This window comes from Carettochelys insculpta, chromosome 18, assembly GCF_033958435.1.
Source record: "Carettochelys insculpta isolate YL-2023 chromosome 18, ASM3395843v1, whole genome shotgun sequence".
NCBI classification, from domain to species: domain Eukaryota; kingdom Metazoa; phylum Chordata; order Testudines; family Carettochelyidae; genus Carettochelys; species Carettochelys insculpta.
The window spans coordinates 20,279,116-21,407,863 of record NC_134154.1 but is presented as its reverse complement, the minus strand read 5'-3'; the positions used below and the strand labels follow the sequence as shown (position 1 = coordinate 21,407,863).

The window sequence follows — 1,128,748 nt, the reverse complement described above, 5'->3', positions numbered from 1 at the left end:
CCCTGTGCATAGCTGTGAGCGAAAATTGTCATATGTGGTGGTGTCTTCACTTACGATGATGGCTGTCATTCAGGGTCCCTTTTTTCATTCTAAGGAGACGTATAATGAGGTGAGGCTGGGAACAGGAAAAGTAGAACAGGTGGGTCAGAATCGGGATGGGAGGCTGTACAGAATACAAAGCACTTGGCCACCCTGAGTTTATTAAAGAACCGAGATCTGTACCTGCTGTATCCACTGCTCATCATTGGTCCTGAAGAGATCACTTTCTACAGGCTGAGAGTTTTCCTGAGGCTTTCAATGGGCTTTGGCTCAAATTCCTAATGAAATTACAGTGCTGTTCAATAATGGGGGATTTTGTAAAAAAAAAAAAAAAAAACAGAACACCTGCAAGAAAATGTTGCCCCATGGAAAATCGAAAAGCTTTGCTATAAGGTACGCCTGTCATTGGTCCAGTCACATTTCATACCACAAGGTGTTGGAAGCAGAGGGGAAAGAGGTGTCACACAACACACATGCAGCGTACTACAAACTTTAAGGCTGGATTGGAACTGATTGTGCACCTAATGATGGCCCAAATGGTGTGGAGTTGCAGTGACCTTACTGAAAGGGGCTGGAGCACAAGACCTATGAGGATAGGCTGAGGGATTTGGGCTTGTTTAGTTTACAGAAGAGAAAACTAGGGTGATTTAATAGCAGCCTTCATCTTCCAGAAGGGGAGCTCTAAAGAGGAGGGTGAGAAACTGTTCTCAGTGCTGTCATATGGCAGAACAAGGAGCAATGGTCTGAAGTTAAAGAGGGAGAGGAGTAGGTTGTATATTAGGAAAAACTACTTCACCAGGAGGGTAGTGAAGCACTGGAATGCGTTGCCTAGAGAGATGGTGGATTCCCCATCCCTAGAGGTTTTTAAGTCCTGGCTTGACAAGGTCCTGGGTGGGATGACTTAGTGGGGGTCAATCCTGCTTGAAACGGGCTGAACTAGGTCACCTCCTGAGGTCCCTTCCAGCCCAATGACTCTATGAAATAAAGAAGGTTGGTGTAACAGCATATTGACTAAGAAGTTCTTTGGTACATTTGGTATGAATCAGAGGGAAAGAAACCTTCACTATGGTTGGTGATTTACAAGGTTTTCAGGAGAAATACTTAACAAGAAACCAGAATGACCATCCACTAGCGTGGACAATAAAGCGGGGATGACTGGCTCTAAGAAGTGGCCAGCTGCGTGCATTTGATCAGCCTCAGACTGCATCCTATTGCACACGGAGAAGTCCCAGGCGGCAGATTAGCATGGCCTAATCAATAGGTGTGACTGAAACCGGAATAATAAATCAAACTGAAAAGTAGAACCGATTCTGTCATGACGAGAGTTACTGAAGATTCTCCCAATGCAAGGAGTCAGGGACAGGTTGGAAGGATTAATGAGGCACTGGATATTTTTGAATTCCTTACCAAGGCCAGAGTGAAGAAACGCTGCTGAATCAGCTTTGCCTCCTTAGGCAACTTCTGTGCATGCTGTTAAGATGCCAAGGTTCTTTAATGTGCTTAAAATCCCCCCAATATTGCCCAAAAAGCTGCCTAAACTAACACACAGCAACTGCCTGGATGTTACAGGTTATTTCCCACTGCGGAAAGTTCACCTGCGCTGAGCATCTGTTAACACTAGTCATGCCAAGACAAATTGCCTAGCACATCCATATGACTGCTAGTCTGTTTAGTAATTGCACTCTGTGAAGTGTGTTGATTGAGCTTTTCACTAGGTACACACGGTAATATTCAGGCCTCCAAAAATCACAATTGCACCTGCAGGTACCCTGCTGGTACAGGTTGAACCTGTCCGACCCGCAAAGCTCTTGTCCAGCAAATTCTATAATTGGGCATGATTTTAGTTCGCTGGGCAACCGCTTATCATGGGTGTGGCCAAGTTTCCCGTAGTCCCCTACAGGTTGTTCAGAGCCAGCAGTCCTGGCTCTCAGTATTCTGTGCTGTTGTTTAGCTCTATTTTATCCTTACATGTCTTCTGGGGTTGCTTCTACACATGCCACCTCCACTCAGAGGTGCCATGATAATGAGGCAATTTGAAGCAGGCTAATGAGGTGATAATGTGTATATTCAGCACCTTATTAGCGTACCAGCAGCTGCACAAATTTCAAAGGCAAACTTTGAATTGCAGAATCACAGTGCAGATGGGGGCAGCTTCAAAATAAGCACCCGCTATAATATTCCCTTACTCTCACAGAACTAGATCAGAGAAAGGGAATGTCGAAGTTGGGTGCCTATTTTGAAGCTGCCCCCATCACCACTGTTAATCTGCAATTCGAAGTCTGCACTTCGAAATTTGCACAGCCACCATCATGCTAATTAGGTGGTGGACATACACATTAGCGCTTCATAAGGTTGCTTTGAATTGCCTCATTCCTATGCCATCTCCAATGGGAGGTGGCACGTACGGAAGCAGCCTAAGAGCCCAACAAGCAGTGGAAGTGTTGGTAATGTGCTAGAAAATATTGACCTCCCGTCGGCAGGCAAATTCGTCCGACGCCGGTCAGGTCCTGAGGGCACCGGGCAAAAGAGGTTCGACCTGTATAACCTTCAGAGCCATCTCCAAGCTCAAGCGAAAGCAGACGGATCTGTGTGGCACAATCTGATGGGGCCAGCTGATGTAAATCAGTGTAGCTTCACTAACTTCAATGGAGCTGCGTGGATTTACCCCAGCTGAGGAGCTAGCCCCTGACACATAGCACCTGTCAACTGAGAGCTTCACCAAAGTGCACCATCTGTGCAAAGGAGAAGCTTATTCTCCCAGATCTAAGGCGCTCCACAGGAGCTGTGTATGCAGAACTAAGGAAGCACTGGGGATCACAACAGATGCTGTGGATCCCTCCGTCCTCCTCTCCCTTGTAGGGTGCATGGGAGGAGGGTGGAAATTAGCCTGGTGAAGTATCCAAGTATCTGCTCCATGGCCTGGGGGAGAAATCCTCTTCCAGGACCCCTGCAGGCTTATAGGTCTCCCCCTAGCTCTCAGCCAGTATCTTTGGGCCCACTGTGGGCTTAGGATTTGAGGTATAGACAGCTGTGTTGGATTCTGAATCTGGTCTCAGCCAAGTTCCTAGCCCTGTCTCTCATCCCTGGCATCAGGGGTCTTCACTCCTTCTCACACATGGGCAAAACCAAGCTCAGCTGCATTCCTTCAGCCCATGTGTTCTCTGTAAGCTGAGCACTTGGGCGGCCACCGAGGAGAGATTCAGGTGCTGCCCAGCTGATAAGCAGAGTGCCCACTGCCACCTACATTGGGCAGCGTGCGTTTCTATTGGCAGTTCACATCAGCATATGCCTTGGTGCACATAACAATATTCATTCCACCCACTCATGAATAAAATTAGAGGGATACTGCTCATGTAGCATCTTAAAGAAACACTATTTTGTAGCCAATATCACGGTACATTTAAATTTCACTAATGGGTCTCTAAAGTTAATTAACACAATTAATCATCATGCCTGTTGATTATTTAGTAATGCCTCCTGCAACGCCCCTAGTTGGCCTGCAAATGATCACATTGGCTGTTGCTTTGCTTCTGTTGTGGAAGCGTCTGAGATGGGCTTTCTTTGCTGCTGAAAAAGCAGGAATGGGCTGAGTGAACCTCCTTGGCTTCCTGGTTTGGAAATCCAATAACTGCCCACCTGCATAATCCCAAAACACACACCTGCTCTTGGCAGCAGCAGGCATCAATGGAGGAAAATTGCTCCACTTGGGTTGAAATTATCCTAAACTGGATTTCAGTGTTGAAAATGAGTTGTCAGCAAAAGAAGACTCAGCAGCGAAAGGAAGAGAGGCTGATTATGATGCAAATTAACAAATAACTCTCATTCTTGATAGCTTGTTCTGGACAAATTTGTACTGATTTTTCTGCATTTATTTGTGGTCAACAAAGGGAAAATGTCATACAGTGGCATTGCTTCTTGATTATGCTGGTGTTGGAGGGGAGTAATCTGCCAGCTAACAGAGTTATGCACAATACGCCTCACTGTCTGCCAAGGCGCAGCCTGCTCATGCTTGTTCCCAGTGAATGCCCCACCTGGTTGATGGTGCAGATCCTGCACTGGATGGCAGCCACCTGTGAATACCACTGGAGGTGTCTTTCTGAGCTAAGTTCTGTCACTTTACGCTATTCTGCTGGCTCAGAGCAGACAGAAGGCTGGTTTAGCTGACTACCAGGGAATTTCCAATGTACACAATTTAGGGCTGCTGGAACAGTCTCGCGCAGAAGGGTGTAGGCAACACTATAGTCTGGCTGTAGGACAGCCCTTTGCTGAAGTTGGCAGCTGGTATAATTTAGAGCAGCCAATGTTCCCTATGAGCTGAGTGTTGGAGTGCCCCTTCCCCCCTGCAAGAGAGATGCTGGTGCCAAACAGCTGATTAGCAGAGTGCCCACAGCCGTCCATAGTGGGCAATATGTGTTTCTATTGGTGGTGCACATCCACACATGCCTTGGTGCACATACCAAAATTTATTCTGCACATGAATGGAAACATTTAGAGGGACCACTGGTTGCCGCCGCTTGCAATAAGTTGCAAACAGCTGCCAGTTTAAAATTGGAGCCTGCAGCTTATGCAGCAGCTGCTTGTGACTAAGAAATCAGGATGGAGGTGTGCATGCCTTGCAAAGAAGGCCAACATTTTGCAACACACTATTCTAAACGTCTCTGTTTGGAGCGAAACAGATCAGAAAAGAGAAGGTTTTTTATTTTTTTCCCCCCAGAGCTTCACGTTTCATGTACCCTGCTTGAGTGGGCAGCTGGATAAGAAATCTCTGTGCAGCAGTCGGCCATTATCAAACATTTACTAACTTGTTTGTTTCTTGTTTTGCATTAATTTCGTCCCCCTCCCGCCCACCTGGTGAATATTTTTATGAGCTGCCAGTTAGCATCCTGCAGCTACTGACTACTAGGAGTGTGAGAAGCCCACAGAACCACTGGCACAAACTCATGCCATTTGGTAACCTCCCATAGCTGTAAGTGTCTGGTGATGAGCAGGGCAAATTGGACTCTCTTCTCCAGACACTGGAGCAGGGGTGGGCAATAATTTTTGAAAGGGGGCAGCCACGCCAAGATTTTGGAAAATGGTCGAGAGCTGCACTTTTGCGTGATATCAATGGAGGAGATGCTGGGTCTGGGCTGGAGGTTGGGGGCAGACAGCAGCGTGGATTAAGGGGTTGGGGGATGGGGGTTTGGGAGAAGGAGGTGGGTGTGACCTGGGGGCAGGGAGCTGGAGTGCAGCGGGGGCAGGTGCAGGGGTTTGGACTGTGACCTAGGGTAGGACTCTGGTGTGCAGAGAGGGTGCAGGGGTCTGGGTTGTGACCTGGGGCAGGGAACTGGAGTGCACAGGCCGGGAGGGGATTTATGCAGGAAGCGGTGGCAGAGAAGTAGGATTTTGTTGTGAACAAGACACGAGAAGTCGTTCTCCCGCTCTGCTCTGCGCTGGTTAGGCCTCAGCTGGAGTATTGTGTCCAGTTCTGGGCACTGCAGTTCAGGAAGGATGTGGAGAAATTGGAGAGGGTCCAGAGGAGAGCAACGAGAATGATCAAAGGTCCAGAGAACATGACCTATGAAGAAAGGCTGAGAGAACTGGGCTCGTTTAGTTTGGAAAAGAGAAGATTGAGGAGGGACATGACAGCAGTTTTCAGGTATTTAAAAGGGTGTCATAAGGCAGAGGGAGGGAACTTGCTCTTCCTTGCCTCTGAGGATAGAACAAGAGGCAGTGGACTTAAATTGCAGCAGGGGAGGTTCAGGTTGGACATTAGGAAAAAGTTCCTAACCGTCAGGGTGATCAAACACTGGAACGAATTGCCCAGGGAGGTGGTAGACGCTCCATCACTGGAGCTATTTAAGAAGAGGTTAGATAGGTGGCTTTCAGGGATGGTCTAGAAAGTGTTTGGTCCTGCCATGAGGGTAGGGGGCTGGACTTGATGGCCTCTCAAGGTGCCTTCCAGTCCTACTCTTCTGTGATTCTATGTGGAGTATGGGTGCAGTAGTGGGTGCGGGGGGGGGAATAGCGGCTTGGGGGATGGAGTGGCTGAGGTGCCAGAGGCAGGCTTGGGCCAGGAAACTTACCTAGGTGGTTCCCAGCCAGCTGCCCTGCAGGACCCTGAGGCAGGGGTTCTGTCTGCCACAGCCCCAGAAGTGCAAGACTGCCGTGGGCTCTATGCGAGTCTCTGGAGGTGGGGGTGGGCTTTGCGCACTGCCCCTGCCCCCCAGCAAAATCTCTCCGCTCCTACTGACCAGAAACCAGCCAGTGGGAGCTGAGTGAGTTTGCAAGGGTGCGGGAGCAGCACATGAACCCTCTCCATCCTCCTGGCGTCCAGAGCAGGGAGCTACATGGAGCAGGAAGAGGCTTAAAGCAGCAGCTGGCTGCGCTGTGCCTGAGAGAGACTCCAGAGGAAAGGGGATCAAAGATTTCTGCTCAACCGTGGTTTCCCGAACTGGGGGTGTGTGAAGAAATTCCAGTGGGGGCATGAGGCAACCAGCCTCCCGCCGTCATTTCCCCCACTTCAAGAAAGAGCCGGACCTTGCTTCTGGCTCTCAGCCCCTGCTGTTTCACTTAGGTGAGCTGGTGCAGCCACTGTAAAAAGCAGGCAGCCAGCAAAGGCCCACATGGAGCTAGCTGCCTCCTGCAAATGTGAATGAGTGTGGGTTGCGGGGGGGGGAGGATGATGGGGTTAGATGAGGGGCTGGCAGTGCCTGGCTTTGGGGGGGGGGGGCTCACAGGCAGCTGGGGTGGCTGGCCCACAGTGAAAAAGAGGTGGGGGGACATGAGGGTTTCTCAAAAATCAAAAGCGGGGCATGATGCTGGAACGTTTGGGAACCACTGCTATAAACTAAAATGGGAGGGTAGGGAGAGCTGCTCCCTTCTTTCTGTGTACATGAGGGGCATATAGCTCCCTTGTTTGTGCTCTCTGCTGAGATAGCCAGAGTAACATCCCGGAGTGCACCCACCGCAACTGGTAAAGCCTGCAGCTCTAGCATAGCCTGAGCAGCCTGTTGTTCAGTCTTTGCTCTCCTTTGCTCCAGGCTAGGACATCTCCAGCCTCTCCTGGCGTGCAAGCACTGACTGAAAGCTGTACCAGCTCCCCCATCTTCAGAACACTTGCTGGTACTGCAGCTCGGATGCTTCAGCTAATTGACAAAACATCGGGATTTCTGGGGGAACCTTCCACAGCAGAGACCCCAGAGAGCAGAACTAGACCTGGCTCGCTGGTGCTGCTAGTTTCATACTACAGGTACATTGGCTTTATCTACTCAGTATTAAAAAATACCCCTCCCTTTTCTAAAGTGCCCTTCTCCTGCTAACACTGCCAAAGCATCGATCAACTTTGGGGGCAGAGTGTGATTGTTGGACGGTGGGAAAGGGGCACAAGGAGAGTTGCTCCTGAGACCCCCTTCAAGGATCACAGACAATCGTGGCATGATCCCACCCTAAGCCCCTTGGCACTTCCCCATACATACCTGAATACTAGGTACACATCCTCACCCCCCCGCCGCCGTGTAGTGGGCATGCAGCTCCCTCAAAACCCAGCCCCTGGGTGTAAATTCTTACTCCTGCAGAAAGTGCCGCAGGATTGTTAACGACATTCAACAGTAACCAGCCAAGGCCCCCAGTAGGAGTATAGTAGAGTAAAGTGTTGGGTAGAAGCTTTACCAAGAGGTGCAGTGAACATCAAACATGGCTTCCCCGGCTAAGCTTTGGCAAGTCATTGAACCAAAAGCCTCCCTTAATTCTGGGTGCCTCCATACTTGGGTTTCCCCTCAACACACCTTGAGGCCAAAACTCAGAGGCACTCAGCACCAGTAGCTCCAGTGGTGTCAGGCTGAATTGTGGGCATGCAGCCCCTTAGAGAGTCAGGCTCCATGTGCACCAAGTTTAGCAACCCAAAAATTTAGACATCCGAAAGCGAGCAAACACTTGGAAATATTGATTCTGCATATCTCATTTTCCCCCTCCATAATGGTGAGCAGGGTTTTCACCATATGGCCCCAGTCCAAGTCAACAGACATGCCTCTGTATTAGGCCTGCAGACTGCTTCTCCACCTCCTCACCTGTAGCCACTGACCCCAGGGTGAAGCTGGTGTGTGAGCTGTTACCAGAATTCTGTGCTCACTCACACGTCATATCCTTGTCCTGCCCCCGGGAGCAAGCGTGAATAAAGACAGGTGGCACAAGACACTGAAGGCCCTAAAGACTTGTGGAAGTCATTGGCAAAATATTCCCTGGTTTCAGTGAGAAAGAGGCTGAGCTGACGAGGATAAGGGACGAAAGAATAAAGTGATGGCAGTATCACAGGTAGTATCAGAAATATCCCTCTGGAAACGTGTTAGCGCAGAAACTGCAGCCTATTGTGCTGCCCGATAGCGGTTCACTGTTTGCTTCTGCCTCCACCGTGTGTCAGCCTGTTCACCTCTGTTGTGTCTTGTCTTACCGTGATCTTTGACCCGCTGGAGTTGTCTCCTTGTTCTGCTTGTACAGCAGCCAGCATCATGGGATTCTGGGCGATGGCTGAGGTTCCATGTGCTGTAGTAATACAACTAATACAGAATGGGCTTATAACATGAATTCTATTCTAGGGCAACCAACCAGCAGCTCAGTGGCACTTTAAAGTCTAACTATATTCTTTGAGCCTAAGCGGTCGTGGTCCGGAACTGACTGTCAAATTCCAGCCCATGAAAGCTGATGCCCAAATGAATTGGTTAAACCGCCCCGGTACTCCTAGGGAAAGTGGTGCACCTAGATGGTCATGTGAGTAAGGCCTGTTGCTTCAGTGCCATTTAGCATTACAGCCATCAGAGCCAAATTAGGCAGGGATGTTTCTGGGGGTTTTGTGAGACTGTGGATTTTTAAAAAGCATGAGCAGAGGTCCCCAACCAATGAAATACTGTTGACAATACAGAACCTCTTTGGCAAAGCGGGGTGTTCTTTTCACACACACACACACACACACACACACACACACACCCTTTTTTGAGAGAGAGCTGCCATTTATTTACCAGTTCTCCATCCATCCAGGGTCCTTGCACCAACCCCACCACTGTACTTAAAGCTTTGTGAAAGTGAATTAAAAAAAGCATGCTATTCCCCATTCTGTGGGGAGTCTTACAAAAATTAGTCTGTTTTAAAACATTTGTCACACTTCACCCAGGTGTCATGGAACAGAGGGGTTAGCTGTCACTCAACTGATTAGGTTAATCAGCAGTAGCTGGGGTTCTTCCGTTGCTTATAAAACTGTGAGGATCTAGCACCAACTTTAATTCTGGCATGCCTCATACTCACTCCTCAGCCAAACCTTAGTCCCCTTTTCTCTCTGGCTGAGAGGGACCAAGTTTCCATTCTGTTTCTCCCTCCACCATTCTGAGATGGAAGGGAACCCTCTCCTGCAGCTAGGCCTCTGACTGCGGCTCCTTCTCCGCCGCCTCTTGTCTCCACTGGATCCAGTTGCTTTGTGGTATATCAGGTATATTCAGGCACCTCGAGTTTCACAAAAAACCAAAAATCAAGCCAGTCTTGTTTCAAGTCAAGGTCAAAACAAGCCAATCTCTAAAAGAATCCAACATTCGATGACTGGGGCTACACTGTAGCCCTAACTCACAATAACTTATGCAATTTACACTGTGCAAATTGCACAAGTTATTTTGCGTTACCTTATTTTGAATTTGGTGCAGTCCAAACAGCACCGAAATTCAAAATAAGGGGCTATTTCAAGGTTTCCATAACCCTCTCATGACAAGGGGTAGCAGAAAAGGAATAATGCACTTGCAATAGCGTTGTTTAGCTCTGGATTTGCTATTTTGGAATACATTTGTATCCCGAATTAGGAACAATAATGTACCTCTAGCTGATGTGACTAGAGTCCCCTAGTGTGCAGGCTAGGAGTCCGGTGGGCCTGCTGTGCACCCCTGCTGGCCCACCTTACCCCTGCTTGCTGGGAACCTAGCCAAACAGGAAAAAAAGATCCAACAGTCTACAATAAGCAACGTGCCAATTAATTTTTAAACAAGCCAAAGTTCCGTGGCTCTTAAACAGTCTTTGGTACATTTTTTCATTGGCTTTTGCAGGTTCATCAAACCTGAAAGGCTCTCCAGAGAGTGTCGGATTGGCACAAAGTTCTGAGGAACACTGGCTGGGAGCCAACAGAACTGCACTTGGTTTCCTGTCAGCTCCTTAACAGCCCACCTGCCAGAGTGCCTCAGAGCCACAGGCCCAGGGCTTCAGGCTCCCGCCGTTCCAGCCCACCTGTCTGCAGAATGAGCTGGGGAGCCAGTCCCCTTTTGTGGCAAATTCTGCATATTCACAGTCTGAGCCACGTCGAAATGACACCACATTTCAAAATATCAAAAGCCGTCACGAGTCTTACTTGCCTTTCTCCACACACAGCTGCTACCTGTGACATCCCAGCATGTCTCTGTGGCCCACAAAGTCTAGTCGTCTTGCCCAGCAGCATTCTGGGGCCTCCACATAACAAGCTTGTATTATGCAGGTTTTAATCTTCCTCTGCAGTGTTCAGTAGCACAGGTCGGTTGCTGGATTGTATCACCCAATGGCAATACGACACACCCTTTGACCTCACAAAGACATGCCCCTGACCCTACCCAGTAACCCATAAATGATTACCTCTGTGAGTCAGAGCCTCATGTATGACATGAATGATTTGACTAATTTCACAGGGTGAGTGGAATCTGCTCCTGACAAACGCATTGATCTCATAGCGGTACTTGTTTCACAGTTCGAAGGAGGCAATTACTCATAGTTGCACAAATGGCCCAGAGCTGAGATTAGGGCTGTGATGTATGTCCCATAACAGATGCACAGTTTCATATGCAATCCTCGTTGCTCATCCCTCTCCACCATCCTGATAACGGTGAGTTGAGAACAGGACTGTAGGGCTGGGAACTTGGTTGCCAACGTACCAGAGGAAGCCAGTCACTAACACTGTGTGTGCAACACTTCTATGTCTTTGTAGTGAGAGGCCTGTCTTGAGGGAAGTTTCATGGACCCTTTCCTGTGACAGTAAGCCATGGGATAGAGCTGCCACCACCAGTGGTCCATATAAGCTGAGTGCTTGGATGGCCAACCCAGAAGAGATTCAGGTGCCACCCAGCTGATTAGCAGAGCACCAGAGTGGGCAGCCTGTGTTTCTCTTGGTGGTGCACATTCACACATGCCTTGGTGCACATAACAAAATTTATTCCACCTGTGGATGGAAAACATTAGAGGGAACCATGGCCACCACTCCCATGATGAACTTTGGTCATGAAATACTGTGTCCCATCTGCTGCTCTTTCCTCATTCATTTTCATGCTGTTTGTTTGGCAGATTTTTTTTAAACATGTGCTGCAGATTTAGCTTGCGGGCAGTGCCCCAGTGAGGATCTTCACAGACCAAGTTGTCACTTAAGCCTAGAACAATGGGCAATGGAAGGGCAGACTACCCAAACTGCTTAGTCCATGTGCCTTCAACCTGTTCTGCTAGGATTCTCCCAACTAGGTGTGAGAGAGCAGCTCAGCCTTGCTAGTGCAACAAAGAGTACCAAGCCTCATGCAAACCAGTGGGAACTGGAGTGAGACCAGGATGCTCATTTCACACTGGCTACCAAAAAGGCATGAGAAACCAAATGTATTTGGTTCCTAGTGAGTGACAGTGTTAGCCTCTGATGGGAGCAGGGCAGGTGACAGACATTGCCCTGGGCAGCATGGGGTGAGGGGGTCTTAACTCCAGGCCTCAGAAAGGGCAGGGCCGCTGAAGGAAGGGGACAGACTAGGGCAGCCAGCCTTCAGCACTGCCTGAACCATGCCAAGTATTCTCTGGCAGGGATTTAAAGGGCCCAGATCTCCAGTCACTGCTGCTGCTGCTGTGGTAACAGTGGTGGTTTTAAATCTCTGGACCCTAGAGCCATTCGCCCTTTGCCTCTCCATCAGGGTGCTGGATGGCTGTTGGGGGGGCCTATCAACTCACAAACTGCAGTGGTGAGAAGGGCCACAAGATTGGACCAGCTCCTTGATTCCATATGAAAACCTCTCCCCTGCGTGGCCCTTAGTCATCCAAGCCCTCCACATAGCTTCACTGGCATGGCTCAGGTGACAAAGGATAGTGGGTCAAGCTCACAGAATTGTTAAGGTTGTGCACAGTCATTTAGAAACCTGGGCATTGAGTGGAGCTCCTTCCATTTTCCACATGCATCTGTCTGGGGAACATATGTAAAGGTCAAGCTTGTATAGATTAGTAACACTTGCTGATATCATTTGATTATTATCACTTATATTTCAGTAGCTGCCAGAGAATCCTTCCCTCCTGCCCCAGCTGAAATTGTACAGGGGTGACCAAACCACTGCTGAAGCTTTTACACTTCAAATTTACAAGAGAACCTACATCAAAATGTGAAGAAATGGGTGAGTGATTTTCCCAAGGAATAGAATCCAGGTCTCATGGGTCCCAACCTATTGGCTTCACCATAAGGTATTCTAGATAATATCTTCTTTACCTTGATGTATTCTGCAGGTGGAGCTCTACTCTTTGTTTTGGATTAGGGGACCTAAACCAGTAACATGGTTCATAAAGTATCAGAGAGGTAGCCGTGTTAGTCTGTATCTTTGAGAACAACAAGAAGTCCACAGGACTTCTTATGGTTCATAAAATAACTTCAAATGTGTCTTAAACAGAAATAAATGGCTTGTCATTTACTCTATAATAATGTCCATGAATTATCATTGGAGTAATATGCAATCATGAGTGAGCACTAAGGTTTGTGATGTCAGCACATTGTTAATAAGTATAACGTTTCCCTTTAAGTTTCTCCAAGAGCTTTGTGCTAAGTCACGTCCATGAGAGCATGGCCCTTGTAGAACAGATGTCCATGGATCCCCCCATAGCCCTTCGCAGACCTGGTGAGAGGAGGAAAGTTCTTGTACATAGAGGTGGGGTGGGAGGGGAGTTTCCACTGCATCCGCATTTGTTTTGCCTGTTCTGTGGCTCAACAAAGGGCTTCGTGCCACTCGACTGATGTCCCAAGCATTGAATTATGTAATGAATGGTATTTAGGAGCAGCAGTATTTAGTAGGACAGCCACGTGAAGAAGAATTAAATAAGCAAGTGTTTGAAGGCCTGGGAACTTTAAGGATCACGCTGCAGTTTAGTCGCTCTTGATGCAGGAGTCAAGTTGTCAATCTAGGGAGACGTCCCCCTCCCGATGCCTATGAAACTGTGTTAATCACAAGTGGATCGCTGGATAAGGCTGGTGCAAGCTCAGTTCTAAGAAGGTCTGTGACTTCACTGGCTAGCCATCTCCCAGCAGAACCCAAGGATTTAATTAGACACAATTTAATTAGTTTGGGTCCACACAGAATTGGTTATCTGCTGGAATTAGAAAATGTCTAAATCTCCCTTGGATATTGGTGGCCTGGTGATAAAAATGCCTTTTGAATCCTTTCAGAAAGCCGCTCGTTAATCCAGAACAGCAAGTAAGTGTTATCAGGCCTGCATCTCCCACGGGGATCAGCAGGAAAGGGGCAAAAGCCCAGGATTAACTTGCCACGCATACCAGGAATACTGCTGAGTTTTAGGAAGGAGCGTGCTCCTTCAATCTGAAAACTCAGAGCAAGAATCTGGTCTGACTTCCAGTGGCCCAAACCTGAGGGATGCTAAACACACAATGAGGGGTGAGTGCTCGCAGCAGCTCAATACAGCACTTCACAAGAGACAGGGCCTGTATAGGGGAGAAGAGAAAAAAACTAGCAGAATGCTCCATATTGTCTCCTTGCTTCCCTGTGCTCCCCTGTCTGTAGCCATCTGTTGGACCCTGCATATGCTTTACTTGTAAGCCCTGTGCGGTTGGGACTCTTTCCTGGGATGTTGGTACAGTGGGTCCCTGATGCAGATCAGAACCTTTGGGCACATCCTCAATGACAGAGTTTTTTGGAGGAGCAGGTGTTTTAAGTCTTGTTTTTGTCATACTGTCAATGTAATTCTGTTGTCTTTGGGATTACAGAGCTGCTATTAGTAGTAAAACTGGAAATGTCAGCCAAAATCTTGTGTTTCGCTCACCTCAATAATCTATTATCTCCCCTAGTCCACAAGTCCAGTTAGATTCCATTAGGAAAAAGTATTTCATTAGGGCTGTGTCTACACTTGCATTCTTCTTTCAAAATAGGTATGCAAATGAGGGAGATCAAACATGCATATGAGGTGCAGATTTGCATACCTGACACCTCCTTTGCATATTCTTGTTTAGATATAGCTTCTTTCGAAAGAAGAAAACCAGTGTAGACACTGCTGTTTTGGAAGTAAACCCCCATCTTTGAGAGAATCTTTCTTCCCATAAAAAAAGGGAAGAAGGATTCTTTTGAAGATGGGGTTTGCTTTCAAAAGAACAGTGTCTACACTGGTTTTCTTCTTTCGAAAGAAGCTATTTCAAAATAAGAATATGTAAATGAGGTGTCATGTATGCAAATTGGTGCCTCATTTGCATTTTTGTTCCCTTCATTTGCATACCTCTTTCAAAAGAGGAATGCGAGTGTAGACGCAGCCTAGCAGAATGGTAAAACCTTGAAACTGGTTACCAGGGCAGGTGGTAGAATCTGCTTCCCTAGCGATCTTCAAGAACCAGCTTGGCAAAGCCCTGGCTGGGATGATTTTAGCTGGGATTGCTCCTGCTTTTAGCATTGGATTGGACGTGATGACCTCCTGAGGTCTTTCCCAGCTATAACATCTGACCAAGTGGGTCTTTGCCCACGAAAGCTTATGCTCCAAACAGTCTGTTAGTCTATAAGGTACCACAGGACTTATTGTTATTTTTAAGGCTACAGACTAACACAGCCACCCCTCTGATACTTTCCCAGCCATGACAGAGACAGAGAGATAGCCGTATTAGTCTGTATTCTATCAAAATGAAAAAGCAGTCATGTAGCACTTTAAAGACCAACAAAATAAGTTTTTAGGTGAGGAGCTTTTGTGGTGGGTCTGTCCCACCAAAGCTCATCACCTAACAAATTATTCTGTTAGTCTTTAAAGTGCTACATGACTGCTGGTTTGTTTTCCCAACCATGTGATTCTCTGATTTACATATTCAAAAAATGTTGTGTAAAAGTCTGTGGGGGGCTTAATTAGTTTGCAGGGCTGATGACTAACATCATCAGGCCCTGAGCAATGTGGAAGGGAGTAGAATTCAGGGCCCTGAAAGAGGCGGGGCCTAAGGTAAAAGGGGTGGGGCAAGGAAGGGGCAACCATCTCTTAGCACCAGTCAGACGGAGACCCTCCTTCCCCACCTAGTCCTGAGCACTGCCCAAACCATGGTGCACAGGGCTCCAGCTGCGATTTATAGGGCCCAAGGCTCTGGCCACCGCTGATCCCACAGTAGCATCAGCAGAGGCCTGGAGTCCTGAGCCCTTTTAAATCACCAGGACTGGCCCAACTTCCCCCTCTGCTTCTCCCTGTCTGCAGCCTTGCTAGTCTGAGACCACCCTGTGTAATAAGGCAGCAGTTGGATCTCTAGGGCTCGATTTTGCAACTTGCCTAAACGTTTCCGAGTACAACTTGAACCCTTGGTTCTACCTGTTGAGTAGCACAAATTAAAGGGTGAAACATCAAACCCCAAAGAAGCATTCCAAGAGCCATCAAGATAAACAGAGTAACATCCTGGGATTCCCACTCCAAACAAATATCCATGAGATTGTAGCTTGTTCCCTGGCAGTACACGGAAACGGTGCAGTGGTAAGGGAGACCCCTTCATTTCAATGGTTGCTGTGTAGTTCATTAGTACTGTCAGTAAGCGTTATACAGATGTTGCTGGGGAAACACATTTCATTGCCTTTTGCTCTCTTTTTCTCTCCAAATGATTTTTAAAACAATATTTTGACCAGATGGCCTTTCAGCAGAGATCCATTGCATCTGCTAACCAGCTTCCTTTCCAATCAATCACACACTTCTGTGTGAGTGGACAGAAACTCCTCCTGAGAAGCACAGGGGCATGCAGACCTTGCTTGCTGTATTTCAAGCGATAATAGCTGTCGTTTTGTAGTGTGAGAAAATAAAAAATAAAAAATTGTGGTAATTACATCACCATTAGCAGATTACTCTTCAGTTGTCTATCTCCCAATGTTCCCTCTGATTTTTTCTATCTGTGAAACGGAATACATTTTATTATGTGCACTAAGGCATGTGTAGATACAAACACATACTGCCAGCTGTGGGCACTGTGAGTGCTCTGCTAATCAGCTGGCTGGCACCTGACTTCTTGGGTGACTGCTCCAGTGCTCACCTTACAGGGAACACTGCCATTCACGAACAGCTTTGGCAGTTTCATGCTAACATACCTAGATATTTACAGGAGGAAAGCTGGCACCTGACTTGTGCATCTCCTTGCACCCAGCCTATGGAGCGAAAGAGGAGCAGTTGTGAGGCTGCTTGGTTTGCTGAGTTAGGACCATGCACTAAATGCATTCATCCTGTGGTTATGGATAACAGAGGCAAGAGGTAATGAGGTTATTAAATACATAAGAGAAAGGGGATATTTTTTCCTGACATCTGTCCTCTCCTAAGTCATAGCAGCAAAGGCTGACATTTGTAAAATCCCTAACGTTGGGTGCCACCTCAGTATCTGGCCTGATTTTTCAAAGGCTCCGGGTGCCATCAGTGTAAGGTGAGATAAATACTGACCCCTCTGTGCCTGTCCCACAGAGGATGAGAGCCTGGAACTGTTCGCTAGAGCAGTGGACACTCATGAGTTTAGCTCTGCTGACCTGGGTCTCTTGGCTAAGATGGCAGGTGGGTTCTTGGCTCCCTGTTGAGGCTTAACAAACCTGGGAGGCCACCTCAAACCTGTGAAAATCCAGCCCCTTCTTTAGGTGTCCAAGTTAAAGCCATCAAGTTTGGGAAGTTGGGGCAGAAGTGCCTAGATAGCATATAGAGTGGGAACAAGACAGATCAGAGATCGCTCAGCTAGCCTGGGGTTCGGAACTTTTGAACAGCCCCACCTCTATTATCAATTTGTACTGCAGTATCACCTATGACAGTGGGTCCAAAAGCAAGACACCCGATTGCCATGTGCCCCTCCCCACCAGGCGCCATGCCCCCTAGCCAGGCCCCTGCCCCATCCCTCCTCCTACCCCCTGCAGACAGGCATCCTACCCCCACAGCCAGACACCCTAACCCACTGCCTCCAGTGATTCACTGAAGCCACCCAGGAGCTGCACTGCCAGAGCCACCCAGCTGCTGAGTGAGCATCCGAGCTGCCACCCTAGCCACCACACCAGCCTGCCAAGCTGCATTCGCCACAATACACTTCTCTATTTGCTGTATGTAACGAACGGAGAGTGTATTGGACACCGTGGACTTAAGAACACCAGTCACTTAGCAGGACCTCGCTGTGCTAGGGGCCGTACAAACCCAAATAAAAAAGACATTCCCTGCCCCTGATGAGTTTACATGCTAAGCCCAAAATAAGAGACAGCCCTTTCCTAGAACCCTAAAAGCCAAATCCTAGAACCCTAAAATCCCCTTCCTAGTATTTTAAAGCTCTGAGTTCCATTGTGATACTTTGAGGATCTGGGCCCTCATGCAGAGTAATGTGAATCCACAGAAGATAAATGTCAGACTGGGCTTATCGGTGTGAGAAAATAGGAAATTAAAAAAAAATGTGGTAATTACATCACCAGGAGTGAGCTCTGCAGCACCAGCAAACTGATTACTCTGCAGTTGTCCATTCACCAGTGTTCCCTCTAATTTTTGTCATCCCTGGATGGAATACATTTTGTGATGTGGACCAAGGCATGTGTGGATGCACACCACCATAGCAACACATGCTGCCGGCTAAAACATAATTTTAGGTGCACCAAAGCATTCATGTGCACTCATTTGGTGGGTTCACTCATCAGTCATCTCAGCCTCCATACGTCTTGCTTGTGTGCGTCACTGCTCCAAACCATTTCAGGTTCCCCCATAATTACTTGTAATGCCATAGACTAAACGGGTGTGCTAAAGACTAACAGCATTATTAGGACATAAGTTTTTGTGAGTTGCAACTCACATCCTTGGAGGCATGAAGTATTGTTTTTGCTGAAACAGACCAATGTGGGGGGATCCACTAAAAACACAATCCTCAAATAAATTTGGTGGACAACTAAAAAGAAAACGGGGACAGGGTGGCAGTCATAGGGCCAGAATGAGGGCGCCGGAAGGGGATGTCAAGCAGAGAGCCCCAGACAGCTCCCACTGCTCCTTGAAGGCAGTAGAGGAGAGTAACTCTATTGGAGGCCAAGGGAGTGGGTGGGTGTAAGCCTGCCCACAGCTACAAGATTGCCCGGGGGGCGGTATCCACTAAGAGAACACGGTCTCCAAATGAATTCAGGGGACAACTAAAAAGAAAACAGTGATGGGTGTGGAGGTCATAGGGCTAAAATGTGGGAGCCGGAAGGGGATATTGAGCAGAGAGCTGAACAGTGCCCACTGCTCCTTGAAGGCATTACAGTTTGGGTCAGTATAACCATACCCTTGGTGTTTATTAAATGACACATTTCCATTCTTTTGATTCAAAATAACTGCTGGGTTAGCTATTTACTTACCTTTTTTTTTAAATAATACAATTTGAAAAGTTCAGTTTGGTTTTTTTCGGTCAAATGACTTGTTTGAGCCAAATTTTTGTTTGTTCTTTCTTCAAAAAAAATTGATTTTGAGTTAACCCAAAACAGATATAGATATAGATATAGATATAGATATAGATATAGATATAGATATATCTGTTTTTCTCAGAACAGCAAGCAAACTGAAAAACAGTTATTTGCACTCCTTACTCTTTCACAGCCTGGGAAAGGCATGGGTCAGATTGGCAGGTCTTGGGTTGATATGTGAATGTACAACAGCATAGGGGGGCTCATACCTGGTGAGTGCAAGGGGGAAATCCAGGTTGTTTAGAAAGCCATCCTTGAATGTGTGTGATCTTTTCCCTGCAGGACAAGAACAGGGTTTTCTTTTGTTTTTTTCCACATTTGTTACTTGGTTCTGGTGTCTCAGTTTAGCCGCTGTGGGTGGGATTTGGCAACTTCATTGCTGGCTGAAAGGAAAGTTCTCTTGGTCTGTGATACAGCTCCAGCATCGAGTAAGTAGCTGGCAGAAGTAAAGTTGTTTGATACCATGGTAGAATTCTTAACTATCCTTAGATAGGAGCCATTTTTTTTCCTCTTCAAAACTCTCTTTTTAACTCTCTTGCAAAGGATTATGCAGCCCTTAGTCAGACAATGGAAGTTCTTTAGCTTTGAAAATACTGGCAGTGGTATGGTCTTTGTATGAAATCTCTTCAGTCCCTCTGAAATGCGGAATATTCTCAAAGACTTATAACTATTTGCTTCAGTTGGGGTGAATTCTAATCTGAATTATACTGCAGCCAGTGTATTTACATCCATGTAAGTGAGCTCGGAATCTGACCCTCTGTGAGCAGGATGAACATATGTTTGTGGATCTGCTATTAGCTGAAATGAAAATAATTATCCCAATCATTTTTGTGTCTAATCTGTCCCTCCTGCTCTCTGGATGTGTGGGAGATGGATAGCACAACCCTGCCAACCCAGATGGTTGGATATTTTTTTTTAAATCTAAATAATAATTAATGATAAGAGCCACACATTGACTAAATGGAGATGCACAGCTAGGCTTATGACATTTACGATGCCACTGAATAAACAGATAGACATGCCTTTGGCTCATCCACGCACATCTGCTCACTTAATTTCAGGGGGTACATGAGTTCATGCCACTGGTAGGAGGGTGAATAGGTGTGCCCACTTGAGCACCTGAGGCATCACAGAGTGGGGAATTTTTTTTTCTCTAAATGCAAATCTTTATCACAGTTTGCAGGAATATTCCAGGAAGGTGCCAGCATTTAAGTGACTATCCGAGAACTCATCAGTTCAGTCTGAAATCATCATTGTTAATTTTGGAGATGGAAAGTGATCATCAGAATTGCGTGTGAGATACTTTGTACCTAAGGCAAAGGCGCTCTGCCAGCTGGAAAAATTGCCACCCTCAACCCAGAGTGTTTTGTCACCAGAAGCAAATAACTTTAAAAGACAGAGAGAGAGAGAGAGAGAGAGAGAGAGAGAGAGAGAGAGAGAGAGAGAGCGCACTGCTTTGCCTCTGCTGCCCAGAGCACTATTCCATGTAAATTTGTTAGATGAAACAATAAAAGGTATGAGGTGTATGTGTGTGTGCAAGGGACACACATGCAAAGGGAGGAAATGCGGAGAGTAAATCAGTTGAAAAGCAGAATCCCAAAATATTACAGGTCAAACCCCAAAGGGGATAAAGGATGAACCCACATAATAGGAAAGTAAAAGTACTAACACTCTGCCCAGGCTCCAGTACAATCATCGTAGAGCACAGGACCATACATTCAGCTGTTCTAAATCAGCAAAGCTCCACCAAGGTCAACTGGCCTCTAGTGCTCTACACAGGCTGAGGATCTGGCCCAAAACAGACACATACATACATATACACACAAAAGACTAAAAGGTAGTGGCAAATATTATAGTAGCACCCTGGATCAAGGAGCTCTGTCCCATTATGCTGAATGATAATCACTGGGCAGGAGAACCAGGATCAAGGCTGAAAGTAAATTACCTTAAACTAAATCTAAGCAGAGATTATCGTCCCAGCCACTGAGACAGTGAAAGGAACTATATGCAGCTGTGGCTACTATGAAAAAAATGTTACTCGTGGTTTGTCTTGTCATACACTATATTTCCCACTGCCAACTACTAGGTCACCAAATAAATGCAGTGATGACCCATGATGAGGTATCAAGCAATGATAGGTATGTCAACAGGACACAGTCTGATGAGCAATCTAACATAACATCCCTCCCCCACACCTGCTCAGAGCCACTGACCAGATCAAGGGCTGTGTTACCAACCTTTTTTTTGTGAGATGGCGAACCTTTTTTGGTTGGGGTGGTTGTCATTGGCTCACAGAACGATCAGTCAGGGGCCACAAAAATGAGAAGCAAACCAAAATAAGAACCTCACTGATGTGAACCTTGACTGAAAAACCAACGAAAAAGAAGACATTTCCCTCCCACACCAGCCCCAGAGCCTGTGGGGTCAGGGCTAGTACATTTCGTGGGTCTCTGGGTGGGGGAGGGGGCAAACATATGGGAGGAGGCTGCCGGGAAGTGGGTTTCAGGTGTCGGGGCTGGGTGAGAGGGAGGGTGCAGAAGCAGGCTGGGGATTGTGGGGCTGGGTGTGGGGGCTGCCGGAGCAGGCTGAGGATGGCCAGTCTGGGCAGGAATGAGGTGCAGGAGTAGGCTTGGGCATGGCGTCTAGGCAGGAGTGGGATGCAGAAGCAGGCAGGAGAGCTTGGTGGCTGACCGGGAGCGTAGGCAGGAGAGGGGTGTGGGTCTGGGAGGGAGGAGGCAGAAGCAGAATGTTGGTGGGGAGTCAGGGGGGAAGGTGGCTGCAGGAAGGAAGTGGGGGGAAGTGGGGATCCAGGCAAGAGGGAGAGTGCAGGAGCTTATCAGCAGAAGGCAGCAGAACAAACCAGCATCTCCCAAGGTGAATGATAAAAAGATTTATCAACAGAGTCCTCCATGAAACAGGTACAATGTTATTACTCCCTTTCCCTGATTTATGGGCTACTCACACACATTTTCCTTAAGCTAAACCCACAAAATTTCTGATAATCAAAAGAGAATTATCCTTCATAATCTCTTTAAGTAGCACAAACAATTCCCAAAGGGCTCTGGTGCTGATGTCAGGGAGAGGGGTATAATCTATGTAAACTACAGGTTGCACCTCCCTTGTCTGGCATGGTTGGGTCTAATGACAGAATTTGCCAGACCAGGGGAAGTCCAGGGCTTCTGCCTCAGGCAGCCCCAGCCTCCTGCTCCCTGGGGACTCCAGGCTTCTGGGGGCTCCAGCAGGCGGGGAGTCTGGCTCCAGCCCTGCCCTCCTGCAGGAGCTCCAGCAGATAGGTGATACAGCCCCAGCCATGCACTGCTACAGGGAATTCAGACGAGGGCTTGGGCCAGGAGATTCTGCCCTCTCTCCATACCATGCTGCAGAAGGACTGGCAGAGACTTCAGCTCTGGTCTTGGCCAAGCTGCCAGCCACTGCCCTGGCCCCCGTCCTGGCCCTGCTGATATAGGTCTGGCTCCAGCCCCAGGACCCTCTGGTCCTGCACCATCCGTTATCCTGCCAGACCATGGCTGTTGCTAGACAAGAGAGTACTAGGTTTAAAATGTTCGGCCTGTAGCGGAAAAGCCATTGCAAATTCCATCCAGAGCTACATGGCTAAACAGTCGTGCAACATTGGCAACTTGGACAACTGACAGATCTGTCCTGTTCACCCTTCTCACCCGCCAGCAAACAGTCACGTTCCCAACATGAACACTTTCGCTTGTATTCAGACCCAATCTTAACTAGCAGGCCAATCTCCAGCCCATCCTCCAACCAGCACTGGACAAATAAGACCAATGTGTTCATGCTGACACACTTTATTTAATCGTCCTATTTATTCTGCCCTGGAATTAAAAATATAACTTAAGCTTCATAGACTTGGCTCTGTTTTCAGTATTGATCCCATAGAGTGTAATGACAACACCAACTTAATGCAATTCCTAAGTACTGACAAATAGCTCAAATTTTCATTCTCTCACACTCTGTCGTTCCTTATTGTAGCCTTCTTGCTTGTGGAATTAAGTGTAGGTAGCAGTGAGCTGTGAAGAACCCAAGAAAAGCAGGGAAGGCATTAAATTCTCAATTACTCCTGTGGCAGTTCTGTAGCTGTGTTGCACCCTGACGTGTACCAGTTGAAGAATTCCAACAGGGAAAGTGACCTGAGAGCAGCTGATTCAAGCTGGTTGCATAATTACTGGGAGGTTGTGATTTGTCACATCCATAATCACCTTATCTTTGCACAGTCGGGCCCACATTTTAAACAAACCAGGGCTACTGTGCTGTCTCTTGTTTTCTCTCTGTTTGCATGGTCTGTTAGTAAAGCTGCTAGACTAGCACCCTGATCAGGCTTCGGTTCTCTGGTCTGTTACAAATGTTTTGTCTAGCTGTGGGGCCCACATTTTAAAAGCATTGAGGGCTTGTTGCACTCAGTATCGCAGCACAAGTCTCATTTTCATGTGAGTTTTTGGCACTTAGCTGTCCCCTCGACTGTGAATGGAGTTTGGCTTTTAAGTGCCTAAATACCTTTTGAAAATGTGGCAAGCTCCTAAATCAATCAGACACTCCTGGCTGCTTTAGCCTAGAGGGGAAGCGGAATGTGGCCATGTTGTTTATACTAATAAGTCCATTTACCAAGTGGCCATTAATACAAAAATTAAAGAAAAGCATGGATCACTCATTAACTTCTTCAGTCCTGCAGCATCACTTCTGGGCCTAGGCTATGATCCTCAGATATCAAGAATGTTCCCATTGGCCAGAGGCCATGCAATGATGCATTCTGCTGCTGAACCCAGCTCAGAATGGTTCATCACCTTCCCCCCAGTGGATCATCACAGCCTCTTTCTGCTTGCGGTCCAGCAATCATCCCTAGTTCTTGTTGCTGATTAGGCCTCAACTGGAGTACTGTGTCCAGTGCTGGGCACCACGTTAGGAAAGATGTGGAGAAATTGGCCAGGGTCCAGAGAAGAGCAACTCAGATGAGTAAGCATCTAGAAAATATGATCTATGAGAGAAGATTAAAAGAACTGGGTTTGTTTAGTATGGAAAAGAGAAGGCTGAGAGGGGACATAATAGTAACTTTCAAGTTCCTAAAGAAGTGTTACAAGAAGGAGGGAGAAAAACTATCCTCCTTAGCCTCTGATGATAGGACAAGAACAATGGGCTTTAATTGCCACAAAGGAGGTTTTGGTTGGACATTAGGAAAAATTTCCTGTCAGGGTGGTTACCTACCAGAATAAATTGCCCAAGTTGGTTGTAGACTCTCCATCATGGGAGCATAAGGAATGTGCCAGCAGGAAATCAATGCTGCTGAAGGTTGGGAGGAGTGTGTCTCCCAGATATCATTTGCATGAGAATGCAAAGGTGTGCATATGTGATACCTTGCAAACAAAGCCTGATGGGTAGCAAGGATGCAATGAGGTTTTATCTATTGTAAACATGTTGTAAAATCACAATTTATGCTAACACTCAGTATAAGAATTGTGAAATCTCACCAGTGCTCCACGTCATTGTGGAGGACAGGGCAGTCATCATAACTGCGTAAGACATGGATTACACAGGGCTCCCCTGGTTTAAAGCATTGTAAAGTAGAAGCAGGAAGGATAGAAGTTAAATGAGCTAGCTGAGTGGTCTTGCCCTGCCTGAGTCTTGGCTATAGAGCTATAAGCCTTGTTTGACAAGTCCTCTTTACCTGCTAAAAGGTAGAGCTGGGTACTAGTGTTTGTATCTTGTATACAGCTCTACTTTGATAGATGGTGTAGGCTGAAATCATAGGGGGGCACAGCTAAGGCTACTAAGAGCTGACATCACAGGGTTTTGCCTCAGTCCAAACCCACAGCAAACAGTGCAAGTAGGTGGTGGATAGCCAGTAGGAACAGCAAGGGATGGACAGCGTGAGCCCTGGAGGGCTGGCAGGAAGAGCAGTGGATGGGTGGATGGTGCGGCAGCTGGCAAGGAGCAAGCAGAACGTCAGACCAGCGCAAAGGTGGCATTTCCTCAGGTTCCATGATGGAATGCATCAGCATGAGGTGTCAGAGGCTGCACGGACTGGACCAAACTGTAAGTGGGGCATTTGAAGTGGAGGTACGGAGAAAGTTGTGTGTGTGTGGATTGGCTGGTTACAGTATTGGACTGGTGAGCCTCAGAAGCCAAGGACACTGCTCAATCCATTTTTGCTGGGACAGTTACTTGAGGACTGATTATGAACTCTGGGTGTGGTATTTTGCCAAGTTAATGCTAATTGACTTTTCTGCCTCTTCCATTAAAATTCTTTTCTACACTCAGACTCTGTGCTTGCAAGTGGGGAAGCATTGCCTCTCTGAGGCACCCAGGGGTGTGTGAATTTCCCAGGCTACTGGGTTGGGGCTTGAGCCGGTTCTGTGTGAGATGGATGAAAGGGAAGCCCTAGATGTTGAAGACGGCCCTGGTTGCTGCTGACTCCTTCCAGCAGAAGGGTTACAGGAGATATTTAAAAACGGGTTGGATAAATATGTAACAGGGATGATCTAGATTGTGCTTGGTCCTGCCATGAGGCCCTCTGAAAGCCTGGAAAGCACTTCAGATTCTTAAATCTTCGATCAAGTGCTGAAGCTAGCCTAGAACTCTTACACTGGTACCTTCTTGCATTGAAAAATACCCTTTTATCATTTTTAAAATGCAAATATTTGTAATAAAATAATTATATAAAGTGAGCAGTGTACTTTGCATTCTGCAGTGTAGATGAAATCAATATATTTGAAAATGTAGGAAAAATCTAAATATTTAAAATATAAAAAATATAAATATTCACTTGATTAGTCTATTGTTTAACAATGTGATTAAAACTGCAATTAATTTTTAAAATCATGATTAATTTTTGAGTGACTTGTGCTTTAACTGTGATTAATTTACATCCCTAGTTCATAGACTTATGTTTCCAAACCTGTTTACTTAATTAACCAAAACAGAATGACAGTGAAATGCTCTTCTGTAGGAGTATAGAATATGGATGGAAATTAATGTTGAAACAGCCACCAGAGCAGCTTAAGAGGCAGCTCGCTCACACTAATGTAAATCAATGTGATGGTAATTATAGATCAAGTGGTATAGGGGAAATGATTATGTACAAGGACACATGATAACATCTTGTGCAATAGACCTGGGCAGCTGACTCCTGCCCAGAAATGGACAATGCAGAAAAAATAAGAATCTCAAAACAACTTTGACAAGTGTAAACCCTTGCGTTTTGAGGTTTGCATGTCACACCACTCTCTCATGAACTCCTTGTGTTGTATGTTGCTCAGTCTGGCTTGAAGAAGTACCTCCCTCTATTAAAAAACCCATTGCTTTTTATAGTGTGCTCCAAACAAGATGGTTTCCCAAGAACTGAGCTTAATTTTGCATGGGAAGTATCCCTCTCAAGTGTCTTGGCTTCAGGGGTTCTTGGGTTGCGTGTAGCTTTTATGTTTTACGTGTCCAAAGTTATAATTAATTATGACAAGTTTTGGAAGGGCTATTACCCCTTGTGCATTAGGACTTAAGTCAACCACTGAAACTGAAGTGACCATGATGAGCCCCAATATGTGTGTGTGGGAGGGAAGGGGGAACTGTCCCATGGTTGCTAATGTGCCATTCTTACATCTGCTAAAAAGGCGGCAGGAGCCCATTGTCCCTTAGAGAAGCAGAATGTCCTGAATGCTAGAGCAACAAAAGATAAGCTCAGTTAGTGTTTCCTACAATGATCCTTGATTGGTTGGTTAATTTGGTTTAGGTATATAGACAACTTGTGAGTAGTTTTCCAGATCCCAGCGCAGAGGTAGCTCAGTGGCTCTCTAACAATTTACACCTGCTGAGAACCTGCCCCTTAAAGATCTCGTACATCCCAGCCATGACCGCGCTTAACAAGGGCTGGGAGGAAATAAGTGTGAGGCTCGGTGCAGAACAGTGGTCGCAGTCCTTCCATAGTTCAGCCACCTGGGTGTGGATGACAGGCACAAGAAATAAACCTTTGAACACTCCAGTGAGACTCACCATAAGCTCCAGACAAAGAGTCAGCTCCTCCACTGTGAATCGTCACAGTGGAGCTCAACCTGCTTACAACAGCTGAGCTCTGACGGGTGCTATGCTCTGTTAGGAAGTGGACAGATGCTAATACATATAGGCTGCATCTACACTTGGATCCTACTTCGAAGTTAACTTTGAAGTGAGGGGCTGCTTTGGAGTAACCTGAGCAGAGTAGACACACGTGTTCCCTTATTTTGAGGTTAACTTCAAAGTAAGGAGCCCGACTTCGAAGTTCTGACTCCGTTCCCAGGAATGGACTAGTGCCCTGTTTGAAGTTTAGCTTTGACATAGGGTGTACCTAGATGCTCTGGACCCACTACTTCAATGTAAGGAGTCAGCCATGGTGGTGGCCCCCCAGGAGCCCGGAGACACTCTGGCCAGCCCAGGCAGGGATCTATGGTCAGTGCTGGCTGCCTGACAGGAAGCAGCTACCCAACAACGCCAGGCAGGAAGCTGAGAGCATGCTACAAGCAGGAGCATGAGTGGGCCCCTCTTGAAGCTCCTGCCACCACCTGCACTTCCTGCCAGCCATGGCATCAAGGCAGGACCGCCCCGCCCTCCCCAGAGCCCACCAGCGAGACTCCGACGGCTCACAGCAGCCGGGCAAGCTGTGCCCGAAGAGGGGCCCTGCATGGAGATAGGTGGAATTGCAGGACCTTCTCACACTGGGGGTGGGGGGAGACAAGGAGGTCCTGCTGCACACCAGGGCTCATCAGCACAATGCTGACTATTTCCAGAGGCTGTCCAGGGGCCTCACCACCCGAGGCCACTCCAGCCAGACCAAGGACAGCGTCCAACAGGAAGTGAAAGAGCTGCACCAGGTGTACTGCTGAGCAAGGGAAGCAGCCGGCCATCTGGGGGCACGGCCTGCCCACTGCTGCTGCCCGTTGCCCGCTCCTGGGGCTGCAGGAGGTGGACCCTCCATGCCATCTTGTGGACACCCCCACCTTCACCCCCACCCGCAGCTACAGAGGAGGAGGAGGCGGGTCTGTCAGGCACCACCAGCCCCATGCTGAGGGACCAGGGCACAGAGGCTGAGGGCAATGATGAGGGGTCCAGCGATGGGACCCTCATCATCACCCTCCCCTCTGGGACAACCACCTGGGTCTCCTCCACTTGTGTGTCACCTGAGGTCCTGGAGGTAGCAGCTGGTAGGTACGGGGCATTCAGGATGTCACAGAGCCTGGGGATGGCCCCCCACCTCGAACAGCCCCCACGGTCCACATGCCTGGGGATGGAGGGGGGCACTGAACCTGGCCTGACCCCTCACTATGCAGGACCCCTCCCCCCCTCACATCTGGGATCCCACAGGACCCCTGGGGCCATTGGACAGCAGGGGAGCAGGGTGGGGGTCAGCAGAGCGGGGACTCCAGTCCCCGGGGTTGGGACACGGCACTCACAGGCCGTCCCTCTGTCCCCTTCTGTCTCCACAGGTCCGCCATCTGGGAGCTGCTCCGGCCCTGTGTCGGACCAGCCCACAGCTGTGGAGGGCTGTGGGTCCATCCCCTTGCCCCAGCCTGCATCCCCCAGAGCCGTGGCCAGGCCGCACGATGGCGACAATGGAGGTGGCCGCCAACTGGGCGGTTATGCAGGACGTGACCGCTGTGCTCCGGGACTGGCTGGTGATGGAGCGGGAGGTGTGGGTGCCGGTAGCTGGTAGCCTGAAACCCCTCACCCAGGTTGTGGCCACCCACCTCGCCCAACCTCCCGCTCCCTTGCTAGCAGCCCCCCTGCCGCTGCCCCTCCCTTCCCCACAGCCGCCCATCTCCTGGCAGACATGTCCTACCTGCCCACGTGGCACTGGACCAGCAGTGGTCCCCAGCGTCGCCCCCGCCACCCTCCGCTCACCCTGGGGAGGCTGAGCCTGCAGCACCACCACCCCGCCCCTACTTCCCTGAGGTCCCAGCCCCATGCCAGCCCTGCAGGGGACCCCAGACCCACAGCAGTAGAGGCACCCGCAGCTGCTGCAGCTTCTGGCCCTTCACACAGGTGGGCAATTGAACCCTTTCCCACCCTGACCCCCTCCACCGTGGCAGCAAGCACCAAGGCCAGCAGGCTGGCCGCAGCAGTGAGGAGACCCCCCTAGGGGAGCAGCTGGCGAGGCATATTGTCCATGTCTGCTCCCTAGCATGCGGTCTGCCCTGCTGGGTGCAGCCAGGCAGCCCTGAGCTCGTGCAGGCTGGGGGGGGTGTGTTGGGAGGGGCCCTTTAAGGGAGCGGCTGGCTGCAAGCCCGAAAGGACTTGTCAGCCATGTGACCTCTCTCTACATCATTTCCTGGCCTCGTACTTCAAAGCAGGGGCTATTGGTGTGCAAACGCTTCCCTTTGAAGCACAGGGACCCTACTTCGAAGTAAGGGAGGGCTGCTTTTTGTGTGTAGAGGCTCAACTTCGAAGTTGTTTTGTAGTGTAGACAGCCATTAAAGCTACATGTTTTCCAAAGTCAAATTCTGCCCTCAGATGAAGTTGCACAACTCATTCAAATTGCAGGGGGCTTCCAATCGTGATTGGCTGCTGCCTGCAGTCCAGTAAATGTTCAGTATGTGCGTTGGCCAATAAGAGCGCAATGGCAAATTAGCAAAACTCAGCCCTTGCTGTATCATGTGCAGAGCACTTCAAAGCAGTGTTAATATACACTGTAGGGATGCTGAGCCCATCTCAGCACCCAGTGGTGATTTGTATTAGCAGTAATAGACACAAATGCCAAGCTTTTTAGTCCTTCAGCATACAGCCCTCTGTCTTCAATGCAAAGCGAGCTGTGTTCCATGTGATGAGCTCTGCCCTGCTGAGCGGCAAGTAGAATTTTCATCCCTCTGTCACATGCCAGGAAGTAACTTTACTCTCCTGCTTAAGCCTTGCAGGATATTGCTGCTGCAATAGCCTTGCGCCACCTATTTACAGGTAGGCTGGAGTTCTGTGGGTGCTGCTAATACCACTTTGCAGTTGTATAATACTTCATACAGTCAAAGCCTTGTGCAGAAATTACTTAGCTATGACATCCTCACACCCACAGAGCAGCTAGGTAAGGGTTAGCTCCCATTTTACAGATTGGGGAAACCGAGGCAAGGGTGTAAAGAGATTTTTTTTTCCATGCCAGATAGTAAGTTTGGGCCAGTATGATATAAACTTAGTAAGGATGGTGTACCTGCCAGCAGTGGTCTTGTACTACCTGGTAGCAAAACAGTGATCGATTTACGAATCTTACAGTTGGGATCTTCCTTATATCTACATTCATTTAAACAAATGAATCACAGTTCCAGCAGAAAAACCCACTTGGCTCCACACTGGAGGGTGTCTGTCCACCACCCACTCTCCTAAGAAACAATGTGATCAGAAAAACTCTATTTTCTGGCCAGGAGCACTCATTGGGCCATAAAAATGACATCTTGTGGTGTTCATTACATACATCTCTACACACACACTTGCTTCTCTGACACTGATACTTATTCAGCCCTGCAGGGCCAACCTAGTTCCTAAGATTCAAACCATCTTCTTCTGTCTCCTTCATACATCATTGTGGGTGACAGACAGATATTAATAAAACCCAGACACAGGGACTGATTATTGTTGGTTACGTCAAATCAATTTAAATGGGTTTTCCCTTTGGCAAATCACACCTGACAGCCTTATTTCAGAAGTTATGATGATGCCCTAGGACTGGGACTTTGTGACTAACAGCTGTTGTTTTTACTAAGTGACTTCCTTGAACTTGGAGGAAAATGAAGACAGATAAACAGAACATGATTTGCAGAGTCGCTTAGCGGCAGAAACGTTTCACAGGCAGCCAGAAATGACAGCTCTCTCTTCTGGCCAGCTCCACCCTTGCTCCAGAGAACTCAGCATGTTCTCTTTTCCGGCTGGCTTCCTGGAGTCCCTTCTGAACTCTGGCACAGCATGGACAGAGCAAGAGGTGATGTGTTCCACGCAACATGGAGGCCCTTGTTTGTGAGGCCCTGAACACAGCTTTTGAGGGGCCTCTGTGGGACATACAAGAAACTCCCTCCGTGCTCCCCATTCCACACACACACACACATTGCCCTAGCTATGTGGCTGTGCGAGGGCCACTAACAATAGCACCGCTTGAGGCAATGCCAGACTGCTGCCTGAGAAGCAGGATAGAGTGACCTCTCTCTCCCCACCTCACCCCCTGGCCCATGGAGCAGGACCAGCAAGTGGTTTCATTACGTTACCTCTGAGGCAGAACTGCTTGCGGGCAGCTCCTGGTGGGCAGCAGCTCTGCATTGCCTTCTGTTGGCAGGAGAAGACCCTTGTCCAGGTAAAGCGAAGCCTGGAGGCTGCAGTGTACTGAATTTCCACAGCTCCTAGCACAGTCCCTCAGTCAGCAACTCTCCTCTGCCTCAGCTAGGCTAGCAGAGGCCAGGCCGGTCGACAGCAATTGCATCAGGACCCACTGGACTTAAGGGGGCCCAGAGCTGCCACTGCCACCACCGCTGCTGTAGCTCTGCCCAGATCGCAGGCCCTTCTCAACAGCACTGCTAGAGCAGTGTTAAAAGAGCTGGGCATGGGACTGCTGGGGTCAGAGCTGGACAGGAGGTGGCTGGGGAGGAGGGGAAGGAAGAGAGGGGAAGGAGAGCTGGGCACCCCACCACTGTGGGAGCACAGCTGAGGAGGGGCTGCTGCGGGGAGGGAAAGGAGCCAAGCTAGGACTGCTGGGTAGCGGGTTGCTGAGGGGACAGCAGGGGAAGGAGCTAAGCTGGGCACTGGCCCACTGGGGACAGAGCAGTGCCGGGAGATGAGTGTGAGGAGGGACACTTCCAGGCAGGTGGGCGATGGGGCTTTGACCAACTGAGGGGCCTCTGATTGAGGGATGGCGCTCGGGGTTTCCCTGGGCAGGGGTGGTGTATGGCTCTAAGGGCAGGGGAAATGGGGCCCATTGATTGTGCTGCCCCGAGGCCTAGAATTCCTGTCAGTGAGGCTGGGTTAGGCAGCTAGAGATATAGTGTACACCACAAGGGTCTGCCCCCCATGTGCATCACTCTTGGTCACCGCCTGCCCTCGTGCCAGAGGCCGTTGCCGGCCAGAAGAAAAGGCCAGTAAGGCGATACCCTGAAGAATACCAGGCAGGCCCTGCAATAGATCAAGGTAAGACCTCCATGATCAAAGGTGCTTCCTAAAGTTAGGTGCATACATTCTGGAGGTGACACCCTTAGGCCGGATTTGTAGAGGTGTTAAGCACCCAGAGCCCTGATGGGCTTCAGTTGGTTTTGAAGGTACTAAGAGTCCATGAACATCAAGGCCCAGCTGCCTGGAGTTAAGCACCCAAGAACTGGGGCACTGAAAACTTGTGGGCTCTGTCAAAAAACTTTTACCTTGTGCTGCAATGGGTGCGGTGCTCAGCCAGCACTGAGGGAGCCTGAAGATCTCATGCCACATGTCTCGTCTACAACACAGTCCCAGGAGGCTATTTCCTCTGTGTAAGGGCTGTCAGACTGCTTCTTGTTTCAAACCATGAAGCTTCTATGGGAGAGACAAATATGAGAGCATATGTGTTTTAGCGTCTGTCTGTATTCACACTTGTCTCTGGATGCAGAATGGCCTGGGGAAATTAATATGGCAGCTCTGTGACCGTGGAAATGATATAGCACACCTCAGGAATTTGTTTTCTGCAGCATTAGTTCTCTCGCTTACAAAGGAAATAGAATTTGTTTTTGTTTTTGTTTAAATACAAGTAAAGAGGAACAAAATGTGTGTTTCCAAATGCGTCTGCTCCACAGTGATAACCCTCGCTGTCAAGACACCTCTAGAAAAAGTCACTTGTCTTCTCAGAAGGATCCCACCCTTCCCTTCACCCCTTGCCATAATTCTTGTGTGTGATATCCAAGTTCTGGCCCTAACTCATTCCCAGTTTGTCTATATATGTGTTGTGCTGAGCTGTGGAATAGCTTTACTATCATCTGTTAGTGATATGATCTGTTCTGAGAACAAGACCTTATTGTTTTCCCTGACTCATTCCACCTAGAGAAGACATCTCTCACCAGTGCATGACTAGACAAAGGCGTTAACAGAACTGACCTGCCAATGTGAAAAGCCGCATGTCTGGACACTATGGAAGTATGATTACAAAGGAGGCCATTTGGCACCTTCAATTTCCATGAACTTCCATAAGACTTGAGTGCTCAGCACTGTCTGAGGAGCTCACAATAGTGTCAGATGCTCGTGCCTGGGGCCAGTGCTAGTTCCCTTAAAGTTAAGGATTCATGAAAGGTAAATCCACAGCATACTTCGAGCTGCGAGTGTTCCTCCAGTGAGCTGCTCACCTCTCTGATACTATTCACCTGTTCTGTGTGAGAATCTGCTTCTCACAACCCTTCCTACCCATGAAAACTATCCGGGTAAAGCAATGAGCCACCTGGCCCTTCCATTAGCACCACGGACACATGCATTGTGCTGCTGAAGCGAAGTCACTCCAGGACAAGAAATCTGTTGTGTGAAAGCTACTTGTAGACTCAAAAATTATTGGCTCTTTACACCTGGTTGACATTACATAGGCCTTTAAAAATGAGTGACGAAAACAGCTGTGAAAAATAACACTAGGAATTAGCTTTCTGAACTTGGTGGGTTGTGTAGCTTGTAGGCCAACATGTAAGGAGCAAGGTCAGGGTCACCTGTAGGCATACACAGCATATGCAGCTGTGTAGGGGCACCCACACTTAGTGTGCACCCTTCTGCCTCTTTCTATCTCTGTGCTGAGCCTTCCACCAGAGCTGGCTGCAGCAGCCTGGTGAGTCTTTCTCTGGAGGGGATCTAGTAACTTAAAAATGAAAAACAACAACAACAAACCCCACCTTTGAGCCTTTCAGACCGATTAGCACAACACTGAGACTGTTAAAGAGCCATTAAATGGGCAATGAGACCATTTAACAAGCATTTGCCAGCCCCCCCGCGCGCCCCCCCGCCCCCGGTTTCTGACTTTATTGACAAAAATAATAGTGCATTACTGTACTATTTACTCAGCACATGTTAGGCGACAGGCCCTTAGTTAATTTTTTTTAAATATTTCATTAGTGTGTTGTGGAAGATTACAGAAAATCACATCTCGCTCTAAAAAAAAATAAAAAAACCTTGCAAAGATTTTTTTAGATGCATCATCTGAGAATTTATCTCTGGCCTTAAGTGCTTGGTTTGTCAGACATATCATTTTTTAAATGAAGCCTTCAAAAGACCACCCTTCTCTAGCATATACATGAGAGCCCAGCAAAGTCCCCTCTAATTTTTTTCCATCCAGTGGTGGAATAAATGTTGTTATGTGCACTGAGGCATGTGCAGCTGTGCACCACCAATAGAAATACACGCCTCCCACTCCGTGTGCTATGGGCACTTTGTTAGTCAGTTGGGTGGCATCTGAATGCGCCTAGATGGACACCCAAGTGCTTAGCTTACAGGGAATACTGGAGCCCAGGCAGCTGTTGGGCATGGAGCACCAGTTTAATAATACTTTCTAGGATCCCATAAAGACCTCATAATACTTTCTAGGACCCCATAAGGATGGCCCTGCCCAGGTCTTTGCAGGAGCTAAAAGCCTGCTTCAGCGTATGCACTTCAAGCAAGAGATTTGGCAAGGGCAATCCTGCAGGTTTGCGGAACAGTTGAGAGCATCTGAGATCTCATACTCACAGGCCTTTTGGTTGCCTCAGTACTGGCCCCTGTGATTTCAGCATTGAAAATAACCTTACCGGGAAAAAAAATACCTGGCAGCTACTGGAAAGATTCTGGAAGAGAATGTAGACGCTCTTGTGGTTTGTTTTTTAATCTAGCACTGGGTTGGGAACCTCTGGCCTGGAGGTCATTAGAGTTAGCCACTGGCAGGCCAGCAGATGCATTGTTTACCTGAGTATCTGCAGGTGTGGCTTCTCACAGCTACCAGCAGCCCCAGTTCACTGCTCCTAGCCAATGGGAGTTGCCAGAAACGACACTGACCAGACCAAGTAACAGGCACTACAGCCTGTGAGTAGACACGGTACATCAGCAGTTGGTTGTCCTAGGAATTCAAACCTTGACCTATGTCACCTCTAACATCCCAGCCTTCAACTGAGATAGGAAGTTCACATCAAATTTTCTGTCTCTGGTGCATGTGACAGCAGCTGAGCCCAGCCAATCTAAACCGAGTATGCAGGTAGCGAAAGTGAAGGACAGAGGTAATGGAAAGAGGATTGATAACTAAGGTGTTCACTGGCTTGGGCAGTGGGACACAGGCGATACAACATCTCGGCCACAGATCCCCCCATTCTCAGCTAGCCCGAGGCAACAGTACCCTATGAAATGGTTTAGTGCTCTCAGGTTAGTTCTTGGCTAACGTGACAACTGGCAAGCGATGGGAAGTCTTAGCAGAGCATTGAAGAGTTAGATCAAACAGAAGTCACAGCTAAGCTTTCAGTTCTACACCTGTCCCTCCAGAATTCCCCCCCCACCCCAGGAAGGAGGAGGTAGGGGGAGGACCCCGCGTGTTCCAGTTACATAACTAGCACAGAACTGCAATTCCAAGAACTGTCAGCCAAGCACCTTTTCCCCACCATTAAAACTCAGTCCCTCTCCTTTCTAAGTGGACTGACACTGTGTGGGCTGTCACAGTGGTACTCGCTCATTTGCTATTCAAGGCTGCAAAGAGTAACACAACTAATTTGGCATTCACAGTGACATTATTATGCATTTTCAGCAGTGTACATTTAGATGCTGTAATGAACAGTGCATTATCTACAAATGTGTTCTCAAGATCAGAGCTGGCTTAAAGGTTATTCAACCTGGGAGAAATTATGCTGTAATTGAATTTATCTTGCATTTATCTATTCAAGGAAACATAACTGCAGTTTAAGGGCAGGGGGAGGGGAATACATTTAGGAGCTACATGTTTATTATCAGTAGCACAGAGGCTGCAAATTAGTCAATTTCCCTCCACTGAGCAGTATTACTGGCCATACAAAATGAGACCTGGATCAAAAGAAATCGCCTTCCAGATAAGGCTAATGGGGGACAGGGGAATGGCACAAAGCATGGTAACCAAAGCAGGTTGTGTATTAAAATAGCACAAGGCTGGGATTTGCGGGGTTGGGAGGCTCAATTATGGGACTGTAATTTTCGATCCCCACAAGGTGGGTACGTGAGCAGGAGCAGTCAGCCTGCGTGTGAGGCACTCGGTCCTCCTCCAGAGAGTGAAGGTGTGGTGGGAGTGGATAGCTGGCTGACAGGCCACCAGCACCATTTTTTCCTGAGCACTCACTTTCTTTCAGGCTATTCATGTGTTTGGAGCCACGTTGTGACTGGGATTTACAGCCCAGGTGGGTAGCATTCAATGAGCCCCCTTCCTTTGTGCGTCCCATCCATACATTACCCACTGCTGGGCTCCCCATACTCAGAGACATGCAGGAACTGGTCCTTTCCCAGGACGTATGGTACCCCAAAGGGACCAGCCTGGTGCCAGATCCATGATTGCTCTCACACACTTGCCCCAGAATGCCTGGGGACAAGCGGCAGCACCCCACTAGTGGCACCATTCCTCTGCCCAGGACAGCTCTGGCCCAACAGGAGCCACTGAGTACCTGCCAGACATGGCTGTTGTGAGGAAAAAAATCCCCTATTCAGATACAGGAATCTTGCACTTCAGAGTATCACACCTTCCTCAGGGCTCTCAGAGCACTGTGCCATCATCGGTCCTGCTTTGCAACAGCTTTGTGAGCTCAGGAAGCAATGGCTGAATGAACTGAGGCTACGTCTACACTATGAGATAAATTCAATTTTATTAAAATGGATTTTGTAACCCTGGGTTTTATAAATTCAAATTTGAGTAGCCGCCCCTCCCTGCAAAGTCAGGTTAGTGCTGCCACACTAAATCACCAAACATCGACTGATGCAGCAGTGCATTGTGGGAACCTACCCCACAGCTCCCTCAGCCTTGTAGCATTCTGGGTTTTTTTCACTGGTGCAGTAAGGGAAAAAAATGCCCTACAAGTGGTTGTGGGTATGTGATGTCATCTTCCCACACTGCATTGCCCTCATTCCCCTTCCATGGAAAGCAAACAGCCATTTTTTTAGGAGGCTTTCTCCACAACAGCAAAGCCCTGAAAAATCTTTGCAGCAGGGGAAGCCTTCCCACCCTCCCTGGCAACAGCTAGCTCCCAAAAGCTTAAATTCATGGGCTTCCTGCTACCTCACTTCCTGCGCACCTGCAGAGCATCGGAGATGCAAATGGCCAGAGCGGACAACTGTAGGGCATTGTGGGATATACGTGGGCCACCGCTGGAGGCCAAAAAAATGGTTTAAATGAAAACTGTTTGCACACTACCATTAATATGAAGGTTTACATTCAACCTTTCTATTAATCCCACTTGGCTTGTCAGAGTAAGAATAGCTTTTCCTAATTCAAAATACCGGTAGTTGATGTGTGAACAGTCAAAATTCAAAATTGAGCTAAGTGCCTAAGATGCAGATTTATGCTGTAGTGTAGACATAGCCTGAGGCAATGAAGGCATTAAGAGACATGACTCTGGTTGCACAGAGAGTCAGCAGCAGACAAAAAGTTCCCCCCCACCCTGCCACCGCCCATGATGCCTATAGCTTGTGTTCCCGAGCATTTTTTCCCCCATGGACCTAACCAACTCAAGGTTACAGTGAGTGTTCCATGTGTTGATGGACTTGTAAGCATCAGTCCCTGGTTAGATTCCAGCAAGGGGGGCCTAAACCAGGGGTGCTGGAATAATTTCTCTTATGGGAGTGCTGAAAGACCTTGAACCAAACTGTAAGCCCTATATATAAAGTGATACACTTCAAGCCAGGAAGTGCGGCAGCAACCCAGAATCACACTGAATCACAGAATCCTAGGGCTGGAAGGGCCCTCAGGAGGTCATCTAGTCCAGCTCCCCCCCACCCCCCACTAAGTCATCCCAGCCAGGACCTTGTCAAGCCAGGACTTAGAAACCTCAAGGGAATGGCGAATCCACCATCTCTCTAGGTAACACGTTCCAGTGCTTCACCACCCTCTTGGTGAAGTAGTTTTTCCTAATATCTAACCTACACCTCTCCCTCTTCAACTTCAGACCATTACTCCTTGTTCTGCCATCTGACACCACTGAGAACAGTTTCTCACCCTCCTCTTTAGAGCTCCCCTTCAGGAAGTTGAAGGCTGCTATTAAATCACGTCCCAGTTTTCTCTTCTGTAAACTAAATAGGCCCAAATCCCTCAGCCTATCCTCATAGGTCTTGTGGTCCAGCCCCTTAATCATTTTTGTTGCCCTTTGCTGAACCTGCTCCAGCAAATCCACATCCTTTTTATACTGGGGGGGGGCCCAAAACTGGACACAATATTCCAGAAGTGGCCTCACCAGTGCCAAATAGAGGGGAATAACTACTTCTCTAGATCTGCTCGAATTGCTCCTCCTAATGCACCCTAGTATGCCATTAGCCTTCTTGGTGACAAGGGCACAGTGTTGACTCATATCCAGCTTTTCCTCCACCATTTCCAGCACCTTCCATCTAAATCAGCGAGGGCAACCTAGGCTAGTGAGCAGGCTGCATGAGTGGCCCTCCTTTGTCTCAGAGGGCTGCAAGAGTGTCAGAACCAAGACGGTCTCCTGAGCTAGGTAGTTTTGCTAATTGTGCTTGTGTCCTTGGAAGGTGTGGGGTGTGCCAATTGACCTGTAGCAGTGCTTTGGCTGCAGAGGGCCTGCACAGCTCTCACAGTCAATGTTGTGTGCAGTCAGCATGCATGTCACTCTGTGTGTGTGTGTGTGAGTGACTTTAGTAACACTGGTAGGACAGAAACCAGAGGACTCTGGCAAGCCTGCCCATGGACAACGATAACAGAGCATCTCACGGGTCTCACATAGAACCCCAAAGCGCCCACAGCCTGCAGGTTGCTCACCACTGGTCTAGAGCTGGTGGTGTGGGAGGTGCATGGTTCAGGGTTAATCTGTTCAGGCCATTAGTGCAGCTGAGGGCAGGGGTGCACATAGTGAGGGGCGGGCCCCTCAGGGATCGTGACATTTTCTAAGGGGGTTGCAGCATGATTAGCTGCTGGGTCTCAGGCTTGGCCATCTCATTACAAATGTCGAAATCGGGTGCTAGTTTACGTAGGTGCATTCACAATCGTATACCAATTAATAGCAAAGTTTTCACATTCCACAGGCTTATTTTTTGACATGCACCAAAAGGTTTCCCCACCCACCCACCTGCCATAGGGAAATAACCAAAATTACTGTTGGTTTGGATTACATTAGAGGGTTGCGCGGCCAGAGTCAGCACTAGGTGGGGTGACATGCATCCCTCCCCTGGGGGTGGGGACACGTGTTCAGAGGCCCCGCTCCTGGCTACACCTCCTCCCCAGTCTCTTCTTTACAGGTGAGCCACCCCCAGCTAAATCTCCTACCTCCCACCTTCATGACAGGTGCCTCAGTTCTCACCTGCCCACTCCTTCAACCCCTCTCCCCATTACCTCCAGCCTTCCCCCACAAACAAGCTCATCCCCTCCCATTGCCAATGCCCCAAAATCTGCCACTGCGCCTGCTTCTCGGGTCCCTCTGCACACTGTGCCCTCCCAGTCCCCTCATGGGTTTCAGAGTCTTGCCCAGATCCCCCAGCCAGGACAATAAAACGCTCCCTGTGCAGGACCTTTTCAAAAGCGGCCCTTCAGCAAGATACACACTCTCCCCTGAGGAGCCTCCCTTGCCTGAAGTGATGGAACCACTGTCGTTTTAGCACCCATGTAGCTCCTGACAGCACAAAAAAAGGCAGCCTGAGCCTTGCACAGAGGGCCCCAGCGAGCCTTCTGGTTGCCTTGTGTGGCTAGGAATGTCCCCCAGCAAGCCTTCGCCTTCTTACGCGGGGCCTGAAATCCCAGCTCCGGGAGCCTTTCAGCCCCCTCCGTGCTCAGAAGAAAAGAGACTGCAGCGCAGCGAACTGTGCCACTGCTCTGCCTGAGCCGAGCCAGCCTTGCTTCAGCATCACCCAGCCTGCACGCTGAGGGGAGGGGCCCAGGGGCTTGCCTGTTGGGGAAGGGTTGCCTAAGGATAGGCATCTGGCGCACAAAGCACAGACACAGCTTGTCTCTGAGCAGGAAGCTTGCCCTTGCAGTTAAGAATCAGCCCAGGCCCCACAGAAAGGGCGTCAAACCCTAGTTCTGCCACAGCTGTCCTGTGTGGACTTGGTCGACTCAGTTAATCTTTCTGTGCTTCCCTTTCCCATGTGTAGAGCTGCAGCTACACGAGCCCCTTCCTTTCAGAAGGGGCGTGTTAATGAGTGAGTTTGAAAGATGCTAATGAGGCACTGCCATGAATATGCAGTGCCTCATTAGCATAATGGCGGCTGCAGTGATTTGACTGTGCCGCTTTTCAATCACACACACCGCCCGTGGACACGGGGGCATTTCGAAAGGCCCCCCCCTCACCCACAGTCTTTGAAAGCCCCTTCTTCCTAACACCAGATAGGAAGAAGGGGCTTTAGAAGACTTGGGGGGGGTCCTTTTGAAGGTCCCCTGTTTCCACAGGTGGTGTGTGATTCGGAAGTGGCACTTTTGAATCGCCACAGCTGCTGTTATGCTAATGAGGTGTTGCATATTCATGGTAGTGCCTCATTAGCATCTTTCAAATTCACTCATTAACATGCTCCTTCCAAAAGGAAGGGGTTCATGTAGTCACAGCTTAACACAGGGATAATCTTCCCTTTTCCTCCTTGCCGATTTCAATGCTAAACATGTGCGGGCACGGCTGCTCTTTACCTACTCGTACAGCACTTGCCCACGGAAGCTCTGTTCTCAGTCAGAACTTCCAGGCACTGTCGTAGTACAAATAAGTGGACAGATTATACTGATTAGGAGGCTGGATCCTGTGAGAATGAGCATGCCCTAATTAGGAGTGAAGAGGTCCCAACGTCTAGCCCTGGCTGGCCCACCAGCCAGAAGGGACCATCCTGTGTGATTCCCTGCGTATTACAGGCCATGGAATCCCACCCTCCAACATTGTAATAGAACCATTGCCATTGGCTGAGTTACTGACATCATTAGATCATGAATTAATGACTCCAGACTCTGCCCTGGGGGAAAATCCCTTCCCCACTCCATATACGGCAACCAGTTGGACCCTGCTGTAAGCATACCCTTTCCAGCTGGGTGGGGAATATGTGCTACTAGCAGTTGCAGGTGGCACCTGCCACCCCATTGCTTTGCAGCTTTGCACAATCACTAAGCAGGTAGGGACATTGTCATGAATAAATGCCTGTAAAGGGTTAAACTGAGAGAGAGAGAGAGAGAGAGAGAGAGAGAGAATGGGCTCTCCATTGGCACACAGGCAGGTGAGCAAATGGGAAGAGAGAGGGATAGTCTGAAATGAAGCAGTTGCTGCTGAGGAGGTCTTTTGCTGTCTGGCTGGAGCAGAGAGTCCAAGATGCTTAATCCTGAACAGGCTTAATGAATCCAGTAAATATCCCAGCCATAATCTAATCTGGTCATACAGACATGTAAGTAGAAAGGATGTGTTCAGTTAGACATGATCAGGTTATTTTTTTATTTTGGGTTTGGTGTAGAACTTCTCAGTTGGTTGATGTATTCCCCCCGTACATTGTAACTTCTAAACTGAATCTCTGTGCTCTAACCTTGATTGCTTTTAGCTGCTTTGTAACACCAAGCAGCCAAGTATGCAGTATAACTGCTTGACACATTGTCATCTTTTGTTTTGTTAATAAATTACCTTTTTTCAGGCCATGATTTGATTCCTGTCTCCAAAAGAAAGGTCTGTGTATATTCACGCCTAGACCACAAGGTCAGCCATCAGATTGTGGTTTAATTTCTTCTCTTTGTTTCTAAGTTCTGTCCTTAAGGAGGGTTAAGAGCTTGGGGTTGGCCCCCAGGGAGACATCCCAAGTGCATCTGCCTAGGTTGCAAAGGGGCTTTAGTCTACTTGGGTGGAGGCAGTGACCTCCCCGCGTCAGGGAATCTGTGACCTTGGGAAGCTTTTAAGCAGAAGCCTATAGAAGCAAGGTATTTTTAAGGTCTTTTGCAGGCCTTAAAACCTGGAGTGGCAGAGTGAGGATCAGCCTGGATGGAACTAGGGAAGATTAATGCTTTAGAGGTGGTATGTTTGAGCATGTAAGGTGCTAGACAGAACCCATCTGATCCCATTAGTTTAAGAAAGGGGAGCTGAAGTAATATGCAAAACCAGCCAAAGGAGAGTTTTATGCACTGCCTCGTGGGCTGAATTAACCATGCGGCTGTTTTGCTGGAGTTGGGGGTATGACAGTGGTTTGAGGAAAGCACATTAACTAACTGCAGACGCACCAAGCGTGTGCAGCGACTGACTCTCCAAATGCTTTGCTTCCCACCGCTAGAAGTGCTTCCGCGCTTCTATGATCCCTTTCACCAGCCACCCTGCTGGAGCTGGAAGAAGCCTGACTGAATGGCTCTGCTCACCCCATCGTGTGCTGCATTAGACTTCCAAGCTCCTTAGCGGGCACATGCTAGGCACACAAACTGCAGTGCCTGTGAAAAATGTAACCCTAGCTCTGCACAGCTGGCAGCTGCAGAGCAGAGCATCTGCCCAACTGTGCTCATGCTGTCCAAACAGGCACTGATTCACTCCATTGCCTTCAGCAAGCAGCAGAAGGGACTCGGAGAAATAAAAATAGCAACAGGGCATCTAACATCACGCTGAAAGCCTTAGAAAGACTTTGTGGCTTTTGATCAAAGGAGGCTTTCCTCTCCTAAGATAGATCTCAGTGCATCCGCATTCTTTGCACTTAGGGCTTGATTCTTCACAGCACAGATGCTGAGCGTTGAGGCCAAAGACAAACAATGCAAAGCACACCCAGCTCCCCACCTTGTGTTATTGAGAGTGCTGTGGGATCAATGCCAGCGTGTTCCTGCAGGAGGGAGGTCACAGAGAGGAGCAGATTCAAAGCCCACAACTTGCTCCAGGAGGAGCAGATGTTCTACTTCAGTATTTTGCCTGATTTCCAAGACTTCGCAGGAGTTTCTTTTGCAGGATACTCGCCTGATCAAGGGTACATCTATGCTACAGGGAATCAAAGAACCCTAGGGCTTGAAGAAACCTCAGGAGGCCATCGAGTCCAGGCCCCTGCCCAAAGCAGGGTCAACCCCAACTAATCATCCCAGGCAGGACTCTGTGACGCTGGGACTTAAGAACTTCTAGGGATGGGGATTCCACCACCTCTCTAGGTTATGCATTCCAGGGCTTCACCACCCTCCAAGTGAAATAGTTTTTTTCCAATATCCAACCTACACCTCCCTCAACAACATGTGCTTCAGGTGAGGCACGGCCTCACAATGCTGCCATTGTGAGTTTGATCATGCTTGATCTACCAGAGTTTGATTGAGCAGGCCTAGTGGGGACGCACTAAATCAAATTTCCAGGGTGCCCTCGTGATCCACGGTACTCCTGCGCTGCATTCGTAGTAAGGGAGATCAGCAGGAGTACAGACTCCCATCGACCTCCCTTAGTGGAGACAGTGCAGAAACCCGAATTAAGGTATGTTGACTTTTGCTGTGTAATTAAAATGGCTGAAATTGCATGCCTTAAGTCAACCTTGCACTGTAGTGCAGACCTGCCCCCAGTGGCATAAAGTTAAACTCAGGACATTCAGTCCAGCAGAGGTAAATGAAACACCCTGCTGTTTCAGGCTTGATTTTCTCCATTATGCACCCATTCTTTCATATTTTATTTGAAACTTAGATGCAAATCTGAGCCCTTATCCCTGCTGGGAGAGAAACCCAAGCATGGGAGTCATATATTCTTTTCACTTTTTATTCATGCTGTGGCTACAAAGTTATAGATCTACATCGCACAGGCAGAAATTGTGCACATGGAAAGAGATGCCAGACTTCCTCCCAAATGAATATTTATACCTGTGGTATTCACTAATACCTGGACATATGCCTAAGCTTTTATTTGGCTGGCAGGCTGGGAGACACCAGGATGCTATGGATCAGAGAGGTAGTCATGTTAGTCTGTATCTTTGAGAACAACAGGAAGTCCTGTTGCACCTTATAGACCAATAGACCCACTTCTTTGCCCACAAAAGCTCATGCTCCAAACTGTTAGTCTGTAAAGTGCCACAGGACTTCTTGTTGTTCTCCAGGATGCTATGGGTTAATCAGTGAGATGAAATACCCTTCCGCCACTGGCAAAACACTTCTCATAACCTTTATTTTCATTTTTGTAAAGTACATGTCTGATATTATTCAGTGAATGGGCTTTCCAACTTAATGCATCATTGCCTTTAGCCACAACCTGAAACCACATGCACACAAAGCCCGGACAACTGATCATATATTAATGCATGCAACTTCATGTCTCTCGGCAGCTCAGGAGGTTTGTCTTGTGTCTCTCCCGTAGCCTGACAGGAGCACTCAGCTTTGCTTCACGGTTCTCACGCCTTAACACAAAGCAGAAGGCACCACAGCTGCCAATTCCAGAGTCACGGAAGCATCCAATTGATATAGGGCAGTGTTTGATCCAGAGTAGCGTTTCCTAAACTGTTTGAGACCACGGAACACCAAATAACATTTTTATGAAGAAAACCAAAGAAAATTTTCTTCAAAAAATTGTCAGGCCAAAAAAAACCCACAAAACATGTACAGGAAAACCAAAATGAAGTGATTTAATCAGGTATCAAAGCAATGAACAAGTAATATTGCATCTGGTTTTCCTAACGGAAAATATAGACCCTCGGTGTATTTTTCCAAACGCTCGTGGCACACCTGAGAGTTGTTCACAGAACACCAGTGTTCCACGGAACACAGTCTAAGAAACACTGATCTAGTGTGACCTTCCTTCTACTTATTTCCATTTATGGGCAGAATAAACATTGCCATTCCCCACTTGAAAGGCCAAGGGACCTGGGTTGGCAGTAGTAGGGGGAATGAAGCTGTGACCTGTGGGGCTAAAGCTCTGTGCTCTACTGAATGAGCTAAAAGCCAGCTGTTGCTCAGCTAAATTTGTGGAGTAGAGACTTTACACTCCCTTGCCAGTGGTCACTCAGTCTTTGGGATGACATGTGCACCAAGGCATATGCACCAGTAGCAACACATGCTGCTGGCTGTGGGTGCTATGCTAATCAGCTGGGCAGCATTTGAATCTCTCGAGGGTCACCCAAGCGCTCAGCTTATATGGAGCACTGACAGAGAGCAGAGCTGGAAATCAATTTGGTGGAGAACAAAAAGGAGAATACCTGGTCACATAAGATGACCTGTTTGTGGCTCAGCCGTCATTGCCTGCCGTGCATTATGGAAAACTGGAGACTGAACTCCCAAGCTGAGAGGCAGATGCCAGTACAATGCCAGTAAGATGGAAACAATGGGAAGAAAAGCAGCACCCTCATCACACTTATATCAGAATGCCAACCAATGACTGAGCAGCTGCCTACATCTCGTCGGCCACCTGAGGAGCCCTTCCAGATGCACCCCTACTCCTTGGTGAGGATCTGGGCCAGGCAAACAGCAGTGGTTCAAGCCGGGCCATGAAATGAGTTGCATTTTAGGTGTTTGCTAGCCTTTGAGAAATCATGGAGTTTTCAAAGGGGTGAAGATTTTGGTTTTGCTTCCACAATATCTTTGTGGGCAGATAAGGTACCTCAGCAGGCCCAGCAAAATCACTCACAATGCACCACAGGATGGTACAGTGCTAGGATCTCTGGAATGCATGCCCGGAAGTCAGTGTGGTTACAGCACGGGGCACAACCATGAGTGAATGAGTTCATCTGATGAGTGTGTAGCTCATGTTACCCGGCCCTGTCCTAAGCCCAAGCAATACAAGTCTGCAATCCAAAGCAGAGCCATCCGGGGAAAACATTGCAACCCTCCCTTGCTCTCATTGGAAGATGAGGAGAAAAAAGCATTAAAAACACGAAATCCCTCTTTCTTCAAGAGGCCCCTGGAGAATGGAGGAGCTGCTTTTCTCCTGTCATGATTGCTGTCTGTGCTTAGCATCCCACACTGCAGCCCTCTGCTACTGGAAGTATTTTAACCTGGCCACAAATTCACTGTATTTTGTGTAATTGCTGGTTTGTGTTTGTGTCCACATGTGAAGTCAGAGCATTTCTGCCACAAATTCTGCTCCCCACCCCCCAAAAAAAACGTGTCTGTACGCTGCAGCTTCTCCTGGAGCACCCGAGGCATTCAAAATACAGGCATCATCTCTGCAGGCATATGCCACTGTCGATCGACACCATGATTTTTTATCCAGCCTGACATTAGCAGATGCTGGGAACTTTGTACAAAGGCATTCACCAAAGACAGTTAACACAGGTGATGGGAGCACTGGCTGTGATCATATACACAGTAATGGCCTTTCCCTGATAGCCTGCTATTCTGAGCACCGATGAGGCAATGAAATTGATGTTCAATGACAAAAAAAAGACAAACATAGAAGGCATCCAAGGTATACTGAAGTGGCACAAATAATAATATGATAAAAATGTCATTTTTGTGAAGAAAAAAAATCAATCAAGTTCCTTGTGCAAAGCAGCGGCTGGGTGGAATTTGAGCAAGTGTGAGACACAAAAAGCCTGCTACTAAAGCCAGCAAAGGCAATGCTAAAGTTGCCTTGAGAGGGAGATGGTCCTCCCCAGTTCTACTCAGTGATCATTTCACTAACAGAGGGATTGAGCCAAAGGGTGGCCAGTGGCAAAAATGTCCTCTGATAACAGTATCAAGAGTCTTTTCAGTGACAGTGGAACAGGCTTCAATTATGACCATTGCACAGAACAAGGGAAACTGAGGCACAAATTAAGTGACTTGTCCATGATCAAAGGGCATGTCTATGGAACAGCCAGGAATGGAACACAGGACATCAGGCTCCCAGAGCACTGCCATAACCTCTACAAAACACTGTCTCCTAGTTGCCATCATCTCACAGTCAGTATTTGCACAGTTTTCACACCTTGCCAGGTAAACTACTTTGCAGGGTACACTGTAACTCCAAGTAACCCACTTTTACAATACACAGTCATTCATTTCCATCACCACGATACTGTTTCCATGGTGACAGCAAGAGAAATAGTAGAGGAAAGCAAAAAGTTGAGCTGCACTACGTTCCCATGACAGGGAAAAAAAATGTCACAGATGCTATAAAAACAGTAGGTTATGGCCAGTCTCATATTTTAATCCTTTAGCAGCTTAATGACTGAGTAGACAGGGTAGTGAATTGAGGAAAAGAATCATCCTTGAGGAAAAGAACAAAAATTGCAAGGAAAACCCTATGTTGCCTCCATTAGACTCAGTCACCAATACGAGCTGAGAATGTTCAGCACCTCCTATGAAGTCTGCCGTACACTGAGATTTTTTCCATCTTTTGGTTGGAAATTTTTTTTCAACATACATCTTAATAAACAAACAACCTGAGCTGAAAACTTTGAGAAACTCCTCCCTGCATCCCTTTTCATTTCTCATCAGTTCTCTTCTGGGGAAAGATACTATGGTTCTTACCAGGCATCCTGGAGACCCAGGTTCAGCTTTCTCTTTGATTTTGGACAGACCCCCTCAAGCAACTCTGTGCCTCAGCTCCCTGTTTCTAAAACAGGGTAAAATGTCCTCACTTCACTGAGATTATGTGATGATAAAATCCTTTCATGGCTGTGGGGTGCTCAGATAGCACAGTGAGGCAATCTAGCATCTTAGAAGGGTGTTAGACTAGATGACCTATGTGGTCCCTTCTAACCCTATGATTCTAGGTCAGTATCACCACTACCTCTCACCCACTGCTTATGCAGCTATTTGTTAGTCCTCACAGTCCTTTAAAGCTCATTTTGTACAGTAAATTACTGTAGGCATTGAACCAACCAATCATGGCCTGAATTTCAGACAGCCGGTGAACATAAAGAACATAAGAATGGCCACACTGGGTCAGATCAAAGATCCATCTAGCCCAGTATCCTGTCTTCTGACAGTGGCAAATGCTAGATGCCCCTGAGGTGCTGTCAAGGGTTTAGTGCGGGGTCTCAGACTGCTATTTTCTTGACTCTGCCATGAGATTTCATGCAAATCACTTAACAGACAATTTTTCAAAAGTGGTCTCAAAGATTGGGTGACTCATGGATTGTAACGAGCTCAAGTTCTTAATGTTCAAGAGACCAAGTCTGCCATTTGCAATTTAATCTTTTGGAGCATAAGCTTTCGTGGGCAAAGACCTGCTTTGTCAGGTCTGCAGCTGATGAAGTGGGTCTTTGCCCCCAGAAGGTTATGCTCCAAAATATCTGTTAGTCTATAAGGTGCCACAGGACTTCTCGTTGGTTTTGCAGATACAGACTAACACGGCTACCCTGCTGATTATTTAATCTTGAAATTTTTAGCAAACAACTGGTGGAACCATGAATTAAAATTAAAGGTCGTGTGTGTCTCAGTTCAGTGGTCTTCAGTTTAGTGGTCTAGCTCAGGTCTGACACAGACTCCTTGTGTGACCTTAAAGACATCACGTAATATCTTCCTGCTTTAGTTTCCTGTCTGGAAAATGGAGCCAATACGCCCTTTGCTCACCTTGTTTATTTAGATTGCCTATTCTTTAGGAGACCACATCTTACTCTGCTTGTACAGTGCCTTCTTCATGAGGCCTCTAAGAGGTTATAGATAATCTCTGCTAAAAAAGTGGAACAACTTTTAATAGTATTTATGGCCCAATGAGGTTCAGTGTGGGGCCCACGAGATATTTTGTTTACCATCGTCCATGCACAGGGTTGCCAGATTCTGCTGGTCTCCAGCCCCTTAGAGGGGTTTTGTTTTTTTTTTTTTTGTTTTTTTATAACCTACTTGTATTACTAAGTGACATGCACATAAAGCCAGGGCACAGGAAGTGTGGTGAGTGCTGATTGCACACAACATTGTGACAGCCATCCGCTCCCTCTGCATCCAATCAAAGCACTGCTACAGTTCAGTCAGCACACCCCACAAACACAAGGTACACAAGTACAGTTAGAAAAATACCCTATCCCCAGAGACCACCTTGGTTACGACCATCTTGTGGCCCATTGAGATGAAGGATGGCTACTCATGCGGCCCACTCACCAGCCTAATTTGCCCAATCCTGTGGCATATGTAATATTTTAATAGCACTTTTCAGAGTAGAAAAATGCAGGGATCTGGGTTCTTCCCTCTACTATGGCAATGCCATTCATTTGACAGCCTTCAAAGTGCCCCTGCTCAGCATGGAAGCCCATGGAAGTGACTCCTGTCCACACTAGTCTCAAAGGCATAATTTCACAGGACGGAGGTATCATTTAACGAATTGCCATACACAGGATTATTTCTTTGTTGGGGAGGGGTCAAACAGACTATTTGAATGCTATCTCCTGAACTGAACGTCTCACTCAGTGGAAAAGTTGTATCACCCATTTACTTCAGATTTTCAAAATGCCACAAGTACAGGCAAAGCCAGCCAATAGGCTTTTCTATCTCCTGGAGACACGCATAGGTGGTAGAGTGCAAACAATAAGGCATTGTTTAACACGCTGTAATAGGCCCAGCAAATATTTAACCATCTTAACATAAGTGACCTCTGTGCCATTTTATTAACTTGGAAGACGCTGTTGCCTCTTGCACAGGAGGCAGAAGAAAATGCATGCACTGTATGGGAGAATAAAAAGGAAATTGAAGGAAGATACCATCTTGGCTTTTTCCCTACTGCAGAGTCTGTGTAGGCCTGCCCAGGCAAAGCAGTAATACAATTTTAATAGATTACAGCCACTGCCCATCATGTCCTACTTGTTTACAAGACATCTGCATTGCTTCTGTTCACCCCAGAAATCTACAGCACTTAAAAAGAGACAGAAGCCACTCATTTCAGCATGAATAAGCTGAGAAAAGACAGACCGCACCCAAACAGAGCTTTCTGTAATAAGCCAAATCACCATCGAAGACTCCATAAAATCCAGTAAGGACTTTTGATACTGGCAGCCTAATTGACAGGCAGGAGTATAAAACCCTTAGATATGTTGCTACTTATCTCATCTCAAGGGCAGGGTGAGGGAAAGGTCACATTCCCTCTTGCACTGGGAAGCGTAAGACTACCTCATACTCTAGACAAATTTGGGTCCCACCATCTGCTTTCACACATGGTACACACTGGGATGTGTTAAGAAGTTCAAGAATATAACAGGGTTAAAAAAGTAGATAAATTCCTGGAAGATAGTATTCCACAAGCCTGTTTGCCAGAAGCTGGGAATGGGCGACAGGGGAGTGACTGCGTGATGATTCTCTGTTCTGTTCATTCCCTCTGGGGTACCTGGCATTGGCCAGTCAGATGACAGGTTACTGGGCCAGAGGAACCTGGGTTCTGATCCAGTGTGGCTGTTCTTGTGGTACAGCATCAGCTCCCTACAAAGCAGCTGAAAGCACTGCAATGCAAGCGCACTGCCCTGCTTTATCCACTACAAAGCTGACTCCCACCATCACGCAGGGCTCCTATAGAGACATTATTGTCCCCAGTTTACTCTGAATTGCATTATCCAACGGTCCCATGGGATACCCGAGGACGCTGTTATGGAAGCAAAATTATCACCTGGCTTCATTGTGGCTTCATGCTTTGCTTCATGGTTGTGACATCCTATTGGTTTTGGTAAGACTTACTCGCCGAGGAAGTCAAACACCAACATATTTGCATGATGCAGCTACACATCTAGAAATGGGACTGGCTGTCTTCAACAAGGTGTACAAATATGCACCACTCAACGCCCTCCATTACTTAAAACGAACCCGAAAAATGAAATCCAATAGCTCTACTGTGAAGTTTTCAGCAACCCCTTTAGTACAATCTCCCTGTACTGTCACCTCTGACGTGTATTGTATTACAGTAGTGCCTACAGATGCCTCCTGAAACTGAGACCCAAGGTGCTAGGTGCTGTATGTAGACATCATATGATATAGTCCCTGCCTCAATAGGCTTGCAGTCTAAGCAGACAACATGGAAGGATGAAGGGAAAACAGTCACACCGAAGTAAAATGGCTAGCCCAGCCTCACAGCAAGGAAGCATTAGAGCTGGGAATAGACCCTTTTCTTCTGATTCAGTCCACGAGACCAGCATTTCTAACACATGGACACCAGAAGCTGTTCTTATGGCCACAGGCTGGGTGGTGATGCAGAAAACCGTGGACTCTCTCCCAGAACTGCCAGAAGGGTTTGGGTCCTGTCCCACTCTAGAGATGGAAACACTGGAGCAGCAGGCATCCGGCATCCGGTGGCAGGCATCCGGTGGGAGTTCTTCACTTCCTGTGAGTGGTGGCGCTCAGGCATCAGCCCGGTGGTGATGAGCAGCAGGCTCCAGCTATAAGGTTTCATGCTGCAGCTGTGTGGTGGTAAGCTGCATCCCCCAGCCCCGGGTCACAACTCCCTGGGCACCCTTAACTGCTGTGACTGCTGCCTCTGACCCCCCCCGCCATCCATTGACCCTGACCCCTTCTGCCTCCTTATCCATCTCCCCATCCAGGGCTTCATTGGGCCCCCAGATTGCCAGGGCTAAGTCTTGCAATAAGTGATACTTCTGTGCTCGTTAACATCATTTTTCACTCCCTCGCAGTTAGCTCACACGTCTGAGTCAGTGAAAATGTGATATTAACACAAATATCACTTTTCATTGTAGCGCATTAGCTAGTGAGCCTGAAAAAAGAAAACCCAAAAAGCACAAGAAAACAACTGAAGACAAGAACATGCAAAATGCCTTATTGTGTTTCTATTTTGTTGCGGTCCAGGAAAGAGATGGGGCTACTGTACATTACTGTCACTACATTTGCAAAAATCCACTCTACATAAATGACAATGCTTTGCACATGTATCTGTATATATTTGTTTTCCCTAAAGTTACATAAGTATTTTAGGAAAAATTGTCAGAGTAGCCACCAGCAAGACTGGGTGGCCACACTCTGAGTCCATCAAAGATTTGTTGCGAGAAACAAATGGCATTACACCATGTTGCCTTCCATTCTCTCCCTTCTCCCATGCTTTCCCTGCAATGAAGGGACCTCTCACTAGCTTGAGAGAGAGGGAGCGCGCACCTTTGTTTGTACACTCTTAGTATTTAAGGCAGTGAGGCTGGCATGACAGCAAGTCTTACAATGTCTTAAAACTAAATGCAAGCATTACATATGACACCTGCGGAACGGTTTAATATGTGCCTTGAACTTTTATATTACAAGGATATTTGACTCTATTCCAGTTTGAAATCCCTTATGAAAATATTTGAAATGTTCCAGCAGTATTAAAGCACTCTGCCGTGCACACAGCAACCTTAAATTATTGCAGCACTTCACATATTTTCTTTTTATAAGTACTTGGGTTTGCACAGTTTTGTACCATGTGGAGCAATTTAATAATACTGGAGAGCATCAAATTTTATGCGTGGGAATTCAGAATTGATCAGGATTCTGGATATGTGCGGTGTAATTTTAAAACCATTAAACTTTCAAAAATGCTTAACAGCATCAGTGACCAGTTCACCCATGCCGGACCCTAAATGGGCAATGTTAGTGCCCATAAAAATATTACGCTGCTGTGGATCTGAAGTGTTGGCTATGATAAGACAGCTCCGGGAAAATGAAGATTAACATGTCGGAAAAGGCTAAGTTATTAGGCATTTTTTCAACAATTCTGAATGTTAAGTGCTTCCTTAGACCATGAAGACCGATTAGGTGAGTTGCCTTGCATTTAATCCTATGCCAGCTTTGATGAAACAGGGGCTTTTTGAGCCAAGATGCATGACAAGAATATGGGAGGATGAAACATCCTTCCTGGATTGTAAGCAAAGCATCTGACTATTGTAATATATTTCAGAGTGTCTATACTTTACATGTCTGACACATGAAAGCTCATCACCGAATAAACCATTTTGTTAGTCTTTGAAGTGCTATATTTCCGCTGTTTTGTTTTTTGGAGTATAGACTAAGACAGCTACCTCTGTTACTGTACTTCACCACAGTATTTAAACTTGTATCTTCCAAGCCGTTGACACACATACTAACTACTCAATCACTCCTAACACCCTGGTGAGGTCATGCAGGTATCTCTAGAGAATTGAAGCAATAAGATTAAGTGACTAGCTGAAGACAGAGGAGCTGATGACAGAGCTGAGATAACAATTTAAGAGTCAGGAGTCCAGGCATACAACTTAAAGTGACAGATGAGTCCCCTCACAATATATTCATCAATGACTGTCTTCTCATAAAAGTAATACTACATTAACTATGTCAGTGTAGTCAAAGCAGAAAAAAAATCCCAAATATGGATGCATTTGCATCATCATAGGAGTGCTTATATAGAAGGGGTAGGCAAGATCCACCTAGCACTTGGATCTGGCCCATAGGCTGCATCTGGCCTGTATCTTATTTATATTCTGCTGCTGGGGTATCAGCAGGGGCCAGGAGCTGCAGCCTTTTTAAATAACCGCAGGAGCTCCAGACAGCAGCCAGACAGTGTAGAACCAGCAGGGCTGGAAGCCCTTTAAATAGCACCACTTACAGACCTCCTGGCTGGGGGCTCCCAGTCCCCACTGCTATCATGCTGCTGGGCCACCAGCAGGGGCTCCTGCAGCTGCAGCTATTTAAAAAGCTGCAGCTCTCGGCCCTGCCACTACCCTGGCAGCAAGATATAAACAGTATGTGGACTAGATGCAGCCCGTGGGTGACCCATCCCATGGGCTGTATCTTGTGTGCCCCTGCAATAGATGGGGAGTAATTCCATTAGTAGGAATGGAGTGACCCAGGACATGGAGTGGCCCTCCGGCAAAAGTTATTGCCCACCCCTGCTGGACAGGCACTCTTATTCCCACACAGGAAGAGGATAAGGCTATATCAGGGGCCTGGGCATACGGGCAACTCTCAGCATGTGAGCTGATTTAGAGTGGCACATGGCACTCCCCTGCCCCTATGCTGCTTAGGAGGAAGGGGAGCACATGGCTGGGCCCGGAACCCTGGCTGGAGCCCTACCAAGGGGCTCCCACTGCAGCACTTGGCCAGAGCCCTCCCTCGAGCCCCACCTGAACCCCCTCCGCATCATAGCGCTTATAGAGCGAACCCACAGGCACGTCGCTGATAGGCTTTACCTATTTATTAATGAAGCTGTTGCAAGTAGGACTGTTAGTGACTTTAAAAAGTATCACTGGCTCTCAGACTGGGAAAGGTTGCTGACTCCTGGGCTATATCATTACAATCAGCCCTCCACTTGTTGCAACTATATAAGTAAAAGCTAAAGTTCTGACCCAAATGTTTATACCAGTAAAAACAAATCTGTGCAGAAACAGGCCATAAATCTAAACCGCAATCATTCCGACTCCTGCGTCTCCTGCAAAGCCACTTTGACAGCTCTGGGTTGTTTCACCACAGGCCTCCTAAACAGTAATAAACTAATATGAGGCTGAAAAGAGGTGAGTGGCAACTGATTTATTTGACTGGTATTTTGCAATGTTTCTGCTTGTTGTGGAAGAACACACGACAGTGCACATGTGGTAAATAGCAGCAAGGCTGTAGACAGAGATGGTAAAATTTTACATTTTGTTGATTTTGTTCAATTTTCCTTCAAACCACTTTGAGTAATTTGCCTCCTATTGTGCAAATGCTGCATTTACCAGTGGAGAAGTGCCTGTTTGATGCCTCTACCTGATCACACCCTGCTGTTTGAGGGTAATCATCTACCTCAGTTTAATCCCTGAGCACCTGGAGTGCCTCAGAAAACATCAAACTGAAATTTATCAAAACTTAAGTTGCAGGCCAGCAACAACGAGGAAGGCTTTTCAAACTGCTTCACAGAAGTATACAGCCAGTTTACCTTATGAAATACCACTTGTGTGGTTTCTGTGATGCACTCAGCCCAAATGCTTTTGGAGCCATCTTAGGTTTGTGACTGGACACATCCTATGCCCCTCTCAGGTGCCTCATGATTCTCTGAACAGGCATCTCTTGGATATGAAATGTAGGAGAACTTCAATATGCATTTGGCTCCATAAACACAAAGAGTCACAGCCATCAGCTAAACGCCCCCTCCAGCTCCCCTACCCTCCGTGCCTGGCTCCAAGCAAGACCTCTAAGATTGGCCACAGTGGGCTAGCTCGCAAACTGTTTCATTAGGAGTTCCAGACCTCCTTAATCCAAGAGATTTGGCCTCTAGGCCTACAACCAGAGGCAACAGGATGCCCTAACGCTATGCTGTTTCCCCTCTGCCCTCCCTGTCTGCAGTGCCCATGCCCACGTCACAGCCAGTCATTACAGGGCACTAACAGGATCCTACTCATTTATCAGCACTCTGATCAGACATGTGAAACAGCATAAATTGCATCAGAAATCTGACAAATTAAATAAAGCTTTTGGACACCGACCAAACAGCACATTTCACACACTTTATGATGAACTGCCTATCAGTTATGGTGACAGGAGGTTATCAGTTAGCAACCTCTTAATAAAAAAATTGACGCTGATTTAAAGAGCAACTCTGGAATCTGCTAAAATCAAGACAGATATTCACATTTATGCAGCCTAAAGGGTGGGGAATTTCACAATAGCATCACTCTGTGTCCTCAACCTATTAAGAATCAGTACTCCTTTGTGTATTTTTTGACTCCATTAATCTCAACTTTCCTGTTAAACTCAAGACAGTTATAAAATTTAATACAGGTTAAACCTCTCTCATCTGGCATCCTCAGGACCTGACTGTTGCCAGACGAGAGCATTTGCCCAATCATGGGAGTCAATATTGCCTAGCATCATTACCAAACCTTCCATCATTTACTGGACTCTTAGAAGACGTGTAGAGGTAAATTATAGCTAAATAACAGCACAGAATATTACAGCTACCCGTCCTGGCTCTCAAACAAACTTTATAGGACTACAGGAATCTTGGCAATGCCTGTGATAAGTGGTTGCCCGGTTAACTAAAATTATGCTGGACCATGCATATGCTGGACAACCAAGTGACAGATTAGAGAAGTTCGACCTATAGCTTCAAAAGATAAAAACAAATCTCTGGCTCCCCTTTCGCCCTACAACTTTACTACTAAGAAAAAATTTAGCCATTCCGCAGAAATGATTTAAGACGACAGTCAGACTTAGCATGTATTGTGTGATATGATGCTGATATACAGTAGATTCACAAAGCATCATTTCAAAAGGTATCCCATCAGCCTTTTTGAAAGAATGTTTCCTACTGCTTTCTTTGTTAATTCTTACTAAGAAACAGAATAGGCATGTTAAAATGCAGTTTTCATAGGCCTGGACCATATTTGCATTGTTTTTACTTGTTAAGTCTGAATGTTTTGCTGACAGCCAAGGTGATTTATGGATTCTTTTATGTCACTAAGTCACATTACTGAGGAAAGAGGGTTACGAAGCCTTATCAAGAAATAAACGTGTATTCAGGAAACTGAAGTATTACACTGCTGAGTAAGGACATAGGATGAACAGGAAAGAGATAGCAGGGGTTTTATTAATATTTTGACCTCATTTACCATAGAAGACTGTCATGGTAAAAAGTTTCCAGGATGGAGGGAAAAAAAATCCAAGTTGCTTCTTTAAAAACTCTAAAAGAAGAAAAGTATTTCCTTTCTGGTATGGCTGTTCCAGAACTACCTTTTGTGGAGTTATTTCCATTTCCTCTGAAGTATCTAGTCCTACACCTGGCAGAGTCAGGACACTGGTGTAGATGATAGAAATGTAAACAATTTATCAGATAACTGGTAAGTGTCACCCCAAACAGATGAGGCTTACCAGTTACACTAGCCTGGGTGGAGTTCCAGCCTGAATGGAGCAGCCCTTGGCGATGGTAGGCCAGGCCTGGGAGTGCTGTGGACACGGGCGCTGCTCCAGCCTTGTCGGAGCAGCCCCCATCCACAGCTCCCCACTCTGTTTAGTTGGTGAATCAGTTAAAGGTAATGTTTAGCCAGTTAATTAAATGGGATTTTACATCCTTAGTAGATGAACCAGTGCAATTCCTATGAGCCTCTGTTTATGAAAGCATGTTTCCTCATCCTCCACCGTGCCCCACTCTCATGCTATGGGATTATCGTAACTCTGAAACCAGTAGATCGAACTTCTCCCTAGTCATGTTGAGGACTATGCTCGCATTCTGTACACTACTGTTAATAGGAAAAAAACACCACACAGATTACATTAACCAGCACTTGGCCACCTCTATTCTAGCATTACCCATTGCTATTTGGGACCCTGTAGGACCTGGAGCAATGCATCCTTATGCGTGTATTCATCCTTCAGTAGATATTGCCTGCAAATTCTTCTTTTTTTTTGTTTATTTACTGTAGAGTTATGTCCTTGCATTGGCCCTACAGGGTATCACACATACCCAAGTATGCACATTAGCTCACCACCAGAGAGAGAGAGACAGAGAAAAGCACCAACAATTCTCAAGTTCCACAAGGACACTTACAACTCATGCTATGGATTGTTCACACACAAGACATTACAACCTATATTTCCTACAGGGTTTGTCTGTATTAATGTACCCTGCTTCACTTGTTAACATGACTTAGCTTATGCTTTTCAAAAAACAATGTCAAATACAAAAAAGTTCGGAATGCAACACATCCTAAGAAGAGGCTCACTACCAAGCCAGAACTTCTGCAAATTTTAGCTCTGGGCAACTTTTTACAACAGAGTTAAAATACTGAATATAATGGAAATGCTGACAGACCCTTCACAATACTGGCAGTCACCAGCACTGCTATAATTGAAGGAATTTCACTCTGAAGATTTGTATAAGGGAAGAGATTGATGGGGATCTTCTGACTAAAAAGAGATTGTTAGTTCATTCTATATAATAGGGACCCATAATGAGGGGAGAATGGGTTTTTGCATATTACTGAAGAAACACAAACACTGTATTTTCATGTATCTACACACTGATCTCAATGAAACAAGCACCCAAGTCTTAAACAAAACAGTTATGACTCACATTTGTATTACATTCTTGCACATAAGCCACGATTTATTGCTTATGCTTTGTATGCTTTACTGTAAATGTAATTGTAGTAAGCTTAAAAGCACTATAGTCTGATGCCTCTAACAGTAAATATGAACTTCTTGAGGTTACATTTTAAATTAAGAAGATACCTGAAGCAGTCAGACGCTTATAAATGTCCATTTACAGTGACTCTTGTGAAGGATCTTTCTACTACACTCCAACAATCTGAAAAGCGAACATAACAAAACTTAAATTGTACACTTCAAGGTATTTCATAATTAGCTATAGGGCTCAGTCATGAAGTTAATTGTTTAATCCTACTTCTGTGAATGCAGTGGAAGCACTCAAAAATAAGGCCTGGAGAATGAATGAGCTAAGCCTTGAGTCACAAAGACCTTATCCCTTTGATGAGAAGTGCCAGATTAATCTTCATAAATGGTCTAATTACTTGTGCCTGGAGCTTAGCCAAGTCATTCCAAATAAAAATTAAATTATACAACTGATTGCACGTTCAGTCTACTCTCCAGGGTGTTAGAACAACCACACAACCTTACAATACAAGCAGACATCTACTGTTTGCTTCCCACAGCGTAGAAAATATTCTCCAATTACTGAACAGAAGAACCTAGTCAAGAAAATACAAGGCTACTGCTCATATTACGGTAACATCCAAAACTCCACAATCAGGTACCCATGGTACTAAGCAGCGTGAAACACAAAGACTCACCTGACTTTGAAGCCTAAAAGGTATGTTTAGACTGCAAAGAAAACACTGTGGTGCCAAATTTCAGTTCAAATGACTCAGGCTGGTGGAGCAAAAAATCGTAGTGTAGCATTCCTGCTCAGGATGGATCACAGGCTCCGAAACGTGAGGAGGGTCTTAGAGCTTGGGCTGTTCTGAGGCCCAAAAACCTGAGTCAACTGGGCTCTGAGATTTGGGCCTGTTTTTGATTTGTTGTATAGACATCGCTTTTGTAACTCAGGAACTTTGGAAAACTATGCCTATGGTTCTTTGCCCAAAGATTTACAGTCAAGATTTACAGACAAGAAACAATCTTTGGGTCTCCCACCTGGTACCAGGTATGTTATTTTTGAGCTATTGGATGGTCCTGAATCTTTCAAAGTCCCTATCAAAGTGTGCTGGACTTCATTTCCCTCACTCACACTGTCAACCCACCCCACTTGAACAGTGGTCTTGAAGTCACAGCATAATCTAATATTTTGCTATAATAGGCCAAGCCCAAAGAAGCTCTGAGGAGCAGAGTTAAAGTAAGTAGAAGGAGTGATAGAATACACCTCAATCCAGAGCCTGTGTCTGATAAGCTGGCAGCTCAGCCAAAAGGTATTCTCTAGGAACCTAAGGTATATTTTTATTTATTGCAACTGAACCTAAGTGACTGCACAAACAAATTCTGGCAATTTCCCAGGGCAGAGGCTACACCCTGCAATTTGTTTCACTTATTAGGCTCCATCCTCAATAAATAATGTTTTGGGGTTTTTAATTGGACCACTTGAGTCTTACAGAGTATAGGAATCTTACACACTCCATTTAGAACCTTTGATCTCCAAAGAAGAGCAGTGAAGGAAGGCTGCCTTTTTCAAGCTTTTTCTGTCAAAAGGACACTTTCGTGTCCTTGCCCATGAGTCTCGTGGAAGGCTTTCAGTCTCTTTATTACCTTAGAACAGCATTTAAAAGAAGCCAAAGATGGGACTTTCTCAGACTGATAGTCCTATCTTCTAGCCCCCAAAAGGGTTCCTTGAACAAGAGCCAAACCTCCAGATGAACAGCTGACTAAAGGAGAAGTGATGTTCCAGGAAACCTGTAGAAACTGAACTGACTGCACTCATCACTGGTTTATCAACCAGTTTACATCAAGGATTCTCCCATCACCTTGCAACTGAACACTGGAGGCTGTTGTACTCCTAATAGGAGATCCAAAACCGAAGAAAAAACTAGAGATTCAGAACATTCCATGCCAACACTATCAGTCCTCCAAAAGGGAAAAACATGTTTAGAAGAATGTACATGAAGTTTCCACCCACAGGTTGAAATTAAACTAGTTGAACATATTAAAATCTTGTCAACCCCAAAGAATTTAATTTGTGGTAGTCCTATTGTAGCAAAAATCCAGTACCTTTTGTTTCCAGTTCCCTAGTGTGGATATGGTCTTTAGAAAATCCCTACGACATGGGTTTCCCAGACCAATGTGGAACAGGAACCATTTTATCAAGAAGGAGCAGACTTGAGGAGTTCATCTACAGCAGAGGGGTATCTACTGAGAATTGTAAAAAAAAAAAAAGCTAATGGGTGGAAGTATTTCTTGATGTAACTGGATAACGATTAGCTGGTACAACCAAGTTCTTTTGTCAATTACAAATGTTTCAGAAAAAACAACCTGTATTCACATGAAATCAAACCTTCTGACTCCTTTCTTCATCTAAAAAAAGGAACTCCCTTGATAAAGATTGCGGATAGCCATACGATTCTTCTGCAGTCTACTCCACTCTTTGCCAAGCACATTAATCCCACTAGGCGAAACTGGCTTTAAAAGGTGATGTACCACAAATAGGATATTAAAATCTAAGTAGATCTGAAATTACATTACCCAATAGGGAATATTTACAGTTTTGCTCACAGGAGCTGCAGTTCTTATTTTCACTAGTCTGTTCATGTCTTATACCAAAGTCAAGAGGCAACTAGGGATTTACACCCCATAAGTTTAGTACTAGTTTATATGTCTTTTATCAAGAAGACAAAGACAGGTAATTACTCTCAGACTCATCCCATTCTAACACACATTTCATAGAGCAACACAATTAATAGGATTTCAAGATATATTTGAGGAAATAAAGACCAAAGAACAACGGATCTCTGCAGTGTAATTTTATTCACTTAGGAACAAAGGGTCAGAAGAAGTCACAGCACAAGAGTTCATTTGGCTTTGTAAACTCATTAAAAAGGACATTCCATGTACCAAAAAATAATTAACATTTTAAATGCAAAGACACCAATGGAAACTGTAAAAGCTCGCACACGATATTGATTTTTCAATTTGGTTTTCTTTATAATCACTTGCAAAATATTGCTTTCCATATCACCTTGCATTTGCAGTCTTAAATACAATAGGGTAAAGCAATTAAAGTTACACAGCCTGAAACAGAGTAAACATAAATTTTTATTTTAATAGGAATGTGTTGCTGAAAGGTACTAGCCCTGTAGCACATTAGGAAGAATTACACAAAAGACATCAGTACTGAAGATACTAGGGCTAAGAGACCTCCAACTCGTATTACACATTCATTTAATGAAAAGCCTACTGATGTCCAGTGTCCCATCTCTTTCCACACTCTTGAAAATATTTATTTTTATATGAAGATAATTAAAATGATAACATTGGATAAAAGACTGACTTGTTCAAAGGACCCAAGTTTCCCTTATGTTCTAATAAACCTAACTCTGGCCTTAAAAGAAAAAAGAAAAAAAATCTGGAACAGAACCAGTTCAGTCCCAAAAGTGTTTAACATGTATAAAAAAAAAAAATATATATATATATATATATAGCAGCTGCAAAATAACCTACTGTATCTCTCAAATGCACTCATGGCCATTTTATATTATTAAATACTGAAGTGTAGGCTTTAAATATTTGTCTTATTTGTAACAAAAGATCAATTACGTATAGGATATCCCTTTTTATCCAGGCTATTATAAATTTTAGATCACCCCCACTTATCCTAAAATTGACCTGTAGAATTTAGTTGCCTTGAATTTCTAAAATTCAGAAGAGATTTCTTACTAAATTTCACTACATCTCTAGAATTGTAACTAGAACTTCAAGGACATGCAATATTTTGTGGAAAAACAGGTTCCTTCAACATAAGAAAGACTGTTGAAAAGTCCCCCCGATCCACCCTCCTTCACTGAACAACTTTGTAGAATGAAAAGTGATCTGTACACATTTCCTTCCTGATTATGGAAAGTTTCCAAAGCTGGTAAGTAGTCCCAGTGTGTCAGCATGAGCACAGGGCCTGTCATACCTGGAGTTAGTGCAGTCCCAAGATCTGAATTTGTCTTACAACAGGGCATATGAGCCCCACCAACATAAGGCACTTACCCACTGGGAAAGGGGCTGGGGTGAGAACTCACGTAACATGCAAGTTGAAGGAAAGAGTCCCAAGGGAGAACAGTTTTAAGATTTTGCAGTCTATCAGTTCATTACCAGTTAATTTACTGTGTGGTGGTCAAATAAACTGCTCTTCCCTTTCAGATGTCAGGTCCTTCCATTGGCACTCACTCCATTAGTCCTTGATCTTTGATGGTCATATTTCACAGAAACAATAAGGAAAAGCAGAAGGGTTGCTCCTTGGATAGCAGCCAACAGGAAGAAATAATAGTTCAAAAAGCACCCATTAATGTTACCTAGAACGAAGTGGAAAGGAAAAATAAGTACCCGCAGGAGTATACAAATAAAGATGACAATCCTGCTCAGTCTCATCAGAGCCACAATTTCTCTCTACAAAAGGCATCAGCAAAACCAGAACCAAAAATCACACTTCCATCACGTAACAAGTATTTCTGGATTTGGCATTATCTATAACAAATTGTATTTCTAGGAGAATACACTGCTTGCAAGCTGTGCTTTGTATTTTGTACTCTCTCAAAGTCAGTAACGTCCTTAAGAAGTAGAGACCCATTAGCCCACACAATACAAGTTCTCCTCAATGACTTCATGCTACTCTTCAATGTTACAGATATTACAGGTGTACAGCATGAAACAAGCCACTAAAGCCTCAACAGATTTAAAAAGAATTAGCAGTGTGAGAAAAGCAGGCTTATAGACAAGAAAGATGTGAAGGCGCCTCATTTTTTACAATTGATTTTCAACTGATGCAAAATGGGAATTCATTAAACAAACTCCTAGACAGGAGAAAGAAATGTAAGTGCTTACCAGAAGTGTTTATAAATGATATACCTATGCAATGCCTATGCAAAAAAGTTACCCTATTTGTAACTGGTGTTCGACATGTGTTGCTCGTGTCCATTCCAAGTTGGGTGTGAGCCAGCACATGCCCAGTTGCCAGAAGCCTTTTTGCCCTAGCCAATAGCCATAGCGTTGATGCAGTGCCCCCTGGAGTGGTGCCGACATGTCAACCAACATATGCACTGCTCGATCTGCCCCTGGATCAGTTCCTTCTTGCTGGCTACTCTGACAGTGGGGAAGGCGGGAGGGTTTTGGAATGGACATGAGCAACACATCTCGAAGAACACCAGTTATGAATCACATAACTGTCTTTTCTTCTTCAAGCAATTGCTCATGTGCATTCCAAGTTGGGTGAATACAAGCCAATGCCTAGGAGGTGGGGTCAAAGCCCCAGATGGAATGTAGGACAGCCCATTCCACTGCTGGGTCATCTCTAGCGTGCTGCGTCAACATGTAATGGGCATAAAGGTGCGTATGGCGGACCAGGTGGCTGCCTTGCAGATGTTATGGATAGGAACCTGGGCCAAATATGCTGCTGAGAAAGCTTGCACTCTGGTAGATTGAGCTCTGATAGGGGGAAGGGGTCCCCCGCCAGCTTATAGCAGTCCTTAACGCAGGCCCCTATCCAGAAGGACATCCACTGAGAGGAGACTGGAAGGACCTTCATCCTGTCTGCCACCACCGCAAACAACTGCTGAGACTTCCTAAAAGGTTTGGTTCTGTCCATATGGAAGGCCAGTGCTCTTCGAAGATCCAAAGTATGTAAGCTCTACTCCCTAGGGGAGGCATGAGTTTATGGGTAAAAGACCAGTAGGGAAATGTCTTGGTTAATATGAAAGGGGGAGACCAACTTTGGCAGGAATATTGGATGGGGTCTTAACCTGACCTCGTCCTTGTGGAACACTATACAGAGCAGGTCCACCGTCGGAGCCCTTAGTTCAGACACCCTCCTGTACAAAGTAATGGGCACCAAGAATGCTGTTTTGTAACTAAGGAACAGGAGGGAACAGGAAACAAGAGATTCAAAAGGAGTCCCTGTGAGTCTTGACAATACCAGGTGAGGTCCTACACCAGCAAAGGGGGATCGCATCTGCAGTCTGAGCCTTTCCACACCCTTCATAAACCTTTTTTACCACTGAGTCTGAGAAGACCGAAGACATATCCAGCCCAGGGTGAAAGGCTGAGGTAGCCACTAAGTGCACCTTGATAGAGAATACTGACAACTCTTCCTGACTGAAGAAGAGCAAGTAGTCCAAAATAACCGGTATCAGAGTTTGTACCAGGGATAACCCTTCTGAGCTGCCCAGACAGATCTTTTCCATTTGGCTACATATGTTGCTCTTGTGGGAGGGCTTCCTGCTGTTCAACAGCATGTCCCTCACAGGTTCCGAGCATGAAAGCGGTGCTGCTTTTAACCATGAAGATTCCAAGCTGTGAAGTGTAGCACTTGAAGGTTGGGGTGCTTCAGTCTCACGTCCTCCTGTGTCAACAGAGTCCAGGTGTAATGAGAGAGCCATCGGGTCACAGACAGACTGCTCCAGGAAGGCTGAGTACCAGTGCTGTCGAGCCCACGCTCTGGCCACTAGGATGACGGATGCCTGGTCAGACCGAATTTTGAGTAGGGGCCTGTGAATGAGTGGCACCAAAGGGAAGGTGTAAAGCAGAGGGCCTGACCAGTGAATACTGAACACACCTGCCCAGGAGCGTGGGCTTCGATTCTGGTATAAACAGAATGTCCGGCACTTCACACTGAGATAGGAGGTGAATAGGTCTACTCAGGAACACCCCCACTTCTGGAAAATTAAATACAGCATGTCTGGCTGTAATGACCACTCGTCCATAAATGACCTGCTGAGATGGCCTGCTAGGTAGTTGTGGGCCCCCAGTAAATAGGGCCTTGTCACACAAGGGAGATTAGCGCGCGTCTCCTTGCTTGTTTATATAGTACATAGCTGTGACCATGAACAATACCACTGCAACACAATGACCTTTCAGGCTGTCCTGAAACACCTCACAGACAAACCTGATGACCCTGAGTTCTTGACCATTTATGTGGCGCCAGGACCCCTCTTCGCTCCACAGGACCCGAGTCTGACACTCTCCCAGATGTGCGCCCCAGCCCAAATCTGAGGTGTCCGTAACTAGGGAGAGGGAGGGTTGTGGGGGGTTGAAAGGCACTCCCATGCAGATCGATTGGGCGTCCAGCAACTAGTGCGGGGTTAACAGAACCTGTGGTGGGACAGTCACCAACATGTCTATGTTGTCGCCACCAGGCCTGTACACCGGAGGCAAGCCACAGCTGGAAGGGACACATTCACAGCCTGGCATGCTGGACTACAAATATGCACACCACCATGTGACCCAACAGCCTTAGGCATCCTCTGGCTGTCGCAGTGGGAAACCTGATCACCCCATGGATTAAGAGATGCTATGGCCTGAAACCTGCTTTGTGGCAGAAAGGCTCTGGCCTGCCCTGCATCCAGGAGGGCACCCACAAACTCCATTCCATGAAACCAAGAGACTGTCGAACCTTTATCGTAACAGTTGCATGTGCTGTGCTACCTGACACTGCAAGCATCCCAGAACCAGCCAATCGTCCAGGTACGGAAAGAGGTGTACCCCGTGTCTGCATAGGAAGGCTACCATCACTGTCGTGCCTTTGGTGAAGACACACTCAGGGCCAAGGACAGGACGAATAGAAGGACCGTGAACTGATAATGGTCACTTCCCACCAAAAAACAAAGGAACCTCTTGTGGAGTGGATAAATTGTTTTGTGGAAATACACGTCCTGTAAGTCGAGAGGGGCAAACCAATCCCCCTCTTCCAGCATCGGAATGATGACGCCCGTGTTGGAGGAGGGACTGTATCTCCTGCCTAAGCAGAGTCTTGAGAGGGGGGTCCCTGAAGAAGGAAGGGGAAGGTGGGTGGGAAGGGGGATCTGAGGAAAATTGGATTGCATATCCCCTTTCCCCCATGCCTAGGACCCACTGGTCCGACGTTATGCTGCACCAAGCAGAGTAGAAGGGGGACAGACAGAATGAAAACAAAAGTTGAGCTGGAACTGGGGTGGTGATCAGCATGCCACTCCCGCCACCTACACCATCAAAAATGTTGTTTAGGCTCCAGTGGGGGTTTTTGATGACCCTAGCCCTGCATCTGCTGGCCACGGTGCCTTCTGTTCATACAACCCCTTCTCCTAGAAGTATCTGTCGGTTGTTGAGGGAATTGTCTGAACAGAGGTCTAGAAGTAAAGTGTCAACACTGGGTAGCAGGAGTAAGTAGGCTGAGTGAGTGCAAGGTGGCCCTCGAGTCTTTTAGGCCGTAAGCCTTTTGTCACTCTTTTCCAAAAATAGGGACGCCGTAGGTCCTGGATGATTTGCTGGACCTCCTAGGGTGGTCCCGAAACTTATAACCATGCTCCTCTACGCATGGCTACCCGCAAGGCCATGACCCTGGTGGTGACATCTACTACATCTACATCCGGCATTGAGGGCAGCCTCAGAAAGTGTGGGCTCCTGCCTTGCAACAGCGTCAATGCCCGCATTTTATGACCCACTTGCAGCATTGCCCTGGATATGAGTTTGTTTCTCCACCACCACCTTAAAAATCAGTCTTACTCTCTGGCAGGACCAGCTCTGAGAAACAGGATAAGGAACTGGCCGTGTTAGAGCCTGCTGGTTAGCAAGCCTTAGCTGTAGGCCTCCCGTTGAATAAACCTTTCTACTGTACAAGTCCACGTGTTTGGTCTCTTTTTTGGGGGGATGGGCCTGAAACCCTCGTCTCCCCCCTATGATTTGCTGCATCAACGTCATGGGAGTCAGGGGGAGGGTAGGTGAAGAGACGCTCATTGCCATGGGCAGGAACAAAAGTAATGATGCTCATTCCTTCTGGCTGTGGGTAGGGTGGAGGCCAGGGTCTGCCACGCTGTCTTTGCCATACTGGCAATTGTTTTAATAATGGGAAATGCTCTTCTCATGGGCTGCAACATAGAGAAGATATCTGTCACAAGGTCCGATTCATCCCTGACTTTCTCAGCGTGTATGCCCAGGCCCTGGGATACCTGGCACTGCAATTGCTGATACACCCTACCATCCTCCATGATTAGGGACGCTGAGGACCCAGCCAAGGCTTCGTCTGGGGAGGACGAGGACAGTGCACCTGCCCCTTCCATGCCTACTGACAACAGCAGTAAGCCTAAATCCCCCATTTGAGTCCCCAGCACTGGGATAGGTGGTGCCATGCTTGACGCCTGGGGTAGTATGCCTGAGAATAGGGCAGGCTGCATTAGGGGCACGTCCTGGTAACTTGGCATCTGAGATAGCACCAGGCCTGCTTGTGATGATGCTGCTGGTGCTGTAGTTCCTGGTGCCTGCACAGGCAGTGCCCAGAGCTGGGCTGGTTTGGTCTGTGAGAGTGCCGACATTGGTGCTGACCCCAGCGAAGAGGCCTCCAACATGGTCGGTCCCTGTGACTGTTCCAGTGCAGGCGCACACAGTGATGCTGATGGCACCACCTGTAGCACCTAGGGAGTGCTGGGCGTTCTGGACAGGAGTCCCACAGCTTGCCCCTGCATCTCATGAAACACCCACGGGGCCCAAAAAGGCCACTGGGGTGCACCTGGGGATGATGTCTGCCAACCATCATCCGCAGAATGACAGCTCAGGTGTCTGCACTGGCTGTGGTGCAACACCCTCATACTTCCTCTCCTAACTAAACTCAAATAATACAAGTCAGACTCTAACGCCAAATCCGAAGCCGATGACCAGGTGCCATGGGACCTGGGGCTTCCGCAGACTCCTGTTGACCTTGAGCCACATGGTAGGGCATGCTAAGCAGGGTCATTGTTGGTCGTCTGCCCTGTGGAAGCTGTTCTGGTATCAGGAATGACAATGGTCCTGTAAAAGATGATGCTTGCCCAGTGCTCTACGTTGGCGCTTGTGTCTGGGATGGCGCCTCCGGTGGAGATGTAGACACCCGGTGTGGTGTTGGTCTCAGCACTGTGATCTGTAACAGGCCCTGTGCTGTGCTGAATGCCTCCGACATTGAGGACAGCCTCAGAAAGTGTGGGCTCCTGCCTTGCACCAGCATCAATGCCCGCATTTTATGACCCAACTCATGGTACAATCTGGCAGACACCTTGCAGGATTCTTGATGCTCTACCCTCTCTGGGGACCGGCCCCTTTCATGCCTCTTTTTCTTGTCATCTTGTAACACTAGGCACCAGTGCCTGGTCCTGACGCCGGGAGCTTTCTGATGGTACCAACGGTGCCAGAGCGCTCTGCACTGAGGATGCATTGCTCTGAGCTCCCACAGGGGAAATGTCTGGATGCAAGACCGCTTCCAATAGCAGGACTTTTAAACATTGTGCTCTGTCTTTTAGAGTCCTAGGCTTGAAGGCCTTACAGACGGAGCACCGTTCATGAAGTTGTGCCCCACCAAGGCAACCTAAACAAGTCCTGTGTGGGTCATTCGTTTGATACATTTTAAACAGGTCTTTAGACCTGGAGAGCCAGGCATCCCCTGGTGCAGAAGCACCAAAAGGGGTTAAAGTCCCACCCCAGCTCTCTAACAACTACTAAGTGGTATCTCTTTACAGGTGATAAAGACTATCTACAACTATTTACATGATTACTAATTTACAGGTAATGGCTAAGAAAAGAATAGAGAGAGCTCCAACAACCCACAGCGCTGCAAGAAGAAACTGAGTGGGGGACAGGTTGGGCGATGCATATATTGGTCACCATATCAGCGCCACTCCAGGGGGCACACCACTGACCCTATGGCTACTGGCTACGGCAAAAAAGCTTCTGGCAACTGGACATATACCACGGCACACCCAACATGGAATGCACATGAGCAATCACTCGAAAAACTCCCACTTCATATTAAACAGTTTAGGTGAAATAATATGAAATGCATATCCAAATATGTTTTGCTCTTCTTCCAATTTAAGGAGACCACATAAACTTTTAAAAAAGCTGTTTTTACTAAAAAGAAAACCAACTCTCCTGTTGGCAATGCTACAATCTGAAAGTGTGTCCTCAAGATTGCTATTAGAATAAGATAAAAGCCTCTGAACTTAATGTGCTTTTAATTTTCAGATTATAGTTTCTTCAATTTAAATCACAACCCCCAAAATACATTTTCTCATCAATGGGAGAGTGCCCTTCTCGCTATGAAACAGAGCTTAATATGTAAGTAGACAAATCTTACACTCCTGCAAAGTATGGAGAGTGAGAAGAAAATCTGTATGAAGCAATTGGGTTTATGGCTCACTGCTTAGAGAGAACGTTAGTCTAAATATGGATTATGTTCATATAAGATTTGATATGAAAAAGACTTAAAAAAATCACTGATGATTTCATCTCACAGACATAAACAAAACTAATCCAATACATATGCAAAAGAATGAGAGAGGAACATTTTTAACCCCCCAGCACCATGTCTAATTCTTCACTCAAAGTATCGCAGGGTGGGATTTGTATTTCTTTAAATCCGTTGAAGCATCTTCACTGCAACCTCCTAGCAATTCTGCATACAAGACGTAACGTATAGCTGAAAGATTTACAAATGATGATTTTTCACTTTATTGCCTGAATTGTCAAAAGCCTTATTATTTCCAATCCGCCTACCACATAACTTTGCACGAGTAACTCTTGGGCTTGGGTTTACACCACCACCTTATTTTGTTATAACAATGTCACTCAGGGATGCGTAGACAATGCAGTGTAAATGGCAGGGTTTCTCCCACTGACACAGCTACCATCTCTTGGTAGATATCCCATCTGTGGATGTATCTGTGGATATCTAGGGATCATTTTTGTAGATGCAGACGTCAATGTGGATACCTATCCGCTGTACCTCTTAGAAAGGTGGAGTACCTACACGTATGCAAGAACCTGTTCTGTCATTGTAGTTAGTGTCTTCAGTTGGAACTACAGTGGTGCAACTGCTGCATCTGAAGTGTACAGAAACCCGTGAACAGGAAGTTGTTCAGAAGCTGTTCATACACATGCAATATTTGAGATCAGTGTAGCTTTGTATGATACCATTAGAAGTGTATCTTTCCATAACCCAACTGGATATGTAACCAAGAACCAAGTCTCCAAAGTGAGCTTATAAATACAAGATCAAATCTTGCTCTTCCTGAATATTCTCCAACATTCGTTAATAATGCATTTTCTGAAGAATCACGGCAGATTCCATTTGCTGGCATATTCACAGACAGGAAAGAGACAAAGTCAAGTTTGTATAAAAATTTGTATAGTCATCATCTGTCACAGCTCATTAAGTGCCATAAACAAGATGGTTGTCTTTTTCTAGGTCCACTTCTCTGTTAGCCCTCTAGTATTCCAGTTAAACACATCCACAGATTTTTAGCCAATACTACCTAAGCTATTTCATGGAAAATAGAAATTTACACAATAAAGACAGTAAATAGTTTAAATATAATATATCCATAGATGATAGTGAAATCATAAAAGGTTGAGGTTAAAAACATATGTTTTATAACACACTGAAATGGATAAAGCATAAACAGAATTCTGAATTTCACAAACAGGAATTTATTTAGAAACCTTCTTAGCCTTGTTCAATGTTTTACACTGTCTGTGTGTCTGAAGAGCTCATTCTCCACTCCCTTCTCAGCCAAATGGGAAAATAATTACAAAAATGAATTCCATCATAAAAAAATGCAACAACATTATTCATATAGAGCCATTATTGCAATTCTACTTCAACCCTCTCAAAGAGAAAAATCCATCCAACTAGGTAGAACTTCTTTCTGGTTCAATTCACCTCTGACATTTCTGGAAACCAGTGATTTGTGGCACCTTAATACTTCTAAGACTGCATCTACACTACGAGATAAATTCAAATTTTAAGGTGTTAGCTTGATATTAAAATGTGATTCTTCACACTTAAAACTATTTATTTATTAAGATGTAGTACAGATTACAAAAATATCGATATTATGGGAGGGGTACAGTGTCAAATTTGAATTTAAAAACTCGAATCAAGACTCATGTGGAAGCGCCATCTTCTTAATTTGAATTTATTAGCTTCCCAAAGTGTCCTGTATGTATCCTACAAAGCTACATGGTGGCACTCCAAGTATGGCTGCTTCATTGTGCTGCTCTCAGGTGTGCAGAAAGAAGGTCAAAGCCAGCCTGTGAAGTTTGGATTTAATTTGAATTCGAATTGGAATTCAGCAGCCCACTCCTGTAAATATAAAGGGCGCCCATTATGAAAAAATCCCTTTGCCCATCGCATCACACTGCATTGGTAGCCATCGTACCGCATCAGTAGCAATTTTCAGTAGGCCTGTATTGCAAACATCAGGACTCCAGGTAGTGATCTGACAAGCACTTCTCAGGCTCGCAAGAGAGCCTCAGCTTGGACCCACCAGATTCTTGATTTTATTGCCATTTGGGAAGACGAAACGGTGGCGAAGAGACTTTGCCATGTTTCTTTTGTGCATCCAATCTATGATCGGATGGCGCATGAGATGATCACCCGAGTTACTCCCAGGACTCCATGCAATGCTGGATGAAGGTTAAAGAACTCCATCAGGCCTATCAAAAAGTCCAGGAAGCCAACCAGTGGTCAGAGGCGGCTCCATGGGACCGGCTGCTATTATCAACAGCTACACATGCTTTTGGGGAGGGACCCCACCACGGAGCCCGGACTCAGTAATGACACTTGTGGAGGTCCTGCTATGGAGTTCAGGGTGAGCCTGGAGGAGCAGTGTGGCTTGGAGGAAGAGGGCAACGGACAGGAGGAAAGGAGCAATGAGCAGGGGACAGAGGAAGTTGACAGCCCAGAGCTCATCACCACAGACCTGGAACTGGGCCTCTCCACATCGTTCCCCTCCATGGCAGTCCTCGAGCCCTCTGAAGCAAGCGGTTCTGGTGAGTCTTTATTCTGCATGCTAGAAGCGGTTTGGGGGTGGGTATAGCTATAGGGTTTTGCACAGGTGCAGGTTTGCTAGCTGTGCCCCTCAGAACAGCGTGTTAATGTTTTTGGGGCTGGAGCACTTCTTTTTGGAGATCTCCTCGAAGGCCTCATCCAGGCACTCTTATTTTGTCCACAAGGTTCTTGTGCAGGCCTGACTTGTTCCGGCTTCCACAGAAGAACACCTTGCCATGCCAGACAGCGACCTGGTATCATGGCGCCACATAGGATTTTAGCAAATTTTCCAAGCTTTTGGTCACACAGCAGGAACAGCTGTTCTTTCTGCATATCAGTTAGTTTTAGAAGGGTGATGTAGTCTTTGGCAACCTGCAGAAGCACGGGAATTTGCATCCTTTATTTTTAAACATACTTCCTGTCCTGTGGCTGCCAGGCTCTGCTGGGCTTCTCCCTTCCTATGTCCCTTTCCCCCAACATTTCTCTTCCAGCATTTCCTTGCATTTTTCAGAACTCGCCCATGCCCCACAGCTGCCAAGCTCTGCTGGACTTTTCCCCTCCCATGACCCTTTCGCCAGCAATTCTTTGAATTTTTCAGGACTTCCTAGTGCCATGCAGCTGCCAGGCTCTGATGGGCTTTTCCCCTCCCATGTCCCTTTCCAAGCACCATTTGTTTTCAGTTTTCAGGAATCCCCCACATCGTGCAGGGGATTCCTCTGATGTGCTCTTCCCCTCCAACGTCCCTTTACATCTACCCTCTCTTTGAATTATTTTTTTCTTGACATTACTTTTATTGCACATCGAACCCCACACACAGCTGGCCATTTTTCACTGCCACAGGACACTTGGCAGCTTCCCCTCCTTTGCAGACCTCCCTTTCCCAGCAAAAGAAGACAACTGCTGATAGCTTACCATATCCACAAAGCAATGTGGTGGATAAGTGATGTACTGTGAAATGCATGCTTACTATCTTATCCTTAATAACCCATAAGTATCCTTTAAAAGTATACTTTCACAGATAGAAAGAGACACACATTCATTGCACCTCAAAGCACATTATGTGAACTATGCCTAAATTTTGACTTTCATTTTCCAGACCCAATGCCCAATGTTCCAGAGAAAAAACAAAGACGCAGCAAATGCAAAGATCTTATCCTGCAGCGTATGGGAAAGACTGAGGCAGAGCGCACCAAGCTGACAAAGGACAATGCTCAGTGGCGTCATAGTACAGCTGAGTGGTGTCAGAGTCAAGTACAGTTCAACGAGAGAATGCTTAACCTCCAGCAGCAGCAATTGTTAAAGATGAGTGAGGTTGTGGTAAAGCAGACTAAGGTCATGGCAAAGCTTTTAACAGCCATTACTGAGGAAACGGAGGTCCTGTACTCCCTGCTGCAGCTGCAGAGGGATGCCCAACCCAGCAGTGCAGCTCATACCTGCTGGCCAGAGTCCCCTAAGCACAGGTCACCCACCCCCGTTGTCACGGTCCCCGCATGCGTAGCCTGCGATAGCCTGCCACTCCAGCCACAAAGGCCACTGCAAAAGGCTAGTCAAGCACCCTTAAGGCTTCTATTCCTGACCACTTAAACCTCTCCTCCCAGCCAAAATAAAATCATTCGTTTGTGGTCAGTGAGATTTCTTGTCATGCCGGGGGGGGTCGGGGGGGTGGGCGGCGGCACAGGGAGGGGGATGGACACAAATCAAACTGGGTAGGTAGAGGGATACGGGGCTGAAGGCACAGCTGCCCAGGTAATACTTCCTGGTCCGCAGCAGATGCATGGCTGAGGGAACTGGGCAGGCGGGGGGCAAGGTGCTGAAGGCACAGCTGCCCGCCACATGCATTCTACTTACTGTAACTTAATCCTCTCCCACCAAGCAAAAGCATTCATTCATTATGGCACAGTATAATTTATTGGCATTATGGCAGAGAAATACATGGGTAGCATGTGCATTACAGATCAGTCATGAAGCTGGTTTTTTTAAAGCATCTCTTATTGCTGCTGCCTGAGCATGGCTACTGGTGGACAGTTTGTAGGCAACTGCGAGTAAGCCCTGACTATAGCCTCTACTTCAGAACTCCAGACTGACAGGAAAGTCTCACGCCTTGATTCACATATTTTGTGCAAAATAGTGCATGCTGTAATAATGGTGGGGACATTACCTTCAGAAACATCCAAATGTGTCAATAAACATCTGAACCTCACTTTCAGACGTCCAAAGGCGCATTCCATCACCATCTTGCACCTGCTCAATCTGTGATTAAAATTTTCCTTGCTGGGGTCCAGGGCTCCTATGTAGGGCTTCATCAGGCAGGGAAGCAGAAGGTAAGCAGGGTCGCTCAATATAACAAAGGGGATCTCCACATCACCAATCTTGATTTGCTGATCAGGGAACAAAGTCTCTTCCAGGAGCTTTTGGTACAGTCCCAAATTTTGGAATATGAGTGCACCTTGAATGGTCTCTGACCAGCCAATGTTGATGTCAGTAAAATGACCTTTGTGATCTACCAACCCCTGCATCACCATGGAGAAGTACCCCTTTCAATTTAAATACTCTGAAGCAAGGTGGGCCGGGGCCATGATGGGGATGTGCATTCCATCTATTGCCCCACTGCAGTTAGGAAAGCCATGGGCAGCAAAGCCATCCACTATGGCCTGTACATCTCCCAGGGTCACAGTCTTTCTGAGGAGATACCGACAGCTTGCAGGGGCCACCTCCATCACCACAGAGCTCACTGTAGATCTGCCTGCCCTGAACTGATTTATCAGTGACCGGTAACTGTTGGGGTTGCAAACTTCCACAGTGCAATTGCCACTCGCTTCTGAACCATTAAAGCTGGCCTCATTTTTGTGTTGCTGCACTTCAGCAAGGGCACCAGCACATCACAAAGTTCCATAAAGGTGGACTTGTGCATTCAAAAGTTCTGCACCCACTTCTGGTCATCCCAGGATTCCAAAACGATGTGGTCCCATCAGTGTGTGCTGGTCTCTTGAGTGCAAAACCGCCACTCCTCCATTGTCAGCAATGCATTCATGGCAGCCAGCAGCTATGAGTTCTTGGACCACAGTTGAGAGATTTACTCTTCCAAACCACCCTCACCATCAGCAACATCATTTATATAGCCAAGCATCACTGAACTTTGGAATTGAAGGACAAATTGCACGACAGCTGCTGTGGTTGCTGAAAAAATCTGTGCTATGAGTTGAAGTATTTGTGGATCCATGATTGCGCTGGAATGCTACAGCAGGAAATGGCGCAATCTCCAGTTCTTTTTTCGCAGAGTTACTGATGCAGTGCATTCTAGGGCAGAGCTTGGAATTCTGAGATTCCAACATGGAACACCCATGAGCAACCGGAACTAAGGCACTGTGGGATAGGTACCCACAATGCAGTGCTCACGCTGTAGAACTTGCATAGGGTAATGTGGATGCAGAGATTTGACAAAGAAAAAAGGTGGGCTGAATTTCAAGAAGTTTTGTAGACACTTTATCCAAATTCATAATAAACGAGGTTAAATATTCAACTGTATTAAATATTGAATTTATCTTGTAATATAGATGCAGCCTGTATTAAGAAAGTTCACTGGCAAAACATTATCCTTCTATTAAGAAATAAGCTCAGACTACTGCTGAATTTCCAGGAACAAGCACACTGTGGCTTACTTCCAACATGTCACATGCGCTACCGCCAACTGGACCATTATGACTATTACATGCAGAAGGGGGAAGCATGAAATAGTGAAGTATATATCAACCATTACAATCTCTAAATGCAGCATACACATACAAGTTGAGATTAAATTAGTGAAATTTAAGATCTAATTAAAATGAGTTTATAATAAAAAGCAATAAAAGCAAAAACACTCCTCTCTGGACATTTAAAATACAATATACTTCCAAAACACCATTGGAAGAACAGAAATGTTTAAAAAAAAAGTAGTAATGTTCCTTCATGGGATGGAATGTTAACTACGTGAAATCTTGTACTACAGAAATAACTGAATCATTTCACTGTAGTGATCAATGCTTAAGCGCCACCAGACAGTGTGCTCTACTGCCATCAATGGGAAATGGAAAAGAACACATGGGAGAATGTTTAATGCCTCTAGTTTATGCTGCATTTCTCTAAAAATGTACATAGCTTGAGAATATTTAATACAAAATTCAAAAGCCCTTCATTCACAATAACGCTTCTGTCACAACTGATCGGGAAGACCCCCAAAGGCCTTACTAGGTCTTAATAATTTAACATTTGATACATCATTTGCTAAACGTTTTAAAAATAAAAAGCAAATTTAGTACTTTGAAAAGTGCTCATCAGCTCTAAAAAAAAAACCAAAGGTCTATTTATTCAGTGGAGAGAAACACTCCATGTAGCAGCAAAGTAAGATACCAAAAACCAAAACCACACTACTTGTAGACCTCAATCTTGACTCTCAGGTACAAACTAGGGGAATGCAAGAGGAGGTTAGAGCTCTGCAGCTGCTGCTCAGGTCCAAGAGAGACAGGGATTTGGGGTAATTCCCTGGTAACAGTTGTCCACTGGGAAGCAAACTAAGTCTCCCCAGTGTATTCTGAACAGCTGAGCAAAGGACTCCCCCAACGTAGCACTTTTCAATCTCAAGTCAAGAAGCATTTGAGACAAGCTATTTTTAAATCAGGGTACTACCTGTTCTAGTGCCATTTTATCATAGCTCAAGGGAACTAAGAAGAGATGGATCATGCTGGAAAAGAGTGAAAAACAAAACAAAAAGAAGCTAAAAAAGCATTTGAAATTAAAAATGTCATGTGTGACAAACATTTTATAACTAGTAACTTCCTCCACATCTTGTACACGTTTCTTTAATTATATTTAGGCTGTAATAATGGACAGGTCTGATCACCCATGTTGCCATGGCAGAGCAAATCTTGTTTTTGAAGTATTTTAATCTTATGGATAAACAAAGAGCCCAGAGGAAATAAGTCTCTGACTGAGAATTTGCAGGTCTAGTCCTGTACTTTTCAACTATTATTTTATTCGTCTCTCACGCTGCCCAGGGTTTAGCAGGAGAGAGAAGGTGGGTGAGGTAATATCTTTTACTGTATCTCACTCACCTTGTCTTGCTAAAGTCTTGGGACCAACATGGCTACAATTGTATTGGTGATGACTCCTGCATAAAGATTAAGCTTTAGGCTACCTGGGTTTAAAAAGGGAACCTGCAAAATAAAGATGCCAACTTGTGGTATGATTGACTTTCCCAGAGGTTTAAAAAAGCCTAAATCACATCTGATCTAAGAAAGGGGCTGGGGGGAGGGGAAGAGAGAAAGGAAAGGAAAGGAAATTCAGCACCAAGTTTAACTTCAGGCAGTTTTAGAGGGTACAAACTACTTTCACGAACTCTTCTTGCTGGACCTAGACAAGCCACAGAAGTCTGTAAATGACTTTAGGAAATTCCTAAAGTGCCACCTACTGGTGCCAATGACTTTGTTTAACATTAAGTGGCAGTGAAACGTACAGCTTAGGTTAAAATGATCATGTATTTAAAACGACTGCTCGGTAAAAATGCAAATTTACCTGTTATATGATAACTGCCACAAAGCAAATCGAAACATGGAGATGCAAATAATTAGCCCTCGGCAACCAAAAACCCATTTTTGTTATTTTCACTTAAAATGTGTAATTTTAAAATGTACAGAGACAGCAAAAAAGATTTAAACTTTCTTCCAACTGCTCCTAACAATCTAGACATCCCAGCTAAAACATTCTTAAAATGTACAAATATTTTCTGGTGATAAAAAATAGCAACACAGCTGAGCAATTAACTGAATCAGTGCTTTTATAAAGTCCTTTTTACAACATATGCATTTCTGATGCATCCGTTTAGACTGTATCTCAGCTCCAATTATAGCAATATGCAAGATGAAATGGTGTCTTTACCATACTAGGAGGTTTAAAAATTGAAAGTATTAGAATTCTAAGAAATGAAAATTTCCCACCCTTGAATATAATGATTTCTAATTAAGCATTTTACTGCATTGTCCTCCAGTACACTTAGGATAACTTACCAACATCTGTATGATTACTCATCCAGCCAATTGCGTTAATAGATACCAACGCCAGCAGTCCTGAGCCAACAAATGACCCAATCCCAGAAAAGAAAAAGAACAGTCCCATAATGGCACTCTGCATGGACTTTGGAGCTGCTGAATATGCAAATTCTAAGCCTGTATTAAAAGAAAAAAGGTATTAACGTGCAAGAAATTAATGCAGTTGGTTACCAGCTGAACATGCCTACTAATGACCAATATCCATAAACACTGAAAACAATACTGTTGTACAAGGTTTAAAAACAAGAACTTGGAACTACGGTCTGCGGGATTTATGTAACTGACTCCCATGGATATCTGCTCTGAGAAGCTAACCCCTTTAGACTGCTCGGATAGTTTTAATGAAGGTTATCAATGTTTTATATTAACCCATTAAGTCCTGAACATCTGGATATTCAGACTATCTTTGTGTGCTGCAGCACTCTCCTCTAGTTTTCTTTTTAGCAAGTGTAAAATCTGCTAGCCAACAAGTTTTGTCAGAAACCTCATGTGCTTCTACAGGTTATTCACTTTGACAAGTCAACTGATCTCAATCACGTCTCATTGTGTACCAGAGTCAACATACCACCTAGGGAGTACACATTATACTTGGTTTTCAACCTTATCCGAAGTGAGTTAAACAGTTAGGACATAGTACAACGAAGTACTAATAGTACAACGGCTGTCTGAACCACCACATTGCTTCCTTTCTCACTTGAAGCAGAGTGCTCTTGAGTGTTATATACTGGCATGTCTATGATTGCATAGTGTTGAAGAGCCCTTTTTCAGGAGTCAGACTGGAACCACTGATAAATGTAAAGCCAGAATGTAACACAGTGTTCTTATACATCTCTGGAAAACAATAGTATGTTTCCAGGAGAAGAAAATTTCTATTTAATGTGACAAATGCTTAGAAGAAAAAGTTAAAAATTTGTCCAAATCCTGGTTATTGGGATGTTTTGCCACTAAATTCCCCACTTACTGGGCCAAACCGTAATTAAAAGAGAACGTTGGGGATAATTTTTGATACAAGTGCTGAAGGAACTCACCAGGCGCCGTGCACAACTTAACCTGCTGCTCACAAACAGGGAAGAACTAGTAAGAGAAATAGAAATGGGTGGCAATCTGGGCTGCTGCAACATGACGGTAGATTTCAGGACCCTGACAAAAGGAAGAAAGGTGAGCAGTAAAATAGAGATCCTTGATTTCAGAAGAGCAGACTTCGATTCCCTGAGACAACTGATAAGCAGGATCCCTTGAGAAACAAAGATGAAGGGGAAAAGAGTTCAGGAGAACTGGCAGTGTTTTAAAGTCTTACTGAAGGCAAAGGAACAAACCATCCCGCATGCATCGTAAGAAACGCAAATATTGTAGGCAACCAGCTTGGCTTAACAGGGAAATCCTTCACCAGCTTAAACTCAAAAAGTATGCGTGTAAGAAATGGAAATGTGGACAGCTGACTAAAGAGGAATATAAATATGTTGCTAGAGAAAGCTGGGGAGTAATCAGGAAAGCAAAAGCACAATTGGAACTGCAGCTGGTAAGGGATGTGAATGGTAACAAGAAGGGTTTCTACAGGCACGTTAACAATAAGAGGGTTATCAGATGGCCTTTGGCCATCTTCTTTGAAAACTCTTGGAGATCGGGAGAGATCCCAGATGATTGGAAATAGGCAAACGTTGTGCCCATCTTTAAAAAAGGAAAGAAGGACAATCCAGAGAACTATAGACTAGTCAGCCTTAACTCAGTCCCTGGGAAAATAATGGAGGGGATCCTCAATGAATCCATTTTGAAGCACGTGGAAGAGGGGAAAATGATCAAAATAGTCAACATAGATTCACCAAGGGCAAGTCATGCCTGACCAATCTGATCAGCCTCTATGATGAGGTCACAGGCTCTGTGAACATGGCTGAGTCAGTGGATGTAATACACTTTGACTGCAGCAAAGCTTTTGATAGTCTCCCACAACATCCTTGCCCACAAGTTAAGGGAGTCTAGGTTGGATACATGGACTATAAAGTGGATAGAAAGCTGGCTTGACGGTCGGGCCCAATGGGTAGTGGTCAATGGCTCAATATCTGCATGACAGTCAGATTCAAGTGGAGTGTTCCAAGTCTCAGTTCTGGGGCCGGTGTTGTTCAACATCTTTACTAATGACCTGGATGAGGGACTGGATTACACCTTCAGCAAGTTTGCAGATGATACCAAGCTAGTGGGAGAGGTAGATATGTTGGAGGGTAGAGATAGGACCCAGAGTGATCTGGATAAATTGGAAGATTGGGCCAAAAGAAATCTGATATACAGCAAAGATGTGGATGTGCTGGAGCAGGTTCAGCGGAAGGCAATGAAAAAAATTTAAGCGGCTTTGAGCTTGTGTAGTCTGCACCAGAGAAGACTGAGGGGTGATTTAATAGCAGCCTTCAACTTTCTGAAGGGAAGGTCTAAAGAGGATGGAGAGAAACTGTTTGCAGCGGTGACAGACAACAGAACAAGGAGCAATGGTCTGAAGTTACAGAAGGAAAGAAGTAGGTTGGATATTAGGAAAAACTACTTCACCAGGAAGGTGGTGAAGCACTGGAATGCCTTGCCTAGAGAGAGGTGGTAGAATCTCCATCCCTAGAGGTTTTTAAGTCCTGGCTTGACAAAGTCCTGGCTGGGATGACTTAGTTGGGGTTGATCCTGTTTGAAGCAGGGGGGTGGACTTAATGAACTCCCGAGGTCCCTTCCAGCGCTATGATTCTATGATAAATTGTAACCTTTCATCAAACGCTCCCCTCCCTCCCCCGTGGCTCTTAGAAAAACCTGAGAGTCAGTTTGTTGACTACACTAGATACTATTAACACAAATGAAACTGAAGTACATGGAAAGTACACTAAATCTTTTCTTTGCCTTCAGTGATAGTGCTGCCCGCTGGCAGCCATTCATAGCAATGTAATGCTACTTCAAATAAGCAGTCTTGAAATTAAACCCTCTAGTTGCTGTTGTCATGTGAGATTATGATTCCCAGCTAAATAAGGGTGCTTTAAGAGGATTGCAGGGAATAATACACAAGATTAATGCAATGTGTGTCATCTTTTAAAGGGACCTGAAGTGAAACTAATATGGCTTAATAAAAGTGTGCTCAGCTTTACTGTAAACAAAAAACAAATGTTTCTGCTTTGAACATATTTAACATAGTAAGTACTTTTAAATCAATCATAGAATTCTAGGGCTAGAAGGGACCTCAGGAGGTCATCTAGTCCAGCACCCTGCCCAATGCAGGATCAACCCAACTAAATCATCCCAGCCATGGCTATATGAAACTGGGACTTAGAAACCTCTAGGGATGGAGATTCAATCACCTCTTTCGGTAACACGTTCCAGTGCTTCACCTCCCACTCCTGGTGAAATAGTTTTTCCAAATGTCCAACCTACACCTCTCTGTAATTTCAGACCATTGCTCCTTGTTCTGCCATCCGTCACTACTGAAAACTGTCTCTCTCCAGCCTCTCTAGAGCCCCCTTTCAGGAAGTTGAGGGCTGCTATCAAAGCACCCTCACTGTTCTCTTCTGCAAACTAAATAAGCCCAAATCTCTCAGCCTCTCCTCCTAGGTCACGTGCTCCAGACCTTTAATCATTTCCTGTGCCCTCTGCTGAATGCTCTCCAGTAAGTCCACATCCTTTGTATATTGGGGGCCCCAAAACTGGATGCAATACACCAGATGTGGCCTCACCAATGCTGAATAGACGGGAAAAACAACTTTTCTAGATCTGCTCGAAATGCTCCTCCTAATGCACCCCAACGTGCCATTAGCCTTCTTGGCTACAAGGCACACTGTTTACTCATATCCAGCCTTTCTTCCACCATAATCCCTAGGTCACTTTCAACTGTACTGTTACTTAGCCAGTTGGTCCCCAGCCTATAACAATGCTTGGGATTCTTTCAGCCCAAGTGCAGGACTCTACACTTCTCCTTGTTGAACTGCATCAGGTTTCTTTTGGCCCATTTGATAGGATGGGGTATCTGGGCACATCTGGAGAAATCAATCCAAGATACCTTTGCTTAAAAACCAGGCTACTTACAGCCCCAGGCTGGGATTTCCTTCTCACTTAGGCTAATCCAACCACCAGCAACAGCACCTCTGCCAGGCCCACTGGCCAGCCAGAAGCCACACAAGCAAACCCACAGACTTCTCAGATGTTCTACCACCCCAGACCAACAACCTCCAACTTAAGGTGAGAGGCTCTTAAGCCTGTTCAAGACTGCACAGATTGTTCCAGACCCCAAAGGGCCCATCCCAGATCCTGATCAATATATAATTGGATCTTACCCAAACAACACACTCACCAATTCTTTAGATCTAAACATCTGAAGATTGACTAATAAAAAGAAAGAACAGGGTTAGAGAGAATAATTGTTAAGGGGATTCTTTATATACATCAGTCAACTACTGATACAAGCAGTGTTATTTGCTGATTCTTAAGTCTCTGAAAATTCATTTGAGATTACACAGATTTGGTCATCAAAGCATTGTAGATCCAGCCTACTGGAGTCCACATGATGACACATGGACCCTTGGAGACCGAAAGACAAAGGAACGAAGATGGACACTGCTAAATCCACATCAACCCTTTGAGGTATGGGTCCCTAGTCCAGATAGGCTTAATTCATGAGGACTGAAGAACACAGAAATTACCTGCCAGGCCCCATTTTGTAGTTTTTCCTATGCAGAGGGAAAATTCCATTCTTCTGTCATAGGTCTTGGCTTACCACCTGACCCAGTGGGTCACTGTGCTGAGTTTCCATTCATTGCAGTGCCAGAAGGAAAATGCCTACCACCACAGAATTGGTGTTGGCCATCTGGGACTTTGCTCAGTCTACTGTCCTGGCTGGGGTGCAGCCCGATCTCCCATTTTGAACCTCAGCATTGAAACACTTCTAATACAGCTGCAGAGCTAAAATCTGTAACTTTACACACAAGCAAGATACAGACATATAAGCAGTGTACATAGATGCAGAGCATCATCAGCTTTCCTTAGACACCTCACGTGGCCTCCTTAGCACAATACTGGAGGCCAATAGCCACACTGGGCACTAAAATGGCTTCCAGACTCAATACAAAAATCCGGTCACACGACAGCCCAATCCTCGAATTTGTCTACATCACTCTGAACCCTATCCCTACCCTCCAATGTATCTACCTGACCCCCAGCTTAGTGTACAATACAGTATTGTAACCATTAAATTTCACTTTTCAAATAGAACTTTATAGTACAATATAGGCACTTATCACATTTCAAAATCATATTTTTCCTGATGTATCTTCCATTCCATCTTAAGGTACCTTCTTATATGGCCAACTGTTTATTTTAGATAATGATCAGACAATTCAAACAAAGAGTAATATAACTAATGATTGATATTTGCATGAACTCCCCAGTTCAAAAAGTAACATTTGTATCCCTCTACCCCCCCAAAAAAAATTGTCCAGTGAATAGGTTTTGAAGTTATGAAACCATTACTATAGCTGCAGTAAGTAAAAAAGAACAGCAAAGCACTTTGCCCAAGAATAGGACGCACCTTAAAAGATTTTGTTTCCTGCCTATTAAATCAAGTAGTATGAACTACCTTGTTCAACAGAAGAAGCTATCACTTTTTTAAACTGTAATAAATTGCAGATACTGGTTATATTTTTCTTTGGGAACATCTATAGAAGTGTGTAAGAAGTCTGGAAGTCAAAAGAGAAAGGTGACACCTCAAAAGAGAGAAGTACCAAACACCAGCTTTCAAGTATACAGGCATTTCTTGTAAGTCAGTTGCATACATGAATTCAGTCTAAGAGTTAACGTGACTCCCACAGTGTTGCTAAGCAACTCTTGCTTTAGTCTGTGCTTTAAGCTCTATCATTCAGAAAGACATTACAACAGAGATGACATTCAGAAAGTGACTTGTTTAGGCAAGAATTCCAGTCGCTTATTCTGAAATGACAAACTGTCATTAGTAGCTGGGGACAGAAAAATATCCCCTATAGTAACAGGTGATGTTATTACAGACTTAATAAAACATTGCAATAACCAGTGCTGCCTTCTATCATGCTAAGGATAAGTTACAGACTCACGGAACCTCTTCCCTATAGGTTAGCAACTTAAGTTAGTCTTACCTTGCACCATCCGCCATTTTACGAGTAGTTAACCTGAGACAAAGCTGATAAATAACCTGGCCTACACATTATTAGGAGCAGGAGCAGACTAGGAGCAGAATCCACAGACCATTAGCCTGGTATTTTAATCACTTGACAATTTTCCAAGGTATTAACTTTTATTTCTTACAGTCCAAAACAATGCCAGTCTAGACAACAAGTTACACCCTAACAGCTGACAGGAAAGGGGTGGGGGAGAGAGAGAGCAGCTTCCACCAGAGCAGTCCAAGTTACACGCTTAAGTAACAAAGAGCAAAACTAAATAAAAAAGTCAAATGTTGAGGAAAACACATTGGCTGGGTCTACACTAGCCAAAAACTTCGAAAGGGCCATGCAAATGGCCATTTCGAAGTTTACTAATGAAGCGCTGAAATACATAGTCAGTGCTTCATTAGCATGAGGGCGGCCATGGCACTTCGAAATTGATGCGGCTCACCGCCGCACGGCTCGTCCAGATGGGGCTACTTTTCAAAAGGACCCCGGCTACTTTGAAGTCCCCTTATTCCTATGAGCAGATGGGAATAAGGGAACTTCGAAGTAGCCGGGGTCCTTTCAAAAAGGAACCCCGTCTGGACGAGCCCCGTCAATTTCGAAGTGCTGCAGCCGCCCGCATGCTAATGAGGCACTGAGTACGTATTTCAGCGCTTCATTAGTAAACTTCGAAATGGCTATTTACATGGCCATTTCGAAGTTTTTGGCTAGTGCAGACGTAACTATTGAAGGGCAAATGCTGCAGAAGAAGAGGATAAAGAACCAGGAGGTACAAAGAGTTAAAAGCTATGAAATGCACACACAAAAAAGCATGAAATGAAAGCTCCTGATCCCTTCTGTCCCAAAAATGAGTCAGGTTGGACACACTAATCTGTGCCAAGTATGCCCGACAGAGGTTGGTTCATTACATCCAAGATGGCCTCTAAACAGTGCCTCATCTCTCTTTTGACCTGAGATAGTTTTATGCACATTCATATTGTAAAAAGGTGATCATAAACCCTAAAAGTGTCCATTCACACAAATGTGCAATACTTTTTTCACATGCAAAGCGAGTTTTCTTACTTCTTTACCTCCAAAACCTAGCTCACTCAGAGGGTATGTCTGCACTTGGGAATAAAGCTGAATTTCTTGAAGTCGAATTTTTCACAATCAATTTTATAAAGTTGAGGTTGAGTGTCCTGAGCAGCTCAGAAACTTGATTTAGTGTGTCCCCACATGGCTGCCTGAATCTGACTTTGGCAGCAGTGTATTGTGGGCACCTATCCCGCAGTTTCTGCATCCCCATTGCATTTTGTGCTGGTGCCTTCTGGGAAAAAAGGTGCTGCAAGTGGTTCTGAGTTTCTGATATCATCCCAGAATGCATCTTCCTCACCTCCCCTTTCTGTTTGGAAAACACGGCATTTTTGCGCACTTTTCATCTTGACTGTCAACCATCGTTATAGACACCAACATGAATCCCAATATGCTTCAAAGTTTGATTCAGTGTTTGTGCTCAGTTCCCACATTGTGATGCAGTATCTTCTAAACATAATGCCCATGCAGAATCAGTTTATTGTTTCCACAGACACTGAAGGACATGAATCTCTGGAGAGATGAGCCATGGAGTTTCTGGCAGCATTGGAGTCACTGTACTGCGTGTAGCAGAGGTTCTGGAGGCACAACACTAGCACAGAATAGTGGGATCAAATCAGTTTGAAGACATGTGATGACCAGCAGTGACTGCAAAACTTTTCGTATGCCTAAGGCCACATTCAAGGAACTCTGTGAACTGCTGTCTCCCACCCTCTAGCACAGTGATACCAGAATGAGATCTGCTTTGACAGTCAAGTAGTAAGTGGCAATTGCTCTTTGGAAGTTTGCAACACCAGACAGCTACAGGTCAGCAGGAAATAAATTTGAAGTGGGCAAATCTATGGCGGGTGCTGTCATCATACAGGTAACCAAGGCAATAAACATGCTTCTCCTGAGGAAGACAGTGACTCTGGGGAATGGGCAGGAGATAGCGGACGGATTGGCTACTATGGGGTTTCCTAACTGTGGTGGGGCCATCAATGGAACACAACCCATAGTGGCACCAGACCACCAGGCTTCAATACATTGACTGCAAGGGATACTTTCCTATGGTGTTGCAGGCACTGGTGGATCACAAAGGTTGTTTCACCAACATCAACATGAGGTGGTTGAGAAGGGTGCATGATGCACAAATCTTTCGGAATTCTGGTCTGTTTCGAAGGATCCAGAGTGGTATTTTCTTTCCAGACCAGAAACTTAATATTAAGGGCATGGAAAAGCCCATAGTGATTTTGGATGACCCTGCTTACCCCTCATTCCTTTAGATCATGAAGCCCTACAGAGGAGCCCGTGACTCCAGTAAGGAGCTCTTCAACTACAGGTTGCACAGGTGCAGAACAGTGGTAGGATGTGCCTTTGGCCATTTCAAAGCCAGGTTTAGGCGCCTTCTGACTCATTTATACCTCAATGAAGAACACACTACCCTTGTCATTGGGGCCTGCTGTATTCTTCCCAACATTTGCAAAGTGAAGGAGGGAAGCTTCATGCCTGTGTTAGGGGCTGAGGCAGAGACCCTGGCAAGGAATTAGCAGCAGCCAATCCCAAGTGAAAAACAGGAAAGCCCAGAAAGAGGCAATGAAAATCAGGGATGCCTTGGAAACCGTGTTTGTGAATGAGCACGAAAGGCATTAACTGGCAGGCCCCCACCCTCACTGTGCTGTTTTCTTGCATTTGATGAAAACCACCATCAACTGAGACACAACCATCACTGCCCACCCACCACAAAGCATATTAACCAATAAATAAAACTCTTTTCACAGTAAGCAATGTTTTTATTTTGGGGGGCACTAATAAAAGAGTGGGGTATATAGTGGAAAAAAGGATAAGGCCAGAGGTGGTTGAATATTAGCCTTCTGGTGGGTGCTCATTTTTTGGGGCTATGAAGCTGGGCTCTCCATGGCCTTCCCCTCTTGCTCTGGGTCCCTGATGAGAGGAGGGTGCTGAATGTTTGGAGGGATGAGACATCGAAGGGAGCGGCTTTGTTTGGATGAGGTGGCAGATCCAGGAGCAGAGGACTGGGCTGACTGGGTTGAGGCAGGTCTCTTGTGATGGTGCCTGGAGTGACCTGGGGATGGTGCGCCTCTAAAAGGGGAAGGGAACACATATGGATGGGGGGCCACATAACGGAGCGTTTGTGGGTGGCAGGGTAAAGTGCATGAATCACTAACTCTTTATCATGCACAGCCTCAAATATTGCTGAGTTCACTGATTGTAATTTCTCTATCAGTGAAGTAATTAATTCTGTCTACTTGCCCATAAGGGACATGATTGATTCAAGCATTCGTTCTTGAGAGTCCATCATATTCCTTTCTCTAGGCGCAAAGTCTGCTTTTCTCCTTTGCAACTACTTGTATATAATTCTCCAACAATTCACTCCAGCTCTTCTTCTTCTTCCACCTCATATGCAGCCTCTTATCTGCTGAACTGGGCCCCCTCTGTATTTTTCGAGTCTCGTTTGCCGATAAAACAGATTTAGAAATATTTGTGTCATTAGCCACAGCAACATTTTTCTCTTTGCTCAGAACAATGACCATAGTGACAGAAATAATGGCTGTCTGCCTCTATAGAAGAGCGTATTGCAACTGCACAGTCACTCTTGTTTCTCCTAAGACTGAAGAACCCACGATTCCAAGCAGAATGATTTCAGCTCTTCTATGGCAGAGGTTTACCCTCAACAGAATGGTAAGCTATTCTCGATTCATGGGGGGGGAACAATTTAAAGCAATGCCAGGCGTGTACAGGGGGGCACAGCCTGTCCCAGGGATGCTGCCCATTGCAGGAGTGGGTGGCTGCATCACAGCATTCTTAAAGCTAGCCATCTCAAGAGGCAATAGGGATTGCATTGAGTGTATGCAGCTTCAAGCAGTGCCTGGATTTTAAATTCCAAAGTGGCTGCTTCACAAGTTCAAAAATCGTTAAAAGTCAGTGGGGGCAAGCATGTGAACCATGGGAAGGTCTAATCACCTGCTGGTCCTGAAGGGAGAGGGAGCTGCCACATGTGCGATCGCATGTGGATTTTAAAGTGGCTGCACCAGGAGATACATCAGTTTTGCTCTGGGTAGGTGTCAGGCAAAAATCCTTAGTCATTCATGAAACTTCCCACGGGTTGTAGGTGACCAAATGAGAGATCAGCCTGATTACACTAACACAAAGGGATAAGGAAAGATTGTACATTCTATCCAGCTACCATGTTGGAAAATTTGCAAGAATGCTCTATGGGGCCATGCTTCCAGATCACTTACTGGTGGCTTGATGCAGTAAGGTGCCTTACCATGGAAGCAGGAATAAATCACGTCTCCCCAAAAATCTTGTGATGAGAATCCACAAGTACCTGTTTAAAACCTTCAGCTTTTTCTCCAAGCAGGAGTTGCACTCCATCCACAGGCACATCAACAAGCTGTTCTAAGGGAAAGGGGCATAGACCCTCCACCCCATGACTGCAACATACTATTAATAGTAGAAAAAAAGTTACTTACCAGAAGTGCCCTCACCAGGATCTAGGTTGGCCTCTGAAGTGGCTAGACCTAAGGGGACAGGATCCACTGGCTCCAACTCAAGAAGCAGCTCCTATGCTGGAATGCATCCCACTGTTGTCCACCCCTTCCTCAGCAGGATGCACTTCAGCACACTCCCTGCGACCACAGGAGTAGGTGCAACTTTTGGGGAAAGAAGTTACCTCTGTCCCCAGAACAGTGTGAAGCTCACCATGGTAGCGACATTTCTAGGGATATGGCCCAGACTGGCCACTTTCTGTCTTGTACTTCTGGTAGCTCTGCCTCACACCTTGACCATCATGCAGCGCTGCTGAGTGTCCCTGCTGTACCCCTTTCTCCATCATGCCTCACAAAATTTTTGCATAAATATCAGCATTCCTTTTGTTGGCTTTGAGTCATCGGAAAGCAGCTTCTCCGCCCCACCTCCCCCCGGCTCAAAAATGAGATGCAAGATCTCCTGATGGCTCCATGCTGGGGCCCTTTTGCTATCCTGGGAACTCAAGGCTACAAGGTGTGTTAGGTGTGCTGCAGAGATGCAATCCACACGTCTGCTCACCACACTGGCCAGAGAGGCAAGGAAATCTAAATCAGAATTCCCAGGCTGACGAACACCACTTTCTGTCACCTACTTCCGGCTCACCTGGAGAGCAGCGGGGGTAGAGCGATGACTAGAAGAGACATTTGGAGGGGCACTGAGGTTTAAAGGTGAATAAAATGGATTTTAATAATGCTGTCATCTCCATTTGTATAGTTCAACTTTGCAAATTCAACTTCAAGTTACTTTGGGGGAAGTCAGCATTACAAAAGTTAACCATAGAGCCCTTTAAAATTGACCTGTTGAGAGCTGTGCTGCAGAGAGTTTATAAAATCAAACTTAGACCCTTAAATTCAACAATCTCCCAGTGTAGACCAGGCCAGAGAGTCTTACCATTTCCTAGCAGTGGTGTGCCACAGCAGGACTCGTGACAGGACACAGGCTATGAAGCTAAATTGTCTCTGCTATTGAAATGAGAGGAAAGCACACTAGATAAGAACTGGGTATACTAAGAAAAGCCACGTGTTCTGACTCAAACTTACTGATTTATTCAAATTGGACAAAAGAAAGGAGTAGCATCTGAAAACCCTCCTGTCCCATAATGGGACAACTAAACAGGAAATCCTAACTGAGGTAATCATCTAAAGAAAAGGCTCTCAAACTCCCAAGGCATAACCATGAGTCAGGGAGAAGCCAGATGTGTGTGTCCTCTCTTCAGCTAAGATGTAGTGCTCCCAGAGCAGATTCAGAACTCCAGATGACATGGGGGCAGGACACGGAGGGATGGTTCTGAAACAGAAAGGCAGGGTCTATCCTCTTTCCCCCTCATCCCTGGCCCACCACCTTCTCTCCTTGTGGTCCATTCTATCGATTCCGTCTCCACCACAATCTCCTCTTTTGCTGAAGCAGCCCTTGCACTATCACTTGGGTTTCTCCTCCATTCCCATAAGCCACCATCTCATCTCAATCTATTCTGTGGACTCCTCTCCATTTGCAACTGAGCTGCTGCTCATATTTGGACAATGGAGCTGGGCAAACCGGGATTAACAGAAGGGGTTGTTTTGTGATCAGCTGAAGTTGTTTCTTCCTAGTTCAGTGCCCCTATCATTGCAGTGGCCCATGAGCTCTACAGCAGCTCCTGGTACCACCTTTCTCCCTGAATCCTGGTGCCACAGGGTCCCTCTGCCCGGTCATATGAGATACCAGAGAGAACTGGGACCCTGCACAGTTCCTGTGTGGGATGATGCACTGCTTTCTGTTGATCTGTAACTGCTTGGTCACAGCCAGTTTTAGCCCCAGCTTCCCTGACCAGGCCACAGCACAAGCTTGTCCTATCTATTCAATATGTGCCCTCATCAGCTTCCTACTACACCGGACCCATGAACTTCCTGCTGCACTGGACCTCACGATGCTGTGAATGCTGCTCCTTCCCTCACTGCCTAGGCATGCTACTGTTACTGCTCACCTGCACTAAAGGGGGCCCTTTTCCCAACCTGTTATCCCAGCGCCCATGAGCCTGCTTTCTTCTGCCCAGAAAAATCGAGGAGGAAAAGTTGTGTCAAGCCATGCTATAGTTTCTAAAAGCATTCAGGCAGTGCTATTTTAGCTGCCCCTCTCTATATTTTCTGAACAGAGCTGAGAGATAACATGAATTTTGACACAAATACTCATACCTATATTGATCCAGCCCTTTAATTATTACTTGCATTCTTGCACTGCATATCTATTTCAATTCATGTTGTTACAGTAAACTACAGGAGAGGTGCAGGAAATGTTTTTTTCTTAACTCAGGTCCCATACTACAGAATTTAAGAACCCCTGATCTAAGGGGAAGAAACTAAGTGTAACAATGAACAGCTACACAAATTAAAATACTAAAATACTGTGGCTAATATAGCATTTTCATGTCATGGTTCTAAGCAAAAACTTCACATTACTATGTTCTCTCCCTCAGTGACCTTTCTCCGATTATTTCACATTAGGACTAGCTGGCTATATTTTGCACATACTGTATTAAAATATCTCCTTATAGAACATGATGAGCTGCTATTGCTATTAACTGTTGTTCAGCTCCAAATAGTAAACAGAACAAAAATTTACTGAAATAATCACAAGAGCAACGTATTTGTTGTTTAATTATAATGCAAGCCATGTCACATACAAAACAGTAGCAGCAGATAAATTGTCTGTGTTTTCTTCCCTGCTAATGAATCCTAATGTGTGTGAAACAGACCAGAAAATGAGATTTTATAGTCCCATTCACACTCTCCTCCCACTTCAGCTACAGCCTAAAATCAATATGGTCTCACACTGCTGTCCACTACATCACACAAGGATGGCACTGAGAGATGTAAAAGCACATTTGTTTCAGTCACAGGAAGATGTGGCTCGAGTAGTCCTTCAGTTTACCTCGTACGTACCACATGAAGTACTAGATAAAATATGCCTTTTGAACAGTTATTCTAGAGACAATACCAGGTCTTCGAGATCATTTCCAGTAGATTCCTTAAAAGTTTTTACAAGAGCTGCTTAATAGTAAGCAGAATGCTGCTAATCACACCTTGCTGGTTCATAGATCAGTGTCTCCTGGCTGACGTAGCCATGCATTAACTATTACCCTTTCTTTAAGAATAAGCCAGTAGTACGCATGCCAAGCCAGATCAATGATCCTGAAAGGTTCTTTTTCAGTCCAGAAAGACTGAGCAAAAATGTTTGTTTATGTCATGGACGAGAGGGTTCATTTTTCTTTGCCAATGTTATGGTACATTAACAATAGGCGATATTTATTTTAACTTTTCATGGTAAGTTTCATGCTCTGGAATGGCAAAGATTAACTGCTGCACTGAGAAGCCATGTGACAATTTCCCACACCACTTTGTCATCTTTGGCTCGCTTACCCTCGGGGCTCTTCTTCAGCAGAGATGCCAAAGGGTGCTAAATTGTGTGGCAGGTTATGCTGGCAAAGAAATCAAGTTCAGTTTAAAATACCACCTTGCAAAACCAAAAACAATACAGAAACAACAAACAGACTGTCTTCCTGAACCTGACCTCTTTTGATATGATGTAACGGCCATACTGAGTCAGAACGAAGATCCATCTAGTCCAATATTCTGTCTTCTGACAGAGGCTAATGCCAGAAGCCCCACAGGGGAAGGGGGAAAAAAACAAAAACAAAAACACATAATCCATCAAGTGATCGATCCCCTGTCGCCCACTCCCAATTTCTGACAAACGGAAATCAGAGACCCCATCCTGCTAACAGCAATTGATTAATCTCTCCACCATGAACTTATCCAGCTCTTTTTTCTTTTTTTGAGCCCTGTTATAGTCTTGGCCTTCACAACATCCTCTGGAAGGGCATTCCACAAGCTGCCTGAGCTGTGTGAAGTACTTCCTTTTATTTGTTTCAAACCTTCTGCATATGGTTAATCTGACCTTGTGTCATTTGGAAGACAGATGTAATCTAGACTTTCGAGAAGTGATTTTTACTAACACAATGGAGTCCAGACTATCTGATCTAATAGGTACCAGGGACAAATGGGATAACTTAAAAAAAAAAAAAAAAAAGAAAATGGATTAACTGGACAATGGGCAACAGGAGCTTATGCTATCAGCTGAGGGGTTGGGGAGGGAAGCTGGTGCTCCCATTGTTTTACTAATTTTGTTTTAAATAATTTTACCAATCCAGCAGAGGGAGAAAAGCGTATCATCTCCTAAGACTAAGACCCAAAGAATGTTGTGTCTGATACACAGGTAGCACATCATCTGAAATGTATTATTGAGGGGAGGGAATAGATTTTTCTACTATGTATAGACACTAATATTGATGGAGAATTCGTTTTCATTTACCCTCTACCTGCCTAGTAGCTGGAACATACTGAGGAAGAATGGTAAACGTGTTTTGTTTTTAGCAGAGGTTCCAAAAATGACAAAGTTTTCCAAGCTATTCTTATGGTCAATGACCTAATAACCTGGGTTAACGTTAAAGAGCCTGTGGCTGTGAAGAAGCTGAATTCAACACCTTGACTGTTTGTTGGCCCTGTCATGTAGTCTGCATTCTGGAAAAACTCATTTGTCTCAGTAAAACCTACGGGAATAGGTACTACGTTGTCATCTTCTGTAATAGCTGCACATTAAATGGCACAAAAGAGAATACTTCTAGTGAGAGTCTACCCTGGCACTCACCACTTTCATTTCCCATGCCCAGATTTCAATATGGATATATTTTGGTTGGAAACACATACAGCTACAGAACATTTTGGATTTCACTTGTTCCTGATGCTAGAGGTTCATACTGCATCCTTTGTTTCATAGTATCTTTCCCATTATCTTTAAGAATGTTCTCTTTCCAGGCTGTCACCTTTTGTCACAGGAAAGTTACAATCAACCAAATCTTTACCACTGCTCTTTTCCGCCTGAAGCCAGAGATTTTTGGATCTTGCATTCTAAACAAACAGTTTCCATCTGTGCCGTGTTTGTTCCAAGAACTCCTCTTAAATTGTAAGAGCAATGACCACAAAATGTGGTGTGCAGCTTCCTCCTACCCTAAGTTAAACCAAAGCCTGGGTTTGGCTGTGCTCGGCAAGTGGGAAATGCTGGAAATCCCAGGATTTCTCAGCACATGGAAAGGGAGGGGGCAAAAGGAGGAATGCAATACTGAGAGTGGCCATGAGGGTGGCTGCAGCCCCAAGACAGAGGCCAGCAGTAAGTAGCTCACCTGCCCCAATCCCAGAAGCTGACCCCCAGCCCCATGGAGAGCCTACAAGATTTAAATGGGGCTGCTGGAGAATTAGCACCATGGAGCCTTCTCCCTCCCAGACAGCCTGCAGGCCATGGGGGACTGTTGTTACGGGGGCAGCCTGGCCTCACCCAGACAACCTGCAGAGCGCGGGGGGTACAAGGCAACTGGAGAGGGGTAGCTCCCCAGATCCAGGCCTCTCCTGCCTCTAAGACAGCGTGCAGACCACGGGGAGCCAGCTGGAGAAGGAGCAGCGCCGATACAGCCTGCAGGCTACAGGAGGGGGCGCTGGAGGCCAGGAGCAGACCCCAGAACTTACACTACCCAAACAGCACAGACTGTGGTCGGGAGCTGAAGGGAATCATCCCGCTGAAGTCTGCTCTCACCCATCCCGACAGCCTGCAAACCATGGGAGGCCAACTGGAGGAAAGGCAGCCACCCAAAGCCTGGACCTACTCAAACAGCCTGCACAGTGCAGGAGGCTGCTGGAGGGGAGCAGCCCCATGGAGCCTGCCCCCCAACCCCAGGACAGTCTGCAAGTCGTGGGGGCAGCTAGAGGGAGACATCTTGGACCTTGGCCTCTCTGCAAACTGCCTGCAGGTTGCAGAGATGGGGGAGCTCCCCAAAACCTTGCCCCCATTTCAACAGCCTACAGGCCACAGCTGGGGGTGGTCTGTGGAAGAGAATGTCAGTTCCCAGAGCCTGGTTGTTCCCCTCCCCCTGAGAGCCTACAGATCTCAGGGGACACTGGGGTTGGAGGGTCAGCCCCTGGAGCACCCCAAACAGGCTGCAGGATAAAGAGTGCAGTCTCCAAAGCATTGCCAGGGCAGAGGCGGGACAGCTGGAGGACAGGACCAAGCCTCAGCCCCCACCTGACAAGCACGCAGCGCCAGCAGCTCCCTCCCACGAGGAGTTGCTGGATGGGAAACACAGGCCCTGGGCCCCTGGGAGGAGCTGCTGCCCTAGCAGTGTCTCCCTCATCACCATGGGGGGGGGGACTGGGCCCCCCCTTAGCCTCCCAGTCCCCTGCCCTGAGACCCTTGTTCTAATTTCTACACCCTGATCCCCTGCCTTGAGCCCACACCAACTCTCTGCCCTAAGCTGCCTACCCCCGTCCCTCCTCATTCCAGCCTTAATTTCTCTTCATTCTCAAAAAAAAAAATACTATAATTGCAGCACACACATTTTTCATTTATTTATTTTCAAAAACATCACTTCAGTCAAAGAGCCGAGCAACATCGTCGGGGTGGGGTGGGGGGAAAGAGGCTTTAAACACCCAGCTTCTTAATTATTTCATTTCCATTTCTATTAAGTTCAAAATCAACAACCTGTTATTTGCTGTTACCTGATGAATTTGAGATTAAATAAGATTCTTTATATTAGTTCTTCAGAGGAACAAAAGTACCCTAGTGTGCATTAATTATATGACAACTGGTCACTTAATCTACCTGGTAAATATCTAAATAATTAAAAGCAATCTGCTAACCTTGTGACTCATTGTAAGTTACAAGAATTTAGCTCTCTTCCCTTAAATTTACTATGCACCTTTTAGGTTAAGATTACGTGTATTAGGAAAATGATTAGAAACAGACAAAAGTTACACGAACACTTGATATTTTAAAAACTTACCTGCTATGCTTGCAAATATTTCACTGAATCCAATCAGTACATATTGAGGAATCTGCCACCATACTGGCAAATCAGCAGCATAATATGTAACACGTCCAATAGTCTGAATAATTGTTTTATCCTTTACAATATTCAGTCTGTTGCCTTCCAAAATTCCTAAAAGGAGGAAAAAAATCCTCAGGTTCAAAAGCTACTTTTATACCTAGAACTAAATCAGGATCCAATTACTTCATGGCATGATTACCTGAATCACATAACAAAATTTTATGTACCAGGAATTAGTACTTCATAATATTCACAAATCAAGCATTACATAATCTACTTTTGTGATCACTACTTCAGAAAATCCAGTTCCTCTGCCAAAAGGATAACACATTTCTATTCTTATGTACAATTATGACTGACAAAATTCTTTTACCTCACTTTCAGGTGGACTAGCTTACACAGCCAGCTGATTCAAGCATATTTTTTAAAAACCTGTAATCTCATTTCTGAAAACTACTCCTTTGCAAAGTTGAATTATTGCATCTGCTAGCATGAAAATAGCACATCAGTGAATGTTTTACTTTTTAAAACAATCAATGCTACACAAATGCCGCTTACCTTTTCCATAATGGTTTACTGTTATCACTTACATTTATTTACAGCCTATCATCACACAGAAAGCCAAAGCTCTTTATACACTGATTTACAAGTTATATTATACATAGAAATCACGTTAAGTCTTGATTTTCATTGTCCTGAAGCATGTGAAATGCAACGACTGCTTAACGGTGCTCATCAACATAATAGGACACATTACAGCAGAAACTAAATCTTATTCAAATGAAACCGTAGAGGAAATGTCAGTAGGTAGTGAACAGTTTAGCCAGACTGCAGTGAGGTATAGTGTTAAAAAGAATGCTTGGGGGTCTTTAACAAACATTAGGGGGCTGCACCGCCAGCTCGCTATGCTCCCCAAGCTCCTTATCTTCTTTGGGGGACTGGGGAGCTGCACGACCAGACTTGGTCTTCCTGGGGCCTACAGTGGCCCCTCTCCCTGCCCTGGTCTATCTGCTGCCCAGAAAGGCTTGGGGGAGGTTGCCGCGTGTGGCTCCAGGGGGTTGGGGGAGCAGTAAGAGAGGAGTGGTGGAGCTGGGCTGCTGCCATATCCTGGCAAGGAGAGAAGCTACTGCTCAGAGCTGAGGTCCAGCTGCTGCTACTGACTGCCCCCATCTCCGGGTCAAGCAGCAGGGTGCAGTTCCCTTGTCAATAGTGGCAGCTGGAGCTTGGCTCTGAGAGGCGCCTTCCCTCCCCAGCAGAATACATAGGCGGGCTCGCTCACAGTCGAGGTGTGTGTGCAAACACTAACGGGAGCCATGTCCTGCTGCCCAGCCTAGAGATGGGGTGTCTGTAGTGGCAGCCAGAGCTCAGCTCTGAGCAGCACTTTTCCTCCTTACCATGGCCTGGTAATGACTGCTCCCAGCTCCTCTGCTGGTGAGTCCCAGGACCTGTGGCAGGTAGAGAAGCCTGCTCAAGGGACCGCATGGCCTGCCCTGGCCCCTCTCCCCACCTTTACTCCCAGGCAGCAGAGAGATGCATTTGCAGGATGACATCACTCTGTTGCCCAGGAGGAAATGTTTTTTAAACGCACCCCCACCCACCCCCACCCACGCTTTCTATTTAAAAAAAAAAAAGCAGTCCAGTAGCACTTTAAAAGACTAACAAAATAATTTATTAGGTGATGAGCTTTCGTGGGACAGACCCACTTCTTCAGATCATAGCCATACCAGAACAGACTCAATATTTAAGGCACAGAGAAACAAAAATAGTAATCCAGGTTGACAAATCAGAAAAATATCATCAAGGTGAGCAAATCAGAGAGTAGAGGGGCAGACTAGCCCCTCTAGACTAGCACGGATAGTATACAGACTAGCACTGCTATCTTTCTGGTACTATTCCACACCTATATTATGTCTCAGCCAAAAGAATACACTTCCAATTATCAAGACCACAAAGCCCACAACTCAATCAATGGAATACATTAGCTCATTGTTGATTCGAAAGGAAGGGCAGCACTTTCTGAACAACTAATGCTAGCTTCCTGAAGCACTCAGGTTGTACAGACAGGTTTCCAAACAAGTGTAGCTAAGGAATTAACTCTATTTAGGTTAGAAGAACAAGATCTGACCTTATACGCAAGAACCAGACCAGCAGTATAATAATAAAGCATTTCAATATCTACAACACACCATTTAAAAAGCATTGCTGACACAACATGTTTAAATGACTAAACACAGTGGTTTAATTTTCTCACTTTTATCTGAGCCAGACAAAAAGCAGATAATAAACAGGTGCACATGTGCTATAATGCAGAGTCCTGGATAAATCACATATATGACATCAGCCCAAGTTGGGGGGCAGGGAGGAACCTCTGCTCTTGTTTTGACAGCTTCAATGTGGTGTCAAAACTGAGCAAGGAAATTCTAGAACTCACAGGCATACAGTTTCAGATTAAAGGTAATTCTGTACTTCCCTGTTGTGCAACAGCTGTGCTGAGGCTTGAGTGCTGGAAGCAAGCCAAAAGGTTCAAGCATACTTATGTCTGCATTAAGTGATTTGCTCTACAGAAGTGTGGAAAGCCTCTCGTCTCCTAGCACAAGTTATTATTATTAATGTTAGTTAAGAAGAGGATTGCTGGGGGGGATGGAAGGTGAGAAGGAGGAGTACAAGATGCCCCAGGACCCAGCAACTTAAAAGGGCCTGGGATTGCTGGCTGCTGCTGCTACCACAGCAGCATCCCAGATACCCTAAGGGAAAAAGAATAAGCAATTGGATCAACTGGTTGTTTGCAATGTTATAGTGTACAAAAATATTCCAAATAAGATATTTTATGAAAGGCTGTAATGTTGTGAACTTGATGGCCCCCTAAGATATGTATACAGACCATGGTCATGAAGAGACATATACTGTACAGTATTCTCATAAGCAGCACTACAATTTCAATTAGAACTCATAGCAAAAGAAAAGCTCCGGCAGAGCCAGTTACATACAAGAAACTAACTTCAAGTGCCCATCCACTGTCCAGTCAGGAAGAGACAACAGTGGACCATGAGAGTTAATGAGAAGTCATTGCATCAACTTGAAACTGAAACGAAAAGTCCAGGCTTGGAAAACTGAGGGTATGTCTAGGATAGCTGCAGCCATGCTGCTTTAGTTGTAAATTATAGCAAATCCAGCTTTCTCCGGTGACCCAGTGCTGAGGTTGTCTTGACAAGCTTGTTTACTCTTAAGAGTTACAGCAGCGATGTAACGGTGATACTTTATGGGTGCGTCTACACCAGGAACTAACTTCAAAGTTAGGCACTTCTTCAAAGGAGCCAGCAGAGGGTCTACACATGTTCCTTTACGTTGAGCCCAACTTCAATGGGAATGGAGTAGTGCCCTACTTTGAAGTTTAACTGCAAAGTAGGGTGTGTGTAGACACTCATCTTCGAAGTTGATCGAAGTTGCTTACAAGTAAGCAACTTCACAGGTATTTTTCTAGTGTAGACATAGCCAATGTATACTCTCTTCTGCTAGCCATGTGCTGAAATTGCCTACTATTTTTGAACCATCATCTTCAGTTTAGCCTTCCATAAATTTAGCTTCAAACCTGAAGATTTAAAAGCTAGACTCTATTGATTCTTTGCTGCACTGTACTTGAATGTGACAAATTATAAGACAAGTTTAGAATTCAAGTATTAAAACTTTAAGGTTACATCTTGCTGTAATTGTTTAGAATCTCTAAATGAAGTTGATTTTCCAGCTGAATAACCTTAAATAATGCTGCTAAGAACTTGCAATAAAATGCATGAAGTAAACAGAGCAGATGTTCATTAAATCTAATCAATTGTATTCACTCAAATTTACAAAGGTTTTAAAAATAATCTAAACAATCTAACAGGCAGCCTAACATGTTCAAAAGTACTGCCAGTTTGGCAAATATATTAAAAATAAAAATAAGACACAAGCTAAGTTACTTTCAAGACTGCAGATTAAGATATTGGCATACTCATAGTATCCCACATTGTCATCAAGATTTTTGTCTAACAAAATGATCTGATATACATGCTTCAATTTGAGTCAAATTACAATTTTTTTTATAAATGCCATTAATCTGCCCTATAAAGATGAAACACTCGATGAATTGGTCTGAAGACTAGTGGGAGCAAATCTGCATCAATTTCAGCCCCAGGAATCATCTGACTTGGGTTCTCACATCTTAGAATGCTAGCTGCCTCCAACCAGATATCAAGATTGAGTTTCTCCACCAGGCTTCAAATTAGTTTTGCACAGCTCAATGAACCAAAAAACCACCACCCACACCACACCACTGGTCATCAGCTGAGGGAAACAGTTGTTTTAGGCAGGTATCATATTTCTGTACGACATATGAATCCTGAAAACTAAGTCATCTGAAAATGTTTAGACTTCCAAACATGACACCAGACTGCAGTTCCATTACTTTATTTCTGAGTGCTTCTGTTTCAGTAGTGGTGGGTGCATGACTTGTGGTTAGAAGTCATCAGTAAAAATTCTGAGCCAGCAAGTTCTATTTATGGGGCTAACATTCAACATTTCTGACACTGTCACACCCGTATTGGCAAAGTGGAGCTCCACCCAAGCATTCTTATGTGCCATAGCGTTAGAGAAATAGTTCTATTTTAAGTCTGAATGACTTCTACAGTCAGAACTTTACTCGCCCACATACAAAAATGACCTTTGCCTAATTAGGTAATTACCTTACCTCACTGCGACAAACCTTGATAGCCCAATGAAGTGTCCCTCTCTCGAAACTACAGAAGATTACAAATGCTGAGATTAATTTATTTAAATACTATAATGTTTTATCAACATGTTCATTATAGTGATATTGGGTGAAGGGTATAAGTTCTAAGAAGCATTGCTCAGAGATGTTCAGTTCCACATCAGCAGTGCTTAACAACTTTAAATCATCCTCATAAGCAGATGATTTATGGTTTGAACATCAATGCCATCTTTTTCCTTTCATGCTACAGCTAAGCTATTTTACACTACAGTAATTCCAAATATTAGGGAACATTAAGATGGAGGAAAAAAGCTGAAGTAGGAGCAAAGTCTTGCTCAGCAAGATGGCAATTTTATTACTTCTGCTAAATACAAACCACTTCTAAACAGTTTCAAGTTTATTATTTGAAAAATCAAACTTTATTAAAGACAAATCGATTTTCATTTTTTTTTTTTTAAAACAGAACCTTGTTTTTCCTGTGCTTAACTTTTAAGTAACGCGATTATTTAAAGGATCAGGTGACTTTGCTTTGGGGCTTCCTTCATATTTAAAAAACAGAATTAGAATCTTGCATTTATTTAATGAAGTGGAATATTTTGCAACCTGATCACCAGCTGTGAGCCCAAACAAGCTATCAGTGACATAATATGGTCAACAATGATAAAAACAGCTCTTTCTGCTACTTTTTCAGTAAGCCTGACCTTTATAGCTTATCAGAGAAGGCAAATCCTCCACCCCTGAAATTGTTAATAAGGAACTGCTAATCAGGGACAACAGCCCAGCAGAAATCTGGGGCAGGCTCCCTGCGTGTCCTGCCCCTGCATACTGCTCAGAATGGCCAGCTGCAGGGGCCATGTGATGCTCTGAGGGGAGTGAGGTTGGGGTAGAGCCAAGGCTTTGCGAGCTGCTCTCCTCTAGCACATTTCACACTCCAGCCTATTTGCAGGTCAGGAAGCACTTGAAGCTTCAGCTCTGCCAACCACCCCCCACCCGGCTTGCAGCACTTAGAGAAGAACATGGCCCCCGCAGCCAGCCATCATGAGCAGGCTGTGGGGGCATGGAAAGCAGGGAGCCTGTGTGACAGACCTGCTGGGCTGCTGGTAAGTGCCTCCTATCCAGAGTCTGTACCTGGCACCAAAGCCCCCGTTCCCCATCTCCCAACCTTATGTATACCCATCCCATGTAACCTAAACCCTCTGCAACCATCGCCCTTCCCCAGGTCACAACCCTCATCCCTGCACCCCTGGCCAGGTCAAAACCCTCTTTTCGGACCCTTCACCCTCTCCTGAACCCATACCTTCTCCTGCAACCCTATCCCCTGTCCCAAGCTCCCTTCTGCACCCAACCTCCATCCCAGACTCTGCACCTCCACCACTAGAATCATGGAAGAATGCAACCCTTGAACACTTCTCCAATTTTGGAGTGTGCCCCCCACCCCCTCAACAAAAACTGTCCTCCCCTGTTTCAGACACTAGTAACAGAACTCTGCAGAAATTAATCAAATGTATATCTAAAGTTGCCTTCTTACCTGCTGCAAATGCAGAGCACATCACAAAGAACATTCCAACAGCAATCCTCTTCAGAGATGATGGGAGCAAGCCATTCCTTTTCAGAATGGGGTCTACCAGTTTATCCTTTAAGGGTATTAGGATGAGAATAAGCACTGCATCGAACATAGTCAACCAAGCTGCAGGAAACTGAGAACAAAGTAGATTGGTTAATTCAGCCACATTTTATTACCACCTGTTTTGTACTTTTCTTTAAAAACAGCATATTTTCATGCAATACTGGAAACCTGAGAGCAACTAAAGTATTTGTCACATTACAGACTCACATTAAAATAAGATCTTTCAGTCCTTTTCGCAACACTACATTAAATTTAATTTTCTTAGCTTAGCTGTTCACGTTTTACTTGGTTTTCACAACTCTTCTGCCTTAAAACTTTAAGGATGTTTCCTCTCCAAAGTAAGAGGGTTGCCACTGCATGCTCCAGCTTCTGGAACTCACAATCATCTGTGTCGAGCTTTGGGAGATTTTCAGAAAGGCAAAGGCATCCTCGTGACACCATCCAATGTTCAGAACCAAGATAACAGCCCCAATCACCTCAGTTCCTTCTGCTAAACCTAGTAGTGCAGACAGCAGAACACCAAGGAAAAGGGAAAGATGGCAAAGCATGAATATGAAGAAACCCTGTCCAAAAGTCACCTGATCCATAAGTAAATGGGAGTTCTGCTTTGAAAGTGAAGACACAGAATGGTTGTACGTTTGGGCAGAGTCGGAATGTTATCAAAAGGAGTACCTCAGCTAATTAGATTGGTGGTCATTTGCAGATAAAACTGAAACAGGAGTTCCACAAAATAAATCTTTTCATACCTTTAAAACCACCCCGATGCATAGTAATACAATTGGCAGGCACTCTCATGCAAAAAATCTCAAACATTTAAGACCCTAATTAAAGGGGGCTGGTAAAAACATTTTAGGGAAGAGGCTGATTAGAGATTTTACCACACATGAATCATGGCACCTAAACCCAATCCAAATCTGAGCACCATGAGCAATGCTTAAAGTGAGGAAGACTGCATGAGGTTGCAAGCACAGAAAAATGCTATTTAAGGACTGAGCCAAATTACTGAAGGAATGACCCTTTGGACTGGGAGGAGTCCACACAGGTCACAGCATGCAGGCTCAATCACCTCTGTCATTAACACAGGGCAGTGGGTATTAACCATAGGTAGGTGGCTTAGTCCTGGAGCTCCCTCACGATGGAAGAGTGAGTGTTCCCAATTTGACTGAGGCTGCAACAGGCACACAGGTTCCTGCTGCACCTGGTCTCTGTATCCATTCAGCTCTCCAAAGGACACAGGTTCCACAACAGGGAGCCTGGATGGGGAACAGAAGTCCACACATAACACCAGTCAGATTTCATCCAGCTGCCCCGTCACATTAGTTGGCAAGGGGTTCCAGCTACTACGCACAGATGTGGGGAGAGTAAACCCCTCTTGCTCTACGCAGCTGCTATCTACAGGCCCCACGCCACCTGAGCATTCAGCATCAATGAATTTCTGTTGGAGTTAGTGGATTGTGACATCACTGCTAAACACCACTACAACGATTTTCAGAGGGCTGACAGAACTAGACTTATCAGAAACATCACTGAATCAAACAAAAAATGAATTACTGACAGAACGCTATGAGCAGTGCTGCCTCCTTATGAGAGAGGAGGATTAGCTTCATCTTAACATTTGTTTTCTGCATGTGTCTTGGAATGCGCTTTATAGAAAATTCATTATCTTGAGAGACCTTTCATGTCATTAAGATTCATCAATCATAGAACACCTGTGTTGAATTATTGATTGTGCCACTCATGTCTGGTAAACAAACACTTATATATTATTTAAACAAATACATCAAGATGTGTCTATAATACCAAAGACAATTTTAATGGCATTTATGGTAGAAAGTGACTTAATGCAATCAAAAATTCCTGGCTTGTTTATTTTGCTTCCAAAGATATGTTCTTGAGTCTGGCTAGAGGTTTATATTTCCTATTAATCAACTACTTCTAGTCATGAAAAATATTTAGTAGCCAGGTGCTGTAGCACCTCCATTCAGATTGTGACTCTTCATAGTTGTCACAGCATAGTAGAAAGTATTTTGGATATAATACAAAATAATTAAGATGAAGTTAAACCCGTCAAATGAACAAAGTCTGCATGATTCATTTATCCTAACTTTGAGGATTCAGTAATTCACAACGAGATTCCCACTCTCTCAAGTTTTAAAATATTTAGACCTGGCTCTAAATGGGCAAACTAAGATATTCCATTATGCACTAAAGGAAACTATTATGCAACTTCAAAAATAGCTTTAGAAATATTCAACCTATAAAATTGCACTGCTACAATCAGTAAAGTCCAAATGAAAATTTAGAGCATACTTTAAATGCAAAACATTGTAATGCATTGACTTTTTTAATATATGCATCACTTTTAAGGAAACTTTATTTAACAACAAACAAACATTTAAAACGCTGGTTTTGGATGGTAATTCAGATTCAATTAAAATGTACATGTAGATGCTGTACACACATCATAAGTAAAAAATTTAGTATTATTAGAAACAGTGAATGATGCATTTTGCAACAATCAATGAAAGTTAAAATGTATAATTGCTTAAACAGATATATGCAGATACCATACATCCTCCTGCTTAGCAAAAGGTGCTGAATGTAGCATAAAGGCTACTTTAATTGCAAAACAATGTGTATTAATGGTTACCAAATTATGAGAAACAACTTCTCTTTGGAAAATAAGCGATACAAACAAATGCAAAACACGTCTGAAATTCAAGCTGTGGTTTCATGCTTATTTAAATCAAAATTAAAATCAGTGGCTTAAAATTACTGATTTAATTCAATCTACCCCATTCAGCAAAAATTTCGCACAGCTGAATCCTTCCCCAGCCCCAAAATGTGTGTAACAAAACTGACTTTACTCTCTCACAGAACTTGAGGAAAATTAAAAAAAAAAAATGTAGGACATTTTCTGGCATTACTGAAGTTAGTAAAGGAGAATAGAATGAACAAGAGTCCAGAGCGCTGCTTTTCTTCCCCCCCACCAAATTCAATCACAAGTTCTTCAGAGACTCATCGCTTCCCACTTCTACTTATTAGGAGTGGGCATTTTGAGAGCATCTGTATATTTTTACATATTCTACTGTTTCAATACCAAGAAACTGTGTACACAGTCCTGTTTACTTGAGACAAATGCTGTAATGATTACATAGAAAAAGATGCATACAACTTTCACAGAAAAATATAGATCTGATGAGACATGACTCAACTGATCTTTTTAATCAACTACTACAACTCATCATATTCTGATGGTTAAGAGCCAGTCTGTTAAGTTTAAAAGTGACAGCACATGCACACATTTTCAGAAATATAGTGTTGCATGATGATGCCTTTCACATGACCCAAATAGGAAGTGATAAAACCACAGATCTACTTTTAGATGATTTTAAAACATACACTAAGAGTTATTTAAGTTTTTAGATTATAGCTGCAGAAGTGCTACGCTAGAAGCATTGCATAAAAGAGAACTGACATTTACTATTATATTGGCTGTTAGAAAACCCATTTAAAATATAAAGCTGGATATAAGGATGATTGTTCCACTATTCATGCCTCAAATTGTATACTATTTACGTAAACGGTCATATGGCATGAGTGGCATTTTAAAACTTTTTCAATTAAAGTTAGTAATAGTCTTCCCTGATTATTTGAACCAATTTATTTCTTTACCTAACTTTTCACTTACCAAAAATAGACAAATAAATAAAGGAGCCAAAGGCTAGAATAGGTTTGACTGATAAAATTTATTCCCAAAGCAGAAACATGCATACTTGCAGTATATTTGAAGTTACAGTGCACCTCTACAGCCAATAGGCTAGGGGTCTGAACACACTATTTTTCGTAATTTTCATGCATAATATTATTTAGGGGCATAAACAGAAGTATCAAACTGTGCTTTGTTTAAAAAGACAATGCTCTGTAGCAACCTGTCCACACTTCATTAACCTCCCTATATTAGACGCAGGCATAGATCTGTTTCATTAAATTGTAGTTAAGTTAGAGGAAAACTATTATTTTGTTCAGCCTAGCCATCAGGAACCTCAAAATGTGACAGTTGTCAGGCTTAATTAATATTTGGAAAAAAAAAAAACTCTGAGACTGCTACACAAATATAAGCATTAATTAATAAAAGGCAAGAAGGTTCTCATGGTAAGAATAAAAGTAAAACTTGTTGACAACTACCAGGGATCAGTGGTAAAGTTAAAGAGAACTGTACTCTATTTAAATGGACAGCTCAAATTTGACTCAAAACATTTGTTCATGCTAAATCTAAATTTAGCAAACCCTGGAACAATTAGAAATCTTTTAAGATGAATATATTTTATCAGAATTTTGAGAATTAATACTCCCCTCCACTAGCTGAAACTCAAACACTGCAGCACCAAAAACCTGGAAAGGAAATTGACTCAATGACTTTCAGTACTCAATTTAAGAGAAAGGTTTTTTTCCTGATTTGTCCACCTTGATTACTGCTTTTGGTTCTCTGTGCCTTAAATATTGAGTCTGTTCTGGTATGGCTATGGTCTGAAGAAGTGGGTCTGTCCCACAAAAGCTCAACTAATAAATTATTTTGTTAGTCTTTAGAGTGCTACTTGATTGCTTTTTTGTTTTGATAGTATACAGACTAGCACAGTTTTCTCTCTGTTACTATTCAACTTAAGAGATCTTTTTAAAAAATAAGCAGCAGAAAATTAGTGAATAGAATTTTAAAAATGACTTCACTTTTAATCATCTAACACATTAGTAACATATAGTTACTAATATATTAGATGATTTCCATAGCTGAGGAAATTTACTTGAAATATAAGTTGATTCTACCCCTTTCAGCACGCAGATGCCTCAGAACATTTTCCATTTAACATGTTAACTGTCTAAGCCAGGCAATCAGAAGATATAGGCTGATAAAAAGTTGAACTGATGCATCTAATTTTACTAACCATTGCTTCAGACTTAGAAGATCAAAACACAAATGTGGTTTTTCAAATTCTAATATTAGTTTGATTTTACTCACGTAGTTTACAGTACACTCATTTTATATTTGCATTTATGAATAAAAACAGTGAAAGCAATTTTGGCATTCATATTACTGAATTTATGCCAGCAATTTAATTTTAAAAGGCATATTTAGAAAGCCTTGTAATTAATTTATACTGATAATTCTTTCCATTTTACACAAAAAGTGTGTTTTATTAATCACTTCAGGTTAGACACCTTCCTTCAACATGCTAGATTATCCATGTTACCCGCAATTACTGATCAAGATAAAATGCTAATATAACTGAAGATATGAGTGCACAGAAATTACGAACCTGCAATTGTCCCAACTGACCTGAGTAAGTGGCTGCTTAATTGCAATGTGGATGTTTGGGCTTGGGCTTGGGCTGGAGCTGAAGCTGTAGGACTCAGAGGTGGGGGGGGCCCCAGAACTCGGGTCCAACCCCAGATGTCTATATTGTGATTAAGCAGCCCCACAGCCCAAACCCAAAAAGCCCAAGACAGCTGGCACAGGCCAGCTGTGGGCTTTTAACTGCAGTATAGATGACCTGTGATTCACTTTTAGCATGACTGCTCCCACTTCTGTTTATTTAAAGACCTCCTCTAAGGGCCACATTTTCCACCAAGGAACATGGAGACTCCCAGTCTCTGTCTACACTACAAAAATAACTTTGAAGTTGCTTACTTCGAAGTACAACTTCAAAGTAAGCAACTTCGAAGCTGAGTGTCTACACACACCCTACTTCGAACTTAAACTTCAAACTAGGGCACTACTCCTTTCCAAGTAATGGAGTAAGGACTTCGAAGTTGGACTCCCTAATTCGAAGTTAACTTTCAAGTAAGGGAAAATGTGTGTAGATTCTCTGCTGGCTACTTTGAAGTAGTGCTGTTAGCCGGTGGCCGGGTAATGTGCGGTGAGGTACCAACTATGCCCTTGTTATCATCCAAGTTTAAAACTACAAGAGCAGAGAGCTCATCGCTGCAAGCAGCCAAGACAGGCTGACGGATTCCCTTGGTCCTAAGCAACCCAGTTTTTTACTGTTAGAGCAGGGACCTACTGTGCCCTGTGTGCTCCTCGGTGGGGGGGGGGCAGCAAGCAAGCTGGCTTCTAAGGGGGAGACTTTGTCTGGCTACAAGTGCCTAACTTTGAAGTTAGTTCCTGTATAGATTCACCCCCAGTGATTCAGTGGCAGCTACCTTCATGCATTCAAGAGCAAAACTTGGGCCTTAAGATAGTAACCACAGATACAGCTCTCACATTTTACATCTGCATGATTCCAACTGACTTATGTTTGTTTAATTTAAGATGAACGAAGGATTACTGTAGTCAATTCCTCAATTACTTTATTGGAACTTATATGTAGATAAGGACTGCAACTATCATGAAAATTTAGCTTTGAAATATGCTTGAATGAACAAAAAAGTGTGTAACATTAACTAATGCCTATATTTAAGTTATTAAAAGTCAACTGTAGTTACATAAAATTATAATTCTATTACTTAACTTTAGAAAATACAAATTTCAGTTTTGTACTAGAAAATCGACACTACAATGAAGCTTTCTTGCAGAGTTCATTTAACCCCCAGCAAAAGCATTTTAGCGTTCATTATCATCGCTCGTTGCACTGGATCATTAGCATGGCTCAGGGAGTTTCAACTGAACAAAACAAGTTAAAACAAACAACAATAAAACACCTCCCAGATTTTTCCCAACTTACTGTATGAATATGGGTAGTGGCATTTGAAATTTCAGGGATTTTCAGATGAAGACTCTGCAAAACATATGTAGTCTGCATCTAACAATAAGAAAAATTAAATGACATTGTTACTTGATATGTCATACTCTGAACTGAAACACTACCATCAACGTCAGTGACTCACACAGGTTGCATTCAATGTGCTAAACAGCTGTTCAAAACAAGATATTCCAAGACACCTTGCCACATCTCTTCAGACCCAAAACTAAAGTTTTGTGAAAGTATAAGCTATTAGACTCAGGCAGGTAGGGACCATTTTGATAACCTTGCCTGATACCCTGCAAAACGCAGGCCACAGAACCTATCCATTTCTATAATAGATCTATAACCTCTGGCTGAGTTCCTTTGTGGTCTCCAACTCATTATTTAAAGATTTCTAGTTACAGAGAATCCATAATTTACACTATAGGTCAAAACTTCTAAATCCAGCATTCTCTCATTTGGTAACATGTCATCCAGCAGGACCATGGATCTTGCAGGACCAGAGAGTCCCAGGGCTGGGAGGAGAAGTGGCCAGCCAGACCAGCGGCAGGAGTCCAGGACAGGACATCCACAGCTGGTCTGGAGGCAAGAGGGGTGGCGGGCAGCAGCAGCCAGGGAGTTTGGGCTGGTAAGCTGGCAGCCCAGGCTCATGGCAGCTCATTACAGGGGCTCGGCATGAAATCTGTGGCCTGGCATGCAGGGGCAGGGAGGCTGAACTTGTACTTCAACCTGCACATGACTGGCGACCCATGCTATAGCATAAGGCAAAGCCCCAAGGCTCTCTTCCCATTTGACCCAGTAGATGACTCCTTTTGGACCTCAAATAGATCCTGAGCTAGCACAAATTTCAGTCTTGTACTGAAAAAGTGATACTACAGCCAAACTTCCCAACAAACCACATTTTAACCCAACAAAAGCAATTAGTATCCATATCATCACTTGTTACACTGGACCATCAGCTTGGCTCAGACACGCACCTGGGAAAGAATTCCTGTAGCAGCCCAGAGCGCTCCCCATCTAGTATCCAATCACCAGCTCTTGGGAATATGTGCTACTAGCAGCTACAAATTCCTACAGTGGTATGTAACAAATCTTATATCATTCCCTCCATAAGGGTATCAAATTTAGTCTTGAATCCAGCTTATGTTTTCTGCCCCCCCCACTGCTCTGCTTGGAAGTCTGATTCCAGAAATTCACTTATCTGATCGTTAGAAACCTCAACCTTAAACTTGTTGATTGCCAGTGATATCCACTTTCATGTCAACACTAGTGTATAATTTAAATAACTCCTCTCCCTTCCTGGTATTTATCCCACTGACGTGTTTACAGAGAGCAATCACATTTCCCCTTTGTTTTGTCAAGCTAAACAAGCTCTTTGAGTCTGCTCTCATAAGGTTAGTTCTCCATTCTTCTGACCATCCTAGCAGCCCTTCTCTGCATGGTGCACTTATTCCAGTTTGAACACATCATTCTCAGCCATGGGAAACCAGAATTGCACACAGTATTCCAGATGCTGTAAAATACTACCACTTCCCCATTTCTACTGGAAATACCTCCTGACACATTCTAGAATTGCATTAGCATTTTTCCCCCATGGTTGCATCACACAGGCAGCTCATAGTCATCCTGTGATCAACCAAGCCAGCTAGATCTCTTTCTCTGTCACTTCCAACAGAATATAGCAAACATTCTTGTTACGTCTCATTTCAATTTCAAGATCATCCAGACCTTTGTGTAATAGAAATTGAGTGAAATTTAACAGTGCAACATGCAAGGGCATGCATTTAGTGGCTATTAGGAACAAAACCATTCAAAAAATTAGTATTTACCACATTTCTTTAAATGGTTTTAAAGCTCTAAACAGCCCTCGAAAGTGTTTGCAACCTAAGCTCTGTAGCATCCTGGCAATGCAAAAGAAACGAAGGCTGCATCTACACTAGCAAGTTCTTTCAGACAATCCATCCCTTTTTTGAAAGAACATTCAGAGCATCTACACAGAAAATACGCTCTATCAATCCACAGCTGAAAGAATGCAGCTCTTCTTCCAGAACCCCTCTTCCTCTCTCAGATCAGGAAAAGCGCATTCTTTTGAAAGCATGTTTAAAAAGCAAACAAACGTGTGTGACTCTGCAGGCCCTTTTTTCAAAATAGCAGGCCTCATGGCACTGGATTTTTCCATCTTGACCTATTCTTTTGAAAAAAGCAGGGGCTGTCTGGATACTAGCTATTGAAATAGCAGATCAAGCTTTTAATAAGCTTTTCTGTGTGTGGACCTGCTCTTTCAAAAGGAGGTTTTCTTGGAAGAGATCTTCCCGAAGAACTTTTTTTAAAAAATCTCTGTAGTGTAAACATAGCCAAAGTGAAAAGTGACTTGACAAACCTGTTCTCACCGACAAAGTAAATTGGAAAAGGAAAGTTTAATGCTGAAAAGAACATTAGCTCTTTACTTTAATTATGAGATGAAAATACCTGTTTGGAAAGCATTAATATCCATTTAGACCATTTATTCATCCCTCAATTTCAGAGGGAATTTTACATTTGTGAAGGACATCACATAGCAATTTATATTTAGATACTTGAACATGTGGGCGAACTACCTCCCTTCTCTCCAGGACCATTTTGTTTTAAGAGCCAATGAGCCAGCAAACATTGTCATTACTACGCACTGGCTTGTTACATAATTTTAGTTACACTGTGCAAACAAACATACACCTCTGAAAACTAGTATGGGGTAAACCCTAACTCTAATTTGTGTGTATTACATAAAAGTCATAAGTTCATAATAAAATGAGGCCTCTCAGAATTTTAGGCACGGACATTGCTGAACTATTCTATTTAACAAAAAGCTTAGGGAACATTTTCCCCATTTTTTTTTTTAAACATGTTCCTTCCAAGTTGACAGTTTTAGGGCACTTTGCAGAGAGAAATGAAGTTTTACAATCTAGAAGCAAAGAGGTGATCTAATGATAGCACCTATTGTGCTTTCAGTTCCAGTGTTGAGAATGTAAAGTTATGATCTCTATGTTTCCTTGGAATCACTCACCTGGAAATACACTGTCCAGTAAGGTATCAGAGCCAAAAAGACAGGGATAATTTTGACAAGGGCTTTCACATCTTCCACTTTATCTTCTCTAAATGGCCCTCCATGGGACATCTTTGCCATTTCGAACAGGCTTTGCTTACGAGGCTGCTGGAGTCCTGCCTGAGTTTCACTTTTGAAAATGAAGAATAAAATTAGTTAAAAAAACTCAACGACAACTCTGTGCTGCCTTTTCATGTTAAAAATGCCTTGTGTATTTCAGAATTAGGAACTACTTCCAGATACAGAAGAAAAAACATGTTAGTCAAAGTGGATCAGAAGTGGGTAAATGGAACAAATTAAACTAAATATTCATTATAAAAGTTTACTATAACTATTATAATCTTCCTTCATCCATTGCGCATAACTATTAAAAATTGCAACATTTGAAAGTGGGAACTGATGGGGAGAATCCCCTGGGATGCTACCATGAAGGGAAAAGGAGTCCAGGAAAACTGGCAGGATTTTAAGGAAGCCCTATTGAAGGCGCAGAAAGAAACTGTCCCGATGCGCAGCAAGAGAAGTGAATATGGTAGGAGACCAGAGTGGCTTAATGGGGAAATCCTCGGAAAACTTAGGCACAAAAAGGGAGCTTACAAAAAGTGGAAACCGGGACAGATGTCTAGGGAGGGGTATAAACGTATAGCTCAAGAATGAAGGGCAGTTATCAGGAAGGCGAAAGCGCAACTGGAATTGCAACTCGCAAGGAATGTGAAAGATAAACAAGAAAAGTTTCTACAGGCATGTTACCAAGAAGAGGTGATCAGAGAGGGTGGGGGGCCCCTACTGGATGAGGGAGGTAACCCAGATGATGTAGGGAAAGCTGAAGTACTTAATGCTTTCTTTGCTTCTGTCTTCACAGACAAAGACAGCTCCCGGACTAATGCAATAAGTGATGCATCGTGGGATGAAGGTGGACAGCCTTTGGTGAGGAAAGAACAGGTTAGGAGCTATCTAAAAAAGCTAAATGTACATAAATCCATGGGCCTGGACCTAATTCATCCTAGGGTTCTGAGAGAGTTGGCGTATGTTGTTGACGAGCCCTTGGCCATTTTCTTTGAAAAATCGTGGAGGTCGGGAGAGATCCCGGATAATTGGAAAAAGGTAGTGCTCATCTTTAAAAAAAGGGAAGAAGGACGATCCAGGGAACTATAGGCCGGTCAGTCTTACATCAGTCCCTGGAAAAGTCATGGAGGGGCTCCCTAGGGAAGTCATTTTGAGGCACTTGGAGGAGGGGAGAGTGATCAGGAATAGTCAGCATGGATGCATGAAGGGCAAGTCATGCCTGACCAATCTGATTAGTTTCTACAATGAGACAACTGGCTCTGTGCATAGGGGAAAATCAATGGATGTGATTTATCTTGACTTTAGCAAAGCTTTTGATACGGTCTCCCACAATATTCTTGTCAGCAAGTTAAAGGAATGTGGATTGGATAAATGGACGGCAAGATGGATAGAAAGCTGGCTAGAAGGTCAGGCCCAGAGGGTAGTGATCAACGGCTCGATGTCAGGATGGTGGTCAGTTTCTAGTGGAGTGCCCCAAGGTTCGGTTCTGGGTCCTGTTCTGTTCAACATATTTATCAATGACCTGGATGAGGGATTGGATTGCACCCTCAGCAAGTTTGCGGATGACACTAAGCTAGGGGGAGAGGTAGATACGCTGGAGGGTAGGGATAGGGTCCAGAGTGACTTAGACAAATTGGAAGACTGGGCTGCAAGAAACCTGATGAGGTTCAATAAGGACAAGTGCAGAGTCCTGCACTTGGGCCAGAAGAATCCCAAGCATTGTTACAGGCTGGGGTCCGAGTGGGTTGGTGGTAGTTTTGCAGAAAAGGACCTGGGATTTGTAGTGGACGAGAAGGTGGACATGAGTCAACAGTGTGCCGTTGTAGCCAAGAAAGCTAATGGCATATTAGGTTGCATCAAGAGGAGCGTTGCCAGTAGATCCAGAGAAGTCATTATTCCTCTTTATTCGGCTTTGGTGAGGCCACATCTGGAATACTGCATCCAGTTCTGGCCCCCAATTTATAGGAAGGAGGTGGATACACTGGAGAGGGTCCAGCGGAGGGCGACCATAATAATTAGATGGCTGGAACATATGACCTATGAAGAAAGGTTGAAGGAATTAGGACTGTTTACTCTGCAGAAGAGAAGACTGAGTGGGGACTTGATAACAGCCTTCAACTTACTGAAGGGAGGCTGGAGAGAGGCTGGTCACAGAGGTCACATATGGCAGAACACGGAACAATGGTCTCAAGTTGCGGTTGGAAAGGTTCAGGTTGAACATTAGGAAAAACTTTTTCACTAGAAGGGTGGTGAAGCATTGGAATGGTCTACTCAGGGAAGTAGTGGAGTCTCCATCCCTGGAGGTGTTTAAGTCTCGCCTCAACAAAGCCCTGGCGGGGCTGACTTGATGGGTTTGGTCCTGCTTAGAGCAGTGGGCTGGACTTGATAGCTTTTTTAGGTCTTTTCCAGCTCTATTGTTCTATGATTCTATGAACTTGGTTTATTTACAACATCAGAAAGTAAGTTAATCTGACTTACACACTTGACTAAGGGTGTGTCTACACCGGCACAAATCTTCGAAATAGCCATGCTAAAGGCCATTTCGAAGATTACTAATGAGGCGCTGAACTGAATGTTCAGCACCTCATTAGCATTAGGACGCTTCCAGCCACAGTGCTTTGAGAGCGTTGCTTTCGAAAGCGCGCAGCTCAGCACAGCTACACGGGGGTCCTTTTCGAAAGGACCCCGCACCTTTTGAAATCCCCTTATCCCGCTCACTGATCGGAATAAGGGGATTTCGAAAGGTGTAGGTCCTTTCAAAAAGGACCCCCATGTAGCTGCGCCAAGCTGCGCGCTTTTGAAAGCGGCACAGCCGGAAGCGTCCTAATGCTAATGAGGTGCTGAATATTCAATGTGGTGCCTCATTAGTAATCATTGAAATATGGCTATTTCGAAGATTTATGCCCGTGTAGACACAGCCTAAGTGAAAACCTAACATTCTGTAGTGTATGAGGCACCTGAAACCCTTTATCAACTAACAGCAGATAGCTGAAGCCACTATTTCATGAGGACCTCTTATTGTAGGAAAGACAGCAGCTCTATGAAACCATCAGAAAATTGTTATACAGCTCAGTTGCCTCATCAAGTCCGTTAGGATAAGAAGGCAAATAAAAACTGTTTTAAATCAAGATGTGCCCATGCAAAGTGCAAAGAAGAAAAAAAAAAATGTAGTTTAGAGCTCTGTTTAAAAAAAAATGGGATTTAGCAAAAACTTAGCAGAGTCTGAGGTGTGGGTAGATTCATGGGGTATATCTATGCTACAATGTCATAGCTACAATGCTGCAACTGTATACTACAAAGCAGAAGCTTCCTGTATCTAAAAAAGTCCCGCCCCCCCAAACTAACAGAGGTAAATCCACCTCACAGACAGGCATGAGCTTGTGGCCTTCTACTGACCTTACCATATCGCCAACAAAGACTAGGTCAGTCTAACTAGGGTGATGAAGATCACCAACCTTTTTCATGACATAGCTAGGTCAACCCAAAGGACAGGTCTACCTATAAAAATTAGGTTAACCCTAGCTATATTCTTCATGGGGTGAAAAATTCATATCCCAAGTGACAGTTAAGCCAACCCAGCCTCTAGGCAGATGTAAGAATTCTCTCGTCAGCCTGCCAACCATTTTTTGTTAAGGTGGATTAACTACAGTGAAGGGACAACCCCTCTTGATGCTGTAGTGAGTGTTTACACTAAAGCACTATGGTGGTGTCACTGCAGCTTTTCTACAGAAGATAAAGCCTAAACTATAGTATAAACCATTCCAGAAAGGAAAGGAACCACACACAAAATGTTGTGGTGGAAGAACAGCAAATCTGAATTTTGCTGTACACATGGACTAGTTGCAAAAAGTACATACTGCTTATAAGGACACGTGCCCAAGCACTCAAAAGATCTAAAGTTAAAGTCTAAAATGATCTAGACTAGACTAGAATATAAAGCAGACAGTCCTAAAATCATTAAGCAAAGTCGCTGGAGACCGTAGCTTAAATTTCAAGTGAGTTAAGCCTGTATTGAAGTGTTCTTTACAAACCTATTAGTTCGATGATCCCTGGACCTCTTTCGTGAGCAGCAAGAGTATGCCAGAATCTTAAACATGTCTGTGAAGGCACTGCCATCAGGTGGCTTTGTGATGAAGAAACTTTGACCACACAAAAATACCATGAATGAAATTCCAATGCAAACTGTTGGGATAATATATCCAATAACAAAGCTGACATTTTGTTGAATGTATGCAATGCCTCCCAGGGAGACAATAGCTCCCAAATTAATGCTCCAATAAAACCAATTAAAAAATCTTCTTGTGGCTTCTGGACCTCGGTCTTTGACCTGGAACAAATTGAAAAATAAACAAGTAATTAGCTTTTTGATAGGACTGTGGCCTGCTTATTAGAATTCAGTTAAACTATAAAACATACTCAAAGTTAGGTTTAATACTAAAATGACTAGAGTGTGACAGCCTCAATATGGTATTTAATTAAGTCACACAATACTGTGTTCTCCAAAACATCACTGGCCCTCCAACAAAGTTACTACATTCATAGGACAGCCACTACTGTTGCAGAAGTAACACCCTGGGTTATGGTACATTTCAAAACATGACTTCCTAAAATAAAAAGTTTGTCTGACAACTCTGCATCCCTGTAGGATTCAAAATAATGTTTACACACTGATCAGGCAGTTGTAAGTTACTGGAAAATTTGATCATGTATTTGAAAAATAACACACATTTACTAACTTCTCTGGTCTCAAATATTGCAAAGGTCAGCTGCAAAGATTTCAACTGTGTTTCCAAAAAAAGTGGTCTGTAGTTATAGGGAAAAAGAGGCTTAACTGTAAGTTGCTCAACACTGAAAGAATAAGGCGCAAATTTTACATTTAAATAGTATTCCTATTGCTACTATATTCTAACTCCACATACAGAAGATAACCTCTGCCCCCCCCCCTTTTTTTTTTTTTTTTTTTAGTAAAACGAGTTTAGGTTTCCAGAGATTTATCTTTACCACCAATATATATATTCCTGCCAAACTGAGCACAATATATATATTCCTCTTGTAAGAAGTAAAAGTTGAACATAAGTCATTCTTCTGCCGGCAGCTTTAACTCAATATCTCAACAGTCATGTGACAAACATCATAAGTTTATGCTATTTTTCTCTGGTGCAATTCCTCCAAGTGCTCTGTATTCTATACTAAATACTATAAAGAATCACTGCTTCCAGTTAAGGCTTAAGAGCTTTGTGTAACTCAGGAAAGGATGCAGTTTACAGTAACTTAAAATTTGAAAACACAAATCTTCACTTAATGAGTTAGCTATTCTTCAACAGACTCTATACCACCACATAACTTTGGAGTTTCAACACTCAAGTCAGCACCCTTTGCCTCAAAACTAACTCATTGCCAGTAACCAATCAGCATCATGTACCAACTTAGTGTAATTAAATGTCTTATGACTGAGGTTCAAAAGTTTCCCTTCTCATTTAACTGGAAGTACATGTTATGATATGATCTCCATCTGAAACCCCACCTATGGCTGGGAAACCCCAATTTTTTCTGAAGGAAAGAAGTTATCTTGCTGGTACAGCACTATATATCCAAAGCAGTGGAAAAAGTATCTTTTAAAATCTTGATTATACTATTTGATTGAACTGCTGTGAGAGTAGGTGCAAACATTAGTCAAAGAAGCTGTGTGGACCCTGCAAGCTCCTTGCATTTTCTGTTTTTTCTTCAAATGATAACTCTCTCAAAGAGAAGGTGTCTCCATACAAGACAGGGGATGGAAGTGGCAGAGGATGCATGCAATCAAAGGTTTACTTACCATAGAAACTGGAGAAAGGTTACACAGACAAGGAAGCTTTACAGGTATGACCACGATTCCCACTCAATCAAGCATCAAGTTTATGATGAAAAGGGAGACCCATACTCTATTTCTATGGCTCTCTCTATTTGCAGCAATAAAGGAAGCTGTAGTGCTAATATAACTGAGGTAGATTTAGTGCTAGAAAACCCAACTTACACAAAGCTGCAGTCAAAGCTTCCAGCTTTTCTACCTTCAATGGACAATTAGGAGTCCCAATTTTGCTTGTTTAGACAAGGACTTGACACAAGAGAGAAAGAAGGGTAGGTCATGAGCCACCAGATACATTAGGTCAGAGAGGGCAGGAATACCTTGCCACTGCCAAGGTATTATGCTTCGTAACAGACCCAAGAATGAGTAAGACTCAATTTTACCATTGAGGTTCCTGGGTCTTATTCCCATCAAACACATGCATACCACTCTCCTTGAGGGACCTTTAGTTCTTACAATAATGAGAGCGACAGACAGACAATATGCAAATAGAAAAAAAAAACCCTAAGAAGTATGAAGCACCTGTTTCTGCTATATATAACTACCAGCACTGTTAAGCATCTGAGCACATATTCTATAGGCTAATAGATATAGAGCTTAAAACCAGCAATTTCAGGCTTCAGGACAGATGCCACCAGTTGACGACTTTACTGGCACTAGTTCCACTTTCAGTGTTGTTTCATATCAACTTTTCTTTTTAAAATCAAAATGGCATATATGCCAGTTAAATGGTAATGAACGGTACACCACTCGTATTCAAAAATAACCTCCCATCTTGCGTCAAAGTAGGCAAGTTTCTGGCAGAGAATTTCCTTTTCCCTTTGCAATCTCAACTCTCTCACTCCATATTGTCAGTTCTTCTACCCCTACTACATGCCACTCCACACAACAAGCTAAATCTGTCACATTGTCAAATGAGAAAAGGGGAAACAAACTCAGTCTGAAAATGGAAAAAGAAAGTGTGCGTACTGGAAAAAAGCCAGATTCATTAATAGAAATGGATCTCTCTCCATGATCACAGAATATTAGGGTTGGTAGGAGGTCATCTAGTCCAATCCCCTGCTCAAAGCAGCACCAACTCCAACTAAATTACTCCAGCCACAGCTTTGACAAGACTTGCCTTGAAAACCTCTATAGATGGAGATTCCACAACCTCCATAGACTTCTCATTCCAGTTCTTCACCACCCACCTAGGAAAATAGTTTTTTTCCTAATAACCAACCGAGATCTTACCCACGGAAACTTGAGACCATTGCTTCTTGTTGCATCACGTGCCACCACTGAGGGCAGCCTGGCTCCATCCTCTTTGGAACCCACCTTCAGGTAGTTGAAGGCTGCTGTGCAATCTCCTCCCCACTCCAGCCCCCCGGGCCTTCTCTTCAGAAAACTAAATAAGCCCAGTTCCCTCGCCACAGCTTCCTGATCATTTTTATTACCCTCTGCTGGTCTCTCTCCAACTGTCCACATCATTTCTTTTAGGGGGCGGAGGGAGAGGCATGAAAACTGAATGCAATACTCCTGATGTGGCCTCACCTGTGCTGGAGAGAGACTAATCACTCCTCTCGATCCGTTGGCAATGCTCCTACTAATGTAGCTCAATATACCACTAGCTTTATTGGCAACAAAGGCACTCTGTTGACTCATATTCAGCTTCTTGTCGAATGGAATCCCCAGGTTCTTTTCTGCACACCTGCTGCCTAGCCAGTCAGTCCCCATGCTGTAACAGCGCACGATGAAGGAGGTTTACCATTTCCTTAGACAAAGCAGGTTCATCTGCCAAAACCATATTAAACCTACTTGTTGAATAAAGCAGTTACAGCAAACGGACAGAAAAGAATTCATCAGCTACAGAAAATACAGCACAGTTAAGTATTCAATACAATTTCAAAAATATAGCACTGGTTCCTTAACAGATTAGATATACAATACGGCTGTGTCTACACTTGCATTCCTTTTTCGAAAGAGGCATGCAAATGAGGGAAATCGAACATGAAAATGAGGTGCAGATTTACATATCTGGTGCCTCCTTTGCATATGCTTCAGGAGAGCTTCTTCTGAAAGAAGAAAAAGCAGTGTAGACACAGCTCTTTCAAAAGTGCACCCCATGTTCAAAAGAACCCTTCTTCCCATAAAAAACGGGAATGAATATACTAAAATAATTTTATTTAGTTATTTTAGGCAAATCTAACCTTTCTTCTGCCATCACTATAGATACTAAATTTTACCGAGATCTGGTACTAGAGAGTTGCAAAAGGATCTTTATTAAGTACCAAGTATTTGGCACAACTCTGAAGGAAGCTTACATTTTTCACAGTCCTATTATTTTCATTCACCAAAGCAGAAAAATGAGTTAGCTCACTCTGCTCAATTTCATCTGTGCAATGCCATAACAGCACCAATGTTTTAATTAAATTCTGTAACACCTGCAGCAGGACAGTGCTAGCATATGAGTTGCACAGGTATAGAGGGCCTCTTACCTATACTTACAAGAATGCTTCATGGGTACACAGGAAGTAGAAATGGGGATTATTAAAAGGTTTCACACATAGATAGCCTTTGGGGCATGGGGGGAGCAGATGATGTGGTATAACTTGACTTCAGTAAGGCTTTTGATAATGTCTCACCTGACCTTCACAGACAAACTAGGGAAAAGTAGCCTAGAGATGCAGCTACTGTAAGGTGAGCGAATAAGTGGGTAGAAAGTTAAAACGTAATCAACAGCTCACAATCAGGCTGTAGGAGTATATTGAGATATACTGAGTGAGAGTCAAGTATTAAGTGAGGGATCAGTGTAAGAGAGACGCACTCATGGGAACAGGGTAGGAAGCCAATACTTTGCCTAACCACAATGACGACAAAATTTTAGGCAGACAGAATGCAGAGACTTTACATCAACCATCATCAGACCTTTAATTTCAACATTAGATGAAGACAACTGTTAAGTTTTGTATATCACACAGTATCTACAGTAGAACAGCTGCCCTCAATATGATTGGATATTAGCTTAGCAGTGAGTTAGAAGGAAGATGGCCACTTGCTGAATCACTGACAACAGCTCTTGTAGCAGTGTTTTCTTTAAAAATCCATCACTAAGGTACAAGCCCTGCCCTTGACATCTTGAAGTCACATGAGGTAACAGATCAAAGTAGCTTGCACAACTGCAAAACCCTATGAAACAGCTGGAAGAGTAGGATCAGCACTTCTCATGCACACTAGTGCTCTTTCCAGCACCCAGTTGTTTGCTTTGTTAAATCAAACAACATGCCAGTTCTCTGTGGTTAGGAGAATCTTTTGAACTAATGACAGGAAAAATCCCTCAACTTGTGCCTTCAACAGATAGACTCAACTAAACCAGTGAGTTCAACCCAAAATGTCATTTACCTTAATGGGTTATTGAAACTGCATGTTTCTTAATTGGCGCTTCACATACATCAGAAGGAGGGGATAGTTCAGTGGTTTGAGCATTGGCTTTGTAAACAGAGGGTTGTGAGTTCACCCCTTGCAGAGGCCATTTACAGGCCTGGGGCAAAGAGATTTAAAAATCCCTCAGGGAGGGTGCTTGGTCCTGCTCTGAGGACTGGTCTCAATGACCTCTGGAGGTCCCTTCCAACTCTATGAGATATGCCTATCTCCACAGATGTACAAAAAAAAACATACATTCAGATTGTTATGCAGGAGTTGAATTCCATGCAAACAGATTTTTTATTTGGCACTAATTAGCCTAAAAACATAATGAAATCTGATCCCAGCACCAGCCACTAATGATTTCCTGTACTATGGGTCCCCAACATTTCTAAATTCCAATGTTTTCTCAGTCCTTCTGTTTACTCTTTGCTGAGTAATGACATGCAACTCTGAGTCCTCCTGTTGTCAGTTACAAGCACAAACAGAAAATGTTTGTTTTCAAAATATTAACAGTCAATGTTCATCTACTGAGTAAAGAGCTCTGCAGAAGATATTTGGCACAAAGGCATTTTGTGGCATTGAGAGGTGCTGCAGGTGGCAAAAGAAGTCTCAGCACAGAAAGAGTGGCGACTGTCCATATGCTTAACAAATTCATGCCTACAAGATTTTTCAGGCTGTTCTTACAAAGTCTTCCCTCTCGTTACTGCAGAAACAGTTTATAGTTTGAGAATACACTGATGAGAACTCAGAAAACAAGTGTATCCAATATCAGTTTAGCGCCGTAATTTCAAATCTTAACAGTGAAATTTGGTCAGTGTGTGAAATTTTGTCCCATCCCAGGATTACATGTGTATTTTTCTTGCCTATGTCAATTTTTTTAACCCACTGCCAAGTTCAGAGTGTCAGGGATTTGAACTCCATGCCTTAAATTATTCAGTTCGGCTGCACCTGCACTTGCCCCTGCCCCCTTTCTAGAAGGAACCCCATCTACACAGCAGCTTTGGCTTCTGGAAGGGGATCTTCTAGAAGCGAGGTCTCACATGAATATGCAAAAGAGGCACAAAATATTTTAATCTGCACCTCATTTGCATCTTCTGCTCCACTCATTACCAGGCCCCTTCCAGAAAGAGGAGGGTGGGCAAGTCTAGACACATTTACACCAGGAATATATGTTTAAAGGTTTAATACCACTGCTAGCACAACTTTATCAAGTGTTACTAAACATTTAGATTTTTGCTTGGCCATTGTCATCAGACAGATTTTCTGAGTACAGATGACACCTGATTGCCAGTTTAAGCAAACTTTTTCCATGGAAGTCTGATTGATGTAGATAGATTGTATCTTCCAAAATGATACCAATGTTACTTATTCTGATGGAACTGAATTAGCTTCATTTAGCAACAGTGAAAAAGCATTGAAAAAACAAGGTTTCCCAAATGCAGAAAGAGGCTAAATCAGCAAAACAGGAAGTTAACTTCAATGTACTCAGACATAAAAGGGGAACTGGAAAATGCTAGGTTCAATCACATGTTTATAAACACTATTCTGAGACTCATCACTCAGACTGAAGTCAGTATACTGCATCACGCCAGCCATTTAGAAAAATAAGCCTTGCAAAGAATTAAGAGTTTACAGAGGAAACATATTTAATAATGAGCTTTTCACTCTGGCAGAGAAAGGTATAAGACAATCCAATGGCTGGAAGTTGAATCTAAACCAGGGATTCCCAACCTATGGGTTGGGACCCAAACATGGGTCATGATTAGATTTGTTAAGGGTCACCAGCTGAGCAGTTCTGAGCTGCATGTGGCTCTGCCACCTCTCACTCCTCCAGCTCCCAGTCCCTGCACTGCTGTTACAAAATGAAACTTAATTACATTGGTTTAATGGCCAGCAGGTGGCGGAAGGGAATAGGAAGCTGGTGGGAGTCATGCAGAGCCGCTGCCGCCCAGTGAAGCAGCAATGGGGAGCAGCAGTGGCAGCATACAGAACTTGTGTGGGGTAGGTGGGGAAAGCAGCGGGGTTGAAGCCTAGGGATGGGAGAGAGGGAGTGGGTCTGAGAGGGGGCCAGGACTCCATGCTGTAGCTGGCTCCCTGATGGAGGGCTGCAGGGTTCCCTGCAACCCCACTGGCCAGGGATCCCGCGGCTGGTGTTGCTGGCCAGGGCTCCATGCCCCAGCTGCAGGACTGCTAGGGTGCCAGGCTTTTGGAGATTTTATGCAGCACAGGCAGCCCTGGCTGGGGATCCTGCAGGTGGGACTGCCTGTCCTGCATGTTTTCCAAAAATCTGGCTATCCTATGTGAGAGGGATTTAAAACTGGAGGTGAGTGGGGCTGAGAAGAATTAAAGCTTGGCAGGTGGGAGGTGGTATGTTTTTCCCAGGGGAGAACCTCCTCCCCAACACCCTGGTTTTGAATTGCCTTGGGTCACAAAGTCTTCCTGAATTGTCAAAATGGGTCTCTGTCTCAAGAACATTTGGAATACATGACCTAAACAAATTCAGGTTGGGAATGAGGCATAAACAGTGAGAGCCATTAACCACTGGGACAATTTACCAAGGGTCATGGTGGATTCTCTATCACATACAATTTTAAAATCAAGATTGGATGTTTTTCTAAAAGATATGCTCTGTCAATTGTTTTAGGGAAATTTATCACGGGTGAGCTACAGGAGGTCAGATCATGATGGTCTCATATGACCTTAGAATATATGAACAAGCAAAACTCTAGAACAGCTAAAGTTACAGTTGTGGGTGCTGAACTGGCAAAAACTGTTCAGTACTGAGCAGCCACTTGTGAAATGTGTATATAATAAAAAACACTCAGTTATCAGAGAGGTAGCCATATTAGTCTGTAGCTTCGAGAACAGCAAGAAGTCTTGTGGCACCTTAAAAACTAACATATTTTGGAGCATAAGCTTTCATGGGCAAAGACCCGCTTCATCAGATGAATGAGCGCGGGGGTGGTTTCAGAGGGGTGTTTAAAGAGTGGGATCCCGGTAAAAAGGAGGGCCAGAGCTCACAAGGTCTATTCAGCAAGATGGAAATGGCCCAGTATCAACAGTACTTATCAAAGGCGGGAAAAACAAGTCACATCAGACAGGAGATGACATTGACAAAGGCTTGCATCCCCCTGTCTGATGTGACTTGTTTTTCCCGCCTTTGATAAGTACTGTTGATACTGGGCCATTTCCACCTTGCTGAATAGACCTTGGCCATGTCTACACTAGCCCCAAACTTCAAAATGGCCATGCAAATGGCCATTTCGAAGTTTACAAATGAAGCACTGAAATACATATTCAGCGCTTCATTAGCATGCGGGTGGCTGCGGCACTTCGAAATTGACGCGCCTCACTGCTGCGCGGCTCATCCTGACAGGGCTCCTTTTCGAAAGGACCCCGCCTACTTCAAAGTCCCCTTATTCCAATAATAAGGAATTAATCAATGTCGAAGTGCCACGGCCACCCGCATGCTAATGAAGCGCTGAATATGCATTTCAGCGCTTCATTTGTAAACTTCGAAATGGCCATTTGCATGGCCATTTCGAAGTTTGGGGCTAGTGTAGACACTGCCCTTGTGAGCTCTGGCCCTCCCTTTCACTGGGATCCCACTCTTTAAACACCCCGCTGAAACCACCCCGCTACTCATGCATCTGATGAAGCAGGTCTTTGCCCATGAAAGCTTATGCTCCAGAACATCTGTTAGTTTGTAAGGTGCCACAAGACTCGGAGAGTTGTCCCCCTTCCTCCTAACTTTGGACAATGCATTTGTGTCCTTAGCAAAATATGATACCAAACAACTTTACCCTATTTTGAAGGCCTGCCATTATTTCCAACACCAAAAACTGAGCTATCCTCCAGTGGTCATAGTTATACCATTTTTGAGGCCTATAATAAAATGCATTAGCAAATAACATTTGGAAATCAACTTATGAGAAATAAAGCACGTGTCTGAATATTTCATCAAGTTGCTATTTTCTCTCCTTAAAAACATTAAACTTGTCAGTAGACCTTTCAAACAAAGCCTTTATACGCACAGCAGCCTCCACACTTGATTCTAGTATCATAAATCAAAGACATTTTATTCCAAACAATACACATCTGTCTACCCTGCATTTTGTGACATTCCCAGATAAGGAGACCCACCTAAAGAGTTTGAGACTACAGAAGAAGTTAAATTGCATGTCATAATATATTTAACAAATGATAAGCTAGAAAAACAGAATGGAAAAAATCCACACCTTTACTGGAAAGTTTCTGATTTTTAAGCAGAAGAGAAAAATTTCCTTTGCTTTAGCCTACTAATAAGTCACTGTGAAATTCATGCAACACTAAAGCTGTCTTTAATGGAACACGTGGGAAAAGCACCCCTGCTTTTAAAAGGCAACTACACTTTCCATTATAGCTCTTCTTTTTATTCTGTATGTTGTTGTTATTCTGTTTTTTATTATTTGTTACATTTATTTAAAAAGTGTTTTGGGGACAGTTTGAAAAAAGGCCTTATAAGATAAAATTTCTTGAACCTACTTAACGGGCTCACAAGTGTTATACTAGCTTTGAGATAACCCATGCACCAGGGATGTACAATTTTGGTCTGTTACAATGTTTACATAACTCCTTTCATTTCTAAAGGTTTTAAAGTTCTGCCCAAGTTATATGTCAAGGAAAGGCAGAACCAAGCAACACACAAACTGCAGAGCATTCCAGCTGGGAGATGAGACATTTTACCACACTGTGATAAATCCCACTTCTTATGAAACATTAGAACACCCACACTGACTGGAACTTAGGGTTGCTCCTTTGCTGAACAACTAGGAGTCATGAAATCAGTTCTATTCCCTGCCTAATTAAACAGTTCTAGTGGCATGGCAAGTCACTTTCTATTTACACCTGATAGTCACAATTCATAAAGTGGGAATAGCATTTCTACTCTTTGTAAAGTAAACTTATATCCATAGAACTGGAGCGTGCAACAGAAGTGCTCTGCATTAACATTTCTCCAGCAGGATAAGGTTATAGAAACAATAAGTGATGTTATACAAAGTTAGACTACACTGCACTAACTGTCAAATACTTCATGTAGTCATTTTGTGCTGCAGTGATGAGCTGATGAAAGATCCCTTACCTAACAGGATCTGAAGAGACTGACTATTGACAGGACATATCTCTGCATGAAAGACACTACTGCTAATAAATGTCATGTGTTTATAGCTACTTCTTCACCTGCTTGGCTCTAGTTTGAAAAAATGTTAAACAAACAACCACCATGTAAATTACACAGAGTCAATCCTGTGGGAACCCACATAATCCATCTGAAACATCTATGCAATCAATGCTATTCCCCCATGTCAGTGACTTTTGGACCTTGAGGGGGATAATGTTACAAAGGACAGATTCCACAGGACTAGGCTCCGTACCCAAATATATGCAAGAGTAAAGCTGCTTGGAGATATGGAAAAACTGATCGGGAAGGTGGAGAAAGTTACTGCACTGGCAAAGTTAACCAAACACAGCCACAAAGACCATACATTAGATTAATGTGGTCTCAATAACTCAAAAAGCTAAGTTCTAAGGGATATGGTAGGCAGCAGAGTGGACTAGGGAATCAAATGACCCCTCTTTAGAATTTCCAAGCCTTGACTCTGTGGGCAGGTGGTCCTTTTCCTGGAACCTGGCAGACCCCAGAGCCAGTGTTTCCTGTAAGCTGTGCACTTGTGCAGCTGCTCAGGCAGGATCCAGATGCCACCCAGCTGATTAGCACTGTGCCCGCAGCTAGGTTTATTGGTGGTATCCCTTCGCACAGAAAATTAACACACACGGATGGAAAAGATGAGAGAGACCACTGCCCAGCCCCCCCAAGATCCAGTCACCTCCCACCCCCCGCTCTCCAAGGCCACTCCTCACCTGGTCGGCCCCAAAGGGAGTGATGTTGGCTTTGACGGTGCCCACGCTCACGCCCACCAGGACCAAGCCGGCGAAGACGGCGGCAGAGCAGTAGCGGGTGGCTCCCTCCTGGGAGCACGGGCCGAGGGTGGCGTTGGCAGCCGGGGAGGAGCAGTTCTCGACGGAGGACAGCGGGATCTCCCCGCAGAGCGCCTGCCGGGTGCCCGGGGCAGCGATGGCCGGGAAGGCCAGCATCCCCAGCAGGTAGAGCGCCATGCTGAGCAGGATGGTGCCGAACTTGCCCAGCAGGGCATCGGCCAGCCAGCCGCCGAAGGGAGACACCAGGTAGGTGATGCCCATGAAGAGCAGCAGGGCCTGGCTGGCCTGCGCGCCCTCCCAGCTGTACGGGGGCCCGTTGAGGAAGAGCACCAGGTTGGAGGTGATGCCGTAGAAGGCCACCCGCTCCAGCAGCTCGGCCAGCAGCACGGCGGCGCAGGCCAGGCGCCGGCCCTGGAAGGAGCTGGGCCCGCCGGGCAGAGCGCGGGCCCGCCACCTGCCGCTGCCCCCCAGCAGCGGGCTCCGCTCGCCGGGCTCGGCCCCACGGGCCCCCTCCATGGGGCGGCTTGTGAGATGCGCCGAAGCCCCTCAGTCAACGCTCGCCGGCCACGGGACTTCGTCTGGGCCCCAGTCCTCGGCGTGAGCCCCGCCCGCCACAAGCGCGGATTGGCTGCTTCGGCTGTCACACGGCGATGGCGCTTCCGGGTTCCGAGCGCAGGTGGATAGCAGGGACTGCCCCCAGCTTGGCCCCACCCCCAGGGCGGTGACGCTCGTGGGGCGTGGCTGAGCGGCTGGTTCTGTGCTGCGTTCCTGCAGGGAGGGGTGGCTTGTAGCATCTGCACCGTGCGAAGGTGGCGTCACATGAACCGGGGAGGCTTAAGGACGGGTGGGGAGTCTGGGACAACACAATCACAAGGGGCTCTCCCACATGTATTAAATTATTGATGTCATTTTTTATGCTTTAAAATCTAATCATGCTTATTATTACCCCTGATTGGAGTGACCATATCTCCACCCTGTCAAATGTAGGATGTGGAGAATGACCACCATCCTGGACAAATTGGGACGGATGGTCACCTTATCTGGGGTGCTGGTGTAACGCTGACAGACGTGGCTTGCTGGCCCTAGGGGTAGAACCTGTGAACAGAGGGTCTAAAGCCCTGAACTCTACCACATGCACTAAAGGCCAGCTGGCTCTCAGCAGAGGCTGTAGAGCAGAGACTTTACTCACCCCAGATGAGGTCTGAGTGCCTCTGGGTACTACATGCTTCCCTGGGCTGAGGAAGGGCATCCCAAGCTTCTGAGACCTTCCAGCAGTTCTTCCCATCCAAAGCACCAGCTGTAACACCAACAGACCCTATGCTTGCAGGTTCTATCCCTCCTGCCAGCAACCCAGGTCTGTCAGCATTACACTGGGAACAGGGCTTCTGCCCTGCCAGCAACACTCCTGGCTTCCCTGAGCTGTGGGTGGCAGCCAGCGCTGCTGCACAATGCAGTTCCTGGCTGCCTCAGCTGAGGGAAGCCAGGTGGCTCTGGCTCCACCCCAGCCGCAGCCATGGTTCACCCCCCACCTCCCTGCTCAACCCTGCCCCCCACCTGTGCCTGTGGCTCTGGCTCCAGTGGCCCCACTCCAACTCCCCACTCCCCTCAGCTTCTGCTCCAACCTCCACAGCCCAGCTCAACCCCCACGTGGCTCTGGCTCCAATGGCCCTGCTCAAACCCACGTGGCTCCAGCCCCAATCCTGTCTCCCGCTCCAACCCCTGCCATCTAGCCCCCAGATCCAATCCCACTGAAGCCCTAGTTTACACTCCGCAGCCCGGGCTGAGCTCCAGCCCCCACTGGGGGAAGTCAGGCAGCAGCTGAGCCACTGCACAGTCTGGCTCCCAGCTCCCCCAGATGGAGGAAGCCAGTGAACCCTGTGAAATGTGGGGCAAGTAGCCCCTTTTGCAAAATAAATCAGGATGCCAGAATGGCACCCGAAATATGGGGCTGTCCTGCTGAAAACAGGACACATGGTCACCTTAACTATGATGCATAAAATTACACTTAAACTGATTTTAAAATAAAAATGACAGAACGCATCTCTTTTCTTGCTTTAAAGCAAACTGTTTAAACAAAATGGAGTTATGGCACCTTGGGGCCCTCACGCCTAGAGGCTCAGGGGCAAGTGCCCTTATGTTACTCTGCCACTGCACATAAGAATTGCATTCCACGTGTCCTGACCCCTGAGCTAGTCATGATGCTCTTTCAAGGGCCATAAACTGTCTTAGGGTTGTGTTTTTGCCCTCTAATTGTGCAATCTAGTTTTATGGTATTTATACAGTCCAAGAGGTATGCACACCACTTTACAGAAAGCTGAAATGATAGACTCAGAACCTTATGTGGTAGTTTGACACTCAGCACAGTAAGTGATGACAAACAAGAAAGGGACAAGGGGAATGAAGTGGAAAGTACAACAGGGAAACATCATGATTGTATACACACTTTATGTCAAGTTGTGTTCCTCTTTGGAAAGAAGTTTTGGCCATGAGCAATGACACATCCTGCTGCCTCTCACTCATTGTCCTTTCCATTAAACCCCACAAATTTCCTTTCAGGTTTTTATACTGCATCCATTCTTGTGGTATGCACAGATTTAGAGCCTAATTCTCATTGTAAAGTATGTTCCTCTTACCTTGAGTAACCTCACTCAGAATGCTTTTTTATTTTCATTTCTCTAAATGGTCACAGCCTGAAACAGTCACTGCCTGCATAGTGTGCAATAGATGGATCAGTTAACCTTCTCCTCTTTGGATTTCAACACCGAATTAAACTTAAATTTGCTTGTACAATAACAAGATATTACTGTGAATGTGTGATTTTCTCTCGCTGCAGTTCATAGAAAAATAAAAGTAAGGAAATAGAAATGACAGAAAAAAGTCATCTTCAACAAATGAATTTTCAATCTAAAATGTCCCATTGTTTATTTATGTAACATCTTTGCATCACCTTGGTAATATAGAATGATCATTTGAAAAACCTTCACAATTATTAAAATTTATATGTAGTATATGATGGTGTTGTGAAAGACAAGTGGTTAGGAAGCATAGTTTAGACTTGCCTTTTATTTTCTTCTTCCCATTATATTTGAGTTTTACTATATGTTACCAGTTCACCTTAAGAAATTGAGGCCTTGAATAGGTAATAAAGTTAACCATGCATGCCAGCGTTAGCTGAAGCAGGGTCTTAAAGTTCCCATTTTGCCAAACTTATTTATGCTGATTAGCATTTGATAGTAATGGGACTCATTTTTAAGTGCAACTTAGTATTAATAAGGACATTTAATACTTCACTGAAACTAGCCACAGAGGTAAACACTGTGCTCAGAAATGTATGTTATAGGATCAAGCCCTAAGATAAAATGTTTGCTGTGAATAAAATGAAAAAGGTGTTACCCTCTTCCTGTTCCCTGTAAAAAGGCAGACTGACTGACAATATACCGACACATCCAGGCATTAAGATTTTATAATTGTCAGTAAAGGGCAGTCTGTAACTAAATGGTGATAATTAAACAGCTGGTGCCAGTAAAAAATGCACTTATCTTTAAAGAAGACTCTTTGTAAATAACTTATTGACCCCATGGAAGTGACTCATTAAATATATTTGCTCAGCAAGTTTAAACCCAATGATACAGTGCAGCGAAGCTCAGCCAGCTGTGGATGAAGGACGTATGTTCATAAATTATTGACGTAAATATCAAAGGGACAGGTGTGTTAGTTTGAATTCAGAAAATCTTTGTCGGATGCTAGAGGATTTTTGCCCATGCAAGCTTATGCCCAAATAAATTTGTTATTCTCTAAAATGCAGCAGGATTCCTCGTTGTTTTTGTTGTATGGTCACCAATAATTTAGCAGCAAGAGATCAACATTTTCGATTCATAATACTTACCTAATTCTGTGTACCATGTCCCTACATTAAACTAGTGTGGTTATATTGCCTAAAGTTTCCAATGGCATTGCAGAGAGACTATTGAGAAGATAACATTACTTTGCATTAGCACACATTTTAATAGATACAGATGTCAAATTTTAGTCCCTGCACAATTTATCTTAATACAGATTGAACCCCTTCAGTCCGGCACCGTTGGAACTTGATTGGTACCAAATGAGAGAATTTGCTGGATGAGGGGAGGTCAATATTGTCTGGCAGCATTATCAATACTTCTACTGTTTACTGGGTTCTTAGAAGACATATGGGTAAATTACAACCACGTAATACCACAGAACACTGAGAACCAGGACTGGTGACTGTAAACAAACTTTATGGGACCACAGGAAAGTTGGCCACACCCATGATAAGTGGTTGTCCAGATAACTAAAATTTACCACATTATTGATGTTGCCGGATGAGAGAGTGCCGGACAGCAGAGGTTTGCCTTATAGCAGCATGTTGATATTTTATGTTGGCCCATCCACCAACTGTTAAAAATACCTTACAACACTGGAATACTCAATAATAGAGACGTACATTATAAAAACATTATTTGTCTGTTCACTATTGAGAACCGAGTAGTTTTGACAGTCCCATTGAAATTCAAAAACATCTGTATATACTGAATTTACTGTTAATTAAGTATAATGGCTTCCTTCACCAAAGACATTTTTCATGTTTCTCCACACAAGAACATTTACCTACAGTACCTTTAAACTCCTGCATGACTATAGGCCCATGATGAATATACTACCTAATGAGCTCTTATATGATTTGATTGTTGCATAAGAATAACGCTTTTTCCATGGAAGAGCAACATTTTATGAAGCAGGTTGGTATGAGCTTTTCAAAGCAACTGAACTTAAGCAACACAAGATAAACAGATGAAAAATTGTTGTTATCCCCATTCTTGCTTACTTACTTGTGAATCAGAAACAAGAGGGCAGGGGACTGGATTTGATGACCTCCCAAGGTCCCTTCCAGCTCTATGAGATGTGTATCTCCATATGTGTGTGACTCCCCGAAGGGATAAGAAAACTCTTTGCCAGAATGCCAAATATGCATTTATAAGAACAACAAGAAGTCCTGGGGCATCTTATAGACTAACAGATATTTTGGAGCATAAGCTTTCATGGGCAAAGACCTGCTTCATCTGATGGAGCGGGTCTTTGCCCATGAAAGCTTATGCTCCAAAATATGTTAGTCTATGTGGTGCCCCAGGACTTCTTGTTGTTTTTGAAGATACAGATTAACTCGGCTCCCTCTCTGATACATATGCATTTATGTTGATATAGGTATTTTAAAAACACAACAATAATTAATGATGCCACGCATTTAGATGGTTAGCACTTTAAGGGAGGGTCTGTGCAGTACCATGCACTTTGTAAGCACAATAATAATAAATAAACAAATACATAAATAATAGGATGAATTGGCGCTACTGAATTTGTTCCTGTGTCCTTTTCTCTCTCTAATTTCTCTCCTCTGCCATTTTAAAATTTCTTCCTCACCAGGGTGACCATCCACCCTGTATTAGGCAGGACTATCATGTATTTGGGATGCCAAAAAGGCATCCCCATTTATTTTTTAAAAGGGAATAACTGTCCCATATTTGGGCCCTCCCCCTGGCCTGACCTTTTCCACCAGCAGCTGCGCAGGCACAGCTGCTGGTGAGTGTCACTTCCCCAAGCCTCGGGGAAGCGAGGGAAGCTTGGGCAGCTGCCAAATCCCTGCTGTTTCCCCGGGGCTTGGGGAGCACCGGCAGCTGCTGCCTCCTTCCTGGCTCCACCGGGGGTTGGTGGAGCCACCCCTCCCGTACACATCTCCCTGTCCCATATTTGGGGTAGGGAAATACAGTGGCTTTATTCCTCACTCACACTCATCTTTATCTGACCATTTTCTTGAGTCTCTTAGTTTGAAGCCAGCATTCCTCTTTCAAAAATATTTCCTCATCCCCAGCACTTTCTTTTAAAAATGTTTCTGTCAGTGGGAACAGGCTCAGATTAACCAGTGCCCTTGCACAGGCCTTTATCTTGGGGGAAGCCCCAACCACCTGTAGGGAATGTGACAGAAGGAATGCGGTGCTGCTGAAGGCTGGGAGGAATGAGTCTCCCAGAGGTCATCTGCATAAGAATGCAAAAGGTGTGCATGTGTGATACCTTTTCAGGCAAAGCCTAATGGGTAGCAAGTAAGCCATGAGATTTGGTCTATTGTAAACATGCAGTTGTAAAATCACAATTTAAGCTGACACAAAGCGGGAGTTGTGAGATCTCACCAATGCTCTGGGTTGTTGGGGGGGACAGGGCAGTCGCCTTAGCTGTGTAAGACATTCATTACACAGGGCTCCCTGGTTTAAAGCATTGTGAGGGGAAGGGAAGGGGTACTGGTTAAGCCAGCTTGCTGAGTGCCTTGGCTGTGCCTATGCCTTGACTAACCCTCCCCACCTGTTGAAAGATAGAGCTGGATACTAGAGTGTTTGTGAAACCTCACAGTAGAGATACCAAGAGCGGAAATCACAGAGTGGCAGCTGAGGCCACACAGAGCTAAAATCACTGGGTTCTGCCTTAGGGTAGTCCCAAGCAGTGGGGTTAGGACCGGTGGACAACAGCAGGACCAGCGGGTGGCTGATAGGAGCGGTGGCGGGAGGCCGGTAGGAGCGGCAGCGGACGATGGCGACTGGCAGACGGCTGGTGACAGCAAGGGGAGGCTACAGACAAGTGGACAGCTAGTATTGCCCTGGTGATGTATCTGTGGGCTTTGAGTTTGGGACTGCACCGCAGAGGGTACACCCTGTAACTGTGTGTGTGTGGAAAAGGGCCAAGAGCCCCAGCAAGAGACTGGGTTCTACTGGATATGGGGATGGTATCTGGGTAAAAGGGGTTTTGTCTCTTCTGTGCTGAGATATACTGCATCTGTCGCTGTAACCTTGGGGTAGGTTACGGTCATTAAACAAGCCATTTCTATCTCAGACTCTGTGCTTGTGAGGTGGGGGAGAACCGCCTTACAGGCACCCAGCACGGGGGTGAAATTGTCCCAGGCCACTGGGTGGGGGCTCGAGCCGGTTGGTTGTATCCTTGATAGGAAAACCCCACAAGAGTTGAACCCGGCCCTTCTGGCAGGCATCTGGCGTTAACAGAAGGGTTACAGACCGAAAGAAACAAATTGTGTGGTGCTGCAACCCTGTGCACCAGAGTGCAATGTCAGTCCCTCAAATTTGACCTCACCTTCCCTTCATCATGATGGAGGAGGTGCTGAGCCAAACCTGAGTGTTATGACAACCTGGTGCTCAGCCCCGCTGTTCTGCTATATCATGAAACCATCAGAAGGCTTAACATGCCTCCTTGGTGGAGAACTTCTCTTAGGTGTTAGGAGGGGGACAGAATACTCAGATATTTCATAATGCATCATCTTTCTTGTATATCAAATGCTCTGTCTAGTTTAAGAAAGGTGTGTAGGGTGCAGGGGAGGACAGAGGAGAATAATTTCCATAGAGCGCAGGAAATCTGGGCCTAATTGGGATGTGAGTTTAGTGAGCAGCAGTACAGTGAAAGCTGTACTAGCAGACAGCATAATGGGAAGAAAAGACACATACACATATAATCCTCATCCCCTCGCCCCCCTTAGCTGCTTTGGAGTGTGTCTACACAGCAAAGTTATTTCAGACTAAAGGCTGCTATTCCAAAATAACTCTGTGAATGTCTATACCATGCAACCGATATTTTGAAATGATTTCAAGACAGCGGATGGCTTATTTCAAATTTGGCAAACCTCATTGTACAAGAAATGGCATCTGTTCCAAAAATAGATATTTTGAAATAGGGGCTGCAGAGACAGAGAATAGAGCCTATTTTGAATGGAGAATAGAGGCCTCCTATGTCCACACAGCAGTGCTATTTCAAAATAGCTGAGTGCTATTTCATAGAATCATAGACTCATAGAACAATAGAGCTGGAAGAGACCTAAAAAAGCCATCGAGTCCAGGCCCCTGCTCTAAGCAGGACCAAACCCATCAGATCAGCCCAGCCAGGGCTTTGTCAAGGCGAGACTTAAACACCTCCAGGAATGGAGACTCCACTGCTTCCCTGGGTAGACCATTCCAATGCTTCATCACCCTCCTCGTGAAAAAATTTTTCCTAATGTTCAACCTGGACCTTCCCAAATGCATCATTGTTCTGTGTTCTGCCATCCGTGACCACTGTAATTTCAATGTACATTTTGTGTGTAAACACTCTATTTTGCAATAAGCTGCTCCTGGAAATCTCTTCTGAAATAGCTTATTCCAAAATAAGACTGCTGTGTAGATACAGCCTTGGTGAGCAGTGCTGATTTCATTCTGAAACAAGTAAGTCTTCTGAACCAAGCTGGTCCCCTACCCCATCAGATCATATACATCTATGAGAAATATGGCCTAGAGACTCAAATCTTCGGAGGTGCAACACACCTACAGAAGTGAAAAAACACTTGCTTGAGACCCTGGCCCCAGCAAAACTTTCTTGGTTTCAGTGAGGCCAAGATTTGATGCCAGATCTTAGAAACATTTTCCATAATGGGTGAATAATTGCAATTTGATTATTTGATATGAATGGGAGTTCAGGGTTTTCTGCATTCTACAAGAGTAACGCACAGACCTTGGAATGTTGCGGTTAGCCTAAGGAGAATAAAGATTTGTGACCAAAGCATAGGCACACCTGTACAAAATGCTGACAGCTTCCGTGACTATATTGACTGTTTTTTCATCATCCCAGAAATCTTAATTCTTGAAAATGCAGGCTAGTTTACGATCTATTCAGGAACATTACGGTTTGAAAGAATACAAGATTCCATCTCTCTGATTAGGACTTTATTTCCCTCAGGTGAGAACGTTTACATTTTAAGAAACAAGGAATTTATGCTTCCCTCAGTATAACAAATTTCTTGAAGATAAGTAGTCAGATTTAAATTAAATCAAACTTTTTCCAGACAGTGCTTAGTTCTTGAGAAGTATGATAATTTTGACAAGGATTTCTAAGGAGTTGTCTACACTATCACTTAAGTTGATGTAACTTACATCACCCAGGGGTGTGACAAAAACTGTATCCTCTGAACAATGTAAATTAAGTTGTTGTAACGTAATGTCTACACTGCACTATGCACTTTCATCTCTTGTGGCAGTGGAGTAATTGCATTGATCGGAGACCACTTTGTGGTTAATGGAGTACATCTTCACCAAATACACAACAGCAATACTGATGTAGTGTGGGAGTGAAGACAAGTCCTAAGTCTTTGTCCCACTATTCCTCCCCTAAGGTTCAGAAATTTATTTTGTGGAAAATATTTCTGAAAGAAAGATGGAGTTTTCAGACTGAATGCTCTTAATGTTGGCAAAGTTGGTATCTACTAATTATTTTTAATTTGGGTTTTATCCTAAAGGATAACATAGTCACATCAAATCATGATATGAACAATGCAAACTCATACAACAGAAATATTATTACAGAGCACAGTAAAATATGTATTTATGTGGGTTGTTGTTTGACAGATGATAGGTTTCTTTGCACGTGCAAAACAGAGAAAAATAGAAAAGAAAATTAATAAAAGGAAAACATGTACCTGATATAAATCACCTTGGTTTGATTAAATATTCTAACGGATCATTTATTTGTTTACATTTGCATATTAGCCACATTGCACTTCTTTGGAAGGCGCCTCCATTTTTGTGTGTTTTAAGTTAGTTTTTCAAGAATCTTGTTTCAATGAGACAATCTGAAGCCCACACCATTTTTTTAAGGGGGAGGGATTTGTTGGTTTGGTTTTCAGGTTCCCTAATTGCTATTGGGCAGTCCTGTTTATGGGTATACACGTGAATATATACAGTTATTGTTTGTATGAAGAATTGTGGTAGGCTTTAATCAAAATCCCAGATCCAAACGCTTCTCATATTGGGGAAGTTTGGGTCCAGTAATGTGTGGGCAGCATGGCTTGTCCTGTGTCTCTCAGCTGCATGTATGTGTGAAGAAGAAAGCATCTGTTTCTCTCTCAGGTTCTAACAATAATCTCACTAGGCATAAAGGCTTTTTACTGATACATCAGTTAAGGCAGGGGTGAGCAAAGCGGAGGTGGGGGCATGAAATTTCAAAAGGGGGGCTGCTAGGTCTCAGACTCATCCATCTCATTAAAAATGTTGAAGTATGTTAGTGTTTTTATATATGTGTATTCACATTGGTATATCGATTAATACAGTTTTTAATAAAGTTCTTAATTCAACATACTTATTTTCGTACACATGCCAAAAGGTTTTTTTCATACAAACATAATCAAAATTTCCATCGGTTTGGATTACATTAGATAGTTTAGAGGGAGCTTGCTCATTGGAGGGATGAAAAGTGGGGCCCAACATAAAAAGTTGGCTCATCCCTGAGTTAAGGGATGTGACTTTCCTTTATCAACATAATTATTCCTGTAAAAGCTACAGCAGTTATACCATATAAAGGCAAATTAGATCAGGTCTATAGCGCAAACTTTGGCCCCCATATGTATTTCAGTTTGGGGCATAAGGAGATTTGTGTCTGGAGACACAAAAGTCCTTAGTGTAAACAGAGTTTCACTGAGGTGGGGCGGGAGGTGGAATAAGCTATGCCACTTTTGACATTATAAACAGAATCCATACAAGAAGTACTTAATGTTGTCAGTATGCTAGATCCTTACATCTATACTTGATGAGCATTGCAAGTATGGTATATGGCACCCCTGATATACAGCACTTTCATATAAATATAGATGGGTCCAAACTAGGGCAGGCTGTAGCACTTTGATTAGGCGGGTATAGTTAAGCACAGCTTTCTAGTGTGGGCAGTGCCTTTGGGTGGTGCCAGTCAGGAGTTACTCAAGTCAACAGTGTGAAAGTGGTACAAGCGAAGAGAAAGCCTGCCTTTGTGAGATCTGCCTCTGCAGTGAGGCTACGTCTATTGCTATGTCTACATCACAGAGATCTGTTGACAGAAGTTACTGTTGGACAATATCTGCTGACAAAACTTCTGTCAACAGACCGCAGCCACACATGAAAGGGGATCGATTGTTCTGTCAAGCTGCTCTGTCGACAGAGTGACCAGACTGCCCGGCTGCTTTCTCACTAGAACAGCCAACCGAAGCCCAGCAGATGGGCAGCCTGGCGACCCCGAACCCCTGTCTGTTGACAGAGGCCCCCCTGGAGCAGCCTCATGGCTTTTTTGTGGACAGAGTCTGTGGAGAAAGATGTTCTGCCTCACGGGGGAGAGGCAGACGGCTGTTGACAGAAGTGCCAGGTCCTGTTGCCACTACGTCGACAGAACGATGCCGTGTTAGTGTGGACGCTCTGTGGGTTTCGTTTGTCCACAAAACTCTCCAGTGTAGTCGTTGCCTAGGACAGGGCAGACCAGAGCTGGGCAGCCTGAGGAGGAGTCCAGGCCCCTCAGGGTTCTTTCTCCCCCACCCTCCCCTGGGTGGGCCCAATCCACCCAGGTAAGAGCTTTGCCCCAACTGTAGGGCTGGATCCCGAGTGCACGTCACTGGCGTCCATTGCTGGTAGCGGGTGGCCAGGGAAGCGGCTGTCAGTCTGTGCCCACATCGCCCCTAAGGAGCGGGGCTCCCCGGTAAGCAGCAGGAGGGCGTGGCTGTCCCGCCCCGGCTCGCCCCTCTGTCTGGGGAGACGGAACGCTAGCGCCGGGCTCCGGCAGCCGGGGTGCCCTTCCGGGGCCGGACCGCAGCCGACCGAGGAGCTGAGCGGCGCTATGGCAGCGGTCGCCCGGTGGTTTCCAGCTCTGGGCCTGCTGGGGAGCTGTGCGTAGGTGCTCGTAGGTCGCGCCGCTATGCGGCTGCTCCTGCTGGCCTGTCTCAGAGCCCAGACGGGGAACGCCACCACCGCGAGCAGGATCCAGTAAGTGCCGGACATGCTCGCACCCAGGGCGGGCGACCCCCCCTGTGCCCGCCTCTCCCGCTGCCCCTTGCGCGTTCGCGGGAGTACGGAACGCTCCCTCGGCCCAGCCGGCCGGCCTGGTCTCCCGTCCCGGTGACAGAACCAAGCGGGTGTCTGCCCGGGGTCCGCCTTTCTTCTCCCACCCGTGTGCACAGGGGGGTTCCCTGGGATTTGCCTTCCCTGTGTTCACAGAGGTGGCTCTGGGGTTTGCCGTCCCCATTCTCAAGGAGAGTCTTCTCATGTTTGCCTCTCCCGCTTCCACAGGAAAAAGAGGGGCTACTCTATACGTGTCTTCTCATCCGTAGGGACATCTGCCCTGTGTTGTCCCTGCCTCCCTGCCATAGTCACCAGATCAAGGGAGAGTTCTCCTTTCCTGCGTGCCTGGCCTCCTTTTTGTCCACACCGTGCCTGTGTCTGTCTCAGTCCACTTCCACAAGAGGTGTGTGTGTGGGGAATTCCTTTGTGCATAATTACCCCCCTGCATGCACACACAGTCAACATCCATAAGGTCAGCTGAGTGAAGAGCGGGTGCCCTATAATATGTTTTCTTATCAGGGCTTTTTTCAAGCCTGGAGAAATTCCTTCCTTCAGAGAATAGTGACAGAGAGGAAGCCGTGCTAGTCTATACACTATCAAAACAAAAAGCAGTCAAGTAGCACTTTAAAGACTAGCAAAATAGTTTATTAGGTGAGCTTTCGTGGGACAGACCCACTTCTTCAGTCTGAAGAAATGGGTCTGTCCCACGAAAGTTCACCTAATAAACTATTTTGCTAGTCTTTAAAGTGCTACTTGACTGCTTTTTGTTCCTTCAGAGAGGTTGAGACTGTAAACCCATCCTCCAGGTAAGTCAGAAAAGAAACAGAACTTCCTGTATATCAGGGAGATCTGGGGTACATCAGGTTAGTGGGGTGAGTGCTACATAGTGTGTCTATAAAGTTAACACTCCAGAAAAGGAATATCTTTATCTAAGTCTTCTCTGGCACTGTGCTTAAAAGCTAGTAACTAGAAAGCAAGAAACTGAGAATCACGATTCATGTATTATCTTCCTAACTCTTCTACATTGAGTGATGCTGAGTAAGTCACTTAGCCAACCCATGTACCTCTGTTTATCCCCACTTGTAAAATCAGATTGGTAAGGACTTGCCTACACAGAGAATTGAAGTGCAATAGCTATTCTGGTCTTTCTCTTTTGTAGACAATCCTAAAACATACCTCCTGTTAATATTATGGAACTACACTAATGAATATCAAGTATTTTGAAATCTTTGAATGAAGGCACTATATAATATACAATATTAGTGAAGTATTGTTGATGCTACATTTACCTAGTCTTTCATTATAAAACATGAGAGAGAAAAGCATTATGTGTGTATGTGCATTATCATGTATGTGAGCTCTCACATGCTGGCGAAGAAGCCCATGAAAATAAAACTTAGCTTCATAATAGCTTTGTCTGGTTATGTCTTAAGGTCGTCTTCTTTTTTTTTGTTTTTGTTTTTTGCTTTTAATATTTTCAGATCAGGAAAATAGCTCAAGTCTGCGTTGTGCTAAATATGGTGGATTAATTTAGCTCAACCTTGTTATAATTTGCACAGACTGAATCCCTCTAACCTGGAGCACTCTCGTCCAGCAACATAAATAGTACAGCATGAGTTTAGTTAGCCTCATGACCATTTGTCATGGGTGTGGCCAAGTTTCTTGTGGTCCCATAGGCCACATCTACATAAGAAAACCTCTGTCCACAGAAGTTACTGTTCGAAGGGATTTCCTGGCAAAACTTCTGTCGACAGATTGCATCTAGACATAAAAGCGGATTGAAAGGGCAATCTGCTCTGTTGACAGAGAGCAGCCAGACTGCCCTGCCCTCTCTCAACAGAACGGCTGACCAGAAGCTCTACAGACTGGGCTGTCCAGTGAACTGGAGGCCCTGTCTGTTGACAAAAGGGCCCCTCTACACAGCTGTTTTGTTGATAGAAGACTGTCCAGAGAGGCATTATACCTGAGTGGGGAGAGGTATAAAGCTGCTGGCAGATGTGCTGGGTTTTGTTGACAAACTGTCGACGGAGTGTATTTGCCATGTAGACACTCCACACTTTTTTCTGACAAAAGCCCAGTTTTGCTGGGAAAAGCCTTTCATGTAGACATTGCCATAAAGTTTGTTTACAGCCAGCAGTCCTGCCTTTCAGTGTTCTGTGCTACTATTTAGCTCTAATGTGCCCTTAAATGTATTCTAAGAGCCCAGTAAGTAGTGGAAATGTTAGTAATGCTGCTAGATAATATTGACTTCCTGTTGCCTGGCAAATTCTCTCGTTCGGCACCAGTCAGGTCCCAAGGGTGCCACTCTAGGGAGGTTCAACCTTTATTAGAAAATTTAGGTCCTGATCATTAAAAGGCCTACTAATATGCTTAATTTTACATACAAACTTTTCCAAGAACTTCTGTGCCAAGATGCTAGTTTACATCCTACTCAATCTTACGTAGTTGGGACTTAGAATGGCTGTTAAATTGTAGAAGACAGATGTAGCATGTCTACTAGCCACCGGTACTTACAAGACCGAAACGAGAAAGAAATAAAAAAGTGAAAGCAGTACCAGAGCCTTTTTAACTTTTGTGTGACTTAATAGAATAATGAACGGTAATCTATTAGAATAAAATAGATAACTGCATTGTGGTAGAAGTTCTATATATCTACATACCCTGAACAATTTTTAAATTTGTGTAATGTGATTTCTGATGGAATTCATCCCCTTTTATGACTATTTCTATTATCGTTTTCAGTGTTCTCTTTTTTACTGATGGAAAGCATTCAGTTGTATCAAAATGACAGAGAATTGGGAGCAGATAAAACAACAAAACCATTGCCAAAGTATTCTACCCTCATCTTTCCTATGTAGCTTTATTTTTCTGCCTTATAAATTACATGACTTTTAGCTAGCTTTCCAGATATTATCTGCAGCCTTAGAAAAATGTAAATCTTCAGCCCCTGTATTAGTTCAGGTCTTGTCTATGTGGGATAGCTGCACTGGTAAAACTTGAGTAATCTTTTTAAACTGATTCAAAAGACTGATTGGATACTGTTTTTCAATTAAAAAATGGCTAAGCTGAAGTAAAAGTGTCCACACTGGGATTTGCACCAGTTTAAAAATATTCACATTCAATTCACATTCAATTCACATTGTTCGACTGCAGCTTCCTTAGATAGACAAGACATCAACCTGAAAGTAGACAATGAAGACATCTCATTTCAGTTACAGCTCATATGTCTGATAGAGGGTGTTTAACTTACACATGGTTCTACTGTTCAAGAAGTGGGATGACTAATAATGCATAGCTGAATCAGAATGTCCCATCTTAGTTATAATAAACAATATTCATAGCATTGGTGTAAAACAAAAACAAATCCAGTCTGAATCATGTGTGTGCAGTGTTGTATATTTTCCTGTTTAGTAGTGCTAGCTGTCACATGTTCTGGTTAAACCAGAAGTTCCCAAACTAATTTGGCCATGGAACACTTTTGGCTTGGTAGATATATATGCATACATGCTGTGCCGGGGAGGATGTGGGGGAGGGCATAGAGGGTTTCATACAAAAAAATTGCAGCACATAATGCTCAACATTGATTTAAAAAAGGTAGGTTTTTTAGATGTCTCATTTTACAAAGAACAAAATATAGTGAAAGAAAATCACCTGAAGAAACAGCTAGGCTACAGTTACACTAGCAAGTTGTGCTGATAAAACCCTGATGACTTCTGATGACAGAGTGCTGTAGTGTATTTGTAGCCCTAATGTCCTGATAGGATGGTTAGCAACCCTATGGCTATGGTTACACTGACCCAAACCACCGGCAGCAGCATGCAAATGGGCAGTCTTGAAAATGCAAATGGCTGCTCATGTGCATATTTGCTCACCAGCAAAGGCTGCTGCTGGCACTGAAAATACTGTGTAAATATGGTTCTGCTGGTGAAACCCTCCCTTTGCCAGCAGCCCCTTATACCTGGAAAATATCAGGCATAAGAGGCTGCAGACAAAGCGGGAGTTTCGCCGGCAGAACCATGTTTACACAGCTTTTTTTGTGCTGGTGGTAGCGTCTGCTGGTGAGCAAATATGCAAGTGAGCATCCATGTGCATTTTCAAGACCTTCCATTTGCATACTGCTGCTGGTGGTTCGTGTCAGTGTAACCATAGCCTATGAGTATAAACATTAAAAACTAAGTACTAACCTAAAACAAAGCATATAACAGCTGAAAGAAGGATGGTTAGTTTCTTTCTTTTGTACAAAGATAGACAGGACAATATTGTTCAAAAAGGACCATCCTTTCTTAAAGCTAAAAAACATTTTTATGAAAAAGAAATGCAAGACAAAATAGGTATAGAATTTTATTTTTAAATAGTGTGATTTTATAATTTTTTTTTACTGAAAAGTACCAGAAAATAAAAATAAGTAACATTTGACAGTTTTTTTTAATGAGAAACGTGGTTTTTGCATTTTTTATCACAAATTTACTTAATATTAGGAATGATGCTGGAGAGGTGGCTTCTCACATGAGGTGCAGCAGTGTGTGATTTCTCTGAACACAACTTGTACAGAAACCGGCAGAATTTATTATTATTATTATTATTATTATTATGATTATTTCAGTATGAGTCACATAAATATACTTTTATGAATGTTGTTAATATGCCTACAATATAAATATTATTCAAATACATTAGTATTTTTGATACGCACATGATTTCATATTTAATATTATAGAAGGAAAAATATCGCTAGCATCAAATTTTTTTCACAGAACACCTACTCACATTAGATGGAACCCTAGTGTTCTGCAGAACACAGTGTGGGAAAACCCTGGCTTATACAGTCACTCACTGAGACTGCCAGGTAAGGACAGTTATTTTAATCATGGTAGCTATTATATAATCAGCTTTTTGTACAAAGGATCCAGCTCCTCATACACTTTACACACTGAGAATTCCGTTTCATAAAGATAAGCACACAGATAAGTCTTTGCAGCACTGTGCTTAAATATATATAAGATTTTTATATGGTCAAGAAAATACAGGCTTGCTTTAATCACTTCTGCGAGCACATACTGGTTGATTTACTGAAGTCTTTTTGTATGTTCATCTGCATTAAGCATTGGTTTGTTTTAAAAAATTAAGATGCATAAGTTGTTCCCAAATAGGATAGCTGCTAACATAGGTTAATTTTGTATCATAAGATCATTGAGAGTGATAAATTTGTGATACTGGTTTGTTTATTTAACTACTTTGTTTTTTTCATACAGTGTTTTCATCTTTTGAATTTAAGCTTTTAAATTCCATACTGACAAAGATAACAGAGTCTAATTTCAGCGGTTAGCCACATTTTTCTTTTTCAACAAAAACAACAAGAAGTCCTGTGGCATCTTAAAAACTAACAAATTTATTTGAGCGCAAGCTTTCCTGGCTAGGAAATCATTTCCTATGAGACAAATTCTTAGTAGGCATAAAATAGCATAGCTGATTTCCAGCAGCTGAATATTTGGCCCTCTTTCTTTGTGGTTGCAGGTCAATAAAAACAGCTTTGTAATAAAGGTGGTAATAACTTCACTTATGTTTGGCATCCTTAACGTTTCAACCGTAATCTGCATGACAACCATGAACAGTGATTTAAGAATAAACTAGTGGAAGCAAATATCTCTGATCAGACCATCATTCAAAGAGGGATCAAAAGGAGAGGGAGTGTTAGGAAGGAAAATAATTATTTAACCCCACTTGACATATACTTACCTTGTATGATGATTTGTCGTGCAAGGGGGAAGAGATATCAAAACTTATAAGGGGTTAAGTTATGAAGATCTGAATGAAGTGTTTGGTGAATATGCAGATATTTTTGAGACAAATTGTTTCAGTTCTTTATTCAAAATTATATAAATACCCAGGGAAACATTCACAAAAGCATAAAAACCACAAAGGAATGCAAAGGCTAATAATTGTTTGGGAAAGTTTAGCATCTTACATGCCTTACTAGACCTTGTACTCTGAGTGGAGCGTACACCCTGAGTAATCAAAGGATCAAAGGGTCTCCAAGTGTTAATGCAAATAACATTAGCTGCCCTACAGGTTGATTAGAATATTGGGTGCCTCCATGCATGCTGCAATGCAGATTAGATGTGAATCAATTTTAGTATTGAGCATTGGGGCTTTTGTTTGTTTCTGTCTATTTTCTTGCACTTCCTACCTGGAACTATATTACTGTAGGAGAAGGTGTACATGTGAGGAAAAAAAAAAACAAAGAACAAAACCGAAAACCCTTCAATCATATTTATTTTCCAGAATCTGAAAAAGTGGTCTTTCCCACAAAAGCTAATAAATAATATTGTTAGTCTTTAAGATGCAACAGGAATGCTTGCTTTGTTTTGAGAAGATACGGACTTACACAGCTACCTCTCTCAGACCCCTCTTCATATTAGACAGCCATAATGGGGTCTCTTAACTCACTGCACTTTGAAAGTACAGGAGCAAAGCAACGGAAGCTCTTATTCATAGCTCTTTTCGCTTCCCTTAGGGAAGGTATTTCCCATTCATCCTCTAGCCCTGAGGCCTCGCATTCCAACATTTAGGGTGATGAGTGCTGTTCAAGGAGACAGGAAACTCAGAAGAGGATGGAGTAAATGGGCCATTTTATTGTTAATACCTGTTCACCTCCATTCCAAGTGAGAAATGATTTGGCACCAGTTACACTCTTAACTATTGTAAGATAGTCTGAAGAAGTGGGTCTGTCCCACAAAAGCTCACCTAATAAACTATTTTGCTAGTCTTTAAAGTGCTACTTGACTGCTTTTTGTTTTTCTTAACTATCTTAGTATGTAAATTCACACGTCTATCACTATTTCCATGACACCCTTGTTTAGTAATGTAAACTACCACACAATGAATATTGAGGCAGGTGATGACTATTTTTACCCACCTGTTTATTGAGTTTTCAGTTAGATCAGCACTTTTCTACATTATATACTTCCTAAATCAGCAGATTACAGAGTGTATAGAGGATGTGACCCTGAAAGTATTCTTACAGAGTGAGTGAGAGAGAACTGCGCAAGAGAATGCAGAGAGACACTATGCCTATACATCAGCAAGGACAAAGCCTTGTCTAGCCAGGCACCCCTTCTCCCCCAAGCCCCTGCCATGCTATTTTATGGCCTTCCTAGACATGTATTAACTCTTATATATCCCAACAAATGTCACATTCCAAAAGAATTTGGATAAATGAGCCTGGTTATGAGCACAGTGGAACTTAGGTTCAGGTCTACTTCTAGAAGGAAAACTTGATTTTAGGCCCTAGAAGCAGTGTAATTGCCCTTATGATTTCTGTTTTGATATTTCAACTCCGCAATGGACGTGATCCAAAGATAGTCTTAGATCTGTTGGTGCATACACATTACAAGCTGACATAAGTCAACTGCGTTAATCCCCTCCACTGATGTTTCGAAAGTGATGTCCAAGGCTGGGAGAAATTAAAGAAAAATGGATGTTGATCAAATAAGTATGAATAATTTAAGTGAATGGCTGAGGGTGTACAGAAGTGATTGTAGGCTGCTGGCCATCCTTAAAATTTGCTACACTATTTTGCTATCAAGTACACAGTGACAAACCAAAATTCACAATGAAGTGTATGGAAGTTGTAACTATTTACATTAAAACTTGGAGATGCTTTAACTGTAAAACCAAATCTGTCTTTATATAACCTTTTTTGGTTTGAACTTGCTTTTCCCAGTGAACTTTATTTCTCTCCCTTACACAAGAATGAGGCACCATTATCTGCAAACTATACAGTATGTTTGTGAGGGCTCATCTACGCTAGCCCCTCCTTTCAAGAGGGCATGTAAATGAGCCAGATTGAGGAATAGCAATGAGGTGTTGCGCTGCATATTCAGCACCTCATTAGCCTAATTCCTGCCACGCCAACTTCGAAGTTAGCAATTTTGAAGCACTGGCAAGCCACGTAACCACGGGCACTTTGAAGTACCTGCACAACTTCGAACTGCCCTTACCCCCTTGGGACCTTTTGGGACAACTTCAGAGTGCCCACGGCTACATGGTTTGCCAGCGCTTTGAAGTTAGTAGCTTCAAAGTTTGTGTGGCAGGAATTAGGCTAATGAGGTGTTGCATATGCAGCACAGCACCTTATTGCTATTCCTTGATCTGGCTCATTTGCATGCCCCCTTCGAAGGAGGGGGCTAGTGTAGATGAGCCCTCACAAACATAGTGTATAGTTTGCAGATAATGGTGCCTCATTCTTGTGTAAGGGAGAGGAATAAAGTTCACTGAGAAAAGCAAGTTCAAACCAAAAAAGGGTATACAAAGACATTTGGTTTTACAGTTAAAGCATCTCCAAGTTTTAATGTAAATAGTTACAACTTCCATACACTTCATTGTGAATTTTGGTTTGTCACTGTGTACTTGATCCAAACATGGTATAGCAGATGGAACAGAAAATACTTCATTTACATCTGTAGATTTAAGATGAGTCTCTCTATACTCAGTAGCAGCTTATAAACAGTTTTGGAAATCAATTGACTGACAAAAGGTTTGGGGAAGAGAATCAATGTACTTGTATGAAATGTATTCAAATGTACCATTATTATTATTGAGTTGTATCACTGTAACACCTGGAAGCCCTAATCATAGACCCGTTGTGTTATGCACTATACAAACACAGAAAAAAATCCCTAGACAGTTCTCTATCCCCATAACGTATTGTACTAGGAAACTGACTAGGAAACATGCATCTGACGAAGTGGGTCTTTGCCCACGGAAGCTTATACTCCAAAATATCTATTAGTCTATAAGGTGCCTAAGGACTTCTTGTTGATTTTGAAGATACAGACTGACTCGGCTACCCCTCTGATACTTGTGCTAGGAAAGTGTTTTCATGGGGGAAGAGGGGAGTAAAGAGGAAGCACTGATGTGGTGTGAAACACAAAACAGGTGTTGCAAGTGACAACATGTAAGAAACAAACTGTTTTATCTCTTAGAAAACCTAGGAGCCCCAATCAGTTTGGAACTACAAAACATACTTGCAGTACAGAACGAATCGTGGATTCTGGAATCAGGTGGGGTGGTTGTTGTTGTATTATTCAGATTGCTGGTCGAGACAAACCAAAAGCAACAATCAGTAAGACTAGGTAGGAAAGAATGTGTGAAACAGATCATAAAACATCACCTGGGTTTTTGTATCCACATTAGACAAAAATTGCTTTCCTGTGTAACTTCTTGATTAAAGCATGAATAGGGAACACTAAGTCAGAGAAGAACTGCACCTTTTCATTTTATGTTTCCAGCTGTACTTCTAATGAAATAGTATAGTATAGAGCTACCGTATACCATGGTGTTAGACTCCTGTTGCTTTCCCTTTTCACAACACTTAGCTCTGAGTGCAGTGGGGCTATATTGTCTGTTTCAGGGAATAGGAAGCTGAGATGTACAACTTGATTTTGAGACGAGCTGAGCACCTGAAGCGCACCTGGGAATCAGAAGGAGATGAACTATGTCTATACATATTTTTCTGATTTGTCAACCTTGATTACTATTTTTTGGTTGTCTGTGCATTTGAGTCTGTTCTGGTATGGCTGTGATCTGAAGAAGTGGGTATGTCCCACGAAAGCTCATCACCTAATAAATTATTTTGTTAGTCTTTAAAGTGCTACTGGACTGCTTTTTTTTTTTTTTTGATATGTCTATACAAGAGTTAAATGACTTGGTTAAAACCAAATAGCAAATCAGTAGCTGAGCCAAGGCTGGAAAGAAAGAGGGCCTGACTTCCCAGCACTATGTTCAATAAGCAGCATTCAAATTTTATTACTAAATGTTAGACGATAAAAATGAAAGTGATTGAAGCCCAGAGACAGAACAAAATCCAATAAAGTGAATCCAGTTTTCATAATCAGTTTCTCTAAGTACTGGGTTATGTAATTTTGGAGTCTGTAACTGATGCGGCTAAAGCAGTGTTTCTAGGTTATTATCAAACTGGACCATAACAAATGACCTGATCCAATGTGACTAGTGGACAACGCATGAGTCCTCTGATTTGACTTCTCTCTAATAAAACAGCTAATTGCCAGATTCTGGGACCTATACTACTCAGCATAAGTAAACATGGTAAAATCTGGCCTAATGTGAAGAACGTCAGTAATGAAGATATTCCCTTGGAACTCCATCCTCAATGTGCAAGGAAACAGTAGAAAAAATACTGCCTCAAAATTCAGTATTTCTTGCAAGATTCAGTAGCATCGTAGTTGAGTTTGCTTTACAGCAATGCATTTATTTTTATTCCAGTAGTAGTTGTTTATGGATTGGGTAAACAATATAAATACACAATTTCTATCAGAAGAGAAAACAAACTATATTGGGACTATGTGCCTTGGCCTAATTCAGGGCCTTCCTGTGACTTCACATGGCTTTCAAAACAGAACAAAAACCTGATAAAATAGTCTCCAAAGTATCCTTTCCTTTTCTTCCTTGAAGTGGTGGTATGTGTTTGAAGTGTGCGAAAAGTTGTACTCTTTGTTCCCTGAGCGACAGTTAGCCTGTAATGGAGGAAGAAATAGCACTCTGTAAATTCCAATACTTTGGATAAATCCTGTTCAACACCCTATCCCACAAATACTTTTGTATGTGCTTACCCATAAGCAGAAAAGTAAGTGGTCATATTGACCCAATACTATATGTATAAATATTTTCAGGATTACAGATGGTAAAATTTGAAAGGACTTTAGAAGTATTCATTTCAACACCTTAAATTATAAATTATCTTTTACCTGTCCCTGAACAATCACTCGTAGAGTGTGTCAAGCTTTTATCATGCCTCTAGATAAGCAGTTCTCTCACTGAGAACAAAGTGGATCATGACTCCATTTTAATAGGGTTGCCAGGGCCAACATTAGACTTGCTGGAACCCGGGGGTGAAGCTGAAGCCTGAGCCCCCTTCCCAGCTCGGTCACTGGGGATCAAGCTCCGGAACTCCGTCGCCTGACCTGGGATGATGAGGCTTGGACTCATTCCTGCCCCAAAGCAGTGGGGCTCGTGTTCTGCCCTCCAGCCCTTGAGACAATGTAGGGATTTTGATGTCAGAAGGGGATGATGGTGTAATGAAGATGGAGAATCCCTGCTGTAGAGCAGTGAAATCCCATAATAATTCAAGGTTTGTCATACTTGTTGTTGTCATTGCATATTCGCCACAGCTCCCCACGCTGCTCTAAACAAATGCCCTCCCCCACAGCACCAGGCTGCCACAGTCACCTACCTGCTCTAAGTGAATGCCAGCGACTCACCAGAGCTCTGGCTGCTGAAGCTGCACCAGGGCTACTGGAGCGGCAGCTGCTCGAGCCACACTGGGGCTGCCAGAGCCACGGCTGCTAGAGCCATGCTGGGGGAGCTGCAGTCACAGGAGCCACATCAGAGCCACAGGGGTTGCAGCTGCCACTGCCACACACTTGTCCCACCAAGCAGTGGGGTATAAGCACAGAACAAGTGGAGGGCATGCCATGCATGCGGCTCCAGAGCTGAACCACACCACCGTTCCCCATATGTGGCAAATGGCAAACATATGGGATGCCGCAGCTCTAGAGGCATCTAGGACCCCAGTGGTAAAAACTTTAAGGCTCTGCTTTATTAAGAGAGTCCTTCGTCAATATCCATCTTTTAGTACACCACAAGGAAATCTCCCCTTCCATTTACCATTAGAGTACCATTGTTCTACTTTGATTTGTTTCTGGCAGGGTCAACTCTCTGGCAGGTTTTGCTGTTGATCCCACTGCCTCCATTTGTGACAGCTAGTGTGGGAGTTGGGAAATCTGTACTTGGTTCAAGGTCAAGATCTGGAGCTCTCCCTTTGTCACCTGGTTTGAACAGAATGGTGTTCTGTATGGCACATGCATTGCACTGCCCTCATGGGAAAGGCAAGTCAAATAAATCCTACTTCTGTCCTACAAAAACTACAGCATTAGGGGACCAGTCAGTGTCCTCACATGGTTAAAACATAGTTCAGTATAGTCTGGGAAATAGGGTTGCTGCTTCTGAGGTATAAAAATCCCTAGGGCACCCAGGATGATCCTGAGCCCATAAAATCGGGTACCTAATGGTGTGTACTGAGTACCTCTCTAGATTTCCAGAGACAGCTATCTTAAAAAAGGGATGAACATGGGCAGATAGCATCCTACAGGGAAGATTAGATGAATCTTGTTTTATTACATTAAACATCAGTGATAACACCATAAAGTCTCATATATACAAGGAAGACAGAAGAGAGTTTAATAATGGCAGGGCTTTAGTGGTAGTTTGTATGTAGCAGAATTCAAAATACTGGTTGATCCTCCCTAGTTTGACACCCTTGGGACCTGACTGGTGCCAAAGAAGAGAATTTTCTGAACCACAGGTGGTCAGTGTTGTCTAGCAGCGTTACCAACACTTCCACTGGTTACTGGGCTCATAGAAGACTTTTAGGGGTAAATTAGAGCTAATAATAACACAGAACACTGAGAGCCAAAACTGGTGCCCGTAAACAACCTTTATGGGCCATGGGAAACTTGGCTACACCCATCATATGTTGATCATGCTGGATCACGGCTGTTGAAAGACCTGACACTGCTAGATTAGGGAGGTTTTACCTGTATGAAGAGTAACATTGAGCTACACCTATGAACCGTGCCAGGAGAGAAACCAATTTACTTTTGAAGATTTGTTTGCACAGTGATTTCTGAAATGATGAATAATAGCACTAAGATTTGGAGCTGTGGTAGCTGAAGACAAAAGGAAATATGATTACCTCTTGTAGTTAGACAAGGTAGCTTCAGCTCAGAATTTCTAGCTGAGTTTCTTGGGTTTTAAAGTCCTCAGAGGGTTGTGTTAGAGAGTTATTTTCAAATTAACTGCAACATGCAAACATATTGCTTGTATGTGATAGTGATGTATGCTAATTGGAATAGTGAAGGGGAAAAAATTCTTTCAGACAAGTTAATGCGGACATGAGAACTTGTAAAATGTATGCGTGAACATCCTGATTGCTTGCCCAAGAGAATGCATTTCTACAGCTGAGGGGTTTGCAGTTCATTATTATTTAATTAGGGCCTCATACATTGGTGATCAGAAACTTGCATAAACAGCCTGACTGGAGTACGTGGGGCTGCTCACGTGAATAACTGCTCAACAATGTGAATAAAGGCCTAGCAATATGGCTGTGTTTTATTATTTATTAATGCTTATGCTAATATATTAGTTTTATTTCAAATGGTGAAATCCAAAGTAAAATTAATTGCTATTCAATATAATGGAGAAATACAGTACCATATGTTGTGCCAATAAGGCTTTGTCTGTTATAGTACTAATAGTGTTTCCAAGACCACAAGATGTTTTATGACATTTTTAGCAGCAATTTCTGCACTGATGACTAATGTCTCCAGGACAGATAATTACATTCGTTGGGAGGCTGTTAAGTGCCACAGAAAGGAAGAAGAACAGTATTCAAGAAGCCATTGTATTTGTGGATTTTAACGCCAGAATAATTAATATGCAGATGAGAAATGAACCAAGTGGAGCAATAGCTAATGACTGCAAAAACTGTAGTGTTCCTTTTATGATGCTGGAAATGTAAACACTTCAGATTTGATTTTTTCTTGGCACCATATACAAATTTCCATTAAAATATAGGTATGTTCCTCCACCGGCTAATTACAGTAGAATAACTGTGTGTTGATCTCAGTTTTGAAGTTGGAGAGGGGAAGGAAAGTAAAACCTCACTGATAGTAAATAGATAACTGATCCAAAACCTGTTGTAGTCAGTGGAAGTTTTCCCATTGACTTTAATGGTGTTTGCATCAGGATTTTAACGTGAAGAGTGTTGCTGGATTATTTTGTGCAAAATGTGAGAGCCAGCAATAAGAAATTAACATTGTCTTGATTTTTTTATCAGAGGGGTATCCGTGTTAGTCTGTATCTTTGAGAACAACAAGAAATCCTGTGGCACCTTATAGACTAACAGATATATTAGAGCATAAGCTTTCACAGGCAAAGATCCGCTTCATCAGATGCATGAGTGGGGGGATAGTTTCAGAGGGGTATTTAAAGAGTGGGGTCCCAGTAAAAGGGAGGGCCAGAGCTGACGAGGTCTATTCAGTCAGGGTGGAAAAGGCCCATTATCGGTAGTATGTATGAAGAGAGGAAAAAACAGGTCAGATAAAACAGAGGGGATATGGCTCATTTTCAGTCTAATGTGGAGATGTTAATACCTAGGGCAGAGAAGCTCCTTTTGTAGAGTTCGAGCCACTCCCAGTCTCTGTTTATTCCTTGGTTAATGGAGTCAAATTTGCAAATAAATTGCAGCTCAGAGACTTCTCTCTCCATTTGATTTTTGAAATTACTTTATTTCAGGACTGCCACCCTTAAACCTGCTAGTGAGTGTCCAGGAAGATTGAAGTGCTCTCCCACAGGCTTTTGTACGTTTCCATTCCTGATGTCTGATTTATATCCATATATTCTTTTACATAGAGACTGTGCAGTTTGGCTGATGTAAATTGCAGTGGGGCATTGCTGGCACATGATGGCATATATTATATTAGTAGATGTGCAGGTAAAGGATCCCCTGATGGTATGGTTGATGTTAGGTTCTGTGATGGTATGTGAACAGAGTTGGCAGAGGGGCTTGTTGCAGGGATTGGCTCCAGGCTTAGAGTTACTGTTTTGTGATCTATAGTGGCTGGTAAGGATTTGTTTAAGGTTGGCAGGCTGTCTGTAGGCGAGGACAGGCCTGCCTCTCAAGGTCTGTGAGAGTGAAAGATCATTGTTCAGGATGGGTTGCAGATTGCTGATGATGCGTTGGAGTGGCCTTAGGTGGGGCCTGTATGTGATGGTCAGTGGTGTTCTCTTGTTTTCCTTGCGAAACTTGTCTTGTAGCAGGTGACTTTTGGGTACCCGTCTGGCTCTGTCAGTCTCACTTCCTTAGGTGGGTATTGTAGTTTGAGGACAGCTTGGTAAAGGTCTTGCAGATGTTTGTCTCTATCTGCCTGGCTGTATACAATGGATTGTGTAATGTGCCCTGAATGGAAGCTGGAGGCATGTAGATAAGCATAGGGGTCCGTGGGTTTTCGGTATAGGGTGGTATTTGTGTGACCGTTGCTTATCTGCACAGTAGTGTCCAGGAAGTGAATCTCTTGTGTGGACTGGTCCAGGCTAAGGTTGATGGTGGGGTGGAAACTGTTGAAACTGTTGATTTTTTTAGATCTCATTTGCATTAATATTTGCTATATTAAGGAAAATATATTTAATAACTTCTGGAATAAGAGGATCAGTTAGAGAGAGCTAAGCCCGTTTTACAGATGAGTAAACTGGAGCAATGTCCAAGATCAAATAGTATGTTAGTAGGAGGCTGGGGAATACAATTTTTATTCCTCTGCTTGAACCTAACATTGCACGTTTTTTTGAGGGATTGCAGTCTGGTAGTTATTTTAACGAGCTTAATTGACTGGATTCTTTCATATTTTCTTTCTCAAAGCTCCATAGCATGAGCCCAGTCCAATACAGGAAGGCCTCACCATTTGCAGGGTTTCAGGGGGGCTCCAGGGAGGTGTTTGCAGTATAGAAACAACAGCTTTTCAGCAAAGACTGTTTTATTGCCTGCTATTTAACCATCAACAAGCAACTTTAAGGTAGAGGGGGTAAACTGACAGCCAAACTGGAACACAGAGATAATGCAATCAACTTTAGCTTCAATCTTAATCACCCAAAACAGTTCTTTGAACTGGCTAGGTGGGAATCTTATTGTTCCTCTGGGAGGAGAGAGTTAACGGGAGAGTTTTCAAGGGAACGCTGAGATGGGAAGCTGTTTAGTGGCTCTTTAAGTCCTTTAAACTTGGCTGGTGTGGCAGCATTGCAGCTTCAACCTCCCTTTTAATTTGCATACTATCCCATAGAGGGATCATACTCGAACCTTTTGTCAGTGAGCTGTTTACAGCATCTGAAGAGATACATCATTCAGTGTTTCCCAATGTAAATTGTGTTTTTCTGTTTCATCTTCCCTTTCCTCGTCATCCTCACTAATATTTGTCACCTGTGCTGCTAGGTCCTCATCAGTCAGTTTCTCTGAATGTGACTCAACCAATTTTTCTACCTCTGATTCATCCATATCCTCAAACCCCTCCGCTCCCACATTACGAGACATTCTGACAATCCTTGGAATCGCTATATGGACAGGTGGGGCATCAGACATATAATTGACAGCTTCCTTCCACAACTCTCTCCCACAAGCATTGATGGTTGATGATTTTATTTCAGCAGTTGAGTCTTTGATGTTAGTGATGCAAAATAAAAAAAAAGCAGTCGTGTAACACTTTAAAGACTAACAAAATAATTTATTAAGTGATGAGCTTTCATGGGGCAGGCCCACGTCTTCAGATCTGGAAACAGATCTAGTGATGCAGTGAACAATGTTGTAATGTAGTCTTTCCAGCACTGTCTTGAGATCAAGTGTTTCATCAGCTTCCAGCACAGTAAAAATCCAAGTGAAAGTGCACCTGGTGTAATAGGCTTTAAAAGTAGCAGTCACACCCTGGTCAAGAGGTTGGATGAGGGAAGTCATGTTAGGTGACAGGAAAACGGCTTGCACTTCAGGATAGGTAAATTGAAGAGTGCCAGGAGGGTAGCCTGGGACATTGTCCAAGATGAGTAGCACTTTGAAGGGCAGCCCTTTGGACCATAGGTATTTTCCTATGTCGCGGACAAAACGATTGTAGAACCAGTCTAAGAATATATCATCTGTGGCCCAAACCCTTTTGTTTGAACTCCAAAAAACTGGCAAAGTCTTCTGATTCTTTCACTTTAATGACCTGCAGTTCAGGGTGTGGTGCAGAAACATAGATTTTACCATACACTCTCCAGAGGCTTTAGCACAGAGAAGGGTCAGCCTGTCTTTTGCTGCCTTGTAGCCCAGCACTGTCCTTTCCTCCTTGCAAATGTATGTTCTTGTGGGCATCCTTTTTCAGAACAAGCCAGTTTCATCAGCGCTGAAAACTTGTTGGGGGCACATAACCCTTTTCCTCAATGATTTTAAGAAGTTGCTAGGGATGATCCCATGTTGTTTTGGGTCTGCTGATGCTGCTTCCTCTGTTCCCTTCGCTTTAAATAAATGGCGCCTCTTCGTAAATATGTGAAACCACCCTTTGCTTGTGACAAATGATGCTGCATTGTCTTGATTTCCCCACTCATCACCTAGGCTATGTCTAGACTAGAGGGTTTTGTCGTCAAAACCCATGGAGTGTCCTGGTTCCCAAGGCGTTCTGTCGACGGTGAATAGGTGGAATACAGCGCTTTTGTTGACAGTCTTATCCTGCTCCCCATGAGGCATAATGCCTCTGTCTATAGAAGGCCAGTCTGGACATTCTGGTGGGGTCCTCTGTCGACAGCCAGGGCTTCCAGGATGCTGGGTAGCCCTGTCTGCTGTGCTTCCAGTTGGCCATTTTGTCAAGAGAGTGGCTAGATAGTCCAGCCGCTCTGTTGACGGAGCAGCTCATTCTTGTGATCCACCTGGCAGTTTGGCCACGATCTGTTGATAGAAGTTTTGTCGGAAGATATCTGCTGACAAAAACTGCTGTTGACAAATTGCTGTAGTCTAGACATAGCCCTGACAGTTGTGCAAAATGCTTCCACAAGCTCAAAGCCTTTTCTCAAGTCACAGCACCATTTACAGGTGCTCGTCTCTGTGCCGTGTGCTGGGTCCAAATGCTTAATGCCCTTTCCATTTTTTTCAGTGATGGGATCACAACTCATACAGGACACTGTTGTGGAAGTTGGAGCTCTTGCAGCAATGCTGCCCCTTATGTTTTGCTGCTTTTTTAAATGCAACACACAGGAGACTCATTAATTCAATAAAGTCTAGCTACTGAGACTGCAATGTGACCACCTGCCAGCTTATCCAGTAATTCAACCTTCTGGCTTCATGCCATCACCTTTTCTTCTTTCTTACCTTGTTGACCACTGTCTGTACTCGCTTTTCTCTTTGGTGCCACAATTAAGGCTGTGGATGTTCCTTTAATGGCCTTAATGGGGTTTGTGGGGAGCTCTGAGACAGGGTGGTCACAGTGAATTGTGTGCCTTGGGATGGTGCTGCACAGTGTAACGCGCATACCTACTGGGAGTGGTTCACTGTCCCACGACGTGGCATTTAGAGCACTCACAGAGAGACAGAATGAGCCATCACCTTAGCTGAGAGCCAGGTGGCTTTTAGCTCAAAGTGTAGAGGCTCATGTACCAAGCTCCAGAGGGCTCAGGTTCTAGTCTGCCTGTTAGCCTTTACAACAGCACAGCAGGGAGCTGTGCAACTGTGACTGCTGAGGCCTTCCTGTACGCATAGAGCAATCAAAGGGATTCTTTCCAGCAATTTGAAGGGCAGGGGGTCTGGTTCATAGAGCCAGATCCTGCACCGTGCTGAATGTTTTCAACTTCCATTGATTTCAAAGGGAGCCAATGGCCCTCAGTATCTTGGAAGATCCAGATGTTGTCAACACCCTGCCCCCCACCCCCTATTGAATAAAGATCAAAAGGGCATGTAGATATCAGAAAGGGTCTTGCATGGGAGCGTATTTTCAAACCCTGGTTGCAGAAGGAAGGTGAATCTCAGGGACAAAAGTTATTAAGCAAAATATGTTTTTATTACTCTGTAACAATGGCAAACCTGCAGCATATTCATATTCATCATCTTCCATTTGTTCTATTTATTTTTGTGGTGAAGGGATCATCTAGAAGCTGCAGGTCATGAATGCAGTCTTAAGGATGCTTTTGGCTACGAGAACCCATCTGAAATAGCAAATCTAATCTCTGCAGAGAAATTTGAAGCTGCTCTGGCTATTCATCTTTATAAAGGAGGCAGACTTCTGCAAGGTAATCCTCTTTCAATTTAGCAGTAAAAATAACCCTTAAAAGAAAGAGCCTGAGAGAAAGCAGGATGAATACAAATAGCCATAAATGAAAAATGTGCATACACCCATACATAATGTAGTTATTCTGTTTATCCAGTTCAGCAAATGTTAATAAACATTGAAAATGTTTCTCTGTGGGAGACTTGGTCCAGAGCAGAGCGAAATAAGTAACTGTACTTTTGAAGGACACAATGTATTGTATAATTAAATATTTTTACTACAGTAAGATAAGCGCATTACAGTAACTTTTAGTTTCAACAACTGTGTTCTTTCAGAGGATGCTAATAGCTTAGCTAAGTATAGCACAGGTCAAACAGAAGAAAGGAGAAAGGCTAATTTGATTTTCTGTTGAAAAATGAATCATGTTTTCTAGACATGAAATAACTTTGAGTTGTCAGTCATGCCAGCTAAACTGTAGGAGACAGTATGGTTGCTGACAAATAATAACATCTTCTATTATAACTGGTGAAGTAGAACAAAATTTTAGCCTGCCATTAATGACACACTAGCAACACTGCCTTCCAGAATTACAGACAGAGTCACCAGCTGAAAGTACAATATAGCCCCACTCCTGTGCTCGTGTTCCAATCATATAAGTTGGTACATTTGGTCAAATGTAGTTATTTGTTTATTTTCAGCATTTCAGGAAATGACTGTAGGTTTCATGTCCAAAAAGTCTCCACTTTTCTGAAACGAAGAGTTTTTCAAAGCTTAATTTATTACAGCTGGTATGCGTTTGTATGATGTCCATCAAAATGGAACCTGTTCTGAACAGGAACTCCAGAATACAAATAATTAATCATAATAATATCTATGTTAATCTGTGTATTGTGAGTTTTATTGTGTTGCAAGACACAAAATGTTTATAGCAAAGGCTGATAAAAGGTGTTAAGCCTGATCTTACACGCAGCAGTAGCTGGAAAAGTGAAGATAAGTGAGGATTTTTCCAAATTGCTCAATGTTTGGCCTAAATTTGATAGAAGTCAAATTTAGCCAATGTTACTTTTGAACACGCTCCCCACCCCAAGTGGCTAGAAACTTGGTACTTGACTGATTTAGGGAAAATCTTACTAAGCTAAATAAATCACAGTCCCACTGTTCCTAGGAGCAGCTGCAAGAGTATACGGAATTATATTGAATAATAAAATGGAAATGTGCACCCAAAAAAAAAATCAAACAGTAATATGATTACAAGGATGATTGAACTGACAAATGTAGGAGAGATTACTGAGTGTTTGAAGTGTGGGAAAAAAAAAACAGAATATGGAAGAGAAGCAGTAATTGGTTCAAGAAATGTAGTAATTGGCATATTAACAGTCACATCTGTTCCTGGGGTGGGTAAAATATGGCCTGCAGGCCAGATCTGGCCCACCAAGCCTTCATATCCTTCCTGCCACTGTCCTGCAGCTCAGTAGGACCCTCAGGCAGGCTCCTTGGCTGCTGCATCCCCACATGCTGCTCTGAGCAGCTGGATGCTGGGCTGTGTGCATCTCTGTGCATTGTGTGCCACTCTTCAGGAGGTCTCTGCATGCTGCCCTTCCCCCAGCACAATCCGGTAGCCTCCATCGGCCAGTTTCTGGCCAATGGGAACTGCCTAAGCTGTGCTTGCAGCACAGGCAGTGCTTGAAGGGACCCCTCTACGAGAAGCAGGCAGCTCTCAGAGATGCATATGGCTCCAGCAGCTGGCTGCTATGAGCAGCATGTGGTGCCAGTGCACTCAGGGAGCCGGCCCAAGGGTCCCGCTTGGCTGCTGGCCAACAGTCATCTAGGGTAAGCATCTTCTTGCCAGAGCCTACACTTGGCTCCTCATCTCCTCCCTCTCCCCACCTCCCTGCCCCAGGTCACAACCCAAATTCCTACACTCCTACCCCAGGTCACAATCTCCTTCCAGACTCTGCACCCCCTCCTAGACTCTGATCCCCCTGCCCCAGCTCACAGCCCATTCCTACCCTAAGTCACAACCCAAACTCTCTGCACCCCCAAAGGGGGTGCACCTCTACCCCTGGTCACAACCCTTTTCTTCACCCAAATTCCCTCCCAGACTCCACACTCCCTCCTGCACCCCACAACCCTACCCTGAGCTCCCTTCTGTATCCAGCCTTCATACCAGACCTCGCACCTCCCCCATAAATATCATGGAAAAAGTGTGGCCCTTGACCACTTACTAAATTCTTGGAGTGGCTCTGCATCAAAAATTATTGCCCACCCCAATCTGTTCCCTTTATTTTTTATAATAATAAAAACTTGTATAACAGAAAAGCGTTTACAAGCATATGTAAATATTTTGAGCCTGATGCTGTAACTATAGCTTACAAAAGAAAGGGCTGCAGGATAGGGTTCTATAATAAACATTTAAAGAAAAGTAACTTGCATTTTTGTAATGTCTTTCTATCCAGGACCACCAGAAGCACTTTTTGAATATTACTTCAATCACCACAGAAAGGCAGTCAGCACGAAGGTAGAAATGCAGTGGTGATTTGATAGTGCACAGCACCACTGCATAACATTTTGAGAGGTGAAGAATACCATCTCCATTTGAAAGTGCAGGGGAAATTTTGGCTAGGAAGAGTGGCCATTACCTGGAGGTTAACTAGAACATTGTGGGTGAAAGTTTAAATGTTGAAAAAATGTGATTTTTTTTTTAAACAACAGAGTAATCAGGGCCTTTATTCTTTCTCCCCTCCAAAAGATGGTGTGTTCAGAAGCACATTGTTCCCACTGATGTGTACATTGGTCTAATCTTCAGAGGAAAGAGTGCCATCTGCTGAATCATTGACACCACTACCAGCCAAAGGCAAAAACAGGAGAAAATAAAAGCACTGGGAGTGGGGAGAGTGGAATCACACTACTGTCTTTAAAGCGTGCTTGAATGTTCAGTACTATGGGATATCAGTTATGAAGCACAATGGTGCTTTAGGGACAAAATGATAGACCTCTGCCCCAAAGTGCTAATAATTAATACTGTAGCTTCAAACATCAGGCAATAGATAGCTGGTAAAGGTTCCTTACCCTGAACCATAGAACTTCAGAGTAAAACCCATAAAATCACTAGTGTAGATGACAGACCTGATAACAGCGGTGTTGCTAGAGGCTTGTTTGCTCTGCCAAAGTGTAATCTCATTTATCTGGAATTTAAAAGCATGTGTTGTAATTAGCAGCAGTCAGGTTGTTATTTGTAGCATAATGAAGTTGAAAACTGACCACTTAATTGTTTTCAATGGTCTTGTAATTCTTCAATGGTCTTGTAATCAAGGATAATATCCTCTGTCTGCTGTGTTGATCAGTTTTTGGGAACTTGCTATTTACTAAAATCATCTGGTTCAAATGACTTTTAATAAACAAATGCTATTGGAATGAAATCTCATTTTTAACATGGTTTTTCCCTTTAAGGAATCTTCAGGCCATGGTCACATTAAGGCTTTAGCATCACTGTAGAAATACAGATGTAGCTGCCCTGGTGTAAACTCTGACACCTGCACTTGTACAGGTGCAAATCCCAGTTTACTCCAGCGCAGTGTATCTGCAGTAGGTTTTTGCACCAGTGCAGTACATTGGTATGAAGCTATATCTTTACCTAAAAACTTGGGTGTTGACAAGGCAGCCCCAATGCAATAACATTTTGGCACACCAAATGCAACTCTTACAGCTGTTGTTGCACCAGCACATTTTGTGATTCCTGAAGCACAAAACTGCCTATGGGTAATCATTAAACCTGACCTGGCACTGTATTATGGGGCATAGCTAAGGAAAAGTATTGCTCCAATGCAGCTTCTGTTCTCTAGGGAGAAACTATACAGACTTCACCTATTGTGCCATATCTCAGCTGAACACCTTTTCTCAAGCGTTGCAATTAACTGGTTCATCCAAGGCTTGTGAAGTGTTTGAAAGGCAGCTGAGTGTGGAAACTCAGGCTGTTCCAGCCAACAGCATTTTGGCTGAATATAAGGAGAGCCTAAGAAATCATTATAGGTAAGTATGAGACCACAGTGCATGTAATAGAGTATACGTATTAAAGAAAACATAACTTGGAGATATACTGTTACAGGAATAACAACTTCTTTTTTGCCAATGGTATTCACTAGTATTTTCTTCAAGTCGTTGTCTTATTAGATTACATATAGCTTTCCTACCTCTCTCATAGTTACTTTCATTTTGCAGGTAGTACAATTCCTTTTGGAATCATCTTTGGTGGGACGGATATAAATGAAGACATCAAACATGAAGAGAAGCGCTGGGTGATGGGAGCAGTGTTAGAAGAAGCCAGGTAACAATGAGCGTAGGGTTTATGCCAAAGGTTATTGTTCGTCAGTGTAAAAATAAGCAAAGATTGGGGTTAGTGTTGACTAATGACCAGAACCTGTTACCACTAGAGTTGCTGGAAGTTTGGTATAGATTTCAATAATAACAGACCAAACCCTCTGCAAAACTGAATGTGTGACCATACTACAGACACCACTGTGGTATTGTCAATACAGTAAACCCCTGCCTTACATGTAGATTGTGTTCCTGGGCAACCACATGTAAGTCGAATTTCGCACTGGTCAGTTTCCTGGCTCCTGCAAGTGGGAGGTAGTTGGTTCACAGCTCCCCATCATTCACTGGAGTTGTGAAACTGACCAGTGCTTCTGCACTGGTCAATTTCCTGGCTCCCACAAGGAGTGGGAAGCTGGGAGCCGCCTGGTTCCTGGCTCCCCACCACTCACAATTTTGACTTGCATTAATCCAACTAACGAGCAAGTTGAAATCATGTAAATAGGGGTTTATTGTATTAAAGAGTTGCCCAAATCATACAAGGAACCGGTGGAAGATCTCTGCTCCCTCTGTTAGAATTTTGAAAAGCACCTCTGTTAGTTAGAAGTTCACGTCCATTTAAAGTTATTGGAACTTGTGGTTCTTATTATCTAATCTTGTGCTTTGCCTGCTAAGCCACAGCTGTTCCCAAGCATAGTGGGGGTGTGGAAGTCAAAGGGCAGGTAAAAGGCATACTAGTATTATTTTAGTGCATTTCAGATTATAAAACCTAGCATATTTTATTTATATGTGATTAGATGGGTATGTGTAGCGGGAGAGGATTGTTTTGGAAAATAGGTTTGCTTCTTTTAAGGTACCGCCTCTGGCAATTTATTGTTCTTTAATGGTAGACTGGTACTTCCTTTGCATTGGGAAGCTCTGTTTTTTCTAGTGCAAAAATGTGAGATGTTTACACTAGTTTTTTGTGGTTGAACCATAGTATGTGGGTGCAAATCAATATCACCTTCCCCAGCTTATTCCAGTGTATATTATCTATGGTTTGCGAAGACTAAAACACCTGTGAGTGTTCCAGGAGAGCCACAGAATTGTCATTCCTACCAAAGATGACAGTTAGCTATTTCATACATGTTGAATCTCTAATCTGGGATTCTATGGTCTGGCAGCTGAACCACAGATGTTTCTGCACCAGAGATTCCCGGACGCTGAGAGCAGGAGCAGGCCAGAAGATGCCAGCAGAGGGGCTGGTGATTAGGAGTCTTTCCAGGCTGGGAGTGCAGCTGGGACTGAGAGCACAAGCAGGCCAGCAGGCAGGGGAGCCAGCAGCTAAGAGCCCTGCTGGACCTGGGAGTAGAGCCCAATGGCTGGGAACAGCAGCCTGGCTCAGTCAGGTCCCAAGGGTGCCAGACCAGGGAGTTCCTACCTGTAGTTGACTTCCAAACTAGTGAGATTCTGATTTTTTTATTGCAGCAGTGGCTACAGGCCTAAACTGGGTTGGGTCCCATTGTGCAAGACGCCCTACAAACATAGTAATAATAATATTTTCCCTAAACGATAGTTTTACACTTCCATGTCCATTTTCTATTAACCTCCCTTCTACACTACAAGCAATGTCTCTCTTGGGATCCCTGTTCCATCACCATTTGCGGTCCAAGTTCTAAGCTGGATCAGTACATGACAGACTCAAAGCTGATATCACACTATGGCTGTGTATACACTACAAAAATATCTTCAAAATTGCTTACTTCGAAGTTGAGCATCTACACACACCCTACTTTGAAGATAAACTTTGAAGTAGGGCACTACTCCATTGCTGGGAGTGGAGTAAGGTTTTCAAAGTTAACTTCAAAGTAAGGTAAAATGTGTGTGGACTCTCTACTGGCTACTTAGAAGTTAACTCCTCGCGTAGACGCAGCCTACATGTCCAGATCTTCTGTGGCTGACGTGGTACTCATATCAGTGAAATTGAGTATAGTGATTTTTGTTTTGTTTTGTTTCATTTTTGTTAATATGGCTCTTTTAAAACCCGTTTAGGAAATTTCATGTATTCTGAGTATTTCATTTTGCATGTTAACCTGTTTTACAATTAAATTAAAAAAAACAACAAAAAACAAAGCAGTGATCAGTTATAAAACTATTCAAGAGACTGCAAACACTAATTCCTGAATCAGAATATACATGTAACAACGAACAGACTTTTTACTGACACTTTTCATTCTTTCAGCATCTCCATTCACTGAAATGGAGGGGCTGACTTAGAGCCTGATCCAAATCCTTTGAATTGAACAGGAACCATTCCATTGACCTCAGCTGGTTTTGGAGGCAGGCTCTTTTCTGTCTCCTGCATTAGAAATCAGAGATTGCAGAACCACAGTCCATTTTTATTTGTAGTATAAAATTAATTTAATAGCTGATTTAACTTCTATTTATAATTTATTTGGAGGTTGATGCAATGACCCTTCCTCATATTGAGTTATGGCTTTACTCTGTGAGTCATCCCACTGACATGCAAATAAATCATTATTTCAGTGGGACTATGAATAGAATATGGTAGTAATCAACATAAGTAAGGGTGGCAGACTAGGCTTTATAACCCTTGATTCAATAATGAGCTCTGTATTAATGTAAGTGTGGGCCCATGTGGAGCTCACTGCTGGGACTATAAACCCTGAAGCTGTAAGGTACTTAAGCACATACTGAAATTTAAGCACCTGAGTAGCCACACTGAAGCCAAGGGCCTAGTTACATAAAAAAAATAGACACATGCTTGAACTTTATGTTAACATCAGCTCTTCTGCCTGGGCACAAGTCCCTGTGGATTAATTGCACACTGATTCAGGACAATATTTAAGCCTGTGGTTAAGGGACTTACAGTTAAGAAGATGTTTAAGTGCCGGCCTGAATTGAGGATTTAGAAATTTATTCTTGCTTGTAATCAGATAGTTGGAGTATAGTTTATATTACCTTGTAGTTTTCCTTTCTGAAAGCCTATTGTAAATAACTCTGGAAGAGAAAGGAAATAGAGTGTGGCGATTGAAACAAAAATATTAAATATGAGTATTAGAGTGAAGCAAACAGAACATATTTTGAAAAGCTGGGCTCTTATTTTTTCCTTTGATGTCTCCCCATTATGACCTGTGTCTTTATACTTGAGTATATGAAATCTTCCAGAAACATAGCTTTCATGTATGTCAAATGACTTCTGTAGGTAGTCAGTTCAGTTTTGTGATAATTAGCTTAGAAACTTTAAAGCGATTTTATTAGGTTGGATTTGTTCTGAAGCTTCAAAATACATTACCATGTGCATTCTAGAATTCATAATATTTTTTCTGGCATAGGAAAAATAATTCAGTTTTCCAGCAGCTACGGTGAGTAGATCACCCTGCTAGTATTACCACAGTAATATTCACTGTATAGTTACTAAAATAAAGATTGATTTTTTTTTTATTATTGATTTCAGGGTTCTAATCTGAAAGTTCCATGAATCGTGGAATACTTGTCCAGCACAATATACCATCAAATTCCAATAGAACAAAGTATTGAACTGTGTCTAGCTTTATAATGAGTGTTTCATTTTTAATCAAATTCCTCTAAATGGTGGTTGTACTCCTCCAGGGTATATTTTCAATTTGACAGAACTTTTTGGTCTTGGGAGCAAGAATATTTCTGCTTGTAAATGTGATGTATTGAAAGTATAATTGTAAAAACTTGAAAGGGAGCATATGCAACTTGAGAAAACAAGCCTTTGCAAAGGCTTTAATAACCTTTAAACTGTCAGACTGTATATGTGGAATGCATTGTAATGGTGTAGAGCAGGCACCACTCAGCAACTGCATGGAAACAGGCTTGTGCTTGCAAAAATAAGCATAGTAATTCCGCACTATGACTTCTAATGAATGATTGTGACTTCACACCAACAAATTAGAACATTAACAGTTCCTGGTGAAATAGCATTTTTGTGACCATAGTTTTGCAAAGTGCTTCACCCACTGGTATACAAATGCCATAAGGTTGCGGTATAAGAACCAACAGAGGGTAAAACAGAATTGTTAAGCAAGCCTAGAACTGCAAATTTAGTGTGGTAATTGACCTCCGCATCCCCAATACTTTTATCCCTAATATGGAGAAATGTTAAAAAAGAACTGAGGCCTTACACCCTGATTTCAGAAAGCCTCTCTGTTCAGGGTAGAACTGTGTATATACTCAGGTCCCACTGGCTGCAAAAACATTGTCACTGTGGACCCCAGTTGATCAATCACTAAAGTATTATTGCTAAGAACCTTGTGAATGACAGTAACTAAACACATGCATAAATCCCACCTTGACTGAAGGTTAAATTAAAACGTGTTTTGAGCTGTTCTGACTAGGGATACTTTCTTGAACTGAGTCTCAAAAAGATAACTTAGTGACACATACATATTTTAGGTGTTAAACATGTTGCCTATATAGACTTTAATCGGCACTTGGTATCCTTGAAAATCAAGCCTTCTGTGTCTGATCTTGGGCACCCAAAATTAGAAATCACTTTTTGTAAATTCTGACCTTAAGTAGTCCGTGTCTCAGTTTCCCCATCTGTGAAATGGGGTAATGCTACTTACCTTCCTCACAGGAGTATTGGAAAGGCACACGTGCCCCAATACCGTGATATCTAAGTGACTCACAATTATTAATAGACATCTCTTCCTAACACCCCATGAGGTAGTAATTAAAAAAAAAACAAAAACCAGCTACAGATCTGAGGTACAGAGGGTTTAGGGGCTTATGCCTGTTGTGCAAGCACTACAAGGGTGGAAATTCTAGTGCACAACCAAATGTCATATCAGTTGGCCCGTGCAGATCCTATAGTGTTGATGCACATTAGAAATTCTACAATATGCATTAATATACTATGTTAACATGGACTAGGGAACTTTAGACAGTGCCAAGTGTTGAAATAGCTTATTTCAGGTGCAGTTTGAAATGGGCTGCACAATTTGCGTAGCACAAATTGCATAGCTTATTTCGAGTTTAGACTGTCATGTAGATTTAGGCTTATTGTGCAACACCATACACTGTAGAATTCACACCTTCTTTGTGTACATTGGTGCCAAACAAGAAGTCTGTGGCAGAGTAGAGAATTAAACCTAGGCTTCCTGACTCCCAGGCTAACAGCTAGACTGATGGACCATCTTTCTGCTTTATATTTATTCCTCCTGTTTACTAATTTTATTGACTCCTCTTTCATGAAGAATATATTCTATAATGTGAACTTTCTGAGGGCACGTAGTGTTCCTCTCTCATCAACGCTGACCTAAATAAACAGCATTGACACAGGAGCTTGAAAAACTAAAAGGAGACTGTGGGTAGCAGGGTGCTGAGGTGTTACACTCACTGGTAAAGAGGTGCAAATTGCTGGACTGCGCAGATCTACCAGCTGCAGTACATAGGGCTGTGCCTACACTACTGCCAATATCAGCATAACTTATGTTGCTCAAAGATGAGAATATATCACCCGCAGGCAACAATGCCCAGAGCTTCTCCTGGAGACATAGCTTCTGCTATTCCTGTTTTGTTGTCCCAGTGGGAGAGCTCTCTGCTATCAGCATGGAGCATCTTGACCAGGCATGCTGCAGTGGTGCAGATGCATTGGTACGTCTGTGCAGTTGCAGTGCCGTATATGTAGACATGCCTTAACTGTATTAGACTTCACGTTCCTTCCCTGAGTAGAAAGAAGATTACCATTAGTTGAACATAGAAGTGGGAAGAGCCGCCTGGAGGCAGTGGTGTCAATCTGAATAAATGGCAGGGGGCATCCCCAGTGTATGGTTTCCCAGTGAATGGAATAAATCCTCACTATAGCTCTGCTTGGCAAAACAAATAGAATTTCTGCTTCCTGGATTTCCTTCTTACTTTAATCATTTTTATCAGCTCTCAGTCTTTGTTCTGATATTTGTTGGTTCTACAGTGCTCCTTTATTATTATGTTTAAAGACGTTAAGCAGATGATCCGACCCATTTTTGTCCATTTAACTAGGTTTGCAGTGGCTTTCACAGAGACAATGAAGGAACTGGCAGCAGCAGAGTGGGTATGTTTATATGATTCTTATAACATTATCAGCTAGGCATTGCCATAAAATTTAATTCTAAATAATGCTGGAGAATTGTAATAATCTCCATATTGTTTATTTCTGATTTTTTTTCTGGAGCAGGAAACGTTTTATGTTCATACACTATGTTGGGTCAAATAGGTGTAGCCTTTGGAATTTGAGAAGAGTTTACAGTTGTTTTTAAAAGTGGTGCTCTGTAACTTTAAAACTAGCCTTTGTCTTTCAAGACTCTTTTGAGAGTATATTTATGTTCTTTGCTCTTGCAATATTTGCTAAGCCCCTGGATGTTGCCACAATTTTATTGAACAGCTCAAATTATATAGAGCAATTTTTAAAATTATTTCTACATACTTGCTTTTTCAGCACAGAAAATAAAGCGACCTTGTTATGGTGAATTGCAAAGCTAAAATGAATGGTGGGCTAAACCCAATAGTATGAGATTCCCTGTTTACCAAACTGGGAAGGGTATGCAACACCAAATACATAATACCTTTGAAAAAATTGTGTTCATTTCTGAAAACAAAATGAACTATTTTTCTATGATAAATGTTACAGATCACCAGATATTGGATAAAGTTATTTATCAAAACACATATTAGGTAAAAATACATTATTTGTCACATTATATGAATATTTATTGATCAGCAGTGGAAATGGATAAATAATACAAAATAAAATTTGAATAACGCATTGTGGCTGTGACCACACTAGGACTTAATTTCAAAATTCATTTCGAAAGGAGAGGAGATTTTGAAACGTGCAGCAGAGCGACTACAAACAAATTGCTCCTTTCGAAATTAATTTTGGAATAACAAGGTGGACATTTCAAAAGCGTTGTTCCATTCCCCTATTGGGAACAGCACCTCATTTCAAAGTTAATTTAGAAAGGAAACGTGTGTAGTCGGTCCCCTGGCTGCTATTTTGAAATTACAAGTCCTCCATGGTGCCAGCCCCCTGGAGCACAGAGACGCGCTGGCCAGTACCAGCGGGGCTCTATGGTTGCCAGCTCTGGCAGCCGTAAAGCTACAGGACCCAGAAACCCCATGTAGGAAGCTGAGAGTGTGCTGGCAGCCACAAGCCCACGTGCTTGCAGTAACATACCCTCCAGCACCCCTCCGAACATCCTGAAAGCCCCCTGTCAGAGCCATGGGCAGCAGCCAAGACCCCGAAGAGCCGCAGCGGTCACAGGGCGGCAGGGCTTCCAGATCTCCAGCCAGCCACCCAAGAGGTGGGGCCCCATGTGGCTGGAGCCTGAGGTCCGTGACCTCCTGGACATCTGGCGGGACAAGGCGGTCCTTCTGCACATGGAGGGCCGGAAGCAGAATGCAGCCCACCTCATGCATGCCCTGACCCAAAGGAGGCACTGAGCAAGTGAGGTCCAAAGTAAAGGAGCTGCATCAGGGCTATGCAAAGGCCAAGGAGTCAGCCAGGTGGTTGGGGGCAGTGCCTGCCAACTCCGCCTATTACAAAGAGCTGGACCAGCTCCTTGGGGCGAGGGAGGCAAGTCCCCCAGAAGAGGCACTGGACATGGCCGACCTGGAGGAGGGAGAGCCAGGGCCCTCCGCAACACCACCAACCCTGCACCTGGAGCTCCAGCAGGAGGAGGGGGACAGTGATGGGGAGTGAGGTAGCCGGGGGTCCTCTACATTGCTGTGCCATCAGTGTGCGCAAGCTAGGCCACCTTTGTCTGGGCTTCCTCATGCCTCCTGAGGCACCCTCAAGTAGGAATGGGCATGTTGGGCACCTCGGGCCATGGGGAAGGGGCCGGCCTCCACGGTAGCTGGCATGGGGCCACCCACATAGCTAGCAGACACAGCGCAGGGGCCCTGAGGATGGCTGTGGTCGCTGTCCGGGAGAGGCCCCTGCGTGGGGAGCTCTGCATGAGCCCATGGAAAGGCTCGAAGGGCATGTGGCATGGGAGGACATGGTGGGGTGGGCTGACGGACCCCTGCACATGTCCCACATGTGTGGACCCCTCCGTGCTGGGGATGCCCCAGGGCTCTCACCCCCATGGTCAGGGAGGGACAGCTGACAGACACTGGCCCACACAGCCTATTTGCTCGACTGATGGGGCGCCCCCTCTCCCCTTGTGTCAATACAGCCTTGACGTCTGGGAGTCAGCCCAGCCCCATCGATATCCTGGGAAGCCCTGCTGCAGCCAGCGAGGGGGCAGAGTGATGCTCTCGAGGACCGAGTGCTGCACTGAGTGGGTACACTGCAGCAGATGCCCAGAGGACCTTGCAGCAGCATACAGAGCTGTGTAGGGGAGCAGAACTGCCTCCTGCATGAGAGGTAGCTGTGTTCTATAGCTTTGAGAACAACAAGAAGTCTTGTGGCACCTTATGGACAAACAGATATTTTGGAGCATATGTTTTCGTGGGCAAAGACCCACTTCATCAGATGCATGAGTGGGTGGGGGGTTCAGAGGGGTATTTAAAGAGTGGGGTCCCAGTAAAAGGGAGGGCCAGAGCTGACAAGGTCTATTCAGCAAAGTGGAAATGGCCCAGTATCAATAGAAGAATCTGCCCTGTCTCGAGGATTCTTTCTGCCCCACCACTCCCACAAACTTGATACGGTTCTGTGGTGATCTGGAAGCCTTCTTTTGCCGTCTACGACTCAAGGAATACTTCCAAAATGACACAGAACAGCGCACTGACCCACAGGTACCCTCCCACCTATGGTACAAGAAGAAGAATTCCTCGTGGACCCCCCAGTGGTTGAAATGACAAACGGGACCTATACACAGAATGCTTCCACTGGCATACACAGGCAGAAATTGTGGAAAAGCGGCATCGCTTACCCCATAACTTCAGCCGTGCACAGTGCAACACCATCAACAGCCTCAGAAACAATTCTGACATTGTCATCCAAGAGGCTGACAAAGGAGGCACTGTTGTCATCATGAATAGGACAGACTGCCAAAAGGAGGCTGCCAGGCAACTCTCCAATACCACATTCTACAGGCCTTTGTAAAGGATCCCACTGAGGAATACACAGAGAAACTACAGCATCTGCTCAAGACGTTCCCTATAAAAACATAGGAACAGGTTTACACAGACACACTCCTTGAATCCAAACCAGGTTTATTCTACCTGCTACCCAAGATCCATAAACCTGGAAATCCTGGATGTCCCATCATCTCAGGCATTGGCACCCTCACCATAGGATTGTCTGGATATGTGGACTCTCTACTTAGACCCTATGCTACCAACACCCCCAGCTTTCTTCAAGATACCAGTGACTTCCTCAGGAAACTACAATCCATTGGTGACCTTCCTGAAAACACCATCCTGGCCACCATGGATGTAGAGGCCCTTTACACCAATATCCCACATGAAGATGGACTGCAAGCTGTTAGGAACATTATCCCTAATGAGACCGAGGCACAAATGGTGGCGGAGGTTTGTGACTTTGTCCTCACCCACAACTGTTTCAGATTTGGGCACAAATCATACCTTCAAATCAGTGGCACTGCTATGGGCACCCACATGGCCGCTCAGTATGCCAACATTTTTACGGCTGACCTGGAATAACGCTTTCTCAGTTCTCATCCCCTAGCGCCCCTCCTCTACCTGCACTACATTGATGACATCTTCATCATCTGGACCCATGGGAAAGAGGCTCTTGAAGAGTTCCACCGTGATTTCAATAGTTTCCACCCCACCATCAAGCTTAGCCTGGACCAGTCCACACAAGAAATTCGCTTCCTGGACACTACCGTACAGATAAGCGACGGTCACATAAATACCACCCCATACCAAAAACCCACGGACCACTATGCTTATCTACACGCCTCCAGCTTCCATCCAGGGCATACTACACGATCCATTGTTTACAGCCAGGCACTAAGGTACAACCGTATTTGCTCTGATCCATCAGACAGAGACAAACATCTACAAGACCTTTACCAAGCTTTCCTCAAGCTACAATACCCACCTAAGAAAGTGAGGAAACCGTTTGATAGAGCCAGACAGGTACCCAGAAGCCACCTGCTACAAGACAGGCCTCGCAAGGGAAACAAGAGAACACCACTGACCATCACATACAGGCCCCACCTAAGGCCTCTCCAACGCATCATCAGTGATCTGCAACCCATCCTGAACAGTGACCTTTCACTGTCACGTATCTTGGGAGGCAGATCTGTCGTCGCCTGTAGACAGCCTGACAAGCTCAAACAAATCCTCACCAGCCACTACAAATCACAAACCAGTGACTCTAGGCCTGGAACCAGCCCCTGCAATAGTCCTCGTTGCCAAATCTGCTCACACATCTACACCAGTAACATCATCACAGGACCTAACATCAACCATACCATCAGGGGATCCTTTACCTGCACATCTAGGCCGCGTCTACACGTGCACGCTACTTCGAAGTAGCAGCGCCAACTTCGAAATAGCGCCCGTCACGGCTACACGTGTTGGGCGCTATTTGGAAGTTGAAATAGCGCCCTACTTCGAAGTTGAATGTCGAAGTAGGGCACGTGGAGACGATCCGCATCCCACAACATCGAAATAGCGGGGTCCGCCGTGGCGGCCATCAGCTGAGGGGTTGAGAGACGCTCTCTCTCCAGCCCCTGCAGGGCTCTATGGTCACCGTGTGCAGCAGCCCTTAGCCCAGGGCTTCTGGCTGCTGCTGCGGCAGCTGGGGATCCATGCTGCATGCACAGGGTCTGCAACCAGTTGTCGGCTCTGTGGATCTTGTGTTGTTTAGTGCAACTGTGTCTGGGAGGGGCCCTTTAAGGGAGCGGCTTGCTGTTGCGTCCACCCTGTAACCCTGTCTGCAGCTGTTCCTGGCACCCTCATTTCGATGTGTGGTACTTTGGTGTGTAGACGTTCCCTCGCAGCGCCTATTTCGATGTGGTGCTGCCCAACGTCGAAGTTGAACATCGACGTTGCCAGCCCTGGAGGACGTGTAGAAGTTATTTCGATGTAGCGTGCACGTGTGGACATAGCCCTACTGATATGATATATGCCATCATGTGCCAGCAATGCCCCACTGCGATTTACATTGGCCAGACTGGACAGTTTCTCCGTAAAAGAATAAATGGACATAAATCAGACATCAGGAATGGTAATGTACAGAAGCCTGTGGGTGAACACTTCAATCTCCCTGGACACTCAGTAGCAGATTTAAGGGTGACAGTCCTCAAACAAAGAAATTTCAAAAATCAAATGGAGAGAGAAATCTCTGACCTTCAATTTATTTGCAAATTTGACTCTATTAACCAAGGATTAAACAGAGACTGGGAGTGGCTCACAGCTTACAAAAACAGCTTCTCTGCCCAGGGTGTTAACAGCTCCCCATTAGACTCTGACAAAGGCTCACATCCCCCTGTCTGATCTAACTTGTTTTTATCTCTTTTGATAAGTACTGTTGATACTGGGCCATTCCCACCTTGCTGAATAGACCTTGTCAGCTCTGGCCCTCCCTTTTACTGAGACCCCACTCTTTAAATACCCATCTGAAACCCCCCCCCACTCATGCATCTGGTGAAGTGGGTCTTTGCCCACGAAAGCTTATGCTCCAAAATATCTGTTAGTCTATAAGGTGCCACAAGACTTCTTGTTGTTCTCCTGCATGAGAGGCTCTCAATGGAGCAGGTGTCCTGAGGCCAGATGGCCAACTCCCTTGATGCCCTCACCCAGGCTGTCACCACCTGCCTGGGCCAGCTGCCCACTCCACCGACAGCCCCTCCCTCAGCCTCACCCCACAGCCCGTCCTACAGACCCTGCCCTCGCTGCCCTGCTCCAGCCCCACCTGACCCTAGCCGAATGGGAGGAGCTGGTGCTGTGGCTGCAGGTGGGTGTGGCCATCCAGGCATGGCTCTCCCTGCCACCCCATCAAGGCTCAGGTTGCTGCACCCCCACCACAGCCGTACCCATCCGTGATCCAGGCGCCATCCCAGCCCTGTAGGGGGCTCTGGACCCAGGGCGGTCATGGCTTCATGGGTGCTGTGACTCCCTCCCCTCCACCCCTGTGGCTGAATATGGCCCCCCGAACCCGCCATGTACATAGTTCTCCCTCCAGCTCCCCCCTGTACATAGTTGGATAAAGAAGGTAGAGATGGTCACGTTAAATTACTAAAGAAACAGTTATTTTATTCTTACAAGTGAAACGTGCTGTGTGTCATGCATTGGGTGGGAATGGTACGGTATGTGCATGTGGTCGGGGTGATGGTAGGGCAGTGGTGAGGGGTGGGTGTGCAAAGAGGGGTTGTGGGGTGCAGGCAGGTGGCAGGTCATGGGGGGAACCCCAGGCAAAGGCTGCCTAGAGGGCCTCCCTCATATACACCCCGTCCCAGTGTGCCTGGCAGCACGGGACTGCACCCAGGTGTTTGTGGTGCAGCATGGCTTCAGCTGCCCAGCACACCATGAGGAGCTCATGCTTGCTCTCCACTAGGTTGTGAAGAGTACAACACACACCCACAGCCATGGGTATGCTGAGGAGGCTGATCTCCAGGCACATCAATAAGCACCTGAAGCGTGCCTTCAGGTGCCTGAACGCCTGCCCAACCATGCCCGCCACATCGGTGTGGCCCGTATAGGGGTGCGTTAGCCAGGCCTGGAGGGGGTAGGCCACACTGGCAACTATGCATGGGAGGATAGTCATGTCTCCCACCGGGAGCTCCTGTTGGAGGAGGTAGGTCCCGTCCACCAGCCTGTGCCCAAGCCAGGAGTTCTGTAGTGTGTGAGCATTGTCGACCCTGTCCGACCAGCCCATGCAAGTGTCCATAAAGTGTTTGCTGGCATCCAAAAGGCCATGAAGGATGATGGAATGGTTTCCCTTGTGGTTGATGTACTGTCCACTGCTGTGTGGTGGGGCTTGGATGGCAATATGCATGCCATCCAAGGCACCAAAACAGTTGGGGAACCCCAGCTGCTGGAAGTCGGCCATGGTGACATCCAGATCCCCCATTTGGATGAGCTGGCGTGGGCAGATGCTGTTGATGGCAGTGATGACCTGCATGGGGTGGAGGGCAAAAGCACCCATGACCATGTGGCGGGGTGCATGGGGACATGCGAGACCCCTCCCCAGAACCTCTCTCCAACTCTCTCCTTGGGACCCATCGTGGGTGCATGACCCAGGCTGACTTACTTTGAGGACAACCCCAACAGTGGCCTTCCCCACCCCAAATTGGTAGCCAACCGAGTGGTTGCTGTCCAGGGTGGCCAGCTTCCACAAGGAGGTGGCCGCCCTTTTCTCGAGGGAGTGCGCAGGCCGCAGTTGCATGTCCTTGTGGTGCAGTCCAGGTGCCAGCCACTGGCACAGTTCCAGGAAGGTGGCCTTAGTCATCCAAAAATTGCGGTGCCACTGATCGTCATCCCACTCCCACATCACTATGCGGTCCCACCATTCCCTGCAGGTGGGGTACTGCCAGAGGCAACAGCTGACCCAGGAAAGGAGGTGCTCCAGTTGCACTGGTGGGTGAGGAGGGTGCAGGAAGCTGGACACATGGTGGGCTGTCTGGAGCCGCAGCTGGACAGCCGTGAGTACAGCCATCAGGCTGGCCACGATCTGCAGGACATCCTCGTCCTGGAGCTGCTGCAGATCCATGCTGCAGTGGTGTCGGGGATGAGCAGGGATCTGACAGGGCTGGGCTGGAGGACATGTGCTGTACACAGCCTGAGCCCTCAGCACATGCACAGGGAGGGTGTTTGGGAGAAACCATTTAAGCGGGTGGCTGGCCCCTCCAGGAAGAGCTTGTTGGCCATTTGCCCCTTTCCACACCATTTGCTGCCTTTTTATTTCGAAAGGATGCTCTGCGCTATGTGATCGCTCCCTTTCAAAAGGACGGGGATACCTTTCGAGTTTGTGGATTGCAATGTTAATCTGCTTTTTGTGGGTAGTCACTCCATATCGAAAGGTGGCATTTCAAAACTGTTATTTGGGGTTTCCTATTTTTATATTCAGTGCTAGTGTGGCCACAGCCTATCTGTTGATTATATTATTGAACTAGTAGTTGGCTGGTTCTTCCAATACTCAGCCTACAGCCACACAGCGGAGTTATTTTGAGATAACAGCCATTATTTCGAAATAACTTTGCTAATGTCTACACTACGCACACACTATTTCGAAGTTTGTAAACCTCATAGCTATTTGAAAATAGTCGCTGTTAAGACAAGCTGGCTGTGTCTACACTAGCCCAAACCTTCAAAATGGCCATGCGAACAGCCATTTCGAAGATTACTAATGAGGCATTAAAATGCATATTCAGCACCTCATTAGCATGGCGCTGGCCACGGCTTTTCGAAATTGCCGCATTTCACTGCCACGTGACTTGTCCAGATGGGGGTCCTTTTCGAAATCCCCTTATTCTTATCTGCTGATGAGGCGTGCGGCAGCGAAAATGACTATTTTGAAGAGCCGCAGCCAAATGCATGCTAATGAGGCGCTGAATATGCATTTCAGTGCCTCATTAATAATCTTTGAAATGGCCATTTGCATGGCCATTTTGAAGATTTGGGCTAGTGTAGATGTAGCTGATGTGTCTACGCTTGCATTTCTCTTTCCAAAGTGGCATGCAAATGAAAGAAATTGAAAATGTAAATGAGGTTCTTATTTACATATCAGGTCCCTCATTTGCATATTCTCCTTTCAAAAGAGCTTCTTTCGAAAGAAAGAGAGCAGTGTAGACAGTGCTCTTTCGAAAGTAAACTCCATCTTCAAAAGACCCCTTGTTCCTATTTTGTTTTGGTAAGAAGGGTTCTTTCAAAGATGGGATTTACTTTCAAGAAAGCCCTGTCTACAATGCTTTCATTCTTTCAAAAGAAGCTCTTTTGAAAGGATACTATGCAAATGAGGTGCCAGATATGCAAATCAGTGCCTCTTTTATTTTCGGTTTCCTTCGTTTACATGCCTCTTTCAAAAGAGGAATGCTACTGTAGACAGAGCTTTACACGGAATAGCGTTATTTCAAAATAAGCTATAATGGACTCCAGTGGCGCTAATTTGAAATATGCACTATGTATCTGGAAATGCTGTTTCAAAATATCTGGGTGCTATTTAGAAATGCATTGTTATGGATAGCTGTGTTAATTTGAAATCAGCCTTTTTGAAATAGCTATTCCGGCATGGATTACTTTGAAATAATACCGATGTTCAGACATAGCCTCAGTCCTGCTAGTGACAGTGTTATTTTTATTTTCCTGAAATATGTATTTCCATATTGAGTTCAGTTTTACAGTAAATTTCACATTTAATTTTCAGTAATGGAGAAGATGCCTTTTTAATAAAGTTTTCTAATAAAATCGTGTAATGCTCAAAAATAAATTTTGAACTGTTACGGGTGTCAGCGATAGATTTGATGGGGGATGGAATATTTGTGCTGTTTCTATATTTCAGGAAGAATGTATGTTGTATTTATATGAATCCATACAATTAATACATAAGGCCCTGATCTTGTAGGCAACCATCTTTCCCCCCACTTAGCCCTGTTGACTGTAATGCAATTCCATGTACATAAGGAATCCACCTGTGGAGAAGTTTTTGAAGGACTGGGACCTAAATGTGGTAACCTTTATCTAAGACCTCATGCTTCCCCACTCAAGTAAATGATAGCTTTGTCAATGACTTAATTGGCTGGAGGATCAGAGCCTTAATTGCTATGGTGTTTTCCAGTTTCTGAACAGATTCCAATTACGAGTCTCAAGATTTGGGCTAAGTAATTTAATTCTAGAGACTGGTGTTCAAATATTGTTTAACTAACATGAAATGAGTTCAATAGCCTCATCCTGTTTTATAGTGAGGTAGATGTGTGCACTTGATTGCTTGAGCTGTGTATAATTTAGCCCAAAATTAATTAATTAAAGTCACCACCATGTCTAAAATTAAAAGGAATTAAGCTGAGAGGGGGCAATGATTTTAAATGTCTTGTTCCAAATTCATTTTTGGTGTAATTGAGCTGAAATTGGCATGGTCCCATCATGGGTGAATAAGACCACTTTCTTAAAATTGACCATATTAAAGTAACATGGAAAGTAAATTGCAAGAGAAAAATGTTAACTTGCATTGGACTTTTATAGAGGTAGTCATAAATTTCAGAGTGAGGCTAAAATTAAAGGAGAAACAGGCCTTGCGAATAAATCAGACAGTAAGGGACAAAATCAGTTGTGCAAGAAATGTGATTCTCTTCTGGTTTCTCTCTGAGCATTCTTTCCAAAGTCATTGTGTTAGTGTGATTACATTTTGGTTCTCTCTCTTTACAACACTGTTTTAATAATCCTTCTTAATGAACAAATTTGGCTCAGTATATAATTTAGCTAATCCCACTAATTATCATCAAATGGAAAAGCAATAAATACCAGTAATCCCAGAACTGGAAGCATTTAGTTTGGTCATATTTTTTCTCTTTTGTTATATGTGTGTCTTGCTTTATAATTGCACTGCTTGTGTGGGAAGGTATTAAAAGGAAATAACATTTGTATTTGTTTTGAAGGGAAGTAGTTTAGATCATAAAACAGTATCCATTGTAGTAATCAAATAATGTTTTGCAGTGTGATAACACTTTCCTTTTGAAGACAGAGAAGACTTCAGGTCAGATTTAAGTCTGTAGACCTCTATTTATTTGATAAGTTAGTTTGGAATACACCAGCTGAGGATCTGGCTCATACTACGTGAATTTAAGGGGTGTTGTCGTTCCTTCAGTTACAGCCCGCACCAGTAACTCCCTGCTTATAGGCAACATTGTTATTTGTAATGGTGGGGCTAACCCCTGCTTGGAACTGGGGAGACTGTAACATCCTATGTGTAACAGATGTTTTAGCTCAGGCAGCTACACTTGTGGTTCGCCCCCTAATGGCTGTATTTGGAGACAGTGCCAAATTGTAGACAAGGCCTGAGCCTGGCACTTCACAGATACTTAAGAAAGGAGACGGTATAAGGAAAAGGACACTGCAGTAGTATTTACCCTCATTTGAGCACCAAGATTCCTCATAGTTAGTGCCATTAGCAGAATTAATAACCCAAAGAGGGCTGTCAGGGTCCTGGCCCAACCCGTCCTCCACACCAGAAGGCAGAGCTCATCAAATTCAAAGGGGAGTACATACTGCAAAGCCTAAGGACAGGTTGCTGTAAGCTACAAAATTTGAGTTATGTTAATTCTCTTCTTGGTAGTCTGTCATATCTGACAATGACGTCTTGACCTTGCACAGGCTCGTTGGTTGTGGATTCACATGTGGCTGAGGAGGGGTGTTTGCAGTAGGGGCAAGGAAATTGTCCTGGCTCTGTTGGTGTGGCTTCTGCTGTTGCTTTGCTCCTCTCATGAGCATCAATCAGGCATATGTGTCGCTGCTCTTCAAAGTTGTCATATGTGTGTCATACGAGAGCACACCAGCCTGTTCAGTCTCTGAATGCTGCTCTAGCTGCTTTGGCTTTAATCCAGCATAAGCATTATTGGCCTTCACACAGTCTTTATACATCTTGGAAGGCCGACCTTGATTTCTTTTGCCCTGGGAGAGTTCACCATAGAGGAGTTGCTTAGGGATTCTCGACTCCTCCATTTATATGCAATGCCCTGTCCAGCGAAGCTGGGCTTTCAGAATCATGGCTTCAGTGCTTGTGGTTCCTACTCTGTCAAGGACTTCCAGGTTTGTGACGCTGTCCTGCCATTGAACGTGCAGTATTGACCTCAGGCTGCATGTGTGGAAGCGCTCCAGCAGTTTGACGTTTTCTGTACAAGGCCCAGGTTTCACATTCATACAAGGAGACTGATCAGGACTACAGCCTTGTACATTTTCAGTTTAGTGGACTGTTAGATGTTGTGCTGATTGAACACTTGTGCTCTCAGACGTCCTAGTGCCTGCTTGGCCTGGCAGATCCCTTGCTTCATGCCATTGGATATCTCAAATGAATCTGAGGACTTGTCTTTCGAAAGAATAAAGCCAGTCATGTCATTGTGGAACACACATATGAGGTTAATTAATCTTTTTGGGCAGCCAAATTTTGACAGGATAATCCACAGGGTTTCTCAGTTAACAGTGTCAAACACCTTGGCCAGGTCTATAAAGGTGGCATATAGATCCACGGTCTGCTCTATGCACTTTTCCTGGACCTGTTGAACAGCAAAGGTCATGTCAATGGTGCTGCGGCCTGGGCGGAAACCACACTGTGTCTCTGGTAGGTTCTCCTCTGATATGCTGATGATGAGGTGGTTGAGGATGACTTGAGCCAAGATCTTCCCAGCAGTAGAGAGAAGGTAGATGCCCCAGTAATTTCCATAGTCAGTTTGTTGCCTTTATTCTTGAAGAGTGAGATGATTGTGGCATCCCTAGAGTCTTTGAGCATTTCTTCTTCTTCCCAGACACTGGTCAAAATGTTGTGAAAGGTTTCAAGAGACACTGGTCCTGCTGCTTTGAAAACTGCAGCAGTGATATTGCCCATCCCAGGGCCTTTGCCAGAATTTGTCTGGCTGATTGCCTTTTTGACCTCATCCATTGTAGGGGGCATGTCAAGACTGTCTATTGTGGATTTCTGAGGGATCTGATTTAAGGCCGCAGGGTCAACAATGGAGGGCATGTTGAGAAGGTTGCTCAAGTGCTCTGTCCACCTATCATTGATGCTGCTCTTCTTCCTCAGGAGAGTCATGCCATCTGCAGGTAGGAGAAGTGTAGTACTTGGCTTTGAAGGTCCAGATACAGCTTTAATAACACTGAAGAACATTTTGGAGTTCTTGGTATCAGTGTAGTATTGGACTTTATCAGCTTTTCTCTCCTGCCACTCATCTTGCATTTTGCAAAATGCAGTCTGTGCCTGACTCTGAAGGTTCTTGAAACGGTCATGTTTGGAGGTTTACCGCCAATCGTTTTGCCATACCAGAAATGCATTCTGTTTTTCCTCTAAGATCTTCGTGATGGTCTCATCTTTTGTCAAACCAGTCTTGGTGAACTCTCTTTTTTAGTCTGAGTGTTGACTTGGCTGACTCCATCACCAGCATTTTAAACTGGTCCCACTTTTGTGTTGGGTCTCCAGTCAGCGGTCCATGGGATGTCAGCATGTCAAGGTGGGCTGCAAATTGCTTATGATGACCAATAAGCTGCAGCTCTCCGATGTTGAAGGAGGGTCTGACAACCTTGAGCTTCTTGTGGTGCAAAGGTGTGATGTGCAGCATATGAACAGATATGAGGAGGCTTTGATCAGTCCAGCACTCAGCTCCCCACATGACCCTGGTGATCTTAACATCACAAATATCTCGCTGGTGACCGATAACATAGTCAATTGGGTGCCTCTGTTTTGATCTTGGGTGCATCCATGTGGTCTTGTATTTATTGGCCTGCTTGAAGAGAGTGTTGGTAGTTGTGAGGTCATTTTCTGCACACGAGCTCAGCAGAAGAAGGCCATTGGCATTCATGTTACCAACGCCATGATGCCCCAGCACCCCTTTCCAGTTCCTACAGTCCTTGCCAACTCTGGCATTGAAATCATCCAACAGGAGAAGCTTGTCACTTGGAGGAGTTGCTTTCACAAGACAGTCACGTTCCTTGTAGAAACTCTCTTTTGCTTCACCATTGTCGGTCAGAGTGGGGGCATAAGCGCTGATGATGTAACATGGCAAGAGGGGTTAAGGGGGAAGTGGAGCGTGATCAAACATTCACTGATGCAAGTTGGTAGGTCAAGAAGCTGGTGCAGAAGTGATGTTTTGATGGCAAGTCCCACTCCATGGATTCTGTCTTCATTTTCTGGCCTGTCTTTCCAGAAGAAGGTGTAACCTTTCAATTCGTAGATGGGTGCTTCCTCTGCAAGTCTGGTCTCGCTCAGTGCGACTATGTCAATGTTATAGTGTGCCAGTTCTCTTGCTATGAGGGCCATTCTTCTCTCAGGCCTCATAGTGTTCTCCCCATCCAAGAAGGTGCAAACGTACCATGCTCCAAATATCATCTTTCTTTTCACTCTTTTTCAACCTCTGTGAGGGTAAAATTGCCAGCTGTGGCATGCTGGCGAGTTTGGTTGGGACAAGCAATTTTTGGGACACCTTTTCTAGTCCCCTCTGTCATTTGAGGATGAGCAGTGCTGCTCCTAAGAAGTCCTGTTCAGTCACCTGGGATGTTGCCGAACTCCTTTGTTGTCCCGGGGTCAGAGTTGAGAGACCGAAGTCCACAGGCTGCCTACATGCAGGTTTGGAGCTACAACTCCCAGTGGTCACCTCCACCTGTCTCTTCACCCCTCCCACATCACCGCAGGACTTCGAAGTAAACAGAAGATGTAGACTAATAAAGTAGACTGATTTGAGAGATGAGAATGCGCAAAGAACCTGTGCGGGAAAATGTTTAAAATGGGAAAACTGTTGCACAGGGGCAGTTCCTCTCTCTCAGCCTCAGAAGCCTGGTTCCAGTAGTATACGAAGTCAACACGGCTGCAGACTTCCTAGGCTGCAGTGGATGGCCATGCCATTTTCGGTGCCTTGTGATGCCCTTTGGTCTCCCCAGAGCGTTTCAGAGCTGCCTTCCTGGTTGTTAGGTCTCACTGTTGATGTCATCCGTCCAGTCCACCGGAGCCAACTTCACATGCTGGGGTAGGCAAGTCCGTATCTCACTGAAGGTTCCAGACCTGTCAGTTACCCTCACCTAGTTTAGTCCGCCTATTGAAGCAGCTTATTGGGGTGTCACTGCTGCACATGCTACAGCTTCTTGGAGCCACAGGTGAGAGCTGAGTGCCAGGTGAGGACCAAAGGTGCACAAACTGCCCCCAAAGAGACACAACAAGTCCCCCCACACCAGAGGGGACACCTCAAATTAACATAGCCTAGATCTACGTACTGTAAGGTCCACTCTTTGAGGGAATAGACAGAAGTAACTTTTCTGTCCACTTCCCTTACTCCTCTTGTTCTGCTGCAATATTGGAATCAACAGGACAATGATTGGTGATTGATTTAGTGGGTCTTTACTAGACTTCCTAAATCAACTGCTGGGGAATCGATTGCTGCAGTGTTGATCTTTCCTTTTCGTGGAGACAAGCCCTAAGGGGTTAGTGTAGTAACTCTGCTCTCTGGTTGCTGCAGGTGGTACAAAACTACTTAGGGAATGATTTTGAGCCAAATAAAGGTGCTTGAAACCACTGTTTTACATCATTGCAAGTTTGTTTGGGAGTCTCCCCTACAGTGTGCCAGAACTTGATCCTGTATATTCATTCATTCATTGAAACAGCAGTTCTTTTAGGAACTGGTCTACAAAGAGCAAGAGGAATCCCTTGGCTGCCACCTGAACTGTTCACTCCGTGAATGAACTTGGGATACCGGCACCGTTTGCATGTCCTAGCCTGACTGAATAAGCTGCAATATGACTGACTCCAGGCATTTCTTAAAAGAGTATTTGTCCCTAATAATTCATTCCTTCTCCATCTCCTCTCCACGTGTTCCCTTATTTCTGATCTAATACTGCCCAACAGCTGTAGGAATTAACTGCAGGTACCATCTCTTCAATATTAATTTCCATAATCATGCAATCATTTCCCTTAGATTTTGCTTCCCCATCATACCTTCCACCAAAAGAAAACTGTTTATCCAAACAGTTTAATGTTGCTCACTAATGCAGTCTATGGTTTCTTCAACATTAATTGATTTTAATCTGCTTTTGTAATGTTTATTAAAAGGACACCCAAAGAGATGTGTGGTAATGGTATTTGTTGCCGGTATTGACCACAGTGTGCTAGGCACTAGACAAACACATAAAGACATAGTCCCTTTCCCAAAGATCTTATACTTGAAGAAGACAAACAGTTGTACAAAATTAGGGGAAAGGAGTAAATTTGGACTCTGAAGTAAACCTTGGTTCTGACATTGGCTACCTTGGTAACCTTAGGCAATTCATTTTTATCTTAGCATAGCGAATGTTAGCTAATAGCAACTAATATATTAGTAATTACACATCTAATTGCTTTTGTAAATAAGTACTTCAAGTACTTTAGGCACTCAAGGCTCCTGTCACCATGGTAGTGGTGATCATAGATTGCTTTACCATCTTCTAATGAATTCATCCTCCCCACACTCTTGTAAGGCAGGGCACTGCTGTTATCTCTCTCTCTCCTTTTCTTTTCTTGGTGGGGGGTGGGGGTAAGTAACCTGTCTAAGAGCACACAGGAAGTCTGTGATTGAGAAGGATCTTTCAAGGCCTAAACTGGTCACCTGACTTTAAGTACTGTTAGCATACCTGATCCTCAAAAGAAAACAACAGGACATGGACATTTCAACTACAAACGCTGAGAAATACAAGTGCTATTCCTCTCAGACTATTATGATTCTTTACGCATTATTTCATGCTGATGTGAGCTGTGTCACTCCTCCAGTGTGGTCTTTATTGGTCAGTAAATTAAAAATTTAATTTCCTAGCAAATATTAGAAGTTGTGTGGTACTCAGAGTGTCATATCTTCCAACAAACTGTTTTTACTGTATTGGATAAATTGTCTTTAATTATAAAATACACAATACTACTTCTGAGTCACACATAATTTAAGTTCTGGGTCAGCAACCTGTGGCATGTGCACCAAGAGTAGCACACAAGCTAATTTTCATTGCTTTTAAGGCAAGAGCTCAGCCCCATCCCAACTGCCCTGAGCAGCCGGGAACTTGCTCAAAGCCATGCTGCCTGTGGCTTAACAAAAGACCAGCTAATGCCACCAGCCAGCACCTAGGTGGTAAAGCTCTGTATCTTAATGTGTTTATTAATGAAGCAATTATAAGTAGGACTGTTAGTGACTTTAGAAAGTATCACCCGTATTAAGACCATACATGGAGGTCAAAAAGTCAGATCTAGCAGTCTGCCTCAGAAAGGTTGCTGAGCCTGATCTAAGTACATAAGAATGTCCATCCAGCCCAGTATCCTGTCTGCTGACAGTGGCCAATACCAGGTGCCCCAGAGCGAGTGGACCGAATAGGTAATGATCAAGCAATCTCTCTCCTGCCATCCATCTTCAGCTACTGACAAACAGAGGCTAGGGACACCATTCCTTATCCATCCTAATTGCCAGTAATGGACCTAACCTCCACGAATTTCTCTTGCTCTTTTTTAAACCCTGTTATAGTCCTAGCCTTCACAGCCTCCTCTGGTAAGGAGTTCCACAAGTGCACTGTGTGAAGAAGAACTTCCTTTTATTGGTTTTAAACCTGCTGCCCATTAATTTCATTTGTTGTCCTCTAGTTCTGATATTATGGGAACAAGTAAATAATTTTTCCTTGTTCACTTTTTCCACACCACTCATAATCTGATATAACTCTATTATATCCCCCCTTAGTCTCCTCTTTTCTGAGCTAAAGTGTCCTTGTCTCTTTAATCTCTCTTCATAAGGGACCTGTTCCAAACCCCTAATCATTTTAGTTGCCCTTTTTAGAACCTTTTCTAATATATCTTTTCTGAGCTGAGGAGACAACATCTGTACGCACTATTCAAGATGTGGGCATACCATCCATGGTTTTATATAAGGGCAATAAGATATTCTCTGTCTTATTCTCTGTCCCTTTTTTTTAATGATCCCTAACATCCTGTTTGCTTTTTTGACTGCCACTGCATGGATGTTTTGAGAGAACTATCCATGATAACTCCAAGATCTCTTTCCTGATGAGTTATAGCTAAATTAGCCCCCATCATACTGTGTATGCATATTTGAGATTTCTTCCAATGTGCATTACTTTGCATTCATCCACATTAAATTTCATTTGCCATTTTATTGCCCAATCATTCAGTTTTGTGAGATTCTTTTGAAGTTCTTCACAGTCTGCTTTGATCTTAACTATCATGAGCAATTTAGTGTCATCTGTAAACTATGCTACCTCACAGTTTACCCCTTTCTCCAGATTATTTATGAATAAATTGAATAGGATTGGTCCTAAGACAGACCCTTAGGGAACACCAATAGTTACCCCTCTCCATTCCAAAAATTTACCCTTTATTCCTACCCTCTGTTTCCTGTCTGTTAACCAGTTCTCAATCCATGAACGGATCTTCCGTCTGATCCCATGACAACTTAATTTACATAAGAGCCTGTGATGAAAGATCTTGTTGAAAGCTTTCTGGAAATCCAAGTACACTATGTCTACTGGATGCCCCTTATCCACATGTTTGTTGACCCCTTCAAAGACCTCTAATAGATTAGTAAGACATGATTTCCCTCTACAGAAACCATGCTGACTTTTACCTGACAAATTATGTTCTTGTATGTGTCTGAAAATTTTATTCTTGACTATGGTTTCAACTAATTTACCCGGTACCGATGTTAGACTTACTGGTCTGTAATTGCCAGGATCACCTCTAGAGCCCTTTTAAAATATTGGCATTGCATTAGCTATTTTCCTGTCATGGGGTACAGAAGCTGATTTAAAGGATAGGTTACAAACCACAGCTAATAGTTCTGCAATTTCACATCTGAGTTCTTTGAGAACTCTTGGGTGATTGCCATCTGTTCCCAGGGACTTGTTACTGTTAAGTTTATCAATCCGTTCCAAAACCTCCTCTAATGTCACCTCAATCTTAGACAATTCCTCAGATTTGTCACCTACAAAGGACGGCTCAGGTTTGGGAATCTCCCTAACATCTTCAGTAATGAAGACCGAGGCAAAGAATTCATTGAGTTTCTCTGCAATGACTTTGCCATCTTTTGTACCCCCTTTTGTATCTCGATCATCTAGGGGGTCCCACTGGTTGGTTAGCAGGTTTCCTGCTTCTGATGTACTTAAAAAGCATTTTGTTACTGCTTTTTGAATTTCTGCCTAGCTGTTCTTCAAACTCCTTTTTGGCTTTTCTTATCATATTTTTACATTTAATTTGTCAGTGTTTATGCTCCTTTCTATTTTTCTCACTAGGATTTGATTTCTGCTTTTGAAAGATGCCTTTTTATCTCTCACCACTTCTTTTACATAGCTGTTAAGCCACAGTGGCTCTTTGTTGGGTCTTTTACTATGTTTTTTAATTTGGAGTATACATTTAAATTGGGCCTCTATTATGATCTCTTTGAAAAGTTCCATGCCACTTGCAGGGTTTTCACTTTAGTCACTGTACCTTTTAATTTCCGTTTAACTGACCTTCTCATTTTTGCATAGTTCCTCTTTCTGAAATTAATGCCACAGTATTGAACTGCTGAGATGATCTTCTAACCACAGCAATGTTAAGTGTTGTTATATTATGGTCACTATGTCCGATGGGTCCTGTGACAGTTACCTCTTGGACTAGATCCTGCACTCCACTCAGAACTAAATCAAGAATTGCCTTTCCCCTTGTGGTTTCCTGTACTAGCTGCTCTGAGAAGCAATCATTTAACTTTTATCTCCACATCTCGTCCTGAGGTGACATGTTCCCAGTCGATATGGGGATAATTGAAATCCACTACTATTACTGAGTTTTTTATTTTGATTGCCTGCCTAATCTCCCTTAGCATTTCATAGTCAAGTGAATGAATATTATAGAAGATGCTGTGGTTATGATCATTTTGTTATTCCAAATTAATCTCAGTGGGAAAAAATGCTTTTCAATGGCAATTTTATTACCACTCAAGTATTTGCCTTCCCATTTTTTTTAAAGGAAAAAAATTATGTGGCCAGTTTCATTCCCCCTATCCCCAATTTTCCCCCTTTGTTTACTCGTTATAGTCACATTCCTCTCAGGAGCAAAATATATACACCTATTAGAAAAATATTTTGAGGGCCATGACATGGTGAAGCACTTAACTAGCTCCTTAACGTTAAATATGTCAGTCCCATTCACTTCACTGATTCAATTGTGTTTGAATGCTTTGCTGAACTGGGATCAAGGATAGGAGCAAAAGAGTTGAAACTGTCCCTATTTTAGTTCCTTCCAAATGTGTGGGAGTGCCATTCTGCACGTTCTTACATGTTGCAGAATATTTTCAGTCAAGACATAAGAGTAAAGCCCTATGGTATATGAATTTGAGTGCATACGGTCATTGATCATGCACTGTCTACCATTATCTGGTGCACATTGGATGCGATTAAGGCCAGTGTAAAATGCAGAAATAGAATTTAGATCTTCTGTAACACACATTCTCTCACCTAAAGCTGCTAAACTCTTGTGGCATAATGATTTTTTATGTTTTTGTTAGAGAATTAAATATTTTTGTATATTGTCTGAGACAGAGCCTTCTATAATATATATGGAAATGTGAAATTCACATTCTGTTGGTGACAGTAAGATAAGGCTCTGAGTTTATATCTGATAGTTCTGCGACACAGTCTTTCAAAAGGGGCTGAATCAAGAAATGGTTTAAAAAGCTGTGTCAATATAATCATCTTTGTGCAATAAATATAGTACAGTACAGTGAAATTGAATCTGGTGTTCATGCTAAATAAAAAGGGGCTAATTTTGTAACTTGCAAGTACATTCTACAAGGTTCTGAGCAGCAGAAGTTCCCACTGGAGCCTACAGACTTGAAAGCTAACATCTTTAAATCAGTATTGGATGTCATTCTAAAACACGATGTAGCTCAACAAGATACAAGCTAGATGCATATATTAATGAGTTTCACAGCCTACATCATCTTAATGGTCCTTTCTGACCTTAATCTCCCTTGAGTAGCCAGGTCCTCAAAGGAACAAACCAATAGTGAATTTTCACGCCCCCAAAGAGTCACTTAAGTATAAGTACAGGTTGGACCTCCCTGCTGTGGACCTGACTGATCCAGAATAAGGGAATTTACTCGACCAGAAGAGGTCACCACTAGCCTTGTTGCTGCTGGCTTGACTGAGCTCCTGGCCTCAGCAAGGTTGCCAGCCCTGCTGCTGCCTATCTGGCCAGGGTGCTGGCCTCTGGTCCCACTGGTGCTGGCACAGCTGGGCTGCGAGGGCTGCCAGCTTTGCTACTGCTGACCCAGCAGGGCTCCCAGCCCTGGCAGAGCTCACAACCATCGGCCCTCCTGCCACCAGCTGGACTTCCGGTTGCAGCTGGGCTCCCAACTGCCTGGTCTCTGGCCTTTGGGGGTCTGTGATTTAGGAAATTTCATGGTCTTTCCAGATTGCAGATGTTGCTGAACCCAAGGGTGTCCAGGTTTAGAGCAGTTCAACCTGTACATACGTCAAACAGACCAATGGTGAATTTTCACATCCCCCCAAAGAGCCACTAAAGCTACGTCTGTACTACCCTGGAAAATCAACCTGCTCATGGTCAATTTTCTGGGCTTCAATTTCATACTTCTAGAATTGACGCATGAAATAAAACTCTCAGGGATCACAGTTGAGTCTTGTATTTCACGCAAGACACAAGGAGTAAGGGAGGCCAACAGCAGAAATTCTACTGTCAACCTTCCCTAGAATAGACAGCCAAGTTAGCCAAGCGCAGATATGTCAGTTTTAGTTAGGCAGTTGCCGTAGCTTGAATTGCATATCTGTGGTCAACTTACTTTGCCTAGTATATGGATTGGATACATGGACTGTAAGATAGATAGAAAGCTGGCTTGCCAGTCAGGCCCAACGGGTAGTAGTCATGGGGTCAATATCTGGATGGCGGTCAGTTTCAAGTGGAGTGCCCCAAGTCTTGGTTCTGGGGCCAGTGTTGTTCAACATCTTTATTAATGACCAGAATGAGGGGCTGGATTGCACTCTTGGCAAATTTGCAGATGACACCAAGCTAGCAGGAGAGGTAGGTATGTTGGAGGGTAGAGTGAGGATCCAGAGTGACTTGGCTAAATTGGAGGATTGGGCCAAAAGAAAGCTGGTGCGGTTCAACAAGGAGAAGTGCAGAGTCTTTCACTTGGGATGGAAGAATCCCAAGCATTGTTATAGGCTGGGGACCGACTGTCAAAGCAGCAGTACAGCAGAAAGGGACCGAGGGATTATGGTGGATGAAAGTCAACAGTCTGTCCTTGTAGCCAAGAAGGATAATGGCATATTGGGGTGCATTAGGAGGAGCATTGTGAGCAGATCTAGAGAAGTTGTTGTTCCCCTCTATTTGGCACTGGTGAGGCCACATCTGGAGTATTGCATCCAGTTTTGGGAACCCCAGTATAGAAAGGATGTGGATGTGCTGGAGCAGGTTCAGCAGAGCGCAACAAAAATGATTAAAGGGCTGGAGAACATGACCTATGAGGAGAGGCTGAGGGATTTGGGCTTGTGTAGTTTGCAGAAGAGAAGACTGAGGGGTGATTTAATAGTAGCCTTCAACTTCCTGAAAGGGAAATCTAACGAGGATGGAGAGAAACTACTCTCAGTGATGACAGATGGCAGAACAAGGAGCAGTGATGTGGAGTTACAGAAGGAGAAAAGTAGGTTGTATATTAGGAAGAACTACTTCACCAGCAGGATGGTGAAGTACTGGAATGCATTGCCTAGAGAAGTTGTGGAATCTTCATCCCTAAAGGTTTTTAAGTTCCCACTTGACAAAGTCATGCCTGGGATGACTTAGTTGGGGTTGATCCTGCTTGAAGTAGGAGGCTGGACTCGATGACCTTCTGAGGTCCCTTTCAGTCATATGATTCTAATGTATAGCCCAAGATATATAGGTTGGACCTCTTTGATCTGACACTTTCAACCAGGTTTTGTGACATAAAATCTAGTTAATTTTAAAATGAGGGTGTGTCATTTTGTGGATGTTTAATAAGAATTTAAATTAGGAGATACAATTTGAACACACATTATCATGGGACACACTTTAACGTTTCCATTGAAACTGACTAGATTCTGAGATTGTTGTGTCCTTGACAAATTAGATTAAACATAAAGAGTTTGGGGTCTTAAACAACAACCAGCCTTTTGTAATCTCAACTCCATTTACAGTTCCCCTATGCACCGTTTATTAATCTTTGTTTCAGCATGAATGCCTAGTCTGGTGACAGCAGAAAACTTAAAGTTTGAGGTGGTGCACTCTCCTGAGGTGCTCTGATAAAGAATACTCTAGATTACAGTATGTTCTTTATTGCCCTTTTCCACTTCACTACCTAACTTAAATTTATGTTTAGCTTTGTATTTTTGTACACTCATTGGGTTTGTAGTTTAGCTGTTAAGCAAGTGACATACTAGACCCTAAGCAGCTGTGGTATTTCAAGCAAGTAAAAGAAGAAATACTAAACCAAGAAAGTCTAGTCTGTATGCAGAGCATCATAAAATATATAAATACATGTGGGGCTTTTGGCAACGCTTGTGGTTTTTGTTTTAGTAAGAAAGGTTAACTCTGATTTTGGTCTTGGAATTGCTTTGCTTATTTCCAGTTTCAATGAAGTCTTTGAAATGTCTGGATTAGATCACCAGGTAGGGTAAACCAGATTCAGTGCCACTTCTCCACTTTCTACCAGCTGAGCATGGGGTCCTTTGCATGTATACGTATTGAAGTTATCTGCTCTGTGTGCGGACATGGAAGGGTGAGACTTTCAGAAGCCTCACTGCTCCCATTACAGGGAGTTTGCCATTGACACATTAGAGATGTGTTTATGTTGCTGCATACCTATTAAAGCTGTTGGGGCTGGCGGATTCAGGGGGCATTTAGAGTCCTTGTAATAAGAGTGTTCATACACAGTCTGTAGAGCAGCCTACAGAATACAAATATCCAAACAGGGTCTCTAGGGTGCAGCCCATGACTAAAGAATGCCCTTATTCATGCAGTATCCTAGACAGCATAACTCTTGTTAGCCCTCGCCTCCCCCTTTATTTACACTAGTCTTTGTCTGAGGCATGTGTGCGAAGTGGTCAGTTCAGAGACTTCCAGCAAACTTCTGACTCCCTGACTGGCTAGTTCATGCTAATGAGATACCGCTGCCTCCTGAATTACTTTCCTTCTCTTTTCCATTGCTGTTAGTTTTCACTAATTGAAAGACAATGTCTTGTCTGAGCTGTGGAGAGGGCCTGTCACAATACGTGCTGTTGTTTCACATTGTTGTTTGAATCTGGGCATTCTTCTGAAAATTGGGTTTCTTTTCCTGCCATGAAGTCGCTCTCTGGCACTTGTGATTTCATAGGCTCAGGCCCAGGAAGGATAGCCTTAGGGGTTAGTGATGCACAGGATCACAGTCTGCTCATAGAGATGACCATCCTAAATTGCCTTTATCTGGGGATGTCACTCTTTGGGTAACAGGGAATTTCTGCTCCAGTGGGCAACTCTTCACCACAGAAATCTGAAGTATTTAGGCAAGCACTAGCCCAGCAATACTACAGCTTTGAGGCCTGTACTAACCAAAAGAGGACGGATGGGATGGTCTGCATGGTGGCTGATCTTTAGGCCCCATGCTGTAGAGGCACAAACTACAGACCAATGAGCTGTACTTCACAGAAGTGCACCTTCCCCTCCAAATCTAAGCCTGTGCCTGCCCCTCTCTGGCTAGTAGAGCCTGCTGCAAAGAAAGGGTATATATTTGCCTCTAACATAGAAAACATCTCTTTTGTGCACTTTGAAACTCTGAAGCTTCCCAAGACGTCTTAGCAGAATTCGTAGACTAACTACACAAGTGCAGCCAGACCTGAACTTCATGGCTCTTTTGAGATGTTCTCATGTTTGTATGGTCACAAAGCTTTGTACGGATGTTGCTGTTTTGCAATGCCTTTTTGTAGAGGGGATCTGACCAAAGGCCTATCTGGCTGTTTTCAAGAGAAAAATGCATATTTTACAGCCTGAATTGCTAAAGAATCAATTATAGTGAGAAGGTAGGCTGTGAAGGAGCAAGCCCTTGTTTGAACATGCAGGCTTTGTTTACATGGTGGAAACAGCTATAGCGCAGGGTACAGTCCACAGAGGAGAGTTACTCCGGAATAGCTATAGTGGAACAATCATTTCAGAATAGCTGTGTTGGTCAACTTCCATTCAGCGGTCTTTGACAAAAGATGCTATGAGAAAAAAAGTGGATTTAGTTTTCAGTCTGGTATGTTTGAAAGTCCATGTTTTGAGACAAGACTAATTCTGTGCCTTTTTAATCAATTATGGCTTTCTTGTTAGTCCCAGTGTTTTTGGAAATTACAGCCTGACTTCTGCCGCGAATCTCTTCTCAGGAAATAGATCTCCCTTTCTCTGTGCAATGAGCAAACTAATGGATGCCAATAGTGTCAGTGCCATAATCGAAAAAGTAGGGTTTATATTAATCTGGTAATTATATCAAATTGTAAAATCGGTTGGTGGATACTATAAAGATTGATCAAACCTAATTCAAATCACCCATCCTGTGCATTTGACCTTGCAAAAGTGTTCCTTTTTGATGGTCAAAAGCTATTAGAAATATATCTAGGCTCTTTTGCTTCTCAGAACTCAAAGGGCAACTTTGTAGTGGAGTGTACTACTGCACAAGATTATTTTGAGTCTGAAGAGTTTTTGAAATTTACTCTTTCCTTTCTTTAAAGCCAGATGCTAGAAGCAAAATATACATCCAAACTCAAGGTAAGTTTTGAAATATTCTGAAAGGTATGTGCTTGTTTTGAAGCTTGCTACTCACTACCCTTGTGATGTCTACTTACGTGCATTTTTCAGGCAATACAGAAGTCTTTCTGAAACAGCCACAGGATGAAAGCCTGGCTCCACTGGAGTCAGAGTTTGGGGGTTGACTTCAGTGGACCAGGATTTTACCCATAGACCAGTGCTTCCTGTAAGCTGTACGCCTGTGCATCCACTCAAGAGAGATTCACATACTCCCTACGTGGTTAGCAGTTGGGTTTTGTGTTCTTATTGGTGGTACACATTTGGACATGCTTCGATGCATGTAGAAAAAATTATTCCACACATGGATGGAAACAATCTGCACATGGGTAGAAAAGATTAGCAGGAACATTGCAAAAGAGGTGGAAAGATTAAATATTTATATAATTTGACAGTAACATCAAAGGATTTGGCCATGATGTTCTATTCCATGATATTTTGGTTTTTGTTTCAGAACAATCCAGATGATTTTCCAATAAAGTAAAATCTACATATGAGAGATCCTAAAAAACCACATTGCATTAAGAGGCCAAATCAACATTGGTGCAAGTAGGCCTGCCTCTGTGGACTTCCATGGAGTTGCACTCTCGTATTGCATTTGGCCCAAGGTGTAACTATTGGAATCTAAATTGGAACAACCAAACTGAATGCTACAGGAATTTTAGGCAACAAAATTTAGGTGAGAAAGTAAGGGCTTGAAGTGGGAGCAACTGGAAGTGTGATTAGAATATTTGACAAAGACAGTATTCACTCAGTACAAGACTTCAAGAGCTATAGTACTGCCACTGTGGGTATAATAAAATACAATGCCCTTTTCTTCCTCTGAATTTAGGTATTATGACCACACCCAGTGCAACTTTTAACTGGAAGAGATTTCTACAAAGTGCAGGTAAAATGTAAAACTGCTTTATGCTTCTGAACAAAGTTCATGAAGATCATAGTTCACACGTGCTGCCTCTTCCTCTAATTAACAATTTTCGGTCTATATTCCTGGTATGGGTTTGAATTATTTTCTGTTTTGTCTTCATTCTGGAGGGGATCTTAGAATACGTAATTAATCTGTTATATGGTTATGGTTTTAGTCTTCTTAAAAACGAGGGACAAACAGTGCTCGCTAGAATCATGCAGTCAGAATCCTGTCCTTGCTTGTTAATTACAGCTGCAAAGTAGCGCTGCTAGTTGTGCTTAAACTGACGAATATGAAATTGCATCAGACACTGAAATAGCTATAAGATAAGGAAAAATATTCCCTGGAAATTTAATTGGAAGCAACACGAATTTCACTTATGAGCAATGCCTACACAGCTGACCAGGCTTGTGATAAATAGGAGTGTGATGGAGGCCATTATGACTTTGACAGAAGAGTTGGGTAGGGTATCTGAAATAGCGGTTCAAACTTTTGCAACCTAACCCCCCTAGTGAGCCTAATCCTTGACTTGGAGAGGTCAGATGTCACTCAGTATTTGTGCGTATATTCCATGAATACACCCACATGAGAAGCATCTGTTGACAGAAGTCACTGTCAGAAGCGATTTCCTGGCAAAATGACTGTTGACAGATCAAATCTACATATAAAAGCAGATCAAAAGAGCAATCCACTGTGTTGACAGAGAGCAGCCAGACTACTTGTCCCTCTCTCAACAGAATGGCTGACCAGAAGCTCTGCAGACAGGGCAGCCCGATGAACCAGAAGCCTTCTCTGTCAACAAAAGAGCGCTGGAGCATCTACATGGCTGTTTTGTTGACAGAACAGTGTTGAAAGAGGTGTTATACCTGAAGGGGAAGAGATAGAACGCTGCGGGCAGGTGTGCTGAGTTTTGTCAACAAACTGTTGACAAAGCGCATTTTGTGTGTAGACGCTCCACGGGTTTTCCTGACAAAAGCCCAGTTTTGTTGGGAAAACCCTCTCATGTAAACATAGCCCATATGCCTTTACTATGAGACTATCAACAAGAATCAGAACCATGATTGGACTTCTGGACAGGCACTGTGTGCCACTGAACTATATATCAACTCCTTTATTGTGCCAACTTGTATATTTCAGTCTGAGCTGAAACAGTTTCAAGGTGAGAAAATTTAGGAAAAGAACAGATTGTTTATTAATAATTTAATACAGCTTTTAAATAGGTAATTAGGATATTTCAGTAAGACCGGGATAAGACTCCTAGCACCTGACCTAGAGTTCACAGAAATCAAGAATAATTGCCATATATTACAGATGGTTGAAAAAAATTAAACAAAAAACTTTTTTGTTGGAATTATCTGAATTGGTAAAAATCTTTTGTGGGATTGATTAGCTTTCTAGGAAATTTGCATAGATCCCAGCTTGACAGCAAGAGTCCAGTCAGTTTCATTGCTACTATGGCAGCGCTGAGACTGACATTTATGTACATTTCAGTAGGCATCCACCAATGGATATGTATATTTTCAGAATATCAACAAGCATAGTTATTTCTAAAACAAACTATTGCAGAATTTTATCTCTTTATCTCTGTTTCTTACATCGCCAGCTTGTTGTCCTGATTTGGCATGGAAATTTTTCCAGTATCTCAAAAGTTTTCCTGGGATGGAAACAGTGACTTCCATAGGCAGTACCAACCTGGTGTGGACAAGAGAATTGTGCCTGCACAGCAGGCTTATGTGCCCCAGCATCGTTACACTGAGTTCTGATGTCAGCCCTTAAGTAAAAAGCAAGCTCTTGGAAAAGGTTAATGTCAATAGGCTATGTCACCCTAACACTTTTTCCTTGTTAAAGCTTTTACGAAACAGAAAAAAAATCAGGCTTTTTGCCCTAGATATTTTTTGGAATCATATTCATCAATCGGCTCTCCAATAGCTTACCTGTTTCTTCCTCTTGTTACAAATGTATCCACACTATTGAATTGCTTTATCACGTCAGTAAATGTTTGTCATTATTCAGAACCCATGTCCTATTTTAAATTGAGCATTGTGAGGTTATTTCATTTTCAGTAAATCATGGCACACTAGCACAGTGCCATGAAGATTAATAATTTTCAGAAGTATCATGATTTGTCACTTGCTGGTATAGCCTCAGCATTGATTGGATCCTGTGTCTCATTATTTTGTGATTAAAGGAACAGCCGGGTCGGAGGTTCCGGGTAGGAGAAGATTCCCTGTAAATGCATTTTGTCTGATGTATTAGAGGCAGTTTTGTCCTAATGCACTGTAATGCGAAAGTGCAAAATAATTCATAATTCACAGACAAAAGCAAACAAAATGACTGTGACTTCCAGGCCTTCTAAGTAATAACTTGAAAAGTGACAAAATTATTCAGTGTGTATTGGTTTTATGATCAAGTGTCTCATCTTATTTGTCTTATCATCAATCCTGCTCTTATTTCTGTCTCCTGAGATGGGCTGCAGTTCTCATCAACACTTTCCCCTAAGCCCTGGTAACATTAAGAACATCTCCCATTGCAGCAAATGAAGTCTGGTGGTTTGTCTCTAATTTTGTGCTTACTAGAGATTAACAAAAGGGAGCAGAAGGGTCACTTTTCATGGAGCTTGCAATTTCTAGATCCAGTCTTATATATTTCGAGTTACGGTAAACTTGTAACAGTATCAAGCCATAGAAATATAGCAGTGACAATATTTTTCTTCAAAGCAGTGCCATTTTGATTCAGTTAAAGCATACAGTGCAGTGCACTTGAGTAAGGCCATGTACTATTTATGTGATTCTGTGACTGCCCAGTCTAGTGCATCTCATAAAATTCACTATCTCTTGACTTCATTAATGTAGTCTCTGCTATTTCTATCCTGTCTATGAGGGCAATTAATAGTTTTCTCTCCAAAACCCCTTCCTAGTAACTGGCATGTATTATTAGAAGTGTTCTCCATGTTATATGCCCAACTTAATCAGCCAGTACTTAGCCCTACAATTCTAATTGAAGTAACGGGAGGCCAAAGATGCTAAGCAGCCCTGAAAATCAGACCGAATAGTGCCAAGTGTCATTAAATCAGTGGACCCTTTTGAAAACTTTGTTTTTTTTTCACATTGTGTCTGCTTCACCTACATAGTCCAATGTAGTATTGAGTTCCACAGCCAGTGATGCTGGATACTCATGAGCTGAGTCTATACTGGAGAGTTCTGTCAAGAGAAATTATGAAGAGGCTGAATTTTGAAAGTTAAATCCAAGATTTCAAAAAAAACGAAACGAAATGAAACAAAAAAAAAAAAGCCAGTGCTGAAGACTAAATACTGTAAAGCTCTTAGTTATGAGATAACAAAAGAAGTTAGGTGATTTATTGTGACACTTCCAACATGTGGATAAAGAGGTGAATATAAAGGATATCAGACAGAAGATTTACTGAGCATATCAAAGACATGTTCTGTAAGCAGACATAGTCATTCAGGATTCAAACTCCAGAAGTACAATAATCAGACAGAATCTGAAAATTTCCTTTGTCGGAGATCAGTTAATACTTTGAAATGTGTAAGAAACAAACACATGAAAAGTGTATTTTTTAAGAGATAAAAAGATTTGGTATGGTTCAAAGTGAACAGAAAGAAGGATTAGAGTTTGGAGTTAACCTCACCCTCTGGTCATAACTTAGACATTGTTTGAACGAAAGAGAAGTCAAGTGGATAAGCCTACATAATGTAGACCTGGTGTGGAGATCTAACAGTCTTTGGAAAACAAGTGAAATTCAAGTTGAAGTCAGAGATTAAAAAAATTAATCCTGAATATTTTGCTTGCCCTTGACCCAGCACTCAGAAGAAAAACTGTAGACAGTATTTGCTTATGTGTAACCCTGTGTCCTCAATTGTTTAAATGCACAAATATCATCAATATACCTGTGCATATATTTAACCTCCAATGCATATTATTTTCAAATCTTAAACTGTGAAAAGTAAAATAAATGTTTAAGGTTTGGACTTTTTTTAGAATTTATTTAAAAAAAAACTGTCAAAAACAAGCATTGTTGAATGAAAATCATCTGACGTCCAGTTTCCCCCCACTGGAGTCCTGTGAATATATTTCATGGAAACAGAAATTATAACCTCAAATAAGAAAAATGTCTGTATTTGAACAGTGAAAAACTAGGTCACTTGTGATAAGATGTTCTCAAACTGCATCCTTACCTCCAGCAAGTCAGAGTTTGATATCACCCAGGCACACAAAAGCCTGAAGCTCATCAGTAATATTTGCAAAAAGAATTTTGTACTATTTCTCTGAGATTACTCACTCTGTTTTTTTTTCTTGATTGGTCATATTGGAAGGGCGTTAAATCAATTTGCTATTTTAAAGTCCTGTTAATTGATGGTGATTGTATTTTACTCTTGCCTTTATCACAAAAAAAATGTAATCAGGAATGGTTCAGAAATGGTTCTTGAGTTACTGCTTAATTTGCTTCTCTATCTTGGCACCTGGGACATGGATTATTTTCAAGGCTTCATGTATACAGCCCCATGCTATATCTCAGTTTTGAAGCTGAGCCCCCTTCTTCTTGCTGCCTACTAAATATATTTTATTTAATATTTTTATATGTAAGCCTTGGCAACATCTTCTCCTGTTTCTGCAGCCTTCACATTACTCCTGCTGGGAGGAAACTTGAACATGTATATAGCGATGGATCCACCAACACATAGGATTTAGTACCACTTCAGTACTTGGTGCTAATCAGATGTTCCCCTTTAAACAAAATTCACAGTCTTTCCCCATTAAGTGTCATTGTAATCTCGTACTAACGAACTAAATCCACTAGAGTCTCGACATTCGCGAGTGCCACATTCGTGAATTCAGTTATTTGTGAGTGGCCTTATTTCCCTGGGGCTCCAGGGTCAGGAGTGCCAGTGGCTGCTGCAGCTTCCCAGGGGCTCCAGGCTGGGAGCGCCAGCAGCTGCCATGGTTTCCCTGGGGCCAGGAGCGCCAGTGGCTGCTGCAGCTTCCCTGGGACTTCGGGTGGGGAGCATCAGCGGCTGGGGGCCCCAGGACAGGAGTGCCAAGAGGCACTGCTTCCCCTGAGGCCCCTTGGCAGGAGCACTGGCATCTGCCACTTCTCCAGGGCAGGGAGCGCCCATGGCTGCCACTTCCTGGGCCTCCGAGCTCCACCCCAGTCGTGAAAAGCAACATTTGCAAGAGTTCTGAATACAGAACCCTCGCAAATGTTGAGACCCTACTATATATTCCAGAGGCGAGGAGATTGGTTTTTATTAGGCTGATATCTTGACCGTGGCCTTGACTACATAAACATTTCCACAAGCTTTATTAAGCCAGTTCCGTTAAACTTATGCAAACACCTGTCTGGGCACTGCTAACAGTTTCAGATCTCGACTCAGTACTGTCAAGAGTGGGAAGATAGTTCTGTCAAAGTCCAAAGCCTATTAGTAATGGTGTCAACTTCAAAATAAGGTACGGGGGTGAACACTGCAAACACCAAGACTTGGAGTGAGAACACAATACTACAGAGCACTGAACAGCCATCACAGGACAATATCACAGGATAATACTGGCTGCCTGGACAGGATTTGAATAGAAAAAAAGGTTCAGAATCCCAGGATTTAGGATGTAATTTCTTCATATTGGTTCTTAAAAGACCATCCATTATTTACTAAGTTTTACTTTTAAAATCTGTTCTGACCTTATGGAAGATTTGGTAAAACATCTGGTTTAGGGACATCAGAACACATCTATGTTTGCAGCATAAATGAAGATCAAAGGAAGCAAAATATTAAGGACATCAACACACACAGAGGCAGAGATTCTAAGAAAGAATTCACCTGTTTCTGCCATCTTATTCTCCACCTAAAGTCATAATTCTCTGCTTGTGACATTGCAGTTGCTTGCTGTGAAAATGACTGATGTGACAAACACAAGGATTATGATTTTAGATGAGGAACACACTGTAGGAGCTGAACCAAAAAAGATCTTGTTTTCACGCAGAAGTGTTGTATAATCAGCTTTATATTTAACCAAAATGTTTTCCACAAGCTGCACCTGATCTTGAGAAGTTCTTTATATTTTCATTGTGCCTTTCAGCTGAAAAGTTCGAAGTACTTTACCAACATTACTTGCTTAAACCTCATAATATCCCTTGTGGTATCGTATCCATATTACAGATGGCAGAACACAGGCAGTTTGCAATTAAGTGACTTGCCTTAAATCATGCAACTCAAGAACATAGCTAGGCATAGAATAAAATTATAGAATCGTGGGCCTGGAAGGGACCTTGCGAAGTCATCAAGTCCAGTCCCCTGTACTCATGGCATAACCAAGCACCATCTAGATCACCTCTCATTGGAGATTTTTAAAAGTAGGTTAGACAAACGCCTATGATGGAGATTCCACAACCTCCCAAGGCAATTTATTCCAGTGCTTAACCATCCTGACAGGAAGAATTTTTTTCTGATATCTCATCCAAACCGCCCCTGCTGCAATTTAACCCCATTGCTGCTTCTCCTCTTGCTTCTCATGTATTTGCAGAATGTTTTCTTGTTATCCATTATATGTCTAGCTAGTTTGATCTTGTTTTGTTCCTTGACCTTTCTAAATTTGCAGGTAATACAGGCATCCAATTCCTACCCCGTCATTTTAGCTTGGGCCAAATTCTCTGAAGTCATGGGAGTTAGCCATAGAAATTTACTCTTCCTCTTTTTATAGTGAAATAATACTCTGATATATCACTGTGAATGTAGCATCATGGCAGCTATTTCAATATCCTGTTAATGGTGATGAGTTTTTTTTTTTAAATTTATGAATTTGTTTTGCAAAATCAATCTGGCATGTTCAGTACAGATTTTTCAGGTAAAATGTGAGCTCAGTTAAACATCTAAAGTGGAGAATGGAATGTGGCCCAGCAGTAGGTGGAACTTTTTTTCTATTTATGATGCCTGAGCCAGAACACAATCCAGCTCATTGTGTCAGTGCACTGGCTCCATAACACTAGGGCTAACACATGAAATCAACCTCTCAGGGGTTGCAGCTGGCTCCTGTACTCCTCAAGCAGAGTAAGGGAGGTCTATGGGAGAAGCTCTCCTGTTGACCTTCTTCGGTAGGGATGACCAAGTAAGCTGAGCGCAGATACATCAATTCTAGCTATGAAATAGCCATAGCTAGAATTGCGTGTCTCCAGTCAACTTACTTTGCCTAGTGTAGACATAGCTTAGCAGGAATACTGTATTTTTTAAAAAGTAAAGAATGACTTTAGTCGCTAAATAATGTTTTATTTTTTAAAAACATTTTACTGACAAATGCAAGATTATAATATCAAAGGGGCAGATCTGATGAAAGTGTTACTTTTGCATATTCACTTCTCAGAGTAGACCCACGCTTGCTTGGCAGGAAAATTTTCATTACAGCTGAGTTAAAGTTTCTTGTAAGCTCAGTTTTACAGCAGAAAAGGAAGCTTCCACTTAAGCTAAAGAAACAATAAAAACAGTTGCCTCCTTTCAGACATCAATTTCCACATAGCTGTTATGGCTGTAGCACCTAAAAAACCATCATTATGCTTCTTGTTTCATTGTGCTGCCAATATAAGGGCTCTTGAGTACCTTGTGAGGCTAAGTCACGAGTGAGAATGATGAAATGATTGCCTTCTTGTACAGATAGCTGTGGTTTACTTTTCACAGCAGGGGCGCCAAGAAGTCTTGAAAAATCACGGAGGAGGTGAAAATCCAATGGTAGCATTATCGTGATGTGAAAATTTAATCATCTTCAGTGAACAAATAGAAAGCCAACTAGACACACAGGTGTTGCTGAAGTCTGACAATAACCAGACCCAGAGTGGAATAGACTACAGACACTGGGGATGGGTTATGATGTCCCAATGAAACAATCTCCCCAGAAAGGTTTTGTGATAAGTCTCTTAAGAGGATTAAGTTGGGGAAAGTCTAGTCATAAAAATGAAAATGAATTGGGCAGATGACTAAGATCTGCTGCATATAATAAAATTGTACAATCGATTCCTGCCTCACTAAATTGAATTGTAGTGGCAGGTAATTCTTTCTCCAGATAGCTCCTTTTTGACAGTTTTTAGGAACCTAGGGATTGCCATACAGGATCAAAACCATGGTCCATCTGATTCAGTGTTACAGTGAATACCATGATAGGTTTCAGAGGAAGGTACAAGAAGACCCATGATGGACTATTAAGATGGGATTTTCCTGCCCAGTTTCCATTAAAATTTAGCTTCTTTAATCCCCGTTAAAAAAAAAAAAAAAATCACAGTCTTATGAAATAACCTGCCTATAAGAAAAGCTGATTGAAAATGTTTGCCTAAATATAATCAATAGAGGACGTATGCTTTCAGTAACTTTCCCTAAAGAACTTCAGTGTGCTGTGTAGAAGGTGCACAGGTTCATATGTGCTACCAGGGTGTCAGACTGGTGCAGATGTGCCTCTTTAAAGGGCAGCTTTAAATACTGGAAGGTTGAAGAGATCTTTTACAAAGTAATGCTATTACCATATAACAGTTACAGATGGCTCAAACTGGAGAATAGCATGTCATGGGGAGTTAATACATTACAGTGGGGCTTAAGAGACCTAGGTTCTATTTCTGGCCTTGCAGCTAACCTACTAGATGGACTCAGGCAAGTCACTTCATCTCTCTACACTATACGCATTTTATATGGGGAAACTGGATTAAAGCACTCCAGAGATCTACTGAGGAAAAGCTCTCTGTAAGTATTACTTATCCTGTGAGTTCAGGTTGCCCAGAACCTACCACAGGGTACTCAGCACCTTCCAGAGTTGGTCTGACAATGCTTTTCATCTTTAAACTGCTTTACAATAATTGCTTACACAAATAAATAAAAAAGCCATTGCAGAAAGATGCTCAGAGCTAGGAATAAATAAGTATAAGTACATATATTAAACCCAAGGATCTTCATAACTTTCATGATGGACTCTCTAAACTCACAATAACTGAGACCTGTGCACTCATTGCAGTGTAACTGAAGCTTTATTGCCAACCTGATGTTCCAATCTACAGCAGCTAAAGAGGTTAAAAAGTATCAGAGTTTAATTTAAATCAGATACAGGTTGAGCCTCTCTAGTCTTCAGCTTCAGACTGCTTTACAAGCATTGATTACAAAAATAAATAAAAAAGCCACTGCAGAAAGCTCCTCAGGTGAGTGGAAGGACAGGTTATGGTTAGAGCATTGGCCTGCTAAACTGAGAGTTGTAAGTTGAATCCTTAAGGGTACTGCCTCAGGGCCTGGGCCATGCAGGTTTTTTTTTTTTTTAATTTATTAAAGTCAGGGCTGGTGATAGGCCCTGCTGTGAGTGCCGGGGCCTAGACTCAGTGACCTTTCAAGGTCCCTTCCAGTTCTACGAGAGGGGTAGTCTGGCACCGTCAGGACCTGACTGGTGCAAAATGAGAGAATTTGTTGAACCATGGGAGACCAATAGAGTAAACCATTGAAAGGAGTGATTCTCAGTTGTGCTTCACTCACATTAACACGAGTTCAGTGCAACTCAAAATCCCGCTCCCCTCCGGGGTCCAGCTCACCACCCCCTGCATGTGGCTCTGGCTCAACCCCCACCCGTCCCTGATTCCAACCACCTGTGCACGGCTCCAGCTCAGCCTCCCCCGCAACACACGACTGGCTCAAACTCCACCCCCCACAGCTCTTTCTTAACTCCAGCCCCACACCCCTTCCACAGCCCCAACCCACTGCCAGGCTTATCCTCCCCAACTGCCCCTCCCTACCCCCGGACTTACCTTTCAAAAGGAGCTCCAGGTGCCCGCCCCCAACTTATGCAAAATTTGAGTTACGCAAGGGTCCGCATCCCTTGCATAACTCAAGGGACTGCTGTATTGTCTAGCAGCATTACCAACACTTCCACTGCTTACTGGGCTCCTAGAAGACAATTCTGGATAAATTACAGCTACATAACAGCACAGAGCCAGGACTGGTGGCTGAAAACAAACTTTCTGGCACCCACGGGAACCTTGGTCATGCCCATGATAAGTGGTTGCCTGGCTAACTAAAATCATGCTCGATCGTGGATGGCCCTGGGCAAGAATGTGGTAGATTAGAGAGGTTCAACCTGTATCTGTATCGCATGTGTAATTAAAATTCAGGCAGAGTTTTGCTATGGTACTCACAGTCTGACCCTTTTTCTAGCAGTTTGCTTTGTGGAAGTTTAGATTCTGACTCAACACCAGCAGCCATTCTAAAAGCAGAATGCCTCAGTGGGGCATCACTCTAGACAAAAGGACCTTTTCAGCCCAAACATTGTGTATTATGAATTATTCTTGGTCCAATAAACAATATCATTACTACCTTGTCTCCTGCAGCTGCTCTGTGACAGCCAAAACTATTCAGATTAAATCAAAATGGCTCAATAGCGAATGCTGTGAAAATGAGCATTTAAATCCTCAAGTTAGATTTTAATTTTAAATGCAATATCACTTGAATATGTCATGAGCTACCGATTGTTTATGACATTTTCAAAATTAAAGTTCAGCTCATATCTCACATTAGCTTTACACCAATATATTCTGTTGGCAGCAGGAGAGTTTTTTATGGCGTACTCCTTTTTAAGTATCAGAGGGGTAGCTGAGTTAGTCTGTGTCTCCAAAACCAGCAACAAGTCCTGTGGCACCATATAGATTAACAGATAATTTGGAGCATAAACTTTCGTGGGCAAAGACCCGCTTCGTCACTTTTTAAGTGAGATTGGAATAGGCCCTTACTTCAAGGTTGCATTCAGGGAAAGCAGAAGAACACAAATATGCGGTAACACTGCTTCATTTCATTTCCTGTAGTCTTCTAGAATTAGAGGATGTTTGGGAAAGCAGAAAGTGTAAAGAGGGGAGCCAGTGTGACAATGAATAAAATAAGAGTATTTCTGTTTAAAAAAACCAGGATCCCTAACTACTATTGATACTTAATGTTCCGAGGGAACAATTAGACATGTCAAAACTGTTCCAGAAAGAAAAGATGGCCTTGTGGTTCAGTTGACTAAGCATTTGTGCCTAATTTGTGACTTTCCAATGGATGTAGATGGCGTGGGGCATGTCACTTAAATATTTCCTCATCTATAATATGGGCTAATCAAACTTCTCTGCCTCACAGGTGTATTTGGAGGATAAATTCATGCATGTTTGTGCATGTGAGGCAATCTGCAAGCCAAATCAGTGACGATCAGAAATAAGCAAATTTTCACCAAGTCAATCTTGTTTAGGAATTCAGTATAATTAGCCAGACATAAGCCAAGAGTTTGTTTTACCAAGAGTTTGAGCAGCTTGTTTCCCTTCAGTAAAGGTACACTCATCCCTCTCTATACGAACACAATTGGTTCCCAAATTCTACTCGTAGGCAAAAACTCATAAGAGCGACACTGAATTCCCATTAAAATACATGTAAAAGTCTCCAGTGCATTCCAAGTGCACATAAGTTGACATAAAGTAGTTGAGTTAAGGTACTTTTCTGATGTATTTGAGTAGTTTGGCACTAGAAATAGGCTGTAGTGTATGAATGTAGGCTAACCTGAATCCATATTAGACCCTTAAATTACATTTTTTATTTTACTTATTTAAAGTGAAAAAATAAACGTAACAGTCACCAAAAGAAGCCAGCATTGATTGGGTGGTGGCTGAGGTGGTAGCTGTCAACTGGTAGTTTGTGAGGGGTTGTTAGCATCTTTCTCTGAAGGTACATCGACTTCCGTGTCTTTAGTAGGTCTAATACAGTGGATCCCAACATTTTCCAGACGGGGACCCATTTTGACAATTCAGGGAGACTTGGTGACCCACAGCAACTCAAAAATGGGATTGGGGGGAAAGCAGTGCCATAACTAGCTAATTTTGCACCTCAGGCAAGAATATGAAATTGTGCCCCTCACATTTATATATTCATAGTTATTCCATAAAAAAGGGAAACTACATTAATAAAATAATAACACTGTTTCTTTATTTTATTATTATACTTAATCTGAGTTGTGGTTGGGGGAAAGACTCATCCTCAAATTGTTCCCCCGTCCCCCCACCCTGGCTTAAACCCCACACTCAGGCGGATGGGCTGGGGGGAGTCATAAACAAAAAAATTAAAACTGAGAAAGCAGCTACATAGAAGGGGAGACAAAAGTGGATAAGAGAGAAGAGGGGGCTAAAATTATTTCCAGAGACTAGGATCACTTGCTGGGATCCCTACGAATACCAAAGACAGGGAAGCAGTCTTCGTAATGCGTAAGGCAGGAGGGTCCCAACTTTTCTTTCACTGAGGTCCGCATGGCAATTTTTTAAATGTTCAAGGGGCTAAACGCAAAATGGCCCCAAGCCACCACCACTATCATCACCCCACCCTCAGCCATAGACCCCCCGCCAGCATCCCCAAATGGGCCCCAGCCATAGACCTCCCCCACAGAACCAAACTGCCCCCAGACTTAAACTCCCACCCAGCAGCCCCACACCTACCCCCAGCCCCAAACTTCCCCCAGCCTTAACCCCCCATCAGCCCCAAACCTCCCCCCAGCCTTCAACCCACCCAGCGGCCCCAAACCTCCCCCACAGAACCAAACTGCCCCCAGCCTTAAGTCCCCCCAGCAGCCCCAAACCTCCCCCCAGCCTTGGACCTCCCCCACAGAACCAAACTGCCCCCAGCCTTAAACCCCCCCCCCAAGCAGCCCCAAACCTCCCCCTAGCCTTGGACCTCCCTGCAGCCCCAAACTGCCTCCAGCCTTAACCCCCCCATCAGCCCCAAACCTCCCCCCAGCCTTAAACCCACCCAGCAGCCCCAAACCACCCCCAGCCTTAGACCCTCCTTGCATCCCTTAAAGGCTGCAACTTTAGACACTCCCCCTCCTCCCTCAGCCTCTTCACCGGGGTTGCTAGGCTGGATGGCTCTCCCAGCCCTTCTGCTCCCAGCAGGTAACAGTCATTAAAACCAATTAACTCAGCACCTAGGCATAAGATAATTGCTATCTCTAGTGATAGATACCTGCCTGAGGCAGCAGTGTTAAGAAATTACAAATGGCTTCTTTAACAGCCACATGCAACTTGGATCTGCCTAGCTATTGACTCTCAACAATGTTTGGGTCCCAACCCATAGGTTGGGAAAGTAGTAGAACTTTTTAATGTGGAAGGCTGAGGATCAACAGTTTTTGAATGAAAAAAATGTTCAAGTGTGGTTTGTTTGGTAACCTGCCTTTTCATTTTGTAAAGTTCACAATAACAAGCTAGGGAAGCATTTAGCTCACACTTGAAAGCAAAACTTCTTTCCAAATCATGTTCATCCGGTATTGCCATTGCTGCTTCCCAATATTCAAACACTTTAGAGAGTTATTTGGTGTCTAATATTCTCACTACCTCAGTGTCTTCATCATCAGATTCAGCATCTTCATCCTCTTTACTTTTTTTTCTGTCTTCATCGAGTTGAAGGAGTTCTTCGTTGGACAATTTCTCCTTGTGAGAGTTTAAACTTCTTGAACATCATCTTTGTCAATTTCTTCGAATCCAGCTTCAAGTGCCAGCTTCACAATTTTTTCTTGAATGCCTTCCATGACCTTGTCAAAGGGAATGAAGTCATGCACAACTTTCAGCAGCAAGGCTTTTCACACACCATTTATATTTTTGAATGACTTTGTCCCAGGCTAAAGTAATATTATCTACTGCCATTTTGATGTTGTATTTCTTCCACAGCTATCATACTGTTTGTTTGTTTTCACTGTCAAATTCTGAAATGAAGTATCTGATGACCAATTGTAAATAATAGGCCTTGAAAGTGGCTATTACACCTTGATCCATTGGCTGAAGGATCGAGGTGGTTTCAGGAGGCAAGAAAAACACTTTAATATTATCGGCATAATCTTCAACATTAATAGGATGGCCAGGAGCATTATCAATCATTAAGAGACGTCTATTGTCCAAGGTGCTTTTGGCACTGTAAGATGCAATAAAGCAAGAGATAGCTGGTTATGTGGTCTGTAAATACTTGTATTGTCACCCATGCCTCCTTGTTGGCTTGCCATATCACCAATAATGATGCTTTATTCCATCCTTTTAGTGCTCATGAGTGATACACAAGTAGAAGCTTCAGCTTGACATCATCTTCAAGATTACCACCAAGGAGTAGCGTGAGATGGTCTTTAGATATTTTAAAGACTGGTGCTTTAAAATATTATTTTCTTCTCTAGAAATAAATGTTCGGGAAGGCAGTCTCTTCCAAAAGAGCCCCGTCTCATCAATATTGAACATCTGCTTCAGTAAATATCCTCCTTCTTTGACTAACTTCATCAGCTCTTGGGGAAACTTCTTTGCAGCTGCGACATCAGTGCTCACCCTTTTGCCTGATGTATGTATGCTACGCAAATTAGCACAATTCTTGAATCTCTCAAATCAACCAGGGCTTGCCTTAAATGTAAGATCCTGCACACCTGCTACCCCTTTTTGTTGAGCCTTCAGCTTTAAATCTTCAAACAACAACATAGCTTTCTCTTGGATGGTAAGAAAGCTCAAATTCATGTTACGTTGGTTGTGGCTGTCAAATCAATGGGTCAAAAGTCTTTCTAGTTTTTGCATAATGACATACCTTGTTTGTGTTAGACGCTCCAATTCATACCACCCACAGAGCTTTCAGCAACTTCTTTCAGCTTATCTTTTTGAGAAAGAATTGTACTCAGTTGAAGAAGATAGGTTCATGGCTGCACAGATATCCCTGTTAACGTTCACCTTTTCAATACGCTCTATAATTTCTAGTTTCTGAGCTACACTTAATGGCCTTCTTGCTTTCTTTGGTTTACCGCTGTGGGAATCACTGGTAATGAGTTTTGGACCCATGTTTCAGAAAATAAAGATGGTGATTCAAGATAAAAAGTATCACTGTAAGAGCACTTAAGAGATGCACAAAGACCACGAACACAAGACCAACGCTAATGCACCGAAGAGCATCATAGGAGAGCGTGACATCATGAGATACTCATGCAGAGCTTTTTTTCTGCCACTTTTTTCCCAGGGCAGCATTTTTAAAACATGTCTGGACAGCATGTGGCTCTTTGAGCAGCCACTCGCAGCTCCTGCAACTCTACCTCCAGCTCCCTTCCTGCCAATAAAAGAGCAGGACTCAAGGTGCTGGTCCTTAATCCTACAGCAGGTAAGGGAGCTGCTCCTGCTGCACTGTAAGTTGCAGGAGCAAGACAGCTGGGAGAGAGGTGCATTTGGGTGGGAGGGAACTTTGCAGGCCAGGAAGGAGCAGCAGCACGTGGCATTCCTTTTGAAAGGTAAGGGGACCTTGGGTTTGGGGTGGAGATGGTTGGGGAGGGTTAAAAGCTGGGGGGCAGTTTGGGACCTTGGTGGGGGTGGGGTTAAAACCTGGCTGAGGGTCAGGTCTGCAGGGTGGGGCAGGGACTAATACAGGAAACCCTTGAGTTATGCCAGGGTTGTTCTTGCAACCCCTGCATAACTCGCATTTTCCTGCAAGGGTAGGGGAGCCAGGAACCACCAGAGCTGGAGAGTTTCCTGGCTCCCAGAGTGGCAGGAGCTGGGAACCAGGGGCGGGCTAGTTCCCATCTTCCTCTGGCTTACTGGACCAGGAAGTTGATCAGCTCAAGGCTGGTCGGTTTCATGTTCCCGCCAGTGGAGGGGAGCTGGGAACCATGCTAAGAGCCTTCTACTTCCCTTCCACCAGCCGCAGGGCTGTCAGACAGCTGCATGGCTCAGGAAAGGGAGGGAGAAGGCTCCAGCCTGGGGGGCTGTGGGTTTCCCTGCCCCCCGGTCAGGGATCCTGCAGCTGGAGCAGAGCCAGCCTTGGGGATGTGGGTCTCCCTGCCTCTCCCCATAGCCCTCCCCCCCACACCCCCTCATCTAAACTTGAGATATGTGCATGTTGAACATGCGTGTCTCAGGTAGGATTAGTGTAGCTGGCAGCAGGTTGAGTCCCTGGGGCAGATGGGGGGTGGGGGGCGGTTAAAACCTGGTGGCAATTGGATGATGGAGGTTAAAGCTCATATTAACAGGGAAGTTCACTCGTCTAGTGAACATATGTATGTATATGTGTCCCACGTTTAAATGAGTATTCGTAAGTAAATTACTTGTGTAACCAGGGATGAGTGTACTTGATGCTTCACACAGAAGGTTATAAATGTTTTAAACTCTCTTCTGATTGATTGCATCTTGGTTTTTGTTTTCTTCTTTCTATTCTTGAGGTCACTTGACTTAAAAATGGCTCTGCTTGTCTCTGAAGTGTCCAATTGTTGGAAATGTTTATGTTGACAGTGTGTGTGGGTTTTTTCAGTCATCCACAAAAGACCACCAACTCTTTAATAAAATTAAAGTATTCATATGTGGGCAGAGATGTCCTCGTAAATAAAGCACTCGGTAACATGGTTTACAGTTGTAAAATTTTACAAGCGTTAGGTACATTGGCTTTCCTTGCCACCGATTCAATAAATGTGTGCATGGAAGGATGATGAATTGATCTGCTTTGTGCATTGTTCAGACAGGAAATGGAAACTATTGGCCCCAAGAATTCATTAAATGATGTTGCTGTTAAGAACACGCATTCAGCTCTCTCTCTATTACATTAAATTACGACGAACACATTTGATCCAAGCCCATCATATGGTGACCCATCCTCAGCATTACATTCTGAGTGTCATTTTGCTATTGCAGAACCAAACAACAGCAATACCATACATTAGAATGTAATTTTAAAACCTATATTCCATTAAGAGTCATTGGACTCTTACGATTCCTCTCTGTGTGTTTCCAGCAGTATTTGAGCATGGCTAATTTTTTTTATGTTGAGATTTTTCACATTTTTGATTTGCATTTTTTATCCACCACATACCCACCCTTAGTTCAAGGGCGACACAGGAGAATCTTTCTTGGCAGATTCATTTTAACAGAAGGATATAAAATAAATAGTGAAGGGTACAGTTCATTATCTTGAAAATGTTTTCTTGTCAGTCATTACAAAGGAAATTTAAGATTAAAACAAGTGCTTTGCCGTCATTTAAGCTCTGGTTAAATATTCCATGACAGCTTGTGTGTTTAAAGGATAGATACCATTTTGGAAACTGAAGCAATAACAAGGTTTTGCTCTTGTTATGAAATCCTTTCCAGATGGAGAACTCACATCTCTTTATAAACAAGAAACGCTTCACATCTCACTCTCCGAATGGGGCCATGTTATGACCCAAATACATATTATCTCTATTTCATGATGGGGAAACTGAGTCACAGAGCATTTGTGTAATTTGCCCCTCTGTAGTAGAGTTGGCAATAGAACCCCGGAGCTTTGGTTATCAGTTGCTTTTGCTAAGCACTAGGTATTACTGCTTGTCTACCAAGCTGAGTTTTTAATGCAGTTCATATGATTGCACACTATCAAGTTCTCCATTCTGTCCCAGTGGAAATATGATTAATTTCCTATGAGTGTCATTTTAAATGGGACCAACATGCTAAATTTTCATCTGTGAACTAAAGTGGTCTTGTTTTGAAGACCTAGGCTGGTATTTAACTGCTGCATCACTTAGGGTATGTGCTCAAAATGGACAGCATACTGGCACACTCAGGAGGGCTGGAGCCTTCCCCAGGAAGGTGAGGGGAAGGCTCAACTCAGAGCCCTGGAAAGGTAGAAGGCATGGGGCTTGGAGCATCCAGCCCTCAGCATCACCTGGAACACAGCACCGTCTCTTCACCCTGTCCCCTCAGAGGAGTACAAAGCATGGTGCTGCTGCAGCAATTCAAAGTGCATGGGGCCGCGAGGCAACTGCCCCCTTCCCTCTCCCCATCGATGGGCCTGGGCACACTACATAGCGTGGATGAAAGCACCGTGTGGACACCATCTGCACCAAAGCAAAGGGTTTTTCTGATGAAGTGGGGACACCACCTGTCTGAAAGATAGGAGCTACAGCAATTAAAGTATTTGTCTGTCTGCACAGATGCCCTGACAGTGTGGTTTAAGGTAACATCACAGGTATGGATTTATGACTGATAGGCCGTGTCTACACTAGCCCAAATCTTCGAAAAGGCCATGCAAATGGCCATTTCGAAGATTACTAATGAGGTACTAAAATGCGTATTCAGCACCTCATTAGCATGCAGCCAACCGCCGCTCTTCGAAATTGACACTTTTCACTGCCATTCAGCTCGTCCAGATGGGAAAGGACCCCGCCAACTTTGAAATCCCCTTATTCCTATCCGCTGATTTTGAAATCCCCTTATGCTGCTGATAGGAATAAGGGGATTTCAAAGTTAGTGGGGTCCTTTCGAAAAGGACCCTTTCTGGATGAGCCGCGCGGCAGCAAAAGCAGCAATTTTGAAGAGACGCGGCCGGCGGCATGCTAATGAGGCACTGAGTATTCATTTCAGTGCCTTGTTAGTAATCTTCAAAATAGCCATTTGCATAGCCCTTTCGAAGATTTGGGCTAGTGTAGACATAGCCATACAGTGATGTCAACTGAACTTATGAAGGCAGAACCAATTGTAATATTCTAGACAAGGGCTCAGCAACCCCTGGCACTGGTGCCAAGTATGGCGCACGAGCTGATTTTCATAGGCACGCGAGGCGGGAGCTCAGCCACACCTCTCCTCCCCCATACAGCCAGGAGCTTGCTGAAAGCCATGCTGCTTGCGGAGTAACCAAAGACCAGCTCATGCTACCAACCACCACCTGAACGGTAAAGCTCTGCCTCTTCATTTACTAACAAAGCTGTCACAAGTAGGACTATTAGTGACTTTAAAGAGTATCACTAGCCCTTGGACTGTACATAGAGGTCAAAAGGTCAAATTTAGGCACTCTGCCTTGGAAAGGTTGCTGACGCTTGGTCTAGATAGTAAAATGTTGTTTGCTACTCTACTGAAATGATTTTTAAAATATAAACTGTGCATTTTTACGGGGGGAGAGATAGCTCAGTGGTTTGTGCATTAGCCTGCTAATCCCCGAGTTGTGAGCGCAGTCCTTGAGGGGCCATCTAGGGATTTGGGGCAAATAGATTAAAAAAGGGGATGGTGCTTGTTCATGCTAAGAGGGCAGGGGACTGGACTCAATGATCTCCTGAGGTCCATTCCAGCTCTCTGAGATGTGTTTCTCTAGATATGATGATCTCCTGGCTTTTAATTTATGACCACCATGCTGACGGTGAACAACTCTAGGGCTACGTCTACACGTGCACCCAACTTCGAAATAGCTTATTTCGATGTTGCGACATCGAAATAGGCTATTTCGATGAATAACGTCTACACGTCCTCCAGGGCTGGCAACGTCGATGTTCAACTTCGACGTTGCTCAGCCCAACATCGAAATAGGCACAGCGAGGGAACGTCTACACGCCAAAGTAGCACACATCGAAATAAGGGAGCCAGGCACAGCTGCAGACAGGGTCACGGGGCGGACTCAACAGCAAGTCGCTCCCTTAAAGGGCCCCTCCCAGACACACTTTCATTAAACAGTGCAAGATACACAGAGCCAACAACTAGTTGCAGACCCTGTATATGCAGCACGGACCCCCAGCTGCAGCAGCAGCAGCCAGAAGCCCTGGGCTAAGGGCTGCTGCCCACGGTGACCACAGAGCCCCGCAAGGGCTGGAGAGAGAGTATCTCTCAACCTCCCAGCTGATGGCCGCCATGGAGGACCCCGCTATTTCGATGTTGCAGGACGCGGATCGTCTACACGTCCCTACTTCGATGTTGAACGTCGAAGTAGGGCGCTATTCCCATCCCCTCATGGGGTTAGCGACTTCGACGTCTCGCCGCCTAACGTCGATTTCAACTTCGAAATAGCGCCCAACACGTGTAGACGTGACGGGCGCTATTTCGAAGTTACTGCCGCTACTTCGAAGTAGCGTGCACTGTAGACGCAGCTTAGAAGTAACTAATTGGAGTATTCTGTTATACTCAGTGTCACATGGAAAAAAGTGGAGTCAGCTTTGGCTAAGAGTTTCTGGACCCCTCTAGACCAGTGCTCTGCAACCAGTGTGCTGTGGCACACTGATATACTGCAAAGCGGTGCTTAGTGAGCCGCATGCAGAAGCGCCGTCCATGACGCTGCACACACACCCCATCGCTTGGTGGGAGAAGCATGCAGTGGCTCTGGTGAGGTGCCAGCATTGAGTTAGAGTGCAGGGAGGGGCTGGGGGGTGCCTGGTTTGTGGGTGGATTGGGTTATAGTGGGGAGCTGGGGATGCCTAGCTCTGGGGAAGGCAGAGGGGAGTGTGTTATATCTATTGGGTGTGCCATGAAATTACAGCGAGTGCTGAAGTGTGCCACGAGGTGTTAAAAGGTTGCTGAACACTGCTCTAAATACTCACTTTCGACAAATGTAGACTTCCCATATTGGAGGTTTAGAACAATACTTCACATAAGAGCAAAGCTGTATCTTTCTCTTCACTGCATTTAAGAACAAATACAACAATACAGCCTGGCACCCAATGAGTTATACTATGCATTATTACAAACATTGGCTTGGCTTTATCATTTAAGATTTAACATCACATTAATAAAATATGCAGTCCAGTTGACTGACTACTGAGCTAGAAGACTGAAAACAAAAACAACTGCATACAAATCCAGATTTACCAGAAGCAAGAAATGTAACTCCTATGTAAGTTTTTCCAGTCACAAAAGAGTAATATTTCATCAGGACTCTGGAAAGACCCAGTGACTGCAGTGAGCTTTGGATTAGGGACTTAATGCCAAGAGTATGCATTGAGATAGGCAGCTCTTAGCATTAGGGCCAGGGTTTTCAAAAGCTTAATATTGACTAGCTGGTCTCTTGTGAAATTAACTCATTTAATTAACTTTTTCAATGCGAGTACTTATTTTAATGCTGGGTACGCCTTGGAACAATGTCACCCTCTTTGTATTCCTCTGATTACTGCACAAGTTGCATGTTCAGTCATAAAGGAGCTGGTCTAAAGATACTTTAGTTTTCTAACTGCAATCAGTGTTTCTGAAAATATTGTGTTATAGGGATTCCTGAAGAGACAGACAATTTACGTCTATTTCTTCTGATATGTGGACTGAGAAGAGTCAAAGACCCTCTTTATTTAGTGGATGCTTTCTCAGGTATGTACCCTGCTGTTTATATCTCTGCATTTTCACTGTGGGGATGGGTTTTGCCTCCAAACACCATTCAGTAATTTTTTTGTTGTTTATGACTTTGCTGTAAAGTTGTGATTTTCTCTGCAGAATACTTCATAATATATTTATGTTTTTAAAAAGTGATCTGTTGAACACATATTTTCTGTACTGTATCGTTTCCTGCCGCCTGGGAATAACATTGCATTGCAGTCAAAGAAAAATATTTGATGCTTTTGCTTGTTGAGGGAATAATTATTTTGCTGCTAGCATGCAATATTCGTAATAAACAAAAGAAGAGTGTATCTATGTCAAAAGTTTTATTTGGTTTATCGTGTCATGATTATTACATGTTTGCAGGTGTACCGAGAAATACTAGTAAAGTTACCATAAACCCTCTATGTAATGGACCCCAATTTAACAGACTTTGGAAACAACAGCTGCTGTCCCCCACCTCAGCCCCTCAAATACATGTTGGTGACTCACCGGAGCTGCTGCTTCTGGGGCTGCCAGAGTGGCTGGAACGGCAAGAGTGGCTGGAGCTGTCAGGGCCAGAGGAGCCGCTGCCACTGAGCCTCCTCCCAGTGGGAAGGGGTGCCTGGACCATTCAACGGGCAGGCATCCTGCCAGCTGGAAGCCTGGGCAAAGACACGCCGCTCCAGGGAAGCTTAATTTCCACAGGAGTGCCCAGCCTTGGGTGGGTGATGAGCAGCTCATGGCAGGCAAGCCCAGAGGCTCTGCTCTGGAAACAGCTCAAAGAACCCACTGCCAAACTCTCCTCCAGGCCTGTTGCATTCCTCCTAGATCTCGGACGGAGCGTTCCCTATCGCGCTTTGCAAGGTGCCTCCAGTCCTGCAGATTTGGATTTAGTGGACTTTTGGCCTTAATGGACATCGCTTCCCCGCCACTAGTCCGTTAAATAGGGGGTTTACTGTACTGGTTGTAAGCTTTGGCTAGGAAGATGCTAAAAGACTAAAGCACACCAGTGTTGTGAGGGGAAAGAGCCAGAGGACAGAGTGAAAGTTTAAGAGATGGGCAGGGATGTGAGTGGGCATGAAGGTGATTCAGCAGATGGGTTGGGGTCACTGTGGCAAGTGGAGGGAATGCAGTAGGACAGCTGCTTCTGTGGCTGAGGAGAAGGTGGGGACTGATGGGGGCAAGTCTCATTGTATTTGGTCACTTTTCTTTTGAAAAGATATTGGCAAGATCCCACGCGGGGGAAGAAGCGTAGCCCAAGAGCAGCCCGAGTTCCAACTCATGCTGCTTTTAGTCCCCTTCGTGCCAGGGAGGAGGCGCTGCTTCTGCACTCACTGGAAGTGACTTCTGCAAAAATCTGCTGCTTTAAGTTGTGACATCTCAAACACTTACAAATTGAAACAAAAAAGCAGTCCAGTAGCACTTTAAAGACTAACAAAATAATTTATTAGGTGATGAGCTTTCGTGGGACACACCCACTTCCTCAGACCATAGCCATACCAGAACATACTCAATATTTAAGGCAAAAAGAACCAAAAATATTAATCAAGACTGACAAATCATAAATATTATGAAGATGAGCAAATCAGAAAGTAGAGGGGCGGAAGGGCAGGGAGATGGGGTCAAGAATTAGCTAAAGCCAAGTATGCATAAGAGCCCCTATAATGACCTAAAAAATTCCCATCCCGGTTCAAACCACGTGTTAATGTGTCAAATTTGAATACAAAAGATTGTTCAGCAGCCTCTCTTTCCAAAGTGTTAGGTCCCGTGATAGTATCTCCAATTTATTCTAACCTAAGCAGGTTAGTCACAGAATCACAGGCACATTCTCATGTTCCTGAGCTAACATCACATAGGCCATCATGTGCCAACAATGCCCAGATGTTTTGTATATTGGACAGACTTCAGACTCTCTTAGACAAAGAACTAATGGGCATAAAACAGACATAAAAGCACTCCTGATCCACCAACCGGTCAGTCACCACTTTAATGGAGTGGGCCATTCTGTTAATGACCTGAAAGTTTGCATCTTACTGAAGAGGAATTTTCACAACACTTTGGAAAGAGAGGCTGCTGAACTCTCTTTTATATTCAAATTCGACACATTAAAACGTGGTTTGAACCGGGATGGGAATTTTTAGGTCATTATAGGGACTCTTATGCATACTTGGCTTTAACTAATTCTTGACTCCCCCTACCCCTTCTGCCTCTCTGCTCTCTGATTTGCTCACCTTGATAATATTTTTCTGATTTGTCAACCTCGATTACTGTTTTTGGTTCTCTGTGCCTTAAATTGAGTCTGTTCTGGTATGGCTATGGTCTGAAGAAGTGGGTCTGTCCCATGAAAGCCCATCACCTAATAAATTATTTTGTTAGTCTTTACAGTACTACTGGGCTGCTTTCTTGTTTTGATAGTATATAGGCTAGCACGGCTTTCTCTCTGTTACTGCTTACAAATTGGCATTAATAGTATCACGAACCTGCCTCTGTTCTGTGTTAGAGAGTCAGGGAATTGTCTAAATGAAAAGTTTAATTTTACGCTTTGTTACATTCTGCTCCGTTATTTCACTTTGTCGCTGAACTAAAGCACTGATGCCTTTCATAGGTTATATTCCCTTTTTGGAGCATTCTGTTTCTCAGATTAGCAGGGGGTGTGTAAATCAGTTCACTGACCCAAGATAATGAGATGCACTAGCTGAAATAACTGTTTATTGAATGGTTGCTCCATATGAGTAATCACAGAACAGTAACAGCTTCCTCAAAGTCTTTTTCAGAATACACTCCACTCAGTTTAAAATCTCTTTAGTATCCCCTGGAAGTAGACCTTTCTCATATCAGAATATACATCATCTGATTTCCGTGAAATCACTTCCTCTGGTTTTTTCTACAAACAATGGGCAAAGTCCATGGGACTCCCCCCCCTCACCCTGAGAGATTCTTCAAGTATGTATATGAGACAAGAGAGAATTAGGGTTTCTTTTGGTCGACTCGTTGTAAGTTTGCTTAATATGGCTTCAGTGCAGGGAGGTGTACAACAGAGCCTCTTAGGTTCATCCAAGCTCTACACGTTGTTTAAAATATAACTAAAAATGTGAACAAAAAAGATGAATGACCAACTTGAATTTTAACTTGTTTGGTATGATGCAAAAATGTGATTTTAAAAATTAAGAGCAAAAGCTTTTCTGAAGTCCTTTCTAATTGGGAAATTGATTTACAGTTAGTCTATATTCAATTATGATTATTGCAATATCATAATTCACACTGGCCTTCCCATGCATAGAAGACAAAATCCCAGCATTTAGAACAGGATTGGGGCCTATAGTAGATATAAGAAGAGTAAAGACAACAGATCAGCCTAGGAGGGAGGTAGTGAGAGGTGAGGAAAGTAATAAAACTATTACTTGAATTTTTTATATCCTGTGTATCTTGTTTGTTGTATTTCTTTTTGGTACTTTTCACATCAAGATGTATAAAGTCCAAAACCAGTATGTAGGTTCACATGAGCACAACCAAAATAAAAAGCCAGGTCTGAAATTTGATAGATCAGCTAAATTATATATTTAATAATTGTGTAGAAAATAAATCACACCAGTTAATGAGATTCACTAAAACTCTCAAAGTTCTGACATACTTTGGCTCTGTCTGAAAAAGGAAAATAGATCACATTTGAAAAGTTCAGCTGAAGCAGTTTTGATCAGGGTATAAAAGGTAGCCAAAGTTTGTCACCTGAAGAGAACGTTGGTAGACTGTGGATGAATCTGCAGGGGAGTCTCACATATTTGCAAACATGATCTGTTTTCCTAGTTTAGCCATACCATATACCCAGTGAAATTGATTAAATCATCCATAGCAAAGCAAGTCATTCCTTGTACTAGGGGTTCACCAGGCCTGCCAACGGGCAGGGGGCAAAGAGGGCAGGTGTACAGGGGCTCAGTGTTTTAAAAGGGCCTGGGGCTCCAGCTGCCGCCACTGCTACTTCTGCAGCCCAAGTTCCGGGGCCCTTGGAAGACTTGTGGCAGCTCTGCTCTGCCCCTTCCACCCTCCGCCATGCCCCTTCTTGGAGCATGTAGCCAGGCCCCGCCTCATCTTGGTCAGGGGTCCACAATGGCTCTTGGCCCCACCAGTATTCACTTTTGAAATACCCACATACATAGCAAACTGCATAGTTCTCAATTTTCCTGTGTCGGGAGAGTGAAAGGATGAGGCTCTTCTGCCTTTTGAACTGTGGCTTCAGGGAGCCCAGGCCTTCTAAATCTTAGCCCCCTTATAGCTGTTCGATCGCTATTCTATGACACCACAGAGGGCTGATTGCCATGCATATTCTCTTAAAGTTAAGGAAGTGTTCCATGAATGGGCCCTGTTTTGGTGATGGTATCATTGAAGAAAGACATTTTTGCAGAGTCTAAAGTTATCAGCAGTATATAACTATAATGACCTTGCAGTTATTTCTTCTTTCCTTCCACCAGTAACAACAAAACATTGAATTTCCACAACACTGCCTGGGGCGCTACATGCAGGTGGTAAGAATAAGTCCTAGTCATTTAGGCAGAACAAGAATCCAGATCATCTTGATTTAGTAACTCCATTCATTAGAACCCTGTACAACGCTTCATTGTTAAAATTATGCTAAAGTAATGCCTGATCTTAATCACAGAAAAATAATGCTTCAGTCATAACAGATTGAGTGAAAGAAAAATAAACACTAACTTCAATAACACTGACGAATCAAATATTAGGTATGAGTGTTGGAGTTGCAAGTCTGATTTATATGCCATATTTAAACACTATCGCTAATGCTGTTGTCCAGATTCTACCTGTCTTAGTCACGCCGTGTCACCATTGATTCCAAGGGAGAAAGACATGTCCGTGTATGTGATTGTAAGAATATTAAGCAAAATTTATTACTATTAAAGAAAATTACTATTGTGTTTTAGAGTGGCACAGAAGAGAGCCCAACATCCACCTTGTTATAATTGGACCTGCAGTAAGTTGTTTTTCTGTATTTTTTAAAATTCTAAATAATTATATTTACTCACAGAGATCTATTTTAGTGACTAAATGAGATATTTTTCACCTTTAATTGCAAATGGGAGACAGAGTTAATGGCGTTTGAGCTATTACAAAGATTTCAAGTACAACACCAGCTTTGTTGCCATAGCTGTTCAGAAGGCATTCTGAACTGTAGCGATCAACCCGATTCTAATGTTCTAAGTTCCAAAACTTCCAATGCTTCAGTAGGCTCTCATGATTTACAAAGGATAGAGATAGAGCTACATTTAGAAGGTAGCTTAAGGATCTGTGACATCAAGGGCAAAACACTGGCTTCATTCAATGGGAGCAGGGCAGACCTAACTTATTTATAATATTTATAATATGGTAGAATTGAGCAGTCTGGGGCCCCCACAGAGGTAAGTATTATGAAGATACATACACATGCATAGACTCAGACTCACTTACCACTTTGAACTCCCCCCTTTTATTTCCTGGTCCATCACATCTAAATTTGGCTCAATAAGCATAACTATTCTAAACTGGTCTAGCTCAAGGTCAAAAGGCAAGATCAGAATAATGCAGCAAGGGTGTGCTGAAATAACCCCTCCCCTGTACCGTTCACCTTCATCCATCTCCTGGGCATACAAGTTCTACTGGTTTGCAATCTGACTCTTTCCATTGATTTCAGCCGTCTTCGAATCAGGGCCCTTAGACTTCCTTACATTTTAGCACACAATTCTGAATGCGACTTTACATGTGGCCTCTGAATTTGGCCCTCAGGCCAGATTCCCAGCTGGTGCAAACTGGAATATGTCCCTGGACATCAGTGGAGCTAGTCCCGTCGAGTGCCCTTTCACCCTATCCTCTTGTCCATTTTGTAGATGCAGAGGATATTGTTATGATTGCAACAAATATACTCTCTCCAATTTAAAACATTTAAAATCTGTACATTCAAATGTTAATGATATTCATTGATTTCAGTCTCAGAGGAGGGGGTTTAATATCACATTTGACTAGAGGACCAACTTTTTGGGGGAGGACACTCAGTTTAGTGTTTGAATTTTAATATTTACATGTGTGTTTATACCATTGGTTTAACACACTGAACTTCTACTGCAGACTCAAAAAGGAGTTGAAAGAGTTCAAATCTTGTAAGTGAAATATTAGAAATTCATATTTCTGTATGAATATTTTATGAGCAGTGATTATCCAACATTTTAGGAAATAGCAGTTATCATTTCTGAGGGTTTTTCTTTTCCCCAGAGAGTCTTGTGTTATGAAAAATTGTAATGAGATGGAAGTGATATCAAGCATCCCTTATTCCCTGGAATACTTTTAGTAACTACTTTGCAGTATTTAGGGAATGTAGGATACTGCAGGCAAAGTGTGCAAGAAGAATGTAGTGCAATTTGGTGTGAAAGTTGCTAACATGATAGAAAAGACTTGTGTGACTGATTTTCTTTTAGTAACATTATTGGTAGATTTTTAAGAGCTATGGGCCTCAGTTCAGCAAGATACTTAAGCATGTTCCTAACTTTAAGCACATGACTAGCCCAGCTGAAGGGGGGGATTTACTATTAAGCACCTATCAAGTGCTTTGTTGAGTCAGAGATATAGTGTATGGTACCTTACAGAACTGAGCACTTATTTTCATTTAAAGTCTTTCTGGTAGGTTTGTTTGAGGGTTATTTAACCCGAGATTAGGTTAAACAGATGCAGAAAATTGAGTTCTTTTTAAGTCAGTCTCCCTTTAACTAACCATTTCTTCTCAAATGCCAAGAGATGTTTGTTGATGTCCGCATGTTTGTTCTTGCTGCGTTTCCTACTGATTCAACTGCAAGCAGCATACCAATGGCTTTAATTCCCTCACATCTTGCCGTCTGCACATGCATCGTACCCCTCATGTAAAGTTGTAGCTGGAGATGTATGTTCCAGTGCTGCCAAAGCTTATGCTTAACTTCACATATGTGTAGCCCTATTAACTTCAGTGGGGCTATTAACCTGGATAAAGTTCAGCAGGACGTCTCCAAAATTTAGCTCCACACTACGACTATGTCTACACTAACACCCTCCTTTCAAAAGGGGATGCTAATGAGACACATCGGGATATGCTAATGAGGCGCTGCAGTGACTATGCAGCACTTCATTAGCATAATGGCACCCACAGCACTTCGAAAGTGCCGCTTTCGATCAAGTGTGGCGCGTCTACATGGGGTCCTTTTTGAAAGGACCCCACAGATGTTGAAATCCCTTTATTCTTATTTGGTTTGGTTTGAAAAGGACCCTGTGTAGACGAGCCACACGCGATCAAAAGTGGCACTTTCAAAGTGCTGTGGCTGCCGTTATGCAAATGAGGTGCTGCATATTCATTGCAGCACCTTATTAGCATATCCTGATGTGTCTCATTACCATTCCCCTTTCGAAAGAGGGGTGCTAGTGTGGACATAGCCTACATTTCATTTGTCAGCTGCCTGAGATGGTTTACCTTTAGTAACCGGAACAAGGCCCTTAACTGGTGTAACTGAACAGATGAGTCACCCACTCAATTTCAGTTTTAATGGCCTTTGCCTGCAGTTAAAATCTGAGAGTCCTGCTGAACTGGAGCCTGTTTTATGGCTTGTATTTGTCTGCTGAGATAAGCCTTCCCTTCCCCAGGTTTGGTATATTGCAATTTGTATTCCCATGGATTTTGCTGATGCTCGATGCTCATTCAGTTTAGCTTATTTTAATGCCATTTGTACTAGTATGAATTTGCATACAATTAGCAGATCTCAGCTGGTGCAGAATGAGGCTAGCTTTATTTCTGACGCCGGTGTACAGCACTCACTCAGACAATGAAAATAATTGACGTGTGTTTCACTGTTAGATCCTGAGTACTGTGAATTTTTGTTTGTAGATACCAAAGGAGAAAGTTTAGAATATTAACAAACACCCCAGGCATTTATATTGGCATTATGTCTTATAGACATGTGGATCTTGCACAATCTGTATTTCAAGCTAAATATGAATTGATAGAATTCCTGGAAATGACTTGAATATCTTCTATGGGCAGCGTTGCTTAATTTTAGATTGCAAATGTTACAGTGGGAAATTTTATTCCTTCTTTGGATTAGTCTTGCTTCATTTTATCTCATGCAGAGAAGATGGAGAAGATATGGATACTATTAATAACTGATATTTAGGTTTAGAGTATAGTTTGTTTAAATGGCCACTGTACTTTTGAGTGTTGCCAACTCTCAGGATTTCATCACATCTTATAATATTTGTACAGGTTGAACCTCTCTTATCTGGCTCCCTTAAGACCTGACCGGTGCCGGATGAGAGTTTGCTGAACGATGGGAGGTCAATGTTTTCTAGTGCATTGCCAACACTTCTCCTACTTAATGGGCTCTTAGAAGACATTTAGGGGTAAATTAGAGCTAAATAACAGCACAGAACACTGCAAGCCAGAACTGGTGGCTGTAAACAAACTATAGGGGACCACAGGAAACTTGGCTACACCCATGCTAGGTGGTCATCTGGCTAACTAAAATCATGCTGGATTATGGAGTTTGCTGGATGAGAGAGTTCCAGATTAGAGAGGTTCAACCTGTAGTTTGTCCTAATGCCCCAGCTGTCATGATTTAAAATGAGAATTAAAATAAAGTGAGGTGCTAGAAGTGTTCACTGGCAGCAGCATCTAGTGGTTGGTGCACAAGGTTTCTATGGGTCGTGCCCTCAGTATTTCGCACTAGCCATTGCCACGCTACTTGGTGGCCTGCCTTTTGATATATATGGACTTGATCCTGGGTCAGGTCACCGAGAAACTGTCTCTCCCTCTGGAGTTGCAGAGTGCCAGAGAAGATAATGTGTTCCGTGCCCTCCCTGTGGGGGTGGACTTTCAAACGGCCTGTTGACCCTACAGGTGCCAGTCCCAACCGCAGATTTCTTTAAGTTTTCATCCTTCCCTTGCTTCCCCAAAGGGGAATCTATACGTGAGGAGTTTGTGCTCTTTGTGACATGGGTGGGGGTGCTCTTGAAAGAGGCAACCATGTTTAGAACCCAGACATGCTGCCTTCTGGGGCCACTTCCTACCACCCATCACCACTGTTCCCTCTGTTTTTTCCATCTGTGGGCAGAATAAATTTTGTTATGTGCATCAAGGTGTGTGTAGCTGTGCACCACCAATAGAAATACCCGCTGCCCCCTGCATGTCTGTGGGCACTCTGTTAATTAGCTGGGTGGCAACTGAATCTCTTCTGGGCAGCCATCTTAACGCTCAGCTTACAGGGAATGCTGCTCATCATCCTGGCGCATTTGTGCAAGGCATGACCCAAAGGGGTAAAGAAGAAGGCAGTAATGAAACCTTCTACCCCCTTTAGACTCTGCAGACAGCAACACTCCCACTAATCTTTTTCATCCACATGTGAGTTTTTTCTAACCATGTGTGGAATAATTTTGTTACATGCACTGAGGTACATGTGAATACTCGCACCAGTAGAAACAAAGAGCCTGGCTGTGAGCGCCCTGCTAATCAGCTGGGCAGCATCAGAGTCACTCCTAAGCAGGCATACAAGCACACAGCTCACAGGGAACACAGGCAGGCAGGCGCATTCTTCCCAGGAAATGTTGCCTCTTCTGGAGCACTTAGGATTGGTTTCTCTCGCTGCCCTGTCAGAATGTATCTGAACTGTTTGCTTCCCTTTTAGGCTCTACTGGCAGCCTGAATGTGGGGATGTAAGTAGGGATGAGCAGTGCCACCAGGGCCCAGAGATGCTCCTTAACCTCTTCAGTACCAATGTGGGGTTTATATGGTGCTTTTTTATAAGAAAGGAGGAGCCAGTATGGTGACATCTACCCACCTCCAACACTTCTCACTGGGGTTCCGCACGCCCTGAAAGGGTTCAGCGCCCTGGCCGGTCCCTGGGGCTGGAGCTGCTGTTGGGGCTCTGCTCCCTAGCTGGCTCCTGGCCCTGGGGCTGCTGGGGTTCCCCCAGTCCCAGATGGGTCCCCGGGGCTGGAACTGCTGGTAGAGCTCTGCACCCTGGCTGGCTCCTAGCCCAGATCTGCTGGGATTTTCCTGGCTAAGTCCCCGGGGCTGGAGCTGCTGGTGGGTCTCTATTCCTTGGTTGGCTCCTGACCTCAGGGCTGCCAGGGTTTCTCCACAGCTGAGGCACCAGTACTCCATATCAGCATGTACCATCGGAAAAAAAGCCATGTGTTTATACATCCCATCACAGTAGACCTCATGATTGTGAAGAAAAACTGCGAAAACATTAACCTGAAGTCTTAAACACCAAGGCAAATGAAAACCCAGCATGTACTTAAAAATCTGATTATTTTAAGACAGTTTCTTGACTAATTCTGATATGACTCATGGTTTTTGCATGCTTGGGGTAGGCAGGAGTGCATGCCTGTGCAGAGGGGTCCAGCACAAGGCCTACACAGAATTTAAGCCTGATTTTGAAGATTTAAATAGGGGGAAAGTACTGTATAGGCTTTAGGCTGGCTCTCTGCACAAGGAGGAATTTCACCGTGTATGATCTCTCTAATGCTCTTAAGCTGTAGTTCTGTGGCCCACAAGTAGTTGCATTTATTTCCACTTAGAAGTCTACTGCCTTGATTTCACCGGAGAAAATGGAGACCAAATGGAAACCTTTTTAAAAATCAGAGCCTTATTGTTCAGTGTGTAGGCAGGTTACATTGTGGTGAGTTCTGTCAGGTGCAGTGCCGAGAGAGAGATGGCTTTTAGCTATAGACTGTAAATGGAACTATTAAAAAGAACACGAGAGAAGGTTTAAGAAATTCTCATCTAACCAGAAGACTTTCACGACACTCTTACTTGTGTGGGCAAGATGCTCCGCTGCACGGAGCTTATAATCACAAAGGAGGGGACCAGTGAAAAGAAAGGTGGGTCCTGGAAGCTATTCTGCTTTACACTAGTGACCACTGCACTGACCAGGGATCAGGGAGTGCGCCAGGCAGCCTGTTTTACCTTTCCAATTCCAATATGCACCCTCTGTCAGGAGAAATCCTTAGCTACCGGGGCAGCTCAAAGCAGCTCTCAATGCCTTAACACACTTAGGCTCAGTACTCACAACAGTATCTCCACAGTTATTTATTTTCTTGTGACCCCAAAAGCTTCCATGTTACATGAGAAAATGAAAAAATCTGAGGGAACAAACATGATTTTTTTCCCCTCCTTCTTACTCATTTTTATTCTCTTTAAATTTCAGAATATAAATTTCTATTAAAAATACCACCGTATTGTCCCTCTTTGATGCTTTCCTTTTTATCTCCATTTCTTTCCACTCTAGTACACCAAAAGATTCGAAAGTGAACTGGCGTGGAAGATAAATGTGGAGCAAGTATAATGCAGTTTTGTACTTGTGACTTGGAAGGTGCATTTGCTGCCTCAAATGAAGACTGTAGGCACTTCAGTTGTCTTTTTAAATTTGCTTCACTTTTTCATGAATGAATGTCATTACAATAAGTAAGCAGAAGAGCCCAACGTTAATATAAGCAGCACATCCAGAGAGGCTGAAGATTGACCAAACTTTTAAAACTCTTAAAACATTTTCTAAAGTAAGAACATAAGAACAGTCACGCTGAGTCAGACTGAAGGTCTGTCTAGCTCAGTAGCCTATCTTCTGACAGAGGCCAATGCCTGATGCCCTACAGATAGTGAACAGAACAGGGAATCACAAAAGCGGTCCCTGTGTTGATATCCATTTCCAAGCTGACAAACGGAAGTTAAAGACACCATTCCTACCCATCCTGGTTAATAGCCAGGACCTAACCTCCACTAATTTGTCTAATTCTTTTTTGAACCCTGTTAAATTCTTGGTCTTAACAACCTCCTCTAGCAAGGAGTTCCACCGACCATGATTTTATATACCTCTATCGTAGTGCCACTTAATCTCCTCTTTGGAAGCTGAAAAGTTCCAGTCTTTCATGCGGCCCCATTCCAAACCCCTAATCACTTTTGTTGCCCTTTTCTGACCCTTATCCAATGCCAAGATAGCTTTGAGATGAGGTGGTCACATTTGTACAAATATTCAAGTTGTGGTGGTATCATGGATTTAAATAGAAGCAATAAGATATTCCCTGTCTTATTCTCTATTCCTTTTTAATGATTCCTGGCATTCTATTTGTCCTTTTGACTGCTGCAGCACATTTACTGAATGTTTTCAGAGAACTGTCCACAATGACTCTAAGATCTCTCTCATGAGTGGTTAATACATTTCCTCACACAAACAAAAGGGAATTTTCTCCAAATAATGTTAAAATATATTTGCATATAGGAAAGGCAATGAGAAATCTACACCTCAAAATAAATCATAATTGCATTCTAACTTACATTGTTATAGACTTTCAAAACAAAAAAGCAGTCCAGGAGCACTTTAAAGACTAACAAAATAACTCATTAGGTATAACAGTCTTCTTTATATTAACTTACATTAGAGCAGTGGTGTCCAAAACGTGTAGCGAATGGACAGTGTATTGGACATCATGGTACTAGAGGATCCTGTTGAAGTTAGTGGAGTTACTTGTAGTGTAAGATAGCATTCATTGTGAGAACCACAATGTGGCCCTTAAATTAACCTGTTATGTGGTAACTTCTATTTACTTTCTGTCTGTGATTCCTTAGGGCTTGGATCCTGCATCCTTCACTCAGGAGCAGCCCTGTTTACTTGTAACAGTTGGAGGAACAGGTCCTATTATACTGTTCATACATTTTTTTGCTTCTAGCTCCTTCACAATGTTTTTCCTTCCCCCCCATTTCTATTTTTAAATGATAAAAACACATAGTGAAGCATTTTATTTGAATGCCTCTCTCTTAACTGCATAACTCCCAAGGTTATATGAAATAATTGCTTGTGCAGTGAAAATACAAAAACAGCATTTGTAAACCTGTATCCCTGATTATTTTAAAAGGTGTTTTCTAAAATACTATGAATAAGTGTTTTGTACTCTGTTCTGTGCAGCAACGTTACAATATTGTATCTGACAAGTTCATCTGTAGACAGTGTCCTTCATAATAATTACACAATTATGTCCTCATTCTAAAGAGAGAGCATGGGGTAAAACTTAAGCACCCTTTTCTTCCCATGCAGCTTTAAAGGCTGTGTGTTGCACAGTGTCCTGTAAATCAACTTAATATATCTTACTGTTTAACAGCAACAAAATATTCCCAGTTTCTGTCCTCTCTCATCTGGTCATGATTTCCAAATGCGGCTGTGTCTACACGGGCACAAATCTTCGAAATAGCCATATTTCGAAGATTACTAATGAGGCACTGAATTGAATATTCAGTGCCTCATTAGCATTAGGACGCTTCCGGCTGTGGCGCTTCAAAAGCGCGCACCTCGGCACGGCTGTGTAGGGGTCCTTTTCGAAAGGACCCTGCTCCTTTCGAAATCCCCTTATCCCGCTCGCTGATTGGAATAAGGGGATTTCGAAAGGTGCGGGGTCCTTTTGAAAAGGACCCCCGTGTAGCTGCGCCGAGCTGCACGCTTTCGAAAGCGGCGCTGTGGCCGAAAGTGTCCTAATGCTAATGAATATTCAGTGCCTCATTAGTAATCTTCAAAATGGCCATTAGTATGGCTATTTCAAAGATTTGTGCCCGTGTAGACACACCCTGCCTGTTTATAGTTTTTCTTGTCCTACTAAATGAAAATAACAGACTGTGTTAAGCTTTTGTAAACAAGCCTGCTTAATTTCCCACCTCTACAGAAGTGTTTAAATTAAGGTGGAACATTCTTTCCATTATATTCACACATTTTAAATTTTTACATTAGTTTTCAAATTCTTCTGCTAATGTTTTAAATGTGTTTGCTAGTGCAGGGGTCAGTTGTAAGCCTGGTTCCATGCTTTGGAGCAAGGGAAGGTCACTTTCCTTTCCTTCACCAGTAATCCAGATTGTCAGATCCTACACAAGCATCCACCTTCCAGGTCAGTCTGTGTTGAGCCAACGGAATAGTTTATATCTGCCCTGCTCCCTATTCAGGCTGGATTGCAAGGTGGCAAATCATCCCACAGTTATTAATATTTAGTATGAATATTGCAGTAGCCCTAGAAGACCACCATGAAATCAAGGCCCCATTGTGTTAGGTGATATACAGACACATAAGAGAAAGTCCCTTCATGAAAGAGTTTCTATATAGGGAAAGGGTACAAGAAGGGAAGAATCATAATCCCATTTTACAGATGAGGAATTGAGGCCCAGAATGATGAAGTGGTTTGCCCAAAGTTACAGAGAGAGCTAGCCCAAAGAGAAAAATGGAATCCAGATCTCCTGAGTCCCTGTGCCTGTAGCATAAGACCCCCCCTTTTTCTGAAGAACTAAACATGACTTACCAATTATGGTTTTCTATAGCATGATCTTACCTTCTACCTTAAAATCATAGTATGTCCATTGAGCAATGGACATAGTACTTTCCTTTTAGAGGTTTAATTTGAATGCTGTTGTGCTTAATAGAGACGTGTAACTGTGTATATGTGTTTATAGGCTGATCCAGTGTTTACAAGTGAAGTCAATGAAGAAGTTAATAGGTAAGCAGCTATACTCCCTATCCGTTCAAGAAATGTGTGTGTGTGTGCATGCACATCCTTGCACCTTATTTACACAGTTGTCTGCATGCCTAACTTGTTCTGTTAGTTTGTCTGTAAGGCTCACATGTCAAATATTGCATGTTTGACTTTTCCAACAGTAAAGGAGAACCCTGTATGTTGTTTAGTGTTAACTCACATCTCATTTAGGATTTCTTCCATTCATAATCCATGTGGATAGTCTCCTTCCACTCTTCCCCTGTGTTTCTGCAAGATTTTATGTGCTGTTGGTGGATGGACGAGATAAATGGCGTTAGTTCTTTTCTCCCTCTGGTTTAAGCATTGAAGGGTATACATTTTTGGAAACAGATTTCCTCTGCAGTACATAAGAGTTGCCTGGCTCAAAGAGAATAAGCAAACAATTTCCTCTCTCTGGTAGCCGATGCCAGATGGACAACTAAGAATCAGCCTATGTGCTCAGTAATAGTCTGCTTTCCGCTGGTGTTATGTTACAGCGTACATGCTGCGCTACTGTGCACATTATATATTCATTTGCATCTGTGCAAACTTGGTGTAAAATACTATAGAGTCGGAAGGCAGCATCTGGCAGTGTGGTCTAGCAAAGAGGATGCGGAGTTGGATCCAGAAAAATAAGGATTCTAGTCAGAGCTCTGTAACTGACTTGCTTCATGAGCTTCTGCACGTCAATTCCTCTGTCTCCCCTTCCCACCTAGTTCTGTGGGAGTAAGGGAATGTCGAAGCGGGTGCTTATTTCGAAGCTGCTCCCATCTACACTTTTAATCTGCAGTTCAAGGCCTGCACTTCGAAATTCGTGCAGCTGCCATTATGCTAATGATGTGTTGAATACGCACATAAGCACCTCATTCTTAGGAAAAGTCCATAGTGCCTGCAGCTGGAAATGCCCTAATTATGCACACTTCACTTCTAGGGCACCTGGGGTACATTTGTTACAGGAGATACCTCAAGATGATCTTCATGCTGCTGTGAAAAAATGCTTTGCAGTGGTGAACAGCTCTACTTCAGAAGGGATGTCTGCTGCGATCCTGGAGGTAATTACATCAAAATGCTGAATATGTGCAGCGTGTGAACCTGAAATTGCTTTGTACCTCTTGAAATTTATGTCAATATTCCTACATGTATTTCAAAGCCGAAGCTAGGGAAGGCAAAACCAAAATGTTTTCTTCATGAGACTTAATAGATTTTAAAAGGAAATAAAATATTTATTTGAATATTAGAGTTTATTTTTAAAGACAGGGCCTGTTAAATTAATAGTACAGACCCTTAGGTAAGATGATCTGGTTTTCTTGTGGGTGTCAAATATTCTTGGTTTTATGTACCTCTCCTCATAAAGTTTCTAGGAAATGCTTTATTATTACATCAGTGTGACAGAATTGAGTCTGAGGCTGGATTTGGTTACTGAAGTGATGAATAAATTGATGACAAGCTCATTTTATAAATTTACATAGGGGTGGTAAAAAAACCCTCAGGGGTATTTCATACCAGTCCAAGCAGGGTCCTGCTTCCTTGCATGAGTTAACGTTTTTTTTTTAATTTATCCTTGCACAATGATAAGTACAATGGAAAGTTTATTGCCTACAGACAATTTCTTCCAACCAACCAGTTAGGATTAAGTTGTTAAAACAAATGTGTTGCAATGGGGGTAGAAAAAATGGTCTGAAATTTGTAGGTACTGGGGGTACTTACAATATTTTTTAAAGGGGAACTTTGTAAAAAAGGTTGAGAAACACTGATGTAGAGGACAGGCACTACATGTGTAGCTAAATGCAAGAGCAAAAGGCAACCTGCTTCCATACTTGCCTCTGCTCTGCTGCCGGAGCCTGTATCTGCATCAGGGAAAGGCTTTGGAAGCAAGGAGGCAGCAGGATACTGCATTGATAAAATAGCCATGCAGACTTGGTACATGCTGCTTGTGCTTATAGAGAGCTGTGTAAGGTAAATACACCGGGGTTTCGGGTATGAAGGGCACTCTACTCACCTGCACCATAACTCACCATCTGCACTGCTGTTTATACCGAGGCTAGGCGGAGTGCAGAGTTTATACTGGGGTCAGCAACCCCTGGCCTGGGTGCCAAGAGTGGCATGTGAGCTGGTTTTCATCGGTACACAAGGTAGGAGCTCAGCCCCGCCCTTCCTCCCGTATGTAGCTGGGAGCTTGTTCAAAGCCATGCAGCATGTAGATTAGCAAAAGACTGGCTAATGCTACCAATCACCACCTAAACTGTAAAGCTCTGCATCTTATATATTAATGAAGCTGTTGTAAGTAGGACTATTAGTGACTTTAAAAAGTAATGCCAGCATTTGGACTGTATGTAGCGGTCAAAAGGGCAAATTTTGGCACTCTGCCTCAGAAAGGCTGCTGATCTCTAGCCCGTACTCTGCATCCTGCCAGAAGCATAGATATAACCTAAGGCTGCTTCTACACATGCCCCTTCCTCCAGGAGGGGTATGGTAATGAGCAGCCTGGAAGATGCTCATGAGGTGTATATGTAAATTTCCTGCACCTCATTAGTGTATGGCCACATGATTTGGAGTCTGGAAGAAGCTCTTCCGGACTCCAAAATATCTATGGAGACACGTGCCCACAGGGATGCCCTGGCAAGAAACCCTCCTTCCGGAAGCCCCTTCTTCCAGAAAATTTTGAGGAATCACATGGCCATATGCTAAGGAAGTGCAGGAAATTTACATCCGTGCCTTATTAGCATCTTCTGGGCTGCTCATTACCTTTTGGAAGGGACATGTGTAGAAGCGGCCTAAGATTGTATGCTTGTTTGGGCAGGATCCATCGTTCTGTTCTGTGTTTGTATCATGCTTAAACAAGCTGGGGGTACTAGTCCATGACTGGGATTGCTAGGTGCTATCACATGATTTTTACTATTACAACTACTAATAGTGAAACGCCTATTGCACTTTCTAACAAGTGATGACAGTTTTCACTTCATCTGCATGTATCTAAGTTTTTCACAAAAATTAACTCATTAGACTTCATAAGACCTTAGGTCAATGTTAGAGAGGGAACAAGTCTTTCGTCACTGTACCTGTAGTGACCTCTAAGGCAGAAAGCAGACTCATTTTGACCGCGCACAGCCACACTGCACAGCCTCCTAAGACTAGAAGTGTACAGCATTTGGGCAAGGCCTAAAGAAGGATATGATGCTGCCAAAGTGTTTATTACAGCATTTTTTTCACATTGAGCAACTGTTGAGAAATGCTGGAGCATAACAACAGCATCTTATCTCTAAATCAAGATCTAAGAATCAAGAAATACCCCAGCCAGCTGAAATAACGTGGGTGTTAAGTAGGTGGAATATTTATTATCTAAATCTGAATTTCCCAGTGTCAGAGTTAACATGGAAAGGACCTTGAGAATTGTTCATGGTTAGGAACTTGGTTATAGATCTCAAGTGCAGTGTGTAGATCTCCAAAAAAGAGCAACATAACCCTCTCCCCGAGCAGCATCCAGGGCAATGGTTTGTTACTGACTCAAAGCAATAGTCACCAACCTGCTGAGTCACCAACACCACCTCCAACAGCATTTGCCTGACACCTTGAACAAATAACCAACATTCAGCCTGATTTACTTGATGAGGGAAGGAGGAGAATAGAACCACGGTGGGAATACAAGATCTCTGTGGTGATTCTGCTGATGGAGGAATAGCTTTTCTTGCAAGGGTGGGGACTGGCAGGATAATTTGCGTTAATCTCCACAAGGATTTTCTGAATGAAATTTCCAGGTGAAATATCCTCTCCCTCAGGTTTTAATGTCTGAGGGGAAAAATCAGCTCTAGTAAGCAGGTGAGTATCTTAACAACAGTTTATTGAGTCAAAAACGTAAGTCAGTGTGAATTTACTCGAAAGAGACTATTGACCTCAGTTCAGGGATTATTGATTTCAGCTCTGCTTTGTTGAAGCCACAGTTCTGACAAGCTTTTGTTCTGATGCTTGCAAAACTAAATCACTTAGCAGCAGGATACTGATGAAAGTGTGTGTGTGTGAAATGGCATATCACTACTCCACATGCACGTTTTCAGCACTGCACTACTAAAGAGTTTAGAAGCACTTCAAGGGGAAAGCTGCCTTATTTTTTTATTTCTATTACATACCTAGAGTAAGTTTCAGGGTGCAGGGCTGCTGCAAAACCCCTATTCTCTTGGGAAGCCAATATATAAATAAAACAGTAGCACACGAAACCACCCAAAACTGCTAAGCCAAAGGTGCTCTCCTTGCACCAGCATAGGTTATCTATATCGCACATCTCACTCACTCACTTTCTGTGTCTGCCTCCTATTGAAAATTGTATTTTGGATACATAACACCCCTTCCCCCCTACCCATGCTTTCATAAACATTACTCCATATGGAATTTCAGGTCATTTCCTATTCACACAGTAGAACAGCAGTAAGCAATGTAGGGTAGTGAGTGGCCCACTGAGCTGGGTCGCAAAATTGCCATGAAAGATTGTCTTTCACAGAATAGGGTATGCTCTTGCATACCCAGAATTTGCAGGGTGCCCCGATTGCAGTGCAGCAGTGCATTGATTGGATGCAGAGGGAGTGCACAGCTCACACATTCGGTGTGTACAGTCAGCACACGCTTCACATGTGTGTCCCTTTAGTAATACTGGTATGGAAAAAACTACACAGAGGGAAACCAGCCGGATCTGGCAACCCTGCATGTGGGCAAGAGTAAACAAAATGTCTTGCGGGGCACACAGAAAACCATTGGGCTGCAGTTTGTCCACTACTGGAGTAGATCCTTTAATGTTATTTTTCTACCCTGACTGGTGCTGGCAGCTGCTAAAGATGGCCCAGGTCAGTATTGTTTGTAGTTTATCCCCGTATAAAAAAAATGGAAGACAGGTCATCTGTTTTGTTAGTTGCTAAATACAATCTAATAATCTGTGAAGTAATTTAAGTAAGGAGGAATAGTTCAGTGGTTTGTGCATTGGCCTGTTAAACCCAGGATTGTGAGTTCAGTTCTTGAAGGGGGACTGTTTAGGGATCTGGGGCAAATGTATTTCTTAATGTTTTTATGGATTGCACGTGGTATTCTCCTCCATCCTCCCTGTTGAAGGAAGGGGTCCAGGTAGAGATTGTCGAATCACGGATGTAAATGTGTGGTTGCACAGGTGGTGTCGGAGAGAGGGAGTCGGTTTCTTTGACCATGCTATTCTGTTTCAAGAGCAAGCATTGCTAGGAAGTGAAAGGATCCACCTAACGAAGAGAGAAAAGATCATCTTTGCGGGCAGGCTTCCAAACCTAGTGAGGAGGGCTTTAAACTAGGTTTGTCAGGGGATGGTGACCCAAGCCCTGAGGTAAGTGGGGAAGGAAGAAGGTACAACAGAGGAGCACCACTCATTCAAAAGGAGAAAGTAGGCCAATCAGCTTATTATCTAAGGTGTTTGTACACGAATGCAAGAAGCCTGGGAAAGCCCTGGCACAGCCAAAGAAATATGGGGCGATTGGAATAACGGAGACTTGGTGGAATGACTCACATAACTGGAGCACTGTCATGGAAGAGTGTAAACTGTTCAAGGACAGCTAGGAGAGAAAAGGAGGAGGAGTTGCAATTTATGTGAGAGAACAATATGGTTGTTCAGAGCTCCAGTTTACGGAGGGAGATGAGACAACTGAGTGCTTTGGGTTAAGCTTAGAAGCAGAAGCAACAGAGGTGACGTAGTGTTTGGTGTCTGCTATAGGCCACCAGATCAGGTAGATGAAGTGGATGAGAATTTCTTCAGACAAATAAGAGAAGCTTCCAGGTGCTAGTTACCATGGAAGACTTCAATCACCCAGACATTTGTTGGGAGACCAATACAGCAGCACACAAACAACCCAGGAAGTTTTTGGAGAATGTTGGGGATAACTTATTTACAAATGCTGAAGGAACCAACGAGGGGCCCTGCGCAGCTTGATCTGATGCTCACAAAGAGGGAAGAACTAGTAGGAGAAATAGAAGTGGGAGGAAGCCTGGGCTGCAGTGACCATGAGATCGTAGATTTCAGGGTTCTAACAAAAGGAAGGAAGATGAGCAGTCGAATACAGACCCTTGATTTCAAAAGAACAGACTTAGACTCCCTGAGAGAACTGATGGGCAGGATCCCCTGGGAAGCTAATATTAAGGGGAAAGGAATTCAGGAGAACTGGCAGTATTTTAAAGAAGTCTTAGGAAAGGCATAGGAACAAACCATCCCGATGCACAGTAAGAAAAACAAGTATAGTAGTCAACCAGCTTGTTTTACAAGGGAAATCCTTGGTGAGCTTAAACTCAAAAAGGATGCGTGTAAGAAGTGGAAGCTTGGACAGATGAGTACGGAGGAGTATAAATATATGGCTGGAGAATGCCAGGGAGTAATCAGGAAAGCAAAAGCACAAGTGGAGCTGCAGCTAGCAAGGAATGTGAAGGGTAACAAGGAGGGCTTCTACAGGTATGTTAACTATAAGAAGGTTATTAGGGAAGGTGTGGGGCCGTCATGGGATGAGGGAGGTAACCTGGTGACAGATGATGTGGGAAAGACTGAAGTACTGAATACCTTTTTTGCCTCTGTCTTCACAGACAAGGTCAGTTTCCCGAGTATGGCACTAGGCAATGCAGTATGGGAAGGAGATGGGCAGCCCTCGGTGTGGAAAGAATGGGTTAAGAGCTATTTAGAAAAGCTAGACGCACGCAAATCCATGGGTCCGCATTTGATACGTCTGAGGATATGGAGGGAATTGGCAGATATCATTGCAGAGTATTTCGCTATTATCTTTGAAAACTTATGGAGATAAGGAGAGGTCTCAGACGATTGGAAAAAGGCAAATGTAGTGCCCATCTTTAAAAAAGGAAAAAAGGACAAGCCAGGCAACTATAAACCGGTCAGCCTCACCTGAGTCCCCAGAAGAATCGGAGGGAATCTTCAAGGAATCTGTTTTGGAGCCCTTGGAAGAGGGGAAAGTGATCAAGAATAGTCAGCCTGGATTCACCAAGGATAAGTCGTGCCTGACCAATCTGATTAGCTTCTATGATGAGGTACCTGGCTCTGTGGACATGGGGAAGTCAATGGATGTGATATGCTTTGACTTTAGCAAAGCTTTTGATACAGTCTCCCACAATATTCTTGCCCATATGTTAAGGAAGTATGGATTGGATACATGGACTGTAAGATATATAGAAAACTGGCTTGACAGACGGGTCCAATGGGTGGTGATCAATGGCTCAGTGTCTGGTTGGTGATCAGTTTCAAGTGGAGTGCCCCAAGGATCAGTTCTAGGGCTAGTACTGTTCAACATCTTTATTAATGACCTGGCTGAGGGGATGGATTGCACCCTCAGCAAATTTGCAGATGACACTAAGGTAGAGGGTTGGGTAGATACATTGGGATAGGGTCCAGAGTGACCTAGACAAATTGGAAGATTGGGCCAAAAGAAATTTTATGAGATTCAACAAGGACAAATGTAGAGTCCTGCAATTGGGATGGAAGAATTCCAAGCACTGTGACAGGCTGGGGTCCAACTGGCTAAGTAACAGTGCAGCAGCAAAGGACCTGGGGATTACAGTGGATGAGAGGCTGGATATGAGTCAATAGGGTGCCCTTGTAGCCAAGAAGGCTAATGGCATACTGGGGTGCATTGGGAGAAGCCTTTCCAGCAGATCTAGAGAAGTTATTATTCCCTGCTACTCGGCTCTGGTGAGGCCTCATCTGGAGCATTACATCCAGTTCTGGGACTCCCAGTATGGAAAGGATGTGGGTGCATTGGAGAGGGTTCAGCGGAGGGCAATGAAAATTGTTAGGGGTCTGGAGCACATGACCTAAGAAGAGAGGCTGAGAGTTTGGGGCTTATTTAGTTGGGGCTTATTTAGTTTGCAGAAGACAGGGGCGATTTGATAGCAGTCTACAACTTTCTGAAAGGGGGCTGTAAAGAGGATGGAGAGAGACTGTTCTCAGTGGTGACAGATGACAGAACATCTTTCTTACTATTTCTGCGTCCTCTGAATTTCTATAGATGATTTTGCTCTTTTTTTCCTTGCATTGTTTAAAAAAATGCTACCTGGTAATTTACTGTTGGAATGAATAGGATCTAATAATGGAGGCTTGAAAATGGCCATGAAAAAAGTTCAGTTCGCTTGACTGTGACTCCTATATAACATGCTCTCATAACAAGATGTGTTGTCTTATGATCTGAAAATGTCACTGGTGTCATGAACTGCTGAGTAATAATCCCTGCTCTGACAATGACTCCCTCTTGGGCTTTGGTCAAGTGATTTATGGGCTGAGAAGTGCTGAGAACCCAGAATTCACACATGCTTTTGGTCTCCAGCTCTCCCCAGAGAAGGTGCTCAGCATTTCTGAAAGTCAGGCCATTAACCTCTCTTTAGTTTCTCCACAGTGCTGCTATTAAAGTCAGCACCAGTTGCCATTCAGGGGGAAGAGAGAGAATGAAAATTATTTACCTTTGCCCATCTCAGTGAGTGATAACTGTCAGTAAATGTTGATCTATTATGCTAACAACTCTGCTTATCCAGTCCTTTTAAGAGGCTGTGTACGAATTAACATATCTAAAGATCAATGAAGGTATCACTGCTAAGTATTATTCAAAATTCAATAGCTCCTTTCAGGGCTTGTACTTTCTTTGAGAGAGTAGGGGACATGAAGCCCAAGGGCACTCCATTTCCTGCCATCACTCACAAATGTCCTCTAGGCCAGCTGAATGAATGCAGATGGCCTTAACCTTGACTTGAGGACAGGGGCTGGATTAGAAGACCTCAAGGTTCCTTCGGGTCCTATGATTATATGAGTCTATGGGCACATCCATTTTTGAAATCTTTTAACGTAACCTGAGTTGACCATGGACAGCAAAACTAGAGCTCACACCCCTTCAAACGCCTGAGTGGGCTGGCTCATGCTCCCATAAGTGAATTACTAAGCTAGAGTCCCAGACTGTGTAGGAAGGATGATCAACTAGACCAAGGGCCAACAACCTTTCCAAGGCAGAGTGCCAAAATTTGACCTTTTGATCATTGTGTATGGTCCAAGTGCAGGTGATACTTTTTAAAGTCACTAATAGTTCTACTTACAATAGCTTCATTAGTAAAGATGCAGAGCTTTACTATGTAGGTGGTGATTGGTAGCATTATCTGGTCTTTTGTTAATCCACAGGCAGCCTGGCTTTGAGCAAGTTCCTAGCTGCTTGGAGGGAGGGGTGTGTGGCTGAGATCCCGCTGGATGTGCCGATGAAAATTGGCTTGCATGCCACTCTTCACACACATGCCAGGGATTGCTGACCCCTGAACTAGACCATGCACTGGACTGGGGACTCAAGAGACCTGGGTCCAGTTTTTGGCTCAGTCACACTTTTCATGTGTGGCCTCGGGCAAATTACTGAATTTCATTCTTCCTCTGCAAAGTGGATATGATCGCTCACATCAGAACTGTAAGAATCAAATCCACTAATGATTATGTGCCTAGATATTACACTAGTGAAGGCCATAGGAATAACTATGGAGTAGTGCACTTTTATTTAACTCCGTTTTTTAAAAAATGAGAAGCTCAGTCCCGTTTAGAGCTGCTGACAGTCTTCTATTGACCTCAGTGAGAGTAGAACAAGTCCTTAATTTTCCATTAGGAAACTATGAGTCACTTAGTCCTTCTGGTAAGTTTAGAATGATTTTGATTTTGTATTAATTTCCTCAAGAAAATTGTACAGTGGAATTTGATGGCACAGTGGAAACACCTCCCTTTAAAACATACTTCAAAAGAGTCAGTTTAATTAGCCAGTCCCCCTCCTAAAGTGACCAACGGTTGGAAGAGACATTTGTCATTCTTGTCTTATCAAGATAAAATAAACTAAAAATTAGATCAGAGATGGAACACACACGTTGCTTGGATTTAAAAACCAAATTGCTGTCATCCAGGAAATATAAAATTTAGCAAGGTCATATATCCTGCTAACATATACGCATGTGCTTAACTTTATTCCTATGAGCAGTCAGTTGTCCCTTCAAATTTTAAAATTACATCTGGTTCAAATCTAGTCCTGGGTTGAAGTAACCAGAAATCATTACCATCTGATTGTTTGAGCTGGTCATCTAAGATTTTTTTAGCCTCCAGATCACAAAACAATTGTCACAATTGCCACCTTTTCTTCTTATCTCTCGCTGAAGAATAAGAAATGTGTGGGCTTAGAAAATATTTGACCCCCTTAAAGGTCATAAATGGAGCATATTGCTGGGAGAATGCAGGGAACTGGTTACTCTCACTGTCAAATATTGTATCGGGATTGAACAAAAGATTTTGATTCTAACAACCTTTCACCAAAGCACCTTCCTTCCACTCTAAAAGTTAGAAAAACAGTTGTGAAAATCGTGAGATGTAGCTGGGATTTAAAAAGGAAACAAACAAACCAATGATTCAATGAAAGAACAGCACAGAAATGGAAGAAACATTGGGTATCCATCCTGTTTTGTGGTACAAAATCCACTATTATGTAAATCCCAGACCTCTGCCATAGAACAGGCCAGGGAAAGCCAGGGAAGGAAAAATTAAGCTACAAGACAGGAGGTAAAAAATGTGGGATTGCAAAATGTCATGAAGAGAAAGGGCTCGAAGTGTGTGTACACAAAACCGTTATTTTGGAATAACAGCCACTTTACAAAATAACTTTGCAAGCATCTACACAGCAAAACCACAATGTCAAAATAAATTTTTAATTCTGTATACCACATTCTATGAGGAATAGGAATAGATATTTCAGAATGGGGCTGTTTAGCCAGGGGGAATAGGGGCTATTTCAAAATAAACTACTCTGGAATAGCTTATTATGAAATAATTCAGCTCTGTAGACATAGGATTTCAGATTAGAGCCTCAGGAAGCAGTGATTTTGGGGATGTAATCTGAAATAGGCTCTTTTGTGTGTTGAGGCACCATTTTGGAATACATTTTGCTTATTTTGGGGCTTCCGTGTAGTATGGATGTGTTATTCCAGAATAGCTTATTTTGGAATAACAACTCCGGAATAAACTATTCTGGAATAATTCTATAGTGTAGACATACTCTAAGGCAGCAAATGGACACTCCAAAAAGATCATACAATGAATAAAAACTACTATCCCTTCTTCCAAACTTAGGACTGCTTGTTCGTAATACTTATTGTGTACCATGCCTGAAAAAGTAACTTTACACCCTATATCCATCTCAAATTATTCTTAAACACAGTTGCAGTCAGGATAAGGTAACAAAACAGAGGGCCATCAAAATAAAGGTCAGTAAATTATGTATTTCCAGCAGTACAAATGATTCTCTTTATTGCTTGAAACTAGAGTAAGCATCTAAATTGAATTCAAGCCTACTGGAGATAGCAATTATTTACAGCACAATTTATTTGTGTATGACTGGTTGGTGTGAAGCCAACTCCTTGTCTTACCCAGTTGGCCATCTGTAGTATCTTTCAGTGATGTAACACATCAATACCTATGTTATTCCAGGCCTCGCGGTTTTTCAAATGCAGTATTTATCAGCCTCCATCTCCAGTTACCAAGCACAATCAAGCTCTTTCTCCCCGGGTTCAGAAATGAAATATAAACTAAAGCCTAAGTCCTCAGAAGGCCGCAGGTATCTATATCTCATTGATTTCAGTAAGAATTACATTCCTAACTACCTTTGCGGATTCGGGTCTTTGTGGCCAATTTTAATAAGTGAAGTCTGTGTGGCATTCAGAGAAAGAAATGATGAAATGGACCATGGCAAAGTGCATAATAATGTGGGAACACTCTCCTTGTCAGACTGCAGCTTTGGGAGCCCCGCCAAGAGAGCAGGTGGAGTTGTCGGCACTGGCAATGACGATGGCGCCAATACCGGCACTGATGCAGGCAGTGATGACCCAAGCCTGGGCACTGTCCCTGCAGGCACCAGAGACTATGGTGCAGTGGGCGCTGGCACTGACAGAACCAACGCCATACTGGGGCAGAGTGGCCCCATCTTCATGGCACCATACCAGAGACCACTAGGGGGCCCTTCACCCCAGGCACCAAGCACAGCACCACACACCACGGTGCCGAATACTCAAATGGAAGTGCCGGAACCCCCACACACTGGTGGTCTTGGTGGGTGTGATGCCCTCGTCCTCCCTAGATAAGGCAGTGGCTGGATCCTCTGCATCCCCAGTACTGGAGGATGGAGGGGCGTACCAGCAGTTGTTGAGGAAGGTGGCTCAGAGTCTGGGGTGCAAGTGGAAGAGGTCAGGGATGAAATAGAACCTGTTACAAACATCCTCTCAATGTCTGGACTGTCCAGGGTGGCACTGCCCATTATAAAGACAATTGCCAACACAGCAAAGACAGTGTGGCAGACCCCAGCCTCAGCCTTGCCCACGGCTAGGAAAAATGAGCACTGGTATTTTGTCCCAGCCCAGGAAAATCAACATCTGTTCACCCATCCTCCCTGTGACTCCTTAGTCTTGGATGCTGTGAACAACAGGGAGAGGCAGGGCGTCCAGAGGCCCTCCGCTGAAAGCAAAGAGGCCAAACGATTAGACCTGTATGTAGGAAACTTTATTCTACAGGTGGCCTCCAGTTGAGAATTGCTAACCAGCAAGCCATGGTTAGCAGGTACGTATACAATACATCCAGCTCCATTGACCGTTTCGCTGAGCTGCTCTCACCAGAGACCAAGTTGGAATTTATGGTCCTGGTGGAGGAGCAGAGACTCCTATCTAGAGCAGCACTACAGGCAACCCTAGATGAAGCCGATGCAGCCACCAGGGTCATGGCCTTGGGTATAGCCATGAGAAGAGGAGCATGCTTCAGGTCTCGGGACTCTCACAAGAGGTGCAGCAGTCCATTCAGGATCTCCTCTTTGAGGGCACCTCCCTATTTTCAGAAAAAACTGACAAGAGGCTTCATAGTATGAAGGACTCACAGACCACCCTACGTTCACTGGGTCTATATACACCAGCAACCCAGAGAAGACACTTTACCCTGAGGCCACAGTTCGGACAGTTCCCACAACAACAATGGGATGGGAACAGGAGAAGGAGCTGCCGTAATAGGAGATGTCAGGGCTTCCAGACACAGGACCAGAGCCACCAGAAACCCCCACTGGGGTCTAAACACCAGTTTTGATGGGGCGGTCGGGAGAACGCACTGGCCACCCCCACAGTTCCAGCTCAGTATTTATTTTCTTCCCGCCTATCCCCATTCTACTATGCATGGTGCAGCATAACATCAGACCAGTGCATGCTGCCTACACATGGTGGAAAAGGGATATGCTATCCAATTTTCTTCCTACCGCCTTTTCCACTCCCCTTCCCTGTCACTCTTCAGGGACCCATCTCATGAGACAGTTCTCAGGAAGGTAGGGGCCCACCTACAAAAGGGAACTATAGAGGAAGTTCCCCAGGAATTCCGGGGACAGGGATTTTATTCCCGTTATTTCCTAATCCTAAAAGCGAAAGTGGGGCTATGTCCAATCTTGGACTCGTGAAACCTGAACAAATTTGTGAAAAAGATAAAGTTTCGTATGATATCCCTGGGCATAATTATCCCAATGCTGGAACAAGGGGATTGGTTTGCCGCTTTCGACTTACAGGACGCATATTTCCATTTAGCAATCTATCCACCCCCCAGGAGGTTCCTCCAATTTGTGCGAAGGAAGGACCATTACCAGTTCACAGTCCTTCCATTCGGCCTCTCCTCGGCCCCGAGAGTCTTTACCAAATATATGTCAGTAGTGGCAACCTTCTTATGCAGGCAGAGAGGGAGTGCACCTGTTCCCCTACCTAGACAACTGGCTGATCTGAGGTCGGTCACAGAGACAGGCGGTGAGACGTGTCCAGCTGATACGAGAAACATTCGACATGTTAGGCCTCCTAGTGAACGAGGCAAAGTCCGTGCTAGCCCCAACTCAGGTCATGGAGTTTGTGGGTGCCCAACTAGATGCAGAGCAAGCCAGGGCCTTTCTGCCCCAGAGCAGGGTCCAAGCCATGGCGTCTTGCATCCAAGGCCTGATCAGGTTCCCAAGCACAACGGCCAGGGGATGCTTCAGACTGTTGGGCCACATGGCAGCATGCACGTTTGTAGTCCAGCATGCCAAGTTATGAATGCACCCTTTCCAAGTGTGGCTTATCTCAGTATACAGACCTGTCAGGGACAATATAGACAAATTAGTCACAGTCCCCCCAAGAGTGTTAACGGCAGTACAGTGGTGGCTAGAGGCCAGGTCGGTCTGCATGGGAGTGCCTTTCAGTCCCCCGCAACCTTCCCTCTCCTTGGTCACAGATGCCTCGGACCTGGGCTGGGGAGCACACTTGGGGGACCAACAGACTCAGGCTCTCTGTGGAGCAAGACTGATGCTCAGATCCACATAAATGTGCAGGAGCTCAGAGCGGTTTGGCTGGTGTGCAAAGTGTTTCAGAGCGAACTGAAGGGGCAGTGTGTCACAATTAGCACAGACAATACTATGGCAATGTACTATATAAACAAACAAGGGGGTGTATGCTCATCACCCCTGTGTCTCGAGGCCCTTGTGCTCTGGGACTTCTGCATCCAGCACCAGATTCTCCTGAGGGCGTTCTAACTGCCTGGGGCTCACAACTTCCTAGTGGACCGTCTCAGCATGTCCTTCGTGGACCACGAATGGTCACTACACGCAGAAGAACTGAGTTCAATTTTCCAGAGGTGGGGACATCCCCAGCTAGACCTGTTCACCACTCATCTCAACGTGGAGTTGCAGAACCGAAGTCCAGGCTCTTGGGCAGATGCCTTCAGCATTCGTTGGTCGGGTCCCTTGCTGTACGCCTTCCCACCGACACCGCTCATCCACTGAACACTGTTGAAAATTCGGTCGGACCGAGCATCAGTTATCCTGGTGGCCCCAGCCTGGGCTCAGCAACACTGGTACTTGACCCTCTTGGAGAGGACCACTCGTGCCCCAGAGGTGCTTCCACTGTGCCCGGACCTGCTGACACAGGAGGAGGGGAGACTGCAGCACCCCAATCTCCAGGTGTTGCATCTCACAGCATGGAGGCTCCATGGCTGAGAGCGGTCGAGCTGGCCTGCTCCGAACCTGTCAGGGAACTATTGTTGAACAGCAGGAAACCCTCCACAAGGGTAACATATGTAGCCAAATGGAAAAGGTTTACCATATGGGCCACTCAAAAGGGGTTGTCCCTGGGAGAGGCCCCAGTACCCTGTATCCTAGACTACTTGGTGGTCCAGAGCCAGACAGGGCTGTCAATATCCTCCCTGAAAGTGCACTTAGCAGCCATTTTGGCGTTTCACCCAGGGGCCTGGAGGTCATCAATCTTCTCAGACGCGGTGGTGAAAAGGTTCATGAAGCAAATGGAAAGGGTCAAACCACAGGTTTGGGTCCCCCTGCCAACACAGGACCTGAATTTGGTTTTGTCTAAGCTTATGGCTCCCCCATTTGAACCTCTCACCTCCTGTTCTGTGTTCTTCCTTACCTACAAGGTGGCATTCCTGGTGGCCATTACCTCAGCCAGAAGGGTGTCAGAGCTCAGGGCCTGACGGTGGACCCACTTTATATGGTGTTCCACAAAGATAAGGTCAGGCTGAGACCCCACCCGACGTTTCTGCCTCAGGTGGTCTCACCCTGCCACATTAACCAAGGCATCACCTTTCTGGTGTTTTACCCAAAGCCCCGCACCTCCCCTAGGGTGCAGAGCTTACACACTTTGGATGTCCAGAGCGCGCTGGCCTTCTATGTGGACAGCACCAAACCCTTCCAGAAGTCGCAGCAGCTGTTTGTTGCAGTGGCAGACAGGATGAAAGGGCACCCAGTCTCCTCCTCTCAACGGATCTCCTCCTGGATAGTGGCCTGTATCAGAGAGTGCTACAAGCTGGCGGGGGCTCCCCCTCCCCCGATCAGGGCTCACTCCACCAGGGCACAGGCGTCCTCTGCAGCGTTCTTGGCCAACATCCCTATCCAGAACATCTGTAGGGTGGCCACTTGGTCCTCCATTCACATGTTCGCCGCACATTACACAGGTATGCAGCACGCACGAGAAGACGCTGCACTAGGCAGGGCTGTCCTGCACTCCTTTCGGGGCTCCGACCCCGCCTCCTAGGCATTGGCTTGCATTCACCCAACTTGGAATGCACATGAGCAATCACCCGAAGAAGAAAAGACAGTTACCTGTCCTGGAACTGGTGTGCTTCAAGATGTGTTGCTCATGTCCATTCAAAAACCCTTCTGCCTTCCCCACTGTCAGAGTAGCCAGCAAAAAGGAACTGAGCTGGGGGTGGGTTGGGCAATGCCTGTATGGGCGGCCATATGGGCGCCTCTCCAGGGGGCGCCACACTGAACCTAGAGCTACCAGATAGGGCAAAAATCTTCCGGCAACTGGGCATGAATGGACATGAGCAACACACCTCGAAGAACACCAGTTACAGAACAGGTAACTGTCTTTTCCCTAAGGTTTTGTCATCCTGAGGGGGAGAGGAAACTTATCTAGAATTGTTGTCATGGTAGCTTTTCCTCCCAAAGCTTTCAGCATGCTAGCCCATCAGGTGTTTCTCTGATGAAAGAAGCAGTATGTAGCCTTTTACTCCTGAATCTTGGCCTTGGGAGCTACAGAATTAAAAAATAATCAGTTATTAGGAAATCTAGGTCTAAATTAGGGTCTTGAGCCCATCTGCAGTGCACGTATGTGGAGACCATTGTCATAGCACCACCTATATGATTTACAAAGGTATTTAGACACCTAATACTGCAGATTTTTAAAGCACTTAAGTGGGCTCAGCACCTGATGTCCGTTGACTTTCGCTTTTGAACATCACGCTCGACACTTATTTGCATCATTAGGTGCCTAAATCCATATGTAAATCTGTGTTTACTCATTGATCCAAGACAATTAGACTCTTAATTTCTTCTCATGAATCTGTTACTTTGCATTCCCTCCGGTTTGTCCACTACTTAGGCTAGAATGGATACATCGCGAAGGATTATTAATAGCATTTTTAGAGCAATCTGCTGAAAAACATGTTCACTTTGCATGTCTAGGGTAAATATCTCTGCAGTGGTACAGTGTAACCTAGATTTACCGTGGATATTTTAAACTGTGAATGTATGTTGCTAAGCCACTGCATCCTTTACTTGTTAACTTGCACTTGCATTTGGACACTGGTGACTGGCGTATTAAGTCTTGTCCAGTTTCACAAACCAGAGAAGTGTTCTTCCTCATGTCTTTCCCCACCTAGCTTTTTCTCCATGTTACCTATGCTAAAGGAAAATTGCTCCCCATCAGAGACTGTAATGACAATAATTAAAAATGTGTTCTCTCCAAAGTGACAGGGAATCGGTATGAAATAGATTGAACATTCTGGAGAGCAAATTTCTTTCTGTTTGACACTGTGATAATTGTATAAGACAAACCATTATACATTCAGGGTTTGAGTATTTCATGATTTCCACATCCAGCCATGGTAATTAAAATTTCACATCAGGGCTTGACAAATGCATGAGTAGGCGGTGGGCAGGGATTTTCCTTGGCTGACTGGGCCTTCCAAACTAAGATCTGTGCATTTCAATTCTTGCTCAAAAGTGTCTGGCCCTTGTCTTTATTGTGGAGGTGATTTACTGGAGGTGAACTCATGCAGGGCTGTATCTGTGTTCCTGAATCTATGGACAGTCTTAAATGATGGGAGACCCAGCATGATACTCCGCACTCCTCGTGTGCATGTGCATAGAAGAGTGTCTGCGACTGTATGAGAGGGCATTTCCTCTTCGTCTTCTGCCCCCACGTGCTGCTTGACTTCTCAGCTTTGTGGCTGTTGAGGGAATGGGCCAGATTCTTCCCTGCAAAACTTCACTATTTTAGTGGCCGCAAGGGCTGCTTTGAGAAAACAGAAATCTGCAGTGCCTATCTCGTACACAGCCCAGCTTAGCCATCTCTCTGCTGCTGTCTTAATGGAAACAAATGACTGTCTAACAGAAACCCTGGGAAAAAATATGGGGATGTCTGGTCACCCATGAAACCATTGCATACTTTTGCATTTTAGTACATATTAGTCCCCAGTGGTCACGTTCATACTTATTTATCCATGTAGTCACTTTAATAATTGATGCCCTGCATGACTTCTGCAAGTTAAGGCTTTCGGCTTATCCTTTGTTTCCAGGTTTTACAACAATAAACAATGATTTTTTTAATATAAACTACTTATATCATGTGCATATTATATTTTTCATTGTATGGTTATGTTTTCTGTTCTTTAAAAATAAAGTTAGAAAAACTCCTGGAGGAATCTGATACAAATTACAGGTAGAGGCTGTATTATTAGCTTGTGCCAGCTACATTCCTCCATGCTTGGACTGCTCTTTTGAAGAGCACGGTCCAGGCGAAGCCACAGTGAGGAAGCAGAGCATGCGCAACTGCAAGAGCTATGTTCAACAAGGGCTGGTGGGAACCAGGGGAGCAGAGAAGGGGCCTTTCCATGCATAGGTGCAAGAATTGGGGTTGTAGTAGCCTCCTCTGGCCTGAAGTAGTAATAACGATCCAAATCCATGGTTTCTACTTCAGCATACCCATTATAAAATTTGTTCCAACACTGTACACTCCATGGATGTGGTTGTTCAGAGGATCCCCTGACAATTGGAAAGATTTTGAGAGCTGTGTGGATCACAGCTCCTCTCTTCTTCTATGGAGTGAGAGACCAGAGGAAATCTGCAGGACAGTTAGCCCCTTCCGGGTAGCTGTGCCCTGCATCTGTTCACTTCTCTGGGATGTCAGCTCTGGCTGTGAAAGAGACAGGCTTCAATTTGAATCTTAATTTTAACTCCTCAGCTCCTGCTGTATGCTAGGAACTTTCAGGAGGTTTCACCCTCCTTCTGGTCCAGCAAGCCCTGTGTACCCTGAACACCTACCATAAGAAAGACGAACCTCTATCCACTGACCCACCAGATGGGCAGTGAAAGTCTATTTCAGTTATTATTTTAAAACCAATGAGTCCTGAGTGCCAGCACCCGTATGACAAACTTTGTGTTTTATCATGGTTCCATAACACAGTTAAGGTAAGACTTTATTGGGGACAAGAAAAAGGTGGATAGGTTTCGTATTATGACTATTTTCATGTCTCACTACGAATTCCTAGAATGGTTGAACCTTAACTACATTATTTTTTCCTCCACAATCTTTAGGCAATGGATTTAGATGTTCCAGTGCTGGCAAGGAATATTCCCGGGAATGCAGCAGTAATAAAACATAAAGATACAGGACTGTTATTTACAGATCCACAGGTAATTACAACAATACATAACCCGAAAGTACAGTAAAACAAACCTCTTCAAAAATTACTTTCCCTTTCCAATAACTGCTTGTGTCTTGGTGTGCTCTCATGGTGACGTTCGCTGGTTATACCCTCATTCTCTTAAAAAAACCTTCAGACCTATCTTGCTTTTAATGAAGCTATTGCATGCTCTCTGCAGTGAACTGAATGCTGGTGGTGGGGAGCCTTACTGAATGCTTCTTTCGAACTTAAGAATCTTCCACTTGCTCAAATGTAGTTCAGTTGAGAACTTATCAGCGGCTTTACTTAAGGTTTTTTTCGGGTGGCAGGGGCGTGTCCTTAGGAGAACCATAGAATGGATGTTATACATATGCCATATTTCCCTTCAAGCACTAGCTGCAAAGCGAGGGTATGTTACAGAGGTCAGCAACCCCGTTGACATGTGAGCCAGTTTGCATCAGCATGTGAGGCGGGAGCTCAGCTCCGCCCCTCCTCCCCCACGTGGCCGGGAGCTTGCTCAAAGCCATGCCACCTGCGGATTAACAAAAGACCAGCTAATGCTACCAACCATCACCTAAATGGTAAAGCTCTGCATCTGAATTTATTTATTAATGAAGCTATTTTAAGTAGGACTATTGGCGACTTTAAAAAGCATCACTGGCTTTTAAACCAGACATAGAGCTCAAAAGGTCAAATTTCAGCACTCTGCCGCAGAAAGATTGTTGACCCATGCTATATCATAAAAGTTGTGGATTACAAAATCAAAAAGGGCAATGAACCAGAAGTTTAGGGTAATATGGTCTTTGTTAGGATTACAGATAATCCTAATAACAAGAATTAGTATGTCATCGATATCAGTAGGACAGAAAACAGTTAACCATTTACCCAGAGAATAAAGACTGTGTGTGAGAGAGACCTCTGTATATATTTAAGTCCTAGACATTCTTTGATTTGTGTGGGTTTTTATCCAAAGTAGTATGATGTTCTGCCATTGTCTTTGTGCATTTTGTACGTGAGGGACTGCTACAAATTCTTTCCAGTCTTAAGCAAATCATTTAATTTTTGTGCTTCCTGTTCCCTGTCATTAAAAGAGAGACGATAACGCCATGGGAATACGGCAAAGACTAATTAGTGCTTTGACTATTAAAAGGATGAGACACATGCTCAATTTTATCTAAAGATGTTTTAAAAGTTTGTTGTGAATGTGAATTCAAAAAAGCACAACTAGACTTCTTGCTTATTCATCATACAGTCGTTAGTTTTGGTAATGAAGAGGGAAGACTCAATGACTAGAAATAAACTCCAATATTTTAAATTCCTGATCTAAGAATGATGTTTTGATTAGAGGGACAAATGTATTCTGCAGGATATTTGTTTGATGTGGTATTCCTAGGTGGTAACCTGAGATCCCAAAAGATGTCCCACTAGAGTTGGACTACGCTGATGGTCTTTAACCTGGAAAATCTCTTCTCATCTTGAGTGTGTCAGAGAGATTGTACTGTATTTTCCATTTGTTTGGCATGACAGTGTACTGCGGTGTGTTTCTAAAGCACCCATTGCCCCAGAGCCCAAGAAATGAAATTCTATTAGTGGTTATGATGCAAATCTATTACAATCCAATAGACAATTTTCAAAGTGTCCATGTTCCTACTCTGTGTGAAACAGATTGTTTTGTGAGGTCCCATGATATCCCAGTTAAGGTAGTTAAATAGGTTGGGGGTTTTGCACCAGGGGTATGAATCAATCTGTTTGTTACATAAACCATAGGTTACTAATACCAATCATCAGCTAAACTTAGCAGTTTTTTATCCAAACCCACATTTAAAAACAAACAAACAGAAAAACTCCTTAGACAGGTTATTTGCTCATTTGGCAGAGTGGAAACGCATTTTAGTTACCAGCTGTGCAGTATGCATGTGATTAACGCATGCTATTAAGCATAGTGTCAGGAAGGGGGATTCTTTATATTTTCATTTGTTTTTTTAACTGAAAAAATTATTTCCAGTAACATTTGTCTCTCTGGGGAATTCACTCACTGTTCCCTATCATTTTCACAACTGAATCTTTTTTTAATTATGGAAATTTGTTTTCCTTTGGGTTTTTGTAATTACTCTGAAGCCGTGTCTACACGTGCACGCTACTTCGAAGTAGCGGCACTAACTTCGAAATAGCGCCCGTCACGACTACACGTGTTGGGCACTATTTCGACGTTAACATCAACGTTAGGCGGCGAGACGTCGAAGCCGCTCACCCCATGAGGGGATGGGAATAGCGCCCTACTTCGACGTTCAACGTCGAAGTAGGGACCGTGTAGACGATCCGCGTCCCGCAACATCGAAATAGCAGGGTCCGCCATGGTGGCCATCAGCTGAGGGGTTGAGAGACGCGCTCTCTCCAGCCCCGGCGGGGTTCTATGGTCACCGTGGGCAGCAGCCCTTAGCCCAGGGCTTCTGGCTGCTGCTGCTGCAGCTGGGGATCCATGCTGCATGCACAGGGTCTGCAACCAGTTGTCAGCTCTGTGGATCTTGTGTTGTTTAGTGCAAGTGTGTCTGGGAGGGGCCCTTTAAGGGAGCGGCTTGCTGTTGAGTCCGCCCTGTGACCCTGTCTGCAGCTGTGCCTGGCACCCTTATTTCGATGTGTGCTACTTTGGCGTGTAGACGTTCCCTCGCAGCGCCTATTTCGATGTGGTGCTGCCCAACGTCGAAGTTGAACGTCGACATTGCCAGCCCTGGAGGACGTGTAGACGTTATTCATCGAAATAGCCTGTTTCGATGTTGCTACATCGAAATAAGCTACTTCGATATAGGCTTCATGTGTAGACGTAGCTTGAGTGGCAAAGGCAGAACTGTTCTGAGCTAGACCTGTTCATATACTTAGAGCCCAGTTCATCAGCAGTTCCTGAATGGAGTCCCATTGACTTGAGTGGGTTGCACACAAGGCCAAGGGGCATCTGCATGGATGTAGTTGCCAGTGTGGGGCCTAATACTGACACTCATGTTGGGGTGGTCTTCAGTGTTCCTCTAAACGTTTCCATCCAATGGTGGATTTTTCCCCTTCCTCGTGCAGAATAATTTTTTCTCTGTACACCATGTGAATGTGAACCACGAGTAGAAACAAAAAGCCCAGCTGTGGGCACTCTACTAATCAGCAGAGTCACATTTGAATCAATCCCAAGTGGCCTTACCAGTGGCCTTCTGAGATTTGAAAACTAGCAGGAAGGCTATGAGTGTATGCATAAAGTCTTTGCAGAATCAGGGCCCAGGAGCCAAAGCACTGTGGTCAGATTAACACAGATGAATGGTACAATAACATACTTAAGCACTGACTCCTTCAACTAAGACCTTAAAGTTACAGCAAAGCACTTCACTTTAAAGATGTGCTGAACTGAATTCAGTGAGACTGATCTTGGCTTCAAAGTTTTGCTTTACCAGGAGTCTAGAAAGAGACTTAAATATGATGCTGTTATTTCTAAAGTTCTATACTTCTCAATTTCTGTATCATGTCAGTCTGATCTCTTGCTGATGCCCTCCCTCTAAATGCTGCCTCTAGTATCAGCCCCCCACCCATTTTCTGATATTCTACATCTCTGAGTGTCTGCTAAGCAAAGGTGTTACATTGTATTACCATATTAACTAGCATCATCCTAGGTTGTATTTGCATTGGGATGATGAATGTTTGTGCAGGTGCCCTATCTTGGAAAGTGAAGTATTCTCTGTCTTTTCTCTGTGCACTAGCAATTGTGTCATATTTAATAAAGCTCCTTTAAAAGGGCTTTTGTTTCAAATAATGCGTAACGTACTGAGGCATACAAATGAGTGTGAAAAAGGTTTGTTTGCATGCTAACAATCCACTTCCACCAGGGAATTGTTGGATAACTGTCACCAGAAGTGTCTGAGAGCATGACAATCACTTTCACTATATCTTAAAAGTGATTATTTCATGATTATTCCATTTTTCTTGACACCACCAATCTATATCAAATGCAGTTTTCCAAACTTCTGTCCATATCACAATATCAAGGGAGGGATAATACAACAATGATTTTAGAAAAATTAGAACTTCTCTCATTTCAACCTGTTGCTAAAACCTGTTTGTATTGTTGGAAATGGCTCTACATGTTGAACCTCTCTCGTGTGGCACCTTTGGGACTTGATCTGTTCTGGACAAGAGAATTTGCCAGACTATGGGAGGTCAGTATTGTCTAGAAGCATTGCCAATGCTTCCACTGCCTACTGGGTGCTTAGAAGACATTTAGGAGTAAGTTAGAGCTAAATAACAGCAGAGAACACTGAGAGACAGGCCTGGGGGCTGTAAACAAACTTTATGGGACTGCGGGAAATGTGGCCAAACATATAAGTGGTCGTCTGGGTAAATATAATCATGCTGGATTATGGATGTCGCCAGACCAGAGTGTTCCAGATTAGAGAGGTTCAACCTGTAGTATATTTTGGAACAATCTGCATAATCTCCTCTTAGAGCAGTGGTTCTCAAACAGAGATCTTAACAGGGGCAGAGGGTACATCGACACATCTAGATAGTTGCACAGTTTTACAACACGCTAAACCTAACATTTCATACAGACAAAATGAGAAAGGAAGCAACACCAGGTTATTTTTATGTCTGATTTTGTAAGCAGGTAGTTTTTAAGTGAGGTGAGACTTGGGATATGCAAGACAAATCTGACTTGTGAAAGGGGAACAGTAGCCAGGAGAAGTTGAGGTCTTAGAAGAACTAGTGTGTCAACAGAGGCAGGTCAACCTTACGTGCTAGAAGACAATCGAGTGTTTTCTCTCCCTCCTCTGATTATTTCACATCTTTGTAAAAATTTGGTACAATATTTCCCACAGTAACCACCCTTCATTTGCTTCTGAATTAGCTGTCTGGCAGAACTAATTGTTTAGAGCAGTGGTGTCCGATACGCTCGCCGTTCATCATGCGTGTGGCGAACAGGGCAGCGTAGTGCGGCAAAAAGTGGCTCAGCGGCTCGAGAGCCACACGAGGCACCCCTCTGGCCACTCCACACAACGTGCCCCACACGTAACACATAGTGGCAGAGGCGGCTGCCCCGGCCCAGCACGGCTTCTGGCTTACAAAGAAATTGAACGATTTTTGCTGCCTAATTATACTCATTATAATTAATCGCTGGTTGGTATCCTGAGCTCTCATGGCCACATACATAGACAAAGTAAATAGCCAGCTGGACGCAGCTGTTAACATAAAAGTGAAGAGTCACAAAACAGCTTGCCCTTGATGCTTGAGTTGTTATGCACTCTTATTTTAAGGCCATGTTTTATTCCTGCCATTACTCAAATTTGCACATTTATGGAATATGTGACACTGAGTTAACGCGATCCGAAAGGAAACCTGATAACTAAGAAATAAAGGAGGTGTGGGCCATGCTTGGCTCATAAATAATCACAAAAGTGTGTTGCAATGGAGGACATGCACGGTGCTACAGCAGCCAAAGCTTTAGGGCTATAGATTGCTCATCATCTGCAAAGGATCCCAAAAGGGGAGTGGGGATATATAAACCTCTTCAGCCCATCAAAATAGTGGTTCTTGCTTTAAGGGAGCTTCTGGAATCAACAACACTGTCCTATGTAAAGGGAGGCACGGAAGGAATGGGGTCTTCTCTGTACCAATTAATGGAGCTACAACAAGGAGTACACTCATAGCATGTTGCCTGCCGTGACAGGGTGGGTGCATGCCGTTCCCACGGTAAGCCGCTACGGCAGCATGGCCAGGATTAACCCCGTGGCTGTGTTCGTAAGTTTGAGCACTTCAGTTTTGCTGTCAGGGCAGCATTGAACGGAGCATCTTCCTGGTTTAGGCAAGTCTAGCAATGACAGTTCCCAGGGCTGGGAAATACTGTTCTGCTGCCCTGCCATGATGAGTAGGTATGTTTGTATTCTTAATTGTTAATTTAGTTTTATATCTGGAATTTGTCTTCCCTGGGGTTGTACCGAGCTCTTTAAGGCCCATGTTCCTTTCCTCTCCGGCAGCTGAAATTGAAATGGTTTAATTAGCGCTTTTGTGCACCAGTATTTTTGTACCAGCACCTCGGCAGCCCCAGCCATGGGATTGTTTGGCACAGGGGAGGGAAGGAGGAAGACACACACAAACACACACCATTTTTTGTGACTACTGGGAAATGGCACTGAACTGGTTCTTATGGTAATTCAGTGGGCGTGTGGTTTATTATCTCAGTGCAAGATGCCATTCAGTAGGAGCAGCAGCTGTGCATACTGGGATGCTGCTTGCTCTTCTTCCCTTTCCCTTGACTGTCAGAGAGCGTGGAAAAAGTACAAAGCTTGTGTGAACCACTTCTCTGCCACCTCCCCTCCCCAGCTAGAAGCGGGAGGCAGAGGAGTGGTTCACACAAGCTGTGTGCTCCCAGGTCAGGTACTTTCCCCTTGCTCCGTGGCAGTCAGGGGAACAGAACGAAGAGCAAGTGGTGTCCCAGTATATACAGCTTTTCTCCCCCCACAACCCCACCCTCCTGAAATGGGACCCTTGCTTGGTGCCTGCTGTGTTTTCAGGGTTCATCTCCCAAAAACATCTGGATCTGTAGGGACATTTGCAAAATATACTGAATTTGATAGGTACTGTTGCATTTTCCTGAAAGCTAACTGGGAGTCCGCCTCAGGGAGAAGCATATTAGTGACATTACTTTTGAAGATAACTGTATCTAGGGGGATATCAACTGTCCAGAAATAGGGCATGAATGACATTACTTATAAATCTGAGCAGCTTAGTGCCTGCCCCAACATTTCTTCACTGTAACAAAGTCATCACTCTTTACACTGCATATTGGCTGTGAGGTAAGTCACTGTTGTTATACCCTCATTTCTGTGGCTGAACTGAGGCAGAGTGAAATGAAGGCCTTCATTTTCGAAAGTGGCACGTTATTATGAGTGCCTCCATTTTTGGATGCTCAGACTAAGCAACTGGGAGCATGATTTTAAAGGATCCCAAACAACTGGAGCTCCCTTTGATGTCAGTGGGAGTTGTGGGGAACACCTGAGTGTCTGGCCCTTGCTGAACATCCAGAAATGGTGGGATCCTAAATTAAATTCCCAGGGGCCTGATTCAAACTGATCCTGATCCTTTATGCAGAACTTTACCATAGCTTCAGATCACACCTTGAGTAAGTGCCTGAGGCTGCCTTCTGAATCAGTAGAATGGCTACAGCTAAAGTCTCCTGGTTTTATCAATTTGCTATTCCTCCCTCCAGCCTTTGCTTTAGCTTTCGTCTTTGGCCTTATGCTTAATATTATTACCAGCAAAAATTGTGTGGCAAGACAAGGGCTGGACGAGACCTCAGAAGGTCATCGAGTCCAGCCACCAACCCAAAGCAGGATCAGCTCTTAACTACATCATCTCAGCCAGGACTTGACAAGCCAGGACTTAAAAACCTCTAGGGACAGAGATTCCACCACCTCTCTAGGCAATGCATTCCAGTGCTTCACCACCTCCTGGTGAAATAGTTTTTCCTAATATCCAACCTACACCTCCTGTGCTAACCTGAGACCATTGCTCCTTGTTCTGCCACCAGTCACTACAGAGAACAGTATCGCTTTGCTTCTATCATTTAGCTGTTTCCACATTTTTAATCCTCTATGTCCACGTATTTAAAAAAATATTAATTCAACAACTCAGCAAGCAATGGCACGTAGCAGCTTCTGATGGATATAATTTATGGAAATTGTTTTTAAATGAAATAAAATCCTCCATATAATCATAAAATTAATGCAATGGAGTGAAAATGATTATTTATTGTTATGAGCACATAAGCGATTGGATCTACCTAGCAGGCATTTAAAGGCTTGCCCCGCTTACCCTGACACTGTGTTCCATATTGGAAGGTGTAAAGAGATGGGATGTGGCAGAAGGAAATGAAGGCAGTATGAAGGTTGGACTCATTGGGACAAGAGAAGAAATGGGAATATAGCAGGAGACAAGTCTTGTGAGCTTGTCCAGGTTGTGCCATGCCTTGATAGGGAGAATGGGAAGTTAGAACTCATATGTGTTATTTGAAGGGTTGCCATTAGATGAACGCAATGGGGAAGAGGGTGTGTGTGACCAGAGTGCTGTAACATAATCTGAGAACTGAACAAGGAAAATAATCTTTGCAGTCATGTTTTGGATGGATCGGTACAGGCAATGTGCGTATCTCAAGGGCTAGAATATCAAAAGATGCAATAGTCAAGATATGGGAGTGGATATGTGCATGGACAAGCCTTTCAACCACATTAATCACTGGGAGAGCCTTTGCAAAACACTTCAAAGCATTTTGAAAGATTTAGTGCCTTCACATCTCCAGATACTCATAAAAATCAGCACAGAAGTCTGAATATGTGAGTTCATGAAGGGCCCCATTGTGAATCAACTGGGTACTTTTCCCACAAGTGGTTATTCTCAGAGCCCTCCCTAGCTGCAGGTATCCACATTATATCATGCTTATCTGCGTCCATGGACATAGATGTGGATTAGCCCTGGCTCATTTTCGCAGATGTGGATACAGCGTTTAGCTCTGCACAGGTTCTAGTCGTCATGTTTTAGAATGTTGACTGGAGGAAAAATGGACCAAAGGAAGTAACATGTACAGAGAATGGCTCAGATGAATCTTTGACATTTATATAAGTGAGGAGCTCGTCTTCAAGTAGCACAGTGCCTTCCTGTGTGTCAGTGCAGAGTGGGAGCCTGAGTAATGCAGTCCCCTCTGCTAGCCCAAGTAGGGAAGCTCTTTTCTTTCCTGTGACTCTTCATGTGTGGCTTATGCAGAAAGAGACACACTGGTGCTCTAGAAAGTTTTTGATGTCTCTAGCATAATGTTTCTTATATGAACATCTAGTAGCCGGCCGTGATAGGTACTATTACACATCCAGTAGAGGAAGTCTCAGTCCTCAATCCAGGTTATATTTTCAGAGGGGTTTTTTTGTTTTGTTTTGTTTTGTTTTTTTAATTAAAGTTGCTGTGGGCATTTCTTCTGTGAATTTAGAATTACAGCTGCTGATGTGATCCATCTTAACTACATAACTAAGGTGTGGCCATTGAAAAACTCCAGAAAGCTGGAAGAGAATTGTAATGACCAGCTAAGATAACATACATATGTTTTCTGCTACCCATGTAGGCCCCAATTCTGCACTATACAAGCGTAGCACTCATCCCATGTTAACTGGCATGAAAGATTGAAGCTACACTACCTTGATACAGTCAGTCAATACTGGCATGTGACAATTCACCTCAGTGTAGTATCCACAATAATTATGACTCAAACCTATTGGCAAACCCTTCCAAACAAGTCCTGCCTGGAATGATTTGGTTGGGGTTGGTTCTGTTTTGAGCAAGGAGTTGAACTAGATGACTTCTTGAGGTTGCTTTCAACCCTAATCTTTTATGCTATATGTGCCTCTTTGACTACATAAACTATACATCACAGTGGTAGATATACTGAAAACGTTTCCATGTCTTGTCAGCGAGCATCAAAGGCTGTGATGGGAACACGTACAGTATGATTTCACGTGTCAGCATTGGTTCCCAGTGGGCATGGTGGAGTTATGTATTTTGCACATGGACCATATGAATGATATCAGTGACCTTAACTCTTGGATAACCACATGTTTTGTAGTTGAACTGCATAATTTATTTTAAGTAGAATTGGTTAATGAATACGTAGTTCACCAAATAGGTATTTTCAGCTGTCTGTTGGAGAGCCTCTGCGATCTTCCCCTTAAGAGCTGACAGCTTATTATCAGGAAAAATGCCATCTGTGTCCAAATGCCCTTCTGCTCCACTTGGAGTCTATCACTGATTTTCATCATCATCGTTTGTGTAGTAACTAATGATCTTCACTTTATATTGATTGAACAGCTGATGACATTTCTGAGCAAGTGCACTTTGCTATGCTGGTTTTGAGGTACTTCTGTAATCCAGCTTTACTGCTGAAACTTGTTCCTAGATGGCAGAAAAATCAGACAGGCAGTGCAGAAGTGGATTTGTTTACTTTGAGGCCTCCAACTGTGACATCAGCTCTCGTGTTCATTAGTTTGGTATCTTTACTTCCTAAAAATAAAACTGGCATGTCAGAGGAACTGGTCAGGGAATAGTCTTGTTCCATCAAGTCCACTAACTTGGCCTAGAGGGCTAAAGGGATTTCGTATACTGCATTTTGCAGACTGTTTGATACCATGTACCAGCTGCTGCCTAGCTTCCAGGTCATAAGCCTCTAGCATCACACAGTGCAACAGCTCTTTATTAGCCTGGATCAATGTTGCATCTAGGCCCTGGCACAATACAGATAATTTGCTTCTGAGTATGTGTTCTTTATTTTATATGACAGACATCTTTGTGCAGTGTTTTTCTTCAGTCTCATTAAAAGCATGTAATCAGCTAAAGATGCCTCACTAGCAGTCAGGCATATGCCTACTTGAGCCTAGATCAAAACTGTCTGCAACCTTCTCTCCTTCATCCAGGAAACTAGTTGAGTTTGTAAGTTCTTACCCAGCTATGACACACTTCTTTGCCTTAAGTGTACAATGTTCGAACACCTGTCTCATTAAATTGTTTGCCCATATTTTCATCTGATTTAGCACCCTAGGGATTTGGCCATGGTTTTAAGTTCTCAAGTTGGAGGGCTGTATAAAAGATTAAACATTGTATTTGTTATTTATTGATCAATACGTCTGTATAAAATGTTCTACTTAGCTCTGAAGAATGGCTCTTGAACTGCTGAATGTGTATATTCACTCAGAGCTCAATTGCTTTACTACAGTTTCAGGATCAGTAGAACCTCAAGTAACATTTATTGTTTTCTTTAACTTTTAGGAATTTGTCCAGCTCTCCAAAAATTTGATGACTGACCCCACTTGGGGAAGAGAAATTGTGGCAAAGGCAAAAGCGTACGTGAGACAACACCATTCATGGGAATGTGAAAGAGAGGCCTATCAAAAATTTGTTCTGAGACTCCAGTGAATAATTGGGTATCAAATGTGGAAACTGATCATATTTTGTTTTCCTTTAATGATAGAATTGTGATCAAATTATTTAAAAACAAACTTCTCACATATTATGGACATGCAGTTCCAATCAGTTGTACCCAATGTACAAACATACTGCATCAGATTGGTGGTCCACCCATTTCACCATCCTGTATCCAACATGGGCAGCTCCAGTGGAATCAAGAGTAAGTCCATTTCTTCATTACTGTGGGCATCAAAATAGGGCTCTTTTTTGTGTACAGTCGTGGATTTTGTCTACAGTGAACTCATGAAAACCCATTTACTGTGTTTTAGCCTAACAATGTCAACAGGGATTAAGGCATTTACACTCAAATTTAATTATTATGAAGTTATGTGGATGTAGATCAATGACCCACACAATGTTACGAGTGGGTTCATCTCTATTTTGAGTGATCAGACTTATAAATATGTGAAGCATGTTAGCCAGGCCTGTACAACTTAAAATTTTAAAAGGGAAGGAGCATGAGTTAATCACATGATCAAGAGTGTAACTATCAGGAGCTAATGAGTAATACAGATGGTGATGCTTTTTATTGTGAACAATGTTTGTTACTGTTTGCTGCTTGCATATTCTACACTGTTTATGAATTATTGGAAGCCAGCTGCTACCTTTTTAAAATTACCAAACTTCGGGACCTCCCAAATGGCCAACATTCTTACAAAAGATGGATAGAGGCCACAATAAGGAGCAACAATGTAATTCTGAATTTGGTATATAATTTGGTAATTTTGTCACGAGTGACTCTCAAAAGTTATTATGGTGAACTTAATGTAACAGAAGATTGTATTTTAAGGAGAGCAACTAATGCCCACAAGAAACCCGGACCAATCACTGACTGCTCCATGGTTAAAGTAATACCTTGTTTTTTCCACATTCAGGTATGAAAGAAAGCTGCTATTTATAAATCACATAAATTGTTTACAATTTTTAAACATTTGCTGCTGGGAAACTAGAGTTGCTATGTCTGGGCCTGATCCAGCTCCCACTGAAGTCAACAGGAATCTCTCCATTCACTTTTACAGGCTTGGATCTCCCCGTTTACATTAATGAATTTACTGACTGAGTTGGTTTTCCATTTGAGCTCTTGGATGAGTTGCAAATATTTAGCCAGTAATCCCAAAGAAAAAACGTAATTTTAATATCCTTCATTCACTGTGAGACCTTGCCTAATTTTCTCTTCTGAGCTATTCGGGAGCAGCTTGACCCAGTTGGTACTCTCTTTAATAGCACAGGATATTGCAAAGCACGGGGGACAAATCTGGGGTGATTTCAAGAGTTATAACTATACATGTGCTATTGGTCTTACAGTTTTTGGTTAAAAAGAATGAACAGCCTGACACAGGGGAAGGAAAATCATCCATTATCATGCAAATGGGAAAAAGAGGGAAACTGCTAGCAATGCATATAAATCAGAAGCTAGAAAGTATAGAAAATTAGTAAGGAAAGCAAAAGACAAGGAGGAATCTGTGTGAAGTACAATTAAATATAAGGTTTTTAATTATATTACCAACTAAAGGAATGGTAATAGTCCTAGATATTGGTTCATTGCTATATAGATATACTAGAACAGTAGATACTACAGAAAAAGCCAAAGGCTATGTCTACGCTAGCACACTACGTCGAAGTAGCCTATTTCGAAGTAAGAACATTAAAATAGGCTACTTCGACACATATCGTCTACACATCCTCCGGGGCTGGTGCTGTTGACGTTCAATGTCGAAGTAGCAACAGGGAACATCGAAAGGGGCCGCCCCAGAAGGAAAAGCAGAGCATCCACACACACAAGCGCTCCCCGTCAAAATAAGGAGCCAGCAAAGCCTGCGGATGGGATCACAGGTTTCAACAGCCCTTCTGGGGCATCAGCAAGCCGCTCCCTTAAAGGACCCCTCCCAGACATACTCGGCCTGCATAGCACAAGGTCTACAGAGTCAACAACCAGTTGCAGACCCTGTGCACACAGCATGGACCCCCAGCTGCAGCAGCAGCAGCAGCCACAAGTCCTGGGCTAAGGGTTGCTGCATGCAGTGACCATAGAGCCCCACAGGGGCTGGACAAAGTGTCTCTCAACCCCTGAGCTAATGGCCGCCATGGAGGACCCCGCTATTTCAATGTAGTGGGACGCGGATTGTCTACACATACCCTACTTCGAAGTTGAATGTCGAAGCGGGGCACTATTCCCATCTTTGGATAGGAATAGTGATTGACATCTCACTGCCTAACGATAATTTCAACGTCGAAATAGCACACGGCACATGTAGATGTGACGCGTGCTATTTCGCCATTGTGCCGGCTACTTCGAAGTAGCTGGCTAGTGTAGACGCACCCAAAATGTTCAGTGAATATTTCTGTTCTATATTTTGAGGAAAAGCAGATGATGTACTCATATCATATGATATATTTTGCATTCCCAATAACTAAAGATGTTAAACACTAGCTAAAGTCAGACATTGAAATCAGCAGATTCTGATAAATTGCATCTGAGAGCTATAAAAGAACTAGCTGAGGAGTTCTCTAGATCAGTAGATATTCAGTAAGCCTTTGAACATGAAGGAGTCACTGGAGGACCAATAGTTAATGTTATGCCAGTATTTTAAAAGGGCAAAACTTTAGGCCTGTCAGCCTGAAATTGATACCAAGGAAAATAATGGAATTATATAGGACTTAATAAAGAATTAAAGGAGGATCTAATGAATGTGAATCAATAAGGGGTTTGTAGAAAATAAGTCTTTTCAAACTGTTCTTCTATCACTTTTTGATGAGTTTGGTTAATAAAAGTAATAGTGTTTGTATAATATATCTCTCTAAGACATTGGAATTGGTATCACGCATAATCTGGATTAATAAACTAGAATGATGAAAAATCAGCGTGGCCTACAACAACTGATTAAAAATGGTTAAAATGATAGGTTGCAAAATTTAACTGAAAACAGGAAATCATCACTGAGCAGCTTAGACTATCAGCAAGGCTCAGTTTTTAGCCCTGTGCCAACATTTTTAACCAATGACTTGGAAACAAACATATAATTACTAATAAAGTTTGCAGATGACACAAAGATGGGGTGAGTGGTAAATAATTAAGAAGACAGATCATGGCTAGAGAACAGCATGGATTGCTTGGTAAACTGTGCACAAGCAAACAGACTGCATTTCAGTTCAGCCAAGTATAAAGCCATACCTCTAAGAGCAAAGAAGGTTGAATACCTTGGCAGAATGGGTGACTGCATTCTGAAAGAAATGCCATGAAAAAGACATGGTAGATTATAGACAATTAACTGACAATAAACTGCTTTTGTGGCCAAAAGGGCTAATGCAATCCATGGATTTATAAACAGTGGAATTCTCAAGTAGGAATAGAAAGTAATACAGGTTGAAATCTGACATGATTTTAGTTAGCCGGCTGTCCACTTACCAAGGAATTGGCTAAATTTCTTGCAGACCCATAAAGTTTGTTTACAACTACTAGTCCTGACTCTCAGTATTCTGTGGTGTTATTTAGTTCTAATTTACCCCTGACTATCTTCTAAGTGTTCAGTAAGCAGTGGAAGTGTTGGTAAGGCTGCTAGACAGTAATGACCTCCTGTGGTCCAGCAAATTTGTCAAGTCCTGAGGTGCTGGACTGGAGATGCTCAGTCTGTAGTAATGCTACCTCTGTAGTGGACACTGGTGCAACTGCTGCTGGAACACTGAGTCCTGTTCTGGTATTCCCAGTTCAGGAAGGATGTGGATAAACTGGAGAGGTTCAGAAAAGAGTCAAAAGACTGAGTCAGGGATGGAAAGAAGCATTCCTTACAATAACAGAAAAACCTCTACAGAGCATCATCAGGGATCTACAACCCATCCTGGACAAAGATCCCACACTTTCACAGGCCTTGGGAGGCAGACCTATCATTGCTCACAGACAACCTGCCAACCTAAAACAAATCCTAACAAGCAACTATACACCGCACCACAGTCACTCTGTCTCAGGGACTCATCCATGCAACAAACCTCGTTGCCAGCTCTGCCCACATATACACACCAGCAACATCATTACAGGACCTACCCAGATCAGCCACACCATCGTGGGCTCATTTAGCTGCACATCTACCAATGTAATTTAAGCCATCATGTGCCAGCAATGCCCCTCTGCCATATACATCGGACAAACTGGACAGTCTCTACGTAAAAGAATAAATGCACACAAATCAGACATCAGAAATGGCAATATACAAAAACCCATAGGAGAGCACTTCAATCTCCCAGGACACACAGTAGCAGATTTAAAAGTAGCTATCCTGCAGCAAAGAAATTTCAAGAACAGACTCCAAAGAGAAATCGCTGAGCTACAATTCATCTGCAAATTCAATACCCTCAGCTCAGGATTAAACAAAGACTGTGAATGGCTGGCTAAATACAAAAGCAGCTTCCCCTCTCTTGGAGTTCACACCTCCAGATCTACTGATGACAATACAACTCAGCCTGCCTGACTGAGCTAACCTTGTTATCCCCAGCCTTGCTCTGGCCTATTTATACCTGGCCTTGCAGATTTCCAGGACCAGCATCTGAAGAAGTGAGTTAACTCACAAAAGCTCATGCTCTAAACTTTTCTGTTAGTCTACAAGGTGCCACAGGACCCTTCGTTGCTGCTACAGATCCAGACTAACACGGCTACCCCTCCGATACTTTACAATAACAGAGTGAGCTTCTTACTGAAGTGAAGGTTAAAGAAGTGACTTGCTAACACTCTGTATGTTCCTCTTTCATGGGAGTGCTCTTCAGTCTGCTGGACACAGGTGTAACTAGATCCATTGGCTGTAGGTGTTAGACAAATTCAGACAAGAAATAAGGTGCAAATTCTGAAAAGTTAACCCAATTCCTCATTGGAACCCCTTGGGAACATTCATTGTTTTGGATTCACTGTTAGTGGCAGTTTCTAAATTAAGTCTGAATGGTTTTTATAAGAGCAAGGCTGTCGTTTAACCAATGTTATTGGACTCGAAGCAGGGAAGTCCTGTGGCCTGGAGGAATTCAGACTAGATGATCAGAATGGTCCCATGAAATCTATGATAGAAAGCTATGTCTGCGGGCAGTTAGCCACCTCCTAGATGGAGAGAAATAATTATGTCAGTGTGAGTTCTGAGTTTAATGGCCCCCAGCCACCACATATTGATTAACAGACTTCAAGTCTGCAAATGGATTTTGACCTAGCAGTTACTCCCTGCTACTCTCATTTCAGGCCTGATGTTGCTGGGAGCTTCTCCGTTGCTAGTCATTGGTGAGGTAGCTCTCCAGCAAACAGTCTGTTTTTATGTAGGGCGTGTGCGCGTGTGCGCACACACACACACACACACACACACAGAGTTCTTCCACAGGACATTAACTCCTTCAGGCAGGATGTAAAAGGAAAGAACCGGAAGGGGGTGTATCTTCAGGTGATATAAATGGTCCTAGCGCCATGGACTCCAAGTCTCTCAGAACGAACTCTCACATGACTGCCCTGGGCATATTTTCTGGCTCCTCCACCTGCACTACTATGCTCCATTAGCAGTGGTCTCTCTAATTTTTTTCCATCCATAGGTGGAACAAATTTTATGTGCAACAAGGCATGAGTGGTTGTGCAACACCAATAGAAACATGCTCCGGGCTGTGGCACTCCGGTAATCGGCTGGGCTACACCTGAATGTCTCTTGGGCAGCTGTCCAAGCACTGAGCCTATTATTATGTACTGGTGTTGGTTCCCACCTACACCAGAAGTTGTCTTCTAACACAAAGAAGCATGGTCTTTAAAAAAAGGAGCAGGCATTCAGCTCCAGTGCGAAGGATGGAGATAATGGTGTGATGATTAGAAAACTTGCTTGAACTGCAACACATTAATTGCCAACTATCAAGCAACCTTATGCCTTGACAAATTGTACCTGAATAAGCCATTTTCAGTATTTCCAATAAAAAAAAGGTGTTCGGGTAAGAAAGTCTGTTACACCCACTTAAGTAACATGTAGTTTTTGACACAGTGTTTAATCAATTAATATGAAAACTGCATCTGGGACACAATGCAATACACACAGACGTGACAACGAGGCAGAAAGAAACTAAACAACTCTCCTGAATAGTAACAGAGAGATAGCCGTGTTAGGCTGTATTCTAACAAAACAAAACAGCAGTCATGTAGCACTTTAAAGACTAACAAAATGATTTATTAAGTAACCCGTGTTGTACTGACAACACTACATTCACCTATTTTATACAGTTCCCCAGTGACACTGGTCAGTGATCATTGGCATTCAATTTAGATGGCATTCATCACCTAGCTATCTTGAATTTTGTGGTGGGCCATGCCTAACTAAGATTTGGGAGCTAGCGGCTGCAGTATTTTCTTGGGGCCATTTTTCCAGTCACAAGAAATGTGTATTTATACACCCAGCTCCATATGTTTTGTACTTTATCCAATTGTTTAGCAGTGGATTACAAATACTCATTAAGGCCTAGAATCCCCTTGTTAGGTAAATATTAGACCTATTTGAGAGATGGATAAACTAAGGCACAATGGACTTTTCATGCAACCTTAATTTTAAAACATCCATGCTCAATTTACATGCAACATTAAGCATTGTTGACCTGCAGCCTTCTTTGTCTGTTCTCACCCTTACAACAAACACTTGGGTTCCTCCTTCCAAAGCTGTTTCCTTTGCCCTATGAAATATTGCTGCAAGTGAGGCCAACTTCAATTTAATAACAGCTATAACTCCAAAATGATTTGCTCCAATTCCTGTCCCAGGAAAACTCACACTGTGTATTATCCCTGTGGCTGGTGCTGTATTTCAGGACTGAAACATGTACAACTAATTCATCCAATTAGGTACACTCCAGGAGGTACTATGACTCAGGCACAATGCTTTCCTTGCACCCAGGGGTTAGTAATTTACTCCTGGCCTTTATCACTAATCAGTTACTACTCACTCTTACCCCGAAAGATGGCTCAGATATCCTGGCCAGCAAATGGATTTATTTCCCTAACCGTTCCTGACTCCTGTGCTAGGGAGGGCATAAGCAGCTGAGTAGCCCCACTTATCCCTGTGTATAAAAGCTCAACAGCCTGTGCAAGAGTGCAGGGGCTTTCTTATTCCCTAGCATGGGCACACAGAGTCTGTATCAGAATCGAGCCCGCTGGGGCTGGCCCCTAATACTAGCATTCACAGTCTGAATATCTATCGGTCGGCGCTGTTAACTCTTACTCAGGGTATGTCTACACTTAACAGGATCTTGACCCTTTTAGGGTAGATCTCTTGGAGTACAATTTCACGTCTGGTAAAAATATGCAAATTCTCTCTGGGGTCGGCAGTTGACTCCCCCACCCCGTACTCCTGCTCTCATGAGAGTTAGGGAGGTTGATGGGAGAAACGCTCCTGTTGATCTCCCTCTGTGAGACCAGACCTTACAGTTGACTGCAGACACGTTCATTCTAGCAACACAACTGGCATAGCTAGAATTGCATCTCTGCAGTCGACAGTAAGGTCTAAAGTAGACCAAGCCTCAGCAGTGGAATTGTGCAGCATTGGTGCCAGCAGCAGCAGCACCACCACCACCACCACCCAATGAAATCGTTCTTAAACCAGCAATAGAGCCCTGGCAGAACTGGGGAAGTTCTTTGGCATCTGGTAAGAAAACCTATGGCTCATTGTAGGTACCGTGCCAGACGTTAAAGGCCAAACAAAGCAGTCTCACCCAGGGAATGAGACTATTTTAAAGGGCCATGAGGAAATGCTGCACTTTGTGTTTTAATACAACCGGGAGAGAGGTTGGAGAGAGAGGTTGAATTTTAACTGATGTCTTCAGGCACTTAAGGTAGGTCCACACAGCCAAGTCATTTCAAAATATTTCAAAAATCTACACAATGCACCTGCTGTTTTCAAATAATTTCAAAATAATGACTGGCTTATTTCAAAATAGGTAAACTTCATTGCACAAGGAATAGCGCCTATTTTGAAATAGCTATTTCAAAATAGGGGCTGTTTAGACAGGGAATAGACCCTATTTTGAAATAAGCCATAGTGAATCTAATGGATCTATTTCAAAATAGGCTCTATTGTGTATAGACACTATATTTCAAAATAGCTAAGTGCTATTTTGAAATGCATTTTGTGTGCAGCAGCGTTATTTCACAATAAGCTGTTCCAAACAGTTTATAGTCTGCCTTCCAGCATGGCAAAAGTTAACAATTCTACTGAGCAGTTGTCAGACTCTTACATGTTAAATCTTGACATTTTGCAGTAGGTCAGCTGGCTCAGTGGATTAATCAGGGCCCTTCAGGATGCCACTTTCAATCCAAAATTGACCAGAGTGATTTCAAATCTTAATGTATGGCTCAGTGCTACCAAATTAGCCCAAGGTAGTTACTTTCTGATCAAGGAGACAAGCTCTTTTCTCTTGTTATTAAGTTAGTTTAAACATCAGAGCTTGAAAAAAAGCCATTGGGGAAGATGATAAACTCTATTTTCAGACTTAAAAGCGCTTGGTGATTCTTTTTTAAATGTAATTTGCTGCCAGCTTAACATGAACATCGAGTGAACTCAGAAATGTTGCACTTAGACTTTTTCTGCTAATTGAATGTGTAAAATCTGATCAATCTTTGCTTTCTTTTCCCCCGACTGTATCTTTTCTGTGGTGTAGTGGAGCTTTCAGCCTGTTCTCTGTCCCTTTCTCACTCACTTTTAAAGCTTTTGGTCAAAAGCAGGTCCTCAGGAAAATAAGGAGTTTTGTCAGAGGCTTGTCCAAAGAGATGGGTGTTTCCATGTGGAAATCAATCGTTTAATGGTTCGGTGGGAGCCAAGACATTTTTTCATTAAGTTGTCCAGAATAATTTCATCACCCTGGAATTTATTCCACTTCTGTCTTCTCAGTCCGGTTGGCCTGGGTCTAGTTGCTTTAATAGTGAAAGTTTAGACTCGTAACTACATGTAGATCCCGCCTGCCCACTGCACAAGACTGCCTGCTGTAGTGATTACTGAAATAACAAGTGCTTACTGAGAGAACTTTGCCCAGAGTAAGGCCCTGAGGCTACACATAACTTCACATTAAAGTGGGCTGCTGGCATATTTAACATTATGCAGTGGCTTAAGCGTTTGCAGGACTGGGGCCTAAACTTTTAAGGATGTTAAACTATTGTAAGAGGGACCAATAGCTTCAAATTGTTGCTGTGTTTAGAACACTAGAGGCGTTTAGTCATGTTGAATAGCACCTTATAATGCACAGACGTAGAAGTCGATGAGACCCAGGCGTAAGTAACGTTTGGTGTACGGGCCTCACGCTCCAGCCCACTATTTGGGCCAGGGTTAAAAAGAAGCTTGCACTGGCTGAGCCTTGGCTGTCTTCTAACTCTTTAAACAGGGGCAGATTAAGAACAGGAGGGGCTCTGGGACAATACAGGCCTTTGGACAGCACAGTCAGAAGTCCCACTGTATGAAAATATTCATGCAATGTCATTATTTACGCGTTAAAATCTATTCATGCTTATTACACATGATGGATAACAAAATTACACAAATTAATTGTAAAATAAGAATGACATGACACATTTCTTTTGTTCCTTTAAAGCAAATTGTTTAAATAAAATGGAGTTATGGAGCCTTGGAGTCCTGGGGTAAGTGCCCTTTTTGCCCTTATGTGAATCCGCCCCTGCTCTTTAAGAAAACAACATGGAAAAATGACCCTTGTGCCACGCTCCAAGACCCCTGCCAGGTAAGAGGCTTCTGGGCATGTTTAAGAATGGATTTCTGATATATAGGGATGCTAGGAACAAGTGAGTTACATATTCAGTGTAGCCCTCTCACTGGCTTCCTGAGGACCATGGTATTAGCCCCCTTGCAAGCAGGACTACAAACCTCGCACAGGTCTTGCAGCACAGCACAATGATCATATCATGGTTTTATACGGATTGTAACAGTTATTGTTTTATTCTTGGAAGGCGCCTCGGAGATCTGGGGGGAGGGGCAGCTCCACCCAGTGCCACCAAGCCCCAGGGAAGTGGCAGCCACCGGCTCTCCCCAGGAAAGCAACAGCTGCTGGTGCAACCCAAGTCCCACAGAAGCGTCGAGGACACAGCAGCTGCCCAGAGCAGCTGCTGAGGCTCAGGGAAGTGACTCCCACCAGCAGCTGCACCTGCGCAGCTGCTGGCAGAAAAGGTCAGTGAGGGGAGGGCCCAAATACAGAACAATTAGTCCCTTTTAAAAAAATAAGTAGGGACCATCCCACCTAATAGGGGCCAGATGGTCACCCTACCTTAGGAGAACAACCTGTAAGCTCTACGCTTGTGGCCCTGGCTGGTGAAACTACTGTCCACTTACAGGCAGGTTTTACAGAGGTCCTGCTTATTTATGGGGTTCTTCAAGACCTTACAGACTGCCCCAGGATCCTCCAGTTGATCTGCTTCAGCAGCCACAGAAGCTATGGAGGCCCTAGATCCTGAATTCATGGCCATCGCCAGCAAAGATGATAAGCCCCACAGTAAGATCTCTGAAGTGTGGGCACATGTGGACTGTGAGGAGCAGAAGCCCTCAACTATGGGTCACGGGCCAGATGAAACTCAGCCACAGAGGCAGCGACTTGAGAGACAAACTGGGCCTGATTCTCCCCTTACACTGGTATCACGCCATTGATGTCACCCAAGTTACTCCAGATTTACACCAACACAACACGTGAAGGTAACCCACCAAGGCTACGTCTACACGTGAAGCCAACATCGAAATAGCTTATTTCGATGTGGCAACATCGAAATAGGCTATTTCGATGAATAACGTCTACACATCCTCCAGGGCTGGCAACGTCGATGTTCAACTTCGACGTTGCGCGGCACCACATCGAAATAGGCGCTGCGAGGGTACGTCTACACGCCAAAGTAGCACACATCGAAATAAGGGTGCCAGGCACAGCTGCAGACAGGGTCACAGGGCGGACTCAACAGCAAGCCGCTCCCTTAAAGGGCCCCTCCCAGACACACTTGCACTAAACAACACAAGATCCACAGAGCTGACAACTGGTTGCAGACCCTGTGCCTGCAGCATGGATCCCCAGCTGCCGCAGCAGCAGCCAGAAGCCCTGGGCTAAGGGCTGCTGCCCACGGTGACCATAGAGCCCCACAGGGGCTGGTGAGAGAGCATCTCTCAGCCCCCCAGCTGATGGCCGCCATGGAGGACCCGGCAATTTCGACGTTGCGGGACGCGGATCGTCTACACGGTCCCTACTTCGACGTTGAACGTCGAAGTAGGGCGCTATTCCGATCCCCTCATGAGGTTAGCGACTTTGACGTCTCGCCGCCTAACGTCGAAGTTAACTTCGAAATAGCACCCGACGCGTGTAGCCGCGACAGGCACTATTTCGAAGCTAGTGCCGCTACTTCGAAGTAGCATGCACGTGTAGACACAGCTCAAGACACGTAACCAGAGACAAGCGCTCTGGTTGACATGCTAGGCTGAGCAGACTGAGTGGGACAGCTGCAGTGGGCTTCTTTTTCAAGTGGGCTGTCTTTGGCAGCTATATTTTGTTCCCTGAGCTTTGGCAGCCAGAGGAGCAAAGTAAATACATTGCTGTTCTCCACAATGACTCGGCACCATTATTCACAGGGCCACCCTGGAGCTTCTGGCAGCTTAGAAAAACAAGCTGAAGGGAACTAGGCTCGGAAAAGGTGCCACCTCTGGAGATCTGAGACAGCCTAGGCCCTAGGCAGTGGCAATGCCCATTTTGCCCCAGGTTGTCACTAGCTTGCCTCAGCCCTAGGAGGTTCACAGCTCCATTGGATTAGAACTCCAGAGTTACTCAGGTCTGTATTTCTCCACTCACATCAGCACTAAAGCTGCCAGTTGGTGCTAACACTGGTGGCAGGGTTTTGTGTGTGCAGTATGGATACTTGTCTAATGGAAGTGGAATTGAGAACACCAACTCCTTTCCTACAGATGCCTGGGCTTGATAGATGGTAGGGGTTTCACCCTATGAGCAGGGCTGAGGACAGATTTTGCTGCGTCCAGGGAGGGGAGCATCTCCAGGCCTGCAGAAGAGGTGGGGCCTCAGGTGGAAGGGGAGGGCATTGGTGTCTAGCTTCCTCCAGCCAGCCCTGCAGTGCTGCTGAGCAGCCAGCAGCAATTGAAAGGGCCCAGGGCTCCAGCTGCTGCTGAGATAGCAACAGCAGTTGTTGGGAGCCCTGGGCCCTTTTAAATTGTTGGACCCCAGGGCAGCTGCCCCCGCCCCTATCAGCGGCCTTGCCTATGAGCATTTTAACAAGTCTAGGAAGACAACGATCTAAGTGCAGCAAGCTTCACTCCAACCCTATCTGCTGCGCAGCCAACACGTTTAACATTAGTCCCTGTTTTAACGAGAATGGCTGGCCACTGGAGCCAACCTGTTTTGAGCAACAGCTCCTAAGTCTAATGGGAAATGCAGTAACATCTCTCACTGGAAGACTGCAACACCAAGTACCGAAAAGTTAACAACTGAAATGGCAGACTCCATTCATTAATATACATGTGATTCTAAGAGCCCACGTGAGACACAACCAGCTGCCACAGAATGGCGAGGGGAGTGTTTCCAGGAAGATCAAAGACCAAACTGACTCCTGAGGTGGTCCAGCCACAGTGTAAATTGCCAAGGACAAATGTCCAAGGCAGGCGCTGTGAGAAAGAGAGGGATAAAGGGGCAGACTCTCTCCAGCGGTGGTGGTCAGAAATGGATTCCAAGCACATGCACTCCATTGGGTGAGGAATCCGCTTAATATTCATGGTGCTGAAAAACAGTCAGTGGGGCTGACCACCTCCGGGGGACAGTGGCAAGGCGGGAGGGAAGCCTGGCTGCACTCCCCAAGAATGGATGGGGCCTAAGGCAGTCAGCCCTTAGCACCTCCCAGTGTCTGTCTATACTCACAGATGGGTCGGTGTCTCACAAGTGATCTTCCAGGGATCGAGTTTGCCATGTGTGTGAAGATGCAGCAAAATTGATCTCTCTGGGCTCAGCTGTTGACCCTGGTCTTCCACGCTGACACTTGGAGTGAGGGACGTCGGCGCGAGCCCAAAGATCCCTGATCTACACCAGGGAACAAAACAAAATAGCAGAAATGTAGCACTTTAAAGACTAACAAAGTCGATCCTGATATGTTGATTCTAGCTATGCTAATAGCATGGCTAGAATTGCATATCTGAGATCAACTTTGATGCCTAGCGTAGACTAGGCCTCAGACTGTGGTGCTGGGTGAACCCCCACTCAGAGCAGCGCTGCTGCGGTGTTTCAAAAGGGCCAACCACTGCTGTTGCTAGGGCCCCTTTGAAACCCTGGACTCCGGGGCAACTGCTCCCTTTACCACCCCATCAGCAGGCCTGAAGACAGAGGCTATATCACACACTCTGGCAGAAAGAAACTTGCCTATCTTAGCACAAAGCTTAGAGTGAGCTAGCTGAAGCGAGGACTCAACGTGGGCATGAATACGTCATGACACACTGTACGTTTCGGTCATGAATAGACTCCCTGGATCCCAAATGAACATAGCTAGTTAACTGCAAGGCTATAGGGCTGCTAAGCATGACACAATATGCAGTAGCAGAAACCTATCCAACAGGCAACTGGTTTAGAAGCCATAAGGTAAGAAAACTAACAGAGAGGAAGCCGTGCTAGTCTATACACTATCAAAACAAAAAGCAGTCAAGTAGCACTTTAAATACTAGCAAAATAGTTTATTAGGTGAGCTTTCGTGGGACAGGCCCACTTCTTCAGACCATAGCCAGACCAGAATAGACTCAATATTTAAGGCACAGAGAACCAAAAACAGTAAGCAAGGAGGACAAATCAGAAAAAGCAAATCAAGGTGAGCAAATCAGAGAGTGGAGGGGTGGGGGGGAAGGTCAAGAATTAGATTGAGCCAAGTATGCAGAAGAACCCCTATAGGCTACGTCTACACGTGAAGCCTACATCGAAATAGCTTATTTTGATGTAGCAACATCGAAATAGGCTATTTCGATGAATAACGTCTGCACGTCCTCCAGGGCTGGCAACGTCGACGTTCAACTTCGACGTTGCGCGGCACCACATCGAAATAGGCGCTGCGAGGGAACATCTACACGCCAAAGTAGCACACATCGAAATAAGGGTGCCAGGCACAGCTGCAGACAGGGTCACAGGGCGGACTCAACAGCCAGCCACTCCCTTAAAGGGCCCCTCCCAGACACAGTTGCACTATACAACACAAGATACACAGAGCCTACAACTGGTTGCAGACCCTGTGCCTGCAGCATGGATCCCCAGCTGCCGCAGCAGCAGCCAGAAGCCCTGGGCTAAGGGCTGCTGCCCACGGTGACCATAGAGCCCCGCAGGGGCTGGAGAGAGAGCATCTCTCAACCCCCCAGCTGATGGCCGCCATGGAGGACCCAGCAATTTCAACGTTGCGGGACGCGGATCGTCTACACGGTCCCTACTTCGACGTTGAACGTCGAAGTAGGGCGCTATTCCGATCCCCTCATGAGGTTAGCGACTTTGACGTCTCGCCGCCTAACGTCGAAGTTAACTTCGAAATAGCGCCCGACGCGTGTAGCCGCGACGGGCGCTATTTCGAAGTTAGTGCCGGTACTTCGAAGTAGCGTGCATGTGTAGACACAGCTATAGTGACTCAAAGTTCCCATCACGATTTAAACCATGTGTTAATGTGCCGAATTTGAATATAAAAGCCAGCTCGGCTGTTTCCCTTTCCAAAACGGTGCGATAATTCCTTTTCAGTAACACGCATACCTTTAGGTCATTGACAGAATGCCCCATTCCATTAAAATGTTGACTAACTGGTTTGTGGATCTGGCGTGTTTTGATGTCTGTTTTGTGCCCATTGACCCTTTGTCTAAGGGAGTTAGAAGTCTGTCCAATATACACAGCATCTGGGCGTTGTTGGCACATGATGGCATATATGATGTTCGTAGAGAAGCATGAGAAAGTGCCCGTGATTCTGTGAGTAACCTGGTTAGGTCCAGTGATGGTATTTCCAGAGAAGATATGTGGACAAAGCTGGCAGCGGGCTTTGTTGCAGGGAAAGGTTCCAGGACTGGTATTCCTGGGGTATAGACTATGGCTGTTAGTGAGGATCCTCATGAGGTTGGGAGGTTGTCTGTAGGAGAGAACAGGCATGTCACCCAGGGCCTTCTGGAGTGTGGCATCCTGATTAAGGATAGGTTGTAGGTCTTTAATAATTCGTTGCAGTGGTCTGAGTTGGGGGCTGTAGGTGATGACCAGAGGTGTTCTGTTGTTGGCTTTTTTGGGCCGATCTTGGAGTAGCTGGTCTCTGGGTATTCATCTGGCCCTGTCGATTTGTTTTTTTACTTCTCCTGGTGGGTAATTCAGATTTATGAATATTTGGTAAAGTTCTTGTAGTTTTTGGTTTCTGTCAGTTGGATCAGAGCAAATGCGATTGTACCTAAGAGCTTGACTGTAAACAATGGATCTAGTCACGTGTGCAGGATGGAAACTAGAAGGGTGTAGATAAGTATAGTGATCAGTAGGTTTTTGGCACAGTGTGGTACTGATCAGGCCTTCCTTGATTAGTACTGTAGTGTCCAGGAAATGTATCGCTTGCATGTTGTAATCGAGGCATAAGTTGATGGTGGGGTGTAGATTGTTAAAGTCTCTGTGGAATTCTTCTAGAGCCTCTGTACCATGGGTCCAAATCATAAAGATGTCATCAATGTATCTTAAGTAGAGGATTGGTAATAGGGGACAAGAGCTGAGGAATCGTTGTTCCAGGTCAGCCATAAATATATTAGCATATCGTGGGGCCATGCGGGTGCCCATAGCAGTTCCACTAATCTGGAGGTATAAATTGTCCCCAAAACAGAAATGATTGTGTGTGAGAACAAAGTTACAGAGGTCAGACACCAGATTGGCTGGGGTGGCATCAGGGATGGTGTTCCTGATTGCTTGTAATCCATCTTTATATGGAATATTAGTGTACAGAGCCTCTACATCCATTGTGGCAAGGATGGCATTATCAGGAACTTTTCCGATGTTTTGTAATTTCCTCAGGAAGTCAGTGGTATCTCGGATATAGCTGGGAGCGTTGGTGGCATAGGGTTTGAGGAGGGAGTCCACGTAACTGGATAGTCCGGTGGTAAGGGTGCCAATACCTGAAATGATAGGGCGTCCAGGGTTTCCGGGTTTGTGGATTTTGGGAAATAAATAGAATAATCCAGGCTGCGGCTCAGATGGTGTGTCTGAGTGAATGAGGTCCCGAGTAGCAGCAGGGAGTTCCTTAAGTAGTAGTTGTAATACATTTCCTGGACACTACAGTACTGTCTGTGAGTACAGTACAGTCTGTTCTGGTCTGGCTATGGTCTGAAGAAGTGGGTCTGTCCCATGAAAGCTCACCTAATAAACTATTTTGCTAGTCTTTAAAGTGCTGCTTGACTGCTTTTTGTTTTGGTACGAAAACTATTTTATGAGCCACATGGGAAAGAACTGTTTTCCCTTTGCACATTGATGTGCGTGTGTTCGCAGTGTGCCATCAAAATGAAGTACCTTGGTGCTGGGTTTTGAAGGAAAGCTGCTGTGATTTTTTTTACTGTTGCCTTGGGGTGACTGCAGACATATTAATTTAATAAGGCAACCTACGTTTAAAATGACAAAGCAATATATAACGCCCCCTGAAAACCACTCTGAGTCTCTATTCATATTGGCTGGGCAACTCTATAATCCAGAGGTGCTACCATTTTAATGCTGACAGTGAAATGGGCTGTGATGCCTGCATCAAGGCATGGTCAGATAATTACTGTTGTGGCCGAAGACGGAGTGTTCAGCATGAGTGTTACACAGCTCTTTGTAAACAAGATGGGTTCTGTATTGTTTTCTGTGTGTTTTTGTTTCTGTGATTTTTCCATTTTTTAAAAGACACCAAAAACAGCAGCAAATGGGAAAAAAAAGCTAGTGCTTTTTGATAGACTATTTTTTCCTAGGGATTTTGGTTGTTTAGTTTGGTTTATAAACTATTCAACAGGAACCAGAACGAATTCCCTTTAGTTGAAGAGAAATGTGGAAATCTGCCCTTTCCTGTATCTCAGAGCTTTCAGCGTCCACATGTCACCAGTCTGACAGACTGGCGGCTTCCTGCTTTTGTTGTTCATAGTTATTGTTTAATCCAGAGAGATAGTAGATTGGTCTCTGAGATAGCAAAGATGTCTGCAAGCAGCTTAACTTTGTGTCTCATGAGCAGAGACACAACAGCACTCACGTGAGAGGATCAGGGCCTTGAGTATGTCTCTGCACGGGCTCAAGTGACTAGAAACTACTTTTTGTTCTTCTATATCCTTTGGCCAGCTCTATACGGAAGTGGAAGGTCGAACTAGGATAAGCTAATCACATAGCTGGAGTTGGTGCACCTTAGTTTGAGTTCCCACCAATGAGCAGAAGTACTGGTGGCAAAGGTGGTACCACCTGAGTTCCGTTTAGCACACCTCTACCAAACACACTAAATCAAACTCCAGAAGATCAACTGCAACAGTGTGGATCTTCTGCATAATGAAGACATACTCGTTACGTCAGTGGCTTCCGTGGATCTATATCTATACCCATTCCCCCTTTCACATTAAGCTTGGTCTATACTAGGCAGGTAAGTTGAATCCAGATTGTAGCAGGTTTGGGCTCCCATAAGGGGTCCTCACCATCTGGGTCAATGGGTGGCCACTCTGCCCCACTGCGACAGGTATCACAACAACCCCCCAGGTCACTACTTCGGGGGTCCCCACCTTGCCTCAGGTGGGTGAGAGGCACCAGTGAAAGCTCGGCCTTACCTCAGGCAGGTGCTAGGGAAAATTAGCTCTTGTCAGGGCCTAGCCCTAGGTCAGGGCGACAGCAAACCCACAGTCTTAGGTGGCCCCCCAGCTCTAGCTCAGGGAGGGGCAGCAAGCAGCTGAGAGAGTCCAGGCCCTGGTGCAAAGCAGGGCAGCAAACTCAAGAAAGCCCAAGCCTTCGTGCAAGGCGGGCAGGCCCAGGCCCGAGCTCAGGGCAGGGCAGTAAACACAAACAGTTGTACGTTGTCTCCTTGCTCAGTAGAGCCCCGGCCCTAGCTCAGGGCTGGGCAACCAACCCGGTTCACAAAGTGCACACAGTTCCACAATGGGCACAGATACTTTGCCTGTGCTGGTGGAGGAGGAAGACTGCCACGTAGGAAGTGGGTGGCAGGGGGGATGGGCCTGCCCACTCTACCATGTCCCAGCCTAGGGGCCTGAGTTGCAGCAGCATGGTCTGCTGCACAGGTCATCAGGGAATCCAAACTGCAACACGCTGCCCCGTTGACCTTTAACAGTCCTCACTACCTCCTGGGCCACTCCCCGTCTCCTCCGCGGCACATACCCAGTGTCCAGCCGACTTCTTGGAGCTCACAGGGTTCCAGGTCTGGCTGGGGTCCGGGTGGCCCAATCCAGGCCTGCATGGCCTATGGGTTCTGCTGCCCGAGGCTGGCTCAGGGTGCAAACTGAGGCTGGTACACAGGTCAGACCTCTAGGTCCAGCTGGTCTTCTGCAGACAGGTTCTGCAGGGTGTCAGGACCAGCAGGGGCCCAGGTGGCCCAATCCAGGCTTCAGCCCCGCTCAGCCAGTTGTCAGCCTCCCAGGCAGGGAGCCCAGAGCCGTCCTCTGGCTCCTCTGTAGGCTCAGCCCCAATCGAGTCCTCAGCCCAGGCTTTTGTAGTCCTGGCCCTGCCTCCTGACTTCCGGTCAGGTGACAGGGAGGGCCCAGGCTCCATACAAAATGGGTCCCAGAAGGGTTCCTCACCTTCTGAGTAGTGGGGTGGCCACTCCAACCCACTACACAGATATACAATTCTAGCTATGGCACTTGTGTAGCTAGAATCCACTTATCAGCAATTGACTTACCAGGCCATCGTCACAGAGCGAGGTCGATGGGAGAAACTCTTCCACTGACCTCCCTTACTCCTTGTGATATTGAGGAGTAAAGGGGTTGTCTGCCAACCCCAGATAGTTCAATTTTGCATGTCTCTAGCAGACGTGAAATCGAACTCCAGAATATTGACCATGGTAGGGTTGATCGTCCATGTAGCCCAGACGTACACTCAGATGTTCTCAGATGTCACATAAGTAATCTAAGATTTATTTAGGAAAGAGCAAAAAGATGTGGCAGTGAAACAGCTAATGGATAAATAACATGGGCTCTGTTTTCTCTGTAGCCTCTTCTGAATGTTTGCAGATGCTTCGTTCTCCCTGTTCCTAACTATTTTTAGCAAAGCCAAAAGTTCCCCCACAGAATATCATTATCTCAGCCAGCGATGTCAGGAGTGCTGAGAGCTGAAGTAGGTGTCTCCCTGCTGGAAATATTAAAATCTGTATGTGTGTTAAAAGGAAAGTTATCATACAGCGTTTATATACAGAACTTTGAGAGGTCTGTTGAACTAGTGGATGAGATTTCTACAATGTCGCTATTGTAAGGCCAGGTCTACATTAGACCTTAACATCAATTACAGGTACGCAACTCCAGCTACCGCAATTACATAGCTGGAATTTACTTACCTACTGTTGGAACAAAGTCTGTACACCATGTATGAAACAAGCAGGAGGGTTTATTGCACACAGTGCTGGTGGAGTGCCACTTCGCCGACCAGGACTCAGTGAAGCACTGCTAGATAATAGATTACACCGGATTATATAGATTATTGATGGGTTGAGGGGGGGGCTATGACATGGGTGTCACCCACGCCTGGCTAGGTTCTAGCAGCAAGACAAAATGAGCACAGTAAGCCAATAATCTAAAAAGGTTACAGAGCATCCCCGCCCATAGCTTATCTCTAGTACAGGTGGTTTCCTCTACCTTAACCAAAACAGGTTTACTATGACCGGTTTGTGTCAAGGTAAGATAGAGAATGTGGCGATGTCTCCACACTGGCACTTCTGGGGGCGTTATCTAGAAGATTTAAACCACGAGTCATTAACAGCCATTAACAGCATAGGGCACTAACAATTGGTTTCCACATGCAGGGCTTCTCCTTGGAATGTAGTTGCTGAAGCAGCTATTCCTCCCTTCAGACTTCAAGGCCCTTCCTGCCCTCCTCTGGGTAGTGAGAGGGAGATAAGGGGGAAGGGGGCCCCGTGCGGTATCTTTCCACTCATGCTAGCTGGGTTTCTATATTACAGGACTACTCCAGACTTTAAGAATCAAATAGGGGGTCTTTAGCACAAACCATGGCCTGCCTGAGGAATTTTCACCCTACACCTACAATTGACTTATCTGGCTGTCCTCACTGAGGGAGCTTGATGGAAGAAACGCTCCCTGTCAACCTCCCTTATGCCTCATGATATTGAGGGGTACAGCAGTTGACTAATAGTTTGATTTCGTGTGCCCCCAGTTAGCGCATGAAATTGAATTCCGGAAGATCAACCCTAACCACGTCAATCTTCCATCTAGTATAGCCACACCCTCCGTCACATTACCCTACGAGACTAACTGTCAGTCCTTAGGTCTTCGCAAAGTAAATCAGTTTTCAACAAAGCCCTGTTGGTTCACTACTTGGAGGGGATGTGACTAAAAGCACCTATGAGTGCTAATGCAATAACATTTAAAAAAACCCCAAACAAAAAAGAGGTCGTAGTAGGCCACTGCAGTAGCCTCCAATCTCCCCCTCAGATTTGGAACTACAGTTAGTAAGCCCACACATTCACACTCCCCCTCGTTGATGTTGCCCACAAAGTCAAAGACTCCTCATGAAAAGCTTATTTGAAATCACACTGCAGCTTCTGACTGTTGCTTCAGACGTCTCTTAAAATGGGTGAGTAATAGCTGGGCCACCCAGGAGGAATGAAGACGACAAGGAGATCCATGACCCTGACCCCATAAGTGTCGCTATGACGTTCTGTTCAGATCTGCACCTCCCAGAGTTTGAATTGCACACATAATTCAAGGGAATGTTAACATTTAAAATAATTCCATCTGCATAGCATGTTTTCTGCCAGTTGTGAAATTCATTGTGATTTGGTTTATAGCCAAGTGTATTTAAATATTAAACTAGACTCTATTCTTCCAAACTCAGTTATCAGACAGGCTCCCACTTAAAAAGCCACTAGCTTGTAAAACGCGACAGTTCTTACAAAAAGGTCTCATTTTTTTGAAGGGAGGCAAGGCCCAGCAGAGACTGGAGGGGCGAGGAATTCCAGACGGATGCTCGTTTATGGCAAGTCACTTTGGCCAAAGGTTTCCAAGGTGCCCAACTGCAGAGATGAAGAGCTCAGTTTTCAGACGTGCAGCACCTCTCACCTCACATCGACAAGGCTTGTGGATCACAGAACTCGTAGGAATGTAGGATTAGAAGGGCATCTGGTACGTCATCTAGTTCAGTCCCTTGCACTGGGGCTCAGCCCCTTTCTAAACCAAATCTCTCAGGGCAACAAAAGTAACACTTTACTCACAGGCAGGTCCACCACCAACAGTTGCCCTGTGACCCAGTGATCAAAGGAAGCCAGAGCCCCCAGCTGGCTCCCCCTCTCCCCCTCTTAAATAAGGGTAATGATGCACACTTCTCCACAAGGGCCTTTGGTGAGGAGAAGAACCAAAGTGATACATAGCACTATTGTATTTATATTTATGTCCAACACCAACATCAACCAGGTTACCCACCGAGAAACTCTTAAGAGATCGGTTTCCGTTGCTGGACTCATAAGCAACCCCATTGATTTTGACTGGGTTGCAAGGTCTAACAGAGGATAAAATTAGTTCCTGTACAATAGCAGCAGGTGCACATTATTCCCTGAAACTCATTAATTCCTAAGCTAAGTGTTATTCATTGTATTTGAACAGGTGCATTAGTTTGAGAAAAAAAAACCACCATGTTGTGTTGGATAATATGCCTTGTTATTTTGTTACCACAACAGAGAAACCCACTGTTCTCATGCACTGATGCTAAATGAATGGTAAGTTCAAGTTATCCGAAAGAAAAAGCAAAAGCAAATGCTAACAATGAGAATATATCAGACCACAGGATTACTTGCAAGTCGCTGGTAAAAATGTTTTAATCAGCTGATTCAGCTAGAACCACAGGGAGCTGCTTGTGAGGTTTAAGCTTGCAGTTCAGAACTCTAGTGAGAAAACCTACAGCATTATTCAAAACAAGCAATTTCATTCCTATTGCTGGACTGAGATCTAAGCTGAAGGTGCCAGTCAGAGCCTGTCTTCTTGCTGCACATGTGCAATTTCCAACAAAACAAAAGTTAATGGGATATTCAGAGTCAGACAAACAAGCAACTTAGCTAGGAAATATATTGCTAGGTAATGCCTACAGCCAACCCTGCGATGTCCAGAAGAACACATCTAGAGGCAGGATGGCATGCCTCTGGGGCTTGGACAAGTTGTACTGCAACACCTAACAACCAAGTAATGTTTCACCCAGTGTGCTTGCTTGCTCCCTTCCTCTTTCTAACACGTCACCCTGTTAAGACCATGAACTGATTGTTGTCTCCTGGAAGAGCAGGAGATTCTGTGCGCACATGCCTAAGACTGTAAAGCCAGAAGAAATTATAGTTGTCAAGCTCTCTCCAAAGGGAGGGGTAAAGAGCACATGGGTACGCACAGGCAGGAATTCCCAAATGCCCCTTCCTGGATTTTTTTTCAGAGTCATTTTTACATTTGGGTAGTGGCAGCAATACCAATCCGAGGCCAGGGAATCAGGGTCCCTGGGGAATTTTCACACAAGGTTTTTCTGGCAAGGTATTTTTAAAGTCTCCTGAGGGCCTCCACCTTTTGCACTGGCAGTTGGGACCAGCCTTGGCACCACAATAGCAGGTCATTGGGGCATGAGTTGAATCATATGTATACCTTGACAGTCCCAGATTTCCTATCTTTTGGGCAGTCACCTGGGGACAAATTCTGCCCTCGGCCACACTGGTGCAACCCCAGTAATCTGCAGCTGTAGAGCGGAGAGAAAAACAGGCCTTTGAGGTTGTTCCATGAGAAAAAAATGAGCCCTGATTACTGTGCCATAAGGCCTCAGCTACGCTACGTGTGCAAAGGAATGGCAGCTGGGGTAGATCCCAGAGCTTCTCTTTAAAAGGCATTCTTCAAGGCCTGTTCTCTAAACAGCCTGAATTCTGTGCCAGAAATCATCTGCTGCAAAACCGAACCAAGCTCAGTATCGAAAGGGATCAATGATAAATCTGATTACAAACTTGGGCACAAAACTAGATGGTACCATTGCAGAGACAATGGCTGTCTCTTGTGGAGGGGAAAATGGGGCTAAAATATCCATCAGTTTGGAAAGAATGATGAGGGAAGAGGACAGACGAATAAATTGTTCTTCTGTGCAATAACGATTAGGGGACCCTTGTTACCTTTTTCCATCATACAGTAGACCCCCTGAGTTATGCAAAGGGTGTGTTCCTGGGCAGCCTCGCATAAGCCAAATTTTGTGCAAGTTGGGAGGAGCCAAGAGCCAGGCAGGAGCCTGGATCCCAGCTCCCCTGCACTTGCAGGATCTGGGAAACTGACCAGCGCTGCTGTGTTGCTCAGTTTTCTGGTTCCCTGGAAAGAGGAACTTGCCACTCCCAGGAATGAGGAAACTGACCAACACAGCAGCACTGGTGAGTTTCCTGTCTCCTGCGAGTGGCGAGCAGCTGACAGTCTGGCTCTGGGCTGCCTGCTGCTCACAGGAGAGAGTAAACTGACCAGCACTGTTGTGCTGGTCAGTTTCCATGCTCCTGTGGGTGGCAGCCTAACTCTGGGCTGCTACCCCTGACAGGAGCTGGGAAAATGACCAGCACAGGAGCTGGTGAGTTTCCCAGCTCCTCTGAGTGGCAGGAAGCTGGCGCTTGGGAGCCCAGAGCCAGGCACCAACTCCCTGCCACTCAAAGGCTACGTCTACACGTGAAGCCTACATTGAAGGAGCTTATTTCGATGTAGCGACATCGATGAATAATGTCTACACGTTCTCCAGGGCTGGCAACGTCGACGTTCAACATCGATGTTGCGCAACACCACATTGAAATAGGCGCTGCGAGGGAACGTCTACACGCCAAAGTAGCACACATCGAAATAAGGGTGCCAGGCACAGCTGCAGACAGGATCACAGGGCGGACTCAACAGCAAGCTGCTCTCTTAAAGGGCCCCTCCCAGACACACTTGCACTAAACAACACAAGATCCACAGAGCCGACAACTGGTTGCAGACCCTGTGCATGCAGCATGGATCCCCAGCTGCAGCAGCAGCAGCCAGAAGCCCTGGGCTAAGGGCTGCTGAACACGGTGACCATAGAGCCCCGCAGGGGCTGGAGAGAGAGCGTCTCTCAACCCCTCAGCTGATGGCCGCCATGGTGGACCCTGCTATTTCAATGTTGCGGGACGCGGATTGGCTACACGTGCCCTACTTCGATGTTCAACTTCGAAGTAGGGCACTATTCCCATCCCCTCATGGGGTTAGCGGCTTCGACGTCTCGCCACCTAACGTCGATGTTAACATCGAAATAGCGCCCTACACGTGTAGCCGTGACGGGCGCTATTTCGAAGTTAGTGCCGCTACTTCGAAGTAGCGTGCACGTGTAGACACGGCTAAAGTCACATTAATGCAAGAGTGCACGTATTTCTGGGGTCTACTGTATGGGGACAAGACAGCCCTCTATTAAAAAGCATCATATCTGAAACAAAAAACGTGTGTAAGGAAATGTATAATATACAATGGGACTCAGTGCTGCTGGACACCTGGTGCAGTGTTGCGTAGCTGTTCGGGCCAGTAATTTAAACAGGCCACTAGGAGGCATTTTCTAACCTCATGTGGAAGACCCATGTTGGCTGGGAATAAAGCATCTTAGTTACCTTAATTCCAGTGTCCTAAGGTTTTACTCAAGTCCAGGACTCCTGGGTCCTTTTCCTGCCTTTGCCTCTTGATAGGTGACTGCAGGTAAGCCAGAAGCATGTTCCCTTACAATACCAGTCTGCCCAAAGGCCTTTCCTGGCTTGCTGAGGTGTTGAGAGAGATAATTAATCCCTGCTTGAAAGGAGTTTTGAGCTCCTTGTGAAAAAGATGCTACAAGTGCAAGTGATGGTAGTTACCATGTGTGCGGAATAGAGCTTGTGATGACGACTGTAAGGGCCATGGAGCCAAAGCTAAGCATCAGCTGGGTTCATGAAGAAATGAGGCTCATCATAGGAGGTTTACATCTCACTAGCCGTGTCTACACGTGCACCCTACTTCGAAGTAATGGCACTAACTTCGAAATAGCACCCGTCATGGCTACCCGTGTTGGGCGCTATTTCGATGTTAACATCGACGTTAGGCGGCGAGACGTCGAAGCCGCTAACCCCATGGGCTACGTCTACACATGAAGCCTACATCGAAGTAGCCTATTTCGATGTGGTGACATCGAAATAGGCTATTTCGATGAATAACGTCTACACATCCTCCAGGGCTGGCAACGTCGATGTTCAACATCGACGTTGCGCAGCACCACATCGAAATAGGCGCAGCGAGGGAACGTCTACACAGAGCCGACAACGAGTTGCAGACCCTGTGCATGCAGCATGAATCCCCCGCTGCAGCAGCAGCAGCCAGAAGCCCTGGGCTAAGGGCTGCTGCACATGGTGACCATAGAGCCCTGCACGGGCTGGAGAGACAGCGTCTCTCAACCCCCCAGCTGATGGCTGCCATGGAGGACCCCACAATTTCGACGTTGCGGGACGCGGATCGTCTACTTCGACGTTGAAGTAGGGCGCTATTCCGATCCCCTCATGAGGTTAGCGACTTCGACGTCTCGCCGCCTAACGTCGAAGTTAAGTTCGAAATAGCGCCCGATGTTAGTGCCGCTACTTCGAAGTCGCGTGCACGTGTAGACACAGCTATGAGGGGATAGGAATAGCGCCCTACTTCGAAGTTGAACGTCGAAGTAGGGACCGTGTAGTCGTTGCGCGTCCCGCAACATCGAAATAGCAGGGTCCGCCATGGCGGCCATCAGCTGAGGGGTTGAGAGACACTCTCTCTCCAGCCCCTGCGGGGCTCTGTGGTCACCGTGTGCAGCAGCCCTTAGCCCAGGGCTTCTGGCTGCTGCTGCTGCAGCTGGGGATTCATGCTGCATGCACAGGGTCTGCAACCAGTTGTCGGCTCTGTGGATCTTGTGTTGTTTAGTGCAAGTGTGTCTGGGAGGGGCACTTTAAGGGAGCGGCTTGTTGAACATCGACGTTGCCAGCCCTGGAGGACGTGTAGACGTTATTCATCGAAATAGCCTATTTCGATGTCGCCACATCTAAATAGGCTACTTCGATGTAGGCTTCACGTGTAGACGTAGCCACTCTGAGTCATCTGGGACAATTTGCTGGACAAGGTGGGCCACTGGACTCTCCAGAGCCAGTCACATGATCCTATTGTGCCACACGTTTCTTTTACTGTACAGTAGAAGTTGTACCTTTCTAAACTGGAAACCAGAGAGCCCAACGCCAGCAGGGCCAGTGGCCAGCAGCAGCGGGGCTGGAGCCAGCATGCGGCTGCAGCTGGCAATTGGTGGCAAGGGGGGGACAGTGGTCGGGAGTCTGACAGTCAATGGGGATGGAAGTGGAGCAGGCAGTGGGGAAGGGTGGGGCTGGGGGCTGATAACAGGGGATCTGCCCTGGTCTGGCAAATTCATAGAATCATTGGGTTGGAAGATACCTCAGGAGGTCATTGAGTCCAACCCCTGCTCAAAGCAGGACCAATCCTGATTAAAGCATCCCAGGCAGAGCTTTGTCAAGCCAAGACAACTTCCAGGGAGGGAGATCCCACCACCTTTCTAGGTAACACATTCCAGTGCTTCACCAGCCTCCTGGCAAAACAGTTTTTCCTAATAGCCAACCTAGACCCCTCCAACTGCAACCTGAGACCACTGCTCCTTGTTCTGTCATGTGTCACCACTGAAAACAACCCCTCTCCATACTCAGGTAGCTGAAGGTTACTATTAAATCCCCCCTCACTCTTCTCTTCCGTGGACTGACTGAGCCTAAATCCCTCGACCTCTCCTCATAACTCATGTGCTCCAGCCCCTTAATCATTTTCTTTGCCCTCTGCTGGACCCTCCAACGCATCCACATCCTTTCTGTAATAAGGGTCCCAGAACAGGTTGCAATATTCCAGATAGCCTCATTTGGGACTGGTCAGGTGCCAGGGGTGCCAGACTAGTGAGGCTCAACCTGTATCATTAAGGATACTTAGTCCTTAGAGCAGGGTAGGAAGCCGTAGTATTGGTCCATAGTGTGATTTTCACCCAGAGGGGCACCTTGGCGTGTTGAAAGTACACACTTCAGAGCCAAGCTGAGCGTCTCAGGTGTGAACGATGTGCCTGCCACACCTTATGCACAGCACAGTAATCATTTAATTTACACAGGGCCTACTGTAATAGTATCCCAGGCAGTTTATATCTCGGGAGACTAAATATATACAGAAATAAAGTATTTAGTCCTATGGAGAGAACTTCAGTAGAGACCTGATCAGTTTCCAGTTGGCAGTTTTAGGAACAGACTCATAGTGTCTGTAAGAACTGGTAAATCTGGCCGAGCCAAATGTCTTCATGCAGGCTTGCCAACGGGGGAGGGGTGGGAGCAAAGGAGGCAGTTGCTCCAGCACCCCTTGAAGTGTTGCTGTGCGACACCGCGGGGCTCTGGGTGGGGAGGCCAGCACTGTGATTGCAGCGGTGCTAAGGGTTGACTGCCCTAAGCCCCGCCCCTTCTGCCCTTAGCCCCACCGAGTCAGGACCCCCTCCCCCCTTGCCCCAGAGCCTGTGGTGGCTGTTGGCCCTGCTGTCTTCATGCGGGGTGAGGCATTTCTGCTAAGACCCACGAAGGCCTCCCCACGTGAAGATTATGGTAGAGAGAATTCAAGTTGCTTTCCTACCAGAGACAACAGACTGGGGGTCGCTCTCCCTTTGGTCCTCTTTGCCATGTGTTTAAGCTGCCAACCCAAATTTAAGCAGGATGAATTATCCCCCAGACTTATCCATGTCTCTGCAGACTGGGAACCCATCAGCACTCCTTCCTAGACCATCTCTATGCATCAACTTCATTCCTGAAGGCACAGGAACCAAGCCTACCACATACGTAGCGTCTCCTCTCAGCAGAGAGTTGAACACAAGTCCAACGTCTCACTTGATGGCTTGTGCTGGCCTGTAATTTAGGAGTGAATGTCACCCATGTCTGTACTCATGCAAGGAATCTCCCTGAGCGTACCGAGAGCTCACGTTAGCTGTATGAGTAATGGCAGCAAATTGGGCCCTGCTGCAATAATTCCCTTGGCTGCCACTTTAGTGTATTAAACCAGCCTTGCAGCCAGGCCAGAGCATCACTCACTTTCATCAGGCAGCTTGGAAAGCTTCAGCATCACTCTTGAGACACATCAAAGGCAAAAGAGATGGTGACACAGAGTGGCAGAATGCAACAGGTGAAAATGATCGCTTCGTCCTGCGTCAGCTTGGCGCCGGAAGCAAAAGCAGCCACATGAGAGCATCAGCCAGCTCTGAACACGCAGCAAGTGAGAATGGCAGTCACAGTTCGGGGAACAAGCACTACCCCTGTATAAGTGACCAAAGGCTATGATGGATTCCTTTGCTGCTAAAATTCCAGCAGCACCTACAGATGCCAATCAGCTCAGGGCACTGTTGTGCGAGGCACTGTACAGGCACATCCAGCAAGAGACAACCTCAGCCCCAAAGAATGAACAGTCTAAACAGACAAGACAAAGGATGGGGAAGCAGAAAAACACCAATGACCTACCTTGGGCCATAAAGCAGACAGGGGGGAAGGAAACTCAGGTCGCCTGAATCCCAGCTCAGTGCCGTTTCCCCATTGCCTTTCAGTAGTCAGGAATGGGAGAAAATTAGGCCAGGTATAGGCCAGTTGAGACCTAGGCAGCATGTCAGAGTTTTGTTCCCCATTACTGTGTGCAATATATAGCTGATTAACACCAGACCTAGCAGATTCTCAAATCCAAGCTCTACCAGTTATGAACACGGGCAGGGCACTTCAGCTTGCAGAGCCGCTGCATCTTTGGATGGCTGAGGAAGGGCCGAGAACAAACATTTCTGGGTGAATCATCACTCCCAGCACAATTTCCCTTATCATTTCTCCTGGAAGCTGGGTCCTCTATGAGCTCTCCCTCAGCCCAAACACAGGGACAGCTGAAAGGCCACAGTGCCATCTAGTTCAGTGAAAACACACAGGGGCAGGCTGCCAGAAAACCCAAACCCTCTCACTGCCTAACTGCAAAACACCCTGCTTGGCCGAGAAGGGGCTAATTAACAATGTGCTTTCAAAGTGAGGTTGCTGCGAATGACCGCTTTCCAGAAAGCTGACCCAACCTCTCACCTACGTGCGATCCACGAATCAACGCACGGAGGCTCCGGAACCAACAGCATGCTGCACTGAGGGGCAAACATAGCCGAAGCAGGCGAATAATCACACTGCCCTTTCCATACGCGATAAAATTTATGGTCACTGCAATATTTCAGCAGAGGCACTTTCGGAAGGAGGAACGGTCCGCAGAGCAATTAGAATGAAAAAGAGTTGGAGCTGCCTTTCGCTCAGCGGCTCGCCTCTCTGGCACTCAGGGAAATTTATGCTGCGGCAGAAAGCCTGCATGCAAGGGCTGGAGGGAGGGAGTTTGCCCTCCAGCTCCCTGGATCCTGCAGTGGTCAGAAGCTTCTCTGTGGTGCAAAGCCTTGAGGAATGCCATTAGGCATAATACTAATCAAGCCTTTGCTTCCTTCCGCTCCACTGCAACTGGCTGTTCCCTCTGCTCTACACAGTGGCAGCTCTAGATTGTGTTTTCCATGGGGGAACTCCCCACAGCATGGGTGGTGGGTTACCTCATGGCACGATCCCCCCCAGCCAGCCCCTTTCACCTGAGACCTCACCCCCCACTGTAACCACAGGACGCAGGCTCCCAGCCCCTAGAGCTCTGGCAAGCCAGCAGCATGGCTGCAGCCATCACTGGAGCTCCAAGGAGGTGATGGGGAGTGCAGCTGCCTGGCCCCCAGCCTGCTTTCCCCAGCCTCTGCCACCCACAAGAGCAGGCTGCGGGAGGGAGCCTGGGGGCCTCTGATACAGTCTGGGTGGTGCCAGGTGCAGCAGCTTGGGAAAGCATTGCCTTCCCCTGCCCGTAATACCCACTGCCCAGGCCACACCTAGGCCTGGCTTGCATTATGGTTTCTTTAGCCCTTCCATTTGCGAATGTGCCCTCACTCCAGTTCCAGCCATTAAACTCGTTGAAAGGATTAAGCATCTCAATAGCTGGGTGTCAGGGTCCTTGTTTCAGAGGTGGCAGAGTTCCCTGCTCCTTTTCTAAGCATGTTTTACAACTAGTTCCTACTAAGTGTCCATTGACACTGGACAAGTACCATCTCGCCCCTCCCTGCACGTGCTCACACCCTGACACATAGCTATCATGGCATGGCTACCAGTGGGGACCGATGGCAGGTCAAACAAGTCAAGGTAGGCTCAAGCCCAGTTTGGATCACATTAGGGGAGACCAGATAATTTAGGCCTCAATCCCACAAACGTCAAGTTCTAATTTTAGCTGTAGGCCTGGCCCCCTCCCTCCAATGGGGTCACTCGCTGATTTAAAGAGAAGAGTATGTATAAGCATTTGCAAGATCTAGGCTCAATCTGGACCCTCCTTCTGCTAGTGAAGGTCCCTGTAAGGCTAGCAACAAGTGGAAACTACCATTGAATGCACTGGTGCCTTTTTTTCCCCCCTACTAATTCAGGCACCCACCCACTAAGGACTAAGTCCACCAGCTCAGATCACTTGATCCACAAGTACTAACTTGCAGTTGTTATTCTCCAGGGTTGGCTTAGAACTGGTGACCTACCAGGGACAGACTTTATAGCCCATCACTAGTCTCCTAAGCCACCCAGCCCCTTCAACCTGAGCACCCATTAAATTTTACTCAAGCAGAAACAGAGCAAGCAAGCACAACAGCCTTAACACCATAGCTGTGTTGGGGCTGGCAAGATCCAGCCCTCCAAGCCTCCGGATCTGACCCATGGACCACGCCACTGGGCCCGTCAGGCACAGAGCCACTAAATGCAGTATGAAGCTGCCCCATGTGCTTTAAACAGCTTCCTGCTAAAGGTAGCTCTCTGCCCTGGACCCCAGGGGGAGGGGGAGTCTCCACATGCTACTTCCCACCCCCAGCAAAAAAAATCTCAGATTTTGCTGGTGGGGAGGGCAGGAGCAGCGCACAAAACCTCCCATCTCCCCCTGGCCTCTGGAGCAGACAGCCACATGGGGCAGGCTTGACTGATCTAGGGCTGCAGGCAGGGAGCCTGCCTCAGAGAGCTGCTGGCCAGGAGCCACAGAGGTAAGTCTTCTGGCTAGAGCCTGCCTCTGGCACCCTGACCCCTCTCTCCGCACAATTCCCTGCCTCAGGTCTTTGCCCAAACCAGCTGCACCTGCCTTGTCCCAGGCCCTGCATCCCTTCCTGCACTGCTCCCCAGCCAGAATGCTGTCCTACACCTGTACCCCTCCCAGATCCTGCCTCCAAGCCCCTGCCCCAGACTGCAACCCCATCCTTTTCCCAAGATTTCTCCTTCACCCCAGTCTCCTACCCCAAGCTCCCTTCCACACCCAACCTCCATCCAGACCCTGCACCCCCTCTATAAAGAAGAGTAGCCCTTGACAGGAAAGTGCAGTCCTCACCCACCCAACAAAATCTGGGAGTTTCCTCATTAAAAAAATATTGCCCACCCCTGCTCTAGTGGGACCTTCCTCATGTGGCTGCAATTAGACTAGTATAAATGTGCTAGAGAAGCTTATTGCCATATGGGAAGGGGAACAGGTTATACTGACATACAGCATCTTTCGGCTGATATAACTGAGTCCACAGTAGGGGTTGCATTAGTCTACTTGCCAATAAAAGATTACAAAACAGTTATATCAGTACAAGAATGATGCTAAGACCAGGTCCTGTCTGAGCAGGATTTTGCTTGTAGGATTGACTTCAATGACACTTTGGGTATGGCTACACAGCAAAATTATTTTGAAATAGCAGCTGCTGTTTTGAGACAACTATGTGAGCATCTACCCAACACATCCACTATTTGCAAATAATTTCAAAATAGCTGGTGCCTTATTTCAAAATTGGTAAACCCAGTGCCTTTTTTGTGCCAGTACCGAGTACCAGCATCTCAGCAGCCCCAGCCTTGGGATTGGCTGGGGGTGGGGAGTTGAGAGCTGGCTGAGTACTGGCCCCTCTTTTTTGTAAGGGAAAAAAAAAAAGCCACTGGGTAAACCTCATTATGTTAGGAATAGCGCTTATTTCAAAATAAAGATTTTGACAGAGGGGCTGTGTAGCCAGGGAATAGAGCCTATTTCAAAATGAGCCATAGTGCGTCCAACAGCTCTATTTCAAAATAGGCTCTATTGTGTGTATGCTAAGCAAGTGCTCTACCATTTGAGCTGTTATGTGTAGGTGCTCTATTGTGAAGTAGCTGAGCACTATTCTGAAATGCAATTTGTGCGTAGCTGCACTATTTCGGAGTAAGCTATTTCAGAACACCTCTTCTGGAATAGCCTATTCAGGAAGAACATTGCTGAGTAGACATAGCTTTTAAGTTAAGAACCATCCCTGACATCACACCCAATAGTTCCCAGAAGCGCAGTTACTTGCTTCACTGCCCCATCTTCACATGCACAACCTTCCAGCTGGGCTTGGTATTCTACATCTAGGAAGGCCTCCAGGAGGTGTCCTGGCTTTTGCCTGTTGGGAATAAGTGTTGCGACAGATGGAAGTTTCTTATGTTCAATGTTTTGGGTTGCTGAGATTGTTACTTGCTCACCTCCAGAGCTGTGGTCTCCCCACAGTTGGCAAATCTTGCTTAAATGCTGCTTCATGCTTCACCCAGTAGTACTTGTTGTGGGTGTCTTACTTGACACAGTTTTAAAAGAGGCTCAGAACGTGAGTAGAGCAGGAGAGAGAGACCAACAGTGAAAAGACAAAACAGAGGAATGAAAGGGAAAAGAAAGGGTTGTCACTTTCCCGGCTCCTTTTAAAAACAAAAATTGATTCAGAAGTCAGCCCTGCCCACCGGAAAATGTAACTGCAGACTCAGAGGATCAGCTCCCTGCTTCAGAGAGACTTGTAGAGCTTGACATTCCAGAGCAGTAACAAATTCAACAGCACCACGAAACCAGGGGGCTCCAAACAAACAAAAGCAACTGCGTGATGTTAGCCTCTCCCCAGCTCATCAGCACGTGGAACATTAGTCTCATGCATTATACGTTATTTCCTCCCCCTCTTAGCTCTATAAACATATTTAAAGGGGAGCCAGAGTGCATCTTTCTGCTCTGCTGTGAAAAACAGGAGTTGATTTGACCTGTTCTCTCCTGCATACCCGCACGCTATGTCTTCCCATACATGTTTCCTTGTCTAAGGCTTAATTGCCTGGGATATTTAGTGTACACAGCTCTTGCCTACAAATGAGATGTTTCCTGCTGCTTGCACTTTTTTAGTGGGGTGGGGAGGGGGAGAATACCTGGGATCAATAAATCAGGTTGAACAATTCTCTACTCGCTCCCTTTTACAGGAAAGCAGCCTATTTCTCCACCTTCCCCCCCATTATTGTTCTATTATCTGTGTGAGCCAGGCATTGGCAAGAAGGGGGGAAAATGACAGGACATTCTAAACGAATTTAATGAAGTGGCTCCAAACATTGTATCAAAATAAATGAAGTGAATAATGCAAGAGCTCATTCCAGGTCCCTTCTACAACAATAACTATTGTGAGAGCAGCACATTTGAGGTGCTGGGGATGGATGGGTGAATACAACGGTGCCACTCCAGCACATTGCAGAGCAGGGAACAATGGCAGCCTGAAATGCTATATTTAATTGCAGTAATTCTTTGAGTCTGGCAGCCCTGGAAGGAAATGGAGGGAGGTAAAGAAGGAGGGAGGAGAATAGCTCGCGGCCTTTCCAATCTCAATGGACTATTTTCCTTCTGATGGCACGAGATTGGAAAGAAAAAGAGCCTGTTCTGTGTCTGCATGTTTTAACTCTGCTGTGAACCCATTATGCATTTTGAGTTGTTCATTGACGGCCATCAGCCAGGAGAGCTGGGCTCCAGCCAGCAGGAAGAAACTTGATTGATAAAATCATCACTTCCATTTACGAAGTATTTGCCTTCTGCTGAGGAATCCTAACTGAAGCGTAACAGCCATGGCCTCACCATGATCCTCATGGGGATCTAGTACAGAGCCCTTTAAAAGCTTAGATTGGCACCTCTGGAGCAGGTTTCACCCTAGCAGTAGGTCGCATTGGCTGCTCTCTGTGCTGACGAGTCCTATTCAGGTGGAGCACCCAAGGCCTGCCCAGAGCTCCTTGCGGTACTGGGTGCACAGGCCTCAGCCAGCCTCAAGGGCCTTGATAGGCTCTGATTCTGCCCAGGCAGTCTTACTGACATCGCCTCACTTACTGCCCAGAGTGAGCCCCTGGATTGGATATGGAGATGGGTTATGTTTTCTGAATTTTGACCACAAAATCGTTAGCGACTTTCCTGCCGCTACTCTTTGGATGGGATTATTTCAGTCTGTGCCACAGGAGACAGCCTCTGAGCCACTAGGAAAACACCTGTCTCTTTTGCTAGCCATTTGGAAACTACCCATGTATGTTCCCTCTTTCTGAGTGGAGCAACGCTCACAGGGTGGAGTTACCTGGGCTCTTTGTACAAAAGGGACCCTCCAAAGCTGTGTCTACACGTGCACGCTACCTCGAAGTAGCGGCACTAACTTCGAAATAGCGCCCGTCGCGGCTACACGCGTCGGGCGCTATTTCGAAGTTAACTTCAACGTTAGGCGGCGAGACGTCGAAGTCGCTAACCTCATGAGGGGATAGGAATAGCGCCCTACTTCGACGTTCAACGTCGAAGTAGGGACCGTGTAGACGATCCGCGTCCCGCAACGTCGAAATTGTTGGGTCCTCCATGGCGGCCATCAGCTGAGGGGTTGAGAGATGCTCTCTCTCCAGCCCCTGCGGGGCTCTATGGTCACCGTGGGCAGCAGCCCTTAGCCCAGGGCTTCTGGCTGCTTCTGCGTCAGCTGGGGATCCATGCTGCAGGCACAGGGTCTGCAACCAGTTGTCAGCTCTGTGTATCTTGTGTTGTTTAGTGCAACTGTGTCTGGGAGGGGCCCTTTAAGGGAGCAGCTTGCTGTTGAGTCTGCCCTGTGACCCTGTCTGCAGCTGTGCCTGGCACCCTTATTTCGATGTGTGCTACTTTGGCGTGTAGACGTACCCTCGCAGCGCCTATTTTGACGTGGTGCCGCGCAACGTCGAAGTTGAACATCGACGTTGCCAGCCCTGGAGGACGTGTAGACGTTATTAATCAAAATAGCCTATTTCGATGTTGCTACATCGAAATAAGCTATTTCGATGTTGGCTTCACGTGTAGACGTAGCCCAAGATGGCTACACAGCTCTGGGAGTTGAGTTTGTTGTCTAACTGTGGCAGAAGCAGCAGTGCAGTATCCTAGCACAACCCTTTGTTTTCAGATTGTTTACTTCCTACGTGCATGCTGTTAAGGCCATTGTTTGAGGTATGGGAGCTGGAGCCTTGCCAGCTCCCATTCCCTAGGTCAGGTGCATAAGAGTGCAGAATGTGGGATATTTATTCCCTGCACTGAACGTTGCCCCGGGTATGTTCACGTTGACCTTGCCCCGGTGGATTGGAATCCGTGCCATTTAATTCTCTTTCCCTCTCTAGCTTGGCAGATGCCCGTGCTCTCCCAATATTAACCACGCTGCCGGGTGAAACAATCCCACCACTGGAGGCTGTCTTCTAATGTATCGCTCATATGCCGAGTGTCTGAGGAGAGAGAGACGCATGCCACAGAAAGGGAGTGCAGAAGTCTAAAGCATCGGGCAGTGGTTCCCAACTGTTTCACTAGTGTGGTCCCCCAATTACCATTCACAGACGCCCATCAAAGCCAAGTTTAGCCACTATGTGCACTTTATTAAATGAAAAAGGAAACCCCAGCAGATTTTTGGACAACAATTAATACCATCCTTGGAAGACATTAAATTTAAAAATAATAATTGACAGTAATTTGGCATATTTAAAACTTATTTTCTGTGATGATTTTTATTTATTTATTTAATGTAATTTCTACAGGCTTCTGTAATACCCTCAGGAACCCCCAGAAGTCCACAGACTCCAGGTTGGAAACCACTGACATAGACTCAGGCTGCATCTATACTACGAGATAAATTTGAATTGACTCCAGTTTGCTTGCTTTTACCACATGACTGTCTTCACTGTAAAGCCCATTAGCTTCACTTTGGGTGCAGTCATCTCGAGATTACAAAATTGCAGTTACCTGATGGGTATAGTGTCAAGCTCGAATTCAGAAGTTCAATTAAAGGCAGGTGTGGAAATGTCATATCTTAAAAGCGATTTTATTAGCCTCCGGAGGTGTCCTGTATGTAACCAACAATGCCCCTCACTGCTCTGCTTTGGCTGCTGCTCTCCAGCAACAGGAAGACCATGAATTTCCAAGCAGGAGCAGCGAGACTTTACCTGTGGCCTCATGTTAGTGTGAGAGCCTGATAAATGTCTGTCTCTTTCTTTCTTTCTTTCTTTGTTATTAGGACTGTGAGTGCATCTACCCAGTCAAATAGCCCCTACAGGGAGTTTGCGGCTCTGCCTGTATTTTTCTCTGCTCTGCCTGGAGCCAGTACCTCATGTCAACAAGGCCATGCTGGGGGTCGTGCTTGCATAACGTGCTGAGAAACTCCTTCTCAGCAATCTACATTTGTGTGCAAACCCCCTTCTCTCCCCCACAGATGCCACACAGTCTGGGTCTTTCCTGCACTCAGCCACACCACATGGATAGCCCCCAACCCAACCCAGTCACCGGCTGCGCCTGCCCTTTGGTGCTGACCGTGCTGCCAGTCACATGTTTAGAGCGCCACGGGCAGGAAAGATATTACGGACTTTGCTGCTGCTGTGGGGAAGTCTCACCCACCCGGCTGCTAAAGGACTGGATCCTGCCAGAGAAGGACCAACTCACCTGTCTCTCCCTCCAGTGATCCCTGCCCCCACTTGGCCCATACCGGGGCTTGCTGCCACCAGGGAACAGTCTCCCTTGGCAGCTAAGAAATTCAGGGTTTGGCTGTTGCCATGGGGAAGGATCACTTCAACTGGCCCCCCACTGTACCCACCCGATGGGCCCATACCAGGGGCTTGCTGCTGCCGGGGAGGGAATCCAAAAATTCTTTTTTCCTGCATTTTTGTATCCTCTTTCTTGTCACTTTTAAAACCAGTTTGGGACCCCGCATTGTTTTCAGGCATCACATGCTTGCAAAGTGGGGAGGTGGGACACTCAGTGGATGGCCAGTTGAGACAGTCGTTGCACCCGTGTTGGCAACGTAATGGCACGGGAAACCAACCATTCTTTTTTCCTACACTTTTCTATCATTGTTCTTCTCGCTTCACTAAACAGTTCGGGCCCAGGCTTTGTTACAAGGGATCACATGCGCTGACAGGACACTCAGTGACTGGCCGGTTGAGAACACAGTCATTGCACGGAAGCCTCACAATTAGGGTGACCATCCGTCCCATATTAGGCGGGATGGTCCCGTATTTGGGACGACAAAAAGATGCCCCTTCTTATTTTTTAAAAGGGACCAATTGTCCCGTATTTGGGTGCTCCCCCCAGCTGACCTTTTCCACCAGCTGCTGTTCTCCGAGCCTCAGCAAAGTTGGGGAGCCTGGGCGGCTGCTGCATCTCTGCTGCTTCTCCAAGGCTTGGGGAGGGATGGCGGCTGCAGGCGACCCAGGGCTCCTGGGGGCTCCCGGCAGCTGCAGCTTTCCTGGCGATCAGGGACGCCAGTGGCTGACGCTTCCCTGGGGTTCCCAGGGAGGGCCTGTGGCTGCTGCCTCCTTCCCACTTCCCTGGGGCTTGGTGGAACTGGGAGGAACTGCCCCTCCCCACAAATCTCTCACAATGCACTACTGCAACAGTCAACGTTAGCCAATTTGTGCGTATGTGGCAGCAATGTGCCTCGACTTCGTGGGGCGCACGCAGGAAGTGAGGATGGTCAAAATCAAACTTACAAATTCTAGAATTAGAAATGTGATCTAAATAAATTCAAATTTATCTCGTAGTGTAGACGCAGCTTCAATCTCCTTTCCATCCACTTCTCTTTAAGCACATTTTCCCGTTTCCCCTCCTCTCCTCCTTTTAGCTCCTGTCCTTAACACTCTCTCCTGAGCCACTGAGGAGTATCAGTTAAAGGAAAATGTGTGACATGAATGCATGTGCAGGCCAGATTCTCACAGTCATCAGTGTTACACCCATTTATGCCAACTAAGCCCCTGGCTCATACACACCATAAAGATTTGCAGAGAGAGAGCTAAACCTAAGCCCAATACAGGCACTCCTGAAACTTTGGGAGCTGGCTTTGAAGCGTGGCACCCTCCTACCATGAACCCACCCTGAGGTAAATGCTCCCAGATCTCTAAGCAGTTTGAAATTGGAAGCACAATTCTGCAAGTCCAACTTTAACAGTAACCAGCTGGGGCATCACAGATAATGCATCCTGCTGTGGAATCAGCTGCATAAGCTGATGCACCCTGATAGTTACTTTTGCTTATAAATGTTCCTTCCCACCCCACCCTTCTTGCTCCTTGCCCCCCACTACATTTCCTCCCTGGACCATGCTCCTCATGTGCCTCACAGCCTGTGGTTTATAGCCAGAAAACAAAAGCAAACTCTCACTACAATTTGCATCAGAGTCACCCTGTGGACTGGCCACAGGGCCTCAGCCTCTCATTGGGAGCAGGGATCCCTTCCCTTAGTCAGCCCATCAGTCAGAATGTTTCCTAACCCAATTGCATTTTGCTGCCAGCTTTCCTCACAAATTCCTTCTTTGCACAGATCATGCTAAGACCCTTCCTATCCTGCACATTCAGAAAGGGGATTCCAATAAGCATGAGGAAAATTAAACAGCTCAAGAGTGGGCTCAATCCGACAAGCTATTTCTAACTCCTCAAAGTACAATAAGTGAAAAGATTAAAAGAGGGGGAGGGTGTGTAATAAGCAGAATGAGGAATTACGAAGTGGAAGCAGGACCTGTTGTTAATGAGGCCTCGCCCTTACCTTTGGCAAAGTGCAGTTCTGGAGCCTTGACATTTCATTCCCAATGCAGCTTTGAAATCTCCCAGCCTTCACCTCCGTCCAAAGCAGCAGTAGACAGGTACCAATGTGTGTGGCAGACCCCTCTGAGACCTGTGGTGTTCAGCATTAAACATGGCGGAGGGCTAACCCTCCCTGGTAACTGACTGAGAGGCTGGGATCAGAACAGGAACTTTTCACAAAGGACATTTAATTAAGAAACACAAATCACTGGGGAAGTCCACTGCTCTGCTCAGAAGTGACCACCACAGAACCGAGCAGGAACACATCACTAGCCCATTAGCACAGCTCTTTCCAAAGCCAAGCACCAAGACACAGATTCACATGGGGCCTGGCCTCAACCACATCTCAATTTGCAAGGTTAGTAACAAGGGGACTTTTCAGCTCTGGCGTTTGCATTCTGGCCAAGATGAGCAATGAGACTGCAGTACACAGCTCCTCCTGCCCCTTTTAGTACCTCAGCAGGGACGCCCACAACATAGCCCTGTGTCACTTCAAAGTCAGGGTCTATATTTTTGAGTCTTAACCTGTAGCAGAACAAAACCGCTTTCTTCCTCCCGAGTCTTCCTCACTGAATTCAAAATGGCGGATAGGCTATTTATAAAGTGGGTGATTGATGTAGGCGGGGCTATAGTACAGGTGGAGCTAAGCTTCCTATGTAAGGTTTTGGCTCAGAGGGAGCTGAGTCTGGGGTTAGATTGTGAAGAGGAAAGATTTGTCTGGTGGCTGAAAGCCCCTTTCTAGCCTTTGGCAAAGTGCAGGTCTGGAGCCTTGAAATTCTACCTGTTTGAGGCCTGTAGTTAGTCCTGAGTAATTACTGATTAGCTTAGCTGGCACACTTGTTCCTCCACTCTGCCTTTCCCCTCCCAACAGGTTCCCTTTTCCCTTGTCTTCTTTTGTGAATCCCATCATTAAATCTCCTGGGTTACTGCCTGTCTTGAGTGAGCCCTCTTCCTGTATTGTTACTTAGCGCTTGCCAGCTTGCACTGCATGGTCTTACAGAAGAGTATGATACTGACTCCACACAGTGTCAGGGAGAGAAAACATTTAGAGAAGCCAATTAAAATCCCATTAATCACAGAGGGACTGAGTTACCTCACAGGCATGCTGTGACAAATCTATCTGAAGGTGGACTCACAGCCTACAGTAAATGCCTTGTCCGCTGTATGAACCAGTCTTGCAAATGACATTTTACTGAGTGCAGCTCTAACGCTCTATTCTGGATTGTGTAAGCAGCAAGGGACAGTGACAAATCTAATCAAGGATTGGGATCTTTCAATAATACAACATATTTTGAGTCAAGTCATGGCAGCTTAATACTATTTGTTTAAGAAAGGACACCAAAGGAGCTGGTTTGACCTTGGCACCCAAGCGACCAAACAGAAGGAACGCTAAATGCGAAGAGGAAAGCTGTTGATTAGGTTTGGGTGGGATGACTGATGAAAGAAAGCTGTGAGATGTTATAAATGACCAAGAAGAACAGAGTGATGTGAATGTCTGGCACAAAGATAAAAGGACAGAAAATGGGGGCCCCAGCCAGCTGGACAGAGGGAGCCAATGAGACATGCAGGCGTGATGGAGGTGTCCAAAGCACGAAGAGACTCTCTCTCTCTTTCCTAGCCTTGAATTACCCCAATACAAATCATCAAAGCTGTGTAATCCCTGCTCCCTCTCAGCACCTCAGTAGTTACTGTTCATTGCCACAAACTTATTTACAGAAACAGCTACATGGCATACTTTGAAAAACACAGGATGTTTCTCTCTCTTTTTTTTGGCCAGCGAAATCTGTCGGGGTTTGATTCTTCTCATGCTCGAGCTGGTGCCAATCCAGATTAGCACCACTGAAGTCAATAAGGTCCAGGAGTGGAAGTGAAGAGAATCAAACCTCTCAGTTACAAATTACCCCTGACTCCCACCCTGAACTATTTTAAGAGACAAAGCTTCTATTGCTTATATTTCAAAAGAACCTAAAGGCTCCTGATGAGATCAGGGCCCTGTTGTGCTGGGTGCAAGACACAGTCTCTGCGCTGCAAATCATACAACCTAAATGGACAAGACAGGAGGAGGAAGAGAGACACAGAAGTGACATTCCCAAGGTGACGCAGCAGCTCACTGTGGAACTGGGAAGCGAGTCAGGCCAGTGGTGTATCTACTAGACAAAGCTGTTTCTCTGCTAACACTCTGAAATAGAGCTAATAGCCAGGACTTCCATTTCCCTGCCAGTATTCAGTGTTCTCTCTGATTTTTTCCATTCATCGATCCAGTTCTACCCATGGGCAGAATAAATGTTATGCGTACCAAGGCATGAACGGATGTGCACCACCAATAGAACACAGGCTGCCCGCTGTGGGTGGCTGTCCACACTGCTAGTCAGCTGGGAGGCACCTGAATTTCTACTGGGTGACTGCTCAAGCACTCAGCTTACAGGAACCACTGCCAGTATTGCAATGCTTCCTCCCCACCTGCCCCCGCCCTGCCTGCTTCACGCATAAAAACAGGTAATACTAAATAGCCATCAATGCTGTGCTGGCTTCTCAGATGGAAACCATGAACCACTAGCTTCAGCTCAGATGGGTTTTAGGACTTTGTATAAGCCCTCCTGTGCCCTTTGATCGTGAGCCATCTACAGCAGCACTACATGGGAGCTACCCCATCACAGCTGCCTTCAGACTGGCCTGTTCAGGGATAAACATGCAAAGCAGATTTGAGATTTGGCATCCTTAGCATAAAATCAGTGTGGAAAGGACAGAGGGATTTTTAAAACACCTTTAGGGCCCTGGATCCTATTGCTGGCTTAGGGTGAGACTGGCAGCTGGGGTCAGTTCTTATACTGATGGTTGAAAGCTCTTGTGTAATTAATTAACAAATCCCGAATAAAACTAAGGCTAGAGAAGCCCACTGTCTTACGCTGAAGGCTACATTATTCAGACATTGCTTTGGATATTTGAAGCATAGTGACATGCGATGGAAGAACAGCTAATAGGCACATTTTGTCATTCTGCAGGTAACTAGAAAATTCGCTTATTTCAATCAAAGCAAGAGCAGCAGCCTTCCTTGCTTCAAAGGAAGCCCTGAGTCTTTGCTTCCAAGAGCAAAAGAAAGAATGAAGGGAAAGCAGATGAGTTCTGCTAGAAGAGGCAGTGAAAGATGTTTCCATGCTGGAGCTATCCCCTCTGGGCTTGGAGAGCAGTTTTAAGAGGCCTGTCGTATGTAATCTAGCAGCTGTCTTTAAAATGCAAAGGGAATTTCTTAGTGAGAGCTGGCAGTACACACAAACAGAGCAGCCGCATCGCTTCCCCAACCATTAATATTACATACACGGGCTGTTTAATTTGCACTTCCACACAGAGTGGTGCGCAGGCAACCTGCTAACGAAGGACTTGTTGACAAAATCCCAGCTCAAATTTGCAAGAAGCTAAAAAGGATGTTCCACTCACCAGGATGGTCCTTTTCACTCTGTTCAGACTCAGTCTCGTAAATTCCATATTTACATGCACTAAAAATTCTTTCTATGTCTATTCCAGGCAGGTGTGTATGCTGCCCTCATCAGCTCACTAGCTGAGTACTTTTTGAACGTCCATACTTGAAACCTTTCAGCCAGAAGCCAAACAATAAAGCATTCCTTACCAAAATCCTGTGCAGAGCCATTGTTCAGTATTATCCTCATTTTGCCTATGGAGAGACTGAGGCATCTAGTGCCTAAGGCACTAATTCAGAAACGTGCCTGCCCATCTTCAAGTATGTGAGCAATGCTATTGAAACTGGGGTCAGTGAAACTTGCCAAACAGAGCACAAGTCTGGGGCACCCAACTTCCTCTGCTATCTGTTTTCATGGCTTTATCTCAAAGACTCTGAAAATATTTGACATGTACCTTGGAATCAAATCCCTTTACCAGCCACTAATGTGCAGAGCATGGCAGATATTTAAAAGCTACCGGCACCATGCACATTCTACACCAGGCGTGTCCAACCTGCAGCCCGCGGGCCGCTTGCGGCCCTGTATGGCTAGTAATGCAGCCCCACAAGATCATAAACTTTTAACATTATTATGTGATTTATATACATTAACTATATTATATATTTTGTACGCGACCCAAGACTATCTTCACTCAATGCGGCCCAGGCAAGCCAAAAGTTTGGACACCCATGTTCTACACAAAAGGAAAAAGAATATGTTTTCCCACTAAAATTCTATGAGGGAATTTAGGAGGAGAGAATGTAATTACCTAGGATGGCATTATATTCTGATAATATGCGCCAAAATATAATTCTGCTGTAATCCTTGGGGCGTGAACTAGGCACAATACAGAGCATAACACATCGTATATCAGAAGCAAATTCAAGCCCTAAATCTGATTTTTATGGGGCACTTATATCTTTCTTGGAAGGATTCAATTTTTATCAGTAAATGTTGGTAAACAGCAATTTCACCTTACACTCAAACTTATGAAAAATATTTCCGTTGATAACAACAGAAATTAAGATAGTCAAAGTCATTAAAATGCAACTTAGGAATTTATTAGTTACCTTATTATGATATATGATACTGACAATTTTTGATTTTACAGTTCTAAAGCTTTAACTTTTTGAATCTCAACATCAACCATCATTAACTAATTATTGTCCTTAACTAATTGTTATCTGACCCCTTTCCCGCAGTGTGCAGCGGCAGTTAGTAAGGCAAATAGGATGTTAGGAATTATTAAAAAAGGGATTGATAATAAGACAAAAGATATCATACTTCCCCTATATAAAACTATGGTACGCCCACATCTCGAGTACTGCGTGCAGATGTGGTCTCCTCACCTCAAAAAAGATATATTGGCATTAGAAAAGGTTCAGAAAAGGGCGACTAAGATGATTAGGGGCTTGGAAAGGGTCCCATATGGGGAGAGGCTAGAGAGACTGGGACTTTTCAGTTTGGAAAAAAGGCGATTGAGGGGCGATATGATAGAGGTATATAAAATCATGAATGGTGTGGAGAAAGTGAATATAGAAAAATTATTTACCTTTTCCCATAATACAAGAACTAGGGGACACCAAATGAAATTGATGGGTAGTAGGTTCAAAACTAATAAAAGGAAATTTTTCTTCACACAGCGCACAGTCAACCTGTGGAACTCCTTGCCCGAGGAGGCTGTGAAGGCCAGGACTCTATTAGGGTTTAAAAAAGAGCTTGATAAATTTTTGCAGGTCAGGTCCATAAATGGCTATTAGCCAGGGATAAAGTATGGTGCCCTAGCCTTCATAACAAGGGCAGGAGATGGATGGCAGGAGATAAATCACTTGATCATTGTCTTCTGTTCTCCTTCTCTGGGGCACCTGGCATTGGCCACCGTCGGCAGATGGGATGCTGGGCTTGATGGACCTTTGGTCTGACCCAGTATGGCCATTCTTATGTTCTTATGTTCTTATGTTCCCATAACTTCTTGCAACTGTGAAAATGTAAATTGGGAAAAATATAAAACAGCTTGAAACTGACGATCAACAACTGCGAAAACTCAAATGAATAAAAATGCTGAAGACCAAGCATCTACATTAGCCATTGAAATTATATATGTGAAAATATTGAATTCTCTGTCTGTGTATGTGTAAATAGTTGGTAGATGAGGAGCCAGTTGGTGGCACTCAAGAATATGTGGCATAGGCCCTGGATTTAGCAGAACCAATAAAACTTTTTGCACATGGCAGCTCTTTACATCAGCCAGAGGCATTTTTCAGATGCTAGGTTTGGAGAAAATACCTTCCTGTTTGACATGCAATTTCTGAGTGACACAGCTGGCCTTTCATAGGTTCACAGATTCCAATGCCAGAGGGGACCACTGTGATCAGTTGGGCCTCTCACATAAGCCAGGCCATAGAACTGCCCCTTAGATATTTCCTTTAAAAACTCTTAAAAATCGAATCTTGATTTAAAAATAGCCAGTGACACAAGAGCCACCATGATCCTTAGTAAACTTTTCCAGTGGTTAATGACCCTGACTGATAGACATTTACGCCTTATTTCCTCTCTGTAGCCTCATAGGGTTTGGCCAGAGCAAGACAGGAATAATTCAAACCGCCAGCCCATCCTGACACACATGCAAAGAATTCACTTTCCAGTTTCGGTGTGTTAGGAGCCATTACCCTTCCTCTCCTGACAGCCCAAGACAGATTAAGATGGTTCTTCTGCATGTGTATAATTCTGCTGTGAAGCAAAACCTCAAGGATTTTCTTTTATTCATTGATCCAGGGAGACATGAGCACAAGCAAATATTTATGGTTGTGAGCATCTACTATTTACTTTAAATGAGCACAGACACCAAGAATCCTAGAACTGGAAGGGACCTTGAAGGGTCATCCAGTCCAGTCCCCTACTCTCACTGCAGGACCAAGCACCCTCCATATCATCCCTGACATATATTTGTCTAACCTGCTCTTAAATATTTCCAATGATGAAGATACCACAATCTCCCTAGGCAAGTTATTCCAGTGCTTAACCACCTTCAGGGTTAGGAAGTTTTTCGTAATAGCCAACCAAAACCTCCCTTTCTGCAATTGAAAACAGGTGCTTCTTTCCAACCATCAGAGGATAAGGAGAATAATTTTTCTCCCTCCTCCTTTTAACAAACATTTAGGTACTTGAAAGCTGTTATTGTGTCTGCTCTCAGTCTTCTCTTTTCCAAACTAAACAAATTCAATTCTTTCCATCTTCACGTCACTAGTCATGTTTTCTAGACCTTTAATCATTTTTGTTGCTCTTCTTGGACCTTCTCCAACTTTTCCACATCTTTCCTGAGATGTGGTTCCCAGAACGAGACACAATACTCCAGTCGAGGTCTAATTAGTGCAACGCAGAATGGAAGAATGACTTCTCCTGTTTTGTTTACAACACTCGTGTTAGTGCAACCTGGAATGTCTGCTTTTCTTGCAATGCTTTCACACTGTTGACACATATTTAGCTTGTGGTCCACTCTGCCCACTTTTTCCCTTTCTGCAATACTTCTTCCTAGACAGTCACTTCCCATTTTGCATGTGTCAAACTGATTGGTCTTTCCTATGTGGCAAACTTTGCACTTGTCTTCATTGAATTTCATCCTATTTACCTCAGGCCATTTACCCAGTTTGTCTGGGTCATTTTGAGTTAAAATTCTATCCTCCAAAGCACTTGCAACTCCTCCAAGCTTGGTATTGTCTGTAAACTTTATAAGCATACTCTCTATGCCATCATCTAAATCATTGATGAAGATATTGAATAGAACTGGTTCCAAAAGTGATCCCTGCAGAACACCACGGCTACGTCTACACGTGCACGCTACATCGAAATAGCTTATTTTCGATGTAGTGACATCGAAATAAGCTATTTCGATGAATAACGTCTACACGTCCTCCAGGGCTGGCAACTTCGACGTTCAACTTCGACACTGGGCAGCACCACATCGAAATAGGTGCTGCGAGGGAACGTCTACACACCAAAGTAGCACACATCGAAATAAGGGTGCCAGGAACAGCTGCAGACAGGGTCACAGGGCGGACACAACAGCAAGCCGCTCCCTTAAAGGGCCCCTCCCAGACATACTTGCACTAAACAACACAAGATCCACAGAGCCGACAACTGGTTGCAGACCCTGTACATGCAGCATGGCTCCCCAGCTGCGGCAGCAGCAGCCAGAAGCCCTGGGCTAAGGGCTGCTGCACACGGTGACCATAGAGCCCCGCAGGGGCTGGAGAGAGAGCGTCTCTCAACCCCTCAGCTGATGGCCGCCGTGGCGGACCCCGCTATTTCGATGTTGCGGGATGCGGATCGGCTACACGTGCCCTACTTCGACGTTCAACTTCGAAGTAGGGCGCTATTCCCATCCCCTCATGGGGTTAGCGACTTTGACATCTCGCCACCTAATGTCGATTTCAACTTCGAAATAGCGCCCAAAACGTGTAGCCATGACGGGTGCGCTTTCGAAGTTGGCGCCGCTACTTCGAAGTAGCGTGCTCGTGTAGATGCGGCCCACAAGTCATATCCTTCCAGCATGACCATGAACCAGTGATAACTACTCTCAAAATGGTTATCCAACCAATATCAACCCACTTTATAGTAGCTCCATCTAGTTTGTATTTGCCTAGTTAATTGATAAGAAGGCTAGGCAAGACTGTATCAAATGCTATGCTAAAGTTTAGGTGTGCCATGTCTACCACTTCCCCCTCATGATTTGTTCTTACAAATCCATGGTTGCTGTTTCTTATTACCTTATTACCTTCTAGATGTTTGCACATGGATTCATTAATTATTTGCTCCATTATCTTTCCTGACAAAGAAGTTAAGCTCACTGGTCTGCAATTCCCTGGATTGTCCTCATTTCCCTTTTTACAGATAGGCCCTACATTTGTCCTTTCCCAGTCTTCCGGCGTTGCTCCCATTTTCCATGGCTTTTCAAATATGAGAGCTAATGGCTCAAATACCTCCTCCATCAGCTCCCTGAGCATCTAAATATACACGCCGCTGAAGTAAACTGCCTGCAGCAAGGCCTTTGACTTGCAAAGTGTGGACAGCCCCATTCCAACTTGCAGTACTTATCCCTTAGCAATCAGCCTTTAATGAAATGCTGTTACAGCCATTGGCCACATGGGATGCTGCTCTGATTAGCTACTTTTCCCTTTCCCTGAGAAACAGTGTGGCTCCCCTAGTGATGAAGCTGGACTGCCACCTTTTTGGGTAACCAGTGAAGAGCTTGTGAACTAGCAGCTGTTCCTGCACTTCACCCACACTGCAAGGAGTCTGTGGAGTTGCAGCTGCCCAGAAAACCAACTCCAGACACTTGTCAGGGAATAGATCTATTTGTTGTTCCTCTCCTGAGCTATTCAAAAAGAGATGGTGTCTGGATAAGCTCCATTGGATCGGAAGCACCTCCCAAGATGGCGTGTTGTTGCCACTGTGGTTAAGGGAAGATTGGAGCAGATGACTGTACAGAGTGTGAAACCAGAGAGCGCAATTAATGAGCAGTTGTAATGATAAGAAAGCAAAAATCAGAAGTAACATCCCACCATCCTCCAGGTTCCTGCTGCAGCTTTGTTTGGAAAGGCAAAGTGTGAAGCCAAGTGAGCTTAACCAAACAGATCCTTCCTTCCTCCTGTAAACAGGCACAAGGAGAACACAACATGTGAGAGTTCAGCGACAACCCACATCTGTGTGGGGGTGGGCGACCAAAACATCCCCAGTGCTGGCTACGCATCACTCACCCAGTGCAAGGAGGCTGCTGTGGGCTTAGTCTGACATCTCGTTATTATACTCATTTGGAGTCCCTGTCATGGACCAGAACTCCATTGTGCTAGGCTGTGTACAAATCCACAATACAGATGGCCCTTGTCTATACTTAAAGATGAGACTGAGCTAGCTATGTTGCTCAGGGCCATAAAAGAGTACATGACCTAGCTCCCAGGCAGAAAGGAGAATTAATTACATCTACGTAATGGCGCTACTGTGACAACACTGTTGCCCCACAGCGGTGCCGCCATGGTTGAGGAGTGTAGATATGGCCGTGTAAAGGTGCCTTAAAGTGAGCAGAAGTTACAGTCAGATTCAGTTTAAGGCCTGCTTTACACTGCTAAAGTGGTGTAAAGGGACCTTACTGTAAATGAGACTCAGGGACTTGAATCCTTCATCTCCCACATTCCAGAAAGGTGCGGCTCTCGAGCTCAATCTGGTTTGGACCAGAAATTCCACCCTGGAATTGAGTAATCCTTCCAACAAAAGGATTTCCTGCTCTGGTTGAAACAGAGATTTAGTGCCACTAGGGCCTGGGTTATATGGGGTGTTTAACTATCCCCTCTCTTCCCTTAGTTCCATCTGTGCAAACAACACTGAGAGTACTAGAGTAACGAGGGGTCCTGTGGCACCTTATAGACTTACAGAAATTTATGAGCATAAGCTTTCGTGGGCAAAGACCCACTTCGTCAGATGCAGGTAGTGGAAATTAGCAGAGGCAGGCATAAATGGGCAGGCCAGAGCAAGGCTGGACATAATGAGGTTAACTCAGTCAGGGTGGGTGAGGCCTACTACCAGCAGTTGATCTGGAGGTGTGAACACCAAGAGAGGAGAAACTGCTTTTGTATTTAGCCAGCCAGTCACAGTCTTTGTTTAATCCTGAGCTGAGGGTGTCAAATTTGCAGATGAAATGCAGCTCAGCAGTTTCTCTTTGGAGTCTGGTTTTACATTTTTTTTTGCTGCAGGATAGCTACTTTGAAATCAGTTACTGTGTGTCCTGGGAGATTGAAGTGCTCTCCTACAGGCTTTTGCACATTGCCATTTCTGATATCCGACTTGTGTGCATTTATTCTACTAGAGTACTCGAGAAGACAGGCATCAGGCACATTTATCACCAGCTAGATCTGTTCTGAGAAGTGGCAAATCTACACTTGTCCCCCTGTTGTTTTAGCACTGGTGGAGACATTGATAGGGGGACTATTAAATTATCTTAGTCTACATCTACACTATTGCAGAAGGTCAGCTTAACTTATGCAGGTTCATGAATAATGAAGGTGGAATAAACGTACTTTAAGTAGAATTCTCTTCTGCTTCTTATCTGGAATAGAGTACCGGGGTCAACCCGTGAGTGATCTGTGATTGATTTTGCAGGTCGTGACTAGATCTGCTAAATCAATTGCCAGCGTATCAGTCTCAGAGCGCTGATCCTCATAGTAATGTAGTTGTTTGCCTTAGGCTATGTCTACACTAGACATAGCAGTTGACAGCTGCTTAGCTATGCCAATTGCATAGCTAAAATTGACTTATCAGTAGTGGACTTCAATGGCTCTATATACAGAAGAAGGTCATTGGAAGCATTTCTCCCATCAACTTTCCTTACCTTGCTGCTCATGAGGAGCTCTGTGGTTGATTTGACCCTGGAAATTGCCGTTTTGCATATGCACTAAACAAAACCCCGGAAGATCGACCCTGAGCAGGGTGAACTTCTGTGGAAGGATAGACATAAGCTGAGTGTGAATGGAGCCTACACATTAAAGGAAATCTCACAAACTGCTCCAAACCTGACTTAGCTGATGACTAGATGAAGCTCTGCTGTGTGTCACAGAAGCTGGTTATCCCCGTTGGATAGGCCTCTGTTCTCCCTTGAGTGTAAATTCTTTATCTACATGACAGTGATTTGCTTTTGACAGTGACTGGAGATGGTTCCACATGAATGCAGCATGTTCAGTGCTCAGCAGCAGGGTAAATCCATCCCACCGGCCAACCACATTTCTTGCAAGAGGCTCCTATGGTCCAATATGAATGGGATGGCTTCCATTCCCCTTCCCATGCAGTCAGATCAACTGCTCAACTGCTGACCTTTTGGCTGCAATACACTCCACAAAACAGCACATCCCAACCACTGCAAGTCACCATGCCTTTGCTATAGCCATGGAACTTGTAGCTACACACAAATAAATGAAAATTATGCCTCCAGGGCCTCCAGATGGGGAACTTTGTGTAATTTATTTGTAAGACATATAACTTTGCTGAATCTTCCCAGATCTGGGTCTAATGGCTTATTGTAGTGCTATGATTGGGCCATGAGGACCACCTGTAATTGACTCATTTTGCCCTGATCCTTTGAGCCTGCATTGCGCATGAGTGGGAAATTTCTATACAGCTTCAGCAAACACATGCAAATTTTAGGGTACTGCTCTGTCTCCAGGAACTGAAATAGAGAGAACAATAAAACCCTCAGAGAGTGTCCATTCATGTGCTTCAATAATTCACACCTTGATTTATTATGCAAATACACAGGAAGAGGACTCATTAACCTGAACTGCAGAGAGACACTCGCTGTGACATTCTAGGCCTACACTACATCTAATATTACTCTCCACATTCTCCTGGTATGTTTGCCCCATCTCTGGCTATGCCAAGTAACGCTGTCAAAATTGTCCTCAAGGGCATGTTTATAAAAAGAAACAAGGGCCAATAATTGTAGCTCTCTTTCTGGCTGTCCCATACTGAACACCATCTGCATCTCACACAGCAGTCTTTCCAGGCAGAAATGCACATGAGTGTTATATGCAGGGGTCTGACAGACTTATCTGGCCCCTGGGCAAAGTGGGGAAGAGGCAGCCCTCAGCTCCTGGAAGGGGTGGTGCCTTAGGGAGAAAGGGTGAGGCTGGGAGCAGCCAGCCCTCAGCACCTCCCAGAATGCCCCATTGCTGGCCTCCCCCAGTTCTCAGAGCCACCGAGAGCATGCTGCACAGTGCTCCAACATGCACTTCATAATTTGTTTGCATTATTAGACTTTTCCCCAACACAAAGCATAACAGTAGAAGAGCGAAGAGTTTGTAATTGGTTGCACTGAGATCCTTCAATTTGCATACAACTGTCCCTTAATCCAAGGACAGTTGTAAGCACTGCTGGCAGACTCTTTTAGAGTAAATGAGGACAAAGAGAGAGAGGAGCTCAAAGTAGGAAAAAAGATGAAGCCCACCAAAATGCAAATTTTATTCGCAGCTGGTATGTTTATAAATATATATTACATTCTTACAATCTACAATACATTCTAAATACACATGGATTCAGTCAAGGCGTTTGTGGGTAAGGTGGGGTACTAAACTGGACAGCCTAGGCTTGGTGGCCGTGAGAGACTGGGTAATCAACTAAAGGCATGGGCTTTGTCGGCAAACCAAACAAAGGTTAGGAAAAAAGCGGAAGCCCAAACCAAACCGTAGTTCCTTGGCGCTTTGCCTCTGGCCACCGGCGATTAATCCTGGATCAAAGAGATAACTTCTCAGTTTTAGGGCAGGAGGGCACTTCAGATTCAAAGGGTGATATTGGAATTCTATTGTCTATACATACGAGAGGGATGAGAAAAGACTATCGTCACCACTGCGTGAAACAAATGTTATTTACCAAGTTTAGCCATTTAGCTCTCAGAATGTGTAATGCTCCTCCATGGCCTTCACACTGCCCTATAAATACGCTCAGCAGAGGTTTGGGGAAGCAAGATCAGAATGGAAACGAGCGACTTAGCTTCGGAAGGGTGGGGAGAACAAAGAATTGGTTTCTGAGCTCAGCATGAGTTATAATTGCCCAAAAGAGTGGCCAACTTTGGTAAATTACAACATGTAAAGCATGCAGTTCCAAGGGCTCCTGCACTTGGCAAAACTGCACTGTGGATAAATAAATTTGCATCTCAGGGACGAGAAAAGCCACACCTTCCAGACCAGATTAATGCTAATAGGTGCCCCTAGCATATCAAACGAGAGTGCTCCAGGAAAATGCCTGGGGAATACAAATTTAAACAGGAAAACCAGATAAAACGGGCTTCTTTAAAAGACTCGAGGTCTCTCAAACTTGTCCCAAGCCAACCTTCCTTTATATGAGCAGTACATTGGTTATAGATTATACCTTCTATGTTACAAACTAAGAAATACTGAAAATTGGCCAGCAAAGTTTATTATTTCATCTACTTAAAAAGAAAGCTTCAGTTATCACTGTACATTGTATATCCGTTCTCAGTGCTTCGACGGTGATCATGCGGGTCCTGTAAACAACTCAGTCACTCCCTCTAACCCCCTTTGATTCTTTGGAAACTCATAACTCTTCAACTGTGGTTGCTGTTCTGCTCACACTGCACTTGTTTGTCAGCTTTAAATTAACGTTCTCAGCTGGATGTCCTCTGCTTGTGTCTTCAATGAGAAGCCTCCTTTTGTTGATCCGTTTATTCCAAGCCTGATTTTCACTTTTAACCACAGCCTGTGATATTGAACATTAGAACTGTGTGAGCTTTGTAATATCTAAACTGTGCTGGAGTTTGTTATTTTTATTGATTTCCTGGGAAAGTTCCGAGAATGAGATCTTATTATTTTGCTAAGGTTTTTTCCCCCATGTTGCCAGGCATCAAGAAACGTCACACGTTTTGCTCTGTTCTCCAAGCATGTAGAACAGTTGAGCTGTATGAGGTGTCCAGGATCTCTGTTTCTCAGATGGTTTTGGGTGGCGTTCTGGGGCTCCACTGAGGTATTATCCACCTCTTGAGTCCCATTTGCCAATGCATTTTTTGCCCCAATACCCAAAATTAAAGGCAGAAAGGTGAGTGAAAACCAAAAATCAAAATGGTCCTTACTGTCTTGTTACACATTCTCATGTAATCTTTCCATATAGTTTCTTAGCTCTTTGCACTCCCCAAGGTCCATATCCTGGCACACCCACTTAATATCATCCTCGCTACTCATCAGGATGGAGCTGACGGCAGGGCACCCATCATCAGAGGAGATGGTGGTAAAGGTGGTGAATTTGACTCTTTTCCGCTTGGAGGTAGGAGAGGCGGTTGGTTCACTTTTTTGTTCTTTCCCTTCCATAAACATGGGCTCTGATGACCTAAAGATCTGGCCATTGACATTCTTTTGGGCATTTGTGTTGAGGAGATATTTGCTTTCCTCAAAGTCCATCCCTCTGTCAATGGCAGTGATGCACTCATCTGGTTGGGATGAGAAGTTAATGTGATTCTCCAGAAGTTCTGCCCTGTTGCTCAACCCAACCCAGTCATGAGAGTGGCTCATGCCTTCCTGCTCTTCAAAGGGGACCTGCTTGTGCCTGTACTTCAAAGCAAATGTGACACAGTTGATAAGGAAGACAAGGATTGCCAAACAGAAGACTCCCAACAAAGCATACATGCCTATCTCCAGATCACTGAGACCTCTGGGTGTCTGCACAAGGTCATTCTCTTCCAGGTCCCCATTGCTCCTTGGCAGGTCCACCTGTGCAGGGAAACTGGTGAAATCTATTGGAATGTTCTGAAGATGGCTTTCATCATCCAGAAGGCTTTCTTTGTCCTCTTTTTTACTTAAAACAGATCTGTCTGTGGTAGTTCCTTTGCCTTCCATTCGGCCCACCGAGGAGCTGCTGTAATATTGACCATCTGGCCTAGCTCTGTCCTGTGTGTTGGTTTTCTGACGCCGGTCACTTGCATGGTTTTCCAGGTGGATGCCAGGCCCGCCCTGCTTGCTGTCGCTGACATTAGGGTTGGCGTCACTCTGCCCGAACTTGACTTTAATGTTCCCATTCCCAACAGCTAGGATGCTCTTCCTTTTGGATTTCTGGCATGGTTCACTGATCACCATCTCCACTTTCACTAGTGCCCCCTGGCCTTCCATCTCAGCAGTTACCATGGGCCACTTGAACTTAGGGTCATGGTGAATGGACACCACCTTTTCATCTAGAGAGGTTGCCACCAAGGAGAAATGTTTGACATCATAAATATCCAGGGGCATGACAGATCCATCACTGAACTGGATCCAGCAACTGATGGCTGCTTCCTGTAATGTATAAAACACATACACAGAAAATAACCAGCATAGGAAACACATTGTCTCCCCACCAATCCCCTGTTCCCCTCAAAAACACATTTATAACCACGAAAGAAATGAGTGAACGAGAAAATTAATGCCACACTAAGCATTCATATGAAATACTACAGGTTAATCCTCTTTCACCTGGAACTCTCTCATCTGGCTACATCTGTAATCTGGCATGATTTCAGTTAGCTGGATGACCACTTATCATGGGTGTGGCCAAGTTTTCCACTGCCTTATAAAGTTTGTTTACAGCCACTAGCCCTGGCTCTCAGAGTTCTGTGCTGTTATTCAGCTGTAATATATCCTTAAATGTCTTCTTAGAGCCCAGTAAGCAGTGGAAGTGTTGGTAATACTGATTTCCTGTGGTCTGGCAAATTCGCTCGTCTGGCTCTGGTCAGGTCCTGAGGGTGCCGGACGAGAGTGATTCCAGCTGTAGTATTAAGCACCCACTGGGATTTAGATTTGTTTTCCCTGGAGGTGCTATAAGGGAGCTGTGCCCCTTGAGATCTGTGGAGTCTACTTCAGCACGACAAGTAGACTGCGTGTCAAAAGGCATTCTCAGTTACGGACTTAATGTACTGCTGTTATACATTTCAATGAAAAATATTTATTAGTTTATTTCTAAACTCCTTAAGGTACTAAGTCTCTTTTTGTAGAGATATTATACGTTAAAACCACCTAACCTAGCAAACAAAGCAACAGTGGCTCCAGGTCTTCTAGCTTTGTTTTTGCCTTTCAGCATACAAATGGTTTTGCACAAGCAGGGTCAGTGGGGGATGGTTGTTGCCCAAGCAAAATGCTCAAGGTAAATTTCACACCTGCTAACAATGAAAGGCCAGTCTCCACTTCCCCTTTTTTTAGAAGTGCATTGTCCTGATCTCACATCCTCTGAAGCCAACAGAAGGTAGAGCTACCTCATTCAGCCTGGGCTGATTCGGGTTGAGCCCGAAACCTGCATCTTACAGAGACAAGAGATGTTTCCAATGTCTCTAGCAATTTGGGGAGCCTCCATGTTTGTTTGCCTACTTGAGATTCCTTTAAAGGGGGGGGGGTCTCACCTTCAAAGGACAGGTGCTTCACACTTTCTGAAAATAAAGACCTTTCAGGTGTCTTAGGTTAACAACCAAAAGTAACTCCACTTGAGTTCACTTTACACCATCTACATCTACCTATTATGTATGCACTGAAAGAGTAGATGATACACCTGAATAATACCAAACAAAAAAAAACAGGCTGCTTTTGCATCCTAAACCAATACACATGCAGAGAGAGTAAACATTTTTCTTTGTTATTAAAATCACGTTTTCCAGTGGTTTTCCAGTGTAGGTCACAGGAGATAACAGCCTACACCATGAAATGATTCTCTGATATTTTAATTAAGGGGCTTACTCAGAAGTTCCTTCTTGAGTAAAACTCCTAGCATCCTCAGTGGGATCAGGCCTGGGCCCCAAACTTTGCTGGCTCTGACATAAATCCTGGCTTTGTGTTTATTAATCTTTGGATGTGTCTTGAAGGCCATATGGAATACATTGTATCCTCTCTCATCCACCTTCTGTGTTGCTTAAACCAGCATAATCATTTAATAACTTCACACAGCTCTCCTTATTGGGAACATGCTTCAAAACATAATGTGCTAAGCCCTGGGTGTAATTGGGCACCACTCAAAACTCACACAGCTCTGCCAGGGAGAACACGTTCCTTTCTGGGTTGTAACATTTTGTAGCCTTCTGTGTGTGACACTGCACTGGGAAAAGGGATTCAATCAGACTTGATTTCTTGGAACTGAAAAGTCACAGGAGTGAAGCATGTGGGGGCTAAATGTCATCAAACCCAGCTCCTACGCTGATTTCAAGGTACAAGTTGAACCTCTCTAGGTCTTCGCCCTCAGGATCTGATGGGTGCCAAACCAGAGAATTTGCTGGACCATGGGAGGTCAATATTGTCTAGCATCATTACCAACACTTCCACTGCTTCCTGGGTTCTTAGAAGACATTTGGGGTAAATTGGAGCTAAATAACAGCACAGAACCCTGAGAGCCAGGACTGGTGGCTGTAAACAAACTTTATGGGGCAGTGGGAAACTTGGACACACCCATAGGTGGTCATCCAGCTAACTAAAATCATTCTGGGTCATGGACATAGCCGGACCAGAGAGAGCTGGGCTAGAGTCACAGCTTGCAGTGTGTTTATCTCCACAAGTCAGCCATGGATTCACACACTCACTCTCTTCCTGGTTGCATGATATCATCTTCTTAGCTCTTGGAAGTTTATGGGAACCTGATTTTTTTCATTCTATAAAGGCATCTGTCCTACATTACTTCTCAACCACCAGTTCAAGGATAAGGCTCCTCAATGAATTTGAGTCTCTCACCTGGTGGCAAAAATTCAAACGTATTTACCTTTCCCATTGTCCATGAAAGCACAAAGTGTGTTTTAACTTGAAGTGTCCACTCTTGTGTATCACACCAACCCACAGATAACTTTGGTATAAACGAGGGATGAGCAACCCCCAGCATGTCAATTTTCATCAGCCAGGCAAGGTTGGAGCTCAGCCCCAACCCTCCACCCCCACGCATCTGGGAGCTTACTCAAAGCCATGCCGTCAGTGGATTAACAAAAGACCATTTAATGCTACCAACCACCACCTAAATAGGAAAGCTCTCCATCTTTATTTATTTATTAACGAAGCTGTTGCAAGTAGGACTATTAGTGACTTTAAAAAGTATCACTGGCACTCAGACCATACGTAGAGATCAAAAGGTCAAATTTCAACGTTCCACCTCAGAAAGGTTGCTGATCCCCGGTATAAACAATAAGTAATTTCAAATGCAGACAACAGTGTAAGCAAGAACAAAGATCAGTGATGGCAAATTAGTTAAATGATCCGCTGTTTGCAGACTCAATGTGCTGTGTAAATGCAGGCAGCACAGGGCGCCGGAGTGCCAGTGCATGAGTGGGTTCCTGTGATTCAAGCACTCTGGACCTCAGCACAGGGGGTTCACAGTAAGGACATGAGAGACAAGCACACTGGCTCAGCAGCACATGGGGTGGGCGTTTGGGTCTGGCATTCCTGGGATCAGTAAGAGTTCAGATAGAAGGAAGTGTCTGCTCATAAGAGAACATGCAGGCAAAAGCCAGAACAAAGCTGCTAGACCCTGGCAGGAGCAAAACCTAATTCTCCTTGTCAAATGTGGGGCCTTTTAAGGAGTCAGGATGGGCAGAAGGGAAGTGAAAAACTGGATGGCCCCTTGACAAAGGAGCCTGGGGGGACAGAAAAAAAATCAGCTCTTACATAAGATCAACATGGATCAGTATGAATGGGCATTCCGAGGGACACTGGAAATACCACAGCAAGTAACTAAAGACAGAGCAATTTGGCATTATAGCAAGTCCAACCCTGTTGCTTAGCAGTTTGCAGCAAAGAGACTCTGCTCTGTTCTCATTTGCACCAGTTACCCTGGAATAATTCCAATGCTGGCAGTTACTCCTCTATGCATAAGAGAAACTGGACAACAATAGTTTACGGTGGGGAAACACAAAGCTCTCCCCTTTTATCTGCAGACTCCAGACTAGTGCATACACAGATGTCTGCTCTGGCAGGAGTTTGAGGGCTGGTGTGCTAATTTTGATGAAATAAATGGGAGCAGAGATCCCAACAAGGGGCTGCGGGGAGATGCAGGGGGAGATTTACTGTTTATTTATGGCATGTGGTTGGATTGTCGGTGGGGCTTTGTATTATTTATGGGCTGTGGGCCACAGAGATGGAGAGCAACGAAGGGTCCTGAGGCACCTTACAGACTAACAGAAAAGTTTTGAGCGTGAGCTTTCATGAGCTCGTGGAGAGATGCAGAGGGCTGTTTGTTGGCTCGTGGATTTTTGTTTTACAGACACATTTCTTTTTTTATGGGACCTTTGTTTTTCTATTAAGGCACCTGGTGACCTTTAGATGTAGGTGCCTATAAATTACAATGTTTTGCTAGAATCATATTAATAAAAGGCCACCTGATGCCATCAGCTTAACTGGCTGGTAATGCTGCGCAGATAGGGGCTCAGAAATGGCATCCTGTCAGTGCATCTAGGCTGGGTCTTTGTACCTGCTTTGGTGACTGAAGAAGCTCTTGCGCTACTGCTGTAGCAAATATGGCCTTATTGCTCCCCGGGCTGAGCTGCAGGGAGAGTGAGAGTCCAGTTACCAGCTGGACTCCGAGGTCTGTTATTGTCACCTTCTCATCCAGAACTGTCACAGTCTTCTCAGCCAAGATGGCGTCCGAAAGAGGGGACAGTATCTGTAAAGGGAAATCATTATTAACATGGATTGTTTCTGTAGCAGCCCCAGCACACCGGCTTCCCCCAGGGACTCTCGGGGGCTTCTGTAATGAAAACAAATAAATTATGCTCTTTATTTGTGCACACATTTCATATGAAGGCTAATTTTGTACATTCATAATAAATTATAGGGAAATAAATAATTAAACAATTGCTATAAATGGATAGAGAGACCAACGAGTAAACAGACTGCTTATGAACATAGAGATGCTGTCTACTACTTTGCTTATAACTGCTTCTCATATCGGAAACACCTATTATTAGAGTCACGTGATATTTTTCAGCAAGTAGTAAATCTCTTAAAAATGCCCATTTGGGGTCACCAAAACTATTTGTGAATTAAGACCAAACATAGTGAATGATTTCAGTGAGAAAAAATAGTTGCAAAAAAATGTAACAAATCAGATATTATGAGAACATGTTTTATTTTGGCATTTTCGGAACATAACATCATGAAATTTATTTCAGAATGAGGATGGCAATGTTGCATTCAGCTAAACACATTTTGGGCAGTTTGTTTTCTGTAACAAAAACAGTTTTGGTTATAAAGTAATCAATTTTTCGCACAGATTTTTCAGTTCATGCACCATGCTGAAAAATCATTTGTTCGCTCAGCTGTGTGTATTATCCCTTTCTAAGTTCATGATGCATGTTACTCTAACACTATGTGCAATTTGATTAGTAATAATTAAAAAAAAGTAGACTGCTCATGGTGAGAGGTAGAGGTGAAAAAAAACCTTATAATAAGATTCTAACTATCACAACACACTTTGTAGAGGATCTGTAAGAATGAGTTTCATTCCAAATTCTTGCCTTGGGGAATTAACGCTAAGAGCACATTGTACAAAACTCTCGTGACAATGGAAGGGACATACATAGAAGGCTTGTTATGATCAAAAGGGATCTGAATACGCTGAACAGGAGAAGCTGCCAGACTAAGCCAGCCCCTAACCACAGATTTAGAAGAGGGCTTAGTTTAATGATGCATGTGTGGTGGGCTAAACTTTCCAAACAGATTCTTTAAACGTACTTTGCAATCAGCTTCCTTCCCACTGAATTCCCTTTTGAGAGGCACTCAAAATATTTATGTGCACTTGTAGTGAGTGCTACAAGTCCCACAGCCTTTTTAAGGCTTATAAAGAAGACCTTTGTTGAGACTCCCAAGCCTACACGTCACGGAAACCCACTTCACCAGGACCGACAAGCAATGCCATTAACACATGCTGATGGAGATATCTAATGGGCAGTCCTGAAAGTCTGGGGCCACAGGCATATCTGGGGACAGGGAGAAGACTGTCTCCCCATTAGGGCAGGGGGCTGGACTCGATGACCTCTCAAGATCCCTTCCAGTTCAAGCATTCTATGATTAGGTCCAATGCCTCCTGGTAAGTTGTGTAGTTTGAACTCAATATAGGAGGTCTACCCATTCAGTTGTGAGACCCTGCTTCCAGATCCAGTGGATAGGCTACCAGGACAGCAGAGAAAATCTCTGGGGTTTGTTTCTGCCACTGACTCTCTATGTGACCTTGGGTAAGTTATTTAACCCCCATTGCCTCAGTGTCACCATCTATGAAATGGAGTTAATAGTCCAAATTCTCTGCTAGTATTAGTTGCCTAAGCCCACTGAAGTCAATGGAGCCACCCCAATTTACACCCACAGAGAATTTGGCCTAATGACACTCATTCTTATCTTTTCTAAAGCTCCTAGAGACACACGGTTGGAAAGCATTATCAAAGGATCAGTTGCTCTCACTGCTTTGCTGCTGTCCCTGTAATGTTTATTCTGTAACATGACTTGAATTTGCATTACTTCAGTCCCAGCATTTCACATTTCATACTTCCATCCTGACTCTTCAAGCTGCCCTTGTTAATATCACTTTTACTGCTTCGTTTTGTCAGTTTAGGCCTGACAATATTAAGTTATTTCAGCAGCTTCCTCCCTGGTGATAGCTCCAGTCGCGGAAGTGCTATGAAAAAAGTATTAGTCAAATATAGGCAGAAATGAGTTCTGATGTTTCCTGGGCGAGGATAAAATTACAGAATCCTGAAATCCACATGCTTCAGAGCGTAGGCTGATCAACAGCTGGGAAAAGAAAGCAACCTGCCCTATCCCCGCATATACAGCACCCAAGAGTGCACGATATAGCTTTTTAAATTCCCTGCTGATACATGTTGTATCTACTTCTGTTGTAGAAAGGGCACTGTGCTGGGTACATGATCAACAGCCAGTGGTGGTATTCCTCTGTTACAATGTCAGCCTTTATGGGTGAATGTAGGCCTGGGGAAAGCCCTGGAAACCAAAACCTTCTTATTAGCTGTAGAAGAGACCAGGCCTGGACATCGCTCATGCAACCTCCAGTACTCACATGCCTCAGCCCTGACTCAAAGGTTCACCATCTCAGGCAGAGAGGCTCATTCAGTCCCTGGCCTCACCACTGAACCTGCCAAGAAGCGGGTATATCTGTGGCCATCTGGGGGCCTGATGTTTGTAGGAGGTAGGCACAGTGCTCACTAAGTGGGCTGAGGTCACCATCAGTTTTGACCTAGGCCTTCAGATAGCCATTGGCTGGCAAAAGCTTTCTGATGTGACCCAGCCAGGCTAGATTCAAACCCACGACCAAGCATAATATCAAAACACTTGGTATTCTCTTCCCCAAACCGCAATCCTTGTCTTCCTATTGTAGCCAGATAGTACTGTACGGCACAGTAAATTGATTAGTTATAATCACTATAGCCTTATAAACAATGTAACCTTGCAGTTTCGTAGGCAATAAGTTAGTTATAATAAATGTATATTGTGATACTAATTAAATACAAGATGTAGCTCTTAGGCCTGAGCAATGGGCAGCTCTGCTAACATAGCTCCAGCTTGGTGTGATGTTGGTGTATTCTGATGTTAAATTGTACCATATAATGAAATTAGTATTAGGAAGAAACTTTGTTACTCTTCATTCCAACCTACAATTATGTGAAGATGGTGTCCACGTGAATGAGAGAAGAATGCTTTTAGAGAGAGAGGCATAAAGACCCCTGCATACCCACATGACCAGAGGCAGGGCTGAAGACTCGGGGACGTAAAATGAAAACTAAAAACACCAGATCAGGCAGATTGCTGAGCCTCAAAGTTAGGGACAAGCACCATTTAAAAGGGAACTAATAAGGACTTTTCCAGAGGACAACACCCTGAAGGGGTCATCAATGTACTGATATCGGATAACTAAAAGAACAACTTTCAGATAAATGTGTTGCAGAAGGACTGATTGTAATGCTGAGTAACTGATGAAGGCCTGATAGAGCAAAATGCATAGACTTGCATGGAGGGAAAACCCTATAAAGGATATGGCCATCTTGTATTATTCTTTGAGTTCCTTCCTGGTACAACATGGAGCATCAGTCCCGACAGATAAAACTTAGCTCAACCCCTGCCATTCCTGATTTATCTGGCCAATAAGTCAGGGCAGGCAACAGATTGGTAATTATAACATCAGCATGATGTGTGTGTGTGAGAGAGAGAGAGAGAGAAAACCATATGCTACTTTGTTACAATATTAATAAAAGTGGTATCTTGCCTTATCCCCCTGAAAAAGAACCTGTGTGCTTCTTTTAAGCATAACACTATCTAAGAAAGTCCCTTGTGGCCATGATATCTGAAGAATTCAGCTGAAGGAGCAGGGTGGGTCCAGTTATAAAGAGAGGAGCAACTTGTAAAATGCAGATGCAGATCAAAGTTTAGTTTTCAGCCTCCATCCTGTCCCAAATTGGAGGGTGTTGGATCGGGGGCAGTTTAGTTTGATCCCATTTCTAGACTTCTATTCCTACTACATGGTGTCTACAGGTGATAATTGCTGAGTGCAGTCTGCAGGGTGAAGCAGATACACCAAGGTGAAGGAAAAGGGTGAGCATGGTAGCCAGTTTTCCTTACCTGAATTGTGGTCATTCCAAGCTCCTGCCCGATCAAAATCTGTCCACCTTGAAGCTTAGCGATTCTGGGCTCCTCCATCTGCATGAAGTCGCTCACCAGCTCTGTGATATCCACCTGCCAGTCAGAGCCCAGCAAATAGCTTAGCTGTCCACCTGGATCAGAGGGTTCAGCTACAAATTGTGTTAGGACTCGCACCATGGCATGCTGGTACTGCAGGGTGCAGCCTCTGCCCTTCCGCTCATCTTCATCTTCATCGTCGCTGTCTCGGGCTGGCCTGGTGAAACAGCAGCACAGAAAAAAAAATCAAGCAACCACAGGTATGACTGCAAGACCATGTGTCGAGCTGTAACAGCTTGTTAAGCACTGCTGAAGGCATCCAGACACAGAGCTGGGACATCTTCTCAGCTCTTTCTTCTCTTGTCCTGTACACCAAGCTATGGCCATTCCTTCAGCCTCTTCCTCGAGAACATTCCTGACATATGTCATAGTCCACCATCTCCCGCCAGGATTACAGTAGCCTTCTGGTTTCTCTAACCTTCCTAGCACCCACAATGCCCAAGCCCATGGGTCACTCAAAAAAGCAGCTGCTAAAGTTGCTTTCTGTGCCTGAACCTCTGATCACAACACTCCTCACCCATCCTCTTGGAATCCTTCCTGTGAGTCCTCATGTCAAGTCCAAACTTTTCATCTTCACCTTCATACCACTTATCCCAAGACTGGTGACCTTCAGGTTTACACCAGAATGGCATTAAGTCCAAATGAGTGTGTTCTATGATGCCAGCCTTGTCTGTGCTTTGGCAGCTACAGACACAAACATCCTCCCTGTGCTCTTAACAGCTGCCAATACCAACATCTCCAGTTAATGCCCTCTTGGAATATGTCTGCAAGGCTGTGCCTTCAAACCCCTCCATATAACAACCATTCTTCTGTGATGCTTCAATAAACTAACCAATAGGTGAAGGGCAGATGAGAGCAGTTCACACCTACTTTCTCAATTTGTTGTAACAGTAATTAATAAAATTGTCACTGTATATAGAGCTCTGTCCTCTGGCACCACCCTTCATATGCCACTTGTCTTCGCAGACCGTAAGCTCTGTGAAGCAGGGACTGTGTCTACATAGCACCTACCCCAGTTGGGCCCTGATCCTAATTTGGTCCTACTGTAATATAAATATAGAGTGTGTAAGTGATGCAAACACAATTAGTAATCATTATGATTGACACATTATTATTAATAATAAAGAAAGCAATGACATCCCATGTACCAGGCCTCAGACCAGACAGATGTGGTCTTTGCCGATGTTTTGTAGGACACCACAAGTGAAAACACTGACCCTGCCTCTCCCGGCAAACAAGCTATTTCTATTTAAGCCACAAGTGCTATAAAAGGAAATTGATTTTCGGGGCAGATACACGCATTCTGTGGTTTCCGTTGCCCTAATCAGTGCAGTGCGACAGCTGATTGAATAAATGCCTGGTGACCTTCAGGTTTACACCAGAATTGCATTAAGTCCAAATGAGCGTGTTCAGATCTGCTGGCCCTGTCAGCTGCTTTGGCACATGTCCAATCCAGACCGAATGCTCGCTAATGAAACCTACCTCTTATTAGAGATGATGGGAACCCTCCACCCCTTGATCTGGTTTAGTTCAGTGTCAGAGATCTCTATCTGGAGAGGAAGACGAGGAACCCAGACTGTCATTTCCAGTGGGGCAGTCAGATGCTGGTAAGTAAAATTAACGATGACATTCACTTTGCCTTTCATTTCCTTCCCGTTGACAAAGACATAGTCACATCTGTCAGAAACCTGGACAAGGGAAAGGCAGGGAAATTAATGAGTCTCTGGACAAAATTATAAAGCTCACCTCATGCTGAGTGAGTGGGAGGGAGGTGAGATAGGATTTGGGTTTGAACAAGTTCCAAACTCTGAAGACAACTAACAATATCAGGAAAGCTGCCTGGTTGGCTATTAGCAGTCTGCACAATTTAGAAACACTTGTGAACCAACAGGCTTTTCCTGCTAGAAATATTGCCAACGTGAGCTGTGATAAATGAACAGCACTCTTCTACTCCCAGGTCCCAGACCCACTGCTAGGACCTCCAGCTCTGGTTCTGATCTTGTTCTGGCTCTGATGGTAGTCCACTGGGTCATGGTCCTGTCCCCTGGTAAGTCAGGGTATGTGTCCACTTACTGAATCGAAGGGTCGATATCCTGGAGTTCAATATTGCATGTCTGGTAAAGATGTGCAAAATTGATCTCTCTGGGGTTGGCAGTCGACCCCCGTACTCCTGCTTGTGGGAGGAGTAAGGGAGGTTGATGGGAGAAACACTCCTGCCAACATCCCTTAGAGAGGACAGACCACACAATTGCCGTAGCTAGAATTGCATATCTGCAGTCGACTGTAAGGTCTAGTGTAGACCATGCCCCAGACAGATGGTATTAAGTTCCCCCTCCTCTCATTTGGTGTGAGCCTGAGGACCTGTTCTGTAAACAGGAGGAAAATCCGAGAGGTAAGTGCCTGGACAGGCAGGGTGATGAGTGCAGGGCATGAAGAGTCACATCCCCCAAAGGCTGTGGCAGGAGGGGCAGCCAGCCCACAGCCAGTGATAAAAAGGGGCAAAGTTCAGGACCAGGCCCGCACTCCCTGTGAACAGCGAGACGCGGAGCGACCTGGTCCCCAGCCTGCTCTGCTCTCCTGGCTCCCAGTGTCACTTGGCGAGGGGATTTGGGGGCAGGGGTGGAGCCGCCCTCGTGACCACCAGCAGGAGGAAGCAGAGTGACGCAGCTGGGAGCCATGGGAACAGAGAGGGTTGGGCCCAGGTTGCTCCACTTCCTCATACTGCTGGGGAGTGTGGAGGGAGGAGCCCCTGACCCCTGCTGCCAGTGCCAGCCCCTCGCTAATCCCCTGGGCCATGTCACTGGGGGAGTGGGAACAGTGGCCTTAGGGGAGAGGTGGAGTGGGGTGGGGCAGAGAAGAAGCAGGAGGCAGAAAGTTGGGGGAAAGGGTGGAGGGGGGCAGGGTGAGGGCAGAGTACTTTCGGGGGCTTAGGAAGGGGTGGAGTGGTGGTCAGGAAGGGAAGAGGTGGGGCCTTGGTAGAGGAGAGGTTTGACCTGAGCCTTGCACCCTCCTACAGATGGCCCTCCTCTGAGCTACATGGTGTGGGGTGGAGTCATATGGGGAGACGGTCACATGGCTGGTGCTCATCTTGTCTTTCTTCCCAGCAGTTGCAAATGTGCCCAAGATATTCAACAGAAGGCACATTTCCCCAGGCAGTTCTGTAGTGATGTCCTGGAGTGGTGATAGTGGTTCCTGAACTGCAGAAAGCAGCATTAATGATCCAGTAGGAAGCACTCTTTCCCACTGAATCAGTACTGGAACAACACCTAACCAGGCCATTACAGCTGCTGTGCATGTGGCGGTGTGGGGGTGCTGCCTTTCAGAGAAAACGCAAAGCTAACCAGATTTGTGAGAAAATTCTGTGCAGGTCTGGGGAGCCGCATACACAGCTTCTGGATCTTTCACGCTTCTTCTGTGGATTCCTTTCTCTCTCAGACAACTCCAGATCCCTTCCCCACTATCTCTGGGACTTCTTTAACATCTCCATATCCACAGGTCCCATCACACTTCCCTCTTCTTGCATCACATCTCACCCTTCTTCAACAGCTTCCCAAACTCTCACCATTCGAATGTATTTTGGGCTCTGTTCAAGTGATGATAACCCAGCATCGGTTGCCCTAGAATCCTGCATCGTACAGAATCCGGATGACATGTAGGTTATTCTAGGAAGGTCCAGGCCCGCTATCCTTGACTCCAGTGGGAGTTTTGCCTGAGTAAGGACTGTAGCATCTTGAGTCCCAAAGGATGGATACTAGTAGAATGAACCTGGATGCTCACAATTAAAGCAAACCCAACATGCGGCAATGGTGGAGCTGTGATTAAAATAAGACTATGTGTGGGGGCCTTGACCATTTTTTTCAATATCATAAGGGATAAGAATGCATTTCCATGCAAGCACCACATAAAACAAGCATATGCAAAGCAAACAGAAAATGGCATTTTGTTGTTCAACAGCAACAGAGGGAAATTTCTAATTCTGGAGGCATGTACTCATGGTGTCAATAGGGCTCCATTTATCAATTTGAGATCTGAAATCCCTTCTGATAAAAAAGCACTCAAATGGGATTGAAAAAAGGTTTCATTGAAACAAGCCCAGACAGGTTTATTATAATTTACTGCACGGGCAGTTCTTTGAAAGGCTACACACTGAGGATGATTTGATATTTGCACGTCCCCATAATCTCTTCCTAATAAAGAGCAATTGATTGTTGCATTTTGAAAAGCTGAATAAAATAGTGCCCTGACTAATGTATTGCAAGAAAGGCAGGGGGGTGTCTCAATGTGTGTGTGTTGTATGGTTAAAGTTATTAGGTTCGCTGAGAAACTGGGAAGAACCAGACTTCAGTCTGAATCACTTCTGAACTCAGGTAGTTCAAATGAAATGGAATTCCTGTCTTAACAGCCCCTCATTTTGTAAACCTAAACCTGAAGCCCAATATCCTCCTCTGGGAGGTAAAGACAGAATTGGACAATGATTCCTGAATCAATTTCTGTTCCCAACTTCTTGCCAACACACCCAGTTCTGTAACCTACTGGATCATTTCTTCCCCTGGAAGAAGAACGTTGTCTGCTCCACCATCTGACGATGCCTTTACTTCTTCAAACATGACCCAGAATCCATTGGCTTAAGCAGTGCTCCAAAAGAGGTGTGGTGGGTGATAGCACAAAGGTTTCTGGAAGGCCAAGGCCTAGCTGCAGCAAACTGAGCACAAAATGAAACCTCCTGTCCCTTCGGAGGCTGAACCAGATGGGCAGAAACTTAAGGGAGAATAAGAGTGTGGGACTGGCCAGCCGATGAGTGTCCGAGGCAGTCACCAAACTCTTGCTGTCAGTCCATATGACACGACTTAGGCAGCCTAAGAGACAGTGGTGGTTGCCCAAGGTTTTACTTTTCAAGAGTTTGAAAAGAGCTTCAAGGTTCTATTTTAATGGAGTTAGGACTTAACCAGGAAGAGATGATCATGTGTCTGCAGCTGACCTCAAGAGAGGACACAGCTGCTGTCCAAAAGCTCAGGGTGGGAGCATAATCCAAGCCAAACTTACAATTGTGATTCTGACAACCGACTTACACAATGTCCTTTCCAAGTAATTTCTGACGACACTTTGCTCATAATAACCTGTAGCCCTGGCCATCAATACTGTTCAGAGTTACTAAATCTAACTCAAGCGCTTTGGCAGCTATTGCAGGAGTCTAGGTGAGCCGACAAGACCTGTTCATTACAGCTAGTTAAAATATATGAGTAAATGTACGTGTCAAATAATTTATTAACTACCACTTTACTGTGCTGATGATCTGAAGGAATGATCTATTAAAACCCTGAACTCTTTTCACAATCCATTACCAGCCAGACCTTCTTTTCTATTATGTGGATATACTTAATATTTCTGACTCGTGAATGCATAATCTTGCACTTATCTGAATTTAATGCTGTTTCCTACTTTTCTGTTTAAATGTTGAGTGAATTTAAATGTTATTTAAATATCACCAGCTTTTGGTGTAACAATTTACATCCCTGATGCTTTGTTTTTCCATGCAAAAGACTAATACGAAGGGCTTAATAGCAAAACTATTTCCACATTTTTTTTGTCTGCACTACAGTAAAGTCACAAGAACTCTGAAACTGCATTGTTAGTTACTAAGTGCTCTGGGATGCTTAACTTGTAGGGGATAAATCTTTACAGAACTTATTGCACAGGTTCTGTACTCCCATACAGCTTCCAAGAGAGAAAGAGGAGAGTATTTATAGGCAGAGATGCACTATTACAAGCACTCAAAGGCCAAATAAAGGACTGGGTTTTGCTGTGCTAGGGGCTGCACAAACAAGTGAAAAAAGGAGCCTGAGAGTCAGTGTTCCCTGTAAGCTAAGCATGTGGGCAGCCATCCAGGAGAGATTTGGGTGTCGCCCAGCTGATTAGCTGAGTGCCCACAGCTACCCACAGTCACGAGCATGTATTTCTATTGGCGGTGCACTTTCCCATATGCCTAGGTGCACACTGCAAAATTTATTCCACCAAATGAATGGAAAAATTAGAGGGTGCCCCGCCAAGAGTGCTTTTGTAAACAGGTCTGAGCCGAGGTTGGGGAGAATCAGCAAAACTCTGAGCCAGGTTGTGTCTTAGGTTATAACAAATGGTCCCAGCAAGCTCCAGAGGACAGTGCAGACTGCAGCATCCCTTCACCTGTGGCAACCCATTTCCCCTCCATTTGGCTGTGGGGATGGGTTCTTGTTGTGTAGGTTTGGCGCCAGCGAACAGGAGCAGCTAACAGGGAGTTTGCCTGGGAAAGTATCCTAGAGGAGCTCAGGTGAGTGTGGCATTTGGGGGGGCTGCGTTGTGAGCTGGTGGGTTGAATTTCTGTCTGTGGTGTCTGTGAATTTGTTTCATTTTGCAGTGAGGGGCAGTTTGCATAGCTGCCTGTGTGCCTGAGCATCTGTTTTGCAGAGCGGGGCAGTTGGAAAGCGTGTTTGGCAGTTTGTGTGAATTGGGAGAGCTTCCTTCCAGGTGGGCCTTCAAGGGCTTATTAGATTGGAGGCAAAGGCTCTGAGCCTGGCCTAACCAGCTAGCAGCCCTATAAGAAGGCAGCCCCAGCGAACCCTGTGAGCAGCTAACCGGGAGTTTGCCTGGGAGTTCGCCTTTGGGAGGAGCCCCATACCTGTTTTCACCTTTCTTATATGGTGTTTCTCTTGTGCCCTTCAAGGTGGCACTAGAAACAAATAAGGGATCTCTGAAAAAGGAAAAAATGGAGCGTGATATGGCTGTTGAGAGGTCTGTTGGTGTGACCTGCGTGTCATGTGCCATGTTTGTCTTTCTCCCGAATGATAGAAAGGAGGATTTTCTCTGTACCAAGTGTAAGCTGGTAGCCATTTTAGAAGGGAAGGTTAAAGGATTTGAGGCACAAATATCAACCTTCAGGTCCATCAGAGAGGGTGAAGACTTTCTGGATAGAAGGCAACAGATGATACTGCAGGAACAGCAGGCTGCCCAAAACAAGGAGGAGAACAGGAAGCATGTTACCTCCAGGAGGAGAAAACCAGTTCCAGTCGCTCCAATTCCAGTGGACTTAAGTAACCGCTTTGAGCCTCTCTCCACAGGTGATACAGCAGAGATAATTGGGACTGATACCTCCCAGGGATTGTATCTGAAAGAGTCCCCACAGTTTAGAAGGCCTGGGATGCGCAGTCCTAGGGATAGGAGTTCTATGACCACCACCCCTAAGAGAAAAAGACGAGTGGTGGTGGCTGGGGACTCCCTCCTAAGAGGGATAGAGGCATCCGTCTGCCCCCCGGACCTAGAATCCCAGCAAGTTAGCTGCTTGCCTGGAGCTAGAATTCGGGATATTACAGAGTCGCTGCCAAAATTCTTCAACTGGTAGACTATTACCCCTTCCTCCTACTTCATGTAGGAGCCAATAATATAGCCAAGAACAACTTTGATGAGATCACAGCAGACTACGTAACCCTCGGGAGAAAGATCAAGGAATACGGAGCACAGGTGGTCTTCTCGTCTATCCTCCCTGTGGAAGGAAGGGGTCCGCAGAGGGATCGTCGAATCACAGAGGTAAATGCGTAGTTGCGTAGGTGGTGTAGCAGGGAAGGATTTGGTTTTTTTGACCATGGGATTCTGTTTTGTGAACAGGGATTGCTGAGAAGAGACGAGATCTACCTCACTAAAAGGGGGAAGAGCATCTTTGCAGGCAGGCTTGCAAACCTAGGCTACGTCTACACGTGCACGCTACATCGAAATAGTCTATTTCGATGAATAACATCTACATGTCCTCCAGGGCTGGCAACGTCAACATTCAACTTCGACGTTGGGTAGCGCCACATCGAAATAGGCGCTGCGAGGGAACGTCTACACGCCAAAGTAGCACACATCGAAATAAGGGTGCCAGGAACAGCTGCAGACAGGGTCACAGGGTGGACTCAACAGCAAGCCGCTCCCTTAAAGGGCCCCTCCCAGACACACTTGCACTAAACAACACAAGATCCACAGAGCCGACAACTGGTTGCAGACCCTGTGCCTGCAGCATGGATTCCCAGCTGCCGCAGCAGCAGCCAGAAGCCCTGGGCTAAGGGCTGCTGCACACGGTGACCATAAAGCCCCGCAGGGGCTGGAGAGAGAGCATCTCTCAACCCCTCAGCTGATGGCCGCCATGGCGGACCCCGCTATTTCAATGTTGCGGGACGCGGATCGGCTACACGTGCCCTACTTCGACATTCAACTTCGAAGTAGGGCGCTATTCCCATCCCCTCATGGGGTGAGCGACTTCGACGTCTCGCTGCCTAATGTCGATTTCAACTTCAAAATAGCGCCCAACACGTGTAGCCGTGATGGGCGCTATTTCGAAGTTGGCGCCGCTACTTCGAAGTAGCGTGCACATGTAAACGCGGCCCTAGTGAGGAGGGCTTTAAACTAGGTTGTTGGGGGAAGGTGACACAAGCCCGGAGGTAAGTGGGGAAGGAGGAGGGAACAATCAAGTGAGTTTCCTGGGTGAAGAGGAGAAAGTGGGCCAATCGGCCCCTTCTCTAAGATGCTTGTACACTAATGCCAGAAGCCTGGGGAACAAACAGGAAGAATTAGAGGCCCTGGCACAGTCACATAAGTATGAGGTGGTTGGAATAACGGAGACTTGCTGGGACGATTTGCATAACTGGAGCACGGTCATGGACGGTTATAAATTGTTTAGGAAGCAGAGATGGGAGAAAAGGAGGAGGAGTTGCGCTCTATGTGAGGGAGCAGTATGATTGCTCAGAGCTCCAGTATGAGGAAGGAAAAAATCCAATTGAGTGTCTTTGGGTTAAGCTTAGAGGTGGAAGTAACAGAGGTGATGTTGTAGTTGGTGTCTGTTATAGGCCGCCAGATCAGGGAGAGGAGACAGATGAGGCTTTCTTCAGGCAGCTTAGTGAAGCTTCAAATCACAGGCCTTGGTTCTCATGGGAGACTTTAATCATCCAGACATTTGTTGGGAGACCAATACAGCAGCACACAGACAATCCAGGAAGTTTTTGGAAACTATTGGGGATAACTTCTTGGTATAAGTGCTGAAGGAACCGACCAGGGACTGTGCGCAACTTGACCTGTTGCTCACAAACAGGGAAGAACTAGTAGAAGAAATAGAAGTCGGGTGGGCGGGGGGAACCTCGGCTGCAGCGACCATGAGATCGTAGATTTCACGATCCGGACGAAAGGAAGAAGGGTGACCAGTAACATATAGACCCTTGATTTCAGAAGAGCAGACTTTGACTCCCTAAGAGACTGGATGAGCAGGATCCCTTGGGAAACGAAGATGAAGGGGAAAAGAGTTGAAGAGAACTGGAAGTATTTTAAAGAAGTCTTACTGAAGGCACAGGAACAAACAATCCTGCTGCATAGTAAGAAATGCAAACATGGTAGGCAACCAGCTTGGCTTAACAGGAAAATCCTTAGTCAGCTTAAATTCAAAAAGGATGCATACAAGAAATGGAAACGTGGACAGTTGACTAAGGAGGAGTATAAACATATGGCTGGAGAATGCCGGGCAGTAATCAGGAAAGCAAAAGCACAATTGGAACTGCAGCTGGCAAGGGATGTGAGAGTAACAAGAAGGGTTTCTACAGGCATGTGAACAATAAATGGGTTATCAGAGAAGGTGTGGGGCCATTACTGGATGAGGGAGGTAACCTAGTGACAGATGATGCAGGAAAAGCTGAAGTACTCAATGCTTTTTTTGCCTCAGTCTTCACAGACAAAGTCAACTTCCCAATGATGATCCTAGATGATGCAGTACGGGAAGGTGGAGGGCAGCCATCTGTGGGGAAGGAACAAGTTCTGAGCTATCTAGAAAAACTAGATGTGCACAAGTCCATGGGTCTGGATTTAATGCACCCCAAGGTACTGAGGGAATTGGCAGAGGTCATTGCTGAACCTTTGGCCATTATCCTTGAAGACTCTTGGAAATCGGGGGAGATACCGGATGACTGGAACAAGGCAAATGTAGTGCCCATCTTTAAAAAAGGAAAGAAGGACAATCCAGGGAACTATAGATCCATCAGCCTTACCTCAATCCCATGGAAAATAATGGAGGGAGTCCTCAAGGAATCCATTTTGAAGCACTAGGAAGAGGGAAAAGTGATCAAAAGTAGCCAACATGGATTCACCAGGGGCAAATCCTGCCTCACCAATCTGATCAGCTTCTATGATGACGTAACAAGCTCTGTGGATATGAGGAAGTCAGTGGATGTGATATACCTTGACTTCAGCAAGGCTTTTGATATGGTCTCCCACAACATTCTTGTCCATAAATTAAGGAAATATGGATTGGATCCTTGGACTATAAGATGGATAGAAAGCTGGCTTGATGGTCAGGCCCAACGGGTAGTGGTCAATGGCTCAATATCTGGATGGCGGTCTGTTTCAAGCGGAGTGCCGCAAGGCTCAGTTCTGGGGCCGGTGTTATTCAACATCTTTATTAATGACCTGGATGAGGGACTGGGTTGCACCCTCAGTAAGCTTATGTATGACACAAAACTATGGGGAGAGGTAGATACGTTGGACAGTAGAGAGAGAATCCAGAGGGACCTGGATAAATTGGAGGACTGGGCCAAAAGAAATCTGATGCGGTTCAATAAGGAGAAGTGTAGAGTCCTGCACCTGGGGTGGAAGAATCCCAAACATTGTTACAGGCTGGGGACCGACTGGCTCAGCAGCAGTATGATGGAAAGGTACCTAGGGGTTATAGTGGATGAAAGGCTGGATATGAGTAAACAGTGTGCCCTTGTAGCCAAGAAGGCTAACGGCATACTGGGGTACATTAGGAGGAGCATTTCGAGCAGATCTAGGGAAGTAGTTATTCCTCTTTATTCAGCACTGGTGAGGCCACATCTGGAATATTGTGTCCAGTTTTGGGCCCCCCAGTATAAAAAGGATGTGGATTTGCTGGAGCAGGTTCAGCAAAGGGCAACAAGAATGATTAAGGGTCTGGAGCACAAGACCTATGAGGATAGGCTGAGGGATTTGGGCTTGTTTAGTTTACAGAAGAGAAGACTGAGGGGTGATTTAATAGCAGCCTTCAACTTCCTGAAGGGGAGCTCTAAAGAGGAGGGTGAGAAACTGTTCTCAGTGGTGTCAGATGTCAGAACAAGGAGTAATGGTCTGAAGTTGAAGAGGGAAAGGTGTAGGTTAGATATTAGGAAAAACTTCTTCACCAGGAGGGTGGTGAAGCATTGGAATGCATTGCCTAGAGAGGTGGTGGATTCTCCATCCCTTGTGGTTTTTAAGTCCCGGCTGGACAAGGTCCTGGCTGGGATGACTTAGTAGGGGGTTGAGCCTGCTTTAGGCAGGGGGCTGGACTAGATGACCTCCTGAGGTCCCTTCCAGCCCTATGATTCTGTGATTCTGTGAAAGAGAGCAGGCCCTAGAGGTATTGTGCTCACATGAATTGCATCTGTATTTTACAATGTCCTGTCCACCAGACAGGAGGGTACAGGACCCTCAGGTACTTCTGCTCCATGTTTTACCTTTGCAGGAGAAGGACTTCTATTTAATAGGCGGCAGGTTTAAAACAAACAAAGGGAAGTTTTTCTTCATGCAGCGCACAGTTAACCTGTGGAACTCCTTGCCAGAGGATTTTGAAAAGACTAAGACTTTAATAGGGTTCAAAAAAGAACTAGATAAATCAATGTCAGTTAGATCCATTGATGCTTATTAGCTAGGATGGGCAGGGATGGTGTCCTTAGCCTCTGTCAAAGGCTGGAAATGGATGACAGGGGAGTGATCACTTTGTGATTTTCTGTTCTGTTCATTCTGTCTGGGGCATTTGGCATTGGCCACTCTCTGAAAACAGGACACTGGGCTAGATGGACCTTTGGGCTGACCCAGTATGGCTGTTCCTATGTGCTAGGATTGCACATTTCTCCTAATCCTTCTGTGGGTTTAAGTGATGTGCTGACACAGAACATCTCTGGGGTACTCATGAGCTTCACTTGCCCCTTTCTGGTTCTCTCTTTCCCTTGGCTAACCAGCAAGGGAGAAAAATTGGACAGAGCCTCAAAGCGCTCATTTACACCTGAGCCTCTGCAGGTCAAAGTTCAAGCTGAGGTGATCCTGAGGAAAATAATCAGCTTGGGAGCTGACAGCCTCAGACACTTAGCTTGCCTCATCACGCTGAAGGCCAGATACCAACTGCAAATGAATGACCTGAGTTGGGGGTTTTCCTTGCTCAAGCCTGAGGCTAGTGTATTAGCTTGCAACTCCAGTGCCACAGTTACAATTAGCTATACCAAGCAATTACACAGACTTTACTAATGAATGCATCAGGGAAGCAATTAATCACATCTCTTCCTTGCCCTGAAGAGAAAGCTCAAGGGGAGAGGCTAAGGGCACATTTATATTTCTGGGAACATTGACCTGTTCAGGTTCGAACTTCCAGAGTTCGATTTGGTGCAACTGGGAAAGACATGCAAAATCGAACCCTCTGGGCTTGGCAGGCAAGCCCTGTACTCCTCACTATTGCCAGGAGTAAGGGAGGTTGGGGGGAATTTCCGATACATTGATTCTAGTTACACAATTGCTGTAGCTAGAATTGTGTATCTGAAATCGACTTATTTCACTAGCATGCACTCGCCTCAAGTGTCTCCCAAGGTGACAGAGCTGGGACTAGGCCGCCAGGAGATTTCTGGGTATAAGGAACTTCTCACGCTGATCTGGGAGTGAGATACCAGGTGAGGTTCTATTCTGCACTTCGAGGAGCTTGCAGCCCTTGGGGGACCCAAGTTACAGCAGCCCCCTCGAGCTGTCCTGCACATGGGATCACTGCCCAGAATCTCAGCTGTGCTGTGGGTGGCAGCCAGGCCTCAGCATGCTTCTCCCAACCCCAGCCATAGCCCAGCACTCTATGGTTTAAGGAGCTCCCCGGAAGTAGTCTTACAGTGCCTGCACCAGGGGAATCCTCCTCAAGCCAGACATAAGGCTTTCAGGGCATCTTATTGCTGAGTAGGGTGAGCATCTCTCCCTTCAGTGGAGTTATTTACAACAGGGGCAGAGGAGAATCAGACTGTCAGATTTCAAACTCATCAATGTTCACGTACTTAAGAGAGAAAATAAAGCTGACAGGGAAAAAGATTTCAATTCTAGCTTCCTGGGGGTGATCATAAACAGGGAGTACATCAAACCCCCAACACTCCTGCAAGAATGTTTTCATTGTGTGCTTTTAATAGTACAATTTATAAAAACAAACAGATGCAGGAGGGAGGGGAGAGTGCCAAGGGGTCAGATATAGAGAAGTTACTCACCTGTAGTAACGATGATTCTTCGAGATGTGTCCCCGTGGGTACTCCACAGTAGGTGTCGGGCTTGCCCGGCACCGCAGATCGGAATTCTTCTAGCAGTTTCCACTGGCTCGCGCATGCGCCGATGCGCGCTGCTCCCTTGTGGGCCCTCGGTCATGTGCACGATCCGGTCCCCGCCAGTTCCTTGACCAACCACCTCGGATGCTCCTGAAGAACACCGGACAGAGATCCGAAGCGGGGAGGATGGGCGGGTAGTGGAGCACCCACAGGGACACATCTTGAAGAACCATCGTTACTACAGGTGAGTAACTTCTCTTACTTCTTCGAGTGGTTCCCATGGGTGCTCCACAGTAGGTGACTACCCAGCAGTAACCCCACGTAAGGAGGTGGGTACTCGATTCATGTGCAGCTTGCCCTCGAGAGGACTGTTGTCGACAGATGGGTATCCTCATCGAACACCCGATGCAGGGCATAATGCTTGGCGAAGGTGTCGTAGGATGACCAAATCGCTGCTCTACAAATGTCTTTCAACGCGATTCCCTTGAAGAAGGCCGTTGATGCCGCCACCTCTCTGGTGGAGTGAGCCCTAGGCGGGGTCAGCAAAGGGGTCTTTCGAAGCTCGTAGCACAGTTTTATACAGTACACAATGTGCTTTCAAATTCCCCTTTTGACCTGGGAGCAAGAGACACCAGAAGCCTCTCCGTTTTCCGGAAGGACTTGGTTCTGTCTATGTAAAGGCCAATGGCCTCCTCACATCTAGGAGATGCAGGCACGCCTCCTTGCTGGAGCTGTGAGGCTTCGGGTAAAACGAGGGTAAGACTACTGGTTCGTTAAGATGAAACTCCGAGGAAACTTTTGGAACGAAGGCTGGGTGTAACCGTAAGATCACCACCTCCTTTGAGAATACTGTGAAGGGCAGCGTTGCCATCACTGCTGCAAACTCGCTCACCCTGTGGGCTGACGTAATCGCAAGAAGGAAGGTCGTTTTCATGGTAAGGAGTCGGAGGGGTACCGTGGCTAATGGTTCGAAGGGTGGTCCTGATAGCATGTGGAGCACCAAGTCCAAACTCCATGATGGTGGTAGCGGTTTTCGAGGGGGGTACAGGTTTACCAGCCCCTTCAAGAACCTTGTGACGATAGGGTGGGTGAATACGGTGGGCCCTTCCTCTTTGTGCTGAAAAGCTGATATAGCTGCAAGGTGGACCTTTAGCGAGGATAGAGAAAGCCCATCTCGTTTGAGGTCCAATAGGTATTCTAGTATTACAGTTATAGGAACGTCAAGAGGAGCTAATTGTTTGGCGGAGCACCAGGCAGTAAAGCGTCTCCATTTCTGTTCGTAAGTCCTCCTGGTGGAGGTCCTTTGGCTACACTCTAAGACTTGCCATACTCCCTCCGTACATGTGCTCTCTAAGGTGCTGAGCCATGGATTAACCATGCTTGTAGGCGTAGTCCCTGAGGGTGCGGGTGCACTATGGACCCCTGAGCCTGCGTGAGTAAGTCCGGCGCCACCGGTAAAGGAAGCGGTGGGCGGTCCGACATGCGCAGAAGCAAGGGAAACCATTGTTGCCGGTCCCAAGTTGGAACTATGAGTATCATGCGAGCTCTCTCCCTTCTGGCTTTCTGCAGAACCTTGTGGATAAGTGTTGTGGGGGGAAACGCGCAGAGTAGAGGGCCCTTCCATGAGATCATGAATGTGTCCCCCAGGGACCCCCGCCCTATTCCTGCTCTGGAGCAGTACTGGGGACACTTCTTGTTGTACTGGGTGGCAAACAAATCGACTTGGGGAAACCCCCAGGTACGAAATATGTGTCGTAGCAGGTCAGAGAGGATCTGCCATTCGTGCGAGTGCAAAGCGCCTGCTCAGTTGATCTGCCTTCATGTTGCGGGCACCCGGCAAATACGAGGCTTTCAACATTATGTTGTTGGCAATGCACCAATTCCACAGTCGGATTGCTTCCACGCATAATGCACGGGATCGTGCCCCTCCTTGTCGATTGATGTAGAACATAGTGGAGGTATTGTCGGTATTGATCCTGACTACTTTGCCGTGCAGGTATTTCCGAAAATGTCTGCACGCATTGAACACTGCTCTGAGCTCCAGTATGTTTATGTGCAGTGTCTGTTCCGCAGGGGACCATAGCCCTTGCATCACCTTGCTGCCAATGTGTGCTCCCCATCCTATGTGGGAGGCGTTGGTTGTAAGAAAAATAGAAATTTGTGGTTGGTGGAAGGGCACCCCCACGAGCAGGTTCTTGGGATTTTCCCACCACACTAGCGATCTCCGTACCTCAGTCATGGGCGATACTACCCTGTGGACGGTATGGGATGCTGGTTTGTAAACACTCGCCAGCCAATGCTGCAGGCTTCGCATGTGTAACCTGGCATTCTGTACCACAAACGTAGCTCCCGCCATGTGCCCCAACAGTTGCAGGCACGTTATGACCAGCACTGCGGGGCTGTACCTCATGACTTGCACCAAGGAGTTGATGGTGCGGAAGCAGGCATCGGGCAGGTATACTCTTGATGCGATAGAGTTTATGCACGCCCCTATGAACTCTATATCTTGCGTGGGTTCAGTCTTTGACTTTGCGAGGTTGATAACTAGGCCCAGCGAAGTAAACGTGTTCGCGGCGACGCGTATCATGTGTAGGACCTCTGCCTTTGAGGCCCCTTTCAGTAGACAGTCGTCCAGATATGGAAAAATAAACAAGCCCTGCCTGTGCAGGTAAGCTGATACCACTGCCAGGGTTTTGGTAAAGTCTCTGGGGGCCGAGGATAGGCCGAACGGAAGAACCCTGTATTGGAAATGTTCCCCGCCGACCGTGAAGCGGAGGAAGCGTCTGTGTGCCGGGTGGATTGTTATATGAAAGTAAGCGTCTTGTAAGTCGAGGGCTGCAAACCAGTCTCCATCATCCAGTGCCGTAAGTATGGAGGCAACTGTAATCATCCGGAAGCGCTGCTTGCGCAAGCATTGGTTGAGGCCCCGTAGGTCCAAAATCGGCCTCCAGCCTCCTGTTTTCTTCTCTGTTAGGAAGTAGCGTGAGTAAAAACCTTTCTCTTGGAATTGTTCCGGCACTCTTTCTACTGCCCCTATGAACATGAGGTGATCTACCTCCTGCTTCAGCCTCGCCTCGTGGGAAGTGTCCCTGAGAGGAGGCCGGGTGGGAGGTTTCGTCGGTAGAAGTGACTGGAAGGGGATCGTGTAGCCCGTGGCTATAATTTCCAGCACCCATTTGTCTGTTGTGATCTTTTGCCATTGGGAGTGGAACGGTTTGAGGCGATGATGGAACATGAGGTGAGAGTGGCATTGAGCGATGGTGTTGATAGTGCAGTCCTCGACATACCTGTCAAACTTGCTGCCTCTGGGCTTGCCCCGAGGGTGTACGACTTTGTTGAGAACGTCGGCTGGGGGCCCGGTACTGCTGCTGCTTTTGGTGGCGCCCTTGGTCATAGCCTCGCTGATATTGTGCGCGCTGTGGTTGGTAAGCGTAGCATCTTTGCTGAGGATAGAATTACTTTTTCTTGTATGGTGAAGTGTAGATACCCAAGGTCTTAAGCGTGGCCCTCAAATCTTTGCTAGAGTGGAGGACCGAATCGGTTGAATCTGCAAACAGCTTTTGCTTGTCAAAGGGAAGATCCACGATCTTCACCTGTAGATCTCTGGGGATACCAGACGTCTGGAGCCAGGATTCCCTACGCATTACCACTGCTGCGGCGGTTGAGCGTGCCGCTGTGTCCGCCACGTCCAGGGCAATCTGAACTCCCATTCGCGATGCCGCGTAGCCCTCTTGGGCAATCGCCTTTAACACTGGCTTCTTGTCCTCCGGAAGTGAATCCATGAGAGAGGTGAGTCTAGAGTAATTGTCAAAGTTATGGCTTGATAAATGTGCCGCGTAGTTTGCCATTCTCAATAATAGGGTAGAGGAGGAGTAGACCTTCCTGCCGAACAGCTCTAATTTCTTAGCATCTTTATCCGACCCCCCTGATTTGTACTGAGACATCTTCGACCTCTGCTGGGACGATTCGGCCACCAAAGAATTGGGTTGTGGGTGGCTAAACAGGAACTCCATGCCCTTGGCTGAGACGAAGTACTTCTTATCTGCCCTTTTGTTCGTAGGCGGAATAGAGGCTTCGTCCAGAGGGATAGCGATTTTAGAAGAAGCCGGGGGTCTCAAATTTTTCAGGAGTTTATGGTGCTTCTCCTGTACCTCTGCTATTTGAATGTCCTGCGTGTATGCTACTCTTTTGAACAGCTCTTGGAATTGTTTAAGGTCACCTGGAGGGGAGACATCCCCGGGGACAATCGTCTCATCTGGGGAGGATGAGAAGGAACCGCTGGGGTAAGTCTCTCCCAAGTCCTCTGGCTCCCGAGTTCACTGGTATGCTTGCTCCCTTGTGGGCTGTGAAGGAAAGTCTCGGGACGCTGGACCCAATTCCCCCCGGGACAACTGCGTTCCTCTCCCACAGCAAGAGTGTACACGGGAGTATTGATGAGGAGTGGGAGAGGATCTGCCCCTGGATCTGGACCTCCGATGTCGGTGTTTAGTATGATGAGGACGGCCATAGCAACATGGGCAAGGGCCCGGTGATGGAGACCTGGACCACGATCGGGGAGTGTACCCATGATGTCTGGGAGAGTGGGATCTCCGTGATGACATTGATAATGGTGAAGCTGGTTTGTGATAGTACTCAAGGGGATCCATGCCCAAAAATGGTGAAGGTGGCCTGAGCCACGGTGAAAGTGGTTGGAGGAACGGAGAGGGAGGCCCGAAATAAGCCGGTGGAGTTGCTGCCCGGCGATGCGGCGTGTGTATCTTGGGAGGGGTGCTGGGTGGCAAGGGCATGGCAGCCCTGTCTGGAGATGGACTGAGGTGCTGCGTTTTGGCTCTAGCCTTCCCCCTCCCCTGCAGGGTGGGCGCCGCCCCCTCCCGTGCCGGGGATCTCGGCCCTGTTGTCTGTGCCGCGCTCGGTACCGTCATCAGCGGTGCCGCGTGGGTCGCTTCCTCCGGCGCCGGTAGGCCCCGTGCTGGGTGCCCTTGCGCCGTCGGCACCGCCGATTCCGGCACTTGCCGCGCTGGTGCTTGCGGCGCCTTCCGTGCTGACTGCTGTATAGTTGGAGGCCCGGCCTCGGCCATGTGCGCTACTGCGCTGTCGCTTTCACCAGCTGGTGGCTGAGGGCTCTGCGTTCCGCTCGTCCTGCTCGCTGGGACCGCTGGCAAGGATCGAGCCAGGGAGAGTTTCTTCTTCTTCTGCACAGAAGGGGTCAAAGACGCTGCCTTCCTTTTATGTGACCCAGAGAGCCCTTCTGTGTGAGGCTTCTCCGGCGGCTCAGGCTGGAGGGCCTTATCAAACAAGATCATTTTGAGCCTCATTTCTCTGTCCTTCCTGGCCCTGGCTGTAAGCTTAGCGCAGTGCGAACACTTCTGGGTAACATGAGACTCCCCCAGGCAACGAATGCACTCACTATGGCCATCAGAGGCTGGCACAGCCTCGCGGCATGACTCACACTTCTTAAACCCCGAGGAAGCCATCGCGGTGAGTCTTTACTGTTAATCAGGTACTTAGCCGCTAGTTAGCGCATTCTACCACCCAGATAACATTCGCGGCCATCAAGGTAGCATACGGCTTAAAACAGCCTTCTTTGTCCGCTCACCTTCCTTCCGTTCCTCTTCTCTCTACTGTATTGCATGCCTTGCTTTTTTTTTGGTTTTTAATCTTTTTCTTTCTTTTTTTTTTTAATAGGAAAAGAAAAACAAGCTAACAAGGAAAAACAACTATCTTATCTGTCTCAGGCTAAGGAGCCGGAGCGGATTCTGTCTGCAGCTGTTGGCGGTTGAGAAGGAACTGGCGGGGACCGGATCGTGCACATGACGGAGGGCACACAAGGGAGCGGCGCGCATCAGCACATGCGCGATCCAGTGGAAACTGCTAGAAGAATTCCGATCTGCGGCGCCGGGCGAGCCCAACACCTACTGTGGAGCACCCACGGGGACCACTCGAAGAAGAACCGATCTTTTCCGTTGACCGTTCTGTAAATAAGGAGAGCAATACCAATGTGATCATTCAATTCCCAGCCAGCCCTTTCGTGGTTTGGATTATTAAACACAACAAATTGGATACAGTTTGTTCATAATGCCAACCGAGCAGCACTAGGTCATGGTGTAACCCAGACACTTGGTTTTCATAAATGAGGGCAGAGCATTGACAAACAGGACAACAATTAAAAAAAGGAGATTTTCTTTGCCTCTTGTTACTTATTTTACCATACTTCAGATGAGTCCAACCCATTCATCTTAAAGCAGAAAGAAAATATTTCAGCAGGACAGAGAAAAAGGACATCAGTGTTCCACACAGTTTGTCTGTCTGTTTCCTTCCCACAAATAAGTCTGGGTGGCCTGCGTTAAGTGAGTTTGATAGGTCTCTGCTGAGCACCCCAAGGACAATCAGGCATATGACAATCAAACAACAATAAACAGCAGCACAACTGACAGACTCTGAGTAGTTTCTGTGAAGGACAAGGACTGAAAGATACAACTGGTTGGGAATTTTTCACTGAAACTTTCACTGTTGAAGAATGCAGATTTGTTGAAATCCAAAACCTTTTGTGGAAACTTAGCTGTTTTGATGGAACTTTTAACAAAGAGGTTTCTGAGCTCTGGGGTGGAATTTCTGGTCAAAACTAGGAAGAGAGAGCCTCCACAAAATAGCCAGAAGCTCAGTGGTTGGGACCCTCATCTTGGATGTACAAGACCAAAATTTAAGGTCAGATTCAGAGCAGGGATGTGAACTTGTCTTTCCCAGCCCTGGTGAGTGTCTCACCCATCAGACTACTGAATCACCCTTTTCTAGGCCAATGAATACTAAGTTCTTTATATAAAGTGAAACTCTACCCATCAGGCGAAACTGATTCTGTAGCCCGCTGGTATGGATGAAAGCCAAGCAGGGACTTCAACCCATATCTCCACAGGGTGGCAAAGCTATCTGGGTCAGTGCGCTCACAGGCGGTTTTTTTCCCCAAAAATTTCAAAATGTCTTGGTTTCATTCTACATCGTAACATGAACCAATTCTTTATGCAATACTCAGTGCTTGTCACAAAATAGAATTCTTGTTTTTTGGCCAGCTCTACTGAATAAGCCTTGGAGACTGAACTGCCCCTGAGGAAGCTTGTACTATCACTGGTCTTTCAAACCACCATTCTTCTAGAGAAGTGCTTTCCAAACTTAAAACATTCGCATGCCCCTTTTGGGACTATGGCCTTATCCGCGTACCCACTCTCCTAGTGCCATCCCAGTGTTTATCTCCTGATTTTTAGTAATTTATTTTCTGCCACGTACCCCTTGAAATCCTTTAAAGTACCTCCAGTGGTGCGCATACGACATTTTGGAAAAATGTTCCAGAGCATTAATTCATGTGCTTGTAAGCAAGGCCTGAAAGAATGCTTGCCTGGCAGCTACCTAGAAGGGTGGGGGAAGGGTTTCTCATCAGGAGGTTCCCCAGCGGTTCTTGCAGGCCTGGTTTCATCTGTCCTCCCCTCCCTGCCCACACATACACTGTTCAAAGAACTGAGTTAAATAGGCCTCATTAGGAGCCTCTTTCTTACTTTAATTGCAGCAGAGCTATGCCCTGCCCCTCAGTCTAAGAGTTAAAAGCACAGGGAACTGAACTCTCTTGAGATGAGGCTGTGTTTGTGTCTAGCTGGTAAAAGAGCTGACAATTACTGACACTGATGTGCAGAGGTCACAGCTGAGGGGTGCACGGCAGCAGACAGTGACGGGCAGGTGGCAGAGAGATGTGATGAGCAGCCAGCAGGGCAGCAGTTGAGAGATGCAATGAGATGCCAGCAACGGCGCAGTGGAAGGCAGTGAGCAGGTGACTGGCCAGCAGAGTGTGTATGATGCCTCTTTACTTCCCCCCAGCCAGGGTTGGAGGTGAACTCCCCAGATGCACCTCAGAACTCTGGGTCTGCCCTGACCAACACCAGCAACTGCGAGTGGGGTGCAGAGAAGGGTTGGGCATCAGAAGGGGACTTCTGGGTTGCTGGACTTAAGAACCTGAGGGGACAGAGACACTGTCCAACCTACTTGGGGTGGGTCTTTTACTCATGGTTTCCATTTATGAACCCTGCTTGCCGTGTTTCCCCAAATTAATACCAGATTTCTTTCCTTCTTTTAGTAAAGTTTGTTTTCTACACTCAAGATAGGTCTACACTGCCGAGTTTTGATGTAGACATTGCCAAAAAAAGTTGCTAAAGCATGTTTACACTTGCTTCCTCTATTTGTTTTCCTTCCCAGCTGGCAGCAGTATGTATCCCACAGTGCCTGGTGACACCATCTCTCCTTAGGTGTTGTGGGAACTTGGAACAGAGGGCAGGGCAGTGTAGGACTGTGCAAAACATCCCCACAGGTACTGCTTCATTCAGGGACTTCCAGCATCTATTCACACCTTTCTTCCAACTGTCATTCCCTGCTGTGCGCTTCAGAATCTGCAGTGAGAAAGCATGGATCTTGGTTGGGGTTGATCCTGCTTGAGGCCGGGGGGCTGGACTCGATGACCTCTTGAGGTCCCTTCCAGCTCTGTGATTCTATGATGGTCCATTAACTGTCATTAGGCCCTCATACGGAGCAGTGGCAATCACCTTGAAGTTACTGAGAGAGGAAGAAGACCCAGAGGAGCTTGACAGTGAATCAGCACTCCGTGTGTATGTGTGTAAGCAAGCGAACTTCTCCCTCTAGAAGTATTGTGGGGTATGAGCTCTGGGTAAGTTTAGTTGCCTCACACAACTTCCAGAGAACCTGTAAGCACATTTGAAAAAGCAGATGTCCATAAATATCTCTGTATGAAACAAGAAGCTATGAAATAGGAAAGCCACTTTCCAGTGACCAAGCTGGCAAAGATTGAAACCCTGTATATGTAGGTGTGCACAAATTCACCCTGAAATGCACACACCAGGTCACAGGCAGCAGTGGGACACCTTCCCCAGGCTCCAGAAGATGATGGGAGGGGGCGATATGATTTCATCCAAATCAAGTTCACATTTTCCACACAAACCTGACGATTTAGCTCCAGCTTCGGATTTTTGATCTCTCGGGGCTGGGGATGCTCCATCCCGCTAGAACTGAAACAGGCAGAGGGAGGGTGGTACAGGTGGAGTCCCTCATGTGCTCTTGTCTTAGCCGTCTGTAAGCTCTGACCACTGCTAATGGCAGAACACAATAATGTCCTTAAAGCATTACAGTGCCGCTCTCTTCCTAGAGCTTTCGGGACAATAAGTTTCCAGACAAATGTGCTGAGCTGCTTTCCATTTAATGTACAGAGGATACAGTTAGTTCCTATCAGGCATTGCTCACAATCTCTCAATATGGGGAAGTTTTTTATCTCCAATGGCATTCTAACAGTGAACTTGGAAGTACAGAGAAATGTCTGGGGCTGGGTTTGGCTCTTGCAACTCCGTTCTCTCTCTTCGGCTGCTGCCCAGCTAGAAAAGCTTAAATGTATGAGCCACGTGCATCTCAGTGAACCAGGACAGCAGAGGTGATAGGCAGCTTGTCACCAGCACAATGCAGAGTGACACATCAGAACTATGAAGCATGGAGTGACTGTGTCATGAATGCATTAAACAAGACTTAAAGCAAATTTGTAGGGTGAGATTTTCCAATTAGCTTAACTCTAAACTCTGACCTTGATGGCAAAACTTCCCTTGGCTTCACTGGGACTAGAAGCACCATGTGCTTTCAAAAATCCCATCCATCAGCTACTCATTCTTCTTGAAACAAATGCCAGCCTCCCAGAGTGGTGCAAAATGTGTGTTGTCTATCTCAACTGCACCCAACTCACTTGATGTCACTGCAAACTTGAAAGTGTTGCTGTTATAGAAACCGAAGAACTCTTCCCTGGAAAGCAAACATGGGCTTCAAAGGGTGGATACTTTGCCATACTGAGACACTTTAATTTTCCTTGATTGTGTTGGTTAAAAAGAAATCAACCTTTTGCCCCCAAATAGCTCATAGCCTCTCCATGCCCCTCAGTTTTGACCACAAGCAGAATAGTTACAAAGCTCCATTATTGTTTTTTCACAGGACAGAACACAGAAATTGGAATTTATTTATTTCTTCCTCTTGTTGATGGCATTTCCATTTTGGAGAATTCACCGTTCTATCTGAGCAAGAGAACATTAGGCCCTGGGCATCCCTGTAACAATGAGGCTTTACTCTCTCAGAAGTCATCAACAGAAGCCAGAAACTCCTGCAACCAGGCAGTAATTCTCCCTACATGTTTCACTTCAACTTCTTAGGCTTGATTCTGGGCTGCTTTGCATCTGTGCAAAGCGCACATGAAGGAGGCGCTGTATGAGAGGAATTCTGGTTTGGTAGCATTCTATGACCATAATCCACAAATATAAAGGCCTCTGTCAGGTTTTGGATAATGCAGAAACATGATTGGTGGCTCCATTGCCTGTCCTATCATAGAATCATAGAATACTAGGACTGGAAGGGACCTTGAGAGGTTATCAAGTCCAGCCCCCTGATCTCATGGCAGGACCAAGTACTGTCTAGACCACCCCTGACAGACATTTATCTAACCTGTTCTTAAATATCTCCAGAGATGGAGATTCCACAACTCCCTAGGCAATTTATTCCAGTGTTTGACCACTTGACAGTTAGGAACTTTTTCCTAACGTAGAACCTAAACCTCCCTTGATGCAGTTTAAGCCCATTGCTTCTTGTTCTATCCTCAGAAGCCAAGAAGAACAAGTTTTCTCCCTCCTCCTTATGACACCCTTTTAGATACCTGAAAACCACTATTGTCTCCCCTCAAACTTCTCTTTTCCAAACTAAACAAGCCCAATTCTTTCAGCCTTTCTTCACAGGTCACATTCTCTAGACCTTTAATCATTCTTGTCGCTCTTTTCTGGACCCTCTCTAATTTCTCCACATCTTTCTTGAACTGCAGTGCCCAGAACTGGACACAGTACTCCAGCTGAGGCCTAACCATTGCAGAGTAGAGTGGAAGAATGACTTCTCATGTCTTGTTCACAACACACCTGTTAATGCATCCCAGAATCATGTTTGCTTTTTTTGCAACAGCATCACACTCTTGACTCATATTTAGCTTGTGGTTCACTATAACCCCTAGATCCCTTTCTGCTGTAGTCATTCCTAGACATTCTGTATGTGTGAAACTGATTGTTCCTTCCCAAGTGGAGTACTTTGCATTTGTCTTTATTAAACTTCATTCTGTTCACCTCAGACCATTTCTCCAATTTGTCTAGATCATTTTGAATTTTGACCCTATCCTCCAAAGCAGTTGCAACGCCTCCCAGCTTGGTATCATCTGCAAACTTAATAAGCGTACTTTCTATTCCAAGAACATCTCTCTGCTTTTCTCATACTTAGAAGCTGTCTGGAGTAAATGTTACCTTGGATTGCTAATCCCCTCAGCTAGTCAGACCTGCTACTACATTCCTCTGGGTGGTAGGTAAAGCTTCTGCTTGGGGAGGCAAGCTCCCCAGACTGTGGCCCCCACCCACACTCCACCAAGACTCAGTCCCCTGCCCACTGTCTTCCTCTTCTCTGTTCATTCTTTCTCGCCAAATCACTGAGCACTGATGTAGCAAATAACATTTGAAAAAAAATCATTCTTCTAAACTTCTTTTTAAAGAAATCTGGATGCCAGACTGAAGGCACCTAAATAAAAGCACTAGGTTTGGGAATAAAAAATGTCAGTCACAGGTTTTTTGATATACCCTGAAGTTCATCCGATTTATTGGCAAAAACTTGGTAAATTGGAGCAAGTCAGCCATCCTACTGAATACAACATTAACTATTGTCTAATATTTGATGCAGCTCTTCTGTTTTACATTTTCTTAATCAGTATTTCAAAGCTGATTTTTATATTTGAAATGTCCTCTTAAGCCTTCGTAAAGGAATCGTTCCAGATTACTACATATTTAATGCACTGAAACTAATTTAAAGCAATCAGAAGGTTTAGTGTGCTCATAATAAAGTTCAATGCTTTTACAAAAAGGAAACACTTAATTTATTTTGTGTGAGCATCAGAATAGATATGTTTATGAAATTTCATCATATTTGTGTTAAAATGTTTCCAAATATTTTAGGCATGATAAAGGATTTTGTATCTTACTTAGGTACTGATTTTGATGGAATTTCTCTTAAAAACTTGTTCACTGAATAGTCAAAAATAATGAAAGTGAAATGCATTTATCCAGCTGTCTGAAAGAAAGGAATGGTGTCATTTTCAGGGCTCTCCTGGGCCAAATCTACACTAGCAAGTTCTTTCCAAAAATCAGGCCCTTTTTCGAAAGAACATGCAGAGCATCCACACACAAATTGTGCTCTTTCGATCTGAAATCGAAAGAATGTGGATCTTCTTCCAGAAGCCATCTTCTGCTCCCGGATCAAGAAGAGCACCTCCTTCTGAAAGCTTCTGTTGAAAAAAGGTGCATGCAGACAATCCCTGGGCCCTTTTTTCAAAAATGCAGTCTTCATGGTTCCAGATTTTTCAATTCCTGGCCCGTTCTTTCAAAAGAATGTGGGGCTGTGTGCACGTTCTCTATCGAAAGAGCAGATTGATCTTTGAACCCACTTTTTTGTGTGTGGACACAATCTTCCAAAAGAAGTTTTTTTGGAAGAGATCTTCCAGAAGAACTTCTTTTGAAAGATCACTATAGTGTGGACATTGCCCTTAACAGGGAGGATGAAAGGAGAACAGAGCTAGACAGGCTTTGGAAGTAAGTGTTTGTGCTATAGTAATTAAAATATGTATTTTAGGTAAGGGCAGTCTTTTGAAGAGTTTATTTAAAAAACTGTATGTTTGAAGGCTCAAACATTTAAGGCTAAAGTTGAATACACAGATTTTGTGTCTAAAATTCTGTGCAAGGATTCTTTTTTGAGATGTGATTTGCACCATCTTCAGCAATAAACTAAGGAAATGTTTAAAGAAATTTTAGACTAGTATGGTAATGTACAGTTGTGTTTATCAGTAAATTCAGAAACTGACAGTATATACTTCTGGATTGGCACATGCCTGTTAAATGGCTTCATTACCACTGAATGAATGGCTCTTTCTTCATTGTTATCAGAGGGGTTGCCAAGTTAGTTTGCATCTTTAAAAAGAACAAGAAGTCCTGTGGCACCTTATAGACTGACAGATAATTTGGAGCATAAGCTTTCATGGGCAAAAACCCACTCCATCAGATGCATGAATGGGGGCATTCCTGAGGAGGGTTTAAAGAGGGAGTCTCAGTCAAGAGGAAGACCAGAGTTGACAAGGTCTGTTCAGTCACGGAGTTGTGAATATCAAGAGATACTGAACAGATCTTGTCAGCTCTGGCCCTCCCCTTGACTGAGAGTCCCTCTTTAAACCCTCCTCTGGAACTCCCCCACTCATGCATCTGACGAAGCAGGTCTTTGCCCCTGAAAGCTTATGCTCCAAAATATCTGTTAGCCTGTAAGGTGCCACAGGACTTCTTGTTTTTGTTCATTGTTAGGCTACTATGTTTGGCAAGGTGGAAGGCTTTCCAATTTTATGTTAACTAGACCCATTCCTGGGGAAGACGCACAACAGCTTGCTGTGGGAGCCCGATGAACTCTCAGAATAAGGATAGGAAGAGAAGAGAGGTTGAACCAAGAGTGAAAGTAACTTAAATTTCTTACAGGTACTGTCCTATCACAACCCACCACCCTTGGGTGGGGGCTGATGGAAGAAGTTGCAATACTGCAGTACTTGCAATAAATGTAAGTGTGGGGGCTCAGGCAGAAGGTTGGGGTGTGTGGGGGTGTCAGAGCCAGTGTTGGAGTGTATGAGGGTCTCAGGCAGAGGGCTGGGGTGTGTGGGGGTGTCAGAGTCAGCGTTGGAGAGTATGAGGGGCTCAGGCAGAGGGTTGGGGTTTGTGGGGGTGTCAGAGTCAGTGTTGGAGAGTATGAGGGGCTCAGGGAGAGGGTTGGGGTGTAGGGAGGTGCAGGAGTCAGGGCAGGGGGCTGGGAGCATGGGGGCCAGGGGCCAGGGTGCATGAAGGGCTGAGGGCAGGGAGCTGGGGTGTGGGGGATGCAGGAGTTAGTAAGATTTGGGGTAGATTCTACATTACTGGCAGTTTTAAAATCAGCACTGGATTTTTTCCCCTAAAAACTCAGCTCTAACTCAAACAAGAATCCCTCCAGAGATGCATCATGCTGTACATGAGGTGAGATCAGATGGTCACAGTGATCCCTTCTAGTCCACTCTATCCATGAAATATTTTCTTCAGTTTGAAAGGATTCTGCACAGTAACTCCCTATTATGTGACTCCATCATAGGATGTTCCAATGTCAGCTAACAGCACCACTGCTTTAAAAAAATGTTCAATCAGCCTATGGATTTGAGCAGAGACCCATGAAGATAAAAGATGGCTCTCTGATAGCTTTCTTCATGTGTTAATCTACCCTGAGCACGTTTTAGGGAATATTGATTAGGAAAACACTACTTCCAATTAATTTGTGAGGAAATCTTATTTTGTTCTGCAGCTTTGTGACAAACATCAACACATTATCACCAGCAAAATATACCTTAGTGAAAGATGCAGTAGTACATATTAAAAGCGGTTACCGTTCCGGGCGAACATCCAGTCCTAGGTGCATGCTGCGTTCCTCGTGAATGTTATAGATCAGCCATATTGTATGAAGTATATACGTATGACTATCTGAATGCCTCCCAATTAAAAATCTCTCCTGGGGAATCACCTCCTTATTTTTAACCCAGATCAAGAGTATTTCATTTTTGTGATGCTTTTCCCTTTAATTTTTGCATGTATTTTTACTACTAGTATGATCCAAACTTCAATCCTATTCAGCGGGTTAGTCATGGCCTATGTATCTCCCAGGACTATAAGTTATGCACAATGTATATACCAGTCCTCTGCACACAAGGGAATTTTGCAAAAGGAGATGATCTTTAGTTAGGCAGGGTGGGACATAGTGGCATGCAGGAGTCCATATTCCTATCATGGATAACTTAGTAGTTGTTTATGAGCTACCTGAAACCTCTAAGAAGAGTTTGCTGCATGGCTCCTAAGGCTAAAAAGCTGTCTCTCACAATGTACAGTACCCAGCTTGCGGTGTTCTGTGGTCCCTGTCTATCATTACTGTAGTTACAACTTTGTGAAGAGTTTTTAGTCTAGGAAAGATTTTGACACTTGTCTTCATGCCAAATCACTGCGAAAATGAAAACTTTCAAAATTCTGCCTAACGGAAACTTTTGAAAGAAAAAATAGTTTCAAGTTGAGCAAAACACCCTCTTTTGACAGTCATTTTACTTCCATTTTGTATTTTATTTTACAAATTTTGTGTTATTAAATATATAATCCCTTCCATCATAAAAACTGGAAACGTTTTGCTTAAAAATGAAAAATCATATTTTGTTTCAAAAACGTAGGAACTGGATGTTCTAACATTTTCAGAAGGAAACATTCAACACTCTTGTTACTCCCCCAGTTTTCACCTGTTAAGGACTGGTGTAAAGAAGATGATGATTAGTTGTTCTCCCTGTTCACTAAAGGTAAGATAACAATAATTGGGTGTGATTTTCAGGAAGGGAGATTTAGATTAGATATTAGGAGGAAGTTTCTAACTATATGGATAGTTAAGTACTGGAATGGACTTCCAAGGCTATTGTTGGAGGTTTTTGGAAATAGGTTGCAGAAACACCTGTTAGGGATGGTCTAGGTATGTTTGGTTCCTGCATTAGCATGGGGGCATGGATCAGATGACCTCCCGAAGCCCCTATACTGCTATTATTTTATATAAGACAGCAAATCTGTATTAGATTGTATTTACGGGAAATATGATTTATGCCCTGCTAGAGTTACTTTCCCATGGCTGCACAGAGTACAGTGTATGCTATTCTCACTTGCCTGTAGATCAATAAAAACAAAGCTAGACAATCAATACCAAACAAAATCATATTTTCACTGAGGATTACTCATCCCCTAAAAAGCAAAAACTCTCTGGAAGAAAAGATTCCCCTTTAGCACTCATGAAATTTTTCATCTGTAGCTCCAACATAGAGAGTGTAGTTCAGGCAAAATTCCATTTTTTACGAAGCCTACTTCTACACTACAGCATAAAGTAAATTTTAAGGCAGTTAGCTCAATTTTACAATGTTACGGTCCTCACTGCAAACACCATTAGGTCGATTTTAGGGAGAGCTAAGGTCCACATTCTTACATCGACCATGCGAGTCGGAGTAATGCCAAGTTTGAATTTAAAAGGCCTGATTAATGCCAGTGAGGAAACAGCACTACTTTAAATCGATTTTATTAGCCTCCAGGGCCGTGTCTACGCTAACATAAATCTTCGAAATGGCCATGCAAATAGCCATTTCGAACATTACTAATGAGGCGCTGAAATGCACATTTGGTGCCTCATTAGCAAGCTGCCAGCCGCGGCACTTCGAAATTGCTTCTTTTCGCCACCGTGCGGCTCGTCCAGACAGATAGGAATATGGAGATTTGAAGTTCCGAGGATCCTTTCGAAAAGGACCCTCATCTGGATGAGCCGCACAGCAGTGAAAAGTGGCAATGTTGAAGAGCCGCAGCCGGCAGCATGCTAATGTAGACACAGCCCAGAGGTGTCAAACAGATATCCCACAATGCTCCACAGGTGTATGTTCTGTCTGTGTACACCTCCCCTGCTCTCCAGGGCTAAATCTACACGTGAACGCTACATCGAAATAGGCTATTTCAATGAATAACGTCTACATGTCCTCCAGGGCTGGCAACATCGATGTTCAACATCGACGTTGCGCGGCACCACATTGAAATAGGCGCTGCGAGGGAACGTCTACACGCCACAGTAGCACACATCGAAATAAGAGTGCCAGGCACAGCTGCAGACAGGGTCACAGGGCGGACTCAACAGCCAGCTGCTCCCTTAAAGGGCCCCTCCCAGACACAGTTGCACTAAACAACACAAGATCCACAGAGCCGACAACTGGTTGCAGACCCTGTGCCTGCAGCATGGATCCCCAGCTGCAGCAGCAGCAGCCAGAAGCCCTGGGCTAAGGGCTGCTGCACACGGTGACCACAGAGCCCCGCAGGGGCTAGACAGAGAGCGTCTCTCAACCCCTCAGCTGATGGCCGCCATGGAGGACCCCGCAATTTCAATGTTGCGGGATGTGCAACGACTACACGGTCCCTACTTCGACGTTGAACGTCGAAGTAGGGCGCTATTCCTATCCCCTCATGGGGTTAGCGGCTTCGACGTCTCGCCGCTTAATGTCCATGTTAACATTGAAATAGCGCCCAACACATGTAGCCGTGACGGACGCTATTTCGAAGTTAGTGCCGCTACTTGGAAGTAGCGTGCACGTGTGGACACGGCTCAGGTGTGCAGGAAGTAGGAAACAGGAAGCCCAGCATTTTTAATTCATTTCTTTATGATCAACATGGTGATTGTATCTAACCACTTTAGAGAGCATGGAGCCATCAGGAGATGCAAGATCTCAGTTTGGCTAGCAGGCTAGACCCCATCCCACCACACCACTAGGTGGCTGGGCTGTGAGCTTCGTGCTTGTAAAAGAGGCTGAGAAATATATTTTCTGCGCTACACATTTGTACGTGGTAGGCCCCCCCTCCCCCACAGGTCCCAGGTGGCTGGTGGGCTAGCCTCACCCCCACCACATGCTGGCAGAGTACTGTGGACCATGCTTCCAGATAGCAGCGTATCCTGGACTGTGCTGGGTGAAGACTTCTGCATGTCACATTTTCTGGAGCCTGCCGAATACTGGGGGGTTGGGTCCCCACTACAGCAAAGATTTTGGGGGGCTGGATGGCCCAGGTAAGGCAACACATGCTGGAGGATGGCTCCTCTGGCAGGAAATATTTTTGGGGGGTGTTGCCAGGGGAGTGGCTCCCCCATGGTAAAGATTTTCAGGGGCTAGTTGGCTCTTGTAAGGCAACATGCACTGGTGGAGGATGGCTAATAAGAAACCAGGTGACTGCACCATGTTATCAGGAACCTCAGCTGGCTCCTGTTTATGTTGGGGGGACTGGCTCCTGGCCACTCCTAGTTTTGGAGCTGGTCCCCCCACCTAGGCACACAAAACAGGAGGGCTGGCCCCCATAAAGGGCAGAGGAAATTTTCTGGTCTGCCCCTGACCCCACTGCCTAATAAGTAACAAGGTGACTGCACCATGTCAACAGGAGCCCTGCTTATGTTGGTGGGCTGGCCCCTGGCAGCTCCTATTTTCGGGGCTGGCCCCCCTCCCTAGGCACATGATGTGGGGGGCTGGCCCACAGAGGACAGTGTAAATTTTCTGGGCTTTTCCCCTTCCCCTGCTTAGGCACGCTGCTCCAGTACTCTGCCTTCCCAAGGCATGTGGCTCAGGGCGATCCACGGTCTCAGCAGTAGCCTGCTTGCTGTATTTTTACCAGGGGAACCCTGAGATACCTGATGACTTGGGCCAGAAGAATCCCAAGCATTGTTACAGGCTGGGGTCCGACTGGCTCGGTAGTAGTTTTGCAGAAAAGGACCTAGGAGTTGTAGTGGACGAGAAGATGGACATGTAGCCAAGAAAGCTAATGGCATATTAGGTTGCATCAAGAGGAGCGTTGCCAGTAGATCCAGAGAAGTGATTGTTCCTCTTTATTCGGCTTTGGTGAGGCCGCATCTGGAGTACTGTGTCCAGTTCTGGGCCCCCAATTATAGGGAGGATGTGGATACACTGGAGAGGGTCCAGTGGAGGGCGACCAAGATAATTAGGGGGCTGGAGCATATGACTTATGAAGAAAGTTGGAGGTAATTGGGACTGTTTAGTCTGCAGAAGAGAAGACTGTGCGGGGACTTGATAACAGCCTTCAGCTTAGGGAAGTGAGGCTGCAAAGAGGCTGGAGAGAGGCTGTTCACAGTGGTCACGGATCGCAGAACACGGAACAATGGTCTCAAGTTGTGGTTGGAAAGGTCCAGGCTGAACATCAGGAAAAACTTTTTCACTAGGAGGGTGGTGAAGCATTGGAATGGTCTACCCAGGGAAGTAGTGGAGTCTCCATCCCTGGAGGTGTTTAAGTCTCGGCTCGACAAAGCCCTGGCTGGGCTGATCTGATGGGTTTGGTCCTGCTTAGAGCAGGGGCCTGAACTCGATGGCTTTTTTAGATCTCTTCCAGCTCTATTGTTCTATGATTCTTTGACTTTATTTTCTCCCTACCCTTCTGCATGTGGTCTGGTTTTAATCCGCTGTTGGAGGCTCATGGCCTTGCCACACCCTGTTCCAGTAACCACAGACAAGTCCTCCAATGAGGCTAGAGTGTTGGCCAGAGGAACTGAAGGCCCTATAAGAAGAATTGCAGGACCAGAGCCAGCTCAGTGCCATGGTAGATCACAGAGAGAGAGGACCTACGGGACCAGCAGCTGGAGTGAGCAGCTGCAGCAGCACCATGGAGAGCTCCTAGTGCAAAGCTGAAGAATGGCTAGAGAACTATAGAGAACAAAACAGCCATGTGGCACTTTAAAGACTAGCAAAACAATGTATTAGCTGATGAGCTTTCATCGGCAGACCCACTTCTTCAGATCTGGAAACAGAAGTGGGTCTTTCCCACACAAGCTCATACCTAATAAATTATTTTGTTAGTCTTTAAAATGCCACAGGACTGCTTTTTGGTTTGTGAAGATACAGACTCACATGGCTATCTCTCTGTGACTACAGAACTACAGGTAAGTGTAGCTGGACTGGCAGTAGAGCCCTAATCTAAGGGCTGTAAACTGAGCACTTGGGCAGCCACCCAGGAAACAGTCAGGTGCCGCCCAGTGATTGGCAGAGTGCCACGGCCATCCACAGCCGGCAGCATCTGTTTCTATTGGTGGTGCACATCCACACCTGCCTTGGTGCACATAATGAAATAGATTCTGCCCTGGGTGGAAAAATTAGAGGGAACCCAGGTGAGGAGTCTGCCTCCAGGAGGGGAAGCCCCGGAGACACCACTCCCTGCCTGAGATTGGGGACGGAGTATGGAGGGACACTACCGAGGTGCTGTGTTAAATGGACACCCTGGAGCGCATTTGCTTGTTATACATTGCCCCCGTCAGTCCCACAGAAGTGCAGGGACAGGACAGGAGCCCCCGTCGGTTCTGCAGCAGCGCCGGGACAGGGCAGAAGCCCCTGTTGGTCCCACAGAAGTGCAGGGAAAGGACAAGAGCCCCCGTCGGCTCTGCAGCAGCATGGGACCATGGCATTAAAACTGAACACCCTAATCCCTATGAGGAATCATCAGCCTTGAGTTCTGTCACCTTTTATTTTAGAAAAAGAGCACTGCAAACCCACATGTACAGTGTGAGGAAACAGAGTATGTTAAAAGCTTGTGAACATCCCGCAGTAACCATATATCATATCACAAACCATATTGTGTGCGCTGTGATTAGAACAGGGCTTACAGAAAGTCTGGTTTGATGCCACTTATTAAGGACTATCTCATATTCACGTGTTGTGGCTCTTGAATTATTGATTTTTTTTACTGAATAAAAAAAAAAGGCTCTTCTTGCTATTTTGGAAGCCGACCCCCGGCCTAGAGAGACATCTGAGCTGGGCTCAGGACTGGCCCCAAAATGACATATTGGTGCATTTCATTCCTTGCTCATACCAAGTGCAGCAAAGATTCATTGCCTCAATGTGTTCCCCTTCTCTGCCTTTGTGGGGTTCCGCCCTTGTGCTTCTCTGTGGGCCAGCATGTGGCTGTTCCCTGCCTATGTTGTCTTCTAAACTGTGTAGTTCACTCTCCCGGGGCACCCCCATCCATCCATTTCCAATGTTGTATTTCTTTATTGTACTACAGTGACTCCGCAAGGCCCCAGGGGAGTTCAGGACTCCACTGCACCTGCCCCAAAGAGTTTACAATACGTAAACAAGAAAAAAAAAAGGGGAAACTGAGTCAGGGATCAAGTAACTCGTCGAAGGCTGTGCAGGGTATTTGGCACAGATGTAAACACAGACCTCCAGAGTCCTAGTCCTGTGCTTTGGTCACAAGACCATCCCTCCTCTTGATCCAGCAGGCCTATTTTTGATTAGGCAGACATAGCAAACCTCTGGTAACTACTCTGTTACTGAGTCCCCAGACTAGCGTGACTATCTGTCCTGTATCAGGCAGGATGGTCCCATATTTGCGATGCCAAAAAGGCATCCAGGCTTATTTTTTAAAAGAGACCAATTGCCCTGCGTTTCTGCTGATCTTTTCCACCAGCAGCTGCACAGGCGCAGCTGCTGGCCAGAGAGCAGGAAGGTCACTTCCCTGAGCCTCGGGGAAGCAGAGGGAGCATGGGAAGCTGGTGCATCCCTACTGCTTCCCTGGGGCTCCCCGGGAAGGCTAGTGGCTGCCGCCTCCCTGGGGCTCCTGGAGAGCATGGGGGACTGCTGTTTCCCCAGGCTCCCAAGGGGTGTGCTGTGGCTGCTGTTTCCCTGGGATCTCAGGGAGCAACAGCAGCTGCCACTTCCCCGGGCCTCGGGGGGTGGGGTGATGGCTGCTCCCTCCTTCCTGGCTTCCCAGGGCTTGGTGGAGACGGGAGGAGCCGCCCCTCCCCATATTTGGGACAGGGAGACATGGTCACCCTGTTCACAACCCTCTTGGTATTCCCAGAGCAAGTACTCAGTTTGGCACTTGGCATGCTGATCATTGCTGTCTTTATTTACTTCCAAGATTACGAGGTTTAAGACTCATAGTCACTTAATTTGTTGAGTGATATTTGCTGTGAATCTTCCCCCTGTGAACTACAACAGTAATGGTACACCCTCTAGTTCCTTACAATATTTGTGCAGTACAGTATGCCCAGTGGCTTTCCCATTCTGGCACGGAGGTCATATATATTACAATTAAGCTAACAAGCCTGTCTTTCTAAAGAACTGACTATTTTTCTTCTCATTTCCCTGAAATAGCCTTAGTAGGTGATTTTGATGGAACCCTTTGTGGGGTTCCGCCCTTGTGCTTCTCTGTGGCCCAGCACGTGGCTGTTCCCTGCCTATGTTGTCTTCTAAACTGTGTAGTTCACTCTCCCGGGGCACCCCCATCCATCCATTTCCAATGTTGTATTTCTTTATTGTACTACAGTGCCTCCGCAAGGCCCCAGGGGAGTTCAGGACTCCACTGCACCTGCCCCAAAGAGTTTACAATACGTAAACAAGAAAAAAAAAGGGGAAACTGAGTCAGGGATCAAGTAACTCGTCGAAGGCTGTGCAGGGTATTTGGGACAGATGTAAACACAGACCTCCAGAGTCCTAGTCCTGTGCTTTGGTCACAAGACCATCCCTCCTCTTGATCCAGCAGGCCTATTTTTGATTAGGCAGACATAGCAAACCTCTGGTAACTACTCTGTTACTGAGTCCCCAGACTAAGGTGACTATCTGTCCTGTATCAGGCAGGATGGTCCCATATTTGCGATGCCAAAAAGGCATCCAGGCTTATTTTTTAAAAGGGACCAATTGCCCTGCGTTTCTGCTGATCTTTTCCACCAAAAGATGGTACTAAACACAAACAGCAATTCTGCTCCTTGAGCAAAATCAAATCAGCATTGTAATAGTCATGGATATCTCGGGGTAAAATCTAATGCTTAGAAAAAAACTTCTGGGAATGTTTTGGAGCCATCTGATCATATGTGTGTTTATTAAACACAGCTCTGTCCTTGGGGAAAGGGCTGGAGGAACACTCCATATCTCCCTTCTCCAAACAACTGCAACGCTGTGTTCATTTGACCGAGGAACAAAGCAAGGGACCCACCAGCCTCAGCAATGGTCCACCTAGTGAGGTATCCCAGTTCTGACACACGGCTATATTGTATGCTTCTGAAGATCAAAAAGTGCCTCCATCACTTAATTCACCTGGCCAAGGCTGAAAGGTGATTCCCGTGTAGAGGTCTCACATGATAGCTATGTTTACATGAGAAGCCTCTGTTGACGGAAGTGATTGTCAAAAGGGATTTCCCCACAAATCTTCTGTTGACAGATAGCATTTACATATAAAAGTGGACGGAAAGAGCAATCTGCTGTGTTGTCAGAGAGTGGCCAGACTGCCGGCCCTCTCGGGACAGAACAGCTGACTAGAAGCTCTGCAAACAGGGCTGCCCGCTGAACAGGAAGCCCTCTCTGTTGACAGAAGTGTCTACACAGGCATGCCACTGACAAAATACTGTTGGCAGAGGCATTGTACCACACTGGGGAGAGGTATAACTCTGCCAGCTGATCAGCTGGCCTTACTTGTCAAATTCCCAATGGAACACTTTGGCTGTGGAGGCGTTTCACAGGTTTTGTAGACAAAAACCCACTTTTGTGTGGAGAAGCCGCCCATGTAGATGTGGCTGACGTTACTTAGGCCACATTTTGAGGGCTTAGATTGGATATAACTGGGGGCGTGTATAATTTACTGGTTAGTGTATATTACAGCCCCACCGCCCCAGTGCCTGATCCACAGAGGACATGAGTTTTTTGCTGCCACAGGTAGGGTGCCTTTGCTTTTTAACTCAAAATGTAGCAGCTTATGCTCCTATCTCAGGAGGTTTCTGGTTCACTCTCCAGTCTGTGAGCAAAGATAACTGCTCTCACAGACCTTGTGCAAGCCCTTTAAATGAGCCCACAGAGGAAAATTACTTCCTTACCCTCTTGCTGGCTAGTTATGCACTGAAGTATGAATGCTGATAACTTTTTACTTATTAGCTACCTATTCTATATGCAGTTGCTATTCTAAGGCTTAATTTGTTTGTTTCACTTATTGCTAAAGATCAACCTTTGAATTGTGTTTCATGTCTGTCTGGAACTAATTTCATTAATAGTATATTAAAAAAACAATCCCAGTGATATCCTCTTTTTAAAAAGGCCTTCAGCGCTGAGTGCAATCAAATGCAAAACTTAATTAAAAATCCCAACCAATCAAATGAGATGAGAGAACACATGCCCATTATTACTGCATTAAGCAGGGCTGCTTGTGACACTTGCTGTCGGTACAGTCCTGCTGAAAGAAGAGGAAAAACAATCAGGCCAACAGGACAAAATCTCTCTCTTTTACAGTTTGAAGGGAAAGAGAAATGTGAATCCATACTGACGTTTCTGGATTTCTGAGCTGTTAGAAACAGACACCCAGCTGATGCATCACCCAGCTCCTGGAAGTGATTCATCCCTCATCTCAGGCACTGCACCAAGCACTGGAAGCACTGCCTTTTTTTGGTGAAAAGATGCTCATTTTTCCAGCTTCCAAGAAATCTGGAGACAAGGAGTGTCACCTCTAATTATCTCACCTGCGCGGCAGTGACAAGTGGTGCAGAGGACTCAGCACAGCTGGAGATGGAGTACGAAGCTCTACTGATGCACTTATTGAAAGCAGCCCCAGCTGTGATGGGGGAATTGTGCGGTGGTTCGGGTGTTAGCTGGAGTCAGGGGAGGTCCTCTGGAGAGTTCCTGCGTCACCGTGGCAAAGCCATCCCATACATAGTACGATGCGGGGTGGCTGCCCCAGGCCCTTTGGTGGCTGCCCCAGATGCCCTCTGGATGGGAAGGAGGAGAATTACCTGGGGCTGGACTTGGGCGGCAGCTGCAGGGGGTCGCTTGCCCACTCCCCTAGCCCCATCCCCAGCACTTACCACATGGCACTAGCGGAAGTGCTTTCTGCTCCGCCATGGTCTCCCGGGAGGCTGAGCCCTACGTCCCCCTGGCAATAGGAAGCAGCCTCCGCTCCCAGCTGCCTGCAGAGAAGTGGGGCTCTGCCAGTGGGGCCAGGGAGTGTGGTGCAGTGGAGTGGAGCAGGCTACCGATCGTGCCAAGAAATGAGTGCGGGGAGGGGTCGAGGGGAAGGGGTTGACCCCCGGTTCTATTGCCATCCACGGCTGCACCCTGCCCAGGTAATCCCAGCTAGGCTGGTCGGGGAGAGGGTAAAGGGACAATGTGAGGATGGAGCAGGGTGGGGCAGGGCATGTGGCCTGGGGGGGGTGTTCTGGGCCTGCCCCCACTCCAGACACTCTTCTCTTTGGGCAAGTTTTTGAAGTCTCTCTATAAGGTGGGGATAACAGCACCTCCCTCTAAGTGATGTTGTCCTGCCGAAAGCATCCGAATCTGTGAGGTGCCCAGATACTATGGAAACGGGGCCAAACAAATGCCAGCAAGCTCACCACACACCCACACTAGGGAAACCAACCTGAGCAAGGGCTGATGTTGAGACCCTACAGCCCCAGCACAGCTGCTCTCCTGCCCTCTATCCAGACATTACCTTCTCGTTAAATTTCCTTCCCAAGAATTATGGGAAACTCACCCATTTTTAACTATGGACACCACTCAAACCTTACATGACCTCAGCCAAATACAAACCAGCCTGCCAAGGTATGACTGCTACTTGCTGGAGGAGAGGGACAGAGCGAAATGAAGCTGCAGGGAGATGAGAGGAAAAAGATGAAAGGAGAGGAGAGAATCTGAACTCCTCTGTGTTTCAGACTCCGCTGCCCCATTAGCAGAGAGGTCATCCCTCAGCTGGTGCTTAATAGAAAAATGGCCAGAGATTGCTGAAATAACCTAGGTAACCTAGACTCTCTTCTGCCCACAGGGTCCAAAAGGCTCGTGTGGCACTGACAACATGATGAAAAGATTATTCAAGACTCCAGCATGGACAGTGTCTAACAAATCCTACTTCATCAGCCTTTAGGGAAGTCACTGCTACAAGGCTGGGATGATTTCTGCCTGGGTAATAGGATGTTTTCAAAGGTAATCTTCCAGATTAATTCCACTCGGAGGTACGGTGTCGGTGTTGGGGAAAAGGCGTTCTGCTGTGCCTGCCTCAGGCATGGATTCAATTTCATCACTGAGGGAGTAGAAAAAGGAGACAATTTGTTGGAAAAAATATATCCGAAGGAGCTTGAGCATCTCAGAGTATGGCCAGTGGACTAACATCTACCCGGGAGTCGAGGCAAATGCTGTGAGAGAAATTCACAAAAAAAGTTCTCAAAGAGCTCTAGGAGTCAAATCAAAAATCACCTTGTGGAAAAGTGCCTGACCTAATGTGTAACACAGCCAGTGGGGCTGACAGCTGCCGCGGGCCTGGAGGCAAGGTGTTGCAGGGGGGCATCTCTATGCCTGGAAGGGATGGAGTCTTAGGTGGAAGGGGCATACCCAAGGGCGGTCAGCCCTTAGTGCGGCCCAGAGCATGGTGCTGGGTCCCCCCCATAGCCATCAAAGGCTGCATGCAGCAGCAGAGTGATGCTCCCCCAATATTTCAAAAGGGCCTGAAGCTTCCAGGGGCCACTACTGCAGCAGTAGCTACTGCCAGAGCTCTGGGCCCCTTTGAAAGGCCGAGCCCCTGTGCAGTTGCCTTCCCTTCTCCCCACACATTGGAGGGCCTGAACACAGCTGTTAGCTCACAAGTGAGCCAGGAAAACTCAGATCTGCACAGTCTTGGGTGCCAGAACATGTCTCCCAAACCACATTCCCTGGCAAAGTAACTTTGAGCTTTGCAAGGAGCTTATCAGCAAGGTATCAAAGACAAACTCTGGGGAATTCCGCCGCATGAGCCAGTAGCAATGGTCAGGGCTCTGAGTCAGTTCCCCGGAGCGCATTAGCCAAAGAATTGAAGGGAAATCTAACTGATGACGTAGATTCTCTGCACTTAGCTAGTGCTGGAGCGGTAGGCTGCGCTCTTTATTAAAGGTGTAACGAGGCTCTTTGGGAACAAATGTATGCAACTCTATTACCTTTCCCCCAAAGATAAAAAAAGGGACCAGAATGCAAGTCCTTCCTTCCCTCTCTCCCTCAGTTACTCACGTGAGTAGTCTGGCTGAAGTGGGTGCCTCTATTTGCATGAAACAGAAGCTGCTCCCTGCGAGGGAGCGGTTCACAATCTGGCTCACAGACAGCAACGTGGCTGTTTTTAGTGACCCCTCTAAAGCGTCTGCCCACTCCCAGCCGTACACAAATGTGCCCAGGCTACTAATCCTCTGACAATTGCCACAAGGGTGGACCCATCCTGCCTTTGTCTGTGGTCTATGCACTCTAGCCACAGCCTCTGAAGAAAAGCCAGAACTCTTTTACCCTGGGAATAATTACTTGTTTTAATCAGGAGAGAGAAAAACTGCACAAAACTCAGCAATGAGAGTGTGTAAATATGCTGCATTGCTTGTTGGGTGCGGGCGGGGGGGTTGTTGTAGAAAGGGGGTGACTCCTGGTATTCCCAGGCACCCGTCACCAGCAAATAAAAACGCTGCCTCTGCCAGGCAGAAGTGCAAGCATCAATAAAGCTCTAACATGCCTCCTGCCATCACCACAGGCTGCTGCTGCTAGTTATCAGGCCTCATTATCCGCTGCAAAACAAGCACCTCCTGGTGGCACTAACCCTCATCTCTCTGGAGACAGCAAGACTCCAAAGCCAGGAAGTCCTAACTCATGACCAAAAATCATTATTTTGAGCAATTTGGATATCACTCATTCAACAGTGATTATTCTGAATTAGCCAGTATGCATCTGGCGCTCCCTCACTGCCCTTCCTTGCCCCAAAGGCCTGTAAATGACCAGTATAATTCATCCGAACCACGTTTTAAAATCTATGACAGACCAAGCTTAGTCAGGATTTCATTTTGAGCATCAGATTCCTGACCCTGAAGGGTGTTCCTGCTAATATTTTCCACCCATGCATGCAATAAATTTTGTTACATGCACCAAGGCATGTATGGATGTGCCCCACCAATAGAAACACACTCCTTGGTACACTCCACTAATCAGCTGGGCAGTATCTGAATCTCTCCTGGACAGCTACCCATGCGCTCAGCTTATAGGGAACACTGCCCTTCACCAACTTCTTTTTCTGATACCAGCCAAGGTACGGAATCCTCATGAAATTTGTTCGTCCCACTGCATAACAAGGGAACAGAATATCTCATCATCTTCACGTTACAGATGTTATAATTACCAACAGAGTAAACAGGCCCCTCAATGAAGTGGAAAATATATTTTGGAGACTGACTATTAAATCTGCCCCCACACTCTTCCACATTCATAACAAAGCCAAGTCTGTTGCTCTATTGGTCTTCTAGATAGGAACATAAGAGTGACTCTGAAAAGAGAAGTTACTCACCTGTAGTAACAATGGTTCTTCGAGATGTGTCCCCCTGGGCGCTCCACAATAGGGGTCAGGCTCGCCTGGCGCCACAGATCGGAAATCTTCTAGCAGTTTCTCCTGGATCGCGCATGCGCCGGCGCGCGCCGCTGCCCCGCACGCCCCCAGCCACGTGCGCGATCCAGTCCCCGCCAGTTCCTTGACCAACCGCCTCGAATGCTCCTGAAAAACACTAGACAGAGATCCGAAGCAGGGAGGATGGGCGGGTGGTGGAGCACCCACGGGGACACATCTGGAAGAACCATCGTTACTACAGGCGAGTAAGTTCCCTTTCTTCTTCGAGTGGTCCCCGTGGGTGCTCCACAATAGGTGACTACCCAGCAGTAACCCAAGTAAGGAGGTGGGTAATCGGTTTATGTGCAGCTTGCCCCCAAGAGGACTGCTGTCGACAGACGGGCATCCTCTTCGAATACCCGATGTAGGGCATAATGCTTGGCAAAGGTGTCGTAGGACGACCAGGTCGCTGCTCTACAGATGTCTTTTAACGCGATGCCCTTGAAGAAGGCTGTTGACGCCACCACCACCCTGGTGGAGTGAGCCCTGGGCGGGGCCAGCAAAGGAGTCTTTTGAAGCTCGTAGCACATTTTTATACAGGACACAATGTGCTTTGAGATTCTCTGTGAAGAGAGACCTTCTCCTTTGACCTGGGAGCGAGAGAGACTAGAAGCCTGTCCGTTTTCCGGAAGGACTTAGTTCTGTCTATGTAGAAGGCCAACGCCCTCCTCACATCCAGGAGATGCAGGCATGCCTCCTTGCTGGAGCTGTGACGCTTCAGGTAAAACGAGGGTAAAACTATTGGTTCGTGAAGATGGAACTCCGAAGAAACTTTTGGAACAAAGGCTGGGTGCAGCCTTAAGGTTACTGCCTCCTTTGAGAATACTGTGCAGGGCAGCGTTGGCATCACTGCTGCGAGCTCACTCACCCTGCGGGCTGACATAATTGCAAGGAGGAAGGTTGTTTTCATCGTAAGGAGACGTAGGGGAACTGTGGCTAATGGTTCGAAAGGTGGACCCGATAGCGTGCTGAGCACCAAGTTCAAATTCCACAATGGTGGAAGTGGTTTTCGAGGAGGGTACAGGTTTACCAGCCCCTTCAAGAACCTTGTAACGATAGGATGGGCGAATACAGTGGGCCCTTCCTCTGTATGCCAAAAGGCTGATATAGCGGCGAGGTGGACCTTTAGCGAGGATAGAGAAAGCCCGCCTCTTTTGAGGTCCAATAAGTATTCTAGTATTACAGGTATAGGAACGTCAAGGGGAGCTAACTGCTTGGTGGAACACCAGGTTGTAAATCGAGTCCATTTCTGCTTGTAAGTCCTCCTGGTGGAGGTCCTTCGGCTACATTCCAGGACTTGTTGTACTCCCTCCATACACATGCTCTCTAAGGAGCTGAGCCATGGATTAGCCATGCTTGTAGACGCAGACCCTGAGGGTGCGGGTGCACTATGGACCCCTGAGCCTGCGTGAGTAAGTCCGGAGCCACCGGTAGAGGAAGCGGTGGGCGGTCCGACATGCACAGAAGCAAGGGAAACCATTGCTGCCGATCCCAAGTTGGGACTATGAGTATCATGCGAGCTCTCTCCCTTCTGGCTTTCTGCAGAACCTTGTGGATAAGCACTGTGAGGGGAAATGCGTAAAGTAGGGGGCCCCTCCATGAAACCATGAATGTGTCCCCCCCGGAACCCCCCCCCCACTCCTGCCCTGGAGCAGTACGGGGGACACTTCTTGTTGTACTGGGTGGCAAACAGATCGATCTGGGGAAACCCCCATGTGTGAAAAATGCACCGTAGCAGATCGGAGCGGATCTGCCATTCGTGTGTGAGTGCGAAGCGCCTGCTCAGCTGATCTGCTTTCACGTTGTGAGCACCCGGCAAATACGAGGCTTTCAACGTTATGTTGTTGGCGATGCACCAGTTCCACAATCGGACTGCTTCCACACATAGGGCACGGGATCGTGCTCCTCCTTGTCGATTGATGTAAAACATAGTGGAGGTATTGGCGGTATTGATCCTGACTACTTTGCCATGTAGGTAATCTCGAAAATATTTGCAGGTGTTGAACACTGCTCTGAGCTCCAGTATGTTTATGTGCAGTGTCTGTTCCGCAGGGGACCACAGCCCTTGCGTCACCTTGTCGCTGATGTGCGCTCCCCATCCTATGTGGGAGGCGTCGGTAGTAAGAAAAATAGAAATTCGTGGTTGGTGAAAGGGCACCCCCACTAGCAGATTCTTGGGGTTTTCCCACCACACCAGGGATCTGTGCACCTCTATCGTGGGCGACACCACCCTGTGGACAGCGTAGGATGCCAGTTTGTAAACGCTTCCCAGCCAATGCTGCAGGCTTCGCATGTGTAACCTGGCACTCTGTACCACAAACGTCGCTGCCACCATGTGGCCCAGCAGCTGTAAGCACGTTAAGACTGGCACTGTGGGGCTGTATGTGATGACTTGCACCAGCGAACTGATGGCGCGGAAGCGGGCATTGGGTAGGTACACCCTTGCTGTGATAGAGTTTATGCGTGCCCCTATGAACTCTATATCTTGTGTGGGTTCGGTCTTTGACTTTGCGAGGTTGATAACTAGGCCCAGCGAACAAAACGTGCCCGCTGTGACGTGTATCATACGTAAGACCTCTGCCTTCGAGGCCCCTTTCAGCAGGCAGTCGTCCAGATATGGGAAAATAAACACCCCCTGTCTGTGCAGGTAGGCTGACACCACTGCCAGGGTTTTGGTAAAGACTCTGGGGGCCGAGGAGAGGCCGAACCCTGTAATGGAAGTGCTCCTTGCCGACCGTGAAGCGGAGGAAGTGTCTGTGTGCCGGGTGGATTGTTATATGAGAGTAAGCATCTTGTAAGTCGAGGGCTGCAAACCAGTCTCCATCGTCCAGTGCCGTGAGTATCGAGGCAACTGTGATCATCCGAAAACGTTGCGTGTGCAAGTAACGGTTGAGGCCCCGAAAATCTAAGATGGGCCTCCAGCCTCCTGTTTTCTTCTCTGTTAGGAAGTAGCAGGTGGTCCACCTCCTGCTTGAGCCTCGCCTCGTGGGCAGCGTCCCTGAGGGGAGGCCTGGCGGGAGGCTTCGTCGGTGGGAGCGACTGGAAGGGGATCGTGTAACCCATGGCTATGATCTCCAGCACTGTGGCACCCTTGGTTGTAGCCGCATTGATATTGAGCATGCTGTGGTTGGTAAGCGTAGCGTCTTTGCTGAGGATAAATTTTTTTTTTTCCTGTATGGGGGAGTATAAATGCCCAAGGTTCTAAGTGTAGCTCTCGAGTCCTTACTGGAGTGGAGGACCGAGTTGGTTGAGTCTGCAAACAGCTTTGTGTATCAAAGGGATGATCCATGATCTTCGCCTGTAGGTCCCTAGGGATACCAGACGTCTGGAGCCAGGATTCTCTACGCATGACCACTGCTGTAGCCGTTGAATGTGCTGCCGTGTCCGCCACGTCCAGGGCAATCTGGGCTCCCGTCCGCGATGCTATGTAGCCCTCTTGAACAATCGCCTTTAACACCGGCTTTTTGTCTTCCGGAAGTGAATCCATGAGGGGAGTAAGCCTGGAGTAATTATCAAAATTATGGTTTGCTAGGTGTGCCGCACAATTTGCCATTCTCAATAGCAGGATAGAAGAGGAATATACCTTCCTGCCAAACAGCTCTAGCTTCTTAGCATCTTTGTCTGATCCCCCTGATTTGTACTGAGAAGCCTTCGATCTCTGCTGGGACGATTCGACCACCAAAGAATTTGGTTGTGGGTGACTAAAGAGGAACTCCATGCTCTTTGCCGGGACGAAGTACTTCTTATCCACTCTCTTGTTCGTAGGCGGGATAGAGGCCAGAGTCTGCCATATGGTAGTGGCTGACTCCGTAATGGCTTCGTCCAGCGGAATAGCAATTTTGGATGAAGCCGGGGGTCTCAAATTTTTCAGGAGTTTGTGATGTTTCTCCTGCACCTCTGCCATTTGAATGTCTTGCGTGAAAGCCACCCTTTTAAATAGCTCCTGAAATTGTTTAAGGTCATCCGGGGGGGAGACATCCCCAGGGGCCATGGCTTCATCTGGGGAGGATGAGGAGGAACCACTGGGGTAAACCTCCCTCGAACCCTCAGCCTCCTGCGGTCAATGATACACTTGCTCCCTGGAGGATTGTGAAGGAAAGTCTCGGGGTTCTAAAACTAACTCCCCTTGAGACAGCTGTGTTTCTGTCCCTGCTCGAGAGTGTCCACGGGGGTACTGAGCGGCTGGGGGGGGACCTGCCCCTGGATGTAGGCCTGCGGTGTCTGTGTCCAGCATGATGAGGACGACCATAGCAGCATGGGCAAGGGTCTGGTGGAGACCTGGACCACCCACGGAGTGTGTACCCCCAATGTCTGGGAGAGCGAGACCTCCGCAATGACACAGGTAGAGGTGAAACTGGCTTGTGATAGTACTCCAGGGGATCCACTCCCAGAAATGGTGAAGGTGGCCCAAGCCATGGTGACATTGGTTGGAGGAACGGAGAAGGAGGTTCTGGATAAGCCGGTGGAGACACAGGCCTTCGTTGCGGCTTGTGTATCACAGGGGGAGGGTTCGGTGCTAACAGCAGCGCAACCCTGTCCGGAGATGGGCTGCGGTGCCGGGTTCTTGATTTCACCTTGCCCCTCCCCTGCGGGGCTGGCACCGCCCCCTCCCGTGCCGGAGATCTCAGCCCCGCTGTCAGCGCCACGCCCGGCACAATCAGCTGCAGTGCTGCGCGGGTAGCTTCCTCCGGCGCCTGCAGGCTCCGTACCTGGTGCCCCTGCACCGTTGGTGCCGCGGGGGTCGGTGCCACCTGCGGCGGTGCCGCCAGGTCCGGCGCTTGCCTCGCTGACGCTCTGGGCGCCGCGCGTGCCGGCTGTTGTGTAACTGGAGGCTCAGCCTCTGCCACGTGCGCTGCCACTTGCCTGAGTATGTGGCTGGGGGCTGTGTGCGCCGCTCGTCCTGCTCACTGAACCCGCCGGCAAGGATTGAGCCGGGGAGAGTTTCCTCCGTTTCTGCACCGAGGGGGTCAGAGAAGCTGCCTTCCTCTTATGCAACCCAGAGGGCCCTTCTGGGTGAGGCCTCTCTGGCAAGTCCGGCTGGAGAGCCTTATCAAACATTTTAAGCCTCATCTCTCTGTCCTTCCTGGCCCTGGCTGTGAGCCTTAGCACAGTGAGAACACTTCTGGGTAACGTGTGATTCCCCCAGGCAGCAGATGCATTCGCTATGCCCATCGGAGGCCAGCATAGCTTCACGGCAGGACTCACACTTTTTAAAACCTGAAGAGGCCATTGTGGTGAGTCCTTTACTGTTAATAGGGTACTTAGCACTTAATCTGTGCCTTTCCACCCCAAATAGCGATCACTGGCCTGCAGGGCAGCGGGTGGCCTAAATGGCCTTCACGTCCGCTCTTCTCTTCTCCGTTCCTCTCTTTTTTTCTTTTTTTTTTTTTTGCTGATATTCTGTTTGTCTTTGCTTTCTCTCTTTTTTTTTTTGTAACCAAAAACAACAAATTACACGTAGAAAACAACTATCTAATCTGACTCTGGCCTTAGCCTGAGCGGATTCCGTCTGCAGCCGATGGCGGTTGAGAAGGAACTGGCGGGGACCAGATCGCGCACGTGGCCGGGGGCGCGCGGGGGAGCGGCGCGCACCGGCGCATGCGCGATCCAGGAGAAACTGCTGGAAGATTTCTGATCTGCGGCGCCGGGCGAGCCCGACACCTATTGTGGAGCACCCACGGGGACCACTCGAAGAAGAACTTACAATGCTCACTTCCCTTCAGGATGCCCTCCAATGAACCTGAGTCTTGAAGTACCATTACTTATGTGATTAGAGTGCAATTAAACAAGCCATTAGCAAAGCAAGCAAATGCTATTTCCCTACTCATGTCTTTCCTGGCAGATGTGGCAAAACGCTAGATATATTGCTTTCACCTGTATTAATAGCAATGGTGCTGATTCAAGTAGATTCTATGAAATAATCAGACATGTCAGACAAGCCTGGGCTTGCAAATGGATTGCATTTTACTGAATCATGAAAATACAATGCAAGACAACCCAATAAAAATCCAGGTTTAAAGGTATCCTGCTTCTTTTGCACAGTCAGCTAAGGGTCTCATCCAGTGTCCACAGAAGTTAATGGAAGGACACCCATCAGCTCATATTGGGCTGTAAATTATTGTACTGCTTTGCTAGCTGACCAGCAGTTCAGGGCAGTTTGGTGATGATGCTAGTACCTATTTTATACTTAAGTAGTTCCTTTCATCCAATGGCGTCAAAATGCTTGGCATATAACAAAGAAACAATACAACAAAATTAAGCACTTTTAGGCTACGTCTACACGTGCAGCCAACATCGAAATAGCTTATTTCGATGTTGCGACATCGAAATAGTCTATTTCAATGAATAACGTCTACACGTCCTCCAGGGCCGGCAACGTCGATGTTCAACTTCGACATTGCTCAGCCCAACATCGAAATAGGCGCAGCGAGGGAACGTCTACACGTCAAAGTAGCACACATCGAAATAGGGATGCCAGGCACAGCTGCAGACAGGGTCACAGGGCGGACTCAACAGCAAGCCGCTCCCTTAAAGGGCCCCTCCCAGACACAGTTGCACTAAACAACACAAGATACACAGAGCCGACAACTGGTTGCAGACCCTGTGCCTGCAGCATAGATCCCCAGCTGCCGCAGAAGCAGCCAGAAGCCCTGGGCTAAGGGCTGCTGCACACGGTGACCATAGAGCCCCGCAGGGGCTGGAGAGAGAGCATCTCTCAACCCCCCAGCTGATGGCCACCATGGAGGACCCGGCAATTTCGACGTTGCGGGACGCGGATCGTCTACACGGTCCCTACTTCGACGTTGAACGTCGAAGTAGGGCGCTACTCCTATCTCCTCATGAGGTTAGCGACTTCGACGTCTCGCCGCCTAACGTCGAAGTTGGTGCCGCTACTTCGAAGTAGCGTGCACGTGTAGACGCAGCTTTACAGTAACTCTCACTGTGATATTTCCATGCCCATCTCTGTGACAATTGCGTTGTTACAAACTGAACCTTGCAACACCCTTTACAATATAGGCTTGTGCATCTTCATTTTGCAGATGGAGAAGAAATAAAGGAAAAGAGAATTGAAGCACTTTGTCCAAAATCACAGAGTGAGTCAGCGCCAGAGTCGGGAAGAGAACCCTGCTCTTGTTACTCCAAGACCTGTGCATTTTTTGGCATTTGATAAACTTCCCAATTTGGTTTTGTGTGCAGCCCTATTGGACCAAAATGTGACATGTGCTTTCAGCTAACAGCTGCCAATTTAAACAAATAAGAGATATGATTTTTCCTCAATAATTAGAGAATTTGCACAGAAAAAGGCTAGAGAAGCATTTGGTAAATAAAAGTATTTAACTTATGTCAGTCTTTCTGGTGCCTCATTTTGTTTTCATGTGTTGTCATTTTTTATTTTCATTATGACTAGGGGCCTCAGAAGCTGGAAGTAGCCCAGGCCTCTCTGGACCTCTGAGAGGGTCAGTCCTTAGGGTTCTTAGCTGGAAGTGGGAGGCAATTTTAAATCTCAGTACAGGAGCTAGCACCCGAATTCTGGTCCCCCCACCATCCGACTACCAGCCACTCTCAGCTGCGGGGATAGTCTCTCTGTCTCTGCAGTTGAAGCTGTTCCAATTTGTATAAACTCCTTGAATAGTCCCTTGACCAGAGAGAGAGACAGAGAGAGACTGACTCTCCAACCTGGTGGTAAGAGCACTCACTTGGGCTATGTCTACACGGGAAGCCTCTGCTGAGAGATGTTACTGTGGGGAGAGATATGCCGGCAAAACACCTCTTGACAGATTGCGGCTACACATTAAAGCGGAGCGCTATATTGATCCGCTCTGTGGACAGAGAGTGTCTACACAGACCAGCCACTGTCAACAGAACTGGCCCCGTAACCCCAGAAGCGCGGCTTGCATGGAGGCCAAGCCCTTCCTGTAATGCCAGCCCACCGTGCCCTTAAAGGGTCCCCCCGACCCATGCTCCCTGCCCATGCGGAGGCTTGTATACCACCTGGAGGGACAGTAAAGCCCTTGCAGGGCTCACAGCTGTTTGAGTGGGAACTCATTCTTGCCAAACTGTTACCATGCCAGAGCAGCCCCCAGGCCTGCCCTGGACCTGCCTCGCCTCTTGATCGGGCTGTTCCTCTTCCCACAGGATACACATACTCAGCAGATTTTAGCCCCACAGTCACAATTCCAGCAGGGAGGCCTTGGCTGCAGCAGACGTGAAGAGTGAAGCCCTCGCTTTGCAGTGAGACATGGTCCCGCTGCAGGAGGTAGGCTGGTGGGTCAGTGTGGGAGGAGGCTTGCCAGCCTCTGCCTGGGTCCCCCCGTTCTGTGTGGAGAGGACATGAGCTTCTGGAGCTGCCACCCAAGCCTTTCCATCATGCTGAAATGCACTGCAGCCCTTGTAACAGCCCACCGTGGACATGTCATTAGCTGGGTTGTGCAGGTCACCTTTTTAATGGGATAATTTATCACTTTGGGAGATCTCCAGACAAAGGCGTATGAGCAGAGAATGTTATCCAGCTGCTGAACGTGACTTCCTTCCCCCCCAGGCATTTTCCTGATAGACTGCATGTAAGTTTGCAAGCAGGATGTTCCTGAATGGTAGGTTATTCCTCATGCAATTTTAAACAGGGTTTATCTAGTTAGAGGAGATTTGGCTTTTCCAGTCGAAAGTTGTGTGGCCCGAGGGATTCTCCAGCAGATGAGCGAATGATCTTTTTAACACCTTCAGATTCTGACTTTCATTTCTTGCATTAAAGCAATCTCCTGTTCATGATTTATATTTATGGCAGAGCCCAATTCTATTATAACTCTCCCTTCTGCTTTCTCAATTTCCTCTAGTATTTTTTTTTTGGCTCAAAAAATATCATTTCGGTAACTAAGTCTTAGGCTGTCACTTCATATTTATGAATAGAAACATAAATGTGCATTATTACTTTGTTTTTATGAAAGTCCACAATGACTAAAGCACTGACTGAATCTTCAGAAAGACGTTTTATGTTTGATTTTGTGATCCTTCCCTCAAAAAAAATCTTTATGTAATTACAACATTTACATATTGAATAGGTCGTGATATTTCTTCATCTCCTCCCTCTCCCTCCAGAGGACATCAAACACTATTAAGAGGTTAGGTGAGAACATATTAGAAATGACTTGGCATTTTTATATATTTCAGGCTACGTTTTTTCTAAAAAGGGGGAAAAAGGTGTCCTACAAACAGGTTTTGTTTTTTTTTTAACAGAAGGAAAGCCTGCCCTGCCATCCAGGCCAGCTGGATTACCAGAATAGGCAATTAGGTGGCAAGAGGTGTTCCATTCCCTGGAAATACTAGGTTTGATTCACACCATTGTGTAATTTTGCAGCAGGTTTTTCTCTGGATTTACAGTGACAAAGGGGAACAAGAAGTCCTGTGGCACCTTATAGGCTAACAGATATTTTGAAGCAGGCGCTTTTGTGGGTAAACACCCGTTTCATCAGCTGCACGACGCATGCATCTGATGAAGCAGGTCTTTGCCCACGAAAGCTTATGCTCCAAAATATTTGTTAGTCTATAAGGTGCCACAGGACTTCTTGTTGGTCTCGAAGATACAGTCTAACATGGCTACCTCAGTGATAATGGTGTAGCCAGAACTGGATCAGAAGCATGCTTGTGAGTTTCTTTCCTGTTTTCTCGTTTTCCTACACTGAGGGGCAGAAGTTCCTGGGCTCAGTCCTGATCACACTTCTGTATTCCCTCTGCACTGCTCTCCTGGTGCAAGGATACAGAACAACGCTACATTATCCAACCATGGGGCACTTCCCAGCTGACGTAGGCTTGGCATAGCTTCCAATGCCATCCTTTGATGAAAGGGGCTCGCTGGGGACATTCACAAGAGGAGGGGCGAGGCCAGAATGTCAATTAGCCCAGGACTGAGAAGCCTCAAATGTCTTTCTCCTCCCATGTGATCTTTTGCAGATAAGACAGAGTTGGAGGCCATTGACTCTAAAAGCCTTTTCAGGCTGAGAATGTTATGTTAGCCCTGTAACAAGTCTGTGAGCAGAGCCACCTGGTCCATAGGATGAGGTAGGGTGGCTGCTCCAGACCCTGTGCGTTTAGGGGAACCACACCAGCCCCCCTTAGCTGATCTACAGACAGGAGTAGGGAGAATTACTTGGGGCCGGGGACAGGTGGCGGGGGCAGGCAGCAGAAGCGGCGGGTCACATCGCCGCCCGACGCCCCCGTCTGTGTTCATCACATGGTGCAAGCAGCAGCCTGCTCCACCATGCTGCGGCCTCCTGGCCCACTGGGTGGCTGGGAGTGGAGAAGTGGGGCTCGGGAGTCTGGCAGGGTGTGGCTGAGTGAAGCAGGCTGCTGTGCACACCACGGGGTGAAGGGAGATGACAGGCGACCTCCTGTTCACACTGTGCCCCAGGGAGTCCCTGATCTGGCAGGTCAGGGAGGGGGTAAAGGAGCAGGGTGGAGGTGGAGCAGGGAGGAGTGGGGCCTGCAGCATGGGAAGGTTGCCCAGGCCCTGTGCTGGAGGAATGTTGGGATGTCAGCCCCTGCTCAGGTTGGCCTTGCTTGAGAAATCAGCAGGGCATCTCGTCTTCAGCACGACTGGCTGGGGAGCGAGAGTTGGTCTGGTTTTTGGCAGTGGAATTGGACTGCAGACCAGCGTTTCCTTTAATTATTTCCCCTCTATGGGCAGAATAAATACTGTCATGTGCACCAGGGTCATGTGCAGAGGTGCACCACCAGTAGCAACATATCCTGCTGGTCGGGGGTGGCTGTCAGGGTGCTCTGCTAGTTGGCTGGGCAGCAGCTGAATCTCTCTTTGGTGACCGCTCAGCTTACTGGGAACACTGGGGTGCCCTGACATCTGAGATCCTGCTTAGGGTATACTTCAGCTTGACCATGATGCAGAAGTTGGGGACACAACCCCCATTGAATTTTAATGAGATTTGGGAGCCTAATGACAGGAGGATGTTGAAAATCCTCATCCAGGCTTGCTAATAAACCCCTACACAATTGTTTTTCTAATTCACCTCCGGATCCTTTTTACTAAACATAAAGTAGAGTAAATCCCAAGTCAAACTCAGTCCTTCGCTAGCCTGTCAGCTCACAAGCCATTTCCTGGCCATTGCATTCAGTTTGTCCTCCTCATTTTATTTTACTTCTGGATTTTGTCAATATACTCCCCATGACCCATTCGTTGACCCATGGGTGCTGGAACAATTTTCTTAGTGGGGGTGCTGAAAGCCACTGACCCACACTATAAACCTGGTATACAACAGAAACCACTTCAAGCCAGAGGAGGCGGCAGCACCCCAGCACCTCTCGTCTCTACGTAGAACCCCCATCATCCTAAATCTAGGGAATGCCCCTGAATATCAAGGAGCAGTTTAGGGTCTCACATCATCATCGACTGGGTGTTTAACACTAACCTCTGGCAGAGGCATCTGAGTAAATGTAATTGTTTAAACGGAGACGTTTCTGAGCAGCAAAGCACAGCTGATCTTCTGCAAAACAGATGACTTGTCTTTTGCTAAGCAATGACTGAAGCTGGAAAGGGACCAATACCTGTCAGCTCTGGATAAAACACCCCTGCAGTATCACAAAAGAATGGTTCCTATGCTGTGGAGCAAAGGAAATCCTCTTCTGGCTCGAGTGCCTGCAGGAGCATCTACAGTCACAGCTCCTAATGAAGTTTGAATTGTCTCCTTTCCATGATTCTTTGGACGCCTTTTATGACATTTAATTTCTTACTCCAAACCCTGGGGTTGTTTTATTCCCTTGACAGAAAAAAAAAAGAGCACAAAACCAAAAAATAAACAAAAATCAAATCAAACAAAAAACGCTATCAGCCAGCTGGCAGCCAGCGGATCCAAGCACTAAACAGTGCAGGTGTGAGGAATCTAATCCTGTGTTATAGCCTCTCCGTAGCATGAGTCCCCAAAGAGGCACATATCATTGACTGGAGCCCAGTCAATTTCAGTTAAAAGAAAAGGAAAATGGAGATGCAATTAGACACAAATGCCATTTAGCCTCGCAGCAAAAGCTGCAATTTGGAAAGCAGCTTGTCAAGTGTCTACAAAAATTAGCATAAGGACATGCAAAGATATTGCCAGATAGACCCGCTCCCTCGTCTCACCCCAGCAAATAAAGTTATGCTGCAAAACGATCACAACGAAGCCCACTCACCCTGTGGGAAACTCAACTGCTTGCAGGCTTTGTTATAAACGTGAAACTCAGCTCACCCTCATCTGAAGGTTCACAAAACTTTCAAAGAACACTGGACCGAACACATGGGTTTGGGCTAAATCTGGTGAAATTGGTGGCTCTGGCTATGCTTTGAACATTGTACGAAACCATCCCATGCTGTGCAGGCCTGGTAGGCCAGACAAGCTGCTCTCTAAGGGCTAGGCTGTCTCCGCTGTTACAAAAGGATAAACTCCATTGCCTTCAGTGGGATTACTTCAGATTCTGCTGCTGTACATGAGATCAGAATCTAGCTCAATGGTCCAATCTACACAGTTACAACCCCCATGCAGCGGCAACCTCCCTCTTTCTGATTAGTAACAGAGAGGAAGCTGTGCTAGTCTATACACTATCAAAACAAAAAGCAGTCAAGTAGCACTTTAAAGACTAGCAAAATAGTTTATTAGGTGAGCTTTCGTGGGACAGACCCACTTCTTCAGACCATAGCCAGACCAGCACAGACTCAAACTGTTCTGGTCTGGCTATGGTCTGAAGAAGTGGGTCTGTCCCATGAAAGCTCATCTAATAAACTATTTTGCTGGTCTTTAAAGTGCTACTTGACTGCTTTTTTTTTTACTGATTAGTGTGTACTGTATGCAGGTATCAGAGGACAGAATCTGGCCTAGTTCTCTATTTGGTGGGTTGAATGTCTGTGTGTCTGAGCATTTGTTCTGTTTTGCAGAGGGGGGCAGTTGGAAAGTGTGTCTGGCATTTAGGATAGTTTGCAAGGTGTGAATTGGGAGAGCTTCCTTCCAGGTAGGTCCTCAAGGGCTGATTAGATTGGTGGCAAAGGCTTTGAGCTGGGCCTAACCAGCTAGCAGCTATATAAGAAGGCAGCCACAGCACACACTAGCTGTGTCTACACGTGCATGCTACTTCGAAGTAGCGGCACTAACTTCGAAATAGCGCCCGTCGTGGCTACACGCGTCGGGCGCTATTTCGAAGTTAACTTCGACGTTAGGCGGCGAGACGTCGAAGTCGCTAACCTCATGAGGGGATCGGAATAGCGCCCTACTTCGACGTTCAACGTCAAAGTAGGGACCGTGTAGACGATCCGCGTCCTGCAACGTCGAAATTGTGGGGTCCTCCATGGCAGCCATCAGCTGGGGGGTTGAGAGACGCTGTCTCTCCAGCCTGTGCGGGGCTCTATGGTCACCGTGTGCAGCAGCCCTTAGCCCAGGGCTTCTGGCTGCTGCTGCTGCAGCGGGGGATTCATGCTGCATGCACAGGGTCTGCAACTCGTTGTCGGCTCTGTGGATCTTGTGGTGTTTAGCGCAAGTGTGTCTGGGAGGGGCCCTTTAAGGGAGCAGCTGGCTGTTGAGTCCGCCCTGTGACCCTGTCTGCAGCTGTGCCTGGCACCCTTATTTCGATGTGTGCTACTGTGGCGTGTAGACATTCCCTCGCTGCGCCTATTTCGATGTGGTGCTGCGCAACGTCGATGTTGAACATCGACGTTGCCAGCCCTGGAGGACGTGTAGACGTTATTCATCGAAATAGCCTATTTCGATGTCGCCACATCGAAATAGGCTACTTTGATGTAGGCTTCACGTGTAGACGTAGCCACTGTGAGCAGTAAACGGGCATTTGCCTCGCAGTTTGCCTTAGGGGGAAGCCCCATATCTATTTTCCCTTTCTTATAGATTTTTTTCTCTTGTGCCCTTCAAAGCAGCACCACAAGCATCTATGGAAACTCTCTGAAAAGTGAGTAGTATGATTACTCAGAGCTCCAGTATAAGTTTTGGGCCCCCCAGTATAAAAAGGATGTGGATGTGCTGGAGCAGGTTCAGTGGAGGGCAACAAAAATGATTAAGGGGCTGGAGCACATGACCCATGAGGAGAGGCTGAGGTATTTGGGCTTGTTTAGCTTACAGAAGAGAAGACTGAGGGGGTGATTTAATAGTAGCCTTCAACTTCCTAAAGGGGAGCGCTAAAGAGGAGGGTGAGAAACTGTTCTCAGTCGTGTCAGATGGCAGAACAAGGAGCAATGGTCTGAAGTTAAAGAGGAAGAGGTGTAGGCTGGATCTCAGGAAAAACTACTTTACCAGGAGGGTGGTGAAGCATTGGAATGTGTTGCCTGGAGAGGTGGTGGATTCTCCATCCCTAGAGGTTTTTAAGTCTTGACATGATGAAATCCTGGCTGGGATGACTTATTTGGAGTTGATCCTGCTTTGGGCATGGGACTGAACTAGATGACCTCCTGAGGTTCCTTCTGGCCCTGTGGCTCTATGATTCTATGATTTTAGTGGCACTCAAGTGCAAGTAGTGTGTTTACAGACTACTGGGCACACAAGCTTTGTGCCTTTAGGTAGCTAGCCCCCAAGGCAAATTATAAATTCTCCTACTACCAGAGGTTTGCTCCTCTCCCTCCTTGGCTTGTGGTACTGGCTGCAACTCTCTCATCCAGCATTTTCAAGACCTGACTGGTGCCAAATGAGGGAATTTGCTGGACCATGGGAGGTCAATATCGTCTAGCAGCGTTACCAACACTTCCACTGCTTACTGGGAGCTTAGAAACATTTAGGGGTAATTTACAGCTAAATAACAGTACAGAACACTGAGAGCCAGGACTAGCGGCTAGAAACAAACTTTATGAGACCACAGGAAACTTAGTCACACCCATGATAAGTGGTCATGACTTGACCTGACCTTTTACTCCAGATGGAGAATAGGTCATCTCCAAGTCTCTTCCACTTCATTCTGTTTTGGACAAAACTTCTAGCTGACCCCACTTGTTGCCCTTCAGTTTAAGTAGATCTTCCCCACATTGTCCAACGCCTTGTCAGAGAGGCTTTTTGACAATACTATTAGCATGCCCTTACGGAGGTTGTCTTACTCTTTATGACATTGTATACAAGACCAGAGGATAAGTGACTTGCCAGATGTTTCATAGTGAGTCAGTACAGAGCAAACAACACAGGAATCCTGAATCACAGTCTCCTGTTCTAAGGCCCGGGCTATATTTCTTACCTGCTAACTGTAATAAAACAACCCAACAACAGACCACCTCAAGACAGTGGTTGTGGGCAGTGTTCTCTGTAAGCTGAGTGCTTGTAAAGCCAAAGGTAGTCAGCAATTTTCTTTATATCAGCAACATTTTGACTACTTTAGCTCATGCCTCAGGCCTCGCATGTGGTCTTTATGTTTCAGGTCCTTTTCCATTACACTCTAGGACTGGAGTGCCCACAGAGTCAGAACATAAGGACACCCAGCAGATTTACACCAACTGAAGATATGGTTGTTTATACTTACATTGCGACACTATCAGAGCCCTTCTGAAGCTAACACCTGGCCAGTCCTATAGATGAGAAACAAAATCCTATCTTGGTAGATATATTGCACCCCATTCAGGAAAAAAATCCTAAATTAGGTTGAGATGACAGTAATTTATATGACATACTGCAACATTTTACAGCATGGTAATAAAACAGCATTAAGAGCCTTGAATCCTCATTGGCAGAATGACTTGGAGCCAGCACTATAAATACGACTTCTTTTAAAAGAAGGCGAGAGACATTCTTTTTACAAATCACAGCAATGGGAGAATGTGATAACTTTTAAGAGGCAGTGGGGGGAGGGGGTTTTAAGAGCATCTCTCTCACCTTATAATTCCTTAATACAAGCTCCTACTTGGAGGACCTCTATTGTTGGACTTCCTGCCCTTTCACTTATACTAGTGCAAATTTATCACCTTAAGAGGGGTTCTGTCAGATCGACCCCAGTGTACGTAAGAAGAAAAGTAGGCTCCATTTGCGTTTCTGCTCATCCTGTCCACACAATTTCTCTGTCATTTTCTCCTGGAGGACAATCAATTTTTGATTTATCTTTTTCCAGGCAGAACTGAAAGACTCCTTCATCATTACTGGGCTGCAGTGCATTCTGGGTGAGGTTTTCAAAAGTACCCAAAAGAGTCAGATACTCAACTCTCATTAGCAGTCATGGCATTTTTGAAAATGCCATCTTCTATGGGTATCTACATTTTTTCATGAGCCATACGATATTTAAACTGGTTGATCACCATGTTTATCTAATCTGCCTGCTCGGGCACTTACATGATTCTCAAATAACCATGGTAAGTCACCACCTTGATTTGGGGAAATTTATGGACTGAATTGCCCCAGGTCATATTATTAGGGGTGTTTAATTTTTTTACCTTCTTCTGGAGGGTTCAGAGATCAGGCTGTCATATTCCATTTGGTAAATCTCCAACAATGACAAGGGAAACGGGCAGAGGTGAGGCTTGGTGCTTTCCAAATATATCAGGTTCTTATATTCACGAGGTGACCTCATTTTGCCATGGAAATGCCTCATCAAAAGTAAATTATTCTTACTTCCCTTGAAAGAGTTGGGGATGGGATCTTTTAACTTTAGGAAGGTGTCCAGTTTCTGCCTTCCAAGCTGACCCTGGGACTGAACCATCCTTTCCAAAATCCCAGCATGCAGCCACTCCCTTCACAGGAAAAAACGAGAAATTCCCAATTAAGTAACAGTGAAGAGAGAAAATCTGCCAGACAGCTCTGCAAACTAGATCATTAGACTTGTTTCCTGCTCCTTACAACCACAAATGACCATTACCTTCCTGTCAGCCATAAGTAATTCAGATCACCTACTAAGGAGAAATGAAACTGTTTATTTTCTCTGCTGCCCCTTTTCCCCCCTCCCTGCTCCAGTTGTCAATCGGGAAGGAATTCCTCAGGAAGAGCCTAGTGAGAGAGGCTTTTTTGACAATAGTATTTGGATGCCCTCAAGGAGCTTGTCTTACTCTTTATCACGCTCATTCCTTAATAGTATTAAATAGACACATCAATGAAGAAAGGCGGTTATTTTTCCCTGGATGCGTTGGCTGCACAGTCTCTGCCTGGTAGGCACAAAGGGTGAAATTCATCGATGCTTTATGTGGAGGCACACTTAGACATCAGTAGAAGTGTCAATCATGCCCACAAGGGATTTGACCGGCAGGGTACCATAATGACCACTCCCTTTCATTCTATATTCCATATGTTTCACGAGTCTAAGCAACCATAGCTATGACTTTTGCCACAGAAACTTCTGCATGGAGAAGGTTGCAAAAAGTTAGCCAAACTCTACTGAGAGCCAGGTTGAAACCTGACCTTCCCATGAGACAAGTGGACAAGTAAGATCTCAGAGAGAGGTCTGCAGTGAGCACTAATAACGTTCAGTGTACGTTTCAACTCATTCCAAGAGAGCCACAGGGCGGGCTGGAAGAGCTAAATCTGCATTCAGTCAATATTTTAGCCATTCCTGATTTTAACCCTGGCAAAATTAAAGTTCTATTTCTGCTCCCACTAAAAGCAACATCAATGCCACCAAATCTGGGCAACTAGTTATTCCTGTGACCTTTATTTTTTACACTATATTAATGAGATTTGCTCTTTCCCCTCTGATCACTAGAGCTGACTGGAAAAAAAATGGATTATCTATCCCACTTCTGTCTACTTCATGAGATAAGATGCTTTAGTTCTGGTGGGAGCTGCATGTAATGTGTGCCACTTAACTAGAGAGGTAATTTTTGCCACTAACAAGACCACACCAAGTTTTGGGGCAGGATTTATTACTCTGCAGTAAGACTTTCCCAAATGTCAGAGGCAGTACTGTCCTTTCAGTACTACTCAGAGTGCATGGAACCAAGTTGTTGTACATTCCTTGCCACAAAAGCAATAAGTGACCCCTGAATATTCATACCTGAACGGTCTGGGCCTTGTTTCTGTGGAGGTGGTTTGATAATAAAGTAAGCAACGCTCCTGGGTGGACATTCACTATTTCACTATCCACAAGCAGCCAGAAAAAATGAGCATTTGGGTAGTCTGGATGGAGGAAATCCATCCCTCAACCATGGACCTGCAAGGCGACCCCCTGGGTAAAGATCGGTTTGTGAATGCTGCTGTCTATACGGATAGAATGTTGCCTATTGCGAGAGTAGGAAATTGGGAGCCAAGCCAGCGGGGTGTCATTTCGAGCTCTGGTAATATCTCACTGTGTGACTTCCAACCAGCCCCTGTTGAAGACTCCCTGCTGATGAGGGCACAGGGTTGGACTTGTGAGACCTGGGTTCAGTTCCCTGTTCTGATAAAGACGTGCTGTGTGATCTTGGGCAAGTTGCTCAGGTTCTCTGTAAACTGGCACAGCCCAATAGCAGGAGGTTTTGTGAGGATACATTACTGGAGGTGATGGGAATCAGCTAATAAGTTTTTCAAAATCACACAGGCCCAGCCTAACGTTACTCCCTCAGAAGTCTGTGGGAGACTATGTTAAGCACTTGGAAAACAATCACTCTTAACCAGGCCTGCCAATGGAGGGTGGAGTAGGAGCGTAAAAGGGGCTGTTGCCCCGGGGCCCAGCAGTTCAAAGGGGCCTGGAGTTTCCACTGTACAGTGGCAGCGGCTAAAGGTCTGGGCCCCTACGAAATGCCGGGGAGCACTTTGCTGCCACTCCGTGTGTGGCGTGTGTGTGCAGGGGGGCGGGGTTGACTGCCCTAAGCTCCACCCCTTCTGGGGTCAGGGAGGTGGCTCCTCCCACCTTGCCCCTAGGCCTGCAACGGCTGTCAGAGCCACTGCCCTCAACCTTTTTGTTCTTCATCAGTAAAATGGGGATGACAACGTGGTTCTTGGGGAAAGGAGTGGAGTATTGTGATCCAATTCATGCTAGCTGACTTCTCATATTCACTAGGGTTCCCTCTAAGCCGCACGACCCCACAGCTGCACAGGTGCTTAATAAGCCCCGCCCCCCGGGGTCAAGGCTGCTGTGGACAAAGCTGCTACAGCTGTGGGGAGAGGTGCACTCCTCTGGCTGCAGCAGCCCTGACAGGGAGCTATGCCAGTGCCTTCACAAAGGTCTCCCCTGCTAACAAGTCATGCCTCTCCTATCTGATGAGCTTCTGTGATGAGGTAACAGGCTCTGTGGACATGGGGAAGTCAGTGGATGTGATATACCTTGACTTCAGCAAAGCTTTTGATACGGTCTCCCACAACATTCTTGCCCATAAGTCAAGGAAGTATGGATTGGATCCATGGACTATAAGATGGATAGAAAGCTGGTTTGACGGTTGGGTCCAACAGGTAGTGGTCAATGGCTCATTATCTGGATGGTGGCTGGTTTCAAGTGGAGTGCCCCAAGGCTTGGTTCTGGGGCTGGTGTTGTTCAACATCTTTATTAATTACCTGGATGAGCGACTGGATTGCACCCTCAGCAAGTTTGGGGAGGATACAAAGCTAGGGGGAGAGGTGGATACACTGGAGGGTAGAGAGAGAATCCAGAGTGACCTGGATAAATTGGAGAATTGGGCCAAAAGAAATCTTATGCAGTTCAACAAGCAGACGTGTAGCATCCTGCACTTGGGACGGAAGAATCCCAAGCATTGTTTTCGGCTGGGGACAGACTAGCTAAGCAGCAGTACAGTGGAAAGGGACCTAGAGGTTATGGTGGATGAAAGGCTAGATATGAGTAAAAGCGTGCCCTTGTAGCCAAGAAGGCTAATGGCATATTAGGGTTTATTAGAGGGAGCATTGTGAGCAGATTTAGAGAGGTTGTTGTTCCTCTCTATTTGGCACTGGTGAGGCCATATCTGGAATATTGTGTCCAGTTTTGGGCCCCCCAGTATAAAAAGAATGTGGATGTGCTGGAGCAGGTTCAGCGAAGGGCAACAAAAATGATTAAGGGTCTGGAGCACAAGACCTATGAGGAGAGGCAGAGGGTTTTGGGCTTATTTAGTTTACAGAAGAGAAGACTGAAGGGTGATTTAATAGCAGCCTTCAACTTCCTGAAGGGGGGAATCTAAAGAAGATGGAGAGAAATTGTTTTCAGCCATGACAGATGGCAGACCAAGGAGCAATGATCTGAAGTTACAGAAGGAGAGGTCTAAAACAAAAAGCAGTCAAGTAGCACTTTAAAGACTAGCAAAATAGTTTCTTAGGTGAGCTTTCATGGGACAGACCCACTTCTTCAGACCATAGCCAGACCAGAACAGACTCAATATTTAAGGCACAGAGAACCAAAAACAGTAAGCAAGGAGGACAAATCAGAAAAAGATAATCAAGGTGAGCAAATCAGACAGTGGGTTAGATATTAGGAAAAACTACTTCACCAGGAGGGTGGTGAAGCACTGGAATGCCTTGCCTAGAGAAATGGGAGATTCTTCATCCCTAGAGGTTTTGAAGTCCCAACTTGACAAGGTCCTGGCTGGGATGACTTAGTTGGGGTTGATCCTGCTTGAAGCAGGGGGCTGGACTAGATGACCTCCTGAGGTCCCTTCCAGCCCTATGATTCTATGATTCTATCTCAAGCAACACAGCCTGGCACAGTCAGGAGAGAGAGGCCCCTACCCCAGCCCAACCCAGCCTCATTGGAGCTGCCACAGCTGGCACAGTGGTGCCTCTCACCTGGCCTGAAGCTGCTGTGGTTAGAGTGTTGGGGGAAGTCCTCTCTCCTGGGGGAGCTGGTAGTGGAGGAAATGGGGTGGCCACCCGAGGTCCCGCATGTTTGGGGGCATCACAGCAGCTGCCTCAACAGTCCTATGGATGGGAGGTGGGAGATTACCTGGGGCAGGTGGGAGGTCACCTCCCCTTGGCTCACCATGTGGGTGGTGAGAGCGGCAGCCAGCTCCACTCCACTGTGCCCCACACTCCCGGCCTGCTTCTCTGCGGCAGCAGCAAGCGGCCTCTGCTCCAAGCAGTGTGTGGAGAGGTGGGGTTCAGCGGGCTGCAGGGAGCGGCACAATGAAGCGGAGCAGGCTGCCATGTGCACTGCCCGCAGGATGAGTCAGAGGGGCAAAGGGAGGAGACCCCTGCTGCTGCTGCTCCAGGTAATCCCTGGGCTGGAGGCTCAAGGGGTAGGGTAGGGCTGGAGTCCTGCATGAGCACACATAACAACATTCACTTTGCACAGGGACATATAAAGCAGAGGGAACACTCAGCGTGAATTAGCCACCCAGCATCTGCTGTGATTCAGCTCATGTAACCTTGTTCAAGTCAACAAGGTTTCACACAGCGTAAATCAGAAAACCACGTGGTTCAGTTTGTACTTTGACGTCCCAAACGAAAGAAGCTAGTAATAAACATAACCCAGAAACAAAGACCGGAGCTGACTAACCTCATCCTCTGGGGAAGAATAACTCAACCGCATCTACTTAGTAACACAAGCAATACGGGGAAAAAAAGAAAAGGCAGAAAAGAACCGATCCCTTAAATGTTACAGTACATTAAATGGGTACATTAAAAAAACAAAGACACACAAAAAACCCCCACCCCTAACAACTGTAAAGTAAGAAAGAGCTGTAACTTTAATCTTTGCATGATGGCCATTTTTAATCAATTATTTCTTTCTCACCATTATCACAGTTCTAATATCTGGAGAAGAGAAACTCTAATTACAACCCCATGCTGAAGCCTGACCGCTAATTATCTACCTTTATCTTCATTATATGTGGTTTCTGGCTACAAGACTAAGTCTAAACACAGCAGGTGTATTGAAAATGCGTTTTCAGCATGATCCAGGGCAGAAATTGGGTTTCTGCCGCAAAGGCACTGAAATCTATGGAGTATTTGTGGAAGCTGTGACCCTCTCTGTTCAAGTACTGTCTGGCTGTGGTCTAGTCACCTGTGCTCTGACCCTGCATAGACTCATGCATGTGCATAACATTAGGCACATAAGTAATCATAGATTAAACTATATATAAAAAGGACCTAGGTCTTGTTGTCTAACTCGCCGACAATGCAGGATTGCTTGCTGGGCTGTTGTATTTATTTCCTTTCCTAAACACTGGGAAATACCATGGTAAAGTTGGCAAATGTTCACTATTTAATAAGGATCACTGTGGCTACATCTACACTAGAATGCTACATCCAAGTAGCTTATTTCAAAGTAGTGATATCGAAATAAGCTACTTTGATGCCTAGGGTCCACACATCCTCTGGGGCTGGCGCCGTCAACGTTTAACGTTGACATAGTGATGCGCAACATTGAAAGGAGCCCCCTGGGAGAGCGTCTACACACAAAAGTGGCCCCTTTCAAAATGAGGGGCCAGGAAAGCCCGCGGACAGGGTCGCAGGGCAGATTAGCCCTTCTGGGGCAACAGAAAGCCGCTCCTTTACAGGGCCCCTCCCAAACACACTCGGCCTGCACAGCATGAGGCCTGCGGCACTGACACCAGACTCACAAATCCAGTGCATTCAGCTATGGACCCCCAGCAGCAGCAGCAGCCAGAGGCCCTCAGAGCTGTCACCGAGGCAGGAGCCGCCCAGCACCTCCTGGAAGACAAGCCGTCCTCGAGGTATGAAGGGTTTGCCCCAGACCATGGGTCCCTCCTGGTCCCTCCCACCCCGGGGCTGGGTCCTCCGCCAGCTACGGAGCTACCCCACCACCGAAGAGTGGTGGAAGCGCCTGGTCCTGGCGGAGAGGGATGACAACCACTGGCTCTGGAATTTCTGGATGCACTGGCAGATGCTCCTCAAGCTCTGCCCATGGCTCACCCCCTCCCTGAGGGACCACGACACCCACATGCAGTGCACCCTCACCCCCAAGTAACGGGTCAGCATTGGCGTCTGGAGGCTGGCCACTCCAGACAGCAACCGATCCATAGGACACCAGTTCAGTTTGGGCAAGGCCACTGTTGGGGCAATTATCATGGAGGTAAGGAGGCCCAGGCAGGGACCCATCAGGGGCTGGGAGCGCCGAGGAAGGGGTCTGGGGAGGGGTCCCTGGGGGGAGGTCTGAGGAGGGGGCCAGGGGAAGAGGGAGCCTGGGGGTGCCAAGGGCGGGCAGGCGGATTCTGCACACCCTCATGGGTGCCCACGTCCTCTCCCTGCAGGTGGTCCATGTGCTCAATACCCTGCTGCTCCACAGGCTTGTGCAGATCAGGGACCTGGATATGGCCATTGTGCGGTTTGCTGGCATGGGGTTCCCCACCTGCTTCAAGGCCCTGGACAGGACCCACATCCCCATCCCTGCCCCAGACCACAGAGCTTTATAAACAGGAAGGGCTACCACTTGGTGGTCCTCCAGGCCATGGTGGACAGCTGGAGATGCTTCCAGGACATGTATGTTGGCTGGCTTGGCACCAACCCCAACATTCGCGTTCTCAGGAACTTGGGCCTGTGCCGCTGGGTGGAGGCAGGGACCTGTATCCCCTAGAGGGATCTCCCTCTGGGGGACACCGCCATGCCCCTCTGCCTCGTGGCAGACATGGCCTAACCCCTCCAGCCACGGCTTATGTGGCCATACTCGGGCCACCTTGATACCAGACAGGAGGGGTTCAACGGCCATCTGAACCATGCCTGCCAGGTGGTCGAGCCAGCTTTTGGATGCCTCGAGGGCTGCTGGCGCTGCCTCCTCGACTGCCTGGACATGGGTCTCCCCAGCATCCCCCAGCTTGTGGGTGTGTGCTGCACGCTCCGCAACCTGGTGGAGAGCAAGGGGGAGGCCTTCTTGCAGCGGTGGGCTGTGGAGGCTGGCACCCTGAGCCGCCAGGCCCACACAACAAGGGGATCCAAGTCCAGAAGGCCCTGCGGGCCTATTTTTGAGCCAGGTGCATGGTAAGAGCCACCCTGGCCATCCCTGGTGGGCCTCCCACACACTGCCCCCACAACCTCCACACTGCCCCCCCTAAAGAGCACACAAAACACGTTTTTGAAAAATAAACCTGTGAACATAGTATTTAAGAAACCAAAGCTACATCTACACGTGAAGCCTACATCAAAGTAGCTTGTAGTGACATCGAAATAGGCTATTTCGATGAATAACATCTACATGTCCTCCAGGGCTGGCAACGTCGATGTTCAACATCGACGTTGCGCAGCACCACATCGAAATAGGCGCTGCGAGGGAACGTCTACACGCCAAAGTAGCACACATCGAAATAAGGGTGCCAGGAACAGCTGCAGACAGGGTCACAGGGCGGACTCAACAGCAAGCCGCTCCCTTAAAGGGCCCCTCCCAGACACACTTGCACTAAACAACACAAGATCCACAGAGCCGACAACTGGTTGCAGACCCTGTGCATGCAGCATGGATCCCCAGCTGCAGCAGCAGCAGCCAGAAGCCCTGGGCTAAGGGCTGCTGCACACGGTGACCATAGAGCACCGCAGGGGCTGGAGAGAGAGCGTCTCTCAACCCCTCAGCTGATGGCCACCATGGCGGACCCCGCTATTTCGATGTTGCGGGATGCGGATCGTCTACACATGCCCTACTTCGACGTTCAACTTCGAAGTAGGGCGCTATTCCCATCCCCTCATGGGGTTAGCGGCTTCGACGTCTCACCACCTAATGTCAATGTTAACATCGACATAGTGCCCAACACGTGTAGCCGTGATGGGCGCTATTTCGAAATTCGTGCCGCTACTTCGAAGTAGCGTGCACGTGTAGACACAGCTCAAATGTGTCAACCAATTATTCACAGGAATGAACGTCCATGGGGAAACTATGTATGGGCGGGGATGCTTCCTAAAAAGTGGGGGACACAACTATTTACAACAGAGGCTGCGGGGAACTATGTACAGTGGAGGGGGGCCTGTGTGGCCCAGTCCTTGGCTCCTCACAGCCCCTCATCCTGGGTGGAGTGCTGTGACCCCTGCTGGATCTGGGGTCCCGTCGAGGCTGGGTGGGCGCTGGGAGGACTGGCAAACATGTCCAGGCTGGCTCTGGAGCCCTGCAGTCCTCTTTGGCAGGCTCCAGTGCAGGGGGGCTGCCGAGAGGGACAGCAGCTGGAGCAGCCGAGGGAGGCAGACAGTCTGCGATCCTCTCAAGGGTCCCGGAAATGGGCTCAAATGTCCACATTAGGGACCCCCAGGTGCTGGAGCATGGTGAGGACCTGAGGGTCAGCAGCCGCCCACGGCTGGCTCCAGAGGTGGTGGGCTGGTCCCAGCGCTGGTCCTGGCCCACACTGGCTGCCATGGTGCAACGTCCCCAGTGGGCTGTCTGGCACCATGGACACCGCAGCACTGTCGTAGCCCTTGGATGGTGCAGGAGCAGAAAGGGAGGGGAAGCGAGAGGATGGCTGTTAGTACTGGGCCCTGGCCGGTGGCCCATGCCCCCCCACACCTCTGTGGGTGCAAGGTCCCTGTCCCCTGGCCATAGGCGCAGTGTCCCTGTGGATGGCCCCCTTTGGGGGTTCAGTCCTCCCCATCCCTTCCTCCCTGGGATGGGGAGTGGTGATGTCCACAGGAGTGGGTGCTGACAGGTTCTGGAGGCCATGCTGCTGTCCCCAGGCCGTGGTCTGGCTGGGTCATGGCAGGCTGGGGTCAGCTGGGTGTATGGGGGGCCCCCAGTGATGTCCCATGTCCCCACCCCATAACCCAGGGCTGTGCGCCCTGTGGGGTACATAACTGAAGGTCCATTCCTGCGGTCGGGGGACACCAGCTGGGTGAATGCCATGCTGGAGCTCTGGGAGAGGAAGTCAGTGAGGAGCTCCCTGTCACTGGACCCTCCTCCTCTGTCCCAGGGGCTGGCACCTCAGGAGGCCCCTGGGCCATGGGGCTAGACTCTGGGCTGGACTCCTGGTCTGAGGCCTGCTGGGGCTCCTTGGCTGAGATGTCGAGGATGGCTGGGCGGGAGGAGGTGTACCAGGGGCCCAGGATTACCCTGAGATCCCTTTAATAGGGACAAGCAGCAGGGGCTGCCCCAGACTGGCTGGCTGTGTCCCGGGCCTGGGCGTAACCCTGCCGCAGCTCCTTGACTTTACTCCCTGACATGGTCAGGAGTGCGGGTGGGGTGACCCCGGGAAGCCAGGCCCTCAGCCAGCTGGGCAAATGCTTCTGCATTTCCCGGCTTGCTCCCCATTACCTGTAGCACCTCCTCCTCGCCCCAGAGACCCAGCAGGTCCCCGAGCTCAGCGTCTGTCCAGGAGGGGCCCCAATGCCTCTTCCCCCACTGGCTGGACGCCTGGAAGCCCTGGGTCCCCTTGGGGGGGTGCCCTGGAGGTGCTCAGGGGGCGGGCAGGCTGCCATTGGTGGTGGGTCAGCAGGTTGGGGTCTTTGGAGGGTGTGCAGGTGAGCACGTGTGGGTGCTGCTGCCTGCACGCTCCCAGCTTCCTGCCACAGGAAATCCAAGTCTGTAGAGCGTTAAGGGCTGCTGCATGCCCTGACTATAGAGCCCCAGAGAGTCTCAACCCCTCAGCTGATTGTCATCATGGAGGACCCCACTATTTTGAAGCAGCGGGATGCGGATCATCTACACACACCCTACTTTGATGCTGAATGTCGAAGTAGGGCGCTATTCCCATCTTCTGATGGGGACAGTGATTTTGACATCTTGCCACCTAATGTCGATTTCAATTTTGAAGTAGCGCGTGGGGTGTGTAGACATGACATGCGCTATTTTGAAGTTGGGCTGGCTACTTCAATATAGTCGGCTAGTGTAGATGTGGCTTGTGTATTTTAGACTTCACCGCCCAGTGTAATTTTTAAAGGGTTCAGAAGATATGATGGCTCCATGACCACTCACCTATTTTTAGCCACATTGTAAGGCTCTTTATTAACACTTAAAAGTGCAAAAATGTACCATATCATACAAAGGAAGAGGAGACAGATCTTTAGCTGATGTAAACTGACATACCATCATTGATTTCATTTATGTAAATTAGGGATTTAGTCCAGGATCTCCATAATGGCTCAACAATACATGTCAACAATTTTTTAATGTTTCTCTCTGAGCTTACATTAAACAAATCAATGTATTAAATCAGTCGTAGATTTACCGGATTCAGAAGGATCTTGCAGAAGTGTGTGATGTGTGTGTGTGCATGTTGGGTGCGGGGGGCGGTGGGTGGAGAAAGAGGATTAAGAGACAGAAAGACATGTTTAATCAGAAGCTACCAGCATGATGGCTAGATTTGCAACTGTTAAGATAAATGCAAACCCTGTGTAGATTTTAAAAAGGAAACTTATAACATGCTGGACTTTCAAATTGCTTGGCCTCATCAAGGTATTACTGTGAAGACAAAGGCTGCGTCTACACGTGCACGCTACTTCGAAGTAGCGGCAGTAACTTCGAAATAGCGCCCGTCACGTCTACACGCGTCGGGCGCTATTTCGAAGTTGAAATCGACGTTAGGCGGCGAGACGTCGAAGTCGCTAACCCCATGAGCGGATGGGAATAGCGCCCTACTTCGACGTTCAACGTCGAAGTAGGGACAGTGTAGACGATCCGCGTCCCGCAACGTCGAAATTGACGGGTCCTCCATGGCGCCCATCAGCTGGGGGGTTGAGAGACGCTCTCTCCAGCCCCGCAGCTCACTGGTGGCCGCGTGGAGCGGCCCCTTAAAGGGCCCCTCCCCCGCCCTGACTGCAGGAGGCTGAGGGAACGTGCAGGCTCCTGTCTGCACACGCGGTGCAGAGCCTGCCCAGCCCTCAGCCCCTGCAGCAGCCATGGCTGCCCAGCAGCCCCCCCAGCGCCCCCAGGGGACCCCCCCCAAGGGCAGTCAGGGCAGCCAGCAGAGCCAGAGGACCAAGCAGTCTGGGAAGCGGCAGCGGGGCCCCTCCTGGACAGAGGCCGAGCTGCGGGACCTGCTGGGGCTCTGGAGCGAGGAGGAGGTGCTCCAGGTAGTGGGGAGCAAGAGACGGAACGCGGATGCGTTCGCTCGGCTGGCCGAGGGCCTGGCCACCCGGGGTCACCCTGCCCGCACTCCTGACCATGTCCGCAGCAAGGTGAAGGAGCTGCGGCAGGGTTACTCCCGGGCCCGGGATGCGGCCAGCCGATCTGGGGCCGCCCCAGTCACTTGCCCCTTTTACAGGGAGCTCAGGGACATCCTGGGCCCCCGGCACACCTCCTCCCCTCCGGCCACCCTTGACACTTCGGCTGACGAGCCCCAGCAGGCCCTGCAGCCGGGCTCCAGCCCGGAGGTAAGCCCCGCACCCCGGGGGTCCCCCCCGGAGGCCATCCCCGGGACATCACGGCAGGGGGAGGAGGAGGAGGAGGAGGGGGGCTCCTCCTCCACTGATTCCAGCCTGCAGATCCTCCTCCTGCCATCCCGGAGCAGCAGCAGGGCCTCCGACCCCCGGGGATCTCCGGACCATGGGAGCGGACCCACAGGTAGGTACCCCTCTCTGGTGGATACCCCGGGGCTGGAGGGGCGGGGGGAACAGAGATGTGTCCAGGGCCCCCCACACGCTCACATGGCCATGGCCCCAAGGACACCAGGGACAGGGCCCTCACAGCACTGCAGCCAGCAGCCCCTGCCCCCCGCCACCCTGCATGACAGTGCCTTGCCCCATCCCCAGGCCAGGGGGGAGCGGAACCTCGAGGGGCCCCCGGGCGGAGGGGGTGGGACACCCCGCAGCACCAGCAGGCGATGGAGTGGGGGGAGTGCCAAAGGGAGACCCAGGCTACAGATGAGCCACCCGAGCCGAGGAGCTCCCAGGGCCAAAGGAGGATCCTGGCGCTACAGCTGGCAGGTGACACCTGTGCCCTGAACAAACAGGAGGGAGGAGCCGAGCTGGCTTGGAATTGGGGGGCGAGGGCGGGGGCCACAGGTAGAGGCTAGGGGAAGGGAGAGCTGGTAGGCAGCCAGCCAGAGGAGGGGGAAAGCTGCATCGCAGAGGGGCCCCCCCTTGGGGTCTTCTCCCCACGACGAGTTGGAAGGACTGTCTCTTCCGACAGCTGGTGCTGTCACTCCTGCCAGAAACTGGCCAGCTGTGGCCTAAGAAACCTCTCCTGCTCTCAGACCCTGCGGGCTGAAGTGAGAGTCGCTCCCACCAGGGGACGGGCTGCAGGGCAGGGGGACCCCTGAACCCCATCCATCACAGCAGCATCTCCCGGGGACGGGGATGGGGAACCTGCAGCACAGGGCGGGGGGGGACAAAGGCCATGGCTCGGGGACGACACTAACGCCTGTCTCCATTCTTCTTTCCCCCCTCCTCTCCTGTGTCCTGCACCTGCACCGGCACCATCCGAAGGACCGGAAGAGAGCGCCGGCGAGGCGTCGGTCGTCCCGGAGAGTCCTCCGGGACCCTCGCTCCAGGGAAGCCCCCCGGCCGAGGAACCACCGGCCCCGCGGAGGGCAAGACGGCGGACCCCGCGCCTACTGCCGGCGGTGGCCACAGACCCCCAGCTGCTGGCCATCCATCGCCGGCAGCTGGAGGTGTCGGAGCGGCAGCTGGAGGTGTCGGAGCGGCAGCTGGAGGTGTCGCAGCAGTACATCCGGCTGCAGGAGCAGGCGCTGGCCTGGCGCCGCGAGTCATGGGGGGCCCTGGTGGACACTGTCAACCGCCTGGTTGATTTCCTGGCCCCCCATGCCGCGCCAGCCGCGCCACCACCCGCCATGGCCGCTCCTGCAGCCCCACCACCAGCTGCTGCAGCCGCCGCCGGCCCGTCCGCCGTCGCCCCACCACCTCCCCGCGAGGGCCACCGCACCGAGGGACCCCTGGAGCCACCCGAGACTCGCCGGCGCCGATATCTTCTGGTGGAGCCCGCTCCCACCCAGCCGCGGACCAGACTGCAGGCCCGCCGGAGCTCCCGGCCGGGAACGCCCACTGGGGGCCTGTAGGGGGTGAGGGGCCCGGGACGTGGCCCCCCCCCCGATGGACAGACTTTGGGGACTGGGTGGGTGGGTGCTGCCCCTGCTTGCCCCGTCCCCCCTGTAAATAGTTCTCCCCGTTCTCCTCCCTGCTTTTTGGTTTCCTTTTGTGGATGGCGCACCCTGCTTGGAGTTTATTGTTGTACATAGTTTTATTTGTGCCCATCTTGCTTTTGTTACATGTTTGTCCCTCCTTTTTGCTTTCCCTTTCACATGTGTATATTTTTCTATTTCAAAAAAAAAAAAGGTTCAGCCAAAGAAAACATTTACGTTCACCCACAAGTTCGATCTGTCGTTTCTCCTGGACAAGGGGGGGGGGCGGTGGGGTGCCCCATGGTGGTGTGGGCGTTGAGGCAGGAGTGTGGGGGAGGAAGGGGCGGGCAGTCGGGGGCCTGGGCAGAGTTCACCCCGCGGCCTGGTTGTCGAAGTGGGCCCGCAGGGCCTCCCGGACCCGGGTCCCCTCTGGGTCCACCTGCCGACTGGGGGCAGCAGGTGGCTGGAGGTGTGCCCTGCCGGCCTCGGCGGCCCAGCCCTGAAGGAAGGTCTCCCCCTTGCTCTCGACAAGGTTGTGCAGGGCGCAGCAGGCACCCACAATCTGGGGGATGTTGTTGGGGCTGGCATCCAGGCGGGTGAGGAGACATCTCCATCGTCCCTTGAGGCGGCCGAAGGAGCGCTCCACCACCTGGCGCGCACGGTTGAGGCGCGCGTTGAAGCGCTCCTGGCTGGCGGAGAGGTGGCCCGTGTAGGGGCGCATAAGCCACGGCCGGAGGGGGTAGGCCGCATCCGCAATCATGCAGAAGGGCATGGTGGTGTCCCCCAGAGGGATCTCCCGCTGGGGGATGTAGGTCCCCGCCTCCAGCCGGCGGCACAGGCCCGAGTTGCGGAAAACTCGGGCGTCGTGGGTGCTGCCAGGCCAGCCCACGTAAATGTCCTGGAACCGTCCCCGGCTGTCCACCAAGGCCTGCAGGACGACTGAATGGTAGCCCTTCCGGTTCACGTATCGGCCTCCGCTGTGGTCCGGGGCGCGGATGGGGATGTGGGTCCCATCCAGAGCCCCGAAGCAGTTGGGGAAGCCCAGGGTGGCAAAGGCGGCAATGGTGGCATCTGGGTCCCCCAGCCTCACGAGTCTGTGCAGGAGCATGGAGTTGATGGCACGCACGACCTGCAGGGAAAGCACATGGGACAGCACCCATGAGGGGTGAGCAGGGTGTGCATGGCCCTGCCCTGGCCCCCCTGGCCCCCCTGGCCTGCCCTGCTCTGCCCTGGCCCCCCTGCTCTGCCCTGCCCTGCCCTGGCCCCCCTGGCCTGCCCTGCTCTGCCCTGGCCCCCCTGCTCTGCCCTGCCCTGCCCTGGCCCCCCTGCTCTGCCCTGCTCTGCCCTGGCCCCCCTGCTCTGCCCTGCCCTGCCCTGGCCCCCCTGGCCTGCCCTGCTCTGCCCTGGCCCCCCTGCTCTGCCCTGCCCTGCCCTGGCCCCCCTGGCCTGCCCTGCTCTGCCCTGGCCCCCCTGCTCTGCCCTGCCCTGCCCTGGCCCCCCTGCTCTGCCCTGCCCTGCCCTGGCCCCCCTGGCCTGCCCTGCCCTGCCCTGGCCCCCCTGCTCTGCCCTGCTCTGCCCTGGCCCCCCTGGCCTGCCCTGCTCTGCCCTGGCCCCCCTGCTCTGCCCTGCCCTGCCCTGGCCCCCCTGGCCCCCCTGCTCTGCCCTGGCCCCCCTGCTCTGCCCTGGCCCCCCTGGCCTGCCCTGCTCTGCCCTGGCCCCCCTGCTCTGCCCTGCCCTGCCCTGGCCCCCCTGGCCTGCCCTGCTCTGCCCTGGCCCCCCTGCTCTGCCCTGCCCTGCCCTGGCCCCCCTGGCCCCCCTGCTCTGCCCTGGCCCCCCTGCTCTGCCCTGGCCCCCCTGGCCTGCCCTGCTCTGCCCTGGCCCCCCTGCTCTGCCCTGCCCTGCCCTGGCCCCCCTGGCCCCCCTGCTCTGCCCTGGCCCCCCTGCTCTGCCCTGGCCCCCCTGGCCTGCCCTGCTCTGCCCTGGCCCCCCTGCTCTGCCCTGCCCTGCCCTGGCCCCCCTGGCCCCCCTGCTCTGCCCTGGCCCCCCTGCTCTGCCCTGGCCCCCCTGGCCTGCCCTGCTCTGCCCTGGCCCCCCTGCTCTGCCCTGCTCTGCCCTGGCCTCCCCCTGTGGGTTCTCTTACCTCCATGAAGACGGCCCCGACAGTGGCCTTTCCGACGCCAAACTGCTGCCCCACGGATCGGTAGCTGTCCGGAGTGGCCAGCTTCCAGACAGCGATGCCGACCCGTTTCTCCACACTGAGGGCACGCCGCATGGCAGTGTCCCGGTGCCGGAGTGCGGGGCTGAGCCACTGGCACAGCTCCAGGAATGTCTGTCGGGTCATCCTGAAGTTGCGGACCCAGTGCTCGTCGTCCCACTCCCCAAGCACCAGGCGCTCCCACCAGTCGGTGCTGGTGGGGTGGCTCCACAGCCGCCGGCGTGTGAGGCGGGGGGTGGGGCGGGGTGCTGCAGGGGTAGGGGCTAAGCCCTGCTGCCCTGGGGGCATCTCCTCCCCTGGGGCAGGAAGGTGCTCAGCTGCCCCCAACATGACAAGAGCCAGGGCAAGCCCTGCTCCTGCCAGGAGGGCTGGCTGGACCTCTAGCTGCTGCTGCTGCGGCTGCTGCTGCTGCTGCTGCTGCTGGGGGTCCATAACTGCGGCGCTCGGGGTCTGTGTGCCTATCTGGCTCGTCAGACCGCGTGCTGTGCAGGCTGAGTGTATGTGGGAGGGGCCCTTTAAGGGAGCGGCTAGCTGTTGCCCCGGAAGCGCTAGTCCGCCCTGTGACCCTGTGTGCAGCTGTGCCTGGCATCCCTATTTCGATGTGTGGTACTTTGACGTGTAGACGTTCCCTCGCTGCGCCTATTTCGATGTCGGGCTGCGCAACGTCGAAGTTGAACATCGACGTTGCCGGCCCTGGAGGACGTGTAGACGTTATTCGTCGAAATAGCCTATTTCGATGTCGCAACATCGAAATAAGCTATTTCGAAGTAGCGTGCACGTGTAGACGTAGCCAAAATGGCCTAAAACAAGTAGAACGGGTATAAATCATATGAGCAGAGCTGACAAAGTTTTTCAGCCAAAACTTTTTTTTCACTGAAAAATACAGCCTCAGCCAGCTGAAACATTTTGACAAAATGTTCCCATGGAAGGGGAGAAAGGAATATTAAAAAAAATGCTTTTCAATGAAAATACTTAGGTTTCTCAATTCAAACTGACTTTCCGTCATTTCAATTTAATTAAAATAATTTTTAAAGAGCAAAAATCTCAAAATTGAACCAAAAAGTTACATTACAGAGTAACTGAAATGTTCTGACACAATCAAAATACAAAATTTTGTTTGACCTGAAACAGTATTTTTTCAGCTTTTTGGTGCAGAGAATTTTTTTTTTGTTTGGGTTTATGTGACACAATAGCTGAGTCTACACGTGCACGCTACTTCGAAGTAGCGGCACTAACTTCGAAATAGCGCCCGTCGCGGCTACACGCGTCGGGCGCTATTTCGAAGTTAACTTTGACGTTAGGCGGCGAGATGTCGAAGTCGCTAACCTCATGAGGAGATAGGAATAGTGCCCTACTTCGACGTTCAACGTCGAAGTAGGGACATTGTAGACGATCCGCGTCCCGCAACGTCGAAATTGCCGGGTCCTCCATGGCGGCCATCAGCTGGGGGGTTGAGAGACGCTCTCTCCAGCCCCTCAGCTCACTGGTGGCCGCGTGGAGCGGCCCCTTAAAGGTCCCCTCCCCTCCCTGACGCTGCAGGAAGCTGAGGCAACGTGCAGGCTGCAGCCTGCACATGCGGCGAGCCTGCACAGCCCTCAGCCACCCAGCCAGCGGCGATGGCAAGCCAGCAGCCCCCCCAGGGGACCCCCCCCAAGGGGAGCCAGGGCAGCCAGCCCAGCCAGAGGGCCAGCCAGTCTGGGAAGCGGCAGCGGGGCCCCTCCTGGACGGAGGCCGAGCTGCGGGACCTGCTGGGGCTCTGGAGCGAGGAGGAGGTGCTCCAGGTAATGGGGAGCAAGAGGCGGAACGCGGATGCGTTCGCTCGGCTGGCCGACGGCCTGGCTGCCCGGGGTCACCCTGCCCGCACTCCGGATCATGTGAGGAGTAAGGTGAAGGAGCTGCGGCAGGGTTATGCCCGGGCCCGGGATGCGGCCAGCCGATCTGGGGCCGCCCCCATCACTTGCCCCTTTTACAGGGAGCTCAGGGACATCCTGGGCTCCCGGCACACCTCCTCCCCTCCGGCCACCCTTGACACCTCGGCTGACGAGGCCCAGCAAGCCCTGCAGCCGGAGTCCGCCCCGGAGGCAAGCCCCGCACCCCGGGGGCCCCCCCCCGGAGGCCATCCCAAGGACATCGCGGCAGGAGGAGGAGGAGGAGGAGAAGGGGGGCTCCTCCTCCGCAGAATCCAGCCTGCAGATCCTCCTCCTGCCATCCCGGAGCAGCAGCAGGGCCTCTGACCCCCGGGGATCTCCGGACCGTGGGAGCGGACCCACAGGTAGGTACCCCTCTCTGGTGGACACCCCTGGGCTTGAGGGGCGGGGCTAACAGAGATATGTCCAGGGCCCCCCACACGCTCACATGGCCATGGCCCCAAGGACACCAGGGCCATGGCCCTCACAGCACTGCAGCCATCAGCCCCTGCCCCCCGCCACCCTGCATGACAGTGCCATGCCCCATCCCCGGGCCAGGGGGGAGCGGAACCTCGAGGGGCCCCCGGGTGGAGGGGGTGGGACACTCCGCAGCAGCAGCATGTGATGGAGTTGGGGGAGTGCCAAAGGGAGACTCAGGCTACATATGAGCAACAAGAGCCGAAGAGCTCCCAGGGCCAAAGGAGGATCCTGGCGCTACAGCTGGCAGGTGACACCTCTGCCCTGAACAAACAGGAGGGAGGAGCCGAGCTGGCTTGGAATTGGGGGGCGAGGGCGGGGGCCACAGGTAGAGGCTAGGGGAAGGGAGAGCTGGTAGGCAGCCAGCCTGAGGAGGGGGAAAGCTGCATCCCAGAGGGGCCCCCCTTGGGGTCTTCTCCCCATGACGGGTTGGAAGGACTGTCTCTTCCGACAGCTGGTGCTGTCACTCCTGCCAGAAACTGGCCATCTGTGGGCTAAGAAAGCTCTCTTGCTCTCAGACCCTGCGGGGTGAAGTGAGAGTCGCTCCCACCAGGGGACGGGGTGCAGGGCAGGGGGACCCCTGAACCCCATCCATCACAGCAGCATGTCCCGGGGACGGGGATGGGGAACCTGCAGCACAGGGCCGGGGGGACAAAGGCCACGACTCGGGGCCCACACTAACTCCTGTCTCCATTCTTCTTTCCCCCCTCCTCTCCTGTGTCCTGCACCTGCACCTGCACCATCCGAAGGACCGGAAGAGAGCGCTGGCGAGGCCTCAGTTGTCCCGGAGAGCCCTCCGGGACCATCGCTCCAGGGCAGCCCCTCGGCCGAGGAACGACCGGCCCCGTGGAGGGCTAGACGGCGGACCCCATGCCTACTACCGGCGACGGCGACGGACCCCCAGCTGCTCGCCATCCTCCGCCGGCAGCTGGAGGTCTTGGAGCAGCACCTCCAGCTGCAGGAGCGGGCGCTGGCCTGGCACCAGGAGGCATGGGGGGCCTATATGCAGACATTTAACCGGCTTGTCGACTACCTGGCCCCCCATGCCGCGCCGGCCGACCCATCGCCCGCCCTGCCCGCTCCTGCAGCCCCACCACCAGCTGCTCCGGCCGTCGCCGGGCCGTCCGCCGTCGCCCCACCACCCACCCACGAGGGCCAGAGCGCCGAGGGACCCCTGGAGCCACCTGAGACTCGCCGGCACCGATACCTTCCGGTCCAGCCCGCTCCCACCCAGCTGCGGACCAGACTGCAGGCACGGCGGGGCTCCTGGCCGGGCACGCCCAGTGCTGGGCTATAGGGGCGAGGGGCCCGGGACGTGGCCCCCCCCTTGTTGTATATAGTTGGACTCTTTTTTTTTGGTGCCCCCGTTTGCCCCGTCCCCCCCATGTAAATAGTTCTCCCCGTTCTCCTCCCTGGTTTTCTTTTTTGACGGCGCACAGTTGTTTGCTTTGTTGTATTGTTTTATTTGTGCACATATTGCTTTTGTGGAACGTTTGTCCCTACTTTTTGGTTTGTGTTTGACATATTTATTGACCAAAAAAAAAAAAGTTTCTGAAAGACAAAAAATAAGTTTACGTTCAGCCACAAGTTCGTGCTGTCATTTGTCTAGGACAAGTGGCGGGGGGGGCGGTGGGGTGCTCCATGCTGTGGGCGTTGGGGCAGGAGTGTGGGGGAGGAAGGGGCGGGCAGTAGGGGGCCTGGGCAGAGTTCACCCCGCGGCCTGTTGGTCGAAGTGGGCCCGCAGGGCCTCCCAGACCCGGGTCCCCTCGGGGTCCACCTGCCGACTGGGGGCAGCAGGTGGCTGCACGTGTGCCCTGCCGGCCTCCGCGGCCCAGCCCTGCAGAAAGGTCTCCCCCTTGCTCTACACGAGATTGTGCAGGGCGCAGCAGGCACCCACAATCTGGGGGATGTTGTTGGGGCCCGCATCCAGGCGGGTCAGGAGACATCGCCAGCGTCCCTTCAGGTGGCCAAATGAGCGCTCCACCACCTGGTGCGCACGGTTCAGGCGCTCGTTGAAGCGCTCCTGGCTAGCGGAGAGATGGCCCATGTAGGGGTGCATGAGCCACGGCCGGAGGGGGTAGGCCGCATCTGCGATGACGCAGAAGGGCATGGTGGTGTCCCCCAGAAGGATCTCCCGCTCGGGGATGTAGGTCCCCGCCTCCAGCCGGCGGCACAGGCCCGAGTTCCGAAAAACCCAGGCGTCGTGGGTGCTGCCAGGCCAGCCCACGTAAATGTCCTGGAAACGTCCCCGGCTGTCCACCAAGGCCTGCAGAATGACAGAATGGTAGCCCTTCCGATTGAGGTATCGTCCTCCACTGTGCTGCGGGGCGCGGATGGGGATGTGAGTCCCATCCAGAGCCCCGAAGCAGTTGGGGAAGCCCAGGGTGGCAAAGGCGGCGACAGTGGCATGTGGGTCCCCCAGCCTCACGAGCCTGTGCAGGAGCATGGCGTTGATGGCACGCACGACCTGCAGAGAAAGCACATGGGACAGCCCCAATGAGGGGTGAGCAGGGTGTGCGTGGCCCTGCCCTGCCCTGGCCCCCCTGCCCTGGCCCCCCTGCCCTGCCCTGCCCTGGCCTGGCCTGCTCTGCCCTGGCCCCCCTGCCCTGCCCTGGCCCCCCTGCTCTGCCCTGGCCCCCCTGCCCTGCTCTGGCCCTCCTGCCCTGGCCTGCCCTGCCCTGGCCCCCCTGCCCTACCCTGGCCCCCCTGCGCTGCCCTGCCCTGCCCTGGCCCCCCTGCTCTGCCCTGGCCCCCCTGCCCTGCTCTGGCCCCCCTGCCCTGCCCTGGCCTCCCCCTGTGGGTTCTCTTACCTCCATGAAGACAGCCCCGACGGTGGCCTTTCCGACACCAAACTGCTGCCCCACGGATCGGTAGCTGTCCGGAGTGGCCAGCTTCCAGACAGCGATGCCGACCCGTTTCTCCACAGGGAGGGCACGCCGCACGGCGGTGTCCCGGTGTCTGAGTGCGGGGGTGAGCCACTGGCACAGCTCCAGGAATGTCTGCCGGCTCATCCTGAAGTTCCTGAGCCAGTGGTCATCGTCCCACTCCCCAAGCACCAGCCGCTCCCACCAGTCGGTGCTGGTGGGGTAGCTCCACAGCCGCCGGCGTGTGAGGCGGGGGGTGGAGCGGGGTGCTGCAGGGGTAGGGGTTGAGCCCTGCTGCCCTGGGGGCATCTCCTCCCCTGGGGCAAGGAGGTGCTCAGCTGCCTCCCACATGGCATGGGCCAGGGCAAGCCCTGCTCCTGCCGGGAGGGCTGGGTGGACCTCTAGCTGCTGCTGCTGCTGCTGCTGCTGCTGCTGCTGCTGCTGCTGGGGGTCCATGACTGCGGCGCCCGGGGTCTGTGTGCCTATGGCTCCTCAGACCGTGTGCTGTGCAGGCTGAGTGTATGTGGGAGGGGCCCTTTAAGGGAGCGGCTAGCTGTTGCCCCGGAAGCGCTAGTCCGCCCGTTGACCCTTTCTGCAGCTGTGCCTGGCATCCCTATTTCGATGTGTGCTACTTTGACGTGTAGACGTTCCCTTGCTGCGCCTATTTCGACGTTGGGCTGAGCAACGTCGAAGTTGAACATCGACGTTGCCGGCCCTGGAGGACGTGTAGACGTTATTCATCGAAATAGCCTATTTCGATGTCGCAACATCGAAATAAGCTATTTCGATGTAGGCTTTACGTGTAGACGTAGCCAATGTTTTCCTGATTTTTCAGAACTGCCAGCAAACTGAAAAATCAGTTATTTGGACAGCCCTAGTTAAAATTCCCTGACAGAAAAGTTGAAATATAGTTAACGAAAATCACTTTTCACCATCTACAGCTCTATGCATTTCATGTTGGTTAGTTATTTTGCTATTTCCCTCCTTAACTTGGAAATAAACTTCAAGCCCCCAGCAGGATGCTTCTGTGATAGTAACATCTGATTACCTGTGTAGGTCTTAAGGGCGCATGTCAAGCAATATTAAGCAAAGCCCTCAGTTGCTGATGTGCACCACTGGAACAAAATGAAGCTTTCAGTCTTCCTTCAGTGATACAGCACATCCGCTTGGAAAGCCATATTTCAGCTAATGGGGCCCAGAGAGGATAGATTTGGAGTTAAACATTGCCTGCTGTGTATCCTTCCAACTTGAAATAGGAAAATGCGCTGCTGAGAGAGTGTAATGTTCCTGTGAGCCTCTGGCTAAGGAAACTTTCACATAGGACCAGGTCCTCAGTGGGCATAAATTGATGCAGTTCTACTGAAGTCAATGGGATATGGCTGATTTACATACACCAGCTCAGGGAGAGACCCACAGTGACTACGGGTATGTCTACACTACACTTCCAGAGTTTGATTTCGTACAGCTGGTAGAGATGTGAGAAACTGAACTATCTGGGGTTGGTAGTCGATTCCTGTACTCCTTGACATTGCAAGGCATAAGAGAGGTCGACAGCACAGTTTCTTCCATTCACCTCCCTCTGAGTAGAAGGCCAGGTAAGTCAATTGCAGATAAGTTGATGCTAGCTATGCATTTGTCACAGCTAGAATCGCATACTTGCAATTGACTTCCTAGTGTAGACCAAGCCATATGGGTTAGATTAAAAATATTTGAAAAAAAAACCCAACTTTGGACTTACAGAGGAATCTGCTTTTAGTTGGTCTGCTTTTAACTCTGGTTTTTGGCTGTGGTTCATTTTCTCTTCTAAAGAAGCTTATCTTTAAGGACAGCCAGTGGTGATTATCTGACGTGTTAATGGCAAACTCCAGACAACCTATCTTGTTGTCATTCAGTATCACACCGTCATCTCTCTCCAGAAGTGCTTATTGTTGTCTTCCTTTGTCAATTAATATATAACAACCAAATGGCATCTGCCCAGTTTCTTAAGAACATTTAGTATTCATAGTTGGGTGACTCTACATTGAACATACCAGATGGCCATTTCACTCCTGCAGAAAGATGACAGTGAAATCTACTAATTTTTACAGCACGTCATTGTGCATTACAGTATGTGCATAATGAGGATTGTGCGCTTGTTGAGAAAAAAAATATGGCCCAATGTGGCACAGTGCTGATTTTATCCAGTGAGGTGCTCAATCCCCCTTGAAGCCAGACGAGTACTAGAGGCAGACCTGTAGTTAACAGGAATTAAAGGTACTCAGCACTTTTCATGATTATAGTATTAATGACTGAGATATCCACTATGTAGATTTATTGATTTAAGACCATTAGGATCATTTAGTTTTATCTCCCATATAACACAGGCCATTAAGTTTTACCCAATAATTCTTGCACCAAGCCCAACAGCTGTGAGCAGATTCTTTCGGAAGAAACCAATGTTCCCTGAAAGCCGAGGCTTGGATGGCCACCCAGGAGAGATTTAAACACCGCCCTGTTGATTAGTGGAATGCCCACAGCACCCAGAGCATGTGTTTCTAGTGGTGGTGCATGTTTGCACATGACTTGGTGCACATAATATTTATTCTGCGCATGGATGGAAAAAATAGAGGGAAAAATGAAAGGGACCCATTCCCTCTGTTGTTTTAAAAAGCCATGCAAAACTGTGTAAGGTACATGGAAATCAGACTTAAATATATGTATCAGATCCACATACAAGCCCTCATGCAACTTTGCAAATCTTCAAAAGCCAAATCTGAAGCAATCAATTGGACAATCATTTCAACTAGCATTACCAATGTGCTGACAAACTGAGTGAGTGATGATGAAGAAGAAGAAGAAGAAGAAGAAGAAGAAGAAGAAGAAGAAGAAGAAGGAGATGGAGAATGAATTCAAGCTTCTTTCATTCTGGACTATCACAGGTTTGAGTGCTGACTGCTGTGACCTGAAATAACGAAGTCCTGAACTCCCAGGGTGACATGGTGCCCTCAGCTCAGACATGAAAGTTGGATTGGGACTTGCACACTTTCTGGATTAAAGGGATGCAAAAAGCACTGAGTTGATTAGCTGTTGTTTTTCCTTGCATGTTTGGGACCTGGTCTTGAAAACCCTGCAAGTCATTTTAAATGGAAATTTCACTCCCCTGTGTGAAAAGTGGAACGCATGCCCAGGTCTTGTGGACCAGAACCCTGATGCAGGAAGTTCTGAAAGTCAGATTACCTTATTTAGAAATCAGCGGGAAAAGAAACTGGATCATGCTTCAGCGTGTTTCTCGCAGGAAGACGTCACAGACTCTGGGCAATTTCTCATGCGGAGGTGGTTGTGCTTTAGTTGTCACATTTTTTTCTTCTTTTTCTTGCTTTCTCTCTTTCAATTCACACCTCTGAGTAGGACGCACTTCCCTTACAAAGCAATTTGCCTCCCATCATATGGAGGTTTGTAAAGCTCACAGCACCCACCACCTCTGGATGCATTTCTCAAGGATTTTTCCATTTTAATACGTAGGTTTGCTTTCCCCTCAAGCAGAGAAATTAGGAATGAACGAGAAGTCTAACGAACCTCAGCCAGAGACAAGGGGCCAGAGAAAAATGTGAACCATAGCATGAGTTACACAGCATAAGCAAGTCTGAGCCTTGAGTCTAAGCTAGTGAAACTTGCTCACCAGGTACAGCTACACTTCCAGTCCCTCAGGGGTACCTCCACACTGTGGCTGGGAGTGAGTGCCCAACCAAAGGAGAGAGACTTGTACTGGCAGTGCATTTGTTAATGCACTAACATAGCTAATTTGGACACAGCAGTCCCTGTGGAGGGCCAAGCTAACCCCGGAGCCTGGACCCAGGGACTAAAATGGGTTTGAACTGGGGGAATAGCCCAATCCTCTGCCAGAGCTGCTATGTCCAGATAGATATTTCTAGCATGCTGGTGCCATCCCTATTACAGCAAGTCTGTCTGTCCAGTCTGGGAGGCTTACTCCCAGGTGCAGTTGAAAGAGACTGCCACTGAGAGACTGGAAGACAGGGATGAAACAGGAGAAAGCAAATACTAAGATAATTTCAAGTATAAGGTGTATCTGGCAATACAGGTTGAACCTCTTTAACCTGGCACCCTCGGGACCTGAATGGTGCTGTGTGAGAGAATTTGCCAGACCATGGGAGGTCAATAATGTCTATCAGCATTACCAACACTTCCCTTGCTTACTTGTCTCCTAGAAGATGTTTAGGGATAAATAAACATTTAATTAGAGCTAAATAACAGCACAGGATGCTGAGAGCCAGGACTGATGGCTGGAAAAAAACTTTATGGGCTCACAGAAACTTGCCACACCCACAATAAGTGGTCATCCAGCTAACTAAAATCATGGCAGATTACGGCTGTTGCTGGACAAGAGAATTCTGGATTAGAGAGGTTCAACCTGTACATGAACTGGCCATTCAGTGACAAATTATGCTGTCAGTTACCCCTTTCTAGCTCCATTGATTGATTCAACTCCACTGAAATGAGAGCAGAATTCATCCTTACACTTTACCTTCCTGGAGTGCCATTAGCCCCAGCAGAGCTACTCCAGATTGACACCAAGATAAGAGAACTGCAAATTACACAAATTCCTTAGATAAGAGTACCGCCTTCTCCAGAGTTTGTGCTTACTCTGCCCTGAAGCCATCACAGCCTGCCAAAGCAGAACCATCTCCATGTGGACTGAATTATCTGTGCAAGAAGAGGTAAGGTAGACCAACAGGCACACAGATGAGGTCAGGACACTGCTGTGCCCCGTCAAACGCTGTCCTCCATATCTCTTTATTTATTTTTGACAAACACAGCCCAAAATGCGGGGCAGAGATCTGGGTCTTCCGTGTGTTTTAATAAGTCCTGTGCGCTGGTCTAGACATTAAAATGATGACAATAGTTCTTTGTCTTTTAGTGGAAAAATAGTTCGGAAGGGATTAAACTAGCCACACACAGAACAGACATCGGCACGTCAGAGAACTCAACTGGCTGCATTTCTTGCAGGGATGTGGCCTTCTCCTAATTAAAGGCCAGGATCTTACCTTAATTACATCTTCATCAGATGATCTGCACTCCACCGATTCTAGAAGATCAGTCACGGTCCCATCATCCTCCACTGAAACCACCTTGACAGGGACAGCCACAGTTTTCCCAGTGAGAATTGCTGTGTTCAGGATCTCAGCTTCCTAAAACAGCAAACAACAGAACTTTTGGTTCAGATGCCTTCTCCTTGTCCACCTTTCTGTCATCAAAACCAGCACTCTTTTTCTTTGCCCAGCCTTAAAAACAACAAAGCTTGTGTTAATTTTCACTTGATCTTCAAAGACTTGTTGACACGGTGGATGGGACAATTGTACAAGCAGATGGTAACACTTAGGAGTGAAATCCTTACCTGAGACAATGGGATTGACTTCAGTGGGGCCAGGATTCCTGTTTACATGTGTCTGATCTCCCCTGATACAGCTGAGTTGTAATGCTGAGAACAGCAATACAGCACAACCAGGTGTGGTGTTTTAACACACAGTTGCAGTGCAGACATACTCTCTGAGGGACTAGAAATGATGAAAGGTTGTTTTTAAGGGCCTAGCCGATTGGATAGGGTAGAAAACACAACATCTTTCTCTTGGGGACAGTTCAGAAGAATCAGGAACCCTTACCTTTAAACTAGTATAAGCCAAAACAGTGGGGCCAACAGCCACTGCAGGCCCAGGAACAATGTGTGTGTGTGTGGGGCGTGTGGCTCCATGGCCCAGAACTGGTGGGGCTTTTGGCAGAAGGGGCGGTGCCAAGGGCACTCAGACCTTAGAGCAACCTGGAGTATGGTGCTGTCCTCCAACCAGTTCTCAAAAGCCACACGGTGCTCCAGGCCCCTCTAAAATACCAGGCCCCTATACAGTTGTCCCCTTTCACCCTCCCTCAGTGGGCCTGAGCCAGCGATATATGGAGAAGATGATGGGGCTGAATTGAATGTGTGCTAAATCCCAGCACTCAGAATGCCCTCTTCTTTAACCCCATGTTCCTTAATTATTGCTGCTATTTATTATTTCTATTACAGTAGTGCCAAGTCCCACCTGAGATTGTGCTAGGTGCTGTACATATTGTGGCTGTTTCTACACATGCCACTTTCTCCGAAATTTTCAGGAAGGGGCCTCTGGAAGGAGGACTTCCTTCCAGAAGACCCCCACCCCCAGGGGGCCACACTTCTACATGCCATTTTGGAGACTCCAAATCACATAACCTTATGCTAATGAGGTGCTGGGAATTTACATACATGCCTCATTAGCATATTTTGGGCTGTTTATTAGCAGAGAAGGTGGCATGTGTAGAAATAGCCTGTGAGAGACCATCTCTGAGAACTTGCAGATTAAAGAAACAGGGAGACAGTGACTCTCTTCTGATCATAGACCTGATCAGTGGCAGAGCCCGGAATAGCATCCGGGTTGTCTGATTCCCAGTCCACTGCTCTAGCCAATCAATGCAGCCGCCTCTCATGGCACATGTTTGGCAGCAGCTCTGCACTTCCAGAGTTTCTCTTCTCCTATACAGTGAACTTCCATCTGATTCTGGTGCCAACCTCCCTTCTATCATCAGAGCTGTTAGGGCACTTCCCTGACTGCCATTCAGTGAATATCAGTCAGGTAAAGGTTGAACCTCTCTACTCCGGTACCCTCAGGTGCTGGATGAGAGAATTTGCTGGACCAAGGGAGGTCAATATTTTCTAGCACATTACAAACACTTTCACTGTTTGCTGGGCTCTTAGAAGACATTTCAGTATAAATTAGAGCTAAATAGCAGCACAGAACGCTGAGAGCCAGGACTGGTGGCTGTAAACAACCTTTATGGGATCACGGGAAACTCAGCCATGCTCCTGATAAGTGGTTGTCTAGCTAACTAAAATCATGTCACATTACAGATCTTGCAAGATGAGAGTTCCGGATTAGAAAGGTTCAACCTGTACCACTATTGACACATTTATTCCAAAAGGAAGATTACCCATGGGTACATTACTTATCCATTTTAAGAATGATGGTGCAAAGTATACTGCTACATTTTGGCCCAGAGATACAGTACTAAATTGGAGACTCAGTTACCCTGGCATAACTTCACTGTCTTCCCTCCATCCATCCTTGATTTACACTAAGGGAAACCCCAAGCACACTTTGGCTTCTGCATTCTTTCATTCCTAATTGCAAGGTGCTGCTCATTCCTTGGAATGCTTTAAGCTTTTCAAAACCAGACTTGTGAATCCAGGAACATTCCATAGAACAAGAGTGCCTTGATTTCAACTGGTCCTTAACTAAAGGCTTCCAAAACCCCCTGAGTGCTAACTTCTCATTATCTAAATAGTTCATGCTATGGGTTCTGAGCCTGGCGTGATTTCACAGTGGAAGGAAACAAAGATTGAAACCAAGTAGTCAGAGGACAACAGCTCCCGCTACTGTCTCCTGGGGTAGAGAGAAGGGAAGCACCGATTTTTCTCATCTAAAGGACAGAGATCAAACAAGAGCTCTTCACACTATTTAAAGAAACAAGACACTTTATTATGGTTCAAAGCAGTATCTAAATATGGAAAAAAAAACGCTCTTGGTCTTTTACAGCTGTCTTTCCAGAATCTGCCTGCAAGCTCATGATCTTCAGGGGGAGGAGGAAATAGACTTTTACAAAGAGAATGATAAAGGCCCCTTTTCTCACCCCCAACCAGCTCCCAAACCCTTCCAATATTCTAAAATTACAATTTACACAAAGATAAATGACCTTTAGGATATCCGACCAGCAGAGTGAGGCCTGGCATCCAGGGTTTGCAACCGCATTTCCAGAGTATTTCATTTTTACTTTTGAATCAGCGGCATCACAGAGTCACCTGACTACTGAATGCAGAGCTCTCTAGTCTGCAAACATTACACCCAATGGGACAGCTACTTGGCATGTATAAGGGTTGTAGAGCCAAGACTTAGGCCCCGATCCTGCAGTCCCTTGTGCATGTGCTTCATTTCAATAGGATTATTACTTACAGCAGTACAGTTATGTGGGCAGTATCCAGGCCTTAGTATTAGACTAGAACTGATCTCAGTTCTCTGTAGCATATTCTGGAAGGCTATATAAGGAAGGAGGGCTTTAAATGAGCTCTTGTGAACCATCTCACTCAATGAGATATGCTGCTCAAAAGTTGACCCTTGTTAACTAGAGGAGGACGAACTTCAAAATATTCATGAGTTTGCTCCAAGTAAGCAGCCACCAGTTCTGAAGCTTATCAGAACCACATCTGAATCTGTTTGGGCTGCAAAGAAAGTCTTGGAATATGGAATTTCTGGCGCCTTCTATACTCAGGTGGACTAGAAATAGATGGGAACAGTCTCTTATGGATTTCACCAGTTCATAACCCAGAGGCAATCATGGGATCAGTGACCCACGACACTCATTATTGTACAAGTGCTGGTGAACACGGTCCCTAGCCCAACTGTATTACAGTCAGGCCTGACAATGAGGGGAACAAAGAGGGCAGTTGCACAGGGGTTACTTTGGAAGCAGTGAAGTTCTGAGCTCTGGGTCCCTTTGAGCTGCAGGGGCAGTGCCTCTCCATGTAGCTGTGTGTGTGTGTGAGGGACCAGTGCCATGATCCAGGCAGCACTAAGGACTGTTTGCTTTAGGTCCCACCCCTTCTGCCCTTGGCCCCACCCTTTCTAGGTGCTGGGAGTGAGGCCCCCCTCTCGCCTTGTCCAAGGGCCCATGGTGCCCAACTGATCACAGCGTAAAGGCAACATTCCAGAAGACATGGACACAGGTGCTGGTTCGTGCTTTGTTTATACATGGATTTTACTACAAACTCTGGTTCCAATCACTCAGATTTCAAAGGATTCAAAATCTGGATCCTGGTCCAAATGTTAAATTCAGGCTCAAAATTGGCTTGCTTGTCAACTTCTTGAAAACATAGGTGGCATGATACCATGATACCCAACTCCTATCAGCAATGGCAAATTGTACACTGCAACGTTGCTTCTTTCTAAAGGACACAAAAGTCTCCTCAGAAACCTGGCAACTTTTAAAAGGAAGTTTTCCTCGAGCTTAGCTAAACCCCTAACATTCTAAAATAGAGTAATGATTTCCCATCAGCAAGCATAAAAGAGCTTATGCACTAGACAAATGCTTTTGCAAGTAGACAAATCTACTTGATACTTCTAGAGAGGTGCAAAGCGAAATGATCAATGTTTAAAATCTGTGAAGCAGCCACAACTTATTGTTTCTGCACAGTTTTCACCAATTCCACCTTTGTGCACTTGGGGAATTCCTTCTTTAGACGTCCTGGCCTGCATTTCTCATTTGTACGGAGATGTGTAAAGTAAATTTACACCAATTTAAAGAACAGGGGCCTTAAAAAAATGTTTCTTCAGTCATTTGTTAAATAGGTAGAAAAGGCTTAATGTTCCCATGGCGAAAGTAAATAAGAATTATTTCATTGCAAGGAAACAAACATAATATTTATATAGCCTATGCAGAGATATATAATTTAAATTCCCAACATGTAACAACTATGAATCTAAAAATAGTTTCTAATTTAAAAGTGATATTGTCTGCTGCTTAAATGATACTGCAATCTTTTGAAGAAATATTATACTCTTTGTCCATAACTAACATGGATTATAGGAGACTTGATGCCAGAAGAATACTTATGCGCTTTGAAAGGCTTTATCCTAATATTCTGTCCAGTAAAAGTTGATTCCCAGAGCAGCTGTAAAAAGATGCTGATATTTTATAATCGTTACACCATGTATTTTGGTGCATATCCTTGTAATTCATGAACAACCAAACTCTATAGTAATCAAATAAAATAATAATAGCAGCTGAAAGGATTTCTTTCTCCATAATGGGAGTAGGCATATGTAGTAAAATTCATATAAAATAACTGAAGGGATAAATTCCTCCACAAGAAACACATTGCCTATTTCTACACTAGAGTGATCTGTCGACAGACATTACTGTCAGAAGAGATCTTCCGGCAAAACTTCTGTCAATAGATCATGTCCACGTACAAAAGTGGATCAGAAAAGCAAGCCACTCCATCGACAGAGAGCGTCCAGACTGCTGCTCTCTTGGCAGGACAGCCAACTGGAAGCTCAGCAAACACGGCTGCCTGGAGACCCAGAAGCCCTGTCTGTTGACAGAGGGCTCCTGGAGTGTCTACATGGCTTTTTTGTTGATGGAAACGTTTGACAAAGGTGTTATTCCTCATTGAAGAGAGGCAGAACAGTGTCGGAGGAAGTGCCGAGTTTTGTCAACAAACTGTCGACAAAACGCATTTTGCGTGTGGACACACCATAGCTGTGTCTACACGTGCAAGCTACTTCGAAGTAGCGGCACTAACTTCGAAATAGCGCCCGTTGCGGCTACACGCGTCGGGCGCTATTTTGAAGTTAACTTTGACGTTAGGCGGCGAGACGTCGAAGTCGCTAACCTCATGAGGGGATCGGAATAGCGCCCTACTTCGACGTTCAACGTCGAAGTAGGGACCGTGTAGACGATCTGCGTCCCGCAACGTCGAAATTGCCGGGTCCTCCATGGCGGCCATCAGCTGGGGGGTTGAGAGATGCTCTCTACAGCCCCTCAGCTCAATGGTGGCCGCGTGGAGCGGCCCCTTAAAGGTCCCCTCCCCCTCCCTTCCTGTGCAGGAAGCTGAGGGAACGTGCAGGCTGCAGCCTGCACACAAGGCCAGCCTGCACCACCCTCAGCCCCCCCCACAGCTGCGATGGCTGGCCGGCAGCCCCTCCAGCGCCCCCAGGGGACCCCCCCCCAAGGGGAGCCAGGGCAGCCAGGCTGGCAAGCGGCAGCGGGGCCCCTCCTGGACGGAGGCCGAGCTGTGGGACCTGCTGGGGCTCTGGAGCGAGGAGGAGGTGCTCCAGGTAATGGGGAACAAGAGGCGGAACGCGGATGCGTTCGCTCGGCTGGCCGACGGCCTGGCTGCCCGGGGTCACCCTGCCCGCACTCCTGATCACATCAGGAGTAAGTTGAAGGAGCTGCGGCAGGGTAACTCCCGGGCCCGGGATGCGGCCAGCCAATCTGGGGCCGCCCCTGTCACTTGCCCCTTTTACAGGGAGCTCAGGGACATCCTGGGCTCCCGGCACACCTCCTCCCCTCTGGCCACCCTTGACACCTTGGCCGACGAGCCCCAGCAGGCCCTGCAGACGGAGTCCGCCCCGGAGGTAAGCCCCGCACCCCGGGGGCCACCCCCGGAGCCCACCCCCGGGACATCGCGGCACGAGGAGGAGGAGGAGGAGGAGGGGGGCTCCTCCTCCGCAGAATCCAGCCTGCAGATCCTCCTCCTGCCATCCCGGAGCAGCAGCAGGGCCTCCGACCCCCGGGGATCTCCGGACCGTGGGAGCGGACCCACAGGTAGGTACCCCCCTCTGGTGGACACCCCTGGGCTTGAGGGGCGGGGGTAAGAGAGATGTGTCCAGGGCCCCCCACATGCTCACATGGCCATGGCCCCAAGGACACCAGGGCCATGGCCCTCACAGCACTGCAGCCATCAGCCCCTGCCCCCCCAACCCCGCATGACAGTGCCATGCCTCATCCCCGGGGCAGGGGGGAGCGGAACCTCGAGGGGCCCCCGGGAGGAGGGGGTGGGACACCCCGCAGAAGCAGCATGTGATGGAGTGTGGGGAGTGCCAAAGGGAGACTCAGGCTACATATGAGCAACAAGAGCGGAATAGCTCCCAGGGGCAAAGGAGGATCCTGGCGCTACAGCTGGCAGGTGACACCTCTGCCCTGAACAAACAGGAGGGAGGAGCTGAGCTGGCTTGGACTTGGGGGGCGAGGGCGGGGCCCACAGGTAGAGGCTAGGGGAAGGGAGAGCTGGAAGGCAGCCAGCCTGAGGAGGGGGAAAGCTGCATCCCCGAGGGGCACCCCTTGGGGTCTTCTCCCCAGGATGGGTTGGAAGGACTGTCTCTTCCGACAGCTGGTGCTGTCACTCCTGCCAGAAACTGGGCATCTGTGGCCTAAGAAACCTCTCCTGCTCTCAGACCCTGCGGGGTGAAGTGAGAGTCGCTCCCACCAGGGGATGGGGTGCAGGGCAGGGGGACCCCTGAACCCCATCCATCACAGCAGCATCTCCCGGGGACGGGGATGGGTAACCTGCAGCACAGGGCTGGGGGACAAAGGCCACGGCTCGGGGCCCACACTAACGCCTGTCTCCATTCTTCTTCCCCCCCACCTCCTGTGTCCTGCACCTGCACCATCAGAAGGACCGGAAGAGAGCGCCGGCGAGGCATCAGTCGTCCCGGAGAGCCCTCCGGGACCATCGTTCCAGGGCAGACCCTCGGCCGAGGACCGACCGGCCCCACGGCGGGCTAGACGGTGGACCCCGCGCCACTGACCGCCGACGGCGACGGACCCCCAGCTGCTGGCCATCCACCGTCGGCAGCTGGAGGTCGCGGAGCAGCACCTCCAGCTGCAGGAGCGGGCGCTGGCCTGGCGCCAGGAGGCATGGGGGGCCTACATGGAGACATTTAACAGCTTGGTGGACTACCTGGCCCCCCATGCCGCGCCGGCCGCAACATCGCCCGCCCTGCCTGCTCCTGCAGCCCCACCATCAGCTGCTCCGCCCATCGCCGTCCCGTTCGCTGTTGCCCCGCCACCCACTGGCGAGGGCCGGAGCGCCGAGGGACCCCTGGAGCCACCTGACACTCGCCGGCCACTGTACCTTCCAGTCCAGCCCGCTCCCACCCAGCCACGGACCAGGCTGCGACCGCGGAGGGGCTCCCAGCCGCCAACACCCGGTGCCGGGCTATAGGGGCGAGGGGCCCGGGACGTGGCCCCACCCCTTGTATATAGTTGGACCCTGTTGTTTTCGGCCCCCAGTTTGCCCCATCCCCCCCCATGTAAATAGTTCTCCCCTTTATCCTCCCTGGTTTTCTTTTTATTATTGCGGACAGTTGTTTCTTTGTATTGTTTTATTTTTGTACATATTGCTTTTGTTCAACGTTTGTACATAGTTTTTGGTTTGTGGTTCAAATATTTATTTACAGTTAAAAAAAAAGGGTTCGGAAAGCAAAAAAAAAAGTTTACGTTCAGCCACAAGTGCGTGCTGTCATTTGTCCAGGACAAGTGGGAGGGGGGTGCGGTGGGGTGCTCCATGGTGTAGGCGTTGGGGCAGGAGTGTGGGGGAGGAAGGGGCAGGCAGTAGGGGGCCTGGGCAGCGTTCACCCCGTGGCCTGTTCATCAAAGTGGGCCCACAGGGCCTCCCGGACCCGGGTCCCCTCGGGGTCTACCTGCCGACTGGGGGCAGCAGGTGGCTGGACATGTGCCCTGCCGGCCTCCGCAGCCCAGCCCTGGAAAAAGGTCTCCCCCTTGCTCTCAACCAAATTGTGCAGGGCGCAGAAGGCACCCACAATCTGGGGGATGTTGTTGGGGCCTGCATCCAGGCGGGTCAGGAGACATCTCCAGCGTCCCTTCAGGCGGCCAAATGAGCGCTCCACCACCTGGCGTGCGTGGTTCAGGCGCTCGTTGAAGCGCTCCTGCCTAGCGGAGAGATGGCCCATGTAGGGGTGCATGAGCCACGGCCGGAGGGGGTAGGCCGCATCTGCGATGACGCAGAAGGGCATGGTGGTGTCCCCCAGAGGGATCTCCCGCTGGGGGATGTAGGTCCCCGCCTCCAGCCGGCAGCACAGGCCCGAGTTCCGGAAATCCTGGGCGTCGTGGGTGCTGCCAGGCCAGCCCACATAAATGTCCTGGAAACGTCCCCGGCTGTCCACCAAGGCCTGGAGGACGACAGAATGGTAGCCCTTTCGATTCAGGTATCGTCCTCCACTGTGATGCGGGGCGCGGATGGGGATGAGAGTCCCATCCAGAGCCCCGAAGCAGTTGGGGAAGCCCAGGGTGGCAAAGGCGGCGATGGTGGCATCTGGGTCCCCCAGCCTCACGAGCCTGTGCAGGAGCATGGCGTTGATGGCACGCACAACCTGCAGAGAAAGCACATGGGACAGCACCAATGAGGGGTGAGCAGGGTGTGCGTGGCCCTGCCCTGCCCTGCTTTGCCCTGCCCTGTCCTGGCCCCCCTGCCATGCCCTGCCCTGCCCTGCCCTGCCCTAGTCCCCCTTCCCTGCCCTGCCCTGGCCCCGCTGCCCTGCCCTGCCCTCCCCCCGTGGGTTCTCTTACCTCCATGAAGACAGCCCCGACGGTGGCTTTGCCGACACCAAACTGCTGGCCCATGGATCGGTAGCTGTCTGGAGTGGCCAGCTTCCAGACAGCGATGCCGACCCCTTTCTCCACAGGGAGGGCACGCCGCATGGTGGTGTCCTGGTGCCTGAGTGCGGGGGTGAGCCACTGGCACAGCTCCAGAAATGTCTGCCGGCTCATCCTGAAGTTCCTGAGCCAGCGGTCGTCGTCCCACTCCCCAAGCACCAGCCGCTCCCACCAGTCGGTGCTGGTGGGGTAGCTCCACAGCCGCCAGCGTGTGAGGCGGGGGGCGGGGCGGGGTGCTGCAGGGGTAGGGGTTGAGCCCTGCTGCCCTGGGGGCATCTCCTCCTCTGGGGCAAGGAGGTGCTCAGCTGCCTCCTGCATGGCACGGAGGAGGGCAAGCCCTGCTCCTGCCGGGAGGGCTGGGTGGACCTCCAGCTGCTGCTGCTGCTGCTGCTTCTGCTGGGGGTCCATGACTGCGGCGCCCGGGGTCTGTGTGCCTATGGCTCCTCAGACCGCGTGCTGTGCAGGCTGAGTGTGTCTGGGAGGGGCCCTTTAAGGGAGCGGCTAGCTGTTGCCCCGGAAGCGCTAGTCCGCCCGGTGACCCTGTCTGCAGCTGTGCCTGGCATCCCTATTTCGATGTGTGCTACTTGGGTGTGTAGACGTTCCCTCGCTGCGCCTATTTCGATGTTGGGCTGCGCAACGTCGAAGTTGAACATCGACGTTGCCGGCCCTGGAAGACGTGTAGACGCTATTCATCGAAATAGCCTATTTCGATGTCGCCACATCAAAATAGGCTACTTCAATGTAGGCTTCACGTGTAGACGTAGCCCATGAGTTTTGTTGACAAAACCTCAGTTTTGTCAGCAAAACTCGCTAGTGGAGACATAGTCACCAAGAGGCTTCACACAGCAACAATCTTTTTAACTAGAAAGGTAAAAGTGCATGCCTATTCATTGCCAATCTTTAATTGGTAGTACTCCTGCAATTTAAGTTCCCTTAGGATAACTGTTGCCATCTAATTCCCAAAATGAAAGAAGGGAATAATGATTTTGTAAATCTTGTAATTTTTCCCCTCCTCCCATTAGCTCTTTTCTGCCAGCAGTTATTTCTGAATGGTCATCTTCATGACTACTTTACTAAACAAGAAGACTGACTCGCACTTCACGTCCGAAGCTCTGCATTGGATTTATAATAGGGTTACTTTGTTCCAGAGTGGTGATGGGCTGTGTACCCTTCAAATTCACCTCAACATGATTATAGCCTTTATTATAGCAACCTCCCCCATTCCCCTTACAAGCCACACAACACCATAAGCAACCGTGAACAAAGCACCAGTCTGTTTTTCAAAGAAGACCTACAGGCATGTTTCCTCAAAATAACTTGAGCCGATCTGCAGCACATAGCCTTCAGAGGAGGAGCAGGAAAATACAAGGAAGCTTGATATATGAGCTCTAGAAATGGTGTTCTAAAAATGTAGATTCCAGTTTCTGATTTCAAAGGAGGAACTCCGGATTTACATCTGAGTGCAGAAACTGGCTTTTGATTTTCAGAGCGGGTGGATGGACTCAGATTTCTAAATGACACACTGCTTTTTTAAAGAGAACTTTCAGTTATTTCACAAGAGAAATTAGTATATTAGCATGTGAATAAACATGTTAACGTTCAATACATCTGCTCTGCTTCATTTATTTATATGAACAAACTTAAGGAGTGGGAAGGATAGCTCAGTGGTTCGAGTACTGGCCTGCTAAAGCCGGAGTTGTAAGCTCAATCTTTGCAGGGGCCATTTAGGGATCTGGGGCAAATACATTTAAAAAACAAACAAATGAAGAATAAAAAAGATGGTGTTTGGTCCTCCCAAAAGGGCAGGGGACTAGACTCAATGACCTCCCAAGGTCCCTTCCAGCTCAATGAGTATCTCCATGCATATTTTTAATTAAATGCTCATTGAAACACAGTAAGCCATTGCAAGCGTGCCAGATCTCAAAACACAATTGTTTAAAGGAAACGATTCAGACTTGACACCTTTTTTGTGACACACACAATGTTTTTTCCTATTTTCAGCAGATATCTCAGTCTTTGGGTTTAATGTCAAGAGACTATACTAGGAAAGGGAACACTAGTTATCAAAAGCTCTATAGGTTTAGTACAGGCCACCAAATGAGAATGAATAGCTCATCATACAACCACCTTACTTACATACATATCTCATAGAACTGGAAGGGACCTCGAGGGGTCATTGAGTCCAGCCCCCTGCCCTTACAGCAGGATCTATCGTTATCTCCGACAGATTTTTTTTTAATCTATTTGCCTCAGACACCAAAATAGCCACCCTCAAGGATTGAACACACAACCCTGGGTTTATAAGGCCAACTTGGCACTCACTAGTACCCCCATTCTCCAAAATTTGCCATGTCTCAGTCTCCAGAGCATCAATCCTGGGTGTCACCTAGAATCTCACGGCTGTTTATTTAAATGAGGACTAGCTTCCCCTTCTCTTCTGCTGGAAGCCATTTTAGCTGTACCACAGAATCCATGCCTCAGTCATGCATAACTAATTTAAAATCTTATTTAGCATCAAGTCTCAGAATTAAGAAGCTAAGTGACAGCTGTTTAATTAACTCCTTAAGCTGATTAGACAGCATTACAGAAATCCCCCCAAGGAAGAGTTTATAACTGTCAAGAGAACCGAAGGCCATGTTAATGCTTCTGTTTAAATTTAGTAAGCTTCTAAACCAATAAACTATAAATTCCTGACATCCTCAAGGATGTGGTCAAATTCAGTTTTTTTCCCCCTTACATTAACTGCATGAGGATGGGCAATAAAAACACTATATGAGAGATCTGCCAAGCAAGAAAGCTAGAGGGGAAAATACAAAGCAGAGAATAGTGTCCTTATGAAATGGTTTATATTTATTAATTCAGAACAGCTGATACTTGACCGCTTTGGACTACTCCCCAATCCTGGAGTACAGCTGAGCACCCACCTGAAGTGTAGAGTCATCTCCTAGCTCCTTGTTGTGAGGAGAAAGATTTAACTCATTGGTTTAAAGCTTCAAGACACCTTTGAACTGTGTGGGCAGATGAGGCGGGAGTTTTAAAACTAGACACAGAGGCTAGTTGTGTGACAGATCAGCAAGCATGGGATGTTCCCAAGCACCTTTGCTTGGCTGAAACACCTATCCCACCTGCAATCTTTCAAACACCGTGAGCCAGGAGCCCAAAAATCAGAAGGTTGACTTAAAAATCATAAAAGCTAAAAAGACCCACCCAGGCTTCTCTCAAAAAAAAAACAAAACCCACAAAAAACCATCACAGTTTGAGTTCTTTTTATTCACCTTCTGGTTTCAGAGTCTTCAGAGTACACATGAACTGTATTTTTCAGCTTTCCTCAGCAACCATCTTAACTAGAGACTGAGGCTTGGTCCACACTTGGGAATTATGTCGACTGCAGATATGCAATTCTAGCCATGGCAATTGCGTAGCTAGAATTGACTCATCTGCAATCAACTTACCTGGCTGTCAACAGAGAAAGAAATCGATGGGAGAGTTTCTCCCATTGACCTCCCTTTCTCCTTGCAATATTGAGGAGTACGAGTCGACTGCCAACCCCAGATAGTTCGATTTTGTGCGTCTGTACTAGTCACGCAAAATTGATCTCTGGAAGATTGACCCTGGCCATCATACTTCTGTTTGACATGTGTGCACATATCAGTAAAAACAGTGACATCGAAGGCTACTATATCTGAGCTGTATTAAATGGTGGGAGGGGACTGTCCCTCTTTTATTTAGTTTCCTGATTTTGTTCATTTGTCAGCACATTTGTCTGTTTCATTGTTTCCCGTGTATAGATAGACAAGACGGGATTTCATTCTCAAAAGCGCCCTTATTCCACAGAGCCTTCAGCATCAGTTTAACTTTAAGCATGGGATAAAACAAAGACCACTCTTACATGCTCAAGAGGAATTTAAGCACATGCTTAACTGCCTTCTTGAAGTGGGGCCTTAGTCACTGCCCCCTGCTGACTGTGTGGAGCTTTCACACAGCAATAGAGGATAGAAACTTTTTTTTGTTTGTTTTAATAGGGAAATGTGATTGTGAAAGCAGAAAAAAATCATAGGCGTAAGGGAGCAGAAGCAGCAACTGAAATGACTTTTAATTGTCTCTCAAAAAAACCATATTTCAATAGGCTGAGTACCCTTTAAAGTGAAACAGACAAAATCCCCCCATTCTCTGCAAGGACAGACAGTTTGCTTCTTTTCCCTTCGTCTGTACCCGAGAAAACACCCCCACCAAGCCAGTTAGGAGAAAGGAACAATAAAATGACATAATCCAACAGTGCCTGTCATCGAGGGAGTCCAAAGCACTTTATGTATGAACTAAACTTCACAATACTGTTTGCTGGTAGATTGTCCTCCTCTTTCCTGGATCACGGGGAGCGCTAGTAGTCCCATTACTGCCACATGACTGAGGTGTTGTCACTTGTGATCTCCAAGATTAGTCAGAAAATTACAATATGAGAAACCTGCTCCTGATGGCAAGGTGACTTTGCCATTTGGGAGGACTCTCCTGAGTCTGTGGCATGCATCTAGGCTAAATTTCTTGAGATCAGCTTTGGGTGAAGTCTCAACTACTTTTTAGAAATGAAGCAACAATTGGAGATCCAGACCAGTGTAAAGAGAGGTGGTTATAGGTCTCTTAAATGTTGTACAGGCATGGCATTTCCACCAGCAGACTACAGCATGAAATACCTGTTTAATTGTACTGATATAATCTATTCCAGATACAGCTTCTCCTTTCTCCACAGTCAAAACAGCAGTAGAATGTTCTGATGTAAGAATTAACTTTAAGAAGGGCAACACACACACACACACACACACACATTCAAACGCATGAAAAAATGCGTATAATTCAAATTTTTCTTTTGAAAAACCTCCAAAAGATGTTTTAATACACTCCTTAAAATCTAATCTTGAATTAAATTCTTCAACATAATGTAGCTGAAAACTTAATAAGCTCTTATTTAATAATATGTATATGGATGTGACATTACCCACCAGAGCGAATGCAAATGTATATACATTAATTAAATTGTACTTCCTTTCTATTAAAGGTCCCATATGCTTGCAATGAGCTTAAAAATCCACTTCATGTAAACACTGTCTTAATAAGGAGTAATGACATACATTAATATCACAACAGTGTCTCTATTAGAGTACTGCGAACAGGCTAATAATGAGTGATGACATCCATGACCACAGTTATCTGTCCACCTATCTTCTCACTTAATCATCTGTAGATATCTATAGGGCCCATCATCACAGTGTCTGTGACTGATAGGTTTCAAATAATGTATATTGTCTCAGTTTCATTGTAGTCTCCCACCTGTCTGTATCCATATGTTGTCCCTTGTCTTCTACTTATATTGTACATAATATTATATTATAGCGTAATGGGTCCTCACAGATGATTATGGCTCCTAGGCTATGGTAATAATAATTAGCCTATGAATATAAACATCTGCTTCTTCCCATGAAACAACTCCAGTCTTGGTATTTCAAGCCATAAAGCTTCCCATGTGGCCAGCTATAGGTTGAATCTTTGTAATCCTGAACTCTTTCATCTGGCAACATCCATAATCCTGCATGATTTTAGTTAGCTGGATGACTACTTATCATTGGTACAGTCAAGATTCCTGTCGTCCCATAAAGTTTGTTTACAGCTACCAGTCCTGACTCTCAGTGTTCTGTGCCATTATTTAGCTCTAATTTACATCTACATGTCTCCTAAGAGCCCAGTAAGCAGCGGAAGTATTGGTAATGTGCTAGACAATAATGACCTTTGGTGGTCCGGCACATTCTTTCGTTCAACACCGGTCAGGTCCTGAGGATGCCATATAACATAGGTTCCAATTGCATTAAGGAACTAAAATTAATGCATAAAATTCAATCTCAAACATTCCAGAGTAGCAAATTATTCCACTTTGAAGCTCAGTTAAACTCTTATGGGTCTATGAGGTTTCACATGAAACCCAGCTGGTTTCATTGCCACTTCTGGGTACCACAATTCAAGAAAGATGTGGAGAAATCGGAGAAGGTCCAGAGAAGACCAACAAGAATGACTAAAGGTTTGGAGAACATGAGCAATGAGGGAAGACTGAAAGAACTGAGCTTGTTTAGGTTAGAGAAGAGAAGACTTAGAGGGGATGTGATACTGGTTTTCAAGTACCTTAAAGAGGTTTACAAGGAAGAGGGAGAAAAATTGTTCTCCTTTGCCCTGAATAGAGGACAGGGAGCAGTGGGTTTAAACTGCAGCTAGGGAGGCTTAGGTTGGACATTAGGAAAAACTTCCAAATTGCCAGGGTGGTTAAACACAACAATAACTTGCCTAGGGAGGTTGCAAAATCTCCATCACTGGAGGTATTTAAGAGAAGGTTAGATAGATATCTATCGAGGGTGGTCTAGACAGTGGTTGGTCCTGACATGAGGGCAGGGGACTGGACTGGTCAGTTCCAATGTTCTATGATTCTGCAATCAAATGCGCTTTTTAAATTTTTGGTCAAATGCTCTGTAATTTCTTTGGACAAAATATGAAGCTAATAACTGAAAGTTGCACCTATGGGTAGCCAGTCAAGCCAGCCGATTCTGTAGCCAAACACAACATCACCCACGGCTGAGAACATCAGCACTTCTGGGCCTGTTTGTAAGGGATAGCCTCCAGGGTATCACTTTATACGAATGAGTGGGCAGTTTGTTGAAGACAATCAATGAATCTCAGCCAGTGGGATACTTAAAAGTGCAGCTGTCAAATTTTCCACTTTAAAACAGATCGCTGTCCATGACAAGATTTTGCTCAAGGGAGGAAGTCAACACATGAATGCCACCACAACAGCTGCTCTTCCTACCTCTTATGGCACCCTTGGCATGCAGAAAACATTCCTGAGGTGAAATTATTTTTAACCTTTATGAGGAAACTGAGCTCTGCAAATCATGAAGAGTGAGTCACTCTTTCAAGAATAAAATACAGGAACTTTCTTCTCTAAATGCCTGATACAATTCACCAAGGTCAAGATAGAATTTAACAAAAAAAAGCAAATGTTCAAGACCCTATGTGGAACAAATCTTTGGACACTAGCATGACCTATAGGAAAGTGCAGGACAATTTCAATATAGTTATTTTGCAGAGTAGAAGTAAACTATTTTAATCTTGTACTCCTTGTTGAGGAGTCTTCGCAGCAGGTTCTGTTCAAACTGGATCTGAAATATGATGGAGACTGAGGAGTTAATTAGTTCATGGCCCGTTTGGAACATTGGCAGTGACATACAGCAGAGGTGTGCAAAGTAGGGAGCAGGCTCCATTGTTGGTGTGTGAAATTTGGTAAGGGGGGGCACTGCACCATCGGCTGCTGGGTCTCAGGCTCATCCATCTCATTTAAAACGTTGAACTGTGTTGCTCTTTTCATGCAGGTGTATTCACATTTACATAACAAGTAATAAAGTTCCTACATTGTATGTACTTATTTTCTTATGCGTGCCAAAATGGTATTTTTCATATGAACATAACAGAAATTTCCATCAGTTTGGATGACGTTAGACAGGTTGGATGGCCCCTGCTGATTGCAGGGATAAAAAGTGGGGCCCAACAGAAAATCTACCCTTTATCTACAGAGTGGTAGGATATCTGCTTCAGAGCCAGGTGATTGTGGAGTGAAAGGCTCAGACTTCTGCAGGGGGGTTTAAAAGGTTTTTTTTTTTTTTAAATCTCCACCTTTTAAAATGGCACCCTCAATGTTTTGACTTTTCACTTCTTGAGCTTGGTTTAGCTCACTGAAAGCAAGTCATAGCTGGTGATCTGGTGGCTGTTGGGATGAGACAGATAGGATGACACCAGAAAACTGTCATGTGCATTGTCTGCTTATCAAAGTCAGGCAACTATGCTGGCTCTTGAAGTCTGTGGGTTGTCAGACTATGATTCTTTTGAGAAATCACTAATTAATTCACAGGCTCCAAACTGTAATTCCATGAAGTGCTGTATGCATATTTGATTTGGTCTCTAGACAGAGTACTTTAGCTGATAATCAAGAGTGCTTACTCTTTAAAAATTGCTTTTTCGGAATCAGAGCTTTTATGCATTGCTGTGTGTGTGTCTGTGTGGGGGAAGGGGAGTGGTGTGTGTGTGTGACATGTTTGATTGTCCAAGGAAACCGGCCTTTCAGAAAAGCAAAGCTACGAAATCTGGCCTAAGGTACACAACTATATTTTACTGAATCAGATGCTGAATAGTGACAGAGAGGTAGCCGTGTTAGTCTGTATTCTAAGAAAACAAAACAAAACTGCAGCAATGTAGCCCTTTAAAGATGAACAAAATAATTTATTAGGTGATGAGACAGACCCACTTCTTGAGATCCATGATGCTGTTGAATTGCACAGACTTCTGAGAGTGGTAGGGACATGTCATGCAAAATTAGCTAAGCCCAATCAAAATTTCATGCATGGAGCCAGTATATCAGCTCCTGGTTTGACATGCTAGTATGGAGGTTCTTTTGATTCTTGGGCCCATGGTGAAGAAATCTAATGTGAAGGTTGATGCCCTAGGGGTCTGGTACTCTTATGAGGAAAAAGATGGGGATAGTGTTTAGGGATTTCCAGCAACAAAATGAAAGCTTCAGGATAGCACTTCAAGGGAAAGAGCTCATCCAGGCCCTGGAAATGCAATTTAGAAGAGTAAATATTTGGAGCTATGCACTGCAGTCTAGCAGAGCCAGAAAGTCTGTGATCACACTGAATGGCACAGGTTTGCTTTGAAGGAGGGAGAATTTAAAAAAACCCAAACAAATCACTGGCTCTGCCTACTGAGTCCTCTTTTTCTCCTCCCTTTCCTTGTTAACTGAACGTGGCGGGCTCTACCCTGAGACTTGCTCAAGCCCTTCTGTCCTTGTACTGCATAGGAAGCTCCTGTGCCAACGCCATAGCAGTCACTGGTATTGTGGGCATAAGAGGATGCGCAGAAAGACCATTCTGAACACCAGCTACTCCCATATGGTGACAGCGCCTCGAGGGCCTACCCCAGTGGTATCCAATAGGAATTCAAAGCTCGCCACATTTGTGGTTGTCGTCTGTCCATATTCGCCAGGTAATATTATGCAAAACTTCATAAAATAATCTTAGAAAAATAAATACCTTCTGGCCTTTGAATTCATACCAAACTGTGAGATGACATGATAATCACATTCACAAGTATGGCAACACGATTCAGTCCAGCAAAGACAGGCTAACTGTGGGAAGGCTTCAAACCCCGCACAGACCATAACAGCCACCCACTGGCGCGGCTGGGAATGACGTGGCTCCAGCTGTTCCCTGTGTGTAGCACGCAGACAGCAGCACGGCCCACACACACAATACCAAACCCCCATCCTTGCCATGCCCTGCAGGGCTCCCTTTCAGCGCAGGCAGCACCAGTGCCCACAGGGCTCCCCCGTCGGCTGGCAGGCTGCCTCGCCTGGGTGAGCGCCTGTGCTAATTGCCATGAGCACGTGTGACGAATTTGAAGAATTATGATTTCTTACAAATTCGTTAAGCACACACTCACCCCGAAGCAGTGTCCTGTTTGAGCAGCAAAAGGATTGGACACCACGGTCCTCGCCAACGTGGAGTAGTTTAGAGCAACCCTGGGGATCAGGAAGAGGTGGAAAAAGTACCCCACAATTTACTTGAGTAAGAGTGCACCTGCAGGGGGCAACGTAATTAAGTATAAGTTATCAATGTCCCTCTGCAAAACTACTTGAGTAAAAGTCCACACACGAACGTGCATGTCACAACTAGGTTGTACTCAAGTATCCAGAAGCAAAAGCCGCTGCACTTTTGTTCAAGTAACTTTTTGGGTACTTTTCCCCCCTCTGATTCAGGAAACTGCCAAGAGCTTCCTGCCCCCTCTCCTGTCCCCAGGCCTATTTCTGTGCTTTGCTTTCACTGGTAATGGTCAGTAATATGGACAAAGAACACATCAGAGAAAAGCCTGTAATTGTGCAGACTTTATATTGTAAGTATTTCTAAAGCACCCATTGCTGCAGTGTAAACATGGAACAGGACATTTCCTCAGATCCTGTGCATCACAGGGAAATGGCACCACACAAAGCATACCTCAATTCAGGGCATGCAGATTCAGGTATGTATGTAAACAGGCAGTGCCCAAGGAAATTCAAGCCTCCATTCCCGCAGTGTTTAGATCTTCCCAAATTTTATCCTCAAATGGATTCACACCTGAAAAAAATTCAGTGTAGTCTTGGAGTGTGATGGAGAGCCGGCTGCATTCTGTCTGTGTCTTTTATGAGGGATTTCAGTTGTGATTTAAAACACTGAATGTCCCTCCCTGCAGCAAGCCACTCAATTATTTTCAAATACCAAACCCTGGCCAGCTGTTTGCCTGGTTGACTCAGCATTTCCATTTCTCTCTTGTTTGCACTGACCAATTTGAAACTGACTTGAATGGGCAGAGGCACTGGTTAACCGCTTCATTGCTGGCTCACGTCCAGGGACATCTGCATCGACCACAGCTCCTGTGCCGCTGTGCATACCAGGCACACTCTAACATTCATAAACACATAGACTGTTCTGTGCCTTTCATTTGATGTTCTCTATGAGTGAATCTCAAGCTTCTTGTCTTCCCCTGGATGAATTTGTCCTACCCACCTAACTACCTTCTTAGTTCATCAACACTTCCTCCCCTCAACTAACTTTCTCAGTTTTAATACCTGCCAGTCAACTTTCCCACCAGCCCATCCCTGTTTTCTTCCACTCTATCACGTGTGGCTAGCTACCAACTCATTGTTACCTTATTGGCACTAGAAGCCACCCCAGGGTTACCCTCAGATGTAGTTTATTAAATGTCAAAGGGGAACTAGTTTTCAACCTCCCCCTCTACACACACTCTTAGCCTCCTGCACTCATACACTTAAACAGGCAAACTCACGCAGGCAAAGAGTTGCATAGAGATGGTGGAGGAAGCCAAGGCATAGTGGGTCTGGTGTGTCTGCCCGCAGTCATGAAACCAGGGCAGGGATTATACCACCCCCTTGTCAGCTTGTGCTCTCTTATCAGCCTAGCAATCAGGAACAGTCTGTATCATCCACCCTGGGGAACAGACAGCGGTGTCCTGGGCCTCCTCCTCCTTCTCGAGCCAGCCAAGACTAACTCCTGCAGAGTGGTGATGGCAAGAATAACCCCAACCTTATAACTTTGCACCCATCTATGTGCTTCAGTCCATAGCTCTTGTCCTGTCCCACTGCCCCAGGGCTTTGCATGACCATGAGTCATCACCACTGCCCCAAGACTCTGTCTGATCATGAGTCACCATCTAATAATAGATGGGACTTTCATTTTCTGTAGATGGGGCTTCTCTCTCTTTCTTTTGCAGGGCTCAGCTCCTATTATTCTCTGGTCAGCAAGATGCTGCTGGCACCTGGTTGTCCAGACAGGCTGGCTACAGGGACTGATTCCATTGCAGACCCACATTCACACTTCTAAATGTAATTGCTGACACACCTAACTTCCTAACAGCCAGGATTTCTTACAGACATGGTATCTACAAACAATTTCTTACTAGCTTATAATACTTTATAATAGACCTGGCATCTGTTACAAAACAAAGCTTATGAAACAAAATATAACTATATAGAACAAAGCTACATGTATAGAACAAAGCTAGTGTTACAAAGCTTACAGAAAGTTACAGGACTTAAAACCAGCGATGACTGAAAGATACAGAACTTACATCTGTATCGTACTGGACTGAGTGGAGGCTTTATCTGCCTTCAAACCTCTCTTTAAAGTTCATTTCTGTCTTGAGGCCTACAGGACACTTCTGACTGAGCACACTCAGGCAGCTGGTCTGCCACAATTCAAGGTCATGGTACAAACATCCCCAGCTCCTCCCAGTAGGTCTGATTCATTCTGGGTTGCTCTATTTTAACCTAGGGTAGGTCTACACAGAAAAGTTTTTTCAGTATAACTGGTCTAGCGTCTACACAACTCAACTGCTATTTTGAAATAATTTTGAAATAGTGGTTGGCTTATTTCAAAATTGGTAAAGTTAATTCTATGAGGCAAAATGCCTATTTCGAAATAAGTGCTGTTAAGACAGGAAACAAAGCCTGTTTTGAAATAAGCCACAGTGCATCAACTCTGCCATGAACCCTCTATGAGCTCCATGCCAGCCTCAAGCCTGGATGAAGGAGGAGGGTTGGTCAGATGGGTGTTGATGCACTGACCGTCAAACAACAGTACGAATGAAATCTGATGCCAGTACAACTAAATGATAAAAGATGCTGGCTTGGATGTTGCCCAGATAAACAATGTCCACGATACCAATCGAGTGACTGGAGTTGGGCCAATAAGTTGGCTACTGAAGGAAAGTTACAACTAATGCATATACTATCCATTGGAACATGGAACGTCTGTCTGAACACTGTGGGCAACTGGAAAATTAGAGCTGCTTTGGAAGGAGATGGAGAGATACGGATGCGATGTACTTGGACTGGCAGAGATGGGCTGGACAGCATCAGCAGACATATGTGGTTGTGAAGTCATTTGGTCTGGAAATGAAATGAAGCATGAAGCCGGAGTCGGATTCCTTCTTAGCAAAACAGCTAGAAGAGCATTATTAGGATACAAACCGTTGAGTGCAAGAATCATGGTAGCGAAATTCAAAGCAAAACCATGCAACTTCTCAGTCATTCAGGTGTATGCACCCACGTCAGACAGTACAGAGGAAAAGACTGGGCTATTCTATAAAGACTTGACAAAGATGGTGGAGGAGATACCGAAGAAAGATGTGTCCATCATCAGAGGAGATGGCAATGTGAAGGTTGGAACAGATGACAAAGGTTGGGAGAGAGTCATGGGAAGGTTTGGATATGGAGAAAGAAACAAACGAGATGAGAAACTACTAGAGTTTGCTACAGAGTATGAGATGGTGATCTGCAACACGAAATTCCAGCTAAAGGACTGTAGGAAGTGGACATGGCGATTGAATGTCAGGAAGTCCAAGAACATGATAAATATGATTTTGATAAGAAGATGGATAACATCAGAAGTGCCGAACTTTCCAAGGAGCAGATATAGACTCAGACCACAGTCTAGTGATCGCAAACATCAAGATAAACACTCAAAAGAAAGTGTAAGACACAATTTAAGAAAAGAAGAGAAGAGTGAGGCTGGGTGAGGAAGAAACAGGGAATGCATACAGAGCAGCCCTTAAAAAGAAGATTAAGAATATTGCCACAGAGAAAGACCCAGATAAGAGAGTTGCAGTTATAGCCCTTGCTATAGAAGAGGCACTTGAGCAGACTGTTCCAGAAGAACAGAAGATCAATAAGAAGTGAATTACTCAGAAGACACTGAAGTTGGTTCAAGAGAAGAGGGCACTGAAGGTCAGAAGAGATGTTTCTGAGTTGGCGGAACAGCAATATAGGGTGAAATGCAATGAGGTAAGGAAAGCAGCCAGAAGGCATAAGGAGAAATGGTTAGAAGAGCAATGTGAAGATATAGAGAGGTATTATGGTGAATGAGACCAGGGAGGGGTGTAAGACAATTAGGAATATTAATAGGAAATGGCAACCGAAGCAGATGGTGATCAAAGATGAGAACGAAGAAGTGCTCATGAACAGGGAGAAGACTGTGCAGCGATGGATGAGATACTGCACTGATCTACACAAAGCACAGTTGGACCTGAGTGTCTCAGAGAGGCTGATTGAAGAACTGAAAGAGATATCTCCCCCAGCATCGAGAGCGAGACCGATATTTCCAAGGAGAAAGTAGAAAAAGCAGTGAAACAGCTAAAGAACAACAAGAGCCCTGGAAATGATAGAATTATGGGAGAGATGATCAAATACGGCAGAGAAAGCATGCTTCAGGAAATACGTCGACTATGTAATATAGCATGGAAAGAAGGGAAAGCGCCTAAGGAATGGACAAGATCTGTGCTAGTGACAATACACAAGAAAGGAAGTACACTGGAGTGGAAGAACTACAGAATGATTACCTTAACGAGTCATCTAGGCAAGGTGCTGATCATGATACTGACTGAGAGACTAAGATCACAGATAGAAGAACATACAGCAGATGAGCAAGAAGGGTTCAGAAAAGATAGAAGTACCAAACAGCAGATATTGGCAGTAAGAATGATAGCGGAGAAAGCGTGACAAAAGAACAATGTATACACTTGCTTCATTGATTTTCAAAAGGCATTTGACAGTATAGATCAGACAGTGACTTTGGTGGTGTTGGAGTCATAGGAAGTGGATAGCAGACAGATATGGTTGTTGAAGGATATCAGTGACAATGCGGAAGCAATGGTGAGAACATGCAGGGAGTTGGGAAGTTGGTTTAAAACATGCAGAAGTATGAGACAAGGAGATCCAATATTGCCAAGCATCTTCATCGCACATCTGGAGAGAGCCATGGACAAGATCAAGGAAGAGGTGGAATACCTGTGCATGGGAAAAGAATTAACAACTTGAGGTTTGCGGATGATACAGTTATCATTGAGGAAGATGAGGAGAAGCTAGCGAAAACGGTGCAGGTAATAAATGAAGAAGGGAAGCAATAAAACAAAAACAACAGTATTTGGAGATAAGGAAATAGGAAGGAAGATCAGTGTCGACGGTATTGAACTCGAAAATGTAGAGAAGTTCACATATCTGGGGAGCAACATAACTTATGATCTAGACTGTAAGAAGGAAATAGCGACTAGAGTAGTGAAAGCAAGTGTGAGTTGAAGGTTATGGATAAGATCTGGAAAAGCAAAGCGATTAGCTTAGGAACGAAGCTGAGCGCCTTGAAAACGTGTGTATTCAGGAGGATGTTGTACAGATGTGAGACATGGGTGATAACGAAAGATTTGAAAAGAAGAATATTGGCATTTGAAAGGAGTTGTTCTAGAAAGATTCTGAGAATAGGATGGATGCAGAAGGTCACCAATGAGGAATTCTATAGGAAGATACAGCCGAAAGAGAACCTGCTGCAGAAGGTTATAAAACAGAAGCTACAACTATTTGGGCATATTTGCAGAATGAACGATGAACGAAAAATCAAGACCCTGGGATCTGGCATAATGGATGGTTTAAATAGGAGACGCAGAGCCCACAGAGAATGGATAGATGATGTAGTAGATTGGTGCGGAGCTAGTCTACAGAAACTAAGCCACTCCGCACCGGACAGGAAAAGATGGAAGGAAATAGTGAGAGAGTCATCAGACACCAACAGACACTGAGCCCACGGTCATTGATGATGATGACAGTGCATCCGATAGCTCTATTCCAAAATAGGCTCCATTGTGTGGAGATGCCGTATTTCAAAATAGCTAAGTGCTATTTCAAAATCTATTTTGTGCATAGCAGCATTATTTTGAAATAAACTATCCAGAACAGCTTATTGCAGAATAAGGCTGCTGTGTGGGCAGGCCCCTAAACTCTGTGGCAGAATATGTCTTTTTGTGTGTGTGCGCGCGCAGGGAGGCACAAAAGGCTCTAATCCCTGACTGAAGTCATTAGATACAACAGTAGTACAAATAAATAAGTTTGCCCCTTCTTTTCCTGTCTTCCCTCTGCTGAGCTGCAGCAGATGTTCAGTACCTTGCAGGATAGCTCCCTAGTGGAAGAGAAATCAGTGATGTGGAGACTGGGTACACTATAGGTGTAACTGGCTTTACTTACATACCTAGGCCTGTCCTGGCACATGGTATTCAGGAACGGCATTCAGGCAATCCTCCTTTCCAGGACTCTCAGTCCAGGATCAACACCTGTGCTCCAGTTACAGGGTGAGTTGAGCCTTAGATCACTTTTTGGTCCTCGGGTGCCAGGCCTGGCTTCCTTTGCCACTCTTAAGGGCACAGTCAAGTGGTTAAAATACTCTGTGACTGTATCAGGGAGGGGAGGAAGAGAGGGGCTGTTTCTGTTTCTCAGTTGTGTTAACATGACAGGCTCAGCTGTGCTCGGTACCTGTACCCATTTTTGTATGGAGCCTGGAGCAGCAGCTGTTTCTAGTGACCCAGTGACAGCTTCTTCAGATCAAATAATTACTTATTCATCCAAAGGTGCATAGCGTGCAGAGAGAAAGCCCACATGGACTACTTCCACTTACCAAACCCTTCATTATTCTTTCAAAGCTTTGGTAAGTTCCATTCAGACCACTTACCTCCTCCAGAAGCAGACAGTGGTGTATTCCACACCCCTAGGAGTGTGATTCACTGCCCCCTGTAGTAGCACCCAATCACTCACACAGAGCAGGAGTGAGTCTGACTTTTTAGTTCAGAGTACTGTAAATGCTCGTGAGCTAAGCTCCAGCAGTCCCAGGTTTGAGTCTGGTTGGGGGTGGTCAGCAGTGGCAGCAGGCTCTCTGTCCTTCCCTGTCAGGAACTCATTTCCAGCTCCATGCTGACAAGCCACTTCTTTTTCTGGAGGGAAGGTTCTTTATTGGTTTAAGTATTTTCTTTGATCCTAGACTCAGGCCTGGGAAGAGTAAACTCTGATAGCCTGGAGGGATCCAGGCAGGGGCATTCTCCAAGTAATAGCATTCCTCTATTGTTTCCCGAAGGAGCTTTATCTCTGTCACTATTTGTTTCCCATTTGTCTGTTTCCCATCTGTATGCTTTGCTTTAACTGTGCAGTCAGGCAGCATAATATCAAGCAAGTAAACTGAGACGCACATGATATTGTTAACTGGCTGTGCCAGGCTGGTAATTAGCACTTCACTCAATGAACTTTTTACAGGGACATAAAAATAAATAAGAGAGAATATGAGCAACACACACACACACACACACACACACACACACACACAAAGATGGCAAGAAACAAACTCTCCTGCTTTTCCTGTAACTTTCCTTTTCCCAAAACTGCCTCTGTTAAAAAAAAAAGTCTAATCCAAAACTAGCTCCACTATAGTATATCTCTCCAGAAGCAGGCCTGCCTCTGCGGATTGGGGGAAGGGGTCAGTTGCCCCAGGATTTCTGAGGGAACCAGAGTTCCAGCTGCCAGAGCTCCAGGCACCTTTGAAACCATGCAGGAATGCTGCCCTGCCACTCCCTGTGGTCTGAGTGTGTGTGTGGGAGAGGGAGGAGGCAGCACCATGGTCTAAATCAGGGATTCCCAACCCATGGTCACAAACAAAGGTCACAATTAGATTTGTTTAGGATTGCCAGAAGCTCGGAGCTGTATGTGGCTCTTAAAGGAGCCATCTGCAGCTCTTTAACACTGTGACATCCAGCAACTATCTCTAACAATAAAGAAATTCCGCGTTACAAAGACAGCTTCTCTACCTTTTATATTCGTAGTCATCCCAGCAAGCCACTTAATAGACTCTTGAAATAAGTAATTTTTGCCCCCCCTCCTCCCTTCTGCCCCATGTGGCTGATTTGTCAGTTTTCATTTTTTGGTTTGTATCTCCCCCCAGCCTCTGAGTGTGACCCTCCCAGATCCCCCAGCCCACGTGTGACTCTCCCAGCCTCCCACCTCCCAGCCCTTGAGTGTGACTCTCCCAGCCCAAGTGTGACTCCCCCTAGCCCCCAACCTCCTAGTCCTTGAGTGTGACTCACACGGCCCCTGAGCATGACTCTCCCAGGCCCCCAGTCTCTGAGTGTGACCCTCCCAGCTCCCCCAGCCTGAGTGTGACTCTCCCAGCCCCCAACCTCTCAGCCCTTGAGTGTGACCCCCACAGATTTGGACTGTGACCCACACAGCCCTGGAGTGTGACCCTCCCAGCTCCCTCAGCTCAAGTGTGACTCCTCCCAGCCCCCAACCCCTCAGCCCCTGAGCATGACCCCTGCAGCTCCTGAGTGTGATTCCCCCCAGCCCCTTCAGCCTCTGAGTGTGGGGTTTAAGCTGGGGAAGCAGTTTGGGGACAAGGGTCTTTCCCCCACTACAACTCAGATAAACTATAATAATACAATAATAACTAACTATAATAAACCTATAACTACTATAAATACATAAACATAAAGGGGTACAAAATTAGCTAGTTATGGCACTGCTTCCCCTCTCCCCTCACCCCGTTTTTGATTTGCCTTGGGTCACCAAGTCTTCCTGAATTGCCAAAGTGGGTCCCGATCTGGCAAAGGTTGGGAACTGCTGGTCCAAGTGGTGCTAATTGCCCTAAGCCCTGCCCCTTCAGTCCTGGCTCCACCCCTTTTGGGGATGCAGAGATGGGCTCCCCTTCCCACCTTGCCCCAGGGCCAGCTGTAGCTGTGGGTTCCATTGCCCAGATGTCAAATCTTGCTTGCGTATTAGGAAAAAGTTATTCATAACAGAATCACCTGGTGATGCCAGCCACAGCAGTATTGGTGTTGGCCAATTTTCAAATACGACTTGTTCCTCATAACACCTCGGGGAAGCTGGTATTATCCTCCACACTTAGCAGAAGGGAAAACTAAGGCCCACAGAAGTTAAGTGACTTGACCAAGTGCAAACAGTGAGTCAGTGGCTGAGCTGGGAAGAAAACCCAAGGGTCCTGATTTTCCATACCCTTTTGTGTCAAAACTCTCTGATATCTATAACCAATATAAGAAGCAGAGTGGACGTACCAGTAACAAATGATTTAATAACACTGAAGCACAAGCACATTTAGAGGCATGAAATCTGTTGCAGAGTGGTTACAAATGTAGGCTCTCCAGGCAGTGCCAGAGGATGATGATTAAACTGGTTCCACAGATTTCAGACAGGAAAATGATTGAGTCATTTTGCTGGAGAGAAGTGAACTCCTTGCTCTCTATGCTGCCACAAGTGTCCTTGGCATGCTGATGTCCCAGCAAGCTGCTCATTGGAGTGCTCTCTTAAGAGCTGGCCTTGACGACCTAGTACCAAATTCTGAATTGGGATTTTCCTCCTACTATCAAGCAGACAGATCTAAATCCCAATCAGCGCAGGGGTCTGGAATGGAAACTGGCCTCAAAGACAAAATTTATTCATGAGCAGATTCAAGGGAGGGCAGCGGAAAAGCCTGCAGTTAAGTGGCTATGCTAGACTGGTAATTAGTACTTCACTTAATGAACTTTTTACAGGAACACAGAAACAAATAAGAGAGACTAGAAGCAAAAATGCAATAGTCCCGTATGATTAGGCTTACAAGAATTCAATTTTTTAAATGTAATTTGAACAGATTGTCTCAATGTTTACTTTTAAGCAATTAAACATATGTTCATTAGTTTTCATTTTCACAGCTGTGCAAAATTATGAACTTCATGTTTTTTGTGTTGTGAATTTACATTTTCCAAGTTGTGGGAAATATTGGGGGTGAGACATAATTATTTAATGACAGTCGATGTGGAAAGTGAAAAAGTCAAAGCTTTATGTTTGTGTTTTAATGATGATGTCAAAATATACGGAGTAAATATCCTTATATCAAGTTAAGTTCGATTAAGTTCTCACAGAGGATTTATTTTTAATTTGACTATTTGATGGATTTTTTTTTGCTGATTCATGTGTATACAATGAAATCAATGTTTACTGACATTTACCAATAAAAATCCAATCACTCCATGCCCAAGTATGATCTATTAAGCCAAGTCTGTTGTTGGACACATATGCATGACTTCAGAGAACATCACCAAACATCTGAGAGCCAAAATCTCCCCCCCCCCACACTTTGTTGTCTCCTTAGATACAAAAAAATTCGTGACAGTGAAACGCTCAGGTGCACCGCACTGTGAAGTTCTGGTGAAACGACTATGGCTAAGATTTGCTAAAGTGCCCAAGGGGAATGTCAACACTACAGCTTCTCGGTGCCAGCACTATCCCACAGTGTAGATGCAGCCTACAGCAATGGAAGTGGTTTCTCCGTTGTGGTAAGAACATCCCCCCGCACCCCGCAAAATGGTACCTAGATTGACAGAAGCATTCTTCCATCAAGCTAGCTGTGCTTACACCTGGCATTAGTTCGGCATAACTACTGCGCTCCAGCTGCGGATTTTTTAATACCCCCTGAGCAGCATTCTCTGCAAGCTGAGCACTTGGGCGGCTACCCAGGGGAGATTCAGGTACTGCTCAGTTGATCAGCAGAGCACTCACAGCCACCCACAGTGGCCAGCATGTATTTCTACAGGTGGTGCACATCCGCTCATGCCTTGGTGCACATAACAAAATTTATTACACCCACAGATGGAAAAAGTCAGAGGGAATATTGCCCCTGAGCCCATAGCTAGGTCAACCTGCATTTAAAGTGCATCTAGACCAGGGCTGAATGACTTAGGAGCTTAAGTCTCATTTTCAAAAGTTACTTTCGCAATTAGGAGCCTAAGTCTTCGGGGAAGTCAACAGAACTTAGGCTCAGAAGAACCAGATTTTTAAAGGTGCTGAACTACTGAAATTGATGGGAATTAGCTGCTTAAAAAACTTTAAAAACCAAGTCCAAAGTAATTTGATTTCACTGAGACATAGACACCTAGGCTATGGATACACTAGTGAGTTTTGCTGACAAAACTGGTGGAATGTCCACACACAAAAATGCATTTTGTTGACTATACGTTGGCGAAAGTCACCACTTCCGCCAATGATCTTCTGCCTCTCCCAGATGAGGAAGCGCACCTTTTGTCAACAGGTTCTGTCAAAAAAATGCAATGTGGACATTCTGGGAGGCCTTCTCTTGACAGGCAGGGTGTCCAAGACAATGGGCAGACCTGCCTGCTGTGCTTCGGGTGGCCTGTTTTGTCGAGAGAGTGGCCAGGCAGTCTGGCCATCCTGTTGATAGAGCAGAGTGCTCTTCTGATTGGCTTTTGTGTGTGACCACACTCGGTTGACAGAAATTTTGTTAGGAAATCTCTTCTGACAGTGATTTATGTTAACAGATCTCTGTAGTGTAACCCTAGCCTTAATGTTCTTTGTGACCTTTGAAAATCTCATTAGACCCTTACATCTTTAGGTGCCAAAGTACTTTTGAAAATCAGGCCGTCAGTCATCGGCAAATGAGGCAGACTCTTTAACGACCTAGGTACTTTTGAAAATGCCACTTGCGATCACATCATCAGACTTTGGGGGCCTACTCCAACTTCCACTGACTTCAGGAAAAATCCAATCAGGCCCTAGATGTTGCTGCAGGTTAAATCTGCCTTCCCTTTGGTTGTTTTATATACGTAGACACAGCCTAAAGAGGTGACAAGCAGAATAGAAAAGAATCCACTTGGAATGCTAGAGTATTGAAGAGATGCTACAAGATGATATTAAAATAGAAAGGTGGCAGCCTAAAGTAGACCCTGAAGCAAAGGGGTAAACTAACAGTGCTGCTATGGATGACTGCACTATGTTTGGAAGCAAGAGCCAGGGGCCTTCCGTGGCATGTGTGCATCATTTCAGGACAGGTTATGAATATATTTATCTCCAGAAGCTTGAGTGCTTATCCCAGTCCACTAATGTCAAGGAGTGCCTTTCCGTTTGTCCCAAGGGGCTTTGGACAGTGCCCTGCATTCACCTCTGAAATGTGCTGCTGCATTTGTGATATTTTAGCACTCACTCAGAAGCTTTTGCTTAGAAAAGTAAATGATTTTTCTTTTTTCTGTTTTAGAGACAGAAATGCAAACATTGCTAAAAGTGTGTTGCTTTACTTGTTATAAAACAAAATCAGGAATCATTGGCAAATCATTGCAATGAACCAATGAGAGTGTTAGTGTATCACTGACCTTTACTGGGCAGAATCAGAACTGTGTAAGTTGGGCAATACAAATATCCATCCAACAGAGCCCATCTTTTAGCTTCCTGTGCTAGGAAGATAGGAGTTCTAACCCATCTGTAGCCCTGAAGTTCCAAATGAACAGGTGTACAGTAGCATGATCACTGTGAATCCAAGTACAACCTGGGGTTTGTTGCAGAATTACAAGTGACAGAAATATGGACATGGGGATATTGCATCCAGCATCAAATCAGCGAAATATCATGCAAAACTGCATGAGGTCAGCTCTGTCTGGCAAACTACGAGTGATGTAAAGCATAATTCTCAAGAGATGGATTAGACCAGGTGTACTGGCCAAATTCCAATTTAGGAGATTGAAAACCTACATCACTAAAACTCCAATGCAAATTCAATTGGGTATTGGGTTCTTTTGCACTCTTATCCTAAACTGTTGTGTAGGGCTCTCTCTCCGGTGGAGAAATTGCCACATTGTGCATTGAAGGCTCAGTGGTTAATGAAGAGTTTTCTTCAGTGGGAAACAAGAGTGAAGTATTTAAGATCAGTTGGGATGAAAGGCCTGGTGTAGCCCTTACATATCACAATAAACTGGGCAGTGCATATGTGTACTACTGCCCTCTTCTGGATAGAGTCAGAACAGCTCCACTTTGTACAATGGTCCTTATCGGAAAAACTCGTTGGCTATGTCTACGTTTGCCCCCTTCTTTGAAGGGGCATGATAATCAGCCTGATTGGAGAATACTAATGAAGTGCTGCAATGAATATGCAGCACTTCGTTAGGCTAATTCTCCCTGCAGCAACTTCAAAGCGTCAAACTTCCAAGTGCTGGCACGCTGTGTAGTCGCAGGCACTTCCAAATGCCTTTACTCCCAAAATTTGAAGTGCATGCTGGCACTTTGAAGTTTGACACTTCGAAGTCGCTGCAGGGAGAATTAGGCTAAAGAAATGCTGCATATTCACCGCAGCACTTCATTAGTATTCTCCGATCAGGCTGAATACCATAGCCACTGTGAAGAAAGGGGCAAGTGTAGATATAGCCCTTTAGCTCAAGCAGTTGTGCTTTTGAAGCAGTTATAGGTACTATTGTCATGATGCTTCTAAAGATTATAGTGAGCAGCTAGGGGGTAGTTTTGAATTTCTTAGAACACCAAGGATTTGATAGTCTTCTGGCTGAGAGTTCATTTACAGCACTCCTAGCTGCTCTTAGAAGAGACACTCAAATTAAAACATTTTACTGTTACAGGTTTTTCAAAAGACATGGCCGTGGAAAAACTTAGAGCCTCAACTGACTTCAACTCCTCCGTTGCTTTATGCAAGGTGAGGACTTGCCTGTCCCACTTGTTTTCCAAAGGCTATATTGTGCCCTTTAATGTGTATAGTAAGGAGCAGTGTATGATTGTACTCACAGATGTAGAATTTATGAGGTCTTATGAGGGAAGAGGGAGAAGAAGGTGAACTGCTTTGACCAATCAGCCACCAAAGATTTGTGGCAAATTACTTTTTCTTCAAGAATCCAAACTGATCTAGATTTACATGAGTAGTAAAAATAATACCAACTGGGAATTAAATTCCTTCCCAGAACCAGAGAAAAAGCAATAAACTAAAGAAGCAGTTAGATAAGAATGATCAGAAGTGTTTTAAAGTGAAAAAAATTATTAAAATGAAGAAAAAGAGAGGCTGGATGTTTGTAAATCAAGCTGTGGCAGGCTGAAAACAGAGAATCCAAAAAGCCATTAGAAAAAAGACATGAAGAGTCTTGTAATATCCTGGAGAACATGCATACTACAGATTCAATGCCTTTAAGACTATATTGTGTGCTCTGCAACAATTGTTTAACGCCTAATCCTTCTGGAATGACTGTACAGAACTTATGTTAATGTCAACTCAATGTGCTCAAGAAAATAAATCTGAGCCTCACATCAAATTACTTATGCTGTAGCCAGAATATTTGACATATTTCCATAATTGGATGTATGGGGAGAATTGCATACAAGGTTTTACCTAAGGACAGTGCAAGATGAGCAGCTCTCTCTTCCTTCTTTGCGAAAGTGAGGTCTTCACTGTGTTTCTGGTTGGTCTTCTCCAAATGCACAAACAGCAGGGCCAACAAATGACAACAGCTATGTATAATCAAGGCCACATATTTATTTGTCTAGGTTCCATCTAGGCTTTCATTGTTTTAAACACTAACCAGCTGGGATTTGGGCTGGGTATTCCATTACTCACTTTCTGCCATGTGGAGAGTGCTACGGCACCATGGAGCTTTGGAGTATTCACTGTATAGGAGAGAGGAATCTCCTTTATATTGCTGGTACTAAATGTTTAGTGCTTCTCAGCCCCATAGACACAAAGAAATGTGATCTAACACCCACTGAGTTCAGCAGAAAGGATTACGAGATTACAAGAGCACTAAAAAGGAGAGAGAGTGCAGTGACCCCCTTCCTATCCTTGCGCACACCCACAAGAAGCCCAGGGGAGGCATGCCAGGGTATGGCGCAGATAGATCCGTTTCCCCTAGCCGGGCAGGGCAGCAGGGAGCACTGGCTACAGATTTAGAAGAATATGAGTCATAGGTGTCCCAGTTCATGCTGCTTCCCATAGCTCCCATTGGCCAGGTATGGTGATCCAGAGCCAAAAGGAACTGTGAGTGGCTGTACCTGCAGACGTGACAGTAAATAAAGCATCTGGTGACCGCTAGGGATAGCCCTGGTGAACTGTGTATGGCCTGTGGGCCGCACTTATTGCCTACTCCTGGCCTACACAGGACAAGTTCCAGTCTCACAGGCAAGGACAACTGACTGGGTCTTGCAGGGCTCCTGCTTTGGGGCTACAAACAGCAGTGTCGACACTCCTGCTCAGGCTAGAACCTGGGCTCTGAAAACCTGAGCCCCCTATGCCATATTGATTCTATGATAGCTTTATGATAGCGGATAGAACTTCTAACTGATCTTACTTTTTTACTCTAGTCATATCTTAAAACTGAGATCATGTTTAAAACTGCCTTGCATAGATTTGGTCACCTTTGTCTGATTTTCTGGGAAATCTTTTTATAGGTTGATTTACCTCAAACAATTATGTTGGTTAATGGAATGGATTCTGGCATTAGTGAAAAAAATATAAAACCTCAATATGAAATATTAAATTATTCTTGAATAATTCTTTTATGGTCTTGGGCTTACAACTGATCTAATACCTCCCAGATAATTACTTCTATTATTATTCTGTCTTTGATTTTTAATTAACTGTTCAAAGTGTCACATTCCAACTTAATGTTTCCTTTCTACAGTCAACTCTATGCTTTGACATTCAGTTAACATTCAACTAATGTTTAGCGCTCACAACCCGAACTACAAGCCTTCCAAAACTGTGTGACCATAAAGAGGGTAGTGCTTATTTAACTTTACATAATTATCTAATTTTTAAAATTCTTTGCTTCAACAAGCTAAGCTGTGGCGTTTGCTGAGTAACCCCACAGCCTCACTGATAACTGTTCCCTACAAACCCCAACCCTTCCTATTCTTCTGATACCTCTTTGCTGATAATGTTTGTAATGAGACACTCCATTTTCAGTTGGGATCATTCACATGCTTAAAATTAAGCACTTAGATGCTGAAAGAATGGGGCCTTCAGCTTGTGATCTCTTTGGGATGAGGATCAAGTCTTTTCTGCAAGCATCTAGACCCATCATCTAAAAGAATCTAAAGCACTTTCGGGGGCTGCTGAGATAATGATCTACACTAATAATGAGCAGCAGGTGTGCGTGTACTGCAACTTCTTTTCCTTCTAAAGAAGCATGTTGAAATGTAACATAACCATGTCAATGCTTATGAATAAAACAGGTTGAGCCTCTCTAGTCCAGTACTTTCTGGTCTGGCAACATCTGAGGTCTGGCATGATTGTAGTTAGCCACATAGCCATCTATCATGGGTGTGGCCAAGTTCCTGCAGTCCCATAAAGTTTGTTTACAGCCACCAGTCACAGCCCTTTGTATTCTAGGCTGTTTAGCTCTAATTTACTCCAAAAGGTCTTCTAAGAGCCCAGTAAGCAGTGGAAGTGTTGGCATTGCTGCTAGACAATATTGACTGCCTGTGGTTCAGCAAATTCTCTGGTTTGGCACTGGTCGGGTCCTGAGGGTGCCAGACTAGAGAGGTTCACCTTGTAGTAAATAAAACTATTTACCTGTAGAGAGAAAGGGCACACTCTTACCAGTTTCGTAGTTAGAGCCGGGGGACTAGTAGATGGTCGGCCATTTGCGCTAGTCTTTGTTGTGGTACTGACGTATAGTGAGATCTTAAGCAAACCAAGAATGTCAAAATTTTCAAACTGTGGTGCATAATGTTAGACACCTACATTCATATTTACACACCTCGCCACAGACTTGACGATCACCCACACTTCGCATTACAGTTCAGTTCAGGCTAGGTGAACTGGCTGGAAGATAGCAGACATGTAGCACTTTAAAGACTACTTTTCAGTTGCTTTGTTTTGTTGAAGTAAAGATTAACACAGCTACCTCTTTGACTGGAAGGTGTATGCACTCAACACATTAGAATACCAGGACCAGTTAGGAACTTGATTTAGCTGTCAAACTTGAAACATGCCTGTTTGCATATGTTAACTTTGCTTTAAGTTCCTTGTGCCTGAGCTTACCTGGCTGCATAGTCAGATGATAATAACAGCACTACTCACAAACCTCCCTGAGGCAATGTGAGCTTGAAAAGTATGGTGTGAAAAGCACTGTGAGAATCTTGGCCAAAAGGTGCTTCGTAATCCAATGTGCAGTCACTGCTTCATAAGCTATGAAATTGTGACAAAGAGCAGGAGCTTTACATTTTCATCAGCTCCTCCAAGTATGCTCATTTGAAATTTCTCCCTGATTCTCCCACGCATTATTCATTGTCGCCCTCACGGAGTGGCAGCTTAGTAGAGCTGGGTGCAGTGTCAATCACTGCCATTGTGAAACAGCCAGAGGGCACTGCTAGACAGTGACACCCACACCTCCCTGAATCTCGGAGCCCACCATGTTTCCTCTACTGTGCTCCTGGTTCCTTCAGGCTCAGAAGCAAGGAACAGAACTGAGTGTCATCCACCACATAGAAGCTTGCTGTACTGTTACTGAACTACCAGCAAGGTGGCTTTGCATGGGATGCCTGTATCAATTTCTTCCAGTCCACCGCAGATGATCTCAGACTGAAACCAAAGACGCAGAGCAGTTTGGCTGAGACACTCTGATAATGCTGTCAACCAGAAGCTAGGTGCAGTTCTGATTTCTTGCAAAATCTAAAATGGTTCTCTTTAGGGTTTTCAATTCTTACCATGCATAATCACTTGCTTCAACTCCCAGTACGGCAGCCCCAACATAGTACTGAAGGACAGCCCAGACTTTACAAAAATTGTTGACCAAACTCATTGTAACCAAATAATGTGACTTTTCAGTGCTTAAGATTAACACATTTTTATAAAGATGGGCTTTAGTGGGGTGTGTATTAGATACTCTTAAAACTAGTTTTATCTGTAAAAGTTGGTTGTAATAGGCAAAGCTGCCCAGTGGTATTGCAGTCTGTTTTATTATGCCATGCTCTGCTTCATGTAGAAGGGTTTTCACAAGGTTTTTAAATAGTTTGTAATAGTTTGATGGTGAGGTGTGAAGGAAACTGCAAGTATGCTGATACTGTGCATTTAGATTTTATTAAAGCTTATTTTTTAAAAATTGATATACACTCTTTAGGTTTTCCAGTATATTTCCCAGGTATCAGACAGTCACAGAGAGATAGCCATGTTAGTCTGTATTCTAACAAAAGAAAACAGCAAAAATGTAGCACTTTAAAGACTAACAAAATTATTTATTCAGTGATGAGCTTTCATGGGACAGACCCACTTCATCAGATCAATAGAATTTCCAGTACAGACTGACATCTGTAAGTAGCGAGGTCCAAAAAAATAATTGCAGTAAAAACTGACAAATCAAGTACATAGAACTGAAGGAGGGGGCTGAGGGGTGGGAGATGTTAAGTGTCCTGCCTGAGATAATTACGAACATCAAAGGAAGGGAACCAGTTCTTGCAATGTGTGAGGTAATTGGTGTCCCTGTTCATATCAAGTGTTAAAGTGTTGAATTTGAATATGAACTCGAGTTCACAACTTTCTCAATGGTATCAGACATGTAATGTATCTCAATCTGGTAAGTGTCAAGACAGGCTTAAGGGCAGGACAACTACTATAGGCTACATAAGGGGAGGAAGATGGTCTAATGCAGGGCTCTGCAACTGAAATAGCGAGAAGAGCCATTTTTCCAAATTCAGTTACAAAATCAATACTTCAAGAGCCGCAATGCATGTGAACAGAGACAGTGCTTAATGAATAACGTCTAACCAGACTTTCTGGCACCCCTATGTTAAGAACAGAGCACTCACAATGCTTAGTACAAGTTAGACAGTTTAAGTTACTTTCAGCCCTGACTTGGAGAGCAAACGAGGACAAGGAATATGCTGTACCTGGGGATAGGCTCTTAAGCAGGAAGGAGCAATGTTTGCCATCAATCCTCCATGCTCCCCAACCCCATTACCAGGATCTACCCTCCTTGGCTTACAACCCCCCTCCCCATCTCCAGGCTTTACCCACCTCATCCCCCAATATGCCCCCTTATTCCTGAGCTTTATCCCCCCCTCACACAAACCCGCACCCCACATCCCCAGGATTAACGACCTCAGCCAATGAGCTCCTCCAGCTGCGTGTGCTACTACTGCGCCTCCGTGGCCACCACCTCCTTCTTAGCAGAGCCGCATGGCTACAGAATGGGCAGATTTGTCCACCCCTCCCCCGCAGCTCTCCTGCAGGCTGAGCACTCCCCCACCTACAGCGCAGGCAGCTCCCTGCCCTGATGCCACTGAAATAATGAAACTAAATGTGATTGGTTTAATAGCTGGCAGGATGGCAGGAGGGATTCGGCGAAAATTGTGAAACCAATTACATTTTGTTCCATTATTTCAGCGGCAGAAGGGCAGGGGAGTTACAAGAGGAGTCGGTGGCAGCAATGGCCAGAGCTGCAGGTTGCTGACCCTGGTCTAGCGCATTGGACTATGGTTCAGAAAACCTGCATTGAATTCCTGGCTCTGTGATAGAGGCCACTGAGTACATCCGTAAAGAGCAGATTTTAGGCATTTAGACATTGCAACACCAAGTCTCAGGCTACATCTACACTATCAGATAAACTCAAATGTAAAGCAGAGAGCTCGATTGTGCCAAGTGACTGGCTTCCATGTAAATACCATGAGCTCGATTTAGGGAGCACTAATATTGACATCATGCCATCACTGAAACTGGCCTGGTGCAGTGCCAAGTTTGAATGTAAAAGTTCAAATGAAGGCTGGTGTGGAAGCTCCATGTCTTTGAATCGAACTCATTCGCCTCCAGAGGCTGGGTGGCACTGCCACACCTGGCTCCCAGCTCCATGCTACTCAAGGGAGGCAGGAAACTGACTGGGACTGCTGAACCTGGCTCCTCGCTGTGCCTGGCTCCTGGCTCTAGCTCGCCAGATGATGCAGCGCTGGTCAGTTTCCCGGCTCCCCCAGCCTGCGGGGACCCAGGAACCAGGCAGCAGGGTGAGCATTGCTGGTGGCGGGGTTGCAGCAGAGTCCGGGGTAGGGCACAGAATGCAGGGCTGAGGGAACTGTGGGATAGCCCATAATGCACTGCTGCAGCAGTTGATGTTTGGCCATTCGGTGTGGCAGCACTAACTAAACTTTGTGGGGAAGTGAGGCTACTCACAGTTGAATTTATAAAACCCAGCATTATAAAACTGAATTTAGTAAAATAGAATTTATCTGGTGGCATAGATGTAGCCTCATTTTCAAATGTGCCTCCTAAGTTACTTATGTGCTGCAATGCTGAATGGTACGGTGCCTAAATACCTTTAAAAATCTGGGTCTTAATCTACCCGCTGTCTCAATCTGACACTTGTAAAATGGGGGTAATATTTCCCTACCTCGCAGGTGTACTTGGGAGAATCCATTAAAACTCTTCGAGAACAACAAGAAGTCCTGTGGCACCTTATAGACTAGCAGATATTTTGGAGCATAAGCTTTTGTGCGCAGAGACCTGCTTCTTTGCCCACGAAAGTTTATGCTCCAAAATATCTGTTAGTCCATAAGGTGACACAGGACTTCTTGTTGTTCTCAAAGATACAGACTAAAACGGCTCCCTCTCTGATACTTGTCACCATTAAAACCCTGTGCTGCTGAGCGCTGATGAAAGTTATCTAAATACAAGTTAAAGAGATGTGAGAGCTAGAAATGGTGAGATCAGGTGATGTTCTGCTGCAGGCAAGGCTAAAACCTTCAGCTGGCTCTTCAGCAATGTTCACAGAAGATTAAAGGCATAGGAGCAATTCAAAAAGGCTGTATAGCTTAAGGCTACTCTTCTTCTAGAGCCAAGATAGTTCTAGTAAATTTCACAAGTGATTCAATGATTTCAGATCAGGGACAGCTAGCTCCTTTGTTCATCTTTTAATCTAAGATCAGAAGTTTTCTTGCTTTTGGCTACTTGGGGATGTTCCATGTGTCTAGAATTTTACTTCTGTCCTAGCTAGGCCCTCAGATCCTTCTTTTTATATAGTAACAGAGAGGAAGCCGTGCTAGTCTATACACTATCAAAACAAAAAGCAGTCAAGTAGCACTTTAAAGACTAGCAACATAGTTTATTAGGTGAGCTTTCGTGGGACAGACCTGCTTCATCAGACCATATCCAGACCAGAACAGACTCAATATTTAAGGCACAGAGAACCAAAAACAGTAAGCAAGGAGGACAAATCAGAAAAAGATAATCAAGGTGAGCAAATCAGAGAGTGGAGGGGTCGGGGGGAAGGACAAGAATTAGACTGAGCCAAGTATGCAGACGAGCCCCTATAGTGACTCAGAAAGTTCCCATCACGATTTAAACCATGTGTTAATGTGCCGAATTTGAATATAAAAGCCAGCTCGGCTGTTTCCCTTTCCAGAACGGTGCAATAATTCCTTTTCAGTGACACACATACCTTTAGGTCATTGACAGAATGCCCCATTCCATTAAAATGTTGACTAACTAGTCAATCAGTCAAAATTTCAATTGAATTAATTAATTAAGTAATTAATTAATTAAATTAAAAATAACAATTAATAATTAATTAATGATTAATTAAATAATTAATAATTAATCAACATTTTAATGGAATGGGGCATTCTGTCAATGACCTAAAGGTATGTGTGTCACTGAAAAGGAATTATTGCACCGTTCTGGAAAAGGAAACAGCCGAGCTGGCTTTTATATTCAAATTCGGCACATTAACACATGGTTTAAATCGTGATGGGAACTTTCTGAGTCACTATAGGGGCTCGTCTGCATACTTGGCTCAATCTAATTCTTGACCTTCCCCCCACCCCTCCACTCCCTGATTTGCTCACCTTGATTATCTTTTTCTGATTTGTCCTCCTTGCTTACTGTTTTTGGTTCTCTGTGCCTTAAATATTGAGTCTGTTCTGGTCTGGATATGGTCTGAAGAAGTGGGTCTGTCCCATGAAAGCTCACCTAATAAACTATTTTTCTTTTTATATGTGAGCAAACAGCAATGCAACTTGACTTGTGTAGCACTGTATTTCTGATTCCTTGCTTCAATACACAACAAAATACATCCTATGGAGCAGGGGGAACTGTGCTGCACTCAATAAAAAAATTGGAAACAATCTTTGGCATTTGCATTTGATAAGCACATTTTAAGACACAATTATTTGTATTCCAATTTGCGCACTAATCAATCCATGATTCCGTTGGGTTCTGGCCAGTTCCCTGATCTTTGGAACAATTAATTACATACTTTGGGTGTTCATGTTCTTTCAAATGCTCACCACAGAACACCGTTTTCTTCCTGGTCTCACTCCAGAGCAAAATATCAATTTTTAGATCAATTCCAGACAGTGACAAAACCAAAACAAACAGGCCACTTCACCAACAGCACCAGGAATCGCAATCAAAGGAGCAACAATTTAAACATTTTTTACTCTATATGCACATTATCAGATGGCCCCGGAATGTTTTCCAAGGGCAGGCGGTTGTGTAAATACCACACACATGACTGGACAAATTTCTGGTTTGTAATGACTGATAGCACGGCATGCAATGGATCTAAAGAAAAAGCAAGGATGCTGTGAAAGATACCTTCCCCAGACCAAAGTATAAAAAGCAGTCAATGTCAAGAGCTGATTGACAAGGAACTGATATAATCTTCTTAATTAAGTCAGCAAGTCAAAGTATGTGCCATCTTGCATTGCCGGCAAAATACTGACAGGACCTCATCGTGTATCCAAGTGATAGTCCAGCTAAGGTCCAGTCAACCTGCTCAGAGAGCTGCTTAGAGGGGAGGTACATTTGTATTAGAAACGATCTTCCCTGGAACTTGCTGATGGTGAATTCTGATATTGTGGCACTCAGTAGAGCAGTAGCTTGGAGCTCCCAAAGCATTTCAGTGAATGCACTGTGCCAGAACGACAATTCCAGTAGTGGCCAAGCCATGCCAGAAGTCGGGGTCACAAGTCATGTGTGCCAGAATCACTAGAGGAGTGTTTCATGGGGTGCTTGGTGACTCCCAGGACACTGTCATGGTTCACAGTTAAGAGAGGAAGGCATGACTCTGAACTCCAGGTGGGGAAAGAAAGGATGATAAGCCTAAAGGGTGTGTGACTTCGGGTACATCCACACTACCTGGGAGATTGACCCAGTCAGGGACAACCTTCCAGGGTTCACTTTCATGTGCCTAGTAGGGATATGTGAAATCAACCTATTGACCCCTCTACTCCTCATACGCGCGAGGAATAAGGTAGGTTGATGGGAGAGTTTCTCCCATCAACCTCCCTCAGTGAGGACAGCCGGTAAGTTGATCGTAGCTACGTTGATTCCAGCTATGCAATTGCCATAGCTGGAATTGCGCATCTACAATCAACTTGAAGGTCTAGTGTAGACCTGCCCAAAGACATATCATATTTGAAGGCAGAAACATCCATTGCAATAAAAATGATCAGGGTCTAAGGATATGTTAGGCTACTAGCTTGCAGAACAATGTTGTACCCATTTGTAGCACCTTTCCCTAAGGATCTTAGGGAGATCACCGAGCCCCCAGCCTCTCTGCCAATTCCTCCATGTGGTTAGTAACTAACACCATTTTCATTTTACAGATGAGGAAAATGGGACACAAAGACGTTCAATTATTTGCCCAAGATTATTCAGGAAGAAACTGACAGAGGGAGCAAATGCACGCAGGATTGATGATTTCCACTCCCATATTCCTATTGCTAGCCCAGGATGTCCTGACATGGGGGGGACCATGAACAGATGTCAGAGCTGACCACCTGTCCTTCCCATTTTGCTAAGTTGAAGACAGATCTCACCTGTCTGAAAGGGGAATTTCAGTATGGAAGAGTAGAGAACCATTGGCCTAGGCCACTCTCTGCTTTTCTTTCTTTAATTTTCAGGACTGACTAGAGACAGCAGGAGATAATTCTTCATGATCATTGCAGTTGTAGGTGGGACGGTCCTTGATTTCTGTTCCAGCATGTCTCCATTTTATGGCTGTCAGTGTGCTGCAGGAAAGTAAGGGGACCTGTGTCTCTTGTTCTTCTCTTCCTTTTGCTTTTGGTCGTGATTTAGTATGTGTGATTCTGTCAGGAAGGTAAGTGTTGTAAAAAACACTAGTGTTGGAACAATGAGATGGCCTGTGGTACTTTATAAACTAACAAATATTTTGGAGCATAAGCTTTCATTGGCAAAAACCTGCTTCATCACATGCAGTGTAGTGAAGATTCCTGGGGTCTAATTATACGGGCTCATGAAAAGGAGGGAGTCCCAATCAAGAGGAAGGCCTGAGTTGACAAGGTCAATTCAGTCAGGGAGGATGTGGCCTGCTTCCAGCAGCTAATGTCAGGGTGGGGGGTGAACATCAAGAGAAGAGAAACTGCTTTTGTAGTTGGCCAGCCACTCCCAGTCGCTGTTCAATTCCTGATTGATAGTCTCAAATTTGCAAATGAATACTAGCTCTGCAGTTTCTCTCTGGAGTCTGTTTTGGAAGTTTTTTTGTTGCAGGATGGTTACTTTTAAATCTGTTACTGAGTGTCCAGGGAGATTAATACCTTATTTGTGTCCATTTATTTTTTTATGTAGGACTGTCCAGTTTGGCCAGTCTATATGGCGGAGGGGCATTGGCACATGATGGCATATATTACATTAGTAGATGTGCAAGGGAATAAGCCTGATGGTGTAGTTGATGTGGTTAGGTGCTGTGATGGTGTCGCTGGTGTAGATATGTGGGTAGAGTTGGCACCGAGGTTTGTTACAGGGGTTGGTTCCTGAGTTAGAATTACTGTTGTGTGAGCTGTAGTTGAGGGTGTTGGTCATTATTAACCCAATGCCAGATATGGGCTTCAAGATTTCAAGTCCCAATTCTTTTCTCATTACCAGAGTTACACTTGACTACATGGAGACATCTGAACTCTACCTTCAAGCTCTGAGTTAATGGTAACTGAGGCAAAATAAAGTCCTCTCAGAAGGTGAAATCACAATATTATAAAGCAGGCAAGGGTAAACATTCTCACTGTAAGTCCGTGAAAACTTGGCACCACAATACTGATCTAGGATCCCTTTGCCTTGGGTCTCCCTAGTCAAACTTAAGTGATTTCCAGTTCTTGATCACAGTTATAGAATAAGCTCTAATTGAGACTCTGAAGTTCTGCATTCAATCACCCAAAGCACAACTATTACTGACAATATGAGCAGGACATATCAAATAGCTTTGTTCTGTTATTGTGGTCAGGGGAATTCCTCTGATAAGCATCTGAAGTTAAGACCCTCTCCTCTCCACCCCAATGTCACAGAAAAGCTGGAACATACCTAATTCTATTCTGTCCACACTGACAGAATAAACTGTTTTGCTGCTCTGTCTGTCAAGAGCTTTAAAGGCATGGTCATTAAAAGTTACAAGGAATAAGACATTAAAAACAATACCATAAAGAAGGGCTAAACCAACACATATGTCCAAAAGCAGGTGTTTTAAAATAGCATTTGAACAAGAGACAGAAAGGAAGAACAAGCTACTTCACGCTTTGCTGGTCTTGTTTGACAATGTCAGGAAAAAAAAACCCCACAGACGTACTATCTATCATCAAAATAGTGGACGTTGTTTGATGTTCCATTTAGCTCCCTAGGTATCTCGCATGCCTTTTGCTCTGTGTGTTAGCTCGCAAGACAGTGAAAGCCCCTCTTCTGTCGTCTCCCAGCTAGGTACCATACACATTTTCTTCTAAAGATAAGACGTCCTATGTAGACAAGAAGACAAGAACAAGAAGTCCTGTGGCACCCTAGAGATTAACAGATTTATTAGGTCATGAGCTTAAGTGGGTTTTAGCCATGACCTAATGCATTAGTTAGTCTCTAAGGCTACAGCAACACAGCAAAGTTATTTTGAGATAATAGCTATTATTTTGAAACAATTGCGTGAGCAGCTAACATGCACATGCCATTTCAAAATAAGTTCAAAATAGCGGACATGTTATTTTGAAATAGGTAAATCTCATTGCAGGAGGAATAATGCCTGTTTTTAAATAGCTATTCAAAATCGGCACTGTTAAGACATGGAATAGTGCTATTTTGAAATAAACCATAATGGCATCCAATGGCACTATTTCAAAATAGGGACTATGGCCACATCTACACTCGCTCTCCTTTTCGAAAGGGCATGTTAAAGAGGGAGTTTGGAAAATGCTAATGAGGCACTCACATGAATATGCAGAGCCTCATTAGCATAATGACAGCCACATGCAATTTGAAAGGGCTGATTTTGGAATGCACGCTGCCCATGTAGATGGGGGTCTTGCAAAAGGACCCCCCAGTTTTGAAAGCCCCTTCTTCATAAAATCAAATAGGGAAAAGGCTTTCAAAGTCGGGAGTCCTTTTGAAAGGTCCCTGTCTACTCAGGCGGTGTGTGTTCTGAAAGCGGCACTTTTGAATTGCACGTGGCTGCCATTCTGCTAATAAGGCGCTGCATATTCATGGCAGTGCCTCATTAGCATCTTCCAAACTCTCTCGTTAACATGCCCCTTTTGAAAGGGAGGGGCCAGTGCAGATGCAGCCTATGTGCCTGGACATACTATTTCGACATAGCTGGGTGAAATTTTGAAATACATTCTTTCGTGTGGCTGTGTTATTTCAAAATAAGCTATTTGGAAACAGCTATTCTGGAATGGATTATTTGGAAATAATGCTGCCATGTAGACATAGCCTAAGGTGCCACAGGATTGCTTGTTGTTTTTAAAGTTACAGACTAACATGATTTGAGCTGATAATCAAGTATCGGAGGGGTAGCCGTGTTAGTCTGGATCTGTAACAGCAACGAAGGGTCCTGTGGCACCTTATAGACTAACATAAAAGTTTTGAGCATGAGCTTTCGTGAGCACAGCCTCACTTCATCAGATGCTGGCTCTGATGAAGTGAGGCTGTGCTCACGAAAGCTCATGCTCAAAACTTTTCTGTTAGTCTATAAGGTGCCACAGGACCCTTCGTTGCTGAGCTGATAAGGTGTACTTTCAACGCTACAATTGTCACATGGGAAAGGATAGCTTCCATTCCTCAGACAAATTTACTTGCTCATAATGTCCTGAAAAAATTATACCCCATTGGCAGCTGAGGTCCTGATTGTACTGTTTATCTCAGTAAAACAAAACAGCAGTCATGGAGCACTTTAAAGACTAACAAAATGATTTATTTGGTGATGAGCTTTCGTGGGACAGACCCACTTCCTCAAGTCAATAGCTTTTCCAGTATAGACTGACAGTTATAGGCTACGTCTACACGTGAAGCCTACATCGAAGGAGCTTATTTCGATGTAGCGACATCGAAATAGGCTATTTCGATGAATAATGTCTACACGTCCTCCAGGGCTGGCAACGTCGACGTTCAACATCGATGTTGCGCAGCACCACATCGAAATAGGCGCTGCGAGGGAACATCTACACGCCGAAGTAGCACACATCGAAATAAGGGTGCCAAGCACAGCTGCAGACAGGGTCACAGGGTGGACTCAACAGCAAGCTGCTCCCTTAAAGGGCCCCTCCCAGACACAGTTGCACTAAACAACACAAGATCCACAGAGCCGACAACTGGTTGCAGACCCTGTGCATGCAGCATGGATCCCCAGCTGCAGCAGCAGCAGCCAGAAGCCCTGGGCTAAGGGCTGCTGCACACGGTGACCATAGAGCCCTGCAGGGGCTGGAGAGAGAGCGTCTCTCAACCCCTCAGCTGATGGCCGCCATGGCGGACCCCGCTATTTCGATGTTGCGGGACGCGGATCGGCTACACGTGCCCTACTTCGATGTTCAACTTTGAAGTAGGGCGCTATTCCCATCCCCTCATGGGGTTAGCGGCTTCGACGTCTCGCCGCCTAACGTCGATGTTAACATCCCCCACCCCAACCTCACTCCTTCAGTCCTAAGTCCTTGATTTGTCAGTTTTTATTGCACTTCTTTTCAGCCTCTGTACTTGAAGATGTCAGTCTGCTCTGAAATGCTATTGCTCTGAAGAAGTGGGTCTGTCCCACAAAAGCTTATCACCTTATAAATCATTTTGTTAGTCTTTAAAGTGCTACAAGACTCCTGTTTGGTTTTGTTAGAATACAGACTAACACAACTACCTCTCTGTTACTGTTTATCCCAATGTTAGATTCGATTCACAGCATTGCATTGTCTGCATCAAGTGACCTGATTGTGTTTGTAGTTTTCTACAGCCTAAGAGCCAACAGGGCTGCTCTTTTAGCTTGGACAGTAAAAGTTCATGCTTTTAGATCCAGAAGTCCTGGGTTCTATGCCATCTGATCAGAGGCATCAATACATTCCCTTCCCTTTTATTGAAATTATTTCTAATTTACACCAGGTAAATCAGCATCTATCTCCAACTAATAGGTTTTGGAAACAACCTTAACTGTGCATTGTAAAATTATGCCCCTTAACTGGAGGGGTGGCATGATGAACCTTTAACAAAGGTGTCATTTTCCAAAATGTTCACTACATGTTGGAGTTAAACGTATATTAACTAAAACCAAGCAGTATTTGCTCAGTTTGAGTATCTTCCCCATCTCCATTGCTCAGGTTTCACTGTCCTGTCTTGTGATATGACCATGGATGCTTCAGTCATCTTAGAGTTTTTCAGAGTAGACAAACAGCTGAATTTCCAAGGTTAAAAACGCCTCCCCTCCCCCACCGCCCCATCTCAAGCATTACCTTTCCAAGGTGTTCCAAGGTGCTGTAGTATGGAAAGATTTGCAATGTCAAATAAGTTCTCAGAAGGAGACTATTTGGAAGATGCATGGGATCAGTCTGTATTGAGGGTTTTATTATTACTTTACAAGGACTGAACAAACATAAAGTACATATCAAGAAGATGCATTTCCCTCCCCATACTTTTTCTTCCTCATTTTGCCCTCTCCTCTCTATCATCCCTTTTCCCATCTCTCTCTTACTGTCAATCAAACCCCACTCAGGCCAATGGCTCTCTCCCAAACTAAATTTGATTTTCACATTAGGAAACAAACCGAACTAGGGCTCCAATTCTGGTCTCCTTGTGCTGGTATTAATTAGTTAACCAGTTTAACCATTTAATTAATTAACTGGTTGAATGGTAGGTTTAACCAGATAATAGATTAAACGGGGGTGGGAGCAGCTGCAGGCCAGGGCTCCTTTGTATTTCTACCATGGGGAAGTTAGCTCAGAGTCAGACCCTAACATTTCAGGAATCTGCATGGGCTCACATTCCATCACAGAGCAGTCCTTTTACTACAGTCCTGACAAGGCGAACACTGACACAATGCATCACTAAACCTGACTCGTCACTCTAAACCTGGTATGTTAATTTTTTAGATAGCTTTCAAGGACATTTACTATAAATCTGTAAAAAGAGAGCTACTTATAGGCCTGGGATTTACAGAATGTGCTGCCTATTTGAATTCTGTCTTTTGTCAATAGCATTAAGATTTGCAGTTTGCACTGAATTATCCACTGACCTAAATCCTTGCAAGCTATCAAAATCTGTTTCCTAGATAAAGTCATGCTGGAAGTTGATACATTTATCAGTGCCAGCCACACTGCAATGCTTACAAGAATGGCTATTTTTCAACTCTCCTCGGGAGCCAGACAAAAGAGAGATACAAATGAATTACAACCCATTGACACCAATGGTTTAAAATAATTACCAAGTGCTTATTGTCCGGAAACACAATAGCACAATTCCTGCCTCCCCATTTCCCACACACTCCCAAATAGAATGACACACGCTTTATTTACGTAATGTAAAGCACCTGAATATTCTACTGACAGGTCCAAAATGATTTATCGTTCTTACATTATGCTAAATGCTCTGGATAGATCATGCCTCATTATACAAAATATAATCCATTACCATTCAGCTGAATGAGACTTGATAGGCAAGAGGCAGGGGACTTGCTAATTGTCACAATAGCTTCCTGGTGACATATTCCCTCAGCAGCAGGACACAAATATTTGACAAAGGGATACCATCCATTCCTTCTGTCTGCTCCTAATGCAGCACTCTCCTCCTGTTGAAGCCACTGGGAGTTAAATGGGCAACAAAATTTCCTTTAATATAGTGTCTTCTAGTTTAGGCAAACTAGTCCTGATCCTGCAGTCCCTTCTCAGGCAAACCTCCTATCAAACCAGTGAATGTCTGGCCAGAACAAGACCCATGGCATTAGGGCTAAACACCTAGATCAGATGGGCACATGCATTCAGAACTCACATGATCGCCATTCTCCAATTACAAATGAGCAACAACTTCCAGGCCCTCATAGTGGGCTAAGTTCTGTTTAAGCTGCTTGCTTACACTCACGGCAGTGAATAGGGTGTGTGGGTGTGATGCAAGGACCACCATCTCAGCCAACGCATGCAGGGACTGGACTGGGGACTGCCGGAGCTAAACTGCTTGAGACAGTACAACTTGAGCGAGAAAGCCCTGCGTTCTCGTTTGCCTGCAACAGGCATGTGCCCTCTGTGGATCCCACACAGGGGTACTCGTAGCACGACTCACACATGGGTGTCACTGAGGGCAGAATTTGGCTAGGTGAGATAGGGCCGTGGATGAGGAGGAGGTTACTCATTCAGGACTCTTTGAATACAGCAGTGTGTGTCTGCTCCTAGTCCTGCAGAGACACCTCTTGCTGATAGCGGCATCTGCCCATGGCCTAGAGCAGGAATGGGCAAAATATGGCCCACGGGCCAAATCTAGCCCACCAACCCACCGGATCCGGTCCCTGGACCACTCCACTGGGACCCTCAGGCACAGAGCAGCCAGCCACTTCGGAGCTGCCCCATGCTGCTTTAGGCAGCTTCCTGCTCCATGTGGCTCTCTGCTCCAGACCCAAGGGAGATGGGGAGACTTTGTGCACTGTGCCCATCCCCTAGCAACATTTCTCAGCTCTTACTGGCCAGTCTCCAACCAACAGGAGTGGAGAGATTTTGCTGTGGGAGGCGGGGGGGGGGGGCAGACTGCAAAGTCTCCCTGTCTCCCCCAGCATCTGAAGCAGAGAGCCATATGGAGCAGGCAGCAGTTTTCATGTAGCTGGGGCTGCAGCAGGCAGGGAATTTGCCTCAGGGTCTTGCAGATCTGCTGGCGGGGAGGCACCTAGATAAGTGCCTCCCAGCCAGAACCTGACTGTAGCACCCCAGCCCCATGCCCCAGGTCACCCCCAAAAACCTTCTGCACTCCTCCTTCCTCCATTTGCAACTCCCCCCAGGCCCTGCGCCCCTTCCTACACCCCTCCCCCAGGCCAGAATCCTTTCCTGCACCTACACCCCTTCCCTGCCGTGCACTCCAATCCTCAGACCCAGTCAAAACCTCCCAGTCACCCACACTCTTTCTCAGGTCCCTCACTCTCTCATGCATCCCAGCTCCTACCCTGAGCTCCATTCTGCGCCCCACCTCTGTCCCAGACCCTGCACCCCCCCATAGTGGTCCTTGACTATTTAGAAAACCTTGGAGTACCCCCACATCAGAAATGATTGCCCACCCCGGTCTAGTGTAATGCCTTCTTCTTCCATACTCCACCTGAATTCAGTGCCACAACTGCATCAGCGGCACAGTTGAGTCAGATGGAGATTTCGGGCAGGTGATAAGGCACAAAGAGTAATTTTCTTTTACAGGCTGAACCACCATCAGGGTATTCTGAACTCTCAAGAGCTCCAGCTTGCACTGCAACAGGGGTATCAAAATGAAAAAGGAACACCCCTGGCGGGAGACCTAGAGTTCCTCGTCTACTTTCCTGCTTCTGGGCAGATACTATATGTATTGTGAAAGGCTCCAGCCATCTGAGACACTGGGACTGTCCATCTGGTAGCAGTGCAGACACTGCTGAGCAGAGGGAGCATTATTAAAGCCTTCAGCAGACACAGCCTATTAAAGAAAAGCCATCAGCTCTCCATTTGCGCTTCCCAAGGGAAATCAGCCTGAAGGTTGCTGGGTCCTCTGGGATTTCTGGGTAGGACCTAATGTTTCTAGGGAGGTCAGGGGCAAAGCTTCCAGTCAGAAAAATATCCATCTCTCAGCTGCCTCGGGGAAGGGTTCTCACTTGGGCAAAAGGAGCAGAGAGAGGACAGGGAGAGATTTCGCTGCACAAAATCCAACAGTGAGAATGTAAGAGTTTTAAGGCGCTTGCAGGAGAATCCGGATGGCATTTGGAAGCCTTCTAGAGTGTAAAGCCCGCCTTAAGCTAGGCTTAGGTTGCACAAATGCTTTCTTTCAAATTCATTACTATTATGAAACACACAGTAAGAGCATAATACATGGCTGGAATTAAACCAGAGGCCAGGGCTTCATCTTGAGTGCTGCTTTCTCTAACTCTTTCAGCACAGGGAACATGGAGGGCTTTGCCAGCCTGGAAATTGGGATTCAGAAGCACTTCCATGAGCCCTTTTACTGCTACCCCAAACAATTACTTACAACCCAGTTGCTAAAATAAGGTTAAGGGTGGGACTTCAATGCCAAGGCGTAAGGAAGGCACAGTCGGGCTGCCGTTCCATGGAGCACAGCAGGTAGAACTGGGAATGAGGAGCAGACATTAAAAAGCCTAGATTGCGTTCCAGGCTTTGTGCTCTTCACACTGTTTCCAAATGTTTCTTTTTCTTCCTGCAAGCACCAGAGAGAAAAAAAAATGCAACCTACTTGCCTAAGAGTCTCATTTGCTCTATGACTCTTGGAAGTGGTTTAAAACAAAGATCAGCCGCTGACCGCACAAACATGCCTGTAAATACTACTACAAAACAACCCACACAAAACAAAACTGTGTGGTACAATTCAGAAACTGATCTTCGTAATGACTTTCAGACCAGATCCCAGCTAATGTACACTGGAGCAGCTCCCCTGTGCTGGCCTGATTTATACTACAGGCTGAACATCTCTAGTCTGCCGTTCTCCAGCCTGGCAACATCTGTAATTTTTATTACCCAGACGACCACTTACCATGGGAGTGGCCAAGTTTCCCAGGGTTCCATAAGGTTTGTTTTCAGCCACAGTCCTGGCTCTCAGTGTTCAGTGCTGTTATGTAGCTGTAATTTACCCCTAAAAGTCTTCTAAGAGCCCAGTAAGCAGTGGAAGTGTTGGTAATGGGCTAGACAATATTAACTTCTGTAGTTTGGCAAATTCTCTCATTTGGCATTGGTCAGGTCCCCAGGATGCCCATCTAGAGAGGTTCAACCTGTAGTTGAAGCTCTGGCCGCTTAACGGGAGAACCAATAAAAGTTCTTATACAATGCACAGAGAGACACAAAACCATACTGGGACTAGAACACTAGTCCTTCAGTACCAGAAACATAGGCCCCTGCCACTCATGCTGAAAGACAGATGCTTTAGCTGTTGGTAATAGTAGGTTCCTTATCTTAGGTGAGGCATTACAGGGACACACTATTCACTGAAACACACATGTAAAAGCCAGTACATTACCTCTGCATGATGTCATGCAGAGCTTACAATTTTAGTCAAGCATAGGTCTAACCTTGGGCTAAATGTCAGGTGGGGTTTCCCTCCATACACCAGTGTTCCCTTTAATTTTTCCCCATCCATGTGCAGAATAAATTTTGTTATGTGCAATGAGGCATGTGCAGATGTGTACCACCAACAGAAATACATGCTACCAGATGGCGGTGGTCTGCTAGTCAGCTTGGCAGTATTTGAATCTCTTCTGGGTGGCTGCCGAAGTGCACAGCTTGCAGGGAACACTGATACACACACATACACCTTAGACCCAGGTTTATACTAAAGGCGAAGGTCAAATTAAGATATGCAACTCCAGCTACTTTAACTACATAGCTGGAGTTGATGGACCTTAATTCAAGCTTCTGCATCACCTCCACTGTGGAAGGTCGACAGGATCAAACTTCCCTTACAGGGCCAACTTCCTCTACTTCTTGCAAGGAGCAGCATTACTGGCATCAGCGGGGTGCCCTGTGAGTTCTATTTAGCATGTCCTTACCAGATGTGCTAAATCGAACTCTGGCAGATTGACTGCAGCAGCGTCAATCTTCCCTGTAGTGAAGATGTACCCTTAATAGGCTGGAGAGATGTCAGTTACTGCTGCCCTCTCTGAACAGATTCAGCTAAAGTTTGTGTGTTAATCTGTGCCATGTGATCAGATGTCACATTAACTGCGTACTGTATTGGGGGCCAGATTCCACCGTTCTTACATACTGTTGAAATCATTGGGGCTGTTTGATGGATTCTATACCAAAAGGAAGCAAAATGGGTCCTTGACTAACAAAGCTAAATGTACCTATTGGATGCCGGGGGAGTGGGCAGGCATAGCCTGCCCACGGCTACAAGGCCCCTCTCACGATGAGAGGGGACCCATTAAAAACAGCCCGGTTCCAAGTAAATACGGGGGACAACGAAAGAAAAACCAGGAGCGGGAGTGAGGGTCAAAGGTTTAAAATGAGGGAGCCAGAGGGGGACACCGAGCAGAGGACCCCGGACAGCGCCCACCATTCCTCAAAGGCATCCAGGGAGTTGGTGGACGCCGCCCAGAGGAACTCTGCTCGGATTCGTGAGCGGAGGGAGGAACGGAACTAGGCCCCACAGTCGCAGGTCACCCCCCCTGCCAGCCTCCTCTCCCTGGTTTTGTAAATGGCCATTTTGGCCGTGGCCAGGAGGAGGCTGACGAGGAGGTCCCGCGACTTTGTGGGGCCACGGATAGGGTGTGAGAGGATGAGAAAGTGTGGGGAGAAGTGCAGCCAGAACCTCAAGAGGAGGTTCTGGAGGAGCCGGAAGAGGGGCTGCAGCCTGGCGCACTCGATGTAGATGTGCGCCAGGTTCTCCCTCGTGCCGCAAAAGGTACAGGTGTCCGGGATGGGGGTGAACCGCGCCAGGTACACGCCCGTGCTCACCGCTCCGTGGAGGATTCTCCAGCTGATGTCCCCGGCGGGCCGCGGGACCAAGGTGGAGTAGAGGCCGGCCCACCGGGGCTCCCCACCCTCCGATGACGGCAAGAGGTCCCGCCATTTGTGATCGGGGCAGGACACGAGGGTGGGGAAGTGGAGCGTGTGAAGCACGAGCGCGTACAGAAGGTGTCGAGGCGCGGTTCGGAAGGGGACCGGCTGGAAAGTGTGCAGCCAGCTGGGGTGATGCGGGGGAGGGGGGTGGGCAGGATCACGAAGCCGGGGGCCCATGAAGAGGTCCGGAGGGCTAGGAGTGGGAGGGGGGCGGGGTGCACCCTCTCGCAGGACCCGGCCGAGGTAACTGTGAGCGGTGGAGGGCAGTGCAGCCTTCACCTCCCGGAGTACGAGACGGGGGACCGTAGGTCGGAGAGCCCCATGCGCCGGGCGAGCGCCGGGGCCTCCATCCATTCCCCCCGCTCGTAGTCCAGGAGGTCTCCGAGCCTGATGATTCCACCTAGGACCAGCCTCCGGCGCACTGTGCGAGACTCCGCCGCCTGCACACGAAGGTGGGGGTTGTGTAGCAGGGGCTCCGCGAGGAGGTCTTCTCCCACGGTGGCCCCTAAGGACTTGGAGGCTGCGAGCAGCCGCCAAGTGCGGAGGAGGTCCTGGTAGAAGGCCGGCAGCTCTGAGAGGCCTCGCGGACGGTCTCTGCAGGATAAATAGAGGAGCTGCCGGTTGCATCGGAGCCCTCGGTAACGGCAGAGGAAAGCGTGCGCCAGCGTGCTCCACGCCGGACTATCTGCACTGTTGGTGATGAGAAGCCTCTGCAGGGCCCGGAGGCGGAAGACATGGACCTGAGTGCGCGTACAGGTCAGGCCCTGTCCCCCCTCCTCCGGGGGGAGATGGAGTACCCCTGCAGGGACCCAGTGCAGTCCTGGCCAGAAGAACTCCAGGATTAACCTCTGGAGCTGGTCCAGGAACCCGGGGGGTGGGACCAGGGTGCTGAGGTGGTGCCAGAGCATGGACAGGACTAGTTGGTTCAACACCAGCGCTCTCCCTCGGAGGGAGAGACACTGGAGTAGCCCTGTCCACCTCCGCAACCACTCAGCGACCCTGCTCTCTAGGCCTTGCCAGTTTTCCAGCGGAGAGGGATGCGTGGCGGAGAGAAAGACGCCTAGATAGAGCAGCGGACCCGCGCTCCACTGGATAGCCTGAAGCGTGGGTGGGAGGCGGCTCGTCTGCCATCCGGTCCCGACCACCAGGCCAGAGCTCTTGACCCAGTTGACCCGGGCGGAGGAGGCTGCCGAGTAGATAGCTTGGCAGGCCTCCAGACGCGCCAGGTCTCCCGGGTCCTGGACCATGAGGAGCACGTCGTCGGCGTACGCCGACAGGACTAGCCGCAGCCCTGCCTCTGGAAGCGCCAACCCCGTCAACCTTCGCCGAAGGAGGCAGAGGAAGGGCTCGATGGCCAGAGCGTACAGCTGTCCTGAGAGCGGACAGCCTTGTCGTACTCCCCGTCCGAAGCTGACCGGAGCGGTCAGGGTCCAGTTGAGCTTGACCATGCACTCCGAGGCAGCGTACAGCACCCGGAGAAACCCGACGAAGCGGGGTCTGAAGCCGAAGGCCTGCAGGGTGCCCAGGAGATACCTGTAGTCCACCCTGTCGAACGCCTTCTCCTGGTCCAGGGACAGGAGGGTGAACGACAGGCCGTCCCTGCACCCAAGCTCTAAGAGATCCCGGACCAGGGACAAATTCTGCAAGATGGTGCGGCCCGGGACGGTGTAGGTCTGGTCGGGGTGGACCACGTCCTGCAGCACGGACCCCAAGCGACGGGAGATGGCTTTGGCAATGATCTTGTAGTCCGTGCTGAGGAGCGAGATGGGACGCCAGTTCTTGAGGTCGCGGGGGTCCCCCTTCTTGGGTAGCAGGCTGAGGACTGCACGCCTGCACGAGAGGGGGAGCACCCTGCTTTGCAGGGCCTCGGCCCAGACGCCGAGCAGGTCTGGGCCGAGGACGTCCCAAAACACGCGGTAAAACTCCACTGTCAGCCCGTCCATGCCCGGGGATTTATTGGTGGGCATGAGACGGAGGGCTTCCGAGAGCTCGGCCAGAGTGACAGGAAGCTCCAGCCGGTCCCGGTCGCCCGTGCTGACCGACGGGAGTTGGTCCCAGAGCGCCCTGCGGGCGTCGGCGTCGGTCGGATCCGGGGAGAAAAGGGCGGCGTAGAAGGTGCGAGCCCTCTCGCGCATCTCCACCGGATCTGTAAGAGGGGTGCCATCCTGCGCCAGAAGGCAGAGGATATGTTTTTGGGCGCCCCTCTTTTTCTCCAGGGCGTAGAAGAAGCGGGAGCCGCGGTCCATCTCCCGGAGGAGTTGGATTCGCGACCTCACCAAGGCCCCCTGTGCCCGATGGGCGTCGAGGGTCCTGAGCTCGTCCCGCTTCTCCTGGTACGTGCCGCAGAGGGATGGATCTCCAGGGCTGGCGGCTAGACGCCTCTCCAGCTGAAGGACCTCCCGTTCCAGCTGCCCTATCAACGCATCCCGTCGCCGGCTGGCCCCCCGAGTATAGTCGCGGCAGAAGAGCCGCGCGCGCACCTTTCCCAGGTCCCACCACCGCCGTGCCGAGGGAAAGGCGTGCCGCTGCTCGCGCCAGGCCAGCCAGAACTCCCGGAAGGATGCCATGAAGCCCACGTCCTCCAGCAGGCTGTTGTTCAAATGCCAGTAGGCCGACCCCCGCTTCCCCGGCGAGAGGGAAGCCTTCACGGCCACCAGATGGTGGTCCGAGAAGGGGTCCGGCCGTACGCTGGAGGCGTGGGCCTGGGAGAGATGGTGCCGCGAGATGTAAATGCGGTCCAACCGGGAGTGTGCAGATTTATGGCCCACCACCCAGACGTAGGTGAAACCAGCGTCCTCGTCCAGGTGGTGGCTGCGCCAGACGTCCACCAGGGAGCGACGGTTAATATGCTCCCTGAGGATGTCCGCAGCGGCCTGGCACTTCTCGGTCCCCGTGCGGTCCCGCTCCTCGAGGGTGAAGTTGAAATCCCCGCCGAGGACCAGGCACTCGCGAGGATCGATGGTGTCGAGGAAGGCCGCTGCCTGCCGGAAGAAGGGGGTTCTCTCCGGGCCGAGTGTCAGGGCGTAGATGTTGACAAGGTGAAGAGGCAGCCCCTCCACCCGCACCCGGAGATACAGCAGGCGGCCCGGCACGACCTCGACGCTCCCCAGCACCTCGGGCTGCAGGTCTGGGGAGAACAGGGTCGCTACCCCGGCCCACTGGGCCGAGAGATGACTAAAGCGGACCCCGTCTCCCGACTCCAGCCGCCACTTGGCTTCGGCGGCCGGAGTAGTGTGGGTCTCCTGTAGAAAGGTGACCGAGTACCCGCCCTCTCGGAGGAAGGAGAGCACTCGGCACCTGCGGAGACCCGACCCGCAGCCCCTGACGTTTAGTGTGGCAAGGATGAACGGCGCCATTTGGAGGACTGGGGAGGATCCTCGCCAGAGGGAGCACCGGCGGTTCCCGTGGGGCCACGCAGCAAGCCGTGAGGCACGCCAAAGGTGACGAGGGCGTCACGGAAGCCACGGGCCCGTTGGTAGACGGCGGCGTCCCTCTTCCCAGTCCCCTTGCCCTCCCTCAGAAGGGCCCTCGCGGACTCCAGGGCAGAGTGAAAGTCTCCCCAGCGCTGGAGGGCGAGAATAACCTTGTTCTCGGAGCCGCGAACGTCCTCCAAGAACTGGCGCATCTCGCCCGCCAGCACGTGGGGTGCCGAGGTCTCGGGGTCTTGAGAACCCGTCGGCCTCGCGTTCTTTTGGGCCCCCTGGCCAGAGAAGAGGTTGGGGTAGGGACTGGGGCCTGAGTTTGGGAGGGATGAGGGCGGCGGGGGGAGAGCAGCCCCGGAAGTGCTGGGAGAGGGCAGTGCAAGAGGGGCCTCCTGAGGGGTTACGACCTCGGGGGCAGGTATGAGTGGGCAGGGGTAAAAAGGAGGGGGAGGGATGGGGGCAGGGGAGGTAGAGATCAGTGGGGGAAGAGAGGGGTCATGGGGGGGAGGGAAAGGAGGGAGTGGGGGCGATGGATCCGTCCGGGCCTAAAAGAGGAGGGGCGGCCCCAGGGCCTAAAAGAGGAGGGGCGGCCCCAGGGCCTGTCGCGGTCGGGGCGCCGCCAGTCTCGTGGCTGACGCCCCCCGGGTCGGAGGAGGTCCCGGGCTCCTCTTCTTCGTGCCGGGCCAGGGGGCAATCCCTCCGGACATGCCCCGCCGCCCGGCACCCAAAGCACCGGGCCTCCCCCAGGGTGTAGAAGACCCGGTACTGGGCCCCTTGATAGGGCACCAGTATAGTCCCCTCCTGGGCCACCCCGCCCTGTGCTGCCGCCGGCGGCAGTTGGACTCGGGCCTGCCGGCGGAATGAGAGCACGTGCCGGAGGGCGGGGTCTTTGCAGCCTAGGGGGAGGGGACTCAGGACCGTCAAAGGCTGGCCCAGGGCGGTGAGGAAAGGCAGAAGGGCGGCGTTGGGAAGGAAGGGCGGGACGGACGAGACCACCACCCGCACGCCCAGATCTTCCAGCGGCTCCAGGGGCACGTGCACGCCCCCAACCGCCAGGCCCCTCTCCACCGCCTCCTGGGCGGCGGCCTCCAAAGCCAGGAAGAAGACGATCTTCCCGAACATCTGGGAGGCCGCCACCACGGCCGCGGACCCCACCACCCGTGCCAATGCCCACATGTAGGTTTCCACGTGGGGCGAGGCAGCCACCAGGAGGCAGCGGACCCCGTGCCTCCTGGTGAGTGTGGGGAAGGGGCCGCGACCGTCGGGGATGGTAGTCCTGGCGGAGGCGGAAGGAGCAGGGTGCGGGGCGGCGGCCGCCGCCTGGGCGTACAACCTGGGGGCCGAGATGTCGGGGCCCCCAGGGGTGGTGGAGGGAGCAGGGGGAAGGGGAGAAGGGGAGGCTGCGGCGAGTGCTTGGGCAGCCGGGGGGAGAGTCCCCGCCGCGGGGGGTTTAGCCTTCCGGGCGGGGCTCTTGCCCTTCCTTTTCCCCTGGCCCTTCCTGCCCTTTTGGGGGGGTGGGTTCGGGGCCAGGTTGCTGGAGGACGCCGTGGCGGAGGTGGTAGGAGCCCCGGAGCCTGCGCCCGCACCCTCAGCCGACATGGCGGCAGAGTCTTGGGCGGCCCTGGATGAGTGGGCCGCCGTTTCGGGGGTGGGAGGGGTGACAGTGGAAGACGAGGGGAGGAGGGGGTCACTGGATGACCCTCCGGCGGGTGTGGGGGTCATGGTGGTGGGTTTGTAAGATGGGGGAAGTTTGTTGGGCGTGGGGCCTTTAAGAGAGAGCGGGGGAGGGGAGGACAGTGGAGTAGAATGAAGGGTGGAGGCGTGGCTGCCCCTCCCCCACCGGCCAGGCTGAGGACCCAGTCAGGTGGGGGAAGGGCAGAGCAAGGGCAGTGAGGTCAGGGGAAGGTGAGACCTAAGATGGCCGCTGCTCCCAGCACAAGATGGTAAGATGGCTCCTTTTCTGCACTGGGATGTGAGGGAGTAAAGTTTATGCGTGTGTGGTGGGGGGGGCTCAGGCACTCACGTGAAGTGAAAAATAAAGGTGGGTGGGAGGGGGCGTGGGCACAGCCAACCTGGTGGAAATGGGGGGTGGGGGTGCCCACGTGCGCCTGAGGGTGGGGGGGGGGCCCACAGCAGCTGCTGAAGAGCCCTCAGGAAACCAGGGGGAGAAGGAAGGGGCAGCTGGTTAGAAGGGGGCCTAGGTGGAGGAGGGGCCCCCAGCGGCAGCTGGGTGTGGGTGGGTGGGGGCAGTAAGGGGGGGGTGGCTGTAGGGGTGGGGCAGGGGCACACCCTAACACCCCACCCCTGGCTATGCAGCCACCCCTCTGGAGCCCCAGTGGAAAGGAAGGGCTCTGCCCAAACTCGCCACTCTACAGGAAGAGGCCTGTGGAGGGGGCCCAACCGCCGCTTTCAGAAGCCCCTTACCTTTCCTGGGGGGTGAGGATGCAGCAGCTGCTGGATGAGGAGGTGGGCTGCTCAAGTGGGGGGCAGCAGCAGTTCCCATCTTTGGTAGTGTGGGAAATGGGGAGCAGGAGAACTCAGTGCTGCTGAAGGCTGGGAGGAATGTTTCCCAGAGGTCATCTGCATAAGAATGCAAAGGGCTTCAGGTGTGATACTGAGGCTGGGACGAATGTGTCTCCCAAAGATCATTTGCGTGAGAATGTAAAGGTGTGCATGTGTGATACCTTTCAGGCAAAGCCTAATGGGTAGCAAGTAAGCCATGAGATTTGGTCTATTGTAAACATGTAGTTGTAAAATCACAATTTAAACTCACACTTAGGCTGTGTCTACACGTGCCCCAAACTTCGAAATGGCCATGCAAATGGCCATTTCGAAGTTTACTAATGAAGCGCTGAAATGCATATTCAGCGCTTCATTAGCATGCGGGCGGCAGCGGCGCTTCGAAATTGACGAGCCTTGCCGCCGCGCGGCGCGTCCAGACGGGGCTCCTTTTCGAAAGGACGCCACCTTCTTCGAAGTCCCCTTATTCCCATGAGCTCATGGGAATAAGGGGACTTCAAAGTAGGCGGGGCCCTTTCGAAAAGGAGCCCCGTCGGGACGCGCCGCGCGGCGGCAAGGCTCGTCAATTTCGAAGCGCCGCTGCCGCCCGCATGCTAATGAAGCGCTGAATATGCATTTCAGCGCTTCATTAGTAAACTTCGAAATGGCCATTTGCATGGCCATTTCGAAGTTTGGGGCACGTGTAGACGTAGCCTTAGTGTGGGAGTTGTGAGATCTCACCAATGCTCTGGGTTGTTGTGGGGCACAGGGCAGTCGCCATAGCTGCATAAGACATTGATTACACAGGGCTCCCTGGTTTAAAGCATTGTAGAGGAGAAAGGGAGGGGGTATTGGTTGAGCTAGCTTGCTGAGTGCTTTGGCTGTATAGCTATAAAACTGGTTTAACTAACTTTCCTTACCTGTTGAAAGGTAGAGCTGGGTACTAGGGTGTTTGTGAAACTCCCCACTAGAGATATCGAGAGCTGAAATTATGGAGTGGTGGCTGGGGCCATGCAGAGCTCAAGTCCCAGAGTGGCAGCTGAGGCCATGCAGAGCTGAAATCATAGGGTTCTGCCTCATGGTGATCCCAAGCAGTGGGGTTGGGAGCAGCGGTGGATAATGGTGATGAGCAGGTGGCTGGTAGGAGCAAGGCAGACTGGTGGGTGGCTGGTAGGAGGAGTGGTAGATGGCGGTGGGTGGCTGGTAGGAGTGGCCGGTAGGAGGAGTAGTGGACGACAGCAACCAGCGGGCAGCTGGTAGGTGTGGCGGCAGACTGGCAGGTGGCCGGTAGGAGCGGTGGCAGATGACGGCGACCGGCGGGCAGCTGGTAGGAGCAGTGGTGGATGACAGCAACCGGCAGGCAGCCAGTAGGAGTGGCGACGGACTGCTGGGCGGCCAGTAGGAGGAGCGGTGGATGACAGCGACCGGTGGGCGGCCGGTAGCAGCAAGGGGAGGCTGCAGACAAGTGGACAGCTAGTACTGCCCTAGTGATGTATCTGTGGGCTCTGGGTTTGGGACTGCACTACAGAAGGTACACCCTGTAACTGTGTGTGGGGTAAAGGGCCAAGAGCCCTAGCAAGAGACTTGGTTCTACTGCATATGGGGATGGTATCTTGGTAAAGGGCTTTGTCTCTTCTTTCCTAAGATATACTGCATCTGTCACTGTAACCTTGGGGTAAGTTATGGTCATTAAACAAGCCGTTTCTATCTCAGACTCTGTGTTTGCGAGGGGGGCAGAACCGCCTTACAGGCACCCAGCACGGGGGTGAAATTGTCCCAGGCCACTGGGTGGGGGCTTGAGCCGGTTGGTTGCATCCTTGACAGGAAAACCCCACAGGAGTTGAACCCAGCCCTTCTGGCAGGCATCTGGCATTGATAGAAGGGTTACATAAACAAACAGTATAAAAGAACGACAGAAATAGGTGGGTGCAAGAAGAGAAAGCTGCAGGAGTACAATTGTAAATACCTAGTTCATTGGCTCCGTTAATGCTGTAACAGTTCCCAGATGCAGTCCAACTGCTTTTGTCTCCATGAGATATGCACATCACTCTTTCATCAAAAGCTGTTTCAATTAAAAATCTCTCCAATTACTGAAAAGGATCTTACTTTTTGCAAATTAGGAGTCAAGAGGATGGCAAAAAAGCCTTCGAGACCCTGGTCCAACATCTCAATCTAAACTGATTGTATTATTCATTAAATATATTGTAACACATATCTCTGTGTAGTCATTTCTGCAGTGCAGCAATGACTTCTGAGTGATGCAATTCCTGAAAGAGGCCAATCTATTGAACACTAGGGCTGTGTCTGCACTACCTCCCTACTTGGAAGGGAGGATGGGAACTAGGGTGTTGGCAGATTATTAATGCAGTGCTGCGCTGCACATGCAGCACTTCATTAAGCTAATTCTCTCCCACAGCAGCTCTGAAGTGTTAAACTTTGAAGTGTTGGCTTGTGTGTAGCCCTGGCTCACCCGCCAGCACTTCAAAGTGCCTGAGTTACTTCGAAGTAAGGGACTTTGAAGATGCCCAGACACTTCGAAGTACTGGCAGGTGAGCCAGGGCTACACACAAGCCGGCACTTGGGAATTTAACACTTCGGAGTTGCTGCGGGAGAGAATTAGCTTAATGAAGCGCTTCATTAATAATCTCCCGACACCCTACTTCCCATCCTCCCTTCAAAATAGGGAGATAGTGTAGACACAGCCTAAGGGTGATTAAATGGAAACACTAGCAGAGGTTTTAATCTACACTGAGATGTGCTGGTCTGATGAGATCAATAGTGGTCAGGTGAGCAGAGAGCGCCTGCTAAGATCAGGTTCTGAGCAGCAAATGTGTCTTTTGACATTGTTTTTACACCACCTGCACTGGGCCAGGCTGTGGACTACAGAGCAAAGTAGTCAGTTATGTGTATATTCCTACCCAAACCTCTTGGGACCTTGCCACTAGGGTTTTAAATAGATAATGAACCATTTTTTTTTCTTTTATGACCAACCGTGTTTGTATGGGGAGGGAGGTAGAGACAACAGTCTGGTGTTGTGGTGTGAACTGAACACTGTCTTCAAGAATGATTTGCTGTCTCTGCTGGTCTTCTCAAACTTTGCCCCTTTAAGTCCCAGTCCAGCAAAGCACATACTTAGCTTCGAGCATGTGAAATGTCTCACTGAGGTCAACATACTTGAAGTTAAGGCAGGGTTTCGCTCTTTACTAACTCGGGTCATCTGCACGGACTATGGAAGATCAGCCGCTTATGTTTGAGCTTGCGGGGTGCTGTTCGCGCATGTGCGAAATGATGCATTCTGGGATCAACGCTGGCTCCAGAACTCCTCGCAAGCTTCGAGGATTAAGGAAGGTTGATGGGAGGAGTGCTCTTGTTGACCTTCTGCCCTGAAGACAGTCGCAGAAGTTGATGGCTGCAAGGTCAATTTTTGATACGCAATTGGCATACCAAAAATTGCATAGCAGCCATCGACCTCCTGGGTTAAGTGTAGACATAGCCTCAGTGTCTGAATCACATTTCTAACTAATATTATACCTTTTTTGCTAAGAAGCTGAAGTCACAAGTGGAACTACCTGGCCCTCTCATCTAAATTACTCCTGTTCTGTTACCTCCTCTTCTACTATTCCCAGACACATACAGTTAGGTGCAGGTGCAAATTTGGGGGGGGGGTCACAGCTAAAACCTTGTCTGTGAGAGGAAGAGGTGCAGAAGATCCCACTGCACTTCATAGGCTTAGGGGGTACTGCTTTCACACAGTGGACCTGGGGGCGTTTGCTGCATTTTGCAGAAATTCAGGCCACGGACAGTCAGTTTTTTGCTCAAACTTATTTACAGCATCCATTGCAAGGAAGGTTCCATTCTCAGTTGGTCTTCATGTTCCCCATGACATCCCAGAGCCTCCTCATGGATCCAAAACAGTCTGATTTTCTGATATACATTTTTCCATTGGCAGATTGCACTAGGGCTGTAGTGTGCTACTGTCATCTTTTCCAGGAACTACGGAATCTCTCTTCTCCTCCTCTCCCCACGCCTGCTTTGGAACCTAATTCCCTAAGTCATATAATAGCAAGACCCTCACTGATTTCATTGGGCTTTGGATCAGACCTTTGGCTCAGAAAATAAAGTTCACGGTTCTTCATTCCCCATCCTGAGTGCTGAATGGATCTACTCAGCAACATGAATTAGATACACTAAATTCAATCCACACCCTGAGACAGAGCCATCCACTTCTCAAGTATGGCATGGGATGTAGTGCTGTGAGTCCCACTAAAGAGACTGGGGACACACCTGACTAAAACCCTCCCTTGTGGTCACAGTTGCAGCTGAACCACTGAAATAGCCTGAACTGGAACTGCTCATGTCATTGGAAAAGCTAATCCACTTAGAAGTACTTGAAGATATCCACACATCCAAACAACCCCATGAAAATGTCAGCTAAAAAATTGGCTGCCCTACATGTACCCTTCTTGGCGTCTTCACTTTCATTGAACTATGAATTATTGTCACACTGATTAACTTTTGATGACCCTGTCCACAGATCACTGCTAAATAAAGAGAGAGCTAGGGCAGACCCTTTCGATCATACCACGCAATCACTAGTTTAGGGATGACCGCTTCACACTAAATAACGTTAACTTGTCCTGGAGCTTTCCCAGCTTGTTTGCCAGCTTGACTAGACAAAGGAAAATTAACTTGAAAACATGGTGGGAAGTCAAGTTTGACCATGACAAGGAAACATATTCTTTGTTGTACTTGTATTTTTGTTTCGCTGGTGCCAGCCCCAATGAAATCTGATGGAGACAAGGCTTTGTTTAAAAATCCCATCTGAAGAGAGGCTTTCATGAGAGCTGGTCAACATTTTGAGACTCAGGTCTTTTCTACACTCATTTAAAAAAAAAAAAACAACACCCATTTTTTTCTCAAAGAAGCCGCAAAGCATTCACACAGCTATGCAGGATAATTCAAGGCAACAGGACTTTTTCTGCAAAATAATTACTCCAGCTCTGCAAACAACTTTTGCTCCCCCCGGCCAACAGGGCAAGAGCTATGGACTGAAACATACAAGAAGATGAATGTGAAGTTATAGGGTTGGAGTTCTTGCCATCACCACTCTGCAGGAGTGAGTCTTACCAGGATGGGTGGTACAGTAAACCTTCAATTTAATGGATTTATGGGGTGGAGAGGTGTCTGTTAATCTTGAAAGTCCACTGAATGTGAGGGTTTGCTGTATTTCCCATAGCACAACCCCCCACCAGCCATGCTTCCCCAGCCACCTCCCCCAATAAATGGGCAACTCACCAGAGCTGCCACCACTGTCCCCACCATGGCCTGAACTGCCACCACTGGAGCTGCCATGAGCTCCTCCCACCTGCCCGCGTATGCATCCTACCCCTGGTGGGAGGAGTGCATGGTGGCTCCAGTGATGATGGTGGCAGCGGCTCATCCAGCCATGGTGCAGGCTCCTCCAGCTGCTCCACCCGATGGAGACTCCAGCTGTGGTGGCTTCTCCAGCCACAGTAGCTCCTCCAGTGGCAGCATCTCCAGCCACTCTGGTGGCTCCAGTTAGTGGCATTTACGTACATTCTTGGGGAGGTGGATTTGGTGGACTTCAGGAGAAAACAGGGGGCTGGCGGACATCCACGGCTCCTGAAGGCCACTAAATCAGAGTCCGTAGAATCGAGGGTTTACCGTACTGGCTGCTCCTGAGTACTACACTGACAGGAGAGAAAAGCTGACAAGGGGTCATACAATCAGGTCGCCGCCCTGGATTTGTGACTGCAGGCAGACACACCGGACCCACTAGGCCTTGGCTTCCTCCACTGTTTCTATGTAACTCTTTGCCTGTGTGAGTTCACCTGTGTGAACTATAAGGGTGTGTGGGTGTGTGCCTGAAAGCGTTCCACTTTATTCTTTAATGCACGAGTGGCAGTTAATAAAATACATCTGAGTGTAACCCTGGGGTGGATTCTGGTGGAAATAAGGTAACACACCCTATCTCTGCCTCACCTTTGCACTGGCTCAATGACAGGCAGCAGGCTCTTGCTGCTGGTAGGGGGCACTCCCTCTGGAGTTGCACTACACTGTCTTCTCATGACTGTGTTAGATCTTATTACAGGTTTCCCGGTTTAATGCCACAGATTTATTTTTGACGGACAATCCCCTCCCCCGCCCACCCACTTAGTTCCTTGCACATGTTCCAGAGGCAATTTGTTACACTGGTAATTTACCTTCCACCGCACCAAGAAAACAAATATTCCAGTCACAAGGAACCGTTGCTGGAGCGGCGAGAGATTTAGGAGGGCTCTAATGCATTACTTCCTGTTTTGTCCTTGGGAACAGAAAAAAATGCATTCTTAGCGGCAGATTGATTCATATTGGAGGAAGGTCCACTGTTTGGCCATAATTCTGCATTAAGGGGAAATAGGTTCAAGAATTAACCCAAGATGCTGCTGAATCATTGTCAACGAAAGCTGCAATCAGAATGGTTGCTGGGAAGCATTTGCAATAGCCATCTGACAGGTACATATTTCTTGTTTATAACAAAGGATCTTCCATAGCAGGAAACTATTATTTTATGCTCCTTGGTGATGGACTTGAATAATATATAGTCCCTCACCCAGGAAAAGAGGAATTGTTTAGGGGAGCTGCAAAGGCCTATAGCTAGGCGCATTTGGATGAAAGTGAGCAATGGAACATTTAGATGGAACACTAGGAAACAATTAGTCATGATGGTGTGATGGGGTGGACTAAGCCCTGATGCCCCCTACAGGAAGCCAGAGGCCTTGCCACAACCCATCCTAGCAAGAGGAGCAGAAGAAAGGTGCCCCCAGCAGGACAGAGTGGCTATCTCTGTGGCAGCCAATCAGGACCCAGCAGCCTAGTATTAAAGAAGCTGCTGGGCTAAGGCCCAGCAGTTCCTCTCATGAGCTCGATCCAAGCGGATTTCTATACTATCTGGGAGACCAGCAGCTATTTGGATGGCTCTGAGTGTGAGATGAATTTAGACCTGGGAAAAGCCCAGACCCAGGAGCTGGCAACCAAAATAGCAAGAAGGGCCATTTTTTCAAATTCAGTAAACAAAACGATACTTCAGGAGCCACGAGGCATGTGAATACGAGATGGTCCTTAACACATAATATCAAACCATACTTTTTGTAACTCCTCTTTTTAGAACAGTGCACACACAATGATTTGTAATGTGATATATGTTTACTGGAGGACATTCACAAACTTTCTACATATTCTATTTCCTCACAGTTTACATGTGTGTGTTTGTACCAGCACCTTCCTGACTTCCACCCCCAAACTCTCACTCTCTCTGGAGGATGCTAGATTCTGAATAATTTTGTTTTTGTTTTTGAAATCACTGTAAAGCAGCTCTGATACTTTGATAAAGTCCTCTTTTATATATTCACCATCTGTGAACACCTCTCCTCATTTCACAATCTCTTCAGTTGCCACAAAACTAGCCATAGTTATGCTACTTGTGATTTCACTTATTTAGCAAACATGTTCTTACTTTGCTCTGAGTAGTGACAGAGAGATAGCCGTGTTAGTCTGTACTCTTAAAATTTACTTTAGTGAGTACCAGACAAAAGAGCACTCATGTAGCACTTTAAAGACTAACAAAATAAATTTATTCGGTGATGAGCTTTTGTGGGATCTTCAGATCACAGTCTTACCAGAACAGATTCAATATATAAAGTACAGAGATCCAACAACTGTTATCAGGGTTGACTAATCAGAAAAATTGTTATAAATGGAAGTCAGCAGTGTCTCGGAGATAGCTGGGGGTGTTGGTGGCATAGGGTTTGAGGAAGGAGTCTATATAACTGGATAGTCCGGTAGTAAGGGTGCCAATTCCCGAAATGATAGGGTGTCCAGGGTTTCCAGGTTTGAGGATTTTGGGAAGTAAAGAGAATAATCCAGGTCAGGGTTCAAATGGCGTGTCTGAGTGAATAAGGTCCTGGGTAGAAGCAGGGAGTTCCTTAAATAGTTGGTATAGTTTCTTTTGGAATTCCAAAGTGGGATCAGAAGAGAGAGGTCTTTAAAATGTGGTGCTGGAGAGTAGTCTGGCTGCCTCCTGTTCATAATCTGATTTATTCATGATGACAACAGCAACCCCTTTGTCAATTAGTTTGATTCTAATGTTTGGGTTATTTTTGAGACTCTGGATAGGATAGCGTTCAGAATAGTTGAGATTGTGTCTCTTTTGGTATTGTTTGCATATAATGTCAGTCTGTGTGGAGTTGTGGAAGAATTGAACATAGAAATCCAGACTTGTTCTGCTTTGTGTAGCAGCTTCTTCACCTCTTTTTTTGGCATCCCCAGCTGGATACTGTGCCAAAAGCAGTGTTTTTTTTTTTTTAAATGCCTTTCGAGGTTGCCTTTTTTGTTGTCGGCCAATGAGACATAAAGGGAGCCCGACAGAACCTGATAAAAATGCAAAGGATCGTGCCCATTAAGTTTGAAATCCTGTTTCATCTTCGATTTTCCCCTTTTTTGGAAGCCACTCCAACCGCACTTTCTTTATGCCAACTTCAATTCATGTTTAATTTCCGTTTTCTTTTTTAAAATGTGTGTTGCCCTTCACAGCAGGAATGCCGCAAGCTTCCTTTTCCTCTTCGAAATCAAGACTTTATTAGCAACATGATCAAAACACAGATATAGTATCATATCCCACAATGCCCTGCACATATTAAAGGAGGAGTTATCTAATGTTTTGAGACCACATATTGTTTGCCATTTACATATGAGTTGCTCATTCTTGGGCTTTTAGAGGTTCGCAGTTTATCGAAAATAATGAGGGCTTTTATTTATTTATTTATTTATTTATTTAAACTTTGCAGTTATAGTGTTGGGAGCCACAAAGAAGTCCTTAAAGAGTTGAATGTGTCTCTGGAGCCACAGATGACAGACCCCTACCCAGGCCCATTGGCCAAAGACTGGCCACAAGCCTAACCCAAGAACTGATACATCCTGTACAGGGCTAGTCAGATCCTAGCCCCATAGCCTTGGAGAGAGTCAGGCAAAGACCTTTCACAGCATCCCTGGCTCACAAAGGGGGACCCTCTTACAGATAGTCTATGTGCCAACAAAATCCCAGTGGAAGTGGTGAATTCTCAGGAATCACAGTGATGTAAGGACGGTCTGGACACTGAAGATTATATGAATGGTACAAGCTGCCTAAGGCCCTGATCCAGCATGTGATTAAGACATTTGTTTTTGGCTGTATCCCAGCTATGTAGCCTGATCCAAGCCCCATTGAAGTCAATGGGAGCATTTCCAGCCATTTGAGCAGTTTTGGATTTTAAATGATTTTTTCCATTTTTTGCTTCAGATTCTTCTGTGACTGCAAAGTAAAAACTGAGAATAAATTAGCAATATTTTTCAGGTGCCTAAAATTACATAAAATCACACAATTTTAAAATTTGCAGACAGCATGTGATGGGAAAAAAGTCAAAAAAAAATTTTGTATTTGTAAGTCCTGACAGTCTTGTGGACAGCAACGGGCTTTGCACAGCTTTTTCTAACGCTGTCATTTGCATAAAATGCACACGTGTAAATATGATCTCATTTATCAAGTACACCCATTCCCAAACTGCGTGACTTCATAAAGGACATGTCAGAGAGATGTTCAGTCATCAGATAATTTCATCGTATTTGAAGTTAAGTACGTTAATGTATCTTGAATTAATTTTCTTGATGTTAAAGAGCAAACTGGGCTAATAAAAGTGACACATTGACTTCTTCCTGAGAATGATGCTCAGCTTATGAGGAATGGCAGCATAAATGAAAATGAGCCTCAAGACAATGTTAATTACGTTTTATCCATTAGTAGGAGGGTAATTGAACCACTCATTTTCACAGCAAAGAAAACCCTGCTGGCTTCATAAAGGGAAACCATCGTAGTTAATGTGAAAAGTAAAGTCTAGCAACGTAGCAATATGGAAGAGGGAGAAAAGCAAAATGGAGGCAATACAGTATATATATCTATACAATGTAATCAGTGATGGCCATCTTTGAGTGTTGTCATCTTCTTACCTTGTTAGGAGGGACAGCAACAAAGTAAGATGATGAGTGTCTCAGGTGCCAGCCAATTCCCAAGCCAGGGTCTGGTTTATAAGGACAGGTGCCTCACAGGAGGAACTGCAGCTCAGGGTATGTCTACACTTCCAGAAAGACTGACCTGGTCAAGGTCGATCTTCCAGAGTTCGATTTCGTGCACCTTGTAGAGACACATAAAATAGATCTGTCTGAGGTCAGCAACTGACCCCTGTACACCTCACGATAGAAACGCTCCCATTGACCGTCCTCAGCGAAGACAGTCAGGTAAGTTGACTTCAAGTATGTTGATTCTAGCTACTCAATTGCCGTAGATAGAACTGCGTATCTAAAATTGACTCCCCTGGCTATTATAGACCTAAACTCAGTCTACACAACATCACTCCAGGACTTAGAACTCTACCACTTGATGGTGGCAACAGACTCCCCACACCTTAGCCTGCTCTAGCCCTGCTCTCTTTCCATCTCTGTCCCTAGGGCTGCTCTAACTCCGCTCTCGACTCTTGATTCCGGCTCTGACCCCTGGCTCCAACTACCAGATCCAACCACCCCACTGTGGTTTCTGACAGTAAACAATGTTTCTTGAAGTAATTAACATCTTTTGACATGAATACACTCTATTCTTAAAAAAACACATCCAGGCTGGCACTAAATAAGTTTAGATATAATTGTAGCTAGAATTAAAAATAAATGTGATTAGCAATATTGTAATTTTAATCAAGGCTAGCCACATAAAGGGCCCTATGCCACGTATTTAAATATTTTCACCATATTCATTAGGTCTTTCATATGGTTGAATGGCTAATTATTGTTTATTCTTCTGCCAGAAAGACACAAAAATCAGCTAGCAACATGAGGGTAAAGTCTAGCCTACCTCTTTGACGTGGATTTCAAACATGAGCACAGAAAGCCAAATTTATCCATGATGGAAGTCCATTAAATTGACTAGGTATTTAGCTTGCAGAATATGTCTTTTTCACGATGCAAATCATAGTTACATTTTATATTAAGGTTTAATTTATACACAGTTTATAAAGTGTTAAAAATAATAGATGTTCTAAGCATGTTACAAACATGAGTAGTATTTGATCTGTATGGTTTTAATAATGGTTATAAGCCATTATTATAAGCAACCTATTGACTTGTTGTTTCCAACAAATGATTAACCCTATACGAAAATATCAGTGTAATGCTTGAGGAGTAAAAACATTTTTGGGGTGGATTGACGTAAGTCTAAAGGAAAGTCGGAAGCTGCTCAGAGGTTTGGAATGGGAGAAAGTTTCAGGTGAAACAGACTAGGGGAAAATGGACACATAAGGTTCCCCAGGTACTGTTATAAAAGCAATTTACCACATGGATATCACCACAGCCATAAACATGCACACAAACACATGCTTGAGTATGATCAATGGAATGAGTGTTTTGAGGCTGAATTCATTATTATATTTGGCCATGTCTATCTGGCATTCTTCTCATGGGCGAGGAATGCAAATGAGGGGACTTGACATTGTAAACGAAGTGCTGATTTACAAATCTCATGCTTAATTTGCATAATCTCACGATTGTGTTGTCAGGAGAGATTTTTGGGGGAAAAAACCCAGCCGTTTAGACGGGGTTCTGTTTGCAAAAACCCCCTTTTTTGACAGAACCCTTATACTTCACTTTTTTCAGGGATAAGGGTTCTGTTGAGAAAGGGGGTTTTCACCAACAAAACCCCATCTAGATATCTGCTTTCTTCACCAAAATCTCTCCTGATAATGCGATCATGCAAATGACGCACAAGATTTGTATATCAGCACTTCATTTGCAATGTTGAGTCCCCTCATTGGCACTCCTCTCCCGGGAGAGGAATGCTGTGTAGACGTGGCCTTCATGAAATTGGTTAAAATGTTCAGATGAAATATATTACGGAAGTGCAAAGTACAATCATTACTATCAAGAATACATTTGGGATCTCCATATAGAGAAACGATTTAAAAAAAAAAGGACTTTATGTATTTATTTATTTTTGCAAGTGAGGAACTGCTATGTAGAAATCCACTAAACACAGTTCCATGATATTGATGTCAGGAAGTGGATTGTACAAATAAAGATGTGACCAGAAATACAACTCTGCAATCTATTCCATTTGCATTCTGGGACCTTGCACTAACCACACTTTATGGCCTGGGTTGGATTCTCAGTTGGTGTAAAAGCAGAGATGGCTCATAAGTATTGATGGAAAGCATGTGTTTGCCTGGAATTCTTGTTCAAGAACCATCATGTCCATCTTTACATAATTAGTTCCCTTGTAATGATGCTAAAGTCAGTGATTTCTCTCCAACTGCCGCCAGTCCCTGACTGGCACACACTGTTCAAGTACAACAAATGCCAAGAGACATTTCCATGAGCAATGAATGTCAGGCTGCCAGCTCCACCAGTCCAGAAAAAGGTGCTTTCCTGGGGCAAGACCCAGCTCCTACTGATATCAATAGGCACTCATCCATTGAATTCAACAGGATTTGGATCAGGCCCTGGAACTCACCAGAAGCACAATGTGTGGTCACAGTACCAGACATCTAAGAAAAAAATACAAGTATTCTGTCTCTAGCAAGCACTGAGTTCATCTTTGTGATGCATGTTTAGAAGCCACAAAGCCAAACACAGAGAGACAAAAATAATCAAAATCACAAAAATAAATAAATAAACACCAGACTTCATCATCATTCTCTGAAATTTTAAAAACATTCTTTTATTATGAAAATGAAATGACTTAAATTTTCCCTCATTATTGTTTTCCTGGGAGGTGCGGCAGGGGGAGCTTTTTATTTCTATGTGGCTGAAGCTCCCATTTGCATTTAAATTATGATATCTGAAGAACAAGAGTTTGAAAGTTACTTTTTTTCCTTTCCTTGTGTGCAATGAGATTTCATTTCATTTTGCTATTCTCCTCTTATACAACCTGGCTCCACTTTCTGCTTCATTAAATAGTCAATCACAAGCTGCTTTCCAAAAATGCTGGAGAGAGAACTTAACTCAGATGATGCTCAGTCAAGATTGTGAATGGACTAACAATTATTTTTAGTAGCCCCTAAAAAACTGCTTTCCTGCCCATCTATCTGCTATATAACATGGAGCATTTCAGCTGACTTCTCAAATGATACTTTTAAACAATCTATATTCTTGCAACGCCATGGTTTGGGGTTATTGTCGCCCCATCCAAAACTCATTTCAATTGAATAGTTTACAAGCAGCTCCAACATACATACATGTGAAAGCATAAATATTAATTCCAGTGCTAGTTGAGCTAAGGTAGAAAGATACAGAGCTTGATCTTGCATCACTGATATCCATGGGAACAGGGGCATGTATTTAAATGGCAGTAGGAGAAGGTCTGGGGTGAAACATACCACTGAACTAAGGACCACCATTAGATGAATGCACCCAATCCTACTTACGCTTTCTTTGATGGACTTAAGTAGGACTTTTGCTGGCTTTCTGCATGATGGTAATGTTCACCCTAGTACATAATAGCTAGGCATTCAAGAAGGCAAAGGGATTTGGGACTGCCTTTCAAAGCCTTAAATCTTACACTGGTACCTAATTCCAAAATGTGGCTATTCTGATGGGGACAAGCACCCACCAAGGAAGGAATGTGAAACTAGGAAACCAGTCCAGTGTAGAAAGAAAGGCTGGTATGCTGGTGATTAGGAAATTATTGAACAAAGCAAGGAATGATAGTGGGCAGTAATAGCAGGGGGGACTAAGAACTTACATCTTGCAAGCTAAGCAGGACCAAACTCAGTCAAAATCAGATAGAAAATATATCATTTCTCTCTCTTTTAGGTGTACACATGTGATGGGTTTTGGGGTCCCCCAAGCTCTGCACCCTGTCCGCAGGCAGGAGAGTCTCTCACTCAGCAGGAAAACAGCAGGTTTATTAGCTGACAGGACACAGCATCGTACACAGGAGTCAGTACAGCAGGCAGAGACAGCCAGTCCAATCCATGCTGGGGAGAGGAGGCCCCGAGGGGCCCCCAGAGCTGGGGCCTTGCCCCCTCCTTTGTCTCTCTCTCTCTCCCAGCCCAGACTCACTGCTTTCCAACTCCCAGTTCCAATTCAAACCCCTCAGGCTCCACCTCCTCCTTTGTCTGCAGTACAAAGGTGTTACCTGGTCGTCAGGGTTACCCTCAGCAGGAGCCTCACACCCTCTGTTAGACACACACACACACACACACACACACACACACACACAGAGGTATCCCCCACTCCATCACAACACAAAAGAGAGAGATAGGTGAGCTTAAAGGTGCTCTAAGGTTACCAATAATAAATGGTATGTCTTTTATAATGGGATGTAGTTTATGAAAAGCACTGATGGTCTAAAAGAAGAATAAGATTTAGTTTTCAATAAGCACGGGGCAAAAAAATACAACAGTGAAAGTGACTGTCTAGGAAGGAGTATGCAGAAAGAGATCTAGGGGGCATAGTGGACCACAAACTAAATATGAGTCGACACTGTGAAATGTTGAAAAAAAAATTGTGCCTCAACTGGAGTATCATGTCCAGTTCTGGGTACCACTTTTCAGAAAAGACGTGGGAAAATTGGAGGAGGGGAACAGAATAGCATCAAAAATGATTAAAGATCTAGAAAACCTGACCTCTAAGGGACAATTGAAAGAATTAGGTTTGTTTAGTTTGGAAAAGAGACAGCTGAGTGGGGACACGATAACAGCTTTTAACAATCGAAAAGGGTGTTGGACGGAGGAGGGAGAAAAATTATTTTCCTTAACCTCTGAGGCTAGGACAAGAAATAATGGGCTTAAATTGCAGCACAGATGATTTAAGTTGGGCTATGTCTACACGGTCAAGTTATCTTGGAATAACAGCAGTTATTTCGAAATAACTTTGGCATTGTCTAAATGACGCACATGCTGATTTGAAATACATTCGAAATAATGGGTGCATTATTTCGATTGTGGTAAACCTCATTCCCTGAGGATCAGCCTATTCTGAAATAGGCCATATTGGGCTCCAGTGGCACTATTTCAAAATAGTGCCATGGACCAGAAATGTTATTTCAAAATAGCTAGTGCTATTCCAAAATGTATTTTGTGTGTGGGTATGTTATTTTGAAATAAGAGTTTTCAAAGTATTTATTTCAAAATATCTTATTTTGAAATAGGGCTGAGAATTAGGAAAAACTTCCTTACTGGCTGGGTAGTTAAGCATGGGAATAAATTGCCTAGGGAAGTTGTGGAACCTCCATCATTAGAGACATTTCAGAGCACGGCAGCTAAATGTCTGTCAGGGATGATCCTGATGATACTTAATCCTGCCATGAGTGCAGGGGACTGGACTCAGTGACCTCGCAAGGTCCCTTCCAATTATAGCATTCTAGTGGGAAGGTAGTAGGTGGGTATAGCTTGCTGGTGTGAGTATTGGCCTGCTAACTCTAGGGTTGTGAGTTCAATTCTTAAAGGGGCCATTTAGGGATCTGTTGTTTTTTTTTAAAAAAAAAAAAAAGGATGGAGCTTGGCCCTGCCAAGAGGGCAGGGGACTGGACTCAATAACAGGGGAAGGGAGAGCTTAGTGGCTTGTGTGTTGCCCTGTTAAACCCAGGGCTGTGAGTTTAATCCTTGAGGAGGCTGATTAGGGCAAATAGCTGTCAGGGATGGTGCCTGGCCCTGCAGGAAGGGGACTAGACTAGATGACCTCCCAAAGTCAGCTCTAGGAGATGTGCATCTCCAATTATGGGAGGCTGCTGAATCTTCATTGCTGGCAATATTTAAGAACAGGTTGGTTAGATAGATGTCTATCAGGGATAGCTTAGATAGTACTTGGTCCTGTCATTAGAGCAGGGGGCTGGAGTTGATGGCCTCTCAAGGTCTCTTCTAGTCCTAGGATTCCATGATTCTGCCAATGAGGTAAAAACAAAGGTTTCATACAAAAACAGCCACCATTGTCTCCCCATTCCCTTTGCACAGGAGAAGAACAGGCTGCTACCTTACAAAGCAAAGAGTTGGTTTGAAATTGGCAGTAAAACAGGCACCAGTGAGGCAGCAGCTGCTGATTGAATCATTCATCACAGACAGAGTAAGCCTAACAAGACTGCATGTGCTTTACTGGAGGGGGTCAGGACCAGACTGTACTGGTGGGAATCAGTGGTTTAAAAAAATTGATCTTTAGTTTACTAGCTGTTTCTAAGTGATTTGTTGCACTGAAGTATCAGGTGATTTTTCATTAGCTGCACAGAGGATAAAACTCAAAGGCAGAGACCTAGGGAGACAGGAGCCTCATGCTCAAATTGTATCTAGAATACTGTAGCTTTTCTAAAAAAAAATCACACACATATTTGCTTTTATTTAGAGACATGCTTCTATCCACAGCCAGGTTGCCTGCACCTATGGAATGAATCACAGGAGATCCTTGCGAACTGCAATTATCCATAGACAAAACTGTTAGTGTTGCTACATTTTTAATGCAGTTGCATCAGTTACCTGTTAAATACACAGTGAACAAAATAAAAAGGCAATTCTCTCTATTTTGTTTTGTTATGCTGCACTTCAGTGATTTTCAAGAAACAGACTTGTAGACTTGTAAACAATCCAGCTCAGAGAAGTATCCTTATGGAGCAATTTGCACTAACTACACCAACATTGCTGTAAAGGTAACAGAATAGGAGAAATAAAAGTTAGGAGGGAAGCAACCAGAATGATGGAAAAGACAGGAAACAGTAAGGATCCAATGCTACCCTCAGAGGTATGCATGCAACCCCCTTCAAAATCCAGAGGAATTGTGTGTGCATGTTCCAGGACAGAATTTGGTCTAAATGGATGCTGAATTTGCTGTCTCAGAACCCAACACTTCACTTGCCAGTTTGCCTTTGTATATGCAAAATGCATAAGAGAGCAATCCTGTCCATAGAATGAAGTGAAGTGGCTGCCCTGGGCCCAAGGGCTGGAAGGCAAATGCAGCAGGAGTTGCTTCCCTTCCCCATGCCCCCCGTACCCTCACCATGTGGGTGATGGGAGCAGCAGCCTTCTCTGCCCTGCTGCACCGGGGCCAGGCAGGGGCAGAGCAGGGGTGTGGTGGAGCCCTCTTGGGCCATGGGCCTGGAGCAGTGGGGAAAGGGGGTGCCGCAGGTCCCGCCATCCCCTCTGGATGACCCTGATGGGTTTAGTGTGCAGCTGCTTGTTCTGAAAGCACCACTGCAGAGTTTTGCTGGTGTAGTCTTGCTGCATCCTGAGCACAGATGGAGGAAAAAGTAAAAAAAGACTGGTCCACTGAAGAAATGGATCCTGCATGCTCTGAATCTCCTTACGATACCTCCTGGGCTACAGGCAAGAAATACATCCCACGTGTTTTCCCAATTGGCCACTCCCATGTGAATGCACAGGAAGCAGCATTCACGTTGCCTATTGGCATGGTTATAATTCCTGCTCCAGTGGAACCTGTGATTCAAGAGGGCAGGAACCACACATTTTGTGTGCGTGCATGTGTGTGTATGGGTGGGTGTACATTCACATACATAGGGTTGCTGCAAACGCACAAAACTAAACACCAGTACCTCTCCCAGACCTGCCCCTTCCCTGAGGCCACATCACTGCCCCATTCCTTCTCTAGGCTCCACTCCCTGATTGCGCCTTCCTCATCCATCCATCTCTCACTCTCCTCCTTCCACACCCTCACTCACTTTCACTGGGCTGGGACAGGGAGTTGGGGTGTGGGAAGGGGTGAGCGCTCTGGCTGTGAGTGCAGGGTCTGGATGGAGCTGATGGGTTTGGGATGCAGGAAAGAGCGTGGGGCTGGGGTATGTTGCAGATTTGGGATCAGGGCTGGGTGTGCGGGCTCCAAGTGGGACCAAAAAATGAGAGATTCAGGGAGAGGGGAGGGTTCTAGGCTGGAGCAGGAGGGGAGGTTAAGTGCTCTAGCTGGGGATGAGGGACCAGGGATGAGGGGTCTAGAGTGTAGACTGGGGCTTAAGAGTACAGGAGGAGGTATGGGCTCCATCTATTGGTGAGGCCTCTGGGGCAGGACTAGAAATGAGGGGTATGGGAGGCAGGAGGGAGTCTCCAGGCTGGGGCAAGGGATTGGGATGTGGAGGGTGCAGAGGTACAGGCTATTGCAGGGTATGGGAGGGGAATCCAGGCTAGGCCAGGAGATTGGGGGCACAGGATCCTGGTACCACCTTCCATACCTCTCAGGAAGTGGCAGCCAGGTCCCTGCAGCCTTAGGTATATGGCGGGCAGCCAAGGAGGCTCCACCAATCCATCTGGAGCCTTATGCCTTCAGGTGTCAGCTGTAGCCTTATGCCTGCAGGTGCCACCTCTAGAGGTCCCATTGGTAGCTCCCATTGGTTGTAGTTTCCATCCAATGGGAGCTGTAGGGATGGTGCCTGAGCATGTGAGGGAAGTCTGCAAAGCCTCCTTGGAGGCCTCTGAGCCTAGAGGATCTTGGGACCTCGCAGCCACTTCTGGGAGCCAAGGCCAATAGGCAACTTGCATTAGCCTCAGGCCTCCACTGTGTCTCTGGACTGGACTTTTAATGGTCTGGCTGGTGGTACCAACTGGAGATGCCAGCTTCCAGGTGTTCTAGTAAAAAAAATGAACACCTGGCAACCCTACAGTATGCCAAGGACTCAAATGGAAACATAACTAAGGTCTAGTTTGGTAAACTGGTCAAATTCTCAACTGCCAAATAATCCAACAGTCTCACATCTACCCATGCCAGAAATGTACTACTTCTGTGCTACCAGCCCAATGACGTTATGCGTATACTTAAAGTAACCTCAGACCTCACATGGAGACACATTTCCCTCAAACTGATGACACATAGCTAGCCACCACTTTTCCAGATGCTTTCAGGATAACATGAAATAGTTGATAAGTATCAGATGGGTAGCCATGTTAGTCTGTATCTACAAAAACAATGAGTAGTCCTGGAGTAGTACCACCTCGTTAGATGCATGCCCACAAAAAGCTTATGCTCCAGAAAATCTGTTGGTCTACAAGATACCACAGGACTTCTCGTTATTTATGAAATAGTTGCACTTCTTGCGATTAGAAGTAATTAAGAACAAGACGAGCACTTTAGGAGATAAATTAATGTTTTCATATGAGGAACCGATGGCACAAAACAGAATAAACAGATACTTTCAAGAGATAACCCTCCCGCCAGCTTTGTGGTCCTCTTAACTCCAGTTTTTTTGTTGATAACGCATGTGGGAGCCACTAATTATACAATTGCAGTATTTTTCAATACTTAAAGTACATTTCATCTATTTGCCAAATTGGGAAGATAATAACACTAGCAAAGCTTGTGGTCATTGTATCTCATCCAGATGTCCTTAAGAGCATTTTTCATCAGATTCAGTGGTGCTTGTTGAAGATAAGTTAGCCACAGTTATAAACCTCAAGCCATCCAATCCTCTCAAAGTGCTAATGGAGACATCGCTTGTGGATAGATAAAATCTGGAATATATTTATATCTTCCAGAGTAAATCCTAAATGCCATAATTTCTAAATGCTCCCCCCTTATTTTGAATCCCCCCAAAAATCAACTGGATTTTTTTAAAAAGCCTTACATTGACAAACGTTCAGCCTGTTAAATAGAATCCTCCATAGTACAAACTTTAAAGGACGTTAACAAAACAATTCACAGAGGTTTTAAATTAGTTGTGAGCCAGATTGTTAGTCTTTAAGGTGCTACATGACTGCTTGTTTTTTGTGAAGCTACAGACTAACATGGCTACCTTTCCGAGCTTAGAGTAGCCCAGCTAGAAATATTCTTTGCAGCCATAATGAATTTCACCCATACTGTGGTAGGGCAATCCATGGGTTTCCTGTGACAGAAACAATTAATTCTGTACAGCAGTGTTTAATAGCACAGGCAAGCTCAGGATAATCCACTCTTTCCTCTGTTTTCCTGTGCCTTTCTCCCTTGAGCATCAACCAAATGGCAGTGAGTGCATGTAAGGAGATAACAGAAGAGGAATAAAATGAAGTGACAGCACAAATGATGTTCTGTGGTCACAGTGGGATATGTCTTGCATTAAATAAAGTCAATAAGGGCCCCTTAACAACCAGGTATTTTTCTTCCCAATCCTAGAGAATGTAGTGACATGTTTGACTACTTAGACCAGAGGCAGCTGGATCAACGTGTTTTTCTACAACTGATCTTCCCAAGATCAAGATGCGGAGTCCCATGTTAATTGTTCATAATGAAACATGCCACCAGCCCCCAAATGAAAGCTACCAATCCAAATAACCCCATACTTTAGGGGAACTTCACTCTGGATCTGAGCTTCTGCAGCTAGTTGGAAAGAGCTTCCCTATGCCCAAGAGTTTTTGAAGAAGACAATTTATTTTCATCTACATGGTGACTAATCATTATAAAATGGAAACCATGAAAATTATGATTTGGAGACGCCATTGTAGTGCCTCACAAGAGTTATAGTTTGGCTGGCTCTCATGTCCCCATTCTCCTCTACGGGTCATGCTTCATGGCTGGACTCTCTCTCCCATAATGCACCATGACCTCCACTCTTTCTGTCCTGCCAGAGTGCATCACAGCAATCCCATGTACACAGTGCGTTCAGCCAAAAACTGAAAACCCTTCATTTTTGGCTTGTTCCATTGCGTACAAAAGTTTACAGTTTTCCACAGAAAGTAGATATTTTGTGAAAAAAAACAGTTTCTCAAAAACCAAATTTTTAATAGAAAAAACAAATTCTGACAGAAGATGTTTGACCAGACTTACACTCACAACAGGAAAAAGACAAAGGGGAGGAGAGGAAACAGATGCAGAGAGCTGAAAGGACTTGCCTAAGTATTCACCAGAATTAAATCTGCAGGTCTCCCAACTCTCGGTCTGGTACCCAATCCACTAAACCAGACCCAGGGGAAGTGTAGGATGGGTGCACTTCCAACCCAGGAGTCCTCATCCCTGTGGGACACACATGCTACTGCTATGTGAAGTGTGTTCCCCACCCCATGGAGCACAGGTGTTATTGCTGCTTGGGGTGAGCAGAGGGGAAGCTTGCTCCCCAGTGTCCCGATCTTCCTCAGGTTTCCCCTCCTCACCAGGCTGAGGTTGGCTTGCTTTCCAGGCTGGCCCCTTCTCCATTAATGGCCTTGTCACATTCATCCGGGCAGGGGCTTTGTGAGACTGCTCACAGGAGGCAAACGAAGTGGCACAAAAAAAAAAAATTGGAAAGTGCTGCATGAGACCCTGGTAGAAGCACAGCTGGACTGGTTACGAGAGCTTCTAAAAATCTAACCACATATCACCAAATTTTGCATGGCTCCATAGAAAAACCCATTAAAGAGCCAAGAGATGCTCACGGCATGTTATGGAGTATGTCTACCACATTCGAGGGCCATCTCTTGCATCAAGTTCATTCCATAATACAATTAAAATACTACCATGCCCAAAGTAAGCACCACTAAAAATTGCTGAGATGTAAAGGTCAAGAATATAATGTCTCTTGTACACCCATTCGGTGCCAAAAGTACTGGGTTACTCATTCACGTTCCACTAAACACATTTAGTTACGGGATACAAGTGAAAAATTTTCTTTGAAACATGGTTGCACTATGCACCACTTATTCCTCTAAAACAGTGTTGCTTTGACAATTCACTTCCTTATTTGTAACAGTGCGGGATTAATGTATAAATAACCTATGAAACCTTCATACATATATTGCTGCTAACAACAATGGCATGATACACTTGGCAGGTCTCAAATGGCATCTAGCAGATGGCAGTAAAAGGACAGAGATAAGGTTAGTATGGTTATTTTGTTCAGAGATTTATCGCTTGTATTTTTTGAACTTGTATCTCAATTCTCTCTTTCTTCAGCATTTAAGTGACTTCTGTTGGAGGTTTCGAAACAGCTCCAAAAGTTCATTGGATGAAACCTCACAACATGCTTATGAGGCAGGAATGGAAAAGGATGATCTCCATTTCAGAAGTGGAGATTCAGAACAACAGCAAGGTGAGTTTCGTTTAGAAAGACCTATACATAGAAGGAATTACCCAAGCTCGTGCAGCAAGTCAGCATCCAAGTGGAGACTTGCACCCTCTTCTTCTGATTCCCGACCTTTTTCCGGAACTATGGGACCATAACATCTCAATACCCCATTTCCCCCTTTTACAAATCTGTCTGACTGATCTGCCAGAAGGTATAGTGACCATCTAATTCTAAGTAGCTTCCCAAAGTTGAAATGTTCCATTCGTGTAGCATCCATATACCATGTGATTTTTAACTGAAATTTCATATACAATATATTATTTCTTCAACTTGCTTGGCATCGCTGTGGCTAAATATAATATTTAGTGTCTTTATGGGGAAATTGGTTCTTTGTCTGGGAATCCTTGTAAGATACTGCTTTTACATATGAATAGACATCATAACATTAAATGAAGTATCTATCAACATGCCTCATGGACACATGCTATAGGGAAGATGCCCTGAAATTGTTGATTCTCTTTTCAGAAGATTCACTTTTACTAATCACTGTGAAAAAAATCAGTAGCAATAAGTTTTATATATTGAGCAATTAAGATCTGCTTAACCAAGTCCCCATTGGAAAGCTAACCCTAAATTATTACAAACTCACTGAACTGTAATGGGCCTGCAGCAAACTGGATAATCTAGACTGTAACAAGAAATACTGTAAATTCTAAATTAATACAAACAGCATCACTAGCATCTGTATGTAGCAGTGAGAAATATAAGCATATTGCCAGACAGGACTATATCAAAACCCTATAATGAAGAAAGGGATCTTCTTGGCCATTCAGACACTGCAGATGCCATGAACAGGCCTGGCCTTATGACAAAACTGAGGTTGTTATTATTAATGACTTGTACAACCATTGGGGCCCCAGCCAAGGACCAAGACCCTGTTGTGTTAGGAGCTGTACAAAAATTGAACAAAAAGATCGTTCCAGAGGTTGTCAAACTGGTTTTCTGTTTGGCAATGTAATGGAAGAGACTTTTTGAAAAAAATAATTTAAAAAGCAGGAGACAAACCCAGCCCATTGAAGTTAATGGCCCAGTAGCTACAGCTCCCATGTGGGGTGTAAGAACACCCTATTGAAGTTTGCTGTGAAGCACAGAGCTGGGTGACTATTTGGAGGAGTGGTCTGTCACTTGTGGCAAAAAATCAGTTTGGATGAATCAGTATTTTCTGATAAAAACATTTATTCAAAAATTCCTGGTCAGCTGAAGTTACAATAAATTAGATGTTTTACACAGATACATGGAAATTTTAAAATCATGGTATACACAGGGGAAGTGCTGGCTCTAGGGGAACACTGGAAAATGTTTCTCAGTGGTCGGAGGCACAAATTACTGCAGGATTTTAAAGCTCTCCTGGCACATATGTGCTGAAAGAGGGGATGGGTATCTAGGCTGCGTGTTGCCCCAAAGGTATTCATAAAGTGATGAAATCAGGACAGCCTTCAAGGTCTCTGAAGGTAAGCGTGCTGACATTTTATGTGGCAGCCTGTTTGCCTCAGTAGGAAGGCTGCTGAAGCTCCCTATAGCAACTTTAGTTTTCCTGATAAGTGGTTAAGACAGAAAAATCCTTTTTCAACTCTCCTCCAGGTCTAAAGCAGGGATAGGCAATAAAAAAGCAGCAGCCTGACAGGGTTGGACCCCGGTCAGATGCTGCTGCTGTATTCACCTGCACCTCATCAGGTATTGTGTAACTGCAGCACTCATTGGCTGCAGATTTCCGTTCATGACCAATAGGAGAGGTGGGAAGTGGCGCAGTTTGGGACACCACTTCCTGCCACTCCCATTAGCCGCAAAGGGCAATCTGTGGCCAACAAGAGCTGAAATTTCCTGATACCTGTGGAGGTACAGGTAAATACAGAAGTGGGCGCCTGTCAGCAACAGACCTGGTAGACTGAGTTCAGTCTACAGGCTGGTATTTGACCACCCCTAGTCTCACAACAGAGGCTCTGATCCAAATTCTGTATTGATATTCTGACACAATTCCACCTAGCATTAGGAGAAATATATCTCTAAGGAATTCCAGTACCATTTGGTGTTACCATGGCTCACAAATTGAGTCAACAATGTGATGAAAGTGCAAAATACTTAACAATGTGGGGTGGATAAACAGCAGTGTCATGTGTAAGATGTGAGAGATAATTGTCCTGTTCACCTTGGCCCTATTGAGGCATCAACTGGAGTTCTGTATCTGATTCTGGGCATCACACTCTAAGAACGAGGTGGAGGAACTAGAGAGAATCCAGAGGAGAGCAATAAAGTCATGAAAAATTTAGAAAAGCTGACCTATGAGGAAAGGTTAAAAAAACTAAGCAAGATGTGTGTGGTGGGGATGGGGAGGGGGAAGCAGATCACCGTTTTCAAATATGTTAAGGGTGTGCAATTGTTCTCCATGGGCACTGAAGGCAGAACAAGAAGTAATGGGCTTAATGTACAAGAGAGATTTCGTGACAGAGAGGTAGCTGTGTTAGTTTGTATCTAACAAAACAAAACAGTAGTAATATAGAAATTTAAAGACTAACACAATGATTTATTTGGTGATGAGCTTTCGTGGGACAGACCCTCTTCATCAGATCAGTAGCATTTCCAGTACAGACTGACATCTTCAAGTACAGAGGTCCAAAAAATTGCAATAAAAACTGACAAATCAAGTGCATAGAACTGAAGGAGGTGGGTGAGGGTGGGGGATGTTAAGTGTCTTGCCTGAGATAATTACGAGCATCAAAGGAAGGGAAGCAGGTAAGATACTAGGAAAAGCTTTCTAACTATTGTATAAAGATAGTTAAGCACTGGAACAGGCTTCTACAGAGGTTGTGGAATCCCCATCATAGGTCGGACACATAGTTGGAAGGGAAGCTCTGGGGTATGCTTGGCCCTGCCTCAGTTCAGGGGCTGGAGAGGGTTTCCCAACTTTTTTTTTTATAAAGTATTCCCTTCTACAAATATTATAAGTACCCCCCAGACTTCTCCTATGGATGCATAGCACCAGCTGAGAAATGTAGTCCTAAGGTAATCTGATGTCTTGAAACAAGTGTCATTCAACCTTTCCAGGTTACTGTACCCTTTTCAGGAGTCAGATTTTTTTTGCACACCACCATGTTACACGTCATGTGAAAACCAGTTACATACAAAAACATGTAAAAGCATCAACCAAGACTACTACTGAAAACTTGCTGACTTTCCACCATCTTATTATCAAACAAATGAATTGGAATAGAAATATTGTACTTACATTTCAGCATAAAGCATATGAAGCAGTATAAACAAATCATTGTCTGAATGAACTTGGGTGCAGAGTGGCACACAAGCCCATTTACATCACCATGGCTATGTCTACACGTGAAGCCTACATCGAAATAGGCTATTTCGATGAGTAACGTCTACACGTCCTCCAGGGCTGGCAACGTCGATGTTCAACTTCGACGTTGCGCAGCACCACATCGAAATAGGCGCTGCGAGGGAACGTCTACACGCCAAAGTAGCACACATCAAAATAAGGGTGCCAGGCACAGCTGCAGACAGGGTCACAGGGCGGACTCAACAGCAAGCTGCTCTCTTAAAGGGCCCCTCCCAGACACAGTTGCACTAAACAACACAAGATCCACAGAGCCGACAACTGGTTGCAGACCCTGTGCCTGCAGCATAGATCCCCAGCTGCCGCAGAAGCAGCCAGAAGCCCTGGGCTAAGGGCTGCTGCCCACGGTGACCATAGAGCCCCGCAGGGGCTGGAGAGAGAGCGTCTCTCAACCCCTCAGCTGATGGCCGCCATGGCGGACCCCACTATTTCGAAGTTGCGGGACACGCAATGACTACACGGTCCCTACTTCGACGTTGAATGTCGAAGTAGGGCGCTATCCCCATCTCCTGATGAGGATGGCGACTTCGAAGTCTCACCACCTAACGTTGAAGTTAACTCCGAAATATCGCCCGACGCGTGTAGCCGTGACGGGCGCTATTTCGAAGTTAGTGCCGCTACTTCGAAGTAGCGTGCACGTGTAGACATGGCTCATGTGAGGTAGGAGCTCAGCCCCACCCCTCCCCACACATGCACCTGGGAGCTTGCTCACAGCCATGCCACCTTGCAGATTAACAAAAGACCACCTAACAGTACCAACCACCACCTAAACGGTAAAGCTCTGCATCTTAATTTATTTACTAATGAAGCTGTTGTAAGTAAGACTATTAATGCCTTTAAAAAGTATCACCAGCACTCAGACTGTACACAGACGTCAGGGGTCAAATTTCAGCATTTTGCTATGGAAAGGTTGCTGACCTGTTTTAGATTGTACTGACTTTTACTAGTGTTTATGTAGCCTGTTGTAAAATTAGGCACATATCTAGATGAGTTGATGTACCACCTAGAAGACCTCAGGGTAACCCCAAGGGTACATGTACCCCTGGTTGAGAAACATTGGACTAGATAACTGTACTGTTCAGCCTTACACTTCTATGATTTTATGAAATTTTAGCCCCTCCCACTTGCCACTGTTTGCAAGGCAAGGTGAAATGTATATGTAAAAACATAGTGCCTTTATTCTGTTTTCATAAAGGACTGCCTGCTTTTAAATCAACGACACTCTACCGTAAACATCTCACCCAGCAAAATTTGAGCTTTTACATGTGGAACTGCAGTTAATGGGATTCCCTTTACAAGCGCTTTGACTTTCATAAAACTCCACAGTTTTTCCACATTTTGTCCTTTTACACAATTTTTGACTGCGGTTTAGGAGCATTCAACAGCCCCGCAATCAATTTTCAAGCCAACTGATTTGCATGCAAAGTACAGAGACATTTAAATATTTTCTTCTGCCCTTTTGGGGGTTGACAGGTGTAGGAAAAATAAGTTTAAAAATGCAGAAAAAAGCCACTTTGAACAGTAGCTGCTATATCTCCAGAGTAGTAACTTTGCAGAATTCTACTCCAGGGTAGTGATTGTATTAAGTTATGATAGACCTAGTAAGTGGTATGAAAAAGAATCTGAATTTTCACCCAACATGCATATTAACATTTCTTATATGCCTACAGTTTAGTCTCTTTATATGTCAACTTTTAAAATCCAACACTTTCTCCATCTCTGATGTGTTTTTTTCTTATCTTCCTCCCCTTAGAAATTACATCAGTGAATATTAAACAGAGTGATGGGTGCACAAAAATCTTTAGACTCCCACATTTACATTTTCCTTATTGGCTTATACAAGGTCACAAATCTTGTGAAAGAAACGACTCATTATGAGACCCCTTTGCTTGCTTTTACTAAACAAAAGCACTAGCTAAGGATACTTTGGTTCCATTTGATTTACTCTCAAGGAAATCCTTCTTTCTTTGTTTCAAGAGGAGTGGGACCGCTCTGTTATTGTTCATTTGCTCACACCATTTCCACCTATCTACTTACTAATCATCTTAAAATACACCACTGCACCATCCATTCAGCCTCTTCTTCATCTCTAAGGACTAGACTCTGGGTCACAATCTCTTCCTCTTCTCTTCTGAGCAGCTCATTACTAGCTTCTTGCATCTCCTTGTGCACAGTATGTCTTTACCACAGGGAAGATCAACCCTGCCATGGTCAATCTTCCAGAGTTCAATTTAGCATGCCTAGTAAGAATGTGCTACATCGGACTTACAGGGCACCTGCATCAACACTGCATTAGGAGCAAGGGTCGACCTCTCTTAGTGGAGATGGTACACAAGCAAGAATTAAGGCATACTGATGCTAGCTATGTAATTAACATAGCTAGAATTGCATACCTTAATTTGACCTTCCCCTGCAGTGTAGACCTGCCCTAAGACAGTGGTTCTCAACCAGGGGTACCTATATCCCTTGGGGTACTCAGAGGTACATCACCTCATCTAGCTATTTGCCTGGTTTTACAACAGGCTTACATAAAAAGCATAATCAAAGTCAGTACAAGCAAATTTCACACAATGACTTGTTTGTACAGCTCTGTGTTTTACACACCCAGATTTAAGTATGATATTTACATTCTAAGTCATTTATTTTATAATGTGATGGGAAATGTGAGAAGGCAAGCGATTTGTATGTTCCAACACTTTTTTGTATTTTAAGGCCTGATTTTGGAAGCAAAGCTTTTAAAAGTGAGGTGAAACTTTGGTCTTGTGTCCTACTCTCAGACTCCTGGAAAGGCTACGCTCATTGGGAAAGGTTGAGAACCACTGCTCTGTAGCATTCCAGCAATTATTCAGGAAATGTTTTCAGAAATTCAAGAACATTACTACTGACACTACATTAATTCGCTCTGATACAGTAGGACAAATATGGTGCAGTGGTAGAAAAAATTGTGTGTGCACGAAAATTGTAGGTACTGGGGGTACTAACAATTTTATTTTATTTTTGAAAAATGGGGACTTTCTAAAAAAAAAAAAAAAAAGGTTGAGAAACACTGCCCTTAAACACAGTTGCCATTTGCAGACACATTTCCGCCACATTCTCTGGTTTGCCAAGTTCATTTTGCAGGCTGATTCGGCAAAGTGGAATTAAAGTGGCAGAATTTGCCCCGGTGAAGCCTCTCTGCACCAAAGCAATTTCTACAAAGGCTGCTGCTCTCCCACCTGTGCCAGGATCTCATGGCAGGGAGGCATGGCCATGTCAGAGCAAGGTTCTATTATATCCAATTCATTACTGGCATGAGATCTCCGAGGAACCTCATGCCAAAGGTAAAAAGCTTAAGCTGTCACTGTGCAACTCGATCTTTTATTGAGGCCTTCCGAGTATCAGGCTCTATCACTTCCTCCCTGACTCCACTACACCGCAGCAGGAAGTCACAAGGAAACTCGTGGGAAAGCACCAGACAGGTAGCTGTGTTAGTCTATATCTTGAAAACAACAAGAAGTCCTGTGGCACCTTATAGACTAGCAGATATTTTGGAGCATAAGCTTTTGTGGGCAGAGACCCACTTTATCAGATGCATGAGTGGTGGGGAGGGGTGGTTTCAGGGGAGGATTTAAAGAGCTCTCAGTAAAGGGGAGGGCCAGAGCTAACCAGGTCTATTGAGTCAGGGTGGAAACAGCCCATTATTGGCAGTTAATGTGGAGCAGTGAACATCAAGAGAGGAGAACACAAGTCAGTTCAGTCGGGGGATGTAGCCCAGTGTCAGATGCTAATGTGGAGGTGTGAACAGCAAGAGCAGAGAAACTGCTTTTGTAATAGGCCAACCAATCCCAGTCTCTGTGTAGTCCTTGGTTGACGGAGTCAAATTTTCAAATGAATTGCAGCTCAGAAATTTCTCTCTCCATTTTATTCTTGAATTTCTTTGCTGTAGGACTGCTACTTTTACATCTGTTACTGAGTGTCCAGGGACTGAAGTGTTCTCCTCTGGGTTTTTTTATGTTACCGTTCCTGATGCCTGATTTACGTCCATTCATTATTTTATGTAGAGACTGTCCAGTTTGGCCAATGTAAATTGCAGTGGGGCGTTGCTGGCACATGATGGCATATACTATATTAGGAGATGTGCAGGTAAAGGAGCCCCTGATGGTATAGTTGGTGTTAGGTCCTGTGATGATGTCACTGGTGTAGACAGGTGAGCAGAGTTGGCAGCGAGGTTTGTTGCAGGGATTGGTTTCAGGTTTAGAGTTACTGTGTTGTGATCTATAATTGCTGGTGAGAATTTGTTTACGGTTGGCAGGCTGTCTGTAGGACCTTCCTTCCAAGGTCTGTGAGAGTGAAGGATCATTGTCCAGGATGGGTTACAGATCACTGATGATGTACTGGAGAGGCTTTAGCTGGGGGCTGTATGTGATGGCCAGCAGTGCTCTCTTGTTTTCCTTGTAAAGCCTGTCGTGTACCAGGTGGCTTCTGGGTACATGCCTGGCTCTGTCAATCTGTTTCCTTACTTCCTTAGGTGGGTATTGTAGTTTCAGGAAACCTTGGTAAAGGTCTTGTAGATGTTTGTCTCTGTCTGACGGATTGGAGCAAATGCGGTTGTACCTTAGTGCCTGGCACTGGGAAAGCAGGAAATTAAAATCTTCTTTTGAATTCTAAGCCAGTGCTTCACCCACCACATCAATCTTCCTCATTCTCTGGTTTGCTTCCTGTATCAGATGCTATCAGACAATGGGAAGAAACCCTTTTTTAATACAAGTGGCTGCCAACTAAAAGAAGGACAGAAAAGTCAGAGAATAATTCACCTAATTGACTACTCTTATTACTGCTTGTAATCTAGATGAAATTAAATTAATTCTACATGAAGAATGACTATTCTTTAGTGAAGTGTAATTCCAGATCTCTGGGGCTTCATTTTATCAGTTGTCAAATTATCCAATTACACACTTGTAAAAATCCACTTTGGGGAGATCTTCATGGCTTGTAAATAATTTCCAAGGCTTTAATCCTTGACAAACCTCAAGCAGTACAGTCCTTCAAAAATCACAAAAACAAACAGTAAAATTGTTAAAAAGTTGAAGAAATTGATGCTTGCCTGTTATGTTTAAGCAACATCACAAAACCTATGGAGCTATTTGAGAGGGAGGATGATTTGGGGTTTGTTTCATAGGAAGGGCAGTTTCCTAGGTTCACTATTGTAGAGTTTTCTTTCTTTCTTTCCTTTCTTTCTTCAGTTAAAAAGGAATTTCTTTCATTTCTGCCAAAGGGATGAACAAACATGAGGAGAGCTCCAGTGGCCCAACACAGGGAATGAGGAATGGAGAAGGAGAGGACTATTAAAGTTCAAGGACCTCTCCAACATAAAAGATATGGGTCCTGGATATGATTCAATCAGAGTATATTGTACCACAACAAATAAAGTGGGAAACCAGCAGGATAAGACATGTTTGGAGGCTTTTATCACCCAACACCTGCTTTCTCGGGTGGCTACCTCCCAATCTAAGAGTGAAGAATTCTAGAAAAATAAGGAACTTTATAGTAGGAAGTGCAGCCCAGTGGTTAGGGCACTGAACTGGGACTCAGCTTTCCTGAGTTGAATTCATGGCTCTGATCTGCTGGGTGACCCTGGGCAAGTCAGTCCTCCCGGTAACTCAGTTTTCCCAGCTGTAAAACTGCGATAAAATATTTCACATCTCTGTGAAGAACTTGGTGATATCTGAACAAAAATAACAACAAATGAGCTAAGCATTATTATATGATGATTCCCTTATGAGTTAGCCTTTGGAACTGTGTAAAACCAAGGAACGTTTTTCCCTGTGCATGCATTTGTGGGTTGTGTCTCCTCTGTCCTCATGCTTGATCCCAAGAAGATAGGAGGACGTTATTGGGGAAGTTTAGCTCAAGGTAACACTACTAGACCATTTAGCTCCTGACATCCCTGGTTCAATCCCTGGTGTCAAGATATCAGCTCTCATTTGAGTTTTTATTTCAGGTCTCAATGCTACAAAGGCTAACGTGGAAGCTTAACTTTCTGCACAGGGAGCAGTCCCATTAACGTTCCTGGACTGACTCTGAGTGTGTAAAGTTAAGCCCAAGTGAGATCGGGGGTGTTAGAAATTTCAACAGTACCCCAAGGCCCCAGTCAGGATCAGGCCTTCATTATGCTTTGTACTGTTCAGAAATACAGAGAAAAATAAAAAGGTTCCTGCCCCAAAGATCTTCTGATTTTATCTAAGACAAGAGTCAAGAGATGGGTGAAACAAACAGAAAATGTGGCTATGCAAATGGACTATGCACAAAATTAAATGGCCCCGAGTCATTAGGTTCCTCTGTAAAATCTCAGCCCTAACTTTTTAAAGTGATAAGCACAAACACACAAACAAACCAGGTATTATCAAAACAAAAAGCAGTCAAGTAGCACTTTAAAGACTAGCAAAATAGTTTATTAGGTGAGCTTTCGTGGTCTGTCCCACGAAAGCTCACCTAATAAACTATTTTGCTAGTCTTTAAAGTGCTACTTGACTGCTTTTTGTTTTGATAGTGTATAGACTAGCACAGCTTAATCTCTGTTACTATTCAAACCAGGTATTAGTATCTGTGCAGGCCATCTACCTAGCTCCATCATCAGTTGGTAACGTCTAATGGGAACCGTGGTAGAAGTGGAACTTAAGGAGGGTCTCTGAAGGAAGAAAGGTGATGGTCGTATGGGTGAGTTTGGGTAAGGAGAGTCTTCACTGCAGAGAGAAATAAATGGACAAATAGTAGCAGCCAAATCTGACGCTGTTGCAAAGCCAAAAGAAACTTTAAAATGGGAAAATTGGGGAAAACTTGGGAAAATTTGACATAGGAGCTAGATTGGGAGGTTTCAGATGCAGAAGAACAGGGAACTAAAATACAGAAGTTGATGAATACTCATTTCAGATTACTGAATAAGAGCAACAACATTTACTTGAACCAGGGCTTGTAAAAGGGATATTTCCTTTAACTGAATACTAACACTTTTTTAGATCTAACCATTCCATGAAAACACACCTGCCCTTTTCATGATTACTTGTTCATTCAAAAAACCTGCCTCACAATGATGCTAATGAATATAGATTTCAGGAACAAATGGTAAATTGGTCTTTGTTACACATATTTTTAACATGTGCAGACTTTTTTTTTCCAACTGCAGAAGCACTTTAAAATAAATTGTTTCTCATTATGAAGCAATTTGGTATTTAACTCCCCACAACACATTATAATAAATTCATTATTTCAGTGCTGTCATTTGTAGGTTATTCAACTAGGTACCCAGCATACTTCCATGGAGTTCTCATGTATTTTTCAATTAGTTATTTGGTATTAAATGATCTGTTATGTAAGTTGCTCAAGTGCTTTTACGGAAGATACACTCATGAGTGAAAAAGGAAAATTTTATAATGAGTATGCCTGCAAAGGGAGACAATCAACTCAATTTAAATATTTAATTCAGGCTTCACAAAACTTTGATTTTTACCACTTAGATTTTGTCCAACCTAAATCTGAAAATATAGACAACTTCCTGTGATTTAATTGTTTAATTCCAATGAAAACCTTTTATTGTTTGAAATTAAGCATTTCACTGTAATTTTTGCAATCGTAATGGCTGAGTCAACACTGGCCCCTCCCTTTCAAAAGGGGCATGCAAACGCAGCAGTTCAAAAATGCAAATAAGGTGCATATTTGCAAATCCTGATTTGCATACCCTGAAAAATCTTACGAAGAAGGTTGCTTTTGAAAGCAGGGCTTCCTTTCGAAGGAACCCCATCTACACGGCAATTTTGCATTTAGAAAGCAGCACTTTCAGAATGCGAGTGGCCCCAATATGCAACTGAGGTGCTGAATATGCAAATCCATACCTCATTTGCATTTTCAAATCACCACGGGTGCGGTCTACACTACAAATTAACTTCGAAGTTAACTTTGAAGTAAGGGGCTAGTTCGAAGTAGCCTGCAGAGTGTCCACAAACACTTTCCGGAGGCTAACTTCGAAGACACTACTCCATTCTCGGGAATGGACTAGAGGCTTACTTCCAAGTTTAACTTTGAAGTTAACGTGTGTAGACGCTCTGCACTCCTTACTTCGAAGTAATGAGTCCTCAAAGGAGGGCCCCCCGCTGGAGCATGGAGACACTCCGGCTAGCCCAGGCAGGGCTCTAGGGTCTCTGCTGGCTGCCTTAAAGGAAGCAGCTCCCTGGCAACCCCAGGCAGGAAGCTGAGCGTGTGCCACAAGCAGGGGCAGCACGAGCTCTGCCTTGGACTATCCTGGCCAAAGCACCTGCCAGCCTCTGCAGCCCCAACCCTCAATGGCGGCATGGCAGGATCCCCCTCCCCTTCCCCCACCCCCTCTGGGGACTCCAGAGGAGGGGTCTGAGGAGTCACAGGGCTCAGGCAAGGGCCCCGCCAGGAGGGGCCCCTCCTGGACAGAGGCGGAGTTGAAGGACCTCCTCCTGGCCAGCGGTCTCACCGCCCATTGACACCCCAACTGCCCTGGTAGCAGCATCCAATTCAAAGTCAAAGAGCTGCACCAGGCGTACATCAAGGCCCATGATGCTACCAGCTGGTTGGGGGCACGGCCCGTGTACTGCCCCCACTACCAGGAGCTGCACAGGCTCCCAGGGCTGAGGGAGGTGCCCTGCCCAGAGCATGTAGTGGACACCACCGTTCCCGCCCCCTCGTGGACAGCGGTGAGGAGGTGGGCCCCTCCAGCACCACCAGTCCCCCACGCAGAGACCGGCCCACTGAGACTGAGGGAGACGACGAGGGCTCCAGCAACGGGACCCTCATCATCACCCTCCCCTCCAGAACACCGAGCCAAGCACCATCGAGCCAGGCCTCACCCCAGATCCAGGAGGTCACAGCTGGTACGTTTGGGGCGAGTGGGACATTGCAAGGGATTGGGACGGGGCCTCTCCCAGAATAGCCCCACAGCCCACACACCTGGGGATGGGGGAGGGAGGGAGCACGGGATCCCATGGGCCAGTGGGCGGCAGGGAGGTGGGGTGGGGGCAAGGGAGCGGGAGATCCAGCCCCCCTCCACCCCTGGGTCAGGAGCCAGCACTCACGGTCCATCCCCCCTCCCCTCCTGTCTCCATAGGTCCCTCACCAGCTGACCAACCCTGCAGAGCTAAGTGGGCCGCGGTTGCGGAAAGCCGGGAGGCTGGCCCCATCGCCCCAGCCTGCATCCACCCCATGGCTGTGGGCGGGCCCCTCAGAGACGGTGGTGGAGAGATGAGGAGGCAGCCGCCAACCGGGCGGTCGTGTGGGAGCTGACCAGCATGCTGTGGGAATGGCTGGCGATGGCGCAGGAGGTGTGGGCGAGGCTGGCCAACAGCATAGATGCCTTGCTCCAGGCCTTGGCTGGCCACCACCCCCAACCTCCCGCCCCCTCAGCAGCCCATCCCATGGCTGCCCCTCCAGCCACAGTCGCCCCTCCAGCCACCGACTGACACGTGCCGGACCTGTTGCCAGCTGAGCGCCTTGACCTGGCCTGGTGGCTGCTGACAGAGGCGGGCGCTCCTGGCCCAGCGCCTGTGGCCCCTCCTGCATACCCCGTGGAGGCAGAGCCTATGGCACCCCCACCCCAGCCCTACCTCCCCGTGGTCCTGGCCCTGTCACAGCCCTGCAGGGGACCCTGGCCCAGGGCGCTAGGGGCAGCTGTGGCCAATGTTGCTCCCACCCCCCATGCCTCAAACCAACTGACACAACCCCCACGACCCCCACCGGGAGCCTCCTGCCCCCTGCCCCACATCAGGAGCCCCCTGCCCTCTTCCTGGTCACTCCTCCCCAGGGTGAGTCCATGGTGGGGTCTGGCCGTACCTCCTCCAGCACCGCTCCAACGGTGGCTTTGCCTGTGTGGAACTGGTGGCTGAGGGATCTGTGGCTGTTTGGGGTGGCCAGCCGCTGTAGTGCAATGGCCACCCTCTTCTGCACCGGGAGTGCTGGCTGCATACGAGTGTCCCAGTGCTGGAGGACTGGGGCGAGCCAGTGGCAGAAGTCCTCAAATGTCTGCCAGGTTATCCTGAAATTTTTTGTGACCGGGTGCTTGCGAACCGGAGGGAGTTTTTGCGACCGGGTGCTTTGCGAATGTGCTTGAGTTTTGCGACCGGGTGCTTGCGAACAGGAGGGAGTTTTGAGAGGCTCTCCTGGAGGAGGAGAAGGAAGGAGCAAACTAAAGCACCTTGGGGTAAGTGGCTGCTTGTGTTTGGGGGTTCTGGGCTTGTGTTTGTTTGTTTGTTTGGAGTTTGGAGTGCTGAGCTGAGTGTTTGTTTGAAAGGCCGTGTGCTCAGGCAGGCAGTTGGAAGCTGTGAGTCTTGATTAGGTTTGAATTGAAACACCGTGTGCTGATTGGCTGAGCTGTAAGCAGAGGGAGGAGCTCTCAGGGAGGCCGAGCACTTAAAGCCCGCTAGTATGTGACCAGGGAGCTTTGCGACCGGGTGCTTGCGAACAGGGTGAGTGCTAACAGGAGGGAGTTTTGAGAGGGGAGTTTAGAGGGGGAGCTTGGAGGGAGTCAGTGACTTCTATTGCCCTTAAACTTAAATCCTTTAACAACCTCTATCTGAAACATTTAATTAAACCCTCATATATAATTAGAGTAGGAAATGGAGGCAGAAGCCCAGCAGCAAAGTGGGAGCTATCCTGTTTATTGTGTCGAGTGCAGTATGTATGACTACCTACCCTGTGGGCGGGTGGCGTATGTGTGAGCTCGATGCAAGGAGCTCCTGGCCCTCAGAGACCGAGTGCATGCTTTGGAGGCCAGGGTGGCTGAACTGGAGGAGCTAAGGAACACAGAGGTGTTTGTTGATGAGACTTTCCGGGACATAGTAGGGCTGTCCCACCTCCAATCTGACAGTCCTGATGCTGTTACGGAGGAAGAAAGGCTCAGGGAAGGAAAGCTGTCAATGGGAGCACAGGGAAACCATCCCATAGTTGGGACCCTCCTTCCAGAGGGTGCTATGGTATCCTCTTGCGCAGAGGATACTTCTCCGGGGGAGGGAGCACCAGCAGTTAGGAAGAAGTAGGTTTTAGTAGTGGGGGATTCGATCATTAGAAATATAGATAGTTGGGTTTGTGATGACCGGGAGAACCGTATGGTGACTTGCCTGCCTGGTGCGAAGGTTGCGGATCTCTCGAGGCATCTAGACAGACTTATGGGCAGTGCTGGGGAGGAGCCGGTGGTCGTGGTACATGTTGGTACCAATGACATAGGGAAGGGTAGAAGAGATGTTCTGGAGGCCAAATTTAGGTTACTAGGAAAGAGACTGAAATCCAGAACACCTATGGTGGCATTCTCTGAAATGCTTCCAATTCCACGCGCAGGGCCAGATAGACAGGCAGAACTTCAGAGTCTCAATGCGTGGATGAGACGATGGTGTAGGGAAGAGGGGTTTAGATTTATTAGGAACTGGGGACACTTTTGGGGTAGGGGGAGCCTATACAGGAATGATGGGCTCCACCTAAATCAAGGTGGATCCAGACTGCTGGCATTAAACATTAAAAAGGTCGTAGAGCAGTTTTTAAACTAAGAGGTGGGGGAAAGCCGATTGGTGCGGGGGAGCACGTGGATCGGACAGAGACTTCTCTTACACGAGGCTCCATAGATAGGGATGCCCTAGAAGTTAGTCAGATAGGGAATGTGGGAAATAATATATGGGCAAGATCAGATGTGAAACAATCGCATATAAAAAAATCCAAGGCGTCTGTGAAAGGCGGACATATAAATAGTGGTAGTTTTTTAAAGTGTTTTTACACAAATGCTAGGAGTCTGTCTAATAAGATGGGTGAACTGGAGTACCTCATATCAAAGGAGGAAGTTGACATAATAGGCATCACAGAAACATGGTGGAATGAGGACAATCAGTGGGACACTATCATACCGGGATATAAATTATATCGGAAAGACAAAACAGGTCGTGCAAGTGGCGGAGTGTTACTATATGTGAAGGATAATATAGAATCAAATGAAACAAAAATCCTAAAGGACTCAAAATGTTCCATAGAATCATTATGGATAACAATTCATTCCTCTAATAGGAATACGGCATTAGGAATATATTACCGACCACCTAACCAGGACAGTGATAGTGATGCTGAAATGTTAAGGGAGATTAAAGAGGCTATCACAATAAAGAACACAGTAATAATAGGAGATTTCAATTATCCCCATATTGACTGGGTACATGTCACCTCAGGACGGGATTCAGAGATTAAATTTCTTGATGCCTTAAATGACTGCTTCTTGGAGCAGCTAGTACAGGAACCCACAAGGGGAGAGTCAATTCTCGATCTAGTCCTGACTGGAACGCAGGATCTGGTCCAAGAGGTAACTGTTACTGGACCGCTTGGAAATAGTGACCACAATATAATAACTTTTAATATTCCTGTGTTGAGAAGAACACTGCAGCGGTCAAACACTCTGGCATTTAATTTCAAAAAGGGGAATTACACTAAAATGAGGAAGCTAGTTAAACAGAAACTAAAAGGTAGAGTAACTAAACTAAAATCCCTGGAAGCTGCATGGAAACTGTTTAAAGACACCAGGCCCAACTTAAATGTATACCCCAAATAAAAAAACACAGTAAGAGACCTAACAAAGAACCACCATGGCTTAACAGATAATGTTAAAAAGGCAGTGAGAGAGAAAAGGGCAGCTTTTAAAAAGTGGAAGTCAAATCCTAGTGAGGAAAATAGAAAGGAACATAAACACTCCCAAATTAAGTGTCATAACGTAGTAAGAAAAGCCAAAAAAGATTTTGAGGAACAGCTAGCCAAAAATTCAAAAAATGATAGTAAAATGTTTTTTAAATACATTAGAAGCAGGAAGCCCGCTAAAAAAGCAGTGGGGCCCTTGGATGATAAAGATATAAAAGGAGTGATCAAGGAAGACAGTGCCATTGTGGAGCAATTAAATGATTTCTTTGCTTCAGTCTTCACGGCTGAGGATGTTACAGAGGTTCCTAAATCTGAGCCAGCCTTTTTAGGTGACAAATCTGAGGAACTCTCCCAGATTGAAGTGACATTAGAGGAGGTTTTGGAGTTAATTGATAAGCTGAATAGTAACAAGTCTCCAGGACCAGGCGGTATTCACCCAAGGGTTCTGAAAGAACTCAAAAGTGAAATTGCGGAGTTATTAACAGTGGTTTGTAACCTATCCTTTAAATCCGCTTCGGTACCCAATGACTGGAAGATGGCCAATATAACACCAATATTTAAAAAAGGCTCCAGAGGAGACCCTGGCAATTATAGACCGATAAGTCTAACATCAGTACCGGGCAAATTAGTAGAAACAATAGTAAAGAATAAAATTGCAAGGCACGTAGAAGAGCACGAATTGTTGGGCAAAAGTCAGCATGGTTTCTGCAGAGGGAAGTCGTGTCTAACTAATCTATTAGAATTCTTTGAAGGGGTTAATAAACATGCGGACAAGGGGCACCCAGTGGACATAATATACCTAGATTTCCAGAAAGCCTTTGACACGGTCCCACACCAAAGGCTTTTATGTAAATTAGGCGGTCATGGGATAGGAGGAAAGATCCTTTCATGGATCGGGAATTGGTTAAAAGACAGAAAACAAAGGGTTGGAATAAATGGTAAATTTTCACAATGGAGGGGGGTAACTAGTGGTGTTCCCCAGGGGTCAGTCCTGGGACCGATCCTGTTCAACTTGTTCATCAATGATCTACAAAATGAGGTAAGCAGTGAGGTGGCAAAGTTTGCAGATGACACCAAGTTGTTCAGGACAGTCAAAACCAAAAGGGATTGTGAAGAACTACAAAAAGATCTCAGCAAACTGAGTGATTGGGCAGCCAAATGGCAAATGAAAGTTAATGTGGGTAAGTGTAAGGTAATGCACATTGGAAAAAATAACCCAAATTACACGTACAACATGGTGGGGTCAAATTTAGCTATGACAGATCAGGAAAGGGATCTTGGAGTTATAGTGGATAGTTCTCTGAAGACATCCACGCAGTGTGCAGAGGCAGTTAGTAAAGCAAATAGGATGTTAGGAATTATTAAAAAAGGGATAGATAATAAGACAAAAGATATCATACTTCCCCTATATAAAACTATGGTACGCCCACATCTTGAGTACTGTGTGCAGATGTGGTCTCCTCACCTCAAAAAAGATATACTGGCATTAGAAAAGGTACAGAAAAGGGCGACTAAGATGATTAGGGGTTTGGAACGGGTCCCATATGGGGAGAGGCTAGAGAGACTGGGACTTTTCAGTCTGGAAAAGAGGCAATTGAGGGGTGATATGATAGAGGTATATAAAATCATGAATGGTGTGGAGAAAGTGAACATAGAAAAATTATTTACCTTTTCCCATAATACAAGAACTAGGGGACACCGAATGAAATTGATGGGTAGTAGGTTCAAAACTAATAAAAGGACATTTTTCTTCACACAGCGCACAGTCAACCTGTGGAACTCCTTGCCCGAGGAGGCTGTGAAGGCCAGGACTCTATTAGGGTTTAAAAAAGAGCTCGATAAATTTTTACAGGTTAGGTCCATAAATGGCTATAAGCCAGGGGTAAAGTATGGTGCCCTAGCCTTCAGTACAAGGGCAGGAGATGGATGGCAGGAGATAAATCACTTGATCATTGTCTTCTGTTCTCCTTCTCTGGGGCACCTGGCATTGGCCACTGTCGGCAGACGGGATACTGGGCTGGATGGACCTTTGACCCAGTATGGCCATTCTTATGTTCTAAATTCCTGAGCCACCACTCGCCGTCCCAGTCCTCCAGCACCAGTCAGTCCCACCATTCGGTGCTGGTGGCATAGGCCCACCAGCTCTGGCTCGAGGGGGAACAAGAGAGCGGAAGCATGAGGGTGGCAAGGGCCTCAAGGCTAGGTCCCAAGCGAGCAAGCTAACAGTGCTGCTGGTACTGCATGGTAAGCAGCATGGCCAGCAGGCTGATCAGGATCATGAGGGCATCATCCTCGTTGAGGGAGGGTGCTGGCATGGCATGGTCTCCAGCTGTTCCCTTGCGTACGTGCAGCTGCTGTCTTCAGACTGTCAGTCTTGAGCACATGTGGGCTGTGGGTGCTGGGAGGGGCCCTTTAAGGGGTCAGCTGGCTGCGAGCCCGGAAGCACTTGTCGGCCATGAGACTCCATGCCTGCATCATCTCCTGTCCCCTTACTTCGAAGTAGGGAGTATTTGTGTGGAGATGTTTAACTTCGAAGTAGGGGAAAGCCTACTTCCAAGTAAGGGAGTGTGCATTTGTGTGTGGATGCTCTACGTCGAAGTTGCTTACTTTGAAGTTGTAGTTCGAAGTAAGCGACTTCAAAGTTATTTTGTAGTATAGACACAGCCCACGTTTGCATACCCCTTTCGAAAGGGAAAGGTCAGTGTAGGCACAGCCAATATGGCAGCATTCTGCAGCACACTTGCTTAAGTGCAGGGAGCAAAACTAATGGGAAACAAAAGAGACACTGATTACAGTCATTATTTGCTACACATCCATCCTGCCTGCATTCCAATAAAACTCATCAGACAGCCTGGGGAAAAGTGACCTGATTTTGATATTGATCACAAACTCTGGGTCTACACTTGCCCCCAACTTTGAAGGGGGTATGGGTAATCAGGGTGATGGGAGATTTCTAATGAAGTGCTGCAGTGAATATGCAGCACTTCATTAGGCTAATTCTCCCCTGCAGCGACTTCGAAGTGCTAGCATGTGAGTAGCCACAGGCACTTTGAAGTGTCCACTCCTCAAAATTTTGGCACTCCTCAAAAGCTGGACACTTTGAAGTTGCCGCAGGGGAGAATTAGCCAAATGAAGTGCTGCATATTCACCGCAGCACTTCATTAGTAATCGCCCGTCACCCTGATTAGCATGTCCCCTTCGAAGCTGGGTGCAAGTGTAGACCCAGCCTAAGACTTGTTAATAATTGATGTAAGGGAATTAATATCATAAAGGTCCAAGAGTGAGCTGTGATTGTGAGTGCCCATCTTGAGGTACCTTAAAAGGGCCTGATTTTCAGAAAGCACTTTCTTCTGCCCTCCGAAGAATGGGGCTTTCACTCTGTCTCAAGTCGGGCACCTAAAAAGACTAGTTGTTTGTGAAAAATATTGGCTGTGGAAGCCAGATTACCTCTGTATTGTTTCAGTTTTCTAGCTTTGTTACTCTACTTTACTAGCTGTGTTACTCTACTAAAACCAATGCATTTCTAGCTGTGTGGGACTGGAGTCACACAGAGGAGAGCTGCCTGTGGTTTTTAAGTAAAGTGGCCATTAAGTAAGGAGATACTTCTGGGCACTCTAGTATAAGCTTTGTTAACCAGCACACATGGGGGATGGGGGTTGCTGGTTAAGCAAATGTGCTGGCTATTCAAGCTATTTCACCAAATGCAACAAATGGGGCTGCAGGATGGAGCAGATAAATTGAATGATCAGGCCTGTCGATGGATGAGGGGTGTGGGGCAAAAGGGGCAGTTGCCCCCAGGCCTGGCATTTCAAAGGGCCTGGAGCTCCATCCACCACCATAGTACTGGAAGTGCTGGCTGTAGCTCTCGGCCCCTTTGAATCGCCATGGAGCACTGTACTGTTCCTCTTGGTGCCGCTGCCAGTGACGGCCCTGGATTATACTCAGACGCATGACATAAATAGCCTTTACTACTGCTGGTTTACAAACACGACTTCTGCAAACACCGGAAAATGATGCCAGATAACTACCAGAATTTTTCCCATTACTTGAAGGGGGGATTGTATTGCCATCTGAGGGAGATGCCAGTTAACCAAGTTTTCCAGATATAAAATGCCAGACAACAAGGCTTATACCAGCGGTGCCCAAACTTTTGGGCATCGTGCTCCCCTTTTGATTTTTGAGAAACCCTCACGCCCCCCCCACCTCTTCTTTACCATCATCCAACCCCCCTTTGAACAAAAAATTCAATTTGTAATTTAAAATAAACACAAACTTGACATAAAAATGTTATTTAAAATTAAAAATAAGCACCAATAGTTTTTCTCGGCCCCTTGAGGGTGCCTGGTGCAGCCCCAGTTGGCCAACTGCCTGAGCCCCATGCCAGCCACCAGAGCTGCCTGTGCCAGCTGACGCCTGCCTGAGGCCTGCGCTGCCAGAGCCACTTGCCTGAGTCTTGCACCGCTGGGGCCAGTCACCACCCACTGGGGCCAACTGCCTGCTGGCTGCCCAAGCCCTGCACTGCTGGAACCAGCCACCCACCCACCAGCTGCCTGCCCCAGCCTCACAATGCCAGGGCCACCTGTTCGCCCACCAGCCAGAGCCACCCAACCCCAACGCTGCCGGGGCTAGCCACCCACCTGAGCCCTGTGCTGCCAGGGACAGCCGCCCAAGCCCTGCAAGTCCTACAAGCTGGCTGGCTGCCCAAGCCCCACAAGCAATCCTCCTGAGCCCCTCCCCTCCCACAAAGCCAGGCACCACCAGCTTCTGGCTCTAACCCCATCCCCATTCCCCTCACCCAAGCCAGGCACCCCCAGTGTCCCATCTAACCCCATCCTCCTCCTGCACCAACCCACACTCACTCAGCTTTGCAGGAGGCAGCTTGTTCCATATGGGACTTCACCGGCTGCCTGCTTTTTATAGTGGTTGCGCCAGGTCAGCCAAGTAAAATGGCAGGGGCCGAGAGCTGGAAGCAAAGGCCGTCTCTTTCCTTGGGTGGGCAGAATGATATGGGGGGGGCTAGGTCACCTCACACCTCCCCTGGACTTTCTTCACGGCCCCCGCAGGGGAGCATGCCCCCCAGTATGGGAATCCAAGGCTTATAGGGTACTTGCTCCACATCAGAATCCCAGGCTCTGCCATACCTCCCTGGCCTTAATCAGTCTGCACCTTGAAAGCAACACAGTTGCTGGCAGGACCAAGGAACTGTGCTGAAACAAGAGCAATCTGAGTGTTTCTCATTAGACAGAACATATGTAACTCTCACTTAGGAAAGAACAGCAGCTGTTATGTAAAGCCATTTTTCTTCGGTTTTAATTTATAAGAAAAATAAACCCGTTTGCTCCTGCTTTGCAAGGAATACACACTTTTCAATGCGCCGCATCAAATTGCTGTGCTGTCAGCAGCTCTGCCAGCAGCAGTCCAAGCCACCCAATACTCAATCCCCCATTCAGACAAAAACCGGGTGCCAAAATTGCCATACATCATTACAGTTGATTACAGTACTAGTCAGTTGGGGACTGAAGTGCCCAAATACAAAAATATGATTTCTAAGCTCCACCATTAAACCCTGCAAATAACAATAACAGCAAAAAAATCTTTCTTCTATGGTGCTACCGGACTTGGGGAGGAGAAAATGGAATTCTATAATACCGTAATTATGCCTTCTAGATGACTTTCACTGCTTGGGAATTTGCATTGCTAATTGCCTGCTCTTGTTTTGTGGCTTAACGAGTAATTAATGCACTTTTCTCCTCATTGCTGATTCAACAGGTCAGCTAAGTGGCTAATTGCTGAAGTATAATAATTACTTCATTTTTTCTAGTGTTAAATGCACGAAGGTCTCAATTTACCCCAAAAGGGGGGAACAGTCTAAAAGAATATTTTCCATGTTTAACGCTGCAGATAAAGGCAAAAACCAACCACTTTTTGTTGCCTTGAGCTAAATGCACACATTACGTTTGCAATGAAGTATTTCTATGCAAAGAACCATGCTGCAATTGCTTCCTGCACATTTGTCTATTTGTTGGCATTTTTAGAACAGAAGCCCTTCAGGCCAAGGACAGCGTCTAGCAGATGAAGAATAATAACAGACAGGTGACTATTCTAAAACAAGTTTAAACGGCAGTTTTGCTCTGAGAAGCAACTGTGAAAAATTGGCACTTTCTTACTTTACAATATCTACTCCCGACGCACGGTCATATAGAAACTATCCTGCAAGACTGACCCATGCAACCGTTAGGTCCAGTATCATACCCACAGCTGGCACCAATACCTGATGCTTCAGAGGAAGGTACAGATTGAACCTCTCTTGTCTGGCAGCCTCAGGACCTGACTGGTGCCAGATAAGAGAATTTGCCAGACCATGGGAGGTCAATATTTTCTAGCATATTACGAACACTTCCGCTGCTTACTGGACTCTTAGACGACATTTAGGGGTAAATTACAGCTAAATTACAGCACAGAACACTGAGAGCCAGGACTGGTGGCTGTAAAAAAACTTTATGGGATCACAGAAATCTTAGCCACACCCTTGATAAGTGGTCGTCTGGCTAACTAAAATCATTCTGGATTATGGAGAGAGTTCCAGATTAGAGAGGTTCAACCTGTGCAAGTAATGGATAATTATGTAATAATAATCTGCCTCTGGTAAACATTCCTCTTAGGCCCAAGTAGCTAGAGCTTCCAATATGCTCTGAAACATGAAGGTTTATATATCCATCTGACTTGGTCTCTGCTTATGTTATGGACTAAGGCATTTACTTAAAATATTCTGTTCCTGTTAGGTCCGCAGATACATTATGTCTATGAGAGTGGTATGCTGATCTGACTCATGCATCATACACAGACATGGGCAGTGGGTGGACCCACACACCCCACCCCTTCTGCCTACGGTCCTGCTCTCTCCCCCTGCCTGCTGCAGTCCTGACCCACCCCGGGCCAGCCAGAGCCCCAAGCCCACCCTGCAATGGGAGAAGCCCCAAGATGCCCTAAATCCTAGGCTGGCCCCACCTGCTGAAGGAGAAAGGCACCAGGCCTCCTCTTCCGAGGCCGTGAATCACCAGGAGGGAAAAGCAAAAAGCTCTTCCTGAAGAATTTGGAGCTTTTTATATGTACCATGTAGGTTGCAAGGCAGCTGAGGTGGTGGTATGGGCTCTCTGGAGATTACTGATGAACCTGGGAAGTTGAGTAGCCAATAGCACCTCCTCAGCCATCCTGCAAACTGCAGGGGGCATAATAATAAGCAAAATCTTTTCTAGTGGAAGGCCAGCCCTTACACACTGCATAAACGTGCAAGCCACCTGCAGCAACAGCAGCTGTGCAAAGGGAGGGTTAGCCTTCTTTGGCCTATTATACCCCACCCTGCAGCTATGTACGCAGAATTGCTAACAAAGGCTCAGATCCACTAAGGGATGTGGCTATTCCAACACAAAGCATCACAGTGGTTAAATCTGAGGTGCCTAGAAAAAAATATCACAGGAACAACACATAATCCAGAAAGCCCAAGTCCCACACGCAGGTGCCTCTACAATAAATGAACAGCTCCTTGAATGCAATCTGTACAACCCAACAGACTAAGCTGGGAGCTGTCTTCACCTGCTGATGGGAGGTGCTGACAACAGGGGGTGTCCTAAGCCCACACTGGGGCTCAGAGAAAGGCATCTGTCTCCAATAGCACTCAACGTGCCAAGAGAAGATGGGTTATCCCCTGCCTAACTCATGTTAAACTGCCAAACTCCACATGACAGGAGGCCAACACTATCTCTCAAGATACCACTAAACTATGCAGAATATCGATCCAGCCGGGGTCGATCTTCCAGAGTTTGATTTCATGTGCCTGGTAGAGCTGCACAAAATCAAACTATCTGGGGTTGACCTGTGTACTCCTCAGTATTGTGAGGAGTAAGGTAGGACGACGGGAGAAACTCTGAGAAGATGGAAGTTGATTACAGATAAGTCAATTCTAGCTATGCAATTGCTGTATCTAGAATTGTGTCTCTGCAATCCACTTAACTGCTTAGTGTAGACCAAGCCTTATAATCTACAGCCCAGCGATATACTCACTCAAGATGTGAGAAACCTCCCACGAAAATCTCCCCTCTGCCTGAAGAACGAAAGAGATTTTAACAGGGATCTATCACTTCTCATGAGAGCTCTCTAACCATGAGGCTACCAGATATTCTGTTGTAGGGCTCCTTCCATTTTCCCTACACAAATTGTTTAATGTCAAGTAAATAACTGAATAGTTACATATTAACTGGGTCAGAGAGTGAATGACTCTATAGCACAATGGCCAGTGTACACCCCTGAGAGATGGCAGATCCCTAGTTCATTTCCTTCTCCTTATCAGCAGAGATGGGAACCTGAAAAAGGGGCTTTCACATCTTGAATGAGTGTGATTACCATTGGGATAGATGTTACAAAGAAGCACCTGCTCCTTGTTTTGTGTGGATTAGGGGCATTTGAGCATGCCTACCTAACTGGGCCCCATTGCTGAGTTAGGGAGAGAAGATCCTGCTTCCTTCCAAGTCTCTGAGTTGCTCTGGGACACCTCAACACCTAAAGAAAATAGTGCTCAAATGCAGAAACATGGGCACCTAGAGAGCTTTTATTCTAAAAAATAAGCACCAAGTGAATTTAAGCATCTCTAGGATTAGGCAGCCAAGCCCAAAATTTTTGGATTGTAGGTGAGACTCAGAGTCTGAGGAAAAGTAGACCAAATACCTTTGCAGTTCTTGACCTGAGTTCTGAATTATTCTTACGGTTGATTCCTGAACCAGAAAAAAACAACATGACTTCAAGATCTAAGGTGAGACTGCAGGGCTGGCATTTAGCAGAAAAATATATCACTGTCAGCTGAGCAGATTTCATCTGCAAGCCAATGAAACCATTTTTTTTAAAAAGTCACTTTTCAGACTAAGCTCAAATTTTAATGAAGCCGTGAGAAAACTTCAGAGTATATTCCAGACCCTTCAGGAACCTAACAGTTAGGGACTTCAAAGTTCTCCACTACTCTAAGAAATAATTTCCAGACAGGTTTTCTGAAAGGATCATCAAATGGATTTTTTCTTCTAAGTTGAACAGCTTTCAGGGATGAGATGCTCACATTGGCTGTGTGGTCTTATACTTTTAAGATGGAAGCTCAAATCTAGGCTGTAAGTGATCAGTAGTTCTTACTGCTGACAGTCCACCAGTTTGTAGTCTATGTCACGTGTATCAATGGAATTTCTAGAGCAGACAGCCATTCACCTCACCTAAGCCATCCAGATCGTGTGGTTAAGACATGTGATTGGGACTCAGATCTGCACCCAATTATAGTTGCTGACAAAGCTCCTATTGCCTTCAGTGGGGTCAGGATGTCATCCTCCATGTCTCAATTTCCTATTTGTAAAATGCATATCATGTATACTACTTTTATCACTTTGTATAGACTATATTCTGCCAAGCAGGGACTACCTCTTACCAAGTAGTTGTACAGTGCCTGGCAGAATGGGGCCCTGATGTCAGGAGTGCTGTGTAGGCATCTCTGAGATACAAATAAATATAAATAAAACTATGGGGCTAAGCCCCCTGCTCCCTATGCTCACCAACTGTCCTCTCTTCCCAGGGGGCTGGGGAGTCATTGGGCCAGCCCCAGCCTTCCCAGTTTCTCCCTCCTTGCCCTGGTCTGCCCACTGCATGGGAAGGCTTTGGGAAGGTAGCTGTGTGCTGGTCTGGAGGGGCGGTAAGGGAGGTGAGGTAGAGCTGGGCCACCTCCAGCCATGGACAAGGGGAGAAGCTGGGAGCAGCCACCACCACCAGAGCATGGCAGGGAGGGAAGGTGCTGCTCAGAGCCGAGCTTCAGCTGCCCCTACTGACTCCCTGCACTACTGACACAGGCAATGGGATGCGGCTCCCCTGTCAGTAGTGGCAGCAAGAGCTTGGTTCTGAGAGGTGCCTTCCCTCCTGGCAGAGAAGGTAGAGGCAAGAGAGGGGCCAGGGTTGAGGGGGGTAGGTAGGGAGAAGGGCTGGGGCAGGGGGCTATGCAGCTCCCTGACCTTCCCAGCTGGGGTTGGGGGGCAGTCAGGGAGCTGTGCAGCCAGCCTGGGCCTTCTGGGGGGAAAGGGGTTTGGGCAGTCGCACAGCCAGACCTGACCTTCCTGGGGCCTTCCCCCATTTGGCCCCCATCCCTGCCTCCACACTGCTGGGCAGCAGACTGATGTAACAATGTCATTCTGTCACCTGGGAGGAAAACTTTCCATATATGTATGTATGTACGTCTATCTGTAGATAGATAGATAGGTAGACTGTTCCAAATAAGCATGATTAAGAAGCAATTAGCATATTAGTTAGCATAAGCCCCGCAGTGTATTAGCCTCATTGTGGACTGCTGACATCTGTAATTATATGGAGTTACATTAGCACTGAGACTCCTATATAAGAGAGACATTCTCTGTGATAAGCACATTTTGATTATGTTTGGTTTTGCTCTATCAACCAGGTTCTTATATTAACAAAATGTAGAAATGTTTCCCCCCCCGCACCCGACTTTTGCTATAACTCAAAACAACAGGCCATCAGGATGAAGTAAAAAGATTAAGTACCTAACAGTACAATATCAGACTTACATTTGTTCTTATTCTTACATTTGTTGGCTGCAAGAGATTTAACAGCTTAAATGTCTCTGCCTGCCAGACCAAACGGATACAATGACTAAAGAACATGATCATCGCCCAAAATGATAAATAGGGACCCCAGGTTTATCGTCTTATATTGCTAAGTGAGCATAAGGTGAAACTTCTGTGGTGAGGCAGCCACTTGCAAAATCAAAGGAAACCTCAGAACAATTTTAAAGAAAAAAAAACTTACATGAAAAAGCTTACAACATGCTTCAACTGACAGAAACTTTGTGCTCAGAAGCTGGACAGAACCTTCAGTTTCCCCAGGTTTTTATATAGTTTCTCTTCTAAAAGAGATACGATAGCAGTGGTTTAAATTACTACAAAATCAACGGAATTATACCTGTCCTAAAAGTTTAAAACCTGTTCTGCTTCAGGGTGTTACATGGAACACAGCACTGGTTTTGCAGTGATGCTGCATATAACCAGGGCACACAGTCTGCCCTTTAAAGTCTTCAACTTCTAATATTTTGAGTTGGTGGAGTTCCATATTGGTCCTGTGCAGGTGAGCTCGCTTCAGGTCCTGATTCAGGTAAGATTTTAAGCACGTTTAAATTCAATCCCTGTTCCGGAAAGCATTTTGTTGTGAATAAGGGTGCTTGCCAGAGCTGGAGCTCAGAGAAGTAAACAAGATTCTTCTATTTCTTTACATTTTCTTTGCTAAAAAGTAGCAAATCAAACTCTAGAAACTGCCTGTCTTTTTAGTCTGCCATGCATCAGCAGTCTCCAGGTCTGATTTACTTTCAATTCAATAGGCAAAATCCTGTTCCGCACTCCAGAGAAACCTGCTACTTTTCAGTCTGGTATTTTTTGTTTTGTGGCTTTTAGAAGAGGGACCAATGTCGGATGGATAATAGACACGTAACCCATGTACTTACAGTGAGATACTTCTTTAAGGGATTCATATGAAGGAGTGGGTTGTGTCTCGGTCATTGCTCGTAGGTGGATTTAGCACAGAACACCCATAAGCTTCAGGAACAGGGTGTGGTGTCTACACCATTAGGTTCTGTGTCTGTTGTTGGGGTCAGACTCCAAGAGCGCAAGCAATCAGGGTCAATGCTTTTTGAGACCATGTGTGATAGGAGAAGCTGCAGTCCAGAGCACAGAGCAGGCTGGTGTCCCTCACTCTGAAACCCTCTGCAGTAGGATTTCCTTCAAATCTGGATACTTGTGATTCAATAGGTTAATCAGTCATTTTGTTAGCTGGCTGTCTACCAGTGATCCACAGCAGAGGAAGGGTATTCCTGGATTCCAACTGAGGAAGGCAGCTAGTTCAGATGCCGCAAACTGCGCACATTTTGTGTTCAAAGACACTTGCTAAAACTTAGCTTTTGGGGTGTCTCAGTTTCTTTTGGCTGATTTCTGTGTAGACTGAAGTGTTCACTTTTTAATTTGAGGTTTCTTTTTATTTATGTTTGTAACTGTGAAGATAATGTCTGGGAGTTATAAAATAACTAAGTTACATTGTAAATATTAGATTGTTTCTTCATCGTAAGATTTTATGAAGTTATATAATTAAATTCATTTCTTTCGTTCCCTTAGTGACTTAGATGTGAAGAGGCTAACCCTGTGCAGTCCATGCTGAAACAAGACTGAACTCTGGGCCTGCAGCTACTTTTCTGTGGGAGTTGAGGTTTTTTAAGGCATTGGACAAGGGCAATGATGTGTAGCCCACCCAAGGTTGCAGACATTCAGCTGCTGCTGTTTTGTAATACACCATTTAAACACTCTAAATATGGCTAATATGGAGAAAAAAAGAGTTTTGTCTGGTGATGCTGCCCCTGCTAGGCAGGCTGCAACAGTTTCATTATTAATTGAGATTCCTCCCCATTTTGTTTTAAATAACTAGTAACAAGGTTAATTTTAAGTACACACTGACTATACTGTACACAAATTTAGGATCTGCCCTGGTGCATTCACTGAAAGGGAAAGAAAGCTAATCAAAGTGTACATGGGCATTTGACAACAAAAATAAAGAGGAGCTGAGATTGATTAAAATCAAAGGAACAAAAAGGTCTGCCAGTCCCTAAAAAAGATGAAATCTGCTAATTTGGCTCAAGTGCCAGGCAGGCTGTTTTGTTTGCCAATGAGTTTAATTAGAATCCTAGGAATCATAGACTCCCAGGGGTGGAAGCTGGTTATTTTTTAGATGGTTCTGGGCAGCAGCAAAACTACATGATCAATTCTGAAATGTTCGTAGTATGATCAATATGAGGTAACCCAGGGTTACTTGGCCACTGTTATACCTAGGCTGAACCATTCAGAGATCCTTGCTGTAGAAAATAGGACCACTTGCATTGCTTCCTAGCTCCTGAGATCATACAACAAGCTCCGTTATCTGCGCTCTGACATGAGGGGTAGGGACTCTTTCAAGGAATGAGACTGATCTGATGACATTTGATATCGAAGGCCAGCAGAGCTTACAGCCACTACAGGCCCAGGAGGGGCAAGATGGGAGAGGGGCCTGGCTCCCACCCGCTCATGGGGCAAGGCCAAGGGTGGAAGGGGAGGGGCTTAGGGCAGACAGCCCTGGGTCACCCATTCTATTGCAGAGCCGTGCATGGAATGGCAGCACAGTGCTGCGGTGGCATTTTAAAGGGGCTGGAGCTCTGGTTGTCTCTCCTTTTGCCCTCCATGCCAACCCCAGGTTGGTGTGACTGTCCAAGACAGTCTATTGATCTGCTCCTCCTTCATCTGCAATCTTTCTATGCCGAATGGAAGGAGCTTAATTTAGGCTTGTAATACTGCTTACCATGATTACCTGACACAAAATTGTTTTCAGTTGCTTATGACTTTGTGACTTCAATCACTGGGGCTGAAATTTTCCATGTTGGTTGTATGTCTAAGATTGTTTTTTCTCCCCAGAATGATTTTGCTATTTCTGAGAATAGGGGGGTGGGGAAAACTTTTTTTTTAAATGGGCAATACAGTGTGTGACCCTTTTCTGGAATAGTTCTATCTCTTCTATGGCTTGAAGCAGGAACTTGAAATTTGGCAAGGGTCAGGCCTCTATGTCAAGGATGAGCTGTTTGCTAGTTCCAGGACAATCCACTCATATCTGGTCAAAATCTTGTAGAATCATCACAATTCACACATGCTCAGTAGAGACCTGCCCAATTTTAGCAGCTCAATTCTCCAAAGAGTCCAACCTCACAAGGCACATCGGGGATTTTCAGATGAATTAGACAGAGCTTAGTGAAAGATTTAATGAAAACTATTCAGGTGCAATGAGTTTTTCTTGATTTGCAAACAGCACTCCATTTTGCTGACATGCAGGCTGGTGCATTGCCAACTTACCTGGTGTAGGCTGCTGGGGCAGCCCTGTCGGACTGCCTGCCTCAAGGTGGGGCTCTGATGACTCCAGGAACCCTACTGCACAGCCTGGCACCCACAGGCTTTTCTATGGCACTCATCACTGCAGCATCTGAGAACTTCACAACAGCCCTGTCAGATGAGCATATTAGTCCCATTTTACAGAGTGGGAACTGAGATACAGAGAGATTATGGTCACTAATCTTGGGTGCCCAAGTTGAGATGCATAGAACTGGATTTATCAGCATATTTCATGTTACATAGCAACGTATCTGGTACAAGCACAGTTCCCCCACCTCCATTTGCAGATGTGAGAGGTCAGCACTTGAGCAAATCAGGAACCAGGCTTCCCAGGTCAGGTTCCCAGACAAAGTCTGTGGTGGCATGAGGTGAGAACCAAGGTACTAGAGCGGCAATATCTCATAATTCTCTCCTCCCTTTCACCAGAAAGAAGCTCACTGTTCTCTTTTTCATGCAGCACAGCCTGAACCCCAGGTTCACACCCATGTGGCAGACATGGGCCCTGGCTATAGAGCCACCAGTAACCCTGAGTCCCAAAATTAGAGTCCACTTCTCAGCTCACCTGGATTTTGTTGGATTATAAACACATCATCACAGTCAGAGAGCAGTGTAAACATAGTGCACCTGCTCTCCACGGCCACTAAGACATCAGCTTGTGGAAATGGCAGAGGTACTGAGGGCAGGTCTACACTATGGCGAAAGGTTGAATTAAGGTACACAAATAACGTAGCTGGAGTCAATGTAGTTAACTCAGGCTTCCACATCATTTCCACTTAGGAAAGCCCTCAGGACCTTAGTCCTAATGAGGGTCAGGCATATTGGCAGCAACACAGGAACCCTGTAAATTCAATTTAGCGCATCCCTACCAGGCACGCCAAATCAAACTCCAGAAGATTAACTGCAGCAGTGTCGATCTTCTTGGTAGTGAAGATGTATTCTGAGATTCTTGTTGCTTTTACTTGTGCCCCCATGAAGGGAGGGCCCTGGTTCTTGCTGACACCCACTCGGATCACAGAACATTCATCTTTCTGCACCATCCCATAAACTAAATACAAATGACTTGTTGTCTAACAATCGCCACATGAAGACACTTTTCATGGATTTACAAGGTCTATGCTATGCCCTGGCCTTTAAATCGTACTCTGGATATAGCCTTATATTGTGCCAGATTCCAAGGATCCACACTTTTATGCTTAATGTACAGCAGTACACATGATATAGGGAAACCGAGGCAGGCAAATAGATCATAAAAGTATTACCATGGTTCCCATATTCATCACAACACTAGGTTCTAATTTAGAATGAATCCAGGAATCATTTAGTCAAACACCACAACTTTAAACTATAATACCATTGGCATCAGGGCAGTTACATTTGTCTTATTATTCCATAATTGACTGCTGATTTATAGATCTTCTGTAGGTATTCTTCAGCACAGTGGCAGGTCCAACAAGTTACCTGACCAGGAAAATCCCTCCACACTTAACTAGAAAAGGCCCACAACATGATAAGGAAATTTGTGAAGGGAAAACCAACATCCTGACATTTTTGTGGAATGTGAGTAGAGTGAACCTGAAGGTAAATCCGTACTGCAATCAGAGCTGGGACTGCAGCATGTGTAGACACACCCAAACTAGCTTTGATCTAAATAGCTACATAACAAGAGCAGTGTAGCTGTGGCTGCATGGGATAGCAGTCATTCGAGTTCATAGCCCAGGATTCCAGGTGGCCTAGTACAGCTGTGGCTTCACTCTTAATGTTATTTGACTTAGCTATCCTGAGTAGCATTTGCTTAGCTCTAAGCTAGCGGCTTTCAGTCCTACTGTATTGAGCAGAAACTTGGAGAATAGCACAGAGGACAGTCAAAAAAATCCAGATGTTTATCAGTAACCGCCTCCATAAAATCCTCCAGATCCACCAGCCATACACAATCAACAACCAAGACCTGTGGTAACTGACTCACCAAGTTCCTGAGGAAGAAGAAATCAGGAAGAGAAGATGGCAATGGATTGGACATACTTTTAGAAAACCAACCACCAACAGCACAAGACAAGCCTTAAGTTGGAACCCACAAAGAAAAAGGAAAATAGGGTGCCCAGGAAACATCTGGCACAGAGACCTGAAGGCAGACACTAAAAAGACAGGATAAACTTGGTCAGAACTGGAAAAGATCGCCCAGGACAGGGGATACTGGCAAATGGTCATCAATGGCTTATGCTCCACGATGTAGGAGTGGAGAAGGCTTACTACTAAAACTACTAAGCTAATGGATATTCTTATTAGGGAAGAAGTTCTCAGCATGAGAATAAGGAGCCACAGGAAGATCACAAACTGGGATAGGGGAGTCATAACCTTCCTGTCCTCCCAGATTACTAAATATGAGCGAGGTGATAGCTAGATGGTGGGGTGCACTGAAAAGGGATCCCAGTGTGGTGAAAGTGAAGGTTTCAGGGATACACTGAGGCAGTAAGGTGACTTGGGTATTTCAATCTTAGTTTAACACCAACCCAGACCTGTTTAGTTGTTAGGATTAATCATTTTTTAAAAATGATTATTTACAGATCAGATTCTGACTCATTCATTTACCAGTACATTAAACGTGCCCTCTGCCTATATGCAATAGAAATTATCTTGCACATACATAGATGGCTTCTGCATTATTTGTATCTCTTATGCTACTCCAAATCACTGTGGTTCAACAAAAGGCAAATTTCATAATTACGAACTAGCTCCTGAGGTCTCTTCCAACCCTATGATTCCATGTGCAAAAACAGTAAAGAAATTGAATAAATATTGTGCAATCGATGATTTAATAAGAAGAGGGTAAAAAACCCACAAACAAGTCAAATAAAACCTGCGGCACTGGCTCTTGATGATGAATAGAAAAGATGATGCCTTATCTGGAAAATCCAGGAGGAGAGTCTCTTTGGCTGTCATGGTACATCATCCAGAGGGTTGCTGAGCTGAGGGCTGCTGAGATGTTATTATGCTGAGGAGATACTGATGATAATTTCAGGTAAAAAATGAATGGCACTAACACCACTTTAACTTCACATTTCCAAGGGCTTTAAAGGAATTGATAAGGTCCATGATCATAGGGATGGCCCATTAGCAGCATATTTGAAGAGACTGAATGTGTATGCAGAGGATATGAAACTACAATTGTATTCGAGGAGCTGGGCTCTGTCTATTGAGGAGCTGATCCCCCAGTGATACTGTAAGGATACACAGTGGCCTCTCCATCTGCCATCAAGGAATGAAACACTGAGGCTTTGGTAGGGCCAGTACAAAGGAGACAACAGAACCACAAGCAGAGTGGGAAAGGGTTTAGGCCGTGTAGGGTGCATACAAACAGCAGACACTGTGCATTGCAGCTCTGCAGGGGTTCCCTCAACTGAATGACATGGTGGTGGGTGGAATGGACCAGGGATGGAAGTAGAAGATCCTATAATCCAGGGGTGGCCAACCAGTTAGGGACTAAGAGACAAGTACAGAGTGCAAAGAGCCATGTGGATAGAGTGCAAGGAATCACGTATTATATGTTTAGTTTTATCTATCTATCTATCGATCTACGGTATAAATATTGAGATCGATCGATAGAAAGATAAAACTAAATATATAATACATGGCTTAATGCCCTCCCCCTTCCTCAGAGCCAGGCACCTGCAGCTCTCTGCTATAACCCAATTCCTCCTCACTCTCCCAGAGCCAGGCACCCTCAGCCTCCCTGCTCCAAACCAATGCCCCACCCCTCCCCTCCCCAAGAGCCAGCCTCCCCAGTCCCCTGCTTAAACTCAATGCTGGCGCTACTGGCACTGCTGCTGCCACATGCTTCTCCCACCAAGCACCGGGGCACATGTACAGAGCAGTGGACGGCACTTCTGCCGTGCGGCTCTGAGTAGGAGCCACATTTAATGGCTCAAAGAGCTGCCTGGGGGGTTGGCCACCGCTGCCCTAATCCCTCCCAATAGGAGGGGGCATGCAGTTAGGATGGGGCTGCAAAGTAGTTCTGCTACCATTTTGAAACCTGAGAGGTGAGGGAGTGGCAGAGCAAGACCCACACCAAGCTCAGCTACACTAAGGTGGAACTGCCGCTAAGTGAAACATTAGGTAATGAGTTGCATTTACACCACAATAAAATAACATTGGCTATAGATACCTACTCACAGAGTCACACTGATTACTGATGAGTTGCCCCATGTAACCAAGAGCAGAATCTGGCCCAAACTTCTTTAACTGCTGGGTGGCTATAATAATCCATCAAAGGGAATGAATGTCCACCTCGTTCTCCATGCTCTGCAGGATGCCTCCCTTTTATGTAAATAAGGCATGACATTTCTGTGATGCTTACAGGATGCACTGCAAAGCAATTTTGGTGATAGGTCATGTTCTGTTTGTAACCTGTAGCACTCCAAATAAGCATAAGCAGATGATAAGCCATGTACTCCTAGTGCCAGAAGAGGTGGTCACCCTAATCTAACTACATATACAGATATCGAAAGTGATTTATCTGGATATAACAGGGCTTTTTTACGGTAAATTTGACCGTGTTTGAGTTACGGACTAGCAAGGCTGGTTGATCGTCAGGACATCATTGTTTATTGTGAACAATGACTTTGGGGACCTCTGGATCACCTGAATCTGAAAGGTGGTTTAGTCCTTTCTTATCTTTGGATTTAAGTAATTCTAGGGTAAAAGGATAAAAGAGAAAATAAAACCTGCAGCCAGTCAGAGACCAACAAAGCTACTCTGTTTCATAAGCCAAATACAACTGTTTTGGGGGCAGGATTACTTAGAGGATTGGTGATAAGAGTTTTTCACTCGTGGGTCATTGGATCAATTCCATTCCAGATCAATAGCAACCAAAAGTCTGGAGGTTGTTTGGCAGCCTCCCTTAAAGTATCATATTCAAAGCCCATTTAAATAAACAGACTTCTCATTAACTTGACAAAAAAACAGTCCTGTAGTGCCTTAAAGACTAACCATTTTATTTATTAGGTAATGAGCTCTGGTGAGTAAGACTCAGTTCTTCAGATACGGACCAAAAATAAGAATCCTAGGTTTTTTGCTCCAAATCTGATGAAGTGGATCTTACCCATGAAAGCTCATTACCTAATAAATGAAATGGTTAGGCTTTAAGGTGCTACTGGACTGCTTGTTTTTGTGAAGCTACAGATTAAGAGAGTTGTCCCTCTGAGGTATGCCCATACAACAGACTTATTTTGAAATAAGCTACTCTGGAAGGGCTATTCCAGAATATCTTATTTCAAAATAATGCTGCTATACACAAAAATACATTTTGGAATAGCACTTAGCTATTTCGAAATACAGTGTCTACACACATACAGCCTATTTTGAAATAGAGCCATTGGATGCATAATGGCTTACTTCGAAATAGGCTCTATTCCCTGTCTTATCAACACCTACTTCAAAATAGCTGTTTCGAAATAGGCGCTATTCCTCGTAGAATGAGGTTTACTTATTTTGAAATAAGCCAACTGCTATTTAGAAACTATTTCAAAATAGCAGTTATGTTGCATAGATGCTAGGATAGTTATTTTGAAATAACTGCACTATGTACACCTGCCCTGAGATCATTAACTTGCATGGGCTCTGGCTCAGTCCCAAAATGTCTCACTGCAGTCCCTAACAGACATGCCTCCATATTGCAATTGGCGCTAACTGGAATTTGGCCCTTTCGTCAGCAGTCTCAGCAAAGTGATCAGGACTGAATGGTCATGGACAATGCTTTACACTCCGCTCCAGAGAGGTTGTGATGACAGACGCATGCTGGTGGGGCAGTACAGGGAAGTGGCTCTGCTGCTTTCTATGCCACACCAGTCTGGCTAGAGTATTTCAGGCTGCAGGGAACTTTTCATTTGTGCTCAGATCACTTTTAAAAAAAAGCTGATTAAAAAGGCATTATTCTCCCACATTCAAGCTTCCACAGGGGGGTGCAGATTAATATTCCAATGCAAGGTAAGGCACATGTACTGCACGTTGAATGAAACAAGTCTTCCACTGTGCTACCTCAGCTCCTGCTGGCAAGAGCATGCTTGGCTCTCACCCATAACTTACCTAAATGGATTTTGTCATGCTTTAAAATTAGAAAGAGCTTAGTTATTAAAGTGTCAGAAAGGGCTGGTCTTTATGTTGCCCACACAGCCGTAACATGCATGGCATAGCTTCTTTCATCAGTACCTTAGAGCCCTACAAAACCTGCTGAATAGTCCTGCCAGTGTCCCAGTAGTTAGAATGCTGACTTCCTGTAGAAAACCGCCACCAGTATTAGGGAAAGGTAAGGTTGTAGCAACAGTCCTAATGATATTAATGGGGATAGGTGATTTCTAGTAAAGTTTGATGCTGATACCACACAAGATAGAATCTCCAGTCAGCTGCATTAATCAGATTTTAATTATCTTTCTCTTAGAGTTTTCTATCTTAACAAATGCAGTTCTTCAAACTGACTGATAAACCGCTGTTACTGAATCACAAATCCAAGACAGTAATCAAAAAGAAATTGCAGAACAGAGAAGGGTGCTAGGATATTAAGCGGTAGCCTATAAAAATGCATACAATTTTAAGATGGGAAAGTGTTCTTTTGAAGATTCCCTTCTAATCACCATGTCTTATCACACTGCATTTTGATGCCTACAAACATACTCCATATTACATACTCCATAAATAATGAAAGCCCAACAATGCTAACCTGAGTGGGTCCCAACTTACAGAAGTATCTGAGCAGTTGAACAGCTTTGCTTTTGTTGCTGTTCTTCCTGTTCCTGGACACAGCCTCTGGCATATGGCTTTTATTTAAAAAAACCAAAAACCAAAAAAACACACCTATGTGTCTGGCAAGGTCACAGGGAATTCTGATGTGTCAGATGACAAAGAGTTAAACATATTGAGAGGTCTGCACCTGGATCATCATATCTCACCACAGACTGAAGTGCTACAGACACTTTCAAATTCTTCACAAACATTGCAGATGATGCAAAAAAATTTAACTCTGCCCTCAGTTTGTCAGTAATCATGAGACCCCTGCCATATATCTATGCTTCCTCTGTCACCCTCTATCCCAAACACCTGTTGCTCTCCAAAATGTCAACCGCTGATACTTTATACATTTCATAACAATATGACTGCACAATTCTAGACTTATTGAGTATAAGGCCCATTTATCTGTCAACTGATGACAGAGTACTGGTTGTTTTTGCACCAGCTACTAGGCACTTGACTGTTCCTTGTTTGAGAGACTGGTTGGCTGAAAAGTATGATTTGCTCTCTCAAGCTGTGTTTTGGGTTATGGAGATGCACAGGCAGAAATAGTGTTTTCCTCCACTTGCACTGCAAGGAAGGCAACACATTGTTCTTTCAAGCAGATAATGCTGTAAACACAATCACCAATAATATACATTATATATAAACTAGATGAGATCTACGTATCAGCTCTGAATACCTCCAAACTTTGTGGAAGTTCAGATCCAGATCCGACCTCTCTCAAGCCTCTCTCTATTAAGGCAGATCTACACTAGACATTAAAGCTACACAATTCCAGCTATGGCAATTGCATAGCTGGAATTGAAATATCTATGAATGACTTATCTGGCCCTCTTCACTGAGGGAGGTTGAGGGGAGAAACTTTCCCACACTTCCCTGACTCTTCACAAGATTGAGGAGTACAGGGGTCAACTGTTGACCTCTGATAGTTTGATTTAGTATGTACCCAACAAGTGCGCAAAATTGCAAAATCAAACCCCAGAAGATCAACCCTGACCAGGTCATTCTCTTGGAAAGTGTAGATGTGCCTTTATGAACAGAGTGGCAGAGCTCACCTGCTACTTGTCAGTGAGAACTAGCCTATGAAAATATTCCTGGAGAGTAGAGCATTTATTAAAAAAACCATGGCTAGAATGTGATAGTTGACCACAATCCCAGATGGAAGCAGCTGTTTCAACTATGATAACTGATGCAGCATTGGAAACTAGAGCCTTTAAATAAAGTGTGAGACAGAGAGAGAGAAGTGAAATACCATTTGGGGAAGTTGAGCATCAAAATGACAACTAAGTTGTTCTAAAGTTGGTAAATTACAATAGTGGCCTATATCAGCTGTGTGTAGTTCTGACATGCACAATAACACCCTCAACCTTCACTAATGGCATAATAATTAACTGGCTGTCACTAGGCAACAATCCAGGTTCCTTTTATGTTTAAACACTTCATGATTGATTTTTATGTTTCTTTCAGTGCTAAATAATAACATGTGTCAATATTTTCTAATTGATGGTCTAGGAGCAGACAGAGGGCAATCAAATCTCAGATGATTATATGTTATCCCTGACACATTGTTTCTAGTGTGAATCTGGAGTGTCCAAGTGTCTTCTTAGAAGAGACCAAGGTCAAAAAGCTACATGTGTTGTTAAGCATCTTTTTTGCATCTTGATTATAGAGATATCATTGGGAGCAGGATAATGGAAAGTAGATATATGGTTTTGCATAGTATGTTTTATTCTCTACATACTTCACGGTTCTTTGGAATATGACACATTTTGACTGGTTGCCCCAACACAAATCAGAGCCACTCTTCAAAAGCAATAAAAGTTTCAAGTTCAGAAAGATACTTGAGCATAAGCATAAATTTAAATGTTGCGAACGGAGTACTCATGGGCTTAAGGGCAGGCACATCCAGAACAGGACACTTGAACTCCTGTATGGGGTGGCTTACCCAGAAAGACCAATCCTAATTTTTTTTTTCGAGAAGGGGGGTGTCCATTAATAATAGCAAGTGCGTATGTATGCACAGTTATAAGCTACCATTGGGAATGGATTTACCTATGCTTGAAGCAAATCTGATCACACATCTCTAAGAACCATCTCAGATACCTAAAGAATTGAACCTGAGCCTATTCTTTCCACAAGGGAAATCAGAAGCTGCTAAATAAGGCCCCACAGAGACTGCAAGATTAAATGAGCAATTTAATCATATGCATTATGTCAATGCATACTGTTGCATTCATGCGAAAACTTGACCAATTGTTCTTAAGTTGTGTGTTTCGTAGTTATCTAATTTTAATTTGTATTACTGTTAACAGTTTGATTTGACTAAATCAATTTATATTTTAACATCAATATTAATTATATTCTTAATACTTTAAAGAAATGAAATAAATTATCTAGCTTTGTGGTTATTAGTGCTCTTGAACAAAAATTGTAATTGGTTCTCTCTGATCAAGGTAAGAGCATTGCACTCAAGTCCTAAGAAAACCCTCATCATTACAATGGAGCTCATCCTTATTCTTTTCTAGCAGTAAACAACACAGAGACATCTCAAAGTAAAGTGAAGTTCTTTACCATGGCCAAAGGCAGGACTCCTACAAGATCCTTCTGGCTTACGTAGATTGTGGAGACTCTTAGATCAGATATTGTGTGTCCAGGATATTCAACCTGCCACGTGATAAGCTGGGTCCCAGGTAGATCACTTAAGTCTTCAATTTCAAAATCAATCTGCATGATCTCGGAGGAAGAACTGTCTGCACTGGGAAAAAAAGTGACAAGCCATCAGTATAATTGCACCTATACTAACAAAGCATTGTGTATTGTTACACCCGTATTCTTCACAGAAATATTGCTATGAGTATGACTTCGGATATACTTTATGCAAGATGGCTCACGTAAGATAGATGTCTTTGGAAAGATTATGATTTACTGAATGTGATCATCCAATTTGAATACCTGTATCAGTTCTGTATCTAAATGTAGGAATATGGACTAAAACTCGGTGTACATTTCAGAGACACCCACTAGACAACAAGCCAACAGCCTGGATGGATTATTAGGAAGAAACAAAATTGTGAAGATACTAGTCTCTCTCCTTCCTGAGAGGCATCCTGGGATGTAGCTGTGACACTAGTAGGTCAGGTGGTCCTGTCACTGATGCTAAATACTGTCTTGGACATCTGTAATTTTCCACTAAAAGAAGAGGATCAAGTTTGGGAAACAGAAGATTCCTGCCTTATAGAAAACTTATTTAAGAGTGAGGAGGAAGGCAAACCAGACTCTACTGCATTGCTTGTCTGCCCAGGAAGAAATACTCTTCAAGACATCTGAAGGGAAGGCAAGACAGGAGCACACACAGAGACAGGAGTCCAGCCTGAAAAGAGAAGCAACTGGAACTCCAAGCTACAGAAACTTTGAAACTTGCCTAAAATAATATTTAAGATAATAAATCACATTTTGCAACTTGTTTCTTCTGCGTATTAAGCTTAGCTTGTATGTTTTGTTTTATTTGTTCAGCAATCTGCTTTGTTCTGTTACCTTTTAGAGTCATTGAAAATCCACTCTTTCTAGTTAATCAACTTTTTTGTTTATTCTGAAACCCAGTATGTGCAATTCATAAATGGGAGGGGGAAGAGGCTGAAGGAGGAGGAAGATTTTATAATGGCTACATCTACACCAGCCAAAAACTTCGAAATGGCTATGCAAATGGCAATTTCAAAGTTTACTAATGAAGCGCTGAAATACATATTCAGCGCCTCATTAGCATGCGGGCGGCTGTGGCACTTCGAAATTGACGTGGCTTCCCACTGCGCGGCTCATCCAGACGGGGCTTCTTTTCGAAAGGATCCTGGCTACTTCAAAGTCCCCTTATTCCTATCTGCTCATAGGAATAAGGGGACTTCGAAATTGACACGGCTCGCTGCTGCGCAGCTCGTCCAGACAGGGCTCCTTTTCGAAAGGACCCCGCCTACTTCAAAGTCCCCTTATTCCCATCTGCTCATAGGAATAAGAGGACTTCGAAGTAGCCGGGGTCCTTTCGAAAAGGCGCCCCATCTGGATGAGCTGCACGGCGGCGAGCCGCGTCAATTTCAAAGTGCCGCGGCCACCCGCATGCTAATGAGGCGCTGAATATGTATTTTAGCGCGTCATTAGTAAACTTTGACATGGCCATTTCGAAGTTTTTGACTAGTGTAGACACGGCCAATATGAGTCTGAACTCCAAGGGATGGACAGCCCAGTGCTTGGGCAAGTCCCTTAAGCTGAGTATTCCCAGAGCTGATCTCAATGTCTGTATGGCTGTCAAAACAAAAAGCAGTCAAGTAGCACTTTAAAGACCAGCAAAATAGTTTATTAGGTGAGCTTTCGTGGGACAGACCCACTTCTTCAGACCATAGCCAGACCAGAACAGACTCAATATTTAAGGCACAGAGAACCAAAAACAGCAAGCAAGGAGGACAAATCAGAAAAAGATAATCAAGATTTGCTCACCTTGTTTTTTTTGTTTTGATAGTGTATAGACTAGCACGGCTCCCTCTGTTACTATTCTGTATGGCTGTGTGTGTGCTAGAGGAAGTTCAAGAACCTGGCTCAGCAAGATAGCGTTAAAGGCTGTTCAGGCTTGCAGAACAGATGGTCTCAGTGGTATCTCAGTATTTCAAGTAACATCTTAAAGTGGGGCAACCCATCACACAGGGGATTATAGCTGTTCGTAGGGCAGGATTTGTGGGACATAAGAATTAGAAGTGAATTAACCACGTGCATGTATTATCCCAGGATCTTAGGGCACTTCATGCACATTTCCTAAGCCTCACAGCACTCCTGAAAAATATGTGTGCTTTATAGACTGGGAAGTGGAGGCAGAGAGAGTTTGAGCATTGACATTCAAGTGATAAAGTGAGTTAGTGGCAGACCTAGCAATGCCTGACTCCAAAGCCTGTGTTCCAACCTTCAGACCATATTTCCCCTGTGAAAGCAACATGCAAAAGGAATAACCTATAGGCAGTTGCCCATTGAAATGTGACACTAATATACATCTTTCCTTTGAAGCAGCATCTGCCTTTTAAAAGGGGAAGATGGCCAAAACTGGAAGCTAATTCGGGTTCTGCCCATCTCACTGTGTGACACCAGAGGGCAAGTACCTTAAACTCTCCATGATTCAGTTTCCTCCCTCTTTAAAAGAGGAACAATAGCATTTTAAAGCTTTCTGGGTGTTACAAGGCCGAGCTGATGTTGGCAAAAGTTTCTTGGATTTTTGAGTGAAAGGTAGTAAGGAATTACACTGTTCTTATCTGTGACATCCCTCGATCATCTGCAGCAGAGTGTCTGATATATTACCACTAACATGCCGATTATTTTTATAGTGTATTTTTGTTCACTATGTAGCCCGCACACCTAGGTGTGGGTCACTGTCCTATGTAGTGGCACCAAGGCTGCATACAGAAAGAGTGAGTCACCTCTACCACCTTAGCTGAGGTGCAGCTGGTTGTTAGCTCAGACTATAGCAGCTCCTGCACTAAGCTCCCAATATCCCAAGTTTGAGTCTGCCTGTGGGTGGTTACAACTACATCATGCAATGCTTTATAGAGCAAACAAATCACAGCCAAGATGCCACACAAGAGAGATTTAAAGCAAGGACTAATCAGAAAATTTAGATCCTGCGAACCTTATGAAAATCATGTCCTGCACTGAAACAATAAAGATTCTACTGCACATTATGCTGACATGAGCACTATGAACCACCTGCTGTTATAAAGGGGCCCTGGCTGTACAGTGATGTTCTCTAGCATTGCAGCATTTTGAGGGCTATTGAAGATGACAGTGATTTCACTCCTCAGTCACTGAAGTCATTTAATGGTCTTTAACGCAGGTGTGTTGGGGGGAATGGTGAAGGTTGAATCTATTTGAGTGCAGGGATGAGAGCTGATGGCTTGAGAGGAAAGAAGGAATGTCCCAATTACAGAAGGATCGCAAGCTGCTCAACCAACCCTGCCTCAGAGGGCACAACTGGAAGAGAGAGACAACACAGCAACTGACTGATGGAAAAGCCACAGAAAAACTTTCAAACCTTGCAATGTTCCCTGGTCGCTGTAGGTAGAGAGTGAAAACTAGCCACATCCTTGATCAGAACCACTTGTGACAAGAGCCCTGGTTCAGGATTGCTCCTAACATGCTCAGGGTTTTTATCATTTCAGCTCTGTTCAATTTCTTGTCTAAAGCCACTGCTTGGAGATTTTAATCTGCAGATGGCTGAAAGTCTGGACTTTAATGGATGGATTGAGTCATTGCTGTCACAGTGAGAATTTAAAAAGGAGCCTTTGCATCAATTCCACAAGGGCAGAATTAATGGCGCTGAATGATTTTACATTTTATTCAATTCCTCCTCACTTTATGTCAAACCCATGAAAGTTCCATTAGCAAACTAATACAGAATGCAACAATATTTAATTCTGACCTTAGCAGGACCAGAAAACTGCTTTACAAAGCTGCTGATATTGAAACTCAGTTAGCCTTACTGTATAAACAGGAAAAGGCAATGCACTGCCCATAAAAGCACGATGCTGATCTCGCTTTTTACAATATATGCCAGCTCTACTTCTATTAAAGAGACAAATATAATCACTGTATAGAAAAATCCTGGCTCTCAGCTCACTTTCTGGTTGCCTTTCTTTACTCTTTCACTGCATGGGTGGCCACTGCTACAAGTTGTTGGCTCTGCAGAATTGGTGCTGTCACAGACAGTGTCTCCTGTCAATCACCATGCAAATAGGGAGGTTGATATTGTAGAGGAGAAGACATGGGTAGGCTAGTGGCAGCTGCAAGGACAGGAGTCAATAAAAAAGAAAGAATCAGTGAAAACTTGTCAAGATATGGAGGAGGCAAGAAGGCAAGAGGGAGACATGAAAGCAGAAAGAAAGGTGAGATGGAGAAAAGAAGAGAATCGGAGGATAGCATAATGAAAGATGGAGAAGCTACAGAGGAAGATCAAAGGAGCTCTCCATTCTCTGCCCTCATGAACCACACAACCTTTTGACTCCTATTATTTTAAAAAATCTCTTCTCCCTCCGGACGCTTATCCCTCTCCTCCTCCATTCAGACCCTTATCTGGAAGGGTCCTCAAGCTTCTGCCTAGCTTTAGTCCTACTGTAATCAATGGGATCTAGTGCTAATAGTTAGGCTTGGGCTGTGGGACTTAGTTAACTTAGGCCTCAATTTTTACCCATCAGGTAGAACTCTCCCTACAGTCAGTGGAGTTAAGCCTGAACTAGGACTAGGTGAAAAAGATTGAAGATATTAAGGTTTTGCACATTTTGTGGGCTGAAGATTCTTCCTCTTTCAGACCACAAGACTTTTGAAGTAAGGACTTATTTATCATATTCATTTACAGCAACTACCCCAGTGTAGTACAAGTCAGTTGAGGTCTGTAGGTACTACCAGAATATGAATATTACATAAAAATAACATCAGGAGGAAAAGGCTCCTTCATTAGGAAGCATCAATGTTTCACATTTTCCTTTAAATGCTACTGCAGGGCACAGTAAAATGAAATTATTTTCATGCCCTCTTAGATAATCTCCATGGTCAAAGAACAAGAAGGATCACAAAGCAATTCCTGTGGAAATGAGATGCACTTTTAACCATACATCTGTAGAAAACATGGGTTTCCTCCTCATTGAATATTCAAATTTGAACTGAAAAAGCAGAATACTTACATATTTTGGCTCTAAACTAAAATATTTCTATTAGGAACGCTGCCACAATATCTCGTGAGTGTCACGGACCTAGTTAAATCTTCAGGTAGGGTTTCTTGGTTGGACTGCATCACCATAAAATCCCAATTTAGCAAAAATCCCAGTTTTCCACTGAAAAAGGGTTCGAACCAGACCTAGCAATAGAAGATTCTTTTCCTTACCCCTTAAATGACAGATCAAGACAGGTTTTAGCAACCAATACGGATCTCAACATTAATATAAAAGATGCATAGCAAAGCGTAAAGAGTTCTCTGATGTATATTCAGGCTAAGCCTAATACCACCAAGTCAGAAATTTTCACTTAATGAGTTAACCTAAACTTCTAACTTTACTCTTCACTGCTATGAATATCTCTACACGTATAATTCTGAGGAAACAGAGTGTCCATCTTCTAGTAGTAAAATGGCCAAACTGAAAAATAATGAGCAGTTGTAAATCTTCTATAGAGACATAAACCAAAAATGCTGTATCGTGAATAGGAAAAGGCAGGAAAAGGTCACATCTTCCTTAAGCTAACAAAAATTCCCACTTGCTTCGTGAAGAAAGAGTGGGCTGTCTCTCCAGTTAGTGCAAGACAAAAAGGCAACATTTTATTCCAAATCTATCAGAAGAAGCAGACAACTGTCCAAGTGTCAGTATGAGTGTATCTGAATTGCTAATGTGTTTCTCTTTCATTTCCTACAAACAAGTGAAATACCACTCAGTACTTAAGCTTCTGAAAACATCTTAAAATGTAAGTGATGAAATCTGCACAAACAAATGGGGTCATCATAAAAAGCTCAGGATGTTTTCAGTCAAAGTATAGCTTGCTTTTAATATAGGACAGCGCTTGTTTGGTATCTATAATATTTTGATCTTTCATGAACTCCTGAAGACTTAAAATTCTAGTTGTCCTACATGGAATTTCCTGCACTATGAAAAATTCCATAATACCGTTGTGCCTGTCTACACAAGAATTTTAAATCATGTCAGGTGAGGTCTACACTACAGCAGAAGGTGGAATTAAGTACACCACTCCAGCTACACTAATTACATGCCTGGAGTCAACATACCTTAATTTGGGCTCTGAACCATCTCCACTAAGGAACCTCCATGGTCCCATTCACATCCATTACTCCTAACAAGGGGCTGGAGTACCAGCACTGATCGGGTGCCTTGTAAATTCAATTTAGCGCATCCCTACCAGGTGTGCTAAATTGAACTCTGGAGATCGACTATGGCAGAGTCAATCTTCCCAGAAGTGGAGATATGGCCTTACAGCACGCACCATGTTTGTTAGTACAACCCCTGATGGCTGTGTTTTAACAGACCCTGATTTTCCTGGAAAGAGAATTCCATTGAGTAGCCAACTACTGGTGTTTTAACCATGTCACTGTCTAAGCCTCCTCAGAACAGGCCTAGCCAATATGATGGTGAAAACACAAATGCACATGGACTACCTGTGTTCAGCAGTGCTGTGGCCAACATTACCACCAATGTTCTCTCTACTCTTTTCCATCTGTGTGTGGATTTTTCCATCCATGTGCAGAATACATTTTTATGTGTACTGAGTTATGTGCGAATGTGCATCACCAGTAGAAACAAAAAACCCAATTGTGGGTGCTCTGCTAATCAGCTGAGCAGCATTTGACTCTCTCCTGAGCAGCCACACAAACACACAACTTACAGGGAAGGCTGCTTGCCACTATGAGTGCAGCTGTTCGGGTGGTAGCAACAGTGGGAAATTCTAGGATTAGAAAGTCTGGTATGGAGAAGGCCAAAGCGTTCACTGTGGCAAGCAGAGCTGTGTTCAAAACAGTCTGGGCTGAAACAATGCTTGAAGCTACTGTGGAAGTCCCATTTTGTGTGGTTCTGATCTGAATGGCACAATGGGACTGTGGGGCTCCCACATTCACTATCTTGACTCCATAGGAGGTCTGTAAGATTTGCAAAGAGGTTAACATTTGTGACTGATCCTATAGATTCCCACCCTTGTTGATGCCACTAATGGGATACATAATCTGCACAAGAATCCAACTCCAACTCCCATAGCTGTGTTATCTCCACTATTGTTGGTATTAAAGTAGTACCAAGAAATCCCAACTTGAGATTAGGGGCCCCTTGTGCTCCATGTCGTACAGCTACAGAGTAAAAGACTGCTTCTACCTCTTACAATTTGTTAAACAGACAAGAGAAAGTGGGTAGAGGTGAAGGAAGCATCCTTGTCCCCATTTTATACATGAGAAAATGATGCAAACAAAGGGATTTGCCCAAGATTACAAAGGGAACCTGCCGCAGAGGCAGGAAGTAATCCAGATCACCTAAGTGCCAGTCGAGTGCCTTAATCACAAGCTGAAACTATCGCTAGCAGGAGTAAAAACGTGTTGCTGCCACTAACATTAACACATGAGACTGAACACTATGTGGAGAGGTGGTGAGTAACAAGGTGCTGTGGCTTTTCTTAGCATAGCTGCATTCTAACATTTCCCAGCCCAATGCAGATGGGGTCCATGTGTGTTTGAATGCTTTAGGGAAGATCTTTTCCTTCTGTCTTTGAGTCTTGCCACACTTGCTTCCCTTTTGTTTAGTAGTCTGTCCCCTCCAATGAAGTCTTCTTGCAGCAGACAAGGATCACATCTGTGCTCCTACACAGCACAATCCTAGCAATGCAAGGACTGGGTGATGACTGGTGTTTCCAAAGTGCTACCAGGAATATGCTCCCCTGCAAGAGGATTCTGGGCTGCTGGGTACACCAGGTTGGGTGGGCTGGATGTAGGAAGAAAGCGAGGTGAAACTAATAAAGGGAAAGAGAGGCACAGACAAATTGTAGTAGAATGAAGAGAGGGTCACATATGGAAGAAGGGAGAGCAGAACCTCAAGGAACAGAGAACTGAAGATAAGAAGGAGAAGGATATTGACCCAGAGACATAAGGGAGTGGCACGTGCACAAAAACCACAGAAGTGGAAGAAACAATCACAGAGAAAGGGGGGCTACTATTAACTGACTCAGCAGCCAAAAACAGAAGACAATTAAAATACAATTTTTAATTGCAGAACCCCATTATCCCACCAACTTAGAAAGAGTTTGGGGAAGAGATCCCAATAATAACTTTAGATTTTATATTTAACAAAATATAATCTCGCAGTTCCTCTCTAGATATTGGTAAATTCCAAGCAAATACCCACAGCTCTGGTTTCAGAAAGCAGAATTTCCTCCTTTCCTCACATTTCCTCTTACAAGCTTTTTAGAAGACTCAAACTTTTGCAGCTGGGCTACACATTTGCTTTCTCTCCATGGAAGCGGGAGAGATGGAGATCACATCTCTTCTGCATAAAGTGGTATCTGCAATGCAATAAACTCCTGCTTGGTGTGTTTGATGGAAGCCTTATATGTTCATGTGTATAGGAAACAACAAAAAAGGTGTGGGTCAGGTGCCAAGGAGACTATGTCACACAATTTAGATGCATGCATTTATAGCCGTGTCTACACGTGCATGCTACTTCGAAGTAGCGGCACTAACTTCGAAATAGCGCCCGTCACAGCTACACGTGTTGGGCGCTATTTCGAAGTTAACTTCGACGTTAGGCGGCGAGACGTCGAAGCCGCTATCATCATCAGGAGATAGGAATAGCACCCTACTTTGACGTTCAACGTCGAAGTAGGGACCGTGTAGTCGTTGCGCGTCCCGCAACGTCAAAACTGCGGGGTCCTCCATGGCGGCCATCAGCTGAGGGGTTGAGAGACGCTCTCTCCAGCCCCTCAGCTCAATGGTGGCCGCGTGGAGCAGCCCCTTAAAGGTCCCCTCCCCCTCCCTTCCTGTGCAGGAAGCTGAGGGAACGTGCAGGCGGCAGCCTAGACACGCGGCCAGCCTGCACGTCCCTCAGTCACCCAGAACAGGGCCAGCACCTGCCATGGCTGCCCAGCAGCCCCCCCCAGCGCCCCCAGGGGAGCCCCCCCCAGGGGAGCCAGAGCAGCCAGGCCAGCCAGCCCGGCAGCCAGGCTGGGAAGCGGCAGCGGGGACCCTCCTGGACGGAGGCCGAGCTGCGGGACCTGCTGGGGCTCTGGAGCGAGGAGAAGGTGCTCCAGGTAATGGGGAGCAAGAGGCGGAACGCGGATGCGTTCGCTCGGCTGGCCGAGGGCCTGGCCACCCGGGGTCACCCTGCCCGCACTCTTGACCATGTCAGGAGTAAGGTTAAGGAGCTGCGGCAGGGTTACGCCAGGGCCTGGGATGCGGCCAGCCGATCTGGGGCCGCCCCTGTCACTTGCCCCTTTTACAGGGAGCTCAGGGCCATCCTGGGCCCCCGGCACACCTCCTCCCCTCCGGCCACCCTTGATACCTCAGCCGACGAGCCCCAGCAGGCCCTGCAGCTGGAGTCCGTCCCGGAGGTAAGCCCCGCAACCTGGGGGCCCCCCCTGGAGCCCACCCCCGGGCCATCGCGGTAGGAGGAGGAGGAGGAGGGGGGCTCCTCCTCTGCAGAGTCCGGGCTGCAGATCCTCCTCCCGCCCTCCCGGAGCAGCAGCCGGGCGTCCGCCCCCCGGGGATCTCCGGACCGTGGGAGTGGACCGACAGGTATGTACCCCCCTCTGGTGTACACCCCCGGGGTTGAGGGGCGGGGGTAATAGATATGTGTCCAGGGCCCCCCACATGCCCATGGCCCCAAGGACAGCAGGGCCATGTCCCTCACAGCAGTGCATCAGCCCCCTCTTCCCCCCCCCGCACGACAGTGCCATGGCCCATCCCTGGGGCAGGGGGGAGCAGAACCTCGAGGGTCCCCTGGGAGGAAGGGGTGGGACACCCCGCAGCAGCAGCATGTGATGGAGTGGGGGGAGTGCAAAAGGGAGACTCAGGCTAGATACGAGCAACAAGTTGAATAGCTCCCAGGGGCAAAGGATGATCCTGGGGCTACAGCTGGCAGGTGACATCTCTGCCCTGAACAAAGAGGAGGGAGGAGCCGAGCTGGCTTTGAATTGGGGCAGGGGCTGCAGGTAGAGGCTAGGGGAAGGGACAGCTGGAAGACAGCCAGCCTGAGGAGGGGGAAAGCCACACCCCAGAGGAGCACCCCTTGGGGTCTTCTCCCCAGGACGGGTTGGAAGGACTGTCTCTGACTGCTGTGCGGTCACTCCCGAGAGAAACCGGGCATCTGTGGCCTAAGAAACCTCTCCCATCAGACCCTGCTGAGTGAAGTGAGAGTCACTCCCGCCAGGGGACGGGGTGCAGTGCAGGGGGACCCCTGAACCCCATCCATCACAGCAGCATCTCCCGGGGATGGGGATGGGGAACCTGCAGCACAGGGGTGGGGGGACAAGGGTCACGGTTCGGGGCCCACACTAACGCCTGTCTCCATTCTTCTTCCCCTCCTCCTCCTGTGTTCCGCAGCTGCACCATCGGAAGGACCGGAAGAGAGCGCCGGTGAGGCATCAGTGGTCCCGGAATCCCCTCCGGGGCCATCGCTCCAGGCAAGCCCCTCGGCGGAAGACCGACCGGCCCCACGGCGGGCTAGACGGCGGACCCCGCAACAGCACCCGACGGCGACGGACCCCCAGCTGCTGGCCACCCATCGTCGGCAGCTGGAGGTCGCGGAGCAGCGCCTGCGGGTGGAGCAATGCCGCCTGGACCTGCAGGAGCGGGCACTGGCCTGGTGCCAAGAGGCATGGGGGGCCTACATGGAGACATTCAACCGTCTTGTGGACTACCTGGCCCCCCATGCCGCGCCGGCCGCTGCAGCGCCCGCCCTGCCTGCTCCACCCGCCGCACCACCTGCTGCTCTGCACTTCGCCGTCCCGTCCGCCGTCGCCCCACCACCCACCACCGAGGGCCGGACCACTGAGGGACACCTGGGGCCAGCTGAGACTCGCCGGTCTTATCTTCTGGTCCGCCCGGCCCCCAGCCAGCCCCGGACAGGGCTGCGACCGAGGCAGGGCTCCCGGCCGCCCACCCCCAGTGCTGGACTTTAGGGGCGTGGGGCCCGGGAAGTGCCCCCCCCCCATATAGTTATATATGTCCGAGAAGAGGATTGTTTTATTGACCCATTTCATTTATACTTGTGCCCCCTCTTTGCCCCGTCCCCCCCATGTAAATAGTTCTCCCCTTCCTTATCATCCCGGGCTTTCTTTTTATTGACCAATGTCTCCGTTATGTGCAATCCCTTTTATTATTGTTTTATTTGTACAGAATACTTTTGTTAGAAGAGGTCTTGAATATAGTTTGTTCTTGTTTTAATTGTAGTTAAAAAAAAAAGTTCTAAAAGAAAAACCAGTTTAAGTTCAGCCACAAGTGCGTGCTGTCATTTGTCCAGGAAAAGTGTCGGGGCGGGGGCGGTTGGGTGCTCCGTGGTGTGAGCGTAGGGGCAGGGAGTGTTGTGGAGGAAGAGGTGGGCAGTGGGGGGCCTGGTAGAGTTCACCCCGCGGCCTCATCATCGAAGTGGGCCTGCAGGGCCTCCCAGACCCGGGTCCCTTCGGGGTCCACCTGGGGACTGGGGGCAGCGGGTGGCTGCACATCAGCCCTGCCGGCCTCCACAGCCCAGCCCTGATAAAAGGTTTCCCCCTTGCTCTCCACCAAATTGTGCAGGGCGCAGCAGGCACCGACAATCAGGGGGATGTTGTTGGGGCCCGCATCCAGGTGGGTGAGGAGACATCTCCAGCGTCCTTTCAGGCGGCCAAATGAGCGCTCCACCACCTGGCGTGCGTGGTTCAGGCGCTGGTTGAAGTGCTCCTGGCTGGCGGAGAGATGGCCCGTGTACGGGTGCATGAGCCAGGGCCGGAGTGGGTATGCCACATCTGCGATGACGCAGAGGGGCATGGTGGTGTCCCCACAGGGATCTTCCGCTGGGGGATGTAGGTCCACGCCTCCAGCCGGAGGCACAGGCCTGAGTTCCGGAAAACCCGGGCATCGTGGGTGCTGCCAGGCCAGCCCACTTAAATGTCCTGGAAACGGCCCCGGCTGTCCACCAAGGCCTGGAGGACCACAGAATGGTAGCCCTTGCGATTGATGTAGCGTCCTCCACTGTGATGCGGGGTGTGGATGGGGATGTGAGTCCCATTCAGAGCCCCAAAGCAATTGGGGAAGCCCAGCATGGCAAAAGCCGCGATGGTGGCATCTGGGTCCCCCAGCCTCACGAGCCTGTGCAGGAACATGGCGTTGATGGCACGCACAACCTGCAGGGAAAGCACATGGGAGAGCACCAATGAGGGGTGAGCAGGGTGTTCGTGGCCCTGCCCTGCCCTCCCCTCCCCCGCCCTGCCCTCCCCTGCCCTGCCCTCCCCCCGTGGGTCCTCTTACCTCCATGAGGACAGCCCCGACGGTGACCTTGCCGACACCAAACTGCTGTCCCACGGATCGGTAGCTGTCCGGAGTGGCCAGCTTCCAGACAGTGATGCCAACCCGTTTCTCCACAGGGAGGGCACGCCGCATGGCAGTGTCCTAGTGCCTGAGTGCGGGGGTGAGCCACTGGCACAGCTCCATAAATGTCTGCCGGCTCATCCTGAAGTTCCTGAGCCAGCAGTCGTCATCGCACTCCTCAAGCACCAGCCACTCCCACCAGTCGGTGCTGGTGGGGTAGCTCCACAGGCGGCAGCGTGTGAGGCGGGGGGGGGGCGGGGTGCTGCAGAGTTGGGGGTTGAGCCCTGCTGCCCTAGGGGCAGCTCCTCCTCTGGTGTAGCAAGGAGGTGCTCAGCTGCCTCCCGCATGGCATGGATCAGGGCGAGCCCTGCTCCTGCCGGGAGGGCTGGGTGGACCTCTGGCTGCTGCTGCTGCTGCTGGGGGTCCATGCCTGTGTCGTCTGGGGTCTGTGTGCCTATGGCTTCTCAGACCGCATGCTGTGCAGGCTGTGTGTGTCTGGGAGGGGCCCTTTAAGGGAGCAGCTAGCTGTTGCCCCGGAAGCGCTAGTCCACCCTGTGACCCTGTCTGCAACTGTGCCTGGCACCCTTATTTTGATGTGTGCTACTTTGGCGTGTAGACGTTCCCTCGCAGCGCCTATTTCGATGTGGTGCTGCGCAACATCGAAGTTGAACGTCGATGTTGCCAGCCCTGGAGGACGTGCAGACGTTATTCATCAAAATAGCCTATTGCGATGTCTCCAAATCGAAATAAGCTACTTCGATGTAGGCTTCACGTGTAGACGTAGCTGAAGAGAATAAAAAGCTTGTAATAAGGGAAAAAACTGCTATATTTAGTGATGGGTCAGTTATCTGTAGCTTTCTAAGGTGCCTGTCACCACAGCATGGAAGCACCAAACATACATTTAAAATATTATTTTAGCTGTTCTCCAAACTCCTTTAGATTCAGCCAACTGGGAAATCTTCATGAGGGATGATGCTGGGTATACATTTCACACCCACGTTAAATCTGAAATTATAATTTTTGTATTTTATCAACTGCAACACGACACCTCTGAGCTATCCTGCATAGGTATTTGTTTAAAGCACTACACACAAAAATGTCTGCTTCAAGCAAGATGACATCTCGGCAGTACACCACCAAGAGCCAACAGTGGGGAAAGCTTATCATTAATGATACAAAGGCTTCAAGCACATGGCATTTTTCAGGATGGTGACTTCATTGGGGCTATGCTGCCATCCTCCAGGGTTAAAGAATGATTTTAACCCCTTTCCCCTAAATGATCACACTGGCAATCATGGGATTTACAAACATTTCTAAAATTAAGGGCTCTTTTTATTTGCCTTCTGGTTTCTGACCCTTTTGAGTGCACTCACTTTACATAGTCAAACTTTTCTTTGCACCCACAAGGGACACACAGCTTGTTGGCTTCTGATTAAGTGGGGTGTGTGAGGATTTTCCTCCCTGGGTTAGGCTGAATGTGTTTCCTACTGTCCTGTAGCAACCTGAGGTGAGTGCTTCAGGTTCCCTAGGCACAGCATTAATGCATAGTTGGTGATAGGAGTTTCAGTGTGATGACTTCTCATGCATAATCAATGGCCCTCATGACCTCTCTAACCTAGGCAACCAGGTGACACCTTTCTTCCCAGGAAACAGGACAAAGGAGGGAAGAGCAGCCTGGCTGGTGTGAACAGAATCACAGAATCACAGGGCTGGAAGGGACCTCAGGAGGTCATCTAGTCCAGCCCCCTGCTTCAAGCAGGATCAATCCCCACTGTCATCCTGGCGAGGACCTTGTCCCGCTGGGACTTAAAAACCTCAAGGGATGGAGAATCCACCACCTCTCTAGGCAATGCATTCCAATGCTTCACCACCCGCCTGGTGAAGTAGTTTTTCCTAATATCCAACCTACACCTCTCCCTCTTCAACTTTTGACCATTACTCCTTGTTCTGCCATCTGACACCATTGAGAACAGTTTCTCACCCTCCTTTTTAGAGCTCCCCTTCAGGAAGTTGAAGGCTGCTATTAAATCACCTCTAAGTCTTCTCTTCTGTAAACTAAACAAGCCCAAATCCCTCAGCCTATCCTCATAGGTCTTGTGCTTCAGACCCTTAATCATTTTTGTTGTCCTTCGCTGAACCTGCTCCAGCATATCCACATCCTTTTTATACCGGGGGCCCCAAAACTGGACACAATATTCCAGATGTGGCCTCACCAGTGCTGAATAAAGAGGAATAACTACTTCTCTAGATCTGCTCGAAATGCTTCTCCTAATGCACCCTAGTATGCTGTTAGCCTTCTTGGCTACAACGGCACACTGTTTACTCATATCCAGCCTTCGATCCACCATAAACCCTAGGGCCCTCTCCATCATACTGCTGCTGAGCCAGTCGGTCTCCAGCCTGTAACAATGCTTGGGATTCTTCCGCCCCAGGTGCAGGACTCCACACTTCTCCTTATTGAACTGCATCAGATTTCTTTTGGCCCAGTCCTCCAGTTTATCCAGGTCCCTCTGGATTCTCTCTCTACCCGCTAACGAATCTACCTCTCCCCCTAGTTTTGTGTCATACACAAACTTGCTGAGGGTGCAACCCAGTCCCTCATCCAGGTCATTAATAAAGATGTTGAATAACACCAGCCCCAGAACTGAGCATTGCAGCACTCCACTTGAAACAGACCACCATCCAGATATTGAGCCACTGACCACTACCGGTTGGGCCTGACCATCAAGCCAGCTTTCTATCCATCATATATGTAGGGAATGTGGCAGAAGGAATGCAGTGCTGCTGAAGGCTGGGAGAAATGTGTCTCCCAGAGGTCATCTGCATAAGAATGCAAAGGTGTGCATGTGTGATACCTTTTCAGGCAAAGCCTAATGGGTAGCAAGTAAGCCATGAGATTTGGTCTATTGTAAACATGTAGTTGTAAAATCACAATTTAAGCTGACACTTAATGCGGGAGTTGTGAGATTTCACCAATGCTCTGGGTTGTTGTGGGGGACAGGGCAGTCGCCTTAGCTGTGTAAGACATTGATTACACAGGGCTCCCTGGTTTAAAGCACTGTGAGGAAGAAGGGGAGAGGTACTGCTTGAGCTAGCTTGTTGAGTGCCTTGGCTATATAGCTATAAGCCTGGCTTGACTAATTCTCCCTACCTGTTGAAAGATAGAGCTGGATACTAGGGTGTCTGTGAAACCCCACACTAAAGATACCAAGAGCTGAAATCACAGAGTGGCAGCTGAGGCCACACAGAGCTAAAATCACTGGGTTCTGCCTTAGGGAAGTCCTAAGCAGTGGGGTTAGGACCGGCGGACAACAGCAGGACCAGTGGGTGGCCGGTAGGAGCCGCAGCGACTGCTGGGCGGCCGGTAGGAGCCGTGGTGGCGGTAGATGACGGTGACTGGCGGCCGGCCGGTACGAGCGGCGGCGGATGACAGCAACTGGCGGGCAGCCGGTAGGAGCGGCAGCGGACAATGGCGACTGGCAGACGGCTGGTGACAGCAAGGGGAGGCTACAGACAAGTGGACAGCTAGTATTGCCCTGGTGATGTATCTGTGGGCTTTGAGTTTGGGACTGCACCGCAGAGGGTACACCCTGTATCTGTGTGTGTGTGGAAAAGGGCCAAGAGCCCCAGCAAGAGACTGGGTTCTACTGCATATGGGGATGGTATCTGGGTAAAAGGGGTTTTGTCTCTTCTGTGCTGAGATATACTGCATCTGTCGCTGTAACCTTGTGGTAGGTTACGGTCATTAAACAAGCCATTTCTATCTCAGGCTCTGTGCTTGCGAGGCGGGGGAGAACCGCCTTACAGGCACCCAGCACGGGGGTGAAATTGTCCCAGGCCACTGGGTGGGGGCTCGAGCTGGTTGGTTGTATCCTTGATAGGAAAACCCCACAAGAGTTGAACCCGGCCCTTCTGGCAGGCATCTGGCGTTAACAGAAGGGTTACATATAGTTCAAGGATCCAGTCCATATTTCCTTAACTTATGGACAAGAATGTTGTGGGAGACCGTATCAAAAGCCTTGCTGAAGTCAAGGTATATCACATCCACTGGTCTGAACAGTCTTGTCTGGCTGGAGAGGGAGGAAGAAGGGCCAGGGCCTCAGCCTGGGGACCCGTTCTGGGCTCCTTTTCCCAAAATGGACTACTGACTGTTTCTGGTTTCTGTGCCGGCAAGTCTGTTCTACACTGTGTCCCTGCTGACTAATAAACCTTCTGTTCTACCTGCTGCATGACAGTAACATCTGACTGCAGATGGGGAGCAGGGCCTGGTGATCTCCACACTCCATAACACTTGTGTAAATGAAAGCAGAGATTCTCAAGCAATCTTTTAATGTAAGCAGCCGGTGGCTTAAAGAAACTTGTCAAACATTGTAAGACTGCAATGAAATTTCAAGAAGTAGCAGTTCTGATGTGGACTTAAGCCTAGCAAGGACCTATATTTATAATCAGGTGGAGTTATGTGGTTTGAGCTCAGCCAAGACCTTGAACCCACACAGACTAAAGGGTGTACATAAATGTAGTGGACCAGGAGACAGGGATAAAAGGCTTTTTCCTCACTATAGGTGACACAATGAAGTGCTTAGTCTCATAAACAACCAGTCGTGCAGCTAACACCCTGGGGCTCCTTTGATAAGATTAGAAAATTAAAAGGCAACTAATCAAAACCATCATTAGCTGTCTCAATGTAGTTTCAAAGCTCTCAACCAAGACTGGGGCCTACTGTGTTTCCAAAAGGAGACAATCTAAACAGATAGCAGAGAGGAAAGTCTATTATTCCATTAATCATGGTAATTGAGGTCCAAGGAGACTGAGACTTTCCCAAGGTAACACAGGAAATTTAAAAACTAGTATCCCCTGAATCCCAGCCCTGTTCATCAAGAAAACAACCATCATTCACGACTGATATATAAAGACTGGGTGGGACACACAGCAATAAATTAAAACTTAATTTTATCCAGTGTCATCTTAGCATTAAATATGCAGCAATGGGTTACTGATAGGTCATTTTTCTTTAGGAATCAGCCTTCGACATGCGCCAACCAGCAAGAAAAATGGCAAAAGAATGAGCTTGCTAATCATGAAATGGTGGTGCTTAAAAAAATTAGACCCATCTTGATAAGGCATGATGTCAGCAGAACCAGTCAAATAATATTTGCTGGGTAATTTTTGATTAACTCAGTGCTATTTTCAAATGAATTATTCAGCAGGTAATTTTCCAGCTGTAGATGTCACTTTGCCCAAATAACACAAACCGGTCCTTTGATTTTTTTTGCCTTCAAAAGCAAGCAAAAAATTAGCAACATCTTTAATTTAACATTAAATTTAAAGCCCAAACTCCCCATTGAGTCGGGAGCCTTGGCAACATGCCAGAATTCTCTCCACGTAATAAATCCAGTAGTTATTTGCCATATTATGCAAAGGAAATGATACATCAACATGGAATTCATTGCAACCAATCTAATAATAATTCAACACGTTATTCAGTGTGACACTCAGTAAACATCAAGCACTTTTGAAGTAGCCCAATCAAAAAGCAATGGTGGAAAAGCTGCAAGGCTAAGAATGTGTGTGTTGTACTGGGAACTGGAAGTCTGGTCAGGGCCCACCTGACCTTGGCTCCCTTAACTCTTACTGCTTCAACATATTAAATATTGCTTGTCTACTCTACAATACGGCAGGACAGAGAGAATCGAAGGGAAGCAATCCATATACAGAGCCATACAGGATTTGTGATTGGGTACTCAGGGTAGTACCCTCTTGTGTCCTCTCTTGGCAGGCCCGCTGATTGGGGGAGGCAAAAGGGGCCATTTGCATAGGGGCCTGGCATTTCAAAGGGGCACAGCATGTCAAAGGGGCCCAGCGCTCAGTCCGCTGCCACCGCTGCCAAGCAGCCTGAGCTCCGGGCCCCTTCGAACTCATGTGGCAGTGCTGCTCTGCCGCTCCTTGCAGCTGTGAGGGAGGTGGGGTGTCCAGCACCATGGCCGGGGTGGTTGTAAGGACCGACTGCCATTGGCCCCACTCCTTCTGCCATTGGCCCCACTCCTTCCAGGGGCAGGGAGCTGGGGCCTCCCTTCCACCTTGGCCCAGGGCCCACAGTGAAGGAGAGCCCACACTACCTCTGGGCACAACTCACCCAGCTCTGGGGCTCCACTTCTACATCTGTCCCAATGAGAACCATCATAATGGTGTTTTGCCTTCCCACCAAAACACCCTTCAGTCCTACCTCTTTCAGGCTATTTAAGGGTCAAAGGTAATCAGGAATAAAATTAAACACCATTCAAACCAGGGTCATCCCACAAACTGTCTGGGGTTTTACCCCTCTATTTTGGTTTGTTTCCTCAAAGTTTGTGCTTCTACTGATTCTCTTCCCAGGAGGGATGGTCTGGCAGGCGACCAAGCTCCATCTCACTGCTGCAGCCAATCTTCTCTCCTGTCAAGAGAAGCAGAGTACCACCCACTCTCCTGCTTGGCCCTGAGCTGGGCTAGACCTGATCCTGTTATCTACCCTCTCCATGCCTGACGCTGCAGATGGATCAAACAGGGCCAACTGGGCCCACCGATTGCCCCTAAATTTTGTTGCCAGCAAGGACCCCTTCAGCCTCTCTAACCTCCTTGTGGCCACTGTGGGGTCATTCCGTCTCATCATATGGTCATGGTTATTCATCCCAGAGCATCTGAAAGGCCCAACTAAGAGCAGCCTCTGAAGGGGCCCAACTCCATTGTGCTAGGCGTAATACTTACAGATAGGGTATGTCTACACTGCAGTTGGTAGCACGTTCCCCAGCTCAAGTCAGCAGACAGGCTACCTCACTTAAAAACAGAAGTGTCACCAGGGCTAGGGCTAGCTGCCTGACTACAAGCATGACGGGACCCCTTGGTACATACTTAGGTGGCTAGTGCAACCCACTGTCTGTGTTGTGTCTGGCTACACTGCTCTTTTTTGGGTGTAGCGCATTTATCTACCTGAGCTGGGAAGCATGATTCCAGCTGCAGTGTAGCTGTACGCCTGTTAAGGGAGCAGCCTTTCCCTAAAGAGCTTATACATTAAGTAGATAAGACAGACAAAGAACAGAAGAAAGAAGGTACAACCTCCATTTTACATACAGAGAACTGAAATAGAGATAAAAGGCTCCAGTGGCATTAATACATTAGTACATACTTAACTGCTTTTCTGACTGAAATCCTGAGTGACTTGCCCAAATCCCACAGGGCATCTATGGCAGAGTGTAATGGGGCGGTCACTCCACACTGGTAAAATAAGAGTTAAACACAGCCCTGGGAGAGGGCTGGGACCACGGGCCAATCCGAAAATAGCTATAGACAACCAAAGAGGGTTTGACAGGGCCCTGTAAGAAGAGTTCCTGGAGAGGGGGACCATGTACTCTTGCTACAGATACAGAGCAGAAAGGATGTGTCTGCCTGGAAAGCTAGAGAGGGTACGTGAGACAGAGCTGTGCTAGAGAAGGCAGGCAGAGCTGGGGAGCTCTGGCCTGACACAACTCTCAGGCTGCAGGCCTGATAATGGGGCCTAAGGCGTAGTAAGGCTGCAGGGAAGCAGCCAGGGCAGGAGAAGGCAGCAGGTCCACACTTCCTTGCTAATGGTGAGTGGCCATTTCAGAATGCAGTTAGCCCCTGAGGCAGAGGCTAGATGACAACTGGCTGTGGGTCACTGAGGCAGGGTGGTTAGGAGGCTGAGGTTCCTTTGGGGTCCTCACCATCTGAGTGTAGGGGCACTGCTGTAGGGCAGCACCCTGGGGGAAGGGGGCCATAGTTTGGAAGGGTCACACATCCTGGTGAGTGGTGGAGACACTAACAGGAGGTGGGTGGGTAATGGCAGGCGAGACACTGGGCAGCAGAGGATAAAGAGCTAATTCCCATCCTGGCCAAGAGGAGGAGCCATGCCCTGGTGAATGAACCCTGACACAGAACAAGGAATTGAAGCCAGATCTCCTGAGTCTCAATGTCTCAGTCACAATATTGTTCCCCCCAGTTATCAACACTCCTAAATAAAGTGACAGTTACTTCTTTTCCAGGGCAATTTCTTAAAAATGGAGGTAACATTTCACTCTGGCTCGAGGGGCTTCACTGCCTGCTGTGTTCATCTACATGAAAGCAAATGCATGGGAAAGGGCAGGGAATGCGTGGGAAAGGGTTTTGCATGCAAGCAGAAAACACAAGGCCCACCCTGCAAACATTTACAACTGAGAGCAATCCTGGGGTACTGCAGGACAATTCACAGCAATAAGTCTGGCTTGACAGTAAACGCCCACCCAGTCACGCACATAAGTAATGAATCACAAACTTTGGCCCTGATCCTGTGCATAACTCTGCACATCAGTACCTGGAGTAGTGCTGGGAGTAAATGTGACAAGGTGGTTGCCTCACGCGGGAATGAAAAGGCTTAAAGCAGCTCTGGCTGAAGATGGGAGGCAATCTGGAGAGGGCTTGTGGCAGCCAATCAGAACCCAGCAGGGCTGTATAAAAATATGGCTGGACAGTGGGAGCACACTTGTGCTCCAGCTCTGGAGGGAGAAGGACCGAGCTGCCTGCTAGCAGTGGTACCTTGCACAGAGCAGTGCTGGGGGAAGGCAGGGTGAGCTTGAGGAGCTCAGACCTCAATAAACCCATCTGAGGCCCAGTGACAAGGGCCCAGGTAGGTACTAGGACGGCAGAAGAGCAGCAAGGGCAAGAGGAGGCAGCAGATCCACACCCAATAGCCAATGAGTGGCTGTTTCAGACTCCAGCTTGCCACAAAGCAAGGGCTTGATGATGACTGGCTGGGGGTCACTGAGGCAATGTGGGTACAGGGGGTTGGGATTCCCTGGGAAAGAGGAAACTCGAGTGTGGGGCACTGCCTCGAGGCAGTACACTGAGGAAAGGGCACCATGAGAGAAGAGACACCATGGTCTGAGAACGCCCTGGGTCCTGACGAGTAGCGGAGAGCAGACAAAAAAGATATTGAGACACCACCAGGAGAGGGCACTCTGAGGCTGGACTGAGCTAATTCCCAGAATGAGCTGCAGGAAGCGTCATAGCATTGAGTCACAAACTCATTACATTAAATTTACTCATATGTATAGATATGTGGGGCATTGGGCCACCAAATTCAAACGGTATTAGTCATTAGACATTTGTCTTCAAGACAACTACCCATCTAGTTGAACTCCCCTGAACACCATTAGACAGGAAAACTTTTACTGAATTCAGCAGAAATTTTGCTTGACTGTGACACTAAGACCACAACTCCTCAGCGAGCGCCATGTGGCAGGTCTGAGGGTATGCTACCGATGTCTATTAGGCTGCAAGTGTCAATCCAAAAAGCGCATGTAGTATGCTTGGTCCCTAACTTATTGCATTGATACAGTCCCCTTTCCAGACTGGCTCGTTCTGTCATCTCTATGCAGGAGCATGAGACAGCCAAGCCAGTCACTGACTCAGATGTGTTTCTCTGCAGAAAGAAAATATCCACTTTAAATACTTGCCTTTGTATTGTCCTCTATAGAACCCCCTCCCACCTCATATCCAACACTGTCTAACATGGGTGTTCCTCACAAGGCACTGATAATGTTATTACCATCAAGAGCAAAGAAAAATCTAACTTCCTCACTCTCCACACACTCTTATCCTTTAAGATGAAGCATATCAGTCTTTAGGCTGATCTCTGCATGGTGCAATAGTTTTCCAGGATATGTTGCTATTGCTGCATTCTCATTGTGCCTGCAGCATTGTGTTACCCAATGCTTCATGACTCCAACATCACTCACTCTTTGCGATGCCTACCTTGGTCATATTACTTTGGAATCCAATATAATGAATTACAATTTAAAATCCAGAGTGGAGGATCCAATATGTTAACCCACAGCCCATTCCACACTTCCAAGGTGAGAACCATAACACATTCCTTTTTAAACCTTTGCTCAGACTTGCTTCTGAGCAAATGAAATTATGTATAGGAGCAGAGCAACATTTTACAGGAGCCAAGGCCATGATATATTTCAGAATTAGGGGCTCTTTTGCAGTCTACTGAATGTATCATGAGAGATTCCTGTCCTCTGTAGAAGAACCTCCTCTTCTGCAAATTATTCAACAAATGTTTCTGTCACGTGAAGAAAAGTGCAGAAATAAAACATTATTTTAATCTAACCTCCCCACATTTTTCCTCTTATCCAAATATATGGCATTTTTTGTTTGATTCTAGAAATTAAAGAGAAGAAGTGAGAGAGAAGCTTTCTGTTTTCAGGAAGGTAGGATGGAATAGTTATTGATAACACCCTTTCCATGTCTGTCTTCCTAGCCATTTGCAAAGCAGTAACTTCGAACAGAAGTATAAGAGGACATCTCGACTGAGGTTTTCCACCTATCTGAGAAGCACTTTGTTGAACAATATATCAACGTGGCTTGAAACTTCCGCTTCTTCTTTCCAAAGGAGGGAAATCTTTGGAAACTTCCCTGTGCTCTTTTGGAAATATGTGGATAGCTTGGTAAGGGGCCAAGCTGCACAATGTGCATTTAAGGAGGGACACATTCTCCCATGTGGGAAACAGACCACCTGCCTCTCTTCTCCAGTTCCTCTGGATTCTAGTAGGGGAGGGGGTATTCTCCACAGATTGCGTAGGGGGTTAGGTGGGCCAGAGAAAGAGAGGAAAACCAGAAGGTGGGACCCGAAGGCTGTGCATCACTTCCCACCAGCCCTGCGAAGCTAGGGGCAGAACTGTAATTAAACGCCAGGCATTCCTGTTATAGTGAAGCACCTTCTTTACAGGGTTCCCTCTGGCACTTACTGGCTGCAGAATCTCTGATCTACAGCTGTAAAGGGAAGGAAAGCAGAGATCCATTGCCAGCATGAGGTCACAGGGGCTTTACGAAGATAGATTCCAGAAAAACAATGAAACCCTGGGCTGTGGAGTTATTAAGTGGCAAACTCTGCCCCCAACACAACAGATGGGGACAACTACCCCAGAGAAGAACTCTATGAAAGGTTCCTCCCCATTAACTACCCCGGGATAGGCTGAGCATCCGCTAGCACACACTGACCAGTACCAGATCCACTGATACCCGCATGCACAACACATGCAGAAACAAGCACGGAGATTTCCCCAGTCCCATTTCCTACAGGAAGATTCCGGGCTTGACTGCTATGCCACAAGGAGTGATTTTTTGCAAACCACTGTGCCCAAGCTTAACGGAAAGAAATCATTAAGGTGTGTGATGAGAGCTGGAGCTTTTAAGTTCTCAGTGGCCACCCTCACCAAAAATAGATTGTTAAATTGAAACTAAAGGATCTTGGGGAGCCCTAAGAAGGGTACGTGACAGGGACTGCAATGCTGAGTAGCTTTTACTTAAAGCTGGAAATTAAATAATAGGGTTCTCACCGTGATTTGCCAGCCTATTTTCAAGACTGTCTGGCCTGCAGCAAAACCAATAGAGGCTGATCACCAGTTCTAAATGGAAAACTGCAACTGCTATTTGCCATTTGTTTGGCTGCAGAATTCCATTTGCTAGCTACAAAGGACTGGTTAGTGTTAGCACAACTGAGTCATTTAAAACGTCGCCATCTATTTCAATGTCATTAGCATCCACTGCATTGTCACTAGGAAATGAAACTGTGGTTAAAAAAAAACACACATTGCTAACAGCAAAGTTGAGAAATAAATATTTGAAATCAAGTAATTATGCAATGACTTTGGAAATTACATGTTTGCATCTGGTGTAAATGAGCATTGACTTCAGTGAAGCTGTGCTGATTTACACTACCAGAGGATCTCACCCTTAGGTACATACAAATGCCTATGTGCAAACAAATATATATGTATTTGTGGGTATTACATATATAATTAATAATGTGCTTTTATCCAGCGGTGACTTAGACCTCCTGAGAGACTATACCTCACACAAAAATTGGGGAAGTTATAAATAATTAAGATTACAGCATACAGAATGTTCATTAGTGTTAATTCACTAATACAGAATGTTCTACATCACTCAGTAAACTGGGAGCAACCAACAATATGTATTTTAATATGGCTAACTATACAGGCACAACTCTGGGAATTAAGAACATAGATCAAACTTTTAGGATGTGGGACCCCATGGAAACAGTGACTCTGAAAAGGATTTGGGAGTCATAGTGAGTAATTAGCTAAACATGAGTTCCCTGGGTAAGACTGTGACAAAAAGAGCTATTGTGATTCTTCGATGCATAAACATGGGAAGCTGGAGAAGGAGCAGAAGGGTGACTGTACCTTTGTGTTTGGGACAAGGTGAGACCATGGCTGGAAAAGAGTCTGCAGTTCTGGAGCTCACAATCCAAGAAGAATTTTGATACTTTGGAGAGGGTTCAGGAAGAACCACAAGAATGGTTAAAGAATTAAAACACATTCCTTGTAGTGATTGGCTTGAGCAACTTAAGTCTATATTGCTTAACAAAGAGAAGGTTAAGGGGTGACTGGAGGAAATGATTAATAAGGTTTAATTCAATGACTGGAAATGGAAGCTAGACAAATTCAGTCGAGAAATAAGGTGTAACTTTTTAATGGCAAGAATAATTAATCATTGGAACAATTTAGCTAGGGTCAGAGTGCATTCTTCATCAAACATTTTAAAATCCAGATTGAATGTGTTTTTTCCTAAAAGATCTGCCCTTGGAATTATTTAGGGAAGCTTTATGGCTTGTGGTTTATAGGAGGTCAGCCTAGATGACTACCATTGGCTCTTCTGGATTTAGAGTCTATGACAGAAAGAGAGACAGAAAAGATGCTTGACAGAAAACCAACCCCTGGGGAATAAAAATCTCTGTTTATCCACATATCTGATATTCATAGATCTCGGGTACCATATGCTTTGCCATTCTGTCCCTCATTAACATATCTCAACCCGATCTGAGAAGAGCAACAGCAGGCACCAGAGAATGGTTCACCCTATTGTCCAGTAAGTGCTAGTGCAGCTCTTTGGCCTGCCAAAAAAGGACACCACGGTCCCCATTGTAGCTATAGGGGCTTTCATGTGATCAATGTAACTGTACTGACACCTTTTAACACATTTCACAGAGTACACTAAATACCATTTGAGGGCAGTTTTGATTGTTGCATTAGCAGAATGATCATAAAATCAGAGAGTTTGGGGCTATGGTTATCTAGTATGACCTGCCCATGACAGTCCACTCAGTCCCACCCAGGTACCTCTGCATTGAGCACAATGATTTGGATTACACTAATATACAGTACTCCAGTCCTCAACCAACTTAATTGTTGTGTGTGCCAGTCAGAGAATGGGAGGAACTGGAGTGAATGCCTGACACCCCTGGAGTGGCAAGGAATGGTTGGGAAAAATATATCCAGATGAACCTAGAAAGAAATCTATGCCCCATTCTTTTTCTTAATGAAGGTCATAGTATAAAATAATAGGCTACTTTTCAGAAGAACTGACTATTTTGGGGAAATAGACCCAGCACAATTCATTTTTATGGCCATACTTACAACTCCTGCCCTGACCAAGCGACAGTGATGATCCTAGACATCATTTCCATCCCATTAGGCAACACTTAGGCTGTGATGCAACAATATGGCCTTGTTAATTTCTCAAGCAAAACTCCCAGCCAATTGCAGCTTTGCTTGAGCAAGGGATGAGTGGAGCGCAATGAACATTTCTTGTAATCAGCAATCAATCAGCAATACACAGCTCATTACTTCGAAGATCCAGTGATGAGCACTGTATTTCCAAAATAACCTGAACAACTCTTCAATGTCAGATACTAAGCAAATAAACACTGTAGACAGTAGCAAGATCAATGGTTATACAACACACCCTGAGAGAATATTGGGTGTGGCTAACAGAAAGAGAATTTGTACAAAAGCTGATAAGGGATAACAAAGTTTTTAAAGCACGTCAGAAACACCAAGTTAGACACTGGGTCACTCTGATTCTGACCTTCACAATGTCCGTTGCACATAGTTGCCTGTTGTTTTCTCCCTTCCTCTTCTCCAGCCTTTCTGTAGGCTCTTAGGACTTGAGCAGACTTTTTTTTCCTCAGTAAACACCTTGGGATATGCTGACTGCCAGGATGAAATCTTATAGACAGGGTGAGGATAGAGGTCTGCAGTGGAGTCCTGGGCCTTGTCACATCAAATCACGGAGTCTACAGAACTTGCCGTGTTGAAAATTGTGTGGGTTCTAAGGCATGTTTGCATTTACGTCAGTTATTCCACCAAATCAACCAGTGTTATTCTTCCTGGATCTCTGCTACTGTCAGGTTTGTCAGCTCTGTGCTTTTCTACACATGGGTTTAGGTCTTCAGCTGCACCTGAGCCTGCTTAGTGTTACCTTAATTTACACTAGAGACTAACTTAAGGTTACACTGATAGGTATCTTATTAAATGCCACTATTAGATTAAAGGAAAAGGGGAAGTAGCTTTCAAGAACCATAGAATACTAGGACTGGAAGGGACCTCAAGAGGCCATCGAGTCCAGCCCCCTGCCCTAATGGCAGGACCATGTACTGTCTAAACCATCCCTGATAGACATCTATCTAACCTGTTCTTTAATATCTCCAGCAATAGAGATTCCACAACCTCCCTTGGCAATTTATTCCACTGTTTGATCACCCTGACATTTAGGAACTTTTTCCTAATGTCCAACCTAAACCTCCCTTGCTGCAGTTTAAGTCCATTGCCTCTTGTTCTATCCTCAGAGGCCAAAAAGAACAAATTTTCTACCTCCTCCTTATGACACCCTTTTAGATACTTGAAAACCGCTATCATGTCGCCCCTCAATCTTCTCTTTTCCAAACTAAACAAGCCCAGTTCTTTCAGCCTTTCTTCAGAGGTCACACTCTCTAGATCTTTAATCATTCTTGTATTAAAGAAAACACACCCACACACACTCTCACCCTCCTGCACTCATACTTACACAGGCAAACTCGCAAAGGTGAACAGTTGCTTTGGGACAACGGAGGAAGCCAAGGCATAGCAGAACCAGTGTGTCTGGCTGCAGTCACAAATCCAGGATGGCGAGCTGATTGTATGGCCCCCTTGTCAGCTTGCTCTCTTGTCAGCTGTAGTACTCAGGAGCAGCCGGTACCATCCACTCTGGGGATACAGGGAGGGGCCAAAGGCCAGGGGCCAAGGCTTCCTTCTGCCCTACTCTCAGATAGCAGAGACTAGCTCATTCAGAGAGGTGATGGCAAGAAGCAGGAAAAAAGGAAAAAGAGAGCTCTTGTAGCTTGCATCCATCTTTTCTATTTATGTTTCAGTTCAATAGCAATTGTTCTATCCCACTGCCCAAAGATACTGTATGACCATGAGGACTGTGTATGACCACGAGTCATCAGCTAACAACAGATGGGACTTTGATCCTCACTTTCTCTTTCCGGGGTGGATTCTTTTGCATGGCTCAGCTTTTACTCTTCCCTGGCCATCCAGGTGCTGCTGGCAGCTGGTCATCCAGACAGGCTGGCTTCAGGGGCTGATTCCATTGCACACTCCCACATTGACACTTTCCTCACTCACACAAAGGAATGGTCACTTTAGAGAAAGCAATTTCATTTTCAGAGAGGAACAGCCAGGGTTTCTTACAGACTTATAATACTTAATATAGACCTGGCAGCTGCTGCACAACAAAGCTCATGAAATGAAATACAACTATATAGAACAAAGCTACATCTGTAAAACAAAGCTATTGTTACAAAGCTTAGAGAAAGCTCTACAGGCAATGACTGTTGCAAAGCTTACAGAAAGTTACAGAACTTACATCTGCATTGTACTGGATGGAGCAAAGGCTTTACACAACACTTAGCGCAGCTGGGGAAGGGATGATTGACAAAGGGGGTTTTAATCATCTCTGCATTCCTCTAATCCCAGGGCCTACTGAGAGCTAGTTCAGCACCTAGCATAACTTAGAGCAGCCCAGAGGCAAAGTGTGCCCACTTCCTCGCCCTCACATGCCCTCTCTGTTTGGTTCAGTTTCCATATCCTTGCCATCTTTGGCTGCTCAGCTGGGAATACCAACAAAAGAATCAATTAGTGCCAGTTGTGACAGCGGTTTCTGTGCCATGAGAAAGCATTCATTAGGATCTGTACTAAGGCCAACAAACTAATTTCAGAGCAGTCTGTCAAACAGTCTCTGACTAAGGGCAACATGAAAGACAAAGCAGGATGATTTATGCACATGAACCAAGCCAGTTCAGCTACCAGATGGGGGATTCACTTTGTGGGTGAGGGTCCACTTTAATGTCTGTCCACCAGCTGTCAGGCAAATGGAACAGTCTCACCACAGTCCTGCTCCTGCAAATGTTCCACAGATTGGCACTTCACATCCTCTGCTGTTGGTGCCCTCTGAGCAATTCCAGGTGATGGAATATATTTCCCACTCTGGAGCACCACGTGCCAAGAAGAGGAAGCTATTTCAAAGCCCCAAACCTGGCACCACTGATGCATAAAGCTACTAAACACTAAACAGGTGCTCAGTGGGCCTGCAGTCCAGAAGGGGGATCCTGCCAGGAGGACATGAGCATAGCACCACAGCTCATCTTGCATTATTATGTTGAAAGACTACTGGAAGGCCACAGGGGATTCAAGACAGCAATGAAAACAAGGATTTGCTCCAGTAAATGGGTTTGTTCCCTGGGACTTGCATGCTTATTAGTCAAGCAAAGCTTATTTGCAAGTAATAACACAGTTGAGAGACAGCCAAGGACCAGTTTCTCCTTATGACAGATAACTCATTCTTCTAGCTGAGTCGAAGTGGCCTCACTGTGAGAATGAAGAGGTAGGGGCTCCCCTGTTAGGTTGGGGCACTGCTGAGGATCCACATAGTCCAGCCTTAAGAGGGAGACACCCTCATGTCTGGAGTGCAAAACACTGAGCTTTTTTCCAGAACAACCAGTGCGCAATATGCTTCACCCATACTCACCCCAGGCTGCTCCCACAGGGACATTCTATTACTTAAAGAGAACTTGTACGGAGGTTTGAAACCTATTTAGAATCAGCAAAGCTGAATCGGAAAATAGCAGACCTGAACTACCATGGGGCTCTGATGGGGCAGATAGCCCCCTTCCTGCCAGTTCTGGGCCAAGTGAAGGCCTGTGGACCTCTCCTCCCTACCACACCTGCAATAATTGTTGGGAATGGAGTGGGGCCGTAAAAGGAAGATGACAAGCTCAGTCTGGGGCAGACCAGGAAGGACAGCAGAGCACTGCTTCTTCCTCTCAAAGGGATTACATAGGTCCAGGAAAGAGTCTGGCACAGCTTGACATGAGCAAGCATTCCAGTTGGATGAGGCTACTGGGCCCAGCAAAGATAACACAAAGGAGCTGTGTCTACACGTGCACGCTACTTCGAAGTAGCGGCACTAACTTCGAAATAGCACCCGTCACGGCTACACGTGTTGGGCGCTATTTCGAAGTTAACTTCGATGTTAGGCGGCGAGACGTCGAAGCCGCTAACCCCATGAGGGGATGGGAATAGCGCCCTACTTCAACGTTCAACATCGAAGTAGGGAACGTGTAGTCGTTGCGCGTCCCACAACTTCGAAATTGCGGGGTCCTCCATGGCGGCCATCAGCTGAGGGGTTGACAGACGCTCTCTCCAGCCCCTGAGCTCAATGGTGGCCGCGTGGAGCAGCCCCTTAAAGGTCCCTGCCCCCTCCCTTCCTGTGCAGGAAGCTGAGAGAGTGTGCAGGCAGCAGCAGTAACACGCGGCTAGCCTGCACGCTCCTCTGCAGCCACCCACACCCCCACCCGATGTGATGGCCGCCCGGCAGCCCCCCCAGCACCCGCAGGGGACCCCCCCCCCCAAGGGGAGCCAGGGCAGGAGCCAGGCCGCTTGGCAGCGGGGCCCCTCCTGGACGGAGGCCGAGCTTCAGGACCTGCTGGGGCTCTGGAGTGAGGAGGAGGTGCTCCAGGTAATGGGGAGCAAGAGGCGGAACACGGATGAGTTCACTTGGCTGGCCGAGGGCCTGGCCACCCGGGGTCACCCTGCCCATACTCCTGACCACGTCCCGAGTAAAGTGAAGGAGCTGCGGCAGGGTTACGCCCGGGCCCAGGATGCGGCCGGCCGATCTGGGGCCGCCCCCGTCACTTGCCCCTTTTACAGGGAGCTCAGGGACATCCTGGGCCCCCAGCACACCTCCTCCCCTCCGGCCACGCTTGACACCTCGGCTGAGGAGCCCCAGCAGGTCCCGGAGGCGGAGACCGCCCCGGAGGCAAGCCCCGTATCCCGGGGGCCCCCCCCAGGAGCCCACCCCGGGGCACCGGAGCAGGAGGAGGGGGAACTCCTCCTCCAGTGACGCCGGCCTGCAGATCATCCTGCCGTCCCAGAGCTGCAGCCGGGCGTCCGCTCCCGGGTGTCCCCCGACCGTGGGAGTGGAGCGTCAGGTATGTACCCGCCCGGTGCACACCCCCGGGGTTGAGGGGCGGCGGTAATAGATATGGCCAGGGCCCTCCACATGCCCAGATGACCATGGCCCCAAGGACAGAAGTGGCATGTCCCTCACAGGAGTGCATCAGCCCCTGCCCCCCCCCAGCACGACAGTGCCATGCCCCATCCCCGGGGCAGCAGGGAGCGGAACCTCTAGAGTCCCCCGGGGGGAGGGGGTGGGACACCCAGCAGCAGCAGCAGCAGCAGCAGCAGCAGCATGTGATGGAGTGGGGGGAGTGCAAATGTGAGACTCAGGCTAGATATGAGAAACAAGCTGAATAGCTCCCAGTGGCTAAGGATGATCCTGGGGCTACAACTGGCAGGTTACATCTCTGCCCGGAACAAAGAGGAGGGAGGAGCCGAGCTGGGTTTGAATTGGGGGCCGCAGTTAGAAGCTAGGGGAAGGGAGAGCTAGAAGGCTGCCTGCCTGAGGAGGGGGAAAGCTACACCCCAGAGGGGCACCCCTCGGGGTCCTTCCCCCAGGACGGGTTGGAAGGACCATCTCTGACTGCTGTACTGTCACTTCTGTGAGAAACTGGGCATCTGTTGCCTAATAAACCTCTCCTGTCATACCTGCTGAGTGAGTGAGAGTCACTCCTGCCAGTGTACGGGGTGCAGTGCAGGGGGACCCCTGAACCCCATCACAGCAGCATCTCCTGGGGATGGGGATGGGGAACCTGCAGCACAGGGGTGGGGGGACAAGGGCAACAGCTCGGTGCCCACACTAACGCCTGTCTCCACTCTTCTTCCCCCACTCCTGTGTTCCGCAGCTGCACCATCGGAAGGACCGGAGAGCGTTGGTGAGGCGTCAGTGGTCCCGGAAAGCCCTCTGGGGCCATCACTCCAGGCCAGGCCCTCAGCGGAGGACCGACCGGCCCCACAGCGGGCAAGACGGTGGATCCAGCAGCAGCAGCCACCGGCGATGGACCCCCAGCTGCTGGCCCTCCACCGCCGGCAGGTGGGGGTCGCTGAACAGCGGCTGCGGGTGAAGCAACGCCGCCTCCACCTGCAGGAGCGGGCGCTGGCCTGGCGCCAGGAGGCATCGGGGGCCTACATGCAGACTTTCAACCGCATAGCGGACTACCTGGCCCCTCATGCCGCGCCGGCCGCCGCTGCACCCGCCCTGCATGCTCCACCCGCTGCTCCAGCCGCCGCGCCATCCGCCGTCGCACCACCACCTGCCACCGAGGGCCATTCCGCCGAGGGGGACCTGGGGCCAGCTGACACTCGCTGGCCGTATCTCCCGGTCCGCCTGGCCCCCAGCCAGCCCTGGCCAGGGCTGCGGCTGAGGCGGGGATCCTGGCCGCCCACCCACAGTGCTGGACTGTAGGGGCGTGGGGCCCAGGACGTGCCCCCCCTTTGTATATATTGCCCCCACTTTTACGGTTTTTTGGGCTGTAAATAGTTTGTATTTATTTGTGACCCCCGTTTTCAATGGCTGATCCTTACCCCCCCATGTAAATAGTTCTCCCCTTCCTTGTTATCCCTGTTTTTATAATAATATACATATATATAAGTTAGAATTTCTATAATCAATAAGAGTTCCAGTAAAGATGTTTGATTTCACAAACAACTGTCTGCTTTTATTTGTACAAGAAAAGTGTGGGGGGGTGTGCTGTTGGGTGCTCTGTGGTGTGGGCGTAGGGGCAGGGAGTGTTGTGGAGGATCGGGAGGGTAGTGGGGGGCCTGCCAGCATTCACCCCGCGGCCTCATCGAACTGGGCCCGCAGGGCCTCCCAGACCCGGGTCCCTTCAGGGTCCACCTGGCGACTGGGGGCAGCGGGTGGCTGCACATCAGCCCTGCCGGCCTCCACAGCCCAGCCCTGAAAGAAGGCCTCCCCCTTGCTCTCCACCAGGTTGTGTAGGGCGCTGCACGCACCCACAATCTGGGGGATGTTGGTGGGGCCCGCATCAAGGCGGATGAGGAGACACCTCCAGCGCCCTTTGATGTGGCCAAATGAGCGCTCCACCACCTGGCGCGCGTGGTTCAGGTGCTGGTTGAAGCACTGCTGGCTGGCAGAGAGATGGCCCGTGTACGGGTGCATGAGCCAGGGCCGGAGGCGGTATGCCACATCTGCGATGACGCAGAGGGGCATGGTGGTGTCCCCCACAGGAATCTCCCACTGGGGGATGTAGGTCCTCACCTCCAGCCGGCGGCACAGGCCCGAGTTCTGGAATACCCGGGCGTCATGGGTGCTGCCAGGCCAGCCCACATAAATGTCCAGGAAACGGCCCCGGCTGTCCACCAAGGCCTGGAGGACCACTGAGTGGTAGCCCTTCCTGTTGATGTAACGTCCTCCACTGTGCTGCGGGGCGTGGATGGGGATGTGAGTCCCATCCAGAGCCCCAAAGCAATTGGGGAAGCCCAGGGTGGCAAAGCCCGCGATGGCGGCATCCGGGTCCCCAAGCCTCACGAGCCTGTGGAGGAGCATGGCGTTGATGGCGCGGACAGCCTGCAGGGGAAGCACATGGGGGAGCACCAATGAGGGGTGAGCAGGGTGTGTGTGGCCCTCCCCTGCCAGGGCCCCCCTCCCCTCCCCTGCCCACCCCTCCCCTGCCAGGGCTGCCTCCCCCCCTCCCCCCCGTGGGTCCTCTTACCTCCATGAGGACAGCCCCGACGGTGGCCTTGCCGACGCCAAACTGCTGGCCCACGGATCGGTAGCTGTCTGGAGTGGCCAGCTTCCAGACTGCAATGCCGACCCGTTTCTCCACACTGAGGGCACACCGCATGGTGGTGTCCTGGTGCCTGAGTGCTGGAGTGAGCCACTGGCATAGCTCCAGAAATGTCTGCCGGCTCATGCGAAAGTTCCTGAGCCAGCGGTCGTCGTCCCACTCTCTGAGCACCAGCCACTCCCACCAGTCGGTGCTGGTGGGGTAGCTCCACAGCCGGTGGTGTATGAGGTGGGGGGAGGGGCGGGGTGCTGCAGGGTTGGGGGTTGCGTCCTCCTCCCCTGCGGGCAGCTCCTCCTCTGTGGCAAGGAGGAGCTCAGCTGCCTCCTGCATGGCATGGAGCAGGGCGAGCACTGCTCCTGCAGGGGCGGCTGGGTGGACCTCTGGCTGCTGCTGCTGCTGCTGGGGGTCCATCATGACTGCGTCGCTCGAGGTGTGCGTGCCTATGGCTCTGCAGACCGCGTGCTGTGCAGGCTGAGTGTGTCTGGGAGGGGCCCTTTAAAGGAGTGGCTAGCTGCTGCCCCGGAAGCGCTAGTCCGCCCTGTGACCCTGTCTGCAGCTGTGCCTGGCACCCTTATTTCAATGTGTGCTACTTTGGCGTGTAGATGTTCCCTTGCAGCACCTATTTCGATGTGGTGCTGTGCAATGTCAACGTTGAACGTCGACGTTGCCAGCCCTGGAGGACGTGTAGATGTTATTCATGGAAATAGCCTATTTCGATAAGCTACTTCAATGTAGGGTTCACGTGTAGACGTAGCTAGGATGTGCCACTCAAAGACCAGCCTTGACTAAAAGAGTGGGGTCCTGCTGACAAATCCTGGGATGATCCTAGGCTTGAATTAATACAATTTTCCTTCTAATTTTGGGCTCTGAATACTCCCAACATGGTGGGGCTCAACAGTGCCATAGCAAGACATTTAAGGCATCACAGCACTAGACCTGTGGGAGGTGATGTGTGACCCTCAGGGACCTGTAGCAGTGTGAATCATGCCCTGTCAAGCCTTTTTGGCAAGCCAGCTACAAATGTGTGGGAGAATGTGGGCACCGACCTAGTCCCTGCAGTAGAGAGTAGGTCAAGATGTATGAAAAAGAAAAAACCCATAAGGAAGTGTTTCCTCAGCTGCACTGATGTGGAACAACTATTGAAATGGAGGGTGGAACAGAACACTCAACAACAGTGGCAGTAACTTCTACAGCAGATGGTTACCCAGCAGCAGCAGAAGCTGACCTGAGATTTAGTTGTTCAACAACAACAATGGTTGTGCACAGGCCTGCCAATGGCAGGGGGGCTGGTGGGAACAAAGAGGCCAATTGCTCCTGAGCCCCTCTGTAGATGGCTCAGAGGGAGCATGGGTGGGGGTGCCCAGGGCTGACTGCTCAAACCCTGCCTCTTCAGCCCTTGGCATCGCCCCTGCCAGGGGGAGGCAAGCTGGGTCCTCCTGTCATTTCACCCTTGGGCTCACAGCAGGTCATGTTCATGTTGCAGCCTCCTACAACACCTGGGCCCTCCCGCATGGCCCTGATGGGGCTCCAGCAGTAGTTAGAATAACAACAATGGGACCTGAAGATAGATCAAGATCTAGAAGATCAAGGACCTGAACTTCTCTTAGCTGACCATATTGTGCAGTATTTCCTCACTCTTTGTGAGAGGCTGAAAAATTTCAGCATTTTCAGAAAATTTCTTAAATGCACAGAATGCCCATCAATCAACCTACAGTCGGGGGGCCCATCTCCAAGAGTTCAAACCCCGGGGACTGGGTACTCTTCCTGCTTCCTAGTTTGAAGTCAAAATTGTTGGCTGAAAGACAGGACCCATACATACTCATTTACTTGAATTATTAAATCGGGCAGTTGGATAAAAAGATCAAAATAAATTTATCATGCCCTGCTACAGGCTGGGGACTGACTGTGTAGGCAGCATATTGGCAGGAAAGGACCTGGGGACTACAATGGATGAGAAGCTGGTTATGAGTCAACTGTATGGCCTTGTAGCCAGGAAGTTAGGAGCATTCCCAGCAGATCTAGGGAAGTGATTATTCCCCTTTATTTGGCACTGGTGAGGCCACACCTGGAGTAACGCATCCAATTCTAGCCCACCCCCTCAGTACAGAAAGAATGTAGATGGACTGAAGAGACTCCAGTGGAGAGCAACAAAAATGATTAGGTGGCTGGAACACACAAATTATGAGAAGAGGCTGAGGGATTTGTGCTTATTTAGTCTACATAAGAAAAGAGGTGTTGGGCGGGGGGAGGCAGGGATTTGATAGCAGCCTTTAACTGCCTGAATGGGGCGTCCAAAGAGGATGGGGAGGGGCTGTCATCAGTAGTGGCAAATGACAGAACAAGAAACAATGGTCTCAGGTTGCACTAGGGGAGGTCTGGGTTGGATCTTAGGAGGGTGGTGAAGCACTGGAATGGGTCTCCTAGGGAAGTAATGGAATTTCCATCCCTTGAGATTTTTCAGTCCCAGCTTGACAAATCCCTGGCAGGGATGCTTTAGTTGGACTTGGTCTTCATATTATCAAACCTGGTTATGTCTATTCATGCTATGGTCACACCTGTGATTTCTGTGTATACACCCCCTACATACTAGGACGAAGCTTTCATGGAGACAAGTGCCAAACTTATGTAACCAGAGTTCTCAGGGTGGCACAAATTGTATTGCTTCTACTTGTGAGAGCCTCAGTACTTAAAAATCTTTATAATTGACAGGGAGAAGCTGTACATCCAGCCCTTTAAAAGGAATTATCGATCCTATTGAGCTGGAGGCAGTGGATAGGACACCCTAATGATTACCACCAGGAAAGCAATAATGCCAGAAATCATTATTGGTTTCAATGGGCTCATACGTCATTCTCATAGCAGTGAGGAGTGGTAAGTGATGATCAATTTTCACTCCACGGCATCAGAAAACTTGCCATCCTTATTGAAATTTGTGAACCAGATTTCCTAACGTGAATAGCATCACTTGAAAGGAAGCTGAGAATGAGACTAGAGGTGAAGAAGTCACGCTTCAGAACACAAGCAGGATTTCATGGCTGCTATCTTACATATTGGAGCTCTGGAAGTTATTGACTCTCCTTTGTTTAATACTCTTACTGCTCTTGTGCTGTAGTCTCAGAGTCCAGTCTCGTGGTAGGGACTTAATTGAATCTATACAGTCTTTTTTTCCAAGGCTAACATCAAACCACTGACAGTAAGTACAATGCTGCAATTTTAAACCCTCCAGAGTGCACCAACTGGCACCAAACAAAGAGCAGCAAAAAGTAAATGTAAAAATACCTCTCTGGATTTCCATGATGTTTTAGATAGGCCACATATTTAAGACATCAAAACTAGCATGCTTCTTCAGACATGAATGGAAAAAATCAAAAGGCAGCTGCTGAGTCTGAGAATATTAAAAGCAAGAGGATAATGATGGCAAAATTATGACTGCACTATGTGAGTGTAAGTTGAGCATTTGGGACAGATTTTTCTCTTCCTGAACCCACGCTGCTTGAACTTCAGTGCATTCAGTTCTGGATTCTGCAATACCAGAATGACGTATGGACGCTGGAGGGAATTTGTATAACAGTGACAATAGCTAAGTTGTGAAGGGATAAGTGGAAGAATACATCCACTGAAATCTATAGACTAGCATGCAGACATTTCACAACTCTGAAAAAAGATCAAGCCATAGATATCTTGGTTTGAACAGATGATGGTTATCCAGCGAAGGGAGCAGGGAGTCATAATTATCCACAAACATTGACACTCCGAGGAGGGAAGAGAGTTGCAGAAGGAAATATTGAGGGTATAATTAAGAGCAGTGGGATAGCATCAGGCCTGCTGATGACAGGAGGGGGAAAGGGGCAGTTGTCTCTGGGCTTGGCAATTCAAAAGGGCCTGGGGTTCTGGCTGCTGCTGCCACTACACCAGCAGCAGTAGTAGCCAGAGCTCTGGGCCCGGTGAAGCATGCACTAGGTGACACTAAGAGCTAGAGGGGGTGCCATGTTGAGAGTTGAATGTCCCAGCCCCGCCCCTTCCACCCAAGGTCCCACCGTTCTGCCTGAGGTCCCACCCCTTCTGGCCATGTGGATTCCACCCTTCCTGGATGTCTCTAGTGATATGTGAATTTTGGCTGAGTACGAAGCAAACAGAAAGGTATCAGGAGAGCTTCCCAAAGGCAATGGAAAAAGCTGTTACCAGCATGGTATAAAACCAAACCGTATAAAGCACCAGAACAGAGACTCCTGCAGTGACAACAAGATGGGTCTCACAGGTCTTTTCCATTTTCACTTTTCAAGTTCTGTGACTCTCATGGACTTTGCTAAGGCCTCAGTTCAGAAAAGAACTTAAGCATATACTTAAGTATCTTGGGAACCAAGCACATTCTATAAGTTGACCACATCCATAAACACTTTGCTCTATTATTAGCGTGCCTCAGAGCCCCCCGAGGGCAAACGCATTTCCCTACTTCACAGGAATGCTGTGAGGATGGATACATATTCAAGACTTAATGCATTTTGAAATCTGCTGATGAACGGTGCTATGCAAGAGGCAGGTATTATTTCATGGAATGAATACATCCAGGAGAAAAGTTACAGTGGGGGAGATATTTCCTCCAGTTTCTCCCTAAAAACAGGAAAAAAATTACCTTGATAGGGAACATTGCATTCAACAAGATCCTGCATCCCCAAGGCTGTGAATTGTTCTCATTCCACCACAAGATGCATGGATAGTGACAATCCAATGCTCAGAAAATTACTGAGCACAAAGCTTCCGGCTCATTGTTGAGCCTCCTACCACTGAGTCTGATTACTTGGACTGGCCTCATTCATCTTCCTGCCCTGACAATAGGGGCTGAGCTGGACTCTTCTGCAGCTCCTACAAGTTCCCATAGTTTCCCATGAGTTTCTGTTCATCTGAAATTCAGGAAAGACCAATAAAATAAAATAAAATAAAATAAAATAAAATAAAAATGCAGCCATAACTTCACCCACATAGGCGTGCTGCAAGGATTGGTCTGAAATAGAAATCAAACGTACTGTGTTCTGACAGCATGGCAAAAGGACAGGAAAAACCGCAGAAAAGTAGTCTCTGCATCTTATCTCCACATTTAATAATTTACAGACCTTATTGTTTGTTCAGTAGACAAGCTGTATCTTCTTCTGCATATTTTATGGATGTGTAAAACAAAGAGCACCAAACCAGCATCCAAATTGCTGGCAGATGTTTTGATAATGCTCCCGAGCAAAGTATCCCTGATTACAAAATGATCAAGGACTGACACCAGGTTCTTGCATAATTGGGTAAATGAGGATAAAAACAACTGTCTGGAGAGAAGATGAACTGGAAGGAAAAATCATAAATCAAGACCACTGGAGAGGTATAGCTAAGGACTTGGGATTATATAATGGAAACTCTCTTCTTGTACTAGCTAGGCTAACAATGATGACACCTGCACCATGTATTTTCTGTCTATATCTATGTCATAATAAGGATATATAGGGCCGGATCCTCAGCTAGCATATCTCCATTAATGTTATGTTGTTCTTGGTCAGCTGAGATTCTAATTTAATATGCCAAACCAAAATAATTATCAGTGCTGGGTCTTAAGAGTATTTATTAAGACCTCTGCCCAACCAGTTGGGTGTTTGGAATAACAGGGCCAGTGGCAAAATCAGTAGAAGCAGCGCTGCCGACATAAGGCATTGAACTGTGCAGCCACGAGGCATGGCCACCCTGGATATTGACAGAGACGGTCATACAAAGCTACATGCTTACAGACAGAGTCAAAAGAGCTGGGTTCACTTCCTGGCTTTACTAGTAGGTGTGGAGAGCGACCTCAGTAACCCACTTTGCCTTCTGGTGCCTCAGTTTCCCCATATGGTCCATGGTGATACTGAGGGTTAAGTTCTTTGTAAAAATCTTTGAGATCTGTAGACAAAAAGTGCTGTGTAACAGGCAGGAAGGAAGAACCCTGGTCCAAACTGCTTCTAATTCCGGATCTTTCAGAAAAAATCTTGGTTGCTGAGTATTTGCAAAACCAAAACTTACCGCACCAGTGTTAGCAGACTGGAATGGTTTCAAAGGCTTCCTGCTGAGACTGGAAGGCACCAAAGAAAAGTCAACCACTCAGTTTGCTAGTCTATTGTCATTACTCTTTATCCTCAAGAAAACTCCACTCCCATTGTGGCAAGTAAAGGACAAGCTGGACGTCCTTAATTTGAGTTCCCCAGATATAGATCCTTTCCCTTCTGATTAGGATTTTCCACTCCTTTCCACCAAACATCCTAATTTCCCACATGTTCCCTCCAACACAGCTGCATCGAGGCTCTTTAACTTGGAGACCTGAGACCCCAATCAGCTTGCACAACTGATGGGACATTTCTGATCTTCTAATCAGAGATTGGGCAGAGCCCTTTCAGATTTTAACCTCCACACAGTTGAGGGCTGGTTAGATCCAGCTACTAAGTCAGATCAGTGTACAGGCTGTACCTCCCCGGTCCGGCACCCTTGGAACCTCACCAGTCCTGAACAAGGGAATTTTCCCAATCAGGGGAAGTCCCTTGCCACGAGCCCCCAGTCCACTCTAATTCGAGCACTAGCTAGCCCCCCTACTGCTGGACCTGAGCCGCTAGCTCTGTCCCCAGGAATTTCTGGTCCAGGAACACAGATATTATGGGACCACAGAGTCCCAGTTTTTGGAGGTACAGCCTGTAGTAGACTTCCACCATTCAGCTGCAGGGGAAAAAACCTAAAGCAGCATTCAGTGATTCCATCTTTCTAGCTGAATAGGGATGAACGTTGTATATATAAAGAATGAAAGTTCAATGGCCTAGAATTTTATAACTTCAGAAGATTAGCAGCACTGACTTACAATGCCAGTCCCGCCTAAGATACTGCAACAAGGAGGAATTCTCAGCTGTGTGCTACATTCCTACAGCACACAAAGCATCCTGTCCACCCAATGCTGTAAGCAGAGCTAGGTTATAAAGGTACAGATCATTCCGATCTGGCTGAAACAAACCCAGCAAGGAGCCTGGGCCTAAGTGACGTTGTTTCCTTCCTTCAGTTAGAATACATCACTCAGGGCAGCACATCATAATCCACGGCGACAAATGTAGAGGAGACAGAGCAGGAGAAAGCTTTCAAAGTATTTCAGCTCTTCTTTAGGAAACATAAATACAGGACACTGAATTCAGTCACAGCTCAGACCACAATGTTCAACAGTACAATTCACTCTCTGCAACTGAAATATTTATCCAGGCATAATTATCACAGAAGATTAATGTTTTAATCCAGGGTAATTTGTTTTCTTTCATCTTTTTTCTTTCTTTTTCAAGACACAGAATTGTAAAACTGAATGAAGTGATTTAGTTCTCAGAGTGGATCTTGCACATTTACTAATAACAGGCTGGAAAGATGAACCACTGATGAACCACTGATCAATCTGTGCCTTTTCCAGAGCATGGGTGGAGAAATCTGAGCTGCAGATTTTGCAGCCATTACTGTCAATTATACACCCCACTGTGGGAACAAAAAGAATCTCTATCCATGCCAGCTGCACAGGCGATTGCTACCGCAAATTCAGAAGGAGAGAAAAGACCATATCAGGTTTAGTCATAATGCAGAGAGTGAAATTCTAGATTAATGTTTGGGTACAACCGAGTTAGCCTGTAAAATAGAAAAATATTTTGAGTAACAGTAATAACTGTCATAACAATAGTTAGCTCCTCTGTAGCATCTTGCACTTTATAAAGGGGCACAGTTATCACTGATCCCATTTTGCACATAGCGACACTCAAGAGACCGGTGCAATGACTTGTCCAATGCTGCACAGCAGATTGGCAGCAGAGCTGGGAATAAAAATTGAGGTGGAATGCTGGCCCCATTGAAGTCAATAAACATTTTGCTGTTGGCTTCAGTGGGATTAAGATTTCACCTTGCCCATTGCTCAGGCCAGTGGGCCACTCACAGCCAACTCTAGGTGCATTGTCACTGTAATGAAAAATGGGATTTTGTGTCCTTTCAATCCACTCCTGTTCTAAAGGTGCGGTAGTCTTCAGCACTTACTTCAGCAGTCATTTGCAGAGAACACAATATCCAGCCAAGAACATCTCTCTGTCTCTCCTTCTCTGCATTTCTTTCTTTCCTCCCTTAATATCACAGTTGTCTCTTTGTTTGCACTCACAGGCTTGTACCAGCCTGTGTAAGCAAATACAAGCCTTTGAGTATTCCCACTATGCTCTTGGCAAAGAAGGGGCCAGATGGAAATCGGTGGAGTTAGGCCAACATAACACTGGAATAACAGTGGTGAAGCATGCCCCAGGCCAATATTTCCTTTCCCTTCCCCTGCACTGTTCGTGTCTCTTCTTTCTTATGTCCTTTTCTGTTGGAAGCCTTTATAAAGTTACACAGCAAGCAGCTGTCAAATTAGGGCTCTGGATAATAAGCACCACGTGGCCAAAACTGAGCTGCCACATGCTTCAGGGCTCAAACTTTGCTCCTGCAGAGTTCCTAAGCACCACAGGAAGAGGAGAGTAAAGAAGCGCCCTGTGCCCACCTGCTGGGTTTAGCAGCTCCATGGTGAGAACCAGCCCTGCACTGGATGTGCTCCATTTGACTGAAGTTACCCAGAAGGGTACAGAAACAAAGCTGTGGTGAGGCACAGAAGCGTCACAGGAGTAATGCTTCAGTAAGAACAACCCCAGCTGCCTCTCAGCTAACTGGAAATGTCAGACTTGCCCTGAACTGGGACTTGTAATGATGGTGGCACTAATTGTGCTGCTGACATTCTGCATAGCCCAAGGTTATATACATCTATGTGTTTGTCGTAAAGCCTCAGCTCTTGGTAGGGAGACCATGTTTCCCCACGGTGAATACGGGGCACTGGATAAAATTACCCACACTCAAGCAAGTTCAATGGCAATCAGTCAGACCTATGTAGAGCAAATGTTCAAACTAACAGCCAGTTGATGGAACCCACTTTAAAAAGAAATAAAGCCACCCTGGCTTGCAGTGTGCAGACACAGACTGGAGGACAGGGCCTTGCTGAATGACAGCCAGCACTCAGCAAGGGGGGGGTCCTACTGGAGCAGGAGGAGCATCTGGCCCCACACCCTGTAGCTTTGCCCTATCAACAACTTTGCAAGCGCATACTCCACTGCTGACCTCTGGACTCCCACACTCGTCACTGTCGGGAGAGCGGATGGTGAGTGAGGATGTGGCCAGCAGCAAGATCAAGGAAGAGACAGAAAATACAGGACAATTTGCCTGTTTTTAAGAAAAAGTCAGAACACCTGTAGGAGCCTTATATATGGGACTGTCCCTTCAAAAATGGAAGAGCTGGTCACCCTTCTTCTTTGGAGACATGTAATAGGTGAGAACTCAGCTTTTTTTAAAGCCCTGGGGCTTCTAGAGAAAAGCTTGAAAGTGGGAAGTGTACCTTAAAGTCTCACAAACAAGAGAGCACATTTTATTTAAAGACAACAAAGCACGTTAAAAACATTCATTATCCTGTCAGTAAAGTGTTATTACCCCCAGCTGGACCAACTGATGCACACAGAGGGTAACTATTCAATTTCGGTCCTATACAGGTGCTCATTCTGTCCTCAGCACTGCAGAATCTGTGCACCTTTCAGTAGTGCCTTCAGTTACATGACTAACATCTCTCATCTCTATGGGTAGGTCTACACAGCAAAGTTATTTCGAAATAACTAGCCTAGCATCTACACAATGCAACCGCTACTTTGCAATCATTTCAAAATAGCAGTTGGCTTATTTCACAATTGATAAATCTCATTCTATATGGCTGCATCTACACTAGCTCCCTCCTTTCGGAAGGGGCATGCAATCTGCACTCCCATAAAATAGTAACTGAAGTTTTCCTTCCCTTGTCTTTAAATGTAGATCTCACAGGTTTTCCATGCAATTCTCTTCACACACCCATGAAACATCAAACACTGAAGTTGTTGGTGATTGGATGCACAGAAAGGGCAACAGAACTCAAATGGGGCTTTGCAGTCCATCTGTCTATTGGACTAAACTTTCCCTCCAATCAGCACTGCAGATCTGCACTGAATGGAATGCTTTGCTTTTCTATAGCCACTTCCACCCTAAGATATCAAAGTCCTTTATGAGCAATAATGAGATAAGCTTCACAGCTCCCCTGTGAGTTGAAGGATCTCTCCTTCCTACTCTTGAGGAAATGGAGTTACAGAGAGTTTAATTGGTTTTTCCTAAGGACATACTCAGCGTCTGTGTCACAGCTATGAACAATACACACTGCTCCTGACTCCATGTCCCATTCTATAGCCATGAAATGATGCTTCCATCCTAATTCAGTATTTACCCTGTCCTCAGAACTTCCAATTACACCAGTACCTAAAGCTAAAGTTTAAGGCAGCAAAACATTTTGGCCGAAGAGCCACATCTGGGGCAAGGTCTACACCACGTAAGAAAAATCAATGTAAGATATATGTGAATTGCATAGCTGGAGTTTACATACCTCACATCAAATTTCTGTGCTGTCCCACAGCAGGTGGTCAATGGGAGAAACTCTGCTGATGACTTCCCTTACTCTTTGTCAATTGTGAGGAGTACTGGGATCTACAGGGCACCCTCAGCATTCAATTTAGTGGGTCCATGCTAGACCTGCTAAATCAAACTCTGAAAGATTGATCTATGGAATGTTGACTTTTCATTAAGTATAAACTTGCCTTGGTTATGGAACCTGTAGGCGGGCTGTGGTGAGGCACGAGGATTCATGAAGTGTTGTGGGGTGAGGGAGGGTCTCTATCAGGGTTCTTACTAAGGTTGACGGAAAGGAGACTTCATGAGGTTTGGTGTGGGGAGGCTCTATGGGGTGTTACTGGGGATTCCTAGTGGCCCTGCTGACAGCGACTCCAAAGCATCCATACCAGGCTCTGCCATGGATAGAGAAACCCTAGCTGGGATGGTGGCAGCCCCTGGGTTGTTTTGGAGCTCTAGAGGGTGAGACCATAGGAGACTGGGAAGGGGTCAGGCACGCTGCCACATGGGAGCAGTGTTCTGGTCCTAGAAACAGTATGGTGAAGTCACCTCTGTGCAGTGTGGTTCTGTGTGTGCCAGAAGATGGTGGGATTTGGAGTGGTGACCGGAGCATGTTGGCCAGACAGAGGGGAGTAAGCCCCCAAAACCACTTTCTGGTAGTATTGAGGGGTAGGCATAGCATGGCAAGCCCCTGACCCTGCTTCCTGGCTGGAGCTCAAAGGCTGGATAAAAAAAAAAATCTGCTGGATCAGATGCAGCCTGTGGGCTGTAGTTTACCCACCCCTGCTTTCACGTGAGGGCCTCAGCTCATGTAAATAAACATAGCTCAGTTGAAGTCAATGGGGTGATGCCAATTTACAGCACATGAAGACTTTAAATGTAAACAGAAATAAATCAATTATATAAACCAAGTTTCTACATTCTGGCTCAGACTATGCAAAAAAGAGCAGAGCTGTACAAGGCAGAAGACAGATGCAGAATTTTGATCATAGTGGGTTTCATCAAATAGGATTCCAAATCAAGCAGGAAAGTGTCCTGCTGATGTTGTTGGCCAACATTAAGGGCTTGTCTATACTTCGGGGAAGATCAATCCATTCAGGGTCCATCGTCCAGGTTGATTTCACATTCTTGGTAGAGACATCTGAAATCCAACTATCTGGGGATGACAATCGACCCCTGTACTCCTCACTATTGCTAGAATTTGTGGATGGCCAGGTAAGTTGCTTGCAGGTAAGTCGATTCTTGCTACACAATTGCATAGCTAGAACTGTGTATTTGCATTGACTTATCTGCCTCGTATAGACCAAGCCTCAGAGTGTGTAAAATGGAAAAGTGAGGCCATATCCCCCTGCAAGGTGCTTGCATGCACTCCCAAGCATTCAGCATGCCAGAAGTTTTCTGACCCAGAGGTAGGCCAGCAGGAGACTGGGGTGAAAGGAGAAGAATGCTGCTGGGCCTTTGGATAAAATACTTCAAGAAGTTCTGAATAATCTCTAAAAATCTGGCTCTTAATCTACTTTCAGTCTTAACAGTACAGCAGCTTAGTGAAGGAATGTAGCACTTTTATGCAGGGGTCCTTGATATACCTTGGGGATAGGGACTGTAAAGCAAAACGACACATAAGGAGGATTTTTCTCTCATAAGAAATAATGTAAATAGAGGGGGATAGGGACTGTAAGAGTATAAATTTTGCCTGTGGGACCATTTAAACCCTGATGTACCACTCACTTACCACACCATACATTTAAAGCATTTTAAACAACATTTAAAGAAATGAACCTAACCCAAAATACATTTTTAAACCATTTTTATCCAATGTTCAGTATTTTACTTGCCATTAGCAGATATACATTTAAAGCATTTTAAGCAACATTTAAAGAATTGATCCAAACCCAAAATACATTTTAAACCATTTTTATCCCATGTGCCATATGAGACAGAAGAGAGCAGCAGAGGATGTGGGAGGGTATGCTCATTTTCCGTTTTCTAAACAACAGAACTGCTTAAGGGTGAAGAATTTTTACATCATGTTCCTCAAATTTTCAACGGGGTAAGTACGAAACAATTTATAGTGAAGTGACTTATATTGAAGACTGACTGCAATCAAAACCTGTGGCAGCCTAGTGAAAACATTACTTATGTTAGATGTGCACATTCACACAGGGTGCGAGTACACAACAAAGAACCACATGAGCTGAGGAGAACATGAGGAACTCATGATCAAATGGCAATTACCAATTTTACAACTTCTAATCCTTTTTATTTGAAAGACTAATTTGGAGAAACTGGAGTCTAGCCCAATGAGAAGCACAGAAAGTGTTGCACTGTCACCACTTAGCTGAGTACCCAATAGTCTTTGGGAAAAACTGGAGGGATTACAGTTTTGCCAACCAGATGCTTTTAAAACCATGAGTCAGGTCCTCAAAAAATCAAGAGGGCTTTTTATTTCCCTTCTGGTTTCTGAGTCTTTAGGATGCTCTTGTGTTACCTTTTCAAGTTCCTCCTCTACAGTCAAAATAGCTAGAAGCTTACCTTTAAAAGAAAGAAAGAAGGAACTCAGATCTTCTCAAAAACGCGTGCTTTCCTTAGCTGCAGCATCCAATACAACCTGACTCACAATGAAATCATAAGATGTGGCAACACTGATACGTCTGTTTTATAACAACCAGTATAGGTCTGTGGGCCACCCATGAGTCCCTGTCACCACCCCATCCAGTGGAGTGAGGACAAGTTGGTGGACTGGTCCTCCTTCAGGTATAAGGCCTAGGTGTCTACAGTATGAAGAACTCTTTACTTGAGTTTCTGTTCCTCCTTCTCCCTTTCATAGCAGGGGAGAAAATAAGCTATAGCCCCAAAGCCTGCAAACACCCTGATGTCTACTGGATTGTCCCAGAACAGCAGAAGCCAAGGAAGTCAAGAGCAACATTTCTCAGAGCTGTGATGTGGAGGGCAGAGAGAAAAGAGTTTTTTGAAAAAAAGGATAAATGAGATACAGTGGCTCTGTGCTACCCTCTGGAATCCAGGAGGAGCTGAGCTAGATTAAACAACCTTGTTTCATTCTGCTACCCATGCTTGATTGCTACTGAAATTCTGCAAGAAAAGTACAGGTTGAACCTCTCTAATCCGTCACTCTCTCCTCCAGCAACATCCATAATCTGGCCTCATTTTAGTTCGCTGGACAACCACTTATCATGGGTATGGCCAAACTTCCTGTGATCCCATAAAGTTTGTTTACAGCCACCAGTCCTGGCTCTCAGTGTTCTGTGCTGTTATTTAGCTGTAATTTACCCTAAATGTCTTCTAAGAGCTCAGTAAGCAGTGGAAGTGTTGGTAATGTGCTGGACAATATTGATCTCCCATGGTCTGGCAAATTCTCTCATCCAGCACTGGTCAACTCCTGAGGGTGCTGGATTAGAGAGGTTCAACCAGTACTTCATCTGCTAAATTTCTCCATCTGCCGAAGTGTGTTTGTCTTTAACTGCTGTAGTATTGTACCTCCACATAGGCATCAACCAAGCCTTTGCACTATGAGCCTCCTCCTTTCGCCCCACTGAAAGGCTTTTGTGTGCACACGCACACACAAACACACACTGTATTTAGTGAATCTTAGTAAATATCTAAGGCATTAAGATTAGAGAGACCATACAGGATGTAAAATATCAGAACACACCCCCTTTTCCTGTCAGGAGAGGCACTGGTTGCACAGCAGACTATGGATGAGGATGCTGCAACAGATTACAAGTCTTCTAATTTTAACTGATTAGGGTCTTGGAGGAGTTGTACTGGCAAAGCAGCCCTACATCTTGAAGGGCACATGTCTTTCCCCAGTACTTGAAAGACTAGGAAATTTGTTATCTTAAGCTAGAGATCTGGGTGCTAGGTGAGACATGGGCATACTGGAGCAGTGCTACTGGAGCAGTAGTTATCTGCCTGGGAAAGCACCAGTTTGGGTGTGCTGCCACTGGTTGTCCTCTGTGGTTCACACCACCTAGCACAGGGGTCAGCAACCAATACACGAAGAACAGCCATTTTTTCAAATTTGGTACAAACTCAATAATGCAGGAACCGCAGTGCCTGTGAATATGAGACGGTCCTTAATACATAACATCAAACCATACTTTTCGTAACCCCTATTTTAAGAAAAAAACACATGCAATGATTTGTAATGTGATACATGTTTATTGAAAGATATTCACAAGCTTTTTATATATTCTGTTTCCTCACACATTACATGTGTGTTTGTACCATTGTCTTCCTGACTTTCATTCCCAAACCCACTTTATTATGCCAATTTTACTTCATGTTTAATTTCAATTTTCTTTCTGAAAATGCATGTTGCCCTTCACAGCAGAAATGCTGCAAGCTTCCTTTTCCTTTTCAAAATCAAGACTTTATTAGCAACATGATCAAAACACAAATACAGTCTCATATCCCACGATGCACTGCACATCTCAAAGGGGGAGTTACCCAGTGTTTTGAGTTCACATATTGCTTGCTATTTGGATATGAGCTGTTCATTTTTCGGCTTTTAGATGTTCAAAGTTTATCATAAATAATTACTTTGAAATTACAGACCGCTGGCCTAGAAGTTTGAGCTCCCAGAGACCAAACCAGCAAAGAACCCACCACAACCACAGTCCCATTCTAGACCTGAAGGACAGGAATCAGAAGGGCCATCACAGTAAAGAGCACAAGGACTGTGAAGTCCAAGGCAGGGACCAAACTGGAAAAGATTGCTCACCCCAGGCCTTGATATCATTTGTGGTCAGTATTGTAGACTGAGGCCTATGAAGAAGTCCTGTCTCTATGGAATGTAACTACCTTGCATGCAGGTGATAAGTGAAATATTGCTGCAGTCACAAGAGCCTGTCTCTTCTTTTTCCTGCTATGGTAAGTTTTATAATGCCAGTCAAACTAGAAAGGGGTGTGGCAGAAAGTCCAGTGTTGCTCTCTCTCATGAATCTACTACAAGACAAGTGATACTGGATGTTTTTCTTAAAGCACCAGCTCCCAGCTTTGGGATTTTTATTTTAACAAATGAAGTTTCTAGCCACCATTGTCACAGAGAAAAGCTTAGAAAAGTGAGATTTGAATGCTTAAAATCCAGAGAGCAAATGAAGAGAACCCACAATTGTGAAATTTTAAAAGCCCCTGGTTGCTGCACTAACTTCATTATTTCAGGCAGCCTGATTTATAAGACTTATACGTGTGGGATTAGCAATTTCACCAATTTAGGGAACTCAGGATCTGTTGAAATACTGGCATAGGAGGGTTTAGCAAAGACTAGCTACTGCAGGCAGCAGAACTCATCCACAGGTTTTTGTGGACCACAGACATAGTCTAGGACTATTAGGTCAGTGTGAGAAAAAGGGATGAAGGAGGTGCTGGAGCAGAAGTATCCAGCTTTTCACTGGGCTGTCAAACTCCTGCCCTCTTACTTATCCAGGGACATACATACTCCTTCACACACACACACTGAGCAACAGGGGGCCAAGAGACTTGCCAAGACCCTGGGAGGGTGCACAGCCAGCCCTCCTCACTGGCCAGAATCTACCACACCAGCTCTCTTTTAGCTCTCAAAGGGTTTAAAGCACCTGGTGCTCCAACTGCTACTGTTCCTGTGATAACCAGCCCCAGGACAACTGGCCCTGGTGCCCTCGGTCAGTAGGCCAGCTGTGTAACTGCCCACAGGCAGACTCCAACCTGGGACCTCTGGAGCTTCATGCAGGCACCTCTGCAGTTTGCGCTAAAGACAGCTGGCTCTCAGCTTAGGCTGTAGAGGACACTCATTCTTTCTCTGCGAAGTGGTCTAGCTGCCACTGCATAACACAATGAACCACACATAGGGGTGTGGGTTACACACAGTCCCTTCAAACCAGATTTTAATTCCACTATTTTAAAATAAAGTGAAATGTAATGAATCCAAAGTAAACTGAAGGGTAGAGTTCAAGGACAGCAGCTCCCAGTGCAAGCACGCACACAGACCTATTAAAGCAGGGGTGCTGGTCAGTCACATGCAGCCTCCTGGACAGCTTTTGCCACTGACAAATACAAGTCTTCCCATGAGCAGCTGCAGGTCCCTGACTTTATTACATTGCCCAACCCTCCACCTCCTGGACTTGTGACTTAACTTTTAGCATTGCGCTGCTGCGCATTGCCCCATAAAGGTGCTTCAGTCCTGACCTGAACAGAAGGCTGTAGACATGTCAGCCCCTGAGACTATCCTCTCTGGTGAGGCTGTCAAGACGTATAAAGTTGACCCCTCTTCTCAGGACCTAAGTCAGCATTTACATAGAACTATCTGCCCCTGAAGATTTCAAAGTGCATTACAATGTGGGATATGAAGGACTATGCCCATTTTAAGAAACAGAAATTACTGGGGTATCTCTCTGAATTCTTCCCTTCTTCAGTCTGTGCTCCTCCCTACCTCTCTACTTGTTTGGCCAAAGGAATGGCTAGAAAGCACCTAGCATGTTGTTTGTTGGGGCAACAGCAAAGAATAATAATCACTAGACCTGGATTTAAAATAGCTACCATAAGGTGACTGCCTCCAAAAGTCTTTACCAGTCTCTTAAGGCATCTGGTCCCATAGCCTGTTGAAATTGTTTCTTTAAACACACATTCATCTTCACTTTCTGAAAATGCTACCAGTCCACCCATGAAAAATGCTGTTGGTGCTTAAAATTCCATATTTAATAGTCCTTATTGTGCTCTTCTGTTTTTCTCTTGTAAATCCTACATTTTTCATTGGGTTTGCAAAGGAAAAATGAAAGAAACTCCCTTATGTTTACCTGAAATTTAATACACATTTTTGTACCAGACAAGCTATTTTGTTTCATTTGGATGGCTGGGCTTTTGTGCCTCTATCTTGTCAAAGGACACATCAAAGCTCTTTGGGAGAGAACTATTTAATCCCCTTCAAAGCTCCTGGCAGGATCAGATGAAAGAGTTAAAACCGAGTGACTTTGAAATACTCCTGCTTGTGGGTTCCCAGCAGGGGTTTTCCTGCAGGCCTTGAGGGTCACATGCCAGCTACATGCTTATGTGTGTTCAGCCTTGTATTTAGTTTTCTGCTGTTCCTTGGTTTTAAAGGGGGCTGGAGTGAGGAGAAAAAGCCTTGGAATTTACAGGCAATGTACTTTACTTCACTTTGCTTGGAGGATGTGTCAAGAAAAAACAGTAAATGCCTTTTGACAATTGCTAGTCATTTTGTGCTCATAGCAAAATACTATGAGAGCTAAGTTTTCCTTCCCTGAATGCACACAGCACACGGCAGATGAATCACTCCAGTAAATTAGCCCTTCAGTTATTTGTGGCAGTAAATTGTCACTGACATCACAAAAACAAAGTGTAACCTTCTGATTGTATTAACATACAGCAGAATGTCACTTAGAGACACTCTGTTAAATGGCATAATTTTAAGCTGTACAACATACCCGGTGTCCCTGCCTTCCTGCCAAAATTGAAGAGGAAACACATAGCTGAAATCTGATATTATTATTCCCTTATTTTTACAATATACACTACTTTTTAATTTACTAATATATCATGGACCCTCATAAGCCATGTGAACTAAACTGCTGAAAGGTAAGTTAAAAGTACATCTTGAGATATTTGCCTTACTTATTTTAATTGGGTTTTCTCAGTTCCTTGGTAATTTGCAAACTGCATGCATTTGCAATGGGTCCACTTTTTCAAGGCGAGTGAGGATTTCCTGTCTTTTTTAAAAAAAAATCCCTTGTGCTTTATATTTGCAACCAAACTGTGTTACGTGGAGTTCTACAATCTGACCTCTGGCATAGAGGTTATATCCTGTCAAGATTACAAGCTTTTGTTTGGATCAAGATGAAGCATTGCATGCTGGAGCCTGTCCATATAGGCCACACCTCCACATTAAATATTAGGGTAGGTCTACGCAGCAAAATTATTTCAAAATAACAGCCATTATTTCAAATAACTTTCTTAGTGTCTACACAATGCAACAGCTATTTCAAAATAGTGGTTGGCTTATTTAGAAATAAGAAACCTCCTTGCATGAGGAATAGAGCCTATTTCGAAATAGCTATGTTGAAACAGGGGCTGTGTAGTGAGGGGTTAGAAACTATTTCAGAATAAGCCATAGTGCATCCAATCGCTCTATTTTGAAATTGCCTCTGTTGTGTGTAGACAATGTATTTCAAAATGCATTTTGTGTGTAGCAATGTTATTTCAAAGCAAGCTATTCTGGAATATCTCATCTGGAATGGCTTATTTTTGAATAATGCTGCTGTGTAGACGTACCCTTTAGGAAAACTGGACTCTTATCCATACAATATAAAAGCATTATGGTAAGCTGCAACATCATGCCCGCTAGTCCACAGGTCCTGCCATTGGTAGAGTCTATATTTACACGGCTGTTCTTAAAAGCTGATCGTTCTGAATATGACAGTGAGATAAAGGATTTCGTTTGATTTATGTTCAGTATCTTTTCAGTAAGACTGAAATGGAGGTAGAAATGCCTTATCTGTAAAGATGACCAGAGGAGATTTTCAAAGTGCAATGACAGCCCGTTGTGTTATAGCTACACTTTTAAAAGGTGTCTGTTAGTTTGAGCAAGGAAAATGAAAAGGGAAATGTCTACATACCCCAAGGAATACCCCTGGGCAGTCTGCTTTTCTAGCAGACTCTTCCAAGTTCAAAACCCGGCCCAGAGTGAGAGAATGACAGCAATGTCTCTCATGTGGGGGTTCCCAAGGATGCTTTCACCTCTCCTTCATTCTACAAGACATCATCCCTTACAAAAAAAAAAGGCAATCGGTAACTGTCCTGCTTTTATGCAGAACAACTTTAAACAACTTCAGGAAAAACATTTTATTTTGTCCTGTTTCTTTAACCCAGGGAACATTTCACACAAAGAGACAAGAGCAGCGTGGCTTAAGTCTAGAGTGACAATTAAGCAGCATTAGCACATCCGTGTGTGCAGAAGTAATGTGGATTCCTTTACAAAGCATTCTATTATTTTTTTGAACCACCTTCTGGGGAAGGATTACTGCCCCCTCCAGGGTGAAGCACTAGATCAATCCCCCTGCGGCCTCTTTTGAAATAAATAAGTCCACATGTGGCACGTTTCATGCTGTGGAACTATTTCCCTTGCCCTGCCAGTAAAACAATGTGAAGTTCCTACATATATTTCAAAGGCTGCCTGGGGGAGACATTCTACCCAGCAGCCTATACACATTGCTGCCATCAAGATCTTGATTAATAACAAAAGGACACTCTTCCCCTCCTGATTCCACCCTAAATAAAATCCACAGTCCGTTCCTTCAAGAGATGCAAGTAGACAGAGAAAACCCAGGGAAAGAAAGCAGAACCAATGGGATATGAAAATAATTGAAGCACAACATTTTTCCTTTTAAATGTCCGACTTGAATCTCTTTTACATGGATGGCCTTTTAACAGCTTTATTGTAACAATGACATGGTTAGGAGAGCAGCTCATTCTGCACCATCAGTACCTGCTGTCAAGATGGCACCAAGTAGAGTCATTAAACAGGAAATTAGTATGGCACACAGCCCCGTAAATTGCATTCTCATAGTTCTGTCCGATACGGAGCTACGCTTTGCTATCTAAGCAGGATAATTGCAATGCTAGGTGCTTTTCTTGTGCTGAGATACAAAACCCGACTTGCCAGGATTAGCACTGGAGGGATTTTATTTTATTTTTCAATATTTCCACTGGGCAGGAGCTGAATGTTCCTTCCCAGAATAAAAAATAAAGGACCAGCTGAGGGCAGATCTACACAGCTGTTGACAGTATAATAATGTCAGTTAGGAGGGTGATTTTTAATAGCATTTTATAGAGGCAAAAACCTGATTGTTGACAAAGTTTTACTGAGAGAAAAGTTCTTTTGAGAAGACAGCTTATTTCATTTGGGGAGCTGGTAAATGCAAAACCAGCAACTTCATTCTTTTGCCAGGGTAGGGCGCATTTAAAGGAGAGGGGTTTGCCAATGAAGCAATACCAGCAACCTTTTTTTAGCACAGACCAGACCTAAGTGGGTAACATGAAACAGAGCTCCTGAGATCAAGGAAGGAATAAGGCGCAAGAGCAGAATGAGCACAAACGGGTGCAAAGAGACATTTGTTGAGACTCTTTCAACTGCCAGACCAAAACAAAACTTGTAAAGAGCCTACAGGTCTATGCTAAGCACATCGGGCAGCAGAGCTGGGTTCTATTCTCTGCCATATAGACAAGTTACTCACCGTAGTAACGGTGCTTCTTCGAGATGTGTCCCCATGGGTGCTCCACAATAGGTGTCGGGCTTACCCGGCGCCGCAGATCGGATCTTCCAAGCAGTTTCTGCCGGACCGCGCATGCGCCGGACTGCGCCGCTCCCTTGCGCGCTCCTGGCCATGTGCGTGATCCGGTCCCCGCCAGTTCCTCGACCAACCGCCTCGGGTGCCCCTGCAAAACACTAACAGAGATCCGAAGCGGGGAGGATGGGCGGGTAGTGGAGCACCCACGGGGACACATCTCGAAGAACCACCGTTACTACGGTGAGTAACTTGTCTTTCTTCTTCGAGTGTCCCCGTGGGTGCTCCACAATAGGTGACTACCCAGCAGTAACCCAAGATAGGAGGTGGGTAATCGGATTATGTGCAGCTTGCCCCCGAGAGGACCGCTGCAGAGAGACGGGTATCCTCTTGGAATACCCTGTGAAGGGCGTAATGTTTGCCGAAGGTGTCGTAGGATGACCAGGTCGCCGCTCTGCAAATGTCTTTTAACGCAACGCCTTTGAAAAAGGCTGTTGATGCCGCCACTGCCCTAGTGGAATGAGCGCTGGGAGTGGCCGATAAAGGAGTCTTTTTGAGCTTGTAGCACATTTTTATGCAGGATACAATGTGCTTTGAGATTCTCTGCGAGGAGAGACCTTCTCCTTTCGATTTGGGAGCGAGGGAGACTAGGAGTCTATCCGTTTTCCGGAAGAACTTGGTCCTGTCTACGTAGAAGGCTAGCGCCCTCCTCACGTCCAGGAGGTGTAGGCGCGCCTCTTCGTTGGAGTTATGAGGCTTTGGATAAAACGAGGGTAGAACAATAGGTTCATTAATGTGAAACTCGGAAGAAACTTTGGGAACAAAGGCTGGATGCAGCCGTATGGTTACCGCCTCCTTGGAAAAAACAGTGCAGGGTGGCGTTGCCATGAATGCCGCGAGCTCGCTCACCCTACGAGCTGACGTAATTGCAAGAAGAAAGGTCGTCTTTATTGTAAGGAGGCGGAGGGGAACCGTGGCCAAGGGCTCGAACGGTGGTCCCATTAGCGTGGTAAGCACCAGGTCCAATTTCCACGAAGGTGGAATCGGTTTCCGAGGGGGGTATAGGTTTACCAACCCTTTGAGGAACCTGGTAACCATAGGGTGGGCGAACACCGTGTGCCCTTCCTCCTCATGTCTGAACGCCGAGATGGCGGCAAGGTGGACCTTCAACGAGGATAGCGAGAGTCCTCCTCTCTTGAGGTCCAGTAAATACTCTAGTATTGTAGGTATAGGCACCAAAAGGGGGGCCAGCTGTTTGGTAGAACACCAAGCCATGAAGCGAGTCCATTTTTGCTTGTAGGTCTTCCTGGTGGAAGTCCTCCTGCTACTTTCTAGGACTTGCTGTACTTCCACTGTGCATGTGGTCTCTAGGGAGCTGAGCCATGGATTAACCACGCTTGCAGTCGCAGGCTTTGGGGGTGCGGGTGCACTATGGACCCCTGGCCTGGGGTGAGCAGATCCAGCGCCACCGGAAGAGGCATCAGTGGACGGTCCGACATACGCAGGAGTAGGGGGAACCATTGTTGTCGATCCCACGTTGGGACTATCAGGATCATCCGGGCCCTTTCCCTCCTGGCTTTCTGCAAGACTTTGTGGATCAGCACTGTGGGAGGAAACGCATAAAGCAGGGGGTCCCTCCACGGGATCGCGAACGCGTCCCCCAGGGACCCCCATCCCAGTCCTGCCCTGGAGCAGAATCGTGGGCACTTCTTGTTGTGCTGAGTGGCAAACAGGTCTATTTGGGGAAAACCTCATGCATGGAAAATTGGCCGTAGCAGATCGGGACGGATCTGCCACCCGTGTGTGAGTGCAAAACGCCTGCTCAGCTGGTCTGCCTTCACGTTGTGCGCACCCGGCAAGTATGAGGCTTTCAAGATTATATTGTTGGCGATGCACCAGTTCCATAAGCGGATTGCTTCCGCGCATAAGGCACGGGATCGAGCTCCTCCTTGCCTGTTTATATAAAACATGGTGGAGGTATTGTCTGTACTGATCCCGACGACTTTGCCTTGTATGTGGTCTCGAAAGTGTCTGCAGGCGTTGAACACTGCTCTGAACTCCAGTATATTTATGTGTAGTGACTGTTCCGTGGGTGACCACAGTCCTTGAGTCACCTCTTCGCCCATGTGCACTCCCCACCCTATGAGGGAGGCATCTGTAGTGAGAAAAACCGATATTTGCGGCTGGTGGAAGGGTACCCCTGTTAGCAGGTTCCTGGGGTTTACCCACCATTGTAGGGATTTGCGCACTCCGGCTGTGGGCGACACCACCCTGTGAACGGTGTGTACTGCCGGTTTGTATACACTCGCCAGCCAGTGCTGCATGCTGCGCATGTGTAACCTGGCGTTCTGTACTACGAACATCGCCGCTGCCATGTGGCCCAGCAGCTGCAAGCACGTCAAGACCAGCACTGTAGGGCTGAAGGTGATGACCTGCACGAGGGAACCGATGGCCCGAAAGCGAGCCTCTGGTAGATATACTCTCGCTGTAACCGAGTTTATGTGAGCCCCTATGAACTCTATGTCCTGTGTGGGGTCTATTTTTGATTTTGCCAGATTGATAACCAGGCCGAGTGAAGAGAACGTGTTTGCTGTGACGCGTATCATGCGCAGAACCTCCCCCTTTGAGGCCCCTTTGAGCAGGCAGTCGTACAGATACGGGAAAATAAATACCCCCTGTCTGTGCAGGTAGGCTGACACCACTGCCAAGGTCTTGGTGAAGACTCTGGGGGCCGAGGAGAGGCCAAACGGTAGGACCTTGTATTGGAAGTGTTCGTTGCCTACCATGAACCGGAGGAATCGCCGGTGAGCCGGATGGATAGTTATGTGGAAGTACGCGTCTTGTAAATCGAGGGCTGCGAACCAGTCTCCATCGTCTCGTGCTGTAAGGATGGAGGCGATTGTGGTCATCCGAAAACGTTGCTTGCGCAGGTACCTGTTGAGGCCGCGAAGGTCTAAGATGGGCCTCCAGCCTCCTGTCTTTTTCTCCGTGAGGAAGTACCTGGAGTAGAACCCTTTCCCTTTCAGTTGCTCCGGCACTCTTTCCACCGCCCCTATGAGCATGAGATGGTCCACCTCCTGCCTGAGCCTCGCTACATGGGAGGCCTCCTGGAGGTGGGGCTTGGGTGGAGGTCGTGACGGTGGGAGCGACTGGAAGGGGATGGCGTACCCTGTGGCTATGATCTCCAGCACCCATTTGTCTGTGGTGATCCTTTGCCACTGGTCGTAGAATGGTCGGAGGCGATGGTGGAATAGTCGCTTCGGATGACCTTGTGCGATGGTAGTGATGGCGCAGCCCTGGCTCTGTATGTCAAACTTGTGGCCTTTGGCCCCGCCCCGAGGACGCACGGCTCTGTTGTGAACGTCGCCTGGGAGTTCTGTACTGCTGGTGCTGTTGATGTCGCCCTTGCTCATAACCCCTGTGGTACTGGGGGCGCTGTTGCTGGTACCGGTACCGTCTTTGTTGAGGGTAGTACCTTTTCTTTGTGTATGGAGGGGTGTAAATCCCCAGGGTCCTGAGTGTGGCTCTTGAGTCTTTACTTGAATGAAGGACCGAGTCGGTTGATTCAGCGAACAGCTTCTGCGAGTCGAAGGGAAGGTCAACTATCTTCGCCTGCAGATCCCTCGGTATACCCGAGGTCTGGAGCCAAGACTCCCTTTGCATCACCACTGCTGTTGCTGTGGAACGTGCTGCTGTGTCCGCAACGTCCAGGGCGATCTGAACTCCCGTCCTCGAGGCCGTGTAGCCTTCTTGCACTATGGCCTTGAGCACCGGCTTTTTGTCCTCTGGAAGCGAGTCCATGAGGGAGGTTAACCTGGAATAGTTGTCGAAATTATGGTTCGATAAGTGCATTGGGTAATTTGCCATGCGCAGCGTTAAAGTGGAGGAGGAGTAGACCTTTCTGCCGAACAGCTCTAGCTTCTTGGCATCTTTGTCTGTTCCCCCTGTCCTGAATTGAGATGTCTTTGATCTTTGTTGCGAGGACTCCACCACCAAGGAATTTGGCTGTGGGTGGCTGAACAGGAACTCCATGCCCTTCGCCGGCACGAAGTATTTCTTGTCCGCTCTCTTTTGGACAGGCGGAATAGTCGCAGGGGTCTGCCATATCGTAGTGGCGGACTCTAAGATCGCTTCATCAAGCGGTATTGCTACTCTGGAGGAGGCCGGAGGTCTCAAATTTTTGAGGAGCTTATGGTGTTTCTCTTGCACCTCTGCTGTCTGGATGCTTTGCGTGAAGGCCACCCTCTTAAACAGCTCTTGAAACTGTTTGAGATCGTCCGGAGGATGGACGTCCCCCGGGGCCGTAGCCTCGTCCGGGGAGGAGAGCAAGGAACCGCTGGGATACGTCTCTCTGGACCCTTCCGGTTCCTGCTGTTGATGGTACACCCTCTCGCTAGAGGTTTGGGAGGGAAAGTCTCGGGGTTCCATAACCAGTCCCCCCTGAGATGCTTGAGTCTCTGTCCCCGGTCGCGATTGCCCTCGGGGTTACGGGATCGTCTGTGGGGATCTTTCCCTAGTAGATTGCCGATGGTGTCTATGCCCCGCGTGGTAGGGGCAACCATGGCAGTATAGGCACTGTTCTTGGGAGGGTGACCTAGACCACTCCCTTGGTGCATACCCTCTGCGTCTGGGGGAGGGAGATCGTCGAGACACTGGAGAGAGCGATTTTGCATAATAGTCCAGCGGTTCAAACCCCAGGAAGGGTGAAGGTGGTTCCAGCCAGGGTGAGGCTGGTTGCAAAAATGGAGAATGGGGCTCCGGGTAGGCTAGGGGGGAACCCTGCCTTCTGGTTGGAGTCTGCAGCATAAGCGGAGGGCTGTGAGAGAGCAGCTCCACAGCCCTGTCCGGAGGGGGGCTGCGATGCCTCCTCTTGTGTGCAGCCTTCCCCCTCTCTGGAGGAGGTAACTCCGCCCCTTGATGCACGGGGGATGCCGGCCCCGTCCGCACCGGGCTAGGCACGCTCGAAGGCGGTGCCGCACGTGCGGTGTCCCTCGGTGCCTGCAGGCTGTGTGCCTGCGCGCTCTGCACCGCAGGTTCTCCAGGGGTCGGTGCCGCTGCCTGCGGTGCCGCCGGTACCGGTGCTTGTTTAGCTGCCGCCATGCCTGCGGTGCGGGGCGGCTGGCTGATTATCGGAGGCTGAGCCGCTTCCACGTGGCTCTCCGTGCCGCCGCCAATCAGCTGTTGCTGCGGCTGGGGGCTGCTCGCTTCTCCCGTCCCGCTCGCTGTTGCTGCCAGCAGGGATCGGGCTGGGGAGGCTCTCCTCCGTTTTTGCGCTGATGGGGTGAGGGAGGCAGCTTTCCTTTTATGGGCCCCGGAGGGTCCCTCCTGCTGCGGCCGCTCCGGCACGTCTGGCTGGAGGGCCTTGTCAAAAAGCAGCATTTTAAGCCGCATCTCCCTGTCTCTCCTTGCTCTGGCTGTTAGTTTAGCACAGAAGGAGCATTTCTGTGCAACGTGGGTCTCCCCAAGGCACCTTATGCATAGACTGTGCCCATCGGACGCTGGCATCGCCTCTCGGCAGGACTCACATTTTTTAAATCCTGAAGAAGACATTGTTGGTGAGTCTTTCAGGTCTTAAACGGGTACTTAGCACCTTCCCTGTGCTGTTTTCCCCCTCCGATGGCCTGCCACAGCAGGAGGGCTGATGGCCCTATGCTCCTGGCCTCCGGCGCTTGTTACTGGGACTGGTGAAGCTGTCCCGCTTGTAGTTTGCTTTTTTTTTTTTTTTTTTTTTTGTGTAAAAATAACAACCGGCTAACTTGCAGTAGCCTAAGTACTTGAAAGAAACTTTAAAAGAAACAGTTAAGTCGTTGAATACGCTACTTGGCCTTAGCCTAGTTGGATTCCGTCTGCAGCCGACGGCGGTTGAGAGGAACTGGCGGGGACCGGATCGCGCACATGGCCAGGAGCGCGCAAGGGAGCGGCGCGCGCCGGCGCATGCGCGGTCCGGCAGAAACTGCTTGGAAGATCCGATCTGCGGCGCCGGGCAAGCCCGACACCTATTGTGGAGCACCCACGGGGACACTCGAAGAAGAAACTTGTGTTTCACTTTGGAAAAGTTATTTACAGCCAAATTCTGCTGTCTGTGACTATTCAGCAAAGCTTTTTAAGCACCTGCTTACCTTTAAGCCTGTGAGTAACTCCATCCCTATTCAGCAAAGTACTTAAACACACATGTAACTTAATCCATGTGCTTATGACCACACTTATTCAGCAACAGAAAGCAAAAGAGGGTGCCTAAGAAATACCTGGCATAGGCACTGGAAGGCAGACACTAAAAGGACAGGCTACACCTAGTCAGAACTGGAAAAGATTGCCCAGGACTAGGGACACTGGCGAACAGTCGTCAGTGGTCTATGCACCAAGATGTAGGAGTGGCAGAGGCTTACTAACACTACCACTGCTCAGCAAAAGACTCAAGCATGTGCTTCATATGAAGTAAATGCTTCAACTGGGGTGCATTTTAAATCTTAAGAGCTTTGTGAATCTGGGGCCTAAATCCAGAATAAGTCTATTGAACTCAATGAAAGCGACTACCAGAATTGACCCTTAATCTTCTGCCTTTGTTTCCCTCATCTTCAAAATGAGACAATCCTTGAAACATGCCTCTCAAAGGTGTTGTGTGCCTTAATTATTTAATATTTTATGAAAACCATTGACAGATCATCCTCAGCTTCAAGGCACTAAGTAACAAACATTGATCATCACTGCTAGTGTTATAAGTCTCATAAGCCCTATCCTGGATGTAAGGAATGTGGCAGCAGGAATGCAATGCTTCTGAAGGCTGGGAGGAATGTGTCTCTCAGAGATCATTTGCATGAGAATGCAAAGATGTGCATGTGTGATACCTTTCAGGCAAAGCCTAATGGGTAGCAGGTAGGCCATGAGATTTTGTCTATTGTAAACACGTTGTAAAATCACAATTTATGCTGACACTCAGTGTGGGAGTTGTGGGATCTCACCAATGCTCTGGGTTGTTGTGGCACACAGGGCAGTCGCCATAGCTGCATAAGACATTGATTACACAGGGCTCCCTAGTTTAAAGCATTGTAAGGTAGGGGATATATCAGTTGCTGAGTGTTTTGGTTCTGTAGTTATAAGTCTGGTTTGATTAGTCCTCCCCACCTGTTGAAAGATAGAGCTGGATACTAGGGTTTTCATGAAACTCCACACTAGAGATATTAAGAGCTGAAATCACAGAGTAGCCCCTGAGGCCACACAGTGTTGACATCACAAGGCTCTGCCTCAGGATGATTCCCCCCAGTGGCCTGGCCAGTAGGAGGAGCAGCAGATGGTGTGGGTGGCTGGTAGGAGGAGCGGTGGATGACAATGACCAGTGGGTGGCTGGTAGGAGGACTAGCTGGTGGCCAGCAGGTGGCAGTCAGTGGGATGCTGCAGACAAGTGGGCAGCTAGTACTGCCCTGGTGATGTATCTGTGGGCTCCGGGTCCAGGACTGCACCACGAGAGGTACACCCTGTAACTGTGTGTGGGGTAAAGGCAAAGAGCCCCAGCAAGAGACTTGTTTCTATAGCGTATGGGGATGGTATCTTGTTAAAGGGGTGTGTCTCTCCTTTGCTTAGATATACTGCATCTGTCACAGTAAACTTGGGGTAGGTTATTGTCATTAAATAAGCTGTTTCTATCTTAGACTCTGTGCTTGCGAGTGAGGTGGGGGGAAGAACTGCCTTACAAGCACCCAGCAAGTGGAGTGAGACTGTCCCAGGCCACTGGGTGGGGGCTCAAGCCAGCTGGTTCTATCCTTGACAGGAAACCCCCTAGGAGCTGAACCCGGCCCTTCCGGCAGGCACCTGGCATTAACAGAACGGTTACACGTATTAGAATTATATTCTGTTGTGTTTGACATAGGGTTACCATATCCGATCTTTTGAAAAAGGATGCCCCTGGGAGGGAGTGTATTTGTATCAGTATCTACCAACTCAGGCTGTATTAATGTGTTATACATTAACACAACCTGAACTGGTAGATACTGACACAAATACACTCCCTCTCAGGGGAGTCCTGTTTTTTATATGGTCACCCTAGTTTGAGGTCATAATCTTTATCACAGTCCGTCGGAGTGCAAGAAAGATTAAATCAGAAGTGTTCAGCTGAAACTGCTGCAGGAGAGACGCAGCTCTAGGTATGCTGCTTCTTCGCACTGGAGGACAAAACAGGCTCCAGAACACATCCACCCCTTCAAACCTCTGGAGGACATGAAGTTACATTCACCACATCATCATTGCAGAAAACAGCACAGAGAAGGCACTGGGAGAAGAAACCAGATGGCACAAGCCACCAACCTGCTGTGTGCATTTACTTCAGATGGAGACTGGGCCAGTCCAACGGCCTGCTTTACTTCTTGCTGTGGGGCGGTGAGAGATAACAAGCTGGGACACTAGCCAATTAATCGAGAAAACCTGGGTTCTGACCCTACCATCGAACTGTTACATGATCTTGCGCAAGTCATGTTACCTCTTCATGCTGCTGTTTCCACTCCCACCCTGGGCCTTGTCTTTTTGCACTGTAAACTGTTTGAGACAGGAACAACAATATTTTACTCAGTTTGTACAGCACCCAGCACAGTGCAGCCCTCACCTGCAACCCCGAAATCAGGGGCAGGCAAAATACAGCCCACAGGCCAGATCTGACCCATCACACCTTCAGATCTGGCCTCCCACAGTATTCTGTGCCACCAATGTCCTGCAGCCTAGGAGGAACCTCAGGGAGGCTCCCTGCTGGCCACAGCCCCACAAAAAAGTGACTGGCTCTAAGAGGTCATGTGCGTCTCTGCACCATGCATGCCACGGAGAGGGTTCTGCAGGCCACCTCCAGCACAATCCTTGTAGGTCCCATAGGCAGGAAACCAGCCTCTAGGAGCTGCCTGGAAAGTGCTTGTGGTGCCAGCAGGACATGAAGCTCCCCCATCCCAAGGGTGTTGTGTGCAGAGATGTACATGGCCCCAGCAGCTGGCATATGGGCCTCTGGCAAGCGGAGATCCCTCCTTAGAATCCTGCTGGGCTGCTGGCTGCAGCCACCTTCTACAGCAAGTGTCTCCCACTCAGAGCCTGCATCTGGCAACATGCCTCCTTCCTCCCTCCAACTCCCTGGCCACAAACCAGACCCCTTCTGCAGCCCTGCCCTTGCTCACAATCCTCTCCTGTCCCTGGTCACCATCCAAACCTTCTGCACCCCTCCTACACACCTGCCCTTGGTCACAACCCAAGCCCCCTTCACCTCTGCCCCTGGTCAGAATCCTCTCCACTCATACCCACAGCCAGATTGTGCACTCCCACCTGCACTACAATCCCCTGCTCCAGGTCACAGCCCCCTCTTTCATCCACTCCCCCTCCCAGAACTCACACCCCTTCCTGCACCGCAATCACCTACCTAGAGCTCCCTCCTGTACCCACTTCCATTCCACAGCCCACACCTCCTCTATTAATATAATGGCAAAGTGCAGCCCTTGACCACTTTCTAAATTCTTGGAGTGGCCCCCCGACCGTTCGTCTTCTTTAGGCTGATGGTAAGCCCAAAGTCCTTGCACACTTTGGAGAACCGATCCAGCAGTTTTTGAAGCTGGTCTTCTGTGTGAGACACTACAGCAGCATCGTCTGCGAACAGCATATCTCTGATGAGGACTTCTCGCACCTTAGACTTCGCTTTCAGCCTTGCAAGGTTAAACAGTTTCCCATCAGATCTTGTGTGCAGCAAGATGCCCTCTGCTGAAGATCCAAAGGCATGCTTCAGGAGGAGTGCAAAGAAGATCCCGAACAATGTCGGAGCAAGCACGCATCCTTGTTTGACGCCGCTCCTGATTCTGAAAGCATCCGATAACGCGCCGTCATATTGGATGGTTCCTCTCATGTTTTCGTGGAACGACTGGATCATCTTCAGTAACCGTGGAGGACAGCCTATCTTGTGGAGTAGTTTGAACAGACCATCCCTGCTGACCAAGGCAAAAGCCTTGGTCAAGTCGATGAAGGCTATGTAGAGTGGCTTTCTCTGCTCCCTGCACTTCTCCTGCAGCTGCCTTAGAGAGAAGACCATGTCAACGGTAGACCTCTCTGCGCGGAATCCGCACTGCGATTCGGGGTACACCCTCTCAGCAATCTTCTGGAGTCTGCCAAGGATGACGCGAGCGAACAGTTTACCAGTGACGCTTAGGAGGGAGATTCCACGGTAGTTGTTGCAATTGCTTCTGTCTTCTTTGTTCTTATACAACGTTACAATGTTAGCATCACACATATCCTGTGGAACCTCACCCTCTTTCCAGCAGAGGCACAGTAGCTCATGCAGGGGTTCCAGGAGTGTGTCCGTGGCACATTTGATTACCTCTGGTGGTATACCATCCTGGCCAGGGGCCTTTCCAGCTGCAATGCTGTCAATGGCTGTCTTCAGTTCTTCCACAGTCGGCTCTTGGTCCAGTTCGTCCATTACTGGTAGGAGCTCGACGGCATCGAGGGCTGCATCAACCACAACGTTCTCGCGTGAGTACAGCTCGGAGTAGTGCTCAACCCAGCGCTCCATCTGTTTGGCTTTGTCAGCGATGACTTCACCAGATTTGGATTTCAGAGGTGCCATCTTGTTCTGGGTGGGTCCTAATACCTTCTTCATACCCTCGTACATTCCTCTGAGATTACCAAAGTCGGCACAGGTCTGAATGCTGCTGCATAGCTGGAGCCAGTGGTTGTTGGCACAGCGCCTGGCCTAAAGAAGACAAACGTACTCGGTCAGGATGTTGCTGAATCCCCATGAATCAGCATTGACAACTATACGTTAGAGGTTGTCCACGAGTTCGTTTACCTCAGGTCCACCATCACTGACACCCTGTCGTTGGACACTGAGCTAAATAGGAGGATCGGAAAAGCGGCCACAACTCTGTCCAGACTCAGCAAGAGAGTGTGGAATAAGAACAAGCTGTACACTCACACCAGGTCTACAAGTCTACAGAGCCTGCATCCTCAGCACCCTCCTTTATGGCAGCGAGACTTGGACCCTGTATGCCCGCCAGGAAAAAAGGCTGAATGTCTTCCACTTGCGCTGCCTCAGGCGCATCCTTGGAATATCACGGAAGGACAGAGTGACCAACACTGCCGTCCTCGAGCAAGCTGGAATCCCAACCATGCACACCCTCCTCAGGCAGCGTCGACTCCGCTGGCTTGACCATGTCCACAGGATGAACGATGGAAGGATTCCAAAAGACATCCTGTATGGTGAGCTAGCCTCTGGCAAAAGACCTCCCGGACGCCCCCAGTTGCGTTACAAAGATGTCTGCAAGAGAGACCTCAGAGAGGTAGACACCGAGCTGGACAACTGGGAAGATCTAGCAGACAACCGCAGCAGATGGAGGCAGGGATTACACAAGGGCCTTCAGAAGGGCGAGTTGAAGATCAGACAGCTAGCAGAGAAGCGAGCGCACAGAAAGCACAGTAAGGACTTGCCAGACACCCACTACATCTGCAAGAGATGCAGCAAGGACTGTCACTCTCGTGTGGGTCTTTATAGTCACAATAGACGCTGTAAATGAAGTCCTCAATTGAAACTTTAAAGGGCGCGATCCATAGTCTATGCAGACTGAAGGATGCCTACTGGCCCCCCCACCAAAACCTACTGTCCACCCCTGCCCTAGGCGCTGTTGTAACATAACTCATAAAGATAACATACATGTGCGGAAGTGAGGCTCTGACATTTGCAATTTACAGCCATGTTTAGTCAAAAGATATTACCCAAACAGAATAGTCTTGTATGTCTTTGTCAGCCACTCCCTTGTTTGTTACTTACTGTTGTAGCTGTGTTGATCTTCAGCTTTCAAATCTTCTTTAGGATTAACAAAGATACACAGATGAGCTTCTTATCTTTTATAGGAATTATGTTTATAATAAAAAATGTTCTGCTCTGGACAGACATTACAAGAAAAGCCAAAGAAGAAACATGGAGAAACTAATGAGAAGGGGGAGGGCTCGCCAAGCACATTTTAATTCATAGTTAGAATTTGAGAGCTTATCCTTGCGATGTGCTACATGTTTTAGATTTCAGATGTTATTGCCTGAGAGAGGGTTGGGGTCTGAGCAGCTGGAGGGGAAGTTCACAAGAGGCCTTGAGGTAAACTTATAAAAGTATTTTAGAGCCTAGAGTTGCAGCCTGACACCTAGTGGGATTTAGTTAGGCTCTTAACATCTGTTGATTTGTGCTTATGTAATGCCAACAGGTGGAACTGAACCTGGGACCCCTGGAACTTTGTGCATGAGCTAAAAGTCAGCAGGCTCTCAGCAAAGGTTGTAGAGGAGACTCATTTTTTCTCTCTGTAAGTGGTCTAAGTGCCACGATATGGGACAGCGACCCACACCCAGCAGGTGTGTGGTTACACTTACAACACACTAACTGTGGGGCAACTGTTGCTAGATGTTAACTGTACTGGTGACTGTTATGTACCCATGACATGGAAGCAAAGGAGAACGGTAACTGTCCATTCTACCAGTGGCTCTGGTGCAAGCAACTGGAATTTTGTACTTGTTACTGAGTGCAGCGTTACTACTTCAGAGCCAAGCTACGTATATGATCTAGGGGCTAGAGGGGTGGTTTAGGAAGAAGGCCTAAGGACTTGCTCTGGCAGGCTACGTCTACACGTGCCCCAAACTTCGAAATGGCCATGCAAATGGCCATTTCGAAGTTTACTAATGAAGCGCTGAAATGCATATTCAGCGCTTCATTAGCATGCGGGCGGCAGCGGCGCTTCGAAATTGACGCGGGTTGCCGCCGCGCGGCGCGTCCAGACGGGGCTCCTTTTTGAAAGGGCCCCGCCTACTTCGAAGTCCCCTTATTCCCATGAGCTCAAATCTGCTGAGTTTATTCCCATGAGCTCAAATCTGCTGTTTGTAGCTGTTCCATTTCTGGCAGGGAGGGAGAGGAGCAGGGACAGAGCATGAATAAGGTGATTTGTGGCTCTTGTGAAAGTGATGAGTGGGAGTGGGGAGAAGTATGGAGTGGGGGGCTCTGGTACCATGTGTGCAAGAAGAGGTGCCTGAGAGAGGTGGCAGTCAGGGGTCCTTAGGCCACAGGTGGATCTGCTGCATGTGGTCTGTGGGCTGAAGGTTGCCAGCCACTGGTAAATGTGCTAAGGCAAGAAAGGGCTTATTCAGAGAACTGCTTGGGATGTGACCAGCGCCCTTTGTACGCTATGTGCTTGGGCAGCACAATGTCAAATGCTGCCCAGCTGATTAGCAGTGCACCCATGGTCAGCAATGTATGTGTCTATTGATAGGGCACATTTGGACATGCCTTGGTGAACATAAAATTTATTCTGCACACAAGCAAAAAATATTAGCAGGAACACTGGATGTGTCTAAGAATAAAATGACAGAAATGAGAAAAAAGGAAAAATTAGGTTGAATATCACATCTAGCTTCCTTACACTGACAGCTGTCAGCTGGCAGAGCAATCTTTCATGGAAGTTATAGAAATGCAAGTAGTGGATTTCCATATCTAGGCTGGATAACATGAGAAGAATGAATTGTATGGGAAAAAAATCTATATCAGTAAGGAAATGGGCTAAATAACCTGACATTCCTGACTGATGGCCAGTAGTTACTGAAAGGTTACGCTGTTTCTCCATACAGGCACTGAATTCCCAGAAGAAAAGCATTCTTCAAAAGTTCCAAGGCATTAACTTGTGAGGGTGAAAGAAACATTCCTATAACAATCCCTTCCCCGCCGCCAAATTCTTCTACTCGCTAGACAATGATGAACACATTTGTGTGAAGCCAAAAAGTAGAAATTCACAAAGGAGCTTGCAAAAATAACCAATAACTGTGAAATGCGTAAAGCAGTGACGAATTTGTGAAATTGAGCAAAACAAGGTGAATATTTTACACAGCAGAAAAGAACTGCAAAGTGCTGCAAAGTCTTCAGAATCACTGCAAGATATATTTATAGTCAAGAAATCAATCACTCAAAAGTTTGCTGTCCCTGGTTTATAGAGTTCCATAAGTCAGAACAGCAAAGCATTTACAACCTCTCCTAAAACCCCAACTAAATAAAGTAGGTGGACACCAAAAACATTTTCTTTTTCCAAAGGAAACACTCCCTGGCCTCCACTAGTTATCCAATAATATGTCCTGAAAGGCAGCAAAGATACAGATTGTAGAACTGGTGCAGCACAGCACTAGCCATAGCCCTAGTCTCAGAAACATGCTTGTCCTCCATTGTGCATGCGCAGGTCCCATTGACACTAACTGGAGTCTTGTGGGCACTGGGAGCAGGTATTGTCTTCACTACTAAAAGGGACTGTAATGGGGTCACCCACTTGTGAGTGCCCCTCTGTGGCAAAGGGGTGCCATGGAAGGTCTTTGCCTGATCCTCTCCAAGGCTCTGGGGCTAGGATCTGACTAGTCCTGTCCACAGTGCTGTCAGCTCTTAGGTTAGACTTGTGGCTGGTCGAGGCCTTGCCCAGGTCTCAGTTCAGCTCTCACTTGGAGCTGTTCAAAGTGCTGCTGGTCTTCCAGACAGTATAGAGATCTGCCTGGGTCAAGCTCCTGAGAGAAACTGCCAGGCCTTAGCCCAGCAGCTTATTTTATATTGGCCTGCTGGATCCTGACTGGCTGTAACAGAGACAGATGCTCTATTCTGTCTGGATGACCTGCTCCTCTCACTGGAATATGGTGTAGAAAGGTCTCTGGCCTCCAGTAAGGGGCATCGGGCTTAATCCACTCCATCACAGGGACATATTCCTAAAACACCTGCACCCTTGATGGCCCTATGCCTCAATGTATATGTAGTATGCAACACATAGGACTACATCATTAACATTGTAGTGGCTGTCACACAGAACCCCTGAACCTCCTCTCTCTTTCTCAGTCCCAACACAAGGGACAAGCGTATTACAGTATGAGTGCTCACCCTCCCCTGCACTGTGTTTACCCTTGCATCAACACTGATACAGCCCTGCATTACTTCCGGCAGCCAGGTGTGTGCCTGCCTCACTTTCCCATTATAGGCTATTAATAAGCTTGAAAGGTGTGATCAAAAATACTCAGATGTTTAGCAGCCACACACTACTTTGATCATCTTTGCTCAAAATATGTTTTGTCAGGTATCATTCCAACACTCATAGCTCACTGGTCAATGATATCATGATCTGTGTTGCACCACTTTCTATGTACTGTTATGAATTGCCCTTATTTGATGTCACTAGCTAAGTACAATAAATTAAGCACTCTCCTGGCTTCCCTAACCTGCACCATGGATTAGGATATTACACATCTGACTTTCAAATAAGAGAGTGGTGATCATAACCCTGCCAGTCCTGCACCAAGCTGGGCCTGGCTTTTCTATTCAGGTAGGTAATAGGGCTAAGCTATTGAAGCCAGTCTCAAGACCCCTGAAAACTTCAGTGGGACTTTGGATCTAGCTCCTTTTGAGTATTGCCAACATTTTTAAAGGCCAGTTGTTGGTAGAAGGTGGGAGGGCAAAACCTTAAAATATTCTCACATTTCAGGAAAGATGTGGACAAATTGGAAAAGGTCCAGAGAAGAACAACAAAAACGGTTAAAGGTCTAGAGAAGATGACCTATGAGGGAAGACTGAAATAACTGGGTTTGTTTAGTCTTGAAAGGAGAAGACAGAGGGGGCATATGTTTCAAGCACAAACCTTAAAAAGGTTGTTACAAAGAGGAGGGAAGAATTTATTCTTCTGAGCCTCTGACGGCAGGAGAAGTCACAATGGGCTTAAATAGCAGCAAGAGAGGTTTCAGCTGGACATTCGGAAAAACTTCCTAACTGTCAGGGTAGTTAAGTACTAGAACAAATTACCTAGGGAGGTTGTAGAGTCTCTGTCTTTGGAGACTTTTTAGAGCAGGTTAGAAAAATGTCCATCAGGGATAATTTTAGATGGTGCTTGGTCCTGCCATAGATGCAGGGGACTGGACTTGGTAACCTTCTGGGGTTCCTTCCAGTTGTATGATTCTACATCCTTACAAGAAATGCAAACTCTCACTCATGAGTCCACTGGGGGTATCCTTTATGTCACTGCAGCATCAGCCTTGAATTCTTGCCCTCTGTAGGCCTCCCATATGGAGTTGGGCAAAACCCTGATGTTTTGGTCCACTGGTTGTTCCAAACAATTTTAAAAAATCATTTGAGTTCATTTTTTAAAAAAATTAGGTGAATCAAAACCTTTTATTTCACATCAAACAAAATACCTTGCTCATGTTGAAATGAAATCTTTCACTGTGAGGATGTTTGACCAAAAAAAAAAAAAAAGAAAGGTAATGAAAATTCACAGAGGAGAAGGAAGTGGAGGTGCTCTCATGATTGTTAGTCCAGAGGTTAGGGCATGCATGTCAGAGATGAGACTTCTTCTCCATCCAAGGTGGATGTTCTAAACTTAAGGCCAGTGGTGGGCAACCTGTGGTCTGTGGGCTACATGCAGATCATTGGGGTTCTATGTGTGACCTATATGATTTTGTTTACTGTTGCCCACACACAGGTTTGCCAGATTCCACTGGTTGCTGTCCATGTAGTTTTTCCTTTCGGCAATACTACAACAGTGACATGCATGTAAAGCAAGAAGCGAGGTGTGTGCTGACTGCACATGACATTGACTGTGAGAGCGGTGCACTCGCCCTGCATCTAATCAAAGTACTGCTATGTTTCAGTCAGTGCACGCTGCAAATTCTAGGTATGCAAGTGCAGTTACCAAAACTATTCTGTCCCCGGAGACCATCTTGGTTACAACAATCTTGCGGCCCCCTGAGATGAAGGAGGGCCTCTCATGTGGCCCACTCACTAGCCTAGGTTGCTCATCAATGCCGCATAGGTTAAGACTCTTTCAATATCTCCTGTTAGAGCTATTCCACTTTGTATTGGAGCTGAGATTTGAATGTAGGTCTTCCACATCCTAGCCGAGTGTTTTAACAACAGGACTAATGGCTAATGGGGTAGGAGGAGACATGAGCACTAGTATAGGTGCCATCCTTGTGATGGGCACCTCCCATATCATGATACAGCCACAATAACTGAAACAAGCCATGCAGACATTTCCAGAAGGAAGTGTTTCAATATTTACCTTTTTGTTGTTATTTTGACTGAAACGATTTGCTGAAACCAGCATAATTTTTTGTCCCACTCTGCTGCCATGCACCCTGTTGTTCAACTTTGCAGCTCTCAGTAAAGTTTGTTTCCTGTTTATCATTACAGCCACATTCTCACTCATTCCCCAAATGTTTAGTCAGGGAAATGTACAAAACCAAACACAGGTAAGTAACAGAACCCATGGCTGTGACCAAAGCCCTTCTGTGACCAGTAGACAGCATGCTGCCAAGGCACAGAGCAGCAGGCTGGATTTTCTGTTTCGACGCTACTGAGTGAATGAGGATCTGTACCAAAGTTCCATGCTGAAACAGCACAATGTTGACAATATTCAGCATCCATCTACATTAGCTTCCTCTCCAAGGCTTTGAAACATATTGGAAGTGAGCCAAACTTGTCCTATGCGGAAAGCAAGGTGCTCATCAGCCAATGTTAAAAAGACTGTTTCCTTTAAATTCCTGACTAAAGCCAGGCTGAGTATGAAGCTTGGAAGGGTAGAAAAAGCTCAGCACAGATATGCACGGAATGCCATATCTTCATTAGCTCTCTTCAAGTACAATAGCCTCATCTGCAGAATGTGTTTGAAGGAGATACAGCAGGGGCCAAAGAAGTGCAGTGACAGTAGCAGGTTATAAACCACAAGTGTTTCACAGAGCAGTATGTCAGTACATACAAGAGAACTTCTGGTGTGCAGCAGCTGGGTCCATGTGGCCAGTGCACATGATGCTGGAGAACTGTAAATTCACATGCTAGCATCTGGTCTGTCCAGAGGGCTACAGAAGAGTGGTAGAGGGGAGATAGATTACCCCTAGATTGAATAAATCCCTGTTCACAGAATAAACTAGCCAGGGCTGATCCAGAACCAGCTGGAATCTGCTAGAAGTAATCAGGGCAATTAGGCCAATTAAAATATCTGGGGGCAGCTAGGAGGCTTGTAGACTCAAGGGACTACAAGGAAAAGACAAAAGAGGAAGACCTCTAACAACATGGAGAAGATCTACCAAGACTAAAGGACAACTGGGATACTCCTGGGGTCAGCTAGAAGTTTTGCCCTGAGACAGAGTGAAGTGGAGGAGACTTGTAGATGACCTATGCTCCACCCAGAGTACCAGGGTTTAAGTCAAGTAATTCAAGAATCAAGGTAACAAGGTTAAGCAGAACATCTGGGGCCAATAAAGGACCAGCTGAGACTGGTGATAAAAGGGCTTCTCTTTTACTGGCTCAGAGCTGGGTGACAAGGGGAAGAGATAAGGAGTGGTGGAGAGTTCTTAGAGGAGTAAGTGTAAGCAGGTACCAGAGGGAACAGCCTGCAGTAAGGAGGGTGATGGGGACAAATATGGGGGAGTGACCCAGAGAATCATCATTGTCAAGCAGCTGAAACTTGAGACGTTGGCTGCTACTATCACAGGCTCTCTGGGTTGGAGCCCAGAGTTGAGTGTGGGCCTGGGCTCCCCCCTAGTCCCGCTTGCACCCATCTGCTACAGCAGGGGAGAAGGACTGATCTGGTGGAGGGGTGTGTTGTGCCTGAATCACTTGGAGAGGCAGGAGACTAAGGAGATTGCTCTTCTCACTTTTCCTGTGTTGGCCGATGATGAGAGTAGCTCACCAGGCTGCTAGCTGGTGTCTAAACTGAGGGCTGCTGTGAGTCTCGGAGGCAAATGATCTGCCAAAAAATATGGGACCCACCAAGCTAGAGAAGGAGCTTTCTCATACCATGAACATAAGCTCTAAACTTTGCTGGGCCTTAAATCCCATTTGTAAAAATGGGGGTACTTCCCTACCTCAGAGGTGTTGCCGGTTATGACGTCTTCAGACACTGTAGTGGTAAGGGCCATAGAAAAGGTAGATCATTCCATGGGACTGAGAGTTGGAGACTAGGAATTCCTCAGGGGTCTCCTGAATTTGCATGTTCTCTTTTAATGGCATTTAAAGACACCTTGGCTACATCATGCTGGTTATATCTACACTGCAGTTAAATAGCTGCAGTAGGCACTATGTCATCTGTCAGGCTGTAGAGCTCTAAAATTGATGTTTGAGCTTAGCCTAGAACACTATTTTTTGCACTATGATTTTACAGCCCTGCAGGCTGAATACCAACATGAGCCAAAGTCAGCTGATGGGGGACCCAGGCTCAAGTGTTTACCTGCAGTACAGACACACCCTTTGCTGACTTACAATACCCCAGGAAATAGTACTGATGATGATGATTAATCCTTTGAGCTCCTAATGGAGCATAGAATCTCCACAGTCATTCTCCATCTCTTACAATCCTTGATGATAGTCTTGATTTGATGCCACATGAAGCCAGCTGCTTTTACTTCATTCAGGAAATTTCATCACCATGTTTGTTTGGGACATCCTCTTTTCCTTTGGATTTCATTCTAATGCTTGTCTCATGATACCTTCCTTGCAGTCCTTATGCAGGATATGGCCTGCCCATCACCATTATTAGTATTAGTAAATTCATTTTATAGATGGCTAAACAAAGAGTCTTCTTTGTTCCCTATTTACAAAGGACGGAAGTAGTTGAATAAACAGTGCTGTCTACATGAAAAAGTACTATTATACAAAATCTGCATTGTTGTTGAAGATCCGTTTATAATGTTTTCAGAAGTGGTGGGATTACATTACGAAAATCTGTATTAACTATTGTTTCAAAATCACAATAGAAGGTGGTATCAGGGATGGGGCTTATACTTACAAATCATGGTGTCCTACTGAAACATCACAATAATTAGCCATGCATACTATCCGTTACATATAACTTCCACAGTATTTGAACCCAGCACTCTGGGCTTCTGCTTCACAGCTCCATGAAATGGTCAATAAATGAGGCAGTGTTTCTCTCTCAGGCAGGACATCAAGCATTTTTTTTGTTGCTCGTATTGCACGTCTAGTGAAGCATACATTTTAATTTGGTCTGACACTTGATATATTTTTAAATCTGATTGTTTCATCCCTTATGCACAACTCAGTTAATTTCCAAGCTGGAAGACGTGCTGCAGGGTGCTAATTGTAAGGAGCAGAGTCAGTTTCTTTATATACAGCATATGCAAAAAAAGTTTGCCAGAAGTTGGTGTAACCTACATGTGAAATCAGAGATCAATAACAGAGGAGAACAAGACAATGATGGACCAAGTGGATGGAGAAGGGACTTCAAATGCAAAGTTCTGCCAATTCTTTCATCTTTACCAATGTCAATATTTGCCAAAAAGGGATGTATTTGATGGCAAGATCTTCAAGGTTACTCATCTGACTCATTTGAGCTATTTACATTTTTTTGTGCATTGCCCAGTTAGAGGATTTGGACAGTTCAACTCTGTTGTGAAGTGTTCTACTAATGACCCCAGTGCTCTTTGACTACAATATATGTAGGATAAAAGGAAATAGTCAAAGACGGGCTTGAGAAGTTATTCACACCACTATGAGACTGATTTTGGAGTGTTCATACCTTTTTCTCCTTCTGCACTTCTCCCTGGGCCAAGCAGAGTTTGAGCAGCTGAAAGACACCATGGGAGAGGGAAGGTTCAGCAAGTATGGTTACCAGTTACAACCTCAGCCCCCATACACTGCTGGTCCTCCACACCTTTAACTGCTAAGATGGCAAACAAATCTGACTCCTGAAAAGGGCACAGTAATCTGGAAAGGTTGAATGGCACTTGATTCATGATCTCAGATTACTGTTGGACCATGTTTCTCAACCGGGGGTACATGAAACCTTAGGTTACATGAGAGAAGTCGGGAGGGAGGGGGACTTATATCTTTCTATTTTTTTAAAAAATGGGTACTTTATGAAAAAGGTTGAGAAACTGATTTAAAGGGTCATATTAAAATGCAAATGCATATGTGTTATTGCTGGACTATATGTAATTCCATGTAGTAGAGGGCCACAGTTCTAGAAACTAAGTTCAGTCAGGCTTGGTAGGGCAAATTCACACAGGCTGTAACTCCTACCACCATCTGAAGACAAACTCACATATACTGATTCAAACGGGACTCTTCAGTACTTCACAAAGAATAAGATTTTGGTTAAAAAGTCTGCGTAAAACTGACGCAGGGCCTTTCCTCTGATTCAGCAAACAGACGGAACCTGTGGTCCAAATGGGGCCCAAACTGAAGGGAAGAGCTGGCAGGACTTCACCCTACTGAAGCCCCATAAAACTAAGGACCTACTTCAAAGTGAAAGTTGCAATAACTGCTGAGCACGGGAACAACCCCTGTGCAGCATCTGATGGGCTAATCACCAAGCACAGCCCTTGTTGGAGTCAGGAGATAAGAACTGATAAACTTCTTGGTGTGCATGTAGGTGCTTTTATTGTTTCAATTTTTCCCTGAAATGATTTTATCTTAAGATTTCACATGATTGCTTACAAAGAGCTGTGTGGTAACTTGAAACTGTGGGCAATTACAGTATGGTTCTTCTCTGAGGAGAGGACCAAAGCAGGCCTGGTAGGCCCATCTGTGTTCTCCTGGGGAATTACACCATGAAAGCAGAAAATATCCCAAACAGAAGGGACAGACCAGAAGTGAAAGAAAGGCTGTGTGCCCGGGTGTGCCACTGCTCTGAGAAGGAGTTGGCCAGCTGGGGCACTTGGCTGCAGGAGAAGACGGAACATGATCCTGGGGCTCACCTGCAGGCGGCTGTGCTAAACAGCAGGCAACCAGGTATATGAAAGGGGCTGACTTGGGGGGCATCCCTTCCCCACACCAGTCTGGGACTGCCCCAGCCCTGCACACCCACACCCAGACACCATTTATGCAGGTTGGAGGGAAGGGCTGAAGCCCCCCTCCCCAGTTCCCTACCAGGATGCTGCTTGCTGTTCCCCTTCCCGTCATTGTCAGGGAGTGAGAGAAAAGCCCCCTTTGCTGCATTCCTCTCCCTCCTGGCAGTGGCGGGAAAGGGGCAGCGGCAGGAGAGATCCAGGCTGTGCTCTTTCCTCTGGTTCCCTGACAGTGTGGGAAGGGAAAGAAGAGCAACGCCCCCTGGTGGGAAAATCCTGGGTGGGTGCTTCAGCCCTCCTGCCCTCCCTGCATACCCTAACCCTCAGCCCCTTCTCACATCCCAACCCTGACTTCTGCAACCCCCTACATACTCCCAGTCCCCTGCCCTGAGCCCTACACACTGCCAAGTCTTTGCCCTTTGCTCTCCACACTCCATAACACACTCACGTCTTACATGTACTGTCATAACATGGGGACCTCCTAGGGGGTTGCGATATGAAATGTAAGTTACTTTCACCCCTGAAAGAGACATGGGTCTTAGCTCAAGAGAGGTGACAGCTGAGGAGCCAGGAGGCTAGAATGGGTGCTCTAGTTGGACCATAGAGGATACAGCTACCCTCAACTGTGACCTAAATGATGACTAAATACAACAAAAGCAACAGACAAAAGCATTAGAAGTCCATTCAAGTACATCTAGGATATATGTGGTACAAAGCACTTTACATTTGCTGTCCATGAAACTATCGTAACAAACATTCACTCGAGAATGGCCAACAGTGCAAAAAACCCACCAAAAAGCAAACAACCCAAACAGTAGATGTGCACATCCTTAGCTATTCTCAGAGAGCCAGGTTTTCAAAGAGGCCATTGACATCAGAGCCAGATTTTCAGTTCTTAGCATCCAGCAGCTCCCAGTCTAATACCCAAAGAACGGAAAGAGAGATCTCTGCTGACCATCAAGAGCAAGACAGATATTTCAACAGAGGAAGTAGAAAGAGCAGTGAAATGACTAAAGAACAACAAGAGCCCTGGAAATCATAAGATCACAGGAGAGATGATTAAATATGGTGGAGAAAGTAAGGAATGGACAAGATCCGTGCTAGTGACAATACACAAGAAAGGAAGTGCATGAACTACAAAATGATTGCCCTCACGAGTCATCTCGGCAATGTCCTGATGATATACTGACAGAGACTAGTAGTTCTCAGTCCTTTAATACTCTGGTTGATGACCAAATATGAAAATTACAATGAGGAAGTGCCTTTCTAACAGCTACAAGAAGACCTGTGGCACATTATAGACTAACAGATATTGCTTCTCTTGAGAACTTTTTAGTATTGAGAATGTGATTTGGTACCAGATTTTTAAATTGGAAGTATTTTTGAATTGGGTTGGGCCTACCTCTGGCTCAGCTGTTTAATTAGCTACAAGGAATTTTGAAGTCCTCAATTCTTGGTGGCAGGCCTACACCAATTCCATCCACCATATGAGAGAGAGCATAACCCAGCGGCGGACTCAGCCTAGCTGGAAAAATAGCTAGGGCACACCAGGATGGACTACTCTTAGAAATATCAGAGGGGTAGCCGAGTTAGCTTGTTGCTTGAAGATACAAACTAACTCGGCTACCCCTCTGATATTTCTAAGAGTAGTCCATCCTGGTGTGCCCTAGCTATTTTTCCAGCTAGGCTGAGTCCGCCGCTGGGTTATGCTCTCTCTCATATGGTGGATGGAATTGGTGTAGGCCTGCCACCAAGAATTGAGGACTTCAAAATTCCTTGTAGCTAATTAAACAGCTGAGCCAGAGGTAGGCCCAACCCAATTCAAAAATACTTCCAATTTAAAAATCTGGTACCAAATCACATTCTCAATACCAAAAAGTTCTCAAGAGAAGCAATATTTACTCCAAAACTCTTTTACAGCTGATGCTAGGAAACTAAGCTTATTCACGCTAGTAAAGCACTGAGGCTACAAGCTAATAAACAGCCCATAATATGCTAATGTGGCATTATGTAAATTCCCAGTGCCTCATTAGCATCAGGTCATGTGATTTGGACTCCAGAAGATACTCTTCTGGACTCCAAAATGGCGTGTAGAAGCACGGCCCCCGGGAGGGGAGTGTCTTCCAGAAGGAAGTCAAGAAGAAGGGGCTCCGGAAGAAGGACTTCCTTCCAGAAGACCCCCTGGGGGCTGCGCTTCTAAATGCCATTTTGGAGTCCGGAAGAGCGTCTTCTGGATCCAAATCACATGACCTTATGCTAATGAGGTGCCAGGAATTTACATACATGCCTCATTAGCATATTTTGGGCTGTTTATTAGCATGCCACTTTCTCCAAAAGTGACATGTGTAGAAACAGCCTCAGAGAGAAAGTACTTCAGAAAAACAAAGAGTAATATCTTAAGAGGAGCAATCATGTACTGGCTAAATTATTGCAGCAGATGAACTAGATGACCAAAGTGGTCTTTTCCACCTCTAATTTGCCAGGAAAATCAGGACAAAGACAACTTTCTGCTCTAGATAGTGAATCTACATTCCCATAACAATGTTTTCCAGTCGTGTGGAAGCTCCCATCCTGACAAACATCTGGAATTGAACTAAGGACCTTTAAAAGGAAAACATTAGTCTCTGTAGCTTGAACTAAAGAACCAAACCATACAAATATAAGAGACTCTCATCTTCAGTGAATCAGGCACAGAGGGATACATGTGACTAGTGGGTGGCACATGGAACTCCAATACTATCCATCAACCACACTATATACAAAAATAGATCAGAACATCTAAGTGAAGATACAAGAAGAATTTTGCCTTTGGGTCGTCATGTTGGGAACACTTCACAGTCTGCCTTCACATCTGTCCTCTCTCTATAAAACATTCCACTAAACTTGGCCTTTCTACTCTTCCCATTTCTGGGCACTCAAACAAATGACAGACAACGAAAATATTACCAGAATTATAGTTTCATATGTTACAGCAATGGCAAAACCTGAGTGTTTGCAATTAAATGTAGGAAATTAACAATGGCTGCCAAGAGTTTCTTTCTCCCTTCCTCTGTCTCTGAAGGTTTCGTTTCTTCACTATCCCTACTCCTGTTGCTTTAAAGAAGAAAAGTGCTGTGGAAGTGATTTCTGTATTAGAGTCTGCCAACAGAGTCTGCCAAGCTTTAATCAACTTGACTGTCTGTTAGAATAGACAGGCATAAACTTTATGAAATAAAACCTGAGTTACTGCACTTCCTGTTAATATACTGCAAATACCCCCAATGTGTTGAATGCCACATTATTCAACTATCAGTTGAATCTAAGATTATGCTAATCCACAGAGAGAGAAAACTAATGTTTTAAGGCATTTCAGTCTGTGGCTGTGACCTTCATGAATGTGAACTCTTTCTGCATGCTCACTTGTTAAACAATCTCAGAAAAGTCTGGGGTTTTTTGTTTGTTTGTTTGTTTTGCAGAAGGGAAGATGGAAGGCCACGAAGCTTCTGTGTCTATTATCCAAAACTAGTTGGCTAAGTCTACACTTCAGTGATTTTTTGAAAGAAGTTCTTCCGGAAGAACAGCAGATAGGAATAAGGGGATTTTGAAGTTGCCAGGGTCCTTTCAAAAAGGAGCCCCGTCTGGACGAGCTGCGCGGTGGCAAGCCGCATCAATTTCGAAGTGCCATGGCTGTCGGCATTCTAATGAGGCGCTGAATATGTATTTCAGTGCTTCATTTATTTGGGCGAGTGTAGACATGGCCAAAAAAATGAACTGAAAGATCAATCCACTCTTTTGATGGAAAGCATCCATACAGCCTCTGCTCTTGCAAAAGAATGGGCCAGGGATGAAAAAATCCAGTGCCATGAGGACTGCTCTTTCAAAACAAAAGGGCACGTGGTTCATCTACACATGCTTTTTTTCCTGAAAGAAGCTTTCAAAAGAGGCACCCTTCCTGACCTGGGAGGGGAAGAGGGCTTCTGGAAGAAGAGCACCATTCTTACAATTCTGGATCAAAAGACCACAGTTTGTGTGTAGATGCTCCGAGTGCAGTTCTTGTGGATAACCTATCAAGTTCTAACTTCTGAGAAATCTATCAGATCACAATGGAAAACAACTAATCCCTATCCTTACCATAATAATCTCAAAGCTATTATTGTTTCAGAGAAAGACTGCCACAGTAGGCCAGTCTAAGCCTACAAATGTATATCCAGTTCCGAGCATTGGCACCCATTAATTTGCTTCTTTTTGTTTGTCTTGCACAACCATCTCAGGAGCAGCTGTAGGAGAAGATCAATATGTATGGAAATGAGGGAGATAAATTTGAGCTTGTGCATCATCAAGGTTCTGAAACACGACTAGTGATTTTGGGCGGCCAATTTCAGATACCTTAAAAAGATGTGATTCCCACTAGGCAAGGTGCTCAAAATTTCCTGAATATCAGACCCTTTAAAGTTTCTGCTGGTCACCTAACATCACAAGTCCTTCTGTAAAATCTTGGTCATAAAGATACTATAAGACCCAACCTTAAAAGTCAACACTGTAGCCCCTACTGTTGGGGCAGTGCAGTCCAATGACCAGAATCAATACAGTAGCCCCAGCTGTCAGGGCTGTGCAGACCAATGGCCAGAGATGATATGCTTGGTGGATTGGGCAGCCACCTTTCAGTGGGTGGTGGCCAGGGAAAGGCAACAGAGGCCCTCCCTCTCCACCAGGTCCTGACCCAGGGTTCTGTCCATGGTGGGTTTATCTGCCACCAGCTCAGCAGGGATCTGACCGAAACACGATGAGCCCCAGTTTGGTTCTGCTGCTGTTTCCCTGCAAAGCAAGCCTGGCTCACTTCCTACTCAAGTCTCTGGAGTCTTCCATCACTGGGACTTGCTCTTTCTTCTGTCTGTGGTGTCCCCCATCTGTGTATTGGGATCTGGCTCCATCTGGCTGGCCTCCATACAGTGATGCAGCACCCTCCCCTCCAGCAGTCAGCCCAGAGTGAGATGCTGTGCGCTCTTTTATATCCTGGCTCCAGTTGGAAAATACCCAGCAGAACTGCAGCAGGGGTCAGGGTGTGTGTTGGCCTTCTTGGCTAAAAGAGATGGGTTAACTCTTGCTATACCAGTGTGGGGCTAAACCACTCCATCACCCCCCACTAAACTCAGTGGACATATGCTGGTTGACCCCAACTGTGACCCTTTAACATTAGCTCTTTTTAGGTGCATTGCAGTAGTCTGGAATGCACAGCCGTTTCTGAAATTCTATGGGGTTTGCCATTATAATGACTTATGGCTTTGTGCTCCAGATTATGAATTTTCTTACTTTGTTATCACGATACCAACATGGGAGAATCAGGTTTTTGCTCATCATTCTTTGCTTGACCTTTAAGGGGAATCAGGCCCACAGAACCATCCTCCTGTCTCTGGTAATGGGCAAGATCAGCAACTGCAAGTTATTGCCTTGATAGAGCGAGAGATTCCAAGGCCAGAAAGGACCACTGTGGCTGTCTAGTCTGAATGTACTGTGTAGCAGAGATCATAGAACTCCCTCAAAATAATTCCTGGAACAGACCTTAAGGAGAAACATCCAATCTGAATTTAAAACCGGCCAGTTATGGAGCATTCACCAGGATGCTTGGTAAATTGTTCTAATGGTCAATTAGCTTCTGTTAAAAAATTATGCCTTATTTCTAATCTGAATTCATGTAGTTTCATCTTTCAGCCTTGTGGCTTAAATTATACCTTTGCTGCTAGATTGAAGAGTACATACAAAGTGTATGCAAGCCACCCTTCACGCTGCTCTTTGTTAAATTAAATAGATTGACCTTCTTGAATGTGTCATTGGAAGGTATATATTCAACTCCTTTATTCATTCTTGCAGCTCTTTGAATCCTCTCCAATTTATTGACATCCTTCTTGAACAGTGAGCGCCAGAACTGGACACAGAATTCAAACAACGATCACACCAGTGCCAAACACAGAAGTAACATAACTCTCCACCACACCTTGAGATTGCTGTTTATGCATCCAAAGATCACATTAGCTCTTTTGACCACGGCATCACACAGACAGCTAATATCCAGATGACTATCCACTATCACCCCCAAATCTTCAGAGCAACTGCTTCCCAAAATAGAGTCCTGCATCTGATAAGCATGGCCTACATGCTTTGTTCATGGACATACACATTTACAGTTTGCTGTATTAAAATGTATATTGCTTACTTGAACTCAGATTATCAAGCAATTCAGATTACTCTGTACTCATAACATGTCCTCTTCATTATTTGCAGCTCTCCCAATTTTGGGCCATCTGTAAACTTTATTAGTGATGACTTTATGGTTTCTTTCAGATCATTGAAAAAAAAATTTAAGAGGGTTTAGGACAGATCCCTGAAGTGCTGCACTAAAATCACACCTCTCAGTGATGATTTCCAGTTTACAGTTATGGTCAGAGACTTGTTGGTTAACCATGTTTTACTCCATTTAACATGAGCCATATTTAGTTTATATTATTCTATTTTTTACATCAAAACATCATGTGTTACCAAGGCATACGCCTTATACAAGTATAAGAATATTACACCAACACTATTATCTTTCTCAACCAAACTGTAAGGGATTAGGTAGTAAGCCATCTGACCCAAAAGTCCTTGTTGCGTTAGTCAACAAGCCAAGGATGGCCACAAGGCAGTAACCACCAAGCACAGATTAGAGCCATGGTATCCAATACGCTAGCCAAAAGCCACGTATTTGGCTGGTTGAGTATGGCCAGTTGGCTTGAACAATAAAAATATTTTCAAAATAATGTGGCTAGTGTGCTGTACCAGTAGCTACAATAGTGCCTACTTCTTCAGAACTGGTTGGACACTGTGGGATTAGAGTAATCCCTAGATCTGGGTTCAGTAAGCAAGAATCAAGCTGGTGTCAAAGCCCAGAGATACCTATCAGGTTGGAATTAGGAGGCCAGAGTTAGAATCAAGTCAGAGATTGGACCCTGGAGATCAGAAAGCTGGGTGCAGTCTAGAATCACAGGCAGCCAGAAGTCTGTATAGCTGCCCAAACACTTCCCTGGGCAGAATAAAATGGTGCATATGAGCCAATAAGCCAGCCACAGGGTGTTATCACTTTGGACACTATGGGTAGTATTCCCTTCAGCATTTAATTTCCACAGTATTGCTTGGCTGAGGCTATGTATACCTCCTGGAACTGTCAACTGTCCGAGACCCTGCAGACCCGGGTTTTAGTTCCACAGATCCTTACAGAAACTTGTAATTGTATCAAAAAAGATATCAACGTAATCTGATAGAATCTGTTTCCTATAAACTCACAGGCTGTGTCTACATGGGCACAAATCTTCGAAATAGCCATATTTCAAAGATTACTAATGAGGCGCTGAATTGAATATTCAGCGCCTCATGAGCATTAGGACACTTCCAGCCGCGGCACTTCAACGTGCCGCTTTTGAAAGCGCATGGCTCAGCGTGGCTACACGGGGGTCCTTTTCGAAAGGACCCACACCTTTCAAAATCCCCTTATGCGGGAATAAGGGGATTTCAAAAGGTGCGTGGTCCTTTTGAAAAGGACCCCCGTGTAGCCACACTGAGCTGCTCGCTTTTGAAAACAGCACTTTTGAAGCGCCGTGGCCAGAAGCGTCCTAATGCTAATGAGGCACTGAATATTCAATTCAGCGCCTCATTAGTAATCTACGAAATGGCCATTAGTATGGCTATTTCGAAGACTTGTGCCCATGTAGACACACCCACATTGACTGGTATATTTATTTTACCCTCTTTAATTCTTTATTAATCCAGTCTTGCACCAACCACTCCATTATCTTCCCTGAGATCAATGTCAGATTGGCAGGCCCACAATTATTGAAGTCATCCTGTTTAATCTTTTTAACTATTGGCATATAAGCAATCTTAGTGTCTTCTGGAACTTCCCCAGTGCCCCCAGAGTTTACTAAAAATCACACTCTTGGCCCAGAGAGCTCCTCCACCAGCTCTTTTAAAATTCCTGAATACAGGTTATTTGCACCTGCCAGCTTAAAGATGTCTGAGTTGCGGTACAACTTCCTCCTAGTAGAATAGAAATAGTATTGTCATAATCATATGAGATGACTATCATACCACAAATGCAGAACTGAAATATTTATTGAACACTTCTGAATTTATCGAGCACAGCTTTTATCTATTAATATTGATAATTCTACCATTTAAAAAAGGTAATGGACTAGTACCATTAATAGGATTCTTTTTGTTACTAATTTATGTTAAAATGCCACATTGTCCTTAATTCTGCTCTCTATAGATTTCTCCTTGTGTCCCCGTGCTTCCTTTATCAACTTCTACAATTCCTGTCTTCTGATTTGTATTCATTGCTATCAGCTTCCCCTTTCTTCCATTTGTTATTTTATTATAGCAGCTTTCATTTCCCCTCTAAACCACACCAGCTTTTTAACCATTGTGACCTTCTTCCTCAATTGTGAGAGACTGTAGCTTTTAGGACATCTAGTAAAGTATTCTCCAACAATTCTCAGTTATCATCAGGAATCCTAGAAATCCATTTGGCCTAGAATAAAAACAATAGAAAACCAGGGAATTTTATGTTTTTACAGGAAATCTTTGGTTTTTACACTTTATGAAAAATAAAGCATTAATTAGTAATAGTTATCAATAACTAATCATTAACACATGAACTATTAACTACATTTTATTGAAATTACCTATGGTTACTTATTCCATGTGTGCAACTTCTCCCTCTTGTGGTTGATTTTTGACCTCTCTTTCAATTTACAGTGGAATCCTATTCATAGGATCTAATTGGGATGGGGGCTAGATTGGATAATCAAAAATTGGGATAAGTAGGAGAACTGGCAAAGAACTTCCTATTCTTTGTTTCTAAATGGGTCAGGGTAGGAAAGCTTGGAAAGCCAGCTGCCCAGATCTGATGGCCTGAGCCCCAGCCACTGTCAGCCCTGGCTAGCTGGTGGGTCAGTTAATGCAGACAGCCAGATAACATAGGCTCAGATAAACGAGATTCTACCATAGAGAGATAAAACATTGTGTTCAACTGATAATTTTGTATGCTGTGTCTAGGGAAACTTAAGTTCAGCACTTTGTTTGAAATGCAGAAAAAGGCAGTTTTTACATCTTTTTATTGGAGAATGTTGTGGGTTTTTTATAATGGAAAACTAAGACCCTGATTATCATTCCTATTTTCTGTCTAAATTCTTCTTCCTAGCTGGTCTGGCTCTTAATTGTTTACATTTCTGTGAAACTGGCCCTTTTGAAGCACTGACAGTGTGTGTGTATATATACACACACACACACACACTAGTGTGCACTTTATTCCATTTGCCCATGATGTGATCAAATTGCAATTATTTGCACCTAAGCAGCCTTTCTTAAAGGGGCTCTGAAGTTTACCCTCTGGAACGTTACAACTAACAATCTTGCCTAAGTTAATGCAAATGTGAACAGGCAAATACTGCATCTGAATTTGAACAAGCTAACCACAGTTCTCCTACAAATGACGCCTATGATGGGAGTAGCCAGAGTACTAGGGGAAAGAGACATTGACTGGCAGATCTGAGTGGGGAGCCTATGAATGCAATTGCAAAAGTTGCAGAATATTTAGATTAAGAGGTCTGTATTGGGAACTTTCGGCTCAATCAGCAAAACACTAAAGAACACACTTAAATCCATCCCACAAACAGATTCATTTTAAGCAATAATCATTGTTTAACTTTCAGCAAACCTTTCAGGACACTGGAATCTATAGCACTGAAATATGTGTTTGAATACTCTTTGCTGAAGCCAGGCCTGGGATATAATAGACACACTGGGGAGGCACTTTGCCAGATGTGTGAAGACACATTGCAGGGCATCTAACTCCAGTATGATTGCCTCCAACTGAGAATCAGTTGCTTTCCTTCATGTGAAGGCATGCTGACATCTGAATTTACATTAAAATTTAAAAAGGACGTTTTTACCCCAGAGTTGAGCCTTCCAACTATACCTGTAGTTGCAGAATGTTGTAAACTCTGCAAGTTCTCCATAATTATGAACCATACCATACCACATAAGTGTGCAACCTTCTAAAAGTTCCCATCAAACAAAATCAGGGCTATATTTCTGGCTAGCTTCACCAGTTTGTGATACTCTGTGAAACACATTCTCGCCTAAGTCTTTTCAGCCTACTGTAGCTTTATCTGTTGCCCACAAATAGAATTTTAATTTCCTTCCTCCTCTCAGATTGTAGCAAGAGTAACCACGTGAAGGTTAAGTCTGTGCATACTAATGAAAGGCAAATAAAAAATAAAAGGTTTCAGTGCTACCTGAAGTAATGTTTTCTGCCCAAATCTCAATAAAATGTCAAACAATTAGAAAGCAGTTAGTGGGATTTTAAATTTATGTAACACCAAACAAGGAAGATGGGGGGAAAAGCTGAGGTTGTGAATGATTCTAAAAACAGCAGAGGAACCAAATAAATGATGATGTTTGGGATCAGGCTCTTTGAGGCCAGTTTAAAAGGATAAAATGCCATCTCTCAGCTGGGTGTATTCTTACTAGCTCCTCATTTCCTGAAAGCAGGAATCATGATGAATGACTCCACCACACCATCCATTTGGCCCAGTTTTACAGCACAGCTCGGAAAATTTATTGGATTTTGCCCGAAAAAGAGACAGCATATAATAACCCTTGTCTAGGAAGAATAAATAACATGCTGAGTATGGGGAGAAAAAACATCTATCTGTTAATTGTGAGGCACACTGGAAAGCTGACATGAATATGATGCATTGGTGGCAAAAAAAACTTCCGACCTGCTTCCAGCATGATCCATTCAGCTGGGGTGTCTGTTTCCAAAGAGGAAGTCGTTCCTGCCATTTTTCATATTTATAACACAGTTGTGGTTCACAATCTTAGCCATGCTTTTACTGTGTGACAATTTTATTTGTGTAATGATCTTTTTATACAAGAGAACCTCATTTATCCAGTCTTCATTATCCTGTCCACTTCAACAGGTCCAGGGCATGGCAGCTGGTTCTCATGCAAGCCAAATCTGCTGTACAGTCGTTGCCCTGGTTTTGTCACATGCACTGTTAGGGTCTGCTTATACTTGGTGATAACAGTACTTTCCCTTTCTATAGGATTTTTCATCAATAAATCTAAAACAACTTTATTTCTAGGGGTACCTGTACCTATCAGGCAGAGCATATAATGGTGTATGTATAAAATAATCAAGATTAATCCAGCACTCTAATGGCCCTCCTCAGAGAAACAGATTCCAATATATTCAAAACTGCACCAAGTCTTGCCAAGTTCATATGGTCTGTCATATTTGCTTACACAGTTGCTGCACTCTTCGTTCATTACATCAGTATCTAATTCACTGTTTGTGACTCCCTCTGAGATGTACTGTGCATGAAAGACACAGCCTTTTTAATGGTTCCTCATATTTTATACATTCATAGAATTTAAGCCAAGAAGAAATCATTAAGTGTTCTAGTCTGAACTTCTGTAACACAGGTGCACAGCTGATTTTACTCCCAACAGTCTTTGAGATCTTCTGCTTCAGTTAAATTCCTTTTTTAAACATATTAAAACACACAGGCTGTGTCTCGACTAGCAAGTTCTTTTTCAAAAGAACATGCAGAGCATCGACACACAAAACGTGCTCTTTCAATCCGAAATCGAAAGAATGCAGACGTTCTTCTGGAACGTTCTTCTGTTCACTCTTCCACTCCCAGATCAAGAAGAGTTCCTCCTTTCGAAAGTTTCGTATGAATAAAAGCAGGTATAAACACTCCATGGGCCCTTTTCCCAAAAGAGCAGTTCTCATGGTGCCAGAATTTTCAATCCCTGGCCTGTTTTTTCAGAAGAGTGGGTGCTGTGTGGATGCTTTCTATTTCAAAGAGTGGATAGATCTTTCTATGTGCTTTGTTGTGTGTGCAAATGCATTCTTTCGAAAGGTGTTTTCCAGAAGAGACCTTTCAGAAGAATTTCTTTTGAAAGATCACTGTAGTGTAGACGTAGCCATAAGATCTGATCTCCATCACCTATGGATATCTTTCAGCATTACATCTCATTATTTTTAGCTATTTGTATTAAATTATAATAATTCACAGAGATGGGTTCCAATTAATATTGGGGCTTCACCATTCTCTGTGTTGTGCAAATAATAGTAGAAGAAAATCCCTTCCCCAGAGAGTTTACGCTTTAAACATAAAGGACACAAAAAGAGTGGGGAAAAAGCAATTATTAGTAGAGAGAAACGGAGTCAGTAAAAGCCTAAGTGACTTGCCCAAGTCCCACAGGAAGTCTGCACATGAACGAAATCTAGGTCTTCTAAATGTCTTAACAATAAGACCTCTGTCACCACAATACCAGGGATATAAAGCTGTAGCATTCATAACATCATTCAGCGTTATGAAGCATATTGCTGGGAAACATAAGGACATAAGAATGGCCACACTGTGTCAAACCAACGATCCACCGAGCCCAGTATCCTGTTTTCTGACAGGGGCCAATGCCAAGTGCCCCAGGGGTATGAGCAGAACAGGTAATCATAAAGTGATCCCTCCCCTGTCACCCATTCCTAGTTCCTGACAAAGATTCCTACCCATCCTGGTTAATAGCAAGTGGTGGACCCATCTTCCATGAATTTATCTAGCTCTCTGTTGAACCCTGATAAAGTCCTGGTCTACCCAACATCCTCTGCCAAGGAGCTCCACAAGCTAATTGTGCATATTGTGAAGAAGTACTTTTTGTTTGTTTTAAATCTGCTACTTATTAAGTTCATTTGGTGACACCCTAGTTTTTGTGTTATGGGAATAAGTAAATAAATTTACTTTCTCAACACCAGTCATGATTTTATAGACTTCTATTATATTCCCACTTCGTCTCCTCTTCTCTAAGCTGAAATGCTCCAGCCTTTTAATTCTCTCTTCAGAGGGCACCCATTCCAAATGCCTAATCTTTTTTGTTGCCCTTTTCTGAACTTTTTCCAATGCCAAGATATCTTTTTTGAGATGAAGCAACCACACCTGAATGTAGTATTCAAGACATGGTCTTAACATGGATTTACATAGAGGCAATAAGATAATCTCTGTCTTATTTCCTATCCCTTTTCTAATTATCTCTAATATTATATTTGCTTTTTGACTGCTGCTGCACACTGAATGGATGTTTCCAGAGAACTATTCACAATGACTCCAAGATCTATCTCTTGAGTAGTAATAATTCTTTTAGCCTCCATCACTTTGTACATATATTTGGGGTTATGATTTCCAATACGCATTACTTTGTATTTATCAGCATTAAAGTTCATTGCCATTTTGTTGCCCAGTTGTCTAGTTTTGTGAGATACTTTTACAGCTGTTCACAGCATACTTTGCACTTAACCAGCTGAGCAGTTTTGCCACCTCACTCTTTACCCCTTTCTCCAGATTGTTTATGAATATGTTAAACACAATAGTTCCCAGTACTGACCCTTTGTTTCCTTTCTTTTAACCCGTTATCAATCCAAGGCTACGTCTACACGTGCCCCAAACTTCGAAATGGCCATGCAAATAGCCATTTCGAAGTTTACTAATGAAGCGCTGACATGCATATTCAGTGCTTCATTAGCATGCGGGCGGCAGCGGCGCTTCGAAATTGACGAGCCTTGCCGCCGCGTGGCGCGTCCAGACATGGCTCCTTTTCGAAAGCACGCCACCTACTTCGAAGTCCCCTTATTCCCGTGAGCTCATGGGAATAAGGGGACTTCGAAGAAGGTGGCGTCCTTTCGAAAAGGAGCCCCGTCTGGACGCGCCGCGCGGCTGCAAGGCTCGTCAATTTCGAAGCGCCGCTGCCGCCCGCATGCTAATGAAGCGCTGAATATGCATGTCAGCGCTTCATTAGTAAACTTCGAAATGGCTATTTGCATGGCCATTTCGAAGTTTGGGGCACGTGTAGACACAGCCCATGAGAGGATCTTCCCTCTTATCCCTGCTTACTTAAGAGCCTTTGATAAGGAACAGTATCAAAGGCTTTCTGGAAATCTAAATACACTATATCCAGTGGACCTCCTCCCCCTTTGCCCACATGTTTGTTGCCCCACCTCAAAGAATTCTAGTAGATTACTGAGGCATGATTTCCCTTTACAGAAACCATGTTGACTTTTCCCCAACAAATTATGTTCATTGACATGTCTGAGAATTCTGTTCTTTACTATACTTTCAACTAATTTGCTCAGTACTGACATTAGACATCAGTCTGGCATTGCCTTTAGAGCCCTTTTAAAATATTGGTGTCGCATTAGCTATCTTCCAGTCATTCGCTAGTGAAGAGCTACATCTACACTAGCACCCCCCTTTTGCAAGGGGGATGATAATGAGACACATCAGGATATGCTAATGAGGTGCTGCAATGAATATACATAACTGCGGCCACAGGACTTTGAAAGTGACGTTTTTGATCGTGTGCAGCTCATCTACATGGGGAAAAGACCCCACAGATGTTGAAATCCCCTTATTCCTATAACCAAATAGGAATAAGGGGATTTCAACATCTGCAGGGTCCTTTCAAAAAGGACTCTGTGTAGAGCTGCGTGTGATCAAAAGCGGCACCTTTGGAGTGCCGTGGCTGCTGTTACGCTAATGAGACACTGCATATTCATTGCAGTGCCTCGTCCGCATAGCCTGATGTGTCTCATTAGCATCTTCCTTTCAAAGCGGGGTGCTAGAGTAGATACAGTCAAGACAATTTAAAGTATAGGTCACAAACCACAGTTAGTAGTTCTGCAACTTCACATGTGAGTTCTGTCAGAACCCTTGGGTGAATGCCATCTGGTTCTGGTAATAGTTGATCTTCTCACAGTCTGAAAAGGAACATTCTGGAGTTCCCCAATGGCAATGGAGTACCATTATAGTCCTTGTCGCTAAATACAAGCATCTTATCACAATAAGATACATTTCTGGAGGACAGATTCACCAAAGGCAATTATTAGCCAAGATGGACAGAGATGCAAAACCATGCTCTGAAGCATCACTACTCTGTCTGCCAAAAGCTCGGAGTGGGTGATAGGGATGGATCACTGAATGATTGCTTGTTCTGTTCATTTCCTCAGGAGCACCTGGCCACTGTTCAAACACAGGATACTGGGATGGATGGGCTATTGGTCTCAGCAAGTATGGCCTTTCTTATGTTTTTATGAAACGCTTTCATGCAATGCATCTGATAAAGTCACTTATGTAGCAGAGAGATTTAAGAACTTTCAGAAGGAAACAACTGCAACCAAATTGGAACTCATAACTTTCCTAATGTACACAAGATATGTGCATCATTTTCTAGGTGTTAAAGAAGAGAGTGGGGATTTCCATAGGTTTTAAATTAGCCCCTGGAACCTCTTCATGTGATCCTTTAAATTTAATTAAAATGCACACTCTGTCTTACAGTAAATAAATGAATGCTCAAACTGTATACAGAAAGACATTTTCCCAAGGGCTCTCTGCATCGGTCTGATTCTGTCACTGAAGTCAATAGTAAAATTCTTGTTGACTTCAGTGGGAGCAGAATTAGGCCAATGCTAAGCCATTTGAAAAACCCCATTCACGGTGATGACAACACCTGGGAAGTGGTCAGAATTTTTTATTTAATGAGAAAACCCACTTTTTTTACTGTTCTGAAATGGTATATAACTTGTTTTTATTTTTGACTGTAGGTCAATCAAAGCATTTCTTTCCAATTTTGACTTTTTAAAATGTTACCATGATATAATAGAAATCTTTATAATTGAAAAGTAATACTGAAATGTTTTGACCTCACTGGAATACTTTTTTTTCAATTTTTCTTTCAACACTAAATCATGTCAAAATGGACGTGTTTTGCTTTTGCTGAATAAACATTTCTGTTGGAAAATTTCCAACCATCTCTAGTGATGACATTTCACACAAAGTTACACATGAGAAACTGAGATAATTAGGCATCCAACATTCTTTTGGCATCGTATGGGTAAATAAGAGTTACTATATCTCTTCTCTAAGTCATTTTGGTTTGTGTATCACTATATGCAGCATTTATATTGAGCATAATATTAGCTACAGCCCAGTAAAACCAATGAGGGTAGGTCTACACAGCAAAGCTATTTTGAAATAGCAGTTATTTCAAAATAAATAACTAAGCATCTACGCGGCTGTGGCTACCTTTCAGAAGGGGCATGTAAAGTATGGCCAGTCAAAATGCAAATGAAGTGCCGATATAAATATTCAGTGCCTCATTTGCATAGTGGCATCCACTTGGCCCATTGAAACTGCTGCTTTTGAAATAAAACTAGCCATGTAGTTGGGGTTCCTTTGAAAGGGTTCCCCAATTTCAAAAGCATCCTTTCTCCCCCCCAAAAAATTGGGCAGAAGGGTGCTTTCAAAACTGGGGCACCCTTTTGAAGGAACCCCAGCTACACAGCTATTTTTATTTTGAAATCAGAACTTTCGATGGGCTGGGTGGCCGCCATTATGCAAATGAAGCACTGAATATTCATATCAGTGCCTTATTTGCATTTTCAAACGGCCGTAATTTACATACCCCTTCTGAAAGGGAGGGGTAGTGTAGCCACAGCCCATGGTACAACCACCATTTCAAAATAAATTTGAAATAATGGTTGACTTATTTTGAAACAAGTAAACCTACTTTCACAAGAGCTATGTCTACAGTAGAGTGCTCTTTTGAAAGGGCGCCTTTCTAAAGAGAGGAGTTGGAAGACACCCTTTCGAAGGCGAGCACCTACACATGGGCTGGGGCTGGGGCTGTCAAACAGTGCTGTCGAAAGGGCCATGCACCACATTGAAAGGGGCCATCCAGGCCATAGAAAGAGTGTGCGTGCACGCACCCACACCCTCTTTTGACAGATTGGGGCAGGAAATGCTGGGGTTGCAGGGCAGACAAGCCCTTCTGGGGCTGCAGCAAGCCACTTCTTTAAAGGGCTGCTCCCCAACACCCTCGCCCTGCACAGCACGAGGCTTGAAGAGCTGCCACAACCTCACAGATGCCGTGCCCATAGGAAAGACCATGGACTAGGAGCACCTGGAAACAATGCTGGCTCCTGCCAGCAGAGTAGGTGCCCTGCTTGCTACAGCACTGATGGCTGCCCTGCAGCTCCTGGCAGAGGACCTACCCTGGGGCAGAAGGAGACACCCCTCCCTCTGGGGGCAGGGCATGACAGCCTGGGTGCTGGCCATGGCCATCCGGCAGCTGCTCGGGGTGTCACCAAGGTATGCAGGGGCAGCACATGGGAGGGTTGCTGCCTGCACGCTCTCGGCTTCCTGCAGTGGGGTTTCTGGGTCTGTGCAGCTTTAAGAACCACTTCACACACAGATCATAGAGCCCCACAGGGGCCGGGCAGCATGTTTCTGCCTAACAGCTGACCGCTGACATGGCGGACCCCGCTCTTTTGAAAAAGTGGGACGTGGAGCATCTACACATGTCCTTTTTTGAAAAAAGTGGTCGAAAGGGCGGCGTCTTTCTCTTTTCCATTTGGAAGAGCGATTTAGCTTCCTGCTGCACCTGCCGTCAATTTCTTGTTTGTAAGAGCATGCGGCGTGTGTAGATGCACCGCACGCCACTTTGAACCAGGGCCTGCTCTTTTGCAAAAATTGCCTAATGTAGATGCAGCTCAGGAATAGTGTCTATTTCTAAATAGCTATTTCAAAATAGGTGCTGTTAAGACAGGGAATAGAACCTATTTTGAAATAAGCCGTAGTGTGGTCCAATGGCTGTATTTCGAAATAGACGCTATATGTGTAGATGCTCTATTTTGAAATAGCCGAGTGCTATTTCAAAATGCATTTTGGCTATGTCTACGCTACACACTACAGCAATCTTTCAAAAGATGATCTTCCAGAAGATCTCTTCCAAAAAAACTCCTTTTGAAAGAGCACGTCCACACACAAAAATGCGGATTAAAAAAATCAAGCCACTCTTTCAATAGAGAGCATCCACACAGCCCCTGGTCTTTCAAACGAACGGGCCAGGGACTGAAAAACACGATGCCATGAGGACTGCTCTTTTGAAAAAAAGGGCCCACGGAGCATCTACACACGCTCTTTTTTTAAAAGAATCTTTCAAAAGGAGGCACTCTTCTTTACCTAGGGGCAGAAGAATGCTTCCGGAATAAGAGCCATGTTCTTTTGATTTCGGATTGAACGAGCATTTTGTGTGTAGCCACTCTGTGTGTTCTTAGAAAAGATTTTCTGAAAGAACTTGCCAGCATAGACACAGCCTTTGTATGCAGCAGCATTGTGTTGAAATAAGATATTCCGGAATATCTTATTTCAGAATAAGGCTGCTGTGTGGACATACATTGAGATTCTTTCTGTCAGCTTTGAATGCGACTGAAAGTGAATCTGTTTCTGTAAAAATAATGAACTAAGTTTAGGATAAGTGATTGAGTTCATGCAGCAAGCTGAGAACATAAATGTGTTCATTGTTTCACACTGGGTATCTTTTTCTGTTTTCATATCAAGTGAATCAGAAAAATGAAAGGGACTGATCCTGAGAACATACATATATATAGCAAAATAGGGTTGTTGTTCCTATGTCAACAGTGAAATTTTAAAAAACAAAAATCCACTATCAAGACTTTCAAACTGCTCTGGGATGTAAGCTTGACCAAAGATAACCCAATTAATTCAACAATAGCACTAATTATCTGTCTTTGTGAAATGCAAAATGCCAGCATGCACAATAATCTTAACAATTAAATGTCTCAATTCCCACTATCTGCCAGCTGAAATGAGATAATACTTTTGGTTCAGTTGCTGTTTCTAAATTAATCACAGAACTAGTTGCTACTAACAGGAGGCTAAAGGAGGAAAGAATCATCAGACATAATGCAAGGAAGATATAAAAAGGTACGTGCTCTGTTTCAGTTGTTGCAAATGACAGGACTACATTCTAAAGTCGTGCATACATAGTTTGGCCCCAGCTTTGCAACTGGGCCAGTTGTGATGCCTGTGCAAAGGCAGAGAAATGCAGGATGGGATCTCTGACATAAAAAGGCACTTGCTATTAAATTATTCCAGACAAATGAAGAGTCTAAGGGAATCCTCTATCAGTCCGACTCTAGGGAGTAAAAATAACAGGCTAGTCAAGCCAGTCCATTAGTGAGCCTCCCACGCAGAACATGACAGGAAAATGCTGTGTAGGCAGCTCAGATGCATTAACAGCTATCAAAACTGCCTGTATTTTTGGCACAGGCGGCAAATGAGCAAGGAACCTCTGGTATAAGTATAATGGTGTCCTTCTTTCTCTCATTGCAAAGATGTTGTTTTTAATAAAACATAATTCAACCTGCAAAGTTTTGGGGGCCTATTTTTTTTATCTGTGTGCCCAGAATTCAGAGTGGTATAACTATATTTCTGACATCTTCCATCCTGTGAAACAAGAGAACAAACTCATTTGCTAATTAATCATTTCCACCTCTTCCCAGCCCTTCATGGTCAACAATGCGAGATGAAGATTCTAAAGCAGAGGAGAGTACTAAACTGAAACGTTTTGCACACAATCCGATAAAGGGAGGTTAGTCTGGGCCCATCTCTGGTTCTGAGTGTTCCCACATCAAGGTACAGAACATCCCATTTCAGAGTGAGGTTGCCACTACCACTCACCCAGTTTTCACCCAGACAGTCCAGGTTTTGGCTTGTTTTTCTGGGTGCCCTTTGTGAAGCCCTGATGTCCAATCTTATGTCTGAGAGGTAGGATTAGTATCAATAAGGACAAGGTTGGGCTTTGTCTCATTAAAATCTAGTGCACAGTAAATCTTTCAAGTGGGTTGGATGTTATCTTTGGTTATGTTTACACAATACTTAGCTTCACATTTTGATCCTCAAATACACACCATACCATCATCCAAAACCACCAGAGCTAAGACCCTAGAAATATGTCTAGACAGCAAAGAAAAACCTGGGGACTTGGGCTCACCTCGTGGGGCTTTCTCATTGCTGTGTAGGGTTCTGCGCTTGGACTGCAACTCAGTCCCTGGGACCCCCCCAATTAGCAGGGTCCTGGAAACTGGGATCTGCATGAGTGAAACTCCCATGCAGTCTGAGTCCCCTTAATCTAAAATGGCTAGTACAGGCCAGCCAGGGATGTCTAGCTGCTGTGTAGACATATTCTAGGAAGTCCTCCACAGAAAGAAGAAAACACAGTTGACCCGAGATTGCAATGAGAGATGTGCCAGCTGTGGACAACCGATTCACCCCTGCAAATCGTGGGCATAGAGAGTAGCCAGACACTTCTCTCCAAAGCTATGTCTACACTAGAACGCATATTTGAAGGGCACCTTTCAAAAAGGAGGAATGGAAAGATGCCCTTTTGAAATACAGCATGCACACACGAGCTGGGGCTGGGGCTGCCCGTTTGCGCTTTCAAAAAGGCTATCTGGCCTTTTGAAAGGGGCCATTCACTCTTTCAAAAGAGAGTGTCTATACTATCCCAAGCTCTCTTTTGAAAGAAAGGGCCAGGAAACACCATGGGTGGGGTCACATGGCGGACAAGCCCATCTGGGGCTGTAGCCAGCCGCTCCTTTAAAGTGCCCCTTCCCAACACCCTCGCCCTGCACAGCATGAGGCTTGCAGAGCTGCCACAAGCCCCAGAGATGCAGTCCCCACAGGGACAAACATAGAGCAGCAGATGGGGACCCTGTTGGCTGCCACCAGTGGTGTGGTCGCCCTGCTGGTCACAGCAGTGGGTGGCCACCCTGCACCTCCTCCTGGGGGATGCCCCCGGGATGGCTGTGGACACACTGAACCCGCGGCTTCTCTGGTGCCTCACCCTGGGTGCTCCACCGACTTTGGAGCTACACCACCAGCTCCGAGTGATGGGAGCACTTGGTCATGGGGGAGTGGGATGACAATCGGTGGCTCCAGAATTTTCAGATGCAGCAGCAGACCTTTCTGGAGCTTTGCACTGGCTGTTCCCTGCCTCGCGACACCAGGATACCTGGATGCAGTGCACCATCCCTGTCGAGAAGAGGGTCGTGATAGCTGTCTGGAAGCTGGCCACTCCAGGCAGCTACCACTCTGTGGGCCACCAGTTTGGCATGGACAAGGCTACTGTCAGAGAGGTCATGATGAGGGTAAGGAAGCCCAGGAAAGGAGGCCCACTGGGGACTGGGAGCATGAGTGGTCTGGGGGCCAGGAGGAGTTGGGAGGAGCCTGGAATACCCTGCACACCCTCATGGGTGCACATGTCCCCCCTCCCATGCAGGTGGTGCGTGCACTGAATGCGATGCTCCTCCAGAGGGTGATCCGCACTGGGGACTTGGATGAGGCCATGGCAGGCTTTGCAGTGCTCAGGTTCCTGAATTGCTTCGGCCCCCTCGACAGGACCCATATCTTGATCTGCACCCCGGAACACAGTGGCGGGGAGTATATTAACCGGAAGGGGTACCACCCCGTGGTGCTGCAGCCCATGGTGGACAGCAGAGGCTGGTTCCAGGACATTTACCTGGGCTGGGCTGGCCTGGCTGCACCCATGACATGTGGGTATGCAGGAACTCTGGGCTGTGCCACCACAGGGAGGCAGGGACATACATGCCCCAGAGGGAGAGCCCGTTCGGGGACACAACAGTGCCCTTGTGCACGATGGCATATGCCACATATCCTCTCAAGCCCTGGCTCATGTGGCCCTACACGGGCCACCCCACCTCCAGCCAGGAGTGCTTCAACTTCCAGCTTAACCATGCCAGAAGGTGGTGGAGTGTACCTCTGGGTATCTGAAGGGCTGGTAGCTCTGTCTCCTGGCCCACCTGGAGGTGGGCCTCCTCGATGTCCCCCAGGTGGTGGGCACCTGGGAGCAAGGGGGAGGTCTTCATGCAGGGGTGGGTGGCCGAGTCCAGCCCGGGCTATCCACAGCTGGCTGCTGTCCCTAGCCACCAGGGCTACCAGGACAGGTCCACATACCGGAGGCCCTATGTAAGTACTTCGCCCAGGGGCCTCAGTGAGTGCTGCCCCGGCCACTCCCAGCGGGTCCACCACACATGCCCCTCCACACCTCCCTCCACCCTGTGCACCCTGTCGCCACCTCCCGCACACTGCTCCCCACCTCCCATACACGGCCTCCCCCAGCGAGCACATAGCATGTGGGGTTGTGGGCAAAATAAACTGTGATATTATGCACCACCAAAATGTGTTCTTACTGCGTTATATGCATAACATAACCAGCAAACTATTTATAAGAGGAGGGAGTGAACTCTTCTGGATAAACTGGAGAAATGGGCTGAGGTAAACAGGATGAAGTTTAATAAGGACAAATGCAAAGTGCTCCACTTAGGAAGGAACAATCAGTGTCACACATACAGAATGGGAAAGGACTGCCTAGGAATGACTACAGCAGAAAGGGATCTGGGGGTTATAGTGGACCACAAGCTAAATAGGAGTCAACAGTGTGATGCTGTTGCAAAAAAGGCAAACATGATTCTAGGATGCATTAACAGGTGTGTCGTGAACAAGACACGAGAAGTCATTCTCCTGCTCTACTCTGCACTGGTTAGGCCTCAGCTGGAGTATTGTGTCCAGTTCTGGGCACCGCAGTTCAGGAAGGATGTGGAGAAATTGGAGAGGGTCCAGAGGAGAGCAACGAGAATGATCAAAGGTCCAGAGAACATGACCTATGAAGAAAGGCTGAAAGAACTGGGCTTGTTTAGTTTGGAAAAGAGAAGATTGAGGAGGGACATGATAGCAGTTTTCAGGTATTTAAAAGGGTGTCATAAGGCAGAGGGAGGGAACTTGCTCTTCCTTGCCTCTGAGGATAGAACAAGAGGCAATGGACTTCAATTGCAGCAGGGGAGGTTCAGGTTGGACATTAGGAAAAAGTTCCTAACTGTCAGGGTGATCAAACACTGGAACAAATTGCCAAGGGAGGTGGTAGAATCTCCATCACTGGAGCTATTTAAGAAGAGGTTAGATAAATGGCTTTCAGGGATGGTCTAGAAAATGCTTGGTCCTGCCATGAGGGCAGCGGGCTGGACTTGATGGCCTCTCGAGGTCCCTTCCAGTCCTACTCTTCTATGATTCTATGTACATGGGAAAGGGGGCAAACTATTTACACAGGGAGGGGGACATGGGGGGCCTACATGGGGGGCCTTTACTGTGGGGCAGCGGTGGAGGGCCTCGATCCACGCTGTCCCCGGGACTCGCACCCCCCTTTTCGGGGTCCCTGGCATGGCTTGGATGGGGCAGGGAGGACCGGGGAGCAGGGCCAGGGGTCCACCTCAGCTGGGACATCAGCCACAGCAGAGGCCTCTCCAGGGAGGCTGGCAGGTGGGGCCGTGGTGGGAAGGGCAGCAGGGGGAAAGGTGCAGGAGGCAGGGTGGCAGTGGGAGGGGCCGCACAAGAGGACATAGCAGGGGGCATCCAGGCCAGCAGCTCCCAGAATGTGCCCACCACATCCCAGAGGGTCCCCATGAGCTCCCCTCAGGCTGCCTGGCACCAAGTGACCTCACCCTGCTCCAGGCGGAGGCACTGCTGTGCCACCTCCACGTGGCGCTGGACTGAGACGGTGACCTGGAGGTCCTCTGCAGCCCACCTCTGGCCACTGCTGGAGCTGGGACACCCTAGTGCCCTGGGTGGTGCTGCCCACTCGCCGTCCCTCCCCTCCATGGGGCTGTCCAGCACCACAGAGGGTGCAAGGCTCTCTCAGCCCTCTGATGGGGCAGCTTCAAGAATGGGAGAGAAGAGAGGGACAGGTCATGAGTCCCGACTCCTGCCTCATGGCCCACACCCCCAGTGGGCAGTGGGTCACTGTCCCCTGCCTCCCGTCCGACAGCTGGGTGGCCTCAGGGACCATAGTGGCAAAGGAAGTCCCCATCCCACCCGGGGGCAGCCCCCTGGTGTGGTCCAGCCCCACCCACCTCCTTCTTCCAGGAGTGGGCCACAGCCCCATGCTTGGGAGCGGGTGCTGAAGGCCACTGTCACCCCGACACCATCCCAAGAGCCATGGCCTGGCTGGCCTGTGGCTGACCAGGGTCTGCTGGTGGTATGAGTGGCCCTCGGGTGAGTACGGAGCCCCCAACCTGTGATTGGGGATGTCTGCCCTGTCAGATACGCACCTGAAGGTCCACCGCCAAGGTCGGGGATGCCCAGATGGCTGATGCACAGCAGGAGGTGCAGAAGAGGAGGTTTATGACCAGTCCCCCTCCTTGCTCGACCACTTGGTGGTTGTCTCCAGCTCTGGCCCTGGTATGGTTGGGCTGGCCAATGGTTCTGGCTCATTGGCGTGCCCAGACTGGGGCTCCGTGGCGGTGGTACTGAGGACTGCAGGAGGGGAGGAGGTGTCCCATGGCCCCAGGAGATGCCACAGCTCTTTATAAAATGGGGACAAAATGGGTGCTGCCTCCAAATGGCTGACCAAGTCCCAAGCCCGGGTGCAGCCTTGCCACAACTCCTTGACTTTGCTCCTGACTTGGTCAGGAGTGCAGTCAGGGTGGCCATGGGTACTCAGGCCCTCGGCCAGCCGGGCAAAAGTGACCGTGTTCCACTGCTTCATGCCCATTTCATGTAGGACCTCCTCCTCTGCCAGAGGCCCAGCAGGTCCCGGAGCTCATGCTCCATCTGGAGGGAGCTTGCTTTTCCCATCCCCCCCAGCTGGACCCCTGCGAACCCTGGACACACTCAGAGGGAGGACCCTGGGCCTCCTCACGTGTCTGGCTGCTGGCCATCACGCTCAGAAAGCTGCTGGTGGTCTCGCTAGGGCGTGCAGGGCAGCATGTGTGATGGCTGCTGCCTGCATGCTCTCAGATTACTGCAACGGCATTTCTGGGTCCATGCGGCTTTAAGGGCTGCTGCACGCACAGATCATAGAGCCCTGCAAGTGCTGGGCAGCACGTCTCTGCATAACAGCTGATCGGCACCATGGCAGACCTTGCCTTTTCAAAAACGCGGGTTGTGGAGCGTCTACACATGTCTTCTTTCGAAAGAGCCTTTCAAAAAGTCAGGCTTTTCCTAGTTTAAGTTTGGAAGAGTGGATTCGAAAGCTGGAGCGCATTCCTTCGATTTCATTCTCTAAAGCGCGCATGGTGTGTGTAGATGCTCTGTGCTCGTTTTCGAAAGAGGGCCTGAAATTTTGAAAATAATGGCTAGTGTACAAGTCACTCAAGTGTCGTTGTGCTTCCAAACTCTGACCCTGAAACATGACTTGCACGTACATCAGTCTGCGGGAGACGATTATTTGAAACAGAAAAATCATATTAGTGATTTCCGATCACAACTTCTACATTAGCATGCATTACTGCTAATAAGATGCAAAGGATGGTGGTAAAAATGTCACCAATGCATCACTCCTCTATTCATCTGGGAACAATTAGAAAGTTCATGCCTTGGTCTTGTCTCTTTCAGACTGAACTGATATTTTCCCAGTAAAACTTCAGCCACTAGATTTGTCTGTTTTCCAAATGAGTGAATAACACATGAATCAAATTACATTATAACAATAAGCACAGGATCTTTCCATCACAGTTTTGGCTGGATAGGTGATGCAACCTCCTTTCACCTAGCACTTCTGTCTGAGGATTTCAAAATGTGTTACAAGCATTAATTAATTAAATCTCGCAACGCCTTTTGTTCTCGTTACAAACATTTTACAGATGAATACACTGAAGCACAGTAAGATTCTCTGACTAGCCTAAGATCACACAGCAAGTCCAGAGCAAACCCAAGGGTTGAGCTCAGTATCTTTTCTCTAACCACCAAACAATACGCCCTATAGCATAATCTACTCCACATGGGTTCTAACCAGGCATCTTGTCACTAGTCACACAGATAACAGCAGCAGAGGCTTGGCTGAAACACGTTGAGTAGATACCCTCCAGTTTCAGGTCACCTCATGATGACATGCCTTAACTTCAAGACCTAACAAATGTAATTTTTAATATAAATATTTATATTTAATATAAATATATAACTCCTTCGACGTTATCCAGACACATGCTTTTCAGTAACCTGACGAAGGATGTGGATGTGCTGGAGCAGGTTCAGTGGAGGGCAACAAAAATGTTTAACAGTCTGGAGCACAAGACCTATGAGGAGAGGCTAAGAGATTTGGGCTTGTTTAGTCTGAAGAAGAGAAGACTGAGGGGTGATTTAATAGCAGCATTCAACTTCCTGAAAGGGAGCTCTACAGAGGAGGGTGAGAAACTGTTCTCAGTCGTGTCAGATGGCAGAACAAGGAGTAATGGTTTGAAGTTAAAGAGGGAGAGGTGTAGGTTGGATATTAGGAAAAACTACTTCACCAGGAGGGTGGTGAAGCACTGGAATGCGTTGCCTAGAGAGGTGGTGGATTCTCCATCCCTAGAGGTTTTTAAGTCCTGGCTTGACAAGGTCCTGGCTGGGATGACTTATTTGGGGCTGATCCTGCTTGAAGCAGGGGGCTGGACTAAATGACCTCCTGAGGTCCCTTACAGCCCTAGGATTCTATGATTCTATGACCAATGGGCTCCTGGCTCTTAGTAGAGCCCTCACATGCCACCCTTCGGTGAACTATTATGCATGTATCTGAGGTTCTGGGTAAAACGCTATGCACCCCCTTGTGTTCTCTGCCACTGGTCAACTACTGGAGGTCCCCCATGGGACTTATGTAAACGATTACAATATTTGATCAATTGTGCTATAAATAAAGCTATGCCAACCCCCTATGGTAATTGGACAAAGATAGTGGAAATACTTTTAACTTAACTACTACTCCCTTTTATCAATGAGGCAGAAACAATTGTGTGCCGTCAACTCTCAAAAGGCACATACATAGCTGTGGGGTTTGTTTTACTTCAAAATGATCTGCCCTAACTGACTGATGCAATGTACACTGAATATGACACTGATTGCCACCAAAGAGAATGTCAATGGATTCAGCATCCTTTGGGGACTGAGCTCTTGAAATATGAGGAATACACCACGGACCACAAGTCTTCTGTTAACATCTCATGCTTCTGTCACTCCCTTTCTCCATCAGTAAAAGCATACACAGACCAGTGGAACACATAGTAATCCAAATTTCAGATATTTTGTTGCATGAACTAAAAATGCCTTTGGAATGAAATCCAATTCCTCTGCTAATGAAAAACCAAGACCTCAAATAACTTCCCCTTTCTCCCACCCTCTTTAATGTACTAACTGAGCTTATACTTTCTCAAGCAGCTACTGAAATGTAGAGAGGAAAAAATATGGACTTGATTTTGCAGTGGGATGGGGTGATGTTAGTCTGTTCTGTGCCCTGTATTCAAATGGAGAAGAAACTATCTATGTTTTTCCAGAGACATTCAAGCAATGCTGCATCTGCAGATCCCTTTATAGACAGCTCATGAAATAATGACATTAATCACACTGACCAAATTTGTAGTTTTGACAATAAATACGCTTTGCTTGGCGAGTGGAATGGCCAGCGGAGATGAATGCATTTGGGTTATTAACTTTCTAAAATAACTCTTTGGGGCATTAAGGAGAAAGGTGAGACAGAACTTTGAAGATGTGACATTTTTTAAGCAGTGGGACCAAGGCCTTTTCACACTGAAGGGTTTGGAGTTGGGTGTACAGAATCAAAGGAATGCCTCTTGGCTGTGCTGCCAAGCCAAGAAGAATGATCATGCTCCCTCAAAAATGACCAGTGTTAGGCCATGAGGGAGCTTAAGTAGAACAGGGAGATTCTCAGCAGTTTCACTCAGCTTTGGGTCACACTCACATTTTTCCCTGGGTCAGCTCACATGGATTCTTACCACATCAAGTTTCTGGTTTCAACAAAGTACATCAGAAAGAGATACACACGTTGAGAAGTCTCACCAGTGAGAAGTGAGGGGAAGCAAAAAGGAACAGCAGTGAAGTCTGCAGAATAGAGCACTGAGTGGAGGAGTTGACTCATTCAAATCAATGGGAATCCTGTCTTTTGACTTCAATGCAGCCAAGATTTTCACCCACTTCTGCCACTGACCTCCTGGGTGAAACTGGGAAGTCAGTTCACCTCCCTGTGCCTCTGATCCTCTTCCCAACCTCAGTTTAAATTGCACGGTTTTAGGGGAAGATACTAATACTCACTATGGCTCTGTTTAGACTGTATCCCTAGCTCTAAATAATTTATGCAATTTGTGCAATGCAAATTGCATAAATTATTTTGAGTTTGCTTATTTCAAACTTGGTGCCATCCAAATGGCACTGAAGTTTGAAATAAGTGCCTATTTCGAAGGTTCCACTGCCCCTCTCATGAGGAGGGGTAGACCATAATTTCAAATGGAATAATTTTTCGGGGGCATTATTTGTCATTTTTTTCTGTAGTGATTCAAATTATTAGGTAGGCTATGATATATTTTGTAGTCCTGGCTTAACATAAGTCATTGGCTATGAGGGTTTACTCTGGAGAAACAGTCTCCAAATTGCAAATTACAGTTAAACAATTAAAACACTGGCAAAGCCTATGCTAGCAATAACAAATATGGTGTAAGAGTTTAAAAAAACACTTGAGGTATAGGTGCAGAAACTTATATTTGGTTGGCCTAAGTTTTATTTCACATCTAAGTAACACTTTTTTAAAATCTTTCACCAGTTTTTATAATTTAATTAAAATAAAAGTTAATTTAACATTACAAAAGCATGCTTGAAAAGAAAAACAAGCTTATAATGTAAAATTACACCCTGGCAAACTATGCCAAAACTACACTTCTATCCCTAATTCATATTATAAACCTGACATTAATAATGATTCAAATGCTTGCAAATACCATAGTTTTTAAAATATGTTGCTAAACAGGAAAAATAAAGCAACTGTTAATATAAATACAGGCTGAACCTCTCTAATCTGGAACCCTCTCATCTGGCAACATCCGTAATCCGGCATGATGTTAATTAGCTGGACAGCCACTTATCATGGATGTGGCTAAATTTCCCATGGTCCCATAAAGTTGATTTACAGCCACCAGTTCTGGCTCTTAGTGTTCTGGGTTGTTATTTAGCTGTAATTTACCTGGAAATGTCTCCTAAGAGCCCAGTAAGGAGTGAAAGTGTTAGTAATGCGCTAGACAATATTGACCTGCTATGGCTTGGCAAATTCTCTCATCCAGCACTGGTCAGGTCCAGAGGGTGCCGGACGAGAGAGATTCAACCTGTACACCAAAATGGAGGAATGTAGGTCCCTGGCTTGACATAAGTAATTGGACATGTGTAAAGCCTAATTTTTTAGGAGACTATATTGGGAAGCAACAAGAAGCCCTGTGGCACCTTATAGGCCAACAATTGTTTTTGAAGTTACAGACTAACTCGGCTACCTCTCTGATACTATATTAGGAAGATAAATGGATTAGCAAGCTGAAAACAAAATGTCTATACCAGCTAAACTACGGGGGAATGCTCAGGGAACAATTTAGAATGGACAAAATTATAATGAATAAAACAAGCCTGAAACAGAAGAGTAAGTTGTGACAGCACATGACATGCTGTACAGGGACTGGATCTTACAAAGTGATCAAGCTTATCCCAAAAGTGTAAAGCAAGGTACAGTAAATGCATGGTGATGTGTAAATGTATACAGGGGAAAAGGTGTGCTGTGTAAATTGAGAGGTAGGGTATACCCTCTACCTACCCCCTACGTTTAAGTTTAATCAGCTCACCATAGCTTTGCTGTATGCCAGATAAATGAACCAAAACAGCAAGACCAAAGTTAAACTAGGTTCTTTGGAAACGAAGTGGAAAAGATCATTGGGAATCCTAACAGATCCCAGCCTCTTGCAAGCTGAGGTTGCATTGCTGTCACTTGCTGTCTTTATGCAGTATGGAAGTCCCTTTAATAATCTTCAACCACAGTTTGGATTTAACAAGTCAAATTGATGCAAGATGTAATTTTGTTAAAAGTCAATGGAGTTATATTATGGATTCATTTTGCTCCTTGTGTTATATATTTCCAACCGTCTTGCTCTTGTGCCGTAATACCATATAGACCTCACTTATCATTTATGCCTTTGTATCTTATCACTTATTTCCAGTGCCAATGTCTGTATCCAAGAAGCAAGGGCACAATTCTGGTCCATCTGAAGTTCGTGGCATATCTCCCACTGACTTCCATGGTGGTAAGATTGAGCCCTAAATGATAATCAGACTCCATGGTGATCTGAATTTTGTAACATGCATTGAAGATAATTCAATGCATGCGGCAAACAGATACAGGATTTCTATGAATTTTTTCTTTAATAGGACTGTATACATATTATTGCACAGACACACAGCATATCACATAGGACAACATCCTGGTCTGTTTCCTGTTTGTTTTACAGAATAAATGACAAGAAGAGTCAAAGAGTGGACCACGCCTGTGGGGATACTAAGATTTTAGCATGAAGTATCAAACAACTTGCCTCCCAGTGAAGGGAATGGGAACAGAGGACTCTTATGTCCAACCCCACGCAGAGCTACTCAATGGCTCACACATCCGTGCTTTACACTGCTACTTTCTTTAACTTCCACAGGGAACGAACACATTGATCCTTCCATACACACACACTGTTAAGCAATGCTGAGCGCTGCCAGAGGAAGGTCGAAGGCCTTACATCACTACAACTTTTAGCTTTTTTGGTTCTGTATTACTTGATAGACCTGTCCGGCACTCCTCGTCTCCAAGAACAGGCTCCTCTAAAGTAATGGCAACTATTAATGGAACACTCAGCCCTGGAGTTAGCTTTAATGCCTTAGTTTTGTGACAATTAAGGAAGAGAAACATTCAGCAGAATAAAGCAATACTAGACTGTGTTAGACTGTTTGAAGTGCCCTTTAATCTTCTGGACAGTTAAATAATGCAACTGGTTATTTCATTTGGAGACCATACCAAAGCAATTTCCCTCTTCCTCCCTCTTGCCCTTCTCCTCTTGTGAGAGAATTTTGACAGCCTGTAGAAATACAGTCCGTCTTGGTTCCAGCCACTGCCCCAAAGGTGTAATCTAGTAAATGAGTTCAAAGCAGCTTGTTTCACTGTTAATTTCAGGGGGCAAGTGGTGCTTCCTGGTCCTTTCACTTAAATTGACCTTCTTATTCTACAGCATAAGATTTCTGCACACACACACACACACACCCCAAAGCATGCTGCTCCCATCAGCATTAAATTCAGGGGCTAGCTCCCCAGGGCCTCAGAAGAACCTACTACAAAAATGTCATAAAATCTATCTGGTGGCCAGATGTTTACATAATGATCACTCAGCATTTTTTCCCCCAAGGAAGACGGTTGCTCAAACTGCTTTGGTTAACTTTCAGTTCATCACAATGCACTTAATTGTCCTGATTTCAATGGAAGGTAGGAGGCAGCTCTTCACACTATATTGCCTTCCACTGGAAGATTAGAGCCTCATGATCACAACTTATCTATCAGTCACACTTACTCTGAGGTTTTGTCTCCACTTAAAATTTTAAAGTACAGCCAGAGCAGTCCTTTATACTGCAAGTGTGGCCACGGCATGAGTTCTCTCCCAGCACCTTATGTGAACCACCTCCATGAGGAGATTAGGCAACAGCTCTGGGGCTATGTTTAGATTGCCTAGAACTGTCAGCAAAAGATACATGAATTCTGCGACGCATTTGCGTATCTTTTGCAGACAGTTCTGTCGGGAGAGGCTTTTCCAAAGTTCAGCCCATCCACATGGGGCCTAATGTCAGAAAACCCCCGCTGTCGAGACAGCCCTACTTCCTTGTGGAATAAGGTGTACATGGATGTTGACAAAACACTCCCAAAAGGCAGATTTCTGCCAATAGGTCTGCAGTCTGCACACACCCTCTGCCAACAGAAGCCTGCAGTCTAGACATAGCCTGGAAGCGCAGTCCCCAGCACCACATCCAGATTCACACTGGTGTTTTACAGCACTGCAACTTGCTGAGACTGGGGAGGGTGATTTCTTTGCTAAGCCAGTAAAGTGCCAGCATAGACTTAGCCTCCATATCAACAGCACTTCTTTCCTGCACTGTAAGCAGGGTGGTATTTCTTTACTGTTGCTTTCTGGCTTAACCTTGTCACCTACCCTACTCAGCAAGAGAACTCTTTGGCAGCACGCTTGCCAAACCTTCTTAGCCCCTTGGCCTTTCACCCTTTTCTTTGTCCTGAAAAGCTTTGGGGACAGAGATGCAAGCCGCTTTTCTGAGCTCATCTGTACAAAGGTAACTGCAGAAGAAAGGAACCAATGAGGACAGACTAAAATGGATGTGATCCAACTCAGCCATTGGCTGTTGGGCGACCTGGGTATCAACCTATGAGTCAGTTTACCCACATGTAAAACGGGAATAATGACACCAGCCTCTGTTCCAAAGTGCTCTGAGATCTACTGATGAGAAGTTCTATAGGAGAGCTAGCTATTATACAATTACTGCATTCAACTGAACATGGTGAATTCTAAGGGACAAAGGTCTTTGCAAAGGTTAGAGGTGAGGAAGGAAACAACAGCCTTTGGTTCTATCGATGGCTTCCCTAGCTTTGGTACACACATAGCAAAGTTTCCTACTTGTCCAAGGTACAGACTTACCACAAGCTTAAACAGGCCAACCTACCCCTCGCTTAAGGCCAACCTACCCCTTGCTGAAGTAGCCACGATCTCCTGTGCAACCAACAGCCTGGGGAAGCCCTAATCTTGCACAGGAGCTGCAGAAGCTGCAGGGATGATTCCTAAAGACAGAAATGGATTTTTTTCTATTTCTCAAACAAGCCAAGGTTCCGAGCTCTGACCAATCACCATATTCACTTACACTCTGGAAGCTATTTTGACCCTTGCCACCTCATTAGTATGCTGACTGGAACAAAATAAACACACAAACATCCAAAACTATACTGAAAGAAGACTAAGGCTGTAAGAACAAACCCTCCAAAGTTAGGAAAGGACAGGATTAAGGTTGCCTGCCTAACCTTAATTCAGCCACCTTTTCTATATGCGTTGTGATACAGCCTTTATTAAAACGATCGCATACTACTTTTTTCTGTGAGACCACAGCAGTGACTAACTCCCTGCCTCCCTCCCCTCCCTCTACCTGCTCTCTTGTCTTACCCCATTTGCATTTGAATAAGGTGGTTTCCTGATCCATGCTGCTTGGGAGCTACAAAACTTACTGTGCTCATGGTTAGAGTGCAGAGTGGCTCCCAGCATCCAAAAGGAGCAATTGCAGGAAACATCTTGCTAGGACCTTGCATCTCTGGGCTGGTGTACACTCAGGCTAGGTGTACAGTAGCCACGGAAGATCAAACACTTAGGTTCAATCTTTCGGGGCACCATTTCACGCATGCGCAAAATGGGCATTCTGGGATCAATATGAGCCCTGGAACACCTTGTGAGCTGCAAGGATTAAGGAATGCCAAAAGGAGGAGCGCTCCCCTTGACATTCTGCAGTGAGGAGAGGGACCAATGTCAATGGCTGCAAAATCAATTTTAGGCAGGCAATGGGCTTACCTAAAACTGTGCAGTAGGCATCGTCATTTCCACTAAGTATAGACGTACCTTCAGTCTCTTTGTTGGATTGGCACAGAAATAATCCAGTCAGAACACAGGAGCTGTGAGGGGTGGAACATGCTCAGTGAAGAAAGAATCTTCTGAGAGTTTAGCTGTAGAACTCTGACTGGTTTCTATTGGGCATGTCTGAACTGAGATTTTTCTGACAAAGTGGGTCTTTGCTCACAAAAGCTGATGCTCCAAAAAAATCTGTTAGTCTATAATGTGCCACAGGACTTCTTGTTTTTGAGATTTTTCAAAGGCTCACTTGGCCAAATTGCGGTGGACTCTAACAAGGGCAGCAAAAGGCCCAAACAATTATAATTTTAAAAAGTTTAAATCACAGACAAAATATGGTATTTTCCCCTAACCTTGTTCTTGGAAACATTTTGGGAATATTCAGCTGTCACCTCTGCCTAAAATAGATAGATAGGCAGGGAGACACTGTACCTGTATTCTGCACTTAGACTAGATCTACAGTGCCGCAGAAGATTGACCCACTCAGGGTCGATCTTACGGGATTTTGCTTCGCGTATGTGTGAAATGGCATTTTACAGGGTCCAAGTTGACCCCAGAACTCCTTGCAAGCAGCGAGGATTATGGAAGGTTGACGGGAGAAACGCCTCTTCTGTGTAGACAGCCAGAGCAATTGACCACTGAGAAGCTGATTTTAGCTATGCCAATTGACTACACAATGTACGCAATATGTGACTGGCTGCTGAAGAGGAAATGGCATCAGCCCAGCCCCTGCTGGGACACACTTAGGTCAACTCCCCAGCTGGAGACAATGAACACAGTCATGTGACAGGCAGGCCAGGTGACTAAATCAGACTGTTTGGAGTGTAGTTAAAACAGAAAGCTGGGAAATCAGGAAAGACTCAAAGCAGAAAGTCCTGGTTGTTGCTGCCCAACAGGAATTAAGAAGAGACTCCAAGAGCAGGAGGGTTGCCTGAGCTGTTCTATACAGGGAGATTCCCCCTACTTCCCAGACAGAGGACCTAGGGGTGCAAGCCTGCAGGGAGCAGGAGCCAGCCAAGATAGCTGGAGAGTGGAAGGCAAGTCTGCTAGATAAAGCCTCAGGAAGGGCAGGACTAAGAACGCTGTAAGAAAGATTATGAACCAGCTTGGAAAGCTGGGTGTTCTTTTCTTTCCTTCTGAGCTTTGATAATCAGTCCACATCCCAAGAAGGAAAGTTACTACAGACATGAAAGCCCATGCTCAAATTACTGGGGAGCCCAAAAAGGGAACAGTAAAGAAATGGCTAGCCAATCCAGATTGGGTAGTCAGCATTGCTACACTTAGGTTTGGTGCTTAAATAAGCACTAGCAGTTCATTAGTACATCTATCTACCAGGTTATAGTTTGATATTATGATTGTAGTTGATGCAAGAAGCAGATGAATTATTACATTTTCATAAAAAATAATTATTTAAATTTCAGAGTAGTTTATTTTTACTATATTGTTAGCTAAATATAATGAGGAAGCCAAAAGCAGAGGCCAAAAGCAAAAATATTGCTTTTACGATCACTGTTTTAAATGCCCACAACTTCAAGGAGTTAATTCCCTAGGCCGCATTTATATCCGCATGAGCTAGAGATATTTAAATCCTGAACATTTGCTGCTCGTGCTTTTGCAAACAAAACTTATTTTCATGTGGATTATGAGATCAAAATCTTAGTTTTGGATAAATAGCAATTTTCATCATGATGCTGTAATTCTTCCTGAGATTCCCAGAAGCCTGAAATCAGTGTTGATTTTATATGTTAATTAAATATATGAAATAGTAGCAGAATACAAACACCTGTCCCTCATAAGGCAGCATGGGCATCCTTAATTTTGCCATTTCCTTATTTTTGAGTGTTTGACTTTGTAACCTTAGCACTCTTTTAATGCATGTGTGTGTGCACACACACTGATAGGTATGTGTACATACACATGGAAGCATTCCCCCCCCACACACACTGTGTGACATCAGTAATAAATTTAAATATATTATTTGTTGTTCTTTTCTGTGCATTTCACTTGCTTGCATTCACTTCACACAAAGGGCTCTGTGTGTGGCTGTTAAGAAGCAAATTAATTGCTTTTAGCAATTAAAAGGAAGGTGCATCTCAGAGGAAACATGTCACAATTAGTCGTTTCCAGGTACAATATTTGCCACCAAAACTATTCTTAATTGGATTGAAAATTACATGGGTTAATTATTTTTCTTTCTAATTTTTAGCCATTTCAAAACTAAACATAAGAGTCAGATAATCTGGAAATGAAGACGCTTCATTCATTTTCAGCTTCTGACAAACAGAGGCTAGGGACACCATTCCTTACCCATCCTGGCTAATAGCCATTAATGGACCTAACCTCCATGAATTTATCTAGCTTTTTTTTGAACCCTGTTATAGTCCTAGCCTACACAGCCTCCTCTGGCAAGGAGTTCCACAGGCTGACTGTGTGCTGTTTGAAGAAGAGCTTCCTTTTACTTGTTTTAGAATAAAACAGCTGTGGGCCACAGCATCTCTGTGCCTCGGTTTTGCCTGCTCATGACAAGATCTAGGTACTACTGATTTTTAGTGGGGATCATCGTATCATTTTGGGATGGAGTTGGTCCCCCAATAGTCCTTCACCAGCCATTAGAACCAAGGTCTCTATAGCTATGCAGACAAAAATCCCTCTCTTCTAGGCTGTTCACTGTCACAACCTTTCTTACAGTGATCTTCATGTTCCATTGGCATTTGGACATCTGCTGCTTTGCTGCGGGACTGCATGAGCTATTGGTGAGACTGAATTTCACATCAATCCCGAGAAGCCCTTTTGCGTTGCCTGACATGATCCTCGTTTAATTCTATAGGTTGCTGTACCATAGTATTGCTGTCACTTCCCAACAGCCCTTGTATCTCTCGGTCAGGGATCTTGTACTCCATTTGTAACTTGTCCTATTAATGTGTTCCTAGTTTAAATGCACATCTCGCCTCTGCCATTGATAGCATTTCGCTTGCTGTTCAGCCCTTTTAGATTGCTGCTCAACCACCTCATTTAGATTATTTTTTCCAGGAAGTCACATTATTTTCAGAATGACTGGTTTGATTGGATTAGGCCTGGTTTTCTGCAAGGAGGATTGCAACTGAGGACTGGATTAAAAGGCATAGTGTAAATAAATGACAATACACGATCCACAGGATTGTAATATGACAGATACACACAAATCGTAAGTAGTCCTGTAGTATCTTAGAAACTAATAAATGTATTAGGTAATGAGCTGTTGTGGGTAACACCCACTTCTTCAGATTATTGGGACAGACAATTAGAATCCAGGATTTATATAGCAGGTGGGGAGGACAATGGAGATGCACACAGTTCCTTCTTGCAAAATAAAAGTTAGTTGTAGAAACTAGTTAGGGTGGTGGAGCTCAGAGGTAGGTTTACCCTCAGGTTGGAGTGAATGATGACCTGAAAAAGAGAAGTTACTCACCTGTAGTAACGATGGTTCTTCGAGATGTGTCCCCGTGGGTGCTCCACAATAGGTGTCGGGCTCGCCTGGCGCCACAGATCGGAAATCTTCCAACAGTTTCTCCTGGATCGCGCATCCGCCGGTGCGCACCGCCCCCCTGCGCGCCCCCGGCCGTGTGCATGATCCGGTCCCCGCCAGTTGCTTGACCAACTGCCTCGGATGCTCCTCAAAAACACTAGACAGAGATCCGAAGCGGGGAGGATGGGCGGGTGGTGGAGCACCCACAGGGACACATCTCGAAGAATCATCGTTACTACAGGTGAGTAACTTCTCTTTCTTCTTCGAGTGGTTCCCGTGGGTGCTCCACAATAGGTGACTACCCAGCAGTAACCCAAGTAAGGAGGTGGGTAATCGGTTTATGTGCAGCTTGCCCCCGAGAGGACTGCTGTCGACAGACGGGTAGCCTCTCAGAATACCCGAGGCAGAGCATAATGCTTGGTGAAGGTGTCATAGGATGACCAGGTCGCCGCTCTACAGATATCTGTTAACGCGATGCCCTTGAAGAAGGCTGTTGACGCCGCCACCACCCTGGTGGAGTGAGCCCTGGGCAGGGCCAACAAAGGAGTCTTTCGAAGTTCGAAGCACATTTTTATACAGGACACAATGTGCTTTGAGATTCTCCAGGAAGAGAGACCTTCTCCTTTTGACCCAGGAGCGAGAGAGACTAGAAGCCTGTCCGTTTTCCAGAAGGACTTAGTTCTGTCTGTGTAGAAGGCCAACGCCCTCCTCACATCTAGGAGATGCAGGCGTGCCTCCTTGCCGGAGCTGTGAGGCTTTGGGTAAAAACGAGGGTAAAACTATTGGCTCATTAAGATTGGACTCCGGAGAGACTTTTGGAACAAAGGCTGGGTGCAGCCTTAAGGTTACCGCCTCCTTTGAGAATACTGTGCAGTGCGGCATTGCCATCACTGCCGCGAGCTCACTCACCCTGCGGGCTGACGTAGTTGCAAGGAGGAAGGTTGTTTTTATTGTAAGGAGACGTATGGGAACTGTGGCTAATGGTTGAAAAGGTGGACCCGATAGCGTGCTGAGCACCAAGTCCAAATTCCACGATGGTGGAAGCGGTTTCCGAGGGGGGGTACAGGTTTACCAACCCCTTCAAGAACCTGGTAATGATAGGATGGGCGAATACCGTGGGCCCTTCCTCTGTATGCTGAAAAGGCTGATATAGCAGTGAGGTGGACCTTTAGCAAGGATAGAGAAAGCCCGCCTCTCTTGAGGTCCAATAAGTATTCTAGTATTACAGGTATAGGAACGTCAAGGGGAGCTAACTGCTTGGCAGAACACCAGGCTGTGAAACGAGTCCATTTGTGCTTGTAAGTCCTCCTGGTGGAGGTGCTTCGACTACATTCCAGGACTTGTTGTGCTCCCTCCGTACATGTGCTCTTTAAGGAGCTGTGCCATGGATTAGCCATGCTTGTGGGTGTAGACCTCAAGGGTGCGGGTGCACTATGGACCCTTAGCCCACGGGAGTAAGGCCGGTGCCACCGGTAGAGGGAGCGGTGGGCGGTCCGACATGCGCAGAAGCAAGGGAAACCATTGCTGCCAATCCCAAGCGGGACTATGAGTATCATGCGAGCTCTCTCCCTTCTGACTTTGTGCAAGACCTTGCGGATAAGCACTGCGGGGGAAACGCGTAAAGTAGGGAGCCCTTCCATGAAAAACATGAATGCATCCCCCAGGGACCCCCGCCCCACTCCTGCCCTGGAGCAGTGCTGGGGACACATTTTTTTTTTTTTTTTTTGTACTCGGTGGCAAACAGATCGATCTGGGGGAACCCCCATGTACGAAAAATGCGCTGTAGCAGATCGGAGCGGATCTGCCATTCGTGCGTGATTGTGAAGCGCCTGCTCAGCTGATCTGCATTCACGTTGTCAGCGCCCGGCAAGTATGAGGCTTTCAACGTTATGTTGTTGGCGATGCACCCATTCCACAATCGGAGTGCTTCCGCACATAGGGCACGGGATCGTGCTCCTCCTTATCGATTGATGTAGAACATAGTGGAGGTATCGTCGGTATTGAATCCCAGCTACTTTGCCATGTAGGTAATCTCGAAAATGTTTGCAGGCGTTGAACACTGCTCTGAGCTCCAGTATGGATATGTGAAGTGTCTGTTCCGCAGGGGACCATAGCCCTTGCGCTACCTTGTCACCGATGTGCGCTCCCCATCCCATGTGGGAGGCGTCGGTAGTGAGAAAAATAGAAATTTGTGGTTGGTGAAAAGGCACCCCCACTAGCAGATTCTCGGGGTTTTCCCACCAGGCCAGGGATCTGCGCACCTCTGTTGTGGGCGACACCACCCTGTGGACAGTGCGGGATGGCGGTTTGTAAAAGCTCGCCAGCCAATGCTATGGGCTTGACATGTGCAACCTGGCATTCTGTACCACAAACGTCGCTGCCGCCATATGGCCCAGCAGCTGTAGGCACGGTAAGATCGGCACCGTGGGGCTGTATGTAATGACTTGCACCAGCGAACTGATTGCGCAGAAGTGGGTGTCGGGTAGGTACACCCTTGCTGTGATAGAGTTTATGCGTGCCCCTATGAACCCTATATCTTGTGTGGGTTCGGACTTTGACTTTGCAAGGTTGATGACTAGGCCCAGCGAAGAAACGTGTCTGCTGTGACACGTATCATGCGTGAGACCTCTGCCTTCGAGGTCCCTTTTAGCAGGCAGTCGCCCAGATATGGAAGAAATAAACACCCCCTGTCTGTGCAGGTGGGCTGACACCACTGCCAGGGTTTTGGTAAAGACTCTGCGGGCCGAGGAGCGGCCAAACGGAGGAACCCTGTGCTGGAAGCGCTCCTGGCCGACCATGAAGCGGAGGAAGCGTCTGTGTGCCAGGAGGATTGTTGTATGAAAGTAAGCACCTCGTAAGTCGAGTGCTGCAACCCAGTCTCCATCGTCCAGTGCCGTGAATATCAAGGCAACTGTGATCATCCGAAAACGTTGCTTGCACAAGTAACGGTTGAGGCCCCGAAGATCTAAGATGGGCCTCCAGTCTCCTGTTTTCTTCTCCGATAGGAAGTAGCATGAATAAAAACCTTCCCCTGGAATTATTCCGGCACTCTTTCCACCGCCCTTGTGAACGTAAGGTGAGTCACCTTCTGCTTGAGCCTCACCTCGTGGTAGCACCCCTGAGGTGAGGCCTGGTGGGAGGCTTCGTCGGTGGAAGCGACTGGGAGGGGATTGCGTAACCGTGGCTATGATCTCCAGCACCCGTGTGTCTGTGGTGATCTTTTGCCATTGGGAGTGGAACGGTCTGAGGCGATGATGGAACATGACATGAGAGTGGCATTGAGCAAGGGAAAAGATAGTGCAGCCCCCGACATACCCATCAAACTTGTTGCCTTTGAGGCCTGACCCGAGGGCGTACGGCTTTGTTGAGAATGTCGCCTAGGGTTCTGTACTGTTGCCGCTATTGATAGCACCCGTGGCCATAGCCCCGTTGATATTGAGCACGCTGTGGTTGTAAACGTAGCATCTTTGCTGAGAATAAAATTTTTGCCTCCTGTATGGGGGTAGTATAAATGCCCGAGGTTCTAAGTGTAGCTCTCGAGTCCTTACTGGAGTGAGGGACCGACTCAGTTGAGTCTGCAAAACAGCTTTTGTGTATCAAAGGGAAGGTCCACGATCTTCGCCTGTAGGTCCCTCGATATACCCGACGTCTAGGGCCAGGATTCTCTATGCATGACCACTGCTGTAGCCGTTGAACGTGCCGCCGTGTCCGCCATGTCCAGGGCAATCTGGACTCCCGTCTGCGATGCTGCGTAGCCCTCTTGAACAATCGCCTTTAACACCGGCTTTTTGTCTTCTGGGAGTGAATCCATGAGGGGAGTAAGCCCGGAGTAATTATCAAAATTATGGTTTGCTAGGTGTGCCCATAATTTGCCATTCTCAATAGAGAGGCCCATAGGAGAGGAATATACCTTCCTGCCAAACAGCTCTAGCTTCTTAGCATCTGTGTCCGATCCCCCGATTTGTATTGAGAAGCCTTTGACCTCTGATGGGATGACCCGACCACCAAAGAATTTAGTTGTGAGTGACTGAAGAGGAACTCCATGCCCTTAGCCGGGATGAAGTATTTGTTATCCACTCTCTTGTTCGTAGATGGAACAGAGGCCGGAGTCTGCCATATAGTAGTGGCTGACTCCAGAATGGCCTCGTCCAGCGGAATAGCAATTTTGGATGAAGCCGGGGGTCTCTAATTTTTCAGGAGTTTGTGATGTTTCTCCTGCACCTCTGCCATTTGAATGTCTTGCGTGAAAGCCACCCTTCTAAACGGCTCCTGAAAGTGTTTAAGGGCATCGGGGGGAGAGACATCCCCAGGGGCCATGGCCTCATCTGGGGAGGATGAGGAGGAACCACTAAGGTAAACCTCCCTCGAACCCTCGGGTTCCTGCGGTCGATGATACACTTGCTCGCCGGAGGATAGTGAAGGAAAGTCTCGGGGCTCTAAAATTAACTCCCCTTGAGATAACTGTGTTTCCGTCCCCGATCGGGAGTGCCCGCAGGGGTATTGAGCGGCTGGGGGGGGGGACCTGCCCCTGGGTGTAGGCCTATGGTTTGTCTGCGTCCAGCATGATAAGGACGACCATGGCAGCATGGGCAAAGGTCCGGGGATGGAGACCTGGACCACTCACGGGGTGTGTACCCCCGATGTCTGGGAGATCGAGACCTCTGCGATGACACAGATAGAGGTGAAACTGGCTTGTGATAGTACGCCAGGGGATCCAATCCCAGAAATGGTGAGGGTGGCCCAAGCCATGGTGACATTGGTTGGAGGAACGGAGAAGGAAGGTTTTTTTTGTTTTTTTTTTTTTCAGATGGGCCGGTGGAGACACAGGCCTTCGGTGTGGCGTGTGAATCTCAGGGGGAGGGCTTGGTGCTAACAGTAGCGCAGCCCTGTCCAGAGATGGACTGTGGTGCCGGGTTTTTGATGTTGCCTTGCCCCTCTGCTGCGGGGCCGGCACCGCCCCCTCCCATGCCGGGGATCTCGGCTCCACTGTCAGCGCCGCGCTCAGCACTGTCAGCTGCGGCGCCGCGTGGGTATCCCCCTCCGGTGCCTGCAGGCTCTGTGCCTGGCAGCCCTGCACCGCTGGTGCCGCGGGGGTCTGTGCTGCCGGTTCCGGCGCTTGCCTGGCTCACACTCTAGGTGCTGCGCGTGCCGGCTGTTGTTTTACCGGAGGCTCAGCCTCTGCCATGTGCGCTGCCGCTTGCCCGAGTATGCGGCTGGTGGCTGTGTGCTCCGCTCGTCCTGCTCGCTGCAAACGCACGGCAAGGATCGAGCCAGGGAGAGTTTCCTCCATTTCTGCACTGAGGGGGTCAGAGAGCATTTTACGCCTCATTGCTCTGTCCTTCCTGGCCCTGGCTGTGAGCCTAGCACAGTGAGAACGCGTCTGGGTAAGCTGTAATTCCCCCAGGCGTCGGATGCCTTCGCTATGCCCCACGGAGGCCAGCATAGCTTCACAGCATGACTCACACTTTTTAAAACCTGAAGAGGCCATTGCGGTGAGTCCTTTACTGTTAATAGGGTACTAAGCACTTAATCCGTGCCTTTCCACCCCAAATAGTGATCACCGGCCTGCGGCAGCGGGTGGCCTAAATGGCCTTCACGTCCGCTCTTCTCTTCTCCGCTCCTCTCTTTTTCCCCCTTTTTTTTTTTTTTGCTGATATTCTCTTTGTCTTTGCTTTCTCTCTCTCTCTTTTTTTTTTAAATAACCAAAAACAACAAATTGCACGTGGAACAAAACCACTAAGTAATCTGACTCTGGCCTTAGCCTGAGTGGATTCTGTCTGCAGCCGATGGCAGTTGAGAAGGAGCTGGTGGGGACCGGATCGTGCACACGGCCGGGGGCACGCAGGGGGGTGGCACGCGCTGGCGCATGCATGATCCAGGAGAAACTGCTGGAAGATTTCCGATCTGCGGCGCCGGGCGAGCCCGACACCTATTGTGGATCACCCACAGGGACCACTCAAAGAAGAACGCATATTTATGCTTCAAGTGAAGGTGGGACAGTAGGTAGGTTAGGCTTGGTTAAAAATAGTAGAGCAGACATGGCAATACAATCTACAAACCCAGGTATCTAACCAGGCTTCTGGGTGGGCTTGTACTTAGGCAGCTATCGTGTACAGAAGCCTGTGCAACACTGTCTGTGATATGATGTTTTTTGTGCTAGCCAAATTAAATGTAGCATTAATATGTACATCTGTGCTCAAGGACACCTTCATTTGCAATGCAGACATTCTCCAGTCTCATGAGGAGAACGATGACAATAAAATATGCTGAAGATGGGGAAAAAAGATAACAAAGAGAATAAAAAGAAAAGAAACCCCAAAAGATGCAACCTGAATAAAGGTAGCAGCTCTTCCTGAGTAGGGCTTGTTAACATTTTTTCACAGCAACAGTTTTTAAATGGAAAATCAGGGTTTCAAATAAATGTGGCTAAGGTTACACTGACCCGGACTGCCGGCAGCAGTATGGAAATGGGAGGTCTCGAAAATGCAAATGGTCGCTCATTTGCATATTTTCTCACCGGCAGAGGCTGCTGTGGGGAGAAAGAAAGCAGTGTAAACAGAGTTCTGCTGGTGGAAACCCCCCTCATTTGTCCGCAGCCTTTTATGCCTGATTTTTTTCCAAGCATAGAGCTCCTCCTCTAGTCCAGACAGCCTGGTGGGCTACCCCGAGCCATAGGCCCTGGAATCCCTGACTCTGAAGCACTCTGGTAAGCAGGCTACTCATGATGTTAATGGGCAAGCTGGCAGGAAACCAGCCAAGTGTTCCATTGGACCTGTGGGTACGTTCCAGTAGAGCTTCATCAAAACTGAACCAACCCCATGAAACGGTTTCATTTTGACAAATCTGCAAATCCCAAGGAAAGATGTTTTATTGGAATTTTTCTGATCTTGGCTCTACATATGTCTTTCTAAATCTGGATTTGACCCCAGGTGACCATGCTGTTTGTCACTAGGCATTTGTTGGAACATTTTGCAAACACAATGAGAGTGCTAATTTTTGACAGTCTCTAGAGGATAAAAAAGGAATGGCCCAGCGGCTACCATGCAAGGCTGGGCCGTGGAAAACCTGATTTGAATTCTCCATGCCACAGACAGATTTGCTATGTGGCTTTGTACATCTTATCTTTGTGCTTCTTTTCCTCACCTGTAAAATGGGCATGACAGCACTGGCCTATCTCCCAGGGGAGTTTGGAAGGTAGCTTTGTTAGAGACTGTACACTGCAAGATAGCCTCATAGTTAAGCTTTTGAGAAGATTTAGCAAGCCAGTGATGGAGATGGTGAATGGAAGTAATATGATCTAGTTTCCTATAGTATCAGACTCACGGCTTCTCTGGCTCCATCTATACTACAAGATAAATTCAAATGTACTAAAATCAATTTTAATGTTTTTTTTAATTCAATTTTGAGTACCCTCACTTCCCACAGGCTCCCAACAATTTCGACATATTGCTTCCACATTGAAATCACCAAACATCAACTGCTGCAGCACTGAATTGTGGGAACCTACCCCACAGTTCCCTCAGCCCTGCATTCTGAGCTGGGAACTAGGTGCAGCGGCACCATCAGTTTCCTGGGTCCCCGCAGCTTGGGGGACCCGGGAAACTGATAGCGCAGCAGCCCTGGTCAATTTCCTGGCTCCCACTAGTAGCAGGGAGCTGGGAGCCATGTGCAGCACACAGCTTTGTGGGATACATACGGGACACTTGCAAAGGCTCCTAAATTTGAATTAAGGACATGGCGCTTCCACACTAGCCTTCATTTGAGATTTTAAAGTTGAAATTGATGCTATACCCATGCATTAATATCAACATCTTGTTATCGATACTAGGGCAGACTAAATCGAGCTAATGACATTTACAGTGAAGACAGTGATGTTTTAAAGTCAAGCTAACTCTTTAAATTTAATTTTTTCTCGTAGCGTAGATGCAGCTTCTGAGAGCAAGAACTTTGCGAAGGCTTCCAGTAGTTAGGAAATCATCCTACTAATGAATCCAGCAGCTTGCCATAGAATCTCACAATACACTAATCTCCTTGGTGTCCTCACTTTACAAAGGCTGTATGTGGTTTGGTTTCTGTTCCTCCTCCATCTTCCAGTAACCATCCCCCATCCTCCGCGAAAATGTAACACTGCACTAATCGTTGTGCAGCCCCTTTTCTCTGCCTCCCCTGGCCCACTTTTTGGCAGTGAATCATGCACAACGAACAAACCTCCTAAAACTGCACAGTGAGGCTGGAATTCCATAAAGAAAAAATCCAGACTCTAGGAAAAGGTGCAGATTGAAAACAGGCACCGCCGAACACCCAGGAACACTCATATTTCAAATGGCACTGAAAGCTGGAACTCGCTCTCAGAAGCCTGGGAGGAGGGGGATGGAGACCAGAGAGCAAGAGCTACTTGTTTTTACAGAACACAGAAAAGTGGGGGAGTGCGGAGTGCTTTTATTGCCCAGTCCAGCTATGTAACACTCACATACCCACTGGGATCGAAAGGACAGTTCTGCTCTGCAGCTACACACCCAAACCCAGCCTTAAGAGTTCTCTTATTTTGTAGCTGACTCTTTTATACATAACACACACCTCTGTCAGAGGTAACTAGAGTGGGGATTCCAGGGGGGGTACCTGCCATGTGCCCCTACCCCACCCCCTGTCCATGCTCCACCCTCTCCACCCATGCCCCATCCTCTTCCTGGCCCTACTCCACCTCCTCCCCCTACTCCATCCCTGCCCACCTCCTCCTGAGGAAGCACCACACTGCTTCTGGGAGTGTGGTGGCAGCTTCCCCCCCACCCCCTGCCCCAGAGCAGCATGGCCTGAGAGCAGCATAAGACAGGAACTTCGTGCTGCTCCTGGGATGTGCTGCTCCAAGGGACTGGAGGGACTTCCCCTGCATGCCCCAGTGCTGACATTGAGTGCAGGGGTAGGGCAAATGCTGCTGGGGGTGATGCATGTGACTCCCTGCACACACCCCCACATGCCACCTGTGGCCTCCAGCCTGTTACCTCAGTGAAATCAGTGTTCTCCTAGGAACCTGCACACTCGACCATATAGTCCAGGAGCCAGTTTCCAACAGATGTGAGTACCAGACACTTCAGAGGATGGTACAAGAAGCCCTGCTGGATGTAGATAGGGAGATACCTGCCCACAGAGAAAGTTTCTTCTGCACCCAGTGACCTGACTTTATTGTTCAGTTACTCTTACATGTATTCATTGTATGTCAAATAGAACAAAGTTGGGGGATTGCAGAAGCATAAGGTTGATCAGTATTTAGAGGGAATCGTCACGTGTTCGATATCCACATAAGTAGGGTGAAAATGCAAGGCCTACAGGTTGAGGCACACATGCAAGATTTTAGCATTGCCATTTCAGATATCGGAGCAAAGAAATGCTGTTATACCAAGTGACCCAAGAATAACCTGATAACCTGAGATGATGGGAAAAGAGGTCTGAAGCCGTAACATTTAAAAAAATAACCCTAGCCAGAAGATTAATTTTAGATCAGAAAAGTGCTGTAAAGGCACATCTGTTTCCAGCATGTGCCGTAACATATTGTGCATTGATGGTAATGAGATTGAAGAGAGCCTACATCCTCTAGGGGATATCAGACCAACAAGGACAGTGAGGGCTGACACTTTTAGGGACACGTGCAGAAGGTAGGTAGAGACAGAATCACATGCTAAAATGAGGGTGCATAGAGCGGGAGAACTGAGCTCTCCTGGAGGAAACTTCGGCAGGAGCCCTCCCTTCTCTGATGATTAGTCTGTGAGAGACCCTCGAACTCTAACGCTATTGTTGAGTTAGTGAGTTTAGCCACATTTGTAACTTGTGCCTAGGTCAGTACAGGAAGCCACCTGATATTCTAGCTTTTGTGAATCCTATTCTGTGGTGTATTTCTCACCATCCATTGTACAGGGACTTTGTGATTTTCCATGGGCTTAACAGGTAGATGGGGCGATACTGAACATTGCCAGACCTAAGTTTCTTTGTAAATCGAGTCCTTAGTTCCTCTCAGACTTCGTTTACTATGGAGACAATAGCAATTCCCTATCTCAGGGGGATGCTGTGCAGACAAATATATTAAAGGTTCTTAGGTGCTCAGATTCTATGGACCTGGGAATATAAATGCCTAATAGGGGAATTTTCTCGATGACCTCCTTAACTAGAGATTGGGTGATGCCTGAATCATGAGAGTCTCCAAAAGCATCCATTCTAAATCCTCAGTACTACAGCTCAGGATGTTCCTCTTATCCCCAGAACTATCCATGAGGAGAAGAAGCAATTAAAAACACTCAGCAGGCTATAAGTAGCAATATCCATTGCACTTCATCTTGGCATCTGCGGTTAGAATTCAGATAAGAATTGTTTAAAAGTCTGAATACATATTAGACATACTGCATACTGACAGGAGCCTTCCCCTTTGTGCACTACAGTACGCTGTCAGAGAAGGGAAAATTAACTTCCAATGACTTGTTTGCCACCAACTGGGATTCCCTCTCACCCTACACCACCGCATGTAGTCCCTCGCCTAACCTCAACTCTTGTCACTTGCCCACTTCTGACTGACAAGAGTAATGCAAATGATATCCCAAGGGATACCCTCCAAAGGAACAAAAAAACACAGCGAAATTGGAGATAATTGTTCATGTCATCGAAGCTTCACATTTACCATTAGATTTTCCACAGGAGGAAGGTAGCTGTCTCCCGTATTGGTAAGAAGCAAACACTTCCTGTCCCATGAGAAAGGGGAGTAAGGGAGCTGGGGCTACCAGCACCTTAGAGGGGACAGTTTAACTTTTGCAGACAGAGAGAATGCATGGTGATAATGATGAGTCTTGAAGGTTCCTGAGGGACCCCAGACACATTAAAAATATGTTTATTGCATTGGACAACAGCTGGATAAAAATAAGGGTGTTAAATATGTATGGGCATGTCCAAACAGTTGGGAATGTCTTTCGTTACCTGCACACAGCAGAAAAATACTGTAGAGGAAAGTTTTTGCATGTGGATACCAGCCTCATAAGCCAATGGTTACTGCTGAGGCAGCAGTCTCTGATCCATTGCCAGTCTTTTCACTAACCAAAGCATGAGCTTAGCCAAGTTACCTAGCCATGCAGACCAGACCCCACAGAGTCTCTTTTTTTGACTGGACGCTCTGGTCAAAGACTGTATTCCTCAAATAAGTGAGTCACTTGGCTTACCCATTTCAGAGGAGTATTTGAGGCTTAATAATTTGTGCCATGACCCTCTGGTGAAGGTGAGAAAAACACAAAGTATTAGTATTAACCCTGATTTTACAGGGGCCGATCCTTTAGTATGATACACTAAAAATCATTGTCCTAAGTGACAAAGTCTGACATTCCAACCCAGTCAGACATTCGCTAGGCTCCTGAGCCAACTTTAGAGAAGGAGAGAATTAAGGTCTCCAAAGTAAGCAAGTCCAACCAGCAACATCCTGTGCCACAGAAAATTGTGCGCCGTGAGAAGTCCTTAAAATCACAGTGTTAAAATGATCCAGGCAACCTTAATTCTGCCTCCGTGTATGCATGGCCAGACAATATTCAGTTATATGACCACATCCTGTTTTTTTCCTGCATAAGTCATCAGCAGACATTTCACATACACACCCCAGGTCCCCACCTCTTGAGTGAAAGCATGAACTGGCAATGATGATGATGATGTTTTAACTTCTTAGTTGATTGTCTGAATAAGGTATTGTACAAGGTTTGTTATATACATAACAGCATGTAGTGTTTTTCTTTTCTCTTCTTGGAAGCAGAAAGATATGCAAGGGCTGATATCTTTATTTCCCATTTTTTCTTTCATACAAAAATCAATGCAAGTTAATTCAAAATATATAGATGATTTTTGCCTGATAAAAATTTTCTACCTCTGATCCCCTCTTTTCAGATGAGATCAGACAGGAAATTAAATTCCTCTTTCCTTAGAAGCACTGTGCTCTTTGCCTGAAGGCAAGATTCCTGCTGTTCAAAGTCCCACCCCAGGTCACTGCTGAAATGAGGTTAGGAGAGGTCATCCTGACACTAATGTCTGTGTAACATGGAATGCGTCCAAAGTGAACTAAGCAGGCTCCCTCTCATGTTGCCTTTTATTGTGATGTTTTATGTGGTGTGAAAATGGTTACTTAGCCACTCCATACAGCTATGGTGTACGGCTGCCAAGTTTTTAATTTAACACAACCAAACAAATCTGACCTGTTCTTTCTCTGAGGATCTGCTTGCTGCTCACTCCACCCGCCTCAGCACTCACTGTCCCTCATCCCACTCACTTGCTTTCACCTGGCAGAGGGTTGGGGGCTACAGGAGGAAGTGAGGGCTCTGGGCTGGGGCCAGAAATGTGTTCAGGATGCAGGAGAGGGTGCTGGGCTGGGTGGTATAGCCAAAGTCCAGAGTATGGGAGGGAGCTCTGGCCTGAGGCAGGCTGAGCTGCGGAAAGGCATATGGGCACTGGGCTATGAGTGTGGGTTCTTGGGATGGGGCCCGAAATGAGTGGTTCAGGGAACAGGAGGGGGCTCTGGGTTGGGGCAGGAGGCTGAGGTGTGGTGGGTGTACGGGCTCTGGGAGGAAGTCTGGGTGTTGGAGAGGGATCAAGGCTGGGACAAGAATAAGACTCCTGGATGGGGTTGGGGCGTAGCGGTTGGGTGCAGGAGGCAGTGCAGGCCCAAGAAGGAGGGTGGGGTAGGAGGGAGCTCAGAGCTGGGGCATGGATGCAAGCCCTGGAAGGAGGTGGGGTGCAGGAGTGGATTCTGAGTGAGAGCACAGAGTTGGGGTGCAGGAGACGGTGCGACGTGCAAGGTACAACCAGCACTTACTTCATGGGGCTTCCCGGAAGCATCAACATGTCCCACAGCTGCAGACCTGCTGACGGGGAGGGCAAAGGGGGCAACTGCCGTGGGGCCTGGCAATGCTAAAGGGCCCAGGGCTCCCAGCTACCACTGCTGCTACTGAGGCAACAACAGCACCTGGAGCCCCAGGTCCTTTAAGTTGCGGGTGGAGTGTGGTTTATTTACTGCCTGCCACATGGACAGTCACAGCCACACAGTCTCCTAAAGGGCCAGACTGAGCAGAGAAGTCAGCTTCTCGGGGAAATTGGGCCCAAGCTGAAGCCTACTGATACCCATGGGCTTAGTCATTTGACTGGGCCTTTGATCAGGCTCAGGGAGGCTCCTCAGTTGAACAGCAGCCTGCACGCTTGCTATGAGTAGGAGAACATGGTGACCCTGGGTTTTTGGATTTTTTTTTCCTCTCTAGGAGCTGGAGCAGGGCTGGGATAAAGGAGACACAGCGCATGCTTCTCCATTAGTCCATTCTCACACTTGTGACATGGACACAAGAGATGGGACAATACTGGCTTTAAGTCCACATATTCTACGTGCACCCCAGAAGACATCCAGGGCTGCATCTGCTTATACCTGGTTTCCTACTGCCTGGTAGGGCAGTGCAGAACAGCTGTATTGTAGTGAATTATGGTTATAACCCTAACCAGCATGCACACTTCTTCCCAGGATGCTGCAGTTTGGAAGCTGGGAGGCCCTTCCCTAGGGATTGTTCTCATCCACACTCTTGCCCCCAACCCTCCCACCAGTTTAAGGTCCCTGTATGTTACCAATGTTGTGTAAACACAGCTTTAACCAAATGGAGTTCCAAGCTCATTGTCCTAAACTGTTCAGTATTGTCATTGAGAGCTGCTAAGTTCTGTACCTTGCACCCCAGAAGAGTTCACACCTCTAATAATTTACAAACGGTGATAAATTACTCTCATCAAGTAACTCCCGAACTGCATCATTTGCAGGGTGTTTGGAGGTGGAAGGTGCTGTATACATGTAAATTACTATCAATAATTCAGTCGAAAAGAGCAATGCTCCAGTGAACAGGGAAGAGAATATTTTTTTCTTGCAGAATGTTCAAAGAGATGTCAACAATTCAACTCCATTATTTATTCCTTATTTTTAATAACATTATGATCACAAAGAAACCCTGTTACGCTGCCTTCCAATGGAGCATCTGAAAAGTTCAGCAAAGATTAAAAGAACTCTTTATCTATGCAATGATAGCTGCGGTGGTACCTTTGGTACCTTTTGTATCTAAATGTCATGGCTTTACAAACCAGGTCCACTCCAAGATGATAAGAGCCAATCTATATGCCTTTGAAGTGTTTGCCTGGACTCTTTTTGCTTTTTAAATAAATAAGCATAATTCAAACAGGTGAAAAAAAGTGCCTAAATTGTGCCTTTGTCTAAGAATTTTTGGTTAATATTTCTTTTCTTCCTCTTTGATTTGCTGCAAGATAAGCACTGGTGAGACATAATTAAGGAAAAGGCTTGATTTCCTGATGAATAAAATAGGTCTGTTATTATAAAAGTTAGAGAAAAGACATTAATGTGGCAAAGAGTGAAGTCATCAGGCCAAATTCTGTATGGGTTACAGTGACGTGAATCCGCTGTAGAGACTGGAATTACTCCAGATTTACACTGGCATAACTGACAAGTGAATTCACCAGAAGCTACTAATCAACATTTTTTAAGTCTTAATGCAGGTTTTCCGCCAGAAATTGAAGCTTTGTGAGTATTCTACAGAATCTCTCTTGAAACACTGAGAGTTCAAATGTCATATTTGAGGAGACCCCTACATTGTACTCTCAGGGTGACAAAACAATTAATTAAACAGTTAGGTTGGTGGAACCACACACATGCAAAAAAAAAGCTAACTGATATGCATTTAGAGCCTCAAGAGCTGGCAGGGGAGGAGCATTTACAACAGATGAAAAATCAAGATTTAGATAATTTCTTCCTCTAGATGTCTGGGAAGAGAGAATCAAATTAAACTTTTGATATTTCAAAATTAATGTATAATTTCTTTCTGATTTAGTTAATACAGTCTACAGCCTAATGGGGGTTTAGACTAGATTTTCCAACTACAACTTTTACATTCCTTACTTTTTGAGTGCCTAATTTTCAAAGGCCAGGTGGTTAATGCTTTACTAAAATGCCCCTTGAAGGCGTCTTAACATACAAACCTCTCAAAAAAATGAAAGCACATAAAATTACTAGTCACTTGAAAATCTCATTGCTTATTTGATTAAATTTACATTTTCCATTTACTATTTCAATTCACACAATCATAAAAAAGTAACTATAGCAATAGAAATTGCATACGCAGCCCTCAGCAAGGGGCACTACAGTTCCTGCGTTCCTGGTCATGATGGCAGACCTCAGTTACAATTATAACATGAAATCAACCAAGGCTAGAACACTAACTGGGTTGGCAAAATTAAACAAGTCTTGTTTTATGTCTGTAGTTCACCTTGGAAGCTGGATTACCAAGAAGAGTGAAATTCCAAAGGAGAATTCTACTCCCCAAAAAACTGACAGTAAGACTATCCCAGTAAAACTAAATAAGCATAACTGGGGTACAAGTCAAGAAAGGGTGTTGGAGTAACAGGGGACCCAGCACTACATTATCTGTGCCCTGCCTCAGAACTTGCACCCCCAGACACAGCCCTCACCCCATCTTGCACCTCAGCTCCCTGCCCTATCCCAGTGAAAATGAGCAAGTCAGCAAGAGCAGGGGAGAGTGAATGGCATGGGGGCAGTGCAGCAAGCAGGGAGGAGCCATGGAGAAGGGGCGGAGCAAGGCTTTTCAATCTCCTGTTGTCAAAGTTGGCAGCCTCACTTGTTTTGCTCTCAGCTACTCTATCATTGCAAACTGAGAGCAGAACAAGGAGGTGATGTGACTCAAGATCTTGTTTTTTGATAAACAGAGTAAAACCAAGTAAGAGCCACTCCTCCAAGCATGAAGAAGCAGAAGAAAAAAGAAGTAGCGCAAGACCAAAGTATTATGTAAAGCGCCAAAATATCAGAGCTGGGGCACAAGCTGAACATACGTTCAGAAAGTTAAGGCAGCTGGGCAAAGAAGCCATAGATTACCCATTGTCCTGTGCCTTGGGCAGCCCTTTGCATCAATACAGAGTGCTGCAAAACACTACAAAGCAGAGCTGTAGCAGAGCTTGCACTGGTAAAAATGACTACACAAGTTGCTGGGCAAGGGTGACTTTGGGCCCTGGCTCAAGGAGCAGACAGATATGGAGTTAGGGCAGCAGGACAAGAGCTTTGAAAATGAGGCAGGCAAGTCTGATGCGGAAAACTTCCTTAACAAAGAATGCAAAGTGAAACAGAGCTGGAGCTACACACCGGTGGGGCTTTTTCTCTAGGGGAAGGGTTCTCAAACTGGGGGAATGTGACCCTCTGGAGAGAATGAAGTTATTCTGTGGGGGTTTCACATTGTCAGCCTACAGCTTCTGCCTCCAGCATTTACAATAGTGTCAAATAATTTAAGAAGTGGTTTTAATTTATAACGGGGTCACACTTAGAAGTTTGCTGTTTGAAAGGGGTCACCAACACAAAAGTCAAAGAGCCCTTCCTCTATCCCACCTCCTGTCCCCCATTCTAGGGAACCAAAACTGCTCTTATATTGTCACACCATTACTTATATATGCACAAGAAACCTTTGTTTGCTTATAGAGCTTTTGTGATGATACGCTACGTCGATTTTGTTCAAAAGCCCACGAGACTTATCTTACTATTTTCTCACTGAACGTGAAGTCCAGTTATTTACATTAAGATCAACTAGAACATATGGAATGGGGCATGTGTTATCTGTTGGGGTTTTTTGTGTGTCATTTTTTTCTTTTTTGGTAATTCTACTGAACAGAGCATTTTACCTCCCCGAGCGTTAATATATACGTGGTGGGCAAAACTATGTGAAATGTAGCCTACAGAAAAAATAAAACAGAGCTCTACAATGCTGGACCACGTTTACGAAGCATTTTTATGAAAACCAGCAACTCATGCAATATAATTATTGTTGCTATTAGGCTGTTATTTATGTCAAATTTGTTGATTCTGGAGCTCTAGCAGAGAAAGCCATACAGTATTTTAGGATTACAGCACTCTAGGGACCTTAGCAAATGTAATGGCAGCTGCAACAAGCACAAGAATGAGGCAGTAACTCACTGCAGTTATAACCCCAAAACTAGATGCTAAATAATTTAATGTGAGATCCCATATTTGATTTGAAAATGAGAAATGTGGGATACTAACCATCTCAGTCTGTGTGTAATAAAAATGAAGTGTGGGTAAATCAAAGGGAATGTTACCATATGTTCCCTCTTCTCTTATCTGTAGATAATCTCTCACACTCTTTACATCATACTCTTTAGAAAATTGTGGAGAAATGTAAGTACCTCAGATTAGAATACGACTTCATGGAAACTGACACACAGGGCCAAGTTCTGCCCTCAGCCACAGAGGAATTGTCATTGACTGTTATTGTAATAGAATTAACACATACATATGATCACACATAGACTTCAGTGGGAGTAGCACATATGTTACTGAAAGCCAAATTTGGCCTTATAATGGGCCCTTATAATGGGCCCTGTTTCTGACCACAACTTATTATAGCTGTGTAAATCCAAAACGCCTTCAAGGGAGAAGGTTGATGCCCCAAAAGCATAAGTTGCAAAAACCGAAACACTATCTTGGCAAACTCTCTTTCCAGCAGTAAGAATAAAGCACTAGAAATCTCAGGACAAAGTCTGGCCACTCTAGATTTTCAGGGCACTTGGAGACTACGAAGATTTGTCTAGTCTGCATCCAGATTTTGGGTTCTTTTTCAAGATTTTCTAAGTCTGCCCTCCCCCATTTTATGCATAGGTGGATACTTCTGTGCATAGGGAGAAATGCACTGCCTACTCCAATACACGTGAAATGGACAAAATTTTTGTATTCACATTTAAACAGAAATAGAGTGGCCTAACAGGCTTATCTATCATCTATTTTAGGTTCCTATGGGACCAATTTCTGCAGTGTCTGAGCATTTCATGTATGTATCCTGACGACACTCCAATGAGATAGGGAGTTGCTATCTTCCCCCTTTTACAGATGGGGAACTGAGGAGCAGAAAGTTTAAGTGACTTGTCCAAGGTCACATAAGCAAACAAAAACATAACCTTGGCCTTACTACTATCTAGATCAGAGGAAACTTACTCATACAGGCAGCACCATGATACCATCTAGAAACACCCATTCAATCATACCACTTTATTTTTGTTTTATTCCATGTCACTTTCTGTACTCACAAAAATGCTGAACTTTGTTTTACGTTTGAAAACTCCTTTTAGTCACTATGCTGGTTCACATATAAATGAAAATTTAAATAGAAATTCCTTATTCAGCATGTTGATTTTCTTATAAAATTTCACTCATGTCTGTTTTGCCACTCACTTTTTTGGACTAAGATCAAGCATTAGAGAGGAGGAGGAAGAAGAGGAAGAGAGCTCTTACTGGCAAATAATTCTTTATCTTCGCATGTTTAATGGGGCTAAATATGCTGACTGGATAACAGCTAAATATTGAACTCTTATCAAGCTTCTGCAGTTCTTTTATAACTTCTTCAAACTCTATTTACATATTGTTTAATTACTCTTAAGAGTCAGAGATCTGATCACATGAATGCAAAGGTGGCAATGTTAATTAACTTGAGATTTGATGCTTTTGTGGTTTTGATAGTTTTACATGGATCAGGAAATAGTGTTAATAAAGCTAACTTACTGTGACAGGTGTAATTTCACGGATTAAGGAGACACTTGTGCAAGTGACAAACTCAACTGGGATGCCTGAACATTTCTTTATCTAAGTTTTGAAATATATCACTCATTTTGTTTCAAGAGGTTTTGGCACTCACAGTTTATCATAACAGGATTAACATATAAATATTATCACAGCCAGCAGGATGTTTTTGTATGAATATTAACAGCACATTTTATGAGTCTGTATTAGAACAACTAATTAAGGCCAGCTGTCAAATATTATTTGAAGTTTTCAGTGCCCTGTTTAATACAGGCTGGTGACATTGTTCCAGATTAATGGAGATGCAACTGCAAGGTTTCCCCCACCTCCTTGATTTATCACATTCATCCTCATACCAAGTGCAAATTTATAACTAACTAAATCATGACTTCTATGATTAGTAGATGAGTTTAATATCTGTAACAGCTGTACAGACCTTACACTGTACAACCACCCATTTAATTTTTTCTGCCTAGACCACAAAAAAGTATAAAAATAACTTTCTCTGAATGAATCAGTGACTCAGAAATGTTTTAACTTGGGAAACACTTAACACTGAATGAAGCCTTAGGTTGGCCATCCTTCAGTTTCTCTTTTGGGTTCCTTGTTTCATTGTTCACAATATATTATCTGCCCAAACAAACATGAAGATCTCTGTGTCTGAGAATATGCTGTGCTGCAGAAACTTTTTAAAGGTTTAAAATTGACCTTTATGCAACTTGAAGCTGAGCATTTCCGCTTCCCTACACAGGGATGACTCAAGAAGGAAGAATGCTTAAAACTCAGGAGACCTGAATCCAAATCCATACTCCACCATGGATTTTTGATCTGACCTCCTACAACAGTGTAAATCTAGAACTCTTCTGATGATGATGTTGGATTATACCTCAAAAACACAAAACTTTCTCACTCAACAATAAGCACAAAGTGCTAAAAATTATAGGGCAGTGTTTTGTTGAGGTCTGTATTATAGTATCTGTGTCAGAGGGAGGGGAAGGACAAGCACAAATATTTAACTCTAACGAAGAAGATTTAATTACCTGTAACATTGTGACATTTGGTAACCATTTGCCTACAGTATTAAGATTCTTAACCATTTAAATTATAGAGCTGATTAATTTGGTAAAACTCTTTAGCTAGGATTTAAAAACAAGCAGACAGCCCTCTTAGAATCCAATTTAAAATGCATAAGAATACATTATTTTTAATAGTCATTTGATCACTTAATTAATTTGAGGGTGTAATTCCAATCCAGTAGTGAAATGAATTTGTTGAGTTGATCTTGATTGGATTGCTGTAATGCTCCATTTTTAGTTTATTAGTAGTAGCAGCTTAGTTTTGGTGATATGGTTTCTTACTTTTATGACTGTTGTAATTAAATTCAAAAGAGATACTGAGTTACATTGTTTTAGGGTTACTATATTTGACTTTTCAAAAAAGAGGACAACTCTGAGAGGGTGTATCTGTACCAGTATCTACCAATTCACTTTGTATTCATGTACGATATATACTACAACACATTAATACAATGTGAGTTGGTAGATACTAGTACAGATACACTCTGTATCAAGGGTGTCCTCTTTTTATACGATAACCCCAATTGTTTGCAATAAATTACATGGATCTAGGACAACCTTGGTCTATACCACCTAGTCAACCTAAAAGCCTGACTAGCTCCCTCTTAATCTTTGTTCTCATTTACTTTAGATATCTAGGGCCACAAACCAGATCTGAAGAAGTGGGTCTGCCCCATGAAAGCTCATCACCTACTACATCATTTTCTTAGTCTTAAAGTGCTACAGGACTGCTTTTCTGTTTTCTAGTGGTAAGAGGTTTTCAATTAAAAAGACTCTCAACTGTGCTGTTCTGGGAGGGTGCACCTGTGTGCATGGGGATGTCACTTGCTCTTCTCCCCATTCCCCTGACTATCAGGGAAGGAGGGGAAAGTACACAGATTGGAAATGCTCCTCTGCCCCCTCCTCTCCCAGATGGGAGCGTGAGGCATGCATGCAAGCTGTGTACTTTCCACTCATGCCTGGACACTCAGGGGACCAGGAAAAAGAGCTAGCAGCACTCCCATATGCATGGCTGCTGTCCCCCAGCTCTCCCTCCCAAAATGATGGTTTGGCTTGCAGACAGTACAAACACAAGGAAATAATGTCAATGCTGTATCACAGCAGATAACTCACTGAAGGATTTGACCTCCTTTTTTCGTAACGCAAGTTTAATAGTAACAATTTCTGGCCAGTTAGTACCTTACTTACAAGCTCTTCCATGTTTGCCCACTTCCAGTGAATGAAGGATTAAACATTTACTCTTAAAAACGCTCAACAGTGACTAGAAGGTGAAACAACTGCAAAGCAATGATTGTTTTAGGAGTCAGTGTCCTACATGGGTTCTTACATCATATGGATTTAAGAAATGAATGACACTTCTCTGAATGCGGAATGAAAATTCACTAACAAGGATTGAAGCCTGGTCTCTGTTTCTTAATTCCTTCTGGAAAACTTAGCTTATAACTGAAGACTTTCATTAACAAGTCACTGGTATAATGCCTGGCCAGTTTAGAAGCAAAGAGTTTGAAAAAACAAAAATAGTTGGCTTAGCTAAATTCAGCCAGAAGAAGCAAGTCCTTTTAAACATTGCGAAATGAACATTTCCTGGTCATTTTCATTTCCTTTAGGCAATCAGAATGAACGTAGCGCACATCCAGTACTGTAAGCACAGTATTATAAACTGAAAACAGCATCAGCTTTTCTGTTGATACCTATACAATGCGTACCTAGAAACTATTAATAAAAAGTTTCATTAATAACATAGTGAAGCAGATACATCTGCTTTGAAAAAGCAAAATTATCTCATTTGTAAAAAGTAAATTACTGCAGATGACCTACCTGTTCTCAGAGGTACCAGATTTCCTCTGACAAACAATAACAGCTGGTGCATATTTCCCAGTATAATCCACACTCTCTCTAATGTCCCACACGTATGGGCTGCTGGCTCTTACACTGAAAATATTCACACCTTTCTTCACCTTTGCCCTAAGAGGAACAAGAGGATAGGTCAACAGTTAGATACAGAATTTCCTCTCCAAGCTGTTACAAAGATCTTCACTGTTTTCTCATTACTGGTCCTCTGTAGAGGCTACAGCTCATTAAAGATGGACCAGAATGTTAGGAGATAAAGGTATAATGGATTTAGACCTCCCCATAGTTTAAAGGAACATTGTCAAGATAACAGTGTTATTGATATATTGGTAAATACATTCGTATTTACATTTCTTCCCATAATACATTAGATCACTAAAACCAAAAGAGTTTTAAAGTTGTGTACCTTTTTTCATCATTTAAACTACTTTGATTTTAAGTTTCTTCATGTCATTTTGACAGTGAAACCGTACTACTCAGTTACACTCTTGGCCCTCATTGGCTCTACAGGCCCTGATCCTGTCAAATCTTATGCATATACGTATCTTTACACCCATGGGTTGTCCCATTTCAATGGGACTACTTACACGTGCAAAGTTAAGCAAGCACACCAATTACGCAGGTATGACTGTGGCTTCATATATCATGGTGAGGGGAGTGGTGAAGACTAGAAAGACTAGGCTAGAAAAAGGGACAGACACACTTCCTGGTTCTCATGCACTCGCTCAGGACTGAGCAAAATGGGGGCGGGCCCTCGGGGGGCGAGAAATATCCCAAGGGGACGCAGCACAATCAGCTGCTGAGTCTCAGGCTCACCCATTTCATTAAAAATGTTGAAATCTGTTACTGTTTTAATGCCTGTGGGTTCACATTTATACACCAATTAATAAAGTTTTTACATTCTACAGAATTATTTTCTTACATGTGCTGAAAGGGGTTTTCTTCATATGAATATAGGCAAAATTTCCATCAGTTTGGATGACAACAGACGGGCTGGGGGGCCCTGCTAATTGCAGGGATGAAAAATGGGGCCCGGTGTAAAAAGGTTTACTCACCCCTGCACCAGTCCACTTGGGCATGGGCTCTTCTCATTCCACTGGGAGTTTCCAGTGGTGTTGTATTTTGGTTTTCAGAGAGATTTTTTTTTTTTGTTTTAAATCAAAAACATTGTGGTCAAATGTCCCAACTCACAGGATGTCGCTAAAAATCCCATATCCAAAATGTAGTTAGTGCTCTAGCGAGTCCTTAATTAAGAAAGCAAAGGAATCTGAGTGATAACTTTTTGCAAACTTGGCAAGGTCACTAATGGTAAAAAGCATTACTGGCTCTGCCTCTCTACAAGATTTCCTGTGGAATCTTTTAAGAGTAGGGTGTCCTGACAAAGGAATAAGGGCACAGGCAGAGACATCTCTTTGGCAGGGTGAATTACAGTGACTGCTCAGGGCCCTGTACTTGGGGGGACCCTCACACGTCAATAAATTGGGAACCATGACCAATAGGAGCTGTGGGGGCAGCATGCAGAGCCCCATGCATGACCCTTCCTCCACATGGGAGCTGAAGGGGGGATGGGCCACTGCTTCAGGTAAGCACTGCCCAGACCCTGCAAGCCTGAGTCCTCCCACCATACTTCAACCCCCCTTCCCAGACCAATCTCCCTCCTGCCCTCTGAACCCTTCAAATCCAGTCTGGTGCACACTTCTGCACCCCAAGCCCTCATCCCCAACCTGAACCCAGAGCCTGCAGCCCAGCTACAGCCCCCTTCATGTGCCCCAACCCTGCTTCAGCCAAGCCCCACTCCTGCCCTCCGAATTCCATGGTCCCAGCACAGAGCACACTCTTGCATCCTGAACTCCTCCTTTCTGCCCTCACCAACCCCCTCCTGCACCCCAGTGCCCAATCTTGGGAGCATTCATGGTCCTCCATACAATTTTCATATGGACATGTCACCCTCAGGCCAGAAAGTTCCCTAGGTCCTTTCAATCACATCCAGAGTGCCACATGGCAGGAGGATTGCACAGTGGTCTGGGCAGCACTCAGGGCCAGCTGCCCCTCCCATTCTGGACCATACAGCAGCCCCCTCCACCGCCCTACCTTGCCCACAGTGAGTTTGTCTGCCCTGCTGTAAGCACCTCATAACACCTTATGAGGCACAGCAGGGTTACCCCATTGTGCAATGGGGGAAGTGATGAAGAGAAACAGTAGCATAGCTAATGCCACCCAGGAAATCTGTGGTAGTACAGAGACTTCAACCCTGATTTCCTGCATCCCATGCTTGTACCCTAGCTATTGGCCAGATCTTCTTTCCTCTCTAGAATGATACAAATTGAACCTCTCTAGTCCGGCACCCTTGGGATCTGACCAGTGCCAAGCCAGGGAATTTGCTGGACCACAGGAAGCCAATATTGTGTAGTAGCATTAGCAACACTTCCACTGCTTACTGGGCTCTTAGAAGACATTTGGGGTAAATTACAGCTAAACAGTTGCAAAGAATATTGAAAACCAGGACTGGTGGCTGGAAACAAACTTTTCGGATCCCTGGGAAACTTGACTACACCCATAATAAGTGGTTGTCTGGCTAACTAAAATCATGCCAGATTACGGATGTTGCCAGAGGAAAGAGTTCCGGATTCGAGAGGTTCAACATGTAGAAGCACTTAACAGCCACTGTTCACTGGGGTAAATGAGCACCCAAATTGCATAGAAACAGAAAATCAGGCCCAATATATTTTTAGCTCTATATCTGTGTTTGTGTGTATTTATAGATCAATATATGTGTGTGTGAGAAAGAAAGAGAGAATATATACACACACAAATAAAACATACACAAAGATACTCTTCTATGCATTTTGAGTATCTCTCAGAATACAAAAATATTTAATCTTGTCTGTGTAACAAATATGTTTTCAGTCACATGGTTAGAGAAACTAGTTAGAATTAAAGAAAGCGCAACTGCAGCACCAAGCCTATCAGCGACAGAAAGCGTGGCAGTGGAATAAAATGGCTTTGCAATTGGAATGTACCAAGCCCCTTTGTATCATCTTAGCACCAGTAGCGTAACTTCTCCTTTACCCACTACCAAAGCTGTGCAAAGATGCCTTAGTATGAATTAGAATCGGACCCAGTGTCTTTGTTCTGCTGCAGAAATGGCCACAGATTTAGAACAGAAGGAATTTTCTGTTCCCATATGAAAGCAATTTTAAAAGTACGAAAAACTACAGCTGCAACCATCTTCTCTCTCCTTTGTTATCTCCTAGCTGCATTTCTTCAAGAGCTAGTGTGGTGCAGCAAAGCAGCAGGATAGACACACAAACAGAAAGGTGATGTGAACTTGTTTACCCTTGACATTCACTTTTGATGTTTCAAAACAAACACAGGTTCTTTCATTCCTTCCTGGAATAATTGCACTCTGAGGATGGGGATTTCTTTAAAAGGGTTTTGATAAGGCCTAATTTAGTCACCTATCATAGACACTAAGCCTCTAATTTTACTGAAAACAATAATTGGACTCAATTGTTGTCTTATACATAATTAGACGTTACTAGCTTTTCCTAGCAAAGTCAGTTACACTGGCTCCTGTAATTACCACCAAAGCTTTGACACTGGCAAAAGCCAGTTTCAGTCATTTTCTCAGGGGTGTCTCAGTATTTTGTTTTCTAATATTGCACTGCAGAATTCTCTTCCCCCCAATTTATCTTGGTACTCAGACTTAATTATCAAGGACTGACCTTGAAGACATAAGGATAATATTAACCAAACATACATTATTTGCCAACAAACAGACTATAACTGAATATACTTGAAGTTTTTACAGGAGTGTTGTCAAACTTGTTTACTCCTTCCAAACCTTTTATTTGTTTCTGACTGCCCCGGTTACAAAGCAAGCTGTCTTTTACACCTCTGCACAGCCCCTCTTGAGCACACCCCTCAAGTGACAGACATCTCTTCCTACATCTCTGTGGGGGTAGGGGGTGGGAGGAAGACACAGTTCAATGACTTTTGGACTGGATCTCTGGGTTACAGCTTCCCTGTAACACAACAGGCCCAAAGGTATTTGACAGCCCTGCCCCCCAGAAAACTTCTCTCTGGGAGCTTGTGGAGCATTGTGGTTGACATAACCCAAAAACAACTTCTTCAAAACAGATGTACTGCTTCTTCACCCAGAGAGATATAAAAAGCAGGGAAATGGTCAAAACCACAAGAGTCTCTATTCATCTGTTCTCACTTACACTTTATCATTTCCTTGCTAGTCTTTGGTAAGTTCCAGGCTGAATGGGCTGGGAATAAAACCACTGTAGTGCCACATTTTCTTCCTATGGTGTGTCTACATTACTTTATTAACCTGCATGATTGACAGCCAAGTCTGAGCATCTAGGCCAGCCTAACCCAAGTGTGAGCATCCCCAATGCAACCCTGCTGCTGTGCTCTCTCTGTTTCTGCACACGCCCACGCGTATCTAGGAGTATTTTCCATTGTTCTTTAAGCAGAGATGCTCGAGAGTATTTTCCAAGTCAATTGTGGGAGAACTTCTGTCCATCCAAGAGACACATGGGAAGGCACTGTAGCACTATCAGCACTCAAGAGATTTTGCCTGAGTGCTCATTGCAAACTGGATATTTTACAGCCTGAGTTAAAATGGAGACTGAATTCTAATCCACACTGCCAGCTTGGTACACTAACTTGGTCCTAAAGCCCCATCTAGCCTGGATCAGAGATTTTTTTTGTGTGGGTGGTTGGTGGGCTTTTGTCAATACCAGGTAAAGAGCCCAGGCTAACTGTGTAGTGAAGATGTAGAGACTCCCATGCAACAGGTGTTCCCAGCTCCACACTCCTCTGCAGGCAGGAGCCTTAAATAGTTTAGTGCCACCTTGATCTGAGACAAAATAAACCTCTGAACGTGCCTCAAAAAAGACAGGTGGGTGTTTCCACTCTTGCTCTCTTAAGGACACTTGATACACTACCTGGTATATGCTCCATCAATATTACATTTCCTGTTTACCCCCGACAAACCTCCTTTGATTTAACTCCATGGAGACTGGCAAAAAAATCAAGCAATTAAACTGAGGTAAATGTGATTTTAAAAAAATACAGGTATTTCCTTGACTCTCCACAATGTCTTACACTTCTCAGCATGTCAGTCTGAGGAAAGACTCAGGGACCGCGTGACAAGTACATTTAGTTGCTCTCTCCAGACTTCATAGCCCTGGTCTACAGCACTATTTAATCAAAGAAAAGCAGCTTTCGTCAGCTTAATTATGTCAGTATCTGTACTACAGCTTTGCCCCCACCAATGTAAGTGCTCTACTACACCAGCTTAATAATTACACCTCCATGAAAGACTTTTGAGGATGTAGTTAGGGCAACCTGTTAGTTACATTGGCTGCAGGCAGTCATTCTTGTCACTTCCATGGCTCCACCCTAGAGCTGTGAAATTGACAAAAATGCTGGGCTACCATCCAGTGGGTGGTAGGCTGTGTTCCCTGTAAATGGTGTGCTTGTGCAGCCACTTGGGGAAGATTCAAATTCTGCTAGGCTGATCAGCAGAGCACCCACAGCTAAGTTTTTGTTTTTTCTGAAGATGCACACTTGCACATACTTCGGTGCACATACAAAAGTTTATTTTGCACATGAATGGAAAATAATCTGCTCATGGACAGAAAAAATTAGAGGGAACATTGGGGAGGGGGGCCTCCATCCAGAGTACAGCTGCCCCTGGGGTTACTCACTTCCAGCTAGGTTGCACCCATATTGCTTCCCGTCTGGAGCCTGGCTGGCCCCAAATTCCTTGCTCCCAGCCCAGCTACTGCCCTAACTTCTTGCTCTGAACTTGGCCAGGCCAGCCTGGCTCCCAGCTCCCCACTGCCACCTGCCCTGCTGCCTGGAGCCCTGGTACTTCCCAGCCGCTCCTACCTCCCCATCCCTACTACTGGGAGCTTATCTCTCCCACTCTGACTCTCAGCTCCATGCTTCCCACCAATTTTGTTGCATTTCTTTTTTCATGAAAAACCAATACATAATTGTGAAAACATTTAAAAGCAGGTTTTTTCAAAATTCCCTAGGTAATTAGCATTTTCCTGATACTTTAATGTATGAAAATGGAGAAAACTGCCCAACAGGTTTCATCAATGTGCAGGGAAGAAAAATCCAACCCAAGCATTTCTGAATGGTTACAGCTACACTACAGTGATCCTTCAGAAGAAGTTCTTCTGGACAATCTCTTTTGGAAAAAAACTTCTTTCAAAAGAGCACATCCACACACAAAAAAGTAGATTTAAAAAATCAATGCACTCTTTTGATAGAGATCATCCACACAGCCCCTGATCTTTTGAAAGAAGGGACCAGGGATCGAAAAATCTGGTGCTATGAGGACTGCTCTTTTGACAAACAGTCTCCTGGGTGTCTACGCATGTTTATTCCTGAAAGAATCTTTTGGGAAAAGGCACTCTTCCTCAACTGGGAGAGGAAGAGGTCTACTGGTAAAAGTGCTGTGTTCTTCCTATTTCATATTGAAAGAAGACATTTTGTGTGTAGATGCTACATGGGATTTTTTGAAAGAACCCTGGCTTTTTCAAAAAAACTCACTAGTGAAGACATAGACAACAGGAGAGAATGAAAGAAAGAGAGAGAGAGTAACCAAGAAAAAGAATCCCCCTACTTCTCAGCTCTGCATGTTCAATACCATTCAGTCAGGAAAAGTTCCTACCATTTATCCATACTGTAAATTTTTCTAAGGTTTAAACCATGGTTTACTTTATAAACACTACAGCAGATTATTAAGTGCTGGACTACAGCTATGAGAGCTTTCTGGAGCTTACAAATCTCCACAAATCAGCCCATGTAAGCAATGGGTTTGGGAGAATTCACCCACTGAAAACCTGTCAGTTCTGGCAGAGTGCAGGACAACATGCGCAAGAGAGAAAAAAGGTGCAGAGGGAACTCCCTGAATTGAAACATCACACCTGAAATCAAACATGTTTTCCTAAGTGCGTAAAGATAGTGATTTCCCTGTTCCATCTCACAACCCACTAAACACCATGTTTAGTCCAGTGATTAAACGAGGCTTCAAATCATGCAATTAAAATGCAGGAGATGCCCCTTTTCATTTATCAAAATGTCTGGTTTAACATCTCCCAGTTTTCTTTGTAGTTTACAACCAGTTAGCACTTAGCTTTCAGCCTATGTCATTACCGCAGGCTGGTAATGGCTGTGAAATTGTTACTTAAGTGTTATATAAAATGGAACAGCTGGCTGGTGAAAAACAACGGTGTTAGAGCACGAGTGCCACTAAGTGCCACCGTACAGTGTCAACACAGCCCTGGGTCTGAAACACCAATAAGTAAATAAATAAGTGAATAAATAAATAACAGAAAAAGAATATAGGGTCCAAAGTTAGCAAAGGGAGACCAACGACTTGTACTTGAAGGAATTGCTGATATTTTTATTCTGGGCAGGACTGTCCTGTCCTTAACCCCTGAAGGGAGTCTGCCTGCAACATGCTGATGCCATGCAACTACCCGCTCACCTCCCCCTGTAAAAAAAACCCACCAAGCCAACTGCAAAAGCATTTCTAAAAAAGGATGTTTCAAATGTGTGAAATTGATTTGGTTTTCTATTACTGCAGGTGCTCAAGGCAAAGACATGGAGAAATCTTTCCTGGGAAAGGAAGCTATATTCACCCGTTTACAGAGAGCTTGTTAACAGCTGTGCTTCCACAAGCTGTTGCCTTGTTAGGGGTGCAAGGGACAAATGTGCATATGCTGGAGAATGAGGATAGATTTTCAAATGTGCAAGGAACCCACCTCCCATTGGCTTTTAGCTGGTGTCCAGTTTCCCTTTGTGCCATTGATTATGAGCCCTGTTATTCAGAACCACTTAACGAATCAAGAAGTCTGGGGTCTTATCTGTTGCACTTTTTATTGCTCACACTGTGCAGGGCATTGTATTGAACTGTCCAAAGCAGGATCCTCACACTTCAGGTATTCCCTTGCTTTGCAGTGGGAGCAGGAGGCACATGAATGAGGGGCCTTTACCAATCTAGTCACCCAGCAGTCTGATTGGCTTGTTTGCCAAACCAGCAGGCACCAGTTTGACTGGCCCCTTTGAAACAGCCAACAGGCTAGATGGGGAAGGGACAAGGGTGAGGTTGTGACCCAGCTAAAAGGAAAGGCTGTGCTAGTGCAGGGAATGTGGCAGAAGGAACGCAATGCTGCTGAAGGCTGGGAGGAATGCGTCTTCCAGAGATCATTTGCATGAGAATGCAAAGGTGTGCATGTGTGATACCTTTTCAGGCAAAGCCTAATGGGTAGCAAATAAGCCATGAGATTTGGTCTATTGTAAACATGTAGTTGTAAAATCACAATTTAAGCTGACACTTAGTGAGGGAGTTGTGAGATCTCCCCAATGCTCTGGGTTGTTGTGGGGGCAGTCACCATAGCTGCATAAGACATTGATTACACAGGGCTCCCTGGTTTAAAGCATTGTAGAAAAGAAGGAAGATAGTGGTTGAAGTAGTTTGCTGAGTGCCTTGGCTATATACCTATAAGGTTGGCTTGATTAATCCCCGCCACCTGTTAAAAGATACAGCTGGATACCAGGATGGTTGTGAAACCCCCCACTAGCAGTATTAAGAGCTGAAATCACAGAATGGCAGCTGAGGCCATGCAGAGCTGAAATCACAGGGTTCTGCCTCAGGGTGATCCCAAGCAGTGGGCTTGGGATGATGGCAACCAGTGGGAGGAGTGGCAGACAACAGCAACTGGCAGGTGGCCAGTAGGAGGAGCGGTGGATGACAGTGGGTGGCTGGTGGCAGCAAGGGGAGGCTGCAGACAAGTGGACAGCTAGTACTGCCCTGGTGATGTATCTGTGGCCTTTGGGCTTGGGACTGCACCGCAGAAGGTACACCCTGTAACTGTGTGTGGGGTAAAGGACCAAGAGCCCCAGCAAGAGACTTGGTTCTACTGCATATGGGGATGGTATCTTGGTAAAGGGCTTTGTCTCTTCTTTGCGTAGATATACTGCATCCATCACTGTAACCTTGGGGTCTTGGGGTAGGTTATGGTCATTAAACAAGCCATTTCTATCTCAGACTCTGTGCTTGCGAGGTGGGGAGAACCGCCTTACAGGCACCCAGCATGGGGGTGAAATTGTCCCAGACCACTGGGTGGGGGCTCGAGCCAGCTGGTTGTATCTGTGACAGGAAAACCCCACAGGAGTTGAACCCGGCCCTTCTGGCAGGCATCTGGCATTAAGAGAAGGGTTACATAAGTGGGGGTTCGTCTGGGATTTCTTTTGCTGGGTAGTACCCCTCGCAAGCACACATATATATATAACATTGTAAGGGGCAGTTCTGTTGTTGCAGGATAAGTTAAAGTTTATACCATGGCTGCCGTATGCTAGAAGACTGGTGTGAGGAGTTGAGTATCGATCCTAGAAATCGTCTGTTAGTTTTAGGGATACCTGAGGGTCTGGAAGATGGCCCAATTGAGGCCCTTCTAACAAAAGCCTTTGATTCTCTAACGAGGTGTCGCATATGGGGGCGTAGATCTCAAGTAGACAACAAAGCATTTGTGGTGCTAGGTGAACTGCCAGTAGCTGTGGACTCTTTGCAGATCCCAAGTGAGATAAAGATTCCCACTGGCACCTTGAAAGTTGTGATCGCCAAGGCCTTTGCAACAGGCCCCGCTTTACATGCCGGATTTGAGGAGAAGATGACAGCCTTCTCGGCACAGGAAGGAACCACTATGGCAGATGTGTCGAGTCTACTGAGTGCTGAACCATCGGCCCCTGGCCCTTCTATAGATGTATGGGCCAAAGCTTGGGGACAAGCACTGGAGAAGGTCCTGTGACCTCATCATGAGTCTAGTTCATACCGTAAGTTACGCTTATTTTCTGGTGGTGCAGTCCCAATATCAGGGGAAGAAGCGTTTGAACCCTGGTTAGAACATACCACTGAAATGCTCCGGGAGTGGGCAATACCTGAAGCCGAGAAGAGAAGGCGACTGATAGAGAGTCTCTGGGGTCCCACGCCGGATGTCATTCGCACGGTGAAGCTGGGTAATTTGGAGGCTAGTGCAAATGACTGCTTAGAAGCTCTCAATCATGCTTGTGGGAGGATTGACGATTCGGAGGAAGTTTATTGCAAGTTCCCGAATACCAGACAACAGAGGGGCGAAAAGCTGTCAACCTATGTTCAGAGGTTGGAGAAAGTACTGCAGAGAGTTGTCTTGCATGGAGCCATCGCAGCAGAGCAAACGGATTGAACTCGAGTACCCCAAATTGTGAGGGGAGTGCAATACCAGCACCCAATCCTATTCTACCTTCAGTTAAGAGAATGACTGGTGGCCCCACCCAGCTATTTGCGATTGATTAGAGAGCTCTGAGAAGAGGAAGAAAGGCAGGCCACTAGTAAGAGTTACGGCACTCAACCGTCCAAACAGGGTGGTACAGCCCTCTCACAACCCCCCAAAACACTGATGGTGAACAGTGGAGAGGAGCTCACCCAGAAGGTGCAAGACCTGATGGTGCAGGTGGACGAACTGAGGGGCGCTGTAGGTTCAGCCCAGGCAACAGCGAGTGGTGAACAGCTAGCAGCAGCGGTCCATAAGACGGGGCTCAGGACCGCTACTTCTACAGGTTGGCCAAGTATAGGATCATTCTTATGCTACAAATGTGGTCAGGAAGGACACGCTGCAGCAAGATGTCGAAATAGAGAAAATCCAACACTAGTGTACCAAAAGCTGAGGGTCACCTGGGAAAAGTCGGGAAATGGCTACAGGGTTTGGGGAAAGGAGCCGCCCACACCCTCGGGAATTGAAGGCTCCCTTAGAAGAGACAAAGCCCTTTACCAAGATACCATCCCCATATGCAGTAGAACCAAGTCTCTTGCTGGGGCTCTTGGTCCTTTACCCCACACACAGTTACAGGGTGTACCTTCTGCGGTGCAGTCCCAAGCCCAAAGGCCACAGATACATCACCAGAGCAGTACTAGCTGTCCACTTGTCTGCAGCCTCCACTTGCTGCCACCAGCATCTGCAGCTCCTCCTACCAGCCACCTGCCAGTCACTGTCATCCACCACTCCTCCCACCAGCCAGCCACCATCATCCACTGCTCCTCCTACCAGCTGCCCTCATCCCAACACCACTGCTTGGGGAATCACCCTGAGGCAGAACCCTGTGACTTCAGCTCCTAATGGCTCTCGTGTAGTTTCACAACCACCCTAGCATCCAGCTCTATCTTTCAACAGGTGGGGAGGGTTAGTCAAGCCAGTCTTACAGCTATACAACCAAGGCATAGGCAGGGCCAAGACACTGAACAAACTGACTCAAACAGTACCCCTCCCCTTCTTCTTTACAATGCTTTAAACCAGGGAGCCCTGTGTAATAAATGTCTTATGCAGCTATGGCGACTGCCCTGTCCCCCACAACAACCCAGAGCATTGGGGAGATCTCACAACTCCCTCACTAAGTGTCAGCTTAAATTGTGATTTTACAACTACATTTTTACAATAGACCAAATCTCATGGCTTACTTGCTACCCATTAGGCTTTGCCTGAACAGGTATCACACATGCACACCTTTGCATTCTCATGCAAATGATCTCTGGAGCTGTGTCTACACGTGCATGCTACTTCGAAGTAGCGGCACTAACTTCGAAATAGCGCCCGTCGTGGCTACACGCGTCGGGCGCTATTTCGAAGTTAACTTCGACGTTAGGCGGCGAGACGTCGAAGTCACTAACCTCATGAGGGGATCGGAATAGTGCCCTACTTCGACGTTCAACGTCGAAGTAGGGACGGTGTAGACGATCCACGTCCCGCAACGTCGAAATTGTGGGGTCCTCCATGGCAGCCATCAGCTGGGGGGTTGAGAGACGCTGTCTCTCCAGCCCGTGCGGGGCTCTATGGTCACCGTGTGCAGCAGCCCTTAGCCCACGGCTTCTGGCTGCTGCTGCTGCAGCGGGGGATTCATGCTGCATGCACAGGGTCTGCAACTCGTTGTCGGCTCTGTGGATCTTGTGGTGTTTAGTGCAACTGTGTCTGGGAGGGGCCCTTTAAGGGAGCAGCTGGCTGTTGAGTCCGCCCTGTGACCCTGTCTGCAGCTGTGCCTGGCACCCTTATTTCGATGTGTGCTACTGTGGCGTGTAGACGTTCCCTCGCTGCGCCTATTTCGATGTGGTGCTGCGCAACGTCGATGTTGAACATCGACGTTGCCAGCCCTGGAGGACGTGTAGACGTTATTCATCGAAATAGCCTATTTCGATGTCGCCACATCGAAATAGGCTACTTCGATGTAGGCTTCACGTGTAGACGTAGCCTGGGAGACACATTCCTCCCAGCCTCAGTATCACACCTGCAGCCCTTTGCATTCTCGTGCAGATGACCTCTGGGAGACTCATTCCTCCCAGCCTTCAGCAGCACTGCGTTCTCCTGCTCCCCATTCCCCACACTACCAAAGACAGGGGAACTGCTGCTGCCCCCCACTTGAGCAGCCCACCTCCTCATCCAGCAGCTGCTGCATCCTCACCCCCCAGGAAAGGTAAGGGGCTTCTGAAAGCGGCGGTTGGGCCCCCTCCACAGGCCTCCTCCTGTGGAGTGGCCTGGGAGGGGTGAGTTTGGGCAGAGCCCTTCCTTTCCACCGGGGCTCCAGAGGGGTGGCTGCATAACCAGGGGTGGGGTGTTAGGGTGTGCCCCTGCCCCACCCCTACAGCCACACTCCCCCTTACTGCCCCCCCACCCACACCCAGCCGCCGCTGGGGGCCCCTCCTCCACCTAGGCCCCCTTCTAACCAGCTGCCCCTTCCTTCTCCCCCTGGTTTCCTGAGGGCTCTGCAGCAGCTGCTGTGGGCCGCCCCCCGCACCCTCAGGCGCACGTGGGCACCCCCTTCCCCCATCCCCCCACCATTTCCCCCAGGTTGGCTGTGCCCACGCCCCCTCCCACCCCCCTTTATTTTTCACTTCACCTAAGTGCCTGAGCCCCACCCCCCCCACCACACACGCATAAACTTTACTCCCTCACATCCCAGTGCAGAAAAGGAGCCATCTTACCATCTTGTGCTGGGAGCAGCGGCCATCTTAGGTCTCACCTTCCCCTGACCTCACTGCCCTTGCTCTGCCCTTCCCCCACCTGACTGGGTCCTCAGCCTGGCCGGTGGGGGAGGGGCAGCCACGCCTCCACCCTTCATTCCACTCCACTCTCCTCCCCTCCCCCGCTCTCTCTTAAAGGCCCCACGCCCAACAAACTTCCCCCATCTTACAAACCCACCACCATGACCCCCACACGCACCGGAGGGTCATCCAGTGACCCCCTCCTCCCCTCGTCTTCCACTGTCACCCCTCCCACCCCCGAAACGGCGGCCCACTCATCCAGGGCCGCCCAAGACTCTGCCGCCATGTCGGCTGAGGGCGCGGGCACAGGCTCCAGGGTTCCCACCACCTCCGCCGCGGCGTCCTCCAGCAACCTGGCGCCGAACCCACCCCCCCAAAAGGGCAGGAAGGGCCAGGGGAAAAGGAAGGGAAAGAGCCCTGCCCGGAAGGCTAAACCCCCCGCGGTGGGGACTCTCCCCCCGGCTGCCCAAGCATTCGCTGCAGCCTCCCCTTCTCCCCCTCCCCCTGCTCCCTCCACCACCCTTGGGGGCCCCGACATCTCGGCCCCCAGGTTGTATGCCCAGGCGGCGGCCGCCGCCCCGCACCCTGCTCCTTCCGCCTCCGCCAGGACTACCATCCCCGACGGTCGCGGCCCCTTCCCCGCGCTCACCAGGAGGCACGGGGTCCGCTGCCTCCTGGTGGCTGCCTCGCCCCACGTGGAAACCTACGTGCGGGCGCTGGCACGGGTGCTGGGGTCCGCGGCCGTGGTGGCGGCCTCCCGGATGTTCGGGAAGATCGTCTTCTTCCTGGCTTCGGAGGCCGCCGCCCAGGAGGCGGTGGAGAGGGGCCTGGCGGTTGGGGGCGTGCACGTGCCCCTGGAGCCGCTGGAAGACCTGGGCGTGCGGGTGGTGTTCTCGTCCGTCCCGCCCTTCCTTCCCAACATCGCCCTTCTGCCTTTCCTCACCGCCCTGGGCCGGCCTTTGACGGTCCTGAGTCCCCTCCCCCTAGGCTGCAAAGACCCCGCCCTCCGGCACGTGCTCTCATTCCGCCAGCAGGCCCGAGTGCAAGTGCCGCCGGTGGCAGCACAGGGCGGGGTGGCCCAGGAGGGAACTATATACTGGTGCCCTATCAAGGGGCCCAGTACCGGGCCTTCTACACCCTGGGGGAGTCCCGGTGCTTTGGGTGCCGGGCGGCGGGGCATGTCCGGAGGGATTGCCCCCTGGCCCGGCACGAAGAAGAGGAGCCCGGGACCTCCTCCAACCAGGGGGGCGTCAGCCACGAGACCGGCGGCGCCCCGACCGCGACAGGCCCTGGGACCGCCCCTCCTCTTTTAGGCCCGGACGGATCCATCACCGCTCAGGCGTCGGAGGGCACCCGGCAGCATGGTGCCGGGAGAGAAGAAGCGGATGCCGGCGCCCGAGCGGGCACAAAAGCCGGGCCCGTGGAGGAGAGGGAGGCAGGGCCGGCGGCAGGACCAAAAGAGGGCCCACCCCAGGGCGGGTCGCCCCTCTCCCTCGCCGCCCCACCCCCCTCCTCCCTCCCTCCCTCCTTGTCGGCCCTATCCCCTGGCCCCTCCTCCTCTAGTGCCCAGCCCGCCTCCTCGGAGGGCTGGGTATTGGTGGGGGGGAAAAGGAAAAAAGGGGGTGCGCGTGTCCGGCACCCCACCCCGCTGGAGGACGGGGTGGAGGTGCCGCGCAAGGCACCCAAGAGATCCGCCAGCCCCGCTCCACCCGCCGAACCCCCGGCTACCAACCACCTGCCGGGGGCGACGGAGGTTGCCGCCGCAGCGGCCGAGGAAATTAACACCCCCTCGGCCCCGGAGCCAGAAACAAAAGAGGCCGAGACAGCCCTCCCTGTGCCTGCGTCCTCCTCGGACACCCCTCCGGCCGCTACCCAGGCGGCTGTAATGGAGAGCTCGGAGGAGGTGGCTCCCAGCCTCGCCCTCCTCTCGCAGGAGGTCGAGGCCCTGGGCCTCACCCCGGTGGCCTGGACATGTAAGGCCTGCTATTAGGGGCCTGTGGGCTGCCTATGGACTCTCCCTCACCCCTCCCACTTTCCCCCACCCCTCCCACCAGCGATCCCTCAATTGCCACCTCCTTCTGCCCTGAGCTGTCCCAAGGGGCAACCCCTCCCTCAACTAGAGACGACCCCCCGGCGGAGGTTGGCCAGCCCCCGGATGCCCCAGGGGAATTAGGGCTCCCCTTGCCCCCCTCCTTCGTCCCCGCAACTGAAAACGCCGATACCCTCTCCCCCGACCTGCCGGCGCCTCCCGCTGAGAGTGCCGGCACCTCAACCTCTACCCCGCCATTGCCTGAGGAAGCCCCACTCCTGGAGACCTCCTTGGCCCGTGTTTCCGCCCTTGCTCCCACCTTGGCCTCACTGCTTGCCACCCCCGCCATACCCCTTCCCGGCCAATGCCCCGCTCCAGAACCCGCAATCCCCCCCACTCTAAACCCTCTCCTTCCTCCTCCCCCCCCACTCCCTCCTTTCCCTCCCCCCCATGACCCCTCTCTTCCCCCACTGATCTCTACATCCCCTGCCCCCATCCCTCCCCCTCCTTTTTACCCCTGCCCACTCATACCTGCCCCCGAGGTCGTAACCCCTCAGGAGGCCCCTCTTGCACTGCCCTCTCCCAGTACTTCCAGGGCTGCTCTCCCCCCGCCGCCCTCATCCCTCCCAAACTCAGACCCCAGTCCCTACCCCAACCTCTTCTCTGGCCGGGGGGCCCAAAAGAACGCGAGGCCGACGGGTTCTCAAGACCCCGAGACCTTGGCACCCCACGCGCTGGCGGGCGAGATGCGCCAGTTCTTGGAGGACGTTCGCGGCTCCGAGAACAAGGTTACTCTCGCCCTCCAGCGCTGGGGAGACTTTCACTCTGCCCTGGAGTCCGCGAGGGCCCTTCTGAGGGAGGGCAAGGGGACTGGGAAGAGGGACGCCGCGGTCTACCAACGGGCCCGTGGCTTCCGTGACGCCCTCGTCACCTTTGGCGTGGCTCACGGCTTGCTGCGTGGCCCCACGGGAACCGCCGGCGCTCTCTCTGGCAAGGATCCTCCCCAGCCCTCCAAATGGCGCCGTTCATCCTTGCCACACTAAACGTCAGGGGCTGCGGGTCGGGTCTCCGCAGGTGCCGAGTGCTCTCCTTCCTCCGAGAGGGCGGGTACTCGGTCACCTTTCTACAGGAGACCCACACTACTCCGGCCGCCGAAGCCAAGTGGCGGTTGGAGTGGGGAGACGGGGTCCACTTTAGTCATCTCTCGGCCCAGCGGGCCAGGGTAGCGACCCTGTTCTCCCCAGACCTGCAGCCCGAGGTGCTGGGGAGCGTCGAGGTCGTGCCGGGCCGCCTGCTGTATCTCCGGGTGCGGGTGGAGGGGCTGCCTCTTCACCTTGTCAACATCTACGCCCCGACACTCGGCCCAGAGAGAACCCCCTTCTTCTGGCAGGCGGCGGCCTTCCTCGACACCATCGATCCTCGCGAGTGCCTGGTCCTCGGCGGGGATTTCAACTTCACCCTCGAGGAGCGGGACCGCACGGGGACCGAGAAGTGCCAGGCCGCTGCGGACGTCCTCAGGGAGCTCATTAACCGTCGCTCCCTGGTGGACGTCTGGCGCAGCCACCACCTGGACGAGGACGCCGGTTTCACCTACGTCCGGGTGGTGGGCCATAAATCTGCACACTCCCGGTTGGACCGCATTTACATCTCGCGGCACCATCTCTCCCAGGCCCACGCCTCCAGCGTACGGCCGGCCCCCTTCTCGGACCACCATCTGGTGGCCGTGAAGGCTTCCCTCTCGCCGGGGAAGCGGGGGTCGGCCTACTGGCATTTTAACAACAGCCTGCTGGAGGACGTGGGCTTCGTGGCGTCCTTCCGGGAGTTCTGGCTGGCCTGGCGCGAGCAGCGGCACGCCTTTCCCTCGGCACGGCGGTGGTGGGACCTGGGAAAGGTGCGCGCGCGGCTCTTCTGCCGCGACTATACTCGGGGGGCCAGCTGGCGGTGGGATGAGTTGATAGGGCAGCTGGAACGGGAGGTCCTTCAGCTGGAGAGGCGTCTAGCCGCCAGCCCCGGAGATCCATCCCTCTGCGGCACGTACCAGGAGAAGCGGGACGAGCTCAGGACCCTCGACGCCCATCGGGCACAGGGGGCCTTGGTGAGGTCGCGAATCCAACTCCTCCGGGAGATGGACCACGGCTCCCGCTTCTTCTACGCCCTGGAGAAAAAGAGGGGCGCCCAAAAACATATCCTCTGCCTTCTGGCGGAGGATGGCACCCCTCTTACGGATCCGGTGGAGATGCGCGAGAGGGCTCGCGCCTTCTACGCCGCTCTTTCCTCCCCGGATCCGACTGACGCCGACGCCCGCAGGGCGCTCTGGGACCAACTCCCGTTGGTCAGCAGGGACGACCGGGACCGGCTGGAGCTTCCTCTCACTCTGGCCGAGCTCTCGGAAGCCCTCCGTCTCATGCCCACCAATAAATCCCCGGGCATGGACGGGCTGACCGTGGAGTTTTACCGCGTGTTTTGGGATGTCCTCGGCCCAGACCTGCTCGGCGTCTGGGCCGAGGCCCTGCAAAGCGGGGTGCTCCCCCTCTCGTGCAGGCGTGCAGTCCTCAGCCTGCTACCCAAGAAGGGGGACCCCCGCGACCTCAAGAACTGGTGTCCCATCTTGCTCCTCAGCACGGACTACAAGATCATTGCGAAAGCCATCTCCTGTCGCTTGGGGTCCGTGCTGCAGGACGTGGTCCACCCCGACCAGACCTACACCGTCCCGGGCCGCACCATCTTGCAGAATTTGTCCCTGGTCCGGGATCTCTTAGAGCTTGGGCGTAGGGATGGCCTGTCGTTCGCCCTCCTGTCCCTGGACCAGGAGAAGGCGTTCGACAGGGTGGACCACGGGTATCTCCTGGGCACCCTGCAGGCCTTCGGCTTCGGACCCCGCTTCGTCGGGTTTCTCTGGGTGCTGTACGCTGCCTCGGAGCGTATGGTCAAGCTCAACTGGACCCTGACCGCTCCGGTCAGCTTCGGACAGGAAGTACGACAAGGCTGCCCGCTCTCAGGACAGCTGTACGCTCTGGCCATCGAGCCCTTCCTCTGCCTCCTTCGGCGAAGGTTGACGGGGTTGGCGCTTCCAGAGGCAGGGCTGCGGCTAGTCCTGTCGGCGTACTAGGGTCGGAGACCACCTGGACTACGAGCGGGGGGACTGGATGGAGGCCCCGGCGCTCGCCCGGCGCATGGGGCTCTCCGACCTACGCTCCCCCCGTCTCGTACTCCGGGAGGTGAAGGCTGCCCTGCCCTCCACCGCTCACAGTTACCTCGGCCGGGTCCTGCGAGAGGGTGCACCCCGCCCCCCTCCCACTTCTAGTCCTCCGGACCTCTTCGTGGGCCCCCGGCTTCGCGATCCTGCCCGCCCCCCTCCCCCCCATCACCTCAGCCGGCTGCACACTTTCCAGCCGGTCCCCTTCCGAACCGCACCACGACACCTTCTGTACGCGCTCGTGCTTCACACGCTCCACTTCCCCACCCTCGTGTCCCACCCCAATCACAAATGGCGGGACCTCTTGCCGTCATCGGAGGGTGGGGAGCCCCGGTGGGCCGGCCTCTACTCCACCTTGGTCCCGCGGCCCGCCGGGGACATCAGCTGGAGAATCCTCCATGGAGCGGTGAGCACGGGCGCGTACCTGGCGCGGTTCACCCCCATCCCGGACACCTGTACCTTTTGCGGCACGAGGGAGAACCTGGCGCACATCTACATTGAGTGCGCCAGGCTGCAGCCCCTCTTCCAGCTCCTCCAGAACCTCCCCTTGAGGTTCTGGCTGCACTTCTCCCCACACCTTCTCATCCTCTCACACCCTATCCGTGGCCCCACAAAGTCACGGGACTTCCTCGTCAGCCTCCTCCTGGCCACGGCCAAAATGGCCATTTACAAAACCAGGGAGAGGAGGCTGGCAGGGGGGGTGACCTGCGACTGTGGGGCCTAGTTCCGTTCCTCCCTCCGCTCACGAATCCGAGCAGAGTTCCTCTGGGCGGCGTCCACCAACTCCCTGGATGCCTTTGAGGAATGGTGGGCGCTGTCCGGGGTCCTCTGCTCGGTGTCCCCCTCTGGCTCCCTCATTTTAAACCTTTGACCCTCACTCCCGCTCCTGGTTTTTCTTTCGTTGTCCCCCGTATTTACTTGGAACCGGGCTGTTTTTAATGGGTCCCCTCTCATCGTGAGAGGGGCCTTGTAGCCGTGGGCAGGCTATGCCTGCCCACTCCCCCGGCATCCAATAGGTACATCCTCCCCCCCAGCCAAGAATTTGACGTCCCAGGAAAACACTCTTTCGATTATAACATCCACATGAATTCCCCTCTAATGGCCTGAGAAAGCTCACTATGGCTTCCACAAGTCTGTGCCAGATGTATTACATCCTTCCCATCTACTCCAGGTGCCTCATAAGTTAGTCTATTTATGGGCTTTATGACTCTATGGCTACGTCTACACGTGAACGTTACATCGAAATAGCTTATTTCGATGAATAACGTCTACACTTTCCCCAGAGCTGTTGCCGTTCACATTCAACATTGACGTTGGGCAGCACCACATCGAAGTAGGCGCTGCAGGGGAGCATCTACATGCCAAAGCGGCCCACATCGAAATCAGGGTGCCAGGAACAGCTGCAGACAGGGTGACAGGGCGAACTAGCACTTCCGGGGCAACAGCTAGGCGCTCCCTTAAAGGGCCCCTCCCAGACACACACAGCCTGCACAGCATGCGGTCTGCAGAGCCATAGGCACGCACACCTTGGGCGACGCAGTCACAGACCCCCAGCAGCAGCAGCAGCAGCAGCAGCCAGAGGTCCACCCAGCCGCCCCTGTAGGAGCAGTGCTCGCCCTGCTCGATGCCATGCAGGAGGCAGCTGATCTCATCCTAGCCACAGAGGAGGAGCTGCCCGCAGGGGAGGAGGAAGCAACCCCAAACCCTGCAGCCCCCCGCCCTCCCCACCACACACGCCGTTGGCTGTGGAGCTACCCCACGAGCACCAACTGGTGGGAGTGGCTGGTGCTCGGAGAGTGGGACGACGACCGCTGGCTCCAGAACTTTCGGATGAGTGGGCAGACATTTCTGGAGATATGCCAGTGGCTCACCCCCGCACTGAGGCACCAGGACACCGCCATGCAGCGTGCCCTCAGTGTGGAGAAATGGGTCGGCATCGCTGTCTGGAAGCTGGCCACTCCAGACAGCTACCGATCCGTGGGACAGCAGTTTGGCGTCGGCAAGGCCACCGTCGGGGCTGTCCTCATGGAGGTAAGAGGACCCACGTGGGGAGGGGGAGGCAGACCTGGCAGGGGAGGGGAGCGTTGGCAGGGGAGGGCCACACACACCCTGCACACCCCTCATTGGTGCTCTCCCATGTGCTTCCCCTGCAGGTTGTCCACGCCATCAACGCCCTGCTCCTCCATAGGCTCGTGCGGCTTGGGGACCCAGATGCCGCCATCGCGGGGTTTGCCACCCTGGGCTTACCCAATTGCTTCGGGGCTCTGGATGGGACCCAAATCCCCATCCGTGCCCCGGAGCACAGTGGAGGACACTACTTAAACAGGAAGGGCTACCACTCAGTGGTCCTTTAGGCCTTGGTGGACAGCCGGGGCCACTTCCTGGACATATATGTGGGCTGGCCTGGCAGCACCCACGACGTCCAGGTATTCCGGAATTCGGGCCTGTGCTGCCGGCAGGAGGCGGGGACCTACATCCCCCAGTGGGAGATCCCTGTGGGGGACACCACCATGCCCCTCTGCGTCATCGCAGACGCGGCATACCCCTCCAGCCCTGGCTCATGCACCCTTACACGGGCCACCTGTCAGCCAGCCAGGAGCGCTTCAACATGCACCTGAACCATGTGCGCCAGGTGGTGGAGCGCTCATTTGGCCGCCTCAAAGGGCGCTGGAGGTGTCTCCTCACCTGCCTGGATGCGGGCCCCACCAACATCCCCCAGATTGTGGGCGCGTAAAGCGCCCTCCACAACCTTGTCAAGAGCAAGGGGGAGGCATTCTTTCAGGGCTGGGCTGTGGAGGCTGGCAGGGCCGATGTGCAGCCACCCACTGCCCCCAGTCGCCAGGTGGACCCCGAAGGGACCCGGGTCCGGGAGGCCCTGCGGGCCCAGTTTGACAAGGTCGCAGGGTGAACGCTGGCAGGCCCCCCACTGCACCCTCCCATCCTCCACAACACTCCCTGCCCCTACACCCACACCACAGAGCACCCAAGAGCACACACCCCCAACTTTTCTTGTAAATAAAAACAGACATGTTGTTCGTCAAACCAGAATATATGTTGAACTCTTATTATTATTACCATAACTATTTACAGGCAAAATAAATATTATATATATATGTATTATAAATAAGGTAAGATGACAGGAAAAAAAGGGGAAGACAAGGAAGGGGAGAACTATTTACATTGGGGGGCAGGTATCATCATAACAACATAACAGGGGTCTAATACAAACTATTTACAAAAGATGATAAGTGAGGGAGATATATACAAAGGAGGGGGGGGGGGCCACGTCCTGGGCCCCACACCCCCTAATGTCCAGCGCTGGGGGTGGGCAGCCGCGACCCGCGCCTCGGCCTCAGCCCTCACCGGGGCTGGCTGGGGGCCGGGCGAACTGGGAGATAAGGCCAGTGGATGTCAGCTGGCCCCAGGTCCCCCTCAGCGGAAGGGCCCTCAGTGGCGGATGGCGGTGCGACGGCGGGTGGAGGAGCGGGTGGAGCGGCAGGTGGAGCAGGCAGGGTGGGCAGAGTGGCGGCCGGCATGGCATGGGGGGCCAGGTTGTCTGCGACACGTTCGAACGTGAGCATAAAGGCCCCCCATGCCTCCTGGTGCCAGGCCAGCGTCCGCTCCTGGAGGTCGAGGCTCCGCTCCTTCACCCGCAGGCGCTGCTCGGAGACCTCCAGCTGCCGACGGAGGATCGCGAGCAGCTGGGGGTCCGTCGCCATCCAGCAGTGCTGGCTCTGCCATCGTCCCCGCCCTGGGGCCGGTCGGTGGTCTGCTGAGGAGCTGGCCTGGACTGATGGCCCCGGTGGGCTCTCCGGGACCACTGACACCACGCCGGCACTCTCCAGTCCTTCCGATGGTGCAGCTGTGGAACACAGGGGGGAAAGAAGAGTGGAGACAGCCGTTAGTGTGAGACCCGAGCCGTGGCCCTTGTCCCCCCACCCCTCTGCTGCTGGTTCCCCATCCCCGTCCACGGGAGATGCTGCTGCTGATGGGTGTCCCACCCCCTCCCCCCGGGGGACCCTAGGTTCCACTCCCCCCATCCCCAGGGATGGGGCATGGCACTGTCTTGCTGGCGGGGCAGGGGCTGATGCACTCCTGTGAGGGACATGCCACTTCTGTCCTTGGGGCCATGGTCATCTGGGCATGTGGAGGGCCCTGGTCATGTCTGTTACCCCGCCCCTCAACCCCAGGGGTGTGCACCGGGGGGGTACATACCTGATGGTCCACTCCCATGGTCGGGGGACACCCGATGGGCGGACGCCCTGCTGGAGCTCCGGGACGGCAGCGCGATCTGGAGCCTCCCGTCGCTGGAGGAGGACTCCCTCTCCTCCTCCTCCTCCGGTGCCCCAGGGGTGGGCTCCTGGGGGGGCTACTGGGGTGCGGGGCTTACCTCCGGGGTGGACTCTGCCTCCGGGGCCTGCTGGGGCTCGTCGGCCGAGGTATCAAGAGTGGCTGGAGGGGAGGAGGTGTGCTGGGGGCCCAGGATGTCCCTGAGCTCCCTGTAAAAGGGTCAAGTGACGGGAGCGGCCCCAGATCGGCTGGCTGCATCCCGGGCCTGGGCGTAACCCTGACGTGGTCAGGAGCGTGGGCAGGGTGACCCCGGGCAGCCAGGCCCTCGGCCAGGCGAGCGAACGCATCCGCATTCCGCCTCTTGCTCCCCATTACCTGGAGCACCTCCTCCTCGCTCCAGAGCCCCAGCAGGTCCCGAAGCTCGGCCTCCGTCCAGGAGGAGCCCCGCTGCCACTTCCCAGCCTGGCTGCTGGGCTGGGAGCCCTGGCTCCCCTTGGGGGGGTGCCCTGGGGGTGCTGGCGGGCGGCCATCGCAGCGGGGGGAAGGTGGCTGCAGGGGGCGTGCAGGCTGGCCGTGTGGCTGGGCTGCCGCCTGCACGCTCTCTCAGCTTCCTGCACATGAAGGCAGGGGGCAGGGACCTTTAAGGGGCCGCTGCACGCGGCGACCATCGAGCTCAGGGGCTGGAGAGAGCATCTCTCAACCCCTCAGCTGATGGCCGCCATGGTGGACCCCGCTATTTTGATGTTGCGGCACGCGGATCATCTACTCGTGCCCTACTTCAACGTTCAACGTCGAAGTAGGGCGCTATTCCCATCTCCTGATGGGCATAGCGACTTTGACGTCTCGCTGCCTTACGTCGATTTCAACTTCGAAATAGCGCTCGCCACGTGTAGATGTGGTGCGTGCTATTTCGAAGTTGGCGCAGCTACTTCGAAGTAGCCGGAACGTGTAAACGCAGCTTTAATAAGATAGCTGAAGAAACGATGCCCTACTCGCTGAGCATAGGGAACACTACCAACAACAGGGGGGCACCTGCAGCTCCCTACCTAATGCACTTGGAAAGCTTGTAAGGTATTGTCAGATGCAAATATGCTCATGCTATGGCTACACTACAGAGGTAGCTTCTTATTTCAGAATAACAAAGCTGCACACAAGAATGCATTTTGATATAGCACCCAGCTATTTTGAAATAGTATGTCCAGGCCCACAGAGCTATTTCGAAATTGGGCGCCATTATGGCTTATTTTGAAATAGAGCTATTCCGTGTCTTAATTCAAAATAGCTGTTTCAAAATAGGCATTATTCCTCCTGCAGTGAGCTCTACTGATTTTGAAATAACGTGCCCACTATTTTGAACTTATTTTGAAATAGCATCTGCATAGTGTAGACATTCGCAAAGTTATTTCAAAATAATAGCCGTTATCTCAAAATAACTCTGGATTGTAGGCATAGCCTCAGAGTGCCAGATGAAGTCATCCTCTCCAATTTGCATCCTGCCAATGTCCAACATATGTACTTCAGATGTGGTCATCCTATCACATCACTATGGTACTGGCATGCTCATTTCTCACACCCTGCATTTTTCTGGAAGACATCTCATCTTCCCCAGCACTTGATTCTGAAGGTTGCAGAGTACTTCTCAGAACTGGGACCAGGGATCTTTTCAGGCACATGAATAAAGGCATGGCTGTTCTTTGACATAATTCTTCACACCCTTGCCAGTCATCTCTGTGCTCATTTTTCCCAACAGGTCCAGAGATCTGATTTAAAATCAAGGGGAAGAACAGAGCTTATGAATGCTGGCATCACTCAAATCCTGAGCTGTTTACCCAGCAATGACCTATTTCTTATCTTGCACTGAACGGCTAGCATCCAATGATGCTTGTACATAAAGGGCTTATTAAAACGTATAATAAGGTGTTTAACCTGAAACACAACCAGATTGCTTGAAGATTAGTAATGAAAATATTTGTCATTACATTAGCACCACTTAAGCAGAGTTTCTCAAGTTGGATTTTTTTTTCCCCAGTAACAGAGCTGACACTGAAATGTAGAACCAGACCTCTGAACAAAAACCCAGCAAACAATACAATAGCACTGAGATGGAAAAGAAGCTCAAAGAGCGCCAGACAGAGAAGGTAGGTGGGTCCAGGACAACGCCAAGTGAAGGATTCACTGTGAAGTCAGAAACAAGAGGGTAAGTGATGGCTTGCAGGTTCCTTTACAGTCTCCACACACTAAGGTCTCTTAACAGTCTCATGAACCCACCCTCGGCGTGCAACTTCTCTCTGTGCTTTACTGTGCTGCTCCTAATAGTTAAAGTGTTCAAAGGACTAGGATCCATTTCTATAAGGGACCACCTGTTTCCTCATCCTGACTGATAGGGGCTAAGGGTGAGTCTCTCAGAAGCTGGCGTATTCTCAGTGTGTGGCTACCTACCACAGGAGGAGGCTGAGTACAGCCATTTCTGAAGACCTAGCTCTTTCACAAGCCTAATATCAACAGCAGTGGACTAGACTGGCTATGTTCCTACCACAGGTAGAACTGATCACATTAGCCATGCTAATCAATAATGCAATATGTGGTTGGAAAGTGTGCTGTTCTCTTGGTATTTGTCCTTTTAATTATATATCTGACCTCTTAAACAATATGGTAATGGGAACTTTATACAGTAAACTGTATCATATCCGGCAGCCCTGGGACTGGGAGGTTGTCAGATATTCAAATATTCTGGACAATAGAGAGGTATACCTAGCTGTGCATCACACTAAAGAAAAACAGGATTAGATATGAAGAAACAAACACAAATGTATGCAGAGTTCTTTGTTTACCAACAACAGAAGTATTGTACATGGTGAACTTATACTGTATTTTCTGCATTTCTTTCCATTTAATTTCACTAGACTGTACTTATGGAAAACGTAACTGAAAATTTACTTATGGTGAAAATGCCGGTTATTTGAGGGCTCTGGATTTTAGAACGCCAGATATGAAAGAGTTACTGTACATTCTTAAGGATAAATTCAGTTTGATTTATCCCCGCTGTTTTGCTTGTAGGTGGAAATTTGGAACAGAATGTGGTCCTCACACAGTTATATGTCTTTGCATAGAAATCACATAAAAATGCCTCTTTGGTGTGAAACCAGGCAGTGCTCCACAGGTTTATGTGAGTTTCACATTAAGATTTTGGATTTATTTGCATTTTAAGGATAAGCCTTGAAAAGCACAAAAGCCATGCAGGTCAGGAGAGATGAGCCTCTGAAAAGTGAAATCAGTGAAGAGGATTTTCCTACTAGGAACTACCCAGCACGTTTGAGAGTCTTCCCATGGGCATGCAAGGCTGTTTCCTTGCAGTACCCCTTTGTATGAATACAATGGGACATCCTGAACAGAATGAAACCTGCTGCACCTCTGAAAATCAAACCATTTCTTGGGCAGAACCTTCACACAGATTCAGGAATCTAATGTCTGGAATCCAGGCTGAAAAAATGTGACCATTAATTTTAGATCCGTTGTGGTTCAGTTTCAAAATGCAGGTTGAACCTCTCTCATCCGGAACTCTCTTGTCCAGCAACATCTGTGATTCAGCATGCTTTTAGTTAGCCTGATGACTACTTATCATGGGTGTGGCCAAGGTTCCCATGGTCTCATAAAGTTTGTTTACAGCCACCAGTCCTGGCTGTCAGAGTTCTGGGCTGTTATGTAGCTGTAATTCACCCCTAAATGTCTTCTAAGAGCCCAGTAAGCAGTGGAAGTGTTGGCAATGTGCTAGACAATATTGACCTCCCGTGGTCTGCCAAATTCTCTTGTCTGGCACCTGTCAGGTCCTGAGAGTGCCAGACTAGAGATGTTTAACCTGCAGTACGATTTGGACTTCAGGACTCTGTGCAATGAGTTGGCTTGTACAGTTGTTTTCAGAGAGGATGCCACAAAGTTTGTCCCGGTTAAACTAATAGCTTTGTTGATTGAAAATCCACAGCAAAAGAGAATCAGGAATCCCTTATAGACACTGGTGGGGTTAGAATCATTTGTGGAGAGCGGTTTCGCACAACATAAGTTATTTAAAGCTGTATAATATACCCACAAACTCTTATTAAGGTCTGTGGTTTTCAGCTCTGAGAGACAGAAACCAGCTATCATTATGCACCACCATGAAAGCAGATTAAAATTAAATCAATCTGTTTATCTATGGGCTTACAATACAGTTTTCTCAAAACCTAACATATTCTCCACCTAATTAACATTTCAGGAGGAAACACCATTCCACCCAGACACTTGAAGATCCCCATTCAAATTGGGATATTAGAAAAAATAAATCCCAAGAGGTTTTATAATCAAGTGTAATTAGTAAAGAGCACAAGACCAATCTAGGCCTCAGAAAATGAACTGGGCATTCCATGCGTTAAATAAAATAGATGTCTTTGGAATATTTGTCCCTGGAGCTGGCAAAACCTGTCTGTCTTGCTTGCGGTTCTGTGAATGCATATGTATGGGGGCTTAGATTTTATTTTTGTAGTGTTCAGTCAGAAAGTTAATATGAAAAGCATGTTTTGCAAGTGAAAATTAGACTGTAAAACCCACACACCTCTGGAGGAATAAAGATGGAGGAGAGCATAGAAGTTTATTCAAAACAGAGGTAATTAGCATGAGGTTTACAATTTCAACTTCCATCCACTTGCTTGATAAAACTGTACACGCTTGGCCCCAATTCTCAGTGGGAATTGAGGGTTCTCAGAACCTTGCAGGCTCCCATTTTTTATAACTATTTGCCCTGATGAACAAGTGTGTTGCTTTATGATGTTGGGACATAAATCTCAGGACACATCATCAACATGTGGCACAATTGCCACATACTGGCATTATGTACCAAGATCATCATCACTGTGCCCCAAGGTCGGTATCATGAGACTTAAAAGGTTCTGAAAAATCATCCAAAGTGGTCCTGATGGTGCTAACACTACTGCCAATGTGCCGTTCAAGTAAACATCTAAGCCTGTGGTGTCCAACCAGTTCTGAGGCAGTAGGGCTATAGCAAATTAGCCATGTTATTCTGAAAACATATTTACAGTATTGTTCAGGCCAAGAAGCCACACTCAACCAGCCAAAAACCCACATGTGGATAGGATCTATCATGTTGGACATCACAGATCTTTTCTATAAGGGTACCCCAGGTAGTTGTACGGAAACAGACATTGGGTATGTCTAAACTACTGGGAAGATTTACATGGTCAGGGCAATCTTCCTGAGTTCAGTTTCAACACCTGGTACAGTGCCATTTTGCATGTCTATCTGGGGTCGACAGTTGACCGCTGTACTCCTCGGTATCATGAGGAGTAAGGGAGGTCAAAGGGAGAATTTCTCCTGTTAACCTCCCTCTGTGTAGATGGCCAGGTAAGTTGATTACTGATAAGTCGATTCGAGCTACACAGATGCCATAGCTAGGATTACACATCTGCAATCGACTCAACTCCTTAACAGAGACCAAATCTTATCTCCAAATTTCAACAGGTATGATGCCTCTACTCTGAATCCCTACACAATGTGTGATTATCCAACACTCACCCTTGTTCTAGAATTTTTCTTTATTCTGAATTAACAAGGGACATGAAGGGGCTCTTCCAAAGGGCTTCCTCTTGCACCATCCCTTCTCTCTTTCCTTAGCTTTCCTTTGTCTTAATAAAAGCTCCCAACTTCTGAGACCCCTTGCTGTTTCACTAACCTCCCCAACCAGAGCTAATGAGACCAATGTGATCTAACTGTGTGAGTCTTGAGAACAGCTGTGCATCTCCAGCAGGGTCCTAGTGCTGACAGCTAGGGCTACCAAATAGGAGGGGGAAAGGCAGAAGCTTTTATGCTTCTGCTGTCTCAGTGCACAGCAATATAGATGCAGAGAGCATCCTCTTGCTGCCTTCATCATACTGTAACTGCACTGAAAGCAAGATGGGTCACAAAGCAGCGTGGAGCATGAAAATAGCAGCATTATACCTACAAGTGACATGACAGACATGGCTGCTACAAGCAAGCAAAACTGGTTCCTGGAATTAGCTAAGACACTGCTATTAGCAGGGATGGTGTTATAAACCAGGGACACTCTAATGAGGTTTTATTGCTTTAAAGGACAAAACCATGACCTGCCAATAGCCATGTGTCAGCTGGAATGATGAGGCAAACACTCAGGTGGTTTCAGAGAAGTGACAGTCTTTGTGCTGTTGGTAGTTAAGGAACATACTGAAGAGGGAAGTGATCTTGTGTTTATCCAAAGGCCACTCAGAAATGGAGTGCCAGTATTACTGACTCACTATTACCTGTCACATCTGCATGCCATTCTTTCATCCAGCAGCAGATAATTAGACAATTCAGTGTGACAGCAAAATATGTGTGTTCAAAGGAATGGAGGAATATGTCTATTTATCAAAACAGGAGCCAGAGATGAACAGGGCTGCCGGTGGGTCTAGAGGAAGTTAAAGACCCTGTGCTTTGCTTCTGACTAGGGCCCAAGAGAGAGATTTAAAAATAGACCTGCACGTGAAAACATGGTGGAAATGCTTAAGTAGTTTTTTGACAAGGCTGTTGTCAGGGCTTTTTTCCTCACAGTATGTGCTGGTTCTATGTACCAGCACCTCTTCGCCAGGATTCCCATGGCTGGGGCTGACAGCAGAGCTCAGCATCCAACCTGGCTCCCAGTCATAGGGCTGCTGGAACCTCTCCAGCCTCACAACAGAGCAGGGGCCGGAAGCTGGAGCCACGGTTGGGCCCCACAGCAGCATAGGGCTGGAACCTCCCCCCCACCGCCAGCACTGCAGCAGCAGGGGGTGGAAACAGAAGCCCCCCCACCCCTCTGGCAGTCTCAGCTGTGGAAACTGGAGGGTGGGGGAAGGGGACAGAAGTCAAGGAGCTGTATCGGCTCCTCATGTTTTTTTTAAAACAAAAAGAAAAGCACTGGTCGTTTATATGAAAGAGGGGAATGGCTGCAAAAGCTGCTTTAGCATCCTGTGCAGTCGACTCATTCAGCCTGTAGCTACTTGGAATTTCAACAAACTCCTATTCAGATTTGGGGAAGGTTGTGGATAACAACAATGCCTCAGACAGCACTTTTGTCTTAGATCTCCAAAGACTTTGCAGTGAACGAATCAGGAGCTGAAATGTAGAGTGTGGATGGGGCAGTGAGTGGAGGCTGAAGTGTCATCAGCTCTGCTCTGCAGAGTGGGAAAGTGAATCCAAGTCAGCTGAAGTGACTAACCCAAGCTCTCATTGCATGTCAGTGATAGAGTTGGTCTCCTGAGGCCCAGTCAAGTGCCCTATCCCTATGATACACCTCCTCCAAATGGATTACAAATTATCTGAATCAGAAGCTTCCCTTTACCAAGGGAAATGAGACAGAGACACTTCTGTTAAATGCTGGCACTTAGCAGATTTTGTCTTACTGACTTACTGCTTATCAATGAGATCTACGCTCACTGCCTAGCCTTGCCACTCTTAACATCTATGTTGCAGCTCTACGTTGAACCTCTCTCGTCCAGCACCCTCAGGACCTGACTGGTGCCAAACCAAATTACTTGCTGACCCAAGGTCAATATTGCTTACCGATAATACCAACACGTCCACTGCCTGCGAGGCTCTTAGAAGATATGTAGGGGTAGATTCGAGCTAAACAACAACACAGAACACTGAGACCCAGGGCTGATAGCTGTAAACAAACTTTATGGGTCCACGGGAAACTTGGCCACCACCCATAATAAGTGGACTTCTGGCTAACTAAAATCACGCTGGACCACAGATGTTGCCAGGCAGGGAGTGTCAGACTAGAGAGGTTCAACCTGTACTGTTCTTCTGCTGTTTGACTTCCTTGCTTTTTTTTCCTGTTCAAACTAGCCCCCATCACAGCAGACCATGAATTTCCTTGATCTGAATAAACTGGCTGTATACAAGAGGAGTCAGCAACCCTCAGCACATGTGCTAAGATGGGCCCTCAAACTGATTTTCATCAGCACACATAGCAGGAGCTCAGCACCACCCCTCCTTCCCCATGCAGCCTATGTATGCCACAGAACTGGAAGTGACCTTCAGAAGTCATCAAGTCCAGTCCCCTGCACCCACAGCTGGACCTATCACCATCCCTAACAGTTCTTTTTTGCTATTTGCCCTAGATACCTAAATAGCCCCCTTGAGGGCTGAACTCACGAACCTGGGTTTAGCGGACCAATGTTCAAACCCCTGAGCTACCCCTCCCCACATGCCAGGCCCACTTCTGCCCATGCTTTGGACCATACATAGATGTCAAAAGGTCACATTTCGGCACTCTACCTTGGAAAGGTTGCTGACCCCTGGTATACAGGTGCAGAGGTCCGCAGGCACCACTCTGTTCCTGCAGACGTACACTGTAGCAAGGAGAGACACCCTGAGCTGTCTGGTGGAGCGGTGGGTCAGGCGAGCGGAGCTGCAGGTGCAGGGCAGTGTGGAGCTGCCAGGAGCATGGGGCTGGGACCTTTAGGTCAAAGGTAAGGCAGGGGATTGAGCTGCTCTCCCTGCTGCACGTGCCACCCCCTCTACCTCCCATTTGCCCTCACTTCCTCTGGGGAAGGGACTGACCCTTCTTCCCCTTCACCTCTGCCATCTACCCCATCTCCCCCAGGGACTGAGCCCCTCTGCCCCCCTTGCCATCTGCCCGAGGACAGAAATTTTTAGTCCATCTGCCCCTGCCTCTGCCCACTGGCTGGGATGGGGCCAAGCTCTCTCGCTTCCTTTTCTGTCCTGTCTTGCTACCTCACCAATCACTGCCAGCGGCCTTTGGGCAGGAGGTTAATTCCAGCGAGTGGTTTGGCGGTCCTGCTTCCTCAGGGCTGCCCAGGCCCTCCCCCTCAGCTGTCTTGCCCCAGCACATGGCACCCCACTTCTGCACGCCAGGGCTCCCCCTGCTGCCACCAGACACAGCTAAAGGGTAGAATGCTGCATCTTCATTTACCGAGCAATGAAGCTGTTGTAAGCTGGACTTTTAGTGACTTTAAAAAGAATCACCAACACCTCCAACCACAGATAGAGGTCACAAGGTCAAACCTTCAGCACTCCGCCTCAGAAAAGTTGCTGACCCTGCTATGCAGGCTGCACTAAAAGACAGCGAGAGGTGTGAGGCTGAAGCTAATGTGGGCATACTAACAGCAGCAACATTTTGCATTTATATCACACCTTTAAGGACACTTTATCCAAACTGTGCTAAACTGGCTAGCATGTGTATATCTCTGCTGGCTACTGAAGGGAAGCCAGATTGCTCAGTTATGGACTGTAGGCCTAAAAGTCCCACAGCTAATGGGGGAGCTCAAGTGAGAAGGGCCAGTGCTTTGGCAGCGGAAGAAGCTGACTTCTGTTGCTGTTGTCTAGCAGAGGGGCATCACCGTAATTCATAGGGGCTGTCCACAGCCACACTCCTGGCACACAGCTCAGAGCAGCGAGGTGATCTAAAATACTGATTCACCAAGAAGCTTCATTTAAACGCCAGCAGCCTAGCCCTATGCTATTGCAGGTTTCCATCCACAACTCCATACACACGCAACCAATGAAACAGAAGCATGACCTCAACAGAAGAGCCTAAGACTGATCAGTGAAAATGGGTCAACACTGTTCCCTAGCAACTTCTGAGCACTGCAGATAATAAAGCATTTTGTGGACAGTGCATATATCACAAATACCTATACAAGAATCCCTTCACCCAGCTCTGAAATGCAGCCACTTCTGCAGGGGGAAGGGAGAATACAGCTTCTGTTTAACACAGAGACGCAACATCAGACTTTATCTATGGCCAAAAAGCGAGAAAGAATACTGTGTTCTGCCGAAACAACATTTCTATTTGTCTTTTACTTCAACTGGGCTCTTATCTCATATTTGTCTCTATTCCCCAACAAGCACGTGCAATATTCCGGCTATACACAGTATAAGGAAGAAGAAACACAACTTAACTCTTGCAGCAAATCCTTACTCATATGAGTAATCCTAGTGTATTTACATGAAGACACCTGAAGGCTTTCAGCAGCAAGATGGCAGTATTGAAAATGTGAAACAAAGGGTACAGAGCATAGATTCTAGAGCAGGAAAGAATAAAAAAACAGCTGGATCATTACAAAGGATTTTGATTACCACAAAGTACATATTCAGCTTGTAGGAAATGTTGATCTCTATACAGAAGATGCTGGACATATATATTTAGTGAAGTACTTCACCAGACTTTCTGCTCTGTGCTGGTAGTTCCAAAAGCAACATTTCCTAACTAAAACAAAAAAGCAGTCATGTAGCACTTTAAAGACTATCAAATTCAAGTGCTTTAAAGTGCTACATGACTGCTGTTGTGTTTTGATAGAATACAGACTAACACAACTATCTCTCTGTCACTATTTCCTAACAGCAGGAAGCCCTAACAGCTCCACGTAGCCACTGTTGCAGAAGGCAGTGCAATTAATTAATACAATAATGACACAGGTCAACACTATTCCGCTTCCCTAATTTAGGGCACAAGCAGGAAGAGGAGGAAAAGTCACAGAGCATCTTCTGTATTCATCTCCAACACTTAACCCCTGTCAGAACAGAGTTAAAAAGAGCTACAAGAGATGGCATTGGCAGGACAGGCAAGCACGAATGCAGATATAACTTGGAATTATAGGAAATTGTGACCACTGATAGCTTCTCAAGCTAAACCCATTTTGCATGGACATAAAGGAAACTGGTGATTTTCTACATATATAAAAATCCCCGAGAGAAATAATATTAGTAATTGCATCCTTCTCTCATTTCCTCTCAAAATGTCATGCAATGTGCCTTGAACTATCTCATCCTATTTGTGTCTTTCAGTCTTTGAGAGATGAGAATGAGAGTTAAGTGTCTCTCATTGCAGCATAAAATAACCTTATCTATTAGACTAGACTACATGATCTGCTAATGAATCTGATGTGAATTCACAAGACATGTTAGTAGCACATGAACCAATGAGGGCATTTGTCACATGTGGCTTCGTAGTGTTGCATATTAGATGTAAGTGGTCAAATGTTATAAATTTCATAAACCACAGTATGGAATCATCAGCTATTGACTGAGCCAAAATTATACTGGCTCTTATGACTTTTCTTTGGTACATGGGACTACAAAGTCTTTTTAACAAATGGACTGCAATGACCCTGGGTTGTGCAGAGAAATTGATCTTTAAAAACTGCAAAAGCTCTTTTGTGCCACTGTTAAAAGCTCAGCATGCTGACATGACAGAAAGTGCTTCATGTAAAGAGATTCTTTCTAAGATTAATGGCAGGACTGGTGACTTTTTCCTTTTATCGAAAGGAAAATACATATGTGTTACTAGCGGGTTCAGGAGGCCACTCCTGAGCTTTAGAGTGATCAGGAGTAGGAACCCAGTGCTTCGCTTTTCTAAGGAACCTTGGCTTTTTTTCCCCCTTGTCCCTAGTTTGTAATTCTTTCTTATTGTTTTTCTTAACAATGGTTTAAAAAGAGACTTTTGTGTTAAAAAATTATAGTGACGTGACCAGTGAAAACTGTTCCTGCTAAGTGAAGAAGAAAGCATTGTTAGCATACTTCTCATAGAGCCACAGAATTTAAGGCCAGAAGGAACCGTTTTGACCATCTAGTCCGGCCTCCAGCAAAACCCAGGCGAAAGACGACCAAAGCAATTTTGGTTTGACCCAGAGCAGATCTTTGAGGACAAAAACACCCAGTCTTGACTGAAATCCGGTCAGGGATGCAGAACCCTCCCACAACCCTGGTCAATTGTTCCAATGATTCACCACTCAATGTTAAAAACGTATGCCTTATTTCTAGGCTGAATTTGTCCAGCTTACCCTCCCAGCCATTGTAGAGCTTCCTGGAGCAACAGGAAGAACTCCGTGTTTTTGGTCTGTATTTAGACAGTGCCTCGCGCTGTGGGGTCCTGGCCTATCACTAGGGCTCACAGGCACTACTGCAATACAAATGTAGCCCCAAAGGCACTCAGCCCACTTACAAGGGAGCATGACAGCTACTCCACAGCCTTGGCTAAGAGCCAACTGGCTTTTAGCTCATGCTGTAGAGGCAAGTAGCTTTAGCCCCTATGATTGAAGAGTCGTTGCCCTCGATGACAACCGGGGCCCACTGACCTTACAAGTGAGGACTCATCCGGGATTTCAGCTGGGTGTCTGAGACTGCATCTGCACAGCAAAGTTCTCTTGATACACCATGGTGCCATCCAGGCACTCACACTGACACAGGACTGCACAACGTCTGGAGGCACATACCTAAACATCCCTGCCCCACCCTTTCTCTGAGTCCCCACCTGTCAGGCCCCCACTCACTCCATCCCCTCTCCCCTGGTGCCTCACTCTACACTCATGCACTTTCATCAGGCTGAGGGAGGGGGTTGGGGTGAGGGGCAATACGGGATCTGGGCTGAGGTACAGGCTCTGGGGGCAAAAAGAAGCGAGTAGGAAAGGGCTCCGGGATGGGATAGAGGGTTGGGGTGTGAGGGCAGGTTCTGGCTGGGAGGATGGGCTCTGGGTTGGGGATGAGGATGAAGGGTTTAGGGTGCAGGAAGGGGCTCCAGACTGAGAACACTGGGGTGCAGGAGGGGATGAGGAGCTTGGGGTATAAGAGAGGGACCCAGGGCTGCAGCAAGGGATTGGGGTGTGTGGAGGGATTCAGGCTCCAGAAAGGAGTTTGTGTGTCTGAGGGGACTCTGGACTGGGGCAGAGGGTTCGGGTGTAGGATGGGTGCTGGGGGGTACTGGCAGCACTTACTGCTGCTGCCAGAAAGCAGCCACCAGGTCTTTGTAGCCCCTAGGCACACAGCAATGTGGGAGGCTCTGCATGCTTCCCTTGCACCTACAGACACCACCACCACAGCACCCACTGGTCACAGTTGCTGGCCAGTGGAAGGTGAGGGGCAGTATGTAGAGCCTTTCTGGTCACCCTGCACCTAGGGGCAGCAGGAACCTGGTGGCTACTTCCTGGTAAGTCTGGTAAGTGCCACTGTGATTGTGCATCCTGTCCCAGAGCTTTCTGGAGCTTGCAGACCAAGGGAAGGTAGGGAACATGCCTTATCCTGGGCCCCCATTGTGCCATCAACCGGCCTTTTAATGACTTGATTGGTCACGACAACCAGAGCCATCAGAGTCCTTTTTGGAATGGGTATTCCAGTTGAATACCATACGTTATCTAGCACTGTAGTTTGCTACAGGTTATCTTGACTTGGACTAAACACCTGTGTTGGGCAGTTTGACAGAGTAAGAGCCACCCCCTTCTTCCAGACACCTGGGGTCTGTGCACCTTCCTTTCCGACTGGCTGGCTGAGCCAGAGTGGCATGATGTAGGACTAGTACAGGTCAGGGGCAGATTATTCTTGGAGGAGCAGCACAGAACTCTCAGTCCAGAAGGACAGGTGGCTAAAAGGGCTTGAAGGCCCCCACCTGCCCTTCTGATCTCAGTCTGTTCAAGGGACATAGCAGACCCCATCATGATTTGGGCACTCCAGAGGCCTCATAGACGCCTCCTGGGACTAACCTATACCAGGCCTTCAAGGGGTTCCAGCACTTGCAGATTTCTCTCTCAGCCAGATCTGAGTCTTGGAGACCCTCTTCCTACAGCAAAAAGGGCCAGAGCAGCAGACTGGCCACACCACTGTACTGAGTAGTTAATTAATTTTGTCATCTCACAGCACAATCTAGATTTAGGAATTTTTTAAGACAGAATCATAGGGTTGGAAGAGACCTCAGGAGCTCCTCAAAGTTCAACCCTCTGTTCAAAGCAGAACCAAAACTTAATTTAAGGAGGGGAGTAAATCTAGTGTTGGCTAAGAAATTAACCAGCTAAAATCCTGAGTCAGCACAGAGTGTACAGATGTTGACAGAGTGCAGTGCATGGTTCCTTTCTGAGGCCTGGCCTTCTCCTGCAGCTCCACCCATGGGACAGAACTCAGTAAGGGCTGCGAGACAGCAGGACAGTTCTGTTCTTGTGCATGTGCAGAAACCAAGCTGCAATGCAACCCTAAATTATTCAACTGAAATGGCTGGGTGTATGGAAGTTGGCACTAGGGTTGCCAACTTCGGTTGGGTATAGTCCTGGAGTCTCATCACAAGACATAATATTGAATTAAAAAGACCTCAGGACAATCTTGGAGAGCTGGCAACTCTAACTGACACAACACTGGCATTTTACTACGGCACCAAAGTAGGAGTCACACAAACCCCAATCAGATTTTTAACCTAGTTCATGTCACTTTTTTGCCACAGTAACACTGACACACTGGGAATGCCATGGCATACAGTCACATGGTCCTAACTTTTCTTTTTCTCTCCTGAGAAGAAAGTAATAGGAATTTACAGGATCAGGGAAGCACAGCTAACCTCATAACAGCATGAGGACAGCTTTCAAGTACCTAAAAGGGTGTTAACGAGGAGAAGGGAGAAAAAGGGAGTGCTGGAGTTTGACCTTTTAACCTCTATGTACGGTCCGAGTGCCGGTGATACTTTTTAAAGTCACTAATAGTCCTACTAACAACAGCTTCATTAATAACTAAAGATGCAGAGCTTTCCTGTTTAGGTGGTGGCTGGTAGCATTAGCTGGTCTTTTGTTAATCCATCGGTGACATGGCGTTGAGCAAGCTCCCAGATGCCTGGGGGAGGAAGGGCAGAGCTGAGCTCCCACTTCGCATGCTGATTAAAACTGACTCGCATGCCAAAGTGGGATGCGTGCTGAGGATTGCTAAACCCTGTTATAGAAGTATTCTTCAAGCAATGCAATATGAGGCAGAGATACTAAGTAGACAATGACCCCTGCTGGCCAGTCCCCACTGTGAGAAAACTGACTGAAATGTGACTCGTGTGCAGCCAGCTGAGGTCATGGTCAGTTGGTTTGCAGGTGTGAACCAACCCAGGTGGGGGCTGTTTTCCTAACGGTCTAAAATCATCCCTGATCCATGCGTCCTATGGCCAGGGGAAAGCAGTGTCTGAAGGAGTGGTGGGTCTCTGATGCCTCAACGTGGTTTCCCTCGGCGGGGTGGAACAGGAGCAGTGTGATGGTGAGAAATCCTGGGCAGCCATAATCCACGTTATACCTGCTGTCTGAATGAAAAGGCAAATCCAGGCCCACCCTCTGCAGCCCCAGAGGATCTCGTCTGTGAACCAATGTGGGGCTGGATGCTGAGGGGATCACCCAGAGGATGAACATTCCCTCAGAAGCACAGGACCTGCTCTGGGTGAGCTATAGGTATTATTCCAAGCCTGGGAGGGGAGCACGGTGCATTATGGGTAGGGCTGGAGGGATCCCCTGCTAATTGCGCTAGACCAGGGGTGTACAACCAGTTAAGAGACGAAGAGCCAAAATACCGGTGGACAGAGAGCAAAGCGGCATGTATTATATATTTATTTTTATATATCTATATATCTATCTATATGCAGACAGATACAGACATCAAAATAAATAAATAAATATACACACACAAATCTACAATATGTGGCTCCATGCCCACCCCTTCCCTCACAGGCAGGCACCCCCAGACACCTCGCTCCAACAATCCTCCTCCCCTCCCCCAGAACCAAGCACCCCCAGCCCTGCCATGCTCTAACTTAACACTTCCCCTGCCTCAGAGTCATGCATCCCCAGCACCCCTCCCCAGTGCTGCCGCTGCTGGCATGTGCTTCTCCCACCAAGTGCTGGGGCGCATGTGCGGAGCAGCAGATGGCACTCCCAGTGCATGACTCTGCGGAGAAGCCACATTTAATAGCTCAAAGAGATGCACATAGTTTGAGAGCTGCGAGTCGGCCATCCCTGCTCTAGGCAGAGTAGGCTGCTTCAGCTACTGGGCTGTAGTAACTTCTGCTGTTCGGCTCCACATGGGTGGTCTTGTTCCACCCCACAGCCAACTGCGGATCTCCTCTGGCACAGCTCAGCTCTCTATGCACTGGGTTCTGGACTTGCTGCTGATGAAGAATTTCACCCTCCAGAGCTGTCAGTCCAGCATCTTCCTGCAGCACCAAAACCCTCTCACTTGTTTCCTCCTAAACATTACAGCTATGAGTCTCCAGCACACTGCTGTTTACCTTCCAGGAAGGAACTGTAGCCAGTCATCTCTCCATAGTGTGACGAATGTTACTCTCAGTAGGGGAGAAATCAGAAGAGAAGTACAACATATTTTACTGAAAAATCTCTTTCCTATTGGCTGGAACGTTGGCTGCTGCAAACAGAGCAATGGAAACTGTCTCGGTCTCTTTTTTTGACACGTTGACTTTCCTTCTCATATGTAAAACAAACTTGGATACTCTGCAGGTGGGAGTTTAAATATCTTTGTATTCCCAATCGCAAGATCAGTCACAATTTAAGGATTATAGTCCACTGGGCGTTCATTAGAGTCATGGGAAAACTTGTAATTTGGTTGTATTTCATTGAAGTCAAAGCTGTCATACAGTGCTGTGTGACAGATACCTTTTATTCATTTAATAGCACACTATCTGATACTGTTTGCTGGAAGTCCTGAACACATCACTGGGAAGGGCTCTGTGCTGTACATGGGCTAGATTTTGAGAAGAGAGCTCAGAATACCCATGGCTCAGTGTCAAGGGTGCCTCTAATTGTTTCCATCCATGTGCAGAATAAATTTGGTTATGTGCACCAAGGAGTGAGTGGATGTGCACCACCTGCTGCCAGCTGTGGGCACTGACTAATCAGCTTGGCAGCCCCTGGATCTCTCCAGGATGGCCACCCAAGCACTCATATTCAAGCAACACTGGTTGGTGTCCCTCCTCATGCCCTATCCACAGATGATGTGGGACTCCAGCCTTTGTGCTGTCTGTCCTCAAGAGCTAGAGGTACTTGGTTTTTGTTCAAGAGGTTCCCTACCTGACAGTGATCTTGATGGCACCCTTCACACACGTATTCTCAGTTTGTCATGCAACATTTCTTTAAGAAAACCACCTTCTCTAGGACAGTTGGAAAGTAACTATTCCAGGGGGAAGAATAGTCCTTTAAACAGCCCCAAAGTTTGGTAAATACCCTTAGGTTTTACTGCATAAACTACTTTCTGTCTCCAAAAGTATGTGCATGGAGTCAGGGGGTTACTGCTGAAGGAGATTTACTAAAATGACTCACATAAAAAATATCCAAACAATTTCATATGACAGCCCATTGTGAAGATTAATTTGAAAAACTTCCCTCTAGGAGGCTCTGTGTTTCTGACAGGACTGCCACTATACATATTCATGCATGTATTGGAACACTGTAAGAGAGCACATTCATTAACTTTCCCTAAACTTGGCTCTAAACAAATGGACTGAAGGGAAGAAAAGCTATGAGCGGCATTGGAGAGTGTCAAATATGAGCAATACATTTAACACATCTCCATTTTAGCGGGTTTGCAAAAACTATTGTGTATAAAGTTTGAATGAATTATCTGATGTCAAATGTTCATTAAGTTTGTCCTTGAGGAATCATGGAGCAGGGTCAATCTATGTTTAAAACTTATTGGAGCGAGGTTTAGAAAAGTGGGTCACTCTCTTTGCTGCTCCGCATGGCGACATGTAAATGGAGGCATTACCATAACTGCAAGTTACCCAGCAAGTCATCAGCTGTACAGACAGAAGAGTTAATGGCCTCTTCCGAAGCCTCGTTATAATTTGGCTCTGAGACGATCCAACGTCCAGCATTTTCGCAACAGTTTGTTGCGTGCTGATCAAGTGTTTGATTAAAATAAAAATAAATTAGCCCAGGTGTGTGGGGGGAATATCTGTTATTACACTTCGGTTAGACAGAGAGAGTACAAGAAAACAACAAGACGTCCTGTGGCACCTTACAGACTAACAGATATATTGGAGCATAAGCTTTCACGGGCAAAGACGCACTTCACCAGATGCATGCGTTCCGTGTCGTTCAAAGCTTCTCTCTTTCACCAACAGCAATTGGTCCAACAGCAAGTATTACCTCACCCATTTTGGCTCCCTAATATCCTGTGGCCAGCATAGCTATAACAAACATTGCAAACAAAAAAATACATGTTATTTAAGTTGGTGGCACAGGAGTACACATAGTTATCTACTTAAAAGAAGTGCCTGTTAAATGAAGCAGAAAAAAATGATAACAGAAATTCACAGTAAAAATCTCATTGAAACACAGGACTTGAGTCTACACTACCCCTCCCTTTCAGAAGGGGCATGTAAATGCAGCTAATTTAAAATGTAAATGAGGTGCACATTTAAATATTCCTTGCCTCATTTGCATACTCCCATGGGATCTCGCTTCTGAAAGGGTCTGTTTTGAAACACAAAAAGCCATGTAGACAGGATTCCTTTGGGGAAAAAATGCTTTCAAAGGCATCCTTCTTCCCCCAAAAAATTGGGAAGAAGGGTGCTTTCGAAAGCAGGGCTTCCTTTCAAAGGAACCTTGTTTACACGAGTGTGTTTCAAAAGCAGCCCCTTTTGGAAATGAGAGGCCATAGGAGTATGCAAATGAGACACAAGATATTTAAATCCACATCTCATTTGCATTTTCACTTGGCTGCATTTATGTGCCCCTTCTGAAAGGGAGAGGTAGTGTAGACACAGCCAGGAACAGATGAAAAAGAGTCTATTTAGTCCCAAGATTTTATAGAATTTACTTATGTGACCTTCACTCTCTCTTTCAAAGTCACCAAGAGGCTATTCGTCAGTTTAGTAAACTAATAACACAGCTATATAGGACTTTTCATCTTCAAACATTACTTAATTGTCACAACACTCCAGAGAAGTAGGTATTATTATTTCCAAGTTACAGAGGAGGAAATTTCAGTCAGACTTCCCCCCGCCCCCTTAATGACTTGGACCCAACGCTACAGTGGAGTCAGTGGAAGACTGTAGAACTCAGCATTTTTTGGGTTGCAGCCCAGTGCTCAAACCACTAGGTCATACGCTGAACACGGAATTTAAAGAGCTCGTCAGTGCCAACTCTCCAAATGGCTATCCCTGCGCAAATTGCCTGACTCACCTCTACACTGTCTGCTTTGAATGACATTGTGTAGAAATGGATTCAGAATTAATTCAAGCACGATAACAAAAATGTTCCTCTGGCTTTACATAATGCAAAATTATTTTGATAGCAAACAGGCGCTGAGGCCAGTGATGGGAGGCTGTACACCAGAACTTTCTTCCAAGGTTCAAAAGGGAAATTTCATTAAATCTGCAGCACCAAGAAAGAAGATTTATCTGCCTAAGGTGGGTGGGTAAAAGGTGGAACACCAGCCTTTTGACTTAAATAGGCAGAAGTTGGCTCCTCTCCAGGTATTACTTTGCTGTTTAGTCATGATGAAATGTTTTGCTAATGGCATCTTAGGAAAGCAATTCTACTCCCCAGGAAGCAGGTTATGAGGAGGATTGCTGTGCTACACGATCCCATAAATTTCTGTTACTTTCTTCTTGAAAGAGAAAAAGAAAAGTCGGGACCAGATGACCGTGCCCCACGGTATTCCACGCGTGTCAGGATTACTGTGGCAAAAAAGTGGCACTGACCAGATTCTGTATTGCACCACTGGAATATATACAGGACCACCAGATGTACCCGGCATCACTTGGCTCTTTACCTGAGGTGATTTTTTGAAAATACATGAAAAATGGGCAGTTTTCCACCAACAATATTTTTCAAAAACGAAGAAAAATGGAGGCTGGAGTGAGGGTTCAGGGGTGAGGAGGGTTGGGGAGGGTGGCTTAGGGCGGAGGGTGGGGAGGGGCTCAAGGAAGGTGATGAGGGTACAGAAGTCAAAGCAGCTGGGAGGTGCAGAAGTTAGGGCAGGGGTCTCCAGCAGGGGATTGAGAGGTGGGGGCTTAGGGGGCACCTGTGGCAGTGAGGGTGATGTTCCCAGGGAGCCAGGGCAGCACTCCCAGGCTGGCGGCTCCTCCTGAGGGGGCCGGGACTGTGTGCTTGCTGGCTGGGGACTGGGGTTCTGCGGAAATGCCCACCTCTAGCTACCCACCCTGGCCTGCAGCCTGGGGGCGCAGCACTCTGGGGCAGCCCGCAATCTGCTGCTGACACCCAGGACACTGCTTCTCCAAGAGGGGTCTTTGCTTGGGGTGATGGCTGACCCTCCCTCCGGCAGACCCTCCCCAACAGCCTGTAGGCTGTTGAAGTGGGGGGAGGCTCTGGGGGCTGCCACCAGCCTCCAGCAGGCTCCTCCTCCACTGCTTCCTGCAGGCTGTTGGGGGGGAAGCCTGTTCTTGGGGGGCTGCACCCCCAACTTCTACCCTGTGGCCTGAAGGCTGTCTGGGTGGGTACCCAGGCTCCCAGGGTGGTCCCCCCTCCAACAGCCCCCTTCATGGCCTGCAGGTTTTCTGGGCCAGGCTCCGAGGGAGGGGGGAGAGGCTGTGCCCCTCCAGAAACCTCCCATGGTGTGCAGACTGTCTGAGGGGGACCAGGCTTCAGAAGGCTGATCCCCCACAAACTGGGCAACCAAGGTTTGTAGGCTGTCGGTGGGGGAAGGCTTTGGTGGGCTGTCACCCTTCAGCTGCCCCTCATGGCCTGCAGGTTATGTGGAGAGGGTCAGGTTCTGGAAACTGCTCCCCCACAGGTACCCACACAACCAGCACACCCTCCTCCCCCATGGCCTGCAGGCTATCTGGGTGGGGTGGGGTGCTGGGGGCTACGCCCCGCCCCGCCCCAAGCAGCCTCCTCTGCAGCCTGTAGGGGAGGAGGGTTCAGTATGCAGGCTGCCCTGAGGAGAGAGGACTACCTCCCAGCCCTCTCCTACCTGCCAAGTGGGAGACTCAGGACTGTTGCACCCCGCAGCCAGCCCCTTTCACCTGCCTGGTGATTCTGTCTCTTTTCTCTCTGGTTTCATGAGAAGCAATCCCATTCCAGGCACATCTCACTGTCTTGGCACAACCAAACCCTTGCCTTGCTGTAAGTTCTGAGAACAGGAAGCTGTACACTGCATTTGGTGGTCCTAGCTCTTACTATTTAGGAGGTGCTCTTGAACAGGCAGACAGACAGATGGACAGACACGCAAACTCTCTGAAATACATAAGAGATTTGGAGAACTGTCTGAAGATGTTTAATCAGCAGTTCTCTAGATGAAGAAATAACTATAGTCGAGTTTAAAAGAAGGAAGACATTTGCACAGTTAGACCTTTTTATTTTCATGTTTGCAATGAGGTCAACAAAACCTTGAAATCAGAAGACAATTATTGTCTCAGTAGATTACAAGTTGGATGCCTAGTAATGACTTTCTTGCTGATGAAGAATGTGACTGGGACTCAGTGTATACGGGTTATTTTCCTGGTTTTACAACCAACTTTCACCCTACAAACTTTTTCTGTGACTTTGGGCTAGCCACTTAATCATCAGACATGCCTGCTAATTGGGACACCCAGATTTCACAGTGGAGCAATCCTGGTCCCATTGAAGTCAATGGCAAAATTCCCATTGCTTTGATGATTCAATGAAAAGATTTAACCCCTGAGGTCTTAATTCTGGACATGATCAACACCCAGAGCGCTCACTGTCTACCAGAGATGCAGATGTACAGCTCTTCTGACAATCTGGTCTCAGGTTGGGTACTCAAAAAACTGAAGCAAACAAGAGGAAATTTTGAAAATGTAGTTTTGGAACTGTCTGTTCTGTGGCTTCTCCATGGATAAAATACCCTTTTTTACCTCACAGGGATGTTGTAAGCTTTAATTTCTCATAATAACAGCAGAGCTGATAATAAATAATACTGCTACTTAGCATTCATAGAGCACTTTTCATGTTCCAAGCACTTTAAAGACATTATCTAATTTATGCTCAAAACAGCCCGTCGCTTGATGTCTGCAAAGTGCTTTGAGATGCTCAGATAGAAGGTGTCAGGCAAGTACAAAGTATTATTATTATTCATGCATTTGAGCACTAAGAGCTACCAGCCTCTCACAGATTTTCTTGTAACAACATCCTGCAGTAGTAAGGCAACTTCTATTTATTGTAATTTCATAAAGTACATAACAATATTTAACAATGCTGCACAACATGATATCCTAAAAGAAAGCGTTAAGGGTCTGGCTTAAAGGTTTAACTTCTCTGAGGTCATTTAATTTGAATAAAGGTTTCCTAAAGAACACAATGGACATGGGTTTATTTTTGCTTATAAGGATAGGACAATGCTTCCTAATGACGGCTGTCAAACAGATTTCCTCCCAGATGAACAACAACATACTTTCAAAAATTGCTGCATGGACAAATATACTTGTTAGAAAGCTCTCAGGTAAAGACTAATTGGAACAATAATCTAAGTCAGGGGTCAATAACCAAAATAGCAAGAGCCATTTTTTCCAAGTTGGTAAAACACTCAGTAATTCAATAGCCACAATGAACGTGAATATAAGACTATCCTTAATAAATAATGTCAAACTATACTTTTTGCAACCCCTATTTTAAAAACAGCACACACACACAATGATTTGTAATGTGATACATGTTTCTTGCAGGACATTCACAAACATCTTACATATTCTATTTCCTCACACTTTACGTGTGTGTTTTTACCACTGTCATCCTGACTTTCAGTCCCAAACCTTCTCTCTGTCTGGAGGATACCAGGAGGAGTTATTCAACGTTTCAAAATTACATATCATTTGTTATTTAGATATAAATTGCTCAGTTTTGGGCTTTTAGATGTCAACTATTTATTAAAATAATCAGGAGGGATTTTTTTTTAACCTTTGCAATTATAGCATTGGGAGCCACAAGGACCACCTTAAAGAGCCACATGCAGTTCCAGAGCTGCAGGTTGCAGATCCCGACCTAGGTTCTGCAGACAGTCCAATGGAATTGTTTGCTCAATTCACCATGGTGGTCAAACACATTAAGAAAGGGCTAGTGAATAATAGTGAACATATTATTATCCCAATATTACTTGGCGTGTGAGCTCAATGGGGTAGGAGCTATCTATTTTTCTGTATTTGCACAGCACGTAACACAATGGAGTTCATGCCTGGGGTCTTAGGTGCTAATACAATATTAATACAATAAAATAAATAACCTGGTAGCACACCCTTCTGCAAAATAGTGGGTTCAGGTCCTCACCAGCTCTCTCTCTCAGATGCTATAGTAGACCAAAGCAACAAAAAGGAGCAGAGGTCTGCAAAGTCTTCCATGTGAGCACAAATAAAACAAACAAAAAGCTATATACTTTAGAGAGGAGATGAATGGGGAACTGATGTGCTAGCGCTATATACATTAATTGAAGATACAGAGAAGATCATTTGGGTGCTCCCATTTACCTGCTTTTATCATAAAAGAACAAAGGGAGGGGGCAGAGTGGAATTAAAAGGCAGCAAGGAGCAACGGTCTGAATTACAGAGTGAGAGGTGTAGGTTGGATATTAGGAAAAACAATTTCACCAAGAGGGTGGTGAAGCTCTGGAATGCATTACATAGAGGGTGGAATCTCCATCCCTAGAGGTTTTTAAGTCCTGGCTTGACAAAGTCCTGGCTGGGATGATTTAGTTAGGGTTGACCCTGCTTTAGGCAGGGTGCTGGACTAGGTGACCTCCTAAGGTCCCTTCCAACCCTAGGATTCTATGATTCTAAGATTCTGTAAATTTACAATAGACAAAACAGGAAAGAACCCCTTCCTGACACATAGAGAGAATTAACGTGTGGAACTCAATGCCTCAACATTATACTGGTGGAACCTCTCTAGTCCGGCACCCTCAGGAACTGGTGCTGACCCAGAGAATTTGCTGACCCACAGTAGGCCAATATTGTCAATAAACTACGCAAATACAACTTAGATGGGGCTACTATAAGGTGGCTGAACAACTGGCTGGATAACTGTACCCAGAGAGTAGTTATTAATGGTTTTCAATCCTGTTGGAAAAGTATAACTAGTGGGGTTTCGCAGGGGTCTGTTTTAGGACCGGTTCTGTTCAATATCTTCATTAACGATTTATATATTGACATAGAAAGTACACTTATTAAGTTTGCAGATGATACCAAGCTGGGAGGGGTTGCAACTTCTTTGGAGGATAGGGTCATAATTCAGAAGGATCTGGATAAACTGGAGAAATGGGCTGAGGTAAACAGGATGCAGTTTAATAAGGACAAATGCAAAGTGCCCCACTTAGGAAGGAACAATCAGTGTCACACATACAGAATGGGAAAGGACTGCCTAGGAATGAGTACAGCAGAAAGGGATCTAGGGGTTATAGTGGACCACAAGCTAAATAGGAGTCAACAGTGTGATGCTGTTGCAAAAAAAGCAAACATGATTCTAGGATGCATTAACAGGTGAGTTGTGAACAAGACACGAAAAGTCATTCTCCTGCTCTACTCTGCGCTGGTTAGGCCTCAGCTGGAGTATTGTGTCCAGTTCTGGGCATCGCAGTTCAGGAAGGATGTGGAGAAACTGGAGAGAGTCCAGAGGAGAGCAACAAGAAAGGTCATGTTCTCTAGACCTTTGATCAATGAAGAAAGGCTGAAAGAATTGGGCTTGTTTAGTTTGGAAAAGAGAAGATTGAGGGGGGACAGGATAGCAGTTTTCAGGTATCTAAAAGGGTGTCATAAGGCAGAGGCAGGGAACTTGTTCTTCCTTGCCTCTGAGGATAGAACAAGAGGCAATAGACTTCAATTGCAGCAGGGGAGGTTCAGGTTGGACATTAGGAAAAAGTTCCTAACTGTCAGGGTGATCAAACACTGGAACGAATTGCCCAGGGAGGTGGTAGAATCTCCATCACTGGAGATATTTAAGAAGAGGTTAGATAGGTGGCTTTCAGGGATGGTCTAGAAAGTGCTTGGTCCTGCCATGAGGGCAGGGGGCTGGACTCGATGGCCTCTCGAGGTCCCTTCCAGTCCTACTCTTCTATGATTCTATGATTGTCTAGCACATTACCAACACTTCCACTGCTTACTGGCCTTTCAGAAGACATTTAGGGGTAAATTAGAGCTAAATATCAGCACAGAAAACGAGATCCAGGACTAGAGGCTGTAAACAAACTTTATGAGTCTGTAGGCAACTTGGCCAAACCCATGTTAAGTGGTCATCTGGCTAACTAAAACTATACTTGATTATGGATGTTGCCGAATGACAGACTGAGAGACAAGAGAGGTTCAACCTGGACTAGAGGAAAGAGTTTAGCAGGATTTAACTAAATGAAACATTCATGTAAATACTAGTATCTTCAGTTCTACTACAAAAATGAAGATTTGTAAGGGATACAAACCCACACCCATCTGGGCCCAATCACTAACTGACTGGGGTTAGGCTGTTGCTTTCCCAGGGGTATGTTTTTCTAATGCTGAAAAGTAGAATCAATCTGGTACCTTTGTCTGAGCCTCTACAGCAGGGGTCAGCAACTCACAGCACTGGTGCCAAGAGTGGCATGTGAGCTGATTTTCATTGGCATGTGAGGTGAACACACAGCCCTGCCCTCCCCCCCCCACATGCAGCCGGGAACTTGCTCAAAGCCATGCTACCTGTGAATTAACAAAAGACCAGCTAATAGCAACCACCACTTGATCAGTAAAGGTTTTGTATTTACTAATGAAGCTGTTGTAAGTAGGACTATTAGTGACTTTAAAAAGTATCACCTGCACTCAGACCCTACCTAGATGTCGAAGTGTCAAATTTCAGCACTCTGCTTAGGAAAGGTTGCTGACCCCTGCTCTCCAGTAGGAGCTAAAAGCCACTGTTAGCTAAGGCTGTAGAGCAGACTCAGTATTCCTTCTGTAAGTGGTCTCAGTGCCACTAAATGGGACCATACACCACAGCCCAAAGGTGTGGGGGTTACATTTTCCCACTGTGGTACAGACCCACCGACTAGTTGCACAGGGGTCCAGTGTCTCAAAGGGGTCTGGAGCTTTGCCTGTCATCACTGTTACTTCAGCAGTGGCAGCAGCTGGAGCTCCAGGCCTCTTTGAAATGCAGCAGCAATGCTGCTTCGCCACTTAATGCAGCTTGGCAAAGGGGCCAGCACCGCTGACTTCCCTGGGCCCTGCCCCTTCCACCCCAGGCCCACCCCTTCCAGAGGCTTGGAACCAGGTCCCACTCCCACTTTGCCCTGGGGCCCGCAGTGGCTGTTGGCTCCACTGCAGCTGTATATTATCAGAGTTTTATATTCTCTCTTCAGAACCTGATGATAAGCAGCTCCCAAGAATGGAACAATCGATCATTGGTGGGAATCAGTCTAGTAATTCCAATATTTCCAAATCCCCCTCTTTGTAGCAAGTCTTCGACAGGTTACTCCAAAGGCAGGAGAAAATTGCCAAAGCGATGGATACTTCTATTAGGAAAAATACGAAACATTTGCTAGACATAGAGAGAGGAGCACCACACCTCCATCTGAACTGAATGAGAAAAATTACGCAGAGGGTTAGGCACTCCTGAGAAACAGGTGCTTCTGAGTCTATAACCACAGGATACTCCAGCAATTTATCCCAACACCTACAACACCATAGGATGTCTTAACACTGAACTTCCTGAAAGAAGGTGCCTGAACATCAGTGTCCAAAACAAATATTGGCATGCAAATTTTCGTCAGAAGTCACTATTTCCATAGCAATGGTAAATTGCCTCCTGAGCCCTTCAGGTCCAACAAACAGGAAGAGGCTTTAGGGATTAAAACAGTTATTCTTGTAAGGCTGCCATGGACACTATTACAGAAAGTCTGTTAAATGTTGCAAATCACTACATCAATATTCCATTAGCCACCCTATCAAAGTGGTGGTCTAATTACTTTAGTTGGGTGGGGGTTCATTCTCCTATTAAAGAAAGCTACATTATCAGTACTAATGGCTCAACCCCTGGGACTGATACTGCAGCGGGTGCCATTGGTTCAGGTCAGGATTAAAGAACAGGATTCTATACAAACATGTTAGGTCACTTTCCTTCTGCAGAACAGGTCACAAAATTTGAGGGGTTTTTTGTTTGTTTGTTTGTTTTTTGTTTTAATGGACAATGCCATTTCCTTCACAATCTGATCATTTTGAAAAAGTAGGTGTCTATTACAATTAAAATACCTGCAAAAACATTTCAAAAATATTTGAGGGTCTTTTGCAAACATGTTGAAATTGCACTTAGAATTATTTTATTTTTCATTATTTGTGTATTATTTCATGATGTCAGCTCCAGTCTCAACACACAGAGTACGCTTTTCAGGCGAGGCATTGCTGCTGACGTATGATATAATGTAATCACTGAAATAGTCTTTTATTTTTAAAAATATTCTGACTATGGTTGCTTAGTACTGATTGATACAGTCTACGTTCTTTTCTAGATCAAAGGGCCTCCTGTTGGTGTTGTAGTAGAATGGTTTGAAACTGACATCTTGGCACAAACTATTTCATACCAAAATTTCCTGTGGATGGGAAAATCCACATTTCATCAGTTCTACCTTTCTGTTGTATTGTTAGTGCAGATCTCATCATCCCATCACCATCCTAGACCACAAAAAAAGTATAGCCCACAATCCGGATAATCAGTTATATGAACTGTGCAACAAAGGCTCTGATCCTGCACACACTTACGAATACAAGAAAGAAAAACCAAAACCTTTTTGAATGAGATGCTGCTTTCTGGTCTTAATCTGATCTGCCCCTAAATAGTCCATAAGAACCAGAAATAACATAATGAGGCCATTTAGCAAAATAGCTGGCTAGTCCCAAGATTTTCAGGGCTGATGGCTAACCTCTCAGGGAATTCAATGCCAAGATCCAATCCAGTAGATTTTCATTGCCAGAGCAGCACAAAATTGTCCTAAAACTAGCAGGTCCACATTCTGGAGTATATCCTGGGGGCATTGAACTATAGAAGCTGTTCCTATACCACCCTTCATCCCAGTGGCCTGCCCAGGCAGCGTGTCAGGAAAAAAAAGGAGCCTGGCTGAGAACACCATGATCCAGAGAGATCCCTATCTCTCAAAACAGCTTGCTGGAGCTGTCGGCAGCTGGCACATGCTGAAGCAGCCATGAAGCTGCTGTAGCTTATGTCGGGGAGGTGTCCAAATGCAGAATTGCACCAGGATCTGAGATGTGCAAAGGGGCATCTTTGTGTCGCTCCTGCTCAGCTGCTCTGAACCCTCCTTGGCTGCAGCTGAGGAACTGGGATTTGCTCCAAAGCCCACTGAAGTCACTGGGAATCTTTCCATGGATTTCAGTGGACTTTGGCACAGGCCTGTTAATTCTTTTTAAACCTCTGATGACATAATAATACATTTGAAAGCTATTTTAAATCACATGACCTTGCCTCCCTCAGTGAGAATGTGTTTGGAAATCAAAGGTTATAATATACATATTTGCTCCTATTCTGCACATTCAATTATTTATTATGTCTCTTTCACATTTCAGGATTCCTAGACAGATAGTTAAAATATATGAAATGATTTATTCAAGGGTGGGAGCACTTACAGAATCCATAATAAATCTCAAAATGAGACACGTTTTTTCCTGAATGTGCATTACTAACACCAGCAGCTGAAACAGCTATAAAAACTCCTGAACAAGTTTAATAAATCTTTTCAAAAACAGATGTGCATAATTGATCTTCTATATTTCCCATGGAAATCGGTGGCACTGTTCATTTTCTAAACTCTGAGAGATACTGGTTCCATTTGATTTCCTTGGCCATTAAACCTCCCAAAATTCATTCATCTAAATAAAAATGTTGCACTTTGATTTGCATTTGCCTAACCATTTTTCCTACTCTCAACCTGCCTCATAAATATGCCAATCCATCCTTGTCATTTCCTCAATTCCCCATTTCGAAGAATACATCTAACATTACAGTGTCTTCAGAACTACAAGCTGCTGAGACCCTTGTATGTAATGAAAATGCCCTTGATCTGCATCTGGTTTTGTGCTCAAGGGAAAACAATCTGTTTTAATACCATTGCCCAACTGCCTGAAGACTTTGGTGCTGTTAAGTTTAAAGATGTAAGACCTACTTAGTTACTAATTATTTCTCATTAAAGATAAACAGAACTTTTGACAGTACAAGATATGATATAACTGACATAACAGGGAAAAAAGAGGGTATCCAAAGTACATAAGGGAATACAGACAAGACGAAGGAACAAAGATTATAAGCTGTGATGAGCTGGTATCCTGTTATTCGAAGAGTTATACCAGATCACCTTGCTCTCACTCAGTTTACCTTCCCTTAAGCAGGACAGCCCTGTTTAAAATAAATATTCCCTATCACCAAACTGAGAAAAGCTGATCTGGAGTTCTGTCTGAAATCAAATGCTTGCATCACTCATTAAATAGTAACAAAGCATTAAATGTCTGTACAGAATTTAGTGCAGCTACAATTCAGACACTGAAGAGCAGACGTTGTACACAGAATGGCATTTAGGATTCTCAGGAAACCTGAAATCCAATTTATTTGTGTTAGGGATCAAGATAATCTACATTGCTGTGACATAGCTACAAGTCACAGAGAGGTAGTCGTGTTAGTCTGTATCTTCATAAAACAAAACAGCAGTCAGGTAGCACTTTAAAGACTAACAAAAAATTTATTAGGTGATGAGCTTTCGTGGGGCAGACCCACTTCTTCAGATCTGGAAATATCTCTCAGTTATTGTCTATATTGTATGATACCTAAGAACCCCAAGCAAGTGTAAATAAAATTGTCAAAATTGTCCTACTGAATTAGATGCCTGCCCTCTATTGGCTTTCAATAGGAACAGGTTCCTAAGTGACCGAGTCCCTTTTGATAACTTTAACCCAGCTGATAAGGAGTATTCTGTTACTACTATGGATGTAAAATCCCTTTTACTTTGTTAACCAGTTTAACATTAAGTTTTAACTGGTTAACCAACTAAATGGTGAGAGGGCTCTAGCTCGGCTGGGCTGCAGCAGCCCCACCATTGCAGATGGGGGCTGCTCTGGCCTGGCTGGAGCGCCCCACCATCCTCAGCGTTTTCGCGGCTGCTGCAGACCACGACTGCTCTATCTGGCGTGGAGATCTCCTGCCCATGGTGCTTCCAGGCTCGCTGCAGGTGAGGGCTGTTGCTGCCACGCTGGAGCATCCCCTCTCTGTGTTGGGACACATGGGGTGAAGCAGTGCCCTGTGCACAGAGGGTGACCACCAGTTACCTATAACCAGTGAGCCTCATACATCAAGGGGGAGGCTTACTGATGAACTGGGACCTAAATTGGGTGCCATGTGCAAATAAATACTGACAAACTGACCTCCCATGCAACATAATCTGTGGCTCACAGTTCCTTCTTGATACCTTCCCAAGACAATAAACATCCATTAAGGTGCCAAACCCAACCACTTTGTCATAGGTGATAAAGGTTTGAAAACTGCCCATGTGACTTAGGAGCACAAGTCCTCTAAAAGAGAGAATCAGAATTGAAGGTCCTAAGTGACTTTTGATGACTGTACCTATGGTATTTTTAATGAACTGTATGCAAAATCTATCCTGACACCAGCTGCATTCTGCTCTAAATATTTTCAGTTTTGCAAAGCAATCTTTAACTGTTTGGAACAGAATGAGGTCTCATTCTCTCCCTTAGTATAATATAACTTTTTATGACTGAATTAAAGTTTGAGACAATCAGTTCTATTCACTTAATACCTTAAGTTATCAGCTACAAAGGAGAGCATCACGATCACAACAAAAACCTGAAATAAAGCCCTTTGTTATATGGACTGGAATATACAAAGTCAAATGCCTTTTCTCATTGTTTACATCCATCCTTTGACTTCATGCCAACTTTTCCCTATGAGCCACAGGGACTTAGTGGCTGCTTGCTGAGTTTGTATGGCTGCTGGCCAGGTTTTAATTCCCCCAATCAACTTGTAACATCCTCTTCAAAGATTAAATCCTTGTATCCCAGGAGCATTATGCTAGATCTCTGTACCCGACCCTCAGTCTGTATGTTGGCAGAGCCAAAGGAGGAGTCCAACAGCTGAACAGCTTGTTTCTGTTTCATCCTGTGAAATACTGATTGCTGAAAAAAAATAGAGCACTAAAAGGTGAGCAAAACAATGGCCTGCAAATCCCAAACCTTTAGATTATAATCATTGTCAAGAAAGAATAAAGTGTCTTGTAAGGAGCTTGAATGCAACCTCCTTTACTCTTAAATTGGACAAATGAGGATCTGAACTCCTGCTCTCTTAATACGACCAGACCTTACTGGACCAGGTGAGTATACAACAACAATAAAGCACAGACTTTCAAAGCATGAACATGAGCTGATATATACAGCAGAGTGAAAAATAAACACATTGCTCTAAAACCGCTGCATAATTCTGTCAAGTGCATGGTTAAGTTATGATTTTATTTCAGAAACAGACTGCATGAGTGAAGAAATGATGGATGAAGGGCAAGGGCCACTCGCAAATAAGAGGGTGCTAGCAGAATTGGACTGGTTATTGATTACATGCTACCACTTGGACACAGTGAGATCTAATCACTTATAAAATACTTAAAAACAAAACATGTTATGGGTCAGTTTGACATTTCTTAGGTGCTGCATTGGACTGGCTCACAAAAGTTCCCTGCATATTCTATGTTTTTGTTTGTTGCCAAGCAACTCATTTTCAAGGAATGGAGAAAATCAAATATGAATGCAGAAGTGGAAATATTCAAACATAGCTTTAGAAAGATGCAGAAAAACAATGCTATTGGATTATGCTAATTTGTCTTAGGAAATCTGTGAACAAAATGCCAAGATAACCTGTCACAAGCAAGGAAAAACTGGTAAAAACATATATTTTTTTTCATAAGCTCCTGTACTGCCAAAGATATAGTGCAATTTTGTTCCACTGATCCCGCAGTCCTGAATGATCATTCCATCATATGCACTGATAATTGTTTTCATGCGCCAGTATTCTTGCCCCAGCTCAAACAGTGCGACAGGGCATCCATTCATTCGCCAAGTTCATACTGAAAGTGATATCAATGACTTTCTTCTTCTGCCTTCAAACCTAGGAAAGCCTTTCTCACTTTTTCAGAATGCCTCCAGGGTGTAAGTAAAGAACTTTACAGCCTGCAGTAGTCACTATCCAAGCCAATTAAATGTAACTATCCATTTCTAGTGCACTCTTGGCTGTAGCATCCAGACGTCGACTACCACAATAGAAAGAAGTGTCATTGCTGTCTGAGAATGAACTTACTTGGTGCTAAGAGCGAGATGCGCCAAGGTTTGTAGGTGCCTAAAGATATCAGGAGGTGCCATGTGTGGTTTATGAGAGCTCCTAAATCAGGACAGGCATGCAGCTCCCACTGAAAGTCAATGGGAATTAGGCACTTAACTCACTTCAGGCACTTCTCTAAAGCACAGTTACTTGCATTTTTAGGCACATGCATACCTTTGCAAATCTGACCCTAAAGAGTCAGCATTGCTATCAGAGAATGAAGGGTCACATAACGTGTCCCATGCAGAGCTCCCTTGATTGTTACTGCATGAGTACCAAGAACAATGTCTAGCCCTAGTTGAAAGTCTCAGTTCAGTGACCTGTACCCAGACTGCTACAGCCAATGAAAGAGACTTGTTCACCAAGCCTCATGTGGGATAATGCAGCCCACATCAGCGACTGAGACTTGATCTACACACTAAGCAGTTAAGTCGACTGCAAATACGCAATTCTAGGTAGGCTAATTGCATAACTAGAATTGACTTACCTGCAATGGACTTACACGGCCATCTTCACAGAGGGAGGTCAGCAGGAGAAATTCTCCCATTGACCTCCCTTGCAGGAGTGAGGAGTACACGGGTCATATGACCACCCCAAGTAGTTTGATTTCATACATCTCTACCAAGTGCTTGAAACTGAACCCTGGATGATCGACCCTGACTGGGTCGATTTTCCCTGTAGCGTAGACATACCCTGACTGCCCTTCTCCCTGAATGCTTCCCACAAAAGCTCAGGGTGACACAGGAAAAAAAGTCAGAAAACTTGCGCTACTTTGGAATCCTTCTCAATGGAGATGCCTAGTGTGTTGTACTGATTCCCTACCTCAACTCAAACACTTAGGGTATGTCTATACTAGGAAATAAAGTCGAATTTATTAAAGTCGTCTTTATAGCACTAGATTCTAGAAACTCAAAGTTGAGTGTCCACACCTGCTCACAAAGTCGACACAGTGTGTACTCACTATATTGCGTAAGTTCGACTGTTGCAGCACTACACTGTTGGCACCTTTCCCCCACTTCCTATAGCCCCACTACATTTGGGGCTTTTGTCAGTGTTACGGGAAAAAATGCACTGCAAGTGTTTCTGGGTGTGTGCCGTCATCCCCCCAGAGTGCACTGCCCTCACTCTTTGCAGCCGTTGAAAACAAATATCCATTTTTCTGAAGCCTGCCCCTGAATCAGGATGCTTTGATGACTGGCACATAAACAGCCAGCAGTGATGGGGACAATCTGCCTGGAGCACAGCAGACGGGCACTGCTGAGGAAGTAACAGAGGATAGCTGAGGAAATGAAATCCTTGAGTTTTGTCAATCCCACATATTAGGGTGTCTACACTCCAGTTGACTGTGCTATGTTAACAGGTACCTTAGCTCACCCTTGGTGAAAGAACACCTTTCATGTGGTCAGGAAGCATGTCAGGGAGCTGCTTCCCCCGGAAGAAAGTGCAGCAAACAGGACACTGTACGGCTTTCCTTCGCCACATGCTTTGGGAAGGGAGAGTGCTGTAATGGTAAGCCTAGTTGGTGGGGGACAGCAATAGATCTGGCTGGGGCTGCCCCCACAAAGCTCAGCCGGCACCCAGGGACCATCTGAGGCGCCTGTTAACATGGTACAGTCAACAGAATATAGATGCAGCCCTGCTGGGGGAGCCTTCCCTGCATCACGTGTTGCCTTACAGGGGCCAGCCAGCCCCTGAAAATCTTTGCTGGGGGGGGGATCCTTCCCACAGTGGCAGCCCCCAAAAATCTTTGCCATGGGGGGAGCCTTCATCCCAGGCAGACCCAGACATACTGCTGTCTGGAAAGCATGGTCCACACTGCACTGCCAGCACATGATATGGTGGGGCGGGAGCTAGCCACGTGGTGTGATTGGGCAGACGCCAGACTCCCGACTGCATGGCGCCTGGGGCGGGGGGGAGGGTCTGACACATAGAAATGTGAACCACAAAAAAGATGTTTCTTGGCCTCACCTACAAGCACAACTCCTACATCCCAGCTGCCACGTGGTATAGTGGGGCAGGGCTGGCCCACCAGCCACATCGGGGGGCTAGCCACGTGGTGAGGTGGGGGCTGCACCCCAGACTGCATGGTGCCTGTGGGGGAAGGAGGTTGCCATGTACAAATATGAAGCGCAGAAAAAAAAGGTATCTCAGCCTCTCCTGCTATATCCTGTGCAGGGAAGAAGACTTCACCCCACGCAGGACATGCTGCCCCACTGTCTCATATGCCACTGTCTGGTTCTCACAGCCAGCCCCTCAAGTGGTGTGGCGGGGTGGGAGCTAGCCCACCAGCCAAACTGAGACCCTGGCTCTGCTGAGGGTTCCCTGCTTGGGCTGCCAAAAGTGGCTAGATGTGATCGTCCTGCTGATTACAAAACATGAATATAAAATGCCAGGGTTCCTTTTTCCTACTTCCTGCACACCTGGGCTACGTCTACACGTGCCCCAAACATCGAAATGGCCATGCAAATGGCCATTTCGAAGTTTACTAATGAAGCGCTGAAATGCATATTCAGCGCTTCATTAGCATGCGGGCGGCAGCGGTGCTTCGAAATTGACATGCCTTGCCGCCGCGCGGCGCGTCCAGACGGGGCTCCTTTTCGAAAGGACACCACCTACTTCAAAGTCCCCTTATTCCCATGAGCTCATGGGAATAAGAGGACTTCGAAGGAGGCGGGGCCCTTTTGAAAAGGAGCCCCGTCTGGATGCGCCGCGCGGCAGCAAGGCGCATCAATTTCGAAGCGCCGCTGCCGCCCGCATGCTAATGAAGCGCTGAATATGCATTTCAGCGCTTCATTAGTAAACTTCGAAATGGCCATTTGCATGGCCATTTCGAAGTTTGGGGCAGGTGTAGACACGGCCCTGGAGAGCAGCGGGGGTGGGGTGATGCCTGGAAAGGACACCTTGAGGGACACTGTGGGTTTGTTTAAAGGCTAATAAAATCAATACTAATAATGCTGCAGTCTCCACCTGTATAGTTCGACTTTGCAAATCCCACCCGCTGAATTACTGTGGGGGGAAGTCGGCATTACAAAAGTCAACTTTAAGAGTCCTTTCAAATGGACCTGTTGAGTGCTGGGATGCAGATACACAATTTATAAAAACAAACTTAGACCCTTAAATTGGACTTGCTCTCCTAGTGTAGACCAGGCCTTCCACTCAATGTCCCCTCTAATCTTTTTCACCCATGTGTGGAATTTTTCCATTCACGTATGCAATAATTTTTTATATGCAACCAAGTGCGTATGAATACACCCATCAGTAGAAACAAAAAACACTCTGTAAATCAGCTGGGTAGCACCTGAAGCTCCCCTGAGTAGATGCACAAGCACACAGCTTTCAGGGAACACTGCTTACAATATGATCTTTCTAAACAGTTTCCCCCTCTGTATTCCCAACTAATACTGTTAGAGAAAGACCAGACGGCCCTTTTCTAGTTTGTTTCGTGTCAGGGGCTTTTTAAAAACTTCTTTTTCCTTTTTAGCCTTGTTATCAAATTTGATGTTAAACCACCTTTGCAACACTACATTCCGTGGGTTATGTAGGGGTTCGTGGGCTTACGCTGGCTGAGACTCAGACAGTGGTATCCTCTCTATGTGAATCAAGTAGTTGATGCTCTGAAAAGTTTTACCTTGCTGGAAACTATTAAAATATCATCATTTCCATTATATATCATGGGCTGTAAGTGGATCAAATGCAAAACTTTCATATTAATGTTCTGATGTATCCCAAGTTTCATATGCTATTCATAGGGTTGTAGAAATGGTTGAATTTGCTTGTCTTTCTTTGCAGACATGCATCGTAATAGCAGGATAAATTACAAAGCAATCCATCCAGGGCCTGAAATGTAACATTTCTCTGTGTGTGTGTGTGTGTGTGTGATATATTTATTACTGTATAGAACTCTGTAGTAAAGCAAACAGAGAACAGTTAATAGCAACACTTCACAGGCTAATTAGGTTAAGTACCCATAGAAGTATATTCATCTGGCATTACATTTGTATTTGGATGGTAGACAAGGGAAAATAGGCATTGATTCTATTGGTTTCCTTAGAGGGCAAAGTGGAAACACAAGTCTAATAGGCTCTGTTTCATCAATAAGTGAAGAAAGCATTCAAAACTCTTCCCTACACATTGCTGGGCATATCCCCAACAATCTGCCTCTTCTTGCATTTCTTCAAACGCCTGGGAAGCAGGAAGGCAACCAGCATGGTCTAGTGAATAAGGGTAAGATCTGGAACTCCACAGACCTGTCCCCAGCTCTGCCATTGACTCATTATAGAATGTTGCACATTTCATTCTCTCAACTTCTCCTTGCTTCAGTTTACCCATCTGTAAAATGGAGTAATGATATTGTAAAATGCTTTGGAAAAAGGACTATGTCAGTGCAAAGTTCTATTATTCCGTCTGTTTTTGTTTAGCCTTTTAAGCTAATAATAATGTGAAGTCCCATGGCATCTTATAGATGTATCTGACAAAATGGGTCTTTGCCGATAAAAGCTTATGCTCCAAAAAATCTGTTAGTCTATAAGGTGCCACATGACTTCTTGTTGTTTTTGCAGATACAGACTAACATGGATACCTCTCTGATACTTACAAGCTCATGTTTATCAATATAAGCCTGGAGATAATCATTTTCTATTGTGTTAAGCTTTGCTAATATATTTACTCTGTTTTTTTCCATCTAAGGTCTTCTCAAACTATGATAAGGGCCAAAATATTCCTCTCCAGCATCTATTTGCATCTATTGTATATACACCTACACAATCTTTTTTGTCTCTCCCTCTCTCTCTAGCCAATTTAAGACAAGAAACATCTCATCTTTGGCGTATGCTGAAAGTTACTGGTACCTGCTTTTCACATGCTATTGCACTGAGCAACAGCATGAATATTCCCTGGGTATATGAGCATTTGCTGTGAATAAATTACCAAATGCTCTTCTGGAAAATGACAATCATATCCAAATTGTGGCAGTGGTGATAATGCACTAGTGTGCACACATTACATTTAACGCTGGTTATTTCAAGCTTGAATAATATGCATCTGCAGAACAGACAGGCTCCTGTTTTATGCTAGCTGTCTTTTCCACCTCCACAAACACCAGCTTAACTATTAGGAAAAGTCAAATGTATTAAAAACACAGGATAAGAAGTTTGCCATGTGTATGAAACTTCCTTACTTTATTTTCATGTACAAACTGGAGGTATCTCCAGCAAAGGAGGATCTGAGACATACTGAGCCACAGTCAGTTCTCAGGTACTTCAGGTGACTTCACTGAAATGTATAGATTTACTGTAGGGCTACATCTGCATAGCAGCCTTATTTCGGAATAAACTATTCCAGAATATATCTCTTTGGCTATGGTTACACTCCCAAGTTTTGCCGGCAAAACCCCAGTTGGTCAACAAAACTAATGGAGTATCCACATAGAAAATGGGATTTGTCGACAGTATCTTGACAAAACTCAGCACTTTTGCCGACAACCTTCTGCCTCTCCCAGATGAGGAAGACTGCCTTTTGTCAACAAGCTCTGTCTACAAAATAGCTGGGTGGATGATCCTGGGGGCCTTCTCGCAACAGAAAGGGAATCCAGAACAATGGGCAGAGCTGTCTGCTGTGCTTCCAGGTGCCTGTTTTGTCAAGAGAGCAGCTAGGCAGTCCAGGTGCTCTGTCAACAGAGTGGAGTGCTTTTCCTATTGGCTTTTGTGTGTGGCCACACTCTGTCAACAGAAGTTTTGTTGGGAAATCTCTTCTGATGGTGACTTCTATTGACAGATTACTGTAGTGTAACTTAGCCTTCTGGAACAGCTTATTTCAAAACAGTGCATCTACACACATTGAAATAGTGCTGAAAGTGGGGATGGCTAGGCCACACTCTCAGAAAACCATCATCCAGCATAGTTCATCAAGCTCTCAAATGGAACCCACGAGGAAAACGCAAAAGAGGAAGATCTCGGAAAACATGGAGAAGGTCTGCTGAGATTGAAAGACAACACCTGGGATACTCCTGGAGCCAGCCAGAAGTTTTGTCCTAAGACAGAGTGAAGTGGAGGAGACTTATAGATGACCTATGCTCCACGCAGAGTACAAGGGTTAAGTAGTAGCAGTAATAGTATTTCAAAATAGAGCATCTATCTACACATAACAGAGCTTATTTCAGATTACAGCCCATGGATGCACTATAGCTTATTTTCAAATAGATCCTCCTCCCTGTTTATACAGCCCCTACTCTGAAATGTCTATTTTGGAATAGGCACTATTCCTCATAGAATGAGGTTTACAGAATTCAAAATAAGCTGTCCGCTTTTTTAAAATTATTTCAAAATGGAGGTTTTGCTGTGTAGACATTCACCCATTTATTTCAAAATAGCTGCCGTTATTCTAACGTAACTGCTGTGGAGACACCAGTGTAGCCAAGATCAGAATCTGTCCCAGAATATGCACAATATCAGAGCAAGTATAGCTCACCTAAACCTTCCCCACTCCTCACCCACCTCTCTCTGCTTTTCTCTCATTTGCCAACAATAACAATTTTTCTGATTTGTCAACCTTGACAACAATTTTTGGACCTCTGTGCTTTATATATTGAGTCTATTCTGGTAAGGCTGTGATCTGAAGAAGTGGGTCTGTCCCATGAAAGCTTATCACCTAATAAATTATTTTGTTAGTCTTTAAAGTGCTACATGGCTGCTTTTTTGTTTTGATAGAATACAGACTAAAAAGGCTATCTGTCTGTTACTATTCATTTGGAGAGATCACTGATCGAGGTGATACAAGGCATTGCTATGTGCATAGTGCAAATTCAGAAATAAACCATTCAGCAAAATCACTATGAAAAACAATATACTTCTCATCTCATTTGAACTAAGTACCTCCAGCCCAGGCTCTCCTTTCCCACCTGTTGCCTCCATTCCTCTCCTGAATGCCTTTAGAAAATATTCCACAACATGAGGAATTCTTCCACACTTCTACACTATTCTGCTAAGATTTATGTATCACACCCATTGCTATGTCAGTATCCGCTTTGGTCCTACAGCACGTCTCAGCTACCATCCGGATTCCCAAGCCTACCTCTAACTCTCCAGCCACAATCCTTCCGTCTGGTCTCACACCTCAAAATTTCACTTGCACTTTCACTCCAGGGCACATGCAGCTCTCTCAAACCTAACTTCTCACTATTTGGATTGCTGGCTTTTCCTTCTCATCCCACTTCATTCTCTCCCCACTCCACAGCCGCTGGCAACCCCACTACCTTAGGGACATCCTGAACTCATCTCTTTCTTTTACTACATCAGACGTGTCACTTCTTCCTTGTCAGAATCACGGTCCATCCGTTCCTTACTCTTTGCCAACCTCTCCCTTGATTATCGGGTCCTTGTCCTCTCTGGCTACCTCATGTTTTGCTCTTCTCTCTCTCAAGCTATCCAAAGTGCCCTGCTGAACTACACCAGCCATAGAACTCATCCTTCCATGAATCCCTTAACTGCTTCCTGTTCCTAGCAGCATCCTTAGCACTCTTGGCTTCTTCACTCTCTCTAAGCATCTCGCTGTTTTGTTCTCATTCTCCCATTTGCCCTCACCCCCTGTGGACTCCTTCCAATCCCCTCTCCTGACTGCTCCCTTCAGTCCTCTCCCTCTTGAGCCGTGTCTACACGTGCACGCTACTTCGAAGTAGCGGCACTAACTTCGAAATAGCGCCCGTCATGGCTACACGTGTCGGGCGCTATTTCGAAGTTAACTTCGACGTTAGGCGGCGAGACGTCGAAGTCGCTATCCTCATCAGGAGATAGGAATAGCGCCCTACTTCGACGTTCAACATTGAAGTAGGGACCGTGTAGTCATTGCGCGTCCCGCAACTTCGAAATAGTGGGGTCCGCCATGGCAGCCATCAGCTGAGGGGTTGAGAGACGCTCTCTCTCCAGCCCCTGCAGGGCTCTATGGTCACCGTGGGCAGCAGCCCTTAACCCAGGGCTTCTGGCTGCTGCTGCGGCAGCTGGGGATCCATGCTGCAGGCACAGGGTCTGCAACCAGTTGTCGGCTCTGTTGATCTTGTGTTGTTTAGTGCAACTGTGTCTGGGAGGGGCCCTTTAAGGGAGCGGCCTGCTGTTGAGTCCGCCCTGTGACCCTGTCTGCAGCTGTGCCTGGCACCCTTATTTCGATGTGTGCTACTTTGGCGTGTAGACATTCCCTCGCAGCACCTATTTCGATGTGGTGCTGCGCAACGTCGAAGTTGAACATCGACGTTGCCAGCCCTGGAGGACGTGTAGACGTTAGTCATCGAAATAGCCTATTTCGATGCTACATCGAAATAAGCTACTTCGATGTAGGCTTCATGTGTAGACATAGCCTTGGAGTCACACTTTCTTTCACATCATTAGAACAACCTCTCACTTCCTGCTTCTTTGGCAGGCACACCCCACCTTTTCTCATTCATCTCCTTGCAAACTGCTCCTTACTTTCAAACACCCGTTCAACCTTTTTCTTCTCATCAATAATCCCTTCACGCCCACTCATGAATTCTTTCCTTTCTTAGGCCTTCTGGACGGAAGGGCACAAAGCCACAGCTAGCATCAGCGGAGTAGCTTTACTGACTTTAATGGAGCTACTCTGACTTACACCACCTGAGGAACATAAATTTTGAGGGACAGGGTGTGTGTCTAATTAGTCAGAAAGGTGCTGGTACATCTGTGGTAGAAGTTGTACAATTAATAATTCATAATCAATAATAGGATTCCACTGCATAGAATGTAAGAGATCTTAAAACTCTAGATTTTAAAACAAGGTGCCCCTCCCCAGAGCTGGGCAGGAAGTTTGGAGCTGTGCAAACTTTAGTATCACTTCTACTTTTCCTTTATTACATGGGTGAAACTGGTCAGCAGCAGCAAGTAAAACTTGCCTTAAGAGACCACTGTACAGAATCCTACATGCTAGGTCTTTGACTCTTTACACAACAAAAATTATAGGAAAAACCTGCACACAGGCACAGCTGAGTCTCAAATAACTGTGTTTATAGAATATACACAAACATGCCACTTTCTGACAGCTCCTAAGCTCCAGAGCACAGTTTGTGCCACAGGAGTGGTTGCAAACTATTTAAAGGGACAGCTCCCTCTGCTAAAGCATGCTTCCAAGGGTCTGAGGTTCAATTTTATTCCATCTGCATTCAAAGACTGTAGAGTGGGCAATCCATTTCTGCTGGTTGTTTGAATGGCTGTTTAAAACAGGTGTTGCTGTAAGTCAGCACAGGTATGATGGCATTCAGAAGCGTCTCCAGACACATGCCAAAGATAAAGCTTCAAACAGAAGACCTGACATCATTTTGTGCAACTGGCACAAAAGAGCCCCAAAGGCTGTGGTCTTGTCCCACGATAATCATCTCAGGCCAGGGAGTGTGAGAATGAATTCAGTATCTCTTACAGGGTCTAAAAAGCATTACTTTCCTTATCATGTTACATTTCAAAGTGTGGGCAGGTGTTAAAGCCTGTTCCTGTACAACTTGTGAAAACACCCTCACCTCACCATGGTACTTGGCATTCTCAGGAGGAATATGTCTCTGTAACAGGCTTCTTGAGACTATATTCTCTCCACAATGTTGTGGAAAAAAAACCCAATTTTCAGTGCCCAACACTTTTATCTCCCAAAGAGGAACATTCCCATTCTACTCACTCACTGCAGAGCTCTGTCTCAGGCCATTCACCGTATAACTGCAAAGGGACACATGAAACCCAAGGCCAGACTTACTTATGTGGAAGTCGTAAGTCTCCTCCACTTTCCACTTGCTCTGGTTCTATCCCAATGTAACCACAAAAGACTTCAGCAGAATTATTCCTGTTTTACATTAGTTAGAGATGCCTCTTGCCATCAGGTTCCTTATGTCTCTTCTTTCTTGTGGGCAGCCCTGATGGGTCAGCTCCTAACTTAATATAAATATAGCTCCATTGACTTCACAGATGGGAGTGCGTTGACTCAAGGGACCCAGTGTACAGAGCAGCAGATCAGGACTCAGAGGAGTTTTCTACTCCCAGCTCAGCCACTAGCCTGCTGAGTAACCTTGGTTGGGCAAATCACTTTGCCCCTCTGCCCATCAGTTTTCCAATCTGTAAAATGAGGATGATACATCCTTTGCAAGAGCACCATGTAAGAGCTCAGTATGATTTATTACTACTAGTAGTTATATTAGTATTAACTGCACTGGAGTCAGATTTACAACTGTTTTCTCATGGCCTATATCCAAAAGACATTTTGAACTAAAGTATCAAAGAAAAAAATAACAATAAAAAGAACATTAATGTTTAAAAGAGGGTAAAATCAGCTTTAAGTAGCCTGCTCTACAGTTATGCTATGCAATCCTCTGATTGGTATTTTTCAGAAAGGCAGCACTTAGTCCCACACTGTAAGTGCCTAAGAATATGTAGTACAACAGTTCTGCAGACCTACTCCTACTGAAATTATTCTGAACCACTGGAGTCATAATTACTCTGTCAGAATGAGGGAGAGGGGACAACCCTAAGAACTAAATACCTGTTGTAAATTGCACGAGGAAAGCAGTAATTCCCTCTGAAGTTAGCATTGTTATGTCTTACTGCCCACTTCAGTTCATTATGGTGTCTTTGTGATCCCAATGGATCCTTTGCCTATTAAATGAATGTTTTGGGATGATAGTGCCAACTCGGTACTTATTACTTAATTGAATATGGAAACATTAGGCCCATTAGCAAACATGTAGAAGTGTCTTATTTCAAATATGTTAATTTATCTTGCAGAATCCCCCCTCTCTCCCCTTCTTCCCTCTTTTAATTCTTTCACTCCATGGCAATCATCATCATTTTAACTCAATTAGTTTCAGAAAAGGAAGAGATGTAATGGTAGCAATGGTCTGCAAAGCTACTGAGGGTGGCATGTCTACAACAAAGTTTTTAAACCCCCCTCTGGTCTGGCATATGAAACTTGACTTATAGAAGGGTTGAGCCCCAAAACTCTACTTTAAACCGATCAAGGCAGCCCAGTATTGCCATACTGATTCCAAAACTACTAACCAGGCTCTAATAAATCATCAGCGTGGTTCAAAAATCATCAGATTTTCAAAATGCTACATTTAAAATATTTTGAGGGGTTTTGTCCCAATGGTTTGTGAGACTTTTTTTTTTTCTGAAAATACAAAGACCGGAAATGTACTTTGTCTGATTGGAAACACAGATCTTCCCATAATCATGTGACCCTGGAAGCTGGAATTTAAGAAAAAAACACACTACTGGGGGATTCACAGAAAACCATGAGAGCTGGGGTCTCATGGGTGCTCTGCACCTGCTAGAAAAACCAGCTCCTCTGCCCACAAGGTGGAAGCAATGTTTGTGTTGCCGATTCTGCAGACAGTGAAGCTGCAGATCTCCACTGACATAAGTGAGTCCTACAAATGCACAGCACTTCCCAGCTCTCCCAAAGAGCACAGCTCCTGAGTTTTTGTTTTAGACAGCACACAGTGCAGGCTCTCATTACAGGCACCATGGATGACCAGCAGATATCACAGAATCACAGGGGTGGAAGAGACCTCAGGAAGTCGTCAAGTCCAAACCCCTGCTCAAAGCAAGGCCAATCACAACAAAATCGTCCCAGCCAGGGCTTTGTCAAGCCAGGCTTAAAAACCTCTTGGAATGGAGATTCCACCACCTCTTCAGGAAACACATTCTAGTGCTTCACCTTCCTCCTGAGCCTGCCTTCTCTTTAGCCCCCTTTGAGTATGGCCATGTTTAGGGTTTACTCTTGTGCCTGAGTTGTGTACGTGTGTAAGTGTTTTTGCAAACCTGTTGGGTTAGTGCGCATGCATTGAGTTTGCAAGAGTGTGAGTAAGTGTGGATAAACCTGCACACACTTTTTATCATGCGTGCCCATGTGCTATCCCAAACTAAACAAATTCTCTGAAGTCCCTTGGGTCCAGCACACTGAGAAAGGGAGAGGGAGAGAGGCGTTGGGGCTGGATGATTCCACCCAATTCAATTTCACCAATGTCTCTCAAGAAGAGCAAATTACAATTAGGGTGTAAAATGCGCAACAAAGCGGCAAATGTTCTATGGTTTCTAGTAACCTAGAGCAGGGATTCTGGAAAACGGAGGTATTCTAGCTGAGCAAAAGAATCGTACAACCCTAGGGTAAGGCTGCCAGCTTCGTAAGATGTGAAAATCAGACACTCCAGAAGGAATGCAATAACCTACCCATCCTTCCTCTTCCCCCAAGGCCTCAAACCAGCCCCTCCACTTGCCTCAGAGGCCTTGCTACACCCACCTGAGGCCCTACCATTGCCGTGCCTCATCCCCAAGACTCCACCCAGGCCCCACTCCACCTTTTCCAGCAAGACCCCAGCCCATTTGTTCCTTTCTCCCCTTCCCCTGTCTCTCTCCTCTCCTCCTCCTGCCTCCACCCCTTCACCCACCATAGCAGGCCTGCCAAGAGGGGGCAGGGGAACGAAAGGGAGCAGATGCCCAAGGGTCTGCCATTTTAAAGGGTCTTTGTATGGCTGTCAGATGGGGGGGCTAATGACAGAGTCTGGACAGCTGTAAGGGCTGACTGCCCTAGGCCCTGCCCCTTCTGTCCTTGGCCCTGCCCTTAGAATCAAAGAATCCTAGAATCATTGGGCAGGAAGGGACCTCAGGAGGTCATCAAGTCCAGCCCTCTGCTTCAAGCAGGATCAACCCCAACTAAGTCATCCCAACTAGGACCTTTTCAAGCTGGGACTTAAAAACCTTGAGGGATGGAGGTTTTTACCACCTTTCTAAGCAACACATTTCAGTGCTTCACCATGCTGCTGGTGAAGTAGTTTTTCCTTATATCCAACCTACTCCTCTCCCTCTGTAACTTCAGACCATTGCTCCTTGTTTTGCCATCTGACACCACTGAGAACAGTTTCTCACCCTCCTCTTTAGAGCACCCCTTCAGGAAGTTGAAGGGTGCTATCAAATCACCCCTCAGTCTTCTCTTATGTAAACTAAATAAGCGCAAATCCCTCAGCCTCTCCTCATAGGTCTTGTGCTCAAGCCCCTTAATCACTTTTGCTGCCCTTCGCTGAACCTGCTCCAGCAAATCCACATCCTTTCTACACTGGGGGGCCCAAAACTGGACACAATATTCCAGATGTGGACTCACCAGTGCCAAACAGAGGGGAACAACCACTTCTCCAGATCTAATCAGAATACTCCCCCTAATGCACCCCAATATGCCATTAGCTTTCTTGGCTACAAGGGCACACTGTTGACTCATATCCAGCTTTTCATCCACAATAACCTCTAGGTCCGTCTCCACTTTACTGCTGCTTAGCCAGTCGGTTCCCAGCCTACAACAACGTTTTGGATTCTTCCATCCCAAGTGCAGGACTCCACACTTCTTGTTCAACCACATCAGATTTCTTTTGGCCCAGTCCTCCACTCTGGATCCTAGCTCTACCCTCCAACATATCTGCCTCTCCCCGTAGCTTAGTGTCATCTGCAAACTTGCTGAGGGTGTAACCCAGTCCCTCATCCAGGTCATTAATAAAGATGTTGAACAACACCGGCCCCAGAACCAAGCCTTGGGGCACTCCACTTGAAACTGAGCACCATCCAGATACTGAGCCATTGATCACTACCCTTTGGGCCTGACCATCATGCCAACTTTCTATCCATTTTATAGTTCATGGATCCAAACCATACTTCCTCAACTTAAGGGCAAGAATGTTGTGGGAGAAGTCAAGGTATCCACTGACTTCCCCATGTCCACAGAGCCTGTTACCTCATCACAGAAGTTAATCAGATTGGTCAGGCATGATGACTTGCCCTTGGCCTTAGTGAATCAATGCTGACTACTTTTGATTGCTTTCCCCTCTTCCAAGTGCTCCAAAATGGACTCCTTGAGGATCTCCTCCATTATTTTCACAGAGATTAAGGTAAGACTGACCGGTCTATAGTTCCCTGGATTGTCCTTCTTTCCTTTTTTAAAGGTGGGCACTACATTTACCTTTTTCCAGTCATTCAGGATCTCTCCTGATCTCCAAGAGTCCCCTCTGGGACACAGAGCCTGGCCCCACTTCCACCTGAGTCTGATTCAAAGCCCACACTAAATTCACATTGAAGATTGCCCTTGACTTCAAAGGGCTTTGGATCATACCACAAAATACAGAAGTTGTGTTTTGTACTACAGGATTTATAAAATAGTATAAATTTTTATCATTTTTTACTTTCTTACCATAATGCATGAGCCCCTCCACACAGAACAAGGATCATGCCTGTTGATATCCAAAAGGGTTGATACAAACTACCATTTTGCTACATTTCACAATTTTATTTGAGTCTTTGGCATTTGTCTGAAAGCTACAGTCCCCTAAATATGTATGTGAGACTCTGAGCTTTCATTTAAAAAAGTATGTTTCTAGCCTTTATGTTTGCAGAGCAGAGCTTGAAAACATGAACCCTATGGTACAAAAATCAGAAAGCTGGTTTTTGCTTGTATTGTACCAGTTCTGTGGCACTTCAAAGGCCATGAATCTCACTCACTTTTGATGTGTGAAGAATTACTGCTGTTGTTTTGAAGAATGTAGGTAATTACGGCTAGGTGAATAATTGATTTTTTTGCTTTGGTGGATAAAGAGAAAATAAAAAATTACTTTCAGATCAACCTCAAATGACAATTTTTTGGATTTTCTTGCCCAAACAAAAATAATATTTTTGAGCTGAACATAGTGCTTTTTTTTTAATCTGCAGTGTGGGCATTTTAACCCTTTTATGTGTTTGTTTTCAAGAGATTTTAACATTTTTGTAGAATTTATTTTTAGCTAGTGTTAGTTCACTAGCTAAACAATTATTTTGAAATCTGTAGTTGAACTATTTAATTTATAAAATGTCAAAATATTTTGATCTTTTTCCATAATTCTACTCACCCTCCCCCCACACACACACTTCAGCTGAAAATATTTGCTGAGTTCAACCCAAATTTACAACAGTTTCATTTAACCCAAAAGTGCTTTTTTGGTGAGTGTACTCTTCACTAAATAAATAAACTCACCCCAGCAATATATACAAAATAAATCCCATAGCTGAACACAAACACACCTGTCATAAGAACATAAGAATGGCCATACAGGGTCAGACGAAAGGTCCATCTAGCCCAGAACACTACCTTCTGACAATGGCCAATGCCAGGTGCCCCAGAGGGAATGAACAGAACAGGTAATCAAAAGATCCAATCCCTGTGGCCCATTCCCAACTTCCAACAAACAGAGGCTAGGAACACTATTCCTGTTCATTCTGGCTAATAGCCATTGATGAACCATCCTCCATGCATTTATCTAGCTCTTTTTTGGAACTCTGTTGTAATCCTGGACTTCACAACATCCTCTGGCAAGGAGTTCCACAGGTCGACTGTGCGTACTGTGAAGAAATACTTCCTTTTCTTTGTTTTAAACCTGCTACCTATTAATTTCACTTGGTTCTTGTGTTATGGGAAGGAGTGAATAACTCTTCTTTATTCACTTTTCCACACCTCTATCATACCTCCTCTTAACTGTCTCTTTTCCAAGCACAAAAGTTCCAGTCTTATTAATCTTGCCTCATATGGTAGCTGTTCCATGCCCAAAAGCATTTTTGTTGTCGTTTTCTGAATTTTTTCCAGTGCTAAGATATATTGCCATAACATCATATATTTAAACACCATTATTATCTAAATGTAAAGTAGCATTATTAAATACATAATTGCTCACACATAATAAATCCTGTAGCGAATAATAAAATATCCAAAGATACCCTACCATAAAGTGTGTGTTGTATTAAGATTTCAAAAGTGTTATCCAGTTAGCCAAAAATTCATAGCTCTGTAGCTTCTGGGTACACAATGTTTTAATTTCTAAGGGGCACCACTTCCTCTGCTGATTGCCCGGTGGTATTTATTTTCATCAGGGTATTTTAATTAACTGCTAGAGAGATGTATCTTGTCACATCTGCTACTATGTCATCACTGTACGTAATGGGACTATTTACCATGGGCGATTATTATTGGTACTCTGTGGCAGGGGTGAACTAATAAGCCAACATATGAATCATCTTCATCTCTATTTTCTTAGGATTCCCAAGCAGGGAGAAGTGAGTGTTGCTCTGACAACCAGCAAAAAGAAATGGAAAATACAGGCCAAAGCATTACGGCAAACTCTCGTATTCAGCAGCCCCAGGACTGTGAGGTTGCCAGCTATTCAAATATTCTGGATAATAGAGAGGTACACCTAGCAATGAATAACACTAAAGAAAAAGAAGATTAAATATTAAGAAACAAACAAAAATGTATCCAGAGTACTTTATTTACCAACAAGTCATATCGTACACTGTAACCTTATACTGTATTTGCTGTATTTATTTGTATATAGTTTCACAGTACTGAACTTATGGAAAATGTAACTAAATTTAACTCTATGCCTTAAATACTGAGTCTGTTCTGGTATGGCTATGGTCTGAAAAAGTGGGTCTGTCCCATGAAAGCTCATCACCTAATAAATTATTGTGTTAGTCTTTAAAGTGCTAGTTGACTGCTTTTTTGTTTTAAATGTAACTATGGTCAAAATGCCGGTTTTTTGAGAGTTCTGGATGACAGAATGCTGGATATGAAAGAGTTTACTGTATGCTTCTCATTCAGTGGTTCTCAATTTCAAGCTACAGGTTCAATCTCCCTGGTCTGGCACCCTGGGGATCTGACTGGTCCCAAACAATGGAATTTGCTGGACTACGGGAGGTCCCCCTCCACCAGCTCTCCCAGCCCACCATTGTCTCCACTTCCAGCCCTGGCCAGCTATTCTGCTACCAGCCCCAGCTCCTCAATGCACAGCTCAAGCCCCAGCTGCCCTGCCAGACGGCTGTGTCCGCTGCAGCTCCGGCTCCCAGCCAAGCTGGGCTCTCAGGTGTGGGCCCTTCTGCTGCCTGACTCGGCTACCAGGGCTCTCTGGCATGTGAACTTCTGTGGTCCTTGCTGGATGACAGATATCGCTGGACCAGAGAGTCCCAGTTTAGGGAGGTGAAACCTGTACCTACAAGCTGCGTGGTAACAGAGCACCAACCTGCCAAGGATTAACATGAGACCTGTGGCATAGCAAAAACAGAGAGAGAGAGAGGACAGCCCAATAGGAGTTTGCCGTGATGGCAAAAAGGTGGATGTGGCTCATGTAGAGAAGGGATAGGGACATGAGACCTCATCTTACTAGGAAATCTGTTTGCTCAGTCACTGGAAGGGAGGATATCATGGATTATCATATGGAAGTCTAGAAATCTCATGGCCAACAAGTGCCCTTTTCAAATGCATTGTGCCAACTGGGAGGATCACACAGGAGAGCAAATCTGGAAAGCAAAGAGCTGCTGATATATGGTTAGACCTTCATATGAAAATATATGTATAACGGATGACTGAGAGGACCCTGGCAATCACCACACTGATAAATGGTCCTAGTGTCCCAGCTCGAGCCGTGGTAAATAAAAGGCGTGCGAGGAAGGCGCAAGGGGAAGTTTCTTGATGACCGAATCCTCTCTCGTTCTTCCCCAGCCCTGTCACGTTTTGGCTACAGTGTGGCGTTACGCCGACTAGCAAACCTCAATGGGTCATTGGAGTAAGTTGGCGTGTTCGTGTTGATTTCAGTGGACTTTGGATCAGGCCTTATAGAAACACCCCTCCTAAGCTAACAGTGCAGCAGAACCAGACACTCCAGTCATGGGATACCGTCCTCCGGACCCATCCGATGGTCTCACTTACCCAGGCCTCCATGAGCTGTGTAGCCCTCAGTGGGACATGTTCATTCTCTAGAAGAGTTGTGGGCAACCAGCGCCCTGTGTAGGGCTGTCCCTAGGAGGTCCAGGGCAACCCCCTGCTGCAGGCCCTGCCCCTACCTTCCCCCAAGCTCTGCCCCTGCTCTGTCCCTCCCAGCCCCACCCTCCAAGCAACCTAAGCCAAAGCAGCAGGGGTCACCCCCCCGCGACACACTCTCCCCTGCTGCCACCCTATGCCAGGCCCCTGCCCCCAGGCTCCCCTTGGGACCCAGCCATAGGACGGTTGATGCAGCCACCACAGAGCCCTCCCAAAGCACAGGGCCTCAGGCAGCCACCTCGCACTGCCCTATGGCTGGATGTCTCTGGACCTGCAAGCCACAATGGGCTCATCAGGGTTCTATATGTGGCCCACGAGTCATTTTGTTTTTCAGGCTTGCCAGATTCCACTGGTTTCCATACCTGTGGGTTTTTTCCCCACTAGAGTTACTAAAGCAATGTGCATTTAAACCAAAGGCACATGACATAAGTCGTGTGTGGACAACACGCAACATTGACTATGAGATCCATATGCTCCGTTGGCATCCAATCAAAGCACTGCCACGGTTCAGTCAACACACTGCAAATTCTAGGTATGCAAGTGCAGTTGGCAAAACTATCCTATCCTGGGAGACCGTCTTGGTTCTGAGAACCCTGAGACCCACTGAGATGAAGGAAGGCCACTCATGCAGCCCACCCACCAGAAGAGGTGGCCCATCGCTGCTGTAGCATGTGGCAAGAGGAGGGTCAGAGGTGACCCTCTCCAAGAGCTGTCACCATTTCCAAGTTCAGGTGAGACTTTGGCTGGTGATATACCCTCCCTCGTACCTGATGGGATAATGGCAACTCTTGAATGAAACAAATGCAGTATCAGGGAGATCACAAGAGGTGCAGAACAGTGGCTGCTCCATGTATTATCTCATAAAACAATGTTTGATGCTTCTTTATTTAAGTTAACACACCTTAAAGTCAGGCTGCCCCCAGCACAATGCCCTCACTCGGGCCTTTCCTCCTGTTGGCTTCACTTTATTGGTCGGTTGGTGATTTAAGTACATCACAGTGACATCTCCCACTATTAGGTGGAAATGTGATGGATGACAGAAGCAGCACCTGCAAACAAGGCTCCTCACACGTTGTCAGTGCCAATCACACTTACCATCTGTCTTCCATTTATCTAGCACAGACCTGACAGCACTCTCTCGGATTGTTTCATTTTCTCACCACAGAGGAACTTCTAATATTTTCTCTGCAGAGGATGAAAAAGCTGTCTGGGAGGGAAAAGAGACAAAGAAACCCACCACCACCACCAAAGCCTCTGATTCCAGGGGATTAACCTCCATCCCACCGTTCTCCACAAACTCTTAACAGCCCAAATCCATCTGTACCCGCCATAATCCAGTGAAGCTGATTTCTGCTGAGGCTCCTCTTCTATCTAAGTTAATGAGAACTATATTGAAAAATACTTCTCCCTTCTCCAAACTGCCCAGCGTCTCTGCACTGCTGAAGGAACAATAATTCTGAGCTTAGTGGATCAGCTGCCAGGCCCTTCAAGTCAATGTCATCTAAAAATCGCTAGCGCACACACACCGTGTTTTTACATATATTGCTTGGACTATATTGGGGCATTCATCTCATCAATCATTTCAAGCCTAAAATAGCACATCTATAGAACAAGGAAAATGTGTTCTTGATGTGCATGTCAGAGTCTAATTACTTTATCGAGGGACTTTTCTAGTTATACATGTAGATTGGCCTTTCTCACACAGGTTGCGTAAAATAGCCTCGTTTAAAGAGACAGCCTCACGATAGATGTGGGGGCCCAGTTCCTGCTCCCATTTACACCAGTGCAATTGCACTGATAGCAAAATGGTTACATTGGTGTGATTCCTCTCTGACGCAGCACTGCATAAAAGCCCTAACTAGAGTTTTCGAGAATGCTGGAGGTGCCAGTCTCATATAAAAAACAAAGCCCCACTTCCTTGTGGTCCTACGAGCTCTCTTCTCATAGATACTGAGTACCCTCAGCTCTTGTGGGCTGCAGTGGAAGAAGACAGCGCTCAGCACCAATGTTCCCTCTAATTTTTTTTCCATCTCTGGGCAGAATAAATTTTGTCATGTGCACCCAGGTGTGGGTGGATGTGCCCCACCAATGGAAACACGTTACTGGCTGTGGGTCCCTGTTGGTGCTCTTCTACTCAGCTGAGCTCTGCTAATCAGCTCCTCTCCTGTGCAGCCACCCAAGCACTCAACTTACAAGAAATACAGCAGAGGTAGGGGACAAGGTGGAAAAGAAGCTGCAAAGAGCAACCCATGAAATTCTAGTCATTGCTAATAGGCTGCTTGTTAGTTTATTCCCTCCTTGGAAGAGACACCAACTCACAGACACCTCTGCAATACAGGTTATGACTTAAGCACCTTCGCCATATTTTGAGGGCACACAGAGGAAGGACAAAAATTTAAATAAAAAAGCTGTGACCAGCTGAGGCACTGTTCCACGTAACCCAGACACTTTCCTGCTGAGGCCTCTTGCACTCAGACTCACAGTTGCTGAACCCTGTGTTCTGTCCAGACATGCTCAGTCTTCATTTGTCAGGCATTCTCTTCCATTACTCAGAACCTGAGGGAGCTCCAATTTATTAAGTCAAGCAGGGACAGCAATTAAATATCTGGAGAAAGTAATCTGTCAAAACTCATTGGCTGTTTTTCCCTGATTTCCATATTCACTGACATCTCTACTGATCACCATCCAGCTATGTGGCCACGATTTCAGCACGTGACTTGTTTTTTCACAATAGCCCTGGGATCTCAGGTCTGCAGGTTGAAAGGGTTCCATTTCAAGGCAAGCTGTGCAGATTCGTAAACACTGATATGAACCATTGTAGGTGCTGAATACAGCTTATGAACTTCTCTCTCTCTCTCTCTCTCTCACACACACACACACACACACACACACACACACACACAAAGGGGACTCACATCTGCTGCAAGAAACATACAGGGACAGATTTCAATGGATGCACACTGATTTTCACCAGCTGGTGAGGTGCTTAACAGGTTGAAACTCATCCTGCTGCAAAGAACTCACCCCACAGGCTGCTGTGCAAGTCAGTCGCCCATGTGAGTGGTAAGAGTCCCCCTTGTGTAGTGTCCCCACAAAGGCTGGCATGGTCAGCCACCTCGGGGTCAGGCTTTGCGAGCCAGATCACAAATCTGTATTCAAAGCTGGTGGCCTGAATAGCCGCAGCAATGGGCACAGAGTAACTGCAGTTACCATGAAAGGCCCCAGGCTGGAACAGACGCCATGGAGGTTTGCTGTGGGTTGGAGGTGGACTCTGAATCCCTGCACTGTGCAGGGGAAGCAGGGTTCCCTCAGATTCTTTCCATCCATGGACGGAGTAAATGTTATGTGCACTGAGGAATGTGTAGATGTGCACCACCAGTGGAAACACCTGGTGCCCACTGTGGGTGCACTCGTAATCAGCTGGGCAGCATCAGAATCTCTCCTGGGTGGCTGTCCAAGTGCTCAGCTTACAGGGAATGCTGGAGGGCATATGAATTTCACCCAAAAATGAGAGGCAAGAAATTTATTTGCTAGTTTTCCCTTGTACAAAGAGAGGCACAAACTGGACTGTTTTACGACTCACCTAAGGAAACAAACTCTCTTTGCCATAAAGAAACCACCAGAACTGACATTCTGCACTCCCTGCTGTTCCTGCGCTGAATGCTTTACAAAAGAAGGCCTTTTATCCCAGACATGCAAGAGAAAGAGACACGCAGCTCATGCGTGCATGGCAGAGGACTACAATGGCACAGGCCATTTTGGCTCCTAGGAGTGCTCTTACACACAGCAGAAGCCTGTGGTGGAATCCATCTAAAACAAACAATGGGAATCATTTCAGCTGCTCAGTGGACTGTCCAAAAGAGAGAAAGGTGCAGTTGTTCTCCTTGCAGCAGTTCTCTTATTTGTCAACAGGATCCAAATGTACCACTCACACAACCGTGAGGTTTACTTATAGGCTACAGTCAACCGGGATGAAGGTTAATAAAGACAAATGCAAAGTGGTCCACTTACGAAGGAATAATCAGTTGCACACATACAGAATGGGAAGTGACTGTCTAGGAAGGAGTATGGCAGAAAGGGATTGGGGGTTATAGTGGACCACAAGTTAAATATGAGTGAAAAGTGTGATGCTGTTGCAAAAAAACCAAACGTGATTCTGGGATGCATTAACAGGTGTGTTGTGAATAAGACACGAGAAGCCATTCTTCCGCTCTGCTCTGTGCTGGTTAGGCCTCAGTTGAAGTATTGTGTCCAGTTCTGGGCACCGCATTTCAAGAAAGATGTGGAGAAATTGGAAAGGGTGCAGAAAAGAGCAACAAGAATGATCAAAGGTCTAGAGAAAGGCTGAAAGAATTGGGCTTATTCAGTTTAGAAAAAAGAAGATTAAGGATGGACATGATAGCGGTTTTCAGGTATCTAAAAGGGTGTCATAAGAAAGAGGGAGAAAACTTGTTCTTTTTGGCCTCTGAGGATAGAACAAGAAGCAACGGGCTTAAACTGCAGCAAGGGAGGTTTAGGCTGGACATTCGGAAAAAGTTCCTAACTGTCAGGGTGGTCAAACAGTGGGATAAATTGCCAAGGGAGGTTGCGGAATCTTCATCTCTGGAGATATTTCAGAACAGGTTAGATAAATGTCTATCAGGGATGGTCTAGACAGTACTTGGTCCTGCCAGGAGGGCAGGGGGCTGGACTCAATGGCCTCTGAAGGTCCCTTCCAGTCCTAGCATTCTATGATTCTGTGATAAAGGGACTGTGAAGCCTAATGAATTAATATCTATACAATACTTAAACACATCTTATTTTAAGAGCGAGGCATGGGCCTTTAAAGAGAAGTTACTCACCTGTAGTAACAATGGTTCTTCAAGATGTGTCCCCAGGGGTGCTCCACAATAGGTGTCGGGCTTGCCCGGCGCCGCAGATCGGAAATCTTCCAACAGTTTCTCCTGGATCGCGCATGCGCCAGCGTGCGCCACTCCCCTGCGCACCCCCGGCCACGTGCGCGATCCGGTCCCCGACAGTCCTTGACCAACTGCCTCGAATGCTCCTGAAAAACACTAGACAGAGATCCAAAGCGGGGAGGATGGGCGGGTGGTGGAACACCCACGGGGACACATCTCGAAGAACCATCGTTACTACAGGTGAATAACTTCTCTTTCTTCTTCAAGTGGTTCCCGTGGGTGCTCCACAATAGGTGACTACCCAGCTGTAACCCAAGTAAGGAGGTGGGTAATCAGTTTATGTGCAGCTTGCCCCCGAGAGGACTGCTGTCGACAGACGGGTATCCTGTTCAAATACCCGATGTAGGGCATAATGCTTGGCGAAGGTGTCGTAGGACGACCAGGTCGCCGCTCTACAGATGTCTTTCAACACGATGCCCTTGAAGAAGGCTGTTGACGCCGCCACCGCCCTGGTGGAGTGAGCCCTGGGCGGGGCCAGCAAAGGGGTCTTTTGAAGCTCGTAGCACATTTTTATACAGGACACGAGGTGCTTTGAGATTCTCTGTGAAGAGAGGCCTTCCCCTTTTGACCTGGGAGCGAGAGAGACTAGAAGCCTGTCCGTTTTCCGGAAGGACTTAGTTCTGTCTATGTAGAAGGCCAACGCCCTCCTCACATCCAGGAGATGCAGGCGTGCCTCCTTCCTGGAGCTGTGAGGCTTCGGGTAAAACAAGGGTAAAACTATTGGTTTGTTAAGATGGAACTCTGAAGAAACTTTTGGAACAAAGGCTGGGTGCAGCCTTAAGGTTACCGCCTCCTTTGAGAATACTGTGCAGGGCGGCGTTGCCATCATTGCTGCGAGCTCACTCACCCTGCGGGCTGACGTAATTGCAAGGAGGAAGGTTGTTTTTATCGTAAGGAGACGTAGGGGAACTGTGGCTAATGGTTCAAAAGGTGGACCCGTTAGCGTGCTGAGCACCAAGTCCAAATTCCACAATGGTGGAAGCGGTTTGCAAGAGGGGTACAGGTTTACCAGCCCCTTCAAGAACCTGGTAATGATAGGATGGACGAATACCGTGGGCCCTTCCTCTGTATGCCGAAAGGTTGATATAGTGGCGAGGTGGACCTTTAGCGAGGATGGAGAAAGCCTGCCTCTCTTGAGGTCCAACAAGTATTCTAGCATTACAGGTATAGGAACGTCAAGGGGAGCTAACTGCTTGGCGGAACACCATGCTGTGAATCGAGTCCATTTCTGCTTGTAAGTCTTCCTGGTGGAGGTCCTTCGGCTACATTCCAGGACTTGTACTCCCTCCGTACACGTGCTCTCTAAGGAGCTGAGCCATGGATTAGCCATGCTTGTAGACACAGACCCTGAGGGTGAGGGTGCACTATGGACCCCTGAGCCTGCATGAGTAAGTCCGGCGCCACCAGTAGAGGGAGCGGTGGGCGGTCTGACATGCGCAGAAGCAAGGGAAACCATTGCTGCCAATCCCACGTTGGGACTATGAGTATCATGCGAGCTCTCTCCCTTCTGGCTTTCTGCAAGACCTTGTGGATAAGCGCTGTGGGGGGAAACGCGTAAAGTAGGGGGCCCCTCCATGAAATCATGCATGCGTCCCCCAGGCACCGCCACCCCACTCCTGCCCTGGAGCAGTACTGGGGACACTTCTTGTTGTGCTGGGTGGCAAACAGATCGATCTGGGGAAACTCCCATGTACGAAAACTGGGCCGTAGCAGATCAGAGCGGATCTGCATTCGTGCGTGAGTGTGAAGCGCCTGCTCAGCTGATCTGCTTTCACGTTGTGAGCGCCTGGCAAGTACGAGGCTTTCAACGTTATGTTGTTGGCGATGCACCAGTTCCAGAATCGGACTGCTTCCGCACATAGGGCACGGGAACGTGCTCCTCCTTGTCGATTGATGTAAAACATAGTGGAGGTATTGTCGGTATTGATCCCGACTCCTTTGCCATGTAGGTAATCTCGAAAATGTCTGCAGGCGTTGAACACTGCTCTGAGCTCCAGTATGTTTATGTGCAGTGTCTGTTCCGCAGGGGACCATAGCCCTTGCGTCACCTTGTCGCTGATGTGCGCTCCCCATCCCATATGGGAGGCGTCAGTAGTAAGAAAAATAGAAATTTGTGGTTGGTGAAAAGGCACCCCTCCTAGCAGATTCTTGGGGTTTTCCCACCACGCCAGGGATCTGCGCACCTCTGTCGTGGGCGACACCACCCTGTGGACAGTGTGGGATGCCGGTTTGTAAACGATTGCCAGCCAATGCTGCAGGCTTCGCATGTGCAATCTGACATTCTGTACCACAAACATCGCTGCCGCCATGTGGCCCAGCAGCTGTAAGCATGTTAAGACCGGCACCGTGGGGCTGTATGTGATGACTTGCACCAGCGAACTGATGGTGCGGAAGCAGGCGTCGGGTAGGTACACCCTTGCTGTGATAGAGTTTATGAGTGCCCCTATGAACTCTATATCTTGTGTGGGTTCGGTCTTTGACTTTGCGAGGTTGATGACTAGGCCCAGCGAAGAAAACGTGTCCGCTGTGACGCATATCATGCGTAAGACCTCTGCCTTTGAGGCCCCTTTCAGCAGGCAGTTGTCCAGATATGGGAAAATAAACACCCCCTGTCTGTGCAGGTAGGCTGACACCACTGCCAGGGTTTTGGTAAAGACTCTGGGGGCCGAGGAGAGGCCGAACGGAAGAACCCTGTACTGGAAGTGTTCCTTGCCAACCATTAAATGGAGGAAGCATCTGTGTGCCGGGTGGATTGTTATACGAAAGCAAGCATCTTGTAGGTCGAGGTCTGCAAACCAATCTCCATCGTCCAGTGCCGTGAGTATCAAGGCGACTGTGATCATCCGAAAACGTTGCTTGCGCAAGTAGCAGTTGAGGCCCCGAAGATCTAAGATGGGCCTCCAGCCTCCTGTTTTCTTCTCTGTTAGGAAGTAGCGTGAATAAAAACCTTTCCCCTGGAATTTCTCTGGCACTCTTTCCACCGCCCCTATGAACATAAGGTGATCCACCTCCTGCTTGAGCCTCACCTCGTGGGCAGCGTCCCAGAGGTGAGGCCTGGAGGGAGGCTTCGTCGGTGGGAGTGACTGGAAGGGGATCGTGTAACCCGTGGCTATGATCTCCAGCACTCATTTGTCTGTGGCGATCTTTTGCCATTGGGAGTGGAACGGTCTGAGGCAATGAAGGAACCTGAGATGAGAGTGGCATTGAGCAATGGTAGTGATAGTGCAGCCCCCGACATACTCGTCAAACTTGTTGCCTTTGGGCCTGTCCCAAGGGCGTACAGCTTTGTTGAGAACGTCGCCTGGGAGTTCTGTACTGTTGCTGCTGTTGATGGCGCCCTTGGTCGTAGCCCCGTTGATATTGAGCACGCTGTGGTTGGTAAGCGTAGCGTCTTTGCTGAGGATAATATTTTTTCTTCCTGTATGGAGGAGTATAAATACCCAAGATTCTAAGTGTAGCTCTCGAGTCCTTACTGGAGTGGAGGACCGAGTCGGTTGAGTCTGCAAACAGCTTTTGGCTACGTCTACACATGCACGCTACATCGAAATAGCTTATTTCGATGTAGGGACATCGAAATAGTCTATTTTGATGAATAACGTCTACACGTCCTCCAGGGCTGGCAACATCGACGTTCAACTTCGACGTTGGGCAGCACCACATCGAAATAGGCGCTGTGAGGGAATGTCTACATGCCAAAGTAGCACACATCGAAATAAGGGTGCCAGGAACAGCTGCAGACAGGGTCACAGGGTGGACTCAACAGCAAGCCGCTCCCTTAAAGGGCCCCTCCCTGACACAGTTGCACTAAACAACACAAGATCCACAGAGCCAACAACTGGTTGCAGACCCTGTGCATGCAGCATGGATCCCCAGCTGCCGCAGCAGCAGCCAGAAGCCCTGGGCTAAGGGCTGCTGCACACGGTGACCATAGAGCCCCGCAGGGGCTGGAGAGAGAGCGTCTCTCAAACCCTCAGCTGATGGCCGCCATGGCGGACCCCTCTATTTCGATGTTGCGGGACGCGGATCGTCTACACGTGCCCTACTTCGATGTTCAACTTCGAAGTAGGGCACTATTCCCATCCCCTCATGGGGTTAGCGACTTCGATGTCTCGCCGCCTAACGTCGATTTCAACTTCGAAGTAGCGCCCAACATGTGTAGCCGTGACGGGCACTATTTCAAAGTTGGTGCCACTATTTTGAAGTAGCGTGCACGTGTAAACGCGGCCTTTGTGTGTCAAAGGGAAGGTCCACGATCTTCGCCTGTAGGTCCCACGGGATACCCGATGTCTGGAGCCAGGATTCCCTATGCATGACCACTGCTGTAGCCATTGAATGTGCCGCCGTATCCGCCACGTCCAGGGCAATCTGGACTCCCGTCCGCGATGCTGCGTAGCCCTCTTGCACAATCACCTTTAACACCGGCTTTTTGTCTTCCGGAAGTGAATCCATGAGGGGAGTAAGCCTGGAGTAATTATCAAAATTACGGTTTGCTAGGTGTGCCGCATAATTTGCCATTCTCAATAGCAGGGTAGAAGAGGAATATACCTTCCTGCCAAACAGCTCTAGCTTCTTAGCATCTTTGTCCAATCCCCCCGATTTGTACTGAGAAGCCTTTGACCTCTGCTGGGACGATTCAACCACCAACGAATTTGGTTGTGGGTGACTGAAGAGGAACTCCATGCCCTTTGCTGGGACAAAGTACTTCTTATCCGCCCTCTTGTTCATAGGCGGAACAGAGGCCGGAGTCTGCCATATGGTAGTGGCTGACTCCATAATGGCTTCATCCAGCGGAATAGCAATTTTGGATGAAGCTGGGGGTCTCAAATTTTTCAGGAGTTTGTGATGTTTCTCCTGCACCTCTGCCATTTGAATGTCTTGTGTGAAAGCCACCCTTTTAAACAGCTCCTGAAACTGTTTGAGGTCATCCGGGGGAGAGACATCCCCGGGGGCCATGGCCTCATCTGGGGAGGATGAGGAGGAACCACTAGGGTAAACCTCCCTCGAACCCTCGGGCTCCTGCGGTCGATGATACACTTGCTCACTGCAGGATTGTGAAGGAAAGTCTCGGGATTCTACAAATAACTTCCCTTGAGACAACTGTGTTTCCGTCCCCGATCGGGAGTGTCCACAGGGGTATTGAGCGGCCTGGGGGGACCTGCCCCTGGGCGTAGGCCTGCGGTGTCTGCGTCCAGCATGATAAGGATGACCATGGCAGCACGGGCAAGGGTCCGGGGATGGAGACCTAGACCACCCACGGAGTGTGTACCCCCGATGTCTGGGAGAGCGAGACCTCCGCGACAACACAGATAGAGGTGAAACTGGTTTGTGATAGTACTCCAGGTGAAGGTGGCCCAAGCCATGGTGACATTGATTGGAGGAACGGAGAAGGAGGTTCTGGATAGGCCGGTGGAGACCCAGGCCTTCGGTGCGGAGTGTGTAGCACAGGGGGAGGGCTTGTTTCCTGTCCGGAGATGGGCTGCGGTGCCGGGCTTTTGATTTTGCCTTGCCCCTCCCCTCCGGGGCTGGCACCGCCACCTACCGTGCCGGGGATCTCAGCCCCGCTGTCGGCGCCACGCTCGGCACACTCAGCTGCGGTGCCACGCGGGTAACTTCCTCCAGTGCCTGCAGGCTCCGTGCCTGGCACCCCTGCACCGTTGGTGCCGCCGGGTCCAGGTCCGGCGCTTGCCTCGCTGATGCTCTAGGTGTCGCGTGTGCCAGCTGTTGTATAACCAGAGGCTCAGCCTCTGCCACGTGCGCTGCCACGCTGACGCTTGCCTGAGTATGCAGCTGGGGGCTGTGTGCTCCGCTCGTCCCGCTCGCTGAAACCGCAAGGATCGAGCTGGGGAGAGTTTCCTCCGTTTCTGCACCAAGGGGGTCAGAGAAGCTGCCTTCCTCTTCTGCAACCCAGAAGGTCCTTCTGGGTGAGGCTTCTCCGGCAAGTCCGGCTGGAGAGCCTTGTCAAACAAGAGCATTTTAAGCCTCATCTCTCTGTCCTTCCTGGCCCTGGCTGTGAGCTTAGCACAGTGAGAACACTTCTGCGTAACGTGTGATTCCCCCAGGCAGCGGATGCATTCCCTATGCCCATCGGAGGCCGGCATAGCTTCACGGCAGGACTCACACTTTTTTAAAACCTGAAGAGGCCATCACGGTGAGTCCTTTGCTGTTAATAGGGTACTTAGCACTTAATCCGTGCCTTTTTACTCAAATCGCGGTCATTGGCCTGCGGGGCAGCGGGCGGCCTAACTGGCCTTCACGTCCACTCTTCTCTTCTCCGCTCCTCTCTCTTTCTTTTTTTTTTTTTTTTGATATTCTCTTTGTCTTTTTTTTTTTTTTTGTAACCGAAAAAACAATAATTTACACGTAGAAAACACTATCTAATCTGACTCTGGCCTTAGCCTGAGCGGATTCCGTCTGCAGCCGATGGCAGTTGAGAAGGAACTGGCGGGGACCAGATCGCACACATGGCCGGGGGCGCGCAGGGGAGCGGCGCTCGTCGGCACATGCGCGATCCAGGAGAAACTGCTGGAAGATTTCCGATCTGTGGCGCCGGGCGAGCCCAACACCTATTGTGGAGCACCCACGGGGACCACCTGAAGAAGAACTGGCCTTCCACACACGGCGAATTTTACCCACACAGCACTGAACTTTTATGTGCAATGTTATCACCATCACACATTTACAATAAGGGAACACTGAAAGAGGTGTTGGCTGGATATGTGTCAAGAGGGTTTATGCAGAACTCCTGTCTAATCCTGTGTCTTGCATGCCCAACGCATGCACATACAGTGAAACCCAACTAAAGTACCAGCCCAAGGGACCTTTGCAAATCATTTACTTTTTTAAAAGCCACGTTTTGCAAATGAGCAAACCAAGCCCTGATGGATGCAGAGACCTCTGGGGTGATTTAAAAGGGTTGCTTAAATCCTGAGGGGCTGGTCTGCACAGGTGTGGGGGTGCCTACGTGTGATGTCAGTTCTGAATGCTCCTCTGGAGGGAGTGTAGCTTTAGACTAAGAGAATGAGGCAGGAGCTCCCTGCAGCAAAGACAGATGTGTCGATCATACCACACTGTTGGACCTTCCTCCTCTTCTCTCTCTGAAGAATGTAGCAGATTTTAAATATTTGAAACCTGCCAAGTCTCGTCCTCCCGCACTGGCTGTGATGCTCTGGCTGTTTTTCATACCTCTCAGAGGACACTGACCCAGATTTTTAGTGGGCGTAAACCAGCTTGGCTTTGTGCAAGTCAATGACACTATGCCAATTTATTCGCACTGAGAATCTGGCCCTTTGTCACATTTCTGTGACTAGCATACAAGCGCATTAAAAAGAGAGGCGGCACCCAGAATCCATCGGTCAGCTCACCTCCCTGCACAGGAGGCCAGATTCTCCAGATTCCAGAGCAACCTGTGGAGAAGTCCCTTTACTCAGGGCAGGGGCTGGGAATCTCCAGCCCGCAGCATGCCTTGATCCAGTCAGGCAGGCTAGGGGTTCCCCCCAGCAGTGGGGAGCCGGTGCTGATGCTCCAGCCCTGCGGAACCTCCTCCCACTTTTGGCTGGAGTGCCAGCATTGACTCCCCACATGCTGCCACCTGTGGTGGAAAGGGGCACCAGGAATGTTCCACTGGCAATGTGCGGCGGGGGGGGGGGGGGGGGGAAGAACTGTGTCTCGTTCCAGTTTAATATGCCCACTTTAATCACCCTTGATCAGACCCTCAGAGGCTGCCAATAGGCATTGGCTTCAATGGCAATTTACATCATTTGAAGATCTGGCTGAAAGCGCTTCCAAAACCGAACAATTAACTTTTCTTAACTATAAACTCCCTGTCCTGGTCTCTGCAAGCACCTGGGTTTTTATTTTAACGACCCCCCCACCTGTAAGATGCATCTGTCTACAAAGAGTAAAAAGCAATTAGCTCAGTGTGACTGCTCCATCCTCTGCCATTCCCTAGAGTCGAGTGCGATCATCCTCCCCACTACTCTGAGCAGCTAATTACAGCGTGACAGACAGCAGAGCACAGTGCACAACAAAACAAACATGCACTCCAGGTCGCCGAGTGCAAGGTGCCTGCACATCAGAGTGGCGTGAATCATTATGTGGCTTGCTGGCTGAGCGCTGGCACTCACCATGGCTAGCAACTGAGCAGAGATGCTGGGAAGGTGAGGATCGGAATTATTCCACCTACCGCCACTTTGGATGGCAAATGAATCAATTCCAGTGGAGCTGAAAGCAAAAGCTACCGAACAGCCGAATAAACAAACAAACAAGTGCCAGCTTGCCCCGGAGCTGTGCATTTGGTACAAGAGCTGCACTGAATTTAGTCCAACAGGGCAGAGAAGCATTTTCCTTTAGACTAACTCCTCCCAGGAAACTATCTCAAGGACTGATGTGCAATGGATTTCCAAGCTGAGTCGTTCAAGCTCTGGCTTGCTTTGCTGTTTGTCCTTAATACAGGTTGAACCTCTCTAGTACAGCACTCTCTGGTCCAGCAACACCCTTGGCCTTTTTTTAGCCACATGTCAACTTATCATGGGCATGGCCAAGTTTCCTGTGGTCCCATAAAGTTTGTTTACAGCCACCAGTCCTGGTTCTCTGTGGTCTGGGCTGTTATTTAGCTGTAATTTACCTCTAAATGCCTTCTAAGAGCCTGGTAAGCAGTGGAAGTGTTGGCAGTGCTGATCCTCTGGTTTGGCAGATTCTCTCATTCAGCAGTGGTCAGGTCCCAAGGGTGCCGGACCAGAGAGACTTAACCTGTACTTCATAGACCTGGTACGTGCTAGTTGTGTAATGGCAATAGACTTGCCTGTCAGCAAGCCGGAAAGAACCTGGGAACTCTAAGCTTAGAGTATGAACCTCCTCTTCAGGAACGGAAAGGCAAATTGATCTTAGTCAATGTTGTAACAGACTCATCAATCTCTAGGTGTTCTAGGTGCCAGTAGAGGGGGACAGAGTGCCACACCAAGCAGGCACGAGTTACACTAGGATTCTTGTATCTGGGCCAGCAGAGGAGTTGCTCCCCTACCGTAAGACACTATTTACACAAAGGTAACCTGATTTGCACTGGTCCATCTTAATCCTCCTTGATGTAACCTGTGCCATGCTGAGTAACACCATGCTTTTGGGAATTATGTCACTGCTAGAGCCCTGTCTGCATGGAGGAGAGGGGAGAAGGAGATTTGTCAATCCTGTTAGCTCAACAATAGCTTCACGTGATTAGAGAACCCCCAGAACACTCATTTCCACAAGCTCAGAATCTTTACAGCCCAGATGGGAACTTAAGCTACAGCACAACAAGCTCACGTGGTTTGAAAGGTGTTCAACTGAGTCTACATAGCTACGAAGGGGCCTCACTTGAGCACCTTTTCCCCATGTATTGACGGACCAGATGGGACAGCACCCATGCAGCTGCCTCAGTGCCTGAAATACCAGGGTAGGCTGCAGGATGATTCCCTGCAGTACATCTTTTACTGCTGTTTTATAGCTCAAACAACATGTAACTCTTTTCATCTGTAGGATTTTACAAAGGAGGTCACTGTTATTAATATCCTCATTTTACAGATGGAGAAACTGAGGCTCTGAGAGGCAATGTGAAAGGTGACACAGCAGGCCAGTGGCAGAAACAGAACTGAGGACTCCTGAGTCCCAGCTCAGTATTCCATCCACTAAACAGGCTGCCTCTAGCATCACGAGTGAGATCTTGGAGAACAAAAATAGGGGAAACTGTTGTGCCATTTTTGCTTGCTAGATCATGAGTAGTCTCATGTTAGCTCTGATCCTGCAAATCCTTTCCTGTGCAATTAGCCCCACTGAAAGACACTAACACCTGTGATGACCTGTGAGATTAAGGACTACTCATGAAGAGAAGGATGGTCAGAATGGGGCCCTTACCAAATAAAAGGCCATCAGCTTTTTTGAGAGCTCAGTTGCATATCCCCAGAGGCCCTTACTGACCAGTGCCAGGCAATCAGGACTACTGGCGGGGGACTGACAGACTTGCTGGGTCCCTGGGAAAGTGGGAGGCCAGCTCCAGGAAGGGGTGGGACCTTGAGCAGAAGGAGCAGGGCTTTGGCAGCCAGCCCTCAGTGCTGCCTGGAGTGTGTCACACTGCCCTACTCCCCCTCCCAGACTTCAGAGCAGCCCAGAATGCATGACACTCCAGAGGCGATTTAAAGGACTCAGTACTCTGGCCAGGCTACTCCGGCAGTGGTAGCAGCAGCAGTCAGGAGCCCCAAGCCTTTCTGAATTGCCAGGCCCCAGGGCAACTACCCATCCTGTCCCCAACTGTCGACAGGCCTGAGAGCTGGTAAGACATTCGCACAGAACATGTTAGCATCAAAGAGGAACAGAAAACTTACTTTTGTTTATAATGTCTGAAGTAGGGGAAGAGAAGAGAAGCAATGTTTGCTGCAAAGCGAATCAGTGGTTCAGCTTACGCATCATAGGAAAAGACAGGATCTCACCACAGGGTAACATGGCAGTGGCATGATACCTTTTGAACAACAGCAGCCTGTCTCATCACAGTTCTGCTGCTCCGTAGCATCACAGTGCCATGTACGAACTCTTGTAGGATACAGAAAGTCTTTTTCACCAATACCCTCACAACTGCATTGACAGGTTTAAGAGGCCCTTTCTAAAAACAAATTGTAACATTTGAACATTCACTTTGCTCAGGCTTGTTAAACAATACTACAAAGGGATGGGACGGACAGGTGGCAGGATGGGGCGGAAATGGGGAAAGGGCACAGAGTTAGAGGCTGTGTGTCCAATCCATAGCGTGACATGTTTCTACAGTGTCTACTGTGAACAGATCAGAGGTACGCAAAACCCAGCCATTGTAGGTGAGGGATGGGAGGGAGTGTCTATGAACATCTCTGTCTTGGTTCACGCGATAAAGACATACCTTAGGCTATGCCTACACTAACCCAGAAGATCAGCCCACTCAGCATCAATCCTCTGGGGTTCAATTTCATACATCTGGTATGGACACATGAAATCGACCTCTCGGGGTCACAGTCAACCCCTGTACTCTTCATGAGGAGTAAGGGAGATTGACCAGAGAAACTCTCCTGTTGACCTTCTTCAGTAAGGACAGCCCAGCAAGCTGAGCACAGATGCATTGACTCTAGCTGAACAACTGCCGTAGTTAGAACTGCATATCTGCAGTCGACTTAACTTTGCCGAGCATAGACATAGCCTTAGTGAAGTAAAACATAAGGGTGGTTAAGCAGGGAAGGACAAAAGTGTGCATGATCTTGAAGACAGAAGAAGGAGGACTGTCTTTTTGTTCTGTGTTTGCACTGCGCTCAGCGCGGTGGGATTCTAGTCCTAGATTCTAGAGTAATAGAAATAACTCAGAAGAAAAGGATGGCAAAGGGGAAGCACACAGATTCAAAGAACTGCATAACATGAGTAAATCAACAAGTGAGGGAGGAGTTTATTTGGAGATGAACTTTGTATGAATCAGAGGGTGGGATGGGAGAAAAGAGATCAAAATCATCCTCTCATCTTACAGCAGAGTTACAAATCCAGGGCTGGGATACCAGGACATAGCCATACACATACCCCAAAGGGAATCCCTTCCCATCATGCAGAGTTATATGGGTGTTAACTTTCCTCATCACCCTTTATTGCTGGATTGTCTTTCCTACTAAAATATGATTTAGTTCAGTGCTAAGAGTAACATTTGATTTAGCTCAGCACTAGGAAGAAGCATGGGCAGCTTGAAAAAACTGTCAGTCCAGTTTCAATTTTGTTGCTGTATAAATTGAGTGCTAATGATCTTGACTCAGCTACCCTCATGCATTTTTGCAACCTCTTTCATGTTTGTGAGCTTATTATTGATTGACTGTTAGATGACATGGCAAATAAAAGAAGTCAGCATCAGCTAACCCCTGGATGCTTTAAAAGAAGCATTTTAACAATGATCAAAGTGCACTGCTTAGTCACTAATCTAATTCCACGTCGGTCACTGCACTCCTATAATTTCCATTGGCTTCATCTTTAACAACAATTACAGAGCTTCTCATTTGAATGGAATCTGGAACTGACCGATGCTTAGGCTTTACAGTTGCTAAACATAAAAACACCAAACTGATGTGCTTTCGCAAAACCCAAACCAATGCCACTGGAGTTTGCCCATTTACAGACACAGGGCAGAAGTGGTATGTTTTCTCCACCCCTCTGCTTTAACAGGTTTTACTACAACTAGCAAGTGCTGCCTCTCTTAGGAATTACAACACCAGGTATGACTAGGTTTTTCACAGGAAAGCGATGGCAGACAGTACAGTATCTCACAGTGGGAGTTTGACAGTAAAAAAGCAGTACCTGAAGAGCACTGAAAGATATTTATAGATGGATTAGGATGCAATAGGCCAGATTGTCAAATGGTGTATATCCAGATGGTTCTATTTGTTTCAGTGGCAGTACACTGGATTGGCACCAAAACCCCAGTAATCAAAGATCTAAAGCTGTAAGCCTGAGCAAAAGTCAAGAAGTAAAGACAGCAACACATCATTCCAAAGCCTTTTCTGTGTGATCTCTCTCAATCTCTTCCACTTAATAAGCTGTTTATCCTGCCTAAGGAGACTTAGTATTTATTGAGAAAACACACACAAGCCCTACAATGCCGCTCTAGAAAGAGGATTGTGTAAAATGTTCCATTATTTCAGGAAACTGACACTCAGACCCGAGGACTGAAGGGGCAGCTCTCCCAGGGCTTGGTGATTCAAAAGGGCCCATGGCTCCTGGCCACCACCCCAGCTACTGTGGCAGCAGCAGTTAGAGCCCTGGACCTTTAAATCGTCACTGGAGTCAACAGTTTGGGTGGTGCTAAGGGCTGGCTGGAGAGCAGGGGAGCACGGCATGCTCCAGGTGGTGCTAAGGGCTGGCTGATCAAGGTCCCACCCTTTGTGTAGGAGGCCACAGCCCTTTCAGGAAGGTAGGGCCAGGACCCGCCTTCCACCTTGCTCAAGAGCCCAGCAAGTCTTTTGCACCTCCTGTTGCCACACATCAGAGATCAGTGCATTTCCCTCGTTAAGACAGGAAGAAATCAAGCAAACAAGTAATCAAAACTATCACCCTATGAATGAGCCAGCAAATTAACAGAGATTCACAGACACCAAGGCCAGAAGGGAGTGTTAGAATCACAGAACACTAGAACTGGAAGGGACCTTGAGAGGTCATTGACTTCAGTCTCCTGCCCTCTCAGCAGGACCAAGCACCTTCTAGACCCTCCCCCATAGGTATCTATCTAACCTGAGCTCAAAAATCTCCAGTGATGGAGATCCCACACCCTCCCGAGGTAATTTATTTCAATATTTGACCACCCTGACAGTTAGGAAGATTTTCCTAATGTCTAGTCTAAGCCTTTCTTGCAGCAGTTTAAGCCCACTGCTCCTTTTCCTATCCTCAGAGGCCAAGCAGAACAATTTCTCTCCCTCCTCCTTGTAACCCTCTTTAGGGTACTTGAAAACTGCTATCATGTCCCCTCTAAGTCTTCCCTGTTCTCTTTCTCTTTTCTAAACTAAACAAGCCCAGTTCCTTCAGTCTTCCCTCACAGTTCATGTTCGCTAGACCTTTAATCATTCTTGTTGCTCTTCTCTGAGCCTTCCCCAAATTCTCCACCTTTTTCTTGAAATGTGGTGCCCAGAACTGGACACAATACTCCAGTTGAGGCCTAATCAGTGTTGAGTCGAGTGGAAGAATGACTTCTCGTGTCTTGCTGACGATACTCCTGTTAATGCAGCCCAGAATCTTGTTTGTTTTTTTGTAACAGCATCACACTGTTGATTCATATTTAGCTTGTGGTCCACTATGATCCCTAAATCCCTCTCTTCTATGTGCATGAAGCTGATTGTTCCTTTCTAAATAGAGTAGTTTGCATGTGTCCTTATTAAACTTCATCCTGTTTACCTCCGACCATTTCTCCAGTTTGTCCAGATCATTTTGAATTTTGACCGTCTATCTTCCAAAGCAGTTGCAACCCCTCTCAGCTTGGTATCACCTGCAAACTTAATAAGCGTACTTTCTACACCAATATCTAAATTATTGTGAAGATATTGAATAGAAGCAGTCCCAAAACAGATCCATGCAGAACCCCACTTACTACGCCCTTCCAACATGACTGTGAACCATTAATAACTACTTTCTGAGAATGGTTGTCCAGTCAGTTATGCACCCACCTCAAAGTGGCCCCATCTCAGTTGTATTTGCTTAGTTTATTGATAAGTAGATCATGAGATCATGTAAAATGCCTTACTAAAGCCTAGGTATATCACATCCACAGCTTCTCCCTGAATCACCTATATAACACAGCCTGTAGAACTTCCCCCAAGTCATTCCTAGAGCAGCTCCTTCAGAAAATCATCCAGTCTGGAGTTCACACTTGTCAGTGAAAGTGTATCCACCTGGGTAAACTGTGCCAATGGCTAATGCTCTCCCTTTCCAACATTTACACCTTAGTTTCACCCTCATGTGTCTCACTTCAACTTCCAACCTGGGCATCATGTTGTACCTTTCTGTGCTTCAGCAAAGATCCCACTGATGAGTATTTGTTCCCCACATAGGTACTCATAGACCACAATCAAGTCATCCCTTAACCTGCTCTTCATTAAATTAAATAGACTGAGCTCCTTTATTCAATCACTATAAAATATATCTGTGGGTTGCTTTGGTGAATTATAATACAGATTGTGCCTCCCTAAACCGGGACTCTCTCCTCCATCAATATGCGTGGTCTGGCTGGCTGGAGCCCAGTAGCAGGAAAGCCATCATCCGGCACCCCAGCCAGGAATGGAGTCAGCAGTGCCAGGGCTGGAGCTGGCAGCTGTCTGGGGCTGGACCCAGAACTGGCAACAATGGGGCCAGAGCTGGTACCAGCTGGGCCAGGTCTGGCAGTAGCAAGCCCAGCCAGAGCTGACCGTAAGTGGGCTGGCATCTGGCAAGCCCAGCCACGGCTGGCAACTCAGGGGGTCATCCTGGGCTGGAAGCAGAGTCAGTGGAGGGCCTGGACAGCAGGCTGGGGGATTGGTGGCAGGGGACCTCCCTGTCTGGCCAATTCCCTCCTTTGGGATCAGTCGGTCCTGTGGGTGCTGGACCAGGGAGGTTCAACCTGTAGTCCTTTGCACTGATAGATAAACTTCAATAGAAAGATCTTAAAACACTCCACAAATCCTGATAAATGGCAGCACCACAATCAAGTGAGGTGAGGATCACTCTTTCCAGGGAGCTGATGCGGCACAGTGAGGTACAGAGTGGGTAAGGCGAATGGTTTTCAAACTTGTATGCCAAAAGTTAGGTACCTTAAAGGAAATACCTTGATTTCAAACAGGATGAGCACCCACCATTTCAACTGATGTCTTGGGAGCTGCAGATGCTCAGCACATCTGAAACGCATACTTAATACATAAAGCTATCTAAGGGCCTGTCCGCAATTAACTGGAGATCCCTCACCTGGGGCATTATTGAGTGGATCTCATAATGGAAGTGCTAAATTGGCTGCTCATCACCCTCCCATCAACCCTGGTACTCCACAGGGTCATGAGGAATAAGGGAAGTCAATGGGAGAGTTTCTCCTTTTGACCTCCCACTGTGGGGATACCGCAGAAATTCATCCGAAGGTACATCGACTCCAGCTATGCTGCTCAAGTTAGCCAGACTATCACTTCTCATAGGTGGACCAAGCTTCCATAAAGTTTGTTTACAACCACCAGTTCTGGCTCTCAGTGCTCTGTGCTATTATTAAGCTGTAATAAGTGTCTTCTAAGAGCCCAGTAAGCAGTGCTAGACCATACTGACCTCCCAAGGACTGGCAAATTCTCTTGTCCATCACCAGTCAGGTCCCAAAGTTATTGGACTAGAGAAGTTAACCTGTATTATACTATCATAACATCTATTCTGACCTCCTGAACAAGATAGGTGATACTGTTTCATCAAGTGATTACTCCAGCAAGCTACTAGTTAACCTAGAACATAAGAATCACATTTTTTTTCAACTCAGTGCAGCCAACTTTTCCATTTATACCATCATCTCCCAAATATGCTGCAAGACAATCACCATGGAAAATGAGTTGTTGTCATGATAGACCCAAAAAAAAAAAAAGAAAAAAGAAACGTGTACTTGGGTAGGGGAGAGGAAAACTCCATAGAGACAAAAGATGTTTGCTTCATTTGCTCCAAGGAAATAGCTCACGTTTAAACACAATCATCCTAGCAGAGAAAAATATAACCGAGAGACTTCATGCTTTGGGTGATTATCTCAGTCCACTTCTGCAAATGCTTTCATGTTTGAAATCCTGGCATTGCTTTGTTTAGAACAGGGGTCAGCAACCTGCAGCTCCGGTGCCACATGCAGCTCTTTAAGCAGTCACCTCAGCTCTGGACACTGCTGCCACTGAGTCCTCTTGTGGCTCCCTGCCCTGCCACACTGAAATAATGGAACTACAGTAAACCCTCGACATCCACGGCTACAAGTTGTGTGTAACTCACTTTAATGCGAGTTAAGCGCAACTTGATGCTGCTCTGCAGCCTCTTTTCCCTGCCTTCTCCCAGCTGTGCGGCTGTCAGCCTGCCTTCCCCCATCAGGCTGACAGGCACTCCCTTCCTCCTGTCAGGTTAACAGCTGTGCTCTGGGGAAAGGCAGGGAGAAGCAGCCAGGAAACTGACCAGCCCTGGTGGTCTGACCAGTTTCCCAGGTCTGCAAGCAAAGGGGATCTGGGAACCAAAAGGCAACTTGGTTCCCATCTCTCCCCTGACTTGCACAAAAATTTGAGCTATGGGGGGTGGCAGAAACACAACCCCCACGTAACTCGAGGGTCTACTGTAAATGTAATTGTTTTAATGGCTGGCAGGGCAGCAGGAGGGATCTGGCCATGAAACCTATGAAATTTAGTTCCATTATTTCAGCACAGCAGGGCAGGGCGCCACCCGCACTGCAGGTGGGAGAAGTGAGCAGGAGAGCTGTGGGGAGAGGTGGCTAAGTCTACCCTTGCTGGAGCTGTGCAGCCCTGCTGAGGAGGGGGAGAGAGCAGTGCGCACAGATGGAGGAGATAGTTGGCTGGGGGAGGTTAAGCCGGGGCATGGGGAGGCAGATTTGGGGGCTGAGGCAGGTAAAGCCTAGAGATGGGGGGTGGGGTTGGGACTGAGAGGGATTAAGCCTGGGGATCGGGGGGGGCAGGTTTGGAGCTGAGAAGGGGTAAGCCTGCAGATGGGGACGTAAAGCTTGGGGATAAGGGGGTGAATACAGGGGCTGAGGCAAGTAAAGCCTGGAGATGGGGGTAACAACCTTCTAACTGGTACAAAGCATTGGTTGTGTGCTGACCTTAAAACAGTTGGACGTTATTACGGACTGTCTCTATTCACATGCATTGTGGCTCTCGAAGCATTGATTTTGTTACTGAATTTGAAAAAAAAATGGCTCTTCTCTCTATTTTGGTGGCAGACCCCTGGCTTAGAAGAACAGACACTGCATTATGGAGCACGCGAGTTTTAGCCTTTTTAAATGGCCTGTATTTCCACACTGTAGCATACAGAGTGGAAGCAGACAAGTTACTGCATCCTTTGATGAAATGGCTTCTTGTTATTTCCCATCTTTATGGCAGGTAACTCTGGCAGGGCTAACGAACTGAGGAAAGAAGGTGGATTTAGTCAGGTAACCAAGGGAGACAGCTGCCCCCTTACAGTTGAACCAGTTGGGAAACAGATGCCCAACATATGCAATCACATAACACATTTACTTTTCAATTTAAATAAAACACAGCATGATCTTTGAGAAAACTGGAGCAGCTATAGCACTGGGTGCTGCTTGAATTCTGGCCTTTTGTGATGGTTTCATGCCAACCCAAGGGTCGACAACCAAAATAGCAGGAAGAGCTATTTTTTATTAATTCAAGAGCTGCAGTGCCTGTGAATGGGAGACAGTCCTTAGTAACATCAAACCATGCTTTTTGTAACCCCTATTTTAAGAACAGTGCATACGCCTAGATTTGTAATGAGATACATAGTAATAGTAATAACAACAATATCTGGAGATACATGTCTCACAGAGCTGAAAGAGACCTCAGGAGGTCATTGAGTCCAGTCCCCGGACCTCTTGGCAGGACCAAGCACCATCCTTTTTTTCAATCTATTTGCTCCAGAACCCTAAATGCCCCCCCCACAAAAGATTGAACTCACAACCCTGAGTTTAGCAGGCCAGTGCGCAAACCATGTTTACTGCAGAACATTCACAAACTTTTTAAACACTCTATTTCTCACACTTGACGTGTTTGTAGTACTATCTTCCTGAATTTTGTTACTTTAATTATGCCCATTTTACCTCACATTTAATTTCAGTTTTCCTTCTTAAATGCGTGTTGCCCTTCACAGCACGAATGCTGCAAGCTTCCTTCTCTTTTTGAAAATCAAGACTTTATTAGCAACACAATCAAAACACAGATACAGTGCCATATCCCACAATGCACTGCACATATTAAAGGGGGAGTTAGCCAATGTTTAGAGATCACATGTTGTTTACTATTTAGATATGAGCTGTTCATTGCTGGGCTTTTAGATGTTCACTGTTTATTGAAAATAATCAGGCTTTTGTTTTATTTTCTCTTTTACTTTGCAATTATAGCAGTGAGAGCCACAAAGAGGTCCTTAAAGAGCCACATGTGGCTCCAGAGCGCAGAATGCAGACCCCTGTGCTAACCCCTACGATGCTTGTTGCATATTTTATGCATGTTACTTCCTGTGACACCCACCACGAAAATGTTCCAGTCCAGTCAGGGGAAGTTTGGGAAGCATGGCAATGCTTCCTAAGAGAAAGATGAAATCACAAGATGTCATTTTTTCCAAAGTTTCATTAAATGGGGCTGCAACGTTTTTGCATTTTATGCTGACATTCAGCACAAACCTTCTCCTGCCATGTGTGTATGAAATGGTGACAGAGATGTCAGTAGAACAACATGCCACATACATGAGGCATGTTAGCACCAGCGAGTTCGTTAAGTTATACCCAGACAGTGGGGCTAACAGCCACTGCAGGCCCCGGGGACAAGGCGGGAGGCATCCCGGCTCCGCACTCCTGGAAGGGGCCGGACCAAGGGCAAAAGGCAGTCAGTCCCCATCAGCAGGCCTGTACCCAGATCATGATGAATTGCAGGAGGTTCCTGGAGCTGCAGTGTTCCCCCAACCAACTTTCTCTTCATGCACAGTGAACTCACTGTTCTACTTGGCCCTCTCAGATGGTCTGTTAAAATAGAATAGGACTCATAAGGAACACTCACGTTCCAAAGAAAAGGGAACAAAACAGGCTCTGGACACAGGATATCCCATCACTCACTGTGCTGGGCATTTGACACTTCTGTATTTCACTGTAAAGATAGCTTCTCCTACCTTATAGCACAGGTCTCAACTTCAACACATTAATAATAGTAGCCGTGGGAAAGTTCAGTGCAGACAGGTTAAGAGAGTTGACCAAGGCCAAATAAGAAGTCAGAGGGAGAGCTGAAATGAGAACTCAGTTGTGGGTGACTCCTGTTTTAGTGCTTAATCACTGCTCTAGTTCACAGGCCAACCCAGAGCCCATGTTCATACTTCTTTGCTACACTTTGTGCCTTTCCCTCCCACCTAGGCACCTTTGTCTCCAGCCTTCTCTTCCTTTCAAGGAATTTTAATCTCTCACCAGTACACAAAACACAGAGCAGAAACTTTACAGAATGTTTTGTTAAAAAAAAAATCGATACTGGCTGCCCAGCAATTTCATATTTAACAACTTTAAACCTTCTACTGTGTGAAAAGTAATCGTTACGGGAAACAATGAGGTTACCTTTCTGTCTGTATCAGAGGTGAAAATAAGCAGGTGCACCCTGGTGTGCAGCTCCAGCAAGAGTTAGCTGAGCTGCAGTAAGAGCCAGCAGGGAGCTATTTAAAGAGCTGGCAGGTACTTGGGTTGCAATAGGACAGTAGCTGTAAGATATTTTTACTTTCACCTCTGGTCTGTATTTAGTAGCTGTAGCTTCAGGAGGCATTTTCTTCTGTCCCTTCAAATCATACCTAAGCAACTTCCTAAACCTTAACACTGTTCTTTTGAAACAAACTGTATTGACACAGAATTAGTAATTTTTGATTGGTGAGCGAGTACCCTGAATGTTTTCTCTCATCCTTGACCTGTGCATTCCACATATTCCATCTGTTCAAGCCCTGACTACCAGTCCACTGGAGCAAAATCAATGGTAAAAACATTTTTGCCAGCCGACCCTGGCCTTGAGTTACGTACATGGATGCCAACTCCTGCTGCCACTCAAAATGGGATTTCTAAAAAACAAGTGACTGCATTTTAAAAAACAGAACAAAAGAAGACTATCATCTCATACAGTGGTTTTGAGTGTGTTCTAGCTGTGTTGATTGCAGAACATTAGAGAGACAGAAACAGAATCATAGAACACTAGAACTGGAAGGCACCTCTAGAGGTTATCAAGTCTAGTCCCCCAGCTTCACTGCAGGAACAAGTACCTTCTAGACCATCCCCGATTGATGTCCATCTAAGCTGCTCTTAAATATCTCCAGTGATGGAGATTCCAGGACCTTCCTAGTAAAAAGAAAAAACTGCAGTCAAAACCTCTGCCACTGAGTTACACCCCCACATGACATAGGCAAGGAAAAATATTTTTTGGATCAACTTCTATTAGTGAAAGAGACACACTTCTGAACTACATGAAGCACCTCTTCAGGTCTGGGAAAGGTACTCAGAGTGTCATAGCTAAATACAATCTGGAATGGATTGTTTAGCATAAGTAGTTAATATATTCTAAAGAACAACAGAACCTGTAGACATAGCACCTAAGAACATAAGTACATCAAAATGGCCATACTGGGTCAGACCAAAGGTCCATCTAGCCCAGCGCGTCCAACTGATAATTACTTGTTGATAGATATGATCAATACCCCTGACAGCACACCTGTCAAATAACATGGGTCCTGTAGATGGATGAGCATACCTCACCCAGAATATTAAATGTCCCAACAACAACGATTTGCGTGAAACCAATGGCTCTACTTTTGAATGGACTCACGCAGCAAAACGCTAGAAGACAACTCACCAGATCATGCCAGGGCAAACACTTTCATAAAAGAATCTTTCCTTGTCTGACCTCTCAGTTTTTATCCTCAAAAGAAATCCAAAGGCAAAGCCTCAGCACTTCCATGCACAAAAGGGGGTTTTGATAAAGCCATTGGATTTATGTTTTATTACAACAATCAGTAATCCACCAATCCCGGGTTTTCTTGTTCGTTGGTTTGTTTGCTTGTTTTTTGGGTGGTTGGTTAGTTTTTTTGTTTTATGACGGCAGGGACATTAGCAGCCCACTTCACCTTGAAGGCTACCTTCGGAGAAGAGCTCCACATAGCTGCGAAGCTTGTCTTTCTCACCACGAGAAACTGGTCCAACAAAAGATATGATCTCCGCCACCTTATCTTCTCATATCTCAGCTTGTTCCAATAACGTGCATAGATATACATGACTATGCTCAGTATTGTTCTCATCAGAGGAGGAGCCCGGTATGATAGAGCAGCAGAGAGATGCAGTGCCCTTTGTTATGATTTGTATCACAGTTGTGCAATAAGACCCGCTTGCACTGGGTGCTCCACACACACCTAACTAAGGATGTTAAATGGTTAACGAGTAAGCATGAGACTGAGTATATTTACCAACTGGCTCTTGCCAGTGAATTCCCGGGGTGGCCAGCCACATCAGGCTGGAGCAACCCCAGCTGCAGAGGGACTGGCAGGCCAGGCAGTGGCTCTGGGTTAAAACACTTAACCCGTTAAGCACTATCATGTAACCGGTTAACTGTTTTAACATGTCTGATAGCAACAGCCTGTGCCTGGAAGAGTTTATAATCCAAGCAGACAGCATAGATCCTGAATGGGAGGAAGCCTGTTCTGTTACCCCCATTTCTAGAGGGGGAGCCAAGGTACTGCGACTGAGGCTTTGGCTACATTACAGATGCTTCACTGGGACAGCTGTGCCGGCAGGGCCTCCTAGCAATGCTCCTGGAAAGCTGTATGCTTGTGCAGCCACTCAGGAGTGATTTAAATAACATCCGGCTGATCAGCAGAGTGCCCGCAGCTGGGATTTTTGTTTCGACTGGTGGTGCACATTCAGACATCTCAGTGCACAAAAATTATTCCACACCTACATGGAAAAAATACGCATATGGATGGAAAAGACTGGAGGAAATGTTGCTCCCTGGTGTGGGTGCAGCTTGTGAAGACAGATGGGATTTTTTGGTTAGCATAGTTACACCACTTCCACAATGACATCCTGCTGTGCTGACAGAAGCACCCTTCTGTCGCTACAACTGTGACTACACTGGGCGACGGTGGGGGTACAGCATAGCTGTGTTACTAGAGAGCAGGTTTTTACCCGTGTCTAACCCAAATAGCTTGCTGACCAAACTTTGTAGAACACACCTGACCTGATTAACTTGCTATCTGGGCCCACCTTAAACCCCATGTCACATGGGTGCTGGGCATCATCACCCTGGTCCAACTCCCCACCCAGCACCACAGGTAGCAGCTAGGAGCAGGTCCCGTGAGGGCGGACAGGGCACAAGCTCCCCTACACTCTGATTGGGAAAATGCCAAGGCTCCTGGACAGTGCTCCCGGTAAGCTGAGTGCTTGGGACACCCAGGAGAGATTCAGGGGTCGGGCAGCATGTTTCTATTGGTGGGGCACAACTGCACATGCCTTGGTGCACATAACAAAATGTATTCCACACATGGATGGAAAAAAATTAGAGGGAACTCTGCTCCTAACTGGGTCTCAGCCCCTATTTAAGCCACAAGAAGTAAGAGGCAGTTGTCTGGACAACTGGGCTCTACTCTGCCAAAGACTGCTTCCTGGCCTGCCTTCTGGTACTGCCCCCCAACCCTGACCTCTGCAATTTGACTTTACCTATTCCTGATACCTGTCTCTATGTACTGGCCCTCCAATCAGACTTGTTCTTATTTCCAGGTGTTCCAGCCTGGCCTGGTCCCTAGTAACTGGTCCCTGACCCCTAGCTCCGGGATCACGCCATACTCACTATCTGGGCTGAGACTGGATGACTTCTCATGCTAACCCCTACACTGGTTATCTATGCCCTGGCACTTGTCACATGGGAAGCCTGTGACAAAATTAGGTCATGAAACTAAATCCCTGGGTCTAAGAGAATCATATCTACAATAGGAGGCAAAGTGGAACTAAGTAAAGAGACTAGGACTTTCCAGCTTAGAAAAGAAGAGACTAAGCAGGGGAGGGATATGATAGTGGTATATAAAAATATGAGTGGTGTGGAGAAAGTGAACAAGGAAAAATTATTTACTTGTTCCCATAACATCAGAACTAGAGGACACCAAATGAAATTAATCGGCAGCAGGTTTAAAACAAATAAAAGGAAGTTCTTCTTCACCCAGGGCACAGTCAACCTGTGGAACTCTTCGCCAGAGGAGGCTGTGAAGGCTAGGACTATAACAAGGTTTAAAAAGGAGCTAGATAAATTCACGGAGGTTAGGTCCATTACTGGCTATTAGCCAGGATAGGTAAGGAATGGTGGCCCTAGCCTCTGTTTGTCAGAAACTGGAGATGGATTGCAGGAGAGAGATCACTTGATTGTTATCTGTTTGGTTCACTCCCTCTGGACCACCTGCCATTGACCACTGTCAGCAGACAGGATTTCTGGGTTGGAAGGACCTTTGGCAGTCTGGCCACGATCTGTTGACAAAAGTTTTTTGGGAAGATATCTTTTGATAAAAACTTCTGCCATCAAATTCCTCAAGTCTAGACACAGGCTAAGAGTTCATCTAGATAATCACTCTGAATCATAGAAGACTTTCTCTCTGGATTTATATGGGTGTAACTGAGCACAGGATTTGGTAATCTATATTGTCTAAAATTGAAAAAAAATCTAATTGTCTACATTCACTCACAAGGTTTTAGTTAAATATTATCCAACAAACTGAGCATTTATTACAACCTATGCGTTCTACTGCCTCATCTGGAATTTGAACAGATATTGTCATTCCAGCTGGATTTCCCTCTTGAACCATGGAGATACACAGATCTCAGAGTTGGAAGAGACCTCAAGAGGTTATTGAGTCTAGTCCTCTGAACCCACAGCAGGACCTACCACCATACCTCACAGGTTCCACCCCGCTCCACTTCTCAAAATCTAACTTCTCCCAGAACCTTGAAAGGGCCCCTTCAAGGAACTGAGCTCACCACCCTGGGCTCATAAGGCCAATGTTCTAACGACTGAGCTATTCCCCCAACTCTTGCCATGGCATATTCCACTCTATTGAGTGCTGGCGATGGCTGCATTTTTAACTGGATGTTCCCAGTGCTGGGGGTCAGCAGCTACTACTGCTTTGCCCTGCTCCTTCCCAACTGATGGAAGTAAGGAGCAGCAGCTGCAGCCTTAACACTGCTATTTGTGTCTTTGTATTTCCAGGATGGATAGGAGCCACTTCTGAAGCCCACACACTTGTATTTCTACAAACCACTATTAGATGTCAAAATTTCAGCTATTTGAAAACAGTTCATTTGGAGGAAAAGGCTGTTATGGTTTCTTTCACACCCATGCAGGACAGTGCAGTCTGAAACCATAATAGGCTGCCAGGTTACAAATTATCAATACCCTAACTGGCAAAGCACAAGGCAGGGTCATGCAATATAATGGGGTGTTAGACTGACAGATCAGGTCCCATTTTATGATAGGAGATCTTACTTCAGTCACAGGGCAAGGTCTGAGAGAGATTTAAATTGCCTTGCAATTAATGTCTTTTAACACATAGATCTTTCACATTTAAACTACCATCAGAATGACTGCTAAGAGGGTGTCTATATATGCCTGCACTTATTGTACTACGGCCTTGTATGCAAATCTTTGAGAGCACCACAATTTTTTGAGATGGATGAGACATATTAAACCAGGCCCTCCAGCTCCCGGAGACTAAAGGAGGATTGTTCCCTTCAGAACATTTTGGTCACAGTGTCCAGTATACTTTTAAACAGCCCAAGTGACTGGGCTTCCCCCAGGATTAGAAAGCCTAACACAGATTATCAGGAAGATGTTCATAATATACACCGTAAATTTACCCTGAGTGGATCCTGAGTGTGTCTGAACACTAAGGGTAGGATTTTCAAAATCAGATAAGGGGACATCTACACAGCAGCATTATTTCACAATAATCCATTCAGGAATAGCTATTCCAAAACCGTTTATTTCAAAATAACACCGCTCCACACAAGAATGCATTTTGAAATAGTGTGTCCAGACACACAGGCTATGGCTACACTGCCCCACCCTTTCAGAAGGGGCATGCAAATGCAGTCAACCACAAATGCAAATGAGGCACAAATTTAAACATCTCATGCCTCATTTGCATAACCGCACAGGATCTCGATTCTGGAAGAGCTGATTTCGAAAGCCAAAACAGCCGTGTAGATGAGATTCATCCAAAAGTAAACCTCACTTTAGAAAGCACCCTTTTTCCTGAAAAAAATTAGGAAGAAGGGTGCTTTTGAAAGCAGGATTTCCTTTCGAATGAATGCCATCTACCTGGCTGTTTTGGCTTTTGCAATCAACTCTTCCGGAATCGAGGTCCCATGTGAGTATGAAAATGAGGCACAAGGTATTTAAATCCATGACTCATTTGCATTTCTGATCATCTGAATTTGCATTCCCCTTCCGAAAGGAAGGGGCAGTGTAGCCACACCCACAGAGCCTATTTTGCCATAGTGCCAATGGATGCCAGTATGGCTTATTTCGAAATAGCACTATTCTGTGTCTCAGCAGTGCTTGTTTTGAAATAGGAGTTATTCCTCCTGCACTGAGGCGTACAAAATTTGAAACAACACGCCCACTATTTCGAATTCATTTCAAAACAACATACACATAGTGCAGATGCTCTCAAAGTTCATTTGAAATAACTCTGCTGTGTAGGCATAATCTAAATGGCCTACAGGGCAGGCCCATTCCAGAAGGAATTGGACCGCAAAGCCACAAGCACCTTTGTAAATCTCTGCCTCGGTTCTCCCCACTCCCTCTCACTCCCAAAATCATGTTACAAAAAGTAAAATGCCTCTGCTAAATACTGCCCTGCTGCTCCAGCAGGTAGCAACAGATGGCAAAATTCAGCCCTGTGCAGAGGGTGAGCATCAAACAGTATTCTCCGCTCAACCCCTCAGGCGGACATAGGGTGAATGTTCCCAGAAACCACCAGACAAATTTCAACTTTTATCCTTTCTGAGCACTCCTCAAGTGGTTGTTTGCTGACCTATGCCACATAACACACACAAACAGCAACTTCCCAAACCCCGAGTAAGCTACCTGTATTTCACTACCTAGCAAAAGGGGAACTTCGATACTACAGTGATGACAGAGGTGTTAAAAAGTAAATTACGGCTACGGTAGCTTAATTACAGACAGACAAGAAGAGTCGTTTCACAAAAGCATTTGACCATTTTGCTGCTACAGCAGGTCCTTCCTTAAGTAGCACTCGCTGGAAAAACTAAACAGATCCATTTGTCAAAGAAAATACAGTTCCTTCAAAATGCCTCATGAAATCAATTGATTCTGGCAAAATCTGTTTTGGCAAAAAAAATTAATAATAATTCCAAAATGTCCCATTATTTTGAAATTATTTTTCTTTTTCTAATTTTTGTATTTTATATATTATAAAACAAACAAACCCTAACATTTCACCAATGTTAAGCAACTTCCCTATGCTCCTACCCTGGAATTCTGAAGATTTGCATTTCATTCCTCTGACAAGCAAAGCCAGATTTTAAATGCCTTCATGAATTATTCTCCATGGACCAGTTCTATTTTTTAATTATCACAGTTAACTAGCACATAAATGCTTTGACATCTACTTTTTAGGCACTAAATTCTTATTATAAATGCAACTAAGAAAAGTGGTTGTATTTATTCTCTGCAAAGGGCTATATTCTTTATAAATTAATAATTTTTCAAGAATAATAGTAATTTTTATGCGTGTCTGAAGTCATTTCTTCCTAAGAACTCAAATTCACAAATAACTAATGAAGAGTGGATGATGAATTACTGTCTGTGAAAAATGCAAACTCCCTGTCTGTTAACAAGATCTGTGCTACACTAGACCTTAAAGTCAATGCTAAATACACAGTTCCAGCTACAGCATTGTACAGCTGGAATCAATGTATCTACAATTGACTGAACTGGCTGTGCTCACTGAGGGAGGTCAACAGGAGAAACTTTCTCTTCAACCTGCCTTACTCCTCCCAAGAACAAGGAGTACAGGGGTTGACTTCTGACTCCTGATGGTTCAGTTTGGCATGTCCCCAGTAGGCGTACTGAAATTGAACCCCTGAAGATCGACCCTAACCAGGCTGATCTCCCACCAAGTGTTGTACCCCCAGACTTTACTTTCTGACTCCAAAAATGAATAATCTTTTCAACCGCTGCTACATACTGTAACAAGTTACTAGAAGTCGTAGTCCCACTTACCAAATACCATCAAAACAAATGAGCAGTCCAGTAGCACCTGGTTATTCACGGAATCATGGGAACATTCTCATGTTCCTCAACTAACATCATGTAGGCCATCATGTGTCAACAATGCCCAGATGCTTTGTATATTGGACAGACTTCAACTCTCTTAGACAAAGAATTAATGGGCACAAAACAGATATAAAAACACTCCTGATCCACAAACTGGTCAGCCAGGATTTTAATGGAGTGGGACATTCTGTTAATGACCTGAAAGTCTGCGTCTTCCTGAAGAGGAATCTTCACAACACTTTGGAAAGAGAGGCTGCTGAACTCTCTTTTATATTCAAATTCGACACATTAACACGTGGTTTGAACTGGGATGGAAATTTTTTAGGTCATTATAGGGGCTCTTTTGCATACTTGGCTTAATCTAATTCTTGACTCCTCCTGCCCTTCTGCCCCTCTACTCTCTGATTTGCTCACATTGATAATTTTTTTCTGATTTGTCAACCTTGATTACTTTTTTGGTTCTCTGTGCCTTAAATATTGAGTCTGTTCTGGTATGGCTATGGTCTGAAGAAGTGGGTCTGTCCCACAAAAACTCATCACCTAATAAATCATTTTGTTAGCCTTTAAAGTGCTACTGGGCTGCTTTTTTGTTTTGATAGTATATAGCCTAGCACGGCTTTCTTTCTGTTACTTACCAAATACCAGGTTTAACCAACATATACAAAACAAAAAAAAACCCAGCAGATACCACTTACCTCACCCAGTCCACGTCTTACACACTTTGAGAAGGAAAACAATTTTATTTGGTGGCAGAAAAAACAAGCCCTATCCTCGGTGTTCACCCCAGTTTTACACTGGCACTACTTCATCAACATTGGTGGAATTACATCTGCATAACTGAATGAAGAGTCAGGCCCAATATTTCCTCACTGCAGGAGATAAGGATCAATTTCAGTTTTGTGCTGATCTTATGATTCAGATTTTTGAGAAGCTGAGGTGGTTTTAGCCAGAGAATTTGGAGTTTAATACAGGTGGCAGAGAATGGAGGTTTCTTTTTATCTCAGCTCTGAGCACTAAAGCTTTGGAAAGTGTTTTTTGGAGTAGAAGGTGCTGAGTTCCGTGCTCAGCACTTCTAACATGCAGAGAAGGCTCTGACTGTGGGGTGTCTGCCTGAGAGGGGACAATAAGCTGCTTGCCATGATGGAGATATCAGCTCATTTGGCGACACGGTGCTTGAATGTTCCCTGCATCTGTGTGCTCTGGCTCATCTCGACCACATGCCCAGAGACATATCACAAAAAGCACAGTCTTAGCATTTCAGTAGCAGACGTTTAGACTATAGTCTATGGCCTGGTCTACACTAGGGATCAAAGTCAATGCCAGATGCGCAATTCTAGCCATGCCATTAGCATAAATTGATATATCAGGATCAACTTTGTTCCCTGGTGTAAATTGGGGCTCATCAGTCTTGTGCCGATTTTCCTACTTCACATGGCAGCACAAAGTACCAGGTTCGACAGCCAATCTTAGAGAGATTGATTTTGCCATGACTTCACTGATCTCCAGAAAAATCGATCTCCAGAAAAATCAATCACAGTGCATCGAGCCACGCCCCTTAAGTATAGACATACCGTATGACATTTACCTTCAACACTAAGAGAAAGACATCACTCATGGGTAGGGAATCACAGTCTGAAAATAGCCTTGTGCACCTCTCTTCCATAGCTAAAATACTGCTGCAGAGAGTGACAAGCTTGAGACCAAGGAATCCACTGGAGAGAACCTCACTCACAAATCCCGCACATTTACTGTCCACTGAAGTCTTCTGGTTAATTTCCTGATGCACTGTCAGCACTCAAAGCTTGCTATAGTATGGCCTGAAACCCTGGGCTACCAAAGACGCAACCAAGTAAAACAGAGCAATGCAGCACTGCAAGCAACACTTTTTATTCAAACTCAGGATTGTCTCATTTGGACTGAAGAAAAAAATATTTATGTTAATCATGGGATGTTTGGAATCCTTAAGAGTAAAATATTAAAATACCTAATAGGGTTTACAGACCAGGCAGGGTGGGGGCAGGTAGTCATGTTAACGAGAGGCTCTAAGGACAGATCAAGTTTTCCTAAGAGGGTGATAGGAAGACCTCAGGGATTCAAGAGCCAAAAAGCAGTGATCAACATTACCCAAAGGAATAACAGTAGTAATGAATTTATTGTTTCATATTCTCTTTTTTATATATATATTTCCTCACAGTAAAAGAGCTGACCAAGTAGTCTACATTTGGTTAATAAGTCACTTAAAGCATCACTTGATTAACTATTAAATCACACAGTCTTTATTCTCAAGCGCTGCCAAGAGCCACAGCAGACAAAGAGCCATTTGTGGCTCCCGAGCCATAGTCTGAGTATTACTGCTCTATGTGATCTGCAAAATCCAGCTCAGAGGAACACTGGCAATTTCTCCAACTGACAAGTAGCTCTCAAATGGCCCAACTGCACTTCTCAGCAGCTTTTCAAAGGCAGCTGGCCTCTCCTCCACAGAGTATTCCCCAGCCAGGTCACTCAATATTTGACTGGATAATAGAAAAGAAAAAAGGCAACATCTGCTAGATTGGTTCAAACAGGCAAGACTGTTTAAATCTCAGCTATAACACAGATATTCTGGGAAAGCTACCTTCAAGTTCAACTTACAAAAATAACTTCCAACAGAACAAAATCCAACAGCAGCAATTACAAAATCTCCTGCCATTTGATTTTCAAGTTAACAGAGGAATTTAGAAAGAACTTACCTCAGTGTGAACTGGTCCTGTGTTGAATTTTTATCAATAGACACAAGGAACGTCAAAATATCACCTTGCTTGACTGTCTTTGGTACATATTGGATGGCAATGTTGTTATCCAACCTCATTTCTCTTAAGGAAGGGCTACCACCATGTGTCTGGTAAAGGAAAACACTTCCAATTCTCTGCAGAGGAGGTACAGATTCATCAATATCATTGTGTCCCAATCTGATCCCATTATTTTTCCTTACATCCTCCTTAGTGCACTCCCCGGTCTCATCCCCCGGCTGGATGGTGTAGTAAAGCTCCACAGGACTCCCTTCAGACTGATCCATCACTTTCTTACGGCCAGCCACCACTGTTGGGGGGTTAAACCAGCTTGACAGGAGTTCCAGCTCCGCCACGCACAATCCCAGGTCCCCCTTCAGTCTGCAGCTGCCTCGGACTTCCCTTGTCTCACGGAAAGCAAACACCCGCAGGCAAGGCAGCCTCTCCGTTGTGCTGTAGTCATCCCAGTCCCGGCCCACGATGTAGAACAGGACCTGAACTTTGGGCTTGCTGAGGTAAATTTTGTCCCTCATGATGTAGGCTTTAAGTCTCCAGTTAAAAGTAAACTTGTTGGAGGATCCAAATGGATTTGAAGACAACATTAGGTCCTGTGGCACTATTTGTTCAATGGAAAAGGGTCCATAGCTGGCATTTAATACAGGTGGCTTCTTGGATTTATAGATCAGGAAGGACTCCACACGGGATTGCAAACTAGAGTTCCTCATGATATCCTGGTTGGCTTCCTTAAGAAAGAAGGAAACGTCTGCGTTGTGGATATGATAGCTCACAGGGAGATAAGTTGGCAGCAAAGAAAATCTCTGTATACTCTCCAGGATGCCTCGACTCTCTGTCACTGTTGAAAGGAAAGGAGAGTTTAGAGGTTCCAAATGTCAGAGAAAATTTGGAAACATTCAGCATCAGGATGCACCTTATCCTGTCTCATCATCATCAGAAGCACAACACGACTCATGTTGGAAGCTGAAGTATTTGGAAAGGCAGAAAGCAAGTAAGTGGCCTGCTTCCATGCTTGTTTCAGAATTCTTGAGCAGCAAAATTATATCAGGCACATAGCAATATCTTACAATTATTCCCCAAATCCTTGTTGGATAAAGAGATAACAGGAGTAGTACAAGAGTGATTCTTAGATGGTGTGGCCAGTAGTAGACCCTGTTATGCAAGGTTTGGTACATACATGGGTAGGAGACAATGTCGCCAAGAGATTAGAGTCTAAATCAGTGATGGGCAACCTGGGGCCCATCAGGGTAATCTGATTGTCAGCCATGAGGCATTTTGCTGATGTTAACCTTTCACAGGCAGGGCCTCTTGCAGCTCCACAGTGGCTTCAGTTCACCATTCACAGCTGGGAGGTGTCACAAGCCCCTTCTCCTGAAGGCACCACCTCCACAGCTCCCATTGGCCAGGAATAGTGTACGGCAGCCACCGGGAGCCATGGCGTGCTACACCTACAGAGAGTCAATGTCAGTAAAATGTCTTACAGCATGCAAACAAGTTATACTGATGGGGTACATGCAAACAAGTTACACTGATGGGTCACATGTGGCCTATGGGCTGCAGGTTGCCCACCACTGGTCTAAACAGTCAAGATAAGCAAAGGGGAAAAAAACAGAGAGGAAGTGACTTTCCAAAGGTCAAACAGCAAACTAGGGGCACAGCCAGGAATAGACCACAGCTCTGGAGACCCATTCCAGCCTCCTGTCCACTGGATCACACAGTCTCTCCTACTCATTATGTACCTGTACTTATTTTTAAACACTAGGGTGATATGAGTGGCACCTCTGGGGTCAAGCCCTTTATGGCTGCCAGATGAGATTTTTCCCTCTAGTGCCCATCATGGCAGAACCTAAGGATGGGAATTCCCTAAGTGTCTGTGCTGGATTAACTTGCTCATCTAGAAGCCAGGGTAAGTATGACAAATATTCTCTCTACCAAGTGCCTTATGACTATCTTTCCGTTGGGCATCAGTAAGCCAAGGTCCTAGTATTCTTCACAGCAACAGAAACTGTAGCCTTTGCGAAGCTGGTGGTGAAGAGGTGACTGTTGTTCTGTGGCCTATAAGGGTGTGTTTATGTATCATTTGGAGCAAGACTCACAACCTACAAGTAGCCTACAAATAGCTACAAATAGCTCCCTAGGCAGCATTTTCAAGTTACAGCTCAGGCTGGAGAGCTCATGCTCTGGAGCCTCATGAGGGGACTGGGCTTCAGAGCCCAAAATCCAGCCAGAGCCACAATTCCAAAGCACTGTCTAAAGAGCTATTTGCAAAGCACTAGCATGAGTCCTACTAGCCCATGTCTGTGGACCCATGCTGGGAGGCTCACTCTAGAATGCTGTGTAAACACACCCTCAGATGCATTCCCTATCCAGGTGCTAATGCACATCTGTCCATATCACAGCACCACCAATGGCATTCTCAATAGCAGTCCTACCAGAGAGTCTGAGAAATCAATGGAGACTCAAATATCTTCTCACTCCTAAAGATACCAAGCCCTTACCATGATCTGGGCCAACGGGGGTCAATGCTACAAAGGGAGGCAGACAAACATAACCCCTGGCATGTGGCCACATGCTGGAGGGGTGAGAGGGAGTCCCTGAAATACCTGGGGATAGGTAGGTTACAACCAGGGAATGGAGAAGTACAAGGACTCCTGGTGTGACCAATGTGCTCAGCCGACAGCAACAAAATGCTTAACCCGATAGTGAAATTAGCCCTCATCATGCCCCTGTGAAGTGGGGAAGTGCAATTATACTTGATTTACAGATAGGGAGCAGAGAGATTAAATGCCATAGCCAAGGTCACATAGGCAGTCTGTGGCAAAGCAGGGTACCAAAGCTGGATCTTCAGAGTCTGAACTAGCGCCGAAACTACCCAGCCAATCCTTCCTCCTCTATGGGATCAAAGTGCTGAACGAATGGCAGCTGTGATAATGGCTAACGTGGTCACCATTGCACCTAGAGCAGCGGTCCCCAGCTTGAGGTCTGCAGACTCTGGGGGTCTGCAAAGGTATTGCCGAGGGTCTCCACAAAAAATAAAAGATACATGAAAATGATCAGAGAGAGTAAGTTTCAAATGAATTGCAAAGTTACCATCTATTATTTTTAAATTAAATATTTTCCAATAATGTTATTAATTGCTGTCCAAAAATCCATGTTGTGGTTTCTTCTTTCATTTAATCAAGTGTACACAGCAGCTAGAATTGGCTTTGATGGGGGTCTGTGAAGTGACTGGGGGGTCTGCACTAGTGAAAACCACAGACCTAGATGATCCAAAAAGTGTGAATACCCAAGAACATGCTGGCAGGAGAAGGAAAACAACCCATGTTCACAGGAACTTGAAAAACTTAATTGGCAAAATCCCACCTTGTGCACCATGGGAATAAAAGTCTTTTCAGTAATGGTGCAGTTACATTCTTGTGTACTTTCCTGCCAGAAGAGTTTATGACATCCCTTTGGACCGTGTTCAAGTTTGCTTCAAAGGCCTGCATAATTAAACACTAAAAGGTTGAGAAAAGATCAGCACACCGATACAACCCCTGTAAACAACACTGTGGCTAAGAGCCACCAGACAGCCCCTGCAGATCATAGGCCTACTTCTGTGAAAGAACCTGGAATGTTAAGGCTGGGCCACATAACATTTAAGCTGTGCATTGACAGAAATACCTAGAACTCCGCTAGGATAGGGACCCTGGCTTCCAAGTTCTACAGCCATAGTCCCATAAAATGTAGTTATGCTACTGTACACTGTTGTGTTATGCACTGTTAGTATAGAATAACACAAACAAGGACACAGAAGCACGTCTGCCCCCAGTTCTTGCGGTGTCATAGATTAAGAAGCCAGAAGAGGCCACTGCAATGATCTAGTCTGACCTTCTGTACTCTGTCGGCTGGTTATAGGACTTCCCTGAATTAATTCCTGTTTGAACTAAAGCATATCTTTTAGAAAGGGAAATCCATTCTTGCTTTAAAAATTGCCAGTGATGGGAATATACTATGACCCATGGCACGTTATTCCAGTGATTAATTACCCTGACTGTTCAGAATGTATGCCTTGTTTCTAGTCTGATTTTATCTCGTTTCAATTTCCATGTCTAGAATCAACTTCCATGAATAACCTTGATCCATGACTCTGCAGTCAGCCAGATGCCTGTCAATGCTGTAACTACTGAACTAGGTGCAGAAGCATTTAAAGGGGCTCCCAATGACCTGTGGTGAGCACAAGTCCTTTGTAGAAAGCCTGTATACCACTATGTATTTCACTCTGCTAGCATTCAAAATTCTTATGTCAGGTACCACCCCAAAGTCATGAATATTTTTAAAAATAAATAAAGCTTTTTCTTTGCCATCAGGCTTTAATACTTCATACTTTTAAGCTTTTCTTTACAACCATGAGGGCTTGAAACCTTCCTCTTTTTTTTTTTCCAAGAGGAAGCTGAGGTTCTCATGTAATCACATGACTCCAGGTGCTGTGGATTTAAGAGAAAAAATACAAAATTACACAAGGCTGGTGATAAAATTACAAGAGCTAAAGTTAGAAGCATTGCTCTCTGGGCCTCATTCTCTTCTTACACTACTGTTAATCTAGAGTAACATTCCTAACGTCAATAGACCTGATTCTGATCTGCCTCACGCTGATCCAACTCCACTGACATTAAAGGGGCTAGTGACTTACCCTGGTGCAAGAGGCTCTATCCTCCAACCAAATGAAGTTCCTTCCAACCACTGTCAAACCACTCTGTGAGAGAAAAATAATTCATGCTATGTACACAAAACAGAATCACCAAACACACGTGATCTTTAACCTCAGAGCAAAATTCACCCTGTTCAGAGGACCAACACCATGTCAAAGCACTACCTATTCCCCACTTAATCTCTCTTTTCAGGAACTATGTGGTTCTTAATTTGCAGCAAGTGGTTAGTAAGCAACTCTGCCGTGAAGCCACTGAGAGCTCCATGCCAGTCCCAAGCCTGAATGAAGGAGGAGGGTTGGTCAGATGTGTGTCGATACGCTGTCAAACAACAATATGAATGAAATCCGATGCCAGTACAACTAAACGTTAAAAGATGCCAGCTCAGACATTGCCCAAATAAACAAGGTCTGCGATACCAATTGAGTACTCGGGGTTAGGTCGATAAGCTGACTACCAAAAGAAAATTACACCTAACACATATGCTATCCATTGGAACATGGAACGTCCGAATACTGTGGGCAACGGGAAAATTCGAGCTGCTTCGGAAGGAAATGGAGAGATACCGATGTGATATATTTGGACTGGCAGAGATGTGTTGGACAGGATCAGGAGAGATATGCGGTTGTGAAGTCATTTGGTCAGGAAATGAAATGAAGCATGAAGCCGGAGTTGGATTCCTTCTTAGCAAAACAGCTAGAAGAGCATTATTAGGATACAGACCGGTGAAGGCAAGAATGATGGTCACGATTCCAAGCAAAACCGTTCAACATCTCAGTCATTCACGTGTATGCACCCACAGCTGGACAGTATGGAGGAAGAGATTGAGATATTCTATAAAGACTTGACAAAAACAGTGGAGGAGATACTGAAGAAAGATGTGTTGATCATTGGAGGAGGTTGGAATGCAAAGGTTGGAACATATAATGAAGGTTGGGAGAGAGTCATGGGAAGGTCCGAATATGGAGAAAGAAACGAATGAGGTGAGAAACTGTTAGAGTTTGCTACACAGCATGAGATCGTGATTTGCAACATGAGATTCCAACAAAAGGACTGTAGGAAATGGACATGGAGATTGAATGAAGGGAAATCCAAGAACATGATAGATCTGATTTTGATAAGAAGAAGACGGATAACATCAGTACAGCAGCACCAAACTTTCCAAGGAGTGGATATAGACTCTGACCACAGTTTAACGATCACAAACATCAATATAAAACTCAAAAGAAAATGTGAGACGCAGTTTAAGAAAAGAAGAGATGTGGCAAGGCTATTTGAGGAAGAAACAGGGAATGCATACAGAACAGCACTCGAAGAGAAGATTAAGAATAGTGCCACAGAGAAAGACCTAGATAAGAGAGTCGCAGGGATAGCCATCGCTATGGAAGAGGCAATTGAGCAGACTATTCCAGAAGAAGAAAAGATCAATAAGAAGTGGATTACCCAGAAGACAATGAAGTTGGCTCAAGAGAAAAGAGCACTGAAGATCAGAAGAGATGTTTCTGAGATGGCAGAACAGCAATATAGGATGAAATGCAATGAGCTAAGGAAAGCAGCCAGAAAGGATAAGGAGAAATGGTTAGAGGAGCAATGTGAAGATATTGAGAGGTATTATGGCAAATGTAAGACCAGGGAGGTGTATAAGAGAATTAGGAATATTAATAGGAAATTGCAACCGAAGCAGATGGTGATCAAAGATGAGAACGAAGAAGTGCTCATGAACAGGGAGAAGATTGTGCAGCGATGGACGAGATATTGCACTGATCTATACAAAGCACAGTTGGACCCGAGTGTCTCAGAGCAACTGATTGAAGACCTGAAAGAAATATCTCCCCCGAGCATCGAGAGCAAGACCGATACTTCGAAGGAGGAAGTAGAAAAAGCACTGAAATGACTAAAGAAGAACAAGAGCCGTAGAAATAATAAGATCACGGGAAAGATGATCAAATATGGTGGAGAAAGCATGATCCAGGAAATACACTGACTATGTAATATAGCATGGAAAGAAGGGAAGGCAACTAAGGAATGGACAAGATCTGTGCTAGTGACAATACACAAGAAAGGAAGTACATTGGAGTGCAAGAATTACGGAACGATTGCCCTAACAAGTCATCTAGGTAAGGTGCTGATCATGATACTGAGAGATTAAGATCGCAGAAAGAAGAACATATAGCACACGAGCAAGCAGGATTCAGAAAAGATAGAAGTACCATACAGCAGATATTGGCACTAAGACTGAAGCAGAGAAAGCTCAACAAAAGAACAAAAACGTATACAGTTGTTTCATCGATTTTCAAAAGACATTTGACAGTATAGATCAGAAAGTAACTTGGGCAGTGTTGGAGTCATACAGAGCGGACAGCAGACTGGTACAGTTGTTGAAAGATATCAATGACAATGTGGAGGCAGCGGTGAGAACATGCAGGGAGTTGGGAAGTTGGTTTAAAACAAGTAGAGGTATGAGACAAGGAGATCCAATATCGCCAAGTATCTTCATCGCACATCTGGAGAGAGCGATGGACAAGATCAAGGAAGAGGCAGAAGGGATATCTGTGCACGGGAAAAGAATTAACAACTTGAGGTTTGCGAATGATATAGTTATCACTGAGGAAGATGAGGAGAAGCTAGCGAAAACAGTGTGGGTGTTAAACGAAGAAGGGAAGCGGTACGGACTGATTATGAACATTGATAAAATGAAAACAATGGTATTTGGAAATAAGGAAATAGGAAGGAAGATCAGTGTGGATGGTACAGAACTAGAAAATGTAGAGAAGTTCACATATCTGGGGAACAACACAACGTATGATCTAGACTGTAAGAAGGAAATAGCAACTAGAATAGTGACAGCAAGAGCAAGTTTGAAGGTGATGGATAAGGTTGGAAAAGCAAAGCGATTAGCTTAAGAATGAAGCTGGGCATCTTGAAAACGTGTGTATTCAGCAGCATGTTGTACGGATGTGAGACATGGGTGATAACAAAAGATTCAAAAAGAAGAATATTGGCATTCGAAAGTTGTTACAGAAAGATTCTGAGAATAGGATGGATGCAGAAGGTCACCAACGAGGAATTATATAGGAAGATACAGCCGAAAGAGAACCTGCTGCAGAGGGTTATAAAACGGAAGCTACAACTATTTGGACATATTTGCAGAATGAAAGACGAACGAAAAATCAAGACCCTAGTATTCAGCATAATGGATGGTTCGAATAGGAGAGGCAGACCCCACAGAGAGTGGATAGATGATGTAGTAGATTGGTGCAGAGCTAGTCTATGGAAACTAAGCCACTCGGCACTGGATAGGGAAAGATGGAAGGAAATAGTGAGAGACGCATCAGACACCAATGGGTGCTGAGCTCATTGTTATTGATGATGATGTTAGTAAGTGCTGGTGTGGATTTCTACATAGAGGTGAATTTCACTCTTGCAGCTATACTCAAATGAGGGAGGGCATGTGTCTGGTAAGGACCTGCAGGCCTCAGTCCTGTGCCAGGTATTATTCCATTTTTTTTATTAAAGACTTGAAAAATGGAGCAAAGAGTGTGCTTACAAAATATGCATATGACACCAAGTTGAGAGGGCTTTCAAACACTTTAGAAGATAGGAACTGGAATTCAAGATGACCTTGGAAGATGGGAGAACTGTACTGAATTTAATTTTGTTGAATTCAGACAAGTGTAAGTATTTCACTTATGAAGGAAAAAAATCAAACGCTTGACTTCAAAATGTGGAATAACTGGTTAGATCAGTAAGTCAACAAAGTGATGAAGTTGTGACAAGATTAACGTACGTCTAGAGCATATTAATAGGAATACTGTATGTTCAACACAGGTGATAATTATACTGTTCTATTGGGCACTGGAGAGGCCTCAGAGGAAGTACTATGTCCACTTCTGGGAACTGCACTTTACTAAAACCCTGGCCAAATCAGAGTCCAGAGGAGAGCAACAAAAATGATGAATAGTTTAGAAAACCTGATTTAGAAGCAGTGCTTTTTTTGTGCCGCTGCTACTGAGTACTGGCACCTTGGCAGCCCCAGTGGTGGGATTGACTGGAAGGGGAGGGTAGCTTACTGAATACTGGCTCCTATTTTTATTTTATTTTTCAAAAAAAAAAAAAGCACTGCTTAGAAGGAAAGGTTAAAAACAAGTGATGTTTAGTCTGAGAATGAAGACTGAAGGGTTGGTGGGAGGGAACCTCCGAACAGTGCTTAAATGGGTTAAGGGTGGTTACTAAGAAGACTGTAGTGGATTGTTCTCCGTACCCACTGAAGTTAAGACAAGAAGTGGCTTAATTTGAAGCAAGGATGATTGAGGAAAACTTTCCAACTACCAGGGTAGCTAAACTCCAGAATAAGTTGTGGAATCCTGAAGTTTTTCAGAACAGGTTAGACAAACACTTTTTCAGGTTAAACTTTTTGAGACCCTCACAGCGCGGTCCCTTTCAGGTGGCCACGCTTAATTAGCATTAGGAAAAACAAACAAACAGATACACATACATGTCCAAATCATTGTAATTTAGTTATTGCTAGCTGAGAAGTGTGCTGTAAAAAGTGATATTAACAAACATACAGATACCATTTTTTTACAGCAGACTTACACGGGCCTGGCAAGCCTGAGGACAAATCAAGCTCTGGATGCAGGGCAGAAGTGGGAGAACAGAGGGCAGCTGGAGCCTAAAGCCCCAAGGCCAGAGTCTGAGACCTCTGGCTAGTACATGAAGACTGAGCCTGAAGCCATGTGGACAGACCATGCCATCCCACCACCCCAGGGAAGGTGAAGAACTCATTGGCTGCCTGCTCCTCCAGCGTTGTGCCCCTGCTGTCTCCAAAGGAGGGAGGGAGACAGGGCCCAATTCCTGCTGGTGGCCCCAGCAACCAACACCAATGCAGCACATCCAGGAGCAACAGGAGAGTGAGGAGGGGCCACTACTTTGCTCTCGCCACACACATTACAGCACAGAAGGCTGTGGCCACAAGAAAGGTTACTGCTGGCTGCATTGGCAACATGCTGCCTCAGTGCAGGAAACTGGATTTGATGACTTCTTGAGGTTTCTTTCAACCCTATATGGTTAGGATTTGATGACTGGACCTAATGTAGTGTCAGATGGCAGAACAAGTAGCAACGGTCTGAAGTTGAAGAGGGAGAGGTGTAGGTGGGATATTGGGAAAAACTACTTCACCAGGAGGGTGGTAAAGGACTGGAATGCATTGCCTAGAGAGGTGATGGATTCTCCAGCCCTAGAGGTTTTTAAGTCCCGGCTTGACAAAGTCTGGCTGGGATGACTAGTGGGGGTTGGTCCTGCATGAAGCAGGGGGCTGGACTAGATGACCTCCTGAGGTCCCTTCAGCCCTATGATTCTATAAACACATTCACTGAAATCCCTTTATACCTCTGGCAATGAAAAGGGACCTTGCAGCAAATGTAAGTAGAATTTATGCTCATTTTATAGCCCATTTTACATTGCCAGAGCAGTACATGAAGGCTTTATTGTAAACAACACTCAAAATCTACAGTATTTACTTGCCATTGCTTAACCTTACACAAGAACAACATGAATGCTACCAAACACATGTACGCTGTGTGCCACGGGGCACTAAAAGAACATTTTCAATGACACTGAGCTTCCCCTGCTGCCAGATATCTATCTTAACTGTGCTGTCGAGCAATTACCTGAGGCAGGCTATCATATTAAGGAGAAAGCTCTCCATCCTTTCTAGGAACTGTCAGTTCTGAGGAGCGAAGACACACACTGTTGAACAATAATACAAGTCACAAATATCGGCCAACTGTTCCTGTTTGAACATCTGACCTTCGGACTCAAGGACGCACACCCTAATTGGGCAATAAATTGCATATTCTTCTGAGGCCACCTCAGATCCTCATACTTATTCACAAGAGCAACAAGAGGTCACCAGGAATGTCACTGAAAGAGAACCAATTGCCAAAGCTTTATTCCACAAATGCTTTATTACTCTTCACATGCCTTGCCATCTGACCTAAATATTTATTGTCTGGACAAGTATTGAGTTGACCTGAGCTGATGTTAGTTATTCTGAGCCATCAAAATACCAATTATGTTTGGCAATTCACCACAGAAGGCTAAAACAGGCTCATTATCCTTGAGCCCCCAGGGAAGGAGTTATTAGCTCCTAAAAGAAAAGATTCCACATCAAAAATGCCCAATTGCTGTGAATCCGGAAAACGCCTCAACATGAAAAATAAACAGGACACAAATGTAGGGAGTATCTTTTTGCATTTTATTAAGAGAGATATCTATATGGCAGTGAAATTATGGTTATGGCTGAGGAGTATCTCCATTCTAGATTCCACATAACCCACCTTTGCCTGGGTGCCCTCTGTGCAATGGCTCTTAGCAACAGGGTGAGTGGGTGTGATGCTTTGTGGATCCACCAGCTACTCATCTGATGGTGGGCTTCAGGAAGATCACAATGGGCCAGGAAACCTACTGCAGCCATGACTGTCTGATGTCATATCAAATATCAGGAGAGAATCAAAGATTCTTGTGACTAAGGCACTGGACTCGGACTCAGGAGATCGAAGGGTTCGTTTTCCTGGTGCCTCAGCAAGCTACTTAATATCTCTGTGCCACAGCTCCCAATCTAGAAGATGGGATAATACTTCCTTTCTCCCCACCCTTGCCTGTTCACATTTCAGGCACTTCAGAACGGGGTTGTCTTTTACTACGTGTTTGTACTGCACCCAGCACAATGGAGCCTCAATCTCAGTGGAAGCCTCTAGGGCCTACTGTAATATACACAGTGATTAACAAGAGAATCCTGCACATGCATATGAAGTAATCTAGTACCTGATTTTCTAGCAACAGTGCAACTTTCTAGATGGGCACATTATGGGACACTGCACAGTAAAAATTTAATTCCACTTTACCCTCACTAGTTTATGAGAAAGAGTATTTTCTGCATACGTCGAAAGGTAATAAACAAAATACCAGTTAGTTAATCCTGCAACATCCCAAGCAGTCAACTTGCTCTCTATTCTATTAATGAGGAATTTGAGGCAGAGAAGTTAAGAGATTTGAATATAGTCCCAGAGACAATCACCATCAGAGCTGGCATTAGAATTCAACAGTCCCTAGCCCAATACTAAAATTGAATGCACATGTTACTGGCTCAGTGTGAGGAAGGAAATAACACCGCGCGCTCGCTCGCTCTCTCTCTCACATAGCCTCAAGAGAATTTTGCACACAGTATAGTACAGGTCAGGAAACTGTGGTGATGAGCATCTAAATAAAAACAATATTCACATTTACTGACTGGACAGTGATGGACAGCTGCAATAGTTAGATCCAGGGTCTGAATGCTCGAGTACAGAACTGTTTCGCTGCTGAGCTTGGACTCAGGCCTGTCTTGGATGTTCACACCCAACCAAAAGTGAATTGTTCAAACAGGTTCTAGAGATCCCACCACAGCTTTTTTGCAATCCCAGTGCCATGCGCAGGGCTGGTGTCTGTCCTAATGATCCTGGTTGCCATTTCTACAGTTTCTTCCCAGCAGGGAAGTGAAGGCTGTTGACGAAGTTGGTGACAGAGAAAGTGCTAATCGGCAGAAATAATCAGCCTGGGAGACATGGGCTACTCTCCCCAGAGTTTTAAAGCAGGTTTTTTTACTGACTAAAAGAAATTGTGTAGAGAAGATGTTGGTGTTTTTCATATTAATCCAGTGTTATAATTAACAAAAATGCATGCCTGATGTATAACAGAGCCTGCTTCGGCCCTGCTCTGACTGTCTCCTGATGCTCTCGTGCATTCAATGGCAGAATGGTGCATTCTCGTGCGTTCCTTTGTCACAAAATAGGCCAGCAGCCTGGCTTCTCGTTACATCATTAATGGCTTCTGTTCAGTTTAATGGTATTTTACGATTACTGCTCAGCTGCTGCGATCATGCACTGATCAGACACTGCCCACACCCTGCCTCTGCCTAGCTAGACAAGAGAATCCCTGCTTCAAGGTGCTGGTTCACTCTCCGCTCAGCATCAGCCAATGTTGTACTGTGGTCAGCAAGGATTGAAGTACATCTCTCACAGCACTGGCTGTGAGTGAGGAAGGGAAGACGAGGGCCTTCAACAGCCCCTCTCAGCACGGTGGGGGAGCAGGAGCGCACAGCCTTCCAGAGTCTTCACTAGGAAAAAGGGTTTGCTGTGAACTCAAATGGGCATACAGGAGCTGAAATCAGAGGGAGGCCAAGGACAGTTTGTAGCTTCTATAGGTGGAGGTAACCACAGGGTCCCCAACAGTCCTTCGACTGAGCAGCTAATTTATGCAAAAACTCCAGAAGCGAAGAGCATGCCCTAGGGAGAAGGGAGCCTGTAGGGTGGGGAGAAGCACTGGGAGACAAGAGGGGGTGAATGATCAGCTGGGAGCTGTGCAGTAGTGGAGCAGAGAGTTGTATGGGCCTGTAGTGCCCAGGCTCCACTCAGGTCAGGTCCTGCCTATCAGCCCTGTACTCCTCTTCTAGAGCATCCCTGGCTTCACCTGCTGGCCTTCATATACCTCTCCTGGTGCATCCCACAGCTCTGCGTGCTGGCCCTGTGCCCCTCTCCCAGAGCATCCCTGGGTCCACCTGCCACCCCTGCACCCTCTCCTGGAGCATCCTCTGACCCCTCCTGCCAGCCCTCCCCCACCCTAACCTGACCTTCTTCTTGTGCCCTGTGCCCCTGCACTCCCTTGCAGGCTGCTGATCCCTGCTCCTTCTCAGCAGGCAACTCAGAGTCGACTCCTTCTGGGTCTTGGGTGTGTGCTGGGGTGGGGGTGGGGGAGTTCTCTCTGTCCCTAGCCCTGGGGAAGCCTGTCCCAAAGTTTGAGCTCCTCATCCCCAGCCCAGCACCATCCCAGAGCTCTCATCCTCCCAACTCCAACATTTTCCCCTAGCCCCAAGCTCCTCCCACACCCCAAACCCTATACCCCAACACTCTGCCCTAGCCCTGAGACTCTCCCACACCCTAAGCCCTGCACCTCAACCCTCTAACCAACCCCCAAGCCCCTCCTAGGCCCCAAACCCCTCATTCGCAGCCGCACCCCACAGCCACAACCTTCACCCCACTCCTTACAGGGCAGGTGTGCTGGTAGGACATGCCAAACGGAAGAGGAAACAGGGCAGGGAACAGGGAATTGTAGGATGGGAGAGCAGGGGTAATGTTTACATCTCTAGAATCCCTCTCCCATCCCCCACATCCAAGAATGGAATTAAAGCCCTACTTTTAAAGCACTCGCCGCACCTGCCAAGCCAAACCTGCTGGTTTAGAAGTAGAAGCAAGTTTTGCCTGACAAGCTATGAAACTTAATTGTGCACAACCCAATCCTGTAAAGAGCAGCGGTGCTGAAGCCCTGGGAGCTCTGCGATCCCTCGGCAAGCAGAGCTCCCACTGGTGACATCTGGGTTGGAACAGAAAGTGGTGGGGGGGAACCTTTACTACGGAGATGAAGAGATACTCAAGTCTTTTATAGAGAGTAAATTTCATTTTCCCTTCACGTGGCAGAAAAGACACTCTCCAGCTGTCTTCATGTCTTTCGATCTTCATCTGCCTCTCTCCACCGAGTGAGCAAACGAAGCTATTACAGACCCTTTTCCAGGTAATCTCCAATATGATCTCGTACAACTTTAACCGGCTTTGCAGCCGAACCAGTTCCTATACCTGAAAGCTAAGGGGAAGGTTCTATTGCTGTCCTACCCTTATGGTTAATCTGTTTTGCAGCTCTACTCCTTGAACCCCCAAGCCACGAACAAAGTTCCAATTTTTTTCATCCATGTGCTGACTTTTTCAACCCCTGTGCAGAATAAATGTTATGTGCACTGAGATGTGTGAATGTGCACCACCAAAGGATTTAAAAAAGACTGGTATTTTATAGCTTAGAAAAGAAGAGACTAAGGGGGAATATGATAGATGTCTATAACATTATGACTGGTGTGGGAAAAGCAAATAGGAAAAAGTTATTTACTTGTTCCCATGACAAAAGAACTACGGGTCATCAAATGAAATTAATGGATAACAGGTTTAAAACTAACAAAAGGAAGTTTTTCTTCACACAGCGCATAGCTGGCCTATGGAACTCCTTGTCAGAAGAGGTTGTGAAGACCAAGGCTTCAACAGGGCTCAAAAAAGAGCTAGATAAATTCACGGGGGTTAGGTCCATCAGTGGATACTAGCCAGGATAGGTAGGAATGGTGTCCGTAGCCTCTGTTTGTCAGACATTGCAAATGGATGCCAAGAGAAGGATCACTTTGATGATCCTCTGTTCTGTTCACTCTCTGTGGGACATCTGGCATTGGCATCTGTTGGCAGACAGGACACTAGCCTAGATGGACCTTTGGTCTGACCCAGTCTGGCCATTGCTCTGCTCTTGCCAACAGAAACACAAACCTAACTCTGGACATTCTGCTAATCACCTGGGCGGCATTTGAATCTCTCCTGAGTGGCTGCACAAGCGCACAGCTGGGAGGGAACACTGCCCGTGAGACCATCCCGCTCCTGTTCTGTTTATACGCCACACACTCATTGGGTACGCCTCCTAGCAGCCTGACGAAGAATCATTAAACACAGCCAAGCACTGAGGATGCACCTGGGAGGGAGCACACAAGTGAACATGTTCAGTTTTTCTTCCTCTCCCATTCTGATTACAACTCTCCTCCCCCGCCCCCAGGCAGACAGAACATGGAACTTCATTAAGTTATTTTATATTCGAACTAGCAGTGTCTTACCTCATAATTTTTTAAAATTGTTTAGTTTAATGTTTAATTAGCTGAGGGATTAAAAATCACTCTCCCCTCCCCTTCCATAGGACAATGCCTTTCCAGAGCCTGCAAATCAGCCACTAGTTTAGCTAGAAGAGCAACAGCAATGAAAAACAGGAAGGGGACAGACAGTATTAAAAACACCCCAGAAGCAACAACTGCGGGCTTCAAGGCTACTGGGCAGCAGCAGGCTGGTCCACTCGCTGCAGTGCTTTCTCCCTACCAGCGAACCGGAGGCTGTACTGAATACAAATCAACCTACACTGGAAGCCAACAGCCGCTTTGCAAGCAACCAAAGGCCAAACATTCGAACTTTCCTACACTTGGTCGGAGGCCGAAGAATCAGAATCGGCGCAAAACAACAACTATCTCTGATACCTGAGCTCTGCACGCCATCTGTATTTGACCATGAAAATGTAATAAGGATGCTAAAGTGTGGCACATTAAAACAAATAGAACCTGAATTGCAACCTTGATTGTCCTCATACATGTGGCATGTTCCTACAAAGGAGCCAGATGTAAAAAACCAGGGTTCTGTGTGTTAAAATGAAGGTCACCAAAAACTAAGGCCCAGAATAAAATGGGATTTTTAAAAGTTCAGAGAGGTAGCCCTAAGCACCATGCCAGACAGACCAGACAACTTCTCAAGTGCAGGAGAATGCAAGGGGCTGCATTCCAGACTGCTCTGAAAACGGTCTTTGCTCATTTTATTTGTTTTGTTGTGAACCTCTGCTGTTAGGAAGCAATCCGTAGGAGTGAAACCACCTGAACAATCTACATCAGTGTTTCTTAAACTCGTCGAGACCATGGAACATCAAACAATAATATTTCTTATGTAAAACACCTGTGATAATTTTGTTCTTCAAAAAAAAAAATTTGTTGTCAGACCAAAATAACCCCGAACAGCAACATATACATATGCACATGGTATGGTTCCCCAGCAGTAGTATTTTGACTCAATTCTGGCATTTTTAAAAAGAAATGTAACTTACTCTCTTTACTCATGGCGGCGGAAATAATAAATTCAATAAATTACCACACCCCGCACACGCGTGTTGGCTGACATCAAGCAGCTGACCGACAGTGTAGCTGCCATGCTGGCATAGAGCATGCACTGTGCATCGTTGCCAGCTGCTACACAGCCGTATAGGTAGGAGAACAAGATTAGGGGAGGGGGAGACTAGCACAATGTAGTCAACCTTGCTGTTCTGCCAGACTACTACGATTCTCCTGAGAGGCAGGAATAAAATAAGGTTTCAGTATTTCCCATTACTGTTATCATCGTAAAATGGTTATTTATCGTACAACTTTGAATTATTTTTCAAAATGCTCACACCACACCTGCAAGTCATTCACGGAACAGAGTGTTCCACGGAACATAGCTAAAGAGACACTGATCTACATGACCATCACAGAGCTGAACTCGACGCTCCTCCTTGTTTAGTGCTGAATCAATTCAGTGGTCTTCAGTAGGCAATGCTTTTTTGTGCCGATACTTGCCAGTACTGAGTACTGGCACCTCGGCAGCCCCAGCCGTGGGATGGCTGGGGGAGAGGAGAGTAGCTGGCTGAGTACCGGCTCGTCTTATTTTTACCAAAAAATAAAAACCAAAACAAAAAAAAAAAAAAACACTTTCAATACATATCCCTATTAACTGAGCACTTGCAGGCAGCTGTGCTGAAGTCAAACAGACAGTGATGGAAGCAAATATTGTCTTTGATTTGAGCTGCATGAGTTCAGATTTCACATCTGAAAAAAAAATCCTACGTTTTAGTGTGTCTAGTTTAAAACAGTTTCACCTGATTCCTTGTATTACAACCATGTGAAACTATGTATTTTCAATGCAAAGCCGGAGTGTCACCCCTGCTACCAACCTGCTATTGAAGTATTTATTTAGGAAGCTGTCGTAAGCAGGACTATTAGTGACTTTAAAAAGTATCACCAGCACTCAGAGGGTACACAAAAGTCAAAAGGTCAAATTTCAGCACTCTGCTTCAGAAAGGTTGCTGACCTCTGATCTCCTCGGCCATTGGCGGATCACTGAAAGTGGACACTGATATGTAATTGTATCACACTGATTTGTGACAAACCTTTGGGCAGACTCCTTTGTCATTCAAGCTTCCAATCTTCTCTCCACAGGAGAGCTAAATGGGTGCCTCTGTTCTGACTTAAGCATTCATTCTTGCAGGCATTAGGCAGAAGTCGACAAGGCTGGAGCACTGATTTGGGCTTATTCAATTACCTGCTCTGTCTATCCTGTAGCAACCTTTGTTTAAAACAACAAGCATTGTATTTTTAAGGTTTTCATTAAGTGTTTTGCTCCACTGAAAACACCTTTATTACACAGTGACAGGCTGCGGGGAGGGTTTGATCTCAGACAGACGGGATAGCAAAGATGCCTTTGTGGCAGTTAGATGTGGGGGTTTTTAAAAGCATTCAGGCTGGCTGCTCTTTACGGTGACACTCAACGGCCAGCGGCCAGATATGAGCTGGCAGAGCCTCATCAAGAAGGAGCAGTAAGGGGAGGGAAAGGCATCCTGTATTTACAGCCTCGTTCAGTGTGAGACGGGATACAGAAGAGATTAAGTGCTCAGATAGCATCGAAGATCAATGAATGAAATCCACAAGAAGAAACAAACTGTACTGTGTGATCAAAGACCAGCCAGCTCAGACAGGATCTGACCGCAGATAAAAAAATACTGCACCTTGGCCTTTGAAGCAGCATTCACCTAATGGCCTGGCTAATCTGTTCACTGACCTAGAGTCAAAGAAACTCTTTTAATGGTGCAGCACCACACAGAGGAACATACATGTATCTGCCCCAGAGCACTGTACATTGTATCCAGGAGTTATTATTCTCTACCAGCAAATACCACTTGAAAGTAAATGCTTCTGCTAGGTTACAATGCATTACAGGTAAGTCCAGTTGCACCCTGTACCTAGACTGCTCAAAAGCATTCAGGCCCACTGGCGTTAGGAGCTGTACGTACATGGAGTAAGAGAAAGTGCTAGCTTCAAGGAGTCTACAGTTTAACCACATTTTCAATGTTGTTAAGGCCGAATTAGGTATGACAGCCAAAATGGCTGAGGCAATAATTTTTTTTATTGAACTAGTTTCTATTGGTGAAAGAGAGAAGCTTTCAAACTGCTCAGAGCCCTTCTTTCCCCAGCCCTTCTTTCCTTCTGGACCAATGAGAGGTATTACCTCCCAACACTGTCTCTTAAAGGGCTAAATAGAGAAGACAGGTGGAAGAAAGATTTTGTTCCCTGTTCGTGAACTGAGATTGGAGAAGGGAAGCGATTTGACCAAGGTCTCCCAGGGAGTCTAAGAGGCTATGTCTACACCACAGAGTTATTTCAAGATAACAGCTGTTGTGTCCAAATAACTTTTCTAGTGTCGACGCTACACATGCGTTATTTCAAAATAAATCATTAAACCTCATTGCAGGAGGACGAATGCCAATGTCAAAATAGCTGTTTCAAAACAAGTGCTATTAAGAAACAGAATAGCAGTTTGTTTCAAAATAACATAATGGCACCCAATGGCACTACTTCGAAACAGCGCTGTGTGTCCAGAAATGCTATTTCAAAATGAATTTTGTGTGTAGTTGTGTCATTTTGAAATTAGGCACTTCAAAATAGCTGTTTCAAAATACCACTGTAGTGTAGCTGTAGCCTGAGAGAGTAGGGACCTGAACCCCAATCTCTGCAGTCCCAGCAGAGGAGTCCTCCTCTCAGTTTTCTCTGCTTTCAAACACATGCACTCCAAGAAGCCTTTCCCCAATGAGTCTCCCATTGAAAGTTTTAAGGGAGGATTATTTGCCATTTTCTCTGGTCTGCTTCAGCCAGTTGGTGCAGCATAAACCAGCAGAGAATTCATATTTGTTGCAATTCTACTGCCCTTTGCTGCGCTAGCACAAGGCCTGCTAAAACCTACCACTGAGCACCCTCTCTCCACCTCCAAGGAGCAGTTGAATATAGAAGCTCACCTCTAGCCCACGCGTGACCCCTTCCTTACAACTACTCCTCTGACGTGCCAGAAAAAGGTCCCCTTCCAGATAGAACAGGGGGAGGGACAGCTCAGTGGTTTCAACACTGGCCTGCTAAACACTCGGTTGTGAGCTCAGCCCTTATGGGGGCTATTTGGAGATCTGGGGCAAATCTATTTAAAAACAAAAATTCCATCAGGGATAGTGATAGGTCCTGCTGGGAGGGCAAGGAACTGGACTCAATGACCTCTGAAGGTCCCTTCCAGTTCTATGAGATAGGTATATCTCCATATGTGATTGGTATAGAACACCACACATGAAAACATGCAAAGATCACATTACCCTTTGCACTGCCACATAACCTGGCCTGGCTGAGAGAGCAGTTGGCCTGCTGTTAGCACAGTTCACACTGGAGCATTGATTTCCTGCCACCCTGCACCTTCCTTACTGGTAAGAAAAAAGGCAACAACATTGGACTGCTTATGTGTCTCTGTCATACCATTGCAGACATTAAAAGCCAGTGGGTGACCTTTTCCAGCAAAGGAAGCCACCCATTTCTGCTCATACTGCTGTAGCGGCACTGCAAAATCATTTCCAAAACACCCATGCACCATGTGGCCCCATCAATAATCACTGTTAAGAAGAGAGCCCTGTGAAATTAAATTAACAAGTAAAGTGTGCATGAAGCACTGGACAGAAGTCATCAGTAGGTGTCAAAAGTGGGAGGGAAAATCAAATACTGGAACCTCAAATATCTACACATTTATTTTGCACTGATTTAAGAAAGGAAGAGAGAGAGTGTAAGATATGGCTTGAAAGCCAAAAGTAATCAATTACAATTAAAAGGTCCTTCCCTCATTACCATGTCCACCTACAAACCTTGCTTAGGTTTACAAATTGCTCATAACCATTTCATCGTGGGGAAATTATCATTCTTTTTCAGTTAGCAGGGCTGCTCCCAGGCTGTCAACCTCCTGCTTCCACCAGGTTCATTACAACTCGTTTTTCAATTCTGCACATCTTTCTGGAGCTTGTAACAAAGCAAAGGAACAATTACTTGCACATCAAGGGAATGAGAAAATGCAGAGGAGCTCCTTTGTAGTGCAGCAAACCCTCATTTCTCATAAGAGAGTTATGAAGAATTTGGAATATTGTTAGAGGGTGGAACACACAATAAGAGATGGTGGGAATGTTGTAGAAAGAAAGAAGATTAAACTTGGCGCAAATTTATGCCTGCAGCTTCACAGGCTATGTTTATATTACATATAGAAGTTAACCACTGATACGCAATTTTAGCTAAGTCAATAGGGCAGCTAAAAATTGACTTATCAGTGGTCGGCTACAATGGCTGTCTATACAGAAGATTGACAGGAGCTTCTCTCCCATTGGCCTTCCTTAGTCCTCTCTACTTGTGAGGAGTTCCAAGGTTGACTTTGACCTTGGAAAGCACCATTTCATTCATGAGTGAAACAAAACCACAGAAGATCCAGCCTGTGCGGGTTGATCTTCCACAGTAGTGTGGCTTTAAGTTCAGTCCCTACAGAGAAGCCTGCACAGCTATAAACTGTTTGTTCCACGGAAAACACCTCGCACTGTTTATACAGAAACAAAGGTTCTTCTTCGAGTGTCCCCGTGGGTGCTCCACAATAGGTGTCGGGCTTGCCCGGCGCCACAGATCGGATCTTCCAAGCAGTTTCTGCCGGACCGCGCATGCGCCGTCGCGCGCCGTTCCCTTGCGCGCTCCTGGCCATGTGCGCGATCCGGTCCCCGCCAGTTCCTCTTAACCGCCGTCGGCTGCAGACGGAATCCGAACTAGGCTAAGGCCAAGTAGCGTATTCAATGACTTTAACTGTTTTTCTTTAAAGTTTTTCAAGTACTTAGGCTACTGCAAGTTAGCCGGTTGTTATGTTTGCAAAAAAAAAAAAAAAAAAACCAAAAGCAACAAACAAACTACAAGCGGGACAGCTTCAATCCAGTCCCAGTAACAAGCGCCGGAGGCCAGGAGCATAGGGCCATCAGCCCTCCTGCTGCGGCAGGCCATCGGAGGGGGAAAACAGCACAGAGAAGGTGCTAAGTACCCGTTTAACAACTGAAAGACTCACCAACAACGTCCTCTCCAGGATTTAAAAAATGTGAGTCCTGCCGAGAGGCGATGCCAGTGTCCGATGGGCACAGTCTATGCATAAGGTGCCTTGGGGAGTCCCATGTTGCACAGAAATGCTCCTTCTGTGCTAAATTAACAGCCAGAGCAAGGAGAGACAGGGAGATGCGGCTTAAAATGCTGCTTTTTGATAAGGCCCTCCAGCCAGACGTGTCGGAGCGGCCGCAGCAGGAGGGACCATCCGGGGCCCATAAAAGGAAAGCTGCCTCCCTCACCCCATCAGCGCAAAAACGGAGGAAAGCCTCCCCAGCCCGATCCCTGCCGGCAGCAACAGCGAGCGGGACGGGAGGAGCGAGCAGCCCCCAGCCGCAGAAACAGCTGATCGGCGGCGGCACGGAGAGCCACGTGGAAGCGGCTCAGCCTCCGATAATCAGCCAGCCGCCCCGCACCACAGGCAGGGTGGCGGCTAAACAAGCGCCAGTACCGGCGGCGCCGCAGGCAGCAGCACCGACCCCCGGGGAACCGGCGGTGTAGAGCGCGCAGGCACGCAGCCTGCAGGCACCGAAGGACACCGCATGTGCGGCACCGCCTTCGAGCGTGCCTAGCATGGTGCGGACGGGGCCGGGATCCCCTGTGCGTCAGGGGGCGGAGTTACCTCCTCCAGGGAGGGGGAAGGCTGCACAAAAGAGGAGGCATTGCAGCCCCTCTCCGCACAGGGCTGTGGAGTTGCTTTCTCACAGCCCTCCGCTTATGTTGCAGACTCCAACCAGAAGGCAGGGGTCCCCCCTAACCTACCCGGAGCCCCCTTCTCCATTTTTGCAACCAGCCTCACCCTGGCTGGGACCACCTTCACCCTTCCTGGGGTTTGAACCGCTGGATTATTATGCAAAATCGCTCTCTCCAGTGTCTCGACGATCTCCCTCCCCCAGACGCAGAGGGAATGCACCAAGGGAGTGGTCTAGGTCACCTTCCCAAGAACAGTGCCTATACTGCCATGGTCGCCCCTACCACGCGGGGCATAGACACCATCGGCAATCTACTAGGGAAAGATCCCCACAGACGATCTCGTACCCCCGAGGGCAATTGCGACCGGGGACAGAGACTCAAGCATCTCAGGGGGGACTGGTTATGGAACCCCGAGATTTTCCCTCGCAAACCTCTAGCGAGAGGGTGTACCATCACCAGCAGGAACTGGAAGGGTCCAGAGAGACGTACCCCAGCGGTTCCTCGCTCTCCTCCCCGGACGAGGCTACGGCCCCGGGGGACGTCCATCCTCCGGACGATCTCAAACAGTTTCAAGAGCTGTTTAAGAGGGTGGCCTTCATGCAAGGCATCCAGACAGCAGAGGTGCAAGAGAAACACCATAAGCTCCTCAAAAATTTGAGACCTCCGGCCTCCTCCAGAGTAGCAATACCGCTTAATGAAGCGATCTTAGAGTCCGCCACTACGATATGGCAGACCCCTGCGACTATTCCGCCTGTCCAAAAGAGAGCGGATAAGAAATACTTCGTGCCGGCGAAGGGCATGGAGTTCCTGTTCAGCCACCCACAGCCAAATTCCTTGGTGGTGGAGTCCTCGCAACAAAGATCAAAGACATCTCAATTCAGGACAGGGGGAACAGACAAAGATGCCAAGAAGCTAGAGCTGTTCGGCAGAAAGGTCTACTCCTCCTCCACTTTAACGTTGCGAATGGCAAATTACGCAGCGCACTTAGCGAACCATAATTTTGACAACTATTCCAGGTTAACCTCCCTCATGGACTCGCTTCCAGAGGACAAAAAGCCGGTGCTCAAGGCCATAGTGCAAGAAGGCTACGCAGCCTCAAGGACGGGAGTTCAGATCGCCCTGGACGTTGCGGACACAGCAGCACGTTCCACAGCAACGGCAGTGGTGATGCGAAGGGAGTCCTGGCTCCAGACTTTGGGTATACCGAGGGATCTGCAGGCAAAGATAGTTGACCTTCCCTTCGACTCGCAGAAGCTGTTTGCTGAATCAACTGACTCGGTCCTTCATTCCAGTAAAGATTCAAGAGCCACACTCAGGACCCTGGGGATTTACACCCCTCCATACACAAAGAAAAGGTACTACCCTCAACAAAGACGGTACCAGTACCAGCAACAGCGCCCCCAGTACCACAGGGGTTACGAGCAAGGGCGACATCAACAGCACCAGCAGTACAGAACTCCCAGGCGACGTTCACAACAGAGCCGTGCGTCCTCGGGGCGGGGCCAAAGGCCACAAGTTTGACATACAGATCCAGGGCTGCGCCATCACTACCATCGCACAAGGTCATCCGAAGTGACTATTCCACCATCGCCTCCGACCATTCTACGACCAGTGGCAAAGGATCACCACAGACAAATGGGTGCTGGAGATCATAGCCACGGGGTACGCCATCCCCTTCCAGTCGCTCCCACCGTCGCGACCTCCACCCAAGCCCCACCTCCAGGAGGCCTCCCATGTAGCGAGGCTCAGGCAGGAGGTGGACCATCTCATGCTCATAGGGGCTGTGGAAAGAGTGCCGGAGCAACTGCAAGGGAAAGGGTTCTACTCCAGGTACTTCCTCACGGAGAAAAAGACAGGAGGCTGGAGGCCCATCTTAGACCTTCGCGGCCTCAACAGGTACCTGCGCAAGCAACGTTTTCGGATGATCACAATCGCCTCCATCCTTACAGCACTGGACGATGGAGACTGGTTCGCAGCCCTCGATTTACAAGACGCGTACTTCCACATAACTATCCATCCGGCTCACCGGCGATTCCTCCGGTTCATGGTAGGCAACGAACACTTCCAATACAAGGTCCTACCGTTTGGCCTCTCCTCGGCCCCCAGAGTCTTCACCAAGACCTTGGCAGTGGTGTCAGCCTACCTGCACAGACAGGGGGTATTTATTTTCCCGTATCTGGACGACTGCCTGCTCAAAGGGGCCTCGAAGGGGGAGGTTCTGCGCATGATACACGTCACAGCAAACACGTTCTCTTCACTCGGCCTGGTTATCAATCTGGCAAAATCAAAAATAGACCCCACACAGGACATAGAGTTCATAGGGGCTCGCATAAACTCGGTTACAGCGAGAGTATATCTACCAGAGGCTCGCTTTCGGGCCATCGACTCCCTCGTGCAGGTCATCACCTTCAGCCCTACGGTGCCGGTCTTGACGTGCTTGCAGCTGCTGGGCCACATGGCAGCGGCGACGTTCGTAGTACAGAACGCCAGGTTACACATGCGCAGCATGCAGCACTGGCTGGCGAGTGTATACAAACCGGCAGTACACACCGTTCACAGGGTGGTGTAGCCCACAGCCGGGGTGTGCAAATCCCTACAATGGTGGGTAAACCCCAGGAACCTGCTAACAGGGGTACCCTTCCACCAGCCGCAAATATCGGTTTTTCTCACTACAGATGCCTCCCTCGTAGGGTGGGGAGCGCACATGGGCGAAGAGGTGACTCAAGGACTGTGGTCACCCACGGAACAGTCACTACGCATAAATATACTGGAGCTCAGAGCAGTGTTCAACGCCTGCAGACACTTTCGAGACCACATACAAGGCAAAGTCGTCGGGATCAGTACAGACAATACCTTCACCATGTTTTATATAAACAGGCAAGGAGGAGCTCGATCCCGTGCCTTATGCGCGGAAGCAATCCGCTTATGGAACTGGTGCATCGCCAACAATATAATCCTGAAACCCTAAGCCTCATACTTGCCGGGTGCGCACAATGTGAAGGCAGACCAGCTGAGCAGGCGTTTTGCACTCACACACGAGTGGCAGATCCGTCCCGATCTGCTACGGCCGATCTTCCACGCATGGGGTTTTCCCCAAATAGACCTGTTTGCCACTCAGCACAACAAGAAGTGCCCACGATTCTGCTCCAGGGCAGGACTGGGATGAGGGTCCCTGGGGGACGCGTTCGCGATCCCGTGGAGGGACCCCCTGCTTTATGCGTTTCCTCCCACAGTGCTGATCCACAAAGTCTTGCAGAAAGCCAGGAGGGAAAAGGCCCGGATGATCCTGATAGTCCCAACGTGGGATCGACAACAATGGCTCCCCCTACTCCTGCGCATGTTGGACCGTCCACTGATGCCTCTTCCGGTGGCGCCGGATCTGCTCACGCAAGCCAAGGGGTCCATAGTGCACCCGCACCCCCAAAGCCTGCGACTGCAAGCGTGGTTAATCCATGGCTCAGCTCCCTAGAGAGCACATGCACAGTGGAAGTACAGCAAGTCCTAGAAAGTAGCAGGAGGACTTCCACCAGGAAGACCTACAAGCAAAAATGGACTCGCTTCACGGCTTGGTGTTCTACCAAACAGCTGGCCCCCCTTTTGGTGCCTATACCTACAACACTAGAGTATTTACTGGACCTCAAGAGAGAAGGACTCTCGCTATCCACGTTGAAGGTCCACCTTGCCGCCATCTCGGCGTTCAGACATGAGGAGGAAGGGCACACGGTGTTCGCCCACCCTATGGTTACCAGGTTCCTCAAAGGGTTGGTAAACCTCTACCCCCCTCGGAAACCGATTCCACCTTCGTGGAACTTGGACCTGGTGCTTACCACGCTAATGGGACCACCGTTCGAGCCCTTGGCCACGGTTCCCCTCCGCCTCCTTACAATAAAGACGACCTTTCTTCTTGCAATTACGTCAGCTCGTAGGGTGAGCGAGCTCGCGGCAGTCATGGCAACGCCACCCTGCACTGTTTTTTCCAAGGAGGCGGTAACCATACGGCTGCATCCAGCCTTTGTTCCCAAAGTTTCTTCCGAGTTTCACATTAACGAACCTATTGTTCTACCCTCGTTTTATCCAAAGCCTCATAACTCCAACGAAGAGGCGCGCCTACACCTCCTGGACGTGAGGAGGGCGCTAGCCTTCTACGTAGACAGGACCAAGTCCTTCCGGAAAACGGATAGACTCCTAGTCTCCCTCGCTCCCAAATCGAAAGGAGAAGGTCTCTCCTCGCAGAGAATCTCAAAGCACATTGTATCCTGCATAAAAATGTGCTACGAGCTCAAAAAGGACTCCTTTATCGGCCACTCCCAGGGCTCAATCCACTAGGGCAGTGGCGGCATCAACAGCCTTTTTCAAGGGCATTGCGTTAAAAGACATTTGCAGAGCGGCGACCTGGTCATCCTACGACACCTTCGCCAAACATTACGCCCTTCACAGGGTATTCCAAGAGGATACCCGTCTCTCTGCAGCGGTCCTCTCGGGGACAAGCTGCACATAATCCGATTACCCACCTCCTATCTTGGGTTACTGCTGGGCAGTCACCTATTGTGGAGCACCCACGGGGACACTCGAAGAAGAAAGAAAAGTTACTCACCGTAGTAACGGTGGTTCTTCGAGATGTGTCCCCGTGGGTGCTCCACTACCCGCCCATCCTCCCCGCTTCGGATCTCTGTTATAGTGTTTTGCAGGGGCACCCGAGGCGGTTGGTCGAGGAACTGGCGGGGACCGGATCACGCACATGGCCAGGAGTGCGCAAGGGAGCGGCGCGCGCCGGCGCATACGCGGTCCGGCAGAAACTGCTTGGAAGATCCGATCTGCGGCGCCGGGCAAGCCCGACACCTATTGTGGAGCACCCACAGGGACACATCTCGAAGAACCACCGTTACTACGGTGAGTAACTTTTCTTTAATATAGGCAGGAAAAAAAGAAAAAACAGGGTCTAAATGCTTGATACCAAAAGACACTGAGTGCCCTGATTCCAGGCCCACCAATGTATCGAACATGGTGTGTGCTGAACGTAGTTAAACTGATCAGATGCTTACAGGCAGGAGCATGCTTAAATAGTTTGCTAGTGTGGCCTCAGAGGGTTACCTGAGGGATCAAGCCAGCAAGAAGACATGCACATTCAACAGAGGTCACTTAGGGTTCTTTCCACTCAGGTTATCCAGAGCACCTTGGGCAGGTCTGGGCGAATATGTCATTCAGTTCTCTGGGCTCCAAAAACTGAGTCCAACTCCAGCTCATCACTCAGGTTACCTTAGTGTAACAGCCCTTTGAGGTTCATGGTGAAGCCACAATTTCCAATGCGTGTCATACACCACAGAGCTTATATACACCTTTCTTAGCTACTGAAATCTATACTTCCTGCACGTAAAGACCTATCAATCACTTACCAGATTGTACACAGACCAGTAAGGTGAGCTCATAGTTCAGGGTGTTTCTGCCTAACTTCTCTCTTATAAACAGGCCCACGGATAGCAATTCCAGGCCGCAGGGCAGAACAGTCAGTGGGCCCCCACGTGTATAAGCTGCGTCAGGGTGGACACATTTGCCTGACTTTTGGGCAGTGTTATGCCTGCACTGGCTGATGCTCAGAGAGCTGCCAGCAGCGCTACTGGGTGTGCCATTCTGGGATGGCCAAGGCTTCCACATGCCTGTCTGTCCACCTTCCCTCCTGCCACTATCATCCTCTGCACCCTTAGGAGCCCTGCGGCGCTCCCAGGGCTCTCGTGGCATCTGGGGTTCCTCAAGACCTTTGCAATCACCCACATGCCTGGGCGATTGCCCCTTTACCCTCACTGCCGGTGGGCCTGATTATAAACACCCTCCCATAGTCTAGTTGAGTGATGGGCAACCTTCAGGCTCTCTGCCTGCCCCCACTTCCCCATGAGCCTCTCATGCACTGGGGCACCAGAGCCCCTCACTTCCTACTCCTCCCCCTCCCAACCAGCACTTTCAAAGTGCCACAAGTCACCTGATTCACCTCCATTCCCCTCCCTCACCTCCCAAAGCTTGGACAGCTGTGAACAGGAGAGGGAGGAGGAGGTGTGGGGCTCCAGTGCCCCATTGCACAAGAGGTACCTGGGGACGGGGTAGACAGGGGGTCTGAAGGTTGCCCATCACTCAACTAGACTATGGAGGAGTGTTTATAATCAGGCCCACTGGCAGTGAGGGTAAAGGGGTCCATGGGTTACAAGTAGAACCCCAGTGGGCCAGGGGCTGCTACGGTGCACTGAGATAAAGGAGGGCCACTCGCTCTTCTTGGTTTCCCATCACAGGTCTAGTTAGTTTCTGATTCCCTTAAAGAGATTCACGATAGTCAGTTGTTTCGACAATTACTAATTCACACAAGTCTTGGCTTCACTAAGCCAGCCCTCCAATGTCCTGGTCATCAAACCATCTCTTAACATTTGGCTGCTGCAGGAGCAGTCCTGGATGGTTTTGCACACCTGGCCATCTGATGATGTTGTCTGCAAACATCCTCCTTGTGGAGCCAGAAAAGACGCTTCCACAAATTGACTGGTGATGAGATACAGCCGTCTGGTGAGAAACAGTAAGAAACAACAGGACAAAATTCACTCCAGTAGAGCGAGTCTCTCTACAGAGCTGGTTGGATCTCCACAGTCCAGACCTGAGTCAGCCGGTAGCATCTGTGGTCAGGCATCCCTGTGGATGATCCCGGCTGTACGACTCATGGGGAAGAACGAGGCCCTGCACTCAGCAACTCCTCTCCCACCCATCCAGAGCTGCGGGAGTGCTGCATATAGTGTACGTGTGGTATTCAAGTTCAGGGAGGCACGGGGAGACGTGGAGGTGGGTGGATGCTCAGGAAAGTGGCAAGGTGGCTGCAGAGCTCTGCAGCTGGAGGGACAGCAGCATGAGCCAGGAGCACAGGGCTCTGGAGCCCTCCCTCTTCCCCCAACTGTCCCCTTACGTCCAATCAGTCAATACCGGCCCCTCTACAGCCGGAGCAGAACCCTTCAGACAGAGACAGTGGAGGGGGACAGCTCTGAGCTCTTGTGATCCAGCAAATTCCCTGGTTCGGATCCAGTCAGGTCCTGATGGTGACAGACTGGGGTGGTACAAGTTGTAGTAAAGTCCTGCAACAGGGCTGTAGAGACTCATATGCACCATGGGGAGGGAAGCTTGCTGCATTCCCTGCACATGCTGGCCCCAAAGAGACGCCAAGACTAAATGAGGAGGAAGGAGATGGAGCTGCAAAGAAGGGCCTTCAGGTCAGATAAGACATATCCTAGTGGTGCACTCCTTCTTGGCCCACCTCAGAGAACTGCCACATAAGAGCTCTAGGACTCTAGCCTGAGCCTTGCTTGCTGTATTGTGCAGGACACACAGTAGAGTTGGGTGTGATGGGTTCAGTCACGGAAATCTCCTTAACACGATCACCTGATGTACTGGAATACCACTGAGCCAGCCTCCCTGGATGCCCCTTTTACTCTGTTACACTGAGCCGGGCCCTCCAGCCTCTTGCAGCACTGACACAGAGGTGGGGTCACAGTCCTATGCAGAGTAATCCAGATGCTGAGATCAGCTCTGAGGAGACTCAGTCAAAGGGACTTGCCACAGTCCCAAACGGGACCAGAACCCCAGATAAATCCATCTTGCTTTGTATGAAGTTCTATAAAGAGCAAGCTCATACTGGCCACCCTCTTTCTTATGTAAAAAGTGACACACACAGCTTCTCCTCTCACCCCCATAACAATTATGTACGCTGGTTTTATGAATAAACCAAAATGATTTTATTACGTATAAAAAGTAGGATTTAAACTGTTGTAAATAGCAGCATGCAGAGCCAACTCACACCAGCTAAGCCTAATACACTAACTTGTTACATGCAATACCTTACCCTAACAGTAGCTCAAATCATCTTTTTTCACAGTGTGGACAGCCTCCCAGCCTGGGCTTAATCCTTTCCCTGTTCATCTTGGGTGGCAAACAAGAGTGTTCTGAGGACTGGCAGCAGCTCCTGTTTGGCTTCCATCTTTACATAGAGATCAAAAGGTCAAATTTCAGCACTCTGCCTCGGGAAGGCTGTTGACCCCTGCTCTCGTGTCTTCTCCTAGATCAGACACTGTTGAGTCTGGGCATGGCTGACATAGTTTAGCGACAGGACAATGATTACAGTTGTGATACAAATGATGTTATGACACTGGCCCAGAACTGCTTTGTGTTCTAGACTCTCCCCACTTAGCACAGACCACAGGGGAAGCTTTATTTGAGTTTGCAGAACTACCTGATTAAAAATGAACTTCTAGGAAGACAGGGTTTGCAGTATCAGATAAAGCCATTGGTGCATTAGATGCAATATCCTGCCACTAGCATTGGACAATATCCCATGTTTCATGGTCTGGCCAGAAAACTAAAACCTACCATATACCTCCCAATTGTACTACCTGCTCTTGGTGTAGGGGTTTCTCCCTGTCTCCCCAAGGTGACAAGTGTCTTACTGAAAGCCTGAGATTCACTTAACTGCATCTAATGATGGATTTTTAACGTGCCCTTGTCTGACATGGGCACTGACTCATAGCATGCATAATTCAGCTGACTTAACTATGAGTAGTGTTAAAAGTCATCAACTCATCTGAAATTTCTCAAAATCAAGCTACTGTATTCGCCTTGATGATTCTTTAAGTGCTTGCCACTTGGGGGTATAGATTCTGCTCTCAGCTATAGCTCTATCGATCCAGAGCAGGTTCAGTGAATTCACTCTGGATTTAGGCACTATGATGGGGGCTGGGAGCTACATCTGTATGGCACTCCGCTGCCAGCAGGGCCATGCAAATAAAGGCACTTGACAATGCAAATGAATGCTCATTTGCATAGTTACACACCTCATTTGCATAGTTGCACAAGATCGCTGTCCTGGCAGAGGCTTCTGTTGTCACAAAACAAGCCATGTACACGGGGTTCTGTCGGCCAAAGCCTCCCTTGTTGACAACTCCTTATTCCTGAAAAAAAATGAAGAATAAGGGGCTGCCGACAAGGGGTTAGGGGGCTGGTTGACAGAACCACGTGTACATGGCTTGTTTTGTGACTACAGAAGTTTTGCTGTGACAGCAATCTTGTGCACCGAAGCAAATGAGCAGCCATTTGCACTGTCGAGTGCCCTCATTTGCACGACCCTGCTGGCAGTAGCGCACCGTGTAGACATACCCAGGAAGAAAATCAACCCTATTTACCGACCAGACAGTCAACTGTGCCAACAGAGTTCCACTGTCCAGGTACCATTTGGCTGACACTACAGTATTGTCATTCAGTACCCTGCTTACTCAAGTTTCCAAAGAGAATGCTGGTGAGGTAATATCTTTTACTGGAGCAACTTCTGCTAATAAGACAGAAAAGCTTTTGAGTTTGTAGAGAGCTCTTCTTCAGGTCCCTGTGTAAGCATGAAAGCTTTTCTCTTACCCAACAGAAGCTCAGCCAATAAACGGAGTTTCAACGAACTTTCTACAACTTAAATCACCAATGATAGGATGCATTACTCATCTTTGTTCCTTTGGAGAGAGATAAACATTCCATATGTCACTATTATTCACACTGACAGAAATAAATCTTTTAAATAAAAGGGCTGCAGCAGAATGCACACATCCTTATAGCATTAAGCAATGCAGGAACGATCAGAGATGGGTCACATAACCAAGGGAAATTCCCATTTGAAAAGTTGGCAATAAAATAATTACAGGGGGAAGCATTAGGATAAAAGGATCCGGTGCTGTTTCACAAAAGTTCTAGTGGCAGCTAGAACATAAAAGGGCAACACAAATGATGGGCATGCAAACAGATTAAAGCAGGAACAAATAAACAATTCCATTAATAAATAATGCAATTCTTTAACCAACCACATAAAGATAAAAGATTTACCTTTTCAATACAGCTCTGGAATACTGTCTAGCAGGAGCATGACACCCTACTGATGAGCCATAAAACAAGAGCTGGATGTAATTTTCTTTATGAAATAGTAAATTCACCAAAAAATGAACTTTTCAGGGTAATAAAACTTTTCATAAATTTGGGTTGAATTTCACAATTTATATTGGCCAACCTTCCCCCTTCCCAGCAAACAAAATATTTCAGAAACATTGAAAGAGAACGTTTGTAAAAACCATCAACATGAATTATATTGAAAGACTGTTTCCACTGAACATTTTTTTTCAAAATTGCATTTCAATTCAACACTGAGCATGGGTGAGTATTTTTTTTTGACCCGAACAAATATTTTTTAGATTTTAACATTTTATTTATAAAACAGAATAAAAATCAGTTTTGGTTCAAAATGAGCAATTTTGTTTATTTTTCAATTCAAACACTGAACCAAAAATCAACTATTTGTTACACTCTATTTTTAAGTACTTACACATACAGAAAATATCAATACAGGAAACACTAAAATCCCTAAAACTGTCTGCAAAATTATATGGACTTTTTCCCTCTGCAAGAAAAATGGAGTCACAGCAGATGGTACACAGAGGACAAACAGCAAGAGCAGCACAAGGTTGAAGAAAACCTTACGGCTACATCTACACGAGAAGCCTCAGTAAACAGAACTGACTGTCAGAAGGGATTTCCCGGCAAAGCTTCTGTTGACAGATTGCAACTACACATAAAAGCAGATTGAAAGACCAATCTGCTCTGTCGACAGAAAGCAGCCTGACTGCCCGGCCCTCTTGACAGCAGGGCTGACCAGAAGATCTGCAAACAGGGTGTCCGGGGGAGCCTCTACACAGCTGTTTTGTTGACAGAACACTTTCGAGACAGGTGTTATACCTGAATGGGAAGAGGTATAACGTTGCCAGTGGATGTGTCGGGTTTTGTTTACAAACTGTTCAACAAAGCACATTTTGCATGTAGATGCTCTACCGTTTTTCCCGCCAAAAGCCCAGTTTTGCCAGGAAAAGCTGCTCATGTAGATGTAGCCTATGATTTTGGGTGTGTCTGCAGAGCAAAGTTATTTTAGAATAATGGCTGCTATTCTGAAATAACTTTGCAAGCATCTACACAGCAAAACTGCTATTTTGAAATAATTATGAAACAGCAGACAGCTTATTTCAAATTGTTTACACCTCATTCAATGAGGAATAGTGCCTATTCTGAAACAGACAGTTCAGGATAGGATCTCTATAGACAGGGGCTACATCTACACTACAGAGATCCTTCGAAAGAAGATCTTCCTGAAGATATCTTCCAAAAAAACTCCTTTCAAAAGAGTGCATCCACACAAAAGTGGATCAAAAGAGCGATCTGCTTTCTCAATAGAGAGTATCCATGCAGCCTCTGCTCTTTCAAAAGAACAGACCAGGGGCTGAAAAATCCAGTACCATGAGGACTCCTCTTTTGAAAGAAGGGCCCTACAGAGCATCTACACGTGCTTTTTTTCGAAAGAAGCTTTCCAAAGAAGGCATTCCTCCTGAAACGGGAGTGGGAGAGCACTTTCGAAAGGACTGCTGCATTCTTTTGCTTTACTTTCAAAAGAATGCTTTCTGTGTACAGACGCTCCATGGGATCTTCTGAAAAAGCCCCCTTCTTGTGAATAATCATTTGAAAGACTGTGCTAGTGTAGACGCGGCCAGGGAATAGGGGCTATTTCGAAATAAGCTATTCTGAAATAATGCTGCTGTACAGACACTGAACACTCGTAGCAAGTGTCTAACTTATGTGCTTCCAATAGTTCTAATCTAAAACAGTGCATCCACACAAAATACAGCCTATTTCTGAATAAGTTTTCCTTATTCTGGGGGCTTCCTGTAGTGTGGACGCGTTATTCCAGAATAGCTTATTTTGGAATACTAACTCCAGAATAAACTATTCTGAAATAACTCTGTAGTATAGATATACCCTGTGAGTACTATTTAATTAGCAACAGGATGAAGTCATATTATACAGACCTCTAGGGAAACCACTGAGACTAGCCAAACGTTGTAAGTAGTATTTGTTGCAAAGACGTGATTAATAACCAGAAGGAAGGTGACTGATGAGGCAGAGTAAAATGGAGGAGAAGAGTTCAGTAGTCCAGCATAAGTAGCCAAAACTGATAACAAAGATGTAAGCCCACCTATAAAAAGGAAAGAGATGATGGAGGGTAACACGAAGAATAATTAAGATTCTGGACCACTAAACTCATTTATTAAATTGATTGCCAATATATTTGTATTTGTATATTTCATAAGTGTTTTATACAAGTGTGCATCATATTTAAAATGAAAACATAAGTATTGCACAGCTCGGTTTAGTTTTATGGTTTGTGATTCATTCCTTAATACCTAAAGGCTGTGTCTTCACTAGCTACTTCTTTCAGAAGATTTTTCAAAAGAAGGGGGGTATTTCAAAAGACCCCAGGGCTTTTATACAAAAAAAGTAAATCAAAAGAATGTGGTGCTCCTTTCAAAATCACTCTTCCATTTCTGTTTCAGGAAGAGGGCCCCCTTTTGAAACCTTTTTTCGAAAGAAAATGGGAGCTCTAAAAAGGGGGTGAGAAACTGTTCTCAGTGGTGTTAGATGGCAGAACAAGGTCAGAAGTTGAAGAGGGAAAGGTGTAGGTTAGATATTAGGAAAAACTACTTCACCAGGTGGGTGGTGAAGCATTGGAATACATTGCCAAGAGAGGTGGTGGATTCTCCATCCCTAGAAGTTTTTAAGTCCTGGCTGGACAACGTCCTGGCTGGGATGACTTAGTTGGGGTTGATCCTGCTTGAAGCAGAGGGCTGGACTAGATGACCTCCTGAGGTCCCTTCCAGCCCTGTGATTTTGTGATTCTGTGGGTGTAGATGCTCCGCAGGCCCTTTTCTCCCTGAAAGAGCAGCCCTTCTGGGGCTTGATTTTTCGAGTCCTGGCCCATTCTTTCGGAAGAGCAGGGGCTGTGTAGACACTCTCTTTCAAAAGGGCAGATCACTCTTTTGATCTGCTTTTTTGTGTGTGGAAGCACTCTTTCAAAAGAGATCTGCTGGAAGAGCTTCCTTCAAAAGATCTCTGTAGTGTAGACATACCCAAAGTGTCTAGAGGACTTTCATCAACATGTTATGTTTGATACAAATTGATAAATAGGCAGGCAGGAAAAATCCATACGCATAAATTGATACTGCACATGAAATTACTGCAGAACAGCATAGCAGTGGCTGAGTATCATGCTAAATCAATTCAGAGCTGCACCAAGAAAGGTCAGCTGCTCCTGCAATGGATCCAAAACTCAGACTCAAACGTTTGCAGTGTTTTGTGTTTCTCTTTTCTTCTCTTTTGTCACGAGGATCAAAAGGCCCTAGGATTCTTATTTGGTAGAGCCTCATGGGACATGTAGGGCTTGTCTACATGACCACCCTCCTTCGAAGGAAGGATGGTAATTAGGGTGCTGGGAGTTTACTAATGAAGTGCTGCTGTGCATAGGCAGCACTGCACCAAGCAAACTCTGCCCCCGCCCTACGCCACGCAGCAACTTCGAAGTTTTAAACTTCTAAGTACCGGCACGCGTCTAGCTGTGGCTCACCCGCCGGTACTTCGAAGTGCTGCCTATGCACGGCAGTACTTCATTAGTAAACTCCCACCACCCTATTACCATCCTTCCTTCGAATGAAGGTGGTAATGTAGACAAGCCTGTAGTCATCTCACCTCCAGGTGAACCTGAAGTAATAGAGAGAAGCAAATCAGGCACGTTAAACATTCAAAGCCAAATTCTGATGTCTTCGTTAAGTTAAAATTCCCATGGGCTTCAATGTAAAACTTCAGGATTTGCCCCTTTAGTTGTTACAGAGAAAAACAGAGACTGCTGATGCCTGTGGGGTTGTTGCTAGGATGAAAAACAGCTCTAGGCATGTAGTTACCATCAGAGCTCTTAGGCTATGGCTACACTAGCCGGTTTTGTCAATAAAACTGGTGGAACATCTACACACAAAATGAGTTTTGTTAACAGTATGTCTAAAAAAAATCAGCACTTCTGCCTACAGCCTTCTGCCTCTCAGATTCTGTCAACAAAAAAGTAGATGTTCTGGGGGCTCTCTCTTGACAGACAGGGCATCCAGAACAATGGGCAGCCCTGTCTGCTGCGCTTCTTGGTGCCTGTTTTGTCAAGAGAGAAACTGGGCTGTCCAGCGCCCTGTCGACAGACGAAGTGGGCTTCCGATTGGCTTTTGTGTGCGGTCACACTCCGCTGACAGACGTGTGGTAGAAATCTCTTCTGGGAGTCACTTCTGTCGACGGAGCACTCTAGTGTAACTGCACCCTTAGAGTAAGAATCATTTTTAAAGGCCCAAATCCTAAACTCATTCAAGTCCACGGCAAAGCCAATCACTTATTTCAATGGGACCAAAGTTAGATTGATCAAAGCCCAGTAAAAATCAATGTGAGTCTTTCCAGGGCTTTGGATCTGACCTATGGTCTAACATTCATGCAGAATAAGGCTCAGTGGAGGGGGTGGCACTAGTCCACAGAACATGCAGTGCAATAGTGAAGCATTTTTGGCAACCAATTGTTCTCATCCTACAGGCTGGATAGTGGCCATTGAATTCTTGTTAATCTGCACCATGTCTGCATCTTGCCACAGGCCTTATGCATAACACTGTGTTCGTACAGTATTGATCTGATGTAGTTACAGCCACTAACAAGATAGAATAACTTCCCTGGTCATTTTTAAACATCCTCTATTCAATTAGTAACAGCATGAAGTCACATTCTACAGACTTCCAGGGAAACCACTGAGATTAGCCACAGTTGCAACAAAATCTCTGCTATGCTACCTCCAGTTCTTCTTCCTGCCACCCCCACAAATAATACAGCCTAGGAACACACACTGTGCTGCCATCTAATTCAGCTACGTGAAGGCAGGACACTACTCATGGGTCTTATGTCTCTGAATCTCCTTTCAGTGGTCTGCAGAAGGTAGAAGCCATAGACCACTGGTATAAGAGGCAAAGTCTCCCCTGGGTTTTAGCCCTCTTCCTAGCACAGGGGTCAGCAACCACAACAGCAAGTAAAGCCATTTTTTTCAAATGCGGTAAAAGACTCAGTAATTCAAGAGCCACAATACATGTGAGTAAGAGAATAATATCAAACCATTTTTGTAACCCCTCTTTTAAGAACAGCGCACACACAATGATTTGTAATGTGATATATGTTTACTGCAGGACATTCACAAAAAGTTTTTACATATTCTATTTCCTTACACATTACAAGTGTGTTTGTACCACTGTCTTCCTCGCTTTCACTGCCAAACCCACTCTAATAATGCCAATTTTACTTTACAGTTAGTTTCAGATTTCTTTCTTAAAATGTGTGTTGTCCTTCCCAGCAGGAATGCCGCAAGCTTCCTTTTCCTTTTCAAAACCAAGTCTTCATTAGCAACACAATCAAAACAAAGATACAGGACCACATCCCACAATGCACTGCACATATTAAAGGGGAAGTTATCCAACATTAGGTGATCATATATCATTTGATATTTAGATATGAGCTGTTCACTGTTGGGCTTTTAGACGTACACTGTTTACCAAAAATAATCAGGAAGGGGTTTTCTTTTACTTTGCAATTACAGTATCAGGGACCACCAAGAAGTCCTCATGCAGCTCCAGAGCTGCAGGCTGCAGACTCCATCCCACCCCTAATCTGACAGTTCCTGAAGGCTCCTGCAAGAGGCTGAAGCAGCTTGCAGACTGGTGACTTTTCCCACAAAGTATATATGTTAACTTAAAAATGGAAAGCCCTTCTGCTTGCCAGACCTATTAACTTAACATTGAACATGTGTTGAGAGAGTAGTAATTAAAACCATGAAGTAGTAATTAAAACGGTTAATTACCTGGCATGTCCCAACCCTTGATTTACTGAAAAAAAAACAGTTGTGCATTACAGCAGAACCCCGAGATACGCGCAATTTGAAGGTGCGTATCTCGGTTTAACATGACTCAGGGTGGTGGAGAGTTGCTGCCTGGCATCAGGCGAGCCAGGAAACTGGCCAGTGCTTCAGTGCTGCTCATTTTCCTGGCTCCTGTGAGCAGTGGAGAGCTGGGAGAAAGATCCAGTCGGTTTCCTGGCTCCAGCTCCCTCCTGCTCACAGGGTACAGGAAACTGGTCAGATTTGCTGTGCTGGTCAGTTTCCTGGCTCCCCTGAGGGCCCCCCGAGTAAGGTGGTATTTGACTTAGGCAGGCTTGCGCAGGAACTCAACCTCCGCATAAGTCGGGGCTCTACTGTACTATGTCTAAGGGATCTTAGTTTAAAATTTGCTTTAAATATTTAGTTTGTGGCTGAATCTTATACAATCACATCTCTAAAAAATCCTTGCATAGATATTTAGATGCAAAATCTGAGTAGTCAGCTTTAGCTTTAAATGCTTGGAACGTTAGACATTTTTCAATAAATTCTTCAAAAGACCACCCTGACAAAAAGTACACAATTTAATTTTAATTACCACAAACAAAAACTTGCTTCCAGAATTTTCCTGTCCTTTCTATCCACCCCACTCTCATTTCATGCCCCTGTTGAAGAGAGCCTTTAAGCAGACAACATCCCTTTTCTTCCAGATAGCTGGACAAATAAGTTTCCCTTTTACTTCTGACTATTTGATGAACTAGTTTTAAGAGAACCCACTGCCAAAATCAGTATCTTACTAAGATATAAAATCCTTTGTTATGCCCGAAATCTTTAGAAACAGATTTTAACATAAATACATAGCCTATGTCTACACTACAGCAATCTGTTGACAGACGTTACTGTCGGAAGATATCTTCTGACAAAACTTCTGTTGACAGATTGTGGCCAGACAGCAAAGCGATTGTTCTGTAGATCTGCTCTGTTGACGGAGAGTGGCTGGACCGCCTGGCCGCTCTCGTGACAGAACAGCTAACCAGAAGCACTGCAGACAGGGCTACCCACTGACCCAGAAGCTCGTTCTGTTGACAAAGGGGCCCCCCCGGAGTGTCCACACGGCTTTTTGTCAACAGATTCTGTCGAGAAAGGCATTCTGCCTCATGGGGTAGAGGCAGAAGGCTGTGAACAAAAGTGCCAGGCTCTGTTGTCAGTATGTCGACAGAACGCATTTTTAGTATAGACGCTCCGTGAGTTTTGTCGACACAACCGGGATTTTGTTGACAAAACTCTCTAGTGTGGACGTAGCCAGAGTGAAAATTTCATAAACATGTCATCTTAGGAAAATCATGCAGAGCAATGTTCCCTTCTTCTAAAAGCAATTAATTCATTATAAACACACTAAGCAGCTCTGACTGATTAATTTCAAATAACGTCTTTGTTTCTGTGAGTTTAAATATGTAGTTATCTAGAATGATTACGTTAGGAAATCTTAAACGTATATTTAAAATATAAAATCAGCTTAGAAATACTGATTAAGAAAATGCAAAACAGAAAAGTGCTGCTGCACATGTATTCCATAATTCTTAATGTTGTATTCAGCAGCACCACTGACGTACCCTTGTTACAGTTTTTGCAACTAAATCTCTGACAAATTCAGATTACGTCACAAAACCTGTGCCTGACATCTTTTATTCTCTAATTTAGTGCTTTTAATTAAGTACCTTCTGCATGTCCAGTCTTCACAATCTGGCATGAAGCTCAAAACATGTACCATTTTCTTTAGAGAGAAATGTTAGAAGAGTGGGTCCCCCCCACCAAAATGCAGTGCTTTTTTGCACTGGTACTTGTCAGGGAGCCATTTAATCTGTCTGCCTCAGCTTCCTATCTGTAAAATGGGGATAAAAGTATTTCTTTTATCTTGTCTATGTAGCATGTAAACTCTTTGGGGGCAGATAGTGTCTTTTATTCCGTGTTAATCAACAGCTGAGCAAAATGGGACCCAGGTCCCCTGAGATGCTACTGTAATTACAATAAAGGCCCAGATTCTGAACAAGATCCGAGGAGTTAGTCACACAACTACCCTGGAGGTTCAGCAAGATTTGCCATAAGTACCTTTGGAGATGCCATCCAACAACAATATTTCAGAATTCCAATAATCTATTGGAAGTCAGTGATGAATAAGTTGTCAGTACAATGCTAAGCAAGAGGTGTACAGATATTATCATGGAGCCAGAACCTGGAAGGTGCTCTGGAGCCACAAAATGCACTGAAGGGAATGAAAGTTGAGATAATCAACATTCGTCTCAGTCCTTTGCCCAGGACCAGGCTCACCAATGCAGTGGGGAGGGGAAGGCAGTTGCCCATGGCTCAGTGAGTCAAAAAGACTCGGGGCTCCTGATCACTGCTGCTGCAGGAGCAGCTGTGGCTGGAGCACCGGGCACTTTAAACAGTTGATGGAGAACTTCACAGCATGCTCTTGACGGCTCACAGGGCCATGGGGATCGGAGCAGGGAGGGGACAAGCCCCACTTCAGGCATCAGTTAGGTCTGCCTGGGGGGTGAGGGGACGGTAGTGCATGCTCCAGGCGGGTGTGAAGGCTAGCTACCTTTTCTACCTCATGCCCCGCCTGTTCCGGGAGCAGGGCCTCCCCACCCTTGCCCAGTGGCCTCACAAGTCTGTCTGCCCCCTCCCCTCACCCCAGATCACATGATCTAGTTTGAAACCAGTATCAAGCCATTGCATTTATACAACACCCGTCACCTGAGAGTCTCAATGTGCTTTAACAAAGTTAATGTTAACACTCTATGGGGGGACACATTATTGCATCCATTTTACAGATAGGCAAATTGAGACCGAGACTGAGCAGTTGCTTGAACTCCCAAGGTAAGCAAAAGAACAAGGAACAGGTGTCCTGGCTGTTCTAATCATTATATTACACCACACTAAAGTGCTAATCATTACACCACATTAACCACTAGATTTCCTGCCCTCCATTGCTCTGGTTTGGCTGTTTGAATAAAGATCCCCTTTTCTACCACCTCAGCTTCCTAGCAGAACAAGTGCCACGTGCCATCTTTCCCAATAAGATGTCTGTTAGTATGGAAACTGCAAGCCTATGCTAGAGGCTGACTGCACTCCTCAGCCAGCACCTTGATTGGTAACAGAGAGAAAGCTGTGCTAGTCTATATACTATCAGATCAAAAAAGCAGTCAAGCAGCACTTTAAAGACTAGCAAAATAGTTTACTAGGTGAGCTTTCGTGGGACAGACCCACTTCTTCAGACCATGTTTTGATGTCTGTTTAGTACCCATTAACTCTTTGTCTGAGAGAGTTTGAAGTCCGTCCAATATACAAAGCATTTGGGCATTGTTGGCACATGATGACCATGGTCTGAAGAAGTGGGTCTGTCCCACGAAAGCTCACCTAATAAATTATTTTGTTAGTCTTTAAAGTGCTAGTTTACTGCTTTTTTGTTCAGTCAGCACAGAGATACTGGTTATTGATCCTCAATCTTTCAGTGCACTTGCTCTTCCCACCAAGCACGTTTGACAAGAAAAGTGGTTGTAAGTATACGCACATCTTTCCTAATCTGCCAGCAACCACAGAAATCGCTTGACAGCTTTTCTGCACACAGAACATTGCCCTCACCGAATGCACTTACCCAAGCATTCTGTGTTTTTTTTAGCAGCTGAATCCTGAGGTTATAAAAGAATTTCCCTACTTGATGTCAAAGGTTTTCATGTTGCCAGGAGATTTATCCTCAGTCCAGAGACACTCATGATGCTTTTCATGTGTTTGTCAACTGAGAATGGATCTGAGGTTCTCTTGGAAAAGGAATTCACCTCAGAACGTCACAAAATCGCACCTGGCAGCTGCTGCCAAAGCCCTTTTTTATTTTGGCCAGGGGTGAAGCAGAGAACTTGGCAATTCTTTACTCACTCTCTGGAATGGAAGACGAATTGGGAATATTCAGCTATAGCAGAGACTGTCAGAATATGACCTGCAGGCTGGATGTGGCCTACAAAGCCACCAGATAAACCCTATGGCACAGAAAGAGCCTCAGACAGGCATCCTGCCTGTCCCACCATCACATCATTCCTCCTCCTTTTCTCCGTGAGTTCATAGCTCTCAGAGAAGCACACATGGCAGCTGGCTGCTCTGAGAGGCCTCTGGGGGGTACAGATGGTAGGGAACCTGGGTAAGGATCCAGCTTGGCTGCTGGCCAGGAGTCACCTAGATAAGTGTCTCTTGGCCAGAATCTACCTCTTGGACCCTGGCCCCATTTCCCGCCCCCCCACATCTCTACCCCACATAACCCAAACACTCTGCTCACCAGCTTCTGTATCCATACCCCTTCCCAGACCCTGCATCCCAACATCTGAGTCACCAAAGAGCTGGACCCCCCAGGAGTTTCAAATCCTTGCTTGCTCACAAGCCTACAGTGTGGGGGTAATGGAAAAAATGCACAAGAGAGAGAATCCAAGTACTGGAGCTGGTGGCAGAGAGCTAAAAGGAGCAGCTGCATGGCTTCCCCTAGTTTCCCCCAGCTGGGGGAAGCCAGCAGGATGCTGCTGCTGGGAGGAGGCGGGGAGGTGAGGAAACTCCTTAGCCCCCGGGAGCCAGGAGCCAGGGTCAGCAGCCTGGTCAGTTTCCTGGCTCCCACAAGCAGCAGGGTGCCAGTAAATTGATCAGTTTCTGCTGTGTCTGGCTCCCGACTCCCCGCAGCTGAGTGGGAGCCTGGAAGTGACCAAGTATCAGAGGGGTAGCCGTGTTAGTCTGGATCTGTAACAGCAACAAAGGGTCCTGTGGCACCTTACAGACTAACAGAAAAGTTTTGAGCATGAGCTTTCGTGAGCAAAGACTCATCTGATGAAGTGAGTCTTTGCTCACGAAAGCTCATGCTCAAAACTTTTAAGTTAGTCTATAAGGTGCCACAGGACCCTTCGTTGCTGGAAGTGACCAGGCACTGCTGCACCTGGCTCCAGGCTCCCAGGGGGCAGCCTGGGGAAAGCTGTGCCTGCCCCCACCCAGGGTCCAGCCACCCACTACCCCCACAGCTGGGGGAAGGTGGTAGCTGGAGCCTGGGATTTCAACATTAACACGTATGTCAAACTCATGTAAAGTCGGGGTTTACTGTACCTGACACCTGTCACGTGTGTTCTCATCCTGAAGTTGGACAGTGGAGTGTTTTAGTTTGATAGGGATTAAAAAAAAAAAAACTATCCAGGGCTCTGTGCTTGTGAGGAACACAAACTCAAGAACTCAAGGATACCTGCTTTGTAATCGACATGAAAGGCAAATTACAGTTTTGCGATGGTCCTGTGTTTCCATGGGAGTTCATTTCAGCATCTCAGACCAGTCCCCACAAAAGCTTTATCTCCTGCCCAGCCACGTCTTACCGTCACAAGAGAAAAAAGTCTCATTGAGTCAGAGGAATGAAGTTGTCCATCACAGTCTCCATGCTGGAATGCTAGGCCCAGTTTATTGAGTGCCTTGAAGGCACGGCCAAGCTGTTAAACTTGTCTTAATAACTGCATAGTCTTTCAATGCAGGGGTGTGTAGAGAGGAGAGATACTTTCAACATAGGCAACTGCATTTATTTAGGACCAGATTCTCCAATTACAGGCATTTAAAAATCCAGATAAAAGCCTAGTGAGATTTACAAAATACTTAAACTAGTTAGACATCTAACTCCCACAGGTTCTCATATCTAAACTGTGCAGGTGTTTTTATAAGTTCCAATAGGGGCTTATCTGCCTGTCTAAGCACTTACACACCCCTGAAATCTGTTCTTTGGTTACTTATGGCCAGGAATAAAATTTGTTGACATTAGTTCACCTTGGGATTTGATACCTTGCTGCACAATCAAATCTCTCTGTGCATTTACATATACACTCAAAGGTAATTTTATCACAGGTTTCACGATATGCAGTATTTTGCTTAAAGCCCCATCTCCTAGAGTCATGTTATTTTGTAAGAATCTCAGCTTGCTTTATTTTGAAGGAATTTTTCTACCTTTGTGCCTGTGAAGGAAAGTTTAAAAAAACATGACCCAAGTATAAGATACAGGCTCAGAAAACTTAAAGCAAAGAAAAAAGAACCAAAACGTATTTTTAAATATCTCATGATTTTAAGGCCTCTCATGATTTTTGAGGCCTGGCTAATTATTTTTGAACATTCAGGTCTAACAATAAAGATTCTGTTTAGCAAGGTGAATTCCATTGACCAAGAACAACCCCCTAAACCTCATCGCTATGTCTACACTAGCCAAAAACTTCGAAATGGCCATAGAGTCATGGAATCACAGAATCACAGGGCAGGAGGTCATCTAGTCCAGCCCCCTGCTTCAAGCAGGATCAACCCCAACTAAGTCATCCCAGCTAGGACCTTGTCCAGCCGGGACTTAAAAACCTCTAGGGATGGAGAATCCACCACCTCTCTAGGCAATGCATTCCAATGCTTCGCCACCTGCCTGGTGAAGTAGTTTCTCCTAATATCTAACCTACACCTTTCCCTCTTTAACTTCTGACCATTACTCCTTGTTCTGCCATCTGACACCACTAAGAACAGTTTCTCACCCTCCTTTTTAGAGCTCCCCTTCAGGAAGTTGAAGGCTGCTATTAAATCACCTCTAAGTCTTCTCTTCTACAAGCTAAACAAGCCCAAATCCCTCAGCCTATCCTCATAGGTCTTGTGCTCCACAGACCCTTAATCATTTTTGTTGCCCTTCGCTGAACCTGCTCCAGCAAATCCACATCCTTTTTATACTGGGGGGCCCAAAATTGGACACAATATTCCAGATGGGGCCGCACCAGTGCCAAATGAAGAGGAATCATTACTTCTCTAGATCTGCTCGAAATGCTCGTCCTAATGCACCCTAGTATGCCATTAGCCTCCTTGGCTACAAGGGCACACCGTTTACTCATATCCAGCCTTTCATCCACCATAAACCCTAGGTCCCTTTCCATCGTACTGCTGCTGAGCTAGTAGGTCCCCAGCCTGTAACAATGCTTGGGATTCTTCCGCCCCAGGTGCAGGACTCTACACTTCTCCTTATTGAAACGCATCAGATTTCTTTTGGCCCAGTCCTCCAATTTATCCGGGTCCCTCTGGATTCCCTCTCTATCCTCCAACGAATCTACCTCTCCCCCTAGTTTTGTGTCATCCGCAAACTTGCTGAGGGTGCAATCCAGTCCCTCATCCAGGTCATTAATAAAGATGTTGAATAACACAGGCCCCAGAACCAAGCCTTGCGGCTCTCCGCTTGAAACGGACCGCCATCCAGATATTGAGCCATTGACCACTACCCGTTGGGCCCGACCATCAAGCCAGCTTTCTATCCATCTTATAGTCCAAGGATCCAATCCATATTTCCTTAACTTATGGACAAGAATGTTGTGGGAGACTGTACCAAAAGCTTTTCTGAAGTCAAGGTATATCACATCCACTGACTTCCCCATGTCCACAGAGCTTGCTACCTCGTCACAGAAGCTAATCAGATTAGTCAGGCAGGACTTGCCCCTGGTGAATCCATGTTGGCTACTTTTGATCACTTTCCCCTCTTCCAAGTGCTCCAAAATGGATTCCTTGAGGATTCCCTCCATTATTTTCCCAGGGATTGAGGTAAAGCTGACGGGTCTATAGTTCCCTGGATTGTCCTTTTTTAAAGATGGGCGCTATGTTTGCCTTCTTCCAGTCATCCGGTATCTCCCCTAATCTCCAAGAGTCTTCAAGGATAATGGCCAAAGGTTCAACAATGACCTCTGCCAATTCCCTCAGTACCTTGGGGTGCATTAAATCCAGACCCATGGACTTGTGCACATCTAGTTTTTCTAGATAGCTCAGAACTTTTTCCTTCCCCACAGATGGCTGCCCTCCACCTTCCCATACTGCATCGTCTAGGACCGTCATGGGGAAGTTGACTTTGTCCGTGAAGACTGAGGCAAAAAAAGCATTGAGTACTTCAGCTTTTCCTGCATCATCTGTCCCTAGGTTACCTCCCTCATCCAGTAATGGCCCCCCACCTTCTCTGATAACCTGTTTATTGTTCACATGCCTGTAGAAACTCTTCACATCCCTTGCCAGCTGCAGTTCCAATTCTGCTTTTGCTTTCCTGATTACTGCCCGGCATTCTCCAGCCATATGTTTATTCTCCTCCTTAGGCAACTGTCCATGTTTCCATTTCTTGTATGCATCCTTTTTGAATTTAAGCTGACTAAGGATTTCCCTGTTAAGCCAAGCTGGTTGCCTATCATGTTTGCATGTTTTACTATGCACCGGGATTGTTTGTTCCTGTGCCTTCAGTAAGACTTCTTTAAAATACTGCCAGTTCTCTTCAACTCTTTTCCCCTTCATCTTCATTTCCCAAGGGATCCTGCTAATCCGGTCTCTCAGGGAGTCAAAATCTGTTCTTCTGAAATCAAGGGTCTTTATGTTACTGCTCACCTTTCTTACTTTTGTCCGGATCCTGAAATCTATGAGCAGATAGGAATAAGGGGACTTCGAAGTAGCCGGGGTCCTTTCGAAAAGGAGCCCCATCTGGACGAGCTGCACGGCGGTGAGCCGCGTCAATTTTGAAGTGTTGCGGTCACCCGCATGCTAATGAGGCGCTGAATATGTATTTCAGCGCTTCATTAGTGAACGTCGAAATGGCCATTTGCATGGCCATTTCGAAGTTTTTGGCTAGTGTAGACACGGCCCCTATGTTTAACACACAGAGAAGAGACTCTTCCTTTCTGCTGAATGTGAAGACTTTTGGAGTGATCAAGGACACAGATATTTTATAGGGATTTTAAGAAACCCAAAATCAAACATCTTAGTGATTAGATCAGTTAGTGCTCCTGGTTTCAGTACTTAGTTCTGTCACTGGCCTATCGTATTACCTTGGAAGTTTGCTCAAGGCAAGAATTAGTATTTGAGAGAAGGAAAGATGAAGTACAAAGTGGAAAGAGTTTTATTTTGGTTCTTTGATTTAATAATAAAATATGCCTTTAAAAATCTAGAGGCTAGTGTACATTGCTATAGCTCAACTAGGCTCTGCCCCAAACTGCTTATAATTGCACCTCTCTTGCTCTTTGGCTATGGCTACACAGCAATTGTTTTCTAAATAATGTATACTGTTTGCACTATACAAATTGCATAAATTATTTCAAAATACTTTATTCTGAACATGGTGCAATCCAAACAGCACCGAAGTTTGGAATAAGGGGCTATTTTGAATGTTCCACTATCCCTCGTACGGCGAGGGGTACCGGAACTAGAAGAGTGCATCCGAAATAGCAGTGCCCTTGTATTCCAAAATAACATCCGTCATTTACAGCGATATATGCTACAGCATTTGGTATTCTACATATGCACTGAAAAGCAGATAGACAGTCAGGTGAACTAGCTCATTTTTTTCTGCATAAGGAAGAGTCTCCAATGTTTTCTTTAGTGCCTCCCTGGGAGTTTTTTTCAGACAGTTTTGAGTCAGTCTCGCACCTCCTTGCAGATTTTCAAAGGTCGTATTAAAAATCTGTGCCAGCTAATACCTTGTTTTCTTGAAGCCTAGACTAGAAGTTAGAATGTTACACCTTTGTGTCACTAATTAGAACTCTCCAGGGGATAACAACATCCTAAGACTCTGGCTATTTAACTGCAGCTGAAAGTTCTTCCCCGAGATTATGGAGGATGCTTGAAATTCAGCAGCGATAAAGCTGAGTGCCTTTCTGGAGGGTAGATGCACAAGCAGCACTGAGTGCCCCAATTATTCTTTTCTACCCTGCAATTATCTTGGATACTTAAAGCTCCCTGCTCTTTAGCCAACGCACAAACCGTTTTGCATGCCAGGGCTGTTAAGAAGTTATGACGAAAGATTTTTTAAAAGCACCACGGGAGAGCACATCGTAACAAACCTAAGCAACCAAAATAAATAGAAACGTACTTTCTGAAAAGCAGGTCGTCCCCTGATCAGGAGGGCACAGGTTCAACGCAGGGCTCCAAGCCATAGTCACCACTCGCTCTCTGAACACCTGGGATGAAATTACAGCCCTTAGTACCAGCCCCGTCCAAAGTGACTCAAACGATTTATATTTCATGGGAGACAGAATCCGAGGGCCGGGGTTACTTTCACTTCAGTTTTTCTGTTCCTCCAGACACCAGTGTAGCTGCTCAAGGTGATCTGTAGTTAGGAATACGCATTTTTCGGAAAAAAATAATTCCACATCCAGAGTAATTAAAATCTGTGGTTTTAGCACTTTCCTTCCCTGACATGAAGCAGACACATCTCTAACCCTTGCTTGCATAGCTATATCCCTGAGGGTTTATGCCCTCTGGTTTCTTTCAGTCTTTTTAAAGGTCACGCTCTGACATTTTGCACAGTGTTGGAAGTCATTGTCTTCCTTTCTGTATGTGTCTCTCTCCATTGAAGGACTATTTCTTGTTAGTCACAGGGCCTGAGGCAAGAAATCACTTCCTTGTAACAAGGCTGGATCTGGTAACTGCAACTGGAAGCTGATTAAGAGTAAGTCTAGGCAACTCAGCTGAAGTAAAGCCAAACACACAAAAGTTGCCGAGCCATAAACAGTCACCTGTGGGAACAGAAGACTCTTTTCTTACTCAAATTACAACTTCTTACACCAGAGTCACTCTATCCCCATTTATAAGCAAATATACGGATCACTATTATGATCAATTGCCTTTATGGGAAAAGAATGGCCACAACTATGAAGGCCCAATTTAAATCTTCAACACACTGCAGCCTTCTCTGTCTCTCCTTCTCACACCCCCCCCAAACCCCCACACCCACCATCAAACTCTGGTTATTTGAAACAAATAAGCAGCTTTTGCTACTGCACAGTCTTAAAAGGACAAACTGAACTGATCAATGACATCACACTTGTCATGGAAATACCAGCCTGCCCCTACTTCTAACGCAGACAGAAGCTTGTCAAGACTAGGGCATGAACTCAGCAGAGCCCCAAGGCTGCTCTGAACTTTGGAATATCTTTGATTGGACCAACTTCTGCTGGGGAGAGAGATGAGCCTGGGAGCTTACAAAAAATACTGCCTCACCCAACTTGAACTGTTAGTACCCAGGAATCAACAAGCCTGTCCAGTTTGTAGTGGCCTTCCATTAGCTATTAGCAGCTACAAAGCGACAAAAGCACAATGCATTCCAACCAAGGTTTCTCCTGCCACACCTGAGGGCCATTGACCCTACACGATGGGCTGCGTCTAGACTGCGTGTTAAAATCAACACTTATGAGAAGCAATTGTTTAAATTATTTTTTATTTCAATTCAAGCATCTACAAACGTTCTAGAAAATTGACCCACTGTGTCTGTGTCAAGTTTCTGCATCCTCATTTCTTTATCACTTCCCCCCAACTAATTCTGTGAAATAGCTGTTAAGACCTGCCACCTAATTTTTTGCTTGTGTCTGTAAATACATGAATTCTGAAACCTGTAGTTACTCACCAAATGCAGCATGCCAATGCAGTATGATAACTGATCATGCATATTGTTGGTTATCAAAAGGTAGAAATAATGCTGGTGCTAAGAGTGTGCCCATCCCTTTTCCCTGAGTGACCTTGAATGCAGTAATAACTATCACTTCTCACATATGAGAAGTAATCCGATTGCCTGAGCAATGCATTCTGTGCACCTGTTCCTCGGTGCCTTCGCCCCAGTTGCTTGTGGGTGTTTGATGTCTGAATCCCACTATGCAAAGCCTTTCGGGGATGGAAGGGAAGGGATGTGGGGGGTGCAGGACAAAATGTAAACTGAAAGAAGTTTCTATTATTATTATTCAAGAACGATCCTTTCACTGCCTAGCTGCAATGTGTTGTGGGGGGTGGGAGTGAGGAAACAATGTCCTCATCAGTCCATGGTGCAGCTCATTGTGAAATCACTGAAGTATTATTAAAAATCATATAGCCAGAGAGATTCTTTGTAAAAAAACAACCTTGAACATATGTTATACCTGTACTGTATGAAAATTATTTGGATAAAATCCCAGCAAAAACTTAATCTTAAGAGTATGCAGTTAGGTATCGATATGATTGATACTGTCACGGTGAAATGTAATAGCCAAAGGAATTGTTATGTTGTGCGCTCCCTCTATAGCTGCGGCACTGGTCAGTGCAGAAGTCAAATCAAATTGTGACCCTCTTCCTCCACATGGGGATGGAAGCAGACATACATGTAAGGTCACCATGTATCTTTGGGCGGGTACATACAGGACACCTCTAGAGGCTGATGAATTCTAATTACAGGCACGGCACTTCAACACTAGTCTGCATCTGAGATTCTAAAATCAAGACCGGTGGTATACCTGTCCCTTAATATCGATATTTTGTTATCGATAATAAGGCAGATTAGATGGAGGTAATGACAGTGACAGTGACGAGAGTGACATCTTAAGGGTGAGAAGTCATTTAAATTCGATTGTAACTCATAGTCTAGATGCAGCCATGCAGAGAACCCACCCCATTGTTGCAGAGTTATTGTCCAGAGGCTATCTACAGTTTTTCTTAGGCCAGGCCAAGCTATATGAAGGGGCCACAGCATCATACAGAATTGGCACCTTTCTTACAAAATTTAATTTCAAAAGATGTTAACGCTGTCATATTAGAAGCTCAATATATGGAGATACACACATCTTATAGAGCTGGAAGGGACCTTTGGAGATCATTAAATCCAGTCCCCTGACCTTTTGCCAGGACCAAGCACCATCCCTGACAGATTTATTTTTTTAGAAAAAAATTTATTTGCCTCAAGCCCCTAAATGACCTCCTCAAGGCTTGAGCTCACAACCCTCAGTTTAGCAGGCCAAAGCTCAAATCCCTGAGCTACCCCATAGAGCAGAAAGCTGTGGAGAGACCCACTCTTGGGAAGTTTTTGCAGCTATAAATAGGAAGTGAATTAAATCTTTTGCCAATTAGCCTAATTGGTGTGAAAGCTGCTGAAGGCCTGAGCATGGGAGGTTTCACATTATATAAGGCTGGGGGTGGAGGGGAGGACACGACTGCAGACCTTAGTAGCGATAGTGGCGGGGAGGGCAGAGACAGGAAATGAAGATCATGCAGTCAATAAGCCACTAGATGCGCTTTTAGTGCTTTCTTTGAACTTCAGACCTGCAGCCAGTGCAACAGCAGCCCTCGGAGAACGACTCTGGGAGAGGACTGTCCGGCTGAGCAAATCAGTGGTTAAATAACAAACAGCTCTAACAATAACAGGGAAAATTATTCTGGTTTAAAGCCACAGGGGATGGGGATCAGGTCTTTGACAGGTGCAACCCAAGGTATGTTTTCAGGGCCCTATTGTTGAAAGCTGACCTCTGAAAATCTTTGTCCATGGCTCAGTGTTATGGCCAGCCAGAATTATACCTCACACTACCCCACCCGCCTCCCAACTGCAGAACTGTAGGAGCTGCCTGAAATTTCTGCATGATGAACTGAATATTTCAGAGGTGATCTCGGGCAGGGGTGAGCAAAGGAGGGGGACAGGCCCCCTTCAGGTGGCATAACACTTCATGGGGGGGTGGGGGCATGTGGTACAGTCAGCTGCTGGGTCTCAGGGTCACCCATCTCATTAAAATGTTGAAGTCTGTTACTGCTTTTATGTAGGTGTGTTCACATTTATAGACCAATTAATAAAGCTTTTACATGCTACATACTTATTTTCTGACGTGCTGAAAGGGTTTTTTCTCCATACTAACATAACCAACATTTCTGTCGGTTGGGATTACATTAGACAGATGCGGGGGAGGGCTCTGCTAATTGCAGGGATGAAAAGTGGGGCCCCCCTGTAAAAAGTTTGCTTGCCCGTGATCTAGGGTGATGTTGGATATTGCTTTGGCAGCTTTTATGTTACTGTCAATATACAGCAATGACTAAGGGACCCTAAATATTGAGCCTGCAGGGGATCAATCCCATCAGTGAAGGGAAGGAAATGGGTCTAATTCATGGGGTGGGATGACATTTCCCCATGCAAAAGCTGCCTCTTGCTAACCAAATAAGCTACATTTGACAAACGTAAAATAGGAAAATTAATCCACAGCCAGATCCTGCAGCCCTACTCATGCAAGCAGCCTCCATTTAAGGGCCCTGAGTGACCACCTCAGAAATGGGAATGAGAGAAATGGCTAAAATACAAATAAAACAATTACATTTATAGACAGAGAGCAAAAGAGAGCAATTACTCTCTCTTCTTTCCCATAGGCCCTGAACTGTAACAATCACGATTTCATTTCAAGACCCATCAGACCATCCTAACCTTTTTGCTACTAGCTGAAGCCCTGCTATGAATTATAAATATATACCATCTCCTAAGGACTCAAGGGTGAAATCCCAACCAGCATGAACCTTCCATTTTCAGCAAAAGGAGCTGAGGCCTCTGAACTACAGCAGCTCTGACACTGGTCATTGCTTTATCAGCTTGTGTGGATGGAAAATTATTGGTTTTTTTGGAAGGAAATACTTACGGCCCAACATTATTTTAATGGCACGGGACCATCGAATGTCAAGGGAGTGTCATTAAATGTAAAAGTTGTTATAATGTATAAGTTGTTAGTAAGCATTGTTTACCATTGCCTGCCCTTCAGGCTGACTGAAATTCAGCACTGTAGTAATGGTGTACATACATGTATGCAGTGTTTTTCTGTGTTGATACTTACTGGTACTGAGTACTAGCAACTTGGCAGCCCCAGCTGAGTACTGGCTCCTTCTTTTTTGTTTTTAAAAAAAAAAAAAGGCACTGCATATGTGTATGTATATTTTATAGGAACACCATCATAAATGTGCTACTGGCTACATCTACACATGCCCCAAACTTCGAAAAGGACCCCGCCTACTTCGAAGTCCCCTTATTCCCATCAGCTCATGGGAATAAGGGGACTTCGAAGTAGGCAGGGTCCTTTCGAAAAGGAGCCCCGTCGGGACGAGATGCGCGGCGGCAAGGCGCGTCAATTTCGAAGCGCCGCGGCCGCCCGCATGCTAATGAAGCGCTGAATATGCATTTCAGTGCTTCATTAGTAAACTTCGAAATGGCCATTTGCGTGGCCATTTCGAAGTGTGGGGCATGTGTAAGCACGGCCACTGTGTCAATAGATTGCTTCCAGCTTTAAATCAAAGTCTGCAGGAACAGTTTAAAATGAAAAAGAAAAAAAATCTAAACCCTGCACTTCAATTCTATCCTTCATCAGCATGTTGATCATCCTTAGTACGAAGGATAACAGCAAAAAGCAGAGCATGGTTCCTTTAATGACTTAGTTACAGGTTAAACCTCTCTTGTCTGGCACCCTTGAGTGCCTAATGAGAGAATTTGCCAGACCACAGGAGGTCAATGTTGTCTAGCACATTACCAAACACTCCCACTGCTTGCTGGGCACTTAGAAGACATTTAGGTGTAAATGAGAGTGAAACAACAGCAGAGGACACTGAGAGCCAGGACTGGTGGCTGTAAACAAACTTTATGTATCCATGGGGAAACTTGGCCACGCCCATGGCAGTGGCTGCTTCTACACATGCCACCTTCTGTCAGAGGTGCCATGGTAATAAGGCAATTTGAAGTAGGTAATGAGGCACTAACATGCATATTCAGTGCCTGATTAGCATAATGGCAGCCACACGAATTTCAAAACTAGCTCAGAGTAAGAGAATGTTGAAGTGGGGTGCTTATTTCAAAGCTACCCCCATCTACACTGTCAATCTGCAATTCAAAGTCTGCACTTTCTGCTAATTAGCATTGCTGTAGTCCCAAGATGTTACTGATCAGAACAGAACTAATGACTGGAGATAAAGTATGCAATCAAAGTTACTAACCAGAGGGGCTTTTTGTCATGCATAACTTCTCATGACTAAAATCCAAACTAATTCACTGCAATCCCCACAGGCATCACTTACTGATTTTAGACATTTATTGTGTAAATCAATTACCTGATCATTGTGCTGCTGTGTGACGTAAGGGGAGTGCAAAGTAGCTACCCTTTGCTTGTTGTGTTTGGTGGCTTCTATGAAGTTTGAATTTGTTGATTTCCCAGTGGGCAGACATTGGCTCTAACTGGCACCTTGTTAGCTTTCACAGCAGCCAACAACTGAATTAGTCCTAGATCTGTATTGTATGGTCCCTCCTTGCCAATACTGAGGCTCGCTGGTGAGCAGTGTGGGTATGTCTACACAGCAAAGTTATTTCAGAAAAGCAGCCGCTGTTTTGAAATAACTATATGAGCATCTACACAACGTAACAGCTATTATAGAGGATGCCTTATTTGAAATTGGTGAACTTCATTGTGTGAGGAATAGCGCCTATTTTAAAATAGGTATTTTGAAATAGGGGCTGTGTGGACAGGGAATAGAGCCAATTTTGAAATAAGCCATAGTGTGCCAATGGCTGTATTTAGAAATAGGAGTATTGTGTGCAGAAGTTATATTGCAAAATACCCGAGCACTATTTTGAAATGCACTTTGTGGGCAGCTGCACTATTTTGGAATAAGCTATTCCAGAACACCTCTTCCTAAATGACTTATTCAGGAATAACTGCTGTGTAGACAAAGCCTATGACAGCTAGGAAGGCAACTGACTCTACTGTTTTGTTTTTTTTTGGATAACTAGTATATTTAATTACATTCCATGACAACATGCCCTAATACTATCAGAATGGGGAACATGAAAAGAAAACCAAACAATACTCTCTCTCTCTCTCTCTCTCTCTCTCTCACACACACACACACACACACACCCTTCTACCTGTCTTCATACCAAGAAGACAAAACTCAAATGAAAAAAGTGCAATGCAATTTATGTATATAGTGTGTGTTTCAGAAGCTCCATACCAACAGCACTTTAACCTGCATCAATTTTCCTTTATCACTGAACATTCAACTCTGCAATGGATTTGGGAGGAGCTGTGCATGATGGAATAACCCTCTTTCCTCCTGCCATTTTCTGACTGCTTCAGGAACGAGCACCAAACCAGTAGCTGACAACATTCGCATGAATAATGCAATTTTTACCTTCCAGATGCTGACTCTGTAATAACTATTCAGCCCAGTCCAAATGATTGTCTAGAAAACAATACATTCAGCATTATCTTCTCTCTGTGACTCTGTCATCTAAATAGGAACTAGCCACAGAAGGAATTTTAATGTGTACAGCACATTTGTTAATAAAGCAACTGCAATCAGTATATTTGATCCAAAATATGGCTAAACTGTGAAATCTGAGCAATTCCATTCTCCAGGGCGCCGTCTCAGATTGACACAGCTGGCCTTAGAGGAGAATTTACAGTGCCCATTATTTTCCAAAATAGGAAGCAATGAGAAATGACAGTGTAAGAAAAGACAATGTAAAAGACTTCACTTCATCAAAGATTTGTGGGAGTAAAACTCCAACTTAAAGATCAAAAACCAAGTTCAAAGTCCAACTGAAATAGAATCTGTAAGATGATAACACATATCCCCAGAAGCTGCTCTGACCATTTAGACAAATAATGACTGAAATTCTTACACAGTCATTACATGGTACCATTTATCTTGCTTAGCGTCTGAGTAAGGGAGAGGACACAGATACTGACAGAGTACAGCAGATTCACTGCCATGAGCACTGAGAAGGGGAGTAAAAAACAAACACTATGCTTTTCATCTAGCCCTGAAAATATGGCCTGGGAATAAAGTAAAATGTGATCGATATTGTCCTGGGAACACATCTGCTGGCTTCCTGAGCAGTGAGCACATGTACCGCGATGGGCAGGAAACGCAGCTTTTAATTACCATCCAGTTCTGCCACCCGTACTCACACCAAGTCAGTTGTTACTTCCGGAGTAGTTCCTCTGAAGTCAGCAGGACTGCTTGGGAAGCTAGGGCCTTCTCAATGGGAGTGAGGAACCTTTGTGGATCAGCTGCATTTCCCTTTTCTTTTACAGGGCTACTTTCTTTCCGCTATGCTGACATAAGGTGCTGGTTGGATTTCAGTCCTCTACCTCAACAGCCAGGATTTCACAGGCAACAGCTATGAAAGCTCCCCAACGAGCCCTGCCAATATGCATCTTCTTGTTGGCACGTTTAAGGCATGTGGATTGGATAAATGGACGGTAAGATGGATAGAAAGCTGGCTAGAAGGTCAGGCCCAGAGGGTAGTGATCCACGGCTCGATGTTGGGATGGTGGTCGGTTTCTAGTGGAGTGCCCCAAGGTTTGGTTCTGGGTCCTGTTCTGTTCAACGTATTTAACAATGACCTGAATGAGGGGTTGGATTTCACCCTCAGCAAGTTTGCGGATGACACTAAGCTAGGGGGAGAGGTAGATACGCTGGAGGGTAAGGACAGGGTCCAGACAGACTTGAACAAATTGGAAGACTGGGCTGCAAGAAATCTGATGAGGTTCAATAAGGACAAGTGCAGAGTCCTGCACTTGGGCCGGAAGAATCCCAAGCATTGTTACAGGCTGGAGTCCGACTGGCTCGGTAGTAGTTTTGCAGAAAAGGACTTGGGAGTTGTAGTGGACGAGAAGATGGACATGAGTCAACAGTGTGCCATTGTAGCCAAGAAAGCTAATGGCATATTAGGTTGCATCAAGAGGAATGCTGCCAGTAGATCCAAAGAAGTGATTATTCCTCTTTATTCGGCTTTGGTGAGGCCGCATCTGGAGTACTGTGTCCAGTTCTGGGCCCCCAATTACAGGAAGGATGTGGATACACTGGAAAGGGTCCAGCAGTGGGCGACCAAAATAATTAGGGGGCTGGAGCATATGACTTATGAAGAAAGGTTGAGGGAATTGGGACTGTTTAGTCTGAAGAAGAGAAGACTGAGGGGGGCCTTGATAACAGCCTTCAACTTACTGAAGGGAGGCTGCAAAGAGGCTGAAGAGAGGCTGTTCACAGTGGTCATGGATGGCAGAACATGGAACAATGGTCCCAAGTTGCAGTTGGAAAGGCCCAGGTTGAACATTAGGAAAAACTTTTTCACTAGGAGGGTGGTGAAGCATTGGAATGGTCTACCCAGGGAAGTAGTGGAGTCTCCATCCCTGGAGGTGTTTAAGTCTCACCTCGACAAAGCCCTGGCGGGGCTGATCTGATGGGTTTGGTCCTGCTTAGAGCAGAGGGCTGGACTCAATGGCTTTTTCAGGTCTCTGCCAGCTCTATTGTTCTATGATTCTATGATCTCTCCTGACATGGAAGGTCAACCACAATGCTTGGAACATATGGTTCCAACCTTCAGCCTATTCAGTCTGTGGCATCTACTCCTAATTAGGTGCAGCTGTGGCTTTGGTGTACTTTCAGACCCCAATCCCTACTGACATGCTGTTCTACTACTGATGTGTAGAGTCATAAGTGTGCACATGAGTTTGTAGAGAATGAGAACACAGGCCCTGCTCGAAGAATTTACAGTCTAGATTAATTACAACCTGTGACGTTCAGAGAGAGGACATCAGGCAATGCCACCAAGGGATATATCCAGATAATAATCTGTCAGGAAACAGACTAAGAATTTCAGGGCAAATCCAAATGTCTTTGTTCTATTTCCCAGTGCCCTCACCAGAGAGCTTTCCACTAAGTCTGCAGTCTTGAAACCCTCACTCACAGGAAGGCAATCAGAGTTTCCATTGAAATCAAGGGCAGTGTCAGGGAGGCAGGTGCTTGGAACCCACAAAGAGATACACATTATTTCTGCTGGTTCAGACTGGCATTGGAAGCTGGGAGTTCCAAACCATGAGGTCAAAAGTGTTTGAACTTCCATCTGATGTAGAGAGAACTGGGGACAAGATAGAGAGGGCCAGCAAGGAAAAACTCTAGGAAAAGCCAGACTCAGGAGAAAGTTTAGAATGAAGTATATATGTTCCCTGTTTAAGTTAACAATATATTGAAACCCTAGGAAGCATGTAAGTTTGGATCAGTACCAAGGTGTACATAATGGCTGTGTCTACACTTGGCCAAAATATCAAAAGGGCCACGCTAATGGCCAAATTGGAGAATACTAATAAGGCGCTGAAATGAATATTCACTTTCAAAATGCCACAGCCACCAGCATGCTAATGAGGCACTGAATATTAGCTTTAGCATTAGCATTAACATTAGTATTAGCGGTGGTATTAGCATTAACAATTAGCATCCACCCTCTCCTGACACATTGGTCATGTCTACACTTAGCCAAAACATCTAAAGGGCCATGCTAATGGCCAAATCGGAGAATACTAATGAGGTGCTGAAATGAATATTCAGTGACTTACTAGCATGGTTCCAGCCATTGCACTTCGAAACTGCCACATTTCAATTGTGTGTGGCTTGTCTACACGAGGCCCTTTTCAAAAGGGCCCCACAAACATTAAATCAGCTTATAGGAATAAGGGGATTTCAACGTTTGTGGGGTCCTTTCAAAAAGGGCACCGTGTAGATGAGCCAAGTGCGATCAAAATGTGGCACTTTCAGATTGCTGCGGCTGGCAGCATACTAATTCATTCATGCATATTCATTTCAGCATCTCATTAGTATTCTCCAGTTTGGCCATTAGCATGGCTCTTTCAAAATTCTGGCCAAGTGTAGACACGGCCAGTGTGTGAGGAGAGGGTGGATGCTAATTGTTTACAGATCAACTATAGGACTTCTTGCTTTTAGAAGAAATAAAATAACCTCCACTAATCAATTCAGAGCTGGGAGTACACACAGGATGTTGAATTAACAAAGCCATTCCAGATCCCATTTCCACAAGAGTGGAGTTTAACAAACGGACAACCCGGTTTCCAAATCACAGGCCTGGAAACTCCACTGCTGTACTGCAAGGTGCATTCGTGAAAGTGCTGGAACTGCAACTTCCTTTCACGATCCATTATCGTACCCCATAACTAAAACCCATGGCTGGCCAAGTCTGCAGATTCTGGCTGAAAGGCTCAGGTTGAGTGGCTGTTGAACAGTGATGTTGACACTGTGGCTCAGGCTGGAGGTTGGGTGCTGGGACCTGTGGCCAAAGCAAGCTGAGGTCCTGGAGCAGCCGTGGATGTTTTACTGAAGTGCAGTCAACCCTAAGAGGCTAACAAAGGCTAGTAAACATCATACAGGAGCGGGAATACTCTCTCAGACAGCTTGGAACAGGGTGAATTACTCCGGTGGCTGTGTGGAGTACTTAGGAAGTTTGAGTCTCTGTCACAGATTCTGCTGTTGTCAGCATTCCACAGTAGAAATGAAGGCCAATTAACACAGGCAGCAATAGATGGAGCACATGTAGAAGGCAATATAGATAGATAAACATACTATCTAAATGCAAGAGGAATTCAAGAGATAGAGGATTTTAAAAAAAACAAAAAACCATCAGCCAGAACCTAGCAACAATCTGTCAAAGGTGCTCTAACTCCATTATCACTGCTAATGTGCAGCCCTCCCTATGGTCCAGCCATGAATATAGCACAAGGTATTTTAAATAGGTTACATAAAACAGACACTTGGCATGGGAGCCTTGGTTTTATCATCCATATAGCCTTTTATGTTACAGTTGGTTCCTTTGTACCTCCTGGTTTTAACAAACCTATTGATAATAAATGAAAATGTTATACCACTTGGTAAGTTAACCAAAATGCCAGCATCCAGCTAATGAGCCTTATAATTGAGTTGTAATGAATTTTACGTCATGCTCTGTGATTCCAATGGTGTAACAGGTACCAGAAAGAGTTTTAAGAAGGAATATTTTCTGATCTTAACTTTTTGATTTCCACAAAAAATGAACCACAGTTTGAGGCTTCCTTGTCCCCAAACTTTACACCTATGAGCAATCAAAGGATGTCAGTTAGATTACTCACACAACTAAAGCTAGCCCTCATATAAGCCTGAAAATGTCCCCTCCCTCCAAACATGTGTTCATCTCATGTATTTCTAGTGCAGAATCAATTAAATTAGGAATCGGAATACATGCAAACCTGTCATTGAGCATTTCAATGGAACAGGTCATGGCATTCAAGACTTGAAAGCCTGCATTCTAAAACAAAGAGCTGACACCAGATTACAAAGGGAGATATCTGAACTGGAGTTCACTCTCAAGTTCAACACTTTAATAATTCAATTTTTTGGTCTTTCAAGAGCTACATGACTGCTGGTTTGTTTTATTATAATACAGACTAACACTGACTCTGTTACTGGTCTCAACAAAGATATCAATTACCTTACATATTACGAAGACAGTTTCCCATTTTTGATATCCGTAGTGAACTCAGGCAGCGCACTTTACTTAAGACAATTCCCCCTCTCCCTCCTTCTGTCCTATGTAGCTGATTCATCAGCAGTAATTTCATTTTTTTCCATCTTTCAGTTAAAATCTCTTTGTGTCAGTTTACATTTATCAGAATTGTCCAGATCTGTAGAAGTGGGTCAGTCCCACGAAAGCTCATCAGCTGATGAATTATTTTGTTAGTCTTTAAAGTGCTACAGGGTTGCTTTTTTGTTTTGTGATACAGACTAACACGGCTACCTCTCTGTGACAATTAAAGTGTGTGATCTGTCACCCAAATTACATGGCATATTTCTTTAGATCCCCTAACTTGCTGGGAATATTTTTTTAATTAGAAGAACAAATAAATTGTGGACTATATTTTCAGTTGTATTTATTTGATATAAAATTTGTGAAATTTTAGGCTTGGAAAATATTCGTGTATGTCCTGAAGCCATCTGAATATGTCTGAACTATACACAATACCCTCAAACAACACCGAGTCAAAGGTTCTGCATGTACTTGCAAAATCCCTCTGTGTATTTTACCAGGTGTCACTTGAGGCCAGATTTCCGAAGAGACTTAGAGCCAGTTTTTCGAGGGCTTCCCACCCACAATTATAGCCAGACTTTCCAAAGTGCCTGAATTACATTTAGCGCACAGTGACTCCCCGTCACCTGAAGACACTTATGGCTAGATTTAAAAACAAAACAAAAAAATAAAACAAAACGTACTACATTGTGTGTTGAGATCTTTTGAGAAATCTAATACTAAAGACTAAACCAAACAAACAAAAAAAATCACCCCCTCCTCAAGCATTTGTTTAGAATCCAGAGTGCATTCCACTGAGCATTTGGTCATTTTTAAACATACTAACCCAACCTACTTGATCACATCTCTTTCAAGTTCTGACAGCTCACAGGGAGCTTGCCAAAGAGAACAAATTCATGGTGGACATAACCAACTGTTGCAAGCAAAAGTGGATTAATATTGTGGTGCTCTTATTCACACAAAGCAGAATGACAAATGTTCTTATGTACACCTCCCAACTCCTCACCCCCTCTTCTTTTCACAAAACATCCTACATTAAAAACAACTGGGGACTACAGCTAGGCAAAGGTTGGTGGTGTCACTTCTCAGGATTCCATGTGAACATCTACTATCATTTCATACTGGGGTGGGTGAGTTTCACATGCCTAAAGTTTGGATTTAGAAACTCAGTCAAAACTTGGAGAAGTTTGAAATGGTTTTCCTTTGGAAATCACATGAAAGCAAAACATGCTTGAGTTTGACGCAAAACATTAGAGAGGCCCCAGTTCCCTGAACAAAATCTGGCAGTCCTTCAAGGAACATGGATTTATCCAAAGCTCACATTAACCCATGGAACATCTGCCACTCACTTCAACGGGGTTGGACTCAAATACTTTGAGGCTTCAGATAATTACAGAACACAAAGCCAGGTGAATTTTAGATGGTTTATGGTTTCGTGTAGGTAGTTTTCACAGCTCTGCTACAGACATAGCTGCCATCAAAGACCTCACTGCTATTGTCTTCTTGTCAAGGCTAAATGAAGTTGCTTGCCTGCTAGGGTGAAAGGGTAACATGAAAAGTGACTGTTGTGAATAGTAGTGGCTCCCAGAGTGAATCTTTCCAAAGTATAAACAGGAGTCAAATAGGGCTGCATCATCACCCCAACCATGTTTGCAGTTTTTATTGATGTCATTCTTCATTTAATTGGTGGGAAGCTCCCAGCATGCGTTCAAATCAGGTATAGAATGGATGGAAGGCTGTTTAGGTTTAGTAAGATTTGTACCACATTTGCTGTGGAACTTCAATATGCTGATGACACCGCAGTTTTTGCTCACTCAGAGAAAGATCTTCAAAACTATCCTGAATGGGTTTGCTGGTGCTTACATGTCTTGGTCTCATGCTCAACATCAAGGAGACTAAAGTGCTCACTCAGGCTTCACCAAATGAGGTACCACATGCTCCATTTATTAAAATCAGTGAAGTACTGGAGAATGTCAACCATTTCCTTTCCTTTCCTTTGGAAGTTCTCTCTTATCCAAGGCAGATATTGATACACAAATCCACCACCATCTGAATTGTGCCAGTGCAACCCTTGTTCATTTACACCATGGGATCTTTGAAGATCACAATACTCAAACAGACACTAAGCTTACTTATCAAGCTGTTAGCCTCCCAACATTGTTGCATGGGTCTGAAACCTGGACAATCTGCAGACATCACTTGAAAGTGCTTGACAGGCATTACCATTCCTGCCTGCACAAGATGTTGAAGAGCAGATGGAAAGACAGATGCACCAACATTAGTGTTCTGGAAGAAACAAAAAGCACCAGTATTGAGGCAATGATCATTCATAAGCAACTCTGCTGGACTGGTCAGATTATCGAGATGCCAGAACACTGCCTCCTAATACAGGTCTTATCGCAGCTGAAAGAAGGCTGGATAACATCGGAGGACAACTGAAGTGTTATATGGACTTGCTCAAGTGCAATACTGACATTGACTCTTGGGAGACATTTGCTCAAGATCACTCAAAATGGAGAGAAGTGATGAAGTCATGAGGATCCCCTGCATCTTGAATGTACCTGTCAACAAGCTGAGGAGGACCAGAAGCACCGGAGGAAGAAGAGACTGGCTTTCAGTCATGGTCAACAGCCTCCTGCTATACCTAGAAACATCTGTCCTCACTGAAATAGAACTTGTGATTCAAGGACAGGCCCTAGCAGCCACCTGAGAAGCCACAATTCCCATGGAGGATGATAACAAGTGATTGCCATCAGAGTATCTACCTGTCCTAAGGGTTACCAACCATTTTTGCTGACTCCATCATGGACAGTTATCAAGAAAAATATTGCCTAGGGTATAAAATGCCCATATGCTGGAAGGAAAGGGTGGGGCATTACTGCTAGAGTGCTGTGGAGACACAAAATTTGTATCCTCATCCAATCCACAATCCCCAAACATGGTCCATGGATATCTGCATTCACCAGTTATGGGATCATGTCTATCTACAGATGCAGATGCCAATGTCTACAGATTTGCAGGGCTCTAATTATTGTCTATTATTTGTATTACAATAGCCTCTAGAAAATCCAACCAGATCAAGTTCCCATTGTGTTAGTTACTATACAAACATATTATAAAAGACAGCCTCTGCTCCAAACAGTCTACAGACTAAACAGAAGACATACAGGCAAAGGGTAGTGCAGAAAACAGAGGCACAGGGAAGGAAGTAGCTTGCACAAGATCACACAACAGGATCAATAAAAAAAGCAGGAAGAAGCAGAACAAGAATCAACCTTCTACAATCACAGCAGGGTAATATAGCCTCATAGGCCCATTAGTGCTCAACATTTCTGCTGAGCTTTCCACTAATAGGGAAACTTAGTGTTCATTGTGATAGCTCCCACACATGATTGTAACCGGTCTGTGGAAGCCAACCCACCTCTCAAAAAACAACGAAGAGCTGTCACATTTCAGCCACCACCCTTTGGAGCTAGATTTGAACCAGTGTCATGTAAAAGATTTCCATTACAGATTCCACTAGCTACCCAGTCATGTTTTTCATAATAGCTCATGTGCACACCAGCCAGCAGTGCTGACAGCTGCTGTGGGCCCCAGGGAAAGGTGGGAGAGGGCTAATCCCTGTGCCCCAGAAGGGGCTGGTCCAAGGGCAGAAGGAGAGGGGCCATGGGCATTTAGCCCTGAGCATTGCCCAGTCTGGGGTGCTGCCCCCCCACACCCCCTACACACTCCCTTACAGCCATGCACAGCTGGAGCAGTGCTGTCATAGCATTTCAAAAGAGGTCTGGAGCTTCAGCCGCTGCCACTGACAAATGCCGAGCCACCTTTGCCCCATCCTATTGATGGCTCTGGCTCCAGCTCGGCACATGTGACAGATTCCTCCCCTTCCACATGCCTGATATGCGAAGGAATTGGGTGTTACTTTGAGAATCTGCCACAAGTTGTAGAGGCTCATGCTTTCAGTTGTGGAGGTAACCAATTTAATCCCTGGTGTCAGCCTACATGATGGCCATTGCCTTTCAGTCCTACCTCACTGTTCTGCTGGTTCCTCCCCTCACAAAAATACAAGTTTTGTAATTTCAGTAAGGTCCATGGAGATACACTGGTTTAACAAGAATAAATGAGAGGAGAGTCAGAACTAGCACTTTTTATCATGAGGATAGTGGGGGCTTTCATCTGAAACAAGGACTTTGCCTTTGTGTTCTGTAAGGAAAGAGTCATGACTCATCGTCTGGATTCCAGCTGTGTTGGTAATTTTATACCAATGTAATACTCCAATGCGGTGGATCAGGTGGTCAAGTGACTTGCAAACATCCCCTTCCCAACTCTCACAGAAAATGTAAAAAATTAAAAATCAAAACCTCTCCACTGACAGTATTTTCATATTACCAAATGCTCCATCTCTGCAGTTATGAATCGAGTACAATTGGTGTTACTCAGCTCTCCTATTTTACACAAGCATGATGCCTGTACAACCTGGCAGCCTGTTAGCTCAATCATATAAACGTCTTAATACTCTGCATTGATCTGGAATCAACACAGTTGACAACACACAGATAAAAAGCATCTGGAGAATTTGTTGGTTGTTATTTCAAGCTGTTTATTATTCCTTGAGGACTCATATGAACACTCAGAACTATCACGCCTGCATTAATAGTGCTCTCCTACACCGCTGGGTACAGTAACACTGTACATTAAAGATGCTTTAGAAAATTGTTTGCGAGTTGCTATTGCACTGGGATTCCTTTGTACGATCTCAAGCTTTGCTCTGAACAAATATTGGAAACCCACATGCTGGGAATGAGGAAGTTTGCACTTCTCAAACTGGCCCCTGGCACAGAGCTAAAAAACAGAGTGGTAAGATTCAGGAAGTTATGGTATGAATATTGCATTCTGCTCATTATTCATTAACAAAGGTGCATGGAATATAGACAGTGCTGTGCCCTACAAATCAGGTTTAAGAATAACTTTGGAATACACAGTCTTAGGGGCCAGCGGAGAAACAGGTCACCTAGTGACAGGATGGTCTTGGTATCTTGATAGAGGTAGGTAAGAGATGTACCTCCTCCCTCTGGCCACACTGCAATGCTTCTTGGGCATGTGCAAGGAGAAGCACAACTTAAAGGAAAGAGCATTCTCCAGATTGAGCTATTTCACACTGGTGGAATACCACTTATTTTATTTAATGAAGGACTAGCTGTTGTAACCCAAATGATGTCAATGAGAGGACAAGAAAGCTACTCACTCACCTAAATTGAACCTGAGGAACTGGACATATTATAAGCCACCCACTCTGAGGGCAAAAAGCTCGCAGACTGTTCCCACTAACCCATAAGGCAATACCAAGTAAGCAGTGAAGTAATAGGGAGCACTTTGTCTACTGACCGCACCCACTCCTCCAGTTCTAGGCATTTCAACCCTAATAGGTCTAATATTATTCCAGCCACTACAGACCATAGATGGAGCAGACAGGAGCGAACCCTCCTCTGCTGCAGTTTTAGAAGGGAGTACAGCATCCTCGGAATAGTCCTGACAACAAGATGTGAATCTATTTAGAGGCATTCAGAGCACTGTACAAACTTCAGTGACTGAATCCTCCCAGCGCCCTTTAAGGCATGTAAGCCAATGGGTAAAAAGAGAGGCAAACTGCCCAGGGCTAAACAGCCATTGCAGCAACAGAGTGGAGAGCAGAACCTTTCATCCAGATGAGGCTCCCTCTGAGGCCATGGTCACTCCAATCTTTTCCACCCATGTGTAGAATAAATTTTGTGTGTGTTGAAGCATATGTGGATGTGCACCACCCATGGAAACATGCTGCGAGTGCTCTGAAGATCAGCTGGGCAGTACTAGACTCTCTCCTGGGTGGCTGTCCAAGCGCTCAGCTTACAGGGAACATTGTTCTCAAGTCAAATTTTGTGAAAACCTCACAGACTGGATTTGAAAGGCTTTGCACCTCTAACAGAGAGCCTCGGGGTGGGGGGGCGGAAACAGGCTAGATCGCAATTTTCACTGCGTTGTAAATACAGCCCATTACAAGCAACTGCTTGAAGTATACCGGGGCAATGGCATCTTGTCATGCTGTTTCATGGTTACTGCAGAAAAAAAAAAAAATCAAAAATCACTAAAATACAGGCATTACAATTGTACTGTGAAACATTAAGGATGTTTCCCCGAGTTTTGTTTTTAAAGTACATAAGTGCATTGATGCCTTCAGAACTTAAAGACCTCAGCAACATGTTGCTTTCATACTCCCACATCCCTAAATACCATTGAAAATGCCCTAATTCAAGTCATATGGGAGGAAAACTGACATAAACCCAGGTACGTGAGCCTTTGGATAGCTTCCAAACCCCTCCACTTTGGGCAGAGATCTCCAGTACAGTACTGAATAAAGCAAAATCTAGGTTGTACCCCAGGAGGCCATATCTTCCTTAGATAGGTCTGACCACTTCTTCCACATTCCTTGTAAATGTTTTGCATCACATTTGATTAGGGTGACCATATTCCCCTAAGGTAAATATGGGACACCATGGGGGTGGGCACTGTCCCAGCTAAAACAGGACAGATGGTCATCCCGGATCAGGCAATGGCTGTACACTTCTTCCCACCCAGACCTATAACCTCCAGCCCGTTCCTGAACCCCCCACTCACTACTGCACCTCCCCTCCCCCCCAAACCCCAGCCCATTCCTGCACCCTCCCACCAGCCAAACCCCCAACACCCACCCCCAGCTTGCTCCTGCGCCCTCCCTCCCAGCCAGACCCCACACACCCACCCCCTGGCCCACTGGGGCTAAGGAGAGAAACAAGCCTGCACTAGGTTTCCAGGGGGGGCCCATGGGACATCCAGGGAGGTCTCAGCCCCACACAGTACAAGGCTCCAGACCTGGCCCTGTGATGCTGGACAGGGGGCAGGGGGTGGCTCTGCCCTCACTCCATACAGGGCTCTGCCTCAGGTCCACAGCAGGGTCTGCTCTGGTAGGGCTCCAGCCCCAGCTCCACCCCAGCACTGTGTCCAGGAGGGGTCTCCAGCCCCGTGGGAGGTCCAGGGGGTCCTCAGCCTCGCACCATACAGGGCTCCAGCTCTGGCCCTGTGATGTGGCGGGGGCTCAGGTGTGGGGGCTCTGCCTCTGTGCTATGCACGTCTCGGCCGCAGTAGGGCTCTGGCTCCACCCCAGCCCCATGGCAGGGACTGGGGGTGAAGGGGTCTCTGGTGAAGGCTCCAGCCCTGTACTGTGAGGGCCCCGCTCCAGCCCCCACATTCCCACTTCCCAGCTCTGTCCTCAACCCAACTAGGCACCTGAGCAAGGCTGGGGCTGGCAGTGGCATCTCAGTGGTGCAGCAGGTGGGAAGCTATATTTTAAAATGGCGGTGGCTGGAAAAAAAAGCCCTGCAAGTCTCCGGCCAGCACAGGAAAAGGTCCCCGGGGAGGGCCAAATACAGGACAGTTAGTTCCATTTAAAAAATAAGTTGGGATGTCTTTTTGGCTCCCTAAATATGAGACTGTCCCACCTAATACAGGAAGGATGGTCACCCTGCATTTGATGCCTACTACAGGTGAAATGGGGTGTATGGGGTGTCCAGGAAGAGGTAGCACCTCTGCTGCGGGGACTTGTGTCTCTTCAGGGGCAGTTTGTGCACTTTGGGTCCCCATCTGGCACTCAGCTCTCACCTGTGGCTCCAAAGAGCAGTAGCATGCACAGCGGCCACACCTCAATAAACTACTTCGACAAGCGGGCTAAACCAGGTGAGCGTAGCCGCCAGGTCTGAAGCCTTCCGTGGGATAGGGACTTGCTTATCCCAGCATGCGAAGTCAGTTCTGGCAAACTGGGCGGATGAGATCAACAGCGAGCCCCACCGACCAGGAAGGCGGTTCTGCAATGTTCTGTGGAGAGCGAAGGGCATGACAAGGCATTGAAGTCGGCATGGTCATCCACAGCAGCCTAGGAAGTCTACAGCCGTGACAACTTCTTGTACCACTGGAACCAGGCTTCTGAGGTCGAGAGAGTAGAACTTCCCTGTGCAATGGCTTTTCCACTTTAAACAATCTCTCAAATCAGTCTGTTTTATTAGTCTAGTTTATCCTTCTACTTCTTCTGTTTACTTCAAAGTCCTGCGCCGATGGGAGAGGGGTGAAGTGACAGGTGGAAGTGACCACTGGGAGTTGTAGTTCCTAACCTGCACATAGGCAGCCTGTGGACTTCGGTCACTCAACTCTGACCCTAGGACAACAGAAGAGTCTGTCAACATCCCAGGCAACTGAGCAGACCTTCTTAGGAGCAGCACTGCTCACCCTCAAATGACAGAGGGGACTAGAAAACGTGTCCCTAAAATTGTCTGTCCCAACCAAACTGGCCAGCATGCCGCAGCTGGCAGTTTTACTCTCACAGCAGTCAAAAAACAGTGGAAAAGAAAAATGATATTTGGAGCATAGTATGCTTGCTGTCCTCTTGGACAGGGAGAACACTAGGAGGCCTGAGAGACCAACAGCTCTCATAGCAAGAGAACTGGCATGCTGTAATGTTGAGATAGCCACTCTGAGCAAGACCAGACTTGCAGAGGAAGGATCAATCTGTGAACTGAAAGGAGATTACACCTTCTTCCGGAAAGGCAGGCTGAAAAACGAAGACAAAAATCCACGCAGTTGGACTTGCCATCAAGACATCACTTCTGTGCCAGCTTCCTAACCTACCAACTTGCATCAGTGAGCATTTGATCAAGCTCCACTTCCCCCTCAGCCCCTCTTACCATGTTACAGTCATCAGAGCTTATGCCCCACTCTGACCAGCAGCGATGAAGCAAGAGAGAGTTTCTACAAGGACCTTGAGCATCTTGCAAAAGCAACTCCTCCTAGTGACAAGCTTCTCCTGCTGGGTGACTTCCACGCCAGAGTTTGCAAGGACTGTAGGAACTGGAAAGGGGTACTGGGGCACCATGGTGTTGGCAACATAAATGCCAATGGCCTTCTTCTGCTGAGCCTGTGTGCAGAAAATGATCTGACAATTAACAACACTCTCTTCAGGCAGGCCGATAAATACAAGACCACATGGATGCACCTGAGATTAAAACAATGTCACTGATTGACTATGCGATCAGTCGCAGAGAGAATCACCAGGTCATGACAGGAGCTAAATGCTGGACTGATTATAGACTCCTCAGATCTGTCCTTATGCTGCACATCACACCACTGCACGAAGCTCAAGGTTGTCAGACCCTCCTTCAACATCAGGAAGCTGCAACATACTGGTCATCATGAGCAATTCACAGCCTGCCTTAACAACATTCTGACATCCCATGGACCTCTGACTGGAGACCCAACGCAAAAGTGGGACCAGTTTAAAACCCTGATGACGGAGTCAAACAAGTCGACACTAGGACTGAAAAAGAGAGTTCACCAAGACTGGTTTGACAAAAATGATGAAACCATCATGAAGATCTTAGAGGAAAAACAGAACACATTTCTGGTATGGCAAAACGCCCAGTCCTCAATCTCCAAACCTGACCGTTTCAAACACCTTCAGAGTCAGGCGCAGACTTCACTTCGCAAAATGCAAGATGAGGGGTAGGAGAGAAAAGCTGATGAAGTCCAACACTACGCCGACACCAAGAACTCCAAGATGTTCTTCAGTGCTGTCAAAGCTGTATGTGGACATTCAAACCCAAGTACTACAAACTCTCCTGTCTGAAGATGGCGTGACCCCCCTGAGGGAGAAGAGCAGCATCAACAATAGGTGGAGAGAGCAGTTCAGCAACCTTCTCAACAGGCCCTCCATTGTTGACCCTGTGGCCCTAGACCAGATCCCTCAGAAACCTACGATAGAGGGTCTTGACCTGCCCCCTACAACGGATGAGGTCAAAAAGGCAATCAGCGAGACCAGCTCTGGCAAAGCCCTGGGATGGATGGTATCCCTGCTGAAATTTTCAAGGTTGCAGGACCAGTGTCACTTGAAGCCTTTCACAGCATTTTGACCAGCATCTGGTAAGAAGACGTGCCCAAAGACTTTAGGGTTGACACAGTCAACTCACTCTTCAAGAACAAAAGCAACAAAGCTGACTGTGGAAATTACCGGGGCATCTCCCTTCTCTCTACTGCTGGGAAGATCTTGGCTCAAGTCATCCTCAACCGTCTGATCACCAGCACGTCAGAGAAGAACCTACCAGAGACACACCGTGGTTTCCGCCTGGGCTGCAGAACAATTGACATGATCTTTGCTGTTCGTCAGGTCCAGGAAAAATGCATAGAGCAGAACTTGGATCCATACGCCGTCTTTATAGACCCGACCAACACATTTGACACCATCAGCAGAGAAGCCCTGTGGATTATCCTGTCACAATTCACTGCCTGAGAAGATTCATTAACCTCACCTGTTCCATGATGACATGACTGGCTTTATTCTTTCGAGTGGCGAGTCCTCAGATCCATTTGAGATATCCAGTGGTGTGAAGCAAGGTTGTGTGCTGGCCCCAGTGTTATTCAAACTCTTTTTCATGTGCATCCTCAGCCACACAGTTAGGGATCTGGACTATGGAGTCTACATAAAGTACAGGTTTGATGGGTCACTTTTTGACCTTTGTCATTTGAATGCTAAAACAGACACTTGAGAGGTCCATCCTTGAAGCCCTTTTTGCTGGATGACTCTGTTCTTAGGGCACACAAGGAATCTGATCTCCAGCTTATCATCAATAAGTTTACTGAAGCCATTTGCCTCTTTGGCTTGACCATCAACCTAAGAAAGACCAAGGTACTGTTTCAGCCTGCTGTAGGATCTGCTGCTCTCCCTACTTCAATCTCTATTGAAGGAACAGAGATAAAAACAGTATACAAGTTCAAGTACCTCGGCAGGGTGAAATCCAATGACAGCTCCCTTTACAAAGAAATCAATGCCAGGATCTGCCAATCCAACCAGGCACTAGGACACCTGAGAGCACAAGTGCTGAATCAGCACAATATCTGACAGCCCACTAAACTGAAAACGTACAAGGCTGCAGTCCTAACTAGTCTCCTGTATGGATGTGAAACCCGGACCTTGTACAGAAAACATTTGAAACTGCTGGAGCACTTCCACACACACAGCCTGAGGTCAATACCACATGTTCGATGGCAAGACAGAGTCACGAACCTCGACATCCTTGACAGAGCAGGAACCGCAAGCACTGAAGCCATGAATCTGAATGCCCAGCTTCACTGGACAGGGCACATCACACGAATGGAGGAGTCGAGACTCCCTAAGCAACTCCTCTATGGTGAGCTCTCCCAGGGCAAAATGAATCAAGGTAGGCCTCGCAGGAGACAAAGAATGCGTGAAGTCCAGCATTCTGCATGATGGATTAAAGGCAAAGCAGCTAGAACAGCATGCAGAAGACCAAACAGGCTGGCGTGCTCCCATACAACACGCATATGACAACTTCAAAGAGCAGCGATGCATATGCCTGATTGATGCTCTTGAGAGGAGGAAAGCAACAGCAGCAGCCACACCAACAGAGCCAGGACAATTCCCGTGCCCCTTCTGTAAATTCTCATCCCGTTCAAGGCTTGGACTCCTCAGCCACACACAAGTCCATAACCAATGAGTCTGTGCAAGCTCAAGATGTCATTATCAGACAGGACAGACTACCAAGGAAGGAAGGACACGTGAAATTCTGGACCCACAGAGGTCAATGGGAGTTTTGTCCTGATATCTGGAGGTGTGGGGGTAGGGGGGCAGGATTTCACTCTGTATACATCATATACACTCCAACTTTTCCATGGTAGTCTATAGGTCAGCTTTGTCCAACAGATCTCTCTTCTCTGTCCTTTGTGAATGCTGAAGCCACCTCTATGATCATATAATATACCTGCAGCAAAAGTAATATTAGGAAAACTCATGTATCCTAACCTATTTACAAATTAAACTAAGCAACTAGAAATATAAACACAAGCTAGTGCTGTTTCACTTGAATGGACCACAGTTTGAGAATTGCTGATATTTTTTGTTTTCATTTCAGCTCCCAATTATTTTTAACCACCTATGAAAAGCAGAATTTCTGATTCCCACCCCCACACCAATTATTTAATGATTTATACCTTTTTGCACTTGATTGTGTCAAACAAAACAGTGGTACAGTTCTGATACTAATTATAAGAACGATCAACTTGATCAGAGAGAAAGAACTGAATTCAACCAAGCTTCATTAAAAAAAAAAAACACACACACACACTATAGGGTAAGGTGGAGAGAAGCATTCTAGTTCTCCCTGTTTACAGGAGACTCTGCCCACCAGAGCTCCTCAGCAGTCAGGTTGCAAGAGTTAACTGGTCAGAACGAACTCTCACTAGCTGATAACATCCTGTGTGCAGGATGCTGACAGCTATACAAATTAACACTTACGTGAGTATTCCATTGACAACATTTAGATGGGGATGTGATACAATATAAAAACCGAAACATTACAGAGCCCGTGAATGAAATCCTACTAGCGTGGGAGCGGATTTCGTTTTTTTCTATACAGTTGTCTTTCCATGTGACTACCTCACTTTCTTCCTCAATTAACTGCTTTTTTTCCCTTTCTGGTTTCTGCTGTGAACTCGTGGGCTTAGCCACAATTGCTGATCCACACCCTTCGCAGGATGATAATTGATTACATGTATTGTGGTAGCGTCTAGGATGCCTGCTCGTGGACTAGGGCCCCCACTATGATGCACAGTGGTGATACATGGGGGATGCAGGAGGAAATGCGCATGGATGGGCTGTTGGCAGAGCATGAGTGGGGAGTGCCACACCCCCCAGCCCCACCAGGAATCCTCACACTAGTCACCTCTGAGCATGCTCCCTGTTCCAACAAGCCACAAGGAAACAAAGATACTCAGAATCAGACTGCGTCAGTAACTCAGAGGTTTGAGTAACAGCATGCTGCATTAGGTCTCATATGTAGTGTACCCTTCCATGACTCATCCCTACCTGTACGTCCTTATTCAATGCATCTTCTGTCAATCCCAGGGTTTGTGTTAAGTCCCAGAGACAAGAGAGGCAACGGTCAACTATCCTCATTGTGAATCAGCTTCTTTATCAAATACCTCCCACTTGTACTTAGTGTACCATTCAGGACATGTGCAGCCTTGATGAAAACAAACGCGCTAGATGTATTAAAAGAAAGTCAATGCTAAAACAACAAGTAATATACTAAAAATGTGAGGGAAAAGATACTATTGAGGTCTGCATTTATCTCTTTTGGACAGTCTCATTATACTACTTCTGTTAGATCAAACACTAACACTAACTTGGCTCTAGGACTGGAGTTAATAAAGCAAGCCTGATTCACAGTACATTCCTCATCCATTCGTGGGAAAACAATCACATCATTAGTAAAGAGGTGTTTTAACCACAAGGTAAGTCTGTACAAAAGGGATTAATACCTTTTTCCACAACTCATGCTAGGAATGCAAAGTTGCATAGGAACACACCATGAAAGGACCCTATACAGATCCTAGACAGTCAAAGCATGTGGATTTTTTGTAGTCTAGCAAATTAAAAAATAAGAAAAATATTAAAACAGCACATTCTGGAATATGCCCAAAATCCCCAGTGTTTGAAATAAAATCAGTTTAAAAATGCACAGTGAGAACTACACAATATCTGAAATGGAAGACATTTATTACCAAAGTCTGGGTAATACACTCACATCTAATATCACACATTCCATGAGAAACATGAGCCCAAAATCATATATCCTTCAAGCCACACAGCTGCATACTATAAATTATGACTGTCAAAAGCAAGAAAAGGTTAATGCCAGGTGCTGGGTGACATTTGGAAATTTCTTTCATCAGACCTAAGGTTCATGATTCAAACTAGCTTATTGCATTCAGCTAAGGCTAGTGAATGTAAGTGTGTCTGGCTGTCCCTCAAAGCTATTGCAGAGTTCTGCATGCTTAGAGGTAAAGTCTTCTAGGGAAAAGTAAGCTGGGTTATATTATTACTACCCTTTTACTGTTTAACTACCATTACTTCTGCTTAAGTTACCTCTACTATTTCATTGCAAAGCACCTCTGACTGTTTCAGAGAATTTGTTTAATAAACTCATGCTCTGGGCACATAGGCAAGAATCCCATTTATTGACATTCAGATTTGTTTTCTGTATCTTTGAAAGTATGCCCTGCTCAGTTGTCACCTTATCATGCTTTGGTTTCCCCAGTCAAACAAAACCAAAGCAAACAAAGAACACAACGTGTTGCTTGACTAACCCAGTATTGCCAAAGTACCCTTGAAAATATTCAATTTAAGTAATGAGGAAGGAGAACTGACTTGTTCAGGTCCGTCATGCTATCGAAAGCTTCCAAAGCACTCCACTTAAGACAGATACCGTCACTCTTGTTCACAATAAGGTAAAATCTAGCTTGTATCCTTTCAGTCAACAAACCCTCAGAAACACCTAAGCATTTAGTATATTTGGATATGGACTGGTAGGCTAAGTAGGTTAAAAATGCAAAATTTGTGTACTACCACCGCAGATAAAATCATCTCATGTGCTCAAGTTAACAGCGCTATGACCTAGCCAGGAGGGTTCAGCTTTCTTAATAAGGCATCCAGGGCTCCGCCTCGTTATTTCCTGTATTGGTTCACCATTGAGCCCACACTTGATGACATCATCTAAGAGCACCTGTTCAGAATGTGGCTTTATAGCTTCATAACACATATCTGGAGGGATGCAGATCCCTGAACACCTCTCTTCTGGGAGAAATTGAAAGAGAATGTGCACAGCAAGTTATGGAGGATATATTTTCTATTGGCACAGACTTTTGTTCTTTAGGTGTAGTTGGTGCCTCTCTTTGTGACCCGTTTTTCATTTATTTTGCTGGCTTTGTCTTCTTTGGCAGTTCACAGAAGCACTTAACTAAAACACATAGACCGTGTCTACGCTACTAAGTTCTTTTAAAAGATTTTGTGAAAGAAAGGGCTCTTTGGAAAGATCCTGTGGAGCATCTACACACAAAACATTCTCTTTCAAAAGAAAACAGAAAATTAAAAGACCATGGCTCTTCTTTTGGAAGCGCTCTTCCACTTCTCGATCAGGCAGAGGGCCTCCTTGCAAAAGGTGATTAGAGATGGGTTCAAACTGAAGAATTCAGAACTGGATCTAGCTTTGATTTCAGTCCATGCCCTTAGCCTTTAAGTTAGGAGTTCTGAAAGTTCTGGTTTGGGCCCAGTTCTACTGGTTAAATATTTCATTGTGATTCTTCTCTATATATTATATCATACCAGATCTTGCTTATAGATTATATGTACACACAGACCATTTTACCATTAGTGGCCATTAACTAATGTTAGATTACAAAGGATGCACAGGAACAGTGAATTAAATCTACACAATTATCTACACCACAGGGAGGCAAAAATGATTTTCCAATTATTACAAAACATTGAAGTTCATTCCATCATCCAGCAAGGAGGGAAGAGAGAACCACATGGTCAATACTCCATGGCAGGAGACAAATCACCAGTTTGGATATGAGAAATTCAAGAGTCACAATCCTTTGGGAAGTTGGTCCATTAAATAGTTTGAAAAGTAAAAAACATTCAGCTCCAAAACCTGCTCATCTTCCTCAGCTTGGTGGATCAGGAATACTGGTGTGAGTAACACAGCCCAGAGCAAACTGGGAAACCCATGGACATTCAGCTTTGTTCATTTAATAGAATCCTATCTTGTGCCTGACATTCAAGTTGTGGTGTTCAATAAGCTCCCTGTTCACCACAGCTGCGTCTACACGTGCACGGTACTTCGAAGTAGCGGCACTAACTTCGAAATAGTGCCCGTCGCGTCTACACGCGTCGGGTGCTATTTCGAAGTTAACTTCAACGTTAGGCGGCGAGACGTCGAAGTCGCTAACCTCATGAGGAGATAGGAATAGCGCCCTACTTCGACGTTCAACGTCGAAGTAGGGACCGTGTAGACGATCCGTGTCCCGCAACGTCGAAATTGCTGGGTCCTCCATGGCGGCCATCAGCTGGGGGGTTGAGAGATGCTCTCTCTCCAGCCCCTGCGGGGCTCTATGGTCACCGTGGGCAGCAGCCCTTAGCCCAGGGCTTCTGGCTGCTTCTGCGGCAGCTGGGGATCTATGCTGCAGGCACAGGGTCTGCAACCAGTTGTCAGCTCTGTGTATCTTGTGTTGTTTAGTGCAACTGTGTCTGGGAGGGGCCCTTTAAGGGAGCGGCTGGCTGTTGAGTCCGCCCTGTGACCCTGTCTGCAGCTGTGCCTGGCATCCCTATTTCGATGTGTGCTACTTTGACGTGTAGACGTTCCCTCGCAGAGCCTATTTCGATGTTGGGCTGAGCAACGTCGAAGTTGAACATCGACGTTGCCGGCCCTGGAGGACGTGTAGACGTTATTCATCGAAATAGGCTATTTCGATGTTGCCTGCACGTGTAGACGTAGCCCACATGTGGGAAACGGGTCACCGGAGTGTGGCAAAATGCAGCTCAGCAGAACCTCACATGTGGAGCACCCTGCTCCCACTGCATGCACACGCCCCACCACATGGCAGAGGCAGATCCTGCAGCTGTGGCTCCAACTATAGCCTCACGTGGCTCATGTGGCAGTGGCAGCTCTGGTGAGTAACCTTGGGGTGGGGGTGCCTGGCTTGAGGGGAAGTGGCACCCGGCTGAGGGGTGGAGGAGCAGGCTGTGGCGATTGTGAAGTTTCTTTTGGACTCCTCTGCATTAAAGGATATCGGAGCACTTTTAAAACAGTCATCAGCTCTTTGAGGTATATAAATAGTATAGTTATTTTATGGCTGTGTTGTCAAGACAGGGTAGTTAAGTGATTTGCTTACACCTTACATCGAACTGGTATCAAAAACAAGCACCTAGAAATCCTGGGAACAGCTCTTCAGTTGATGAAAATCGTTAAATGAGATCAATAAGGTATGCCAGTTTACACCAGCTGAGAATCTTCTTCTTGATTCCAAACAACTTTGTTTTAACTACTAGAAAATATTCTCTCCATTTATCTTTGAGGTTAGCCTAGCTGATGCAACTCCTGGTTCCCTGGTTTTCCAGAAAAAAAGTTGGGGGCAGGGGAGACAGGAAGGGAGAAAAAGTAGTTGCATTTTACTTTATAGTTTTCAGCCTATCTTCTTTCCAGTTTGTCCTAGCCAATCTAGCAAAGGAATTTCAAACACGTCCAAAACACTATGGTATTCAAGCACTTATTCTAAAAAAATAAGCCCTTTTTCATAGCACATTCCTATTTCACTCCATTGTTATATTGTTGTACCAGTAAAGTGTATTGTATCCATTTCTTTAATTTAAATGCACTGTTTAATACTGCCCAGCAAGACACAACCAAATTTACTTCAATTCTCCGAAGGAGCAGCTACAAACAAAAGCAAAGAAAACTGACAGTTCAGTCTCAGTACAGACATACAAGTAAACATTATTTCGTACATATTGTACTTCATAAATGCAGATTTGAACAAAATATAGATCCAAAATAAACAAACCAACAAATGCAAAATAAGAGAAGACATCAAAGCCTTTGGTTTTCAACTCTTTTAAAAGCATTTAACTAACTGATAGTAAAATAAGTTTGATTGTATAATACAGAGCAAACATTCTGGAAAACCCAGGCATGGGGCCCACAAAGCAGAGTGCACATATGCTGCCAAACCACCCTTAATTTGCATCCATACTCAGAATGGCAGCAGCAAAACCAACAAACGCCCACAATCGAAGTGCTCACATCTGTGGACAAACACATGCTGTTCACACGGGATGGAATGTACAGCTAAGAATGAATTTATTCATCTGTCGTGGCCTTCAGCAGGACATATCAGTGCATAGAACTCACATTGTCACCTCTGCAATTTCTCCTGCAAGAACAGGAATCACCTGTAAGATACTGTGTGGTGGGAGAAGGGTGATGTTGTTGGAGCATACCGGCATGAAAGTGGAAACCACAGCCTCTTAGCTTCTTTCTCCTCCTTAAAACCCAGCTCTTCAAGCAGACGTGCTGAAACAATTTCTACAGTGGGAATGTGAACAGCCACTAAAACAAACTGTGAACCCTGTATAGAATATAAATCACATCAAGTCTAGGGGTACTGCAGCATCCCCACACCTTTACATCTTCAACTGATCTACTCGTTCTCCTTAATCGTCAATCCATCTTCTATAACCTAGTGAAATGACCTCTGGTCTGGGACCCTGGAAATCTGGGTTCTATTTCAGGCTCTGTCACTGGCCTGACTGGTGACTCTGGGTAAATCACTTCACCCCGCGTTTAGCTTTGCCATCTTTAAACGGAGAAAAAGCACACTGGTCCCCTTTCCAATGAGTAGCAAGACCTACTCATAAAAAGTACCATGCAAGAATTATTTATTGATTTGGAGCTTTACCCAGCATTGCTTGGGAACTTAACTCAATTCATTTTTGTTTTTTGGAAAATAAAATGCAAATATTCATGCTTCATTTCAATCGTTCCTCGGGGATGGGGATGAGGGGTTCAATGCGCTGGCTGCCCTGGGGAGAAGGAACTACCCCAGCCCCCTCTTACAGCAGCAGCTTGGGGCCAGGGGAAAAGCAACTCTCCACAGCCACAGCAGCAGCAGCAGCAGCAGCAGGTACAGCTGGGGGAGGGGTGATGCCCCCACACAGCCCCAATTCTGTCTCTTTTCTGTACGTTGTTTGGAGAAGCAAACCCATTCCAGGCACATCCCATTGTTCTGGCACAACCAAACCCTTGCCTTGCATTAGCTTATGACTTGAGGAAGCTGTATACCAAATTTATGTTGTATCATTGTCATGTTACACTATATATAATACAAAGAAACAACACTAGTACAAGAAACAGCATTTACTGAATATATATTAACATGCAGTCCTAGCTGCGTATGCATATGGATACTCTGGTTGGGATCTTTTGGCTTCTAAAATACAGAACTCAGTGAGCATGAGCTGGTGGGCTCACTAGCTCTTAAAAGGAGCACTACAGAACCTGTATATAGGATCTATCCTAAACTCAGGATTTTTAATTTGTAATACTTCACTCAGAGGTATATTTTAAAATATAACTACCATGATATTTATGGGAAAGGAAGTTCAACCTGAAAGTATGTGATATTTGAAGACTAAAAACACTTGAGCATTTTTCTATTTTATTGAAATTTCAAAGTGCTCCTTCAGAAGTTGAAAGGCTCTTACCTACTTCTCCAACTAAAGGAACCTGCTGGAGAAAGTTTACTAGGCCTACAACCTACTAGACCGGTAGTCAGGAAAATATAGGCTTGAGAGCATCCTGTACAGAGTCTTCTGCTGAAAAGACCAGAAGAGCGTACAAAATCCCAACCTTCTGATCCTAAAAGGCTCCAGTGCCCTTGGTGTGCTTCATGTGTTAGCTTGATGTTCTCTAGGCCACATTCATGATCATCTGTTGTAACTTCACTGAAGCCTGTGGAATTATCCAGCAAAGAGCCAGGCTCCCTAATCCAATCTAAGGCTGATCTACACTTACCTTGAATATCGATGGCTGCTACGCAATTTTAGGTATGCCAATTGCGAACCAAAAATTGATTTTGCAGCCACCGACATTGGTCCCTGGCCTCACTGTGGAATGCAGACAGCAACACTCCTCCCATCAGCGGTTCTTAAATCCTCGCAGCTCGCAAGGAGTTCCAGGCTCGACACTGACCCCGGAACACGTTGTTTCGAGCATGCGTGAAACGGTGCCCTGGAAGATCAAACCTAGGCATTCAAACCTGTGGCAAGTGTAGACCCAGCCTAAGGTTGCAACAGGGATAACCATGGCCCAGAGTGGAGACTTTCAAGCTTCTTATGTGAAAAATCTCAAGACGAACTTAAAAAGCTTTATCTGCCTGGGTCAGAAGCTGACTCATCAGGCAGAAAACTCAACACATACCTTCTTACTTCAGACAGGCAACTTCTCGTATTTCCACTCTTCCTGCTCACAAACTGCTGACAGCATGCAGCAAGGTATTTAGGTGCTGAAGATACTTAGGCAAGGGGAAGTTGTTTAAGATGGCATTCAAATTGCAATTGAAACTATCAACACCTGCCAGTAGTCAGTCAAACTGCTCCTCGAATTGTCCCTGCTCTTGTTCAGGGTACACCAAGCTAGAAGAAAACAGTCTGACCATAGCATGCAGACCAACTACCACAAATTACCTGGCAAACAGCCATTAACTGGTGCAGTTTTTGCATTTATTTCTGCTATCGGTGCATTTTCCCAGCAAGCCGCCTGCTCAGCGAGAAGGGAGTGGTACCCATTGATTTAACAGGAAGCCTTCAAAGGCATGTTGTATTTAATGGTAACTGTGTATTGGAACACACATTAAGAGAAGTTAAAATAAGTTGCTACTATGCTTTAGAATTAGCATGAGAAATATCCCAGAAACAGGAACAGCTTTACCATGAAGAGATCTCTTTTAAACGGTGCCTCATTATGGAGAAAAATGTGGGGGTATTTCCTCACAGAGATTTAAAAGCAAAATACATCCACTGCGCAAATACTGTATTGCTCATTTTTATTTTAATCACTGATAGCAAGCTGAACTCACCCATTAGCTCTGTATCAGCAATTCTCTTCTCAGGAGAAGGGAAGCAGTTGGGATTAGCAGTTTTTTACACTGCTAATCTCCTGATCTGAAGAGAAGTAGGTGTCCAAAGGTCTCTAGTTTTGACCCCATGCATTTTAACATTGTCGGAATGGTGTGAAAATATTCCTAAAATTAAGAGATGGTTTGTGATGAAACCCTCAAATGTCTATGGGGGTGACTGAAACCTGGTCCTTACTCTGGATATGTATCTTGCAGGTAAGACTCACCTATCCTGTTTTTTTTTTTTTTTTAAGACTCATAGCTTCTTGCTGAAAAAACTGAGAGGACGGAAGGAGAATCCAGAATTGTCATTACTCATGCAAAACTTACACAGAAACTCTTACTGGCTCTGCACTAGTAAAGGAATCAATATAGACGATGATGATGAATGAAGAGATATTACACCTAAGTTTAAAAACTATAATTATTTTCTCCTTCATTATTAACACTGAGGGGGAAATATAAGCTATGGGCAAATTTATCCCACAGAAGTCATTCACCAACATCAACAGAGTTACACTGGTGGTGAACCGGGCTTTATATTTTCCAAACAGAAAAGGGAAAAAAATAAGTCATAAGATCAGAAATATCACTTTCAGAGATAAGAAAATCAACTGCAATGATGGCCTTGCCCACATGAATAGGACTGGGTCAGTATAGTTATACCAGTATACAGTAGTGCCTCAATTTATGTGAGAATTGTGTTCTCATGAACCCTCGCGTAACTGGAATTTCACGTTAAGTCGGGTTGGGAGGGGTGGCTTTTTTCTCCCAGCATAATGCACATTCTGCAGCTGAGGAAGCAGCAGGAGCACTTAGAGCTCCTTTTGAAAGGTAAGTCCTGGGGTGGGGGAGGCAGTTGGGGAGGGTTCAGTGGGTTGGGGCCGTGGGAGGGAGGGCAGGGTATGGAGTTGAGCCAGAGCCACACACCGCGTGGGGGGAACTGAGCTGGAGCCATACTTGGGTGGTGACCCAGGCTACAGGAGGTTGAACTAGGGTAGGGGGCATTGAGCTGGAGTTGTGAGCAGGGCTGGTGAGCCAGAGCCATGCTCGGGTGGTGAGCCAGGGGGGATCTGAACTGGGGCCAGGAGGGTTGAGCTGAAGCCACATGTGAGGAATGAGGGGTGAGCCAAAGCCGTACCCGGGTGGTGAGCAGGGATGGGGTGTGTTGAACAGGGCCACGCAGGACCAGGGGGAGCGGGATTTTGAGTTGCGCTTAACTCACCTTAATGCAAGTTAATCGCTACTTGAAATTGCGCATTTCGAGGGTTTACTGTACCTACACTGGCAAAACTCTTTAACATGGACACAGTAATAAGCACTAAACCAGCACAAGCACACCTTCAACCAGTCTCATGCATCTGATTAAGTGGGTCTTTGCCCACAAAAGCTTATGCTCCAAAATATCTGTTGGTCTATAAGGTGCCACAGGACTTCTTGTTGTTTTTGAATATACAGACTAACTAAGCTACTCTGATAGCTATGCCAGTATCACTTTGCCTGCACTAAGGCCTGTAATGATGCGGCTAAAGCATGTTGAATAGTAACAGAGAGATAGCCGTGTTAGTGTGTTCACTAACACAAGAAACCAGCAGTCATGTAGCACTTTACAGATGGACAAAATAATTTATTACATGATGAGCTTTCGTGGGGATCTGAAGAAGTGGGTCTGCCCCACAAAAGCTCATCACTGAATAAAGACTGACAAAATAATTTAAAGTGCTACATGACCGCTGGTTCGTGTTGCTAAGGCATTTAAAGCAACCATTGTTTTCACTGACATAGCTCTGCTTATAAAATTTTAAGAGTAAACTAGGATCTCTGAAAAATACTTGCAAGTATCCCTTTACGCTTTAAAGAAATAACAATGTTGTGACTGGTCTTGGCAAAAGATAAATAAGAGCAAACTAGACAACAACATTTTAAAGAGAGATTCTTTCCCAAGTATCCTGGTCCTTGGAACAAAATCAATTTGGTTTGTAATCCCAAACTGTGTTTGTGGGGTTTTTGTTTGTGTTCCAAAAGGAAATAGTTAATATCAGGTAAAAGGCACACTTCAAAATGTCAGCTTCCCATTCATGCTGTATGCTCTACTTTCCTCTGTGCAAACACAATCAGCTCACTGCTTGGGGAAGAGACAAGGTCAAAACTTTCAAATTTACCTCCCCAGAGTCTTACTTTGATGTTGCACTGATCCATCTCATAAGGTTATTGCATGAACCTTCTAGCTATCGTTCAGTTCTGCGGAACGTGCACCCCAAGTACTCTTATTAATAAAATGAAACATTCACTTACACTTGTATCATGTGACTCATTCATATTTTAGCAGGGATATAGAAATAATAACAGCAGCAACAGTTCAAGATGCAAGACTGTCAGCTGGGTGTGACTCAACTTGGAGCTTCATTGACTCCCTTACTGAAAGTCCAATGACTCCAATGAAGGTAGGCTAACTTACATCAGCTGAGGACCTGACTCTCTCCCCTCTGCCCACACACACCACCACAAAATACTGGGCCCCCTCGAGAGGGAATGTCTATTTTGAGCAAGCCTAAATATTGTTTATTATTTTATTGGCTTGTAAATGAACTGGTATCTTTTAAAATGTCTCTAGACCAGAAGAGGAGCTCTGTGTATGCATGGCGACAGCTCGTCTCTTTCACTATCAGAATCTGGTCCATTAAAAGATATTGCCTTGACCACCTTGTCTCTATAATCCATCCACACTGGGGATGAACTACACAAAATAACAATAATACAACTGGACTTGGAGAATCTCTGAGATCCCAAGTGAAACAGTTAATATTGTTAATATTTAAAACTGTACCACCAGGCTCCAGAGTTGATGTCCTACTGAAGAGAATGTGGATAATTCACAGCTCTCTGAATTATTCTTTTGGTCTGTCTTCCCACAGACTCAGGAGCACAAATGCATTGATTCACATGCTTCGAGAACAAGAAGTCTTGTGGTACCTTACCCACTAACAGATATGTGGGAGCATAAGCTTTCGTGGGCAAAGACCCGCTTCATCAGATGCATGAGTGGGGGGGGTGGTTTCAGAGGGGTATTTAAAGAGTGGGGTCCTAGTAAGAGAGAGGGCCAGAGCTGACAAGGTATATTCAGCAAGGTGGAAATGCCCAGTATCAACAGCACTTATCAAAAGAGGAAAAAACAAGTCAGATCAGAGAGGGGGATGTGATTTTCCTCTTTTGATAAGTGCTGTTGATAGAGACATGCAAATGAGGGAAACTGAAAATGCAAATGAGGTGCAGCTTTACATATTTGGATCCTTATTTGCATATTCTTTTGAAAGAAGCTCTTTTGAAATAAGAAACACAGTGTAGTCCCCTTTTTTATGGGAAGTAGGGTTCTTTAGAAGATGGGGTTTACTTTCAAAATAGCCGCACCTACACTGCTTTTCTACTTTTGAAAGAAGCGCTTTCGAAAGAATATGCAAATGAGACACCAGATAGGTATATCTGCACCTCATTTGCATTTTCAATTACCCTTATTTGCATCCATCTTTCCAAAGAGGAATGCAAGTGTAGACATGGCCATCCTGTATCAAAACTGTGCTCAGCTATTTCAAATTAGAGCATCCACACTGACAGGCCAGCAGGGTACCCTGGGTGAGGCTGGAGGCCCCTCTTTCAAAATAGCCCCTATTCCCTGTCCATATAGCCTTTGTTCCAAAATATCTATTTCTGAATAGGTGTTAATTCTCAGTCAATGAGGTTTACAGAACACGGAATAAGCCATCCATGATTTTGAAATTATTTAGAAATAGAGTTCTCACTGTGTAGATGCTCGCAAAGTTATTTCGAAGTCGCAGCTGTTTTTCCAAAATAAGCTTGCTGTGCAGACACTCCAAAAATGAGTAAGTATTCCAGACTTAGCTTAATTCATACCGGGTGCCCTCCAATCCCTCCTCTGCCCTGCACACGTTTTACCTTGCATGCAACACTCCAGGTTTGTGCCATGCAGGTTTAAGCTCAAATAAAATGGGCAGCAGTAAAGAAAAATAAAAGTTAAAAACCATTTTTGAATGGCATCGCGTTCAGGATCCATTCTACATTTATGCTAAAGGGAGGAAAGGTGTGGGAGGGGGAATTCACCCATCTCACTGCAACGTCCTCATAGGCCCAGGACAAACACACTCACAGCCAGTGTCAGAGCCCCTTCCCTGTTCCACAAAAGCCATCATCCAGGCTGCTACTTTAAGTCTGCTGGAAAATTGAACCAAGGGCCATCAATAAATTTCAGAATATCTCCCACAACACAAAATGACCATAGGCCAAGTTATGACACTCTTCACGATGAAATAGCGCCTTGAGCCCTAGCGCAACTCATGTTAACAGGATCATGTATGAAATGAGGAGATGATCTACAAAACAATGTCAGAATCTGGGCCCTTGTTCTGCATACAGGTACAATTTCCATTGCAGGCGGAACACAGAGCAGGAGAAGTTTATAACTCACACATATAAGGCTCCATGTAACAAAGGGTGTGATTCACTCTGGTTTTTGTTTCACACATGCCAGTGGAGGTGTATAAAATACTTGGAACAAAATACGAAACTCAGAAGAATTTCTTGTATTTCTTTACAGGTTTGGATGGAGTGGGATAATATCTGCAGAAAAGAAGTTACATGATATTTTCCTTTCCCCTTGTTTTTGAGTAATACAGAAAGAGCAGAATTAACAGCAGACATGAAGAGAATTTATGCGATTTCAATGTAAAGACGCGTTATTTCGCACTAAAAATATTTTCAACATGGGAATTAGCCATTTCCATCCCCAAAACCATGAAACAAAATCACCCATACGATGGAATGGCAAAAAAAATTCAGTGCAGACTATCATGAAACAAAAATGGTGAATTTGGCACAGTTGTTGTTTCTTTGTTTTAATCCTTACAGAGCACAAGGGGTCATCAGGCCCTGAAATGTTCTGCTGAGCATTTGGATCTTATAAGTCTAGGTTTTGAAAGCATACTATTTCTTTCAGACAAATACAGTAAACCTTTGAAATATGTGGCTTCAATTTGCATGTAACTCACTTAATGCAAGTTAAGCACAATTTGAAGCTGCTCTGAGGCTGTCAACCTGCCTAGCTGCCCCCATCCTCCTCTCCCAACCTTCCCCCCAGCCGCAAGGCTGGGGGGGAAGGCAGGGAGAAGCTGCCAGGAAACTGACCAGTTCTGGTGGGCTGTTCAGCTTCCCGGGTCCTGCAAGCAGCAGGGAGCTCAGAACCAAGCACCAGCCTGATTCCCAACTCCCCACCCCAACTTGTGCGAAAATTTGAGTTACGCAGGGGTTGCAGGAACACAACCCCCACATAACTTGGGGTTTTATTGTACAAAGGTCTTCTTTGGTACAGGATGAACCTCTCTAGTCCAGCACTCTCTCATCTGACCACATCCATAATCCAGCATGATTTTATTAGCCAGATGACCACCTACCCTGGTTGTGGCCAACTTTCCCGTGGTCCCACAAAGTTTGTTTACAGCCACCAGTCCTGGTTCTCAGTGTTGTGTGCTGTTATTTCCCTCTAAGTTACCCATAAATGTCTTCTAAGAGCCCAGTAAGCAGTGGAAGTGTTGGTAATGCTGCTAGACAACATTCACCTCTCCTGGTCTGGCAAATTCTCTCATTTGGCACTGATCAGGTCCCGAGGGTGCCGGACAAGAGAGGTTCGACCTATAGTTAAAATAATTTTGTGCCCCCTGAACAGTATAAGGATGTGCAGCATATAAATTGCCTTCTGTGGACTGAAAGATATGATATTCACCAACTGGTTCTTTTAATGATCTGTCTTGCCACTGTCTTTAGTGGTTCTTTTCTTTTGGGCAGACATGTTATGCAAAGCTCTTCTTAAATTATGCACTACTCTCCTCTAGGGAAGGGGAAAACTAAGATCCAAGTAGAACCCAAGCCCTGTGAATAGCTATCAGGTCTCAATGTTTGCTGCTGGAGAAGTGGTGTATCATTCCCAGACATTTACCTGCAGTATCTTTCAGAAATATCTCACAGCTCCACCATTCTGCCTTTTCAGTTAACTGTTTTGTGAGATCATGGAACTTTCTGTTTATTCTTTCAGAGCCCAATTCTGCTCCCATTCAAGTCAGTGGCAGCATTCTCACTGACTTCAATGGGATCAGGAGCAAATCTCTGGTGACAATAGATTTCCACTGTCAGATCAAAAATGAGAGTAGATTTTGGTTCTTTCTTGTCTTCCATCCCCTCCTCCAGATAAAATACCAGTGATAACCAGTATGAGAATTAGAGAAACAGTCCTTCTAGCATCCACCCTCAGATGTAAATCCCTGACCTGTAGATTTACTCAAGTTGCTTAGACAAGCTGCAGCACAGCCTCATCAGGAAAGAGTTCCATTAATAATCCAATTTACAGAATTCTTTGCAAAGAATTATCTTTGTACGGGGTGTAATTAATTCCTTGACCGCCACAGAAGGACACACCAAGTGAAAACACATCCTTAGACTGTGACGATGATGCTAATCCAGTGAAAAGAATATCTGTGTTGTCAATTAATCAAAGTACCAAGCTTCACAACTCAACTTCTGAGAGTTCTTGAACTAAACTGTCTATATATTTCGAAAGAGAGAGAGAGAGAAGACTCTCTCTCTCTCCCCCACCCCCACCTCCAAGCACAGGAAGAAGCCATTGGATTTGTTTCCCTCTCTTTTCTGCATCTGAATATCTATGCAGTGATCATGGTATGTAACTTCAGTCTGGGGAGAGAAACTCAAGTTAATCTAGCTAGATCACGTACTAAAGCAATAAAGCTGCTGCAGTATGGTTTTCACCCTGGGCTGGAATATCCGTAATTACCAGTGTTTCCAGGTGGATTTTTTACAGTCTACACTGAAATCCATACTGCCACGGCTTCACTGCTCAGGTACCCAATCTAGTTACATTAAAGGTAGCTCAGAAATGGCTATGCAAGCTGTTATCACACCCCCTGATTGCAGAGGTATCCTGAATCAAAGTTTACTAAAGGCTGAATCTCTCAAGTACATCACTCCCTGATCGGGCAGTATACATTGTCCAGCATGATTTCAGTTAGCTGGATGTCCAATTTTCATGGGTGTGGCCAAGTTTCCCACAGACCCATAAATTAGTTTATAGCCAACTATCCCGGCTCTCAGTGTTCCGTGCTGTTATCTAGCTCTAATTTACCCCTAAATGTCTTTTAAGAGCCCAGTAAACAGTGCAAGTGTTGGCAATGCTGATAGACAATATTAATCTCCCGTGGACTGGCAAATTCTCTGTTCAGCGCTTGTCAGGTCCAAAGGGTGCCAGACTACAGAGGCTTAATCTATAGTGGGGGAAGGGAGAGAGAAAGAGAATCCATCACATGTGACAGTTAAAAGCCTGCTGGACACATAACTAGATCACATATTATAAGAATAACTCACATCTTATTTTTTTTTAATCTATTTGCCACAGACCCCTTCCTCATCTTCCCTGGAGCGACAGTGCACATGTACTAGACGACTTATCTGGTACTTCATCTCCTAGCTCTGTGAAAAAGTGTGGACTCCCTTGAGAGTACAAGCAAACCTAAAAGAGACTAGTCACCTTCATTTGGTGGTGGGTTCCTCCTCATCCCCTTGCACACATTTCAATTAAAGCTGTGGGAACAACTGAGTTTGGTTCACTGGTAGGGCTAAAGAAATCTCTTGTGTCAAGCTGAAACCATTTTCTTTATTTTTTGGTGCATTGAAAAGTCAAAAGTAAGTTCATTTCAGGAAAACAATCAGTTTGTTTTGACTTCAGAGGTTTTAAAATCTTTTATTCTGAATAAAGTTTTGAAGCAAAACATCACTTTGAACTAAAAAAAATAAATAAATATTATGATTTTTTGGAATTTGTTTTTGGTTTTTTAAACCAAAACAATTTAGTGAACTTGACATAAATTCAGGAAATGTTTTATTCAAGCCAAATCTGTGTTCTCAGCCAAAACTTTTGGCCCACATCTAATTTAGAGTCCTTCATTCTCACACGTTCACCCCGTGTACACAGATAACTTTTGCATCCCCCATCTTTGCTCCCAAAGTCTAACATCAGTTGCACTGGCATCTATGAGGTCACCAAGCTATTCCCTGACAGGCACAAGTGGAGCACAGTACTCTTTCCCCACCTCATGCAAAGCATAGTGCTTCTCTGCATGAAGGAGCCAGGTATATAGCACAAAAGGCCATTTTTCTTTCTCTTGGGAGCAGAGCAACACTCTTTCCTAAAGCTCAAAGGCAAGTATTTGGTTCTTAGGCCTGTATTCAACCTTGGTTCCTTGGTCTGTACTCAACACAATGGTGCTAAATCCCTCTACCCAGCAGTGTTTTAACCATGTGGCATATAGGGGGCATGCCTACCTCGGAAAGCTACAAGCCAAGTCCAGGCTCGCAGTCAGGAACATGCAGAAGCAAGGACAAAACAGAACCAAGAAGGGAACCCGGACATAATTGTTTTGTTCTTCCAAACTCCATAGTATTGATTCAGCACAGGCCCTTCATAGCTCAGGGGATTCTGGACAGGAGATGGGAATTTCTGTGCAGCACCCCGGCACTGCCAGTGATAAGCTACGAAGCCTGTGTGGAAGCAGCCACAATATGCACGTAAAACAATGTTACTGAGGGTCAGGGTGGGGAGGGGACGGGGATGCCTCAGTGCTACCTTGTGATTATTATTTGTGAGCTGCTGGAAAACCAAAGAGCTGGATTATGCAGCTGCTATGGACAGGAGAAACAGGAAAGCAAGGGACTGGCTTGCATGTATGAATTCCCGCTAACTAATTACACCTCGAGCTCTCAATCCATACCAAGCTGGAGTCTCCTACCATGGCAATGCAGAGCATTGTCTAAAAGGGGCACCCTCTAACGAGGTAGTGGAAGCATGTGATGTTATTTGATCAGATCATTGTTGCAACCACTGTTCTGCATTTGCAACAAATCACATGCAACGTGGGCCAAGTGGGGGGACTACCAAAAGTTCATGATTCACTGGTTGTGTTTATGAGATTCAGGGTAAGATGCGTGGGGGCCCAGCTCCACAATCCAAAAGGGGTGGAGCCTAAGGTGAAAGGGGAGGGCCTAGGGCAGTCAGCCCCTAATGCCACTCAGACTGCAGGGCTGGCTCCCCATAGACAAGCAGCACAACACAGCAGTGCAGCTGTTGCAGTTCAAAGAGGCCCAGAGCTCAGGCTAACACCGCTGCCAAAGTAGCAGTAGAAGTGTTCAGAGTTCTGAGCCCCTTTGAAGCCCCAGGCTGCTGCACATTTGCCCCCTTTATATCCTTCTTCCCCGATCAGCAGGCCTGCACATATCATTTTTGTATTTGGAGTTATGAGCATTGGCTACGTACTTGTATTTTAAATGTTTGGTTTTGGGAGACACCAACTGGAGCTCTGGCCAGCCTATTGTGAAGGTACTATTCCAGTTTTATAGCACTGCTTGACTGACAATCAAACTGGGGAGGTACCAATCCTCATCTGATGAGCTTTCCTGTGACCATTCAGGCCATAAGAGCAATGGCTTCTACCTCTAAAGTACTGAACCATGCATCAACAGGTGACTCGCAATTCCAAAACCCATTTGCTTTGCTTTCCTGTACGAATAGTCAACTTATTAGCTTCCTGTCTCAGATACCAAGCAGCTGTTCCTGTAAAATATTGAGTCAGAACATCCTAGAAATCCCAAAAGCCAGGAACTGCACAGCAAATGTGCATGGTAAATGTGATTCCAAACCCCATCCTGGGATATACTTTTCCCCAGCAGCAACAATAAGATTTCCTCCACATGGAAAGGGTCCACAAAGAGCCCTGGGAGCTCCTCCATTTTGTCTTCAGTCCTGCTTCTCACCTCTGGGCGATCTTGGCTACAAACCGAGGCTGTAAAAAAAAAAAAGGAGCGACTGACCCTTCTCAGCTGTGGATGTACTCCAGAGACTTAAGCCAGCAGTTTATTCCATAACTGGTGTAAACCTGCACCGAGAAGTTTGCAATTGGTGGATGTATTTGATTCCTTCCTTTCTCTCTGTCTCTATCTCGCTGTCTCTGTAACTAAACCTTCAGATTTTAAATTCTAAGTGATTGGTGGCAGCATGCTTTTTTACAGAAGGTTCTAGTTTATGAATTGACGGGGGAATGTGGCTGCTCTTTTGGGATTGGAAGAACCTTTTTATTTTAGGAGATTGGTTTTCATAAATTCTCATCTGGATAAGGAGGGCTATTGGTGGTAACATACGAGAACTAGTGTGTCTGAGGGAATTGTTTCTATGACTTCTTGTTAGCCCATGTGGCGAACAGAAGTTCTCCTTGTGAGCACTTTGGTGTACTTTATAGCGGAGGACAACCCAGTCTTGAGCAGAAAGTAACCCCAGCTCTAAGAAATTCACCCTGAATAGATACTTTCACAGTGTTCCTCCAAAGCCCTCGTTACACATGGTACTTAGCATTGCAGCTGCAATTTTGAGAGCACAGCTGCTGCAATCAAAGTGTAGTAGCTGAGGGAGTGCAGTCACCTGCTCCCATTTGCTCCAGCTTCTGCCATGAGTAAAGAGCAGTGGAGGCAGGAGATGGGCCCTAAAGACAAAGCAAAATGAAGTGTTTAACTCTCCTGCTCCCCGAAAGGGAGTGTGCAACAAACAGTAAGACAGGCAAGTGGCGAGCCAGAGGCTCAGGACAATGGCAAAGCAAAGCAGTTGTGACAGAGCTGCATCTCAGAGGCAAAGGATGACTCGCTTGTTCTAGAGGGATGCTCAGCTCTGCTCTATGGCAATGCAGCTGTGCTGGGTTTTAACAATACCCCTTAGCTGGCCTCTTGGATCCAATCAAATCCACAAGTCAATTCACAGACCTCCAGTGATTAGCATGCATTACTAACAAGCCCTCAAAACCCACGCTCTTTATGCACATAAGTGTAAAATGAAAAAAAAAAAATGAGGAAGGGGAAAGGACTGGAAACAATGGACAAAATATACATTAGCCAGAAAGCAGCAATACCTGGCTTATTAAGCACAATATTGTTTTCTTAAATCAACCTAATTTCAAACTCCAAAGCCCCCCCATGTACTGGTCCCACCAAGCGGTGGGGCACATGTGCACAACAGGCAGAGGACGCTCCACACATGTGGCTCTGAGAATTATTAGACACCATGGCTCTAGAAAATGCTCCCAGCCAGCCATGTTCCCTGTAAGCCGAGCACTTGGGTGGCCGCCAAAAAGAAATTCAAGTGCCACACAGCCGATTGGAAGAGTGCCCACAGCCGCTCATAGCCAGAGACATGTGTTTGTCCGAGGTGCACATCTACACATGCCTCAGTAGACAGCACAATTTATTCCACACATGGATGCAAAAAATTGGGGGGAACATTACTAGCCAGCGAAGCAAAGAAATGAATGCAGTTCTCATGCACCGTAGCTTAAATGGCTAGCCACAAGGTCAGGCAGGCTTACTGCAGTTGCGTTTCACATCCTCGCATTCACTGCTCAAAAAAGAGGAAAAGGTGCAAAGCATTCCATACTTTCTCTTGCTGGCCCCGTAACTGGATTCCATCATAGCCCCTTCAGGTTTCTCATATAAAGGCATTAATATAATCTACAGTTTGTTATACAGGTTAATAGCTGATTTCTCCTCCCTGTGCACCTATGACTCCCATTAACAGTAATAAATCATAAGACACAGAAAAATGCCCACCTAAAATTTTAGAGATGAGTTATTGTCCTGAGAGGCTTCCTTTGTTAGGCATGGATCTATACGTGTCATTTTCTAAAATACTGTGTCTAGAGACCAACAATTATTACACTTAAACCTCCAGCAAACTTGACAACTTAAGCAGCCAACCACAATTACCTTGTAGCTATAGCCATTAACAAACTAATTAAAGGAACCATTAATAAATCTATCCTGATTGATTTCAACTTTTACAAAGAAAAAAGAAACCTCATGAAAGAGAAATATATTCCCAGTTTAGAACACAGCAGAATTTGCTTTAAGGGCAGTCTGGTGAACAGTAAAGCTTACATTAGCTATGCCCAATATTAACTCACATTGCAAACACTTGTCAAGTTCAAGGGTGTCTCAAAGCGCATTGAAGTAAGAAATGGAAGTGTCAGCCCTTTTGCCCAGTGTTCTCAATAGCACTTGTCATGAGCAGGGATAACTTAGATGAGTTAGAATCATGATGCATATTTTCCCGTATACTTTTATGGATGTGTAGGGATAAAACTCACTGGATATAGTTTCTTGGCTGACTGGAAACTGTATTTTCTATTCTGTGGAAGCTTCACATAATTTAAAAGTTGTTTTAATTTCAAAGCAGAATAAAAAAAATTACAATATTCCCATGAAACAAATTTCTGAAAAAAAAAAACTGAATCAGAACCACCAAAATCTTCTGTTTCAACAATGTCAAATTGTTTAGTTTTGGTAACATAAAAGCACTACTTCAATACAGTAGAAACATATAAAAGTTTATATATCATGTATTACATTTAATATAAATGTAACAACATTAGTATTTGTATAATACAAAAGTGTAAATGAAATAAAACAAAGTTGAAACAAACATTGATCTATCACTGAGCAAAGTTAAACCCAATGAACTCAATCCCATATCCTATGAAGCAAACTTTAATCAGCATCTGTCCTTTGACTTTGATAGTCATCAGATCAGGCCCATGAGTAAGCCTGCCTATGGGGAAACCTGGAAAAAAAAGGCCTGGATGAGCCTACATGGAAAAAACTCTATAGAGACAAGTCTGCTCGCATTCCAGGTGTTTTCTCTATTTGTCTCCTCCTTAGAGACACTTGCATGAAATCAGGGTTTGTTTCTGTTTTCAGTTCCTTTTGCCTTCAGAAGTCACACAACTTCTATTTGTGACCAGTGTTCCCTGGAAAGTGAGTGATTGGGTGGCCACCCAGGAGAAATCTCAGATGCTGCCCTGCTGATTAGCAGAGTGGCAGAGCTCCCACAGCCAACATCATGTGTTTCTACTGGTGGTGCATGTAATGCCCATACCCTGGTGCCGGTGCCAACAACAACATTTATTCTGACCATGGATGGAAAAATGAGAGGGAACACTGTTTATGACATAACCATTTTCACAGCAACCAATGTAATGGCTTAAACAAAAATCAAGAGACTCTAACGGTGATTTGCAAATGATTTATTCAGACTGGTCTTGCATCTTCTTTAATTTATGGTATAGAATGCTGGCTTGAAAGACTTTACAAAAATAAAGATTACTCTGCTTTCTTCTTATTATTAAACTTCAAAAATACCAGGAAGGTGTCTGGTCTCTCCTTCCTTTGCTAGAGAGCTTACTGGTTGTCTTAAAGGATGTATTTTAATTCTCACACCTTAAGTTAAAAGGCAAAACTTTAATGAAAGTTCCCTTTTTCCCACAACAGGTAAACAGTCTTTGAAGTTCAACAGGTGTCATAAGAAAAAAAACAACAACCCAAGAATGACAGCCTCACAGTACTGAAATCAATGGGAATTTTGTATTCACCCCAAACACAGAATCTCTCTTCCCCATATTTCAATAGATCAAATTCACAGTCTTGGCTCTTGTGGAGTCCCCAGTTCTTCAGTCTCTTGGAGAGACATGAAGGCTACTCATGATTTGAATATGCACTATAACTCAAAGCACACCTTCGCAAATTTTAGTTGGGGTAAAAAAAAAAAAAAAGAAACGTTCTTTACAGCTACCTGTATTTTGTCACTCTCAGGTTTTTCAGCATGACAAGAGGCTTTACCCATTGCAGTTAGCAGCCACATAATTACATATTCTATAAAATACACAGAATAAAAATAACTGATTTTCCATTGACTATACGATTCTGACCAAGACATTCTTAGACACAATAAATATACAGGGGAAACCTTCCCTGTTCACATAGAAGATTTTTTTGCACTTGTGCACATTACGGATGTAAAATCTCATTTAACCAGTTAACTGGTTAAATATTAAGTTTAACTGTTTGGAGAGACTGGTATGACTGGGGTTTGCTGGAGCAGCCCTCCCCCAGTGACCAGGAGCTGCTCTGGCTGAACTGGAGCACCACTGGCATGCCTGGGCCCACCCCACACAAGGGCTGCTCCAAGCACACCGGAGTGTCCCTGTCCATGGTGGTCTCCACATAGCTGGTGCAGCCCCCTGTCTGCACTGGGCGGGGGGGCTGCTCCAGCCCCCACCAATTAACCCATTTAGGGTGAGGCTTACTGGTTAACCAGATAACTGTTAATATCCCTACTGCACATGCCACACACAGGGAAAAGAGAGAAAGAGAACACAAGGTTAGGAATTCTAATGCAAAAGCTGTTTTGAGGCCACTTTTAAAGTGAACAGCTGTTCAAGGTGATCCTGTAAATACCTCTCACAATAAGAAATAAAAACAGGGAATGAGTAATGCAGAAAATGTGCTGCAAAAGCTGTTTTGTTTCTAACTAGAACAACTCCCCATACCACCACCTTGTTTAAAGGAAAGAAACAAATTTTTTCCCAGTTACCCCACTGTAACAGCACAGGAGTTCCTTTACTTTTACATCAGTGTAACCAATAGCAGAATTCAGCCAGGACTCGTCAAAATTAGATGATAAATACATTCTTTCCATGAGTGCTATCAGCTCATCCAACAACCTCTTCATAAAGACAGATCACATTCTAATCAGTGGAGAACTATGACAGTGACACTAAACGACAATTAGAACAGTGTTAATAAGAATTTATAAGTGCCTGGTTCATTAAGTGCTCCCATAACCCCTGAGGTACAAGGCAGATAAAAGCAGATTGTGACACAGACTGGAACATTAAACTCCAGCAGAATTCAGTTTTGGGAGTTACGAAAATGAAAAGCATATTCAGAATTTAAAAAAAAAAAAAAAAAAAAAGTGGTTCTCACCCCTTCATTTATGTATTAGCTTGAAATATCAATAAGTTGATTTTATACCTTGTCCATCTTAGAGTAAATGGTCTGTAACATTATATTAATTCTTAAACTATTTTGTCCTATTTGAAGTACATGAAATATTCAAAAAATGGTCTCATGCCACCTGCAAATGAGAATGTCAGGTAAGATTTACAGTTCAGAGAGGCAGAACTCCAAAAGCTTTGAGAAAGGCTAATTTAGTACATCTGTCATATACAATTACATGGTAAAATGTAATCCAAAACATCTATTTTTTTCTCTTTGGAGGTAAAAGCACCAATTACCTAGGCTCAAAATTAAACAGCTGTCTCACAAAACAAAGATATTAACCTCCAAGGTTTTTACGAACCAATAAAATTTGATCATTCAGTGCATTTCTCAGTAACAGTTGCTTTCTCCATTACATAAATTGCTACAGTGAATTCTTGAGCATAAACCACCACAATGAATCAGTATTAAAGCAGTGGGTGGGCTGCTATTAATACAGGGATGCAGATGTCCTCTTTTTCTACTATGGATTATTCACTTAAAAAAAAAGGTGTTTTTTTTTTATTTTTGTTAAATATGATGCAGGAAATAGTCACTCCATTGCCATGGGATGGACACAATATGAAAACCTGGCTAGAACAGAACCATTATGGTAAATATAGTGATCTCACTTTCAATGAAGATTAAATCACAGCTGTGACTTCAATCATTGCCATCGTTTAGGGGTGACTGATTCTGAGGTTACCAAAATGTAGCCACATTCCTGTTACTCTTAGAAACTAATCTGAGATGCACTGTTAGACACAAGGAGTGAAATCCTGGTTCTACTGAAGTAACTGGGAGTTTTATCGTTGACTTCAGTGGGGATAAGAGAACACCAAGGGTGTATGGTACAGAGACACTATTCTCTTTCCTCCATGGAAACATCTCTTCAGAGTTATCACCAATTCAGAAAGGTGTGCTCACAGCTTCTCCAGGCAGGGGAGGGGTCATCTAAGACCCAACCGTGCTGGTTCAGAAAGCTTTGTAGAGAGAGTAGTGTAGACTGCTACAGGGCACTACGGACAGACAAGTCTTTACCATCTGTTTTCAAACAGTTGAGACAGATGCATGCATGGAGCTTGTTTTCTCCATGGGTTTTACAATAGAATCAGAATTATTTGATGGCTTAAATCTTATCCACCCCTATCAAACCAGTTCAGAATAAAAGAAGAGGCTCTCATTCTTTCAAACAAACCTTTGATCTGGCTTCTGGTTTACCACAATTATAATTTTTAAAACAAAATGTTTGATCATCTCTCTACCTCATGATTGCCTTTCAAGCTGTACTGAAGCAAAAGAATTGAACACCCCACTACAATGGACCAGATTCTGACATTAGCACTAAAGAGTAACACAGACTAAGTCCACTGATGTCCACAAAGCTACTCTGGATTTATAACAGTGAAAAACAGAAGTGGGTGTGTGATTATTAAGTCTTTTCCTATTACAAAGCCTGCTTTCCAAACTAAAGAGTTTGAGAGGGCTCTGGAAAAGCATCTGGATTTCTACATATTTATTTTGAGCACACTAACCTTCCAGATGTTTCAATAAGACAGCACTTTGTATCTTGAAAAGTGTCCCATTAACTTGGTAATCCTCACAACACACCCTGAATGGCTCCATCCTGTTCTACCTACCACAGCAAGGCAAAAAGTGGTAAGGAAGATATGGAGTGCAAAGAAACTTAATAGGGCATTAAGGAAAAGTGTCACTCCAAAGCCGCCATGTTACTCCAGACTAGCAGTATGAGTGAGACCTCAGAGGGGAATGCATGACTCATTAGTAGAGCCCTGCACAGATACAAAATTTGTATTTGGCATCTGCATAAATGATCCACAGATATTCGCATCCACATCCGCTGATGTGATTACTGGACATTTGCAGATCTCTACTTTTTTGTCACTCCTCAGACTGTGCCACTTCTCTGTTCACACCCTTTCCTTTTTCACTGAGCACCCTCATACGTTTACATGAGGTTGGAGATATATTAACATGACTCCACTGCACTCTCCATTCCCAGACTAATGAGGCTCAGATTCCACTGTCCAAACCCCATTGGTGTGAGACTTGGGGATGTTTAGATTTCTCAAGGCATAAGACCTCTGAAAATACAAAAGACTGAGTAACACATATATCATTAATTCAGCTCAGTAAAAGCATGTGTGTAGGTAGCATTTTAAAAGGTAAAGACAGGAGATATATGTGCGCAGAATAAGTACCAACCCAAGTTTCAACCACAGCAAACCAAAATCAGCTCTGAAGTGGCTCCTTGGGAATAGAGCTATTGAAGATCATAAATATACCTCAATTCAGAACACAACAAATAAGAGAAAAACAGGGGAAAGCACTGAATTCCCTTACACTTGCCTACTCTTAGGACATATTAGGCCACAAGGCATTTGCTTTATGCAAGCAATGATCATAAAAGGAAACTTCCCCTGAAGACTAACTAAAATGTGCACAGTACCTTAGATGATGTTTCCTCTGACTAGCCAAGCTGTCCAAACCAATACCAGTCTGACAGTGAAGTCATACATGCAACTTCTTAGACTTCCAGAGGCAACATATACTTAGATTTGCACCACAGAGGGCTCTGATATGAGAAATCACTCTGGCAAGTGAAAGCCCACCTGGTAAGCCATCTGTCCAAGAATGATGTTTCTACATCCCAAGCTCCTTGGTAGAGTTGATGTTGAATCTTTGGGTGCAGTTCCCCTCTCATTGGCCGTTTCTACACAGCTAATACAGGGAGCGAAAGATGCTAATGAGGCACAGATGCAAATTCCCCAGGCCTCATTAGCATAACATCACGTGATTTGGAGTCTGGAAGATCATTCTTCTGGACTCCAAAACACCGTGTAGAAGCGCGGCCCCGGGAGGTGGTGGAGCCTCTTTCCAGAGGCCCCTTCTTCCCAAAAATTTTTGGGAAGAAGGGGCCTCCGGAAGAAGGACTTCCTTCCAGAAGCGCTTCTACACGGCGTTTTGGAGTCTGGAAGAACGGTCTTCCAGACTCCAAATCACGTGATGTTATGCTAATGAGGCCTGGGGAATTTGCATCAGCACCTGATTAGCATCTTTCACTCCCTGTATTAGCATGCCACTTCCGAAGGAAGTGGCCTTTGTAGAAACGGCCATTGACAGCTGCATATATTTGAAGTAACTGTTGAAGTCAGCTATAGCACATTACTCCAGTATACGACCAAAACCAGTCTTACACCCCTTATTCTATCAGGCTTATGACTAGTTCCATCTACAGGAACCTAGGGCTACACAGGATCTTTTGGGTTATCAAACCTGGTTGCCTTCCATGCCCTCCATATAACCCTATTCATAAATGCATTGAGTTCTGTCTTGAAACGGGTTAGGTTGTTCTTCAAAATATCCAATTTCTTCAACTATTTCCTATTACTCTTTGTTCCTTCTCTAGTAGTGGTAAGATATAGTAGGAGGAAATCCCTTCACCTTACAGCTTAAAGAAAGTTGTCCAACCTTTCCAAGTACCTAGAGATATTCCGAACTGCATGAAAATGCCTTGCAGACTAAAACTGGTACTTGCACAACACTCAAAAGATGGCGTAGGCTTTACATGGCAATTTGTCCTAACATCCAGAACGCAGCGACGATCAAGCCATGAAATGACAAGCAAATTTGAAGCATTTTAGACACAATCTCCTCATGTATGGTGTAAGAGGCAACTCCAGTTTCTTAAAAGTTAATACTAACAACAGTCCTTAAGTTAGCAATCAGAAATAAAAGTTACTGGGCCTGATGCTCTACTCACAGTGGTTTAAATCAGGAGTAATTGCAATTAAGCCAAAAGGTTTGCAACAGTGTAAATAAGGAGAGACTCCAGCCCCATTATCTCAATCATATGATGTACTCTGACTTCAGAGTCCAGTCAACCAGACTCTCGGGAGCAAAAGTAGTGTAACTTACCTATTGAAAGGACAGAGTTGCAGCAAGAAAAACAGCAATCTTGAGGATGTAACATGTAGCAGACTTTAAAAAATGTTGGCAGCCACACCAGGTCTTGAAGGAACTGGTCAAGTAAGAGACATGCAATACCTTCAGCAGCACTGATGTAGAAACAAGATCCATTGCAGCTTAAAAAATGCACAGTGTGGCCCTCCTGAAAGCTCATGCATTGTAACTGAGCTATTCCATGGCTTCCTCCTCAACTAGTTGTCCTAACCAGAGTTATCAAAAGATTAAATTTCCAGGCCAAATTCCCTTTGGGAGAAAAAACAAATTTCTTAAAATGCTTATGAAGATTTCTTGAGGATTAAAAGTTGTAGGAATAAATCAGTGGATTGGAAACACCTCTCCTTCTCATCTCCACAACAGTGTCTAATTAGACTGAATGCCATTTTATTTCATCAGTGCAGAGAATTTCTGAAATCCCAGTTTAATCAAGCCTGAGTCCCATTGCTCCTTTGAGATATCTTTCTCGTCAAAGCTACAAACTTCACCAAAGGTTGTATTAATTCTACTTTGTTCATTTTCCCCCTTTTCTCCTTTTACTAAATTTCTTTTTTCCCCTGAATTAATAATGACACGGTTCCAACAGCACTTAAATGTCTCACAGAATTTTCATTAAAATCCACAATTTCTGACATGGTATTTTAAATTCTCCTCTTTGTCGCGGCCTGTCAAATTTGTTCAAGGGTTTAGAACACACAAGCACTGGGAGGATTCTGTAAGAGGACTGGACGAACTACTATAGGTGCTTCTTTCTGCAATCCATGTCTATTCTCAGAAGGCCCTTGCCTTTCTGTTCAAGAAGGCTTTGGTTTTGGAAGGATAGATAAAAACGATGATGGGTAGACAACTGATGTTGTACGTCCACTGCTTATCAAGTTAACCGGTTTCCTTGTGCTCCTAGCAGTCTGTCCTGCCCATCTGTTATATCTGTTACACTTAACCCAGGTCTACACCAGACCCGAAAGTCAATCCTAGATATGAAGTTCCAGCTACGACAACTGCATAGCTGACAAGTATCAGATGGGTAGCTGTGTTAGTCTGTATCCGCAAAAAAGCAATGAGAAGTCCTGTGGTATCTTATAGACTAACAGATATTTGGTGCATAATCTTTTGTGAGCAAAGACCCTCAGATGCATAGCTGCAGTCAAAGTATCAGGGATCAACTTTTCTGGCTGTCCTCACAGAGGGAGGTCAACAAGAGAAACTCTCCCACCAACCTCCCTTATTCCTTGTGATAATGAGTACCAGCGTCAACTGTCAAGCCCTGATGGTTCGATTTTGTGTACACCCATCAGGCACGCAATATTGAACCCTGGAAGATTGACCCTAACTGGGTCAATCTTCCAGTAAGCATATACATACCATTAGACTGTAAACTCTTCAAAGCCCCTCTCTTTGTTATGTTTGTACTGAGCCTAGCTGAAACTAGCTAAAGACCTAAAAGGTAACAACTAAACATTCTACAAATACTTTTGAAGCAAAAGGAAATCCAGTGACAAAGTAGGCCCATTACTCAATGGGATGCGGGGGGGACAGTAAAAGAAAAAAATTGAAGTGAAAGAGGTGCACAGTATCTTGTTTCAGTTTAGCAACCAAAGGAGTTTAGTAGCAACTGGAAGTCTAAGTTAACGAATGCCAGTGGAAGTGAGGTAGGATCACCACCTATAATAGGGAAAGAACAACTTAGATGTTCTTAAGTTACTAGGGCCTGATGAAATACATCCTACACCACTCAAGGAGAGGATTAAGAAGATATGTGAGCCATTAGAGATTATCTTCAAAAATTCATGAAAGTTGCGTGAGATTCTAGAGGACTGGAAAAGGGCAAATATATAACCAATCTATAAAAAGGGCAATAAGAACCACCTTGTCCATTACAAACCACTCATCCTAACTTCAGACCCCAGAAAGATAATAAATTAACTTTAAGCAAACAATTTCCAGACACCTGGAAGGTGATAAGTAATAGTCTGCTTGGATTTATTGAGAACAAACTGTTCCAAATCAACCTAATTGCTTTCTTTGACAGGTAACAAGCCTTGGGTTTAGGGAGGAGGCAGTAGTTGTGGTATATTTTGATGTCAGTAAACGCTTTTGATAATATCTTTCATGACTATCCATAAACAAACTAGGGAAATACAATTTAGAGCTACTGTAAGATGGGTGCTTAACTGGTTGGATAACTGTCTGCAGAGTCATTAGCAGTGTTTCATAGTCAAGCTAGAAGGGAATATCAAGTGGTGTTCCTGGGGAATAGTTCCAGGTCTAGTTCTGCTCTATCTTCATGAGTGATTTAGATAATGGCACACAGAGTCCACTTCTAAAGTGTGTAGCTGATACCATCCCGGTGTAGGGGCTGCAAGTGCTTTGGAGGGTAGGATTAAAATTCATAATGATCTGGACAAACTGGAGAAATGGTCTTAAGTAAATAGGATGAACTCAGTGTAGATAAATGCAGAGCACTGCACTTATGAAGACATCACACACAAGACAGGAAATGACTCCCTAGAAAGGAGCACTGCAGAAATAAATGTGGGGGTCATAACTGATCCCATGCTAAATATCAGTCAGTGTAACACAGTTGGGGTAGGGAAGCAAACATCATTCTGGGAAGTATTCCCAGGAGTGTTGTAAGCAAGACCTCCAATCCATGCTGATTAGGCCTAAGCTGCAATATTGAATACTGCATCCAGTTCTGGGTGCCACGTTTCAGGAAAGATGTGGGCAAACTGAAGAAAGCCAAGAGAAGAGCCATCAGAATAATTCAAGATCTAGAAAATTTGAACTATGAGGGAAGACTGAAGGAAAACCACATTTGTGTGGTTTAGAGACATCTGAGAGGGAACATGGTAACTTTTCAAAGGCATAAAATGTTGGTTGTTATGAAGAAGAGGGAGAAACATTGTTTTCCTCAGGTTCTGAAAGCAGGACAAGAAGCAATGGGCTTAAATTGCAACAAAGGTGGTTTAGACATTAGTAAAAACTTAAATTGCAGCAAGCTGAGATGTTAGGAGAACCATCCTCACTGTCAGGGTGGTTAAGCACTGGACTAAATTGCTTAGGGAATTTGAATTGCTTGGTGGAATCTCCACTACTGGAGATTTTTAAAAGCATGTCAAAAATGCTCTACATAATACTGACACTAATACTACCCAGGCAAGAGTACAGTACATACAAAACACAACAGGTGGAATAGCCATGGCTGGAAAAACCCCTTGTGAAAATAATCTTACAGATGTAAACAGAACACAAAGATAAAGCTGCTTTGAAACCCAAGAGAAATAAAGACGGATTGAGAGCAGTTCAATAGGTAATGATCCTACGGATTTCTCTGATCAATTCACCAGAATGGTCCAACAATCCCTGAAGAAAAAGCTATTTTCTATCTCATCTTCTAGGATGGCTCAGAAATAATGGCACCTTGCTCAGAATTCTGGCACAAACTCCTTTCTTCATACCAGTGTTCCCTGTAAACTGAGTACATGAATTCAAGTCACCAGGGCCTGATGAAAGGTAATGACCACCCGTAAGAGACCCAAATGCTGCCCAGCAATGGGGCACATCTGCACATGCCTCAGTGCACATAACACGCTTCATTCTGGACTGGGATGGAAAAAATTAGAGGGAACATTGCCTGCCAGTCAGAGTTTTTCTGGAATGCTGTCTGCCGTGCTCCAATCAGGTGAATAAAAGATTCTGTATCAAAGAACAGTGTACCTGCTTTGAAGGACAGAGTGGGGCCCCTTTGATAGAGAGGAAGAAGGAGGAACTCAGAGCATTTATGTCCCCTTATTTTGTACTTTCATACAAGAACAAGCACTGCTCCCTGCTAGATCTCCCATGGGAATGATCTATTGCAAAGGGCATATCATGGTCCCACATTTTTGCCACACTCGCAAGACTCACCCGGCATGGAATGGTAGATACACTTCAGGTGCTGTAAGAATGTAACTTTTTCAAATGTCTTCTCCAATAGTACAGCCACCCTACTAGCTCCCGTCACTGCTAGTTGTGAGCCCCAGAAACACGCCAGGAACCTGACCCTTTATAAACAAGGCCAAACTTCTGGAAACATTTCTGATTGTTCCCCACACCAGAGAGACGAAACCTTTTCCATGGTAAGTTATTGATCCCTTCAGTTTAATGTACTACCAGTCAGTCAATTTACATCCTTCAGCAGCTTTATACTTTTCCAGAATTAACCTTTCAAAACAAGCCTCCAATAAAAGCCAGTCTCCTGAAACATCTTCAGCTTAATTAATTTATCTTGCCTCCATACCACTCATTGGGCATGGGGTAGGGGTGGGAGGCAAGGAGCGACCACACACTTCATCCCAACAGGGCCACAGCCCTGGACCCTTCTGCAGCCATGGAAAAGAGGTCAGAATTTGTCCCTTAGCATTTCACCTCTGTACAATCCAAGGGCCAGTTACAATCTCACTTACATGAGTACAAACTCACTTCTGCACACTGACTGCATTCCATAGGGGTGGGAACTAGTTCTGCTCCTGGCCCCATGGCTCCTTACCCCCGGTTTCCAGTAGTCACCAGCCCCACTCCCGGTGGCTCTGCCATCAGCTACAGCCATAAGACCCTGCTCTCTCCTCTGTCTCGGCACCTGGGGCGCTGCATGCATAGTCCAGCCTGGACTCCCAGCTGCCACCAGCTCCACGGGGCAGGGACTCTGCTCCTGGCCCCGCACCCCAACACACAGTAGCTCAGCTCCCTCTGGCCCCGCATCTGGCCCCAGGGCTCTGCTCAGGGCTTCTAGCTCCTACTAGCTCCACTCCTGGCAACTCTCAGTTCCACTTGGCCCCATGCCTAGGACTTCACATGGGGGGACCCAGCTGCTGCCAGCAGCTGACCCCAGCTCTAAGCTCAGGACTCTGCTCTTAGGCCCAGATCCCAACCTCAGCCCCATTACCCCATCTGCCCTTCCTGCTGACCCACATCTCCTCTTCTGGCTGCAGCTCTCTAGGGATGTGGGGTGCCTCACGCAGACAAGAGTGGGAGGGGTGAGGCAAAAAGTTGGGGGAGCAGGCACTTGGCCTTCATCAACACCCCCCTCTGCAAAATATCTTCCCATAGGACTGCCATATTCAGGCCTTATGTATTCAGATTCAATCTCACTGAAGCCAACAGAGCTGTGAATACACATACTGTGGGTAAATTTGGTCTGGTAAGGTGTAAGAAATCATAATCTGATCCAAAGCATCCATCTGCTTCCAGCTCTTAATGTCGTCAAATCAAGACAGGATACTTTTCTGGAAGACATACTCTAGTCCAGGTGTGGGCCAGAGTTAACTCCCTGGTGGGCTGCCTGCACATCCACAGGTACAACCACTAACAGCTCCTCTTGGTCTCAGTTCACCACTCTTGGTGAATGAGAGCTGCTTCCTGCAGCTCCCATTGGTCGGGAACAGTGAACTGCAGCTAATGGGAGCTGCAAGCAGCTGTACCTGCTGACTCACAGGTAAAGAAAGCGTTTGGCAGCCTACCGGGGCTAAGTCTGTTGAACCATCTCTGGCCTGCAGGCCCTTATTGCCCACCTTGGGCTAATCAAACAAGTTATTGGACTCAATCAGGAGTCTGACAGCCAGGCCCAGGCCACACACCCACTACAGCATGCTTGAATGTGTATCTGGAAGAGGAAAGCTACCTCTGCCCCACTAACACACACACATTCTTAGAGGCACACATAGGTATGAATACAAACTGTAGAAATGAGATATCCATGCAACAGGTATCAAAGAAACACTTCTATCAACTCTTTGTCCACATTTCTGAAAGCAAAAATTAAGGGCTTTGTCAGGCTAATTTTGAAGGCTGATAGACAAACAAGGCTCCCAGTGAGAAACACTTTCTAGCACATTAGCTAGTAGATACTTCAAGAAAAACCACACAGGAAATAAACATTCAATTATTCCCACATTTTAAGTTATGTCTCAATAGTTAATGCCTCTGGAAAATTTTACAATCACCTCACTTGCCTGAATCCTGTGGGTATGCTCTTAAAAAAATATAGCAATCCACAGATTTCCAAGTAATAGAAAAAGACATTTCTAAAAACTTCAGCATATGCCTGGTTCCAAATATGGTTGATTGAATCACCTTTTAGGTAGGTAAAATGGGGAGCACAGAAACCCAGGTTTCCAGAGGTGCATCTAAACGCAGAAATGGGGCATCCTATTAAGAGAACGGAGTATCTTGTGTCCAAGCTAGCTCTGAATGAAAATGAGAAAGACTTTTTAAAAAGCAGATGCAAACTCTACACTGCACGTAAGATTTTTTTCTCTCCTTATATTCTGAGTTGATTAGACTGTATCTGAACTCCCATTTAACATCAGTCAGTCGCTTATTCACGAGGACAGATGCTGATCCAATCCTCCTTGTTCAATGAAACCCTGAATACAGTGAAACTGGTTTGATTCTAGTGTGGAGGGGGCAGCTCAGGATTCAGGGAGCCCTTGCAGGACGTCTGCTCTTGGAGGACTCACCACACTCTAGCTAGACAAGGAAGGTAGAGCCAGTACACCCATGATGTCACAGATGTGCTTTCCCGGGAGAACATTCTTGTCCACTCCAGCTTTAAATGACTCAAGTGACGGGGCTTCCACCAGGTCTTGGGAACTTGTTCCATAGCCTTATAGATGTCAGTGTTAGGAAATAGCTCCCTTTATTTTAATATTCTCTGGGACCTCTGACTATGTGAAATTTCTTGTTATGACACTGGATGCGATGCTTCATGTTTTTCCCATTTTACACTTTCCAACAGGGACAACTTTGTTTATTCTCTTCTGTGTTATTTTTCCCTCACAAAACACCTCTGAAATTCTGAGCCTAGAAGACCAATTTGTGAGGGGAGAAGAGGAAATTCAATGCCTTCCAGTCAGTCAATCAACATGGGAAAAAGGTATCATGTGACTTTCATAACAGTAACACTGATATTTGGAATTTGTAACAAAAAAGTTGAGGCTTTGAACTTCATCTCGCAAAGGGTGCTAATGGCTTTCAATCAAAGTAACAAACCCTTTCGTTTGGGAGGGATCTGAAAGAGTATTGGTGGGAAAGCTTGAGTGATCTAATAATGCACCTAACAGGCAGAGCTATCAGATGCATTCCTCTTGCTAGTGAGCAAATGAAACCTGAGACAACAAATCTAGTCTGAGGGATGAATCCTTTCATATTTCACACACTGATTGTATATATACTGTTGATCAAGGAGGTTCTGCAGATGAGGGAGGTTGGCTGGCACAGCCCCCAATCATAACTCATCAGCCTCTATTGACTTGAAAAAACACTACACTTCAAAGGGATGACAGACTAATGGCTAATGCACTAGCCTATCTATTCTTTATCGAATTCATGATGTTAATGAATTGCTTCACCTTTTCCCACGGAAGGAACCTTTTGTGGCATTAATGTTTACACAAGGACTGAGGCCAACAGCCTTGAGGAGATATAGGCACTGGAGACATTCAAAAGTCACACAAAGGCTAACCATTTCATACACATCTTACTCTTGTGAGATTTCATGTACATCAAATAATTTTTTTAACATGTGATGTTTTTAATAACTCGAGATCGGTCACACCCTGTTAACTGTGGTCCTACAATAATTCCTATTCATAGTATGGAAAGGTAATATGCAGCCTATTTGTGCCATTCTGTAACATCAGTGGGGCTTTCCTGTGAAGTAAAGTGCTGCTCAGCGTTAGTATCCAGCCCTGAGTTAGCAAAACACCCACACTGATTTTAATGATATTTTTGGCTGAGCAAGGACAAAAGAATTGGGCCCTATCAGTTAACCAAGAGGGATGAGGGACGTGCTGTATAAAATATAAGGAATTTTGAAGGAAATCAGGAACAAAGCATGTAATTTGTTTATGTGCTACTGAACCATGCATAATCATCACCAGTACATTTATAGGTGAAACCCTGAGCCTACCAACTTCAGTAGGGCCAGAATTTCATTCTGTATGGCTACATCTGCACTACAGCAATCTGTCAACAGAAGTGACTATCGGAAGAGATCTTCCAGTAAAGCTTCTGTCAACAGACCACATCCACGCACAAAAGCACAGAGCCAAAGAACAATCCACTCCTTTGACAGAGAGCAGTCAGACTTACCAGCTGCTCTCTCGACAGAAGAGCCAACCAGATGCTCAGCAAACAGGTGTGTCTGGGGAACCGGAAGCCCTGTATGTCAACAAGAGGGCCCCCAGAGCGTCTACACAGCCTTTTTGTTGACAGGGAACTGTCACTGAAGGTGTTATTCCTGAACGCAGAGAGGCACAACACTGCCGGCGGATGTGCTATGCTTTGTCAACAGTCTGTTGACAAAGTGCATTTTGCATGTAGATGCTCTATGGGATTTTCAAAAACCCTCTCATGTAGACATAGTCAATATGTGTTAGGGCTTTATACTAGAATCCACCACTATCATGCCACCAGAACCTCTCCTAGTTCAAACTGCGAGGCCCCAAGCGGTCAATATCAAGTCCCCATCTCCTCTGAGACCTCTGTGGGAGTTGAAGATTTTGGGGAGCGTGAGAGCTGCCGTTGCTGGAAAGAGTATTCCAGTAGAATACTGGTAGAGTGTGGAAATTTGTTCTACACCAAACCCCTGGCCTTGACTATACAATGCCTTGTCTTCTTCTTCATTTGCAATTCACATTGCCACAGAGGAGCTCAACTCTCTTGGTGTTTGGGAGAGGGGAATGTGGACTCTAATGTAGCTGGGGCCTCATGTGAGTAGTCCTGAAGTTCAATAGCTTAAGCTGTTAGCAAGAGCAAATCCAGTGCCCTTCCAGAGATAAAACTCGGCAAATCAAAATTAGAAATGAAATGATGTGCCCTGGAAACAGCAGCACATGTGGAGCCATCTTACAAGTTTGCCATTAGCTGCTCTTCTAAATAGCTTTCTGATTTTTGTCTCCTATATTTCTAACATCTGAAATAAGATGGCTTGAATGGAGGGTTCTGCAGTTTGACTTATTCACTAGAGAGCCTGTTACATTTCCTGGAAGATCAAACCCCAAAGGGACAACCCCAGAGAAAGAAAATCAAGATAGGAGCCAGAGCTCCCTTCTCTAGCTTCAAATTCTCTAAACAAAACGTACATAGGATCAATTTGAACCAATTCCCTACAAACACTGCAGGAAGTAAGTAACTCCTCCTGCAGTCAACTGGGAACAGACGTTCAAAAAAGCTAAGAGTACCTTCTGCCATACACTAATATTATTTGTATTACATTAGTGTCCAGAAGTCTTCTCACACAAAAGCAGGCCCCATTGTGCTAGGTGCTCTACAAATGCTGTACGAAGAGGCTCAGAGGCAGGTTTTAAAGCACTTAGCACCTGCAACAAGAGCCAGAGTCTCAAAGAAGTTCAGCACCCAGTGTGACCCCAGTTTGGGGGTTCCTCTAGGCCACAAACAGGGTTGAGTCAACATCGGCTTCTAACCCTGTTTGTCCTTTGGTTGTCAAAATTCTTACCCCAACAGCCTGGCCATGAGCCTCATCCTCGTTTTGCCCAGCTTGTTTATTCCTTGCAGACTGACCTTATTACCCTTCTGGCTCCCAATTTACCCCGAGCCACCCTACATCATGTCCCAATCCCACTCACCGCACTCTCCCAGAAGACATATTAGGGTCATTGCTACTGCAGAAGCAGTTTTACATTCCAGCTTGTCAGCTCATTAGAAGCTTTGCTGAACTTACACAGCACTAATGACTATAATGAAAGCAAAACAAGTTTATCAAGAAAAGAGCATGATTTAAATGATACCAAGGAAAAGAGATCAAAGGAGAGGTGCTTACAAGCGAATCAAAGTGAAAACACATATCCAAAAAGCCTAAAATTAATCTAGCAAGACACCGTCTTTTGTTCAGGATGGCTTCTCCCACTCTCAGTCTTCTTTGGCTCTGGACTGGGAACACAGCTCAAATCACTTGTTCTGATGGAGATGGAATCTCTCTCTGTCCCTTATACTCCCAAAGAACTTGTCTTTATTCTAAAAGTTAGGAAGGTCTCTTGGGGGGTTTTACTCTCTCTGGAACTATGGCTACACAGCAGAGTCATTCCTGAGTAAGTTATTGCAGAAGAGGTATTCCAGATTACTTATTTTAAAATAGCACAAGTACACACAAAATGCATTTTGAATGAGAACTCAGCTATTTCAAAATAGAGCATCTACACACGATAGAGCCTATTTTGAAATAGACCCATTGGACATGCTATGGCTTATTTGAAACAGGCTCTATTCCCAGTCTACACAGCCCCTATTTCAAAATACCTATTTCTAAATGCATCTGAATTGCATCTGATAAAGCAGCTCTTTGCCCATGAAAGCTTATGCTCTAAAATATCTGTTAGTCTATAAGGCACCACAGGACTTCTCGTTATTTCTAAATAGGCACTGTTCCTTGTACAATGATGTTTATCAATTTCAAAATAAGGCATCTGCTATTTTGATGGTGGTTACTTTGTGTAGATGTTCATTTTGTTGTTGTGTAGACAAACCCTGGACTGCAGGAGTCATGTTAATTCTGTCTCACTTTCAGTTTCAGAATAACACCTTCTCATTTAACTCAATGGCTTCATTTTACTGTTAATACAGAACCTTCACCTAGGACATAACTGTTTAGCACATTTACCTAGGGAGACCATCTGGTCTTAAACATATTCAAGTAACATCACATAGACTTCATAACTTCACATAAACATTGTTACAGGTATTTCACAATGATATTATTGACCAATATGAATAATAACAAATGATACCTCACAAGGTAAATTTTGCACAAATATTATTGCAGTAGTAGTAGTAGTAACATAAGAATGGCCATACTGGGTCAGACCAGCCAGCCCAGTAGCCTGTCTGCCAACAGTGGCCAGTGCCAGGTGCTCCAGAGGGGGAAGACCAAAGACTATGATCAAGCGATTTCTCTCCTGCCCACCATCTCCACCCTCTGATGATCAGAGGCCAGGGACACCATTCCTACCTTTGGCTAATAGCCTTTTATGGACCTAAACTCCATAAATTTATCTAGTTCTTTCTTAAATTCTGCTATAGTCCTCACCTTCACAGTCTCCTCTGGCAAGGAGTTCCACAGGTTAACCATGCTCTGAGTTAAGAAGAACTTTCTTTTATTAGTTTTAAACCTGCTATCCCTTAATTTCATTTGGTGTCCTCTAGTTCTTGTATTATGGGCACAAGTAAAAGTATGAATACAGGGGTTCTTAAGATCACACCCAGCAGCTCCCGTTGTGACCATCCTGCGCAGTCTCAATGTACTAAGCCATTTTGTAAATTTTGCCCCGTTTCTGTGCCTAAAATAGGAGTACAGCATCTCTGAAAAGGTAGCCCTGGGTGTTACATAGAGCAAAGAATGGAGAACCCCTCCAACCCTGCAAAATAAGCTCTGTGAATGTAAATTTATTAACATACCCTAAAAAAGCGACAACCACCCTAACGTGGTGACTTCACATATGCTGTTTGTGTTTAATGTTTTATTTTCCTTTCGCAGCTGCAAGAGATTTCAGTACCAAAAAGGCAACAGCAAAAAGCAACTCCAAAACAAAATCGCCTTAAGCAATCCTTTGGAGAACTCCACAATGGCTGACACTTTCAATGCATTAGGTATCATTCTGCCCACAGAGATCACGTTTAGCCAGTCAACTTGCCCTTTCAATTCACTTGAAGCTGTTACTTCAATCTATTCCATCTGCGCTCTCTGAACCTTTCATTTCCAATAGGTTCAGCCTAATTCAGAGCAGCCAGGGCAGTTGACAAGCAGTACCTTTCTTTCACATCCTTAGGGCTACATGCTGACATCTTTAAAAGAATTTAGAACTAAATCTAATACTGCTTCTTTCACACAACAAAATTATTTATTTGAATTCCATCAAGAGAGCAGCCAGGTCTAAACAAGGGAGGGCTCCATGGCTCAAAAGCACTTTAGAAAGCCATCTGCCCCAGTGTGGGTCTAACCATTCTGTTGTAATGAAATAAAACACTATTGTCAATTGACACAGGCTGGGTTTAAAGTCTGATCCCTTAAGACAATGTAAGAGGGACTTAATATTAAAAATAGATATAGATATAGATATAGATCAAATCACAGCAGCCCTGACGCACATTAGTAAGGCTTTGTAAATATTTTGCATCTTGACACGCACAAACAACCCAGGGCAGTATCTGTGATGGGTTCACCTTTCCCAGATGTCATCCAGCCACTAAAATTCAGAAGTTGGGACAAGAAGCTGGAGCCAGATCTGATGAGATATCATGGCCTTTATCAATTCAGTCACAGCACCAGTTCATGGAAATAAAAAAAGAAAAAAAAAAGCATGAAGTGCCTAAGAGCTGTGAACTGCCAGGGTGATAGGCAGATGTGAGACATCTCATACAATAGCGTTCTGTGCTGCTTAGCACAGATTTGAGAGACAAGAGCTGGCTCCCTGGAACACTGGCATGGCCCCAAGCTATGGCTATAAAAGGCGGATGTCCTGCTTTTCTGGAAATAGTTTGAGCCGTATCGACGGGTGTGAATAATGACCCCAGCCATGTGAATGGGTCCAGGAAATAAAGTGAGGTTTCTTCATAACACTCCTGTGTCTCACCCCTTCAGTACAGTAATGGTGTCCCCTAGGCACTGCCTCAGAAATAAGCTATTACATTACTGCAGGGAATTGAAAGCGGGAAATAAATTTTTCAAACGCTCCCAACCAATTCAATTTATTCTCAATTAAAACAGCTATCATACAGGTAAGCCATGTCCTACTACAATATCTATTGCCAATGGGCTCAGTAGTGTAATTGCGCTCTACACCCCTAAAGTTCATTGACTGTCATTAATGTTCACTGGCATAAGTGGAAGTTCCACACAAAGGAATATCAAAAGAATCAGGACACGTGTGTGTGTATGTGTTACGCACACACACAAACACAGCACTTGACAGCCCCAGGGACAGAGATTCCACTACCTCCCTAGCCAGTTTTGTTCCAGTGCTTAACTACCCTGGCAACTAGGAAGTTTCTCCTAATGTGTGAAACGACTTTTTTATTCTCTGTCCGGGTCTAAGTGAACATGAGTCCAGTACCAAAATCACCCCTCAAAGTGGCGAGACCCTTCTTGGCCTGTAGATAACTTCACTCTCCAAACAGCCAGCTAGCACTTGCCCTCTACAAAAACATTTTAACATTTGACATGACTTCCATTATGCTCATTTGAGCCCTGCCTAGCTTTCCCGTTTAGATGAACAACCTGAACAATCTAGGCCTAAAATTAGCAGGGTGTGCCATCTGAATCATAGGACAGGTTACACCTCTCTAAAGTGACACTCTGGCAACATCCACGTCCAGCATGATTTTAGTTAGCCAGGTTTGCACTTATCATGGGTATGGCCAAGTTTCCTGTGGGCCCATAAAGTTTGTTTACAGCCACCAGTCCTGGCTCTCAGAGTTCTGTGTTGTAATTTAGCTCTATTGGCCCCTTAATGTCTTCTAAAAGCCCAGTAAGCATTGTAAGGTTGGTAATGTGCTAGAGAATATTGACCTCCTGGCCCAGCAAATTCTCCCATTTGGCACTGGTCACATTCCAAGGGTTCCGGACTAGGGAGGTTCAACCTGTAGCACTTTGATTGAATGCAAGGAAGCATGCAGTCTCCAAGCCAATGTTGTGTGTATTCACCCCACACCTCGCTTTACATGCATTGCTGCAGTAATACCAGCAGGAAAAAAAGCTAGATGGATGGAAACCAGCACACTCTGGCAAGCCAGCACGTGAGCAACAGAAAAAAAAAAATGTCTCATGGGCAACACACAGAACCCTGATGGGCAGCAGGTTGCCCACCACTGATTTAGATAGTCCTTGCCCCCCAAAATGCTTAGCGTCTTTTAGTCCATGCAGGGTTTGGCACAATGAAGCCCAGATCTCTGTTAGCACCTGCTGAAAGTAGTGTATCATAATCACTAACCAGATGGGAGTCCTAATTTAAGCAAAGCACTCACTGATGCTGGTGGTGCTTTTACCTAAGTAAAGAACACACTTTTCCTTCAGGTTACTAGAGCAACTCATTGACCTCATACACAGCTGAACCATTGCAACTGAGGAGAGGCTGTAAGTAAGCAGTGACTGAATAAAGACTTCAGGGTTTGGTCTTATGTTTATCATTTCAGTGTATCGGATTAAAAATCATCAGTATTGTATCATTGCTTCCTTCTGCACCACTGTCTGTTTCCAGCTGCTGTTTCGTGTACTTAGATTATAAATACCTGGAGGCAAATATTGTCTTTTTGTCTTGTGTTTGTAACAAGCCTCAAAAACACATGACTGGAGCTCCTAGCTGCTACCTCAATGTGAATAATCAATCAATAGACTAATATTAAAATAATAACAATTTTTAACATTTCAAGGTCCAGCAACTGTTTCATCATGTCATGATCAACACTCCTTGAATGGAAGCACTGCATCTAAAATTACCCCAAACACATTTTTTAATCTCATTTGTTGGGCGAAAGACTCATTAGTATATTTTAATCAGGGCCGCTGAGGAGGGACGTCAGGAGGACAGTTGCACAAGGGACAGTTGCACAAGGGCCTGGCATTTCAAAGGAGCCCAGTGCTCCAGCCACCACTGCTGCTAATTCAGCAGCGGCAGCAGATGGAGCTCCAAGGCTTTTTGAACTGCAGCTGCAGTGCTGCTCCACGGCTCTGGGGAGGACCAGGACCACAGTCTGAGCAACTGACCGCCTAGGCCCCACCCCTTCCACCCTGATCAAATCCCGAGGGTTTCGGACTAGAGAGGTTCAATGTGCACTGGAAGAAATTAACCAGAAAATTTTAACAATCCCTGTTTTTAAGAAATCCAAAATAAAATTTAACTTCATACAAATTAGACAGTATTTGTTGCAGTTTGTTCTCCTTAAGCACGATAGCTAACTGGCTCGGAAATACTAATTGTAATTAAAAAGCAGCAAATTGTCAATTAGTCTGTTCATATAGCTAAGGCACTCTGAAATTATGGATTCACCACCTTATTCATTAAATGCCACATTATAGCAGTGTTTCTTAAACTTTCTGAGACCCCAGAACACCAAAAAATAATGCTTTGTAAAGTGGAACACCAATGAAAATTTTCTTCAAAAAAAAAATTAAGACAAAAAAAAAAAAACCTGAACAGCAACGTATACAGCAAAAACAAAATGAAATAATTTAATCAGGTATCATAGCAATGAAGCGGTAACATTTTACCTGGCTTTAATAACAGAAAATATATACACACTCACATGTCATTGCTAATTGCTGCTCAGGGCAATGCAGAACATAGTTTAGAAACACTGCACTATAGTATTCTACAGTATTGGCCCCAAATACTATATCAACGTTGAATAGTAACAGATAGGTAGCCATGTTAGTCTGTATCCTAACAAGACAAAAAAGTAGTCATGCAGTACTTTAAAAGACTAACAAACAATTAACATTATTACTTACTGTCAAATTTTGGAATGTATTCAAGTCAGAAATTTCTTTGTTCCATCATCTGACTTGACTTCAAGTTAGTTTTCGGGCAGCTGATTTGAACCTGGTTTGCCTCTCTCCTGAGATCAACTGACCTGGTGAGATCAGCAGACACACTGAGCTGGAGACTGGTCAAGTAAAACGGAGTTGCTGACAGATTATTCTGTGGAGGGGGTCTTCAGTTTTAGAACTCACTCCCTAGCTTGGTCCGCCACGGCCAAGAATTGTTAATATGCTGAGAAATTGCTGATGCCTTCTATTCTAATGCAATTCAGAAGGGAGTAAGTTGAGGTGTATCCCTATGTGGACAATTATTTAGTACTATCTATGTGTTTTTACTGAAGTAAAAAATTGATATAATAAAATTGTAATAATTAGAAATAAATAATTATGTATTAATAATACCTAATGTCCTCTCTATAGTATATTCTGAACTTATAGCCTATGTCTACGTTAGAGGGTTTTGTCGACAAAACTTGCCGAGCATGCACACACAAAATGTATTTTGTCAACAATACATCGACAAAACTCGACAGTTTTGTTGACAGCCTTCTGCTTCTCTCCCATGAAGCAAAAATGATGTGTGGATGCTCCAGAGGGCCTCCTGTCAACAGACAGGGCTTCCGGGTCATTAGGCAACCCTGTCTGCTGTGCTTCCAATCAGCCGCTCTCTCGAGAGAGGCATGAACAGTCCCGCGACATTCTGCTGACAGAGAGGATCGCTTCTCAAGTCGTTTTTGTGTGTGGTCACGCTCTGTCGACAGAAGTTTTGTTGGAAGATCTCTTCCGAGAGCGCTGTACTGTAGACATAGACATATTAGTTTCTCTCATTCCTGGACCCTGTCACACAGATAAATATTGCAAAAGCACATGCATTATTCTGGTTGTGATTGACAGAAGGAAAAGTATGACTATAATGCCAGGAGGAAGAAAATCAAACAAATAGATGTTTCCACAGTTATTATTGCACCATATCACTGATTTATTGAATAGTAACAAAAAGAGGAAGCCATGCTAGTCTATACACTATCAAAACAAAAAGCAGTCAAGTAGCACTTTAAAGACTAGCAAAATGGTTTATTAGGTGAGCTTTTGTGGGACAGACCCACTTCTTCAGACCATAGCCAGACCGGTCTGGCTATGGTCTGAAGAAGTGGGTCTGTCCCACGAAAGCTCACCTAATAAACCATTTTGCTAGTCTTTAAAGTGCTACTTGACTGCTTTTTGTTTTGACTGATTTATTGGTGCTCAAAGAAAAGACATACATAAAAGGCAAGAAAAGAGGCAGCTGACTCCTGTATGATTTTTTAAGCTACTGTAACAGTAGAAATTTAGTCTGGCTTTTGAGAGAAACAGCAGGGGTAATCTCAAGACAGAGGGAGAAAAAAAAAATCACAACTGCCACAGCAATTGCAGGTTTAGGCAGCACAGACTCTAGGCATAAACATTATTTAGCATCTCATCCACCCACTACACAAATGAAGTACAAATATAAAAAAGACCAGGCTCAAATTCAGTAGCCAAAACAACAAGCAACAGCTTATGAAAATATAGTACTTAGTTTCCCAGGGGTTCACAGAAATATTTGCTTCCTGTCTGCTTTAATCTGGCCTTGCATTTTTCAAGTTTCAACCTAAACTCTGGACCTCAGGAAAGATGATGGATTTAATCAAAAGCTGATGATGCCCATGTATTTTGCATGATTCCAACACAAAATCATAAGCCAATGACCAGGGGGATGTGAACCTAAGGGCTTGTCTGCAGTCGACTTACCTGCCTAATATAGACCAAGCCTCAGTGCAAGTGAACAGAGATGGTGCACAGAATAGGAATATTTCCAACTATTCCACAAACAAAACTGCCACGTGCGCTTTCCAGAAGGTGAAGGCACCAAATGGCTCTATGAACAAAAGGGTTCTAAACCTAAAAAGTGCTGGGAGTGAACATTTGGGAGAGATACATTGCAGGGTAGTCCAACTGCCAAAGAATCTCAGAATCCCTGCCCTACTGGTGTATTCCCATGAAATACTGCAAGGGCCTGGAAGACTGTTTTTGGTCTCACAGCACCAGTGATTCTCCAAGAAAGAAGCAGGGGGTGAGAGAGGCAAATATACAGCAGGGACTTTGATGAAACAGCGTGCAGCACGGCACATCCTGACTGCACAGGAGAGAACGTAGTCCTTTAGAGAGGGCACAAGAACTGCTGTGTTACCTGGGGCAGGTCATCTTGGCATAAATCTTCAAAAGTGTCTACTAATTTTGAGTCTTCACTTTCTTGGGATAGAGCCACACAACTGTGGAAGAGCGACCCACTGAGGGTTAATCTTCCAGGGCTTCATTTTGCACATGAGCAAAATGATGCTCCCAGGAGCCAACATCAACCCCTGTACTCCTCACAAGAGGTGAGGAATAAGGAATGTTGATCAGAGAGAAGTACTCATCGACCTTACTCCATGTAGACAGACATGGAAGTAGGCCTCAGAGAAATCGATTTTAGCTACGTAATTGGCGTAGCTAAAATTGTATACTGGTGGTCAAATTCATAGCCTTGGTGTCCGCTCAAACAGCAGGACTTAGCCTTTCACTTTCTTTTAGCAAGACCACCTTAATACCCCTACTAAAGTGCTTGCCTCTCTTGACATGTGCAAACTTAAAACACACACACACACACACACACACACACACACACACAACATTGCTACTTGAAGGGATAGAAAGGGGACAAAGGAGTGAATAAAACTGCTGTCTGCATAAAGACAATCCCTCAAGGAAAAGGTCTATTCCATTATTAATAGAAACATTCATTAAGTTGGTTTCTTTAATAGTTCAGTAACATGCATTATCATGGGGAGAAAATAAAGATTTCTTCGTTGAAAACTTCGTTGTATTTCTATATGTAAGCAACTCTGTTTTCTTTTCACAGTTACGGGCTGGGTTACTATTTAAATGCTTTATGACTGTACCTAGCTGGATGGGTTGTGAGATAAGCTCTTGGAACCTATCAATCACTCAGTTGGATTTCATCACGTTTGTGTTGCCCCTTTTCCCCCTTAGGTGCAGGGCCTCTGTGTAGTTAACCTAGTCCTGTGGTCAGTGCAGGGAATCACAAGCCGGGATACTTTGTTCTGATGTCTATTACTCCAGCTATTATTATTTGTAATGCAGTGGTGCTTAGAGACCTCAGCTGAGATCAGAGCTCCACAGATTAAGGTAGTGTTTGAATACAAAGGAAGTGATGGCTTGCACACTGCTCAGAGCAGGGACTAAGGCAGACAGAGGGTGAGAAGGGAACAGGAACATAAGATGCAAAATGACTTAACCAGAGTCACTGAGCAGCACTGCCAGGGATGGAACCTGAGGGTACATCCACATTTGTGAAAAGATCAAAGTGCTGGCGGTTGATCATCCCAGATTCAATTTAGCACATCTGGCGGGAAGCACTACATTGAACCATCATGGCACCACCATCAACCTGGCGGTCACAAGGAATAAGGGAAGATGATGGAAGAGTTTCTCCCATTGACTTCCCACTGTGTGGACAGTGACAAAAATTGATTTTAGGTAACCTACACCAGCTATGCAATTCTTGTAGCTGGATTTATGTAACTAAAATGCATTTTACTTCCTAGTGTAGACCTGGCCTCAGACTCTTAATTTCCAGCCCCAGGCCAGCTCAATGAACCACACTGTCTCTGTAAGCTTCCTATCTATTCCAGACTAATATATATCATACTTCCTATTGACATGACACATTAGCTTGCATCTTACAAATGTGATTAAGTATCACTCTCCCTATTTTACAGAGGAGGAAACTGAGGCACAGGGAGGTGATGTGATTTCCAAAGGTCATACAGCAAGTGAACAGCAGAGCTAGGACAATAACTCCTAATGATGACTCCTAATCCTGGGCACTCTTCCATGGGCCACCTTCCTCCCTTTCTTTAACCTCATTGTGTTTCAACTCCCCTCGCCAGTACTGTTCCCCTTGGTAAAAGGGAGGTGATAACTACCTGTCTCGCACAAGTGCCGCAATTAATTCATTTTTATGCATATCTTGGTAATACAGATTGCATCACTCAAATCTAATACCCTCTCATCCAGCAACATCCATCATTCAGAACAACCATGGATATTACCAGATGACAGAGTAGCCGGCAGGTGCAGGAGCCGCAGCCGGGCTGGGAGCCAGAACTACTGCCTGCTTTGTGGCTGTTGGGCAAGAGGCTGCTGCGGTTCAGGAACCAAGCTTCCTGGCAGCAGGGGCCCAGAGTTGGAGCCCCCGCCTGCATAGCTGAAGCATGGCTCAGGGACCCTGAGCCCCTGCTTGCCCTGCAGCAGAAGGGATTGGAATGCTGCTGTGAGGCTGGGAACCGGAACCCCTCAGCAGGAGCTGGAGCCCCCGCCTGCCCCACGGCAAGGCAGGGCAGGGCCAGAGCCTGAGCTCCTGCTTGTGCTGCAGCAGCAGGGGCCAGGAGAATGTCATTGAGCCAGGAGTTGGAGCTGTTCTGCAGCAGCATGGGGCCTGAAACCTGAGCACCCACTTGTCCCAAAGCAGCGGGGTCTGGACACTGTCACAGGACTGGGAATTAGAGCCTGCCAGCAACACATGGCCAGGAGCTGCAGCCCTCTCTGCTCTGTGGTGGGGGAGGGGAGCAGGGACTGGCTGGAGCCCTGTGATAGCCCTGGGAGGCTGGGCTGGGGCCAGAGCCCCAGAGGAAGGAAGCTGGAGGCGGGTGCCTGAGCACAGCCCTGCACCTTTCCTTATCCAGCAAATTCTCTTGTTCAGGACCTGACAGGTCCCAAGCACACCAGATAAGTGAGGCACAACCTGCCCTTTGATGAATGTGTAGTACCCAGAGGCACTGAGACCCCATCTGGGATGAGTGAAGTCTCTGCTCTACAGCCTTGGCTGAGGGCCAATTAGCCTTTACCTCACGTGGTAAAGCGCAGGACTTTGGACCCTATGCTCACGGGTTCTGTCCCTAGGGCTGGCAACCTGGGTCTGTCAGCATCTCAAGTGTATTATGTATCTGCAAAATATTATTACAGCTTTCACCGCCCCAAACCAGCACTCTCTGGTCCACACCACAGCTGTTCCTAGAGCAGAGAGCCCACAAACAGATGAACAGGTTGCCAGTCACAAGAAGGTGGGCAGCCTGGGGCCAGAGCTCTATGGCAGCAAGGCACCAGGACAGAACCCCACAGTAGCACTGTGGAGTTGGGGACAGAGTCCCACAGGGCCTGGAGTCAGAGCCTTGCTGAAGCTGTGGGGAGCCCAGGGCCAAGATTGAGGCTCTGCACATGGGGCAGAGCTCCATGGCAGCAGCATGAGGGCTTGGGTTGGGGTCGGAGCTCTGCAGGAGTCCCACAAGGGCCAAGCCAGAGCCCCATGGGGGCAAGGGTTGGAGCCCTGGTGGCAGCATGTAGCCAGGGCCCTACCTGGTGCCCCACAGCAGGCCTGGGGCACCCAGAGCACAGCAGGTGGGCAAGGAGGTAAAAGGGGGAACCAAAGCAGGCACTTGGGGGCTGATGGCAGGAGATCTCCCTTGGTCCAGCAAATTCTGTACTAACAAGCCATTCCAAATGGTTCATATTTGCTTAGTTATCTATCTGTCTCAAGGACAGCCGTTCCCTTTTTCCCCAAAATACCAGACAATACAAGGCAAACTCCTCTCACAAACATGGGAAGCAAATGTTCATGTCTGGAGACTTTCAATCTGGAGCAGACTCTGGGGGCTGTAGTACAGCCAGGCTCAGTGGCCGCCCATTAGATTAGCTGAGTGGGCAGATGGTGTCAAAGAGTCAGAAGTACGTAACAGACGCCTGCTGTGCCTGAGCGTTCAGAGTGCAAGAAATCATCTTGTATCAGACAACTGCTCCAGGGGACACAGTGAAGCACAAAGGAGAGAGCAGGACAGAGCCAGAGTCACGGGAGCTTACAAGCGCTTGCCCCAAGATGTGGGCAAACTCCCCAGAGCAACATAACCATAACTGATAAATGACTGAGCCAGTTAGGCAATGGCAAATGAGATGCGATCTGCATTTGAGCTTTTGGGGAGAATATCTTCAAATGTGTGGGATGCACCACTTTACACATACTAACCCTCAGTGCACCTCTAGTAGCTGGAAAAGTAAACTTCACCCTTCCTACAGATGTGAAGCCATCACTCCAAGAAGGTGTGACTAACATTTCAAACATACCCACTAATTTTGGGTTCCAGAGGTGAAAAAGCCAGGACTTGGCTTTTCAAAAGTGAAGGTAAGCACAGACTCCGGTCACACATACAGTCCCTAATCTCTGCTTCTCGCCATGAAGTCTCTAATTCTCTCTAATTCCTGCTCACAGTCGGGCTGTGAACAGCCAAGAAGCAACCCTGCAGACAGAGCCTACAAGTGCCTAGTGATGCAATGTATTTAGGCACAATCCAGAGACACATGCATTTGTCTGTAACAGTGTTTCTCAATGCTCTTTTTCTTAATAAAGTACTTCTTTTCAAAAAACATTATAAGCACCCTCAAGTACCTAATATTTTCAAACACACAATTTTTTCTACACTTTTGTTTAAACATCTTAATTGTAACTGGTTGGTTAGAAGAAATTGCTGATAGGCAATAAACTCGCCATCATACTTAAGATTGTGCATAAAGGATAAATAAAAAAATTAAATGAACATAAAATAAGTCCAATTTTTTTATCCTTAAAAAGAGGTTAACAAACACTAAATTAACGTATCCTCTGGACGAGCTCCGAGAACCCCCAGGGGTACACGTAGCCCTGGTTGAGAACCATTGGTCTATAATGTGGTCCCACTAACACAGTGTTGGTCTTTTCTGAAGCACTCCTTTTGCACGTGTCCACATGGCAGTGCTCTCCTCTATTTACAGTAGGATGAATTATTCTAATGTCATCATATAAGCCAGATGTTCTATGAAGGATATTTTGCCACAAGTGCACTCATCCCCCATTTAAACAAGTACTTTACTTACGAGTACTCACTAAAACAAGGGACACATATAGCTATTTTTGTTCACTATGCGAGTGAACTTCCCCCACTTATATAAGCCAGCCCCCCAGGTCCTTGGCCAGGGCACAGGAAGATGCGCAGCCCTGTGGCTGGAGCTGAGACAGCTGCAGGGTCCCTGGCCGGGGGAGGGGTGGGGTGGAAGAATCAGCAGCCCCTCCTGGCCCACTCTCAACACTCCTCCTGTGGCAACTCCCCATGTACCCATCCCAGCCCACTCCCAACACCCACCCCATCCCGTTCCGAACCCCCCACCCCCTGCCCCCTGCAACCCCCCCCAGGTACCTCTGCTGCAGCCAGGAGGAACAAGCTGCCATCTCCTCCACCTGAGCCACCTACAGGTTTTAACCCTCCCTCCCCAAAGTCAAGGCCCCAAACTGCCCACAGCCTTTAACCCCCTCCCAACCCCAGGTTCACTTACCTTTCAAAAGCAGAGCCCCCTGCTGGCTCCAAGTGCTTGGAGTGGCAATCAGAGACTTTTACATGTATTTTAATGGTAATTTAATGTCCCTCTTATGAGTCTTCGCCTATGAACAGAAAGTTAGGAACGAACTGTGCTCCTATAAAGAGGGATGAGCGTACAAAGTAACCAGTAAAGTGCTGCTAAAGTGAGGGTTTCAAACCACATAGAACAAAAAGGTCCTAGACAGGTTAACACTTTAGATAAAGCTAGCAAAACCTTTTCCCGACCCCAACACCTACCACCACCCACTCTTTTTTTCCTCCCCCCCCCCCCTTTTTTTTTTTTTTTTTAAAACAGAAAGCATTGTGATAAGGTGCTGTTTGAGACTGCACACCACTGCTTTCTACTGGATAGACTTAGATTTACCCAGCTTTGTGTCATAGGCCCTTTACTGCTAACCACCTAAGGAGATTCTTCTGTAGCACAGGTGGTAAGGGCCTGTATTTCTGAAGCTGGACGATCTAGGTGTTATTTCTGCTGTTGCTGTAAATGCCACTGTGACCATAGGGGACTAAATAGGGACAAGGGAAATTCCCACAGATTCGCTACAACTAAAACCACTCCAACAGCTGCACATTTGCTCCCAACGTCTTAAAAAAAATCATAGTCCACAATGACAGGCTACAATAAAATCCAGTCTACATGTTGTGTGTTAAAAATGTATTTTCCCTCCCAATCAGATGATAGGGCAGAAACCTGCTGTGACAAAACATATCGGTGGCCAAAATTAGCAAATCAGTTCTGAAGCTCCAGGTCAAATAGAGGCTGTCCGACCTGTATAACAACATAAAATTTATGGGTCACCTGTCTAGAGCAGCACATCTTACACTTTTTGAGACCATGAAACACCAAACAATAATATTTTTTAAGCGGAACACCTGTGCAAGTTTTCTTCAAACAAATTATCAGACCACAAAACAAAAAACAAAAAAAAAAAAGCAAAAGCAAACAAAAAAGAACCCAACATACACAGCTAAAACAAAATGAAATAATTTAATCAGCTATGATAGTGATGAAGAAACAACATTGTATCTAGATTTAACAACAGAAAATATAGACCCAAACTGTCGCAGCACATTCCTGGAACATAGTTTAACACAGTAGTTCCCAACCTTTTCAGTAACAGGGCACACTTCAATGAGATAAACAATTCCAGGGCACGCCCACTTTTTTCAGCTAAATTGATTGCTCATAAACATCATATTTACTATGGCTACAGTCTTACTAGAGAGGTTTGCAACACAGTAGTACATACAAGCTAAACAAGGATCAAATGCATTAACGTTTCAAACTCACCACAGAATACACCGTCTTAGACAGTGAGCACAGACACATTTTCAAAATCTGCTCAGTACAATGCTGTGTCTTAGCTCCAACAGGCTCTCCCCATCCCCTTGCCACAACAGAAAGTAGGACCGGGCTCCCAGCCAGCTCTTGCAGGCCAGGAAGCATTTCAGCTGCACCCCAGTGCCGACAGAGTCCTGCGTGGTCAGCATTTCCCCTCATGCTGGCTCTGCCAAGAGCCATAGCAAGGGGAAATTTGACAAAATTTCACAGCACACTTGGACAGTTCTGGTTGCTGTGACACACTGGTTGAAAACCACTGGTTTAAGAATCACTGACATAGAGTGTAGCAGAAAGGCAGAACTTCAAAGACTAACAAAACGATTTATTCGGTGATGAGCTTTCGTGGGACAGACCCACTTCTTCAGACCTGAATAAATCACTTTGTTAGTCTTTGAAGCACTACATTTCTGCTGCTTTGTTTTGTTGGAGTACAGACTAACATGGCTACCTCTCTGTCACAGATCTACAGTGTGTTTTAACATAAGTTAAAACTGTATGAGCTGTAAAAGCTGTATGAGGACTGACATGCAGCAGAGCAACTCTGATCTCTGAGGGCAGTGATATGAACACAAACACACACATACATTCTCACGCACCAGTTTATTAGAAGCCAGTTTAAACTGCCTTTTTTTTTTTTTTTTTAACTTTTTCCACATGATTTTACCACCATTATTTGTCCCTCCTGTCTACAACAGCATAACTAACTAACCGATATGTACTCCCTAATTAACGGAAAGCAAGCAAGACTCTTGTTATAGCAAGAGTAGAACATAAAAGGATAAATATAGAGATCTTAACTGTGGATTGCTGGGCTCTACAATGCACCCAAATCGCCACCATTAATCTACAGTGAAGACAAAGGGAATTACTCACCACACCCAGCTGTGTATGGAGATCAGCATCCCCCACCGCCCCAGGACCTCCGATAATTGGACTGGCTGAGGCTGAATGGCATTACTGCTACTGAATGGCATTGTTTCATTGTTGTTGTTTATTCTTGGGGGATTATTACTGAAACTACTGGCTGTGCAGTTTATTTCTGTTTAATTGTATAATGGGATTTTTCTTCTTGTGACTTTTCCTTTGATAAACAAACTACAGTATGTACAGCTGGGAGTCGATGCTTTATAAATCTAAATAAAAACTAGAAACAGGGATATTAAGCGCCACAGAGAGTTGCTCAGAGCTCAGTTAGCACCAGGCAAGACTGAGCTCACTGACTGAAAGGATTTCTTTGGCATACAACAGGCATGAAGACTCATCTGTGTGATTATCTGGACATCTGCTTTATTTGTCAGCCAGTGGGTTGAGCACTGCCGGCCCAATTGTCTTCCTACTGTGGCAACACTTTTCCTTTTGCTGCTGTTTAGCATGTACCAGGATTGGTACAGAGAGTGCTGATTTCCTTTCTATGTCTCTGCTTGGCCCCCCTATCATGTCCTCTGTGCCGAGTAATCATCTTTACCTTCTAGCTTTCCACTGGCCATTCTCATCTGAAAGGACTCATGGGCTGGTTTTAAATGGTTTTCTTTGTGTGCTTTGGAACAGTGTTCTCCAACTTTATTTGGCCACAGAACCCCTTTAAACTCAAAACAATTTTCCAGAACCTCATGCCCAGGCTCGGCTCCCAAACCCACCCCCCTTCCACAGACTTAACCCCTCTCAACCCCAAATCTACCTCCCATCTCCACGCTTAACCCCTCTCAGCCTCACACCTACCCCCACCATCCTCAGGATTACCCACCTCAGCTCCAAACCAGCCCCCAGGACTAACCCACCCATGGCCCTGGCTGAGAAGCCTATACCGGGCAGCCACATGCGCTGAGTGGAAGGCAGGCTGGCGTGAAGGTGTTCTGCTGGTGAGGGTGAGCCAAGCCGCATCCACCAGAGGGGTGTGGCTGCACGGGTAGTGGGGCAAGTGAGGGGCTCTCTGTGGTTCTCTGCCCTGTCACCACCGAAATAATGAAACTAAATTCAGTTGGTTTAATGGTTGGATCCCTCCCGTCACCCTGCCAGCCATGAAACCAATTAAATTTAGTTCTACTGTTTCAGCAATGGCAGGGCAGGGAGCCACAGAGTAGTTATTGTAATGGCAGTTTCTCGTGGAACACTTGTTTTCACTTCACAGAACACCGGGGTTCCTTCCACAGAACACCATCTGGGAAACACTGCTATGGAAGACTGTAGCGCAGGTTCAATGGATAAGCAAAAGAGTGTGACTCACTATGACAGTGTTGTCACCAAACCTTTCCCCTTTAACACAGCACAGCAAACAGAGGCTAAGAGAGGAACTATCTCCAGCAGCCTACTCTTATGTGGCTTGTATATGAGATGACACTTGACTGGTGTTGGGTTGGTTCTCGTGTGTCCATACCACTGGAAATACTATGAAAATTAGCACTGGATGGCAACATTTTAGGAAGTCTTAGCCAGGAAGCCAAGAAATGAGGGTCACAGTCAAAACCCAATGATGGCAATGTGGCATTAAATTTAACAGGCTGTGGATCAAGCTCATGGTAATTACGGAGGTTGAGCTGCCCTCCAAAATCTTAGAAGTGGTGGAAAGGATGAAAAGAGATTGACAACCAATCCATCAACTTCCTGGGGCTGTCAGATGGGCACTTTTCATCAGAATTTTAAATTCACTCAATAAAGGATGAAAGCAACAAGATAAAACCAGATGAATCCCTGCTCTCCTGTTTATCTGCTTTTTCAAAGAGGAGAAAATAGGTTGACTTCCTCAAATATGTAATTTTGAACCCTGCTCAGGATAATTAGTGCTAGTTAAGTGTCACCAAATACTTAAAATCCACTTAATCTTGAATGACGATGAATAATGCAGCAAGAGATATTACGCAGAATGATGAAAAATCAAGTAATTTAATGTAACACTTCATAAACGAAGCCTGCGATGAATCTCAGCTGCCTGTTCATTCTCTCTGCAATCAATCTGTCTGCAGTCATGTTTATGTATCCTAGGACGGAGTGATAGACTGCCACCTGACTTGGCATCCACGACAACCTCGGGAGGTTGATTTAATGTGAATGCAGCATGAAAAATCAGATTATCTTTAGAGTCTCTCTTTTATTAAATAAAAATGATCTTTATTGAATAAAGCTCCTTCTATTAATAACTAAAACACCAGTTGGTGTCATAGAGTCTGCTGGTCCCATGGAACTCATAAAAGAAAAAGCAAAAGGTAAAAATGAGAACATAACGGGGAAATATTAGAAACCAAATTGCACTGAGTATTGGAGCTAGGAAATAAAACTCAGGCTTCTCTGCAGAACTATTTAGTTTCATTTGAATTTATGATTTTTGTTCTGTTCATTCTGAGAGGAAAAGAAGGCAGCACAGCTCTCTTAGATGCACAGCGTGTCAGAGTGCAAGACCAATGGGGTTAATGTTACTTCCTATAACCTGGAATAAGATCGCAAATGACTATAAGTTAGCTGGAGGGTGGGAAAATGGTGAAACAGGCACTCCCTCAAACTGGCTTGAACGTCAGGCAGAGACAGGTTAGTATTATTTTGGTGGATGTTGGGGGCGGGGGGGGGGGCTTAAGCAAACTTGTTTTGATTTCTAGCTACAAACTACAGCACTTGAGAAAAATCCCTTCCCGACCCCCTCTATGGTTTGCTTCTGCTGAGTCATTCCATCAGATCCACACAAGTCTCTCTCTCTCTCTCTCTCACACACACACACACACACACACAAAAATTTCAACATGTGGAAAATTTGCCAAAATTACCAATTTAAAGTTACGCAGGTACATCAACATATACATTTTTTACAACTGATTCCCAAAGGTGTTATTACTATAGTGACATTAACCAAAAGAATCTTTTGTTTCCTTATCAAAACCAACAAGCTTCTGTCACCAAAACAAAACAAATCACGAACTGTGACGTGTCAACTAGACCTACTCTCTGTGAAATTCAACCCTGCTCTCCCATCTGGAGATACCAGAAAGATTTAGCAGAAAGAGAAATTATATTTTTAAATCAAACTCAAGCTTCTTTAATTACAACCACAACTAACAAATACAGAACAAATCCATTACCAACAGAATGAATCCTGTAGTGTTTCTGCATAATGAGCCAAAAGAAGTTGTCGTGAAACATGTATTCATGCACTTTATATTTCCATTTTCAATATTCTTATTCACCCTAAACTCCCCATTCTCAGCGCTCCGGTGGACATTACTCAGAAATGTTCAGCTGAAGCTCTTTCAGAAATGGCTCACAACTTAGTGGAAGACAGGAGTATGAAAGGAACACATAAGCAAAGAGCTTAATCTAGTGTTCTTTGTGCACTTACAATTCTCACTGAAAACAACAGACGCAAGAGTATCAGAGAGGTAGCCATGTTAGTCTGTATCTTCAAAAACAACAAGAAGTCCTGTGGCACTTTATAGACGAAAAGATATATCTGTTAGTCTATAAAGGTGCCACAGGACTTCTTGTTGCTTTTGAAGATGCAGGAGTGAGTACCGAGGTAGTTAATTTCCTGTACAACCCTGACTCACCTCTCATGCAGATACTAATTGTAGTAACTGAGTATTTCTTATGGGCAATTGACCATGTTCTGATATCAATGTAACCCCATGGAAGCCAATGGAGTTAAGCATACACAACCAAGGCTTAACTTGGCCCTATCTAAAAAGAAAGGATGTTATGTGATATAACTGACACTACTGTGGCAGTTCAAATAGCAAAAAAGAACACTAATAATATGAAAACAAAAAAGCAGTAAAGTAGCACTTTAAAGACTAACAAAATAATTTTAGGTGACCTTTCAACAAACAAAATAATTTATTAGGTGAAAGGTCACCTAAAATTATTTTGTTAGTCTTTAAAGTGCTACTTTACTGCTTTTTTGTTTTGATAGTATATAGACTAGCATGGCTTTCCCTCTGTTACTAACTAATAACATGAAACAAAACAGTAGAGCATTTAAAATATCCCAACAGCCATCTGTTTCATCAGATGTTTGTATCTAAAACAGTCAAGACCAATCAAAACAGTACTGTATTGGTTTCCTGGGAGATACTTCTTCCTTTCCTAATTTAGGAGATTTACATCATGGCAAGTGGAATTCCCATCTCCCAGACCTGTGAGGAACACCTTTAGGAAACTAATCCTATCTAACACCTCTGCCATACCCCTACATGACAAGTGGTCTTTGGCACCAGAGGGAAACAAGAAATCAAAACTGAAGCTTTATGGTCAAAGGAAAAAAATGACCTTGGAAAATTCTCTCAGATGATGGTGGAGAAAGACATGGGCTGCTCAGGACAATGTAGGAGGGCAAAAAAAACAAAAGTGACATTTTATTGTGAGTACTATTTTGTTCATACCAAAATAGTACCAGCCTGATGTTTTAAGCAGTGGTTCTCGACCAGGGTATGCAGAGGTCTGCCAGGCGTACCTTAACTCACCTAGATACTTGCCTAGTTTTACAATAGGCTACATAAAAACCACTAGCAAAGTTGGCCAAACCAAAATGTCCTCCAGACAAATGAGAAAGGAAGCAATCTTTCAGTGCTGTGGCACTTTTTGTACTTTGATGTTGGATTTTTGTAAGCAGGTCATTTTTAAGTGCGTGAGACTTGAGGCATGCAAGACAAATCTGACTCTTGAAATGGATACAGTAGACTGGAAAGGCTGATAACGGCTGCTTTAAAGTGAAGGACTGCCAACATTTGATGGAGGGTTTTATTGGGTCAACACCCCTCAGCTCCCACTGGAAGATTCTTAGGAGTTCTCACCATCTTTCAGACAATTCTCATTGCAGAACATGATCTGAAAGAGGTCTTTGGTATTAGAGGAGATATCCAAGGCCTGATCTTAACCCCACTGAAGCCAACGAGAGTTTTGTCCTTTAAACAAACAAGCTATTTCGGGTTCAGTACAAAACATCCCTTCTGTTGAAACTATTAATTGTTGGTTACAACAGGTTCATAACTACAGGCTGAACCTCTCTAGTCCAGCACACTCTCATCCGGCACCATCCACGCTCTGGCATGATTTCAGTTACCCAGGTGCTCATTTGTCATGGGTGGGGCCAAGTTTCCGGGGTCCCGTAAGCTTTGTTTACATCCACCAGTTCTGGCTCTCAGTGTTCTGTGCTGTTATTTAGCTCTAATTTACCCCTAAATGTCTTCTAAGGTCCCAGTAAGCAGTGGAAATGTCAGTAACGCTGCTAGCAAATATTGTGGTTCAACAAATTCTCTCATCCAGCACCAGTTTTCTGAAGTGGGGGATAGATTCCCTTACCATTGATATCAATGGCAAAATGAACTGCCTCAGAGCAGGATCTGAGACCACAGCATTAACCGGAATTGTACAGCCACACTCCGTACATCATGGGTCTCATACTCAATTTACCTTTGAGCCAGAACTAGTCTGCAAATCCTCCAGGTGTCCCAGTGGGCACTTCCACCGGCAGAGCTTCAAGGGGGGGTGTCTCTGTATGTTCCTCCCACCTCTCTCCTCACCCTGCCTGACAGCCTGTGCACTCCCCTTCCCCCTGTGTCTCATGGCCATGCCTGCTGCCCAAGGTTAATATACCCCACATTGACCCCTCCCACCACCAGCAGCAGTACAGCAGAGTTGGATCTGCCTCTGGCTTCTATCTGTGTGCTTGCTGGCCCATCTCTGTGGCCCAGGGGAAGAGTGTGCAGAGCCATTCAATAGGACAGTGCCCTGCCTCCCACTTCCTTTTCCTTTTTGTGGGGGGGACCGTCTGGGCAGCTGCCCCAAACATCCTATGAAAGGGACAGTCCCCCAGTCCCCTATCCGCAGGTTCACCCGCAGGGCCCTGGTCGGGATGAGGACAGTAGCAGAATCAGGCTCAGGCCCCTCCTTGCACTCAATGCAGTGGTGGGAACCGCGGGGAAGTGGAACATCTCCCAGGTCAGCCTAGTCACCACTTCAGTACATGCAGGGTGGCCGGACCCCTGCTGTCCCCTCCTACCTCCCCCGCACCAGGCTCTTCAGTAACCTGCAAGACCATGTCCCTTGGGAGAGGGGTTTGGGGGAGGGGGCAGAGCAGGGTGGGAGTGGAGCAGGGGCTGGGCTTGTGGGGAAGAATATGGACACAGGCACATCCCAGAGCCACAGGCACTCGTGTGCTAGCAGCCACGCACGGGCCAGACTGTGGAACTACGGGGGCCATATTTGGCCAATGGGCTGTGAGTTTGAGACCCCTGCCACACATATTGAAATGCACTCATCAGTCACAAGCAGTTCTGCCAAGCATGCTGAACTCATTACAGAGCACATTACAGCATATCACCTTGTGGGCTTGAACTCATTTCCCCCTTCATGGGATAAAAGCAAAGCAAAACCATAAATGGTGCTTTTCAAGTCTTGGAAACATATAGGAAGGAGCTTTGTTGCCATGCTTCAAAATAATCAGCAACAGACCTATACACAATAGGCAACTGATTGCTACCGCATGTTAAAACAAATGTTGTTCTCTCTTACTAAAACTTTGCCAAAATGTCATAAATGAAAGAGCTTTTCTATTAGCAACAACAGGACATCAAACAAATAATTATGCCCTGTAAGCAATAAGACTTATTTTTTTCCCCATTTTCCTTCTGTTAGGGAGATCAACCTTTTGCACAGTGTCTAATTCATATCACAAATCTCAAGAAACCTCTGGTCTTTCTGACTTTTCTTAGTCACAATAATGAGATCTGAGTCTGTTACCAGCTATGAAAATAGCAACACTTGTATAATATTTTTCTAAATCACAACACAGTACACAGGGCTGGCAACCATGCAACAGCAAGATATCAACTCTAAAATGCAAAATAAGCAACACCAGTGATTCTAGAAGAACTACTAATAGGATCAAGTGTATGTACTTCAAAAGATACTAGACTTAGAGTTCAGTTTGTAGAAGAAAACTCAGCATATAGTTTTTGCATTAGTATATTTTTGCAACTAAATTTCTGTACCTGATCCAATTTTCTGCTCAGATTTATATTTCAAAATGGCATGGGGTGATTTAATAATTAAAAATAAAATCTCAGTTGTATATTATAATTTCTGAGCAAAGCATCCGTTTCAAGCAACTAAATTATGTAGGTCTCAAATACCCCTTTTATTTCACAGTTGCAATGAGTTTCAATCAAACACATACCTTCTGTTAATCCAAGTTTTAAATTGAAACAAAAAGTAAATAAAAAAGTTAACATTGTCACTGCAATATATTGATTAAAAACAGGCATGGCTTGCAGTAAAACTGTTTAACTAGTGATCAAAAGCTACCGATTTGTAATGTAAATGAAATACTCCCAGGAGCAAGACTCATCTTTCTGTTCTTTAGTGGACTTTCATTTGCAGCTTGGAAGCTGCACTCACGTAGGATTATGCATTTAATACACTTCAGGTTGTTACAGTTGTTTTGGGAGTTCTTAAATTTATTTTAAAACTTAAGAGGGAAAGAAAAAAAACCTTACCATGGCCGGCAAATCTAGTTGCCTCCTGATGAAAAATTATATACAATTTTCTCCCAGTCAGTAGTTTTTAAACTTATCCAGTCTTTAGATACACAGAAAATATTAAATCGGGCACTATAATACTGCTGCAACTTTGAAGTGCCATTAGCAATATGTAACAAAACCTCTCAGAACCATCTTTACTACACATAGACAAAATTCCTTTTAAATATCTTTACAAAGAAATTAAAAGGTATAACTCAAACTCATATGATCATTACTCCTCAATGAGGACTGGTGGCCTGGAAAGTCCAAAGCTGTAACATTTGAGAGAGCTTTGAGCTATTCAGGTACTGTACAAACAAGTCCTTAACATCTTCCTAGCTGAAAATACATATTCCCCTCTCCCTTTGATAATTCAAAGCTGAATTAAAGGTTTTCTTCATGCACTGCAAAAATAAATTGATCTACAGGCTGAAACCCAGCACCAGAAATTAACAATAAAAGGGGAATTTTGGATCTCGAGAAAGGGTGTTCAGGTGGGGAGCTGTGTATCTTGGCACTCTAAACCTTTTTTTGTAACTTTACTCCAGTGCAACACATACTGAAGTGACTCAGTCAGGAATTATGTCAAAACGTTCCAACTCAATTCAATACACTGAAATTCTAAAAGCACTGATATAGGAACTCAGAGTAACAACATTTACAGGTCCTGTTTAACCAACCTACATTTCTGTTGGAAGGTTAGTTCCTCTCCCGTGTTCTAGTAAAAGATTATCAGCTTGAGATAAGAGGGCTATCATAGGAATTACTGCATGGGACATAAAGAGAGGGAACTAAAACCCTGGTACTCCAGGAGAATTTGAAAAACCCTTTGTAGCGCACATCAGAGATTGTCCATCAGGATCATAACATGCACGTAGACATCTACACCAGACAGGTTAGAAACGCGGCTCTGGGAAATGCGAGGGGCTGGCTTTGACAATTAACACATGCTTTCTTTTCAGAATGCCTCCTTATGTTTGCCTACCACAAAGACACCCCCCATACAAACTGTACAGAAGCAACCCATACCCAAGGCCCCCGCCAAGCTGTTCTGTGTAAGAAAAGGAGAGAGCGCACCTTACCTTTGGCAAACACTGCTGCCAGGCTGAAGAGAAAGGGCGACAGAAGCTGCCACATCTTGCTCACCCTAGAGCAGCACATCCTTGCGGCTGCAGGGAACTTCGGGTCCTATCGCACACACTTGGTAATCAAGAGAAACCCCGCTCAGCGGCGGGGCGGCGTGTTCACAAGGGGGCATCTGGAGCGCGCAGATTCATTTCCCTCGCGGAGATGAACTGTTTCTTTAGCGCCCCCCCCCCCTTTTTTTAACCCTCCCTCTCTCCTCAGCTCGCCACCCCCAGCCTGCAGAACAGCCGCGGCTCTTATAACAAACACACCCCCTGCAACAAAGGAAATCCAAACTCCTCCGGGGGGTGCCAAGTCCTCAGCCCCAAGCCCCGCTCCCGCCGGCCCCCGCGCACACCAGCGCCGGACCCGCGCTCAGGCGCTCACCCGCTCGCATCGGGCGCTAGGGGCTGGACACGCGCGCGCGCCCCCTTCCTCCCCGAGCAGCGGCGGGGGCAAGGCAGCAGCCCCCACGCTCGGGAGAGCGGCGGGTTTTAGAAGCCAGCCCCCACCCCGCGTCCCCGGGGAGGGCAGGAAAGTTCTCCGTGGGGCGGGGGTGCGGACCCGCCCGCGCAGGTTGCGCTCGAGGCGCCTCTCGCTGAACTCAGAGGCTCTCCCGGGAAGGTCACCGCCAGGGAGGCGTTACTGCGTTCGGGAAGGCGGGGGGCAGCGGCTGCCGGGAACCCGGCGACTCCCAGGCGGCAGCAGCAGAAGTTGATCTCCCCCCCACGCCCCGCGTGCTGGCCCCGGGCTCCCAGCTCCGCCTTGGGCCCCGACCCACCAAGTGCGCGGTGGGTTTGTTTGTTTTTTTAAAGCCACCAGGTTGCGCGAAAGGAGAGGAGGCGGGACGAGGCAGCAAGAGAGGCGAGGAGCCCCCGCCTCTGAGCCAGACAGCCAGGCTCGCCTATCCCTGCGCACGGGGCCGGGGCTGGGCGGAGCTACTGAACCCACCCCCGTGGCACACGGACCATCCCAGAACGGGTGGGCGGAGCGCAGACTCGGGCGGCTGAGAAGCCCACCAGCGGCAGCGGTCGCTGAGCGGGGGTCCTGCTGAGGCGTCGCGGGGGGCTGGGGAGTCGCGACGTGGCTGGCAGGCGCCGGGGCGAAGCAAAGTTGATTGTATCATCTCATCTGCTGCAGGAAAACGGCTTCCCCGGCGCCCTTCGTGCGATCATGTAGTTCCTGGACTTGAGAGGTGAAAAGGAGGCGCTGAAGCCTGCCAGAGTTTGGCCCTAGCCCTCACAAAATCCTACCGTGTGAACACCTAACAAGTCCAGTTGTTGCTGTTGTGGATAAAAAACCCATAGTCTGATATAGTCTGTTGCGGAAGCACTACAAAAAGAATTTTAAAAGTCTAGACTTAACCTTAAAAAAAAAAACCCAGACTCTGCGCCCCTGGCATAAAATCCAGCTCCTGGACTCAGCACTACAAAAACTCAGACCTAGGATCCGATTCCCACCTGATTTTGGCTCCAGAGTTAGTAATTATACTTTCAAAATAGGACATCAAGGGTTGGTTCAACTGCAGCAAAAATCTGTATCCTGGCTGTTCCAAGACACTGCAAAACACTCTAGTTCAATAGGTGTGTGTCATCATATGTTATGGGCTAGTTATATCCCAAGTTTTATCATCAAAAATGGTTAATTATGCAACTTCTCATAGTCCATCACAAGATTCTGTATTCTAATCCCTTATAGTGCATCAGTTGTCAGAGAAAAAAAGTGATTTCACAGCTACACTGAAAACAGTACACATGCTAGTGACACAGCAACAGAATTAGCTATACTGTACTTTTTCTAGAGAATATGAATTAGGTGTTAGAAATAAGTCTGATCTCAAATGTTCCCTAAATTACTAACTGTACAAGTTGTTAAATCTGTATGTACATTTTTACCTCCCTTTGGTCAAGGATAACAATTAAGTCATTCTTTCCTCAGCAGATGAAATGGCAGAGAAATAAAAAAAAACTTGAAACTAAAAATATTGAAAGGGTTAGAAGGCTGTGTGTGCTCTGAGGGAATAGGAACTCAATAAAAGATATATATATATATATATATATATATATATAATATATATATTTGTCATCACTGGGCTTTTAAATGGGTCTATCAAAATAAAAGGTTTCTAATCCTAGGACTTGCTAGCTGTGTCTACACGTGCACGCTACTTCGAAGTAGCGGCACTAACTTCGAAATAGCGCCCGTTGCGGCTACACGCGTCGGGCGCTATTTCGAAGTTAACTTCGACATTAGGCGGCGAGACGTCGAAGTCGCTAACCTCATGAGGGGATCGGAATAGCGCCCTACTTCGACGTTCAACGTCGAAGTAGGGACCGTGTAGACGATCCGCGTCCCGCAACGTCGAAATTGCCGGGTCCTCCATGGCGGCCATCAGCTGGGGGGTTGAGAGATGTTCTCTCTCCAGCCCCTGCGGGGCTCTATGGTCACCGTGGGCAGCAGCCCTTAGCCCAGGGCTTCTGGCTGCTGCTGCAGCAGCTGGGGATCCATGCTGCAGGCACAGGGTCTGCAACCAGTTGTAGGCTCTGTGTATCTTGTGTTGTATAGTGCAACTGTGTCTGGGAGGGGCCCTTTAAGGGAGCGGCTTGCTGTTGAGTCCGCCCTGTGACCCTGTCTGCAGCTGTGCCTGGCACCCTTATTTCGATGTGTGCTACTTTGGCGTGTAGACGTTCCCTCGCAGCGCCTATTTCGATGTGGTGCCGCGCAACGTCGAAGTTGAACATCGACATTGCCAGCCCTGGAGGACGGGTAGACGTTATTCATCGAAATAGCCTATTTCGATGTTGCTACATCGAAATAAGCTATTTCGATGTAGGCTTCACGTGTAGACATAGCCGCTGTGTTCCATTTTCTAAGAAATATGCATGTGATCAACCATGCAATAGGGAGAGATGTCATCATGTGGACATATTTAAAAGTTAATTTTGGTATTAGAGGCATTACCAGTTTCAGAGCTATTCCCTAAATCCCTGGACTTTAAAATGGAAAATACCTCTATAACTGTTGTTATATTTAAAACTGAATTAAACTTTGAAAGCACATACACTGCAGTAGAGTAGAGAGTAGGCATTCTTCAGTCTGCATAGACTATGGATCGTGCCCTTTAAAGTTTCAATTGAGGACTTCATTTACAGCGTCTATTGTGACTATAAAGACCCACACGAGAGTGACAGTCCTTGCTGCATCTCTTGCAGATGTAGTGGGTGTCTGGCAAGTCCTTATTGTGCTTTTTGTGCGCTCGCTTCTCCTCTGCTACCTGTCTGATCTTCATCTCGCCCTTCTGAAGGCCCTTGTGTAACCCCTGCCTCCATCTGCTGCGGTCATCTGCTAGTTCTTCCCAGTTGTCCAGCTCGATGTCTCCATCTCTGAGGTCTCTCTTGCAGACATCTTTGTAGCGCAACTGGGGGCGTCCGGGAGGTCTTTTGCCAGAGGCTAGCTCACCATACAGGATGTCTTTTGGAATCCTTCCATCATTCATCCTGTGGACGTGGCCAAGCCAGCGGAGTCGACGCTGCCTGAGGAGGGTGTGCATGCCTGGGATTCCAGCTTGCTCGAGGACAGCGGTGTTGGTCACTCTGTCCTTCCATGATATTCCAAGGATGCGCCTGAAGCAGCGCAAGTGGAAGATGTTCAGCCTCTTTTCCTGGCGGGCATACAGGGTTCAAGTCTCGCTGCCATAAAGGAGGGTACTGAGGATGCAGGCTCTGTAGACTTGCATTTTGGTGTGAGTGTACAGCTTGTTGTTATTCCACACTCTCTTGCTGAGTCTGGACAGAGTTGTGGCTGCTTTTCCGATCCTCCTATTTAGCTCAGTGTCCGATAGAAGAAGCACATAAGTCTGTTGACTGTATAAAGGTAGACACATACACACAAATATACTAGGTTGCTCAAGAGAGATGAATTCCTGTCACCAAATACTCCCATATGGTTGTATGGTAACACAGGCTGAACCTCTCTAGTCTGGCACTCTCTGGTCCAGCAATGTCCATGGTCCAGCATGATTTTAGTTAGCCAGATGCTCACTTATCATGGGTGTGGCCAAGTTTCCCCTGGGCCCATAAAGTTTGTTTGCAGCCACCAGTCCTGGCTCTCAGTGTTCTGTGCTATTATTTAGCTGTAATGTATCCCCAAATGTCTTGTAATAGCCCAGTAAACAGTGAAAGGGTTGGTAATGCTGCTAGACAATATTGACTTCCCATGGTCTGGCAAATTCTCTAGTTTGACACCAGTCAGGTCCTCAGGGTGTCAGACTATAGTGGGTCAACCTGTAGTCTGATATGAGTGTTCAGTGACAAAACACAAGTGGATCCAGCCTGATTCAAATGGCCAAATTCAACACTATTGCCAAAACATGTCCCAGGAAATGTTGAGATCCAGACATATGTGCTGGAACTACAGGTGCTGGGTCGTGGTAGTACCCCCTCATGTGAAGTGGTTTCCATCATATGCAGGGTTTATATTTTGATTCAATGGCTCTCAGAACCTGTACTATACAAATTGTTCCAGCATCTCTGAATCCAAATGATGCTGGAGGACTATGTGGAGTTGCATATTATATAACACATATAGGCAGTATAAGTGGGTGTGTGCTGTGGGAGATGTAGGAATGTCACCAAAAATATGTTGCATCCAGGAGGATACAGCCATACATATTTTTAAAAAATACTGTTTTTGCAGCTGTCAGGTATCGTAATGTGTTGGGAGCTAGCTTTACTGTGTGACTGACTGATTGATTGATTGTTTGATTGATTGTGCTTTTGTACCACACCATATACAATGCCGGATTTTTGTGTTCTGCATTTAGTCAGTGAAGTCTGGGCCCAAACTGGCAGCAGCCAGGTAGTAGGTCAAGATTTTGCAGCACTATTCTGCAAGAATTCATCAGGGTCTGATTTTTAATTTTTAATTTTGCAGCAACAATAGTGAGAGTTAGTCATCATTTAGGGCTGGAGCCTGGATCCTATTCTTCATTTGATATGTGTCAATCTAACATGAGAAACAGAAACCATAAAGAGAATGGGATACAGCAAGTTCTGTTCTGCTCCACCCCAAAAATGTGGCACATCATAGTCCTTTGGAGAGAGGAAGAGGAAGCTGTCATGGTCTTGGAAACTAGTATATTAATCCACCTGTCAAAGCATATTTATTGTGATTTGTCTTTGAATATATCTCTTCTATCCTATCTGATCAGGCAGTAACTACAATGAAAGACAGAGTGGCAGCAAAACTTCCAGTATATGCCCTGGTATCAAAGAAGCCACTTTAGGGGGCGGAGTATATATTTATTGCTATATTTTTGCAAGTTCTTCCCCTTAAAAAGTTTAAAGGGCAAATTCACTCCTGGTGTAACTCTTGATGTCAAATTAATTACACCAGGGATGAATGTTTGTCTCCAGATACAGCCATGTAATCCCAGTGAGTTCAATGCCAATTTAATGGCAGAAATGGGGGCAAAATAATAACCCCCAGTTGCTTGGCTAGTCACAAACCTGACAGCAGTCCTGTAAATGTGGAGTTTAAATAGGTTTGTGAAGGAGAAATAGGGCAGGAAGAGAAGAAGGAAAAATAGCACAGTTTCAGATAATATTTGTTTAAAGGGGACCAAAAAACTGACAAACGAGCACAATTTTTGATCCTTTATTGGTGATTTCCATATAGAATCTATGATGGAAAGAATCTGTTCCCTGTATGTGTCTAGCCCTATTTGTGAGGTCCTGAAGGATGGTCCTCTATAATGCTAGCCTCTTTTTAAATAAATATCATTTGTTTCCTTGGTGTAGGTCTAAACCTGTATTTACTAGATGGGTTTTTTACCTGTGTTTATTTTTCCTCTCTCTCTCTGTATGAGAAAGCTCTTGTATGTCTGCTCCTTCACAGCTATCTTTGACTGTTTCATTTGATTTTTTCCAGTGTCAATGTGGAGTCTGGTGAACCTCTGCAGCCTCAGACGCTTTTTAGGTTTCAGGTTTAGCTCAGAATTTGGTCTTGGTGGAGAACTAAAACTTGTTTTCCACTTGGGCTCTATAATTTTTCCTGAATGTTTTCAAAATCTTTCTAAAAATATCGTTAACGATGAAATGTCACACAGTAACATCGCTGTTCACAAGAGTGCTCCTTAGAGACATTGAACTTCACAACGCATATAGGACTACATGATGTTCCAGCATTACCCCAGCTTTTCACCGTCCTCTTGAGGTCCCCATCAGCCAGCTTCAAGTCTTTCTTTCTCATAGCTGCTCTCACCAGCTAGCTTGGGGTTACCTCATAAAGGGCATGAAGGCATAAATGTGAATGTTATATCCACTTCACAGATGAGCAAATAGAGTCTATAATCCTTATGCAAACAAAACTTTTTGTTGTCTTTAATGGGGAGTTTTGTCTATGCCAAAACTGCATAATTGGATTATAGGAACCTTCCCAAGACTATACATCAGTACCAGGAGTGTGGATTCAAGTTATCTGTTATGACCCTTTACTAACTCCTCTGTAACAATACAATCTCTATTCGCTGCAACTAGTGGTATGATAAATTAAAAGAGCCTCTGCTGGAAGCTGCCCAGGGAGAACTGCATTCATTCATATGGTAAGAACTAGTCAGTAACGAGAAAATATTCTCCTATTTTATAAGCAATATGTTATTTTGGCAAGTATGTCTGATCTTCTCTGGGTAATTAACACAACTAATTATGGAGGAAGCATTGCCTCCAGGAAAACACAAGTGAGCATTGAGACCTGCCAGACCTGCATCTCCACAACCCATGGCTTTTGTGAAGGTTCAAAGCAGAATAATCTGCTTCAAACAAATTAATAAAAAGAAATCTTCACTTTGAGGCTTCTTGCTTCATTTTCAGTGCAATACGTCAACTATTAAATCTAATCTACTTTAGGTAATTAATACTACTAATTGTCCATGCTTTGCTGGTTTGGCTTTTCTAGAGGCAGCAGTTCTCTCTCAATGATGGACTTGATTTGAAGTGTTAGTTTGGGACGTCCACTTGGTTAGAGGTTAATAAGCCGGAGGACTGGAAAAGGGTTTGGGATGTTTTCTTTACTTACCGATATCCCATTCTGCTCCCAGCAGTGGAGCAGTTTTTCCAATGGCAGTTTTACATGGGGGGTACACGCCTGTCAACAGTGGACAACTTTCTTTTTGGAAGCCATTTTGAATCCTACTCTTGTATTCTGGAGACATAAGAGATAAAGGTCTTTTAACTAAGTTCTTTTTAACTTTTTCTCCTCTCCTACAACTGGAGACTTTTATACATTCCGCTAAATCCCAAGGGTGAAATCTTGGTCCTGTAGAAATCAGTGGGAATATATTATGAACTTCACTAGGGCCAGGATTTGCTCTCTACTGGAACGTTGTCCATTATATCTTCATGAGGTCCTGAAATGGATAATCTGGCCTTTGTTACCTTATTACAACAGGAACTGTGTAGTGCAAGGAAACCTGTCTCTCTAGTTTCATACAGTTTAAGGCCAGACCTCCTAGCGAGCATGTGTACAAAGTCCTGTGTCATGAACAGTGGTGGCAAAGCTGAAAGAACTTTAAGGGCAAAGAGCATGTAGGGAGCACATTGTACTGAAATGCCCACAGAACACTTGCCAATGGTTCATAGCCAGAAAGGACCATCGGTAGCTCCTGTGCTGTGGCTGCTGCGTACAGTACTGAGCATGATGCTTCCATCATTTGTTTATGGTGTCCATTTCTTGTGTCTCATTTTATACTTACCCTGAAGGCACGCACTCCTTATTTGTTATATGTATATACTGTGTCTAATGCAAAGGGACCCTGATCCAGAACTAGGTGGTACCGAAATACAAAGAAGGATGCCAAAAGCTGGAGGTAGTAGGAAGAAACAGAGAGTGGAAGGCATTGCACAGACACAAAAAAAGTAGGAAGTGCTTTATTATTACTTGGTCTGGATCCTAGTCCCTTTCAAGTCAGGAATTTAACTATTGACTTCCATGAGAGCAAGCACTGAATCTTACTACATTTGTTTTCAACCTGGTTCTGCTTTATGTGTTTGAGATCACCATATTTGTTTTCCCTTTCCTACATTTTGTTTTGCTTCAAACCACTTCTTGGCTATGTCTACACTGGGCCCCCCTTTTGAAAGGGGCATGCAAATACAGTAGACCGAAAAAGCAAATGAGGCACTAATTTGCCTGTTTGGTGCCTCATTTATATAATGATGGCCTCTCGCTGTTCTGGAAGACCTGTTTTCGAAATGCAAAACAGCCATGTAGATGGGGTTCCTTTGAAAGGAAGACCCACTTTCGAAAGGACCCTTCTTCCTGAAAGAAATTAGGAGGAAGGATGCTTTCAAAAGTGGGGCTTCCCTTCAAAGGAACTGCATCTACAAGGCTGTTTTGCATTTTGAAAGCATATCTTCTGGAAAGGTGAGTGGCTGCCATTATGCAAATGAGGTACTGAATACACAAATTCTGCTGTCAGTGATAATAACCATTGTTGGAATGCCTATTTCTATAAAGATTAAAAGCTAACCTTTTCATGGTGAACAGGATTCTTATCAAGCTACTTTATGCTGCTGGGCTTGCTATCAGTTCACAATAGCTGGAAAAGCAGAGGATGTCAGTCAGTGGGTTTTTACCCTAGTCTCCTTGTTTCCAAAAGGCTATGTCTACACTAGAGAGTTTTGTCAACAAAACTGGTGTTTTGTCGACAAAACCCGTATGGCGTCCACATTCCAAAGACCTTCTGTCAACAGTAAATTGACAGAACATGGCACTTCTGTCGGCAGCGTTCTGCTGCTCCCCCATGAGGAAGAATGCCTCTGCTGACATATTCTGTTGACAGAAAGCCAGTCTGGATGTTCTGGGGTCCCTCTGCCGACAGACAGGATATCCAGGACACTGGGCACCATTGTCTGCTGTGCTTCCTGTTACCCATTCTGTCAAGAGGTCAGTCAGGCAGTCCGGCCACTCTCTGTTGACAGAGAGCTCTTTCTATCTATTTGGCAGTCAGGCTGCGATCTGTCAACAGAAGTTTTGCCAGAAGATATCTTCTGACAAAACTTCTGTGGACAGATCACTCTAGTGTATACATAGCCAAGAAAGATTTATTGAAATGGAGCACTTCATTCCAAGAGTTTTAAATTAATAGATACATAATTTTGTCATAACACTTTTGCTGTTTTCATCTATATCAGCATCACATATGCAAACACATGCAAGTGGTCATTTCCTTTTAATTAAATACACACTGATATGTTAATCTTTTTTTGTGATAGCAAAATTATAGGACAGGTATTGACTGCAAGGGAATGCACCTTCACCATGCACTGTCTGCTAAGTGCATTGGTTTATGTAGACCAAAACTTGTGGGATTCACTGTCTGAACTGAGTAGATGTCTTGCTCAGAGCTCTGTAAGATGGACCCTAAATTAGTTATCTAAAGCTGGAATGGAAAAATTCTGCTGAAGTGGCTAAAAGTTTGACAAGTCCTAAGCAACTGAAAACAATAATAGAAGGTGATACGCACTCCAACTATAATAAAATTAAGTAAAAGAAGAAAAGCATTCATATCCAGAAAATCAATAGCTAGAAATGAAATTCCATGATCCTGACTAAGCCACTATGGGCAATAAGTTCTACAACTAGCACTTGCCAAGTTAAACCACTGAAATAAATGTAAGTTGCTGGAATGTGTTAGAAGTTTAATATATAATCATGTCCTCTCTGAAGCTTGATTGTGTTCTAAATGGTGTAATTTTGAAATGACAAAGAGTAGGGTTTTGGAACAGATGACGTGGTATGATAGAGATATTACCTTGAAAATTGTAGAGCGGTAATGTGAGGCAATTTGAAATGGCACCTGATGCTTATAACTCACTAACATTTTTAGGAGGAAAACTTAATTGAAATTTTATATAGCTGCTGTGGAATGTACTTTGCCGAGGGGTACCCAGTGTATTCCTTCCAGGGTACTTATTTTCTTATATAGCCAATAAAAAGGAAAATTCTCTTTCTTATTTTTGTTGTGTGATTGGTCCTTATTAAATGCTGGCATTTTTCACTCATTTTAGCGGAGATGGGACACAAATCAAAATTACTAACACCTCACAATTTTGGGGAGACCAAGGAGACGAGGTAGTGGACCAACTTCTGTGAGTGAGAGAGACAACCTTTCAAGCAGTACAAACATTTGGGTCATTTCTAATCTTAAACAGAATCTGAATTAAAATTTTAAAGCTAGTCCTTACCTGCCACAGGAAAAACCCTCCATCAGAACATCCCGAGTAGTGAGGTATTCAAGAGCCGTCTAGATCGGGCTTCCTGCTTTGCCCTTGAGCCTGTTCCGAGTCTCTTTCACATCCAGCTGAGAATTGGGATATTTCCACGAATAGGTTTGTGTTGATCTGTGAACATTTATTCATCATTTAGGTCTTCTAGTGTGCCTGTCAAGTCCCTGATCTCAGGGGAGAGGAAATAGTGAGAAATATGATTTTTTATAGTGGATGAAAATGTCCTCTTCTACGCTTAACCCACTGGTTATTTTTAATTGGAACTGGCAAAGATTATGGAACATGCTAATTAACGATTAAATGATTATTATAAGATACTGAGAGTAGGAACCCAATTCTCAGTTACTGTAAATCTATGTTTCAGGGTTAGTTGAACCCTACAAAACTGGGAGCCTGATCCTTCAATCCCTCATCCATGATGCATTAAGTGTCACACAGGCAGCAGTATGTCTGGTAGTAATCATTTTCAGAACTAGGCTCTAGTTTAGCATGAAATACATGAGGAAATCAGATACAGGCCATTAAGAATTCTAGATGTATGAAAAGAACGGCAGTTTTGAGTAGGTTTTGTTCTTTCATAAACAAAGCTTTGTAAACACATATGGTGTCTGCTTGTGTGCATACATTGGGCAGAGCCTAAAACAGTTATGTGCTTTGCAGTGCAAATATTATTAAATTGTATGCAAGAGATGGTTACCATGACAAAAGCAGCCACATTTTTCATGCTTCTATTAACAGTGGAGTTTTACTGACCTCTAGTGCTACGTTGTTCCTCAGAGCTCGGTAAAACCATAAGCCTGGGTAACTTTGGAAGCGTCTTCCAAAGAGTAAACAAGAGCAAGTAAGCACCTGTGCAACCACTTGCATGTTCGCCTCAACGGAGAAAAGAATGGAAATCCTGGCCATGAAACAGGAACAAAACAATTTTACCCATCCGCATGCTCTTGGCCAGCCTTTCAGTGCTTCGAAGGAAGACCATATTAAAAAGCCACAGGAACGTGATTTTAAATTGTTCGCCTGGGAATTGCTGCTTTCAGAAGCTGCCAAAAACTGACAGCTTCTCAGACAGAAGCCCTCATCTGTCTGCTGAGCAGGAAGAAAGTGGACTTCAGCTGTGCAACTGGAAGGCCTACTTCTCATGTCTGAGGCTAGTCCCCAAGCCTTCTTGCTCCGTGGCTTTTCTGCAGACACAGCTATAATTTCTACTATGGTAGTGCCTAGGAACATCAATCAAAGTCCCATCAGGCTGGACACTTTCACAGCAAGCAGAAGAGAAGTCAGTCTTTGCCCTTGTGAACTTCCAGTATAAATGTTCAGCCATTCAAGGTGCTACTCAGGCCCCAATCCAGAGAAGCACTTAATAGTCCTTCCTAGAAGGTGCTTAAAATGCCAGACAGAAAGCAACCAGTCAATGAAATGGACAAATAGCAGGTGAGATATTGGGAAGATGGAATAAGACTAAACCAAACTGAGTTTAGCATAAAAGCAGACATCTTAGCTCCCCTCTTCCTGACATGGAGTCGTTTGTAAGTGTCACGGCTCAGAGAGGCTTAAAGGGACTAGATGGGGCCTAGGAACTCATTTCCATGAGACACCCCCACACTGCAAAGGGAACATCCCCTTGAGATTTTCCTGCAAAGCAAATGCTGAAACCAACTAAAAAAATGATATTTTGGAGGACACACAGACATGTTTTCTGTTTCCTTCCCTGGCTCTGCATGAGCAATTAACTAACAAAGGCTCTTCCCAGAGCTATTCAGCCATAATTCAAAGATGCTAGTGCACAGATAGAAAAGATTTTGGCATATTAAAATGTTGCATATCTTGCAGTTAAACTTGAACAAAAAAAACTAGTCAGACTTTCTATTAAGGTTCCATTTATAAAGGGTGAATAAATTAATAAAAGATGTGTTGGTAAATGGTTAATTATATTCTGTGTCTAACAGATCAATTAGTTGCTTATAACCATCCATAACACCTGCTAGTGATACGTTCATAAACGTTTATAATACATACTATTCTTGCGCCTTGAATTTGCTTACAGTTTCCTTTAATAATTTATTGTCCTTTTGGTAACCATATTATAAGTGGAAGCTTAATATGACAGCTTGGGTTATGAGTAGTTACAGAGGGCTAAATTCAAAGCTGTCATAAGCAGTTACAAGCAGTTGCACCTAAAGTCTGAATTTGGCCCTTTTTTCCTTTTTAATAGCATAAACAGCAGTAATGTAAGGATCAGAATTATATATACAAATCAAGGGTAGAACAGTCTCCTTAAGAACCTGAAATACTTATGAGTCTTTTACAATTCAAAAGGAAGCAAAAAAGAGCTTTTAAAAATAAAGTAACTTTTGTTTTTTGCTTTACTTGTGTATGACGTGTAGAGAAGACTTCAAAGGAACACACTCCTTTCCCTTAGAAATACCAGGTTATGGCCATTCCAGGCATCCTTGGTTTTGCTGCAGTGTTTGATGAGCATCCCAGAGAGTGTGTGTAAACTCTGCACCTTAATTAAAATGATAGGAGTGTTAACATTTCACAAAGGCTCCCCATCTCTACAGTGGGAATTAGTTGAAGAGTTTAATAATAATAAAAAGTTCAGACAATAACAAAAAGTTCTTTATCCCTTTCAGTTTTCAACCTGTTGCTCTTTCACTAGTTCTCCACTCATTAGAGAGACTTCCAGCCTGGAGAGGACCCAAATCTCTATGTTAAAACAACAAGACTAACAGATTTATTGGAGCATTGCATCTGCTGAAGCAGGTCTTTTCCCACAAAAGCTTATGCTCCAATAAATCTGTTTAGTCTCTAAGGTGCCACAGGACTTCTTGTTGTTTTTGAAGGCGCAGACTAACACACTGCCCCTCAGATACTTGTCTAATGTTAAACGGAGCAGAAAAAATAAAATGTATATGAAACTTTCAGGCGTTTGTTGGCCACCTTTAGGTGGGCTGAATTTGAATGCTATAAACCAGATGAAACCAGCCAGAAGGGCTGCTTGTCATCATCTAAGGCAGTAAAACTTTCTGTAACTGTGTAGGTGGTCAGGAGGCAGTATGGGTGGACATTGTTATTTGCTGGTTTGCCTTAGACAGCTGAGCCTCCCTTGTGAAAAGCCTCAACATTTTTTCTTTGAATCAGTAAAAGTCTTTTTTTCCCCTCCAGCCTTTGGCCCTTTCTAAAACCTCCTGCAGAGCTGGTAGGGGAAACGGAGAACTAGAATAAAATAGCTATATCTGCTGAGTGGAAATTGGACTCTTCAACAAAAACAAAACAAAACAAAACAAAACAAAACAAAAAAACCCAAACCTCTCAATGGCTTTTAAAGGATAGGAATTAACTCCCACAACCAATAGTTCTAAGTCAAAGTAATCCTTGTACAAGTGATTAAAATATTGAAATGTCCCACTCCACAGCTGGGATATGTAAGTAGCTCCGACCCACAGATTAGGCAAGCCAGGCAGAATCAATTTCTGTTCTTGATTTCTAAGTATCTCTCTGGTAACTGAAGTGTTTGTTTTTCTGTCAAGCCTTCAAATCCCAACTGCTGTGTTCGGCAAACAATCAGCCAGGAAAATGCATTATGAGGAACTCAGGACATTAGGGCAGATGTGGAGATTGCAAAGTCTTTCTGCTCCCTCTGCTGGCTTTGTCCTGAATCAATGGATTTCCTAGACCGCAAAGCATTGGAACCAGATGGGAGAGCTGGAGGGACAGAGCCTGTACACATATATGCAGCCATGGTGTAACAGCTGTGTGTACCACTGGAATCAACAGGAATATAATCAGGATCTACACCTGGAGTTTCATGTGTTTTGCTTTTTATTGTTGTAGACTAAATTTCTGATTAATGGATATTCTCCCTTAGAAATGTCTTTTCTTTGTGCCCATTGTTGCTGTATTTACATGGCACAGGATTTTACGAGGACAGACACAAACTTTGGTCTTATTAACTAGGACAAGAGCCTTTTTTCAACTGTTCTGAATGTTGTGTGAGCCCATTCAGGGTGTGGCAATGCAAAAATGAGCCTTTCACCACTAGGTCTAAATCCAATGCAGCTCAGTGGCTGAGAGCTGTTTTTCTTTTGGGCTTGGTGTGCTCAGGACACTTGAAGGCACCCCTCTCATTGTGAGCATCAGAAGAGAAGACAAGGACTAGCGAGGCATGGAGATGGAACTCAGAAATGGTTCCTCCAGGTCAGGGGTTGGGACGCTACAGTGGGCATTGTGGAGGAAGCTTGTGCTTCTGCCTCTGCTGAACATTTTCTATGGACCGGTTACAAATTTCAGCTTTTCTGGATGGTAGTACGACACCTTTCATGAGGTGGTGTGTGGAGAGGGGAAGAGAAGGAGAAGTACAAGAACACGGAAGCTCTCAGAGATAGGATAGTGCAGAGCTAAACAATGACAGAATGAATAAACCATGCCCCTATGACTAGGGACCTACCAAATTCACAGCCTTAAAAAGCATTGTGAAATCAGGTCTCCCCTCATAAAATCTGGGTTTTGGAGGGAGATTGTGGTATTGCCACGCTTACTTCTGCATTGCCATCAGAGCTGGGCAGCTGGAGAGCAATGGTTGCTGCTCAGGCACCCATTTATAAAGCCACCACAACCACCAACAGCAGCCCAGAAGTAAAGATAAAAGTACCATACCATGCCACCCCTTACTTCCAAGCCACAGCTGGTGGTGACCCTACCTTCAGAGCTGGACTCCCTTCCAGCAGCTCCCACTCTCCAACCTCCAAGTTAAGAACATAAGAATGGCCATAATGAGTCAGACCAAAGGTCCATCTAGCCCATTATTCTGTCTGCTGACAGTGGCCAACAGCAGGTGCCCCAGAGGGAGTGAACCGAACAGGTAACAATTTCTCCCCAGCCATCCATCTCCAGCTTCTGACAAACAGAGGCTAGGGACACCATTCCTTACCCACACTGGCTAATAGCCATTAATGGACCTAACCTCCATGAATTTATCTAGCTCCTTTCTAAAACTTAGCCTTCACAGCCTCCTCCAGCGAGGAGTTCCACAGGTTGAATATGCACTGTGTGAAGAAGAACTTTCTTTTATTTGTTTTAAATCTGCTGCACATTAATTTCATTTGGTGTCCCTTAGTTCTTACACTATGGGAACAAATAAATATTTTTTCCTTGTTCACTTCCTCCGTACCTCTCATAATTTTATATACCTCTATCGTATTCCCCTTAGTCTCCTTTTTTTAAGATGAAGAGTCCTAATCTCGTTAATCTCTCCTCATAGGGGACCCATTCCAAACCCCTGATCATTTTAGTTGCTCTTTTCTGAATAATCCCAGTATATCTTTTTTGAAATGAAGTAATCACATCTGTATGCAGTATTCAAGATGCGGGCATACCATGGTTTTATATAAGGTCTTATTCTCTATCCCCTTTTTTATATCAGGTGTTATTCTCTATCCCTTTCTAAATGATTGCTAACATCCTGTGTGCTTTTTTGACTGCTGCTGCACACTGCATGGATGGTTTCAGAGAACTATACACCATGCCTCCAAGATCCCTTTCCTGATTTGTCATAGCAAAATTAGCCCCCATCATATTGTATGCATAGTTGGGGTTATTTTTTTCCAATGTTCATTACTTTACATTCATCCACATTTGCCATTTTATTGCCCAGTCACTCAGTTTTGTGAGATCCTTTCAAAGTGCTTCACAGTCAGCTTTGGTCTTAACAACCTTGAGCAGTTTAGTGTCATCTGCAAACTTTACTACCTCGCAGTGTACCCCTTTCCCCAGTGTACCTCTTTCCCCAGATCATTTATGAATAAGTTGAATAGAATTGGTCCTAGGACTGACCCTTGGGAAACGCCACTAGTTACCCATCTCCATTCTGAAAATTTACCATTTATTCCTACCCTTTGTTTCCTGTCTTTAAACCAATTCTCAGTCCATGAAAGAATTTTCCCTCTTATCCTATAACAGCTTAATTTACATACGAGACCTTGGTGAGGGACCTGTCAAAGGCTTTCTGGAAATCCAAGTACACTATATCTACTGGATCCCCCTTGTCCACCTGTTTGTTGACCTCTTCAAAGAACTCTAATAGATTATCAAAACAAAAAGCAGTCAAGTTCTGGACTGACTATGGTCTGAAGAAGTGGGTCTGTCCCACGAAAGCTCACCTAATAAACTATTTTGCTGGTCTTTAAAGTGCTACTTGTCTGCTTTTTGTTTTGATAGTGTATAGACTAGCACGGCTTCCTCTCTGTAACTATTCTAATAGATTAGTGAGACATGAAACCATGTTGACTTTTGTCCAACAAATTTTGTTCTTCTATGTGTCTGACAATTTTGTTCTTTATTATGGTTTCAACTAGCTTGTCCACTACCAACATTAGACTTAGTAGTCTTTAATAGCACCTAGCTATTTCAAAATACAGAATCTGCACACAGTAGAGCCTATTTCGAAATAGAGCCATTGGACGTACTATGGCTTATTTCAAAATAGACTCTATTCCCTGTCTTAGCACCTATTTTGAAATAGGCACTATTCCTCATAGAGGCTACATCTACACTAGCATTCCTCTTTCGAAAGAGGCATGTGAATGAGGGAAATTGAAAGTGAAAATGAGGCACATATTGACATGTCTGGCATTTCATTTGCATATTCTGCTTTCAAAAGAGCTTCTTTTGAAATAAGAAAAGCAGTGTAGACACAGCTCTTTTGAAAATAAACCCCTTTTTCAAAGTAACCCTTATTCCTATGTAGGGAATGTGGCAGAAGGAATGCAGTGCTGCTGAAGGCTGGGAGGAATGAGTCTCCCAGAGGTCATCTGCATAAGAATGCAAAAGGTGTGCATGTGTGATACCATTTCAGGCAAAGCCTAATGGGTAGCAAGTAAGCCATAAAATTTGGTCTATTGTAAACATGTACTTGTAAAATCACAATTTAACCTGACACTTAATGCGGGAGTTGTGAGATCTCACCAATGCTCTGGGTTGTTGTGGGGGACAGGGCAGTTGCCTTAGCTGTGTAAGACATTGATTACACAGGGCTCCCTGGTTTAAAGCATTGTGAAAGAGAAGGGGAGGGGTCCTGGTTGAGCCAGCTTGCTGAGTGCCTTGGCCCTGCCTATGTCTTGGCTATATAGCTATAAGCCTGGCTTGACTAACCCTCCCCACCTGTTGAAAGATAGAGCTGGATACTAGGGTGTTTGTGAAACCCCACACTAGAGATACCAAGAGCTAAAATCACAGAGTGGCAGCTGAGGCCACCCAGAACTAAAATCAGTGGGTTGTGCCTTAGGGCAGTCCCAAGCAGTGGGGTTAGGACCAGTGGACAACAGCAGGACCAGCGGGTGGCTGGTAGGAGCAGCGGCGGAAGACAGCGACTGACAGATGGCTGGTGACAGCAAGGGGAGGCTACAGACAAGTGGACAGCTAGTATTGCCCTGGTGATGTATCTGTGGGCTTTGAGTTTGGGACTGCACCGCAGAGGGTACACCCTGTAACTGTGTGTGTGTGGAAAAGGGCCAAGAGCCCCAGCAAGAGACTGGGTTCTACTGGATATGGGGATGGTATCTGGGTAAAAGGGGTTTTGTCTCTTCTGTGCTGAGATATACTGCATCTGTCGCTGTAACCTTGGGGTAGGTTACGGTCATTAAACAAGCCATTTCTATCTCAGACTCTGTGCTTGCGAGGGGGGGGAAGAACCGCCTTACAGGCACCCAGCATGGGGGTGAAATTGTCCCAGACCACTGGGTGGGGGCTCGAGCCGGTTGGTTGTATCCTTGATAGGAAAACCCCACAAGAGTTGAACCCGGCCCTTCTGGCAGGCATCTGGCGTTAACAGAAGGGTTACACCTAAAAAAAAATTAGGGGAGTTCATTCAGAATATTGGCATCCCTACACTGCAGGTGAACCTTACCCTTGTGAAGAGGGACAACACAAGGCCAAATTTCACTCTGAAGGAGCAACAGAAACTCAGTTACCTGAAGGAAATGACAAGACCTTGAATATGAAGGATTAGTAATCCCTCTAAAGTAGGTAATTATAAGGAAAATCAAATGAAGGTGGTTGATTAGGTAATAATTGTATTAATATCACCTCAAAATATCCATTCTGGCATCTAATTAATTTCAGTTAGCTACAAGGAGAAAGGAACGCACTTTGCTAGGGCTACACTACAGCAGTCCTTTGAAAGAAGTTCTTCTGGAAGATGTCTTCCGAAAACATTTCTTTCAAAAGATTGCGGCCACACACAATAAGCAGATGGATGGAGCGATCCTCTCTTTCGATAGCGAGTGACCACACAGCCCCGGCTGCTCTTTCCAAAGAACAGGCCAGGAAGCGCCACAGAAGGGGTCTAATGGCCAGCAAGCCCTTCCAGGCACTCCAGCCAGGTGCTCCCTTAAACGGCCCCTCCCAAATACCCCCTCCCTGCACATGGTGATTCCTGCCTTGCCTCACACAGCACAGCAGAGTTGGTGCAGAGACTAGAAGCCTGTACCTGAGGCCTATGGACCCACAGCAGCTCCCAAGCTGGCACTGCGTCCACTCCCTGGTCGCTTCTGCACACCGATTTCAGTCAGCCTGCCCTGGGTGATCAGGCAGATTTGGAGCTACCCACCAGCTCAGACAGGTGGGACTGGCTGGCAATGGGTGAATGGGATGATATGCAGTGGTTGCAGAACTTCCACAAGAGGAAGGAGACCTTCTGGAGCTCTGCAGCTGGCTGGAACCTGACCTCCAACACCAGGACACCTGCATGCGGCACGCCCCTCCCCTCGAGAAGCATGTCTCCATTGCATTGTAGAAGCTGGCCACCCCAGACAGCTACCATTCCGTGGGACTGCAATTCAGGGTGGACAAGTCAACTGTTGGGGCTGTTCTCATGGAGGTAAGGCACACTCAGCTTGTACACCTGGCACAGGGAGTAGGGAAGAGACTCCCAAGCAAGGGGGACCCTAAGGAACCGGGGTTGGGGGGGGTATAAGGGGTCAGTTTGGAGAGGCGGAGAGGCCTATCCCTGAGGTACCATTCTGTCACACCCTCACACAGGCCTGCTGCTGGAGAGGCAGGGAGGCCTATCCTGGGGGACCATGCTGCCTCACAGGGCAGGGGTACCTGGAGGGCTTGGTTGGGGGAGAAGGGGGCCAGAAGGGGGCAGGGGAGCCCAATGGGACCGGAGAACCCCTTCACACTCTGTCCAGTGTAGGTTGTGAGGGCAGTCAATGCCATCCTGCTCCAGCGGGTCATACAATCACAGGGCTGGAAGGGACCTCAGGAGCTTATCTAGTCCAGCCCCCTGCTTCAAGCAGGATCAACCCCCAAAGGGATCTGGATGCAACCATTGCTGGATTCGCTGCACTTGGCTTCCCCCACTGCTTCAGCACCATTGATGGCTCTGACATCACCATCTGTGTCCCAGACCACAGTGCAGACCCCTATATCAACTGGCAGGGCTACCACTCCATCCTGCTGCAGACCCTACTGGACTATAGGGGATGGTTCATGGACATCTACATGGGCTGGTCAGGCCAGGCCCACGACGTGTGGGTTTTCCATAACTCCAGCCTCTGTCAGAGGATGGAGGCAGGGACCTACACCCTCACCAGGGGCTCACAGTCAGGGAAGTCACCATGCCATTGTAGATGGTGGGGGATGCAGCCTACCCCCTGCAGCCCTGGCTCATGTGGCCTTACACATCAGTTGTCAGGCAAAATAGAGGGCTGGCAGGAGCGGCAGCTCGACTCAAGCCTCCCACCACCACGCCAGGTCCACCTGCAGCTACCGTTCTGCCAGCTTATTCTGGTGCTGGAGGGCAGCCACATAGGCCAAGGCATCATCCTGGGCACTCCTACATGCCCTCCGGGTAGAAATCCAGCTCTCTCCTCCACCGGTCCCGGACTTCCAGGCTGCATGACCTGGCTGGGGCTGGCTGGAGGTCATATGGTGTGGTGGGGCTCACCTAGCCCTTGGACAGCACAACTGTAAGGATGGAAGGGGAGAGAGTGATGATAAGTCCCATACCACAGCCCTGAGGGCCATGCCCCATATTTTCCTGTGGGCAGCTGCCTCCCACAGTGGGCCAGCAGCCCTGGAGGATCCTGGGCACTGAGGAGGTCCCTGCATAGGTGGGGCACATGCTGGGCACAGTCTGGGGCTCCTCCCCAACCCCCTCCCTCCTAGTGCGGCTCACAGAGCTATCTGCAGAAGTGGGTACTGACTGCCAGCTGCAGGCATGTCCGTGGGTTAGGAGCTGCAGCCTTACAGGGTGTGTCTGGGCTTGGCCAGTGGCCATGTGCCTGGCCTGCTTCCAGCCATGGCAGGGGTAGGTGCCCATGCCCCAGCATGTGCAATGTGCGGGATACTTAGTGGCGGGCCCCTCAAACAGGTCCAGGGACACCCTGCTCAGTGTGGCCTGGCTGGAGGATTCTGAGACCACGGGGATCACAAGGGTCTTGTCACTCAACTCAGGTCTGAAGGCGGCTCCATCTCCATCTGGGTGGTCTGTGACGGGCCTGGCTGCTTCCTCTCCCTCTTGGGGTCCAGCTCTGGCTTCACAGGGGAGACCTCCGCTGCCATGTTGAGGAGGTCGCGGAGTGCGGGGGGAGGTGTCCTCACTCCCGAGGGGGCAGGTGGATGGGCCCGCTCCTGACTGCCTTCCTGCATCTATGGCCCTGGGGTACACTTTCCAAAGCTCCTTGACTTTGGAGTGCACCTGCTCCAGTGTCCAGGTGGGGTGTACATGGGCTGCGGCACTGGTGGCAAGCCAGACGTGGGCAGAGGCATTCCGCCTCTTGCCGGTGGTCTCCTGAAGCACATCTTCATCCTATCAGAGGCCCAGGAGATCCCAGTGCCCAGGCTCCATCCAGTGTGGTCCCTGATGTTTGGTGGCCCGGGTGGGCTCCTGGTACCCCTCCGCTGGCTCCCTGGGGCATCCCTGGGGGTCACAGGGTAGCTGGCTGTCAGCCATCGGATCACAGTAGCTGCGATGCACGGGTGTGAACAGCCTGTCTCCTTGATGCCTCCATGCTCTCAGCTTCATGCCATGGGGTTTCTGAGGCTCCCTGTGCCTTTAAAAGTGGCTGGACGCAGAAAGCAGAGAGCTCGAATTGCACTGCCCGGGCCGTCTCCCAGCTCCAGCACCCAGGACAATTGCTTTTTCAAAAAAGGGCTCCTGGGGCATCTACATGCTTTTTTTTCCAAAAGATTCTTTCCTGTCCGCCAGCAAAAGTGTCACATTCTTTCGATTTTATATTGAAAGAGCATATTTTGTGTGTAGACGCTCCACGGATTTTTCAAAGGATGCTGGGCTTTTTTGGAAAATCTTGCTAGTGTGGACATAGCCCTTGAGTTGTGGGGAGGAAAGCGTGAGAGAGAAATATTGAACACATTTCAACTACAGTCAGTCCCGCTCAATTTTTTTACTTTTTAATACAACACTCCTCTTTTCTTATCACAGATGGAAGAACATATGGCAGAGAGTCTTTACAGTATGTCTGAAACTGCTTCCAAATTGTAATAGATTTCACTTCGAAAGTCTGAATTGCTACATGGCAGAAAACCACCAAAGATGTTTTTTCATGTTTTAACCTATTTGCTATAAACGCTGTTGGCTTTCAAAACTGAGGCTGGAGGAGGAGGAGGAGGAGATTTGTGTGTTCAGGAGGGGCAGAAGAGAGGAGATTAAATTAGCTCAGTGAATGGGCAGAAAGAGAGCAGGAAACCTTGGAAATAATGTTTTGCTAAATAGTGATAAAATTACCTGCAAAATTGGAAATCTGCAGGGGCGGAACCCACAACAAAGTTACAACAGCAGAGCAGAAAGGAAAGATAAATGGCTCAGGAGAAGGTGTGGATGACGAATGGTGTGGATGACTTCTAGGTGGCTTGACTCTAACCTAGGTTTACCCAGACTGCCTTATGTACAACATGAAATGAGCTGGCGGGTGTCAGTCTGGTTCACTGTGGAGGGGTAAGGTCCAAGGCTGACACTGTTACTATTGTGCAGTCAACATTCCCCTAATTGGCAGAGTTTGTCTCTTCATTGTGCCTAATTTGTAACACTGCACTCAGGCAACTTATTACTGCCATCAGGGCAAATACATGTTGTCTTTCACACACAGAGCCCAGTGGCTCCTGTGTGCATGCTGTGGCGAGGCAGAAGTACTTGGAGAATGGTGAGGAACACCAGGGAGGAGTGCGACTTCCTGACAGCCAAGGAACTAATTACTCTCCTCTACACTGTGGTATTTTTAGCAGTCAGTGGAGTGCAAGATTTCCCAACTGTGTTACTATCAGCTCAGCTGCTAGAGTGCAAGGCCTCAGTGCATAACCAAGTTCCTGTGGCTGGTGGAATTTGTACCACTTTGTTAATTAAACTTACTCAGCACCAGTTGGCTACCGGCACTTGTGACTTTCTCGCTGTTTGTTAACAGCAACAAAAAGGAAGAGTTTCTTTAGATTACACAAAGAGACCTTAAAGTTTGGCAAGTTGATACCATGACTCATTGCTTTCTCCACAGCATTTGGAAGGAATTTTTCAATATTTGCTGGGTTTTTTATTTTGGAAAATGTGAAATTAAATATTTAATTTCGGGTACCAATAATAAACTGCTCTTCCCCCACCCCCAACAAAAAAAACCTGTTTAAATTCATTTGGACAAAACAATGCAGTTTAACTTAGGCTGACATGACACAAAATATTTTGTTTACGTTTCCCCAAATCGAAACAAACAAATAGCAAAATTCTAATGCACAAAATTTCTATTTTGAGAAAACGGCATTTTCTAAAAATAAATAAAAATTGCTGACCAGTTCTAGTGCACAGCATTCAACAGATATCTTAGTACAGATAATTTGCTGTCCATCTCATTAGTAGTTTTCCCAATACCATCACATGTGCCAGCCCATCGCCATCCAGATTCTTACTGGGATGTCTGTTTAGTGAATTTGGCCCCCATGGGCAGTATTCGTTGTAAGCTAAGTGCTTGGGCAGCTGGCCAGGCGAGATTCCAGTACTGCTCAACTGATTAGCAGAGCACCCACAGCTGGCAGCATGCTTCTATTGGTGGTGCACATCCACGCATGCCTGGGTGTGCACAACAAAACATATTCCACCCATGGATGGAAAAAATTAGAGGGACCACTGCCCGAGGGTTTTGCATTTCCCATTGTTGGGCTGGATACATTGCATCCTTGAATATTTTGTCCCCAGATTAGGTTTGTGCTCTCATGAGCTGTCCTGCCACTCAAGGTATTACCATGCTTTTACAGTGAGTCTGCAGGTGACAGCATTTTCTTTCTCTTCTAACTACACATAACAATACATGAGGATTATGGTTTTATTCTCATTGAAGGGTTCTTACAATAACTGACTGAAAAGGATCTTTGAGTAATTTAGTCACCGACCCCTGAAGAGTAAATTTGTTTATTTTGACATATAAAACTGCACCTATCCAAAATTCTAGCCTATCCATTATGTCACCAATCACATCCAGCATAAAATCAGTAATGGATGTGCTGCATCCGTGCCTTGCTCAGTAGGCATGCATGCCCTTAAACTTTCAGAATCATGGCATTATATTTAACAACATTTCAGGTTTGGTGAATCTGCATGGAGTCCACTGAGCTTTAAGCACCAGGGAAAGTCTTAGGAAAATGCATAGCACAGTACAGTTGAGCATTGACAAAACAGGGAGAGTCCTCATGGCTTGAAAGTGCTTGAGAGATCTGCTAAATCAGGGCATCTCTGCTAGGTCATGGCCTTGCTTCTGCCTCGGCAGTCCAGGCAGGTGTTTCTATGACAGCTGACCACCAGCACATGTGGGGTGTTTCTGCTGCCAGAGGTCTACAACCTAGGTTCTACAAGCAGACAGTGAACCTCATCTTTAGTCTACAGATCCATTGCCTCCTGGAATGTCCTTTCAATAGAAACAGCAACGAAGGGTCCTGTGGCACCTTATAGACTAACAGAAACTTTTTGAGCATGAGCTTTTGTGAGCACAGACTCAGTTCATCAGATGCTGGTCTTGGAAATCTGCAGGGCCAGGTATAAATAAGCCAGAGCAAGGGTGGGGACAACAAGGTTAGCTCAGTCAGCAAGGGTGAGGCTTACTACCAGCAGTTGATCTGGAGGTGTGAACACCAAGGGAGGGGAAGCTGCTTCTGTATTTAGCCAGCCATTCGCAGTCTTTGTTTAAGCCTGAGCTGAGGGCGTCGAATTTGCAGGTGAATTGTAGCTCAGAAATTTCTCTTTGGAGTCTGGTCCTGAAATTTCTTTGCTGTAGCATAGCTACTTTTAAGTCTGCTACTGTGTGGCCTGGGAGATTGAAGTGCTCTCCCAGATCCAGACTAACACGGCTACCCCTCCGATACTTTCAATAGAAACTGTCCTAAAAGAGCCACTTCATTCTGATGTGTGGAGTATCAACTGCCTGGAAATGCCCGTAAAGCTGTTATTTGCACACACACACAAAATTAAACACAGGTTACATCTACACTGGGATGCTACATTGCAATAGCTTATTTTGACATAGAGAAATTGAAATAAACTATTTTGATGCTTAGCATCCACACATCCTCCAGGGCTGGTGCCTTTGACATTCAACGTTCATGTAGGAAAGTGCTACTTTGAAATGGGCCCCTCAGGGGAGTGTCTACACACAAAAGCAGCCCCAATCAGAATAAGAGGGCTAGGAAAGCCTGCGGACAGGGTCACAGGGCAGACAAGCACTTCTGGGGCAACAACAAGCTGCTCCCTTAAAGGACCCCTCCCAGACACATTTGGCCTGCACAGCACGAGGTCCGCAGAGCTGACAACTGGTTGCAGACCCTGTGCACACAGTATGGACCCCCAGCTGCAGCAGCAGCAGCAGCAGCAACCAGAAGCCCTAGGCTAAGGGCTTCTGTACACAGTGCCCATAGAGCCCCGCAGAGGCCAGACAGAGCATCTCTCAACCCCTCAGCTGATGGCTGCCATGGAGGACCCCGCTATTTCGACATAACGGGACATGGATCGTCTACACACAGCCTACTTCGAAGTTGAACATTGACGTAGGACGCTATTCCCATCTTTGGATAGGAATAGTGATTTCGACATCTTGCTGCCCAACGTTGATTTCAACGTCGAAATAGCGCATGGTGCGTGTAGACACAACGCATGCTATTTTGATGTTGTGCTGGCTACTTCGAAGTAGCCGGATAGTGTAGACGCATCCAAAATGCCTACTACACTGAGGCTGTGTCTACACTACAAACTTACTTTGCAGTTAACTTCGAAGTCAGCTGCTACTTTGAAGTAGCCCGCAGAGCACCTACACACACTTTCCTTCACTTCAAAGTTAACTTCGAAGTAAGGGAGGCTAACTTCAAAGTCACTTACTTACTTCAAAGTTTAACGTCAAAGTTAAGTGTGTGTAGATGCTCTGCACTCCTTACTTCGAATTAAGGAATTCGCCAAGGAGCCAGCCCCCACAGAGGATGGAGACAGTCTGGCCAGCCCAGGCAGGACTCTGTGGTCCCTGCTAGCTGCCTTAAAGGAAGCAGCTCCCCGGGAATGCCAGGCAGGAAGCTGAGACCATGCTGTCATAATCATGAGGGTTAGCCAGCAGCCTGGAAGTAAAAGGGTTAACCTCCTAAACCAGGTGGGGTTGGCCTATAAAGATGTAGGTCCCCACCCCGCTCCCCGATGGCCCATGAGCCCCATGGGATCCCGGTTGCACAGAGGTTCCCATCTGGTGAGGCCTGGGCCATGTTGCCTCTTCCTTCCCCATCCCCAGGCATGTAGGCTGCGGGGCTGTTCCAGACGGGGGGGCCAGCTCCATCCCTGGTGACATCCTGCTTGTACCGTACATACTGGCTGCACCTCCCGGGGCTCAGGCAAGACTCGGCTGGAGGAGGCTCTGCTGGGTGTCCCGGCTGGGAGGGCAATGACAAGGGTCCCATTGCTGGAGCCCTGGTCATCACCCTTAGTCTCAGTCGGCTGATCCCCACACGGGGGGGTCTGGTGGTCCCAGAGGGGCCCGCCTCATTGTCGCTGTCCACGGGGTGGGGGGGATCACTGGTGTCCACCGCATGCTCTGGTCTTGCTGCCTCCCTCAGCCCCAGGAGACTGTGCAGGGCCTGGCAGTGGGGGGCAGTGGCTAGGCTGTGCCCCCAACCAGCTGGCAGCATCACGGGTCTTGATGTAGGTCAGCCTCAGTTCTTTGACTTTTATCTGCACGCTGCTGCCGGTGCGGTCGAGGTGTCCTCGGGAGGTGAGGCTGCTGGCCAGCTGGTCAAAGGCCTCAGCGTTTCTGTGGCAGGCACCAGTTTGTTGAAGGACCTCCTCCTCCACGCACAGAGTGAGGAAGTCCTTCAGCTTGTCTTCAGTCCACAAGGGTCCTCTCCTGGCACGGCCCTTGCCTGGGTGCTGTGAGCCCTTGGACTCCTTGTCTGGGGCTCCAGTGGGGACAAGGGGGTCCAGGCATGCTGCCATGGTGGAGACAGGGTGCAAAGGCAGGCTGGTGCTTTGAGCAGGGGCAGTCTGTGGGAGAGCTCGTGCTGCCCCTGCTTCTGGCATGTGTTATGGCTTTTTTTTAATTTTAGCAAGATAAATGCGGAAGTGGGGGCCAGCAAAAGTACCTTCAAAACCTTATTTACTAGGTTTTGGTATTAACTTTTTTTTTTAAATTTTAAAAACCTTAGATTTTGGGGATAAAATTTGCTGCCACCACCCAAGTAATAATAAGGAAACTACAGAGAGACTACTTGGGAAATTTTAGCCCCAGAAGTAAAAACCAGGACATGAACATTAACCAATAGCAGGTTAATAAAAAGAAAAAGAAAGAACTTTTATTATTACAACAATATTTGTGTTGCAAGCCTCATGAGTAGATGGAAGTGTTACAAAGTAAAACATGGGGAGTTTTTACCATGGGCCTAGAACTTAGTTACAAGGAGAGTAAAAGAACATTTTTAAAAAGTGCCCAGACATCAGATCCCAGTTTTTAAACCATAAAATAATAAAGCTTAACAGATTTATTTAAACTTTACCCTACTTACAGAAGATTGGAGGGCCTGTTTTTGGACGGAGATATTTTGTGTCTGTCTCCCTTATGGTTGGAAAGGAGAAAAAGAGACCAGAGAGCAGAAGAAGGAGGAGACAAAATTTAATTTTTACCTACATTTTTATAGGCCAACCTCACCTGGTTTAGGAGGTTAACCCTTTTACTCCCAGGCTGCTGGCTAACCCTCATGATTATGACAGCATGCAGCAGCAATGGCAGGACAAGGAGGCAGCTGCCAACTGGGCAGTCATGTGGGAGATGACCGGGGTGCTCCGGGATTGTCTGGCAATGGAGCAGGACATGTGGGTGTGGCTGGCTGGCAGCCTGGACGCCATGGCCCAGGCCTAGGCTGCCCACCTTGCCCAACTGCCTGCCCCCTCACCAGCCCAGCCTGCAGCTGTCCCTCTCACAGCCACCCCTCTGGCGGCTGCCACTCCAACACCTGCCCACCTCCCAGCAGGCCTGTCATCGTCCACCCACCTGGAGCTGGCTCAGTGGCTTCTGGCCGAGGTGGGTACACCTGGCTCAGCCCCAGTGCCCGCCCCCACATCCTGTGGAGCCCAAGCCCATGGCACCCCCACCCCAGACCTACCTACCTGTGGTCCCAACCCCGTTACAACTCCACAGGGGGCCCTGGATGCGGGGCGGTAGGGGCAGCCATGGTCAACGTGGCTCCCGGCCCCCCCATACCCCTGGGCAATTGAGCCTTCCCCCACCTAACCCCCCTCTCAGTTCAGTCCCCCCACTTAGCCCCCTGCCTCCTCCTGTGGACTGTTCCCCCCGTGCACTGTAAATTTGTTTCACACATTGTTCTGTTTTGATTTGCAAAAAAGTTTATTACAGCAATACAACTAAAGTTCAATACTTCCACCCTAATCCTGAGTTTATTACAGCAATACAACTAAAGTTCAATACTTCCACCCTAATCCTGTGTCCCTGGTGCTTGGTGGGAGAGTGGTGAGTGAGGGAAGACATGGTACAGAGAGTGGTTGGGAGGGTCAGAGCAGGTCCTGGGTGAAGGCCTGGCACAAGGCTCCCCGGACCCTGACCCCATTCCTCCGTGCCTCGCAGCACAGGGCAATGGGCAGCTGTTCATAGCTGGCCCCTGGGTCCACGGCTCAGCCCTGGATAAAGGGCTCCTGCCAGCCCTTCACAAGGGAGGGCGCAGCAGGTGGCAGTGACTGAGGGGACACTTGGAAGGCTGACATCCAGCCTGGTCAGGAGGCTGCAAACCCTCCCCTTCAGCCTCCCAAATGCCCGCTTGACTGTGCCCCTGGCATGGTAGAGGCAACCATTGTAGTTGTCCTAGGCTGGCGGGTGCATCCGGTATAGGGCCACATGAGCCACGGGTGAAGCGGGTATGATGCAGGTAAGCATTGTGATGTCCCTGAGTGGGAGCTCCCATGGGGGGACATACGTGTCCTCCTGCATCCGGCGTCCCAGCCATGAATTCTGGAACACCCGGGTGTCATGGGCCCTGCCTGGCCACCCCACACACACATCCAGGAAGCGGCCCTTCACATCCACCAGGGCCTTGAGTACCACCAAGTGGTACTCCTTCCTGTTAATGTAGGCATCCCTGCTGTGGTCCGGAGCCCAGATTGCCATGTGTATCCTGTCCAGAGCTCCGCAACAATCTGTGAACCCAGTGAGGGCAGCGTCCAGGTCCCCCAGGGTCATGACTCAGGGCAGGAGCACCCTGTCGATGGCTCAGACAACCTGCAGGAGAGGGGGAAGACACATCCATGAACGCCTGATGGGAGATCCCCCAGCCCCCTCCCCACCAGGCACCTCCTGCCCCTGCCCCCTGCCCCTTGCCCAGTAGCCGTCTCCCCAGTGTGGGTCCATGGTGGGGGCTGGACTTACCTCAACCACCACCACTCTGACAGTGGCCTTGCTGATGCTGAATTGGTGGCTGACAGACTAGAGGTTGTCGAGGGTGGCCAGCCTCCACAGGGCATTGGTCACCCTCTTCTGCACCGGGACCACTGGCCACAACCAGGTGTCCCAGTGCTGGAGGACTGGGATGAGCCAGTGGCAGAGGTTTTCAAATGTCTGGCAGGTCATTCTGAAGTTCCTCAGCCACTGCTCGTTGTCCCAGCCCTCCAGCACCAGCCGGTCCCACCACTTGCTGGTGGTGGCAAAGGCGCACTGGCACCAGATTGGGAGGGTCCAGGGGAGGGGAAGCAGTGTGATGGCTAGGGCCTGCAGGGTGGGTCCCTTGTGGGCAACCTGCCTGCACCACTGAAAGATCAGGGCAACCAGCATGGCCAGCAGGCTGGCTAGGGTGGAGAGGACCTCATCCTTGGGGAGGGTGGGAGTGAGCATGTTCCTCAACTGTTCTCCCCAGCTGTCCACAACCTGGCAGCCTTGAACATGTGCAGGGTGGGGGTGTTGGGGAGGGACCTTTAAGGGGTTGGCTGGCTGCCAGCCTGGAAAGGTTTGTCGGCCATGTGACCCCATGCCTGTATCATTTCCTGTCCCCTTAGTTCAAAGTAGGGGCTAATTGTGTGTAGACGCTTAACTTTGAAGTAGAGGGAAGCCTACTTTACAGTGAGGGAGGGTGCTTTTTGTGTGTAGACTCTCTAATTTGAAGTTGCATACGTCGAAGTATATCTTTGAAGTCAGTAACTTCAAAGTTATTTTGTTGTGTAGACACAGCCTGAATTTAACAGCTGTAAATGTGATGGGTCCAATTCTACTCTCAGAGATGGAAGCAAAACACCAATTGAGAGCAGATTTTAAGATCACAGAGCACCAAAGTAACTGGGGCATTAATGGCTAGGTTTACCTGGGGTTACTGAGTAGATATAGACACATTCAATAGAGTCCAGATTCCCAGGAAATGTGCTGCATGCTTGTCATCATTATGATACGTGCTCAGTAGTAATGCTTTCTACTTTCATAGCATTTTCCCTCCAAAGATCTCAGAGCACTTTACAAACATAAATTAACTCCAGACCCTAAAAGAGAGGGAAAACTCTTTAAAGAGACAGGGAACCTGATGCACACAGCACAATTAAACAAAAGCAAACAGGATGTTAAGGGAACAACTTGAAGTAGAGATTAGAAATTTTCTGGTACATTGCAGTTTAACAGCAAAACTATTGAACTATTTTTCACCCGTCCCATTTAGCATTAGGTATCCTAAAAATATGAAAACTGGATACACTGACCTCAGAACACCTTTCCCCACCGCCTTCCCATTTTCTTCCAAAACAAAATTCCAGCAAAACCAAGCCAGGTTCAGAAAGCATTTCCATTCAACGGAACGGTGTGCTGTGATAGAATATGAAATCATTAGAGTTCCTCCACTTAGCTTGACTACCCAGACAACTTCTATAAGCAGGAATGGCCAATCAAGGCAAGAATGCACATGGATGGGGGAAAGGACAACATCAAAATATTGTGAAAGGAAAAAAATTTACCAGTCTGTAAAATGGGCTTAATTATCTGGCAGGTATCTGGCAAGTCTAAATCAATTGGTATTAACCAAGTGTTCAAGGATGTTAAGTAGAAAAGAGTTGCAGAATACAAAGGTAGCATTTTATTACTTCTAATTAACACTGTACTATTAGAAAGTCACCAGTCTAGTTCCTTATGATAATAGCACATGGGAATGTGAAAAATGTCACAGATGAACACAAGGAATTAAAAACATGGTTTTACAGTATGGAGCTTTTCTTGGTATTAAACCCAACAACTCATGGAAGCATAATCTAAATTTCAAGTACTGCCTGAAATAGGGATGAGTCAGGCTTCTCTTTTGTATAGCAAAGAGGATACTAGCTTCTTTCTTTCAAAAAAAATCTTCAAATCTTAATCTCTACACCTCAAGCCGAGCCACTTGGTAAAAGGTCCACCTCTGCATTTGATACTCTTCACTGAAATCAAGCTGGGAGTTGCAGTTAGCAAAGAATTTGACCCTTTAAAGACATGGCACGTCTAGATGGTGCAGAAGATCAACTGGTCAGAATCGATCTTCTGGAGTTTGATTTTGCATGTGTAACCCTTTTATGAATGCCAGGTGCCTGCCAGAAGGGCCGGGTTCAGCCCCTAGGGGGTTTCCTGTCAAGGATACAACCAACCAGCTCGAGCCCCCATCCAGTGGCCTGAGACAATCTCACCCCACTTGCTGGGTGCCTGTAAGGCAGTTCTTCCCCACTCGCAAGCACAGAGTCTGAGATAGAAACAGCTTATTTAATGACCATAACCTACCCCAAGTTTACTGTGACAGATGCAGTATATCTAAGCAAAGGAGAGACAAACCCCTTTAACAAGATACCATCCCCATACACTGTAGAACCAAGTCTCTTGCTGGAGCTCTTTGCCCTCCCTCCCCACACAGTTACAGGGTGTACCTCTTGCAGTGCAGTCCCAGACCCAGAGCCCACAGATACATCACCAGGGCAGTACCAGCTGTCCACTTGTCTGCAGCATCCCACTGACTGCCACCTGCTGGCCACTGGCTACTCCTCCTACCAGCCGCACCGTCCATCTGTCCACTGCTCCCTTACCAGCCAGCCACCGGTCGCACTGTCTACCACTCCTTCTTCTGGCCGCCCAATCGCCGCTTCTCCTACCCGCTGGGGGATCACCCTGAAGCAGAACCCGGTGATTTCAGCTCTGCATGGCCTCAGTTGCTACTCTGTGATTTCGGCTCTTAATATCTCCAGTGTGGAGTTTCATGAAAACCCTAGTATCCAGCTCTATCTTTCAACAGGTGGGGAGGGCTAGTCAAGCCGGGCTTACGGCTATATGGCCAAGGCATAGGCAGGGCCATCCAATATGACAGCACATTATCGGATGTTTTCAGCATCAGGAGAGGCATCAAACAAGGATGAATCCTTGCTCCGACATTGTTCGGAATCTTCTTCACACTCCTCCTGAAGCATGCCTTTGGATCTTCAACAGAGGGCATCTTTTTGCACACAAGATCTGATGGGAAACTGTTTAATCTTGCAAGGCTGAAAGCTAAGTCTAAGGTGCAGGAAGTCCTCATCAGACATATGCTGTTCGCAGATGCTGCTGCTGTAGTGTCTCACAGAGAAGACCAGCTTCAGAATCTGCTGGATCAGTTCTCCAAAGCATACAAGGACTTTGGGCTTACCATCAGCCTAAAGAAGATGAATGTACTTGGTCAGGATGTTGCTGAATCCCCATCAATCAGCATTGACAACTATACGTTAGAGGTTGTCCACGAGTTCGTTTACCTCGGGTGCACCATCATTGACACCCTGTCATTGGAGACTGAGCTAAATAGGAGGATCGGAAAAGCAGCCACAACTCTGTCCAGACTCAGCAAGACAGTGTGGAATAACATTAAGTTGTACACCCACACCAAAATGTAAGTCTACAGAGCCTGCATCCTCAGCACCCTCCTTTATGGCAGCGAGTCTTGGATCCTGTACGCCCGCCAGGAAAAGAGGCTGAACATCTTCCACTTGTGCTGTCTCAGGTGCATCCTTGGAATATCATGGAAGGACAGAGTGACCAACACCGCCGTCCTTGAGCAAGCTGGAATCCCAACCATGCACACCCTCCTCACGCAGCGGTGGCTCCACTGGCTTGGCTACGTCCACAGGATGAGTGATGGAAGGATCCGAAAAGACATCCTGTATGGTGAGCTAGCCTCCTCCCAGATGCCCCCATTTGCGCTACAAAGATGTTTGCAAGAGGGACCTCAGGGAGGTAGACATCTAGCTGGACAGCTGGGAGGAGCTGGCAGACGATTGCAGCAGATGGAGGCAGGAACTACACAAGGGCCTTCAGAAGGGTGAGGTGAGGATCAGACAGCTAGCAGAGGAGAAGCGAGCCCACAGAAAGCATAGTAAGGACCTGCTAGACACCCACTACATCTGCAAGAGATGCAGCAAGGACTGTCACTCTTGTGTGGGCCTTCACAGTCCATGCTGCAAATGATGATCCAAAATGGAACTATGAAGGGCACAATCCATAGTCTACATAGGCTGAAAGATGCCGCCGCCGCCGCCGCCGCCGCCTACTACTACTACTACTACTACTACTTCTACTACTACACAGGGCCAAGGCACTCAGCAAACTAACTCAACTAGCACCCCTCTTTCCTTGTCTTACAATGCTTTAAACCAGGGAGCCCTGTGTAATCAGTATCTTATGCAGCTATGGTGACTGCCCTGTCCCCCATAACAACTCAGAGCATTGTTGCGATCCCACAACTCCCACACTGAGTGTCAGCATAAATTGTGATTTTACAACAGTGTTTACAATAGACAAAATCTCATGGCCTACCTGCTACCCATTAGGCTTTGCCTGAAAGGTATCACACATACACACCTTTGCATTCTCATGCAAATGATCTCTGGGAGACACATTCCTCCCAGACTTCAGCAGCATTGCGTTCCTGCTGCTACATTCCTTACACATGCTTGGTAGGGATGCGTGAAATTGAACAATCTTGGGTTGGTAGTTGACTCCTCTACTCTTCGATATGGTGAGGAGTAAGGGGGTTCATGGGAGAGTTTCTCCTGTCAACTTCCCTCCGTGAAGACAGCCCACTAAGTCGATTGCAGATAAGTTGATTCAAGCTACACAATTTCTGTAACTAGAATAACGTATCTATAATTGACTTACCTGCTTACTACAGACCAAGAGAGTTGGTTCTTACAGACAACATCTATCTGACAGGCACTTCTGCAACTATTTCCTTTACTGCCATGAGTAGCTTCATTGCTTTCAAAGATAAGCAAGTGGTAAATATTTGCAGAATCAGGGCCAAAGTCTGTAGCTGCAGCTCAGTTCTGATTCTTATTTTTCAATGTAAATCATTCCACGAGTCTCTTGTGCTGGGATTTATTACAATGTTTTCTTTAGAAAATCCAAGGGTTACCTTTGTGAGGAGTGAATGGAATTCCAGAAATCAAAGTGCCTGTTACGACATTCACTTTAGCCAGTGTAGTGGAAGGCTGCTCTATTGCATTATACTGGCACTGCTCAATTTATCTAAACCCATTGGCGGTTGCATAGGCAAGATTATGATGATTTGTAATTAATACTTCTGGGATTTTCAGGAATCCACTAAAAAGCCTTAAAATAAGTGACTTACGCTTGGCAGCTCTAAGAATAGAGTCCTGGGGAGTACTACACGGGAGACGAGGGTTTGGGAATAAACCTCCTTTGCTTTGTCAGCAAGGTCAGCAGGAATGCCCTCTGCCTTCAGAACAGGCAACATATATCAGGCTGTAGCAAATCTCATTTTAGAGAGCAATTGTTCAGCACCATTGGAGAGTATAATACTCTCAGTGCCGGATGTCTTCAACAACACAAATATTCTGACAGTCGACTGCAGCTGACAAGTCCAGTTGCCAGTAGTGCTGGGTTCCTAGTGGTCTTTAAATACAGTGGGAAAAACTAACACACGTAGAAATAAACACAGCTGTGCCCAGGTAGGCTGTTCCTTCAGCACTGCCTTAGAGAGCTAAGAGTACCCTCTCCCTATCACAGCCCCACCAAACCAGATGCCAAAATAGCAGTAGGCAACCTATGAACCATGGGCTACATCTGGTCCATGGGGGTTTTTAATCCACTCTCTAGGATGACTGGTCTGGTGGCACAGTGAGGTGAAGGCTGGCTCCCTGCCTGCTGCTACCCCATGTTGCTCCTGGAAGTGGTCTGCCCACCCCTGCAGCCCCTGAGTGGGGCACAGAGGTCTCTACAATGTTGCCCTCCCCATCAGGTGCTGTGTCTGCAGGTCCCATGGGCCAGGAACACAGAACTGTGGACAATGGAAGCTGTGGGCACCGTGCTTGCAAATTCAGGCAATGTGCTGAGGCACCTGCCGTGCCCCTAGGAGCGGCTGCTGGACATGCCAAATGCTTCTGGGAGAAACACCAGGCCAAGGTGTGGGGGTGTCTGCCTTAGCTCCTCTGCACTGCTGACCAGGAGCCGCTTGAGGTAAGTGGCACCTAGCCAGAGCCTTTAACCTGAACTCCCTCCTGCATCCCAACCCCTGCCCTGAACCCACTCTTCGGCTACGTCTACACGTGCAGCCAACATTGAAATAGCTTATTTCGATGTTGCGACATCGAAATAGGCTATTTCGATGAATAACGTCTACACGTCCTCCAGGGCCGGCAACGTCGATGTTCAACTTCGACGTTGCTCAGCCCAACATCGAAATAGGCGCAGCGAGGGAACGTCTACACGTCAGAGTAGCACACATCGAAATAGGGATGCCAGGCACAGCTGCAGACAGGGTCACAGGGCGGACTCAACAGCAAGCCGCTCCCTTAAAGGGCCCCTCCCAGACACAGTTGCACTAAACAACACAAGATACACAGAGCTGACAACTGGTTGCAGACCCTGTGCCTGCAGCATAGATCCCCAGCTGCCGCAGAAGCAGCCAGAAGCCCTGGGCTAAGGGCTGCTGCCCACAGTGACCATAGAGCCCCACAGGGGCTGGAGAGAGAACATCTCTCAACCCCCCAGCTGATGGCCGCCATGGAGGACCCAGCAATTTCGACGTTGCGGGACGCGGATCGTCTACACTGTCCCTACTTCGACGTTGAACGTCGAAGTAGGGCGCTATTCCTATCTCCTCGGCTGCGTCTACACGTGCACGCTACTTCGAAGTAGCGGCAGTAACTTCGAAATAGCGCCCGTCACGTCTACACGTGTTGGGCGCTATTTCGAAGTTGAAATCGACGTTAGGCGGTGAGACGTCGAAGTCGCTAACCCCATGAGGGGATGGGAATAGCGCCCTACTTCGACGTTCAACATCGAAGTAGGGACGTGTAGACGATCCGCGTCCCGCAACATCGAAATAGCGGGGTCCTCCATGGCGGCCATCAGCTGAGGGGTTGAGAGATACTCTCTCTCCAGCCCTTGCGGGGCTCTGTGGTCACCGTGGGCAGCAGCCCTTAGCCCAGGGCTTCTGGCTGCTGCTGCTGCAGCTGGGGGTCCGTGCTGCATATACAGGGTCTGCAACTAGTTGTTGGCTCTGTGTATCTTGCACTGTTTAATGAAAGTGTGTCTGGGAGGGGCCCTTTAAGGGAGCGACTTGCTGTTGAGTCCGCCCCGTGACCCTGTCTGCAGCTGTGCCTGGCTCCCTTATTTCGATGTGTGCTACTTTGGCGTGTAGACGTTCCCTCGCTGTGCCTATTTCGATGTTGGGCTGAGCAACGTCGAAGTTGAACATCGACGTTGCCAGCCCTGGAGGACGTGTAGACGTTATTCATCAAAATAGCCTATTTCGATGTCGCAACATCGAAATAATCTATTTCGAAGTTGGGTGCACGTGTAGACGTAGCCCTCATGAGGTTAGCGGCTTCGACGTCTCGCCGCCTAACGTCGAAGTTAACTTCGAAATAGCGCCCAACGCGTGTAGACGTGACGGGCGCTATTTCGAAGTTGGTGCCGCTACTTCGAAGTAGCGTGCACGTGTAGACGCAGCCTTCCTGTTCCAGTCCCCTACTCTGATCATCCTCCTGTACCCACTGCCCTGAGCCCTACCTCCACCTCCTCCCACATCCCAACCCCCTGTTCCAGCCCTAGCTTTACATTTGTGACCTGCCTAACAATTTCCCTACTCATCTGTGAACCTTGAGGCAGAAAGTTTGCCCACCCCTGCCACAGAGGCGGTCTAGCTTTATGCCCTGGCAGTAGTGTGGGACTGGTGTTGGGGAATGCTACCTCAAAGGAGAATGTAACAGGGAGCAGCCAAGCCTAGGTAATGACTTACAATTAGGTATAGTTAGTAAGGGGTAGGTGATCAGGTGCAGTTGACTCTGGTTAATGAGAGGAGTAGGCAGGGATGGCTGAGCCTAGCTAGAAAAAAACATTAGGAGTTTGTTGACTACAAGGCAGGAGTGTGGGGTTTTTGGGCCTTCAGAAATACTCTGGAGTGAAGATGGCTAAACTGCAGAGATATTGTGTGGTTGGAGGTGCTTGTAGCTCCACTACCTCCTGCCTGAGCCCATTGTTCACTGTGAGAGAGAGTGTGGGAATAGCTGTGTACCTCAATGGTTAGGGCACACCTCTAGGCTGCATAGGCCCACCAACAGGGGAGAAAGAAGGGAGCAGTTTCCCTGAGTCCAGCCTTTCATGAGCTCCTGGAACTCTGGCCACTGCCTCTGCTGCTACATTGACAGTGGTGGTAGCTAGAGCTACAGGCCTCTTTGAAGTGCCAGTAGTGCTACTCTGCACAGCAGTGGGAGGCCTAGCATCACACTAAGGGCAACTGCCCTTGGCATTGCCCCTTCAGGGGGCACATCACAGGACCTGATTTTTATATTGGGTCTGGAGGCCATTTTAATGCCCAATGTGGCTATTGGCCCCAAATATTATGCTGGGGGACTGTGTGAAGTGTCTAATGAAAGCTGATGATGCCCTGAATCTATGTGTGCTACTTGTATGTCTGCCTCATGTATGCGGGTAAATGTACAGATTTTAGCTCTATAGCTCTGTTAGAAAATGTTCCAGCGCTAACCTCTGAAATCCAAATCTGGTGAAGTCATCGCTGACAAAGCCAAACAGATGGAGCGCTGGGTTGAGCACCACTCCGAGCTGTACTCATGCGAGAACGTTGTGGTTGACGCAGCCCTTGATGCCGTCGAGCTCCTACCAGTAATGGATGAACTGGACCAAGAACCGACTGTGGATGAACTGAAGACAGCCATCGACAGCATTGCAGCAGGAAAGGCCCCTGCTCAGGATGGTAAACCACCAGAGCTAATCAAATGTGCCGCGGACACACTCCTGGAACCCCTGCATGAGCTACTGTGCCTCTGCTGGAAAGAGGGTGAGGTTCCAGAGGATATGCACGATGCTAACATTGTAACGTTGTATAAGAACAAAGGAGACAGAAGCGACTGCAACAACTATCGTGGAATCTCCCTCCTAAGCGTCACTGGTAAACTGTTCGCTCGTGTCATCCTTGGCAGACTCCAGAAGATTGCTGAGAGGGTGTACCCTGAATCGCAGTGAGGATTCCGCTCAGAGAGGTCTACCGTTGACATGGTCTTCTCGCTAAGGGAGCTGCAGGAGAAGTGCAGGGAGCAGAGAAAGCCACTCTACATAGCCTTCATCGACTTGACCAAGGCTTTTGACTTGGTCAGCAGGGATGGTCTGTTCAAACTGCTCCACAAGATAGGCTGTCCTCCACGGTTACTCAAGATGATCCAGTCGTTCCACGAAGAGATGAGAGGAACCATCCAATATGATGGCGCATTATCGGATGCTTTCAGAATCAGGAGCAGCGTCAAACAAGGATGCGTGCTTGCTCCAACATTGTTTGGGATCTTCTTCGCACTCCTCCTGAAGCATGCCTTTGGATCTTCAACAGAGGGCATCTTGCTGCACACAAGATCTGATGGGAAACTGTTTAACCTTGCAAGGCTGAAAGCGAAGTCTAAGGTGCGAGAAGTCCTCATCAGAGACATGCTGTTCGCAGACGATGCTGCTGTAGTGTCTCACAGAGAAGACCAGCTTCAAAAACTGCTGGATCAGTTCTCCAAAGCATACAAGGACTTTGGGCTTACCATCAGCCTAAAGAAGATGAATGTACTTGGTCAGGATGTTGCTGAATCCCCATCAATCAGCATTGACAACTATACGTTAGAGGTTGTCCACGAGTTCGTTTACCTCGGGTCCACCATCATTGACACCCTGTCATTGGACACTGAGCTAAATAGGAGGATCGGAAAAGCAGCCACAACTCTGTCCAGACTCAGCAAGAGAGTGTGGAATAACAACAAGCTGTACACTCACACCAAAATGCAAGTCTACAGAGCCTGCATCCTCAGCACCCTCCTTTATGGCAGCGAGACTTGGACCCTGTATGCCCGCCAGGAAAAGAGGCTGAACATCTTCCACTTGCGCTGCTTCAGGCGCATCCTTGGAATATCATGGAAGGACAGAGTGACCAACACCGCTGTCCTCGAGCAAGCTGGAATCCCAGGCATGCACACCCTCCTCAGGCAGCGTCGACTCCGCTGGATTGGCCACGTCCACAGGGTGAATGATGGAAGGATTCCAAAAGACATCCTGTATGGTGAGCTAGCCTCTGGCAAAAGACCTCCCGGATGCCCCCAGTTGCGCTACAAAGATGTCTGCAAGAGAGACCTCAGAGAGGTAGACATCGAGCTGGACAACTGGGAAGAACTAGCAGATGACCGCAGCAGATGGAGGCAGGGGTTACACAAGGGCCTTCAGAAGGGCGAGATGAAGATCAGACAGCTAGCAGAGGAGAAGCGAGCGCACAAAAAGCACAATAAGGACTTGCCAGACACCCACTACATCTGCAAGAGATGCAGCAAGGACTGTCACTCTCGTGTGGGTCTTTATAGTCACAATAGATGCTGTAAATGAAGTCTTCAATTGAAACTTTTAACGGCGCGATCCATAGTCTATGCAGACTGAAGGATGCCTACTACTACCTACTGCTAAGCTTCACGATAGGAGGTGTGAACTCAGCCCCAGCCAGGGCATTGGGCTGAACAACAGGATGGAAACCAGGTGCTCAGACACCCAATCTGCTTTCCAGATACTTGGGACTTGTCAATGGGATGCAGCCCACCAGTCAAGTGACCTGGGCTGAAACAAAGAAATAGGTCCATTTCAGAAATTTGAGGCTGTCTTCTGGGATTCATCCAACAGCAGTTTGCCACAACAGCCCACCTGAGTCAGGTGGGGCAGACCCTCGAGGGACTATGGGGAGAAGAAAGGGCTTTGTCCCTGAACAGAAAAAGGACACAAGAGACAACAAGCGTGAACAATGGTGTGGACTTAGGAGTGTCCATCTTAGATCTTTTGTCTTGTGGTCTGCAAGGGTCCGTGTGCCAGCATGTGGACCCCAGTGGGCTGGCACTATAATGGGTTGATAACTGAAACTTTGTAACCTGAAATGAACTTGCAGAAACTTTTAACAATCAGCAAATAACACCACTGGCCTGCATCAGTAGTTATGACTGATGTATGTAAAGTATTGCTTTAACAATTCTTCTCTCTAACCCTGTTCTTCTTTTTTTATTATTATTTCTTTAGATATTTAGATCTAAAGAACTGGTGATCGTCTTGGTTTGGGTAGGATACAAGTATATATTGACTGGGGTCTGGGGCTGGTCTCTTTGGCTACATCTACACGTGAACGCTACATCGAAATAGCTTATTTTGATGTAGCGACATCGAAATAGGCTATTTCGATGAATAATGTCTACACGTCCTCCAGGGCTGGTGCCGTCGACGATCAATGTCGACGTTGGGCAGCACCACATCTAAATAGGCGCTGCGAGGGAACGTCTACACGCCAAAGTAGCACACATCGAAATAAGAGTGCCAGGCACAGCTGCAGAAGGGTCACAGGGCGGACTAGCGCTTCTGGGGCAACAGCTAGCCGCTCCCTTAAAGGGCCCCTCCCAGACACATGCAGCCTGCACAGCACGTGGTCTGCAGAGCCATAGGCTCGCACACCTCGAGTGACGCAGTCATGGACCCCCAGCAGCAGCAGCAGCAGCAGCAGCAGCAGCAGCCAGAGGTCCACTCAGCCGCCCCTGTAGGAGCAGTGCTCGCCCTGCTCCATGCCATACAGGAGGCAGCTGAGCACCTCCTTGCCACAGAGGAGGAGCTGCCCCCAGGGGAGGAGGACGCAACCCCCAACCCTGCAGCACCCTGCCCCCCCCGCCTCATATGCCGCCGGCTGTGGAGCTACCCCACCAGCACCGACTGGTGGGAGCGGCTGGTGCTCGGAGAGTGGGGCGACGACCGCTGGCTCCAGAACTTTCGCATGAGCCGGCAGACATTTCTGGAGCTATGCCGGTGGCTCACCCCCACACTGAGGCACCAGGACACCGCCATGCAGTGTGCCCTCAGTGTGGAGAAACGGGTCGGCATCGCTGTCTGGAAGCTGGCCACTCCAGACAGCTACCGATCCGTGGGGCAAGAGTTTGGCATTGGCAAGGCCACCGTCGGGGCTGTCCTCAAGGAGGTAAGAGGACCCGGGGGGGAGGGGGAGGCAGCCCTGGCAGGGGAGGGGAGCCCTGGCAGGGGAGGGCCACACACACCCTGCACACCCCTCATTGGTGCTCTCCCATGTGCTTCCCCTGCAGGTCGTCCGCACCATCAACGCCCTGCTCCTCCACAGGCTCATGAGGCTTGGGGACCCGGATGCTGCCATCGTGGGCTTTGCCACCCTGGGCTTCCCCAATTGCTTCAGGGGTCTGGATGGGACTCACATCCCCATCTGTGCCCCAGAGCACAGTGGAGGACACTACTTAAACAGGAAGGGCTACCACTCAGTGGTCCTCCAGGCCTTGGTGGACAGCCAGGGCCGTTTCCTGGACATTTATGTGGGCTGGCCTGGCAGCACCCATGACGCCCGAGTATTTCAGAACTCGGGCCTGTGCCGCCGGCTGGAGGCAGGGACCTACATCCCCCAGTGGGAGATCCCTGTGGGGGACACCACCATGCCCCTCTGCATCATCGCAGATGCGGCATACCCCCTCCGGCCCTGGCTCATGCACCCTTACACGGGCCACCTGTCAGCCAGCCAGGAGCGCTTCAACCTGTGCCTGAACCACACGCGCCAGGTGGTGGAGCGCTCATTTGGGCACCTCAAAGGGCGCTGGATGTATCTCCTCACCCGCCTGGATGTGGGCCCCACCAACATCCCCCAGATTGTGGGCACGTGCAGCACCCTCCACAACCTCGTCGAGAGCAAGGGGGGGGCCTTCTTTCAGGGCTGGCCTGTGGAGGCTGGCAGGGCCGATGTGCAGCCACCCGCTGCCCCCAGTCGCCAGATGGACCCTGAAGGGACCCGGGTCCGGGAGACCCTGCAGGCCCATTTCGATGAGGCCGCGGGGTGAAAGCTGGCAGGCCCCCCACTGCCCTCCCCCATCCTCCACAACACTCCCTGCCCCCACGCCACACCACAGAGCACCCAAGAGCACCCCCCCTCCCACTTTTCTTGAAAATAAAAACAGACATTTGTTTGTAAAACCAGATCTATGTTGAACTCTCCTTATTAATATCTTAACTAACTATTTACAGGCCGAATAAATATTATATATATATATATATATATATATAAAATAAGTCCGATAAGATGAAAGAAAAAAAGGGGAAGACAAGGAAGGGGAGAACTATGTACACGGGGGGGCTGGTATCAGCATCATAACAACAACATAACAACAGGGGTCTAATAGAAACTATTAAAAAACGAACATAAAACTGAGGGGAATATATACAAAGGGGCAGTGGGGGGGCCACATCCTGGGCCCCACACCCCCTAATGTCCAGCGCTGGGGGTGGGCGGCTGCGATCCACGCCTTGGCCTCAGCCCTGGCCAGGGCTGGCTGGGGGCTGGGTGGACCAGGAGATAAGGCCGGCGGGTGTCAGCTGGCCCCAGGTCCCCCTCGGCGGAAGGGCCCTCGGTGGCGGGTGGCGGTGCGACGACGGATGGAGCAGCGGATGGAGCAGTGGGTGGAGCAGGCAGGGTGGGCAGAGCGGCGGCCAGCACGGCATGGGGGGCCAGGTAGTCCTCAATACGCTCGAACATACGCATGAAGGCCCCCATGCCTCCTGGTGCCAGGCCAGCGCCCGCTCCTGCAGTTCAAGGCACCGCTCCTCCACCCGCAAACGCTGCTCGGCGACCTCCAGCTGCCGATGATGGATCTCCAGCAGCTGGGGGTCCGTTGCTGTCCGGTGGTGGTGCTGGGTCCACCGTTGTCCCCGCCATGGGGTTGGTCGGTCCTCCGCCAAGGGGCTGGCCTGGAGTGATGGCCCCGGTGGGCTCTCCGGGACCACTCACACCTTGCCAGTGCTCTCTGGTCCTTCCGATGGTACAGCTGCAGAACACAGCGGGGAAGAAGAGTGGAGACAGCCGTTAGTGTGAGCCCCGATCCGTGGCCCTTGTCCCCCCACCCCTTTGCTGCAGGTTCCCCATCCCCGTCCCTGGGAGATGCTGCTGCTGCTGCTGATGGGTGTTCCACCCCCTCCCCCTGGGGAACCCTAGGTTCCGCTCACCCCAACCCCAGGGATGGGGGATGGCACTGTCATGCTGGGAGGCAGGGGCTGATGCACTCTTCTGAGGGACATGCCACTGCTGTCCTTGGGGCCATGGTCATCTGGGCATGTGGAGGGCCCTGGTCATATCTGTTACCCCCGCCCCTCAACCCCAGGGGTGTGCACCAGGGGGGTACATACCTGATGGTCCGCTCCCACAGTCGGGGGACACCCGGTGGGCGGACGCCCGGCTGGAACTCCTCGAGGGCAACATAATCCGCAGCCCCCCGTCACTGGAGGAGGACTCCCTCTCCTCCTCCTCTGGTGCCCCAGGGGTGGGCTCCTGGGGGGGCCCCCGGGGTGCGGGGCTTACTTCCAGGGCAGACTCCGCCTCCGGGGCCTGCTGGGGCTCGTCAGCCGATGTATCAAGCGTGGCTGGAGGGGAGGAGGTGTACCGGGAGCCCAGGATGTCCCTGAGCTCCCTGTAAAAGAGGCAAGTGACGGGGGCGGCCCCAGATTGGCTGGCCGCATCCCGGGCCTGAGCGTAACCCTGCCGCAGCTCCTTCACTTTACTGTGGATATGATCCAGATTGCGGGCAGGGTGACCCCGGGTGGCCAGGCCCTCGGCCACCCGAGCGAACGCATCCACGTTCCACCTCTTGCTCCCCATTACCTGGAGCACCTCCTCCTCGCTCCAGAGCCCCAGCAGGTCCCGAAGCTCGGCCTCCATCCAGGAGGGGCCCCGCTGCCACTTCCCAGCCTGGCTGCTGGTCTGGGAGCCCTGGCTGCCCTTGAGGGGGGTGCCCTGGGGGCACTTTGGGGGCTGGGGGGCGGCCATCGCAGCAGTGGGTGCCTGTTCTGGCTGCAGAGGAGCGTGCAGGCTGGCCGCGGGCTGGGCTGCCGCCTGCACGCTCTCTCAGCTTCCTGCACAGGAAGGCAGAGGGCAGGGAGCTTTAAGGGGCCGCTGCACGTGGCGACCATAGAGCTCAGCGGCTGGAGAGAGCGTCTCTCAACCCCTCAGCTGATGGCCGCCATGGCGGATGCCGCTATTTCGATGTTGCAGGACGTGCAACGACTACACGTTCCCTACTTCGACGTTGAACATCGAAGTAGGGCGCTATTCCCATCTCCTGATGGGGGTAGCGACTTCAACGTCTCGTCGCCTTACGTAGATGTCAACTTCGAAATAGCGCCAGCCACATGTAGCCGTGACGGGCGCTATTTCGAAGTTGGTGCGGCTACTTCGAAGTAGCTGGCATGTGTAGACGTGGCCTTTGTGATTCAGAAGAATCTATGTGGTGTTGGGTGAAACTGGTTTAATAACCTGTCACGTTAGTTTGGGGTTGTTGGTCTGGGCTTGGGCAGCAGCTGGGAAATCTGTGGGTTTGCTCATATGGCTTCTGGCTGGCCTGTGGGGCTAACAGAAGTGCTATGAAACTTCTGGTTGGATTTGTCTTAGTGAGAGGGAAATCCCAGCCTGGGGCTATAAGTGGCCCGGATTTGAAGCAAAGTTACCCAAGACTGATTTCTCTAGCTGTGCCCAGAAACCCTGTCCCCTATTACAGCTCTGTGCAGCAATGGATGGCCCAGCAACATGCTAAGGGCCGCTGCCCTTAGTCCTGCCCCTTCTGCCTTTAGCCCTGCCCCTTCTGGGGGCATGGAGCGTGCCCCCCTCCGACTTTGCTCCAGAGACAGCAGGTTGCACTGTTGTTCCTGTGACTTTCAGCGTACCTAACATTTAGGCCTCACGATGCTCAGTGTTGCAGCACTTAAGCACTTAAGTGGATCCCACCCCAGTATCCAGCCTTTAGTTCTGGTCCCACAATGTAAGAGTAATTCCATCACGGAAAACGTGAGGAAAACAGTCTGGATTTGTCATATAATTATGTGGCTCTGGAATGCATGTGTGATAGATAATGTATTATAGGACCATAATACATACAGTACACAAAGCCCTATAGTCGGCAAACCATGGTACAGGTTGAACCTGTCTAATCTGCCACCCTGGGGACCTGACTGACACTGGACAAGAGAATTTGCCAGACCACAGGAGGTCAATATTGTCTAGTACATTACCAACACTTCCACTGCTTACTGGGCTCTTAGAAGACATTTAGGGGTAAGTTACAGCTAAATAACAGCACTGAGAGCCAGGACTGATGTCTGTAAACAAACTTTTTGGGACCATGGGAAACTTGGCCACACCCATGATCAGAGGTTGGCCAGCTAACTAAAATCGTGATGGATTATGGAGGTTGCCAGAAGCGAAAGAGATTCAACCTGTGCACATTTTAAACATATAAGAGGTGCTGCGATGCATAATGGTTGCTATTTTTTGGAGTAAGGGAACTTTGAAGTTCAGCATGTACTTCAAAGCGCCTGCGGCTACACTGCCTGTCAGTGCTTCAAAGTTAGCAGCTTTGAAGTTCCCTCTGCAACCATTATGCTAATGAGGTGCTGCATATGCATCACAGCACCTCATTAGCCTCCTCCAACCTGCCTGCTTAGCATGCCCCCTTCGAAGAAGCAGGCTAGTGTAGACACACCCATATAGTATATATATTTACATTAACTTTACATGATACTTTACAACCATGTAATACCACCCACAGCTATTACAGCTTTGCTTCCAGCTCAAGCAATTAAAGAGTCAGCGTTTGCAGCCATGGATAACTCCTGTGTGAGAGGAATTTGTTTTCCATAAGGTGACTGCCAGTAAAACCTGCTTCTGTGATGGCAACTACTGTTCTTGGAAGGTCGTAAAACAAAACAAAACAACAAAAACCCTTGGCAGTGTGGAAGCCCAAATAAACAAAGTATTGGGTGCATTTGGAAATCTTAATAGAATTATTCCCTCATGCATTCTCTGTAGACCTGGGACATCGATATAGATGTATTTAAAACACATTAGTGTTGGGAATCAAGCTGTGTAAAATCCAGGTAAGTTACCCAGAAAAGAGTAAATCATGTGTTTTCTTGTAGTTATGGTTGACCATGAAAAATTAGCTAGTGGCTTCATTTTGCTCTGCTAGTAGCAATACAATCTATTCTTAACTCATGAAAATATGTGTGGAGAAAGGATCTGTCAGTACATATCCCCCCCACCCCCCCTTCAAAGTATGCCTTTTGAAAGAGCATAGGCAAAAGGAGCTGGCTTTTTAAAGCAAAATTTGCAATCAGAAACTACAGCTGACACAATAGGATTAAATTTTAAACCAGACTATGGTACAGCCTTGTAAATATTCGAGTGCACAATACATCAAATAGATTTGCAGGATTAGATTATTATCAGAAAATGTTGGATAGCAGCAAACCCGAACACACAAAAGCTACGTCTACACGGGGATGCTACATAGAAATAGCTTATTTCAATGTAGCGACATCGAAATAAGCTATTTCGATGAATAACGTCTACACGTCCTCCAGGGCTGGTGCCATCGACGTTGAATGTTGACGTTGGGCAGCACTACATCGAAGTAGGCGCTGCAGGGGAGGATCCACGTGCCAAAGCGGCACACATCAAAATAAGGGTGCTAGGAACAGCTGCAGACAGGGTCACAGGGCGGACTAGCGCTTCCGGGGCAAAAGCTAGCCGCTCCCTTAAAGGGCCCCTCCCAGACACACTCAGCCTGCACAGCACACGGTCTGCAGAGCCACAGGCACGCACACCTCGTCGAAGCAGTATGGACCCCCAGCAGCTGCAGCAGCAGAAGCCAGAGGTCCACACACCCGCCCCTGCAGGAGCAGTGCTTACCCTGCTCAATGCTATGCAGGAGGCAGCTGACCACCTTTTATTCGCGGAAGAGGAGCTGCCCCCAGGGGAGGAGGAAGCAGCCCCAGACCTTGCTGCCCTCCGACCACACCCCCTCCGCCGCACACGCCGCTGGCTGTGGAGCTACCCCACGAGCGACGACTGGTGGGAGTGGCTGGTGCTCGGCGAGTGGGACGATGACTACTGGCTCCAGAATTTCCGCATGAGCCGGCAGACATTCCTGGAGCTCTGCCAGTGGCTCATCCCTGCCTTACAGCACCAGGACACCTCCATGCAACGTACCCTCACGGTCGAGAAACGGGTCGGCCTCACTGTCTGGCAGCTGGCCACTCTAGACAGCTACCGATCCATGGGGCAGCAGTTTGGCGTGGGCAAGGCCACTGTCAGGGCTGTCCTCAGGGAGGTAAGAGGACCCGGGGGGGGAGCCCTGGGAGGGGGGAGCCCTGGGGTGGAGGGCCAGACACACCCTGCACTGGTGCTCTGTCATGTCCTTCCCCTGCAGGTCGTCCGCGCAGTCAATGCCCTGCTCCTCCACAGGCTCGTGCGGCTTGGGGACCCGGATGCTGCCATCGCGGGGTTTGCCAGCCTGGGCTTCCCAAATTGCTTTGGGGCTCTGGATGGGACCCATATCCCCATCAGTGCCCCGGAGCACAGTGGCAGACGCTTCCTCAACAGGGAGGGATACCATTCGGTGGTCCTCCAGGCCTTGGTGGGCAGCTGGGGCCACTTTCTGGACATTTATGTTGGCTGGCCTGGCAGCACCCACGACGCCGGGTATTCAGAAATTCGGGCTTGTGCCGCCGGCTGGAAGCAGGGACCTACATCCCCCAGTGGGAGATCCCTGTGGGGGACACCACCATGCCCCTCTGCGTCGTTGCAGACGTGGCGTATCCCCTCCAGCCCTGGCTCATGCACCCTTACACAGGCCATCTCACAGCCAGCCAGAAGCGGTTCAACACGCGGTTGAACCATGCTTGCCACGTGGTCGAGCGCACTTTTGGCCACCTCAAAGGGCGCTGGAGGTGTCTCCTCACCCGCCTTGATGCAGGCCCCACCAACATCCCCCAGGTTGTGGGCGCATGCAGCGCACTCTACAACCTGGTGGAGAGCAAGGGAGAGGCCTTCTTCCAGGGCTGGGCTGTGGAGGCTGGCAGGGCCGACATGCAGCCACCCGCAGCCCCCAGTCGCCAGGTCGACCCCGAGGGGATCCGGGTCCGGGAGGCCCTGCAGGCCCATTTTGACCAGGCCGCGGGGTGAACGCTGGCAGGCCACCCACTGCCCTCCCCATCCTCCACAACACTCCCTGCCCCCACGCCCACACCACAGAGCACCCAAGAGCACACCCCCCCGCCACTTTTCTTGCAAAAAATGGACCTGTTTTTTGAAAGCAAACAGTGAAATGTCTTACTAATACAACAATATATATAGAGAGAGAACAAAAGGGGGGAACTATTTACATGGTGGGGCAGGTACCATAAGAGAACAGGGGTCCAACACAAACTATATACAAATAATTGGGAATATGTACAAAGGGGGGGGGCCATGTCCTTGGCCCCGCACCCCCTACTGTCTGGCGCCCGGGGTTTGAGCGCGCGACCGTCGCCTCGGCCAGAGCCCTGGCCGAGGCTGGGTGGGGGCCAGGCGAACTGGCAGATACGGCCGGCGGGTGTCTGCAGGCCCCTGGGTCCCCCTCGGCGGCAGGCCCCAGGGTGGCAGACGGCAGTGGGCCGGCGGTTGGAGCGGCAGTCGGAGCAGCGGGTGGGGCGGGCAGAGCGGCAGGTGGCACGGCATGGGGGGCCAGGTATTCCGCTATGCACTCGAATGTGCGCATGAAGGCCCCTCCATGCCTCCTGGCGCCAGGCCAGTGCTCGCTCTTGGAGCTCCAGCCGCCGCTTGTCCACCTGCAGGCGCCTCTCCGACACCTCCAGCTGACGCCGGAGGGTCGCGAGCAGCTGGGGGTCCGTGGTCATCCTCTGGTGGTGGCTCCACCGTCAGCCCCATCCTGGGGCTGGTCGGTGCTCTGCCGAGGGGCTGGCCTGCTGGGATGGCCCGGGTGGGCTCTCTGGGACCACGGACACCTCGCCGGTGCTCTCCAGGCCCTCCGATGGTGCAGCTGCGGAACACGGGGGAAGAAGAGTGGAGACAGCTGTTAGTGTGGGCCCCGACCCGTGGCCCTTGTCCCCCCACCCCTCTGCTGCAGGTTCCCCATCCCCGTCCCCGGGAGATGCTGCAGCTGCTGATGGGTGTCCCACCCCGCCCAGGGACCCTAGGTTCTGCTGCCCCCATCCCCAGAGATGGGGCATGGTGCTGTCCTGCTGGGGGGCAGGGGCTGATGCACTCTTCTGAGGGACATGCCACTGCTGTCCTTGGGGCCATGGTCATCTGGGCATGTGGAGGGCCCTGGTCATGTCTCTTGTCCCCCCCACCCCCTTAAACCCGGGGGTGTGCACCAGGGGGATATATACCTGACGGTTTGCTCCTACGGTCGGGGGACACCCTCTGGGCAGACGCCCTGCTGGAGCTCCAGGATGGGATGGCGATCCGCAGCTCCCCATCGCTGGAGGAGGATTTCCCCTCCTCCCCCACATGCATCCCAGGGGTGGGCTCCTGGGGGGGACCCTGGGGTGCAGGGCTTTCCTCCGGAGTGGACTCTGTCTCCGGGGCCTGCTGGGGCTTGTCGGCTGAGGTGTCAAGAGTGGCCGGAGGAGAGGAGGTGTGCCTGGGGCCCAGGATGGACCTGAGCTCCCTGTAAAAGGGGCAAGGGGCGGGGGCGGCCCCAGATCGTCTGACCGCATCCCGGGCCCAGGCGTAACCCTGCTGCAGCTCCTTAACCTTACTCCTGACATGGTCAGGAGTGCGGGCAGGGTGACCCCAGGCAGCCAGGCCCTCGGCCAGCCGAGCGAACGCATCCACGTTCTGCCTGTTGCTCCCCAGTACCTGGAGCACCTCCTCCTCACCCCAGAGCCCCAGCAGGTCCCAGATCTCGGCTTCCATCCAGGAGGGGCCCCGCTGCCTCTTCCCAGGCTGGCTGGTTGGCTGGGAACCCTGGGTCCCCTTGGGTGGGGGTGCCCTGGGGGCGCTTGGGAGGCTGGCGAGTGGCCATTGCTGCGGGGGTGGTGCAATGAGGCTGCAGAGAGGCATGCAGGCTGGCCACGTGGCAGTGCTGCTGCCTGCACGCGCTCTCAGCTTCCTGCACAGAAACGCAGGGGGCGGGGAGCTTTAAGGGGCTGCTGCACGCGGCGACCATAGAGCTCAGGGGCTGGAGAGAGCGTCTCTCAACCCCTCAGCTGATGGCCGCCATGGTGGACCCCGCTCTTTCGATGTTGCAGGACGCAGATCGGCTACATGTGCCCTACTTTGACGTTCAATGTCGAAGTAGGGCGCTATTCCCATCTCCTGATGGGGGTAGAGACTTCGACGTCTCTCCGCCTTACGTCGATTTCAACTTCGAAATAGCGCTCACCACGTGTAGACGTGGCGGGAGCTATTTCGAAGTTGGCGCGGCTACTTCGAAGTAGCCAGCGCGTGTAGACGCGGCTAAAGTGACAAAAAATATTTCCATTGATGATCATCCAAATTTGCAAATAGGTAAAGTAAAATAAAGTGCCACGTGAGAACTTCGAGGTTGACAAGGATGTTTACTTTGTCTGTTTTTACAAGTGATGCTGACAGTTTGTGTTGTAATAGCTATGAAGCTTTAACTTTTTGAAAATCAGCATCTTCGGTCACTAAATTACTATTGTCTGACACCTGTCCCCACATCATTTCCCTCAATTGTAAAAACTTAAAAATCAATAAATAGGGAAAAAAATGCTAACAATACACAACTATATTATTCCTCAAGATTGCAAAGAAACAAACAAGTTTTGCCAAGTTGATGCTTAAATAATATCATATTTTGTTTTCTTAAAGGCTGTGTAGGTAGTGATAAAAATTAAGTTTGCCGCAATCTTGGGCTAAGTGGATTATTATCCTGCCTCAAAAAATGAAATAAAATAAAAATACTGTAAATACTTAACATGCAGTTCTGCTCTCTCTAGTTGCAGAGCTGAAAATAAAGGCCCTGTTTGTCATTTAAAGACACAAATGATATGCGACATGCACATTAAGCAGCTAAGCCATACGATTAAGTAAATACTATTAATAAGTAATTTAAATTGCTGTGCCTGATGCATTAGATAAACAACACTGGCATTATAAGAATTTCAAAACCTTCATATTAACAAGAGGAAAATGTATCAATGTGAAGAGGGGATTTTTTCTGTGCTTAAGGCATTAGACTAGGACTTGGATGAGCTGGGCTAAATTCCTGTCTGTGTAGACTCCCTAGGTGATCTTGAACAAGTCACTTAATCTGCTTGGTCTCATCTACACTAGCCCTCTGCTTCGAAGGGGGCATGTAAGCAAGCCCAATCGGTGACTATCAATGAGGTGCAGTGCTGCATATGCAGCACCTCATTAGCAAAATTCCTGCTGTGGGAACATCGAAGTTGCTAACTTTGAAGCGGCGGCAAGCAGTGCATCCGCGGGCACTTCCAAGTACTTGGACAACTTCAAAACGTGCAAAACGTTTTGGGAGTAAGGGCACTTTGAAGTTGCACAGCTACTTGGAAGTGCCGCGGATACACTGCTAATGAGGTGCTGCATATACGGCGCAGCACATCATTGCTATTCTCTGAGCGGGCTCATTTACATGCCCCTTCACAGGAGGGGACTAGTGGAGATGAACCCTTCATGTTGAAGTTCCCTGTCTGTAATATATTCCTTATTTCCAGGGGCACTATAAGGATAAATGCTTGAATGTTGCCAAGTGCTCACATATTGGACCATATAGCTGTGTGAAATTTTAATAACACATGGATGAAAAAGAAAGGAGGTGATACTAAGGGAAAGAGCGGTTCAGGAGAGCTGGCAATTTCTCAAAGAACCAGTATCAAAGTCACTCTGTGAACTATTCTGTGGCGTAGGAAAGATGGTGAGAGAACATTTATAGCTCCATCTGGAGCCCGTTGATGACCTGAGACTCAAAAGGAAAGCCAGTAAAAAATGGAAACATGACTGAATTCCTGAGGAGGAGTAGAAAAGAATGCCTCGACCGTGGAAGAAAAAGATCAGAAAGGGACTATGAGGGTAACTAAGCTCTGAAATAGGCTTCCAAGGGAAGTTGTGGAAGTCCATCCTTGGCCAGTTCAGGGAGGCCACCCCAGGCCCTGTACTTAGAGGGGCCCCATGGCAGCTGCCTCAGCCATTCTATGGACGAGCCTGGAATGGAGCAGCAGCAGGGATTTCCCACACGCCACAGTGGCAGGAGCTGGAGAGGCCCAGTAGCCTGCTCTGTCACTCTGCGCCACCCTCCAAGCCTGTTGTGCTCAGTTCACCATGGCTGGGGGAAGCAGAGGCTCAGCAGGCTGGATGGGGCAAGGTGTGGGGGGACATGCTGCCGAGCTGCTCCAGCTCCTGTCGCTGCAATGAGTACATGGGAGGAGGGGCAGGTGAGCTCTGCAGCCACTTGCAGTTTTATCTCCTGACTTGCATTGCTCAGGACAAGGGGGCAAAAAAGAGGCAGGAAGCAGCTTGTCAGGTGGAGCAGGGGTGGGGCCTGGGCAAGGGGAAAGCAGAGAAAGGGCAGGGTGGAGCAGACAAGGGGCGAGCCTGTGGATGGGACTTGCCCCAGGCAGGACACGGGGGGGTAGTTGCCCCAGGCCCTGCACTCCCCTAGGGATGACCCTGCTTGGAAGTTTTTATGACTAAATTAGACAGCATCTGTCTGTAGTGGCGTGTGTTTACTTGGGCGCGCCTCAATGCAGGGGGCTGGATCTGATGACTTCCGGAGCTCTTTTCTAGCCCTACGTTTCTATGATGCTTTAAAATTTTGTGTTTCACAGTTTCTAATTTCTTAGGTAGATCATTTTCCATTACTAGAAAAGTGCATGTGAGGTGGAATGTGCAGAGAACTTGCGCAATGGGTCACATATATAGAAAGGATTGTGAAGTTAAATACACTGCTTTAATGAAGGAGGAGTTGGCTTATTTAGTTCACTTTTAGTGGTGGCGCAACATGTCCCAAAGTTAGGGCTGCATCTACACTACCAAGTTCTTTTCTGAAAGCACCTGTGGAGTGTCTACACGCAAAATGCGCTCTTTTGATCTGAAATCCAAGAATCAGTACTGTTTCCGGCAGCCCTCGTCCTCTCCCAGGTGAGGAAGAATGCCTTTTTCTGAAAGTCTCTTTTGGGTGTGTAAAAGTGTGTAAATGTGCTTTTTCTGAAAGAGTAGTCCCTTTTTCGAAAGATCCCTGCCCTGTTCTTTTCAAAGAGCAGGGGCTGGGTGGATGCCCTCTGTCAAAAGAGTGGATTGATTTTTTGATCCGCTTTTTTGTGTGTGGATGCACTCTTTTGAAAGAGTCGTTACAGAGAGTAGTTGTGTGAGTCTGTATCCTAACAAAACAAAACAGCAGTCTTGTAGCATTTTAAAGATTAACAAAATAATTTATTAGGTGATGAGCTTTTGTGGGACAAACCTACTTCTTCAGATCTGAAGATAGTGTTGTACTGGTAGTTCTAGTACAGCTGATTGTTCCGGTACAGGACTATCTCCAGATCTGAAGAAGTGGGTCTGCCCCACGAAAGTTCATCACTTAATACATTACTTCGTTAGTCTTTGTAGTGCTACAGGACTGCTGGTTTGTTTTCTTTCAAAACAATTTTTTTCAGAAGAGATCTTCTGAAAGAACTTCTTTCGAAAGATCACTGAATTGTAGCTGTAGCCTCGCTCTTTCTGTCCCTTCACACTGGGAAGGCTTCTGTAAAAAGAGTGCAATTCTGAAGAGAAAATTGGACATCCCTTTTCAGTGCAAGCTTTTTCACATACGTTTGAAAAGTGGCTTAAACTTTTCCTACATGGATAGATTTAAATTATAGTTTTAAACAAAGTTCTTGAGACGCTGTCTTGTAGGCCTTACACGAGCAAACCTCCCTCTGGCTACAGTGAAGGTCACTGAAAGGACTATAGGGTCAGGTTGCAAGTTTGAACCTGCAGCACCCTTAAACTAATGGTTTCCTTGATTGGGGATAGCAGCACAGTAGAACAGCACTGACAATATGTGCAGGGCACGATTTCTTTTAGTGGGGTTGGATAAGGCTCTCAATCAAGTTGTACCTTGGAGGTCAGGGAGGGGTCCAAAAAGTAAATGGAGGAGAAGGGAAAAAGGACAAGCATCTCAGACTCTCCTTTTACTTCTGCTGGGAATACAGGTCTTGCAAGTAGTGGACTGTGCTACCACAGGGAAGGATCAGAGAGGTAGCTGTGTTAGTCTGCATCTTCGAGAACAACAAGTCCTGTGGCACCTTATAGGCTAACTGCTATTTTGGAACATAAGCTTTCCTGGGCAAAGACCCGCTTCATCAGATGCATGAGGGCGGGGCAGGTTTCCAGAGGGGTATTTAAAGAGTGGGGTCCCAGTAAGGTCCCAACTCTGGTTCTCCCTTTTACTGGAACCCCACTCTTTAAATACCCCTCTGGAAACCTGCCCCGCACTCATGCATCTGGTGAAGCAGGTCTTTACCCACGAAAGGTTATGCTCCAAAATATATTAGTCTATAAGGTACCACAGGACTTCTTGTTGTTCACAGGGAAGGAGGGGCTTAAGGTGGTGTTCTTCTCTGTTGTCACTTCCAGTGTGTGCTCTACTATCCCACACACAACACAGAAGAGAAGGGAAACAAAAACAAATCAAGAAAGGAGCCGTCTCCTTGCCACTCATTTCACCTAGTTAGGACCAGTTCTGATTCTTTTTAAAAGTATATTTTAGTGGGATTTTTTTCAGCACTTAAGTGCATGGAGACAGAGAAATGAAGGCACAAGAATAAACTAAACCGCATGGAGATATCCTGATAGGAGCTGCAGAATGGGAAGCAGACCAACAGGACCACAGACCTAATGGACACAAAACTTTTCCAACAGATGTCTACTGAAACTGTACCTAGGTTATCTGATTATCCTGCTCTGCCAGGCCCATTCAGGTTTCCAGACTTGTCTTCTCTAGAGCCAGTTCAAACTACAAATTGAGACCACCCCTCCAGAGCAACCTCCGTGAAACCTCCAGGGAGGAATGTACGTTGCAGGAGGAAAGATTCTGGAGGAGGCACTAGGAAGTCAATCTGGGTGCATGTGGCTTGCATGTCGGTGCAGATGCCACACCTCTGTAAATAATTTGTTTCATAAGGAGCCAGTTTAAGTTAAAAACACAGAGCTGTCTCATGTTATTGCCCAGCATTATTGCAGTAGATGAAACACCATCCCCTTTCCCTCACCATCTCATCCAGAGGGCTGAAGAGCTGGAAGATGAGCCACTGTATCGGCACCTTGCCAGCACAGAGCTAAATGTTATAAGACAGCCCAAAGCCTTCATTTGTCCTCTCTTAGTTCTTGAGTAGATCATTCAAATGGGACAGGAAAGTACTGGAACATTCCTCCCTCATCAAAAGAGGGGCAATACTCTCAGAGAAAATGTCAAACTACATGCCCCCTCCAGGGTGACCACATTGCTCTGTGGCAAATATGGGCCACTGTCCTCCAGGGATGCAGGGCTACTCTTCCATGCCAGGGCTTCTCAGCAATGGGGGCAGCTGCCCCACAGTAAGTCACCAGGAATGGGGGCTCCACAGCCTCTTGATGTGGGGGAGTGAAGAATGGAGGCTCCACAACCTCCCAGCAGGGGGGCGCCAGGGAATTAAGAGGCCAGTCTGTGGCAGAGCTCAGTGGGGGCTGCCTCCAGTGGGTTGCCAGGGAATGGGGCAGCTGCCCCTCAGAGGAGCTCCCTGGCAGCAGGACCTACTGCTTCTAGACACTGTTGCCAGGGAACAGAAGCCCCACAAAATATGGGACAATTAGCACATTTTCTGAAAAAAGTCAGGACACCTGTGAGACAGCGTAAATAAGGGGAAAACAGGATGGATGGTCACCTCCCCTTAGAAGCAATGTTGAGGTATGTTCTGTGGGTGAGATGCACAAAGGGACTTACGCATTGCAACTCCACTACTCCACACAGCATCCAGAAGAAAAGTTGCAGGACCCACATGGTGATGCACAAAGTTCAAGATAGGCACCAAGACTACTTAAACAGTGAATGGGGAGAAAGCAGCTAAGAAAGCAATCTACAAAGCTAGCCTGCTGTCGTGGAGTGAGACATGGTCAGAGTCAGGAGTCAACAAGGACCAAGGCCACAGTCTAGCCAGGACTGAGGCCTAGCCGCAGAGATCTCAGACAGGGCCAGCCCATTGTAGCAGCTGGTCAGAGTCACCTAATTGTTCAGACAACTGTAGAGCATCATGTACAGAAGGAATGCATCAAATGGTAATAAGAAGAGTAACCTTGGTGCAGTTGTTTTTTTAAATAAAATATACCATCAGATTATTACAGTAAAACATATCTGGGGGAATTAGGATGTTGCTAACCAAAAAGCACAGATTTTTTTCCAGACAAAATACAGCCCATTTGCCCCCTTTTAAGTTAGTGGTGTTGCCAGGATATAAATGGGGAGAGATTTTGAACTTGCAACGCAAACTTGTTTGGACATGTGAGCTCATTGAATAAGCTAACTCTAGGATAGAGGGTGAAAATTCCTACTGTCCAGCTGCCCAATGTGCACAAAGCAGCTATGTATAGATGGTGTGTGTTTTCCCTTCAAGCAGTTTGGTGCTGTTTTTAATTTACAGAAGCAATAATATTTGACCTTTAGTAACAATAAGGACAGTGCTGAAACAGTAATCTATCTGCTGGAAAGAACTCTTGGCCTACATCCCACTTGTACATTCTCTAGGCCTCTGCTGAAAACAGAGGTCTCCTCAATCATTTATACAGATTTGTTAATTGACCATGTACTCAGCAGAGATACTCATGGAAAGGAGTGGTACAGTCATCTATGGCTACTGTTAACCCCAGCATCAGGTGGTCCCTCCCCACCCCCAGTGAATAGTCAACACTGTACAGCTGAGCTCAGAAGTAATGGCTCTTATTGAATAACTATTGGCTCAGCTCAACAGTTCAGGTATGGGAGGGGAAAGGATTGAACTTGAAACAGGTTTAATAAGATTCTAAGCAGTATTTTTTTTCCAAAGGATGAGGGGACCTTGTACATAGCAAGACCTGGGGAGAGGCTGTTTTAAATAATATTGGGTGACATAAGGGAAAGAGTACATTGGTGGATTTAGAGCATATGTTGTATTGTATGAAAAATATGTGGACTTGGTCCTTGTTTCTGGCTTTAAATGATTAATATCTTAATAGATTAAATGTGCCATCCTCTGGGTACTGCCATACCATGATTTAATTTTATTGTCATGTTTCACAATAACTAGGGATATTTTAAACAAGTTAAAAGCTTATATGAAGAACATGCATATTAAAAGACATTCTTGGCTCAAAATTACTATGAATCCAGATTTGAACTGCTTAGGGATCATCAGTATTACACTTTGAACTAAATTTTACGATGAGTCTGAAAATCTTTGAAGGACCTTGGATCCTGTGCTACAGTCCTGTGACCGTTCAGTGTATTCAGCAAGCAGAAATAATGTAAGTACACAGAAACTAGCAGTTGGTTAAATATTGCAGCTCCCATCATAGATGCTCATCTTGCCCATCCACTTCATGCACATCAAAGAGGAAAAATGCAGATGACATCTGCAACCTTTATTTCTGCTTCTCTGAATTATAGTCCATTGCTACCTTGAGGCTAAAGAGCTATTAATGGAATAAAATTGTTTCCATTGTAGACTTTTATTTTATATCAAGAAGGATGGGCAGGAAGAGAGAGAAAGCCAGCCCTGCCCCAGCTTGCTAGAGAATCAGTATGGGGAGGGGGCAAGAACCTGAAAAAAAAAATCACAGAATGTGCACAGCTCATCTGAACCACACATGTACATCTGGTACCTGAAGGAAAATAATTCATCATGATATAAACAAACATCCATTTTAAACCTGCTCAGCAATGAGGATGTTCATATTTACATATTGATTTTTATTTGAATATGATGAGAATTTGCCTTAGTGAGTCTCCAGCTCAAACACATTTCAATGTGATACAGTCTGTACAGTTTTCTCAAGGATTTCAATTCAATGCTATTTATCTAATGAAAGAAAAATAAATATTGGCAGTAACATCCCATTACTCTCAAGAGTTGGTTTTAAATTACACTTGAATAAAATAACCGTGTATAAACTGTTTGGATTTCCTTATAGTTCTTATTGGGAATGGAAAAGCCTTCCCAAAATGGTGAGCAATATTGTCCCTTTCATCCCAGTAATCTGTCTCCAGTGGTTCTAACAGAGAAGGGCTGATATGCCTCTAACTTGGGATGGTATAAATCAGAAGTAACTCCAATGAAAGCAAATGGAGTTTCATCTACGCTAGGGAAAGCTTCTCCAATCTAGCAGGAGAGGGTGTAAGATGATTGGGTGTGTGGAAGATGCAGTTTGATACATTTAAAATGGAAATAAGGGGCACGTTATAAGGGTGAGAGAAACTGAACACTGGAATAACTGAGCAAGTAATATTGTGGCTTCTCCATCACTTGGGATGTTTTAACCAAGACTGGATGTTTTTCTAAAAGATACGCTGTAATTGAAGTACGATATTTTTGGCCTAATGCAGGAATTATTGAGGTTCTAAGGCATTCTGTTATGCAGTCAGATTAGATTACTGAAACTTTCATTTGGGTTTTAATCTATGAATCCATGGAAACTGTGGCAAGAGGAGAATTGTTCTTTATAATCTCAAAAAAAAAATAGCCACAGTTCTAACAATCCTTAGCCTTTGGATCCTGATCTGAGATGCAGGAATGGCACCTACATAATATGCTGAACCAAAAATCTCATTTATGAGCACACCTAAAGCTTTGGGGGAGCATGGATTCAGAGCTGCGTTCTTTAGTTCAAACTCATGTTTTCATTAACACAAACTGGGGCCTTGATTTACCAAAACGTCAGAACCCATCCCACACCCCACTGAAAAAAAGACTGCACCCTCATTGTATGCATAAAGCAGGCCATACACATTAGCTAAGTTAATAACACATCATGTAAATTTTACAGTGTACAATTGTAATAATATCCCCTTTAATATGTAATATTACATAAAATAGAATAATATTCCTAATCTAATTTTAGATGTCTAATATAGAGTCTATCAATAGATTATGGGTGCAGATCCTCCGCTGGTATAACTCAACATGCCAGCACTGTAATCAATAAAAACACGATTTACACTATCTGAGGATTTGGCATCTAGAATTTGCACCTGTCCTCAAGCAGAGGAAGCCAACACTGACCCAGTTCCCTCACCACCGAGAGACAGACAAGGAGTCTAAACTGCTTCTCTCAGATTGCAAACAGTGGATTCTTGGAACTCCATGTTCCTAAAACTCAGCAACTGAATCCTGGGGCTCCAAGGACATTGCCTCAAGCAGCCTCTGAGCACAGATATAAAATATTCAGACCTTTAACCTTCCAGACTAAGGACCAGATTTGATCTCCTCATTCACACAATTTTTTCAGTACAAATCATGAAGACAGAAGTTTTCACTGCTTTCTATTGGCTACTAGCAGAAACTAAGAATTCACAGATTGTGCTATTCTGTGTGCGTGTACATATTTGTGTTTATATAGTAAAACTACATACTTTGCCTCAGGACATGCTCTGTATTTTCCTCAGGACACTTGTGTGACACCTCTGTCATATCTGAGGGAGGGGATGCTTGCTCAACTAAAAGGAGCCCCTAAAGCCCTGGAGCTGCTGACTGACTTTTGCAATTGCATGCTCTTACCAATAGGTAACACAAAATCTTCTATTGAATGGCATGTAAAGAAACAGATAAAGAATACAAGGTGCTTATAGAACAAGTCAAACATATGAGGCTAATTTTAGAATGTTAGTTATAAACACAAAACTTTCCAAAGTGCCTTGGAGAGTGATAGAGCAATATACACACCTCCTTCCCAAATGGACCAGTCATTACACTTCAGTAACAGCTCGCATGCTGTCTTGGGTAACAAAACCTGGCTTTGAAAGAAGGAATGCTGGTCAATGGACTGGAGCTCAAGCCGTTTTATTTTTGAAAGGTGTCACAGAAGCAGCTGATGTTAGACTGAATGATCACAAGGACGCCTTCTGTTCTTAAGATATATGAAGAAGCCTTTGCTGTATCTTAGGCAGCCATTGATGATGGCTCCTGGGGGACCTCTGTTGACAGGCAGGCCTTCCAGGACACTGGGCAGCCCTGTCTGCTGTGCTTCTGGTTGGCTGTTTTGTCGAGAGAACAGCTGGGTAGTTCGGCTGCTCTCTGTTAACAGAGCAGATCACTCATATTATATGGAGACATACCTATCTCATAGAACTGGAAGAGACTTTGAGAGATCATTGAGTCCAGTCCTCTGCACTAACAGCAGGATTTATCAGCATCCATGACAGTTTTTTTTAATCTATTTGCCCCAGATCCCAAAATGGCCCCCTTGAGGGCTGGGCTCACAACCTTAGGTTTAACAGGCTAGTGCCCAAACCACTGAGCTATCCCTCCCCTGTTTTGATCTGCTTTGCAGCCTGGCTGCTTTCTGTTGACAGAAGTTTTGTCAGGAGGTATCTTCTGACAGCAAATTTCTGTCAAAAGATGTCTGTAGTGTAGACATAGCCTAAGAGTGTAGCCCTACTGCAAACAAAGGGAGAAAAGTGTAGAGTAAAACCCCTAGTTTTGCTGGCTTGAGGGTTATTTGTGTGTTTTTTTGTTCATGGTTCAACAGAAGACCAGCTTCGTTCACTATTTTATGGAGGGTTTTTGCCCTTTTTCCAAATGACAGCTTGTGCATAGTTGCTTCCTATCTGTCCTGGCCATACGTGAAAGCTATTGTTAGAAACGTCTCCGTATGAAAAGCTCTGCAAAACCGAAGCATATGGAGAGATTGCAATCAGCACTGGTTCTTGGAAAAATATACAGGAACCTGAGATGGTTAAACCTGAATTTACGGGCTGTCAAAAATCAGCACACAGAGAAAAACACACCTGAGGCTGTTCGCCTACTGAAAGCTGTTTTGTAAAGAAGGTATATATGTAATGTAAACTTTGAGTTGGAGATATTTTGATTAGCTCATGGGCAATACAAATAAATGACAAGAGCTTGGATATGGAAAGTGAATGTGGAATGAAGAGAACACTAAATCAGTTGTAAATGAACACAAAACCATGGGTATCAGATGGGTAGCCATATTAGTCTGTATCAGCAAAAACATCAAGAAGTCCTGGCACCTTATAGACTAAGGCTGTGTCTACGTGGGAGTCCACCTTTGAAAGGCAAAACCGAAAGCCAGGAATCGACATCCCAGCTTTTGAAAGCTGACGACCATGTGGGAAAGGTGGATTGCAGGCCCGACCCCTCTCTCAACAGTCTGCCCCGTTTTCAAAAGGGAGCGTTTGCACATGTCCAGGTGCCCTTTTGAAAGAAGGGAGGTGGAGATGCCACAGGCAGGGCTGCATGGCCACCAAGCCCTTCCGGGACCCACAGCTAGCCACCTCCTTAAAGGACCCCCCTCCAACTCCCTGCCCTGTGTGAGCTGAGGCTTGCTGAGCTGCCAGCAGGGACGCAGACCCCAGAGCAGCAGCTCCGTGGCCAACAATACCCTGCTCCTGGCACTGGATGCAAGCATCATCGACACTGTTGTCCACTGTGTCTTCATGGTTGCTCAGGCTGCCCCCTTCTCCTTGGGAGACAGAATGGTGCCCCCAGGACATGGACCCCCCCCCAGCCTGCACCTCACATCCTGGCACCCCGGTGCCCATGGAGCCACCACAGCAGCACAGACTGGTGGGAGCTATTGCTGTTGGGGCAATGGGACGATGACACATGGCTGCAGAACTTCCGCATGAGCTGGGACACTTTCCACGAGCTCTGCCACTGGCTGGCACCCACACCGAGGCACCAGCACACCACCACGCAGCCTGCACTCCTCCTCGAGAAGCAGGTCACAATCACAATCTGGAAACCGGCCATTCCGGACTCCTACTGCTCAGTGGGGCACCAGTTTGGGGTGGGCAAGGCCACCATCGGAGTGGTGCTCATGGGGGTAAGCAGGGCCCAGGGCACGCCCACAGCACAGGGATCGGGGAGGGAGCCCAAAGACACAGGGACCCCCAGGGGCTGCTGGCTGTGATGGGGTTGGGGGGACACTGGCTGGGAACACCTTGCCACACCCACATGAGAGCACATGGCCTCCCTCCTCTGCAGGTTGTCTGCACCTTAAACACGATGCTCCTGCATCGGGTGATCTGTGTTGGGGACCTGGACCCCATCGTTGGGGTTTTCTTCTCATTGGGGTTCCCGAACTGCTTCAGTGCCCTGGATGGGATGCATATCTCCATCCGTGCCCCGCCACGCAGCACCGGCCACTATATCAACCGGAAGAGCTGCCACTTGGTGGTCCTCTTGGCTCTGGTGGACCACAAAGGAGAGTTCATGGACATCTACCTGGGCTGGGTGGGGCAAACCCATGATGCCAGGGTCTTCTGCAATTCCAGCCTGTGCCGGTGTATGGAGGCCGGTACCTTCATGCCCCAGTGGGAAATGCCATTTGGGGACACCACCATGCCACCGTGTAAGGTTGTGGATGCAGCATACCCCTTACTGCTGTGGCTGATATGGCCCTATACCAGCCATCTTGACCCCAGCCAGGAAGACTTCAACACCTGCCTCAACCAGGCCCAACACGTGGTCGAGTGGGCCTTTGGGCACCTCACGGGGATGAGGTGGTGCCTCCTTGCCTGCCTTGAGGTCAGGGTGTGCAACATCCCACAGACAGTGGGCACTTGCTGTGCCCTCCACACCATTGTAGAGGGAAAGAGGGACACCTACAACCAGGTGTGGGAAGCTGAGGCCACTGCGGGGTATGAGCAGACAGCCACTGTCTCCAGTCACCAGGCAAACCATGGCAGGGTCTGGATCCAGGACGCCCTCTGGGAGAGCCTCGCCCCTGGGATGCACTGACTCCATGAATACCCACCCCTCACCATCCTTCCATCCCCCCATTGCATGCACCATCACCATGTGCCTTCCTCCCTACGAGACCATGGGACACGGTCATTGGTGCATAATAAACCTCTATCAACATGAACCACAACCCAGTACCTGCATAAATGTTTCACTATTTACAATGGGGGTGGGGGCCAGACATGTACGTTGCAGGGTGGGGAGGGGTCTGAACTGGGAGGGTCACTCAGCCATGGGGGTTGCGGACCGAGACCCCTGTCAGACCTGAGATCCCCTCGGGAGTGAGCTCCGCTGCAGGGCTGGGATGGACGGGGAGCACCGGAAGGTAGGGGTGTTGGGATATGGCAGTGGGGGCATCAGTGTGGGGTGGGGACCTCTGTGGGGGGGTAGGGGGTGGGCAGGGGCCCCTGCGGGGGGGCATCTCAGAAGGGCCTCTGCAGGGGGCTTAAGGGAGGTGGCCAGCTGGGAGGTCTGTGCAGAGGGCCAGGAGCTGGGCTACATTACCCACATGCTCCTGCAGGGTCCCATGGATGCCCTCCAGGTGGGACATGAGCAGGTCCAACACCTCCCTCCTCCATGCCAGGTTGGCCTCCTCAAGCTGGAGGCACCACTCCATCAGCTCGGCCTGGCGGAGGCTGGTGGGGTTGTCACTGGAGGTGCCCGGCCCATGTTATGGCCCCGGTCCTGTGTGCCTCTTGGGGGGACTCTCAGTGACCCCATCCCCTTGTTCTCCCCAGGACTCTGTCCCCCAACTCCGCGGGGGCCAGTGATGGTGGGCATGGCATCCATGCAGCATCAGGTGTGCACATGGGTTAGCCTCTGGGTGGGACCGACCCTGGGTGTAGACTGGCTCGCATACGTCCCGCTGGGCATCTGGGTGCCTGGTGCTGTCCATGGGTCTGGGTGCTGGGTGGCGCAGGTGGGCGCCGGGACATGTCATGGGCCAGGGCCAGCTGGTGTGTCTGGCCCTGGTCTTCAGGCCCATGTGGGGGTCCACTTAGCAGCTGTGCTGACCCCGCCCTGCCAGCTGGGGTGCCAGCCCCACCATGCCCTTATTGGGGGGATCCCACAATAAGCTCTGGTGACGCTCAGCTCCCTGTGGCCTGTCTGGACGATTGCAAGGGGACGTCAATGATGAGGTTGCCCTCCACGCTGGACTAGCCCTGGGTGGTGTCCACCCCCTGGCTTGGGCTGGCTGGTCCTGGCTCCTCCAGCCCCTCTGGATCGTGCTGGTCTGCGGAGGTATCCAGGACCACCGGGGGCAGGGAGCTGTCCCGGGGCCCCAAGATAAAGCAAAGCTCCTGGTCGTAGGGGCAAGTGGGGGGACCTGCTCCTAAGCACCCAGCTTTGTTCCAGACCTGGGCGCAGCCCTGCCAGAGATCCTTAACCTTGTTCTGGACTTGCTCTGGGGTCTACTCCGGGTGGCCATGGCTCATGAGTCCCTGGGCCAGATGGGCAAAAGCTGCAGCATTCTTCCACTTGACCCGCATCTCCTGGAGGATCTCTTCCTACTTCCAGAGACCTAGGAGGTCTCAGAATTCAGGGTCCATCTAGGAGGGGGTCCTTCTTTTCCTGTCTGAGATGGGCTCCTGGGAACCTTGTGAAGGCTCTGAGCAGGGCCCCGGGGCTCAGGAGGCTGCCAGACACTGGCTATGTGGCCTCTGCTGTCATTGGGGATGGCTGTTGGCAGCTTGTGCTCTCGCCACTCGCCTGCTCTCAGCTTCCTGCTACAAGGTTTCCGGTTCCGTGCAGCTTTAAGAGCAGCTGGACACATGGGTCATAGAGATCCACTCTGCAGGGCAGGGTGTCTCCAACTCCTCTTTCAAAAGATGAGGCCGTGGAGTGCCTACACATGCCTTCTTTCAACGTAGTTTGTCGACAGGGTGGTGCTCTTCCCACTGCGGGATCGGGGTCTGGCTTTCAACGTTTGATTCGCGTTCCTCCAATTTCCAATCAAAAGAGCCCGCGGCATGTGTAGATGCTCCCTCTCTCCTTTCGAAAGAGGGCCTGTGTTTTTGAAATAACATGCATGTGTAGACGTACCCTAAAAGATTTATTGGAACATAAGCTTTCATGGACAACGGCCCTCTTCATCAGATGCATGTAGTGGAAATTCCAGAGGCAAGTATAAATATACAGGCACAAGAAAAGAAGGGAGTCCCAGTCAAGAGGAAGACCTGTGTTGGCAAGGTCAATTCAGGCAGGGAGGATGTGGCCCACTTCCAGCAGCTTATGCGAAGGTGTCACAAATATCAAGCAGATGGAAATTCAACAGAAGGAGGATGAAAGACAAATCTCTAGTTGAACAACATGGCCCAAATTTTCAAAAGTTTGCATGCATGGGAAACTCGAGTTGCACATGGGATTGATTTACTTACAAGACAAGACCTAATCATAATGCACCTTCCAACCTTCAGCTGAAGTCTGGCAAATCTGGGGCAAAGTTACCCTCAGCAAGGCAGCTACTTTCATATTGCCAAAAGCTATGTCTACACTAGCCCCTTCCCCTTTCTAATGGGGGATGCTAATGAGACACTTCAGGATATGCTAGTGAGGCATTGCAATGAATATGCAGCACCTCATTAGCATAATGGTGACCACAGCACTTAAGGTTCCACTTTCGATTGTGCACAGAATGGATCGTCTACACGGAGTCCTATTTGAAAGAACCCCATGCATGTCGAAATCCCCTTATTCCTATTTGGTTATTTCCTACAAAGGGAATAAGGAGATCTCGACATGTGTGGGGTCCTTTCAGAAAGAACCTGTGTAGATGAGCTGCGCGCAATCGAAAGCAGAACTTTCAAAGTGCCGCAGCTGCCATTGTGCTAAAGAGGCGCTGCATATTCACTGCAGTGCCTCATTAGCATATCCCAACGTGTCTCATTAGCACCCCCCCTTTTGAAAGGGGGGACTAATGTAGACATAGCCTATCTGAACACCTGCTGGATAATGGCCTTGTTAAACGTTCGAACATTCACACTTAGTGGTCTGTACTCTAGATGTTCTGTCCATGAGATCTGGATTATTTCTTTATATCTGCATTAGACACAGGTAGGCAGAAATTCTGTAGAAGTTTATTTCAGTGGGAGCAGGATCAGCCTTAAAGTCAGTAATGTCTTTGGAAATTAGTTTATTTTCTAATTCAATCTACAATCATTTAATTGTTTTAATGGTGGCTTGCTCAAAAGGGTTACATTCCTGTGGGGGGGAACAAAAATGCCTTGAAGAGACAAATTAATTAGCTGAAGCTGTGGTCTTTGATGGCTGTTTCTGAACCTCTAAAGTAAAGGAGAATACAAATTGATTTTGTGTTACTATTCAGAATACAGTTTCCCTTGCAAAGCCAGTCATACAAACTCACTAAACTGGCTTGTTCCCAGAAGCATCAATCATTTTTATTTTGCAGGTTTCTACATAGCCCTGTGCCCCCGCCCAGTCATCATCAGAAGTAACTATAGGCCTGATCAAAATCTTAACAAAGTCAAGGGAAAGGCATCCTTCTATTTCAAATGGCTTTGGATCCAGTCCGAGGGTGCACGCCTGCCACTTTTAAATGTCTGTGTGATAGAATATCTCGGTAGTGCTTACCCTGGATTCAGTTCTGCTTCAGAAAGTCTTTGCTCCTTTCTTCGTACATTTTTAAAAATGCTAATCTGGTTCATCAAGATCTGTAAACAGAATATTAATTAGTCATCATCATCATCATCATCATCATCAATAACTGTGCACTCAGCGCCCATTGGTGTCTGAGTGTGGTCACAAAATCCCATCCATGCTTCAGGGAATTAATTTTCAGAATATAATATAATCACATGACCTACCGAATAACTCACTACTATATAAAGCCTTTTAGTCATCTCTGGCATATTTTTAAAATCAGGAAATACTTCTTAATATCTCATGGCTCAGTATATTAATCTCTTTGCTTAAGCAGACCACACTGCCTTTCTCCAGCCTGGCACCCAGAGTTCACATCTCTGTTGGCAACTAAGTCTCAGGAAGAGATTTTGGTCAGTTTCTACAGCTCAGTAGTGCTGTTATTAGGGCCATTAGCTTTGTTGTTACTGCAAGAGAAATTGAAGGAAACATAATTTCACTCATTTTGGACAAATCATTTCCTTAAAATAAAGAGGACTCTTTCTAGCACCCTAGCTCTCTGAGACAAAATGACTCGCTCAAAAAAAGACACCTGTGGATGGGGGGTGGGAGGATTTTTGAAGGTACCATCTGAGTAAAGGTGATAAGACAAAGACTGACTGTCTCATGTGGCCAGGTCAGGCCAGAGGGCCCCAGCAGCGTGGCAGAAGGGCAACCCAAAAATGGGAAAAAGACCTGCTAAATACAAGCAATGGGCAGCAGGGCAATTACAAGCATCTGGGAGGGAGTAGGCTCAGGCACGCTGGGGGCAGCTATCTCCACTGCTGGTTTGATGGAGGTCTTTAAAAACCCTCCACAGTTGGAAGGTGTGGGGAGAATGAGTGGATGGGAGGTGCGGGGAGGGGAAGGAGAGAGCAGAAGCTTGTGAGGGAGCCAGCTCAACTCCACCTCAGGAACAGCAGGGGCGGGAGCCCCAGGAGGAGTAGCTGAACCCCAAGGACAGAAACACTTAGCAGAACCCCAGCCCCTGGGGAAAAAAGGGGAAGAGACCAACCCAAACAGTGTCTGACCCACGCAGTGGCCTGGGTAAGAGGGAGCCTTGTCACAATCAGTAAACTGACTCAAGCACAACTTAAACAACTCTGGTTAAGGACCTCTGATGGCTTTCTCCTTCTCCCCATGCATGAGGAACCAGTCTGTACTTAAAGGCATGCTAAAATCAGACCCACCAAGCTACAAGTTGAACCTCCCTAGTCTGGCACCCTTGGCACCTGTGCTGAACTGTGGGAGGTCAATATTAATCTATAATGATATGAGAAGTTTCTTTAGCATATTTCTCGACTTCAGTACATAAGTAGCCCCACTTACTTCAGTGTGACGATTCACTTCCTTACATGTAGGCACATGCTTACTGCTGAATCTGGGACAGTTGAAAAAGGGCCCAGTTCAACCAAAGGCAATTCAGTAAATTCTATCAAGTTCCCAAAAAAAACAAACATTCTTTAATTTTTATTCTGATTTATAATATGCCTGAATTAATTTGTTATTAACATACTTGGCATGGACAGTAGATACATAGTCCCTTCCTGAATTTTCACTGATTTTTTTTCTATTTGATTAATGCATCTTCAGTGGAAAATTCTAAAGTGCTGTATAATAATTCATAAGAGATGGCAGCAGTATTGAAACAGCTGATCCAATCACTTATCCCTGGGTATTACTAATTCCCCATGAATAAACATTATGTAATGTAGTTGGTACCTCAGATGATTATAATAGCTTATATTTATATGGCATAGCATCTCTCATAACACGGGATTGCAAAATAGATGATAGGCTGAAATTCAAACTAGATTCAAGGGTCACTTTGCTCACTGTTGAAATGTAACCACTTCTGGAGTGGAACATAATAAGTGCTTAACAGCAATCTTGCAAAGCTGTTTGATATAGGAGATAAAGAGTTTGTTACCCAGCTGACAATATAGAGGGAATTTAGATAGCTCAGGGAATTTGTTCTGGACATCACAATTTATACAATCTAAGGCTTATTATAGACCAGGTAAAGTGCAGGATGCAAATGGCCTGAAGATTGCAATTACAGCTGTGCATATTTTTACCATTTTTTCCAGCAAAAATGAAGTTTTTGGTGAAACTGAAACGTTACATGATTTTGTGTCAGTTTTGCTCAATTGTGTCAAATATTCTCTCAAAAATAATTTTGACATTTTCTTTGCAAAATTTTTTGATTTCTTCAGTGCAAAATGATTTGATTTAGAAATATCCTTCAATTTTATTTTAAAAAATTAAAAAAGTTAAATAAGCCCCGAAAGCTGAACAAAATGTTTTGTATGAGCCCCCCAAATTGCTCTTATTTGACTTATCAATTCACAGAGAATTTTTTAAAAGTTGTTTTTGTTCAACCTAAATGCAGCTGTATTTTGTTTTAATTTTATTTTGTGGAATTGTGAGGGAAAGAGGCCAGTGGGAGCCGCAAGATTTTGCTGGAGACAGGGCAGAATGCAATGCCTCTCTTCCCTTCCTGCCCAGGCTTGCAGCAGTTCACAGACAAACAGGGTCCCACAGCTGGCTTTTCTGAACAGTGTTTAGGGGCTGGCATCCACAGCGACCCTGACTGAGGCTTCTGTTGCCCCCACAGGCCACCTCCCTGCATGCCTCTGAACCATTCGTAACTACTCTCCACAAATAGTTATCCAGCCAGTTACATACCCACCTGATAGTAGCTCCACCTAGGTAGTAATTCCCTAGTTTGTTAATGAGGTCATGAAGACTGTATCCAAAGCTTTATAAAAGTCTGAATACATCATATCTACTACTTCTTCCCTATGCAAAAGGCTTGTTAATCTGTGGAAAAAAGCTGTTAGATTGGTTTGACAAGATTTTTTCTTGACAAATCCATGCTGACTGTTACTTATCACTGTACTATCTTCCAGATGTTTGCACATTGATTCTTTAATTATAATCTGCTCCATTATCTTTCCTGGTACAGAAGTTAAGCTGACTGGCCTGTAATTCCCCCTTTTTTAAGACAAGTAAATCCTGGAAAATGTTGAAATACCAGTTGCAGTTCTAATGAGAAGTGCTGTGGCACTGTAGCGTCCTTGGCCCGTGCCAGTTGCCCTATTTAGGCGGCATGGGCCTCCACAGCTTGCCCCCTCCGTGCCCGGCCTACCCTGGAACCTGGTCCCATTTAATAGTCTGTGCAAGACAGGCTGGCTGTTAGGAAGCCCAGCCCTCAGTTCAGGGCAGCAGACAAACAGGGTGGCTCAGGAGAGGCGAGGGGCTTCCTCTCTGGGAAGGTGGGGTAGGAGAACACAGGCCCTCCTACTCCACTGTGTCCCTGCCTGGGGCCCGAACAACTGCTCTCAATCTGACCTTGGTAGTGGGGAACCAGGGCGCAACACACCACCATGGTCTCAGGCGGAGCGTTTCCCGGGCCACTTCCTACCTCCACCCCACATTGGTGCAGGGGCCCAGTCAGATAGATCAGCAAGTCCAGGCAAGTGTGTCTCCTCTGGGTAAGTAGCATTCAGCAGGTCTGGCCAGTCAAACATCTCCCTGTCATTCGGGTAGTCCACTGGGGACAGGACCACAGGCTCTGGATGGTGTCAGGCAGGACTCCAGAACTGTGTTCATCTGGGACCCAGGGTAACTGGCCACAGGCAGTCTCTCCAGCCCCAGCAGGGCCTTCGGGGAGGGGGCCGCAGTAGATCAGGGACGTCAGGGTACTGGTCCAATGGCAGGCTGGGCTGCAGCTGCCTAGACTGGTCTAGGCAGCTGGTGAGCCGCTCTTGCCAGCTTGCCAGTAAGGGCTGGGTCCCCCAGTCCTGGCGCCTAGGAAGCTGGTCAGATTCCTCTGCCCTGCTTAGAGGCCAGTCCTTTAATGGGCCTTGAGCCCCACCCCTAGCTCTTCCGGCCCCAGGTGCCACCCTCTGAGGGGTGGAGCACAAGTGTTCTGGCACAGGGCCCACCCACCAGGGTCTCTGAGCAGGCTCCTCCACCTCTTAGTCAGGGGGACGCCACAGCACCTTGCTACAGGCACCTTATAGACTAAAATATTTTTGGAAAAGTTTTGGGAAGAAGGGACCTCGCTTCTACACATTGTTTTGGAGTCCGGAAGAACGTCTTCTGGACTCCACATCACGTAACTTTATGTTAATGAGGCATCAGGAATTTGAATCCATGCCTTATTAGCATATTTGGGGCTGTTTATTAGCATGTCACTTTCGCAGGAAAGTGGCATGTGTAGAAACAGCCTCTGAGTCCTCCTTTCACCAGAGTGGAGTGAAAAGGAAGTAACACAATGGCTACATCTACACTTAGTAAAAACTTTGAAATGGCCACGCTCATGGCCAAATCAAAAAATACTAATGAGGGGCTGAAATGCATGTTCAGCGCCTAAGTAGCATGGCGCCAGCCATGGCACGTCTACACAGGGGTTCCTTTTCGAAAGGACCCCACCAACATCGAAATCCCCTTGAGGCACCCAAAGGCCCACTCCACAACATTCCAGGCGTGGCCAAGGCAGAGGTTGAAAGCCTCCAGATGGGGATGAGGTGGCCTATGTATGGCCGCCTGAGCCACAGCTACAAGGCGCAGACTGCATCTGCTGCCATGCAGAATGGCACGGTGATGTCCCCCTGCCCCCCAAACACAGACTGGGATCTCCTGCTGGGGGACAAATGTGCTGGCCCCATGTGCCAGCAGATACCGGAGCTCTGGAATACGCAGCCTGCCCCCCGCTGGAGCCCCCGCCTCCAAGCCCTCACAGTGTTCCCAGGGTCCCGGGGATGAGCAAAAAAAAGGGCTCCGTCCTGGACGAAGGGGGAGCTAAGGGACCTCCTGGGCCTCTGGAAAGAGGAGGAGGTCCTCCATGACATGTGTGTCAAGTGGCAAAATGCCACTGTATTCGCCCCCCTGGCCTGGGGCCACCTCACAAGGGGCCACCCAGAGTGTACTGCTGAGCAAGTACTCTCGAAAGTTAAGGAACTGTGGCAGGGCTATGCCCAGGCCCGGGACCAGGCTGGCTGCTCCTGTGCAGCTCCGACCACCTACCCCTAGTTCCTGAAGCTCCAGGGCATCCTGGGGCCCTGGGACAGCTCCCTGCCCCTGGCCTGGAGGAGCACAAAATGGTAGCCCTTCCTGTTTACGTACTGGCCGGCGCTGTGTGCTGAGGCACGGATGGGGATGTGTGTGCCATCCAAGGCACTGAAGCAGTTTAAGAAGCCCAGTTCTGTGAAGCCCGCAACATCTGGATCCCCCAGGCGGATGACCCTGTGCAGCAGCATCACACTGATGGTTTGGATGACCAACACAAGGGAAGAGGGGAACGTGTGCTCCTGTGAGGATGTGGCTGGCCATCTGCAGCTCTTGCCCCCTGCCTGCCCCCTCCTGGCCCCCCGCAGCTGAGGGTTCCCCTTGACCTGCCCCCCCACATCCCCTATGGGGGGGTGTGCAACCTGGGCCCGGCTTACTCCGTGAGTATGGCCCCAGTGGTGGCCTTGCCAAACCTGAACTGTTGTCCTGTGAAGCAGTAGCAGTCTGAGGTGGCCAGCTTCCAGATGGCAGCTGTGACTCACTTCTCCAGGGTGAGAGTGGGCTACATGCAGGTATCCTGGTGCCAGAGCGTGGGGGCGAGCCAGTGGCAGATCTCCACAAAGGTCTGCCTGGACATGCGGAAGTTCCTGAGCCATCTTTCATCATCCAGCTCCCTCAGCACCAGGCACTCTCACCTGTCGGTGCTGCGGGGGTGGGTCCAGAGGTGCCGGGGCACCCAGGGACCCCGGCGGAGTCCTGGGCGGGAGGACCCCATGGCTGCTGAGCCACGCAAGTAGCTTGAGGGAGGCTGTGGCGACAGTGCAGGGCGTGGCCAGCAGGGTCTCCATGAAGAGAGTGTCCTCATGCAGGAGCTGCTGCTGAGACGCCATCCTGGAGCATGAGTAGGCTCTGCTGGGCTGGGACAGCTGGTCAGCCCTCAGCTCATGGATGGTGGAGGGAGGGGAACTTTAACAGAGTGGCTGGCTGTGGCCCCAGGAGGGCTTGTTGGCCATGGGGCCCCATTCATGGCTTTTCCTGCCCCCTTTTTTTGAAAGAGTGCCTGGAGCCATGTGGATGCTCCCTTTCAAAAGAACACAGTGGCCTTTCAAAAGGGTGGATTGACCCGTCAATCCACTTTTAATGTGCGGTCACTCCCTTTAGAAAGCCACGCTTCCAGCTGCACTCCTTCGATTTTCACCCTTTCAAAGGGATGCTTTCATGAAGACCCAGCTTATATGTCATGCGGTACAGAAAGATGAAGGGACATAGTTTCCTGTCTCTTTAACACAAGGTGATCATTCTTCCCCAAAACTTGTCTGCTGGTGAGCTAATCGTAGAAGATTAGGGTTAGAAAAGACCTTAGTGGGTCATTTACTCCTGCACGCTGCTCAAAGCAGAACCGATCCCAACAAACTGAATACAGCTAGGGCTTTGTCAAACCTAGCCTTAAAAATCTGTAAAGATTGAGATCCCACCATCCCCCTTTGTAACCTGTTCCAGTGCCTTACCACCCTCCTAGTGAAATACTTTTTCTTAATATCTGTCCTACACCTTCTCCCACTGCAACTTGAGACCACTGCTTCTTGTTTTGTTACCTGCCACCACTGACAAAACTTAGCTCCTTCCTCTTTGGAACCCCTCATCTATGCCATTTTGTGATGGTTTCTACCAAAATCTTTTCCCAGTGGCCTTCAGCAGAACTGCTGTGGGTCCATCATATTGATTTTTCATGAGTGCCCCTATGGTAAAAATAAAGATACGTGCCAAGCTGGACTCCAAGTCTGCATCTATGTGTGTCAGATCTTCTGGAAAAACACCAGCTTCTTCCAGAAGATCTGGGCAGCATCCACACATGTAAGGTGCTCTTCTGAAAGGAATCTGGAAGAACTCACTGCTTCTTCCAGATCCCTAATGCCAGTTCCATAAGGGGAACAATGCCTTCTTCCAGAAGATTCTTCCAGAAGAAAGCTTGTGTGGATGCTCATGGACCGCTTCTTCTGGAAGAAGCAGGTTCCCATGGTGTCTCCCCACCAGATCCTGGAGACAGTCTAGCAAGCCCCTGGGGGCTCTATGTTGCCTTCTCCCAGCAGCAGTTAAAGTGGCAAGGACTTAGAAACCCTGGAGCAGGAAGCAGGGGTTTTGCAGCTGGCAGTACATGCTGGGCTGCAGGACCCAGCCTACTGCCACCCCACACCCAAAGGCCAGCAGCCAGATTGCCAACAGACAGCCCCCCGCACCGCTCCCCAGGGCAGCTCTGGGGAGATGGACAATGGCAGCCCTGAGGGGGAGCAGACCTGGAAGAAGAGAGCCCCTGCCTGGACAGAGCCAGAGCTGCGAGACCTCCTCACACTCTGGCACGAGGAAGACATCCTGAGGGACACATCTGGGCACTGGTGAAATGCCCCCACATCTGCCTGCCTGGCCATAGCCCTGGCCACCCGTGGCCATCCTACATGGACGGCAGACCACTTCTGGTGCAAGATTAAAGAACTGCACCAGGGATACATGTAGGCCAGGGACAGCAGCCATGCCTGTAGGGCCGGCCCAGCCAGGTGCCCCTATTATACAGAGCTGCAGAACATTCTGGCAGGCGATGACACCTCACTACCTCACCAGCTCATGGATATGGCAGCCATGGAGCACCAGAGGGGGAGGACAGCAACTCCTCCGAAGAGGCCAGGGAGGAGGGCAAACCCACCAGCCAGCCCCAGGGACCCTTGGACATCTTCTCCCCTGAGGGGTCCCTGGAGATAGCTGTGACCTTGGGGCTGAGAAGCTGGGTGATGTTGAGCCGGGCATTCCCAGACCTATACAAGGTCACCCCAGGTAAGTGAGCAGCATGGGGCATCCCCCACACGCAGGCCCCCCTACCATGCCCCCCAATGTCCCACACCATTGCACCCCAGGGCTGCAGGCAAGCTGCAGGGCACCCCACACACCACCGGGAGCCCCTGCACATGCAGGTCTGTGCAGGGGGGAACCAGGGTGCACAGCTGCACCCAGCCTACCTGTGCCCTGGGCATGGAGCCCTCTGTGCCCAACTGCACCCCTCTCACCCAGTGCCCCTTCCTGGGTGGGGCCTTTCACAGGTGGCAGCATCCACAAGATGAGGGGCTGCCCAGGCCACTGTGTGCTACAAGGGCAACCCGGGTCCAACTCGGGGGAAGTCCACAACTCATCTGCATATCTCCTACTGACAGTTCTGTAGGAAGCAGCTGTCCCATCCACACAGAGCCAAATACTGGGACAAGCCCCCTCTGCCGAGACAGCCCTTCTTCCTCGTGGACGTCAGCAGAATGCTCCTGAAGCAGCAGACTCTGTCAGGAGACCTCTGGGCACCTGACAGAAGCCTGTAGTTTAGACATAGCCATAGTGGGGGAAAGCAGTGCTTATCAGCATGATTTTTGACACTATTTCAAATATTTTCAGTCATAATCTTTATCAGTGATCAATCGATTATCTAGCTTCTCAAAATCTTCTGTAGACAGCTGTCAGTGAGCGGGATGGGGTCGATCCTGCCTATAGTCTCTGTCTTTGACTTTTTGAGAGAAATTGCTGCTCTTTACTGAGAACAAGAGGTATACGTCAGAGCAATAATGCTTTAGAGCAAAGCCTTGTCATTGATTCTGCTATCAGAGCACCTGTCATATCATCAAGGGTTCACTGAACTGCACGTGGAGCTAGCAAGATGGTTAACACGACACCCCACGCTTCCCCAACTGTTCACTTTATGGGGTTCCATCGTTAGGTAGAATGAGTTTTGTGCTTATTAGCACAAAACGGAGCAATCAGCCGAAAATCTCAGTGCCATCTGTAGTGTTGTTAGTGTCTCTCTGTTGAGCCAGGCAGGAACAGTTCAGACCACATATGAGTTCTGAATTTGCAAAGTCTGGTATATGATGTACCGTAAGCATGTTTGACATTGAGTCTTATTTTTTTATTTAAAAATCTACTTTTTGTCAGATGAGTCAGGGTTCTTCATTTTAATGCACTATGTTTGTCTGTGGCAAGAGAATTACAGCATTTCTGCCCTAATAGACACACATCACTAATCAGAAACATGGCTTTTCCCAGCTTTGCCTGGAGCACATTTATAAAGTTGTAAGCAAACAGCCATTTTCTATAGCAAATTAAATTTTCAAAGCAATCTACAAACATTATGCTCCCAGAAATGAAGTTTTGATTAGCCACATTTGTAGCCTTTAGCATGTGCATGTGTCAAAATCAGTGTGTCAAGCAAAATTTATTAATCATCTAAAGTGATTTGTTCTGCCCATGAAAAGACTTGGGATTAAATGTTGTAGCTGCCACAGTTGAGCAGGAGACGATCAGTAAGCAATTTGTTTCCACGACAGGAAAATTTGAGTGCTAATCTCCAGAGGAATAACATTAACATGGCGCATCTTTGTTAGTGGTTAGTAATTGTCTCCGAGTTGACAGGTAGGCTCAGAGAAAAAGGTTTTTAAACTAATGCTAACTGAAAGAATCTAATTCTTCTGACAATTTCTGCTAACTCCATAGGAGATTTCTAAATGTTTACTACTGGCCTTACCTAAAGCAGTAGGACAAAGAGAGAGGTCTTATTTAACATCAGTAGAAAGGTGAGAAAACACTAATGAACTGATCTAAACTTGGTCTGACTTGCGAGTCTAGAGAAAGCTCATGCTGGTGAGGTTTATGTGAACACGGGTGTGGAGAACAGAGGTAGTATTGGCTTCTTCCTGAAGGGCACCCATTCATCATGCTAGAGAACAGCCGATACACTTAGACCTAGGTGGGGAAGATTTTCCCATCCAAGGACATTTTTGAGATATGAAAAAATTCCCAGCCTGAATGAGGATGAAAAGTCAAAAATCTCAAACATATTTCTGTGTAACTGGAAAAAATCAGTTCAGTTCTATCAAAAGACTTTGCTTTGATAATTCTGAAATATTTTGATTTTTACTAGTCTGTACTGAAAAGATTTTTTACTATAATTAGTTTAAATTTCAAATCAAAATGTCATTTTGACCCAAAAAACTAGAATTTTTCATTCTCGAGATGTAAAAAAATAAAATGTTTCAACAACTTGGAAATTTTTTTAAAAAGTTGAGTCAAAACTTTGTTGAAACAGACTCTTCCCCTTCCCCTGCCCCCCTCACCTGAGTTTTGGTTTGAGGAAAGTTGGCAATTTCATATGGAAAAAAAATTTCAATGGAAGATTTCAAACCAGCTCTAGGGAAAATTTTGGCTGCCTCTCTCAGTCAAAAGATAGCAATGAGAGAATCTCAAAAAGGTATGAGATTTGGTTGTATGTGAACCCAGGGTGGTTTAAAAAAATTGTGTGATGATCTCAGAACAGAAGATCCTATTACAATTTTTTGTTTGTTTGTTTGTTTCCCGATTTCATTCAGGTCAGAAATCCAGCACGAAGTAAGACATTTAGGCTACATCTACACTTACAAAAAACTTCAAAATGGCCATGCTAATGGCCAAATCAAAGAATACTAATGAGGTGCTGAAATGAATATTCAGTTCCTCATTGGTATTCCGCCAGCTGTGGCACTTCAAAAGTGTTGCTGTTCACTTGCCCACAGCTCGTCTACACTGGGGTCCTTTTCGAAAGGACCCTGCCAACATTGAAATCCCCCTATTCCTATCGTCTGATCAGCTGTCACATGGAACCCACAAGGAACATGCACAAGAAGGAGACTTCAGACAACATGAGGAAGATCGACTGAGACTCAAGGACAAGAACTGGGGTACTTCTGGAGTCAGCTAGAAGTTTTGTCCCTAGACAGAATGAAGTGGAGGAGACTTGTAGATGACCTATGCTCCCCTTGGAGTACAATGGTTTAAGTTAAGTAAGTCAATGCTCATTCTACCTGATGCTTTTACTGCTTAGTAGGGTAAGGGACCTCAGCTTATCGTTATCTTATGGACATTGACCAAGATGAGTAAATAGAAAGGGATTCCTTATTACAAAAAATTAGTTTTTGCCTGAAGCCTGCATGAACAACAGCAGCAGGCATCTCAAAAGCAATAACAAAGTCCATTTCTATGCAGCTTTGGCTTAGGTGGGTATATCAAACAATAATTAATTACAGTGTTTTTCTCATGGGCATGAGAGTTTGTCCAGGACTGGAAGCATAACCAATGTACGAAGGCTGGGTCTACACTTACAAAAAACTTCAAAATGGCCATGCTAATGGCCAAATCAAAGAATACTAATGAGGTGCTGAAATGAATATTCAGCACGTCATTAGCAGGCCGCCAGCTGCTATGCTAGATGATGGTTTTCTGAGAGTGTGGCCTAGCCATCCCCACTTTCTTCTTTTGATTTGAACATCAAGTGGTTCTTGTCCTCTCTGTTCCTGAGCTCTTCATTTGAGCATTAGATTAGGATAATAAAAGTAATCTCTTGAAGATGTATTTGGTAAGTGAACATGACATGACAACTTCATACGAGCTACCATTGATTTATAATATATGTATATCTCACAAAGGTATCTGCACTTAGCACCAACTTTTTCCAGGCTACGTGTGGCTGATGTTTTGAAATTTCCTATGACTCCTTTAGAACCCCAGATATGAACAATCCCACAAGCCTTGGGACACTTCAGCATCGAAATTCACAGTTTTCTTCTATTTCAATCAGTACTGAGCCTGTACTAAAACCTCCGATCTGGCCATGCCCCTAACACTCATAGAATCATAGGGCTGGAAGGGACTTCAAGAGGTCATCGAGTCCAGTCCTCTGCTTCAAGCAGGATCAACCCCAACTAAGTCTTCCCAGTCAGTATTGTGTCAAGTCTGGACTTAAAAACCTCTAGGGATGGAAATTCCACCACCTCTCCAGGCAACGCATTCCAATGCTCCATCACCCTCCTGGTGAAGTAGTTTTTCCTAATATCCAACCTACTCCTCTCCTTCTGTAACTTCAGACCACTGCTCCTTGTACTGCTGTCTGTCACCACTGAGAACTGTTTCTCTCCATCCCTTTTAGAGCTCTACTTCAGGAAGTTGAAGGCAGCTATTAAATCACCCCTCAGTCTTCTCTTTTGCAAACAAAATAAGCTCAAATCCCTCAGCTTCTCCTTAGAGGTCATATGCTCCAGCCACTTAATCATTTTTGTTGCCCTCCGCTGAATCTGCTCCAGCACATGCACATCCTTTCTACAGTGGGGGGCCCAAAACTGGACACAATACTCCAGATGTGGCCTCACTAGTGCTGAATAGAGGGGAACAACAACCTCTCTAGATCTGCTCAAAATGCTCCTCCTAATACACCCCGATATGTCATTAGCCTGTTGGCTACAAGGGCACACTGTTGACTCATATCCAGCCTTTCACCCACCATAACCCCTAGGTCCCTTTCTGCTGTACTGCTACTTAGCCCATCAGTCCCCAGCCTATAACAATGTTTGGGATTATTCTGTCTCAAGTGCAGGACTCTACACTTCTCCTTGTTGAACTTCGTCAGATTTCTTTTGGCCCAATCCTCCAATTTATCCGGGTCACTCTGGATCCTATCTCTACCCTCCAACGTATCTACCTCTCCCCCGAGCTTTGTGTCATATGCAGACTTGCTGAGGGTGCAATCCAGTCCCTCATCCGGGTCATTAATAAAGATGTTGAACAACACTGGCACCAGAACTGAGCCTTGGGCCAATCCACTTAAAACCAATCACCATTCAGATACTGAGCCATTGACCCCTACCCATTGGGCCCAACTGTCAATACAGCTTTCTATCCATCTTATAGTTCATGGATCCACTCCATACTTCCTAAATTTATGGGCAAGAATGTTGTGGGAGACAGTATTAAAAGCTTTGCTGATGTCAAGGTATATCACATCCACTGACATCCCCATGTCCACAGAGCCTGTTACCTCATCACAGAAGCTAATCAGATTGGTCAGGCATGACTTGTCCTGGGTGAATCCATGTTGACTACTTTTTATCACTTTTCCCTCTTTCAAGTGCTCCAGAATGGATTCCTTGAGGATCCCCTCCAATATTTTCCCTGGTACTTAGGTAAGGCTGACCAGTCTATAGTTCCCTGGATTGTCCTTCTTTCCTTGTTTAAAGATGGGCACTACATTTGCCTTTTTCCAGTCATCTGGGATCTCTCCTGATCTCCAGAAGTCTTCAAAGATAACGACCAAAGGCTCAGCAATGACGTCTCAGTACCCTCAGGTGCATTAAATCCAGACCCTTGGATCTGTGTACATCTAGTTTTTCTAAGTAGTTCTGAACTCGTTCCTTTCCCCCAAGGGCTGCCCTCCATCTTTTACGTTTATAAGAAGCACACGGAATCTTTTTAGAGGGACAAGGCAAGAATGCCGCATTTAGTGAGAATACAGTACCATTGTATTATATGCATATAATATACATACTTTACTCAGAGGCTTAGACACACACACACACACACACACACCATCTTGTGGTTGCTAATAGTTACCAAAGGTTGCTCACTCTAATTCATTGGCAAGGAGGATGAGATGTGAGTGTGGAGCCAGGTTCTGTTGATCAGTGCTCCAGTGTTGACAGGACAAGAAGACGAACCCAGCCCTGTAGTGGTGCACACATCTTGTATAGCTCTTAGTGCTTAGTCCTGGTTCTGTCCCACTGCCCCAGGCATGATGAGTCACCAGACAGTGGCAGATGGGTTTGATCCTTTCCCACTGCCCCAGGTTTCTGTGTGACTCATCACCTACAGATGGGACTTAATCTTTCTGTCTGGGTGGGTCACTGCTGTAGAGTCCAGTCCTCATTGTTCTTCAGCCACCACGTCTTTATTGTCCAGACAGGCTGGCTCCAGAGGGTAACTCTCTAAGCATCCACATTCACACTTCCAGGTGGCTTCATGTTCACCCACAACCAGCACGAGGTTTACAGGCCAATACAAACTTAAAATTGAGTTTTAAATAAAATATGGAATCTGGTACGAAGTGTGTATGAATATATAATAACTGACAAAAAGGATAATACAAGGTTACAAAGTAGTATAAAATAACAAATCTAAAGAGTAATACAGAAGTCTATGGTCTATTAAAAAGATATAGGGTAATACAAGGTGATACAAAGATACATAGTCATACAAAGTTTCCACTAAAGTAGGCATCCTTCAGTCTGCATAGACTATGGATCGCGCCCTTTAAAGTTTCAGTTGAGGACTTCATTTACAGCATCTATTGTGACTATGAAGGCCCACACGAGAGTGACAGTCCTTGCTGCATCTCTTGCACATGTGGTGGGTGTCTGGCAAGTCCTTATTGTGCTTTCTGTGTTCTCGCTTCTCCTCTGCTAGCTGTCTGATCCTCATTTCACCCTTCTGAAGGCCCTTGTGTAACCCCTGCCTCCATCTTCTGCGGTCGGCTGCTAGTTCTTCCCAGTTGTCCAGCTCGATGTCTATCTCTCTGAGGTCTCTCTTGCAGACATCTTTGTAGCGCAACTGGGGGCGTCCGGGAGGTCTTTTGCCAGAGGCTAGCTCACCATACAGGATGTCTTTTGGAATCCTTCCATCATTCATCCTGTGGACGTGGCCAAGCCAGCGGAGTCAGTGCTGCCTGAGAAGGGTGTGCATGGTTGGGATTCCAGCTTGCTCGAGGACGGCAGTGTTGGTCACTCTGTCCTTCCATGATATTCCAAGGCTGTGCCTGAGGCAGCGCAAGTGGAAGATGTTCAGCCTCTTTTCCTGGCGGGCATACAGGGTCCAAGTCTCGCTGCCATAAAGGAGGGTGCTGAGGATGCAGGCTCTGTAGACTTGCATTTTGGCGTGAGTGTACAGCTTGTTGTTATTCCACACTCTCTTGCTGAGTCTGGACAGAGTTGTGGCCGCTTTTCCGATCCTCCTATTTAGCTCAGTGTCCATCGACAGGGTGTCAGTGATGGTGGACCCGAGGTAAACGAACTCGTGGACGACCTCTAATGTATAGTTGTCAATGCTGATTGATGGGGATTCAGCAACATCCTGACCGAGTACGTTTGTCTTCTTTAGGCTGATGGTAAGCCCAAAGTCCTTGCACGCTTTGGAGAACTGATACAGCAGTTTTTGAAGCTGGTCTCCTGTGTGAGACACTACAGCAGCATCGTCTGCGAACAGCATGTCTCTGATGAGGACTTCCCGCACCTTAGCTTTCAGCCTTGCAAGGTTAAACAGTTGCCCATCAGATCTTGTGTGCAGCAAGATGCCCTCTGTTGAAGATCCAAAGGCATGCTTCAGGAGGAGTGTGAAGAAGATCCCGAACAATGTCGGAGCAAGCACACATCCTTGTTTGACGCCGCTCCTAATTCTGAAAGCATCCGATAATGTGCTGTCATATTGGATGGTTCCTCTCATGTCTTCGTGGAACGACTGGATCATCTTGAGCAACTGTGGAGGACAGCCTATCTTGTGGAGCAGTTCGAACAGACCATCCCTGCTGACCAAGTCAAAGGGCTTGGTCAGGTCGATGAAGGCTATGTAGAGTCGTTTCCTCTGCTCCCTGCACTTCTCCTGCAGCTGCCTTAGAGAGAAGACCATGTCAATGGTAGACCTCTCTGCGCAGAATCCGCACTGCAATTCGGGCTACACCCTCTCAGCAATCTTCTGGAGTCTGCCAAGGATGACGCAAGCGAACAGTTTATCAGTGATGCTTAGGAGGGAGATTCCACGGCAGTTGTTGCAGTCGCTTCTGTCTACTTTGTTCTTATACAACGTTACAATGTTAGCGTCGTGCATATCCTGTGGAACCTCACCCTCTTTCCAGCACAGGCACAGTAGCTCATGTAGGGGTTCCAGGAGTGTGTCCGTGGCACATTTGATTACCTCTGGTGGTATACCATCCTGAGCAGGGGCCTTTCCTGCTGCAATGCTGTCGATGGCTCTCTTCAGTTCATCCACAGTTGGTTCTTGATCCAGTTCATCCATTACTGGTAGGAGCTCGACGGCATCAAGGGCTGCGTCAACCACAACGTTCTCGCGTGAGTACAGCTCGGAGTAGTGCTCAACCCAGCGCTCCATCTGTTTGGCTTTGTGAGCAATGACTTCACCAGATTTGGATTTCAGAGGTGCCATCTTGTTCTGGGTTGGTCCTAATGCCTTCCTCATACCCTCGTACATTCCTCTGAGATTACCAAAGTTGGCACAGGTCTGGATGCTGCTGCATAGCTGGAGCCAGTGGTTTTTGGCACAGTGCCTGGCTGTCTGCTGTACTGTTCTTCTGGCCTCTCTAAGTGCTTGGTGGGTACTCTGGCTCGGTGAGCATTTGTACTCCAGGAGTGCAGCGCGCTTCTTTTCAATGACTGGAATCATCTCATCGGAGTTAGCTGCGCAGATTTTCCTGGAGGGTCTCTCTGAACTTTTCAGCTTTCTCCGAGTTTGCCATCTTTCTGGCGTCAATGCGGGGTCTTCCAGCAGGTTTAGAGCGGTACAGCTTCTTGGGTCTCAGCTTGAGCTTGGAGCAAACTAGCGAGTGATCTGTATCACAGTCAGCGCTATGATAGCTGCTTGTCAGAAGGACGTTTTTGAAGTTATTACGCCTAGTGATGACCACATCTAGTTGATGCCAGTGCTTCGAGCGTGGGTGTCTCCACGACACTCTGTGCTGTGGCTTCATTCAGAAGAATGTGTTTGTGATGCACAGATTGTGGTACGTGCACAGTTCAAGGAGACGCTGTCCACTGTAATTCATTTTTCCCACACCGAAGAGTCCTAAGCAGGAAGGCCATGAGGCCCAATCAGCTCCAACTCTTGCATTGAAGTCACCCAAGATGTACAGTTGTTCACGAGCAGGTATTTGCGCTACAGCAGCACTAAGCACGTCATAGAGCTTGTCTTTTACTTCTGGTGTGGCGTACAGGGTTGGAGCATAAGCGCTGATCAGGTGGACAGGACTGGCGCAAGTTTGAAGCGTGATCCGAAGAAGTCTTTCTGATCTGCCCATGACTAAATCCACCATTTGTAGAAGGGTGTTTCTGACAGCAAAGCCAGCACCATGCTGTCTGGGTTCTTCCTGGGCTTTACCCTGCCAGAAAAAGGTGAAGTCCTTTTCCTTTAGAGATCCCGAATCTGCGACTCGCATCTCTTGCAGTGCAGCGATATCAACTCGGAGCCTCTTCAGTTCCTCATTGATGACAGCGGTCTTGCGGGTGTCACTGATGGCCTGAAGATCTTCAGTCAAGCCGGTCAGCATGGTCCGCACATTCTAGCAAGCAAGCTTAAATTGTTGATTCTCATTTCTTGTTGATTTTCTTATTGGTTTGCCTTGTGCCCAAATTTCAGTCACTTGTCAGGTTCAGGAACCTTAAGCCTCACGCACCCAGCGAGGCAGGTGAATTGTGGCAGGACAGTACCCTTTTGGCTGGGGGCTGCCCAGCTTGAGGCGGGCGGTGACTGTCCAGTGAGATGTGAGGATCTCTCCCACCATCGAAGGCAACCCCTGGCGCTCGTTCTCTACGCCAATCGAGCAAGAGCTTATAACCGGTATCTGTTGCCTCCCATGTTGATGCAACGCTGTTCAGCGATGCCGGAGTACTTCTCTGGGCGTGAGCCTGGGCACTTATTATGGAGACACTGGGCTGCCCAGGCACCAGTGTCCCCCTCTCGGCTTTACTGATGTAGTCCATAGGAGAGGATAACCTCCACGTCTGGTACCAGCTCAGCTGCAGGATTTGCCGGGACAGTGCCAGAAGTTGACACCGAACCGCCTTCGGACTCCACTCCAGATTTTCTGTCAGGGTTTACTCCCTTAGCCTTTCTCCTTCCCAGGATAACCCACAAGGCAGTGGGGTGCGGAGAATGTGGTTAAGAATCCAATAATTCATACCTCTCTGTCACCACGAGTCATCATAGCTCCCTGCAGAGCAATGACCTCATATCCCTGGGACCCTCCTCCCCACCTTTCGCCGCCCCTTCCCCCAGCTACCATCACCATAGGACCCTCCCCAACCCACTACACCCATCTGCTCCCATGTCCACCCTCCTCACTGCACTGGCCCCTCTCCCCCCAGCTGCTCTCAGTGCCCCTAGGTCCACCACTCCAGGTCGTCCACTAAAAGACACATTACTATCCAGTGTTGCTACACACCTCCCCATATTGTACTGTGTAGCACTATTGTGTGGCAACCGTCCTTGTCTGTGATGACTTCAAAAACAAACCTTGAGTACTTCAGCTTTTCTTACATCATCTGTCATTAGGTGACCTCTCTCATCCAGTAATGGTCCCACACCTTTCCTGATAACCTTCTTTTATTGTTAACATGCCTGTAGAAACCCTTCTCATTATCCTTCACATCTCTTGCCAGCCTGCAGGTCCAATTGTGCTGTCGCAGCCCTGATTAGTGCCTGGCATTCTCCAGCCATATATTTATACTCCTCCTTAGTCAACTGTCCTCATTTCCACTTCTTATACGCATCCTTTTTGAGTTTAAGCTGACCAAGGATGTTCCTGCTAAGCCAAGCTGGTTGCCTACCATATTTGCTTTTCTTACTATGAAGAGGGATGGTTTGTTCCTGTGCCTTCAGTAAAACTTCTTTAAAATACTGCAAGTTCTCCTGAACTCTTCCCCCTTATTGCCATTTCCCAAGGCATCCTGCCCAACAGTTCTCTCAGGGAGTTCAAGTCTGGTTTTTCGAAATCAAGGATCTGTATTTTACTGCTCACCTTTCTTCCATCCACTTTTATTTCTCCTACTAGTGCTTCCCTGTTTGTGAGCAGCAGGTCAAGTTGCACATGGCCCCTGGTCGATTCCATCAGCCAAGAAGTTATCTCCAATATTCTCTGAAGCTTCCTGGATTGCCTGTGTGCTGCTGTATTGGTGTCCCAACAAATGTCTGAGTGATTAAAGTCTCCTGTGAGAACCAGAGCCTGCGATTTGGAACCTTCTCTCAGCTGTCTGAAGAAATCCTCATCTACTTCATCTCCCTGATCTGGTGGTCTATAGTAGACACCAACTACAACACCACCTCCATTGCTTCCGCCTCTCAGCTTAACCCAAAGACACTCAACTGGCTTTTCTCCCTCCTTATGCTGGAGCTCCGAGCAATCATACTGCTCCCTCGCATAGAGCCCAACTCCTCCTCCTTTTCTCTCCTGCCTGTCTTTCCTAAACAGTTTGTACTCTTCTATGACTATGCTCCAGTTATGAGAATCATCCCACCAAGTTTCTGTTATTCCAACCACTTCAAACTCCTGGCTCAAATAACTCCTCTCTTGTTTGGTAAAGAAGTCTCAATTTTACTATTGTCATTTGTTGTATTCGTTTATGAGAGAATTTGAAAGAATTGGGCTTGTTTAGCTTGGAAAAGAGGAGATTGAGGGGAGACATGATAGCAGTTTTCAAGTATCTAAAAGGGAGTCATAAGGAGGAAGGAGAAAACTTGTTCTTCTTGGCCTCTGAGGATAGAACAAGAGGCAATGGGCTTAAACTGCAGCAAGGGAGGTTTAGGTTGGACATTAGGAAAAAGTTCCTAACTGTCAGGATGGTCAAACAGTGGAATAAATTGCCAAGGGATGTTGTGAAATCTCCATCGCTGGAGATATTTAAGAACAGGTTAGATAGATGTCTATCGGGGATGGTTTAGATAGTACTTGGTCCTGCCATTAGGGCAGGGGGCTGGACTCAATGGCCTCTCAAGGTCCCTTCCAGTCCTAGTGTTCTATGATTCTATGATTCTATGAATTTAGCAATCATAAAATAAAAGACAAAGGACAACGCTGGTGGGACTACAGCATATGTTTTGCAGCTCTGAAGCAAATTTCCAGTTTGTGAATGTTAGGATCAATCTTACTTTAATTCCAGGAGACTGAAATTGTCTTCAGCAGATGAGTATTAGTTCATATTGCTGAAGACTAGTGTTTATTCATATCTGGTGTGACACATGACAGCAAAATAGGGAAAACCAAGAGCTGTCTCAAGTCTAAGGATGCTAAGAAAGATGGTGCCAATATTTACCTAAACTTTTTTTTAGTCTTTCCTTAGAAATAGATATTAACTGTTGAAAAAGGGCTCTCTTGTATGTCTTACACTATTGATGGTCAAATCCCAGGAGTAAGGGATTATGCTGAGCTTGGAATGCTAGATTTGTTACTTATTAATTTCTGGGACTTCATTTCATTAACTTTTTCTAGCTCATTTGTATCCTTAACTCACTATTTCCCCCCCTCACATAGACAGTATTTTTACTTTACATTCGTTACTGATTAAAGACAACTGTTTCCTGTTCCACTGTATGGGCTAATGTCAAAATACTAACAAAGAGAATTCTTTAAAAATAGTTGTCATTCTCATGCTCTACAACCTCTTTACACATTTACACATTTTAAATAATTTTTAGTGCTTGACTGAGGCCCTACTATCCCAAGCTCTGCTAAAGTAACCAGCTGGCATTTTTTATACCCTTCATTGCCAAAAAAGATCTAAACATCCTGTCTAACACCTATCCTTCCTTGAGTCAGTTCAGATTGCTGCTTCCATTATTATCAATACAGCTGCCTACTCTCCAGTACAGTACTATCCATAACAGAGGTAATGTTGGAACGCTGATGTAGTAGAATTCAGGAAATGCCTTTTTGCAAATCGAGAATCTGGGTTTATCGCTGTTTCTCTGTCTTCAGGTTGACATTCACACTGCAATATGGATTTAGCTTCAGGTGACCAGCCTGTGGAATTCGCTGGGTGTACGGCTGTACCGATTAAAATGGGAGATTTTAGCATCTTCGGCGTGGTGAAATTTTTATGAAAGCCTCTGGGCAAAGTATTGTATTTTGTGCTAATCCCTTACCTTAAAGGCTAATGTTTCTGGATGTGGGAGGGGGTGAAAGGGAGGGTAATGCTTGTTTTGTTACCTGTGCCCTAGAAACAAAACATTTTTCCCTTTTTTCTTACGGTGCCTTACACTGCAGAAACACAACCCCCGTGTAACTCAAGGGTTGACTGGATTTGGAAAAGGGTTAATTTTTTCAAAGTGGTTAAATATTGGACTCACCACACCGCCTAGAGTTAATTCCCACACAAAAACCAAATGTTGCACCTCTCAAGACTGGAACTCACTCATCGGGCAACATCTGTTGTCTGGAAGGACCACGGATGTTACTGGATCGGAGAGCCCTGGCTGAGAGCCTGTAGGCAGCTGAGAGCCCAGTGCCAAGGGAGCCGGCAGCCCTGTGCAGGGGAGGCTGGGGCCTGTGTTCCCGGTGCCAGCTCCCTGGCAGGGGCATCTGCCTGTTTCTGAAAGTCAGTGACATCACTCAAGGGTTTGACTTTGAGGAGCCAGACAAGCCAATTATTTGATAACTAAAAAGTCCTTCCTCTTCTGCACCTTTTCTCTTTTTATTCAGTTGAACCTGATGTTGTCATACCGTGTGGGAAAGACAGACATGCAGAATGAAACCCCTGTTCGTCTACATTATCGGAACAACGCAGGTGACAGCAGAGGTGTCTAATTGCCCTGCCAGGCACCCAAAACAGGCAAGAACTACCTTGTGTTAGTTCAGGTTCTGGGCCAAATCAAGCCTTGGCCCTTCCACTGAGACAGACAAGGAGGCCATTTAGGACAGTCAGGGTTGCCATTTGTGCTGGGGGTGTGTGGCAAAGGATGGAACTGTCTCAGGGGCCCCATGATTCAAATGGGTCCTATGCTCCCAGCTGCTGCTACTGTGACAGTAGCAGTGTTTGAAGCTCCGGGCCCCTTAAATGACCACCAGAGTGGCATGTCATGAGCTGCGTCTACACGTGCACGCTACTTCGAAGTAGCGGCACCAACTTCGAAATAGCGCCCGTCGCGTCTACACGCGTCGGGTGCTATTTCGAAGTTAACTTCGATGTTAGGCGGCGAGACGTCGAAGTCGCTAACCTCATGAGGATATAGGAATAGCGCCCTACTTCGACGTTCAACGTCGAAGTAGGGCCCGTGTAGATGATCCGCGTCCCGCAACGTCGAAATTGCTGGGTCCTCCATGGCGGCCATCAGCTGGGGGGTTGAGAGATGCTCTCTCTCCAGCCCCTGCAGGGCTCTATGGTCACCGTGGGCAGCAGCCCTTAGCCCAGGGCTTCTGGCTGCTTCTGCGGCAGCTGGGGATCTATGCTGCAGGCACAGGGTCTGCAACCAGTTGTCAGCTCTGTGGATCTTGTGTTGTTTAGTGCAACTGTGTCTGGGAGGGGCCCTTTAAGGGAGAGGCTTGCTGTTGAGTCCGCCCTGTGACCCTGTCTGCAGCTGTGCCTGGCATCCCTATTTCGATGTGTGCTACTTTGGCGTGTAGACATTCCCTCGCTGCGCCTATTTCGATGTTGGGCTGAGCAACGTCGAAGTTGAACATCGACGTTGCTGGCCCTGGAGGACGTGTAGACGTTATTCATCGAAATAGACTATTTCGATGTCGCAACATCAAAATAAGCTATTTCGATGTTGGCTGCACGTGTAGACGTAGCCATGAAGTTTGCACAGCTCTGTAGGCTGGGGTGGAGCCCAGCATCATGCTCCAGGAGACCCTGAGTGTTGGATGCCCTTGGCCCTGCCCCTTCTGCCCAAGGCACCACCCTTTCTGCCGAAGAGTCTGCCCCTTCCAGGGCACAGAACTGGGCCACCCCACACTCCTTTCTTGGGGGCCTGTAGAAGCTGCTGGCCCCTCTTGACTGCAGGTTATAAAGGCAATTTGAGTTATGTGGATATGTGTTCACTAAGGCTTGGGCTGGAACTGCCAAACTAATTTCATATAGATTGGTAAGAGGGCTTGGGAATGAACACGTGCCAATGCCTTGCAATCAGCTGAGGCTGGGACCACAAGGCAAGGACCACAAGCCTCTGTCTCACTAGGTGTGTGGGTTATGCAGCATCCTTTAGAATCTACCTTCTGTGTGTATTATCATGGACCACTCTGTTGTGAGTGTCAGGGCCAGAGAAGAGGGAAGCTTTTTCCTACCATTGGCTGGCAATGCATGTCACCTGCATTGTAAACTATAAGCAAAAGCCTTCTCAACCCAATCTTTCAGATTTAACTTAAGTAGGATTCTTATTGCAATTAAAGATGCCCAAGTTATGCTGAATGGCAGGAGTATTAAACCTTAAGATAGATGGATATAGTAACAGAGAGGGAGCCGTGCTAGTCTATATACTATCAAAACAAAGAATCAGTCAAGTAGCACTTTAAAGACTAACAAAATAATTTATTAGGTGAGCTTTCGTGGGACACACCCACTTCTTCAGACCATAGCCAGACCAGAACAGACTCAATATTTAAGGCATAGACAACCAAAAACAGTAATCAAAGTTGACAAATCAGAAAAAAAATTATCAAGGTGAGCAAATCAGAGAGTAGAAGGGCGGTGGGGAGGCTCTTTGGCATACTTGGCTTAATCTAATTCTTGACTTCCCCACCCCTACTCCTCTACTCTCTGATTTGCTCACCTTGATATTTTTTTTCTGATTTGTCCTCCTTGCTTACTGTTTTTGGTTCTCTGTGCCTTAACTATTGAGTCTGTTCTGGTCTGGCTGTGGTCTGAAGAAGTGGGTGTGTCCCACGAAAGCTCACCTAATAAATTATTTTGCTAGTCTTTAAAGTGCTACTTGACTGCTTTTTTGTTTTGATAGATGAATATAGTGTGAGTTTTCTTGATTAAGGCATGTAACAGGCTCCTCTGTCCACTTTTCTTCATTTACCAGCAATTGGGGAGGCAGAGTAAGAAGATATATAAAAATAAATTTTCTAACTGAATTGTTTATGGCACATCCTTGATGCAAGACTCCTTTATTGGATTGGTCCTGTGGCACCTTATAGACTAACAGAAAAGTTTAGAGCATGAGCTTTCGTGAGTTAACTCATCTGAAGAAGTGAGTTAACGCACGAAAGCTCATGCTCTAAACTTTTCTGTTAGTCTATAAGGTGCCACAGGACCCTTCGTTGCTGCTACAGATCCTGACGAACACGGCTACCCCTCCGATACTTCATTGGATTGCTAATTGAAATGAAGCTGCTTGTTTGGAAGAAAAAAGATGACTAACATCCTGTGTAATATTAGGATAACTTTGAATGAAATATGGTCTGTTAGTAGAATTTCATCTCAAAGAAATTAGAGTAATTATTGTATTTTAACTGCCATAGCTAGAACATGCGTAATAGAAAGGTTAAATTGTCTTCTGAAGCATTATTTTATTCAGGACAAGATAACTGATTGAATGCCATGTATTGGATCTCCTTTGTACTAACAACAACTTACTCTTTAAAATTAATATAATGACAATAATGGATTAGCAGAACATAATTGGAATTCCAGCATCTTGGCACAATATTTCATATTTATTTCTAGAAGCAAAAGAAGTTCTCAGGTGATATAACAAGCCTGAGTTTGTTGTTTATTTTGTTGCTGTCCTTTTGGAACCCACATTTTCCTTATTGAAAGTGAAACCTTCAAACTCATCCACTTTATTGAAAATGCAGATATTTATTGCTCATTAAAGACCAAGACCATTTGAAAATCATTTTATTTAAACTGTAGGGGCTGAGAAAATCTAAATATCTTGAGAAATAATATTTACTCTCTCCAACTTCAGGTGACAGCAATTGTTTTTCCACTTCTGATGGTTTGATTGTATCATTTTCCTGGCCACATACCCCCATACAGAAGAGCAGGCAGTATACATTACAGGTCCTGCAGGTCATAAATAAACAGATTCATAGAACTATATCAAAGGTTTTTTTTTTCCTCTTTGACGTCCTATTTTTCTTTTGTTTTGCTGTTGCACATTATTTTTCTTCTCAAATAAAGTGATTTCAAATTAAATTAATGGGGAGTTGGGACCAAAATCTGCCCTCAGTTTGGGTCCAATCCTAGAAGGTGCTGTTCATGTCCTACTGGATTAGGAGTATTTTCATTATTTAATGTAGTCAATGGGCATTGACTGTGGTCACTGGTTTGAAGGATTAGGCTTTTACACAGGTATATATTTGAGAAGTGACCCCAGACCTGTTAGTCCAGATTTACAGTAGTGCAAACTTCCAGAAAAAAGGTGGAACTTCCATACACTTTAAAAATATCAGTAAATTTAGATATAACATTTTCTTACCTGCATATGTTTAGCCTGGTTAATGCACATTTATAGAACGTACAATTCCCAGTGTATGTCCCACTGCAGTGAAGCACTTAAGTGATACTCAGCTTTATGCATCTGAGTTATCAGATAGGATAGGATTATTCATCTGCTTCAAATTAACCAGATGCTTAAATGCTTTGCAGAATGGGGGCCATAATCTTTGCTTGCGTGGTACTGTGGGATTATTTAATGAAATGAAGGGTTCTGTCACATTGCTTGCTTTACCATCTAACCAGATGTGGCCTTTTGGAATAAACCTGTGTAACACCCAGTGAAGGCAACAGATATTGCACCAGCTAGTATTGTTGATCCATTTGACCAAATGTGTTCTTGATAGAAGTATTGGCTTGCACAACACTTGACTCTGATGTACACTTTTCCTGTACTTAAAATCCCTGAAGAGTTTTCTTTATCAGATATAGAGCCAGGTCTCATCACATTACTACTAAGGACAATGAATACTGGCACCTCCTCCAGCCATGAAAGTGGAGATTTTCAAGTCAGGGACACAGTCAGTACATTTCTTTATGCCTTTGAAATTCTCTTCCTAAATCAGGGTTTTGCACCAACAAAATTTCTGGGAGCCTCAGAATGGAGCCACCACTTCTTGCTGGTTATACTTTACTAAATTTTAAAAAAATATATAAATATGCACATAGACATGTCCAAACCATTCTCATTTTATGGAGGATTTTTTCAGGTGCAATAATAAAAAATAATGTACATTTATCTCTAGTCTTTAGTGGACCTAAATAACACAGCTAGCTACTCTCTTGTGAAAAGTATTAACAAACATTTTTTCACAGCTCTCGCAAGCTCAAAGGCAAATTAAGCCTTAGATGGAGAGGTGGGCCTGGATGCAGCAGAGACTGGGGCAGCAGGGCCTTGGGGAAGGAAGAAGGGGCAGAGGTGATGCAGGGTGAGCTCAGTGCCAGGGCCCACCATTGCACAGCCAAGGAGTTACTGTGGTTGGAACCTGACACCCTGGAGCTGAAACCCGACCTCCTTGCCCCTAGTGCCTACTCCTCCAGCTTGTGTATCTCCACAGGGGGGCAAGAGACTATTGGAGGTGATAGGAGTGGGTCCACTGCCGGTCCACTGCTCCACTCTCCCCTCCATTACTTCCCAGAAGGCTGTGGACACAAGAAAGCCCCAGGTGCCTGCATGCAGCCACGGTGGCTACGTTTGAGAAATGCCATAAAAAAGACACACTTTGCTCAGCACTGATACATCTTCTTGCACGTGGCTTATGAAGGAGTCTTCTTGATCTGGAAGCGGCACACATACTTTTCATGTCTCCCTAGGAAAAGGTCGTCTCCTGAAGCTGACCTCTTCCAAAAAAAAGAAGGATTCACAGGACCTCCACTTCTATCTAAGCTCCAATGATTCCCTAGACTCCTCACAGCCAGACTTCAATTGCACCATGTGCCTTGACAATTCCCCGGCTTCCTTGCCTTGATTCAGATCTGCTGTTTACTAAACATTGATCATCAGCTCTCTGTTGCATAAACAGAACATCCCTTAGAGAGACTCAGGAAACAGTTTACTTCTATGGGCTAGGCATGGCTTTTCATAACTTATAGCTCCACTACATTCCAAGCTCTCCCAACTCAGGAGCACCTAAGTACCTCAGGAGATCAGAGGTACATCAAGAGATAGGTGAGTCTATTGATTATCCTCTCATGCTGTAAGACATACATGTCTATGGGGACAGATGTAGTGGGTAGATGTTTATCTGCATAGGTGACGATTAAGAGTCATATTCTGCTAGTTAACCATTAGAGTGTGATGGCACAGGGAGAGAGAGAGATCACCCCAGCATACTCCCCTTTTGGCATGCATGGTGCCATAGATGAGCCTTTCTTTACTTCCCATCACACAGGTTATTAATAAATCCAGTCATACCTTTTAATCCCTTTTCCACACAACTCATTTATTAAAAAGGGCCAAATCATAATTAGGAGCTTACTCAGGGACAGTCATTATCTCGGGCTCAGTCTAACCAAGCCATCTCTGGCTCCTTCCTTCAGGAGATGTTTCCTTTTTGGCTTGTAAGCAGTCTGTGATGTTGCAACTCTTCCTGCTTTCTTCCTGGGCTGTAATAGTCTCCCACCCCGGCTTCTCTCTGTGATGAGGTTTCTCTTCAGCTCTCCACGCTGGAGCTAGGTTTGCCAGCAATATGGGCTTTGTCAGCTTCTTCCTCAACCAGTCTCCTTTCCTGAATTATCCACTAGGGTACTCTGTGGGCCACCCTTTCCCTACCAACATCTCACCTGCTCTGAAATGGGGTGGGAGGCTGCCTTTATGTTGGTGTCTTCTCATTGCTTATTCACAAGTGGTTGAGCCCCCAAAGAAACAGCATCTCTTACTCCCAGGACTGCTTTCTTTCTCCTAAGTCCTCGTACATATAGTCAGACCTTTTAATTTCTTAAGGGACATGCCACGTGACAGGATGAACAGTTCACTGGGACGTATGAACAGGGCAGGAAATAATATGGGTGCGGTTCACCAGAATTTGCCCCCTATGGGCTGCTGGTGCCATATTTACCTGCACATCCACAGGTGCAGAAACACAGTTTCTGTTGGACATGGATTGCAGTTCCCAGCCAATGGGAGCTACAGGATGCAGCATGGACATGGGCACCACTTCATACAGCTTCAATTGGATGGGAATATTGGTCCATGGCCAATGAGAGCTGTGAGTGGCTGCACCTGTGGAGGCACAGATAAATAAAGCGCCAGAGGCCTACTCGGGGCTAACCCTAGTGAATCACATCTGGCCCACACCACCCATCTCTGGTTATGAAACAGATTAAGCCATATAGGAATAAGTCAGCAGTGTTGCATTATTAAATCACACTATCCCATATGGTCCATAACCTAGGTGGTGCTGATCCCCAAGAAGCACTTGCCACTCCCATTTCTATGGCAAGGCCGCTGACTGGAACCACTCAGGATTTGTGCCAGTGGAGCTACAACACAGCTACAGCACTAGGACTGCATTGAAACCCACAAATCCTGTACCCTGGCTAATCCTGTACCCTGGCTAATGTGTCCATTTAACCACTGGGCTTGGGGGAGGGATAGCTCAGTAGTTTGAGCATTGGCCACCTAAACTCAGGGTTGTGAGCTCAATCCTTGAGACAGCCATGTAGGGATCTGGGGCAAACAGGCTTTAAAAATAAAAAGGGATGGTGCTTGGTCCTGCTGAGAGGGCAGGGCACTGGACTCAATAGCCTCTTGAGGTCCCTTCCAGCTCTGTGAGATGTGTAACTCCATACATCATGGCTCTACCAGCCCCACCCTTGGGGCACAGGGAACTTTGGCAGGGCACAGCTCTCGTCTAATATGTTAGGGAGCAAGATGCTCCTGTTCTGAGTCATAATAACTGTACCCATCACCCCTTACAGGCCAATCAGTAGATTGTTCAGTATTCTCATGGCTTCTATAGGAGCTCAATTTAGAGTAGTCAGCAACCTCCTTTACTGGAACTGTATCAGTTAAGGGGAATTGAGCCAATCCCCTGCTGCACAGGGAACATATCAGTTTGGAGAGTTGACCACCAAAAAACCAGGTCAACCCCAGCCTGGGAGATGATGCAGTATTTATAATTGATTAAATGATATTTCATCAGCATCATCTCAGATGCTGCTGTAGCAGAAGGAAGGAGCTGACAAGCTCCTGATTCTGGATCAAGTGAAGAAGATTATAAATTTATGATTAGGGAAAGCTAGATTCCTGCAGCTGGTTAACTGAGAATTATCTATGAAATCAAGAGACCGTGGCAGTTAGGGAGTGGAGGAGTCTAATGGGGTTCAGAGGCTGTAAGAGTACCCCCTCCTGGACAGGCATGGCACGGGGATTTTTTCCTGCATGGAATCACTGCTGATGTGGGCCACTTGTCCCAAAAGTCAGTGTTTTCTCTTCAAGACTCAGCTAGGTCACTACACAGTCCTTTCCTTTCAGTATGTCAAAATCCCACTGGGCAAAATACCTATATACTATGCTGGACAGTTTTCCAGCTCAGGTTGGACCTCCCTGGTACAGTATCCTCAGGACTTGAGTGGTCCTGAACCAGGGATTTTGCTGGACCCGAGCATGCCATTGGCACATTCACAGCTGCCAGCCCGAGCCACTGGGCTCCACTCTGTGTCAGGCAGGGCTCCCAACTGCCAGCTACAGCTCCCCAGACACCATTGGCTTCCTGGCAGCTGACACTGCCCTGGCCATGGCTCCCCAGCCACTGCCAACCTCCTGTCCCCTGCTGCTGGGCCAGTTGCAGCACTGCTGGCTTTCTGTCCCATTCTGGTCTGCCTGCAGCTGCCCAACCCTGTGTGAATGTCCTGGCTGCTGGACTCTCAGCTGACCCCCACTCCCAGCCACTGGGGCTCTCTGGTCCATAGACGTTGACAGACCACGGATGTTGCTAGACCAGAGTCACTAATTTCAGAGGTTCAAGCTGTACAAGGGTGGGTCCAGAACCACTCTCATAGTGCCTGTGGGGGGAACCTAGGCCCCCACCCTCTCCTCCAAGTTCCAGCCCCAGCATCCTCTACCTAGCAAAGGCAGTCTGCTCACTCTAACTCTGTTGCTGTTCCCCTGGGCACCTTCCTACCTCACTTGTCTTTTTCTTGCTCACAGAATCACAGGCACTTTCTCATGCTCCTCTACTAACATCATATATGCCATCATGTGCCAACAATGCCCAGATGCTTTGTATATTGGACAGACTTCTAACGCCCTTAGACAAAGGGTCAACGGGCACAAAACAGACATCAAAACACTCCAGATCCACAAACCAGTTAGTCAACATTTTAACGGAATGGGGCATTCTGTCAATGACCTAAAGGTATGTGTGTTACTGAAGAGGAATTATCGCACCGTTCTGGAAAGAGAAGCAGCCGAGCTGGCTTTTATATTCAAATTTGGCACATTAACACATGGTTTAAATCATGATGGGAACTTTCTGAGTCACCATAGGGGCTCTTCTGCATACTTGGCTCAGTCTAATTCTTGACCTTCCCCTCCACCCCTCCACTCTCTGATTTGCTCACCTTGATTATCTTTTTCTGATTTGTCCTCCTTGCTTACTGTTTTTGGTTCTCTGTGTCTTAAATATTGAGTCTGTTCTGGTCTGGCTATGGTCTGAAGAAGTGCGTCTGTCCCACGAAAGCTCACCTAATAAACTATTTTGCTAGTCTTTAAAGTGCTACTTGACTGCTTTTTGTTTTGATTTAAACCATGTGTTAATGGTTTAAATCTTTAATCTTTAGAATCTTTAGAACTTTAATGGAGTGAGCCATTCTGTTAATGACCTGAAAGTCTGTGTTTTACTGAAAAGGAACTTTAAGGATCTCCTACAGAGAGAAACTGCGCAACTCTCTTTTACATTCAAATTCGACACATTAACACATGGTTTGAACAGGGACGGCAATTACCTGGGCCATTATATGGACTCTTTTACAAACTTTGTCTTGTCTGACTCTTGACTTCCCTGCCTCCTATCACCCCTCTTCTCATCTGATTTGCCCACCTTGATTACAGTTTTTCTGATTTGTCAACCCTGATAACTATTTTTGGTTCTTGTGCCTTAAATATTGAGTCTGTTCTGGTGTGGCTATAGTCTGGAAAAGTGAGTCTGTCCCACAAAAGCTCACCACCCAATCAATTATTTTGTCAGTCTTTAAAGTACTACTGGACGGCTTTTTTTGTTTTGATAGAATATAGACTAACACGGCTTTCTCTGTTCCTATCAAAATTGTTTTTCAATTAAATGAAGTTTTTCACAAACTGCTTTTCATGTAAATTTTCAAAGAAAAATTGAAGATCATCTGCATAATGCAAGGCTTTGGCTGCAAATTGAAAACATTCTGTCATTTGAATATGCTTCAGATACACCAGAGTAAATCAGAGGAATTGTACTCCAGTGGTTTCATTCCCCCATTCTCCTCTCTGGGCTGAGCTCACCTGGTGCATCACACATCCCATGATGCCTTGCATACCCTCTCCAGCTGGTGACTCTGTGGTGTATCCCTGGAGATGTAGTCCAACCAGGGAGCCTGTCAATAGAGGAGAATGGGAGTATTAGACATCCAAAATACCACTCCTATGAGGCATATGGAAGCGAGGGAAAAAAGAGATTGCTTGAACAGTTCTATTCTGCCCTATTTAAGTTCCCCTACGTGTTATTGAAGCTTGAAAGTTGCATAGGCCTGGCTATTTCTGCAGAAGGGTTTTTTGCCATTATGGAGTCTATCACTGCGGCATCTGAATGCCGCCAGTTTGCCAGGGGTGTTTTGTCGGGTTTGCTGAGTTGAGAGTGCAGTAAATCTAGCAGAACTCTAGTTACATTCTTTCTCTTTATGGAGTGGAAAAGGGAAACTTATCGTCACAGCTTACATTTTATTTATTTTTAAATTAGTTGGCTGCATACTTCTTTATCATTTTATGACATGAGGATTTGCAGAGAAAATGATCACTTCTGATTATTCAGCTCCCTGAATTATTATGCTACTCCCCCCCAAAATTAATACTTTCTGCCACAAAATAAATGTTTCAGTGCTCTGACTTCTGTTCTAGACCCCAAGGCTATTTGTCATGGGTGGTATGTAGATTGCCATGATCTCTGGCTATTGGAAGACTGTAAGTAATTTGCTTCTGATTAAAAAAAATATTAAAACAGCTTTCGATTCTGGTAGCATGTGTAAGGCCATAAATCTATTGGCTTCTGTTTAAGTCATATGCTGCCACATACTTTTCTAACAAATGACTATAGGTATGTATATATCATACATAAGTAAGTGTCACCAGTGCCCATGAGCCTTTATAAACACAAAGGAAGACAAGGTCAATGCGCAAACCCCTTGATATAAGCAGCCTTCTCACACAGGATGGTCTGCATTTCAGTTTTATTAGGTTGCCATTTAATAACCCTATAAGCCTGTTAAGGCCCTCTCTGTGACTGTTCTATCAACTCTCCTACCATCTGCATCTATTTACTACCCAGCTCCCCAAACCTTTTTTACTACCTTTTTAGAAACTGATTTGCCAATGAAATTGCATCTTTTTCTTCACATACCTTAGTCTCTGGAATGTGAATTTGACAGTCACCAAGAGTGAGGGACACCACAAAAACAGAAACTCCAGAAGGAACCTCTCCTGCCAAGTGAAGCCTTCTACAAAGGAAGTTTTCTGCCAAGTGCTCTGCCAGCAGGAGCCTCATTCATATACCTAAGGGTCTCTGGTTGAGAAGAGAAACCGCAAACTGAAAGAAAAAGGGTTAGGCAGAGTGGATTGGTCCAGTTGCTTGCCTTATTATACCTGAAGCCAATTGCCAAGCATAAACGGAAAAGAACAGGAAAAAACTTGCCTCAGTTCAGGCAGTGAAGAGGAAGGGGATAGTTCTGTCGCTCTAGAGCTGTGTCTACACGTGCACGCTACTTCGAAGTAGCGGCACTAACATCGAAAGAGCGCCCGTCGTGGCTACACGCGTTGGGCGCTATTTCGAAGTTACCTTCAACGTTAGGCTGCGAGACGTCGAAGTCGCTAATCTCATGAGGGGATCGGAATAGCGCCCTACTTCGACGTTCAACGTCGAAGTAGGGACCGTGTAGACGATCCGCGTCCTGCAACGTCGAAATTGTGGGGTCCTCCATGGCAGCCATCAGCTGGGGGGTTGAGAGAAGCTGTCTCTCCAGCCCCTGCGGGGCTCTATGGTCACCGTGTGCAGCAGCCCTTAGCCCAGGGCTTCTGGCTGCTGCTGCTGCAGTGGGGGATTCATGCTGCATGCACAGGGTCTGCAACTCGTTGTCAGCTCTGTGTATCTTGTGCTGTTTAGTGCAAGTGTGTCTGGGAGGGGCCCTTTAAGGGAGCGGCTGGCTGTTGAGTCCGCCCTGTGATCCTGTCTGCAGCTGTGCCTGGCACCCTTATTTCGATGTGTGCTACTGTGGCGTGTAGACGTTCCCTCGCTGAGCCTATGTCGATGTGGTGCTGCGCAACGTCGATGTTGAACATCGACGTTGCCAGCCCTGGAGGACGTGTAGACGTTATTCATCGAAATAGCCTATTTCAATCTTGCCACATTGAAATAGGCTACTTCGAAGTAGGCTTCACGTGTAGACGTAGCCTAGATGAGGTAAACATCAATATCAGCCTGATGGTGGAGACAACCATAAGGCGGGAAGTGCTGTGTTCCCCATCAAGAGAGATGCATTGAAAATGGGGAGCACCGAGCAGTGAGTGAACTGTACTCAGCAGTACTAAGAGATGTTGAAGGCTTGGAGGCAAATTAAGGCGGGGCTATGGCTGTCCACCCCAGAATGGGCAGGGCCAAAGGCAGAAAAGGGTGTGGGGCAGTCAACACTGTAGCACACATTAGCTACGTCTACACGGGGACGACGTAGCGAAATCGAAATAAGCTATTTCGATGAATAGCGTCTACACGTCCTCCAGGGCTGGTGCCGTCGACATTCAACGTCGACGTGGGGCTGCACTACATCGAAGTAGGCACTGCAGGGGAGCGTCTACATGCCAAAGCGGCCCACATCGAAATAAGGGTGCCAGGAATAGCTGCAGACAGGGTCACAGGGCGGACTCAACAGCAAGCTGCTCCCTTAAAGGGCCCCTCCCAGACACACTCAGCCTGCACAGCACACGGTCTGCAGAGTCACAGGCACGCACACCTCGTCGAAGCAGTATGGACCCCCAGCAGCAGCAGCAGCAGCAGCAGCAGCAGCCAGAGGTCCACACACCTGCCCCTGCAGGAGCAGTGCTCGTCCTGCTCAATGCTATGCAGGAGGCAGCTGACCACCTTTTATTCGCAGAAGAGGAGCTGCCCCCAGGGGATGAGGAAGCAGCCCCAGACCTTGCTGCCCTCCGACCCTGCCCCTCCCGCCACACACACCGCTGGTTGTGGAGCTACCCCACGAGCACCGACTGGTGGGAGCGGCTGGTGCTCGGCTAGTGGGACAATGACCGCTGGCTCCAGAATTTCCGCATGAGCCGGCAGACATTCCTGGAGATCTGCCAGTTGGTCACCCCTGCCTTACGGCACCAAGACACCACCATGCGACGTGCCCTCACGGTCGAGAAATGGGTCGGCATCGCTGTCTGGAAGCTGGCCACTCCAGACAGCTACCGAGCCATAGGGCAGCAGTTTGGCATGGGCAAGGCCACCGTCGGGGCTGTCCTCATGGAGGTAGGAGGACCCGGGCGGGGGGGAGCCCTGGGAGGGGGGAGCCCTGGGGTGGAGGGCCAGACACACCCTGCACACCCCTCACTGGTGCTCTCTCATGTCCTTCCCCTGCAGGTTGTCCGTGCAATCAACGCCCTGCTCCTCCACAGGCTCGTGCGACTTGGGGACCCGGATGCTGCCATCACAGGGTTTGCCAGCCTGGGCTTCCCAAATTGCTTTGGGGCTCTGGATGGGACCCATATCCCCATCCATGCCCCAGAGCACAGCGGAGGACGCTTCCTCAACAGGAAGGGATACCATTCGGTGGTCCTCCAGGCCTTGGTGGACAGCCGGGGCTGCTTCCTGGACATTTATGTTGGCTGGCCTGGCAGCACACACGACGCCTGTGTATTCAGAAATTCGGGCCTGTGCTGCCGGCTGGAGGTGGGGACCTACATCCCCCAGTGGGAGATCCCTGTGGGGGACACCACCATGCCCCTCTGCATTGTTGCAGACGCGGCGTACCCCCTCCGGCCCTGGCTCATGCACCCTTACACAGGCCATCTCACAGCCAGCCAGGAGCAGTTCAACACGCGCTTGAACCATGCGCGCCAGGTGGTTGAGCGTACTTTTGGACGCCTCAAAGGGCGCTGGAGGTGTCTCCTCACCCGCCTGGATGCAGGCATCCCCAACATCCCCCTCCACAACATCCAACATCCCCCTCTACGTGCAGCACACTCCACAACCTAGTGGAGAGCAAGGGAGAGGCCTTCTTCCAGGGCTGGGCTGTGGAGGCTGGCAGGGCTGATGTGCAGCCACCTGCTGCCCCCAGTTGCCAGGTCGACCCCAAGGGGATCCGGGTCCGGGAGGCCCTGCGGGCCCATTTTGACGAGGCTGCGGGGTGAACGCTGGCAGGCCACCCACTGCACCCCCCATCCTCCACAACACTCCCTGCCCCCACGCCCACACCACAGAGCACCCAAGAGCACCCCCCCACACTTTTCTTGCAAATAAATGGACCTGTTTTTTAAACCAAACAGTGAAATGTCTTATTATTAATACAACAATATATATAGAGGGAGAACAAAAGGGAGGAACTGTTTACATGGGGGGGGCAGGTACCATATGAGAATAGGGGTCCAACACAAACTATATACAAATAATGGAGGATATGTACAAAGGGGGGGGCAACGTCCTCGGCCCTGCACCCCTACTGTCCGGTGCCTGGGGTTGGAGGGCATGACCCTCGCCTTGGCCAGAGCCCTGGCCAAGGCTGGGTGGGGGCCAGGCGAACCAGCAGATACGGCCAGCGGGTGTCTGCAGGCCCCAAGTCGCAGTCGGCGGCAGGCCCCAGGGTGGCGGACAGCGGTGGGATGGCGGTCGGAGCGGCGGTCAGAGTGGCGGGCGGCGCGGCATGGGGGGCCAGGTGTTCCGCTATGCGCTCGAATGTGCACATGAAGGCCCCCCCATGCCTTCTGGTGCCAGGCCACCGCTCGCTCTTGTAGCTCGAGCCGCCGCTCCTCCACCCGCAGGCACCGCTCCGACACCTCCAGGTGACGCCGGAGGGTCGCGAGCAGCTGGGGATCCGTGGCCATCTTCTGGTGGGGGCTTTGCCGTCGGAGTTGTCCTGGGGCTGGTCGTTGCTCCGCCGAGGGGCTGGCCTGCTGGGATGGCCCCAGTGGGCTCTCCGGGACCACTGACACATCGCCGGCACTCTCCAGGCCCTCCAATGGTGCAGCTGCAGCACACAGGCGGGAAGAAGAGTGGAGACAGCTGTTAGTGTGAGCCCCAACCCGTGGCCCTTTTCCCCCCACCCCTCTGCTGCTGGTTCCCCATCCCCGTCCCCGGGAGATGCTGCTGCTGCTGATGGGTGTCCCCCCCACCCCGGGGAACCTAGGTTCCGCTCCCCCCATCCCCAGGGATGGGGCGTGGCACTGTCCTGCTGGGGGGCAGGGGCTGATGCACCCTTCTGAGGGACATGCCACTGCTGTCCTTGGGGCCATGGTCATCTGGGCATGTGGAGGGCCCTGGTCATGTCTCTTGTCCCTGCCCCTTAACCCCGGTGGTGTGCACCGGGGGGGTACATACCTGACAGTCCACTCCCACGGTCGGGGGACACCCTCTGGAAGGATGCCCTGCTGGAGCTCCGGGATGGGATGGCGATCTGCAGCCCCCCCATTGCTAGAGGAGGATTCCCCCTCCTCCTCCTCCGGCATCCCAGGGGTGGGCTCCTGGGGGGGCCCCTGGGGTGCAGGGCTTGCCTCTGGGTTGGACTCCGTCTCCGGGGCCTGCTGGGGCTCGTCGGCCAAGGTGTTAAGAGTAGCTGGGGGGGAGGAGGTGTACTGGGGGCCCAGGATGGACCTGAGCTCCCTGTAAAAGGGGCAAGGGGCGGGGGCGGCCCCAGATCAGCTGGCCGCATCCCAGGCCCGGGCATAACCCTGCCGCAGCTCCTTAACCTTACTCCTGACATGGTCAGGAGTGCGGGCAGGGTGACCCCAGGCAACCAGGCCCTTGGCCAGCCGAGCAAACGCATTTGCGTTCTGCCTCTTGCTGCCCATTACCCGGAGCACCTCCTCCTCGCCCCAGAGCCCCAGAAGGTCCCGGATCTCGGCCTCCATCCAGGAGGGGCCCTGCTGCCTCTTCCCGGGCTGGCTGGCTGGCTGGGAGCCCTGGCTCCCCTTGCGGGGGGTGCCCTGGGGGCGCTTGGGGGGCTGGCTGGCTGCCATCACTGCGGGGGTGGTGGGTTGGGGCTCTTGGAGGACGTGCAGGCTGGCCGTGTGGCTGTGCTGCCGCCTTCACGTGCTCTCAGCTTCCTGCACAGGAACGCAGGGGGCGGAGAGCTTTAAGGGGCTGCTGCACGCGATGACCATCGAGCTCAGGGGCTGGAGAGAGCGTCTCTCAACCCCTCAGGTGATGGCCACCATGGCGGACCCCGCTCTTTCGATGTTGCAGGACGCGGATCACCTACATGTGCCCTACTTCGACGCTGAACGTCAAAGTAGGGCGCTATTCCCATCTCCTGATGGGGATAGCAACTTCGACGTCTCGCCGCCTTACGTCGATTTCAACTTCGAAATAACGCTCACAACATGTAGAAGTGGTGGGCGCTACTTTGAAGTAGCCGGCTCGTGTAGATGAGGCTATTGTTTTGCAGTATTTAAAAGAGGGCCAGAGATTTGGCCGTGGTAGTGGCCAGACCTCCAGCCCCCTTTGAAATGCTGGGCTGGGAGGCAAGTGCCCTCTTTCCACCCTCCCCAATCAATAGGACTGACTGTGCTACTTGACTATCAGGGTATTCCAAAGGATATCCCCTTTCAATCTTGCATGTGCCCTGTGGGACCTGAGGCTGCTTCAGGCCCACAATAGGTATTACTCCAGGAGCAGCACTATAGAGTGTTTGAATTATAATGGACATGGCAACATTGCGGAGTAGTAGTAGTGAGTACTCCAGGGCTGTGGACTTCACATATGGCTCTGACCTGAGACTCAGTGGAGAGGGCCTGGGTCCCCTCTCCATACACTCTTAAGGGCTGAGGCCCAGATGTGAGTGGAGGCTGGAAGATTCCCAGCCTATGGTCAGGAACTAGGCACCCCGTCAGGTGTGCTAAATACTAGGCTTCCTGACCCTCAAAACACACAGGGGCGCTCTTAAAATTAACACACACCTGCAAATTGAGCCCACCTCAGAATTTCTCTGATTAGTAAATACTTTACCTGGGCACCCTTCATAAGCAATATTTCCCCACTCCGAGCTATACAGTCCATACACCAAACCAGGAACATTTTTAGGGGGAAAGAGAACTTAGCATCGCTCCCACTCCCCAGCTGTAACTTTGGACGCAGTTTGTTAACTTTAAAGTGACCATCTGTCCCCTATTTGGTGGGATAGTCCTGTATTGGGGATGCTAAAAAGGTGTCCCAACTTATTTTTTAAAAGGGACTGATTGACCCATATTTACTCCCCAACCTGCTGACCTTTTCTGTCAGCAGCTGCTGGACAGACAGCACTTGGCCGCCACATCTGTGCTGCGTCCCCGGGACTCCGGGGGGACAGGGAGTGGCTGCCGCTTCCCCAGGGGTAGGTGCCGGGGGGGAAGTACCAGCGGCTGCCACTTCCCTTGAGCAGTGGAATGTGGGGGAGTGCCAGCAGCTGCCTCTTCCCTGGGGCTGGCAGTGGGGCGGGCTGGTGGCTGCTGCTTCCCTGGGGCTTTTGGAAGAGGAATGCTGGAGGCTGTCACCTCCTTCCTGGCTCCCCAGGGTTCAGCGGAGCCAGGAGGAGCCACCCCTTCCCCTCATATCTCCCTATCCTGTATCTGGGACAGAGAGATATGGTCACCCTAGTTAACTTGGTTTTCTACCTGCCACTGTGAGTGTCCAAGAGGGAGGGTCCTGCTAACTTCATGGCCATGAAAACCACGTTTTGGACCATGAAATCTGGTCTCTCCCACTGAAATTCGGTCTTTCGTGTGTTTCTACCTTAGCCAATGCTGATGTCATGGAGGAAACCGGTGTTTTTCAATTGGGGGGGGGCCTGACCCAAAAGGGAGTTGCAAGGGGATTGCAAGGTTATTTTCGGGGAGTCACAGTATTGCCACCCTTACTTCTGCACTTCCACAACATCTGGGTGGCTGGAGAGCAGCTGCTGGCCAGTTGTCCACCTGTGAATGCAATGCCCAACCAGCAGGAGCAGCAGCAGAGCAGTAAGGATGGCAATACCTTACCACCACACCCTTACGTCTACGCTGCTGCTCTCAGCGCTGGGCAACTAAAAGTGATGGCTGCTTACTGGTGGCCCAGCTCTACAAGCAACAGCACTGAAATAAAGTTGGTAATACCTTACTATGCCATCCTTACTTCCCTAGCTACACAGCTCTGAAGGCATCACCATCCTCAGAAGCAGCACCACAGTCCTCCCTGCAATAACTTTGCAGGCAGTGTTCTGTTGGATGGCCAGCCCAGAAAGATTTATCTTCAGCCCAGCTGGTTTGTGGAATGCACACACCTGCCCACAGACAGCAGCATGTGTTTTTGCGGGTGGTACACGTCCACACATGCCTTGATGAATGTAACAAAATTTATTCCACCCATAGATGGAAAAAATAGAGGGAACACATTTTGTAATGCTCTGCTTCTTTTTTGAATTAGGTTCCCTGAAATTACAACACTTTGAAATAGCAGATTGAAATAGATGAAATTGTGAAATTTACAATTATTAAAATCACGGCTGTGAAATTGACCAAAATTGACTGTGAATTTGACAGGACCTCACCAATAGGCAAAGATGTCAAGAACCATGTGGAAACAGTGGTGTGGTACCATGGACAAGAACGGGCTTCCCTCTTTCCTACCTGCTAAACCCACTCACATTTTGGTGTCAGTGGGTAGTGTCGTCCCAGAATCCTGGTGAGCCCTTAGGCATCTGGCCTGTCTGCAGTCCTTTGGAAAGGCTGCCTGGTCCTGTGCTGACCAACTAATCCAGCTATAATAATTTCAGCTGTAATTAGTGACTGTTTGGGAGGAGCCTCGCTATAGTTCAGTCAGCCCTGAACAATTTTCTCTTTTCTCACTTCATTAAGCAACCAATTCTGAGTTTGTGTATAATTATGCTGATCCCCAAAATGGCACTGGAGGAGATCTGGGTAGAAATCTTATGCAAACGAATCTCTCACTGTTGCTGTTCACCAAAAGAAAAAAATAGAAAGGTCCTTCCCCTCTGGAGCATCTGTCCATCTGTTGTTTTGTGTAAGGAGTTTCTACAAATGAAGCAGCTGTGGCCATTCTTCTGCTGTTATCAACCACCGGGAGAAGAGAACTCCTTGCCCTTTAGAGCTTTTGGTCAGAGGGTTTATGAGCATTCTTTTGTCAGCATGCCAGGGACTACACACCAGCACACTTGCTCCTACACAGTGTAAGTAGGCAAGGAGGTTTGAGGAGAGGAAGAGAATGGCTGGAACTTTGGGAGCAACCCTGCCATTTAGTAGCCAATGCAGCTCACCCAGCACAAAAGAAGTAGCTCTTTATTGCTGGCATTGATCTGCAATAAACTGCTGCTTGCAAGAGTAAGCAGGAGCCAGAGGGGAAATTGTGACTCAGAAGTGTCCCAGGCCATGGAGCTGACAGACTTACTAGGCTCCTGGGCAAGGCAGAGAGGCAGCTCCATGCCTCAGAGCGGGTGGGACCTTGAGGGAAATGGGCAGGGCTGGGGCTAGCCTCTCCCAGGTAACCCTCAGTGCTGCCCAGAGTGTGCCATGCAGGGCTCTTTTGAATCACTGTGCCCCTGGGACAGTTGTTCCCTTTCCTCTCCTCCTCCTTCCTTGTCAATGGGCCTGGTCCCAGGCTGCTATCTGGGATCATGCCTAAATTCACAAACTAGCCCTTTCACACTGTCCCAAGTGTGTGCATCTCTCTCTCGCTGTTTGTTTCTTTGTTTAAATATACATAAAATCCAGGTTATGTACACTTGCTATGCTGGCACATTCTGGCTGCATATAATGAAATAATAGGATCAAGACTACAGGACTTTTGGACTTTTTTGTTTAATTCTTCAGTTATGTTGTTTAAGTTTCTAATAAATACTGAGTCTGTCTGTCTGTCCATATTTTACTTTCTGCAGTGGACCTTTGTAGGTTAGACAAAAACACTGGGCAACCTAGTCATTTTCAAACTAGCACTGCATCTGTAGTTAATCTGTTCCCTCTTAGCGGGGTTTTTACAGCAGAGAGCTGCATCCATGTGCAAGTCACAATGCACAGACTGGTGGACAGTACTGCAAATGAGAGATAATTAAAACACAAAACTCCTTACTTTTAAGTGAGGGCCATTTCAATCCCACCAAAGCTAAGTAATTGGTCAGTGTGGCTATGCAGGAGAACTGGGTGAAGGAATAAAATGCTGTGTTTTTCAGGAGTAAATCCAGAGCCCAGGAAAGCTCATAAACTACGGAACTCTAGAGGAAGAGTTAATGGTAGGAGTTACTATTTCACATGCTAAAACCAGGACAATTGTTACAGGAGCAAAACTTTATGCCAAACAGAGGTGCATGGAGTCCATGGGAATTTTGCCACTGAATTCAATGGGGCCACAGTTTCACCTGGAGTTTTCAGAACTGGCTGATTTGATTGATACTTGTCAGGCAGATTTGGCTTCTCCTAGAAAAACTTATTTAGTACAAATGTATATTTTACTAAGCACTGTGATGTGCTAGCTTTAGCAATTTCACACGTTTTCCTTGTATCATTGTTCCAGTTGAGCAATCCGACATCCAGAAAATATCTAATAACATCTTAATGGTTTCTTATCCTTCTCCTTTTAGAATGTCTTTGCTATTATCAATATGCATTTCTCCCTCAGCATTTAATATATTGAAATGTCAATAATGTTTTGTTCCATAAAATATATCAAGTACTTTCTTGTTGTATCCAGCCTCATAAAACTACACTTGGGCTGATAAACAATAGCCATAAAATGGATCGAGGAGGTTGTGTTGAATCAGAATAACAGAAAAATTGCTTTTTTGACCCAAAAGATTAAAAAACAAACACACTTGGACTGTCTCTTTGACTTTTTGTTTTGAGGCAGTGGAAGTTTGAGAACTAATCAGCACAGGGCTCCTTAATAATGAAGTTTATTTAGAAATATAATGAATTAAATTCCCTGCTGCCACAACACCAGTGAAGTCAGAACACAGAATTATTCCACTAGAGAATCTGGTCTTATGTCTGTGTTTTTGTGCCGTCTGTCTGGAATTACCTACCAACTCCAAGGTGACAGGCCTCTGTTTTATCCACATTCCAGGATCAGCCAAACACAAGAGGCACTTTTGCATGCTCCACTCCATCCTTCACACCACATCTTGAGATGAGAGTCAGGTCGACGTTCTGAAAATAAGACTCAAAGCTCCTGAACCTTATTTACACTAAGCCCCTTTCACACTACTAGGGCAGAGTAAAGGGGGTTTTAAAGTGGGTGTAGTGAAGGGAGGTTAGTCCCAAAGTTATTTTGCAGCTTAACTTTTTTAACCTGCACCCTGATCCCATCTCTAAACACACAAATTTCTTTCTAACCTTGCAAGGTCTTGTTGCAGCAGTGCAGTCTCTCTTCAAGGAAAGGATTTCAGAGGGACAAAAGAAGGAAAGTGAAATTATACACAACCATAAATTTAAATTGTTTATGTTGGGTTTGTGTTAAAATAGCTTTGTGCATTCTTCCAATTACTTCCCATACTCTGTGGTACTGTAGCAATGACTTTCAAAGTTGATCAGAGCTTAATTAAATGCAGTAATAAGGACACGAAGAGTTGGAGAAGCAGGAATTTTTGATGGGAAGAGAGGAGGGAAATGTTTCCTTTCAAGAATATTTCTTGCTTCACTTTTTCAGACAACTTGCAGAGAACCTTGTAGTCAGTCCACCTCCTTATAAAGCCACAGGATATGCCAGATCCTGCTATTAAGCTTATTTCCCAGGAATTTCCACAAATGTTAATTAAGCCTCACTACTCTCTGGAGAGGTACAAAGTGATAAAATGTCTCATACAATCAGTAAGTGGCTGAGGCATGACCAGACCCCATAAACTCAGGCTCTGAGCTTGACGTCTAACTCACTAGAGCACAGTATTGGTAGCAAAGACAGCATTTGCAGTTTCCCTCCATTTCCCCATGTATCTCAAGCTTCTTTTGATTTTCTTTACTGTTGTATTCCCTGGCGGACCCACTGTAACTCAAATCCATTTACGCATTCAGCTACCTGCAAGCCTACTAAAGAGGCAGGGGAGTGGGCAAAAGGGGCAGCTGCCTGGGGGCGCGATGAGTCAAAGGGGCCCCGAGCTCCCAGCTGCCACCACCAGCCTTTCTTGCCACAGTTTAAGCCTTTCCCTCTACTCCTTGTAAACCTCTTTAAGGTACTTCAAAACCGCTATCATGTCCCCTTTAAGTCTTCTCTTTTCTAAACTAAACATGCCCAGTTCTTTCAGTCTTCCCTCACAGCTCATGTTTTCTAGAACTTTCATTATTTTTGTTGCTCTTCTCTGGACCTTCTCCAATTTCTTTACATCTTTACAAAACATTAATAGTCTACACAGCAAAGTAATGTTGGAATAATGACCACTATTCAGAAATAGCTTTGCAAGCCTCTACACAACACAACTGCTATTTTGAAATAATTTTGAAATGGCAGACAGCTTATTTTGAATTTGGTAACTCTCATTCTATGGGGAATAGTGCCTATTTTTAAATAGGTATTTCAAAACAGGGGCTATGCAGACAGGAAATAGCGGTTATTTGACATACGCTATAGTGAGTCCAAGGGCTCTACTTTGAAATAGGCTCTATTGTGTCTGGAAGCGCTATTTCAAAATAGCTGAGCACTATTTCAATATGCATTTTGTGTGTATGTGCTGTATTTTGAAATATGCTATTCCAGAAAATCTCTTCTGGAATAGCTAATTTTGAAATAATGCTGCTGTGCAGATATGGCCTAACTGAAAGCAGCAAGTTTTGTTTTATCCAGGGTCAATGAGGCTTTTATTCCTGACACACTTTTGTTTTCATTCAGATATTATTTGTGTACAAGACTAGTTTCTTCTGTACTACCACAGAATCTGCAAAAAATCTAGTACCAAATGAAAACAAGTGGTTAGTAAATTAATGCTAAATATCTAACTGCAATTTTCCAATATAAGTGAAGGGTGCAATTTTCTCCGTTATGACCTGTAAGTCAAAATCTGTAAAGCTTGTGACAGATTGTTCTGATCATAACTCTGCTATTCACACAAAGGATCTTTGATTTCTAACCTGATGAGGTTTCAGGCTAAAATCTTAAGGCTGAGCTTTGTTACATTGCACCTTTTGTTGGCATTTACACTGTGCCATGGGGAGGCAAAATGGGTATAAAATTATTCCATTCTTCACCAGCTTTACACAGGTGTAAGTGAGGCACAAAGTGCAGAGCAATGGTGAATTGGGCCCTTCAACTCCACCTACTTGATTGTTTTCTACAGCAATGTGTTCAGTAAGTTAAGGATAAGCATAAATATGGCTGGCACTTCAAACCAGAGAAGCAGTTTGTTCCTGCTCATAAACCAATGGATAAGAAAGCAAAGAGGATGTTCTGGTGCAAACCAATAAATAATGCCAGAGAACTAATGGAAAGGTGGGATACTGCTCTTATATGGCCACTGTCCTAGGACTGGAGATGCCTGGATTCAGATCTCTGCTCTGTTGCCAGCTTTCTGTGTGATCTTCCACAAGTCACTCAGGCTCACATCCTCAAAGGTATTGAAATCAATGGGAGTTAGGCATCTAAGTTCCTCAGAGGTGCTTAGTCTTAATGTAACCCACACACCTATGTGTGGTCAGCTGCCCCTGTAGTGGTACCTAGACCCCTTCACAGAGAAAGAATAAGTGCCCTCTACAGCCTAAGCTGAGAGCTGGCTCCCTTTAGCTCAAGCTGTAAATTTGCCTGTGCTTAACTACAAAGGTCCCAGGTTTGAGTATGCCTGTGGGCAGTTACATTAACATCCGTGCGCTTATGTTCCTCACACGTACAATGGGATAAGTGATGGGGTGGACTAGCTCCCAAGCCCTTGCTGGAGGCTTGTGGCTGAACTATGCACCATCCCAGTAACCCATAGAAAAGTCCTCCAAGGGAAGCTGGAGTGCCCACAGGAGGAAGCAGCCAATCAGGGGCCCAGGAAGGCCTAGCGGAAGATGCTGCAGGACCAGAGTCAGCCCAGTGCCTCTGGAGTACTCAAGGGCTACGTCTACAAGTGAAGCCTACATCGAAGTAGCTTATTTCGATGTAGCAACATCGAAATAGGCTATTTCGATGAGTAACGTCTACACGTCCTCCAGGGCTGGCAACGTCAATGTTCAACTTCGACGTTGCACAGCACCACATCGAAATAGGCGCTGCGAGGGAACGTCTACACGCCAAAGTAGCACACATCGAAATAAGGGTGCCAGGCACAGCTGCAGACAGGGTCACAGGGCAGACTCAACAGCAAGCCGCTCCCTTAAAGGGCCCCTCCCAGACACAGTTGCACTAAACAACACAAGATCCACAGAGCCGACAACTGGTTGCAGACCCTGTGCCTGCAGCATGGATCCCCAGCTGCCGCAGCAGCAGCCAGAAGCCCTGGGCTAAGGGCTGCTGCCCATGGTGACCATAGAGCCCCGCAGGGGCTGGAGAGAGAGCATCTCTCAACCCCTCAGCTGATGGCCGCCATGGCGGACCCCGCTATTTCGAAGTTGCGGGACGTGCAACGACTACACGATCCCTACTTCGATGTTGAACGTCGAAGTAGGGCGCTATTCCTATCCCCTTATGGGGTTAGCGGCTTCGACGTCTCGCCGCCTAACGTCGAAGTTAACTTCGAAATAGCGCCCGGCGCGTGTAGCCGTGACGGGCGCTATTTCGAAGTTAGTGCCGCTACTTCGAAGTAGTGTGCACGTGTAGACACGGCTAAGAAGAGAGGACTGGGGTGACTGGCTACCTGAGAGAGCCACAGCACCATGGACAGTTGCAACGGGAAAGCTGGTGAGAGAGTGAGAACTACAGGTAGATATACTCATGAACTGTGACAGAGCCCTGAGGTAAGGGTGAGGCCACTGTCTCCGGGAGGAGAAGCTCTGGAGGCAATACTCCCTGTCCAAGAGGGAATAGACTGAGAGACTATGAGGGAGAGCACTGAGACTGGCTCTGGTAAACCTGTACTGTGGAAGACTATTTTATGCACACAGAGTGGGGCTCAGCTGAGTAGCCAAAGAGGTTTTGAACGGAGGCAGCGCAGGCACGCACACTTGACTAGGCAGGAGTGCTTGTGGGAAATGAGGTCTACTCCATTACAGGGTATCAGTGTTTTCCTATTACAGGGGTTTCTGAGGCTAAATATGTTAAAGGCTGTGAGATGTTCAAGTACTGTTGGCTATATAAATACTATAGTTCATTATAACTAATACAACAGCATGTTAGCTATATTGCTAAGGTCAAATGGGTCTTCAGCTAGTCAAATGTGGTTCACCCTTCAACACAAGGTTTGACATAAAATGCCAGATGTTCAGCTGGTATTATAAATCAGTGCAATTCCAATGAATCCCTGAGAAAAGTGCCAATTTACCCTATCTGAGGATGTGATGCAAATGTAATAAGAAAAGTTCTACAGCACATACATTTGTAGGATGTGTAGCCTTTGTTAACATTGATATTATGGAGATTAGTTATCACAAACCCTTACACTTCTGCTGTAGTAGGTTCCCTCTGCAAGGTTCAAACATTTATCATATTCAGGAAGTCGTGTCATTCCAAATGTGCATCTGTACAGACAACTTCCTCTTTGGCTGCAGCTATACTACAAGATAAATTCGATATATCATAAACTTGAATATTTAACCTTGATATTATGAATTTAAATAAATTGTCCACAAAGCTTCTTGAAATTCAACCCACCTTTTTTCCGTGTCACATCTCCACGTTCCCATTGCCCTGTGTAAGTTTGACAGTGTGAGCCCTGCATTGCGGGTACTTATCCCACAGTGCCCCAGTTGCTTGTGGGTGTTTCATATTGGAATCCCAGAATTCCAAGCACTGTACCAGAATTCACTGTATCACTAGCTGTGTGAAAAAGAACTGGTGATCGCAACATTTCCTGCTGCAGCATTCCAGCACAATCATGGATCCATGAATGCGCCAGCTCATAGCACAGACGGTTTTGGCAACCATGGTAACTGTCACACAATCTGTCCTTCAATTCCATAGCTCAGTGACACTTGGTTATCCTACTGGTACTGCAGCTGCAGCTGCTGAGGATGGTTTGGAAGAGCAGATCTCCCAATTGCGGTCCAAGAACGCAGAGCTGGTGGCTGTCATGAATGCTTTGCTGACAGAGAGCAGTGGTTTTGGACTCAAGAGACCAGCACACACTGATGGGATCACATCGTTTTGGAGTCCTGGGACGAAGAGCAATGGGTTAGAACTTTCACATGCCCAAGTCCACGTTTATGGAACTTTGTGATGTGCTGCTGCCCGCCCTGAAGTGCAGCGACACAAAAACAAGGCTGGCTTTAATGGCTCTGAAGCCACAGGCAATTGCATCGTGCAAGTTTGCAACCCCGACAGTTACCGATCAGTGGCAAATCAATTTGGGGTGGGCAGATCTACAGTGGGATCTGTGGCCCATGCAATCTGTCAGCATCTCCTCCTGAAGACTGTGATCCTGGGAGATGTATTGCTGCCCAGGGCTTTCCTAACTACAGTGGGGCAATAGATGGCAATAGATGTCACACACATCCCCATCATGGCCCCAGCCCACCTGGCCTCAGAATATACAAACCGAAAGGCGCACTTCTCCATGGTGATGCAGAGGCTGGTAGATCACAAAGGTCATTTTACTGACATTGATGTTGGCTGGTCAGGGAGGGTTCATGACATGCTCATATTCCAAAATTTGGGACTGTACCTAAAGCTCCTGGATGGGACTTTTTTCCCCTGATTGGAAAATCAAGATTGGCGACATGGAGATGCCCATTGTTATATTGGGCAACCCTGCTTGCCTTCTGCTTCCCTGCTTGATGAAACCCTACACAGGAGCCTTGGACCCGAGCAAGGAAAACTTTAATCACAGGCTGAGCAGGCTCAGAGGTTTATGAACACATTTGGACATTTCTGAAGCTAATGTCTCCACTGTTATTACAACGTGTACTATTTTGCACAACATATGTAAAGCCAGGTGGGAGACTTTCCCGTCTGTCTGGAATTCTGAAGTGGAGGCCATAGGCAGGGCTTACTTGCAGCCGCTTACACTGACATCCACTAGTAGCCACGCTCAGGCCGCAGCAATAAGGGATGCTTTAAAAAACAGCTTTATGACTGATCTGTAATGCACGTGTTACCTATGTATTTCTCTGCCATAATGCCAATAGATCAACTGTGCCATAATAAATGAATCCTTTTACTTGGTGGAAGAGAGTTTAGTTGCAGTAAATAGAATGCGTGTGTCTTTGTCAGCCCTCCTACCCCCTGCCATCCCCACACATGCACAGTTCCCTCAGCCGTGTGTCTGGTGTGGACGAGGGAGTACCAGTGGGCAGCTGTGCCTTCAGCGGCAACCCATTTCCCCACACCTGCCCACTTTCAGTTGTGTTCCCCCCCCCCCCGCCCACTTCTGCAGGACAAGAAATCACACCAAGCTCAAAGGAATGATTTTATTTTGTGCGGCGGAGAGGTTTAAGTGGCCGGGAACAGAAGCCTTCTGAATGGTACTTAAATAGCCTTTTGCAATGGCCCTTGTGGCTTGAGAGGAAGCCTAGCCTTGCCCTCCCTCACTGTGTGCAGGGACCACAATGGTGGGGAGTGGGTGACCTCTCATCAGGGGACTCAATGCAGGGACAACAGTGATGGGGTGGGTGACTTTTCATCAGGGGACTCTGGCTAGTGGGTATTAGCTGCTTCCCTGCTGGTTTGGGAGCACCTCTGCAGCTGAAGCAGGGAGTGCAGAACCTGTAACAGCAGTAATAAACTTTGCTGTGACTTCGGTCTGCTCTGCTGCATCCTCACTTATCTTTGACAATTGCTGCTTCTGGAGGTCAAGCATTCTCTCGTTAAAGTTTACTTTATTCTGACACCACTCAGCTGTACTATGATGCCACTGGACAGTGTCCTTTGTCAGGTTCTTGTGCTCTGCCTCAGTCTTTTCCATATACTGCAGAATCAGATCTTGTTTGCATTTCTTCCATCTTCTTGTTTTCTCTGGAACGCTGGGCATTGGATCTGACAAATGAAGGTAAAAATTAAGCTTTTCACATAATGAGCTTTGAAGTGCAATGAATGGGTCTTTCTGTGTGCTATCACTGAAAGTATACTTTTGAAGGACACATGGGTTATTAAGGATGTGACAGTAAGTGTTTATTTCATGATACCTCATTTGCCATCACTTCTCCAGCACATTGCTTTGTGAACATGGTAAGTTATGAACAATTGTCCTCTTTTGGTGGGAATGGGAAGGTCTGCAAAGCAGGGGGAGGTGCCAGGGGAACTGTGGGAATGAAAAATGGATGGCTGCATGTGGGAGTTCAATATACAATAAAAATAATGTAATGAAAAAAAAAATCCAAAGAAAGGCTGGATGTAAAGGGACATGGGAGACGAAAAGCACAACAGAGGAATCCCCCGCAGGGTACACGGGAATCCTGAAAACAGAAAACAAATGGTGCTTGGAAAGGGACATGGGAGGGTAAATGCCCAGCAGAGCCCAGCATCGGTGGGGCAGCATGGGAGCCCCAGAAAATGCAAAGAAATGCTGGAGGAAAGGGGCACGAGTGCAGGAACCCTCGCAGAGCCTGCAAACCGTGTTGTGGGGTGTGGAACGGAGCACCCGCTGGCTGCTGCAGGCCAAAGTAAAGGGGCAGTGTTAGCTGGTGGCCGGGTAATGTGCAGTGAGGTACTCCCCTGGGTCCTAAACAACCCAGTTTTTTTTTACTGTTAGAGCAGGCAGCTCCTAGCACTCTCACCCACGCCCAGGCTGTAGTAACCAAACGGTTAAAGTTCTTTTTGTTGTGCCGGCTGTGTTGTAGTGACAAAAGGATAACAGGGCAGGCTCAGAGCTTAACTAGTTACAAGTTTATTAAGCTACAGTTATAAGCGTGTGGTTACAAAAGGCTATTGTTTACTTCTTATATGCTAGCAAAGTACAGGTGTTAACAAGTTACGTTACAATCCAATACAAAGATATCTGTTACCATCTAACACAATGATATCTTGAGACAATGACATCTAGTTACAGAGCTCTAATTCTTGAGCTGTGCACAAAAAAGTCGGAGATCTAGCATGGGTGTATCTTACCCTCTCTGCGTCTCTCGATACCAGCGTAGCCAAGCCAGATCGGTCACTCAATTCCGCAGAAAGACAAATACGAGGTTGGGCATCCCCAGTTGTGGACCTTGGGAGGCAATCACCTGACCCGACCAGCAGGTACTTGGTGGAATGCACTCAGAGTTAGAGTTCTGCTGGGCCCTTCTTTTATACCCCTCTGGGTTACGTATTCTCTTTCTTATCTATGGTGCCAGATCATACTGGTCTGTCTTTGTGACGCCAGTTTGTTACAAGGGCAATTCTTACTTAATTTGCACTTGTAAGACAGGAGATAAGCAATTTGAGAGTACAGGACATTCTTTTTGTGTGGGCGGGGCACGTCCCCTTCTGGGATGGTTGTGTGTGTGCATCATATCTATCAATGCCAGCTGGGGTGATTTCTTGAGGGTCCCCCCTCCCATGTTGACAGTTTGGCCTGTTAGCCTTCTAGCTGTACTTTCTGCTTCTCAGGGTCACGATGAGCTAGCACATCTGGGCCTCAATGAGGGCATCAAAGACTGTGCTGTCAGCAGCCGTTTCCGTGCCCTGTGTGCTCCTCAGTGGGGGGGGGGGGGGCAGCGAGCAAGCTGGTTTGTAAGGGGGAGACTTTGTCTGGCTACAGGCAGGAATCATGTTTTTTTAAAAAACGAAGACATCATCCTCCTAAAACTAACAGGTATGGTGAAAGAACAGCTTCTCCTGCTGTGTGACCAAAAGCCTGGAAAATTTGCTTAAGTGCAGTGTGGTGCCATGACACCAGATGGCTGTCTGGTTGCCTGGTGTGGCAAAGTGTGCTGCCGTGGAAGCCGCAACAAGTCAGGCCTGCCCAAGAACCTCATGAAAAAAAATAAGAGTGCCTGGATGAGGCCTTCAAGAACTCCAAAAAGGAGAAGTGTTCCATCCCAAGAAAAAGTAATATGCTGTTCTGAGGGTCACAGAACCGCAGTGAGCAAACCTGTACCTATGCACAACCTTATATTTATACACACCCCAAACCCACTCTATCATGCGGAATAAATATTCATCCAAACCACTTGCTCCAGGAAGCTCAGGGAGTGGTGTGGAGGTGGCTGGTGTGGAGGGGACTGCTGTGGAGGAGTCCGACATGGAGGGGAGCAGTTCCAAGTCTAGAGTGAAGAGCTCTGGGCTGCCTGGAACAACTTCTTCTGTGCCCTACTTCTTGCTCTTGTTTTCTTCTCTGTTGCCATCTTCTTAGGGGCTCCGCAAGTGTTGTAATTCTGTCCAGGCTCTGTGGTGGGATCACTCCCCATTAGCATGTGCAACTGTTGATAATAGCAGAAGGTTCATGGAGCCGCCCCTCACCACTGATTGGCTTCCCAGACTTTTTGATAGGCCTGATGGAGTTCTTTAACCTTCATCCAGCACTGCACAGAGCCCCAAGAATAACCTTGGGTGGCCATCTCGTGTGCTATCTGATTATAGATGTCCACATTTCTCTTGGCTACCCAAAGTCTCTTTGCCACTGATTGGTCTCTCCGAAAGGCAATGAGATCAAGAATCTCCTGGTGGATCCAACCTGGAGCTCTCTTGTGAGCCTGAGTAATACTAGTCAGATCACTACCCTGAGTGCTCGTGACTGCAGTACAGGGGTACCAAAAATTGTTACCAGTGTGTTGTGATGGCTACCGATGCAGTGTGATGGCTATCAATGTGTTGCAACGTGATGGGCAAAGGGATTCTTTCATAATGGACGCCCTTTATATTTGCAGGTCTGGGCTGCTAAACTCCAATTCAAATTTTAACCCAAATACAAATTCAGTCAAAACTTTGTGGGCTTACTTTGACCTTCTTCCTGCACACCTGACAGCAATGCACAGTGAAGTGGCCATACTTGGAGGGTCATCGTATAGCTTTGTGGAATTCATATGGGACACTTGTGGAGGCTAATAAATTCGAATTAAGGACATGGTGCTTCCATGTGAGTCGTGATTTGAGAGTTTAAATTTGAATTTAATGCTGTACCCATCCCCTAATACCAATATTTTGTAATCGTTATTTACAGCTCAGTAAATCGAGTTAACAGTATTAAGTGTGAAGACAGTCACATTTTAATATCAAGCTACTGACTTGAAATTCGATTTTATCACATAGTGTAGACACAGCCTTAGATACTTTCCAAGAGACAGAGACAATTCTTGACTACTTAAGGAACCAGAATTTAATCAGTTAAGCTGCGTCTACACGTGCACGCTACTTCGAAGTAGCAGCGCCAACTTCGAAATAGCTCCCGTCATGGCTACACGTGTTGGGCACTATTTCGAAGTTAACATCGACGTTAGGCGGCGAGACGTTGAAGTCGCTAACCCCATGAGGGGATGGGAATAGCGCCCTACTTCGACATTCAACGTCGAAGTAGGGAACGTGTAGTCGTTGCGCGTCCCACAACATCGAAATTGCGGAGCCCTCCATGGCGGCCATCAGCTGAGGAGTTGAGAGACGCTCTCTCCAGCCCCTGAGCTCAATGGTGGCCGTGTGGAGCAGCCCCATAAAGCTCCCCGTCCCCTGCCTTCCTGTGCAGGAAGCTGAGAGACCGTGCAGGCAGCAGCAGTAACACGTGGCTAGCCTGCACAGTCTTCCGCAGATAGAAAAAAAACCCAGCTCTGCGATGGCTGCCCCCCAGCGCCCCCAGGAGACCCCCCCAAGGGGAGCCAGGGCTCACAGCCCAGCAGCCAGGCGGGGAAGTGGCAGCGGGGCCCCTCCTGGACGGAGGCCGAGCTTCGGGACCTGCTGGGGCTCTGGAGTGAGGAGGAGGTGTTCCAGGTAATGGGGAGCAAGAGGCAGAATGCGGATGTGTTCACTCGGCTGGCCGAGGGCCTGGCCGCCCGGGGTCACCCTGCCCGCACTCCGGATCATGTCTGCAGTAAAGTGAAGGAGCTGTGACAGGGTTACACCCGGGCCCGGGATGCGGCTGGCCGATCTAGGGCCGCCCCCATCACTTGCCCCTTTTACAGGGAGCTCAGGGCCATCCTGGGCCCCCGGCACACCTCCTCCACTCCGGCCACTCTTGATACCTCAGCCAAGGAGCCCCAGCAGGCCCCGGAGGCGGAGTCCGCCCCGGAGGCAAGCCCTGCACCCCGGGGAACCCCCCAGGAGCCCACCCCTGGGGCACCAGAGGAGGAGCAGTGGGACTCCTCCTCCAGTGACACTGGCCTCCAGATAATGCTGCCATCCTGGAGCTCCAGCCGGGCGTCCACTCCCTGGGTGTCCCCCGACCGTGGGAGTGGACCGTCAGGTATGTACCCCCCCCGTGCATACCCCCGGGGTTGAGGGGCAGGGGTAAGAGATATGACCAGGGCCCTCCACATGCCCAGATGGCCATGGCCCCAAGGACAGCAGTCGCATGTCCCTCAGAAGAGTGATTCAGCCCCTGCCCCCCCCACCAGCACGACAGTGCCATGCCCCATCCCCGGGGCTGGGGGGAGCGGAACCTCTAGGGTTCCCCGGGGGGAGGGGGTGGGACACCCAGCAGCAGCAGCAGCAGCAGCAGCATGTGATGGAGTGGGGGGAGTGCAAATGCGAGACTCAGGCTAGATATGAGAAGCAAGCTGAATAGCTCCCAGTGGCTAAGGATGATCCTGGGGCTACAACTGGCAGGTAACACCTCTACCCTGAACAAAGAGGAGGGAGGAGCCGAGCTGGGCTTGAATTGGGGGCGGCAGTTAGAGGCTACGGGAAGGGAGAGCTAGAAGGCAGCCAGCCTGAGGAGGGGGAAAGCTACACCTCAGAGGGGCACCCCTCGGGGTCTTCTCCCCAGGACGGGTTGGAAGGACCGTCTCTGACTGCTGTAATGTCGCTTCTGTGAGAAACTGGGCATCTGTTGCCTAATAAACCTCCTGTCGTACCTGCTGAGTGAGGGAGAGTCACTCCTGCCAGCGGATGGGGTGCAGTGCAGGGGGACCCCTGAACCCCATCACAGCAGCATCTCCCGGGGACGGGGATGGGGAACCTGCCACAGAGGGGTGCGGGGACAAGGGCCATGGCTCGGGGCCCACACTAACAGCTGTCCCCACTCTTCTTCCCCCCTCCTGTGTTCCGCAGCTGCACCATTGGAAGGACTGGAGAGCGCCGGCGAGGTGTCAGTGGTCCCGGAAAGCCCTCCGGGGCCATCATTCCAGGCCAGCACCTTGGCGGAGCAACGACCAGCCCCATGGCGGGGAAGACGGCGGACCCAGCACCACCAGCCGACGGCGACGGACCCCCAGCTGCTGGCCCTGCACCGTCGGCAGCTGGAGGTCGCCGAGCAGCGTCTGCAGGTGGAGGAATGCCGCCTCCACCTGCAGGAGCGGGCGCTGGCCTGGTGCCAGGAGGCATGGGGGGCCTACATGTGGACCCTGAACCGAATCGCGGACTCCCTGGCCCCCCAGGCCGTGCCGGCCGCCACAGCGCCCGCCCTGCCTGATTCACCCGCTGCTCCACCCGCTGCACCGTCCACCGTCGCACTGCCACCGGCCACCAAGGGCCATTCCGCCAAGGGGGACCTGGGGCCAGCTGACACTCGCCACCTGTATCTCCCGGTCCGCCCGGCCCCCAGCCAGCCCCGGCCAGAGCTGCGGCCGAGGCAGGGATCCCGGCCGCCCACCCCCAGTGCTGGACTGTAGGGGCGTGGGACCCAGCACGTGGCCCCCCCCTCCCCCTTTGTATATATTCCCCCCCAGTTTGTTGTTCTTTTCTTGTAAATAGTTTGTATTTGTGACCCATTACTATTCTGATCCTTACCCTCCCATGTAAATAGTTCTCCCCTTCCTTGTCTTCCCCTTTCATGTTATCCCGATTTTTATAATGTATATATATTTATCAGTTTGATTTCCCCTGTACATAGTTTGTCTTGTTCAGAATATTTATAATAATAATAATAAGAAGAAGGAGTTGTAGTAAAGAAAATGTTTGAGTTGACAAACAACTGTCTGCTTTTATTTTTACAAGAAAAGTGGGGTGTGTGCTCTGGGGTGCTCTGTGGTGTGGGCGTGGGGGCAGGGAGTGTTCTGGAGGATGGCGGGGTGCAGTGGGGGGCCTGCCAACGTTCACCCCACAGCCTCATCGAACTGGGCCCGCAGGTCCTACCGGACCCGGGTCCCTTCGGGGTCCACCTGGCGACTGGGGGCAGCAGGTGGCTGCACATCGGCCCTGCCGGCCTCCACAGCCCAGCCCTGAAAGAAGGCCTCCCCCTTGCTCTCCACCAGGTTGTGTAGGGCACTACATGCACCCACAATCTGGGGGATGTTGGTGGGGCCCGCATCAAGGCAGGTGAGGAGACACCTCCAGCGCCCCTTGAGGTGGCCAAATGTGCGCTCCACCACCTGGCACGTGTGGTTCAGGCGCTGGTTGAAGCACTCCTGGCTGGCAGACAGATGGCCCATGTACGGGTGCATGAGCCAGGGCCGGAGGGGGTATGCCGCATCTGTGATGACGCAGAGGGGCATGGTGGTGTCCCCCACAGGGATCTCCCGCTGGGCAATGTAGGTCCCCGCCTCCAGCCGGCAGCACAGGCCCGAGTTCCAGAATACCCGGGCGTTTTGGGTGCTGCCAGGCCAGCCCACATAAATGTCCAGGAAACGGCCCCGGCTGTCCACCAAGGCCTGGAGGACCACTGAGTGGTAGCCCTTCCAGTTTATGTAGCGTCCTTCACTGTGTTCTGGGGCGCGGATGGGGATGTGAGTCCCATCCAGAGCCCTGAAGCAATTGGGGAAGCCCAGGGTGGCAAAGCCCGCGATGGCGGCATCCAGGTCCCCAAGCCTCACGAGCCTGTGGAGGAGCAGGGCGTTGATGGCGCGGATGACCTGCAGTGGAAGCACATGGGAGAGCACCAATGAGGGGTGTGCAGGGTGTGTGTGGCCCTCCCCTGCCAGGGCCCCCCTCCCCTCCCCTCCCCTGCCCTGCCAGGGCTGCCTCCCCCTCCTCCCCCCGTGGGTCCTCTTACTTCCATGAGGACAGCCCCGACGGTGGCCTTGCCGATGCCAAACTGCAGGCCCACGGATCGGTAGCTGTCCAGAGTGGCCAGCTTCCAGACAGCGATGCCGACCCATTTCTCGACGCTGAGGGCACGCCGCATGGTGGTGTCCTGGTGCCTCAGTGTGGGGGTGAGCCACTGGCATAGCTCCAGAAATGTCTGCCCACTCATCCGAAAGTTCTGGAGCCAGCGGTCGTCGTCCCACTCTCCGAACACCAGCCGCTCCCACCAGTCGGTGCTGGTGGGGTAGCTGCAGAGCCGGCGGCGTGTGAGGTGGGGGGGGCAGCGGGGTGCTGCAGGGTTGGGGGTTGCGTCCTCCTCCCCTGCGGGCAGCTCCTCCTCTGTGGCAAGGAGGTGCTCAGCTGCCTCCTGCATGGCATCGAGCAGGGCGAGCACTGCTCCTGCAGGGGCGGCTGTGTGGACCTCCGGCTGCTGCTGCTGCTGGGGGTCCATGACTGCGTCGCTCGAGGTGTGCGTGCATATGGCTCTGCAGATCACGTGGTGTGCAGGCTGCATGTGTCTGCGAGGGGCCCTTTAAGGGAGCGGCTAGCTGTTGCCCCGGAAGCGCTAGTCCGCCCTGTGACCCTTCTGCAGCTGTTCCTGGCACCCTTATTTCGATGTGTGCTACTTTGGCGTGTAGACATTCCCTCGCAGCGCCTATCTCGATGTGGTGCTGCGCAACCCAGCCCTGGAGGACGTGTAGATGTTATTCACCGAAATAGCCTATTTCGATGTCGCTACATCGAAATAAGCTACGTCGATGTAGCGTTCACATGTAGACGTAGCTTTAGAATGTCAGCTTTTAGAAAAAAGGAGGAGCAGTTGCACTCTATGTGAGGGACCAGTATGATTGCTCAGAGCTCCAGTGTGAGGAAGGAGAAAATCCAGTTGAGTGTCTTTGGGTTAAGCTTAGAGGTGGAAGTAACAGAGATGATGTTGTAGCTGGTGTCTGCTATAAATCGCCATATCAGGGAGATGAGATAGATGAGGCTTTCTTCAGGCAGCTAAGTGAAGCTTCCAAATCACAGGCCCTGGTTCTCATGGGAGACTTTAATCATCTGGACATTTGTTGGGAGACCAACACAGCAGCACACAGACAATCCAGGAAGTTTTTGGAGAATGTTGGGGATAACTTCTTCATACAAATGTTGAAGGAACAGACCAGGGGTTGTGCGCAACTTGACCTGCTGCTCACAAACAGGGAAGAACTAGTAGAAGAAACAGAAGTGGGAGTGAACCTGGGCTGCAGCGACCATGAGATGGTAGATTTCATGATCCGGACAAAAGTAAGAAAGGTGAGTAGTAACATACAGACCCTTGATTTCAGAAGAGCAGACTTTGACTCTGTGAGAGAATGGATGAGCAGGATCTGTTGGGAAACGAAGATGAAGGGGAAAAGAGTTGAAGGGAACTGGCACTATTTTAAAGAAGTCTTACTGAAGGCACAGGAACAAACAATCCTACTGCATAGTAAGAAATGTAAACATGGTAGGCAACCAACTTGGCTTAAGAGGGAAATCCTTAGTCAGCTTAAATTCAAAAAGGATGCAAACAAGAAATGGAAATGTGGACAGTTGACTAAGGAGCAGTATAAACATACGGCTGGAGAATGCTGGGCAGTAATCAGGAAAGCGAAAGCACAATTGAAACTGCAGCTGGCAAGGGATGTGAAGAGTAACAAGAAGCGTTTCTACAGGCATGTGAACAATAAACAGGTTATCAGAGAAGATGTGGGGCCATTACTGGATGAGGGAGGTAACCTAGGGACAGATGATGCAGGAAAAGCTGAAGTACTCAATGCTTTTTTTGCCTCAGTCTTCGCAGACAAAGTCAACTTCCACATGACTGTCCTAGATGATGCAGTATGGGAAGGTGGAGGGCAGCCATCTGTGGGGAAGGAACAAGTTCTGAGCTATCTAGAAAAACTAGATGTGCACAAGCCATGGGTCTGGATTTAATGCATCCCAGGGTACTGAGGGACTTGGCAGAGGTCATTGCTGAACCTTTGGCCACTATCCTTGAAGACTCTTGGAGATCAGGGGAGATACTGGATGACTGGAAGAAGGCAAATGTAGTGCCCATCTTTAAAAAAGGAAAGAAGGACAATCCAGGGAACTATAGACCCATCAGCCTTACCTCAATCCCTGGGAAAATAATGGAGGGAATCCTCAAGGAATCCGTTTTGGAGCACTTGGAAGAGAGGAAAGTGATCAAAAGTACCCAGCATGGATTCACCAGGGGCAAGTCCTGTCTGACCAATCTGATTAGCTTCTATGATGAGGTAACAAGCTCTGTGGACATGGGGAAGTCAGTGGATGTGATATACCTTGACTTCAGCAAGGCTTTTGATACGGTCTCCCACAACATTCTTGTCCATAAATTAAGGAAATATGGATTGGATCCTTGGACTATAAGATGGATAGAAAGCTGGCTTGATGGTCGGGCCCAATGAGTAGTGGTCAGTGGCTCAATATCTGGATGGTGGTTTGTTTCAAGCAAGGCTCAGTTCTGGGGCCAGTGTTATTCAACATCTTTATTAATGACTCGGATGAGGCACCCTCAGCAAGTTTGCGGATGACACAAAAGTAGGGGGAGAGGTAGATTCATTGGAGGGTAGAGAGAGAATCCAGAGGGACCTGGATAAATTGGAGGACTGGGCCAAAAGAAATCTGATGCGTTTCAATAAGGAGAAGTGTAGAGTCCTGCACCTGGGGCAGAAGAATCCCAAGCGTTGTTACAGGCTGGGAACCGACTGGCTCAGCAGCAGTACGATGGAAAGGGACCTAGGGGTTATGGTGGATGAAAGGCTGGATATGAGTAAACAGTGTGCCCTTGTAGCCAAGAAGGCTAACAGCATACTTGAGTGCATTAGGAGGAGCATTTCGAGCAGATCTAGAGAAGTAATTATTCCTCTTTATTCAGCACTGGTGAGGCCACATGTGGAATATTGCGTCCAGTTTTGGGCCCCCCAGTATAAAAAGGATGTGGATTTGCTGGAGCAGGTTCAGCGAAGGGCAACAAAAATGATTAAGGGTCTGGAGCACAAGACCTATGAGGGATGTGGGCTTGTTTAGTTTACAGAAGAGAAGACTTAGAGGTGATTTAATAGCAGCCTTCAACTTCCTGAACAGGAGCTCTAAAAAGGAGGCTGAGAAACTGTTCTCATTGGTGTCAGATGGCAGAACAAGGAGTAATGGTCTGAAGTTGAAGAGGGAGAGGTGCAGGTTAGATATTAGGAAAAACTACTTCACCAGGTGGGTGGTGAAGCATTGGAATGCATTGCCTGGAGAGGTGGTGGATTCTCCATCCCTTGAGGTTTTTAAGTCCTGGCTGGACAAGGTCCTGGCTGGGATGACTTAGTGGGGGTTGATCCTGCTTGAAGCAGGGGGCTGGACTAGATGACCTCCTGAGGTCCCTTCCAGCCCTGTGATTCTGTGATTCTGTGTGTGATAGTTATAAAGCCCTTTACAAAAAAGTTCCCCAATCTGTATCAATTCCTACTTGACAAAAATGAAGAGCTATGTTTGAATAACAGCAAAATGGAAAGAGATTTGCATGTAGACTATTCCGAAGATAAACTGAGAAAAGTTTGTGAATAAGTTGAAATAAAGAAGACCAGTTCCTTACATTGTCATAGCTCCATAAAAGTTAAACACATGCTCAGATGTTTAGAAAATGGGGCCTGAATTGATTCTGTCTTTTCTCTGTAGGGGAAATTGAAGTCCTAGCCACTAATATATGCTATTTGAAATGTATGTTTCCCATTCTCCATATTCTCAGTGTCCTTTGACAGAACCCAAGAATGAAGAAGACCTTTTGGTCATTTATGCCATATCTTCTCGGGTGGCTTCTCCCACCTAAAGTGGGCTTTTGTTGACAAAACCCATGGAGTATGTACACAGTCAAACTACTCTGTCAGGAGTTTGCTGACAAAACCTAGCTGACCAGTCAGTAGAGTTATACCTCTCCCCAGTCATGTACAGCACCTCTGCCGACTGTATGCTGGCACAACACGGCGATCCTGCACTCACCCTTGAGCAGGTGTGTACAAAAGTAAAGGAACTTCACCAGGCCTACATGTGGACCAGAGATACCCAGCTCAGCCAGGCTCCAAGATCCACTCCAAAACCACTCAAGGACCTGCTCTCTGACCCTGAATACTGCCAGGGCATCCTCATTATCCCCCTATCCTCTGGCCCCTACAGTGCCATGGTGTCTGCACAGGCATCCCCGGACCTGTTTGCTGGATTGTCCAGTGAGTGCCTCAAAGGACGCATACACCAGGGCAAGGGGAGTGGCAGGGCATGCCATGGGCCCCAATGGGATGGCCCTGGCAGGAAGCCACACCCCAGGACACATGGACCATGCCCATGCTGGAGCATCCCACCCAGACTCTGCAGCCCTCTGACTTAAAGAGCTCCCGGGTGGGGTCCAGGTGCCCAGTGTAGGGCCTCATTAGCCACAGGAGGAGTGGGTAGGCTGCATCACCTACAATGCATGGGGCATCTGCACATCCCCGACAGCTAGCTCCCACTGGGGGACACATTTGCCCACCTCCATCCTCCGGAACAGGCTGGAGTTCCAAAAGACCCTTGCATTGTGGTTCCAGCCTGACCACCCCATATAGACGTCGAGGAATTGATTTTGGAGGTCCACCAGGGCCTGCATGACCATGGAGTGGTAGCCCTTTCTATTTATATATCGTGTGGCACGGAGGTCCAGGGCCTGGATTGGGATGTGAGTTACATCCAGTGCCCCAAAGCAGTTGGGGAAACTCAGGCATTCAAAGCCCACCCTGAGGGCATCCATGGTGCTGAACCAGATGAACCTCCACAGCAGAATGGCATTGACGGCCCACACCACCTTTGGGGGGAAATGACCAAACATGCCTGTGAGGATCCAGAGGGAATAGCAGCACTGGGCTCAGGTGAGCCCCAAATCCGTCAGCCCCCTCCCCTCTCCCTCCTCTAGCTTCTCTCTCCCCTTGTGCCTCCTCTCCCTCTCTGCCCTCTGACCCTTCCTGTCCCCTCCCTGCCTCCCCCCATGTGGGGCCCACAGCCCAGGGGTGTTTTACCTGCATTAGTATGGCCCTGATGGTGGACCTTTTGATGCCAAATTGGTGGCCCACAGAGTGGTAGCTGTTGGGGGTGGCCAGCTTCCACCAGGCTATCGCAACCTGCTTCTTGCTGGGGCTGGCGGTCCACATGGTGGTGGTGTGTTGTTGCAGGGCCGGGGTGACTCAATTGAACAATTCCAGGAATGTCTCCTTGTACATCCTGAAATTCTGGGTCCATAGCTGGTGCCCCCTATTTCCCCATGACCAGCTGGTACCACCAATCGGTGCTGGTAGGGTACCACCAGACCCCCGCGGGCACCTGAGGGGGCAAGGGCAGCTGGGGCACTATGGGCTCACTCCATGGGCTGCCTGTCAGGGTTGTCCCCCCAGATGCAGTGGAAAAGACTGATTGATCATCAGTGGCAGGGCCAGAATGAGCTGGTCCTTAGGCCAGGGTGAGGCTGGAGGATGCTCTGGCATGTCAGTGGTTCGGACAGACCTGGATCTCTCTCACAACAAGGGAGCCCTGCAGCAGTTTTGCTGTCACTCAAGGAGGTAGGCAGGCAAGCCTTGGCATGGGCAGGGAGTGTGGGCTGGGGACACCCTTTAAGGGTACATGGGGCCAGCGGTCCCAGATGGACTTTCCCTCCATATGCTCCTGCCTTCCAGGGTTATGGGGCCGGTTCTGTCAACAGAGGGGCCAGTGCTGTTGACAGAGTGGCCAGGCCATGTGGCCGCTCTCAGAGCGGATCGCTGTTCTGATCTGCCTTTGTACGTCAATGTGATCTGTTGACAGAGATACTGCTGGGAAATCTCTTCCAACAGTGACATCTGTTGACAGAGGCTTCCCATGTAGACAAGGCCTTAGTCTGCCTTCCTAGTTCCATCCTGAGGCATATGGAGCAGGCTGAGCTGTGTAGGACATCTGAAAACTTGGGGCACCCCTGGGTCTTAGTGCTCAGCCTTCTTCCACTTCCTAATTGTACAGACAATTCCAGCAGGCTCCCATCTTAGCTGGCTGCTGCAGACTAGTGAGTCTTCTCTGGCTGTGGCGCTAATACTTTAAAAGTGAAAAAACCTTCCAGACTGCCAGACATATTAACACAACACTGAGGCTGTTTAAGAACCATTAAAGTGATAATAAATCAGGAGAACTTGGCTGTTGACAAAACAAAAGCCACTTATGGGGGGCAGGGAGAAGTCTTCATTTATTTATTGCAGAAGTGCCAACAAACAGCATTCACATATGATGACTTTTCTCCCATCCAAGCAGGCCATGCAGTGTGAGCCTTCCTCATCAGCTGGATCACTGGTTGGCCTGGCAGTTGAGCCATGGCCTCAGCCTTCCCAGCCAGCCAGAGCCTTATCAAGTTCTGGGAAGACAATGCATCCACTTGCCTATATTGCCCTCTGGGTAGGGCCTTGTTGCTAAAATCTGTGCAATGTAGACATACCCATAGGAGTATATGTAGGTAGTCAATCGTGTCTGAAGATGACGTCTTGAGCTTGCACAAGCTCATTAGTTGTGGACTTGCATGTGGCTGAGGAGTACAAGCTTTGAATGGCATGGGCATTCACAGTGGGGGCAAGGGAATTGTCCTGGCTCTGTTCATGCGGCTGCTGCTGTTGCTTTCTTCCTCTCATGAGCACAAATGAGGCGTACACGTCGCTGATCTTCAAAGTTGTCATACACATGTCATACGAGAGCATGCCAGCCTGTTCAGTCTTTTACATGCTGCTCTAGCTGATCCAGTTTTAAACCAGCATGAGCAAGGTTGGCCTTCACGCAATCTTTATATCTCTTGCGGGGCCCACCTTGATTCCTTTAGCCCTGGGAGAGTTCACCATAGAGGAGTTGCTTAGGGATTCTTGACTCCTCCATTCATATGAAGTGCCCTGTCCAGCGAAGCTGGGCTTTCAGAATCATGGCTTTGATGCTCGTGGTTCCCGCTCTGTCCAGGACTTCCAGGTTCGTAACTCTGTCCTGCCATCGGATGTACAGTATAGACCTCAGGCTGCGTGTGTGGAAGCGCTCCAGCAGTTTTATATGTTTTCTGTACAAGGTCCAGGTTTCACAGCCATACAGGAGACTGGTCAGGACTACAGGCTGGTACACTTTCAGTTTAGTGGACTGTTGGATATTGTGCTGATTCAACACTCGCGCTCTCAGACGTCCTAGTGCCTGGCTGGCCTGGCAGATTCTGGCATTGATTTCTTTGTCAAGGGATCTATCATTGGCTATCGCACTGCCACAATACTTGAACTCCTCCACTGTTTTTAATTCTGTTCCTCCAATAAAGATTGAAGCGGGGAGAGCAGCAGATCCTGGAGCAGGTTGAAACAGTACCTCGTTCTTTCCTAGGCTGATGGTCAAACCAAAGAGGCTATTGGCATCAGCAAACTTGTTGATGATGAGCTGGAGATCAGATTCCTTGTGTGCCGTAAGTGCCCAGTCGTCAGAAAAAAGGGCTTCAAGGATGAGCCTCTCAAGTGTCTTCGTTATAGCATTCAGATGACGAAGGTCAAAAAGTGACCCATCAAGTCTGTATTTTATGTAGACTCCATGGTCCAGGTCCCTAACTGCATGGCTGAGGACGCACGTGAAAAAGAGGTTGAATAACACTGGGGCCAGTACACACCCTTGCTTCACACCATCGGATATCTTAGATGGATCTGAGGACTCGCCATTTGAAAGACCAAAGCCAGTCACATCATCGTGGAACAGGTGTATGAAGTTAACAAATCTTCTCAGAGAGCCAAGTTTTGACAGGATAATTCACAGGGCTTCTCTGTTGATGGTGTCAAATTCCTGTCTATTGTGGGTTTCTGAGGTATCTGGTCTTGGGCCACAGGGTCGACAATGGAGGGTCTTTTGAGAAGGTTGCTGAAGTGTGCTCTCCACCTATTGTTGAGGCTGTTCTTCTCCCTCAGAAGGGTCATGCCATCTGCAGACAGGAGAGGTGTAGTGGTTTCTATGAGGATCTTGACCATCTTGTGAAAGCAGCTCCTGCTAGGGACAGGTTTCTCCTTTGGGTGACTTCAAAGCCAGGGTCAGCAAGGACTGTAGGACCTGGAAAGGGGTGCCGGGGCAGCATGGTGTTGGTAACATGAATGCCAATGGCTGCCTTCCTCTGAGCTTGTGTGCGGAAAACGACCTGACGATTACCAGCACTCTCTTCAGGCAAGCTGATAAATACAAGACCACATGGATGCGCCCGAGATCAAAACAGTGGCACCTGATTTACTATGTCATCAGTCACAGGTGGGACATTCGAGATGTTAAGATCACCAGGGCCATGCAGGGAGCTGAGCGCTGGACTGATCATAGACTCATCAGATCAGTCCTTATGCTGCACATCACACCACTGCACCACAAGAAGCTCAAGGTTGTCAGACCCTCCTTCAACACTGGGAAGCTGCAACATACTAGTCATCATGAGAAACTCGCAGCCTGCCTTGATGAAGTGCTCACGTCCCATGGACCTCTGACTGGAGACCCAACACAAAAGTGGAACCAGTTCAAAACCCTGGTGATGGAGTAAGCCAAGTCAACAGTAGGACTGAAAAAGAGAATTCACCAAGACTGGTTTGATGAAAATGGCAAAGCCATCATGAAGATTTTAGAGGAAAACAGAACACATTTCGGCTATGGCAAAACAATCAGTCCTCAATCTCCAAACGTGATCGTTTCAAACACTTTCAGAGCCAGGCGCAAACGGCACTTCACAAAATTCAAGATGAGTGGTGGGAGAGTAAAGCTGATGAAGTCCAATACTACGCTGACACCAAGAACTCCAAGATGTTCTTCAGTGCTATCAAAGCTATATATGGACTGTAGGAATAAACTCTGCATTCAATGCTGATCGAAGCAAAAATAGTGTTCAGTGTTTATCAGTATTTAGCAGCCTCTCCATCTTGAAGGCAATGGCTTGTAACACTGTCTGAATTCTTACATTAATTTTCTCATTAAATTAGTATTCAGCCAACCTGGTATCTCTTGACAGCTGAGGAACCCTTCTCTTCAGGCCTTGAGAAGATGAGAGGTGAATTAGCTGGGTTAAAGTGATTCTTTTCTGGTCACACTGTAAGAAATCTTGAAGAAATAAATCCCTTGAAATACTCTTTTCTGTTCTGCATATTTGGCTGAGTGGCTAAAAGAGTTTATCAGCTTGAACGTGTTGAGAATGGGGAGTGACATCTGTGTAGTAACAGCATGGAGTTTGTTCCTTGTTGCTTTCTGTTTTGATTTGGTTTTCGGTTAACAGTGCTTAGAATAGGGGAGTGGACATTCAGTGTGTTTTTAGGTTCTGATGAAAGCACTCCCCTGGATTTGCTTTGTGGGCCAGAGACCTGCATCTCGGCTCATGTTAAATAATACTTTGTTCTACTAATAGTCCACTAAAGGCAATCAAAATTCTTGTGAAATAAAGTGCTTCTAAAGCAAAGTAAAGTTATTAGAATCAGGCCTTTATCTCTGACTTCTTTCCTCTGTTCAGGATAAAACTGCTTCCTTTTTCCTACCTATTTTCTGCCTTGTTTATTGAAACTGCAAGTCCTTCAGCTTGCAGGGACTGTCTTCTCCTATCTGTTTGTAGTACCCAGCATATTATGACTCCAATCTTATGTGAACCACTGTGCATTATTGCCTAAAGCTAATGGATCCCGGTTGTTGGCAGCTGCGGTTGAACTTGGAACTGTAGGGGCTAAAGCTATGAGAGGGCTTAAATGCCTGGCCCACAGGCCAGTCTTGGCTGGAGTGATTGTGCAATACACCTGGGACTCACAGTGGGCCGTGGGGAAGACTGCCCATTCCCCCCTCCCCCTTCCTCTCTGCCGCCCTGGCATCTGTCCCATGAGCATGCAGCTTTGGGAATCACTGGTGGGGCAGGGGGAGCCTAGCAGTCTGCAGCAGCAGTGCTTGTGCCCCTTGGGACTTCCCCTGGCAGCTGCACTCACGGAGGAAGGGGACCATAGTGGGTAGGTGCACTGGCAGAGCCATGGGGAGTGCAAGGGTAAACCTCTGCTGCCATGTGACACTGCTGATCCCCAAGACTGCTTGCTTAGGAAATGGGATGCCATAGGGGGCTGAAACCATGAGCCTCTACCGTGTGAACTAAAAGCCAATCGCCTCTAAGCTAAGGCTGTAGAGCAGATTTCATGCTCCCATCTCAGTGCCTCTGGGTAACAACTGTAATACAACTATATCTTTATTTAGCACCTTTGTAAAGCTGACTGGCATGCTAAGCTGTTGGAAGTCAGGATTGTCAGGCAACTATTCAAAACAAATGTACTGTTACCTTGGCTGCCTCAGCCATGGTATCAGCTGACTACTGGCACCTTTTTTTTTTTTTGATTAATGAAAAAGGCACAGCAAATGCCTATCTTTATGACACTCATTTCAGCATGTTTGTGAATGTTAAGATATTAACCAGTATGCACTCTAAACATTGACGATAATAGGAGAACAACTGCTTGACATGCTTAAAATTGATGGGCCTTGTTTCAGAAAAGACTTCATCTGCTAAAGTAATCTGAAAGTTCTGATGTACATGACACTTGGGAGTTCAGTCTATGGGAGAGGGAAATATGGTCACCCCATCCACAATGAAGACAGGATACCTGCTAAAATTGCTCAGATTCAAGCGAGTTCAATGGTAATCAATCAGAACTATGTGGTAACCTCCTCCAACCAGAGCCAATGGGTTGGGGGGACAAAGCACCAGTTGACCTTGACATCAAGCTCAATGGGGGCCTCAGGTTTAGAAACTTGTTAATTTTTTGGCATTATGCTAGAAAAGCATTTGTTCGATTAAAAAAAAAGCGAATTCCAATTAGACTTAGTGGGGACTAGAGGCATTTAAAGTAGCGTAGGCACTTTGAAGTGACTGCGGCTACACACGTGCCATCACTTCGAAGTTGCCACGGGGGAAAATTAGCCTAATGAAGTGCTGCATATTCATTGCAGCATTTCATTAGTAATCTCCCGTTAGCCTGATTACCATGCCCCCTTCGAAGTTCAGGGCAAGTGTAGACATAGCCATTACCATCATGATAGTTATACGAGGATAAGGATCATTACCATACAGGCTAGAATGTTGCTTTCATGCTGCATCATAGCACACTTTCAGTTGATTCATAGCCAGGAGAAAGTAACTGTTCTGCAATACTGTAAAATAAAGTATTATCAGTGCAGCATTTGGATAACTTTCTGTACTGCCAGCAAAGAATTTCCCCCCGCCCAAAGACCAGGTTTTGCAAAGAATGATTCACTTTCCTACTGCACCGACTTATGTTAATGTACTATGTAATGAGTTGCAATTGTTGCTCAATTAATGAGAGTAGAAAAGAAACAAGATACAGTTCCATAAGCCTAGTAGGCTACTTAAATTATTTGGGAATGACCTAGAGGTTCCCAGGGTCACATGGATTTACAATTTTACTTCTGAAAGCTAGACCACCACCATAGGAACAAAATGACAGTCTGATATTCCACAGACAAGATGTTTTCTACTCCATGTTAGTCAAGTGTGAAGTATGACTTACTTGATTCATGAAGACTAAAAGTGACAGACCAGAGGGCAATATCAGGAGTAGGTTTTGGAGCCCAATTAAGGCTATACTTAATGTGCAAATGCAAATCCTTATAAAAGGAAAACAAAATGCTCCTTGCTTGTGTTATTTCACTCCACAGCCTCTCCATCTTGCAGGCAAATGGCTTGTAACACTGTCTGAATTCTTACATTAATTTTCTCATTAAATTAATATTCAGCCAACACCAAGGCCATGTCTACACAGGCAGCCTTTGTCGACAAAACTGGGCTTTTGTCGACATAACTTGCAGTGCATCTACACAGTTCAGTGCTCTGAGAGTTTGTCAACCAAACTCAGCTGTTCAACTGGCACTGTCATACCTCTCCCCAATCAGATATAACACCTCTGCTGACAGTGTTTTGTTGCCAGAGTGCCTGTGTAGACAGTTCTGTCAGAGCGAGCTTCCAGGTCCCCAGGCAGCCTTATTTGCAGAGCTTCTGGTCAGCCATTCTGTCGATAGAGGGCAGGGCAGTCCGGCTACTCTCTGACTGAGCTCTTTCAAGCTGCTTTTATGTGTAGACACAATCTGTCTACAGAGGTACTGCTGAGGTTTCTCTGTCGACAGAGGCTGCCCATGTCGACGTAGCCTAATAAGTGAAATAAACATTTTGAAGAAGGATGGCAGCTCTCCAAAACCCTTGAAAGTAACAAGAAATAGATTGGCTCTCCTTAACATGACAGTGAAAGTAAATGTGTAAGATGCTAAAATAAGACAGAATGCACATGGCTAGGTGAGATTTACTGTCATGGAAAATCCATGTATCACATGCATAATGCATCTGGGTGGTAGCATGTCAGGAAGATATGGGAATAACTTCTGTGAACTTGTGATATCCCTAACAAAGCTGGACAAGTCCAACATTAACTCAAACGTTAAGCTTTTATTATTTAGACATTCACATTTTAAATCAGATTGAAAATGGTAAATTTGATGTGAGATGCTGCTTGATACATCAGCAAGTCTGAGTTCAAGCTTTTTGCCAAATCACTGGCATAGAAACAGTCTGGTGTATCTAGCATAACCTAGGTTTTTGTCAATAAATCTTACCACAATCTAATTCTTCCAGGATGGGTGTATTGGTTGGGAAATTCAGTGTTGGACTTTCTCTGAGATGGGCACCAGAAAGGGCAAGTCAACATTGCTAAATGTAGTGTGGTACAGTTAGTCTTGTTCCTGGGCTCCAGGCCTCTATTCAGTTCACTGACCCCACAGTATGGGCCCCTTTGCCCTTGCTGGGACATGGGAGTGGTCTCGGGGGTGGGGGGACCCTGGGCCTCACCCATTCATTCCAGGTTCAGGCCCAGGGACCCTGTGTGGCTGCTAAAACAAGGAATATATCTCCCTTTGCCCTTGATACTGCAGCTGTTCTTCCTGGGCCACTTCCCCGTACAATCATCCCGGTACCTCCTCCTGGCAGTGGCAGCAGCAGCTGCAGCATGTCCCCTGCCCTCCTTGATCAGCTCCACCTGACCAGTTTTTTCCAGCTTCCACTCAAGTCTCAAGGTCACCTGGACAGCGGGGGGGCAGCCCCTTGCTGCTGAAGCTTCGCTTTGCCTCTCTTGCCCTGGGCCCGGGCCTGGGCCTGGTATTCCTAAAACTCTCCTTGCTGCTCTCTACTTGCCTCCTGCCCTTCCCATGCCCTACCGAGGAAAGGGTTTTTAAAAGCAGTCTTAATTGGGATAAGCTGGCCCCAATTGATGTAGGGCAGGCTCTTACCCAGCTGCTGTCACTCTGTCTGATTGCTCACTCAAAACAGCCCTGCTCTTCCCTCTTGTACTTTCTTCCTTGGCCTCATCGGCTACATCTACACTAGCCAAAAACTTTGAAATGGCCATGCAAATGGCCATTTCGAAGTTTACTAATGAAGCGCTGAAATACATATTCAGCGCCTCATTAGCACGCGGGCGGTCGCGGCACTTCAAAATTGACACGGCTCGCTGCCGCATGGCTCATCCAGACGGGGCTCCTTTTCAAAAGGACCCTGGTTACTTCGAAGTCCCCTTATTCCAATGAGCAGATGGGAATAAGGGGACTTCGAAGTAGGCGGGGTCCTTTAGAAAAGGAGCCCCGTCTGGATGAGCCGCGCGGCAGCGAGCCGCGTCAATTTCGAAGTGCTGCGGCCGCCCGCATGCTAATGAGATGCTGAATATGTATTTCAGCGCTTCATTAGTAAACTTTGAAATGGCCATTTGCATGGCCGTTTTGAAGTTTTTGGCTAGTGTAGACACAGCCATCCTGTCACAGTAGAGAATCCCTTGGTACTGGCTCTTACACAGTCACCCTCTCTTTTCCTCTCCAGGTGTGCTGGGGGAGAGGTTGTTATGACTTCCTTTATCCTGAGCAAACTTACCTGCTGCACTGCTCACTTTTGGGCTTTTTTCCGATTAGTGCAGCATACAGCCATCCCAAGACCAGTCATTTTTGCACCCTCCCTCCTGGTGTGTGCAGAGTTTTCTTCGGCCCCAGCCAAGGAGATGAGTCCTGGTGTTTCAATTACAAACTACAGATGCAGAGATAATTAACCCAGCTACTGCGTTCAAATATTGTGCAATACAAATATCCCACTCCCAAGGCATTCCTATTAGAATAGATGCACCAAATACTACCACAGACATTCAAATTAATATATTGATATGCCAACAAATCTGAATAGCTGGGTGCCAAAAGAAAAAAAGTAAATGTTGCTTAACTGTCTCCATTCACCAATGCCTGCCCCTTGTAAGCGTAGTGATGTGGGTTTTTTTCAGAATCTTTGTGTTATTTCAATGCATTTTTATGTGAAGATGTCCTTTAACATTTATGAGTATCTCCAGTAATGCAAATGGGAATTTGTTCATTTATGTCAATTTCTGTCACAGACCCAAACTCAGCAATTAACAATATTTTGTTTTACTATCCTCCTTATTTGCCCTACAGTGCCTGCCCCTCACCTTCATGCTAGCATTATTCTGTTTAACATTTAAAACCTGGTTTGCCATTCCAGTGACTCTTCATTTCCTTAGTGAATTTAAAGGGTGATTTATAAACAGCATAAAAAATGAGGATGCTTCAAGTCAGAACCCAAGTGCTTTGTCATTTGAACAGGAAATGGCCTGCAAGTTTTATTACTTACACCTGAAACAAAATGCTTCATGTGACTTACACAGATTTACATCTCTTCCATAGTCACAATTGTATATTCATGAAGCAGAGATGGATTAAATATGAGAACCAAGAGCCACAGTGATTTAGGATCTCTTCCTGAACATAGCACTGTACTGTTTGATGTGTGACAGTGAATGACAATTGCCAATATTACTGGAAGTCAGTGTCCCTGAAAGCTTATGGGTTGTGGGGCTCTGAACCCCATTGTTTGGTCCTGGCATGAAGCCTTGTTTGTTTAGTACAATCCCCAAAGGACAATAACTAGATGCTCTACTCACTCACTAAATAAAGCATTTGCCAGCTTGGAATTTGAAAGCATCCATTTTGCACAAATAACAGTAAGTGATGTGGTGTTGTGCCCACAAGAAAAGCTACGAACAAATAAAAACTAATGAGATTAACAATGGTAAGGGGCTTAATTAATTGTTGGAATTGGCAGTATGGGTGAGTGAATGGAGGATGTTTTGAACTTTGGCTATAATATTGAGGTGCTGTGTGGCCTTAGTGAGTCACAGCATTCAGAGGTCCTGAGCACCCTTAGCTCCCATTGGTTTCTACTGGAATTGTGGCTGTGTAACATTTGAGATCCAGACCCTTACCTTCATAGGCCCCAGCTTCTCCATTTGCAAAATGTGCAGAATGACAACTTAACAAGGGTTTTCTCCAGGATGCAAAGCGTTCCCTTTTATCAAACTGGACATCTAACAGGGTAATCTCCAGGGCTCCTAGTGAGTGTTCCCTGTGCTTGTGCAGCCATTCAGGAGAGACTTATATGCTGCCCAGTTGATTAGAAGAAAGCCCTCAGCAAAGTTTTGTTTCTATACATGGTATACATTCTCACATGCCTCAGGGCACAATAAATTTATTCTGCACACACATGGAAAAAATATGCACATGAATAGAAAAGATTAGAGGGAACATTGCTCCTGGTGTAAGTTAAAGCTCGCTTTTTGGGTAACCTGAAAAGAAAAAAAAACAAACAAACAAAAAACAAAGGTGCTTTTTTCATAAAGAAGGAATTCTGAAGTTTATTTTTAATTCTCAAAAGTAAATTGTTCTTTTGGCCTTTATGGTTCTGGTTCCTTATTTTTTTCCTTAGAAATATAACAAATATTAAATCTTCACTTCCCACCTTTTATTAGGGTACTCCTTGGAGAACTGGAGTAGAAGCTTGCTACGCCTTCAGAGGAAGAGGTAGGGAGTCAGTCTACCAAGTGTTTGTCAAGAATCTGATTTTTCGTAGCAGTTATTTAAAAGGGAAAGAAGAACTTTACACAACCTGATTAAAAATCCCATTCCCTTAAATTGCTCAAATTCCAATTCTTCTCAGATATGACGTACATATCCCAAAAGCAGTCCAGTCCTTCCATAAAGGTAGATAATAGTTGACATTTCTCAGGTACAGACAAGCCAGGGGCAACCATTTTTGGAAGTTAAAAATATTAAAATAGTTTTACTTCACCCTAAATATATAAAAATGTTTAGAAACTAATATTTTTTTCTCTTTGCAAGTTGCTTTGGGTTTAGAAATGTCAATTTCTTTTTCAGGTCTGATTTCTGTTAAAATTTTTTTGGAAGGTATCTTCTTTAGACGTAAAATTGACTTTTCTTAAAAAGAAAAAAAAAAGCAAAACCTGAAAATGTTACTCATCCAGGTGAACAATCCGAGGATACTGAGAGATTTATTTGCAACAACATATCTAGGTACATCCCCATTGGCAAGCAGCAAAGAATTGTTACAAGAAAAGTCTTGGAAGAAAATCTGTACTTTCTGAATACCAAACTTCCTAGTCTGATTAAACAAATTTCATTTCCACTCTTACGGCTTTTAGTTTTCTAATGAAAGTTATTTGATTTTTTTTAACAACATGTAATATAGTGAAGAACATTCTTGTTATCTGGAGGGAACTGTGCAGCATTTGTCACTCTAAATTTGAAACTATAAAGCTTTAGTGGCCCTCTAAAACACTCTTATAACTGAAGGCTTATTTAGGTGCTTTCTCAGTTTGTATAAAATGGCTGCTAACAAATGGCTGCTTTCAATTGAGTTTGCAATGCCAAAGTTCATCAGGCAAGATGACAAAGCCTTTGGTCACAGGCAAACATGTTATTTTAAGGCATCCCCTTGAGAAAGTAACAAAACAGTCATTTGCTCATGCCTGTCTCCAGAGGCTGGTCCCAAAAGCATCTCAGTGAAGAACAGAATGATTTGAAACATTTGCTATGGAAGATAAAGTTATTAAGGAAAGGCTTTGGGCAGCACACTGCTGTTTAGTATTTAAATTACTAGGATAAAGGTGAAAAGGGCAAGCAAGGAGATTTATCTAGAGCAATATTGGCTGGAGACTTCTTTGACTGAAAATCACATTCGGCATCTTAACCCTTTCCTATTAGTGATGTCTTTGCCATCGTATAGGCAGTTTTCTGGGCAGATGGATGGGCAAGAAGATGACAGTCTAGCCTCAAATAAATTTTTCCCACCTCTCACTATAGGCATTATTTTGTTAGGCCTACCCATCAAATATCCTCCCATAAGAGAAAAGTCTTTCCCAGTCTGTTGGGGAACAGACTTACCAATTTATTTTTAATGGCATCAGATCCTGCAGAAACATGTCTGTTTGGAGCAAACAGGGGGTCAGCCTAGAATGGAAAGGTATCAGGTGACTATGAACATGTCCCAGTCCACTGTCTGGATGTTTGAGGTGAGATGTGAGCCAGGATTGGCAGAAGATGGAGATAGGAGAAAGGCACAGGCTTAAGAACTGTGATTAATGTTTCTCTACTGAGTTACTTTTGAGTCATTGTCCCAATGGGTGGGCATGGATCATTCTGGCATGGCTGTGTAAACTGCTGATTTCAGTGGGGCAGGGAGGTTGCATATAATGTACATTTTGGTTCTGCGACTGGAGTTATTGTAGAGATCATAAAGGGCAAATGAGTAATTTTATGTTTGCAATTGGCCTGTTTTGTGAACGTGACCCTCGCAGTCATGGCAAATGTGCACATCTTATGTTATTTACCAGTGATGAGGCATCCAGAAGATTTAGACTCATGTATTTACTAGAGGGAAAGGAATTTTAGCATGTTTTCCTATCTGGAATAAGAGGAATGTGAAGGTAGAATTTTATATATTTGGTAGAATGCATCTCTGCCAAGGAGAAGAGTTTATTTTTTGATATGTGGCACAAAGGCTGAGCATTAAGTGGACAGGATTGTAAGAGTTCAGGTGAAGGCGAGATGGCTGTAGGAAACACTTAGATGTCTAATCCTTTTCTTGCTCCTTAAAAAACAAAACTGTGGTCTCCCTATCTAAAATTAAATTAAGCTGAGTGCATTATTCGTCTATGTGTATCGGGAGGGGTAGTCCTTTAAAGCTCTGGTTATTTTTATTTCTTACCGAAATATTTGGTGGCCTTCTTATTTACAAGCAATCACAGATGACCTTTTTGTTAACAGAATCCAGCTAATAATTCTTCAGCTTTTTATAGGGATCACTAGCAATGTTGCTGAGTGTTTGTTGCATTAATCACTGTCTTTACAGATGGAGTTATAAATCTAACTGTTCTGCATCTTACATAGACACGCTACCATGGGCCTTGAATCGGGGCAGTGCTAAAGCATACATTTAACATTAAAATAGGAAGATGACCTGATTGTATATTTGAAGGGTTAAACCTAGCTATAGAACTTGCAGCTACCAATCAACTGTGCCAGAAACCCTTGTATAGATAAAACCAGCAGTTGTGTATGCAAATGGTGGATTGGGGCGGGGGATCAGGGGGGCAGATAAATACACATAAGAGAGATCTTATTCATGCATTGAGTTACTCATCTTGCCCATATAAACAATGGGGGTATTTTTTGTTTTCAAAAAAGGAGGAGACAGTACTGAGGCAGCTTCACCCAACCCCACACCAAGCCAATCCCATGGTCGGGGCTGCTAAGATGCTGGTACTCAGTACTGGCAAAAAAAAAAAAAAAGCACTACATATAACCCATTGTTCAATGGATATTATTTGTTCGCCACTGTCTCTGATCCACGAAGAACCTGAATTTGCTACAGCTTCAAGCAAGGAGGCCAAGACCTTCAATTTAATCACTAGAATCTACTCAATCACTTCTAGAACCTACTCTTGTTTTTTTTTTCTCTGAAGCTGATATTGGGGTTTTGTCTAACTGCTCCATGTATTGCATATTCCTGAACCATCCCCCATCCCAGATGTTCCCCTCTGCTTATTGAAACTGGGTTTCAGCTCATTCGGCTTCAGCACTTGACTTTAAAAGGCAACCAAATCAAATCCCTTTCTTGCAAGAATAATGCATCATTTTTCCCTCTCTTTGTTGAGTGTGTATCATCTCCATTTGCATCTGATCACATCATCAGAATCTAACTTCCTGCATCTGTGCTGGGTAATTAGCGCCTTGGTCTTAAATGATCCCCACCAAAAAAGAAAACGTTTTTTGAACCAGTCAATGTTATATTTAAAAACAAAAACAAAAAAAAAACAAAAAACAAAAAAAGCCCTGAATGTTCTGAGCACATTTAAGGATGAGAAAGAAAGAATTTTGTCCTCTGCCACTGTTGTCCTCCAAAAGCAGAGGGAAAGGAAGATTATGGGGACAAAAAAGCAAATGAATGAAACTGTGTTAAGAAAAAAATGGGGATCTCTTAATGGAAACCTCTGAGGGCAAGGAGGCCTGGTTGATCATATAGCTTTTCTACTAAAAATACAACACTGTCTAATATTAAAACATTCTTTTCCAAAAGTCCCCTGAAGTCAATGGGTCTATGGTGATTGACATCAACTGCAAGTCTGCTCAGGTGTTCCTGATGTGCACTGAAAAAAACAATTTCAAAGCCCCAAACCTGAGGCTGGACCCATGTAGGCAGACCCTTAAGAACATAAGAACAGACATAGTGGGTCAGACCAAAAATCCATCTTGTTCAGTATTCTGCCTTCTGACAGTGGCCAATGCCAGATGCCCCAGAGGGAGTGCATAGAACAGGTAGTCATTGAGGCTATGTCTACATTACATGGGTCTTTTGAAAGAAGCCCTTTCAGAAGATCTCTTCCTAAAGAACTTCTTTTGACAGAGAGCATCCACCCCCCACCTCACTATTTCAGAAGACCAGGCCAGGGATCAAAAAATCAGGCCATAGTGGACTGCTCTTCTGAAAAAAAGGGCCTGCAGATTGTCTACACTTGTTTTGTTTCAAAAGAAGGTTTTGAAAGGCAGCTCTTTCCCTGAAAGGGGAAAGGAAGAGTGATTTTGAAAGCAGCTGTTTACTTTTGAAAGAAGACTTTTTGTGTGCAGTATCAGAGAGGTAGCCGTGTTAGTCTGTAGCTTCGAGAACAACGAGAAGTCTTGTGGCACCTTAACGGGATCTTTCGAAAGAGCCCCCTTCCTTCGGAAGAACTTGTTAGTGTAGACACAGTGAGTGATCGTTCTTCTGTCTTCCATTTCCAGCCTGAGACAAACACAGGCAAGAGACACAATTCCTACCCATCATAGCCAGTAAGTATTGATAGACCCACCTCCATGAATTCATCTAGGTGGGTTTTTTTGAACCCTGATAAAGTCCTGGTCTTCACAACATTCCCTGGCAAGGACTTCTACAGGCAGATTACGCACTGTGTGGAGGAAAACTTCCCTTTTTTTTTTTAAAAACTGCTACCTATTCATTTCCTTTGACCCCTAGTTCTTGTGTTATAAGAACAAGTGAATAATTTTCCCTTATTCATTTTGTCCATACCTGTGCATATCTCCACTTAGTTGCCTCTTTTCTAAGATGAGAAGTCTCATCATTTTAATCTCTTTTTAATTTTTGTTGGAGTTTTCTGAACATCATCAAAATATATTTTTTGAGATGACATGACCATATCCGTATGCAGTATTCAAGCTGTGGGCATACCATGGATTTCTATTGAGGCAATAAGATATTCTTATACCCTTAAACTTTGCTGGATATCCATAGAGGTGCAAAGGCTTGCCCACATGCATTTGACTAAAAGATTCAGTCCTAATTCTCCCTGAAATAAGAACCTTAATGGAAGTCAGTGGCCACTGTTCAGGAAAACATCTCCTTCACGACAGTACTTAATTACTCTCTTGGGTAGGGATGGACATTAGCACATGTGTCAACAGCTTTCTAAATCATAGCCTACATGTATTCAGATGAAAAAGGTATGTTAAAAGGCATTAAATCATGCCCTATCTTTCCTTCCTACAGTAAATCCATATGTCTTTAGCAGCTGAGCTATGAATCAGAACCTGCAAGCACCCAATGTTTAGACCCTGGATGAAGGGTTCACTTGCTAATAGACTTGACTCATTCACATCTCTTAAACTCTTAAATGAAAAACCCATGGGAGTCTCTTGGTATTAAAGTACTGACGTGCTTTCTCTGACTCAGCTGAAGTAAGTATGCTCTGATTTAGTCAAGAATTGTATGGAAAGCTATTTTTGTTCACCATTCAGCACAGTCATGGCATGTGGTTAATAGTAATTGGGTGTTACATTAAATAAATGTCTAACTACATTCTCATTTATATTAATGTTATGAAATGCCCCAAAGTTCCACTGTGCCCAGTGTTGAAACCAAGAACTTGATCCACCTTATGTCACCTTTGATTTCAATGGAGAAGTTGCAGGATTGTTCCTGAGGATAACATCATGGTCAGCAATGTGCTATCTAGGCTAACTAGTGGATTGCATGAGCGACCTTCCTTTATCTCAGTGGACCTCTGGGCTATCATTACCAAGATGGTCTCCTGGTATAGGGTAATTTTGCTAACTATGCTTGCATTCCTAGAATTGGTGGGGTTTGCCACTTGACCTACAGCCATGCTTTGATTGTGTGCAGGAGTACACAGCTCTCATTGTCAATCAGCATGGCTCTCACTTCTAATGCTCTTGCTTTACTTATGTGTCATTTTAGTAATACTGGTAGGAAAAAACTATGCTGATGGAAACCAGCAGAATCTAGCAACCCTGCATCTGGGCAAAGGTTAACAATATCTCATGGGCCACATCTAGAGCACAAGTGGGCCAAATGCAATCCATGAGCTGCAAGTTGCCCACCACTGGTCTTGGTTATAGTACTTGGCTCAGAATAATTCTAGATATTCCTTTTATTTTCCCTGTGACATGGAGCGAGAGAATAAAACACTTCCAAAACATAAGATGATTCAGCACCCTGCATTTCTATAATTTAGTGCTATGGATTTTTAGATAATCAATGTTAAATTTGTTGTTTACTGTAGACACTGAAATTAAAATGTATCTAATCCTCAGACCACTGGTATGTAGTAGCCATTGCTTTGCATATAAATTCTTCAGTGTTACAACATGTCACTCTTACATAAAAGCACAGACATAGTCAGTTTAAATATTTTTAGGTGCATTTTTCCTGGGCATTCAGGTGATACTAATCATGGCAGAGCTTTTAAGCTATTGATTTTATTTCCGCAAGAAACAACTGATAAGAACTGAGCATTACAAGACACTTACTCGTGTATGTTCCTGTGTGTATCTAGGTACAGATAGAGGTGTACTTATGAATGTGCAAGATGTTAGAATAATGTTGATATTAAAATGACCAGTTTAAGTGCCCCACAAAAGAACTGAAATAGATAGGTATCTTATATGCACATAACTCACCCTGTGCAAAAGGCCCACACCAGAACTATGTGTCACTTGACTGAGATCAATTTTGAGGTCTTAAGTGTCTGATAATACTCGTTCAGGTCTTCCGCAGGTCTTCTGCATAGGAGTCAGTTTTGTGCAGTGAAATACTCAACTATTTTACATTCCTTTTGTATGTTGAGACATATATTTATAAGTTTTCATAGATGAAGATACACATGTAAAAAGACAGAGGACTAGAAATACGACATAACCTAGCTGAAATATGAACATGAGGACCTTAGCTTTTTTCTCAAATTTATCTACTAAAAGATGCCCATACTACAACAGAGAACGCTGGGTGATGGAACAAGTACACCAGCAGTTCAGAGACGCTCACATACTGCCATCGAGTGGTCATCTCTTGCATTGTTGTTCCTCTTTCCCATACGTATACCTTTGAACGGATTTGGTGCCAATAAGCAAACTGCTTAGAAAAAATAATAATGTAAATGCTTCTGCACGCATGTTTATTTTTAAATAATTCATAATTCAGAGAATGAAATCCTCTCCTGTTATTGTGTTTATTGCTTATGTATACTGGACATTGCTCTTTCAATCATAGCAAAGGAAATCAGGAGTAACTTCATTGCCGTTATGATGACTCACAAGAGTGAGCAAGCAAGAAGAATCACATCAATAACCATTAGAAAACGAGAGAGCTAGTATGTGGATAACACACACTGGCACACAGAGGGTTTGCACTGGAAACAGTCCTGGAATACCACCATAACTTCTATCTTCTAATGCCCCAAACCCTAATTCCATTGGCCAAGCATTCACAAATCATGCCTTGACCCACTTAATGAGATTTAAAAAAAAGGGGGGTTCTTATTTTCCTTCACTCTTTTTTTTTACCTTTCATCACATTTTCAATCTTTTATGTGTAACCATCATATTGATTTTAAAATATCTTGCTATTTTATATTGCCTTTCATCAATAGATTACCAAGCGCTTTACAAAGTATGTCAGTATCATTATCCCAATTGTACAGGTGGGGAAACTGAGGCACGGGTGGTTATTTGTGCAACATTAGCAGGCCAGTGGCAGAGCCAGGCATAGAATGTGGATCCCCCAGAGTCCCAATCCAGTACTCTGTCCATTGAATCAGGAGTGCACAAAGTGTGGGACAGGCCCCCCTCAAGGGGGCCTGAAATTTTGTAAGGTTGGTGGTGTGCAGCACAATCAGCTGCTGGGTCTCAGGCTCACCCACCTCATTAAAAATTTTGAACTCTGTTACTGGTTTTATGAGGTGCATTCACATTTAAATACCAATAATTAAGTTTTTACATTCTACAGACTTATTTTCTTATGCATGCTAAAAGGCTTTTTCCATATGAACATAACCAACACTTCTGCCAGTTTGGATTACTTGGACGGGTTCAGAGGACTGGGGAGGGGAGGGGTGCTAATTGCAAGGATGAAAAATGGGACCTGATGTAAAAAGTGTGCTCACCCCTGCATTAGATCTCCATAGCTGTGTCTACACGTGCACGCTACTTCGAAGTAGCGGCACTAACTTTGAAATAGCACCCGTCGTGGCTACACGACTCAGGCGCTATTTCGAAGTTAACTTCGACGTTAGGCGGCGAGACGTCGAAGTCGCTAACCTCATGAGGGGATCGGAATAGCGCCCTACTTCGACGTTCAACGTCAAAGTAGGGAACGTGTAGACGATCCGCGTCCCGCAACGTCGAAATTGTGGGGTCCTCCATGGCAGCCATCAGCTGGGGGGTTGAGAGACACTGTCTCTCCAGCCCGTGCGGGGCTCTATGGTCACCGTGGGCAGCAGCCCTTAGCCCAGGGCTTCTGGCTGCTGCTGCTGCAGCGGGGGATTCATGCTGCATGCACAGGGTCTGCAACTCGTTGTCGGCTCTGTGGATCTTGTGGTGTTTAGTGCAAGTGTGTCTGGGAGGGGCCCTTTAAGGGAGCAGCTGGCTGTTGAGTTCGCCGTGTGACCCTGTCTGCAGCTGTGCCTGGCACCCTTATTTCGATGTGTGCTACTGTGGCGTGTAGACGTTCCCTCGCTGCGCCTATTTCGATGTGGTGCTGCGCAACGTCGATGTTGAACATCGACGTTGCCAGCCCTGGAGGACGTGTAGACGTTATTGTCGCCACATCGAAATAGGCTACTTCGATGTAGGCTTCACGTGTAGACGTAGCCCATGTGTCCCCATGACAGTAACACATTTTTTTAAAACATAAAACCTAAGATTCTTAACTATAGAAACTTAGATGTTAAGAATGCCACATACCACAAGACACAAGAAAATTGAGGACTGGTGATAATCCCCTTATGAGCTTTGATGGGTTAGAGATCTGGATGGCTACGTCTACACGTGCCCCAAACTTCGAAATGGCCATTTGCGTGGCCATTTCGAAGTTTGGGGCACATGTAGACATGGCCGATATGATCAGAGGTTGTTGTCTTTATCACTAGATAAGGCAAAGTCATGAATCCAAAATGTAATATCTTTAGGGTGATTTTGAAATCTTGGTCTGAATTGTGCTGCAAGTGACCCATCTCTAGGACTGTTATTTTTATCTTATTCTGTTTTTTCTCATTTGCTAAGGTGAAACAGTTTTCAAATCCTTGTAGATCAAGTTCCCATCCTAAATAGAAATTGCTGACAAAGTTAGGTACAGTATATTTTCATAATGTTATTTGTGTATTAAGGAAATCTAGATAGGACCTATTTCCTTGAACAGAGGAGGTAACATGGTACTTGGGAACCTGGAAACTACATTTTGCAAAAACCTCAGGAAGGCACCACTGCTCAGTCCCCAGAAACAGTTTCTTTGTGTTTTGTTCTCTCTCCAGGATTCAAACAAACCTCAGACATTGCGCTTACATATACTTGGCTCAATCTAATTCTTGACCTTCCCCCTCACCCCTCCACTCCCTGATTTGCTCACCTTGATTATCTTTTTCTGATTTGTCCTCCTTGCTTACTGTTTTTGGTTCTCTGTGCCTTAAATATTGAGTCTGTTCTGGTCTGGCTATGGTCTGAAGAAGTGGGTCTGTCCCACGAAAGCTCACCTAATAAACCATTTTGCTAGTCTTTAAAGTGCTACTTGACTGCTTTTTGTTTTTACACATACTCTGTGCTCTTTTCCCTTCCTCAGCACTTGCACTTTACGCCTGGGAAATCCTTAGTCCACTCGCCTCAGACTCAGATAGTCTGAAAAAGTGGCCAAGCTGCTAAAGGTATGTTTACATACAGATAAAAGACTTGTGACATGGCACGGGCTGGCCAGGATCAATTGATTTGGGCCTATAAAAATTTCTGTGAAGATGTTTGAGCTCAGGCAGGGTAACAGAGCCCAGTCTGGAGCCTGACTCTTCACATCCACACAGCAGTTTTTCAGCCTCAGAGCTGAAACCTTGAAAGCCCAAGGCTGGTGACCCAGACTAGCCTTGCTTTTTTTAATTCTCTTGTAGACCGTGTCTACACATGCACGTTACTTCGAAGTAGCGGCGACAACTTCGAAATAGCGCCTGTCACGGCTACACGTGTTGGGCGCTATTTCAAAGTTGAAATCGACGTTAGGCGGCGAGACGTCAAAGTCGCTAACCCCATGAGGGGATGGGAATAGCACCCTACTTCGAAGTTGAACGTCGAAGTAAGGCACATGTAGACGATCCGCGTCCCGCAACATCGAAATAGCGGGGTCCGCCATGGCAGCCATCAGCTGAGGGGTTGAGAGACGCTCTCTCTCCAGCCCCTGCGGGGTTCTATGGTCACTGTGTGCAGCAGCCCTTAGCCCAGGGCTTCTGGCTGCTGCTGCTGCAGCTGGGGATCCATGCTGCATGCACAGGGTCTGCAACCAGTTGTCGGCTCTGTGGATCTTGTGTTGTTTAGTGCAACTGTGTCTGGGAGGGGCCCTTTAAGGGAGCGGCTTGCTGTTGAGTCCGCCCTGTGACCCTGTCTGCAGCTGTTCCTGGCACCCTTATTTCGATGTGTGCTACTTTGGTGTGTAGACGTTCCCTCGCAGAGCCTATTTCGATGTGGTGCTGCCCAACGTCGAAGCTGAATGTCGACATTGCCAGCCCTGGAGGACGTGTAGACGTTAGTCATCGAAATAGACTATTTCGATGTTGCTACATCGAAATAAGCTATTTCGATGTAGCGTGCACGTGTAGACATAGCCGTAGACATGTCCTAGCCTTCCGAGGATAGAGATGCAGCTGCTCTGCAATGTAAAGGGATCCCAGAAAAGTGTAATGGCTCCTACAAAATATGGCACTTTAAACCGTACAAAGCGCTTAATAACTTTCTGAGGGATGTTTCCACATGGTATCTTTAATTCTTTCATTGGAGTGTTTCATCCTGGGTGCTTATATACGTCGACAACCGTTATTGTGCAAGCCTCTACCACAGGGATGGACAATAAGCTGCCCACAGACCAGATGCAGTTGGTTAAGGCTAGCCCCTGGTGAGTCACCAGATGCCTCACTCACCTGTGAGTCCTGGCTATGGCCACTCGCAGTTTCCGTTGGCTGTGGTTCATTGTTCCTGCCCAATGGACCTGCGAAAAGTGGTGGCCATTCCCACAGCTTCCACTGGCTGGAAACAGTGACCAATGGCCCATGGGACCTGTAAACTACCTGCATAGTTACAGATAAAGTGTCTGGCAGCCTGCAAGTGGCTAGCCCTGGCCTACCGTGTCTGGACCACAGGCCACTTATTGCCCACTCCTGCATGACCATCAGAGTCATCCTGTCCGTAGGATAGTTCTGGCCCTGTGCTTTGAGGGCGCTGTGGTGGCTGCCTCAGCTGTCCTATGGATTGGTCCCAAGGCAGCCCAGAGGATCGTCTGGGCACCAGGCCTAGGGGCCTGCTTTGCTTCCCCCGACCTTGCCACCCTCTTCCAGTCTGCTGTGCTCAAGTTCATCAGGCCTTGTGCCTCCCTAGGGACAGTCCTGACTACCACATTTCACTATTATTATTTGTATTACATAAGTGCCAGAAGATCTGGCTCAACAGGCTTGAAGCTGGAAGAACATTAAAGCTCAAATTTGTAAAAGAGCTGAGGGGTGGGTTTTCAAGTGCTCAGGTCTCACCGCTGGTGATGGATTCAATGAAGGACGGATTTTCAAGTGTTCAGCACCGAGCAAGCAGCTCCCACTGTGATACTGCTGGGCAAATTTTCAAAGAGAGCTCAGCACCCAGCGTGCCAGGCACTTCTGAAAATTCTGACCTTAGCACAAGCCAGTCCCAGCTTGAAGAGCTTTCAGTCTAAATCTAATTATTAGAGCTGTCCCGGGGATGATAATTCTATTATGCAGCGACTGTTGAGGTTTCAATGTTAGTTTTTGTCATGTAGTGGAATGAAATTAAAACCTTTTTAACCTTTCCACACATAGAACAGAGTCAAAATAAATTTTGGATGTAAACCTGTGCATTTTAGTTAAGGAAGGTGTCTGGGTCCAGGGTTCTCCACTCTCAAAGCGAATCTCTCACATTCTCTACCCTTGCAGTCAGTATAGTGGCCTGAGATGAGGCAAGCCATGTTTACGTTCTTGCTCTACCTAACTAGGACATAAAACTATGCTCCGAATTTAAGCAGCTTAAATCATAAGCTCCCATATTCCAGACCACTGCCTTAGCTACCAAACAATGATATCCCCATCAGTATCTCTGCCAAATGTGTTCCAGACTACTCTACTAACACTAAATGGTTAGCCTCTCCCACAGATCCATACATCCACCTCCCAGTGCTAACATAACTCCCAGCATAATTAGACATATTGCCAAACACTCCTGAAAATCAGATACACTGAAGAGCAGCCGACTCTCACAGAACTGTATTTGCCCCATCAACAGCTAGGAAACCAAGAATGTAGAAACCCTGGCAAGCAACCATTTCCGAGATCAAAACAGGAGAAGTGGTGAATGCATCCAGCCTCCCGCACTTTTACCAGGAACTGTAATTCATCCATTTAGGCAAATGTTTATACATTTAGGGAAATTTGAATCTCTTGAGGGTTATTTGGCAGAAGATGCTGGGAAGTATGCTTAGCACTATTCCCAGCCCAAGGCAGCAAAAGTCACAAGGCCTCCCCGCCATAAACTCATAAGTCTTTTTACTCTGCCTTTTGATTTTTGAACTCCACCAGTGTATGGGTGTTTGACAGTTAGTATTGCCCCCTATCTCAAATCTATACGATAGGGGGATTTTATTACCTCTCACTCCACCTGTGCTTGTCCCCTGCCCATAACCTCCAAACCAGTCTTGTCCCCCATCAGGTCAGCTCTCTATCCCATCACTTCAGCCCCCTGCAGCCTCACCCCTGCTCTTCCTGGGTTTCAGTCCCCACTCAGGGAGAGCTGGTGGCTCTCTTCTCCCGCTTCCAGGCAGAGGGGAGGGAGAGGAGCTGAGGAACAGACAGTCTGTCACAGAAAGAGCCACCTGGGCTCTGTGGCTCCCTCCGCCTGCTCCCCTCCTGCAAGGATGGCCTCTGGTTACTGAGGAGACAGAGGAGAGTGTGCACTGGGCACTTCCTGTAGCAGCTCTGATAGGTTGCTCAGCCACAAGGTGACTGGCTGGCAGGCCAGCTAATGAGTTGCCACTCATTAAGGGAGGCCTGGCAAGGCTGGCAGTGCTGAGGCAGGCCCCTTGCGAGCCCAGGGGCATCAGGGGAGCAGGTCCCACAGAACGCTGCTTGGCAGTGCAGTGGGCACTGCCTGCCTGGCCTGTGCATGAAGGGCACATCCCACCTGTGAGGGCAGAGCCAGAGCCTGACAGGGCTGTGGGTCAATGGTCCCACAATGCCAGTGCTGGCTGGGGCAGCTGAGCTGAATCTGGCAGGAGCTGGGAGATCAAGGAGGCAGGGGAAGCCCCAGAGGTGCTCTGTGCAAGTGAAGGGGAAACTGCCATTTTGCCTCTCTCTGTCAGAGGGCCTCAGACCAGTCGGGACACCCAGCTGGATAGTGAACAGAAGAAGCCCTATTGTGCTTCTACTCATCCTTGGATTGAAATCCAGCTTGGTTTGCCAGGCGGCCCCTGCACCAGGAATTACAGAGACCCCCACATTCTCTAGCTAGCGGTAAGGGAGAGCTCTCAGCCTTCTGGTAAGAAGTACTTGCCCTTTCCACTGGGCTCCAGGTAAGGCGTGTGGGGAATCTTTCTCATTATATTGATTTAATGTGTGGCCTTCTGGTTGTATGTAGAGATTTGTTATAGAACTAGTTGGGGTCTCACTCACTTAATGCCCTGGATTTCTAAGTCTGTTCCCCCTCTGTTTAATTTACTCCTTAACCCATTGGGGATACAAAGTTTTATCTGTTTGCTGGTCTTTGATGTATTGCATGTGTGAGTTGTAATCTCCAAGAAGCCAGAGGGTTTGTTATCATAATTACCTCATTCCTCCAGCTCAGGAAACCAACTCTTCAACTATTTCTAGCTCTCCGTTTATTTCCCAACACACCCAGAGTAGATAGCTGAGGGAGAAATAATTTACCTTTGCTGGTGGGATGGAGGTCTCTTAGGCTACGTCTACATGTGCACCCAACTTCGAAATAGCTTATTTCGATGTTGCGACATCGAAATAGGCTATTTCGATGAATAACGTCTACACGTCCTCCAGGGCTGGCAACATCGATGTTCAACTTCGACGTTGCTCAGCCCAACATCGAAATAGGCACAGCGAGGGAACGTCTACACGCCAAAGTAGCACACATCGAAATAAGGGAGCCAGGCACAGCTGCAGACAGGGTCACGGGGCGGACTCAACAGCAAGTCGCTCCCTTAAAGGGCCCCTCCCAGACACACTTTCATTAAACAGTGCAAGATACACAGAGCCAACAACTAGTTGCAGACCCTGTATATGCAGCACGGACCCCCAGCTGCAGCAGCAGCAGCCAGAAGCCCTGGGCTAAGGGCTGCTGCCCATGGTGACCACAGAGCCCCGCAAGGGCTGGAGAGAGAGTATCTCTCAACCCCCCAGCTGATGGCCGCCATGGAGGACCCCGCTATTTCGATGTTGCGGGACGCGGATCGTCTACACGTCCCTACTTTGATGTTGAACGTCGAAGTAGGGCGCTATTCCCATTCCCTCATGGGGTTAGCGACTTCGACGTCTCGCCGCCTAACGTCGATTTCAACTTCGAAATAGCGCCCGACGCGTGTAGACGTGACGGGCGCTATTTCGAAGTTAGTGCCGCTACTTCGAAGTAGCGTGCACGTGTAGACGCAGCTTTAGAGAGCTGATCCACTATGGCCCCTGACGGCCCGCTGCATTGGACAGTGTGAGGGAGGTGTGAGAAAATGGGTCCCTGAGGCTGGAATACAGAGGTGGGCTCCCTTGCAAACCAGTTCTTCAGACTCTGCACCAGAGCTGGGCAGTCATACAAGAGCAGAGAGACAGAAAGGCCATATAATGACAGCACTTTGATTCCATGCAGCAGTACTTTGAGCTCTCTCAAGTCCTTCATCTTGTACTCATGTTGTTGCTGCTGGTGGGCAAAATAAGAGGCGTCAAGGTTTCAGGGACTATATAGTACAGTCTCTGTGCTCTATGCATTCTGTGCACAATGGTGAACTTTATTCCAACTGCTGAAGACCAGTGGAGGATTTCAAGGAGGGGAAGAAACTGCCCTTCTAATACAGCAGTTCGTTCTCGATTTACCATACTTTCATATGTCAGTGGTGTCTGCATGCTATATGCTTATATTTCTTTTTTGGTTATAAACTTGCCAGCCCAGCAATGGCTACAGTTACACTACAGTGCTCTGTCAACAAAAGTCACTGTTGGAAGAGATTCTCGACAAAACTTCTGTCGACAGACTGCAGCCAGACATTAAGGCTATGTCTGCAAGGAGCCCTGCCCAGTGCTATTGCTTGCAGAGCAATGCAAAATGAGCTTTTTAGGATTGCAAATGGCGTGCCATTTGCATACTCCCAAAGCTCATAACCATAGCCCTGCGAGAGTTCAGCATTCGCAGAAGGGGTTGCTGGCACTGCACGGGCTGTGTGGACATTTGAGGCATAAGGGACCGGCAACAGAGAGGCTTTTTGCCAGCAGGGGCACATCCACATAGCCTCTTTACTGCTGGCACCCACCTCTTCTGAGACTGAGCTCTTACGCAGCTATGCTAATAAGCTGTGGGACCACGCTAATAAGCAGCCATTTGCAATTTTGAGGCTGCTCATTAGCATGGACCTGCTGGGAAAGTTGCACCACGCAGACCCAGCCTAAATGCAGATTGAAAGAGTGCTCTGCTCTGTCCACAGAGCGGCCGTACTGCTGGCTGCTCTCTTGACAAAACAGGCACCCGGAAGCACAGCAGACAGGGCCGCCCATTGTTCTGGATGCCCTGTCTGTCAAGAGAAGGCCCCTCCCAGAGCATCCACATAGATTTTTTTGTGGACAGACTCTGTCAATAGCAGCATTATGCCTCATGGCTGAGAGGCAGAATGTTCCTGGCAAAACTGTGAACAAAACGTCTTTCGTGTGTGCACACTTCACAAGTTTTGTTGACAAAGCGGGGGTTTTGTCAGCAAAATTTGCTAGTGTAACCATAGCCATGATTTCTGTGAAAATGCAGATTCCTCTTGGCTCATTCAGCAATGTAATAACATGGGGCTTTTCTCTGGAAAAGGCCTCATTATGTTTCCGGAGGCAATAAAGAAAATCTCTTAAATAAGGAACAAAGGGAGAAACAAGCTTTCATCTGACACTGGACAGTAATGCAGGTGATCAGATAATGTGGCCCTGGATAGACTTATTGTCACATGAGAACATAAACCAGTATGTCTTCATAGCAAACAATAGAGCCATTGGACGTAACTCTGTTAAAAAGTCTTTACTGAAACTGTGGGAATGAAATGTTAATCAGCTCCAGATTAAAGCGTAAAGCTCAGTCTCATTAATTTTGGGGAGAAAGTCAAACCACTGACAAATGGGAATGGTTTAACTGAACTGCTGCACAAAGAATTTAATTTATCATAAACTACTAGGCTTGGTTTATGGGCAGGTGTACATGTAGATTTCACAAACATCCTCTCTACCTCCCTTCTAAGATGTGAATACTTTGAATGAAAGGGCTTGGGGACAGAGCTGGCATCCACTGTTCAGAGTCTAAGAGAGGCATAATCCATTTAATATGCCCTTGATTTACCCCTGACAACCCAGCCACACAGGTACAGCACTCTGCCCTTCTCTGTGTCTCCACTGAATAAAATAATATAATTAATAACGATACATTTCAGATAGTTTTACTTCCCCGTTTAGTACTGTGCTTCTCTTACTCCTCTTACCACACTTAACCACTGTTAGGAAGGCTAGTAAATTTCCTTTACTCTAGGACTTCAATTAAAAGAAATAGGGAATTTTTCCAGGTGTAAAGGCAGGCACCAAGTTTAGTGTGAGCAGAGACAAATTGAATGAGTAGGGAGAAAGTTTGGGCAGAGTGTAAAGTGAGGCACAGAAGGAAAAATGAGGTTCCTGATGGCTAAGCATATAAGCAATACATTCCAAAGGCCCTGATTCTCTTTGACACGAAGGCTCCTTTGCATTGCTCTGGCAGAGTAAGGGAGCATTAAAGTTCATGCAACCACAATGTATCTACAGTTTGAAGTTGTGTGTGTGTGTGTGTGTGTGTGTATTTACAGAGAGAGAAATAGATATAAATGATACCTATATTCAAAATGCTCTCAACACTGCGCCTTTTATGACTAGTTAGAAACAAGCCTCAACAAGACTCTCTGGTGAGGGTTTGGGAGTACAATCACTTTCCATGGAATTCCCAGTGCTGCTGCTTAGAGGGTAGAAGAGCATCGCTTGAATGGATATCTCTCCAAATACCTATTTGAGGAAAAGGAACAATGTGACAAGGCACAAACCCAGATCCTTATTTTTATTTTTATTTTTATGCAGGCACTGGTATGAGCTGATAGTTAATTGTAGGTGCAAACTGAACATTTCAGTTTCTTGCAGCCTGTCTGTAGCCAAAGATCATGAAGCAAAAAATCTATATATGAGCATGTGTCCGCATAGTTGGAGACTAGGTGAAGGCTTATCTAAAATGCAGGGCCATCAGCATTTGGGAAGCAAACAGGATTATATTTCTTCTACATATTTTATAGGCTAGCTCAAATCCTGCCCTCCAGGTTATTATTTTCTACTAAATTTTATAAATTTTAGAGTAGTTTCTTCAAAACCATATTAGAGTTATCTCTATTAAATTTCATAGGGTTTTTCCCATAAAGAAGGCAATGTACATTTTTTTAGAAGTGATGCATAATCCATGGTCAATTAGATAAAGACAGAAGAGGTAAGTTTCTCTTGAATCAAGGCATCTTTCATTCTTGATGGTCTGTTCTGAAACCTCAGTGCAAATCTGTCCAGATCACCAAGAACTTTTGCCAGTGAGAGGACTGATGCAGCATGATGCAGCAAAATCAGGTCTGTGGACATTCAGAGTTATTTTTAGCGAGAAGTACAGTATATAATGGCTGCACTACCTTTGCACCTGCCTAACTTGTGGAATGGTTTCTCAGCAGGCTCAGGGACTGAGCCATTCTGATCGTAAGTAGAAGGAACATTACACCTTGTAGGACTTCATGTTATAGGTGGAAGAAACATCCCTGCTGAAAGACAAAATACGATGATAGTGACAAACAGTCAACAATAACAAAAATAAGTGTGACTGGGGAAAAAAAATCAAGAATAGCTCAAAAAGCTTCAGAATAACGTGATCATTCTCTATGCTCAAGTGCCGTACACACAAAACCTTTTATTAGGTAATAATTTGTGGGTAGATAATATCTATTCCCCAGTGGCTGATTCCTGTTTGGAAGGACCTTGATTATTTTTCTGACCTCATGCAGCTCATCTTAAAAAAAAAGTCTCCTGATATCCTATATTCTGAAGTATTTTATATACTTTACATTGTTCCCCTCACTGCCTGGAAAAGCAAATTCCCGGATCTCTCCATAAACAAACATAACAAAAAGTTATCACTCACAGATGTGGTATAATGAAAATAAACATTGGGTGCATGTGAAAGAGCATTTGAGAGCATTTTTAAGCACACCCACAGTTTATTTTAATAATTTTGCATAATGAAAATTCAATTTTTGCAGTCAAAGGAATCTCTCTTGAACTACATTTCAGCTTAGTTTACTGATAAATGTTTAATAAAAAGCCAGCCAGTGTCCTCTTTTACTATTGCATCTGCAGATAAGGAGATAGCTCTTCCTTAGCTGTATGAACGTGAAGCTCCATCTGAGTCTATTGTGCATAAACATAACAGCAGAACAAGCAGGCAGGTGTGAGTTTTCCCAGCACATTTACTAGCAGAAGGATGTGTTCATAAAAAGGAGATTTGCACCAAATACAGGTTTTATTGGAGAGAAAAAGAAATGAAATGAGGTAGGACTTGCCTTTCTTCTGTCTGTTTGAGCAAATCATACCTCTTGCTGAGTGACAGGGTTGTATTTTTGCAATTTTTTGTGTCAGGGATCCCTAACTCAATGAATTTTGTCCTGAGAACTTAATAGCAGGTCAGGTCATCTGAGGTCCTGAAGATTGGAGTCTATGCCACAACCACCCGAAGTCCCTTTCGCTGTATCTGCACTGGACTTTCTAAACATTTCCCCATGAAGCTACTACTGCATCTTCAGTAGTGACAGCTGTGGGGAGAGCACGGTAGCATAGACCATTTTCAGACTACTTAATCACTAGTTCAGTGAACGTGGTTCTGAACTCTTAATTAATGACAGATGCAAACCTAAGATCAGAGCAGAACTAGAAAACATAGTGATTAGGGCTGAGGTTTTCAAAAGTACATAGGAAGAGCAGGTACACGGCTCCCTTTCAGAGTTAATAGGAACTGGTGTGATGATCCAATTCTCTTTGGGTTCCTTTAGAAAACCCCAGTGTTAAATACTAGCAGCCTATCTATGTTCGCAGCACCAACGCCAGTGCTACTAACAGTAGGGAATTAAGAGAAGGGGACAGTCTGGTGTAAATAAGGTTTTAGAGGGTAGGCATTGCATCTCCTCTAACTTCCTTTGTGTGACCTTGGACCACAGGGCTGATACCGTTCAGATGGGCACCTGTTAGTGGATATGGATTTGTAGGATCTGTTCTTGGACACATTTTGTGGTTAATGTTGCTGAAGTATGTCTGTAACAACAGTTTTATAAAAAAAATCACTGCACAGCAAAATTGCACTTACTGCAGATAGCTCAACCAGAAAACATGAAGGTATTCTTACTCCCAGGGGAGCCTTAAGTTCTCTCTTTGGCCTATCTTAAATTGCAACAATACAAGGAGTGATGTGATAACATTTCTCTGTTGCTAACAGGAGACGTTTTTGAGAGACAGTGTAGCAATGAAAAATGTAAATGAATTATTCATGTCAGCTGTGGCTTAATAGGAAATATACTTTCTTCATGTAAATACAGAGATTAAAACAATCTGAGTTGAGCATCAGGCTTTGTTTTGACTCCGTACCATGAGTGAGGAAGGGAGAACAATATTATACCATTATTGCTGGATGGATCTATTGGTCTTATGAATTGCTTTACACATTTTTATTCTATTCTCCATACATTCAGATCCAATAGCTGGAAGAGTGTCGTAAACTACAGAGCTGACTTATGAGTTATAAGCGACTGCAATCCCTCAGTTTGGAGCCTGATCTAGCTACATCCAACTACAGATGCTCTGAATGAAATCTTGGACCTGTTGAAGTGGATTGCAAAACTTCCACTGACTTAATTTTGTCTAGGATTTCTGTTTGGGAATTGTTTTGTTTACTTGTCTGAGAGTTGTATTGAACCATGTGTGATTTGTACTTGTTGATCTAGTGGAAAATCATGAGGATATATGATCAGATTAATCCAACATGTTTTGAGATCGTCACCAGTAAACCGTAGCAATTCAGCTGCCATCTAGAGGAGGAAAACACTTTGTTTCATTTCTTTCCCAAATAAATCCTATGTGTTTATAAAATGTCTGGCTGAATGATTTGACTTGTTGGCTAGATAAGAATTGATTTATAAGACACATTTCTGTTACTTAGCATGGAGTTGATGAAATTGACACTGCACTAATCATTACAATCAATACTCAGTCTGGCATGTTAGTTCAGCTAGGTGACTTTTTATCCAGGATTCAGTGCGGTAAGAAGCATTTCATAACTTATTCACATCCTACCAGCCTCCTGAGATGTCATTGCTCAGACTTCTGCCTGAAAATACAGCCTTCATTAAATAACACAGATGAAAGATAAATGAATAGGGAGTAATTTAGTGAGATTAAATGGGCAGGACTTTGGACACTTATCATAGCTTCTGCAATGCTTCATATCTGAGCAAAGGAGAATTGCTAAATTCAGAAATGCCAGGGTCATTAATCAACTGCTTGATGTTGAAGTGATGTGAAATAATGTTTGTGGCTTGTAGAATTTAGAATTTTGTTTTGCTTGGAACTGCCACTTTATTTTATATTTGGTTTGGTCCTCCTAAAATGCAGAGAATTAAAGTAACTGGAATCATTGCTCTATGAACATTATTTCTAAAATAACAGAATATAATAAAAGAGATTACTTCTGGTTTGGAATGTTTTTATGTAAATTACATAGTTAATTTGTTCTTTGGTATCAGCTGAGAAAAACACGTCTCTCTTCTCTTAAAGTCTACAACTAATAGAAAAATCCTGGAACTAGATTTAATGGAGAGGGCCCTGTTGATATCAGTGGACAGAGTATTGAGCCTTAAGGAAGGATCAATGGCTTGATCCTAACCCTATTGAAGTGCCTTTGGTTTCAGTGATATGACTCAAGTGCCTTTATCCTTGAAAGATGATGAGACTAATCTCATACTCTTTATGCTGACAAAATGTGCAGTGAAAAAAGGCAAGACAAGGTGTGGATATAGTCAGTATTTAAAACTATAAAGCAGTCCTTGAAGCTAATAACTAGTCACTCATAATGCAAAAGTGCATCACTGTACAAGTGGCCAATTATGGCTGTCTGGCAATTTGTGCGTGTAGCCTCTTTGTTTGTGAATGCAATCATGGTAATTTTGCTTTCAAATTATGTGTGCAATTATGCTTGCATTTTTCCATGTATATTGATCTGTCAAAATTAGCTTTATAACAATTGGGCTGCGTCTACACGTGCACGCTACTTCGAAGTAGCGGCACCAACTTCGAAATAGCGCCCATCACGTCTACACGCGTCGGGCGCTATTTCGAAGTTAACTTCGACGTTAGGCGGCGAGACGTCGAAGTCGCTAACCTCATGAGGAGATAGGAATAGCGCCCTACTTCGACGTTCAACGTCGAAGTAGGGACACTGTAGACGAGCCGCGTCCCGCAATGTCGAAATTGCCGGGTCCTCCATGGCGGCCATCAGCTGGGGGATTGAGAGACGCTCTCTCCAGCCCCTCAGCTCACTGGTGGCCGCGTGGAGCGGCCCCTTAAAGGTCCCCTCCCCCGCCCTGACTGCAGGAGGCTGAGGCAACGTGCAGGCTCCTGCCTGCACCCGCGGCGAGCCTGCACAGCCCTCAGCCCCTGACACCGGCCATGGCTGCCCAGCAGCGCCCCCAGCGCCCCTAGGGGACCCCCCCCAAGGGCAGCCAGAGCAGCCAGAGGACCAGCCAGTCTGGGAAGCGGCAGCGGGGCCCCTCTTGGACGGAGGCCGAGATGCAGGACCTGCTGGGGCTCTGGAGCGAGGAGGAGGTGCTCCAGGTAATGGGGAGCAAGAGGCGGAACGCGGATGCGTTCACTCGGCTGGCCGACGGCCTGGCTGCCCGGGGTCACCCTGCCCGCACTCCTGACCATGTGCGCAGTAAGGTCAAGGAGCTGCGGCAGGGTTATGCCCGGGCCCGGGATGCGGCCAGCCGATCTGGGGCCGCCCCCGTCACTTGCCCCTCTTACAGGGAGCTCAGGGACATCCTGGGCTCCCGGCACACCTCCTCCCCTCCGGCCACCCTTGACACCTCGGCTGACGAGCCCCAGCAGGCCCTGCAGCCGGAGTCCGACCCGGAGGCAAGCCCTGCACCCCGGGGGCCCCCCCCGGAGGCCATCCCCGGGACATCGCGGCAGGAGGAGGAGGAGGAGGAGGAGGGGGTCTCCTCCTCCACAGAATCCAGCCTGCAGATCCTCCTCCTGCCATCCCGGAGCAGCAGCAGGGCCTTCGACCCCCGGGGATCTCCGGACCGTGGGAGCGGACCCACAGGTAGGTACCCCCCTCTGGTGGACACCCCGGGGCTTGAGGGGTGGGGGTAACAGAGATGTGTCCAGGGCCCCCCACACGGTCACATGGCCATGGCCCCAAGGACACCAGGGCCATGGCCCTCACAGCACTGCAGCCATCAGCCCCTGCCCCCTGCCACCCTGCATGACAGTGCCATGCCCCATCCCCGGGCCAGGGGGGAGCGGAACCTCGAGGGGCCCCCGGCCGGAGGGGGTGGGACACCCCGCAGCAGCAGCATGTGATGGAGTTGGGGGAGTGCCAAAGGGAGACTCAGGCTACATATGAGCCACCAGAGCCGAGGAGCTCCCAGGGCCAAAGGAGGATCCTGGCGCTACAGCTGGCAGGTGACACCTCTGCCCTGAGCAAACAGGAGGGACGAGCCGAGCTGGCTTGGAATTGGGGGGCGAGGGCGGGGGCCACAGGTAGAGGCTAGGGGAAGGGAGAGCTGGTAGGCAGCCAGCCAGAGGAGGGGGAAAGCTGCATCCCAGAGGGGCCCCCCTTGGGGTCTTCTCCCCACGACGGGTTGGAAGGACTGTCTCTTCCGACAGCTGGTGCTGTCACTCCTGCCAGAAACTGGCCATCTGTGGCCTAAGAAAGCTCTCCTGCTCTCAGACCCTGCGGGGTGAAGTGAGAGTCGCTCCCACCAGGGGACGGGGTGCAGGGCAGGGGGACCCCTGAACCCCATCCATCACAGCAGCATCTCCCAGGGACGGGGATGGGGAACCTGCAGCACAGGGCGGGGGGGACAAAGGCCACGGCTCGGGGCCCACACTAACGCCTGTCTCCATTCTTCTTTCCCCCCTCCTCTCCTGTGTCCTGCACCTGCACCTGCACCATCCGAAGGACCGGAAGAGAGTGCCGGCGAGGCATCGGTCGTCCCGGAGACCCCTCCGGGACCCTCGCTCCAGGGCAGCCCCTCAGCCGAGGAACGACCGGCCCCGCAGAGGGCCAGACGGCGGACCCCGCGCCTGCTACCGGCGACGGCCACGGACCCCCAGCTGCTGGCCATCCTCCGCCGGCAGCTGGAGGTGTCGGAGCAGCACCTCCGGCTGCAGGAGCAGGCGCTGGCCTGGCGCAGGGAGGCATGGGGGGCCTATATGGAGACCATCAACCGGCTGGTCGACTCCCTGGCCCCCCATGCTGCGCCGGCCGAGCCACCGCCCGCCATGCCCGCTCCTGCAGCCCCACCACCAGCTGCTCCAGCCGTTGCCGGGCCGTCCGCCGTCGCCCCACCACCTCCCCACGAGGGCCACCACGCCGAGGGACCCCTGGAGCCACCCGAGACTCGCCGGCGCCGCTACCTTCCGGTGGAGCCCGCTCCCACCCAGCTGCGGACCAGACTGCAGGCCCGGCGGAGCTCCCGGCCGGGCACGCCCACTGCTGGGTTGTAGGGGCGAGGGGCCCGGGACGTGCCCCCCCTCCTTGTTGGACAGACTTTGGGGGCTGCTTTATGTGGGTGCCCCTGTTTGCCCCGTCCCCCCCTGTAAATAGTTCTCCCCGTTCTCCTCCCTGCTTTTCTTTTTTGTTGATGGCGCACAGTTCTTTGCTTTGTTGTTGTATATTGTTTTATTTGTGCACATCTTGCTTTTGTTGAACGTTTGTCCCTCCTTTTTGGTTTCTGTTTCACATATTTATTTATTTACAAAAAAAAAAAAATTCGTTAAGACAAAAAAAACATTTACGTTCACCCACAAGTTCGTGCTGTCGTTTCTCCTGGACAAGTGGCGGGGGCGCGGTGGGGTGCTCCATGGTGTGGGCATTGGGGCAGGAGTGTGGGGGAGGAAGGGGCGGGCAGTAGGGGGCCTGGGCAGAGTTCACCCCGCGGCCTGTTGCTGGAAGTGGGCCCGCAGGGCCTCCCGGACCCGGGTCCCCTCTGGGTCCACCTGCCGACTGGGGCAGCAGGTGGCTGCACGTGTGCCCTGCTGGCCTCGGTGGCCCAGCCCTGAAGAAAGCTCTCCCCCTTGCTCTCCACGAGGTTGTGCAGTGCGCAGCAGGCACCCACAATCTGGGGCATGTTGTTGGGGCTGGCATCCAGGCGGGTCAGGAGACATCGCCAATGTCCCTTGAGGCGACCGAATGAGCGCTCCACCACCTGGCGCGCACAGTTCAGGCGCTCGTTGAAGCGCTCCTGGCTGGCGGAGAGGTGGCCCATGTAGGGGCGCATGAGCCACGGCCGGAGGGGGTAGGCCGCATCCGCGATGATGCAGAAGGGCATGGTGGTGTCCCCCAGAGGGATCTCCCGCTGGGGGATGTAGGTCCCCGCCTCCAGCCGGCGGCACAGGCCCGAGTTCCGGAAAACCCGGGTGTCGTGGGTGCTGCCAGGCCAGCCCACGTAAATGTCCTGGAACCGTCCCCAGCTGTCCACCAAGGCCTGCAGGACGACTGAATGGTAGCCCTTCCGATTGAGGTATCGGCCTCCACTGTGGTCCGGGGCACGGATGGGGATGTGAGTCCCATCCAGAGCCCCGAAGCAGTTGGGGAAGCCCAGGGTGGCAAGGGTGGCGACAGTGGCATGTGGGTCCCCCAGCCTCACGAGCCTGTGCAGGAGCATGGCATTGATGGCACGCACGACCTGCAGAGAAAGCACATGGGACAGCCCCAATGAGGGGTGAGCAGGGTGTGCGTGGCCCTGGCCTGCCCTGGCCCCCCTGCCCTGCCCTGCCCTGGCCTGCCCTGCTCTGCCCTGGCCTGCCCTGGCCCCCCTGCCCTGCCCTGCCCTGGCCTGCCCTGCTCTGCCCTGGCCTGCCCTGGCCCCCCCTGCCCTACCCTGCCCTGCCCTGCCCTGGCCTGCCCTGCTCTGCCCTGGCCTGCCCTGGCCCCCCTGCCCTGCCCTGCCCTGGCCCCCCTGCCCTGCTCTGCCCTGTCCTGCTCTGCCCTGGCCCCCCTGCCCTGCCCTGCCCTGCCCTGCCCTGGCCCCCCTGCTCTGCCCTGGCCCCCCTGCCCTGCTCTGGCCCCCCTGCCCTGCTCTGGCCCCCGTGCCCTGCCCTGGCCTCCCACTGTGGGTTCTCTTACCTCCATGAACACAGCCCCGACGCTGGCCTTTCCGACACCAAACTGCTGCCCCACGGATCGGTAGCTGTCCGGAGTGGCCAGCTTCCAGACAGCGATGCCGACCCGTTTCTCCACAGGGAGGGCACGCCGCATGGTAGTGTCCCGGTGCCTGAGTGCGGGGGTGAGCCACTGGCAGAGCTCCAGGAATGTCTGGTGCGTCATCCTGAAGTTCCGGAGCCAGTGGTCGTCGTCCCACTCCCCAAGCACCAGCCGCTCCCACCAGTCGGTGCTGGTGGGGTAGCTCCACAGCCGCCGGCGTGTGAGGCGGGGGGTGGAGCGGGGTGCTGCAGGGGTAGGGGCTGAGCCCCGCTGCCCTGGGGGCATCTCCTCCCCTGGGGCAAGAAGGTGCTCAGCTGCCCCCAACATGGCATGAGCCAGGGCAAGCCCTGCTCCTGCCGGGAGGGCTGGGTGGACCTCTAGCTGCTGCTGCTGCTGCTGCTGCTGCTGGGGGTCCATGACTGCGGCGCTCGGGGTCTGTGTGCCTATATGGCTCCTCAGACCGCGTGCTGTGCAGGCTGAGTGTATGTGGGAGGGGCCCTTTAAGGGAGCGGCTAGCTGTTGCCCCGGAAGCGCTAGTCGGCCCGTTGACCCTGTCTGCAGCTGTGCCTGGCATCCCTATTTCGATGTGTGCTACTTTGACGTGTAGACGTTCCCTCGCTGCGCCTATTTCGATGTGGGCTGCATGTGTAGACGTAGCCTTGGAGATGTTTCAGTTTGGGTTTATACTCAGAATTGTTCTTCATTGGCTCACAGTCCCTGACATTCAGAAAGGTTCTGCTTTGGACTCTGTGTCAAATAACTTTGCAGTGTGGGTTTGGTGATTTTTAGCTTGTATTGGTTCAACAGTGCAACTAGGGCTTCTCCATCTTTCATGGCAGTCAAAAAGCAAAAAAAGATGTAAGGGTGCATGAGGAACCAAATGGAGAATATGGTAATGCCATGATATAAATCTGTGATGCAGCCTCCTCTAGAATATCATGTACAGTACTGGTTATCTCATAAAAATATGCAAAAGTAGAGGGACTGCAGAGTAAAGTTGTGAAAATGATAAAGAGCCTGTAAAAACACTGACATGAATAGAGATTGAAAAGACTGGGATTCTTCACCATAAAAAAGGGAGAGGAATAAGAAGTGGCATAATAAAAGCATATAAAATAATGAATGGAATTGAAAGGGCCGGGTTCTGTTCTCCCTTTTTCCATAAGGGAAAAAAGGGACATGAAGTGAAATTAAAAGGTGGCAAATTCAAAAGAATCAACATGAAATCTCTTTTTCACACAGTATATTGGAAACTTTGCACGGCCATTTCAAAGATTTGGGCTAGTGTAGATATGGCCTAGGTTGAATTATGTCTAGGCTATCTACAGTAGCCGCCTTCTTTGAAGGGAGCATGGTAATCAGCCTGAGTGGAGAATACTAATGAAGTGCTGCAATGAATATGCAGCACCTCATTAGGTTAATTCTCACCATGGCAATTTTGAAGTTGCAAATTTTGAGATGCCAGCATGCTGTGTAGCCACAGGCACTTCAAAGTACCTGCACAACTTCCAAGTGCCCTTACTGCCAAAAATTTTGGGGAGTAAAAAATATTTGTGAGTAAGGGCACTACAGAGATGTGCGGGTACTTCGAAGTGCCCATGGCTGCACCGCATGCCGGCACTTCAAAGTTTGCAACTTCAAAATTGTTGTGCTGAAAATTAGCCTAATAAGGAGCTGCATATGCATTGCAGCACTTCATTAGTATTCTCCACCCAGGCTGATTATCATGCCCCCTTCAAAGAAGGGGGCTAGTGTAGACACAGCCCTAGTGACCAACTGGGGTGAATTTCTATAGATATAGAACATTTTGCTTATATATGGGTTTTCTAGAATACATTTGGCTAACTGTTGAACCTGTAGGTTCATCTGCACTCTCCAGCACTACAGCCTAAAGAGCAGTACAACTACATTTATTGCCAGCTAATAGCATTATTTGTTTTTAAAATGGGAATTTCTTTGAGTTCTGATGCTTTGCTAGTAAAAAAAAATCTGGAACATAAAACTAAGGAGATTCCAGATGGCAAATGCTTCCGACCTGTTTGTATAATCCAGATACTTCAGAAGGATACCATTGCAAAATATCTTCAGGTGTCTGAGAAGCGCTCATTGAGACTATCCCAAATCCATTCAAATGGCAGAACTAAAGGTCAATCTTCCATAAAAAGCCCTGTAGAGTTTGAACCAACTAGACTCTTCAGAAATTTAAGTGGATTTGGTAGAATGCACTGTAAGCCGACAGCTCCATACTGAGTCATGCTGGCTGTGTCTACACTTGCATTCCTTTTTCGGAAGAGGTATGCAAATAAGGGAAATAAAAATGCAAATGAGGTGCAGATTTACATATCTGGCACCGTATTTTGCATATTCTTATTTCGAAATAGCTTCTTTTGAAAGGAGAAAACCAGTGTAGACACTGATCTTTTGAAAGTATTGAAAGAATCCTTCCCATAAAAAAAAAGGGAAGAAGGATTCTTTCGAAGATGGGGTTTACTTTCGAAAGATCAATGTCTACACTGGTTTTTTTCTTCCTAAAGAAGCTATTTTGAAATAATATGCAAATGAGGTATCAAGTATGTAAATCTGAACCTTGTCTGCATTTTCTATTTCCCTCAGTTGTATACCTCTTTTGAAAGAGGAATGCAAGTGTAGACACAAGCGTTGTGCTTCCAGGTACTAAGATCTGAATCCTGAAAACTGGAGGCCCATTTCAGAGCAGCATCCAAAATGGCCAATTTCAGGATTTTGTCAGTCTGCTTGGAGTCCTTACCCAAATTTCCATAGGACTTCTTGTTCATTTAAGGACCTCTGAGTTTGGCTCTTTTAGCCTTTATAGTTAGGGTTCACAAAATAACACACTGACTCTTTTCAGACTCAGGCCGTGTCTACACGTGCCCCAAACTTCGAAATGGCCATGCAAATGGCCATTTCGAAGTTTACTAATGAAGCGCTGAAATGCATATTCAGCGCTTCATTAGCATGCGGGCGGCAGCAGCGCTTCGAAATTGATGCTCCTTGCCGCCGTGCGGCGCGTCCAGACGGGGCTCCTTTTCGAAAGGAAGCCACCTACTTCGAAGTCCCCTTATTCCCATGAGCTCATGGGAATAAGGGGACTTCGAAATAGGCGGGGCCCTTTCGAAAAGGAGCCCCGTCTGGACGCGCCGCGCGGCGGCAAGGAGCATCAATTTCGAAGCGCTGCTGCCGCCCGCATGCTAATGAAGCGCTGAATATGCATTTCAGCGCTTCATTAGTAAACTTCGAAATGGCCATTTCGAAGTTTGGGGCACGTGTAGACGTAGCCTCAGTCAGTTACAACTCCAAAGTTCCTGTATTTTAAAAAGTTGGATAGTTAGATTTGTGAGTCTCATTTCAGAGATCTACGTTGCCTGCTTCCCTCGTACTTAGCGGATAAAATTATATAGAAAAATGCCTCTTCTAGAGGCTGAGGAAAAATACAAGAAATCATGCTTTTTTGCAAACAAAACATAAATCAGAGCTTCCTGGCATATGCTGGCTGCTGATTTAGGGTTCGTGTCTGATGTGATTAAGCATTTTCCTCATCTGTATTTTCATCATTTGTTATGTCAGTTTAATTTTTCCCTCTCTGAAAAAGATCAATGGAAAAGAAAAATATAGAGAATGCTAATATGCTCCCGTTAGCATTTAAACTTAGATGCTGGGTATAGAATGTCTCAGCTGGCTGGCTGAGCATTTGCCATTTCTGACATTCTGAAATGAATAGTTCCAAAGAACCAGGCCCCGTAAGGGGCCAGATGCAGGTTTTCTTCAAAGCTCCCACTTCTTCATTGTTCTAGAATACATCTGGTAGGCTTTAGCTTTTGGCTTTGCCCGTCCCCTGCTGTGCAACAGGAGGGGTTTTCAGACTCTTGCACTCCTTGAGCTGTGAAGGCCCTAACATTTTTACTGTTATCCCCAGTCTCATGGTGGTATGGCTTAAAACAGTGGTATAATATATGCATTGTCTTGCAGCCAAATGAGACGTGGTCTCTAGTATTTGCACCAAAGTTTGGCTGCACATGGAATTACATGGGAATAGTTATGTGACTTTAAATTCACACCCTATCTAGATTGGAAGTAACTTGACCATTTAAACAGACTCTTGCATTACGCTTCCCGATGAGGCTGGGGCTCCACTGTGGTGGGCATTTTACGTACACAGAGAAATAATGTTACAGTTGTAGACAAAGGGTAGGTCTACACAACAAAGGTATTTTGAAATAACAGCCATTTTGAAATAGTGGTTGGCTTATTAGCTGCATCTACACTAGAGCACGTTGATTAGTAACAAAGGGAGAGCCGTGCTAGTCTATACACTATTAAAACAAAAAAGCAGTCAAATAGCACTTTAAAGACTAACAAAATAATTTATTAGGTGATGAGCTTTCATGGGACAGACCCACTTCGGCTACGTCTACACGAGCCCCAAACTTCAAAATGGCCACGCAAATGGCCATTTCAAAGTTTACTAATGAAGCGCTGAAATGCATATTCAGCGCTTCATTAGCATGTGGGCGGCAGCGGCACTTCGAAATTGACACGGCTTGCCGCCGCGCGTCTCGTCCAGATGGGGCTCCTTTTCGAAAGGACCCTGCCTACTTGGGAATAAGGGGACTTCGAAGTAGGCGGGGTCCTTTCGAAAAGGAGCCCCATCTGGACGAGACGGGCAGCGGCAAGCCGCGTCAATTTCGAAGTGCCGCTGCCGCCCGCATGCTAATGAAGCGCTGAATATGCATTTCAGCGCCTCATTAGTAAACTTTGAAATGGCCATTTGCTTGGCCATTTCGAAGTTTGGGGCTCGTGTAGACACGGCCTTCCTCAGACCATAGCCTTACCAGAACAGACTCAATATTTAAGGCATAGAGAACCAAAAATAGTAATCAAGGTTGACAAATCAGAAAAAAAATTATCAAGGTGAGCAAATCAGAGAGTAGAGGGGCGGGAGGGGGCAGGGAGTCAAGAATTAGATAACACAAGAGCGCTTTTTCGAAAGGGCCCCATTCAAAAGAGAATAGCCGAAAGATGCCCTTTTGAAGGCAAGTGTCTATGCATGGGCTGGGGCTGGTGCTGTTGATTCATGCCATAGGTTCATGCCATCATGCCATGCTGTTGAAAGGGCCATCCATCCTTTCAAAAGGGGGCAACAAGCCCTTGGAAAGAGAGTGTCTGCACCTACCCACGCCCTCTTTAAAAGGAGGGGAGAGGAAATGATGCAGCCAGGGCTTCATGGAGGAGAAGACCTTCCGGGGTTCACAGCTGGCTTCCCCTTTAAGGCCCCTCCCCAACAGCCCCATCCTATACAGCACGAGGCCTGCAGAGCTGTTACCAGCCCCTCAGGCACAGTGCCCACAGAACAGAGCATAAACCAGCAGCAGCTGGAAACCCTGCTTGCTGCCGCCAGTGGAGCAGTCGCCCTCTGGCCAAAGCAGTGGTGGCCGCCCTGCAGCTCCTGCTGGGGGAGGCCCCCACAGGGGCAGCTGGGGATGCCCCAAGCCCTCAGCTCCTTCAATGTCACCACCCCCTGGGTGCTCCTCTGGCTCTGGAGCTAGCCCACCAGCTAAGACTGGTGGGATCACCTAGTCATGGGGAAGTGGGACAATGACTGGTAGCTGTGGAATTTCTGGATGCGGCAGCAGACCTTCCTGGAGCTCTGCCAGTGGCTGTCCCCTGTGCTGAGACATGAGGACACCCGGATGTGGCACGCCCTCCCCGTGGAGAAGAGAGTTGTGGTCAGTGTCTGGAAGCTGGCCACTCCAGACAGATACCACTCTGTGGGACACCAGTTTGGTGTGGGCAAGGCCACAGTGGGGGCAGTCATGATGGAGGGCCAGGCCACACACCCACAGGGAGGCTGAGGGGCCCAGCACAGGGCCTGGCACACACCACACAACCTTATGGATGTGCATGTCTCCCCTGCTGCAGGTGGTGTGCACCCTCAATGCGATGCTCCTCCAGAGGGTGGTCCGCACTGGGGACCTGGACACGGCCATCATGGGCTTCGCTGCACTCAGGTTTCCAAATTGCTTTGGGGCCCCCGATGGGACCCATGTACCCATCTGAGTCCCAGAGCACAGCAGAGGACAATATATAAACCAGAAAGACTACTGCTCCATGGTCCTGCAGGCCATGGTGAACAGCTGGGGCTGATTCTGGGACATCTATGTAGGCCTGGCCTGGCTGCACCCACAACATGCAATTTTCTGCAATTTGGGCCTGTACTGCTGGCTGGAGGCACGGACCTACATCCCCAGAGGGAGATCCTGTGGGGGGACCCACAGTGCTCCTCTGCGTGGTGGCCAACATGGCATACCCGCCTTCAGCCCTGGCTCATGAGCCCCTATATGGACCACCCAACCCCAAGACAGGAGCGGTTTAACACCTATCTCGACCATACCTGCAATGTGGTTGAACAAACCTTTGGCTCTCTCAAGGCCTGGTGGTGCTGCCTCCTAGCTAGCCTGGAGGTGGGCATCCTCACTGTCCTCCAGGTGGTGGGCATCTGCTGCACGTTCCATAATATTGTGGCAAACAAGGGGCAGGCTTTTGTATTGGGATGGGCAGCCGAGGCTGGCACACGCTACCCCAGCCAATCGCTGCCCCCAGCCACCAGGCCCACCAGGATGGGGTCCACGTCTGGAAGGCCCTGCACCAATACTTTGATCAGGAGCTCTAGTGAGTTGACCACCCTGTGCAACCCCCATCACCACCTCCCACATTGCAGTACCCCCACTCCCCCACACACTGCCCCCAACCTCCCACATACCGGCCTCCCAACGGGCACACAGCACACAGGGATATGGGTGAAATTAACTGTTATTATTCAACACAACAAATGTATTTTCTCAAACTATGCCATATGGTGTCATACACCTATGTACAGGTGGGAGGGTGGTGAACTATATTCAGGAGGAGGGGGACATGGGTGGTCTGCATGGGGGGTCCTTACTGTGGGGCAAGGGTGGAAAGCCTCAACCCATGCTGGCCCAGAGACCCAACCCCACTTTTGGGATCCCTGATAGAGCTGGGACGGTGCGAGGAGGATGGGGAGATAGGGCTGGGGGTCTGCCCCAGACAGGCGATTGGCCCCAGCAGGGCCCTCTCGGGGGTGGGGGGCTGGCGGGTGGGGGCATCTGGACCAGGAGCCCTCTGAAGGTGCCTGCCACATCCCTCAGGGTGCCCGTCTGTTCTGCACAGGCTGCCCAGAACCAGGTGGCCTCACCCTCCTCAAGGCACAGATGCCACTCCGCCACCTCTGCCTGTCGGCGGACAGAGATGCCAAGGTGGTGGTCCTCCACCACCCGCCTTTGGCCCCTCCAGGAGCAGGGTTACGCTGGTTCAGCCAGTGCCACTGCACGGTCCTCGTCCCTCACCTCCAGGGGGCTGTCAGGCACTACACAGGTGTGAGGGTCTCCTGACTGCCATATGGCGCAGCTGCGGAGGTAGGATGGAAGAGTGTGACAGGCCCTGAGTACCAACCCCTGTCCCATGGCCCATGCCCCGTTCCCCAGTGGGCGGTGGGCCCCCATCCCGTCTGACACCAGGGTGGTCCTGGAGGCCCATGGTGGCAGTGGGGGTCCCCATCCCCTGGGAGCAGCCACCTTGTGTCTGACCCCAGCCATCCCCTCCCACCAGGAGGGGGCTGTGACATTGTCCATGGGAGTGGGTGCTGAAGCCCACTGGCAGCCATGCCAACATCTGGAGGACCACAGCCTGACTGGGCTGTGGCCAGCCAGGTTCCGTGGGGGGGGGACCCCCGGCGATCATGCAGCCCCCTCCCTGTGGTCCAGGATGTGTACCTTGTCAGGTACGTACCTAACAGTCCACTGCTGAGGCGGGAGGTGTGGAAGGGAGATGTATGACAAGGTCCCCCTCTTTGCTGATCCAATCTGCTGCTGCTGCAGGCTCTGTCTCTAGTCCTGCTGGAGTTGGGCAGGTCAACGGTCCCAGCTTGTTGGGAGCTTCTGGCTGGGGCTCCTCCACAGAGATATCAAGGATGGAGGGTGGTGGGGGCAGTGTCCTGTGGGCCCAGGAGGCTTTGGAGCTCCCAGCAAAATGGGCAAGAAGTAGTGACAGCCCCTAACCGGCTGGCTGAGCCCCAAGTCCAGGTGTACCCCTGCTGCAACTCCTTCACCTTGCTGCATACCTGGTCTGTAGCGTGGGCAGGGTGCCCACGGGTAGTCAGGCCCTTGACCAGCCAGCAAAAGCAGCCGCATTCTGCTGCTTCGTGCCCATCTCGTGCAGGATCTCCTCGTCCTGCCACAGGCCCATCAAGTCCCAGAGCTCATGCTCCATCCAGGAGGGGGCTCACTTTTTCCTCACCTGGCTGGTCGCCTGGGAGCCCTGGACATACTCAGAGGTGGGGCCCTGGGACTTCTTTCCTCGCTGGCTGCTGGCCATGCTGTGCCGGCAGCCGCCGTGGGTCTGGCTGAGCTGTGCAGGGGCACCACATGCAGTGGCTGCTGCCTTCATGCTCTCAGCTTCCTGCAATGGGATTTCTGGGTGCATGCAGCTTTAAGGGCTGCTAGACGCACAGACCATAGAGCCCTGCAGGAGCTGGACAGCACGTCTCCTCCTAACAGCTGATTGCCACCGTGACAGACCCCACTCTTTTGAAAGAGTGGATCACAGAACGTCTTCACACGCCTTCTTTCGAAATAAGCTTTCAAAAGGGGTGGCTTTTCCTCTTTCATGCTTGGAAGAGTGATTTCAGATGCTGGAGCGTGTTCCTTCGATTTCATTTTTGAAAGAGCCCACGGCATGTGTAGACATGACACACACTCTTTCGAAAGAGGGCCCAGGCTTTTGGAAATAATGCCTAGTGTAGACACCACTATATAGAAATTGGTAAACCTTGTTCCATGAGGAATCGGGCCTATTTCAAAATATGTGCTGTTAAGACAGGGAATAGAGCCTACTTTGAAATAAGCCATAGTGCTGTGGGGCAGGTCTTTGTCTCCATTCCGCCTCTTTATTTCCATCATAGACTCAAATTTCAAAAAAAGGGGAACTCATTGAAATTTATCAGATTAAGTGGCGCAACCTTGGACAGAGGTGGCTGTTGCCTGGGGCTAACCCCTTTTCCCAGCCTAAAATCTAGGGGGCTGGTAATCAATGGGTTATCCAGTAAGGCCTTAGATAACCTAACAACAAAGCTGATCAGGGACTTACCCGAGAAAAGAAACTGGAGGTTGTAAATGAAAGGCTGTCTCACTAATCATGTGAGAGAGAGAGATAGACACTGACCTATGATATGGAGTAAAACCATGTGCACAAGGACAGAAGGAAAGTAAGAGTCCTGGGCTCTGAAGAAGACACAGACCTAAGCATTCAAGAACAGGGATGAGACTGAGGCAGGTCAGTGTATGTAGGTGTGTTTATTTTGGTCTGGATGTGTATATTTCATGTGAAAGCTAAAGTAAAGTGTGGATGGTTTGAGGGAACTCTTAAAAATCTTGGCATGTCCCCTTGCTTCACTGTCACATATCCCAAAAAAACTGTACATCCAGCTTATGTCACTATACAGCCACACTGTCTACACTGTGCCCCTTACTCGAAATAAGATACACAATTTGCACTACACAGCACCAAATTTTGAAATACAGCATTATCTGAAGGCATCTCTAACCCCTCCCACAATGAGGGGTAGAGGGATGCTGAACTAGCTTGCCTGGTATTTCAAAAACGATTTGAAAATACCAAGCGCCTTTCCTAGATGCAGAGTTACTATTTCAGGATACCTCGGTAAATATAGACCCAGAGCTCCCGTGAGGTTGGAGCTCGAGGACAGGATGTATTCATCACTCAGGGACTGAGGCTTTGCCAGCACTGGTCCTGGGACCTAGAGAAGCTGGGCTGCAGTGAGGTAGCAGATGGAGCCTGTGCTCAGGAAATGTGCCAAAGAAGCTAAAGGGAGAAAGGCTGTTGATGCCTCCCCAGTCCAAGGGCAACTTAAGAGCACACAAGCCCAGTGTGTGAGGTCCTGCCATAGCATACTGTTGAGTGTCCAGACAAGAGTTACCCTTTGGTGTGTGATGCATACCAGGATGGAGAACTGTATGCAATCTGTCCTGCTACACACACAGCTCAGCAGAAGAGTCTGCTCTTTCTCGGGGACTCTCCTTTTGCCCCACCACCTGCACAAACATAATACAGTTCTGAGGTGATCTGGAAGCCTACTTTCGCCGTCTCAGACTCAAAGAATACTTTCAACACAACAGTGAGCAGCACACCGTTACACAGACACCCTCCCAGCAGCACAAGAAGAATAACTCCATGTGGACTCCTCCTGAGGGTAGGAATAACAGTCTGGACCTATATATAGAATGCTTCCGCCGACGTGCACAGGCAGAAATTGTGGAGAGACAGCATCGTTTGCCTCACAACCTCAGTCGTGAGGAACGCAATGCCATCCACAGCCTCAGAAACAACCCTGACATTATAATCAAAGAGGCAGATAAAGGAGGAGCTACTGTCGTCATGAATAGGTCTGACTACCAGAAGGAGGCTTCTAGACAACTCTCCAATACCAAATTTTATAGGCTACTTTCCTCAGATCCCACCGAGGAATACACTAAGATACTACACCATCTGCTCAGGACACTCCCTACACAAGCACAAGAACAGATTTATACCGACACACCTCTAGAGCCCCGTCCAGGGCTATTCTACCTACTACACAAGATCCACAAACCTGGAAATCCTGGATGCCCCATCATCTCGGGCATTGGCACTCTCACTGAAGGACTGTCTGGTTATGTGGACTCTCTCATCAGACCCTATGCCACCAGCACTCCCAGCTATCTCTGAGACACCACTGACTTCCTGAGAAAACTGCAAGACATTGATGACCTACCAGAAAACACTATCCTAGCCACCATGGATATAGAGGCTCTCTATACCAACATCCCACACAAAGATGGAATAAATGCTGTCTAGAACAGTATCCCTGATGATGCTACAGCACATCTGATGGCTGAGCTCTGTAACTTTATCCTCACACACAACTATTTCAGATTTGGCGACAAAATATACCTTCAAATCAGCGGCACAGATATGGGTACCCGCATGGCCCCTCAATGTGCCAATATTTTCATGGCTGACCTGGAACAGTGCTTCCTTAGCTCTCGTCCACTAACATCCCGTCTCTACTTACACTACATTGATGACATCTTCATCATCTGGACGCATGGGAAGGAGACTCTGGAGGAATTCCACCGGGACTTCAACAACTTTCACCCCAACATCAACCTCAGCCTGGAACAATCCACACAGGAGATCCACTTCCTGGACACCACAGTGCTAATACATGATGGCCAGTTCAATACCACCCCATACCGTAAACCCACTGACTGCTACGCCTACCTTCATGCCTCCAGCTTCCATCCCAGACACACCACACGATCCAGTGTCTACAGCCAAGCACTAAGATATAACCGCATTTGCTCCAACCCCTCCGAGAGAGACAAACACCTACAGGATCTCTACCAAGCATTCTTGAAACTGCAATACCCACCTGAGGAAGTGAAAAAACAGATCAACACAGCCAGATGTGTGCCACAAAGCCTCTTACTACAGGACAAGCCCAACAGAGAAACCAACAGAACACCACTAGCCATCACCTACAGTCCTCAGGTAAAACCTCTACAGCACATCATCAGGAATTTACAACCCATCTGTACAATGATCCCCCACTTTCACAGGCCTTGGGAGGCAGACCAGTCCTTGCCCACAGACAACCTGCCAACCTGAAGCAAATCCTAACCAGCAACTATACACCGCACCACAGTCACTCTAACTCAGGGACCCATCCATGCAACAAACCTCGTTGCCACCTCTGCCCACATATCTACACCAGCAACACCATTACAGGACCTAACCAGATCAGCCACACCATCGTGGGTTCATTCAGCCACACATCTACCAATATAATTTATGCCACCATGTGCCAGCAATGCCCCTCTGCTATATGCATCGGACAAACTGGACAGTCTCTATGTAAACCAATAAACGCACACAAATCAGATATTAGAAATGGCAATATACAAAAACCCGTAGGAGAGCACTTCAATCTCCCAGGCCACACAGTAGCAGACTTAAAAGTAGCTATCCTACAGCAAAGAAATTTCAGGACCAGACTCCAAAGAGAAATTTCTGAGCTACAATTCATCTGCAAATTCAACGCCCTCAGCTCAGGCTTAAACAAAGACCGTGAATGGCTGGATAAATAGAAAAGCAGCTTCCCCTCCCTTGGTGTTCACACCTCCAGATCAACTGCTGGTAGTAAGCCTCACCCTTGCTGACTGAGCTAACCTTGTTATCCCCACCCTTGCTCTGGCTTATTTATACCTGGCCCTGCAGATTTCCAAGACCAGCATTTGATGAAGTGAGTCTGTGCTCACGAAAGCTCATGCTCAAAACTTTTCTGTTAGTCTATAAGGTGCCACAGGACCCTTCGTTGCTGTTACAGATCCAGACTAACACAGCTACCCCTCCGATACTTGTGTGCAATGAGTCCCCTAAGCATTTAGGTTGCCGTTCACTGGACCCTCTCCAGTGCATCCGCATCCTTTATATACTGGGGGTCCAGAACTGGACACAATACTCCAGATGTGGCCTCACCAGTGCCAAACAGAGTGGAATAACAACTTCTCTAGATCTGCTCACTATGCTCCTCCTAATGCACCCCCATACGCTGTTAGCCTTCTTTGCTATGAGGTACACTGTTGTTTCATATTCAGCCTCTTGTCCACTGTAATCCCCAATCATTTTCTACTGCACTGCTACTTCACCAGTCAGTCCCCAGCCCCTAACAATGCTTGGGATTCTTCCATCCCAAGTGCAGGACTCTGCACTTGCCCTTGTTGAACCTCAAATTTCTTTTGGCCCAACCTTCCAATTTATCTCTGGACACCGTTGCCATCTTCCAACTTATCTACCTGTCCACTTCATTTAGTGTCACCCACAAATTTGCTGAAAGTGCAATCCATCCCCTTATCCAGGTCATTAATAAAGATGTTGAACTATACCAGCCCTAGAACTGATCTGATGGCCTACCAGACTTTGAGCCATTGATCACTATTTGTTGGGCCCGACCATCTAGCCAGCTTTCTATCAACCTTACAGTCCATTTATCCAGTCTACACCTCCTTAACTTATAGGTAAGAATATTGTGGGAGACTGTATCAAGAGCTTTGCTAAAGTTAAGATATAGCACATCCATTGACTTCCCCATGTGCCTGTATTAAAGATCTGCTCTGTTCCAACTTAAATGGTGACCATGTTTGGGAGAAATAAGTGCTTCTAAAAGGTCAGCATCCTCAGAATAATGCCAGATTTCTTGGTCTACCATCCATTGGTGCTAAGCTTCAGATTGTATTCAAGGCACTTATCTCCAGCTTTACCTGACCATGCTTAATGAAATACCACTCAGTGAAATATATACGATGATACCACTTTTAATCTGCTCCTCTGAAGAAGGTTATAAATTATTCCATTTTTACAGAGTAATCTGTAACGAATAAGAGTAAAAAGTTGCTTCTAAGCCTGATGAAGGATGAGAAGTGCAGCAACATGAAAGCAACTTGTTTTTCTCTTGCCCTTCCCCCCATCCCCTCCAATTCATGTCATTCTACTTAAAGAGATATGGTTGTTGAGGTACGTGCACGCAATCTCAGCACACAACAACGAGATTTACTGGTCCTCCTAAAATGTTGCGTATTCAAGATTGCATTCTCCTGACATGTTATCTATTTACTAACCTATGCTTTTTCTGTAGAGCACTCTCATTACAGCTGTCAAGATAGGGTTGCCTGCACTTTTTTATCTTGTGTTTGCAAAACTTCTGCTTCCCAAGTTCCCTTCCATCCTCAAATTAATTCTTTCACACACATTTCTTTTTAGTAATAATAATTTTTAAATGGTAGCTTGACACACACAAACAATTCTGTAGTAACTGCACAACTCCTGCTATAAAGCCTATATAGATTTAACATTCTCTGCAGGGAAAAGATGGAATAACAAAGAGCTGTACAGATGAGAAAAAAATCCAAAGGGCAGAAAATGGACAATATTTCTTCCTGGGTTCTACCAAATTGAGAAAGGGAGAAGGGTGAATGCATATCTACTTTGCAGAGAGGTGAAATACAAACACAGGCCAGAAGCAGTCTCAAAATTATGCTTTGTTCTTCCTTTGCTTTTCCTTTTGAAAATTTTAGAACACTAAATCCCTTTTTGAGCTGTTCAGCAAGATCCTCAGTTAGCATCAAATATATCTCAGACAAGATCTTAGTGGTTATCTAAGGACGACAGAGAGATTAAATGCTCTAGAACAGGGTCAGCAACCTTTCTGAAGATGAGTGCCGAAATTTGACCTTTTGACCTCCGTGTTTGGTACAAATGCCAGTGATACTTTTTAAGTTTACCAAGGCTGTGGCCACACTATCACCTCCTTTCGGAAGGGCTATGGTAATGTGGCACTTCAGAAGCTGCTAATGAGGTGCTGCCATGAATATGCAGCACCTCGTTAGCATAATGGTAGCTGGTTTCGAAAGGCACGCCACCTGTGTAGCTGGGGGCCTTTCGAAATGACCCCCCCGATTTCAAAAGTCCCTTATTCCCAAAACCAAATGGGAAGAAGGGGCTTTTGAAATCAAGGGGTCATTTCAAAAGGGCCCCAGCTACACAGGTGGCATACATTCAAAACCGGCAGCTTTGAAGCGTGCACAGCCATCATTATGCTAATGAGGAGTACAAATTCATGACACCGCCTCATTATCATCTTCTGAAGTGCCACTTTACCATAACCCCTCTGAAAGGAGGAGCTAGTGTGGCCACAGACAATACTCCTACTTACACTGCTTCATTAATCAAGATGCAGAGCTTTACTGTTTAGGTGGGGTTTGGTAGGATTAGCCGGTCTTTTGTTAATCCTCAAGCAGCATAGCTTGGCACGCATGCTGGGGATTGGTCACCCTGATCTAGAATGAAAAGAAAATAGAACGGGCTGGATTTGCCCTCTTGTTGTCTAGCACCATATCCTGGACGTCCAATGAGAGAAAAGTACTGGGGGTGAGTAGAAGTTAATGAAAAAGTGGCAGTGGAGGAACAAGCCCCCCCCCCCTTTTTTTTTTTTTTTGTTAAAAATGTGAGTATGTGTTTAGCTTTGTGTGGTCTGTATTTCTATTCAAATCAGTGAGACAACTCAGTATGTAAGAATGAGTTGCCACACTCAGACTATGATCCACTTTGCCCAGTGTGATAGTGTCCCATACCAGAGCTTCAAGTGGAACATATGGAACAGGGAAATTATGAAGTGACCTAACCCTCCTGGTTTCTGTTAGAGTCACTCTGAAAACAGGGTTGAAACCTGGCCATATTTACTAACAGCTATTGATGGATCTCTCTTTTATGAACTCTACCACCGCTTTTTGAATCCCGCTATTCTTTTGGATGTCACAACATCCTAAGCCAATGAGTTCCACAGATTAGTCATGGTTGTGTGAAAAAAATACTCCTTTTGGTTGTATTAAGACTGATGTCTGAGTTACGCCACTTTTTATACTTGTGTGAAGGGGTAGATAACTCTTCTTTATTCACTTTTTCCCCCATTATTCATGATTTTAGATGCGTCTGTTATCCCCTCACCCCCCGCCTTAGTTTTCTTCTTCTAATATGAACAACCCTTATCACTTGTGGCAGAGTCAGCCTCATTCCTGGGCCCCAGGTCCTCTGGCCCTGCCATATGAACCCTATTACCCTTGCTGGGGCAGGGGCAGTCTGGGGTGGAACCCAGTCCCCACCCACTCGTTCCGGGTTTCGGCCCAGGGACCCTGGATGGCCGCTACCAGTGAGGGCTGATTCCCTTCGCCCTGCAGCTCCTCTCCCTGGGCCACTTCCCCCAGATGATTTCCCCTAGTACCTCCTCTCACTAGTGGTAGCTGTGGCAGCAAGTCCCCTCCTTTGTTTGGCTCCTCTGGCTGACCAGTTCCTCACAGTCTCTGATGGAGCTCCAGGCCCCCCTGGGTTGGGGCAGTCCAGCCCCCCAGGTTACTGAGGCTCCTCTCCTCTTTTGTGGTCCCTGGTGTTCCTCTAAGCCTCCTTCCTTCTCCTCACTTTCCTTCTAAACTCTCCTTAACCACCCTTCCCTGCCCTGTGTGGAGAAGGGCTCATAAAGGTAGCCCTGAGCAGGATCAGCTGGCCCTAATTGATTTCGGGCAGCCTATTCCTCAGCTGCTCTGACTTTGATTCTCAGCTCTGTCTCTGCTCTGTTTTTACTCCTGCCTCCCTGCTGCTGGCCCCATCCTGCCACACTCTGTAATCTCTTCCCCTATGGAAATTGTTCCAAACCCTTGATCATTTTTGTTGCCCTTCTCTGGACTTTTTTCAGTTCCCCTAAATCTTTTTTGAGATATGGTGATGGGAAGTGGACACAGTATTCTAAGTGAGGATGCACCATGGATTTATATTGGGATTATGATATTGTCTTTCTTATTATCTATCCCTTTCCGATTTCTCCCTAGCATACTGTGAGCCTTTTTTGTGCTGTTGCACGTTGAGTGGAAGTTTTCAGAGAATGACTCCAAGATCTTTTTCTTGGCTGATCATAGCTAATTTAGACACCATCATTTTGTATGTGCATTTGGGATTATATTTTCCAATGTGCGATACTGTATTTAGTTTCTTTAAGAGCCTTTTGACGAGGGATCTTGACCTGACAAGCCTTATGCACATGTTTATAGATTCCCTCAGTGGCAAAACATGAATTCCCTGTATAAAAGCCCTGTTGATTCTTCTACCATATATCATGTTTATCTACATTTCTGGTAATTCTGTTCTTTGCTATATTTTCCATTAATTTGCCCATTCCTAATTTAGGTTCATGGGCATGTACTTAAAAAAACCCCAGCATTACATTAGCTACCTTCCTGTCATCTGGTACAGAGGCTGATTTCAATGATAGGTTATATATTATGGTTAATACCCTGCAATTTTAATTTGCCTTTAACAGGCATCATAATTCTACTGTTTAGAATTTAGATGGCATTCTTTTGGTAATCCTATTGTCTTCCTTTTTAATCTGGGATATTATTTTAGTCTGAATTAAGTGTCAGGTTAACCCTGTGTATAAATCTTTGCAGAATCAGTGCCTAAATCATACTACTCATCTGCAAGCAGAGACAAAATAGTTAACTTTACTAGTTGTTAATGAAGACCATAAAGACCAGTAGCTTTAGATCTTAAGACCACTCTACTGCCAGATGCAAAAGAATGCACCCTGGTGAGAAAGACAACATTGTAGGCAGGACTAAATCTTGGAATACAAATACTTCTGAAAAAATACTGTCTGGGCACCCGAGGGGCGATGGGATTGGTGATGAGGGCTGAGGGCTATGGACCCTTTCACATTGAGGTCATTGGTTTGATTTCAGCCTATGGAAGTAGTTACCATCTTAAGTCTGCTTAGTTATCTTCATCCAGCTCCGTATGACATTGTATACACCTTGCATTTTGCTGTGATGCTGGGAGTTCTTCAGGTCCAGGAAAGAAAGAGCTCTGTTGTGGCTCAAAAGGTTGTCTCTCTTGCCAACGAAAGCTATTTCAATAAAAGATACCCACCTGGTCTCTCTCATTGTACACACGCAGTTAATTCATACCCACTGAGAGTGCATGGATTAAATACGAAGAGGGCTGGATTATTTTTTTCATCCCATAACAGCAGTTTATATCATGTGTCCACTACAGTAGATTGAAGACATGTTAATGGGAAAATGTGAGAAGGAGGATTGTGATTCAAGGCATTGGACTGGAACTCATGAGATCTGGGTCCAAGTCCTGACTCTACAGCCATCTATGTGATCTTGGGCAAATTATTTACTCAGTCTCTCTGTGCCTTGGTTCTCCATTTGCAAAGATGGGGATAATAATATTTCCTTGTATGTCTTTAGATTGTAAACTCTTTGGCTATGGTCACATTAGCAAGCTGTGCCAGCAAATCTACAAAACTCATGGACCGTGCACAGACAAAATGCATTTTGTCAACAGCATCGCTACAAAACACAGCACTTTTGCTGGCAGCGTTCTGTCTCAAAGCTTTGAGGCATAACCCTGCTGTCAACAAAAAAGCTGTGTAAATGCCCCCAGGGCGCCTCACTCAACAGACAGGGCATCCACAACAACGGGCAGCCCTGTCTGCTGTGCTTCTGGGTGCCTGTTTTGTCAAGAGAGCAGCCAAGCAGTCCAGCTGCTCTGTCGACAGAGCAGAGCGCTGTCCCAATTTGCTTTTCTGTGGCTGCAGTCTGTCAACAGAAGTTTTGTCGGAAAATCTCTTTCGACAGTGACTTCTGTTGACAGAGCACTGTAACGTAACCATAGTGTTTGGGAGAAGGATTTTGTTTTACTATGTGTATAAGCAAGTGTTGTTAGAGTGCCTGCTCCTGTCCATTCCACTCTTGTCCTTAGCACAAAAGGACTCTGCTTTGGTCAGAGGCCTTCTAGGCACTACTACAATAAAACTAATTCAGAAAATTTTGTTTTCTCTCTGGCCATTTTGTACCTGCTATGTGGAAAATCAATACCTCTTGTCTAGATAATCCATGGAGGCACGGTCAGCTCTTGGATGTACTAAGTGTACACTGTAAGACTACTGTATGCAGTAAGCTTTTTTTAAACTACCTCTAACATCTTCCCTCCTACATAATTTATGCAGATTTCAGTTCCTCTTTAATATTGCTTGTAAATGCTATCAAATAAGAACTTCAGTTCCATAATACAGTCCAGACTAGAAGTCACCTCAATCTACTTCTACTTCAATCTACAGGCACAAAACAGACATCAAAACACTCCAGATCCACAAACCAGTTAGTCAACATTTTAACGGAATGGGGCATTCTGTCAATGACCTCAAGGTATGTGTGTTACTGAAAAGAAATTATCACTCCTTTGTAGAAAGGGAAGCGGACGAACTGACATTTATATTCAAATTCGAAACATTAACACACGGTTTAAATTGTGATGTGAACTTTCTGAGTCACTATAGGGGCTCGTCTGCATACTTAACTCTATCTAATTCTTGATCTTCCCCCCCACCCCTCCACTCTCTGATTTGCTCACCTTGATTATCTTTTTCTGATTTGTCCTCCTTGCTTACTGTTTTTGGTTCTCTGTGTCTTAAATATTGAGTCTGTTCTGGTCTGGCTATGGTCTGAAGAAGTGCGTCTGTCCCACGAAAGCTCACCTAATAAACTATTTTGCTAGTCTTTAAAGTGCTGCTTGACTGCTTTTTGTCTCAATCTACTTCCTCTGTGTGGAAAAAAAACTTGGTGTTAAGGGCCCAATCCTGCAAGGTATTGAGCATTACCTACTCCACTGAAATCAACAGGAGTAGAAGGAACTTTCACATTACAAAACTGAACTCTTACTGCCCAAGATTAAACTATCTGTCCTTTGTGTTGTATTTCCTGTTCATAGTGAATGTAGCGCTATAGATTAACAGTACAATGGAGTGAAAGTGTTAGAAGTATGAAATTCTACTCCAATATCTGAATCTTGATCCCATCAGCATTATACCCGAACATCTCACAGTCCTTAATCTATTTATCCTCATAGAGGTCTTGTTAGATAGGGCACCAAGGTACACAGAAGCTAAGTGACTTGCCCAAGATTACACAGGAAACTTGTAGCAGGTCTGGTAATCCAAGCCAGGCCTCATATAGCAGTTCACTGCTCAACCTAGTGCCTTCACCACTGGATCTCCACCCCTCTGAGTGAATCTGTAATGTAATTTATTAATCTGTTAGCTGTACTTTTTAGAATAGGAAAAGAACAAGACCACAGTGATCAGAAGTGTCTATATTCAAAATGTGCTTTCGAACAATGAACACTTAAAGGAAAAGGATGTCTTTCTATGAAGCTGTCTTTGAACCAAAAATGTTATCTTCTTCCTATCACTGAATAGCTTTGATACGCTGATTCTGGGCCATTTCCACCTTGCTGAATAGACCTTGTCAGCTCTGGCCCTCCCTTTTACTGGGACCCCACTCTTTAAATACCCCTCTGAACACCGCCCCCCCACACTCATGCATCTGATGAAGTGGGTCTTTGCTCAAGAAAGCTTAAGCTCCAAAATATCTGTTGATCTATAAGGTGCCACAAGACTTCTTGTTGTTCTGAATAGCTCTTAGGGGCTCACCCCACTTATAATGTATCCACATACTGCTATTGTGAGAAACCACATGTACATTTGAATTGCCAGAGCACGGTGCAGAAGTTCAGCAAGGAAATACTGCTGGAGAAAGCATGAATAATCTTATTGGGGAGGTTTTATCACCTTTGATTAAAACAAGTCCAACTAAAGGAGGCACTGGCTTGTGAAAAAGGGGGCTCCTTCTTTGCTGCAGTTCACATATTGGACCACAAGGTAGAGCTAGATACAATGATTTGAACTGCTGTCTGTTCTGAGCTGTGGGAACTTTCCAGGGATTTCTCGGTCATTGATACAATAACCATGCTGCCGGAGGCTTTTTGCTATTTGAAATTACATAAAGTCGGACGAGGAGTTACCTTTTCACTAGTAAAGCTTTGGTCCTGGGAACTTAGCTCAAATTGCACTTGGACATCAGACTGATAAAACCTGTGCAAACACATTAATTAGGGCTGGCTGAAAAACTAAAATTACCTCAAGATAAAATGTTGATGTTTTGGGATTTGTTTTTAGTTTTGCTTAGAAAGAAATGGAGACCTTTTCAGATCTTGGTCCTGCCCAAAAAAAGTATAAGCAAGAGGGATTACAAACTAGCAATCGCCCAGTGGCTAGAGCACTCATCTGGGATGGGAGAGTCCCAAATTCAAGTCTCTGCCCTGAACCAGGGTATCCCACCTCCCAGATGAGTGCCCTAGCCACTGGGCTATTCTACTGTGAGTCTGTCTCTCATTTTAATCAGAAATTCCACCTTGGCCTTGAAATACCTTTGAGACAAAAGTTGAGTCAAAAGAGAGATGTTTTCACATAAGCTTTCGTTATGATGAATCATTGTTTCTGATGCAAAATTTGTTCCTGAGCAGGTCTAATGTCAGTAATGTCAAGGACTCTGTTGCAGCCTATGTCTTTTTGTATGTTGCACCTCTGACCTTTTGACCATCTCGTTGCTAGAGCTCCCAAATCTTCTTATGTAGCCGTGGAAAGAAAGTTGGTTTGTATTATATTACACCTTCATTCTTAAAGACACATTGGTGAAAATCTGAGTCTTATCTTGACTCCCTAACACCCATTTTCCAACTTACAGATTGTTTTTCCAGCAAAGCAGCTGTAGATCTATTGTTTGGTATATGATACAGGTTAAGGAGAGAGTGTCTAGACATCTGCGCATAATGCTTAAATTATTCAAAAGTACAAAATTTGCTTTAAAAGCCATAACATATGTGATATAACATATGCCAATATTTTCATGGCTGACCTGGAACAGCGCTTCCTTAGCTCTCGTCCACTAACACCCCGTCTCTACTTACACTACATTGATGACATCTTCATCATCTGGACGCACGGGAAGGAGACTCTGGAGGAATTCCACCAGGACTTCAACGACTTTCACCCCAACATCAACCTCAGCCTGGAACAGTCCACACAGGAGATCCACTTCCTGGACACCACAGTGCTAATACACGATGGCCACATCAATACCACCCTGTACCGTAAACCCACTGACCGCTGCACCTACCTTCATGCCTCCAGCGTCCATCCCAGACACACCACACGATCCAGTGTCTACAGCCAAGCACTAAGATATTTGCTCCAACCCCTCCGAGAGAGACAAACACCTACAGGATCTCTACCAAGCATTCTTGAAACTGCAATACTCACTTGAGGAAGTGAAGAAACAGATCAACAGAGCCAGACGTGTGCCACAAAGGCTCTTACTACAGGACAAGCCCAACAGAGAAACCAACAGAACACCACTAGCCATCACCTACAGTCCTCAGGTAAAACCTCTACAGCACATCATCAGGAATTTACAACCCATCTGTACAATGATCCCCCACTTTCACAGGCCTTGGGAGGCAGACCAGTCCTTGCCCACAGACAACCTGCCAACCTGAAGCAAATCCTAACCAGCAACTATACACCGCACCACAGTCACTCTAACTCAGGGACCCATCCAGGCAGCAAACCTCATTGCCAGCTCTGCCCACATATCTACACCAGCAACACCATTACAGGACCTAACCAGATCAGCCACACATCTACCAATATAATTTATGCCATCATGTGCCAGCAATGCCCCTCTGCTATATACATCGGACAAACTGGACAGTCTCTATGTAAAAGAATAAAAGCACACAAATTAGATATCAGAAATGGCAATATACAAAAACCCGTAGGAGAGCACTTCAATCTCCCAGGCCACACAGTAGCAGACTTAAAAGTAGCTATCCTACAGCAAAGAAATTTCAGGACCAGACTCCAAAGAGAAATTTCTGAGCTACAATTCATCTGCAAATTCAACGCCCTCAGCTCAGGCTGAAACAAAGACTGTGAATGGCTGGATAAATACAAAAGCAGCTTCCCCTCCCTTGGTGTTCACACCTCCAGATCAACTGCTGGTAGTAAGCCTCACCCTTGCTGACTGAGCTAACCTTGTTATCCCCACCCTTGCTCTGGCTTATTTATACCTGGCCCTGCAGATTTCCAAGACCAGCATCTGATGAAGTGAGTCTGTGCTCATGAAAGCTCATGCTCAAAACTTTTCTGTTAGTCTATAAGGTGCCACAGGACCCTTCATTGCTGTAATGTACGTATAGTTAGGCCTGTAGACAAGAGGGGTGCAAAGGGTGTGAACGCACACCCTCTATGCCTGGTTTCTCTCAGTGCCTGCTGCACTGTGCAGGGCGAGCCGTCAGGGTATGATGGGAGAACCCAGGACACCCTGGGAGCTATAGTTTCTTGGCCAGCTCCCTGCTTAGAGAGCTGACCCGGGAACAGCAAAAGAACTACATTTCCCAACATGCCCTTGGCCACTAGCAACAGGAAAGAGAGAGGAGCAAGGGGAAGCAGTGAGACCCCTGCACAGCACTTGCTGTGGATGAAGAGGGCTGCTGCAAGGAGGTGGCACTATGAGTGGAAAATGTGGGTGCAAAGGCATCTTTGACTAATCTCACCCTTGGAACCCTTCCCCAGACCAGATTAGGGATGCTAGTGGCCTCGATTTGCTGCACTCCAAGATCCCAGAAGGTAATTTCTATACAATTTTTTTATTTTATCAATTTTAGTATGTTATAACAAAATCATCTTACTGATCACTGTGTCCACTCAAATTTTAACTCAACGTCTCTTATGCACACTCATTGCATGACTATTTTGAACTCCTTTGTATTCTCCTCCTCCCTCCCCCCATCACCCCACCCCCAAAATTCCTCAGTACAGGCATAATCTGCAACAACCCCAAATTAGGTTAATAAATTTAACTATACAGTTTAGATACTAGGATCCAAACATTTGGGTCACTCATAAAAATGTATACTAAGAGCTGGTCGTGGTAAGGAAATGCAGCAATGAGTATAGTTCATCCCTCAGTAATCAAGCATTAGGAATACATTTTTCCACATCAGAAGTTTTCCAGTTACTTTCAAGACTTCACTTATGACCATTGCTCACGCTCATCTCTCCTGGTGTTGCTGGTCTCCGCCGATGTGTTCTGAAGAGATGTCTATTGACTGCCTGATGTCTTTTGAGACCAGGAGTTCCATATCACCCAAGCATGGCTCTGAAGAATTCCACATGCCCACAACACTTGCTTATTGCTGGGGTTCCACGCATCCAGGTCTCTAACTATCTGCATGTATGTTTGAACCTCTTGATCTCTAGCTCTCAAGGTGTCACTTGGGCCAGGGGGACATGTCTCCACTTTCCAAAATCAAGTATTGTGGGAGGCCAAAGTCCTCTTTGCGGGCAGGGGCTCCGATCTGCAGCATGGAGCTATGCCTCTCTGCAAGCCCCAAAGCTGCCATGGCTGGGGAGGGGAAGGCACTCTTCCCTGCCATCCCCAGCGTGGAGCCGCTGCAGGTGGAGGAAGGTTCCAAATATGGAGCCGTGTGGCTGGAGCAGCTCTGTTGTGCTACCACCAATGGGGAAGCCGTCAGCGCAGCAGTTCAGCCCCCAGGTGGGGGAACCATAGAGCTTGTGAGCAAGTGACGTGTGTGCAGTGCACCACCAAACCTCATGCCCCCCCACCTAGGATACCTGCTGGCGGCTTCTGGGGCACAGCTTGGGGTGGTCCCAGGCAGCCTGCCCTAGTGCCGCTGCCTAGGTAAGCCTGAGCCCCAACTCCCCTCCCCACCCTGAACTCCCTCCAACCCAGAGCCACCTCCTGCACCCCAAATCCCCATCCCAGCCTCACCTTGAAAACCACACCTTTAGCCCAGAGCCTGTGCCCTCTCCTGCACTGCAACCCCAGCCCTGAGCCCTTCCCAAAACTTGGAGTCCCCCTCCTCCACCCCACACCCCCCAGCCCTACCCCAGACCCTGCACCCCCAGCAAAGGCCCTTGTACCCTAACCCTCTGTCCCAGCTCTGAGCCTCTCAACCCCAGCCCCATGCTGAAGCCTGCACCCTTGCTTGTATCCCAGCCCTCTGCCCCATTCCTGAGCCTTCTCCCCCACTCAGAACCCTTTGGCCCCACTCCCACCATATGATTTTTGTTATGTGCACCAATATGAAGGTGCACATGACAAGGGTCACACGTCACCATCTGTGTTGCACATCACCTCCACATTGATGCACATAGCAAACTTCAGTTCACTCGGGGCCAGAAAAATTAGAGGGAACACTGATGTCCACCGTGACTATCTTTTTCTGTTCCTTATTGCTGATGACGATGTCTGGTCTCAGCTGTCCATTCGGGGGAAGGCAGAGTTCTTGGCAACCTTCCAGAATGGTGGTGGGATGGGGCTGACTAGGCAGTCTCAGATGGGGTGAGGATGCAGATGTCCACTTCTGCCTTGGGGCTTGCAGCTACACAGAGTCTGGGCAGCAACTTCTTGTTCCTCCTTTCAGTTAGCAGTGACACCCTGAGTTTGTTTCCCAAACCAGAAGAGCTCAGTGTAGGCTTGCCAGTTCGATTCTCTCTCCCTCTGACAGAAGTCGGTCCAATTTCAAGATATTACATGACCCTCATTGTCTCTCTGTAGAGAAACATGATTTTCCCACGCCCTTTTAGCTCCTTACAGTGTGCAAAGTGCAGTTCTTCTTACAGTGAACAGTGGCTTAGAAGGAAGCTTTCTGAGTACGTAGAGGTGGAGGGCAGAATGTATAAACTTTCGTGAAATACAGGGGAATAATACACCTCTGATTCCCAATGTACTGTGGGTGGAAGGGCCTCCAGTGAATCAGGACAGGTGTAGTTTCACTCTGTGGTCAGTGCACTATTCGTGGAGCTAGTGCAGGAGAAGTAGAATATCTGCACTGAGTGTCAATAGATGGGGAACCTTTTTGTCCAAATATGCAGGAGAGGATTTTGGGTGAATCAGCAACCATGAGCAGAGGCCATGCTGGTAAGCACAATAAAAAGACCTTGGTCTCCGTTTCATCTTGTGGGGGGTGGGGAAGGAGAAGAGAAGAGTAGAGAAATGCAGTGTCCATGGGACTTGCTAGAACCTTGAGTCTATATTAGCAGGTACTCAGCTGCTATGTGGCTTGAGAGCAGAGGAGAAAAGTGAGGGGGCGTTGATAGCAGCCTTCAGCTACCTGAAGGTAGGTTCCACAGGGGATGGAGCAAGGCTATTCTCAGTGGTGGCAGATGGCACAACAACGAACAATGGTCTCAAGTTGCCGTGGGGGAAGTCTAGATTGGATATTAGGAAAAACTGTGGTGAAGCACTGGAATGGGTTGCCCAGGGAGGTGGTGCAGTCTCCATCCGTAGCGGTTTTTCAGGGCAGGCTTGACAAAGCCCTGGTTGGGATGAGTTTGTCATGGTTGGTCCTGCTTTGAGGAGGGGCATTGGATTAGATGACCTGAGATCTCTTCCAATCCTAATCTTCTATGACTCTGTGTCTCTATGGCCACTGCATTGGGTATGTGATTTGACCTTTTAGCAACAGTAGTGACATTCTGCTTGTTAATAATCCATAGTTACAGCATTTGGATGCTGAGTAAGAAAGTTTGGATTTAAAGCCATATCCAGGCTGGATTCAGCATCACCAATATCTCATGGTGCTTCAACCAAGATGGCTGAATTCTTGCAAAGTAGCTGATCAGGGAACATCCCTCTCACTTTATACTGACATCTCCTGAGCACCTAAAATAGAATCAGAAGATAAGCCCCTTCTGGGATTTAGGATCTGAACTGGAGGAGCAGGAGAGTTGGATCAGACGTTTCAACACAGAAATGGGAACAGTTTGGGGATCTCAAGAAACAAATACAAAAATGGGCACACATATGGTGGAAGCAAACTCATTTAAAATGTGAAATAATATGCTCCCCCCGCCCAACTGTTTATTATTTCTTGAATCTCTGCATGCTGTCATGTCATGCCATTCTAACATGGAGCTGCTGCACATGTAAACTGCTTTGAAGATTCCATTCACACCTTCAGTTCAAAGGATAACAGCTTGCTTGTTTTATTATTGGTAGCACCACATGATGGCTGGAGTAAACCATCCACAACCGGCTGAAATGTGAATCCCTGCACATAACGCCACAATGTGCTGGCTCATCACCTTGAAGATGCCACTCTCCTCTTTTCATCCCTCCACTGGTTCACTTTTCTGCGTCAAATATAAGCTACTTTCCCTTCGCTACCTAGTTCCTCCTCCCCTACATAGTGTCTGTCATTCACTGAGGAGATATTGACTCCTGCTTCCAATCAACCCATGATGCCAGTCTCCATTGCCCATTTATTGCCGTTTCAAACAAGCACCTTCATGCTTTTTCCCATGATCCTCCTCATGCTTAGATCCCACAAATATCTGCAAAACCACCTCATTCTCCCCCTTAAATTCCTCCCTTCTGTGATGCCTACAAAAAATTTGACAACCAGGCAAGCAGCTGGTGTGCAGAGACTACAGGCTATCCCGCTGACCAAAATTCTCATTGTTTCCTCGTACTCCCCCATCTGCCTGTCTGTACCCAGCTGTTGTCTTTTGTCTTACATTTAGAGGATATGCTCTTTGATTCCTAGTTGTTCTGTGTTTATCCAGCAGCATATATTTAGTTCAGGACTGTGGCTGCTAGGTGCTATTTCAATACTAATAATAAATGCCAATGTCAGGTTCAGTCAGCTAGGGAAATACATTAAAGTCTAATGGAGTTTTCATCAGTATGCTCCTTCCTAGCCTCACTGGTTCAACTTCATACCACAGCTTGGTATCCTGCTCCTCATGGGTCTGTCAGTGATACCAGGAGCATACACAGCAGCATGAGAAGTTCAAGGGCCTTTGTAGTGTCTCAACACTTCCATATTCTAAGCATTTACTTGCCTTAAACTTGATGGATTTTTTTCTATAGCCTTCCTTTGCCCTCACCCCCACCACTCAGCTCCCATTAGTGTTAATCCTTTTTATTCCTATCTGACTAGCACTAGTCCCCTTTATCAAAGGATTTTCACACCTGAGGCCTCAAGTTGCATACTTGTAGTAAAACAACTGCTTAAAAGTAAATCCTTTTAAATCCTAAGGCCAAACACCATAACAAACATATCTACTCAAGGGATCAGTTTTCCAAATGGGCTTTGAACCTACATGTCAGCAAACATTTGGCTTTCAGTGTGTCAGGGGTTTAGTTTTTTGTAAAGAAGTTTCCCTTCATGGGGTCTCTAAAGAGGTACCATTGGTGGATTTTGCCACTGAGTCGTAGAGATGCTAGTAGAGTACACAAGGGCAACACTTCAGGACTTAAAATGGATTGAAATAACATCTTCTAAGATGGTCTGAAGAAGTGGGTCTGTCCCACAAAAGTTCACCTAATAAACTATTTTGCTAGTCTTTAAAGTGCTACTTGACTGCTTTTTGTTTTGATCTTCTAAGAACATGTAATTTACAATGAGAAGCCACTTTTGGGGGAGAATGGAGGAGAGGGTTAAATCATGTTTTCAACTCAAACTGTCTTTGAGAATATACGTTATATTACACTGTCAGCATGTGAATGACTGAGTAAGCTTTCAAAAATAATGAGAGATTTCCAATATTTTCAAGAAAAAATCCTGCAAACATCATAAACCACCTCTCCTATTTACCCAAAGAACAGAAGGGTTTCCCTCATCTATTACTGATCTCATATGATTACATCCAAATCCTGCACGTTGCTTTCCAACTGAACTCTGCAAAATAATGCTCTGTGCCCCCACAACCAAGTTCTTTCACACACAGAGCAAGTCCTGGGTATGAAAATGCTTAATTGCACATTCAGATGAATATGTAAAATGCAAGAACCTGCTGGGACACACAATTTGCATATGCAAGTGCTAGATGGCACTTGTATTTTGTGATTGCTGCTTTTGGAGAAGTTAAAGCCCAGATGAGTTCAATGGTGGAACAGATAAAATAATGGTACATCACAAGAGCTGTGTCTACACGTGCATGCTACTTCGAAGTAGCGGCACTAACTTCGAAATAGCGCCCGTCGTGGCTACACGCGTCGGGCGCTATTTCGAAGTTAACTTCGACGTTAGGCGGCGAGACGTCGAAGTCGCTAACCTCATGAGGGGATCGGAATAGCGCCCTACTTCGACGTTCAACGTCGAAGTAGGGAACGTGTAGACGATCCGCATCCTGCAACGTTGAAATTGTGGGGGTCCTCCATGGCAGCCATCAGCTGGGGGTTGAGAGACGCTGTCTCTCCAGCCCGTGCGGGGCTCTATGGTCACCGTGTGCAGCAGCCCTTAGCCCAGGGCTTCTGGCTGCTGCTGCTGCAGCGGGGGATTCATGCTGCATGCACAGGGTCTGCAACTCGTTGTCGGCTCTGTGGATCTTGTGGTGTTTAGTGCAAGTGTGTCTGGGAGGGGCCCTTTAAGGGAGCAGCTGGCTGTTGAGTCCGCCGTGTGACCCTGTCTGCAGCTGTGCCTGGCACCCTTATTTCGATGTGTGCTACTGTGGCGTGTAGATGTTCCCTCGCTGCGCCTATTTCGATGTGGTGCTGCGCAACGTCGATGTTGAACATTGCCAGCCCTGGAGGACGTGTAGGCTACTTCGATGTAGGCTTCACGTGTAGACGTAGCCAAGAAGTCCTGTGGCACCTTCTAGACATAGATATAGATATTTAAGGTGCCACAGGACTTCTTGTTGCTTTTCAAGATACAGACTAACTTGGCTACCCCTTTGAAACTAGATGACTGCTGCCAAGCTGTAAAAAAGCCTGGTGTACATTAGAGATCAAAGTTGATCCCAGATATGCAATTATAGCCACACCATTTGCGTAGCTGAAATCGACATATTCAGGATCAGCTTTCTTCCCTGGTGTAGATCAGGGATGTCTGGGCTCGTGCCGATGTCCCTCCCTCTATGCATCAGCTTGGGGTACCAGGGTCAACGGCCAAGCCCAGAAAGATCCATTTTGCTGTGTCTTCACACACACAGTAAAATTGATCCCCAGAAGATTGATCATGGCATGCCACCCCCGGCCCCCAGTAAGTAGAGACATACCCTTAGGATAAGCCTATACACATTGTGCCTGGGGTTAATCCTTGTGTTCAATTTGGCAGCATTAGCTATTCCCGATCCAGTGGCAGGCTGTCACAGAGGGTGATACCACCACTGCCATCACCTCTTTCCATTCTCCCAGGGCTAGGCACAATCTTGCAAGGCCAGTAGAAGTCACTGTTTTATTTCCCCCAGGGAGGGTAACCTTGATGTTCTTAAATAAGATAGTGGTTTGCAGCTTTCTTCACTTTGCTTACCTGTATTTGTGTGGGAGAGAGTTTTGTACAAACCATGCTCTCAGTGCCAGCCCTGAGAACTTCACTGATTCAGGAGAACATCATGTATGCCCCGGTGCCTTCTGCTGGGGTGATGCCTCCTACTGCTTTTTATCTTCTTCCATTCTGGGTGCAACTTGCTTCTCTCTGTAAGACAGGACTCAACCAGGCAGGCAGTGTTCTCCCTAATTTTTTCCATCCATGGGTGGAATAAATTTTGTTATGTGCATCAAGGTATATGTGGCTATGCCCCACCAATAGAAACACATGCTGCCCACTGTGGGTTGCTCTGGGCACTCTGCTAAACAGCAGAGCAGCACCTGAATCTCTCCTGGGCGGCCACCCAAGCGCTCAGCTTACAGGGAACACTGCAGGCGAACACTGCTTTTCTTTCCTCTCTGCCCTCAAAATCCCTTTAATTCCCATCCCCTCAGCTAGGAGGAGAAGGCTGGGGTGGCTTACGATTCTCACACCCACATGTGCCTTCTTGCCTTGCCTAACACCCCAAACATCCTCCAACCTCTTCATGCCCCATCCCTCTCACTGCCTGTGACCACACTTATTTCAGAGTGAGTATCGGTGACTCTCTCATCCATGAGACATGTCACGCTGAGCTACACAAAATTTGGCAGCGAATATACAGCCTTTAACTTGGTCATGGCACACTGCTTTTTAAGTATAAAGTGCTGTAATAATACCAAGCAGTTCTCTTCTACTTGCAAAAGAATCACTTGAGGCTAAATAGTCTACTAAGTATGTGATGAGCCAGAGTCCTGTCTGTAAAATTTTTTCCATATTGAAGTTTCCCTAAATGAGGCATGCAAATGAAAATAATAATAGTTTCTTCCTTGGCAAAGGAGAGATTGTAATTCAATCCTATCTTAATAATAAGAATCCCAAAGGCAACCCAATGAAGCCTAAAGCAACAGATTCATAATAATATTAATAGCCATATGCTTCATTTCAACCAAGTACCTAAAGGCAACATGATAATCCTCCCTGATTCTGAAAGTTGCACAGAAGCCTATAGGTATTTAAAACTAATATAAATTGAATCTGGAACAGAATGGAACAGATTGTAACTAAGTTGAAAGCACATCCTTTGGGCACAGTCAGCAGAGGGGATGGTGATCTGTGGGATATTGAAATGTAAATTAGTTGAAACACATAAGGTCTATTGTGTCATTAGTTTGTTTGATAGAGTTCAGCTGTATACGTTGGGGTATATATTTCCCCCTTTCGTCTCTTTGTATCTAGCCTTCATTATATTGAAACTATAATGAATGTAATTGTATGCAGTTCCTCTCTCATTAAAAGATGCAGGGAAACATCCCCATTGAAGAGTATAGGCCTGCCCCAGTCTGAAGAATTCAACTCCTGTCTGCAGTACAATTCCAAACCATGCTTAAAACACAGCCTGTGGTCCAATCCTGAATACAAAATAGGTCAGTTTTGTGCATAGAAATAGGAATACGTTGTGTTGTAGGATCATTGCTACATCCCTACTTCCGGTTAGGATCAACACAGCTGTCACTTTTGTGCAAAGGGACCTTAGTCACATGTTGTCAAGTATCGGAGGGGTAGCCGTGTTAGTCTGGATCTGTAACAGCAATGAAGGGTCCTGTGGCACCTCTGATGAAGTGAGTCTGTGCTCACGAAAGCTCATGCTCAAAACTTTTCTGTTAGTCTATAAGGTGCCACAGGACCCTTCGTTGCTCTTAGTCACATGTGGGATTTCTGTTTCTGGAGTGCAGCAAGGTATTCCTGGGTCTGGCCAGGGCCCCACACCTCTCCCTGTGGCTGGAAGGGATAGGGTGTACCCACCTCTGCCAATCTGGCCTGGCTGGTCAGTCCTTCCCCTGCTTTTCCACAGCCAGGGCTTCAGTCTTGCTGGGGGAGGGGAGCCCAGGCACCCTCCTGTTAAGCTACTCTCCTTGCCCTGGGCTGTCTTTTGTCTCCGTTGTTTCCTCTCGTTTTGTTTTGTATCATCTTATCTCCCCTCCACTTTCCTAGCTTGTCTATCTCCTCTCCCCTGACTGGACTGCTGCTTAAACCCTTGCAGTACTGAGGCATTGAGACCAGCTGGACCTCATTAAGTAACTGCTGCTACTCCCTTTGCCTCCAGGTGAGAGCTTAACTGGGTCTTGCTCTTCTTCCCCTAGTTCAGGCTGCGTTCTAAGCTGCCTTTCACCCTTCCGTCTGGTGTTTGCTGGCCTGACTCTCTTACTGATAGATGTGCTAAGTTATGCTCCAAAATAATACTTGATCTTAGCCTTGGGTAGCAACTATTGTCTTGGTTTAACTGTGCCTTATAGTTGACAATTGAATTTTCTTTATGTGATGATTTGAAGTGGTTGTAATACAAGCGAACAAAATGGTGGCACCTTGGACTATGGAAAAATCATATCCCAGAGTTGGTGTCAGTACTTGGTGTATGCAAAAGGTATTTTTTCAGGGTGCCTAGTGAAATTACTAAAATGCATATTTTTTCTGAAGTCAAATCTTCTCAAACTCTATTACAGCATGGACCAGTAACTTCTTAGCTAGAGATTTCCTTGGGTACCTCTCTGCTACTTATATATACACATTACCACTCGGACCATTATTACAATTGTTTATGTAACCCGCTGTTCTCTCGTGTCCTTTGGATCTACTCATATTGTTGGTTCTGGTTGTCTAAAATTCAGTCTTTAATGATGATGGTTAGCACTTTTATAGGAAGTTCCTTGAAGTAGGGACAATCCTTCTGTTTTGTTTGTACAGCACCTAGTATAGTAGGTCCTGTTCCATCCTGAGGGTGATGCTGTGGTAACAGGAATATACTTAGAAAAATATTGAGAAAAATTTTAATTTGTTTGATGGTTGGAAACAGCTAATAGAGCCAATATGTGCCAGTGCTCCACAGACCTCAGAAATCCAGCTGGTTCACTCTCAAATGACAAAATTCAGGTTTTCACAACTCCATTATAATTAAATGAATTGTCATGTAGCGTTATAGAGTTACTGCAGTTCTATGCAGCTTAACTTGCCGCAGATGTTTATGCAACTTAAAAGTCTATAATACTATTTTATTGGGCATATAGGAAACCAATTTCTATATACCTTTGTAATTAACCACTTCTCATCTGCTTCTCCTCCTTCCTTCCAAACTTTCTGCTGCTCCTCATTAATGACTAACAAAGTAAGCTTAACCGTTTTAGCCACTTCTTAATTATTCAGGGACATAAAATAGACTTTTTTTCTTTATAAAACAGAAGCTATTATATTGCCTACTTATAACTGAGGCAAAAAACAATCTTCCATCTAAAATGAAGGAAGGAAAGTTTAAGCCTAGATAGGAGTCTTCCAGATAGTGATTAGCGAATGTAAACAAGGAATCAGAATGAAAATCATCTTGCAACCTGTAATACAATGGGTCAGAACCTCAGCTAGTGTAAAGTCCTAGTGCTCCATTGAGGTAATCCAATTACACCTATTTATACTACTTACAAATGTGTCCTGTTATTACTATAGTATTACAAATACTCCATTTACACAGTGTGGGTCAAATCCTGCCCTCATTGTATCAGTGCAAACCCTCTGGCTCAGTGATTACATTGATTTTGCAGCATTTTTGTAGCACTAGTTTCTCAGGTGACCCAGTCAGACAGCAGGATCCCATTGTGGTAGTAGTAGGTAGTCCGTCGTGTCTGACGATGACATCTTGAGCTTGCACAGGCTCATTGGTTGTGGACTCGCATGTGGCTGAGGAGTCCAAGCTATGAATGGCATGGGTGTTCACAGTGGGGGCACGGGAATTGTCCTGGCTCTGTTGGTGTGGCAGCTGCTGTTGCTTTCTTCCTCTTACAAGCATCAATGAGGCGTACACGTCGCTGCTCTTCAAAGTTGTCATACGCGTGTCGTATGAGAGCTTGCCAGCCTGTTTGGTCTTTTGCATGGTGCTCTAGCTGATCTGGTTTTAAACCAGCATGCACAATATTGGCCTTTGCACAGTCTCATTGTGGTGGGAGCTCTACAAACATAATGCAAATGTAGTTATCTTCCCCAAAGAACTTAAAGTCTACAGCTTTTTTTACAGGATGGGGTAATGCGTTGGGGTAGGGGTAGGGGTAGGGGTAGGGGTGGGGGGGCGTGATTTCTAAAGTGCACTAATGTGTTGTACATTGATGGGTCTGTGCGGACCCTCTTGGTGCACACTAGAAGTTCACTACTACATTGTTGCACATTAGGAAAACCTTTAGAGTGCATCGGTAGCATGTATCTGGGCCAATTAGTGCGACATGTTAATGCACTTTAGAAATCACACCCCATAGTGCTTATTGCTGTACTGTGTAGATACACCCAAAGTAACTGCTGTAACTGAGAATAAAATTTGGCCCAATGCATGCATAACTCCAGATAACTTCTTTTTTTTAGTGCTTTCTCAGCTCTTTGAGAGTTCTGGTCAAAAGTATACCAGAAATGGGCACAACAAAAATTGATTTTTTAACAGTATAAACATGATGTCATTCTTACAACTCAAGTTTGCATCAAACCATGGTAGAAGGAAAATTTCAGTGCTCAGATTTAATTTAGTATCAGATGAATGGGGAGAAAAATTTCCTGAAGATCAAATACCTTTAGAGAAACTCACGAAAGAAATTCATGAAAGAGGTGGGAGAAACTTTAGAAATGCATGCTGAACTTGCAGGAAAATTAGACCACCTACCTTTTAGTTACTGAACACTGTTATGGTGTCAATGCTTGCAATGAGATGTACTATATCAACAGAAGGATTAAGAAACTTTTTGGCTTTTGATTGTTACCATTTATTATATACTGTCTGTTTGTATGTCAGTCCTAGGTTACCTTGATTGGAATCAGAAGCTGCTTTGTGAACTGTATAGCTATCTGGCTATAGAAATATGCTCAGCTTTATGTCACTTCTGTGCTGGTGTCTGCACTCCTCAAGGAACCCTCTAATTCAAACAGCGAATCTCAGTGTGACGCCTAAACTTGGCAGAAAGCATTTTGGATTCTATTGAAAAAGGAAATATTTTACCCTGAGTATAGAAAATGAGCCTAGTTTTAAAAATTCACATTTCTCTTCACTGTTACAGGCACAATCCCATTGTGTAAAATGTAGAATCAGATGGTGAGTGTATTTGTCCACTTCATCTATTTGATTTGCTGAACGTTCCTTGGTGCTTCACAGTAGAAAATAATGGGCTAAAAGTCAAAGTAGCTCCACTGTGGATGTTCTAGACAGGCAAGGTCTGCAAAGAATTTACAGTAAAGAGGCACTTGTACCCACAGCAAAAGACTGTTGGTCAGGATATTATCTTCTTGTCTTCTGCTCTGCCACAGCATTGTTTTGTTGGGCAAGTTGCTTAAACAGCTTGAATGATTCCCCCCTTTGTTTACTGGTCTGCACAATAGATATAACATATACATTCCAAGAGTGTTGTGAAGATTAATTAATCCTTGCTTGTAAATTCCACTCAGATTCCTTGGGAAATACTATAAGGGTGCATCTACACGACGAACTGACTTCGAAGTTAGGCAGCCGAGAGTCTACACACATTTTCCTTTACTTTGAAGTTAACTTCAGAGTAGGGAGCCCAACTTCAAAGTCCTTATTCCATTCCCGGGAATGGAGTAGTACCCTATTTCGAAGTTTAACTTTGAAGTAGTGTGCGTGTAGATTCTCTGAAGTTGCTTACTTTGAAATTCTACTTCAAAGTAAGCAACTTTGAAGTTATTTTTGTAGTGTAGACACAGCCTAAAAGTTAAAAAATACTACTATCACCAAAACTGCTTAAGATCTCCTGAAATTGTTTCCTTTTTTATGTCATCCACTTCCTAACATCATCTTGGCAGGTGACATGTAGAGGAAAAGCATTACTGGTAAAGGGTCCCCATGCCTGACATTATGGCAATTAATGTTATTTCTTAATATGGTCTTTTTCTGATCGCTGATTTTATAACTCTTCCCTGTTTTAACTGAGTACCTGTATTCTCTTCAGTAACAAGAAAGACCCACATGAGCGACAGACATGGTTTCTACATCCAAGTGTCTAAAACTAAAGCAGAATTCCAGCTGAATTCTCCTTTTACTTGAAATAAAATTCTGAATTTTAATATGGACAGATTTCCCCATGGGGTGAAGGTAAGCAGCATTTAAGACCACCAAGGGCTCAAAGACTTGAGTGATGCATAGGCGAGCTGCTAGGCCGCTGAACATGTGGAATTTCAGCCCATGTGATCTTTCAAAATATTGTAGTCAGCATAATGGATGCAGTATCCTTGTAGGGTGACACTTCACCTTTCACTTGTTATGGGGAGAAGAATGCTGTTCATAAAGGCATTTTAAATGCCTTGGTTGATTCAATAGTTATCAGATGCCTTATGGCTTTCATCAGTAAAAGGTAAGAACAGTTCCTGTGCTGGTAAGAGTTTCAAAAAGTGGGGGAAGGGGAATTTCTTCTTTTAAAATGAAACATTGGAAGAACTTTTCCTTAGTGTTAGATGGAACAATAAGGATAGTGGAACTTAATAAAATTGCTGTCCTTAAAATGTTGCCTTTTCTCACTGTTGTGTGATGAAATGGGAGCAGAATATGAGCATTTACTTTTGCACACAAGTATACACTGGCTTTTCCATAGGAAAGTTCTCTCATGTTTGTTTGAGCTGAAAGAGGAGTTATGCATTGACTTAGTTGCTGATATGGTCTTGTGTGCAAAACTTGCTTATCTGTCTGATACCATCCACCACATCAGTGACCTGAACAGGGAAATGCAAGGTAGAAATGAAATCCTCTCTCCTGCAGGGATAAACTGCATGGGTTTAGGGATAAAAAAGCCCTCTAATATGAAAAAGTAACAAAATGCACAATAGAAATGTTCCCCCTGAAAAATCCTACTGGCAGTATTTTTGGTCAAGGTTGTTTCTAAGCCTGTAGAAAGTCTGGAATAAAAATTCAGCTCAGATTCTCCTTTATACACACATAGGAAATTTCATTTGGGTCTGGGATCCTTGGATTTCCTTTCTAATGGAAAAAGCTAACAATTTTACAAAAATAACTTGAGTAGCTTGAGGAATGAAGGATGGACCACTCTTTTCTTGTTGACATTGGCAAACAAATACGCAGTATTCTCCGAATGTGCTCTCTCTTTTGTTGCCATTTTCAAAAATGTGCAAGTTAACTTCTTCAACCTCGACTTACATCAAAATGAACAAAGAGAGCCTCTGAGATCAGCAGAACAAGAGCTCCGAGTTGCACTGTCAACGTTTCCTGCCAGGATTAAACAACTCCGCATATCAAAGAGAGCTCCAATTTCTCATTGTTTTGTTATAATTTATTTTAGGCCTGGTACGGGGCATGCTGCACAAATCTAAGTTTGCCTTTGAGGAAAAGGTTGAGAAACAATATATTAGTCCACGCTGCTTCTGTTCTGTGCTAACTATGACTTGGTTGCATTTTAAACTTGCTTTGCACAGGTGGAAAGTATCTAGCATGGTGCACGGTAGTAGAGAATCTGTCCCTTAATGACTGTCCCACAACTGGCAATCTGAAGAGAGAGTATATTAGAAAAGAAGGATGAGAATATTCAGAGCCTGGGACTGATCCTGAGTGTTCCCTTTGGAGATGGACTAATAGTTATTGGTGGAGCATCTCACATTGCTGAAGTTCTGTGGCTAAACAGAAGAGTTCAGTTTTAAGTGCAATCAGTCTGGCTCTTTGGTAAGAGTTAAATTCACTTGACAGAAAAATAAGCCAACAATGGGAAAGTAACATGAACCTTCTAATGGACTCTGCTATGAAGCAGTGCTCTCTGGCAGTGATTCCTGAATGGCTGGCCCAGTTGCTCAGGCTCTGAGTGATGACTGATTAAACATCTCTGGCTATTCCTGCTCCCATCCTCAGTGTACAGAATGGTTAGCTATCTGCTTTCAATACTTCCATCATTTTGAAATCTGATTTCTCTTTTTAAAGTGGGAGGGGGGTGTGTGAAGATTAAGTCGTCCTGCTGTTGTAATGCCTGGGAGAGCAGTATAACAGCATGGACAGCAGGGAAGGAAATATTTTTCCCTACCAACTTAGCTTTAGTTGAGCTTTAGCCATTTTGCAGGAAGAACTCCTTTAATATGTTAACATTGTGGGGTTATATTTATGTCCAAATTTCTTGCAAAATACATCTTTTTTTCTCTAAAGTGCACAAAGACAAAAAATCTCAACAACAATTTTCTTAAACCTTTGCCTGATGAATTGGAGTATTGAGTGCACACTTGACCTTTTAACATTTGTTCCTGGATTTAGTTTCTGCCTACCCAACCTGCTGTTTGCATTGAATCCAATTGTTCTAAACAGGTTGTTTCTTTCTCTCAGTTCCCAACACGCACAGTATAATGATACTTACCTGCCTCACACAGGTGTTATTAAGCAGAATTCATTACCTGCAAGTCCTTGGATGAATGGCACTATTATAGAAGGGCAAATTACAATGATGGGTAGCTAGATAGTGGGGTCTAATGAATACAGCACCAGAGTAGAAGACAGAAAATCTGGATTCTGCCAGTGACCTGCTGTGTCAATTTAGGCAGATCTCTTCATCTTCATTGCTATGTCTGCACTACAAGCATCTGTTGACAGAAGTTACTGTCAGAAGAGATGTTCCGACAAAACTTCTGTCAACAGAGTGTGCCTGCATATAAAAGCAGATCCATCTTTCAATTCACTCTGTCAACAAAAGGGCCTCCTGGAGCATCTACACAGCTTTTTTGTTGACAAAATGCATTTTGTGTATAGATGCTCTGCGAATTTTGTTGACAAAACTCTCTAGTGTTGATGTAGCCTATGTGTTTCTATTTCCCCTTCAGACTTTTGTCTACGATATTATCTATTGTTTGCATTATGGTAAGAATAGCTGAGAGACCCTAAGTGAGACTGGGGCCCCATTAGGTTAGGAAATGTACAAAGACATAAAAAAGAGACAGTCTGTTAGCCTCACATAACTTGTAGTCAATGTAGACACAATGCACAAACTATGGAAAGGGAAACACAAATGAAGAATGAATTGTTCCAGGTCATACAGCAAGTCAGTGGTCTTCAGGATTAGAACTGAAATATCATTGTTCTGAGGCAGATGCCTGTCCACAGGGCTGTAGGGGTAAGTAGTGTCTTTTATTAATGTGTGGGAAAGTGATTACAGTTATTACTTCAGTCATACTTGGCCTTATCAGGCTAATAAAATCATCTGTTTCAAATATTACTAGAAAATTTACCCAGCGTTGCTTGGGTTCTTAACTCAGTTATTTTTCACTTCATTTAAATCAATGCCCTGGGGTGGGGCTGGGGAGGAAGGGGTCAGTGTGCAGGCTGCCTGGAGGAGGAAGGTCTACCCCAGCCCTCTCACTGCAGCAGCATGGGGCAAGGTGAGAAGTGCCTCTCTATGGCTACTGCAGCTCCAGTAGCCACAGCTGGGAATGGGGCGCATGACCCCACATGGGGCAGGTCCAGGTTCATCTGCCCCTTGCAGTCCCCAGCCATACAGAGGAATGCAGCAAATTATAACTTTCCCCTTGCTCCCTGATGAGGGGAACAATGTTCCTGTATAAATTGGTGTAGGGGGAGCTTCAGATGCCTTCCTATGGGGTGTCTGTGGAGGTGAGAGGCTCCAGACTGCAGCACTCCCAGAAGTGGGGGTATACCCCCAGTCAACCCTTTTAATCTGCCTGGTGATTGTCTCTTTTTTGTATCCCATTCCAGGCATGTGCCATTGCACTGGCACAACCAAACACACTTAGTTCTGAGTTATGGTAAGAGGAAGTTGTATACGCAGTTTGGCAGTCCTAGCTCTTACTGTTGAAGAGGTGCTCTTGAACAGACAGACGCACAGACTCACAGATGAGCTCTCTCAAATATATAGAGTGGTTGCTTGCTTACAATATAGCCCAAGCATCTGAGTCTTCCTTACTTGCTAATAGTTTAACATGTGGGCCTATTAAATCTCTTCAAAGCTTTACACATCAAGCGTTTTACTTTCATCTAAGAATATCAAAGGACTTGACAAACATTGATTTTAAACTTCACATTGCCCCTCTGCTGTAGCTATTAATTATCCCCATTTTAAAGCTGGGAAAACCTAGACATGGGCCAGGTAAGTTCCTGTTATCTTTGTGGCAAGTGAGTTTGTGCAATAGGTGGGAATGGAACTCTGAGCTGCTGACTGAGTCAATCTGTAGCTCATCCCTCCCTTTGGTAAGAGCTAACACCAGGTTACAGAGATGCAGTAATGTTTTCATAGGCTACATCTACGCTACAGTGTTATTTCAAAATAACTTTGTGACTGTCACAACTACTCACATGCTATTTCAAAATAAATTGAAAATAATGGGTGCCTTATTTCAAAATTGGTAAATCTCATTGCAGGAAGGACAACATGTATGTCAAAAGAGGCACTAATAAGACACGGAAGAGTGATCTTTTCAAATAAGCCATAATGGCGTGCAATGGCACTACACTCATCCCTTGTTAAAGGAGTACTTTACTTAGGAGAACTTGCTAAAACGAGGGACACAAATACCTACCTTTGTTCACTAGATGAGCAAACTCTTCTCCCTGCTAATACCAGCCTTACCCCTGACCCTGTGGCCCCAACCCGCCAGAGCCTGAACCCCCTGCCAGCTCCAAAGCCCTTAACACCCTGCTGGCTCTGTGGCCTCAACCTGCCGCAACCTTAATACCCAGCCAGCCCCACAGACCCAACCTGCTGCATCCTTTACCCCACCGCCTGCCCCGTGGCCCCAACCTGCCACAGCCTGAAACCCTACCAGCCTCACAGACCCAACCTGCTGCAGCCTTAACCACCCCCTCAACCTGCCACACAGACCCAACCCACCACAGCCTTAATACCCTGCCCTGCCTGTGGACCCAACCCACTGCAAACTTAACCCCCACAACACCTGCCCCACAGACCCAACCTGCCACCAGGTTTTAACCCTCCCTCCCACTCATGGCCCCAGACTGCCCCCAACCTTTAACCCTCCCCAACCACCCCCAAACCCAAAGTTCACTTACCTTTCAAAAGCAGCGCCACCCACTGCCACTCATTTGTCGAATTACGAGCACTTGGAACAAGCCAGAGACTTTTACATGTATTTTCATGGGAATTTAGTGTCCCTCTTATGAGTTTTTGCCTATGAACAGAAAACTGGGAACCAGTTGTGCTTGTATAATGAGGGATGAGTGTATTTCAAAATAGGCACTATGTGTCCAGAATGCTATTTTGAAATATCTGGGTGCTATTTCAAAATGCATTTTTTGCGTAACTGTGATATTTTGAAATAGCTGTTTTGAAATATCTTATTTTGAAATAACTCTGTCGTGTAGACATAGCCATAACGTGCAGAGGATGTTGTATTGCAACAGCCAAGAAACCAGATGTTTGGAATCCAGTAAAGTTCATTGCAGAAAATGATATACTGTTACAGTTCTTTAATTAACCAGGGCTGGTTCAGGAAGACACAAAGATCCTGTTGGCATACACATGTTGCAAGTAATGACTAGAAGCTTCCACTACAAGTTTAATAATGTGTCAAATTTAATATTTGTTTGTAAAGCAACTTTTCCTCTAGTTTTACGGTGGGTTTTTATAAGTCTGCACACTACACACCACACATACACGCTTTTGGGGGTTCTGTGTGATCAGCTCCCCCTCCGCTTGGGGGAGTAAAGGCAGCAGTTGCTCTGGGGCCCAGCCTTTCAGCCACCACTGCTGCTACTTCCTCAGTGGCAACGTTTGGATCTCCAGGCCCCTTTGGAAATGCAGGTTGCACTGTTCCACATGGCTGTGGGAGGCCCAGCACTGCAGTCCTGCCCCTTGTGGTGCAAAGGGTGACTGCCTTTGGCCCCTCCCCAGGCCTGTGGTGGCTGTCGGCCCTGCTGTGTGTGATCCGAGAGATCCTGGTGTAAAATAGGTGAGGGTGTACGATATAATATTTGGTTTTGAATAATATCTTTTCTGGTAGACTAGTCAGGGATGGCCACATACCCAAGTGTTTTCAGGGATGGAAACCCTCTGCTTTGAGTAAAGCATTAATGTCACAAATAATTAATTGCCTATTTACTAACATACTGCTGTTAAATATAGAATTTTATCATGAGAGCTTTTATCTTTCATTCATTTATGAGAAGGACAAAATGCTGACTTTAATAAAAGTAAGATTCCTAAAGCCATTTCTGGAATGCAGAGAAAATAGCCATGTTTGAATTGTACGTTCTGAATTACCTCTATCTTCACTGTAAAAGGGTGGATTTATTTTACAATGGGATAACTAACTTGAATTAAAAAATCAAGCAGTCCTGTAGCATCTTAAAGACTAAGAAATTTATTTATCAGATACTGAGCATTTTTGGGAAAGACCCACTTTTTCAGATTTTCAGACTGGATTAGACAATTTGAATAAGCCATCCATTTGTCAAATACTGGTGAATAGAAGGCACCTGTAATTTTCACCCTTGTGTAACTAGGCAAGGTTGCCATCTATGGTCGATCTTGCCTAGTTCACCTTGAAGTAAAGCTACAGAGCTTTGTTATCATGTTTTTGCATCAGGATAACTAACTCACATTTATCCCACAGTAAAAACATATTTTTATGACACACCCTTAGGAAATATGATATATATTTCCAGACCCAAAATGGCTTGAAGGAATGGTAAAGGGGACAAAAAATTAAAAATCACTTTTTAATGCTTCCAGCAGCACAAACCTTGATGTAGAAGATTTGCTGATGTGTCATTAACCAGTTGTTAAATTTAGATATATTGCACTAATTCAGCTGTTATCCAAGATACTGTATTTTACGGCTAGTAGAAAGAAGAAGAGGCAAGATTATATTCATTCCCCACCCTTGCAATTCAAGAATAGGCAGAAGGGAGTCTATTGAGGCTATTCCCTGCTCCCTGCCTCTACTGCTACCTACACTAGAGTAGCCTGCACAGAATACAGAGAAATACTGTGCATGGGCACAGAATAGAGAGCCTAGGTCTGTTGTAGAACAGAGTGACACAGCTGAAGTGTGCCGGGCCTATAGCCCAGCCGTCAGTGGACTGAAACCATGCTTTGCATTTCCATAGCGGTTACTAGTTTAGTTTTTGACAGTCATCTAGTCTGTACAGAATACTGTTACTATACAGCACTTAGCACAACTGGAAACTTCTGCCTGACTTGTTGAGCCATGTCTACACGTGCACACTACTTCGAAGTAGCAGCACTAACTTCGAAATAGCGCCCATCATGGCTACACGTGTTGGGCGCTTTTTCGATGTTAACATCGACGTTAGGCGGCGAGACGTCGAAGCCGCTAACCCCATGAGGGGATGGGAATAGCACCCTACTTCAACGTTCAACGTCGAAGTAGGGACCGTGTAGTCGTTGCGCGTCCCGCAACATCGAAATTGCGGGGTCCTCCATGGCGGCCATCAGCTGAGCGGTTGAGAGACGCTCTCTCCAGCCCCTCAGCTCAATGGTGGCCGCGTGGAGCGGCCCCTTAAAGGTCCCCACCCCCTCCATTCCTGTGCAGGAAGCTGAGAGAACGTGCAGGCGGCAGCCCAGACACGTGGCCAGCCTGCACGTCTCTGAGCGCCACAGACACACACCCCAGCTGTGATGGCCACACGGCAGCCCCCCCAGTGCCCCCAGGGGACCCCCCCCAAGGGGAGCCAGGGCAGCCAGGGCTCCCAGGCTGGCAGCCAGGCCGGGAAGCGGCAGCGGGGCCCCTCCTGGACGGAGGCCGAGCTTCGTGACCTGCTGGGGCTCTGGAGCGAGGAGGAGGAGGTGCTCCAGGTAATGGGGAGCAAGAGGCGGAACGCGGATGCGTTAGCTCAGCTGGCCGAGGGCCTGGCCGCCCGGGGTCACCCTGCCCGCACTCCAGATCATGTACGCAGTAAAGTGAAGTTGCTGTGGCAGGGTTACGCCCGGGCCCGGGATGCGGCTGGCCAATCTGGGGCCACCCCCGTCACTTGCCCCTTTTACAGGGAGCTCAGGGCCATCCTGGGCCCCCGGCACACCTCCTCCCCTCTGGCCACGCTTGATACCTCGGCTGAGGAGCCCCAGCAGGCCCCGGAGCCAGAGTCCGCCCCGGAGGTAAGCCCTGCACCCCGGGGGCCCCCCCTGGAGCCCACCCCCAGGGCACCGGAGGAGGAGGAGGAGGAGGGGGACTCCTCCTCTACTGACACCGGCCTGCACATCCTCCTGCCATCCCGGAACAGCAGCCGGGCGTCCGCCCCCCAAGTGTCCCCTGACCGTGGGAGTGGACCTACAGGTATGTACCCCCCCGGTGTACACCCCTCGGGTTGAGGGGCAGTGGTAATAGATATGTGGACAGGGCCCTCCACATGCCCAGATGGCCATGGCCCCAAAGACAGCAGTGCCATGTCCCTCACAGGAGTGCATCAGCCCCTGCCCCCTGCCCCCCAGCACGACAGTGCCATGCCCCATCCCCGGGGCTGGGGAGAGCAGAACCTCTAGGGTCCCCCAGGAGGAGGGGGTGGGACACCCCGCTGCAGCAGCAGCAGCATGTGATGGAGTGCGGGGAGTGCAAATGTGAGTCTCAGGCTAGATATGAGCAACCAGCTGAATAGCTCCCAGTGGCTAAGGATGATCCTGGGGCTACAACTGCCAGGTTACACCTCTGCCCTGAACAAAGAGGAGGGAGGAGCCGAGCTGGCTTTGAATCGGGGGCCGTAGGTAGAGGCTACGGGAAGGGAGAGCTGGAAGGCAGCCAGCCTGAGAAGGGGGAAAGCTACACCCCAGAGGGGCACCCCTCGGGGTCTTCTCCCCAGGACGGGTTGGAAGGACTGTCTCTGACTGCTGTACTGTCACTTCTGGGAGAAACTGGGCATCTGTTGCCTAAGAAACCTCTCCTGTCAGAGACCCTGCTGAGTGAAGTGACAGTCACTCCCGCCGGGGGACGGGGTGCAGTGCAGGAGGACCCTTGAACCCCATCACAGCAGCATCTTCTGGGGATGGGGAACCTGCAGCACAGGGGTGGGGGGACAAGGGCCACGGCTCGGGGCCCACACTAACGCCTGTCTCCACTCTTCTCCCCCCGCTCCTGTGTTCCACAGCTGCACCATCGGAAGGACCGGAGAGCGCCAGCGAGGCTTCAGTGGTCCCAGAATCCCCTCCGGGGCCATCGCTCCAGGCCAGCCCCTCGGCGGAGGACCGACCGGCCCCACGGCGGGCAAGACGGCAGACCCAGCACCAGCCGCCGGCGACGGACCGCCAGCAGGTGGAGGTCGCGGAGCAGCGCCTGCGGGTGGAGGTCGCGGAGCAGCGCCTGCGGGTAGAGCAATGCCACCTCCACCTCCAGGAGCAGGTGCTGGCCTGGCGCCAAGAGGCATGGGAGGCCTACATGGAGACATTCAACCGCATAGCGGACTACCTGGCCCCCCCATGCCATGCTGGCCGCCGCTGCGCCCGCCCTGAGTGCTCCACCCGCCGCGCCACCCGCTGCTCCGCTCGTCGCCGCGCCGTCCGCCGTCGCCCCGCCACCTGCCACCGAGGGCCGTTCCACCGAGGGAGACCTGGGGCCAGCTGACACTCGCCGGACGTATCTGCCGGTCCTCCCGGCCCCCAGCCAGCCCTGGACAGGGCTGTGGCCGAGGCGGGGCTCCCGGCTGCCCACCCCCAGTGCCGGACTATAGGGGCGTGGGGCCCTGGACGTGGCCCCCCCCTTGTATATAGTTGGTATTTATTTATTTGTGCCCCCCGTTTGCCCAGTCCCCCCCAATGTAAATAGTTCTCCCCTTCCTTGTTATCCCTGGCTTTTTTTGTTAATATATACGTACACTTTTCATATTTAAGTTAATTAGAAGTTCCTGTATATAGTTTGTATTAGTTAGTTATAGAACAGAGTTGAAAGTAAACCAGTTTGATTTCACAAACAAGTGTCTGCTTTTATTTGTGCAGGAAAAGTGGCGGGGGGGGTGCTGTTGGGTGCTCCGTGGTGTGGGCGTAGGGGCAGGGAGTGTTGTGGAGGATGGGGGGGTGCAGTGGGGGGCCTGGCAGCGTTCACCCCGCGGCCTCATCGAAGTTGGCCCGCAGGGCCTCCCGGACCCGGGTCCCTTCAGGGTCAACCTGGCGACTGGGGGCAGCGGGTGGCTGCACGTCAGCCCTGCCGGCCTCCACAGCCCAGCCCTGAAAAAAGGCCTCCCCCTTGCTCTCCACCAGATTGTGCAGGGCACAGCAGGCACCCACAATCTGGGGGATGTTGGTGGGGCCCGCATCCAGGCGGGTGAGGAGACATCTCCAGCGCCCTTTGAGGTGGCCAAATGAGCGCTCCACCACCTGGCGCGCGTGGTTCAGGCGCTGGTTGAAGCACTCCTGGCTGGCAGAGAGATGGCCCGTGTACGGGTGCATGAGCCAGGGCCGGAAGGGGTATGCTGCATCTGCGATGACGCAGAAGGGCATGGTGGTGTCTCCCACAGGGCTCTCCCGCTGGGGGATGTAGGTCCCCGCCTCCAGCCGGCGGCACAGGCCCGAGTTCCAGAAAACCCGGGCGTCGTGGGTGCTGCCAGGCCAGCCCACATAAATGTCCTGGAAATGGCCCCGGCTGTCCACCAAGGCCTGGAGGACCACTGAGTGGTAGCCCTTCTGGTTTATGTAGCGCCCTCCACTGTGCACCGGGGCGCGGATGGGGACGTGAGTCCCATCCAGAGCCCCGAAGCAATTGGGGAAGCCCAGGGTGGCAAAGCCCACGATGGTGGAATCCGGGTCCCCCAGCCTCACGAGCCTGTGGAGGAGCAGGGCGTTGATGGCGCACACGACCTGCAGGGGAAGCACATGGGAGAGCACCAATGAGGGGTGAGCAGGGTGTGTGTGGCCCTCCCCTGCCCGGGCCCCCCTGCCCTGCCAGGGCTGCCTCCCCTCCTCCCCCCGTGGGTCCTCTTACCTCCATGAGGACAGCCCCGATGGTGGCCTTGCCGACGCCAAACTGCTGTCCCACGGATCGGTAGCTGTCTGGAGTGGCCAGCTTCCAGACAGCGATGCTGACCCATTTCTCCACAGGGAGGGCACGCCGCATGGCGGTGTCCTGGTGCCTGAGTGTGGGGGTGAGCCACTTGCATAGCTCCATAAATGTCTGCCGGCTCATTCTAAAGTTCCTGAGCCAGCGGTCGTCGTCCCACTCCCCAAGCACCAGCTGCTCCCACCAGTCGGTGCTGGTGGGGTAGCTCCACAGCCGCCGGTGTGTGAGGCGGGAGAGGGGTCGGGGTGCTGCAGGGTTGGGGGTTGAGTCCTCCTCCCCTGTGGGCCGCTCCTCCTCCTGTGTGGCAAGGAGGTGCTCAGCTGCCTCCCGCATGGCATGGAGCAGGGCGAGCCCTGCTCCTGCAGGGGCGGCTGGGTGGACCTCTGGCTGCTGCTGCTGCTGCTGCTGCTGCTGCTGCTGCTGCTGCTGCTGCTGCTGCTGGGGGTCCATGACTGCGTCGCCCGAGGTCTGCGTGCCTATGGCTCTGCAGACCGCGTGCTGTGCAGGCTGCATGTGTCTGGGAGGGGCCCTTTAAGGGAGCAGCTAGCTGTTGCCCCGGAAGCGCTAGCCCACCCTGTCTGCAGCTGTGCCTGGCACCCCTATTTCGATGTGTGCTACTTTGGTGTGTAGACGTTCCCTCGCTGCGCCTATTTCGATGTGGTGCTGTGCAACGTCGATGTTGGACATCGACGTTGCCAGCCCTGGAGGATGTGTAGACGTTATTCATCGAAATAGCCTATTTCGATGTCGCCACATCGAAATAGGCTACTTTGATGTAGGCTTCACGTGTAGACGTAGCTTTGAACTCCTAGGCCCTACTGCAAGACAAAAACTAGTACCATAATCTCAACCGCAAAAAATGCCATGATAGAAATTACAGCTCCCTCCTCAATAAAATGGAGGGAAGGTGGTTTACCCAATGGTGTATGGATCACTTTTATGACTGATAATAGATTTACCTAAAGCCACAAGTTGCTGGTTCTTTGCGAATCAGATGTCAAGTGTTAGTTTAGCGTACTAACTAGTGAAGTGGGTTTGGTGACATGTTATTCGCAATGGAAGAATTAAGTGAGAGAACTACAGAAGTATAACATAATCCCAAGATTTATATTGCATGGAAAATTTTACTTTCTAATTCAGGGCCTGGTGCCTCTGCCTTTAGATTTTGTAGTCCATTCACTTCAGTGGAACTAACTTCAGTTTTTGTCTTCCGGGACAGCAATATTAGTCTGTAGCTTCACATAAAACAAGCAGTCCTGTATCACCTTAGGCCACGTCTACACTAGCAAGTCCTTTCAGAAAATCAGGCCCTCTTCCGAGAGAACATCATTTGGAAAAAGGCGCTGTTCCTGATTAGCTTCCAATCTGATTAGCTTCTATGACAAGGTAACAAGCTCTGCGTACATGGGGAAGTCAGTGGATGTGATATACCTTGACTTCAGCAAGGCTTTTGGTACGGTCTCCCACAACATTCTTGTCCATAAGTTAAGGAAATATGGATCGGATCCTTGGACTATAAGATGGATAGAAAGCTCGCTTGATGGTCGGGCCCAACAGGTAGTGGTCAATGGCTCAATATCTGGATGGCGGTCTGTTTCACAGGGAAGCATTCTACATGAAGACTGAGCTGTAAGCCCTGACTGAGACCCATTTTTGTCATTCTAACAGGTTTCAGTGGCCTTTCAACCTGCACAGCTGTATCTCACTGCCAAGTCCCTAACCTGGGAGGGTGGGGGCAGGGGAGGCTGCAAGGTGATCTCACACTTCCATGCAGCCACTGCCATGCTGGAACTTCTACCTTTATTTATTGACAAAATTTGCAGAAATTTCCTGAACTGTAAAATATTTTGCACAGCATTTGTAATGTTTAGTGGTGAATTCCCTCGGGAATATGGGGTGGTCGGCTGTGGGTGGGAGGACTTTGGGAGTAGGGATCTGTGGGTGAGGGACCGCTGGGCAAGGGGGTCGCTTAGCATATGGGGTGGGGAATCCTGAGTGTGGAGGTGGTATGGTAGACACACTGGCAGTGCAGTGCTGCAGTTGTGGGGTGCAGGCAGGAGGGAAGTGCAGGGGTTAAAAGTGAAGGCAGCACTGTGCAGAGTTTAGGAGTAAAGGAGGTTCCGTGCAGGGGTTCGTGGCAAAAGGGGTGCAGGATGGGAGTGCAGGGGTTGGGGAGCCCATGGAGGCCAGAGGCAATGGGGGTTTCTATGCCCTGGAGGGCCAGGGTAACAAAACAGCAGTTCACACAGGGTGCCATTTTCTCACAGGCTGGCCCTGCTAAGAGGTCCCTCTTTCAAACAAGAGAGGATAAAAATATCTTCCATTTTACCTCCTATTTCTTGTAACAAAAAGATCTTGGAATGTTATTCAAGGCTAAATCCCCAGTGACAAAGGCACTGCATATTCAAACCAATAACTCCAGTTAACCTCCTCCTCTTTCCATTTCCGTCTCCCTTCACCCCTGGGAACATCTGTCTTCCAGCTGCTTGACATGGTGTAAAAAGACAGGGTCATCTAAATGTCACTTTTTTGCTGTGTTATTTAGCTCCTTTGCATACTCCTTATGGTTGCTAGGGTTTGGTATTTGAATTTCACCAATGTGCTAGTTACAGTGGAATTTGAGTATCTACAACAGTCTGCTTTCTGACAGGTTTCATTGCTTTTGCTGTGATATGTTATCATTACAAGATTTACCTACTTCATAGTCTATCCCTTTATCAGTCTGAAATCCAGACAGCAAAGTACATTGAAAACAGGCTTTAAATAAATAGATGTATCATCAGGGGAAGGAATAAAATTTGTCTCTAGAAAATGGAGATCTCTTCACAGTAACCTTGACACTGAGCACTGCCTTATAGAAGCAAGATTTGATGGAGTTTAAATAGCTGGTACAGGCTCCAGCAAGCTAAATTAAAAATCATCCCCATAGATAATGCACCTAAGATTCAGATGGGAAGGAGGAGCTTTTCATTTAGTTTTCAACGAGGCATGGGGAATTGTTCTTCTTTTTTTATATATTTTGACTGCTCCCGTTAAGGTCATTTGCTAAGGAACAGAGAAATCTGAGATCTGTTCAAAGCTATGTAAGTGCAACCTGTTTAGATTGTGTTGGGAATTGTACTTGTGTAACTAAGAAAACAGAGGTCCACTATGCTTTATAAATTGAGTCTCTTGTGGTAAGGCTATGAGTGGGTCTGTCCCGTGAACGCTCATCACCTTATAAATTATTTTGTTAGTCTTTAAAGTGTTACATGACTGCTGTTTTGTTTTGGTAGAATACTGACTAACATGGCACTCTCTTTATCACTTGTGTAACTAAGAATTTAAGTTAAATGTGTTTCTTGCACTGAATTAAATCAGCTCTTCTTTCTGTCTTCTCCATAATTCTCCCATGGTCATAAGCTTTTATGAAAAACACTGTCTAGAATAGTCACATCAGACCTCAAATGTACATGATCACACTTCTGTGAATCTGTTTACTACTAAGCCATGGTTGTCAATATCTGGTCAGTGTTGTGACTTCCCTTCTCCCTCCTCAATGAATCTGCATGCTTCTCCACACACTGAGAAAAGTAGCTCTTATTGTGGTAATCAGTGAGATGAAAAGTACTAACCAGTACTCATAAATCTTTTCCACAAGCAAGCTTTCAGCATAATTTGGTTCATAAATCCCTTGCACTCCCTTGCACTCTCTCCCTATCCCTCCCTCGTGGGAGGGATAGCTCAGAGGTTTGAGCATTGGCCTGCTAAACCCAGGGTCCTGCATTCAATCCTTGAGGAGGCCATTTAGGGATTTTGGCAAGTAGATGTCAGGGATGGTGCTTGGCCCTGCCCAGGGGACTGGACTAGATGACCCCCTGAGGTCTCTTCCAGTTCCAGGAGACGTGTATCTCCAAATTTTTCTTTCTCTCTCCCCCCAGGCAAGATTTTCATGCACCTCCTTGATCATTTTTCCAAAGTAACATTTTTTCCACTTGGTGAAATGTAGCTGTCTTAGCCTACATCTACACTACTGCAGAAGGTCAACCCCTTATGGGTCCATCTTCCAGGGTTCAATTTCACACATGTAGTTTGGATGCGTGAAATCAAGCTCACAGGGGTCACAGTGGGCCCCTGTACTCCTCGCAAGTTGCAAGGAGTAAGGGAGGTTAACAGGAGAAACAGCTGGAGCTCTTGCTGGGGCTGCTTGTAGCACCCTGTCAGCTTCCTGCCAGGGGGTTCCTGCACGAGTGCTGCTTTAAGGCAGCCAGATGCAGGGATCATAGAGCCTCACTGCTGCTGCCTGGAGTGGCCCCTGAGCTCCAGCTGACTGGCGCCATGGCGGACCCTGCTTTCAAAAAAGTGGGATATGGAGCATCTACACATGCACTCTTTCGATTTAGTGTTTTGAAAGGGGACGATCTTCCTGATTCAGGATCAGAGTTTTGATTTCAATGTCTGCGCCCAGTTCCTTCGATTTTCTTTTGAAAGTAGGTGTTGCACATGTAGACGCTCCTCCCGTTCTTTCAAAAGAGGGCCATTTTTTTTGACATTTTGCACATGTGTAGACACAGCTATGGTGACAGGACTCACAATTTTGGAGCCATTAAAGGTATAGTTTGGTTCCATCATACTGACTAAACATCCCATGACCCTGTGATTACAGTAGATACATTTGTAACCCCAGAGACTACACATTTAATAATGTACTGGCAATAAAATTCTCTATTGTAGGCAGGACGGAAAACATTTAAATATGCTCCATCAGTACTTTTTTACAGAATTGATTATTGCAGTTTTTAAAGATAAGATGTATGTTTGGGCCCCAGTCCTGGAAGAAAGTACATACCCACAAGCTTAATATTACTTACATGGGTAACCCTGTTGATTTCAGCAGGATTATTTATGTGAGTAAAATTCAGTGCATTCAGGTTACGCAATCCTGTAATCTGGAATGGTTTTCAAACACTGATCTTGAATGTTTGTGTGGACCTTTTTTGCTGTGGAATTCCAGATCAGAGCCAAGTTAAGTCATTGACAAATTTCCTATTGACTTAAAAACTGCTTACCATAGTATTCAAGTACCAAATACGATTGATTCAGGATCAGTATCAGTATGAACAACAGACTGTTGATGAATGTCTATGTTAAAGACTAAATTTTAGCCCAGGTGCTAAAACCAGGGATTCGTAGCACATCTGCAAACTAGACTTATTCAAGTTTCTTCATGTTTTCTTCAGGAATAAACCACAAAGTAAAGACTATTTATTTTGCGATCATTGTTTTATGTCTAGAATCCTTCAGAGTTGGGAATGTGATCTGTTTTGTTGCATGAACTTGGAGATTTTTCTTTCCTTTAAGGCAGATTGCAAATTAAAGTTCTTTGATATCCCTTTTAAATTGATGACTGGCAATCCAATAAATCAAAAATTGTCAACTTGACCCAAGGAAATCAAGATTAGTTTTAATACTTAAAGTTCTAATGCTGATCATATTTCTCTTCCTGAGTTAAGAGCTAAGACTAAGGAGGTATTACTTAACTGTTGCTGATGTCATGTAAACTGGGAGATGACAAACAAGATTTTGACTAACTAGAGAGCTCTTATTTAATGTCTGTCAAATAATACTTATTACAAATCCACTGTGCATCATCTGTTTCATTTCCTTTCAGTTTCACTCCATGGAACTACTGAGATTTATATGTTCACAACAAAATATATTCTTGTAGCTAGAAGAACAATTCCCTTTTTATGGATGCATCTTGTAAATTCTTTTTTTTAGGCAGAGGCCTTGCTTAGGTATTGGCTTCCTAACTTCTTGCATTTTAAATTTAAGTGTGAAACAGGGTGTTAAAACACTGATATTGTAAACCTGTCTACAAAAGAAGGAATGGTCTTATGGAGAAGTAGGTTCAGTTCCCACCTCTGACACAGACTTGCTATGCAGCCTACTTACCTGCCAATGGTAGGTATGAAAATAGATAGGAAAAGTCCTGGGGAAGGAAATGTAAAGATAAAGTAGTTGAAGATACCTGGCAGTTTCTCAGTGAGACAATATTTGCACAACTGCACACTATCCCAATGTGAAGGATAGGAAGAACAGTAAAAGGCCAATATGACTCCAGCAGAAGCTCTTTAATGATCTAAAAACCAAAAAGAAATCCTACCAACATAAAAATAAGGACAAATTGCTAAGATGGAGTACGATGGAATAACTTAATCATATAGGGACAAAATTAGAAAGGCTAAGGCACAAAATAAGTTACACTTAGCAAGGGACATAAAATAGTAATAAGACGGTGGTCTTTAAATGCAGTTAGGAGAAGAGAAAGTGGAGGAGAAGTTTGGTCCTTTGGTTAGCAAGGAAGGAGAGTTAATAACTGATCACATCAAGACTGCTCACATGCTGAATGGCTAAATACAGATAATGGATTTCAGGAGGGCAGATTTTGGTAAACTCAGAGAGCTGGTAGGTGAGGTCCCATGGGAAGCAAAACTGAGGGGAAAAACAGCTGAGGAGAGTTGGCAGTTTTTCAAAGGGACATTATTAAGGGCCCAAAAGCAAGCTACCCTGCTGCATAGGAAAGATAGAAAAGATGGCAAAAGACTGCCTTGGCTTAACCAGGAAATCTTGCATGATCTCAAAATAAAAAAGGAATCATATAAAAAATGGAAATGAGGACAAATTGCAAAAGGTGAATATAGGCAAACAACACAAGAATGCAGGAGCAAGATTAGAAAGGCTAAGGCACAAAATGAGCTCAAACTAGCTACAGGCATAAAGGGAAACAAGAAGGCTTTTTTATAAATACATTAGAAACAAGAGGAAGACCAGGGACAGGGTAGGGCCATTGCTCAGTGAGGAGGGAGAAACAGTAACAGGGGACTTGGAAATGTCAGAGATGCTTAATGACGTCTTTATTTCGGTCTTCGCTGAGAAATCTGATGTAGGAATGCCCAACATAGTGAATTCTAGTGGGAAAGGGGTAAGGTTAGAAGTTGAAATAAAATAAGAACTGAACCTTGGGGCACTCCACTAGAAACCAACCACCATCCTGACATCGAGCCCTTGATCACTACCTGCTGGGCCTGACCTTCTAGCCAGCTTTCTATCCATCTCACCGTCCATTTATCCAATCCACATTCCTTTAACTTTCTGAGAAGAATATTGTGGGAGACCATATCAAAAGCTTTGCTAAAGTCAAGATATATCACATCCATTGATTTTCCCCTATCCACAGAGCCAGTTATCTCATCGTAGAAACTAATCAGATTGGTCAGGCATGGCTTGCCCTGCATGAATCCATGCTGACTATTCCTGATCACTCTCCCCTCCTCCAAGTGCCTCAAAATGACTTCCTTGAGGAGCCCCTCCATGAAACCTGGACAACATACAAGAGTAATTTGAAGGCACTTGAACAATGTCATCAATGCTGCCTCAGGAGAGTCCTAAATATCTTTTGGGAGGATTGGTGCATGACCACGAGCATCCTGGAAGAGTCGAATGTGATCGGCATTGAAGCCATTATCATTCATCAACAACGTAGATGGGCTGACCACATGGTTCAGATGTCTGATCAGCACCTCCCAAAACAGATTCTGTTTTCCAAATTGGAGGAAGGACAGAGGAGCATTGGGGGCCAGTGGAAGCGATATAAGGACACACTGAAGGCACACATGAAGAAGTGCAGCATCAGTGTCAACTTTTGGGAGAACCTTGCCCAAGACTGTCCCCAGTGGAGAATGGTAATCCAAGAGGGGGTAGAGCAACTTGAGAGGTCCCACTGCAGTTCGGACAAGGAGAGGTGGAGAAGAAGAAAAAGAGCATCAAAAACTGCCCTGTGCCCCACCAACAGCTACCAACACTTGCCTCTTAAGTGATAAGATCTACAGCTCCAGAACTGGGCTGATCAGCCATCAACAGACTCACAAATAAGAGGGTGACATGAAGACGTCCTACTCATTATCAAGTGACTGCCAAGAGAGAGGGTGGGGTTGTCTGTCAGATTTTATTAATCTAGGTATTTTTGAATTGATATGATTCTGAATTAAATTACCAGCTAATTGTCACACCACATCTTACTGAACCCCCTAACACCTTTGATTAAATATTTCCAAATTGACTTCTTTTAATCCACAGACACAAACAAAAACATGGACTGTCACCAGTCAGCCTTTTGCTCTCCTAGTACACTTTCAATTCAATTTAGTTTAGATTTGTTTTATGAACACATAGCTACTTAATGAACAGTTAGTACACCCACGCTTGCAAATATTCTGCCTCCTTCACATTCATCCAAGATCTTATGCTACTAGGCAGAATTTTAAATGAAGCAGAAAGTGAAGGAAGTCAAGGTCACAGAACATTGTTTAGATATACTGTAATGCAGGGGTGGGGAACCTTTTTTGGGTTGGGGGCCACTCATTCACCCCATCTGATAAGCAGTTCCCATCACACACCAGCCCCATGGGGCGGGGCATCAAGGCTCAGGGTTTCCCTTCAGGGCTGGATTAAATTTTCTGGGGGCCTGGAATTAGTGAATTTGTGGAGGCTCCCCTAAGTGGGGCCAAAAATGAGGGGTTCAATAGGTGGGAGGGGTTTGCTGGGGAGCAAGCTGGGGGTGGGCATGCAAGGTCTGGGTAGGTAGTAGGGTGCAGGAGTGGAGTGGGGGTTGGAGGTCTGGGGAGTGTAGATGCTTGGACTGGAGTCTGGGCTCTGGGCATATCCTCCCTCATGCACTCTGAGACCCCAGGCTCGAGCCTGAACCTCTGGACTGCAATTTTAGAGCTCCACAAGTTCACGTTCAGCTGACAGGCCAGATGTGAATGTTTCATGAATGCACAAATGCAAATGTATGATACAAGAATCCAGGCGGTCCTATCCTGCTTTAGCTATTAGCCGTGGTCTCTGTTCATTAAGTATCACATAGAACTTCTCATCGAGCTCTCAATGTACCCAAGTATCCTGAACTAGATGTTGCTTCTGACCCTCAGTGCAATTGGTATATGCACAGTAAAGTAGATAAAGCCATCCTCTACTTTCATGTGGTCCTGTTGCTGCTTGGACTAGGGACAAGTGGAGATGAAACAATTGCTATGTAGAAACAACGTAGTGTCTGTGAATTTAAAAAAAAAAAAAGATTAGTTGCGCTACAGTGAGCAGACAGTTGAAAAGTCCACAGCACAAGACAGTGCCATGTGTTGATATGGTAACGGAATAGCAACCACCCGACCTTTGTAGCCTAGCATCAAATGGCATTAAATAACAGGTTTTAGCCTGTGGGATGTCACTAATTTTATGTATTACTGATTTTATCCATCTACAAATTGCTAAATTCTGTTTTACCTTCCACAGAGATTTTAAATTAAAGATGGTTAATAGGGATTATTTTTGTGTTTCAGGTGATTCTGATGTTTATGGGATAACAAAATTTTAAAAAATTAAGAAAAAACAAACACAGTTTCCATATAGTATTTAAACTATGGTAGAGTTTGGTTCATTTGTTTATTTAGTTTTCCAGACATCGTTTCCTTGTTTGTGAGGTGGATGGGCAATTTTCAGGATTCTCGCCATTCCTTTGCTTATTATCCTTTATGCAGAACCTTTCTTTGCCATGGTTAGTGAAATAACTCCTCTTCTATACTCATTCGTCCCATTTGCGGCAACCAAAATCAAAAGCAAGTGGTTTGGCACATCTCTGTTTGAGAAAGTTTAAAAAATGTGGGGGGTAGGGAAAACTTCCAAGGGCATAACTAGTCACAGCACCATTCCAGGGAGCCAGGCTGCCTTTCAAAGTCCCCTTGCTTTATTTGATGTGCTGCTTCCTGTTCTTTTCACATTTTCCTTTCTTTGTCTTTTAAGCCTGAACTGCAGAGATTCTCAGGGACAGATTATAACTTTCCTCCCAGGTGAAATCAAAGAGGCTATGTTAGAGGCATGGTTGTCTCTTTCTCACTAAAAAAGCAAACTTTCCAACATCTGTTGCAGCCAGCCCAGCTGCACATAGGTAGCAGCTTGAGATAACTTTTCAGAGCTGTTTTCAACACCTACTCTGTCCTTGGTCATTAAGCTTTAAGAGATCTGAATGCAGAGCCTGGGTCTTGTACTACAATCAGCGTAACAGATGGGGTGGGATCTTGCATTTTTCTATTGTCAGGTGTAGCATCGTTATTAAGGTATATATACTTACAATAATTAAGCAAAGTAAGACTAGGTTACTCATAGCATAGCACTGTGTTTTTATGCAGCATAACACGATTGCCAAATCTTGGAATGTGCATTGCTGAATTCAGAGCAATTGAGAATGCTAGAGCTCTAAGAGCTTGATATGAAAAATACCTGTGCAGTCATCCAAGTCCTTTCCCTGCCAATTCAACATTGGTCCCTAAAGCACATTTCCTAATACTTTGTCCACCCTACTCCTAAATACTCCAGGCATAGGGATTCCACCGCTTTTATTTTAGGGTATGTCTACACAACAAATTTATTTAAGAGTAACAGCTGCTATTTCAAAATAACTTTGCAAGCACCTACACAACAGAACCACTATTTTAAATTAGTGAACACCTTATTTTGAATTTGGTAAACCTCATTCCACCAGAAATAGCACCTATTTTGAAATAGGGGCTGTGTAGACAGCAGATGGGGTGTTTTTGAAATAAGCTGTCTGCAATGCTTCCAAGGGCTGTAATGCAAAATAGTCTCTATTGTGTGTGGACACACTATTTGAGAATAAGTTTTGCTTATTTGGGGGCTTCCCTATAGTGTAGATGTGTTATTCCAGAATAGTTTATTTTGGAATAGCAATTCTGGAATAAGATGTTCCAGAATAACTCTGTAGTGTAGACAGACCCTTAGGCTACATCTACACTACAGTGATCTTTCAAAGGAAGTTCTTCCAGGAGATCTCTTCCAAAAAAAATCTTTTAAATAGCACATACACACACAAAAAAGTGGATCAAAAAATCAACCCTCTCTTTCAGTAGTGTCCACCCAGCACCTGCTCTTTTGAAAGAATGGGCCAGGGATCGAAAATCTGGTGCCATGACGACCGCTCTTTTGAAAAAGGGGCCCACAGTGTATCTACGTATGCTAAGCCCTCTTCCAGATTCCGGAGCAGAAGAGGGCTTGCAGAAGAAGAGTCATGTTCTTTCAATTTGGGTAGAAAGAGCACATTTGGTGTGTAGGCCCTCTGTGTGTTCTTTTGAAAAAGGGACAGGTTTTCTGAAAGAACTTGCTAATATAGATGCAGCCTTAGAGGCTATTTCAGATTAAGGAATAGATCTGATAAAAGGGAATTTTTTTACAGTTACTTTTTCCATGGATCTCCCCTTTCTTTTGAAATCCTTTGACTAGCTTTTACTTTCTAACATGGATTGAGGTCTGCAATCTGCTAATTGTCACCAAAGATTGGGGGTAATCTTTTTTTAATTCAAAATTGATCAATTTATTTCAGTCTTTATCACTTCTTAGCTTTTACTTCTTCCTCTTATCCTTTCCTTCTCTCCTATTCTCTCGTATAATTTCATTTCTTTTGGATACATATTACAATAGCTTCCTTCTAGCCAACCAGCTTGAGTGGGGCCACAAAAAGCTACAGGTTGAACCTCTCTAGTCTGGCAGCCTCAGGACCTGACTGATGCCAAACCAGAGAACTTACCAAACCACAGGAGGTCAATATTGTCTAGCAGCAGTACCAATACTTCTACTGCTTACTGGACTCTTAGAAGACATTTAGGGATAAATTAGAGCTAAATACCAGCACAGAACACTGAGAGCCAGGACTGGTGGCTGGAAAACAAAACAGACACTGTGAAGCACAGCAGACAGGGCTGTCCGTTGTCTGTCGAGAGAGGGCCCCCCAGAATGTCTACACAGTTTTTTTGTTCACAAAATCTGTCAGCAGTAGTGTTATGCCTCATGGCTGAAAGGCAGAATGCTGCTGGCGAAAGTGCTGAGTTTTGTTGACTGTCAACAAAGGGGATTTTGTGTGTGGATGTCCCACCAGTTTTGTCAACAGAACTGGGGTTTTGTTGGAAAAATTCACTAATGTAACTGTAGCCAAATTAAATAAGCCCAACTAACAGCAGAATTCCCTCTTCTCCCACAACTTCTACCCAGCTTCACCCTTGTCACTGTAAGGTAAGTGGGTTACACTGATAATTGTCACTGCCCTGGAAGGCTTTCACTCTAATGCTATGCAAGCAGATGGAGTATAGAACTATGCAAAAGGAGGCACAGGTGTAGTCATTACAGCTGGAGGGTTCTGCAGAACAGGTGGGTCTTCAGGATGTTTGTCTGAGGGATGTGAAGACGTATCTGCCCCTTGGCAAATACTGGCTGGGAAGCTGTTCTAAGCTATAAGGGATGCCATAAGTGAAGGTGCGGAGTTGGAAATGGAAGGCGAGGAAGGGAACCTCCTGGACAGAATATAAGGAGGGAGAAGTGAAATAAGAGGAGATGGAAGAAGAGGTGTGTGAGAGCGCAGAATTACACAGCACCTAGAACAAGTGGTTAGAACTCCATGCCAGTGTGGAAGCCAGTGAAAGTACTATAAAAAAGAGGGAGAGAATTGATCCAACCACTACTGCTGAAAAGAACAAACATTTGTTGGGACATAGTTAAGATGCAAACAGGCCAGACAAGATGGTTATTGTGATAGATTATTTCCCTGCACATCATTAGAAACCATGTGTGCATGCATACTTCTCATCTAAGGGTATGTATACCCATCACTATAGTATATGAGCATCTTCAGCATGAGATCAATGGCAACAGTGAAGTCCCTAACGGATTTCATGGTTTCTGGCATTTCTGACTTTGAGCCAAAACTGTGCCTGAGGTAGGGGGCTTGTTTTAGAGTTCTTAATTTCTGCTGTTCTTTGGGAGTCTAGAGGTAGGAGGAAGTGTCACTGTAATTCTCATGACAAAAAGGCTTTTTCTCCTCTGTATTCGCCTTCACCTGAAAGACAGGCTTTTTAGATTCTGCGTGTCTGACCACGTCCATCGGCCCAAAGCCTGGATGAAGCAACGATGGAAACAATCTTTCTGAGGGAGGAAGAGGTGGTGCACGTGAAGCAAGCTAAGAAATACAGTACAGTAAACCCCCGATGAGCATGATGCGATTTGCACTTCACTCTCATTAACGAGAGAGAAGTGCAAATTGAAAGGAGCACAGCTCCCTGCTCCAGCCCCTGGCTCCCCCAGCTGGGGGAAGATGGAGAGAAGTTGCTCTGCTGTGGCTGTATGCCTTCCTGGCTCCCCCAGCTGCTGCAGCATGGCTTCTCCCCTGCTTCCCCCAGCTCCCGCAAGCCCCGGGGAGCGGGGAGCCAGGCTGTCACCTAGTTCCCTGCTCCCCGACCCTGATGTGTGCAAAATTCAAGTTACATGTGCAGGAGTGCAACCCTGGCATAACTCGAGGGTCTACTGTACAGGTGTTTGGTGATGGCAGCTGTCCTCACAAGTAGCTGATAGAGACATTGAAGGAGCCTTTACTGGTAAACTTAGCGCAAAAGTGCCAAATCACTCTGAGATTTTTGCTGTATTGCTGTTTCTTATATCCACACTAGCAAACATACAATGGTTCTTCCCACCCGCTCCCGCCCGAGTGCAGCTCCCTAGTGGTACAAGTGGTGGAACTGTAGTGTAGACTGGACATAGACATTGTTCTATTAAGTTATCTATCCCTAATAAGAGCAGAAAAGCATAAGAAAACTGTGGA

The 1,128,748-nt window shown here is 46.3% G+C and overlaps 3 protein-coding genes across 9 annotated transcripts; 1 reads left to right on the top strand and 2 right to left on the bottom strand.

Moving 5' to 3' along the window:
- Positions 1 to 60,506: 60,506 nt before the first annotated feature.
- On the bottom strand, positions 60,507 to 127,455 carry SLC15A4 (solute carrier family 15 member 4). The gene is made up of 8 exons (XM_075012920.1): positions 126,673 to 127,455; positions 115,553 to 115,848; positions 111,420 to 111,588; positions 108,356 to 108,433; positions 101,538 to 101,706; positions 95,221 to 95,376; positions 77,563 to 77,721; positions 60,507 to 62,051 (listed from the first exon to the last, which is right to left on the bottom strand). The coding sequence occupies exons 1-8, from the start codon at positions 127,264 to 127,266 to the stop codon at positions 61,903 to 61,905; spliced, it is 1,770 nt and encodes a 589-aa protein (XP_074869021.1). The 5' UTR covers positions 127,267 to 127,455; the 3' UTR covers positions 60,507 to 61,902.
- A 10,894-nt stretch (positions 127,456 to 138,349) lies between these two features.
- On the top strand, positions 138,350 to 263,299 carry GLT1D1 (glycosyltransferase 1 domain containing 1). Of its 2 annotated transcripts, XM_075012996.1 has the most exons (12): positions 138,350 to 138,569; positions 157,369 to 157,517; positions 161,714 to 161,819; positions 167,816 to 167,867; positions 193,136 to 193,172; positions 194,041 to 194,097; positions 215,084 to 215,179; positions 220,102 to 220,151; positions 229,650 to 229,693; positions 230,640 to 230,760; positions 248,860 to 248,958; positions 259,776 to 263,298. In XM_075012996.1, the coding sequence occupies exons 1-12, from the start codon at positions 138,502 to 138,504 to the stop codon at positions 259,920 to 259,922; spliced, it is 1,026 nt and encodes a 341-aa protein (XP_074869097.1). In that variant the 5' UTR covers positions 138,350 to 138,501; the 3' UTR covers positions 259,923 to 263,298. The 2 variants fall into 2 exon arrangements, with proteins under 2 accessions (XP_074869097.1, XP_074869098.1); XM_075012997.1 differs by lacking the exon at positions 248,860 to 248,958 and having other exon boundaries at positions 259,776 to 263,299.
- A 48,223-nt stretch (positions 263,300 to 311,522) lies between these two features.
- LOC142022784 (transmembrane protein 132D-like) lies at positions 311,523 to 904,247 on the bottom strand. Of its 6 annotated transcripts, none has more exons than XM_075012989.1 (10): positions 903,953 to 904,247; positions 903,523 to 903,640; positions 769,692 to 770,583; positions 661,849 to 661,995; positions 527,176 to 527,359; positions 406,481 to 406,624; positions 324,248 to 324,453; positions 322,649 to 322,922; positions 318,495 to 318,686; positions 311,523 to 314,362 (listed from the first exon to the last, which is right to left on the bottom strand). In XM_075012989.1, the coding sequence occupies exons 2-10, from the start codon at positions 903,599 to 903,601 to the stop codon at positions 313,178 to 313,180; spliced, it is 3,303 nt and encodes a 1,100-aa protein (XP_074869090.1). In that variant the 5' UTR covers positions 903,602 to 903,640; positions 903,953 to 904,247; the 3' UTR covers positions 311,523 to 313,177. The 6 variants fall into 6 exon arrangements, with proteins under 6 accessions (XP_074869090.1, XP_074869091.1, XP_074869092.1 ...); XM_075012990.1 differs by lacking the exon at positions 903,953 to 904,247 and adding an exon at positions 817,739 to 817,826 and having other exon boundaries at positions 903,523 to 903,730; XM_075012991.1 differs by lacking the exon at positions 903,953 to 904,247 and having other exon boundaries at positions 322,649 to 322,762; positions 322,844 to 322,922; positions 903,523 to 903,730.
- Positions 904,248 to 1,128,748: the final 224,501 nt, after the last annotated feature.

What these genes read in the sequence shown, in the direction of transcription:
- LOC142022784 (XM_075012989.1), bottom strand. Translation starts at nt 903,601, where the DNA reads ATGTGCTGCTCTAGGGTGAGCAAGATGTGGCAGCTTCTGTCGCCCTTT. An exon ending in GGCAGCAGTGTTTGCCAAAG is followed by an intron (nt 770,584 to 903,522) that starts GTAAGGTGCGCT and finishes TCCTTTCAACAG; the next exon opens with TGACAGAGAGTCGAGGCATC. An exon ending in CAGGACCAGTTCACACTGAG is followed by an intron (nt 661,996 to 769,691) that starts GTAAGTTCTTTC and finishes TGTTCCTCTTAG; the next exon opens with GGCAAAGGTGAAGAAAGGTG.
- SLC15A4 (XM_075012920.1), bottom strand. Translation starts at nt 127,266, where the DNA reads ATGGAGGGGGCCCGTGGGGCCGAGCCCGGCGAGCGGAGCCCGCTGCTG. An exon ending in CCACTACCCATATTCATACA is followed by an intron (nt 101,707 to 108,355) that starts GTAAGTTGGGAA and finishes CTTTGTTCTCAG; the next exon opens with TTTCCTGCAGCTTGGTTGAC. An exon ending in AATATTTGCAAGCATAGCAG is followed by an intron (nt 77,722 to 95,220) that starts GTAAGTTTTTAA and finishes CTTTTAATACAG; the next exon opens with GCTTAGAATTTGCATATTCA.
- GLT1D1 (XM_075012996.1), top strand. Translation starts at nt 138,502, where the DNA reads ATGCGGCTGCTCCTGCTGGCCTGTCTCAGAGCCCAGACGGGGAACGCC. An exon ending in AACTGGCAGCAGCAGAGTGG is followed by an intron (nt 167,868 to 193,135) that starts GTATGTTTATAT and finishes CTTTCTTTAAAG; the next exon opens with CCAGATGCTAGAAGCAAAAT. An exon ending in TTGTTATAATTGGACCTGCA is followed by an intron (nt 220,152 to 229,649) that starts GTAAGTTGTTTT and finishes ATGTGTTTATAG; the next exon opens with GCTGATCCAGTGTTTACAAG.